The 1,153,433-nt window shown below is 44.2% G+C and overlaps 2 protein-coding genes, 9 long non-coding RNA genes and 3 pseudogenes across 13 annotated transcripts; 3 read left to right on the top strand and 11 right to left on the bottom strand.

Moving 5' to 3' along the window:
• The first annotated feature begins 40,689 nt into the window (after nucleotides 1-40,689).
• On the top strand, nucleotides 40,690-41,604 carry LOC145535580 (olfactory receptor 13H1-like; annotated as a pseudogene).
• Nucleotides 41,605-133,964: 92,360 nt separating this feature from the next.
• LOC145536978 (uncharacterized) lies at nucleotides 133,965-202,716 on the bottom strand. The gene is made up of 31 exons (XR_014076112.1): nucleotides 202,533-202,716; nucleotides 200,224-200,534; nucleotides 197,915-198,225; nucleotides 195,606-195,916; nucleotides 193,297-193,607; nucleotides 190,988-191,298; nucleotides 188,679-188,989; nucleotides 186,370-186,680; nucleotides 184,061-184,371; nucleotides 181,752-182,062; nucleotides 179,443-179,753; nucleotides 177,134-177,444; nucleotides 174,826-175,135; nucleotides 172,517-172,827; nucleotides 170,208-170,518; nucleotides 167,900-168,209; nucleotides 165,591-165,901; nucleotides 163,282-163,592; nucleotides 160,973-161,283; nucleotides 158,664-158,974; nucleotides 156,355-156,665; nucleotides 154,046-154,356; nucleotides 151,737-152,047; nucleotides 149,428-149,738; nucleotides 147,119-147,429; nucleotides 144,810-145,120; nucleotides 142,504-142,814; nucleotides 140,195-140,505; nucleotides 137,886-138,196; nucleotides 135,578-135,888; nucleotides 133,965-135,187 (listed from the first exon to the last, which is right to left on the bottom strand). It is a non-coding gene; the product is annotated as an uncharacterized LOC145536978 (long non-coding RNA).
• Nucleotides 202,717-209,860: 7,144 nt separating this feature from the next.
• On the bottom strand, nucleotides 209,861-214,388 carry LOC145536979 (uncharacterized). Its single transcript, XR_014076113.1, has 2 exons — nucleotides 214,078-214,388; nucleotides 209,861-212,079 (listed from the first exon to the last, which is right to left on the bottom strand). It is a non-coding gene; the product is annotated as an uncharacterized LOC145536979 (long non-coding RNA).
• A 90-nt stretch (nucleotides 214,389-214,478) lies between these two features.
• On the bottom strand, nucleotides 214,479-219,008 carry LOC145536980 (uncharacterized). Its single transcript, XR_014076114.1, has 2 exons — nucleotides 218,696-219,008; nucleotides 214,479-216,697 (listed from the first exon to the last, which is right to left on the bottom strand). It is a non-coding gene; the product is annotated as an uncharacterized LOC145536980 (long non-coding RNA).
• Nucleotides 219,009-226,023: 7,015 nt separating this feature from the next.
• LOC145536983 (uncharacterized) lies at nucleotides 226,024-232,860 on the bottom strand. Its single transcript, XR_014076117.1, has 3 exons — nucleotides 232,550-232,860; nucleotides 230,241-230,551; nucleotides 226,024-228,242 (listed from the first exon to the last, which is right to left on the bottom strand). It is a non-coding gene; the product is annotated as an uncharacterized LOC145536983 (long non-coding RNA).
• Nucleotides 232,861-235,258: 2,398 nt separating this feature from the next.
• On the bottom strand, nucleotides 235,259-239,788 carry LOC145536982 (uncharacterized). The gene is made up of 2 exons (XR_014076116.1): nucleotides 239,476-239,788; nucleotides 235,259-237,477 (listed from the first exon to the last, which is right to left on the bottom strand). It is a non-coding gene; the product is annotated as an uncharacterized LOC145536982 (long non-coding RNA).
• An 88-nt stretch (nucleotides 239,789-239,876) lies between these two features.
• LOC145536981 (uncharacterized) lies at nucleotides 239,877-244,406 on the bottom strand. The gene is made up of 2 exons (XR_014076115.1): nucleotides 244,094-244,406; nucleotides 239,877-242,095 (listed from the first exon to the last, which is right to left on the bottom strand). It is a non-coding gene; the product is annotated as an uncharacterized LOC145536981 (long non-coding RNA).
• An 11,633-nt stretch (nucleotides 244,407-256,039) lies between these two features.
• On the bottom strand, nucleotides 256,040-401,244 carry LOC145536976 (uncharacterized). Its single transcript, XR_014076110.1, has 63 exons — nucleotides 401,121-401,244; nucleotides 398,811-399,121; nucleotides 396,502-396,812; nucleotides 394,192-394,502; nucleotides 391,881-392,191; nucleotides 389,571-389,881; nucleotides 387,261-387,571; nucleotides 384,951-385,261; nucleotides 382,641-382,951; nucleotides 380,331-380,641; nucleotides 378,021-378,331; nucleotides 375,711-376,021; nucleotides 373,402-373,712; nucleotides 371,093-371,403; nucleotides 368,784-369,094; nucleotides 366,475-366,785; nucleotides 364,166-364,476; nucleotides 361,857-362,167; nucleotides 359,548-359,858; nucleotides 357,239-357,549; nucleotides 354,929-355,239; nucleotides 352,619-352,929; nucleotides 350,310-350,620; nucleotides 348,000-348,310; nucleotides 345,690-346,000; nucleotides 343,381-343,691; nucleotides 341,072-341,382; nucleotides 338,763-339,073; nucleotides 336,454-336,764; nucleotides 334,146-334,456; nucleotides 331,836-332,146; nucleotides 329,527-329,837; nucleotides 327,218-327,528; nucleotides 324,909-325,219; nucleotides 322,601-322,911; nucleotides 320,292-320,602; nucleotides 317,983-318,293; nucleotides 315,674-315,984; nucleotides 313,365-313,675; nucleotides 311,056-311,366; nucleotides 308,747-309,057; nucleotides 306,438-306,748; nucleotides 304,129-304,439; nucleotides 301,820-302,130; nucleotides 299,511-299,821; nucleotides 297,202-297,512; nucleotides 294,893-295,203; nucleotides 292,584-292,894; nucleotides 290,275-290,585; nucleotides 287,965-288,275; nucleotides 285,656-285,966; nucleotides 283,347-283,657; nucleotides 281,038-281,348; nucleotides 278,729-279,039; nucleotides 276,420-276,730; nucleotides 274,111-274,421; nucleotides 271,802-272,112; nucleotides 269,493-269,803; nucleotides 267,184-267,494; nucleotides 264,875-265,185; nucleotides 262,566-262,876; nucleotides 260,257-260,567; nucleotides 256,040-258,258 (listed from the first exon to the last, which is right to left on the bottom strand). It is a non-coding gene; the product is annotated as an uncharacterized LOC145536976 (long non-coding RNA).
• Nucleotides 401,245-406,141: 4,897 nt separating this feature from the next.
• LOC145536977 (uncharacterized) lies at nucleotides 406,142-461,483 on the bottom strand. The gene is made up of 24 exons (XR_014076111.1): nucleotides 461,173-461,483; nucleotides 458,863-459,173; nucleotides 456,553-456,863; nucleotides 454,244-454,554; nucleotides 451,934-452,244; nucleotides 449,625-449,935; nucleotides 447,316-447,626; nucleotides 445,006-445,316; nucleotides 442,696-443,006; nucleotides 440,386-440,696; nucleotides 438,076-438,386; nucleotides 435,766-436,076; nucleotides 433,457-433,767; nucleotides 431,148-431,458; nucleotides 428,838-429,148; nucleotides 426,528-426,838; nucleotides 424,218-424,528; nucleotides 421,908-422,218; nucleotides 419,598-419,908; nucleotides 417,288-417,598; nucleotides 414,979-415,289; nucleotides 412,670-412,980; nucleotides 410,361-410,671; nucleotides 406,142-408,361 (listed from the first exon to the last, which is right to left on the bottom strand). It is a non-coding gene; the product is annotated as an uncharacterized LOC145536977 (long non-coding RNA).
• A 4,710-nt stretch (nucleotides 461,484-466,193) lies between these two features.
• On the bottom strand, nucleotides 466,194-877,337 carry LOC145536975 (uncharacterized). Its single transcript, XR_014076109.1, has 178 exons — nucleotides 877,054-877,337; nucleotides 874,690-875,000; nucleotides 872,382-872,692; nucleotides 870,073-870,383; nucleotides 867,764-868,074; nucleotides 865,454-865,764; nucleotides 863,145-863,455; nucleotides 860,843-861,153; nucleotides 858,534-858,845; nucleotides 856,170-856,481; nucleotides 853,806-854,116; nucleotides 851,498-851,808; nucleotides 849,189-849,499; nucleotides 846,881-847,191; nucleotides 844,572-844,882; nucleotides 842,264-842,574; nucleotides 839,956-840,266; nucleotides 837,648-837,958; nucleotides 835,340-835,649; nucleotides 833,031-833,342; nucleotides 830,724-831,034; nucleotides 828,414-828,725; nucleotides 826,106-826,416; nucleotides 823,799-824,109; nucleotides 821,490-821,801; nucleotides 819,183-819,493; nucleotides 816,874-817,185; nucleotides 814,566-814,876; nucleotides 812,258-812,568; nucleotides 809,950-810,260; nucleotides 807,641-807,951; nucleotides 805,333-805,643; nucleotides 803,025-803,335; nucleotides 800,716-801,026; nucleotides 798,408-798,718; nucleotides 796,099-796,410; nucleotides 793,792-794,102; nucleotides 791,484-791,794; nucleotides 789,176-789,486; nucleotides 786,868-787,178; nucleotides 784,560-784,870; nucleotides 782,251-782,561; nucleotides 779,941-780,252; nucleotides 777,647-777,943; nucleotides 775,339-775,649; nucleotides 773,030-773,340; nucleotides 770,722-771,032; nucleotides 768,414-768,724; nucleotides 766,105-766,416; nucleotides 763,756-764,052; nucleotides 761,447-761,758; nucleotides 759,084-759,394; nucleotides 756,790-757,086; nucleotides 754,481-754,792; nucleotides 752,173-752,483; nucleotides 749,879-750,175; nucleotides 747,514-747,824; nucleotides 745,204-745,514; nucleotides 742,894-743,204; nucleotides 740,586-740,896; nucleotides 738,278-738,588; nucleotides 735,970-736,280; nucleotides 733,662-733,972; nucleotides 731,354-731,664; nucleotides 729,045-729,355; nucleotides 726,737-727,047; nucleotides 724,429-724,739; nucleotides 722,120-722,430; nucleotides 719,811-720,121; nucleotides 717,502-717,812; nucleotides 715,193-715,503; nucleotides 712,884-713,194; nucleotides 710,575-710,885; nucleotides 708,266-708,577; nucleotides 705,957-706,267; nucleotides 703,646-703,957; nucleotides 701,337-701,647; nucleotides 699,028-699,338; nucleotides 696,719-697,029; nucleotides 694,411-694,721; nucleotides 692,101-692,411; nucleotides 689,793-690,103; nucleotides 687,485-687,795; nucleotides 685,175-685,485; nucleotides 682,867-683,177; nucleotides 680,559-680,869; nucleotides 678,251-678,561; nucleotides 675,943-676,253; nucleotides 673,634-673,944; nucleotides 671,324-671,634; nucleotides 669,017-669,327; nucleotides 666,708-667,018; nucleotides 664,400-664,710; nucleotides 662,092-662,402; nucleotides 659,784-660,094; nucleotides 657,475-657,785; nucleotides 655,166-655,476; nucleotides 652,857-653,167; nucleotides 650,548-650,858; nucleotides 648,239-648,549; nucleotides 645,931-646,241; nucleotides 643,622-643,932; nucleotides 641,313-641,623; nucleotides 639,003-639,313; nucleotides 636,694-637,004; nucleotides 634,385-634,695; nucleotides 632,076-632,386; nucleotides 629,767-630,077; nucleotides 627,458-627,768; nucleotides 625,149-625,459; nucleotides 622,840-623,150; nucleotides 620,531-620,841; nucleotides 618,222-618,532; nucleotides 615,913-616,223; nucleotides 613,604-613,914; nucleotides 611,295-611,605; nucleotides 608,986-609,296; nucleotides 606,677-606,987; nucleotides 604,367-604,677; nucleotides 602,057-602,367; nucleotides 599,747-600,057; nucleotides 597,437-597,747; nucleotides 595,128-595,438; nucleotides 592,818-593,128; nucleotides 590,508-590,818; nucleotides 588,198-588,508; nucleotides 585,888-586,198; nucleotides 583,579-583,889; nucleotides 581,269-581,579; nucleotides 578,960-579,270; nucleotides 576,653-576,963; nucleotides 574,343-574,653; nucleotides 572,034-572,344; nucleotides 569,724-570,034; nucleotides 567,414-567,724; nucleotides 565,104-565,414; nucleotides 562,794-563,104; nucleotides 560,484-560,794; nucleotides 558,174-558,484; nucleotides 555,863-556,173; nucleotides 553,553-553,863; nucleotides 551,243-551,553; nucleotides 548,933-549,243; nucleotides 546,624-546,934; nucleotides 544,315-544,625; nucleotides 542,006-542,316; nucleotides 539,697-540,007; nucleotides 537,388-537,698; nucleotides 535,079-535,389; nucleotides 532,770-533,080; nucleotides 530,461-530,771; nucleotides 528,152-528,462; nucleotides 525,843-526,153; nucleotides 523,533-523,843; nucleotides 521,223-521,533; nucleotides 518,914-519,224; nucleotides 516,605-516,915; nucleotides 514,296-514,606; nucleotides 511,986-512,296; nucleotides 509,676-509,986; nucleotides 507,366-507,676; nucleotides 505,056-505,366; nucleotides 502,746-503,056; nucleotides 500,436-500,746; nucleotides 498,126-498,436; nucleotides 495,816-496,126; nucleotides 493,506-493,816; nucleotides 491,197-491,507; nucleotides 488,888-489,198; nucleotides 486,579-486,889; nucleotides 484,270-484,580; nucleotides 481,961-482,271; nucleotides 479,652-479,962; nucleotides 477,342-477,652; nucleotides 475,032-475,342; nucleotides 472,723-473,033; nucleotides 470,413-470,723; nucleotides 466,194-468,413 (listed from the first exon to the last, which is right to left on the bottom strand). It is a non-coding gene; the product is annotated as an uncharacterized LOC145536975 (long non-coding RNA).
• A 77,175-nt stretch (nucleotides 877,338-954,512) lies between these two features.
• Nucleotides 954,513-998,173, bottom strand: LOC145536974 (mRNA turnover protein 4 homolog pseudogene; annotated as a pseudogene). Its single transcript, XR_014076108.1, has 2 exons — nucleotides 997,952-998,173; nucleotides 954,513-955,985 (listed from the first exon to the last, which is right to left on the bottom strand). The product of XR_014076108.1 is annotated as an mRNA turnover protein 4 homolog pseudogene (transcript).
• Nucleotides 998,174-1,016,953: 18,780 nt separating this feature from the next.
• Nucleotides 1,016,954-1,102,752, top strand: STK26 (serine/threonine kinase 26). Of its 2 annotated transcripts, none has more exons than XM_081567325.1 (13): nucleotides 1,016,954-1,017,105; nucleotides 1,031,564-1,031,932; nucleotides 1,032,035-1,032,182; nucleotides 1,079,721-1,079,951; nucleotides 1,089,833-1,089,889; nucleotides 1,095,071-1,095,179; nucleotides 1,095,265-1,095,422; nucleotides 1,096,302-1,096,487; nucleotides 1,097,880-1,098,028; nucleotides 1,099,123-1,099,216; nucleotides 1,099,613-1,099,675; nucleotides 1,099,758-1,099,894; nucleotides 1,100,970-1,102,752. In XM_081567325.1, coding segments are annotated over exons 1-13 (1,728 nt in total). In that variant the 5' UTR covers nucleotides 1,016,954-1,017,103; the 3' UTR covers nucleotides 1,100,995-1,102,752. The 2 variants fall into 2 exon arrangements, with proteins under 2 accessions (XP_081423451.1, XP_081423450.1); XM_081567324.1 differs by lacking the exon at nucleotides 1,016,954-1,017,105 and adding an exon at nucleotides 1,031,309-1,031,462.
• Nucleotides 1,102,753-1,104,603: 1,851 nt separating this feature from the next.
• FRMD7 (FERM domain containing 7) lies at nucleotides 1,104,604-1,142,629 on the bottom strand. The gene is made up of 12 exons (XM_081564017.1): nucleotides 1,142,558-1,142,629; nucleotides 1,132,359-1,132,463; nucleotides 1,131,519-1,131,561; nucleotides 1,129,210-1,129,243; nucleotides 1,123,824-1,123,921; nucleotides 1,114,581-1,114,695; nucleotides 1,113,874-1,114,021; nucleotides 1,110,007-1,110,102; nucleotides 1,108,504-1,108,667; nucleotides 1,107,064-1,107,132; nucleotides 1,106,866-1,106,941; nucleotides 1,104,604-1,105,792 (listed from the first exon to the last, which is right to left on the bottom strand). The coding sequence occupies exons 1-12, from the start codon at nucleotides 1,142,627-1,142,629 to the stop codon at nucleotides 1,104,698-1,104,700; spliced, it is 2,115 nt and encodes a 704-aa protein (XP_081420143.1). The 3' UTR covers nucleotides 1,104,604-1,104,697.
• Nucleotides 1,115,582-1,119,482, top strand: LOC145536453 (NADH dehydrogenase [ubiquinone] 1 beta subcomplex subunit 1 pseudogene; annotated as a pseudogene).
• Nucleotides 1,142,630-1,153,433: the final 10,804 nt, after the last annotated feature.

Raw genomic sequence — 1,153,433 nt, 5'->3', positions numbered from 1 at the left:
AGTCAAGACATACCTGGAGTAACAGGCAAGTTTGGCTTTAGAGTACAAAATGCTGCAGGGAAAAGGCTAATAGAGTTTTGCCAAAAGAATGCATTGGTCATAGCAAACACACTCTTCCAACAACATAAGACACAACTTTGCAAATTGGACATCACCAGATGGTCAATATAAAAATTAAATTGATTATATTCTTTGCAGCCAAAGATGGAGAGGCTCTATACAGACAGCAAAAACAAGACCAGGAGCTGACTGTGGCTCAGATCATGAACTCTTTATTGAAAATTCAGACTTAAATTGAAGAAAGTAGGGAACACCACTAGACCATTCACATATAACCTAAACCAAATCCCTTATGATTATACAGTGGAAGTGACAAATAGATTCAAGGGATTAGATCTGATAGACAAAGTCCCTGAAGAACTATGGACAGAGGTTCGTGACATTGTACAGGAGGCAGCGATCAAAACTATCCCCAAGAAAAAAAAATGCAAAAAGGTAAAAATGCCTGTTTGAGGAGGTCTTACAAATAACTGAGAAAAGAAAAGAAGTTAAAGACAAAGGAGAAAAGAAAAGATAAATCCATCTGAATGCAAAGTTCCAAAGAATAGCAAGCAGAGATAAGAAAGAAAAGAAAGTGAAGTGCTCAGTGTGTTTGACTCTTTGTGACCTCATGGACTGTAGACTACCAGCTCCTCTGTCCATGGGATTTTCCAGGCAAAAATACTGGAGTGGATTGCCATTTCCTTTTCCAGGGGATCTTCCCAGCCCAGGGATCAAACCTGGGTCTCCCACATAGCGGGCAGCCACTTTACCCTCTGAGCCACCAGAGAAGCCCTAATTAATTGATCCTTAGTGATCAATGCAAAGAAATAGAGGAAAACAATAAAATGGGCAAGACTAGAGATCTCTTCAAGAAAATTAGAGATACCAAGGGAACATTTCATCCAAAGATGGGCACAATAAAGGACAGAAATGGTATGGACCTAACAGAAGCGGAAGATATTAAGAAGAATTGAAAGAATACACAGAAGAACTATACAAAAAAGATCTTAATGACTCAGACAACCACAATGGTGTGATCACTCACCTAGAGCCAGACATCCTGGAGTGCGAAGTCAAATGGGGCTTAGGAAACATCACTATGAACAAAGTCAGTGGAGGTGATGGAATTCCAGCTGAGCAATTTCAAATCCTAAAAGATGATGCTGTGAAAGTGCTGCACTCAATATAACAGCAAACATGGAAAACTCAGCAGTGGCCACAGGACTGGAAAAGGTCAGTTTTCATTCCAAACTCAAAGAAAGGCAATGCCAAAGATTGCTCAAGCTACCACACAATTGCATTCATCTCACACACTGGCAAAGTAATGCTCAAAATTCTCCAAGCCAGGCTTCGACAGTATGTGAGCTGAGAACTTCCAGATGTTCAAGCTGGTTTTAGAAAAGGCAGAGGAACCAGAGATCAAATTGTTAACATCTGTTGGATCATAGGAAAAGGAAGGGAATTCCAGAAAAAAATATCTACTTTTACTTTATTGACTACACTAAGAACCTTTTCCTGTGTGGATTGCAAGAAACTATGGGAAATTCTTAAAGAGATGGGAATACAGACCACCTTACCTATTTCCTGCGAATCCTGTATGCAGGTCAAGAAACAACAGTTAGAACCAGACATGGAACAATGGACTGGTTCCAAACTGAGAAAGGAGTACATGGCGGGTTGGATGAAGCACAAGCTGGAGTTAAGATTACCTGGAGAAATATCAATAACCTCAGATAAGCATATGACACCACCGTTATGGCAGAAAGCGAAGAGGAACTAAAAAGCCTCATGATGAAAGTGAAAGAGGAGAGTGAAAAAGTTGGCTTAAAACTCAACATTCAAAAAATGAAGATCATGGCATCCGGTCCCATCACTTCATGGCAAATAGATGGGCAAACAGTGGAAACAGCAACAGACTTTATTTTCTTGGGCTCCAAAATCACTGCAAATGGAGACTGCAGTCATGAAATTAAAAGACACTTGCTCCTTGGAAGAAAAGCTATGACCATCCTAGACAGCATATTAAAAAGCAGAGACATTGCTTTGCCAACAAAGGTCTGTCTAGTCAAAGCTATGGTTTTTCCAGTAGTCATGTATGGATGTGAGAGTTGGACCATAAAGAAAGCCGAGCACCGAAGAATCAATGCTTTTGAACTGTGGGGTTTGAGAAGACTGTTGAGAGTCCCTTGGACAGCAAGGAGATCAAACCGGTCAATTCTAAAGGTAATCAGTCCCGAATATTCTTGGGAAGAACTGATGCTGAAGCTGAAGCTCCAATACTTTGGCAACTTGATCGAACAACTGACTCTTTAGAAAAGACCCTGATACTGGGAAAGATTGAAACCAGGAGGAGAAGGGGACAACAGAGGATGAGATGGTTGGATGGCATCACTGATTTGTTGGACATGAGTTTGAGCAAGCTCTAGGAGTTTGTAATGGACAGGAAAACATGGCTTGCTGCAGTCCATGGGTTTGCAAAGAGTCAGACACGACTGTCTGAACTCAACTGAACTGAAGAATATATCATTGGGTTTTGTCTGAGTTTGTCAACAACACCAGTACTAAGTAATAAGAAAATAAAATTAATTACTGCAGAATGATCCCTGTTTTTCTACAATTCAGGAAAGCAGAACTCTGAAATCTACCATTTTCATCATATTGCAAGGCACATACAGAAAAGTGTTCATTTATTCCTGCAATAGTTTTGTTGACCATGTTCAAATAATAGAATATGATATAAATGAAAGCATACAATATGTACCATTTTTAGCATAATGTTTTCTTTTCTCCTTTTTTTTTTTTTTTTGAGGCAAGGAATACGACTCTATCCTGAAAGCCAGTTGACTGGGAAGATGGCAGACTTATGTCTCAAAATAACCATCTTTTTGGGGTCTGGATTCCAGGTTCTTTTATAGTAACAAAGAGAGAAGCAATGAGAAACTAAAGTCAAAAGGCAGAATAAAGAGGGAGAGGCAGTGGGCAGGGAAAGTAAAAAAGATCTTCAGTCTTGCAAAACATCTCCAGAAGGGCCAGCCTTTAGAAGGGGTGGGTTAATATCTTCTTTTTTGTAGCAATTGACAGGTGGGCAGGGTCTGAAAATCTCACTGTGAGCTGAACAAAGACACTTTAGTTTAATAGTCAGGTAGAGGGTCAGGGTCCTTTGAGGCAGGCCATTATGTATGATTATAATAACAACAGCAATGAAAAGCAAGTCAAATAAAGAGTTCCAACATGGAGTCAGAATTGGTTTTCTCTGCAACAATTCCCCACTGTTGAAGTCCATTCCACAATCTTGTGGGAGAAAGGGGGTGATGACCATTCTGTTTCATCAGATGGGTCTTTCTGGGAGTGTCTGCCATCAGTGCCAATGTTTCAAATGTTGAGATTTGTCTTTGTTTCTCTTTTGGAAACTGTTTACTTTACACCTTCAAACTTAGAAATACTGAACTTCAAACCCAGGAGGCAGCATTTCAAGTTAAGGAATTTAGTTCTTTTCTATGTATAGGAAGATGCAAGAGTCAGGGCTCATTAAAATTATTTTCTTGTATATACATTAGCTATCTGGGGACCTTAATCTTGTATTCTCAGAATTTCCTTGGGGCTCACCATAGGGAGTGGCTGCAGTGTTATGGCTAGTAGATAGCAGGTATTCTCCTTCCTTGGGGCTCACCAGCTTACATTGGAGGGCCACAATTGCTGATTCCATTTCTCAAGTTTTCCCCTCTTGGTCAGGAATTTGACCAATATTTGGAAGACATGTCATGATCAACTTTTGTCCCATGGCACTGGGAGGTTCATCCCAGTTCAGGTAAAAATTCTTGATTTGCCAGTCCAGGTGTTAAATTTTGGACCAGGCCCCAGCAACAATTAAAAATTCTCTGGATTCTGTCTAACTACAATCCAAGAGACATTTTATCTTGTTGCTTTTTCCCATACCTAGAATCACACTATTAGAATTATTTTATGTTATAAATGTTATCTTCTCAAAATATCTTTAGCCATACAGGTCTGATTACACTTTGGTTACTGCAAGAGACAGCAATCTTATAAATTAGACAGGATATAAGTAATGCAACTTGTAACATTCACAATGACAAAGTGCATCAGGGAGACACAAACACAATTTGAAAACAAAGAACAAATTTAAACAATGATTAGCATGACTAGTTGTAATCTAGTTGTAATAATTGAGAGATCAAAGGAGCTGTGACTGATTTAATGTGCTATCTTCAGTTTCATTGTACCAGCCATGTATACTTATGCATGGTTTAATCTTTGAGGCAAGCATATGTTACTCACAGAATCAACAAAGTAGAGAGAAAAAAAGGTAAATATTTCAACTCTGCTCACAAAAGGTATAATTTACCAAGTTACTGTAAGTCATAACAAGATCTTTCTTACACCTGGAAAAGACATATTCAAACCAGTAATCTTGGCTCAGATGGTAAAAAATCTACTTATAGTGCAGGAGACCTGGGTTCAATCCCTGGGTTGGGAAGATCCCCTGGAGAAGGGAAGGGATACCCATCCCAGTATTCCAGTATTCATGCCTGGAGAATTCCATCGATCAAGGACCCTGGCGGGCAAGAGTCTATGGGATCATAGAGTTGGACATGACTGAGTGACAAACTCTTTCATAAAATTTATAGCCATATTTACCAGTTCAGTCAGTCCTATGTAACTAATCCTTTTTGTTAACAGCTTTATGAAGCCATCAGGTTTTCCATTAGAATTCTTCAGTTTCTTACTCATTTCAGCATTACAGTCTGAAAGTCAGGAACTTGTACTTGCACAAAAGTCCTTTTTATAAATCTTCTTGAAGAGGAGGCATTTTTGCAAAGGCGACACAGTGAAACCATAACTGTCTATAATGACACAAGACTTAAGAAGGCAAGTTTAGATCTGATTGCAATGCAATTGACAAGGCAACCCAGCTACTACTGTGAGATACACTTTCAGATAACAACTAGAATGATGACTAATAATACTGCACAAGGACTTATTAGATTTTTAGGAACTCAATATAATCTCTAGAATATCTGTATCATTTACCATATAACTTAAAATTTAGTGCTCATTTGATATCACCTTCCATGTAGTTTAACATACCAAGTGATCTTAATTAGTTTAATATTTTCCGTTGGGCTGTTTCAGGGGCCGTTTGAAGCATCCCAAAGTTAGCTAGAGGTAATTTGATATGAGAAGTATTGTCAAAAGAACCTTCAAGAAACATTTAAAACACAACAGGATCGTAGGCCACTGTGAAAAAATAGCTATTACTTAGCCAAAAAGACAATAAAAAATTTCAAAGACAAGTAGAGAAAGGATCACTTAAAAGGTAAAGAAACTTAAAATCCATTGTCAAAGGCAGTTTAACATCTTCAGAAAACTTGTCTTTTTTTAACCGAGAGAAAAGCCAAATTTACGTTTTCCACCAGCTTACTTTAAAGTTTTATTTACTCAGCTAAACTTGTTTTATGCTTAGTCAATCCTGACTGATCATGTACAAACTCTTTTTGGGGTCCATTTTCCACAAACCTTTCATCAATTAACTTATTTTAGCACAGTTTTAACTTTCAAGTTGTAGAATAGCTGGAGAGATCTACCATTATGTTTTCAAGGTTCATCTATGCTGAATAATGTTTTATGGATGAATAATATTCCATTGTATGGATATACCAGATTTTCTTTTATTTATCTATTCATCAGGTGCTTGTTCCTGTGTTTTCATAAATAATAATCTTCAGGATGTGAATACATGTGTAGCAAAACTAGAGAAATAGGGGAATCCATGCCACAGCAATATAGTTTCCAATTTCTCCACATCCTAGCTAATGCTTGTTAGTGTACAATTAGATTTTTATAGCTATCTTAGTAGGCTAAGTTGATATCTAACTGTGGTTTTGATTTGCATTTGCTTAATAACTAGTGATGTGTATCTTTTCATGTGCTTCTTTTGCAAATCTTCCAACTTTGTTAGTTGTCAAGATTGATTTGGCTACTCTGGGTCCCATGCAATTCCACATGAATTTTAGGGCTGCTGGGGAAATTTCTACAAAATTCCAGCTGAGATTTAGATAGAGATTGGGTTGAACCTATAGATTTATGTGGAGAGTACTGTTTTCTTCCTATTTTCCAATATTAAGTCTACCTAGTCATGAAAATAGGAAATTTTCCCATTTAGTTAGGTTTTCTTTACTTTCTTGCAACAGTTTTATTGTTGTTGTTGTAATTTTCACTGGACAAGTCTTGTAACTCTTTTGTTAAATTTATTCCTAAGTGTTTTATTCTAAGTTTTTAATTGGAATGATTTTCTTAATTTAATTTTTGATTGCTCATTGCTAGTTTATAGAAATACCATTGATACAGTATATTGATTGTATCTTGCAACCTTGTTGAAAGAGGTTATTACTTCTAATCATTTTTTTCTCTGTGATCCTTAGGATTTCCTATATATTAGATTATGACCTTTGTGGATAGAGATAGCTGTACTTCTTTTCCAATATGGATGATTTTGGGTTTCTTGGTTGTTATTTTTGTTTGCCTAATTGCCCTGGCAAACATTGCAGTACAACGTGGAATTGCTGTTGTTGTTCAATCACTAACTCGTGTCCAACTCTTTGCAACCCCATGGACTGTAGCACGTCAGACTCCTCTGTCCTCCACTGCCTCCCAGAGTTTGCTCAAACTCATGTCAATTGAGTCTGGTGATGCTATCTCATCACCTCATCTTTTGCCGTCCCCTTCTCCTTTTGCCTCAGACTTCTTTAATGTTCAACCGTCACATCTCACAATGTGGAATAGAAGTGGTAAAAGTAGAAATCCTGGTCTTCTTCCAAGATCTTAGGAGGAAAGCTTGCAGTCTTTCACCACTAAGTAGAATGCCAGTTGTGTAGCTTTCATTTATGACCTTCATCAAGTTGAGTAACATTCCTTCTGTTCCTAGTTGCTTAATGCTTTTTTATTATGAAAGGGTATTAGATTTTCTAAAATTATTTAACTATCTGTTTAGATGATGATGTGGGGTTTTTTTTTCCTTTAATGAATTTAACACCGTTTATTACATTGATATGTTAAGCTAACTTTGCATTTCCCACTAGCTACCTACTTCACACAGACTCAGAGAGGACTGGCTACACAGCTAATAACTGGTAGAACTATAAATCTAACCACATTTTGCATAAAAGTCTCTGGTTTTGTTAGAAGTTTGGGAATTTCTTTTTTGCTTTATTTTTAATTGAAGGATAATTGCTTCACAATGTTGTGTTGGTTTCTGCCATAAAACGACATGAATCACTTGTAAGTATACATATAACCCCTCCCTCTTGAGCTTCCCTCCCACCACCACTCCCTCCCCTAGTCCACCCGTCTAGAGAGCACCACAGAGTATGAGCTGAGTTCCCTGTGTTATACAGTGGCTTCCCACTAGCTATCTGTTTTACACATGGTAGTGTATATATGTCAACGTTGTTCTCTCAATTTATCTTCACGTTCTTTACTGTATCTGTTTTGTCTTTGATGAATTTAATATAGGGATTGGAACTGATAGACAGAGTGCCTGAAGAACTATGGACAGAGGTTCACAACATTGTACTAGAGTTGGTGATCAACCATCCCCAAGAAAAAAATGCAAAAAGGCAAAATGGTTCTCTGAGAAGGCTTTACAATAGCTGAGAAAAGAAGAGAAGTGAAAGGCAAAGGAGTAAAGGAACGATATACCCTTCTGAATGCAGAATTCCAAAGAGAAAGCCTTCCTCAGTGATCAATGCAAAGAAATAGAGGAAAACAATAGAATGGGAAAGACTAGAGATCTCTTCAAGAAAATTAAAGATACCAAGGAAACATTTTATGCAAAAATGGGCACAGTAAAAGACAGAAGTGGTATGTCTGGACCTAACAGAAGCAGAAGATATTAAGAAGAGGTGGCAAGAATACACAGAAGAACTGTACAAAAAAGTTTTAGTGACCCAGATAAACATGATGGTGTGATCACTTACCTAGAGCTGGACATCCTGGAGTTCGAAATTGAGTAGGCCTTAGGAAGCATCACTACCAACAAAGCTAGTGGAGGTGATAGAATTCCAGGTGAGCTATTTCAAATTCTAAAAGATGATGTTGTTAAAGTGCTGCACTCAATATGTCAGCAAATTTGGAAAACTCAGCAGTGGCCACAGGGCTGGAAAAGGTCAGTTTTCATTCCAATTCCAAAGAAGGACAATGCCAAAGAATGTTCAAGCTACTGTATAATTGCACTCATTTCCCATGCTAGCAAGGTAATGCTCAAAATCCTTCAAGCTAGGTTCAACAGTACATGAACCAAGAACTTTCAGATGCTCAAGCTGGATTTAGAAAAGGCAGAGGAACCAGAGATCAAATTGCAAACACCCATTGGATCATAGAGAAAGCAAAGGAATGCCAGGAAAACATCCACTTCTGCTTCTTTGACTATGCTAAAGTCTTTGACAGTTGGATCACAACAAACTGTGAAAAATTCTTAAAGAGATGGGAATAAGAGACCACCTTACCTGCCTCCTGCGAAACCTGTATGCAGGTCAAGAAGCAACATTTAGAGCCGAGCATGGAACAATGGACTGGTTCAACATTGGGAAAGAAGTATGTCACCCTACTTGTTTAACTTATACACAGAGTATATCATGTGAAATACTGGGCTGGATGAATCACAAGCTGGAATCAAGATTGCCGGGAGAAATATCAATAACATCAGATATGCCAATTACACCACCCTAAAGGCCGGAAGAAAAGAGGAAGTAAAGAGCCTCTTGATGAAGGTGAAAGAGGAGAGTGAAAAAGCTGGCTTAAAACTCCTAAGAAAAAGAAGATCTTTAGAAAAGGAAGATCATGGCATCTGGTCCCATCACTTCATGTGATACAGATGGGGAAAAAATGGAAACAGTAACAGATTTTACTTTCTTGGGCTCCAAGATCACTGCAGATGGTGACCGCAGTCATGAAATTAAAAGACGTTTGCTCCTTGGAAGAAAAGCTATGACAAACCTAGACCATGTATTAAAAAGAGACATCACTTTGCCAATAAAAGTACATATAGTCAAAGCTAAGGTTTTTCCAGTAGTCGTGTATGGATATGTGAGTTTGACCATAAAGAAGGCTGAGCACCAAAGAATTGATGCTTTCAAACTGTGGTGCTGGAGAAAACTCTTGAGAGTCCCTTGGACTGCAAGGAGATCAGACCAGTAAGTTCTAAAGAAAATCAACCCTGAATATTCATTGGAAGGACTGATGCTGAAACCGAAGCTCCAATACTTTGGCCACCTGATATGAAGAGTCAACCCATTGGAAAACACCCTGATGCTGGGAAAGATTGAGGGCAGGAAGAGAAGAGGGTGATAGAGGATGAAATGGTTGGATGGCATCATTGACTCAGTGGACATGAATTTGAGCAAACTATGGGAGATAGTGAAGGACAGGGAAGTTTGACGTGCTGCAGTCCATGGGGTGGCAAAGAGTTGGACACAACTGAGTGACAGAACATCAAAAACTTCACATATTTAAATCTAACAGGATATCTTTTCAGGCCATAATGAAAATTCGTTTCATAGTCAACAATGGAATTCAATATAATACCCAAGTTAAGTAGGACATGACTAACACATGAATTAAGGAAGAAATCACAGGAAAATTATGTGCTTGTGCTTAGTCACTCAGTTGGGTCCAACTCTTTCCGACCCCATGGACTGTAGCACTCCTGGCTCCTCTGTCCATGGAGTTTCTCCAAGTAAGAATACTGGAGTGGGTTGCCGTGCACTCCTCCAGGGGAACTTCCCAACCCTGGGATCAAGCCCATGTGCACCACATTGCAGGTGGATTCTTTACCATGTGAGCCACCAGGGAATAATTATAGAATACTTCAAACTTAGTGAAAATTCAGAAACACCATAAAATTCATGGAATACAGCAAAAGTTGTGCTTTGAGAGACATTTATAACGTCAAATGTTTATATTTTAACAAGAATGATTTAAAATCAGTTATCTATATTTTAGCTGTGAGAAGTTAGCCAGATAGCCTTCAGTTCAGTTCAGTCGCTTAGTCATGTCCGACTCTTTGTGAACCCATGAACCACAGCACACCAGGCCTCCCTGTCCATCACCAACTCCCGGAGTTTACCCAAACTCATGTCCAGTGAGTTGGTGATGCCATCCAACCATCTCATCCTCTGTCATCCCCCTTTCCTCCTGCCTTCAACCTTTCCCAAACATCGGGATCTTTTCAAATGAGTCAGTTCTTCGCATCAGGTGGCCAAAATATTGGAGCTTCAGCTTCAACATCAGTCCTTCCAATGAACACTCAGGACTGATTTCCTTTAGGGTGGACTGGTTGGATCTCCTTGCAGTCCAAGGGACTCTCAAGAGTCTTCTCCAACACTACAGTTCAAAAGCATCAATTCTTCTGCACTCAGCTTTCTTTATAGTCCAACTCTCGCATCCATACATGACTACTGGAAAAACCATAGCCTTGACTAGACAGACCTTTGTTGGCAAAGTAATGTCTCTGCTTTTTAATATGCTGTCTAGGTTGGTCATAACTTTCCTTCCAAGGAGTAAGCGTCTTTTAATTTCATGGCTGCAATCACCATCTGCAGTGATTTTGGAGCACCCCAAAACAAAGTCAGCCACTGTTTCCACTGTTTCCCCATCTATTTGCCATGAAGTGATGGGACCAGCTGCCACGATCTTCATTTTCTGAATGTTGAGTTTTAAGCCAACTTTTTCACTCTCCTCTTTCAATTTCATCAAGAGGCTCTTTAGTTCTTCTTCACTTTCTGCCATAAGGGTGGGTCATCTGCACATCTGAGGTTATTGATATTTCTCCCAACAATCTTGATTCCAGCTTGTGCATCCTCCAGCCCAGCATTTCTCATGATGTACTCTGCATATAAGTTAAATAAGCAGGGTGACAATATACAGCCTTGATGTACTCCTTTCCCTATTTAGAACCAGTCTGTTGTTCCATATCCAGTTCTAACTGTTGCTTCCTAACCTGCATACAGGTTTCTCAAGAGGCAGGTCAGGTGGTCTGGTATTCCCATCTCTTGAAGAATTTTCCACAGTTTGTTGTGATCCACACAGTCAAAGGCTTTGGCATAGTCAATAAAGCAGAAGTAGATGTTTTTCTGGAACTCTCTTGCTTTTTTGATGATCCAGCAGATGTTGGCAATTTGATCTCTGGTGCCTCTGCCTTTTCTAAATCCAGTTTGAACATCTGAAGCCTGGCTTGGAGAATTTTGAGCATTACTTTGCTAGCGTCTGAGATGAGTGCAATTGTGTGGTAGTTTGAACATTTTTGGAATTGCTTTTCTTTGGGATTGGAATGAAAACTGACCTTTTCCAGTCCTGTGGCCACTGCTGAGTTTTCCAAATTTGCTGGCATATTGAGTGCAGCACTTTCACAGCATCATTTTTAGGATTTGAAATACCTCAACTGGAATTCCATCACCTCCACTAGCTTTGTTCATAGTGATGCTTTCTAAGGCCCACTTGACTTCACATTCCAGGATGTCTGGCTCTAGGTGAGTGTGAGTGATCTCGCCATCATGATTATCTGGGTCATGAAGATTTTTTTTGTCTAGTTTTTCTGTGTATGCTTGCCACCTCTTCTTAATATATTCTGCTTCTGTTAGGTCCATACCATTTCTGTCCTTTATTGAGCCCATCTTTGCATGAAAAATTTCTTTGCTATCTCTAATTTTCTTGAAGAAATATCTAGTCTTTCCCATTCTATTGTTTTCCTCTATTTCTTTGCATTGGTCACTGAGGAAGGTTTCCTTATCTCTCCTTGCTATTCTTTGGAACTCTGCGTTCAAATGGGTATATCTTTCCTTTTCACTTCTCTTCTTTTCACAGCAATTTTAAGGCCTCCTCAGACAACCATTTTGCCTTTTTGCATTTCTTTTTCTGGGGATGGTCTTGATCACTGCCTTCTGTACAATGTCACAAACCTCCGTCCATAGTTCTTCAGGCGCTCTATCAGATCTAATCCCTTGAATCTTTCTGTCTATTTCTATCTATTTCTGTGACGTAGGAAAGGAATATATTTCCCCTCATTCTATAGGTAATGAAACTGCCACTCACTTGAGTCACATAGCAGGTAAAGAGTCAATCCAAAACTAAAATGACCTTACTTCAGTACTCTTCCCTACGAATTTCACTGGTTCTTTGTTATAACTCAACTACAGGAGAATACAATTATCCTGGGTGAGAGTTGCATGCAATTTCACAAAAAGCAAAACTCAAAATTGGCACAGAGCTACCCTTGACACATTCTTGACTTCTCTTGATGATCAAGTCCCTTTTCAAGTTCCTTGAATTCTATGATCAGATCTTTAATTTCTACTGTATCTTTTAGCCTCTTGTACCTAAGAAATTGTTCTCTAAACACAATAGATGTTCAAGACTTGAAGTCTGACTGGAAGCAAAATAATTTTTATTTTGTTACTTAGACAAAGACAGGGAAATGTTCTGTTTAGGTTTGAGATGCTTGCCCTTGTATCAGATGGGTTCTCTTATTATTCTGGGCCAAGTAAAAGGGTTAGTAAGTATAGGAAGGCTTTTCAAAGCCTTCCTTTGAAAGGCTGCACTTCACCATGAGAACACTCATTACAGACATGAAATCAAGTTTAGCCACTCAAAACAAATTTCTATACAAAAGATTCCATTTTAATACAAATAGTCTGTAAAGAGGGTGTGGTTCTGCCTCTTTAGGTTTGACTGCTGAGTGAGAGGATGAAGAGCTGAAAACAAGGCCTCATTGACTTAACCACAGCTATGAGAAGATGCAAAGGATTACAGTTAGAGTGGCATAAACTATATTTTTCCTCCCTCTGGTGAAGTGAAGTTCTTCCTCACCATTCAACCTTACACTTTTTCCAGTGCCTTCTTAGGACTCTATCACATTTGTCATACTTTCCTCCTTTTTCTCGTCATAGAAAGGATAATGATTTCTTCAACTGAAGAAAATAATGCAAATGTGATGGAATTCATTCTGGTGGGACTCTCCAGACTGCCTGCATCTCAGCTCCTTTTGTTCATCTAATTGGTTACCTTTGTGGAAAATATTCTCATCATTGTCAGTATCCAGATTGATTCCCATCTTCACACTCCTGTGTACTTGTTTCTCAGCCACTTATTCTTCTCCAATATCTGCTAGTCTACAAGCTCCATACCCATGGTTCTGGTGAATTGCTCTAAGGACTTTCCCACTACACCCTATAGTGGCTGCTTGTTCCAAATGATGACATCTCTTTACTTGGGGGTGATGGAGTGTTTCCTTCCTGTTGTTATCGCCTCAGTTCAGTTCAGTCACTCAGTCATGTCTGACTCTTTGTGACCCCATGGACTGCAGCACGCCAGACTTTCCTGTCCATCACCAAATCCTGGAGCTTGCTCAAACTCATGTTCATTGAGTTGGTGATGCCATCCAATCATCTCATCCTCTGTCGACCCCTTCTCCTCCTGCCTTCAATCTTTCCCAGCATCAGGGTCTTTTCTATGAGTCAGTTCTTCACATCAGATGGCAGAAGTATTGGAGTTTCAGCTTCAGCCTCAGTCCTTCCAATGAATATTCAGGCCTGATTTCCTTTAGGATTGACTAGTTTGATCTCCTTGCAGTCCAAGGGACTCTCAAGAGTCTCCTCCAACACCACAGTTCAAAAGCATCAATCCTTCAGCGCTCAGCTGTTATCGCCTACGGCAGGTTTATTGCCATTGCAAAACCCTTGTGCAACAGTTTGTATCTGGATGGTGGTAGGAGTTTGGGCCACTGCTATCTTAATGGCTATGATCCCTGTCCTAGTCCCACCAATCCAATTTTGCAGCCATGATGTAGTTAATGATTTCACATGTGAGCTCCAAGTAATCTTCAAACTCCCTTGCTAGTAAAGGAGATCCTAATGTTTGCTAGCTGTATATTAATACTGTTCCTGCCTTTTGGGCTCATTGTGCGCTCTTATTTCCATATTTCTGTGGCTTTCCTGAAGATCCACTCTGTAGGGGCCAGACTCAAGGCCTTTTTTACCACTGGCTCCCACTTGACTGTGGTCATAATCTACTATGGGCCAGCAGTCTTAATGTATATGAGCCCACATTCTCACCTTCCCAGGATGAGGATAACATCATTACAATATTGTATGATAGGCTGAACCCACTCATTACACTCTGAGAAACAAGGATTTGAAAGATTCCCCAATGAAGGTGGTCAAAGGAAGGATAATGGCCTCATGTCCTCAAATGTCCTGTATCCTTGTCAATGAGTCATCAGTTCTTTGCTCTTTCACAATTGTCCACAAAGAACTGAATAAAAGATGAACCTATCTCAGACCCAATCAAATGGGAATCAGTTGTCAAAAGACTCTTTTCCATGACAGTTTCATCTTTAAGAAAATGGATATTAATGATAGTTCTCCAGTTTTTGAATTTATTTCTCACTGATGATAATTGTTAGAAAAAGCAAGTGCTAGATTTTAGGGGAGAGTGGACAGTCCAGTCTCTGTGGTACCACATAAGGAAGAGAACTGGTCTCTTATATACAAACTGTACAGTATACTCTGGCTTATAAACTGCCCCTTCCCAAAGAAGAGATTGCCACAAACAATTGTGTTGCTAACAAATTTCACACACTAGCTCTGAAGCAGTTCGGTAGCCACTGTGTTCACTAGATAGAATAAAAAGATGCGGCAAGAAGGTACACTCTCCACATTCTCCCTGGAATGTTAGGTATCTTGATGTGTTTGCTACAAGTTTGCAATTTCCAGAGCCAGATCAAATGACTTTTGGATCAACTATTGCTCTGTTTTGCCTACTCTAGTATATCGCTGCCTATATACAGAAATGAGAGGCTAGGAAGTAAAGGTAGAGATCTCTTTATCTTTCAGAAGCTTATACTATGAAAAGGACCAGATGACTACCAAAAAACTCAGTCTAGAGGAATAAGAAATTTAACAAGACTCAGATATTCATACCCTATCTAATGTAGGCAACTTCTACGGCACTGCCAAATTGATTTTCTCCAACTCCCTTCCTTCCTAAGGAGCTGGCCTGACCTATTCAGTACTGGCTGAGTTGAATGGATAAGGGTGTGGGATTAGGTTCTAAAGAAGTAGATCATCAGTATAAATATATAGCACATATTTCTATGGGGATTCCCAGGTGGCACAATGGTAAAGAATCTGCCTGCAACGCAGGAGACTTGCAGGACATGCAGGTTTGATCCCTGGGCCAGGAGGAGGAAATGGCAACCCACTCCAGTATTCTTGCCTGGGAAATCCCATGGACAGAGGAGCCTGGTGGGCTATAGTCCAGGGGGTTGCAAAAGAGTCAGATATGACTTAGCAACTAAACAACAGCAATATGTTTATGTATTAAAAGCAGCTAGGACAAGTTGGTGAGTCAAAACAACGTGCATAAGGAAAAGAGGAATTTCAGACACTTGAGATAATACATATACTATAAAGAAAGACAAGTTCATAGGGCTAGAATCCGGAATTGATGTAAGGATCCCAAAGCAAAGCAGAGTGGGGCACAGGAACAGAGCCTAAAAACTTAAGAAGACTGAAGTGAATTGATTCATAAGAACAGGTTAGTGTAGACCTCTGGTTTTTAAACTTTATGAATCACCTGAGAAATCCTGATGAATTTCAGACTGGTGATTATAATGCTATTAGCGTGTAGACCACACATTTGAGTATCAAGAGTGTGAATAATTCCATCTAGAAAAAACTGACATGGTAATGTGGATATCAAATAACATTATAAAGGGGATAATGGAGAGAAAATTTCCATATATAGTATCACACAGAAATCCTTAAACATTTTGACATTTTGCCTTACAATTCTTATGCTTTCCTATAACACTGAAAATAAAAAATAAAGTTCTCCACAAAGAATATATTTCTGCCTTAGATATCATTCAGGACTCTATAACTTACATGACAATGACTCACTGATGCTTTTCTTAATCTTTAATGATGCTGTTTACAAAATGACATCTAAACTGAGACTTCTGCAGAGGATAATGAGACATTTGCTGCATGGACAGGGGCTTGAAAGCTATATTTTTGGCATTAGACTGGAAAGGACAAAGCAGTGGCCCAGGAATCTAACATCATAAATATAGGAAATTTGTCCACTCTGAGGCTAATATTGTTGCATTTGCATCATATGCAAAATTTAAGGCAAATCATATAAAGAGCTCTATTTTCCTAAGCACTAAAGATACTTTCTTATAATAATAACTAACATTTGCATAACATTTAGCAATTTACACATTGTTTTCACATATATTATTATATTTCATATGCATAGCAAACCTATGAGTTAGATAAGGCAAAGAACAGTAGCCTCTTTTTCAGAATTGAAAAGAGAATCAGAGAAATCAGATGACTCACTAAAGGGCACTACTTACAGACAGGGATCTTGACTAAACATCCAGTGTAGTTCCTATTGTAGATCTAAGAATGTGTCTTAAAGTAAACTGTTGAAGATAAGCTGATTGTCACTTATTTTGGTGGCATGTTCAAGTTTTCTCATCAAATAGGTAGAGAAATTCATGTGTGTTATATAGTGAAGTGCTAAACCAAGAAACATGGTCTGCATTAGGAGGATAGTATTTGTTTCACTCCACCTGCTAGAGTCATCAAGGGTAGAAACACTGCCACTCTTGTCAATTTCCGTATTATTCCCAGTCTTCAGTCTTTGAAACACTTCTTTCAGCATAGCAGGGGGTCTTTTGCCCTCCTGCCCACTTAACCAAGCCTCACTCCAATTGCAAGCTTGAACTTAGGCAAGGGTTCCGTAGGAAAATTTAAATACTTTTGTGATTCAATATCAGGACATACAGTTTCTATTCCATCCTTGACCTAGTGCCCCTGTGGACCTCCATTATCTTTATTCAAAGTATTTCTTTGGGTTGTCATCAAATGCTTAGCACTCTAGGTCCTCTAGGACTCATGAGCAGTCTTACACTTGCAAGCAGTGTTCCTTCCATCCTTTCAGAAACCTGAATCCTACCTGACTTGGAGTACAACCTTATGATTTCAAAATTCCTGAATGATTACCTTCATAGATTACTGAATATAGTTCCCATATACACAATGAATTTCTGATCACCATGTCACATCTTCATGTCTGGAAGAGCTTCCATTATCACTAAATCCCTGATTATGACTGCTGATCCGTATTCTCTATTGTTTGTTTTGGCCATGCTTGCCTAAATGTCTTACATACAAGGTCTTATCTCACATCCCTACCCCAATTTGAGGCAGAGTATTTATGTGCAGTTATATGGAGTAAAATTCCAGAGAATAAGAAGGGGGGACATGGATAGTGAATGAAGGAAACAGTTAAAGCCAATTCTAGGATGTGTTACTGAGCTAAACTCAGCTCAGTGAGACTGTTTGCATAATCTCATTGGATTTTTCAAGAAGTTTTAGAAACTCAATCATATTTATGGGTGAAAACAAGATGGATGAATTTAGCCACCATCTCTTATCTCCCAATGAATAAAAAGTTCATTCTTCAATCATTCATGCTTTCAGATTGTAGATATACAGGTATCAGTGATGGTCTCATGGTAGTGATCACTGGTCAATCCCAGCCCAGAAGTTGAGAGGTGTACAAAGAGAGCATGAGGTAAGGTACTGTCAGGGTGCACCTGCATGAAGTATGTTGGAATCCACACAGCTAATTGTCATAATGACAAGTAAATAATATACAAGTGAAGCCAAGATGTACAAAACAGATTTTACTATATCCCAGCACCTGAGGATATTCTTGTTTTCCTGTGCCAGATCCACCCAATGCCTGAGTAGCATTAAAAATCTTGTCCTTTTGTTGGTACATCTCACATCTTTAATTAGCCTATGTCCAGCCATATCAAATTTCTGTGTTTGGTTACAAATAAACATGCAAAACCAAATGGGAAAAATATTTAACCAGGGGAAAAACAGTATGAAAAAAAAAGCAGTTGGAAACAGAAACTCAGCTCCTGCTTCATGAGATAAACCACCTTTTCCAGTGGATTCTATTTTATAAAGGAGGTGTTGGTGTTGTTGGTTTAGTCACTAAGTCATGTCCGACTCTTGCGACCCCATGGACTGTAGCCTGCCAGGCTCCTCTGCCCATGGGATTCTCCAGGCAAGAATACTGCAGTGGGTTGCCATTTCCTTCTCCAGGGAATCCTACTGACCCAGGAATCAAACCTGGGTCTCCTGCATTGCAGGCAGATTCTTTACCAACTGAGCTATGAGGGAAGCCCGTCAATGAGACACCTGACAGCCAAAAGCAAATGGCCCATTTCAAAAGCCTAAATGACTTCAAAGATGCAGAGGGAAAGCGTTGGTCAAATACCAGTACATAAAATGGTGTTGGTGATGGCAAAGCTTGTACCAGTAGATGATGAAATGAAAAAAAAGTGAAAATAATGAGCTGCTCATAATTAGATTCACTTCAAAGAAAGTTATGAGCCAGGTTACTGTAGCACTTTTCATAATAGCAAAAGGTTAAAATAATCAAAATTTCCATTAATAAATGGCTATAAACAAATTTGGTAATCTATACAATGGGATACTATGCAGACATGAAAAGAATTCAGTTCAGTTCAGTTCAGTTCACTCACTCAGTCATGTTCGACTCTTTGCGACCCCATGGACTACAGCATGCCAGGCCTCCAAGTCCATAACCAACTCCCTGAGTTTACTCAAACTCATGTCCATTGAGTCGGTGTTGTAGTACAACCATCTCATCCTCTGTCGTCCCCTTCTCCTCCCTCCTTCAATTTTCCCAGCATCAGGATTCAGCATCTTTTCAAATGAGTCAGCTCTTCGAATCAGGTGGCCAAAGAATTGGAGTTTCAGCTTCAGCATCAGTCCTTCCAATGAATATTCAGGACTGATTTCCTATAGGATGGACTGGTTGGATCTCCTTGCAGTCCAAGGTACTCTCAAGAGTCTTCTCCAACATCACACTTCAAAAGCAACAATTCTTTGGCACTCAGCGATCTTTATAGTCCAACTCTCACATCCGTACATGACTACTGGAAAAACCATAGCCTTGATTAGATGGATCTTTGTTGGCAAAGTATGTCTCTGCTTTTTAATATGCTGTCTAGGTTGGTCATAACTTTCCTTCCAAGGAGTAAGCGTCTTTTAATTTCACAGCTGCAGTCACCATCTGCAGTGATTCTGAAGCCCCCCAAAATAAAGTCTGCCACTGTTTCTCCATCTATTTGCCATGAAGTGATGGAACCAGATGCCATGATCTTCGTTGTCTGAATGTTGAGCTTTAAGCCAACTTTTTCACTCTCCACTTTCACTTTCATCAAGAGGCTCTTTAGTTTTTCTTCCCTTTCTGCCATAAAAGAAGTGTAATCTGCATATCTGAGGTTATTGATATTTCTCCTGGTAATCTTGATTCCAGCTTCTGCTTCTTCCAGCCTAGCATTTCGCATGATGTACTCTGCATATAAGTTAAATAAGCAGGGTGACAATATACAGCCTTGACACAACCCCTTCCTGATTTAGAACCAGTCTGTTGTTCCATGTCCAGTTCTAACATTTGCTTCCTGACCTGCATACAGGTTTCTCAAAAGGCAGGTCAGGTGCTCTGGTATTCCCATCTCTTTCAGAATTTTCCACACAGTGGAAGGCTGTGTGATCCACACAGTCAAAGGCTTTGGCATAGCCAATAAAGCAGAAGTAGATGTTTTTTTTGGAACTCTCTTGCTTTCTCAAAGATCCAGTGGATGTTGGAAATTTGATCTCTGGTTCCACTGCCTTTTTTAAAACCAGCTTGAACATCTGGAAGTTCACAGTTCACATATTGCTGAAGCCTGGCTTGGAGAATTTTGAGCATTACTTTGCTAGCGTCTGAGATGAGTGCAATTGTGTGGTAGTTTGAGCATTCTTTGGCATTGCCTTTCTTTGGGATTGGAATGAAAACTGACCTTTTCCAGTCCTGTGGCCACTGCTGAGTTTTCCATGTTTGCTGGCATATTGAGTGCAGCACTTTGACAGCATCATCTTTCAGGATTTGAAATAGCTCAACTGGAATTCCATCACCTCCACTAGCTTTGTTCATAGTGATGCTTTCTAAGGCCCGCTTGACTTCACATTCCAGGATGTCTGGCCCTAGGTGCGTGTGAGTGATCACACCATCGTGATTACCTGTGTTGTGAAGATCCTTGCTGTTAACGTCTTTCTAAATTCCATATATATGCGTTAATATACAGTTTGTGTTTCTCTTTCGACTCACGTCACTCTGTATAATAGGTTCCAGTTTCATCCACCTCATTAGAACTGATTCAAATGCATTCCTTTTTATGACTGAGTAATATTCCATTGTGTATATGTACCACATTTGTATATGGATAAATCCTATCCATTTGTCTGCTGATGGACATCTAGGTTGATTCCATGTCCTAGCTATTGTAAATAGTGCTGCAATGAACAATGGGGTACATGTGTCTCTTTCAATTCTAGTTTCCTCGGGATTACCCATCTTTTATAACTGCTATATATTAAGTTTTCTATCCCTTAAAGCTGAAACTGATACATGGTCCTTGCCAGTTTGTCATGTCCATTTGAAGACAACTAAGCCTTACCCCAGAATGTTTCCATTCTCAACATATCTGACTAATTGTACCTTTTTATATATGCATGGTACATGGATATTTACAATATTTCGGTCCTAACTGTATTGTTCATTCCTTTACTGCCTACAAACTGACTTATTATTATTCATTGTATACCTGGTGATTATTGTTTTATATTGATTTCATTCTCTTCCCCAAACCATATGGGGGGAGGATATACCATGGCATGGGTGAAACATGATTTCTATAAGACAACTAGAGCAAAAGATATTGGTAGAAGAAAGTTCAAACTCATGAACACTGTCACAAATCATTATTTAGAGTAATAACTGCCAAAGCTCTATCTACAGTTTGGATATCTTTTCTGAGCTCCGGTCACATGTGTTCTCAAAAAATGGACATGTATCTATCTCAAAGCCTCACAGACAACCCAAATACAACCATTGCAAACCAGAAAAGTTCATATTCACACTAAAATCTCCCTTTCCTCTTATTTTCTGGATCTCATTTAATGGTGCCCCTATCCACCTGAGAGACATCCTGTAATCCTCCTCCTCCCTCACTACACAATCCAATCATCTTTGAAGCTTTGCCTCTCCTACATTTGTGATAAATCTCAAGTTCATTCCTGGTCTTTCATCCCACTGCCTCTCTCAATTTTAACACTCATCACTTCTTGCTTTGACTGTTCCAATGACTTGAGACATAGTCTCCTCAACAGCCCACTGCAATTAGGCTCTACATTATGGTGTCACCGATCTTCCTGAGACATGTCAAAGCACATCACTTTCTTGTTTAAAAATCCTCAATGGTATTTAGTCATGTGGATGCAAAAAAGCTAGACTCATCAGTGTGACATTTAAGACTTTCCAAGATCTGGATCCGGCCCACATGGGTATCCTGACTTGCTGATGGAATCAAACAGACTAATTACCATTCCCATAAACACTTCATTCTTTCCAATTCTGTGCATAGGGTTGATGTGGTCTCCACAAAATATATGCATACTGAACTAGTAAGCTATCCAACCCTGGAAACCCAGGAAAAATGTCTCCTTTAATATGAGCGGTCTTCATTTACTCTTTTTTTTCTAGGCTTGGAAAGCAAGTCCCTTCTTTGTCAATGTCCCCAAACACAAATCGACGTTTGCTTACTTTGTACATTTCTTATAATTTGTATGTGACTATGCAACATAGCACTCTTTCCATTTGGCTACAGGTCTTAGAAAACAAAAGAGAACGGTATCCATGTGGACCAGCACTAAAACATACTCTTGCTGCTGTATGAACTTTCCTAGAGGCTCGCATGAATATGGGGTTTTCAGAGATCCATAGAACATCTAGAAACAATAAGAAGTCTACCTCTACCTGCATATCCTTTTCACTCTACTAACTCAAGGGACTCTCTCTTTCTCAAAAACATCAAAAGCACATATACCTCCTCCTTAGGCCTTATATCACCCAAGCTTTGGGCTTGTGATTGCTGGTGGGACCTAGGAACTTCCTCACAGGCAATTTTACCTCTTGTGAGATGAGATGAGTCTGACAGGCCAGGATCACAGTATAGCTGACCCTTCCCAACCACTAAGTACATTCTGTTCACAGTTGTTGGCCTAAAAAGGCCTCAAGTGGCTGGAAACTACTCACTGTCACTAAATTAAAGCTTTCAGAATAAATATTGACTGGAACTTTGTGTCTTTATATTTTTCTTTTTAGAATTATAAAATCTCTATCTAATACACTCTCTAGCCTCCAAGCCTAGAGTCAAGTGGAACAAACGCAGAGAAGTTTCCTATTTTCTGCACGGTTAAGAAATGGGGAATTCAGTGTGTGTTTACAGTGATGGTAACATTAAAATAGCTCATGCTACATTGCCAAATGAAGGATAACAGAGACATAAACACTGCCTTTTAAAAGATTCTTTTAGGAAAAAAAAGTATGGATTGAATCATTTACTGAAGTACTGTTTGAACAGATGGTGTGATTAACAGCTAACATGTAAGCCATCTTGGAAGCTTATGGAAAAGTAAACAAGTGGAGCTAAAAAGAAATCACTTTATTCCCCAAAAGCGTCTTTCATTCATTTTACTAGGAAAATTGGAAAGCCTGTGGTTTGAAGGCTGTGTTTCCTTGGGGGATTTTAGAAGTGAGCAGGGAGAGTCTCTTTAGAGCAAGACCACATCCACGCCAGGTTGAGTTTTGGATTGGCTTCCTGGAGGATGACATGGGCCAAGTTAACCCCTCAGAAGGGCTGGTCCTGGGAACCACTGAGGACACTCTACACCTCTGCTTGTTCTGAAACACCTCCTGTGCACGAGGTAGAGAGAAGGGAGTTAAGAGCTGAGAGCCAATTATGTAAGAGGCACTCTGCCAGGATGTCACATACACTCTTTCCTCCAAGGCCAGCTCACAATGGCCTCGGGAGTCACATATTCCAAGGCCAATCTCCCAATGGGAAAATAGAGGTTGAGAAAGGAGGAAACATCTCCTAAGCCCACATGGCTACTTCCTTTGTGGAGCTGCCGTTGAAACTGTCGAGTTTCAGAGCTCCTTGGAGAGGCAGCTGATTACAGAGGAAAGAATATGGAGCAGGCTGTCTGGAAATGCAGGTATGAGAGTCTTCTCTGCTACCTAATGCCTCAGAGACAGACTTTGTTCCTTTCTGGACTGTAATTTCCTCATCTTTAGAATGCAGGCCCTGTATCATGGGCTCCAAGGTCCTCAGTTGGGCATGAAAATGGTATCATACATCACATCGACTTCCCCAGCTCCATTCCTGACCTTCCTCACCTGATGTGAGGAGAAACCCTTGCACACTGGCACAGTTCTAGCCATTGTGCCCTGACCCACTTAGACAACTCCCCAGGTAATGGCTGCCCCTTGGCAGAGCTCGTTCCCTACTCCTTCACCAGAAAGTGTTGCATGCACCCACCTCAGCTCGCCCAAGTGCTCTCTCTATGTAACAACTACGAGTGTGTAGTGACCCTCCAGGCCCTGTGCTACACACCGTGGAAAGCAAACAACAGTGAGCAGGAAGGACACAGTGCCTCTCCTCCCAAAATTAGACCCAGTACTGGAGGCACATGAGTGAACAAATAAAAATATAGAGGGGTGAGTGTGAGCATAAGAAAAGTAGCCCAGTTTCTTCCTAAGGAGTCAAGGGATGCTGCCCCAAGGTAGTAACCATCAGTTGAGTTCAGTTCACTTGCTCAGTCATGTCTGACTCTTTGTGACCCCATGACTGCAGCATGCGAGGCTTCCCAGTCCATCACCAACTCCAGGAGCTTGCTCAAATTCATGTCCACTGAGTCAGTGATACCATCCAACCATCTCATCCTCTGTCATCCCATTCTCTTCCTGCTTCCATCTTTCCCAGCATCAGGGTCTTTTCCAATGAGTTGGCTCTTCACACAAGGTGGCCAAAGTGTTGGAGCTTCCGTTTCAGCATCAGTCCTTCCAATGAATATTCAGGACTGATTTCATTTAGGATTAACTAGTTTGATCTCCTTGCAGTCCAAGGGACCCTCAACAGTCTTCTCCAACACCACAGTTCAAAAGCAGCAATTCTTCGGCATTCAGATTTCTTTATGGTTAAAATCACACATCCATACAAGACTACTGGAAAAACCATAGGTTTGACTAGATGGACTTTAATTGGCAAAGTAATGTCTCTGGTTTTTAATATGCTGTCTAAGTTGGTCATAACTTTCCTTCCAAGGAGTAAGTGTCTTTTAATTTCATGGCTGCAATCACCATCTGCAGTGATTTTGGAGTCCCCCAAAATAAAGTCAGCCACTGTTTCCACTCTTTCCCCATCTATTTGCCATGAAGTGATGGGACCGGATGCCATGATCTTCGTTTTCTGAATGTTGAGTTTAAAGCCAGCTTTTTCACTCTCCTCTTTCATTTTCATCAAGAGGTTTTTTAGTTCTTCTTCACTTTCTGCCATAAGGGTGGTGTCATCTGCATATCTGAAGTTATTGATATTTCTCCCAGAAATCATGATTCCAGCTTGTGCTTCATCCAGCCTGGTATTTCACATGATGTACTCTGCTTATAAGGTAAATAAGCAGAAACAAGCTGGGTGACAATATACAGCCTTGATGTACTACATTCCCAATTTGGAACCAGTCTGTTGTTCCATGTCCCATTCTAATTGTTGCTTCTTGACCTGCATATAGATTTCTCAGGCAGCAGGTAGGGTGGTTGGTATTACCATCTCTTGAAGAATTTTCCACAATTTGTTGTGATCCACACAGTAAAAGTCTTTAGTGTAGTCAATGAAGAAGTAGATATTTTTCTGGAACTCTCTTGCTTTTTTGATGATCCAGCGGATGTTGGCAATTTGATCTCTGGCTCCTCTGCCTTTTGTATATCCAGATGAATATCTGGAAGTTCTCAGTTCACATACTGTTGAAGCCTCACTTGGAGAATTTTGAGCATTACGTTGTTAGCACATGAGATGAATGCAATTGTGCGGTAGCTTGAACATTCCTTGGCATTGCCTTTCTTAGGGATTGAAATGAAAGTTGACCTTTTCCAGTCCTGTGGCCACTGCTGAGTTTTCCAAATTTGCAGGCTTATTGAGTGAAGCACTTTAAAAGCATCATCTTTTAGGATTTGAAATAGCTCAGCTGAATTTCCATCACCTCCACTAGCATTGTTCGTAGTGATACTTCCTAAGGCCCATTTGGCTTTGCACTCCAGGATGTCTGGCTCTAGGTGAGTGATCACACCATCATGATTATCTGGGTCATAAAGATCTTTTTGTATAGTTCTTCTGTGTATTCTTGCCACCTCTTCTTAATATCTTCTGCTTCTGTTAGGTGCATACATTTTCTGCCTTTTATTGAGCCCATCTTTGCATGAAATACTCCCTTGGTATCTCTAATTTTCTTGAAGAGATCTCTAGACTTTCCCATTCTGTTGCTTTCCTCTGTTTCTTTGCATTGATCACTTAGAAAGGCTTCCTTATCTCTCCTTGCTCTTCTTTGGAACTCTGCATTCAGAAAGGTATATCTTTCCTTTTCTCCTTTGTCTTTAGCTTCTCTTCTTTTCTCAGCTATTTGTAAGGCCTCCTCAGGCCACCATTTTGCTTTTTTGCATGTCTTTTCTTGGGGATGGTTTTGATCACTGTCACCTGTACAATGTCATGAACCTCCGTCCATAGTTCTTCAGGAACTCTGTATATCAGATCTAGTCCCTTGAATCTGTTTGTCACTTCCACTGTGTAATCGTAAGTGAAGTTGCTCAGTCTTGTCTGACTCTTTGTGACCCCATGGGCTGTAGCCCACCAGGCTCCTCCATCCATGGGATTTTCCAGGCAAGAGTATTGGAGTGGGCTGCCATTTCCTTCTCCAAGTGATCTTCCCAACCTAGGGAACGAACCCTGGTCTCCGGCATTGCAAACAGACGCTTTACCATTTGAGCCACCAGGGAAGCATAAGGGATTTGATTTAGGTCATACCTGAATGGTCTAGTGGTTTTCCTTACTTTCTTCAATTTAAGTCTGAATTTGGCAATAAGGAGTTCGTGATCTGAGCCACAGTCAGCTCCTGGTCTTTTTTTTTCCTGACTGTATAGAGCTTCTCTATCTTTGGCTGCAAAGAATATAATCTATCTGATTTTGGTATTGACCATCTGGTGATATCCATGTGTAGAGTCTTCTCTTGTGTTGTTGGAAGAGGGTGTTTGCTATGACCAGTGTGTTCTCTTAGCAAAACTCTGTTAGCCTTTGCCCTGCTTCATTTTGTACTCCAAGGCCAAACTTGCCTGTTGCTTCAGGTATGTCTTGACTCCCTACTTTTGTATTCCAGCCCCCTATGATGAAAACGACATCTTTTTTGGGTGTTAGTTCTAGAAAGTCTTACAGATCATCATAGAACCATTCAACTTCAGCTTCTTCAACATTAGTGGTTGGGGCATAGACTTGGATTACAGTGCTGTTGAATGGTTTTTCTTGGAAACGAACAGAGATCATTCTGAAATATTTGAGATTGCACCCAAGTAGTGCATTTCAGACTCTTTTGTTTACTATGAGGGTTACTCCATTTCTTCTAAGGGATTCTTGCCCACAGTAGTAGATATAATGGTCATCTGAGTTAAATTCACCCATTCCAGTCCATTTTAGTTCACTGATATCTAAAATTCTGATGTTCACTGTTGCCATCTCCTGTTTGACCCCTTCGAATTTACCTTGATTCATGGACCTAACATTCCAGGTTCCTATGCAATAGTGTTCTTTACAGCATCGGACTTACTTCCATTACCAGTCACATCCACAACTGGGCATTGTTTTTTTTGCTTTGGCTCTCTCTTCATTCTTTCTGGAGTTATTCCTTCACTCTTCTCCAGTAGCATATTGGGCATCTACCGATCGGGAGAGTTCATCTTTTAGTGTCCTATCTTTTTGTCTTTTCATACTGTTCATGGGGTTCTTAAGGCAAGAATATTGAAGTGGTTTGCCATTCGCTTCTCCAGGGGACCACGTTTTATCAGAACTGTCCACCATGACCCATCCATCTTGGGTGGCCCTACAGGGCATGGTTCATAGTTTCATTGTTAGACAAGGCTGTGATTCATGTGATCTGTTCGGTTTGTTTTCTGTGATGGTGGTTTTCATTCTGTCTGCCCTCTGATGGATAAGAGGCTTGTGGAAGCTTCCTGATGGATAGGACTGGCTGTGGGGGAATCTGGGTCTTGTTTTGATGGGCAGAGCTATGCTCAGTGGAGAAGGCAATGGCACCCCACTCCACTACTCTTGCCTGGAAAATCCCTGGATGGAGGAGCCTGGTAGGCTACAGTCCATGGGGTCGCTAAGAGTCGGACACGACTGAGCGACTTCACTTTCACTTTTCCCTTTCATGCACTGGAGAAGGAAATGGCAACCCACTCCAGTATTCTTGCCTGGAGAATCCTAGGGATGGCGGAGTCTGGTGGACTGCCGTCTATAGGGTCACACAGAGTCGGACAAGACTGAAGCGACTTAGCAGCAGCAGCAGCAGCAGCTATGCTCAGTAAATCTTTAATCCAATTTTCTGTTGATGGGTGGGGCTGTGATCCCTCCCTGTTGTTTGACCTGAGGCCAAACTATGGTAGGGGTAACAATTGCTCCTTCAAAAGGACTTATGCCAGCGCTGATGTATTCAGTGCCCCTGATCCTGTGGCAGGCAGCTATCGACCCACACCTCTGCTGGAGACTCACGGACACTCACTGACAAGTCTGACTCAGTCTTTTGTGGGGTCACTGCTTCTTTCTCCTGGGTCCTGGCACACACAAGGTTTTGTTTGTGCCCTCCAAGAGCCTGTTTCCCCAGTCCTATGGAAGTTCTGTAATCAAACCCCACTGGCCTTCAAAGTCAAATTCCCTGGGGGTTCTCAGTCCCTTAGCTGATTCCCAGGTTGTGAAATCTGTTGTGGGTCCTAGAACTTTCATAAAAGTGTGAGAACTTCTTTGATACAATTGTTTTCCAATTTGTGGGTCGTCTCCTCGGTGGCTGTATGGTGGGGCTAATGGCAACCTCCTCCAAGAGGGCTTATGCCATACGCTGTGCCTCCCAGGTCTGCTGCAGCCAGAGACCCTGTCCCCGCAGCAGGCCACTGCTGACAAGTGCCTCTGCAGGAGACACTCAAACACTCAAAGGCAGGTCTGGTTCATACTCTGTGGGGTCTCTGGGTCCTGGTGGGCACAAGGTTTTGTTTGAGCCCTCGAAGCATTTCTTGCAGGAATGGTGTTTGATTCTAAACGCCATTTCTCCCCTCCTACCCTCTTATTGGGACCTCTCCTTTGCTCTTGGACTTGGGGTATCTTTTTTTGGTGGAATCCAACATTCTCCTGCTGATGGTTGTTCAACCATCCTGTCGATGGTTGTTCAGCAGTAGTAACCTTGGAACCAAACTAAATACATGTCTAATCAACCATCCAGATATTTAGAATCACCTAGGTGACTACCACAGATTTGTGTGCCTTTCATCCCAGCATTTAGTACCACTTAGTCCCACAGGTTGGATTCCCTGGCCACTTTTATGTTTCCAAAGATCTAGAGAATTAATTATGGAGGAGAAAAACTTCAGCATTACAGATCCAGAAATAAATTCTTTCTCTTGGGCCTGTTCTTGTAAATACTTCTGAACTCTTTCACATGAACTCTTTTCTTCTAATTGCATCTCTGGGACCTAATTCTGGAGGGTTTGAAATGATTTGCCTTTGTGACTTTGATGCTGTTTCCCTTGCCAGGTGTGATTCCACTTCCCTCCTCGGACATTACAATAAACAAACTTTGGAGTCTTCCTGTCCCCATTTACTAAAGATGCTACTGCTTTTGAGTTACATTTGAAGTTCACTTCAGGCCTCTACTAAGTAGGAAAAAGCCTACTCCTTCCTACTGCATGTTCTGTGTTGATGCATGATACTGCTCAGCCCAGGGATTCTCTCCTGGGATGGACTGAGTCATTGGAACACTGCTGCAGGTCATCAGAAGAAAGCAATTCCTATAACATCTCAGATACCTCTCTGTGAGGATACTTACCACCCTGTCCCTCACCTTAGAGTTATTTGTCTCCAAGAGTCACCTGTCCCTGCCCAAGTCAGGCAACAACAGTGTTTTGGTTTTCCTGGGATGCTATGTGCCAAGGGCCAATGCGTTGTATGTAGGAGGTGCTTGTCCAATATTTGGCCAACATCCAAATTTTCAATGTTGCTTTATTGGTCTCTCAATGCTGCTTTATTGTCATGTAAAGCTTGCCATGATTCATTCTCAAAGTCAGCCATCTTCATTCTTTTCCATATGGTATCAATATTGCTTCATTTTCTTTAATCAGGTGCTAAAACTTATATTCTAAAGTTCTGAATTCAGGGGAGTTTTCTCTTTTTTAGGAAACAATATATTTTTTCATCTCCAGTAATTTTAATAAAATATGGCCTTAGGGACCATATGATACTGCTCAGGGAGAAAGGAATGGTATAATTGGTTTTTAATTTACCATGCTGGACCATTCTTTAGGGTACAATCCAAACAAGGGCCAACAAGGGTAAATAAAGGGTTGTTATAATTTCTTTTATTTTTTAGAATGCTGTTTTCTTTTTTTAAATTTTTATCTATCTGTTTATTTATTTGGGGTTTCCAGGTAGAACAAGTGGTAAAGAACCCAGCTGCCATTGCAAGTTAGATATAAGAGACACAGGTTTGATACCTGGGTGGGGAAGATCCCTTGGAGGAGGGCATGGCAACCCACTCCAGTATTCCTGCCTGTATAATCCTGTAACAGAGGAGCCTGGTGGGTTACAGTCCATAGGGTCACAAAGAGTTGGACACTACAGAAGCAACTTAACACGCATTTATTTATTTTTGGCCGCACTAAGTCTTCATTGCTAGTTGCAGCCACCAGGGACTACTCTTTGTTGAAGTGTGCAGGCTTCTCGCTGCAGTGGCTTCTCTTGTTGTGGAGCATGGGCTCTAGGTGCATAGGCTTTTGTAGTTACAGCACATGGGCTCAGTAGTTGCAGCTTCTAGGCTCTAGGATGGTGGGCTCAGTGGTTGTATCACCCAGGCTTAGTTGCTCTGCAGCATGTGGAATCTTCCACAACCAGGGATGGAACCTATTGGTTCCATCAGGTTGTCCCCTCCATTAGTAGGCAGATTCTTAGCCACTGCACTACCAGTGAAGACCAGGGATTGTAATAATTCTTTATAAGCTTATAAATAATTTATTTTTATAATTCTTACATTTATTTTCCATGAAAAACTTTGTACTGACCTCTTTATTGGTTAAAAAACAAATATTATTCACCATGATTTTTTTTCAAACTTTAAACTTTTTATTTTGCATTGGGGTATAGCCAATTAACAATATTCTGATAGTTTCAGGTGAACTGTGAAGGAACTCAGCCATATATATTCATGTATTCATTCTCCTCCAAAATCACCTCATCCAGGCTGCCACATAACATTGAGAAAGTTCCACGTGCTATACAATAGGTCCTTATTGGTTATCCATTTTGAATACAGAAGAGTGTACATGACCTTCCCAAACTCCCCAATTATCCCTTTCTCCTAGCAACCAGAAGTTTATTTTCTGTATATATCTGTTTTGTAAGTAAGTACATTTGTATTGTTTCTTTTTAGACTCCACTATAAGGGATGTCATACAATATTTATCCCTCTGTGTCTGAAATACTTCACTAAGTATGACGCTCTCTAGGTCCATCCATGTTCCTATAAATGGCATTATTTCATTCTTTTTAATGGCTGAGTAATATTCCATTGTATATATGTACCAGATCTACTTTACCTATTCATCTGTCAATAGACATTTTGGTTGCTTCTGTGTCTTGGCTATGGTAAACAGTGCTGCAATGAACATTGGGGTGCATGTATCCTTTCAAATCATGTTTCCCTCCAGATATATGCCCAGAAGTAGGATTGCAGGGTCATATGATAGCTTTACTTTCAGCTTTTTAAGAAACCTCCATACAGTTCTCCATAATGGCTGTACAAATTTACATTTCCACCAACAGTGTAAGAGGGATCCCTTTTCTCCATACCCTCTCCAGCATTTGTTGTTCGTGGATTTTTTGATGATAGCCATTCTGGCTGGTATGAAGTGATATCTCATTGTAGTTTTGTTTAGTATTTCTCTAATAACTAGCAATGTTGAACATCTTTCCATGTGCTTTTTGGCCATCTGTATGTCTTCTTTGGAGAAATGTCTATTCAGGTCTTCTGCCCACTTTTTGGGTGGATTGTTTGTTTTGATGCTCTTAAGTGTCATAAGCTGTTTATAAATTTAAAAATTTTAAATCCCTTATCAGTCACATCATTTGCAAATATTTTTTCCCAAACTGTGGGTTGTCTTTTCACTTTGTTTATTGTTTCTTTTACTGTGCAAAAGCTTTTGAGTTTAAGTAGGTTCCATTTGCTTTTTTTGTTTTTATTCTATTATTCTGGGAGATGGATCAAAAAAGATGTTGCTGTGATTTGTATCAGAGAGTGTTCTGCCTATGTTTTCCTCTAGCAATTTTACAGTGCCTGATCTCACATTTAGGTCTTTAATGCATTTTGAGCTTTTTTGTGTGTATGGAGTTAAAGAATGATCTAATTTCAATTTGTTTACATGTGGCTGTCCAGTTTTCCCAGCACCATTTGTTGAAGAGACTATCTTTCCAACACTGTGTAGTCTTGCTTCATTTGTCATAGATTAGTTGACCATAGATAGGTGCATAGGCTTTTTTTCTGGGTTTTCTATCCTGTTCCATTGATCTATATTTCTATTTATGTGCCAGTACCTCACTGTTTTGATGACTGTATCTTTGTAGTATAGTCTGAAGTTGGGGAACCTGATTCCTCCAGCTCCTTTTTTCTTTTCCAAGATTACTTTGGCTATTCAGGGTCTTTTGTGTCTCCATACAAATTTTGAGATTTTCTTTTTGTTCTAGTTCTCTGAAAAATGCCATTGGTAATTTGAGAAGGATTGCATTGAATCTGTAGATTGCCTTGGATAGTATAGTCATTTTGACAATACTGATTCTTCCAATCCATGAACATGGTATATCTTTCCATCTGTTTATGTCTTCTTTGATTTCTTTCATCAGCATCTTATAGTTTTTGGAGTATAGGCCTTTTGTCTCCTTAGGTAGGTTTATTCCTAGGTATTTTATTCTTTTTGATGCAATGGTAAATGGAATTTCTTCTTGAATTTCTCTTCCTGATCTTTTGTTATTAGTGTATAGAAATGCAGCAGATTTCTGTGTAATAATTTTGCAGCCTGCAACTTTACCAAATTCATTGATGAGTTCTAGCAGTTTTCTAGTAGCATCTTTAGAATCTTCTATATATAGTATCATGTCATCTGCAAACAGTGATAGCTTAATTTCTTCTTTTCCAATTTGGGTTCCCTTTACTTCTAGTCTTCTCTGATTGCTATAGCTAGGACTTCCAAAACTATGTTGAATATAAATGGCAAGAGTGGACATCTTTGTCTTTTCCTGATCTTAGAGAGAATGCTTTCAGCTTTTCACCATTGAGTATGATGCTAGCTGTAGGTTTATCATATACGGCCTTTATTATGTTGAGGTTTGTACCCTCCATGCACACTTTCTAGAGAGTTTATATCAATGGGTGCTGAATTTTGTCAAAAGCCTTTTCTTCATCTATTTAGATGATTATATGGTTTTTATTCTTCAATTTGTTGATATGGTGTATCACATTAATTGATTTGTGGATGTTGAAAAATCCTTGCATCCCTGGGATGAATCCCATTTGATCTGGCGTATCATCTTTTTAATGTATTTTTTAATATAGACTGCTAGTATTCTGTTGAGGATTTTTGAATTTATGTTCATCAGTGATATTGGCCTGTAATTTTATTTTTTGTCATTTTTGTCTAGTTTTGGCATCAGGGTGATAGTGGCCTCATAAAATGAGTTTGGAAGTTTTCCTTCATCTGCAATTTTTTGGAACAGTTTCAGAAGGATAAGTGTTAATTCTTCTCTAAATGTTTGATAAAATTTAGCTGTGAAGCTGTCTGGTCTTGGATTTTTGTTTGTTTGGAGTTTTTTTTTTTTTAATTTTTAATTGAAGGATGATTGCTTTACAGTATTGTGTTGGTTTCTACCAAACATCAACATGAATCAGCCATAGGTTTACCCATGTCCCCTTGTTGGGAGGTTTTTAATCACAGTTTCAATTTTAGTGCTTGTGATTGAACTGTTCATATTTTCTGTTTCTTCATGGTTCAGTCTAGGGAGACTATATCTTTCTAAGAATGTGTCCATTTCTTCCAGGTTGGCCATTTTATTGGCATACAGTTGTTCATAGTAGTCTCTTATGATTCTTTGTATTTCTGTAGTGCCAGTTGTAAATTTTCCATTTTCGTTTCTAATTTTATTGATTTGAGTCCTCTCCCTTTTTTTCTTGGTGAGTCTGGCTAAAGGTTTATCAATTTTGTTTATCTTCTCAAAGAACCAGCTTTTAGTTTCATCGATCTTTGTGATTATTTTCTTTTTCTCTATTTCCTTTATGTCTGCTCTGATCTTTATGATTTCCTTTCTTCTAATAACTTTAGGTTTTGTTTATTTTTCTTTCTCTGGCTGTTTTAGGTGTAAGGTTAATATTTGAGATTTTTCTTGAGGCGAGATTATATTGCTATAAACTTCCCTCTTAGAATTGCTTTTGCTTCATACCATGTTTTAGACCATTGTGCTTTCATTTTCATTTGTGTTTAGGTATTTTTTTTATTTCTTCTTTGATTACCTCAGTGATCCACTGGCTGTTGAGTAGTATCTTGTTTAGCTGCTATATGTTTGTGTTTTTTAGATTTTTTCTTGTAGTTTATTTCTAATTGAATAGCGTGATCAGAAAAGATACTTCACATAATTTCGATTTTTTAAAATTTACCAAGGCTCATCTTGTGGCCCAGCATGTGGTCAATCCTGGAGAATGTTCTGTGTGCACTTGAGAAGACTGTGTAGTCTGCTACTTTGGGGTGGAATGCTCTATAAATATCAATTAATTCTGACATGTCACCATGATTTTTGATCATCTATTTTACATTGACCATAAGAAACCAAATATACTCAAAATCATAGAGCAAGAAGAGTCCTAAATGATTGTCTGTGCCATGGGGAAAATGCTAGAGTGGGAAACAGGGCCCCGCGTTTTCTATAGTTTGACATAATGACTGTGAAAATAGGCATAGGAATAGGGAAAGAGCTCAAATATTGTTAATGGCCAAGACCAACAGTACAATTCTCTGTGGTTTTAGTTCCATTACCTACAGTTTTCTGTGGCTTTCATGTTTTCTCTTTTGATTGGAAAAAATGTTTATTAAAAAGAGTGATTATCCAGTGATAGTCATTTGCTTAACAGAGGAGAAATGAAAGTCCCAGGTGTTCTAGCACAACCAGGGCAAAAAATCTGGCCTCAGGACTTCTAAAACTAAGTTGTTCTTCAAATTGAGAGTTAAAGAAGACACATTCAGAATTCTGTTTTTCAATTAACCTAAAATTTGAGTGAAATAAGAATCCTATGCATTTGAAAATCTGGCACTCATTCTAGAGTCAAGTGGAAAACGTGGTTTTACATAGGCAATGGATATGCTTCCTAGACTTCAACTCTCTTTTAGATGGCACAGTCATCTGCACTCATCATCTTCCAGAGATCCCCTTGCCCTGCTCTAGTTTCTCTTTTCAGTCATCTGCTCTACCCAAGAGCCTGTTGCCAACAATAGCTTCAGTCATCCAGGGATGCTCACAACCTCTGGTGCAAGAGGAGATTAGACTCTTTTGGTAAATGGCTGTCAAAGCTCTGGGTATGCGTTAGTTTCACTGAAGGAAACCTGAACTTTTACAGGATGGGTGCTAATGCCTGCTAATTGCTATCACCTCATAATTAGATTGGCAGAAATTTCACTCCAGGGGCAGGTATGAAAACTGGTAGGCTTAAAAGCTGTCTTCTCAGAGGACCATGAGACTGGGGACTGTGAGATCAATGGCACGTTTCTAGGCCTTAGTTCTATGAGGATTTCAGAGGGCACAGAGAACCACAAATAGGGCATAACACCTGCAGATGCCTAAGGGTTTCTGGTTCAAAGAGTCACTCTTCAAGAGGACACTGGGGAGAAAATCAAGTATATTATCAGGAGCTGTTTTGGGTTTGTGATTGAGAGGTCTTAGTACTAACTATATCATCTGAGTTGAGATGGAAGAACTACAGACTACTTAACTTGGGGAAAAAAATACTCTGTGAGAGTATTCTATAGTAATGAGTAGTGAGTTTCTATACTAATACTTAAAGTCCCACACAGGGATTAAAAGGTTTCCTATCACATGAGACTTTCAGTGGTAAAACCAAGAAAGTCTGGGACAAGCCAGGATGATTGGTTACCCTACACTACACCTCAGCCACAATTATCTGCTATCTATTCAGCAAGCAGTGAAACTTGTTCTTGCCTTTGAGTCTTAGCACTTGCTGTTCCCTCTCCCTGGAACTCTCTTCCCCTAGATTTTCACATAGTCCCTTTGTGTACTTTTGGTCTCAACTCAAACAGTAATCTTGTTCCAGCATTCTCTTTCATATCAACTCTGCTTTCTTCATAACAGTTATTATGATATGAATTGCTTAATTTGCTCCTTCTTGTTCTATCATCCAAAGACAGTATAAGTTAAATGAGAAGGGATGCCTAATCTCTGTTTATTCATTGCTGTATCCTCAGCAACTTTAACAGAATTGGATACATGGTATGAATTGAAAAAATATTTGCTGAATGGACAAATGAATGAATGATTCTGCCTGACTCTAAAGCATATGTTGAATTCTCTCATAGATACAACAAAAAGCTCTGAGAAAAATATCCACAAGACAAGTAAAATCCAGGTACCTGGTAAACTTTCAAATTAGGCCACACAGATCTATGTGGCCTAGTAGAATCTTGAACTTCCTCATACGGGGATGGGTCTAGTAGAATCTTGGGCTTCCCTCATAGCTCAGTTGGTAAAGAATCTGCCTGCAATGCAGGAGACCCCAGTTCGATTCCTGGGTCAGGAAGATCCACTGGAGAAGGGATAGGCTACCCACTCCAGTATTCTTAGGCTTCCCTGGTGGCTCAGCTGGTAAAGAATCTGCCTGCAAAGAGGGAGACCTGGGTTCGATCCCTGGGTTGGGAAGATCCCCTGGAGAAGGGAACGGCTACCCACTCCAGTATTCTGGCCTGGAGAATTCCATGGACTGTATAGTCCAGGGGGTCGCAAAGAATTGGACATGACTGAGCGGCTTTCACTTTCACTAGTAGAATCTGACTACAAGACAGGAAAGTTGCTGTCAATTAGGCGTTTCGAGATTGCTAGGTAAGTATGGTCTACATGAAGATTTGAGTCTGGACTGTTTGCATGCTCTGTGCTGTGCTCTTGAAGTGGAAAAGGTCTATTTTCACCTTAAATCCTTGTGATTATCTGTATCTGGTCAAAGTATCATCAGAGTGTTTAAGAAATTTGAAATTAAAAGATTCAGAGAAAAGCTATCTGGTTTCATAGCCAACTTCCCTTTTAGAAATACTGGCCATAGACTTTCTTTCTATTATGAACTCCCAGATGATATGGTTATTTTGTCCAAGATTCCGGTCCATTCCATCATAATTAAATCCATAGCATCATTTCCTCTCAATGCTTCTTTAACCTTCTGAGAAATGAAATTGTCAGCAAGGCAAATCCCAAATTTATCAGATGCCCTGCTCTTTACCAGACTGAGATTTCCATCAGATGCCTGGACAGCTGAAGCTTTCCATTCCTATTGTAGTGTGCCTCTATGTCAGTTCTGTAATCTTCATCAAGGAAGCATCAATCATGTTCTCCATGAAATATTTCTTTGGTGGCACTGCAATTTCTTTCAATTTGTGTGCTACTACAAATGTTCATCATTCTATTCTCCTTCATGTTTTGTGGATTTCCACAGAGGTTTAATATATTTTTAATATATGGGTGTGAGAAAGTCCCCAGGATAGAACCACAATGAAAATTCTTGAGGAATTAATATCTCACATAAGCAGAACCTTATCATCAACACTCTGTGGAGAGAGTAACCCAGAGAACCTGCTATGAAATGACTAACTGGGTGAAAGTTCTCTTATGTTGTATTTCTACAGAGCACTGCTCTGTCTGTTGATAACTTTTTGATACAAAAAAATTGACAAGTAAAAATTTCATGAAAAGAGACTTCCCTGATGATCTGATGGTTAAGACTTTTTGCTGGTTTGATCCCTGGTCAGGAAACTAAGATTCCCATGTGCTGCACGGGGCAGCCAGAAAGGAAAAATTCAGGGAAAAAATGTATGATTAAATGCAATATAAAAAATACCTGAATGGAAGAATCCATTTAGTTAAAGTGACATCAAGAGCTTTTATTTCAACAAACATCTTTGAAGAGTTTTCTCTGTGCAAGGTAGAGTTCCAAAGAAAATGGAAATGACTCAGATATGGTCGCTAAATCCAGGGGCTTATAGCTTCCAAAATGTACACTCAGTCTTACTTCCATTATACAGGGACAATGGTCCCTCAAGTTAAAAAAAACTAAATTGAACTCACAATTATACTTGAGAGAGAACTGGATTGACAACCATAGTATATCTTTGGAGGATCCAGTAAACACAAAAGTTAAGTTACATAATCATACTTTGATGTACATCTTGATCCCCAAAATTCCTCAATATAAATTCTTTATAGCACTTACCTGAATATTTAACTTGTTATCAGAAAAGTAAGTAAATGAAGAACTACCCAGACAGAAGAAAGTTTCTCCTTTGAGGAAAAGCAGTGCTGGTTCCCAACTACCACCATATTTACTGACTGGAATCATCGCTATAGGGAACATTCACTGAAATGCTCATTAATCAAGTTAGGAGGAAAGTGAACATTATTTTAACGAGCTAAATACAGCAGATGTCTCCTCCTCCTTATTTGTTTTCTCTCTTCTCTATTTGCATTAGGCAACTTAATTACAAAGCAGGGATATCTCCTAAATCCCCAAAGCAGAAATTGTTCTTCAAGTCTGAGCTTATAAATTCTTAAACCCGCCACAAGACTATCCAAATTTCTGAAGTTCCTTCTTGCATTTGAATTGTGGCTTCTTTTAATACTACCTAAATATTTTTGGTCCGTAAGTAGACTATACATTTTTGGCAAACACAAATGCTTTAAAAATATCTCAATGTATTCAGAAAGGACATTTTCTCAATTTATTTTTGTGTTGCTGGGAACAAAGTAACAGAATTTTGGACACTTCTAGAAGAAATAGCATTCTAATATTTGTACAGGCAAAGAAAAACTGCATGTCATGAATTGACATCTATATTATTATTATTATTATCATTATACTAGAAAATGAATTTTTCTATTGTCTTTTAGACACCAACCTTTCATGGTACCCTTATTACAAGCCAAATCTGTGTAAATAAAAGAAAACGATATTTAACAAGTAGAAATAAATGGGCATGATTCACCAGCACAGTTAACTCAAGATTTTCCAACCTTATAACCACAACTGATAGGAAGATTTATTACCACAGCTGCTTGTATTAAACTTCTTTTCCTTGCAGTTGAAAGAATCAAATTTCTTCTTGGAGATTAGTCATTTGTGGGGGTGTCGCCAACTGCAAAATGCTTCTGTTATGAATGAGGTACACTTCTCTGTTGCTGTCCTCCAGCCCTAAGTCAGTGAGTAATTTTCATCTCTTTATATGTCTTTTCCCGCCTACCATTAAGAACAAATTTTAATGACTTACATAGTCAAACTTTCTTTAGTTGTTACTCAAACCAAAAACTTCAGATGGTATTCTTTCTGGTAACATGATAACCTTACAAAGAAAGGTACAATGACGTGACATTTTGGCACATGTTTACAAGAATGAAATCCAAGCTGAAGGAAAGGTTTACATGGGCCATGAAAGTGGGAAGGGAGCTAATGTATCTTGGGTGGTATACTTGTGCTAAGCACTGTGTTAGGTTCTTTATAGAAATAATCTTGTCTAATTCTCTGAGCAAGCTCCGGGAGTTGGTGATGGACAGGGAAGCCTGGTGTGCTGCAGTCCATGGGGTCGCAAAGAGTCGGATGCAACTGAGCGACTAAACTGAACTGAATTCTTGGAACAGTTCTGCCAGGGGCTAGATGATATTCCCATTTTATGTGTGAGGAAACTGAATTTCTCAAGATGGTGCAGCTTATTAGTGGATCCAGCTGACTCCCTTGCCTTCTCTCTTTATTTCAACATTCTGCCTATTTAGTATGAAGAATTACCTAATTATGTATAGCACTAACATAACTATACAGTAAGGAGAGGTTTGATTCTGTGTCTAAATAATGAAATCATAAAGCCAAAAGAGACTTCAATGGGTCATCTCTTTCACTCCCTACTGATATCATATAAAACTGAGAAAGCTATGCCTTTTTTCTTTTTTTTTTCTAAACACTTCTGGAAACATGTATTCCAAGATTCCCCTTGTCTCCCTTTACAATTTCTGGTAACTGTCATCTTCATGAAATATTTTATCTAATAAGATTTTCCCATCACCCTTTAAGCTTCTGTTCTGAACTATATGGAGATGGTAGGATCTACACATAGTAAGTTTCTGTCATTTGAAAATAGTTGTTAGGACAACTAAACAGAGTGAGATTCGGTAAATCCACACATTGCTTGGTTTATTTCATGTCATTTTGGCTGGTGATGCTTTTCCATTGAACTGAGTGATAGATTTAGCTACATATGCCCTTTCTAATTTACCATGCATAGGTGGTTTTAATATTATATATGAACAAAAACCAAAAAAAAAAAGTTGAAAAGCAAAGAAGTATTCCAAGAATTCACAACTGGATCGTTGAGCTTAAACTTAAAAATTATTACTTGCTAATTAATGAACCAGCTTAAATAAAACTGACTATAAACAAGCATTTTGGGTAGGGAGATGTAGCATATTTGCCTTTTTTTGGTTAAGAATAGAGTCAATCTTCTAGCTATGCCCCTTTATGAGAGTAATAGTTCTGTTTAACCCACTTGATGTTTAACTCACTTACTTGATCAAATGTGTCTTACTTGATCTAAGGGGTACCTAACAGTCCAAACAACTTAATAAGCCTTTCCTGATCATATACGGTTCTGCAAGACAGAAAAACAAAGAGAGAACCTCTATTTCCACCATTGGATACTTGAACCACTGAGTCTAACCCAGTAAAATGAATGACACACACTAATCCAGAACATGGCTTCTAATAAGCTATTGAATAAGCTTATTCTAATAAGATGCTCGGAGTAGGCAATGGCACCCCACTCCAGTACTCTTGCCTGGAGAATCCCAGGGACGGGGGAGCCTGATGGGCTGCCGTCTATGGGGTCGCACAGAGTCGGACAAGACTGAAGCAACTTAGCAGCAGCAGTAGCAGCAATAAGATGCTACTCTTCCTATTTCTTCCTTTAGGTAACATGATGTTTTGTCTTCTTTCCCAGTACTTGAGACAACTAAATAAATGGGCAGTCTAAAGAAAGACAATGCCTCTGAGGTAACTGAATTCATCCTTGTTGGATTTTCCCAACAGCCTCAAATCCAGATTGCCTTCTTCTTAGGACTGCTGCTTTTCTACCCGGTCACAGTGTTTGGGAAAACCTTATTGTTGTAGTGAGATGGGATTCTCAACCTCATACCCCCATGTATTTTTTTTCTCAGTAATTTATCCTTCCTTGATATCTGTTACTCCACCAGCTGGGAGCCATATGTGTTGGCCCAATGCTTCAGGGACTTCCCTACCATTTCCTATGCCAGCTGTTAGGCACAGATGACCACATTCCTCTTTCTTGGGATGACAGAGTGTCTCCTCCTTGCTATCATGGCTTATGACAAGTTTGCTGCAATCTCCAGTCTCCTGCATTACACCATCATCATGAACAATCAGGTTTCCACACAGTTGGCCTTGGGAACCTGGACTAGTGCCTTCTTAGTAGCAGTCACACCAATCATTGCAAGCCCTGCTCATTGTTGTGGGCATTATATCATCAACCACTTTACCTGTGAGATCCTGGCCCTGCTGAAGCTTATCTGTTCAGACACCCCTGTCAGTCTAATTCTGGGTCTGGTTATCAGTGTGTTCACACTGCCCTTGCCATTCACTTGCATCCTCATCCATTACTCGCATTGTGATTGCCGTGCTGAAGATCCATTCTGTGGAGGCCAGACTCAAAGCTTTCTCCACTTGTGGATCCCCTCTAACTGTGGTCACCATATTTTATGGGACAGCCATCTACATGTACCTGAAACCTCAGTCCAAAGAATATCAAGAAGAGGACGAAGTCATCTCAAAATTTTATGGAGCAGTCACCTCCATGTTAAATCCCCTCATTTACACTCTGAGAAATAAGGATGTAAAAGGAGATCTTAGGAAGTTAGCCAAAGGAAATGAAAAATCCTAATGGCTCTCTTTATAAGCCTCTCCAACATGCAAGAAAAACAGTGAAAACTCAGTCCATAAAATTTCAGTTTATGTGTTTAAAAACAGCAACAACAAAAATCTGAGTAAGCATTCTTTCTGTGGTCATCACTAGGAACTCATTAACAAGTATACCATGAAAGTTAACATTTTGTCAAGCCATGTGAAGCGTTAAGGCCATGAATATGCCTGAAATAGTTCACAAAATAGTTCACAAAATAGTTCAAAAATGGTAGTAGGAATGCAAAGGTGATGGCTACAGCCATAGTAGCCCATCAGGGAGAAGTTTTTTTTTTTTTCTGGGGCATAAAGCACAAGATTTTTGCAAACAAACATCTTTGTATTTGCCACACAAGGTAGACAAAATTCATATATAGGACAGTGGTCATGAAACCAGAATATAGCATTTGCTCCTTATATCGCATTTTAGAGATGTCTGACCCAATTTGAACCTGATGGACAAATGACCCCTCACACCCCACATGTAGGTGATACTATCTCATGTCAATAAGCAGCTTTTGTATTTAAAACCTGTTATCATTTGAAAGTATTTTTTAAAAAATTATTCTAATTTATGCTTATAATTTCTTATTTTAAAATAGTTTGCATGTTATACATATTAATAAATATTTTCTCAACCAACATTTATTTCTGAAAATATTAAATTTCCATCATATAAATTTCCTATAAAAATGTCTAAACTGAAATTGTTATTCTTTTGCCTTCTCCTATTTCTCTGCCTTCTCTTCCGTGATGTGCTTTAGTGACCCTCTGGTCATTTCTACTCCCACTTCTCATACACATTCATGAGCATTTCTGCTCTACCCAAGAGCCTTCATGGCCAAGACTGTGAATGTTTTTCTCTTTTTCCCCAATTTAATAAGATGCCATATGCAGTTCCTAATGTTGCCAAGCAACATTTACTTTATACTTTGTATTATGGTAACTTGTTGATTCTTTTTCTCATCTTAAGTTGATTGACTCCAGAAACCTTTTGTCACAGCACATTCAGAAGGTAGATATGTCTTCTAAAATTTCTTTTATTCCTAGAGGCTTCTCTTGGGTAGATGGGTATCTGGTCACAATACTTTCTATCATTAGCCTTTTTCTTCACTTTCTGAAGGTTGTTTATTTTGAAGGTATATTATCTGAGAAATTATATATATACCTGTATATATGCACATATAATATGCTTATATATTACGTGTTTTATATTCAGTTCAGTTCAGTCGCTCAGTCGTGTCTGACTCTTTGTGACTCCATGGACTGCAGCACCCCAGGCTTCCCTGCTCATCACCAATTCCCAGAGCTTGCTCAAACTCATGTCCATTTGGTGATGTCATCCAACCATCTTATCTTCTATATTATAATTACATATATTATACTTTTATAATATATTCTGTATTTTATAATTTATATGTATTTTATAATATATATGAAACATATCTATATAATAAATTATAAAGATATAATATATGTAATTATATTCAACACTGTACTTTGTTGATGGTTCCATATATAATTGAAGCCATTTGGATTGTTGGTAATGGAGTCAGCAAGCTTGGGTTCATATTTAAGCTCCACTATTTATTAGCTATGGCATCTTTGGCAAGTAACTGTTCTGTGCATCAAGTTCTCCACCCATAAAATAAAAATAATAATAGTACCCTTCTTATTGTCTGTTGGAAAGATTAAATTGATATGATCATCTATTTAAAGTTCTTAGAGCAGTTCCTGGCACATGGTAAGCATTCAATAAATGTTAGATACTACTGCTATTTTCTAAAAGCTTCCAAATATTCCTATTCTTTGCTTTTTAAAATCAATTTCATTTATGCATCATTTTCTCCAGGGTGTACAATGAGGAGCCTCATCAGTCTCATTCTCCAATTTTAGAAACACAGTAATATCATATTTCCCTTTGGCTCTCACTTTTATGGCTTTACTCTTAATCTGGTTGACTCCTATTCCAGTTCCTCTGACCTATGCTTGATATATTTTAAGTAGAGACAGCCTCAAACTTAGGAATGAGTTATGTCCAAAAGTTAACTCATAAGTCATCAGCTTGGAACTCAGAGCACGTTTTCCCCACTGAGACAGGATAGCAACATTCCAAGGGCAGCTCACCAACACCTATTTAGGTCATCATTCTATCACTAATAATACTAAAGGCCTTAGAATTTTTTTTAAGTATGTTTATTGAAAGATAGGTTCTGAGTCCCACTTTGGACAGGCACTATTAGATGGCATTAGTGATCAAAAAAAAAAAAAAATCTGCCATGAGGATCTGTGTAACCACTGTCATGCCCTGATGGGTGTATGAGGAAATCTTCAGAAGAAGTAAGAATGGGACTCAGGGAGCTTCTCTAGAGACTAAAAAAAAGTAGTAACTTGCTTCTATATATGGGTCATGCACAATTCAGAGGACTGCTAATCCTCTCTTCATTTCTTTTTACGTTATTGCTGGTGTTGGATGACTTCCTAACAGAAAGCTTGGGGCCATTCATTCCATAAAGATTTTTAAAGTGGCTACTGTATGTTAAGGATACAAATCCAAGTAAGTTGTTCTCTTGCCTTTGAGAGGCTCACATTGGAGTTGGGGAGTAAATAAACACAGTGAAGTGCTACAGATAATGTGAGCCATATTTATAAAAGTTACAGAGATCAGTTCTAATTGGGCAGTCAGAAAACATTTACTAGAAGACATGACACCTTTAGTAGAGTCTTGAGAAAGGAAGAGTTTGCCAGTTGGATAAGGAATGACAATTTTAGTGGATGCAGTGTGAACAAGAACAGAGGTATAAAACCCAGTTTGCTGAACTTTCAGATACTGCCAATTCAATTCCCACAGCAGAGGGTGTGGGAAGTGTTTTGGCAAAATATAAAACCTGAGAAGAAAGCAGAAGGCCAGATTATGGGAAGATTGCTATGCTATATATAAAGCTTGCACTTTATTTATTCTATAGGTCAACAAACTACAGTCTGAAGGGCCAAATCCAGCTCTTGGTTTGTGTAGCCCACAGCTAAGTATGGTTTTCAAATTTTTAATGGATGCTAAAAAAAAAAAACCTAAGAAGACAATTTGACAAAGTCTGTGTGTTGTCTGTGAAGCCTAAAACACTTACTATCTGACCCTTTTAGGGTTTCCCTGGTGGCTCAGTGGTAAAGAATTCACCTGCCAATGCAGTAGACCTGGGTTTGATACCTGGGTCAAGAAGATCTCCTGGAGAAAGAAATGACAACCCACTCCAGTATTCTTGCCTAGAGAATCCCATGGACAGAGACGCCTGGGAGGCTATAGTTCATGGGGTCATAAAGAGTCGGACACAACTTAGCAACTAAACAACAACAAAACAACAACAATCTGACCCTTTGCAGAAAAAAAAATTGTTGAGCCCTGCTATAGGTGATGGGTAACTACTGAAACTTTTTGAGCTGATCAGTAACATGCTCAGAATCGTGTTTTTAAAAGCTCACTTTTACAATGAAAGTGAAAGTCATTCAGTCGTGTCCCACTCTTTGCCACCCCGTGGACTATACCGTCCATGGAATTCTCCAGGCCAGAACACTGGAATGGGTAGCCTTTCCCTTCTCCAGTGGATCTTCCTGACCCAGGGACCTAACCGGGGTCTCCTGCATTGCAGGCAGATTCTTTACCAACTGAGCTATGAGGGAAGCCCCAACTTTTACAATAAATGTGTAAAATTGATTGAAGACATAGGGCCCATTAGGAGGCTTCAGTAACAAACTCAAAGTAAGACTGTAGCAATACAGATTTGGAAGAAACTCGGGTCATTAGAATAAACCTTCCTCTTTCATTTTTACATGCAATTTCATTCACATTCAGCGTGCATTTTCTCCAAAGCAGGATCTTTAGCACAAATATAGTAAGGGGCCTCCGGCCTGGGTGATCTCATCCTGAGCATCGTTCATTTCTTCCCTACCATTCAGTGAGCACAGAGAAATATGAAGAGAGCCAGGTCCAAAGTTACTTAGTTGGGTGTTTTATTCATATATTACAGCCCTTTCTGTAACCCAGAATAGCTGTGCATGGCATATAAAATTGCATTTTGTTCAAATAAAATGCATTTACACAAAGATAATAAAGATCCTCTGGCTTCTCACGTGATCTCTGAAGTTCACTGGTCGCCTGTCACTTGTTTAGACATACTACTGCATCTCATACATCAGGAATAGTGCCACCATGAGCCTTAATAAAAAGATTTCTAAAAATAGTGTTTAGTTAATGTCAGTGATTCCCAGTTTCTTCTTCTTTGCTCAAATACCATTAACCCTCCCTGTTTTATCATATCGGTTATTTCCTGCTTATCCCATAAAACCACAGAAACCTACAAATATCATCACTTTGCAATATGCACATGTATAAGATCACTATGTCATGCACCTTAAACTTACACAAGGTTATGTCAGTCATATCTCAATGAAGATAGGGGAGGAAAGGGAGACACTCACAAATAAATATTTGCTCAGCCCATGTAAAAAGTCCTAGAATAATAATATCTAAATTTTGTTCAAGATATGGTCACAAAGATCGTTCAATTTGAGTTTCATGACAGCGTGAAGTCACTTTACAGATGAGAAATTCAAGGATCTGGAAGCTAGAAAGATTTGCCAAAAATAAAAGTAGGACTCAAACCCATCTCTAACTCTAAAGCTTGTAGATTTTCCATTGTGCTGCATCCATAAAGCAGCAGAATTCGATTTTCTCATCAACAACTTGTTCATGATGCTCACTCACACTTGAGCTGTGAAGTCTGTTGCTGAGTCACTCTTTCATTTGCTGCTTATTTTTTCATATTAGCCTATATTCTTTCCTGCATTATAAATCCATAAAAGACTCTCATAACTGACTTAAAGTCACCTTAACCTAACTGTCTATAATCTCTCAAACACATGGCAATCTTCTCTTCATACACATGAAAAAAATGTCAGTAGCTTTGCTTGCTTTTGCTTCTTCCCTATATTACCCAGGCTTTCTGTCTATTGCAAACATTTGTCATTTGCTCTTTGATTTTCCCTACCTATGTTCTAATTTCTTTATTTTTTTCTGTGCTCTCCATTAGTTTGTTCTGAAATCAAAAATATCTATTTTTCTCTTCAAAGCATTTGGCTTCATTTCTTTCCTTGAGAGCTTTCTTCAAATTATTTTTTCATCTGTACCAATCCTCTCTGACAGCTTGAAATGAAAGCTGGGCTTCTCTCTCCTTGACCATTCCTCATTGTTTTCAACGCCTTCTCTTACTTACATGAATTTGCTCATCCTCCATTTACCTCTGCCAAATTTCCAAGCTTTTAAGAAATTAATTTCAGCTATTACCATTGCATAATAAGAAAAAGTGCTATCTTTCATTTTATAAGTCAGACCTCTACTCTCTCTTGCATATAAATCCTGTCAACCTACTGGATCACTTCCCTTTTATGTAAGCATATTGCAAAGTGTTAGCATATGCTTCCAAATAATCTTTCAAGTCTACATTTTTCACACAGTTTTCTCAGTATTCAGTTTTACTGGTCAATTTCCAATTATCTCTGCCCCTTTTCCCTTTTCTGAGATGTAACTGAAATGTCCCTCTACTCCAAAACCACTCTACTTTATGAAGAATGAATAAAGGGCACCATATCCTTAATTTACAAATCCAAGATGTTCTCCTCCCTAATTGACATCCTAGATCATGCCCTCCAATTCAGATCTCCTATCTTTCAAACATTTTTATGATAATATTTTACCAAACATCCTCCTCTCTGTTGTAGTCTCTTCCTCCTTTTCAATAACAAGAACATAAAAAAAAAGTCATGACATATGAATAATGGACATGTACTATAAGGAAACTATGGTATGTTACACATATAAAGAAAACAGATAAATTATTTCTGGGTAAGAAGAAATGTAGGTTATTTCTTTAACACAGAAGAATTCAAGCTGGGTTAAGAAGTATGGGTAGCATTTAATGGTATGGGATGGATATGATCATATTCCAAATGGCAGGGGAAAACGCACACACGTGTAAATGCACGTCATGGGGTGTATTTTCAGAATGGCTAGTTCCTGTTGGCTGAAGGATGGGCTTCAAGTGTTGTAAATCAGAAGAGGTAAGGTGGGGGCATGTTGTAGATCATATTATTCACTCAAGTTTATCTCTTATTCTATAGGAAAAAGTAAGCCATTGGAAGTTTAAAAAGGAGTAACATAGTAGACTCTCAAATCTTTACTGAAAGAGTGAATGAATGAATCAAAGATAAACCCAAAATGTTTTATTTGAGTGAGTAAGAAGAGAGCAACACTGTTAACAAAGGAAAGAAAGAAGGGGATCTGCTGGCTTTGGTCAATGGGAAATGGGATATAAGTAAACATAAAGTGCTTGAAAGCCATCCAAATCAAGCTGTTCATCAAAAACACGCATATGAAAATTTAAGAGGTTAAACATACAGATAGAGGTTGAAATTCTACCACACAGAAAGGATAGTTAAAATTATAGAGGTGAGTGAAATCACCATGCCTAAAGTCAGAAAAAAGATCAGAAGATGTTTCCATGGAGAATACCCACAGGGATAGGAAGAGAAAACTGGAGGTTAAGGAGCAAAAGCTTTGTATGGTAGTTAGAAGAATCCAGAGACTGAAACATTATTGAAGCCAAAGGAAGAAAAAATTTAAAGGAAGAGATGGTTAACAATGCTGAAATGGTTCAGAGATACAGAGGAGAAGGTGTTTTAAGAAGCATTAGTTATTTCAGCAGACAGGAAGTTGCACCGTTTAGGTGGGAAGGAGGTGTGAAAGTAGAGGTAGCAATTGTAGACTACTCTTTAGTAAAGTTTGGTGATAAACAGAAGGTAAGAAACGAGATAGCTCATGAATTTATCAGGATTAAGGGATGAATGTTCTTAGAATGGGAGAATCCTCTATATGATTGTAAACATAAGGAACAGAGTTTGGTACAAATCAGGAGATACGTGTGTGTGTGTGTGTGTATATATATATATATATCATAAAACTGGTAGCATGGAACATGAGGATAATTACTAAAGCAAGATCTTGAAAAATCAAGAGGAAGTGAAATCAGCTAACCATGTACATGCAGTAGTTAGCTCTGACAGGAAAGCAGGTGGGAGCTTCTTTCCTACAGGCAGAAAAAAGTATAGTTTCACATGTATATTATCATATGTGAAACAGAACACCATTCCATGTTTGATGCATGAGACAAATGCTCAGGGCCGGGGCAATGGGATGACCCAGAGGGATGGGATGGGGAGGGAGGTGGGAGGGGGGGTCCAGGAAGGGGAACACATGTAAACCCATGGCTGATTCATGTCAATGTATGGCAAAAACCACTACAATATTGTAAAGTAATTGGCCCCCAACTAAAATAAATAAATTTATTTAAAAAAATAAAAATAAATAAAATAAAAATAAAAATAATAGATTAAAAAAAAGTATAGTTTCAGATACAGGAGAGAGTTAAAATTGAAAGGAGAGAAAGGGGTAAACAGATCTTATTCCTCTTTGATTAATCTGAAATTTTTATTACCCACTTCTCTATCCTTTATACATCTGGGTCTTGAACTCCATCTTCAAGGAATGTGTAGTATTTATTTTTGTGTGTCTCTATCATCCTTCTTTCCCCACTCTGTAGATGTTTGATGTAGCAACTCCACATTGTCTTTTTTCCTTCAGTTTATCCCAACATTTTTTTTGCTGCTCTTCCACTTTACTTTACTCCTTTCTCTACCCCTCCTAACATGGATTTTTATTTCTCCCTTCAACATAAACTCATCATCCACACATATTAGTTCCTGAATCTCTAACTGTTTTTCATGCAGACCTTTCCTGACTAGTGAAGACGATAGCTAGTGATTATTGCATTTTTTAAGAGGTTGAACTGTAATAGAAAGTGATAGCCAGAGAAGGAATAGCAGCACTGTGGCAGGGTGGGGGGGTTGGGGACTTGAACATGTTTACAAGATAAGGGGGAAGAGTCAGTCGAAAAGGGGAGTGAGGTGTTAATACAAAACAAAGTTATTTTCGAGAGCAAATAAAAGGAAATGGAATCCAGAGCACAGGTAGAGGAATTTATCTTAGGCATAATGGGGATTCTTTTTCACCAAAGCAGGAGGGAAGGAGTCAGTGACGAGTCAAACATATACCTGTTGGTAGAAGGAAGGGACAAGAAGTGTAAGAATTCTAACTTGATGACTTCTATATTTTGGATATTAGGGAGGTCAAGTACTGAGTGAGGTTCCAGTAAGCTGTTGTGGGAAATGGAGCAGAGAGCGGTCTAAGAAAACATTGCATTATCATGACATGGAGGGTCAAAGGGAGCTTAAAAGCCATAAATCTGTAGAAGGATAAATCCACATAGTTATGAGCTCTTGTCCTAGCAATATTTAGCAGTCTACACATAGCAAAAGATGGCCTGAATAAGGCCCACATGTAGGAAAAGAATTTAATTAATTCTGGTGTAATTACAATAGGGATAAATCCCAATGTCTCAAGAGAGTATGCTGTGCTTGAAAAACTGCAGGAGTTTGTTATGGCTGAAAGAATACTATATGAGGTTGAAAAGTTAATCAAGGACCTAAGAGCTGATGTTCTCCCATTCCTTTGTCAATGGAGATCCATTGAAGGGTTTTGAGCATGAGAATGACCTGATTAAATTTGTGTTTTAAAAACATTACTAGGAAATATCTGCAGAGGGCAGATTGAGAAGAGATATTGGAGGCGAAGACGGCATTTAAGAAGTCATTTCAATAATATAGACGAGAAGACCTACACAGAAGTGGGCACAGAGAGGAGCATATGGATTAGCGAGAACTACAGAGACATTTGGGGCTTCCCAGGTGGCTCAGTGGTAAAGAATCCACCTACAAATGCAGGAGACCCGGGTTCGATCCCTGGATCGGGAAGATCTCCTGGAGGAGGAAATGGCAACCCACTGTAATACTCTTGCCTGGCGAATCCCATGGACAGAGGAGCATGGCAAAGAGTCGGACATGACTGAGCCACTGAACAACAACAGAGACATTTGGTTGAGGATAGATTTGAGAAAACTTGGTGATTGAATGAGCATCTAGTTTATTTGAGTTGGTGCATTTCTTCCTAAAGATCCTTCTGCAGCTGATGAGCGATCCTTCCTCTGAAGCCAAGAGAAAAAAGCTTAGGACTAAATGCATCTGAAGCTTATAGTACATTCTTAAATCTCTCAAGCAGTGTAATGGAAAAAGCATGGGCTTTGGAGTCAGACAGTCCTGCATTCTAAACCCAGGTCTGCCACTTAATACCTGTATGATTTGGCATAGTTAGATTCTCTGAGCCCTAGTTTCTTACTCCATAAAATGAGAATCATATCTATTTTCCAGAGTTATTGTGATTTTTTAAATGAAATACTGAAAGAAAATGTGTACAAGGTAGGTGGTTTGACTATTTCCTGGTACACAGTAAGTGTTTAATAAATGATAGCTAGTTTTGTTTCCATTGCATTTTATATTATTAGTATCTTTGTTATTATCTCAGTATTCATGTAGTCCTTCTGCCAGGTTCTACTATCCCCTCTAGGACTAGTTTCATAGTGTCACAAGCTACTCCTGCCTTCTTTACAATGAAGTCATATACACATTACACATACATTCATACATTATAGATAAGTGATCCCTCAAATATAGCTAAATAAGCCATCGTGGTTTTCGTGCTTCAGGTCACATGGTATGAAGGACCCTCCCCTCCTCTAGTCCACCAATGAGACAGCCAGACCTGGTTCGCACCAATAGCAGAGACTGTCCCTGAAATCAGATTATATTTGACTGGCAGATAAAACCGTACCACACAAAGATGGCTTCTCAAATCATGTGTTTAATGGTTGTTGTCATATTATAATAGGGCTTCCCTGGTGGCTCAGATGGTAGAGTCTGCCATATTGTATGTACAGATAAACATTGTATCATTCTATATGCCATATGTGAATATGTTATACTCATATTGTTCCAGTCATGCCTCATATACAACTACCTGAAAAAGTATGAATTGGAGGAAGCCCCTCAAATCCCATCACTTAAGAAGCTTCTCCAAAAGCAAAATCATAGCAGTCCAGGCCCTTCTAATTGTATCACAGGCAGCTGTCCCTGAAATGATATCTGCCAAACTGGATGGCTGCCCACAGAGACTGCCCTACAAATAACCTTTGGTATGGGGTTGTGCCTCTAGTTACACCCTGTGAATGACAGAAATCCTGCCACATAGAGACTTTCCTTGGGTTATACATGTATGCATTCATGCTAAGTCATTTTAGTTGTGTCCGACTCTTTGCGACCCTATGGACGGTAGCCTGCTAGGCTCCTCTCTGTCCATGGGATTCTCCAGGCAAGAATACTGGAGTGGGTGACCATGCCCTTCTCCAGGGGATCTTCCCAAGCCAGGTATCAAACCCACATCTCCTGTGTTGGCGGGCGGGTTCTTTACCACTAGTGCCACCTGGGAAGCCCATACATGTATAGACATAATCAAAATAGCTTACTATTTTATTCTAAATAAATCTAATATGATTCCTTTAACAAAAGAACATGTTTAGGGTTCTTTCCTCAGAAATCTACTAGGTTTTTGCTCAAAGGGATCACTTTTCCAAACTACGGTTCAAGTTCAAGTGATAACCTGAGTTAGGTATACAAAATAGCTTGTGCATGAAAAGAGATCCAAACTATCAGAGATTTTCCAAAAAAATTTCCCTTCAGCATCAGCCCTAAGGCTCTAAATTAATAAGATCTCTGATGATACTTTATTGGGTGCTTTTGACAGTGTTCTCAACCAGGTATTCTAGAATATTTTGCTGCTCAAGCTAGAACTAGGCTCAATGACATTCTCCATGCTTATGTTTTCCTTATTGTAGTGTGGAACCACTTGCCCCAAAAATGTATCAAATTGGGGTTGTGAGAAGAGAGAAATGTGGTCTGTCAACACTAGCTGGCAATGAAGAAAAGGAGAGATGGCAAACGTGAGCAACTTAATGTGGCCGTATACTTTACTCCAGGTTTTTGTGAAATGGATTTTCACCAAAGAGGGAGAGACAAAGAAGGAAACGATTATAATACAGTATGTAAAAAGCTGTGAAGGAGATAAACACAAGATTTCTATGGGATTATAGTGACACCTAACACAGGCTTAGAGGATAAAGGTACCAGGGAGGGTTTCCTGTAAGATACGACATCTGAAATGAGCTTTGAAGGATGAACAGGATTTTACTGGGTGAAGAAGTTATGGCAGGTATTCCACGCAGAAAGAATACCCTGTTCAGAGGAGTCAAAGCTTTAAAGAGAAGCATGTGCAAACCAGAAGTAGCTCTGCCTGGCTGCACTACAAAGTGTGAAGGGGTAGTGAAGAGATGGTAAGATAGGTCAGAAAAGGGAATGCCAAAATGAGAGGCTGGAGCAGGAACAAGATCATGCATGGCCTTCTGTGGCACTATACTGTAACCTCCACATATGTTATGGCTTTAATAAGGAAGCTTCATGAAACCAGAGACTGTATATATTTCATTTATGAATTCATCCCCAATGTCTGTAACATAGTACAAAGCACAGAATATACTCTCCCAAAGAAGCGTGGAGCCCCATGCTAAAGAATTTACATGTTATCCTGAAGGATAAGATTAGCCATTAAATGGTTTCAAGCAGAGAAGTAACACGGTTAGATTTAGATTTCAGATGGATTCTGTGTTACTGGCTGGAGAATAAATGGGAGAAATCAACATGGGATGTGGGGAAAGTGTCTATAAGGTCACTGTAGCAATCCAAGTGAGAGGAGAGGATGGCCAGGAATGAGGCATGTGGAAAATTGCGTACATTCAAGAGATATTTAGGAAATAGAGTGAGTGAACAGGAAGAGATTAATTAATGAAAAAGAAGATATGTTATGTGTATATTCATATGTTATGTATGTATGTGTGTGTGTATATATATGGTGGCTCAGTGGTAAAGAATCCACCTGCCAATGCAGGAGACTTGAGTTCTATCCCTGGGTCAGGAAGATCCCCTGGAGAAGGAAATGACAATCCACTCCAGTATTCTTGCCTGGAAAATCTCATGGATGGAAGAGCCTGCCATGGGGTCGCAAGAGTCGGACATGACTTAGCCATTAAACAACAACAACAAATATATATTTGAGACTCAGAGGAAAATTTTGAAATATAGATTTGCAAATCTGCATGCATATGGTAATTGAAAGTAGATGTTCCTTTGAATTGGCTTCCTCTCATGCCCGTGACTCAGTGAGCTCTGCCTAAAAAGTTAGGCCACCATTGCCTGAATTCCTAATCAGTACTTAATCATTTTCCTCATGTTCCTGAACCTAGTTCGGGCCCTGGTGGCACCATCTGATAAATCCCTCAGGAGAAGGGAAAATTCACTGCACCCCACGCAGTTATTGCAGCATCTAAGGACGCCCACAGCTCGCAACGTCTAATAGCCCAAGAGTGCCCTCCAGCGTTCAGCACGATGCATTCAAAGGCAAAGAGTTAGAGCAGAAATGGGAATCATTGCTTTCAACCAGCATCACTGCCCTGCTGCTCTCACTTCAGGGGAAATTCACTAGCAACCTGCAACCCCAGATGAGGAAGAACTCTAGAGATTTCAGATTCTGATAAAACACGAAGAGAGTCTAGTAAGCCCGACTCTCTTAGGCAATAATTTTTTTCCAGCAGCCCCACCAGTTAGGAGATAGCCTACAGTGCCGTTTGTTGACTAGAAAGAATAGGCTGTGTAGTCTGAGCTCTCAGTAAGTCTCAGGAGATACTACAAGATAGATCGATCAGAGCAGTATTATTTTTTTCAGATATAATAAGCCTCAGGATGGGGAGGGAGGGGCAAGATAGGGATAGAGGATTAAGAAGTACAAATTACTATGTATAAAATAAGCTACAGGGATATACTGTACAGCACAGGGAATATAGCTAATATTTTATAGTAACTTTAAATGGAGTATAGTCTATAAAAATTTTGAATCACTATTTTGTGTAGGTATACAATATAATATAGTAAATCAACTATACTTCAATTAAAAATTTTAGAAACTAGTAAGTCTCAGGGCATGAATATCGATTGTGTCCACAAAACTAGAGAAATAGAAGAATCCATGCCACAGGCCTCCTGGACACTAACTTCTGAATACGTACCAAAGTAGAGCTAACCACTTTGCCCATATGTACCACCTCCTCCACTAGAAACTCCTTGGGGTACTAACCAGGGTTCCAGGGTGAGAACAGAAGGTTCATCTTTTACCTGCAAAGGGCAGTAGAAATGGCATTTCATAGCATAGAATTCTGGGTGGTATGCTTTTTACACTGGTGATGAGATACCAAAGTTATCCTAGTTTAAATAGAAACTCCTTCTAGATATCCCATGTTGGAAGCAATAGAGATAATTGAATTAACATGCTCATAAGATAACAAGTTAAAAAAAAAAACAGTATTGTCAGTGCATTGCTGCTCATAATCCATTCCTCAGTCTATTGCTTATACAGATGAATCCTAAGAAAACCTATACTCTTCATCTTGTTTTGGACTTCTCCCTAAGTTCTAGCTCTGCCCACTATGGTCCTACACCATCTGTGACTTCCTTAACTGGGAATCCAGACAAGTCTGCCACTTATCAGAAGGCGCTTTCAGAATCGAAGGCAAAGCTACATGTGAATATGGTTTATCTGGGATCTGGAGCCCACCATTATGTCAAGCACTTGAACAGTTTCTCCAAGCCCAAGGCCAAGTCCTTCCAATACTATACACACAACTTTGGGGAGAAGTATATCAGAACCCCTGTGCTAGTCTTAAACAAAATGGAGAGTTCTGCCTCTTCCAGGCATTACCTCTGCCTGATGGCAATAAGCTTCTTTTTAAAACTTTTTATTTTGTATTGGGGTATAGCTGATTAACAAACAATGTTGTGATAGTTTCAGGTGAACAATGAAGGGACTAAGCCATACATATACATATATCCATTCTCCTCCAAACTCCCCTCCCATCCAGGCTGCCATATAACACTGAGCAGATTTCCATGTGCTATATGGTAGGTCCTTGTTGGTTATCCATTTTAGATATAGCAATGTGTACATGTCCACTCCAAACTCCCTAACTGTCCCTTCTCCCCGGCATGCATAAGCTTGTTCTTGAAGTCTGCGAGTTTGTTTCTGTTTTGTAAGTAACTTCATTTGTATTGTTTCTTTTTATATTCCACATATAAAGGATGTCATATACTATTTCTTCTTTTCTGTCTGACTTACTTCACTCAGTATGACACTCTCTTGGTCTATCCATGTTGCTGTAAATGGCATTATTTCATTCTTTTTAATGACTGAGTAATATTCCATTGTATATATGTACCATATCTTCTTTATCCATTCTTCTGTCAATGGACATTTAGGTTGCTTCCATGTCTTGGCTATTGCTTATAGTGCTGTAGCGAACACTGGGGTGCATCTATCTTTTCAGATCATGTTTTCCTCCAGATATATGTCCAGGAGTGGGATTGCAGGGTCATATGGTAGCTCTATTTTTAGTTTTATAAGGAACCTCCATAGTGTTCTCCAGAGTGGCTGTACCAATTTACATTCCCACCAACAATGTAGGAGGGTTCCTTTCTCTCCACACCCTCTCCAGCATTTATTGTTTGTGGATTTTTTTGATGATTCAGTATCTGTCAGATCATCTTGGCAAAACATTGCTTCTTTTAAAAATCTCTTTTTTTAGGTATAGTTTACATACAATAAAAGTCACCCATTTTGAGTATATGTTATGAAGAGTTCTGACAAGTTACATAGACCCCCTTGGAAGTAGCAACTATTACAGTCAAAATATAACAGATTTTCATTACTCCCCAAAGTTCCCATGTGTCTATCTCAGTCAACCGGTACCCGAATCCAAGCCACAGGCAACCATGAATACACTTTTATCATCTAGAAAAGATTTGTCATTTCTGGAGTTTCATATAATGGAAGTATTCACCATGTACTCTTTTGTGTCTATCTTTTCACATAATGTTTCAACTGATCGAGAAACTCAGTGATCTCTCTTTCAAAACAACCATGTTATCTACCCCCAGGACAAACAATACTAAGAGAACTGCAAGACCTTCACAAGGACTGAAAGTCAAGCGCTGATATATATTAGGGGAGGATATTCATATGAGAAATCTATATAATTGCTTATAGGCAAGTATCTACCATCCGTGCTGAAAGATGATTACTTGGGACCATTTGAATGATGGTTGAGATGGTAAAGAATTGCCTGCAATGAGGGAGACCTGGGTTTGATCCCTGAGTTGGGAACATTCCCTGGAGGAGGGCATGGCAACCCACTCTAGTATTCTTGCCTGGAGAATCCCCATGGACAGAGGAGACTGGCAGGCTACAGTCCATGGGGTCACAAAGAGTCGGACATGACTGAGTTACTAAACACAGCACATTTGAATGATAGATCATCAACTAACATCTTTTGATGCCAACTGCCCTCTTCCTTGGAGAAGGCAATGGCACCCCACTCCAGTACTCTTGCCTGGAAAATCCCATGGACGGAGGAGCCTGGTAGGCTGCAGTCCATGGGGTCGCTAAGAGTCAGACACAACTAAGCGACTTCACCTTCACTTTTCACTTTCATGCACTGGAGAAGGAAATGGCAACTCACTCCAGTGTTCTTGCCTGGAGAACCCCAGGGACGGGGGAGCCCGGTGGGCTGCCATCTACAGGGTCGCACAGAGTCGGACATGACTGAAGTGACTTAGCAGCAGCAGCCCTCTTCCTTTGCATATATTCTACTTCCACCATTCTCTAGAATGTCTGTTCACTGGAGACCTGAATTCACTACCACCCTCCAACTGACCCAACAATCTAGGATAGAGAATCAGAGTATGTCATAGAGAAAGTGCTAGACTTTGGCAGGAAAACTACCAAGCCAGTTAAGAAGATTATGGTCCACAGAAGCAGACATAGAAGCACACTTCCAGAAAAATCTTCTGACCTGACTTTCCCAAAGAAGGTAATGAAGTAGTGTGGTAGTGTCAAAATATTTGACTGCTACCTACCATGTCTATGTCTGGGTTAATGAGCTCTGCAAAAGAAGAGACAGCAAGCATCTGAATTCTAGCTCTTGCATTAGTTATCATTGGTTCTGAAAGCTCTTGCTTTGTTCATTTTGTTTACAACTACCAGGACTTAAAATATGTTATTCTAGGAAACATTCTCCCCTGGACAAATTTAGAATTTTCTTCCCTGCCAACATTTGCCTTTTTAACTCATTTTTTGAGTGCTCTCAACAGGATAAAACCACCTCCAGATTGACACATTTTCCCCTTAAGCTACATTAATGTCTTGAGTAAATTTTCTGCCTATATTTGCTCTTTAAGGTGAATTTGCATATCTCTGCTATGATCCATTATGCTCTGATTTTCAAGGTATAATATTGAGGCAATTGACCCTGAGGTGAGCCCTATACACGTGCCACTTTTTTTGCCTGCTCACACTTTTTGAAGTGCCACACATGTAGTAGGAAGCCAAGCAAAGTAAAGTAGCACCAGTGAGTTGAGAAGACAGAGACTGGATTTTAGAGAAGTTAAAGTGACTGGAATTTGTGAAGTTGAGTGCCAGAGAGGGGAAACTATGAGAGAAATTTGCTGAGGGTTCCCTGTAACTATTCTGGTAAATATTAAGATGTGTATGCAAAGGGTGAAATGTCAAAAGGCTAGGCAAATAACAGTTACCAGAGAGATTTAGGTTGAACAATTTCTAGTGCTCACACAGGAATGGAAGACCTTTGGCTGTCATTCAGCAAAAGTGGATAAATTTTACTGAAATCTGGAGCATTCAGTAGAAGTTTCAAAAGGATTAGTTTCCTGTGGCAACTCTAACAAATTACCACAAACTTGATCACTTAAAACAATAGAAATCTATTCTTTCACAGTTCTGGAGGCTAGTAGCATAAAATCAACATGCCGTTAGGGGTGTACTCCCTCCAGAGGTTCTAGAGGAGAATCTGTTCCTTGCATTTTCTAGCTCCGAGTAACTGATGGATGACTTGGCATTCCTTGACTTGTGGCTGCATCACTCCAATTTCTGCCAGCTTCTTCACATCACTTTCGTGTGTGTGTGGGTGTATTTGTGTAAACTCCCTCTGCCTCTCTCTTATAAGAATACATTGCATTTAGAGCATACCCAGATAAGTCAAGACAGTGAAAAAGTGGAGCTGTTAGTCACTCAGTTGTGTCCAACTCTATGCAACCCCATAGACTGTAGCCTGCCAGGCTTCTCTGTCCATGAAATTATCCAGCAAAGAATACGGGATTGGGCTGCCATTCGCTTCTCCAGGGGATCTTCCCAACCCAGGGATCGAACCCAAGTCTCCTGCAGTGCAGGCAGACTCTTCATCATCTGAGCCACCATTTCAGCCATTAAATAAGGAAGCCTATTTAGTCACATATTTTTACATATATAATCATATTTACCCACATGTTATAAAAGGTAATGTTCATGGGTTCTGAGGATTTAGAAACAAATATTTAGGGGGAGAAGGGAGCATTTTTTCAGCCTACAATAATACCCTAGTAGTAAGACTAGAGTAAGACATATTTGATCAACCCTAACAAAGCTTTAAAAAAGTCTTGAAGGGTGTGGAGAAAAGGGAACCCTCTTATACTGTTGGTGGGAATGCAAACTAGTACAGCCACTATGGAGAACAGTGTGGAGATTCCTCAAAACCTGGAAATAGAACTGCCATATGACCCAGCAATCCCACTGCTGGGCATACACACTGAGGAAACCAGAATTGAAAGAGACACCTGTACCCCAATGTTCATCGCAGCACTGTTTATACTAGCTAGGACATGGAAGCAGCCTAGATGTCCATCAGCAGACAAATGGATAAGGAAGCTGTGGTACATACATACAATGGAATATTACTCAGCCATTAAAAAGAATACATTTGAATCAGTTCTATTGAGATGGATGAAACTGGAGTCCATTATACAGAGTGAAGTAAGCCAGAAAGAAAAACATCAATACAGTATACTAATGCATATATATGGAATTTAGTTAATCGGTAAAGATAACCCTGTATGCGAGACATGAAAAGAGACACAGATAAATAGAACAGTATTATGGACTCTGTGGGAGAGGGCGAGGGCGGGATGATATGGGAGAATGGCACTGAAGCATGTAAATTATCATATGTGAAACGAATCGCCAGTCCAGGTTCGATGCATGATACAGGGTGCTCGGGGCTGGTGCACCGGGATGACCCGGAGGGATGGGATGGGGAGGGAGGTGGGAGGGGGGTTCTGGAAGGGGAACACATGTACACCCATGGTGGATTCATGTCAATGTATGGCAAAACAAATACAATATTGTAAAGTTAAAAAATAGATAAATAAAAATAAATAAATAAAAATTTTAAAAAAGAAAATAAATAAATAAAAAAGTCTTGAGAGTGACATCAGCATTATGACAAAGTAGAAAGCTCTGGGCCATCCTTTCCCCTACAAACACACCAATTCAGCAATAATTCATGGACAAATTCTCTCTGTAAGAAATCCAGAAACAAAATCACTAAATAACCATGAAATCAGACTGAAGCTGGTGGAGAGATTCAGGACATCCTTTTGCAGGAGTCCTTGCCCCCAGTGCAATGCCATATGATCATAAAGAGGCTCCCAAGATCCTAGATTTTGTAAGGGGAAGTATAAGGGGATGATTCGTTTGTGCATCCAGTGCCCTGCCCTTCTGAGGAGGCTCCTCAGAGAACTGACCTCTGCCCTGTCAATCTTGCAGCTTGGATGGGTCCACCACAGTCTAGAAGTCTGGGGGAGAATGTAGACAATAGCTTGGGCCCACAGACACCATAGTTCCCCTTCCTGCTCAGCACAGAGCAAGTGGGCACAAAAGTCCAGGTCTCAGCTTCTCCTTGAAGAGGGAAAAAGTAGAGCCATATGTAAATGGTGTTCCTAAATTCTCTGGAGAAATTCCCCAGAGGATTGACCTCTGTCCTTTCAGACTTGCAGCTTGTATGAGTCTAGTAGGCTAGGAGAGAACACAGATAGCAGCTTCCATAGCTCTCTCTCTTACCTCAGCACACAGAAATATGAAGAAAAAAATTTGTCAGTAGGTCACTAAGGGTAATAGTGAGTGGTGCAACTTGTTTCCATCCCTTGATTCCAAGATCCATGAATTGTGACTATCGGAGAAATAGCACCATATGCTGTGCTGTGCTAAGTCAGTCATGTCTGACTCTTTGCAACCCCATGGACTGTAGCCCACCAGGCTCCTCTGTCCATGGAGATTCTCCAAGCAAGAATACTGGAGTGGGTTGCCATGCCCTCCTTCAGGGGATCTTTCCAACTCAGGGGTCGAACCCAGGTCTCCCACACTGCAGGCAGATTCTTTACCATCTGAGCCACCAGGGAAGCCCAAGAATACTGGAGTGGGTAGCCTATCCCTTCTCCTGGGGAACTTCCAGATCCAAGAATCGAACTGGGGCCTCCTGTGTTGCAGGTGGATTCTTTACCAGCTGAGCTACCAGGGAAGCCCATAACACCATATATTAGATATTGACTCAGAAACATTGAGCCTTCTGGAGACCCTTGCCCCAGTCTTAGAGTACTTAGTACTTGCTGTGCTCATTCGTGTCTGACTCTTTGCAACCCCGCAGACCATAGCCCGCCAGGCTCCTCTCTCCATGTGATTTTCCTGGGAAGAATATTAGAGTGGGTTGCCATTTCCTTCTCCAGGGGATCCTCCCAACCCAGGGATCAAACCCGAGCCTCTTTCGTCTCCTGCATTGCAGATAGATTCTATACCACTGAGCCACCAAGGAAGTCTGGTCTTAGAAGGTAATGCCATCTAGCTGGCACTGTAACTGAGTCTTGAAAGAGCCATTCATGTCATTGTATGGCAAAACCACTACAATATTGTAAAGTAATTAGCCTCCAATTAAAATAAATAAATTTATATTAAAAAAATTTTTTAAAAAAGAAAGGGCCATTCAATCTTTTTAACAAGCTATATGCTTCATGGCGCTTGGGAACATAGTAAGGCCAGTGAATTCCATGAGCATGGGCCCACTGCCACACTGCTATTGCTGCAAAGTGAGTTCTTTGATCAAAGTGAATTCTTTGATCAGAAACAATGATGTGTGTAATAACATTACAGCGAATAAGGCATTCTGTAAGTCCATGGATGGTAGTTGTGGCAGAAATACTCAATGCAGGGAAGGTAAACAGTATCTAGAGTTCTTATTCCAGTAAGGACAAAACACTGTCCCTTTCATGATCACTTGTGATCAGGTAGCTGGTGAACAAGTAGATACCAAAATTAAATTTTAAAAACATAATAGCACTTACCATTGCTCAAATTGGGCTTCCCTGGTGATTCAGATGGTAAAGAATCTGCCTGCAATGAGGGAGACCTGGGTTCAATCCCTAGTTTGGGAAGATCCCCTGGAGAAGGAAATGACAACCCACTCCAGTATTCTTGCCTGGAGAATCCCATGGACAGAGGAGCCTGGCAAGCTACAATCCATAGGGTCGCAAACAGTTGGACATGACTGAAGTGACTTAGCATGCATTGCTCAAAAAGTAAAAGAATTAGATGTAGACCTAACAAAACATGTAAAGGAACTGTATGAAAACTACAAAATAAAAGGAACCAAACAAGATCTAAATGTATGGAGAGATATAGCATGTCCATGAATTGGAAGACTTGAAAAAAAGTAAAAATGTCAGTCCTCATCAAATTTATATATTTATGTAATTCCTACCAAAATCCAAACAAGATTTTTTGTAGACCATATAATATCTATTACATAGTTTTATAAACAATATACCTACAGAAATATCTTGCCTAAATTTTGGCAGGGATTACTATAAAACTTATATGAAAAGTCAATGGAATTAGAATAGCTAAAAAGTTTTGAAAAAGAATAAATTGGGAAAATCAATCTATCCAATTTCAAGATTTATTATATAACTACAGTAATAAGGACTGTCTAATATTGGCAGAGTGATAGAGACACAAATCAATGAAGAAGAATAGAAAACCTAAAAACAGACATACACAAATATACCCAACTGCTTTTGGCAAAAGTGCAAAAACAATTCAGTGGAGGAAAAAAAAGCATTTTTAAAAACAAATGGTATTGGAACAGTTGGAAATCCACAGGGGAAAAAGATTCACAGTACACAAAAGTTAACTCAGGCTATTGAGCTAATAAATGCTTGTTATCACTCTGAAAAATTAACTCAGTTTTTAAAATTTGAAACCAAACATAGCCAACAAAAGCAAAGGAAAAAAAAGTGGAGCTACATGAACATTAAGTTTCTAAAGGACAAAGAAAAGATAAAATATTTGAAAACTATATATCTGATAAGGAGCTAACACCAAAATACATAAGAAACTATTACAACTTAATAACAAAAACCCTCAAATAACCCAATTAAAAATTGGCAAAGAATGAGTGTACACTGTTGGTGGGAATGTAAATTGGCATAGTCACTATGGAAAACAATATGGAGGTTCTTCAAACTATTAAATATAGAATTACCATATGATCCAGCAATTCCAATTCTAAGTATGTACCAAAAAAATGAAATCAGTGTCTCAAAGAACTATTTGTACCTCCATGTTTTGTACAGCATTATTTACAACATCCAAGACTTGGAAACAATCTGTCTGTCAACAGATGAATGGATAAAGAAAATGTGATATATATGTGAAGGTGTGTGTATTCAGCAATAAAAAAGAAGAAAATTCTGACCTTTGTAGCAGCATGGGTGGACCTTTATGGCATTATGCCAAGTGAAAGAAGTCAGACAGAGAAAAACAAATGTTGTATGATCTTACTTATATGTAGAATCTAAAAAATCAAGCTCATATGTAGAATCTAAAAAAATCAAACAAAGAATCAGAGAATATATTGGTGATCACCAGGGGCAAGAGGGTGAGGGAAATGGGTGATACGGTCAAAGGGTACAACCTTCCATTTATAAGATGATTAAGTTCTAGAGATGTAATGTACAGCATAATGACTACAGCCAAGACTACTGTAAATTTGAAACCTGCTAAGAGACTAGATCTTAAAAGTTCTCACCATACACACAAAAAGGTAACTGTGTGAAATGGTGGATATCTTAACTAACCTTATAGTGGTACAATTTCACAATACATATATATATATCAAATCATCACTTTGTACACCTTAAACATAAATAATGCTATATGTCTATTAGTCTCAAGCAAACTAGGAAAAAACCCAAGACAGTAAATTGTACTTTAGTCAGAAAGTCAAAGTCAATTGAAAATTTCTTAAATATCAATTTTCTTTCAAAAGAACCCATAATGAAACCTGTGGTATAATGATATATTGAGCTGACTGACTCAGTCTTTGCTTATATTTCTCCACATTCATAACCAGAATACATTGGTTCAGTTCAGTTCAGTCGCTCAGTCGTGTCCGACTCTTTGCGACCCCGTGAACCGCAGCACGCCAGGCCTCCCTGTCCATCATCAACTCCTGGAGTTTACCCAAACCCATGTCCATCGAGTCGGTGATGCCATCCAGCCATCTCATCCTCTGTCGTCCCCTTCTCCTCCTGCCCCCAATCCTTCCCAGCATCAGGGTCTTTTCCAATGAGTCAACTCTTCGCATGAGGTGGCCAAAGTATTAGAGTTTCAGCTTCAACATCAGTCCTTCCATTGAACACCCAGGACTGATCTCAATACTAATGTAATGGTTGTAATGGTTAATCAACTATGTGCAAGAAAATACATAAAATAAATAATTCCTCCCTCCAAAATTGGGAAAAGAGTTGACTATGCATTTTTCCAAAGATGACATGCAAATGGCCAACAGGTATATGAAAAGATGTTCAACATCACTCATCATCAGAGAAGTATAAATCAGAACCACAATGGGATATTACCTCACAGCTGTTAGGGTGGATATTATTAAAAAGTCAAAGCACCCTTAAACCCTTATTGGATACATGACTTGGGCAAATATCTTCTTCTACTCAGTAGGTTGTCTTTTCATTTTTTTGATGGTTTTGTTTGCTGCACAAAAGTTTCTAGTTTGATGTAGTCCCATTTGTTTCTTTTTGTTTTGCTTCCCTTGCCTGAGGAGACAAGTCCAGAAAAATGCTGCTATCCCCAATGACAAGGAATGTGCTGCCTATGTTTTCCTCTAGGAGTTTTATGGTCTCAGGCCTTACACTCAAGTCTTGAATTCATTTCGTGTTGATTTTTGTGTGTGGTGTGAGCTAGTGATCTGGTATCATTATTTTTGTTTTGTATATGGCTGTCCACATTTCCCAAAAACATTTATTGAAGAGACTATCCTTTCTCCATTATGTGTTCTTTGTTTCTCTGGCATAAATTAATTGTCCATATATATGTGGGTTTATTTCTGAGCTCTCAGTTCTGTTCCATTGATCTCTGTATCTGGTTTTCTGGAAATACTATGCCATTTCAATATACAGTAGCTTTGTAATATAGTTTGAAATCAGGGAGTGTTAACACCTCCAGATTTGTTCTTTTTTCCCCAGGATTGCTTTCACTACTCAGGGTCTTTTGTGATTCCATATAAATTGTTTCTATTTTTTGCTTTATTCCTGTGGGTGGGGGGAGTGTTTTTGGAAATTTGATAGGGATTGCATTGAATGGAACTCATACAACTCAACAACAACAAAAACAAACCACCCCATCCAAAATGGGCAGAGGAGCTAAACACATTTTTCCAAAGAAGACATACATATGGCCAACGCGCACATGAAAAGATGTTCAATGTCACTAATTCTTAGGGAAATGTAAATCAAAACCCAATGAGATATAACCTCATGCTGCAGAGAATGCGTATTATCAGAATCATTTAACAGAATTCAACACCTATTTCTGACAAAACTCAGCAAACTAGGAATATAAGGAGACTTCTTCAACTTTATGAGACCTCTTTTTTTTTTTCTGTCTGCACCATACAGAATGCAGCATCTTATTTCACTGACCAGGGATTGAACTCATGCCACCTGCAGTGAAAACGCAAAGCCCTAACCACTGGACTGCCAGGGAATTCCCAATATAAGGGACATCTATTTTATTGTCCCTAACTGCTAACATCATACTCAATGATTTTAAAAATTAATGGTTTCACCTAATCAGGAAAAGGCAAGGATGTCCACTCCCACTGCTTCCTTTCAACTTATTAATCACTGTAATAGGCAAGAAAAAGATGTTAAATCATTGTGATTGGAAACAAAGGTGTAAAATGTTTTTATTTGCAAACACCATGATTGTGTATGTAGAAAACCCTGAAAATGAAGTCACTCAGTCGTGTCTGACTCTTTGTGACCCCGTGGACTGTAGCCTACTAGGCTTCTCCATCCATGGAATTTTCCAGGCAAGAGTACTGGAGTGGATTGCCATTTCCTTCTCCAGGGGATCTTCCCAACCGAGGGATCTAACCCGGGTCTCCCACATTGCAGGCAGACACTTTACCATCTGAGCCACCTGGGAAGCCCCGTAGAAGAGAATCTGTTTTAAAAAAATCCTAGAACTAATAAGTTAATTTAATAAGGACAGAAGATACAAGTTGAACACACGAAAATCAGTGGCATTTTTATATACTAGCAACAATTGATTGGAAATGGAATTTAAATATAATATAGACTACCTGTCTTAAAGTGAATTGATTTGATACTTTATTACATCTGTAAAATTCCTTCACATTGGCACCTAGATTAGGGCTTAATTCCATAACTTCAAGATGCTGTATGTATATCAGATAGCAGGGATCTTGGGACCTGTCTTAGAAATCTATCTACCACAAGTATTGATACACTTAATATCACTGATTCAATGGACATGAGTTTGAGCAAACTGCAGGAGATAGCGGTAGTGCTAGTGGTAAAGAACCCACCTGCCAAACACAGGAGACATAAGAGATGTGGGTTTGATCCCTGGGTCAGGAAAATTCCTTGGAGAAGGAAACGGCAACCCGCCCCAGTATTCTAAGACTGAAGCCACTTAGCACTCAGCACGAGTGGAGATAGTGAAAGACAGGGAAGCCTGGAGTGCTGCAGTTCATGGGCTCACAAAGAGTAGGACACGATTTAGCAACTGAACAACAAGAGAAGCTAGTCCAAAGAAGAAATACACATACTGAATTAATTCACTCACGTAAAATTCCAGAAAAAGCAAGAATAATCTGTAATGAGAGAAAGTAGATCCGTAGATGTGCCTTCCTGGGGTTGGGATATACTATGGATTGTAAATGAGCAGAAAGGTACTTTAGGGATAATGGAAATGTACTATCTGTCGATTGCAGTGTAGATTACACAGGCATATACATTCATCAAAACTCTCTGAACTCTTTAGATGACTGTATTTTGTGATATGTAAAGTATGTATCATCTCAATTGATTTTTCAAGTGAAGGCAAAAGAAGGAGATTTTTTTAAAAGAACAAAAGCTGAATCAATTTCATATCATAAGACCTGAACTATAAGAATGATAAAAGGAAGGCATTTAGCCTGAAAAAAAATGATGGCAGATTAAAATTTCAGACATATACAAAGGAATGAACAACACCAGAAATAGCATATAAATGTAAAAAGAGTGTTTTTTTCTTCATTTTGTTGGCTGTCTACATCAAAAATAAAAATAATTTATTATTGAATTTGTAACATAGATAACAATAAAATGAACAATAACACAAAAGATGTGAAGGAGTAAATGGCAATATACTGTTCCAAGTTTCTTGCATTATACATGAAGTGGCATAGTATTGTACTATTTTGCTGCACAGTATATGGATCATAGGGCTTCCCAGGTGGCATTAGTGGTAAAGAACCTGGCTGCCAATGCAGGAGACATAAGAGACATGGGTTTAATCCCTGGGTCAGGAAGATCCCCTGGAGGGGGGCATGGCAACCCACTCCAGTATTCTTGCCTGCAGAATCACGTGGGCAGAGGAGCCTGGTGGGCTACGGTTCATAGTGTCACAAAGAGTCAGACATGACTGAAGTGACTTAGCAAGTACGTAAGGGTCATCAGGCTTCCCAGGTGACTCAGTGGTAAAGAATCTGCCTGCAATGCAGGAGATGTGGGTTCAGTCCCTGAGTTGAGAAGATCCCCTGGAGAAGGAAATGGCAACCCAGTCCAGTATTCTTGCCTGGGAGATTCCACAGACAGAAGAGCCTGGTGGGCTACAGTCCATGGAGTCACTAAAGAGCCAGACACGACTTAGTGACTAAACAACAATGATATGGATCATAGGCCATTATAAGCTAAAAATGCATATTTTAAACCCCAGAAATACCACACACAAAAAAAAACAAATACATATACGTAATAAGCCAATTGGAGATAAAATGGGATACTAAAAGAGAGTCAATTTTAAAAAATCAAGGAGAAAAACGATCAAAGAACACATAGAACAATTAGAAAAGAAACAGAAAGATGTTAAAAATTAAACTAACAGTGTATACAATGAAGTCATAATGATTTTTTAAACATTCAATTAAAGATAGATATTTTCAGATTAGATTTTAAAAGATAACAGCATAATCAAAGCTATCTTGCGAAAGAAAAACCGAACTGGAGAAATCAGGCTCGCTAACTTCAGATTATACTACAAAGCTGTCAAAACAGTATGGTACTGGCTCAAAAGACAGAAATATAGATCAGTGGAACAGGATAGACAGCGCAGAGATAAGCCTTTGCATCTGTGGTCACCTAATCTTTGACAAAGGAGGCCAGAATATACAGTGGAGAAAAGACAACCTCTTCAATAAGTTGTGCTGGGAAAACAGGACAGCTACATGTAAAAGAATGAATTTAGAGCACTCACTAACATCACACACAAAAATAAACTCAAAATGGATTAAAGATCTAAATGTAAGGCCAGAAACTGTAAAACTCTCAAAGGAAAATATAGGCAGAACATTCTTTGACACAAATCGCAGCAATATCTTTTTGCATCCACCTCTTAGAGTAATGAAAATAAAAACAAAAATAAACAAATGGTGTTTTTCTTTCTGGCTTACTTCACTCTGTATAATAGGCTCCAGTTTCATCCACCTCATTAGAACTGATTCGAATGTATTCTTTTTGGTGTACCGGGATGACCCGGAAGGATGGGATGGGGAGGGAGGTGGGAGGGGGGTTCTGGAAGGGGAACACATGTACACCCATGGTGGCTTCATGTCAATGTATGGCAAAACAGATACAATATTGTAAAGTTAAAAAGTAGATAAATAAACTAATTTAAAATAAAAAAAGAAAAAAAATGGGATCTAATTAAACTTAAAAGCTTATGTACAGCAAATAAAATCATAAAAAAATGAAAAGACAACCCTCAGAATGGGAGAAAATATTCTCAAATGAAGCAACCAAGGGATTAATCTCCAAAATATACAAGCAGCTCATGCAGCTCAATATAAAAAAAACCAACCCAATCAAAAAATGGGTGGAAGATTTAAATAGACATTTCTCCAGAGAAGACATACAGAAAGCCAACAAGCACATGAAAAGATGCTCAACATCACTAATTATCAGAGAAATGTAAATCAAAACTACAATGAGGTATCACCTCACACTAGTCTGAATAGCCATCATCAAAAAGTCTACAAACAATAAATGCTGGAAAGGATGTAGAGAAAAGGGAACCCATTTGCACAGTTGGTGGGAATGGAAACAACCTAAATGTCCATAGACAGAGGAATGGATAAAGATGTGGTACATAATACAGACAACGGAATATTACTCTGCCATCAAAAAGAATAAAATAATGCCATTTGCAACAACATGAATGGACCTAGAGATTGTCATATTAAATGAAGTCAGTCAGTCAGAGAAGGAGAAATATCATATGGCATCCCTTTTATGTAGAATCTAAAAAGAAATACAAATAAACTTACTTACAAAACAGAAAGAGACTCACAGACTTAGAGAATGAACTTATGGTTGCCAGGGAGAAAGATGGGGGAAGAGATAGGGAGTTTGGGGTGGACATGTACACACTGCTGTATTTAAAATGGATAAGCAACGAGGACCTACTATATAGCACATGGAACTCTGCTCAGTGTTATGTGGCAGCCTGGATAGGAGGGTATTTTGGAGGAGAATGGATAAAGTCTACAAACAATAAATGGTGAAGAGGGTATAGAAAAAATGGAACCCTCCTACACTGTTGGTGGGAATGTAAATTGGTGCAGCCACTATGGAAAACAGTATGGAGGTTCCTTAAAAAACCAAAAATAGAGTTACCATATGATTCTGCAATTCCACTCTTCAGCATATGTCTGGAGTAAACTATAATTCAAAAAGATAAATATATCCCAATGTTCATTGCAGCACTTTTTATTAATATAATAGCCAGGGCATGAAAACAACCTAAATGTCTATCAACAGAAGAGTCAATAAAGATGTGGTACATATATACAATGGAATATTACTCAACCATAAAATACAATGAAACAATCCCATTTGTAGCAACATGGATGGACCTAGAGATTATCATACTAAGTGAAGTAAGTCTGACAGAGAAAACAAGAATCATATGATATCACTTATATGTAGAATCTAAAACATGGTACAAACTGGAAGGAGATAAAAGAAATACACAAATATATTTGGAGATGTCAATAATTATCTTAGTATGAATAGGACAAGAAGACATGAATTTATTATGATAATACTTGATCAACAGTATCCATCAAGTAGCCTTGATTGATATCTATAAAACACTACATGCAACAACTTCAAAATATATATCCTCAGGAGCATACAGGAAATTCACTAAGACTGACCACATGTTGGGCCATTAAACAATAGAAGGGCTGAAGTTATGCAAGGTATTTTTTCTTACCACAAAAGAATTAAAGACAAATAGAAATATATATTTTAGAAAGCCCAAATATGAAATTATCATACTTTCAAATAAATCATGGGACAAAGAAGAAATGACAAGGAAAACTAGAAAATATTGTAAACAGAATGAAAATTAAAAATTGTATATAGTTAAAGCAGTATATGGAGGGAAAAGTACAGGTCTAAATGATTTTTTCTACTTATTTAGCTATGATTGACAAATTTAAAATTGTATATGTCTAAAGTGTACAACATGATGTTTTGGCGCAAGTATACCTTGTGTAATATACCAAAGTCAAGCTAATTAACATATCCACAGCCTCACATAGTTGTCATTGTGTGTGAGAGCTGAAAACACTTAAAACCCACTCTCTTTGCAAATTATAAGTATACAAAACATTATTAACCATAATTATCATACTGTACATTGCATCTCTAGATCTTATTCATCTTATAATTGAGAGTTTACATACTTTGACCAATATCTCCCTATTTCTCCCATCCCACAGTCCCTGGCAACCGTCATTCCATTCTATTTCTCTATATTCTCTTTCTCTTTAGGTTCCATATACATGCAAGACAACTGGCAGCTGAAGTAATTATTGCCTTGATCCTGAGAGGGGAAAGATTGAAGGCAGGAGGAGAAGGGGGCGACAGAGGATGAGATGGTTGGATGGCATCACTGACTCGATGGACATGAGTTTGAGCAAGCTCCGGGAGCTGGTGATGGACAGGGAAGCCTGGTGTGCTGCAGTCCATGGGGTTACAAAGAGTCAGACACGACTGAGCGACTGAACTGAACTGAGAGGGGAAATAAGGTATATGGCAGCACATTACAGTATACATGTATTAATAGAATGGCCTGCTTTATTCTACCTTAAACACCTTTTCCCCCAATCTTCATTCACGTCTATCCCTCTAGCATCATACTCTGTTCTAATTCCTCATTTATTATCTAGTTCTGAGCGCTTCCACATCAAATCTCAGATATTAGTGATTACTTAAGAAATATGGAGAGGGTGTTGACCTCATTATTCTCAGAAACCTCAGTAGCATAGATAGGAGTACCTCAAGCTAACCTAAGTTACCCAAGATGGGTGTCTACCAAGGCGTAACCCCTAGAAGTGCTCCATAAGAGCTTGGTGTGAATCTAGTAATCCATGTCCAAAGGAGCCAGTATGTTTAGGTTGTAGAGTTCTCAGACTTGCCTGGATTCAATGAGGTGTTTACCCACAGCAGCCTAAAACAAAGCACTGAAGAAGAGTTCAAACTCTGGCCATTGAAGGAAGTTGGAGGTCAGAGCCAGAAAAGGAGCACCCATCAAGTCTGAGGGATAAGGCAAGGTCTTAAACATTAAAAAACAAACAAACAAACAAAAAAGGCAATATTTTCTTACATTAACCTGTCTAGGTGGCCAGCTGGCCGCCTATACCATTTGGAAATTCTCTACATTAAATATGTATTTTTCATTTGAAATTTGTACACAGAATGGCATGAGGAAGTGGTGGTCAAAAGATCGGAGCACTTAACCAGGAATCTAGAGAAAAAATGTCTAAAGAAACTCAACTCTGTCACTTACTCATATCGCATACAATAAATCACTTAATCTAACTGAGACTCACATTTTTCTCATATCTAAGATGAAAATATGAATACAGTACCCATTTCCCAGAACTGCTGCTGGGATTCAATGAATTAGCTAATATAATAAAACTGGCTTCACATTAGTGGTTACTTTCATGTAGATCTGTAAGAAGATAGTTCTCAGCACATCACAGCACTATAGGCCATCCATTAAATGGACAACTTTTCAAGTTTGTGTTCATAAAAATTAGTTCTTGATTGGCTCTTTTATATCTTTTGTAGTAGCTCCTTCTCTTGGTTCTCCTGTAACCAGCTGTCAAGGTGGTCTCCTGAGGTCTTTTCACTGATCTGTAGCCTCTGGCTGCATTTCCTGTTTTCGCTAATGAACTTAAGGTTCTTAGTCTGTTGTCTTTTCTTTCTTTCTCTCTCTCTCCTCTCACATGTTGAGAGTTCAGCTGCCTTTCCTCCAAGCACAACCAGATATACTGGAATTTGCTTCTTTCTCAAAAACAAGATCTTCCCTCTATGGATTCTACTGAAGATCATACCAGAAAATAGAAGATATCAAATATAATAGACTCCAAGGTGTATCGGTAGGTTACAGAACATAGACTTTTCACCATCTCCATTCTCTATCATTCCAAACTCCCTTTTGAGTAGGGTCTTTGTCCCCAGTAAGTGGAGCTCCCCCTTTCCTCCCACCTTCAATTTCTTGATTGCCACCTGAGGGTGTATTTTACATCCTTTGAAAGGTCCTCTTCTCATCTTGAATGCATGCGATGCCCTAAATATCCCTTTCTCTAAAGGCCAGTAGGCATCTCTGAGGCAATCCAGACAGACTGACCCCTTGCTCACTAGACCTCTGGATATTTTATTGCTCACATTGCTCCTCGCAGTCTGCAGCTCCCCTCCTGCTTAGTTTTTCCACTTAAAAATAAAATTTATCCTTCTTTCCAGCTCTCATTCGTCATGTTTTATGTCTGCATTCTGACTAGTGTTCTTCAATTCAGAGGACACTCGGCCATTTCAAAAACCAAGGCACAATCTTTGTCCTTTTCCATACCCACAACTATTCTAGCACCAAAGAACAGTAATGTATGCTCCTTCCTGGAAGAGCAGTAGAATTGATCACAGACACAATTCTAATATGCTCCCCAGACACAGCCATGTACACGACCCAAGCTGGCCTCACTTCAACCATCTCCATGGAAACTAGAAAAAGTATGCATTTTGAGCAGCCAGAGGTCAAGTCCCTGTGGCACATATATTTTCCACACTGAATGATGCAGGTGAAAATGACTCAAGTAACAGTGATACAGGCTAAGTCCTAGATGGACCTGCCTCTCCCTAGCCAACCATCAAAGGTTACACTGAGGTTTCTCAATTTGCCATAATACCACCAACTGACAGAATGGTATAATAAACTTTCTTAGCCTTGCTATCCAGCTAGCTAAATTTTCAAAGAGGAACAAGCTTTGAGAATCGATGGCCTCTTTTTCTCCATCACCCAAGCATGAAACGCCCTGACCCATGAGGCCATCCATTCATTCATGAAACAATTTTGTGCGAAAAGAATTTGCAGAATGGTGCACTACTATGTTGTTCTTGCCTCCTCCTATGTAAACAGCCTCAGGACTGAGCTCTCCAGTGCTGTAGAAAGAGTCACTGTTAAGGCGACATCATTAAGATGATGACATAGATTGTCCATGATTTTAGTCCCCCTTAGGAGAAGACAAACTAGCCACTACCCAGAGAAAAGATTCCATTGTGAAAATTTCAGAACCCAGGGATGAGGCTGAAACACCTCCCTGGACCACAGAGACTGAGAAGGACTACATGGGATGGATAGAAAGAGTAGATTCACTTTGACCCCAAGACCCTTTCCCCAGGCCAGCACAGTGCTGCACTGAGAGGGCCTCCCTGAGCTTTTGGTTCCTCCAGTGAGAAAATAGAGCCCAAGGTATTATAGGACACTTCCAGGAAGGCCCACTTAAATTTCGCCTCATGGGGATCACTGTAAGAATCTATGGGGCTCAACCACTAGAGATCAGATAGGGACTGAGAAAGGGGACAGGACTTATAGCAACCAGCCCTCAGCTCTTAGAATTCAACAGCAGAAAAACAAATACTCCCATTTAAAAATGGACAAGAAGAGGAGTCAAGATGCAGAATACGGTGATGTGGAATTTGTGTCTCTTCATGGATACATCAAGAATACATCTACAAATGGAACAATTCTCATAGAGTACTTGCTGAACATTAGCAGAAGACTTCAGACACCTAAAAGGACAAGAAAAATCCTCTTGCAACCAGGTAGGATGAAAGAAAGAAAAGAGGAATCAGAAAAGGGACCAGCAACCCTGGAGGGAAGCCGAAGGTGAGGAGACGTTCCTTCACTCAGAACAAGCCCCTCACGGTGAGGAAATTAGCTCCAACAGAGTGGGACCTTTTGGGGAACTAAGGGGAATAATGCAAGGCATGGTCTGCGGAAGGTAGGACAAAGGAAGAACTGTGCACATGGTCTGTGCCACAGCCCTGCGCACCCCAGCCTGAGTTGTGTGTCTCCTGTTGCAGAGAGGGGCTCAGTACTGGAAAGTGAGGTTTGGAGAGAGGACCCAGGGTGTGGGCAGCTGTGGGTTGTGAAAAGACAGCCTTAAGGGACACAGGTGAGGAGTTCTACAACCAGCTGTGGCCACCATACTCCTCCCAGTCCTGAGTGAGTAAGTGTGCCCTAGTCAGCCACTGCTTTTGGTTTCTCTCACCTGGGCAGGGAACAGATGACTGAAGGTGGCACACACACACAGAGGTGGGGCCAAAACCAAAGCTGAACCCCAGGGGCACTGTGGCTAAGGAAGAGGAATGGAAATCTCTCCATGCATCTGCACAAGACACAGATTAAATCCCTGTGATTGGCTTGCTAAATCCTGCATCTGTGGAATATCTCAATAGACATCAAGTGTTCCCACAACTTAGACCAGTCTAGCTTTAGCAGCAGTGGAATCTGGGGGCAAGCACACATGTGCACTGGGCCAGGTCAGAGTCTGAGCTGGTCCCACAGTGCACACAGCAGGTCCAGAGACCTACCTAGAGGTATCTATCTCAACACCGAGACCTGGCTCCACCCAAGTGCCTGCAGGCTCTGGTGCTAGACACCTCATGCCAAACAAGCAGCAAGACAGGAATGCAGCACCACCCATCAGCAGACAGGCTGCCTAAAGTCATACTAAGCTCACAGACACCCCAAAACACATCACCTTATGCCGCCCCCCCATCAGAGGGAAAAGACTCAGCTCCACCCACCAGAATGCAGGCACCAGTCCCTCTCACCAGGAAGTCTACACAAGCCCTTGGACCAACCTTACCCACCAGAAGATAGACAACAGAAGCAAGAGACTATGGAACTTTCTCCAGGGTACATCACATCTTGGGTAACAAAACAAGTCTCAGTATATTTAATAAAATTGAAATCACCTCAAGCATCTTTTCTGACCACAGCACTATGAGATTAGAAAACAGTTACAGAGAAAAAACTGCAAAAAACACAAACTCATGGAGGCTAACCAATATACTAGTAAATAACCAAGAGATCGTTGAAGCAATCAAAGAGGAAAAAAAAACTAGAAAAATGACAACAAAAACGCAATGACCCAATACCCATGGGATGCAGCAAAAGCAGTTCTAAGAAGGAAGTTTATAGCAATACAATCTAACCTCAGGAAACAAGAGAAATCCCAAATAAACAGCTGACCTTACACCTAAAGCAACTAGAAGGACAAGAACAAACAAAATCCAAAGGTGGTAGAAGGAAAGAAATCATAAAGGTCAGAGCAGAAATAAATGAAATAGAGACAAAGAAAACAATAACAAAGATCCATGACACTAAAAGCTGGTTCTTTAAGAAGATAAACAAAATTGATAAACCTTTAGCCAGACTCATCAAGAGAAAAAAGGGAGAGGACTCAAACCAATAAAATTAGACATGAAAAAGGCAAAGTTATAATAGACACAAAAGAAATATTAATACAAAGGATCATAAAAGACTATTACAAGCAACTATATGTCCCTGTCCTAGAAGAAATGGACAAATTCTTAGAAAAGTACAGCCTTCCAAGACTGAACCAAAGAGAAACAGAAAATATGAACAGACCAATCACAAGCACTGAAATAAAAACTGTGATCAAAAATCTTTCAACAAACAAAAGCCAAGGGCCAGATGGCTTCATAGGCAAATTCTAGCAAATGTTTAGAGAAGAGCTAACACCTATCCTTCTCAAACTCTTCCAAAAAATTGCAGAGGGAGGAACACTCCCAAGCTTATTCTATGAGGCCATCATCACCCTGATACCAAGAATAGACAAAGATATTGCACAACAAAGAAAATTACAGACCAATATCACTAATGAACATAGATATAAAAATTCTCAATAAAATACTAGCAAACAGAATTCAACAACGCATTGAAAAGGATCATACACCATTATCAAGGGGAGTTTATCCCAGGGATGCAAGGATTCTTCAACATATGCAAATCAATCAACGTGATACACCATATTAACAAATTGAAAGATAAAACCCATAGGATAATCTCAGTGGTTGCAGAAAAAGCTTTCAACAAAATTTAACACCCATTTATGATAAAAACGCTCCAGAAAATCAGCATAGAAGGAACCTACCTCAACATAATAAAGATCATATACAACAAACCCACAGCAAATATTATTCTCAAGGGTGAAAAACTGAAAGTATATTCTCTAAGATCAGGAACACGACAAGGGTGCCCACTCTCACCACTATTATTCAACATTGTTTTGGAAGTCCTAGCCATGGCATCAGAGAATAAAAAGAAACAAAAGGAATCCAGATTGGAAAAGAAGTAAAACTCTCACTGTTTGCAGATGACATGATACTATACATAGAAAATCCTAAAGATATCATCAGAAAATTATGAGTTAATCAATAAATTTAGTAAAGTCACAGGATACAAAATCAGTACACAGTGTTGGTATACGGCAGAAACCAACACAATATTGCTATTATCCTTCAACTGAAAATAAAGAAAAAAATTTAAAAATCAATACACAGAAATCCCTTGCATTCCTATACACTAACAATGAAAAATCAGAAATAAAAATTAAGGAAACAATCTCATTCATCATTGCAACAAAAAAGAATAAAATACCTAGGAATAAACCTACCTAACGAGACAAAAGACCTGTATGCAGAAAACTGTAGGATGCTGATGAAAGAAATCAAAGATGACACGAACAGATGGAGAGATATTCTTGGATTGGAAGAAGCAGTGAAAATGACTTGTGAAATGTGAAATTGACTATAGTAACTCAAAGCAATCTACAGATTCAATGCTGCTGCTGCTGCTGCTGCTAAGTTGCTTCAGTCGTGTCCAACTCTGTGCGACCCCAGGACGGCAGCCCACCAGGCTCCCCCGTCCCTGGGATTCTCCAGGCAAGAACACTGGAGTGGGTTGCCATTTCCTTCTCCAATGCATGAAAGTGAAAAGTGAAAGTGAAGTCACTCAGTCGTGTCCGACTCTTCGTGACCCCATGGACAGCAGCCTACCAGGCTCCTCCGTCCATGGGATTCTCCAGGCAAGAGTACTGGAGTGCGGTGCCATCGCCTTCTCTGACAGATTCAATGCAATCCCTATCAAATCACCAATGGCATTTTTTCACGGAACTAGAACAAAAAAATCTCACAGTTTGTATGGAAACACAAAAGATCCCAAACAGTCAAAACAATCTTGAGAAAGAAAAACAGAGCTAGAGAAATCAACTTTCCTGACTTCAGGAAACCTACAGTGATCAAGATAGTGTGGTATTGGCACAAAAAAAAGAAATATAGATCAATGAAACAAGATAGAAAGCCCAGAGAATTTTCTGTAATTTCAACCTCTCACCCTCTACTGGCTTCTTAAATAAAAAGTCTACACTTGCTCAAATTACTCAACTCCCATTTACTCCAAATCTACTACTTTAATGCTCATACTTCCATGACAATAGCTCTGGAAGGGTTAAAAAATATCTCTCATATTGCTACTGTGAGTGAGCATACCTCAATCTAACCTTGTTTGACCTTTCACAACCTTAGATGGTTGTTGAATATGACTTGCTACACGTTTTCTCTTCCCTGAGCTCAGTGGCATCACTATCTCATGGTTTTACTTTTCTCTCCATAGCTGCTGCTTTTCCTCCTCTTTTACTGGAGTCCTTCTCTCCCCATTACTTAAATGTTGCTATTTTTCAGAGACTTGATCTTTCCAGGACTTACTATCATCTCAGACCATACCAGTTTTTTTCAACTGACAACACTCCAAAATCACCTGGGTAACACTTTTTTAAAAATTTAACCAGATTCCATACCTAGAAAGTGTGGCCAATAGACTTATTTTCCATCTTTCCTTCCTTTCTCCTTCCTTCCCTCCTCTCTTTCCTTTTCCTCATTTTATTCCTTCCACCATTTCTCCCTGCCTCTTTTTCACTCTATGTAACTCTGTTTCCTATTACTTTTCCCTCTCTCTCTCTCCCACCTGACTGATAACTAAGCATTTGCTGAGCATTTTATATATTTCAGATATTTCGTTTTGCACAGTGAATGAAACAAAGACTGTAAATACATATACATTGCTTTAGAGGACACTGTAAAAAGCACCTAAAATTGAATGTGGAACCCCCATTTTGTACCCCAGTCAAATCTTGCTCACCCTTATCATAAGCATAAATTTGAACCCAGATTAAGATGGTGAATCTGATGCCTGTATTGCTATCCCCCTGGTGCATTTTTGAGACTGGGGAAATGTTGAGGCATATGGATGATATGGTCAACTCTGCTCATTCTATTAGGAAGCAGATAATGTGAGTATGTAGCACCGCAACTCTGAGTTTCCCACGATGAACCCTGCAATGGAACGTCTTCTCCATACTGAAGAGGAGAAACCAGAGCAGCATGAACACCTCACATAATTTAAAAATAAAATAAAAAAACAAGCCCTGGCAAGAATGTGGAGAAACTGGAAGCCTTGTTCACTGTTGGTGGGAATGTAAAATGGTAAAGCAGCTACAGAAAACAGTACGGTGGTTTTTTAAAAGTTAAAAGCAGAACTATCATATGATCTAGCAATCCCACTCCTGGGTATATATCCAAAAGATATACATAGAAAGAAAGGTCTTGAAGAAATAATGGCACACCATGTACATTGATGCATTATTCACAATAGCCCAAAGTGAAAACAATCCAAATGTTCATCCAACAGATAAATGGATAAGTAAAATGCAGTATATCCAAATAATGGAATATTTTTGTCCTTTAAAAGAAAAAAAATATTTCACGTGCTTCAGCATGGATGAACCTTGAAGACATTATGCTGTTAAATAATCCAGTCACAGAAAAACAAATAGTGTTCTGTTCCACTTATATGAGTGTCTAGAGTAGCCAAATTTACAGAAACAGAAAGGAGAAGTGTGATTCCCAGGACCTGAGGGGAGGGGTAAATGCAACCTGGAGATAGGGCTTGGGAACCTCAACATGACTGCAGTTACATTTCTGCCTCTCTGTCAAAATTGAGGTTCAAAGTAGAAATAAGTTTAATTATTTACTTTTAAAATAGCTCTATTTGTGGTAGCCTTGAGAGTCATGATGAGGTGGAAACTTGCAATATAACACAAATCATACCTTCGAAGTATGCTCATGAGAATTGCCATCACTGTTCACATCAGTTTCAGTTCTTTCTCCAGTGGGTCTTGAAGGTGGCAAGAAACAGACACTCTGCAATAAATATTCCAGTTGACTATCTCTGATTATTCAGATGGAACATAAATGTGTGAGAAATGAGTGAGCTCTGGAAAAAGCGGTTATAAGAATTTGGGAGCTGTGTGTAAAGAAATGAGGAGCTAGAAGTGGAATGTGATAGGATTTTGCAACCTATCGAACTCAACAATAGACCTAGGATCGGCTCTAGAGTTTCCAACAGGGCCAGGTGCAGTGGATGTGACAGAATAACCAGCATGAATCTCTCACTTCGATGGTTTACACTGGCTAGCCCTACCTGTAGACAGAAAGCACAGAATGATCTCAGTCCAACTCAAGGCTATCCTATAGATCATGTAGTCCTTCCTGATATACACTAGGCCCTGATGTCAAAGTGGTGCTGGGTGGTGTAGAAAATGCAAGTGTGAAACTCACAATGGCTTTCAATGAGAAGACCATGTGTAGGCACATGCATAGAAATATATATGTTCTTCAAGTGCTATATTTAATTCATATACTTCCTCTGGTTTGAGAGTTTGAGGTAATGGATATTTAGGTATGAATCTGTAGGGCCTAAAAGTGAACCCTTCAAGCCAGGATGTTTTCATGTGATTCAACCTAATGCAAAACCTGGTCCAGAAAGCAATGCCCATCTGACAGTGAGTCAACAGGTCCACACACCCATACTGGCTATTTCTCTGTCTCTGGATGTGTAATTGGAATGCATATTCTTAGATTGTACAAGATCTCTCCCATCACTTCTCTGACCTCTGGATTAAGGACTATCATAATAGGAAGGGCCAAATGAAAACCCCCTAACCTTCCCCTTCTGGAAATCCAAACCAGAAGAAACATCACATTGCTAAAGGGACTGCAGAAACTAGTGTTAGCATCAAAGATTTCAAAGATAGGCTAGAAGGATCTTATTATAATTCTCTCAATTCTCCAAATTTACCCCTACAAAATCAGGTGGTTCATGCCTGGTGATAGTGAACTATTATAAGCTTAACAAAACTGAAGCCCTGCTATGCTGGATGCGCTATTTTATGAAGGCAGTTCAACCTAATCTCAGGCACGTAGTATAAAGCTATTGATTAGACAGAATGCTTCCTTTGTGACCCACATCAGCAGGGAAGACTGAAAGCAATTCACTTTTTTGTGTCAAAAGTAGCAGAGTACATACATTCTCTTGTCTGAGTGCTATGTAACTCTCTTGCTCTTTGATATAATATCGTGAATATCTTGACCCTGAATATCTTGAAATTCCTCAGAATATCATTATGGCCTACCTTATGTTAACTGGGCTTGATAATCTGGAAATGACAAATACCCTGAATAAGACATGTATACCAAAAAGGTGGGAAATAAGTTCTATAAAGATTTTTGGACCTACCATAGTGTTAAAATTTTTACGGGTTTGCTCGCATACCAAAAGGTGATAAAGAAACCCCAAAAAGTTTTGGGGGCCTGCCATATTGGTGAAGTTTTAGTAGGGGGGTTGTCTTGAAAGATACTACAATATTTTTCTAAAGTAAAGGGCACGTTGCTGTACTTTGTAACTCTTACAACCAAGAGAGAGGAACAGTGGTTATTTGGCCACAATCAGAGAGTCATAAAATAGTCACCAAGGGATAAACAACAAGGTACTACTACTGTATAGCACAGGGAACAATATTAAATACCCTATGATAAGCCATAATGGAAAATAATATGAAAAAGAGCATGTGTGTGTGTGTGTGTATCTGATATCTGAGTCACTTTGCTATACAGCAGAAATTAACACAACATTGGAACTCAAATATACGTCAATAAAATTTTTTAAAAATAAAACAACAGACACCTAGGACTCTAGAGAAAGAACTCACCTTCCACAGCAGATAAATACTGTTTACAAAATGTATTCTGCTGAATTACTGTGCCCTGGTCAAGGCTGGACTCCTGACCAGAGGATATCAAAAGAGCTTGCAAAGAGAGATGCCCATCATGAGAACACCATGGTGTTAGAGCCACCACGTCATAAGTTGGGGTAATTATAACAGCTATCCATTTAACCCCCTGTACAATGAATTAATGCATTTGGAACTAGATTCAGACAGATCCAGAACGTATGAATCAACCCCACGAGTAGATGGCCCAGATGCCCATGTCACCTAACTTTGTTGCATTAACTCCTATTCTTCAACTCACATCAGCGGCCTCATGAGATCTCTGTAACCAACTAAGAGAGGAGGGAATCACAAGGTCCTAATTTATAGACAGGGCAGCACAGTAGTTTGGCACCAGAAATAGACTTCTGCTGCCATGTTACAACACTACTCCATGACCAAAATTGGAGGATTGAGTATAAGGAAGGGGTATATGGATGAATCTATGGGAAGAAACATAAAACACATATATCCTTATGTCTCAAGTTAATATCCACCAGATAACATACATTGCAGAGAAATTTCATAACAATCATGTAGACAAGAGACTCATGAAATGGATCTCAGCCCATGTCTCTCCTCAGCTACTCCACTACGTACACAGTGTGCTCCTGAAAAAAAGGGATGCCAGCTATGCGTGCATGAGCCCAACCACATGGGCTCCCTTTGAAAAAGGTTAATTCTTCTGCAACTGCTGATTATTCCAAACTTCTACTAGTAGAACCCAATATGGCATAATTCCTTGGGTAGGTCAGCCAGACAACTGGTAGAAGGGCAATTACAACAGACTCCTTCCAGTCTAGACAGAGCATCAGTTAACCTCTATCTGAATAGATACATACAAGATAGGTGTTTGCCATCTTTGTCTGTAGAACCTCCATCCTCCCCACCAAGCAAGAACTGAGAAAATTTCTGATCCACTGGTATTGAATTGTGCACAAAAATATCCAATACCAGACAGCCCATATTACAGCAAAGGAGATGCAACAATGGGCTTATGAACATGATAATCCTTGGAGTTACCATGTATCTCATCAGCTAGAATCAGCAAGCTTAAAACAATGATACATAGACTTGTCCAAAGACGAGCTAAGGCACCAGCTCAGTCACAGCCTCTTTAGATGTAGTATAATCGCTGAAGCCATCATCAATATATGATTTTCTTGAAAAGCTGGAAACCTTAGATCCAGGAACCAAAGGGTAGTAGGGGGCTACTTTCAGTTGATGACACCCACAGTAAATGTTTCAATGAACCAGAAATTGCAATTCCTATCTTGCAACCTTGGGCAAGATAGGACATTCCTAACGTCAATGGAACAACAAGCAAAGAAACAAATTGTTATACTTACTAAGGTCATCACCCTGATTTATTTCACTCCAGTCACTACTTTACACAGAGATAGGGAGAGTTACATTTGGAACTCAAGATATCCATTGAAACATTTCTTAATGCACCTGTTCTCAATGATAACTGAATACCTAATTGTAGCAACCATGACCCAAAAAGGGAAAGGCAATTGAGTGCTCAAACCCCTCCAGCATGAAGGTCAGGGTCCTCTCACCAAGCAAGAAACCTAAATTAGCCAAGATGCTAGTTTATTATGAGGAAAATACTAAAATGGTGGTCATGTAGGGAGATGATAAATACAAATTAAGGTTCTGGGGTGAGATAGAATAGCAGGAACTGTATCTTGGTGTAATAACCCTTTTAGACCCTTTCCAAAAAGTATAAATGGCCAACATTTTGAAGAACTGCTCCCTCGTGCAGGAAAGAAATGGAGGCTCCAAATGAGAGTATCAAGGGGCAGATGATATCATCCTGAATTTAGGCCTGTCTTCAGTTTCCACAAGAGGAGTGCTTGACCTGCCAGGTCCTGGACCACTTGCTCAAAGGTGATCTCTGGCTATTACCCTTATCACCTTGTCTTCTAATATCACTGACTCTCATGGCCTTCCCTGGGCTGAGATCTAGGTTCCAGTAGGGCCCCTCCATGCCTGATTTGATGGAAATGACAGCAGCTTCAGCAGGAAGTCTGACCCTATCAGACTCATGGAAACTCTGGCTTTTTCCACTTCTTCCAGCCTCAAATGAAATGGTATTCCATGGGCTGTGGGTTCTGACTCTCCAATGATTACTTGAAAGATGGAGAGGAGGAACACAACCTGCAAACTCAAGGGAGTTAATCAGCTGAACCAAGGGGCAGTGGTTCCACAGTGCTCATCCAGACACATCCACTGTGAACCAGCAACCAGCTGTGTTTTCTCATGAAACTGCAGGAATCCCTGTAAGTGCTACTTTGTATTTGCTTTCTTTCCCTCCTTGCCTCATTTCCTCTCTCTGCCCACTCTTAACTGCTCTGGAATTGCAACCCTCCATAAGCCCTTAGCCCAAAAGCTTTGCTTCGGTCTCTGTTTTCCAGTGAACTCAGGCTAAGACACGTTCCTATGCTTCTTGGTCATCAGCGCCATAACTCCAGTTTCACGGGTCACAAGCCTTAAGGGTGTTCCTATACGCTTCCCTCCATTCAATCCCCAGATCCACTCTGGATCACCAGAAGGTCTAAAAACTGAAACCTGGTGAACAATGACCTCCGAGCTGCAGCTCCTGCGATCTCTACAACCACTTTCCTTGCTCTTTTCCTCATGTTGAGGTTCCTCTCAGCTACCATGACCTACTTGCAGGATACTGTATGTCTCCTTCTGTACCTCTTCTCATGAGCCTCTGAAATGCACCATTTTCTGTTCCTTTGTTCTCTAGGTCCACCTGGCAAAAAAACTGCTCATCACTCAAGAGGAAGTCCATAGGTCATATCTTCTCTCCAACTGTCCCTGACACTTCTGCTAGAGAGAATTTAAAAAACACAAAACACACGCAACTAAAACTTATGTGTTAATAGTCGTTTTAACCTCTGTGCTGTCCTAGGTGCTTGGCATGTGATATATTCACTTAGTCTCTGCAATAATCCCGTAAATTACATACCAAGATTCTCCCCCCTTCCCAGATAAGGAAAGTTACACGCAGAGAACTTAAGTCACACAAGTAGGCCAGTATTTACATGGATATCTATGTTCTTAAAAATTGCACTCTCCCACCGTGCCATCACACAAGTCTGCCTGGCCAGGCATGCTGTATTCTCTCTGTTCTATCACAGCATGATGTTTGATGACCTTCTTTGTTCATACACGTGCCTCCCAAATAGACTGTTTGTTGCTAGAGTTTAAGATGTTGAAATCACTGCTGTGTGCCTAGCAGAGAGCACAGAGTAGGTACCTGGTAATCATTTGCTTCATTAATTAATTAATCTGGTACAATTTTTAACAATGGTAGATCTTAGACTTGAGTTTGCTATTTTACAAAACACTTTTCCATGAATCATTGTATTTGGTCCTTCCAATATGTCTGTAAGACATTTATTCTTAGTGTAGTTAAACATTTAATAAGTGCAACAGGCAAGGCTTGAACTCAAATATTTTCACACAAAAGCCAGTGCTTTTCCTGAGTGTATACGCTGACTCATCTGTGGTTTCTGTGTGACATAAAGTAAAATATTAGGAACAGTTGTGAATTTTCTCATTCTTCTCTCCCCAGGGCTAGGTAAGACAGCTACATCTATGGAATTCTTCAGAGAGATGGCTAGGCTTGGGCAGAATTTTATAGACCCAAAGTTGTACTTTATCAGAGTAGATTCATTCTAACAGAAAATAAGATTAAACAAGCCATCTAATTTACAGAAAAGTTACAATCTGTTCTGGCCAATAAATTGTATCACCAGTATGTTAAAGACAGTAGTACCAAGCATTACAAAAGTTCTTGCCTTTGATGTTAAAGGATCTTCACCTCCCTTAGTAACCATGTATCATAATCTTTTGAAATTCCCCTTGGTAACCCTCCTAATAGGATTTACTAACATTTAAATCTATTAACATATGTCCTTTAGTCAAATCTTTGAAGCTCACTGAAAGTGTTATTAATGTATTTAGCCACTCAGACAATTTAATAGAATGGTTGAAAATGAAAATCATTGTCACGTCTTGAAAATAATTATAATCTTTCATATAAACAAATGATTCTGCAAACAATGACTGAAATTCTAATATATACTAAACACTGTACCTAGCACAGCTGGAAATGAAAGAAGTTTCAAGAGCGTGTGGACACTGTTTTAACTCACTATTGCCTATAAACAATTAAGCACAGTGCTTGGCAAGAAGGAGGTACTCAAAAATATTGGCATAATATATAAATAAAGTATCAGGAGTGCATGGCTGCTGCCTTTAAAAATATTGCAATACCTCAAGAATATTTGAACCTCAAGAATCTACCTTGAGTCCTTGGACAAGCTCATGGTCCATGATTGCACACGAGCATTTGTGAGGCCACTAGACCAACTCAGGAGAGCCAATTTTAGGTATGCTATGATATAATATTTGCATTTGATGCAAAGATGGGCACAATAAAGGACAGAAACAGCAAGGACTTGACAGAAGTGGAAGAGATTAAGAAGAGGTGGCAAGAATACACAGAACTATGCAAAAAAGGACTTAATGACCTGGATAATCACAATGGTGTGGTTACTCACCTAGAGCCAGACAGTCAAATGGGCCTTAGGAAGCATCACTGTGAACAAAAGCTAGTGGAGGTGATGGAATTCCAGCTGAGCTATTTCAAATCCTAAAGATGATGCTGTGAAAGTGCTGCACCCAATATGTCAGCAAATTTGGAAACCTCAGCAATGGCCACAGTGTTAGAAAAGGTCAGCTTTCATTCCAATCCCAAAGAAAGGCAATGCCAAAAAATGTTCAAACTACCATACAATTGTGCTCATTTCACATGCTAGCAAGGTAATGCTCAAAATTCTTCAAGCTAAGCTTCAACAGTACATGAACCAAGAACTTCCAGATGTACAAGATAGATTCAGAAATGGCAGAAGAACCAGAGATCAAATTGTCAACATCTGCTGGATCATAGAAAAAGCAAGAGAATTCCAGAAAAACATCTACTTCTGCTTCATTGACTATGCTAAAGGCTTTGACTGTGTGGATTACAACAAACTGTCAAAAATTCTTAGAAAGATGGGAATACCAGACCACCTGACCTGTCTCGTGAGAAATCTGTATACAGGTCAAGAAGCAACAGTTAGAACTGGACATGGAACAATGGACTGGTTCCAAATTAGGAAAGGAGTACATCAAGGCTGTATATTGTCACCCTGCTTATTTAACTTATATGCAGAGTACATCATGTGAAATACCAGGCTGGAGGAAGCACAAGCTGGAATCAAGATTGCCAGGAGAAATATCAACAACCTCAGATGTGCAGATGATATCACTCTAATGGCAGAAAGCGAAGAGGAAACAAAGAATCTCTTTTTCTTTTTGATGAGGATGAAAGAGGAGAATGAAAAAACTCAACATTCAAAAAAGAAAGATCATGGCATCTGGTTGCATCACTTCATGGCAAATAGATAAGAAAAAAAATGGAAAGAGTGACAAATTTTATTTTCTTGGGCTCCAAAATCACTGCAGACAGTGACTCCAGCCACAAAATTAAAAGACACTTTCTGCTTGCAAGGAAAGCTATGACAAACCTAGACGGCATATTAAAAAGCAGAGACATCACTTTGCTGACAAAGGTCCATATAGTCAAAGCTATGGTATGGTTTTTAGTAGTCATGTAAGGATGTGAGAGTTGGACCATAAAAAAGGCTGAGAGCCGATGAATTGATGCTTTTGAACTGTGCTGCTGGAGAAGACTCTTGAAAGTCCCTTGTACTGGCAAGGAAATCAAACCAGTCAATCCTAAAGGAAATCAACCCTGAACATTCATTGGAAAGACTGATGCTGAAGCTCCAATACTTTGGCCACCTGATGTGAAGAGCTGACTCATTAGAAAAGACCCTGATACTGGGTAAGACTGAAGGCAGGAGGAGAAGGGGACAACAGAGGATGAGATGGTTGAATGGCATCACTGACTTAATGGACATGAGTTTGATCAAACTCCAGCAGATAGTGAAGGATAGGAAAGCCTGGCATGCTGCAGTCCACGGGGTCGCAGAGAGTCAGACACAACTGAGCCACTGAACAATAATTTCTCATTATCATATGAAAAGCACAATGACATGTGGTGCTAGAAGGGAGAGGCCAAGATTGTGGAAAAGAAAAACGACATAGGTGTGCTCAGGGCTCTTACAATGCTCACTGTAGGAGGCTCCATTTCTCGAATCTATCCCTTTGGAGAAGAGAATAAGGTTGGGGGATGTGGAGGCCGTTCATATATTGCAGCTCGAGTCATTCTGTGAACTCTGTGAACCAGAGGAAGATCTTTGCAGAGAGCCATGACATAGGAGGTGCTTCATACATACTGGGGCATGAATGAAACTGAGTCAAACCAAATGGCTGCTTAGCCCCAGGAGACACAAGGGAGACTTCCAGCTAAGCTCTGTATCAGCAGCTTGTGGTCATCATTGCACGTAACACCCAGGCCCAGAACCAGGACTGAGGAAGAGCAATTCACTTCCACAAGTGAGTGAGGGCAAAGAAGCTTCGTGGTGGGTGGGAAGTCGATGGGGGGGCGGGGGGCGGGCAGCAAATGTTGTCTAAGGGAAGGGCTGCCGCCCTCCTTGGTGGCTCTGTCCCAGGACTTGGTGGGTACAATGACCCACAAGCAGGGGCTTCAACAGCCTACTCTCTGTTTAGAAAGGCAAGCCTGGGCTAGAACTGGACCAGCAAAGTGATTTATCTTGAGAAATTTAGGCCATCCCAGAACTCAGAGAACAGGATTTGGGTAAGTCCCTGCCTTATCTTTCCAATGCCAGTGTTAAGCAGTTGGGGTGAAGGTGAGGAATTGAGTGGCCATATCACAAATGTATGAAAACAAAAACTGATCTGAAAACGGCAAGATTGAGAAGACATATAGTCTTGGTCTGGAAACAGAAGGGATATGTTGTAGAGGGGTTTGTTCCATCAGTCCTTGAATGTTAGATCTGCCCTCCCTACTTATATGCCTCAAATGACAAGGAGATATTCCACATTTTTTTCATCCACTTACCAGCCATAAAAAGAGATGAAGTAGTGATCCAGGCTACTACATGGATGAACTTCCAAAATGTCATGTTAGGTGTAAGAAGTCAGACACAAAATGCCACATATTTTATGATTCCATTCATATGCAATGTCAAGAACAGGCAAATGCATAGAGACAGAAAGCAAATCGGTGGTTGTCAGGAGTTGGGGGTAGGGGTGGGAAACTAGGAATGAGAATGTAATGGCTATGGGGTTTCTTTCAGGGGTGATGGAAGTCCTGAAATTAGATGGTGACAGTTGTTGCAAAGCTTTGTGAATATGCTAAAAAGAAAACACTGTATTGTGCATTCTAAAAGGGTGAACGTTATGCTATGTGAATAATATCTCAATTTTTTAAAAAAAGAAAAAAGCAGTAAGAATATACAAATCAGACACAAGAAAACAAATTTCAGGCCAGCTTGAACTTTGTGCACAATTCTGTGCAGCAGGTCAGCCTTTGGGAAACCCTGGGGGACTCTGACTGCTCATTATCAAGCAGCATCGTACCCTGGAGTGCGCATAGCACCTGCCCGGTGGGAGCTTGGCTAGTGTCCTGGGAGCAGCGTTTTATGCCTGGGCCCTAAAGCTGTGCTCCAGGGTCAAATATTTACACCAGAGGGAATGGCTTTCTATCTGTGGGTGGAGGGAGTTCCTACTTTCATATGTTCCCAGAGAACATTGGGACTCAAATAATATGCTGCCAGGCCTGTCTCAACCCAGAGCATAGCAGCAACTACACCAACCCCAGGGCTTTGAAGAAAACTAGCACCAAAGAGCAGTTAGCAATCCCCAGACACAGTTTATGAAACCAGGGACAAAGCCCAAAGACAAAAACCAGGAGCTCTAAATGGGAAATGCCATTAAAAAAAAAGAGAGAGGTAATTTCTGTGGTCTCACTATGAGAGTCTAACATGACACATTAGAAGAGCTAACATATATGCTAGGTATTGTCATGAGTGTTTAGAAATACAGATTCATTTTGTTCCCATAGTAACTCCACAAGGTAGGTACTGTTGCAATTCTCGTTGTATTTAAGAGGACACGTAGGCACAGAGAGGTTAAGTAACTAGCTAAAAGTCACACAGCTACCAAGATGTGGTCTGTGTCCTTACTCTGGCCTACAGTAGTTGTTGGTTGGGTTATGCTGAAGTCAAGAAAGAACATGGACGCCCGTCTTCTACAACGTGAGGGAGGAGGGCAATAGGTCCGGGGATCACAGGGACAGTCAAAGACAGCTGCATTCGCAGCATCTGGCCTTGCTGATTTTATTGCTGGAAGGAGTCATTCAGACTGTGTGATCAGGGAAGGGACAGGATGCTACAAGGAGTGTCCCGGGTGGAGCAGGAAGTGGTTTTGTTCAGCGTTCATTCACTCAGAGATGTGTGTGAGAGGAGAGGGGAAGATACGGGGGTGACGTTTGTCCTGAGTCCTAGTTTCACTCACCAGATGAGGACAAACTTGACCTGTGAAAAGCTGCCATTAGCCCTGGAAGGGGGCTTCCCTGGTAGCTCAGCGGTAAAGAATCTGCCTGCAATGCAGGAGATCCGAGTTCGATCCCTGGATCGGGAAGATTCCCTGGAGGAGGGCGTGGCAACCCACTCAACTATTCTTGCTTAGAGAATCCCATGGACAGAGGAGCCTGGCAAGTTGCAGTCCATAGGGTCGCACAGGGTCAGACACGACTGAAGAGACTAAGCCAGCAGCAGCAGCCCCCAACAGAGGCGAGGCGTCCAGGCAGGTCTCTGTCTCCATCTAGCGGCCACTGTGGGGAACGACACCCAGAGGCGACCCTGCAGCTGAGAGCCGAACTCAAGCTGGGAGGAGAATAGAGCAGGGGTTCTGAGCTCCGGGGGCCCAGGGGAAGGGCGGGAGGTTGTGTGAACATAAATCCCCTTGAATCATATGTAAAAGCAGCTCCGGGGCATTTCCCCGCAGCGGTCACCAGGTCTGCAGAGGCTTTTGTGAGGCACACAAGTTGAGAACCACAGCTGGAGTGTCAGAAAGCAGGGCCCAGAGCAGGTGGCTCCAGGCTGGGGGACCCTCCCTCCCCCTGTGTCGGAGCCCGGTGAGCAGAGAGGCCGCAGGCGGGGCCCAGCCCTGCGCCCTCTGCTCACAGAGGCGGGACGTTGGAGGGAGAACTGCACCCGTGAGACCTTCTGGGTGGTGACGTTGGGGCCCTCTTGGTATTCAGAGGGCGGGGCGAGCCTCCTGACAGGGCCCCTGGGACGGCTCACCGCTCCTTGTCCGTCAGAGGCCGCCCGTCCTCCAGGCTCTCCTCCCCTCCCTTTGCTGTAAGACCCGGGGCCCTGCCTCCTCCCCTCTGGGTAGCTGCCACCTCCACCCCTCCCTTTGGCTGCCCTTTGCCCTGGAGGCCTGGCTGCAGAGGGGGCCGCAGCCCCCCAGCGCCTCCCTGCCTGGGCCTCCGATGCCCCGCACGCAGAGCATCCTGCTTCGAGGGCTGCCCTCCGGATCAGGCAGGGAGATGTTCAGGGCACACACAGCAGGGCTACTAACACTACTAACTACTAACACTACTAACCAACCACTAACACTACTAACTACCAGCACCACCAACTAACTACTAGCACCACCAACTACTAACACTACTAACTACTAACACCACTAACTAACCACTAACACTACTAACTACAAACACTACTAACTACTAGCACCACCAACTAACTACTAAACTACTAACTAACTAACAATACTACCGAGAGCAGCAGGCAGCAGAGCGCCCTCCAGCGGTCTCGGAGGCCCCATTGCGAGCCTGTGGGCTCCTTCTCCCTTTGACTCGGTGCTGACAGCTGGAGGCCCACTTGGGCTCCGGTCCTTCGCTTTCTTCTCTGATGGCCGACTCCCCGCACCTTCCCGTTTTAGTGTGCCGCCTTGAAGCATCCTCTCTGACTCGAACTCCATTCCTCACCCCGAGGAAGTAAGGATTCTTCTGATCTGCGGAGGTGTTTCTCTAAGTCCAGATCCCCTTAAACTTTTTTTCTTGCATTAAGTACATCTCACTTATTCATATTTAAAGACTGCATGCGTGCTTATCCACTCAGTCATGTCCGACTCTGTGGGATCCTGTGGACTGTAGTCCGCCAGGCTCCTCTGACCATGGAGATTTTTCAGGCAAGAATACTAGAGTGGGTTGCCATTTCCTCCTCCAGGGGATTTTCCCCACCCAGGGATCGAACCCGTGTCTCCTGCATTGAAGGTGGATTCTTTACCCGCTAGCCATCGGGGAAGCCCAATATATGCGTCAATCAACGACTCAGTTGCTAATAGATTCAGTGGTTCTCAACCAGGGGTGATGGCAGAGGGGTTCAGGGGGCATAGCAGAAACACTTGTGAAACTTAAAAACACTCATGCCCAGTCTATTTGCACCCACCATGCTTGGAAGGGTCGGGGGAAGGAAAGAACAGAGGCAGCTACACTTACAAAAACAAAAATCCTTCCCAGGTGATTTGACACATACCCGCAAACACATTTTTCCATTGGAGAAATGTTGAACTATGATGAGTAGCTAAAAGTAAAATGTACTCAATGATCAGTTCAGTTCGCACAGTCATGTCCGACTCTTTGTGACCCCATTGACTGCAGCACACCAGGCCTCGCTGTCCATCACCAACTCCCAGAGTCTACTCAAACTCATGTCCATCGAGTCGGTGATGCTATCCAACCATCTCATCCTCTGTCGTCCCCTTCTTCTCCTGCCCTCAATCTTTCCCAGCATCAGGGTCTTTTCAAATGAGTCAGCTCTTCGCATCAGGTGGCCAAAGTATTGGAGTTTCAGCTTCAACATCAGTCCTTCCAATGAACACCCAGGACTAATCTCCTTTAGGATGGACTGGTTGGATCTCGTTGCAGTCCAAGGGACTCTCAAGAGTCCTCTCCAACACCACAGTTCAAAAGCATCAATTCTTCGGCACTCAGGCACTCTATCAGATCTAGTCCCTTAAATCTATTTCTTAATTCCACTGTATAATTGTTAGGGATTTGATTTAGGTCATACCTGAATGGTCTAGTGGTTTTCCCTACTTCCTTCAATTTAAGCCTGAATTTGGCAATAAGGAGTTCATGATCTGAGCCCACAGTCAGCTCTTGGTCTTGTTTTTGCTGACTATATAAGAGCTTCTCCATCTTTGATACTCAATGATAACTTGAACTTAAAAAAAAAAAGAAAAGAAACATAAAGACAAGTATGTAACATTTAATTGTATTTATTTAAAAGTGTAATTGCAAAAGTATATATGTTTAAAAGATGTATGAAGAAAGTCATTTGTCCATTTCTTTGAAGTGATGAACAAAATGTTACATAAACAGAAATGGGTGGTTACTGGTTGTATTCACAAAAGTGCAATCATTTACTCCATGACTTGTTTTTCTCACTTACTATATGATGGACATCTATCCGAGTCAACTATATATATGATTGCTTTTAATAGTTGCATAGTAATTGATAGCGGCAATGTATTACACTTTATTCAACTATTCCTTTCCTTTCTGGGTGAAACTTCAGTTTGGTTTCAGTTTTTTGACAGTACAAGTAAAACTGAAATAAACATTTTGTACATATATCTTTGTGCATTGATGCTTTTGATCCCAAAGGACTGATTCCCCAAAGTGAGTGTGCTGAGTAAAAGAAGATGTTTTATACTATTACCAAATATTATCATAACTATTTCATGAAAAGCTTTTAGCAGTTTATACCCCCACATGCCCACCAGCAGTGTGTGGCCAGCTCTTTCCCTCTCCATCTTCACCAGCAGAGGATTTGTTCCTTTAGTGGTTGGTGCTTCATTTTGCAGCTCCCTCACAAATAATAAAGTTAAGAATTTTTGCATGTTTATTGGACATTTTTATTTTCTCTTCCAGGAATTGCCTGTACATCATACATTTTTCTATTCATTCATTTGTTTTACTCTGATCAAGATATATGTAATCTTTGTCTGACACATGCGCCATATATTTCAGTTTATTGTTTCTCATTTGCTTTTGTCTTTAGTGATTTCTTTTTGCTGTTTGTTTCTACAGAGCACTTAGTTTAATTTATTTGGAGAGGGGTTAATTTTTATTGGAGTATAGTTTATTTACAATGTTAGTTTCTGCTGTATAGCAAAGTGAATGTTATACATATACATATACCTACTCTTTTTTACATTCTTTTCCCATATAGGTCAGTACAGAGTATTGAGTAGAGTTCCCTGCTCTATACACTGGGTGATTACTAGTTATCTATTTCATACATAGTAGAGCGTATATGTGACTTCTGGGTTACTTATAAAGGTCTTGCCTATTTAAAGACTACCACACTTTTCTTTTACAGACTACCACATTTTTCTTTCATATTGCATCGTTTTACTTAAGGTATTAAACCAGCTGTATGTTACTTCCACACAAAACATGAGGAAAGGGGCTAGTTTAGTTTTGCTTCATGAATTTCCAATTTTTCTAGTATTATTTAAAAAAACACTCTTTGCTGACAGACACGGAACACTTCTTCTGTTATGTGATTGTTCACTTGCAAAGTCGTGTCTGACTCTTGGCGACCCTATGGACTGCAGCACGCCAGGCTCCCCTGTTCTTCACTATCTCCTGGAGTTTGCTTTATGGTCCAGCTCTCACATCCATACATGACTATTGAAAAAACCATAGCTTTGACTATACAGATCTTTGTTGGCAAAGTGATGGCTCTGTTTTTTTATACGTTGTCTAGTTTTGTCACAGGTTTCCTTCCAAGGAGTGTCTTTTAATTTCATGGCTACAGTCCCCATCCGCAGTGTTTTTGGAGCCTCTAGAAAATAAAATATGTCATAGCTTCCACTTTTGCTCCTTCTACTTGCCATGAGGTCATGGGACCAGATGCCATTATCTTAGTTTTATTTTAATGTTGACTTTTGTCATGTATTAATCATTAATCCATATATATCAATACTTGGATCCATATCTGAAATCTCTATTTGTCCCCACTAATCTACTTGGCATTTTTTATTCCAATCTATGGGTCAGTAAGAGCTGGAGTAAAATGACTAATTCTCTCGAAGAATATGTATGACTTATTGTGTTCCCTTTTAATTCAGACCAGATGAATTGATATTTCTAATTAGTGTTTATATCTTAGGTGCTAATGAAAATTTTATTCAAATTTAAGTCTACAAAATAATACATAATAAGGAAAATATAGTATCTGTACTTAGAGTAAACAATACAAATTGAGTGCTAAAGCAATTTTCTCACCTTGTTATGCTTTCAAATCACCTAAACATGATTTCAATTCACTGGTCTTGATGGATAAGCATGACTTTTTATTGTTATAATTAACATACAATATTATATTAGCTCCAGGTGTACAACATAGTGATGCAATATTTTTATCCATTATGAAATGATCTAAGACCAGTTACTATCTGTCACCATACAAGTCGTTACAATGTTATTGGCTATATTCATTATATGTACATCACATCCCTGTTATCAACTTATAGCTGAATTATGTACCATTTAATCTACTTTACCTATTTCATCCATTGCCCACACACCTCCCCTCTGGCAACCACTAGTTTATTCTCTGTATCTATGAATCTGTTTCTGGATATTTTTATTTGTTCACTTGTTTTATTTTTAGATTCCAGATATAAGTAATAACATACAGTATTCATCTTTACCTGACTTAGTTCATTTACATAATGCCCTCCAGGTCCATCCATGTTGTCAAAAATGGCAGATTTCATTCTTTTTTCTGGCTATTATGCCACTGTAGTATATATACCATGTCTTCATATAGATTCATCCATGGATGGACACTTAGGTTGCTTGCATATCTTGACTATTGTAAATAATGCTGCAACTTTTTAATCATGGTAAAATACACATAAAACTTACTATTCTAACCATCAAGTGTACAGTTAAGTATTGTTTAGTGTATTCACATTGATATGCAACCAACTGCCAGAATTATTTCATATCCATGAATTACAAACTCTTGATCTCTCCTTTCCCCAACCTCTGGCAACCACCATTCTACTTTCTATTTTTGTGAGTTTAACTTCTCTAGATGACACATATTTGTCTTTTTTGTGAATCTTATTTTTTAATTTAATTGTTTATCTTTGGCTGCACTGGGTCTTCATTGTTGCACGCAGACTTTCTCCAGTTGTGGCAAGCAGGGGCTATTCTCTAGTTGTGGTACATGATCCTATATACATGGGCTTTTCATTGCGGTGGCTTGTCTTGTTGCAGAGCATGGGCTCTAGGGTGTACAAGATTCAGTAATTGTGGCACACAGGCTTAGTTGCCCTGCAGCATGTGGAATCTTCCCAGACCAGGGATCAAACCTGTGTCTCCTGCATTAGCAGCTGGATTCTTAACCACTGGACCACCAGGGAAGTCCTGTGACATTTATGTGACTTAGCGCAATGTCTACAGGTTTCATCCATATGATAGCACATCTCAAAACTTTCTTCCTTTTTAAGTCTGGGCTGAATAATATTCCATGGCTTGTATATCTGTCAGTGGACATTTGGGTTGCTTTCATCATTTGGCTATTGTGAATAGCCAAATACTTAACAATGTGAATAATACTTAACAACGCTTTCAGCTTTTCACTGTTGAGTATGATGTTAGCTGTTATTTATCTTTATTATCTTTATTATGTTGAGGTATGTTCCCTCTATGCCCACTTTCTGGAGACTTTTTATCATAAATAGATGTAGAATTTTATCAAAAGCTTTTTCTGCATCTATTGAGGTGATCATGTCGTTTTTATACTTTAACTTGTTAATGTGGTGTATCACACTGATTGATTTGCAGATATTGAAAAATCCTTGCAGCCCTGGGATAAATCCCACTTGATTATAGTGTATGATTCTTTTAATGTATTGCTGGATTTTGTTTGCTGGTACTTTGTTGAGGATTTTTGCATCTATGTTAATCACTGATGTTGGCCCTTAGTTTTCTTTTTTTGTGCTATCTTTGTCTGGTTTAGGTATCAAAATAATGGTGACCTCATAAAATGAGTTCAGAAGTGTTCCTTCCTCTGCAATATTTTGAAATAGTTTTAGAAGGATAGGTGTTAACTCTACTCTAAATGTTTGGTAAAATTCACCTGTGAAGCCATCTGTCCCTAGACTTTTGTTGGGAGTTTTTAAGTTACAGATTCAATTTCAGAATTGGTAATAAGTTTGTTCATATTTTCTGTTTCTTCCTGGGAAATTGTACCTTTCTAAGAATCTTCTAGGTTGTTCATTTTATTGGGATGTAGCTCCTTGCAGTAGTCCTTATGATTCTTTGTATTTCTGCAGTATCAGTTATAATTACTCCTTTCTCATTTCTGATGCATATATCCAGAGAAAATTCATGCACCTCAATGTTTGTGGCAGCACTATTTACAACAGACAAAACATGTAAGCAACCTAAGTGTCCATCAAGAGATGAATGGATAAAGATATGGTATATGAATACAATGGAATATTACTCGGCCATAAAAAATGCCATTTGCAGCAACATGGATGGAACTAGAGATTATTATACTAAGTGAAGCAAGTCAGCTAGAGAAAGATGAATATCATATGATATCATATGTACCGTATGTACCATATACATATATAAAAGCATAAAAGTATACATATATATCATATGTATACTTTTGTATATGAGACAGTAGTTGAGTTTCATTGTTTTGCACATGACTCTACAGTTTTCCAGTACCACCTACTGAAGACACTAGACTTTTTCCATTATATGTTCTTTGCTCCTTTGTCCTAAATTAATTTTCCATACAAATACATGGGTTTATTTCTGGACTCTCAATTTTGTCCCATTGATGTATGTATCTGTTTTTCTGGTAATACCATGCCGTTTTGATTTCTATGGCTTTGAAAGAGTGTGATACCTCCAAATTTGTTCTTTTTTTTCCCTCAGAACTGCTATACAGGATCTTTTGTGGTTCCATAGAAATTTTAGAATTTATAGTTCTATTACTGTGGAATACGTTTTTGGGATTTTGGTAGACATTGTATTGAATATGTATATTGTTTTAGGTATATGAATATTTTGACAGTGTTAATTCTTCAAGTTCATGAATGTGGATATCTTTCCATTTATTTGTGCCTTCTTCAATTTCTTTCAACAATGTCTTATAGTTTTCAGTGTATAGGTTTTTCACCTCAATGATTAAATTTATTCCCAGGTATTTTATTCTTTGTGTTGCAATTGTGAATGGCATGCTTTCTTAACTTCTCTTTTTCATAGTTCACTATAGGCATAAAAATTTCAAAAGAACTTTATATATTGTTTTTTGTATGCTGAAACTTTACTGGTTCTAATAGCTTTTTGCTGGAGTTTTAGGGTTTAGTTATGGTTTGTTGTATATGGACTTTCTTATGTTGAGATAAATCCTTTCTATACCTACTTTATTGAGAGTTTTTATCATAAAATTTTGTCAAATGCCTTTTCTGCATCTAATTCAGATGATCATATGGTTTTTGTCCCTCATTTTATTAATGTAATGTATCATGTTGATTGAGTTGCAGATATTGAACCATTCTTCAATTCCTGGAATAAATCCCACTTGATTATGGTGTATGAACCTGTCAATGAATTTTTGAATTAGTTTGTTACTATTTTGTCAAGGATTTTTGCATCTACATTCATCACAGATACTGGCCTGTAATTTTTTTCTTTTTGCAATGTCTTTATCTGGGTTTGGGATCAGGGTAATGCTTAGCTCATAGAATGACTTTGGAATCATTCCTGTCTCTTCAATTCTTTTGAAACAGTTTGAGAAGGATAGGCATTAAATTGTCTTTGAATGTTTGGTAGAATTCACCTGTGAAGCTCTCTGGTCCTGGACTATTGTTTGAGGGGAGATTTTGATTACTGTTTCAATCTCTGTGAAGTCATATTGACCAGTGATGCAACTCTTCAGATTTTCTATTTCTTCATGCTTCAGTCTTGGAAGGTTGTATGATTATAAGAATTTGCCCATTTCTTCTACATTGTACAGTTTGTTGACATATAGTTCTTCCTAGTATTCTCTAAAACTCCTTCCTACTTCTGTTATATCCACTGTTACTGATTCTCTTTCATTTCTGATTTTATTTATCAGAGCTGCCTCTTTTTTCTTAGTGAATCTAGATAAAGGTTTGCCAAGTTTATCTTCTTAAAGAACCAGCTCTTCATTTCATTGATCCACTCTGATCTTTATTATTTCACTCCTTCTATTAACTTTAGGCTTCATTTGTTTTCTTTTTATAGTTCCTTTAGGTTTAAAAGTAGATTATTTATTTGGTATTTTTCTTGTTTCTTGAGGTAGGCCCATATTACTATAAACTTCCTTCTTAGTACCACTTCTGCTGGATCCCATAGATTTTGGTATGTTGTATTTTCATTTTGGCTTGTATTTGGGTATTTGTTAATTTCTCCTTTAAATTCTTTATTAACCCAATAGTTGTTTGGTATCAGGTTGTCCAGTCTCCACCTATTTATGATTTCTTCCAGCTTTCTTCTCATAGCTGATTTCTAGTTTCATACCACTGTGCTTGTAAAAAGTGTTTGATGCAATTTCAGTATCTTTAAATGTATTGAATATTGTTCTGTGTCCAAACATATGATCTAAACTTTAAAATGTTCCATGTGTGCTTGAGAAGAAAGTGCATTCTGATGCATTTGGATGGGATGCTTTGTGCAAATCTATCACACCCATCTGACCTAATATTTCATTTAAGGCCACTGTTCCCTTGTTGACTTTCTATCTGGATCATCTGTCCATTGATGTAAGTGGCGGGGGGAGGGGGGGGATAAAGTCCTCTGTTATTATTGTGTTGCTGTCAATGTCTCCTGGAGGCAGCATGTATTAATAGTTGGGTCATATTTTTAAATTCATTCAACTACTCCATGTCTCTTGATTGGTGAATTCAATCTATTTACATTTACAGTAATTGCTGGTAGATTAGGACTTAGTACTAACATTTTATTTTTGTTTTCTGGTTACACTATATCTCAGTTGTTCTTTTTCCTTTTCTTTTGTCTGCCAGTTTGGTTTGGTGGTTTTCCACAATGTTTTACTCAGATTCCTCTTTTGTATGTTTCATATCTCTGTTCTAGATTTGTTTTGTGGTTCCTTTGCTGTTTTGAGTTTAGTTTAAAATATCTCATAGATAAAATAGTCCCTTTTCTGTTGATAGCATCGTCACTTACCTTTATGGGTTCCATCCGTTTTTTCTTCCCCTTTTGCATTTTTGTTGTCTCAAATTATCCCTTTTTAAGTTGTGAGTCTGTTACCAAATTGAGGTAGCTATAGTTTTTTCTCCTTTCCTCCTCTTTAAACTTTATACTATTCTAAAGTGTTTAAAAACTTATTCTGATAAAGAGTTTCAATTTCAGATTCTGCCTATGGATCATCTTATTCGATGTTTTGTATATTTTTGCCTTTTCACTTCTGGTAGAAGAACTCCTTTCACTATGTCTTGTAAGGCAGGTCCGTGTTGATGAATTACCTATGCTTTGGTTGTCTGAGAAAGTTTTCATTTCTCTATCATATCTGAATGATAACTTTGCTGGATAGAGTATTCTTGGGTGACAGCTTTTACCTTTCAGTATTATGAGAATGTCATTCTATTCCTTCTTGGTCTGTAGCTTCTGCTGATACCCTAATGGGGATTCCTTTGTAGTCTACCACCTTTTTTTCCTCTGGCTGCCTTTAAAATCCACTGACTTTTGACAGTTTTAATATGACATGTTTTGAAGGCCTTTTTGCATTGAGTAATTAGATGTTGTCTTATGTGTATCTAGCTCCTTCCCCAGGCTTCGAAAGTTCTCAGTCATTACTTCTTTAAACAAACTCTCTGCTCCCTTCTCCCTCTTTTCTTCTGGGATACCCATTACAAAATATTCTCCTTCATAAAAAGTCAGATAGCTTATGTAGAAATCCCTCACTTTAAAATAGCTTATCTTTCTTTTCTCTTCTACTTGTATTATTTCCAGATTTCTATCTTTGACCTTGCTAATTCTCCCTTGCATATGGTCAGCTCTATTTCCAATGATTTCTATTGTATTCTTCACCTTACTACAAGAGTTTCAGAACTTGTTTCAGAGTTTCAATCTATTTGGTAAAGTATTCCTTCTGTTCATTGATTTTGAGCTCATTAAACTACCTTTCTGGGTTTTCTTGTAGTTTGTTGGGTTTCTTCATGACAGGTATTTTAAGTTCTCTCTCAGACCACAATATTCCATGACTTTAATTATGGTTTCCGGAGAACTGTCATTTTCCTTTGGTGGTATAGTGTTACTGTGGTTCTTCATGGCGCTTGATGAATTCTCCCCTTGCCAATACATATGAAGTTAAATGATACATTCGAAGTTAAGAGTTCTTTGCTTCCCAGTAAGTGGCAATGTAACACAAGTTTTTGGTTCTCTTACCTGTGCTGCTTCTGGTTATATTTGAGAGCTGACTTTCCAGCCTTCAGTGCCTTTGTTAGAGGTGTGGCTCCAAGGTGTTTGTTGTCTTGATTCTGCCAGAGCCACTGTCATCACAGGGATTGTGGGCTCTTCCCTGGTGTCCAGGATCCCCTGATTTGCAAGCTGTACCATGGGGGAAGGGAGTCAGTGAGGGAGGAGACAGGATCAAACAAGTGCCTCTACCATGTCTGTGGAAGGTTTGTAGTATCCACCTCTGCGGAGGGCACTTTAGGGGCTAGGGTTGTGCATGTCTTAGAAACTGGACAGATGGGGTCCCAGTCCCTACTGCCATGGCTCCCCAGTTACCTGTAACCCTTGGGAGGCTGGAGTCTTATGCACTGCCTTCCCTGTTGATACTGGGTTCTCTAAAGACACAGATTCATCTGCTGTTTTCAGAGAGCTGGGATTACAGGCACCAACTTCCCTGTTCCTCAGGTTCTGCCTCCTCTCCATGTTCCAGTATATGTACCTTTAGATGTACAGATGTGTGGAATTTTCTGGCTTCCTGTTGTGTTGGGCAAAAGCATCTTTGTTAAACTGTGAATGTTTTAGTGGTTATAGATTAAAGTAGAGAGAGAAAGGTAGTTTTTCAGTCCGCCGTGTTGTCTTTTTGAAAACAGCCATCATAACAGGCGTGAGGTGATATCTTATCGTGGTTCTAATTTGCATTTCCCTGATGATTAGTGATGTTGAGCGTGTTTTCATATACCTATTGGCTATTTGTCTCTTTTTATCTTTTCTTGAGATATGGTTGATGTAGAATATTATGTTATATATGTACAACACAGTAATTCAATTATTAAAGGTTATACTCCATTTATAATTCTTATAAAATATTGACTATATTCCCTGTGTTGTATATCATTGTAGCTTATTTATTTTATACATGGTAGTTTGTACCTCTTAATCCCCTACTCCTGTCTTGTCCTTTACCCTTTCCCTCTCTGCACTGGTACTAATTTCTCTTCTATATCTATGAGTCTGTTTCCTTTTTGTTATATTCACTATTTTTCATTTTTAGAGTCCATATATAAGTGATACACATTATTTTGTCATTGCCCGACTTATTTCAACTAGCATGATACCCTCCAAGTCCATCCATGTTACTGAAAATGGCAAAATTTCATTCTTTTTTATGAGTGAGTGGTAATCCATTGTGTGTGTGTAGGGTACATCTTCTTTGTCCATTTATGTGTTGATGAACATTTGAGTTGTTTCTATATCTTGGCAATTGTAAATAATGGTGCTATGAACATTGGAGTGCATGTATATTTTTGAATTAGTATTTTCACTTTTTTTGGATAAATGCCCAGGAATAAAATTACTGAGTCATATGGTTTTATTTTTAGTTTTTTCATAAACTTCTATACTGCTTTCTGGAGTCTGCATCAGTTTACATTCCCAGAAACAGTGTACGAGAATTCTTTTTTCTCTACATCCTTGGCAACATTTGTTATTTGTGTTCTTTTTGATAATAGCCATTCTAACAGATGTGTGGTGATATCTCATTGTGGTATCTCATCAGAGAATTTGCATTTCTCTGATGATTAACAATACTGAGCATCTTTTCATGGGCCTTTTGGCCATTGTATGTGTTCTTTGGGAAAATGTCTATTCAGGTCTTCTGCCCAGTTTTTAATCTGATTATTTATTTATTTATTTGATGTTGAGTTGTGAGGTGTTTATATATGTTAGATATGAACCCTTATTGGTCATCAGTTCAGTCACTCAGTCATGTCCAACTCTTTGCAACCCCATGGATTGCAGCACACCAGGCTTCCCTGTCCATCACCAACTCCCGGAGCTTGCTTAAACTCATGTCCATCGAGTTGGTGATGCCATCCAACCATCTCATCCTGTCATTCCCTTCTCCTCCTGCCTTCAATCTTTCCCAGCATCAGGGTCTTTTACAATGACTCAGTTCTTTGCATCAGGTGGCTAAAGTATTGGACTTTCAGCATCAGTCCTTTCAATGAATATTTAGGACTGATCTCCTTTAGGATGGACTGGTTGGATCTCCTTGCAGTCCAAGGGACTCTCAAGGGTCTTCTCCAACACCACAGTTCAAAAGCAGCAATTTTTCAGTGCTCAGCTTTCTTTATAGTCCAACTCTCACATCCATACATGACTACTGGAAAAACCATAGCTTTGACTAGACAGACCTCTGTTGGCAAAGTAATGTCTCTGCTTTTTAATATGCTGTCTAGGTTGGTCATGGCTTTTTTTCCAAGGAGCAAGCGTCTTTTAATTTCATGGCTGCAGTCACCATCTGCAGTGATTTTGGAGCCCTCCCAAAAATAAAGTCTCTCACTGTTTCCATTGTTTCCCCATCTATCTGCCATGAAGTTATCGGTCATATCAATAGCAAATATTTTCTCTCATTCAGTAGGCTATCTTTTCATTTGGTTGAGGGTTTGCTTTGCTGTGCAAAAGTTTATATCTGACTAGGTTCCATTTGTGTATTTTTGCTTTTATTTCCTTTACTTTAGTAGACAGATCAAAAAAATCCCTATGATTTATGTCAAAGAATGTTCTGCCTATGCTTACATCTAGGGATCTTATGGTTTCTGGTCTTACATTTAGGTCTTTAATCCATTTGGGGTTTATTTCTGTATATGGTGTGGAAAATGTTCTAATTACATTCTTTTACATGTAATAAACTTTTCCAGTTTTCCTACCACTACTTACTGAAGAGTCTGTCTTTCCTCTATTTTATATTATTGTCTCTTTTGACAGATTAATTGACCACAAGTGTGTGGGTTTATTTCTGGGCTCTCTATTCTGTTCCATTGTTCTGTTTTTGTGCCAGTACTAACCTATTTTGATTACTGTATATTTATAGTGTCATCTGAAATCAGGGAACATGATTCTTCCAGCTCTGTTCTTCCTTCTCAAGATTGCTTGGCTACTTTGTATCCATAGATATTCTAAATTATTTGTTCTAGTCCTGCAAATAACTCAACTGGCATTTCGATATGGATTATACTGAATCTGTAGATTGCATTGGGTAATATGATCATTTTAACAATATTAATTCTTCTAAACCATGAACACAGTATATCTTTCCATCCTTTTCTATCACCTTCAATTTCTTTCACCAGTGTCTTACAGTTTTTGGAGTACAGGTATTTTATTTCCTAGGTATTTTATTCTATTGATGCAATTGAAAATGGGATTGTTTCCTTAACTTTTCTTTCTTGAAGTTTGTTAGTATATAGAAATGTAACAGATTTAAAGCATATTACACTTGTATCTTGAAACGTCACTGAATTTATTGATGTGCTTTGGTAGATTTTCGTGGCATGTTTAGAATTTTTCACGTATAGTATCATTATGTTCAGTGACATTTCAACTTCTTCCTTTTCAATTTGGATTCCTTTTCTTTCTTTTTCTTCTCTGACTGCCACAGCTAGGACTTCCAAAACTATCTTGAATAAAAGTGGCATGAGTGAGCATCCTTATCCTGATCCTCATCTTAGCGAAAATACTTTCAGCACTTCACCATTAAGTATGATGTTACCCATGGCTTTATCATATGTGGCCTTTACTATATTAAGGTATGTTCCCTCTACACAGAATTTGTGGAGATTTTATTGTACATGAGTATTGAATTCTGTAAAAAACAAAACAAAACTTTTCTGCATCTATTATCACACATTTTTATTCTTCAATTTGTTAAGGTAGTGTGTCACACTGATTAATTTGCATATACTGACCCATCCTTGCATTGCTGGATTAAATCCCCTTTGATCAGGGTAAATGATCCTTTTAATGTATTGTTGGATTTGGTTTGCTACTATTTTGTTAACTTTACATTATGTTCATCGTTGATATTTGGTGTATAAATTCTTTGATATGAGGATGCTGCTGTCTTCATAGAATGAGTTCAAAAGTGTTCCTTTCTTTGCAATTTTTTGGAATAATTTCAGGATAGGTGTTAACGCTTCTCTAAATGTTTGCTAGAACTCACCCGTGAAGGCATCTGGTCCTGGTATTTTGCTTATTGAGTATTGATTCAATTTCAGGAATGGAAATTGGTCTGTTCATACTATCTATTTCTTCCTGGTTCAGCTTGGGAGATTGGACATTTCTAGGAATTTGTCCGCTTCTTCTAGTTTGTCCATTTTATTGGCATACAGTTGTTGGTAGCAGTCTTTTATAATCCTTTGTACATCTGTGGGGTTATTTTTAACTCCTCCTTTTTCATTTCTAATTGTATTGATTTGGTCTCTTTCTCTTTTTTCCTGAAGAGTCTGGCTGAAGGTTAATCATTTTGCTTATCTTCTCGAAGAACCAGCTCTCAGTTTTATTGACCATTTCTATTTTTTTTAATCTCTAATTCACTTATTTCTGCTCTGATCTTTTTGATTTCTAACTTTGGGTTTTGTTTGTTCTTTTTCCTTTAGGTGGAAGGTTTTGAGATTTCTCTTGTTTCCTGAGGTAGGCTTGTATCATCATAAACTTCCCTCTTGGGACTCCTTTTGCTACATCCCATAGGTTTTCGATCAGTGTGTTTTCATAGGTCTCCACGTGTTGTTTGATGTCTTTTTTCATTGCTTCATGATCCATTTAGTACCATATTGTTTAGTCCCCATGCATTTATGTTTTTGCAGTTTTTTCTTATAATTTATTTCTAGTCTTATAGCTTTGTAGTCAGAAGTTATGTTTAATATGATTTCAATTTTCTTAAATCTATTGGGGTTTAAATAAATTCTTAAATTTATTTTGTCTGGCCTAACATGTGATCCTGAGAATGTTCCATGTGCACCTGAAAAGAATGTGTATTCTGCTTTTGGATGGAATGTTCTATACCTCTTAAGTCCATTTGGCCTAATGTGTCATTTGAGTCCAGTGTTTCCTTATTGATTTTCTGTCTGGATGATCTGTCCATTAATGTAAGTGGAATGTTAAAGTCTCCCCACTATTACTGTGTTACTGGGGATTTCTCCCTTTATGTCCATTAACATTTACTTTTATGTAATTAGGTGCTCCTATGTTGGGTACATATTTATATGTATATATATATATATATTTGTAATTGTTATATCTTCCTCTTGGATTGATCCCTTCATTATATACTGTCCATTTTCTCTTGTAATCGTCTTATTATTCTATTATTTTGTCTGATGTAAGTATTGACACCTTGGCCTACTTTTGCTTTCCATTTACATGGAACGTTTTTCCATCCCTTCATTTTTAGTCTTTTGTGTCTCTAGATATGAAGTGAGTCTACTCTTGGCAGCATATATACAAGTCTTGTTTCTGTATCCATTCAAACACTCCATGTCTTTTTTTTTTTTTTATAAATTTATTTATTTTAGTTGGGGGCCAATCACTTCACAACATTGCAATAGTTTTTGCCATACATTGACATGAATCAGCCATGGGTTTACATGTGTTCCCCCTCCTGGACCCCCCACCCACCTCCCTCCCCATCCCATCCTTCTGGATCATCCCATTGCCCCGGCCCTGAGCCCTTGTCTCATGCATCGAACATGGAATGGTGTTCTGTTTCACATATGATAATATACATGTTTCAATGCTATTCTCCCAGAACGTCCCACCCTCGCCTTCTCCCTCAGAGTCCATAAAATTGTTCCATGCATCTGTGTCTCTTATTCTTTCTCGCATATAGGGTTATCGTTACCATCTTTCAAATTCCATATATATGCATTAGTATACTGTATTGTTGTTTTTCTTTCTGGCTTACTTCACTCTGTATAATGGGCTCCAGTTTCATCCATCTCAGTAGAACCGATTCAAATGTATTTTTTTTAATGGCTGAGTAATATTCCATTGTGTATATGTACCACAGCTTCCTTATCCATTCGTCTGCTGATGGACATCTAGGTTGCTTCCATGTCCTGGCTATTGTAAACAGTGCTGCGATGAACATTGGGGTACACGCGTCTCTTTCAATTCTGGTTTCCTCGGTGTATATGCCCAGCAGTGGGATTGCTGGGTCATATGGCAGTTCTATTCCCAGTTTTTTAAGGAATCTCCACACTGTTCTCCATAGTGGCTGTACTAGTTTGCATTCCCACCAACAGTGTAAGAGGGTTCCCTTTTCTCCACACCCTCTCCAGCATTTATTGCTTGTAGACTTTTGGATAGCAGCCATTCTGACTGGTGTGAAATGATACCTCATTGTGGTTTTGATTTGCATTTCTCTAATAATGAGTGATGTTGAGCATCTTTTCATGTGTTTGTTAGCCATCTGTATGTCTTCTTTGGAGAAATGTCTGTTTAGTTCTTTGGCCCATTTTTTGATTGGGTCGTTTATTTTTCGGGAATTCAGCTGCAGAAGTTGCTTGTATATTTTTGATATTAATTGTTTGTCTGTTGCTTCATTTGCTATTATTTTCTCCCATTCTGAAGGCTGTCTTTTCACCTTGTTTATAGTTTCCTTTGTTGTGCAAAAGCTTTTAATTTTAATTAGGTCCCATTTGTTTATTTTTGCTTTTATTTCCAATATTCTAGGAGGTGGGTCATGGAGGATCCTGCTGTGATTTATGTCGGAGAGTGTTTTGCCTATGTTTTCCTCTAGGAGTTTTATTGTTTCTGGTCTTACATTTAGATCTTTAATCCATTTTGAGTTTATTTTTGTGTACGGTGTTAGGAAATGTTCTAGTTTCATTCTTTTACAAGTGGTTGACCAGTTTTCCCAGCACCACTTGTTAAAGAGATTGTCTTTTCTCCATTGAATATTCTTGCCTCCTTTGTCGAAGATAAGGTGTCCATAGGTGCGTGGGTTTATCTCTGGGCTTTCTATTTTGTTCCATTGATCTATATTTCTATCTTTGTGCCAGTACCATACTGTCTTGATGACTGTGGCTTTGTAGTAGAGCCTGAAGTCAGGCAGGTTGATTCCTCCAGTTCCATTCTTCTTCCTCAAGATTGCTTTGGCTATTCGAGGTTTCTTATATTTCCATACAAATTGTGAGATGATTTGTTCTAGTTCTGTGAAAAATACCATTGGTAGCTTGATAGGGATTGCATTGAATCTATAGATTGCTTTGGGTAGTATACTCATTTTCACTATATTAATTCTTCCAGTCCATGAACACGGTATATTTCTCCATCTGTTTGTGTCCTCTTTGATTTCTTTCATCAGTGTTTTATAGTTTTCTATATATAAGTCTTTTGTTTCTTTAGGTAGATATATTCCTAAGTATTTTATTCTTTTTGATGCAATGGTGAATGGTATTGTTTCCTTAATTTCTCTTTCTGTTTTCTCATTATTGGAGTATAGGAATGCAAGGGATTTCTGTGTGTTAATTTTATATCCTGCAACTTTACTATATTCATTGATCAACTCTAGTAATTTTCTAGTAGAGTCTTTAGGGTTTTCTATGTAGAGAATCATGTCGTCTGCAAACAGTGAGAGTTTTACTTCTTCTTTTCCTCTCTGTATTCCTTTTATTTCTTTTTCAGCTCTGATTGCTGTGGCCAAAACTTCCAAAACTATGTTGAATAGTAGTGGTGAAAGTGGGCATCCTTGCCTTGTTCCTGACTTTAGGGGAAATGCTTTCAATTTTTCACCATTGAGGATAATGTTTGCTGTGGGTTTGTCATATATAGCTTTTATTATGTTGAGATATGTTCCTTCTATTCCTGCTTTCTGGAGGGTTTTTATCATAAATGGATGCTGAATTTTGTCAAAGGCTTTTTCTGCATCTATTGAGATAACCATATGGTTTTTTTCTTTCAATTTGTTAATGTGGTGTATTACATTGATTGATTTGCGGATATTAAAAAAACCTTGCATTCCTGGGATAAAGCCCACTTGGTCATGATGTATGATCTTTTTAATATGATGTTGGATTCTGTTTGCTAGAATTTTATTAAGGATTTTTGCATCTATGTTCATCAGTGATATTGGCCTGTAGTTTTCCTTTTTTGTGACATCTTTGTCTGGTTTTGGAATTAGGGTGATGGTGGCCTCATAGAATGAGTTTGGAAGTTTACCATCTTCTGCAATTTTCTGGAAGAGTTTGAGTAGGATAGGTGTTAGCTCTTCTCTAAATTTTTGGTAGAATTCCGCTGTGAAGCCGTCTGGTCCTGGGCTTTTGTTTGCTGGAAGATTTCTGATTACAGTTTCGATTTCCGTGCTTGTGATGGGTCTGTTAAGATCTTCTATTTCTTCCTGGTTCAGTTTTGGAAAGTTATACTTTTCTAAGAATTTGTCCATTTCTTCCAAGTTGTCCATTTTATTGGCATATAGCTGTTGGTAGTAGTCTCTTATGATCCTTTGTATTTCTGTGGAGTCTGTTGTGATCTCTCCATTTTCATTTCTAATTTTGTTGATCTGATTCTTCTCCCTTTGTTTCTTGATGAGTCTGGCTAATGGCTTATCAATTTTGTTTATCTTCTCGAAAAACCAGCTTTTAGTTTTGTTGATTTTTGCTATGGTCTCTTTTGTTTCTTTTGCATTTATTTCTGCCCTAATTTTTAAGATTTCTTTCCTTCTACTGACCCTGGGGTTTTTCATTTCTTCCTTCTCTAGTTGCTTTAGGTGTAGAGTTAGTTGATTTATTTGATTTTTTTCTTGTTTCTTGAGGTACGCCTGTATTGCTATGAACCTTCCCCTTAGTATTGCTTTTACAGTGTCCCATAGGTTTTGGGTTGTTGTGTTTTCATTTTCATTCGTTTCCATGCATAATTTTATTTCTTTTTTGATTTCTTCTGTGATTTGTTGGTTATTCAGAAGCGTGTTGTTTAGCCTCCATATGTTGGAACTTTTAATAGTTTTTTTCCTGTAATTGAGGTCTAATCTTACTGCATTGTGGTCAGAGAAGATGGCTGGGATGATTTCAATTTTTTTGAATTTACCAAGGCTAGATTTATGGCCCAGGATGTGATCTATCCTGGAGAAAGTTCCATGTGCACTTGAGAAAAAGGTAAAATTGATTGTTTTGGGGTGGAAACTCCTGTAAATATCAATTAAATCTAATTTGTCTATTGTATCATTTAAAGTTTGTGTTTCCTTGTTAATTTTCTGTTTAGTTGATCTATCCATATGCGTGAGTGGAGTATTAAAGTCTCCCACTATTATTGTGTTATTGTTAATTTCCCCTTTCATACTTGTTAGTATTTGCCTTATATATTGTGGTGCTCCTATGTTGGGTGCATATATATTTATGATTGTTACGTCTTCTTCTTGAATTGATCCTTTGATCTTTATGTAGTGTCCTTCTTTGTCCCTTTTCACATCCTTTATTTTAAAGTCTATTTTATCTGAAATGAGTATTGCGACTCCTGCTTTCTTTTGGTCTCCGTTTGCATGGAATATGTTTTTCCATCCTTTCACTTTCAGCCTGTGTGTGTCTCTAGTTTTGAGGTGGGTCTCTTGTAGACAGCATATATAGGGGTCTTGTTTTTGTATCCATTCAGCAACCCTTTGTCTTTTGGTTGGGGCATTCAACCCATTTACATTTAAGGTAATTATTGATAAGTATGATCCCGTTGCCATTTACTTTGTTGTTTTGAGTTCGTGTTGAAACATCCTTTCTGTGTTTCCTGTTTAGAGAAGATCCTTTAGCATTTGCTGGAGAGCTGGTTTGGTGGTGCTGAATTCCCTCAGCTCTTGCTTGTCTGTAAAGCTTTTGAATTCTCCTTCATATCTGAATGAGATCCTTGCTGGGTACAGTAATCTGGGTTGTAGATTATTCTCTTTCATTACTTTAAGTATGTCCTGCCATTCCCTTCTAGCCTGAAGGGTTTCTATTGAAAGATCAGCTGTTATCCTTATGGGGATCCCCTTGTGTGTTATTTGTTGTTTTTCCCTTGCTGCTTTTAATATTTGTTCTTTGTGTTTGATCTTTGTTAATTTGATTAATATGTGTCTTGGGGTGTTTCGCCTTGGGTTTATCCTGTTTGGAACTCTCTGGGTTTCTTGGACTTCTGTGACTATTTCTTTCCTCAATTTAGGGAAATTCTCAACTATTATCTCCTCGAGTATTTTTTCATGGCCTTTCCTTTTATCTTCTTCTTCTGGGACTCCTATGATTCGAATGTTGGGGCGTTTCATATTGTCCCAGAGGTCCCGGAGGTTTTCCTCATTTCTTTTGATTCTTTTTTCTTTTTTCCTCTCTGCTTCGTTTATTTCCATCATTCTATCTTCTACCTCACTTATCCTATCTTCTGCCTCCGTTATTCTACTGTTGGTTCCCTCCAGAGTGTCTTTTATCTCCTTTATTTCATTATTCATTCTATATTGATTCCTTTTTATTTCTTCTAAGTCCTTGATAAACATTTCTTGCATCTTCTCAATCTTTGTCTCCAGGCTATTTATCTGTAACTCCATTTTGCTTTCAAGATTTTGGATCATTTTTATTATCCTTATTCTAAATTCTTTTTCAGATAGATTCCCTATCTCCTCCTCTTTTGTTTGGCTTTGTGGGCATTTCTCATTGTCCTTTACTTGCTGAGTATTTCTCTGTCTTTTCATCTTGTTTAGATTGCTGTGTTAGGCGTGGCCCTTCTGTATTCTGGTAGTATGAAGTTCCTCTTTGTTGTGGAGGTTCCTCACTGCGGTTGGGGTTGGACAGGTGGCTTGTCAAGGTTTCCTGGTTGGGGGAGCTTGTGTCGGTGTTCTGGTGGGTGGAGCTGGATTTCTGCTCTCTAGAGTGTAATGGAGTGACCAGTATTAATTTTTGAGATGTCTATGGATTTGGTGTGCCTCTGGGCAGCCTGTATATTGATGCTCAGGTCTATGTTCCTGCGTTGCTGGAGAATTTGCGTGGTATGTCTTGCTCTGGAACTTATTGTCTCTTGGGTGGAGCTTGGTTTCAGTGAATTTATGGAGGCTATTGGATGGTCTCTTATTAATTAATGTTTCCCCTGGCTTTCAGTCTTATTCTTGCAGTAGCCTCAAGACTTCTCCTTCCATACAGCCTCAATAATAAAACTTTTAGGTTAATGGTGAAAAGATTCTCCACAGTGAGGGATACCCAGAAAGGTTCACTGAGTTACGTGGAGAGATGAGGTGGGGGGGGTGGGTTGAGGTGACCAGGAGGGGAAGAGGGGAATTCAAATGTGGAGAGAGCAATCTAGCCAGTAAGCACTTCCCTCTGTGCTTTCCACAGTTTGGAACCCTCAGAGTGATTCACAGAGATACATAGAGAGGGGGGAGGAAGGTGACAGAGGTGAGCATGAGTAGAAAGGGAGGAATTAAGAGGGGAGAGAGAGATCTGGGCAGTATCCTGTTCCTGAAGTGTTCTCCGGTACCCAGAACACCCTCAGAGATTCACAGAATTGGGTTGAGAAGAGAAGGAGGAGGGTGGGAGATAGAGGTTCCCTGAGGGAGAAGAAAGAGCATCAATAGGGGGAGAGAGTGATCAGGCCAGTGATCACACTCCTGAGTAAAAGTGGGTCCTAAAGATTGGGTTCTTAAATGTACAGAGTTGATATCAAATATGTAAAACAAAGATTAAAAATCTAGAGTAGAGGTTAGACTCTTATAAAACTTACAATCTAAAAAAAAAAAAAAAAAGAAAAAAGGAAACTGTAAAAAGAAAAAAAAACAGTAAAACAGTAAAAAAAGAAACAGTAAAAAAATGTAGAACAGGAAAAAAACATTAAAAAAAGAAAACACAAAAGGTATAAGATATATGTATGTAGTTTGCTTCAAAAATAGGGTTTTTTTTTTTTTTGCAAGTTAATAGTGGGTTATGAAAATGAAAGTTAAAGGTGTAATAGAGGACTTGAAGAAAAAGGAAAGAAGAGAAAAAAAAAATTTTTTTTAATTAAAAAAAAATTAAAAAAAAAACAATAGTAAAAAATATATATATCCCGGACTTTCTCTGGAACTGTTGTGAGCAGTGTGGGATCTGCTCAGTTTTAGATAGATCCTTATTCCTGCTTATACTTTTCAAGATCTATAGGTCCTTTTCAATGCAGTCGGTATTAACTACAGGGATCTTAATCTGTTGGCCTGTCCCTTCCAGAGCGCTTCCCTCTGTTTATTTGGCTTCTGTTTGGAGATCTCTTCAGTATCTAATTTCCGCCCTGCAACAAAGCGGTGGAGGTGATCTCTTTAGGTTCGCTTGTTCAATCGTGCTGTGGGGAGGAAGGAACACTGCAATTCTGGCGTGCGTGTGGTAAGCTCGCAGTGTCTCGGCCGCACTGGGTTCGTCCCCGCTCACGACGTGTGTGCTTTCCCCGTCTACCCTGCTCAGGCTTCAGGTTACTCGGCCGGGGAGCGGGCCCTGAGCTGCGTGCACTTCCCAGGTCTAAGCCGCTCAGGTTCAGGCTCCCGGTTACTCCACAAAGGCGCAGACTCGGTTTCGCCCGCGGCTTGTGCCGTTCCCGGACGGAGCTGCCCAGGCGGCCAGGATTTGGCGAGGGCGCTCTTCCCTGTTCGGGCGGTGCGGCTTATCACCTCCCTGGTCCCCGCCTCGGTTTACGGGCGCGCCCGGCTCCGGTGTGCTTTGTGTCGGTTCTGGGGAGCTGGTCTCTGGCTGCGACCCTCCCGGCGGCTGTCGACCCTCCGGGATCTCAGGCAGTCTTTGCTTAGAAACTGGGAGCCTGTTTGCAGTTTGGTAGGGGGTGCCCTCTCTGGAGCCGAGTTTGCCCCTTTCCGGCTCTGGCGGGCCCCGCCTGCCCGCTGTGTCCGGCGGGGGATGGGGCGGTCCGCAGCCGGCTAGCTCTCCTCTGGTATCGCTCAGTCCTTTGTTCTGTGAGCGGGCCGGCAGTGCCTTAGAGTTGGGCTTTTCGCGGGATAGTTCTTTCTCTCTCGCTGTCCCACAGTTTAGGTTACTATCTCACGTTAGCTCCCTCAGATTGCCCTCGGGGCACTCGGGCCCGGTCCTTACCCTAGGCAATGCCGCCCGCTCCTCTCCGTTCAGCCCCCACTTGCTGGTGGCGGATGATGCGAGCGTCTGGGGTTCTTTGCTGGGAGTTGCTTTAGGCACGTAATCTGTGGATTTTATTTATTTTTTCCTCCCAGTTACGTTGCCCTCCGAGATAAAAAATCCTCCCCCACACCCGCCGGTGAGAGGGTTTCCTGGTGCTTGGAAATTCCTCCTCTTTTACGACTCCCTCCCCGGGACGGGTCTCCGTCCCTAACTCTTTTGTCTCTCTTTTTATCTTTTATAATTTCTCCTACCTCTTTTGAAGATAATGCGCAGTTTTTGTGGAAGCCTGAAGTCCTCAGCCAGCCTTCAGAAGTAGTTTTGTGAAGTTTGGTCAGCGTTTAGATGTTCTTTCGATACATTTGTGGAGGAGAGAGTGGTCTCCCCGTCCTATTCCTCCGCCATCTTATCCCCGCCCCCATGTCTTTTAACTGAAGCATTTAGTCCATTTACATTTAAGGCAATTATTGATATGTACTTATTATCATTTTGTTAATTGTTTGGGAGTTATTTATGTAGGTCTTTCACCTTTCTTCTTCTTTTGTTCTCTTCTCTTGTGAATTGATGACTACCTGTGGATTCCTTCTTTTAATATATCTGTCTATCATAGGTTCTTGATCTGTGGTTACCATAAGGTTTTTATATAGCAAGATGTGAATATATATATATATATATATATATATATATACATACACATGTTTTAAGCTCCATTTTCCTAATTTCAAATGCACTGTAACAAACATGTATTTGTATTCTTCTCCCTTCATGATATCATATTTTACATTTAATTGTCTTGTATATCTCTAACTTGGTTATTGTGGATATAGATGATTTTACTGTTTTTGTCTTTTATCCTTCCTACTAGCTTTCTGCATAGATGATTTACTATGTGTACTGTATGTTTGTCTTTATTCGTGAAGTTTTTCATTTCATGATTGTCATGTTTCTAATTTTTCCTTTCCTTTTTCATTTAGTGAATTTCCTTTAACATTTCTTGTAAAGCTTGTTTGGTGGTGCTGAACTCTTAGTCTTCACTTGTCTGTGAAACTGTTGATCTCCCCATCAAATCTCAATAAGAGCCTTGCTTGGTAGAGTATTCTTGGTTGTAGGCTTTTCCCTTTAATCACTTCAAATATATCATGCCACTGTATTCTGTTCTGGAGAATTTCTGCTGAAAAGTCAGTTGATGGCCTTATGAGTATTCTCTACTTTGTTATTTGTTGCTTCACCCTTCCTTGTTGCTTTTAATAGTCTCTCTTTATCTTTAGTTTTTGCCATTTTAATCTCCATGTGTCTTGATGTGGTCCTCTTTGTGTTCATAACCATTTTCTTTCTTAATCAAACAGAATAGGTTGATATTTATTACTGATGTTTTCAAAGAGTTTAGAATTTATTTATTATTTCTATTGCATTTTTGGCTTTCCATTTCCTTGAATTTATTTTTACAATGATTGACTCAATCTTTCCTTTTAGACAGAATTTTTTGTTGTTGCTTCATAATATTTAGTAAAATGAGCTCATTCTTTTTGGTATTCTTTCTTTAATTAAAAACATTACAAAGGCATTTATAGATGAAAGCTTCCTTCTGCGTGAAACATCTACAAAAAGAATAGAATGTGATTTCATGTCTTCCTTCTTTAATTCCTTCATGGATGTTATATAAATTACTTTTTTCTTTCCTATTTGAGTCAAAGGAAAAATGTGCTTTCTAATTTCAAATTAGATAAGATTTGGTAACTTTTCATTATTTGTAAAATTACTGGACAACAGACAATGTGGACTATAAGATACTAGCAGGTTTAATATATTACGTGATTTTTGGGCCAAGCAAATAACTAATTTATATAAATACTTCAAAAATTTTTTTAATAAACCTCATTCCCTAAGTGGGGAAATGTAAGATTATATAGTTAGTAAGTAATTTATGTTTATTAATTAATTCAGTTCTCTGTCTTCCTCAAGAACCTAAGATTGGTATATGTGTAAAGCAAAAGAATCAGAAGTGAATAAATATCCATCAATTTAATCAGTGCTTATTTTGACATGGTCCATTTATATTAGTGATTTTCTTTTTTGAGAACATTCCTTTATTTCCTTTTACAAATCCTTTTACAAAATCCTTTTACAAATAAAAGGGCATTTTCTACTGAAAAATAGTAAAAAAAAAAAACATATCAATAAATAATAAAGTAAAAATCTTAAGATATATAGAAGGAAAAGTTATTTAATGACATTGGAAACTACTTCTATTGCAGTCTTAAATGAGACCAACAATAAGCATACACCACATTAAAAAAAAGTCTTTTATGAAAGAAGTGTATAAAAGTGTGTCACTCCATGTGAGGCATTGTTTTGAATAGAGTGAAGAGCACTAAATAGGCCTTACTATTGGGCTTAGAAAAGGGTTATCAAAAAAAAAAAATAGGGGTATGACTGCTAAGACAAAAAATAGAGTCAGAATCTCTGAGAGCCTCAGAAATAAGCTGTGTGGCTAGCGGTATCCTCTTCTACACTTTGAACTTCCAGCATTTCTTTTTCGTTTAAATTTGGATATGTCAGAACTATCCCTTGAGACATAAAACTTGGTGCCAAAGGAAAATACTGAATATGAAATGCTGAATGAAGAAAACAAGAAATGCTTAGGCTAGGTAGAATGCAAATATAATTTCTGAAAGAACAAGATGCCTGATGAGGGTGAGTGGTTTTAGGCCTCAGTTTGATTTCATGGAAAACTAAAACCCAAAAGTGTACCTGCTTGAGCGTTTCCTCAAATTGGACAAAATGCTAGAGAGCTAATTGTCTTGGTTCTTCTGTCTCTTTGTGAAGTTTTTCAAACTGGAAGGGCGGGAAAAGAGAGCTGACAGGGTCTATTGACATAGCTGGAGCACTACTGCCATCATGTGGAAACAGTTTCAAAACATCCTAAGTTGTTACACTGTCCTTGTAAGTTCTACTAGTCAAGGAATGTCAGACCTATGAGAAGGTAGAACAGGCTTGGGGCCCCAGCTGGACCTCCTTGCTTTCTTTTCTAAAGCCTTACAGGAGACCTGGATGTTGGGAGTATCTTGGCCTAGAATCTGCAGGGTGAGGGGGCCTGGAGTAAGCCAGGTGCCACACCTGGTACCTCACTTGGTAAAGAATCTGCTTGCAATGCAGGAGACCTGGGTTCAGTCCCTGGGTCAGGAAGATCCCCTGGAGAAGGGACTGGCTACACACTCCAGTATTCTTGCCTGGAGAAGTCTGGACAGAGGGGCCTGGTGGACTACAGTCCATAGGGTCTCAAAGAGTCTGGACTGAACGACTAACACTTTCACTTTCACCAGGAGGTCAAGGTACAGAAAGTTGTAGGGTGGGGGTTAGGTTTCTTTCCAAAATGGGCTGGACTAGTAGAACTAACACAAAGACTAATGTAAGCTTCTGTAGGCATTTGTCCCCTGTTCCTGCCCCTTGCAAGCAGAGTTAACACACTTTCATATGGTGTCCCTATGCTTACAGGGCTTCAGTTCCTTCGGCTAAAGTATTAGAGCATGATGGACAAGCCTATTCCAAGGGAAATTTAGCAGCATTTGGTTTGCCTCTTCTGAGTCTAAAGTCAGAAAAAATTATAGAGCCCCATTGCCTGGAAACAAAGGGGGCCAATTAGAAGTAGAGGCTAATATGCCCTGTCTAACTTAGGCTAGCTAAAGAAAAAAGATCTACCCAAGAGGGAATCTTGATCTCCTCTCGAGTGTCACAAGAAGGGAAGACATAATACTCTTAAGACCTGAGACCACTAATCACATTATATTAATCAACATTCTCTGTTTTTGCTTCATAGCTATAACTGGATGGAGATGAAGGAATTTCATAGGCCTGTCCTCTTGTGACACCTCAGATAATATCAAGACTCCATTAAGCATTTCATCTGGGCCTAATAATCAGCTACAAATCTACTGTAACTGCCTTCTCCTTCCAGACTAGTGAACACTTCTTGGTCTTCTTTTCCATTTGGTAACCTCACTAGGATGTGTAAGTCTATTCAGTTAGCCAACGCTACACGGGACTCCAGAATTGGTATGGTCTGTGACCTACAAGCATACCAGATACTGCTAAACTGCCCTCAGAACAAACTTAATCATCTTGCAGACGAAGATACTGCTAAACTGCCCTCAGAACCATCTTAATCATCTTGCAGACGATTCAGCCACAAAAGACCCAGGCCTAGATGAAACTGAACAACTTCCTATGCCTGAAAAACAAGTGGACTAATAATTACAAGGTCAACAGAATCTGACTTATTTTTACCTGTGTTCCTGTATGCCAAGAATCCAAGATGGAACTGAACTTCCTTCCTGAATCCTCTCTGCACCTGCGTCTTAGAGAATGTAAGAAAACCAGAAAAGGTTGGGAGGCTTCCTCAAGGTGTGCCAGAACTGAGCCTATAGTTTGTTTCTCTAGTGCTTAAGAGTGTGAGTTCTGAAATCTGATTATTCTGATTTCTAAATTGTCTCTATTCCTTGGAAAAGGTTTGTAAAATTTCTGTGCTATGTTTCCTTATTTATTAAGTGGCAAGAATCACTCTACTCACGCAGAGGGATGCTGTGAAGAATCAATCTATGAATTCTAACCAAAAATCTGTGGAATACTTACTGGTACACTGTAAATACTCAATAATTATCAGCAACAGTTGTTGCCTAGAAATGCCCTAATCTTGTCCTTGATGTTCTGGACTGATCTTTTTTCTCCTAGGCCTGGATCCTTGAGACTTGGCCAGAGAAGCAGACTACTTGATAAATTGAGAAATTCATGGGATGTAAAGCTAAGTGAAGAACAGAACTAGGTCAGGTAGAAATTCATTTCTTGCAAAAGAAGATGCCTGCTGGAGATACGTAGATTAGGTCTCAGTTTTGATATGAGTGGAAACGAAAGCAAGAGAACAAGAGCATGAGCAAGTTTTCTGAATGGTCAGTCATGTTCCACTCTTTGTGACCACATGGACTAGAGCCAGACTCCTCTTGTCCATGGCATTCTCCAGGCAAGAATACTGAGGTGGGTTGCTATTTTCTATCCCAGGAAATCTTCCGTGAACCTGGGATGGAACCTGTGACTCCTGTATATCATGGATTGCTAGGCAGATTCTACACCATTGTGCCACCCAGGAAGCCAAGCAACTTTCTTAAAACCCTCCAAAATACAAAGCAGCCATGTTTCCTGGAGCCTTTGTCTCCTGGTGGTGTTTTTTTCAGACTGGTTGGGTGGAAGATGAGGGCTCAAGGACCTGGCCTGCCTACATATCTGGAGCACTACTGCCATCATGAGGAAATTATTTCAAAGAAAAGTGAAAGTGAAGTCGCTCAGTCGTGTCTGACTCTTAGCGACCCCATGGACTGTAGCCTACCAGGCTCCTCTGTCCATGGGATTTTCCAGGCAAGAGTACTGGAGTGGGGTGCCATTGCCTTCTCCGCAAAACACCAAAAACCCTTACAACTTCCTTCCTTTGAGGCCAAAAGTTGTAGAAGATCACACATGTGGGGACTTGGAAAAGGCTTGGACCCAAGCTGGGCCTCCCTGCCTTCTCTTCTATGTCCTTACAGGATGCTTGAACACTGGTGGAATCCTGGTGTACAATGTGGAGAGTGAGGGACTAGAACCGAACCTGCAGCTGCCTGGTCCAGGCAAGAAAGTCATGGGCAAGGCCTTGTTCTCCACCCAATGCAGACAGGATTAGAGAAATCCAAGGAAAGACAAAGGCAGGCTCTTGTGGGCATCTGTCTCCTGTTCCTGCTCTTTGGAAAAAGAGAAAGTAGACTTTCAAGTGCTACCCAGGTAATAGGGGACGTGGATCTTTAATGGCAGCAGCGTCAGGACACCAAAGACAAGCCCGTTCCAGGCAGCATTATGACAGGAGCAGGTGTGCTTCTAAGTACTCCGGTACATCCAGATGTTTACAGGCCCACTGCCCGGAGTTCACGGGCCTGAGCAGAAGCGGAACCACCCAGCCAAACTAAGAAGTGTTATTTAAACGACCTTGTTATTTCTTCATCTGAATCTGTTGTAGCAGGTACTTTCTGAAGAAGCACGATTTTTTCTAGAAAGGTAAAACCATGTGGCAAAAATGATGTCACTGAAGATGGTGAAGTAGGGAACTCCAGTGACCCATACCTCCATAAAAGTAACAAAGGAGCTGATAAAGTGTCAGGATCCAATTTTACAAGGCTCTAGATCTAGTTGAAAACATAAGAAAATCAGTCAATGGCTTGGTGAAGAAACAAGTGACTACTTTGCAGTGAGAGAGGACTATGGCATTTAAAATTCCCCACCTACCATCCCCTAAAAACCACACTGCCTTAAAGATGGCTCTTGTCATCCTGGTGCGTGATGTGAGTTCCTGAGGGGGAAATATGGAGTTACTCTCAAAGAATTGTGGTTGTCCATTTTGACCTCTCTGGAGGCTCCCTGAAAGGTTGGTGCAAGAACTTGTCTTTGTCTTGACTTCCTTGGAGTGTTTCCACCGCTGGGCTGTCTTGAAGAAAGGCATTTACTAAAAAAATTCAAAGGGGCAAGAATTGACCAGAAAAGTCTGGGGCAATAGACAATACCTAGGACAAGAAGTAGACAAATGGAGAAGCACAGAAAGGAGAAGGATGTGAAAGGAAATATGTGGGGGAAGAAGGAACTTTAAAAGTTCTTACATGTACTGGAGAAATTAGAAACCTGCAGACCTGTGCAGGGCTACATGACCCTTCAGATGAGGCCTGAGCCCCTAAATACTCCTGTCTCTTTAGGCTCCTTGCAAGCTGGAAGTGAAGGGTAGAGTTGTGAGCAGTCTTTATAATCATTGAAAGAGATCTCCAGACAAATCCAACTGTAAAACTGGCAGCATTTTTCAGATGTTTAAAGAAAGCCTGTTAAAACACTAGGTGGTCACTAAGCTAACATAACATAGACGTGAGTGGCCACACATGCAAAGTACAGACTTTACAAAAATAATTGAGAAACATCACTAAACAAGAAAAAAGCAATACACAACAAGTGCCATCAACTAAACCTGTGTGTTGGAAATCTAATTTGCCTGTTGATACAGTGGAAAATTCAAAATGTTCAGTTTTCACCACCAATTAAAAAATGAGACATCCAAAGTAACAGAGGTATGTCCATTTATAGGAAAAAGCAATAAACTAAAGTCATCTAGAATGAAGGCTAGGCAATGGATGTACTAGAAAAGACTTTAAATAAACTCCCCTAAATATGGGGATATTTGATGGACATCTTCAAATATGAAAGGGGTAAAACAACTAAATACAAAGAACTGATGAAAACCAGGAAAACAATGTCATACTAAAGTTTATAATCATACTTACTAGAGCCACGAAGCAAGAATCTTGTAAGCATCAACACACATTATCATATACAAAGTAGCCTCAATACAACTTGCATTTGATTTCTCTTCTGAAACCTTTAAAATTCTAAAATATCAACCAAGGATTCCACAGCCAGCTAGACTCTTTGAAAAATGAAGGAGAAACTAAGACATTCCTAGAAAAGAAAACAAATGAAGTTTGTTACTAAAAGACCTAGCATAACAGAAATGTAAAAGGGAGTCCTCCAAGGTGAAATGAAGACACTACTCAATAACTTGAAGTCATATGAAGAAATAAAGAACAAAGATAAGGTGACTCCATAGGTACATATACATGTCAGAATAATAATAATAAATAAATAAATAAATATACACACGTGTGTGTGTGTGTGTGTGTGTGTGTGTGTGTTTAGTTGTTAAGTCCTATCCAACTCTTCTACAACCCTATGGACTGTATACACTGTCAGGCACCTCTGTCTATGGGATTTTCCAGACAAGAATACTGGAGTGGGTTGATAATTCCTTCTCCAAGGGATCTTCCCAACCCAGGGTGTGAACCCGTGTTTCCTGCATTGGCAGAAGGATTCTTTACCACTGAGCCACTACGGAAGTCATATATATTTGCTTGTGGGATTTTAGTATACATGTCGGACCAGGGATTGAATCCCAGCCACAGTAGTGACAGCACTAACTCCTAACCACTGGACTACCAGAGAACTTCTTACTTCTGTTTTCTAATCTTTTATTTTCCTTTGGAATTTAAAATGTAAGAGAAGTACACAAGGGAGAATTATAAATCTAAGTTAATGGGAATGCAGTGTACTAAGATATAATCTATGAAAATAACATAAACGATTTTAAAGCTGCAAAGGAACGAAAAAATTTGATATTAAACTATTAAGTATATGTTAATCATACATACCTGACCAAAAAGGACTTAAATCTGGAAAAGAGAAGATGCCTGATGAAGTTGGGTCACTTGGATCACAGTTTGATATTCAATGGAAACCACAAATTAAATGAAAAGACTAGGAGCCGGTTTCCTCAAACCATGAAAGTACAAAGTAGCCAGATTTCCTACTGCCTTTGTCTGTTCACAGTGTTTTTCCAGACTGGAAGGGCTGGAGAACAATGGTTGGAGCAGAGATCCTTGCTTGTTCCGAGACAGTACTGCCATCGTGCGGTAACAGTTTTATCAGGCCCAAGCTGTAAGCTGCTCTTCCTTGCAAGGCCTAGCAGTGGAGGCGGGTCAGAAAAACTTAGGACCAACAGAACCTGAACTCAAGCCTGGCCTCTCTCTACCTTTTTCTCTGTGGTCTGGCAGGATGAGTGGACAGTCAGGTTCTGGGCTTCGTATCTGATCAGTGAGGGCCCAGGAGCCCTCCAGCTGCTGCCAGGAAGGAGGGAGGCGGGGCCTCAGTTTCCTAACAGTGTGGGCTGGACTTAGAGCCAAGCAAGGAAAACGGGGGCATTTGTCTTGTGAATCTGCCCTTTGGGGTTCAGGCCTCTTGGTTACCCCTGTGTTGTAGGGTCTGGGCCCATTGTGACAGGAGGAACAGAGCGCAATGGGCTGGCCAGTGCCAAGTACCCTAAAGAGCTGGTGTCATTGATGGAGTTGAGGGTGACCAGATGTCTAAAGTACCATGGCTTGGAGCAAGAGGGACCTGTCTGGAAAGAATGGGCATACACTGCTTTGGTGGTGTGAGCCAGGACATCTAGGAGACTGCAGCTGCTCAAGGGAATGAAAATCAGGAATGTACTGGAAGCAGCTGGCTAGTTCCTGGGCCCTGGCCCCTCACTGGTCAGACACTAAACCCACAGACTGACTGTCCCTGCTCCAAGGCAATGGCACCCCACTCCAGTACTCTTGCCTGGAAAATCCCATGGATGGAGGAGCCTGGTAGGCTACAGTCCATGGGGTCGCTAAGAGTCGGACACGACTGAGCGACTTCACTTTCACTTTTCCCTTCCATGCACTGGAGAAGGAAATGGCAACCCACTCCAGTATTCTTGCCTGGAGAATCCCAGGGACGGCAGAGCCTGGTGGGCTGCCGTCTATGGGGTCGCACGGAGTCGGACACGACTGAAGCGACTTAGCAGCAGCAGCAGCAGCTCCTGCCAGACCACAGAGAAAAAGGTAGAGAGGCCAGGCTTGAGTTCAGGTTCTGTTTTCTCTTCCATTGGCCGAACCAGGCTCTCAAGCAGGAACAGCGCACAGCTTGAGCCCGATCAAACTGTTACCGCACAATGGCAGTATGGTCTCAGAACAGACAAGGAAGCTCCAAGCATTCTTCCCCCGCCCTTCGAGTCTGAAAAAACACCATGAACAAAGATATAAGAAAACGTGTCTGCCTGGTATCTTGTTCAGTTTGATGAAACCTGGTCATACTTTTGCATTTAATTTTTGGTTTCTGTTAGATATCAAATTGAGATGTAAGCCATCCAACCTCATCGGGCATCTTCTCTTTTCCAGATTTCCTTTTCTACTTGACCAAGGCTTCCCGCATTTGCTATTATTCTCTCTGCCTTTTATCTCCAGCATTTTTTCATGCTATCAAATTGTTTTGTGGTGTCAGGGGGCAAACCTCAGGAATCCATGCCTAAGGAAGGAAAAAAAATGATTATATCTAAGGACTTGGTCAATCTAGGCAACAGGTCACGTGGTGGTCATTATCCTATCTCATTTTCCAAATTCCCTGGGGTCTTCATATGTTAGACCTTGTGTATTGTGTTGGAGCAGCCATTTGGTGGAGCTCTAGGAGGAAGGACCATAGACCTCACATGACTGAATGCAGGCAATCTCCTACTTATAATCATACATTCTTACATGACTATAAATTCCAATCAGATGGGACATGTGACTTTGTCTCATGTTATCATATAACGTTGGAAAAAACAGGTATTTTCAGAATCATTAAATGGCCTTCAACTTTACTGTGTATGTTTGTCACTTTTTTTTTTTACTTGGAGATCAGTCTTATAATAGTATCTTCTCCTCACTAAGACACAGAGTTTGTTTTAACCTTTGCACAAAGTCTTTAGCAGGACCTTATATCATTTATCCATATCCATATCAATAGCTCTTTCAGAGTGCTTGAATTTTCTTATATTTTATTCTAGAACACGTTTAGGAAATTACAAAATCAAAAAAATATCTTAGGTGATTCACTATGAGAAGAATTAATCACGTTCAGAATGTCTTTGCTATGCATCATCATCCTTTCCTTACATATGCAAGATATGTATTTCTATAAAATACTGTTCAAATCCCCAACAATATGATTGTTAAAACAAGTTCTTATCTAGCTTGAATGCTTTTCAAATATCATTAAGAAATCTTTGGAATACTGACATGTTTAAAATATTGCCATTATTACAATTTGAGGTAAAGTTCATGTAACATAAAATTATTTATTTTCATATGTATAATTCAGTGACATTTAATACACTTGGAATGTTGTGCCAAGTATTCTCTCTCTCTATCCCCAATTCATTTTCATTACCCCAAAAGAAACCCTAGATCCATGAACTAGTTTTTCTCCATTACCCAATTTGTCCAGCCCTTGGCAAATACTAATCTGCTTTTGCCTCTGTTGGATTTACCTACTCTAGCTATATCATATAAATGGAACCATACCTAATGTGGCATTTCCTGTTTTTCCTTTACCACTTGGCAGAATGATTTCAAGGTGCGTCAATGTCATAACATACATTGGTGCTTGATTTCTTTTTATGGTGGAATAATATCCATTTTACCTTTCCAGAGTAATGGAGAAAAACTATTTCATGGATCTAGGGTTTCAAGAAAATTAGAGATACCAAGGGAACATTTCATGCAAAGATGAGCACAATAAAGGACTGAAATGGTATGGACCTAACAGAAGCAGAAGATATTAAGAAGAGGTGGCAAGAATACACAGAAGAACTATACAAAAAAGATCTTCATGACCTAGATAACTACGTTGATGTGATCACTCACCTAGAGCCAGACATCCTGGAATGTGAAGTCAAGTGGGCCTTAGGAAGCATCGCTACAAACAAAGCTAGTGGAGGTGATGGAATTCCAGTTGAGCTATTTCAAATCCTAAAAGATGATGCTGTGAAAGTGCTGCACTCAATATGCCAGCAAATTTGGAAAACTCAGCAGTGGCCACAAGACTGGAAAAGGTCAGTTTTCATTCCAATCCCAAAGAAAGGCAATGCCAAAGAATGCTCAAACTACCGCACAATTGCACTCATCTCACACGCTAGCAAAGTAATGCTCAAAATTCTGCAAGCCAGGCTTCAACACTACGAGCACATAAACTGAGAATTTCCAGACATTCAAGCTGGTTTTAGAAAAGGCAGAGGAACCAGAGATCAAATTGCCAACATCTGCTGGATCATCGAAAAAGCAAGAGAGTTCCAGAAAAAATATCTACTTTTGCTTTATTGACTATGCCAAAGCCTTTGACTGTGTGGATCACAACAAACTGTGGAAAATTCTTAAAGAGATGGGAATACCAGACCATCTGACCTTCCTCCTGAGAAATCTGTATGCAGGTCAAGAAACAACAGTTAGAACTGGACATGGAACAATAGACTGGTTCCAAACCGGGAAAGGAGTATGTCAAGGCTGTATATTGTCACCCTGTTTATTTAACTTGTATGCAGAGTACATCATGCAAAATGCCAGGCTAGACGAAGCACAAGCTGGAATCAAGATTGCTGGGAGAAACATCAACAACCTCAGATACGCAGATGACACCACCCTTATGGCAGAAAGCGAAGAAGAACTAAAGAGCCTCTTGATGAAAGTGAAACAGGAGAGTGAAAAAGTTGGTTTAAAACTCCATTCAGAAAACTAACATCATGGCATCCAGTCCCATCACTTCATGGCAAATAGATGGGGAAACAATGGAAACAGTGACAGACTTTATTTTGGGGGGCTCCAAAATCACTGCAGATGGTGACTGCAGCCGGGAAATTAAAAGAGGCTTGCTCGTTGGAAGAAAAACTATGACCAATCTAAACAGCATATTACTAAGCAGAGAGATTACTTTACCAACTAAGGTCCATCTAGTCAAAACTATGGTTTTTCCAGTAGTCATGAATGGATGTGAGAGTTGGACTATAAAGAAAGCTGAGCGCCAAAGAATTTGTGCTTTTGAACTGTGGTGTTGGAGAAGACTCTTGAGAGTTCCTTGGACTGCAAGGAGATCAAACTAGTCAATCCTAAAGGAAATCAGTTCTGAATATTCATTGGAAGGACTGATGTTGAAGATGAAACTCCAATACTTTGGCCACCTGATGCAAAGTATCGACTCATTGGAAAAGACTCTAATGCTGAGAAAGATTGAAGGCAGGAGGAAAAAGGGACGACAGAGGATAAGATGGTCGGATGGTATCACCGACATGATGGACAGGAGTTTGAGTAGGCTCTGGGAGTTGGTGATGGACAGGTAAGCCTGGCGTGCTGCAGTCCATGGGGTTGCAGAATCAGACATGACTGAGTGACTGAACTGATCTGAGGGCTTCATTTGGGGTAATGGAAATGATTTGGAGGTGAATAGTGATAATACTGGCACAGCATTTGGAATATCCTAAATGTTGCTGAATTATAAATGGTTAATCTATATCACATCTTGTTTATCAAATCATCAGGTGATCGAAATATTGCTTGTGTCCACCTTTTGGCTGTTGTAAATAGGCCGCTGGAAAATCCCATGAACGGAGGAGCCTGGCGGGCTGCAGTCCATGGGGTCACTGAGTCGGACACGACTGAGCAACTCCACTTTCACTTTTCACTTTCATGCCCTGGAGAAGGAAATGGCAACCCACTCCAGTACTCTTGCCTGGAGAATCCCAGGGACGGGGGAGCCTGGTGGGCTGCCGTCTATGGGGTCGCACAGAGTCGGACACGACAGATGCGACTTAGCAGCAGCAGCAGAATATATCTATATACATGTATGTGTAAGTACTTGTCTTCAATTCTTTTGGGTATATATCTTCCCAGGTGGCTCAGTGGTAAAGAATCTGCCTGTCAATGTAGGAGATGAAGGAGATGCGATTTAGATCCCTGGGTAGGGAAGAGCCCCTGGGGACGAATCCTAATGGCAACCTACTCCAGTATTCTTGCCTGAGAAGCTTGGAGGGTTACAGTCCATGGGGTCACAAAAAGTTGGACATGACTAAGTGACTGAGTACACACACACGCTTGGAATAGAATTGCTGGGCCATATTTAATTTTGTTTTGCTGCAGGATAAATTCTAAAAGAACTCCAAATGACCTTTTAACAGTTCACCTGCAACTCTTACTGTTCTGAAATGAAAGATCATGCCTTCAGAAATAAAGTTATGATAGTAAAATTCTTGAAGTAACTTTGTGTCATATGGTAATTCTATGTTTAAATATTTGAAACATTGCCAAACTGTTTTCCATAGAGCTGCACATTTTCAATTCCCACCAGCACTGCATGAATCTTCTAATTTCTCCACATCCTCATCAATGCTTGTACTTTTCTTTCCTTTCTTGCATTATACTGGCCATAAAGAGGTACCACTTGGTGGGTTTAATTTACATTTTTGTTTTGACAGCTATGTATCTTTTCATGGGTTTGCTGGCCATTTATGTATCTCCTTTATATGTATGCCTATGGATGATTCATGTTGATGTTTGGCAGAAACCAACACAATTCTGTACAGCAATTATCTTCTAATTAAAAAATAGATTTAAAATTTTTAAAAAAGTGAAAGTCAAAGTGTTAGTTGCTCACTCTGTCCGCCTCTTTGCAACCTCATGGACTGTAGCCAACTAGGCTCCTCTGTCCATGGGGATTTCCCAGGCAACAATACTAGAGTGGGTTGCCATTCCCTTCTCCAGAGGATCTTCCTGACCCAGGGATCGAACTCAGGTCTCCTGCATTGTAGGCGGATGTTTTACAGTCCAAGCCACCAGGGAAGCCCATGTATCATGGAGAAACATATATTCAAGTCCTTTTCCTATTTTTTAAATTGGGTTGTCTTTTTGTTTATGAGTTCTTTATATACTCTGGATACTAGAACTTTGGAAGATAAACAGTTTGCAAATATTTTCTCCCATTTTCAAGACTGCCATTTCACTTTCTTAATAGGGTCCTTTGATGCACAAAAGTTGTTACTATTACCAAATTCAAGGTCATAAAGCTTGTCCTTATATTTTTCTCTACAAGTTTATACTTTCAACTGCTGGGAGCCAGCCCACGAGATCCCACCCGTGACAGAGTCATGAGGAAGAGGACTGATTTGAGCACAGCTTCTCAGCACTCAGGGATTCTCGGAAGGCTGCCTCAGCGCTCACCTTGAAGATAATATCTGTCTTTCTGATGTTTGCTATAATAAACCTCTTCTTATTTTCTGTGACTTAGGCAAAAGGCTTTTCCTGATTTTCTTCTAAAATAGATCATTCTGAAACCTCAATCGACAAGGCCCCTGAACGATAGCACCCTAATAAAATTATCTAAGATATAGAGTATGCTAATCTAAATTCCTCTTGCTAGCATATTGGTTTGCTTAATAAATATACCTGTGCCTTTGGAGCTAATGTGCATGGCTGCTCCTTAACAACAAAACAGCATTGAGAGCTTCCACACAAAAAGCCCCGATGGGCACAGAGCCCTTTGTAGGGAAGAAAGGCTTATTAGGAAATATAAGAGATATTGCTTTATGAAACTGTTACTTAGTCTATATTTATTCACTATGTTTTTGCTCTTAACATATTTAGCCTATATAATGAAAGCATAATAGTTAGAGATTTATATAAATAGAAGTTTAGCTTTAATACAAATAATAAGACGATTGTTAATTCAGCTGGTGATTTTGCTAAGCACTGACCTTGGCATTTTCAGCTTGCTGTGCTATGACTTTATGGGACCACATTCTTCTCTGTTAGGCTCAAGGCATAAGATAGAGTACAGAAAACAGGTTTTACCTTTAAACTCTGAGTTTGTGAATTCTTTCTTTGTCATAATCTGCTGTGCCTGTATTCTTTAAAAAAAGAAATGTGTAACCCTGGTACTTTCTGTGCCTGATGCAAAAGTGTCCTGGCTGATCAACCCTTATCAATAAAAGAGTCACCAGATGTCAGCAGGCCTCAAGGCCAGAAGATGATGTAAACAACTTTAAACTTTTTGTAACTAAAAACACAAACAGTGTCCTGGTTTCGATAAGGGTCAAAGACTGCTGACCCATTGATTTGATTTGGCATGACTTTACACTTTACATTTGTCTCTATGTACAACTAAAAATATAAAAGCTGTCCTGAAAACAATAAAGTCAGAAGACACTTGGAAACACCGAGACTCGCTGTGTCTTCTAATTCGTATCGCCAACGCCGTCCATCCTGAGGGAACCTGGACCAGCTGGAGCAGGACTCCGGCATTCAACCTCTTAGATTTAGAACTTAGACACATACTGTTTATTATTGTATATGGTGTGAAGTAGGTGTCTAAAGTCATTTTTTATTTCAGCACCATTTATTAAGAGACAACTCTCTGCCCTTTAAATTACCTACACACCTTTTTCAAAAATCATTTGATCATAGGGTATGGGTTGATTCTCACTCTCAATCTATTTAATTGTTCTAAGGATCTATTCTTATTTGGTATCACACGGATTTGATTATTATAGCTTTCTAGCAAGTTTTGAAATATGGAAATCAGTCCCCAAGCTTGGTTTTTCACATTCAAGATTATTTTGGCTACAGAAGTCACTTGCAATTCCACAGAAATTTTAGGATTAGCTTTTCCATTTCTGCAAAAAGAGTGTTGTTGGGATAATGACAGAGATTATAGTGAATTTGTAGATCCCTTGGGGCAGTACTACTGTCTTGACAATGTTTAGTCTTCCAATCAATGAATAAAGGATATCTTTGTATTTATTTACATCAGCCTTAATTGTCAGTAATTTTCAATGTACTAGGCTTCTATTTCCTTAGTTATATATTGTCTTAAGAATGTTATTCCTTTTAAAGCTATTGCAAATGGAATTGTTTTCACTTCATTTGCAGATTGTTCATTGCTAGTTTCTACAAATATGATTTCTGTGTGTTGCTTTTCTATCCTATAGTACTTGCTAAATTCATTAACCAGCATTTATATTGCTTTTGTGGATTTCTTAGAATTTTCATTAAATGTAAGCATTTTATTTCTGAAGACAGATAATTTTACTACTTCTTTTCTAATCTGGCTGCCTTTAATACATTTTTCTAGCCTGATTACCTTGGCTAATATGTTCAATAGAATTGACAAAAGTGGGCATTCTTCTCTTTTTCCGGATGTCAGGAGTAAAGAATTCAGAAATCTTGTTTGGACGAGTTATAAATGATAAAAACTTGTTTTAATAAATATAGTACTTGGGAATTGAACATTATTTTATAAAAGTACATATCTTACGTACTTATGTACAGGGAAGTGATGATGATGATGCGTGGAAAGGACATTTTGAAAGGGGTTCATTCTTCTCATTGGGAATGACCTAAAATATATTTTTGACATTATAATATCCTAAACATGTTTGGCTCAGATGGTAAAGAATCTGCCTGCAGTGCAGGAGACCCGGGTTCGAACCCTGGGTCGGGAAGATCCCCTGAGAAGGAAATGGCAACCCACTCCAGTTTTCTTGCCTGGAGAATCCCATGGACAGAGGAGCCTGGCAGGCTACAGTCCATCGTCGCAAAGAGTCAGACACAACTGAGCAACTAATACAACAAACATGTTCTAGAATAAAATATAAGAAAATTCAGGCTTCCCTTGTGGCTTAGTGATAAAGAATCTGCCTGCCAATGCAGGAGACACAGGTTCAATCCCTTATCCTGAAAGATCCCACATGCCATGGGGCAACTATGCCTGTGTACTATTACAAATCCTGTGCTCTAGAGCCCGGGAGCCGCAACTACTGACCCCGTGCGTCGCAACTACTGAAGTCCGTGTGCCATATAGCCTGTTCCCCACAAGAAGAGAAGCCATCACAAGGAGAAGCTCCTGTACTGCAATTAGAGAAAAGCCCACACAGCAATGAAGACCCAGCTTAGTAAAAAGTATTTTCTTTAATACAAGAAAATTTAATAACTCTGAAAGATACATTAATATGGAAATGTGTAAATGATACAAAGTGCTGCTAAAGACTTTGTGCAAGAGTAAAAATAAGCTCTGTTTCTTACTAATGAGAAAATATTATAAAATAGGTCTTGAAGTAAAAAAAAAAGTGTCAAACATAAACAGTAAAGTCTAAGGCCATGTAATGGCATGGAAAATGCTTGATTTCTAGTGTCAAATCATGTGACAAAGTCACAGGTCACATCTGATTGGAATTTATACTCACATAACAATGTATGATTCTAATTAGAAGATTGCATTCAGTCATGTGAGGTCTCTAGTCCTTCCTCCGAGAGCTCCACCAAATGGCTCCTCCAACTCAACACACAAGATCTGACATATGAAGAGCCCAGGGAATTTGGGAAGTGAGATGGAATAATAATCACATTGCCCATTGCCCAGACTGGCCAAGTCCTTAAGCATAGTCATTTTCTTTTCTCTTAGGCATGGATCCCTCAGGTTTGCCCCTTGATACCTCCAAACAATTTGATACCATGAAAAAAACACTGGAGATAAAGTGCTGGGTGAAGAAGAGCAAATGTGGGAAGACATGGTCAAGTAGAAACTGAAATCTAGAAAAATGAAGATGCCTGATGAAGTTGGGTCACTTAGATCTCATTTTGATATCCAATGGAAACCAAAAAAATAAATGCAAAGACTAGGAGGTGGTTTCCTCAAACCAAGCAAAATACCAGGCAGCCCTATTTCCTGGTGTCTTTGTTGATGGTGGTTTTTCAGACTTGAAGGGCAGGAGGAGAATGCCTGGAGCAGGGCTTGTCTGTTCTGGGACAATACTGCCATAGTGCAGAAATAGTTTGATCGTGTCCAAGCTGTGCTCCGTTCAGAGGAACAGTGGAGGTAGCTCAGGCCAATGCAAGCCTAACACACCTGAACCCAAGCCTGGCATGCTCTTTGTTGCCTGGCAGGAACAGAGACAGAGCCAGGTTTCGGGCTTACTGTCTGATCAGTGAGGGGCCAGGGCCCAGGGGCCACCCAGTTTCTGCCAGGAAGTCCAAGCACCAGAAGGAGGGAGGCGGGGCCTCAGTTTCCGAACAGTGTGGATGGGACTTAGAGCCAAGCGCAGAAAAGGGAGGCATTAGTCTTGTGAATCTGCCCTTTGGGTGTTGTGGGGCCTATTGTGACAGGAGTGACAGAGGGCGATGGACTGGCCATTGCCAAGTACCCTAAAGAGCCAAAATCACTGATGAAGTCGAGTTCACCCAAAAGCCTATAGTAAAGCCAGGAAAACCCCATGGACGAGTGAGCATGGCAGGCTACAGTCCATGGGGTTGCAAAGAGTCAGACAAGCCTGAGCAACTGAGCACAAAAGCACACACACACCATAGCTTGGAGTAAGAAGGACCTGTTTGGAAGAAATGGGAATACACTGACTTGCTGGTGTGAGCCAGAGGCTTCTTCTAGAAGACTGTAAATTTCTCAAGTGATGAGAATTCACAAATCTTCAAAGGTCAAATACAAACAGTTGATCACAAATGTCACTTTCCTGCACCATCCACCATTACCAACATGATAAATACATTCAAATATTATGTATGATTAATCACAAAAGCTGACACCATTTAAGTAAGTAGATATAGGTCAATCAATCAGTGTGTGTGTGTTAGTCGCCCAGTTGTGTCTGACTCTTTGCGACTCCATGGACATAGCCCACAGGCTCTTCTCTCCACGGAATCCTCTAGGTAAGAATACTGGAGAGTATTGCCATTCCCTTCTCCAGGGTATCTTCCGGACCCAGTAATGGAACCCAGGTCTCCTGCATTGCAAGCACATTCTTTACCATCTGAGCCACCAGGGAAGCCCAACAATATTTCATCAAAGGAGTGTTCAAAACATTCAAACACGTACATACCTAGACAATCAGCAAATCTTTCCTCAATTCCATCCTGGTAACAAAATAGGTAGACTTAAGTGCCTTTGATATTTCCCACAATTTTAGATAATTTGAAATTTCCAATACTATTATTCTTTATGTGGTAACTAATAATACTTTACTTGCTAAATCTTATAACACTTTTTAAATTGTTGTTCAAATCCTAAGGCTATTTTAAGCATCTGGCAAAGAAATACAAAATTTAACAATTATAAAGAAGTAAATGTAGGATATTTATCATTGGCCAAAGCTCAGTAAAATCTCAATATCTAAATATATTACAATCCGATTGTTACTCTATTTATAATTTTAAAGGCTGCAGGTGTATATGAACATTATGTTTGGTAAGGATTTCAAATGACAACGTTTATGTGGAATTTCCTTGTGGTTGGAGATTTGTCCTATTAGTTTCTTAGGTCTTATATAGAGAGGCTACTTAAATGTCATTAAGTATAGATGACTGGATTTTGAGTCAAGTAATAATTTATTAAAACCCTTGATTATAACAGCAAAATATTTAGTCAATTCATTATGTGGATAGTGCTGTGTCATTTTTAGAGAATATGATGTTACACAGAATACTATCAAAATTAACCCTTGTCACTATACATGGGAAAAATTGAAAGTACAACCACAAAAAAATCACTTTAGAAGTGAAGACACCATTAGTTGTTTTCTCCAAATATTTAAACATAAATTCTAATGTTAACATTGACTTTGTACAATACGAAAATATATGTTTGGCTAAAACTTACAACATTGCTTCAGTTGAGTTAGTTCAGTTCAGTCGCACAGTCATGTACGAATCTTTGCACTCCCCTGGACTGCAGCACGCCATTCCTTTCCATCACCAACTTTTTCCTTTCCATCACCAATACTTTCCTTTCCATCACCAACTCCCAGAGCTTGCTCAACGTCATGTCCATGGAGTCAGTGATGCCATCCACCCATCTAATCCTCTGTCATCCCCTTCTCTTCCCACTTTCAATCTTTCCCAGTATTAGGGTCTTTTCAAGAGAGTCAGTTCTTCGAATCAGATGAGCAAAATATTGGAGTTTCAGCTGCAGCATCAGTCCTTCCAATGTATATTCGGGGTAGATTTCCTTTAGGATGGACTGGTTGGATCTCCGTGCAGTCCAAGGGACTCTCAAAGGTCTTCTGCCACACCACAGCTAAAAAGCATCAATGCTTTGACGCTCAGCTGTGTTATATTCCAACTCTCACATCCATGCATGACTGCCGGAAAAACCATTGCTTTGACTAGACGGACATTTGTTGGCAAAGTAATGTCTCTGTTTTTTAATATGCTGTCTAGGTTGGTCATAGCTTTGCTTCCAAGGAGCAAACGTCTTTTAATTTCATGGCTGCAGTCACGATCGGTAGTGATTTTGGAGTCCCCCAAAATACAATAGTTTAGAAGTAGAGTAAAACCACATAGCTTAGAAGTAGCTAAAACATGATCCTCAAACTGCTGCAGTTTGCTTTCCATCGTAAATCACAGGAAGGAAATAAAACCATCCCGCCTGGCAGGCAATAGTCCATAGGGTCGCAGAGAGTCTGACATGACTGAAGAGACTTAGCACACACCAACCCCAAAGCCAGGTCTTTGCCCCGCTCCCCTGCAAGAACTGAGATAACATCAGCGTCGGGTCAGGACAAAGGTATTGACCCTGGGCTTTAGAGTGAACCTGCAAAGACACAGAAGTTCGCAGCTGGTGGGTGGGTTCAGACAATATAGGCCTTCCACTACATTTGTGATTTTCATCCACTTGAGCATCTGCAGGCTCCTAGAAAATATTCTGACTCAAACCAGCAAGTCAGTGTATTCCCATTCCTTCCATACAGGTCCTTCTTGCTCCAAGCCATGGTACTTTATTTAGACTTTTGGTCACCCTCAACTTCGTCAACGGCATCACCTATTTAAGGTACTTGGCATTAGGCCAGTCCATTGCACTCTGTCACTCCTGTCACAATGGGCCCAGGCCCTACAAAGGGCAGATTCACAAGACAAGTGCCCCCATTTTCAGTGCTTGGCTCTAAGGCCCACCACAATGTTAGGAAACTGAGGCCCCGCTTACCTCCTTCCTGTGACTGGACTTCCTGGCAGCAGCTGGAGGGCTCCTTGGTCCTGGGCCCTCACCGATCAGATACTAAGCCTAGAACCTGACTGTCCACCGATCCTGCCAGATCACACAGAAAAGGTTGAGGGCCAGGCTTGAGTTCAGGTTCTGTTGTTCCTAAGTTGATCTGACCGGCCTCCACTGCTAGGCCTCGCAAGGAAGAGCAGCTCACAGCTTTGGCCTGATCAAACTGTTTCCGCACGATGGCAGTGCTGTCCCAGAAGAGAGACATCTTGTTTCAACCATTCTTCTGCCTCTGCCCTTTGAACCTGAAAAAGACACCATAAACAGACAGACACCAGGAAATATGGCTGACTTGTATTTGACTCAATTCAGAGAAACCTGGTTATATTTCTACATTTTCTTTTTGGTTTCCACTGGACAAAGGTACCCAACTTTATCACTCATCTTCTGTTTTCCAGATTTCAATTTTTACTTGATCCCTTCTTTTTTTTTTTTATCTCCAGCATTTTTTCAAACTATCAAACTGTTTGGAGGCATCAAGTGGCAAACCTCTGGCATCCATGCGTAAGACACAAAAGAAATTGACTATACCTAAGGACTTGCCAAATCTAGGCAACAGGCCACATGTTTATTATCTTGTCTCACTCAGATGGTAAAGCATCCGCCTGCAATGCAAGAGACCCAGGTTTGATCCACGGGTCAGGAAGATTCCCTGGAAAAGGTCCTGGCTATGCACTCCAGTATTCTGGCCTGGAGAATTCAATGGACAAGAGGAGCCTGGTGGGTCTAAAGAGTCCGTGGGGTCCAAAGAGTCGGGCACAACTGAGGGAATAACACACACACTTCCCAAATTTGCTGGAGTCTTCATATTCTAGGCTTTGTGTGTTGAGTTGAAGAAGCCATTTGGTGAAGCTCTAGGATGACCCAGATACTTCTCATGACTGAATGCAGACAATGCCCTACTTGTAATCATACACTCTTACATGGCTATCAATTCCAATCAGATGGCACACGTGACTTTGTCTCATACTATCATCATATATAATTGGAAAAAAACAAGTATTTTCCATCTCATAAATGGCCTTAGCTAGAGTGCAGTTCAGTAGCTCAGTCGTGTCCAACTCTTTGCAACCCCACGGACTGCAGCACGCCAGGCTTTCCTTTCCATCACCAACTCCCAGAGCTTGCTCCAACTCATGTCCATGGAGTCAGTGATGCCATCCACCCATCTCATCCTCTGTCATCCCCTTCTCTTCCCACTTTCAGTCTTTCCCGCTATCAAGGTCTTGTCAAGTGAGTCAGTTCTTCGTATCAGACGACCAAAATATAGGAGTTTCAGCTTCAGCATCAGTCCCTCCAATGTATATTCGGGGTAGATTTCCTTTAGGATGGACTGGTTGGATCTCTGTGCAGTCCAAGGGACTCTCAAGAGTCTCCTGCCACACCACAGCTCAAAAGCATCAATGCTTTGATGCTCACCTGTCCTTATATTCCAACTCTCACATCCATGCATGCCTGCCAGAAAAACCATTGCTTTGACCAGACGGACCTTTGTTGGCAAAGAAATGTCTCTGTTTTTTAATATGCTGTCTAGGTTGCTCATAGCTTTACTTCCAAGGAGCAAGCGTCTTTTAATTTCATGGCTGCAGTCACCATCTGCAGTGATTTTGGAGTCCCCCCAAATAAAGTAAAGTACAGCAGTTTGCTTTCCATCTTAAAGCACAGGAAGGAAATAATGCTATCCTCCCTGGCAGGCTGCAGTCCATAGCGTCGCACAGAGTCTGACATGACTCAAGAGACTTAGCACACACCAACCCCAAAGCCAGGTCTTTGCCCCGCTCCCCTGCAAGAACTGAGATAACATCAGCGTCAGGTCAGGACAAAGGTATTGACCCTGGGCTTTAGAGTGAACCTGCAAAGACACAGAAGTTCGCAGCTGGTGGGTGGGTTCAGACAATGTAGGCCTTCCACTACATTTGTGATTTTCATCCACTTGAGCATCTGCAGGCTCCTAGAAAATATTCTGACTCAAACCAGCAAGTCAGTGTATTCCCATTCCTTCCATACAGGTCCTTCTTGCTCCAAGCCATGGTACTTTATTTAGACCTTTGGTCACCCTCAACTTCGTCAATGGCATCACCTATTTAAGGTACTTGGCATTAGGCCAGTCCATTGCACTCTGTCACTCCTGTCACAATGGGCCCAGGCCCTACAAAGGGCAGATTCACAAGACAAGTGCCCCCATTTTCAGTGCTTGGCTCTAAGGCCCACCACAATGTTAGGAAACTGAGGCCCCGCTTACCTCCTTCCTGTGACTGGACTTCCTGGCAGCAGCTGGAGGGCTCCGTGGTCCTGGGCCCTCACTGATCAGACAATAAGCCTAGAACCTGACTGTCCACCGATCCTGCAAGATCACACAGAAAAGGTTGAGGGCCAGGCTTGAGTTCAGGTTCTGTTGTTCCTAAGTTGATCTGACCGGCCTCCACTGCTAGGCCTCGCAAGGAAGAGCAGCTCACAGCTTTGGCCTGATCAAACTGTTTCCGCACGATGGCAGTGCTGTCCCAGAAGAGAGACATCTTGTTTCAACCATTCTTCTGCCTCTGCCCTTTGAACCTGAAAAAGACACCATAAACAGACAGACACCAGGAAATATGGCTGACTTGTATTTGACTCAATTCAGAGAAACCTGGTTATATTTCTACATTTTCTTTTTGGTTTCCATTGGACAAAGGTACCCAACTTTATCACTCATCTTCTGTTTTCCAGATTTCAATTTTTACTTGATCCCTTCTTTTTTTTTTTTTATCTCCAGCATTTTTTCAAACTATCAAACTGTTTGGAGGCATCAAGTGGCAAACCTCTGGCATCCATGCGTAAGACACAAAAGAAATTGACTATACCTAAGGACTTGCCAAATCTAGGCAACAGGCCACATGTTTATTATCTTGTCTCACTCAGATGGTAAAGCATCCGCCTGCAATGCAAGAGACCCAGGTTTGATCCACGGGTCAGGAAGATTCCCTGGAAAAGGTCCTGGCTATGCACTCCAGTATTCTGGCCTGGAGAATTCAATGGACAAGAGGAGCCTGGTGGGTCTAAAGAGTCCGTGGGGTCCAAAGAGTCGGGCACAACTGAGGGAATAACACACACACTTCCCAAATTTGCTGGAGTCTTCATATTCTAGGCTTTGTGTGTTGAGTTGAAGAAGCCATTTGGTGAAGCTCTAGGATGACCCAGATACTTCTCATGACTGAATGCAGACAATGCCCTACTTGTAATCATACACTCTTACATGGCTATCAATTCCAATCAGATGGCACACGTGACTTTGTCTCATACTATCATCATATATAATTGGAAAAAAACAAGTATTTTCCATCTCATAAATGGCCTTAGCTAGAGTGCAGTTCAGTAGCTCAGTCGTGTCCAACTCTTTGCAACCCCACGGACTGCAGCACGCCAGGCTTTCCTTTCCATCACCAACTCCCAGAGCTTGCTCCAACTCATGTCCATGGAGTCAGTGATGCCATCCACCCATCTCATCCTCTGTCATCCCCTTCTCTTCCCACTTTCAGTCTTTCCCGCTATCAAGGTCTTGTCAAGTGAGTCAGTTCTTCGTATCAGACGACCAAAATATAGGAGTTTCAGCTTCAGCATCAGTCCCTCCAATGTATATTCGGGGTAGATTTCCTTTAGGATGGACTGGTTGGATCTCTGTGCAGTCCAAGGGACTCTCAAGAGTCTCCTGCCACACCACAGCTCAAAAGCATCAATGCTTTGATGCTCACCTGTCCTTATATTCCAACTCTCACATCCATGCATGCCTGCCAGAAAAACCATTGCTTTGACCAGACGGACCTTTGTTGGCAAAGAAATGTCTCTGTTTTTTAATATGCTGTCTAGGTTGCTCATAGCTTTACTTCCAAGGAGCAAGCGTCTTTTAATTTCATGGCTGCAGTCACCATCTGCAGTGATTTTGGAGTCCCCCAAAATAAAGTAAAGTACAGCAGTTTGCTTTCCATCTTAAAGCACAGGAAGGAAATAATGCTATCCTCCCTGGCAGGCTGCAGTCCATAGCGTCGCACAGAGTCTGACATGACTCAAGAGACTTAGCACACACCAACCCCAAAGCCAGGTCTTTGCCCCGCTCCCCTGCAAGAACTGAGATAACATCAGCGTCAGGTCAGGACAAAGGTATTGACCCTGGGCTTTAGAGTGAACCTGCAAAGACACAGAAGTTCGCAGCTGGTGGGTGGGTTCAGACAATGTAGGCCTTCCACTACATTTGTGATTTTCATCCACTTGAGCATCTGCAGGCTCCTAGAAAATATTCTGACTCAAACCAGCAAGTCAGTGTATTCCCATTCCTTCCATACAGGTCCTTCTTGCTCCAAGCCATGGTACTTTATTTAGACTTTTGGTCACCCTCAACTTCGTCAATGGCATCACCTATTTAAGGTACTTGGCATTAGGCCAGTCCATTGCACTCTGTCACTCCTGTCACAATGGGCCCAGGCCCTACAAAGGGCAGATTCACAAGACAAGTGCCCCCATTTTCAGTGCTTGGCTCTAAGGCCCACCACAATGTTAGGAAACTGAGGCCCCGCTTACCTCCTTCCTGTGACTGGACTTCCTGGCAGCAGCTGGAGGGCTCCGTGGTCCTGGGCCCTCACTGATCAGACACTAAGCCTAGAAACTGACTGTCCACCGATCCTGCCAGATCACACAGAAAAGGTTGAGGGCCAGGCTTGAGTTCAGGTTCTGTTGTTCCTAAGTTGATCTGACCGGCCTCCACTGCTAGGCCTCGCAAGGAAGAGCAGCTCACAGCTTTGGCCTGATCAAACTGTTTCCGCACGATGGCAGTGCTGTCCCAGAAGAGAGACATCTTGTTTCAACCATTCTTCTGCCTCTGCCCTTTGAACCTGAAAAAGACACCATAAACAGACAGACACCGGGAAATATGGCTGACTTGTATTTGACTCAATTCAGAGAAACCTGGTTATATTTCTACATTTTCTTTTTGGTTTCCATTGGACAAAGGTACCCAACTTTATCACTCATCTTCTGTTTTCCAGATTTCAATTTTTACTTGATCCCTTCTTTTTTTTTTTTTATCTCCAGCATTTTTTCAAACTATCAAACTGTTTGGAGGCATCAAGTGGCAAACCTCTGGCATCCATGCGTAAGACACAAAAGAAATTGACTATACCTAAGGACTTGCCAAATCTAGGCAACAGGCCACATGTTTATTATCTTGTCTCACTCAGATGGTAAAGCATCCGCCTGCAATGCAAGAGACCCAGGTTTGATCCACGGGTCAGGAAGATTCCCTGGAAAAGGTCCTGGCTATGCACTCCAGTATTCTGGCCTGGAGAATTCAATGGACAAGAGGAGCCTGGTGGGTCTAAAGAGTCCGTGGGGTCCAAAGAGTCAGGCACAACTGAGGGAATAACACACACACTTCCCAAATTTGCTGGAGTCTTCATATTCTAGGCTTTGTGTGTTGAGTTGAAGAAGCCATTTGGTGAAGCTCTAGGATGACCCAGATACTTCTCATGACTGAATGCAGACAATGCCCTACTTGTAATCATACACTCTTACATGGCTATCAATTCCAATCAGATGGCACACGTGACTTTGTCTCATACTATCATCATATATAATTGGAGAAAAACAAGTATTTTCCATCTCATAAATGGCCTTAGCTAGAGTTCAGTTCAGTAGCTCAGTCGTGTCCAACTCTTTGCAACCCCACGGACTGCAGCACGCCAGGCTTTCCTTTCCATCACCAACTCCCAGAGCTTGCTCCAACTCATGTCCATGGAGTCAGTGATGCCATCCACCCATCTCATCCTCTGTCATCCCCTTCTCTTCCCACTTTCAGTCTTTCCCGCTATCAAGGTCTTGTCAAGTGAGTCAGTTCTTCGTATCAGACGACCAAAATATAGGAGTTTCAGCTTCAGCATCAGTCCCTCCAATGTATATTCGGGGTAGATTTCCTTTAGGATGGACTGGGTGGATCTCTGTGCAGTCCAAGGGACTCTCAAGAGTCTCCTGCCACACCACAGCTCAAAAGCATCAATGCTTTGATGCTCACCTGTCCTTATATTCCAACTCTCACATCCATGCATGCCTGCCAGAAAAACCATTGCTTTGACCAGACGGACCTTTGTTGGCAAAGAAATGTCTCTGTTTTTTAATATGCTGTCTAGGTTGCTCATAGCTTTACTTCCAAGGAGCAAGCGTCTTTTAATTTCATGGCTGCAGTCACCATCTGCAGTGATTTTGGAGTCCCCCCAAATAAAGTAAAGTACAGCAGTTTGCTTTCCATCTTAAAGCACAGGAAGGAAATAATGCTATCCTCCCTGGCAGGCTGCAGTCCATAGCGTCGCACAGAGTCTGACATGACTCAAGAGACTTAGCACACACCAACCCCAAAGCCAGGTCTTTGCCCCGCTCCCCTGCAAGAACTGAGATAACATCAGCGTCAGGTCAGGACAAAGGTATTGACCCTGGGCTTTAGAGTGAACCTGCAAAGACACAGAAGTTCGCAGCTGGTGGGTGGGTTCAGACAATGTAGGCCTTCCACTACATTTGTGATTTTCATCCACTTGAGCATCTGCAGGCTCCTAGAAAATATTCTGACTCAAACCAGCAAGTCAGTGTATTCCCATTCCTTCCATACAGGTCCTTCTTGCTCCAAGCCATGGTACTTTATTTAGACTTTTGGTCACCCTCAACTTCGTCAATGGCATCACCTATTTAAGGTACTTGGCATTAGGCCAGTCCATTGCACTCTGTCACTCCTGTCACAATGGGCCCAGGCCCTACAAAGGGCAGATTCACAAGACAAGTGCCCCCATTTTCAGTGCTTGGCTCTAAGGCCCACCACAATGTTAGGAAACTGAGGCCCCGCTTACCTCCTTCCTGTGACTGGACTTCCTGGCAGCAGCTGGAGGGCTCCGTGGTCCTGGGCCCTCACTGATCAGACACTAAGCCTAGAACCTGACTGTCCACCGATCCTGCCAGATCACACAGAAAAGGTTGAGGGCCAGGCTTGAGTTCAGGTTCTGTTGTTCCTAAGTTGATCTGACCGGCCTCCACTGCTAGGCCTCACAAGGAAGAGCAGCTCACAGCTTTGGCCTGATCAAACCGTTTCCGCACGATGGCAGTGCTGTCCCAGAAGAGAGACATCTTGTTTCAACCATTCTTCTGCCTCTGCCCTTTGAACCTGAAAAAGACACCATAAACAGACAGACACCGGGAAATATGGCTGACTTGTATTTGACTCAATTCAGAGAAACCTGGTTATATTTCTACATTTTCTTTTTGGTTTCCACTGGACAAAGGTACCCAACTTTATCACTCATCTTCTGTTTTCCAGATTTCAATTTTTACTTGATCCCTTTTTTTTTTTTTATCTCCAGCATTTTTTCAAACTATCAAACTGTTTGGAGGCATCAAGTGGCAAACCTCTGGCATCCATGCGTAAGACACAAAAGAAATTGACTATACCTAAGGACTTGCCAAATCTAGGCAACAGGCCACATGTTTATTATCTTGTCTCACTCAGATGGTAAAGCATCCGCCTGCAATGCAAGAGACCCAGGTTTGATCCACGGGTCAGGAAGATTCCCTGGAAAAGGTCCTGGCTATGCACTCCAGTATTCTGGCCTGGAGAATTCAATGGACAAGAGGAGCCTGGTGGGTCTAAAGAGTCCGTGGGGTCCAAAGAGTCAGGCACAACTGAGGGAATAACACACACACTTCCCAAATTTGCTGGAGTCTTCATATTCTAGGCTTTGTGTGTTGAGTTGAAGAAGCCATTTGGTGAAGCTCTAGGATGACCCAGATACTTCTCATGACTGAATGCAGACAATGCCCTACTTGTAATCATACACTCTTACATGGCTATCAATTCCAATCAGATGGCACACGTGACTTTGTCTCATACTATCATCATATATAATTGGAGAAAAACAAGTATTTTCCATCTCATAAATGGCCTTAGCTAGAGTTCAGTTCAGTAGCTCAGTCGTGTCCAACTCTTTGCAACCCCACGGACTGCAGCACGCCAGGCTTTCCTTTCCATCACCAACTCCCAGAGCTTGCTCCAACTCATGTCCATGGAGTCAGTGATGCCATCCACCCATCTCATCCTCTGTCATCCCCTTCTCTTCCCACTTTCAGTCTTTCCCGCTATCAAGGTCTTGTCAAGTGAGTCAGTTCTTCGTATCAGACGACCAAAATATAGGAGTTTCAGCTTCAGCATCAGTCCCTCCAATGTATATTCGGGGTAGATTTCCTTTAGGATGGACTGGGTGGATCTCTGTGCAGTCCAAGGGACTCTCAAGAGTCTCCTGCCACACCACAGCTCAAAAGCATCAATGCTTTGATGCTCACCTGTCCTTATATTCCAACTCTCACATCCATGCATGCCTGCCAGAAAAACCATTGCTTTGACCAGACGGACCTTTGTTGGCAAAGAAATGTCTCTGTTTTTTAATATGCTGTCTAGGTTGCTCATAGCTTTACTTCCAAGGAGCAAGCGTCTTTTAATTTCATGGCTGCAGTCACCATCTGCAGTGATTTTGGAGTCCCCCCAAATAAAGTAAAGTACAGCAGTTTGCTTTCCATCTTAAAGCACAGGAAGGAAATAATGCTATCCTCCCTGGCAGGCTGCAGTCCATAGCGTCGCACAGAGTCTGACATGACTCAAGAGACTTAGCACACACCAACCCCAAAGCCAGGTCTTTGCCCCGCTCCCCTGCAAGAACTGAGATAACATCAGCGTCAGGTCAGGACAAAGGTATTGACCCTGGGCTTTAGAGTGAACCTGCAAAGACACAGAAGTTCGCAGCTGGTGGGTGGGTTCAGACAATGTAGGCCTTCCACTACATTTGTGATTTTCATCCACTTGAGCATCTGCAGGCTCCTAGAAAATATTCTGACTCAAACCAGCAAGTCAGTGTATTCCCATTCCTTCCATACAGGTCCTTCTTGCTCCAAGCCATGGTACTTTATTTAGACTTTTGGTCACCCTCAACTTCGTCAATGGCATCACCTATTTAAGGTACTTGGCATTAGGCCAGTCCATTGCACTCTGTCACTCCTGTCACAATGGGCCCAGGCCCTACAAAGGGCAGATTCACAAGACAAGTGCCCCCATTTTCAGTGCTTGGCTCTAAGGCCCACCACAATGTTAGGAAACTGAGGCCCCGCTTACCTCCTTCCTGTGACTGGACTTCCTGGCAGCAGCTGGAGGGCTCCGTGGTCCTGGGCCCTCACTGATCAGACACTAAGCCTAGAACCTGACTGTCCACTGATCCTGCCAGATCACACAGAAAAGGTTGAGGGCCAGGCTTGAGTTCAGGTTCTGTTGTTCCTAAGTTGATCTGACCGGCCTCCACTGCTAGGCCTCGCAAGGAAGAGCAGCTCACAGCTTTGGCCTGATCAAACCGTTTCCGCACGATGGCAGTGCTGTCCCAGAAGAGAGACATCTTGTTTCAACCATTCTTCTGCCTCTGCCCTTTGAACCTGAAAAAGACACCATAAACAGACAGACACCGGGAAATATGGCTGACTTGTATTTGACTCAATTCAGAGAAACCTGGTTATATTTCTACATTTTCTTTTTGGTTTCCACTGGACAAAGGTACCCAACTTTATCACTCATCTTCTGTTTTCCAGATTTCAATTTTTACTTGATCCCTTCTTTTTTTTTTTTTATCTCCAGCATTTTTTCAAACTATCAAACTGTTTGGAGGCATCAAGTGGCAAACCTCTGGCATCCATGCGTAAGACACAAAAGAAATTGACTATACCTAAGGACTTGCCAAATCTAGGCAACAGGCCACATGTTTATTATCTTGTCTCACTCAGATGGTAAAGCATCCGCCTGCAATGCAAGAGACCCAGGTTTGATCCACGGGTCAGGAAGATTCCCTGGAAAAGGTCCTGGCTATGCACTCCAGTATTCTGGCCTGGAGAATTCAATGGACAAGAGGAGCCTGGTGGGTCTAAAGAGTCCGTGGGGTCCAAAGAGTCAGGCACAACTGAGGGAATAACACACACACTTCCCAAATTTGCTGGAGTCTTCATATTCTAGGCTTTGTGTGTTGAGTTGAAGAAGCCATTTGGTGAAGCTCTAGGATGACCCAGATACTTCTCATGACTGAATGCAGACAATGCCCTACTTGTAATCATACACTCTTACATGGCTATCAATTCCAATCAGATGGCACACGTGACTTTGTCTCATACTATCATCATATATAATTGGAGAAAAACAAGTATTTTCCATCTCATAAATGGCCTTAGCTAGAGTTCAGTTCAGTAGCTCAGTCGTGTCCAACTCTTTGCAACCCCACGGACTGCAGCACGCCAGGCTTTCCTTTCCATCACCAACTCCCAGAGCTTGCTCCAACTCATGTCCATGGAGTCAGTGATGCCATCCACCCATCTCATCCTCTGTCATCCCCTTCTCTTCCCACTTTCAGTCTTTCCCGCTATCAAGGTCTTGTCAAGTGAGTCAGTTCTTCGTATCAGACGACCAAAATATAGGAGTTTCAGCTTCAGCATCAGTCCCTCCAATGTATATTCGGGGTAGATTTCCTTTAGGATGGACTGGGTGGATCTCTGTGCAGTCCAAGGGACTCTCAAGAGTCTCCTGCCACACCACAGCTCAAAAGCATCAATGCTTTGATGCTCACCTGTCCTTATATTCCAACTCTCACATCCATGCATGCCTGCCAGAAAAACCATTGCTTTGACCAGACGGACCTTTGTTGGCAAAGAAATGTCTCTGTTTTTTAATATGCTGTCTAGGTTGCTCATAGCTTTACTTCCAAGGAGCAAGCGTCTTTTAATTTCATGGCTGCAGTCACCATCTGCAGTGATTTTGGAGTCCCCCCAAATAAAGTAAAGTACAGCAGTTTGCTTTCCATCTTAAAGCACAGGAAGGAAATAATGCTATCCTCCCTGGCAGGCTGCAGTCCATAGCGTCGCACAGAGTCTGACATGACTCAAGAGACTTAGCACACACCAACCCCAAAGCCAGGTCTTTGCCCCGCTCCCCTGCAAGAACTGAGATAACATCAGCGTCAGGTCAGGACAAAGGTATTGACCCTGGGCTTTAGAGTGAACCTGCAAAGACACAGAAGTTCGCAGCTGGTGGGTGGGTTCAGACAATGTAGGCCTTCCACTACATTTGTGATTTTCATCCACTTGAGCATCTGCAGGCTCCTAGAAAATATTCTGACTCAAACCAGCAAGTCAGTGTATTCCCATTCCTTCCATACAGGTCCTTCTTGCTCCAAGCCATGGTACTTTATTTAGACTTTTGGTCACCCTCAACTTCGTCAATGGCATCACCTATTTAAGGTACTTGGCATTAGGCCAGTCCATTGCACTCTGTCACTCCTGTCACAATGGGCCCAGGCCCTACAAAGGGCAGATTCACAAGACAAGTGCCCCCATTTTCAGTGCTTGGCTCTAAGGCCCACCACAATGTTAGGAAACTGAGGCCCCGCTTACCTCCTTCCTGTGACTGGACTTCCTGGCAGCAGCTGGAGGGCTCCGTGGTCCTGGGCCCTCACTGATCAGACACTAAGCCTAGAACCTGACTGTCCACCGATCCTGCCAGATCACACAGAAAAGGTTGAGGGCCAGGCTTGAGTTCAGGTTCTGTTGTTCCTAAGTTGATCTGACCGGCCTCCACTGCTAGGCCTCGCAAGGAAGAGCAGCTCACAGCTTTGGCCTGATCAAACCGTTTCCGCACGATGGCAGTGCTGTCCCAGAAGAGAGACATCTTGTTTCAACCATTCTTCTGCCTCTGCCCTTTGAACCTGAAAAAGACACCATAAACAGACAGACACCGGGAAATATGGCTGACTTGTATTTGACTCAATTCAGAGAAACCTGGTTATATTTCTACATTTTCTTTTTGGTTTCCACTGGACAAAGGTACCCAACTTTATCACTCATCTTCTGTTTTCCAGATTTCAATTTTTACGTGATCCCTTCTTTTTTTTTTTTTATCTCCAGCATTTTTTCAAACTATCAAACTGTTTGGAGGCATCAAGTGGCAAACCTCTGGCATCCATGCGTAAGACACAAAAGAAATTGACTATACCTAAGGACTTGCCAAATCTAGGCAACAGGCCACATGTTTATTATCTTGTCTCACTCAGATGGTAAAGCATCCGCCTGCAATGCAAGAGACCCAGGTTTGATCCACGGGTCAGGAAGATTCCCTGGAAAAGGTCCTGGCTATGCACTCCAGTATTCTGGCCTGGAGAATTCAATGGACAAGAGGAGCCTGGTGGGTCTAAAGAGTCCGTGGGGTCCAAAGAGTCAGGCACAACTGAGGGAATAACACACACACTTCCCAAATTTGCTGGAGTCTTCATATTCTAGGCTTTGTGTGTTGAGTTGAAGAAGCCATTTGGTGAAGCTCTAGGATGACCCAGATACTTCTCATGACTGAATGCAGACAATGCCCTACTTGTAATCATACACTCTTACATGGCTATCAATTCCAATCAGATGGCACACGTGACTTTGTCTCATACTATCATCATATATAATTGGAGAAAAACAAGTATTTTCCATCTCATAAATGGCCTTAGCTAGAGTTCAGTTCAGTAGCTCAGTCGTGTCCAACTCTTTGCAACCCCACGGACTGCAGCACGCCAGGCTTTCCTTTCCATCACCAACTCCCAGAGCTTGCTCCAACTCATGTCCATGGAGTCAGTGATGCCATCCACCCATCTCATCCTCTGTCATCCCCTTCTCTTCCCACTTTCAGTCTTTCCCGCTATCAAGGTCTTGTCAAGTGAGTCAGTTCTTCGTATCAGACGACCAAAATATAGGAGTTTCAGCTTCAGCATCAGTCCCTCCAATGTATATTCGGGGTAGATTTCCTTTAGGATGGACTGGGTGGATCTCTGTGCAGTCCAAGGGACTCTCAAGAGTCTCCTGCCACACCACAGCTCAAAAGCATCAATGCTTTGATGCTCACCTGTCCTTATATTCCAACTCTCACATCCATGCATGCCTGCCAGAAAAACCATTGCTTTGACCAGACGGACCTTTGTTGGCAAAGAAATGTCTCTGTTTTTTAATATGCTGTCTAGGTTGCTCATAGCTTTACTTCCAAGGAGCAAGCGTCTTTTAATTTCATGGCTGCAGTCACCATCTGCAGTGATTTTGGAGTCCCCCCAAATAAAGTAAAGTACAGCAGTTTGCTTTCCATCTTAAAGCACAGGAAGGAAATAATGCTATCCTCCCTGGCAGGCTGCAGTCCATAGCGTCGCACAGAGTCTGACATGACTCAAGAGACTTAGCACACACCAACCCCAAAGCCAGGTCTTTGCCCCGCTCCCCTGCAAGAACTGAGATAACATCAGCGTCAGGTCAGGACAAAGGTATTGACCCTGGGCTTTAGAGTGAACCTGCAAAGACACAGAAGTTCGCAGCTGGTGGGTGGGTTCAGACAATGTAGGCCTTCCACTACATTTGTGATTTTCATCCACTTGAGCATCTGCAGGCTCCTAGAAAATATTCTGACTCAAACCAGCAAGTCAGTGTATTCCCATTCCTTCCATACAGGTCCTTCTTGCTCCAAGCCATGGTACTTTATTTAGACTTTTGGTCACCCTCAACTTCGTCAATGGCATCACCTATTTAAGGTACTTGGCATTAGGCCAGTCCATTGCACTCTGTCACTCCTGTCACAATGGGCCCAGGCCCTACAAAGGGCAGATTCACAAGACAAGTGCCCCCATTTTCAGTGCTTGGCTCTAAGGCCCACCACAATGTTAGGAAACTGAGGCCCCGCTTACCTCCTTCCTGTGACTGGACTTCCTGGCAGCAGCTGGAGGGCTCCGTGGTCCTGGGCCCTCACTGATCAGACACTAAGCCTAGAACCTGACTGTCCACCGATCCTGCCAGATCACACAGAAAAGGTTGAGGGCCAGGCTTGAGTTCAGGTTCTGTTGTTCCTAAGTTGATCTGACCGGCCTCCACTGCTAGGCCTCGCAAGGAAGAGCAGCTCACAGCTTTGGCCTGATCAAACCGTTTCCGCACGATGGCAGTGCTGTCCCAGAAGAGAGACATCTTGTTTCAACCATTCTTCTGCCTCTGCCCTTTGAACCTGAAAAAGACACCATAAACAGACAGACACCGGGAAATATGGCTGACTTGTATTTGACTCAATTCAGAGAAACCTGGTTATATTTCTACATTTTCTTTTTGGTTTCCACTGGACAAAGGTACCCAACTTTATCACTCATCTTCTGTTTTCCAGATTTCAATTTTTACGTGATCCCTTCTTTTTTTTTTTTTATCTCCAGCATTTTTTCAAACTATCAAACTGTTTGGAGGCATCAAGTGGCAAACCTCTGGCATCCATGCGTAAGACACAAAAGAAATTGACTATACCTAAGGACTTGCCAAATCTAGGCAACAGGCCACATGTTTATTATCTTGTCTCACTCAGATGGTAAAGCATCCGCCTGCAATGCAAGAGACCCAGGTTTGATCCACGGGTCAGGAAGATTCCCTGGAAAAGGTCCTGGCTATGCACTCCAGTATTCTGGCCTGGAGAATTCAATGGACAAGAGGAGCCTGGTGGGTCTAAAGAGTCCGTGGGGTCCAAAGAGTCAGGCACAACTGAGGGAATAACACACACACTTCCCAAATTTGCTGGAGTCTTCATATTCTAGGCTTTGTGTGTTGAGTTGAAGAAGCCATTTGGTGAAGCTCTAGGATGACCCAGATACTTCTCATGACTGAATGCAGACAATGCCCTACTTGTAATCATACACTCTTACATGGCTATCAATTCCAATCAGATGGCACACGTGACTTTGTCTCATACTATCATCATATATAATTGGAGAAAAACAAGTATTTTCCATCTCATAAATGGCCTTAGCTAGAGTTCAGTTCAGTAGCTCAGTCGTGTCCAACTCTTTGCAACCCCACGGACTGCAGCACGCCAGGCTTTCCTTTCCATCACCAACTCCCAGAGCTTGCTCCAACTCATGTCCATGGAGTCAGTGATGCCATCCACCCATCTCATCCTCTGTCATCCCCTTCTCTTCCCACTTTCAGTCTTTCCCGCTATCAAGGTCTTGTCAAGTGAGTCAGTTCTTCGTATCAGACGACCAAAATATAGGAGTTTCAGCTTCAGCATCAGTCCCTCCAATGTATATTCGGGGTAGATTTCCTTTAGGATGGACTGGGTGGATCTCTGTGCAGTCCAAGGGACTCTCAAGAGTCTCCTGCCACACCACAGCTCAAAAGCATCAATGCTTTGATGCTCACCTGTCCTTATATTCCAACTCTCACATCCATGCATGCCTGCCAGAAAAACCATTGCTTTGACCAGACGGACCTTTGTTGGCAAAGAAATGTCTCTGTTTTTTAATATGCTGTCTAGGTTGCTCATAGCTTTACTTCCAAGGAGCAAGCGTCTTTTAATTTCATGGCTGCAGTCACCATCTGCAGTGATTTTGGAGTCCCCCCAAATAAAGTAAAGTACAGCAGTTTGCTTTCCATCTTAAAGCACAGGAAGGAAATAATGCTATCCTCCCTGGCAGGCTGCAGTCCATAGCGTCGCACAGAGTCTGACATGACTCAAGAGACTTAGCACACACCAACCCCAAAGCCAGGTCTTTGCCCCGCTCCCCTGCAAGAACTGAGATAACATCAGCGTCAGGTCAGGACAAAGGTATTGACCCTGGGCTTTAGAGTGAACCTGCAAAGACACAGAAGTTCGCAGCTGGTGGGTGGGTTCAGACAATGTAGGCCTTCCACTACATTTGTGATTTTCATCCACTTGAGCATCTGCAGGCTCCTAGAAAATATTCTGACTCAAACCAGCAAGTCAGTGTATTCCCATTCCTTCCATACAGGTCCTTCTTGCTCCAAGCCATGGTACTTTATTTAGACTTTTGGTCACCCTCAACTTCGTCAATGGCATCACCTATTTAAGGTACTTGGCATTAGGCCAGTCCATTGCACTCTGTCACTCCTGTCACAATGGGCCCAGGCCCTACAAAGGGCAGATTCACAAGACAAGTGCCCCCATTTTCAGTGCTTGGCTCTAAGGCCCACCACAATGTTAGGAAACTGAGGCCCCGCTTACCTCCTTCCTGTGACTGGACTTCCTGGCAGCAGCTGGAGGGCTCCGTGGTCCTGGGCCCTCACTGATCAGACACTAAGCCTAGAACCTGACTGTCCACCGATCCTGCCAGATCACACAGAAAAGGTTGAGGGCCAGGCTTGAGTTCAGGTTCTGTTGTTCCTAAGTTGATCTGACCGGCCTCCACTGCTAGGCCTCGCAAGGAAGAGCAGCTCACAGCTTTGGCCTGATCAAACCGTTTCCGCACGATGGCAGTGCTGTCCCAGAAGAGAGACATCTTGTTTCAACCATTCTTCTGCCTCTGCCCTTTGAACCTGAAAAAGACACCATAAACAGACAGACACCGGGAAATATGGCTGACTTGTATTTGACTCAATTCAGAGAAACCTGGTTATATTTCTACATTTTCTTTTTGGTTTCCACTGGACAAAGGTACCCAACTTTATCACTCATCTTCTGTTTTCCAGATTTCAATTTTTACGTGATCCCTTCTTTTTTTTTTTTTATCTCCAGCATTTTTTCAAACTATCAAACTGTTTGGAGGCATCAAGTGGCAAACCTCTGGCATCCATGCGTAAGACACAAAAGAAATTGACTATACCTAAGGACTTGCCAAATCTAGGCAACAGGCCACATGTTTATTATCTTGTCTCACTCAGATGGTAAAGCATCCGCCTGCAATGCAAGAGACCCAGGTTTGATCCACGGGTCAGGAAGATTCCCTGGAAAAGGTCCTGGCTATGCACTCCAGTATTCTGGCCTGGAGAATTCAATGGACAAGAGGAGCCTGGTGGGTCTAAAGAGTCCGTGGGGTCCAAAGAGTCAGGCACAACTGAGGGAATAACACACACACTTCCCAAATTTGCTGGAGTCTTCATATTCTAGGCTTTGTGTGTTGAGTTGAAGAAGCCATTTGGTGAAGCTCTAGGATGACCCAGATACTTCTCATGACTGAATGCAGACAATGCCCTACTTGTAATCATACACTCTTACATGGCTATCAATTCCAATCAGATGGCACACGTGACTTTGTCTCATACTATCATCATATATAATTGGAGAAAAACAAGTATTTTCCATCTCATAAATGGCCTTAGCTAGAGTTCAGTTCAGTAGCTCAGTCGTGTCCAACTCTTTGCAACCCCACGGACTGCAGCACGCCAGGCTTTCCTTTCCATCACCAACTCCCAGAGCTTGCTCCAACTCATGTCCATGGAGTCAGTGATGCCATCCACCCATCTCATCCTCTGTCATCCCCTTCTCTTCCCACTTTCAGTCTTTCCCGCTATCAAGGTCTTGTCAAGTGAGTCAGTTCTTCGTATCAGACGACCAAAATATAGGAGTTTCAGCTTCAGCATCAGTCCCTCCAATGTATATTCGGGGTAGATTTCCTTTAGGATGGACTGGGTGGATCTCTGTGCAGTCCAAGGGACTCTCAAGAGTCTCCTGCCACACCACAGCTCAAAAGCATCAATGCTTTGATGCTCACCTGTCCTTATATTCCAACTCTCACATCCATGCATGCCTGCCAGAAAAACCATTGCTTTGACCAGACGGACCTTTGTTGGCAAAGAAATGTCTCTGTTTTTTAATATGCTGTCTAGGTTGCTCATAGCTTTACTTCCAAGGAGCAAGCGTCTTTTAATTTCATGGCTGCAGTCACCATCTGCAGTGATTTTGGAGTCCCCCCAAATAAAGTAAAGTACAGCAGTTTGCTTTCCATCTTAAAGCACAGGAAGGAAATAATGCTATCCTCCCTGGCAGGCTGCAGTCCATAGCGTCGCACAGAGTCTGACATGACTCAAGAGACTTAGCACACACCAACCCCAAAGCCAGGTCTTTGCCCCGCTCCCCTGCAAGAACTGAGATAACATCAGCGTCAGGTCAGGACAAAGGTATTGACCCTGGGCTTTAGAGTGAACCTGCAAAGACACAGAAGTTCGCAGCTGGTGGGTGGGTTCAGACAATGTAGGCCTTCCACTACATTTGTGATTTTCATCCACTTGAGCATCTGCAGGCTCCTAGAAAATATTCTGACTCAAACCAGCAAGTCAGTGTATTCCCATTCCTTCCATACAGGTCCTTCTTGCTCCAAGCCATGGTACTTTATTTAGACTTTTGGTCACCCTCAACTTCGTCAATGGCATCACCTATTTAAGGTACTTGGCATTAGGCCAGTCCATTGCACTCTGTCACTCCTGTCACAATGGGCCCAGGCCCTACAAAGGGCAGATTCACAAGACAAGTGCCCCCATTTTCAGTGCTTGGCTCTAAGGCCCACCACAATGTTAGGAAACTGAGGCCCCGCTTACCTCCTTCCTGTGACTGGACTTCCTGGCAGCAGCTGGAGGGCTCCGTGGTCCTGGGCCCTCACTGATCAGACACTAAGCCTAGAACCTGACTGTCCACCGATCCTGCCAGATCACACAGAAAAGGTTGAGGGCCAGGCTTGAGTTCAGGTTCTGTTGTTCCTAAGTTGATCTGACCGGCCTCCACTGCTAGGCCTCGCAAGGAAGAGCAGCTCACAGCTTTGGCCTGATCAAACCGTTTCCGCACGATGGCAGTGCTGTCCCAGAAGAGAGACATCTTGTTTCAACCATTCTTCTGCCTCTGCCCTTTGAACCTGAAAAAGACACCATAAACAGACAGACACCGGGAAATATGGCTGACTTGTATTTGACTCAATTCAGAGAAACCTGGTTATATTTCTACATTTTCTTTTTGGTTTCCACTGGACAAAGGTACCCAACTTTATCACTCATCTTCTGTTTTCCAGATTTCAATTTTTACGTGATCCCTTCTTTTTTTTTTTTTATCTCCAGCATTTTTTCAAACTATCAAACTGTTTGGAGGCATCAAGTGGCAAACCTCTGGCATCCATGCGTAAGACACAAAAGAAATTGACTATACCTAAGGACTTGCCAAATCTAGGCAACAGGCCACATGTTTATTATCTTGTCTCACTCAGATGGTAAAGCATCCGCCTGCAATGCAAGAGACCCAGGTTTGATCCACGGGTCAGGAAGATTCCCTGGAAAAGGTCCTGGCTATGCACTCCAGTATTCTGGCCTGGAGAATTCAATGGACAAGAGGAGCCTGGTGGGTCTAAAGAGTCCGTGGGGTCCAAAGAGTCAGGCACAACTGAGGGAATAACACACACACTTCCCAAATTTGCTGGAGTCTTCATATTCTAGGCTTTGTGTGTTGAGTTGAAGAAGCCATTTGGTGAAGCTCTAGGATGACCCAGATACTTCTCATGACTGAATGCAGACAATGCCCTACTTGTAATCATACACTCTTACATGGCTATCAATTCCAATCAGATGGCACACGTGACTTTGTCTCATACTATCATCATATATAATTGGAGAAAAACAAGTATTTTCCATCTCATAAATGGCCTTAGCTAGAGTTCAGTTCAGTAGCTCAGTCGTGTCCAACTCTTTGCAACCCCACGGACTGCAGCACGCCAGGCTTTCCTTTCCATCACCAACTCCCAGAGCTTGCTCCAACTCATGTCCATGGAGTCAGTGATGCCATCCACCCATCTCATCCTCTGTCATCCCCTTCTCTTCCCACTTTCAGTCTTTCCCGCTATCAAGGTCTTGTCAAGTGAGTCAGTTCTTCGTATCAGACGACCAAAATATAGGAGTTTCAGCTTCAGCATCAGTCCCTCCAATGTATATTCGGGGTAGATTTCCTTTAGGATGGACTGGGTGGATCTCTGTGCAGTCCAAGGGACTCTCAAGAGTCTCCTGCCACACCACAGCTCAAAAGCATCAATGCTTTGATGCTCACCTGTCCTTATATTCCAACTCTCACATCCATGCATGCCTGCCAGAAAAACCATTGCTTTGACCAGACGGACCTTTGTTGGCAAAGAAATGTCTCTGTTTTTTAATATGCTGTCTAGGTTGCTCATAGCTTTACTTCCAAGGAGCAAGCGTCTTTTAATTTCATGGCTGCAGTCACCATCTGCAGTGATTTTGGAGTCCCCCCAAATAAAGTAAAGTACAGCAGTTTGCTTTCCATCTTAAAGCACAGGAAGGAAATAATGCTATCCTCCCTGGCAGGCTGCAGTCCATAGCGTCGCACAGAGTCTGACATGACTCAAGAGACTTAGCACACACCAACCCCAAAGCCAGGTCTTTGCCCCGCTCCCCTGCAAGAACTGAGATAACATCAGCGTCAGGTCAGGACAAAGGTATTGACCCTGGGCTTTAGAGTGAACCTGCAAAGACACAGAAGTTCGCAGCTGGTGGGTGGGTTCAGACAATGTAGGCCTTCCACTACATTTGTGATTTTCATCCACTTGAGCATCTGCAGGCTCCTAGTAAATATTCTGACTCAAACCAGCAAGTCAGTGTATTCCCATTCCTTCCATACAGGTCCTTCTTGCTCCAAGCCATGGTACTTTATTTAGACTTTTGGTCACCCTCAACTTCGTCAATGGCATCACCTATTTAAGGTACTTGGCATTAGGCCAGTCCATTGCACTCTGTCACTCCTGTCACAATGGGCCCAGGCCCTACAAAGGGCAGATTCACAAGACAAGTGCCCCCATTTTCAGTGCTTGGCTCTAAGGCCCACCACAATGTTAGGAAACTGAGGCCCCGCTTACCTCCTTCCTGTGACTGGACTTCCTGGCAGCAGCTGGAGGGCTCCGTGGTCCTGGGCCCTCACTGATCAGACACTAAGCCTAGAACCTGACTGTCCACCGATCCTGCCAGATCACACAGAAAAGGTTGAGGGCCAGGCTTGAGTTCAGGTTCTGTTGTTCCTAAGTTGATCTGACCGGCCTCCACTGCTAGGCCTCGCAAGGAAGAGCAGCTCACAGCTTTGGCCTGATCAAACCGTTTCCGCACGATGGCAGTGCTGTCCCAGAAGAGAGACATCTTGTTTCAACCATTCTTCTGCCTCTGCCCTTTGAACCTGAAAAAGACACCATAAACAGACAGACACCGGGAAATATGGCTGACTTGTATTTGACTCAATTCAGAGAAACCTGGTTATATTTCTACATTTTCTTTTTGGTTTCCACTGGACAAAGGTACCCAACTTTATCACTCATCTTCTGTTTTCCAGATTTCAATTTTTACTTGATCCCTTCTTTTTTTTTTTTTATCTCCAGCATTTTTTCAAACTATCAAACTGTTTGGAGGCATCAAGTGGCAAACCTCTGGCATCCATGCGTAAGACACAAAAGAAATTGACTATACCTAAGGACTTGCCAAATCTAGGCAACAGGCCACATGTTTATTATCTTGTCTCACTCAGATGGTAAAGCATCCACCTGCAATGCAAGAGACCCAGGTTTGATCCACGGGTCAGGAAGATTCCCTGGAAAAGGTCCTGGCTATGCACTCCAGTATTCTGGCCTGGAGAATTCAATGGACAAGAGGAGCCTGGTGGGTCTAAAGAGTCCGTGGGGTCCAAAGAGTCGGGCACAACTGAGGGAATAACACACACACTTCCCAAATTTGCTGGAGTCTTCATATTCTAGGCTTTGTGTGTTGAGTTGAAGAAGCCATTTGGTGAAGCTCTAGGATGACCCAGATACTTCTCATGACTGAATGCAGACAATGCCCTACTTGTAATCATACACTCTTACATGGCTATCAATTCCAATCAGATGGCACACGTGACTTTGTCTCATACTATCATCATATATAATTGGAAAAAAACAAGTATTTTCCATCTCATAAATGGCCTTAGCTAGAGTGCAGTTCAGTAGCTCAGTCGTGTCCAACTCTTTGCAACCCCACGGACTGCAGCACGCCAGGCTTTCCTTTCCATCACCAACTCCCAGAGCTTGCTCCAACTCATGTCCATGGAGTCAGTGATGCCATCCACCCATCTCATCCTCTGTCATCCCCTTCTCTTCCCACTTTCAGTCTTTCCCGCTATCAAGGTCTTGTCAAGTGAGTCAGTTCTTCGTATCAGACGACCAAAATATAGGAGTTTCAGCTTCAGCATCAGTCCCTCCAATGTATATTCGGGGTAGATTTCCTTTAGGATGGACTGGTTGGATCTCTGTGCAGTCCAAGGGACTCTCAAGAGTCTCCTGCCACACCACAGCTCAAAAGCATCAATGCTTTGATGCTCACCTGTCCTTATATTCCAACTCTCACATCCATGCATGCCTGCCAGAAAAACCATTGCTTTGACCAGACGGACCTTTGTTGGCAAAGAAATGTCTCTGTTTTTTAATATGCTGTCTAGGTTGCTCATAGCTTTACTTCCAAGGAGCAAGCGTCTTTTAATTTCATGGCTGCAGTCACCATCTGCAGTGATTTTGGAGTCCCCCCAAATAAAGTAAAGTACAGCAGTTTGCTTTCCATCTTAAAGCACAGGAAGGAAATAATGCTATCCTCCCTGGCAGGCTGCAGTCCATAGCGTCGCACAGAGTCTGACATGACTCAAGAGACTTAGCACACACCAACCCCAAAGCCAGGTCTTTGCCCCGCTCCCCTGCAAGAACTGAGATAACATCAGCGTCAGGTCAGGACAAAGGTATTGACCCTGGGCTTTAGAGTGAACCTGCAAAGACACAGAAGTTCGCAGCTGGTGGGTGGGTTCAGACAATGTAGGCCTTCCACTACATTTGTGATTTTCATCCACTTGAGCATCTGCAGGCTCCTAGAAAATATTCTGACTCAAACCAGCAAGTCAGTGTATTCCCATTCCTTCCATACAGGTCCTTCTTGCTCCAAGCCATGGTACTTTATTTAGACCTTTGGTCACCCTCAACTTCGTCAATGGCATCACCTATTTAAGGTACTTGGCATTAGGCCAGTCCATTGCACTCTGTCACTCCTGTCACAATGGGCCCAGGCCCTACAAAGGGCAGATTCACAAGACAAGTGCCCCCATTTTCAGTGCTTGGCTCTAAGGCCCACCACAATGTTAGGAAACTGAGGCCCCGCTTACCTCCTTCCTGTGACTGGACTTCCTGGCAGCAGCTGGAGGGCTCCGTGGTCCTGGGCCCTCACTGATCAGACACTAAGCCTAGAACCTGACTGTCCACCGATCCTGCCAGATCACACAGAAAAGGTTGAGGGCCAGGCTTGAGTTCAGGTTCTGTTGTTCCTAAGTTGATCTGACCGGCCTCCACTGCTAGGCCTCGCAAGGAAGAGCAGCTCACAGCTTTGGCCTGATCAAACCGTTTCCGCACGATGGCAGTGCTGTCCCAGAAGAGAGACATCTTGTTTCAACCATTCTTCTGCCTGTGCCCTTTGAACCTGAAAAAGACACCATAAACAGACAGACACCAGGAAATATGGCTGACTTGTATTTGACTCAATTCAGAGAAACCTGGTTATATTTCTACATTTTCTTTTTGGTTTCCATTGGACAAAGGTACCCAACTTTATCACTCATCTTCTGTTTTCCAGATTTCAATTTTTACGTGATCCCTTCTTTTTTTTTTTTTATCTCCAGCATTTTTTCAAACTATCAAACTGTTTGGAGGCATCAAGTGGCAAACCTCTGGCATCCATGCGTAAGACACAAAAGAAATTGACTATACCTAAGGACTTGCCAAATCTAGGCAACAGGCCACATGTTTATTATCTTGTCTCACTCAGATGGTAAAGCATCCGCCTGCAATGCAAGAGACCCAGGTTTGATCCACGGGTCAGGAAGATTCCCTGGAAAAGGTCCTGGCTATGCACTCCAGTATTCTGGCCTGGAGAATTCAATGGACAAGAGGAGCCTGGTGGGTCTAAAGAGTCCGTGGGGTCCAAAGAGTCGGGCACAACTGAGGGAATAACACACACACTTCCCAAATTTGCTGGAGTCTTCATATTCTAGGCTTTGTGTGTTGAGTTGAAGAAGCCATTTGGTGAAGCTCTAGGATGACCCAGATACTTCTCATGACTGAATGCAGACAATGCCCTACTTGTAATCATACACTCTTACATGGCTATCAATTCCAATCAGATGGCACACGTGACTTTGTCTCATACTATCATCATATATAATTGGAAAAAAACAAGTATTTTCCATCTCATAAATGGCCTTAGCTAGAGTGCAGTTCAGTAGCTCAGTCGTGTCCAACTCTTTGCAACCCCACGGACTGCAGCACGCCAGGCTTTCCTTTCCATCACCAACTCCCAGAGCTTGCTCCAACTCATGTCCATGGAGTCAGTGATGCCATCCACCCATCTCATCCTCTGTCATCCCCTTCTCTTCCCACTTTCAGTCTTTCCCGCTATCAAGGTCTTGTCAAGTGAGTCAGTTCTTCGTATCAGACGACCAAAATATAGGAGTTTCAGCTTCAGCATCAGTCCCTCCAATGTATATTCGGGGTAGATTTCCTTTAGGATGGACTGGTTGGATCTCTGTGCAGTCCAAGGGACTCTCAAGAGTCTCCTGCCACACCACAGCTCAAAAGCATCAATGCTTTGATGCTCACCTGTCCTTATATTCCAACTCTCACATCCATGCATGCCTGCCAGAAAAACCATTGCTTTGACCAGACGGACCTTTGTTGGCAAAGAAATGTCTCTGTTTTTTAATATGCTGTCTAGGTTGCTCATAGCTTTACTTCCAAGGAGCAAGCGTCTTTTAATTTCATGGCTGCAGTCACCATCTGCAGTGATTTTGGAGTCCCCCCAAATAAAGTAAAGTACAGCAGTTTGCTTTCCATCTTAAAGCACAGGAAGGAAATAATGCTATCCTCCCTGGCAGGCTGCAGTCCATAGCGTCGCACAGAGTCTGACATGACTCAAGAGACTTAGCACACACCAACCCCAAAGCCAGGTCTTTGCCCCGCTCCCCTGCAAGAACTGAGATAACATCAGCGTCAGGTCAGGACAAAGGTATTGACCCTGGGCTTTAGAGTGAACCTGCAAAGACACAGAAGTTCGCAGCTGGTGGGTGGGTTCAGACAATGTAGGCCTTCCACTACATTTGTGATTTTCATCCACTTGAGCATCTGCAGGCTCCTAGAAAATATTCTGACTCAAACCAGCAAGTCAGTGTATTCCCATTCCTTCCATACAGGTCCTTCTTGCTCCAAGCCATGGTACTTTATTTAGACCTTTGGTCACCCTCAACTTCGTCAATGGCATCACCTATTTAAGGTACTTGGCATTAGGCCAGTCCATTGCACTCTGTCACTCCTGTCACAATGGGCCCAGGCCCTACAAAGGGCAGATTCACAAGACAAGTGCCCCCATTTTCAGTGCTTGGCTCTAAGGCCCACCACAATGTTAGGAAACTGAGGCCCCGCTTACCTCCTTCCTGTGACTGGACTTCCTGGCAGCAGCTGGAGGGCTCCGTGGTCCTGGGCCCTCACTGATCAGACACTAAGCCTAGAACCTGACTGTCCACCGATCCTGCCAGATCACACAGAAAAGGTTGAGGGCCAGGCTTGAGTTCAGGTTCTGTTGTTCCTAAGTTGATCTGACCGGCCTCCACTGCTAGGCCTCGCAAGGAAGAGCAGCTCACAGCTTTGGCCTGATCAAACTGTTTCCGCACGATGGCAGTGCTGTCCCAGAAGAGAGACATCTTGTTTCAACCATTCTTCTGCCTCTGCCCTTTGAACCTGAAAAAGACACCATAAACAGACAGACACCAGGAAATATGGCTGACTTGTATTTGACTCAATTCAGAGAAACCTGGTTATATTTCTACATTTTCTTTTTGGTTTCCATTGGACAAAGGTACCCAACTTTATCACTCATCTTCTGTTTTCCAGATTTCAATTTTTACGTGATCCCTTCTTTTTTTTTTTTTATCTCCAGCATTTTTTCAAACTATCAAACTGTTTGGAGGCATCAAGTGGCAAACCTCTGGCATCCATGCGTAAGACACAAAAGAAATTGACTATACCTAAGGACTTGCCAAATCTAGGCAACAGGCCACATGTTTATTATCTTGTCTCACTCAGATGGTAAAGCATCCGCCTGCAATGCAAGAGACCCAGGTTTGATCCACGGGTCAGGAAGATTCCCTGGAAAAGGTCCTGGCTATGCACTCCAGTATTCTGGCCTGGAGAATTCAATGGACAAGAGGAGCCTGGTGGGTCTAAAGAGTCCGTGGGGTCCAAAGAGTCGGGCACAACTGAGGGAATAACACACACACTTCCCAAATTTGCTGGAGTCTTCATATTCTAGGCTTTGTGTGTTGAGTTGAAGAAGCCATTTGGTGAAGCTCTAGGATGACCCAGATACTTCTCATGACTGAATGCAGACAATGCCCTACTTGTAATCATACACTCTTACATGGCTATCAATTCCAATCAGATGGCACACGTGACTTTGTCTCATACTATCATCATATATAATTGGAAAAAAACAAGTATTTTCCATCTCATAAATGGCCTTAGCTAGAGTGCAGTTCAGTAGCTCAGTCGTGTCCAACTCTTTGCAACCCCACGGACTGCAGCACGCCAGGCTTTCCTTTCCATCACCAACTCCCAGAGCTTGCTCCAACTCATGTCCATGGAGTCAGTGATGCCATCCACCCATCTCATCCTCTGTCATCCCCTTCTCTTCCCACTTTCAGTCTTTCCCGCTATCAAGGTCTTGTCAAGTGAGTCAGTTCTTCGTATCAGACGACCAAAATATAGGAGTTTCAGCTTCAGCATCAGTCCCTCCAATGTATATTCGGGGTAGATTTCCTTTAGGATGGACTGGTTGGATCTCTGTGCAGTCCAAGGGACTCTCAAGAGTCTCCTGCCACACCACAGCTCAAAAGCATCAATGCTTTGATGCTCACCTGTCCTTATATTCCAACTCTCACATCCATGCATGCCTGCCAGAAAAACCATTGCTTTGACCAGACGGACCTTTGTTGGCAAAGAAATGTCTCTGTTTTTTAATATGCTGTCTAGGTTGCTCATAGCTTTACTTCCAAGGAGCAAGCGTCTTTTAATTTCATGGCTGCAGTCACCATCTGCAGTGATTTTGGAGTCCCCCCAAATAAAGTAAAGTACAGCAGTTTGCTTTCCATCTTAAAGCACAGGAAGGAAATAATGCTATCCTCCCTGGCAGGCTGCAGTCCATAGCGTCGCACAGAGTCTGACATGACTCAAGAGACTTAGCACACACCAACCCCAAAGCCAGGTCTTTGCCCCGCTCCCCTGCAAGAACTGAGATAACATCAGCGTCAGGTCAGGACAAAGGTATTGACCCTGGGCTTTAGAGTGAACCTGCAAAGACACAGAAGTTCGCAGCTGGTGGGTGGGTTCAGACAATGTAGGCCTTCCACTACATTTGTGATTTTCATCCACTTGAGCATCTGCAGGCTCCTAGAAAATATTCTGACTCAAACCAGCAAGTCAGTGTATTCCCATTCCTTCCATACAGGTCCTTCTTGCTCCAAGCCATGGTACTTTATTTAGACCTTTGGTCACCCTCAACTTCGTCAATGGCATCACCTATTTAAGGTACTTGGCATTAGGCCAGTCCATTGCACTCTGTCACTCCTGTCACAATGGGCCCAGGCCCTACAAAGGGCAGATTCACAAGACAAGTGCCCCCATTTTCAGTGCTTGGCTCTAAGGCCCACCACAATGTTAGGAAACTGAGGCCCCGCTTACCTCCTTCCTGTGACTGGACTTCCTGGCAGCAGCTGGAGGGCTCCGTGGTCCTGGGCCCTCACTGATCAGACACTAAGCCTAGAACCTGACTGTCCACCGATCCTGCCAGATCACACAGAAAAGGTTGAGGGCCAGGCTTGAGTTCAGGTTCTGTTGTTCCTAAGTTGATCTGACCGGCCTCCACTGCTAGGCCTCGCAAGGAAGAGCAGCTCACAGCTTTGGCCTGATCAAACTGTTTCCGCACGATGGCAGTGCTGTCCCAGAAGAGAGACATCTTGTTTCAACCATTCTTCTGCCTCTGCCCTTTGAACCTGAAAAAGACACCATAAACAGACAGACACCAGGAAATATGGCTGACTTGTATTTGACTCAATTCAGAGAAACCTGGTTATATTTCTACATTTTCTTTTTGGTTTCCACTGGACAAAGGTACCCAACTTTATCACTCATCTTCTGTTTTCCAGATTTCAATTTTTACTTGATCCCTTCTTTTTTTTTTTTTATCTCCAGCATTTTTTCAAACTATCAAACTGTTTGGAGGCATCAAGTGGCAAACCTCTGGCATCCATGCGTAAGACACAAAAGAAATTGACTATACCTAAGGACTTGCCAAATCTAGGCAACAGGCCACATGTTTATTATCTTGTCTCACTCATATGGTAAAGCATCCGCCTGCAATGCAAGAGACCCAGGTTTGATCCACGGGTCAGGAAGATTCCCTGGAAAAGGTCCTGGCTATGCACTCCAGTATTCTGGCCTGGAGAATTCAATGGACAAGAGGAGCCTGGTGGGTCTAAAGAGTCCGTGGGGTCCAAAGAGTCGGGCACAACTGAGGGAATAACACACACACTTCCCAAATTTGCTGGAGTCTTCATATTCTAGGCTTTGTGTGTTGAGTTGAAGAAGCCATTTGGTGAAGCTCTAGGATGACCCAGATACTTCTCATGACTGAATGCAGACAATGCCCTACTTGTAATCATACACTCTTACATGGCTATCAATTCCAATCAGATGGCACACGTGACTTTGTCTCATACTATCATCATATATAATTGGAAAAAAACAAGTATTTTCCATCTCATAAATGGCCTTAGCTAGAGTTCAGTTCAGTAGCTCAGTCGTGTCCAACTCTTTGCAACCCCACGGACTGCAGCACGCCAGGCTTTCCTTTCCATCACCAACTCCCAGAGCTTGCTCCAACTCATGTCCATGGAGTCAGTGATGCCATCCACCCATCTCATCCTCTGTCATCCCCTTCTCTTCCCACTTTCAGTCTTTCCCGCTATCAAGGTCTTGTCAAGTGAGTCAGTTCTTCGTATCAGACGACCAAAATATAGGAGTTTCAGCTTCAGCATCAGTCCCTCCAATGTATATTCGGGGTAGATTTCCTTTAGGATGGACTGGTTGGATCTCTGTGCAGTCCAAGGGACTCTCAAGAGTCTCCTGCCACACCACAGCTCAAAAGCATCAATGCTTTGATGCTCACCTGTCCTTATATTCCAACTCTCACATCCATGCATGCCTGCCAGAAAAACCATTGCTTTGACCAGACGGACCTTTTTTGGCAAAGAAATGTCTCTGTTTTTTAATATGCTGTCTAGGTTGCTCATAGCTTTACTTCCAAGGAGCAAGCGTCTTTTAATTTCATGGCTGCAGTCACCATCTGCAGTGATTTTGGAGTCCCCCCAAATAAAGTAAAGTACAGCAGTTTGCTTTCCATCTTAAAGCACAGGAAGGAAATAATGCTATCCTCCCTGGCAGGCTGCAGTCCATAGCGTCGCACAGAGTCTGACATGACTCAAGAGACTTAGCACACACCAACCCCAAAGCCAGGTCTTTGCCCCGCTCCCCTGCAAGAACTGAGATAACATCAGCGTCAGGTCAGGACAAAGGTATTGACCCTGGGCTTTAGAGTGAACCTGCAAAGACACAGAAGTTCGCAGCTGGTGGGTGGGTTCAGACAATGTAGGCCTTCCACTACATTTGTGATTTTCATCCACTTGAGCATCTGCAGGCTCCTAGAAAATATTCTGACTCAAACCAGCAAGTCAGTGTATTCCCATTCCTTCCATACAGGTCCTTCTTGCTCCAAGCCATGGTACTTTATTTAGACTTTTGGTCACCCTCAACTTCGTCAATGGCATCACCTATTTAAGGTACTTGGCATTAGGCCAGTCCATTGCACTCTGTCACTCCTGTCACAATGGGCCCAGGCCCTACAAAGGGCAGATTCACAAGACAAGTGCCCCCATTTTCAGTGCTTGGCTCTAAGGCCCACCACAATGTTAGGAAACTGAGGCCCCGCTTACCTCCTTCCTGTGACTGGACTTCCTGGCAGCAGCTGGAGGGCTCCGTGGTCCTGGGCCCTCACTGATCAGACACTAAGCCTAGAACCTGACTGTCCACCGATCCTGCCAGATCACACAGAAAAGGTTGAGGGCCAGGCTTGAGTTCAGGTTCTGTTGTTCCTAAGTTGATCTGACCGGCCTCCACTGCTAGGCCTCGCAAGGAAGAGCAGCTCACAGCTTTGGCCTGATCAAACTGTTTCCGCACGATGGCAGTGCTGTCCCAGAAGAGAGACATCTTGTTTCAACCATTCTTCTGCCTCTGCCCTTTGAACCTGAAAAAGACACCATAAACAGACAGACACCAGGAAATATGGCTGACTTGTATTTGACTCAATTCAGAGAAACCTGGTTATATTTCTACATTTTCTTTTTGGTTTCCATTGGACAAAGGTACCCAACTTTATCACTCATCTTCTGTTTTCCAGATTTCAATTTTTACTTGATCCCTTCTTTTTTTTTTTTTATCTCCAGCATTTTTTCAAACTATCAAACTGTTTGGAGGCATCAAGTGGCAAACCTCTGGCATCCATGCGTAAGACACAAAAGAAATTGACTATACCTAAGGACTTGCCAAATCTAGGCAACAGGCCACATGTTTATTATCTTGTCTCACTCAGATGGTAAAGCATCCGCCTGCAATGCAAGAGACCCAGGTTTGATCCACGGGTCAGGAAGATTCCCTGGAAAAGGTCCTGGCTATGCACTCCAGTATTCTGGCCTGGAGAATTCAATGGACAAGAGGAGCCTGGTGGGTCTAAAGAGTCCGTGGGGTCCAAAGAGTCGGGCACAACTGAGGGAATAACACACACACTTCCCAAATTTGCTGGAGTCTTCATATTCTAGGCTTTGTGTGTTGAGTTGAAGAAGCCATTTGGTGAAGCTCTAGGATGACCCAGATACTTCTCATGACTGAATGCAGACAATGCCCTACTTGTAATCATACACTCTTACATGGCTATCAATTCCAATCAGATGGCACACGTGACTTTGTCTCATACTATCATCATATATAATTGGAAAAAAACAAGTATTTTCCATCTCATAAATGGCCTTAGCTAGAGTGCAGTTCAGTAGCTCAGTCGTGTCCAACTCTTTGCAACCCCACGGACTGCAGCACGCCAGGCTTTCCTTTCCATCACCAACTCCCAGAGCTTGCTCCAACTCATGTCCATGGAGTCAGTGATGCCATCCACCCATCTCATCCTCTGTCATCCCCTTCTCTTCCCACTTTCAGTCTTTCCCGCTATCAAGGTCTTGTCAAGTGAGTCAGTTCTTCGTATCAGACGACCAAAATATAGGAGTTTCAGCTTCAGCATCAGTCCCTCCAATGTATATTCGGGGTAGATTTCCTTTAGGTTGGACTGGTTGGATCTCTGTGCAGTCCAAGGGACTCTCAAGAGTCTCCTGCCACACCACAGCTCAAAAGCATCAATGCTTTGATGCTCACCTGTCCTTATATTCCAACTCTCACATCCATGCATGCCTGCCAGAAAAACCATTGCTTTGACCAGACGGACCTTTGTTGGCAAAGAAATGTCTCTGTTTTTTAATATGCTGTCTAGGTTGCTCATAGCTTTACTTCCAAGGAGCAAGCGTCTTTTAATTTCATGGCTGCAGTCACCATCTGCAGTGATTTTGGAGTCCCCCCAAATAAAGTAAAGTACAGCAGTTTGCTTTCCATCTTAAAGCACAGGAAGGAAATAATGCTATCCTCCCTGGCAGGCTGCAGTCCATAGCGTAGCACAGAGTCTGACATGACTCAAGAGACTTAGCACACACCAACCCCAAAGCCAGGTCTTTGCCCCGCTCCCCTGCAAGAACTGAGATAACATCAGCGTCAGGTCAGGACAAAGGTATTGACCCTGGGCTTTAGAGTGAACCTGCAAAGACACAGAAGTTCGCAGCTGGTGGGTGGGTTCAGACAATGTAGGCCTTCCACTACATTTGTGATTTTCATCCACTTGAGCATCTGCAGGCTCCTAGAAAATATTCTGACTCAAACCAGCAAGTCAGTGTATTCCCATTCCTTCCATACAGGTCCTTCTTGCTCCAAGCCATGGTACTTTATTTAGACTTTTGGTCACCCTCAACTTCGTCAATGGCATCACCTATTTAAGGTACTTGGCATTAGGCCAGTCCATTGCACTCTGTCACTCCTGTCACAATGGGCCCAGGCCCTACAAAGGGCAGATTCACAAGACAAGTGCCCCCATTTTCAGTGCTTGGCTCTAAGGCCCACCACAATGTTAGGAAACTGAGGCCCCGCTTACCTCCTTCCTGTGACTGGACTTCCTGGCAGCAGCTGGAGGGCTCCGTGGTCCTGGGCCCTCACTGATCAGACACTAAGCCTAGAACCTGACTGTCCACCGATCCTGCCAGATCACACAGAAAAGGTTGAGGGCCAGGCTTGAGTTCAGGTTCTGTTGTTCCTAAGTTGATCTGACCGGCCTCCACTGCTAGGCCTCGCAAGAAGAGGAGCTCACAGCTTTGGCCTGATCAAACTGTTTCCGCACGATGGCAGTGCTGTCCCAGAAGAGAGACATCTTGTTTCAACCATTCTTCTGCCTCTGCCCTTTGAACCTGAAAAAGACACCATAAACAGACAGACACCAGGAAATATGGCTGACTTGTATTTGACTCAATTCAGAGAAACCTGGTTATATTTCTACATTTTCTTTTTGCTTTCCATTGGACAAAGGTACCCAACTTTATCACTCATCTTCTGTTTTCCAGATTTCAATTTTTACGTGATCCCTTCTTTTTTTTTTTTTATCTCCAGCATTTTTTCAAACTATCAAACTGTTTGGAGGCATCAAGTGGCAAACCTCTGGCATCCATGCGTAAGACACAAAAGAAATTGACTATACCTAAGGACTTGCCAAATCTAGGCAACAGGCCACATGTTTATTATCTTGTCTCACTCAGATGGTAAAGCATCCGCCTGCAATGCAAGAGACCCAGGTTTGATCCACGGGTCAGGAAGATTCCCTGGAAAAGGTCCTGGCTATGCACTCCAGTATTCTGGCCTGGAGAATTCAATGGACAAGAGGAGCCTGGTGGGTCTAAAGAGTCCGTGGGGTCCAAAGAGTCAGGCACAACTGAGGGAATAACACACACACTTCCCAAATTTGCTGGAGTCTTCATATTCTAGGCTTTGTGTGTTGAGTTGAAGAAGCCATTTGGTGAAGCTCTAGGATGACCCAGATACTTCTCATGACTGAAAGCAGACAATGCCCTACTTGTAATCATACACTCTTACACGGCTATCAATTCCAATCAGATGGCACACGTGACTTTGTCTCATACTATCATCATATATAATTGGAAAAAAACAAGTATTTTCCATCTCATAAATGGCCTTAGCTAGAGTGCAGTTCAGTAGCTCAGTCGTGTCCAACTCTTTGCAACCCCACGGACTGCAGCACGCCAGGCTTTCCTTTCCATCACCAACTCCCAGAGCTTGCTCCAACTCATGTCCATGGAGTCAGTGATGCCATCCACCCATCTCATCCTCTGTCATCCCCTTCTCTTCCCACTTTCAGTCTTTCCCGCTATCAAGGTCTTGTCAAGTGAGTCAGTTCTTCGTATCAGACGACCAAAATATAGGAGTTTCAGCTTCAGCATCAGTCCCTCCAATGTATATTCGGGGTAGATTTCCTTTAGGTTGGACTGGTTGGATCTCTGTGCAGTCCAAGGGACTCTCAAGAGTCTCCTGCCACACCACAGCTCAAAAGCATCAATGCTTTGATGCTCACCTGTCCTTATATTCCAACTCTCACATCCATGCATGCCTGCCAGAAAAACCATTGCTTTGACCAGACGGACCTTTGTTGGCAAAGAAATGTCTCTGTTTTTTAATATGCTGTCTAGGTTGCTCATAGCTTTACTTCCAAGGAGCAAGCGTCTTTTAATTTCATGGCTGCAGTCACCATCTGCAGTGATTTTGGAGTCCCCCCAAATAAAGTAAAGTACAGCAGTTTGCTTTCCATCTTAAAGCACAGGAAGGAAATAATGCTATCCTCCCTGGCAGGCTGCAGTCCATAGCGTCGCACAGAGTCTGACATGACTCAAGAGACTTAGCACACACCAACCCCAAAGCCAGGTCTTTGCCCCGCTCCCCTGCAAGAACTGAGATAACATCAGCGTCAGGTCAGGACAAAGGTATTGACCCTGGGCTTTAGAGTGAACCTGCAAAGACACAGAAGTTCGCAGCTGGTGGGTGGGTTCAGACAATGTAGGCCTTCCACTACATTTGTGATTTTCATCCACTTGAGCATCTGCAGGCTCCTAGAAAATATTCTGACTCAAACCAGCAAGTCAGTGTATTCCCATTCCTTCCATACAGGTCCTTCTTGCTCCAAGCCATGGTACTTTATTTAGACCTTTGGTCACCCTCAACTTCGTCAATGGCATCACCTATTTAAGGTACTTGGCATTAGGCCAGTCCATTGCACTCTGTCACTCCTGTCACAATGGGCCCAGGCCCTACAAAGGGCAGATTCACAAGACAAGTGCCCCCATTTTCAGTGCTTGGCTCTAAGGCCCACCACAATGTTAGGAAACTGAGGCCCCGCTTACCTCCTTCCTGTGACTGGACTTCCTGGCAGCAGCTGGAGGGCTCCGTGGTCCTGGGCCCTCACTGATCAGACACTAAGCCTAGAACCTGACTGTCCACCGATCCTGCCAGATCACACAGAAAAGGTTGAGGGCCAGGCTTGAGTTCAGGTTCTGTTGTTCCTAAGTTGATCTGACCGGCCTCCACTGCTAGGCCTCGCAAGGAAGAGCAGCTCACAGCTTTGGCCTGATCAAACCGTTTCCGCACGATGGCAGTGCTGTCCCAGAAGAGAGACATCTTGTTTCAACCATTCTTCTGCCTCTGCCCTTTGAACCTGAAAAAGACACCATAAACAGACAGACACCAGGAAATATGGCTGACTTGTATTTGACTCAATTCAGAGAAACCTGGTTATATTTCTACATTTTCTTTTTGGTTTCCATTGGACAAAGGTACCCAACTTTATCACTCATCTTCTGTTTTCCAGATTTCAATTTTTACGTGATCCCTTCTTTTTTTTTTTTTATCTCCAGCATTTTTTCAAACTATCAAACTGTTTGGAGGCATCAAGTGGCAAACCTCTGGCATCCATGCGTAAGACACAAAAGAAATTGACTATACCTAAGGACTTGCCAAACCTAGGCAACAGGCCACATGTTTATTATCTTGTCTCACTCAGATGGTAAAGCATCCGCCTGCAATGCAAGAGACCCAGGTTTGATCCACGGGTCAGGAAGATTCCCTGGAAAAGGTCCTGGCTATGCACTCCAGTATTCTGGCCTGGAGAATTCAATGGACAAGAGGAGCCTGGTGGGTCTAAAGAGTCCGTGGGGTCCAAAGAGTCGGGCACAACTGAGGGAATAACACACACACTTCCCAAATTTGCTGGAGTCTTCATATTCTAGGCTTTGTGTGTTGAGTTGAAGAAGCCATTTGGTGAAGCTCTAGGATGACCCAGATACTTCTCATGACTGAATGCAGACAATGCCCTACTTGTAATCATACACTCTTACACGGCTATCAATTCCAATCAGATGGCACACGTGACTTTGTCTCATACTATCATCATATATAATTGGAAAAAAACAAGTATTTTCCATCTCATAAATGGCCTTAGCTAGAGTGCAGTTCAGTAGCTCAGTCGTGTCCAACTCTTTGCAACCCCACGGACTGCAGCACGCCAGGCTTTCCTTTCCATCACCAACTCCCAGAGCTTGCTCCAACTCATGTCCATGGAGTCAGTGATGCCATCCACCCATCTCATCCTCTGTCATCCCCTTCTCTTCCCACTTTCAGTCTTTCCCGCTATCAAGGTCTTGTCAAGTGAGTCAGTTCTTCGTATCAGACGACCAAAATATAGGAGTTTCAGCTTCAGCATCAGTCCCTCCAATGTATATTCGGGGTAGATTTCCTTTAGGATGGACTGGTTGGATCTCTGTGCAGTCCAAGGGACTCTCAAGAGTCTCCTGCCACACCACAGCTCAAAAGCATCAATGCTTTGATGCTCACCTGTCCTTATATTCCAACTCTCACATCCATGCATGCCTGCCAGAAAAACCATTGCTTTGACCAGACGGACCTTTGTTGGCAAAGAAATGTCTCTGTTTTTTAATATGCTGTCTAGGTTGCTCATAGCTTTACTTCCAAGGAGCAAGCGTCTTTTAATTTCATGGCTGCAGTCACCATCTGCAGTGATTTTGGAGTCCCCCCAAATAAAGTAAAGTACAGCAGTTTGCTTTCCATCTTAAAGCACAGGAAGGAAATAATGCTATCCTCCCTGGCAGGCTGCAGTCCATAGCGTCGCACAGAGTCTGACATGACTCAAGAGACTTAGCACACACCAACCCCAAAGCCAGGTCTTTGCCCCGCTCCCCTGCAAGAACTGAGATAACATCAGCGTCAGGTCAGGACAAAGGTATTGACCCTGGGCTTTAGAGTGAACCTGCAAAGACACAGAAGTTCGCAGCTGGTGGGTTGGTTCAGACAATGTAGGCCTTCCACTACATTTGTGATTTTCATCCACTTGAGCATCTGCAGGCTCCTAGAAAATATTCTGACTCAAACCAGCAAGTCAGTGTATTCCCATTCCTTCCATACAGGTCCTTCTTGCTCCAAGCCATGGTACTTTATTTAGACCTTTGGTCACCCTCAACTTCGTCAATGGCATCACCTATTTAAGGTACTTGGCATTAGGCCAGTCCATTGCACTCTGTCACTCCTGTCACAATGGGCCCAGGCCCTACAAAGGGCAGATTCACAAGACAAGTGCCCCCATTTTCAGTGCTTGGCTCTAAGGCCCACCACAATGTTAGGAAACTGAGGCCCCGCTTACCTCCTTCCTGTGACTGGACTTCCTGGCAGCAGCTGGAGGGCTCCGTGGTCCTGGGCCCTCACTGATCAGACACTAAGCCTAGAACCTGACTGTCCACCGATCCTGCCAGATCACACAGAAAAGGTTGAGGGCCAGGCTTGAGTTCAGGTTCTGTTGTTCCTAAGTTGATCTGACCGGCCTCCACTGCTAGGCCTCGCAAGGAAGAGCAGCTCACAGCTTTGGCCTGATCAAACCGTTTCCGCACGATGGCAGTGCTGTCCCAGAAGAGAGACATCTTGTTTCAACCATTCTTCTGCCTCTGCCCTTTGAACCTGAAAAAGACACCATAAACAGACAGACACCAGGAAATATGGCTGACTTGTATTTGACTCAATTCAGAGAAACCTGGTTATATTTCTACATTTTCTTTTTGGTTTCCATTGGACAAAGGTACCCAACTTTATCACTCATCTTCTGTTTTCCAGATTTCAATTTTTACGTGATCCCTTCTTTTTTTTTTTTTATCTCCAGCATTTTTTCAAACTATCAAACTGTTTGGAGGCATCAAGTGGCAAACCTCTGGCATCCATGCGTAAGACACAAAAGAAATTGACTATACCTAAGGACTTGCCAAACCTAGGCAACAGGCCACATGTTTATTATCTTGTCTCACTCAGATGGTAAAGCATCCGCCTGCAATGCAAGAGACCCAGGTTTGATCCACGGGTCAGGAAGATTCCCTGGAAAAGGTCCTGGCTATGCACTCCAGTATTCTGGCCTGGAGAATTCAATGGACAAGAGGAGCCTGGTGGGTCTAAAGAGTCCGTGGGGTCCAAAGAGTCGGGCACAACTGAGGGAATAACACACACACTTCCCAAATTTGCTGGAGTCTTCATATTCTAGGCTTTGTGTGTTGAGTTGAAGAAGCCATTTGGTGAAGCTCTAGGATGACCCAGATACTTCTCATGACTGAATGCAGACAATGCCCTACTTGTAATCATACACTCTTACACGGCTATCAATTCCAATCAGATGGCACACGTGACTTTGTCTCATACTATCATCATATATAATTGGAAAAAAACAAGTATTTTCCATCTCATAAATGGCCTTAGCTAGAGTGCAGTTCAGTAGCTCAGTCGTGTCCAACTCTTTGCAACCCCACGGACTGCAGCACGCCAGGCTTTCCTTTCCATCACCAACTCCCAGAGCTTGCTCCAACTCATGTCCATGGAGTCAGTGATGCCATCCACCCATCTCATCCTCTGTCATCCCCTTCTCTTCCCACTTTCAGTCTTTCCCGCTATCAAGGTCTTGTCAAGTGAGTCAGTTCTTCGTATCAGACGACCAAAATATAGGAGTTTCAGCTTCAGCATCAGTCCCTCCAATGTATATTCGGGGTAGATTTCCTTTAGGATGGACTGGTTGGATCTCTGTGCAGTCCAAGGGACTCTCAAGAGTCTCCTGCCACACCACAGCTCAAAAGCATCAATGCTTTGATGCTCACCTGTCCTTATATTCCAACTCTCACATCCATGCATGCCTGCCAGAAAAACCATTGCTTTGACCAGACGGACCTTTGTTGGCAAAGAAATGTCTCTGTTTTTTAATATGCTGTCTAGGTTGCTCATAGCTTTACTTCCAAGGAGCAAGCGTCTTTTAATTTCATGGCTGCAGTCACCATCTGCAGTGATTTTGGAGTCCCCCCAAATAAAGTAAAGTACAGCAGTTTGCTTTCCATCTTAAAGCACAGGAAGGAAATAATGCTATCCTCCCTGGCAGGCTGCAGTCCATAGCGTCGCACAGAGTCTGACATGACTCAAGAGACTTAGCACACACCAACCCCAAAGCCAGGTCTTTGCCCCGCTCCCCTGCAAGAACTGAGATAACATCAGCGTCAGGTCAGGACAAAGGTATTGACCCTGGGCTTTAGAGTGAACCTGCAAAGACACAGAAGTTCGCAGCTGGTGGGTGGGTTCAGACAATGTAGGCCTTCCACTACATTTGTGATTTTCATCCACTTGAGCATCTGCAGGCTCCTAGAAAATATTCTGACTCAAACCAGCAAGTCAGTGTATTCCCATTCCTTCCATACAGGTCCTTCTTGCTCCAAGCCATGGTACTTTATTTAGACCTTTGGTCACCCTCAACTTCGTCAATGGCATCACCTATTTAAGGTACTTGGCATTAGGCCAGTCCATTGCACTCTGTCACTCCTGTCACAATGGGCCCAGGCCCTACAAAGGGCAGATTCACAAGACAAGTGCCCCCATTTTCAGTGCTTGGCTCTAAGGCCCACCACAATGTTAGGAAACTGAGGCCCCGCTTACCTCCTTCCTGTGACTGGACTTCCTGGCAGCAGCTGGAGGGCTCCGTGGTCCTGGGCCCTCACTGATCAGACACTAAGCCTAGAACCTGACTGTCCACCGATCCTGCCAGATCACACAGAAAAGGTTGAGGGCCAGGCTTGAGTTCAGGTTCTGTTGTTCCTAAGTTGATCTGACCGGCCTCCACTGCTAGGCCTCGCAAGAAGAGGAGCTCACAGCTTTGGCCTGATCAAACTGTTTCCGCACGATGGCAGTGCTGTCCCAGAAGAGAGACATCTTGTTTCAACCATTCTTCTGCCTCTGCCCTTTGAACCTGAAAAAGACACCATAAACAGACAGACACCAGGAAATATGGCTGACTTGTATTTGACTCAATTCAGAGAAACCTGGTTATATTTCTACATTTTCTTTTTGCTTTCCATTGGACAAAGGTACCCAACTTTATCACTCATCTTCTGTTTTCCAGATTTCAATTTTTACGTGATCCCTTCTTTTTTTTTTTTTATCTCCAGCATTTTTTCAAACTATCAAACTGTTTGGAGGCATCAAGTGGCAAACCTCTGGCATCCATGCGTAAGACACAAAAGAAATTGACTATACCTAAGGACTTGCCAAATCTAGGCAACAGGCCACATGTTTATTATCTTGTCTCACTCAGATGGTAAAGCATCCGCCTGCAATGCAAGAGACCCAGGTTTGATCCACGGGTCAGGAAGATTCCCTGGAAAAGGTCCTGGCTATGCACTCCAGTATTCTGGCCTGGAGAATTCAATGGACAAGAGGAGCCTGGTGGGTCTAAAGAGTCCGTGGGGTCCAAAGAGTCAGGCACAACTGAGGGAATAACACACACACTTCCCAAATTTGCTGGAGTCTTCATATTCTAGGCTTTGTGTGTTGAGTTGAAGAAGCCATTTGGTGAAGCTCTAGGATGACCCAGATACTTCTCATGACTGAAAGCAGACAATGCCCTACTTGTAATCATACACTCTTACATGGCTATCAATTCCAATCAGATGGCACACGTGACTTTGTCTCATACTATCATCATATATAATTGGAAAAAAACAAGTATTTTCCATCTCATAAATGGCCTTAGCTAGAGTGCAGTTCAGTAGCTCAGTCGTGTCCAACTCTTTGCAACCCCACGGACTGCAGCACGCCAGGCTTTCCTTTCCATCACCAACTCCCAGAGCTTGCTCCAACTCATGTCCATGGAGTCAGTGATGCCATCCACCCATCTCATCCTCTGTCATCCCCTTCTCTTCCCACTTTCAGTCTTTCCCGCTATCAAGGTCTTGTCAAGTGAGTCAGTTCTTCGTATCAGACGACCAAAATATAGGAGTTTCAGCTTCAGCATCAGTCCCTCCAATGTATATTCGGGGTAGATTTCCTTTAGGATGGACTGGTTGGATCTCTGTGCAGTCCAAGGGACTCTCAAGAGTCTCCTGCCACACCACAGCTCAAAAGCATCAATGCTTTGATGCTCACCTGTCCTTATATTCCAACTCTCACATCCATGCATGCCTGCCAGAAAAACCATTGCTTTGACCAGACGGACCTTTGTTGGCAAAGAAATGTCTCTGTTTTTTAATATGCTGTCTAGGTTGCTCATAGCTTTACTTCCAAGGAGCAAGCGTCTTTTAATTTCATGGCTGCAGTCACCATCTGCAGTGATTTTGGAGTCCCCCCAAATAAAGTAAAGTACAGCAGTTTGCTTTCCATCTTAAAGCACAGGAAGGAAATAATGCTATCCTCCCTGGCAGGCTGCAGTCCATAGCGTCGCACAGAGTCTGACATGACTCAAGAGACTTAGCACACACCAACCCCAAAGCCAGGTCTTTGCCCCGCTCCCCTGCAAGAACTGAGATAACATCAGCGTCAGGTCAGGACAAAGGTATTGACCCTGGGCTTTAGAGTGAACCTGCAAAGACACAGAAGTTCGCAGCTGGTGGGTGGGTTCAGACAATGTAGGCCTTCCACTACATTTGTGATTTTCATCCACTTGAGCATCTGCAGGCTCCTAGAAAATATTCTGACTCAAACCAGCAAGTCAGTGTATTCCCATTCCTTCCATACAGGTCCTTCTTGCTCCAAGCCATGGTACTTTATTTAGACCTTTGGTCACCCTCAACTTCGTCAATGGCATCACCTATTTAAGGTACTTGGCATTAGGCCAGTCCATTGCACTCTGTCACTCCTGTCACAATGGGCCCAGGCCCTACAAAGGGCAGATTCACAAGACAAGTGCCCCCATTTTCAGTGCTTGGCTCTAAGGCCCACCACAATGTTAGGAAACTGAGGCCCCGCTTACCTCCTTCCTGTGACTGGACTTCCTGGCAGCAGCTGGAGGGCTCCGTGGTCCTGGGCCCTCACTGATCAGACACTAAGCCTAGAACCTGACTGTCCACCGATCCTGCCAGATCACACAGAAAAGGTTGAGGGCCAGGCTTGAGTTCAGGTTCTGTTGTTCCTAAGTTGATCTGACCGGCCTCCACTGCTAGGCCTCGCAAGGAAGAGCAGCTCACAGCTTTGGCCTGATCAAACCGTTTCCGCACGATGGCAGTGCTGTCCCAGAAGAGAGACATCTTGTTTCAACCATTCTTCTGCCTCTGCCCTTTGAACCTGAAAAAGACACCATAAACAGACAGACACCAGGAAATATGGCTGACTTGTATTTGACTCAATTCAGAGAAACCTGGTTATATTTCTACATTTTCTTTTTGGTTTCCATTGGACAAAGGTACCCAACTTTATCACTCATCTTCTGTTTTCCAGATTTCAATTTTTACGTGAGCCCTTCTTTTTTTTTTTTTATCTCCAGCATTTTTTCAAACTATCAAACTGTTTGGAGGCATCAAGTGGCAAACCTCTGGCATCCATGCGTAAGACACAAAAGAAATTGACTATACCTAAGGACTTGCCAAACCTAGGCAACAGGCCACATGTTTATTATCTTGTCTCACTCAGATGGTAAAGCATCCGCCTGCAATGCAAGAGACCCAGGTTTGATCCACGGGTCAGGAAGATTCCCTGGAAAAGGTCCTGGCTATGCACTCCAGTATTCTGGCCTGGAGAATTCAATGGACAAGAGGAGCCTGGTGGGTCTAAAGAGTCCGTGGGGTCCAAAGAGTCGGGCACAACTGAGGGAATAACACACACACTTCCCAAATTTGCTGGAGTCTTCATATTCTAGGCTTTGTGTGTTGAGTTGAAGAAGCCATTTGGTGAAGCTCTAGGATGACCCAGATACTTCTCATGACTGAATGCAGACAATGCCCTACTTGTAATCATACACTCTTACACGGCTATCAATTCCAATCAGATGGCACACGTGACTTTGTCTCATACTATCTTCATATATAATTGGAAAAAAACAAGTATTTTCCATCTCATAAATGGCCTTAGCTAGAGTGCAGTTCAGTAGCTCAGTCGTGTCCAACTCTTTGCAACCCCACGGACTGCAGCACGCCAGGCTTTCCTTTCCATCACCAACTCCCAGAGCTTGCTCCAACTCATGTCCATGGAGTCAGTGATGCCATCCACCCATCTCATCCTCTGTCATCCCCTTCTCTTCCCACTTTCAGTCTTTCCCGCTATCAAGGTCTTGTCAAGTGAGTCAGTTCTTCGTATCAGACGACCAAAATATAGGAGTTTCAGCTTCAGCATCAGTCCCTCCAATGTATATTCGGGGTAGATTTCCTTTAGGATGGACTGGTTGGATCTCTGTGCAGTCCAAGGGACTCTCAAGAGTCTCCTGCCACACCACAGCTCAAAAGCATCAATGCTTTGATGCTCACCTGTCCTTATATTCCAACTCTCACATCCATGCATGCCTGCCAGAAAAACCATTGCTTTGACCAGACGGACCTTTGTTGGCAAAGAAATGTCTCTGTTTTTTAATATGCTGTCTAGGTTGCTCATAGCTTTACTTCCAAGGAGCAAGCGTCTTTTAATTTCATGGCTGCAGTCACCATCTGCAGTGATTTTGGAGTCCCCCCAAATAAAGTAAAGTACAGCAGTTTGCTTTCCATCTTAAAGCACAGGAAGGAAATAATGCTATCCTCCCTGGCAGGCTGCAGTCCATAGCGTCGCACAGAGTCTGACATGACTCAAGAGACTTAGCACACACCAACCCCAAAGCCAGGTCTTTGCCCCGCTCCCCTGCAAGAACTGAGATAACATCAGCGTCAGGTCAGGACAAAGGTATTGACCCTGGGCTTTAGAGTGAACCTGCAAAGACACAGAAGTTCGCAGCTGGTGGGTGGGTTCAGACAATGTAGGCCTTCCACTACATTTGTGATTTTCATCCACTTGAGCATCTGCAGGCTCCTAGAAAATATTCTGACTCAAACCAGCAAGTCAGTGTATTCCCATTCCTTCCATACAGGTCCTTCTTGCTCCAAGCCATGGTACTTTATTTAGACCTTTGGTCACCCTCAACTTCGTCAATGGCATCACCTATTTAAGGTACTTGGCATTAGGCCAGTCCATTGCACTCTGTCACTCCTGTCACAATGGGCCCAGGCCCTACAAAGGGCAGATTCACAAGACAAGTGCCCCCATTTTCAGTGCTTGGCTCTAAGGCCCACCACAATGTTAGGAAACTGAGGCCCCGCTTACCTCCTTCCTGTGACTGGACTTCCTGGCAGCAGCTGGAGGGCTCCGTGGTCCTGGGCCCTCACTGATCAGACACTAAGCCTAGAACCTGACTGTCCACCGATCCTGCCAGATCACACAGAAAAGGTTGAGGGCCAGGCTTGAGTTCAGGTTCTGTTGTTCCTAAGTTGATCTGACCGGCCTCCACTGCTAGGCCTCGCAAGGAAGAGCAGCTCACAGCTTTGGCCTGATCAAACTGTTTCCGCACGATGGCAGTGCTGTCCCAGAAGAGAGACATCTTGTTTCAACCATTCTTCTGCCTCTGCCCTTTGAACCTGAAAAAGACACCATAAACAGACAGACACCAGGAAATATGGCTGACTTGTATTTGACTCAATTCAGAGAAACCTGGTTATATTTCTACATTTTCTTTTTGGTTTCCATTGGACAAAGGTACCCAACTTTATCACTCATCTTCTGTTTTCCAGATTTCAATTTTTACGTGATCCCTTCTTTTTTTTTTTTTATCTCCAGCATTTTTTCAAACTATCAAACTGTTTGGAGGCATCAAGTGGCAAACCTCTGGCATCCATGCGTAAGACACAAAAGAAATTGACTATACCTAAGGACTTGCCAAACCTAGGCAACAGGCCACATGTTTATTATCTTGTCTCACTCAGATGGTAAAGCATCCGCCTGCAATGCAAGAGACCCAGGTTTGATCCACGGGTCAGGAAGATTCCCTGGAAAAGGTCCTGGCTATGCACTCCAGTATTCTGGCCTGGAGAATTCAATGGACAAGAGGAGCCTGGTGGGTCTAAAGAGTCCGTGGGGTCCAAAGAGTCGGGCACAACTGAGGGAATAACACACACACTTCCCAAATTTGCTGGAGTCTTCATATTCTAGGCTTTGTGTGTTGAGTTGAAGAAGCCATTTGGTGAAGCTCTAGGATGACCCAGATACTTCTCATGACTGAATGCAGACAATGCCCTACTTGTAATCATACACTCTTACACGGCTATCAATTCCAATCAGATGGCACACGTGACTTTGTCTCATACTATCATCATATATAATTGGAAAAAAACAAGTATTTTCCATCTCATAAATGGCCTTAGCTAGAGGTCAGTTCAGTAGCTCAGTCGTGTCCAACTCTTTGCAACCCCACGGACTGCAGCACGCCAGGCTTTCCTTTCCATCACCAACTCCCAGAGCTTGCTCCAACTCATGTCCATGGAGTCAGTGATGCCATCCACCCATCTCATCCTCTGTCATCCCCTTCTCTTCCCACTTTCAGTCTTTCCCGCTATCAAGGTCTTGTCAAGTGAGTCAGTTCTTCGTATCAGACGACCAAAATATAGGAGTTTCAGCTTCAGCATCAGTCCCTCCAATGTATATTCGGGGTAGATTTCCTTTAGGATGGACTGGTTGGATCTCTGTGCAGTCCAAGGGACTCTCAAGAGTCTCCTGCCACACCACAGCTCAAAAGCATCAATGCTTTGATGCTCACCTGTCCTTATATTCCAACTCTCACATCCATGCATGCCTGCCAGAAAAACCATTGCTTTGACCAGACGGACCTTTGTTGGCAAAGAAATGTCTCTGTTTTTTAATATGCTGTCTAGGTTGCTCATAGCTTTACTTCCAAGGAGCAAGCGTCTTTTAATTTCATGGCTGCAGTCACCATCTGCAGTGATTTTGGAGTCCCCCCAAATAAAGTAAAGTACAGCAGTTTGCTTTCCATCTTAAAGCACAGGAAGGAAATAATGCTATCCTCCCTGGCAGGCTGCAGTCCATAGCGTCGCACAGAGTCTGACATGACTCAAGAGACTTAGCACACACCAACCCCAAAGCCAGGTCTTTGCCCCGCTCCCCTGCAAGAACTGAGATAACATCAGCGTCAGGTCAGGACAAAGGTATTGACCCTGGGCTTTAGAGTGAACCTGCAAAGACACAGAAGTTCGCAGCTGGTGGGTGGGTTCAGACAATGTAGGCCTTCCACTACATTTGTGATTTTCATCCACTTGAGCATCTGCAGGCTCCTAGAAAATATTCTGACTCAAACCAGCAAGTCAGTGTATTCCCATTCCTTCCATACAGGTCCTTCTTGCTCCAAGCCATGGTACTTTATTTAGACCTTTGGTCACCCTCAACTTCGTCAATGGCATCACCTATTTAAGGTACTTGGCATTAGGCCAGTCCATTGCACTCTGTCACTCCTGTCACAATGGGCCCAGGCCCTACAAAGGGCAGATTCACAAGACAAGTGCCCCCATTTTCAGTGCTTGGCTCTAAGGCCCACCACAATGTTAGGAAACTGAGGCCCCGCTTACCTCCTTCCTGTGACTGGACTTCCTGGCAGCAGCTGGAGGGCTCCGTGGTCCTGGGCCCTCACTGATCAGACACTAAGCCTAGAACCTGACTGTCCACCGATCCTGCCAGATCACACAGAAAAGGTTGAGGGCCAGGCTTGAGTTCAGGTTCTGTTGTTCCTAAGTTGATCTGACCGGCCTCCACTGCTAGGCCTCGCAAGGAAGAGCAGCTCACAGCTTTGGCCTGATCAAACTGTTTCCGCACGATGGCAGTGCTGTCCCAGAAGAGAGACATCTTGTTTCAACCATTCTTCTGCCTCTGCCCTTTGAACCTGAAAAAGACACCATAAACAGACAGACACCAGGAAATATGGCTGACTTGTATTTGACTCAATTCAGAGAAACCTGGTTATATTTCTACATTTTCTTTTTGGTTTCCATTGGACAAAGGTACCCAACTTTATCACTCATCTTCTGTTTTCCAGATTTCAATTTTTACGTGATCCCTTCTTTTTTTTTTTTTATCTCCAGCATTTTTTCAAACTATCAAACTGTTTGGAGGCATCAAGTGGCAAACCTCTGGCATCCATGCGTAAGACACAAAAGAAATTGACTATACCTAAGGACTTGCCAAACCTAGGCAACAGGCCACATGTTTATTATCTTGTCTCACTCAGATGGTAAAGCATCCGCCTGCAATGCAAGAGACCCAGGTTTGATCCACGGGTCAGGAAGATTCCCTGGAAAAGGTCCTGGCTATGCACTCCAGTATTCTGGCCTGGAGAATTCAATGGACAAGAGGAGCCTGGTGGGTCTAAAGAGTCCGTGGGGTCCAAAGAGTCGGGCACAACTGAGGGAATAACACACACACTTCCCAAATTTGCTGGAGTCTTCATATTCTAGGCTTTGTGTGTTGAGTTGAAGAAGCCATTTGGTGAAGCTCTAGGATGACCCAGATACTTCTCATGACTGAATGCAGACAATGCCCTACTTGTAATCATACACTCTTACACGGCTATCAATTCCAATCAGATGGCACACGTGACTTTGTCTCATACTATCATCATATATAATTGGAAAAAAACAAGTATTTTCCATCTCATAAATGGCCTTAGCTAGAGGTCAGTTCAGTAGCTCAGTCGTGTCCAACTCTTTGCAACCCCACGGACTGCAGCACGCCAGGCTTTCCTTTCCATCACCAACTCCCAGAGCTTGCTCCAACTCATGTCCATGGAGTCAGTGATGCCATCCACCCATCTCATCCTCTGTCATCCCCTTCTCTTCCCACTTTCAGTCTTTCCCGCTATCAAGGTCTTGTCAAGTGAGTCAGTTCTTCGTATCAGACGACCAAAATATAGGAGTTTCAGCTTCAGCATCAGTCCCTCCAATGTATATTCGGGGTAGATTTCCTTTAGGATGGACTGGTTGGATCTCTGTGCAGTCCAAGGGACTCTCAAGAGTCTCCTGCCACACCACAGCTCAAAAGCATCAATGCTTTGATGCTCACCTGTCCTTATATTCCAACTCTCACATCCATGCATGCCTGCCAGAAAAACCATTGCTTTGACCAGACGGACCTTTGTTGGCAAAGAAATGTCTCTGTTTTTTAATATGCTGTCTAGGTTGCTCATAGCTTTACTTCCAAGGAGCAAGCGTCTTTTAATTTCATGGCTGCAGTCACCATCTGCAGTGATTTTGGAGTCCCCCCAAATAAAGTAAAGTACAGCAGTTTGCTTTCCATCTTAAAGCACAGGAAGGAAATAATGCTATCCTCCCTGGCAGGCTGCAGTCCATAGCGTCGCACAGAGTCTGACATGACTCAAGAGACTTAGCACACACCAACCCCAAAGCCAGGTCTTTGCCCCGCTCCCCTGCAAGAACTGAGATAACATCAGCGTCAGGTCAGGACAAAGGTATTGACCCTGGGCTTTAGAGTGAACCTGCAAAGACACAGAAGTTCGCAGCTGGTGGGTGGGTTCAGACAATGTAGGCCTTCCACTACATTTGTGATTTTCATCCACTTGAGCATCTGCAGGCTCCTAGAAAATATTCTGACTCAAACCAGCAAGTCAGTGTATTCCCATTCCTTCCATACAGGTCCTTCTTGCTCCAAGCCATGGTACTTTATTTAGACCTTTGGTCACCCTCAACTTCGTCAATGGCATCACCTATTTAAGGTACTTGGCATTAGGCCAGTCCATTGCACTCTGTCACTCCTGTCACAATGGGCCCAGGCCCTACAAAGGGCAGATTCACAAGACAAGTGCCCCCATTTTCAGTGCTTGGCTCTAAGGCCCACCACAATGTTAGGAAACTGAGGCCCCGCTTACCTCCTTCCTGTGACTGGACTTCCTGGCAGCAGCTGGAGGGCTCCGTGGTCCTGGGCCCTCACTGATCAGACACTAAGCCTAGAACCTGACTGTCCACCGATCCTGCCAGATCACACAGAAAAGGTTGAGGGCCAGGCTTGAGTTCAGGTTCTGTTGTTCCTAAGTTGATCTGACCGGCCTCCACTGCTAGGCCTCGCAAGGAAGAGCAGCTCACAGCTTTGGCCTGATCAAACTGTTTCCGCACGATGGCAGTGCTGTCCCAGAAGAGAGACATCTTGTTTCAACCATTCTTCTGCCTCTGCCCTTTGAACCTGAAAAAGACACCATAAACAGACAGACACCAGGAAATATGGCTGACTTGTATTTGACTCAATTCAGAGAAACCTGGTTATATTTCTACATTTTCTTTTTGGTTTCCATTGGACAAAGGTACCCAACTTTATCACTCATCTTCTGTTTTCCAGATTTCAATTTTTACGTGATCCCTTCTTTTTTTTTTTTTATCTCCAGCATTTTTTCAAACTATCAAACTGTTTGGAGGCATCAAGTGGCAAACCTCTGGCATCCATGCGTAAGACACAAAAGAAATTGACTATACCTAAGGACTTGCCAAACCTAGGCAACAGGCCACATGTTTATTATCTTGTCTCACTCAGATGGTAAAGCATCCGCCTGCAATGCAAGAGACCCAGGTTTGATCCACGGGTCAGGAAGATTCCCTGGAAAAGGTCCTGGCTATGCACTCCAGTATTCTGGCCTGGAGAATTCAATGGACAAGAGGAGCCTGGTGGGTCTAAAGAGTCCGTGGGGTCCAAAGAGTCAGGCACAACTGAGGGAATAACACACACACTTCCCAAATTTGCTGGAGTCTTCATATTCTAGGCTTTGTGTGTTGAGTTGAAGAAGCCATTTGGTGAAGCTCTAGGATGACCCAGATACTTCTCATGACTGAATGCAGACAATGCCCTACTTGTAATCATACACTCTTACACGGCTATCAATTCCAATCAGATGGCACACGTGACTTTGTCTCATACTATCATCATATATAATTGGAAAAAAACAAGTATTTTCCATCTCATAAATGGCCTTAGCTAGAGGTCAGTTCAGTAGCTCAGTCGTGTCCAACTCTTTGCAACCCCACGGACTGCAGCACGCCAGGCTTTCCTTTCCATCACCAACTCCCAGAGCTTGCTCCAACTCATGTCCATGGAGTCAGTGATGCCATCCACCCATCTCATCCTCTGTCATCCCCTTCTCTTCCCACTTTCAGTCTTTCCCGCTATCAAGGTCTTGTCAAGTGAGTCAGTTCTTCGTATCAGACGACCAAAATATAGGAGTTTCAGCTTCAGCATCAGTCCCTCCAATGTATATTCGGGGTAGATTTCCTTTAGGATGGACTGGTTGGATCTCTGTGCAGTCCAAGGGACTCTCAAGAGTCTCCTGCCACACCACAGCTCAAAAGCATCAATGCTTTGATGCTCACCTGTCCTTATATTCCAACTCTCACATCCATGCATGCCTGCCAGAAAAACCATTGCTTTGACCAGACGGACCTTTGTTGGCAAAGAAATGTCTCTGTTTTTTAATATGCTGTCTAGGTTGCTCATAGCTTTACTTCCAAGGAGCAAGCGTCTTTTAATTTCATGGCTGCAGTCACCATCTGCAGTGATTTTGGAGTCCCCCCAAATAAAGTAAAGTACAGCAGTTTGCTTTCCATCTTAAAGCACAGGAAGGAAATAATGCTATCCTCCCTGGCAGGCTGCAGTCCATAGCGTCGCACAGAGTCTGACATGACTCAAGAGACTTAGCACACACCAACCCCAAAGCCAGGTCTTTGCCCCGCTCCCCTGCAAGAACTGAGATAACATCAGCGTCAGGTCAGGACAAAGGTATTGACCCTGGGCTTTAGAGTGAACCTGCAAAGACACAGAAGTTCGCAGCTGGTGGGTGGGTTCAGACAATGTAGGCCTTCCACTACATTTGTGATTTTCATCCACTTGAGCATCTGCAGGCTCCTAGAAAATATTCTGACTCAAACCAGCAAGTCAGTGTATTCCCATTCCTTCCATACAGGTCCTTCTTGCTCCAAGCCATGGTACTTTATTTAGACCTTTGGTCACCCTCAACTTCGTCAATGGCATCACCTATTTAAGGTACTTGGCATTAGGCCAGTCCATTGCACTCTGTCACTCCTGTCACAATGGGCCCAGGCCCTACAAAGGGCAGATTCACAAGACAAGTGCCCCCATTTTCAGTGCTTGGCTCTAAGGCCCACCACAATGTTAGGAAACTGAGGCCCCGCTTACCTCCTTCCTGTGACTGGACTTCCTGGCAGCAGCTGGAGGGCTCCGTGGTCCTGGGCCCTCACTGATCAGACACTAAGCCTAGAACCTGACTGTCCACCGATCCTGCCAGATCACACAGAAAAGGTTGAGGGCCAGGCTTGAGTTCAGGTTCTGTTGTTCCTAAGTTGATCTGACCGGCCTCCACTGCTAGGCCTCGCAAGGAAGAGCAGCTCACAGCTTTGGCCTGATCAAACTGTTTCCGCACGATGGCAGTGCTGTCCCAGAAGAGAGACATCTTGTTTCAACCATTCTTCTGCCTCTGCCCTTTGAACCTGAAAAAGACACCATAAACAGACAGACACCAGGAAATATGGCTGACTTGTATTTGACTCAATTCAGAGAAACCTGGTTATATTTCTACATTTTCTTTTTGGTTTCCATTGGACAAAGGTACCCAACTTTATCACTCATCTTCTGTTTTCCAGATTTCAATTTTTACGTGATCCCTTCTTTTTTTTTTTTTATCTCCAGCATTTTTTCAAACTATCAAACTGTTTGGAGGCATCAAGTGGCAAACCTCTGGCATCCATGCGTAAGACACAAAAGAAATTGACTATACCTAAGGACTTGCCAAACCTAGGCAACAGGCCACATGTTTATTATCTTGTCTCACTCAGATGGTAAAGCATCCGCCTGCAATGCAAGAGACCCAGGTTTGATCCACGGGTCAGGAAGATTCCCTGGAAAAGGTCCTGGCTATGCACTCCAGTATTCTGGCCTGGAGAATTCAATGGACAAGAGGAGCCTGGTGGGTCTAAAGAGTCCGTGGGGTCCAAAGAGTCGGGCACAACTGAGGGAATAACACACACACTTCCCAAATTTGCTGGAGTCTTCATATTCTAGGCTTTGTGTGTTGAGTTGAAGAAGCCATTTGGTGAAGCTCTAGGATGACCCAGATACTTCTCATGACTGAAAGCAGACAATGCCCTACTTGTAATCATACACTCTTACACGGCTATCAATTCCAATCAGATGGCACACGTGACTTTGTCTCATACTATCATCATATATAATTGGAAAAAAACAAGTATTTTCCATCTCATAAATGGCCTTAGCTAGAGTGCAGTTCAGTAGCTCAGTCGTGTCCAACTCTTTGCAACCCCACGGACTGCAGCACGCCAGGCTTTCCTTTCCATCACCAACTCCCAGAGCTTGCTCCAACTCATGTCCATGGAGTCAGTGATGCCATCCACCCATCTCATCCTCTGTCATCCCCTTCTCTTCCCACTTTCAGTCTTTCCCGCTATCAAGGTCTTGTCAAGTGAGTCAGTTCTTCGTATCAGACGACCAAAATATAGGAGTTTCAGCTTCAGCATCAGTCCCTCCAATGTATATTCGGGGTAGATTTCCTTTAGGATGGACTGGTTGGATCTCTGTGCAGTCCAAGGGACTCTCAAGAGTCTCCTGCCACACCACAGCTCAAAAGCATCAATGCTTTGATGCTCACCTGTCCTTATATTCCAACTCTCACATCCATGCATGCCTGCCAGAAAAACCATTGCTTTGACCAGACGGACCTTTGTTGGCAAAGAAATGTCTCTGTTTTTTAATATGCTGTCTAGGTTGCTCATAGCTTTACTTCCAAGGAGCAAGCGTCTTTTAATTTCATGGCTGCAGTCACCATCTGCAGTGATTTTGGAGTCCCCCCAAATAAAGTAAAGTACAGCAGTTTGCTTTCCATCTTAAAGCACAGGAAGGAAATAATGCTATCCTCCCTGGCAGGCTGCAGTCCATAGCGTCGCACAGAGTCTGACATGACTCAAGAGACTTAGCACACACCAACCCCAAAGCCAGGTCTTTGCCCCGCTCCCCTGCAAGAACTGAGATAACATCAGCGTCAGGTCAGGACAAAGGTATTGACCCTGGGCTTTAGAGTGAACCTGCAAAGACACAGAAGTTCGCAGCTGGTGGGTGGGTTCAGACAATGTAGGCCTTCCACTACATTTGTGATTTTCATCCACTTGAGCATCTGCAGGCTCCTAGAAAATATTCTGACTCAAACCAGCAAGTCAGTGTATTCCCATTCCTTCCATACAGGTCCTTCTTGCTCCAAGCCATGGTACTTTATTTAGACCTTTGGTCACCCTCAACTTCGTCAATGGCATCACCTATTTAAGGTACTTGGCATTAGGCCAGTCCATTGCACTCTGTCACTCCTGTCACAATGGGCCCAGGCCCTACAAAGGGCAGATTCACAAGACAAGTGCCCCCATTTTCAGTGCTTGGCTCTAAGGCCCACCACAATGTTAGGAAACTGAGGCCCCGCTTACCTCCTTCCTGTGACTGGACTTCCTGGCAGCAGCTGGAGGGCTCCGTGGTCCTGGGCCCTCACTGATCAGACACTAAGCCTAGAACCTGACTGTCCACCGATCCTGCCAGATCACACAGAAAAGGTTGAGGGCCAGGCTTGAGTTCAGGTTCTGTTGTTCCTAAGTTGATCTGACCGGCCTCCACTGCTAGGCCTCGCAAGGAAGAGCAGCTCACAGCTTTGGCCTGATCAAACTGTTTCCGCACGATGGCAGTGCTGTCCCAGAAGAGAGACATCTTGTTTCAACCATTCTTCTGCCTCTGCCCTTTGAACCTGAAAAAGACACCATAAACAGACAGACACCAGGAAATATGGCTGACTTGTATTTGACTCAATTCAGAGAAACCTGGTTATATTTCTACATTTTCTTTTTGGTTTCCATTGGACAAAGGTACCCAACTTTATCACTCATCTTCTGTTTTCCAGATTTCAATTTTTACGTGATCCCTTCTTTTTTTTTTTTTATCTCCAGCATTTTTTCAAACTATCAAACTGTTTGGAGGCATCAAGTGGCAAACCTCTGGCATCCATGCGTAAGACACAAAAGAAATTGACTATACCTAAGGACTTGCCAAACCTAGGCAACAGGCCACATGTTTATTATCTTGTCTCACTCAGATGGTAAAGCATCCGCCTGCAATGCAAGAGACCCAGGTTTGATCCACGGGTCAGGAAGATTCCCTGGAAAAGGTCCTGGCTATGCACTCCAGTATTCTGGCCTGGAGAATTCAATGGACAAGAGGAGCCTGGTGGGTCTAAAGAGTCCGTGGGGTCCAAAGAGTCGGGCACAACTGAGGGAATAACACACACACTTCCCAAATTTGCTGGAGTCTTCATATTCTAGGCTTTGTGTGTTGAGTTGAAGAAGCCATTTGGTGAAGCTCTAGGATGACCCAGATACTTCTCATGACTGAAAGCAGACAATGCCCTACTTGTAATCATACACTCTTACACGGCTATCAATTCCAATCAGATGGCACACGTGACTTTGTCTCATACTATCATCATATATAATTGGAAAAAAACAAGTATTTTCCATCTCATAAATGGCCTTAGCTAGAGTGCAGTTCAGTAGCTCAGTCGTGTCCAACTCTTTGCAACCCCACGGACTGCAGCACGCCAGGCTTTCCTTTCCATCACCAACTCCCAGAGCTTGCTCCAACTCATGTCCATGGAGTCAGTGATGCCATCCACCCATCTCATCCTCTGTCATCCCCTTCTCTTCCCACTTTCAGTCTTTCCCGCTATCAAGGTCTTGTCAAGTGAGTCAGTTCTTCGTATCAGACGACCAAAATATAGGAGTTTCAGCTTCAGCATCAGTCCCTCCAATGTATATTCGGGGTAGATTTCCTTTAGGATGGACTGGGTGGATCTCTGTGCAGTCCAAGGGACTCTCAAGAGTCTCCTGCCACACCACAGCTCAAAAGCATCAATGCTTTGATGCTCACCTGTCCTTATATTCCAACTCTCACATCCATGCATGCCTGCCAGAAAAACCATTGCTTTGACCAGACGGACCTTTGTTGGCAAAGAAATGTCTCTGTTTTTTAATATGCTGTCTAGGTTGCTCATAGCTTTACTTCCAAGGAGCAAGCGTCTTTTAATTTCATGGCTGCAGTCACCATCTGCAGTGATTTTGGAGTCCCCCCAAATAAAGTAAAGTACAGCAGTTTGCTTTCCATCTTAAAGCACAGGAAGGAAATAATGCTATCCTCCCTGGCAGGCTGCAGTCCATAGCGTCGCACAGAGTCTGACATGACTCAAGAGACTTAGCACACACCAACCCCAAAGCCAGGTCTTTGCCCCGCTCCCCTGCAAGAACTGAGATAACATCAGCGTCAGGTCAGGACAAAGGTATTGACCCTGGGCTTTAGAGTGAACCTGCAAAGACACAGAAGTTCGCAGCTGGTGGGTGGGTTCAGACAATGTAGGCCTTCCACTACATTTGTGATTTTCATCCACTTGAGCATCTGCAGGCTCCTAGAAAATATTCTGACTCAAACCAGCAAGTCAGTGTATTCCCATTCCTTCCATACAGGTCCTTCTTGCTCCAAGCCATGGTACTTTATTTAGACCTTTGGTCACCCTCAACTTCGTCAATGGCATCACCTATTTAAGGTACTTGGCATTAGGCCAGTCCATTGCACTCTGTCACTCCTGTCACAATGGGCCCAGGCCCTACAAAGGGCAGATTCACAAGACAAGTGCCCCCATTTTCAGTGCTTGGCTCTAAGGCCCACCACAATGTTAGGAAACTGAGGCCCCGCTTACCTCCTTCCTGTGACTGGACTTCCTGGCAGCAGCTGGAGGGCTCCGTGGTCCTGGGCCCTCACTGATCAGACACTAAGCCTAGAACCTGACTGTCCACCGATCCTGCCAGATCACACAGAAAAGGTTGAGGGCCAGGCTTGAGTTCAGGTTCTGTTGTTCCTAAGTTGATCTGACCGGCCTCCACTGCTAGGCCTCGCAAGGAAGAGCAGCTCACAGCTTTGGCCTGATCAAACCGTTTCCGCACGATGGCAGTGCTGTCCCAGAAGAGAGACATCTTGTTTCAACCATTCTTCTGCCTCTGCCCTTTGAACCTGAAAAAGACACCATAAACAGACAGACACCAGGAAATATGGCTGACTTGTATTTGACTCAATTCAGAGAAACCTGGTTATATTTCTACATTTTCTTTTTGGTTTCCATTGGACAAAGGTACCCAACTTTATCACTCATCTTCTGTTTTCCAGATTTCAATTTTTACGTGATCCCTTCTTTTTTTTTTTTTATCTCCAGCATTTTTTCAAACTATCAAACTGTTTGGAGGCATCAAGTGGCAAACCTCTGGCATCCATGCGTAAGACACAAAAGAAATTGACTATACCTAAGGACTTGCCAAACCTAGGCAACAGGCCACATGTTTATTATCTTGTCTCACTCAGATGGTAAAGCATCCGCCTGCAATGCAAGAGACCCAGGTTTGATCCACGGGTCAGGAAGATTCCCTGGAAAAGGTCCTGGCTATGCACTCCAGTATTCTGGCCTGGAGAATTCAATGGACAAGAGGAGCCTGGTGGGTCTAAAGAGTCCGTGGGGTCCAAAGAGTCGGGCACAACTGAGGGAATAACACACACACTTCCCAAATTTGCTGGAGTCTTCATATTCTAGGCTTTGTGTGTTGAGTTGAAGAAGCCATTTGGTGAAGCTCTAGGATGACCCAGATACTTCTCATGACTGAATGCAGACAATGCCCTACTTGTAATCATACACTCTTACACGGCTATCAATTCCAATCAGATGGCACACGTGACTTTGTCTCATACTATCATCATATATAATTGGAAAAAAACAAGTATTTTCCATCTCATAAATGGCCTTAGCTAGAGTGCAGTTCAGTAGCTCAGTCGGGTCCAACTCTTTGCAACCCCACGGACTGCAGCACGCCAGGCTTTCCTTTCCATCACCAACTCCCAGAGCTTGCTCCAACTCATGTCCATGGAGTCAGTGATGCCATCCACCCATCTCATCCTCTGTCATCCCCTTCTCTTCCCACTTTCAGTCTTTCCCGCTATCAAGGTCTTGTCAAGTGAGTCAGTTCTTCGTATCAGACGACCAAAATATAGGAGTTTCAGCTTCAGCATCAGTCCCTCCAATGTATATTCGGGGTAGATTTCCTTTAGGATGGACTGGTTGGATCTCTGTGCAGTCCAAGGGACTCTCAAGAGTCTCCTGCCACACCACAGCTCAAAAGCATCAATGCTTTGATGCTCACCTGTCCTTATATTCCAACTCTCACATCCATGCATGCCTGCCAGAAAAACCATTGCTTTGACCAGACGGACCTTTGTTGGCAAAGAAATGTCTCTGTTTTTTAATATGCTGTCTAGGTTGCTCATAGCTTTACTTCCAAGGAGCAAGCGTCTTTTAATTTCATGGCTGCAGTCACCATCTGCAGTGATTTTGGAGTCCCCCCAAATAAAGTAAAGTACAGCAGTTTGCTTTCCATCTTAAAGCACAGGAAGGAAATAATGCTATCCTCCCTGGCAGGCTGCAGTCCATAGCGTCGCACAGAGTCTGACATGACTCAAGAGACTTAGCACACACCAACCCCAAAGCCAGGTCTTTGCCCCGCTCCCCTGCAAGAACTGAGATAACATCAGCGTCAGGTCAGGACAAAGGTATTGACCCTGGGCTTTAGAGTGAACCTGCAAAGACACAGAAGTTCGCAGCTGGTGGGTGGGTTCAGACAATGTAGGCCTTCCACTACATTTGTGATTTTCATCCACTTGAGCATCTGCAGGCTCCTAGAAAATATTCTGACTCAAACCAGCAAGTCAGTGTATTCCCATTCCTTCCATACAGGTCCTTCTTGCTCCAAGCCATGGTACTTTATTTAGACCTTTGGTCACCCTCAACTTCGTCAATGGCATCACCTATTTAAGGTACTTGGCATTAGGCCAGTCCATTGCACTCTGTCACTCCTGTCACAATGGGCCCAGGCCCTACAAAGGGCAGATTCACAAGACAAGTGCCCCCATTTTCAGTGCTTGGCTCTAAGGCCCACCACAATGTTAGGAAACTGAGGCCCCGCTTACCTCCTTCCTGTGACTGGACTTCCTGGCAGCAGCTGGAGGGCTCCGTGGTCCTGGGCCCTCACTGATCAGACACTAAGCCTAGAACCTGACTGTCCACCGATCCTGCCAGATCACACAGAAAAGGTTGAGGGCCAGGCTTGAGTTCAGGTTCTGTTGTTCCTAAGTTGATCTGACCGGCCTCCACTGCTAGGCCTCGCAAGGAAGAGCAGCTCACAGCTTTGGCCTGATCAAACTGTTTCCGCACGATGGCAGTGCTGTCCCAGAAGAGAGACATCTTGTTTCAACCATTCTTCTGCCTCTGCCCTTTGAACCTGAAAAAGACACCATAAACAGACAGACACCAGGAAATATGGCTGACTTGTATTTGACTCAATTCAGAGAAACCTGGTTATATTTCTACATTTTCTTTTTGGTTTCCATTGGACAAAGGTACCCAACTTTATCACTCATCTTCTGTTTTCCAGATTTCAATTTTTACGTGATCCCTTCTTTTTTTTTTTTTATCTCCAGCATTTTTTCAAACTATCAAACTGTTTGGAGGCATCAAGTGGCAAACCTCTGGCATCCATGCGTAAGACACAAAAGAAATTGACTATACCTAAGGACTTGCCAAACCTAGGCAACAGGCCACATGTTTATTATCTTGTCTCACTCAGATGGTAAAGCATCCGCCTGCAATGCAAGAGACCCAGGTTTGATCCACGGGTCAGGAAGATTCCCTGGAAAAGGTCCTGGCTATGCACTCCAGTATTCTGGCCTGGAGAATTCAATGGACAAGAGGAGCCTGGTGGGTCTAAAGAGTCCGTGGGGTCCAAAGAGTCGGGCACAACTGAGGGAATAACACACACACTTCCCAAATTTGCTGGAGTCTTCATATTCTAGGCTTTGTGTGTTGAGTTGAAGAAGCCATTTGGTGAAGCTCTAGGATGACCCAGATACTTCTCATGACTGAAAGCAGACAATGCCCTACTTGTAATCATACACTCTTACACGGCTATCAATTCCAATCAGATGGCACACGTGACTTTGTCTCATACTATCATCATATATAATTGGAAAAAAACAAGTATTTTCCATCTCATAAATGGCCTTAGCTAGAGTGCAGTTCAGTAGCTCAGTCGGGTCCAACTCTTTGCAACCCCACGGACTGCAGCACGCCAGGCTTTCCTTTCCATCACCAACTCCCAGAGCTTGCTCCAACTCATGTCCATGGAGTCAGTGATGCCATCCACCCATCTCATCCTCTGTCATCCCCTTCTCTTCCCACTTTCAGTCTTTCCCGCTATCAAGGTCTTGTCAAGTGAGTCAGTTCTTCGTATCAGACGACCAAAATATAGGAGTTTCAGCTTCAGCATCAGTCCCTCCAATGTATATTCGGGGTAGATTTCCTTTAGGATGGACTGGGTGGATCTCTGTGCAGTCCAAGGGACTCTCAAGAGTCTCCTGCCACACCACAGCTCAAAAGCATCAATGCTTTGATGCTCACCTGTCCTTATATTCCAACTCTCACATCCATGCATGCCTGCCAGAAAAACCATTGCTTTGACCAGACGGACCTTTGTTGGCAAAGAAATGTCTCTGTTTTTTAATATGCTGTCTAGGTTGCTCATAGCTTTACTTCCAAGGAGCAAGCGTCTTTTAATTTCATGGCTGCAGTCACCATCTGCAGTGATTTTGGAGTCCCCCCAAATAAAGTAAAGTACAGCAGTTTGCTTTCCATCTTAAAGCACAGGAAGGAAATAATGCTATCCTCCCTGGCAGGCTGCAGTCCATAGCGTCGCACAGAGTCTGACATGACTCAAGAGACTTAGCACACACCAACCCCAAAGCCAGGTCTTTGCCCCGCTCCCCTGCAAGAACTGAGATAACATCAGCGTCAGGTCAGGACAAAGGTATTGACCCTGGGCTTTAGAGTGAACCTGCAAAGACACAGAAGTTCGCAGCTGGTGGGTGGGTTCAGACAATGTAGGCCTTCCACTACATTTGTGATTTTCATCCACTTGAGCATCTGCAGGCTCCTAGAAAATATTCTGACTCAAACCAGCAAGTCAGTGTATTCCCATTCCTTCCATACAGGTCCTTCTTGCTCCAAGCCATGGTACTTTATTTAGACCTTTGGTCACCCTCAACTTCGTCAATGGCATCACCTATTTAAGGTACTTGGCATTAGGCCAGTCCATTGCACTCTGTCACTCCTGTCACAATGGGCCCAGGCCCTACAAAGGGCAGATTCACAAGACAAGTGCCCCCATTTTCAGTGCTTGGCTCTAAGGCCCACCACAATGTTAGGAAACTGAGGCCCCGCTTACCTCCTTCCTGTGACTGGACTTCCTGGCAGCAGCTGGAGGGCTCCGTGGTCCTGGGCCCTCACTGATCAGACACTAAGCCTAGAACCTGACTGTCCACCGATCCTGCCAGATCACACAGAAAAGGTTGAGGGCCAGGCTTGAGTTCAGGTTCTGTTGTTCCTAAGTTGATCTGACCGGCCTCCACTGCTAGGCCTCGCAAGGAAGAGCAGCTCACAGCTTTGGCCTGATCAAACTGTTTCCGCACGATGGCAGTGCTGTCCCAGAAGAGAGACATCTTGTTTCAACCATTCTTCTGCCTCTGCCCTTTGAACCTGAAAAAGACACCATAAACAGACAGACACCAGGAAATATGGCTGACTTGTATTTGACTCAATTCAGAGAAACCTGGTTATATTTCTACATTTTCTTTTTGGTTTCCATTGGACAAAGGTACCCAACTTTATCACTCATCTTCTGTTTTCCAGATTTCAATTTTTACGTGATCCCTTCTTTTTTTTTTTTTATCTCCAGCATTTTTTCAAACTATCAAACTGTTTGGAGGCATCAAGTGGCAAACCTCTGGCATCCATGCGTAAGACACAAAAGAAATTGACTATACCTAAGGACTTGCCAAACCTAGGCAACAGGCCACATGTTTATTATCTTGTCTCACTCAGATGGTAAAGCATCCGCCTGCAATGCAAGAGACCCAGGTTTGATCCACGGGTCAGGAAGATTCCCTGGAAAAGGTCCTGGCTATGCACTCCAGTATTCTGGCCTGGAGAATTCAATGGACAAGAGGAGCCTGGTGGGTCTAAAGAGTCCGTGGGGTCCAAAGAGTCGGGCACAACTGAGGGAATAACACACACACTTCCCAAATTTGCTGGAGTCTTCATATTCTAGGCTTTGTGTGTTGAGTTGAAGAAGCCATTTGGTGAAGCTCTAGGATGACCCAGATACTTCTCATGACTGAATGCAGACAATGCCCTACTTGTAATCATACACTCTTACACGGCTATCAATTCCAATCAGATGGCACACGTGACTTTGTCTCATACTATCATCATATATAATTGGAAAAAAACAAGTATTTTCCATCTCATAAATGGCCTTAGCTAGAGTGCAGTTCAGTAGCTCAGTCGGGTCCAACTCTTTGCAACCCCACGGACTGCAGCACGCCAGGCTTTCCTTTCCATCACCAACTCCCAGAGCTTGCTCCAACTCATGTCCATGGAGTCAGTGATGCCATCCACCCATCTCATCCTCTGTCATCCCCTTCTCTTCCCACTTTCAGTCTTTCCCGCTATCAAGGTCTTGTCAAGTGAGTCAGTTCTTCGTATCAGACGACCAAAATATAGGAGTTTCAGCTTCAGCATCAGTCCCTCCAATGTATATTCGGGGTAGATTTCCTTTAGGATGGACTGGGTGGATCTCTGTGCAGTCCAAGGGACTCTCAAGAGTCTCCTGCCACACCACAGCTCAAAAGCATCAATGCTTTGATGCTCACCTGTCCTTATATTCCAACTCTCACATCCATGCATGCCTGCCAGAAAAACCATTGCTTTGACCAGACGGACCTTTGTTGGCAAAGAAATGTCTCTGTTTTTTAATATGCTGTCTAGGTTGCTCATAGCTTTACTTCCAAGGAGCAAGCGTCTTTTAATTTCATGGCTGCAGTCACCATCTGCAGTGATTTTGGAGTCCCCCCAAATAAAGTAAAGTACAGCAGTTTGCTTTCCATCTTAAAGCACAGGAAGGAAATAATGCTATCCTCCCTGGCAGGCTGCAGTCCATAGCGTCGCACAGAGTCTGACATGACTCAAGAGACTTAGCACACACCAACCCCAAAGCCAGGTCTTTGCCCCGCTCCCCTGCAAGAACTGAGATAACATCAGCGTCAGGTCAGGACAAAGGTATTGACCCTGGGCTTTAGAGTGAACCTGCAAAGACACAGAAGTTCGCAGCTGGTGGGTGGGTTCAGACAATGTAGGCCTTCCACTACATTTGTGATTTTCATCCACTTGAGCATCTGCAGGCTCCTAGAAAATATTCTGACTCAAACCAGCAAGTCAGTGTATTCCCATTCCTTCCATACAGGTCCTTCTTGCTCCAAGCCATGGTACTTTATTTAGACCTTTGGTCACCCTCAACTTCGTCAATGGCATCACCTATTTAAGGTACTTGGCATTAGGCCAGTCCATTGCACTCTGTCACTCCTGTCACAATGGGCCCAGGCCCTACAAAGGGCAGATTCACAAGACAAGTGCCCCCATTTTCAGTGCTTGGCTCTAAGGCCCACCACAATGTTAGGAAACTGAGGCCCCGCTTACCTCCTTCCTGTGACTGGACTTCCTGGCAGCAGCTGGAGGGCTCCGTGGTCCTGGGCCCTCACTGATCAGACACTAAGCCTAGAACCTGACTGTCCACCGATCCTGCCAGATCACACAGAAAAGGTTGAGGGCCAGGCTTGAGTTCAGGTTCTGTTGTTCCTAAGTTGATCTGACCGGCCTCCACTGCTAGGCCTCGCAAGGAAGAGCAGCTCACAGCTTTGGCCTGATCAAACTGTTTCCGCACGATGGCAGTGCTGTCCCAGAAGAGAGACATCTTGTTTCAACCATTCTTCTGCCTCTGCCCTTTGAACCTGAAAAAGACACCATAAACAGACAGACACCAGGAAATATGGCTGACTTGTATTTGACTCAATTCAGAGAAACCTGGTTATATTTCTACATTTTCTTTTTGGTTTCCATTGGACAAAGGTACCCAACTTTATCACTCATCTTCTGTTTTCCAGATTTCAATTTTTACGTGATCCCTTCTTTTTTTTTTTTTATCTCCAGCATTTTTTCAAACTATCAAACTGTTTGGAGGCATCAAGTGGCAAACCTCTGGCATCCATGCGTAAGACACAAAAGAAATTGACTATACCTAAGGACTTGCCAAACCTAGGCAACAGGCCACATGTTTATTATCTTGTCTCACTCAGATGGTAAAGCATCCGCCTGCAATGCAAGAGACCCAGGTTTGATCCACGGGTCAGGAAGATTCCCTGGAAAAGGTCCTGGCTATGCACTCCAGTATTCTGGCCTGGAGAATTCAATGGACAAGAGGAGCCTGGTGGGTCTAAAGAGTCCGTGGGGTCCAAAGAGTCGGGCACAACTGAGGGAATAACACACACACTTCCCAAATTTGCTGGAGTCTTCATATTCTAGGCTTTGTGTGTTGAGTTGAAGAAGCCATTTGGTGAAGCTCTAGGATGACCCAGATACTTCTCATGACTGAATGCAGACAATGCCCTACTTGTAATCATACACTCTTACACGGCTATCAATTCCAATCAGATGGCACACGTGACTTTGTCTCATACTATCATCATATATAATTGGAAAAAAACAAGTATTTTCCATCTCATAAATGGCCTTAGCTAGAGTGCAGTTCAGTAGCTCAGTCGTGTCCAACTCTTTGCAACCCCACGGACTGCAGCACGCCAGGCTTTCCTTTCCATCACCAACTCCCAGAGCTTGCTCCAACTCATGTCCATGGAGTCAGTGATGCCATCCACCCATCTCATCCTCTGTCATCCCCTTCTCTTCCCACTTTCAGTCTTTCCCGCTATCAAGGTCTTGTCAAGTGAGTCAGTTCTTCGTATCAGACGACCAAAATATAGGAGTTTCAGCTTCAGCATCAGTCCCTCCAATGTATATTCGGGGTAGATTTCCTTTAGGATGGACTGGTTGGATCTCTGTGCAGTCCAAGGGACTCTCAAGAGTCTCCTGCCACACCACAGCTCAAAAGCATCAATGCTTTGATGCTCACCTGTCCTTATATTCCAACTCTCACATCCATGCATGCCTGCCAGAAAAACCATTGCTTTGACCAGACGGACCTTTGTTGGCAAAGAAATGTCTCTGTTTTTTAATATGCTGTCTAGGTTGCTCATAGCTTTACTTCCAAGGAGCAAGCGTCTTTTAATTTCATGGCTGCAGTCACCATCTGCAGTGATTTTGGAGTCCCCCCAAATAAAGTAAAGTACAGCAGTTTGCTTTCCATCTTAAAGCACAGGAAGGAAATAATGCTATCCTCCCTGGCAGGCTGCAGTCCATAGCGTCGCACAGAGTCTGACATGACTCAAGAGACTTAGCACACACCAACCCCAAAGCCAGGTCTTTGCCCCGCTCCCCTGCAAGAACTGAGATAACATCAGCGTCAGGTCAGGACAAAGGTATTGACCCTGGGCTTTAGAGTGAACCTGCAAAGACACAGAAGTTCGCAGCTGGTGGGTGGGTTCAGACAATGTAGGCCTTCCACTACATTTGTGATTTTCATCCACTTGAGCATCTGCAGGCTCCTAGAAAATATTCTGACTCAAACCAGCAAGTCAGTGTATTCCCATTCCTTCCATACAGGTCCTTCTTGCTCCAAGCCATGGTACTTTATTTAGACCTTTGGTCACCCTCAACTTCGTCAATGGCATCACCTATTTAAGGTACTTGGCATTAGGCCAGTCCATTGCACTCTGTCACTCCTGTCACAATGGGCCCAGGCCCTACAAAGGGCAGATTCACAAGACAAGTGCCCCCATTTTCAGTGCTTGGCTCTAAGGCCCACCACAATGTTAGGAAACTGAGGCCCCGCTTACCTCCTTCCTGTGACTGGACTTCCTGGCAGCAGCTGGAGGGCTCCGTGGTCCTGGGCCCTCACTGATCAGACACTAAGCCTAGAACCTGACTGTCCACCGATCCTGCCAGATCACACAGAAAAGGTTGAGGGCCAGGCTTGAGTTCAGGTTCTGTTGTTCCTAAGTTGATCTGACCGGCCTCCACTGCTAGGCCTCGCAAGGAAGAGCAGCTCACAGCTTTGGCCTGATCAAACTGTTTCCGCACGATGGCAGTGCTGTCCCAGAAGAGAGACATCTTGTTTCAACCATTCTTCTGCCTCTGCCCTTTGAACCTGAAAAAGACACCATAAACAGACAGACACCAGGAAATATGGCTGACTTGTATTTGACTCAATTCAGAGAAACCTGGTTATATTTCTACATTTTCTTTTTGGTTTCCATTGGACAAAGGTACCCAACTTTATCACTCATCTTCTGTTTTCCAGATTTCAATTTTTACGTGATCCCTTCTTTTTTTTTTTTTATCTCCAGCATTTTTTCAAACTATCAAACTGTTTGGAGGCATCAAGTGGCAAACCTCTGGCATCCATGCGTAAGACACAAAAGAAATTGACTATACCTAAGGACTTGCCAAACCTAGGCAACAGGCCACATGTTTATTATCTTGTCTCACTCAGATGGTAAAGCATCCGCCTGCAATGCAAGAGACCCAGGTTTGATCCACGGGTCAGGAAGATTCCCTGGAAAAGGTCCTGGCTATGCACTCCAGTATTCTGGCCTGGAGAATTCAATGGACAAGAGGAGCCTGGTGGGTCTAAAGAGTCCGTGGGGTCCAAAGAGTCGGGCACAACTGAGGGAATAACACACACACTTCCCAAATTTGCTGGAGTCTTCATATTCTAGGCTTTGTGTGTTGAGTTGAAGAAGCCATTTGGTGAAGCTCTAGGATGACCCAGATACTTCTCATGACTGAATGCAGACAATGCCCTACTTGTAATCATACACTCTTACACGGCTATCAATTCCAATCAGATGGCACACGTGACTTTGTCTCATACTATCATCATATATAATTGGAAAAAAACAAGTATTTTCCATCTCATAAATGGCCTTAGCTAGAGTGCAGTTCAGTAGCTCAGTCGTGTCCAACTCTTTGCAACCCCACGGACTGCAGCACGCCAGGCTTTCCTTTCCATCACCAACTCCCAGAGCTTGCTCCAACTCATGTCCATGGAGTCAGTGATGCCATCCACCCATCTCATCCTCTGTCATCCCCTTCTCTTCCCACTTTCAGTCTTTCCCGCTATCAAGGTCTTGTCAAGTGAGTCAGTTCTTCGTATCAGACGACCAAAATATAGGAGTTTCAGCTTCAGCATCAGTCCCTCCAATGTATATTCGGGGTAGATTTCCTTTAGGATGGACTGGTTGGATCTCTGTGCAGTCCAAGGGACTCTCAAGAGTCTCCTGCCACACCACAGCTCAAAAGCATCAATGCTTTGATGCTCACCTGTCCTTATATTCCAACTCTCACATCCATGCATGCCTGCCAGAAAAACCATTGCTTTGACCAGACGGACCTTTGTTGGCAAAGAAATGTCTCTGTTTTTTAATATGCTGTCTAGGTTGCTCATAGCTTTACTTCCAAGGAGCAAGCGTCTTTTAATTTCATGGCTGCAGTCACCATCTGCAGTGATTTTGGAGTCCCCCCAAATAAAGTAAAGTACAGCAGTTTGCTTTCCATCTTAAAGCACAGGAAGGAAATAATGCTATCCTCCCTGGCAGGCTGCAGTCCATAGCGTCGCACAGAGTCTGACATGACTCAAGAGACTTAGCACACACCAACCCCAAAGCCAGGTCTTTGCCCCGCTCCCCTGCAAGAACTGAGATAACATCAGCGTCAGGTCAGGACAAAGGTATTGACCCTGGGCTTTAGAGTGAACCTGCAAAGACACAGAAGTTCGCAGCTGGTGGGTGGGTTCAGACAATGTAGGCCTTCCACTACATTTGTGATTTTCATCCACTTGAGCATCTGCAGGCTCCTAGAAAATATTCTGACTCAAACCAGCAAGTCAGTGTATTCCCATTCCTTCCATACAGGTCCTTCTTGCTCCAAGCCATGGTACTTTATTTAGACCTTTGGTCACCCTCAACTTCGTCAATGGCATCACCTATTTAAGGTACTTGGCATTAGGCCAGTCCATTGCACTCTGTCACTCCTGTCACAATGGGCCCAGGCCCTACAAAGGGCAGATTCACAAGACAAGTGCCCCCATTTTCAGTGCTTGGCTCTAAGGCCCACCACAATGTTAGGAAACTGAGGCCCCGCTTACCTCCTTCCTGTGACTGGACTTCCTGGCAGCAGCTGGAGGGCTCCGTGGTCCTGGGCCCTCACTGATCAGACACTAAGCCTAGAACCTGACTGTCCACCGATCCTGCCAGATCACACAGAAAAGGTTGAGGGCCAGGCTTGAGTTCAGGTTCTGTTGTTCCTAAGTTGATCTGACCGGCCTCCACTGCTAGGCCTCGCAAGGAAGAGCAGCTCACAGCTTTGGCCTGATCAAACCGTTTCCGCACGATGGCAGTGCTGTCCCAGAAGAGAGACATCTTGTTTCAACCATTCTTCTGCCTCTGCCCTTTGAACCTGAAAAAGACACCATAAACAGACAGACACCAGGAAATATGGCTGACTTGTATTTGACTCAATTCAGAGAAACCTGGTTATATTTCTACATTTTCTTTTTGGTTTCCATTGGACAAAGGTACCCAACTTTATCACTCATCTTCTGTTTTCCAGATTTCAATTTTTACGTGATCCCTTCTTTTTTTTTTTTTATCTCCAGCATTTTTTCAAACTATCAAACTGTTTGGAGGCATCAAGTGGCAAACCTCTGGCATCCATGCGTAAGACACAAAAGAAATTGACTATACCTAAGGACTTGCCAAACCTAGGCAACAGGCCACATGTTTATTATCTTGTCTCACTCAGATGGTAAAGCATCCGCCTGCAATGCAAGAGACCCAGGTTTGATCCACGGGTCAGGAAGATTCCCTGGAAAAGGTCCTGGCTATGCACTCCAGTATTCTGGCCTGGAGAATTCAATGGACAAGAGGAGCCTGGTGGGTCTAAAGAGTCCGTGGGGTCCAAAGAGTCAGGCACAACTGAGGGAATAACACACACACTTCCCAAATTTGCTGGAGTCTTCATATTCTAGGCTTTGTGTGTTGAGTTGAAGAAGCCATTTGGTGAAGCTCTAGGATGACCCAGATACTTCTCATGACTGAATGCAGACAATGCCCTACTTGTAATCATACACTCTTACACGGCTATCAATTCCAATCAGATGGCACACGTGACTTTGTCTCATACTATCATCATATATAATTGGAAAAAAACAAGTATTTTCCATCTCATAAATGGCCTTAGCTAGAGGTCAGTTCAGTAGCTCAGTCGTGTCCAACTCTTTGCAACCCCACGGACTGCAGCACGCCAGGCTTTCCTTTCCATCACCAACTCCCAGAGCTTGCTCCAACTCATGTCCATGGAGTCAGTGATGCCATCCACCCATCTCATCCTCTGTCATCCCCTTCTCTTCCCACTTTCAGTCTTTCCCGCTATCAAGGTCTTGTCAAGTGAGTCAGTTCTTCGTATCAGACGACCAAAATATAGGAGTTTCAGCTTCAGCATCAGTCCCTCCAATGTATATTCGGGGTAGATTTCCTTTAGGATGGACTGGTTGGATCTCTGTGCAGTCCAAGGGACTCTCAAGAGTCTCCTGCCACACCACAGCTCAAAAGCATCAATGCTTTGATGCTCACCTGTCCTTATATTCCAACTCTCACATCCATGCATGCCTGCCAGAAAAACCATTGCTTTGACCAGACGGACCTTTGTTGGCAAAGAAATGTCTCTGTTTTTTAATATGCTGTCTAGGTTGCTCATAGCTTTACTTCCAAGGAGCAAGCGTCTTTTAATTTCATGGCTGCAGTCACCATCTGCAGTGATTTTGGAGTCCCCCCAAATAAAGTAAAGTACAGCAGTTTGCTTTCCATCTTAAAGCACAGGAAGGAAATAATGCTATCCTCCCTGGCAGGCTGCAGTCCATAGCGTCGCACAGAGTCTGACATGACTCAAGAGACTTAGCACACACCAACCCCAAAGCCAGGTCTTTGCCCCGCTCCCCTGCAAGAACTGAGATAACATCAGCGTCAGGTCAGGACAAAGGTATTGACCCTGGGCTTTAGAGTGAACCTGCAAAGACACAGAAGTTCGCAGCTGGTGGGTGGGTTCAGACAATGTAGGCCTTCCACTACATTTGTGATTTTCATCCACTTGAGCATCTGCAGGCTCCTAGAAAATATTCTGACTCAAACCAGCAAGTCAGTGTATTCCCATTCCTTCCATACAGGTCCTTCTTGCTCCAAGCCATGGTACTTTATTTAGACCTTTGGTCACCCTCAACTTCGTCAATGGCATCACCTATTTAAGGTACTTGGCATTAGGCCAGTCCATTGCACTCTGTCACTCCTGTCACAATGGGCCCAGGCCCTACAAAGGGCAGATTCACAAGACAAGTGCCCCCATTTTCAGTGCTTGGCTCTAAGGCCCACCACAATGTTAGGAAACTGAGGCCCCGCTTACCTCCTTCCTGTGACTGGACTTCCTGGCAGCAGCTGGAGGGCTCCGTGGTCCTGGGCCCTCACTGATCAGACACTAAGCCTAGAACCTGACTGTCCACCGATCCTGCCAGATCACACAGAAAAGGTTGAGGGCCAGGCTTGAGTTCAGGTTCTGTTGTTCCTAAGTTGATCTGACCGGCCTCCACTGCTAGGCCTCGCAAGGAAGAGCAGCTCACAGCTTTGGCCTGATCAAACTGTTTCCGCACGATGGCAGTGCTGTCCCAGAAGAGAGACATCTTGTTTCAACCATTCTTCTGCCTCTGCCCTTTGAACCTGAAAAAGACACCATAAACAGACAGACACCAGGAAATATGGCTGACTTGTATTTGACTCAATTCAGAGAAACCTGGTTATATTTCTACATTTTCTTTTTGGTTTCCATTGGACAAAGGTACCCAACTTTATCACTCATCTTCTGTTTTCCAGATTTCAATTTTTACGTGATCCCTTCTTTTTTTTTTTTTATCTCCAGCATTTTTTCAAACTATCAAACTGTTTGGAGGCATCAAGTGGCAAACCTCTGGCATCCATGCGTAAGACACAAAAGAAATTGACTATACCTAAGGACTTGCCAAACCTAGGCAACAGGCCACATGTTTATTATCTTGTCTCACTCAGATGGTAAAGCATCCGCCTGCAATGCAAGAGACCCAGGTTTGATCCACGGGTCAGGAAGATTCCCTGGAAAAGGTCCTGGCTATGCACTCCAGTATTCTGGCCTGGAGAATTCAATGGACAAGAGGAGCCTGGTGGGTCTAAAGAGTCCGTGGGGTCCAAAGAGTCAGGCACAACTGAGGGAATAACACACACACTTCCCAAATTTGCTGGAGTCTTCATATTCTAGGCTTTGTGTGTTGAGTTGAAGAAGCCATTTGGTGAAGCTCTAGGATGACCCAGATACTTCTCATGACTGAATGCAGACAATGCCCTACTTGTAATCATACACTCTTACACGGCTATCAATTCCAATCAGATGGCACACGTGACTTTGTCTCATACTATCATCATATATAATTGGAAAAAAACAAGTATTTTCCATCTCATAAATGGCCTTAGCTAGAGTGCAGTTCAGTAGCTCAGTCGGGTCCAACTCTTTGCAACCCCACGGACTGCAGCACGCCAGGCTTTCCTTTCCATCACCAACTCCCAGAGCTTGCTCCAACTCATGTCCATGGAGTCAGTGATGCCATCCACCCATCTCATCCTCTGTCATCCCCTTCTCTTCCCACTTTCAGTCTTTCCCGCTATCAAGGTCTTGTCAAGTGAGTCAGTTCTTCGTATCAGACGACCAAAATATAGGAGTTTCAGCTTCAGCATCAGTCCCTCCAATGTATATTCGGGGTAGATTTCCTTTAGGATGGACTGGTTGGATCTCTGTGCAGTCCAAGGGACTCTCAAGAGTCTCCTGCCACACCACAGCTCAAAAGCATCAATGCTTTGATGCTCACCTGTCCTTATATTCCAACTCTCACATCCATGCATGCCTGCCAGAAAAACCATTGCTTTGACCAGACGGACCTTTGTTGGCAAAGAAATGTCTCTGTTTTTTAATATGCTGTCTAGGTTGCTCATAGCTTTACTTCCAAGGAGCAAGCGTCTTTTAATTTCATGGCTGCAGTCACCATCTGCAGTGATTTTGGAGTCCCCCCAAATAAAGTAAAGTACAGCAGTTTGCTTTCCATCTTAAAGCACAGGAAGGAAATAATGCTATCCTCCCTGGCAGGCTGCAGTCCATAGCGTCGCACAGAGTCTGACATGACTCAAGAGACTTAGCACACACCAACCCCAAAGCCAGGTCTTTGCCCCGCTCCCCTGCAAGAACTGAGATAACATCAGCGTCAGGTCAGGACAAAGGTATTGACCCTGGGCTTTAGAGTGAACCTGCAAAGACACAGAAGTTCGCAGCTGGTGGGTGGGTTCAGACAATGTAGGCCTTCCACTACATTTGTGATTTTCATCCACTTGAGCATCTGCAGGCTCCTAGAAAATATTCTGACTCAAACCAGCAAGTCAGTGTATTCCCATTCCTTCCATACAGGTCCTTCTTGCTCCAAGCCATGGTACTTTATTTAGACCTTTGGTCACCCTCAACTTCGTCAATGGCATCACCTATTTAAGGTACTTGGCATTAGGCCAGTCCATTGCACTCTGTCACTCCTGTCACAATGGGCCCAGGCCCTACAAAGGGCAGATTCACAAGACAAGTGCCCCCATTTTCAGTGCTTGGCTCTAAGGCCCACCACAATGTTAGGAAACTGAGGCCCCGCTTACCTCCTTCCTGTGACTGGACTTCCTGGCAGCAGCTGGAGGGCTCCGTGGTCCTGGGCCCTCACTGATCAGACACTAAGCCTAGAACCTGACTGTCCACCGATCCTGCCAGATCACACAGAAAAGGTTGAGGGCCAGGCTTGAGTTCAGGTTCTGTTGTTCCTAAGTTGATCTGACCGGCCTCCACTGCTAGGCCTCGCAAGGAAGAGCAGCTCACAGCTTTGGCCTGATCAAACCGTTTCCGCACGATGGCAGTGCTGTCCCAGAAGAGAGACATCTTGTTTCAACCATTCTTCTGCCTCTGCCCTTTGAACCTGAAAAAGACACCATAAACAGACAGACACCAGGAAATATGGCTGACTTGTATTTGACTCAATTCAGAGAAACCTGGTTATATTTCTACATTTTCTTTTTGGTTTCCATTGGACAAAGGTACCCAACTTTATCACTCATCTTCTGTTTTCCAGATTTCAATTTTTACGTGATCCCTTCTTTTTTTTTTTTTATCTCCAGCATTTTTTCAAACTATCAAACTGTTTGGAGGCATCAAGTGGCAAACCTCTGGCATCCATGCGTAAGACACAAAAGAAATTGACTATACCTAAGGACTTGCCAAACCTAGGCAACAGGCCACATGTTTATTATCTTGTCTCACTCAGATGGTAAAGCATCCGCCTGCAATGCAAGAGACCCAGGTTTGATCCACGGGTCAGGAAGATTCCCTGGAAAAGGTCCTGGCTATGCACTCCAGTATTCTGGCCTGGAGAATTCAATGGACAAGAGGAGCCTGGTGGGTCTAAAGAGTCCGTGGGGTCCAAAGAGTCAGGCACAACTGAGGGAATAACACACACACTTCCCAAATTTGCTGGAGTCTTCATATTCTAGGCTTTGTGTGTTGAGTTGAAGAAGCCATTTGGTGAAGCTCTAGGATGACCCAGATACTTCTCATGACTGAATGCAGACAATGCCCTACTTGTAATCATACACTCTTACACGGCTATCAATTCCAATCAGATGGCACACGTGACTTTGTCTCATACTATCATCATATATAATTGGAAAAAAACAAGTATTTTCCATCTCATAAATGGCCTTAGCTAGAGTGCAGTTCAGTAGCTCAGTCGGGTCCAACTCTTTGCAACCCCACGGACTGCAGCACGCCAGGCTTTCCTTTCCATCACCAACTCCCAGAGCTTGCTCCAACTCATGTCCATGGAGTCAGTGATGCCATCCACCCATCTCATCCTCTGTCATCCCCTTCTCTTCCCACTTTCAGTCTTTCCCGCTATCAAGGTCTTGTCAAGTGAGTCAGTTCTTCGTATCAGACGACCAAAATATAGGAGTTTCAGCTTCAGCATCAGTCCCTCCAATGTATATTCGGGGTAGATTTCCTTTAGGATGGACTGGTTGGATCTCTGTGCAGTCCAAGGGACTCTCAAGAGTCTCCTGCCACACCACAGCTCAAAAGCATCAATGCTTTGATGCTCACCTGTCCTTATATTCCAACTCTCACATCCATGCATGCCTGCCAGAAAAACCATTGCTTTGACCAGACGGACCTTTGTTGGCAAAGAAATGTCTCTGTTTTTTAATATGCTGTCTAGGTTGCTCATAGCTTTACTTCCAAGGAGCAAGCGTCTTTTAATTTCATGGCTGCAGTCACCATCTGCAGTGATTTTGGAGTCCCCCCAAATAAAGTAAAGTACAGCAGTTTGCTTTCCATCTTAAAGCACAGGAAGGAAATAATGCTATCCTCCCTGGCAGGCTGCAGTCCATAGCGTCGCACAGAGTCTGACATGACTCAAGAGACTTAGCACACACCAACCCCAAAGCCAGGTCTTTGCCCCGCTCCCCTGCAAGAACTGAGATAACATCAGCGTCAGGTCAGGACAAAGGTATTGACCCTGGGCTTTAGAGTGAACCTGCAAAGACACAGAAGTTCGCAGCTGGTGGGTGGGTTCAGACAATGTAGGCCTTCCACTACATTTGTGATTTTCATCCACTTGAGCATCTGCAGGCTCCTAGAAAATATTCTGACTCAAACCAGCAAGTCAGTGTATTCCCATTCCTTCCATACAGGTCCTTCTTGCTCCAAGCCATGGTACTTTATTTAGACCTTTGGTCACCCTCAACTTCGTCAATGGCATCACCTATTTAAGGTACTTGGCATTAGGCCAGTCCATTGCACTCTGTCACTCCTGTCACAATGGGCCCAGGCCCTACAAAGGGCAGATTCACAAGACAAGTGCCCCCATTTTCAGTGCTTGGCTCTAAGGCCCACCACAATGTTAGGAAACTGAGGCCCCGCTTACCTCCTTCCTGTGACTGGACTTCCTGGCAGCAGCTGGAGGGCTCCGTGGTCCTGGGCCCTCACTGATCAGACACTAAGCCTAGAACCTGACTGTCCACCGATCCTGCCAGATCACACAGAAAAGGTTGAGGGCCAGGCTTGAGTTCAGGTTCTGTTGTTCCTAAGTTGATCTGACCGGCCTCCACTGCTAGGCCTCGCAAGGAAGAGCAGCTCACAGCTTTGGCCTGATCAAACTGTTTCCGCACGATGGCAGTGCTGTCCCAGAAGAGAGACATCTTGTTTCAACCATTCTTCTGCCTCTGCCCTTTGAACCTGAAAAAGACACCATAAACAGACAGACACCAGGAAATATGGCTGACTTGTATTTGACTCAATTCAGAGAAACCTGGTTATATTTCTACATTTTCTTTTTGGTTTCCATTGGACAAAGGTACCCAACTTTATCACTCATCTTCTGTTTTCCAGATTTCAATTTTTACGTGATCCCTTCTTTTTTTTTTTTTATCTCCAGCATTTTTTCAAACTATCAAACTGTTTGGAGGCATCAAGTGGCAAACCTCTGGCATCCATGCGTAAGACACAAAAGAAATTGACTATACCTAAGGACTTGCCAAACCTAGGCAACAGGCCACATGTTTATTATCTTGTCTCACTCAGATGGTAAAGCATCCGCCTGCAATGCAAGAGACCCAGGTTTGATCCACGGGTCAGGAAGATTCCCTGGAAAAGGTCCTGGCTATGCACTCCAGTATTCTGGCCTGGAGAATTCAATGGACAAGAGGAGCCTGGTGGGTCTAAAGAGTCCGTGGGGTCCAAAGAGTCGGGCACAACTGAGGGAATAACACACACACTTCCCAAATTTGCTGGAGTCTTCATATTCTAGGCTTTGTGTGTTGAGTTGAAGAAGCCATTTGGTGAAGCTCTAGGATGACCCAGATACTTCTCATGACTGAATGCAGACAATGCCCTACTTGTAATCATACACTCTTACACGGCTATCAATTCCAATCAGATGGCACACGTGACTTTGTCTCATACTATCATCATATATAATTGGAAAAAAACAAGTATTTTCCATCTCATAAATGGCCTTAGCTAGAGTGCAGTTCAGTAGCTCAGTCGGGTCCAACTCTTTGCAACCCCACGGACTGCAGCACGCCAGGCTTTCCTTTCCATCACCAACTCCCAGAGCTTGCTCCAACTCATGTCCATGGAGTCAGTGATGCCATCCACCCATCTCATCCTCTGTCATCCCCTTCTCTTCCCACTTTCAGTCTTTCCCGCTATCAAGGTCTTGTCAAGTGAGTCAGTTCTTCGTATCAGACGACCAAAATATAGGAGTTTCAGCTTCAGCATCAGTCCCTCCAATGTATATTCGGGGTAGATTTCCTTTAGGATGGACTGGTTGGATCTCTGTGCAGTCCAAGGGACTCTCAAGAGTCTCCTGCCACACCACAGCTCAAAAGCATCAATGCTTTGATGCTCACCTGTCCTTATATTCCAACTCTCACATCCATGCATGCCTGCCAGAAAAACCATTGCTTTGACCAGACGGACCTTTGTTGGCAAAGAAATGTCTCTGTTTTTTAATATGCTGTCTAGGTTGCTCATAGCTTTACTTCCAAGGAGCAAGCGTCTTTTAATTTCATGGCTGCAGTCACCATCTGCAGTGATTTTGGAGTCCCCCCAAATAAAGTAAAGTACAGCAGTTTGCTTTCCATCTTAAAGCACAGGAAGGAAATAATGCTATCCTCCCTGGCAGGCTGCAGTCCATAGCGTCGCACAGAGTCTGACATGACTCAAGAGACTTAGCACACACCAACCCCAAAGCCAGGTCTTTGCCCCGCTCCCCTGCAAGAACTGAGATAACATCAGCGTCAGGTCAGGACAAAGGTATTGACCCTGGGCTTTAGAGTGAACCTGCAAAGACACAGAAGTTCGCAGCTGGTGGGTGGGTTCAGACAATGTAGGCCTTCCACTACATTTGTGATTTTCATCCACTTGAGCATCTGCAGGCTCCTAGAAAATATTCTGACTCAAACCAGCAAGTCAGTGTATTCCCATTCCTTCCATACAGGTCCTTCTTGCTCCAAGCCATGGTACTTTATTTAGACCTTTGGTCACCCTCAACTTCGTCAATGGCATCACCTATTTAAGGTACTTGGCATTAGGCCAGTCCATTGCACTCTGTCACTCCTGTCACAATGGGCCCAGGCCCTACAAAGGGCAGATTCACAAGACAAGTGCCCCCATTTTCAGTGCTTGGCTCTAAGGCCCACCACAATGTTAGGAAACTGAGGCCCCGCTTACCTCCTTCCTGTGACTGGACTTCCTGGCAGCAGCTGGAGGGCTCCGTGGTCCTGGGCCCTCACTGATCAGACACTAAGCCTAGAACCTGACTGTCCACCGATCCTGCCAGATCACACAGAAAAGGTTGAGGGCCAGGCTTGAGTTCAGGTTCTGTTGTTCCTAAGTTGATCTGACCGGCCTCCACTGCTAGGCCTCGCAAGGAAGAGCAGCTCACAGCTTTGGCCTGATCAAACTGTTTCCGCACGATGGCAGTGCTGTCCCAGAAGAGAGACATCTTGTTTCAACCATTCTTCTGCCTCTGCCCTTTGAACCTGAAAAAGACACCATAAACAGACAGACACCAGGAAATATGGCTGACTTGTATTTGACTCAATTCAGAGAAACCTGGTTATATTTCTACATTTTCTTTTTGGTTTCCATTGGACAAAGGTACCCAACTTTATCACTCATCTTCTGTTTTCCAGATTTCAATTTTTACGTGATCCCTTCTTTTTTTTTTTTTATCTCCAGCATTTTTTCAAACTATCAAACTGTTTGGAGGCATCAAGTGGCAAACCTCTGGCATCCATGCGTAAGACACAAAAGAAATTGACTATACCTAAGGACTTGCCAAATCTAGGCAACAGGCCACATGTTTATTATCTTGTCTCACTCAGATGGTAAAGCATCCGCCTGCAATGCAAGAGACCCAGGTTTGATCCACGGGTCAGGAAGATTCCCTGGAAAAGGTCCTGGCTATGCACTCCAGTATTCTGGCCTGGAGAATTCAATGGACAAGAGGAGCCTGGTGGGTCTAAAGAGTCCGTGGGGTCCAAAGAGTCAGGCACAACTGAGGGAATAACACACACACTTCCCAAATTTGCTGGAGTCTTCATATTCTAGGCTTTGTGTGTTGAGTTGAAGAAGCCATTTGGTGAAGCTCTAGGATGACCCAGATACTTCTCATGACTGAAAGCAGACAATGCCCTACTTGTAATCATACACTCTTACACGGCTATCAATTCCAATCAGATGGCACACGTGACTTTGTCTCATACTATCATCATATATAATTGGAAAAAAACAAGTATTTTCCATCTCATAAATGGCCTTAGCTAGAGTTCAGTTCAGTAGCTCAGTCGTGTCCAACTCTTTGCAACCCCACGGACTGCAGCACGCCAGGCTTTCCTTTCCATCACCAACTCCCAGAGCTTGCTCCAACTCATGTCCATGGAGTCAGTGATGCCATCCACCCATCTCATCCTCTGTCATCCCCTTCTCTTCCCACTTTCAGTCTTTCCCGCTATCAAGGTCTTGTCAAGTGAGTCAGTTCTTCGTATCAGACGACCAAAATATAGGAGTTTCAGCTTCAGCATCAGTCCCTCCAATGTATATTCGGGGTAGATTTCCTTTAGGATGGACTGGTTGGATCTCTGTGCAGTCCAAGGGACTCTCAAGAGTCTCCTGCCACACCACAGCTCAAAAGCATCAATGCTTTGATGCTCACCTGTCCTTATATTCCAACTCTCACATCCATGCATGCCTGCCAGAAAAACCATTGCTTTGACCAGACGGACCTTTGTTGGCAAAGAAATGTCTCTGTTTTTTAATATGCTGTCTAGGTTGCTCATAGCTTTACTTCCAAGGAGCAAGCGTCTTTTAATTTCATGGCTGCAGTCACCATCTGCAGTGATTTTGGAGTCCCCCCAAATAAAGTAAAGTACAGCAGTTTGCTTTCCATCTTAAAGCACAGGAAGGAAATAATGCTATCCTCCCTGGCAGGCTGCAGTCCATAGCGTCGCACAGAGTCTGACATGACTCAAGAGACTTAGCACACACCAACCCCAAAGCCAGGTCTTTGCCCCGCTCCCCTGCAAGAACTGAGATAACATCAGCGTCAGGTCAGGACAAAGGTATTGACCCTGGGCTTTAGAGTGAACCTGCAAAGACACAGAAGTTCGCAGCTGGTGGGTGGGTTCAGACAATGTAGGCCTTCCACTACATTTGTGATTTTCATCCACTTGAGCATCTGCAGGCTCCTAGAAAATATTCTGACTCAAACCAGCAAGTCAGTGTATTCCCATTCCTTCCATACAGGTCCTTCTTGCTCCAAGCCATGGTACTTTATTTAGACCTTTGGTCACCCTCAACTTCGTCAATGGCATCACCTATTTAAGGTACTTGGCATTAGGCCAGTCCATTGCACTCTGTCACTCCTGTCACAATGGGCCCAGGCCCTACAAAGGGCAGATTCACAAGACAAGTGCCCCCATTTTCAGTGCTTGGCTCTAAGGCCCACCACAATGTTAGGAAACTGAGGCCCCGCTTACCTCCTTCCTGTGACTGGACTTCCTGGCAGCAGCTGGAGGGCTCCGTGGTCCTGGGCCCTCACTGATCAGACACTAAGCCTAGAACCTGACTGTCCACCGATCCTGCCAGATCACACAGAAAAGGTTGAGGGCCAGGCTTGAGTTCAGGTTCTGTTGTTCCTAAGTTGATCTGACCGGCCTCCACTGCTAGGCCTCGCAAGGAAGAGCAGCTCACAGCTTTGGCCTGATCAAACTGTTTCCGCACGATGGCAGTGCTGTCCCAGAAGAGAGACATCTTGTTTCAACCATTCTTCTGCCTCTGCCCTTTGAACCTGAAAAAGACACCATAAACAGACAGACACCAGGAAATATGGCTGACTTGTATTTGACTCAATTCAGAGAAACCTGGTTATATTTCTACATTTTCTTTTTGGTTTCCATTGGACAAAGGTACCCAACTTTATCACTCATCTTCTGTTTTCCAGATTTCAATTTTTACGTGATCCCTTCTTTTTTTTTTTTTATCTCCAGCATTTTTTCAAACTATCAAACTGTTTGGAGGCATCAAGTGGCAAACCTCTGGCATCCATGCGTAAGACACAAAAGAAATTGACTATACCTAAGGACTTGCCAAACCTAGGCAACAGGCCACATGTTTATTATCTTGTCTCACTCAGATGGTAAAGCATCCGCCTGCAATGCAAGAGACCCAGGTTTGATCCACGGGTCAGGAAGATTCCCTGGAAAAGGTCCTGGCTATGCACTCCAGTATTCTGGCCTGGAGAATTCAATGGACAAGAGGAGCCTGGTGGGTCTAAAGAGTCCGTGGGGTCCAAAGAGTCGGGCACAACTGAGGGAATAACACACACACTTCCCAAATTTGCTGGAGTCTTCATATTCTAGGCTTTGTGTGTTGAGTTGAAGAAGCCATTTGGTGAAGCTCTAGGATGACCCAGATACTTCTCATGACTGAATGCAGACAATGCCCTACTTGTAATCATACACTCTTACACGGCTATCAATTCCAATCAGATGGCACACGTGACTTTGTCTCATACTATCATCATATATAATTGGAAAAAAACAAGTATTTTCCATCTCATAAATGGCCTTAGCTAGAGTGCAGTTCAGTAGCTCAGTCGGGTCCAACTCTTTGCAACCCCACGGACTGCAGCACGCCAGGCTTTCCTTTCCATCACCAACTCCCAGAGCTTGCTCCAACTCATGTCCATGGAGTCAGTGATGCCATCCACCCATCTCATCCTCTGTCATCCCCTTCTCTTCCCACTTTCAGTCTTTCCCGCTATCAAGGTCTTGTCAAGTGAGTCAGTTCTTCGTATCAGACGACCAAAATATAGGAGTTTCAGCTTCAGCATCAGTCCCTCCAATGTATATTCGGGGTAGATTTCCTTTAGGATGGACTGGTTGGATCTCTGTGCAGTCCAAGGGACTCTCAAGAGTCTCCTGCCACACCACAGCTCAAAAGCATCAATGCTTTGATGCTCACCTGTCCTTATATTCCAACTCTCACATCCATGCATGCCTGCCAGAAAAACCATTGCTTTGACCAGACGGACCTTTGTTGGCAAAGAAATGTCTCTGTTTTTTAATATGCTGTCTAGGTTGCTCATAGCTTTACTTCCAAGGAGCAAGCGTCTTTTAATTTCATGGCTGCAGTCACCATCTGCAGTGATTTTGGAGTCCCCCCAAATAAAGTAAAGTACAGCAGTTTGCTTTCCATCTTAAAGCACAGGAAGGAAATAATGCTATCCTCCCTGGCAGGCTGCAGTCCATAGCGTCGCACAGAGTCTGACATGACTCAAGAGACTTAGCACACACCAACCCCAAAGCCAGGTCTTTGCCCCGCTCCCCTGCAAGAACTGAGATAACATCAGCGTCAGGTCAGGACAAAGGTATTGACCCTGGGCTTTAGAGTGAACCTGCAAAGACACAGAAGTTCGCAGCTGGTGGGTGGGTTCAGACAATGTAGGCCTTCCACTACATTTGTGATTTTCATCCACTTGAGCATCTGCAGGCTCCTAGAAAATATTCTGACTCAAACCAGCAAGTCAGTGTATTCCCATTCCTTCCATACAGGTCCTTCTTGCTCCAAGCCATGGTACTTTATTTAGACCTTTGGTCACCCTCAACTTCGTCAATGGCATCACCTATTTAAGGTACTTGGCATTAGGCCAGTCCATTGCACTCTGTCACTCCTGTCACAATGGGCCCAGGCCCTACAAAGGGCAGATTCACAAGACAAGTGCCCCCATTTTCAGTGCTTGGCTCTAAGGCCCACCACAATGTTAGGAAACTGAGGCCCCGCTTACCTCCTTCCTGTGACTGGACTTCCTGGCAGCAGCTGGAGGGCTCCGTGGTCCTGGGCCCTCACTGATCAGACACTAAGCCTAGAACCTGACTGTCCACCGATCCTGCCAGATCACACAGAAAAGGTTGAGGGCCAGGCTTGAGTTCAGGTTCTGTTGTTCCTAAGTTGATCTGACCGGCCTCCACTGCTAGGCCTCGCAAGGAAGAGCAGCTCACAGCTTTGGCCTGATCAAACCGTTTCCGCACGATGGCAGTGCTGTCCCAGAAGAGAGACATCTTGTTTCAACCATTCTTCTGCCTCTGCCCTTTGAACCTGAAAAAGACACCATAAACAGACAGACACCAGGAAATATGGCTGACTTGTATTTGACTCAATTCAGAGAAACCTGGTTATATTTCTACATTTTCTTTTTGGTTTCCATTGGACAAAGGTACCCAACTTTATCACTCATCTTCTGTTTTCCAGATTTCAATTTTTACGTGATCCCTTCTTTTTTTTTTTTTATCTCCAGCATTTTTTCAAACTATCAAACTGTTTGGAGGCATCAAGTGGCAAACCTCTGGCATCCATGCGTAAGACACAAAAGAAATTGACTATACCTAAGGACTTGCCAAACCTAGGCAACAGGCCACATGTTTATTATCTTGTCTCACTCAGATGGTAAAGCATCCGCCTGCAATGCAAGAGACCCAGGTTTGATCCACGGGTCAGGAAGATTCCCTGGAAAAGGTCCTGGCTATGCACTCCAGTATTCTGGCCTGGAGAATTCAATGGACAAGAGGAGCCTGGTGGGTCTAAAGAGTCCGTGGGGTCCAAAGAGTCAGGCACAACTGAGGGAATAACACACACACTTCCCAAATTTGCTGGAGTCTTCATATTCTAGGCTTTGTGTGTTGAGTTGAAGAAGCCATTTGGTGAAGCTCTAGGATGACCCAGATACTTCTCATGACTGAATGCAGACAATGCCCTACTTGTAATCATACACTCTTACACGGCTATCAATTCCAATCAGATGGCACACGTGACTTTGTCTCATACTATCATCATATATAATTGGAAAAAAACAAGTATTTTCCATCTCATAAATGGCCTTAGCTAGAGGTCAGTTCAGTAGCTCAGTCGTGTCCAACTCTTTGCAACCCCACGGACTGCAGCACGCCAGGCTTTCCTTTCCATCACCAACTCCCAGAGCTTGCTCCAACTCATGTCCATGGAGTCAGTGATGCCATCCACCCATCTCATCCTCTGTCATCCCCTTCTCTTCCCACTTTCAGTCTTTCCCGCTATCAAGGTCTTGTCAAGTGAGTCAGTTCTTCGTATCAGACGACCAAAATATAGGAGTTTCAGCTTCAGCATCAGTCCCTCCAATGTATATTCGGGGTAGATTTCCTTTAGGATGGACTGGTTGGATCTCTGTGCAGTCCAAGGGACTCTCAAGAGTCTCCTGCCACACCACAGCTCAAAAGCATCAATGCTTTGATGCTCACCTGTCCTTATATTCCAACTCTCACATCCATGCATGCCTGCCAGAAAAACCATTGCTTTGACCAGACGGACCTTTGTTGGCAAAGAAATGTCTCTGTTTTTTAATATGCTGTCTAGGTTGCTCATAGCTTTACTTCCAAGGAGCAAGCGTCTTTTAATTTCATGGCTGCAGTCACCATCTGCAGTGATTTTGGAGTCCCCCCAAATAAAGTAAAGTACAGCAGTTTGCTTTCCATCTTAAAGCACAGGAAGGAAATAATGCTATCCTCCCTGGCAGGCTGCAGTCCATAGCGTCGCACAGAGTCTGACATGACTCAAGAGACTTAGCACACACCAACCCCAAAGCCAGGTCTTTGCCCCGCTCCCCTGCAAGAACTGAGATAACATCAGCGTCAGGTCAGGACAAAGGTATTGACCCTGGGCTTTAGAGTGAACCTGCAAAGACACAGAAGTTCGCAGCTGGTGGGTGGGTTCAGACAATGTAGGCCTTCCACTACATTTGTGATTTTCATCCACTTGAGCATCTGCAGGCTCCTAGAAAATATTCTGACTCAAACCAGCAAGTCAGTGTATTCCCATTCCTTCCATACAGGTCCTTCTTGCTCCAAGCCATGGTACTTTATTTAGACCTTTGGTCACCCTCAACTTCGTCAATGGCATCACCTATTTAAGGTACTTGGCATTAGGCCAGTCCATTGCACTCTGTCACTCCTGTCACAATGGGCCCAGGCCCTACAAAGGGCAGATTCACAAGACAAGTGCCCCCATTTTCAGTGCTTGGCTCTAAGGCCCACCACAATGTTAGGAAACTGAGGCCCCGCTTACCTCCTTCCTGTGACTGGACTTCCTGGCAGCAGCTGGAGGGCTCCGTGGTCCTGGGCCCTCACTGATCAGACACTAAGCCTAGAACCTGACTGTCCACCGATCCTGCCAGATCACACAGAAAAGGTTGAGGGCCAGGCTTGAGTTCAGGTTCTGTTGTTCCTAAGTTGATCTGACCGGCCTCCACTGCTAGGCCTCGCAAGGAAGAGCAGCTCACAGCTTTGGCCTGATCAAACTGTTTCCGCACGATGGCAGTGCTGTCCCAGAAGAGAGACATCTTGTTTCAACCATTCTTCTGCCTCTGCCCTTTGAACCTGAAAAAGACACCATAAACAGACAGACACCAGGAAATATGGCTGACTTGTATTTGACTCAATTCAGAGAAACCTGGTTATATTTCTACATTTTCTTTTTGGTTTCCATTGGACAAAGGTACCCAACTTTATCACTCATCTTCTGTTTTCCAGATTTCAATTTTTACGTGATCCCTTCTTTTTTTTTTTTTATCTCCAGCATTTTTTCAAACTATCAAACTGTTTGGAGGCATCAAGTGGCAAACCTCTGGCATCCATGCGTAAGACACAAAAGAAATTGACTATACCTAAGGACTTGCCAAACCTAGGCAACAGGCCACATGTTTATTATCTTGTCTCACTCAGATGGTAAAGCATCCGCCTGCAATGCAAGAGACCCAGGTTTGATCCACGGGTCAGGAAGATTCCCTGGAAAAGGTCCTGGCTATGCACTCCAGTATTCTGGCCTGGAGAATTCAATGGACAAGAGGAGCCTGGTGGGTCTAAAGAGTCCGTGGGGTCCAAAGAGTCAGGCACAACTGAGGGAATAACACACACACTTCCCAAATTTGCTGGAGTCTTCATATTCTAGGCTTTGTGTGTTGAGTTGAAGAAGCCATTTGGTGAAGCTCTAGGATGACCCAGATACTTCTCATGACTGAATGCAGACAATGCCCTACTTGTAATCATACACTCTTACACGGCTATCAATTCCAATCAGATGGCACACGTGACTTTGTCTCATACTATCATCATATATAATTGGAAAAAAACAAGTATTTTCCATCTCATAAATGGCCTTAGCTAGAGTGCAGTTCAGTAGCTCAGTCGGGTCCAACTCTTTGCAACCCCACGGACTGCAGCACGCCAGGCTTTCCTTTCCATCACCAACTCCCAGAGCTTGCTCCAACTCATGTCCATGGAGTCAGTGATGCCATCCACCCATCTCATCCTCTGTCATCCCCTTCTCTTCCCACTTTCAGTCTTTCCCGCTATCAAGGTCTTGTCAAGTGAGTCAGTTCTTCGTATCAGACGACCAAAATATAGGAGTTTCAGCTTCAGCATCAGTCCCTCCAATGTATATTCGGGGTAGATTTCCTTTAGGATGGACTGGTTGGATCTCTGTGCAGTCCAAGGGACTCTCAAGAGTCTCCTGCCACACCACAGCTCAAAAGCATCAATGCTTTGATGCTCACCTGTCCTTATATTCCAACTCTCACATCCATGCATGCCTGCCAGAAAAACCATTGCTTTGACCAGACGGACCTTTGTTGGCAAAGAAATGTCTCTGTTTTTTAATATGCTGTCTAGGTTGCTCATAGCTTTACTTCCAAGGAGCAAGCGTCTTTTAATTTCATGGCTGCAGTCACCATCTGCAGTGATTTTGGAGTCCCCCCAAATAAAGTAAAGTACAGCAGTTTGCTTTCCATCTTAAAGCACAGGAAGGAAATAATGCTATCCTCCCTGGCAGGCTGCAGTCCATAGCGTCGCACAGAGTCTGACATGACTCAAGAGACTTAGCACACACCAACCCCAAAGCCAGGTCTTTGCCCCGCTCCCCTGCAAGAACTGAGATAACATCAGCGTCAGGTCAGGACAAAGGTATTGACCCTGGGCTTTAGAGTGAACCTGCAAAGACACAGAAGTTCGCAGCTGGTGGGTGGGTTCAGACAATGTAGGCCTTCCACTACATTTGTGATTTTCATCCACTTGAGCATCTGCAGGCTCCTAGAAAATATTCTGACTCAAACCAGCAAGTCAGTGTATTCCCATTCCTTCCATACAGGTCCTTCTTGCTCCAAGCCATGGTACTTTATTTAGACCTTTGGTCACCCTCAACTTCGTCAATGGCATCACCTATTTAAGGTACTTGGCATTAGGCCAGTCCATTGCACTCTGTCACTCCTGTCACAATGGGCCCAGGCCCTACAAAGGGCAGATTCACAAGACAAGTGCCCCCATTTTCAGTGCTTGGCTCTAAGGCCCACCACAATGTTAGGAAACTGAGGCCCCGCTTACCTCCTTCCTGTGACTGGACTTCCTGGCAGCAGCTGGAGGGCTCCGTGGTCCTGGGCCCTCACTGATCAGACACTAAGCCTAGAACCTGACTGTCCACCGATCCTGCCAGATCACACAGAAAAGGTTGAGGGCCAGGCTTGAGTTCAGGTTCTGTTGTTCCTAAGTTGATCTGACCGGCCTCCACTGCTAGGCCTCGCAAGGAAGAGCAGCTCACAGCTTTGGCCTGATCAAACCGTTTCCGCACGATGGCAGTGCTGTCCCAGAAGAGAGACATCTTGTTTCAACCATTCTTCTGCCTCTGCCCTTTGAACCTGAAAAAGACACCATAAACAGACAGACACCAGGAAATATGGCTGACTTGTATTTGACTCAATTCAGAGAAACCTGGTTATATTTCTACATTTTCTTTTTGGTTTCCATTGGACAAAGGTACCCAACTTTATCACTCATCTTCTGTTTTCCAGATTTCAATTTTTACGTGATCCCTTCTTTTTTTTTTTTTATCTCCAGCATTTTTTCAAACTATCAAACTGTTTGGAGGCATCAAGTGGCAAACCTCTGGCATCCATGCGTAAGACACAAAAGAAATTGACTATACCTAAGGACTTGCCAAACCTAGGCAACAGGCCACATGTTTATTATCTTGTCTCACTCAGATGGTAAAGCATCCGCCTGCAATGCAAGAGACCCAGGTTTGATCCACGGGTCAGGAAGATTCCCTGGAAAAGGTCCTGGCTATGCACTCCAGTATTCTGGCCTGGAGAATTCAATGGACAAGAGGAGCCTGGTGGGTCTAAAGAGTCCGTGGGGTCCAAAGAGTCAGGCACAACTGAGGGAATAACACACACACTTCCCAAATTTGCTGGAGTCTTCATATTCTAGGCTTTGTGTGTTGAGTTGAAGAAGCCATTTGGTGAAGCTCTAGGATGACCCAGATACTTCTCATGACTGAATGCAGACAATGCCCTACTTGTAATCATACACTCTTACACGGCTATCAATTCCAATCAGATGGCACACGTGACTTTGTCTCATACTATCATCATATATAATTGGAAAAAAACAAGTATTTTCCATCTCATAAATGGCCTTAGCTAGAGGTCAGTTCAGTAGCTCAGTCGTGTCCAACTCTTTGCAACCCCACGGACTGCAGCACGCCAGGCTTTCCTTTCCATCACCAACTCCCAGAGCTTGCTCCAACTCATGTCCATGGAGTCAGTGATGCCATCCACCCATCTCATCCTCTGTCATCCCCTTCTCTTCCCACTTTCAGTCTTTCCCGCTATCAAGGTCTTGTCAAGTGAGTCAGTTCTTCGTATCAGACGACCAAAATATAGGAGTTTCAGCTTCAGCATCAGTCCCTCCAATGTATATTCGGGGTAGATTTCCTTTAGGATGGACTGGTTGGATCTCTGTGCAGTCCAAGGGACTCTCAAGAGTCTCCTGCCACACCACAGCTCAAAAGCATCAATGCTTTGATGCTCACCTGTCCTTATATTCCAACTCTCACATCCATGCATGCCTGCCAGAAAAACCATTGCTTTGACCAGACGGACCTTTGTTGGCAAAGAAATGTCTCTGTTTTTTAATATGCTGTCTAGGTTGCTCATAGCTTTACTTCCAAGGAGCAAGCGTCTTTTAATTTCATGGCTGCAGTCACCATCTGCAGTGATTTTGGAGTCCCCCCAAATAAAGTAAAGTACAGCAGTTTGCTTTCCATCTTAAAGCACAGGAAGGAAATAATGCTATCCTCCCTGGCAGGCTGCAGTCCATAGCGTCGCACAGAGTCTGACATGACTCAAGAGACTTAGCACACACCAACCCCAAAGCCAGGTCTTTGCCCCGCTCCCCTGCAAGAACTGAGATAACATCAGCGTCAGGTCAGGACAAAGGTATTGACCCTGGGCTTTAGAGTGAACCTGCAAAGACACAGAAGTTCGCAGCTGGTGGGTGGGTTCAGACAATGTAGGCCTTCCACTACATTTGTGATTTTCATCCACTTGAGCATCTGCAGGCTCCTAGAAAATATTCTGACTCAAACCAGCAAGTCAGTGTATTCCCATTCCTTCCATACAGGTCCTTCTTGCTCCAAGCCATGGTACTTTATTTAGACCTTTGGTCACCCTCAACTTCGTCAATGGCATCACCTATTTAAGGTACTTGGCATTAGGCCAGTCCATTGCACTCTGTCACTCCTGTCACAATGGGCCCAGGCCCTACAAAGGGCAGATTCACAAGACAAGTGCCCCCATTTTCAGTGCTTGGCTCTAAGGCCCACCACAATGTTAGGAAACTGAGGCCCCGCTTACCTCCTTCCTGTGACTGGACTTCCTGGCAGCAGCTGGAGGGCTCCGTGGTCCTGGGCCCTCACTGATCAGACACTAAGCCTAGAACCTGACTGTCCACCGATCCTGCCAGATCACACAGAAAAGGTTGAGGGCCAGGCTTGAGTTCAGGTTCTGTTGTTCCTAAGTTGATCTGACCGGCCTCCACTGCTAGGCCTCGCAAGGAAGAGCAGCTCACAGCTTTGGCCTGATCAAACCGTTTCCGCACGATGGCAGTGCTGTCCCAGAAGAGAGACATCTTGTTTCAACCATTCTTCTGCCTCTGCCCTTTGAACCTGAAAAAGACACCATAAACAGACAGACACCAGGAAATATGGCTGACTTGTATTTGACTCAATTCAGAGAAACCTGGTTATATTTCTACATTTTCTTTTTGGTTTCCATTGGACAAAGGTACCCAACTTTATCACTCATCTTCTGTTTTCCAGATTTCAATTTTTACGTGATCCCTTCTTTTTTTTTTTTTATCTCCAGCATTTTTTCAAACTATCAAACTGTTTGGAGGCATCAAGTGGCAAACCTCTGGCATCCATGCGTAAGACACAAAAGAAATTGACTATACCTAAGGACTTGCCAAATCTAGGCAACAGGCCACATGTTTATTATCTTGTCTCACTCAGATGGTAAAGCATCCGCCTGCAATGCAAGAGACCCAGGTTTGATCCACGGGTCAGGAAGATTCCCTGGAAAAGGTCCTGGCTATGCACTCCAGTATTCTGGCCTGGAGAATTCAATGGACAAGAGGAGCCTGGTGGGTCTAAAGAGTCCGTGGGGTCCAAAGAGTCAGGCACAACTGAGGGAATAACACACACACTTCCCAAATTTGCTGGAGTCTTCATATTCTAGGCTTTGTGTGTTGAGTTGAAGAAGCCATTTGGTGAAGCTCTAGGATGACCCAGATACTTCTCATGACTGAATGCAGACAATGCCCTACTTGTAATCATACACTCTTACACGGCTATCAATTCCAATCAGATGGCACACGTGACTTTGTCTCATACTATCATCATATATAATTGGAAAAAAACAAGTATTTTCCATCTCATAAATGGCCTTAGCTAGAGTGCAGTTCAGTAGCTCAGTCGTGTCCAACTCTTTGCAACCCCACGGACTGCAGCACGCCAGGCTTTCCTTTCCATCACCAACTCCCAGAGCTTGCTCCAACTCATGTCCATGGAGTCAGTGATGCCATCCACCCATCTCATCCTCTGTCATCCCCTTCTCTTCCCACTTTCAGTCTTTCCCGCTATCAAGGTCTTGTCAAGTGAGTCAGTTCTTCGTATCAGACGACCAAAATATAGGAGTTTCAGCTTCAGCATCAGTCCCTCCAATGTATATTCGGGGTAGATTTCCTTTAGGATGGACTGGTTGGATCTCTGTGCAGTCCAAGGGACTCTCAAGAGTCTCCTGCCACACCACAGCTCAAAAGCATCAATGCTTTGATGCTCACCTGTCCTTATATTCCAACTCTCACATCCATGCATGCCTGCCAGAAAAACCATTGCTTTGACCAGACGGACCTTTGTTGGCAAAGAAATGTCTCTGTTTTTTAATATGCTGTCTAGGTTGCTCATAGCTTTACTTCCAAGGAGCAAGCGTCTTTTAATTTCATGGCTGCAGTCACCATCTGCAGTGATTTTGGAGTCCCCCCAAATAAAGTAAAGTACAGCAGTTTGCTTTCCATCTTAAAGCACAGGAAGGAAATAATGCTATCCTCCCTGGCAGGCTGCAGTCCATAGCGTCGCACAGAGTCTGACATGACTCAAGAGACTTAGCACACACCAACCCCAAAGCCAGGTCTTTGCCCCGCTCCCCTGCAAGAACTGAGATAACATCAGCGTCAGGTCAGGACAAAGGTATTGACCCTGGGCTTTAGAGTGAACCTGCAAAGACACAGAAGTTCGCAGCTGGTGGGTGGGTTCAGACAATGTAGGCCTTCCACTACATTTGTGATTTTCATCCACTTGAGCATCTGCAGGCTCCTAGAAAATATTCTGACTCAAACCAGCAAGTCAGTGTATTCCCATTCCTTCCATACAGGTCCTTCTTGCTCCAAGCCATGGTACTTTATTTAGACCTTTGGTCACCCTCAACTTCGTCAATGGCATCACCTATTTAAGGTACTTGGCATTAGGCCAGTCCATTGCACTCTGTCACTCCTGTCACAATGGGCCCAGGCCCTACAAAGGGCAGATTCACAAGACAAGTGCCCCCATTTTCAGTGCTTGGCTCTAAGGCCCACCACAATGTTAGGAAACTGAGGCCCCGCTTACCTCCTTCCTGTGACTGGACTTCCTGGCAGCAGCTGGAGGGCTCCGTGGTCCTGGGCCCTCACTGATCAGACACTAAGCCTAGAACCTGACTGTCCACCGATCCTGCCAGATCACACAGAAAAGGTTGAGGGCCAGGCTTGAGTTCAGGTTCTGTTGTTCCTAAGTTGATCTGACCGGCCTCCACTGCTAGGCCTCGCAAGGAAGAGCAGCTCACAGCTTTGGCCTGATCAAACTGTTTCCGCACGATGGCAGTGCTGTCCCAGAAGAGAGACATCTTGTTTCAACCATTCTTCTGCCTCTGCCCTTTGAACCTGAAAAAGACACCATAAACAGACAGACACCAGGAAATATGGCTGACTTGTATTTGACTCAATTCAGAGAAACCTGGTTATATTTCTACATTTTCTTTTTGGTTTCCATTGGACAAAGGTACCCAACTTTATCACTCATCTTCTGTTTTCCAGATTTCAATTTTTACGTGATCCCTTCTTTTTTTTTTTTTATCTCCAGCATTTTTTCAAACTATCAAACTGTTTGGAGGCATCAAGTGGCAAACCTCTGGCATCCATGCGTAAGACACAAAAGAAATTGACTATACCTAAGGACTTGCCAAACCTAGGCAACAGGCCACATGTTTATTATCTTGTCTCACTCAGATGGTAAAGCATCCGCCTGCAATGCAAGAGACCCAGGTTTGATCCACGGGTCAGGAAGATTCCCTGGAAAAGGTCCTGGCTATGCACTCCAGTATTCTGGCCTGGAGAATTCAATGGACAAGAGGAGCCTGGTGGGTCTAAAGAGTCCGTGGGGTCCAAAGAGTCAGGCACAACTGAGGGAATAACACACACACTTCCCAAATTTGCTGGAGTCTTCATATTCTAGGCTTTGTGTGTTGAGTTGAAGAAGCCATTTGGTGAAGCTCTAGGATGACCCAGATACTTCTCATGACTGAATGCAGACAATGCCCTACTTGTAATCATACACTCTTACACGGCTATCAATTCCAATCAGATGGCACACGTGACTTTGTCTCATACTATCATCATATATAATTGGAAAAAAACAAGTATTTTCCATCTCATAAATGGCCTTAGCTAGAGTGCAGTTCAGTAGCTCAGTCGGGTCCAACTCTTTGCAACCCCACGGACTGCAGCACGCCAGGCTTTCCTTTCCATCACCAACTCCCAGAGCTTGCTCCAACTCATGTCCATGGAGTCAGTGATGCCATCCACCCATCTCATCCTCTGTCATCCCCTTCTCTTCCCACTTTCAGTCTTTCCCGCTATCAAGGTCTTGTCAAGTGAGTCAGTTCTTCGTATCAGACGACCAAAATATAGGAGTTTCAGCTTCAGCATCAGTCCCTCCAATGTATATTCGGGGTAGATTTCCTTTAGGATGGACTGGTTGGATCTCTGTGCAGTCCAAGGGACTCTCAAGAGTCTCCTGCCACACCACAGCTCAAAAGCATCAATGCTTTGATGCTCACCTGTCCTTATATTCCAACTCTCACATCCATGCATGCCTGCCAGAAAAACCATTGCTTTGACCAGACGGACCTTTGTTGGCAAAGAAATGTCTCTGTTTTTTAATATGCTGTCTAGGTTGCTCATAGCTTTACTTCCAAGGAGCAAGCGTCTTTTAATTTCATGGCTGCAGTCACCATCTGCAGTGATTTTGGAGTCCCCCCAAATAAAGTAAAGTACAGCAGTTTGCTTTCCATCTTAAAGCACAGGAAGGAAATAATGCTATCCTCCCTGGCAGGCTGCAGTCCATAGCGTCGCACAGAGTCTGACATGACTCAAGAGACTTAGCACACACCAACCCCAAAGCCAGGTCTTTGCCCCGCTCCCCTGCAAGAACTGAGATAACATCAGCGTCAGGTCAGGACAAAGGTATTGACCCTGGGCTTTAGAGTGAACCTGCAAAGACACAGAAGTTCGCAGCTGGTGGGTGGGTTCAGACAATGTAGGCCTTCCACTACATTTGTGATTTTCATCCACTTGAGCATCTGCAGGCTCCTAGAAAATATTCTGACTCAAACCAGCAAGTCAGTGTATTCCCATTCCTTCCATACAGGTCCTTCTTGCTCCAAGCCATGGTACTTTATTTAGACCTTTGGTCACCCTCAACTTCGTCAATGGCATCACCTATTTAAGGTACTTGGCATTAGGCCAGTCCATTGCACTCTGTCACTCCTGTCACAATGGGCCCAGGCCCTACAAAGGGCAGATTCACAAGACAAGTGCCCCCATTTTCAGTGCTTGGCTCTAAGGCCCACCACAATGTTAGGAAACTGAGGCCCCGCTTACCTCCTTCCTGTGACTGGACTTCCTGGCAGCAGCTGGAGGGCTCCGTGGTCCTGGGCCCTCACTGATCAGACACTAAGCCTAGAACCTGACTGTCCACCGATCCTGCCAGATCACACAGAAAAGGTTGAGGGCCAGGCTTGAGTTCAGGTTCTGTTGTTCCTAAGTTGATCTGACCGGCCTCCACTGCTAGGCCTCGCAAGGAAGAGCAGCTCACAGCTTTGGCCTGATCAAACCGTTTCCGCACGATGGCAGTGCTGTCCCAGAAGAGAGACATCTTGTTTCAACCATTCTTCTGCCTCTGCCCTTTGAACCTGAAAAAGACACCATAAACAGACAGACACCAGGAAATATGGCTGACTTGTATTTGACTCAATTCAGAGAAACCTGGTTATATTTCTACATTTTCTTTTTGGTTTCCATTGGACAAAGGTACCCAACTTTATCACTCATCTTCTGTTTTCCAGATTTCAATTTTTACGTGATCCCTTCTTTTTTTTTTTTTATCTCCAGCATTTTTTCAAACTATCAAACTGTTTGGAGGCATCAAGTGGCAAACCTCTGGCATCCATGCGTAAGACACAAAAGAAATTGACTATACCTAAGGACTTGCCAAATCTAGGCAACAGGCCACATGTTTATTATCTTGTCTCACTCAGATGGTAAAGCATCCGCCTGCAATGCAAGAGACCCAGGTTTGATCCACGGGTCAGGAAGATTCCCTGGAAAAGGTCCTGGCTATGCACTCCAGTATTCTGGCCTGGAGAATTCAATGGACAAGAGGAGCCTGGTGGGTCTAAAGAGTCCGTGGGGTCCAAAGAGTCAGGCACAACTGAGGGAATAACACACACACTTCCCAAATTTGCTGGAGTCTTCATATTCTAGGCTTTGTGTGTTGAGTTGAAGAAGCCATTTGGTGAAGCTCTAGGATGACCCAGATACTTCTCATGACTGAAAGCAGACAATGCCCTACTTGTAATCATACACTCTTACACGGCTATCAATTCCAATCAGATGGCACACGTGACTTTGTCTCATACTATCATCATATATAATTGGAAAAAAACAAGTATTTTCCATCTCATAAATGGCCTTAGCTAGAGTGCAGTTCAGTAGCTCAGTCGTGTCCAACTCTTTGCAACCCCACGGACTGCAGCACGCCAGGCTTTCCTTTCCATCACCAACTCCCAGAGCTTGCTCCAACTCATGTCCATGGAGTCAGTGATGCCATCCACCCATCTCATCCTCTGTCATCCCCTTCTCTTCCCACTTTCAGTCTTTCCCGCTATCAAGGTCTTGTCAAGTGAGTCAGTTCTTCGTATCAGACGACCAAAATATAGGAGTTTCAGCTTCAGCATCAGTCCCTCCAATGTATATTCGGGGTAGATTTCCTTTAGGATGGACTGGTTGGATCTCTGTGCAGTCCAAGGGACTCTCAAGAGTCTCCTGCCACACCACAGCTCAAAAGCATCAATGCTTTGATGCTCACCTGTCCTTATATTCCAACTCTCACATCCATGCATGCCTGCCAGAAAAACCATTGCTTTGACCAGACGGACCTTTGTTGGCAAAGAAATGTCTCTGTTTTTTAATATGCTGTCTAGGTTGCTCATAGCTTTACTTCCAAGGAGCAAGCGTCTTTTAATTTCATGGCTGCAGTCACCATCTGCAGTGATTTTGGAGTCCCCCCAAATAAAGTAAAGTACAGCAGTTTGCTTTCCATCTTAAAGCACAGGAAGGAAATAATGCTATCCTCCCTGGCAGGCTGCAGTCCATAGCGTCGCACAGAGTCTGACATGACTCAAGAGACTTAGCACACACCAACCCCAAAGCCAGGTCTTTGCCCCGCTCCCCTGCAAGAACTGAGATAACATCAGCGTCAGGTCAGGACAAAGGTATTGACCCTGGGCTTTAGAGTGAACCTGCAAAGACACAGAAGTTCGCAGCTGGTGGGTGGGTTCAGACAATGTAGGCCTTCCACTACATTTGTGATTTTCATCCACTTGAGCATCTGCAGGCTCCTAGAAAATATTCTGACTCAAACCAGCAAGTCAGTGTATTCCCATTCCTTCCATACAGGTCCTTCTTGCTCCAAGCCATGGTACTTTATTTAGACCTTTGGTCACCCTCAACTTCGTCAATGGCATCACCTATTTAAGGTACTTGGCATTAGGCCAGTCCATTGCACTCTGTCACTCCTGTCACAATGGGCCCAGGCCCTACAAAGGGCAGATTCACAAGACAAGTGCCCCCATTTTCAGTGCTTGGCTCTAAGGCCCACCACAATGTTAGGAAACTGAGGCCCCGCTTACCTCCTTCCTGTGACTGGACTTCCTGGCAGCAGCTGGAGGGCTCCGTGGTCCTGGGCCCTCACTGATCAGACACTAAGCCTAGAACCTGACTGTCCACCGATCCTGCCAGATCACACAGAAAAGGTTGAGGGCCAGGCTTGAGTTCAGGTTCTGTTGTTCCTAAGTTGATCTGACCGGCCTCCACTGCTAGGCCTCGCAAGGAAGAGCAGCTCACAGCTTTGGCCTGATCAAACCGTTTCCGCACGATGGCAGTGCTGTCCCAGAAGAGAGACATCTTGTTTCAACCATTCTTCTGCCTCTGCCCTTTGAACCTGAAAAAGACACCATAAACAGACAGACACCAGGAAATATGGCTGACTTGTATTTGACTCAATTCAGAGAAACCTGGTTATATTTCTACATTTTCTTTTTGGTTTCCATTGGACAAAGGTACCCAACTTTATCACTCATCTTCTGTTTTCCAGATTTCAATTTTTACGTGATCCCTTCTTTTTTTTTTTTTATCTCCAGCATTTTTTCAAACTATCAAACTGTTTGGAGGCATCAAGTGGCAAACCTCTGGCATCCATGCGTAAGACACAAAAGAAATTGACTATACCTAAGGACTTGCCAAATCTAGGCAACAGGCCACATGTTTATTATCTTGTCTCACTCAGATGGTAAAGCATCCGCCTGCAATGCAAGAGACCCAGGTTTGATCCACGGGTCAGGAAGATTCCCTGGAAAAGGTCCTGGCTATGCACTCCAGTATTCTGGCCTGGAGAATTCAATGGACAAGAGGAGCCTGGTGGGTCTAAAGAGTCCGTGGGGTCCAAAGAGTCAGGCACAACTGAGGGAATAACACACACACTTCCCAAATTTGCTGGAGTCTTCATATTCTAGGCTTTGTGTGTTGAGTTGAAGAAGCCATTTGGTGAAGCTCTAGGATGACCCAGATACTTCTCATGACTGAATGCAGACAATGCCCTACTTGTAATCATACACTCTTACACGGCTATCAATTCCAATCAGATGGCACACGTGACTTTGTCTCATACTATCATCATATATAATTGGAAAAAAACAAGTATTTTCCATCTCATAAATGGCCTTAGCTAGAGTGCAGTTCAGTAGCTCAGTCGTGTCCAACTCTTTGCAACCCCACGGACTGCAGCACGCCAGGCTTTCCTTTCCATCACCAACTCCCAGAGCTTGCTCCAACTCATGTCCATGGAGTCAGTGATGCCATCCACCCATCTCATCCTCTGTCATCCCCTTCTCTTCCCACTTTCAGTCTTTCCCGCTATCAAGGTCTTGTCAAGTGAGTCAGTTCTTCGTATCAGACGACCAAAATATAGGAGTTTCAGCTTCAGCATCAGTCCCTCCAATGTATATTCGGGGTAGATTTCCTTTAGGATGGACTGGTTGGATCTCTGTGCAGTCCAAGGGACTCTCAAGAGTCTCCTGCCACACCACAGCTCAAAAGCATCAATGCTTTGATGCTCACCTGTCCTTATATTCCAACTCTCACATCCATGCATGCCTGCCAGAAAAACCATTGCTTTGACCAGACGGACCTTTGTTGGCAAAGAAATGTCTCTGTTTTTTAATATGCTGTCTAGGTTGCTCATAGCTTTACTTCCAAGGAGCAAGCGTCTTTTAATTTCATGGCTGCAGTCACCATCTGCAGTGATTTTGGAGTCCCCCCAAATAAAGTAAAGTACAGCAGTTTGCTTTCCATCTTAAAGCACAGGAAGGAAATAATGCTATCCTCCCTGGCAGGCTGCAGTCCATAGCGTCGCACAGAGTCTGACATGACTCAAGAGACTTAGCACACACCAACCCCAAAGCCAGGTCTTTGCCCCGCTCCCCTGCAAGAACTGAGATAACATCAGCGTCAGGTCAGGACAAAGGTATTGACCCTGGGCTTTAGAGTGAACCTGCAAAGACACAGAAGTTCGCAGCTGGTGGGTGGGTTCAGACAATGTAGGCCTTCCACTACATTTGTGATTTTCATCCACTTGAGCATCTGCAGGCTCCTAGAAAATATTCTGACTCAAACCAGCAAGTCAGTGTATTCCCATTCCTTCCATACAGGTCCTTCTTGCTCCAAGCCATGGTACTTTATTTAGACCTTTGGTCACCCTCAACTTCGTCAATGGCATCACCTATTTAAGGTACTTGGCATTAGGCCAGTCCATTGCACTCTGTCACTCCTGTCACAATGGGCCCAGGCCCTACAAAGGGCAGATTCACAAGACAAGTGCCCCCATTTTCAGTGCTTGGCTCTAAGGCCCACCACAATGTTAGGAAACTGAGGCCCCGCTTACCTCCTTCCTGTGACTGGACTTCCTGGCAGCAGCTGGAGGGCTCCGTGGTCCTGGGCCCTCACTGATCAGACACTAAGCCTAGAACCTGACTGTCCACCGATCCTGCCAGATCACACAGAAAAGGTTGAGGGCCAGGCTTGAGTTCAGGTTCTGTTGTTCCTAAGTTGATCTGACCGGCCTCCACTGCTAGGCCTCGCAAGGAAGAGCAGCTCACAGCTTTGGCCTGATCAAACTGTTTCCGCACGATGGCAGTGCTGTCCCAGAAGAGAGACATCTTGTTTCAACCATTCTTCTGCCTCTGCCCTTTGAACCTGAAAAAGACACCATAAACAGACAGACACCAGGAAATATGGCTGACTTGTATTTGACTCAATTCAGAGAAACCTGGTTATATTTCTACATTTTCTTTTTGGTTTCCATTGGACAAAGGTACCCAACTTTATCACTCATCTTCTGTTTTCCAGATTTCAATTTTTACGTGATCCCTTCTTTTTTTTTTTTATCTCCAGCATTTTTTCAAACTATCAAACTGTTTGGAGGCATCAAGTGGCAAACCTCTGGCATCCATGCGTAAGACACAAAAGAAATTGACTATACCTAAGGACTTGCCAAACCTAGGCAACAGGCCACATGTTTATTATCTTGTCTCACTCAGATGGTAAAGCATCCGCCTGCAATGCAAGAGACCCAGGTTTGATCCACGGGTCAGGAAGATTCCCTGGAAAAGGTCCTGGCTATGCACTCCAGTATTCTGGCCTGGAGAATTCAATGGACAAGAGGAGCCTGGTGGGTCTAAAGAGTCCGTGGGGTCCAAAGAGTCAGGCACAACTGAGGGAATAACACACACACTTCCCAAATTTGCTGGAGTCTTCATATTCTAGGCTTTGTGTGTTGAGTTGAAGAAGCCATTTGGTGAAGCTCTAGGATGACCCAGATACTTCTCATGACTGAATGCAGACAATGCCCTACTTGTAATCATACACTCTTACACGGCTATCAATTCCAATCAGATGGCACACGTGACTTTGTCTCATACTATCATCATATATAATTGGAAAAAAACAAGTATTTTCCATCTCATAAATGGCCTTAGCTAGAGTGCAGTTCAGTAGCTCAGTCGGGTCCAACTCTTTGCAACCCCACGGACTGCAGCACGCCAGGCTTTCCTTTCCATCACCAACTCCCAGAGCTTGCTCCAACTCATGTCCATGGAGTCAGTGATGCCATCCACCCATCTCATCCTCTGTCATCCCCTTCTCTTCCCACTTTCAGTCTTTCCCGCTATCAAGGTCTTGTCAAGTGAGTCAGTTCTTCGTATCAGACGACCAAAATATAGGAGTTTCAGCTTCAGCATCAGTCCCTCCAATGTATATTCGGGGTAGATTTCCTTTAGGATGGACTGGTTGGATCTCTGTGCAGTCCAAGGGACTCTCAAGAGTCTCCTGCCACACCACAGCTCAAAAGCATCAATGCTTTGATGCTCACCTGTCCTTATATTCCAACTCTCACATCCATGCATGCCTGCCAGAAAAACCATTGCTTTGACCAGACGGACCTTTGTTGGCAAAGAAATGTCTCTGTTTTTTAATATGCTGTCTAGGTTGCTCATAGCTTTACTTCCAAGGAGCAAGCGTCTTTTAATTTCATGGCTGCAGTCACCATCTGCAGTGATTTTGGAGTCCCCCCAAATAAAGTAAAGTACAGCAGTTTGCTTTCCATCTTAAAGCACAGGAAGGAAATAATGCTATCCTCCCTGGCAGGCTGCAGTCCATAGCGTCGCACAGAGTCTGACATGACTCAAGAGACTTAGCACACACCAACCCCAAAGCCAGGTCTTTGCCCCGCTCCCCTGCAAGAACTGAGATAACATCAGCGTCAGGTCAGGACAAAGGTATTGACCCTGGGCTTTAGAGTGAACCTGCAAAGACACAGAAGTTCGCAGCTGGTGGGTGGGTTCAGACAATGTAGGCCTTCCACTACATTTGTGATTTTCATCCACTTGAGCATCTGCAGGCTCCTAGAAAATATTCTGACTCAAACCAGCAAGTCAGTGTATTCCCATTCCTTCCATACAGGTCCTTCTTGCTCCAAGCCATGGTACTTTATTTAGACCTTTGGTCACCCTCAACTTCGTCAATGGCATCACCTATTTAAGGTACTTGGCATTAGGCCAGTCCATTGCACTCTGTCACTCCTGTCACAATGGGCCCAGGCCCTACAAAGGGCAGATTCACAAGACAAGTGCCCCCATTTTCAGTGCTTGGCTCTAAGGCCCACCACAATGTTAGGAAACTGAGGCCCCGCTTACCTCCTTCCTGTGACTGGACTTCCTGGCAGCAGCTGGAGGGCTCCGTGGTCCTGGGCCCTCACTGATCAGACACTAAGCCTAGAACCTGACTGTCCACCGATCCTGCCAGATCACACAGAAAAGGTTGAGGGCCAGGCTTGAGTTCAGGTTCTGTTGTTCCTAAGTTGATCTGACCGGCCTCCACTGCTAGGCCTCGCAAGGAAGAGCAGCTCACAGCTTTGGCCTGATCAAACTGTTTCCGCACGATGGCAGTGCTGTCCCAGAAGAGAGACATCTTGTTTCAACCATTCTTCTGCCTCTGCCCTTTGAACCTGAAAAAGACACCATAAACAGACAGACACCAGGAAATATGGCTGACTTGTATTTGACTCAATTCAGAGAAACCTGGTTATATTTCTACATTTTCTTTTTGGTTTCCATTGGACAAAGGTACCCAACTTTATCACTCATCTTCTGTTTTCCAGATTTCAATTTTTACGTGATCCCTTCTTTTTTTTTTTTTATCTCCAGCATTTTTTCAAACTATCAAACTGTTTGGAGGCATCAAGTGGCAAACCTCTGGCATCCATGCGTAAGACACAAAAGAAATTGACTATACCTAAGGACTTGCCAAACCTAGGCAACAGGCCACATGTTTATTATCTTGTCTCACTCAGATGGTAAAGCATCCGCCTGCAATGCAAGAGACCCAGGTTTGATCCACGGGTCAGGAAGATTCCCTGGAAAAGGTCCTGGCTATGCACTCCAGTATTCTGGCCTGGAGAATTCAATGGACAAGAGGAGCCTGGTGGGTCTAAAGAGTCCGTGGGGTCCAAAGAGTCGGGCACAACTGAGGGAATAACACACACACTTCCCAAATTTGCTGGAGTCTTCATATTCTAGGCTTTGTGTGTTGAGTTGAAGAAGCCATTTGGTGAAGCTCTAGGATGACCCAGATACTTCTCATGACTGAATGCAGACAATGCCCTACTTGTAATCATACACTCTTACACGGCTATCAATTCCAATCAGATGGCACACGTGACTTTGTCTCATACTATCATCATATATAATTGGAAAAAAACAAGTATTTTCCATCTCATAAATGGCCTTAGCTAGAGTGCAGTTCAGTAGCTCAGTCGGGTCCAACTCTTTGCAACCCCACGGACTGCAGCACGCCAGGCTTTCCTTTCCATCACCAACTCCCAGAGCTTGCTCCAACTCATGTCCATGGAGTCAGTGATGCCATCCACCCATCTCATCCTCTGTCATCCCCTTCTCTTCCCACTTTCAGTCTTTCCCGCTATCAAGGTCTTGTCAAGTGAGTCAGTTCTTCGTATCAGACGACCAAAATATAGGAGTTTCAGCTTCAGCATCAGTCCCTCCAATGTATATTCGGGGTAGATTTCCTTTAGGATGGACTGGTTGGATCTCTGTGCAGTCCAAGGGACTCTCAAGAGTCTCCTGCCACACCACAGCTCAAAAGCATCAATGCTTTGATGCTCACCTGTCCTTATATTCCAACTCTCACATCCATGCATGCCTGCCAGAAAAACCATTGCTTTGACCAGACGGACCTTTGTTGGCAAAGAAATGTCTCTGTTTTTTAATATGCTGTCTAGGTTGCTCATAGCTTTACTTCCAAGGAGCAAGCGTCTTTTAATTTCATGGCTGCAGTCACCATCTGCAGTGATTTTGGAGTCCCCCCAAATAAAGTAAAGTACAGCAGTTTGCTTTCCATCTTAAAGCACAGGAAGGAAATAATGCTATCCTCCCTGGCAGGCTGCAGTCCATAGCGTCGCACAGAGTCTGACATGACTCAAGAGACTTAGCACACACCAACCCCAAAGCCAGGTCTTTGCCCCGCTCCCCTGCAAGAACTGAGATAACATCAGCGTCAGGTCAGGACAAAGGTATTGACCCTGGGCTTTAGAGTGAACCTGCAAAGACACAGAAGTTCGCAGCTGGTGGGTGGGTTCAGACAATGTAGGCCTTCCACTACATTTGTGATTTTCATCCACTTGAGCATCTGCAGGCTCCTAGAAAATATTCTGACTCAAACCAGCAAGTCAGTGTATTCCCATTCCTTCCATACAGGTCCTTCTTGCTCCAAGCCATGGTACTTTATTTAGACCTTTGGTCACCCTCAACTTCGTCAATGGCATCACCTATTTAAGGTACTTGGCATTAGGCCAGTCCATTGCACTCTGTCACTCCTGTCACAATGGGCCCAGGCCCTACAAAGGGCAGATTCACAAGACAAGTGCCCCCATTTTCAGTGCTTGGCTCTAAGGCCCACCACAATGTTAGGAAACTGAGGCCCCGCTTACCTCCTTCCTGTGACTGGACTTCCTGGCAGCAGCTGGAGGGCTCCGTGGTCCTGGGCCCTCACTGATCAGACACTAAGCCTAGAACCTGACTGTCCACCGATCCTGCCAGATCACACAGAAAAGGTTGAGGGCCAGGCTTGAGTTCAGGTTCTGTTGTTCCTAAGTTGATCTGACCGGCCTCCACTGCTAGGCCTCGCAAGGAAGAGCAGCTCACAGCTTTGGCCTGATCAAACCGTTTCCGCACGATGGCAGTGCTGTCCCAGAAGAGAGACATCTTGTTTCAACCATTCTTCTGCCTCTGCCCTTTGAACCTGAAAAAGACACCATAAACAGACAGACACCAGGAAATATGGCTGACTTGTATTTGACTCAATTCAGAGAAACCTGGTTATATTTCTACATTTTCTTTTTGGTTTCCATTGGACAAAGGTACCCAACTTTATCACTCATCTTCTGTTTTCCAGATTTCAATTTTTACGTGATCCCTTCTTTTTTTTTTTTTATCTCCAGCATTTTTTCAAACTATCAAACTGTTTGGAGGCATCAAGTGGCAAACCTCTGGCATCCATGCGTAAGACACAAAAGAAATTGACTATACCTAAGGACTTGCCAAACCTAGGCAACAGGCCACATGTTTATTATCTTGTCTCACTCAGATGGTAAAGCATCCGCCTGCAATGCAAGAGACCCAGGTTTGATCCACGGGTCAGGAAGATTCCCTGGAAAAGGTCCTGGCTATGCACTCCAGTATTCTGGCCTGGAGAATTCAATGGACAAGAGGAGCCTGGTGGGTCTAAAGAGTCCGTGGGGTCCAAAGAGTCGGGCACAACTGAGGGAATAACACACACACTTCCCAAATTTGCTGGAGTCTTCATATTCTAGGCTTTGTGTGTTGAGTTGAAGAAGCCATTTGGTGAAGCTCTAGGATGACCCAGATACTTCTCATGACTGAATGCAGACAATGCCCTACTTGTAATCATACACTCTTACACGGCTATCAATTCCAATCAGATGGCACACGTGACTTTGTCTCATACTATCATCATATATAATTGGAAAAAAACAAGTATTTTCCATCTCATAAATGGCCTTAGCTAGAGTGCAGTTCAGTAGCTCAGTCGTGTCCAACTCTTTGCAACCCCACGGACTGCAGCACGCCAGGCTTTCCTTTCCATCACCAACTCCCAGAGCTTGCTCCAACTCATGTCCATGGAGTCAGTGATGCCATCCACCCATCTCATCCTCTGTCATCCCCTTCTCTTCCCACTTTCAGTCTTTCCCGCTATCAAGGTCTTGTCAAGTGAGTCAGTTCTTCGTATCAGACGACCAAAATATAGGAGTTTCAGCTTCAGCATCAGTCCCTCCAATGTATATTCGGGGTAGATTTCCTTTAGGATGGACTGGTTGGATCTCTGTGCAGTCCAAGGGACTCTCAAGAGTCTCCTGCCACACCACAGCTCAAAAGCATCAATGCTTTGATGCTCACCTGTCCTTATATTCCAACTCTCACATCCATGCATGCCTGCCAGAAAAACCATTGCTTTGACCAGACGGACCTTTGTTGGCAAAGAAATGTCTCTGTTTTTTAATATGCTGTCTAGGTTGCTCATAGCTTTACTTCCAAGGAGCAAGCGTCTTTTAATTTCATGGCTGCAGTCACCATCTGCAGTGATTTTGGAGTCCCCCCAAATAAAGTAAAGTACAGCAGTTTGCTTTCCATCTTAAAGCACAGGAAGGAAATAATGCTATCCTCCCTGGCAGGCTGCAGTCCATAGCGTCGCACAGAGTCTGACATGACTCAAGAGACTTAGCACACACCAACCCCAAAGCCAGGTCTTTGCCCCGCTCCCCTGCAAGAACTGAGATAACATCAGCGTCAGGTCAGGACAAAGGTATTGACCCTGGGCTTTAGAGTGAACCTGCAAAGACACAGAAGTTCGCAGCTGGTGGGTGGGTTCAGACAATGTAGGCCTTCCACTACATTTGTGATTTTCATCCACTTGAGCATCTGCAGGCTCCTAGAAAATATTCTGACTCAAACCAGCAAGTCAGTGTATTCCCATTCCTTCCATACAGGTCCTTCTTGCTCCAAGCCATGGTACTTTATTTAGACCTTTGGTCACCCTCAACTTCGTCAATGGCATCACCTATTTAAGGTACTTGGCATTAGGCCAGTCCATTGCACTCTGTCACTCCTGTCACAATGGGCCCAGGCCCTACAAAGGGCAGATTCACAAGACAAGTGCCCCCATTTTCAGTGCTTGGCTCTAAGGCCCACCACAATGTTAGGAAACTGAGGCCCCGCTTACCTCCTTCCTGTGACTGGACTTCCTGGCAGCAGCTGGAGGGCTCCGTGGTCCTGGGCCCTCACTGATCAGACACTAAGCCTAGAACCTGACTGTCCACCGATCCTGCCAGATCACACAGAAAAGGTTGAGGGCCAGGCTTGAGTTCAGGTTCTGTTGTTCCTAAGTTGATCTGACCGGCCTCCACTGCTAGGCCTCGCAAGGAAGAGCAGCTCACAGCTTTGGCCTGATCAAACTGTTTCCGCACGATGGCAGTGCTGTCCCAGAAGAGAGACATCTTGTTTCAACCATTCTTCTGCCTCTGCCCTTTGAACCTGAAAAAGACACCATAAACAGACAGACACCAGGAAATATGGCTGACTTGTATTTGACTCAATTCAGAGAAACCTGGTTATATTTCTACATTTTCTTTTTGGTTTCCATTGGACAAAGGTACCCAACTTTATCACTCATCTTCTGTTTTCCAGATTTCAATTTTTACGTGATCCCTTCTTTTTTTTTTTTTATCTCCAGCATTTTTTCAAACTATCAAACTGTTTGGAGGCATCAAGTGGCAAACCTCTGGCATCCATGCGTAAGACACAAAAGAAATTGACTATACCTAAGGACTTGCCAAACCTAGGCAACAGGCCACATGTTTATTATCTTGTCTCACTCAGATGGTAAAGCATCCGCCTGCAATGCAAGAGACCCAGGTTTGATCCACGGGTCAGGAAGATTCCCTGGAAAAGGTCCTGGCTATGCACTCCAGTATTCTGGCCTGGAGAATTCAATGGACAAGAGGAGCCTGGTGGGTCTAAAGAGTCCGTGGGGTCCAAAGAGTCGGGCACAACTGAGGGAATAACACACACACTTCCCAAATTTGCTGGAGTCTTCATATTCTAGGCTTTGTGTGTTGAGTTGAAGAAGCCATTTGGTGAAGCTCTAGGATGACCCAGATACTTCTCATGACTGAATGCAGACAATGCCCTACTTGTAATCATACACTCTTACACGGCTATCAATTCCAATCAGATGGCACACGTGACTTTGTCTCATACTATCATCATATATAATTGGAAAAAAACAAGTATTTTCCATCTCATAAATGGCCTTAGCTAGAGTGCAGTTCAGTAGCTCAGTCGGGTCCAACTCTTTGCAACCCCACGGACTGCAGCACGCCAGGCTTTCCTTTCCATCACCAACTCCCAGAGCTTGCTCCAACTCATGTCCATGGAGTCAGTGATGCCATCCACCCATCTCATCCTCTGTCATCCCCTTCTCTTCCCACTTTCAGTCTTTCCCGCTATCAAGGTCTTGTCAAGTGAGTCAGTTCTTCGTATCAGACGACCAAAATATAGGAGTTTCAGCTTCAGCATCAGTCCCTCCAATGTATATTCGGGGTAGATTTCCTTTAGGATGGACTGGTTGGATCTCTGTGCAGTCCAAGGGACTCTCAAGAGTCTCCTGCCACACCACAGCTCAAAAGCATCAATGCTTTGATGCTCACCTGTCCTTATATTCCAACTCTCACATCCATGCATGCCTGCCAGAAAAACCATTGCTTTGACCAGACGGACCTTTGTTGGCAAAGAAATGTCTCTGTTTTTTAATATGCTGTCTAGGTTGCTCATAGCTTTACTTCCAAGGAGCAAGCGTCTTTTAATTTCATGGCTGCAGTCACCATCTGCAGTGATTTTGGAGTCCCCCCAAATAAAGTAAAGTACAGCAGTTTGCTTTCCATCTTAAAGCACAGGAAGGAAATAATGCTATCCTCCCTGGCAGGCTGCAGTCCATAGCGTCGCACAGAGTCTGACATGACTCAAGAGACTTAGCACACACCAACCCCAAAGCCAGGTCTTTGCCCCGCTCCCCTGCAAGAACTGAGATAACATCAGCGTCAGGTCAGGACAAAGGTATTGACCCTGGGCTTTAGAGTGAACCTGCAAAGACACAGAAGTTCGCAGCTGGTGGGTGGGTTCAGACAATGTAGGCCTTCCACTACATTTGTGATTTTCATCCACTTGAGCATCTGCAGGCTCCTAGAAAATATTCTGACTCAAACCAGCAAGTCAGTGTATTCCCATTCCTTCCATACAGGTCCTTCTTGCTCCAAGCCATGGTACTTTATTTAGACCTTTGGTCACCCTCAACTTCGTCAATGGCATCACCTATTTAAGGTACTTGGCATTAGGCCAGTCCATTGCACTCTGTCACTCCTGTCACAATGGGCCCAGGCCCTACAAAGGGCAGATTCACAAGACAAGTGCCCCCATTTTCAGTGCTTGGCTCTAAGGCCCACCACAATGTTAGGAAACTGAGGCCCCGCTTACCTCCTTCCTGTGACTGGACTTCCTGGCAGCAGCTGGAGGGCTCCGTGGTCCTGGGCCCTCACTGATCAGACACTAAGCCTAGAACCTGACTGTCCACCGATCCTGCCAGATCACACAGAAAAGGTTGAGGGCCAGGCTTGAGTTCAGGTTCTGTTGTTCCTAAGTTGATCTGACCGGCCTCCACTGCTAGGCCTCGCAAGGAAGAGCAGCTCACAGCTTTGGCCTGATCAAACCGTTTCCGCACGATGGCAGTGCTGTCCCAGAAGAGAGACATCTTGTTTCAACCATTCTTCTGCCTCTGCCCTTTGAACCTGAAAAAGACACCATAAACAGACAGACACCAGGAAATATGGCTGACTTGTATTTGACTCAATTCAGAGAAACCTGGTTATATTTCTACATTTTCTTTTTGGTTTCCATTGGACAAAGGTACCCAACTTTATCACTCATCTTCTGTTTTCCAGATTTCAATTTTTACGTGATCCCTTCTTTTTTTTTTTTTATCTCCAGCATTTTTTCAAACTATCAAACTGTTTGGAGGCATCAAGTGGCAAACCTCTGGCATCCATGCGTAAGACACAAAAGAAATTGACTATACCTAAGGACTTGCCAAACCTAGGCAACAGGCCACATGTTTATTATCTTGTCTCACTCAGATGGTAAAGCATCCGCCTGCAATGCAAGAGACCCAGGTTTGATCCACGGGTCAGGAAGATTCCCTGGAAAAGGTCCTGGCTATGCACTCCAGTATTCTGGCCTGGAGAATTCAATGGACAAGAGGAGCCTGGTGGGTCTAAAGAGTCCGTGGGGTCCAAAGAGTCGGGCACAACTGAGGGAATAACACACACACTTCCCAAATTTGCTGGAGTCTTCATATTCTAGGCTTTGTGTGTTGAGTTGAAGAAGCCATTTGGTGAAGCTCTAGGATGACCCAGATACTTCTCATGACTGAATGCAGACAATGCCCTACTTGTAATCATACACTCTTACACGGCTATCAATTCCAATCAGATGGCACACGTGACTTTGTCTCATACTATCATCATATATAATTGGAAAAAAACAAGTATTTTCCATCTCATAAATGGCCTTAGCTAGAGTGCAGTTCAGTAGCTCAGTCGTGTCCAACTCTTTGCAACCCCACGGACTGCAGCACGCCAGGCTTTCCTTTCCATCACCAACTCCCAGAGCTTGCTCCAACTCATGTCCATGGAGTCAGTGATGCCATCCACCCATCTCATCCTCTGTCATCCCCTTCTCTTCCCACTTTCAGTCTTTCCCGCTATCAAGGTCTTGTCAAGTGAGTCAGTTCTTCGTATCAGACGACCAAAATATAGGAGTTTCAGCTTCAGCATCAGTCCCTCCAATGTATATTCGGGGTAGATTTCCTTTAGGATGGACTGGTTGGATCTCTGTGCAGTCCAAGGGACTCTCAAGAGTCTCCTGCCACACCACAGCTCAAAAGCATCAATGCTTTGATGCTCACCTGTCCTTATATTCCAACTCTCACATCCATGCATGCCTGCCAGAAAAACCATTGCTTTGACCAGACGGACCTTTGTTGGCAAAGAAATGTCTCTGTTTTTTAATATGCTGTCTAGGTTGCTCATAGCTTTACTTCCAAGGAGCAAGCGTCTTTTAATTTCATGGCTGCAGTCACCATCTGCAGTGATTTTGGAGTCCCCCCAAATAAAGTAAAGTACAGCAGTTTGCTTTCCATCTTAAAGCACAGGAAGGAAATAATGCTATCCTCCCTGGCAGGCTGCAGTCCATAGCGTCGCACAGAGTCTGACATGACTCAAGAGACTTAGCACACACCAACCCCAAAGCCAGGTCTTTGCCCCGCTCCCCTGCAAGAACTGAGATAACATCAGCGTCAGGTCAGGACAAAGGTATTGACCCTGGGCTTTAGAGTGAACCTGCAAAGACACAGAAGTTCGCAGCTGGTGGGTGGGTTCAGACAATGTAGGCCTTCCACTACATTTGTGATTTTCATCCACTTGAGCATCTGCAGGCTCCTAGAAAATATTCTGACTCAAACCAGCAAGTCAGTGTATTCCCATTCCTTCCATACAGGTCCTTCTTGCTCCAAGCCATGGTACTTTATTTAGACCTTTGGTCACCCTCAACTTCGTCAATGGCATCACCTATTTAAGGTACTTGGCATTAGGCCAGTCCATTGCACTCTGTCACTCCTGTCACAATGGGCCCAGGCCCTACAAAGGGCAGATTCACAAGACAAGTGCCCCCATTTTCAGTGCTTGGCTCTAAGGCCCACCACAATGTTAGGAAACTGAGGCCCCGCTTACCTCCTTCCTGTGACTGGACTTCCTGGCAGCAGCTGGAGGGCTCCGTGGTCCTGGGCCCTCACTGATCAGACACTAAGCCTAGAACCTGACTGTCCACCGATCCTGCCAGATCACACAGAAAAGGTTGAGGGCCAGGCTTGAGTTCAGGTTCTGTTGTTCCTAAGTTGATCTGACCGGCCTCCACTGCTAGGCCTCGCAAGGAAGAGCAGCTCACAGCTTTGGCCTGATCAAACTGTTTCCGCACGATGGCAGTGCTGTCCCAGAAGAGAGACATCTTGTTTCAACCATTCTTCTGCCTCTGCCCTTTGAACCTGAAAAAGACACCATAAACAGACAGACACCAGGAAATATGGCTGACTTGTATTTGACTCAATTCAGAGAAACCTGGTTATATTTCTACATTTTCTTTTTGGTTTCCATTGGACAAAGGTACCCAACTTTATCACTCATCTTCTGTTTTCCAGATTTCAATTTTTACGTGATCCCTTCTTTTTTTTTTTTTATCTCCAGCATTTTTTCAAACTATCAAACTGTTTGGAGGCATCAAGTGGCAAACCTCTGGCATCCATGCGTAAGACACAAAAGAAATTGACTATACCTAAGGACTTGCCAAACCTAGGCAACAGGCCACATGTTTATTATCTTGTCTCACTCAGATGGTAAAGCATCCGCCTGCAATGCAAGAGACCCAGGTTTGATCCACGGGTCAGGAAGATTCCCTGGAAAAGGTCCTGGCTATGCACTCCAGTATTCTGGCCTGGAGAATTCAATGGACAAGAGGAGCCTGGTGGGTCTAAAGAGTCCGTGGGGTCCAAAGAGTCGGGCACAACTGAGGGAATAACACACACACTTCCCAAATTTGCTGGAGTCTTCATATTCTAGGCTTTGTGTGTTGAGTTGAAGAAGCCATTTGGTGAAGCTCTAGGATGACCCAGATACTTCTCATGACTGAATGCAGACAATGCCCTACTTGTAATCATACACTCTTACACGGCTATCAATTCCAATCAGATGGCACACGTGACTTTGTCTCATACTATCATCATATATAATTGGAAAAAAACAAGTATTTTCCATCTCATAAATGGCCTTAGCTAGAGTGCAGTTCAGTAGCTCAGTCGGGTCCAACTCTTTGCAACCCCACGGACTGCAGCACGCCAGGCTTTCCTTTCCATCACCAACTCCCAGAGCTTGCTCCAACTCATGTCCATGGAGTCAGTGATGCCATCCACCCATCTCATCCTCTGTCATCCCCTTCTCTTCCCACTTTCAGTCTTTCCCGCTATCAAGGTCTTGTCAAGTGAGTCAGTTCTTCGTATCAGACGACCAAAATATAGGAGTTTCAGCTTCAGCATCAGTCCCTCCAATGTATATTCGGGGTAGATTTCCTTTAGGATGGACTGGTTGGATCTCTGTGCAGTCCAAGGGACTCTCAAGAGTCTCCTGCCACACCACAGCTCAAAAGCATCAATGCTTTGATGCTCACCTGTCCTTATATTCCAACTCTCACATCCATGCATGCCTGCCAGAAAAACCATTGCTTTGACCAGACGGACCTTTGTTGGCAAAGAAATGTCTCTGTTTTTTAATATGCTGTCTAGGTTGCTCATAGCTTTACTTCCAAGGAGCAAGCGTCTTTTAATTTCATGGCTGCAGTCACCATCTGCAGTGATTTTGGAGTCCCCCCAAATAAAGTAAAGTACAGCAGTTTGCTTTCCATCTTAAAGCACAGGAAGGAAATAATGCTATCCTCCCTGGCAGGCTGCAGTCCATAGCGTCGCACAGAGTCTGACATGACTCAAGAGACTTAGCACACACCAACCCCAAAGCCAGGTCTTTGCCCCGCTCCCCTGCAAGAACTGAGATAACATCAGCGTCAGGTCAGGACAAAGGTATTGACCCTGGGCTTTAGAGTGAACCTGCAAAGACACAGAAGTTCGCAGCTGGTGGGTGGGTTCAGACAATGTAGGCCTTCCACTACATTTGTGATTTTCATCCACTTGAGCATCTGCAGGCTCCTAGAAAATATTCTGACTCAAACCAGCAAGTCAGTGTATTCCCATTCCTTCCATACAGGTCCTTCTTGCTCCAAGCCATGGTACTTTATTTAGACCTTTGGTCACCCTCAACTTCGTCAATGGCATCACCTATTTAAGGTACTTGGCATTAGGCCAGTCCATTGCACTCTGTCACTCCTGTCACAATGGGCCCAGGCCCTACAAAGGGCAGATTCACAAGACAAGTGCCCCCATTTTCAGTGCTTGGCTCTAAGGCCCACCACAATGTTAGGAAACTGAGGCCCCGCTTACCTCCTTCCTGTGACTGGACTTCCTGGCAGCAGCTGGAGGGCTCCGTGGTCCTGGGCCCTCACTGATCAGACACTAAGCCTAGAACCTGACTGTCCACCGATCCTGCCAGATCACACAGAAAAGGTTGAGGGCCAGGCTTGAGTTCAGGTTCTGTTGTTCCTAAGTTGATCTGACCGGCCTCCACTGCTAGGCCTCGCAAGGAAGAGCAGCTCACAGCTTTGGCCTGATCAAACCGTTTCCGCACGATGGCAGTGCTGTCCCAGAAGAGAGACATCTTGTTTCAACCATTCTTCTGCCTCTGCCCTTTGAACCTGAAAAAGACACCATAAACAGACAGACACCAGGAAATATGGCTGACTTGTATTTGACTCAATTCAGAGAAACCTGGTTATATTTCTACATTTTCTTTTTGGTTTCCATTGGACAAAGGTACCCAACTTTATCACTCATCTTCTGTTTTCCAGATTTCAATTTTTACGTGATCCCTTCTTTTTTTTTTTTTATCTCCAGCATTTTTTCAAACTATCAAACTGTTTGGAGGCATCAAGTGGCAAACCTCTGGCATCCATGCGTAAGACACAAAAGAAATTGACTATACCTAAGGACTTGCCAAACCTAGGCAACAGGCCACATGTTTATTATCTTGTCTCACTCAGATGGTAAAGCATCCGCCTGCAATGCAAGAGACCCAGGTTTGATCCACGGGTCAGGAAGATTCCCTGGAAAAGGTCCTGGCTATGCACTCCAGTATTCTGGCCTGGAGAATTCAATGGACAAGAGGAGCCTGGTGGGTCTAAAGAGTCTGTGGGGTCCAAAGAGTCGGGCACAACTGAGGGAATAACACACACACTTCCCAAATTTGCTGGAGTCTTCATATTCTAGGCTTTGTGTGTTGAGTTGAAGAAGCCATTTGGTGAAGCTCTAGGATGACCCAGATACTTCTCATGACTGAATGCAGACAATGCCCTACTTGTAATCATACACTCTTACACGGCTATCAATTCCAATCAGATGGCACACGTGACTTTGTCTCATACTATCATCATATATAATTGGAAAAAAACAAGTATTTTCCATCTCATAAATGGCCTTAGCTAGAGTGCAGTTCAGTAGCTCAGTCGTGTCCAACTCTTTGCAACCCCACGGACTGCAGCACGCCAGGCTTTCCTTTCCATCACCAACTCCCAGAGCTTGCTCCAACTCATGTCCATGGAGTCAGTGATGCCATCCACCCATCTCATCCTCTGTCATCCCCTTCTCTTCCCACTTTCAGTCTTTCCCGCTATCAAGGTCTTGTCAAGTGAGTCAGTTCTTCGTATCAGACGACCAAAATATAGGAGTTTCAGCTTCAGCATCAGTCCCTCCAATGTATATTCGGGGTAGATTTCCTTTAGGATGGACTGGTTGGATCTCTGTGCAGTCCAAGGGACTCTCAAGAGTCTCCTGCCACACCACAGCTCAAAAGCATCAATGCTTTGATGCTCACCTGTCCTTATATTCCAACTCTCACATCCATGCATGCCTGCCAGAAAAACCATTGCTTTGACCAGACGGACCTTTGTTGGCAAAGAAATGTCTCTGTTTTTTAATATGCTGTCTAGGTTGCTCATAGCTTTACTTCCAAGGAGCAAGCGTCTTTTAATTTCATGGCTGCAGTCACCATCTGCAGTGATTTTGGAGTCCCCCCAAATAAAGTAAAGTACAGCAGTTTGCTTTCCATCTTAAAGCACAGGAAGGAAATAATGCTATCCTCCCTGGCAGGCTGCAGTCCATAGCGTCGCACAGAGTCTGACATGACTCAAGAGACTTAGCACACACCAACCCCAAAGCCAGGTCTTTGCCCCGCTCCCCTGCAAGAACTGAGATAACATCAGCGTCAGGTCAGGACAAAGGTATTGACCCTGGGCTTTAGAGTGAACCTGCAAAGACACAGAAGTTCGCAGCTGGTGGGTGGGTTCAGACAATGTAGGCCTTCCACTACATTTGTGATTTTCATCCACTTGAGCATCTGCAGGCTCCTAGAAAATATTCTGACTCAAACCAGCAAGTCAGTGTATTCCCATTCCTTCCATACAGGTCCTTCTTGCTCCAAGCCATGGTACTTTATTTAGACCTTTGGTCACCCTCAACTTCGTCAATGGCATCACCTATTTAAGGTACTTGGCATTAGGCCAGTCCATTGCACTCTGTCACTCCTGTCACAATGGGCCCAGGCCCTACAAAGGGCAGATTCACAAGACAAGTGCCCCCATTTTCAGTGCTTGGCTCTAAGGCCCACCACAATGTTAGGAAACTGAGGCCCCGCTTACCTCCTTCCTGTGACTGGACTTCCTGGCAGCAGCTGGAGGGCTCCGTGGTCCTGGGCCCTCACTGATCAGACACTAAGCCTAGAACCTGACTGTCCACCGATCCTGCCAGATCACACAGAAAAGGTTGAGGGCCAGGCTTGAGTTCAGGTTCTGTTGTTCCTAAGTTGATCTGACCGGCCTCCACTGCTAGGCCTCGCAAGGAAGAGCAGCTCACAGCTTTGGCCTGATCAAACCGTTTCCGCACGATGGCAGTGCTGTCCCAGAAGAGAGACATCTTGTTTCAACCATTCTTCTGCCTCTGCCCTTTGAACCTGAAAAAGACACCATAAACAGACAGACACCAGGAAATATGGCTGACTTGTATTTGACTCAATTCAGAGAAACCTGGTTATATTTCTACATTTTCTTTTTGGTTTCCATTGGACAAAGGTACCCAACTTTATCACTCATCTTCTGTTTTCCAGATTTCAATTTTTACGTGATCCCTTCTTTTTTTTTTTTTATCTCCAGCATTTTTTCAAACTATCAAACTGTTTGGAGGCATCAAGTGGCAAACCTCTGGCATCCATGCGTAAGACACAAAAGAAATTGACTATACCTAAGGACTTGCCAAACCTAGGCAACAGGCCACATGTTTATTATCTTGTCTCACTCAGATGGTAAAGCATCCGCCTGCAATGCAAGAGACCCAGGTTTGATCCACGGGTCAGGAAGATTCCCTGGAAAAGGTCCTGGCTATGCACTCCAGTATTCTGGCCTGGAGAATTCAATGGACAAGAGGAGCCTGGTGGGTCTAAAGAGTCCGTGGGGTCCAAAGAGTCGGGCACAACTGAGGGAATAACACACACACTTCCCAAATTTGCTGGAGTCTTCATATTCTAGGCTTTGTGTGTTGAGTTGAAGAAGCCATTTGGTGAAGCTCTAGGATGACCCAGATACTTCTCATGACTGAATGCAGACAATGCCCTACTTGTAATCATACACTCTTACACGGCTATCAATTCCAATCAGATGGCACACGTGACTTTGTCTCATACTATCATCATATATAATTGGAAAAAAACAAGTATTTTCCATCTCATAAATGGCCTTAGCTAGAGTGCAGTTCAGTAGCTCAGTCGGGTCCAACTCTTTGCAACCCCACGGACTGCAGCACGCCAGGCTTTCCTTTCCATCACCAACTCCCAGAGCTTGCTCCAACTCATGTCCATGGAGTCAGTGATGCCATCCACCCATCTCATCCTCTGTCATCCCCTTCTCTTCCCACTTTCAGTCTTTCCCGCTATCAAGGTCTTGTCAAGTGAGTCAGTTCTTCGTATCAGACGACCAAAATATAGGAGTTTCAGCTTCAGCATCAGTCCCTCCAATGTATATTCGGGGTAGATTTCCTTTAGGATGGACTGGTTGGATCTCTGTGCAGTCCAAGGGACTCTCAAGAGTCTCCTGCCACACCACAGCTCAAAAGCATCAATGCTTTGATGCTCACCTGTCCTTATATTCCAACTCTCACATCCATGCATGCCTGCCAGAAAAACCATTGCTTTGACCAGACGGACCTTTGTTGGCAAAGAAATGTCTCTGTTTTTTAATATGCTGTCTAGGTTGCTCATAGCTTTACTTCCAAGGAGCAAGCGTCTTTTAATTTCATGGCTGCAGTCACCATCTGCAGTGATTTTGGAGTCCCCCCAAATAAAGTAAAGTACAGCAGTTTGCTTTCCATCTTAAAGCACAGGAAGGAAATAATGCTATCCTCCCTGGCAGGCTGCAGTCCATAGCGTCGCACAGAGTCTGACATGACTCAAGAGACTTAGCACACACCAACCCCAAAGCCAGGTCTTTGCCCCGCTCCCCTGCAAGAACTGAGATAACATCAGCGTCAGGTCAGGACAAAGGTATTGACCCTGGGCTTTAGAGTGAACCTGCAAAGACACAGAAGTTCGCAGCTGGTGGGTGGGTTCAGACAATGTAGGCCTTCCACTACATTTGTGATTTTCATCCACTTGAGCATCTGCAGGCTCCTAGAAAATATTCTGACTCAAACCAGCAAGTCAGTGTATTCCCATTCCTTCCATACAGGTCCTTCTTGCTCCAAGCCATGGTACTTTATTTAGACCTTTGGTCACCCTCAACTTCGTCAATGGCATCACCTATTTAAGGTACTTGGCATTAGGCCAGTCCATTGCACTCTGTCACTCCTGTCACAATGGGCCCAGGCCCTACAAAGGGCAGATTCACAAGACAAGTGCCCCCATTTTCAGTGCTTGGCTCTAAGGCCCACCACAATGTTAGGAAACTGAGGCCCCGCTTACCTCCTTCCTGTGACTGGACTTCCTGGCAGCAGCTGGAGGGCTCCGTGGTCCTGGGCCCTCACTGATCAGACACTAAGCCTAGAACCTGACTGTCCACCGATCCTGCCAGATCACACAGAAAAGGTTGAGGGCCAGGCTTGAGTTCAGGTTCTGTTGTTCCTAAGTTGATCTGACCGGCCTCCACTGCTAGGCCTCGCAAGGAAGAGCAGCTCACAGCTTTGGCCTGATCAAACCGTTTCCGCACGATGGCAGTGCTGTCCCAGAAGAGAGACATCTTGTTTCAACCATTCTTCTGCCTCTGCCCTTTGAACCTGAAAAAGACACCATAAACAGACAGACACCAGGAAATATGGCTGACTTGTATTTGACTCAATTCAGAGAAACCTGGTTATATTTCTACATTTTCTTTTTGGTTTCCATTGGACAAAGGTACCCAACTTTATCACTCATCTTCTGTTTTCCAGATTTCAATTTTTACGTGATCCCTTCTTTTTTTTTTTTTATCTCCAGCATTTTTTCAAACTATCAAACTGTTTGGAGGCATCAAGTGGCAAACCTCTGGCATCCATGCGTAAGACACAAAAGAAATTGACTATACCTAAGGACTTGCCAAACCTAGGCAACAGGCCACATGTTTATTATCTTGTCTCACTCAGATGGTAAAGCATCCGCCTGCAATGCAAGAGACCCAGGTTTGATCCACGGGTCAGGAAGATTCCCTGGAAAAGGTCCTGGCTATGCACTCCAGTATTCTGGCCTGGAGAATTCAATGGACAAGAGGAGCCTGGTGGGTCTAAAGAGTCCGTGGGGTCCAAAGAGTCGGGCACAACTGAGGGAATAACACACACACTTCCCAAATTTGCTGGAGTCTTCATATTCTAGGCTTTGTGTGTTGAGTTGAAGAAGCCATTTGGTGAAGCTCTAGGATGACCCAGATACTTCTCATGACTGAATGCAGACAATGCCCTACTTGTAATCATACACTCTTACACGGCTATCAATTCCAATCAGATGGCACACGTGACTTTGTCTCATACTATCATCATATATAATTGGAAAAAAACAAGTATTTTCCATCTCATAAATGGCCTTAGCTAGAGTGCAGTTCAGTAGCTCAGTCGTGTCCAACTCTTTGCAACCCCACGGACTGCAGCACGCCAGGCTTTCCTTTCCATCACCAACTCCCAGAGCTTGCTCCAACTCATGTCCATGGAGTCAGTGATGCCATCCACCCATCTCATCCTCTGTCATCCCCTTCTCTTCCCACTTTCAGTCTTTCCCGCTATCAAGGTCTTGTCAAGTGAGTCAGTTCTTCGTATCAGACGACCAAAATATAGGAGTTTCAGCTTCAGCATCAGTCCCTCCAATGTATATTCGGGGTAGATTTCCTTTAGGATGGACTGGTTGGATCTCTGTGCAGTCCAAGGGACTCTCAAGAGTCTCCTGCCACACCACAGCTCAAAAGCATCAATGCTTTGATGCTCACCTGTCCTTATATTCCAACTCTCACATCCATGCATGCCTGCCAGAAAAACCATTGCTTTGACCAGACGGACCTTTGTTGGCAAAGAAATGTCTCTGTTTTTTAATATGCTGTCTAGGTTGCTCATAGCTTTACTTCCAAGGAGCAAGCGTCTTTTAATTTCATGGCTGCAGTCACCATCTGCAGTGATTTTGGAGTCCCCCCAAATAAAGTAAAGTACAGCAGTTTGCTTTCCATCTTAAAGCACAGGAAGGAAATAATGCTATCCTCCCTGGCAGGCTGCAGTCCATAGCGTCGCACAGAGTCTGACATGACTCAAGAGACTTAGCACACACCAACCCCAAAGCCAGGTCTTTGCCCCGCTCCCCTGCAAGAACTGAGATAACATCAGCGTCAGGTCAGGACAAAGGTATTGACCCTGGGCTTTAGAGTGAACCTGCAAAGACACAGAAGTTCGCAGCTGGTGGGTGGGTTCAGACAATGTAGGCCTTCCACTACATTTGTGATTTTCATCCACTTGAGCATCTGCAGGCTCCTAGAAAATATTCTGACTCAAACCAGCAAGTCAGTGTATTCCCATTCCTTCCATACAGGTCCTTCTTGCTCCAAGCCATGGTACTTTATTTAGACCTTTGGTCACCCTCAACTTCGTCAATGGCATCACCTATTTAAGGTACTTGGCATTAGGCCAGTCCATTGCACTCTGTCACTCCTGTCACAATGGGCCCAGGCCCTACAAAGGGCAGATTCACAAGACAAGTGCCCCCATTTTCAGTGCTTGGCTCTAAGGCCCACCACAATGTTAGGAAACTGAGGCCCCGCTTACCTCCTTCCTGTGACTGGACTTCCTGGCAGCAGCTGGAGGGCTCCGTGGTCCTGGGCCCTCACTGATCAGACACTAAGCCTAGAACCTGACTGTCCACCGATCCTGCCAGATCACACAGAAAAGGTTGAGGGCCAGGCTTGAGTTCAGGTTCTGTTGTTCCTAAGTTGATCTGACCGGCCTCCACTGCTAGGCCTCGCAAGGAAGAGCAGCTCACAGCTTTGGCCTGATCAAACTGTTTCCGCACGATGGCAGTGCTGTCCCAGAAGAGAGACATCTTGTTTCAACCATTCTTCTGCCTCTGCCCTTTGAACCTGAAAAAGACACCATAAACAGACAGACACCAGGAAATATGGCTGACTTGTATTTGACTCAATTCAGAGAAACCTGGTTATATTTCTACATTTTCTTTTTGGTTTCCATTGGACAAAGGTACCCAACTTTATCACTCATCTTCTGTTTTCCAGATTTCAATTTTTACGTGATCCCTTCTTTTTTTTTTTTTATCTCCAGCATTTTTTCAAACTATCAAACTGTTTGGAGGCATCAAGTGGCAAACCTCTGGCATCCATGCGTAAGACACAAAAGAAATTGACTATACCTAAGGACTTGCCAAACCTAGGCAACAGGCCACATGTTTATTATCTTGTCTCACTCAGATGGTAAAGCATCCGCCTGCAATGCAAGAGACCCAGGTTTGATCCACGGGTCAGGAAGATTCCCTGGAAAAGGTCCTGGCTATGCACTCCAGTATTCTGGCCTGGAGAATTCAATGGACAAGAGGAGCCTGGTGGGTCTAAAGAGTCCGTGGGGTCCAAAGAGTCGGGCACAACTGAGGGAATAACACACACACTTCCCAAATTTGCTGGAGTCTTCATATTCTAGGCTTTGTGTGTTGAGTTGAAGAAGCCATTTGGTGAAGCTCTAGGATGACCCAGATACTTCTCATGACTGAATGCAGACAATGCCCTACTTGTAATCATACACTCTTACACGGCTATCAATTCCAATCAGATGGCACACGTGACTTTGTCTCATACTATCATCATATATAATTGGAAAAAAACAAGTATTTTCCATCTCATAAATGGCCTTAGCTAGAGTGCAGTTCAGTAGCTCAGTCGGGTCCAACTCTTTGCAACCCCACGGACTGCAGCACGCCAGGCTTTCCTTTCCATCACCAACTCCCAGAGCTTGCTCCAACTCATGTCCATGGAGTCAGTGATGCCATCCACCCATCTCATCCTCTGTCATCCCCTTCTCTTCCCACTTTCAGTCTTTCCCGCTATCAAGGTCTTGTCAAGTGAGTCAGTTCTTCGTATCAGACGACCAAAATATAGGAGTTTCAGCTTCAGCATCAGTCCCTCCAATGTATATTCGGGGTAGATTTCCTTTAGGATGGACTGGTTGGATCTCTGTGCAGTCCAAGGGACTCTCAAGAGTCTCCTGCCACACCACAGCTCAAAAGCATCAATGCTTTGATGCTCACCTGTCCTTATATTCCAACTCTCACATCCATGCATGCCTGCCAGAAAAACCATTGCTTTGACCAGACGGACCTTTGTTGGCAAAGAAATGTCTCTGTTTTTTAATATGCTGTCTAGGTTGCTCATAGCTTTACTTCCAAGGAGCAAGCGTCTTTTAATTTCATGGCTGCAGTCACCATCTGCAGTGATTTTGGAGTCCCCCCAAATAAAGTAAAGTACAGCAGTTTGCTTTCCATCTTAAAGCACAGGAAGGAAATAATGCTATCCTCCCTGGCAGGCTGCAGTCCATAGCGTCGCACAGAGTCTGACATGACTCAAGAGACTTAGCACACACCAACCCCAAAGCCAGGTCTTTGCCCCGCTCCCCTGCAAGAACTGAGATAACATCAGCGTCAGGTCAGGACAAAGGTATTGACCCTGGGCTTTAGAGTGAACCTGCAAAGACACAGAAGTTCGCAGCTGGTGGGTGGGTTCAGACAATGTAGGCCTTCCACTACATTTGTGATTTTCATCCACTTGAGCATCTGCAGGCTCCTAGAAAATATTCTGACTCAAACCAGCAAGTCAGTGTATTCCCATTCCTTCCATACAGGTCCTTCTTGCTCCAAGCCATGGTACTTTATTTAGACCTTTGGTCACCCTCAACTTCGTCAATGGCATCACCTATTTAAGGTACTTGGCATTAGGCCAGTCCATTGCACTCTGTCACTCCTGTCACAATGGGCCCAGGCCCTACAAAGGGCAGATTCACAAGACAAGTGCCCCCATTTTCAGTGCTTGGCTCTAAGGCCCACCACAATGTTAGGAAACTGAGGCCCCGCTTACCTCCTTCCTGTGACTGGACTTCCTGGCAGCAGCTGGAGGGCTCCGTGGTCCTGGGCCCTCACTGATCAGACACTAAGCCTAGAACCTGACTGTCCACCGATCCTGCCAGATCACACAGAAAAGGTTGAGGGCCAGGCTTGAGTTCAGGTTCTGTTGTTCCTAAGTTGATCTGACCGGCCTCCACTGCTAGGCCTCGCAAGGAAGAGCAGCTCACAGCTTTGGCCTGATCAAACTGTTTCCGCACGATGGCAGTGCTGTCCCAGAAGAGAGACATCTTGTTTCAACCATTCTTCTGCCTCTGCCCTTTGAACCTGAAAAAGACACCATAAACAGACAGACACCAGGAAATATGGCTGACTTGTATTTGACTCAATTCAGAGAAACCTGGTTATATTTCTACATTTTCTTTTTGGTTTCCATTGGACAAAGGTACCCAACTTTATCACTCATCTTCTGTTTTCCAGATTTCAATTTTTACGTGAGCCCTTCTTTTTTTTTTTTTATCTCCAGCATTTTTTCAAACTATCAAACTGTTTGGAGGCATCAAGTGGCAAACCTCTGGCATCCATGCGTAAGACACAAAAGAAATTGACTATACCTAAGGACTTGCCAAATCTAGGCAACAGGCCACATGTTTATTATCTTGTCTCACTCAGATGGTAAAGCATCCGCCTGCAATGCAAGAGACCCAGGTTTGATCCACGGGTCAGGAAGATTCCCTGGAAAAGGTCCTGGCTATGCACTCCAGTATTCTGGCCTGGAGAATTCAATGGACAAGAGGAGCCTGGTGGGTCTAAAGAGTCCGTGGGGTCCAAAGAGTCAGGCACAACTGAGGGAATAACACACACACTTCCCAAATTTGCTGGAGTCTTCATATTCTAGGCTTTGTGTGTTGAGTTGAAGAAGCCATTTGGTGAAGCTCTAGGATGACCCAGATACTTCTCATGACTGAATGCAGACAATGCCCTACTTGTAATCATACACTCTTACACGGCTATCAATTCCAATCAGATGGCACACGTGACTTTGTCTCATACTATCATCATATATAATTGGAAAAAAACAAGTATTTTCCATCTCATAAATGGCCTTAGCTAGAGTGCAGTTCAGTAGCTCAGTCGTGTCCAACTCTTTGCAACCCCACGGACTGCAGCACGCCAGGCTTTCCTTTCCATCACCAACTCCCAGAGCTTGCTCCAACTCATGTCCATGGAGTCAGTGATGCCATCCACCCATCTCATCCTCTGTCATCCCCTTCTCTTCCCACTTTCAGTCTTTCCCGCTATCAAGGTCTTGTCAAGTGAGTCAGTTCTTCGTATCAGACGACCAAAATATAGGAGTTTCAGCTTCAGCATCAGTCCCTCCAATGTATATTCGGGGTAGATTTCCTTTAGGATGGACTGGTTGGATCTCTGTGCAGTCCAAGGGACTCTCAAGAGTCTCCTGCCACACCACAGCTCAAAAGCATCAATGCTTTGATGCTCACCTGTCCTTATATTCCAACTCTCACATCCATGCATGCCTGCCAGAAAAACCATTGCTTTGACCAGACGGACCTTTGTTGGCAAAGAAATGTCTCTGTTTTTTAATATGCTGTCTAGGTTGCTCATAGCTTTACTTCCAAGGAGCAAGCGTCTTTTAATTTCATGGCTGCAGTCACCATCTGCAGTGATTTTGGAGTCCCCCCAAATAAAGTAAAGTACAGCAGTTTGCTTTCCATCTTAAAGCACAGGAAGGAAATAATGCTATCCTCCCTGGCAGGCTGCAGTCCATAGCGTCGCACAGAGTCTGACATGACTCAAGAGACTTAGCACACACCAACCCCAAAGCCAGGTCTTTGCCCCGCTCCCCTGCAAGAACTGAGATAACATCAGCGTCAGGTCAGGACAAAGGTATTGACCCTGGGCTTTAGAGTGAACCTGCAAAGACACAGAAGTTCGCAGCTGGTGGGTGGGTTCAGACAATGTAGGCCTTCCACTACATTTGTGATTTTCATCCACTTGAGCATCTGCAGGCTCCTAGAAAATATTCTGACTCAAACCAGCAAGTCAGTGTATTCCCATTCCTTCCATACAGGTCCTTCTTGCTCCAAGCCATGGTACTTTATTTAGACCTTTGGTCACCCTCAACTTCGTCAATGGCATCACCTATTTAAGGTACTTGGCATTAGGCCAGTCCATTGCACTCTGTCACTCCTGTCACAATGGGCCCAGGCCCTACAAAGGGCAGATTCACAAGACAAGTGCCCCCATTTTCAGTGCTTGGCTCTAAGGCCCACCACAATGTTAGGAAACTGAGGCCCCGCTTACCTCCTTCCTGTGACTGGACTTCCTGGCAGCAGCTGGAGGGCTCCGTGGTCCTGGGCCCTCACTGATCAGACACTAAGCCTAGAACCTGACTGTCCACCGATCCTGCCAGATCACACAGAAAAGGTTGAGGGCCAGGCTTGAGTTCAGGTTCTGTTGTTCCTAAGTTGATCTGACCGGCCTCCACTGCTAGGCCTCGCAAGGAAGAGCAGCTCACAGCTTTGGCCTGATCAAACTGTTTCCGCACGATGGCAGTGCTGTCCCAGAAGAGAGACATCTTGTTTCAACCATTCTTCTGCCTCTGCCCTTTGAACCTGAAAAAGACACCATAAACAGACAGACACCAGGAAATATGGCTGACTTGTATTTGACTCAATTCAGAGAAACCTGGTTATATTTCTACATTTTCTTTTTGGTTTCCATTGGACAAAGGTACCCAACTTTATCACTCATCTTCTGTTTTCCAGATTTCAATTTTTACGTGATCCCTTCTTTTTTTTTTTTTATCTCCAGCATTTTTTCAAACTATCAAACTGTTTGGAGGCATCAAGTGGCAAACCTCTGGCATCCATGCGTAAGACACAAAAGAAATTGACTATACCTAAGGACTTGCCAAACCTAGGCAACAGGCCACATGTTTATTATCTTGTCTCACTCAGATGGTAAAGCATCCGCCTGCAATGCAAGAGACCCAGGTTTGATCCACGGGTCAGGAAGATTCCCTGGAAAAGGTCCTGGCTATGCACTCCAGTATTCTGGCCTGGAGAATTCAATGGACAAGAGGAGCCTGGTGGGTCTAAAGAGTCCGTGGGGTCCAAAGAGTCGGGCACAACTGAGGGAATAACACACACACTTCCCAAATTTGCTGGAGTCTTCATATTCTAGGCTTTGTGTGTTGAGTTGAAGAAGCCATTTGGTGAAGCTCTAGGATGACCCAGATACTTCTCATGACTGAATGCAGACAATGCCCTACTTGTAATCATACACTCTTACACGGCTATCAATTCCAATCAGATGGCACACGTGACTTTGTCTCATACTATCATCATATATAATTGGAAAAAAACAAGTATTTTCCATCTCATAAATGGCCTTAGCTAGAGTGCAGTTCAGTAGCTCAGTCGGGTCCAACTCTTTGCAACCCCACGGACTGCAGCACGCCAGGCTTTCCTTTCCATCACCAACTCCCAGAGCTTGCTCCAACTCATGTCCATGGAGTCAGTGATGCCATCCACCCATCTCATCCTCTGTCATCCCCTTCTCTTCCCACTTTCAGTCTTTCCCGCTATCAAGGTCTTGTCAAGTGAGTCAGTTCTTCGTATCAGACGACCAAAATATAGGAGTTTCAGCTTCAGCATCAGTCCCTCCAATGTATATTCGGGGTAGATTTCCTTTAGGATGGACTGGTTGGATCTCTGTGCAGTCCAAGGGACTCTCAAGAGTCTCCTGCCACACCACAGCTCAAAAGCATCAATGCTTTGATGCTCACCTGTCCTTATATTCCAACTCTCACATCCATGCATGCCTGCCAGAAAAACCATTGCTTTGACCAGACGGACCTTTGTTGGCAAAGAAATGTCTCTGTTTTTTAATATGCTGTCTAGGTTGCTCATAGCTTTACTTCCAAGGAGCAAGCGTCTTTTAATTTCATGGCTGCAGTCACCATCTGCAGTGATTTTGGAGTCCCCCCAAATAAAGTAAAGTACAGCAGTTTGCTTTCCATCTTAAAGCACAGGAAGGAAATAATGCTATCCTCCCTGGCAGGCTGCAGTCCATAGCGTCGCACAGAGTCTGACATGACTCAAGAGACTTAGCACACACCAACCCCAAAGCCAGGTCTTTGCCCCGCTCCCCTGCAAGAACTGAGATAACATCAGCGTCAGGTCAGGACAAAGGTATTGACCCTGGGCTTTAGAGTGAACCTGCAAAGACACAGAAGTTCGCAGCTGGTGGGTGGGTTCAGACAATGTAGGCCTTCCACTACATTTGTGATTTTCATCCACTTGAGCATCTGCAGGCTCCTAGAAAATATTCTGACTCAAACCAGCAAGTCAGTGTATTCCCATTCCTTCCATACAGGTCCTTCTTGCTCCAAGCCATGGTACTTTATTTAGACCTTTGGTCACCCTCAACTTCGTCAATGGCATCACCTATTTAAGGTACTTGGCATTAGGCCAGTCCATTGCACTCTGTCACTCCTGTCACAATGGGCCCAGGCCCTACAAAGGGCAGATTCACAAGACAAGTGCCCCCATTTTCAGTGCTTGGCTCTAAGGCCCACCACAATGTTAGGAAACTGAGGCCCCGCTTACCTCCTTCCTGTGACTGGACTTCCTGGCAGCAGCTGGAGGGCTCCGTGGTCCTGGGCCCTCACTGATCAGACACTAAGCCTAGAACCTGACTGTCCACCGATCCTGCCAGATCACACAGAAAAGGTTGAGGGCCAGGCTTGAGTTCAGGTTCTGTTGTTCCTAAGTTGATCTGACCGGCCTCCACTGCTAGGCCTCGCAAGGAAGAGCAGCTCACAGCTTTGGCCTGATCAAACTGTTTCCGCACGATGGCAGTGCTGTCCCAGAAGAGAGACATCTTGTTTCAACCATTCTTCTGCCTCTGCCCTTTGAACCTGAAAAAGACACCATAAACAGACAGACACCAGGAAATATGGCTGACTTGTATTTGACTCAATTCAGAGAAACCTGGTTATATTTCTACATTTTCTTTTTGGTTTCCATTGGACAAAGGTACCCAACTTTATCACTCATCTTCTGTTTTCCAGATTTCAATTTTTACGTGATCCCTTCTTTTTTTTTTTTTATCTCCAGCATTTTTTCAAACTATCAAACTGTTTGGAGGCATCAAGTGGCAAACCTCTGGCATCCATGCGTAAGACACAAAAGAAATTGACTATACCTAAGGACTTGCCAAACCTAGGCAACAGGCCACATGTTTATTATCTTGTCTCACTCAGATGGTAAAGCATCCGCCTGCAATGCAAGAGACCCAGGTTTGATCCACGGGTCAGGAAGATTCCCTGGAAAAGGTCCTGGCTATGCACTCCAGTATTCTGGCCTGGAGAATTCAATGGACAAGAGGAGCCTGGTGGGTCTAAAGAGTCCGTGGGGTCCAAAGAGTCGGGCACAACTGAGGGAATAACACACACACTTCCCAAATTTGCTGGAGTCTTCATATTCTAGGCTTTGTGTGTTGAGTTGAAGAAGCCATTTGGTGAAGCTCTAGGATGACCCAGATACTTCTCATGACTGAATGCAGACAATGCCCTACTTGTAATCATACACTCTTACACGGCTATCAATTCCAATCAGATGGCACACGTGACTTTGTCTCATACTATCATCATATATAATTGGAAAAAAACAAGTATTTTCCATCTCATAAATGGCCTTAGCTAGAGTGCAGTTCAGTAGCTCAGTCGGGTCCAACTCTTTGCAACCCCACGGACTGCAGCACGCCAGGCTTTCCTTTCCATCACCAACTCCCAGAGCTTGCTCCAACTCATGTCCATGGAGTCAGTGATGCCATCCACCCATCTCATCCTCTGTCATCCCCTTCTCTTCCCACTTTCAGTCTTTCCCGCTATCAAGGTCTTGTCAAGTGAGTCAGTTCTTCGTATCAGACGACCAAAATATAGGAGTTTCAGCTTCAGCATCAGTCCCTCCAATGTATATTCGGGGTAGATTTCCTTTAGGATGGACTGGTTGGATCTCTGTGCAGTCCAAGGGACTCTCAAGAGTCTCCTGCCACACCACAGCTCAAAAGCATCAATGCTTTGATGCTCACCTGTCCTTATATTCCAACTCTCACATCCATGCATGCCTGCCAGAAAAACCATTGCTTTGACCAGACGGACCTTTGTTGGCAAAGAAATGTCTCTGTTTTTTAATATGCTGTCTAGGTTGCTCATAGCTTTACTTCCAAGGAGCAAGCGTCTTTTAATTTCATGGCTGCAGTCACCATCTGCAGTGATTTTGGAGTCCCCCCAAATAAAGTAAAGTACAGCAGTTTGCTTTCCATCTTAAAGCACAGGAAGGAAATAATGCTATCCTCCCTGGCAGGCTGCAGTCCATAGCGTCGCACAGAGTCTGACATGACTCAAGAGACTTAGCACACACCAACCCCAAAGCCAGGTCTTTGCCCCGCTCCCCTGCAAGAACTGAGATAACATCAGCGTCAGGTCAGGACAAAGGTATTGACCCTGGGCTTTAGAGTGAACCTGCAAAGACACAGAAGTTCGCAGCTGGTGGGTGGGTTCAGACAATGTAGGCCTTCCACTACATTTGTGATTTTCATCCACTTGAGCATCTGCAGGCTCCTAGAAAATATTCTGACTCAAACCAGCAAGTCAGTGTATTCCCATTCCTTCCATACAGGTCCTTCTTGCTCCAAGCCATGGTACTTTATTTAGACCTTTGGTCACCCTCAACTTCGTCAATGGCATCACCTATTTAAGGTACTTGGCATTAGGCCAGTCCATTGCACTCTGTCACTCCTGTCACAATGGGCCCAGGCCCTACAAAGGGCAGATTCACAAGACAAGTGCCCCCATTTTCAGTGCTTGGCTCTAAGGCCCACCACAATGTTAGGAAACTGAGGCCCCGCTTACCTCCTTCCTGTGACTGGACTTCCTGGCAGCAGCTGGAGGGCTCCGTGGTCCTGGGCCCTCACTGATCAGACACTAAGCCTAGAACCTGACTGTCCACCGATCCTGCCAGATCACACAGAAAAGGTTGAGGGCCAGGCTTGAGTTCAGGTTCTGTTGTTCCTAAGTTGATCTGACCGGCCTCCACTGCTAGGCCTCGCAAGGAAGAGCAGCTCACAGCTTTGGCCTGATCAAACCGTTTCCGCACGATGGCAGTGCTGTCCCAGAAGAGAGACATCTTGTTTCAACCATTCTTCTGCCTCTGCCCTTTGAACCTGAAAAAGACACCATAAACAGACAGACACCAGGAAATATGGCTGACTTGTATTTGACTCAATTCAGAGAAACCTGGTTATATTTCTACATTTTCTTTTTGGTTTCCATTGGACAAAGGTACCCAACTTTATCACTCATCTTCTGTTTTCCAGATTTCAATTTTTACGTGATCCCTTCTTTTTTTTTTTTTATCTCCAGCATTTTTTCAAACTATCAAACTGTTTGGAGGCATCAAGTGGCAAACCTCTGGCATCCATGCGTAAGACACAAAAGAAATTGACTATACCTAAGGACTTGCCAAACCTAGGCAACAGGCCACATGTTTATTATCTTGTCTCACTCAGATGGTAAAGCATCCGCCTGCAATGCAAGAGACCCAGGTTTGATCCACGGGTCAGGAAGATTCCCTGGAAAAGGTCCTGGCTATGCACTCCAGTATTCTGGCCTGGAGAATTCAATGGACAAGAGGAGCCTGGTGGGTCTAAAGAGTCCGTGGGGTCCAAAGAGTCGGGCACAACTGAGGGAATAACACACACACTTCCCAAATTTGCTGGAGTCTTCATATTCTAGGCTTTGTGTGTTGAGTTGAAGAAGCCATTTGGTGAAGCTCTAGGATGACCCAGATACTTCTCATGACTGAATGCAGACAATGCCCTACTTGTAATCATACACTCTTACACGGCTATCAATTCCAATCAGATGGCACACGTGACTTTGTCTCATACTATCATCATATATAATTGGAAAAAAACAAGTATTTTCCATCTCATAAATGGCCTTAGCTAGAGTGCAGTTCAGTAGCTCAGTCGTGTCCAACTCTTTGCAACCCCACGGACTGCAGCACGCCAGGCTTTCCTTTCCATCACCAACTCCCAGAGCTTGCTCCAACTCATGTCCATGGAGTCAGTGATGCCATCCACCCATCTCATCCTCTGTCATCCCCTTCTCTTCCCACTTTCAGTCTTTCCCGCTATCAAGGTCTTGTCAAGTGAGTCAGTTCTTCGTATCAGACGACCAAAATATAGGAGTTTCAGCTTCAGCATCAGTCCCTCCAATGTATATTCGGGGTAGATTTCCTTTAGGATGGACTGGTTGGATCTCTGTGCAGTCCAAGGGACTCTCAAGAGTCTCCTGCCACACCACAGCTCAAAAGCATCAATGCTTTGATGCTCACCTGTCCTTATATTCCAACTCTCACATCCATGCATGCCTGCCAGAAAAACCATTGCTTTGACCAGACGGACCTTTGTTGGCAAAGAAATGTCTCTGTTTTTTAATATGCTGTCTAGGTTGCTCATAGCTTTACTTCCAAGGAGCAAGCGTCTTTTAATTTCATGGCTGCAGTCACCATCTGCAGTGATTTTGGAGTCCCCCCAAATAAAGTAAAGTACAGCAGTTTGCTTTCCATCTTAAAGCACAGGAAGGAAATAATGCTATCCTCCCTGGCAGGCTGCAGTCCATAGCGTCGCACAGAGTCTGACATGACTCAAGAGACTTAGCACACACCAACCCCAAAGCCAGGTCTTTGCCCCGCTCCCCTGCAAGAACTGAGATAACATCAGCGTCAGGTCAGGACAAAGGTATTGACCCTGGGCTTTAGAGTGAACCTGCAAAGACACAGAAGTTCGCAGCTGGTGGGTGGGTTCAGACAATGTAGGCCTTCCACTACATTTGTGATTTTCATCCACTTGAGCATCTGCAGGCTCCTAGAAAATATTCTGACTCAAACCAGCAAGTCAGTGTATTCCCATTCCTTCCATACAGGTCCTTCTTGCTCCAAGCCATGGTACTTTATTTAGACCTTTGGTCACCCTCAACTTCGTCAATGGCATCACCTATTTAAGGTACTTGGCATTAGGCCAGTCCATTGCACTCTGTCACTCCTGTCACAATGGGCCCAGGCCCTACAAAGGGCAGATTCACAAGACAAGTGCCCCCATTTTCAGTGCTTGGCTCTAAGGCCCACCACAATGTTAGGAAACTGAGGCCCCGCTTACCTCCTTCCTGTGACTGGACTTCCTGGCAGCGGCTGGAGGGCTCCGTGGTCCTGGGCCCTCACTGATCAGACACTAAGCCTAGAACCTGACTGTCCACCGATCCTGCCAGATCACACAGAAAAGGTTGAGGGCCAGGCTTGAGTTCAGGTTCTGTTGTTCCTAAGTTGATCTGACCGGCCTCCACTGCTAGGCCTCGCAAGGAAGAGCAGCTCACAGCTTTGGCCTGATCAAACTGTTTCCGCACGATGGCAGTGCTGTCCCAGAAGAGAGACATCTTGTTTCAACCATTCTTCTGCCTCTGCCCTTTGAACCTGAAAAAGACACCATAAACAGACAGACACCAGGAAATATGGCTGACTTGTATTTGACTCAATTCAGAGAAACCTGGTTATATTTCTACATTTTCTTTTTGGTTTCCATTGGACAAAGGTACCCAACTTTATCACTCATCTTCTGTTTTCCAGATTTCAATTTTTACGTGATCCCTTCTTTTTTTTTTTTTATCTCCAGCATTTTTTCAAACTATCAAACTGTTTGGAGGCATCAAGTGGCAAACCTCTGGCATCCATGCGTAAGACACAAAAGAAATTGACTATACCTAAGGACTTGCCAAACCTAGGCAACAGGCCACATGTTTATTATCTTGTCTCACTCAGATGGTAAAGCATCCGCCTGCAATGCAAGAGACCCAGGTTTGATCCACGGGTCAGGAAGATTCCCTGGAAAAGGTCCTGGCTATGCACTCCAGTATTCTGGCCTGGAGAATTCAATGGACAAGAGGAGCCTGGTGGGTCTAAAGAGTCCGTGGGGTCCAAAGAGTCGGGCACAACTGAGGGAATAACACACACACTTCCCAAATTTGCTGGAGTCTTCATATTCTAGGCTTTGTGTGTTGAGTTGAAGAAGCCATTTGGTGAAGCTCTAGGATGACCCAGATACTTCTCATGACTGAATGCAGACAATGCCCTACTTGTAATCATACACTCTTACACGGCTATCAATTCCAATCAGATGGCACACGTGACTTTGTCTCATACTATCATCATATATAATTGGAAAAAAACAAGTATTTTCCATCTCATAAATGGCCTTAGCTAGAGTGCAGTTCAGTAGCTCAGTCGGGTCCAACTCTTTGCAACCCCACGGACTGCAGCACGCCAGGCTTTCCTTTCCATCACCAACTCCCAGAGCTTGCTCCAACTCATGTCCATGGAGTCAGTGATGCCATCCACCCATCTCATCCTCTGTCATCCCCTTCTCTTCCCACTTTCAGTCTTTCCCGCTATCAAGGTCTTGTCAAGTGAGTCAGTTCTTCGTATCAGACGACCAAAATATAGGAGTTTCAGCTTCAGCATCAGTCCCTCCAATGTATATTCGGGGTAGATTTCCTTTAGGATGGACTGGTTGGATCTCTGTGCAGTCCAAGGGACTCTCAAGAGTCTCCTGCCACACCACAGCTCAAAAGCATCAATGCTTTGATGCTCACCTGTCCTTATATTCCAACTCTCACATCCATGCATGCCTGCCAGAAAAACCATTGCTTTGACCAGACGGACCTTTGTTGGCAAAGAAATGTCTCTGTTTTTTAATATGCTGTCTAGGTTGCTCATAGCTTTACTTCCAAGGAGCAAGCGTCTTTTAATTTCATGGCTGCAGTCACCATCTGCAGTGATTTTGGAGTCCCCCCAAATAAAGTAAAGTACAGCAGTTTGCTTTCCATCTTAAAGCACAGGAAGGAAATAATGCTATCCTCCCTGGCAGGCTGCAGTCCATAGCGTCGCACAGAGTCTGACATGACTCAAGAGACTTAGCACACACCAACCCCAAAGCCAGGTCTTTGCCCCGCTCCCCTGCAAGAACTGAGATAACATCAGCGTCAGGTCAGGACAAAGGTATTGACCCTGGGCTTTAGAGTGAACCTGCAAAGACACAGAAGTTCGCAGCTGGTGGGTGGGTTCAGACAATGTAGGCCTTCCACTACATTTGTGATTTTCATCCACTTGAGCATCTGCAGGCTCCTAGAAAATATTCTGACTCAAACCAGCAAGTCAGTGTATTCCCATTCCTTCCATACAGGTCCTTCTTGCTCCAAGCCATGGTACTTTATTTAGACCTTTGGTCACCCTCAACTTCGTCAATGGCATCACCTATTTAAGGTACTTGGCATTAGGCCAGTCCATTGCACTCTGTCACTCCTGTCACAATGGGCCCAGGCCCTACAAAGGGCAGATTCACAAGACAAGTGCCCCCATTTTCAGTGCTTGGCTCTAAGGCCCACCACAATGTTAGGAAACTGAGGCCCCGCTTACCTCCTTCCTGTGACTGGACTTCCTGGCAGCAGCTGGAGGGCTCCGTGGTCCTGGGCCCTCACTGATCAGACACTAAGCCTAGAACCTGACTGTCCACCGATCCTGCCAGATCACACAGAAAAGGTTGAGGGCCAGGCTTGAGTTCAGGTTCTGTTGTTCCTAAGTTGATCTGACCGGCCTCCACTGCTAGGCCTCGCAAGGAAGAGCAGCTCACAGCTTTGGCCTGATCAAACCGTTTCCGCACGATGGCAGTGCTGTCCCAGAAGAGAGACATCTTGTTTCAACCATTCTTCTGCCTCTGCCCTTTGAACCTGAAAAAGACACCATAAACAGACAGACACCAGGAAATATGGCTGACTTGTATTTGACTCAATTCAGAGAAACCTGGTTATATTTCTACATTTTCTTTTTGGTTTCCATTGGACAAAGGTACCCAACTTTATCACTCATCTTCTGTTTTCCAGATTTCAATTTTTACGTGATCCCTTCTTTTTTTTTTTTTATCTCCAGCATTTTTTCAAACTATCAAACTGTTTGGAGGCATCAAGTGGCAAACCTCTGGCATCCATGCGTAAGACACAAAAGAAATTGACTATACCTAAGGACTTGCCAAACCTAGGCAACAGGCCACATGTTTATTATCTTGTCTCACTCAGATGGTAAAGCATCCGCCTGCAATGCAAGAGACCCAGGTTTGATCCACGGGTCAGGAAGATTCCCTGGAAAAGGTCCTGGCTATGCACTCCAGTATTCTGGCCTGGAGAATTCAATGGACAAGAGGAGCCTGGTGGGTCTAAAGAGTCCGTGGGGTCCAAAGAGTCGGGCACAACTGAGGGAATAACACACACACTTCCCAAATTTGCTGGAGTCTTCATATTCTAGGCTTTGTGTGTTGAGTTGAAGAAGCCATTTGGTGAAGCTCTAGGATGACCCAGATACTTCTCATGACTGAATGCAGACAATGCCCTACTTGTAATCATACACTCTTACACGGCTATCAATTCCAATCAGATGGCACACGTGACTTTGTCTCATACTATCATCATATATAATTGGAAAAAAACAAGTATTTTCCATCTCATAAATGGCCTTAGCTAGAGTGCAGTTCAGTAGCTCAGTCGTGTCCAACTCTTTGCAACCCCACGGACTGCAGCACGCCAGGCTTTCCTTTCCATCACCAACTCCCAGAGCTTGCTCCAACTCATGTCCATGGAGTCAGTGATGCCATCCACCCATCTCATCCTCTGTCATCCCCTTCTCTTCCCACTTTCAGTCTTTCCCGCTATCAAGGTCTTGTCAAGTGAGTCAGTTCTTCGTATCAGACGACCAAAATATAGGAGTTTCAGCTTCAGCATCAGTCCCTCCAATGTATATTCGGGGTAGATTTCCTTTAGGATGGACTGGTTGGATCTCTGTGCAGTCCAAGGGACTCTCAAGAGTCTCCTGCCACACCACAGCTCAAAAGCATCAATGCTTTGATGCTCACCTGTCCTTATATTCCAACTCTCACATCCATGCATGCCTGCCAGAAAAACCATTGCTTTGACCAGACGGACCTTTGTTGGCAAAGAAATGTCTCTGTTTTTTAATATGCTGTCTAGGTTGCTCATAGCTTTACTTCCAAGGAGCAAGCGTCTTTTAATTTCATGGCTGCAGTCACCATCTGCAGTGATTTTGGAGTCCCCCCAAATAAAGTAAAGTACAGCAGTTTGCTTTCCATCTTAAAGCACAGGAAGGAAATAATGCTATCCTCCCTGGCAGGCTGCAGTCCATAGCGTCGCACAGAGTCTGACATGACTCAAGAGACTTAGCACACACCAACCCCAAAGCCAGGTCTTTGCCCCGCTCCCCTGCAAGAACTGAGATAACATCAGCGTCAGGTCAGGACAAAGGTATTGACCCTGGGCTTTAGAGTGAACCTGCAAAGACACAGAAGTTCGCAGCTGGTGGGTGGGTTCAGACAATGTAGGCCTTCCACTACATTTGTGATTTTCATCCACTTGAGCATCTGCAGGCTCCTAGAAAATATTCTGACTCAAACCAGCAAGTCAGTGTATTCCCATTCCTTCCATACAGGTCCTTCTTGCTCCAAGCCATGGTACTTTATTTAGACCTTTGGTCACCCTCAACTTCGTCAATGGCATCACCTATTTAAGGTACTTGGCATTAGGCCAGTCCATTGCACTCTGTCACTCCTGTCACAATGGGCCCAGGCCCTACAAAGGGCAGATTCACAAGACAAGTGCCCCCATTTTCAGTGCTTGGCTCTAAGGCCCACCACAATGTTAGGAAACTGAGGCCCCGCTTACCTCCTTCCTGTGACTGGACTTCCTGGCAGCAGCTGGAGGGCTCCGTGGTCCTGGGCCCTCACTGATCAGACACTAAGCCTAGAACCTGACTGTCCACCGATCCTGCCAGATCACACAGAAAAGGTTGAGGGCCAGGCTTGAGTTCAGGTTCTGTTGTTCCTAAGTTGATCTGACCGGCCTCCACTGCTAGGCCTCGCAAGGAAGAGCAGCTCACAGCTTTGGCCTGATCAAACTGTTTCCGCACGATGGCAGTGCTGTCCCAGAAGAGAGACATCTTGTTTCAACCATTCTTCTGCCTCTGCCCTTTGAACCTGAAAAAGACACCATAAACAGACAGACACCAGGAAATATGGCTGACTTGTATTTGACTCAATTCAGAGAAACCTGGTTATATTTCTACATTTTCTTTTTGGTTTCCATTGGACAAAGGTACCCAACTTTATCACTCATCTTCTGTTTTCCAGATTTCAATTTTTACGTGATCCCTTCTTTTTTTTTTTTTATCTCCAGCATTTTTTCAAACTATCAAACTGTTTGGAGGCATCAAGTGGCAAACCTCTGGCATCCATGCGTAAGACACAAAAGAAATTGACTATACCTAAGGACTTGCCAAACCTAGGCAACAGGCCACATGTTTATTATCTTGTCTCACTCAGATGGTAAAGCATCCGCCTGCAATGCAAGAGACCCAGGTTTGATCCACGGGTCAGGAAGATTCCCTGGAAAAGGTCCTGGCTATGCACTCCAGTATTCTGGCCTGGAGAATTCAATGGACAAGAGGAGCCTGGTGGGTCTAAAGAGTCCGTGGGGTCCAAAGAGTCGGGCACAACTGAGGGAATAACACACACACTTCCCAAATTTGCTGGAGTCTTCATATTCTAGGCTTTGTGTGTTGAGTTGAAGAAGCCATTTGGTGAAGCTCTAGGATGACCCAGATACTTCTCATGACTGAATGCAGACAATGCCCTACTTGTAATCATACACTCTTACACGGCTATCAATTCCAATCAGATGGCACACGTGACTTTGTCTCATACTATCATCATATATAATTGGAAAAAAACAAGTATTTTCCATCTCATAAATGGCCTTAGCTAGAGTGCAGTTCAGTAGCTCAGTCGGGTCCAACTCTTTGCAACCCCACGGACTGCAGCACGCCAGGCTTTCCTTTCCATCACCAACTCCCAGAGCTTGCTCCAACTCATGTCCATGGAGTCAGTGATGCCATCCACCCATCTCATCCTCTGTCATCCCCTTCTCTTCCCACTTTCAGTCTTTCCCGCTATCAAGGTCTTGTCAAGTGAGTCAGTTCTTCGTATCAGACGACCAAAATATAGGAGTTTCAGCTTCAGCATCAGTCCCTCCAATGTATATTCGGGGTAGATTTCCTTTAGGATGGACTGGTTGGATCTCTGTGCAGTCCAAGGGACTCTCAAGAGTCTCCTGCCACACCACAGCTCAAAAGCATCAATGCTTTGATGCTCACCTGTCCTTATATTCCAACTCTCACATCCATGCATGCCTGCCAGAAAAACCATTGCTTTGACCAGACGGACCTTTGTTGGCAAAGAAATGTCTCTGTTTTTTAATATGCTGTCTAGGTTGCTCATAGCTTTACTTCCAAGGAGCAAGCGTCTTTTAATTTCATGGCTGCAGTCACCATCTGCAGTGATTTTGGAGTCCCCCCAAATAAAGTAAAGTACAGCAGTTTGCTTTCCATCTTAAAGCACAGGAAGGAAATAATGCTATCCTCCCTGGCAGGCTGCAGTCCATAGCGTCGCACAGAGTCTGACATGACTCAAGAGACTTAGCACACACCAACCCCAAAGCCAGGTCTTTGCCCCGCTCCCCTGCAAGAACTGAGATAACATCAGCGTCAGGTCAGGACAAAGGTATTGACCCTGGGCTTTAGAGTGAACCTGCAAAGACACAGAAGTTCGCAGCTGGTGGGTGGGTTCAGACAATGTAGGCCTTCCACTACATTTGTGATTTTCATCCACTTGAGCATCTGCAGTCTCCTAGAAAATATTCTGACTCAAACCAGCAAGTCAGTGTATTCCCATTCCTTCCATACAGGTCCTTCTTGCTCCAAGCCATGGTACTTTATTTAGACCTTTGGTCACCCTCAACTTCGTCAATGGCATCACCTATTTAAGGTACTTGGCATTAGGCCAGTCCATTGCACTCTGTCACTCCTGTCACAATGGGCCCAGGCCCTACAAAGGGCAGATTCACAAGACAAGTGCCCCCATTTTCAGTGCTTGGCTCTAAGGCCCACCACAATGTTAGGAAACTGAGGCCCCGCTTACCTCCTTCCTGTGACTGGACTTCCTGGCAGCAGCTGGAGGGCTCCGTGGTCCTGGGCCCTCACTGATCAGACACTAAGCCTAGAACCTGACTGTCCACCGATCCTGCCAGATCACACAGAAAAGGTTGAGGGCCAGGCTTGAGTTCAGGTTCTGTTGTTCCTAAGTTGATCTGACCGGCCTCCACTGCTAGGCCTCGCAAGGAAGAGCAGCTCACAGCTTTGGCCTGATCAAACTGTTTCCGCACGATGGCAGTGCTGTCCCAGAAGAGAGACATCTTGTTTCAACCATTCTTCTGCCTCTGCCCTTTGAACCTGAAAAAGACACCATAAACAGACAGACACCAGGAAATATGGCTGACTTGTATTTGACTCAATTCAGAGAAACCTGGTTATATTTCTACATTTTCTTTTTGGTTTCCATTGGACAAAGGTACCCAACTTTATCACTCATCTTCTGTTTTCCAGATTTCAATTTTTACGTGAGCCCTTCTTTTTTTTTTTTTATCTCCAGCATTTTTTCAAACTATCAAACTGTTTGGAGGCATCAAGTGGCAAACCTCTGGCATCCATGCGTAAGACACAAAAGAAATTGACTATACCTAAGGACTTGCCAAATCTAGGCAACAGGCCACATGTTTATTATCTTGTCTCACTCAGATGGTAAAGCATCCGCCTGCAATGCAAGAGACCCAGGTTTGATCCACGGGTCAGGAAGATTCCCTGGAAAAGGTCCTGGCTATGCACTCCAGTATTCTGGCCTGGAGAATTCAATGGACAAGAGGAGCCTGGTGGGTCTAAAGAGTCCGTGGGGTCCAAAGAGTCAGGCACAACTGAGGGAATAACACACACACTTCCCAAATTTGCTGGAGTCTTCATATTCTAGGCTTTGTGTGTTGAGTTGAAGAAGCCATTTGGTGAAGCTCTAGGATGACCCAGATACTTCTCATGACTGAATGCAGACAATGCCCTACTTGTAATCATACACTCTTACACGGCTATCAATTCCAATCAGATGGCACACGTGACTTTGTCTCATACTATCATCATATATAATTGGAAAAAAACAAGTATTTTCCATCTCATAAATGGCCTTAGCTAGAGTGCAGTTCAGTAGCTCAGTCGTGTCCAACTCTTTGCAACCCCACGGACTGCAGCACGCCAGGCTTTCCTTTCCATCACCAACTCCCAGAGCTTGCTCCAACTCATGTCCATGGAGTCAGTGATGCCATCCACCCATCTCATCCTCTGTCATCCCCTTCTCTTCCCACTTTCAGTCTTTCCCGCTATCAAGGTCTTGTCAAGTGAGTCAGTTCTTCGTATCAGACGACCAAAATATAGGAGTTTCAGCTTCAGCATCAGTCCCTCCAATGTATATTCGGGGTAGATTTCCTTTAGGATGGACTGGTTGGATCTCTGTGCAGTCCAAGGGACTCTCAAGAGTCTCCTGCCACACCACAGCTCAAAAGCATCAATGCTTTGATGCTCACCTGTCCTTATATTCCAACTCTCACATCCATGCATGCCTGCCAGAAAAACCATTGCTTTGACCAGACGGACCTTTGTTGGCAAAGAAATGTCTCTGTTTTTTAATATGCTGTCTAGGTTGCTCATAGCTTTACTTCCAAGGAGCAAGCGTCTTTTAATTTCATGGCTGCAGTCACCATCTGCAGTGATTTTGGAGTCCCCCCAAATAAAGTAAAGTACAGCAGTTTGCTTTCCATCTTAAAGCACAGGAAGGAAATAATGCTATCCTCCCTGGCAGGCTGCAGTCCATAGCGTCGCACAGAGTCTGACATGACTCAAGAGACTTAGCACACACCAACCCCAAAGCCAGGTCTTTGCCCCGCTCCCCTGCAAGAACTGAGATAACATCAGCGTCAGGTCAGGACAAAGGTATTGACCCTGGGCTTTAGAGTGAACCTGCAAAGACACAGAAGTTCGCAGCTGGTGGGTGGGTTCAGACAATGTAGGCCTTCCACTACATTTGTGATTTTCATCCACTTGAGCATCTGCAGGCTCCTAGAAAATATTCTGACTCAAACCAGCAAGTCAGTGTATTCCCATTCCTTCCATACAGGTCCTTCTTGCTCCAAGCCATGGTACTTTATTTAGACCTTTGGTCACCCTCAACTTCGTCAATGGCATCACCTATTTAAGGTACTTGGCATTAGGCCAGTCCATTGCACTCTGTCACTCCTGTCACAATGGGCCCAGGCCCTACAAAGGGCAGATTCACAAGACAAGTGCCCCCATTTTCAGTGCTTGGCTCTAAGGCCCACCACAATGTTAGGAAACTGAGGCCCCGCTTACCTCCTTCCTGTGACTGGACTTCCTGGCAGCAGCTGGAGGGCTCCGTGGTCCTGGGCCCTCACTGATCAGACACTAAGCCTAGAACCTGACTGTCCACCGATCCTGCCAGATCACACAGAAAAGGTTGAGGGCCAGGCTTGAGTTCAGGTTCTGTTGTTCCTAAGTTGATCTGACCGGCCTCCACTGCTAGGCCTCGCAAGGAAGAGCAGCTCACAGCTTTGGCCTGATCAAACTGTTTCCGCACGATGGCAGTGCTGTCCCAGAAGAGAGACATCTTGTTTCAACCATTCTTCTGCCTCTGCCCTTTGAACCTGAAAAAGACACCATAAACAGACAGACACCAGGAAATATGGCTGACTTGTATTTGACTCAATTCAGAGAAACCTGGTTATATTTCTACATTTTCTTTTTGGTTTCCATTGGACAAAGGTACCCAACTTTATCACTCATCTTCTGTTTTCCAGATTTCAATTTTTACGTGATCCCTTCTTTTTTTTTTTTTATCTCCAGCATTTTTTCAAACTATCAAACTGTTTGGAGGCATCAAGTGGCAAACCTCTGGCATCCATGCGTAAGACACAAAAGAAATTGACTATACCTAAGGACTTGCCAAACCTAGGCAACAGGCCACATGTTTATTATCTTGTCTCACTCAGATGGTAAAGCATCCGCCTGCAATGCAAGAGACCCAGGTTTGATCCACGGGTCAGGAAGATTCCCTGGAAAAGGTCCTGGCTATGCACTCCAGTATTCTGGCCTGGAGAATTCAATGGACAAGAGGAGCCTGGTGGGTCTAAAGAGTCCGTGGGGTCCAAAGAGTCGGGCACAACTGAGGGAATAACACACACACTTCCCAAATTTGCTGGAGTCTTCATATTCTAGGCTTTGTGTGTTGAGTTGAAGAAGCCATTTGGTGAAGCTCTAGGATGACCCAGATACTTCTCATGACTGAATGCAGACAATGCCCTACTTGTAATCATACACTCTTACACGGCTATCAATTCCAATCAGATGGCACACGTGACTTTGTCTCATACTATCATCATATATAATTGGAAAAAAACAAGTATTTTCCATCTCATAAATGGCCTTAGCTAGAGTGCAGTTCAGTAGCTCAGTCGGGTCCAACTCTTTGCAACCCCACGGACTGCAGCACGCCAGGCTTTCCTTTCCATCACCAACTCCCAGAGCTTGCTCCAACTCATGTCCATGGAGTCAGTGATGCCATCCACCCATCTCATCCTCTGTCATCCCCTTCTCTTCCCACTTTCAGTCTTTCCCGCTATCAAGGTCTTGTCAAGTGAGTCAGTTCTTCGTATCAGACGACCAAAATATAGGAGTTTCAGCTTCAGCATCAGTCCCTCCAATGTATATTCGGGGTAGATTTCCTTTAGGATGGACTGGTTGGATCTCTGTGCAGTCCAAGGGACTCTCAAGAGTCTCCTGCCACACCACAGCTCAAAAGCATCAATGCTTTGATGCTCACCTGTCCTTATATTCCAACTCTCACATCCATGCATGCCTGCCAGAAAAACCATTGCTTTGACCAGACGGACCTTTGTTGGCAAAGAAATGTCTCTGTTTTTTAATATGCTGTCTAGGTTGCTCATAGCTTTACTTCCAAGGAGCAAGCGTCTTTTAATTTCATGGCTGCAGTCACCATCTGCAGTGATTTTGGAGTCCCCCCAAATAAAGTAAAGTACAGCAGTTTGCTTTCCATCTTAAAGCACAGGAAGGAAATAATGCTATCCTCCCTGGCAGGCTGCAGTCCATAGCGTCGCACAGAGTCTGACATGACTCAAGAGACTTAGCACACACCAACCCCAAAGCCAGGTCTTTGCCCCGCTCCCCTGCAAGAACTGAGATAACATCAGCGTCAGGTCAGGACAAAGGTATTGACCCTGGGCTTTAGAGTGAACCTGCAAAGACACAGAAGTTCGCAGCTGGTGGGTGGGTTCAGACAATGTAGGCCTTCCACTACATTTGTGATTTTCATCCACTTGAGCATCTGCAGGCTCCTAGAAAATATTCTGACTCAAACCAGCAAGTCAGTGTATTCCCATTCCTTCCATACAGGTCCTTCTTGCTCCAAGCCATGGTACTTTATTTAGACCTTTGGTCACCCTCAACTTCGTCAATGGCATCACCTATTTAAGGTACTTGGCATTAGGCCAGTCCATTGCACTCTGTCACTCCTGTCACAATGGGCCCAGGCCCTACAAAGGGCAGATTCACAAGACAAGTGCCCCCATTTTCAGTGCTTGGCTCTAAGGCCCACCACAATGTTAGGAAACTGAGGCCCCGCTTACCTCCTTCCTGTGACTGGACTTCCTGGCAGCAGCTGGAGGGCTCCGTGGTCCTGGGCCCTCACTGATCAGACACTAAGCCTAGAACCTGACTGTCCACCGATCCTGCCAGATCACACAGAAAAGGTTGAGGGCCAGGCTTGAGTTCAGGTTCTGTTGTTCCTAAGTTGATCTGACCGGCCTCCACTGCTAGGCCTCGCAAGGAAGAGCAGCTCACAGCTTTGGCCTGATCAAACTGTTTCCGCACGATGGCAGTGCTGTCCCAGAAGAGAGACATCTTGTTTCAACCATTCTTCTGCCTCTGCCCTTTGAACCTGAAAAAGACACCATAAACAGACAGACACCAGGAAATATGGCTGACTTGTATTTGACTCAATTCAGAGAAACCTGGTTATATTTCTACATTTTCTTTTTGGTTTCCATTGGACAAAGGTACCCAACTTTATCACTCATCTTCTGTTTTCCAGATTTCAATTTTTACGTGATCCCTTCTTTTTTTTTTTTTATCTCCAGCATTTTTTCAAACTATCAAACTGTTTGGAGGCATCAAGTGGCAAACCTCTGGCATCCATGCGTAAGACACAAAAGAAATTGACTATACCTAAGGACTTGCCAAACCTAGGCAACAGGCCACATGTTTATTATCTTGTCTCACTCAGATGGTAAAGCATCCGCCTGCAATGCAAGAGACCCAGGTTTGATCCACGGGTCAGGAAGATTCCCTGGAAAAGGTCCTGGCTATGCACTCCAGTATTCTGGCCTGGAGAATTCAATGGACAAGAGGAGCCTGGTGGGTCTAAAGAGTCCGTGGGGTCCAAAGAGTCGGGCACAACTGAGGGAATAACACACACACTTCCCAAATTTGCTGGAGTCTTCATATTCTAGGCTTTGTGTGTTGAGTTGAAGAAGCCATTTGGTGAAGCTCTAGGATGACCCAGATACTTCTCATGACTGAATGCAGACAATGCCCTACTTGTAATCATACACTCTTACACGGCTATCAATTCCAATCAGATGGCACACGTGACTTTGTCTCATACTATCATCATATATAATTGGAAAAAAACAAGTATTTTCCATCTCATAAATGGCCTTAGCTAGAGTGCAGTTCAGTAGCTCAGTCGTGTCCAACTCTTTGCAACCCCACGGACTGCAGCACGCCAGGCTTTCCTTTCCATCACCAACTCCCAGAGCTTGCTCCAACTCATGTCCATGGAGTCAGTGATGCCATCCACCCATCTCATCCTCTGTCATCCCCTTCTCTTCCCACTTTCAGTCTTTCCCGCTATCAAGGTCTTGTCAAGTGAGTCAGTTCTTCGTATCAGACGACCAAAATATAGGAGTTTCAGCTTCAGCATCAGTCCCTCCAATGTATATTCGGGGTAGATTTCCTTTAGGATGGACTGGTTGGATCTCTGTGCAGTCCAAGGGACTCTCAAGAGTCTCCTGCCACACCACAGCTCAAAAGCATCAATGCTTTGATGCTCACCTGTCCTTATATTCCAACTCTCACATCCATGCATGCCTGCCAGAAAAAACATTGCTTTGACCAGACGGACCTTTGTTGGCAAAGAAATGTCTCTGTTTTTTAATATGCTGTCTAGGTTGCTCATAGCTTTACTTCCAAGGAGCAAGCGTCTTTTAATTTCATGGCTGCAGTCACCATCTGCAGTGATTTTGGAGTCCCCCCAAATAAAGTAAAGTACAGCAGTTTGCTTTCCATCTTAAAGCACAGGAAGGAAATAATGCTATCCTCCCTGGCAGGCTGCAGTCCATAGCGTCGCACAGAGTCTGACATGACTCAAGAGACTTAGCACACACCAACCCCAAAGCCAGGTCTTTGCCCCGCTCCCCTGCAAGAACTGAGATAACATCAGCGTCAGGTCAGGACAAAGGTATTGACCCTGGGCTTTAGAGTGAACCTGCAAAGACACAGAAGTTCGCAGCTGGTGGGTGGGTTCAGACAATGTAGGCCTTCCACTACATTTGTGATTTTCATCCACTTGAGCATCTGCAGGCTCCTAGAAAATATTCTGACTCAAACCAGCAAGTCAGTGTATTCCCATTCCTTCCATACAGGTCCTTCTTGCTCCAAGCCATGGTACTTTATTTAGACCTTTGGTCACCCTCAACTTCGTCAATGGCATCACCTATTTAAGGTACTTGGCATTAGGCCAGTCCATTGCACTCTGTCACTCCTGTCACAATGGGCCCAGGCCCTACAAAGGGCAGATTCACAAGACAAGTGCCCCCATTTTCAGTGCTTGGCTCTAAGGCCCACCACAATGTTAGGAAACTGAGGCCCCGCTTACCTCCTTCCTGTGACTGGACTTCCTGGCAGCAGCTGGAGGGCTCCGTGGTCCTGGGCCCTCACTGATCAGACACTAAGCCTAGAACCTGACTGTCCACCGATCCTGCCAGATCACACAGAAAAGGTTGAGGGCCAGGCTTGAGTTCAGGTTCTGTTGTTCCTAAGTTGATCTGACCGGCCTCCACTGCTAGGCCTCGCAAGGAAGAGCAGCTCACAGCTTTGGCCTGATCAAACTGTTTCCGCACGATGGCAGTGCTGTCCCAGAAGAGAGACATCTTGTTTCAACCATTCTTCTGCCTCTGCCCTTTGAACCTGAAAAAGACACCATAAACAGACAGACACCAGGAAATATGGCTGACTTGTATTTGACTCAATTCAGAGAAACCTGGTTATATTTCTACATTTTCTTTTTGGTTTCCATTGGACAAAGGTACCCAACTTTATCACTCATCTTCTGTTTTCCAGATTTCAATTTTTACGTGATCCCTTCTTTTTTTTTTTTTATCTCCAGCATTTTTTCAAACTATCAAACTGTTTGGAGGCATCAAGTGGCAAACCTCTGGCATCCATGCGTAAGACACAAAAGAAATTGACTATACCTAAGGACTTGCCAAACCTAGGCAACAGGCCACATGTTTATTATCTTGTCTCACTCAGATGGTAAAGCATCCGCCTGCAATGCAAGAGACCCAGGTTTGATCCACGGGTCAGGAAGATTCCCTGGAAAAGGTCCTGGCTATGCACTCCAGTATTCTGGCCTGGAGAATTCAATGGACAAGAGGAGCCTGGTGGGTCTAAAGAGTCCGTGGGGTCCAAAGAGTCGGGCACAACTGAGGGAATAACACACACACTTCCCAAATTTGCTGGAGTCTTCATATTCTAGGCTTTGTGTGTTGAGTTGAAGAAGCCATTTGGTGAAGCTCTAGGATGACCCAGATACTTCTCATGACTGAATGCAGACAATGCCCTACTTGTAATCATACACTCTTACACGGCTATCAATTCCAATCAGATGGCACACGTGACTTTGTCTCATACTATCATCATATATAATTGGAAAAAAACAAGTATTTTCCATCTCATAAATGGCCTTAGCTAGAGTGCAGTTCAGTAGCTCAGTCGTGTCCAACTCTTTGCAACCCCACGGACTGCAGCACGCCAGGCTTTCCTTTCCATCACCAACTCCCAGAGCTTGCTCCAACTCATGTCCATGGAGTCAGTGATGCCATCCACCCATCTCATCCTCTGTCATCCCCTTCTCTTCCCACTTTCAGTCTTTCCCGCTATCAAGGTCTTGTCAAGTGAGTCAGTTCTTCGTATCAGACGACCAAAATATAGGAGTTTCAGCTTCAGCATCAGTCCCTCCAATGTATATTCGGGGTAGATTTCCTTTAGGATGGACTGGTTGGATCTCTGTGCAGTCCAAGGGACTCTCAAGAGTCTCCTGCCACACCACAGCTCAAAAGCATCAATGCTTTGATGCTCACCTGTCCTTATATTCCAACTCTCACATCCATGCATGCCTGCCAGAAAAACCATTGCTTTGACCAGACGGACCTTTGTTGGCAAAGAAATGTCTCTGTTTTTTAATATGCTGTCTAGGTTGCTCATAGCTTTACTTCCAAGGAGCAAGCGTCTTTTAATTTCATGGCTGCAGTCACCATCTGCAGTGATTTTGGAGTCCCCCCAAATAAAGTAAAGTACAGCAGTTTGCTTTCCATCTTAAAGCACAGGAAGGAAATAATGCTATCCTCCCTGGCAGGCTGCAGTCCATAGCGTCGCACAGAGTCTGACATGACTCAAGAGACTTAGCACACACCAACCCCAAAGCCAGGTCTTTGCCCCGCTCCCCTGCAAGAACTGAGATAACATCAGCGTCAGGTCAGGACAAAGGTATTGACCCTGGGCTTTAGAGTGAACCTGCAAAGACACAGAAGTTCGCAGCTGGTGGGTGGGTTCAGACAATGTAGGCCTTCCACTACATTTGTGATTTTCATCCACTTGAGCATCTGCAGGCTCCTAGAAAATATTCTGACTCAAACCAGCAAGTCAGTGTATTCCCATTCCTTCCATACAGGTCCTTCTTGCTCCAAGCCATGGTACTTTATTTAGACCTTTGGTCACCCTCAACTTCGTCAATGGCATCACCTATTTAAGGTACTTGGCATTAGGCCAGTCCATTGCACTCTGTCACTCCTGTCACAATGGGCCCAGGCCCTACAAAGGGCAGATTCACAAGACAAGTGCCCCCATTTTCAGTGCTTGGCTCTAAGGCCCACCACAATGTTAGGAAACTGAGGCCCCGCTTACCTCCTTCCTGTGACTGGACTTCCTGGCAGCAGCTGGAGGGCTCCGTGGTCCTGGGCCCTCACTGATCAGACACTAAGCCTAGAACCTGACTGTCCACCGATCCTGCCAGATCACACAGAAAAGGTTGAGGGCCAGGCTTGAGTTCAGGTTCTGTTGTTCCTAAGTTGATCTGACCGGCCTCCACTGCTAGGCCTCGCAAGGAAGAGCAGCTCACAGCTTTGGCCTGATCAAACTGTTTCCGCACGATGGCAGTGCTGTCCCAGAAGAGAGACATCTTGTTTCAACCATTCTTCTGCCTCTGCCCTTTGAACCTGAAAAAGACACCATAAACAGACAGACACCAGGAAATATGGCTGACTTGTATTTGACTCAATTCAGAGAAACCTGGTTATATTTCTACATTTTCTTTTTGGTTTCCATTGGACAAAGGTACCCAACTTTATCACTCATCTTCTGTTTTCCAGATTTCAATTTTTACGTGATCCCTTCTTTTTTTTTTTTTATCTCCAGCATTTTTTCAAACTATCAAACTGTTTGGAGGCATCAAGTGGCAAACCTCTGGCATCCATGCGTAAGACACAAAAGAAATTGACTATACCTAAGGACTTGCCAAACCTAGGCAACAGGCCACATGTTTATTATCTTGTCTCACTCAGATGGTAAAGCATCCGCCTGCAATGCAAGAGACCCAGGTTTGATCCACGGGTCAGGAAGATTCCCTGGAAAAGGTCCTGGCTATGCACTCCAGTATTCTGGCCTGGAGAATTCAATGGACAAGAGGAGCCTGGTGGGTCTAAAGAGTCCGTGGGGTCCAAAGAGTCGGGCACAACTGAGGGAATAACACACACACTTCCCAAATTTGCTGGAGTCTTCATATTCTAGGCTTTGTGTGTTGAGTTGAAGAAGCCATTTGGTGAAGCTCTAGGATGACCCAGATACTTCTCATGACTGAATGCAGACAATGCCCTACTTGTAATCATACACTCTTACACGGCTATCAATTCCAATCAGATGGCACACGTGACTTTGTCTCATACTATCATCATATATAATTGGAAAAAAACAAGTATTTTCCATCTCATAAATGGCCTTAGCTAGAGTGCAGTTCAGTAGCTCAGTCGTGTCCAACTCTTTGCAACCCCACGGACTGCAGCACGCCAGGCTTTCCTTTCCATCACCAACTCCCAGAGCTTGCTCCAACTCATGTCCATGGAGTCAGTGATGCCATCCACCCATCTCATCCTCTGTCATCCCCTTCTCTTCCCACTTTCAGTCTTTCCCGCTATCAAGGTCTTGTCAAGTGAGTCAGTTCTTCGTATCAGACGACCAAAATATAGGAGTTTCAGCTTCAGCATCAGTCCCTCCAATGTATATTCGGGGTAGATTTCCTTTAGGATGGACTGGTTGGATCTCTGTGCAGTCCAAGGGACTCTCAAGAGTCTCCTGCCACACCACAGCTCAAAAGCATCAATGCTTTGATGCTCACCTGTCCTTATATTCCAACTCTCACATCCATGCATGCCTGCCAGAAAAACCATTGCTTTGACCAGACGGACCTTTGTTGGCAAAGAAATGTCTCTGTTTTTTAATATGCTGTCTAGGTTGCTCATAGCTTTACTTCCAAGGAGCAAGCGTCTTTTAATTTCATGGCTGCAGTCACCATCTGCAGTGATTTTGGAGTCCCCCCAAATAAAGTAAAGTACAGCAGTTTGCTTTCCATCTTAAAGCACAGGAAGGAAATAATGCTATCCTCCCTGGCAGGCTGCAGTCCATAGCGTCGCACAGAGTCTGACATGACTCAAGAGACTTAGCACACACCAACCCCAAAGCCAGGTCTTTGCCCCGCTCCCCTGCAAGAACTGAGATAACATCAGCGTCAGGTCAGGACAAAGGTATTGACCCTGGGCTTTAGAGTGAACCTGCAAAGACACAGAAGTTCGCAGCTGGTGGGTGGGTTCAGACAATGTAGGCCTTCCACTACATTTGTGATTTTCATCCACTTGAGCATCTGCAGGCTCCTAGAAAATATTCTGACTCAAACCAGCAAGTCAGTGTATTCCCATTCCTTCCATACAGGTCCTTCTTGCTCCAAGCCATGGTACTTTATTTAGACCTTTGGTCACCCTCAACTTCGTCAATGGCATCACCTATTTAAGGTACTTGGCATTAGGCCAGTCCATTGCACTCTGTCACTCCTGTCACAATGGGCCCAGGCCCTACAAAGGGCAGATTCACAAGACAAGTGCCCCCATTTTCAGTGCTTGGCTCTAAGGCCCACCACAATGTTAGGAAACTGAGGCCCCGCTTACCTCCTTCCTGTGACTGGACTTCCTGGCAGCAGCTGGAGGGCTCCGTGGTCCTGGGCCCTCACTGATCAGACACTAAGCCTAGAACCTGACTGTCCACCGATCCTGCCAGATCACACAGAAAAGGTTGAGGGCCAGGCTTGAGTTCAGGTTCTGTTGTTCCTAAGTTGATCTGACCGGCCTCCACTGCTAGGCCTCGCAAGGAAGAGCAGCTCACAGCTTTGGCCTGATCAAACTGTTTCCGCACGATGGCAGTGCTGTCCCAGAAGAGAGACATCTTGTTTCAACCATTCTTCTGCCTCTGCCCTTTGAACCTGAAAAAGACACCATAAACAGACAGACACCAGGAAATATGGCTGACTTGTATTTGACTCAATTCAGAGAAACCTGGTTATATTTCTACATTTTCTTTTTGGTTTCCATTGGACAAAGGTACCCAACTTTATCACTCATCTTCTGTTTTCCAGATTTCAATTTTTACGTGATCCCTTCTTTTTTTTTTTTTATCTCCAGCATTTTTTCAAACTATCAAACTGTTTGGAGGCATCAAGTGGCAAACCTCTGGCATCCATGCGTAAGACACAAAAGAAATTGACTATACCTAAGGACTTGCCAAACCTAGGCAACAGGCCACATGTTTATTATCTTGTCTCACTCAGATGGTAAAGCATCCGCCTGCAATGCAAGAGACCCAGGTTTGATCCACGGGTCAGGAAGATTCCCTGGAAAAGGTCCTGGCTATGCACTCCAGTATTCTGGCCTGGAGAATTCAATGGACAAGAGGAGCCTGGTGGGTCTAAAGAGTCCGTGGGGTCCAAAGAGTCAGGCACAACTGAGGGAATAACACACACACTTCCCAAATTTGCTGGAGTCTTCATATTCTAGGCTTTGTGTGTTGAGTTGAAGAAGCCATTTGGTGAAGCTCTAGGATGACCCAGATACTTCTCATGACTGAATGCAGACAATGCCCTACTTGTAATCATACACTCTTACACGGCTATCAATTCCAATCAGATGGCACACGTGACTTTGTCTCATACTATCATCATATATAATTGGAAAAAAACAAGTATTTTCCATCTCATAAATGGCCTTAGCTAGAGTGCAGTTCAGTAGCTCAGTCGTGTCCAACTCTTTGCAACCCCACGGACTGCAGCACGCCAGGCTTTCCTTTCCATCACCAACTCCCAGAGCTTGCTCCAACTCATGTCCATGGAGTCAGTGATGCCATCCACCCATCTCATCCTCTGTCATCCCCTTCTCTTCCCACTTTCAGTCTTTCCCGCTATCAAGGTCTTGTCAAGTGAGTCAGTTCTTCGTATCAGACGACCAAAATATAGGAGTTTCAGCTTCAGCATCAGTCCCTCCAATGTATATTCGGGGTAGATTTCCTTTAGGATGGACTGGTTGGATCTCTGTGCAGTCCAAGGGACTCTCAAGAGTCTCCTGCCACACCACAGCTCAAAAGCATCAATGCTTTGATGCTCACCTGTCCTTATATTCCAACTCTCACATCCATGCATGCCTGCCAGAAAAACCATTGCTTTGACCAGACGGACCTTTGTTGGCAAAGAAATGTCTCTGTTTTTTAATATGCTGTCTAGGTTGCTCATAGCTTTACTTCCAAGGAGCAAGCGTCTTTTAATTTCATGGCTGCAGTCACCATCTGCAGTGATTTTGGAGTCCCCCCAAATAAAGTAAAGTACAGCAGTTTGCTTTCCATCTTAAAGCACAGGAAGGAAATAATGCTATCCTCCCTGGCAGGCTGCAGTCCATAGCGTCGCACAGAGTCTGACATGACTCAAGAGACTTAGCACACACCAACCCCAAAGCCAGGTCTTTGCCCCGCTCCCCTGCAAGAACTGAGATAACATCAGCGTCAGGTCAGGACAAAGGTATTGACCCTGGGCTTTAGAGTGAACCTGCAAAGACACAGAAGTTCGCAGCTGGTGGGTGGGTTCAGACAATGTAGGCCTTCCACTACATTTGTGATTTTCATCCACTTGAGCATCTGCAGGCTCCTAGAAAATATTCTGACTCAAACCAGCAAGTCAGTGTATTCCCATTCCTTCCATACAGGTCCTTCTTGCTCCAAGCCATGGTACTTTATTTAGACCTTTGGTCACCCTCAACTTCGTCAATGGCATCACCTATTTAAGGTACTTGGCATTAGGCCAGTCCATTGCACTCTGTCACTCCTGTCACAATGGGCCCAGGCCCTACAAAGGGCAGATTCACAAGACAAGTGCCCCCATTTTCAGTGCTTGGCTCTAAGGCCCACCACAATGTTAGGAAACTGAGGCCCCGCTTACCTCCTTCCTGTGACTGGACTTCCTGGCAGCAGCTGGAGGGCTCCGTGGTCCTGGGCCCTCACTGATCAGACACTAAGCCTAGAACCTGACTGTCCACCGATCCTGCCAGATCACACAGAAAAGGTTGAGGGCCAGGCTTGAGTTCAGGTTCTGTTGTTCCTAAGTTGATCTGACCGGCCTCCACTGCTAGGCCTCGCAAGGAAGAGCAGCTCACAGCTTTGGCCTGATCAAACTGTTTCCGCACGATGGCAGTGCTGTCCCAGAAGAGAGACATCTTGTTTCAACCATTCTTCTGCCTCTGCCCTTTGAACCTGAAAAAGACACCATAAACAGACAGACACCAGGAAATATGGCTGACTTGTATTTGACTCAATTCAGAGAAACCTGGTTATATTTCTACATTTTCTTTTTGGTTTCCATTGGACAAAGGTACCCAACTTTATCACTCATCTTCTGTTTTCCAGATTTCAATTTTTACGTGATCCCTTCTTTTTTTTTTTTTATCTCCAGCATTTTTTCAAACTATCAAACTGTTTGGAGGCATCAAGTGGCAAACCTCTGGCATCCATGCGTAAGACACAAAAGAAATTGACTATACCTAAGGACTTGCCAAACCTAGGCAACAGGCCACATGTTTATTATCTTGTCTCACTCAGATGGTAAAGCATCCGCCTGCAATGCAAGAGACCCAGGTTTGATCCACGGGTCAGGAAGATTCCCTGGAAAAGGTCCTGGCTATGCACTCCAGTATTCTGGCCTGGAGAATTCAATGGACAAGAGGAGCCTGGTGGGTCTAAAGAGTCCGTGGGGTCCAAAGAGTCAGGCACAACTGAGGGAATAACACACACACTTCCCAAATTTGCTGGAGTCTTCATATTCTAGGCTTTGTGTGTTGAGTTGAAGAAGCCATTTGGTGAAGCTCTAGGATGACCCAGATACTTCTCATGACTGAATGCAGACAATGCCCTACTTGTAATCATACACTCTTACACGGCTATCAATTCCAATCAGATGGCACACGTGACTTTGTCTCATACTATCATCATATATAATTGGAAAAAAACAAGTATTTTCCATCTCATAAATGGCCTTAGCTAGAGTGCAGTTCAGTAGCTCAGTCGTGTCCAACTCTTTGCAACCCCACGGACTGCAGCACGCCAGGCTTTCCTTTCCATCACCAACTCCCAGAGCTTGCTCCAACTCATGTCCATGGAGTCAGTGATGCCATCCACCCATCTCATCCTCTGTCATCCCCTTCTCTTCCCACTTTCAGTCTTTCCCGCTATCAAGGTCTTGTCAAGTGAGTCAGTTCTTCGTATCAGACGACCAAAATATAGGAGTTTCAGCTTCAGCATCAGTCCCTCCAATGTATATTCGGGGTAGATTTCCTTTAGGATGGACTGGTTGGATCTCTGTGCAGTCCAAGGGACTCTCAAGAGTCTCCTGCCACACCACAGCTCAAAAGCATCAATGCTTTGATGCTCACCTGTCCTTATATTCCAACTCTCACATCCATGCATGCCTGCCAGAAAAACCATTGCTTTGACCAGACGGACCTTTGTTGGCAAAGAAATGTCTCTGTTTTTTAATATGCTGTCTAGGTTGCTCATAGCTTTACTTCCAAGGAGCAAGCGTCTTTTAATTTCATGGCTGCAGTCACCATCTGCAGTGATTTTGGAGTCCCCCCAAATAAAGTAAAGTACAGCAGTTTGCTTTCCATCTTAAAGCACAGGAAGGAAATAATGCTATCCTCCCTGGCAGGCTGCAGTCCATAGCGTCGCACAGAGTCTGACATGACTCAAGAGACTTAGCACACACCAACCCCAAAGCCAGGTCTTTGCCCCGCTCCCCTGCAAGAACTGAGATAACATCAGCGTCAGGTCAGGACAAAGGTATTGACCCTGGGCTTTAGAGTGAACCTGCAAAGACACAGAAGTTCGCAGCTGGTGGGTGGGTTCAGACAATGTAGGCCTTCCACTACATTTGTGATTTTCATCCACTTGAGCATCTGCAGGCTCCTAGAAAATATTCTGACTCAAACCAGCAAGTCAGTGTATTCCCATTCCTTCCATACAGGTCCTTCTTGCTCCAAGCCATGGTACTTTATTTAGACCTTTGGTCACCCTCAACTTCGTCAATGGCATCACCTATTTAAGGTACTTGGCATTAGGCCAGTCCATTGCACTCTGTCACTCCTGTCACAATGGGCCCAGGCCCTACAAAGGGCAGATTCACAAGACAAGTGCCCCCATTTTCAGTGCTTGGCTCTAAGGCCCACCACAATGTTAGGAAACTGAGGCCCCGCTTACCTCCTTCCTGTGACTGGACTTCCTGGCAGCAGCTGGAGGGCTCCGTGGTCCTGGGCCCTCACTGATCAGACACTAAGCCTAGAACCTGACTGTCCACCGATCCTGCCAGATCACACAGAAAAGGTTGAGGGCCAGGCTTGAGTTCAGGTTCTGTTGTTCCTAAGTTGATCTGACCGGCCTCCACTGCTAGGCCTCGCAAGGAAGAGCAGCTCACAGCTTTGGCCTGATCAAACCGTTTCCGCACGATGGCAGTGCTGTCCCAGAAGAGAGACATCTTGTTTCAACCATTCTTCTGCCTCTGCCCTTTGAACCTGAAAAAGACACCATAAACAGACAGACACCAGGAAATATGGCTGACTTGTATTTGACTCAATTCAGAGAAACCTGGTTATATTTCTACATTTTCTTTTTGGTTTCCATTGGACAAAGGTACCCAACTTTATCACTCATCTTCTGTTTTCCAGATTTCAATTTTTACGTGATCCCTTCTTTTTTTTTTTTTTATCTCCAGCATTTTTTCAAACTATCAAACTGTTTGGAGGCATCAAGTGGCAAACCTCTGGCATCCATGCGTAAGACACAAAAGAAATTGACTATACCTAAGGACTTGCCAAACCTAGGCAACAGGCCACATGTTTATTATCTTGTCTCACTCAGATGGTAAAGCATCCGCCTGCAATGCAAGAGACCCAGGTTTGATCCACGGGTCAGGAAGATTCCCTGGAAAAGGTCCTGGCTATGCACTCCAGTATTCTGGCCTGGAGAATTCAATGGACAAGAGGAGCCTGGTGGGTCTAAAGAGTCCGTGGGGTCCAAAGAGTCAGGCACAACTGAGGGAATAACACACACACTTCCCAAATTTGCTGGAGTCTTCATATTCTAGGCTTTGTGTGTTGAGTTGAAGAAGCCATTTGGTGAAGCTCTAGGATGACCCAGATACTTCTCATGACTGAATGCAGACAATGCCCTACTTGTAATCATACACTCTTACACGGCTATCAATTCCAATCAGATGGCACACGTGACTTTGTCTCATACTATCATCATATATAATTGGAAAAAAACAAGTATTTTCCATCTCATAAATGGCCTTAGCTAGAGTGCAGTTCAGTAGCTCAGTCGTGTCCAACTCTTTGCAACCCCACGGACTGCAGCACGCCAGGCTTTCCTTTCCATCACCAACTCCCAGAGCTTGCTCCAACTCATGTCCATGGAGTCAGTGATGCCATCCACCCATCTCATCCTCTGTCATCCCCTTCTCTTCCCACTTTCAGTCTTTCCCGCTATCAAGGTCTTGTCAAGTGAGTCAGTTCTTCGTATCAGACGACCAAAATATAGGAGTTTCAGCTTCAGCATCAGTCCCTCCAATGTATATTCGGGGTAGATTTCCTTTAGGATGGACTGGTTGGATCTCTGTGCAGTCCAAGGGACTCTCAAGAGTCTCCTGCCACACCACAGCTCAAAAGCATCAATGCTTTGATGCTCACCTGTCCTTATATTCCAACTCTCACATCCATGCATGCCTGCCAGAAAAACCATTGCTTTGACCAGACGGACCTTTGTTGGCAAAGAAATGTCTCTGTTTTTTAATATGCTGTCTAGGTTGCTCATAGCTTTACTTCCAAGGAGCAAGCGTCTTTTAATTTCATGGCTGCAGTCACCATCTGCAGTGATTTTGGAGTCCCCCCAAATAAAGTAAAGTACAGCAGTTTGCTTTCCATCTTAAAGCACAGGAAGGAAATAATGCTATCCTCCCTGGCAGGCTGCAGTCCATAGCGTCGCACAGAGTCTGACATGACTCAAGAGACTTAGCACACACCAACCCCAAAGCCAGGTCTTTGCCCCGCTCCCCTGCAAGAACTGAGATAACATCAGCGTCAGGTCAGGACAAAGGTATTGACCCTGGGCTTTAGAGTGAACCTGCAAAGACACAGAAGTTCGCAGCTGGTGGGTGGGTTCAGACAATGTAGGCCTTCCACTACATTTGTGATTTTCATCCACTTGAGCATCTGCAGGCTCCTAGAAAATATTCTGACTCAAACCAGCAAGTCAGTGTATTCCCATTCCTTCCATACAGGTCCTTCTTGCTCCAAGCCATGGTACTTTATTTAGACCTTTGGTCACCCTCAACTTCGTCAATGGCATCACCTATTTAAGGTACTTGGCATTAGGCCAGTCCATTGCACTCTGTCACTCCTGTCACAATGGGCCCAGGCCCTACAAAGGGCAGATTCACAAGACAAGTGCCCCCATTTTCAGTGCTTGGCTCTAAGGCCCACCACAATGTTAGGAAACTGAGGCCCCGCTTACCTCCTTCCTGTGACTGGACTTCCTGGCAGCAGCTGGAGGGCTCCGTGGTCCTGGGCCCTCACTGATCAGACACTAAGCCTAGAACCTGACTGTCCACCGATCCTGCCAGATCACACAGAAAAGGTTGAGGGCCAGGCTTGAGTTCAGGTTCTGTTGTTCCTAAGTTGATCTGACCGGCCTCCACTGCTAGGCCTCGCAAGGAAGAGCAGCTCACAGCTTTGGCCTGATCAAACTGTTTCCGCACGATGGCAGTGCTGTCCCAGAAGAGAGACATCTTGTTTCAACCATTCTTCTGCCTCTGCCCTTTGAACCTGAAAAAGACACCATAAACAGACAGACACCAGGAAATATGGCTGACTTGTATTTGACTCAATTCAGAGAAACCTGGTTATATTTCTACATTTTCTTTTTGGTTTCCATTGGACAAAGGTACCCAACTTTATCACTCATCTTCTGTTTTCCAGATTTCAATTTTTACGTGATCCCTTCTTTTTTTTTTTTTATCTCCAGCATTTTTTCAAACTATCAAACTGTTTGGAGGCATCAAGTGGCAAACCTCTGGCATCCATGCGTAAGACACAAAAGAAATTGACTATACCTAAGGACTTGCCAAACCTAGGCAACAGGCCACATGTTTATTATCTTGTCTCACTCAGATGGTAAAGCATCCGCCTGCAATGCAAGAGACCCAGGTTTGATCCACGGGTCAGGAAGATTCCCTGGAAAAGGTCCTGGCTATGCACTCCAGTATTCTGGCCTGGAGAATTCAATGGACAAGAGGAGCCTGGTGGGTCTAAAGAGTCCGTGGGGTCCAAAGAGTCAGGCACAACTGAGGGAATAACACACACACTTCCCAAATTTGCTGGAGTCTTCATATTCTAGGCTTTGTGTGTTGAGTTGAAGAAGCCATTTGGTGAAGCTCTAGGATGACCCAGATACTTCTCATGACTGAATGCAGACAATGCCCTACTTGTAATCATACACTCTTACACGGCTATCAATTCCAATCAGATGGCACACGTGACTTTGTCTCATACTATCATCATATATAATTGGAAAAAAACAAGTATTTTCCATCTCATAAATGGCCTTAGCTAGAGTGCAGTTCAGTAGCTCAGTCGTGTCCAACTCTTTGCAACCCCACGGACTGCAGCACGCCAGGCTTTCCTTTCCATCACCAACTCCCAGAGCTTGCTCCAACTCATGTCCATGGAGTCAGTGATGCCATCCACCCATCTCATCCTCTGTCATCCCCTTCTCTTCCCACTTTCAGTCTTTCCCGCTATCAAGGTCTTGTCAAGTGAGTCAGTTCTTCGTATCAGACGACCAAAATATAGGAGTTTCAGCTTCAGCATCAGTCCCTCCAATGTATATTCGGGGTAGATTTCCTTTAGGATGGACTGGTTGGATCTCTGTGCAGTCCAAGGGACTCTCAAGAGTCTCCTGCCACACCACAGCTCAAAAGCATCAATGCTTTGATGCTCACCTGTCCTTATATTCCAACTCTCACATCCATGCATGCCTGCCAGAAAAACCATTGCTTTGACCAGACGGACCTTTGTTGGCAAAGAAATGTCTCTGTTTTTTAATATGCTGTCTAGGTTGCTCATAGCTTTACTTCCAAGGAGCAAGCGTCTTTTAATTTCATGGCTGCAGTCACCATCTGCAGTGATTTTGGAGTCCCCCCAAATAAAGTAAAGTACAGCAGTTTGCTTTCCATCTTAAAGCACAGGAAGGAAATAATGCTATCCTCCCTGGCAGGCTGCAGTCCATAGCGTCGCACAGAGTCTGACATGACTCAAGAGACTTAGCACACACCAACCCCAAAGCCAGGTCTTTGCCCCGCTCCCCTGCAAGAACTGAGATAACATCAGCGTCAGGTCAGGACAAAGGTATTGACCCTGGGCTTTAGAGTGAACCTGCAAAGACACAGAAGTTCGCAGCTGGTGGGTGGGTTCAGACAATGTAGGCCTTCCACTACATTTGTGATTTTCATCCACTTGAGCATCTGCAGGCTCCTAGAAAATATTCTGACTCAAACCAGCAAGTCAGTGTATTCCCATTCCTTCCATACAGGTCCTTCTTGCTCCAAGCCATGGTACTTTATTTAGACCTTTGGTCACCCTCAACTTCGTCAATGGCATCACCTATTTAAGGTACTTGGCATTAGGCCAGTCCATTGCACTCTGTCACTCCTGTCACAATGGGCCCAGGCCCTACAAAGGGCAGATTCACAAGACAAGTGCCCCCATTTTCAGTGCTTGGCTCTAAGGCCCACCACAATGTTAGGAAACTGAGGCCCCGCTTACCTCCTTCCTGTGACTGGACTTCCTGGCAGCAGCTGGAGGGCTCCGTGGTCCTGGGCCCTCACTGATCAGACACTAAGCCTAGAACCTGACTGTCCACCGATCCTGCCAGATCACACAGAAAAGGTTGAGGGCCAGGCTTGAGTTCAGGTTCTGTTGTTCCTAAGTTGATCTGACCGGCCTCCACTGCTAGGCCTCGCAAGGAAGAGCAGCTCACAGCTTTGGCCTGATCAAACTGTTTCCGCACGATGGCAGTGCTGTCCCAGAAGAGAGACATCTTGTTTCAACCATTCTTCTGCCTCTGCCCTTTGAACCTGAAAAAGACACCATAAACAGACAGACACCAGGAAATATGGCTGACTTGTATTTGACTCAATTCAGAGAAACCTGGTTATATTTCTACATTTTCTTTTTGGTTTCCATTGGACAAAGGTACCCAACTTTATCACTCATCTTCTGTTTTCCAGATTTCAATTTTTACGTGATCCCTTCTTTTTTTTTTTTTATCTCCAGCATTTTTTCAAACTATCAAACTGTTTGGAGGCATCAAGTGGCAAACCTCTGGCATCCATGCGTAAGACACAAAAGAAATTGACTATACCTAAGGACTTGCCAAACCTAGGCAACAGGCCACATGTTTATTATCTTGTCTCACTCAGATGGTAAAGCATCCGCCTGCAATGCAAGAGACCCAGGTTTGATCCACGGGTCAGGAAGATTCCCTGGAAAAGGTCCTGGCTATGCACTCCAGTATTCTGGCCTGGAGAATTCAATGGACAAGAGGAGCCTGGTGGGTCTAAAGAGTCCGTGGGGTCCAAAGAGTCAGGCACAACTGAGGGAATAACACACACACTTCCCAAATTTGCTGGAGTCTTCATATTCTAGGCTTTGTGTGTTGAGTTGAAGAAGCCATTTGGTGAAGCTCTAGGATGACCCAGATACTTCTCATGACTGAATGCAGACAATGCCCTACTTGTAATCATACACTCTTACACGGCTATCAATTCCAATCAGATGGCACACGTGACTTTGTCTCATACTATCATCATATATAATTGGAAAAAAACAAGTATTTTCCATCTCATAAATGGCCTTAGCTAGAGTGCAGTTCAGTAGCTCAGTCGTGTCCAACTCTTTGCAACCCCACGGACTGCAGCACGCCAGGCTTTCCTTTCCATCACCAACTCCCAGAGCTTGCTCCAACTCATGTCCATGGAGTCAGTGATGCCATCCACCCATCTCATCCTCTGTCATCCCCTTCTCTTCCCACTTTCAGTCTTTCCCGCTATCAAGGTCTTGTCAAGTGAGTCAGTTCTTCGTATCAGACGACCAAAATATAGGAGTTTCAGCTTCAGCATCAGTCCCTCCAATGTATATTCGGGGTAGATTTCCTTTAGGATGGACTGGTTGGATCTCTGTGCAGTCCAAGGGACTCTCAAGAGTCTCCTGCCACACCACAGCTCAAAAGCATCAATGCTTTGATGCTCACCTGTCCTTATATTCCAACTCTCACATCCATGCATGCCTGCCAGAAAAACCATTGCTTTGACCAGACGGACCTTTGTTGGCAAAGAAATGTCTCTGTTTTTTAATATGCTGTCTAGGTTGCTCATAGCTTTACTTCCAAGGAGCAAGCGTCTTTTAATTTCATGGCTGCAGTCACCATCTGCAGTGATTTTGGAGTCCCCCCAAATAAAGTAAAGTACAGCAGTTTGCTTTCCATCTTAAAGCACAGGAAGGAAATAATGCTATCCTCCCTGGCAGGCTGCAGTCCATAGCGTCGCACAGAGTCTGACATGACTCAAGAGACTTAGCACACACCAACCCCAAAGCCAGGTCTTTGCCCCGCTCCCCTGCAAGAACTGAGATAACATCAGCGTCAGGTCAGGACAAAGGTATTGACCCTGGGCTTTAGAGTGAACCTGCAAAGACACAGAAGTTCGCAGCTGGTGGGTGGGTTCAGACAATGTAGGCCTTCCACTACATTTGTGATTTTCATCCACTTGAGCATCTGCAGGCTCCTAGAAAATATTCTGACTCAAACCAGCAAGTCAGTGTATTCCCATTCCTTCCATACAGGTCCTTCTTGCTCCAAGCCATGGTACTTTATTTAGACCTTTGGTCACCCTCAACTTCGTCAATGGCATCACCTATTTAAGGTACTTGGCATTAGGCCAGTCCATTGCACTCTGTCACTCCTGTCACAATGGGCCCAGGCCCTACAAAGGGCAGATTCACAAGACAAGTGCCCCCATTTTCAGTGCTTGGCTCTAAGGCCCACCACAATGTTAGGAAACTGAGGCCCCGCTTACCTCCTTCCTGTGACTGGACTTCCTGGCAGCAGCTGGAGGGCTCCGTGGTCCTGGGCCCTCACTGATCAGACACTAAGCCTAGAACCTGACTGTCCACCGATCCTGCCAGATCACACAGAAAAGGTTGAGGGCCAGGCTTGAGTTCAGGTTCTGTTGTTCCTAAGTTGATCTGACCGGCCTCCACTGCTAGGCCTCGCAAGGAAGAGCAGCTCACAGCTTTGGCCTGATCAAACTGTTTCCGCACGATGGCAGTGCTGTCCCAGAAGAGAGACATCTTGTTTCAACCATTCTTCTGCCTCTGCCCTTTGAACCTGAAAAAGACACCATAAACAGACAGACACCAGGAAATATGGCTGACTTGTATTTGACTCAATTCAGAGAAACCTGGTTATATTTCTACATTTTCTTTTTGGTTTCCATTGGACAAAGGTACCCAACTTTATCACTCATCTTCTGTTTTCCAGATTTCAATTTTTACGTGATCCCTTCTTTTTTTTTTTTTATCTCCAGCATTTTTTCAAACTATCAAACTGTTTGGAGGCATCAAGTGGCAAACCTCTGGCATCCATGCGTAAGACACAAAAGAAATTGACTATACCTAAGGACTTGCCAAACCTAGGCAACAGGCCACATGTTTATTATCTTGTCTCACTCAGATGGTAAAGCATCCGCCTGCAATGCAAGAGACCCAGGTTTGATCCACGGGTCAGGAAGATTCCCTGGAAAAGGTCCTGGCTATGCACTCCAGTATTCTGGCCTGGAGAATTCAATGGACAAGAGGAGCCTGGTGGGTCTAAAGAGTCCGTGGGGTCCAAAGAGTCAGGCACAACTGAGGGAATAACACACACACTTCCCAAATTTGCTGGAGTCTTCATATTCTAGGCTTTGTGTGTTGAGTTGAAGAAGCCATTTGGTGAAGCTCTAGGATGACCCAGATACTTCTCATGACTGAATGCAGACAATGCCCTACTTGTAATCATACACTCTTACACGGCTATCAATTCCAATCAGATGGCACACGTGACTTTGTCTCATACTATCATCATATATAATTGGAAAAAAACAAGTATTTTCCATCTCATAAATGGCCTTAGCTAGAGTGCAGTTCAGTAGCTCAGTCGTGTCCAACTCTTTGCAACCCCACGGACTGCAGCACGCCAGGCTTTCCTTTCCATCACCAACTCCCAGAGCTTGCTCCAACTCATGTCCATGGAGTCAGTGATGCCATCCACCCATCTCATCCTCTGTCATCCCCTTCTCTTCCCACTTTCAGTCTTTCCCGCTATCAAGGTCTTGTCAAGTGAGTCAGTTCTTCGTATCAGACGACCAAAATATAGGAGTTTCAGCTTCAGCATCAGTCCCTCCAATGTATATTCGGGGTAGATTTCCTTTAGGATGGACTGGTTGGATCTCTGTGCAGTCCAAGGGACTCTCAAGAGTCTCCTGCCACACCACAGCTCAAAAGCATCAATGCTTTGATGCTCACCTGTCCTTATATTCCAACTCTCACATCCATGCATGCCTGCCAGAAAAACCATTGCTTTGACCAGACGGACCTTTGTTGGCAAAGAAATGTCTCTGTTTTTTAATATGCTGTCTAGGTTGCTCATAGCTTTACTTCCAAGGAGCAAGCGTCTTTTAATTTCATGGCTGCAGTCACCATCTGCAGTGATTTTGGAGTCCCCCCAAATAAAGTAAAGTACAGCAGTTTGCTTTCCATCTTAAAGCACAGGAAGGAAATAATGCTATCCTCCCTGGCAGGCTGCAGTCCATAGCGTCGCACAGAGTCTGACATGACTCAAGAGACTTAGCACACACCAACCCCAAAGCCAGGTCTTTGCCCCGCTCCCCTGCAAGAACTGAGATAACATCAGCGTCAGGTCAGGACAAAGGTATTGACCCTGGGCTTTAGAGTGAACCTGCAAAGACACAGAAGTTCGCAGCTGGTGGGTGGGTTCAGACAATGTAGGCCTTCCACTACATTTGTGATTTTCATCCACTTGAGCATCTGCAGGCTCCTAGAAAATATTCTGACTCAAACCAGCAAGTCAGTGTATTCCCATTCCTTCCATACAGGTCCTTCTTGCTCCAAGCCATGGTACTTTATTTAGACCTTTGGTCACCCTCAACTTCGTCAATGGCATCACCTATTTAAGGTACTTGGCATTAGGCCAGTCCATTGCACTCTGTCACTCCTGTCACAATGGGCCCAGGCCCTACAAAGGGCAGATTCACAAGACAAGTGCCCCCATTTTCAGTGCTTGGCTCTAAGGCCCACCACAATGTTAGGAAACTGAGGCCCCGCTTACCTCCTTCCTGTGACTGGACTTCCTGGCAGCAGCTGGAGGGCTCCGTGGTCCTGGGCCCTCACTGATCAGACACTAAGCCTAGAACCTGACTGTCCACCGATCCTGCCAGATCACACAGAAAAGGTTGAGGGCCAGGCTTGAGTTCAGGTTCTGTTGTTCCTAAGTTGATCTGACCGGCCTCCACTGCTAGGCCTCGCAAGGAAGAGCAGCTCACAGCTTTGGCCTGATCAAACTGTTTCCGCACGATGGCAGTGCTGTCCCAGAAGAGAGACATCTTGTTTCAACCATTCTTCTGCCTCTGCCCTTTGAACCTGAAAAAGACACCATAAACAGACAGACACCAGGAAATATGGCTGACTTGTATTTGACTCAATTCAGAGAAACCTGGTTATATTTCTACATTTTCTTTTTGGTTTCCATTGGACAAAGGTACCCAACTTTATCACTCATCTTCTGTTTTCCAGATTTCAATTTTTACGTGATCCCTTCTTTTTTTTTTTTTATCTCCAGCATTTTTTCAAACTATCAAACTGTTTGGAGGCATCAAGTGGCAAACCTCTGGCATCCATGCGTAAGACACAAAAGAAATTGACTATACCTAAGGACTTGCCAAATCTAGGCAACAGGCCACATGTTTATTATCTTGTCTCACTCAGATGGTAAAGCATCCGCCTGCAATGCAAGAGACCCAGGTTTGATCCACGGGTCAGGAAGATTCCCTGGAAAAGGTCCTGGCTATGCACTCCAGTATTCTGGCCTGGAGAATTCAATGGACAAGAGGAGCCTGGTGGGTCTAAAGAGTCCGTGGGGTCCAAAGAGTCAGGCACAACTGAGGGAATAACACACACACTTCCCAAATTTGCTGGAGTCTTCATATTCTAGGCTTTGTGTGTTGAGTTGAAGAAGCCATTTGGTGAAGCTCTAGGATGACCCAGATACTTCTCATGACTGAATGCAGACAATGCCCTACTTGTAATCATACACTCTTACACGGCTATCAATTCCAATCAGATGGCACACGTGACTTTGTCTCATACTATCATCATATATAATTGGAAAAAAACAAGTATTTTCCATCTCATAAATGGCCTTAGCTAGAGTGCAGTTCAGTAGCTCAGTCGTGTCCAACTCTTTGCAACCCCACGGACTGCAGCACGCCAGGCTTTCCTTTCCATCACCAACTCCCAGAGCTTGCTCCAACTCATGTCCATGGAGTCAGTGATGCCATCCACCCATCTCATCCTCTGTCATCCCCTTCTCTTCCCACTTTCAGTCTTTCCCGCTATCAAGGTCTTGTCAAGTGAGTCAGTTCTTCGTATCAGACGACCAAAATATAGGAGTTTCAGCTTCAGCATCAGTCCCTCCAATGTATATTCGGGGTAGATTTCCTTTAGGATGGACTGGTTGGATCTCTGTGCAGTCCAAGGGACTCTCAAGAGTCTCCTGCCACACCACAGCTCAAAAGCATCAATGCTTTGATGCTCACCTGTCCTTATATTCCAACTCTCACATCCATGCATGCCTGCCAGAAAAACCATTGCTTTGACCAGACGGACCTTTGTTGGCAAAGAAATGTCTCTGTTTTTTAATATGCTGTCTAGGTTGCTCATAGCTTTACTTCCAAGGAGCAAGCGTCTTTTAATTTCATGGCTGCAGTCACCATCTGCAGTGATTTTGGAGTCCCCCCAAATAAAGTAAAGTACAGCAGTTTGCTTTCCATCTTAAAGCACAGGAAGGAAATAATGCTATCCTCCCTGGCAGGCTGCAGTCCATAGCGTCGCACAGAGTCTGACATGACTCAAGAGACTTAGCACACACCAACCCCAAAGCCAGGTCTTTGCCCCGCTCCCCTGCAAGAACTGAGATAACATCAGCGTCAGGTCAGGACAAAGGTATTGACCCTGGGCTTTAGAGTGAACCTGCAAAGACACAGAAGTTCGCAGCTGGTGGGTGGGTTCAGACAATGTAGGCCTTCCACTACATTTGTGATTTTCATCCACTTGAGCATCTGCAGGCTCCTAGAAAATATTCTGACTCAAACCAGCAAGTCAGTGTATTCCCATTCCTTCCATACAGGTCCTTCTTGCTCCAAGCCATGGTACTTTATTTAGACCTTTGGTCACCCTCAACTTCGTCAATGGCATCACCTATTTAAGGTACTTGGCATTAGGCCAGTCCATTGCACTCTGTCACTCCTGTCACAATGGGCCCAGGCCCTACAAAGGGCAGATTCACAAGACAAGTGCCCCCATTTTCAGTGCTTGGCTCTAAGGCCCACCACAATGTTAGGAAACTGAGGCCCCGCTTACCTCCTTCCTGTGACTGGACTTCCTGGCAGCAGCTGGAGGGCTCCGTGGTCCTGGGCCCTCACTGATCAGACACTAAGCCTAGAACCTGACTGTCCACCGATCCTGCCAGATCACACAGAAAAGGTTGAGGGCCAGGCTTGAGTTCAGGTTCTGTTGTTCCTAAGTTGATCTGACCGGCCTCCACTGCTAGGCCTCGCAAGGAAGAGCAGCTCACAGCTTTGGCCTGATCAAACTGTTTCCGCACGATGGCAGTGCTGTCCCAGAAGAGAGACATCTTGTTTCAACCATTCTTCTGCCTCTGCCCTTTGAACCTGAAAAAGACACCATAAACAGACAGACACCAGGAAATATGGCTGACTTGTATTTGACTCAATTCAGAGAAACCTGGTTATATTTCTACATTTTCTTTTTGGTTTCCATTGGACAAAGGTACCCAACTTTATCACTCATCTTCTGTTTTCCAGATTTCAATTTTTACGTGATCCCTTCTTTTTTTTTTTTTATCTCCAGCATTTTTTCAAACTATCAAACTGTTTGGAGGCATCAAGTGGCAAACCTCTGGCATCCATGCGTAAGACACAAAAGAAATTGACTATACCTAAGGACTTGCCAAACCTAGGCAACAGGCCACATGTTTATTATCTTGTCTCACTCAGATGGTAAAGCATCCGCCTGCAATGCAAGAGACCCAGGTTTGATCCACGGGTCAGGAAGATTCCCTGGAAAAGGTCCTGGCTATGCACTCCAGTATTCTGGCCTGGAGAATTCAATGGACAAGAGGAGCCTGGTGGGTCTAAAGAGTCCGTGGGGTCCAAAGAGTCAGGCACAACTGAGGGAATAACACACACACTTCCCAAATTTGCTGGAGTCTTCATATTCTAGGCTTTGTGTGTTGAGTTGAAGAAGCCATTTGGTGAAGCTCTAGGATGACCCAGATACTTCTCATGACTGAATGCAGACAATGCCCTACTTGTAATCATACACTCTTACACGGCTATCAATTCCAATCAGATGGCACACGTGACTTTGTCTCATACTATCATCATATATAATTGGAAAAAAACAAGTATTTTCCATCTCATAAATGGCCTTAGCTAGAGTGCAGTTCAGTAGCTCAGTCGGGTCCAACTCTTTGCAACCCCACGGACTGCAGCACGCCAGGCTTTCCTTTCCATCACCAACTCCCAGAGCTTGCTCCAACTCATGTCCATGGAGTCAGTGATGCCATCCACCCATCTCATCCTCTGTCATCCCCTTCTCTTCCCACTTTCAGTCTTTCCCGCTATCAAGGTCTTGTCAAGTGAGTCAGTTCTTCGTATCAGACGACCAAAATATAGGAGTTTCAGCTTCAGCATCAGTCCCTCCAATGTATATTCGGGGTAGATTTCCTTTAGGATGGACTGGTTGGATCTCTGTGCAGTCCAAGGGACTCTCAAGAGTCTCCTGCCACACCACAGCTCAAAAGCATCAATGCTTTGATGCTCACCTGTCCTTATATTCCAACTCTCACATCCATGCATGCCTGCCAGAAAAACCATTGCTTTGACCAGACGGACCTTTGTTGGCAAAGAAATGTCTCTGTTTTTTAATATGCTGTCTAGGTTGCTCATAGCTTTACTTCCAAGGAGCAAGCGTCTTTTAATTTCATGGCTGCAGTCACCATCTGCAGTGATTTTGGAGTCCCCCCAAATAAAGTAAAGTACAGCAGTTTGCTTTCCATCTTAAAGCACAGGAAGGAAATAATGCTATCCTCCCTGGCAGGCTGCAGTCCATAGCGTCGCACAGAGTCTGACATGACTCAAGAGACTTAGCACACACCAACCCCAAAGCCAGGTCTTTGCCCCGCTCCCCTGCAAGAACTGAGATAACATCAGCGTCAGGTCAGGACAAAGGTATTGACCCTGGGCTTTAGAGTGAACCTGCAAAGACACAGAAGTTCGCAGCTGGTGGGTGGGTTCAGACAATGTAGGCCTTCCACTACATTTGTGATTTTCATCCACTTGAGCATCTGCAGGCTCCTAGAAAATATTCTGACTCAAACCAGCAAGTCAGTGTATTCCCATTCCTTCCATACAGGTCCTTCTTGCTCCAAGCCATGGTACTTTATTTAGACCTTTGGTCACCCTCAACTTCGTCAATGGCATCACCTATTTAAGGTACTTGGCATTAGGCCAGTCCATTGCACTCTGTCACTCCTGTCACAATGGGCCCAGGCCCTACAAAGGGCAGATTCACAAGACAAGTGCCCCCATTTTCAGTGCTTGGCTCTAAGGCCCACCACAATGTTAGGAAACTGAGGCCCCGCTTACCTCCTTCCTGTGACTGGACTTCCTGGCAGCAGCTGGAGGGCTCCGTGGTCCTGGGCCCTCACTGATCAGACACTAAGCCTAGAACCTGACTGTCCACCGATCCTGCCAGATCACACAGAAAAGGTTGAGGGCCAGGCTTGAGTTCAGGTTCTGTTGTTCCTAAGTTGATCTGACCGGCCTCCACTGCTAGGCCTCGCAAGGAAGAGCAGCTCACAGCTTTGGCCTGATCAAACTGTTTCCGCACGATGGCAGTGCTGTCCCAGAAGAGAGACATCTTGTTTCAACCATTCTTCTGCCTCTGCCCTTTGAACCTGAAAAAGACACCATAAACAGACAGACACCAGGAAATATGGCTGACTTGTATTTGACTCAATTCAGAGAAACCTGGTTATATTTCTACATTTTCTTTTTGGTTTCCATTGGACAAAGGTACCCAACTTTATCACTCATCTTCTGTTTTCCAGATTTCAATTTTTACGTGATCCCTTCTTTTTTTTTTTTTATCTCCAGCATTTTTTCAAACTATCAAACTGTTTGGAGGCATCAAGTGGCAAACCTCTGGCATCCATGCGTAAGACACAAAAGAAATTGACTATACCTAAGGACTTGCCAAACCTAGGCAACAGGCCACATGTTTATTATCTTGTCTCACTCAGATGGTAAAGCATCCGCCTGCAATGCAAGAGACCCAGGTTTGATCCACGGGTCAGGAAGATTCCCTGGAAAAGGTCCTGGCTATGCACTCCAGTATTCTGGCCTGGAGAATTCAATGGACAAGAGGAGCCTGGTGGGTCTAAAGAGTCCGTGGGGTCCAAAGAGTCAGGCACAACTGAGGGAATAACACACACACTTCCCAAATTTGCTGGAGTCTTCATATTCTAGGCTTTGTGTGTTGAGTTGAAGAAGCCATTTGGTGAAGCTCTAGGATGACCCAGATACTTCTCATGACTGAATGCAGACAATGCCCTACTTGTAATCATACACTCTTACACGGCTATCAATTCCAATCAGATGGCACACGTGACTTTGTCTCATACTATCATCATATATAATTGGAAAAAAACAAGTATTTTCCATCTCATAAATGGCCTTAGCTAGAGTGCAGTTCAGTAGCTCAGTCGTGTCCAACTCTTTGCAACCCCACGGACTGCAGCACGCCAGGCTTTCCTTTCCATCACCAACTCCCAGAGCTTGCTCCAACTCATGTCCATGGAGTCAGTGATGCCATCCACCCATCTCATCCTCTGTCATCCCCTTCTCTTCCCACTTTCAGTCTTTCCCGCTATCAAGGTCTTGTCAAGTGAGTCAGTTCTTCGTATCAGACGACCAAAATATAGGAGTTTCAGCTTCAGCATCAGTCCCTCCAATGTATATTCGGGGTAGATTTCCTTTAGGATGGACTGGTTGGATCTCTGTGCAGTCCAAGGGACTCTCAAGAGTCTCCTGCCACACCACAGCTCAAAAGCATCAATGCTTTGATGCTCACCTGTCCTTATATTCCAACTCTCACATCCATGCATGCCTGCCAGAAAAACCATTGCTTTGACCAGACGGACCTTTGTTGGCAAAGAAATGTCTCTGTTTTTTAATATGCTGTCTAGGTTGCTCATAGCTTTACTTCCAAGGAGCAAGCGTCTTTTAATTTCATGGCTGCAGTCACCATCTGCAGTGATTTTGGAGTCCCCCCAAATAAAGTAAAGTACAGCAGTTTGCTTTCCATCTTAAAGCACAGGAAGGAAATAATGCTATCCTCCCTGGCAGGCTGCAGTCCATAGCGTCGCACAGAGTCTGACATGACTCAAGAGACTTAGCACACACCAACCCCAAAGCCAGGTCTTTGCCCCGCTCCCCTGCAAGAACTGAGATAACATCAGCGTCAGGTCAGGACAAAGGTATTGACCCTGGGCTTTAGAGTGAACCTGCAAAGACACAGAAGTTCGCAGCTGGTGGGTGGGTTCAGACAATGTAGGCCTTCCACTACATTTGTGATTTTCATCCACTTGAGCATCTGCAGGCTCCTAGAAAATATTCTGACTCAAACCAGCAAGTCAGTGTATTCCCATTCCTTCCATACAGGTCCTTCTTGCTCCAAGCCATGGTACTTTATTTAGACCTTTGGTCACCCTCAACTTCGTCAATGGCATCACCTATTTAAGGTACTTGGCATTAGGCCAGTCCATTGCACTCTGTCACTCCTGTCACAATGGGCCCAGGCCCTACAAAGGGCAGATTCACAAGACAAGTGCCCCCATTTTCAGTGCTTGGCTCTAAGGCCCACCACAATGTTAGGAAACTGAGGCCCCGCTTACCTCCTTCCTGTGACTGGACTTCCTGGCAGCAGCTGGAGGGCTCCGTGGTCCTGGGCCCTCACTGATCAGACACTAAGCCTAGAACCTGACTGTCCACCGATCCTGCCAGATCACACAGAAAAGGTTGAGGGCCAGGCTTGAGTTCAGGTTCTGTTGTTCCTAAGTTGATCTGACCGGCCTCCACTGCTAGGCCTCGCAAGGAAGAGCAGCTCACAGCTTTGGCCTGATCAAACTGTTTCCGCACGATGGCAGTGCTGTCCCAGAAGAGAGACATCTTGTTTCAACCATTCTTCTGCCTCTGCCCTTTGAACCTGAAAAAGACACCATAAACAGACAGACACCAGGAAATATGGCTGACTTGTATTTGACTCAATTCAGAGAAACCTGGTTATATTTCTACATTTTCTTTTTGGTTTCCATTGGACAAAGGTACCCAACTTTATCACTCATCTTCTGTTTTCCAGATTTCAATTTTTACGTGATCCCTTCTTTTTTTTTTTTTATCTCCAGCATTTTTTCAAACTATCAAACTGTTTGGAGGCATCAAGTGGCAAACCTCTGGCATCCATGCGTAAGACACAAAAGAAATTGACTATACCTAAGGACTTGCCAAACCTAGGCAACAGGCCACATGTTTATTATCTTGTCTCACTCAGATGGTAAAGCATCCGCCTGCAATGCAAGAGACCCAGGTTTGATCCACGGGTCAGGAAGATTCCCTGGAAAAGGTCCTGGCTATGCACTCCAGTATTCTGGCCTGGAGAATTCAATGGACAAGAGGAGCCTGGTGGGTCTAAAGAGTCCGTGGGGTCCAAAGAGTCAGGCACAACTGAGGGAATAACACACACACTTCCCAAATTTGCTGGAGTCTTCATATTCTAGGCTTTGTGTGTTGAGTTGAAGAAGCCATTTGGTGAAGCTCTAGGATGACCCAGATACTTCTCATGACTGAATGCAGACAATGCCCTACTTGTAATCATACACTCTTACACGGCTATCAATTCCAATCAGATGGCACACGTGACTTTGTCTCATACTATCATCATATATAATTGGAAAAAAACAAGTATTTTCCATCTCATAAATGGCCTTAGCTAGAGTGCAGTTCAGTAGCTCAGTCGTGTCCAACTCTTTGCAACCCCACGGACTGCAGCACGCCAGGCTTTCCTTTCCATCACCAACTCCCAGAGCTTGCTCCAACTCATGTCCATGGAGTCAGTGATGCCATCCACCCATCTCATCCTCTGTCATCCCCTTCTCTTCCCACTTTCAGTCTTTCCCGCTATCAAGGTCTTGTCAAGTGAGTCAGTTCTTCGTATCAGACGACCAAAATATAGGAGTTTCAGCTTCAGCATCAGTCCCTCCAATGTATATTCGGGGTAGATTTCCTTTAGGATGGACTGGTTGGATCTCTGTGCAGTCCAAGGGACTCTCAAGAGTCTCCTGCCACACCACAGCTCAAAAGCATCAATGCTTTGATGCTCACCTGTCCTTATATTCCAACTCTCACATCCATGCATGCCTGCCAGAAAAACCATTGCTTTGACCAGACGGACCTTTGTTGGCAAAGAAATGTCTCTGTTTTTTAATATGCTGTCTAGGTTGCTCATAGCTTTACTTCCAAGGAGCAAGCGTCTTTTAATTTCATGGCTGCAGTCACCATCTGCAGTGATTTTGGAGTCCCCCCAAATAAAGTAAAGTACAGCAGTTTGCTTTCCATCTTAAAGCACAGGAAGGAAATAATGCTATCCTCCCTGGCAGGCTGCAGTCCATAGCGTCGCACAGAGTCTGACATGACTCAAGAGACTTAGCACACACCAACCCCAAAGCCAGGTCTTTGCCCCGCTCCCCTGCAAGAACTGAGATAACATCAGCGTCAGGTCAGGACAAAGGTATTGACCCTGGGCTTTAGAGTGAACCTGCAAAGACACAGAAGTTCGCAGCTGGTGGGTGGGTTCAGACAATGTAGGCCTTCCACTACATTTGTGATTTTCATCCACTTGAGCATCTGCAGGCTCCTAGAAAATATTCTGACTCAAACCAGCAAGTCAGTGTATTCCCATTCCTTCCATACAGGTCCTTCTTGCTCCAAGCCATGGTACTTTATTTAGACCTTTGGTCACCCTCAACTTCGTCAATGGCATCACCTATTTAAGGTACTTGGCATTAGGCCAGTCCATTGCACTCTGTCACTCCTGTCACAATGGGCCCAGGCCCTACAAAGGGCAGATTCACAAGACAAGTGCCCCCATTTTCAGTGCTTGGCTCTAAGGCCCACCACAATGTTAGGAAACTGAGGCCCCGCTTACCTCCTTCCTGTGACTGGACTTCCTGGCAGCAGCTGGAGGGCTCCGTGGTCCTGGGCCCTCACTGATCAGACACTAAGCCTAGAACCTGACTGTCCACCGATCCTGCCAGATCACACAGAAAAGGTTGAGGGCCAGGCTTGAGTTCAGGTTCTGTTGTTCCTAAGTTGATCTGACCGGCCTCCACTGCTAGGCCTCGCAAGGAAGAGCAGCTCACAGCTTTGGCCTGATCAAACTGTTTCCGCACGATGGCAGTGCTGTCCCAGAAGAGAGACATCTTGTTTCAACCATTCTTCTGCCTCTGCCCTTTGAACCTGAAAAAGACACCATAAACAGACAGACACCAGGAAATATGGCTGACTTGTATTTGACTCAATTCAGAGAAACCTGGTTATATTTCTACATTTTCTTTTTGGTTTCCATTGGACAAAGGTACCCAACTTTATCACTCATCTTCTGTTTTCCAGATTTCAATTTTTACGTGATCCCTTCTTTTTTTTTTTTTATCTCCAGCATTTTTTCAAACTATCAAACTGTTTGGAGGCATCAAGTGGCAAACCTCTGGCATCCATGCGTAAGACACAAAAGAAATTGACTATACCTAAGGACTTGCCAAACCTAGGCAACAGGCCACATGTTTATTATCTTGTCTCACTCAGATGGTAAAGCATCCGCCTGCAATGCAAGAGACCCAGGTTTGATCCACGGGTCAGGAAGATTCCCTGGAAAAGGTCCTGGCTATGCACTCCAGTATTCTGGCCTGGAGAATTCAATGGACAAGAGGAGCCTGGTGGGTCTAAAGAGTCCGTGGGGTCCAAAGAGTCAGGCACAACTGAGGGAATAACACACACACTTCCCAAATTTGCTGGAGTCTTCATATTCTAGGCTTTGTGTGTTGAGTTGAAGAAGCCATTTGGTGAAGCTCTAGGATGACCCAGATACTTCTCATGACTGAATGCAGACAATGCCCTACTTGTAATCATACACTCTTACACGGCTATCAATTCCAATCAGATGGCACACGTGACTTTGTCTCATACTATCATCATATATAATTGGAAAAAAACAAGTATTTTCCATCTCATAAATGGCCTTAGCTAGAGTGCAGTTCAGTAGCTCAGTCGTGTCCAACTCTTTGCAACCCCACGGACTGCAGCACGCCAGGCTTTCCTTTCCATCACCAACTCCCAGAGCTTGCTCCAACTCATGTCCATGGAGTCAGTGATGCCATCCACCCATCTCATCCTCTGTCATCCCCTTCTCTTCCCACTTTCAGTCTTTCCCGCTATCAAGGTCTTGTCAAGTGAGTCAGTTCTTCGTATCAGACGACCAAAATATAGGAGTTTCAGCTTCAGCATCAGTCCCTCCAATGTATATTCGGGGTAGATTTCCTTTAGGATGGACTGGTTGGATCTCTGTGCAGTCCAAGGGACTCTCAAGAGTCTCCTGCCACACCACAGCTCAAAAGCATCAATGCTTTGATGCTCACCTGTCCTTATATTCCAACTCTCACATCCATGCATGCCTGCCAGAAAAACCATTGCTTTGACCAGACGGACCTTTGTTGGCAAAGAAATGTCTCTGTTTTTTAATATGCTGTCTAGGTTGCTCATAGCTTTACTTCCAAGGAGCAAGCGTCTTTTAATTTCATGGCTGCAGTCACCATCTGCAGTGATTTTGGAGTCCCCCCAAATAAAGTAAAGTACAGCAGTTTGCTTTCCATCTTAAAGCACAGGAAGGAAATAATGCTATCCTCCCTGGCAGGCTGCAGTCCATAGCGTCGCACAGAGTCTGACATGACTCAAGAGACTTAGCACACACCAACCCCAAAGCCAGGTCTTTGCCCCGCTCCCCTGCAAGAACTGAGATAACATCAGCGTCAGGTCAGGACAAAGGTATTGACCCTGGGCTTTAGAGTGAACCTGCAAAGACACAGAAGTTCGCAGCTGGTGGGTGGGTTCAGACAATGTAGGCCTTCCACTACATTTGTGATTTTCATCCACTTGAGCATCTGCAGGCTCCTAGAAAATATTCTGACTCAAACCAGCAAGTCAGTGTATTCCCATTCCTTCCATACAGGTCCTTCTTGCTCCAAGCCATGGTACTTTATTTAGACCTTTGGTCACCCTCAACTTCGTCAATGGCATCACCTATTTAAGGTACTTGGCATTAGGCCAGTCCATTGCACTCTGTCACTCCTGTCACAATGGGCCCAGGCCCTACAAAGGGCAGATTCACAAGACAAGTGCCCCCATTTTCAGTGCTTGGCTCTAAGGCCCACCACAATGTTAGGAAACTGAGGCCCCGCTTACCTCCTTCCTGTGACTGGACTTCCTGGCAGCAGCTGGAGGGCTCCGTGGTCCTGGGCCCTCACTGATCAGACACTAAGCCTAGAACCTGACTGTCCACCGATCCTGCCAGATCACACAGAAAAGGTTGAGGGCCAGGCTTGAGTTCAGGTTCTGTTGTTCCTAAGTTGATCTGACCGGCCTCCACTGCTAGGCCTCGCAAGGAAGAGCAGCTCACAGCTTTGGCCTGATCAAACTGTTTCCGCACGATGGCAGTGCTGTCCCAGAAGAGAGACATCTTGTTTCAACCATTCTTCTGCCTCTGCCCTTTGAACCTGAAAAAGACACCATAAACAGACAGACACCAGGAAATATGGCTGACTTGTATTTGACTCAATTCAGAGAAACCTGGTTATATTTCTACATTTTCTTTTTGGTTTCCATTGGACAAAGGTACCCAACTTTATCACTCATCTTCTGTTTTCCAGATTTCAATTTTTACGTGATCCCTTCTTTTTTTTTTTTTATCTCCAGCATTTTTTCAAACTATCAAACTGTTTGGAGGCATCAAGTGGCAAACCTCTGGCATCCATGCGTAAGACACAAAAGAAATTGACTATACCTAAGGACTTGCCAAACCTAGGCAACAGGCCACATGTTTATTATCTTGTCTCACTCAGATGGTAAAGCATCCGCCTGCAATGCAAGAGACCCAGGTTTGATCCACGGGTCAGGAAGATTCCCTGGAAAAGGTCCTGGCTATGCACTCCAGTATTCTGGCCTGGAGAATTCAATGGACAAGAGGAGCCTGGTGGGTCTAAAGAGTCCGTGGGGTCCAAAGAGTCAGGCACAACTGAGGGAATAACACACACACTTCCCAAATTTGCTGGAGTCTTCATATTCTAGGCTTTGTGTGTTGAGTTGAAGAAGCCATTTGGTGAAGCTCTAGGATGACCCAGATACTTCTCATGACTGAATGCAGACAATGCCCTACTTGTAATCATACACTCTTACACGGCTATCAATTCCAATCAGATGGCACACGTGACTTTGTCTCATACTATCATCATATATAATTGGAAAAAAACAAGTATTTTCCATCTCATAAATGGCCTTAGCTAGAGTGCAGTTCAGTAGCTCAGTCGTGTCCAACTCTTTGCAACCCCACGGACTGCAGCACGCCAGGCTTTCCTTTCCATCACCAACTCCCAGAGCTTGCTCCAACTCATGTCCATGGAGTCAGTGATGCCATCCACCCATCTCATCCTCTGTCATCCCCTTCTCTTCCCACTTTCAGTCTTTCCCGCTATCAAGGTCTTGTCAAGTGAGTCAGTTCTTCGTATCAGACGACCAAAATATAGGAGTTTCAGCTTCAGCATCAGTCCCTCCAATGTATATTCGGGGTAGATTTCCTTTAGGATGGACTGGTTGGATCTCTGTGCAGTCCAAGGGACTCTCAAGAGTCTCCTGCCACACCACAGCTCAAAAGCATCAATGCTTTGATGCTCACCTGTCCTTATATTCCAACTCTCACATCCATGCATGCCTGCCAGAAAAACCATTGCTTTGACCAGACGGACCTTTGTTGGCAAAGAAATGTCTCTGTTTTTTAATATGCTGTCTAGGTTGCTCATAGCTTTACTTCCAAGGAGCAAGCGTCTTTTAATTTCATGGCTGCAGTCACCATCTGCAGTGATTTTGGAGTCCCCCCAAATAAAGTAAAGTACAGCAGTTTGCTTTCCATCTTAAAGCACAGGAAGGAAATAATGCTATCCTCCCTGGCAGGCTGCAGTCCATAGCGTCGCACAGAGTCTGACATGACTCAAGAGACTTAGCACACACCAACCCCAAAGCCAGGTCTTTGCCCCGCTCCCCTGCAAGAACTGAGATAACATCAGCGTCAGGTCAGGACAAAGGTATTGACCCTGGGCTTTAGAGTGAACCTGCAAAGACACAGAAGTTCGCAGCTGGTGGGTGGGTTCAGACAATGTAGGCCTTCCACTACATTTGTGATTTTCATCCACTTGAGCATCTGCAGGCTCCTAGAAAATATTCTGACTCAAACCAGCAAGTCAGTGTATTCCCATTCCTTCCATACAGGTCCTTCTTGCTCCAAGCCATGGTACTTTATTTAGACCTTTGGTCACCCTCAACTTCGTCAATGGCATCACCTATTTAAGGTACTTGGCATTAGGCCAGTCCATTGCACTCTGTCACTCCTGTCACAATGGGCCCAGGCCCTACAAAGGGCAGATTCACAAGACAAGTGCCCCCATTTTCAGTGCTTGGCTCTAAGGCCCACCACAATGTTAGGAAACTGAGGCCCCGCTTACCTCCTTCCTGTGACTGGACTTCCTGGCAGCAGCTGGAGGGCTCCGTGGTCCTGGGCCCTCACTGATCAGACACTAAGCCTAGAACCTGACTGTCCACCGATCCTGCCAGATCACACAGAAAAGGTTGAGGGCCAGGCTTGAGTTCAGGTTCTGTTGTTCCTAAGTTGATCTGACCGGCCTCCACTGCTAGGCCTCGCAAGGAAGAGCAGCTCACAGCTTTGGCCTGATCAAACTGTTTCCGCACGATGGCAGTGCTGTCCCAGAAGAGAGACATCTTGTTTCAACCATTCTTCTGCCTCTGCCCTTTGAACCTGAAAAAGACACCATAAACAGACAGACACCAGGAAATATGGCTGACTTGTATTTGACTCAATTCAGAGAAACCTGGTTATATTTCTACATTTTCTTTTTGGTTTCCATTGGACAAAGGTACCCAACTTTATCACTCATCTTCTGTTTTCCAGATTTCAATTTTTACGTGATCCCTTCTTTTTTTTTTTTTATCTCCAGCATTTTTTCAAACTATCAAACTGTTTGGAGGCATCAAGTGGCAAACCTCTGGCATCCATGCGTAAGACACAAAAGAAATTGACTATACCTAAGGACTTGCCAAATCTAGGCAACAGGCCACATGTTTATTATCTTGTCTCACTCAGATGGTAAAGCATCCGCCTGCAATGCAAGAGACCCAGGTTTGATCCACGGGTCAGGAAGATTCCCTGGAAAAGGTCCTGGCTATGCACTCCAGTATTCTGGCCTGGAGAATTCAATGGACAAGAGGAGCCTGGTGGGTCTAAAGAGTCCGTGGGGTCCAAAGAGTCAGGCACAACTGAGGGAATAACACACACACTTCCCAAATTTGCTGGAGTCTTCATATTCTAGGCTTTGTGTGTTGAGTTGAAGAAGCCATTTGGTGAAGCTCTAGGATGACCCAGATACTTCTCATGACTGAATGCAGACAATGCCCTACTTGTAATCATACACTCTTACACGGCTATCAATTCCAATCAGATGGCACACGTGACTTTGTCTCATACTATCATCATATATAATTGGAAAAAAACAAGTATTTTCCATCTCATAAATGGCCTTAGCTAGAGTGCAGTTCAGTAGCTCAGTCGTGTCCAACTCTTTGCAACCCCACGGACTGCAGCACGCCAGGCTTTCCTTTCCATCACCAACTCCCAGAGCTTGCTCCAACTCATGTCCATGGAGTCAGTGATGCCATCCACCCATCTCATCCTCTGTCATCCCCTTCTCTTCCCACTTTCAGTCTTTCCCGCTATCAAGGTCTTGTCAAGTGAGTCAGTTCTTCGTATCAGACGACCAAAATATAGGAGTTTCAGCTTCAGCATCAGTCCCTCCAATGTATATTCGGGGTAGATTTCCTTTAGGATGGACTGGTTGGATCTCTGTGCAGTCCAAGGGACTCTCAAGAGTCTCCTGCCACACCACAGCTCAAAAGCATCAATGCTTTGATGCTCACCTGTCCTTATATTCCAACTCTCACATCCATGCATGCCTGCCAGAAAAACCATTGCTTTGACCAGACGGACCTTTGTTGGCAAAGAAATGTCTCTGTTTTTTAATATGCTGTCTAGGTTGCTCATAGCTTTACTTCCAAGGAGCAAGCGTCTTTTAATTTCATGGCTGCAGTCACCATCTGCAGTGATTTTGGAGTCCCCCCAAATAAAGTAAAGTACAGCAGTTTGCTTTCCATCTTAAAGCACAGGAAGGAAATAATGCTATCCTCCCTGGCAGGCTGCAGTCCATAGCGTCGCACAGAGTCTGACATGACTCAAGAGACTTAGCACACACCAACCCCAAAGCCAGGTCTTTGCCCCGCTCCCCTGCAAGAACTGAGATAACATCAGCGTCAGGTCAGGACAAAGGTATTGACCCTGGGCTTTAGAGTGAACCTGCAAAGACACAGAAGTTCGCAGCTGGTGGGTGGGTTCAGACAATGTAGGCCTTCCACTACATTTGTGATTTTCATCCACTTGAGCATCTGCAGGCTCCTAGAAAATATTCTGACTCAAACCAGCAAGTCAGTGTATTCCCATTCCTTCCATACAGGTCCTTCTTGCTCCAAGCCATGGTACTTTATTTAGACCTTTGGTCACCCTCAACTTCGTCAATGGCATCACCTATTTAAGGTACTTGGCATTAGGCCAGTCCATTGCACTCTGTCACTCCTGTCACAATGGGCCCAGGCCCTACAAAGGGCAGATTCACAAGACAAGTGCCCCCATTTTCAGTGCTTGGCTCTAAGGCCCACCACAATGTTAGGAAACTGAGGCCCCGCTTACCTCCTTCCTGTGACTGGACTTCCTGGCAGCAGCTGGAGGGCTCCGTGGTCCTGGGCCCTCACTGATCAGACACTAAGCCTAGAACCTGACTGTCCACCGATCCTGCCAGATCACACAGAAAAGGTTGAGGGCCAGGCTTGAGTTCAGGTTCTGTTGTTCCTAAGTTGATCTGACCGGCCTCCACTGCTAGGCCTCGCAAGGAAGAGCAGCTCACAGCTTTGGCCTGATCAAACTGTTTCCGCACGATGGCAGTGCTGTCCCAGAAGAGAGACATCTTGTTTCAACCATTCTTCTGCCTCTGCCCTTTGAACCTGAAAAAGACACCATAAACAGACAGACACCAGGAAATATGGCTGACTTGTATTTGACTCAATTCAGAGAAACCTGGTTATATTTCTACATTTTCTTTTTGGTTTCCATTGGACAAAGGTACCCAACTTTATCACTCATCTTCTGTTTTCCAGATTTCAATTTTTACGTGATCCCTTCTTTTTTTTTTTTTATCTCCAGCATTTTTTCAAACTATCAAACTGTTTGGAGGCATCAAGTGGCAAACCTCTGGCATCCATGCGTAAGACACAAAAGAAATTGACTATACCTAAGGACTTGCCAAATCTAGGCAACAGGCCACATGTTTATTATCTTGTCTCACTCAGATGGTAAAGCATCCGCCTGCAATGCAAGAGACCCAGGTTTGATCCACGGGTCAGGAAGATTCCCTGGAAAAGGTCCTGGCTATGCACTCCAGTATTCTGGCCTGGAGAATTCAATGGACAAGAGGAGCCTGGTGGGTCTAAAGAGTCCGTGGGGTCCAAAGAGTCAGGCACAACTGAGGGAATAACACACACACTTCCCAAATTTGCTGGAGTCTTCATATTCTAGGCTTTGTGTGTTGAGTTGAAGAAGCCATTTGGTGAAGCTCTAGGATGACCCAGATACTTCTCATGACTGAATGCAGACAATGCCCTACTTGTAATCATACACTCTTACATGGCTATCAATTCCAATCAGATGGCACACGTGACTTTGTCTCATACTATCATCATATATAATTGGAAAAAAACAAGTATTTTCCATCTCATAAATGGCCTTAGCTAGAGTGCAGTTCAGTAGCTCAGTCGTGTCCAACTCTTTGCAACCCCACGGACTGCAGCACGCCAGGCTTTCCTTTCCATCACCAACTCCCAGAGCTTGCTCCAACTCATGTCCATGGAGTCAGTGATGCCATCCACCCATCTCATCCTCTGTCATCCCCTTCTCTTCCCACTTTCAGTCTTTCCCGCTATCAAGGTCTTGTCAAGTGAGTCAGTTCTTCGTATCAGACGACCAAAATATAGGAGTTTCAGCTTCAGCATCAGTCCCTCCAATGTATATTCGGGGTAGATTTCCTTTAGGATGGACTGGTTGGATCTCTGTGCAGTCCAAGGGACTCTCAAGAGTCTCCTGCCACACCACAGCTCAAAAGCATCAATGCTTTGATGCTCACCTGTCCTTATATTCCAACTCTCACATCCATGCATGCCTGCCAGAAAAACCATTGCTTTGACCAGACGGACCTTTGTTGGCAAAGAAATGTCTCTGTTTTTTAATATGCTGTCTAGGTTGCTCATAGCTTTACTTCCAAGGAGCAAGCGTCTTTTAATTTCATGGCTGCAGTCACCATCTGCAGTGATTTTGGAGTCCCCCCAAATAAAGTAAAGTACAGCAGTTTGCTTTCCATCTTAAAGCACAGGAAGGAAATAATGCTATCCTCCCTGGCAGGCTGCAGTCCATAGCGTCGCACAGAGTCTGACATGACTCAAGAGACTTAGCACACACCAACCCCAAAGCCAGGTCTTTGCCCCGCTCCCCTGCAAGAACTGAGATAACATCAGCGTCAGGTCAGGACAAAGGTATTGACCCTGGGCTTTAGAGTGAACCTGCAAAGACACAGAAGTTCGCAGCTGGTGGGTGGGTTCAGACAATGTAGGCCTTCCACTACATTTGTGATTTTCATCCACTTGAGCATCTGCAGGCTCCTAGAAAATATTCTGACTCAAACCAGCAAGTCAGTGTATTCCCATTCCTTCCATACAGGTCCTTCTTGCTCCAAGCCATGGTACTTTATTTAGACCTTTGGTCACCCTCAACTTCGTCAATGGCATCACCTATTTAAGGTACTTGGCATTAGGCCAGTCCATTGCACTCTGTCACTCCTGTCACAATGGGCCCAGGCCCTACAAAGGGCAGATTCACAAGACAAGTGCCCCCATTTTCAGTGCTTGGCTCTAAGGCCCACCACAATGTTAGGAAACTGAGGCCCCGCTTACCTCCTTCCTGTGACTGGACTTCCTGGCAGCAGCTGGAGGGCTCCGTGGTCCTGGGCCCTCACTGATCAGACACTAAGCCTAGAACCTGACTGTCCACCGATCCTGCCAGATCACACAGAAAAGGTTGAGGGCCAGGCTTGAGTTCAGGTTCTGTTGTTCCTAAGTTGATCTGACCGGCCTCCACTGCTAGGCCTCGCAAGGAAGAGCAGCTCACAGCTTTGGCCTGATCAAACTGTTTCCGCACGATGGCAGTGCTGTCCCAGAAGAGAGACATCTTGTTTCAACCATTCTTCTGCCTCTGCCCTTTGAACCTGAAAAAGACACCATAAACAGACAGACACCAGGAAATATGGCTGACTTGTATTTGACTCAATTCAGAGAAACCTGGTTATATTTCTACATTTTCTTTTTGGTTTCCATTGGACAAAGGTACCCAACTTTATCACTCATCTTCTGTTTTCCAGATTTCAATTTTTACGTGATCCCTTCTTTTTTTTTTTTTATCTCCAGCATTTTTTCAAACTATCAAACTGTTTGGAGGCATCAAGTGGCAAACCTCTGGCATCCATGCGTAAGACACAAAAGAAATTGACTATACCTAAGGACTTGCCAAATCTAGGCAACAGGCCACATGTTTATTATCTTGTCTCACTCAGATGGTAAAGCATCCGCCTGCAATGCAAGAGACCCAGGTTTGATCCACGGGTCAGGAAGATTCCCTGGAAAAGGTCCTGGCTATGCACTCCAGTATTCTGGCCTGGAGAATTCAATGGACAAGAGGAGCCTGGTGGGTCTAAAGAGTCCGTGGGGTCCAAAGAGTCAGGCACAACTGAGGGAATAACACACACACTTCCCAAATTTGCTGGAGTCTTCATATTCTAGGCTTTGTGTGTTGAGTTGAAGAAGCCATTTGGTGAAGCTCTAGGATGACCCAGATACTTCTCATGACTGAATGCAGACAATGCCCTACTTGTAATCATACACTCTTACATGGCTATCAATTCCAATCAGATGGCACACGTGACTTTGTCTCATACTATCATCATATATAATTGGAAAAAAACAAGTATTTTCCATCTCATAAATGGCCTTAGCTAGAGTGCAGTTCAGTAGCTCAGTCGTGTCCAACTCTTTGCAACCCCACGGACTGCAGCACGCCAGGCTTTCCTTTCCATCACCAACTCCCAGAGCTTGCTCCAACTCATGTCCATGGAGTCAGTGATGCCATCCACCCATCTCATCCTCTGTCATCCCCTTCTCTTCCCACTTTCAGTCTTTCCCGCTATCAAGGTCTTGTCAAGTGAGTCAGTTCTTCGTATCAGACGACCAAAATATAGGAGTTTCAGCTTCAGCATCAGTCCCTCCAATGTATATTCGGGGTAGATTTCCTTTAGGATGGACTGGTTGGATCTCTGTGCAGTCCAAGGGACTCTCAAGAGTCTCCTGCCACACCACAGCTCAAAAGCATCAATGCTTTGATGCTCACCTGTCCTTATATTCCAACTCTCACATCCATGCATGCCTGCCAGAAAAACCATTGCTTTGACCAGACGGACCTTTGTTGGCAAAGAAATGTCTCTGTTTTTTAATATGCTGTCTAGGTTGCTCATAGCTTTACTTCCAAGGAGCAAGCGTCTTTTAATTTCATGGCTGCAGTCACCATCTGCAGTGATTTTGGAGTCCCCCCAAATAAAGTAAAGTACAGCAGTTTGCTTTCCATCTTAAAGCACAGGAAGGAAATAATGCTATCCTCCCTGGCAGGCTGCAGTCCATAGCGTCGCACAGAGTCTGACATGACTCAAGAGACTTAGCACACACCAACCCCAAAGCCAGGTCTTTGCCCCGCTCCCCTGCAAGAACTGAGATAACATCAGCGTCAGGTCAGGACAAAGGTATTGACCCTGGGCTTTAGAGTGAACCTGCAAAGACACAGAAGTTCGCAGCTGGTGGGTGGGTTCAGACAATGTAGGCCTTCCACTACATTTGTGATTTTCATCCACTTGAGCATCTGCAGGCTCCTAGAAAATATTCTGACTCAAACCAGCAAGTCAGTGTATTCCCATTCCTTCCATACAGGTCCTTCTTGCTCCAAGCCATGGTACTTTATTTAGACCTTTGGTCACCCTCAACTTCGTCAATGGCATCACCTATTTAAGGTACTTGGCATTAGGCCAGTCCATTGCACTCTGTCACTCCTGTCACAATGGGCCCAGGCCCTACAAAGGGCAGATTCACAAGACAAGTGCCCCCATTTTCAGTGCTTGGCTCTAAGGCCCACCACAATGTTAGGAAACTGAGGCCCCGCTTACCTCCTTCCTGTGACTGGACTTCCTGGCAGCAGCTGGAGGGCTCCGTGGTCCTGGGCCCTCACTGATCAGACACTAAGCCTAGAACCTGACTGTCCACCGATCCTGCCAGATCACACAGAAAAGGTTGAGGGCCAGGCTTGAGTTCAGGTTCTGTTGTTCCTAAGTTGATCTGACCGGCCTCCACTGCTAGGCCTCGCAAGGAAGAGCAGCTCACAGCTTTGGCCTGATCAAACTGTTTCCGCACGATGGCAGTGCTGTCCCAGAAGAGAGACATCTTGTTTCAACCATTCTTCTGCCTCTGCCCTTTGAACCTGAAAAAGACACCATAAACAGACAGACACCAGGAAATATGGCTGACTTGTATTTGACTCAATTCAGAGAAACCTGGTTATATTTCTACATTTTCTTTTTGGTTTCCATTGGACAAAGGTACCCAACTTTATCACTCATCTTCTGTTTTCCAGATTTCAATTTTTACGTGATCCCTTCTTTTTTTTTTTTTATCTCCAGCATTTTTTCAAACTATCAAACTGTTTGGAGGCATCAAGTGGCAAACCTCTGGCATCCATGCGTAAGACACAAAAGAAATTGACTATACCTAAGGACTTGCCAAATCTAGGCAACAGGCCACATGTTTATTATCTTGTCTCACTCAGATGGTAAAGCATCCGCCTGCAATGCAAGAGACCCAGGTTTGATCCACGGGTCAGGAAGATTCCCTGGAAAAGGTCCTGGCTATGCACTCCAGTATTCTGGCCTGGAGAATTCAATGGACAAGAGGAGCCTGGTGGGTCTAAAGAGTCCGTGGGGTCCAAAGAGTCAGGCACAACTGAGGGAATAACACACACACTTCCCAAATTTGCTGGAGTCTTCATATTCTAGGCTTTGTGTGTTGAGTTGAAGAAGCCATTTGGTGAAGCTCTAGGATGACCCAGATACTTCTCATGACTGAATGCAGACAATGCCCTACTTGTAATCATACACTCTTACACGGCTATCAATTCCAATCAGATGGCACACGTGACTTTGTCTCATACTATCATCATATATAATTGGAAAAAAACAAGTATTTTCCATCTCATAAATGGCCTTAGCTAGAGTGCAGTTCAGTAGCTCAGTCGTGTCCAACTCTTTGCAACCCCACGGACTGCAGCACGCCAGGCTTTCCTTTCCATCACCAACTCCCAGAGCTTGCTCCAACTCATGTCCATGGAGTCAGTGATGCCATCCACCCATCTCATCCTCTGTCATCCCCTTCTCTTCCCACTTTCAGTCTTTCCCGCTATCAAGGTCTTGTCAAGTGAGTCAGTTCTTCGTATCAGACGACCAAAATATAGGAGTTTCAGCTTCAGCATCAGTCCCTCCAATGTATATTCGGGGTAGATTTCCTTTAGGATGGACTGGTTGGATCTCTGTGCAGTCCAAGGGACTCTCAAGAGTCTCCTGCCACACCACAGCTCAAAAGCATCAATGCTTTGATGCTCACCTGTCCTTATATTCCAACTCTCACATCCATGCATGCCTGCCAGAAAAACCATTGCTTTGACCAGACGGACCTTTGTTGGCAAAGAAATGTCTCTGTTTTTTAATATGCTGTCTAGGTTGCTCATAGCTTTACTTCCAAGGAGCAAGCGTCTTTTAATTTCATGGCTGCAGTCACCATCTGCAGTGATTTTGGAGTCCCCCCAAATAAAGTAAAGTACAGCAGTTTGCTTTCCATCTTAAAGCACAGGAAGGAAATAATGCTATCCTCCCTGGCAGGCTGCAGTCCATAGCGTCGCACAGAGTCTGACATGACTCAAGAGACTTAGCACACACCAACCCCAAAGCCAGGTCTTTGCCCCGCTCCCCTGCAAGAACTGAGATAACATCAGCGTCAGGTCAGGACAAAGGTATTGACCCTGGGCTTTAGAGTGAACCTGCAAAGACACAGAAGTTCGCAGCTGGTGGGTGGGTTCAGACAATGTAGGCCTTCCACTACATTTGTGATTTTCATCCACTTGAGCATCTGCAGGCTCCTAGAAAATATTCTGACTCAAACCAGCAAGTCAGTGTATTCCCATTCCTTCCATACAGGTCCTTCTTGCTCCAAGCCATGGTACTTTATTTAGACTTTTGGTCACCCTCAACTTCGTCAATGGCATCACCTATTTAAGGTACTTGGCATTAGGCCAGTCCATTGCACTCTGTCACTCCTGTCACAATGGGCCCAGGCCCTACAAAGGGCAGATTCACAAGACAAGTGCCCCCATTTTCAGTGCTTGGCTCTAAGGCCCACCACAATGTTAGGAAACTGAGGCCCCGCTTACCTCCTTCCTGTGACTGGACTTCCTGGCAGCAGCTGGAGGGCTCCGTGGTCCTGGGCCCTCACTGATCAGACACTAAGCCTAGAACCTGACTGTCCACCGATCCTGCCAGATCACACAGAAAAGGTTGAGGGCCAGGCTTGAGTTCAGGTTCTGTTGTTCCTAAGTTGATCTGACCGGCCTCCACTGCTAGGCCTCGCAAGGAAGAGCAGCTCACAGCTTTGGCCTGATCAAACCGTTTCCGCACGATGGCAGTGCTGTCCCAGAAGAGAGACATCTTGTTTCAACCATTCTTCTGCCTCTGCCCTTTGAACCTGAAAAAGACACCATAAACAGACAGACACCAGGAAATATGGCTGACTTGTATTTGACTCAATTCAGAGAAACCTGGTTATATTTCTACATTTTCTTTTTGGTTTCCATTGGACAAAGGTACCCAACTTTATCACTCATCTTCTGTTTTCCAGATTTCAATTTTTACGTGATCCCTTCTTTTTTTTTTTTTATCTCCAGCATTTTTTCAAACTATCAAACTGTTTGGAGGCATCAAGTGGCAAACCTCTGGCATCCATGCGTAAGACACAAAAGAAATTGACTATACCTAAGGACTTGCCAAATCTAGGCAACAGGCCACATGTTTATTATCTTGTCTCACTCAGATGGTAAAGCATCCGCCTGCAATGCAAGAGACCCAGGTTTGATCCACGGGTCAGGAAGATTCCCTGGAAAAGGTCCTGGCTATGCACTCCAGTATTCTGGCCTGGAGAATTCAATGGACAAGAGGAGCCTGGTGGGTCTAAAGAGTCCGTGGGGTCCAAAGAGTCAGGCACAACTGAGGGAATAACACACACACTTCCCAAATTTGCTGGAGTCTTCATATTCTAGGCTTTGTGTGTTGAGTTGAAGAAGCCATTTGGTGAAGCTCTAGGATGACCCAGATACTTCTCATGACTGAATGCAGACAATGCCCTACTTGTAATCATACACTCTTACATGGCTATCAATTCCAATCAGATGGCACACGTGACTTTGTCTCATACTATCATCATATATAATTGGAAAAAAACAAGTATTTTCCATCTCATAAATGGCCTTAGCTAGAGTGCAGTTCAGTAGCTCAGTCGTGTCCAACTCTTTGCAACCCCACGGACTGCAGCACGCCAGGCTTTCCTTTCCATCACCAACTCCCAGAGCTTGCTCCAACTCATGTCCATGGAGTCAGTGATGCCATCCACCCATCTCATCCTCTGTCATCCCCTTCTCTTCCCACTTTCAGTCTTTCCCGCTATCAAGGTCTTGTCAAGTGAGTCAGTTCTTCGTATCAGACGACCAAAATATAGGAGTTTCAGCTTCAGCATCAGTCCCTCCAATGTATATTCGGGGTAGATTTCCTTTAGGATGGACTGGTTGGATCTCTGTGCAGTCCAAGGGACTCTCAAGAGTCTCCTGCCACACCACAGCTCAAAAGCATCAATGCTTTGATGCTCACCTGTCCTTATATTCCAACTCTCACATCCATGCATGCCTGCCAGAAAAACCATTGCTTTGACCAGACGGACCTTTGTTGGCAAAGAAATGTCTCTGTTTTTTAATATGCTGTCTAGGTTGCTCATAGCTTTACTTCCAAGGAGCAAGCGTCTTTTAATTTCATGGCTGCAGTCACCATCTGCAGTGATTTTGGAGTCCCCCCAAATAAAGTAAAGTACAGCAGTTTGCTTTCCATCTTAAAGCACAGGAAGGAAATAATGCTATCCTCCCTGGCAGGCTGCAGTCCATAGCGTCGCACAGAGTCTGACATGACTCTAGAGACTTAGCACACACCAACCCCAAAGCCAGGTCTTTGCCCCGCTCCCCTGCAAGAACTGAGATAACATCAGCGTCAGGTCAGGACAAAGGTATTGACCCTGGGCTTTAGAGTGAACCTGCAAAGACACAGAAGTTCGCAGCTGGTGGGTGGGTTCAGACAATGTAGGCCTTCCACTACATTTGTGATTTTCATCCACTTGAGCATCTGCAGGCTCCTAGAAAATATTCTGACTCAAACCAGCAAGTCAGTGTATTCCCATTCCTTCCATACAGGTCCTTCTTGCTCCAAGCCATGGTACTTTATTTAGACTTTTGGTCACCCTCAACTTCGTCAATGGCATCACCTATTTAAGGTACTTGGCATTAGGCCAGTCCATTGCACTCTGTCACTCCTGTCACAATGGGCCCAGGCCCTACAAAGGGCAGATTCACAAGACAAGTGCCCCCATTTTCAGTGCTTGGCTCTAAGGCCCACCACAATGTTAGGAAACTGAGGCCCCGCTTACCTCCTTCCTGTGACTGGACTTCCTGGCAGCAGCTGGAGGGCTCCGTGGTCCTGGGCCCTCACTGATCAGACACTAAGCCTAGAACCTGACTGTCCACCGATCCTGCCAGATCACACAGAAAAGGTTGAGGGCCAGGCTTGAGTTCAGGTTCTGTTGTTCCTAAGTTGATCTGACCGGCCTCCACTGCTAGGCCTCGCAAGGAAGAGCAGCTCACAGCTTTGGCCTGATCAAACCGTTTCCGCACGATGGCAGTGCTGTCCCAGAAGAGAGACATCTTGTTTCAACCATTCTTCTGCCTCTGCCCTTTGAACCTGAAAAAGACACCATAAACAGACAGACACCAGGAAATATGGCTGACTTGTATTTGACTCAATTCAGAGAAACCTGGTTATATTTCTACATTTTCTTTTTGGTTTCCATTGGACAAAGGTACCCAACTTTATCACTCATCTTCTGTTTTCCAGATTTCAATTTTTACGTGATCCCTTCTTTTTTTTTTTTTATCTCCAGCATTTTTTCAAACTATCAAACTGTTTGGAGGCATCAAGTGGCAAACCTCTGGCATCCATGCGTAAGACACAAAAGAAATTGACTATACCTAAGGACTTGCCAAATCTAGGCAACAGGCCACATGTTTATTATCTTGTCTCACTCAGATGGTAAAGCATCCGCCTGCAATGCAAGAGACCCAGGTTTGATCCACGGGTCAGGAAGATTCCCTGGAAAAGGTCCTGGCTATGCACTCCAGTATTCCGGCCTGGAGAATTCAATGGACAAGAGGAGCCTGGTGGGTCTAAAGAGTCCGTGGGGTCCAAAGAGTCAGGCACAACTGAGGGAATAACACACACACTTCCCAAATTTGCTGGAGTCTTCATATTCTAGGCTTTGTGTGTTGAGTTGAAGAAGCCATTTGGTGAAGCTCTAGGATGACCCAGATACTTCTCATGACTGAATGCAGACAATGCCCTACTTGTAATCATACACTCTTACACGGCTATCAATTCCAATCAGATGGCACACGTGACTTTGTCTCATACTATCATCATATATAATTGGAAAAAAACAAGTATTTTCCATCTCATAAATGGCCTTAGCTAGAGTGCAGTTCAGTAGCTCAGTCGTGTCCAACTCTTTGCAACCCCACGGACTGCAGCACGCCAGGCTTTCCTTTCCATCACCAACTCCCAGAGCTTGCTCCAACTAATGCCATGGAGTCAGTGATGCCATCCACCCATCTCATCCTCTGTCATCCCCTTCTCTTCCCACTTTCAGTCTTTCCCGCTATCAAGGTCTTGTCAAGTGAGTCAGTTCTTCGTATCAGACGACCAAAATATAGGAGTTTCAGCTTCAGCATCAGTCCCTCCAATGTATATTCGGGGTAGATTTCCTTTAGGATGGACTGGTTGGATCTCTGTGCAGTCCAAGGGACTCTCAAGAGTCTCCTGCCACACCACAGCTCAAAAGCATCAATGCTTTGATGCTCACCTGTCCTTATATTCCAACTCTCACATCCATGCATGCCTGCCAGAAAAACCATTGCTTTGACCAGACGGACCTTTGTTGGCAAAGAAATGTCTCTGTTTTTTAATATGCTGTCTAGGTTGCTCATAGCTTTACTTCCAAGGAGCAAGCGTCTTTTAATTTCATGGCTGCAGTCACCATCTGCAGTGATTTTGGAGTCCCCCCAAATAAAGTAAAGTACAGCAGTTTGCTTTCCATCTTAAAGCACAGGAAGGAAATAATGCTATCCTCCCTGGCAGGCTGCAGTCCATAGCGTCGCACAGAGTCTGACATGACTCAAGAGACTTAGCACACACCAACCCCAAAGCCAGGTCTTTGCCCCGCTCCCCTGCAAGAACTGAGATAACATCAGCGTCAGGTCAGGACAAAGGTATTGACCCTGGGCTTTAGAGTGAACCTGCAAAGACACAGAAGTTCGCAGCTGGTGGGTGGGTTCAGACAATGTAGGCCTTCCACTACATTTGTGATTTTCATCCACTTGAGCATCTGCAGGCTCCTAGAAAATATTCTGACTCAAACCAGCAAGTCAGTGTATTCCCATTCCTTCCATACAGGTCCTTCTTGCTCCAAGCCATGGTACTTTATTTAGACCTTTGGTCACCCTCAACTTCGTCAATGGCATCACCTATTTAAGGTACTTGGCATTAGGCCAGTCCATTGCACTCTGTCACTCCTGTCACAATGGGCCCAGGCCCTACAAAGGGCAGATTCACAAGACAAGTGCCCCCATTTTCAGTGCTTGGCTCTAAGGCCCACCACAATGTTAGGAAACTGAGGCCCCGCTTACCTCCTTCCTGTGACTGGACTTCCTGGCAGCAGCTGGAGGGCTCCGTGGTCCTGGGCCCTCACTGATCAGACACTAAGCCTAGAACCTGACTGTCCACCGATCCTGCCAGATCACACAGAAAAGGTTGAGGGCCAGGCTTGAGTTCAGGTTCTGTTGTTCCTAAGTTGATCTGACCGGCCTCCACTGCTAGGCCTCGCAAGGAAGAGCAGCTCACAGCTTTGGCCTGATCAAACTGTTTCCGCACGATGGCAGTGCTGTCCCAGAAGAGAGACATCTTGTTTCAACCATTCTTCTGCCTCTGCCCTTTGAACCTGAAAAAGACACCATAAACAGACAGACACCAGGAAATATGGCTGACTTGTATTTGACTCAATTCAGAGAAACCTGGTTATATTTCTACATTTTCTTTTTGGTTTCCATTGGACAAAGGTACCCAACTTTATCACTCATCTTCTGTTTTCCAGATTTCAATTTTTACGTGATCCCTTCTTTTTTTTTTTTTATCTCCAGCATTTTTTCAAACTATCAAACTGTTTGGAGGCATCAAGTGGCAAACCTCTGGCATCCATGCGTAAGACACAAAAGAAATTGACTATACCTAAGGACTTGCCAAATCTAGGCAACAGGCCACATGTTTATTATCTTGTCTCACTCAGATGGTAAAGCATCCGCCTGCAATGCAAGAGACCCAGGTTTGATCCACGGGTCAGGAAGATTCCCTGGAAAAGGTCCTGGCTATGCACTCCAGTATTCTGGCCTGGAGAATTCAATGGACAAGAGGAGCCTGGTGGGTCTAAAGAGTCCGTGGGGTCCAAAGAGTCAGGCACAACTGAGGGAATAACACACACACTTCCCAAATTTGCTGGAGTCTTCATATTCTAGGCTTTGTGTGTTGAGTTGAAGAAGCCATTTGGTGAAGCTCTAGGATGACCCAGATACTTCTCATGACTGAATGCAGACAATGCCCTACTTGTAATCATACACTCTTACATGGCTATCAATTCCAATCAGATGGCACACGTGACTTTGTCTCATACTATCATCATATATAATTGGAAAAAAACAAGTATTTTCCATCTCATAAATGGCCTTAGCTAGAGTGCAGTTCAGTAGCTCAGTCGTGTCCAACTCTTTGCAACCCCACGGACTGCAGCACGCCAGGCTTTCCTTTCCATCACCAACTCCCAGAGCTTGCTCCAACTCATGTCCATGGAGTCAGTGATGCCATCCACCCATCTCATCCTCTGTCATCCCCTTCTCTTCCCACTTTCAGTCTTTCCCGCTATCAAGGTCTTGTCAAGTGAGTCAGTTCTTCGTATCAGACGACCAAAATATAGGAGTTTCAGCTTCAGCATCAGTCCCTCCAATGTATATTCGGGGTAGATTTCCTTTAGGATGGACTGGTTGGATCTCTGTGCAGTCCAAGGGACTCTCAAGAGTCTCCTGCCACACCACAGCTCAAAAGCATCAATGCTTTGATGCTCACCTGTCCTTATATTCCAACTCTCACATCCATGCATGCCTGCCAGAAAAACCATTGCTTTGACCAGACGGACCTTTGTTGGCAAAGAAATGTCTCTGTTTTTTAATATGCTGTCTAGGTTGCTCATAGCTTTACTTCCAAGGAGCAAGCGTCTTTTAATTTCATGGCTGCAGTCACCATCTGCAGTGATTTTGGAGTCCCCCCAAATAAAGTAAAGTACAGCAGTTTGCTTTCCATCTTAAAGCACAGGAAGGAAATAATGCTATCCTCCCTGGCAGGCTGCAGTCCATAGCATCGCACAGAGTCTGACATGACTCAAGAGACTTAGCACACACCAACCCCAAAGCCAGGTCTTTGCCCCGCTCCCCTGCAAGAACTGAGATAACATCAGCGTCAGGTCAGGACAAAGGTATTGACCCTGGGCTTTAGAGTGAACCTGCAAAGACACAGAAGTTCGCAGCTGGTGGGTGGGTTCAGACAATGTAGGCCTTCCACTACATTTGTGATTTTCATCCACTTGAGCATCTGCAGGCTCCTAGAAAATATTCTGACTCAAACCAGCAAGTCAGTGTATTCCCATTCCTTCCATACAGGTCCTTCTTGCTCCAAGCCATGGTACTTTATTTAGACCTTTGGTCACCCTCAACTTCGTCAATGGCATCACCTATTTAAGGTACTTGGCATTAGGCCAGTCCATTGCACTCTGTCACTCCTGTCACAATGGGCCCAGGCCCTACAAAGGGCAGATTCACAAGACAAGTGCCCCCATTTTCAGTGCTTGGCTCTAAGGCCCACCACAATGTTAGGAAACTGAGGCCCCGCTTACCTCCTTCCTGTGACTGGACTTCCTGGCAGCAGCTGGAGGGCTCCGTGGTCCTGGGCCCTCACTGATCAGACACTAAGCCTAGAACCTGACTGTCCACCGATCCTGCCAGATCACACAGAAAAGGTTGAGGGCCAGGCTTGAGTTCAGGTTCTGTTGTTCCTAAGTTGATCTGACCGGCCTCCACTGCTAGGCCTCGCAAGGAAGAGCAGCTCACAGCTTTGGCCTGATCAAACTGTTTCCGCACGATGGCAGTGCTGTCCCAGAAGAGAGACATCTTGTTTCAACCATTCTTCTGCCTCTGCCCTTTGAACCTGAAAAAGACACCATAAACAGACAGACACCAGGAAATATGGCTGACTTGTATTTGACTCAATTCAGATAAACCTGGTTATATTTCTACATTTTCTTTTTGGTTTCCATTGGACAAAGGTACCCAACTTTATCACTCATCTTCTGTTTTCCAGATTTCAATTTTTACGTGATCCCTTCTTTTTTTTTTTTTATCTCCAGCATTTTTTCAAACTATCAAACTGTTTGGAGGCATCAAGTGGCAAACCTCTGGCATCCATGCGTAAGACACAAAAGAAATTGACTATACCTAAGGACTTGCCAAATCTAGGCAACAGGCCACATGTTTATTATCTTGTCTCACTCAGATGGTAAAGCATCCGCCTGCAATGCAAGAGACCCAGGTTTGATCCACGGGTCAGGAAGATTCCCTGGAAAAGGTCCTGGCTATGCACTCCAGTATTCTGGCCTGGAGAATTCAATGGACAAGAGGAGCCTGGTGGGTCTAAAGAGTCCGTGGGGTCCAAAGAGTCAGGCACAACTGAGGGAATAACACACACACTTCCCAAATTTGCTGGAGTCTTCATATTCTAGGCTTTGTGTGTTGAGTTGAAGAAGCCATTTGGTGAAGCTCTAGGATGACCCAGATACTTCTCATGACTGAATGCAGACAATGCCCTACTTGTAATCATACACTCTTACACGGCTATCAATTCCAATCAGATGGCACACGTGACTTTGTCTCATACTATCATCATATATAATTGGAAAAAAACAAGTATTTTCCATCTCATAAATGGCCTTAGCTAGAGTGCAGTTCAGTAGCTCAGTCGTGTCCAACTCTTTGCAACCCCACGGACTGCAGCACGCCAGGCTTTCCTTTCCATCACCAACTCCCAGAGCTTGCTCCAACTCATGTCCATGGAGTCAGTGATGCCATCCACCCATCTCATCCTCTGTCATCCCCTTCTCTTCCCACTTTCAGTCTTTCCCGCTATCAAGGTCTTGTCAAGTGAGTCAGTTCTTCGTATCAGACGACCAAAATATAGGAGTTTCAGCTTCAGCATCAGTCCCTCCAATGTATATTCGGGGTAGATTTCCTTTAGGATGGACTGGTTGGATCTCTGTGCAGTCCAAGGGACTCTCAAGAGTCTCCTGCCACACCACAGCTCAAAAGCATCAATGCTTTGATGCTCACCTGTCCTTATATTCCAACTCTCACATCCATGCATGCCTGCCAGAAAAACCATTGCTTTGACCAGACGGACCTTTGTTGGCAAAGAAATGTCTCTGTTTTTTAATATGCTGTCTAGGTTGCTCATAGCTTTACTTCCAAGGAGCAAGCGTCTTTTAATTTCATGGCTGCAGTCACCATCTGCAGTGATTTTGGAGTCCCCCCAAATAAAGTAAAGTACAGCAGTTTGCTTTCCATCTTAAAGCACAGGAAGGAAATAATGCTATCCTCCCTGGCAGGCTGCAGTCCATAGCGTCGCACAGAGTCTGACATGACTCAAGAGACTTAGCACACACCAACCCCAAAGCCAGGTCTTTGCCCCGCTCCCCTGCAAGAACTGAGATAACATCAGCGTCAGGTCAGGACAAAGGTATTGACCCTGGGCTTTAGAGTGAACCTGCAAAGACACAGAAGTTCGCAGCTGGTGGGTGGGTTCAGACAATGTAGGCCTTCCACTACATTTGTGATTTTCATCCACTTGAGCATCTGCAGGCTCCTAGAAAATATTCTGACTCAAACCAGCAAGTCAGTGTATTCCCATTCCTTCCATACAGGTCCTTCTTGCTCCAAGCCATGGTACTTTATTTAGACCTTTGGTCACCCTCAACTTCGTCAATGGCATCACCTATTTAAGGTACTTGGCATTAGGCCAGTCCATTGCACTCTGTCACTCCTGTCACAATGGGCCCAGGCCCTACAAAGGGCAGATTCACAAGACAAGTGCCCCCATTTTCAGTGCTTGGCTCTAAGGCCCACCACAATGTTAGGAAACTGAGGCCCCGCTTACCTCCTTCCTGTGACTGGACTTCCTGGCAGCAGCTGGAGGGCTCCGTGGTCCTGGGCCCTCACTGATCAGACACTAAGCCTAGAACCTGACTGTCCACCGATCCTGCCAGATCACACAGAAAAGGTTGAGGGCCAGGCTTGAGTTCAGGTTCTGTTGTTCCTAAGTTGATCTGACCGGCCTCCACTGCTAGGCCTCGCAAGGAAGAGCAGCTCACAGCTTTGGCCTGATCAAACTGTTTCCGCACGATGGCAGTGCTGTCCCAGAAGAGAGACATCTTGTTTCAACCATTCTTCTGCCTCTGCCCTTTGAACCTGAAAAAGACACCATAAACAGACAGACACCAGGAAATATGGCTGACTTGTATTTGACTCAATTCAGAGAAACCTGGTTATATTTCTACATTTTCTTTTTGGTTTCCATTGGACAAAGGTACCCAACTTTATCACTCATCTTCTGTTTTCCAGATTTCAATTTTTACGTGATCCCTTCTTTTTTTTTTTTTATCTCCAGCATTTTTTCAAACTATCAAACTGTTTGGAGGCATCAAGTGGCAAACCTCTGGCATCCATGCGTAAGACACAAAAGAAATTGACTATACCTAAGGACTTGCCAAATCTAGGCAACAGGCCACATGTTTATTATCTTGTCTCACTCAGATGGTAAAGCATCCGCCTGCAATGCAAGAGACCCAGGTTTGATCCACGGGTCAGGAAGATTCCCTGGAAAAGGTCCTGGCTATGCACTCCAGTATTCTGGCCTGGAGAATTCAATGGACAAGAGGAGCCTGGTGGGTCTAAAGAGTCCGTGGGGTCCAAAGAGTCAGGCACAACTGAGGGAATAACACACACACTTCCCAAATTTGCTGGAGTCTTCATATTCTAGGCTTTGTGTGTTGAGTTGAAGAAGCCATTTGGTGAAGCTCTAGGATGACCCAGATACTTCTCATGACTGAATGCAGACAATGCCCTACTTGTAATCATACACTCTTACACGGCTATCAATTCCAATCAGATGGCACACGTGACTTTGTCTCATACTATCATCATATATAATTGGAAAAAAACAAGTATTTTCCATCTCATAAATGGCCTTAGCTAGAGTGCAGTTCAGTAGCTCAGTCGTGTCCAACTCTTTGCAACCCCACGGACTGCAGCACGCCAGGCTTTCCTTTCCATCACCAACTCCCAGAGCTTGCTCCAACTCATGTCCATGGAGTCAGTGATGCCATCCACCCATCTCATCCTCTGTCATCCCCTTCTCTTCCCACTTTCAGTCTTTCCCGCTATCAAGGTCTTGTCAAGTGAGTCAGTTCTTCGTATCAGACGACCAAAATATAGGAGTTTCAGCTTCAGCATCAGTCCCTCCAATGTATATTCGGGGTAGATTTCCTTTAGGATGGACTGGTTGGATCTCTGTGCAGTCCAAGGGACTCTCAAGAGTCTCCTGCCACACCACAGCTCAAAAGCATCAATGCTTTGATGCTCACCTGTCCTTATATTCCAACTCTCACATCCATGCATGCCTGCCAGAAAAACCATTGCTTTGACCAGACGGACCTTTGTTGGCAAAGAAATGTCTCTGTTTTTTAATATGCTGTCTAGGTTGCTCATAGCTTTACTTCCAAGGAGCAAGCGTCTTTTAATTTCATGGCTGCAGTCACCATCTGCAGTGATTTTGGAGTCCCCCCAAATAAAGTAAAGTACAGCAGTTTGCTTTCCATCTTAAAGCACAGGAAGGAAATAATGCTATCCTCCCTGGCAGGCTGCAGTCCATAGCGTCGCACAGAGTCTGACATGACTCAAGAGACTTAGCACACACCAACCCCAAAGCCAGGTCTTTGCCCCGCTCCCCTGCAAGAACTGAGATAACATCAGCGTCAGGTCAGGACAAAGGTATTGACCCTGGGCTTTAGAGTGAACCTGCAAAGACACAGAAGTTCGCAGCTGGTGGGTGGGTTCAGACAATGTAGGCCTTCCACTACATTTGTGATTTTCATCCACTTGAGCATCTGCAGGCTCCTAGAAAATATTCTGACTCAAACCAGCAAGTCAGTGTATTCCCATTCCTTCCATACAGGTCCTTCTTGCTCCAAGCCATGGTACTTTATTTAGACTTTTGGTCACCCTCAACTTCGTCAATGGCATCACCTATTTAAGGTACTTGGCATTAGGCCAGTCCATTGCACTCTGTCACTCCTGTCACAATGGGCCCAGGCCCTACAAAGGGCAGATTCACAAGACAAGTGCCCCCATTTTCAGTGCTTGGCTCTAAGGCCCACCACAATGTTAGGAAACTGAGGCCCCGCTTACCTCCTTCCTGTGACTGGACTTCCTGGCAGCAGCTGGAGGGCTCCGTGGTCCTGGGCCCTCACTGATCAGACACTAAGCCTAGAACCTGACTGTCCACCGATCCTGCCAGATCACACAGAAAAGGTTGAGGGCCAGGCTTGAGTTCAGGTTCTGTTGTTCCTAAGTTGATCTGACCGGCCTCCACTGCTAGGCCTCGCAAGGAAGAGCAGCTCACAGCTTTGGCCTGATCAAACTGTTTCCGCACGATGGCAGTGCTGTCCCAGAAGAGAGACATCTTGTTTCAACCATTCTTCTGCCTCTGCCCTTTGAACCTGAAAAAGACACCATAAACAGACAGACACCAGGAAATATGGCTGACTTGTATTTGACTCAATTCAGAGAAACCTGGTTATATTTCTACATTTTCTTTTTGGTTTCCATTGGACAAAGGTACCCAACTTTATCACTCATCTTCTGTTTTCCAGATTTCAATTTTTACGTGATCCCTTCTTTTTTTTTTTTTTATCTCCAGCATTTTTTCAAACTATCAAACTGTTTGGAGGCATCAAGTGGCAAACCTCTGGCATCCATGCGTAAGACACAAAAGAAATTGACTATACCTAAGGACTTGCCAAATCTAGGCAACAGGCCACATGTTTATTATCTTGTCTCACTCAGATGGTAAAGCATCCGCCTGCAATGCAAGAGACCCAGGTTTGATCCACGGGTCAGGAAGATTCCCTGGAAAAGGTCCTGGCTATGCACTCCAGTATTCTGGCCTGGAGAATTCAATGGACAAGAGGAGCCTGGTGGGTCTAAAGAGTCCGTGGGGTCCAAAGAGTCAGGCACAACTGAGGGAATAACACACACACTTCCCAAATTTGCTGGAGTCTTCATATTCTAGGCTTTGTGTGTTGAGTTGAAGAAGCCATTTGGTGAAGCTCTAGGATGACCCAGATACTTCTCATGACTGAATGCAGACAATGCCCTACTTGTAATCATACACTCTTACATGGCTATCAATTCCAATCAGATGGCACACGTGACTTTGTCTCATACTATCATCATATATAATTGGAAAAAAACAAGTATTTTCCATCTCATAAATGGCCTTAGCTAGAGTGCAGCTCAGTAGCTCAGTCGTGTCCAACTCTTTGCAACCCCACGGACTGCAGCACGCCAGGCTTTCCTTTCCATCACCAACTCCCAGAGCTTGCTCCAACTCATGTCCATGGAGTCAGTGATGCCATCCACCCATCTCATCCTCTGTCATCCCCTTCTCTTCCCACTTTCAGTCTTTCCCGCTATCAAGGTCTTGTCAAATGAGTCAGTTCTTCGTATCAGACGACCAAAATATAGGAGTTTCAGCTTCAGCATCAGTCCCTCCAATGTATATTCGGGGTAGATTTCCTTTAGGATGGACTGGTTGGATCTCTGTGCAGTCCAAGGGACTCTCAAGAGTCTCCTGCCACACCACAGCTCAAAAGCATCAATGCTTTGATGCTCACCTGTCCTTATATTCCAACTCTCACATCCATGCATGCCTGCCAGAAAAACCATTGCTTTGACCAGACGGACCTTTGTTGGCAAAGAAATGTCTCTGTTTTTTAATATGCTGTCTAGGGTGCTCATAGCTTTACTTCCAAGGAGCAAGCGTCTTTTAATTTCATGGCTGCAGTCACCATCTGCAGTGATTTTGGAGTCCCCCCAAATAAAGTAAAGTACAGCAGTTTGCTTTCCATCTTAAAGCACAGGAAGGAAATAATGCTATCCTCCCTGGCAGGCTGCAGTCCATAGCGTCGCACAGAGTCTGACATGACTCAAGAGACTTAGCACACACCAACCCCAAAGCCAGGTCTTTGCCCCGCTCCCCTGCAAGAACTGAGATAACATCAGCGTCAGGTCAGGACAAAGGTATTGACCCTGGGCTTTAGAGTGAACCTGCAAAGACACAGAAGTTCGCAGCTGGTGGGTGGGTTCAGACAATGTAGGCCTTCCACTACATTTGTGATTTTCATCCACTTGAGCATCTGCAGGCTCCTAGAAAATATTCTGACTCAAACCAGCAAGTCAGTGTATTCCCATTCCTTCCATACAGGTCCTTCTTGCTCCAAGCCATGGTACTTTATTTAGACTTTTGGTCACCCTCAACTTCGTCAATGGCATCACCTATTTAAGGTACTTGGCATTAGGCCAGTCCATTGCACTCTGTCACTCCTGTCACAATGGGCCCAGGCCCTACAAAGGGCAGATTCACAAGACAAGTGCCCCCATTTTCAGTGCTTGGCTCTAAGGCCCACCACAATGTTAGGAAACTGAGGCCCCGCTTACCTCCTTCCTGTGACTGGACTTCCTGGCAGCAGCTGGAGGGCTCCGTGGTCCTGGGCCCTCACTGATCAGACACTAAGCCTAGAACCTGACTGTCCACCGATCCTGCCAGATCACACAGAAAAGGTTGAGGGCCAGGCTTGAGTTCAGGTTCTGTTGTTCCTAAGTTGATCTGACCGGCCTCCACTGCTAGGCCTCGCAAGGAAGAGCAGCTCACAGCTTTGGCCTGATCAAACTGTTTCCGCACGATGGCAGTGCTGTCCCAGAAGAGAGACATCTTGTTTCAACCATTCTTCTGCCTCTGCCCTTTGAACCTGAAAAAGACACCATAAACAGACAGACACCAGGAAATATGGCTGACTTGTATTTGACTCAATTCAGAGAAACCTGGTTATATTTCTACATTTTCTTTTTGGTTTCCATTGGACAAAGGTACCCAACTTTATCACTCATCTTCTGTTTTCCAGATTTCAATTTTTACTTGATCCCTTCTTTTTTTTTTTTTATCTCCAGCATTTTTTCAAACTATCAAACTGTTTGGAGGCATCAAGTGGCAAACCTCTGGCATCCATGCGTAAGACACAAAAGAAATTGACTATACCTAAGGACTTGCCAAATCTAGGCAACAGGCCACATGTTTATTATCTTGTCTCACTCAGATGGTAAAGCATCCGCCTGCAATGCAAGAGACCCAGGTTTGATCCACGGGTCAGGAAGATTCCCTGGAAAAGGTCCTGGCTATGCACTCCAGTATTCTGGCCTGGAGAATTCAATGGACAAGAGGAGCCTGGTGGGTCTAAAGAGTCCGTGGGGTCCAAAGAGTCAGGCACAACTGAGGGAATAACACACACACTTCCCAAATTTGCTGGAGTCTTCATATTCTAGGCTTTGTGTGTTGAGTTGAAGAAGCCATTTGGTGAAGCTCTAGGATGACCCAGATACTTCTCATGACTGAATGCAGACAATGCCCTACTTGTAATCATACACTCTTACATGGCTATCAATTCCAATCAGATGGCACACGTGACTTTGTCTCATACTATCATCATATATAATTGGAAAAAAACAAGTATTTTCCATCTCATAAATGGCCTTAGCTAGAGTGCAGCTCAGTAGCTCAGTCGTGTCCAACTCTTTGCAACCCCACGGACTGCAGCACGCCAGGCTTTCCTTTCCATCACCAACTCCCAGAGCTTGCTCCAACTCATGTCCATGGAGTCAGTGATGCCATCCACCCATCTCATCCTCTGTCATCCCCTTCTCTTCCCACTTTCAGTCTTTCCCGCTATCAAGGTCTTGTCAAGTGAGTCAGTTCTTCGTATCAGACGACCAAAATATAGGAGTTTCAGCTTCAGCATCAGTCCCTCCAATGTATATTCGGGGTAGATTTCCTTTAGGATGGACTGGTTGGATCTCTGTGCAGTCCAAGGGACTCTCAAGAGTCTCCTGCCACACCACAGCTCAAAAGCATCAATGCTTTGATGCTCACCTGTCCTTATATTCCAACTCTCACATCCATGCATGCCTGCCAGAAAAACCATTGCTTTGACCAGACGGACCTTTGTTGGCAAAGAAATGTCTCTGTTTTTAATATGCTGTCTAGGTTGCTCATAGCTTTACTTCCAAGGAGCAAGCGTCTTTTAATTTCATGGCTGCAGTCACCATCTGCAGTGATTTTGGAGTCCCCCCAAATAAAGTAAAGTACAGCAGTTTGCTTTCCATCTTAAAGCACAGGAAGGAAATAATGCTATCCTCCCTGGCAGGCTGCAGTCCATAGCGTCGCACAGAGTCTGACATGACTCAAGAGACTTAGCACACACCAACCCCAAAGCCAGGTCTTTGCCCCGCTCCCCTGCAAGAACTGAGATAACATCAGCGTCAGGTCAGGACAAAGGTATTGACCCTGGGCTTTAGAGTGAACCTGCAAAGACACAGAAGTTCGCAGCTGGTGGGTGGGTTCAGACAATGTAGGCCTTCCACTACATTTGTGATTTTCATCCACTTGAGCATCTGCAGGCTCCTAGAAAATATTCTGACTCAAACCAGCAAGTCAGTGTATTCCCATTCCTTCCATACAGGTCCTTCTTGCTCCAAGCCATGGTACTTTATTTAGACCTTTGGTCACCCTCAACTTCGTCAATGGCATCACCTATTTAAGGTACTTGGCATTAGGCCAGTCCATTGCACTCTGTCACTCCTGTCACAATGGGCCCAGGCCCTACAAAGGGCAGATTCACAAGACAAGTGCCCCCATTTTCAGTGCTTGGCTCTAAGGCCCACCACAATGTTAGGAAACTGAGGCCCCGCTTACCTCCTTCCTGTGACTGGACTTCCTGGCAGCAGCTGGAGGGCTCCGTGGTCCTGGGCCCTCACTGATCAGACGCTAAGCCTAGAACCTGACTGTCCACCGATCCTGCCAGATCACACAGAAAAGGTTGAGGGCCAGGCTTGAGTTCAGGTTCTGTTGTTCCTAAGTTGATCTGACCGGCCTCCACTGCTAGGCCTCGCAAGGAAGAGCAGCTCACAGCTTTGGCCTGATCAAACTGTTTCCGCACGATGGCAGTGCTGTCCCAGAAGAGAGACATCTTGTTTCAACCATTCTTCTGCCTCTGCCCTTTGAACCTGAAAAAGACACCATAAACAGACAGACACCAGGAAATATGGCTGACTTGTATTTGACTCAATTCAGAGAAACCTGGTTATATTTCTACATTTTCTTTTTGGTTTCCATTGGACAAAGGTACCCAACTTTATCACTCATCTTCTGTTTTCCAGATTTCAATTTTTACTTGATCCCTTCTTTTTTTTTTTTTATCTCCAGCATTTTTTCAAACTATCAAACTGTTTGGAGGCATCAAGTGGCAAACCTCTGGCATCCATGCGTAAGACACAAAAGAAATTGACTATACCTAAGGACTTGCCAAATCTAGGCAACAGGCCACATGTTTATTATCTTGTCTCACTCAGATGGTAAAGCATCCGCCTGCAATGCAAGAGACCCAGGTTTGATCCACGGGTCAGGAAGATTCCCTGGAAAAGGTCCTGGCTATGCACTCCAGTATTCTGGCCTGGAGAATTCAATGGACAAGAGGAGCCTGGTGGGTCTAAAGAGTCCGTGGGGTCCAAAGAGTCAGGCACAACTGAGGGAATAACACACACACTTCCCAAATTTGCTGGAGTCTTCATATTCTAGGCTTTGTGTGTTGAGTTGAAGAAGCCATTTGGTGAAGCTCTAGGATGACCCAGATACTTCTCATGACTGAATGCAGACAATGCCCTACTTGTAATCATACACTCTTACATGGCTATCAATTCCAATCAGATGGCACACGTGACTTTGTCTCATACTATCATCATATATAATTGGAAAAAAACAAGTATTTTCCATCTCATAAATGGCCTTAGCTAGAGTGCAGTTCAGTAGCTCAGTCGTGTCCAACTCTTTGCAACCCCACGGACTGCAGCACGCCAGGCTTTCCTTTCCATCACCAACTCCCAGAGCTTGCTCCAACTCATGTCCATGGAGTCAGTGATGCCATCCACCCATCTCATCCTCTGTCATCCCCTTCTCTTCCCACTTTCAGTCTTTCCCGCTATCAAGGTCTTGTCAAGTGAGTCAGTTCTTCGTATCAGACGACCAAAATATAGGAGTTTCAGCTTCAGCATCAGTCCCTCCAATGTATATTCGGGGTAGATTTCCTTTAGGATGGACTGGTTGGATCTCTGTGCAGTCCAAGGGACTCTCAAGAGTCTCCTGCCACACCACAGCTCAAACGCATCAATGGTTTGATGCTCACCTGTCCTTATATTCCAACTCTCACATCCATGCATGCCTGCCAGAAAAACCATTGCTTTGACCAGACGGACCTTTGTTGGCAAAGAAATGTCTCTGTTTTTTAATATGCTGTCTAGGTTGCTCATAGCTTTACTTCCAAGGAGCAAGCGTCTTTTAATTTCATGGCTGCAGTCACCATCTGCAGTGATTTTGGAGTCCCCCCAAATAAAGTAAAGTACAGCAGTTTGCTTTCCATCTTAAAGCACAGGAAGGAAATAATGCTATCCTCCCTGGCAGGCTGCAGTCCATAGCATCGCACAGAGTCTGACATGACTCAAGAGACTTAGCACACACCAACCCCAAAGCCAGGTCTTTGCCCCGCTCCCCTGCAAGAACTGAGATAACATCAGCGTCAGGTCAGGACAAAGGTATTGACCCTGGGCTTTAGAGTGAACCTGCAAAGACACAGAAGTTCGCAGCTGGTGGGTGGGTTCAGACAATGTAGGCCTTCCACTACATTTGTGATTTTCATCCACTTGAGCATCTGCAGGCTCCTAGAAAATATTCTGACTCAAACCAGCAAGTCAGTGTATTCCCATTCCTTCCATACAGGTCCTTCTTGCTCCAAGCCATGGTACTTTATTTAGACTTTTGGTCACCCTCAACTTCGTCAATGGCATCACCTATTTAAGGTACTTGGCATTAGGCCAGTCCATTGCACTCTGTCACTCCTGTCACAATGGGCCCAGGCCCTACAAAGGGCAGATTCACAAGACAAGTGCCCCCATTTTCAGTGCTTGGCTCTAAGGCCCACCACAATGTTAGGAAACTGAGGCCCCGCTTACCTCCTTCCTGTGACTGGACTTCCTGGCAGCAGCTGGAGGGCTCCGTGGTCCTGGGCCCTCACTGATCAGACACTAAGCCTAGAACCTGACTGTCCACCAATCCTGCCAGATCACACAGAAAAGGTTGAGGGCCAGGCTTGAGTTCAGGTTCTGTTGTTCCTAAGTTGATCTGACCGGCCTCCACTGCTAGGCCTCGCAAGGAAGAGCAGCTCACAGCTTTGGCCTGATCAAACTGTTTCCGCACGATGGCAGTGCTGTCCCAGAAGAGAGACATCTTGTTTCAACCATTCTTCTGCCTCTGCCCTTTGAACCTGAAAAAGACACCATAAACAGACAGACACCAGGAAATATGGCTGACTTGTATTTGACTCAATTCAGAGAAACCTGGTTATATTTCTACATTTTCTTTTTGGTTTCCATTGGACAAAGGTACCCAACTTTATCACTCATCTTCTGTTTTCCAGATTTCAATTTTTACTTGATCCCTTCTTTTTTTTTTTTTATCTCCAGCATTTTTTCAAACTATCAAACTGTTTGGAGGCATCAAGTGGCAAACCTCTGGCATCCATGCGTAAGACACAAAAGAAATTGACTATACCTAAGGACTTGCCAAATCTAGGCAACAGGCCACATGTTTATTATCTTGTCTCACTCAGATGGTAAAGCATCCGCCTGCAATGCAAGAGACCCAGGTTTGATCCACGGGTCAGGAAGATTCCCTGGAAAAGGTCCTGGCTATGCACTCCAGTATTCTGGCCTGGAGAATTCAATGGACAAGAGGAGCCTGGTGGGTCTAAAGAGTCCGTGGGGTCCAAAGAGTCAGGCACAACTGAGGGAATAACACACACACTTCCCAAATTTGCTGGAGTCTTCATATTCTAGGCTTTGTGTGTTGAGTTGAAGAAGCCATTTGGTGAAGCTCTAGGATGACCCAGATACTTCTCATGACTGAATGCAGACAATGCCCTACTTGTAATCATACACTCTTACATGGCTATCAATTCCAATCAGATGGCACACGTGACTTTGTCTCATACTATCATCATATATAATTGGAAAAAAACAAGTATTTTCCATCTCATAAATGGCCTTAGCTAGAGTGCAGTTCAGTAGCTCAGTCGTGTCCAACTCTTTGCAACCCCACGGACTGCAGCACGCCAGGCTTTCCTTTCCATCACCAACTCCCAGAGCTTGCTCCAACTCATGTCCATGGAGTCAGTGATGCCATCCACCCATCTCATCCTCTGTCATCCCCTTCTCTTCCCACTTTCAGTCTTTCCTGCTATCAAGGTCTTGTCAAGTGAGTCAGTTCTTCGTATCAGACGACCAAAATATAGGAGTTTCAGCTTCAGCATCAGTCCCTCCAATGTATATTCGGGGTAGATTTCCTTTAGGATGGACTGGTTGGATCTCTGTGCAGTCCAAGGGACTCTCAAGAGTCTCCTGCCACACCACAGCTCAAAAGCATCAATGCTTTGATGCTCACCTGTCCTTATATTCCAACTCTCACATCCATGCATGCCTGCCAGAAAAACCATTGCTTTGACCAGACGGACCTTTGTTGGCAAAGAAATGTCTCTGTTTTTTAATATGCTGTCTAGGTTGCTCATAGCTTTACTTCCAAGGAGCAAGCGTCTTTTAATTTCATGGCTGCAGTCACCATCTGCAGTGATTTTGGAGTCCCCCCAAATAAAGTAAAGTACAGCAGTTTGCTTTCCATCTTAAAGCACAGGAAGGAAATAATGCTATCCTCCCTGGCAGGCTGCAGTCCATAGCGTCGCACAGAGTCTGACATGACTCAAGAGACTTAGCACACACCAACCCCAAAGCCAGGTCTTTGCCCCGCTCCCCTGCAAGAACTGAGATAACATCAGCGTCAGGTCAGGACAAAGGTATTGACCCTGGGCTTTAGAGTGAACCTGCAAAGACACAGAAGTTCGCAGCTGGTGGGTGGGTTCAGACAATGTAGGCCTTCCACTACATTTGTGATTTTCATCCACTTGAGCATCTGCAGGCTCCTAGAAAATATTCTGACTCAAACCAGCAAGTCAGTGTATTCCCATTCCTTCCATACAGGTCCTTCTTGCTCCAAGCCATGGTACTTTATTTAGACTTTTGGTCACCCTCAACTTCGTCAATGGCATCACCTATTTAAGGTACTTGGCATTAGGCCAGTCCATTGCACTCTGTCACTCCTGTCACAATGGGCCCAGGCCCTACAAAGGGCAGATTCACAAGACAAGTGCCCCCATTTTCAGTGCTTGGCTCTAAGGCCCACCACAATGTTAGGAAACTGAGGCCCCGCTTACCTCCTTCCTGTGACTGGACTTCCTGGCAGCAGCTGGAGGGCTCCGTGGTCCTGGGCCCTCACTGATCAGACACTAAGCCTAGAACCTGACTGTCCACCGATCCTGCCAGATCACACAGAAAAGGTTGAGGGCCAGGCTTGAGTTCAGGTTCTGTTGTTCCTAAGTTGATCTGACCGGCCTCCACTGCTAGGCCTCGCAAGGAAGAGCAGCTCACAGCTTTGGCCTGATCAAACTGTTTCCGCACGATGGCAGTGCTGTCCCAGAAGAGAGACATCTTGTTTCAACCATTCTTCTGCCTCTGCCCTTTGAACCTGAAAAAGACACCATAAACAGACAGACACCAGGAAATATGGCTGACTTGTATTTGACTCAATTCAGAGAAACCTGGTTATATTTCTACATTTTCTTTTTGGTTTCCATTGGAGAAAGGTACCCAACTTTATCACTCATCTTCTGTTTTCCAGATTTCAATTTTTACTTGATCCCTTCTTTTTTTTTTTTTATCTCCAGCATTTTTTCAAACTATCAAACTGTTTGGAGGCATCAAGTGGCAAACCTCTGGCATCCATGCGTAAGACACAAAAGAAATTGACTATACCTAAGGACTTGCCAAATCTAGGCAACAGGCCACATGTTTATTATCTTGTCTCACTCAGATGGTAAAGCATCCGCCTGCAATGCAAGAGACCCAGGTTTGATCCACGGGTCAGGAAGATTCCCTGGAAAAGGTCCTGGCTATGCACTCCAGTATTCTGGCCTGGAGAATTCAATGGACAAGAGGAGCCTGGTGGGTCTAAAGAGTCCGTGGGGTCCAAAGAGTCAGGCACAACTGAGGGAATAACACACACACTTCCCAAATTTGCTGGAGTCTTCATATTCTAGGCTTTGTGTGTTGAGTTGAAGAAGCCATTTGGTGAAGCTCTAGGATGACCCAGATACTTCTCATGACTGAATGCAGACAATGCCCTACTTGTAATCATACACTCTTACATGGCTATCAATTCCAATCAGATGGCACACGTGACTTTGTCTCATACTATCATCATATATAATTGGAAAAAAACAAGTATTTTCCATCTCATAAATGGCCTTAGCTAGAGTGCAGTTCAGTAGCTCAGTCGTGTCCAACTCTTTGCAACCCCACGGACTGCAGCACGCCAGGCTTTCCTTTCCATCACCAACTCCCAGAGCTTGCTCCAACTCATGTCCATGGAGTCAGTGATGCCATCCACCCATCTCATCCTCTGTCATCCCCTTCTCTTCCCACTTTCAGTCTTTCCCGCTATCAAGGTCTTGTCAAGTGAGTCAGTTCTTCGTATCAGACGACCAAAATATAGGAGTTTCAGCTTCAGCATCAGTCCCTCCAATGTATATTCGGGGTAGATTTCCTTTAGGATGGACTGGTTGGATCTCTGTGCAGTCCAAGGGACTCTCAAGAGTCTCCTGCCACACCACAGCTCAAAAGCATCAATGCTTTGATGCTCACCTGTCCTTATATTCCAACTCTCACATCCATGCATGCCTGCCAGAAAAACCATTGCTTTGACCAGACGGACCTTTGTTGGCAAAGAAATGTCTCTGTTTTTTAATATGCTGTCTAGGTTGCTCATAGCTTTACTTCCAAGGAGCAAGCGTCTTTTAATTTCATGGCTGCAGTCACCATCTGCAGTGATTTTGGAGTCCCCCCAAATAAAGTAAAGTACAGCAGTTTGCTTTCCATCTTAAAGCACAGGAAGGAAATAATGCTATCCTCCCTGGCAGGCTGCAGTCCATAGCGTCGCACAGAGTCTGACATGACTCAAGAGACTTAGCACACACCAACCCCAAAGCCAGGTCTTTGCCCCGCTCCCCTGCAAGAACTGAGATAACATCAGCGTCAGGTCAGGACAAAGGTATTGACCCTGGGCTTTAGAGTGAACCTGCAAAGACACAGAAGTTCGCAGCTGGTGGGTGGGTTCAGACAATGTAGGCCTTCCACTACATTTGTGATTTTCATCCACTTGAGCATCTGCAGGCTCCTAGAAAATATTCTGACTCAAACCAGCAAGTCAGTGTATTCCCATTCCTTCCATACAGGTCCTTCTTGCTCCAAGCCATGGTACTTTATTTAGACTTTTGGTCACCCTCAACTTCGTCAATGGCATCACCTATTTAAGGTACTTGGCATTAGGCCAGTCCATTGCACTCTGTCACTCCTGTCACAATGGGCCCAGGCCCTACAAAGGGCAGATTCACAAGACAAGTGCCCCCATTTTCAGTGCTTGGCTCTAAGGCCCACCACAATGTTAGGAAACTGAGGCCCCGCTTACCTCCTTCCTGTGACTGGACTTCCTGGCAGCAGCTGGAGGGCTCCGTGGTCCTGGGCCCTCACTGATCAGACACTAAGCCTAGAACCTGACTGTCCACCAATCCTGCCAGATCACACAGAAAAGGTTGAGGGCCAGGCTTGAGTTCAGGTTCTGTTGTTCCTAAGTTGATCTGACCGGCCTCCACTGCTAGGCCTCGCAAGGAAGAGCAGCTCACAGCTTTGGCCTGATCAAACTGTTTCCGCACGATGGCAGTGCTGTCCCAGAAGAGAGACATCTTGTTTCAACCATTCTTCTGCCTCTGCCCTTTGAACCTGAAAAAGACACCATAAACAGACAGACACCAGGAAATATGGCTGACTTGTATTTGACTCAATTCAGAGAAACCTGGTTATATTTCTACATTTTCTTTTTGGTTTCCATTGGACAAAGGTACCCAACTTTATCACTCATCTTCTGTTTTCCAGATTTCAATTTTTACTTGATCCCTTCTTTTTTTTTTTTTATCTCCAGCATTTTTTCAAACTATCAAACTGTTTGGAGGCATCAAGTGGCAAACCTCTGGCATCCATGCGTAAGACACAAAAGAAATTGACTATACCTAAGGACTTGCCAAATCTAGGCAACAGGCCACATGTTTATTATCTTGTCTCACTCAGATGGTAAAGCATCCGCCTGCAATGCAAGAGACCCAGGTTTGATCCACGGGTCAGGAAGATTCCCTGGAAAAGGTCCTGGCTATGCACTCCAGTATTCTGGCCTGGAGAATTCAATGGACAAGAGGAGCCTGGTGGGTCTAAAGAGTCCGTGGGGTCCAAAGAGTCAGGCACAACTGAGGGAATAACACACACACTTCCCAAATTTGCTGGAGTCTTCATATTCTAGGCTTTGTGTGTTGAGTTGAAGAAGCCATTTGGTGAAGCTCTAGGATGACCCAGATACTTCTCATGACTGAATGCAGACAATGCCCTACTTGTAATCATACACTCTTACATGGCTATCAATTCCAATCAGATGGCACACGTGACTTTGTCTCATACTATCATCATATATAATTGGAAAAAAACAAGTATTTTCCATCTCATAAATGGCCTTAGCTAGAGTGCAGTTCAGTAGCTCAGTCGTGTCCAACTCTTTGCAACCCCACGGACTGCAGCACGCCAGGCTTTCCTTTCCATCACCAACTCCCAGAGCTTGCTCCAACTCATGTCCATGGAGTCAGTGATGCCATCCACCCATCTCATCCTCTGTCATCCCCTTCTCTTCCCACTTTCAGTCTTTCCTGCTATCAAGGTCTTGTCAAGTGAGTCAGTTCTTCGTATCAGACGACCAAAATATAGGAGTTTCAGCTTCAGCATCAGTCCCTCCAATGTATATTCGGGGTAGATTTCCTTTAGGATGGACTGGTTGGATCTCTGTGCAGTCCAAGGGACTCTCAAGAGTCTCCTGCCACACCACAGCTCAAAAGCATCAATGCTTTGATGCTCACCTGTCCTTATATTCCAACTCTCACATCCATGCATGCCTGCCAGAAAAACCATTGCTTTGACCAGACGGACCTTTGTTGGCAAAGAAATGTCTCTGTTTTTTAATATGCTGTCTAGGTTGCTCATAGCTTTACTTCCAAGGAGCAAGCGTCTTTTAATTTCATGGCTGCAGTCACCATCTGCAGTGATTTTGGAGTCCCCCCAAATAAAGTAAAGTACAGCAGTTTGCTTTCCATCTTAAAGCACAGGAAGGAAATAATGCTATCCTCCCTGGCAGGCTGCAGTCCATAGCGTCGCACAGAGTCTGACATGACTCAAGAGACTTAGCACACACCAACCCCAAAGCCAGGTCTTTGCCCCGCTCCCCTGCAAGAACTGAGATAACATCAGCGTCAGGTCAGGACAAAGGTATTGACCCTGGGCTTTAGAGTGAACCTGCAAAGACACAGAAGTTCGCAGCTGGTGGGTGGGTTCAGACAATGTAGGCCTTCCACTACATTTGTGATTTTCATCCACTTGAGCATCTGCAGGCTCCTAGAAAATATTCTGACTCAAACCAGCAAGTCAGTGTATTCCCATTCCTTCCATACAGGTCCTTCTTGCTCCAAGCCATGGTACTTTATTTAGACTTTTGGTCACCCTCAACTTCGTCAATGGCATCACCTATTTAAGGTACTTGGCATTAGGCCAGTCCATTGCACTCTGTCACTCCTGTCACAATGGGCCCAGGCCCTACAAAGGGCAGATTCACAAGACAAGTGCCCCCATTTTCAGTGCTTGGCTCTAAGGCCCACCACAATGTTAGGAAACTGAGGCCCCGCTTACCTCCTTCCTGTGACTGGACTTCCTGGCAGCAGCTGGAGGGCTCCGTGGTCCTGGGCCCTCACTGATCAGACACTAAGCCTAGAACCTGACTGTCCACCGATCCTGCCAGATCACACAGAAAAGGTTGAGGGCCAGGCTTGAGTTCAGGTTCTGTTGTTCCTAAGTTGATCTGACCGGCCTCCACTGCTAGGCCTCGCAAGGAAGAGCAGCTCACAGCTTTGGCCTGATCAAACTGTTTCCGCACGATGGCAGTGCTGTCCCAGAAGAGAGACATCTTGTTTCAACCATTCTTCTGCCTCTGCCCTTTGAACCTGAAAAAGACACCATAAACAGACAGACACCAGGAAATATGGCTGACTTGTATTTGACTCAATTCAGAGAAACCTGGTTATATTTCTACATTTTCTTTTTGGTTTCCATTGGACAAAGGTACCCAACTTTATCACTCATCTTCTGTTTTCCAGATTTCAATTTTTACTTGATCCCTTCTTTTTTTTTTTTTATCTCCAGCATTTTTTCAAACTATCAAACTGTTTGGAGGCATCAAGTGGCAAACCTCTGGCATCCATGCGTAAGACACAAAAGAAATTGACTATACCTAAGGACTTGCCAAACCTAGGCAACAGGCCACATGTTTATTATCTTGTCTCACTCAGATGGTAAAGCATCCGCCTGCAATGCAAGAGACCCAGGTTTGATCCACGGGTCAGGAAGATTCCCTGGAAAAGGTCCTGGCTATGCACTCCAGTATTCTGGCCTGGAGAATTCAATGGACAAGAGGAGCCTGGTGGGTCTAAAGAGTCCGTGGGGTCCAAAGAGTCAGGCACAACTGAGGGAATAACACACACACTTCCCAAATTTGCTGGAGTCTTCATATTCTAGGCTTTGTGTGTTGAGTTGAAGAAGCCATTTGGTGAAGCTCTAGGATGACCCAGATACTTCTCATGACTGAATGCAGACAATGCCCTACTTGTAATCATACACTCTTACATGGCTATCAATTCCAATCAGATGGCACACGTGACTTTGTCTCATACTATCATCATATATAATTGGAAAAAAACAAGTATTTTCCATCTCATAAATGGCCTTAGCTAGAGTGCAGTTCAGTAGCTCAGTCGTGTCCAACTCTTTGCAACCCCACGGACTGCAGCACGCCAGGCTTTCCTTTCCATCACCAACTCCCAGAGCTTGCTCCAACTCATGTCCATGGAGTCAGTGATGCCATCCACCCATCTCATCCTCTGTCATCCCCTTCTCTTCCCACTTTCAGTCTTTCCCGCTATCAAGGTCTTGTCAAGTGAGTCAGTTCTTCGTATCAGACGACCAAAATATAGGAGTTTCAGCTTCAGCATCAGTCCCTCCAATGTATATTCGGGGTAGATTTCCTTTAGGATGGACTGGTTGGATCTCTGTGCAGTCCAAGGGACTCTCAAGAGTCTCCTGCCACACCACAGCTCAAAAGCATCAATGCTTTGATGCTCACCTGTCCTTATATTCCAACTCTCACATCCATGCATGCCTGCCAGAAAAACCATTGCTTTGACCAGACGGACCTTTGTTGGCAAAGAAATGTCTCTGTTTTTTAATATGCTGTCTAGGTTGCTCATAGCTTTACTTCCAAGGAGCAAGCGTCTTTTAATTTCATGGCTGCAGTCACCATCTGCAGTGATTTTGGAGTCCCCCCCAAATAAAGTAAAGTACAGCAGTTTGCTTTCCATCTTAAAGCACAGGAAGGAAATAATGCTATCCTCCCTGGCAGGCTGCAGTCCATAGCGTCGCACAGAGTCTGACATGACTCAAGAGACTTAGCACACACCAACCCCAAAGCCAGGTCTTTGCCCCGCTCCCCTGCAAGAACTGAGATAACATCAGCGTCAGGTCAGGACAAAGGTATTGACCCTGGGCTTTAGAGTGAACCTGCAAAGACACAGAAGTTCGCAGCTGGTGGGTGGGTTCAGACAATGTAGGCCTTCCACTACATTTGTGATTTTCATCCACTTGAGCATCTGCAGGCTCCTAGAAAATATTCTGACTCAAACCAGCAAGTCAGTGTATTCCCATTCCTTCCATACAGGTCCTTCTTGCTCCAAGCCATGGTACTTTATTTAGACTTTTGGTCACCCTCAACTTCGTCAATGGCATCACCTATTTAAGGTACTTGGCATTAGGCCAGTCCATTGCACTCTGTCACTCCTGTCACAATGGGCCCAGGCCCTACAAAGGGCAGATTCACAAGACAAGTGCCCCCATTTTCAGTGCTTGGCTCTAAGGCCCACCACAATGTTAGGAAACTGAGGCCCCGCTTACCTCCTTCCTGTGACTGGACTTCCTGGCAGCAGCTGGAGGGCTCCGTGGTCCTGGGCCCTCACTGATCAGACACTAAGCCTAGAACCTGACTGTCCACCGATCCTGCCAGATCACACAGAAAAGGTTGAGGGCCAGGCTTGAGTTCAGGTTCTGTTGTTCCTAAGTTGATCTGACCGGCCTCCACTGCTAGGCCTCGCAAGGAAGAGCAGCTCACAGCTTTGGCCTGATCAAACTGTTTCCGCACGATGGCAGTGCTGTCCCAGAAGAGAGACATCTTGTTTCAACCATTCTTCTGCCTCTGCCCTTTGAACCTGAAAAAGACACCATAAACAGACAGACACCAGGAAATATGGCTGACTTGTATTTGACTCAATTCAGAGAAACCTGGTTATATTTCTACATTTTCTTTTTGGTTTCCATTGGACAAAGGTACCCAACTTTATCACTCATCTTCTGTTTTCCAGATTTCAATTTTTACTTGATCCCTTCTTTTTTTTTTTTTTATCTCCAGCATTTTTTCAAACTATCAAACTGTTTGGAGGCATCAAGTGGCAAACCTCTGGCATCCATGCGTAAGACACAAAAGAAATTGACTATACCTAAGGACTTGCCAAACCTAGGCAACAGGCCACATGTTTATTATCTTGTCTCACTCAGATGGTAAAGCATCCGCCTGCAATGCAAGAGACCCAGGTTTGATCCACGGGTCAGGAAGATTCCCTGGAAAAGGTCCTGGCTATGCACTCCAGTATTCTGGCCTGGAGAATTCAATGGACAAGAGGAGCCTGGTGGGTCTAAAGAGTCCGTGGGGTCCAAAGAGTCAGGCACAACTGAGGGAATAACACACACACTTCCCAAATTTGCTGGAGTCTTCATATTCTAGGCTTTGTGTGTTGAGTTGAAGAAGCCATTTGGTGAAGCTCTAGGATGACCCAGATACTTCTCATGACTGAATGCAGACAATGCCCTACTTGTAATCATACACTCTTACACGGCTATCAATTCCAATCAGATGGCACACGTGACTTTGTCTCATACTATCATCATATATAATTGGAAAAAAACAAGTATTTTCCATCTCATAAATGGCCTTAGCTAGAGTGCAGTTCAGTAGCTCAGTCGTGTCCAACTCTTTGCAACCCCACGGACTGCAGCACGCCAGGCTTTCCTTTCCATCACCAACTCCCAGAGCTTGCTCCAACTCATGTCCATGGAGTCAGTGATGCCATCCACCCATCTCATCCTCTGTCATCCCCTTCTCTTCCCACTTTCAGTCTTTCCCGCTATCAAGGTCTTGTCAAGTGAGTCAGTTCTTCGTATCAGACGACCAAAATATAGGAGTTTCAGCTTCAGCATCAGTCCCTCCAATGTATATTCGGGGTAGATTTCCTTTAGGATGGACTGGTTGGATCTCTGTGCAGTCCAAGGGACTCTCAAGAGTCTCCTGCCACACCACAGCTCAAAAGCATCAATGCTTTGATGCTCACCTGTCCTTATATTCCAACTCTCACATCCATGCATGCCTGCCAGAAAAACCATTGCTTTGACCAGACGGACCTTTGTTGGCAAAGAAATGTCTCTGTTTTTTAATATGCTGTCTAGGGTGCTCACAGCTTTACTTCCAAGGAGCAAGCGTCTTTTAATTTCATGGCTGCAGTCACCATCTGCAGTGATTTTGGAGTCCCCCCAAATAAAGTAAAGTACAGCAGTTTGCTTTCCATCTTAAAGCACAGGAAGGAAATAATGCTATCCTCCCTGGCAGGCTGCAGTCCATAGCGTCGCACAGAGTCTGACATGACTCAAGAGACTTAGCACACACCAACCCCAAAGCCAGGTCTTTGCCCCGCTCCCCTGCAAGAACTGAGATAACATCAGCGTCAGGTCAGGACAAAGGTATTGACCCTGGGCTTTAGAGTGAACCTGCAAAGACACAGAAGTTCGCAGCTGGTGGGTGGGTTCAGACAATGTAGGCCTTCCACTACATTTGTGATTTTCATCCACTTGAGCATCTGCAGGCTCCTAGAAAATATTCTGACTCAAACCAGCAAGTCAGTGTATTCCCATTCCTTCCATACAGGTCCTTCTTGCTCCAAGCCATGGTACTTTATTTAGACTTTTGGTCACCCTCAACTTCGTCAATGGCATCACCTATTTAAGGTACTTGGCATTAGGCCAGTCCATTGCACTCTGTCACTCCTGTCACAATGGGCCCAGGCCCTACAAAGGGCAGATTCACAAGACAAGTGCCCCCATTTTCAGTGCTTGGCTCTAAGGCCCACCACAATGTTAGGAAACTGAGGCCCCGCTTACCTCCTTCCTGTGACTGGACTTCCTGGCAGCAGCTGGAGGGCTCCGTGGTCCTGGGCCCTCACTGATCAGACACTAAGCCTAGAACCTGACTGTCCACCGATCCTGCCAGATCACACAGAAAAGGTTGAGGGCCAGGCTTGAGTTCAGGTTCTGTTGTTCCTAAGTTGATCTGACCGGCCTCCACTGCTAGGCCTCGCAAGGAAGAGCAGCTCACAGCTTTGGCCTGATCAAACTGTTTCCGCACGATGGCAGTGCTGTCCCAGAAGAGAGACATCTTGTTTCAACCATTCTTCTGCCTCTGCCCTTTGAACCTGAAAAAGACACCATAAACAGACAGACACCAGGAAATATGGCTGACTTGTATTTGACTCAATTCAGAGAAACCTGGTTATATTTCTACATTTTCTTTTTGGTTTCCATTGGACAAAGGTACCCAACTTTATCACTCATCTTCTGTTTTCCAGATTTCAATTTTTACGTGATCCCTTCTTTTTTTTTTTTTATCTCCAGCATTTTTTCAAACTATCAAACTGTTTGGAGGCATCAAGTGGCAAACCTCTGGCATCCATGCGTAAGACACAAAAGAAATTGACTATACCTAAGGACTTGCCAAACCTAGGCAACAGGCCACATGTTTATTATCTTGTCTCACTCAGATGGTAAAGCATCCGCCTGCAATGCAAGAGACCCAGGTTTGATCCACGGGTCAGGAAGATTCCCTGGAAAAGGTCCTGGCTATGCACTCCAGTATTCTGGCCTGGAGAATTCAATGGACAAGAGGAGCCTGGTGGGTCTAAAGAGTCCGTGGGGTCCAAAGAGTCAGGCACAACTGAGGGAATAACACACACACTTCCCAAATTTGCTGGAGTCTTCATATTCTAGGCTTTGTGTGTTGAGTTGAAGAAGCCATTTGGTGAAGCTCTAGGATGACCCAGATACTTCTCATGACTGAATGCAGACAATGCCCTACTTGTAATCATACACTCTTACACGGCTATCAATTCCAATCAGATGGCACACGTGACTTTGTCTCATACTATCATCATATATAATTGGAAAAAAACAAGTATTTTCCATCTCATAAATGGCCTTAGCTAGAGTGCAGTTCAGTAGCTCAGTCGTGTCCAACTCTTTGCAACCCCACGGACTGCAGCACGCCAGGCTTTCCTTTCCATCACCAACTCCCAGAGCTTGCTCCAACTCATGTCCATGGAGTCAGTGATGCCATCCACCCATCTCATCCTCTGTCATCCCCTTCTCTTCCCACTTTCAGTCTTTCCCGCTATCAAGGTCTTGTCAAGTGAGTCAGTTCTTCGTATCAGACGACCAAAATATAGGAGTTTCAGCTTCAGCATCAGTCCCTCCAATGTATATTCGGGGTAGATTTCCTTTAGGATGGACTGGTTGGATCTCTGTGCAGTCCAAGGGACTCTCAAGAGTCTCCTGCCACACCACAGCTCAAAAGCATCAATGCTTTGATGCTCACCTGTCCTTATATTCCAACTCTCACATCCATGCATGCCTGCCAGAAAAACCATTGCTTTGACCAGACGGACCTTTGTTGGCAAAGAAATGTCTCTGTTTTTTAATATGCTGTCTAGGTTGCTCACAGCTTTACTTCCAAGGAGCAAGCGTCTTTTAATTTCATGGCTGCAGTCACCATCTGCAGTGATTTTGGAGTCCCCCCAAATAAAGTAAAGTACAGCAGTTTGCTTTCCATCTTAAAGCACAGGAAGGAAATAATGCTATCCTCCCTGGCAGGCTGCAGTCCATAGCGTCGCACAGAGTCTGACATGACTCAAGAGACTTAGCACACACCAACCCCAAAGCCAGGTCTTTGCCCCGCTCCCCTGCAAGAACTGAGATAACATCAGCGTCAGGTCAGGACAAAGGTATTGACCCTGGGCTTTAGAGTGAACCTGCAAAGACACAGAAGTTCGCAGCTGGTGGGTGGGTTCAGACAATGTAGGCCTTCCACTACATTTGTGATTTTCATCCACTTGAGCATCTGCAGGCTCCTAGAAAATATTCTGACTCAAACCAGCAAGTCAGTGTATTCCCATTCCTTCCATACAGGTCCTTCTTGCTCCAAGCCATGGTACTTTATTTAGACTTTTGGTCACCCTCAACTTCGTCAATGGCATCACCTATTTAAGGTACTTGGCATTAGGCCAGTCCATTGCACTCTGTCACTCCTGTCACAATGGGCCCAGGCCCTACAAAGGGCAGATTCACAAGACAAGTGCCCCCATTTTCAGTGCTTGGCTCTAAGGCCCACCACAATGTTAGGAAACTGAGGCCCCGCTTACCTCCTTCCTGTGACTGGACTTCCTGGCAGCAGCTGGAGGGCTCCGTGGTCCTGGGCCCTCACTGATCAGACACTAAGCCTAGAACCTGACTGTCCACCGATCCTGCCAGATCACACAGAAAAGGTTGAGGGCCAGGCTTGAGTTCAGGTTCTGTTGTTCCTAAGTTGATCTGACCGGCCTCCACTGCTAGGCCTCGCAAGGAAGAGCAGCTCACAGCTTTGGCCTGATCAAACTGTTTCCGCACGATGGCAGTGCTGTCCCAGAAGAGAGACATCTTGTTTCAACCATTCTTCTGCCTCTGCCCTTTGAACCTGAAAAAGACACCATAAACAGACAGACACCAGGAAATATGGCTGACTTGTATTTGACTCAATTCAGAGAAACCTGGTTATATTTCTACATTTTCTTTTTGGTTTCCATTGGACAAAGGTACCCAACTTTATCACTCATCTTCTGTTTTCCAGATTTCAATTTTTGCTTGATCCCTTCTTTTTTTTTTTTTTATCTCCAGCATTTTTTCAAACTATCAAACTGTTTGGAGGCATCAAGTGGCAAACCTCTGGCATCCATGCGTAAGACACAAAAGAAATTGACTATACCTAAGGACTTGCCAAACCTAGGCAACAGGCCACATGTTTATTATCTTGTCTCACTCAGATGGTAAAGCATCCGCCTGCAATGCAAGAGACCCAGGTTTGATCCACGGGTCAGGAAGATTCCCTGGAAAAGGTCCTGGCTATGCACTCCAGTATTCTGGCCTGGAGAATTCAATGGACAAGAGGAGCCTGGTGGGTCTAAAGAGTCCGTGGGGTCCAAAGAGTCAGGCACAACTGAGGGAATAACACACACACTTCCCAAATTTGCTGGAGTCTTCATATTCTAGGCTTTGTGTGTTGAGTTGAAGAAGCCATTTGGTGAAGCTCTAGGATGACCCAGATACTTCTCATGACTGAATGCAGACAATGCCCTACTTGTAATCATACACTCTTACACGGCTATCAATTCCAATCAGATGGCACACGTGACTTTGTCTCATACTATCATCATATATAATTGGAAAAAAACAAGTATTTTCCATCTCATAAATGGCCTTAGCTAGAGTGCAGTTCAGTAGCTCAGTCGTGTCCAACTCTTTGCAACCCCACGGACTGCAGCACGCCAGGCTTTCCTTTCCATCACCAACTCCCAGAGCTTGCTCCAACTCATGTCCATGGAGTCAGTGATGCCATCCACCCATCTCATCCTCTGTCATCCCCTTCTCTTCCCACTTTCAGTCTTTCCCGCTATCAAGGTCTTGTCAAGTGAGTCAGTTCTTCGTATCAGACGACCAAAATATAGGAGTTTCAGCTTCAGCATCAGTCCCTCCAATGTATATTCGGGGTAGATTTCCTTTAGGATGGACTGGTTGGATCTCTGTGCAGTCCAAGGGACTCTCAAGAGTCTCCTGCCACACCACAGCTCAAAAGCATCAATGCTTTGATGCTCACCTGTCCTTATATTCCAACTCTCACATCCATGCATGCCTGCCAGAAAAACCATTGCTTTGACCAGACGGACCTTTGTTGGCAAAGAAATGTCTCTGTTTTTTAATATGCTGTCTAGGTTGCTCACAGCTTTACTTCCAAGGAGCAAGCGTCTTTTAATTTCATGGCTGCAGTCACCATCTGCAGTGATTTTGGAGTCCCCCCAAATAAAGTAAAGTACAGCAGTTTGCTTTCCATCTTAAAGCACAGGAAGGAAATAATGCTATCCTCCCTGGCAGGCTGCAGTCCATAGCGTCGCACAGAGTCTGACATGACTCAAGAGACTTAGCACACACCAACCCCAAAGCCAGGTCTTTGCCCCGCTCCCCTGCAAGAACTGAGATAACATCAGCGTCAGGTCAGGACAAAGGTATTGACCCTGGGCTTTAGAGTGAACCTGCAAAGACACAGAAGTTCGCAGCTGGTGGGTGGGTTCAGACAATGTAGGCCTTCCACTACATTTGTGATTTTCATCCACTTGAGCATCTGCAGGCTCCTAGAAAATATTCTGACTCAAACCAGCAAGTCAGTGTATTCCCATTCCTTCCATACAGGTCCTTCTTGCTCCAAGCCATGGTACTTTATTTAGACCTTTGGTCACCCTCAACTTCGTCAATGGCATCACCTATTTAAGGTACTTGGCATTAGGCCAGTCCATTGCACTCTGTCACTCCTGTCACAATGGGCCCAGGCCCTACAAAGGGCAGATTCACAAGACAAGTGCCCCCATTTTCAGTGCTTGGCTCTAAGGCCCACCACAATGTTAGGAAACTGAGGCCCCGCTTACCTCCTTCCTGTGACTGGACTTCCTGGCAGCAGCTGGAGGGCTCCGTGGTCCTGGGCCCTCACTGATCAGACACTAAGCCTAGAACCTGACTGTCCACCGATCCTGCCAGATCACACAGAAAAGGTTGAGGGCCAGGCTTGAGTTCAGGTTCTGTTGTTCCTAAGTTGATCTGACCGGCCTCCACTGCTAGGCCTCGCAAGGAAGAGCAGCTCACAGCTTTGGCCTGATCAAACTGTTTCCGCACGATGGCAGTGCTGTCCCAGAAGAGAGACATCTTGTTTCAACCATTCTTCTGCCTCTGCCCTTTGAACCTGAAAAAGACACCATAAACAGACAGACACCAGGAAATATGGCTGACTTGTATTTGACTCAATTCAGAGAAACCTGGTTATATTTCTACATTTTCTTTTTGGTTTCCATTGGACAAAGGTACCCAACTTTATCACTCATCTTCTGTTTTCCAGATTTCAATTTTTGCTTGATCCCTTCTTTTTTTTTTTTTTATCTCCAGCATTTTTTCAAACTATCAAACTGTTTGGAGGCATCAAGTGGCAAACCTCTGGCATCCATGCGTAAGACACAAAAGAAATTGACTATACCTAAGGACTTGCCAAACCTAGGCAACAGGCCACATGTTTATTATCTTGTCTCACTCAGATGGTAAAGCATCCGCCTGCAATGCAAGAGACCCAGGTTTGATCCACGGGTCAGGAAGATTCCCTGGAAAAGGTCCTGGCTATGCACTCCAGTATTCTGGCCTGGAGAATTCAATGGACAAGAGGAGCCTGGTGGGTCTAAAGAGTCCGTGGGGTCCAAAGAGTCAGGCACAACTGAGGGAATAACACACACACTTCCCAAATTTGCTGGAGTCTTCATATTCTAGGCTTTGTGTGTTGAGTTGAAGAAGCCATTTGGTGAAGCTCTAGGATGACCCAGATACTTCTCATGACTGAATGCAGACAATGCCCTACTTGTAATCATACACTCTTACACGGCTATCAATTCCAATCAGATGGCACACGTGACTTTGTCTCATACTATCATCATATATAATTGGAAAAAAACAAGTATTTTCCATCTCATAAATGGCCTTAGCTAGAGTGCAGTTCAGTAGCTCAGTCGTGTCCAACTCTTTGCAACCCCACGGACTGCAGCACGCCAGGCTTTCCTTTCCATCACCAACTCCCAGAGCTTGCTCCAACTCATGTCCATGGAGTCAGTGATGCCATCCACCCATCTCATCCTCTGTCATCCCCTTCTCTTCCCACTTTCAGTCTTTCCCGCTATCAAGGTCTTGTCAAGTGAGTCAGTTCTTCGTATCAGACGACCAAAATATAGGAGTTTCAGCTTCAGCATCAGTCCCTCCAATGTATATTCGGGGTAGATTTCCTTTAGGATGGACTGGTTGGATCTCTGTGCAGTCCAAGGGACTCTCAAGAGTCTCCTGCCACACCACAGCTCAAAAGCATCAATGCTTTGATGCTCACCTGTCCTTATATTCCAACTCTCACATCCATGCATGCCTGCCAGAAAAACCATTGCTTTGACCAGACGGACCTTTGTTGGCAAAGAAATGTCTCTGTTTTTTAATATGCTGTCTAGGTTGCTCACAGCTTTACTTCCAAGGAGCAAGCGTCTTTTAATTTCATGGCTGCAGTCACCATCTGCAGTGATTTTGGAGTCCCCCCAAATAAAGTAAAGTACAGCAGTTTGCTTTCCATCTTAAAGCACAGGAAGGAAATAATGCTATCCTCCCTGGCAGGCTGCAGTCCATAGCGTCGCACAGAGTCTGACATGACTCAAGAGACTTAGCACACACCAACCCCAAAGCCAGGTCTTTGCCCCGCTCCCCTGCAAGAACTGAGATAACATCAGCGTCAGGTCAGGACAAAGGTATTGACCCTGGGCTTTAGAGTGAACCTGCAAAGACACAGAAGTTCGCAGCTGGTGGGTGGGTTCAGACAATGTAGGCCTTCCACTACATTTGTGATTTTCATCCACTTGAGCATCTGCAGGCTCCTAGAAAATATTCTGACTCAAACCAGCAAGTCAGTGTATTCCCATTCCTTCCATACAGGTCCTTCTTGCTCCAAGCCATGGTACTTTATTTAGACCTTTGGTCACCCTCAACTTCGTCAATGGCATCACCTATTTAAGGTACTTGGCATTAGGCCAGTCCATTGCACTCTGTCACTCCTGTCACAATGGGCCCAGGCCCTACAAAGGGCAGATTCACAAGACAAGTGCCCCCATTTTCAGTGCTTGGCTCTAAGGCCCACCACAATGTTAGGAAACTGAGGCCCCGCTTACCTCCTTCCTGTGACTGGACTTCCTGGCAGCAGCTGGAGGGCTCCGTGGTCCTGGGCCCTCACTGATCAGACACTAAGCCTAGAACCTGACTGTCCACCGATCCTGCCAGATCACACAGAAAAGGTTGAGGGCCAGGCTTGAGTTCAGGTTCTGTTGTTCCTAAGTTGATCTGACCGGCCTCCACTGCTAGGCCTCGCAAGGAAGAGCAGCTCACAGCTTTGGCCTGATCAAACTGTTTCCGCACGATGGCAGTGCTGTCCCAGAAGAGAGACATCTTGTTTCAACCATTCTTCTGCCTCTGCCCTTTGAACCTGAAAAAGACACCATAAACAGACAGACACCAGGAAATATGGCTGACTTGTATTTGACTCAATTCAGAGAAACCTGGTTATATTTCTACATTTTCTTTTTGGTTTCCATTGGACAAAGGTACCCAACTTTATCACTCATCTTCTGTTTTCCAGATTTCAATTTTTACTTGATCCCTTCTTTTTTTTTTTTTATCTCCAGCATTTTTTCAAACTATCAAACTGTTTGGAGGCATCAAGTGGCAAACCTCTGGCATCCATGCGTAAGACACAAAAGAAATTGACTATACCTAAGGACTTGCCAAATCTAGGCAACAGGCCACATGTTTATTATCTTGTCTCACTCAGATGGTAAAGCATCCGCCTGCAATGCAAGAGACCCAGGTTTGATCCACGGGTCAGGAAGATTCCCTGGAAAAGGTCCTGGCTATGCACTCCAGTATTCTGGCCTGGAGAATTCAATGGACAAGAGGAGCCTGGTGGGTCTAAAGAGTCCGTGGGGTCCAAAGAGTCAGGCACAACTGAGGGAATAACACACACACTTCCCAAATTTGCTGGAGTCTTCATATTCTAGGCTTTGTGTGTTGAGTTGAAGAAGCCATTTGGTGAAGCTCTAGGATGACCCAGATACTTCTCATGACTGAATGCAGACAATGCCCTACTTGTAATCATACACTCTTACATGGCTATCAATTCCAAACAGATGGCACACGTGACTTTGTCTCATACTATCATCATATATAATTGGAAAAAAACAAGTATTTTCCATCTCATAAATGGCCTTAGCTAGAGTGCAGTTCAGTAGCTCAGTCGTGTCCAACTCTTTGCAACCCCACGGACTGCAGCACGCCAGGCTTTCCTTTCCATCACCAACTCCCAGAGCTTGCTCCAACTCATGTCCATGGAGTCAGTGATGCCATCCACCCATCTCATCCTCTGTCATCCCCTTCTCTTCCCACTTTCAGTCTTTCCCGCTATCAAGGTCTTGTCAAGTGAGTCAGTTCTTCGTATCAGACGACCAAAATATAGGAGTTTCAGCTTCAGCATCAGTCCCTCCAATGTATATTCGGGGTAGATTTCCTTTAGGATGGACTGGTTGGATCTCTGTGCAGTCCAAGGGACTCTCAAGAGTCTCCTGCCACACCACAGCTCAAAAGCATCAATGCTTTGATGCTCACCTGTCCTTATATTCCAACTCTCACATCCATGCATGCCTGCCAGAAAAACCATTGCTTTGACCAGACGGACCTTTGTTGGCAAAGAAATGTCTCTGTTTTTTAATATGCTGTCTAGGTTGCTCATAGCTTTACTTCCAAGGAGCAAGCGTCTTTTAATTTCATGGCTGCAGTCACCATCTGCAGTGATTTTGGAGTCCCCCCAAATAAAGTAAAGTACAGCAGTTTGCTTTCCATCTTAAAGCACAGGAAGGAAATAATGCTATCCTCCCTGGCAGGCTGCAGTCCATAGCGTCGCACAGAGTCTGACATGACTCAAGAGACTTAGCACACACCAACCCCAAAGCCAGGTCTTTGCCCCGCTCCCCTGCAAGAACTGAGATAACATCAGCGTCAGGTCAGGACAAAGGTATTGACCCTGGGCTTTAGAGTGAACCTGCAAAGACACAGAAGTTCGCAGCTGGTGGGTGGGTTCAGACAATGTAGGCCTTCCACTACATTTGTGATTTTCATCCACTTGAGCATCTGCAGGCTCCTAGAAAATATTCTGACTCAAACCAGCAAGTCAGTGTATTCCCATTCCTTCCATACAGGTCCTTCTTGCTCCAAGCCATGGTACTTTATTTAGACCTTTGGTCACCCTCAACTTCGTCAATGGCATCACCTATTTAAGGTACTTGGCATTAGGCCAGTCCATTGCACTCTGTCACTCCTGTCACAATGGGCCCAGGCCCTACAAAGGGCAGATTCACAAGACAAGTGCCCCCATTTTCAGTGCTTGGCTCTAAGGCCCACCACAATGTTAGGAAACTGAGGCCCCGCTTACCTCCTTCCTGTGACTGGACTTCCTGGCAGCAGCTGGAGGGCTCCGTGGTCCTGGGCCCTCACTGATCAGACACTAAGCCTAGAACCTGACTGTCCACCGATCCTGCCAGATCACACAGAAAAGGTTGAGGGCCAGGCTTGAGTTCAGGTTCTGTTGTTCCTAAGTTGATCTGACCGGCCTCCACTGCTAGGCCTCGCAAGGAAGAGCAGCTCACAGCTTTGGCCTGATCAAACTGTTTCCGCACGATGGCAGTGCTGTCCCAGAAGAGAGACATCTTGTTTCAACCATTCTTCTGCCTCTGCCCTTTGAACCTGAAAAAGACACCATAAACAGACAGACACCAGGAAATATGGCTGACTTGTATTTGACTCAATTCAGAGAAACCTGGTTATATTTCTACATTTTCTTTTTGGTTTCCATTGGACAAAGGTACCCAACTTTATCACTCATCTTCTGTTTTCCAGATTTCAATTTTTACGTGATCCCTTCTTTTTTTTTTTTTATCTCCAGCATTTTTTCAAACTATCAAACTGTTTGGAGGCATCAAGTGGCAAACCTCTGGCATCCATGCGTAAGACACAAAAGAAATTGACTATACCTAAGGACTTGCCAAATCTAGGCAACAGGCCACATGTTTATTATCTTGTCTCACTCAGATGGTAAAGCATCCGCCTGCAATGCAAGAGACCCAGGTTTGATCCACGGGTCAGGAAGATTCCCTGGAAAAGGTCCTGGCTATGCACTCCAGTATTCTGGCCTGGAGAATTCAATGGACAAGAGGAGCCTGGTGGGTCTAAAGAGTCCGTGGGGTCCAAAGAGTCAGGCACAACTGAGGGAATAACACACACACTTCCCAAATTTGCTGGAGTCTTCATATTCTAGGCTTTGTGTGTTGAGTTGAAGAAGCCATTTGGTGAAGCTCTAGGATGACCCAGATACTTCTCATGACTGAATGCAGACAATGCCCTACTTGTAATCATACACTCTTACATGGCTATCAATTCCAATCAGATGGCACACGTGACTTTGTCTCATACTATCATCATATATAATTGGAAAAAAACAAGTATTTTCCATCTCATAAATGGCCTTAGCTAGAGTGCAGCTCAGTAGCTCAGTCGTGTCCAACTCTTTGCAACCCCACGGACTGCAGCACGCCAGGCTTTCCTTTCCATCACCAACTCCCAGAGCTTGCTCCAACTCATGTCCATGGAGTCAGTGATGCCATCCACCCATCTCATCCTCTGTCATCCCCTTCTCTTCCCACTTTCAGTCTTTCCCGCTATCAAGGTCTTGTCAAGTGAGTCAGTTCTTCGTATCAGACGACCAAAATATAGGAGTTTCAGCTTCAGCATCAGTCCCTCCAATGTATATTCGGGGTAGATTTCCTTTAGGATGGACTGGTTGGATCTCTGTGCAGTCCAAGGGACTCTCAAGAGTCTCCTGCCACACCACAGCTCAAAAGCATCAATGCTTTGATGCTCACCTGTCCTTATATTCCAACTCTCACATCCATGCATGCCTGCCAGAAAAACCATTGCTTTGACCAGACGGACCTTTGTTGGCAAAGAAATGTCTCTGTTTTTTAATATGCTGTCTAGGTTGCTCATAGCTTTACTTCCAAGGAGCAAGCGTCTTTTAATTTCATGGCTGCAGTCACCATCTGCAGTGATTTTGGAGTCCCCCCAAATAAAGTAAAGTACAGCAGTTTGCTTTCCATCTTAAAGCACAGGAAGGAAATAATGCTATCCTCCCTGGCAGGCTGCAGTCCATAGCGTCGCACAGAGTCTGACATGACTCAAGAGACTTAGCACACACCAACCCCAAAGCCAGGTCTTTGCCCCGCTCCCCTGCAAGAACTGAGATAACATCAGCGTCAGGTCAGGACAAAGGTATTGACCCTGGGCTTTAGAGTGAACCTGCAAAGACACAGAAGTTCGCAGCTGGTGGGTGGGTTCAGACAATGTAGGCCTTCCACTACATTTGTGATTTTCATCCACTTGAGCATCTGCAGGCTCCTAGAAAATATTCTGACTCAAACCAGCAAGTCAGTGTATTCCCATTCCTTCCATACAGGTCCTTCTTGCTCCAAGCCATGGTACTTTATTTAGACTTTTGGTCACCCTCAACTTCGTCAATGGCATCACCTATTTAAGGTACTTGGCATTAGGCCAGTCCATTGCACTCTGTCACTCCTGTCACAATGGGCCCAGGCCCTACAAAGGGCAGATTCACAAGACAAGTGCCCCCATTTTCAGTGCTTGGCTCTAAGGCCCACCACAATGTTAGGAAACTGAGGCCCCGCTTACCTCCTTCCTGTGACTGGACTTCCTGGCAGCAGCTGGAGGGCTCCGTGGTCCTGGGCCCTCACTGATCAGACACTAAGCCTAGAACCTGACTGTCCACCGATCCTGCCAGATCACACAGAAAAGGTTGAGGGCCAGGCTTGAGTTCAGGTTCTGTTGTTCCTAAGTTGATCTGACCGGCCTCCACTGCTAGGCCTCGCAAGGAAGAGCAGCTCACAGCTTTGGCCTGATCAAACTGTTTCCGCACGATGGCAGTGCTGTCCCAGAAGAGAGACATCTTGTTTCAACCATTCTTCTGCCTCTGCCCTTTGAACCTGAAAAAGACACCATAAACAGACAGACACCAGGAAATATGGCTGACTTGTATTTGACTCAATTCAGAGAAACCTGGTTATATTTCTACATTTTCTTTTTGGTTTCCATTGGACAAAGGTACCCAACTTTATCACTCATCTTCTGTTTTCCAGATTTCAATTTTTACGTGATCCCTTCTTTTTTTTTTTTTATCTCCAGCATTTTTTCAAACTATCAAACTGTTTGGAGGCATCAAGTGGCAAACCTCTGGCATCCATGCGTAAGACACAAAAGAAATTGACTATACCTAAGGACTTGCCAAATCTAGGCAACAGGCCACATGTTTATTATCTTGTCTCACTCAGATGGTAAAGCATCCGCCTGCAATGCAAGAGACCCAGGTTTGATCCACGGGTCAGGAAGATTCCCTGGAAAAGGTCCTGGCTATGCACTCCAGTATTCTGGCCTGGAGAATTCAATGGACAAGAGGAGCCTGGTGGGTCTAAAGAGTCCGTGGGGTCCAAAGAGTCAGGCACAACTGAGGGAATAACACACACACTTCCCAAATTTGCTGGAGTCTTCATATTCTAGGCTTTGTGTGTTGAGTTGAAGAAGCCATTTGGTGAAGCTCTAGGATGACCCAGATACTTCTCATGACTGAATGCAGACAATGCCCTACTTGTAATCATACACTCTTACATGGCTATCAATTCCAATCAGATGGCACACGTGACTTTGTCTCATACTATCATCATATATAATTGGAAAAAAACAAGTATTTTCCATCTCATAAATGGCCTTAGCTAGAGTGCAGCTCAGTAGCTCAGTCGTGTCCAACTCTTTGCAACCCCACGGACTGCAGCACGCCAGGCTTTCCTTTCCATCACCAACTCCCAGAGCTTGCTCCAACTCATGTCCATGGAGTCAGTGATGCCATCCACCCATCTCATCCTCTGTCATCCCCTTCTCTTCCCACTTTCAGTCTTTCCCGCTATCAAGGTCTTGTCAAGTGAGTCAGTTCTTCGTATCAGACGACCAAAATATAGGAGTTTCAGCTTCAGCATCAGTCCCTCCAATGTATATTCGGGGTAGATTTCCTTTAGGATGGACTGGTTGGATCTCTGTGCAGTCCAAGGGACTCTCAAGAGTCTCCTGCCACACCACAGCTCAAAAGCATCAATGCTTTGATGCTCACCTGTCCTTATATTCCAACTCTCACATCCATGCATGCCTGCCAGAAAAACCATTGCTTTGACCAGACGGACCTTTGTTGGCAAAGAAATGTCTCTGTTTTTTAATATGCTGTCTAGGTTGCTCATAGCTTTACTTCCAAGGAGCAAGCGTCTTTTAATTTCATGGCTGCAGTCACCATCTGCAGTGATTTTGGAGTCCCCCCAAATAAAGTAAAGTACAGCAGTTTGCTTTCCATCTTAAAGCACAGGAAGGAAATAATGCTATCCTCCCTGGCAGGCTGCAGTCCATAGCGTCGCACAGAGTCTGACATGACTCAAGAGACTTAGCACACACCAACCCCAAAGCCAGGTCTTTGCCCCGCTCCCCTGCAAGAACTGAGATAACATCAGCGTCAGGTCAGGACAAAGGTATTGACCCTGGGCTTTAGAGTGAACCTGCAAAGACACAGAAGTTCGCAGCTGGTGGGTGGGTTCAGACAATGTAGGCCTTCCACTACATTTGTGATTTTCATCCACTTGAGCATCTGCAGGCTCCTAGAAAATATTCTGACTCAAACCAGCAAGTCAGTGTATTCCCATTCCTTCCATACAGGTCCTTCTTGCTCCAAGCCATGGTACTTTATTTAGACTTTTGGTCACCCTCAACTTCGTCAATGGCATCACCTATTTAAGGTACTTGGCATTAGGCCAGTCCATTGCACTCTGTCACTCCTGTCACAATGGGCCCAGGCCCTACAAAGGGCAGATTCACAAGACAAGTGCCCCCATTTTCAGTGCTTGGCTCTAAGGCCCACCACAATGTTAGGAAACTGAGGCCCCGCTTACCTCCTTCCTGTGACTGGACTTCCTGGCAGCAGCTGGAGGGCTCCGTGGTCCTGGGCCCTCACTGATCAGACACTAAGCCTAGAACCTGACTGTCCACCGATCCTGCCAGATCACACAGAAAAGGTTGAGGGCCAGGCTTGAGTTCAGGTTCTGTTGTTCCTAAGTTGATCTGACCGGCCTCCACTGCTAGGCCTCGCAAGGAAGAGCAGCTCACAGCTTTGGCCTGATCAAACTGTTTCCGCACGATGGCAGTGCTGTCCCAGAAGAGAGACATCTTGTTTCAACCATTCTTCTGCCTCTGCCCTTTGAACCTGAAAAAGACACCATAAACAGACAGACACCAGGAAATATGGCTGACTTGTATTTGACTCAATTCAGAGAAACCTGGTTATATTTCTACATTTTCTTTTTGGTTTCCATTGGACAAAGGTACCCAACTTTATCACTCATCTTCTGTTTTCCAGATTTCAATTTTTACTTGATCCCTTCTTTTTTTTTTTTTATCTCCAGCATTTTTTCAAACTATCAAACTGTTTGGAGGCATCAAGTGGCAAACCTCTGGCATCCATGCGTAAGACACAAAAGAAATTGACTATACCTAAGGACTTGCCAAATCTAGGCAACAGGCCACATGTTTATTATCTTGTCTCACTCAGATGGTAAAGCATCCGCCTGCAATGCAAGAGACCCAGGTTTGATCCACGGGTCAGGAAGATTCCCTGGAAAAGGTCCTGGCTATGCACTCCAGTATTCTGGCCTGGAGAATTCAATGGACAAGAGGAGCCTGGTGGGTCTAAAGAGTCCGTGGGGTCCAAAGAGTCAGGCACAACTGAGGGAATAACACACACACTTCCCAAATTTGCTGGAGTCTTCATATTCTAGGCTTTGTGTGTTGAGTTGAAGAAGCCATTTGGTGAAGCTCTAGGATGACCCAGATACTTCTCATGACTGAATGCAGACAATGCCCTACTTGTAATCATACACTCTTACATGGCTATCAATTCCAATCAGATGGCACACGTGACTTTGTCTCATACTATCATCATATATAATTGGAAAAAAACAAGTATTTTCCATCTCATAAATGGCCTTAGCTAGAGTGCAGTTCAGTAGCTCAGTCGTGTCCAACTCTTTGCAACCCCACGGACTGCAGCACGCCAGGCTTTCCTTTCCATCACCAACTCCCAGAGCTTGCTCCAACTCATGTCCATGGAGTCAGTGATGCCATCCACCCATCTCATCCTCTGTCATCCCCTTCTCTTCCCACTTTCAGTCTTTCCCGCTATCAAGGTCTTGTCAAGTGAGTCAGTTCTTCGTATCAGACGACCAAAATATAGGAGTTTCAGCTTCAGCATCAGTCCCTCCAATGTATATTCGGGGTAGATTTCCTTTAGGATGGACTGGTTGGATCTCTGTGCAGTCCAAGGGACTCTCAAGAGTCTCCTGCCACACCACAGCTCAAAAGCATCAATGCTTTGATGCTCACCTGTCCTTATATTCCAACTCTCACATCCATGCATGCCTGCCAGAAAAACCATTGCTTTGACCAGACGGACCTTTGTTGGCAAAGAAATGTCTCTGTTTTTTAATATGCTGTCTAGGTTGCTCATAGCTTTACTTCCAAGGAGCAAGCGTCTTTTAATTTCATGGCTGCAGTCACCATCTGCAGTGATTTTGGAGTCCCCCCAAATAAAGTAAAGTACAGCAGTTTGCTTTCCATCTTAAAGCACAGGAAGGAAATAATGCTATCCTCCCTGGCAGGCTGCAGTCCATAGCGTCGCACAGAGTCTGACATGACTCAAGAGACTTAGCACACACCAACCCCAAAGCCAGGTCTTTGCCCCGCTCCCCTGCAAGAACTGAGATAACATCAGCGTCAGGTCAGGACAAAGGTATTGACCCTGGGCTTTAGAGTGAACCTGCAAAGACACAGAAGTTCGCAGCTGGTGGGTGGGTTCAGACAATGTAGGCCTTCCACTACATTTGTGATTTTCATCCACTTGAGCATCTGCAGGCTCCTAGAAAATATTCTGACTCAAACCAGCAAGTCAGTGTATTCCCATTCCTTCCATACAGGTCCTTCTTGCTCCAAGCCATGGTACTTTATTTAGACTTTTGGTCACCCTCAACTTCGTCAATGGCATCACCTATTTAAGGTACTTGGCATTAGGCCAGTCCATTGCACTCTGTCACTCCTGTCACAATGGGCCCAGGCCCTACAAAGGGCAGATTCACAAGACAAGTGCCCCCATTTTCAGTGCTTGGCTCTAAGGCCCACCACAATGTTAGGAAACTGAGGCCCCGCTTACCTCCTTCCTGTGACTGGACTTCCTGGCAGCAGCTGGAGGGCTCCGTGGTCCTGGGCCCTCACTGATCAGACACTAAGCCTAGAACCTGACTGTCCACCGATCCTGCCAGATCACACAGAAAAGGTTGAGGGCCAGGCTTGAGTTCAGGTTCTGTTGTTCCTAAGTTGATCTGACCGGCCTCCACTGCTAGGCCTCGCAAGGAAGAGCAGCTCACAGCTTTGGCCTGATCAAACTGTTTCCGCACGATGGCAGTGCTGTCCCAGAAGAGAGACATCTTGTTTCAACCATTCTTCTGCCTCTGCCCTTTGAACCTGAAAAAGACACCATAAACAGACAGACACCAGGAAATATGGCTGACTTGTATTTGACTCAATTCAGAGAAACCTGGTTATATTTCTACATTTTCTTTTTGGTTTCCATTGGACAAAGGTACCCAACTTTATCACTCATCTTCTGTTTTCCAGATTTCAATTTTTACTTGATCCCTTCTTTTTTTTTTTTTATCTCCAGCATTTTTTCAAACTATCAAACTGTTTGGAGGCATCAAGTGGCAAACCTCTGGCATCCATGCGTAAGACACAAAAGAAATTGACTATACCTAAGGACTTGCCAAACCTAGGCAACAGGCCACATGTTTATTATCTTGTCTCACTCAGATGGTAAAGCATCCGCCTGCAATGCAAGAGACCCAGGTTTGATCCACGGGTCAGGAAGATTCCCTGGAAAAGGTCCTGGCTATGCACTCCAGTATTCTGGCCTGGAGAATTCAATGGACAAGAGGAGCCTGGTGGGTCTAAAGAGTCCGTGGGGTCCAAAGAGTCAGGCACAACTGAGGGAATAACACACACACTTCCCAAATTTGCTGGAGTCTTCATATTCTAGGCTTTGTGTGTTGAGTTGAAGAAGCCATTTGGTGAAGCTCTAGGATGACCCAGATACTTCTCATGACTGAATGCAGACAATGCCCTACTTGTAATCATACACTCTTACATGGCTATCAATTCCAATCAGATGGCACACGTGACTTTGTCTCATACTATCATCATATATAATTGGAAAAAAACAAGTATTTTCCATCTCATAAATGGCCTTAGCTAGAGTGCAGTTCAGTAGCTCAGTCGTGTCCAACTCTTTGCAACCCCACGGACTGCAGCACGCCAGGCTTTCCTTTCCATCACCAACTCCCAGAGCTTGCTCCAACTCATGTCCATGGAGTCAGTGATGCCATCCACCCATCTCATCCTCTGTCATCCCCTTCTCTTCCCACTTTCAGTCTTTCCCGCTATCAAGGTCTTGTCAAGTGAGTCAGTTCTTCGTATCAGACGACCAAAATATAGGAGTTTCAGCTTCAGCATCAGTCCCTCCAATGTATATTCGGGGTAGATTTCCTTTAGGATGGACTGGTTGGATCTCTGTGCAGTCCAAGGGACTCTCAAGAGTCTCCTGCCACACCACAGCTCAAAAGCATCAATGCTTTGATGCTCACCTGTCCTTATATTCCAACTCTCACATCCATGCATGCCTGCCAGAAAAACCATTGCTTTGACCAGACGGACCTTTGTTGGCAAAGAAATGTCTCTGTTTTTTAATATGCTGTCTAGGTTGCTCATAGCTTTACTTCCAAGGAGCAAGCGTCTTTTAATTTCATGGCTGCAGTCACCATCTGCAGTGATTTTGGAGTCCCCCCAAATAAAGTAAAGTACAGCAGTTTGCTTTCCATCTTAAAGCACAGGAAGGAAATAATGCTATCCTCCCTGGCAGGCTGCAGTCCATAGCGTCGCACAGAGTCTGACATGACTCAAGAGACTTAGCACACACCAACCCCAAAGCCAGGTCTTTGCCCCGCCCCCCTGCAAGAACTGAGATAACATCAGCGTCAGGTCAGGACAAAGGTATTGACCCTGGGCTTTAGAGTGAACCTGCAAAGACACAGAAGTTCGCAGCTGGTGGGTGGGTTCAGACAATGTAGGCCTTCCACTACATTTGTGATTTTCATCCACTTGAGCATCTGCAGGCTCCTAGAAAATATTCTGACTCAAACCAGCAAGTCAGTGTATTCCCATTCCTTCCATACAGGTCCTTCTTGCTCCAAGCCATGGTACTTTATTTAGACTTTTGGTCACCCTCAACTTCGTCAATGGCATCACCTATTTAAGGTACTTGGCATTAGGCCAGTCCATTGCACTCTGTCACTCCTGTCACAATGGGCCCAGGCCCTACAAAGGGCAGATTCACAAGACAAGTGCCCCCATTTTCAGTGCTTGGCTCTAAGGCCCACCACAATGTTAGGAAACTGAGGCCCCGCTTACCTCCTTCCTGTGACTGGACTTCCTGGCAGCAGCTGGAGGGCTCCGTGGTCCTGGGCCCTCACTGATCAGACACTAAGCCTAGAACCTGACTGTCCACCGATCCTGCCAGATCACACAGAAAAGGTTGAGGGCCAGGCTTGAGTTCAGGTTCTGTTGTTCCTAAGTTGATCTGACCGGCCTCCACTGCTAGGCCTCGCAAGGAAGAGCAGCTCACAGCTTTGGCCTGATCAAACTGTTTCCGCACGATGGCAGTGCTGTCCCAGAAGAGAGACATCTTGTTTCAACCATTCTTCTGCCTCTGCCCTTTGAACCTGAAAAAGACACCATAAACAGACAGACACCAGGAAATATGGCTGACTTGTATTTGACTCAATTCAGAGAAACCTGGTTATATTTCTACATTTTCTTTTTGGTTTCCATTGGACAAAGGTACCCAACTTTATCACTCATCTTCTGTTTTCCAGATTTCAATTTTTACTTGATCCCTTCTTTTTTTTTTTTTATCTCCAGCATTTTTTCAAACTATCAAACTGTTTGGAGGCATCAAGTGGCAAACCTCTGGCATCCATGCGTAAGACACAAAAGAAATTGACTATACCTAAGGACTTGCCAAACCTAGGCAACAGGCCACATGTTTATTATCTTGTCTCACTCAGATGGTAAAGCATCCGCCTGCAATGCAAGAGACCCAGGTTTGATCCACGGGTCAGGAAGATTCCCTGGAAAAGGTCCTGGCTATGCACTCCAGTATTCTGGCCTGGAGAATTCAATGGACAAGAGGAGCCTGGTGGGTCTAAAGAGTCCGTGGGGTCCAAAGAGTCAGGCACAACTGAGGGAATAACACACACACTTCCCAAATTTGCTGGAGTCTTCATATTCTAGGCTTTGTGTGTTGAGTTGAAGAAGCCATTTGGTGAAGCTCTAGGATGACCCAGATACTTCTCATGACTGAATGCAGACAATGCCCTACTTGTAATCATACACTCTTACATGGCTATCAATTCCAATCAGATGGCACACGTGACTTTGTCTCATACTATCATCATATATAATTGGAAAAAAACAAGTATTTTCCATCTCATAAATGGCCTTAGCTAGAGTGCAGTTCAGTAGCTCAGTCGTGTCCAACTCTTTGCAACCCCACGGACTGCAGCACGCCAGGCTTTCCTTTCCATCACCAACTCCCAGAGCTTGCTCCAACTCATGTCCATGGAGTCAGTGATGCCATCCACCCATCTCATCCTCTGTCATCCCCTTCTCTTCCCACTTTCAGTCTTTCCCGCTATCAAGGTCTTGTCAAGTGAGTCAGTTCTTCGTATCAGACGACCAAAATATAGGAGTTTCAGCTTCAGCATCAGTCCCTCCAATGTATATTCGGGGTAGATTTCCTTTAGGATGGACTGGTTGGATCTCTGTGCAGTCCAAGGGACTCTCAAGAGTCTCCTGCCACACCACAGCTCAAAAGCATCAATGCTTTGATGCTCACCTGTCCTTATATTCCAACTCTCACATCCATGCATGCCTGCCAGAAAAACCATTGCTTTGACCAGACGGACCTTTGTTGGCAAAGAAATGTCTCTGTTTTTTAATATGCTGTCTAGGTTGCTCATAGCTTTACTTCCAAGGAGCAAGCGTCTTTTAATTTCATGGCTGCAGTCACCATCTGCAGTGATTTTGGAGTCCCCCCAAATAAAGTAAAGTACAGCAGTTTGCTTTCCATCTTAAAGCACAGGAAGGAAATAATGCTATCCTCCCTGGCAGGCTGCAGTCCATAGCGTCGCACAGAGTCTGACATGACTCAAGAGACTTAGCACACACCAACCCCAAAGCCAGGTCTTTGCCCCGCTCCCCTGCAAGAACTGAGATAACATCAGCGTCAGGTCAGGACAAAGGTATTGACCCTGGGCTTTAGAGTGAACCTGCAAAGACACAGAAGTTCGCAGCTGGTGGGTGGGTTCAGACAATGTAGGCCTTCCACTACATTTGTGATTTTCATCCACTTGAGCATCTGCAGGCTCCTAGAAAATATTCTGACTCAAACCAGCAAGTCAGTGTATTCCCATTCCTTCCATACAGGTCCTTCTTGCTCCAAGCCATGGTACTTTATTTAGACTTTTGGTCACCCTCAACTTCGTCAATGGCATCACCTATTTAAGGTACTTGGCATTAGGCCAGTCCATTGCACTCTGTCACTCCTGTCACAATGGGCCCAGGCCCTACAAAGGGCAGATTCACAAGACAAGTGCCCCCATTTTCAGTGCTTGGCTCTAAGGCCCACCACAATGTTAGGAAACTGAGGCCCCGCTTACCTCCTTCCTGTGACTGGACTTCCTGGCAGCAGCTGGAGGGCTCCGTGGTCCTGGGCCCTCACTGATCAGACACTAAGCCTAGAACCTGACTGTCCACCGATCCTGCCAGATCACACAGAAAAGGTTGAGGGCCAGGCTTGAGTTCAGGTTCTGTTGTTCCTAAGTTGATCTGACCGGCCTCCACTGCTAGGCCTCGCAAGGAAGAGCAGCTCACAGCTTTGGCCTGATCAAACTGTTTCCGCACGATGGCAGTGCTGTCCCAGAAGAGAGACATCTTGTTTCAACCATTCTTCTGCCTCTGCCCTTTGAACCTGAAAAAGACACCATAAACAGACAGACACCAGGAAATATGGCTGACTTGTATTTGACTCAATTCAGAGAAACCTGGTTATATTTCTACATTTTCTTTTTGGTTTCCATTGGACAAAGGTACCCAACTTTATCACTCATCTTCTGTTTTCCAGATTTCAATTTTTACTTGATCCCTTCTTTTTTTTTTTTTATCTCCAGCATTTTTTCAAACTATCAAACTGTTTGGAGGCATCAAGTGGCAAACCTCTGGCATCCATGCGTAAGACACAAAAGAAATTGACTATACCTAAGGACTTGCCAAACCTAGGCAACAGGCCACATGTTTATTATCTTGTCTCACTCAGATGGTAAAGCATCCGCCTGCAATGCAAGAGACCCAGGTTTGATCCACGGGTCAGGAAGATTCCCTGGAAAAGGTCCTGGCTATGCACTCCAGTATTCTGGCCTGGAGAATTCAATGGACAAGAGGAGCCTGGTGGGTCTAAAGAGTCCGTGGGGTCCAAAGAGTCAGGCACAACTGAGGGAATAACACACACACTTCCCAAATTTGCTGGAGTCTTCATATTCTAGGCTTTGTGTGTTGAGTTGAAGAAGCCATTTGGTGAAGCTCTAGGATGACCCAGATACTTCTCATGACTGAATGCAGACAATGCCCTACTTGTAATCATACACTCTTACATGGCTATCAATTCCAATCAGATGGCACACGTGACTTTGTCTCATACTATCATCATATATAATTGGAAAAAAACAAGTATTTTCCATCTCATAAATGGCCTTAGCTAGAGTGCAGTTCAGTAGCTCAGTCGTGTCCAACTCTTTGCAACCCCACGGACTGCAGCACGCCAGGCTTTCCTTTCCATCACCAACTCCCAGAGCTTGCTCCAACTCATGTCCATGGAGTCAGTGATGCCATCCACCCATCTCATCCTCTGTCATCCCCTTCTCTTCCCACTTTCAGTCTTTCCCGCTATCAAGGTCTTGTCAAGTGAGTCAGTTCTTCGTATCAGACGACCAAAATATAGGAGTTTCAGCTTCAGCATCAGTCCCTCCAATGTATATTCGGGGTAGATTTCCTTTAGGATGGACTGGTTGGATCTCTGTGCAGTCCAAGGGACTCTCAAGAGTCTCCTGCCACACCACAGCTCAAAAGCATCAATGCTTTGATGCTCACCTGTCCTTATATTCCAACTCTCACATCCATGCATGCCTGCCAGAAAAACCATTGCTTTGACCAGACGGACCTTTGTTGGCAAAGAAATGTCTCTGTTTTTTAATATGCTGTCTAGGTTGCTCATAGCTTTACTTCCAAGGAGCAAGCGTCTTTTAATTTCATGGCTGCAGTCACCATCTGCAGTGATTTTGGAGTCCCCCCAAATAAAGTAAAGTACAGCAGTTTGCTTTCCATCTTAAAGCACAGGAAGGAAATAATGCTATCCTCCCTGGCAGGCTGCAGTCCATAGCGTCGCACAGAGTCTGACATGACTCAAGAGACTTAGCACACACCAACCCCAAAGCCAGGTCTTTGCCCCGCTCCCCTGCAAGAACTGAGATAACATCAGCGTCAGGTCAGGACAAAGGTATTGACCCTGGGCTTTAGAGTGAACCTGCAAAGACACAGAAGTTCGCAGCTGGTGGGTGGGTTCAGACAATGTAGGCCTTCCACTACATTTGTGATTTTCACCCACTTGAGCATCTGCAGGCTCCTAGAAAATATTCTGACTCAAACCAGCAAGTCAGTGTATTCCCATTCCTTCCATACAGGTCCTTCTTGCTCCAAGCCATGGTACTTTATTTAGACTTTTGGTCACCCTCAACTTCGTCAATGGCATCACCTATTTAAGGTACTTGGCATTAGGCCAGTCCATTGCACTCTGTCACTCCTGTCACAATGGGCCCAGGCCCTACAAAGGGCAGATTCACAAGACAAGTGCCCCCATTTTCAGTGCTTGGCTCTAAGGCCCACCACAATGTTAGGAAACTGAGGCCCCGCTTACCTCCTTCCTGTGACTGGACTTCCTGGCAGCAGCTGGAGGGCTCCGTGGTCCTGGGCCCTCACTGATCAGACACTAAGCCTAGAACCTGACTGTCCACCGATCCTGCCAGATCACACAGAAAAGGTTGAGGGCCAGGCTTGAGTTCAGGTTCTGTTGTTCCTAAGTTGATCTGACCGGCCTCCACTGCTAGGCCTCGCAAGGAAGAGCAGCTCACAGCTTTGGCCTGATCAAACTGTTTCCGCACGATGGCAGTGCTGTCCCAGAAGAGAGACATCTTGTTTCAACCATTCTTCTGCCTCTGCCCTTTGAACCTGAAAAAGACACCATAAACAGACAGACACCAGGAAATATGGCTGACTTGTATTTGACTCAATTCAGAGAAACCTGGTTATATTTCTACATTTTCTTTTTGGTTTCCATTGGACAAAGGTACCCAACTTTATCACTCATCTTCTGTTTTCCAGATTTCAATTTTTACTTGATCCCTTCTTTTTTTTTTTTTATCTCCAGCATTTTTTCAAACTATCAAACTGTTTGGAGGCATCAAGTGGCAAACCTCTGGCATCCATGCGTAAGACACAAAAGAAATTGACTATACCTAAGGACTTGCCAAACCTAGGCAACAGGCCACATGTTTATTATCTTGTCTCACTCAGATGGTAAAGCATCCGCCTGCAATGCAAGAGACCCAGGTTTGATCCACGGGTCAGGAAGATTCCCTGGAAAAGGTCCTGGCTATGCACTCCAGTATTCTGGCCTGGAGAATTCAATGGACAAGAGGAGCCTGGTGGGTCTAAAGAGTCCGTGGGGTCCAAAGAGTCAGGCACAACTGAGGGAATAACACACACACTTCCCAAATTTGCTGGAGTCTTCATATTCTAGGCTTTGTGTGTTGAGTTGAAGAAGCCATTTGGTGAAGCTCTAGGATGACCCAGATACTTCTCATGACTGAATGCAGACAATGCCCTACTTGTAATCATACACTCTTACATGGCTATCAATTCCAATCAGATGGCACACGTGACTTTGTCTCATACTATCATCATATATAATTGGAAAAAAACAAGTATTTTCCATCTCATAAATGGCCTTAGCTAGAGGTCAGTTCAGTAGCTCAGTCGTGTCCAACTCTTTGCAACCCCACGGACTGCAGCACGCCAGGCTTTCCTTTCCATCACCAACTCCCAGAGCTTGCTCCAACTCATGTCCATGGAGTCAGTGATGCCATCCACCCATCTCATCCTCTGTCATCCCCTTCTCTTCCCACTTTCAGTCTTTCCCGCTATCAAGGTCTTGTCAAGTGAGTCAGTTCTTCGTATCAGACGACCAAAATATAGGAGTTTCAGCTTCAGCATCAGTCCCTCCAATGTATATTCGGGGTAGATTTCCTTTAGGATGGACTGGTTGGATCTCTGTGCAGTCCAAGGGACTCTCAAGAGTCTCCTGCCACACCACAGCTCAAAAGCATCAATGCTTTGATGCTCACCTGTCCTTATATTCCAACTCTCACATCCATGCATGCCTGCCAGAAAAACCATTGCTTTGACCAGACGGACCTTTGTTGGCAAAGAAATGTCTCTGTTTTTTAATATGCTGTCTAGGTTGCTCATAGCTTTACTTCCAAGGAGCAAGCGTCTTTTAATTTCATGGCTGCAGTCACCATCTGCAGTGATTTTGGAGTCCCCCCAAATAAAGTAAAGTACAGCAGTTTGCTTTCCATCTTAAAGCACAGGAAGGAAATAATGCTATCCTCCCTGGCAGGCTGCAGTCCATAGCGTCGCACAGAGTCTGACATGACTCAAGAGACTTAGCACACACCAACCCCAAAGCCAGGTCTTTGCCCCGCTCCCCTGCAAGAACTGAGATAACATCAGCGTCAGGTCAGGACAAAGGTATTGACCCTGGGCTTTAGAGTGAACCTGCAAAGACACAGAAGTTCGCAGCTGGTGGGTGGGTTCAGACAATGTAGGCCTTCCACTACATTTGTGATTTTCATCCACTTGAGCATCTGCAGGCTCCTAGAAAATATTCTGACTCAAACCAGCAAGTCAGTGTATTCCCATTCCTTCCATACAGGTCCTTCTTGCTCCAAGCCATGGTACTTTATTTAGACTTTTGGTCACCCTCAACTTCGTCAATGGCATCACCTATTTAAGGTACTTGGCATTAGGCCAGTCCATTGCACTCTGTCACTCCTGTCACAATGGGCCCAGGCCCTACAAAGGGCAGATTCACAAGACAAGTGCCCCCATTTTCAGTGCTTGGCTCTAAGGCCCACCACAATGTTAGGAAACTGAGGCCCCGCTTACCTCCTTCCTGTGACTGGACTTCCTGGCAGCAGCTGGAGGGCTCCGTGGTCCTGGGCCCTCACTGATCAGACACTAAGCCTAGAACCTGACTGTCCACCGATCCTGCCAGATCACACAGAAAAGGTTGAGGGCCAGGCTTGAGTTCAGGTTCTGTTGTTCCTAAGTTGATCTGACCGGCCTCCACTGCTAGGCCTCGCGAGGAAGAGCAGCTCACAGCTTTGGCCTGATCAAACTGTTTCCGCACGATGGCAGTGCTGTCCCAGAAGAGAGACATCTTGTTTCAACCATTCTTCTGCCTCTGCCCTTTGAACCTGAAAAAGACACCATAAACAGACAGACACCAGGAAATATGGCTGACTTGTATTTGACTCAATTCAGAGAAACCTGGTTATATTTCTACATTTTCTTTTTGGTTTCCATTGGACAAAGGTACCCAACTTTATCACTCATCTTCTGTTTTCCAGATTTCAATTTTTACTTGATCCCTTCTTTTTTTTTTTTTTATCTCCAGCATTTTTTCAAACTATCAAACTGTTTGGAGGCATCAAGTGGCAAACCTCTGGCATCCATGCGTAAGACACAAAAGAAATTGACTATACCTAAGGACTTGCCAAACCTAGGCAACAGGCCACATGTTTATTATCTTGTCTCACTCAGATGGTAAAGCATCCGCCTGCAATGCAAGAGACCCAGGTTTGATCCACGGGTCAGGAAGATTCCCTGGAAAAGGTCCTGGCTATGCACTCCAGTATTCTGGCCTGGAGAATTCAATGGACAAGAGGAGCCTGGTGGGTCTAAAGAGTCCGTGGGGTCCAAAGAGTCAGGCACAACTGAGGGAATAACACACACACTTCCCAAATTTGCTGGAGTCTTCATATTCTAGGCTTTGTGTGTTGAGTTGAAGAAGCCATTTGGTGAAGCTCTAGGATGACCCAGATACTTCTCTTGACTGAATGCAGACAATGCCCTACTTGTAATCATACACTCTTACATGGCTATCAATTCCAATCAGATGGCACACGTGACTTTGTCTCATACTATCATCATATATAATTGGAAAAAAACAAGTATTTTCCATCTCATAAATGGCCTTAGCTAGAGGTCAGTTCAGTAGCTCAGTCGTGTCCAACTCTTTGCAACCCCACGGACTGCAGCACGCCAGGCTTTCCTTTCCATCACCAACTCCCAGAGCTTGCTCCAACTCATGTCCATGGAGTCAGTGATGCCATCCACCCATCTCATCCTCTGTCATCCCCTTCTCTTCCCACTTTCAGTCTTTCCCGCTATCAAGGTCTTGTCAAGTGAGTCAGTTCTTCGTATCAGACGACCAAAATATAGGAGTTTCAGCTTCAGCATCAGTCCCTCCAATGTATATTCGGGGTAGATTTCCTTTAGGATGGACTGGTTGGATCTCTGTGCAGTCCAAGGGACTCTCAAGAGTCTCCTGCCACACCACAGCTCAAAAGCATCAATGCTTTGATGCTCACCTGTCCTTATATTCCAACTCTCACATCCATGCATGCCTGCCAGAAAAACCATTGCTTTGACCAGACGGACCTTTGTTGGCAAAGAAATGTCTCTGTTTTTTAATATGCTGTCTAGGTTGCTCATAGCTTTACTTCCAAGGAGCAAGCGTCTTTTAATTTCATGGCTGCAGTCACCATCTGCAGTGATTTTGGAGTCCCCCCAAATAAAGTAAAGTACAGCAGTTTGCTTTCCATCTTAAAGCACAGGAAGGAAATAATGCTATCCTCCCTGGCAGGCTGCAGTCCATAGCGTCGCACAGAGTCTGACATGACTCAAGAGACTTAGCACACACCAACCCCAAAGCCAGGTCTTTGCCCCGCTCCCCTGCAAGAACTGAGATAACATCAGCGTCAGGTCAGGACAAAGGTATTGACCCTGGGCTTTAGAGTGAACCTGCAAAGACACAGAAGTTCGCGGCTGGTGGGTGGGTTCAGACAATGTAGGCCTTCCACTACATTTGTGATTTTCATCCACTTGAGCATCTGCAGGCTCCTAGAAAATATTCTGACTCAAACCAGCAAGTCAGTGTATTCCCATTCCTTCCATACAGGTCCTTCTTGCTCCAAGCCATGGTACTTTATTTAGACTTTTGGTCACCCTCAACTTCGTCAATGGCATCACCTATTTAAGGTACTTGGCATTAGGCCAGTCCATTGCACTCTGTCACTCCTGTCACAATGGGCCCAGGCCCTACAAAGGGCAGATTCACAAGACAAGTGCCCCCATTTTCAGTGCTTGGCTCTAAGGCCCACCACAATGTTAGGAAACTGAGGCCCCGCTTACCTCCTTCCTGTGACTGGACTTCCTGGCAGCAGCTGGAGGGCTCCGTGGTCCTGGGCCCTCACTGATCAGACACTAAGCCTAGAACCTGACTGTCCACCGATCCTGCCAGATCACACAGAAAAGGTTGAGGGCCAGGCTTGAGTTCAGGTTCTGTTGTTCCTAAGTTGATCTGACCGGCCTCCACTGCTAGGCCTCGCAAGGAAGAGCAGCTCACAGCTTTGGCCTGATCAAACTGTTTCCGCACGATGGCAGTGCTGTCCCAGAAGAGAGACATCTTGTTTCAACCATTCTTCTGCCTCTGCCCTTTGAACCTGAAAAAGACACCATAAACAGACAGACACCAGGAAATATGGCTGACTTGTATTTGACTCAATTCAGAGAAACCTGGTTATATTTCTACATTTTCTTTTTGGTTTCCATTGGACAAAGGTACCCAACTTTATCACTCATCTTCTGTTTTCCAGATTTCAATTTTTACTTGATCCCTTCTTTTTTTTTTTTTTATCTCCAGCATTTTTTCAAACTATCAAACTGTTTGGAGGCATCAAGTGGCAAACCTCTGGCATCCATGCGTAAGACACAAAAGAAATTGACTATACCTAAGGACTTGCCAAACCTAGGCAACAGGCCACATGTTTATTATCTTGTCTCACTCAGATGGTAAAGCATCCGCCTGCAATGCAAGACACCCAGGTTTGATCCACGGGTCAGGAAGATTCCCTGGAAAAGGTCCTGGCTATGCACTCCAGTATTCTGGCCTGGAGAATTCAATGGACAAGAGGAGCCTGGTGGGTCTAAAGAGTCTGTGGGGTCCAAAGAGTCAGGCACAACTGAGGGAATAACACACACACTTCCCAAATTTGCTGGAGTCTTCATATTCTAGGCTTTGTGTGTTGAGTTGAAGAAGCCATTTGGTGAAGCTCTAGGATGACCCAGATACTTCTCATGACTGAATGCAGACAATGCCCTACTTGTAATCATACACTCTTACATGGCTATCAATTCCAATCAGATGGCACACGTGACTTTGTCTCATACTATCATCATATATAATTGGAAAAAAACAAGTATTTTCCATCTCATAAATGGCCTTAGCTAGAGTGCAGTTCAGTAGCTCAGTCGTGTCCAACTCTTTGCAACCCCACGGACTGCAGCACGCCAGGCTTTCCTTTCCATCACCAACTCCCAGAGCTTGCTCCAACTCATGTCCATGGAGTCAGTGATGCCATCCACCCATCTCATCCTCTGTCATCCCCTTCTCTTCCCACTTTCAGTCTTTCCCGCTATCAAGGTCTTGTCAAGTGAGTCAGTTCTTCGTATCAGACGACCAAAATATAGGAGTTTCAGCTTCAGCATCAGTCCCTCCAATGTATATTCGGGGTAGATTTCCTTTAGGATGGACTGGTTGGATCTCTGTGCAGTCCAAGGGACTCTCAAGAGTCTCCTGCCACACCACAGCTCAAAAGCATCAATGCTTTGATGCTCACCTGTCCTTATATTCCAACTCTCACATCCATGCATGCCTGCCAGAAAAACCATTGCTTTGACCAGACGGACCTTTGTTGGCAAAGAAATGTCTCTGTTTTTTAATATGCTGTCTAGGTTGCTCATAGCTTTACTTCCAAGGAGCAAGCGTCTTTTAATTTCATGGCTGCAGTCACCATCTGCAGTGATTTTGGAGTCCCCCCAAATAAAGTAAAGTACAGCAGTTTGCTTTCCATCTTAAAGCACAGGAAGGAAATAATGCTATCCTCCCTGGCAGGCTGCAGTCCATAGCGTCGCACAGAGTCTGACATGACTCAAGAGACTTAGCACACACCAACCCCAAAGCCAGGTCTTTGCCCCGCTCCCCTGCAAGAACTGAGATAACATCAGCGTCAGGTCAGGACAAAGGTATTGACCCTGGGCTTTAGAGTGAACCTGCAAAGACACAGAAGTTCGCGGCTGGTGGGTGGGTTCAGACAATGTAGGCCTTCCACTACATTTGTGATTTTCATCCACTTGAGCATCTGCAGGCTCCTAGAAAATATTCTGACTCAAACCAGCAAGTCAGTGTATTCCCATTCCTTCCATACAGGTCCTTCTTGCTCCAAGCCATGGTACTTTATTTAGACTTTTGGTCACCCTCAACTTCGTCAATGGCATCACCTATTTAAGGTACTTGGCATTAGGCCAGTCCATTGCACTCTGTCACTCCTGTCACAATGGGCCCAGGCCCTACAAAGGGCAGATTCACAAGACAAGTGCCCCCATTTTCAGTGCTTGGCTCTAAGGCCCACCACAATGTTAGGAAACTGAGGCCCCGCTTACCTCCTTCCTGTGACTGGACTTCCTGGCAGCAGCTGGAGGGCTCCGTGGTCCTGGGCCCTCACTGATCAGACACTAAGCCTAGAACCTGACTGTCCACCGATCCTGCCAGATCACACAGAAAAGGTTGAGGGCCAGGCTTGAGTTCAGGTTCTGTTGTTCCTAAGTTGATCTGACCGGCCTCCACTGCTAGGCCTCGCAAGGAAGAGCAGCTCACAACTTTGGCCTGATGAAACTGTTTCCGCACGATGGCAGTGCTGTCCCAGAAGAGAGACATCTTGTTTCAACCATTCTTCTGCCTCTGCCCTTTGAACCTGAAAAAGACACCATAAACAGACAGACACCAGGAAATATGGCTGACTTGTATTTGACTCAATTCAGAGAAACCTGGTTATATTTCTACATTTTCTTTTTGGTTTCCATTGGACAAAGGTACCCAACTTTATCACTCATCTTCTGTTTTCCAGATTTCAATTTTTACTTGATCCCTTCTTTTTTTTTTTTTTATCTCCAGCATTTTTTCAAACTATCAAACTGTTTGGAGGCATCAAGTGGCAAACCTCTGGCATCCATGCGTAAGACACAAAAGAAATTGACTATACCTAAGGACTTGCCAAACCTAGGCAACAGGCCACATGTTTATTATCTTGTCTCACTCAGATGGTAAAGCATCCGCCTGCAATGCAAGAGACCCAGGTTTGATCCACGGGTCAGGAAGATTCCCTGGAAAAGGTCCTGGCTATGCACTCCAGTATTCTGGCCTGGAGAATTCAATGGACAAGAGGAGCCTGGTGGGTCTAAAGAGTCCGTGGGGTCCAAAGAGTCAGGCACAACTGAGGGAATAACACACACACTTCCCAAATTTGCTGGAGTCTTCATATTCTAGGCTTTGTGTGTTGAGTTGAAGAAGCCATTTGGTGAAGCTCTAGGATGACCCAGATACTTCTCATGACTGAATGCAGACAATGCCCTACTTGTAATCATACACTCTTACATGGCTATCAATTCCAATCAGATGGCACACGTGACTTTGTCTCATACTATCATCATATATAATTGGAAAAAAACAAGTATTTTCCATCTCATAAATGGCCTTAGCTAGAGGTCAGTTCAGTAGCTCAGTCGTGTCCAACTCTTTGCAACCCCACGGACTGCAGCACGCCAGGCTTTCCTTTCCATCACCAACTCCCAGAGCTTGCTCCAACTCATGTCCATGGAGTCAGTGATGCCATCCACCCATCTCATCCTCTGTCATCCCCTTCTCTTCCCACTTTCAGTCTTTCCCGCTATCAAGGTCTTGTCAAGTGAGTCAGTTCTTCGTATCAGACGACCAAAATATAGGAGTTTCAGCTTCAGCATGAGTCCCTCCAATGTATATTCGGGGTAGATTTCCTTTAGGATGGACTGGTTGGATCTCTGTGCAGTCCAAGGGACTCTCAAGAGTCTCCTGCCACACCACAGCTCAAAAGCATCAATGCTTTGATGCTCACCTGTCCTTATATTCCAACTCTCACATCCATGCATGCCTGCCAGAAAAACCATTGCTTTGACCAGACGGACCTTTGTTGGCAAAGAAATGTCTCTGTTTTTTAATATGCTGTCTAGGTTGCTCATAGCTTTACTTCCAAGGAGCAAGCGTCTTTTAATTTCATGGCTGCAGTCACCATCTGCAGTGATTTTGGAGTCCCCCCAAATAAAGTAAAGTACAGCAGTTTGCTTTCCATCTTAAAGCACAGGAAGGAAATAATGCTATCCTCCCTGGCAGGCTGCAGTCCATAGCGTCGCACAGAGTCTGACATGACTCAAGAGACTTAGCACACACCAACCCCAAAGCCAGGTCTTTGCCCCGCTCCCCTGCAAGAACTGAGATAACATCAGCGTCAGGTCAGGACAAAGGTATTGACCCTGGGCTTTAGAGTGAACCTGCAAAGACACAGAAGTTCGCGGCTGGTGGGTGGGTTCAGACAATGTAGGCCTTCCACTACATTTGTGATTTTCATCCACTTGAGCATCTGCAGGCTCCTAGAAAATATTCTGACTCAAACCAGCAAGTCAGTGTATTCCCATTCCTTCCATACAGGTCCTTCTTGCTCCAAGCCATGGTACTTTATTTAGACTTTTGGTCACCCTCAACTTCGTCAATGGCATCACCTATTTAAGGTACTTGGCATTAGGCCAGTCCATTGCACTCTGTCACTCCTGTCACAATGGGCCCAGGCCCTACAAAGGGCAGATTCACAAGACAAGTGCCCCCATTTTCAGTGCTTGGCTCTAAGGCCCACCACAATGTTAGGAAACTGAGGCCCCGCTTACCTCCTATCTGTGACTGGACTTCCTGGCAGCAGCTGGAGGGCTCCGTGGTCCTGGGCCCTCACTGATCAGACACTAAGCCTAGAACCTGACTGTCCACCGATCCTGCCAGATCACACAGAAAAGGTTGAGGGCCAGGCTTGAGTTCAGGTTCTGTTGTTCCTAAGTTGATCTGACCGGCCTCCACTGCTAGGCCTCGCAAGGAAGAGCAGCTCACAGCTTTGGCCTGATCAAACTGTTTCCGCACGATGGCAGTGCTGTCCCAGAAGAGAGACATCTTGTTTCAACCATTCTTCTGCCTCTGCCCTTTGAACCTGAAAAAGACACCATAAACAGACAGACACCAGGAAATATGGCTGACTTGTATTTGACTCAATTCAGAGAAACCTGGTTATATTTCTACATTTTCTTTTTGGTTTCCATTGGACAAAGGTACCCAACTTTATCACTCATCTTCTGTTTTCCAGATTTCAATTTTTACTTGATCCCTTCTTTTTTTTTTTTTTATCTCCAGCATTTTTTCAAACTATCAAACTGTTTGGAGGCATCAAGTGGCAAACCTCTGGCATCCATGCGTAAGACACAAAAGAAATTGACTATACCTAAGGACTTGCCAAACCTAGGCAACAGGCCACATGTTTATTATCTTGTCTCACTCAGATGGTAAAGCATCCGCCTGCAATGCAAGAGACCCAGGTTTGATCCACGGGTCAGGAAGATTCCCTGGAAAAGGTCCTGGCTATGCCCTCCAGTATTCTGGCCTGGAGAATTCAATGGACAAGAGGAGCCTGGTGGGTCTAAAGAGTCCGTGGGGTCCAAAGAGTCAGGCACAACTGAGGGAATAACACACACACTTCCCAAATTTGCTGGAGTCTTCATATTCTAGGCTTTGTGTGTTGAGTTGAAGAAGCCATTTGGTGAAGCTCTAGGATGACCCAGATACTTCTCATGACTGAATGCAGACAATGCCCTACTTGTAATCATACACTCTTACATGGCTATCAATTCCAATCAGATGGCACACGTGACTTTGTCTCATACTATCATCATATATAATTGGAAAAAAACAAGTATTTTCCATCTCATAAATGGCCTTAGCTAGAGGTCAGTTCAGTAGCTCAGTCGTGTCCAACTCTTTGCAACCCCACGGACTGCAGCACGCCAGGCTTTCCTTTCCATCACCAACTCCCAGAGCTTGCTCCAACTCATGTCCGTGGAGTCAGTGATGCCATCCACCCATCTCATCCTCTGTCATCCCCTTCTCTTCCCACTTTCAGTCTTTCCCGCTATCAAGGTCTTGTCAAGTGAGTCAGTTCTTCGTATCAGACGACCAAAATATAGGAGTTTCAGCTTCAGCATCAGTCCCTCCAATGTATATTCGGGGTAGATTTCCTTTAGGATGGACTGGTTGGATCTCTGTGCAGTCCAAGGGACTCTCAAGAGTCTCCTGCCACACCACAGCTCAAAAGCATCAATGCTTTGATGCTCACCTGTCCTTATATTCCAACTCTCACATCCATGCATGCCTGCCAGAAAAACCATTGCTTTGACCAGACGGACCTTTGTTGGCAAAGAAATGTCTCTGTTTTTTAATATGCTGTCTAGGTTGCTCATAGCTTTACTTCCAAGGAGCAAGCGTCTTTTAATTTCATGGCTGCAGTCACCATCTGCAGTGATTTTGGAGTCCCCCCAAATAAAGTAAAGTACAGCAGTTTGCTTTCCATCTTAAAGCACAGGAAGGAAATAATGCTATCCTCCCTGGCAGGCTGCAGTCCATAGCGTCGCACAGAGTCTGACATGACTCAAGAGACTTAGCACACACCAACCCCAAAGCCAGGTCTTTGCCCCGCTCCCCTGCAAGAACTGAGATAACATCAGCGTCAGGTCAGGACAAAGGTATTGACCCTGGGCTTTAGAGTGAACCTGCAAAGACACAGAAGTTCGCAGCTGGTGGGTGGGTTCAGACAATGTAGGCCTTCCACTACATTTGTGATTTTCATCCACTTGAGCATCTGCAGGCTCCTAGAAAATATTCTGACTCAAACCAGCAAGTCAGTGTATTCCCATTCCTTCCATACAGGTCCTTCTTGCTCCAAGCCATGGTACTTTATTTAGACTTTTGGTCACCCTCAACTTCGTCAATGGCATCACCTATTTAAGGTACTTGGCATTAGGCCAGTCCATTGCACTCTGTCACTCCTGTCACAATGGGCCCAGGCCCTACAAAGGGCAGATTCACAAGACAAGTGCCCCCATTTTCAGTGCTTGGCTCTAAGGCCCACCACAATGTTAGGAAACTGAGGCCCCGCTTACCTCCTTCCTGTGACTGGACTTCCTGGCAGCAGCTGGAGGGCTCCGTGGTCCTGGGCCCTCACTGATCAGACACTAAGCCTAGAACCTGACTGTCCACCGATCCTGCCAGATCACACAGAAAAGGTTGAGGGCCAGGCTTGAGTTCAGGTTCTGTTGTTCCTAAGTTGATCTGACCGGCCTCCACTGCTAGGCCTCGCAAGGAAGAGCAGCTCACAGCTTTGGCCTGATCAAACTGTTTCCGCACGATGGCAGTGCTGTCCCAGAAGAGAGACATCTTGTTTCAACCATTCTTCTGCCTCTGCCCTTTGAACCTGAAAAAGACACCATAAACAGACAGACACCAGGAAATATGGCTGACTTGTATTTGACTCAATTCAGAGAAACCTGGTTATATTTCTACATTTTCTTTTTGGTTTCCATTGGACAAAGGTACCCAACTTTATCACTCATCTTCTGTTTTCCAGATTTCAATTTTTACTTGATCCCTTCTTTTTTTTTTTTTTATCTCCAGCATTTTTTCAAACTATCAAACTGTTTGGAGGCATCAAGTGGCAAAACTCTGGCATCCATGCGTAAGACACAAAAGAAATTGACTATACCTAAGGACTTGCCAAACCTAGGCAACAGGCCACATGTTTATTATCTTGTCTCACTCAGATGGTAAAGCATCCGCCTGCAATGCAAGAGACCCAGGTTTGATCCACGGGTCAGGAAGATTCCCTGGAAAAGGTCCTGGCTATGCCCTCCAGTATTCTGGCCTGGAGAATTCAATGGACAAGAGGAGCCTGGTGGGTCTAAAGAGTCCGTGGGGTCCAAAGAGTCAGGCACAACTGAGGGAATAACACACACACTTCCCAAATTTGCTGGAGTCTTCATATTCTAGGCTTTGTGTGTTGAGTTGAAGAAGCCATTTGGTGAAGCTCTAGGATGACCCAGATACTTCTCATGACTGAATGCAGACAATGCCCTACTTGTAATCATACACTCTTACATGGCTATCAATTCCAATCAGATGGCACACGTGACTTTGTCTCATACTATCATCATATATAATTGGAAAAAAACAAGTATTTTCCATCTCATAAATGGCCTTAGCTAGAGGTCAGTTCAGTAGCTCAGTCGTGTCCAACTCTTTGCAACCCCACGGACTGCAGCACGCCAGGCTTTCCTTTCCATCACCAACTCCCAGAGCTTGCTCCAACTCATGTCCATGGAGTCAGTGATGCCATCCACCCATCTCATCCTCTGTCATCCCCTTCTCTTCCCACTTTCAGTCTTTCCCGCTATCAAGGTCTTGTCAAGTGAGTCAGTTCTTCGTATCAGACGACCAAAATATAGGAGTTTCAGCTTCAGCATGAGTCCCTCCAATGTATATTCGGGGTAGATTTCCTTTAGGATGGACTGGTTGGATCTCTGTGCAGTCCAAGGGACTCTCAAGAGTCTCCTGCCACACCACAGCTCAAAAGCATCAATGCTTTGATGCTCACCTGTCCTTATATTCCAACTCTCACATCCATGCATGCCTGCCAGAAAAACCATTGCTTTGACCAGACGGACCTTTGTTGGCAAAGAAATGTCTCTGTTTTTTAATATGCTGTCTAGGTTGCTCATAGCTTTACTTCCAAGGAGCAAGCGTCTTTTAATTTCATGGCTGCAGTCACCATCTGCAGTGATTTTGGAGTCCCCCAAAATAAAGTAAAGTACAGCAGTTTGCTTTCCATCTTAAAGCACAGGAAGGAAATAATGCTATCCTCCCTGGCAGGCTGCAGTCCATAGCGTCGCACAGAGTCTGACATGACTCAAGAGACTTAGCACACACCAACCCCAAAGCCAGGTCTTTGCCCCGCTCCCCTGCAAGAACTGAGATAACATCAGCGTCAGGTCAGGACAAAGGTATTGACCCTGGGCTTTAGAGTGAACCTGCAAAGACACAGAAGTTCGCGGCTGGTGGGTGGGTTCAGACAATGTAGGCCTTCCACTACATTTGTGATTTTCATCCACTTGAGCATCTGCAGGCTCCTAGAAAATATTCTGACTCAAACCAGCAAGTCAGTGTATTCCCATTCCTTCCATACAGGTCCTTCTTGCTCCAAGCCATGGTACTTTATTTAGACTTTTGGTCACCCTCAACTTCGTCAATGGCATCACCTATTTAAGGTACTTGGCATTAGGCCAGTCCATTGCACTCTGTCACTCCTGTCACAATGGGCCCAGGCCCTACAAAGGGCAGATTCACAAGACAAGTGCCCCCATTTTCAGTGCTTGGCTCTAAGGCCCACCACAATGTTAGGAAACTGAGGCCCCGCTTACCTCCTTCCTGTGACTGGACTTCCTGGCAGCAGCTGGAGGGCTCCGTGGTCCTGGGCCCTCACTGATCAGACACTAAGCCTAGAACCTGACTGTCCACCGATCCTGCCAGATCACACAGAAAAGGTTGAGGGCCAGGCTTGAGTTCAGGTTCTGTTGTTCCTAAGTTGATCTGACCGGCCTCCACTGCTAGGCCTCGCAAGGAAGAGCAGCTCACAGCTTTGGCCTGATCAAACTGTTTCCGCACGATGGCAGTGCTGTCCCAGAAGAGAGACATCTTGTTTCAACCATTCTTCTGCCTCTGCCCTTTGAACCTGAAAAAGACACCATAAACAGACAGACACCAGGAAATATGGCTGACTTGTATTTGACTCAATTCAGAGAAACCTGGTTATATTTCTACATTTTCTTTTTGGTTTCCATTGGACAAAGGTACCCAACTTTATCACTCATCTTCTGTTTTCCAGATTTCAATTTTTACTTGATCCCTTCTTTTTTTTTTTTTTATCTCCAGCATTTTTTCAAACTATCAAACTGTTTGGAGGCATCAAGTGGCAAACCTCTGGCATCCATGCGTAAGACACAAAAGAAATTGACTATACCTAAGGACTTGCCAAACCTAGGCAACAGGCCACATGTTTATTATCTTGTCTCACTCAGATGGTAAAGCATCCGCCTGCAATGCAAGAGACCCAGGTTTGATCCACGGGTCAGGAAGATTCCCTGGAAAAGGTCCTGGCTATGCCCTCCAGTATTCTGGCCTGGAGAATTCAATGGACAAGAGGAGCCTGGTGGGTCTAAAGAGTCCGTGGGGTCCAAAGAGTCAGGCACAACTGAGGGAATAACACACACACTTCCCAAATTTGCTGGAATCTTCATATTCTAGGCTTTGTGTGTTGAGTTGAAGAAGCCATTTGGTGAAGCTCTAGGATGACCCAGATACTTCTCATGACTGAATGCAGACAATGCCCTACTTGTAATCATACACTCTTACATGGCTATCAATTCCAATCAGATGGCACACGTGACTTTGTCTCATACTATCATCATATATAATTGGAAAAAAACAAGTATTTTCCATCTCATAAATGGCCTTAGCTAGAGTGCAGTTCAGTAGCTCAGTCGTGTCCAACTCTTTGCAACCCCACGGACTGCAGCACGCCAGGCTTTCCTTTCCATCACCAACTCCCAGAGCTTGCTCCAACTCATGTCCATGGAGTCAGTGATGCCATCCACCCATCTCATCCTCTGTCATCCCCTTCTCTTCCCACTTTCAGTCTTTCCCGCTATCAAGGTCTTGTCAAGTGAGTCAGTTCTTCGTATCAGACGACCAAAATATAGGAGTTTCAGCTTCAGCATGAGTCCCTCCAATGTATATTCGGGGTAGATTTCCTTTAGGATGGACTGGTTGGATCTCTGTGCAGTCCAAGGGACTCTCAAGAGTCTCCTGCCACACCACAGCTCAAAAGCATCAATGCTTTGATGCTCACCTGTCCTTATATTCCAACTCTCACATCCATGCATGCCTGCCAGAAAAACCATTGCTTTGACCAGACGGACCTTTGTTGGCAAAGAAATGTCTCTGTTTTTTAATATGCTGTCTAGGTTGCTCATAGCTTTACTTCCAAGGAGCAAGCGTCTTTTAATTTCATGGCTGCAGTCACCATCTGCAGTGATTTTGGAGTCCCCCAAAATAAAGTAAAGTACAGCAGTTTGCTTTCCATCTTAAAGCACAGGAAGGAAATAATGCTATCCTCCCTGGCAGGCTGCAGTCCATAGCGTCGCACAGAGTCTGACATGACTCAAGAGACTTAGCACACACCAACCCCAAAGCCAGGTCTTTGCCCCGCTCCCCTGCAAGAACTGAGATAACATCAGCGTCAGGTCAGGACAAAGGTATTGACCCTGGGCTTTAGAGTGAACCTGCAAAGACACAGAAGTTCGCAGCTGGTGGGTGGGTTCAGACAATGTAGGCCTTCCACTACATTTGTGATTTTCATCCACTTGAGCATCTGCAGGCTCCTAGAAAATATTCTGACTCAAACCAGCAAGTCAGTGTATTCCCATTCCTTCCATACAGGTCCTTCTTGCTCCAAGCCATGGTACTTTATTTAGACTTTTGGTCACCCTCAACTTCGTCAATGGCATCACCTATTTAAGGTACTTGGCATTAGGCCAGTCCATTGCACTCTGTCACTCCTGTCACAATGGGCCCAGGCCCTACAAAGGGCAGATTCACAAGACAAGTGCCCCCATTTTCAGTGCTTGGCTCTAAGGCCCACCACAATGTTAGGAAACTGAGGCCCCGCTTACCTCCTTCCTGTGACTGGACTTCCTGGCAGCAGCTGGAGGGCTCCGTGGTCCTGGGCCCTCACTGATCAGACACTAAGCCTAGAACCTGACTGTCCACCGATCCTGCCAGATCACACAGAAAAGGTTGAGGGCCAGGCTTGAGTTCAGGTTCTGTTGTTCCTAAGTTGATCTGACCGGCCTCCACTGCTAGGCCTCGCAAGGAAGAGCAGCTCACAGCTTTGGCCTGATCAAACTGTTTCCGCACGATGGCAGTGCTGTCCCAGAAGAGAGACATCTTGTTTCAACCATTCTTCTGCCTCTGCCCTTTGAACCTGAAAAAGACACCATAAACAGACAGACACCAGGAAATATGGCTGACTTGTATTTGACTCAATTCAGAGAAACCTGGTTATATTTCTACATTTTCTTTTTGGTTTCCATTGGACAAAGGTACCCAACTTTATCACTCATCTTCTGTTTTCCAGATTTCAATTTTTACTTGATCCCTTCTTTTTTTTTTTTTTATCTCCAGCATTTTTTCAAACTATCAAACTGTTTGGAGGCATCAAGTGGCAAACCTCTGGCATCCATGCGTAAGACACAAAAGAAATTGACTATACCTAAGGACTTGCCAAACCTAGGCAACAGGCCACATGTTTATTATCTTGTCTCACTCAGATGGTAAAGCATCCGCCTGCAATGCAAGAGACCCAGGTTTGATCCACGGGTCAGGAAGATTCCCTGGAAAAGGTCCTGGCTATGCACTCCAGTATTCTGGCCTGGAGAATTCAATGGACAAGAGGAGCCTGGTGGGTCTAAAGAGTCCGTGGGGTCCAAAGAGTCAGGCACAACTGAGGGAATAACACACACACTTCCCAAATTTGCTGGAGTCTTCATATTCTAGGCTTTGTGTGTTGAGTTGAAGAAGCCATTTGGTGAAGCTCTAGGATGACCCAGATACTTCTCATGACTGAATGCAGACAATGCCCTACTTGTAATCATACACTCTTACATGGCTATCAATTCCAATCAGATGGCACACGTGACTTTGTCTCATACTATCATCATATATAATTGGAAAAAAACAAGTATTTTCCATCTCATAAATGGCCTTAGCTAGAGTGCAGTTCAGTAGCTCAGTCGTGTCCAACTCTTTGCAACCCCACGGACTGCAGCACGCCAGGCTTTCCTTTCCATCACCAACTCCCAGAGCTTGCTCCAACTCATGTCCATGGAGTCAGTGATGCCATCCACCCATCTCATCCTCTGTCATGCCCTTCTCTTCCCACTTTCAGTCTTTCCCGCTATCAAGGTCTTGTCAAGTGAGTCAGTTCTTCGTATCAGACGACCAAAATATAGGAGTTTCAGCTTCAGCATGAGTCCCTCCAATGTATATTCGGGGTAGATTTCCTTTAGGATGGACTGGTTGGATCTCTGTGCAGTCCAAGGGACTCTCAAGAGTCTCCTGCCACACCACAGCTCAAAAGCATCAATGCTTTGATGCTCACCTGTCCTTATATTCCAACTCTCACATCCATGCATGCCTGCCAGAAAAACCATTGCTTTGACCAGACGGACCTTTGTTGGCAAAGAAATGTCTCTGTTTTTTAATATGCTGTCTAGGTTGCTCATAGCTTTACTTCCAAGGAGCAAGCGTCTTTTAATTTCATGGCTGCAGTCACCATCTGCAGTGATTTTGGAGTCCCCCAAAATAAAGTAAAGTACAGCAGTTTGCTTTCCATCTTAAAGCACAGGAAGGAAATAATGCTATCCTCCCTGGCAGGCTGCAGTCCATAGCGTCGCACAGAGTCTGACATGACTCAAGAGACTTAGCACACACCAACCCCAAAGCCAGGTCTTTGCCCCGCTCCCCTGCAAGAACTGAGATAACATCAGCGTCAGGTCAGGACAAAGGTATTGACCCTGGGCTTTAGAGTGAACCTGCAAAGACACAGAAGTTCGCGGCTGGTGGGTGGGTTCAGACAATGTAGGCCTTCCACTACATTTGTGATTTTCATCCACTTGAGCATCTGCAGGCTCCTAGAAAATATTCTGACTCAAACCAGCAAGTCAGTGTATTCCCATTCCTTCCATACAGGTCCTTCTTGCTCCAAGCCATGGTACTTTATTTAGACTTTTGGTCACCCTCAACTTCGTCAATGGCATCACCTATTTAAGGTACTTGGCATTAGGCCAGTCCATTGCACTCTGTCACTCCTGTCACAATGGGCCCAGGCCCTACAAAGGGCAGATTCACAAGACAAGTGCCCCCATTTTCAGTGCTTGGCTCTAAGGCCCACCACAATGTTAGGAAACTGAGGCCCCGCTTACCTCCTTCCTGTGACTGGACTTCCTGGCAGCAGCTGGAGGGCTCCGTGGTCCTGGGCCCTCACTGATCAGACACTAAGCCTAGAACCTGACTGTCCACCGATCCTGCCAGATCACACAGAAAAGGTTGAGGGCCAGGCTTGAGTTCAGGTTCTGTTGTTCCTAAGTTGATCTGACCGGCCTCCACTGCTAGGCCTCGCAAGGAAGAGCAGCTCACAGCTTTGGCCTGATCAAACTGTTTCCGCACGATGGCAGTGCTGTCCCAGAAGAGAGACATCTTGTTTCAACCATTCTTCTGCCTCTGCCCTTTGAACCTGAAAAAGACACCATAAACAGACAGACACCAGGAAATATGGCTGACTTGTATTTGACTCAATTCAGAGAAACCTGGTTATATTTCTACATTTTCTTTTTGGTTTCCATTGGACAAAGGTACCCAACTTTATCACTCATCTTCTGTTTTCCAGATTTCAATTTTTACTTGATCCCTTCTTTTTTTTTTTTTTTATCTCCAGCATTTTTTCAAACTATCAAACTGTTTGGAGGCATCAAGTGGCAAACCTCTGGCATCCATGCGTAAGACACAAAAGAAATTGACTATACCTAAGGACTTGCCAAACCTAGGCAACAGGCCACATGTTTATTATCTTGTCTCACTCAGATGGTAAAGCATCCGCCTGCAATGCAAGAGACCCAGGTTTGATCCACGGGTCAGGAAGATTCCCTGGAAAAGGTCCTGGCTATGCACTCCAGTATTCTGGCCTGGAGAATTCAATGGACAAGAGGAGCCTGGTGGGTCTAAAGAGTCCGTGGGGTCCAAAGAGTCAGGCACAACTGAGGGAATAACACACACACTTCCCAAATTTGCTGGAGTCTTCATATTCTAGGCTTTGTGTGTTGAGTTGAAGAAGCCATTTGGTGAAGCTCTAGGATGACCCAGATACTTCTCATGACTGAATGCAGACAATGCCCTACTTGTAATCATACACTCTTACATGGCTATCAATTCCAATCAGATGGCACACGTGACTTTGTCTCATACTATCATCATATATAATTGGAAAAAAACAAGTATTTTCCATCTCATAAATGGCCTTAGCTAGAGTTCAGTTCAGTAGCTCAGTCGTGTCCAACTCTTTGCAACCCCACGGACTGCAGCACGCCAGGCTTTCCTTTCCATCACCAACTCCCAGAGCTTGCTCCAACTCATGTCCGTGGAGTCAGTGATGCCATCCACCCATCTCATCCTCTGTCATCCCCTTCTCTTCCCACTTTCAGTCTTTCCCGCTATCAAGGTCTTGTCAAGTGAGTCAGTTCTTCGTATCAGACGACCAAAATATAGGAGTTTCAGCTTCAGCATCAGTCCCTCCAATGTATATTCGGGGTAGATTTCCTTTAGGATGGACTGGTTGGATCTCTGTGCAGTCCAAGGGACTCTCAAGAGTCTCCTGCCACACCACAGCTCAAAAGCATCAATGCTTTGATGCTCACCTGTCCTTATATTCCAACTCTCACATCCATGCATGCCTGCCAGAAAAACCATTGCTTTGACCAGACGGACCTTTGTTGGCAAAGAAATGTCTCTGTTTTTTAATATGCTGTCTAGGTTGCTCATAGCTTTACTTCCAAGGAGCAAGCGTCTTTTAATTTCATGGCTGCAGTCACCATCTGCAGTGATTTTGGAGTCCCCCCAAATAAAGTAAAGTACAGCAGTTTGCTTTCCATCTTAAAGCACAGGAAGGAAATAATGCTATCCTCCCTGGCAGGCTGCAGTCCATAGCGTCGCACAGAGTCTGACATGACTCAAGAGACTTAGCACACACCAACCCCAAAGCCAGGTCTTTGCCCCGCTCCCCTGCAAGAACTGAGATAACATCAGCGTCAGGTCAGGACAAAGGTATTGACCCTGGGCTTTAGAGTGAACCTGCAAAGACACAGAAGTTCGCAGCTGGTGGGTGGGTTCAGACAATGTAGGCCTTCCACTACATTTGTGATTTTCATCCACTTGAGCATCTGCAGGCTCCTAGAAAATATTCTGACTCAAACCAGCAAGTCAGTGTATTCCCATTCCTTCCATACAGGTCCTTCTTGCTCCAAGCCATGGTACTTTATTTAGACTTTTGGTCACCCTCAACTTCGTCAATGGCATCACCTATTTAAGGTACTTGGCATTAGGCCAGTCCATTGCACTCTGTCACTCCTGTCACAATGGGCCCAGGCCCTACAAAGGGCAGATTCACAAGACAAGTGCCCCCATTTTCAGTGCTTGGCTCTAAGGCCCACCACAATGTTAGGAAACTGAGGCCCCGCTTACCTCCTTCCTGTGACTGGACTTCCTGGCAGCAGCTGGAGGGCTCCGTGGTCCTGGGCCCTCACTGATCAGACACTAAGCCTAGAACCTGACTGTCCACCGATCCTGCCAGATCACACAGAAAAGGTTGAGGGCCAGGCTTGAGTTCAGGTTCTGTTGTTCCTAAGTTGATCTGACCGGCCTCCACTGCTAGGCCTCGCAAGGAAGAGCAGCTCACAGCTTTGGCCTGATCAAACTGTTTCCGCACGATGGCAGTGCTGTCCCAGAAGAGAGACATCTTGTTTCAACCATTCTTCTGCCTCTGCCCTTTGAACCTGAAAAAGACACCATAAACAGACAGACACCAGGAAATATGGCTGACTTGTATTTGACTCAATTCAGAGAAACCTGGTTATATTTCTACATTTTCTTTTTGGTTTCCATTGGACAAAGGTACCCAACTTTATCACTCATCTTCTGTTTTCCAGATTTCAATTTTTACTTGATCCCTTCTTTTTTTTTTTTTTATCTCCAGCATTTTTTCAAACTATCAAACTGTTTGGAGGCATCAAGTGGCAAACCTCTGGCATCCATGCGTAAGACACAAAAGAAATTGACTATACCTAAGGACTTGCCAAACCTAGGCAACAGGCCACATGTTTATTATCTTGTCTCACTCAGATGGTAAAGCATCCGCCTGCAATGCAAGAGACCCAGGTTTGATCCACGGGTCAGGAAGATTCCCTGGAAAAGGTCCTGGCTATGCACTCCAGTATTCTGGCCTGGAGAATTCAATGGACAAGAGGAGCCTGGTGGGTCTAAAGAGTCCGTGGGGTCCAAAGAGTCAGGCACAACTGAGGGAATAACACACACACTTCCCAAATTTGCTGGAGTCTTCATATTCTAGGCTTTGTGTGTTGAGTTGAAGAAGCCATTTGGTGAAGCTCTAGGATGACCCAGATACTTCTCATGACTGAATGCAGACAATGCCCTACTTGTAATCATACACTCTTACATGGCTATCAATTCCAATCAGATGGCACACGTGACTTTGTCTCATACTATCATCATATATAATTGGAAAAAAACAAGTATTTTCCATCTCATAAATGGCCTTAGCTAGAGTTCAGTTCAGTAGCTCAGTCGTGTCCAACTCTTTGCAACCCCACGGACTGCAGCACGCCAGGCTTTCCTTTCCATCACCAACTCCCAGAGCTTGCTCCAACTCATGTCCATGGAGTCAGTGATGCCATCCACCCATCTCATCCTCTGTCATCCCCTTCTCTTCCCACTTTCAGTCTTTCCCGCTATCAAGGTCTTGTCAAGTGAGTCAGTTCTTCGTATCAGACGACCAAAATATAGGAGTTTCAGCTTCAGCATGAGTCCCTCCAATGTATATTCGGGGTAGATTTCCTTTAGGATGGACTGGTTGGATCTCTGTGCAGTCCAAGGGACTCTCAAGAGTCTCCTGCCACACCACAGCTCAAAAGCATCAATGCTTTGATGCTCACCTGTCCTTATATTCCAACTCTCACATCCATGCATGCCTGCCAGAAAAACCATTGCTTTGACCAGACGGACCTTTGTTGGCAAAGAAATGTCTCTGTTTTTTAATATGCTGTCTAGGTTGCTCATAGCTTTACTTCCAAGGAGCAAGCGTCTTTTAATTTCATGGCTGCAGTCACCATCTGCAGTGATTTTGGAGTCCCCCAAAATAAAGTAAAGTACAGCAGTTTGCTTTCCATCTTAAAGCACAGGAAGGAAATAATGCTATCCTCCCTGGCAGGCTGCAGTCCATAGCGTCACACAGAGTCTGACATGACTCAAGAGACTTAGCACACACCAACCCCAAAGCCAGGTCTTTGCCCCGCTCCCCTGCAAGAACTGAGATAACATCAGCGTCAGGTCAGGACAAAGGTATTGACCCTGGGCTTTAGAGTGAACCTGCAAAGACACAGAAGTTCGCGGCTGGTGGGTGGGTTCAGACAATGTAGGCCTTCCACTACATTTGTGATTTTCATCCACTTGAGCATCTGCAGGCTCCTAGAAAATATTCTGACTCAAACCAGCAAGTCAGTGTATTCCCATTCCTTCCATACAGGTCCTTCTTGCTCCAAGCCATGGTACTTTATTTAGACTTTTGGTCACCCTCAACTTCGTCAATGGCATCACGTATTTAAGGTACTTGGCATTAGGCCAGTCCATTGCACTCTGTCACTCCTGTCACAATGGGCCCAGGCCCTACAAAGGGCAGATTCACAAGACAAGTGCCCCCATTTTCAGTGCTTGGCTCTAAGGCCCACCACAATGTTAGGAAAGTGAGGCCCCGCTTACCTCCTTCCTGTGACTGGACTTCCTGGCAGCAGCTGGAGGGCTCCGTGGTCCTGGGCCCTCACTGATCAGACACTAAGCCTAGAACCTGACTGTCCACCGATCCTGCCAGATCACACAGAAAAGGTTGAGGGCCAGGCTTGAGTTCAGGTTCTGTTGTTCCTAAGTTGATCTGACCGGCCTCCACTGCTAGGCCTCGCAAGGAAGAGCAGCTCACAGCTTTGGCCTGATCAAACTGTTTCCGCACGATGGCAGTGCTGTCCCAGAAGAGAGACATCTTGTTTCAACCATTCTTCTGCCTCTGCCCTTTGAACCTGAAAAAGACACCATAAACAGACAGACACCAGGAAATATGGCTGACTTGTATTTGACTCAATTCAGAGAAACCTGGTTATATTTCTACATTTTCTTTTTGGTTTCCATTGGACAAAGGTACCCAACTTTATCACTCATCTTCTGTTTTCCAGATTTCAATTTTTACTTGATCCCTTCTTTTTTTTTTTTTATCTCCAGCATTTTTTCAAACTATCAAACTGTTTGGAGGCATCAAGTGGCAAACCTCTGGCATCCATGCGTAAGACACAAAAGAAATTGACTATACCTAAGGACTTGCCAAACCTAGGCAACAGGCCACATGTTTATTATCTTGTCTCACTCAGATGGTAAAGCATCCGCCTGCAATGCAAGAGACCCAGGTTTGATCCACGGGTCAGGAAGATTCCCTGGAAAAGGTCCTGGCTATGCCCTCCAGTATTCTGGCCTGGAGAATTCAATGGACAAGAGGAGCCTGGTGGGTCTAAAGAGTCCGTGGGGTCCAAAGAGTCGGGCACAACTGAGGGAATAACACACACACTTCCCAAATTTGCTGGAGTCTTCATATTCTAGGCTTTGTGTGTTGAGTTGAAGAAGCCATTTGGTGAAGCTCTAGGATGACCCAGATACTTCTCATGACTGAATGCAGACAATGCCCTACTTGTAATCATACACTCTTACATGGCTATCAATTCCAATCAGATGGCACACGTGACTTTGTCTCATACTATCATCATATATAATTGGAAAAAAACAAGTATTTTCCATCTCATAAATGGCCTTAGCTAGAGTGCAGTTCAGTAGCTCAGTCGTGTCCAACTCTTTGCAACCCCACGGACTGCAGCACGCCAGGCTTTCCTTTCCATCACCAACTCCCAGAGCTTGCTCCAACTCATGTCCGTGTAGTCAGTGATGCCATCCACCCATCTCATCCTCTGTCATCCCCTTCTCTTCCCACTTTCAGTCTTTCCCGCTATCAAGGTCTTGTCAAGTGAGTCAGTTCTTCGTATCAGACGACCAAAATATAGGAGTTTCAGCTTCAGCATCAGTCCCTCCAATGTATATTCGGGGTAGATTTCCTTTAGGATGGACTGGTTGGATCTCTGTGCAGTCCAAGGGACTCTCAAGAGTCTCCTGCCACACCACAGCTCAAAAGCATCAATGCTTTGATGCTCACCTGTCCTTATATTCCAACTCTCACATCCATGCATGCCTGCCAGAAAAACCATTGCTTTGACCAGACGGACCTTTGTTGGCAAAGAAATGTCTCTGTTTTTTAATATGCTGTCTAGGTTGCTCATAGCTTTACTTCCAAGGAGCAAGCGTCTTTTAATTTCATGGCTGCAGTCACCATCTGCAGTGATTTTGGAGTCCCCCCAAATAAAGTAAAGTACAGCAGTTTGCTTTCCATCTTAAAGCACAGGAAGGAAATAATGCTATCCTCCCTGGCAGGCTGCAGTCCATAGCGTCGCACAGAGTCTGACATGACTCAAGAGACTTAGCACACACCAACCCCAAAGCCAGGTCTTTGCCCCGCTCCCCTGCAAGAACTGAGATAACATCAGCGTCAGGTCAGGACAAAGGTATTGACCCTGGGCTTTAGAGTGAACCTGCAAAGACACAGAAGTTCGCAGCTGGTGGGTGGGTTCAGACAATGTAGGCCTTCCACTACATTTGTGATTTTCATCCACTTGAGCATCTGCAGGCTCCTAGAAAATATTCTGACTCAAACCAGCAAGTCAGTGTATTCCCATTCCTTCCATACAGGTCCTTCTTGCTCCAAGCCATGGTACTTTATTTAGACTTTTGGTCACCCTCAACTTCGTCAATGGCATCACCTATTTAAGGTACTTGGCATTAGGCCAGTCCATTGCACTCTGTCACTCCTGTCACAATGGGCCCAGGCCCTACAAAGGGCAGATTCACAAGACAAGTGCCCCCATTTTCAGTGCTTGGCTCTAAGGCCCACCACAATGTTAGGAAACTGAGGCCCCGCTTACCTCCTTCCTGTGACTGGACTTCCTGGCAGCAGCTGGAGGGCTCCGTGGTCCTGGGCCCTCACTGATCAGACACTAAGCCTAGAACCTGACTGTCCACCGATCCTGCCAGATCACACAGAAAAGGTTGAGGGCCAGGCTTGAGTTCAGGTTCTGTTGTTCCTAAGTTGATCTGACCGGCCTCCACTGCTAGGCCTCGCAAGGAAGAGCAGCTCACAGCTTTGGCCTGATCAAACTGTTTCCGCACGATGGCAGTGCTGTCCCAGAAGAGAGACATCTTGTTTCAACCATTCTTCTGCCTCTGCCCTTTGAACCTGAAAAAGACACCATAAACAGACAGACACCAGGAAATATGGCTGACTTGTATTTGACTCAATTCAGAGAAACCTGGTTATATTTCTACATTTTCTTTTTGGTTTCCATTGGACAAAGGTACCCAACTTTATCACTCATCTTCTGTTTTCCAGATTTCAATTTTTACTTGATCCCTTCTTTTTTTTTTTTTTATCTCCAGCATTTTTTCAAACTATCAAACTGTTTGGAGGCATCAAGTGGCAAACCTCTGGCATCCATGCGTAAGACACAAAAGAAATTGACTATACCTAAGGACTTGCCAAACCTAGGCAACAGGCCACATGTTTATTATCTTGTCTCACTCAGATGGTAAAGCATCCGCCTGCAATGCAAGAGACCCAGGTTTGATCCACGGGTCAGGAAGATTCCCTGGAAAAGGTCCTGGCTATGCACTCCAGTATTCTGGCCTGGAGAATTCAATGGACAAGAGGAGCCTGGTGGGTCTAAAGAGTCCGTGGGGTCCAAAGAGTCAGGCACAACTGAGGGAATAACACACACACTTCCCAAATTTGCTGGAGTCTTCATATTCTAGGCTTTGTGTGTTGAGTTGAAGAAGCCATTTGGTGAAGCTCTAGGATGACCCAGATACTTCTCATGACTGAATGCAGACAATGCCCTACTTGTAATCATACACTCTTACATGGCTATCAATTCCAATCAGATGGCACACGTGACTTTGTCTCATACTATCATCATATATAATTGGAAAAAAACAAGTATTTTCCATCTCATAAATGGCCTTAGCTAGAGGTCAGTTCAGTAGCTCAGTCGTGTCCAACTCTTTGCAACCCCACGGACTGCAGCACGCCAGGCTTTCCTTTCCATCACCAACTCCCAGAGCTTGCTCCAACTCATGTCCATGGAGTCAGTGATGCCATCCACCCATCTCATCCTCTGTCATCCCCTTCTCTTCCCACTTTCAGTCTTTCCCGCTATCAAGGTCTTGTCAAGTGAGTCAGTTCTTCGTATCAGACGACCAAAATATAGGAGTTTCAGCTTCAGCATCAGTCCCTCCAATGTATATTCGGGGTAGATTTCCTTTAGGATGGACTGGTTGGATCTCTGTGCAGTCCAAGGGACTCTCAAGAGTCTCCTGCCACACCACAGCTCAAAAGCATCAATGCTTTGATGCTCACCTGTCCTTATATTCCAACTCTCACATCCATGCATGCCTGCCAGAAAAACCATTGCTTTGACCAGACGGACCTTTGTTGGCAAAGAAATGTCTCTGTTTTTTAATATGCTGTCTAGGTTGCTCATAGCTTTACTTCCAAGGAGCAAGCGTCTTTTAATTTCATGGCTGCAGTCACCATCTGCAGTGATTTTGGAGTCCCCCAAAATAAAGTAAAGTACAGCAGTTTGCTTTCCATCTTAAAGCACAGGAAGGAAATAATGCTATCCTCCCTGGCAGGCTGCAGTCCATAGCGTCGCACAGAGTCTGACATGACTCAAGAGACTTAGCACACACCAACCCCAAAGCCAGGTCTTTGCCCCGCTCCCCTGCAAGAACTGAGATAACATCAGCGTCAGGTCAGGACAAAGGTATTGACCCTGGGCTTTAGAGTGAACCTGCAAAGACACAGAAGTTCGCGGCTGGTGGGTGGGTTCAGACAATGTAGGCCTTCCACTACATTTGTGATTTTCATCCACTTGAGCATCTGCAGGCTCCTAGAAAATATTCTGACTCAAACCAGCAAGTCAGTGTATTCCCATTCCTTCCATACAGGTCCTTCTTGCTCCAAGCCATGGTACTTTATTTAGACTTTTGGTCACCCTCAACTTCGTCAATGGCATCACCTATTTAAGGTACTTGGCATTAGGCCAGTCCATTGCACTCTGTCACTCCTGTCACAATGGGCCCAGGCCCTACAAAGGGCAGATTCACAAGACAAGTGCCCCCATTTTCAGTGCTTGGCTCTAAGGCCCACCACAATGTTAGGAAACTGAGGCCCCGCTTACCTCCTTCCTGTGACTGGACTTCCTGGCAGCAGCTGGAGGGCTCCGTGGTCCTGGGCCCTCACTGATCAGACACTAAGCCTAGAACCTGACTGTCCACCGATCCTGCCAGATCACACAGAAAAGGTTGAGGGCCAGGCTTGAGTTCAGGTTCTGTTGTTCCTAAGTTGATCTGACCGGCCTCCACTGCTAGGCCTCGCAAGGAAGAGCAGCTCACAGCTTTGGCCTGATCAAACTGTTTCCTCACGATGGCAGTGCTGTCCCAGAAGAGAGACATCTTGTTTCAACCATTCTTCTGCCTCTGCCCTTTGAACCTGAAAAAGACACCATAAACAGACAGACACCAGGAAATATGGCTGACTTGTATTTGACTCAATTCAGAGAAACCTGGTTATATTTCTACATTTTCTTTTTGGTTTCCATTGGACAAAGGTACCCAACTTTATCACTCATCTTCTGTTTTCCAGATTTCAATTTTTACTTGATCCCTTCTTTTTTTTTTTTTTATCTCCAGCATTTTTTCAAACTATCAAACTGTTTGGAGGCATCAAGTGGCAAACCTCTGGCATCCATGCGTAAGACACAAAAGAAATTGACTATACCTAAGGACTTGCCAAACCTAGGCAACAGGCCACGTGTTTATTATCTTGTCTCACTCAGATGGTAAAGCATCCGCCTGCAATGCAAGAGACCCAGGTTTGATCCACGGGTCAGGAAGATTCCCTGGAAAAGGTCCTGGCTATGCACTCCAGTATTCTGGCCTGGAGAATTCAATGGACAAGAGGAGCCTGGTGGGTCTAAAGAGTCCGTGGGGTCCAAAGAGTCAGGCACAACTGAGGGAATAACACACACACTTCCCAAATTTGCTGGAGTCTTCATATTCTAGGCTTTGTGTGTTGAGTTGAAGAAGCCATTTGGTGAAGCTCTAGGATGACCCAGATACTTCTCATGACTGAATGCAGACAATGCCCTACTTGTAATCATACACTCTTACATGGCTATCAATTCCAATCAGATGGCACACGTGACTTTGTCTCATACTATCATCATATATAATTGGAAAAAAACAAGTATTTTCCATCTCATAAATGGCCTTAGCTAGAGGTCAGTTCAGTAGCTCAGTCGTGTCCAACTCTTTGCAACCCCACGGACTGCAGCACGCCAGGCTTTCCTTTCCATCACCAACTCCCAGAGCTTGCTCCAACTCATGTCCATGGAGTCAGTGATGCCATCCACCCATCTCATCCTCTGTCATCCCCTTCTCTTCCCACTTTCAGTCTTTCCCGCTATCAAGGTCTTGTCAAGTGAGTCAGTTCTTCGTATCAGACGACCAAAATATAGGAGTTTCAGCTTCAGCATGAGTCCCTCCAATGTATATTCGGGGTAGATTTCCTTTAGGATGGACTGGTTGGATCTCTGTGCAGTCCAAGGGACTCTCAAGAGTCTCCTGCCACACCACAGCTCAAAAGCATCAATGCTTTGATGCTCACCTGTCCTTATATTCCAACTCTCACATCCATGCATGCCTGCCAGAAAAACCATTGCTTTGACCAGACGGACCTTTGTTGGCAAAGAAATGTCTCTGTTTTTTAATATGCTGTCTAGGTTGCTCATAGCTTTACTTCCAAGGAGCAAGCGTCTTTTAATTTCATGGCTGCAGTCACCATCTGCAGTGATTTTGGAGTCCCCCAAAATAAAGTAAAGTACAGCAGTTTGCTTTCCATCTTAAAGCACAGGAAGGAAATAATGCTATCCTCCCTGGCAGGCTGCAGTCCATAGCGTCGCACAGAGTCTGACATGACTCAAGAGACTTAGCACACACCAACCCCAAAGCCAGGTCTTTGCCCCGCTCCCCTGCAAGAACTGAGATAACATCAGCGTCAGGTCAGGACAAAGGTATTGACCCTGGGCTTTAGAGTGAACCTGCAAAGACACAGAAGTTCGCAGCTGGTGGGTGGGTTCAGACAATGTAGGCCTTCCACTACATTTGTGATTTTCATCCACTTGAGCATCTGCAGGCTCCTAGAAAATATTCTGACTCAAACCAGCAAGTCAGTGTATTCCCATTCCTTCCATACAGGTCCTTCTTGCTCCAAGCCATGGTACTTTATTTAGACTTTTGGTCACCCTCAACTTCGTCAATGGCATCACCTATTTAAGGTACTTGGCATTAGGCCAGTCCATTGCACTCTGTCACTCCTGTCACAATGGGCCCAGGCCCTACAAAGGGCAGATTCACAAGACAAGTGCCCCCATTTTCAGTGCTTGGCTCTAAGGCCCACCACAATGTTAGGAAACTGAGGCCCCGCTTACCTCCTTCCTGTGACTGGACTTCCTGGCAGCAGCTGGAGGGCTCCGTGGTCCTGGGCCCTCACTGATCAGACACTAAGCCTAGAACCTGACTGTCCACCGATCCTGCCAGATCACACAGAAAAGGTTGAGGGCCAGGCTTGAGTTCAGGTTCTGTTGTTCCTAAGTTGATCTGACCGGCCTCCACTGCTAGGCCTCGCAAGGAAGAGCAGCTCACAGCTTTGGCCTGATCAAACTGTTTCCTCACGATGGCAGTGCTGTCCCAGAAGAGAGACATCTTGTTTCAACCATTCTTCTGCCTCTGCCCTTTGAACCTGAAAAAGACACCATAAACAGACAGACACCAGGAAATATGGCTGACTTGTATTTGACTCAATTCAGAGAAACCTGGTTATATTTCTACATTTTCTTTTTGGTTTCCATTGGACAAAGGTACCCAACTTTATCACTCATCTTCTGTTTTCCAGATTTCAATTTTTACTTGATCCCTTCTTTTTTTTTTTTTTATCTCCAGCATTTTTTCAAACTATCAAACTGTTTGGAGGCATCAAGTGGCAAACCTCTGGCATCCATGCGTAAGACACAAAAGAAATTGACTATACCTAAGGACTTGCCAAACCTAGGCAACAGGCCACGTGTTTATTATCTTGTCTCACTCAGATGGTAAAGCATCCGCCTGCAATGCAAGAGACCCAGGTTTGATCCACGGGTCAGGAAGATTCCCTGGAAAAGGTCCTGGCTATGCACTCCAGTATTCTGGCCTGGAGAATTCAATGGACAAGAGGAGCCTGGTGGGTCTAAAGAGTCCGTGGGGTCCAAAGAGTCAGGCACAACTGAGGGAATAACACACACACTTCCCAAATTTGCTGGAGTCTTCATATTCTAGGCTTTGTGTGTTGAGTTGAAGAAGCCATTTGGTGAAGCTCTAGGATGACCCAGATACTTCTCATGACTGAATGCAGACAATGCCCTACTTGTAATCATACACTCTTACATGGCTATCAATTCCAATCAGATGGCACACGTGACTTTGTCTCATACTATCATCATATATAATTGGAAAAAAACAAGTATTTTCCATCTCATAAATGGCCTTAGCTAGAGGTCAGTTCAGTAGCTCAGTCGTGTCCAACTCTTTGCAACCCCACGGACTGCAGCACGCCAGGCTTTCCTTTCCATCACCAACTCCCAGAGCTTGCTCCAACTCATGTCCATGGAGTCAGTGATGCCATCCACCCATCTCATCCTCTGTCATCCCCTTCTCTTCCCACTTTCAGTCTTTCCCGCTATCAAGGTCTTGTCAAGTGAGTCAGTTCTTCGTATCAGACGACCAAAATATAGGAGTTTCAGCTTCAGCATCAGTCCCTCCAATGTATATTCGGGGTAGATTTCCTTTAGGATGGACTGGTTGGATCTCTGTGCAGTCCAAGGGACTCTCAAGAGTCTCCTGCCACACCACAGCTCAAAAGCATCAATGCTTTGATGCTCACCTGTCCTTATATTCCAACTCTCACATCCATGCATGCCTGCCAGAAAAACCATTGCTTTGACCAGACGGACCTTTGTTGGCAAAGAAATGTCTCTGTTTTTTAATATGCTGTCTAGGTTGCTCATAGCTTTACTTCCAAGGAGCAAGCGTCTTTTAATTTCATGGCTGCAGTCACCATCTGCAGTGATTTTGGAGTCCCCCAAAATAAAGTAAAGTACAGCAGTTTGCTTTCCATCTTAAAGCACAGGAAGGAAATAATGCTATCCTCCCTGGCAGGATGCAGTCCATAGCGTCGCACAGAGTCTGACATGACTCAAGAGACTTAGCACACACCAACCCCAAAGCCAGGTCTTTGCCCCGCTCCCCTGCAAGAACTGAGATAACATCAGCGTCAGGTCAGGACAAAGGTATTGACCCTGGGCTTTAGAGTGAACCTGCAAAGACACAGAAGTTCGCAGCTGGTGGGTGGGTTCAGACAATGTAGGCCTTCCACTACATTTGTGATTTTCATCCACTTGAGCATCTGCAGGCTCCTAGAAAATATTCTGACTCAAACCAGCAAGTCAGTGTATTCCCATTCCTTCCATACAGGTCCTTCTTGCTCCAAGCCATGGTACTTTATTTAGACTTTTGGTCACCCTCAACTTCGTCAATGGCATCACCTATTTAAGGTACTTGGCATTAGGCCAGTCCATTGCACTCTGTCACTCCTGTCACAATGGGCCCAGGCCCTACAAAGGGCAGATTCACAAGACAAGTGCCCCCATTTTCAGTGCTTGGCTCTAAGGCCCACCACAATGTTAGGAAACTGAGGCCCCGCTTACCTCCTTCCTGTGACTGGACTTCCTGGCAGCAGCTGGAGGGCTCCGTGGTCCTGGGCCCTCACTGATCAGACACTAAGCCTAGAACCTGACTGTCCACCGATCCTGCCAGATCACACAGAAAAGGTTGAGGGCCAGGCTTGAGTTCAGGTTCTGTTGTTCCTAAGTTGATCTGACCGGCCTCCACTGCTAGGCCTCGCAAGGAAGAGCAGCTCACAGCTTTGGCCTGATCAAACTGTTTCCTCACGATGGCAGTGCTGTCCCAGAAGAGAGACATCTTGTTTCAACCATTCTTCTGCCTCTGCCCTTTGAACCTGAAAAAGACACCATAAACAGACAGACACCAGGAAATATGGCTGACTTGTATTTGACTCAATTCAGAGAAACCTGGTTATATTTCTACATTTTCTTTTTGGTTTCCATTGGACAAAGGTACCCAACTTTATCACTCATCTTCTGTTTTCCAGATTTCAATTTTTACTTGATCCCTTCTTTTTTTTTTTTTTATCTCCAGCATTTTTTCAAACTATCAAACTGTTTGGAGGCATCAAGTGGCAAACCTCTGGCATCCATGCGTAAGACACAAAAGAAATTGACTATACCTAAGGACTTGCCAAACCTAGGCAACAGGCCACGTGTTTATTATCTTGTCTCACTCAGATGGTAAAGCATCCGCCTGCAATGCAAGAGACCCAGGTTTGATCCACGGGTCAGGAAGATTCCCTGGAAAAGGTCCTGGCTATGCACTCCAGTATTCTGGCCTGGAGAATTCAATGGACAAGAGGAGCCTGGTGGGTCTAAAGAGTCCGTGGGGTCCAAAGAGTCAGGCACAACTGAGGGAATAACACACACACTTCCCAAATTTGCTGGAGTCTTCATATTCTAGGCTTTGTGTGTTGAGTTGAAGAAGCCATTTGGTGAAGCTCTAGGATGACCCAGATACTTCTCATGACTGAATGCAGACAATGCCCTACTTGTAATCATACACTCTTACATGGCTATCAATTCCAATCAGATGGCACACGTGACTTTGTCTCATACTATCATCATATATAATTGGAAAAAAACAAGTATTTTCCATCTCATAAATGGCCTTAGCTAGAGTGCAGTTCAGTAGCTCAGTCGTGTCCAACTCTTTGCAACCCCACGGACTGCAGCACGCCAGGCTTTCCTTTCCATCACCAACTCCCAGAGCTTGCTCCAACTCATGTCCATGGAGTCAGTGATGCCATCCACCCATCTCATCCTCTGTCATCCCCTTCTCTTCCCACTTTCAGTCTTTCCCGCTATCAAGGTCTTGTCAAGTGAGTCAGTTCTTCGTATCAGACGACCAAAATATAGGAGTTTCAGCTTCAGCATCAGTCCCTCCAATGTATATTCGGGGTAGATTTCCTTTAGGATGGACTGGTTGGATCTCTGTGCAGTCCAAGGGACTCTCAAGAGTCTCCTGCCACACCACAGCTCAAAAGCATCAATGCTTTGATGCTCACCTGTCCTTATATTCCAACTCTCACATCCATGCATGCCTGCCAGAAAAACCATTGCTTTGACCAGACGGACCTTTGTTGGCAAAGAAATGTCTCTGTTTTTTAATATGCTGTCTAGGTTGCTCATAGCTTTACTTCCAAGGAGCAAGCGTCTTTTAATTTCATGGCTGCAGTCACCATCTGCAGTGATTTTGGAGTCCCCCAAAATAAAGTAAAGTACAGCAGTTTGCTTTCCATCTTAAAGCACAGGAAGGAAATAATGCTATCCTCCCTGGCAGGCTGCAGTCCATAGCGTCGCACAGAGTCTGACATGACTCAAGAGACTTAGCACACACCAACCCCAAAGCCAGGTCTTTGCCCCGCTCCCCTGCAAGAACTGAGATAACATCAGCGTCAGGTCAGGACAAAGGTATTGACCCTGGGCTTTAGAGTGAACCTGCAAAGACACAGAAGTTCGCAGCTGGTGGGTGGGTTCAGACAATGTAGGCCTTCCACTACATTTGTGATTTTCATCCACTTGAGCATCTGCAGGCTCCTAGAAAATATTCTGACTCAAACCAGCAAGTCAGTGTATTCCCATTCCTTCCATACAGGTCCTTCTTGCTCCAAGCCATGGTACTTTATTTAGACTTTTGGTCACCCTCAACTTCGTCAATGGCATCACCTATTTAAGGTACTTGGCATTAGGCCAGTCCATTGCACTCTGTCACTCCTGTCACAATGGGCCCAGGCCCTACAAAGGGCAGATTCACAAGACAAGTGCCCCCATTTTCAGTGCTTGGCTCTAAGGCCCACCACAATGTTAGGAAACTGAGGCCCCGCTTACCTCCTTCCTGTGACTGGACTTCCTGGCAGCAGCTGGAGGGCTCCGTGGTCCTGGGCCCTCACTGATCAGACACTAAGCCTAGAACCTGACTGTCCACCGATCCTGCCAGATCACACAGAAAAGGTTGAGGGCCAGGCTTGAGTTCAGGTTCTGTTGTTCCTAAGTTGATCTGACCGGCCTCCACTGCTAGGCCTCGCAAGGAAGAGCAGCTCACAGCTTTGGCCTGATCAAACAGTTTCCGCACGATGGCAGTGCTGTCCCAGAAGAGAGACATCTTGTTTCAACCATTCTTCTGCCTCTGCCCTTTGAACCTGAAAAAGACACCATAAACAGACAGACACCAGGAAATATGGCTGACTTGTATTTGACTCAATTCAGAGAAACCTGGTTATATTTCTACATTTTCTTTTTGGTTTCCATTGGACAAAGGTACCCAACTTTATCACTCATCTTCTGTTTTCCAGATTTCAATTTTTACTTGATCCCTTCTTTTTTTTTTTTTTATCTCCAGCATTTTTTCAAACTATCAAACTGTTTGGAGGCATCAAGTGGCAAACCTCTGGCATCCATGCGTAAGACACAAAAGAAATTGAGTATACCTAAGGACTTGCCAAACCTAGGCAACAGGCCACATGTTTATTATCTTGTCTCACTCAGATAGTAAAGCATCCGCCTGCAATGCAAGAGACCCAGGTTTGATCCACGGGTCAGGAAGATTCCCTGGAAAAGGTCCTGGCTATGCCCTCCAGTATTCTGGCCTGGAGAATTCAATGGACAAGAGGAGCCTGGTGGGTCTAAAGAGTCCGTGGGGTCCAAAGAGTCAGGCACAACTGAGGGAATAACACACACACTTCCCAAATTTGCTGGAGTCTTCATATTCTAGGCTTTGTGTGTTGAGTTGAAGAAGCCATTTGGTGAAGCTCTAGGATGACCCAGATACTTCTCATGACTGAATGCAGACAATGCCCTACTTGTAATCATACACTCTTACATGGCTATCAATTCCAATCAGATGGCACACGTGACTTTGTCTCATACTATCATCATATATAATTGGAAAAAAACAAGTATTTTCCATCTCATAAATGGCCTTAGCTAGAGTGCAGTTCAGTAGCTCAGTCGTGTCCAACTCTTTGCAACCCCACGGACTGCAGCACGCCAGGCTTTCCTTTCCATCACCAACTCCCAGAGCTTGCTCCAACTCATGTCCATGGAGTCAGTGATGCCATCCACCCATCTCATCCTCTGTCATGCCCTTCTCTTCCCACTTTCAGTCTTTCCCGCTATCAAGGTCTTGTCAAGTGAGTCAGTTCTTCGTATCAGACGACCAAAATATAGGAGTTTCAGCTTCAGCATGAGTCCCTCCAATGTATATTCGGGGTAGATTTCCTTTAGGATGGACTGGTTGGATCTCTGTGCAGTCCAAGGGACTCTCAAGAGTCTCCTGCCACACCACAGCTCAAAAGCATCAATGCTTTGATGCTCACCTGTCCTTATATTCCAACTCTCACATCCATGCATGCCTGCCAGAAAAACCATTGCTTTGACCAGACGGACCTTTGTTGGCAAAGAAATGTCTCTGTTTTTTAATATGCTGTCTAGGTTGCTCATAGCTTTACTTCCAAGGAGCAAGCGTCTTTTAATTTCATGGCTGCAGTCACCATCTGCAGTGATTTTGGAGTCCCCCCAAATAAAGTAAAGTACAGCAGTTTGCTTTCCATCTTAAAGCACAGGAAGGAAATAATGCTATCCTCCCTGGCAGGCTGCAGTCCATAGCGTCGCACAGAGTCTGACATGACTCAAGAGACTTAGCACACACCAACCCCAAAGCCAGGTCTTTGCCCCGCTCCCCTGCAAGAACTGAGATAACATCAGCGTCAGGTCAGGACAAAGGTATTGACCCTGGGCTTTAGAGTGAACCTGCAAAGACACAGAAGTTCGCAGCTGGTGGGTGGGTTCAGACAATGTAGGCCTTCCACTACATTTGTGATTTTCATCCACTTGAGCATCTGCAGGCTCCTAGAAAATATTCTGACTCAAACCAGCAAGTCAGTGTATTCCCATTCCTTCCATACAGGTCCTTCTTGCTCCAAGCCATGGTACTTTATTTAGACTTTTGGTCACCCTCAACTTCGTCAATGGCATCACCTATTTAAGGTACTTGGCATTAGGCCAGTCCATTGCACTCTGTCACTCCTGTCACAATGGGCCCAGGCCCTACAAAGGGCAGATTCACAAGACAAGTGCCCCCATTTTCAGTGCTTGGCTCTAAGGCCCACCACAATGTTAGGAAACTGAGGCCCCGCTTACCTCCTTCCTGTGACTGGACTTCCTGGCAGCAGCTGGAGGGCTCCGTGGTCCTGGGCCCTCACTGATCAGACACTAAGCCTAGAACCTGACTGTCCACCGATCCTGCCAGATCACACAGAAAAGGTTGAGGGCCAGGCTTGAGTTCAGGTTCTGTTGTTCCTAAGTTGATCTGACCGGCCTCCACTGCTAGGCCTCGCAAGGAAGAGCAGCTCACAGCTTTGGCCTGATCAAACTGTTTCCGCACGATGGCAGTGCTGTCCCAGAAGAGAGACATCTTGTTTCAACCATTCTTCTGCCTCTGCCCTTTGAACCTGAAAAAGACACCATAAACAGACAGACACCAGGAAATATGGCTGACTTGTATTTGACTCAATTCAGAGAAACCTGGTTATATTTCTACATTTTCTTTTTGGTTTCCATTGGACAAAGGTACCCAACTTTATCACTCATCTTCTGTTTTCCAGATTTCAATTTTTACTTGATCCCTTCTTTTTTTTTTTTTTATCTCCAGCATTTTTTCAAACTATCAAACTGTTTGGAGGCATCAAGTGGCAAACCTCTGGCATCCATGCGTAAGACACAAAAGAAATTGACTATACCTAAGGACTTGCCAAACCTAGGCAACAGGCCACATGTTTATTATCTTGTCTCACTCAGATGGTAAAGCATCCGCCTGCAATGCAAGAGACCCAGGTTTGATCCACGGGTCAGGAAGATTCCCTGGAAAAGGTCCTGGCTATGCACTCCAGTATTCTGGCCTGGAGAATTCAATGGACAAGAGGAGCCTGGTGGGTCTAAAGAGTCCGTGGGGTCCAAAGAGTCAGGCACAACTGAGGGAATAACACACACACTTCCCAAATTTGCTGGAGTCTTCATATTCTAGGCTTTGTGTGTTGAGTTGAAGAAGCCATTTGGTGAAGCTCTAGGATGACCCAGATACTTCTCATGACTGAATGCAGACAATGCCCTACTTGTAATCATACACTCTTACATGGCTATCAATTCCAATCAGATGGCACACGTGACTTTGTCTCATACTATCATCATATATAATTGGAAAAAAACAAGTATTTTCCATCTCATAAATGGCCTTAGCTAGAGTGCAGTTCAGTAGCTCAGTCGTGTCCAACTCTTTGCAACCCCACGGACTGCAGCACGCCAGGCTTTCCTTTCCATCACCAACTCCCAGAGCTTGCTCCAACTCATGTCCATGGAGTCAGTGATGCCATCCACCCATCTCATCCTCTGTCACCCCTTCTCTTCCCACTTTCAGTCTTTCCCGCTATCAAGGTCTTGTCAAGTGAGTCAGTTCTTCGTATCAGACGACCAAAATATAGGAGTTTCAGCTTCAGCATCAGTCCCTCCAATGTATATTCGGGGTAGATTTCCTTTAGGATGGACTGGTTGGATCTCTGTGCAGTCCAAGGGACTCTCAAGAGTCTCCTGCCACACCACAGCTCAAAAGCATCAATGCTTTGATGCTCACCTGTCCTTATATTCCAACTCTCACATCCATGCATGCCTGCCAGAAAAACCATTGCTTTGACCAGACGGACCTTTGTTGGCAAAGAAATGTCTCTGTTTTTTAATATGCTGTCTAGGTTGCTCATAGCTTTACTTCCAAGGAGCAAGCGTCTTTTAATTTCATGGCTGCAGTCACCATCTGCAGTGATTTTGGAGTCCCCCCAAATAAAGTAAAGTACAGCAGTTTGCTTTCCATCTTAAAGCACAGGAAGGAAATAATGCTATCCTCCCTGGCAGGCTGCAGTCCATAGCGTCGCACAGAGTCTGACATGACTCAAGAGACTTAGCACACACCAACCCCAAAGCCAGGTCTTTGCCCCGCTCCCCTGCAAGAACTGAGATAACATCAGCGTCAGGTCAGGACAAAGGTATTGACCCTGGGCTTTAGAGTGAACCTGCAAAGACACAGAAGTTCGCGGCTGGTGGGTGGGTTCAGACAATGTAGGCCTTCCACTACATTTGTGATTTTCATCCACTTGAGCATCTGCAGGCTCCTAGAAAATATTCTGACTCAAACCAGCAAGTCAGTGTATTCCCATTCCTTCCATACAGGTCCTTCTTGCTCCAAGCCATGGTACTTTATTTAGACTTTTGGTCACCCTCAACTTCGTCAATGGCATCACGTATTTAAGGTACTTGGCATTAGGCCAGTCCATTGCACTCTGTCACTCCTGTCACAATGGGCCCAGGCCCTACAAAGGGCAGATTCACAAGACAAGTGCCCCCATTTTCAGTGCTTGGCTCTAAGGCCCACCACAATGTTAGGAAACTGAGGCCCCGCTTACCTCCTTCCTGTGACTGGACTTCCTGGCAGCAGCTGGAGGGCTCCGTGGTCCTGGGCCCTCACTGATCAGACACTAAGCCTAGAACCTGACTGTCCACCGATCCTGCCAGATCACACAGAAAAGGTTGAGGGCCAGGCTTGAGTTCAGGTTCTGTTGTTCCTAAGTTGATCTGACCGGCCTCCACTGCTAGGCCTCGCAAGGAAGAGCAGCTCACAGCTTTGGCCTGATCAAACTGTTTCCGCACGATGGCAGTGCTGTCCCAGAAGAGAGACATCTTGTTTCAACCATTCTTCTGCCTCTGCCCTTTGAACCTGAAAAAGACACCATAAACAGACAGACACCAGGAAATATGGCTGACTTGTATTTGACTCAATTCAGAGAAACCTGGTTATATTTCTACATTTTCTTTTTGGTTTCCATTGGACAAAGGTACCCAACTTTATCACTCATCTTCTGTTTTCCAGATTTCAATTTTTACTTGATCCCTTCTTTTTTTTTTTTTATCTCCAGCATTTTTTCAAACTATCAAACTGTTTGGAGGCATCAAGTGGCAAACCTCTGGCATCCATGCGTAAGACACAAAAGAAATTGACTATACCTAAGGACTTGCCAAACCTAGGCAACAGGCCACATGTTTATTATCTTGTCTCACTCAGATGGTAAAGCATCCGCCTGCAATGCAAGAGACCCAGGTTTGATCCACGGGTCAGGAAGATTCCCTGGAAAAGGTCCTGGCTATGCCCTCCAGTATTCTGGCCTGGAGAATTCAATGGACAAGAGGAGCCTGGTGGGTCTAAAGAGTCCGTGGGGTCCAAAGAGTCAGGCACAACTGAGGGAATAACACACACACTTCCCAAATTTGCTGGAGTCTTCATATTCTAGGCTTTGTGTGTTGAGTTGAAGAAGCCATTTGGTGAAGCTCTAGGATGACCCAGATACTTCTCATGACTGAATGCAGACAATGCCCTACTTGTAATCATACACTCTTACATGGCTATCAATTCCAATCAGATGGCACACGTGACTTTGTCTCATACTATCATCATATATAATTGGAAAAAAACAAGTATTTTCCATCTCATAAATGGCCTTAGCTAGAGGTCAGTTCAGTAGCTCAGTCGTGTCCAACTCTTTGCAACCCCACGGACTGCAGCACGCCAGGCTTTCCTTTCCATCACCAACTCCCAGAGCTTGCTCCAACTCATGTCCGTGGAGTCAGTGATGCCATCCACCCATCTCATCCTCTGTCATCCCCTTCTCTTCCCACTTTCAGTCTTTCCCGCTATCAAGGTCTTGTCAAGTGAGTCAGTTCTTCGTATCAGACGACCAAAATATAGGAGTTTCAGCTTCAGCATCAGTCCCTCCAATGTATATTCGGGGTAGATTTCCTTTAGGATGGACTGGTTGGATCTCTGTGCAGTCCAAGGGACTCTCAAGAGTCTCCTGCCACACCACAGCTCAAAAGCATCAATGCTTTGATGCTCACCTGTCCTTATATTCCAACTCTCACATCCATGCATGCCTGCCAGAAAAACCATTGCTTTGACCAGACGGACCTTTGTTGGCAAAGAAATGTCTCTGTTTTTTAATATGCTGTCTAGGTTGCTCATAGCTTTACTTCCAAGGAGCAAGCGTCTTTTAATTTCATGGCTGCAGTCACCATCTGCAGTGATTTTGGAGTCCCCCCAAATAAAGTAAAGTACAGCAGTTTGCTTTCCATCTTAAAGCACAGGAAGGAAATAATGCTATCCTCCCTGGCAGGCTGCAGTCCATAGCGTCGCACAGAGTCTGACATGACTCAAGAGACTTAGCACACACCAACCCCAAAGCCAGGTCTTTGCCCCGCTCCCCTGCAAGAACTGAGATAACATCAGCGTCAGGTCAGGACAAAGGTATTGACCCTGGGCTTTAGAGTGAACCTGCAAAGACACAGAAGTTCGCAGCTGGTGGGTGGGTTCAGACAATGTAGGCCTTCCACTACATTTGTGATTTTCATCCACTTGAGCATCTGCAGGCTCCTAGAAAATATTCTGACTCAAACCAGCAAGTCAGTGTATTCCCATTCCTTCCATACAGGTCCTTCTTGCTCCAAGCCATGGTACTTTATTTAGACTTTTGGTCACCCTCAACTTCGTCAATGGCATCACCTATTTAAGGTACTTGGCATTAGGCCAGTCCATTGCACTCTGTCACTCCTGTCACAATGGGCCCAGGCCCTACAAAGGGCAGATTCACAAGACAAGTGCCCCCATTTTCAGTGCTTGGCTCTAAGGCCCACCACAATGTTAGGAAACTGAGGCCCCGCTTACCTCCTTCCTGTGACTGGACTTCCTGGCAGCAGCTGGAGGGCTCCGTGGTCCTGGGCCCTCACTGATCAGACACTAAGCCTAGAACCTGACTGTCCACCGATCCTGCCAGATCACACAGAAAAGGTTGAGGGCCAGGCTTGAGTTCAGGTTCTGTTGTTCCTAAGTTGATCTGACCGGCCTCCACTGCTAGGCCTCGCAAGGAAGAGCAGCTCACAGCTTTGGCCTGATCAAACTGTTTCCGCACGATGGCAGTGCTGTCCCAGAAGAGAGACATCTTGTTTCAACCATTCTTCTGCCTCTGCCCTTTGAACCTGAAAAAGACACCATAAACAGACAGACACCAGGAAATATGGCTGACTTGTATTTGACTCAATTCAGAGAAACCTGGTTATATTTCTACATTTTCTTTTTGGTTTCCATTGGACAAAGGTACCCAACTTTATCACTCATCTTCTGTTTTCCAGATTTCAATTTTTACTTGATCCCTTCTTTTTTTTTTTTTTATCTCCAGCATTTTTTCAAACTATCAAACTGTTTGGAGGCATCAAGTGGCAAACCTCTGGCATCCATGCGTAAGACACAAAAGAAATTGACTATACCTAAGGACTTGCCAAACCTAGGCAACAGGCCACATGTTTATTATCTTGTCTCACTCAGATGGTAAAGCATCCGCCTGCAATGCAAGAGACCCAGGTTTGATCCACGGGTCAGGAAGATTCCCTGGAAAAGGTCCTGGCTATGCACTCCAGTATTCTGGCCTGGAGAATTCAATGGACAAGAGGAGCCTGGTGGGTCTAAAGAGTCCGTGGGGTCCAAAGAGTCAGGCACAACTGAGGGAATAACACACACACTTCCCAAATTTGCTGGAGTCTTCATATTCTAGGCTTTGTGTGTTGAGTTGAAGAAGCCATTTGGTGAAGCTCTAGGATGACCCAGATACTTCTCATGACTGAATGCAGACAATGCCCTACTTGTAATCATACACTCTTACATGGCTATCAATTCCAATCAGATGGCACACGTGACTTTGTCTCATACTATCATCATATATAATTGGAAAAAAACAAGTATTTTCCATCTCATAAATGGCCTTAGCTAGAGTGCAGTTCAGTAGCTCAGTCGTGTCCAACTCTTTGCAACCCCACGGACTGCAGCACGCCAGGCTTTCCTTTCCATCACCAACTCCCAGAGCTTGCTCCAACTCATGTCCATGGAGTCAGTGATGCCATCCACCCATCTCATCCTCTGTCACCCCTTCTCTTCCCACTTTCAGTCTTTCCCGCTATCAAGGTCTTGTCAAGTGAGTCAGTTCTTCGTATCAGACGACCAAAATATAGGAGTTTCAGCTTCAGCATCAGTCCCTCCAATGTATATTCGGGGTAGATTTCCTTTAGGATGGACTGGTTGGATCTCTGTGCAGTCCAAGGGACTCTCAAGAGTCTCCTGCCACACCACAGCTCAAAAGCATCAATGCTTTGATGCTCACCTGTCCTTATATTCCAACTCTCACATCCATGCATGCCTGCCAGAAAAACCATTGCTTTGACCAGACGGACCTTTGTTGGCAAAGAAATGTCTCTGTTTTTTAATATGCTGTCTAGGTTGCTCATAGCTTTACTTCCAAGGAGCAAGCGTCTTTTAATTTCATGGCTGCAGTCACCATCTGCAGTGATTTTGGAGTCCCCCCAAATAAAGTAAAGTACAGCAGTTTGCTTTCCATCTTAAAGCACAGGAAGGAAATAATGCTATCCTCCCTGGCAGGCTGCAGTCCATAGCGTCGCACAGAGTCTGACATGACTCAAGAGACTTAGCACACACCAACCCCAAAGCCAGGTCTTTGCCCCGCTCCCCTGCAAGAACTGAGATAACATCAGCGTCAGGTCAGGACAAAGGTATTGACCCTGGGCTTTAGAGTGAACCTGCAAAGACACAGAAGTTCGCGGCTGGTGGGTGGGTTCAGACAATGTAGGCCTTCCACTACATTTGTGATTTTCATCCACTTGAGCATCTGCAGGCTCCTAGAAAATATTCTGACTCAAACCAGCAAGTCAGTGTATTCCCATTCCTTCCATACAGGTCCTTCTTGCTCCAAGCCATGGTACTTTATTTAGACTTTTGGTCACCCTCAACTTCGTCAATGGCATCACCTATTTAAGGTACTTGGCATTAGGCCAGTCCATTGCACTCTGTCACTCCTGTCACAATGGGCCCAGGCCCTACAAAGGGCAGATTCACAAGACAAGTGCCCCCATTTTCAGTGCTTGGCTCTAAGGCCCACCACAATGTTAGGAAACTGAGGCCCCGCTTACCTCCTTCCTGTGACTGGACTTCCTGGCAGCAGCTGGAGGGCTCCGTGGTCCTGGGCCCTCACTGATCAGACACTAAGCCTAGAACCTGACTGTCCACCGATCCTGCCAGATCACACAGAAAAGGTTGAGGGCCAGGCTTGAGTTCAGGTTCTGTTGTTCCTAAGTTGATCTGACCGGCCTCCACTGCTAGGCCTCGCAAGGAAGAGCAGCTCACAGCTTTGGCCTGATCAAACTGTTTCCGCACGATGGCAGTGCTGTCCCAGAAGAGAGACATCTTGTTTCAACCATTCTTCTGCCTCTGCCCTTTGAACCTGAAAAAGACACCATAAACAGACAGACACCAGGAAATATGGCTGACTTGTATTTGACTCAATTCAGAGAAACCTGGTTATATTTCTACATTTTCTTTTTGGTTTCCATTGGACAAAGGTACCCAACTTTATCACTCATCTTCTGTTTTCCAGATTTCAATTTTTACTTGATCCCTTCTTTTTTTTTTTTTTATCTCCAGCATTTTTTCAAACTATCAAACTGTTTGGAGGCATCAAGTGGCAAACCTCTGGCATCCATGCGTAAGACACAAAAGAAATTGACTATACCTAAGGACTTGCCAAACCTAGGCAACAGGCCACATGTTTATTATCTTGTCTCACTCAGATGGTAAAGCATCCGCCTGCAATGCAAGAGACCCAGGTTTGATCCACGGGTCAGGAAGATTCCCTGGAAAAGGTCCTGGCTATGCCCTCCAGTATTCTGGCCTGGAGAATTCAATGGACAAGAGGAGCCTGGTGGGTCTAAAGAGTCCGTGGGGTCCAAAGAGTCAGGCACAACTGAGGGAATAACACACACACTTCCCAAATTTGCTGGAGTCTTCATATTCTAGGCTTTGTGTGTTGAGTTGAAGAAGCCATTTGGTGAAGCTCTAGGATGACCCAGATACTTCTCATGACTGAATGCAGACAATGCCCTACTTGTAATCATACACTCTTACATGGCTATCAATTCCAATCAGATGGCACACGTGACTTTGTCTCATACTATCATCATATATAATTGGAAAAAAACAAGTATTTTCCATCTCATAAATGGCCTTAGCTAGAGTGCAGTTCAGTAGCTCAGTCGTGTCCAACTCTTTGCAACCCCACGGACTGCAGCACGCCAGGCTTTCCTTTCCATCACCAACTCCCAGAGCTTGCTCCAACTCATGTCCATGGAGTCAGTGATGCCATCCACCCATCTCATCCTCTGTCATCCCCTTCTCTTCCCACTTTCAGTCTTTCCCGCTATCAAGGTCTTGTCAAGTGAGTCAGTTCTTCGTATCAGACGACCAAAATATAGGAGTTTCAGCTTCAGCATGAGTCCCTCCAATGTATATTCGGGGTAGATTTCCTTTAGGATGGACTGGTTGGATCTCTGTGCAGTCCAAGGGACTCTCAAGAGTCTCCTGCCACACCACAGCTCAAAAGCATCAATGCTTTGATGCTCACCTGTCCTTATATTCCAACTCTCACATCCATGCATGCCTGCCAGAAAAACCATTGCTTTGACCAGACGGACCTTTGTTGGCAAAGAAATGTCTCTGTTTTTTAATATGCTGTCTAGGTTGCTCATAGCTTTACTTCCAAGGAGCAAGCGTCTTTTAATTTCATGGCTGCAGTCACCATCTGCAGTGATTTTGGAGTCCCCCCAAATAAAGTAAAGTACAGCAGTTTGCTTTCCATCTTAAAGCACAGGAAGGAAATAATGCTATCCTCCCTGGCAGGCTGCAGTCCATAGCGTCGCACAGAGTCTGACATGACTCAAGAGACTTAGCACACACCAACCCCAAAGCCAGGTCTTTGCCCCGCTCCCCTGCAAGAACTGAGATAACATCAGCGTCAGGTCAGGACAAAGGTATTGACCCTGGGCTTTAGAGTGAACCTGCAAAGACACAGAAGTTCGCGGCTGGTGGGTGGGTTCAGACAATGTAGGCCTTCCACTACATTTGTGATTTTCATCCACTTGAGCATCTGCAGGCTCCTAGAAAATATTCTGACTCAAACCAGCAAGTCAGTGTATTCCCATTCCTTCCATACAGGTCCTTCTTGCTCCAAGCCATGGTACTTTATTTAGACTTTTGGTCACCCTCAACTTCGTCAATGGCATCACCTATTTAAGGTACTTGGCATTAGGCCAGTCCATTGCACTCTGTCACTCCTGTCACAATGGGCCCAGGCCCTACAAAGGGCAGATTCACAAGACAAGTGCCCCCATTTTCAGTGCTTGGCTCTAAGGCCCACCACAATGTTAGGAAACTGAGGCCCCGCTTACCTCCTTCCTGTGACTGGACTTCCTGGCAGCAGCTGGAGGGCTCCGTGGTCCTGGGCCCTCACTGATCAGACACTAAGCCTAGAACCTGACTGTCCACCGATCCTGCCAGATCACACAGAAAAGGTTGAGGGCCAGGCTTGAGTTCAGGTTCTGTTGTTCCTAAGTTGATCTGACCGGCCTCCACTGCTAGGCCTCGCAAGGAAGAGCAGCTCACAGCTTTGGCCTGATCAAACTGTTTCCGCACGATGGCAGTGCTGTCCCAGAAGAGAGACATCTTGTTTCAACCATTCTTCTGCCTCTGCCCTTTGAACCTGAAAAAGACACCATAAACAGACAGACACCAGGAAATATGGCTGACTTGTATTTGACTCAATTCAGAGAAACCTGGTTATATTTCTACATTTTCTTTTTGGTTTCCATTGGACAAAGGTACCCAACTTTATCACTCATCTTCTGTTTTCCAGATTTCAATTTTTACTTGATCCCTTCTTTTTTTTTTTTTTATCTCCAGCATTTTTTCAAACTATCAAACTGTTTGGAGGCATCAAGTGGCAAACCTCTGGCATCCATGCGTAAGACACAAAAGAAATTGACTATACCTAAGGACTTGCCAAACCTAGGCAACAGGCCACATGTTTATTATCTTGTCTCACTCAGATGGTAAAGCATCCGCCTGCAATGCAAGAGACCCAGGTTTGATCCACGGGTCAGGAAGATTCCCTGGAAAAGGTCCTGGCTATGCCCTCCAGTATTCTGGCCTGGAGAATTCAATGGACAAGAGGAGCCTGGTGGGTCTAAAGAGTCCGTGGGGTCCAAAGAGTCAGGCACAACTGAGGGAATAACACACACACTTCCCAAATTTGCTGGAGTCTTCATATTCTAGGCTTTGTGTGTTGAGTTGAAGAAGCCATTTGGTGAAGCTCTAGGATGACCCAGATACTTCTCATGACTGAATGCAGACAATGCCCTACTTGTAATCATACACTCTTACATGGCTATCAATTCCAATCAGATGGCACACGTGACTTTGTCTCATACTATCATCATATATAATTGGAAAAAAACAAGTATTTTCCATCTCATAAATGGCCTTAGCTAGAGTGCAGTTCAGTAGCTCAGTCGTGTCCAACTCTTTGCAACCCCACGGACTGCAGCACGCCAGGCTTTCCTTTCCATCACCAACTCCCAGAGCTTGCTCCAACTCATGTCCATGGAGTCAGTGATGCCATCCACCCATCTCATCCTCTGTCATCCCCTTCTCTTCCCACTTTCAGTCTTTCCCGCTATCAAGGTCTTGTCAAGTGAGTCAGTTCTTCGTATCAGACGACCAAAATATAGGAGTTTCAGCTTCAGCATCAGTCCCTCCAATGTATATTCGGGGTAGATTTCCTTTAGGATGGACTGGTTGGATCTCTGTGCAGTCCAAGGGACTCTCAAGAGTCTCCTGCCACACCACAGCTCAAAAGCATCAATGCTTTGATGCTCACCTGTCCTTATATTCCAACTCTCACATCCATGCATGCCTGCCAGAAAAACCATTGCTTTGACCAGACGGACCTTTGTTGGCAAAGAAATGTCTCTGTTTTTTAATATGCTGTCTAGGTTGCTCATAGCTTTACTTCCAAGGAGCAAGCGTCTTTTAATTTCATGGCTGCAGTCACCATCTGCAGTGATTTTGGAGTCCCCCCAAATAAAGTAAAGTACAGCAGTTTGCTTTCCATCTTAAAGCACAGGAAGGAAATAATGCTATCCTCCCTGGCAGGCTGCAGTCCATAGCGTCGCACAGAGTCTGACATGACTCAAGAGACTTAGCACACACCAACCCCAAAGCCAGGTCTTTGCCCCGCTCCCCTGCAAGAACTGAGATAACATCAGCGTCAGGTCAGGACAAAGGTATTGACCCTGGGCTTTAGAGTGAACCTGCAAAGACACAGAAGTTCGCGGCTGGTGGGTGGGTTCAGACAATGTAGGCCTTCCACTACATTTGTGATTTTCATCCACTTGAGCATCTGCAGGCTCCTAGAAAATATTCTGACTCAAACCAGCAAGTCAGTGTATTCCCATTCCTTCCATACAGGTCCTTCTTGCTCCAAGCCATGGTACTTTATTTAGACTTTTGGTCACCCTCAACTTCGTCAATGGCATCACCTATTTAAGGTACTTGGCATTAGGCCAGTCCATTGCACTCTGTCACTCCTGTCACAATGGGCCCAGGCCCTACAAAGGGCAGATTCACAAGACAAGTGCCCCCATTTTCAGTGCTTGGCTCTAAGGCCCACCACAATGTTAGGAAACTGAGGCCCCGCTTACCTCCTTCCTGTGACTGGACTTCCTGGCAGCAGCTGGAGGGCTCCGTGGTCCTGGGCCCTCACTGATCAGACACTAAGCCTAGAACCTGACTGTCCACCGATCCTGCCAGATCACACAGAAAAGGTTGAGGGCCAGGCTTGAGTTCAGGTTCTGTTGTTCCTAAGTTGATCTGACCGGCCTCCACTGCTAGGCCTCGCAAGGAAGAGCAGCTCACAGCTTTGGCCTGATCAAACTGTTTCCGCACGATGGCAGTGCTGTCCCAGAAGAGAGACATCTTGTTTCAACCATTATTCTGCCTCTGCCCTTTGAACCTGAAAAAGACACCATAAACAGACAGACACCAGGAAATATGGCTGACTTGTATTTGACTCAATTCAGAGAAACCTGGTTATATTTCTACATTTTCTTTTTGGTTTCCATTGGACAAAGGTACCCAACTTTATCACTCATCTTCTGTTTTCCAGATTTCAATTTTTACTTGATCCCTTCTTTTTTTTTTTTTTATCTCCAGCATTTTTTCAAACTATCAAACTGTTTGGAGGCATCAAGTGGCAAACCTCTGGCATCCATGCGTAAGACACAAAAGAAATTGACTATACCTAAGGACTTGCCAAACCTAGGCAACAGGCCACGTGTTTATTATCTTGTCTCACTCAGATGGTAAAGCATCCGCCTGCAATGCAAGAGACCCAGGTTTGATCCACGGGTCAGGAAGATTCCCTGGAAAAGGTCCTGGCTATGCCCTCCAGTATTCTGGCCTGGAGAATTCAATGGACAAGAGGAGCCTGGTGGGTCTAAAGAGTCCGTGGGGTCCAAAGAGTCAGGCACAACTGAGGGAATAACACACACACTTCCCAAATTTGCTGGAGTCTTCATATTCTAGGCTTTGTGTGTTGAGTTGAAGAAGCCATTTGGTGAAGCTCTAGGATGACCCAGATACTTCTCATGACTGAATGCAGACAATGCCCTACTTGTAATCATACACTCTTACATGGCTATCAATTCCAATCAGATGGCACACGTGACTTTGTCTCATACTATCATCATATATAATTGGAAAAAAACAAGTATTTTCCATCTCATAAATGGCCTTAGCTAGAGTGCAGTTCAGTAGCTCAGTCGTGTCCAACTCTTTGCAACCCCACGGACTGCAGCACGCCAGGCTTTCCTTTCCATCACCAACTCCCAGAGCTTGCTCCAACTCATGTCCATGGAGTCAGTGATGCCATCCACCCATCTCATCCTCTGTCATCCCCTTCTCTTCCCACTTTCAGTCTTTCCCGCTATCAAGGTCTTGTCAAGTGAGTCAGTTCTTCGTATCAGACGACCAAAATATAGGAGTTTCAGCTTCAGCATCAGTCCCTCCAATGTATATTCGGGGTAGATTTCCTTTAGGATGGACTGGTTGGATCTCTGTGCAGTCCAAGGGACTCTCAAGAGTCTCCTGCCACACCACAGCTCAAAAGCATCAATGCTTTGATGCTCACCTGTCCTTATATTCCAACTCTCACATCCATGCATGCCTGCCAGAAAAACCATTGCTTTGACCAGACGGACCTTTGTTGGCAAAGAAATGTCTCTGTTTTTTAATATGCTGTCTAGGTTGCTCATAGCTTTACTTCCAAGGAGCAAGCGTCTTTTAATTTCATGGCTGCAGTCACCATCTGCAGTGATTTTGGAGTCCCCCAAAATAAAGTAAAGTACAGCAGTTTGCTTTCCATCTTAAAGCACAGGAAGGAAATAATGCTATCCTCCCTGGCAGGCTGCAGTCCATAGCGTCGCACAGAGTCTGACATGACTCAAGAGACTTAGCACACACCAACCCCAAAGCCAGGTCTTTGCCCCGCTCCCCTGCAAGAACTGAGATAACATCAGCGTCAGGTCAGGACAAAGGTATTGACCCTGGGCTTTAGAGTGAACCTGCAAAGACACAGAAGTTCGCAGCTGGTGGGTGGGTTCAGACAATGTAGGCCTTCCACTACATTTGTGATTTTCATCCACTTGAGCATCTGCAGGCTCCTAGAAAATATTCTGACTCAAACCAGCAAGTCAGTGTATTCCCATTCCTTCCATACAGGTCCTTCTTGCTCCAAGCCATGGTACTTTATTTAGACTTTTGGTCACCCTCAACTTCGTCAATGGCATCACCTATTTAAGGTACTTGGCATTAGGCCAGTCCATTGCACTCTGTCACTCCTGTCACAATGGGCCCAGGCCCTACAAAGGGCAGATTCACAAGACAAGTGCCCCCATTTTCAGTGCTTGGCTCTAAGGCCCACCACAATGTTAGGAAACTGAGGCCCCGCTTACCTCCTTCCTGTGACTGGACTTCCTGGCAGCAGCTGGAGGGCTCCGTGGTCCTGGGCCCTCACTGATCAGACACTAAGCCTAGAACCTGACTGTCCACCGATCCTGCCAGATCACACAGAAAAGGTTGAGGGCCAGGCTTGAGTTCAGGTTCTGTTGTTCCTAAGTTGATCTGACCGGCCTCCACTGCTAGGCCTCGCAAGGAAGAGCAGCTCACAGCTTTGGCCTGATCAAACAGTTTCCGCACGATGGCAGTGCTGTCCCAGAAGAGAGACATCTTGTTTCAACCATTCTTCTGCCTCTGCCCTTTGAACCTGAAAAAGACACCATAAACAGACAGACACCAGGAAATATGGCTGACTTGTATTTGACTCAATTCAGAGAAACCTGGTTATATTTCTACATTTTCTTTTTGGTTTCCATTGGACAAAGGTACCCAACTTTATCACTCATCTTCTGTTTTCCAGATTTCAATTTTTACTTGATCCCTTCTTTTTTTTTTTTTTATCTCCAGCATTTTTTCAAACTATCAAACTGTTTGGAGGCATCAAGTGGCAAACCTCTGGCATCCATGCGTAAGACACAAAAGAAATTGACTATACCTAAGGACTTGCCAAACCTAGGCAACAGGCCACATGTTTATTATCTTGTCTCACTCAGATGGTAAAGCATCCGCCTGCAATGCAAGAGACCCAGGTTTGATCCACGGGTCAGGAAGATTCCCTGGAAAAGGTCCTGGCTATGCCCTCCAGTATTCTGGCCTGGAGAATTCAATGGACAAGAGGAGCCTGGTGGGTCTAAAGAGTCCGTGGGGTCCAAAGAGTCAGGCACAACTGAGGGAATAACACACACACTTCCCAAATTTGCTGGAGTCTTCATATTCTAGGCTTTGTGTGTTGAGTTGAAGAAGCCATTTGGTGAAGCTCTAGGATGACCCAGATACTTCTCATGACTGAATGCAGACAATGCCCTACTTGTAATCATACACTCTTACATGGCTATCAATTCCAATCAGATGGCACACGTGACTTTGTCTCATACTATCATCATATATAATTGGAAAAAAACAAGTATTTTCCATCTCATAAATGGCCTTAGCTAGAGTGCAGTTCAGTAGCTCAGTCGTGTCCAACTCTTTGCAACCCCACGGACTGCAGCACGCCAGGCTTTCCTTTCCATCACCAACTCCCAGAGCTTGCTCCAACTCATGTCCGTGGAGTCAGTGATGCCATCCACCCATCTCATCCTCTGTCATCCCCTTCTCTTCCCACTTTCAGTCTTTCCCGCTATCAAGGTCTTGTCAAGTGAGTCAGTTCTTCGTATCAGACGACCAAAATATAGGAGTTTCAGCTTCAGCATCAGTCCCTCCAATGTATATTCGGGGTAGATTTCCTTTAGGATGGACTGGTTGGATCTCTGTGCAGTCCAAGGGACTCTCAAGAGTCTCCTGCCACACCACAGCTCAAAAGCATCAATGCTTTGATGCTCACCTGTCCTTATATTCCAACTCTCACATCCATGCATGCCTGCCAGAAAAACCATTGCTTTGACCAGACGGACCTTTGTTGGCAAAGAAATGTCTCTGTTTTTTAATATGCTGTCTAGGTTGCTCATAGCTTTACTTCCAAGGAGCAAGCGTCTTTTAATTTCATGGCTGCAGTCACCATCTGCAGTGATTTTGGAGTCCCCCCAAATAAAGTAAAGTACAGCAGTTTGCTTTCCATCTTAAAGCACAGGAAGGAAATAATGCTATCCTCCCTGGCAGGCTGCAGTCCATAGCGTCGCACAGAGTCTGACATGACTCAAGAGACTTAGCACACACCAACCCCAAAGCCAGGTCTTTGCCCCGCTCCCCTGCAAGAACTGAGATAACATCAGCGTCAGGTCAGGACAAAGGTATTGACCCTGGGCTTTAGAGTGAACCTGCAAAGACACAGAAGTTCGCGGCTGGTGGGTGGGTTCAGACAATGTAGGCCTTCCACTACATTTGTGATTTTCATCCACTTGAGCATCTGCAGGCTCCTAGAAAATATTCTGACTCAAACCAGCAAGTCAGTGTATTCCCATTCCTTCCATACAGGTCCTTCTTGCTCCAAGCCATGGTACTTTATTTAGACTTTTGGTCACCCTCAACTTCGTCAATGGCATCACCTATTTAAGGTACTTGGCATTAGGCCAGTCCATTGCACTCTGTCACTCCTGTCACAATGGGCCCAGGCCCTACAAAGGGCAGATTCACAAGACAAGTGCCCCCATTTTCAGTGCTTGGCTCTAAGGCCCACCACAATGTTAGGAAACTGAGGCCCCGCTTACCTCCTTCCTGTGACTGGACTTCCTGGCAGCAGCTGGAGGGCTCCGTGGTCCTGGGCCCTCACTGATCAGACACTAAGCCTAGAACCTGACTGTCCACCGATCCTGCCAGATCACACAGAAAAGGTTGAGGGCCAGGCTTGAGTTCAGGTTCTGTTGTTCCTAAGTTGATCTGACCGGCCTCCACTGCTAGGCCTCGCAAGGAAGAGCAGCTCACAGCTTTGGCCTGATCAAACAGTTTCCGCACGATGGCAGTGCTGTCCCAGAAGAGAGACATCTTGTTTCAACCATTCTTCTGCCTCTGCCCTTTGAACCTGAAAAAGACACCATAAACAGACAGACACCAGGAAATATGGCTGACTTGTATTTGACTCAATTCAGAGAAACCTGGTTATATTTCTACATTTTCTTTTTGGTTTCCATTGGACAAAGGTACCCAACTTTATCACTCATCTTCTGTTTTCCAGATTTCAATTTTTACTTGATCCCTTCTTTTTTTTTTTTTTATCTCCAGCATTTTTTCAAACTATCAAACTGTTTGGAGGCATCAAGTGGCAAACCTCTGGCATCCATGCGTAAGACACAAAAGAAATTGACTATACCTAAGGACTTGCCAAACCTAGGCAACAGGCCACATGTTTATTATCTTGTCTCACTCAGATGGTAAAGCATCCGCCTGCAATGCAAGAGACCCAGGTTTGATCCACGGGTCAGGAAGATTCCCTGGAAAAGGTCCTGGCTATGCACTCCAGTATTCTGGCCTGGAGAATTCAATGGACAAGAGGAGCCTGGTGGGTCTAAAGAGTCCGTGGGGTCCAAAGAGTCAGGCACAACTGAGGGAATAACACACACACTTCCCAAATTTGCTGGAGTCTTCATATTCTAGGCTTTGTGTGTTGAGTTGAAGAAGCCATTTGGTGAAGCTCTAGGATGACCCAGATACTTCTCATGACTGAATGCAGACAATGCCCTACTTGTAATCATACACTCTTACATGGCTATCAATTCCAATCAGATGGCACACGTGACTTTGTCTCATACTATCATCATATATAATTGGAAAAAAACAAGTATTTTCCATCTCATAAATGGCCTTAGCTAGAGTGCAGTTCAGTAGCTCAGTCGTGTCCAACTCTTTGCAACCCCACGGACTGCAGCACGCCAGGCTTTCCTTTCCATCACCAACTCCCAGAGCTTGCTCCAACTCATGTCCGTGGAGTCAGTGATGCCATCCACCCATCTCATCCTCTGTCATCCCCTTCTCTTCCCACTTTCAGTCTTTCCCGCTATCAAGGTCTTGTCAAGTGAGTCAGTTCTTCGTATCAGACGACCAAAATATAGGAGTTTCAGCTTCAGCATCAGTCCCTCCAATGTATATTCGGGGTAGATTTCCTTTAGGATGGACTGGTTGGATCTCTGTGCAGTCCAAGGGACTCTCAAGAGTCTCCTGCCACACCACAGCTCAAAAGCATCAATGCTTTGATGCTCACCTGTCCTTATATTCCAACTCTCACATCCATGCATGCCTGCCAGAAAAACCATTGCTTTGACCAGACGGACCTTTGTTGGCAAAGAAATGTCTCTGTTTTTTAATATGCTGTCTAGGTTGCTCATAGCTTTACTTCCAAGGAGCAAGCGTCTTTTAATTTCATGGCTGCAGTCACCATCTGCAGTGATTTTGGAGTCCCCCCAAATAAAGTAAAGTACAGCAGTTTGCTTTCCATCTTAAAGCACAGGAAGGAAATAATGCTATCCTCCCTGGCAGGCTGCAGTCCATAGCGTCGCACAGAGTCTGACATGACTCAAGAGACTTAGCACACACCAACCCCAAAGCCAGGTCTTTGCCCCGCTCCCCTGCAAGAACTGAGATAACATCAGCGTCAGGTCAGGACAAAGGTATTGACCCTGGGCTTTAGAGTGAACCTGCAAAGACACAGAAGTTCGCGGCTGGTGGGTGGGTTCAGACAATGTAGGCCTTCCACTACATTTGTGATTTTCATCCACTTGAGCATCTGCAGGCTCCTAGAAAATATTCTGACTCAAACCAGCAAGTCAGTGTATTCCCATTCCTTCCATACAGGTCCTTCTTGCTCCAAGCCATGGTACTTTATTTAGACTTTTGGTCACCCTCAACTTCGTCAATGGCATCACCTATTTAAGGTACTTGGCATTAGGCCAGTCCATTGCACTCTGTCACTCCTGTCACAATGGGCCCAGGCCCTACAAAGGGCAGATTCACAAGACAAGTGCCCCCATTTTCAGTGCTTGGCTCTAAGGCCCACCACAATGTTAGGAAACTGAGGCCCCGCTTACCTCCTTCCTGTGACTGGACTTCCTGGCAGCAGCTGGAGGGCTCCGTGGTCCTGGGCCCTCACTGATCAGACACTAAGCCTAGAACCTGACTGTCCACCGATCCTGCCAGATCACACAGAAAAGGTTGAGGGCCAGGCTTGAGTTCAGGTTCTGTTGTTCCTAAGTTGATCTGACCGGCCTCCACTGCTAGGCCTCGCAAGGAAGAGCAGCTCACAGCTTTGGCCTGATCAAACTGTTTCCGCACGATGGCAGTGCTGTCCCAGAAGAGAGACATCTTGTTTCAACCATTCTTCTGCCTCTGCCCTTTGAACCTGAAAAAGACACCATAAACAGACAGACACCAGGAAATATGGCTGACTTGTATTTGACTCAATTCAGAGAAACCTGGTTATATTTCTACATTTTCTTTTTGGTTTCCATTGGACAAAGGTACCCAACTTTATCACTCATCTTCTGTTTTCCAGATTTCAATTTTTACTTGATCCCTTCTTTTTTTTTTTTTTATCTCCAGCATTTTTTCAAACTATCAAACTGTTTGGAGGCATCAAGTGGCAAACCTCTGGCATCCATGCGTAAGACACAAAAGAAATTGACTATACCTAAGGACTTGCCAAACCTAGGCAACAGGCCACATGTTTATTATCTTGTCTCACTCAGATGGTAAAGCATCCGCCTGCAATGCAAGAGACCCAGGTTTGATCCACGGGTCAGGAAGATTCCCTGGAAAAGGTCCTGGCTATGCCCTCCAGTATTCTGGCCTGGAGAATTCAATGGACAAGAGGAGCCTGGTGGGTCTAAAGAGTCCGTGGGGTCCAAAGAGTCAGGCACAACTGAGGGAATAACACACACACTTCCCAAATTTGCTGGAGTCTTCATATTCTAGGCTTTGTGTGTTGAGTTGAAGAAGCCATTTGGTGAAGCTCTAGGATGACCCAGATACTTCTCATGACTGAATGCAGACAATGCCCTACTTGTAATCATACACTCTTACATGGCTATCAATTCCAATCAGATGGCACACGTGACTTTGTCTCATACTATCATCATATATAATTGGAAAAAAACAAGTATTTTCCATCTCATAAATGGCCTTAGCTAGAGTGCAGTTCAGTAGCTCAGTCGTGTCCAACTCTTTGCAACCCCACGGACTGCAGCACGCCAGGCTTTCCTTTCCATCACCAACTCCCAGAGCTTGCTCCAACTCATGTCCATGGAGTCAGTGATGCCATCCACCCATCTCATCCTCTGTCATCCCCTTCTCTTCCCACTTTCAGTCTTTCCCGCTATCAAGGTCTTGTCAAGTGAGTCAGTTCTTCGTATCAGACGACCAAAATATAGGAGTTTCAGCTTCAGCATCAGTCCCTCCAATGTATATTCGGGGTAGATTTCCTTTAGGATGGACTGGTTGGATCTCTGTGCAGTCCAAGGGACTCTCAAGAGTCTCCTGCCACACCACAGCTCAAAAGCATCAATGCTTTGATGCTCACCTGTCCTTATATTCCAACTCTCACATCCATGCATGCCTGCCAGAAAAACCATTGCTTTGACCAGACGGACCTTTGTTGGCAAAGAAATGTCTCTGTTTTTTAATATGCTGTCTAGGTTGCTCATAGCTTTACTTCCAAGGAGCAAGCGTCTTTTAATTTCATGGCTGCAGTCACCATCTGCAGTGATTTTGGAGTCCCCCCAAATAAAGTAAAGTACAGCAGTTTGCTTTCCATCTTAAAGCACAGGAAGGAAATAATGCTATCCTCCCTGGCAGGCTGCAGTCCATAGCGTCGCACAGAGTCTGACATGACTCAAGAGACTTAGCACACACCAACCCCAAAGCCAGGTCTTTGCCCCGCTCCCCTGCAAGAACTGAGATAACATCAGCGTCAGGTCAGGACAAAGGTATTGACCCTGGGCTTTAGAGTGAACCTGCAAAGACACAGAAGTTCGCGGCTGGTGGGTGGGTTCAGACAATGTAGGCCTTCCACTACATTTGTGATTTTCATCCACTTGAGCATCTGCAGGCTCCTAGAAAATATTCTGACTCAAACCAGCAAGTCAGTGTATTCCCATTCCTTCCATACAGGTCCTTCTTGCTCCAAGCCATGGTACTTTATTTAGACTTTTGGTCACCCTCAACTTCGTCAATGGCATCACCTATTTAAGGTACTTGGCATTAGGCCAGTCCATTGCACTCTGTCACTCCTGTCACAATGGGCCCAGGCCCTACAAAGGGCAGATTCACAAGACAAGTGCCCCCATTTTCAGTGCTTGGCTCTAAGGCCCACCACAATGTTAGGAAACTGAGGCCCCGCTTACCTCCTTCCTGTGACTGGACTTCCTGGCAGCAGCTGGAGGGCTCCGTGGTCCTGGGCCCTCACTGATCAGACACTAAGCCTAGAACCTGACTGTCCACCGATCCTGCCAGATCACACAGAAAAGGTTGAGGGCCAGGCTTGAGTTCAGGTTCTGTTGTTCCTAAGTTGATCTGACCGGCCTCCACTGCTAGGCCTCGCAAGGAAGAGCAGCTCACAGCTTTGGCCTGATCAAACTGTTTCCGCACGATGGCAGTGCTGTCCCAGAAGAGAGACATCTTGTTTCAACCATTCTTCTGCCTCTGCCCTTTGAACCTGAAAAAGACACCATAAACAGACAGACACCAGGAAATATGGCTGACTTGTATTTGACTCAATTCAGAGAAACCTGGTTATATTTCTACATTTTCTTTTTGGTTTCCATTGGACAAAGGTACCCAACTTTATCACTCATCTTCTGTTTTCCAGATTTCAATTTTTACTTGATCCCTTCTTTTTTTTTTTTTATCTCCAGCATTTTTTCAAACTATCAAACTGTTTGGAGGCATCAAGTGGCAAACCTCTGGCATCCATGCGTAAGACACAAAAGAAATTGACTATACCTAAGGACTTGCCAAACCTAGGCAACAGGCCACATGTTTATTATCTTGTCTCACTCAGATGGTAAAGCATCCGCCTGCAATGCAAGAGACCCAGGTTTGATCCACGGGTCAGGAAGATTCCCTGGAAAAGGTCCTGGCTATGCACTCCAGTATTCTGGCCTGGAGAATTCAATGGACAAGAGGAGCCTGGTGGGTCTAAAGAGTCCGTGGGGTCCAAAGAGTCAGGCACAACTGAGGGAATAACACACACACTTCCCAAATTTGCTGGAGTCTTCATATTCTAGGCTTTGTGTGTTGAGTTGAAGAAGCCATTTGGTGAAGCTCTAGGATGACCCAGATACTTCTCATGACTGAATGCAGACAATGCCCTACTTGTAATCATACACTCTTACATGGCTATCAATTCCAATCAGATGGCACACGTGACTTTGTCTCATACTATCATCATATATAATTGGAAAAAAACAAGTATTTTCCATCTCATAAATGGCCTTAGCTAGAGTGCAGTTCAGTAGCTCAGTCGTGTCCAACTCTTTGCAACCCCACGGACTGCAGCACGCCAGGCTTTCCTTTCCATCACCAACTCCCAGAGCTTGCTCCAACTCATGTCCGTGGAGTCAGTGATGCCATCCACCCATCTCATCCTCTGTCATCCCCTTCTCTTCCCACTTTCAGTCTTTCCCGCTATCAAGGTCTTGTCAAGTGAGTCAGTTCTTCGTATCAGACGACCAAAATATAGGAGTTTCAGCTTCAGCATCAGTCCCTCCAATGTATATTCGGGGTAGATTTCCTTTAGGATGGACTGGTTGGATCTCTGTGCAGTCCAAGGGACTCTCAAGAGTCTCCTGCCACACCACAGCTCAAAAGCATCAATGCTTTGATGCTCACCTGTCCTTATATTCCAACTCTCACATCCATGCATGCCTGCCAGAAAAACCATTGCTTTGACCAGACGGACCTTTGTTGGCAAAGAAATGTCTCTGTTTTTTAATATGCTGTCTAGGTTGCTCATAGCTTTACTTCCAAGGAGCAAGCGTCTTTTAATTTCATGGCTGCAGTCACCATCTGCAGTGATTTTGGAGTCCCCCAAAATAAAGTAAAGTACAGCAGTTTGCTTTCCATCTTAAAGCACAGGAAGGAAATAATGCTATCCTCCCTGGCAGGCTGCAGTCCATAGCGTCGCACAGAGTCTGACATGACTCAAGAGACTTAGCACACACCAACCCCAAAGCCAGGTCTTTGCCCCGCTCCCCTGCAAGAACTGAGATAACATCAGCGTCAGGTCAGGACAAAGGTATTGACCCTGGGCTTTAGAGTGAACCTGCAAAGACACAGAAGTTCGCGGCTGGTGGGTGGGTTCAGACAATGTAGGCCTTCCACTACATTTGTGATTTTCATCCACTTGAGCATCTGCAGGCTCCTAGAAAATATTCTGACTCAAACCAGCAAGTCAGTGTATTCCCATTCCTTCCATACAGGTCCTTCTTGCTCCAAGCCATGGTACTTTATTTAGACTTTTGGTCACCCTCAACTTCGTCAATGGCATCACCTATTTAAGGTACTTGGCATTAGGCCAGTCCATTGCACTCTGTCACTCCTGTCACAATGGGCCCAGGCCCTACAAAGGGCAGATTCACAAGACAAGTGCCCCCATTTTCAGTGCTTGGCTCTAAGGCCCACCACAATGTTAGGAAACTGAGGCCCCGCTTACCTCCTTCCTGTGACTGGACTTCCTGGCAGCAGCTGGAGGGCTCCGTGGTCCTGGGCCCTCACTGATCAGACACTAAGCCTAGAACCTGACTGTCCACCGATCCTGCCAGATCACACAGAAAAGGTTGAGGGCCAGGCTTGAGTTCAGGTTCTGTTGTTCCTAAGTTGATCTGACCGGCCTCCACTGCTAGGCCTCGCAAGGAAGAGCAGCTCACAGCTTTGGCCTGATCAAACTGTTTCCGCACGATGGCAGTGCTGTCCCAGAAGAGAGACATCTTGTTTCAACCATTCTTCTGCCTCTGCCCTTTGAACCTGAAAAAGACACCATAAACAGACAGACACCAGGAAATATGGCTGACTTGTATTTGACTCAATTCAGAGAAACCTGGTTATATTTCTACATTTTCTTTTTGGTTTCCATTGGACAAAGGTACCCAACTTTATCACTCATCTTCTGTTTTCCAGATTTCAATTTTTACTTGATCCCTTCTTTTTTTTTTTTTATCTCCAGCATTTTTTCAAACTATCAAACTGTTTGGAGGCATCAAGTGGCAAACCTCTGGCATCCATGCGTAAGACACAAAAGAAATTGACTATACCTAAGGACTTGCCAAACCTAGGCAACAGGCCACATGTTTATTATCTTGTCTCACTCAGATGGTAAAGCATCCGCCTGCAATGCAAGAGACCCAGGTTTGATCCACGGGTCAGGAAGATTCCCTGGAAAAGGTCCTGGCTATGCACTCCAGTATTCTGGCCTGGAGAATTCAATGGACAAGAGGAGCCTGGTGGGTCTAAAGAGTCCGTGGGGTCCAAAGAGTCAGGCACAACTGAGGGAATAACACACACACTTCCCAAATTTGCTGGAGTCTTCATATTCTAGGCTTTGTGTGTTGAGTTGAAGAAGCCATTTGGTGAAGCTCTAGGATGACCCAGATACTTCTCATGACTGAATGCAGACAATGCCCTACTTGTAATCATACACTCTTACATGGCTATCAATTCCAATCAGATGGCACACGTGACTTTGTCTCATACTATCATCATATATAATTGGAGAAAAACAAGTATTTTCCATCTCATAAATGGCCTTAGCTAGAGTTCAGTTCAGTAGCTCAGTCGTGTCCAACTCTTTGCAACCCCACGGACTGCAGCACGCCAGGCTTTCCTTTCCATCACCAACTCCCAGAGCTTGCTCCAACTCATGTCCATGGAGTCAGTGATGCCATCCACCCATCTCATCCTCTGTCATCCCCTTCTCTTCCCACTTTCAGTCTTTCCCGCTATCAAGGTCTTGTCAAGTGAGTCAGTTCTTCGTATCAGACGACCAAAATATAGGAGTTTCAGCTTCAGCATCAGTCCCTCCAATGTATATTCGGGGTAGATTTCCTTTAGGATGGACTGGTTGGATCTCTGTGCAGTCCAAGGGACTCTCAAGAGTCTCCTGCCACACCACAGCTCAAAAGCATCAATGCTTTGATGCTCACCTGTCCTTATATTCCAACTCTCACATCCATGCATGCCTGCCAGAAAAACCATTGCTTTGACCAGACGGACCTTTGTTGGCAAAGAAATGTCTCTGTTTTTTAATATGCTGTCTAGGTTGCTCATAGCTTTACTTCCAAGGAGCAAGCGTCTTTTAATTTCATGGCTGCAGTCACCATCTGCAGTGATTTTGGAGTCCCCCAAAATAAAGTAAAGTACAGCAGTTTGCTTTCCATCTTAAAGCACAGGAAGGAAATAATGCTATCCTCCCTGGCAGGCTGCAGTCCATAGCGTCGCACAGAGTCTGACATGACTCAAGAGACTTAGCACACACCAACCCCAAAGCCAGGTCTTTGCCCCGCTCCCCTGCAAGAACTGAGATAACATCAGCGTCAGGTCAGGACAAAGGTATTGACCCTGGGCTTTAGAGTGAACCTGCAAAGACACAGAAGTTCGCGGCTGGTGGGTGGGTTCAGACAATGTAGGCCTTCCACTACATTTGTGATTTTCATCCACTTGAGCATCTGCAGGCTCCTAGAAAATATTCTGACTCAAACCAGCAAGTCAGTGTATTCCCATTCCTTCCATACAGGTCCTTCTTGCTCCAAGCCATGGTACTTTATTTAGACTTTTGGTCACCCTCAACTTCGTCAATGGCATCACCTATTTAAGGTACTTGGCATTAGGCCAGTCCATTGCACTCTGTCACTCCTGTCACAATGGGCCCAGGCCCTACAAAGGGCAGATTCACAAGACAAGTGCCCCCATTTTCAGTGCTTGGCTCTAAGGCCCACCACAATGTTAGGAAACTGAGGCCCCGCTTACCTCCTTCCTGTGACTGGACTTCCTGGCAGCAGCTGGAGGGCTCCGTGGTCCTGGGCCCTCACTGATCAGACACTAAGCCTAGAACCTGACTGTCCACCGATCCTGCCAGATCACACAGAAAAGGTTGAGGGCCAGGCTTGAGTTCAGGTTCTGTTGTTCCTAAGTTGATCTGACCGGCCTCCACTGCTAGGCCTCGCAAGGAAGAGCAGCTCACAGCTTTGGCCTGATCAAACAGTTTCCGCACGATGGCAGTGCTGTCCCAGAAGAGAGACATCTTGTTTCAACCATTCTTCTGCCTCTGCCCTTTGAACCTGAAAAAGACACCATAAACAGACAGACACCAGGAAATATGGCTGACTTGTATTTGACTCAATTCAGAGAAACCTGGTTATATTTCTACATTTTCTTTTTGGTTTCCATTGGACAAAGGTACCCAACTTTATCACTCATCTTCTGTTTTCCAGATTTCAATTTTTACTTGATCCCTTCTTTTTTTTTTTTTTATCTCCAGCATTTTTTCAAACTATCAAACTGTTTGGAGGCATCAAGTGGCAAACCTCTGGCATCCATGCGTAAGACACAAAAGAAATTGACTATACCTAAGGACTTGCCAAACCTAGGCAACAGGCCACATGTTTATTATCTTGTCTCACTCAGATGGTAAAGCATCCGCCTGCAATGCAAGAGACCCAGGTTTGATCCACGGGTCAGGAAGATTCCCTGGAAAAGGTCCTGGCTATGCCCTCCAGTATTCTGGCCTGGAGAATTCAATGGACAAGAGGAGCCTGGTGGGTCTAAAGAGTCCGTGGGGTCCAAAGAGTCAGGCACAACTGAGGGAATAACACACACACTTCCCAAATTTGCTGGAGTCTTCATATTCTAGGCTTTGTGTGTTGAGTTGAAGAAGCCATTTGGTGAAGCTCTAGGATGACCCAGATACTTCTCATGACTGAATGCAGACAATGCCCTACTTGTAATCATACACTCTTACATGGCTATCAATTCCAATCAGATGGCACACGTGACTTTGTCTCATACTATCATCATATATAATTGGAAAAAAACAAGTATTTTCCATCTCATAAATGGCCTTAGCTAGAGGTCAGTTCAGTAGCTCAGTCGTGTCCAACTCTTTGCAACCCCACGGACTGCAGCACGCCAGGCTTTCCTTTCCATCACCAACTCCCAGAGCTTGCTCCAACTCATGTCCATGGAGTCAGTGATGCCATCCACCCATCTCATCCTCTGTCATCCCCTTCTCTTCCCACTTTCAGTCTTTCCCGCTATCAAGGTCTTGTCAAGTGAGTCAGTTCTTCGTATCAGACGACCAAAATATAGGAGTTTCAGCTTCAGCATCAGTCCCTCCAATGTATATTCGGGGTAGATTTCCTTTAGGATGGACTGGTTGGATCTCTGTGCAGTCCAAGGGACTCTCAAGAGTCTCCTGCCACACCACAGCTCAAAAGCATCAATGCTTTGATGCTCACCTGTCCTTATATTCCAACTCTCACATCCATGCATGCCTGCCAGAAAAACCATTGCTTTGACCAGACGGACCTTTGTTGGCAAAGAAATGTCTCTGTTTTTTAATATGCTGTCTAGGTTGCTCATAGCTTTACTTCCAAGGAGCAAGCGTCTTTTAATTTCATGGCTGCAGTCACCATCTGCAGTGATTTTGGAGTCCCCCAAAATAAAGTAAAGTACAGCAGTTTGCTTTCCATCTTAAAGCACAGGAAGGAAATAATGCTATCCTCCCTGGCAGGCTGCAGTCCATAGCGTCGCACAGAGTCTGACATGACTCAAGAGACTTAGCACACACCAACCCCAAAGCCAGGTCTTTGCCCCGCTCCCCTGCAAGAACTGAGATAACATCAGCGTCAGGTCAGGACAAAGGTATTGACCCTGGGCTTTAGAGTGAACCTGCAAAGACACAGAAGTTCGCAGCTGGTGGGTGGGTTCAGACAATGTAGGCCTTCCACTACATTTGTGATTTTCATCCACTTGAGCATCTGCAGGCTCCTAGAAAATATTCTGACTCAAACCAGCAAGTCAGTGTATTCCCATTCCTTCCATACAGGTCCTTCTTGCTCCAAGCCATGGTACTTTATTTAGACTTTTGGTCACCCTCAACTTCGTCAATGGCATCACCTATTTAAGGTACTTGGCATTAGGCCAGTCCATTGCACTCTGTCACTCCTGTCACAATGGGCCCAGGCCCTACAAAGGGCAGATTCACAAGACAAGTGCCCCCATTTTCAGTGCTTGGCTCTAAGGCCCACCACAATGTTAGGAAACTGAGGCCCCGCTTACCTCCTTCCTGTGACTGGACTTCCTGGCAGCAGCTGGAGGGCTCCGTGGTCCTGGGCCCTCACTGATCAGACACTAAGCCTAGAACCTGACTGTCCACCGATCCTGCCAGATCACACAGAAAAGGTTGAGGGCCAGGCTTGAGTTCAGGTTCTGTTGTTCCTAAGTTGATCTGACCGGCCTCCACTGCTAGGCCTCGCAAGGAAGAGCAGCTCACAGCTTTGGCCTGATCAAACTGTTTCCGCACGATGGCAGTGCTGTCCCAGAAGAGAGACATCTTGTTTCAACCATTCTTCTGCCTCTGCCCTTTGAACCTGAAAAAGACACCATAAACAGACAGACACCAGGAAATATGGCTGACTTGTATTTGACTCAATTCAGAGAAACCTGGTTATATTTCTACATTTTCTTTTTGGTTTCCATTGGACAAAGGTACCCAACTTTATCACTCATCTTCTGTTTTCCAGATTTCAATTTTTACTTGATCCCTTCTTTTTTTTTTTTTTATCTCCAGCATTTTTTCAAACTATCAAACTGTTTGGAGGCATCAAGTGGCAAACCTCTGGCATCCATGCGTAAGACACAAAAGAAATTGACTATACCTAAGGACTTGCCAAACCTAGGCAACAGGCCACGTGTTTATTATCTTGTCTCACTCAGATGGTAAAGCATCCGCCTGCAATGCAAGAGACCCAGGTTTGATCCACGGGTCAGGAAGATTCCCTGGAAAAGGTCCTGGCTATGCCCTCCAGTATTCTGGCCTGGAGAATTCAATGGACAAGAGGAGCCTGGTGGGTCTAAAGAGTCCGTGGGGTCCAAAGAGTCAGGCACAACTGAGGGAATAACACACACACTTCCCAAATTTGCTGGAGTCTTCATATTCTAGGCTTTGTGTGTTGAGTTGAAGAAGCCATTTGGTGAAGCTCTAGGATGACCCAGATACTTCTCATGACTGAATGCAGACAATGCCCTACTTGTAATCATACACTCTTACATGGCTATCAATTCCAATCAGATGGCACACGTGACTTTGTCTCATACTATCATCATATATAATTGGAAAAAAACAAGTATTTTCCATCTCATAAATGGCCTTAGCTAGAGTGCAGTTCAGTAGCTCAGTCGTGTCCAACTCTTTGCAACCCCACGGACTGCAGCACGCCAGGCTTTCCTTTCCATCACCAACTCCCAGAGCTTGCTCCAACTCATGTCCATGGAGTCAGTGATGCCATCCACCCATCTCATCCTCTGTCATCCCCTTCTCTTCCCACTTTCAGTCTTTCCCGCTATCAAGGTCTTGTCAAGTGAGTCAGTTCTTCGTATCAGACGACCAAAATATAGGAGTTTCAGCTTCAGCATCAGTCCCTCCAATGTATATTCGGGGTAGATTTCCTTTAGGATGGACTGGTTGGATCTCTGTGCAGTCCAAGGGACTCTCAAGAGTCTCCTGCCACACCACAGCTCAAAAGCATCAATGCTTTGATGCTCACCTGTCCTTATATTCCAACTCTCACATCCATGCATGCCTGCCAGAAAAACCATTGCTTTGACCAGACGGACCTTTGTTGGCAAAGAAATGTCTCTGTTTTTTAATATGCTGTCTAGGTTGCTCATAGCTTTACTTCCAAGGAGCAAGCGTCTTTTAATTTCATGGCTGCAGTCACCATCTGCAGTGATTTTGGAGTCCCCCAAAATAAAGTAAAGTACAGCAGTTTGCTTTCCATCTTAAAGCACAGGAAGGAAATAATGCTATCCTCCCTGGCAGGCTGCAGTCCATAGCGTCGCACAGAGTCTGACATGACTCAAGAGACTTAGCACACACCAACCCCAAAGCCAGGTCTTTGCCCCGCTCCCCTGCAAGAACTGAGATAACATCAGCGTCAGGTCAGGACAAAGGTATTGACCCTGGGCTTTAGAGTGAACCTGCAAAGACACAGAAGTTCGCAGCTGGTGGGTGGGTTCAGACAATGTAGGCCTTCCACTACATTTGTGATTTTCATCCACTTGAGCATCTGCAGGCTCCTAGAAAATATTCTGACTCAAACCAGCAAGTCAGTGTATTCCCATTCCTTCCATACAGGTCCTTCTTGCTCCAAGCCATGGTACTTTATTTAGACTTTTGGTCACCCTCAACTTCGTCAATGGCATCACCTATTTAAGGTACTTGGCATTAGGCCAGTCCATTGCACTCTGTCACTCCTGTCACAATGGGCCCAGGCCCTACAAAGGGCAGATTCACAAGACAAGTGCCCCCATTTTCAGTGCTTGGCTCTAAGGCCCACCACAATGTTAGGAAACTGAGGCCCCGCTTACCTCCTTCCTGTGACTGGACTTCCTGGCAGCAGCTGGAGGGCTCCGTGGTCCTGGGCCCTCACTGATCAGACACTAAGCCTAGAACCTGACTGTCCACCGATCCTGCCAGATCACACAGAAAAGGTTGAGGGCCAGGCTTGAGTTCAGGTTCTGTTGTTCCTAAGTTGATCTGACCGGCCTCCACTGCTAGGCCTCGCAAGGAAGAGCAGCTCACAGCTTTGGCCTGATCAAACAGTTTCCGCACGATGGCAGTGCTGTCCCAGAAGAGAGACATCTTGTTTCAACCATTCTTCTGCCTCTGCCCTTTGAACCTGAAAAAGACACCATAAACAGACAGACACCAGGAAATATGGCTGACTTGTATTTGACTCAATTCAGAGAAACCTGGTTATATTTCTACATTTTCTTTTTGGTTTCCATTGGACAAAGGTACCCAACTTTATCACTCATCTTCTGTTTTCCAGATTTCAATTTTTACTTGATCCCTTCTTTTTTTTTTTTTTATCTCCAGCATTTTTTCAAACTATCAAACTGTTTGGAGGCATCAAGTGGCAAACCTCTGGCATCCATGCGTAAGACACAAAAGAAATTGACTATACCTAAGGACTTGCCAAACCTAGGCAACAGGCCACGTGTTTATTATCTTGTCTCACTCAGATGGTAAAGCATCCGCCTGCAATGCAAGAGACCCAGGTTTGATCCACGGGTCAGGAAGATTCCCTGGAAAAGGTCCTGGCTATGCCCTCCAGTATTCTGGCCTGGAGAATTCAATGGACAAGAGGAGCCTGGTGGGTCTAAAGAGTCCGTGGGGTCCAAAGAGTCAGGCACAACTGAGGGAATAACACACACACTTCCCAAATTTGCTGGAGTCTTCATATTCTAGGCTTTGTGTGTTGAGTTGAAGAAGCCATTTGGTGAAGCTCTAGGATGACCCAGATACTTCTCATGACTGAATGCAGACAATGCCCTACTTGTAATCATACACTCTTACATGGCTATCAATTCCAATCAGATGGCACACGTGACTTTGTCTCATACTATCATCATATATAATTGGAAAAAAACAAGTATTTTCCATCTCATAAATGGCCTTAGCTAGAGTGCAGTTCAGTAGCTCAGTCGTGTCCAACTCTTTGCAACCCCACGGACTGCAGCACGCCAGGCTTTCCTTTCCATCACCAACTCCCAGAGCTTGCTCCAACTCATGTCCGTGGAGTCAGTGATGCCATCCACCCATCTCATCCTCTGTCATCCCCTTCTCTTCCCACTTTCAGTCTTTCCCGCTATCAAGGTCTTGTCAAGTGAGTCAGTTCTTCGTATCAGACGACCAAAATATAGGAGTTTCAGCTTCAGCATCAGTCCCTCCAATGTATATTCGGGGTAGATTTCCTTTAGGATGGACTGGTTGGATCTCTGTGCAGTCCAAGGGACTCTCAAGAGTCTCCTGCCACACCACAGCTCAAAAGCATCAATGCTTTGATGCTCACCTGTCCTTATATTCCAACTCTCACATCCATGCATGCCTGCCAGAAAAACCATTGCTTTGACCAGACGGACCTTTGTTGGCAAAGAAATGTCTCTGTTTTTTAATATGCTGTCTAGGTTGCTCATAGCTTTACTTCCAAGGAGCAAGCGTCTTTTAATTTCATGGCTGCAGTCACCATCTGCAGTGATTTTGGAGTCCCCCCAAATAAAGTAAAGTACAGCAGTTTGCTTTCCATCTTAAAGCACAGGAAGGAAATAATGCTATCCTCCCTGGCAGGCTGCAGTCCATAGCGTCGCACAGAGTCTGACATGACTCAAGAGACTTAGCACACACCAACCCCAAAGCCAGGTCTTTGCCCCGCTCCCCTGCAAGAACTGAGATAACATCAGCGTCAGGTCAGGACAAAGGTATTGACCCTGGGCTTTAGAGTGAACCTGCAAAGACACAGAAGTTCGCGGCTGGTGGGTGGGTTCAGACAATGTAGGCCTTCCACTACATTTGTGATTTTCATCCACTTGAGCATCTGCAGGCTCCTAGAAAATATTCTGACTCAAACCAGCAAGTCAGTGTATTCCCATTCCTTCCATACAGGTCCTTCTTGCTCCAAGCCATGGTACTTTATTTAGACTTTTGGTCACCCTCAACTTCGTCAATGGCATCACCTATTTAAGGTACTTGGCATTAGGCCAGTCCATTGCACTCTGTCACTCCTGTCACAATGGGCCCAGGCCCTACAAAGGGCAGATTCACAAGACAAGTGCCCCCATTTTCAGTGCTTGGCTCTAAGGCCCACCACAATGTTAGGAAACTGAGGCCCCGCTTACCTCCTTCCTGTGACTGGACTTCCTGGCAGCAGCTGGAGGGCTCCGTGGTCCTGGGCCCTCACTGATCAGACACTAAGCCTAGAACCTGACTGTCCACCGATCCTGCCAGATCACACAGAAAAGGTTGAGGGCCAGGCTTGAGTTCAGGTTCTGTTGTTCCTAAGTTGATCTGACCGGCCTCCACTGCTAGGCCTCGCAAGGAAGAGCAGCTCACAGCTTTGGCCTGATCAAACAGTTTCCGCACGATGGCAGTGCTGTCCCAGAAGAGAGACATCTTGTTTCAACCATTCTTCTGCCTCTGCCCTTTGAACCTGAAAAAGACACCATAAACAGACAGACACCAGGAAATATGGCTGACTTGTATTTGACTCAATTCAGAGAAACCTGGTTATATTTCTACATTTTCTTTTTGGTTTCCATTGGACAAAGGTACCCAACTTTATCACTCATCTTCTGTTTTCCAGATTTCAATTTTTACTTGATCCCTTCTTTTTTTTTTTTTTATCTCCAGCATTTTTTCAAACTATCAAACTGTTTGGAGGCATCAAGTGGCAAACCTCTGGCATCCATGCGTAAGACACAAAAGAAATTGACTATACCTAAGGACTTGCCAAACCTAGGCAACAGGCCACATGTTTATTATCTTGTCTCACTCAGATGGTAAAGCATCCGCCTGCAATGCAAGAGACCCAGGTTTGATCCACGGGTCAGGAAGATTCCCTGGAAAAGGTCCTGGCTATGCACTCCAGTATTCTGGCCTGGAGAATTCAATGGACAAGAGGAGCCTGGTGGGTCTAAAGAGTCCGTGGGGTCCAAAGAGTCAGGCACAACTGAGGGAATAACACACACACTTCCCAAATTTGCTGGAGTCTTCATATTCTAGGCTTTGTGTGTTGAGTTGAAGAAGCCATTTGGTGAAGCTCTAGGATGACCCAGATACTTCTCATGACTGAATGCAGACAATGCCCTACTTGTAATCATACACTCTTACATGGCTATCAATTCCAATCAGATGGCACACGTGACTTTGTCTCATACTATCATCATATATAATTGGAAAAAAACAAGTATTTTCCATCTCATAAATGGCCTTAGCTAGAGTGCAGTTCAGTAGCTCAGTCGTGTCCAACTCTTTGCAACCCCACGGACTGCAGCACGCCAGGCTTTCCTTTCCATCACCAACTCCCAGAGCTTGCTCCAACTCATGTCCGTGGAGTCAGTGATGCCATCCACCCATCTCATCCTCTGTCATCCCCTTCTCTTCCCACTTTCAGTCTTTCCCGCTATCAAGGTCTTGTCAAGTGAGTCAGTTCTTCGTATCAGACGACCAAAATATAGGAGTTTCAGCTTCAGCATCAGTCCCTCCAATGTATATTCGGGGTAGATTTCCTTTAGGATGGACTGGTTGGATCTCTGTGCAGTCCAAGGGACTCTCAAGAGTCTCCTGCCACACCACAGCTCAAAAGCATCAATGCTTTGATGCTCACCTGTCCTTATATTCCAACTGTCACATCCATGCATGCCTGCCAGAAAAACCATTGCTTTGACCAGACGGACCTTTGTTGGCAAAGAAATGTCTCTGTTTTTTAATATGCTGTCTAGGTTGCTCATAGCTTTACTTCCAAGGAGCAAGCGTCTTTTAATTTCATGGCTGCAGTCACCATCTGCAGTGATTTTGGAGTCCCCCCAAATAAAGTAAAGTACAGCAGTTTGCTTTCCATCTTAAAGCACAGGAAGGAAATAATGCTATCCTCCCTGGCAGGCTGCAGTCCATAGCGTCGCACAGAGTCTGACATGACTCAAGAGACTTAGCACACACCAACCCCAAAGCCAGGTCTTTGCCCCGCTCCCCTGCAAGAACTGAGATAACATCAGCGTCAGGTCAGGACAAAGGTATTGACCCTGGGCTTTAGAGTGAACCTGCAAAGACACAGAAGTTCGCAGCTGGTGGGTGGGTTCAGACAATGTAGGCCTTCCACTACATTTGTGATTTTCATCCACTTGAGCATCTGCAGGCTCCTAGAAAATATTCTGACTCAAACCAGCAAGTCAGTGTATTCCCATTCCTTCCATACAGGTCCTTCTTGCTCCAAGCCATGGTACTTTATTTAGACTTTTGGTCACCCTCAACTTCGTCAATGGCATCACCTATTTAAGGTACTTGGCATTAGGCCAGTCCATTGCACTCTGTCACTCCTGTCACAATGGGCCCAGGCCCTACAAAGGGCAGATTCACAAGACAAGTGCCCCCATTTTCAGTGCTTGGCTCTAAGGCCCACCACAATGTTAGGAAACTGAGGCCCCGCTTACCTCCTTCCTGTGACTGGACTTCCTGGCAGCAGCTGGAGGGCTCCGTGGTCCTGGGCCCTCACTGATCAGACACTAAGCCTAGAACCTGACTGTCCACCGATCCTGCCAGATCACACAGAAAAGGTTGAGGGCCAGGCTTGAGTTCAGGTTCTGTTGTTCCTAAGTTGATCTGACCGGCCTCCACTGCTAGGCCTCGCAAGGAAGAGCAGCTCACAGCTTTGGCCTGATCAAACTGTTTCCGCACGATGGCAGTGCTGTCCCAGAAGAGAGACATCTTGTTTCAACCATTCTTCTGCCTCTGCCCTTTGAACCTGAAAAAGACACCATAAACAGACAGACACCAGGAAATATGGCTGACTTGTATTTGACTCAATTCAGAGAAACCTGGTTATATTTCTACATTTTCTTTTTGGTTTCCATTGGACAAAGGTACCCAACTTTATCACTCATCTTCTGTTTTCCAGATTTCAATTTTTACTTGATCCCTTCTTTTTTTTTTTTTTATCTCCAGCATTTTTTCAAACTATCAAACTGTTTGGAGGCATCAAGTGGCAAACCTCTGGCATCCATGCGTAAGACACAAAAGAAATTGACTATACCTAAGGACTTGCCAAACCTAGGCAACAGGCCACATGTTTATTATCTTGTCTCACTCAGATGGTAAAGCATCCGCCTGCAATGCAAGAGACCCAGGTTTGATCCACGGGTCAGGAAGATTCCCTGGAAAAGGTCCTGGCTATGCCCTCCAGTATTCTGGCCTGGAGAATTCAATGGACAAGAGGAGCCTGGTGGGTCTAAAGAGTCCGTGGGGTCCAAAGAGTCAGGCACAACTGAGGGAATAACACACACACTTCCCAAATTTGCTGGAGTCTTCATATTCTAGGCTTTGTGTGTTGAGTTGAAGAAGCCATTTGGTGAAGCTCTAGGATGACCCAGATACTTCTCATGACTGAATGCAGACAATGCCCTACTTGTAATCATACACTCTTACATGGCTATCAATTCCAATCAGATGGCACACGTGACTTTGTCTCATACTATCATCATATATAATTGGAAAAAAACAAGTATTTTCCATCTCATAAATGGCCTTAGCTAGAGTGCAGTTCAGTAGCTCAGTCGTGTCCAACTCTTTGCAACCCCACGGACTGCAGCACGCCAGGCTTTCCTTTCCATCACCAACTCCCAGAGCTTGCTCCAACTCATGTCCATGGAGTCAGTGATGCCATCCACCCATCTCATCCTCTGTCATCCCCTTCTCTTCCCACTTTCAGTCTTTCCCGCTATCAAGGTCTTGTCAAGTGAGTCAGTTCTTCGTATCAGACGACCAAAATATAGGAGTTTCAGCTTCAGCATCAGTCCCTCCAATGTATATTCGGGGTAGATTTCCTTTAGGATGGACTGGTTGGATCTCTGTGCAGTCCAAGGGACTCTCAAGAGTCTCCTGCCACACCACAGCTCAAAAGCATCAATGCTTTGATGCTCACCTGTCCTTATATTCCAACTCTCACATCCATGCATGCCTGCCAGAAAAACCATTGCTTTGACCAGACGGACCTTTGTTGGCAAAGAAATGTCTCTGTTTTTTAATATGCTGTCTAGGTTGCTCATAGCTTTACTTCCAAGGAGCAAGCGTCTTTTAATTTCATGGCTGCAGTCACCATCTGCAGTGATTTTGGAGTCCCCCCAAATAAAGTAAAGTACAGCAGTTTGCTTTCCATCTTAAAGCACAGGAAGGAAATAATGCTATCCTCCCTGGCAGGCTGCAGTCCATAGCGTCGCACAGAGTCTGACATGACTCAAGAGACTTAGCACACACCAACCCCAAAGCCAGGTCTTTGCCCCGCTCCCCTGCAAGAACTGAGATAACATCAGCGTCAGGTCAGGACAAAGGTATTGACCCTGGGCTTTAGAGTGAACCTGCAAAGACACAGAAGTTCGCGGCTGGTGGGTGGGTTCAGACAATGTAGGCCTTCCACTACATTTGTGATTTTCATCCACTTGAGCATCTGCAGGCTCCTAGAAAATATTCTGACTCAAACCAGCAAGTCAGTGTATTCCCATTCCTTCCATACAGGTCCTTCTTGCTCCAAGCCATGGTACTTTATTTAGACTTTTGGTCACCCTCAACTTCGTCAATGGCATCACCTATTTAAGGTACTTGGCATTAGGCCAGTCCATTGCACTCTGTCACTCCTGTCACAATGGGCCCAGGCCCTACAAAGGGCAGATTCACAAGACAAGTGCCCCCATTTTCAGTGCTTGGCTCTAAGGCCCACCACAATGTTAGGAAACTGAGGCCCCGCTTACCTCCTTCCTGTGACTGGACTTCCTGGCAGCAGCTGGAGGGCTCCGTGGTCCTGGGCCCTCACTGATCAGACACTAAGCCTAGAACCTGACTGTCCACCGATCCTGCCAGATCACACAGAAAAGGTTGAGGGCCAGGCTTGAGTTCAGGTTCTGTTGTTCCTAAGTTGATCTGACCGGCCTCCACTGCTAGGCCTCGCAAGGAAGAGCAGCTCACAGCTTTGGCCTGATCAAACTGTTTCCGCACGATGGCAGTGCTGTCCCAGAAGAGAGACATCTTGTTTCAACCATTCTTCTGCCTCTGCCCTTTGAACCTGAAAAAGACACCATAAACAGACAGACACCAGGAAATATGGCTGACTTGTATTTGACTCAATTCAGAGAAACCTGGTTATATTTCTACATTTTCTTTTTGGTTTCCATTGGACAAAGGTACCCAACTTTATCACTCATCTTCTGTTTTCCAGATTTCAATTTTTACTTGATCCCTTCTTTTTTTTTTTTTATCTCCAGCATTTTTTCAAACTATCAAACTGTTTGGAGGCATCAAGTGGCAAACCTCTGGCATCCATGCGTAAGACACAAAAGAAATTGACTATACCTAAGGACTTGCCAAACCTAGGCAACAGGCCACATGTTTATTATCTTGTCTCACTCAGATGGTAAAGCATCCGCCTGCAATGCAAGAGACCCAGGTTTGATCCACGGGTCAGGAAGATTCCCTGGAAAAGGTCCTGGCTATGCACTCCAGTATTCTGGCCTGGAGAATTCAATGGACAAGAGGAGCCTGGTGGGTCTAAAGAGTCCGTGGGGTCCAAAGAGTCAGGCACAACTGAGGGAATAACACACACACTTCCCAAATTTGCTGGAGTCTTCATATTCTAGGCTTTGTGTGTTGAGTTGAAGAAGCCATTTGGTGAAGCTCTAGGATGACCCAGATACTTCTCATGACTGAATGCAGACAATGCCCTACTTGTAATCATACACTCTTACATGGCTATCAATTCCAATCAGATGGCACACGTGACTTTGTCTCATACTATCATCATATATAATTGGAAAAAAACAAGTATTTTCCATCTCATAAATGGCCTTAGCTAGAGTGCAGTTCAGTAGCTCAGTCGTGTCCAACTCTTTGCAACCCCACGGACTGCAGCACGCCAGGCTTTCCTTTCCATCACCAACTCCCAGAGCTTGCTCCAACTCATGTCCGTGGAGTCAGTGATGCCATCCACCCATCTCATCCTCTGTCATCCCCTTCTCTTCCCACTTTCAGTCTTTCCCGCTATCAAGGTCTTGTCAAGTGAGTCAGTTCTTCGTATCAGACGACCAAAATATAGGAGTTTCAGCTTCAGCATCAGTCCCTCCAATGTATATTCGGGGTAGATTTCCTTTAGGATGGACTGGTTGGATCTCTGTGCAGTCCAAGGGACTCTCAAGAGTCTCCTGCCACACCACAGCTCAAAAGCATCAATGCTTTGATGCTCACCTGTCCTTATATTCCAACTCTCACATCCATGCATGCCTGCCAGAAAAACCATTGCTTTCACCAGACGGACCTTTGTTGGCAAAGAAATGTCTCTGTTTTTTAATATGCTGTCTAGGTTGCTCATAGCTTTACTTCCAAGGAGCAAGCGTCTTTTAATTTCATGGCTGCAGTCACCATCTGCAGTGATTTTGGAGTCCCCCAAAATAAAGTAAAGTACAGCAGTTTGCTTTCCATCTTAAAGCACAGGAAGGAAATAATGCTATCCTCCCTGGCAGGCTGCAGTCCATAGCGTCGCACAGAGTCTGACATGACTCAAGAGACTTAGCACACACCAACCCCAAAGCCAGGTCTTTGCCCCGCTCCCCTGCAAGAACTGAGATAACATCAGCGTCAGGTCAGGACAAAGGTATTGACCCTGGGCTTTAGAGTGAACCTGCAAAGACACAGAAGTTCGCGGCTGGTGGGTGGGTTCAGACAATGTAGGCCTTCCACTACATTTGTGATTTTCATCCACTTGAGCATCTGCAGGCTCCTAGAAAATATTCTGACTCAAACCAGCAAGTCAGTGTATTCCCATTCCTTCCATACAGGTCCTTCTTGCTCCAAGCCATGGTACTTTATTTAGACTTTTGGTCACCCTCAACTTCGTCAATGGCATCACCTATTTAAGGTACTTGGCATTAGGCCAGTCCATTGCACTCTGTCACTCCTGTCACAATGGGCCCAGGCCCTACAAAGGGCAGATTCACAAGACAAGTGCCCCCATTTTCAGTGCTTGGCTCTAAGGCCCACCACAATGTTAGGAAACTGAGGCCCCGCTTACCTCCTTCCTGTGACTGGACTTCCTGGCAGCAGCTGGAGGGCTCCGTGGTCCTGGGCCCTCACTGATCAGACACTAAGCCTAGAACCTGACTGTCCACCGATCCTGCCAGATCACACAGAAAAGGTTGAGGGCCAGGCTTGAGTTCAGGTTCTGTTGTTCCTAAGTTGATCTGACCGGCCTCCACTGCTAGGCCTCGCAAGGAAGAGCAGCTCACAGCTTTGGCCTGATCAAACTGTTTCCGCACGATGGCAGTGCTGTCCCAGAAGAGAGACATCTTGTTTCAACCATTCTTCTGCCTCTGCCCTTTGAACCTGAAAAAGACACCATAAACAGACAGACACCAGGAAATATGGCTGACTTGTATTTGACTCAATTCAGAGAAACCTGGTTATATTTCTACATTTTCTTTTTGGTTTCCATTGGACAAAGGTACCCAACTTTATCACTCATCTTCTGTTTTCCAGATTTCAATTTTTACTTGATCCCTTCTTTTTTTTTTTTTATCTCCAGCATTTTTTCAAACTATCAAACTGTTTGGAGGCATCAAGTGGCAAACCTCTGGCATCCATGCGTAAGACACAAAAGAAATTGACTATACCTAAGGACTTGCCAAACCTAGGCAACAGGCCACATGTTTATTATCTTGTCTCACTCAGATGGTAAAGCATCCGCCTGCAATGCAAGAGACCCAGGTTTGATCCACGGGTCAGGAAGATTCCCTGGAAAAGGTCCTGGCTATGCACTCCAGTATTCTGGCCTGGAGAATTCAATGGACAAGAGGAGCCTGGTGGGTCTAAAGAGTCCGTGGGGTCCAAAGAGTCAGGCACAACTGAGGGAATAACACACACACTTCCCAAATTTGCTGGAGTCTTCATATTCTAGGCTTTGTGTGTTGAGTTGAAGAAGCCATTTGGTGAAGCTCTAGGATGACCCAGATACTTCTCATGACTGAATGCAGACAATGCCCTACTTGTAATCATACACTCTTACATGGCTATCAATTCCAATCAGATGGCACACGTGACTTTGTCTCATACTATCATCATATATAATTGGAGAAAAACAAGTATTTTCCATCTCATAAATGGCCTTAGCTAGAGTTCAGTTCAGTAGCTCAGTCGTGTCCAACTCTTTGCAACCCCACGGACTGCAGCACGCCAGGCTTTCCTTTCCATCACCAACTCCCAGAGCTTGCTCCAACTCATGTCCATGGAGTCAGTGATGCCATCCACCCATCTCATCCTCTGTCATCCCCTTCTCTTCCCACTTTCAGTCTTTCCCGCTATCAAGGTCTTGTCAAGTGAGTCAGTTCTTCGTATCAGACGACCAAAATATAGGAGTTTCAGCTTCAGCATCAGTCCCTCCAATGTATATTCGGGGTAGATTTCCTTTAGGATGGACTGGTTGGATCTCTGTGCAGTCCAAGGGACTCTCAAGAGTCTCCTGCCACACCACAGCTCAAAAGCATCAATGCTTTGATGCTCACCTGTCCTTATATTCCAACTCTCACATCCATGCATGCCTGCCAGAAAAACCATTGCTTTGACCAGACGGACCTTTGTTGGCAAAGAAATGTCTCTGTTTTTTAATATGCTGTCTAGGTTGCTCATAGCTTTACTTCCAAGGAGCAAGCGTCTTTTAATTTCATGGCTGCAGTCACCATCTGCAGTGATTTTGGAGTCCCCCAAAATAAAGTAAAGTACAGCAGTTTGCTTTCCATCTTAAAGCACAGGAAGGAAATAATGCTATCCTCCCTGGCAGGCTGCAGTCCATAGCGTCGCACAGAGTCTGACATGACTCAAGAGACTTAGCACACACCAACCCCAAAGCCAGGTCTTTGCCCCGCTCCCCTGCAAGAACTGAGATAACATCAGCGTCAGGTCAGGACAAAGGTATTGACCCTGGGCTTTAGAGTGAACCTGCAAAGACACAGAAGTTCGCAGCTGGTGGGTGGGTTCAGACAATGTAGGCCTTCCACTACATTTGTGATTTTCATCCACTTGAGCATCTGCAGGCTCCTAGAAAATATTCTGACTCAAACCAGCAAGTCAGTGTATTCCCATTCCTTCCATACAGGTCCTTCTTGCTCCAAGCCATGGTACTTTATTTAGACTTTTGGTCACCCTCAACTTCGTCAATGGCATCACCTATTTAAGGTACTTGGCATTAGGCCAGTCCATTGCACTCTGTCACTCCTGTCACAATGGGCCCAGGCCCTACAAAGGGCAGATTCACAAGACAAGTGCCCCCATTTTCAGTGCTTGGCTCTAAGGCCCACCACAATGTTAGGAAACTGAGGCCCCGCTTACCTCCTTCCTGTGACTGGACTTCCTGGCAGCAGCTGGAGGGCTCCGTGGTCCTGGGCCCTCACTGATCAGACACTAAGCCTAGAACCTGACTGTCCACCGATCCTGCCAGATCACACAGAAAAGGTTGAGGGCCAGGCTTGAGTTCAGGTTCTGTTGTTCCTAAGTTGATCTGACCGGCCTCCACTGCTAGGCCTCGCAAGGAAGAGCAGCTCACAGCTTTGGCCTGATCAAACAGTTTCCGCACGATGGCAGTGCTGTCCCAGAAGAGAGACATCTTGTTTCAACCATTCTTCTGCCTCTGCCCTTTGAACCTGAAAAAGACACCATAAACAGACAGACACCAGGAAATATGGCTGACTTGTATTTGACTCAATTCAGAGAAACCTGGTTATATTTCTACATTTTCTTTTTGGTTTCCATTGGACAAAGGTACCCAACTTTATCACTCATCTTCTGTTTTCCAGATTTCAATTTTTACTTGATCCCTTCTTTTTTTTTTTTTTATCTCCAGCATTTTTTCAAACTATCAAACTGTTTGGAGGCATCAAGTGGCAAACCTCTGGCATCCATGCGTAAGACACAAAAGAAATTGACTATACCTAAGGACTTGCCAAACCTAGGCAACAGGCCACATGTTTATTATCTTGTCTCACTCAGATGGTAAAGCATCCGCCTGCAATGCAAGAGACCCAGGTTTGATCCACGGGTCAGGAAGATTCCCTGGAAAAGGTCCTGGCTATGCCCTCCAGTATTCTGGCCTGGAGAATTCAATGGACAAGAGGAGCCTGGTGGGTCTAAAGAGTCCGTGGGGTCCAAAGAGTCAGGCACAACTGAGGGAATAACACACACACTTCCCAAATTTGCTGGAGTCTTCATATTCTAGGCTTTGTGTGTTGAGTTGAAGAAGCCATTTGGTGAAGCTCTAGGATGACCCAGATACTTCTCATGACTGAATGCAGACAATGCCCTACTTGTAATCATACACTCTTACATGGCTATCAATTCCAATCAGATGGCACACGTGACTTTGTCTCATACTATCATCATATATAATTGGAAAAAAACAAGTATTTTCCATCTCATAAATGGCCTTAGCTAGAGGTCAGTTCAGTAGCTCAGTCGTGTCCAACTCTTTGCAACCCCACGGACTGCAGCACGCCAGGCTTTCCTTTCCATCACCAACTCCCAGAGCTTGCTCCAACTCATGTCCATGGAGTCAGTGATGCCATCCACCCATCTCATCCTCTGTCATCCCCTTCTCTTCCCACTTTCAGTCTTTCCCGCTATCAAGGTCTTGTCAAGTGAGTCAGTTCTTCGTATCAGACGACCAAAATATAGGAGTTTCAGCTTCAGCATCAGTCCCTCCAATGTATATTCGGGGTAGATTTCCTTTAGGATGGACTGGTTGGATCTCTGTGCAGTCCAAGGGACTCTCAAGAGTCTCCTGCCACACCACAGCTCAAAAGCATCAATGCTTTGATGCTCACCTGTCCTTATATTCCAACTCTCACATCCATGCATGCCTGCCAGAAAAACCATTGCTTTGACCAGACGGACCTTTGTTGGCAAAGAAATGTCTCTGTTTTTTAATATGCTGTCTAGGTTGCTCATAGCTTTACTTCCAAGGAGCAAGCGTCTTTTAATTTCATGGCTGCAGTCACCATCTGCAGTGATTTTGGAGTCCCCCCAAATAAAGTAAAGTACAGCAGTTTGCTTTCCATCTTAAAGCACAGGAAGGAAATAATGCTATCCTCCCTGGCAGGCTGCAGTCCATAGCGTCGCACAGAGTCTGACATGACTCAAGAGACTTAGCACACACCAACCCCAAAGCCAGGTCTTTGCCCCGCTCCCCTGCAAGAACTGAGATAACATCAGCGTCAGGTCAGGACAAAGGTATTGACCCTGGGCTTTAGAGTGAACCTGCAAAGACACAGAAGTTCGCAGCTGGTGGGTGGGTTCAGACAATGTAGGCCTTCCACTACATTTGTGATTTTCATCCACTTGAGCATCTGCAGGCTCCTAGAAAATATTCTGACTCAAACCAGCAAGTCAGTGTATTCCCATTCCTTCCATACAGGTCCTTCTTGCTCCAAGCCATGGTACTTTATTTAGACTTTTGGTCACCCTCAACTTCGTCAATGGCATCACCTATTTAAGGTACTTGGCATTAGGCCAGTCCATTGCACTCTGTCACTCCTGTCACAATGGGCCCAGGCCCTACAAAGGGCAGATTCACAAGACAAGTGCCCCCATTTTCAGTGCTTGGCTCTAAGGCCCACCACAATGTTAGGAAACTGAGGCCCCGCTTACCTCCTTCCTGTGACTGGACTTCCTGGCAGCAGCTGGAGGGCTCCGTGGTCCTGGGCCCTCACTGATCAGACACTAAGCCTAGAACCTGACTGTCCACCGATCCTGCCAGATCACACAGAAAAGGTTGAGGGCCAGGCTTGAGTTCAGGTTCTGTTGTTCCTAAGTTGATCTGACCGGCCTCCACTGCTAGGCCTCGCAAGGAAGAGCAGCTCACAGCTTTGGCCTGATCAAACTGTTTCCGCACGATGGCAGTGCTGTCCCAGAAGAGAGACATCTTGTTTCAACCATTCTTCTGCCTCTGCCCTTTGAACCTGAAAAAGACACCATAAACAGACAGACACCAGGAAATATGGCTGACTTGTATTTGACTCAATTCAGAGAAACCTGGTTATATTTCTACATTTTCTTTTTGGTTTCCATTGGACAAAGGTACCCAACTTTATCACTCATCTTCTGTTTTCCAGATTTCAATTTTTACTTGATCCCTTCTTTTTTTTTTTTTATCTCCAGCATTTTTTCAAACTATCAAACTGTTTGGAGGCATCAAGTGGCAAACCTCTGGCATCCATGCGTAAGACACAAAAGAAATTGACTATACCTAAGGACTTGCCAAACCTAGGCAACAGGCCACATGTTTATTATCTTGTCTCACTCAGATGGTAAAGCATCCGCCTGCAATGCAAGAGACCCAGGTTTGATCCACGGGTCAGGAAGATTCCCTGGAAAAGGTCCTGGCTATGCACTCCAGTATTCTGGCCTGGAGAATTCAATGGACAAGAGGAGCCTGGTGGGTCTAAAGAGTCCGTGGGGTCCAAAGAGTCAGGCACAACTGAGGGAATAACACACACACTTCCCAAATTTGCTGGAGTCTTCATATTCTAGGCTTTGTGTGTTGAGTTGAAGAAGCCATTTGGTGAAGCTCTAGGATGACCCAGATACTTCTCATGACTGAATGCAGACAATGCCCTACTTGTAATCATACACTCTTACATGGCTATCAATTCCAATCAGATGGCACACGTGACTTTGTCTCATACTATCATCATATATAATTGGAAAAAAACAAGTATTTTCCATCTCATAAATGGCCTTAGCTAGAGTGCAGTTCAGTAGCTCAGTCGTGTCCAACTCTTTGCAACCCCACGGACTGCAGCACGCCAGGCTTTCCTTTCCATCACCAACTCCCAGAGCTTGCTCCAACTCATGTCCATGGAGTCAGTGATGCCATCCACCCATCTCATCCTCTGTCATCCCCTTCTCTTCCCACTTTCAGTCTTTCCCGCTATCAAGGTCTTGTCAAGTGAGTCAGTTCTTCGTATCAGACGACCAAAATATAGGAGTTTCAGCTTCAGCATCAGTCCCTCCAATGTATATTCGGGGTAGATTTCCTTTAGGATGGACTGGTTGGATCTCTGTGCAGTCCAAGGGACTCTCAAGAGTCTCCTGCCACACCACAGCTCAAAAGCATCAATGCTTTGATGCTCACCTGTCCTTATATTCCAACTCTCACATCCATGCATGCCTGCCAGAAAAACCATTGCTTTGACCAGACGGACCTTTGTTGGCAAAGAAATGTCTCTGTTTTTTAATATGCTGTCTAGGTTGCTCATAGCTTTACTTCCAAGGAGCAAGCGTCTTTTAATTTCATGGCTGCAGTCACCATCTGCAGTGATTTTGGAGTCCCCCCAAATAAAGTAAAGTACAGCAGTTTGCTTTCCATCTTAAAGCACAGGAAGGAAATAATGCTATCCTCCCTGGCAGGCTGCAGTCCATAGCGTCGCACAGAGTCTGACATGACTCAAGAGACTTAGCACACACCAACCCCAAAGCCAGGTCTTTGCCCCGCTCCCCTGCAAGAACTGAGATAACATCAGCGTCAGGTCAGGACAAAGGTATTGACCCTGGGCTTTAGAGTGAACCTGCAAAGACACAGAAGTTCGCGGCTGGTGGGTGGGTTCAGACAATGTAGGCCTTCCACTACATTTGTGATTTTCATCCACTTGAGCATCTGCAGGCTCCTAGAAAATATTCTGACTCAAACCAGCAAGTCAGTGTATTCCCATTCCTTCCATACAGGTCCTTCTTGCTCCAAGCCATGGTACTTTATTTAGACTTTTGGTCACCCTCAACTTCGTCAATGGCATCACCTATTTAAGGTACTTGGCATTAGGCCAGTCCATTGCACTCTGTCACTCCTGTCACAATGGGCCCAGGCCCTACAAAGGGCAGATTCACAAGACAAGTGCCCCCATTTTCAGTGCTTGGCTCTAAGGCCCACCACAATGTTAGGAAACTGAGGCCCCGCTTACCTCCTTCCTGTGACTGGACTTCCTGGCAGCAGCTGGAGGGCTCCGTGGTCCTGGGCCCTCACTGATCAGACACTAAGCCTAGAACCTGACTGTCCACCGATCCTGCCAGATCACACAGAAAAGGTTGAGGGCCAGGCTTGAGTTCAGGTTCTGTTGTTCCTAAGTTGATCTGACCGGCCTCCACTGCTAGGCCTCGCAAGGAAGAGCAGCTCACAGCTTTGGCCTGATCAAACTGTTTCCGCACGATGGCAGTGCTGTCCCAGAAGAGAGACATCTTGTTTCAACCATTCTTCTGCCTCTGCCCTTTGAACCTGAAAAAGACACCATAAACAGACAGACACCAGGAAATATGGCTGACTTGTATTTGACTCAATTCAGAGAAACCTGGTTATATTTCTACATTTTCTTTTTGGTTTCCATTGGACAAAGGTACCCAACTTTATCACTCATCTTCTGTTTTCCAGATTTCAATTTTTACTTGATCCCTTCTTTTTTTTTTTTTTATCTCCAGCATTTTTTCAAACTATCAAACTGTTTGGAGGCATCAAGTGGCAAACCTCTGGCATCCATGCGTAAGACACAAAAGAAATTGACTATACCTAAGGACTTGCCAAACCTAGGCAACAGGCCACATGTTTATTATCTTGTCTCACTCAGATGGTAAAGCATCCGCCTGCAATGCAAGAGACCCAGGTTTGATCCACGGGTCAGGAAGATTCCCTGGAAAAGGTCCTGGCTATGCCCTCCAGTATTCTGGCCTGGAGAATTCAATGGACAAGAGGAGCCTGGTGGGTCTAAAGAGTCCGTGGGGTCCAAAGAGTCAGGCACAACTGAGGGAATAACACACACACTTCCCAAATTTGCTGGAGTCTTCATATTCTAGGCTTTGTGTGTTGAGTTGAAGAAGCCATTTGGTGAAGCTCTAGGATGACCCAGATACTTCTCATGACTGAATGCAGACAATGCCCTACTTGTAATCATACACTCTTACATGGCTATCAATTCCAATCAGATGGCACACGTGACTTTGTCTCATACTATCATCATATATAATTGGAGAAAAACAAGTATTTTCCATCTCATAAATGGCCTTAGCTAGAGTGCAGTTCAGTAGCTCAGTCGTGTCCAACTCTTTGCAACCCCACGGACTGCAGCACGCCAGGCTTTCCTTTCCATCACCAACTCCCAGAGCTTGCTCCAACTCATGTCCATGGAGTCAGTGATGCCATCCACCCATCTCATCCTCTGTCATCCCCTTCTCTTCCCACTTTCAGTCTTTCCCGCTATCAAGGTCTTGTCAAGTGAGTCAGTTCTTCGTATCAGACGACCAAAATATAGGAGTTTCAGCTTCAGCATCAGTCCCTCCAATGTATATTCGGGGTAGATTTCCTTTAGGATGGACTGGTTGGATCTCTGTGCAGTCCAAGGGACTCTCAAGAGTCTCCTGCCACACCACAGCTCAAAAGCATCAATGCTTTGATGCTCACCTGTCCTTATATTCCAACTCTCACATCCATGCATGCCTGCCAGAAAAACCATTGCTTTGACCAGACGGACCTTTGTTGGCAAAGAAATGTCTCTGTTTTTTAATATGCTGTCTAGGTTGCTCATAGCTTTACTTCCAAGGAGCAAGCGTCTTTTAATTTCATGGCTGCAGTCACCATCTGCAGTGATTTTGGAGTCCCCCCAAATAAAGTAAAGTACAGCAGTTTGCTTTCCATCTTAAAGCACAGGAAGGAAATAATGCTATCCTCCCTGGCAGGCTGCAGTCCATAGCGTCGCACAGAGTCTGACATGACTCAAGAGACTTAGCACACACCAACCCCAAAGCCAGGTCTTTGCCCCGCTCCCCTGCAAGAACTGAGATAACATCAGCGTCAGGTCAGGACAAAGGTATTGACCCTGGGCTTTAGAGTGAACCTGCAAAGACACAGAAGTTCGCGGCTGGTGGGTGGGTTCAGACAATGTAGGCCTTCCACTACATTTGTGATTTTCATCCACTTGAGCATCTGCAGGCTCCTAGAAAATATTCTGACTCAAACCAGCAAGTCAGTGTATTCCCATTCCTTCCATACAGGTCCTTCTTGCTCCAAGCCATGGTACTTTATTTAGACTTTTGGTCACCCTCAACTTCGTCAATGGCATCACCTATTTAAGGTACTTGGCATTAGGCCAGTCCATTGCACTCTGTCACTCCTGTCACAATGGGCCCAGGCCCTACAAAGGGCAGATTCACAAGACAAGTGCCCCCATTTTCAGTGCTTGGCTCTAAGGCCCACCACAATGTTAGGAAACTGAGGCCCCGCTTACCTCCTTCCTGTGACTGGACTTCCTGGCAGCAGCTGGAGGGCTCCGTGGTCCTGGGCCCTCACTGATCAGACACTAAGCCTAGAACCTGACTGTCCACCGATCCTGCCAGATCACACAGAAAAGGTTGAGGGCCAGGCTTGAGTTCAGGTTCTGTTGTTCCTAAGTTGATCTGACCGGCCTCCACTGCTAGGCCTCGCAAGGAAGAGCAGCTCACAGCTTTGGCCTGATCAAACTGTTTCCGCACGATGGCAGTGCTGTCCCAGAAGAGAGACATCTTGTTTCAACCATTCTTCTGCCTCTGCCCTTTGAACCTGAAAAAGACACCATAAACAGACAGACACCAGGAAATATGGCTGACTTGTATTTGACTCAATTCAGAGAAACCTGGTTATATTTCTACATTTTCTTTTTGGTTTCCATTGGACAAAGGTACCCAACTTTATCACTCATCTTCTGTTTTCCAGATTTCAATTTTTACTTGATCCCTTCTTTTTTTTTTTTTTATCTCCAGCATTTTTTCAAACTATCAAACTGTTTGGAGGCATCAAGTGGCAAACCTCTGGCATCCATGCGTAAGACACAAAAGAAATTGACTATACCTAAGGACTTGCCAAACCTAGGCAACAGGCCACATGTTTATTATCTTGTCTCACTCAGATGGTAAAGCATCCGCCTGCAATGCAAGAGACCCAGGTTTGATCCACGGGTCAGGAAGATTCCCTGGAAAAGGTCCTGGCTATGCCCTCCAGTATTCTGGCCTGGAGAATTCAATGGACAAGAGGAGCCTGGTGGGTCTAAAGAGTCCGTGGGGTCCAAAGAGTCAGGCACAACTGAGGGAATAACACACACACTTCCCAAATTTGCTGGAGTCTTCATATTCTAGGCTTTGTGTGTTGAGTTGAAGAAGCCATTTGGTGAAGCTCTAGGATGACCCAGATACTTCTCATGACTGAATGCAGACAATGCCCTACTTGTAATCATACACTCTTACATGGCTATCAATTCCAATCAGATGGCACACGTGACTTTGTCTCATACTATCATCATATATAATTGGAAAAAAACAAGTATTTTCCATCTCATAAATGGCCTTAGCTAGAGTGCAGTTCAGTAGCTCAGTCGTGTCCAACTCTTTGCAACCCCACGGACTGCAGCACGCCAGGCTTTCCTTTCCATCACCAACTCCCAGAGCTTGCTCCAACTCATGTCCATGGAGTCAGTGATGCCATCCACCCATCTCATCCTCTGTCATCCCCTTCTCTTCCCACTTTCAGTCTTTCCCGCTATCAAGGTCTTGTCAAGTGAGTCAGTTCTTCGTATCAGACGACCAAAATATAGGAGTTTCAGCTTCAGCATCAGTCCCTCCAATGTATATTCGGGGTAGATTTCCTTTAGGATGGACTGGTTGGATCTCTGTGCAGTCCAAGGGACTCTCAAGAGTCTCCTGCCACACCACAGCTCAAAAGCATCAATGCTTTGATGCTCACCTGTCCTTATATTCCAACTCTCACATCCATGCATGCCTGCCAGAAAAACCATTGCTTTGACCAGACGGACCTTTGTTGGCAAAGAAATGTCTCTGTTTTTTAATATGCTGTCTAGGTTGCTCATAGCTTTACTTCCAAGGAGCAAGCGTCTTTTAATTTCATGGCTGCAGTCACCATCTGCAGTGATTTTGGAGTCCCCCCAAATAAAGTAAAGTACAGCAGTTTGCTTTCCATCTTAAAGCACAGGAAGGAAATAATGCTATCCTCCCTGGCAGGCTGCAGTCCATAGCGTCGCACAGAGTCTGACATGACTCAAGAGACTTAGCACACACCAACCCCAAAGCCAGGTCTTTGCCCCGCTCCCCTGCAAGAACTGAGATAACATCAGCGTCAGGTCAGGACAAAGGTATTGACCCTGGGCTTTAGAGTGAACCTGCAAAGACACAGAAGTTCGCGGCTGGTGGGTGGGTTCAGACAATGTAGGCCTTCCACTACATTTGTGATTTTCATCCACTTGAGCATCTGCAGGCTCCTAGAAAATATTCTGACTCAAACCAGCAAGTCAGTGTATTCCCATTCCTTCCATACAGGTCCTTCTTGCTCCAAGCCATGGTACTTTATTTAGACTTTTGGTCACCCTCAACTTCGTCAATGGCATCACCTATTTAAGGTACTTGGCATTAGGCCAGTCCATTGCACTCTGTCACTCCTGTCACAATGGGCCCAGGCCCTACAAAGGGCAGATTCACAAGACAAGTGCCCCCATTTTCAGTGCTTGGCTCTAAGGCCCACCACAATGTTAGGAAACTGAGGCCCCGCTTACCTCCTTCCTGTGACTGGACTTCCTGGCAGCAGCTGGAGGGCTCCGTGGTCCTGGGCCCTCACTGATCAGACACTAAGCCTAGAACCTGACTGTCCACCGATCCTGCCAGATCACACAGAAAAGGTTGAGGGCCAGGCTTGAGTTCAGGTTCTGTTGTTCCTAAGTTGATCTGACCGGCCTCCACTGCTAGGCCTCGCAAGGAAGAGCAGCTCACAGCTTTGGCCTGATCAAACAGTTTCCGCACGATGGCAGTGCTGTCCCAGAAGAGAGACATCTTGTTTCAACCATTCTTCTGCCTCTGCCCTTTGAACCTGAAAAAGACACCATAAACAGACAGACACCAGGAAATATGGCTGACTTGTATTTGACTCAATTCAGAGAAACCTGGTTATATTTCTACATTTTCTTTTTGGTTTCCATTGGACAAAGGTACCCAACTTTATCACTCATCTTCTGTTTTCCAGATTTCAATTTTTACTTGATCCCTTCTTTTTTTTTTTTTTATCTCCAGCATTTTTTCAAACTATCAAACTGTTTGGAGGCATCAAGTGGCAAACCTCTGGCATCCATGCGTAAGACACAAAAGAAATTGACTATACCTAAGGACTTGCCAAACCTAGGCAACAGGCCACATGTTTATTATCTTGTCTCACTCAGATGGTAAAGCATCCGCCTGCAATGCAAGAGACCCAGGTTTGATCCACGGGTCAGGAAGATTCCCTGGAAAAGGTCCTGGCTATGCCCTCCAGTATTCTGGCCTGGAGAATTCAATGGACAAGAGGAGCCTGGTGGGTCTAAAGAGTCCGTGGGGTCCAAAGAGTCAGGCACAACTGAGGGAATAACACACACACTTCCCAAATTTGCTGGAGTCTTCATATTCTAGGCTTTGTGTGTTGAGTTGAAGAAGCCATTTGGTGAAGCTCTAGGATGACCCAGATACTTCTCATGACTGAATGCAGACAATGCCCTACTTGTAATCATACACTCTTACATGGCTATCAATTCCAATCAGATGGCACACGTGACTTTGTCTCATACTATCATCATATATAATTGGAAAAAAACAAGTATTTTCCATCTCATAAATGGCCTTAGCTAGAGTGCAGTTCAGTAGCTCAGTCGTGTCCAACTCTTTGCAACCCCACGGACTGCAGCACGCCAGGCTTTCCTTTCCATCACCAACTCCCAGAGCTTGCTCCAACTCATGTCCATGGAGTCAGTGATGCCATCCACCCATCTCATCCTCTGTCATCCCCTTCTCTTCCCACTTTCAGTCTTTCCCGCTATCAAGGTCTTGTCAAGTGAGTCAGTTCTTCGTATCAGACGACCAAAATATAGGAGTTTCAGCTTCAGCATCAGTCCCTCCAATGTATATTCGGGGTAGATTTCCTTTAGGATGGACTGGTTGGATCTCTGTGCAGTCCAAGGGACTCTCAAGAGTCTCCTGCCACACCACAGCTCAAAAGCATCAATGCTTTGATGCTCACCTGTCCTTATATTCCAACTCTCACATCCATGCATGCCTGCCAGAAAAACCATTGCTTTGACCAGACGGACCTTTGTTGGCAAAGAAATGTCTCTGTTTTTTAATATGCTGTCTAGGTTGCTCATAGCTTTACTTCCAAGGAGCAAGCGTCTTTTAATTTCATGGCTGCAGTCACCATCTGCAGTGATTTTGGAGTCCCCCCAAATAAAGTAAAGTACAGCAGTTTGCTTTCCATCTTAAAGCACAGGAAGGAAATAATGCTATCCTCCCTGGCAGGCTGCAGTCCATAGCGTCGCACAGAGTCTGACATGACTCAAGAGACTTAGCACACACCAACCCCAAAGCCAGGTCTTTGCCCCGCTCCCCTGCAAGAACTGAGATAACATCAGCGTCAGGTCAGGACAAAGGTATTGACCCTGGGCTTTAGAGTGAACCTGCAAAGACACAGAAGTTCGCGGCTGGTGGGTGGGTTCAGACAATGTAGGCCTTCCACTACATTTGTGATTTTCATCCACTTGAGCATCTGCAGGCTCCTAGAAAATATTCTGACTCAAACCAGCAAGTCAGTGTATTCCCATTCCTTCCATACAGGTCCTTCTTGCTCCAAGCCATGGTACTTTATTTAGACTTTTGGTCACCCTCAACTTCGTCAATGGCATCACCTATTTAAGGTACTTGGCATTAGGCCAGTCCATTGCACTCTGTCACTCCTGTCACAATGGGCCCAGGCCCTACAAAGGGCAGATTCACAAGACAAGTGCCCCCATTTTCAGTGCTTGGCTCTAAGGCCCACCACAATGTTAGGAAACTGAGGCCCCGCTTACCTCCTTCCTGTGACTGGACTTCCTGGCAGCAGCTGGAGGGCTCCGTGGTCCTGGGCCCTCACTGATCAGACACTAAGCCTAGAACCTGACTGTCCACCGATCCTGCCAGATCACACAGAAAAGGTTGAGGGCCAGGCTTGAGTTCAGGTTCTGTTGTTCCTAAGTTGATCTGACCGGCCTCCACTGCTAGGCCTCGCAAGGAAGAGCAGCTCACAGCTTTGGCCTGATCAAACTGTTTCCGCACGATGGCAGTGCTGTCCCAGAAGAGAGACATCTTGTTTCAACCATTCTTCTGCCTCTGCCCTTTGAACCTGAAAAAGACACCATAAACAGACAGACACCAGGAAATATGGCTGACTTGTATTTGACTCAATTCAGAGAAACCTGGTTATATTTCTACATTTTCTTTTTGGTTTCCATTGGACAAAGGTACCCAACTTTATCACTCATCTTCTGTTTTCCAGATTTCAATTTTTACTTGATCCCTTCTTTTTTTTTTTTTTATCTCCAGCATTTTTTCAAACTATCAAACTGTTTGGAGGCATCAAGTGGCAAACCTCTGGCATCCATGCGTAAGACACAAAAGAAATTGACTATACCTAAGGACTTGCCAAACCTAGGCAACAGGCCACATGTTTATTATCTTGTCTCACTCAGATGGTAAAGCATCCGCCTGCAATGCAAGAGACCCAGGTTTGATCCACGGGTCAGGAAGATTCCCTGGAAAAGGTCCTGGCTATGCCCTCCAGTATTCTGGCCTGGAGAATTCAATGGACAAGAGGAGCCTGGTGGGTCTAAAGAGTCCGTGGGGTCCAAAGAGTCAGGCACAACTGAGGGAATAACACACACACTTCCCAAATTTGCTGGAGTCTTCATATTCTAGGCTTTGTGTGTTGAGTTGAAGAAGCCATTTGGTGAAGCTCTAGGATGACCCAGATACTTCTCATGACTGAATGCAGACAATGCCCTACTTGTAATCATACACTCTTACATGGCTATCAATTCCAATCAGATGGCACACGTGACTTTGTCTCATACTATCATCATATATAATTGGAAAAAAACAAGTATTTTCCATCTCATAAATGGCCTTAGCTAGAGTGCAGTTCAGTAGCTCAGTCGTGTCCAACTCTTTGCAACCCCACGGACTGCAGCACGCCAGGCTTTCCTTTCCATCACCAACTCCCAGAGCTTGCTCCAACTCATGTCCATGGAGTCAGTGATGCCATCCACCCATCTCATCCTCTGTCATCCCCTTCTCTTCCCACTTTCAGTCTTTCCCGCTATCAAGGTCTTGTCAAGTGAGTCAGTTCTTCGTATCAGACGACCAAAATATAGGAGTTTCAGCTTCAGCATCAGTCCCTCCAATGTATATTCGGGGTAGATTTCCTTTAGGATGGACTGGTTGGATCTCTGTGCAGTCCAAGGGACTCTCAAGAGTCTCCTGCCACACCACAGCTCAAAAGCATCAATGCTTTGATGCTCACCTGTCCTTATATTCCAACTCTCACATCCATGCATGCCTGCCAGAAAAACCATTGCTTTGACCAGACGGACCTTTGTTGGCAAAGAAATGTCTCTGTTTTTTAATATGCTGTCTAGGTTGCTCATAGCTTTACTTCCAAGGAGCAAGCGTCTTTTAATTTCATGGCTGCAGTCACCATCTGCAGTGATTTTGGAGTCCCCCAAAATAAAGTAAAGTACAGCAGTTTGCTTTCCATCTTAAAGCACAGGAAGGAAATAATGCTATCCTCCCTGGCAGGCTGCAGTCCATAGCGTCGCACAGAGTCTGACATGACTCAAGAGACTTAGCACACACCAACCCCAAAGCCAGGTCTTTGCCCCGCTCCCCTGCAAGAACTGAGATAACATCAGCGTCAGGTCAGGACAAAGGTATTGACCCTGGGCTTTAGAGTGAACCTGCAAAGACACAGAAGTTCGCAGCTGGTGGGTGGGTTCAGACAATGTAGGCCTTCCACTACATTTGTGATTTTCATCCACTTGAGCATCTGCAGGCTCCTAGAAAATATTCTGACTCAAACCAGCAAGTCAGTGTATTCCCATTCCTTCCATACAGGTCCTTCTTGCTCCAAGCCATGGTACTTTATTTAGACTTTTGGTCACCCTCAACTTCGTCAATGGCATCACCTATTTAAGGTACTTGGCATTAGGCCAGTCCATTGCACTCTGTCACTCCTGTCACAATGGGCCCAGGCCCTACAAAGGGCAGATTCACAAGACAAGTGCCCCCATTTTCAGTGCTTGGCTCTAAGGCCCACCACAATGTTAGGAAACTGAGGCCCCGCTTACCTCCTTCCTGTGACTGGACTTCCTGGCAGCAGCTGGAGGGCTCCGTGGTCCTGGGCCCTCACTGATCAGACACTAAGCCTAGAACCTGACTGTCCACCGATCCTGCCAGATCACACAGAAAAGGTTGAGGGCCAGGCTTGAGTTCAGGTTCTGTTGTTCCTAAGTTGATCTGACCGGCCTCCACTGCTAGGCCTCGCAAGGAAGAGCAGCTCACAGCTTTGGCCTGATCAAACAGTTTCCGCACGATGGCAGTGCTGTCCCAGAAGAGAGACATCTTGTTTCAACCATTCTTCTGCCTCTGCCCTTTGAACCTGAAAAAGACACCATAAACAGACAGACACCAGGAAATATGGCTGACTTGTATTTGACTCAATTCAGAGAAACCTGGTTATATTTCTACATTTTCTTTTTGGTTTCCATTGGACAAAGGTACCCAACTTTATCACTCATCTTCTGTTTTCCAGATTTCAATTTTTACTTGATCCCTTCTTTTTTTTTTTTTTATCTCCAGCATTTTTTCAAACTATCAAACTGTTTGGAGGCATCAAGTGGCAAACCTCTGGCATCCATGCGTAAGACACAAAAGAAATTGACTATACCTAAGGACTTGCCAAACCTAGGCAACAGGCCACATGTTTATTATCTTGTCTCACTCAGATGGTAAAGCATCCGCCTGCAATGCAAGAGACCCAGGTTTGATCCACGGGTCAGGAAGATTCCCTGGAAAAGGTCCTGGCTATGCACTCCAGTATTCTGGCCTGGAGAATTCAATGGACAAGAGGAGCCTGGTGGGTCTAAAGAGTCCGTGGGGTCCAAAGAGTCAGGCACAACTGAGGGAATAACACACACACTTCCCAAATTTGCTGGAGTCTTCATATTCTAGGCTTTGTGTGTTGAGTTGAAGAAGCCATTTGGTGAAGCTCTAGGATGACCCAGATACTTCTCATGACTGAATGCAGACAATGCCCTACTTGTAATCATACACTCTTACATGGCTATCAATTCCAATCAGATGGCACACGTGACTTTGTCTCATACTATCATCATATATAATTGGAAAAAAACAAGTATTTTCCATCTCATAAATGGCCTTAGCTAGAGTGCAGTTCAGTAGCTCAGTCGTGTCCAACTCTTTGCAACCCCACGGACTGCAGCACGCCAGGCTTTCCTTTCCATCACCAACTCCCAGAGCTTGCTCCAACTCATGTCCATGGAGTCAGTGATGCCATCCACCCATCTCATCCTCTGTCATCCCCTTCTCTTCCCACTTTCAGTCTTTCCCGCTATCAAGGTCTTGTCAAGTGAGTCAGTTCTTCGTATCAGACGACCAAAATATAGGAGTTTCAGCTTCAGCATCAGTCCCTCCAATGTATATTCGGGGTAGATTTCCTTTAGGATGGACTGGTTGGATCTCTGTGCAGTCCAAGGGACTCTCAAGAGTCTCCTGCCACACCACAGCTCAAAAGCATCAATGCTTTGATGCTCACCTGTCCTTATATTCCAACTCTCACATCCATGCATGCCTGCCAGAAAAACCATTGCTTTGACCAGACGGACCTTTGTTGGCAAAGAAATGTCTCTGTTTTTTAATATGCTGTCTAGGTTGCTCATAGCTTTACTTCCAAGGAGCAAGCGTCTTTTAATTTCATGGCTGCAGTCACCATCTGCAGTGATTTTGGAGTCCCCCCAAATAAAGTAAAGTACAGCAGTTTGCTTTCCATCTTAAAGCACAGGAAGGAAATAATGCTATCCTCCCTGGCAGGCTGCAGTCCATAGCGTCGCACAGAGTCTGACATGACTCAAGAGACTTAGCACACACCAACCCCAAAGCCAGGTCTTTGCCCCGCTCCCCTGCAAGAACTGAGATAACATCAGCGTCAGGTCAGGACAAAGGTATTGACCCTGGGCTTTAGAGTGAACCTGCAAAGACACAGAAGTTCGCGGCTGGTGGGTGGGTTCAGACAATGTAGGCCTTCCACTACATTTGTGATTTTCATCCACTTGAGCATCTGCAGGCTCCTAGAAAATATTCTGACTCAAACCAGCAAGTCAGTGTATTCCCATTCCTTCCATACAGGTCCTTCTTGCTCCAAGCCATGGTACTTTATTTAGACTTTTGGTCACCCTCAACTTCGTCAATGGCATCACCTATTTAAGGTACTTGGCATTAGGCCAGTCCATTGCACTCTGTCACTCCTGTCACAATGGGCCCAGGCCCTACAAAGGGCAGATTCACAAGACAAGTGCCCCCATTTTCAGTGCTTGGCTCTAAGGCCCACCACAATGTTAGGAAACTGAGGCCCCGCTTACCTCCTTCCTGTGACTGGACTTCCTGGCAGCAGCTGGAGGGCTCCGTGGTCCTGGGCCCTCACTGATCAGACACTAAGCCTAGAACCTGACTGTCCACCGATCCTGCCAGATCACACAGAAAAGGTTGAGGGCCAGGCTTGAGTTCAGGTTCTGTTGTTCCTAAGTTGATCTGACCGGCCTCCACTGCTAGGCCTCGCAAGGAAGAGCAGCTCACAGCTTTGGCCTGATCAAACTGTTTCCGCACGATGGCAGTGCTGTCCCAGAAGAGAGACATCTTGTTTCAACCATTCTTCTGCCTCTGCCCTTTGAACCTGAAAAAGACACCATAAACAGACAGACACCAGGAAATATGGCTGACTTGTATTTGACTCAATTCAGAGAAACCTGGTTATATTTCTACATTTTCTTTTTGGTTTCCATTGGACAAAGGTACCCAACTTTATCACTCATCTTCTGTTTTCCAGATTTCAATTTTTACTTGATCCCTTCTTTTTTTTTTTTTTATCTCCAGCATTTTTTCAAACTATCAAACTGTTTGGAGGCATCAAGTGGCAAACCTCTGGCATCCATGCGTAAGACACAAAAGAAATTGACTATACCTAAGGACTTGCCAAACCTAGGCAACAGGCCACATGTTTATTATCTTGTCTCACTCAGATGGTAAAGCATCCGCCTGCAATGCAAGAGACCCAGGTTTGATCCACGGGTCAGGAAGATTCCCTGGAAAAGGTCCTGGCTATGCCCTCCAGTATTCTGGCCTGGAGAATTCAATGGACAAGAGGAGCCTGGTGGGTCTAAAGAGTCCGTGGGGTCCAAAGAGTCAGGCACAACTGAGGGAATAACACACACACTTCCCAAATTTGCTGGAGTCTTCATATTCTAGGCTTTGTGTGTTGAGTTGAAGAAGCCATTTGGTGAAGCTCTAGGATGACCCAGATACTTCTCATGACTGAATGCAGACAATGCCCTACTTGTAATCATACACTCTTACATGGCTATCAATTCCAATCAGATGGCACACGTGACTTTGTCTCATACTATCATCATATATAATTGGAAAAAAACAAGTATTTTCCATCTCATAAATGGCCTTAGCTAGAGTGCAGTTCAGTAGCTCAGTCGTGTCCAACTCTTTGCAACCCCACGGACTGCAGCACGCCAGGCTTTCCTTTCCATCACCAACTCCCAGAGCTTGCTCCAACTCATGTCCATGGAGTCAGTGATGCCATCCACCCATCTCATCCTCTGTCATCCCCTTCTCTTCCCACTTTCAGTCTTTCCCGCTATCAAGGTCTTGTCAAGTGAGTCAGTTCTTCGTATCAGACGACCAAAATATAGGAGTTTCAGCTTCAGCATCAGTCCCTCCAATGTATATTCGGGGTAGATTTCCTTTAGGATGGACTGGTTGGATCTCTGTGCAGTCCAAGGGACTCTCAAGAGTCTCCTGCCACACCACAGCTCAAAAGCATCAATGCTTTGATGCTCACCTGTCCTTATATTCCAACTCTCACATCCATGCATGCCTGCCAGAAAAACCATTGCTTTGACCAGACGGACCTTTGTTGGCAAAGAAATGTCTCTGTTTTTTAATATGCTGTCTAGGTTGCTCATAGCTTTACTTCCAAGGAGCAAGCGTCTTTTAATTTCATGGCTGCAGTCACCATCTGCAGTGATTTTGGAGTCCCCCCAAATAAAGTAAAGTACAGCAGTTTGCTTTCCATCTTAAAGCACAGGAAGGAAATAATGCTATCCTCCCTGGCAGGCTGCAGTCCATAGCGTCGCACAGAGTCTGACATGACTCAAGAGACTTAGCACACACCAACCCCAAAGCCAGGTCTTTGCCCCGCTCCCCTGCAAGAACTGAGATAACATCAGCGTCAGGTCAGGACAAAGGTATTGACCCTGGGCTTTAGAGTGAACCTGCAAAGACACAGAAGTTCGCGGCTGGTGGGTGGGTTCAGACAATGTAGGCCTTCCACTACATTTGTGATTTTCATCCACTTGAGCATCTGCAGGCTCCTAGAAAATATTCTGACTCAAACCAGCAAGTCAGTGTATTCCCATTCCTTCCATACAGGTCCTTCTTGCTCCAAGCCATGGTACTTTATTTAGACTTTTGGTCACCCTCAACTTCGTCAATGGCATCACCTATTTAAGGTACTTGGCATTAGGCCAGTCCATTGCACTCTGTCACTCCTGTCACAATGGGCCCAGGCCCTACAAAGGGCAGATTCACAAGACAAGTGCCCCCATTTTCAGTGCTTGGCTCTAAGGCCCACCACAATGTTAGGAAACTGAGGCCCCGCTTACCTCCTTCCTGTGACTGGACTTCCTGGCAGCAGCTGGAGGGCTCCGTGGTCCTGGGCCCTCACTGATCAGACACTAAGCCTAGAACCTGACTGTCCACCGATCCTGCCAGATCACACAGAAAAGGTTGAGGGCCAGGCTTGAGTTCAGGTTCTGTTGTTCCTAAGTTGATCTGACCGGCCTCCACTGCTAGGCCTCGCAAGGAAGAGCAGCTCACAGCTTTGGCCTGATCAAACAGTTTCCGCACGATGGCAGTGCTGTCCCAGAAGAGAGACATCTTGTTTCAACCATTCTTCTGCCTCTGCCCTTTGAACCTGAAAAAGACACCATAAACAGACAGACACCAGGAAATATGGCTGACTTGTATTTGACTCAATTCAGAGAAACCTGGTTATATTTCTACATTTTCTTTTTGGTTTCCATTGGACAAAGGTACCCAACTTTATCACTCATCTTCTGTTTTCCAGATTTCAATTTTTACTTGATCCCTTCTTTTTTTTTTTTTTATCTCCAGCATTTTTTCAAACTATCAAACTGTTTGGAGGCATCAAGTGGCAAACCTCTGGCATCCATGCGTAAGACACAAAAGAAATTGACTATACCTAAGGACTTGCCAAACCTAGGCAACAGGCCACATGTTTATTATCTTGTCTCACTCAGATGGTAAAGCATCCGCCTGCAATGCAAGAGACCCAGGTTTGATCCACGGGTCAGGAAGATTCCCTGGAAAAGGTCCTGGCTATGCCCTCCAGTATTCTGGCCTGGAGAATTCAATGGACAAGAGGAGCCTGGTGGGTCTAAAGAGTCCGTGGGGTCCAAAGAGTCAGGCACAACTGAGGGAATAACACACACACTTCCCAAATTTGCTGGAGTCTTCATATTCTAGGCTTTGTGTGTTGAGTTGAAGAAGCCATTTGGTGAAGCTCTAGGATGACCCAGATACTTCTCATGACTGAATGCAGACAATGCCCTACTTGTAATCATACACTCTTACATGGCTATCAATTCCAATCAGATGGCACACGTGACTTTGTCTCATACTATCATCATATATAATTGGAAAAAAACAAGTATTTTCCATCTCATAAATGGCCTTAGCTAGAGTGCAGTTCAGTAGCTCAGTCGTGTCCAACTCTTTGCAACCCCACGGACTGCAGCACGCCAGGCTTTCCTTTCCATCACCAACTCCCAGAGCTTGCTCCAACTCATGTCCATGGAGTCAGTGATGCCATCCACCCATCTCATCCTCTGTCATCCCCTTCTCTTCCCACTTTCAGTCTTTCCCGCTATCAAGGTCTTGTCAAGTGAGTCAGTTCTTCGTATCAGACGACCAAAATATAGGAGTTTCAGCTTCAGCATCAGTCCCTCCAATGTATATTCGGGGTAGATTTCCTTTAGGATGGACTGGTTGGATCTCTGTGCAGTCCAAGGGACTCTCAAGAGTCTCCTGCCACACCACAGCTCAAAAGCATCAATGCTTTGATGCTCACCTGTCCTTATATTCCAACTCTCACATCCATGCATGCCTGCCAGAAAAACCATTGCTTTGACCAGACGGACCTTTGTTGGCAAAGAAATGTCTCTGTTTTTTAATATGCTGTCTAGGTTGCTCATAGCTTTACTTCCAAGGAGCAAGCGTCTTTTAATTTCATGGCTGCAGTCACCATCTGCAGTGATTTTGGAGTCCCCCCAAATAAAGTAAAGTACAGCAGTTTGCTTTCCATCTTAAAGCACAGGAAGGAAATAATGCTATCCTCCCTGGCAGGCTGCAGTCCATAGCGTCGCACAGAGTCTGACATGACTCAAGAGACTTAGCACACACCAACCCCAAAGCCAGGTCTTTGCCCCGCTCCCCTGCAAGAACTGAGATAACATCAGCGTCAGGTCAGGACAAAGGTATTGACCCTGGGCTTTAGAGTGAACCTGCAAAGACACAGAAGTTCGCGGCTGGTGGGTGGGTTCAGACAATGTAGGCCTTCCACTACATTTGTGATTTTCATCCACTTGAGCATCTGCAGGCTCCTAGAAAATATTCTGACTCAAACCAGCAAGTCAGTGTATTCCCATTCCTTCCATACAGGTCCTTCTTGCTCCAAGCCATGGTACTTTATTTAGACTTTTGGTCACCCTCAACTTCGTCAATGGCATCACCTATTTAAGGTACTTGGCATTAGGCCAGTCCATTGCACTCTGTCACTCCTGTCACAATGGGCCCAGGCCCTACAAAGGGCAGATTCACAAGACAAGTGCCCCCATTTTCAGTGCTTGGCTCTAAGGCCCACCACAATGTTAGGAAACTGAGGCCCCGCTTACCTCCTTCCTGTGACTGGACTTCCTGGCAGCAGCTGGAGGGCTCCGTGGTCCTGGGCCCTCACTGATCAGACACTAAGCCTAGAACCTGACTGTCCACCGATCCTGCCAGATCACACAGAAAAGGTTGAGGGCCAGGCTTGAGTTCAGGTTCTGTTGTTCCTAAGTTGATCTGACCGGCCTCCACTGCTAGGCCTCGCAAGGAAGAGCAGCTCACAGCTTTGGCCTGATCAAACTGTTTCCGCACGATGGCAGTGCTGTCCCAGAAGAGAGACATCTTGTTTCAACCATTCTTCTGCCTCTGCCCTTTGAACCTGAAAAAGACACCATAAACAGACAGACACCAGGAAATATGGCTGACTTGTATTTGACTCAATTCAGAGAAACCTGGTTATATTTCTACATTTTCTTTTTGGTTTCCATTGGACAAAGGTACCCAACTTTATCACTCATCTTCTGTTTTCCAGATTTCAATTTTTACTTGATCCCTTCTTTTTTTTTTTTTATCTCCAGCATTTTTTCAAACTATCAAACTGTTTGGAGGCATCAAGTGGCAAACCTCTGGCATCCATGCGTAAGACACAAAAGAAATTGACTATACCTAAGGACTTGCCAAACCTAGGCAACAGGCCACATGTTTATTATCTTGTCTCACTCAGATGGTAAAGCATCCGCCTGCAATGCAAGAGACCCAGGTTTGATCCACGGGTCAGGAAGATTCCCTGGAAAAGGTCCTGGCTATGCCCTCCAGTATTCTGGCCTGGAGAATTCAATGGACAAGAGGAGCCTGGTGGGTCTAAAGAGTCCGTGGGGTCCAAAGAGTCAGGCACAACTGAGGGAATAACACACACACTTCCCAAATTTGCTGGAGTCTTCATATTCTAGGCTTTGTGTGTTGAGTTGAAGAAGCCATTTGGTGAAGCTCTAGGATGACCCAGATACTTCTCATGACTGAATGCAGACAATGCCCTACTTGTAATCATACACTCTTACATGGCTATCAATTCCAATCAGATGGCACACGTGACTTTGTCTCATACTATCATCATATATAATTGGAAAAAAACAAGTATTTTCCATCTCATAAATGGCCTTAGCTAGAGTGCAGTTCAGTAGCTCAGTCGTGTCCAACTCTTTGCAACCCCACGGACTGCAGCACGCCAGGCTTTCCTTTCCATCACCAACTCCCAGAGCTTGCTCCAACTCATGTCCATGGAGTCAGTGATGCCATCCACCCATCTCATCCTCTGTCATCCCCTTCTCTTCCCACTTTCAGTCTTTCCCGCTATCAAGGTCTTGTCAAGTGAGTCAGTTCTTCGTATCAGACGACCAAAATATAGGAGTTTCAGCTTCAGCATCAGTCCCTCCAATGTATATTCGGGGTAGATTTCCTTTAGGATGGACTGGTTGGATCTCTGTGCAGTCCAAGGGACTCTCAAGAGTCTCCTGCCACACCACAGCTCAAAAGCATCAATGCTTTGATGCTCACCTGTCCTTATATTCCAACTCTCACATCCATGCATGCCTGCCAGAAAAACCATTGCTTTGACCAGACGGACCTTTGTTGGCAAAGAAATGTCTCTGTTTTTTAATATGCTGTCTAGGTTGCTCATAGCTTTACTTCCAAGGAGCAAGCGTCTTTTAATTTCATGGCTGCAGTCACCATCTGCAGTGATTTTGGAGTCCCCCAAAATAAAGTAAAGTACAGCAGTTTGCTTTCCATCTTAAAGCACAGGAAGGAAATAATGCTATCCTCCCTGGCAGGCTGCAGTCCATAGCGTCGCACAGAGTCTGACATGACTCAAGAGACTTAGCACACACCAACCCCAAAGCCAGGTCTTTGCCCCGCTCCCCTGCAAGAACTGAGATAACATCAGCGTCAGGTCAGGACAAAGGTATTGACCCTGGGCTTTAGAGTGAACCTGCAAAGACACAGAAGTTCGCGGCTGGTGGGTGGGTTCAGACAATGTAGGCCTTCCACTACATTTGTGATTTTCATCCACTTGAGCATCTGCAGGCTCCTAGAAAATATTCTGACTCAAACCAGCAAGTCAGTGTATTCCCATTCCTTCCATACAGGTCCTTCTTGCTCCAAGCCATGGTACTTTATTTAGACTTTTGGTCACCCTCAACTTCGTCAATGGCATCACCTATTTAAGGTACTTGGCATTAGGCCAGTCCATTGCACTCTGTCACTCCTGTCACAATGGGCCCAGGCCCTACAAAGGGCAGATTCACAAGACAAGTGCCCCCATTTTCAGTGCTTGGCTCTAAGGCCCACCACAATGTTAGGAAACTGAGGCCCCGCTTACCTCCTTCCTGTGACTGGACTTCCTGGCAGCAGCTGGAGGGCTCCGTGGTCCTGGGCCCTCACTGATCAGACACTAAGCCTAGAACCTGACTGTCCACCGATCCTGCCAGATCACACAGAAAAGGTTGAGGGCCAGGCTTGAGTTCAGGTTCTGTTGTTCCTAAGTTGATCTGACCGGCCTCCACTGCTAGGCCTCGCAAGGAAGAGCAGCTCACAGCTTTGGCCTGATCAAACAGTTTCCGCACGATGGCAGTGCTGTCCCAGAAGAGAGACATCTTGTTTCAACCATTCTTCTGCCTCTGCCCTTTGAACCTGAAAAAGACACCATAAACAGACAGACACCAGGAAATATGGCTGACTTGTATTTGACTCAATTCAGAGAAACCTGGTTATATTTCTACATTTTCTTTTTGGTTTCCATTGGACAAAGGTACCCAACTTTATCACTCATCTTCTGTTTTCCAGATTTCAATTTTTACTTGATCCCTTCTTTTTTTTTTTTTTATCTCCAGCATTTTTTCAAACTATCAAACTGTTTGGAGGCATCAAGTGGCAAACCTCTGGCATCCATGCGTAAGACACAAAAGAAATTGACTATACCTAAGGACTTGCCAAACCTAGGCAACAGGCCACATGTTTATTATCTTGTCTCACTCAGATGGTAAAGCATCCGCCTGCAATGCAAGAGACCCAGGTTTGATCCACGGGTCAGGAAGATTCCCTGGAAAAGGTCCTGGCTATGCCCTCCAGTATTCTGGCCTGGAGAATTCAATGGACAAGAGGAGCCTGGTGGGTCTAAAGAGTCCGTGGGGTCCAAAGAGTCAGGCACAACTGAGGGAATAACACACACACTTCCCAAATTTGCTGGAGTCTTCATATTCTAGGCTTTGTGTGTTGAGTTGAAGAAGCCATTTGGTGAAGCTCTAGGATGACCCAGATACTTCTCATGACTGAATGCAGACAATGCCCTACTTGTAATCATACACTCTTACATGGCTATCAATTCCAATCAGATGGCACACGTGACTTTGTCTCATACTATCATCATATATAATTGGAAAAAAACAAGTATTTTCCATCTCATAAATGGCCTTAGCTAGAGTGCAGTTCAGTAGCTCAGTCGTGTCCAACTCTTTGCAACCCCATGGACTGCAGCACGCCAGGCTTTCCTTTCCATCACCAACTCCCAGAGCTTGCTCCAACTCATGTCCATGGAGTCAGTGATGCCATCCACCCATCTCATCCTCTGTCATCCCCTTCTCTTCCCACTTTCAGTCTTTCCCGCTATCAAGGTCTTGTCAAGTGAGTCAGTTCTTCGTATCAGACGACCAAAATATAGGAGTTTCAGCTTCAGCATCAGTCCCTCCAATGTATATTCGGGGTAGATTTCCTTTAGGATGGACTGGTTGGATCTCTGTGCAGTCCAAGGGACTCTCAAGAGTCTCCTGCCACACCACAGCTCAAAAGCATCAATGCTTTGATGCTCACCTGTCCTTATATTCCAACTCTCACATCCATGCATGCCTGCCAGAAAAACCATTGCTTTGACCAGACGGACCTTTGTTGGCAAAGAAATGTCTCTGTTTTTTAATATGCTGTCTAGGTTGCTCATAGCTTTACTTCCAAGGAGCAAGCGTCTTTTAATTTCATGGCTGCAGTCACCATCTGCAGTGATTTTGGAGTCCCCCAAAATAAAGTAAAGTACAGCAGTTTGCTTTCCATCTTAAAGCACAGGAAGGAAATAATGCTATCCTCCCTGGCAGGCTGCAGTCCATAGCGTCGCACAGAGTCTGACATGACTCAAGAGACTTAGCACACACCAACCCCAAAGCCAGGTCTTTGCCCCGCTCCCCTGCAAGAACTGAGATAACATCAGCGTCAGGTCAGGACAAAGGTATTGACCCTGGGCTTTAGAGTGAACCTGCAAAGACACAGAAGTTCGCGGCTGGTGGGTGGGTTCAGACAATGTAGGCCTTCCACTACATTTGTGATTTTCATCCACTTGAGCATCTGCAGGCTCCTAGAAAATATTCTGACTCAAACCAGCAAGTCAGTGTATTCCCATTCCTTCCATACAGGTCCTTCTTGCTCCAAGCCATGGTACTTTATTTAGACTTTTGGTCACCCTCAACTTCGTCAATGGCATCACCTATTTAAGGTACTTGGCATTAGGCCAGTCCATTGCACTCTGTCACTCCTGTCACAATGGGCCCAGGCCCTACAAAGGGCAGATTCACAAGACAAGTGCCCCCATTTTCAGTGCTTGGCTCTAAGGCCCACCACAATGTTAGGAAACTGAGGCCCCGCTTACCTCCTTCCTGTGACTGGACTTCCTGGCAGCAGCTGGAGGGCTCCGTGGTCCTGGGCCCTCACTGATCAGACACTAAGCCTAGAACCTGACTGTCCACCGATCCTGCCAGATCACACAGAAAAGGTTGAGGGCCAGGCTTGAGTTCAGGTTCTGTTGTTCCTAAGTTGATCTGACCGGCCTCCACTGCTAGGCCTCGCAAGGAAGAGCAGCTCACAGCTTTGGCCTGATCAAACTGTTTCCGCACGATGGCAGTGCTGTCCCAGAAGAGAGACATCTTGTTTCAACCATTCTTCTGCCTCTGCCCTTTGAACCTGAAAAAGACACCATAAACAGACAGACACCAGGAAATATGGCTGACTTGTATTTGACTCAATTCAGAGAAACCTGGTTATATTTCTACATTTTCTTTTTGGTTTCCATTGGACAAAGGTACCCAACTTTATCACTCATCTTCTGTTTTCCAGATTTCAATTTTTACTTGATCCCTTCTTTTTTTTTTTTTTATCTCCAGCATTTTTTCAAACTATCAAACTGTTTGGAGGCATCAAGTGGCAAACCTCTGGCATCCATGCGTAAGACACAAAAGAAATTGACTATACCTAAGGACTTGCCAAACCTAGGCAACAGGCCACATGTTTATTATCTTGTCTCACTCAGATGGTAAAGCATCCGCCTGCAATGCAAGAGACCCAGGTTTGATCCACGGGTCAGGAAGATTCCCTGGAAAAGGTCCTGGCTATGCACTCCAGTATTCTGGCCTGGAGAATTCAATGGACAAGAGGAGCCTGGTGGGTCTAAAGAGTCCGTGGGGTCCAAAGAGTCAGGCACAACTGAGGGAATAACACACACACTTCCCAAATTTGCTGGAGTCTTCATATTCTAGGCTTTGTGTGTTGAGTTGAAGAAGCCATTTGGTGAAGCTCTAGGATGACCCAGATACTTCTCATGACTGAATGCAGACAATGCCCTACTTGTAATCATACACTCTTACATGGCTATCAATTCCAATCAGATGGCACACGTGACTTTGTCTCATACTATCATCATATATAATTGGAAAAAAACAAGTATTTTCCATCTCATAAATGGCCTTAGCTAGAGGTCAGTTCAGTAGCTCAGTCGTGTCCAACTCTTTGCAACCCCACGGACTGCAGCACGCCAGGCTTTCCTTTCCATCACCAACTCCCAGAGCTTGCTCCAACTCATGTCCATGGAGTCAGTGATGCCATCCACCCATCTCATCCTCTGTCATCCCCTTCTCTTCCCACTTTCAGTCTTTCCCGCTATCAAGGTCTTGTCAAGTGAGTCAGTTCTTCGTATCAGACGACCAAAATATAGGAGTTTCAGCTTCAGCATCAGTCCCTCCAATGTATATTCGGGGTAGATTTCCTTTAGGATGGACTGGTTGGATCTCTGTGCAGTCCAAGGGACTCTCAAGAGTCTCCTGCCACACCACAGCTCAAAAGCATCAATGCTTTGATGCTCACCTGTCCTTATATTCCAACTCTCACATCCATGCATGCCTGCCAGAAAAACCATTGCTTTGACCAGACGGACCTTTGTTGGCAAAGAAATGTCTCTGTTTTTTAATATGCTGTCTAGGTTGCTCATAGCTTTACTTCCAAGGAGCAAGCGTCTTTTAATTTCATGGCTGCAGTCACCATCTGCAGTGATTTTGGAGTCCCCCAAAATAAAGTAAAGTACAGCAGTTTGCTTTCCATCTTAAAGCACAGGAAGGAAATAATGCTATCCTCCCTGGCAGGCTGCAGTCCATAGCGTCGCACAGAGTCTGACATGACTCAAGAGACTTAGCACACACCAACCCCAAAGCCAGGTCTTTGCCCCGCTCCCCTGCAAGAACTGAGATAACATCAGCGTCAGGTCAGGACAAAGGTATTGACCCTGGGCTTTAGAGTGAACCTGCAAAGACACAGAAGTTCGCGGCTGGTGGGTGGGTTCAGACAATGTAGGCCTTCCACTACATTTGTGATTTTCATCCACTTGAGCATCTGCAGGCTCCTAGAAAATATTCTGACTCAAACCAGCAAGTCAGTGTATTCCCATTCCTTCCATACAGGTCCTTCTTGCTCCAAGCCATGGTACTTTATTTAGACTTTTGGTCACCCTCAACTTCGTCAATGGCATCACCTATTTAAGGTACTTGGCATTAGGCCAGTCCATTGCACTCTGTCACTCCTGTCACAATGGGCCCAGGCCCTACAAAGGGCAGATTCACAAGACAAGTGCCCCCATTTTCAGTGCTTGGCTCTAAGGCCCACCACAATGTTAGGAAACTGAGGCCCCGCTTACCTCCTTCCTGTGACTGGACTTCCTGGCAGCAGCTGGAGGGCTCCGTGGTCCTGGGCCCTCACTGATCAGACACTAAGCCTAGAACCTGACTGTCCACCGATCCTGCCAGATCACACAGAAAAGGTTGAGGGCCAGGCTTGAGTTCAGGTTCTGTTGTTCCTAAGTTGATCTGACCGGCCTCCACTGCTAGGCCTCGCAAGGAAGAGCAGCTCACAGCTTTGGCCTGATCAAACTGTTTCCGCACGATGGCAGTGCTGTCCCAGAAGAGAGACATCTTGTTTCAACCATTCTTCTGCCTCTGCCCTTTGAACCTGAAAAAGACACCATAAACAGACAGACACCAGGAAATATGGCTGACTTGTATTTGACTCAATTCAGAGAAACCTGGTTATATTTCTACATTTTCTTTTTGGTTTCCATTGGACAAAGGTACCCAACTTTATCACTCATCTTCTGTTTTCCAGATTTCAATTTTTACTTGATCCCTTCTTTTTTTTTTTTTATCTCCAGCATTTTTTCAAACTATCAAACTGTTTGGAGGCATCAAGTGGCAAACCTCTGGCATCCATGCGTAAGACACAAAAGAAATTGACTATACCTAAGGACTTGCCAAACCTAGGCAACAGGCCACATGTTTATTATCTTGTCTCACTCAGATGGTAAAGCATCCGCCTGCAATGCAAGAGACCCAGGTTTGATCCACGGGTCAGGAAGATTCCCTGGAAAAGGTCCTGGCTATGCACTCCAGTATTCTGGCCTGGAGAATTCAATGGACAAGAGGAGCCTGGTGGGTCTAAAGAGTCCGTGGGGTCCAAAGAGTCAGGCACAACTGAGGGAATAACACACACACTTCCCAAATTTGCTGGAGTCTTCATATTCTAGGCTTTGTGTGTTGAGTTGAAGAAGCCATTTGGTGAAGCTCTAGGATGACCCAGATACTTCTCATGACTGAATGCAGACAATGCCCTACTTGTAATCATACACTCTTACATGGCTATCAATTCCAATCAGATGGCACACGTGACTTTGTCTCATACTATCATCATATATAATTGGAAAAAAACAAGTATTTTCCATCTCATAAATGGCCTTAGCTAGAGTTCAGTTCAGTAGCTCAGTCGTGTCCAACTCTTTGCAACCCCACGGACTGCAGCACGCCAGGCTTTCCTTTCCATCACCAACTCCCAGAGCTTGCTCCAACTCATGTCCGTGGAGTCAGTGATGCCATCCACCCATCTCATCCTCTGTCATCCCCTTCTCTTCCCACTTTCAGTCTTTCCCGCTATCAAGGTCTTGTCAAGTGAGTCAGTTCTTCGTATCAGACGACCAAAATATAGGAGTTTCAGCTTCAGCATCAGTCCCTCCAATGTATATTCGGGGTAGATTTCCTTTAGGATGGACTGGTTGGATCTCTGTGCAGTCCAAGGGACTCTCAAGAGTCTCCTGCCACACCACAGCTCAAAAGCATCAATGCTTTGATGCTCACCTGTCCTTATATTCCAACTCTCACATCCATGCATGCCTGCCAGAAAAACCATTGCTTTGACCAGACGGACCTTTGTTGGCAAAGAAATGTCTCTGTTTTTTAATATGCTGTCTAGGTTGCTCATAGCTTTACTTCCAAGGAGCAAGCGTCTTTTAATTTCATGGCTGCAGTCACCATCTGCAGTGATTTTGGAGTCCCCCAAAATAAAGTAAAGTACAGCAGTTTGCTTTCCATCTTAAAGCACAGGAAGGAAATAATGCTATCCTCCCTGGCAGGCTGCAGTCCATAGCGTCGCACAGAGTCTGACATGACTCAAGAGACTTAGCACACACCAACCCCAAAGCCAGGTCTTTGCCCCGCTCCCCTGCAAGAACTGAGATAACATCAGCGTCAGGTCAGGACAAAGGTATTGACCCTGGGCTTTAGAGTGAACCTGCAAAGACACAGAAGTTCGCGGCTGGTGGGTGGGTTCAGACAATGTAGGCCTTCCACTACATTTGTGATTTTCATCCACTTGAGCATCTGCAGGCTCCTAGAAAATATTCTGACTCAAACCAGCAAGTCAGTGTATTCCCATTCCTTCCATACAGGTCCTTCTTGCTCCAAGCCATGGTACTTTATTTAGACTTTTGGTCACCCTCAACTTCGTCAATGGCATCACCTATTTAAGGTACTTGGCATTAGGCCAGTCCATTGCACTCTGTCACTCCTGTCACAATGGGCCCAGGCCCTACAAAGGGCAGATTCACAAGACAAGTGCCCCCATTTTCAGTGCTTGGCTCTAAGGCCCACCACAATGTTAGGAAACTGAGGCCCCGCTTACCTCCTTCCTGTGACTGGACTTCCTGGCAGCAGCTGGAGGGCTCCGTGGTCCTGGGCCCTCACTGATCAGACACTAAGCCTAGAACCTGACTGTCCACCGATCCTGCCAGATCACACAGAAAAGGTTGAGGGCCAGGCTTGAGTTCAGGTTCTGTTGTTCCTAAGTTGATCTGACCGGCCTCCACTGCTAGGCCTCGCAAGGAAGAGCAGCTCACAGCTTTGGCCTGATCAAACTGTTTCCGCACGATGGCAGTGCTGTCCCAGAAGAGAGACATCTTGTTTCAACCATTCTTCTGCCTCTGCCCTTTGAACCTGAAAAAGACACCATAAACAGACAGACACCAGGAAATATGGCTGACTTGTATTTGACTCAATTCAGAGAAACCTGGTTATATTTCTACATTTTCTTTTTGGTTTCCATTGGACAAAGGTACCCAACTTTATCACTCATCTTCTGTTTTCCAGATTTCAATTTTTACTTGATCCCTTCTTTTTTTTTTTTTATCTCCAGCATTTTTTCAAACTATCAAACTGTTTGGAGGCATCAAGTGGCAAACCTCTGGCATCCATGCGTAAGACACAAAAGAAATTGACTATACCTAAGGACTTGCCAAACCTAGGCAACAGGCCACATGTTTATTATCTTGTCTCACTCAGATGGTAAAGCATCCGCCTGCAATGCAAGAGACCCAGGTTTGATCCACGGGTCAGGAAGATTCCCTGGAAAAGGTCCTGGCTATGCACTCCAGTATTCTGGCCTGGAGAATTCAATGGACAAGAGGAGCCTGGTGGGTCTAAAGAGTCCGTGGGGTCCAAAGAGTCAGGCACAACTGAGGGAATAACACACACACTTCCCAAATTTGCTGGAGTCTTCATATTCTAGGCTTTGTGTGTTGAGTTGAAGAAGCCATTTGGTGAAGCTCTAGGATGACCCAGATACTTCTCATGACTGAATGCAGACAATGCCCTACTTGTAATCATACACTCTTACATGGCTATCAATTCCAATCAGATGGCACACGTGACTTTGTCTCATACTATCATCATATATAATTGGAAAAAAACAAGTATTTTCCATCTCATAAATGGCCTTAGCTAGAGTTCAGTTCAGTAGCTCAGTCGTGTCCAACTCTTTGCAACCCCACGGACTGCAGCACGCCAGGCTTTCCTTTCCATCACCAACTCCCAGAGCTTGCTCCAACTCATGTCCGTGGAGTCAGTGATGCCATCCACCCATCTCATCCTCTGTCATCCCCTTCTCTTCCCACTTTCAGTCTTTCCCGCTATCAAGGTCTTGTCAAGTGAGTCAGTTCTTCGTATCAGACGACCAAAATATAGGAGTTTCAGCTTCAGCATCAGTCCCTCCAATGTATATTCGGGGTAGATTTCCTTTAGGATGGACTGGTTGGATCTCTGTGCAGTCCAAGGGACTCTCAAGAGTCTCCTGCCACACCACAGCTCAAAAGCATCAATGCTTTGATGCTCACCTGTCCTTATATTCCAACTGTCACATCCATGCATGCCTGCCAGAAAAACCATTGCTTTGACCAGACGGACCTTTGTTGGCAAAGAAATGTCTCTGTTTTTTAATATGCTGTCTAGGTTGCTCATAGCTTTACTTCCAAGGAGCAAGCGTCTTTTAATTTCATGGCTGCAGTCACCATCTGCAGTGATTTTGGAGTCCCCCAAAATAAAGTAAAGTACAGCAGTTTGCTTTCCATCTTAAAGCACAGGAAGGAAATAATGCTATCCTCCCTGGCAGGCTGCAGTCCATAGCGTCGCACAGAGTCTGACATGACTCAAGAGACTTAGCACACACCAACCCCAAAGCCAGGTCTTTGCCCCGCTCCCCTGCAAGAACTGAGATAACATCAGCGTCAGGTCAGGACAAAGGTATTGACCCTGGGCTTTAGAGTGAACCTGCAAAGACACAGAAGTTCGCGGCTGGTGGGTGGGTTCAGACAATGTAGGCCTTCCACTACATTTGTGATTTTCATCCACTTGAGCATCTGCAGGCTCCTAGAAAATATTCTGACTCAAACCAGCAAGTCAGTGTATTCCCATTCCTTCCATACAGGTCCTTCTTGCTCCAAGCCATGGTACTTTATTTAGACTTTTGGTCACCCTCAACTTCGTCAATGGCATCACCTATTTAAGGTACTTGGCATTAGGCCAGTCCATTGCACTCTGTCACTCCTGTCACAATGGGCCCAGGCCCTACAAAGGGCAGATTCACAAGACAAGTGCCCCCATTTTCAGTGCTTGGCTCTAAGGCCCACCACAATGTTAGGAAACTGAGGCCCCGCTTACCTCCTTCCTGTGACTGGACTTCCTGGCAGCAGCTGGAGGGCTCCGTGGTCCTGGGCCCTCACTGATCAGACACTAAGCCTAGAACCTGACTGTCCACCGATCCTGCCAGATCACACAGAAAAGGTTGAGGGCCAGGCTTGAGTTCAGGTTCTGTTGTTCCTAAGTTGATCTGACCGGCCTCCACTGCTAGGCCTCGCAAGGAAGAGCAGCTCACAGCTTTGGCCTGATCAAACTGTTTCCGCACGATGGCAGTGCTGTCCCAGAAGAGAGACATCTTGTTTCAACCATTCTTCTGCCTCTGCCCTTTGAACCTGAAAAAGACACCATAAACAGACAGACACCAGGAAATATGGCTGACTTGTATTTGACTCAATTCAGAGAAACCTGGTTATATTTCTACATTTTCTTTTTGGTTTCCATTGGACAAAGGTACCCAACTTTATCACTCATCTTCTGTTTTCCAGATTTCAATTTTTACTTGATCCCTTCTTTTTTTTTTTTTATCTCCAGCATTTTTTCAAACTATCAAACTGTTTGGAGGCATCAAGTGGCAAACCTCTGGCATCCATGCGTAAGACACAAAAGAAATTGACTATACCTAAGGACTTGCCAAACCTAGGCAACAGGCCACATGTTTATTATCTTGTCTCACTCAGATGGTAAAGCATCCGCCTGCAATGCAAGAGACCCAGGTTTGATCCACGGGTCAGGAAGATTCCCTGGAAAAGGTCCTGGCTATGCACTCCAGTATTCTGGCCTGGAGAATTCAATGGACAAGAGGAGCCTGGTGGGTCTAAAGAGTCCGTGGGGTCCAAAGAGTCAGGCACAACTGAGGGAATAACACACACACTTCCCAAATTTGCTGGAGTCTTCATATTCTAGGCTTTGTGTGTTGAGTTGAAGAAGCCATTTGGTGAAGCTCTAGGATGACCCAGATACTTCTCATGACTGAATGCAGACAATGCCCTACTTGTAATCATACACTCTTACATGGCTATCAATTCCAATCAGATGGCACACGTGACTTTGTCTCATACTATCATCATATATAATTGGAAAAAAACAAGTATTTTCCATCTCATAAATGGCCTTAGCTAGAGTTCAGTTCAGTAGCTCAGTCGTGTCCAACTCTTTGCAACCCCACGGACTGCAGCACGCCAGGCTTTCCTTTCCAACACCAACTCCCAGAGCTTGCTCCAACTCATGTCCATGGAGTCAGTGATGCCATCCACCCATCTCATCCTCTGTCATCCCCTTCTCTTCCCACTTTCAGTCTTTCCCGCTATCAAGGTCTTGTCAAGTGAGTCAGTTCTTCGTATCAGACGACCAAAATATAGGAGTTTCAGCTTCAGCATCAGTCCCTCCAGTGTATATTCGGGGTAGATTTCCTTTAGGATGGACTGGTTGGATCTCTGTGCAGTCCAAGGGACTCTCAAGAGTCTCCTGCCACACCACAGCTCAAAAGCATCAATGCTTTGATGCTCACCTGTCCTTATATTCCAACTCTCACATCCATGCATGCCTGCCAGAAAAACCATTGCTTTGACCAGACGGACCTTTGTTGGCAAAGAAATGTCTCTGTTTTTTAATATGCTGTCTAGGTTGCTCATAGCTTTACTTCCAAGGAGCAAGCGTCTTTTAATTTCATGGCTGCAGTCACCATCTGCAGTGATTTTGGAGTCCCCCAAAATAAAGTAAAGTACAGCAGTTTGCTTTCCATCTTAAAGCACAGGAAGGAAATAATGCTATCCTCCCTGGCAGGCTGCAGTCCATAGCGTCGCACAGAGTCTGACATGACTCAAGAGACTTAGCACACACCAACCCCAAAGCCAGGTCTTTGCCCCGCTCCCCTGCAAGAACTGAGATAACATCAGCGTCAGGTCAGGACAAAGGTATTGACCCTGGGCTTTAGAGTGAACCTGCAAAGACACAGAAGTTCGCGGCTGGTGGGTGGGTTCAGACAATGTAGGCCTTCCACTACATTTGTGATTTTCATCCACTTGAGCATCTGCAGGCTCCTAGAAAATATTCTGACTCAAACCAGCAAGTCAGTGTATTCCCATTCCTTCCATACAGGTCCTTCTTGCTCCAAGCCATGGTACTTTATTTAGACTTTTGGTCACCCTCAACTTCGTCAATGGCATCACCTATTTAAGGTACTTGGCATTAGGCCAGTCCATTGCACTCTGTCACTCCTGTCACAATGGGCCCAGGCCCTACAAAGGGCAGATTCACAAGACAAGTGCCCCCATTTTCAGTGCTTGGCTCTAAGGCCCACCACAATGTTAGGAAACTGAGGCCCCGCTTACCTCCTTCCTGTGACTGGACTTCCTGGCAGCAGCTGGAGGGCTCCGTGGTCCTGGGCCCTCACTGATCAGACACTAAGCCTAGAACCTGACTGTCCACCGATCCTGCCAGATCACACAGAAAAGGTTGAGGGCCAGGCTTGAGTTCAGGTTCTGTTGTTCCTAAGTTGATCTGACCGGCCTCCACTGCTAGGCCTCGCAAGGAAGAGCAGCTCACAGCTTTGGCCTGATCAAACTGTTTCCGCACGATGGCAGTGCTGTCCCAGAAGAGAGACATCTTGTTTCAACCATTCTTCTGCCTCTGCCCTTTGAACCTGAAAAAGACACCATAAACAGACAGACACCAGGAAATATGGCTGACTTGTATTTGACTCAATTCAGAGAAACCTGGTTATATTTCTACATTTTCTTTTTGGTTTCCATTGGACAAAGGTACCCAACTTTATCACTCATCTTCTGTTTTCCAGATTTCAATTTTTACTTGATCCCTTCTTTTTTTTTTTTTATCTCCAGCATTTTTTCAAACTATCAAACTGTTTGGAGGCATCAAGTGGCAAACCTCTGGCATCCATGCGTAAGACACAAAAGAAATTGACTATACCTAAGGACTTGCCAAACCTAGGCAACAGGCCACATGTTTATTATCTTGTCTCACTCAGATGGTAAAGCATCCGCCTGCAATGCAAGAGACCCAGGTTTGATCCACGGGTCAGGAAGATTCCCTGGAAAAGGTCCTGGCTATGCACTCCAGTATTCTGGCCTGGAGAATTCAATGGACAAGAGGAGCCTGGTGGGTCTAAAGAGTCCGTGGGGTCCAAAGAGTCAGGCACAACTGAGGGAATAACACACACACTTCCCAAATTTGCTGGAGTCTTCATATTCTAGGCTTTGTGTGTTGAGTTGAAGAAGCCATTTGGTGAAGCTCTAGGATGACCCAGATACTTCTCATGACTGAATGCAGACAATGCCCTACTTGTAATCATACACTCTTACATGGCTATCAATTCCAATCAGATGGCACACGTGACTTTGTCTCATACTATCATCATATATAATTGGAAAAAAACAAGTATTTTCCATCTCATAAATGGCCTTAGCTAGAGTGCAGTTCAGTAGCTCAGTCGTGTCCAACTCTTTGCAACCCCACGGACTGCAGCACGCCAGGCTTTCCTTTCCATCACCAACTCCCAGAGCTTGCTCCAACTCATGTCCGTGGAGTCAGTGATGCCATCCACCCATCTCATCCTCTGTCATCCCCTTCTCTTCCCACTTTCAGTCTTTCCCGCTATCAAGGTCTTGTCAAGTGAGTCAGTTCTTCGTATCAGACGACCAAAATATAGGAGTTTCAGCTTCAGCATCAGTCCCTCCAATGTATATTCGGGGTAGATTTCCTTTAGGATGGACTGGTTGGATCTCTGTGCAGTCCAAGGGACTCTCAAGAGTCTCCTGCCACACCACAGCTCAAAAGCATCAATGCTTTGATGCTCACCTGTCCTTATATTCCAACTCTCACATCCATGCATGCCTGCCAGAAAAACCATTGCTTTGACCAGACGGACCTTTGTTGGCAAAGAAATGTCTCTGTTTTTTAATATGCTGTCTAGGTTGCTCATAGCTTTACTTCCAAGGAGCAAGCGTCTTTTAATTTCATGGCTGCAGTCACCATCTGCAGTGATTTTGGAGTCCCCCAAAATAAAGTAAAGTACAGCAGTTTGCTTTCCATCTTAAAGCACAGGAAGGAAATAATGCTATCCTCCCTGGCAGGCTGCAGTCCATAGCGTCGCACAGAGTCTGACATGACTCAAGAGACTTAGCACACACCAACCCCAAAGCCAGGTCTTTGCCCCGCTCCCCTGCAAGAACTGAGATAACATCAGCGTCAGGTCAGGACAAAGGTATTGACCCTGGGCTTTAGAGTGAACCTGCAAAGACACAGAAGTTCGCGGCTGGTGGGTGGGTTCAGACAATGTAGGCCTTCCACTACATTTGTGATTTTCATCCACTTGAGCATCTGCAGGCTCCTAGAAAATATTCTGACTCAAACCAGCAAGTCAGTGTATTCCCATTCCTTCCATACAGGTCCTTCTTGCTCCAAGCCATGGTACTTTATTTAGACTTTTGGTCACCCTCAACTTCGTCAATGGCATCACCTATTTAAGGTACTTGGCATTAGGCCAGTCCATTGCACTCTGTCACTCCTGTCACAATGGGCCCAGGCCCTACAAAGGGCAGATTCACAAGACAAGTGCCCCCATTTTCAGTGCTTGGCTCTAAGGCCCACCACAATGTTAGGAAACTGAGGCCCCGCTTACCTCCTTCCTGTGACTGGACTTCCTGGCAGCAGCTGGAGGGCTCCGTGGTCCTGGGCCCTCACTGATCAGACACTAAGCCTAGAACCTGACTGTCCACCGATCCTGCCAGATCACACAGAAAAGGTTGAGGGCCAGGCTTGAGTTCAGGTTCTGTTGTTCCTAAGTTGATCTGACCGGCCTCCACTGCTAGGCCTCGCAAGGAAGAGCAGCTCACAGCTTTGGCCTGATCAAACTGTTTCCGCACGATGGCAGTGCTGTCCCAGAAGAGAGACATCTTGTTTCAACCATTCTTCTGCCTCTGCCCTTTGAACCTGAAAAAGACACCATAAACAGACAGACACCAGGAAATATGGCTGACTTGTATTTGACTCAATTCAGAGAAACCTGGTTATATTTCTACATTTTCTTTTTGGTTTCCATTGGACAAAGGTACCCAACTTTATCACTCATCTTCTGTTTTCCAGATTTCAATTTTTACTTGATCCCTTCTTTTTTTTTTTTTATCTCCAGCATTTTTTCAAACTATCAAACTGTTTGGAGGCATCAAGTGGCAAACCTCTGGCATCCATGCGTAAGACACAAAAGAAATTGACTATACCTAAGGACTTGCCAAACCTAGGCAACAGGCCACATGTTTATTATCTTGTCTCACTCAGATGGTAAAGCATCCGCCTGCAATGCAAGAGACCCAGGTTTGATCCACGGGTCAGGAAGATTCCCTGGAAAAGGTCCTGGCTATGCACTCCAGTATTCTGGCCTGGAGAATTCAATGGACAAGAGGAGCCTGGTGGGTCTAAAGAGTCCGTGGGGTCCAAAGAGTCAGGCACAACTGAGGGAATAACACACACACTTCCCAAATTTGCTGGAGTCTTCATATTCTAGGCTTTGTGTGTTGAGTTGAAGAAGCCATTTGGTGAAGCTCTAGGATGACCCAGATACTTCTCATGACTGAATGCAGACAATGCCCTACTTGTAATCATACACTCTTACATGGCTATCAATTCCAATCAGATGGCACACGTGACTTTGTCTCATACTATCATCATATATAATTGGAAAAAAACAAGTATTTTCCATCTCATAAATGGCCTTAGCTAGAGTTCAGTTCAGTAGCTCAGTCGTGTCCAACTCTTTGCAACCCCACGGACTGCAGCACGCCAGGCTTTCCTTTCCATCACCAACTCCCAGAGCTTGCTCCAACTCATGTCCGTGGAGTCAGTGATGCCATCCACCCATCTCATCCTCTGTCATCCCCTTCTCTTCCCACTTTCAGTCTTTCCCGCTATCAAGGTCTTGTCAAGTGAGTCAGTTCTTCGTATCAGACGACCAAAATATAGGAGTTTCAGCTTCAGCATCAGTCCCTCCAATGTATATTCGGGGTAGATTTCCTTTAGGATGGACTGGTTGGATCTCTGTGCAGTCCAAGGGACTCTCAAGAGTCTCCTGCCACACCACAGCTCAAAAGCATCAATGCTTTGATGCTCACCTGTCCTTATATTCCAACTCTCACATCCATGCATGCCTGCCAGAAAAACCATTGCTTTGACCAGACGGACCTTTGTTGGCAAAGAAATGTCTCTGTTTTTTAATATGCTGTCTAGGTTGCTCATAGCTTTACTTCCAAGGAGCAAGCGTCTTTTAATTTCATGGCTGCAGTCACCATCTGCAGTGATTTTGGAGTCCCCCAAAATAAAGTAAAGTACAGCAGTTTGCTTTCCATCTTAAAGCACAGGAAGGAAATAATGCTATCCTCCCTGGCAGGCTGCAGTCCATAGCGTCGCACAGAGTCTGACATGACTCAAGAGACTTAGCACACACCAACCCCAAAGCCAGGTCTTTGCCCCGCTCCCCTGCAAGAACTGAGATAACATCAGCGTCAGGTCAGGACAAAGGTATTGACCCTGGGCTTTAGAGTGAACCTGCAAAGACACAGAAGTTCGCAGCTGGTGGGTGGGTTCAGACAATGTAGGCCTTCCATTACATTTGTGATTTTCATCCACTTGAGCATCTGCAGGCTCCTAGAAAATATTCTGACTCAAACCAGCAAGTCAGTGTATTCCCATTCCTTCCATACAGGTCCTTCTTGCTCCAAGCCATGGTACTTTATTTAGACTTTTGGTCACCCTCAACTTCGTCAATGGCATCACCTATTTAAGGTACTTGGCATTAGGCCAGTCCATTGCACTCTGTCACTCCTGTCACAATGGGCCCAGGCCCTACAAAGGGCAGATTCACAAGACAAGTGCCCCCATTTTCAGTGCTTGGCTCTAAGGCCCACCACAATGTTAGGAAACTGAGGCCCCGCTTACCTCCTTCCTGTGACTGGACTTCCTGGCAGCAGCTGGAGGGCTCCGTGGTCCTGGGCCCTCACTGATCAGACACTAAGCCTAGAACCTGACTGTCCACCGATCCTGCCAGATCACACAGAAAAGGTTGAGGGCCAGGCTTGAGTTCAGGTTCTGTTGTTCCTAAGTTGATCTGACCGGCCTCCACTGCTAGGCCTCGCAAGGAAGAGCAGCTCACAGCTTTGGCCTGATCAAACTGTTTCCGCACGATGGCAGTGCTGTCCCAGAAGAGAGACATCTTGTTTCAACCATTCTTCTGCCTCTGCCCTTTGAACCTGAAAAAGACACCATAAACAGACAGACACCAGGAAATATGGCTGACTTGTATTTGACTCAATTCAGAGAAACCTGGTTATATTTCTACATTTTCTTTTTGGTTTCCATTGGACAAAGGTACCCAACTTTATCACTCATCTTCTGTTTTCCAGATTTCAATTTTTACTTGATCCCTTCTTTTTTTTTTTTTATCTCCAGCATTTTTTCAAACTATCAAACTGTTTGGAGGCATCAAGTGGCAAACCTCTGGCATCCATGCGTAAGACACAAAAGAAATTGACTATACCTAAGGACTTGCCAAACCTAGGCAACAGGCCACATGTTTATTATCTTGTCTCACTCAGATGGTAAAGCATCCGCCTGCAATGCAAGAGACCCAGGTTTGATCCACGGGTCAGGAAGATTCCCTGGAAAAGGTCCTGGCTATGCACTCCAGTATTCTGGCCTGGAGAATTCAATGGACAAGAGGAGCCTGGTGGGTCTAAAGAGTCCGTGGGGTCCAAAGAGTCAGGCACAACTGAGGGAATAACACACACACTTCCCAAATTTGCTGGAGTCTTCATATTCTAGGCTTTGTGTGTTGAGTTGAAGAAGCCATTTGGTGAAGCTCTAGGATGACCCAGATACTTCTCATGACTGAATGCAGACAATGCCCTACTTGTAATCATACACTCTTACATGGCTATCAATTCCAATCAGATGGCACACGTGACTTTGTCTCATACTATCATCATATATAATTGGAAAAAAACAAGTATTTTCCATCTCATAAATGGCCTTAGCTAGAGTTCAGTTCAGTAGCTCAGTCGTGTCCAACTCTTTGCAACCCCACGGACTGCAGCACGCCAGGCTTTCCTTTCCATCACCAACTCCCAGAGCTTGCTCCAACTCATGTCCGTGGAGTCAGTGATGCCATCCACCCATCTCATCCTCTGTCATCCCCTTCTCTTCCCACTTTCAGTCTTTCCCGCTATCAAGGTCTTGTCAAGTGAGTCAGTTCTTCGTATCAGACGACCAAAATATAGGAGTTTCAGCTTCAGCATCAGTCCCTCCAATGTATATTCGGGGTAGATTTCCTTTAGGATGGACTGGTTGGATCTCTGTGCAGTCCAAGGGACTCTCAAGAGTCTCCTGCCACACCACAGCTCAAAAGCATCAATGCTTTGATGCTCACCTGTCCTTATATTCCAACTCTCACATCCATGCATGCCTGCCAGAAAAACCATTGCTTTGACCCGACGGACCTTTGTTGGCAAAGAAATGTCTCTGTTTTTTAATATGCTGTCTAGGTTGCTCATAGCTTTACTTCCAAGGAGCAAGCGTCTTTTAATTTCATGGCTGCAGTCACCATCTGCAGTGATTTTGGAGTCCCCCCAAATAAAGTAAAGTACAGCAGTTTGCTTTCCATCTTAAAGCACAGGAAGGAAATAATGCTATCCTCCCTGGCAGGCTGCAGTCCATAGCGTCGCACAGAGTCTGACATGACTCAAGAGACTTAGCACACACCAACCCCAAAGCCAGGTCTTTGCCCCGCTCCCCTGCAAGAACTGAGATAACATCAGCGTCAGGTCAGGACAAAGGTATTGACCCTGGGCTTTAGAGTGAACCTGCAAAGACACAGAAGTTCGCAGCTGGTGGGTGGGTTCAGACAATGTAGGCCTTCCACTACATTTGTGATTTTCATCCACTTGAGCATCTGCAGGCTCCTAGAAAATATTCTGACTCAAACCAGCAAGTCAGTGTATTCCCATTCCTTCCATACAGGTCCTTCTCGCTCCAAGCCATGGTACTTTATTTAGACTTTTGGTCACCCTCAACTTCGTCAATGGCATCACCTATTTAAGGTACTTGGCATTAGGCCAGTCCATTGCACTCTGTCACTCCTGTCACAATGGGCCCAGGCCCTACAAAGGGCAGATTCACAAGACAAGTGCCCCCATTTTCAGTGCTTGGCTCTAAGGCCCACCACAATGTTAGGAAACTGAGGCCCCGCTTACCTCCTTCCTGTGACTGGACTTCCTGGCAGCAGCTGGAGGGCTCCGTGGTCCTGGGCCCTCACTGATCAGACACTAAGCCTAGAACCTGACTGTCCACCGATCCTGCCAGATCACACAGAAAAGGTTGAGGGCCAGGCTTGAGTTCAGGTTCTGTTGTTCCTAAGTTGATCTGACCGGCCTCCACTGCTAGGCCTCGCAAGGAAGAGCAGCTCACAGCTTTGGCCTGATCAAACTGTTTCCGCACGATGGCAGTGCTGTCCCAGAAGAGAGACATCTTGTTTCAACCATTCTTCTGCCTCTGCCCTTTGAACCTGAAAAAGACACCATAAACAGACAGACACCAGGAAATATGGCTGACTTGTATTTGACTCAATTCAGAGAAACCTGGTTATATTTCTACATTTTCTTTTTGGTTTCCATTGGACAAAGGTACCCAACTTTATCACTCATCTTCTGTTTTCCAGATTTCAATTTTTACTTGATCCCTTCTTTTTTTTTTTTTTATCTCCAGCATTTTTTCAAACTATCAAACTGTTTGGAGGCATCAAGTGGCAAACCTCTGGCATCCATGCGTAAGACACAAAAGAAATTGACTATACCTAAGGACTTGCCAAACCTAGGCAACAGGCCACATGTTTATTATCTTGTCTCACTCAGATGGTAAAGCATCCGCCTGCAATGCAAGAGACCCAGGTTTGATCCACGGGTCAGGAAGATTCCCTGGAAAAGGTCCTGGCTATGCACTCCAGTATTCTGGCCTGGAGAATTCAATGGACAAGAGGAGCCTGGTGGGTCTAAAGAGTCCGTGGGGTCCAAAGAGTCAGGCACAACTGAGGGAATAACACACACACTTCCCAAATTTGCTGGAGTCTTCATATTCTAGGCTTTGTGTGTTGAGTTGAAGAAGCCATTTGGTGAAGCTCTAGGATGACCCAGATACTTCTCATGACTGAATGCAGACAATGCCCTACTTGTAATCATACACTCTTACATGGCTATCAATTCCAATCAGATGGCACACGTGACTTTGTCTCATACTATCATCATATATAATTGGAAAAAAACAAGTATTTTCCATCTCATAAATGGCCTTAGCTAGAGTGCAGTTCAGTAGCTCAGTCGTGTCCAACTCTTTGCAACCCCACGGACTGCAGCACGCCAGGCTTTCCTTTCCATCACCAACTCCCAGAGCTTGCTCCAACTCATGTCCGTGGAGTCAGTGATGCCATCCACCCATCTCATCCTCTGTCATCCCCTTCTCTTCCCACTTTCAGTCTTTCCCGCTATCAAGGTCTTGTCAAGTGAGTCAGTTCTTCGTATCAGACGACCAAAATATAGGAGTTTCAGCTTCAGCATCAGTCCCTCCAATGTATATTCGGGGTAGATTTCCTTTAGGATGGACTGGTTGGATCTCTGTGCAGTCCAAGGGACTCTCAAGAGTCTCCTGCCACACCACAGCTCAAAAGCATCAATGCTTTGATGCTCACCTGTCCTTATATTCCAACTCTCACATCCATGCATGCCTGCCAGAAAAACCATTGCTTTGACCAGACGGACCTTTGTTGGCAAAGAAATGTCTCTGTTTTTTAATATGCTGTCTAGGTTGCTCATAGCTTTACTTCCAAGGAGCAAGCGTCTTTTAATTTCATGGCTGCAGTCACCATCTGCAGTGATTTTGGAGTCCCCCCAAATAAAGTAAAGTACAGCAGTTTGCTTTCCATCTTAAAGCACAGGAAGGAAATAATGCTATCCTCCCTGGCAGGCTGCAGTCCATAGCGTCGCACAGAGTCTGACATGACTCAAGAGACTTAGCACACACCAACCCCAAAGCCAGGTCTTTGCCCCGCTCCCCTGCAAGAACTGAGATAACATCAGCGTCAGGTCAGGACAAAGGTATTGACCCTGGGCTTTAGAGTGAACCTGCAAAGACACAGAAGTTCGCAGCTGGTGGGTGGGTTCAGACAATGTAGGCCTTCCACTACATTTGTGATTTTCATCCACTTGAGCATCTGCAGGCTCCTAGAAAATATTCTGACTCAAACCAGCAAGTCAGTGTATTCCCATTCCTTCCATACAGGTCCTTCTTGCTCCAAGCCATGGTACTTTATTTAGACTTTTGGTCACCCTCAACTTCGTCAATGGCATCACCTATTTAAGGTACTTGGCATTAGGCCAGTCCATTGCACTCTGTCACTCCTGTCACAATGGGCCCAGGCCCTACAAAGGGCAGATTCACAAGACAAGTGCCCCCATTTTCAGTGCTTGGCTCTAAGGCCCACCACAATGTTAGGAAACTGAGGCCCCGCTTACCTCCTTCCTGTGACTGGACTTCCTGGCAGCAGCTGGAGGGCTCCGTGGTCCTGGGCCCTCACTGATCAGACACTAAGCCTAGAACCTGACTGTCCACCGATCCTGCCAGATCACACAGAAAAGGTTGAGGGCCAGGCTTGAGTTCAGGTTCTGTTGTTCCTAAGTTGATCTGACCGGCCTCCACTGCTAGGCCTCGCAAGGAAGAGCAGCTCACAGCTTTGGCCTGATCAAACTGTTTCCGCACGATGGCAGTGCTGTCCCAGAAGAGAGACATCTTGTTTCAACCATTCTTCTGCCTCTGCCCTTTGAACCTGAAAAAGACACCATAAACAGACAGACACCAGGAAATATGGCTGACTTGTATTTGACTCAATTCAGAGAAACCTGGTTATATTTCTACATTTTCTTTTTGGTTTCCATTGGACAAAGGTACCCAACTTTATCACTCATCTTCTGTTTTCCAGATTTCAATTTTTACTTGATCCCTTCTTTTTTTTTTTTTTATCTCCAGCATTTTTTCAAACTATCAAACTGTTTGGAGGCATCAAGTGGCAAACCTCTGGCATCCATGCGTAAGACACAAAAGAAATTGACTATACCTAAGGACTTGCCAAACCTAGGCAACAGGCCACATGTTTATTATCTTGTCTCACTCAGATGGTAAAGCATCCGCCTGCAATGCAAGAGACCCAGGTTTGATCCACGGGTCAGGAAGATTCCCTGGAAAAGGTCCTGGCTATGCACTCCAGTATTCTGGCCTGGAGAATTCAATGGACAAGAGGAGCCTGGTGGGTCTAAAGAGTCCGTGGGGTCCAAAGAGTCAGGCACAACTGAGGGAATAACACACACACTTCCCAAATTTGCTGGAGTCTTCATATTCTAGGCTTTGTGTGTTGAGTTGAAGAAGCCATTTGGTGAAGCTCTAGGATGACCCAGATACTTCTCATGACTGAATGCAGACAATGCCCTACTTGTAATCATACACTCTTACATGGCTATCAATTCCAATCAGATGGCACACGTGACTTTGTCTCATACTATCATCATATATAATTGGAAAAAAACAAGTATTTTCCATCTCATAAATGGCCTTAGCTAGAGTGCAGTTCAGTAGCTCAGTCGTGTCCAACTCTTTGCAACCCCACGGACTGCAGCACGCCAGGCTTTCCTTTCCATCACCAACTCCCAGAGCTTGCTCCAACTCATGTCCGTGGAGTCAGTGATGCCATCCACCCATCTCATCCTCTGTCATCCCCTTCTCTTCCCACTTTCAGTCTTTCCCGCTATCAAGGTCTTGTCAAGTGAGTCAGTTCTTCGTATCAGACGACCAAAATATAGGAGTTTCAGCTTCAGCATCAGTCCCTCCAATGTATATTCGGGGTAGATTTCCTTTAGGATGGACTGGTTGGATCTCTGTGCAGTCCAAGGGACTCTCAAGAGTCTCCTGCCACACCACAGCTCAAAAGCATCAATGCTTTGATGCTCACCTGTCCTTATATTCCAACTCTCACATCCATGCATGCCTGCCAGAAAAACCATTGCTTTGACCAGACGGACCTTTGTTGGCAAAGAAATGTCTCTGTTTTTTAATATGCTGTCTAGGTTGCTCATAGCTTTACTTCCAAGGAGCAAGCGTCTTTTAATTTCATGGCTGCAGTCACCATCTGCAGTGATTTTGGAGTCCCCCAAAATAAAGTAAAGTACAGCAGTTTGCTTTCCATCTTAAAGCACAGGAAGGAAATAATGCTATCCTCCCTGGCAGGCTGCAGTCCATAGCGTCGCACAGAGTCTGACATGACTCAAGAGACTTAGCACACACCAACCCCAAAGCCAGGTCTTTGCCCCGCTCCCCTGCAAGAACTGAGATAACATCAGCGTCAGGTCAGGACAAAGGTATTGACCCTGGGCTTTAGAGTGAACCTGCAAAGACACAGAAGTTCGCAGCTGGTGGGTGGGTTCAGACAATGTAGGCCTTCCACTACATTTGTGATTTTCATCCACTTGAGCATCTGCAGGCTCCTAGAAAATATTCTGACTCAAACCAGCAAGTCAGTGTATTCCCATTCCTTCCATACAGGTCCTTCTTGCTCCAAGCCATGGTACTTTATTTAGACTTTTGGTCACCCTCAACTTCGTCAATGGCATCACCTATTTAAGGTACTTGGCATTAGGCCAGTCCATTGCACTCTGTCACTCCTGTCACAATGGGCCCAGGCCCTACAAAGGGCAGATTCACAAGACAAGTGCCCCCATTTTCAGTGCTTGGCTCTAAGGCCCACCACAATGTTAGGAAACTGAGGCCCCGCTTACCTCCTTCCTGTGACTGGACTTCCTGGCAGCAGCTGGAGGGCTCCGTGGTCCTGGGCCCTCACTGATCAGACACTAAGCCTAGAACCTGACTGTCCACCGATCCTGCCAGATCACACAGAAAAGGTTGAGGGCCAGGCTTGAGTTCAGGTTCTGTTGTTCCTAAGTTGATCTGACCGGCCTCCACTGCTAGGCCTCGCAAGGAAGAGCAGCTCACAGCTTTGGCCTGATCAAACTGTTTCCGCACGATGGCAGTGCTGTCCCAGAAGAGAGACATCTTGTTTCAACCATTCTTCTGCCTCTGCCCTTTGAACCTGAAAAAGACACCATAAACAGACAGACACCAGGAAATATGGCTGACTTGTATTTGACTCAATTCAGAGAAACCTGGTTATATTTCTACATTTTCTTTTTGGTTTCCATTGGACAAAGGTACCCAACTTTATCACTCATCTTCTGTTTTCCAGATTTCAATTTTTACTTGATCCCTTCTTTTTTTTTTTTTTATCTCCAGCATTTTTTCAAACTATCAAACTGTTTGGAGGCATCAAGTGGCAAACCTCTGGCATCCATGCGTAAGACACAAAAGAAATTGACTATACCTAAGGACTTGCCAAACCTAGGCAACAGGCCACATGTTTATTATCTTGTCTCACTCAGATGGTAAAGCATCCGCCTGCAATGCAAGAGACCCAGGTTTGATCCACGGGTCAGGAAGATTCCCTGGAAAAGGTCCTGGCTATGCACTCCAGTATTCTGGCCTGGAGAATTCAATGGACAAGAGGAGCCTGGTGGTTCTAAAGAGTCCGTGGGGTCCAAAGAGTCAGGCACAACTGAGGGAATAACACACACACTTCCCAAATTTGCTGGAGTCTTCATATTCTAGGCTTTGTGTGTTGAGTTGAAGAAGCCATTTGGTGAAGCTCTAGGATGACCCAGATACTTCTCATGACTGAATGCAGACAATGCCCTACTTGTAATCATACACTCTTACATGGCTATCAATTCCAATCAGATGGCACACGTGACTTTGTCTCATACTATCATCATATATAATTGGAAAAAAACAAGTATTTTCCATCTCATAAATGGCCTTAGCTAGAGTGCAGTTCAGTAGCTCAGTCGTGTCCAACTCTTTGCAACCCCACGGACTGCAGCACGCCAGGCTTTCCTTTCCATCACCAACTCCCAGAGCTTGCTCCAACTCATGTCCGTGGAGTCAGTGATGCCATCCACCCATCTCATCCTCTGTCATCCCCTTCTCTTCCCACTTTCAGTCTTTCCCGCTATCAAGGTCTTGTCAAGTGAGTCAGTTCTTCGTATCAGACGACCAAAATATAGGAGTTTCAGCTTCAGCATCAGTCCCTCCAATGTATATTCGGGGTAGATTTCCTTTAGGATGGACTGGTTGGATCTCTGTGCAGTCCAAGGGACTCTCAAGAGTCTCCTGCCACACCACAGCTCAAAAGCATCAATGCTTTGATGCTCACCTGTCCTTATATTCCAACTCTCACATCCATGCATGCCTGCCAGAAAAACCATTGCTTTGACCCGACGGACCTTTGTTGGCAAAGAAATGTCTCTGTTTTTTAATATGCTGTCTAGGTTGCTCATAGCTTTACTTCCAAGGAGCAAGCGTCTTTTAATTTCATGGCTGCAGTCACCATCTGCAGTGATTTTGGAGTCCCCCAAAATAAAGTAAAGTACAGCAGTTTGCTTTCCATCTTAAAGCACAGGAAGGAAATAATGCTATCCTCCCTGGCAGGCTGCAGTCCATAGCGTCGCACAGAGTCTGACATGACTCAAGAGACTTAGCACACACCAACCCCAAAGCCAGGTCTTTGCCCCGCTCCCCTGCAAGAACTGAGATAACATCAGCGTCAGGTCAGGACAAAGGTATTGACCCTGGGCTTTAGAGTGAACCTGCAAAGACACAGAAGTTCGCAGCTGGTGGGTGGGTTCAGACAATGTAGGCCTTCCACTACATTTGTGATTTTCATCCACTTGAGCATCTGCAGGCTCCTAGAAAATATTCTGACTCAAACCAGCAAGTCAGTGTATTCCCATTCCTTCCATACAGGTCCTTCTCGCTCCAAGCCATGGTACTTTATTTAGACTTTTGGTCACCCTCAACTTCGTCAATGGCATCACCTATTTAAGGTACTTGGCATTAGGCCAGTCCATTGCACTCTGTCACTCCTGTCACAATGGGCCCAGGCCCTACAAAGGGCAGATTCACAAGACAAGTGCCCCCATTTTCAGTGCTTGGCTCTAAGGCCCACCACAATGTTAGGAAACTGAGGCCCCGCTTACCTCCTTCCTGTGACTGGACTTCCTGGCAGCAGCTGGAGGGCTCCGTGGTCCTGGGCCCTCACTGATCAGACACTAAGCCTAGAACCTGACTGTCCACCGATCCTGCCAGATCACACAGAAAAGGTTGAGGGCCAGGCTTGAGTTCAGGTTCTGTTGTTCCTAAGTTGATCTGACCGGCCTCCACTGCTAGGCCTCGCAAGGAAGAGCAGCTCACAGCTTTGGCCTGATCAAACTGTTTCCGCACGATGGCAGTGCTGTCCCAGAAGAGAGACATCTTGTTTCAACCATTCTTCTGCCTCTGCCCTTTGAACCTGAAAAAGACACCATAAACAGACAGACACCAGGAAATATGGCTGACTTGTATTTGACTCAATTCAGAGAAACCTGGTTATATTTCTACATTTTCTTTTTGGTTTCCATTGGACAAAGGTACCCAACTTTATCACTCATCTTCTGTTTTCCAGATTTCAATTTTTACTTGATCCCTTCTTTTTTTTTTTTTTATCTCCAGCATTTTTTCAAACTATCAAACTGTTTGGAGGCATCAAGTGGCAAACCTCTGGCATCCATGCGTAAGACACAAAAGAAATTGACTATACCTAAGGACTTGCCAAACCTAGGCAACAGGCCACATGTTTATTATCTTGTCTCACTCAGATGGTAAAGCATCCGCCTGCAATGCAAGAGACCCAGGTTTGATCCACGGGTCAGGAAGATTCCCTGGAAAAGGTCCTGGCTATGCACTCCAGTATTCTGGCCTGGAGAATTCAATGGACAAGAGGAGCCTGGTGGGTCTAAAGAGTCCGTGGGGTCCAAAGAGTCAGGCACAACTGAGGGAATAACACACACACTTCCCAAATTTGCTGGAGTCTTCATATTCTAGGCTTTGTGTGTTGAGTTGAAGAAGCCATTTGGTGAAGCTCTAGGATGACCCAGATACTTCTCATGACTGAATGCAGACAATGCCCTACTTGTAATCATACACTCTTACATGGCTATCAATTCCAATCAGATGGCACACGTGACTTTGTCTCATACTATCATCATATATAATTGGAAAAAAACAAGTATTTTCCATCTCATAAATGGCCTTAGCTAGAGTGCAGTTCAGTAGCTCAGTCGTGTCCAACTCTTTGCAACCCCACGGACTGCAGCACGCCAGGCTTTCCTTTCCATCACCAACTCCCAGAGCTTGCTCCAACTCATGTCCGTGGAGTCAGTGATGCCATCCACCCATCTCATCCTCTGTCATCCCCTTCTCTTCCCACTTTCAGTCTTTCCCGCTATCAAGGTCTTGTCAAGTGAGTCAGTTCTTCGTATCAGACGACCAAAATATAGGAGTTTCAGCTTCAGCATCAGTCCCTCCAATGTATATTCGGGGTAGATTTCCTTTAGGATGGACTGGTTGGATCTCTGTGCAGTCCAAGGGACTCTCAAGAGTCTCCTGCCACACCACAGCTCAAAAGCATCAATGCTTTGATGCTCACCTGTCCTTATATTCCAACTCTCACATCCATGCATGCCTGCCAGAAAAACCATTGCTTTGACCAGACGGACCTTTGTTGGCAAAGAAATGTCTCTGTTTTTTAATATGCTGTCTAGGTTGCTCATAGCTTTACTTCCAAGGAGCAAGCGTCTTTTAATTTCATGGCTGCAGTCACCATCTGCAGTGATTTTGGAGTCCCCCCAAATAAAGTAAAGTACAGCAGTTTGCTTTCCATCTTAAAGCACAGGAAGGAAATAATGCTATCCTCCCTGGCAGGCTGCAGTCCATAGCGTCGCACAGAGTCTGACATGACTCAAGAGACTTAGCACACACCAACCCCAAAGCCAGGTCTTTGCCCCGCTCCCCTGCAAGAACTGAGATAACATCAGCGTCAGGTCAGGACAAAGGTATTCACCCTGGGCTTTAGAGTGAACCTGCAAAGACACAGAAGTTCGCAGCTGGTGGGTGGGTTCAGACAATGTAGGCCTTCCACTACATTTGTGATTTTCATCCACTTGAGCATCTGCAGGCTCCTAGAAAATATTCTGACTCAAACCAGCAAGTCAGTGTATTCCCATTCCTTCCATACAGGTCCTTCTTGCTCCAAGCCATGGTACTTTATTTAGACTTTTGGTCACCCTCAACTTCGTCAATGGCATCACCTATTTAAGGTACTTGGCATTAGGCCAGTCCATTGCACTCTGTCACTCCTGTCACAATGGGCCCAGGCCCTACAAAGGGCAGATTCACAAGACAAGTGCCCCCATTTTCAGTGCTTGGCTCTAAGGCCCACCACAATGTTAGGAAACTGAGGCCCCGCTTACCTCCTTCCTGTGACTGGACTTCCTGGCAGCAGCTGGAGGGCTCCGTGGTCCTGGGCCCTCACTGATCAGACACTAAGCCTAGAACCTGACTGTCCACCGATCCTGCCAGATCACACAGAAAAGGTTGAGGGCCAGGCTTGAGTTCAGGTTCTGTTGTTCCTAAGTTGATCTGACCGGCCTCCACTGCTAGGCCTCGCAAGGAAGAGCAGCTCACAGCTTTGGCCTGATCAAACTGTTTCCGCACGATGGCAGTGCTGTCCCAGAAGAGAGACATCTTGTTTCAACCATTCTTCTGCCTCTGCCCTTTGAACCTGAAAAAGACACCATAAACAGACAGACACCAGGAAATATGGCTGACTTGTATTTGACTCAATTCAGAGAAACCTGGTTATATTTCTACATTTTCTTTTTGGTTTCCATTGGACAAAGGTACCCAACTTTATCACTCATCTTCTGTTTTCCAGATTTCAATTTTTACTTGATCCCTTCTTTTTTTTTTTTTTATCTCCAGCATTTTTTCAAACTATCAAACTGTTTGGAGGCATCAAGTGGCAAACCTCTGGCATCCATGCGTAAGACACAAAAGAAATTGACTATACCTAAGGACTTGCCAAACCTAGGCAACAGGCCACATGTTTATTATCTTGTCTCACTCAGATGGTAAAGCATCCGCCTGCAATGCAAGAGACCCAGGTTTGATCCACGGGTCAGGAAGATTCCCTGGAAAAGGTCCTGGCTATGCACTCCAGTATTCTGGCCTGGAGAATTCAATGGACAAGAGGAGCCTGGTGGGTCTAAAGAGTCCGTGGGGTCCAAAGAGTCAGGCACAACTGAGGGAATAACACACACACTTCCCAAATTTGCTGGAGTCTTCATATTCTAGGCTTTGTGTGTTGAGTTGAAGAAGCCATTTGGTGAAGCTCTAGGATGACCCAGATACTTCTCATGACTGAATGCAGACAATGCCCTACTTGTAATCATACACTCTTACATGGCTATCAATTCCAATCAGATGGCACACGTGACTTTGTCTCATACTATCATCATATATAATTGGAAAAAAACAAGTATTTTCCATCTCATAAATGGCCTTAGCTAGAGTGCAGTTCAGTAGCTCAGTCGTGTCCAACTCTTTGCAACCCCACGGACTGCAGCACGCCAGGCTTTCCTTTCCATCACCAACTCCCAGAGCTTGCTCCAACTCATGTCCGTGGAGTCAGTGATGCCATCCACCCATCTCATCCTCTGTCATCCCCTTCTCTTCCCACTTTCAGTCTTTCCCGCTATCAAGGTCTTGTCAAGTGAGTCAGTTCTTCGTATCAGACGACCAAAATATAGGAGTTTCAGCTTCAGCATCAGTCCCTCCAATGTATATTCGGGGTAGATTTCCTTTAGGATGGACTGGTTGGATCTCTGTGCAGTCCAAGGGACTCTCAAGAGTCTCCTGCCACACCACAGCTCAAAAGCATCAATGCTTTGATGCTCACCTGTCCTTATATTCCAACTCTCACATCCATGCATGCCTGCCAGAAAAACCATTGCTTTGACCAGACGGACCTTTGTTGGCAAAGAAATGTCTCTGTTTTTTAATATGCTGTCTAGGTTGCTCATAGCTTTACTTCCATGGAGCAAGCGTCTTTTAATTTCATGGCTGCAGTCACCATCTGCAGTGATTTTGGAGTCCCCCAAAATAAAGTAAAGTACAGCAGTTTGCTTTCCATCTTAAAGCACAGGAAGGAAATAATGCTATCCTCCCTGGCAGGCTGCAGTCCATAGCGTCGCACAGAGTCTGACATGACTCAAGAGACTTAGCACACACCAACCCCAAAGCCAGGTCTTTGCCCCGCTCCCCTGCAAGAACTGAGATAACATCAGCGTCAGGTCAGGACAAAGGTATTGACCCTGGGCTTTAGAGTGAACCTGCAAAGACACAGAAGTTCGCAGCTGGTGGGTGGGTTCAGACAATGTAGGCCTTCCACTACATTTGTGATTTTCATCCACTTGAGCATCTGCAGGCTCCTAGAAAATATTCTGACTCAAACCAGCAAGTCAGTGTATTCCCATTCCTTCCATACAGGTCCTTCTTGCTCCAAGCCATGGTACTTTATTTAGACTTTTGGTCACCCTCAACTTCGTCAATGGCATCACCTATTTAAGGTACTTGGCATTAGGCCAGTCCATTGCACTCTGTCACTCCTGTCACAATGGGCCCAGGCCCTACAAAGGGCAGATTCACAAGACAAGTGCCCCCATTTTCAGTGCTTGGCTCTAAGGCCCACCACAATGTTAGGAAACTGAGGCCCCGCTTACCTCCTTCCTGTGACTGGACTTCCTGGCAGCAGCTGGAGGGCTCCGTGGTCCTGGGCCCTCACTGATCAGACACTAAGCCTAGAACCTGACTGTCCACCGATCCTGCCAGATCACACAGAAAAGGTTGAGGGCCAGGCTTGAGTTCAGGTTCTGTTGTTCCTAAGTTGATCTGACCGGCCTCCACTGCTAGGCCTCGCAAGGAAGAGCAGCTCACAGCTTTGGCCTGATCAAACTGTTTCCGCACGATGGCAGTGCTGTCCCAGAAGAGAGACATCTTGTTTCAACCATTCTTCTGCCTCTGCCCTTTGAACCTGAAAAAGACACCATAAACAGACAGACACCAGGAAATATGGCTGACTTGTATTTGACTCAATTCAGAGAAACCTGGTTATATTTCTACATTTTCTTTTTGGTTTCCATTGGACAAAGGTACCCAACTTTATCACTCATCTTCTGTTTTCCAGATTTCAATTTTTACTTGATCCCTTCTTTTTTTTTTTTTTATCTCCAGCATTTTTTCAAACTATCAAACTGTTTGGAGGCATCAAGTGGCAAACCTCTGGCATCCATGCGTAAGACACAAAAGAAATTGACTATACCTAAGGACTTGCCAAACCTAGGCAACAGGCCACATGTTTATTATCTTGTCTCACTCAGATGGTAAAGCATCCGCCTGCAATGCAAGAGACCCAGGTTTGATCCACGGGTCAGGAAGATTCCCTGGAAAAGGTCCTGGCTATGCACTCCAGTATTCTGGCCTGGAGAATTCAATGGACAAGAGGAGCCTGGTGGTTCTAAAGAGTCCGTGGGGTCCAAAGAGTCAGGCACAACTGAGGGAATAACACACACACTTCCCAAATTTGCTGGAGTCTTCATATTCTAGGCTTTGTGTGTTGAGTTGAAGAAGCCATTTGGTGAAGCTCTAGGATGACCCAGATACTTCTCATGACTGAATGCAGACAATGCCCTACTTGTAATCATACACTCTTACATGGCTATCAATTCCAATCAGATGGCACACGTGACTTTGTCTCATACTATCATCATATATAATTGGAAAAAAACAAGTATTTTCCATCTCATAAATGGCCTTAGCTAGAGTGCAGTTCAGTAGCTCAGTCGTGTCCAACTCTTTGCAACCCCACGGACTGCAGCACGCCAGGCTTTCCTTTCCATCACCAACTCCCAGAGCTTGCTCCAACTCATGTCCGTGGAGTCAGTGATGCCATCCACCCATCTCATCCTCTGTCATCCCCTTCTCTTCCCACTTTCAGTCTTTCCCGCTATCAAGGTCTTGTCAAGTGAGTCAGTTCTTCGTATCAGACGACCAAAATATAGGAGTTTCAGCTTCAGCATCAGTCCCTCCAATGTATATTCGGGGTAGATTTCCTTTAGGATGGACTGGTTGGATCTCTGTGCAGTCCAAGGGACTCTCAAGAGTCTCCTGCCACACCACAGCTCAAAAGCATCAATGCTTTGATGCTCACCTGTCCTTATATTCCAACTCTCACATCCATGCATGCCTGCCAGAAAAACCATTGCTTTGACCCGACGGACCTTTGTTGGCAAAGAAATGTCTCTGTTTTTTAATATGCTGTCTAGGTTGCTCATAGCTTTACTTCCAAGGAGCAAGCGTCTTTTAATTTCATGGCTGCAGTCACCATCTGCAGTGATTTTGGAGTCCCCCAAAATAAAGTAAAGTACAGCAGTTTGCTTTCCATCTTAAAGCACAGGAAGGAAATAATGCTATCCTCCCTGGCAGGCTGCAGTCCATAGCGTCGCACAGAGTCTGACATGACTCAAGAGACTTAGCACACACCAACCCCAAAGCCAGGTCTTTGCCCCGCTCCCCTGCAAGAACTGAGATAACATCAGCGTCAGGTCAGGACAAAGGTATTGACCCTGGGCTTTAGAGTGAACCTGCAAAGACACAGAAGTTCGCAGCTGGTGGGTGGGTTCAGACAATGTAGGCCTTCCACTACATTTGTGATTTTCATCCACTTGAGCATCTGCAGGCTCCTAGAAAATATTCTGACTCAAACCAGCAAGTCAGTGTATTCCCATTCCTTCCATACAGGTCCTTCTCGCTCCAAGCCATGGTACTTTATTTAGACTTTTGGTCACCCTCAACTTCGTCAATGGCATCACCTATTTAAGGTACTTGGCATTAGGCCAGTCCATTGCACTCTGTCACTCCTGTCACAATGGGCCCAGGCCCTACAAAGGGCAGATTCACAAGACAAGTGCCCCCATTTTCAGTGCTTGGCTCTAAGGCCCACCACAATGTTAGGAAACTGAGGCCCCGCTTACCTCCTTCCTGTGACTGGACTTCCTGGCAGCAGCTGGAGGGCTCCGTGGTCCTGGGCCCTCACTGATCAGACACTAAGCCTAGAACCTGACTGTCCACCGATCCTGCCAGATCACACAGAAAAGGTTGAGGGCCAGGCTTGAGTTCAGGTTCTGTTGTTCCTAAGTTGATCTGACCGGCCTCCACTGCTAGGCCTCGCAAGGAAGAGCAGCTCACAGCTTTGGCCTGATCAAACTGTTTCCGCACGATGGCAGTGCTGTCCCAGAAGAGAGACATCTTGTTTCAACCATTCTTCTGCCTCTGCCCTTTGAACCTGAAAAAGACACCATAAACAGACAGACACCAGGAAATATGGCTGACTTGTATTTGACTCAATTCAGAGAAACCTGGTTATATTTCTACATTTTCTTTTTGGTTTCCATTGGACAAAGGTACCCAACTTTATCACTCATCTTCTGTTTTCCAGATTTCAATTTTTACTTGATCCCTTCTTTTTTTTTTTTTTATCTCCAGCATTTTTTCAAACTATCAAACTGTTTGGAGGCATCAAGTGGCAAACCTCTGGCATCCATGCGTAAGACACAAAAGAAATTGACTATACCTAAGGACTTGCCAAACCTAGGCAACAGGCCACATGTTTATTATCTTGTCTCACTCAGATGGTAAAGCATCCGCCTGCAATGCAAGAGACCCAGGTTTGATCCACGGGTCAGGAAGATTCCCTGGAAAAGGTCCTGGCTATGCACTCCAGTATTCTGGCCTGGAGAATTCAATGGACAAGAGGAGCCTGGTGGGTCTAAAGAGTCCGTGGGGTCCAAAGAGTCAGGCACAACTGAGGGAATAACACACACACTTCCCAAATTTGCTGGAGTCTTCATATTCTAGGCTTTGTGTGTTGAGTTGAAGAAGCCATTTGGTGAAGCTCTAGGATGACCCAGATACTTCTCATGACTGAATGCAGACAATGCCCTACTTGTAATCATACACTCTTACATGGCTATCAATTCCAATCAGATGGCACACGTGACTTTGTCTCATACTATCATCATATATAATTGGAAAAAAACAAGTATTTTCCATCTCATAAATGGCCTTAGCTAGAGTGCAGTTCAGTAGCTCAGTCGTGTCCAACTCTTTGCAACCCCACGGACTGCAGCACGCCAGGCTTTCCTTTCCATCACCAACTCCCAGAGCTTGCTCCAACTCATGTCCGTGGAGTCAGTGATGCCATCCACCCATCTCATCCTCTGTCATCCCCTTCTCTTCCCACTTTCAGTCTTTCCCGCTATCAAGGTCTTGTCAAGTGAGTCAGTTCTTCGTATCAGACGACCAAAATATAGGAGTTTCAGCTTCAGCATCAGTCCCTCCAATGTATATTCGGGGTAGATTTCCTTTAGGATGGACTGGTTGGATCTCTGTGCAGTCCAAGGGACTCTCAAGAGTCTCCTGCCACACCACAGCTCAAAAGCATCAATGCTTTGATGCTCACCTGTCCTTATATTCCAACTCTCACATCCATGCATGCCTGCCAGAAAAACCATTGCTTTGACCAGACGGACCTTTGTTGGCAAAGAAATGTCTCTGTTTTTTAATATGCTGTCTAGGTTGCTCATAGCTTTACTTCCAAGGAGCAAGCGTCTTTTAATTTCATGGCTGCAGTCACCATCTGCAGTGATTTTGGAGTCCCCCCAAATAAAGTAAAGTACAGCAGTTTGCTTTCCATCTTAAAGCACAGGAAGGAAATAATGCTATCCTCCCTGGCAGGCTGCAGTCCATAGCGTCGCACAGAGTCTGACATGACTCAAGAGACTTAGCACACACCAACCCCAAAGCCAGGTCTTTGCCCCGCTCCCCTGCAAGAACTGAGATAACATCAGCGTCAGGTCAGGACAAAGGTATTGACCCTGGGCTTTAGAGTGAACCTGCAAAGACACAGAAGTTCGCAGCTGGTGGGTGGGTTCAGACAATGTAGGCCTTCCACTACATTTGTGATTTTCATCCACTTGAGCATCTGCAGGCTCCTAGAAAATATTCTGACTCAAACCAGCAAGTCAGTGTATTCCCATTCCTTCCATACAGGTCCTTCTTGCTCCAAGCCATGGTACTTTATTTAGACTTTTGGTCACCCTCAACTTCGTCAATGGCATCACCTATTTAAGGTACTTGGCATTAGGCCAGTCCATTGCACTCTGTCACTCCTGTCACAATGGGCCCAGGCCCTACAAAGGGCAGATTCACAAGACAAGTGCCCCCATTTTCAGTGCTTGGCTCTAAGGCCCACCACAATGTTAGGAAACTGAGGCCCCGCTTACCTCCTTCCTGTGACTGGACTTCCTGGCAGCAGCTGGAGGGCTCCGTGGTCCTGGGCCCTCACTGATCAGACACTAAGCCTAGAACCTGACTGTCCACCGATCCTGCCAGATCACACAGAAAAGGTTGAGGGCCAGGCTTGAGTTCAGGTTCTGTTGTTCCTAAGTTGATCTGACCGGCCTCCACTGCTAGGCCTCGCAAGGAAGAGCAGCTCACAGCTTTGGCCTGATCAAACTGTTTCCGCACGATGGCAGTGCTGTCCCAGAAGAGAGACATCTTGTTTCAACCATTCTTCTGCCTCTGCCCTTTGAACCTGAAAAAGACACCATAAACAGACAGACACCAGGAAATATGGCTGACTTGTATTTGACTCAATTCAGAGAAACCTGGTTATATTTCTACATTTTCTTTTTGGTTTCCATTGGACAAAGGTACCCAACTTTATCACTCATCTTCTGTTTTCCAGATTTCAATTTTTACTTGATCCCTTCTTTTTTTTTTTTTTATCTCCAGCATTTTTTCAAACTATCAAACTGTTTGGAGGCATCAAGTGGCAAACCTCTGGCATCCATGCGTAAGACACAAAAGAAATTGACTATACCTAAGGACTTGCCAAACCTAGGCAACAGGCCACATGTTTATTATCTTGTCTCACTCAGATGGTAAAGCATCCGCCTGCAATGCAAGAGACCCAGGTTTGATCCACGGGTCAGGAAGATTCCCTGGAAAAGGTCCTGGCTATGCACTCCAGTATTCTGGCCTGGAGAATTCAATGGACAAGAGGAGCCTGGTGGGTCTAAAGAGTCCGTGGGGTCCAAAGAGTCAGGCACAACTGAGGGAATAACACACACACTTCCCAAATTTGCTGGAGTCTTCATATTCTAGGCTTTGTGTGTTGAGTTGAAGAAGCCATTTGGTGAAGCTCTAGGATGACCCAGATACTTCTCATGACTGAATGCAGACAATGCCCTACTTGTAATCATACACTCTTACATGGCTATCAATTCCAATCAGATGGCACACGTGACTTTGTCTCATACTATCATCATATATAATTGGAAAAAAACAAGTATTTTCCATCTCATAAATGGCCTTAGCTAGAGTGCAGTTCAGTAGCTCAGTCGTGTCCAACTCTTTGCAACCCCACGGACTGCAGCACGCCAGGCTTTCCTTTCCATCACCAACTCCCAGAGCTTGCTCCAACTCATGTCCGTGGAGTCAGTGATGCCATCCACCCATCTCATCCTCTGTCATCCCCTTCTCTTCCCACTTTCAGTCTTTCCCGCTATCAAGGTCTTGTCAAGTGAGTCAGTTCTTCGTATCAGACGACCAAAATATAGGAGTTTCAGCTTCAGCATCAGTCCCTCCAATGTATATTTGGGGTAGATTTCCTTTAGGATGGACTGGTTGGATCTCTGTGCAGTCCAAGGGACTCTCAAGAGTCTCCTGCCACACCACAGCTCAAAAGCATCAATGCTTTGATGCTCACCTGTCCTTATATTCCAACTCTCACATCCATGCATGCCTGCCAGAAAAACCATTGCTTTGACCAGACGGACCTTTGTTGGCAAAGAAATGTCTCTGTTTTTTAATATGCTGTCTAGGTTGCTCATAGCTTTACTTCCATGGAGCAAGCGTCTTTTAATTTCATGGCTGCAGTCACCATCTGCAGTGATTTTGGAGTCCCCCAAAATAAAGTAAAGTACAGCAGTTTGCTTTCCATCTTAAAGCACAGGAAGGAAATAATGCTATCCTCCCTGGCAGGCTGCAGTCCATAGCGTCGCACAGAGTCTGACATGACTCAAGAGACTTAGCACACACCAACCCCAAAGCCAGGTCTTTGCCCCGCTCCCCTGCAAGAACTGAGATAACATCAGCGTCAGGTCAGGACAAAGGTATTGACCCTGGGCTTTAGAGTGAACCTGCAAAGACACAGAAGTTCGCAGCTGGTGGGTGGGTTCAGACAATGTAGGCCTTCCACTACATTTGTGATTTTCATCCACTTGAGCATCTGCAGGCTCCTAGAAAATATTCTGACTCAAACCAGCAAGTCAGTGTATTCCCATTCCTTCCATACAGGTCCTTCTTGCTCCAAGCCATGGTACTTTATTTAGACTTTTGGTCACCCTCAACTTCGTCAATGGCATCACCTATTTAAGGTACTTGGCATTAGGCCAGTCCATTGCACTCTGTCACTCCTGTCACAATGGGCCCAGGCCCTACAAAGGGCAGATTCACAAGACAAGTGCCCCCATTTTCAGTGCTTGGCTCTAAGGCCCACCACAATGTTAGGAAACTGAGGCCCCGCTTACCTCCTTCCTGTGACTGGACTTCCTGGCAGCAGCTGGAGGGCTCCGTGGTCCTGGGCCCTCACTGATCAGACACTAAGCCTAGAACCTGACTGTCCACCGATCCTGCCAGATCACACAGAAAAGGTTGAGGGCCAGGCTTGAGTTCAGGTTCTGTTGTTCCTAAGTTGATCTGACCGGCCTCCACTGCTAGGCCTCGCAAGGAAGAGCAGCTCACAGCTTTGGCCTGATCAAACTGTTTCCGCACGATGGCAGTGCTGTCCCAGAAGAGAGACATCTTGTTTCAACCATTCTTCTGCCTCTGCCCTTTGAACCTGAAAAAGACACCATAAACAGACAGACACCAGGAAATATGGCTGACTTGTATTTGACTCAATTCAGAGAAACCTGGTTATATTTCTACATTTTCTTTTTGGTTTCCATTGGACAAAGGTACCCAACTTTATCACTCATCTTCTGTTTTCCAGATTTCAATTTTTACTTGATCCCTTCTTTTTTTTTTTTTTATCTCCAGCATTTTTTCAAACTATCAAACTGTTTGGAGGCATCAAGTGGCAAACCTCTGGCATCCATGCGTAAGACACAAAAGAAATTGACTATACCTAAGGACTTGCCAAACCTAGGCAACAGGCCACATGTTTATTATCTTGTCTCACTCAGATGGTAAAGCATCCGCCTGCAATGCAAGAGACCCAGGTTTGATCCACGGGTCAGGAAGATTCCCTGGAAAAGGTCCTGGCTATGCACTCCAGTATTCTGGCCTGGAGAATTCAATGGACAAGAGGAGCCTGGTGGGTCTAAAGAGTCCGTGGGGTCCAAAGAGTCAGGCACAACTGAGGGAATAACACACACACTTCCCAAATTTGCTGGAGTCTTCATATTCTAGGCTTTGTGTGTTGAGTTGAAGAAGCCATTTGGTGAAGCTCTAGGATGACCCAGATACTTCTCATGACTGAATGCAGACAATGCCCTACTTGTAATCATACACTCTTACATGGCTATCAATTCCAATCAGATGGCACACGTGACTTTGTCTCATACTATCATCATATATAATTGGAAAAAAACAAGTATTTTCCATCTCATAAATGGCCTTAGCTAGAGTGCAGTTCAGTAGCTCAGTCGTGTCCAACTCTTTGCAACCCCACGGACTGCAGCACGCCAGGCTTTCCTTTCCATCACCAACTCCCAGAGCTTGCTCCAACTCATGTCCGTGGAGTCAGTGATGCCATCCACCCATCTCATCCTCTGTCATCCCCTTCTCTTCCCACTTTCAGTCTTTCCCGCTATCAAGGTCTTGTCAAGTGAGTCAGTTCTTCGTATCAGACGACCAAAATATAGGAGTTTCAGCTTCAGCATCAGTCCCTCCAATGTATATTCGGGGTAGATTTCCTTTAGGATGGACTGGTTGGATCTCTGTGCAGTCCAAGGGACTCTCAAGAGTCTCCTGCCACACCACAGCTCAAAAGCATCAATGCTTTGATGCTCACCTGTCCTTATATTCCAACTCTCACATCCATGCATGCCTGCCAGAAAAACCATTGCTTTGACCAGACGGACCTTTGTTGGCAAAGAAATGTCTCTGTTTTTTAATATGCTGTCTAGGTTGCTCATAGCTTTACTTCCAAGGAGCAAGCGTCTTTTAATTTCATGGCTGCAGTCACCATCTGCAGTGATTTTGGAGTCCCCCCAAATAAAGTAAAGTACAGCAGTTTGCTTTCCATCTTAAAGCACAGGAAGGAAATAATGCTATCCTCCCTGGCAGGCTGCAGTCCATAGCGTCGCACAGAGTCTGACATGACTCAAGAGACTTAGCACACACCAACCCCAAAGCCAGGTCTTTGCCCCGCTCCCCTGCAAGAACTGAGATAACATCAGCGTCAGGTCAGGACAAAGGTATTGACCCTGGGCTTTAGAGTGAACCTGCAAAGACACAGAAGTTCGCAGCTGGTGGGTGGGTTCAGACAATGTAGGCCTTCCACTACATTTGTGATTTTCATCCACTTGAGCATCTGCAGGCTCCTAGAAAATATTCTGACTCAAACCAGCAAGTCAGTGTATTCCCATTCCTTCCATACAGGTCCTTCTTGCTCCAAGCCATGGTACTTTATTTAGACTTTTGGTCACCCTCAACTTCGTCAATGGCATCACCTATTTAAGGTACTTGGCATTAGGCCAGTCCATTGCACTCTGTCACTCCTGTCACAATGGGCCCAGGCCCTACAAAGGGCAGATTCACAAGACAAGTGCCCCCATTTTCAGTGCTTGGCTCTAAGGCCCACCACAATGTTAGGAAACTGAGGCCCCGCTTACCTCCTTCCTGTGACTGGACTTCCTGGCAGCAGCTGGAGGGCTCCGTGGTCCTGGGCCCTCACTGATCAGACACTAAGCCTAGAACCTGACTGTCCACCGATCCTGCCAGATCACACAGAAAAGGTTGAGGGCCAGGCTTGAGTTCAGGTTCTGTTGTTCCTAAGTTGATCTGACCGGCCTCCACTGCTAGGCCTCGCAAGGAAGAGCAGCTCACAGCTTTGGCCTGATCAAACTGTTTCCGCACGATGGCAGTGCTGTCCCAGAAGAGAGACATCTTGTTTCAACCATTCTTCTGCCTCTGCCCTTTGAACCTGAAAAAGACACCATAAACAGACAGACACCAGGAAATATGGCTGACTTGTATTTGACTCAATTCAGAGAAACCTGGTTATATTTCTACATTTTCTTTTTGGTTTCCATTGGACAAAGGTACCCAACTTTATCACTCATCTTCTGTTTTCCAGATTTCAATTTTTACTTGATCCCTTCTTTTTTTTTTTTTATCTCCAGCATTTTTTCAAACTATCAAACTGTTTGGAGGCATCAAGTGGCAAACCTCTGGCATCCATGCGTAAGACACAAAAGAAATTGACTATACCTAAGGACTTGCCAAACCTAGGCAACAGGCCACATGTTTATTATCTTGTCTCACTCAGATGGTAAAGCATCCGCCTGCAATGCAAGAGACCCAGGTTTGATCCACGGGTCAGGAAGATTCCCTGGAAAAGGTCCTGGCTATGCACTCCAGTATTCTGGCCTGGAGAATTCAATGGACAAGAGGAGCCTGGTGGGTCTAAAGAGTCCGTGGGGTCCAAAGAGTCAGGCACAACTGAGGGAATAACACACACACTTCCCAAATTTGCTGGAGTCTTCATATTCTAGGCTTTGTGTGTTGAGTTGAAGAAGCCATTTGGTGAAGCTCTAGGGTGACCCAGATACTTCTCATGACTGAATGCAGACAATGCCCTACTTGTAATCATACACTCTTACATGGCTATCAATTCCAATCAGATGGCACACGTGACTTTGTCTCATACTATCATCATACATAATTGGAAAAAAACAAGTATTTTCCATCTCATAAATGGCCTTAGCTAGAGTGCAGTTCAGTAGCTCAGTCGTGTCCAACTCTTTGCAACCCCACGGACTGCAGCACGCCAGGCTTTCCTTTCCATCACCAACTCCCAGAGCTTGCTCCAACTCATGTCCGTGGAGTCAGTGATGCCATCCACCCATCTCATCCTCTGTCATCCCCTTCTCTTCCCACTTTCAGTCTTTCCCGCTATCAAGGTCTTGTCAAGTGAGTCAGTTCTTCGTATCAGACGACCAAAATATAGGAGTTTCAGCTTCAGCATGAGTCCCTCCAATGTATATTCGGGGTAGATTTCCTTTAGGATGGACTGGTTGGATCTCTGTGCAGTCCAAGGGACTCTCAAGAGTCTCCTGCCACACCACAGCTCAAAAGCATCAATGCTTTGATGCTCACCTGTCCTTATATTCCAACTCTCACATCCATGCATGCCTGCCAGAAAAACCATTGCTTTGACCAGACGGACCTTTGTTGGCAAAGAAATGTCTCTGTTTTTTAATATGCTGTCTAGGTTGCTCATAGCTTTACTTCCAAGGAGCAAGCGTCTTTTAATTTCATGGCTGCAGTCACCATCTGCAGTGATTTTGGAGTCCCCCAAAATAAAGTAAAGTACAGCAGTTTGCTTTCCATCTTAAAGCACAGGAAGGAAATAATGCTATCCTCCCTGGCAGGCTGCAGTCCATAGCGTCGCACAGAGTCTGACATGACTCAAGAGACTTAGCACACACCAACCCCAAAGCCAGGTCTTTGCCCCGCTCCCCTGCAAGAACTGAGATAACATCAGCGTCAGGTCAGGACAAAGGTATTGACCCTGGGCTTTAGAGTGAACCTGCAAAGACACAGAAGTTCGCAGCTGGTGGGTGGGTTCAGACAATGTAGGCCTTCCACTACATTTGTGATTTTCATCCACTTGAGCATCTGCAGGCTCCTAGAAAATATTCTGACTCAAACCAGCAAGTCAGTGTATTCCCATTCCTTCCATACAGGTCCTTCTTGCTCCAAGCCATGGTACTTTATTTAGACTTTTGGTCACCCTCAACTTCGTCAATGGCATCACCTATTTAAGGTACTTGGCATTAGGCCAGTCCATTGCACTCTGTCACTCCTGTCACAATGGGCCCAGGCCCTACAAAGGGCAGATTCACAAGACAAGTGCCCCCATTTTCAGTGCTTGGCTCTAAGGCCCACCACAATGTTAGGAAACTGAGGCCCCGCTTACCTCCTTCCTGTGACTGGACTTCCTGGCAGCAGCTGGAGGGCTCCGTGGTCCTGGGCCCTCACTGATCAGAGACTAAGCCTAGAACCTGACTGTCCACCGATCCTGCCAGATCACACAGAAAAGGTTGAGGGCCAGGCTTGAGTTCAGGTTCTGTTGTTCCTAAGTTGATCTGACCGGCCTCCACTGCTAGGCCTCGCAAGGAAGAGCAGCTCACAGCTTTGGCCTGATCAAACTGTTTCCGCACGATGGCAGTGCTGTCCCAGAAGAGAGACATCTTGTTTCAACCATTCTTCTGCCTCTGCCCTTTGAACCTGAAAAAGACACCATAAACAGACAGACACCAGGAAATATGGCTGACTTGTATTTGACTCAATTCAGAGAAACCTGGTTATATTTCTACATTTTCTTTTTGGTTTCCATTGGACAAAGGTACCCAACTTTATCACTCATCTTCTGTTTTCCAGATTTCAATTTTTACTTGATCCCTTCTTTTTTTTTTTTTATCTCCAGCATTTTTTCAAACTATCAAACTGTTTGGAGGCATCAAGTGGCAAACCTCTGGCATCCATGCGTAAGACACAAAAGAAATTGACTATACCTAAGGACTTGCCAAACCTAGGCAACAGGCCACATGTTTATTATCTTGTCTCACTCAGATGGTAAAGCATCCGCCTGCAATGCAAGAGACCCAGGTTTGATCCACGGGTCAGGAAGATTCCCTGGAAAAGGTCCTGGCTATGCACTCCAGTATTCTGGCCTGGAGAATTCAATGGACAAGAGGAGCCTGGTGGGTCTAAAGAGTCCGTGGGGTCCAAAGAGTCAGGCACAACTGAGGGAATAACACACACACTTCCCAAAATTGCTGGAGTCTTCATATTCTAGGCTTTGTGTGTTGAGTTGAAGAAGCCATTTGGTGAAGCTCTAGGGTGACCCAGATACTTCTCATGACTGAATGCAGACAATGCCCTACTTGTAATCATACACTCTTACATGGCTATCAATTCCAATCAGATGGCACACGTGACTTTGTCTCATACTATCATCATATATAATTGGAAAAAAACAAGTATTTTCCATCTCATAAATGGCCTTAGCTAGAGTGCAGTTCAGTAGCTCAGTCGTGTCCAACTCTTTGCAACCCCACGGACTGCAGCACGCCAGGCTTTCCTTTCCATCACCAACTCCCAGAGCTTGCTCCAACTCATGTCCGTGGAGTCAGTGATGCCATCCACCCATCTCATCCTCTGTCATCCCCTTCTCTTCCCACTTTCAGTCTTTCCCGCTATCAAGGTCTTGTCAAGTGAGTCAGTTCTTCGTATCAGACGACCAAAATATAGGAGTTTCAGCTTCAGCATCAGTCCCTCCAATGTATATTCGGGGTAGATTTCCTTTAGGATGGACTGGTTGGATCTCTGTGCAGTCCAAGGGACTCTCAAGAGTCTCCTGCCACACCACAGCTCAAAAGCATCAATGCTTTGATGCTCACCTGTCCTTATATTCCAACTCTCACATCCATGCATGCCTGCCAGAAAAACCATTGCTTTGACCCGACGGACCTTTGTTGGCAAAGAAATGTCTCTGTTTTTTAATATGCTGTCTAGGTTGCTCATAGCTTTACTTCCAAGGAGCAAGCGTCTTTTAATTTCATGGCTGCAGTCACCATCTGCAGTGATTTTGGAGTCCCCCAAAATAAAGTAAAGTACAGCAGTTTGCTTTCCATCTTAAAGCACAGGAAGGAAATAATGCTATCCTCCCTGGCAGGCTGCAGTCCATAGCGTCGCACAGAGTCTGACATGACTCAAGAGACTTAGCACACACCAACCCCAAAGCCAGGTCTTTGCCCCGCTCCCCTGCAAGAACTGAGATAACATCAGCGTCAGGTCAGGACAAAGGTATTGACCCTGGGCTTTAGAGTGAACCTGCAAAGACACAGAAGTTCGCAGCTGGTGGGTGGGTTCAGACAATGTAGGCCTTCCACTACATTTGTGATTTTCATCCACTTGAGCATCTGCAGGCTCCTAGAAAATATTCTGACTCAAACCAGCAAGTCAGTGTATTCCCATTCCTTCCATACAGGTCCTTCTCGCTCCAAGCCATGGTACTTTATTTAGACTTTTGGTCACCCTCAACTTCGTCAATGGCATCACCTATTTAAGGTACTTGGCATTAGGCCAGTCCATTGCACTCTGTCACTCCTGTCACAATGGGCCCAGGCCCTACAAAGGGCAGATTCACAAGACAAGTGCCCCCATTTTCAGTGCTTGGCTCTAAGGCCCACCACAATGTTAGGAAACTGAGGCCCCGCTTACCTCCTTCCTGTGACTGGACTTCCTGGCAGCAGCTGGAGGGCTCCGTGGTCCTGGGCCCTCACTGATCAGACACTAAGCCTAGAACCTGACTGTCCACCGATCCTGCCAGATCACACAGAAAAGGTTGAGGGCCAGGCTTGAGTTCAGGTTCTGTTGTTCCTAAGTTGATCTGACCGGCCTCCACTGCTAGGCCTCGCAAGGAAGAGCAGCTCACAGCTTTGGCCTGATCAAACTGTTTCCGCACGATGGCAGTGCTGTCCCAGAAGAGAGACATCTTGTTTCAACCATTCTTCTGCCTCTGCCCTTTGAACCTGAAAAAGACACCATAAACAGACAGACACCAGGAAATATGGCTGACTTGTATTTGACTCAATTCAGAGAAACCTGGTTATATTTCTACATTTTCTTTTTGGTTTCCATTGGACAAAGGTACCCAACTTTATCACTCATCTTCTGTTTTCCAGATTTCAATTTTTACTTGATCCCTTCTTTTTTTTTTTTTATCTCCAGCATTTTTTCAAACTATCAAACTGTTTGGAGGCATCAAGTGGCAAACCTCTGGCATCCATGCGTAAGACACAAAAGAAATTGACTATACCTAAGGACTTGCCAAACCTAGGCAACAGGCCACATGTTTATTATCTTGTCTCACTCAGATGGTAAAGCATCCGCCTGCAATGCAAGAGACCCAGGTTTGATCCACGGGTCAGGAAGATTCCCTGGAAAAGGTCCTGGCTATGCACTCCAGTATTCTGGCCTGGAGAATTCAATGGACAAGAGGAGCCTGGTGGGTCTAAAGAGTCCGTGGGGTCCAAAGAGTCAGGCACAACTGAGGGAATAACACACACACTTCCCAAAATTGCTGGAGTCTTCATATTCTAGGCTTTGTGTGTTGAGTTGAAGAAGCCATTTGGTGAAGCTCTAGGGTGACCCAGATACTTCTCATGACTGAATGCAGACAATGCCCTACTTGTAATCATACACTCTTACATGGCTATCAATTCCAATCAGATGGCACACGTGACTTTGTCTCATACTATCATCATATATAATTGGAAAAAAACAAGTATTTTCCATCTCATAAATGGCCTTAGCTAGAGTGCAGTTCAGTAGCTCAGTCGTGTCCAACTCTTTGCAACCCCACGGACTGCAGCACGCCAGGCTTTCCTTTCCATCACCAACTCCCAGAGCTTGCTCCAACTCATGTCCGTGGAGTCAGTGATGCCATCCACCCATCTCATCCTCTGTCATCCCCTTCTCTTCCCACTTTCAGTCTTTCCCGCTATCAAGGTCTTGTCAAGTGAGTCAGTTCTTCGTATCAGACGACCAAAATATAGGAGTTTCAGCTTCAGCATCAGTCCCTCCAATGTATATTCGGGGTAGATTTCCTTTAGGATGGACTGGTTGGATCTCTGTGCAGTCCAAGGGACTCTCAAGAGTCTCCTGCCACACCACAGCTCAAAAGCATCAATGCTTTGATGCTCACCTGTCCTTATATTCCAACTCTCACATCCATGCATGCCTGCCAGAAAAACCATTGCTTTGACCCGACGGACCTTTGTTGGCAAAGAAATGTCTCTGTTTTTTAATATGCTGTCTAGGTTGCTCATAGCTTTACTTCCAAGGAGCAAGCGTCTTTTAATTTCATGGCTGCAGTCACCATCTGCAGTGATTTTGGAGTCCCCCAAAATAAAGTAAAGTACAGCAGTTTGCTTTCCATCTTAAAGCACAGGAAGGAAATAATGCTATCCTCCCTGGCAGGCTGCAGTCCATAGCGTCGCACAGAGTCTGACATGACTCAAGAGACTTAGCACACACCAACCCCAAAGCCAGGTCTTTGCCCCGCTCCCCTGCAAGAACTGAGATAACATCAGCGTCAGGTCAGGACAAAGGTATTGACCCTGGGCTTTAGAGTGAACCTGCAAAGACACAGAAGTTCGCAGCTGGTGGGTGGGTTCAGACAATGTAGGCCTTCCACTACATTTGTGATTTTCATCCACTTGAGCATCTGCAGGCTCCTAGAAAATATTCTGACTCAAACCAGCAAGTCAGTGTATTCCCATTCCTTCCATACAGGTCCTTCTCGCTCCAAGCCATGGTACTTTATTTAGACTTTTGGTCACCCTCAACTTCGTCAATGGCATCACCTATTTAAGGTACTTGGCATTAGGCCAGTCCATTGCACTCTGTCACTCCTGTCACAATGGGCCCAGGCCCTACAAAGGGCAGATTCACAAGACAAGTGCCCCCATTTTCAGTGCTTGGCTCTAAGGCCCACCACAATGTTAGGAAACTGAGGCCCCGCTTACCTCCTTCCTGTGACTGGACTTCCTGGCAGCAGCTGGAGGGCTCCGTGGTCCTGGGCCCTCACTGATCAGACACTAAGCCTAGAACCTGACTGTCCACCGATCCTGCCAGATCACACAGAAAAGGTTGAGGGCCAGGCTTGAGTTCAGGTTCTGTTGTTCCTAAGTTGATCTGACCGGCCTCCACTGCTAGGCCTCGCAAGGAAGAGCAGCTCACAGCTTTGGCCTGATCAAACTGTTTCCGCACGATGGCAGTGCTGTCCCAGAAGAGAGACATCTTGTTTCAACCATTCTTCTGCCTCTGCCCTTTGAACCTGAAAAAGACACCATAAACAGACAGACACCAGGAAATATGGCTGACTTGTATTTGACTCAATTCAGAGAAACCTGGTTATATTTCTACATTTTCTTTTTGGTTTCCATTGGACAAAGGTACCCAACTTTATCACTCATCTTCTGTTTTCCAGATTTCAATTTTTACTTGATCCCTTCTTTTTTTTTTTTTTATCTCCAGCATTTTTTCAAACTATCAAACTGTTTGGAGGCATCAAGTGGCAAACCTCTGGCATCCATGCGTAAGACACAAAAGAAATTGACTATACCTAAGGACTTGCCAAACCTAGGCAACAGGCCACATGTTTATTATCTTGTCTCACTCAGATGGTAAAGCATCCGCCTGCAATGCAAGAGACCCAGGTTTGATCCACGGGTCAGGAAGATTCCCTGGAAAAGGTCCTGGCTATGCACTCCAGTATTCTGGCCTGGAGAATTCAATGGACAAGAGGAGCCTGGTGGGTCTAAAGAGTCCGTGGGGTCCAAAGAGTCAGGCACAACTGAGGGAATAACACACACACTTCCCAAATTTGCTGGAGTCTTCATATTCTAGGCTTTGTGTGTTGAGTTGAAGAAGCCATTTGGTGAAGCTCTAGGGTGACCCAGATACTTCTCATGACTGAATGCAGACAATGCCCTACTTGTAATCATACACTCTTACATGGCTATCAATTCCAATCAGATGGCACACGTGACTTTGTCTCATACTATCATCATATATAATTGGAAAAAAACAAGTATTTTCCATCTCATAAATGGCCTTAGCTAGAGTGCAGTTCAGTAGCTCAGTCGTGTCCAACTCTTTGCAACCCCACGGACTGCAGCACGCCAGGCTTTCCTTTCCATCACCAACTCCCAGAGCTTGCTCCAACTCATGTCCGTGGAGTCAGTGATGCCATCCACCCATCTCATCCTCTGTCATCCCCTTCTCTTCCCACTTTCAGTCTTTCCCGCTATCAAGGTCTTGTCAAGTGAGTCAGTTCTTCGTATCAGACGACCAAAATATAGGAGTTTCAGCTTCAGCATCAGTCCCTCCAATGTATATTCGGGGTAGATTTCCTTTAGGATGGACTGGTTGGATCTCTGTGCAGTCCAAGGGACTCTCAAGAGTCTCCTGCCACACCACAGCTCAAAAGCATCAATGCTTTGATGCTCACCTGTCCTTATATTCCAACTCTCACATCCATGCATGCCTGCCAGAAAAACCATTGCTTTGACCAGACGGACCTTTGTTGGCAAAGAAATGTCTCTGTTTTTTAATATGCTGTCTAGGTTGCTCATAGCTTTACTTCCAAGGAGCAAGCGTCTTTTAATTTCATGGCTGCAGTCACCATCTGCAGTGATTTTGGAGTCCCCCCAAATAAAGTAAAGTACAGCAGTTTGCTTTCCATCTTAAAGCACAGGAAGGAAATAATGCTATCCTCCCTGGCAGGCTGCAGTCCATAGCGTCGCACAGAGTCTGACATGACTCAAGAGACTTAGCACACACCAACCCCAAAGCCAGGTCTTTGCCCCGCTCCCCTGCAAGAACTGAGATAACATCAGCGTCAGGTCAGGACAAAGGTATTGACCCTGGGCTTTAGAGTGAACCTGCAAAGACACAGAAGTTCGCAGCTGGTGGGTGGGTTCAGACAATGTAGGCCTTCCACTACATTTGTGATTTTCATCCACTTGAGCATCTGCAGGCTCCTAGAAAATATTCTGACTCAAACCAGCAAGTCAGTGTATTCCCATTCCTTCCATACAGGTCCTTCTTGCTCCAAGCCATGGTACTTTATTTAGACTTTTGGTCACCCTCAACTTCGTCAATGGCATCACCTATTTAAGGTACTTGGCATTAGGCCAGTCCATTGCACTCTGTCACTCCTGTCACAATGGGCCCAGGCCCTACAAAGGGCAGATTCACAAGACAAGTGCCCCCATTTTCAGTGCTTGGCTCTAAGGCCCACCACAATGTTAGGAAACTGAGGCCCCGCTTACCTCCTTCCTGTGACTGGACTTCCTGGCAGCAGCTGGAGGGCTCCGTGGTCCTGGGCCCTCACTGATCAGACACTAAGCCTAGAACCTGACTGTCCACCGATCCTGCCAGATCACACAGAAAAGGTTGAGGGCCAGGCTTGAGTTCAGGTTCTGTTGTTCCTAAGTTGATCTGACCGGCCTCCACTGCTAGGCCTCGCAAGGAAGAGCAGCTCACAGCTTTGGCCTGATCAAACTGTTTCCGCACGATGGCAGTGCTGTCCCAGAAGAGAGACATCTTGTTTCAACCATTCTTCTGCCTCTGCCCTTTGAACCTGAAAAAGACACCATAAACAGACAGACACCAGGAAATATGGCTGACTTGTATTTGACTCAATTCAGAGAAACCTGGTTATATTTCTACATTTTCTTTTTGGTTTCCATTGGACAAAGGTACCCAACTTTATCACTCATCTTCTGTTTTCCAGATTTCAATTTTTACTTGATCCCTTCTTTTTTTTTTTTTTATCTCCAGCATTTTTTCAAACTATCAAACTGTTTGGAGGCATCAAGTGGCAAACCTCTGGCATCCATGCGTAAGACACAAAAGAAATTGACTATACCTAAGGACTTGCCAAACCTAGGCAACAGGCCACATGTTTATTATCTTGTCTCACTCAGATGGTAAAGCATCCGCCTGCAATGCAAGAGACCCAGGTTTGATCCACGGGTCAGGAAGATTCCCTGGAAAAGGTCCTGGCTATGCACTCCAGTATTCTGGCCTGGAGAATTCAATGGACAAGAGGAGCCTGGTGGGTCTAAAGAGTCCGTGGGGTCCAAAGAGTCAGGCACAACTGAGGGAATAACACACACACTTCCCAAATTTGCTGGAGTCTTCATATTCTAGGCTTTGTGTGTTGAGTTGAAGAAGCCATTTGGTGAAGCTCTAGGGTGACCCAGATACTTCTCATGACTGAATGCAGACAATGCCCTACTTGTAATCATACACTCTTACATGGCTATCAATTCCAATCAGATGGCACACGTGACTTTGTCTCATACTATCATCATATATAATTGGAAAAAAACAAGTATTTTCCATCTCATAAATGGCCTTAGCTAGAGTGCAGTTCAGTAGCTCAGTCGTGTCCAACTCTTTGCAACCCCACGGACTGCAGCACGCCAGGCTTTCCTTTCCATCACCAACTCCCAGAGCTTGCTCCAACTCATGTCCGTGGAGTCAGTGATGCCATCCACCCATCTCATCCTCTGTCATCCCCTTCTCTTCCCACTTTCAGTCTTTCCCGCTATCAAGGTCTTGTCAAGTGAGTCAGTTCTTCGTATCAGACGACCAAAATATAGGAGTTTCAGCTTCAGCATCAGTCCCTCCAATGTATATTTGGGGTAGATTTCCTTTAGGATGGACTGGTTGGATCTCTGTGCAGTCCAAGGGACTCTCAAGAGTCTCCTGCCACACCACAGCTCAAAAGCATCAATGCTTTGATGCTCACCTGTCCTTATATTCCAACTCTCACATCCATGCATGCCTGCCAGAAAAACCATTGCTTTGACCAGACGGACCTTTGTTGGCAAAGAAATGTCTCTGTTTTTTAATATGCTGTCTAGGTTGCTCATAGCTTTACTTCCATGGAGCAAGCGTCTTTTAATTTCATGGCTGCAGTCACCATCTGCAGTGATTTTGGAGTCCCCCAAAATAAAGTAAAGTACAGCAGTTTGCTTTCCATCTTAAAGCACAGGAAGGAAATAATGCTATCCTCCCTGGCAGGCTGCAGTCCATAGCGTCGCACAGAGTCTGACATGACTCAAGAGACTTAGCACACACCAACCCCAAAGCCAGGTCTTTGCCCCGCTCCCCTGCAAGAACTGAGATAACATCAGCGTCAGGTCAGGACAAAGGTATTGACCCTGGGCTTTAGAGTGAACCTGCAAAGACACAGAAGTTCGCAGCTGGTGGGTGGGTTCAGACAATGTAGGCCTTCCACTACATTTGTGATTTTCATCCACTTGAGCATCTGCAGGCTCCTAGAAAATATTCTGACTCAAACCAGCAAGTCAGTGTATTCCCATTCCTTCCATACAGGTCCTTCTTGCTCCAAGCCATGGTACTTTATTTAGACTTTTGGTCACCCTCAACTTCGTCAATGGCATCACCTATTTAAGGTACTTGGCATTAGGCCAGTCCATTGCACTCTGTCACTCCTGTCACAATGGGCCCAGGCCCTACAAAGGGCAGATTCACAAGACAAGTGCCCCCATTTTCAGTGCTTGGCTCTAAGGCCCACCACAATGTTAGGAAACTGAGGCCCCGCTTACCTCCTTCCTGTGACTGGACTTCCTGGCAGCAGCTGGAGGGCTCCGTGGTCCTGGGCCCTCACTGATCAGACACTAAGCCTAGAACCTGACTGTCCACCGATCCTGCCAGATCACACAGAAAAGGTTGAGGGCCAGGCTTGAGTTCAGGTTCTGTTGTTCCTAAGTTGATCTGACCGGCCTCCACTGCTAGGCCTCGCAAGGAAGAGCAGCTCACAGCTTTGGCCTGATCAAACTGTTTCCGCACGATGGCAGTGCTGTCCCAGAAGAGAGACATCTTGTTTCAACCATTCTTCTGCCTCTGCCCTTTGAACCTGAAAAAGACACCATAAACAGACAGACACCAGGAAATATGGCTGACTTGTATTTGACTCAATTCAGAGAAACCTGGTTATATTTCTACATTTTCTTTTTGGTTTCCATTGGACAAAGGTACCCAACTTTATCACTCATCTTCTGTTTTCCAGATTTCAATTTTTACTTGATCCCTTCTTTTTTTTTTTTTATCTCCAGCATTTTTTCAAACTATCAAACTGTTTGGAGGCATCAAGTGGCAAACCTCTGGCATCCATGCGTAAGACACAAAAGAAATTGACTATACCTAAGGACTTGCCAAACCTAGGCAACAGGCCACATGTTTATTATCTTGTCTCACTCAGATGGTAAAGCATCCGCCTGCAATGCAAGAGACCCAGGTTTGATCCACGGGTCAGGAAGATTCCCTGGAAAAGGTCCTGGCTATGCACTCCAGTATTCTGGCCTGGAGAATTCAATGGACAAGAGGAGCCTGGTGGGTCTAAAGAGTCCGTGGGGTCCAAAGAGTCAGGCACAACTGAGGGAATAACACACACACTTCCCAAATTTGCTGGAGTCTTCATATTCTAGGCTTTGTGTGTTGAGTTGAAGAAGCCATTTGGTGAAGCTCTAGGGTGACCCAGATACTTCTCATGACTGAATGCAGACAATGCCCTACTTGTAATCATACACTCTTACATGGCTATCAATTCCAATCAGATGGCACACGTGACTTTGTCTCATACTATCATCATATATAATTGGAAAAAAACAAGTATTTTCCATCTCATAAATGGCCTTAGCTAGAGTTCAGTTCAGTAGCTCAGTCGTGTCCAACTCTTTGCAACCCCACGGACTGCAGCACGCCAGGCTTTCCTTTCCATCACCAACTCCCAGAGCTTGCTCCAACTCATGTCCGTGGAGTCAGTGATGCCATCCACCCATCTCATCCTCTGTCATCCCCTTCTCTTCCCACTTTCAGTCTTTCCCGCTATCAAGGTCTTGTCAAGTGAGTCAGTTCTTCGTATCAGACGACCAAAATATAGGAGTTTCAGCTTCAGCATCAGTCCCTCCAAAGAATATTCGGGGTAGATTTCCTTTAGGATGGACTGGTTGGATCTCTGTGCAGTCCAAGGGACTCTCAAGAGTCTCCTGCCACACCACAGCTCAAAAGCATCAATGCTTTGATGCTCACCTGTCCTTATATTCCAACTCTCACATCCATGCATGCCTGCCAGAAAAACCATTGCTTTGACCAGACGGACCTTTGTTGGCAAAGAAATGTCTCTGTTTTTTAATATGCTGTCTAGGTTGCTCATAGCTTTACTTCCAAGGAGCAAGCGTCTTTTAATTTCATGGCTGCAGTCACCATCTGCAGTGATTTTGGAGTCCCCCAAAATAAAGTAAAGTACAGCAGTTTGCTTTCCATCTTAAAGCACAGGAAGGAAATAATGCTATCCTCCCTGGCAGGCTGCAGTCCATAGCGTCGCACAGAGTCTGACATGACTCAAGAGACTTAGCACACACCAACCCCAAAGCCAGGTCTTTGCCCCGCTCCCCTGCAAGAACTGAGATAACATCAGCGTCAGGTCAGGACAAAGGTATTGACCCTGGGCTTTAGAGTGAACCTGCAAAGACACAGAAGTTCGCAGCTGGTGGGTGGGTTCAGACAATGTAGGCCTTCCACTACATTTGTGATTTTCATCCACTTGAGCATCTGCAGGCTCCTAGAAAATATTCTGACTCAAACCAGCAAGTCAGTGTATTCCCATTCCTTCCATACAGGTCCTTCTTGCTCCAAGCCATGGTACTTTATTTAGACTTTTGGTCACCCTCAACTTCGTCAATGGCATCACCTATTTAAGGTACTTGGCATTAGGCCAGTCCATTGCACTCTGTCACTCCTGTCACAATGGGCCCAGGCCCTACAAAGGGCAGATTCACAAGACAAGTGCCCCCATTTTCAGTGCTTGGCTCTAAGGCCCACCACAATGTTAGGAAACTGAGGCCCCGCTTACCTCCTTCCTGTGACTGGACTTCCTGGCAGCAGCTGGAGGGCTCCGTGGTCCTGGGCCCTCACTGATCAGACACTAAGCCTAGAACCTGACTGTCCACCGATCCTGCCAGATCACACAGAAAAGGTTGAGGGCCAGGCTTGAGTTCAGGTTCTGTTGTTCCTAAGTTGATCTGACCGGCCTCCACTGCTAGGCCTCGCAAGGAAGAGCAGCTCACAGCTTTGGCCTGATCAAACTGTTTCCGCACGATGGCAGTGCTGTCCCAGAAGAGAGACATCTTGTTTCAACCATTCTTCTGCCTCTGCCCTTTGAACCTGAAAAAGACACCATAAACAGACAGACACCAGGAAATATGGCTGACTTGTATTTGACTCAATTCAGAGAAACCTGGTTATATTTCTACATTTTCTTTTTGGTTTCCATTGGACAAAGGTACCCAACTTTATCACTCATCTTCTGTTTTCCAGATTTCAATTTTTACTTGATCCCTTCTTTTTTTTTTTTTATCTCCAGCATTTTTTCAAACTATCAAACTGTTTGGAGGCATCAAGTGGCAAACCTCTGGCATCCATGCGTAAGACACAAAAGAAATTGACTATACCTAAGGACTTGCCAAACCTAGGCAACAGGCCACATGTTTATTATCTTGTCTCACTCAGATGGTAAAGCATCCGCCTGCAATGCAAGAGACCCAGGTTTGATCCACGGGTCAGGAAGATTCCCTGGAAAAGGTCCTGGCTATGCACTCCAGTATTCTGGCCTGGAGAATTCAATGGACAAGAGGAGCCTGGTGGGTCTAAAGAGTCCGTGGGGTCCAAAGAGTCAGGCACAACTGAGGGAATAACACACACACTTCCCAAATTTGCTGGAGTCTTCATATTCTAGGCTTTGTGTGTTGAGTTGAAGAAGCCATTTGGTGAAGCTCTAGGGTGACCCAGATACTTCTCATGACTGAATGCAGACAATGCCCTACTTGTAATCATACACTCTTACATGGCTATCAATTCCAATCAGATGGCACACGTGACTTTGTCTCATACTATCATCATACATAATTGGAAAAAAACAAGTATTTTCCATCTCATAAATGGCCTTAGCTAGAGTGCAGTTCAGTAGCTCAGTCGTGTCCAACTCTTTGCAACCCCACGGACTGCAGCACGCCAGGCTTTCCTTTCCATCACCAACTCCCAGAGCTTGCTCCAACTCATGTCCGTGGAGTCAGTGATGCCATCCACCCATCTCATCCTCTGTCATCCCCTTCTCTTCCCACTTTCAGTCTTTCCCGCTATCAAGGTCTTGTCAAGTGAGTCAGTTCTTCGTATCAGACGACCAAAATATAGGAGTTTCAGCTTCAGCATGAGTCCCTCCAATGTATATTCGGGGTAGATTTCCTTTAGGATGGACTGGTTGGATCTCTGTGCAGTCCAAGGGACTCTCAAGAGTCTCCTGCCACACCACAGCTCAAAAGCATCAATGCTTTGATGCTCACCTGTCCTTATATTCCAACTCTCACATCCATGCATGCCTGCCAGAAAAACCATTGCTTTGACCAGACGGACCTTTGTTGGCAAAGAAATGTCTCTGTTTTTTAATATGCTGTCTAGGTTGCTCATAGCTTTACTTCCAAGGAGCAAGCGTCTTTTAATTTCATGGCTGCAGTCACCATCTGCAGTGATTTTGGAGTCCCCCAAAATAAAGTAAAGTACAGCAGTTTGCTTTCCATCTTAAAGCACAGGAAGGAAATAATGCTATCCTCCCTGGCAGGCTGCAGTCCATAGCGTCGCACAGAGTCTGACATGACTCAAGAGACTTAGCACACACCAACCCCAAAGCCAGGTCTTTGCCCCGCTCCCCTGCAAGAACTGAGATAACATCAGCGTCAGGTCAGGACAAAGGTATTGACCCTGGGCTTTAGAGTGAACCTGCAAAGACACAGAAGTTCGCAGCTGGTGGGTGGGTTCAGACAATGTAGGCCTTCCACTACATTTGTGATTTTCATCCACTTGAGCATCTGCAGGCTCCTAGAAAATATTCTGACTCAAACCAGCAAGTCAGTGTATTCCCATTCCTTCCATACAGGTCCTTCTTGCTCCAAGCCATGGTACTTTATTTAGACTTTTGGTCACCCTCAACTTCGTCAATGGCATCACCTATTTAAGGTACTTGGCATTAGGCCAGTCCATTGCACTCTGTCACTCCTGTCACAATGGGCCCAGGCCCTACAAAGGGCAGATTCACAAGACAAGTGCCCCCATTTTCAGTGCTTGGCTCTAAGGCCCACCACAATGTTAGGAAACTGAGGCCCCGCTTACCTCCTTCCTGTGACTGGACTTCCTGGCAGCAGCTGGAGGGCTCCGTGGTCCTGGGCCCTCACTGATCAGAGACTAAGCCTAGAACCTGACTGTCCACCGATCCTGCCAGATCACACAGAAAAGGTTGAGGGCCAGGCTTGAGTTCAGGTTCTGTTGTTCCTAAGTTGATCTGACCGGCCTCCACTGCTAGGCCTCGCAAGGAAGAGCAGCTCACAGCTTTGGCCTGATCAAACTGTTTCCGCACGATGGCAGTGCTGTCCCAGAAGAGAGACATCTTGTTTCAACCATTCTTCTGCCTCTGCCCTTTGAACCTGAAAAAGACACCATAAACAGACAGACACCAGGAAATATGGCTGACTTGTATTTGACTCAATTCAGAGAAACCTGGTTATATTTCTACATTTTCTTTTTGGTTTCCATTGGACAAAGGTACCCAACTTTATCACTCATCTTCTGTTTTCCAGATTTCAATTTTTACTTGATCCCTTCTTTTTTTTTTTTTATCTCCAGCATTTTTTCAAACTATCAAACTGTTTGGAGGCATCAAGTGGCAAACCTCTGGCATCCATGCGTAAGACACAAAAGAAATTGACTATACCTAAGGACTTGCCAAACCTAGGCAACAGGCCACATGTTTATTATCTTGTCTCACTCAGATGGTAAAGCATCCGCCTGCAATGCAAGAGACCCAGGTTTGATCCACGGGTCAGGAAGATTCCCTGGAAAAGGTCCTGGCTATGCACTCCAGTATTCTGGCCTGGAGAATTCAATGGACAAGAGGAGCCTGGTGGGTCTAAAGAGTCCGTGGGGTCCAAAGAGTCAGGCACAACTGAGGGAATAACACACACACTTCCCAAAATTGCTGGAGTCTTCATATTCTAGGCTTTGTGTGTTGAGTTGAAGAAGCCATTTGGTGAAGCTCTAGGGTGACCCAGATACTTCTCATGACTGAATGCAGACAATGCCCTACTTGTAATCATACACTCTTACATGGCTATCAATTCCAATCAGATGGCACACGTGACTTTGTCTCATACTATCATCATATATAATTGGAAAAAAACAAGTATTTTCCATCTCATAAATGGCCTTAGCTAGAGTTCAGTTCAGTAGCTCAGTCGTGTCCAACTCTTTGCAACCCCACGGACTGCAGCACGCCAGGCTTTCCTTTCCATCACCAACTCCCAGAGCTTGCTCCAACTCATGTCCGTGGAGTCAGTGATGCCATCCACCCATCTCATCCTCTGTCATCCCCTTCTCTTCCCACTTTCAGTCTTTCCCGCTATCAAGGTCTTGTCAAGTGAGTCAGTTCTTCGTATCAGACGACCAAAATATAGGAGTTTCAGCTTCAGCATCAGTCCCTCCAATGTATATTCGGGGTAGATTTCCTTTAGGATGGACTGGTTGGATCTCTGTGCAGTCCAAGGGACTCTCAAGAGTCTCCTGCCACACCACAGCTCAAAAGCATCAATGCTTTGATGCTCACCTGTCCTTATATTCCAACTCTCACATCCATGCATGCCTGCCAGAAAAACCATTGCTTTGACCAGACGGACCTTTGTTGGCAAAGAAATGTCTCTGTTTTTTAATATGCTGTCTAGGTTGCTCATAGCTTTACTTCCAAGGAGCAAGCGTCTTTTAATTTCATGGCTGCAGTCACCATCTGCAGTGATTTTGGAGTCCCCCAAAATAAAGTAAAGTACAGCAGTTTGCTTTCCATCTTAAAGCACAGGAAGGAAATAATGCTATCCTCCCTGGCAGGCTGCAGTCCATAGCGTCGCACAGAGTCTGACATGACTCAAGAGACTTAGCACACACCAACCCCAAAGCCAGGTCTTTGCCCCGCTCCCCTGCAAGAACTGAGATAACATCAGCGTCAGGTCAGGACAAAGGTATTGACCCTGGGCTTTAGAGTGAACCTGCAAAGACACAGAAGTTCGCAGCTGGTGGGTGGGTTCAGACAATGTAGGCCTTCCACTACATTTGTGATTTTCATCCACTTGAGCATCTGCAGGCTCCTAGAAAATATTCTGACTCAAACCAGCAAGTCAGTGTATTCCCATTCCTTCCATACAGGTCCTTCTTGCTCCAAGCCATGGTACTTTATTTAGACTTTTGGTCACCCTCAACTTCGTCAATGGCATCACCTATTTAAGGTACTTGGCATTAGGCCAGTCCATTGCACTCTGTCACTCCTGTCACAATGGGCCCAGGCCCTACAAAGGGCAGATTCACAAGACAAGTGCCCCCATTTTCAGTGCTTGGCTCTAAGGCCCACCACAATGTTAGGAAACTGAGGCCCCGCTTACCTCCTTCCTGTGACTGGACTTCCTGGCAGCAGCTGGAGGGCTCCGTGGTCCTGGGCCCTCACTGATCAGACACTAAGCCTAGAACCTGACTGTCCACCGATCCTGCCAGATCACACAGAAAAGGTTGAGGGCCAGGCTTGAGTTCAGGTTCTGTTGTTCCTAAGTTGATCTGACCGGCCTCCACTGCTAGGCCTCGCAAGGAAGAGCAGCTCACAGCTTTGGCCTGATCAAACTGTTTCCGCACGATGGCAGTGCTGTCCCAGAAGAGAGACATCTTGTTTCAACCATTCTTCTGCCTCTGCCCTTTGAACCTGAAAAAGACACCATAAACAGACAGACACCAGGAAATATGGCTGACTTGTATTTGACTCAATTCAGAGAAACCTGGTTATATTTCTACATTTTCTTTTTGGTTTCCATTGGACAAAGGTACCCAACTTTATCACTCATCTTCTGTTTTCCAGATTTCAATTTTTACTTGATCCCTTCTTTTTTTTTTTTTATCTCCAGCATTTTTTCAAACTATCCAACTGTTTGGAGGCATCAAGTGGCAAACCTCTGGCATCCATGCGTAAGACACAAAAGAAATTGACTATACCTAAGGACTTGCCAAACCTAGGCAACAGGCCACATGTTTATTATCTTGTCTCACTCAGATGGTAAAGCATCCGCCTGCAATGCAAGAGACCCAGGTTTGATCCACGGGTCAGGAAGATTCCCTGGAAAAGGTCCTGGCTATGCACTCCAGTATTCTGGCCTGGAGAATTCAATGGACAAGAGGAGCCTGGTGGGTCTAAAGAGTCCGTGGGGTCCAAAGAGTCAGGCACAACTGAGGGAATAACACACACACTTCCCAAATTTGCTGGAGTCTTCATATTCTAGGCTTTGTGTGTTGAGTTGAAGAAGCCATTTGGTGAAGCTCTAGGGTGACCCAGATACTTCTCATGACTGAATGCAGACAATGCCCTACTTGTAATCATACACTCTTACATGGCTATCAATTCCAATCAGATGGCACACGTGACTTTGTCTCATACTATCATCATATATAATTGGAAAAAAACAAGTATTTTCCATCTCATAAATGGCCTTAGCTAGAGTTCAGTTCAGTAGCTCAGTCGTGTCCAACTCTTTGCAACCCCACGGACTGCAGCACGCCAGGCTTTCCTTTCCATCACCAACTCCCAGAGCTTGCTCCAACTCATGTCCGTGGAGTCAGTGATGCCATCCACCCATCTCATCCTCTGTCATCCCCTTCTCTTCCCACTTTCAGTCTTTCCCGCTATCAAGGTCTTGTCAAGTGAGTCAGTTCTTCGTATCAGACGACCAAAATATAGGAGTTTCAGCTTCAGCATCAGTCCCTCCAATGTATATTCGGGGTAGATTTCCTTTAGGATGGACTGGTTGGATCTCTGTGCAGTCCAAGGGACTCTCAAGAGTCTCCTGCCACACCACAGCTCAAAAGCATCAATGCTTTGATGCTCACCTGTCCTTATATTCCAACTCTCACATCCATGCATGCCTGCCAGAAAAACCATTGCTTTGACCAGACGGACCTTTGTTGGCAAAGAAATGTCTCTGTTTTTTAATATGCTGTCTAGGTTGCTCATAGCTTTACTTCCAAGGAGCAAGCGTCTTTTAATTTCATGGCTGCAGTCACCATCTGCAGTGATTTTGGAGTCCCCCAAAATAAAGTAAAGTACAGCAGTTTGCTTTCCATCTTAAAGCACAGGAAGGAAATAATGCTATCCTCCCTGGCAGGCTGCAGTCCATAGCGTCGCACAGAGTCTGACATGACTCAAGAGACTTAGCACACACCAACCCCAAAGCCAGGTCTTTGCCCCGCTCCCCTGCAAGAACTGAGATAACATCAGCGTCAGGTCAGGACAAAGGTATTGACCCTGGGCTTTAGAGTGAACCTGCAAAGACACAGAAGTTCGCAGCTGGTGGGTGGGTTCAGACAATGTAGGCCTTCCACTACATTTGTGATTTTCATCCACTTGAGCATCTGCAGGCTCCTAGAAAATATTCTGACTCAAACCAGCAAGTCAGTGTATTCCCATTCCTTCCATACAGGTCCTTCTTGCTCCAAGCCATGGTACTTTATTTAGACTTTTGGTCACCCTCAACTTCGTCAATGGCATCACCTATTTAAGGTACTTGGCATTAGGCCAGTCCATTGCACTCTGTCACTCCTGTCACAATGGGCCCAGGCCCTACAAAGGGCAGATTCACAAGACAAGTGCCCCCATTTTCAGTGCTTGGCTCTAAGGCCCACCACAATGTTAGGAAACTGAGGCCCCGCTTACCTCCTTCCTGTGACTGGACTTCCTGGCAGCAGCTGGAGGGCTCCGTGGTCCTGGGCCCTCACTGATCAGAGACTAAGCCTAGAACCTGACTGTCCACCGATCCTGCCAGATCACACAGAAAAGGTTGAGGGCCAGGCTTGAGTTCAGGTTCTGTTGTTCCTAAGTTGATCTGACCGGCCTCCACTGCTAGGCCTCGCAAGGAAGAGCAGCTCACAGCTTTGGCCTGATCAAACTGTTTCCGCACGATGGCAGTGCTGTCCCAGAAGAGAGACATCTTGTTTCAACCATTCTTCTGCCTCTGCCCTTTGAACCTGAAAAAGACACCATAAACAGACAGACACCAGGAAATATGGCTGACTTGTATTTGACTCAATTCAGAGAAACCTGGTTATATTTCTACATTTTCTTTTTGGTTTCCATTGGACAAAGGTACCCAACTTTATCACTCATCTTCTGTTTTCCAGATTTCAATTTTTACTTGATCCCTTCTTTTTTTTTTTTTATCTCCAGCATTTTTTCAAACTATCCAACTGTTTGGAGGCATCAAGTGGCAAACCTCTGGCATCCATGCGTAAGACACAAAAGAAATTGACTATACCTAAGGACTTGCCAAACCTAGGCAACAGGCCACATGTTTATTATCTTGTCTCACTCAGATGGTAAAGCATCCGCCTGCAATGCAAGAGACCCAGGTTTGATCCACGGGTCAGGAAGATTCCCTGGAAAAGGTCCTGGCTATGCACTCCAGTATTCTGGCCTGGAGAATTCAATGGACAAGAGGAGCCTGGTGGGTCTAAAGAGTCCGTGGGGTCCAAAGAGTCAGGCACAACTGAGGGAATAACACACACACTTCCCAAATTTGCTGGAGTCTTCATATTCTAGGCTTTGTGTGTTGAGTTGAAGAAGCCATTTGGTGAAGCTCTAGGGTGACCCAGATACTTCTCATGACTGAATGCAGACAATGCCCTACTTGTAATCATACACTCTTACATGGCTATCAATTCCAATCAGATGGCACACGTGACTTTGTCTCATACTATCATCATATATAATTGGAAAAAAACAAGTATTTTCCATCTCATAAATGGCCTTAGCTAGAGTTCAGTTCAGTAGCTCAGTCGTGTCCAACTCTTTGCAACCCCACGGACTGCAGCACGCCAGGCTTTCCTTTCCATCACCAACTCCCAGAGCTTGCTCCAACTCATGTCCGTGGAGTCAGTGATGCCATCCACCCATCTCATCCTCTGTCATCCCCTTCTCTTCCCACTTTCAGTCTTTCCCGCTATCAAGGTCTTGTCAAGTGAGTCAGTTCTTCGTATCAGACGACCAAAATATAGGAGTTTCAGCTTCAGCATGAGTCCCTCCAATGTATATTCGGGGTAGATTTCCTTTAGGATGGACTGGTTGGATCTCTGTGCAGTCCAAGGGACTCTCAAGAGTCTCCTGCCACACCACAGCTCAAAAGCATCAATGCTTTGATGCTCACCTGTCCTTATATTCCAACTCTCACATCCATGCATGCCTGCCAGAAAAACCATTGCTTTGACCAGACGGACCTTTGTTGGCAAAGAAATGTCTCTGTTTTTTAATATGCTGTCTAGGTTGCTCATAGCTTTACTTCCAAGGAGCAAGCGTCTTTTAATTTCATGGCTGCAGTCACCATCTGCAGTGATTTTGGAGTCCCCCAAAATAAAGTAAAGTACAGCAGTTTGCTTTCCATCTTAAAGCACAGGAAGGAAATAATGCTATCCTCCCTGGCAGGCTGCAGTCCATAGCGTCGCACAGAGTCTGACATGACTCAAGAGACTTAGCACACACCAACCCCAAAGCCAGGTCTTTGCCCCGCTCCCCTGCAAGAACTGAGATAACATCAGCGTCAGGTCAGGACAAAGGTATTGACCCTGGGCTTTAGAGTGAACCTGCAAAGACACAGAAGTTCGCAGCTGGTGGGTGGGTTCAGACAATGTAGGCCTTCCACTACATTTGTGATTTTCATCCACTTGAGCATCTGCAGGCTCCTAGAAAATATTCTGACTCAAACCAGCAAGTCAGTGTATTCCCATTCCTTCCATACAGGTCCTTCTTGCTCCAAGCCATGGTACTTTATTTAGACTTTTGGTCACCCTCAACTTCGTCAATGGCATCACCTATTTAAGGTACTTGGCATTAGGCCAGTCCATTGCACTCTGTCACTCCTGTCACAATGGGCCCAGGCCCTACAAAGGGCAGATTCACAAGACAAGTGCCCCCATTTTCAGTGCTTGGCTCTAAGGCCCACCACAATGTTAGGAAACTGAGGCCCCGCTTACCTCCTTCCTGTGACTGGACTTCCTGGCAGCAGCTGGAGGGCTCCGTGGTCCTGGGCCCTCACTGATCAGAGACTAAGCCTAGAACCTGACTGTCCACCGATCCTGCCAGATCACACAGAAAAGGTTGAGGGCCAGGCTTGAGTTCAGGTTCTGTTGTTCCTAAGTTGATCTGACCGGCCTCCACTGCTAGGCCTCGCAAGGAAGAGCAGCTCACAGCTTTGGCCTGATCAAACTGTTTCCGCACGATGGCAGTGCTGTCCCAGAAGAGAGACATCTTGTTTCAACCATTCTTCTGCCTCTGCCCTTTGAACCTGAAAAAGACACCATAAACAGACAGACACCAGGAAATATGGCTGACTTGTATTTGACTCAATTCAGAGAAACCTGGTTATATTTCTACATTTTCTTTTTGGTTTCCATTGGACAAAGGTACCCAACTTTATCACTCATCTTCTGTTTTCCAGATTTCAATTTTTACTTGATCCCTTCTTTTTTCTTTTTTATCTCCAGCATTTTTTCAAACTATCCAACTGTTTGGAGGCATCAAGTGGCAAACCTCTGGCATCCATGCGTAAGACACAAAAGAAATTGACTATACCTAAGGACTTGCCAAACCTAGGCAACAGGCCACATGTTTATTATCTTGTCTCACTCAGATGGTAAAGCATCCGCCTGCAATGCAAGAGACCCAGGTTTGATCCACGGGTCAGGAAGATTCCCTGGAAAAGGTCCTGGCTATGCACTCCAGTATTCTGGCCTGGAGAATTCAATGGACAAGAGGAGCCTGGTGGGTCTAAAGAGTCCGTGGGGTCCAAAGAGTCAGGCACAACTGAGGGAATAACACACACACTTCCCAAATTTGCTGGAGTCTTCATATTCTAGGCTTTGTGTGTTGAGTTGAAGAAGCCATTTGGTGAAGCTCTAGGGTGACCCAGATACTTCTCATGACTGAATGCAGACAATGCCCTACTTGTAATCATACACTCTTACATGGCTATCAATTCCAATCAGATGGCACACGTGACTTTGTCTCATACTATCATCATATATAATTGGAAAAAAACAAGTATTTTCCATCTCATAAATGGCCTTAGCTAGAGTTCAGTTCAGTAGCTCAGTCGTGTCCAACTCTTTGCAACCCCACGGACTGCAGCACGCCAGGCTTTCCTTTCCATCACCAACTCCCAGAGCTTGCTCCAACTCATGTCCGTGGAGTCAGTGATGCCATCCACCCATCTCATCCTCTGTCATCCCCTTCTCTTCCCACTTTCAGTCTTTCCCGCTATCAAGGTCTTGTCAAGTGAGTCAGTTCTTCGTATCAGACGACCAAAATATAGGAGTTTCAGCTTCAGCATCAGTCCCTCCAATGTATATTCGGGGTAGATTTCCTTTAGGATGGACTGGTTGGATCTCTGTGCAGTCCAAGGGACTCTCAAGAGTCTCCTGCCACACCACAGCTCAAAAGCATCAATGCTTTGATGCTCACCTGTCCTTATATTCCAACTCTCACATCCATGCATGCCTGCCAGAAAAACCATTGCTTTGACCAGACGGACCTTTGTTGGCAAAGAAATGTCTCTGTTTTTTAATATGCTGTCTAGGTTGCTCATAGCTTTACTTCCAAGGAGCAAGCGTCTTTTAATTTCATGGCTGCAGTCACCATCTGCAGTGATTTTGGAGTCCCCCAAAATAAAGTAAAGTACAGCAGTTTGCTTTCCATCTTAAAGCACAGGAAGGAAATAATGCTATCCTCCCTGGCAGGCTGCAGTCCATAGCGTCGCACAGAGTCTGACATGACTCAAGAGACTTAGCACACACCAACCCCAAAGCCAGGTCTTTGCCCCGCTCCCCTGCAAGAACTGAGATAACATCAGCGTCAGGTCAGGACAAAGGTATTGACCCTGGGCTTTAGAGTGAACCTGCAAAGACACAGAAGTTCGCAGCTGGTGGGTGGGTTCAGACAATGTAGGCCTTCCACTACATTTGTGATTTTCATCCACTTGAGCATCTGCAGGCTCCTAGAAAATATTCTGACTCAAACCAGCAAGTCAGTGTATTCCCATTCCTTCCATACAGGTCCTTCTTGCTCCAAGCCATGGTACTTTATTTAGACTTTTGGTCACCCTCAACTTCGTCAATGGCATCACCTATTTAAGGTACTTGGCATTAGGCCAGTCCATTGCACTCTGTCACTCCTGTCACAATGGGCCCAGGCCCTACAAAGGGCAGATTCACAAGACAAGTGCCCCCATTTTCAGTGCTCGGCTCTAAGGCCCACCACAATGTTAGGAAACTGAGGCCCCGCTTACCTCCTTCCTGTGACTGGACTTCCTGGCAGCAGCTGGAGGGCTCCGTGGTCCTGGGCCCTCACTGATCAGACACTAAGCCTAGAACCTGACTGTCCACCGATCCTGCCAGATCACACAGAAAAGGTTGAGGGCCAGGCTTGAGTTCAGGTTCTGTTGTTCCTAAGTTGATCTGACCGGCCTCCACTGCTAGGCCTCGCAAGGAAGAGCAGCTCACAGCTTTGGCCTGATCAAACTGTTTCCGCACGATGGCAGTGCTGTCCCAGAAGAGAGACATCTTGTTTCAACCATTCTTCTGCCTCTGCCCTTTGAACCTGAAAAAGACACCATAAACAGACAGACACCAGGAAATATGGCTGACTTGTATTTGACTCAATTCAGAGAAACCTGGTTATATTTCTACATTTTCTTTTTGGTTTCCATTGGACAAAGGTACCCAACTTTATCACTCATCTTCTGTTTTCCAGATTTCAATTTTTACTTGATCCCTTCTTTTTTTTTTTTTATCTCCAGCATTTTTTCAAACTATCAAACTGTTTGGAGGCATCAAGTGGCAAACCTCTGGCATCCATGCGTAAGACACAAAAGAAATTGACTATACCTAAGGACTTGCCAAACCTAGGCAACAGGCCACATGTTTATTATCTTGTCTCACTCAGATGGTAAAGCATCCGCCTGCAATGCAAGAGACCCAGGTTTGATCCACGGGTCAGGAAGATTCCCTGGAAAAGGTCCTGGCTATGCACTCCAGTATTCTGGCCTGGAGAATTCAATGGACAAGAGGAGCCTGGTGGGGCTAAAGAGTCCGTGGGGTCCAAAGAGTCAGGCACAACTGAGGGAATAACACACACACTTCCCAAATTTGCTGGAGTCTTCATATTCTAGGCTTTGTGTGTTGAGTTGAAGAAGCCATTTGGTGAAGCTCTAGGATGACCCAGATACTTCTCATGACTGAATGCAGACAATGCCCTACTTGTAATCATACACTCTTACATGGCTATCAATTCCAATCAGATGGCACACGTGACTTTGTCTCATACTATCATCATATATAATTGGAAAAAAACAAGTATTTTCCATCTCATAAATGGCCTTAGCTAGAGTTCAGTTCAGTAGCTCAGTCGTGTCCAACTCTTTGCAACCCCACGGACTGCAGCACGCCAGGCTTTCCTTTCCATCACCAACTCCCAGAGCTTGCTCCAACTCATGTCCGTGGAGTCAGTGATGCCATCCACCCATCTCATCCTCTGTCATCCCCTTCTCTTCCCACTTTCAGTCTTTCCCGCTATCAAGGTCTTGTCAAGTGAGTCAGTTCTTCGTATCAGACGACCAAAATATAGGAGTTTCAGCTTCAGCATGAGTCCCTCCAATGTATATTCGGGGTAGATTTCCTTTAGGATGGACTGGTTGGATCTCTGTGCAGTCCAAGGGACTCTCAAGAGTCTCCTGCCACACCACAGCTCAAAAGCATCAATGCTTTGATGCTCACCTGTCCTTATATTCCAACTCTCACATCCATGCATGCCTGCCAGAAAAACCATTGCTTTGACCAGACGGACCTTTGTTGGCAAAGAAATGTCTCTGTTTTTTAATATGCTGTCTAGGTTGCTCATAGCTTTACTTCCAAGGAGCAAGCGTCTTTTAATTTCATGGCTGCAGTCACCATCTGCAGTGATTTTGGAGTCCCCCAAAATAAAGTAAAGTACAGCAGTTTGCTTTCCATCTTAAAGCACAGGAAGGAAATAATGCTATCCTCCCTGGCAGGCTGCAGTCCATAGCGTCGCACAGAGTCTGACATGACTCAAGAGACTTAGCACACACCAACCCCAAAGCCAGGTCTTTGCCCCGCTCCCCTGCAAGAACTGAGATAACATCAGCGTCAGGTCAGGACAAAGGTATTGACCCTGGGCTTTAGAGTGAACCTGCAAAGACACAGAAGTTCGCAGCTGGTGGGTGGGTTCAGACAATGTAGGCCTTCCACTACATTTGTGATTTTCATCCACTTGAGCATCTGCAGGCTCCTAGAAAATATTCTGACTCAAACCAGCAAGTCAGTGTATTCCCATTCCTTCCATACAGGTCCTTCTTGCTCCAAGCCATGGTACTTTATTTAGACTTTTGGTCACCCTCAACTTCGTCAATGGCATCACCTATTTAAGGTACTTGGCATTAGGCCAGTCCATTGCACTCTGTCACTCCTGTCACAATGGGCCCAGGCCCTACAAAGGGCAGATTCACAAGACAAGTGCCCCCATTTTCAGTGCTCGGCTCTAAGGCCCACCACAATGTTAGGAAACTGAGGCCCCGCTTACCTCCTTCCTGTGACTGGACTTCCTGGCAGCAGCTGGAGGGCTCCGTGGTCCTGGGCCCTCACTGATCAGACACTAAGCCTAGAACCTGACTGTCCACCGATCCTGCCAGATCACACAGAAAAGGTTGAGGGCCAGGCTTGAGTTCAGGTTCTGTTGTTCCTAAGTTGATCTGACCGGCCTCCACTGCTAGGCCTCGCAAGGAAGAGCAGCTCACAGCTTTGGCCTGATCAAACTGTTTCCGCACGATGGCAGTGCTGTCCCAGAAGAGAGACATCTTGTTTCAACCATTCTTCTGCCTCTGCCCTTTGAACCTGAAAAAGACACCATAAACAGACAGACACCAGGAAATATGGCTGACTTGTATTTGACTCAATTCAGAGAAACCTGGTTATATTTCTACATTTTCTTTTTGGTTTCCATTGGACAAAGGTACCCAACTTTATCACTCATCTTCTGTTTTCCAGATTTCAATTTTTACTTGATCCCTTCTTTTTTTTTTTTTATCTCCAGCATTTTTTCAAACTATCAAACTGTTTGGAGGCATCAAGTGGCAAACCTCTGGCATCCATGCGTAAGACACAAAAGAAATTGACTATACCTAAGGACTTGCCAAACCTAGGCAACAGGCCACATGTTTATTATCTTGTCTCACTCAGATGGTAAAGCATCCGCCTGCAATGCAAGAGACCCAGGTTTGATCCACGGGTCAGGAAGATTCCCTGGAAAAGGTCCTGGCTATGCACTCCAGTATTCTGGCCTGGAGAATTCAATGGACAAGAGGAGCCTGGTGGGGCTAAAGAGTCCGTGGGGTCCAAAGAGTCAGGCACAACTGAGGGAATAACACACACACTTCCCAAATTTGCTGGAGTCTTCATATTCTAGGCTTTGTGTGTTGAGTTGAAGAAGCCATTTGGTGAAGCTCTAGGATGACCCAGATACTTCTCATGACTGAATGCAGACAATGCCCTACTTGTAATCATACACTCTTACATGGCTATCAATTCCAATCAGATGGCACACGTGACTTTGTCTCATACTATCATCATATATAATTGGAAAAAAACAAGTATTTTCCATTTCATAAATGGCCTTAGCTAGAGTTCATTTCAGTAGCTCAGTCGTGTCCAACTCTTTGCAACCCCACGGACTGCAGCACGCCAGGCTTTCCTTTCCATCACCAACTCCCAGAGCTTGCTCCAACTCATGTCCGTGGAGTCAGTGATGCCATCCACCCATCTCATCCTCTGTCATCCCCTTCTCTTCCCACTTTCAGTCTTTCCCGCTATCAAGGTCTTGTCAAGTGAGTCAGTTCTTCGTATCAGATGACCAAAATATAGGAGTTTCAGCTTCAGCATCAGTCCCTCCAATGTATATTCGGGGTAGATTTCGTTTAGGATGGACTGGTTGGATCTCTGTGCAGTCCAAGGGACTCTCAAGAGTCTCCTGCCACACCACAGCTCAAAAGCATCAATGCTTTGATGCTCACCTGTCCTTATATTCCAACTGTCACATCCATGCATGCCTGCCAGAAAAACCATTGCTTTGACCAGACGGACCTTTGTTGGCAAAGAAATGTCTCTGTTTTTTAATATGCTGTCTAGGTTGCTCATAGCTTTACTTCCAAGGAGCAAGCGTCTTTTAATTTCATGGCTGCAGTCACCATCTGCAGTGATTTTGGAGTCCCCCCAAATAAAGTAAAGTACAGCAGTTTGCTTTCCATCTTAAAGCACAGGAAGGAAATAATGCTATCCTCCCTGGCAGGCTGCAGTCCATAGCGTCGCACAGAGTCTGACATGACTCAAGAGACTTAGCACACACCAACCCCAAAGCCAGGTCTTTGCCCCGCTCCCCTGCAAGAACTGAGATAACATCAGCGTCAGGTCAGGACAAAGGTATTGACCCTGGGCTTTAGAGTGAACCTGCAAAGACACAGAAGTTCGCAGCTGGTGGGTGGGTTCAGACAATGTAGGCCTTCCACTACATTTGTGATTTTCATCCACTTGAGCATCTGCAGGCTCCTAGAAAATATTCTGACTCAAACCAGCAAGTCAGTGTATTCCCATTCCTTCCATACAGGTCCTTCTTGCTCCAAGCCATGGTACTTTATTTAGACTTTTGGTCACCCTCAACTTCGTCAATGGCATCACCTATTTAAGGTACTTGGCATTAGGCCAGTCCATTGCACTCTGTCACTCCTGTCACAATGGGCCCAGGCCCTACAAAGGGCAGATTCACAAGACAAGTGCCCCCATTTTCAGTGCTCGGCTCTAAGGCCCACCACAATGTTAGGAAACTGAGGCCCCGCTTACCTCCTTCCTGTGACTGGACTTCCTGGCAGCAGCTGGAGGGCTCCGTGGTCCTGGGCCCTCACTGATCAGACACTAAGCCTAGAACCTGACTGTCCACCGATCCTGCCAGATCACACAGAAAAGGTTGAGGGCCAGGCTTGAGTTCAGGTTCTGTTGTTCCTAAGTTGATCTGACCGGCCTCCACTGCTAGGCCTCGCAAGGAAGAGCAGCTCACAGCTTTGGCCTGATCAAACTGTTTCCGCACGATGGCAGTGCTGTCCCAGAAGAGAGACATCTTGTTTCAACCATTCTTCTGCCTCTGCCCTTTGAACCTGAAAAAGACACCATAAACAGACAGACACCAGGAAATATGGCTGACTTGTATTTGACTCAATTCAGAGAAACCTGGTTATATTTCTACATTTTCTTTTTGGTTTCCATTGGACAAAGGTACCCAACTTTATCACTCATCTTCTGTTTTCCAGATTTCAATTTTTACTTGATCCCTTCTTTTTTTTTTTTTATCTCCAGCATTTTTTCAAACTATCAAACTGTTTGGAGGCATCAAGTGGCAAACCTCTGGCATCCATGCGTAAGACACAAAAGAAATTGACTATACCTAAGGACTTGCCAAACCTAGGCAACAGGCCACATGTTTATTATCTTGTCTCACTCAGATGGTAAAGCATCCGCCTGCAATGCAAGAGACCCAGGTTTGATCCACGGGTCAGGAAGATTCCCTGGAAAAGGTCCTGGCTATGCACTCCAGTATTCTGGCCTGGAGAATTCAATGGACAAGAGGAGCCTGGTGGGTCTAAAGAGTCCGTGGGGTCCAAAGAGTCAGGCACAACTGAGGGAATAACACACACACTTCCCAAATTTGCTGGAGTCTTCATATTCTAGGCTTTGTGTGTTGAGTTGAAGAAGCCATTTGGTGAAGCTCTAGGATGACCCAGATACTTCTCATGACTGAATGCAGACAATGCCCTACTTGTAATCATACACTCTTACATGGCTATCAATTCCAATCAGATGGCACACGTGACTTTGTCTCATACTATCATCATATATAATTGGAAAAAAACAAGTATTTTCCATCTCATAAATGGCCTTAGCTAGAGTTCAGTTCAGTAGCTCAGTCGTGTCCAACTCTTTGCAACCCCACGGACTGCAGCACGCCAGGCTTTCCTTTCCATCACCAACTCCCAGAGCTTGCTCCAACTCATGTCCGTGGAGTCAGTGATGCCATCCACCCATCTCATCCTCTGTCATCCCCTTCTCTTCCCACTTTCAGTCTTTCCCGCTATCAAGGTCTTGTCAAGTGAGTCAGTTCTTCGTATCAGACGACCAAAATATAGGAGTTTCAGCTTCAGCATGAGTCCCTCCAATGTATATTCGGGGTAGATTTCCTTTAGGATGGACTGGTTGGATCTCTGTGCAGTCCAAGGGACTCTCAAGAGTCTCCTGCCACACCACAGCTCAAAAGCATCAATGCTTTGATGCTCACCTGTCCTTATATTCCAACTCTCACATCCATGCATGCCTGCCAGAAAAACCATTGCTTTGACCAGACGGACCTTTGTTGGCAAAGAAATGTCTCTGTTTTTTAATATGCTGTCTAGGTTGCTCATAGCTTTACTTCCAAGGAGCAAGCGTCTTTTAATTTCATGGCTGCAGTCACCATCTGCAGTGATTTTGGAGTCCCCCCAAATAAAGTAAAGTACAGCAGTTTGCTTTCCATCTTAAAGCACAGGAAGGAAATAATGCTATCCTCCCTGGCAGGCTGCAGTCCATAGCGTCGCACAGAGTCTGACATGACTCAAGAGACTTAGCACACACCAACCCCAAAGCCAGGTCTTTGCCCCGCTCCCCTGCAAGAACTGAGATAACATCAGCGTCAGGTCAGGACAAAGGTATTGACCCTGGGCTTTAGAGTGAACCTGCAAAGACACAGAAGTTCGCAGCTGGTGGGTGGGTTCAGACAATGTAGGCCTTCCACTACATTTGTGATTTTCATCCACTTGAGCATCTGCAGGCTCCTAGAAAATATTCTGACTCAAACCAGCAAGTCAGTGTATTCCCATTCCTTCCATACAGGTCCTTCTTGCTCCAAGCCATGGTACTTTATTTAGACTTTTGGTCACCCTCAACTTCGTCAATGGCATCACCTATTTAAGGTACTTGGCATTAGGCCAGTCCATTGCACTCTGTCACTCCTGTCACAATGGGCCCAGGCCCTACAAAGGGCAGATTCACAAGACAAGTGCCCCCATTTTCAGTGCTTGGCTCTAAGGCCCACCACAATGTTAGGAAACTGAGGCCCCGCTTACCTCCTTCCTGTGACTGGACTTCCTGGCAGCAGCTGGAGGGCTCCGTGGTCCTGGGCCCTCACTGATCAGACACTAAGCCTAGAACCTGACTGTCCACCGATCCTGCCAGATCACACAGAAAAGGTTGAGGGCCAGGCTTGAGTTCAGGTTCTGTTGTTCCTAAGTTGATCTGACCGGCCTCCACTGCTAGGCCTCGCAAGGAAGAGCAGCTCACAGCTTTGGCCTGATCAAACTGTTTCCGCACGATGGCAGTGCTGTCCCAGAAGAGAGACATCTTGTTTCAACCATTCTTCTGCCTCTGCCCTTTGAACCTGAAAAAGACACCATAAACAGACAGACACCAGGAAATATGGCTGACTTGTATTTGACTCAATTCAGAGAAACCTGGTTATATTTCTACATTTTCTTTTTGGTTTCCATTGGACAAAGGTACCCAACTTTATCACTCATCTTCTGTTTTCCAGATTTCAATTTTTACTTGATCCCTTCTTTTTTTTTTTTTATCTCCAGCATTTTTTCAAACTATCAAACTGTTTGGAGGCATCAAGTGGCAAACCTCTGGCATCCATGCGTAAGACACAAAAGAAATTGACTATACCTAAGGACTTGCCAAACCTAGGCAACAGGCCACATGTTTATTATCTTGTCTCACTCAGATGGTAAAGCATCCGCCTGCAATGCAAGAGACCCAGGTTTGATCCACGGGTCAGGAAGATTCCCTGGAAAAGGTCCTGGCTATGCACTCCAGTATTCTGGCCTGGAGAATTCAATGGACAAGAGGAGCCTGGTGGGTCTAAAGAGTCCGTGGGGTCCAAAGAGTCAGGCACAACTGAGGGAATAACACACACACTTCCCAAATTTGCTGGAGTCTTCATATTCTAGGCTTTGTGTGTTGAGTTGAAGAAGCCATTTGGTGAAGCTCTAGGATGACCCAGATACTTCTCATGACTGAATGCAGACAATGCCCTACTTGTAATCATACACTCTTACATGGCTATCAATTCCAATCAGATGGCACACGTGACTTTGTCTCATACTATCATCATATATAATTGGAAAAAAACAAGTATTTTCCATCTCATAAATGGCCTTAGCTAGAGTTCAGTTCAGTAGCTCAGTCGTGTCCAACTCTTTGCAACCCCACGGACTGCAGCACGCCAGGCTTTCCTTTCCATCACCAACTCCCAGAGCTTGCTCCAACTCATGTCCGTGGAGTCAGTGATGCCATCCACCCATCTCATCCTCTGTCATCCCCTTCTCTTCCCACTTTCAGTCTTTCCCGCTATCAAGGTCTTGTCAAGTGAGTCAGTTCTTCGTATCAGACGACCAAAATATAGGAGTTTCAGCTTCAGCATGAGTCCCTCCAATGTATATTCGGGGTAGATTTCCTTTAGGATGGACTGGTTGGATCTCTGTGCAGTCCAAGGGACTCTCAAGAGTCTCCTGCCACACCACAGCTCAAAAGCATCAATGCTTTGATGCTCACCTGTCCTTATATTCCAACTCTCACATCCATGCATGCCTGCCAGAAAAACCATTGCTTTGACCAGACGGACCTTTGTTGGCAAAGAAATGTCTCTGTTTTTTAATATGCTGTCTAGGTTGCTCATAGCTTTACTTCCAAGGAGCAAGCGTCTTTTAATTTCATGGCTGCAGTCACCATCTGCAGTGATTTTGGAGTCCCCCAAAATAAAGTAAAGTACAGCAGTTTGCTTTCCATCTTAAAGCACAGGAAGGAAATAATGCTATCCTCCCTGGCAGGCTGCAGTCCATAGCGTCGCACAGAGTCTGACATGACTCAAGAGACTTAGCACACACCAACCCCAAAGCCAGGTCTTTGCCCCGCTCCCCTGCAAGAACTGAGATAACATCAGCGTCAGGTCAGGACAAAGGTATTGACCCTGGGCTTTAGAGTGAACCTGCAAAGACACAGAAGTTCGCGGCTGGTGGGTGGGTTCAGACAATGTAGGCCTTCCACTACATTTGTGATTTTCATCCACTTGAGCATCTGCAGGCTCCTAGAAAATATTCTGACTCAAACCAGCAAGTCAGTGTATTCCCATTCCTTCCATACAGGTCCTTCTTGCTCCAAGCCATGGTACTTTATTTAGACTTTTGGTCACCCTCAACTTCGTCAATGGCATCACCTATTTAAGGTACTTGGCATTAGGCCAGTCCATTGCACTCTGTCACTCCTGTCACAATGGGCCCAGGCCCTACAAAGGGCAGATTCACAAGACAAGTGCCCCCATTTTCAGTGCTTGGCTCTAAGGCCCACCACAATGTTAGGAAACTGAGGCCCCGCTTACCTCCTTCCTGTGACTGGACTTCCTGGCAGCAGCTGGAGGGCTCCGTGGTCCTGGGCCCTCACTGATCAGACACTAAGCCTAGAACCTGACTGTCCACCGATCCTGCCAGATCACACAGAAAAGGTTGAGGGCCAGGCTTGAGTTCAGGTTCTGTTGTTCCTAAGTTGATCTGACCGGCCTCCACTGCTAGGCCTCGCAAGGAAGAGCAGCTCACAGCTTTGGCCTGATCAAACTGTTTCCGCACGATGGCAGTGCTGTCCCAGAAGAGAGACATCTTGTTTCAACCATTCTTCTGCCTCTGCCCTTTGAACCTGAAAAAGACACCATAAACAGACAGACACCAGGAAATATGGCTGACTTGTATTTGACTCAATTCAGAGAAACCTGGTTATATTTCTACATTTTCTTTTTGGTTTCCATTGGACAAAGGTACCCAACTTTATCACTCATCTTCTGTTTTCCAGATTTCAATTTTTACTTGATCCCTTCTTTTTTTTTTTTTTATCTCCAGCATTTTTTCAAACTATCAAACTGTTTGGAGGCATCAAGTGGCAAACCTCTGGCATCCATGCGTAAGACACAAAAGAAATTGACTATACCTAAGGACTTGCCAAACCTAGGCAACAGGCCACATGTTTATTATCTTGTCTCACTCAGATGGTAAAGCATCCGCCTGCAATGCAAGAGACCCAGGTTTGATCCACGGGTCAGGAAGATTCCCTGGAAAAGGTCCTGGCTATGCACTCCAGTATTCTGGCCTGGAGAATTCAATGGACAAGAGGAGCCTGGTGGGTCTAAAGAGTCCGTGGGGTCCAAAGAGTCAGGCACAACTGAGGGAATAACACACACACTTCCCAAATTTGCTGGAGTCTTCATATTCTAGGCTTTGTGTGTTGAGTTGAAGAAGCCATTTGGTGAAGCTCTAGGATGACCCAGATACTTCTCATGACTGAATGCAGACAATGCCCTACTTGTAATCATACACTCTTACATGGCTATCAATTCCAATCAGATGGCACACGTGACTTTGTCTCATACTATCATCATATATAATTGGAAAAAAACAAGTATTTTCCATCTCATAAATGGCCTTAGCTAGAGTTCAGTTCAGTAGCTCAGTCGTGTCCAACTCTTTGCAACCCCACGGACTGCAGCACGCCAGGCTTTCCTTTCCATCACCAACTCCCAGAGCTTGCTCCAACTCATGTCCGTGGAGTCAGTGATGCCATCCACCCATCTCATCCTCTGTCATCCCCTTCTCTTCCCACTTTCAGTCTTTCCCGCTATCAAGGTCTTGTCAAGTGAGTCAGTTCTTCGTATCAGACGACCAAAATATAGGAGTTTCAGCTTCAGCATCAGTCCCTCCAATGTATATTCGGGGTAGATTTCCTTTAGGATGGACTGGTTGGATCTCTGTGCAGTCCAAGGGACTCTCAAGAGTCTCCTGCCACACCACAGCTCAAAAGCATCAATGCTTTGATGCTCACCTGTCCTTATATTCCAACTCTCACATCCATGCATGCCTGCCAGAAAAACCATTGCTTTGACCAGACGGACCTTTGTTGGCAAAGAAATGTCTCTGTTTTTTAATATGCTGTCTAGGTTGCTCATAGCTTTACTTCCAAGGAGCAAGCGTCTTTTAATTTCATGGCTGCAGTCACCATCTGCAGTGATTTTGGAGTCCCCCAAAATAAAGTAAAGTACAGCAGTTTGCTTTCCATCTTAAAGCACAGGAAGGAAATAATGCTATCCTCCCTGGCAGGCTGCAGTCCATAGCGTCGCACAGAGTCTGACATGACTCAAGAGACTTAGCACACACCAACCCCAAAGCCAGGTCTTTGCCCCGCTCCCCTGCAAGAACTGAGATAACATCAGCGTCAGGTCAGGACAAAGGTATTGACCCTGGGCGTTAGAGTGAACCTGCAAAGACACAGAAGTTCGCGGCTGGTGGGTGGGTTCAGACAATGTAGGCCTTCCACTACATTTGTGATTTTCATCCACTTGAGCATCTGCAGGCTCCTAGAAAATATTCTGACTCAAACCAGCAAGTCAGTGTATTCCCATTCCTTCCATACAGGTCCTTCTTGCTCCAAGCCATGGTACTTTATTTAGACTTTTGGTCACCCTCAACTTCGTCAATGGCATCACCTATTTAAGGTACTTGGCATTAGGCCAGTCCATTGCACTCTGTCACTCCTGTCACAATGGGCCCAGGCCCTACAAAGGGCAGATTCACAAGACAAGTGCCCCCATTTTCAGTGCTTGGCTCTAAGGCCCACCACAATGTTAGGAAACTGAGGCCCCGCTTACCTCCTTCCTGTGACTGGACTTCCTGGCAGCAGCTGGAGGGCTCCGTGGTCCTGGGCCCTCACTGATCAGACACTAAGCCTAGAACCTGACTGTCCACCGATCCTGCCAGATCACACAGAAAAGGTTGAGGGCCAGGCTTGAGTTCAGGTTCTGTTGTTCCTAAGTTGATCTGACCGGCCTCCACTGCTAGGCCTCGCAAGGAAGAGCAGCTCACAGCTTTGGCCTGATCAAACTGTTTCCGCACGATGGCAGTGCTGTCCCAGAAGAGAGACATCTTGTTTCAACCATTCTTCTGCCTCTGCCCTTTGAACCTGAAAAAGACACCATAAACAGACAGACACCAGGAAATATGGCTGACTTGTATTTGACTCAATTCAGAGAAACCTGGTTATATTTCTACATTTTCTTTTTGGTTTCCATTGGACAAAGGTACCCAACTTTATCACTCATCTTCTGTTTTCCAGATTTCAATTTTTACTTGATCCCTTCTTTTTTTTTTTTTTATCTCCAGCATTTTTTCAAACTATCAAACTGTTTGGAGGCATCAAGTGGCAAACCTCTGGCATCCATGCGTAAGACACAAAAGAAATTGACTATACCTAAGGACTTGCCAAACCTAGGCAACAGGCCACATGTTTATTATCTTGTCTCACTCAGATGGTAAAGCATCCGCCTGCAATGCAAGAGACCCAGGTTTGATCCACGGGTCAGGAAGATTCCCTGGAAAAGGTCCTGGCTATGCACTCCAGTATTCTGGCCTGGAGAATTCAATGGACAAGAGGAGCCTGGTGGGTCTAAAGAGTCCGTGGGGTCCAAAGAGTCAGGCACAAGTGAGGGAATAACACACACACTTCCCAAATTTGCAGGAGTCTTCATATTCTAGGCTTTGTGTGTTGAGTTGAAGAAGCCATTTGGTGAAGCTCTAGGATGACCCAGATACTTCTCATGACTGAATGCAGACAATGCCCTACTTGTAATCATACACTCTTACATGGCTATCAATTCCAATCAGATGGCACACGTGACTTTGTCTCATACTATCATCATATATAATTGGAAAAAAACAAGTATTTTCCATCTCATAAATGGCCTTAGCTAGAGGTCAGTTCAGTAGCTCAGTCGTGTCCAACTCTTTGCAACCCCACGGACTGCAGCACGCCAGGCTTTCCTTTCCATCACCAACTCCCAGAGCTTGCTCCAACTCATGTCCATGGAGTCAGTGATGCCATCCACCCATCTCATCCTCTGTCATCCCCTTCTCTTCCCACTTTCAGTCTTTCCCGCTATCAAGGTCTTGTCAAGTGAGTCAGTTCTTCGTATCAGACGACCAAAATATAGGAGTTTCAGCTTCAGCATCAGTCCCTCCAATGTATATTCGGGGTAGATTTCCTTTAGGATGGACTGGTTGGATCTCTGTGCAGTCCAAGGGACTCTCAAGAGTCTCCTGCCACACCACAGCTCAAAAGCATCAATGCTTTGATGCTCACCTGTCCTTATATTCCAACTCTCACATCCATGCATGCCTGCCAGAAAAACCATTGCTTTGACCAGACGGACCTTTGTTGGCAAAGAAATGTCTCTGTTTTTTAATATGCTGTCTAGGTTGCTCATAGCTTTACTTCCAAGGAGCAAGCGTCTTTTAATTTCATGGCTGCAGTCACCATCTGCAGTGATTTTGGAGTCCCCCAAAATAAAGTAAAGTACAGCAGTTTGCTTTCCATCTTAAAGCACAGGAAGGAAATAATGCTATCCTCCCTGGCAGGCTGCAGTCCATAGCGTCGCACAGAGTCTGACATGACTCAAGAGACTTAGCACACACCAACCCCAAAGCCAGGTCTTTGCACCGCTCCCCAGCAAGAACTGAGATAACATCAGCGTCAGGTCAGGACAAAGGTATTGACCCTGGGCGTTAGAGTGAACCTGCAAAGACACAGAAGTTCGCGGCTGGTGGGTGGGTTCAGACAATGTAGGCCTTCCACTACATTTGTGATTTTCATCCACTTGAGCATCTGCAGGCTCCTAGAAAATATTCTGACTCAAACCAGCAAGTCAGTGTATTCCCATTCCTTCCATACAGGTCCTTCTTGCTCCAAGCCATGGTACTTTATTTAGACTTTTGGTCACCCTCAACTTCGTCAATGGCATCACCTATTTAAGGTACTTGGCATTAGGCCAGTCCATTGCACTCTGTCACTCCTGTCACAATGGGCCCAGGCCCTACAAAGGGCAGATTCACAAGACAAGTGCCCCCATTTTCAGTGCTTGGCTCTAAGGCCCACCACAATGTTAGGAAACTGAGGCCCCGCTTACCTCCTTCCTGTGACTGGACTTCCTGGCAGCAGCTGGAGGGCTCCGTGGTCCTGGGCCCTCACTGATCAGACACTAAGCCTAGAACCTGACTGTCCACCGATCCTGCCAGATCACACAGAAAAGGTTGAGGGCCAGGCTTGAGTTCAGGTTCTGTTGTTCCTAAGTTGATCTGACCGGCCTCCACTGCTAGGCCTCGCAAGGAAGAGCAGCTCACAGCTTTGGCCTGATCAAACTGTTTCCGCACGATGGCAGTGCTGTCCCAGAAGAGAGACATCTTGTTTCAACCATTCTTCTGCCTCTGCCCTTTGAACCTGAAAAAGACACCATAAACAGACAGACACCAGGAAATATGGCTGACTTGTATTTGACTCAATTCAGAGAAACCTGGTTATATTTCTACATTTTCTTTTTGGTTTCCATTGGACAAAGGTACCCAACTTTATCACTCATCTTCTGTTTTCCAGATTTCAATTTTTACTTGATCCCTTCTTTTTTTTTTTTTTATCTCCAGCATTTTTTCAAACTATCAAACTGTTTGGAGGCATCAAGTGGCAAACCTCTGGCATCCATGCGTAAGACACAAAAGAAATTGACTATACCTAAGGACTTGCCAAACCTAGGCAACAGGCCACATGTTTATTATCTTGTCTCACTCAGATGGTAAAGCATCCGCCTGCAATGCAAGAGACCCAGGTTTGATCCACGGGTCAGGAAGATTCCCTGGAAAAGGTCCTGGCTATGCACTCCAGTATTCTGGCCTGGAGAATTCAATGGACAAGAGGAGCCTGGTGGGTCTAAAGAGTCCGTGGGGTCCAAAGAGTCAGGCACAACTGAGGGAATAACACACACACTTCCCAAATTTGCTGGAGTCTTCATATTCTAGGCTTTGTGTGTTGAGTTGAAGAAGCCATTTGGTGAAGCTCTAGGATGACCCAGATACTTCTCATGACTGAATGCAGACAATGCCCTACTTGTAATCATACACTCTTACATGGCTATCAATTCCAATCAGATGGCACACGTGACTTTGTCTCATACTATCATCATATATAATTGGAAAAAAACAAGTATTTTCCATCTCATAAATGGCCTTAGCTAGAGGTCAGTTCAGTAGCTCAGTCGTGTCCAACTCTTTGCAACCCCACGGACTGCAGCACGCCAGGCTTTCCTTTCCATCACCAACTCCCAGAGCTTGCTCCAACTCATGTCCGTGGAGTCAGTGATGCCATCCACCCATCTCATCCTCTGTCATCCCCTTCTCTTCCCACTTTCAGTCTTTCCCGCTATCAAGGTCTTGTCAAGTGAGTCAGTTCTTCGTATCAGACGACCAAAATATAGGAGTTTCAGCTTCAGCATCAGTCCCTCCAATGTATATTCGGGGTAGATTTCCTTTAGGATGGACTGGTTGGATCTCTGTGCAGTCCAAGGGACTCTCAAGAGTCTCCTGCCACACCACAGCTCAAAAGCATCAATGCTTTGATGCTCACCTGTCCTTATATTCCAACTCTCACATCCATGCATGCCTGCCAGAAAAACCATTGCTTTGACCAGACGGACCTTTGTTGGCAAAGAAATGTCTCTGTTTTTTAATATGCTGTCTAGGTTGCTCATAGCTTTACTTCCAAGGAGCAAGCGTCTTTTAATTTCATGGCTGCAGTCACCATCTGCAGTGATTTTGGAGTCCCCCAAAATAAAGTAAAGTACAGCAGTTTGCTTTCCATCTTAAAGCACAGGAAGGAAATAATGCTATCCTCCCTGGCAGGCTGCAGTCCATAGCGTCGCACAGAGTCTGACATGACTCAAGAGACTTAGCACACACCAACCCCAAAGCCAGGTCTTTGCCCCGCTCCCCTGCAAGAACTGAGATAACATCAGCGTCAGGTCAGGACAAAGGTATTGACCCTGGGCTTTAGAGTGAACCTGCAAAGACACAGAAGTTCGCGGCTGGTGGGTGGGTTCAGACAATGTAGGCCTTCCACTACATTTGTGATTTTCATCCACTTGAGCATCTGCAGGCTCCTAGAAAATATTCTGACTCAAACCAGCAAGTCAGTGTATTCCCATTCCTTCCATACAGGTCCTTCTTGCTCCAAGCCATGGTACTTTATTTAGACTTTTGGTCACCCTCAACTTCGTCAATGGCATCACCTATTTAAGGTACTTGGCATTAGGCCAGTCCATTGCACTCTGTCACTCCTGTCACAATGGGCCCAGGCCCTACAAAGGGCAGATTCACAAGACAAGTGCCCCCATTTTCAGTGCTTGGCTCTAAGGCCCACCACAATGTTAGGAAACTGAGGCCCCGCTTACCTCCTTCCTGTGACTGGACTTCCTGGCAGCAGCTGGAGGGCTCCGTGGTCCTGGGCCCTCACTGATCAGACACTAAGCCTAGAACCTGACTGTCCACCGATCCTGCCAGATCACACAGAAAAGGTTGAGGGCCAGGCTTGAGTTCAGGTTCTGTTGTTCCTAAGTTGATCTGACCGGCCTCCACTGCTAGGCCTCGCAAGGAAGAGCAGCTCACAGCTTTGGCCTGATCAAACTGTTTCCGCACGATGGCAGTGCTGTCCCAGAAGAGAGACATCTTGTTTCAACCATTCTTCTGCCTCTGCCCTTTGAACCTGAAAAAGACACCATAAACAGACAGACACCAGGAAATATGGCTGACTTGTATTTGACTCAATTCAGAGAAACCTGGTTATATTTCTACATTTTCTTTTTGGTTTCCATTGGACAAAGGTACCCAACTTTATCACTCATCTTCTGTTTTCCAGATTTCAATTTTTACTTGATCCCTTCTTTTTTTTTTTTTTTATCTCCAGCATTTTTTCAAACTATCAAACTGTTTGGAGGCATCAAGTGGCAAACCTCTGGCATCCATGCGTAAGACACAAAAGAAATTGACTATACCTAAGGACTTGCCAAACCTAGGCAACAGGCCACATGTTTATTATCTTGTCTCACTCAGATGGTAAAGCATCCGCCTGCAATGCAAGAGACCCAGGTTTGATCCACGGGTCAGGAAGATTCCCTGGAAAAGGTCCTGGCTATGCACTCCAGTATTCTGGCCTGGAGAATTCAATGGACAAGAGGAGCCTGGTGGGTCTAAAGAGTCCGTGGGGTCCAAAGAGTCAGGCACAACTGAGGGAATAACACACACACTTCCCAAATTTGCTGGAGTCTTCATATTGTAGGCTTTGTGTGTTGAGTTGAAGAAGCCATTTGGTGAAGCTCTAGGATGACCCAGATACTTCTCATGACTGAATGCAGACAATGCCCTACTTGTAATCATACACTCTTACATGGCTATCAATTCCAATCAGATGGCACACGTGACTTTGTCTCATACTATCATCATATATAATTGGAAAAAAACAAGTATTTTCCATCTCATAAATGGCCTTAGCTAGAGGTCAGTTCAGTAGCTCAGTCGTGTCCAACTCTTTGCAACCCCACGGACTGCAGCACGCCAGGCTTTCCTTTCCATCACCAACTCCCAGAGCTTGCTCCAACTCATGTCCGTGGAGTCAGTGATGCCATCCACCCATCTCATCCTCTGTCATCCCCTTCTCTTCCCACTTTCAGTCTTTCCCGCTATCAAGGTCTTGTCAAGTGAGTCAGTTCTTCGTATCAGACGACCAAAATATTGGAGTTTCAGCTTCAGCATCAGTCCCTCCAATGTATATTCGGGGTAGATTTCCTTTAGGATGGACTGGTTGGATCTCTGTGCAGTCCAAGGGACTCTCAAGAGTCTCCTGCCACACCACAGCTCAAAAGCATCAATGCTTTGATGCTCACCTGTCCTTATATTCCAACTCTCACATCCATGCATGCCTGCCAGAAAAACCATTGCTTTGACCAGACGGACCTTTGTTGGCAAAGAAATGTCTCTGTTTTTTAATATGCTGTCTAGGTTGCTCATAGCTTTACTTCCAAGGAGCAAGCGTCTTTTAATTTCATGGCTGCAGTCACCATCTGCAGTGATTTTGGAGTCCCCCAAAATAAAGTAAAGTACAGCAGTTTGCTTTCCATCTTAAAGCACAGGAAGGAAATAATGCTATCCTCCCTGGCAGGCTGCAGTCCATAGCGTCGCACAGAGTCTGACATGACTCAAGAGACTTAGCACACACCAACCCCAAAGCCAGGTCTTTGCCCCGCTCCCCTGCAAGAACTGAGATAACATCAGCGTCAGGTCAGGACAAAGGTATTGACCCTGGGCTTTAGAGTGAACCTGCAAAGACACAGAAGTTCGCGGCTGGTGGGTGGGTTCAGACAATGTAGGCCTTCCACTACATTTGTGATTTTCATCCACTTGAGCATCTGCAGGCTCCTAGAAAATATTCTGACTCAAACCAGCAAGTCAGTGTATTCCCATTCCTTCCATACAGGTCCTTCTTGCTCCAAGCCATGGTACTTTATTTAGACTTTTGGTCACCCTCAACTTCGTCAATGGCATCACCTATTTAAGGTACTTGGCATTAGGCCAGTCCATTGCACTCTGTCACTCCTGTCACAATGGGCCCAGGCCCTACAAAGGGCAGATTCACAAGACAAGTGCCCCCATTTTCAGTGCTTGGCTCTAAGGCCCACCACAATGTTAGGAAACTGAGGCCCCGCTTACCTCCTTCCTGTGACTGGACTTCCTGGCAGCAGCTGGAGGGCTCCGTGGTCCTGGGCCCTCACTGATCAGACACTAAGCCTAGAACCTGACTGTCCACCGATCCTGCCAGATCACACAGAAAAGGTTGAGGGCCAGGCTTGAGTTCAGGTTCTGTTGTTCCTAAGTTGATCTGACCGGCCTCCACTGCTAGGCCTCGCAAGGAAGAGCAGCTCACAGCTTTGGCCTGATCAAACTGTTTCCGCACGATGGCAGTGCTGTCCCAGAAGAGAGACATCTTGTTTCAACCATTCTTCTGCCTCTGCCCTTTGAACCTGAAAAAGACACCATAAACAGACAGACACCAGGAAATATGGCTGACTTGTATTTGACTCAATTCAGAGAAACCTGGTTATATTTCTACATTTTCTTTTTGGTTTCCATTGGACAAAGGTACCCAACTTTATCACTCATCTTCTGTTTTCCAGATTTCAATTTTTACTTGATCCCTTCTTTTTTTTTTTTTTATCTCCAGCATTTTTTCAAACTATCAAACTGTTTGGAGGCATCAAGTGGCAAACCTCTGGCATCCATGCGTAAGACACAAAAGAAATTGACTATACCTAAGGACTTGCCAAACCTAGGCAACAGGCCACATGTTTATTATCTTGTCTCACTCAGATGGTAAAGCATCCGCCTGCAATGCAAGAGACCCAGGTTTGATCCACGGGTCAGGAAGATTCCCTGGAAAAGGTCCTGGCTATGCCCTCCAGTATTCTGGCCTGGAGAATTCAATGGACAAGAGGAGCCTGGTGGGTCTAAAGAGTCCGTGGGGTCCAAAGAGTCAGGCACAACTGAGGGAATAACACACACACTTCCCAAATTTGCTGGAGTCTTCATATTCTAGGCTTTGTGTGTTGAGTTGAAGAAGCCATTTGGTGAAGCTCTAGGATGACCCAGATACTTCTCATGACTGAATGCAGACAATGCCCTACTTGTAATCATACACTCTTACATGGCTATCAATTCCAATCAGATGGCACACGTGACTTTGTCTCATACTATCATCATATATAATTGGAAAAAAACAAGTATTTTCCATCTCATAAATGGCCTTAGCTAGAGGTCAGTTCAGTAGCTCAGTCGTGTCCAACTCTTTGCAACCCCACGGACTGCAGCACGCCAGGCTTTCCTTTCCATCACCAACTCCCAGAGCTTGCTCCAACTCATGTCCGTGGAGTCAGTGATGCCATCCACCCATCTCATCCTCTGTCATCCCCTTCTCTTCCCACTTTCAGTCTTTCCCGCTATCAAGGTCTTGTCAAGTGAGTCAGTTCTTCGTATCAGACGACCAAAATATAGGAGTTTCAGCTTCAGCATGAGTCCCTCCAATGTATATTCGGGGTAGATTTCCTTTAGGATGGACTGGTTGGATCTCTGTGCAGTCCAAGGGACTCTCAAGAGTCTCCTGCCACACCACAGCTCAAAAGCATCAATGCTTTGATGCTCACCTGTCCTTATATTCCAACTCTCACATCCATGCATGCCTGCCAGAAAAACCATTGCTTTGACCAGACGGACCTTTGTTGGCAAAGAAATGTCTCTGTTTTTTAATATGCTGTCTAGGTTGCTCATAGCTTTACTTCCAAGGAGCAAGCGTCTTTTAATTTCATGGCTGCAGTCACCATCTGCAGTGATTTTGGAGTCCCCCCAAATAAAGTAAAGTACAGCAGTTTGCTTTCCATCTTAAAGCACAGGAAGGAAATAATGCTATCCTCCCTGGCAGGCTGCAGTCCATAGCGTCGCACAGAGTCTGACATGACTCAAGAGACTTAGCACACACCAACCCCAAAGCCAGGTCTTTGCCCCGCTCCCCTGCAAGAACTGAGATAACATCAGCGTCAGGTCAGGACAAAGGTATTGACCCTGGGCTTTAGAGTGAACCTGCAAAGACACAGAAGTTCGCGGCTGGTGGGTGGGTTCAGACAATGTAGGCCTTCCACTACATTTGTGATTTTCATCCACTTGAGCATCTGCAGGCTCCTAGAAAATATTCTGACTCAAACCAGCAAGTCAGTGTATTCCCATTCCTTCCATACAGGTCCTTCTTGCTCCAAGCCATGGTACTTTATTTAGACTTTTGGTCACCCTCAACTTCGTCAATGGCATCACCTATTTAAGGTACTTGGCATTAGGCCAGTCCATTGCACTCTGTCACTCCTGTCACAATGGGCCCAGGCCCTACAAAGGGCAGATTCACAAGACAAGTGCCCCCATTTTCAGTGCTTGGCTCTAAGGCCCACCACAATGTTAGGAAACTGAGGCCCCGCTTACCTCCTTCCTGTGACTGGACTTCCTGGCAGCAGCTGGAGGGCTCCGTGGTCCTGGGCCCTCACTGATCAGACACTAAGCCTAGAACCTGACTGTCCACCGATCCTGCCAGATCACACAGAAAAGGTTGAGGGCCAGGCTTGAGTTCAGGTTCTGTTGTTCCTAAGTTGATCTGACCGGCCTCCACTGCTAGGCCTCGCAAGGAAGAGCAGCTCACAGCTTTGGCCTGATCAAACTGTTTCCGCACGATGGCAGTGCTGTCCCAGAAGAGAGACATCTTGTTTCAACCATTCTTCTGCCTCTGCCCTTTGAACCTGAAAAAGACACCATAAACAGACAGACACCAGGAAATATGGCTGACTTGTATTTGACTCAATTCAGAGAAACCTGGTTATATTTCTACATTTTCTTTTTGGTTTCCATTGGACAAAGGTACCCAACTTTATCACTCATCTTCTGTTTTCCAGATTTCAATTTTTACTTGATCCCTTCTTTTTTTTTTTTTTATCTCCAGCATTTTTTCAAACTATCAAACTGTTTGGAGGCATCAAGTGGCAAACCTCTGGCATCCATGCGTAAGACACAAAAGAAATTGACTATACCTAAGGACTTGCCAAACCTAGGCAACAGGCCACATGTTTATTATCTTGTCTCACTCAGATGGTAAAGCATCCGCCTGCAATGCAAGAGACCCAGGTTTGATCCACGGGTCAGGAAGATTCCCTGGAAAAGGTCCTGGCTATGCCCTCCAGTATTCTGGCCTGGAGAATTCAATGGACAAGAGGAGCCTGGTGGGTCTAAAGAGTCCGTGGGGTCCAAAGAGTCAGGCACAACTGAGGGAATAACACACACACTTCCCAAATTTGCTGGAGTCTTCATATTCTAGGCTTTGTGTGTTGAGTTGAAGAAGCCATTTGGTGAAGCTCTAGGATGACCCAGATACTTCTCATGACTGAATGCAGACAATGCCCTACTTGTAATCATACACTCTTACATGGCTATCAATTCCAATCAGATGGCACACGTGACTTTGTCTCATACTATCATCATATATAATTGGAAAAAAACAAGTATTTTCCATCTCATAAATGGCCTTAGCTAGAGGTCAGTTCAGTAGCTCAGTCGTGTCCAACTCTTTGCAACCCCACGGACTGCAGCACGCCAGGCTTTCCTTTCCATCACCAACTCCCAGAGCTTGCTCCAACTCATGTCCGTGGAGTCAGTGATGCCATCCACCCATCTCATCCTCTGTCATCCCCTTCTCTTCCCACTTTCAGTCTTTCCCGCTATCAAGGTCTTGTCAAGTGAGTCAGTTCTTCGTATCAGACGACCAAAATATAGGAGTTTCAGCTTCAGCATGAGTCCCTCCAATGTATATTCGGGGTAGATTTCCTTTAGGATGGACTGGTTGGATCTCTGTGCAGTCCAAGGGACTCTCAAGAGTCTCCTGCCACACCACAGCTCAAAAGCATCAATGCTTTGATGCTCACCTGTCCTTATATTCCAACTCTCACATCCATGCATGCCTGCCAGAAAAACCATTGCTTTGACCAGACGGACCTTTGTTGGCAAAGAAATGTCTCTGTTTTTTAATATGCTGTCTAGGTTGCTCATAGCTTTACTTCCAAGGAGCAAGCGTCTTTTAATTTCATGGCTGCAGTCACCATCTGCAGTGATTTTGGAGTCCCCCCAAATAAAGTAAAGTACAGCAGTTTGCTTTCCATCTTAAAGCACAGGAAGGAAATAATGCTATCCTCCCTGGCAGGCTGCAGTCCATAGCGTCGCACAGAGTCTGACATGACTCAAGAGACTTAGCACACACCAACCCCAAAGCCAGGTCTTTGCCCCGCTCCCCTGCAAGAACTGAGATAACATCAGCGTCAGGTCAGGACAAAGGTATTGACCCTGGGCTTTAGAGTGAACCTGCAAAGACACAGAAGTTCGCGGCTGGTGGGTGGGTTCAGACAATGTAGGCCTTCCACTACATTTGTGATTTTCATCCACTTGAGCATCTGCAGGCTCCTAGAAAATATTCTGACTCAAACCAGCAAGTCAGTGTATTCCCATTCCTTCCATACAGGTCCTTCTTGCTCCAAGCCATGGTACTTTATTTAGACTTTTGGTCACCCTCAACTTCGTCAATGGCATCACCTATTTAAGGTACTTGGCATTAGGCCAGTCCATTGCACTCTGTCACTCCTGTCACAATGGGCCCAGGCCCTACAAAGGGCAGATTCACAAGACAAGTGCCCCCATTTTCAGTGCTTGGCTCTAAGGCCCACCACAATGTTAGGAAACTGAGGCCCCGCTTACCTCCTTCCTGTGACTGGACTTCCTGGCAGCAGCTGGAGGGCTCCGTGGTCCTGGGCCCTCACTGATCAGACACTAAGCCTAGAACCTGACTGTCCACCGATCCTGCCAGATCACACAGAAAAGGTTGAGGGCCAGGCTTGAGTTCAGGTTCTGTTGTTCCTAAGTTGATCTGACCGGCCTCCACTGCTAGGCCTCGCAAGGAAGAGCAGCTCACAGCTTTGGCCTGATCAAACTGTTTCCGCACGATGGCAGTGCTGTCCCAGAAGAGAGACATCTTGTTTCAACCATTCTTCTGCCTCTGCCCTTTGAACCTGAAAAAGACACCATAAACAGACAGACACCAGGAAATATGGCTGACTTGTATTTGACTCAATTCAGAGAAACCTGGTTATATTTCTACATTTTCTTTTTGGTTTCCATTGGACAAAGGTACCCAACTTTATCACTCATCTTCTGTTTTCCAGATTTCAATTTTTACTTGATCCCTTCTTTTTTTTTTTTTTATCTCCAGCATTTTTTCAAACTATCAAACTGTTTGGAGGCATCAAGTGGCAAACCTCTGGCATCCATGCGTAAGACACAAAAGAAATTGACTATACCTAAGGACTTGCCAAACCTAGGCAACAGGCCACATGTTTATTATCTTGTCTCACTCAGATGGTAAAGCATCCGCCTGCAATGCAAGAGACCCAGGTTTGATCCACGGGTCAGGAAGATTCCCTGGAAAAGGTCCTGGCTATGCACTCCAGTATTCTGGCCTGGAGAATTCAATGGACAAGAGGAGCCTGGTGGGTCTAAAGAGTCCGTGGGGTCCAAAGAGTCAGGCACAACTGAGGGAATAACACACACACTTCCCAAATTTGCTGGAGTCTTCATATTCTAGGCTTTGTGTGTTGAGTTGAAGAAGCCATTTGGTGAAGCTCTAGGATGACCCAGATACTTCTCATGACTGAATGCAGACAATGCCCTACTTGTAATCATACACTCTTACATGGCTATCAATTCCAATCAGATGGCACACGTGACTTTGTCTCATACTATCATCATATATAATTGGAAAAAAACAAGTATTTTCCATCTCATAAATGGCCTTAGCTAGAGGTCAGTTCAGTAGCTCAGTCGTGTCCAACTCTTTGCAACCCCACGGACTGCAGCACGCCAGGCTTTCCTTTCCATCACCAACTCCCAGAGCTTGCTCCAACTCATGTCCGTGGAGTCAGTGATGCCATCCACCCATCTCATCCTCTGTCATCCCCTTCTCTTCCCACTTTCAGTCTTTCCCGCTATCAAGGTCTTGTCAAGTGAGTCAGTTCTTCGTATCAGACGACCAAAATATAGGAGTTTCAGCTTCAGCATCAGTCCCTCCAATGTATATTCGGGGTAGATTTCCTTTAGGATGGACTGGTTGGATCTCTGTGCAGTCCAAGGGACTCTCAAGAGTCTCCTGCCACACCACAGCTCAAAAGCATCAATGCTTTGATGCTCACCTGTCCTTATATTCCAACTCTCACATCCATGCATGCCTGCCAGAAAAACCATTGCTTTGACCAGACGGACCTTTGTTGGCAAAGAAATGTCTCTGTTTTTTAATATGCTGTCTAGGTTGCTCATAGCTTTACTTCCAAGGAGCAAGCGTCTTTTAATTTCATGGCTGCAGTCACCATCTGCAGTGATTTTGGAGTCCCCCCAAATAAAGTAAAGTACAGCAGTTTGCTTTCCATCTTAAAGCACAGGAAGGAAATAATGCTATCCTCCCTGGCAGGCTGCAGTCCATAGCGTCGCACAGAGTCTGACATGACTCAAGAGACTTAGCACACACCAACCCCAAAGCCAGGTCTTTGCCCCGCTCCCCTGCAAGAACTGAGATAACATCAGCGTCAGGTCAGGACAAAGGTATTGACCCTGGGCTTTAGAGTGAACCTGCAAAGACACAGAAGTTCGCGGCTGGTGGGTGGGTTCAGACAATGTAGGCCTTCCACTACATTTGTGATTTTCATCCACTTGAGCATCTGCAGGCTCCTAGAAAATATTCTGACTCAAACCAGCAAGTCAGTGTATTCCCATTCCTTCCATACAGGTCCTTCTTGCTCCAAGCCATGGTACTTTATTTAGACTTTTGGTCACCCTCAACTTCGTCAATGGCATCACCTATTTAAGGTACTTGGCATTAGGCCAGTCCATTGCACTCTGTCACTCCTGTCACAATGGGCCCAGGCCCTACAAAGGGCAGATTCACAAGACAAGTGCCCCCATTTTCAGTGCTTGGCTCTAAGGCCCACCACAATGTTAGGAAACTGAGGCCCCGCTTACCTCCTTCCTGTGACTGGACTTCCTGGCAGCAGCTGGAGGGCTCCGTGGTCCTGGGCCCTCACTGATCAGACACTAAGCCTAGAACCTGACTGTCCACCGATCCTGCCAGATCACACAGAAAAGGTTGAGGGCCAGGCTTGAGTTCAGGTTCTGTTGTTCCTAAGTTGATCTGACCGGCCTCCACTGCTAGGCCTCGCAAGGAAGAGCAGCTCACAGCTTTGGCCTGATCAAACTGTTTCCGCACGATGGCAGTGCTGTCCCAGAAGAGAGACATCTTGTTTCAACCATTCTTCTGCCTCTGCCCTTTGAACCTGAAAAAGACACCATAAACAGACAGACACCAGGAAATATGGCTGACTTGTATTTGACTCAATTCAGAGAAACCTGGTTATATTTCTACATTTTCTTTTTGGTTTCCATTGGACAAAGGTACCCAACTTTATCACTCATCTTCTGTTTTCCAGATTTCAATTTTTACTTGATCCCTTCTTTTTTTTTTTTTTATCTCCAGCATTTTTTCAAACTATCAAACTGTTTGGAGGCATCAAGTGGCAAACCTCTGGCATCCATGCGTAAGACACAAAAGAAATTGACTATACCTAAGGACTTGCCAAACCTAGGCAACAGGCCACATGTTTATTATCTTGTCTCACTCAGATGGTAAAGCATCCGCCTGCAATGCAAGAGACCCAGGTTTGATCCACGGGTCAGGAAGATTCCCTGGAAAAGGTCCTGGCTATGCACTCCAGTATTCTGGCCTGGAGAATTCAATGGACAAGAGGAGCCTGGTGGGTCTAAAGAGTCCGTGGGGTCCAAAGAGTCAGGCACAACTGAGGGAATAACACACACACTTCCCAAATTTGCTGGAGTCTTCATATTCTAGGCTTTGTGTGTTGAGTTGAAGAAGCCATTTGGTGAAGCTCTAGGATGACCCAGATACTTCTCATGACTGAATGCAGACAATGCCCTACTTGTAATCATACACTCTTACATGGCTATCAATTCCAATCAGATGGCACACGTGACTTTGTCTCATACTATCATCATATATAATTGGAAAAAAACAAGTATTTTCCATCTCATAAATGGCCTTAGCTAGAGGTCAGTTCAGTAGCTCAGTCGTGTCCAACTCTTTGCAACCCCACGGACTGCAGCACGCCAGGCTTTCCTTTCCATCACCAACTCCCAGAGCTTGCTCCAACTCATGTCCGTGGAGTCAGTGATGCCATCCACCCATCTCATCCTCTGTCATCCCCTTCTCTTCCCACTTTCAGTCTTTCCCGCTATCAAGGTCTTGTCAAGTGAGTCAGTTCTTCGTATCAGACGACCAAAATATAGGAGTTTCAGCTTCAGCATCAGTCCCTCCAATGTATATTCGGGGTAGATTTCCTTTAGGATGGACTGGTTGGATCTCTGTGCAGTCCAAGGGACTCTCAAGAGTCTCCTGCCACACCACAGCTCAAAAGCATCAATGCTTTGATGCTCACCTGTCCTTATATTCCAACTCTCACATCCATGCATGCCTGCCAGAAAAACCATTGCTTTGACCAGACGGACCTTTGTTGGCAAAGAAATGTCTCTGTTTTTTAATATGCTGTCTAGGTTGCTCATAGCTTTACTTCCAAGGAGCAAGCGTCTTTTAATTTCATGGCTGCAGTCACCATCTGCAGTGATTTTGGAGTCCCCCCAAATAAAGTAAAGTACAGCAGTTTGCTTTCCATCTTAAAGCACAGGAAGGAAATAATGCTATCCTCCCTGGCAGGCTGCAGTCCATAGCGTCGCACAGAGTCTGACATGACTCAAGAGACTTAGCACACACCAACCCCAAAGCCAGGTCTTTGCCCCGCTCCCCTGCAAGAACTGAGATAACATCAGCGTCAGGTCAGGACAAAGGTATTGACCCTGGGCTTTAGAGTGAACCTGCAAAGACACAGAAGTTCGCGGCTGGTGGGTGGGTTCAGACAATGTAGGCCTTCCACTACATTTGTGATTTTCATCCACTTGAGCATCTGCAGGCTCCTAGAAAATATTCTGACTCAAACCAGCAAGTCAGTGTATTCCCATTCCTTCCATACAGGTCCTTCTTGCTCCAAGCCATGGTACTTTATTTAGACTTTTGGTCACCCTCAACTTCGTCAATGGCATCACCTATTTAAGGTACTTGGCATTAGGCCAGTCCATTGCACTCTGTCACTCCTGTCACAATGGGCCCAGGCCCTACAAAGGGCAGATTCACAAGACAAGTGCCCCCATTTTCAGTGCTTGGCTCTAAGGCCCACCACAATGTTAGGAAACTGAGGCCCCGCTTACCTCCTTCCTGTGACTGGACTTCCTGGCAGCAGCTGGAGGGCTCCGTGGTCCTGGGCCCTCACTGATCAGACACTAAGCCTAGAACCTGACTGTCCACCGATCCTGCCAGATCACACAGAAAAGGTTGAGGGCCAGGCTTGAGTTCAGGTTCTGTTGTTCCTAAGTTGATCTGACCGGCCTCCACTGCTAGGCCTCGCAAGGAAGAGCAGCTCACAGCTTTGGCCTGATCAAACTGTTTCCGCACGATGGCAGTGCTGTCCCAGAAGAGAGACATCTTGTTTCAACCATTCTTCTGCCTCTGCCCTTTGAACCTGAAAAAGACACCATAAACAGACAGACACCAGGAAATATGGCTGACTTGTATTTGACTCAATTCAGAGAAACCTGGTTATATTTCTACATTTTCTTTTTGGTTTCCATTGGACAAAGGTACCCAACTTTATCACTCATCTTCTGTTTTCCAGATTTCAATTTTTACTTGATCCCTTCTTTTTTTTTTTTTTATCTCCAGCATTTTTTCAAACTATCAAACTGTTTGGAGGCATCAAGTGGCAAACCTCTGGCATCCATGCGTAAGACACAAAAGAAATTGACTATACCTAAGGACTTGCCAAACCTAGGCAACAGGCCACATGTTTATTATCTTGTCTCACTCAGATGGTAAAGCATCCGCCTGCAATGCAAGAGACCCAGGTTTGATCCACGGGTCAGGAAGATTCCCTGGAAAAGGTCCTGGCTATGCACTCCAGTATTCTGGCCTGGAGAATTCAATGGACAAGAGGAGCCTGGTGGGTCTAAAGAGTCCGTGGGGTCCAAAGAGTCAGGCACAACTGAGGGAATAACACACACACTTCCCAAATTTGCTGGAGTCTTCATATTCTAGGCTTTGTGTGTTGAGTTGAAGAAGCCATTTGGTGAAGCTCTAGGATGACCCAGATACTTCTCATGACTGAATGCAGACAATGCCCTACTTGTAATCATACACTCTTACATGGCTATCAATTCCAATCAGATGGCACACGTGACTTTGTCTCATACTATCATCATATATAATTGGAAAAAAACAAGTATTTTCCATCTCATAAATGGCCTTAGCTAGAGGTCAGTTCAGTAGCTCAGTCGTGTCCAACTCTTTGCAACCCCACGGACTGCAGCACGCCAGGCTTTCCTTTCCATCACCAACTCCCAGAGCTTGCTCCAACTCATGTCCATGGAGTCAGTGATGCCATCCACCCATCTCATCCTCTGTCATCCCCTTCTCTTCCCACTTTCAGTCTTTCCCGCTATCAAGGTCTTGTCAAGTGAGTCAGTTCTTCGTATCAGACGACCAAAATATAGGAGTTTCAGCTTCAGCATCAGTCCCTCCAATGTATATTCGGGGTAGATTTCCTTTAGGATGGACTGGTTGGATCTCTGTGCAGTCCAAGGGACTCTCAAGAGTCTCCTGCCACACCACAGCTCAAAAGCATCAATGCTTTGATGCTCACCTGTCCTTATATTCCAACTCTCACATCCATGCATGCCTGCCAGAAAAACCATTGCTTTGACCAGACGGACCTTTGTTGGCAAAGAAATGTCTCTGTTTTTTAATATGCTGTCTAGGTTGCTCATAGCTTTACTTCCAAGGAGCAAGCGTCTTTTAATTTCATGGCTGCAGTCACCATCTGCAGTGATTTTGGAGTCCCCCAAAATAAAGTAAAGTACAGCAGTTTGCTTTCCATCTTAAAGCACAGGAAGGAAATAATGCTATCCTCCCTGGCAGGCTGCAGTCCATAGCGTCGCACAGAGTCTGACATGACTCAAGAGACTTAGCACACACCAACCCCAAAGCCAGGTCTTTGCCCCGCTCCCCTGCAAGAACTGAGATAACATCAGCGTCAGGTCAGGACAAAGGTATTGACCCTGGGCTTTAGAGTGAACCTGCAAAGACACAGAAGTTCGCGGCTGGTGGGTGGGTTCAGACAATGTAGGCCTTCCACTACATTTGTGATTTTCATCCACTTGAGCATCTGCAGGCTCCTAGAAAATATTCTGACTCAAACCAGCAAGTCAGTGTATTCCCATTCCTTCCATACAGGTCCTTCTTGCTCCAAGCCATGGTACTTTATTTAGACTTTTGGTCACCCTCAACTTCGTCAATGGCATCACCTATTTAAGGTACTTGGCATTAGGCCAGTCCATTGCACTCTGTCACTCCTGTCACAATGGGCCCAGGCCCTACAAAGGGCAGATTCACAAGACAAGTGCCCCCATTTTCAGTGCTTGGCTCTAAGGCCCACCACAATGTTAGGAAACTGAGGCCCCGCTTACCTCCTTCCTGTGACTGGACTTCCTGGCAGCAGCTGGAGGGCTCCGTGGTCCTGGGCCCTCACTGATCAGACACTAAGCCTAGAACCTGACTGTCCACCGATCCTGCCAGATCACACAGAAAAGGTTGAGGGCCAGGCTTGAGTTCAGGTTCTGTTGTTCCTAAGTTGATCTGACCGGCCTCCACTGCTAGGCCTCGCAAGGAAGAGCAGCTCACAGCTTTGGCCTGATCAAACTGTTTCCGCACGATGGCAGTGCTGTCCCAGAAGAGAGACATCTTGTTTCAACCATTCTTCTGCCTCTGCCCTTTGAACCTGAAAAAGACACCATAAACAGACAGACACCAGGAAATATGGCTGACTTGTATTTGACTCAATTCAGAGAAACCTGGTTATATTTCTACATTTTCTTTTTGGTTTCCATTGGACAAAGGTACCCAACTTTATCACTCATCTTCTGTTTTCCAGATTTCAATTTTTACTTGATCCCTTCTTTTTTTTTTTTTTATCTCCAGCATTTTTTCAAACTATCAAACTGTTTGGAGGCATCAAGTGGCAAACCTCTGGCATCCATGCGTAAGACACAAAAGAAATTGACTATACCTAAGGACTTGCCAAACCTAGGCAACAGGCCACATGTTTATTATCTTGTCTCACTCAGATGGTAAAGCATCCGCCTGCAATGCAAGAGACCCAGGTTTGATCCACGGGTCAGGAAGATTCCCTGGAAAAGGTCCTGGCTATGCACTCCAGTATTCTGGCCTGGAGAATTCAATGGACAAGAGGAGCCTGGTGGGTCTAAAGAGTCCGTGGGGTCCAAAGAGTCAGGCACAACTGAGGGAATAACACACACACTTCCCAAATTTGCTGGAGTCTTCATATTCTAGGCTTTGTGTGTTGAGTTGAAGAAGCCATTTGGTGAAGCTCTAGGATGACCCAGATACTTCTCATGACTGAATGCAGACAATGCCCTACTTGTAATCATACACTCTTACATGGCTATCAATTCCAATCAGATGGCACACGTGACTTTGTCTCATACTATCATCATATATAATTGGAAAAAAACAAGTATTTTCCATCTCATAAATGGCCTTAGCTAGAGGTCAGTTCAGTAGCTCAGTCGTGTCCAACTCTTTGCAACCCCACGGACTGCAGCACGCCAGGCTTTCCTTTCCATCACCAACTCCCAGAGCTTGCTCCAACTCATGTCCATGGAGTCAGTGATGCCATCCACCCATCTCATCCTCTGTCATCCCCTTCTCTTCCCACTTTCAGTCTTTCCCGCTATCAAGGTCTTGTCAAGTGAGTCAGTTCTTCGTATCAGACGACCAAAATATAGGAGTTTCAGCTTCAGCATCAGTCCCTCCAATGTATATTCGGGGTAGATTTCCTTTAGGATGGACTGGTTGGATCTCTGTGCAGTCCAAGGGACTCTCAAGAGTCTCCTGCCACACCACAGCTCAAAAGCATCAATGCTTTGATGCTCACCTGTCCTTATATTCCAACTCTCACATCCATGCATGCCTGCCAGAAAAACCATTGCTTTGACCAGACGGACCTTTGTTGGCAAAGAAATGTCTCTGTTTTTTAATATGCTGTCTAGGTTGCTCATAGCTTTACTTCCAAGGAGCAAGCGTCTTTTAATTCCATGGCTGCAGTCACCATCTGCAGTGATTTTGGAGTCCCCCAAAATAAAGTAAAGTACAGCAGTTTGCTTTCCATCTTAAAGCACAGGAAGGAAATAATGCTATCCTCCCTGGCAGGCTGCAGTCCATAGCGTCGCACAGAGTCTGACATGACTCAAGAGACTTAGCACACACCAACCCCAAAGCCAGGTCTTTGCCCCGCTCCCCTGCAAGAACTGAGATAACATCAGCGTCAGGTCAGGACAAAGGTATTGACCCTGGGCTTTAGAGTGAACCTGCAAAGACACAGAAGTTCGCGGCTGGTGGGTGGGTTCAGACAATGTAGGCCTTCCACTACATTTGTGATTTTCATCCACTTGAGCATCTGCAGGCTCCTAGAAAATATTCTGACTCAAACCAGCAAGTCAGTGTATTCCCATTCCTTCCATACAGGTCCTTCTTGCTCCAAGCCATGGTACTTTATTTAGACTTTTGGTCACCCTCAACTTCGTCAATGGCATCACCTATTTAAGGTACTTGGCATTAGGCCAGTCCATTGCACTCTGTCACTCCTGTCACAATGGGCCCAGGCCCTACAAAGGGCAGATTCACAAGACAAGTGCCCCCATTTTCAGTGCTTGGCTCTAAGGCCCACCACAATGTTAGGAAACTGAGGCCCCGCTTACCTCCTTCCTGTGACTGGACTTCCTGGCAGCAGCTGGAGGGCTCCGTGGTCCTGGGCCCTCACTGATCAGACACTAAGCCTAGAACCTGACTGTCCACCGATCCTGCCAGATCACACAGAAAAGGTTGAGGGCCAGGCTTGAGTTCAGGTTCTGTTGTTCCTAAGTTGATCTGACCGGCCTCCACTGCTAGGCCTCGCAAGGAAGAGCAGCTCACAGCTTTGGCCTGATCAAACTGTTTCCGCACGATGGCAGTGCTGTCCCAGAAGAGAGACATCTTGTTTCAACCATTCTTCTGCCTCTGCCCTTTGAACCTGAAAAAGACACCATAAACAGACAGACACCAGGAAATATGGCTGACTTGTATTTGACTCAATTCAGAGAAACCTGGTTATATTTCTACATTTTCTTTTTGGTTTCCATTGGACAAAGGTACCCAACTTTATCACTCATCTTCTGTTTTCCAGATTTCAATTTTTACTTGATCCCTTCTTTTTTTTTTTTTATCTCCAGCATTTTTTCAAACTATCAAACTGTTTGGAGGCATCAAGTGGCAAACCTCTGGCATCCATGCGTAAGACACAAAAGAAATTGACTATACCTAAGGACTTGCCAAACCTAGGCAACAGGCCACATGTTTATTATCTTGTCTCACTCAGATGGTAAAGCATCCGCCTGCAATGCAAGAGACCCAGGTTTGATCCACGGGTCAGGAAGATTCCCTGGAAAAGGTCCTGGCTATGCACTCCAGTATTCTGGCCTGGAGAATTCAATGGACAAGAGGAGCCTGGTGGGTCTAAAGAGTCCGTGGGGTCCAAAGAGTCAGGCACAAGTGAGGGAATAACACACACACTTCCCAAATTTGCTGGAGTCTTCATATTCTAGGCTTTGTGTGTTGAGTTGAAGAAGCCATTTGGTGAAGCTCTAGGATGACCCAGATACTTCTCATGACTGAATGCAGACAATGCCCTACTTGTAATCATACACTCTTACATGGCTATCAATTCCAATCAGATGGCACACGTGACTTTGTCTCATACTATCATCATATATAATTGGAAAAAAACAAGTATTTTCCATCTCATAAATGGCCTTAGCTAGAGGTCAGTTCAGTAGCTCAGTCGTGTCCAACTCTTTGCAACCCCACGGACTGCAGCACGCCAGGCTTTCCTTTCCATCACCAACTCCCAGAGCTTGCTCCAACTCATGTCCATGGAGTCAGTGATGCCATCCACCCATCTCATCCTCTGTCATCCCCTTCTCTTCCCACTTTCAGTCTTTCCCGCTATCAAGGTCTTGTCAAGTGAGTCAGTTCTTCGTATCAGACGACCAAAATATAGGAGTTTCAGCTTCAGCATCAGTCCCTCCAATGTATATTCGGGGTAGATTTCCTTTAGGATGGACTGGTTGGATCTCTGTGCAGTCCAAGGGACTCTCAAGAGTCTCCTGCCACACCACAGCTCAAAAGCATCAATGCTTTGATGCTCACCTGTCCTTATATTCCAACTCTCACATCCATGCATGCCTGCCAGAAAAACCATTGCTTTGACCAGACGGACCTTTGTTGGCAAAGAAATGTCTCTGTTTTTTAATATGCTGTCTAGGTTGCTCATAGCTTTACTTCCAAGGAGCAAGCGTCTTTTAATTTCATGGCTGCAGTCACCATCTGCAGTGATTTTGGAGTCCCCCAAAATAAAGTAAAGTACAGCAGTTTGCTTTCCATCTTAAAGCACAGGAAGGAAATAATGCTATCCTCCCTGGCAGGCTGCAGTCCATAGCGTCGCACAGAGTCTGACATGACTCAAGAGACTTAGCACACACCAACCCCAAAGCCAGGTCTTTGCCCCGCTCCCCTGCAAGAACTGAGATAACATCAGCGTCAGGTCAGGACAAAGGTATTGACCCTGGGCTTTAGAGTGAACCTGCAAAGACACAGAAGTTCGCAGCTGGTGGGTGGGTTCAGACAATGTAGGCCTTCCACTACATTTGTGATTTTCATCCACTTGAGCATCTGCAGGCTCCTAGAAAATATTCTGACTCAAACCAGCAAGTCAGTGTATTCCCATTCCTTCCATACAGGTCCTTCTCGCTCCAAGCCATGGTACTTTATTTAGACTTTTGGTCACCCTCAACTTCGTCAATGGCATCACCTATTTAAGGTACTTGGCATTAGGCCAGTCCATTGCACTCTGTCACTCCTGTCACAATGGGCCCAGGCCCTACAAAGGGCAGATTCACAAGACAAGTGCCCCCATTTTCAGTGCTTGGCTCTAAGGCCCACCACAATGTTAGGAAACTGAGGCCCCGCTTACCTCCTTCCTGTGACTGGACTTCCTGGCAGCAGCTGGAGGGCTCCGTGGTCCTGGGCCCTCACTGATCAGACACTAAGCCTAGAACCTGACTGTCCACCGATCCTGCCAGATCACACAGAAAAGGTTGAGGGCCAGGCTTGAGTTCAGGTTCTGTTGTTCCTAAGTTGATCTGACCGGCCTCCACTGCTAGGCCTCGCAAGGAAGAGCAGCTCACAGCTTTGGCCTGATCAAACTGTTTCCGCACGATGGCAGTGCTGTCCCAGAAGAGAGACATCTTGTTTCAACCATTCTTCTGCCTCTGCCCTTTGAACCTGAAAAAGACACCATAAACAGACAGACACCAGGAAATATGGCTGACTTGTATTTGACTCAATTCAGAGAAACCTGGTTATATTTCTACATTTTCTTTTTGGTTTCCATTGGACAAAGGTACCCAACTTTATCACTCATCTTCTGTTTTCCAGATTTCAATTTTTACTTGATCCCTTCTTTTTTTTTTTTTTATCTCCAGCATTTTTTCAAACTATCAAACTGTTTGGAGGCATCAAGTGGCAAACCTCTGGCATCCATGCGTAAGACACAAAAGAAATTGACTATACCTAAGGACTTGCCAAACCTAGGCAACAGGCCACATGTTTATTATCTTGTCTCACTCAGATGGTAAAGCATCCGCCTGCAATGCAAGAGACCCAGGTTTGATCCACGGGTCAGGAAGATTCCCTGGAAAAGGTCCTGGCTATGCACTCCAGTATTCTGGCCTGGAGAATTCAATGGACAAGAGGAGCCTGGTGGGTCTAAAGAGTCCGTGGGGTCCAAAGAGTCAGGCACAACTGAGGGAATAACACACACACTTCCCAAATTTGCTGGAGTCTTCATATTCTAGGCTTTGTGTGTTGAGTTGAAGAAGCCATTTGGTGAAGCTCTAGGATGACCCAGATACTTCTCATGACTGAATGCAGACAATGCCCTACTTGTAATCATACACTCTTACATGGCTATCAATTCCAATCAGATGGCACACGTGACTTTGTCTCATACTATCATCATATATAATTGGAAAAAAACAAGTATTTTCCATCTCATAAATGGCCTTAGCTAGAGGTCAGTTCAGTAGCTCAGTCGTGTCCAACTCTTTGCAACCCCACGGACTGCAGCACGCCAGGCTTTCCTTTCCATCACCAACTCCCAGAGCTTGCTCCAACTCATGTCCATGGAGTCAGTGATGCCATCCACCCATCTCATCCTCTGTCATCCCCTTCTCTTCCCACTTTCAGTCTTTCCCGCTATCAAGGTCTTGTCAAGTGAGTCAGTTCTTCGTATCAGACGACCAAAATATAGGAGTTTCAGCTTCAGCATCAGTCCCTCCAATGTATATTTGGGGTAGATTTCCTTTAGGATGGACTGGTTGGATCTCTGTGCAGTCCAAGGGACTCTCAAGAGTCTCCTGCCACACCACAGCTCAAAAGCATCAATGCTTTGATGCTCACCTGTCCTTATATTCCAACTCTCACATCCATGCATGCCTGCCAGAAAAACCATTGCTTTGACCAGACGGACCTTTGTTGGCAAAGAAATGTCTCTGTTTTTTAATATGCTGTCTAGGTTGCTCATAGCTTTACTTCCAAGGAGCAAGCGTCTTTTAATTCCATGGCTGCAGTCACCATCTGCAGTGATTTTGGAGTCCCCCAAAATAAAGTAAAGTACAGCAGTTTGCTTTCCATCTTAAAGCACAGGAAGGAAATAATGCTATCCTCCCTGGCAGGCTGCAGTCCATAGCGTCGCACAGAGTCTGACATGACTCAAGAGACTTAGCACACACCAACCCCAAAGCCAGGTCTTTGCCCCGCTCCCCTGCAAGAACTGAGATAACATCAGCGTCAGGTCAGGACAAAGGTATTGACCCTGGGCTTTAGAGTGAACCTGCAAAGACACAGAAGTTCGCGGCTGGTGGGTGGGTTCAGACAATGTAGGCCTTCCACTACATTTGTGATTTTCATCCACTTGAGCATCTGCAGGCTCCTAGAAAATATTCTGACTCAAACCAGCAAGTCAGTGTATTCCCATTCCTTCCATACAGGTCCTTCTTGCTCCAAGCCATGGTACTTTATTTAGACTTTTGGTCACCCTCAACTTCGTCAATGGCATCACCTATTTAAGGTACTTGGCATTAGGCCAGTCCATTGCACTCTGTCACTCCTGTCACAATGGGCCCAGGCCCTACAAAGGGCAGATTCACAAGACAAGTGCCCCCATTTTCAGTGCTTGGCTCTAAGGCCCACCACAATGTTAGGAAACTGAGGCCCCGCTTACCTCCTTCCTGTGACTGGACTTCCTGGCAGCAGCTGGAGGGCTCCGTGGTCCTGGGCCCTCACTGATCAGACACTAAGCCTAGAACCTGACTGTCCACCGATCCTGCCAGATCACACAGAAAAGGTTGAGGGCCAGGCTTGAGTTCAGGTTCTGTTGTTCCTAAGTTGATCTGACCGGCCTCCACTGCTAGGCCTCGCAAGGAAGAGCAGCTCACAGCTTTGGCCTGATCAAACTGTTTCCGCACGATGGCAGTGCTGTCCCAGAAGAGAGACATCTTGTTTCAACCATTCTTCTGCCTCTGCCCTTTGAACCTGAAAAAGACACCATAAACAGACAGACACCAGGAAATATGGCTGACTTGTATTTGACTCAATTCAGAGAAACCTGGTTATATTTCTACATTTTCTTTTTGGTTTCCATTGGACAAAGGTACCCAACTTTATCACTCATCTTCTGTTTTCCAGATTTCAATTTTTACTTGATCCCTTCTTTTTTTTTTTTTATCTCCAGCATTTTTTCAAACTATCAAACTGTTTGGAGGCATCAAGTGGCAAACCTCTGGCATCCATGCGTAAGACACAAAAGAAATTGACTATACCTAAGGACTTGCCAAACCTAGGCAACAGGCCACATGTTTATTATCTTGTCTCACTCAGATGGTAAAGCATCCGCCTGCAATGCAAGAGACCCAGGTTTGATCCACGGGTCAGGAAGATTCCCTGGAAAAGGTCCTGGCTATGCACTCCAGTATTCTGGCCTGGAGAATTCAATGGACAAGAGGAGCCTGGTGGGTCTAAAGAGTCCGTGGGGTCCAAAGAGTCAGGCACAAGTGAGGGAATAACACACACACTTCCCAAATTTGCTGGAGTCTTCATATTCTAGGCTTTGTGTGTTGAGTTGAAGAAGCCATTTGGTGAAGCTCTAGGATGACCCAGATACTTCTCATGACTGAATGCAGACAATGCCCTACTTGTAATCATACACTCTTACATGGCTATCAATTCCAATCAGATGGCACAGGTGACTTTGTCTCATACTATCATCATATATAATTGGAAAAAAACAAGTATTTTCCATCTCATAAATGGCCTTAGCTAGAGGTCAGTTCAGTAGCTCAGTCGTGTCCAACTCTTTGCAACCCCACGGACTGCAGCACGCCAGGCTTTCCTTTCCATCACCAACTCCCAGAGCTTGCTCCAACTCATGTCCATGGAGTCAGTGATGCCATCCACCCATCTCATCCTCTGTCATCCCCTTCTCTTCCCACTTTCAGTCTTTCCCGCTATCAAGGTCTTGTCAAGTGAGTCAGTTCTTCGTATCAGACGACCAAAATATAGGAGTTTCAGCTTCAGCATCAGTCCCTCCAATGTATATTCGGGGTAGATTTCCTTTAGGATGGACTGGTTGGATCTCTGTGCAGTCCAAGGGACTCTCAAGAGTCTCCTGCCACACCACAGCTCAAAAGCATCAATGCTTTGATGCTCACCTGTCCTTATATTCCAACTCTCACATCCATGCATGCCTGCCAGAAAAACCATTGCTTTGACCAGACGGACCTTTGTTGGCAAAGAAATGTCTCTGTTTTTTAATATGCTGTCTAGGTTGCTCATAGCTTTACTTCCAAGGAGCAAGCGTCTTTTAATTTCATGGCTGCAGTCACCATCTGCAGTGATTTTGGAGTCCCCCAAAATAAAGTAAAGTACAGCAGTTTGCTTTCCATCTTAAAGCACAGGAAGGAAATAATGCTATCCTCCCTGGCAGGCTGCAGTCCATAGCGTCGCAGAGTCTGACATGACTCAAGAGACTTAGCACACACCAACCCCAAAGCCAGGTCTTTGCCCCGCTCCCCTGCAAGAACTGAGATAACATCAGCGTCAGGTCAGGACAAAGGTATTGACCCTGGGCTTTAGAGTGAACCTGCAAAGACACAGAAGTTCGCAGCTGGTGGGTGGGTTCAGACAATGTAGGCCTTCCACTACATTTGTGATTTTCATCCACTTGAGCATCTGCAGGCTCCTAGAAAATATTCTGACTCAAACCAGCAAGTCAGTGTATTCCCATTCCTTCCATACAGGTCCTTCTCGCTCCAAGCCATGGTACTTTATTTAGACTTTTGGTCACCCTCAACTTCGTCAATGGCATCACCTATTTAAGGTACTTGGCATTAGGCCAGTCCATTGCACTCTGTCACTCCTGTCACAATGGGCCCAGGCCCTACAAAGGGCAGATTCACAAGACAAGTGCCCCCATTTTCAGTGCTTGGCTCTAAGGCCCACCACAATGTTAGGAAACTGAGGCCCCGCTTACCTCCTTCCTGTGACTGGACTTCCTGGCAGCAGCTGGAGGGCTCCGTGGTCCTGGGCCCTCACTGATCAGACACTAAGCCTAGAACCTGACTGTCCACCGATCCTGCCAGATCACACAGAAAAGGTTGAGGGCCAGGCTTGAGTTCAGGTTCTGTTGTTCCTAAGTTGATCTGACCGGCCTCCACTGCTAGGCCTCGCAAGGAAGAGCAGCTCACAGCTTTGGCCTGATCAAACTGTTTCCGCACGATGGCAGTGCTGTCCCAGAAGAGAGACATCTTGTTTCAACCATTCTTCTGCCTCTGCCCTTTGAACCTGAAAAAGACACCATAAACAGACAGACACCAGGAAATATGGCTGACTTGTATTTGACTCAATTCAGAGAAACCTGGTTATATTTCTACATTTTCTTTTTGGTTTCCATTGGACAAAGGTACCCAACTTTATCACTCATCTTCTGTTTTCCAGATTTCAATTTTTACTTGATCCCTTCTTTTTTTTTTTTTATCTCCAGCATTTTTTCAAACTATCAAACTGTTTGGAGGCATCAAGTGGCAAACCTCTGGCATCCATGCGTAAGACACAAAAGAAATTGACTATACCTAAGGACTTGCCAAACCTAGGCAACAGGCCACATGTTTATTATCTTGTCTCACTCAGATGGTAAAGCATCCGCCTGCAATGCAAGAGACCCAGGTTTGATCCACGGGTCAGGAAGATTCCCTGGAAAAGGTCCTGGCTATGCACTCCAGTATTCTGGCCTGGAGAATTCAATGGACAAGAGGAGCCTGGTGGGTCTAAAGAGTCCGTGGGGTCCAAAGAGTCAGGCACAACTGAGGGAATAACACACACACTTCCCAAATTTGCTGGAGTCTTCATATTCTAGGCTTTGTGTGTTGAGTTGAAGAAGCCATTTGGTGAAGCTCTAGGATGACCCAGATACTTCTCATGACTGAATGCAGACAATGCCCTACTTGTAATCATACACTCTTACATGGCTATCAATTCCAATCAGATGGCACACGTGACTTTGTCTCATACTATCATCATATATAATTGGAAAAAAACAAGTATTTTCCATCTCATAAATGGCCTTAGCTAGAGGTCAGTTCAGTAGCTCAGTCGTGTCCAACTCTTTGCAACCCCACGGACTGCAGCACGCCAGGCTTTCCTTTCCATCACCAACTCCCAGAGCTTGCTCCAACTCATGTCCATGGAGTCAGTGATGCCATCCACCCATCTCATCCTCTGTCATCCCCTTCTCTTCCCACTTTCAGTCTTTCCCGCTATCAAGGTCTTGTCAAGTGAGTCAGTTCTTCGTATCAGACGACCAAAATATAGGAGTTTCAGCTTCAGCATGAGTCCCTCCAATGTATATTCGGGGTAGATTTCCTTTAGGATGGACTGGTTGGATCTCTGTGCAGTCCAAGGGACTCTCAAGAGTCTCCTGCCACACCACAGCTCAAAAGCATCAATGCTTTGATGCTCACCTGTCCTTATATTCCAACTCTCACATCCATGCATGCCTGCCAGAAAAACCATTGCTTTGACCAGACGGACCTTTGTTGGCAAAGAAATGTCTCTGTTTTTTAATATGCTGTCTAGGTTGCTCATAGCTTTACTTCCAAGGAGCAAGCGTCTTTTAATTCCATGGCTGCAGTCACCATCTGCAGTGATTTTGGAGTCCCCCCAAATAAAGTAAAGTACAGCAGTTTGCTTTCCATCTTAAAGCACAGGAAGGAAATAATGCTATCCTCCCTGGCAGGCTGCAGTCCATAGCGTCGCACAGAGTCTGACATGACTCAAGAGACTTAGCACACACCAACCCCAAAGCCAGGTCTTTGCCCCGCTCCCCTGCAAGAACTGAGATAACATCAGCGTCAGGTCAGGACAAAGGTATTGACCCTGGGCTTTAGAGTGAACCTGCAAAGACACAGAAGTTCGCGGCTGGTGGGTGGGTTCAGACAATGTAGGCCTTCCACTACATTTGTGATTTTCATCCACTTGAGCATCTGCAGGCTCCTAGAAAATATTCTGACTCAAACCAGCAAGTCAGTGTATTCCCATTCCTTCCATACAGGTCCTTCTTGCTCCAAGCCATGGTACTTTATTTAGACTTTTGGTCACCCTCAACTTCGTCAATGGCATCACCTATTTAAGGTACTTGGCATTAGGCCAGTCCATTGCACTCTGTCACTCCTGTCACAATGGGCCCAGGCCCTACAAAGGGCAGATTCACAAGACAAGTGCCCCCATTTTCAGTGCTTGGCTCTAAGGCCCACCACAATGTTAGGAAACTGAGGCCCCGCTTACCTCCTTCCTGTGACTGGACTTCCTGGCAGCAGCTGGAGGGCTCCGTGGTCCTGGGCCCTCACTGATCAGACACTAAGCCTAGAACCTGACTGTCCACCGATCCTGCCAGATCACACAGAAAAGGTTGAGGGCCAGGCTTGAGTTCAGGTTCTGTTGTTCCTAAGTTGATCTGACCGGCCTCCACTGCTAGGCCTCGCAAGGAAGAGCAGCTCACAGCTTTGGCCTGATCAAACTGTTTCCGCACGATGGCAGTGCTGTCCCAGAAGAGAGACATCTTGTTTCAACCATTCTTCTGCCTCTGCCCTTTGAACCTGAAAAAGACACCATAAACAGACAGACACCAGGAAATATGGCTGACTTGTATTTGACTCAATTCAGAGAAACCTGGTTATATTTCTACATTTTCTTTTTGGTTTCCATTGGACAAAGGTACCCAACTTTATCACTCATCTTCTGTTTTCCAGATTTCAATTTTTACTTGATCCCTTCTTTTTTTTTTTTTTATCTCCAGCATTTTTTCAAACTATCAAACTGTTTGGAGGCATCAAGTGGCAAACCTCTGGCATCCATGCGTAAGACACAAAAGAAATTGACTATACCTAAGGACTTGCCAAACCTAGGCAACAGGCCACATGTTTATTATCTTGTCTCACTCAGATGGTAAAGCATCCGCCTGCAATGCAAGAGACCCAGGTTTGATCCACGGGTCAGGAAGATTCCCTGGAAAAGGTCCTGGCTATGCACTCCAGTATTCTGGCCTGGAGAATTCAATGGACAAGAGGAGCCTGGTGGGTCTAAAGAGTCCGTGGGGTCCAAAGAGTCAGGCACAACTGAGGGAATAACACACACACTTCCCAAATTTGCTGGAGTCTTCATATTCTAGGCTTTGTGTGTTGAGTTGAAGAAGCCATTTGGTGAAGCTCTAGGATGACCCAGATACTTCTCATGACTGAATGCAGACAATGCCCTACTTGTAATCATACACTCTTACATGGCTATCAATTCCAATCAGATGGCACACGTGACTTTGTCTCATACTATCATCATATATAATTGGAAAAAAACAAGTATTTTCCATCTCATAAATGGCCTTAGCTAGAGGTCAGTTCAGTAGCTCAGTCGTGTCCAACTCTTTGCAACCCCACGGACTGCAGCACGCCAGGCTTTCCTTTCCATCACCAACTCCCAGAGCTTGCTCCAACTCATGTCCATGGAGTCAGTGATGCCATCCACCCATCTCATCCTCTGTCATCCCCTTCTCTTCCCACTTTCAGTCTTTCCCGCTATCAAGGTCTTGTCAAGTGAGTCAGTTCTTCGTATCAGACGACCAAAATATAGGAGTTTCAGCTTCAGCATCAGTCCCTCCAATGTATATTCGGGGTAGATTTCCTTTAGGATGGACTGGTTGGATCTCTGTGCAGTCCAAGGGACTCTCAAGAGTCTCCTGCCACACCACAGCTCAAAAGCATCAATGCTTTGATGCTCACCTGTCCTTATATTCCAACTCTCACATCCATGCATGCCTGCCAGAAAAACCATTGCTTTGACCAGACGGACCTTTGTTGGCAAAGAAATGTCTCTGTTTTTTAATATGCTGTCTAGGTTGCTCATAGCTTTACTTCCAAGGAGCAAGCGTCTTTTAATTTCATGGCTGCAGTCACCATCTGCAGTGATTTTGGAGTCCCCCAAAATAAAGTAAAGTACAGCAGTTTGCTTTCCATCTTAAAGCACAGGAAGGAAATAATGCTATCCTCCCTGGCAGGCTGCAGTCCATAGCGTCGCACAGAGTCTGACATGACTCAAGAGACTTAGCACACACCAACCCCAAAGCCAGGTCTTTGCCCCGCTCCCCTGCAAGAACTGAGATAACATCAGCGTCAGGTCAGGACAAAGGTATTGACCCTGGGCTTTAGAGTGAACCTGCAAAGACACAGAAGTTCGCAGCTGGTGGGTGGGTTCAGACAATGTAGGCCTTCCACTACATTTGTGATTTTCATCCACTTGAGCATCTGCAGGCTCCTAGAAAATATTCTGACTCAAACCAGCAAGTCAGTGTATTCCCATTCCTTCCATACAGGTCCTTCTCGCTCCAAGCCATGGTACTTTATTTAGACTTTTGGTCACCCTCAACTTCGTCAATGGCATCACCTATTTAAGGTACTTGGCATTAGGCCAGTCCATTGCACTCTGTCACTCCTGTCACAATGGGCCCAGGCCCTACAAAGGGCAGATTCACAAGACAAGTGCCCCCATTTTCAGTGCTTGGCTCTAAGGCCCACCACAATGTTAGGAAACTGAGGCCCCGCTTACCTCCTTCCTGTGACTGGACTTCCTGGCAGCAGCTGGAGGGCTCCGTGGTCCTGGGCCCTCACTGATCAGACACTAAGCCTAGAACCTGACTGTCCACCGATCCTGCCAGATCACACAGAAAAGGTTGAGGGCCAGGCTTGAGTTCAGGTTCTGTTGTTCCTAAGTTGATCTGACCGGCCTCCACTGCTAGGCCTCGCAAGGAAGAGCAGCTCACAGCTTTGGCCTGATCAAACTGTTTCCGCACGATGGCAGTGCTGTCCCAGAAGAGAGACATCTTGTTTCAACCATTCTTCTGCCTCTGCCCTTTGAACCTGAAAAAGACACCATAAACAGACAGACACCAGGAAATATGGCTGACTTGTATTTGACTCAATTCAGAGAAACCTGGTTATATTTCTACATTTTCTTTTTGGTTTCCATTGGACAAAGGTACCCAACTTTATCACTCATCTTCTGTTTTCCAGATTTCAATTTTTACTTGATCCCTTCTTTTTTTTTTTTTATCTCCAGCATTTTTTCAAACTATCAAACTGTTTGGAGGCATCAAGTGGCAAACCTCTGGCATCCATGCGTAAGACACAAAAGAAATTGACTATACCTAAGGACTTGCCAAACCTAGGCAACAGGCCACATGTTTATTATCTTGTCTCACTCAGATGGTAAAGCATCCGCCTGCAATGCAAGAGACCCAGGTTTGATCCACGGGTCAGGAAGATTCCCTGGAAAAGGTCCTGGCTATGCACTCCAGTATTCTGGCCTGGAGAATTCAATGGACAAGAGGAGCCTGGTGGGTCTAAAGAGTCCGTGGGGTCCAAAGAGTCAGGCACAACTGAGGGAATAACACACACACTTCCCAAATTTGCTGGAGTCTTCATATTCTAGGCTTTGTGTGTTGAGTTGAAGAAGCCATTTGGTGAAGCTCTAGGATGACCCAGATACTTCTCATGACTGAATGCAGACAATGCCCTACTTGTAATCATACACTCTTACATGGCTATCAATTCCAATCAGATGGCACACGTGACTTTGTCTCATACTATCATCATATATAATTGGAAAAAAACAAGTATTTTCCATCTCATAAATGGCCTTAGCTAGAGGTCAGTTCAGTAGCTCAGTCGTGTCCAACTCTTTGCAACCCCACGGACTGCAGCACGCCAGGCTTTCCTTTCCATCACCAACTCCCAGAGCTTGCTCCAACTCATGTCCATGGAGTCAGTGATGCCATCCACCCATCTCATCCTCTGTCATCCCCTTCTCTTCCCACTTTCAGTCTTTCCCGCTATCAAGGTCTTGTCAAGTGAGTCAGTTCTTCGTATCAGACGACCAAAATATAGGAGTTTCAGCTTCAGCATCAGTCCCTCCAATGTATATTCGGGGTAGATTTCCTTTAGGATGGACTGGTTGGATCTCTGTGCAGTCCAAGGGACTCTCAAGAGTCTCCTGCCACACCACAGCTCAAAAGCATCAATGCTTTGATGCTCACCTGTCCTTATATTCCAACTCTCACATCCATGCATGCCTGCCAGAAAAACCATTGCTTTGACCAGACGGACCTTTGTTGGCAAAGAAATGTCTCTGTTTTTTAATATGCTGTCTAGGTTGCTCATAGCTTTACTTCCAAGGAGCAAGCGTCTTTTAATTCCATGGCTGCAGTCACCATCTGCAGTGATTTTGGAGTCCCCCCAAATAAAGTAAAGTACAGCAGTTTGCTTTCCATCTTAAAGCACAGGAAGGAAATAATGCTATCCTCCCTGGCAGGCTGCAGTCCATAGCGTCGCACAGAGTCTGACATGACTCAAGAGACTTAGCACACACCAACCCCAAAGCCAGGTCTTTGCCCCGCTCCCCTGCAAGAACTGAGATAACATCAGCGTCAGGTCAGGACAAAGGTATTGACCCTGGGCTTTAGAGTGAACCTGCAAAGACACAGAAGTTCGCGGCTGGTGGGTGGGTTCAGACAATGTAGGCCTTCCACTACATTTGTGATTTTCATCCACTTGAGCATCTGCAGGCTCCTAGAAAATATTCTGACTCAAACCAGCAAGTCAGTGTATTCCCATTCCTTCCATACAGGTCCTTCTCGCTCCAAGCCATGGTACTTTATTTAGACTTTTGGTCACCCTCAACTTCGTCAATGGCATCACCTATTTAAGGTACTTGGCATTAGGCCAGTCCATTGCACTCTGTCACTCCTGTCACAATGGGCCCAGGCCCTACAAAGGGCAGATTCACAAGACAAGTGCCCCCATTTTCAGTGCTTGGCTCTAAGGCCCACCACAATGTTAGGAAACTGAGGCCCCGCTTACCTCCTTCCTGTGACTGGACTTCCTGGCAGCAGCTGGAGGGCTCCGTGGTCCTGGGCCCTCACTGATCAGACACTAAGCCTAGAACCTGACTGTCCACCGATCCTGCCAGATCACACAGAAAAGGTTGAGGGCCAGGCTTGAGTTCAGGTTCTGTTGTTCCTAAGTTGATCTGACCGGCCTCCACTGCTAGGCCTCGCAAGGAAGAGCAGCTCACAGCTTTGGCCTGATCAAACTGTTTCCGCACGATGGCAGTGCTGTCCCAGAAGAGAGACATCTTGTTTCAACCATTCTTCTGCCTCTGCCCTTTGAACCTGAAAAAGACACCATAAACAGACAGACACCAGGAAATATGGCTGACTTGTATTTGACTCAATTCAGAGAAACCTGGTTATATTTCTACATTTTCTTTTTGGTTTCCATTGGACAAAGGTACCCAACTTTATCACTCATCTTCTGTTTTCCAGATTTCAATTTTTACTTGATCCCTTCTTTTTTTTTTTTTTATCTCCAGCATTTTTTCAAACTATCAAACTGTTTGGAGGCATCAAGTGGCAAACCTCTGGCATCCATGCGTAAGACACAAAAGAAATTGACTATACCTAAGGACTTGCCAAACCTAGGCAACAGGCCACATGTTTATTATCTTGTCTCACTCAGATGGTAAAGCATCCGCCTGCAATGCAAGAGACCCAGGTTTGATCCACGGGTCAGGAAGATTCCCTGGAAAAGGTCCTGGCTATGCACTCCAGTATTCTGGCCTGGAGAATTCAATGGACAAGAGGAGCCTGGTGGGTCTAAAGAGTCCGTGGGGTCCAAAGAGTCAGGCACAACTGAGGGAATAACACACACACTTCCCAAATTTGCTGGAGTCTTCATATTCTAGGCTTTGTGTGTTGAGTTGAAGAAGCCATTTGGTGAAGCTCTAGGATGACCCAGATACTTCTCATGACTGAATGCAGACAATGCCCTACTTGTAATCATACACTCTTACATGGCTATCAATTCCAATCAGATGGCACACGTGACTTTGTCTCATACTATCATCATATATAATTGGAAAAAAACAAGTATTTTCCATCTCATAAATGGCCTTAGCTAGAGGTCAGTTCAGTAGCTCAGTCGTGTCCAACTCTTTGCAACCCCACGGACTGCAGCACGCCAGGCTTTCCTTTCCATCACCAACTCCCAGAGCTTGCTCCAACTCATGTCCGTGGAGTCAGTGATGCCATCCACCCATCTCATCCTCTGTCATCCCCTTCTCTTCCCACTTTCAGTCTTTCCCGCTATCAAGGTCTTGTCAAGTGAGTCAGTTCTTCGTATCAGACGACCAAAATATAGGAGTTTCAGCTTCAGCATCAGTCCCTCCAATGTATATTCGGGGTAGATTTCCTTTAGGATGGACTGGTTGGATCTCTGTGCAGTCCAAGGGACTCTCAAGAGTCTCCTGCCACACCACAGCTCAAAAGCATCAATGCTTTGATGCTCACCTGTCCTTATATTCCAACTCTCACATCCATGCATGCCTGCCAGAAAAACCATTGCTTTGACCAGACGGACCTTTGTTGGCAAAGAAATGTCTCTGTTTTTTAATATGCTGTCTAGGTTGCTCATAGCTTTACTTCCAAGGAGCAAGCGTCTTTTAATTTCATGGCTGCAGTCACCATCTGCAGTGATTTTGGAGTCCCCCAAAATAAAGTAAAGTACAGCAGTTTGCTTTCCATCTTAAAGCACAGGAAGGAAATAATGCTATCCTCCCTGGCAGGCTGCAGTCCATAGCGTCGCACAGAGTCTGACATGACTCAAGAGACTTAGCACACACCAACCCCAAAGCCAGGTCTTTGCCCCGCTCCCCTGCAAGAACTGAGATAACATCAGCGTCAGGTCAGGACAAAGGTATTGACCCTGGGCTTTAGAGTGAACCTGCAAAGACACAGAAGTTCGCGGCTGGTGGGTGGGTTCAGACAATGTAGGCCTTCCACTACATTTGTGATTTTCATCCACTTGAGCATCTGCAGGCTCCTAGAAAATATTCTGACTCAAACCAGCAAGTCAGTGTATTCCCATTCCTTCCATACAGGTCCTTCTTGCTCCAAGCCATGGTACTTTATTTAGACTTTTGGTCACCCTCAACTTCGTCAATGGCATCACCTATTTAAGGTACTTGGCATTAGGCCAGTCCATTGCACTCTGTCACTCCTGTCACAATGGGCCCAGGCCCTACAAAGGGCAGATTCACAAGACAAGTGCCCCCATTTTCAGTGCTTGGCTCTAAGGCCCACCACAATGTTAGGAAACTGAGGCCCCGCTTACCTCCTTCCTGTGACTGGACTTCCTGGCAGCAGCTGGAGGGCTCCGTGGTCCTGGGCCCTCACTGATCAGACACTAAGCCTAGAACCTGACTGTCCACCGATCCTGCCAGATCACACAGAAAAGGTTGAGGGCCAGGCTTGAGTTCAGGTTCTGTTGTTCCTAAGTTGATCTGACCGGCCTCCACTGCTAGGCCTCGCAAGGAAGAGCAGCTCACAGCTTTGGCCTGATCAAACTGTTTCCGCACGATGGCAGTGCTGTCCCAGAAGAGAGACATCTTGTTTCAACCATTCTTCTGCCTCTGCCCTTTGAACCTGAAAAAGACACCATAAACAGACAGACACCAGGAAATATGGCTGACTTGTATTTGACTCAATTCAGAGAAACCTGGTTATATTTCTACATTTTCTTTTTGGTTTCCATTGGACAAAGGTACCCAACTTTATCACTCATCTTCTGTTTTCCAGATTTCAATTTTTACTTGATCCCTTCTTTTTTTTTTTTTTATCTCCAGCATTTTTTCAAACTATCAAACTGTTTGGAGGCATCAAGTGGCAAACCTCTGGCATCCATGCGTAAGACACAAAAGAAATTGACTATACCTAAGGACTTGCCAAACCTAGGCAACAGGCCACATGTTTATTATCTTGTCTCACTCAGATGGTAAAGCATCCGCCTGCAATGCAAGAGACCCAGGTTTGATCCACGGGTCAGGAAGATTCCCTGGAAAAGGTCCTGGCTATGCACTCCAGTATTCTGGCCTGGAGAATTCAATGGACAAGAGGAGCCTGGTGGGTCTAAAGAGTCCGTGGGGTCCAAAGAGTCAGGCACAAGTGAGGGAATAACACACACACTTCCCAAATTTGCTGGAGTCTTCATATTCTAGGCTTTGTGTGTTGAGTTGAAGAAGCCATTTGGTGAAGCTCTAGGATGACCCAGATACTTCTCATGACTGAATGCAGACAATGCCCTACTTGTAATCATACACTCTTACATGGCTATCAATTCCAATCAGATGGCACAGGTGACTTTGTCTCATACTATCATCATATATAATTGGAAAAAAACAAGTATTTTCCATCTCATAAATGGCCTTAGCTAGAGGTCAGTTCAGTAGCTCAGTCGTGTCCAACTCTTTGCAACCCCACGGACTGCAGCACGCCAGGCTTTCCTTTCCATCACCAACTCCCAGAGCTTGCTCCAACTCATGTCCATGGAGTCAGTGATGCCATCCACCCATCTCATCCTCTGTCATCCCCTTCTCTTCCCACTTTCAGTCTTTCCCGCTATCAAGGTCTTGTCAAGTGAGTCAGTTCTTCGTATCAGACGACCAAAATATAGGAGTTTCAGCTTCAGCATCAGTCCCTCCAATGTATATTCGGGGTAGATTTCCTTTAGGATGGACTGGTTGGATCTCTGTGCAGTCCAAGGGACTCTCAAGAGTCTCCTGCCACACCACAGCTCAAAAGCATCAATGCTTTGATGCTCACCTGTCCTTATATTCCAACTCTCACATCCATGCATGCCTGCCAGAAAAACCATTGCTTTGACCAGACGGACCTTTGTTGGCAAAGAAATGTCTCTGTTTTTTAATATGCTGTCTAGGTTGCTCATAGCTTTACTTCCAAGGAGCAAGCGTCTTTTAATTTCATGGCTGCAGTCACCATCTGCAGTGATTTTGGAGTCCCCCAAAATAAAGTAAAGTACAGCAGTTTGCTTTCCATCTTAAAGCACAGGAAGGAAATAATGCTATCCTCCCTGGCAGGCTGCAGTCCATAGCGTCGCACAGAGTCTGACATGACTCAAGAGACTTAGCACACACCAACCCCAAAGCCAGGTCTTTGCCCCGCTCCCCTGCAAGAACTGAGATAACATCAGCGTCAGGTCAGGACAAAGGTATTGACCCTGGGCTTTAGAGTGAACCTGCAAAGACACAGAAGTTCGCGGCTGGTGGGTGGGTTCAGACAATGTAGGCCTTCCACTACATTTGTGATTTTCATCCACTTGAGCATCTGCAGGCTCCTAGAAAATATTCTGACTCAAACCAGCAAGTCAGTGTATTCCCATTCCTTCCATACAGGTCCTTCTCGCTCCAAGCCATGGTACTTTATTTAGACTTTTGGTCACCCTCAACTTCGTCAATGGCATCACCTATTTAAGGTACTTGGCATTAGGCCAGTCCATTGCACTCTGTCACTCCTGTCACAATGGGCCCAGGCCCTACAAAGGGCAGATTCACAAGACAAGTGCCCCCATTTTCAGTGCTTGGCTCTAAGGCCCACCACAATGTTAGGAAACTGAGGCCCCGCTTACCTCCTTCCTGTGACTGGACTTCCTGGCAGCAGCTGGAGGGCTCCGTGGTCCTGGGCCCTCACTGATCAGACACTAAGCCTAGAACCTGACTGTCCACCGATCCTGCCAGATCACACAGAAAAGGTTGAGGGCCAGGCTTGAGTTCAGGTTCTGTTGTTCCTAAGTTGATCTGACCGGCCTCCACTGCTAGGCCTCGCAAGGAAGAGCAGCTCACAGCTTTGGCCTGATCAAACTGTTTCCGCACGATGGCAGTGCTGTCCCAGAAGAGAGACATCTTGTTTCAACCATTCTTCTGCCTCTGCCCTTTGAACCTGAAAAAGACACCATAAACAGACAGACACCAGGAAATATGGCTGACTTGTATTTGACTCAATTCAGAGAAACCTGGTTATATTTCTACATTTTCTTTTTGGTTTCCATTGGACAAAGGTACCCAACTTTATCACTCATCTTCTGTTTTCCAGATTTCAATTTTTACTTGATCCCTTCTTTTTTTTTTTTTTATCTCCAGCATTTTTTCAAACTATCAAACTGTTTGGAGGCATCAAGTGGCAAACCTCTGGCATCCATGCGTAAGACACAAAAGAAATTGACTATACCTAAGGACTTGCCAAACCTAGGCAACAGGCCACATGTTTATTATCTTGTCTCACTCAGATGGTAAAGCATCCGCCTGCAATGCAAGAGACCCAGGTTTGATCCACGGGTCAGGAAGATTCCCTGGAAAAGGTCCTGGCTATGCACTCCAGTATTCTGGCCTGGAGAATTCAATGGACAAGAGGAGCCTGGTGGGTCTAAAGAGTCCGTGGGGTCCAAAGAGTCAGGCACAACTGAGGGAATAACACACACACTTCCCAAATTTGCTGGAGTCTTCATATTCTAGGCTTTGTGTGTTGAGTTGAAGAAGCCATTTGGTGAAGCTCTAGGATGACCCAGATACTTCTCATGACTGAATGCAGACAATGCCCTACTTGTAATCATACACTCTTACATGGCTATCAATTCCAATCAGATGGCACACGTGACTTTGTCTCATACTATCATCATATATAATTGGAAAAAAACAAGTATTTTCCATCTCATAAATGGCCTTAGCTAGAGGTCAGTTCAGTAGCTCAGTCGTGTCCAACTCTTTGCAACCCCACGGACTGCAGCACGCCAGGCTTTCCTTTCCATCACCAACTCCCAGAGCTTGCTCCAACTCATGTCCATGGAGTCAGTGATGCCATCCACCCATCTCATCCTCTGTCATCCCCTTCTCTTCCCACTTTCAGTCTTTCCCGCTATCAAGGTCTTGTCAAGTGAGTCAGTTCTTCGTATCAGACGACCAAAATATAGGAGTTTCAGCTTCAGCATGAGTCCCTCCAATGTATATTCGGGGTAGATTTCCTTTAGGATGGACTGGTTGGATCTCTGTGCAGTCCAAGGGACTCTCAAGAGTCTCCTGCCACACCACAGCTCAAAAGCATCAATGCTTTGATGCTCACCTGTCCTTATATTCCAACTCTCACATCCATGCATGCCTGCCAGAAAAACCATTGCTTTGACCAGACGGACCTTTGTTGGCAAAGAAATGTCTCTGTTTTTTAATATGCTGTCTAGGTTGCTCATAGCTTTACTTCCAAGGAGCAAGCGTCTTTTAATTCCATGGCTGCAGTCACCATCTGCAGTGATTTTGGAGTCCCCCCAAATAAAGTAAAGTACAGCAGTTTGCTTTCCATCTTAAAGCACAGGAAGGAAATAATGCTATCCTCCCTGGCAGGCTGCAGTCCATAGCGTCGCACAGAGTCTGACATGACTCAAGAGACTTAGCACACACCAACCCCAAAGCCAGGTCTTTGCCCCGCTCCCCTGCAAGAACTGAGATAACATCAGCGTCAGGTCAGGACAAAGGTATTGACCCTGGGCTTTAGAGTGAACCTGCAAAGACACAGAAGTTCGCGGCTGGTGGGTGGGTTCAGACAATGTAGGCCTTCCACTACATTTGTGATTTTCATCCACTTGAGCATCTGCAGGCTCCTAGAAAATATTCTGACTCAAACCAGCAAGTCAGTGTATTCCCATTCCTTCCATACAGGTCCTTCTTGCTCCAAGCCATGGTACTTTATTTAGACTTTTGGTCACCCTCAACTTCGTCAATGGCATCACCTATTTAAGGTACTTGGCATTAGGCCAGTCCATTGCACTCTGTCACTCCTGTCACAATGGGCCCAGGCCCTACAAAGGGCAGATTCACAAGACAAGTGCCCCCATTTTCAGTGCTTGGCTCTAAGGCCCACCACAATGTTAGGAAACTGAGGCCCCGCTTACCTCCTTCCTGTGACTGGACTTCCTGGCAGCAGCTGGAGGGCTCCGTGGTCCTGGGCCCTCACTGATCAGACACTAAGCCTAGAACCTGACTGTCCACCGATCCTGCCAGATCACACAGAAAAGGTTGAGGGCCAGGCTTGAGTTCAGGTTCTGTTGTTCCTAAGTTGATCTGACCGGCCTCCACTGCTAGGCCTCGCAAGGAAGAGCAGCTCACAGCTTTGGCCTGATCAAACTGTTTCCGCACGATGGCAGTGCTGTCCCAGAAGAGAGACATCTTGTTTCAACCATTCTTCTGCCTCTGCCCTTTGAACCTGAAAAAGACACCATAAACAGACAGACACCAGGAAATATGGCTGACTTGTATTTGACTCAATTCAGAGAAACCTGGTTATATTTCTACATTTTCTTTTTGGTTTCCATTGGACAAAGGTACCCAACTTTATCACTCATCTTCTGTTTTCCAGATTTCAATTTTTACTTGATCCCTTCTTTTTTTTTTTTTTATCTCCAGCATTTTTTCAAACTATCAAACTGTTTGGAGGCATCAAGTGGCAAACCTCTGGCATCCATGCGTAAGACACAAAAGAAATTGACTATACCTAAGGACTTGCCAAACCTAGGCAACAGGCCACATGTTTATTATCTTGTCTCACTCAGATGGTAAAGCATCCGCCTGCAATGCAAGAGACCCAGGTTTGATCCACGGGTCAGGAAGATTCCCTGGAAAAGGTCCTGGCTATGCACTCCAGTATTCTGGCCTGGAGAATTCAATGGACAAGAGGAGCCTGGTGGGTCTAAAGAGTCCGTGGGGTCCAAAGAGTCAGGCACAACTGAGGGAATAACACACACACTTCCCAAATTTGCTGGAGTCTTCATATTCTAGGCTTTGTGTGTTGAGTTGAAGAAGCCATTTGGTGAAGCTCTAGGATGACCCAGATACTTCTCATGACTGAATGCAGACAATGCCCTACTTGTAATCATACACTCTTACATGGCTATCAATTCCAATCAGATGGCACACGTGACTTTGTCTCATACTATCATCATATATAATTGGAAAAAAACAAGTATTTTCCATCTCATAAATGGCCTTAGCTAGAGGTCAGTTCAGTAGCTCAGTCGTGTCCAACTCTTTGCAACCCCACGGACTGCAGCACGCCAGGCTTTCCTTTCCATCACCAACTCCCAGAGCTTGCTCCAACTCATGTCCATGGAGTCAGTGATGCCATCCACCCATCTCATCCTCTGTCATCCCCTTCTCTTCCCACTTTCAGTCTTTCCCGCTATCAAGGTCTTGTCAAGTGAGTCAGTTCTTCGTATCAGACGACCAAAATATAGGAGTTTCAGCTTCAGCATCAGTCCCTCCAATGTATATTCGGGGTAGATTTCCTTTAGGATGGACTGGTTGGATCTCTGTGCAGTCCAAGGGACTCTCAAGAGTCTCCTGCCACACCACAGCTCAAAAGCATCAATGCTTTGATGCTCACCTGTCCTTATATTCCAACTCTCACATCCATGCATGCCTGCCAGAAAAACCATTGCTTTGACCAGACGGACCTTTGTTGGCAAAGAAATGTCTCTGTTTTTTAATATGCTGTCTAGGTTGCTCATAGCTTTACTTCCAAGGAGCAAGCGTCTTTTAATTTCATGGCTGCAGTCACCATCTGCAGTGATTTTGGAGTCCCCCAAAATAAAGTAAAGTACAGCAGTTTGCTTTCCATCTTAAAGCACAGGAAGGAAATAATGCTATCCTCCCTGGCAGGCTGCAGTCCATAGCGTCGCACAGAGTCTGACATGACTCAAGAGACTTAGCACACACCAACCCCAAAGCCAGGTCTTTGCCCCGCTCCCCTGCAAGAACTGAGATAACATCAGCGTCAGGTCAGGACAAAGGTATTGACCCTGGGCTTTAGAGTGAACCTGCAAAGACACAGAAGTTCGCGGCTGGTGGGTGGGTTCAGACAATGTAGGCCTTCCACTACATTTGTGATTTTCATCCACTTGAGCATCTGCAGGCTCCTAGAAAATATTCTGACTCAAACCAGCAAGTCAGTGTATTCCCATTCCTTCCATACAGGTCCTTCTCGCTCCAAGCCATGGTACTTTATTTAGACTTTTGGTCACCCTCAACTTCGTCAATGGCATCACCTATTTAAGGTACTTGGCATTAGGCCAGTCCATTGCACTCTGTCACTCCTGTCACAATGGGCCCAGGCCCTACAAAGGGCAGATTCACAAGACAAGTGCCCCCATTTTCAGTGCTTGGCTCTAAGGCCCACCACAATGTTAGGAAACTGAGGCCCCGCTTACCTCCTTCCTGTGACTGGACTTCCTGGCAGCAGCTGGAGGGCTCCGTGGTCCTGGGCCCTCACTGATCAGACACTAAGCCTAGAACCTGACTGTCCACCGATCCTGCCAGATCACACAGAAAAGGTTGAGGGCCAGGCTTGAGTTCAGGTTCTGTTGTTCCTAAGTTGATCTGACCGGCCTCCACTGCTAGGCCTCGCAAGGAAGAGCAGCTCACAGCTTTGGCCTGATCAAACTGTTTCCGCACGATGGCAGTGCTGTCCCAGAAGAGAGACATCTTGTTTCAACCATTCTTCTGCCTCTGCCCTTTGAACCTGAAAAAGACACCATAAACAGACAGACACCAGGAAATATGGCTGACTTGTATTTGACTCAATTCAGAGAAACCTGGTTATATTTCTACATTTTCTTTTTGGTTTCCATTGGACAAAGGTACCCAACTTTATCACTCATCTTCTGTTTTCCAGATTTCAATTTTTACTTGATCCCTTCTTTTTTTTTTTTTATCTCCAGCATTTTTTCAAACTATCAAACTGTTTGGAGGCATCAAGTGGCAAACCTCTGGCATCCATGCGTAAGACACAAAAGAAATTGACTATACCTAAGGACTTGCCAAACCTAGGCAACAGGCCACATGTTTATTATCTTGTCTCACTCAGATGGTAAAGCATCCGCCTGCAATGCAAGAGACCCAGGTTTGATCCACGGGTCAGGAAGATTCCCTGGAAAAGGTCCTGGCTATGCACTCCAGTATTCTGGCCTGGAGAATTCAATGGACAAGAGGAGCCTGGTGGGTCTAAAGAGTCCGTGGGGTCCAAAGAGTCAGGCACAACTGAGGGAATAACACACACACTTCCCAAATTTGCTGGAGTCTTCATATTCTAGGCTTTGTGTGTTGAGTTGAAGAAGCCATTTGGTGAAGCTCTAGGATGACCCAGATACTTCTCATGACTGAATGCAGACAATGCCCTACTTGTAATCATACACTCTTACATGGCTATCAATTCCAATCAGATGGCACACGTGACTTTGTCTCATACTATCATCATATATAATTGGAAAAAAACAAGTATTTTCCATCTCATAAATGGCCTTAGCTAGAGGTCAGTTCAGTAGCTCAGTCGTGTCCAACTCTTTGCAACCCCACGGACTGCAGCACGCCAGGCTTTCCTTTCCATCACCAACTCCCAGAGCTTGCTCCAACTCATGTCCATGGAGTCAGTGATGCCATCCACCCATCTCATCCTCTGTCATCCCCTTCTCTTCCCACTTTCAGTCTTTCCCGCTATCAAGGTCTTGTCAAGTGAGTCAGTTCTTCGTATCAGACGACCAAAATATAGGAGTTTCAGCTTCAGCATCAGTCCCTCCAATGTATATTCGGGGTAGATTTCCTTTAGGATGGACTGGTTGGATCTCTGTGCAGTCCAAGGGACTCTCAAGAGTCTCCTGCCACACCACAGCTCAAAAGCATCAATGCTTTGATGCTCACCTGTCCTTATATTCCAACTCTCACATCCATGCATGCCTGCCAGAAAAACCATTGCTTTGACCAGACGGACCTTTGTTGGCAAAGAAATGTCTCTGTTTTTTAATATGCTGTCTAGGTTGCTCATAGCTTTACTTCCAAGGAGCAAGCGTCTTTTAATTCCATGGCTGCAGTCACCATCTGCAGTGATTTTGGAGTCCCCCCAAATAAAGTAAAGTACAGCAGTTTGCTTTCCATCTTAAAGCACAGGAAGGAAATAATGCTATCCTCCCTGGCAGGCTGCAGTCCATAGCGTCGCACAGAGTCTGACATGACTCAAGAGACTTAGCACACACCAACCCCAAAGCCAGGTCTTTGCCCCGCTCCCCTGCAAGAACTGAGATAACATCAGCGTCAGGTCAGGACAAAGGTATTGACCCTGGGCTTTAGAGTGAACCTGCAAAGACACAGAAGTTCGCGGCTGGTGGGTGGGTTCAGACAATGTAGGCCTTCCACTACATTTGTGATTTTCATCCACTTGAGCATCTGCAGGCTCCTAGAAAATATTCTGACTCAAACCAGCAAGTCAGTGTATTCCCATTCCTTCCATACAGGTCCTTCTCGCTCCAAGCCATGGTACTTTATTTAGACTTTTGGTCACCCTCAACTTCGTCAATGGCATCACCTATTTAAGGTACTTGGCATTAGGCCAGTCCATTGCACTCTGTCACTCCTGTCACAATGGGCCCAGGCCCTACAAAGGGCAGATTCACAAGACAAGTGCCCCCATTTTCAGTGCTTGGCTCTAAGGCCCACCACAATGTTAGGAAACTGAGGCCCCGCTTACCTCCTTCCTGTGACTGGACTTCCTGGCAGCAGCTGGAGGGCTCCGTGGTCCTGGGCCCTCACTGATCAGACACTAAGCCTAGAACCTGACTGTCCACCGATCCTGCCAGATCACACAGAAAAGGTTGAGGGCCAGGCTTGAGTTCAGGTTCTGTTGTTCCTAAGTTGATCTGACCGGCCTCCACTGCTAGGCCTCGCAAGGAAGAGCAGCTCACAGCTTTGGCCTGATCAAACTGTTTCCGCACGATGGCAGTGCTGTCCCAGAAGAGAGACATCTTGTTTCAACCATTCTTCTGCCTCTGCCCTTTGAACCTGAAAAAGACACCATAAACAGACAGACACCAGGAAATATGGCTGACTTGTATTTGACTCAATTCAGAGAAACCTGGTTATATTTCTACATTTTCTTTTTGGTTTCCATTGGACAAAGGTACCCAACTTTATCACTCATCTTCTGTTTTCCAGATTTCAATTTTTACTTGATCCCTTCTTTTTTTTTTTTTTATCTCCAGCATTTTTTCAAACTATCAAACTGTTTGGAGGCATCAAGTGGCAAACCTCTGGCATCCATGCGTAAGACACAAAAGAAATTGACTATACCTAAGGACTTGCCAAACCTAGGCAACAGGCCACATGTTTATTATCTTGTCTCACTCAGATGGTAAAGCATCCGCCTGCAATGCAAGAGACCCAGGTTTGATCCACGGGTCAGGAAGATTCCCTGGAAAAGGTCCTGGCTATGCACTCCAGTATTCTGGCCTGGAGAATTCAATGGACAAGAGGAGCCTGGTGGGTCTAAAGAGTCCGTGGGGTCCAAAGAGTCAGGCACAACTGAGGGAATAACACACACACTTCCCAAATTTGCTGGAGTCTTCATATTCTAGGCTTTGTGTGTTGAGTTGAAGAAGCCATTTGGTGAAGCTCTAGGATGACCCAGATACTTCTCATGACTGAATGCAGACAATGCCCTACTTGTAATCATACACTCTTACATGGCTATCAATTCCAATCAGATGGCACACGTGACTTTGTCTCATACTATCATCATATATAATTGGAAAAAAACAAGTATTTTCCATCTCATAAATGGCCTTAGCTAGAGGTCAGTTCAGTAGCTCAGTCGTGTCCAACTCTTTGCAACCCCACGGACTGCAGCACGCCAGGCTTTCCTTTCCATCACCAACTCCCAGAGCTTGCTCCAACTCATGTCCGTGGAGTCAGTGATGCCATCCACCCATCTCATCCTCTGTCATCCCCTTCTCTTCCCACTTTCAGTCTTTCCCGCTATCAAGGTCTTGTCAAGTGAGTCAGTTCTTCGTATCAGACGACCAAAATATAGGAGTTTCAGCTTCAGCATCAGTCCCTCCAATGTATATTCGGGGTAGATTTCCTTTAGGATGGACTGGTTGGATCTCTGTGCAGTCCAAGGGACTCTCAAGAGTCTCCTGCCACACCACAGCTCAAAAGCATCAATGCTTTGATGCTCACCTGTCCTTATATTCCAACTCTCACATCCATGCATGCCTGCCAGAAAAACCATTGCTTTGACCAGACGGACCTTTGTTGGCAAAGAAATGTCTCTGTTTTTTAATATGCTGTCTAGGTTGCTCATAGCTTTACTTCCAAGGAGCAAGCGTCTTTTAATTTCATGGCTGCAGTCACCATCTGCAGTGATTTTGGAGTCCCCCAAAATAAAGTAAAGTACAGCAGTTTGCTTTCCATCTTAAAGCACAGGAAGGAAATAATGCTATCCTCCCTGGCAGGCTGCAGTCCATAGCGTCGCACAGAGTCTGACATGACTCAAGAGACTTAGCACACACCAACCCCAAAGCCAGGTCTTTGCCCCGCTCCCCTGCAAGAACTGAGATAACATCAGCGTCAGGTCAGGACAAAGGTATTGACCCTGGGCTTTAGAGTGAACCTGCAAAGACACAGAAGTTCGCGGCTGGTGGGTGGGTTCAGACAATGTAGGCCTTCCACTACATTTGTGATTTTCATCCACTTGAGCATCTGCAGGCTCCTAGAAAATATTCTGACTCAAACCAGCAAGTCAGTGTATTCCCATTCCTTCCATACAGGTCCTTCTTGCTCCAAGCCATGGTACTTTATTTAGACTTTTGGTCACCCTCAACTTCGTCAATGGCATCACCTATTTAAGGTACTTGGCATTAGGCCAGTCCATTGCACTCTGTCACTCCTGTCACAATGGGCCCAGGCCCTACAAAGGGCAGATTCACAAGACAAGTGCCCCCATTTTCAGTGCTTGGCTCTAAGGCCCACCACAATGTTAGGAAACTGAGGCCCCGCTTACCTCCTTCCTGTGACTGGACTTCCTGGCAGCAGCTGGAGGGCTCCGTGGTCCTGGGCCCTCACTGATCAGACACTAAGCCTAGAACCTGACTGTCCACCGATCCTGCCAGATCACACAGAAAAGGTTGAGGGCCAGGCTTGAGTTCAGGTTCTGTTGTTCCTAAGTTGATCTGACCGGCCTCCACTGCTAGGCCTCGCAAGGAAGAGCAGCTCACAGCTTTGGCCTGATCAAACTGTTTCCGCACGATGGCAGTGCTGTCCCAGAAGAGAGACATCTTGTTTCAACCATTCTTCTGCCTCTGCCCTTTGAACCTGAAAAAGACACCATAAACAGACAGACACCAGGAAATATGGCTGACTTGTATTTGACTCAATTCAGAGAAACCTGGTTATATTTCTACATTTTCTTTTTGGTTTCCATTGGACAAAGGTACCCAACTTTATCACTCATCTTCTGTTTTCCAGATTTCAATTTTTACTTGATCCCTTCTTTTTTTTTTTTTTATCTCCAGCATTTTTTCAAACTATCAAACTGTTTGGAGGCATCAAGTGGCAAACCTCTGGCATCCATGCGTAAGACACAAAAGAAATTGACTATACCTAAGGACTTGCCAAACCTAGGCAACAGGCCACATGTTTATTATCTTGTCTCACTCAGATGGTAAAGCATCCGCCTGCAATGCAAGAGACCCAGGTTTGATCCACGGGTCAGGAAGATTCCCTGGAAAAGGTCCTGGCTATGCACTCCAGTATTCTGGCCTGGAGAATTCAATGGACAAGAGGAGCCTGGTGGGTCTAAAGAGTCCGTGGGGTCCAAAGAGTCAGGCACAACTGAGGGAATAACACACACACTTCCCAAATTTGCTGGAGTCTTCATATTCTAGGCTTTGTGTGTTGAGTTGAAGAAGCCATTTGGTGAAGCTCTAGGATGACCCAGATACTTCTCATGACTGAATGCAGACAATGCCCTACTTGTAATCATACACTCTTACATGGCTATCAATTCCAATCAGATGGCACACGTGACTTTGTCTCATACTATCATCATATATAATTGGAAAAAAACAAGTATTTTCCATCTCATAAATGGCCTTAGCTAGAGGTCAGTTCAGTAGCTCAGTCGTGTCCAACTCTTTGCAACCCCACGGACTGCAGCACGCCAGGCTTTCCTTTCCATCACCAACTCCCAGAGCTTGCTCCAACTCATGTCCATGGAGTCAGTGATGCCATCCACCCATCTCATCCTCTGTCATCCCCTTCTCTTCCCACTTTCAGTCTTTCCCGCTATCAAGGTCTTGTCAAGTGAGTCAGTTCTTCGTATCAGACGACCAAAATATTGGAGTTTCAGCTTCAGCATCAGTCCCTCCAATGTATATTCGGGGTAGATTTCCTTTAGGATGGACTGGTTGGATCTCTGTGCAGTCCAAGGGACTCTCAAGAGTCTCCTGCCACACCACAGCTCAAAAGCATCAATGCTTTGATGCTCACCTGTCCTTATATTCCAACTCTCACATCCATGCATGCCTGCCAGAAAAACCATTGCTTTGACCAGACGGACCTTTGTTGGCAAAGAAATGTCTCTGTTTTTTAATATGCTGTCTAGGTTGCTCATAGCTTTACTTCCAAGGAGCAAGCGTCTTTTAATTTCATGGCTGCAGTCACCATCTGCAGTGATTTTGGAGTCCCCCAAAATAAAGTAAAGTACAGCAGTTTGCTTTCCATCTTAAAGCACAGGAAGGAAATAATGCTATCCTCCCTGGCAGGCTGCAGTCCATAGCGTCGCACAGAGTCTGACATGACTCAAGAGACTTAGCACACACCAACCCCAAAGCCAGGTCTTTGCCCCGCTCCCCTGCAAGAACTGAGATAACATCAGCGTCAGGTCAGGACAAAGGTATTGACCCTGGGCTTTAGAGTGAACCTGCAAAGACACAGAAGTTCGCGGCTGGTGGGTGGGTTCAGACAATGTAGGCCTTCCACTACATTTGTGATTTTCATCCACTTGAGCATCTGCAGGCTCCTAGAAAATATTCTGACTCAAACCAGCAAGTCAGTGTATTCCCATTCCTTCCATACAGGTCCTTCTTGCTCCAAGCCATGGTACTTTATTTAGACTTTTGGTCACCCTCAACTTCGTCAATGGCATCACCTATTTAAGGTACTTGGCATTAGGCCAGTCCATTGCACTCTGTCACTCCTGTCACAATGGGCCCAGGCCCTACAAAGGGCAGATTCACAAGACAAGTGCCCCCATTTTCAGTGCTTGGCTCTAAGGCCCACCACAATGTTAGGAAACTGAGGCCCCGCTTACCTCCTTCCTGTGACTGGACTTCCTGGCAGCAGCTGGAGGGCTCCGTGGTCCTGGGCCCTCACTGATCAGACACTAAGCCTAGAACCTGACTGTCCACCGATCCTGCCAGATCACACAGAAAAGGTTGAGGGCCAGGCTTGAGTTCAGGTTCTGTTGTTCCTAAGTTGATCTGACCGGCCTCCACTGCTAGGCCTCGCAAGGAAGAGCAGCTCACAGCTTTGGCCTGATCAAACTGTTTCCGCACGATGGCAGTGCTGTCCCAGAAGAGAGACATCTTGTTTCAACCATTCTTCTGCCTCTGCCCTTTGAACCTGAAAAAGACACCATAAACAGACAGACACCAGGAAATATGGCTGACTTGTATTTGACTCAATTCAGAGAAACCTGGTTATATTTCTACATTTTCTTTTTGGTTTCCATTGGACAAAGGTACCCAACTTTATCACTCATCTTCTGTTTTCCAGATTTCAATTTTTACTTGATCCCTTCTTTTTTTTTTTTTTATCTCCAGCATTTTTTCAAACTATCAAACTGTTTGGAGGCATCAAGTGGCAAACCTCTGGCATCCATGCGTAAGACACAAAAGAAATTGACTATACCTAAGGACTTGCCAAACCTAGGCAACAGGCCACATGTTTATTATCTTGTCTCACTCAGATGGTAAAGCATCCGCCTGCAATGCAAGAGACCCAGGTTTGATCCACGGGTCAGGAAGATTCCCTGGAAAAGGTCCTGGCTATGCACTCCAGTATTCTGGCCTGGAGAATTCAATGGACAAGAGGAGCCTGGTGGGTCTAAAGAGTCCGTGGGGTCCAAAGAGTCAGGCACAACTGAGGGAATAACACACACACTTCCCAAATTTGCTGGAGTCTTCATATTCTAGGCTTTGTGTGTTGAGTTGAAGAAGCCATTTGGTGAAGCTCTAGGATGACCCAGATACTTCTCATGACTGAATGCAGACAATGCCCTACTTGTAATCATACACTCTTACATGGCTATCAATTCCAATCAGATGGCACACGTGACTTTGTCTCATACTATCATCATATATAATTGGAAAAAAACAAGTATTTTCCATCTCATAAATGGCCTTAGCTAGAGGTCAGTTCAGTAGCTCAGTCGTGTCCAACTCTTTGCAACCCCACGGACTGCAGCACGCCAGGCTTTCCTTTCCATCACCAACTCCCAGAGCTTGCTCCAACTCATGTCCATGGAGTCAGTGATGCCATCCACCCATCTCATCCTCTGTCATCCCCTTCTCTTCCCACTTTCAGTCTTTCCCGCTATCAAGGTCTTGTCAAGTGAGTCAGTTCTTCGTATCAGACGACCAAAATATAGGAGTTTCAGCTTCAGCATCAGTCCCTCCAATGTATATTCGGGGTAGATTTCCTTTAGGATGGACTGGTTGGATCTCTGTGCAGTCCAAGGGACTCTCAAGAGTCTCCTGCCACACCACAGCTCAAAAGCATCAATGCTTTGATGCTCACCTGTCCTTATATTCCAACTCTCACATCCATGCATGCCTGCCAGAAAAACCATTGCTTTGACCAGACGGACCTTTGTTGGCAAAGAAATGTCTCTGTTTTTTAATATGCTGTCTAGGTTGCTCATAGCTTTACTTCCAAGGAGCAAGCGTCTTTTAATTCCATGGCTGCAGTCACCATCTGCAGTGATTTTGGAGTCCCCCAAAATAAAGTAAAGTACAGCAGTTTGCTTTCCATCTTAAAGCACAGGAAGGAAATAATGCTATCCTCCCTGGCAGGCTGCAGTCCATAGCGTCGCACAGAGTCTGACATGACTCAAGAGACTTAGCACACACCAACCCCAAAGCCAGGTCTTTGCCCCGCTCCCCTGCAAGAACTGAGATAACATCAGCGTCAGGTCAGGACAAAGGTATTGACCCTGGGCTTTAGAGTGAACCTGCAAAGACACAGAAGTTCGCGGCTGGTGGGTGGGTTCAGACAATGTAGGCCTTCCACTACATTTGTGATTTTCATCCACTTGAGCATCTGCAGGCTCCTAGAAAATATTCTGACTCAAACCAGCAAGTCAGTGTATTCCCATTCCTTCCATACAGGTCCTTCTTGCTCCAAGCCATGGTACTTTATTTAGACTTTTGGTCACCCTCAACTTCGTCAATGGCATCACCTATTTAAGGTACTTGGCATTAGGCCAGTCCATTGCACTCTGTCACTCCTGTCACAATGGGCCCAGGCCCTACAAAGGGCAGATTCACAAGACAAGTGCCCCCATTTTCAGTGCTTGGCTCTAAGGCCCACCACAATGTTAGGAAACTGAGGCCCCGCTTACCTCCTTCCTGTGACTGGACTTCCTGGCAGCAGCTGGAGGGCTCCGTGGTCCTGGGCCCTCACTGATCAGACACTAAGCCTAGAACCTGACTGTCCACCGATCCTGCCAGATCACACAGAAAAGGTTGAGGGCCAGGCTTGAGTTCAGGTTCTGTTGTTCCTAAGTTGATCTGACCGGCCTCCACTGCTAGGCCTCGCAAGGAAGAGCAGCTCACAGCTTTGGCCTGATCAAACTGTTTCCGCACGATGGCAGTGCTGTCCCAGAAGAGAGACATCTTGTTTCAACCATTCTTCTGCCTCTGCCCTTTGAACCTGAAAAAGACACCATAAACAGACAGACACCAGGAAATATGGCTGACTTGTATTTGACTCAATTCAGAGAAACCTGGTTATATTTCTACATTTTCTTTTTGGTTTCCATTGGACAAAGGTACCCAACTTTATCACTCATCTTCTGTTTTCCAGATTTCAATTTTTACTTGATCCCTTCTTTTTTTTTTTTTTATCTCCAGCATTTTTTCAAACTATCAAACTGTTTGGAGGCATCAAGTGGCAAACCTCTGGCATCCATGCGTAAGACACAAAAGAAATTGACTATACCTAAGGACTTGCCAAACCTAGGCAACAGGCCACATGTTTATTATCTTGTCTCACTCAGATGGTAAAGCATCCGCCTGCAATGCAAGAGACCCAGGTTTGATCCACGGGTCAGGAAGATTCCCTGGAAAAGGTCCTGGCTATGCACTCCAGTATTCTGGCCTGGAGAATTCAATGGACAAGAGGAGCCTGGTGGGTCTAAAGAGTCCGTGGGGTCCAAAGAGTCAGGCACAAGTGAGGGAATAACACACACACTTCCCAAATTTGCTGGAGTCTTCATATTCTAGGCTTTGTGTGTTGAGTTGAAGAAGCCATTTGGTGAAGCTCTAGGATGACCCAGATACTTCTCATGACTGAATGCAGACAATGCCCTACTTGTAATCATACACTCTTACATGGCTATCAATTCCAATCAGATGGCACACGTGACTTTGTCTCATACTATCATCATATATAATTGGAAAAAAACAAGTATTTTCCATCTCATAAATGGCCTTAGCTAGAGGTCAGTTCAGTAGCTCAGTCGTGTCCAACTCTTTGCAACCCCACGGACTGCAGCACGCCAGGCTTTCCTTTCCATCACCAACTCCCAGAGCTTGCTCCAACTCATGTCCATGGAGTCAGTGATGCCATCCACCCATCTCATCCTCTGTCATCCCCTTCTCTTCCCACTTTCAGTCTTTCCCGCTATCAAGGTCTTGTCAAGTGAGTCAGTTCTTCGTATCAGACGACCAAAATATAGGAGTTTCAGCTTCAGCATCAGTCCCTCCAATGTATATTCGGGGTAGATTTCCTTTAGGATGGACTGGTTGGATCTCTGTGCAGTCCAAGGGACTCTCAAGAGTCTCCTGCCACACCACAGCTCAAAAGCATCAATGCTTTGATGCTCACCTGTCCTTATATTCCAACTCTCACATCCATGCATGCCTGCCAGAAAAACCATTGCTTTGACCAGACGGACCTTTGTTGGCAAAGAAATGTCTCTGTTTTTTAATATGCTGTCTAGGTTGCTCATAGCTTTACTTCCAAGGAGCAAGCGTCTTTTAATTCCATGGCTGCAGTCACCATCTGCAGTGATTTTGGAGTCCCCCAAAATAAAGTAAAGTACAGCAGTTTGCTTTCCATCTTAAAGCACAGGAAGGAAATAATGCTATCCTCCCTGGCAGGCTGCAGTCCATAGCGTCGCACAGAGTCTGACATGACTCAAGAGACTTAGCACACACCAACCCCAAAGCCAGGTCTTTGCCCCGCTCCCCTGCAAGAACTGAGATAACATCAGCGTCAGGTCAGGACAAAGGTATTGACCCTGGGCTTTAGAGTGAACCTGCAAAGACACAGAAGTTCGCGGCTGGTGGGTGGGTTCAGACAATGTAGGCCTTCCACTACATTTGTGATTTTCATCCACTTGAGCATCTGCAGGCTCCTAGAAAATATTCTGACTCAAACCAGCAAGTCAGTGTATTCCCATTCCTTCCATACAGGTCCTTCTTGCTCCAAGCCATGGTACTTTATTTAGACTTTTGGTCACCCTCAACTTCGTCAATGGCATCACCTATTTAAGGTACTTGGCATTAGGCCAGTCCATTGCACTCTGTCACTCCTGTCACAATGGGCCCAGGCCCTACAAAGGGCAGATTCACAAGACAAGTGCCCCCATTTTCAGTGCTTGGCTCTAAGGCCCACCACAATGTTAGGAAACTGAGGCCCCGCTTACCTCCTTCCTGTGACTGGACTTCCTGGCAGCAGCTGGAGGGCTCCGTGGTCCTGGGCCCTCACTGATCAGACACTAAGCCTAGAACCTGACTGTCCACCGATCCTGCCAGATCACACAGAAAAGGTTGAGGGCCAGGCTTGAGTTCAGGTTCTGTTGTTCCTAAGTTGATCTGACCGGCCTCCACTGCTAGGCCTCGCAAGGAAGAGCAGCTCACAGCTTTGGCCTGATCAAACTGTTTCCGCACGATGGCAGTGCTGTCCCAGAAGAGAGACATCTTGTTTCAACCATTCTTCTGCCTCTGCCCTTTGAACCTGAAAAAGACACCATAAACAGACAGACACCAGGAAATATGGCTGACTTGTATTTGACTCAATTCAGAGAAACCTGGTTATATTTCTACATTTTCTTTTTGGTTTCCATTGGACAAAGGTACCCAACTTTATCACTCATCTTCTGTTTTCCAGATTTCAATTTTTACTTGATCCCTTCTTTTTTTTTTTTTATCTCCAGCATTTTTTCAAACTATCAAACTGTTTGGAGGCATCAAGTGGCAAACCTCTGGCATCCATGCGTAAGACACAAAAGAAATTGACTATACCTAAGGACTTGCCAAACCTAGGCAACAGGCCACATGTTTATTATCTTGTCTCACTCAGATGGTAAAGCATCCGCCTGCAATGCAAGAGACCCAGGTTTGATCCACGGGTCAGGAAGATTCCCTGGAAAAGGTCCTGGCTATGCACTCCAGTATTCTGGCCTGGAGAATTCAATGGACAAGAGGAGCCTGGTGGGTCTAAAGAGTCCGTGGGGTCCAAAGAGTCAGGCACAACTGAGGGAATAACACACACACTTCCCAAATTTGCTGGAGTCTTCATATTCTAGGCTTTGTGTGTTGAGTTGAAGAAGCCATTTGGTGAAGCTCTAGGATGACCCAGATACTTCTCATGACTGAATGCAGACAATGCCCTACTTGTAATCATACACTCTTACATGGCTATCAATTCCAATCAGATGGCACACGTGACTTTGTCTCATACTATCATCATATATAATTGGAAAAAAACAAGTATTTTCCATCTCATAAATGGCCTTAGCTAGAGTTCAGTTCAGTAGCTCAGTCGTGTCCAACTCTTTGCAACCCCACGGACTGCAGCACGCCAGGCTTTCCTTTCCATCACCAACTCCCAGAGCTTGCTCCAACTCATGTCCATGGAGTCAGTGATGCCATCCACCCATCTCATCCTCTGTCATCCCCTTCTCTTCCCACTTTCAGTCTTTCCCGCTATCAAGGTCTTGTCAAGTGAGTCAGTTCTTCGTATCAGACGACCAAAATATAGGAGTTTCAGCTTCAGCATCAGTCCCTCCAATGTATATTCGGGGTAGATTTCCTTTAGGATGGACTGGTTGGATCTCTGTGCAGTCCAAGGGACTCTCAAGAGTCTCCTGCCACACCACAGCTCAAAAGCATCAATGCTTTGATGCTCACCTGTCCTTATATTCCAACTCTCACATCCATGCATGCCTGCCAGAAAAACCATTGCTTTGACCAGACGGACCTTTGTTGGCAAAGAAATGTCTCTGTTTTTTAATATGCTGTCTAGGTTGCTCATAGCTTTACTTCCAAGGAGCAAGCGTCTTTTAATTCCATGGCTGCAGTCACCATCTGCAGTGATTTTGGAGTCCCCCCAAATAAAGTAAAGTACAGCAGTTTGCTTTCCATCTTAAAGCACAGGAAGGAAATAATGCTATCCTCCCTGGCAGGCTGCAGTCCATAGCGTCGCACAGAGTCTGACATGACTCAAGAGACTTAGCACACACCAACCCCAAAGCCAGGTCTTTGCCCCGCTCCCCTGCAAGAACTGAGATAACATCAGCGTCAGGTCAGGACAAAGGTATTGACCCTGGGCTTTAGAGTGAACCTGCAAAGACACAGAAGTTCGCAGCTGGTGGGTGGGTTCAGACAATGTAGGCCTTCCACTACATTTGTGATTTTCATCCACTTGAGCATCTGCAGGCTGCTAGAAAATATTCTGACTCAAACCAGCAAGTCAGTGTATTCCCATTCCTTCCATACAGGTCCTTCTCGCTCCAAGCCATGGTACTTTATTTAGACTTTTGGTCACCCTCAACTTCGTCAATGGCATCACCTATTTAAGGTACTTGGCATTAGGCCAGTCCATTGCACTCTGTCACTCCTGTCACAATGGGCCCAGGCCCTACAAAGGGCAGATTCACAAGACAAGTGCCCCCATTTTCAGTGCTTGGCTCTAAGGCCCACCACAATGTTAGGAAACTGAGGCCCCGCTTACCTCCTTCCTGTGACTGGACTTCCTGGCAGCAGCTGGAGGGCTCCGTGGTCCTGGGCCCTCACTGATCAGACACTAAGCCTAGAACCTGACTGTCCACCGATCCTGCCAGATCACACAGAAAAGGTTGAGGGCCAGGCTTGAGTTCAGGTTCTGTTGTTCCTAAGTTGATCTGACCGGCCTCCACTGCTAGGCCTCGCAAGGAAGAGCAGCTCACAGCTTTGGCCTGATCAAACTGTTTCCGCACGATGGCAGTGCTGTCCCAGAAGAGAGACATCTTGTTTCAACCATTCTTCTGCCTCTGCCCTTTGAACCTGAAAAAGACACCATAAACAGACAGACACCAGGAAATATGGCTGACTTGTATTTGACTCAATTCAGAGAAACCTGGTTATATTTCTACATTTTCTTTTTGGTTTCCATTGGACAAAGGTACCCAACTTTATCACTCATCTTCTGTTTTCCAGATTTCAATTTTTACTTGATCCCTTCTTTTTTTTTTTTTATCTCCAGCATTTTTTCAAACTATCAAACTGTTTGGAGGCATCAAGTGGCAAACCTCTGGCATCCATGCGTAAGACACAAAAGAAATTGACTATACCTAAGGACTTGCCAAACCTAGGCAACAGGCCACATGTTTATTATCTTGTCTCACTCAGATGGTAAAGCATCCGCCTGCAATGCAAGAGACCCAGGTTTGATCCACGGGTCAGGAAGATTCCCTGGAAAAGGTCCTGGCTATGCACTCCAGTATTCTGGCCTGGAGAATTCAATGGACAAGAGGAGCCTGGTGGGTCTAAAGAGTCCGTGGGGTCCAAAGAGTCAGGCACAACTGAGGGAATAACACACACACTTCCCAAATTTGCTGGAGTCTTCATATTCTAGGCTTTGTGTGTTGAGTTGAAGAAGCCATTTGGTGAAGCTCTAGGATGACCCAGACACTTCTCATGACTGAATGCAGACAATGCCCTACTTGTAATCATACACTCTTACATGGCTATCAATTCCAATCAGATGGCACACGTGACTTTGTCTCATACTATCATCATATATAATTGGAAAAAAACAAGTATTTTCCATCTCATAAATGGCCTTAGCTAGAGTTCAGTTCAGTAGCTCAGTCGTGTCCAACTCTTTGCAACCCCACGGACTGCAGCACGCCAGGCTTTCCTTTCCATCACCAACTCCCAGAGCTTGCTCCAACTCATGTCCATGGAGTCAGTGATGCCATCCACCCATCTCATCCTCTGTCATCCCCTTCTCTTCCCACTTTCAGTCTTTCCCGCTATCAAGGTCTTGTCAAGTGAGTCAGTTCTTCGTATCAGACGACCAAAATATAGGAGTTTCAGCTTCAGCATCAGTCCCTCCAATGTATATTCGGGGTAGATTTCCTTTAGGATGGACTGGTTGGATCTCTGTGCAGTCCAAGGGACTCTCAAGAGTCTCCTGCCACACCACAGCTCAAAAGCATCAATGCTTTGATGCTCACCTGTCCTTATATTCCAACTCTCACATCCATGCATGCCTGCCAGAAAAACCATTGCTTTGACCAGACGGACCTTTGTTGGCAAAGAAATGTCTCTGTTTTTTAATATGCTGTCTAGGTTGCTCATAGCTTTACTTCCAAGGAGCAAGCGTCTTTTAATTCCATGGCTGCAGTCACCATCTGCAGTGATTTTGGAGTCCCCCCAAATAAAGTAAAGTACAGCAGTTTGCTTTCCATCTTAAAGCACAGGAAGGAAATAATGCTATCCTCCCTGGCAGGCTGCAGTCCATAGCGTCGCACAGAGTCTGACATGACTCAAGAGACTTAGCACACACCAACCCCAAAGCCAGGTCTTTGCCCCGCTCCCCTGCAAGAACTGAGATAACATCAGCGTCAGGTCAGGACAAAGGTATTGACCCTGGGCTTTAGAGTGAACCTGCAAAGACACAGAAGTTCGCGGCTGGTGGGTGGGTTCAGACAATGTAGGCCTTCCACTACATTTGTGATTTTCATCCACTTGAGCATCTGCAGGCTCCTAGAAAATATTCTGACTCAAACCAGCAAGTCAGTGTATTCCCATTCCTTCCATACAGGTCCTTCTTGCTCCAAGCCATGGTACTTTATTTAGACTTTTGGTCACCCTCAACTTCGTCAATGGCATCACCTATTTAAGGTACTTGGCATTAGGCCAGTCCATTGCACTCTGTCACTCCTGTCACAATGGGCCCAGGCCCTACAAAGGGCAGATTCACAAGACAAGTGCCCCCATTTTCAGTGCTTGGCTCTAAGGCCCACCACAATGTTAGGAAACTGAGGCCCCGCTTACCTCCTTCCTGTGACTGGACTTCCTGGCAGCAGCTGGAGGGCTCCGTGGTCCTGGGCCCTCACTGATCAGACACTAAGCCTAGAACCTGACTGTCCACCGATCCTGCCAGATCACACAGAAAAGGTTGAGGGCCAGGCTTGAGTTCAGGTTCTGTTGTTCCTAAGTTGATCTGACCGGCCTCCACTGCTAGGCCTCGCAAGGAAGAGCAGCTCACAGCTTTGGCCTGATCAAACTGTTTCCGCACGATGGCAGTGCTGTCCCAGAAGAGAGACATCTTGTTTCAACCATTCTTCTGCCTCTGCCCTTTGAACCTGAAAAAGACACCATAAACAGACAGACACCAGGAAATATGGCTGACTTGTATTTGACTCAATTCAGAGAAACCTGGTTATATTTCTACATTTTCTTTTTGGTTTCCATTGGACAAAGGTACCCAACTTTATCACTCATCTTCTGTTTTCCAGATTTCAATTTTTACTTGATCCCTTCTTTTTTTTTTTTTATCTCCAGCATTTTTTCAAACTATCAAACTGTTTGGAGGCATCAAGTGGCAAACCTCTGGCATCCATGCGTAAGACACAAAAGAAATTGACTATACCTAAGGACTTGCCAAACCTAGGCAACAGGCCACATGTTTATTATCTTGTCTCACTCAGATGGTAAAGCATCCGCCTGCAATGCAAGAGACCCAGGTTTGATCCACGGGTCAGGAAGATTCCCTGGAAAAGGTCCTGGCTATGCACTCCAGTATTCTGGCCTGGAGAATTCAATGGACAAGAGGAGCCTGGTGGGTCTAAAGAGTCCGTGGGGTCCAAAGAGTCAGGCACAACTGAGGGAATAACACACACACTTCCCAAATTTGCTGGAGTCTTCATATTCTAGGCTTTGTGTGTTGAGTTGAAGAAGCCATTTGGTGAAGCTCTAGGATGACCCAGATACTTCTCATGACTGAATGCAGACAATGCCCTACTTGTAATCATACACTCTTACATGGCTATCAATTCCAATCAGATGGCACACGTGACTTTGTCTCATACTATCATCATATATAATTGGAAAAAAACAAGTATTTTCCATCTCATAAATGGCCTTAGCTAGAGGTCAGTTCAGTAGCTCAGTCGTGTCCAACTCTTTGCAACCCCACGGACTGCAGCACGCCAGGCTTTCCTTTCCATCACCAACTCCCAGAGCTTGCTCCAACTCATGTCCATGGAGTCAGTGATGCCATCCACCCATCTCATCCTCTGTCATCCCCTTCTCTTCCCACTTTCAGTCTTTCCCGCTATCAAGGTCTTGTCAAGTGAGTCAGTTCTTCGTATCAGACGACCAAAATATAGGAGTTTCAGCTTCAGCATGAGTCCCTCCAATGTATATTCGGGGTAGATTTCCTTTAGGATGGACTGGTTGGATCTCTGTGCAGTCCAAGGGACTCTCAAGAGTCTCCTGCCACACCACAGCTCAAAAGCATCAATGCTTTGATGCTCACCTGTCCTTATATTCCAACTCTCACATCCATGCATGCCTGCCAGAAAAACCATTGCTTTGACCAGACGGACCTTTGTTGGCAAAGAAATGTCTCTGTTTTTTAATATGCTGTCTAGGTTGCTCATAGCTTTACTTCCAAGGAGCAAGCGTCTTTTAATTCCATGGCTGCAGTCACCATCTGCAGTGATTTTGGAGTCCCCCCAAATAAAGTAAAGTACAGCAGTTTGCTTTCCATCTTAAAGCACAGGAAGGAAATAATGCTATCCTCCCTGGCAGGCTGCAGTCCATAGCGTCGCACAGAGTCTGACATGACTCAAGAGACTTAGCACACACCAACCCCAAAGCCAGGTCTTTGCCCCGCTCCCCTGCAAGAACTGAGATAACATCAGCGTCAGGTCAGGACAAAGGTATTGACCCTGGGCTTTAGAGTGAACCTGCAAAGACACAGAAGTTCGCAGCTGGTGGGTGGGTTCAGACAATGTAGGCCTTCCACTACATTTGTGATTTTCATCCACTTGAGCATCTGCAGGCTCCTAGAAAATATTCTGACTCAAACCAGCAAGTCAGTGTATTCCCATTCCTTCCATACAGGTCCTTCTCGCTCCAAGCCATGGTACTTTATTTAGACTTTTGGTCACCCTCAACTTCGTCAATGGCATCACCTATTTAAGGTACTTGGCATTAGGCCAGTCCATTGCACTCTGTCACTCCTGTCACAATGGGCCCAGGCCCTACAAAGGGCAGATTCACAAGACAAGTGCCCCCATTTTCAGTGCTTGGCTCTAAGGCCCACCACAATGTTAGGAAACTGAGGCCCCGCTTACCTCCTTCCTGTGACTGGACTTCCTGGCAGCAGCTGGAGGGCTCCGTGGTCCTGGGCCCTCACTGATCAGACACTAAGCCTAGAACCTGACTGTCCACCGATCCTGCCAGATCACACAGAAAAGGTTGAGGGCCAGGCTTGAGTTCAGGTTCTGTTGTTCCTAAGTTGATCTGACCGGCCTCCACTGCTAGGCCTCGCAAGGAAGAGCAGCTCACAGCTTTGGCCTGATCAAACTGTTTCCGCACGATGGCAGTGCTGTCCCAGAAGAGAGACATCTTGTTTCAACCATTCTTCTGCCTCTGCCCTTTGAACCTGAAAAAGACACCATAAACAGACAGACACCAGGAAATATGGCTGACTTGTATTTGACTCAATTCAGAGAAACCTGGTTATATTTCTACATTTTCTTTTTGGTTTCCATTGGACAAAGGTACCCAACTTTATCACTCATCTTCTGTTTTCCAGATTTCAATTTTTACTTGATCCCTTCTTTTTTTTTTTTTATCTCCAGCATTTTTTCAAACTATCAAACTGTTTGGAGGCATCAAGTGGCAAACCTCTGGCATCCATGCGTAAGACACAAAAGAAATTGACTATACCTAAGGACTTGCCAAACCTAGGCAACAGGCCACATGTTTATTATCTTGTCTCACTCAGATGGTAAAGCATCCGCCTGCAATGCAAGAGACCCAGGTTTGATCCACGGGTCAGGAAGATTCCCTGGAAAAGGTCCTGGCTATGCACTCCAGTATTCTGGCCTGGAGAATTCAATGGACAAGAGGAGCCTGGTGGGTCTAAAGAGTCCGTGGGGTCCAAAGAGTCAGGCACAACTGAGGGAATAACACACACACTTCCCAAATTTGCTGGAGTCTTCATATTCTAGGCTTTGTGTGTTGAGTTGAAGAAGCCATTTGGTGAAGCTCTAGGATGACCCAGACACTTCTCATGACTGAATGCAGACAATGCCCTACTTGTAATCATACACTCTTACATGGCTATCAATTCCAATCAGATGGCACACGTGACTTTGTCTCATACTATCATCATATATAATTGGAAAAAAACAAGTATTTTCCATCTCATAAATGGCCTTAGCTAGAGTTCAGTTCAGTAGCTCAGTCGTGTCCAACTCTTTGCAACCCCACGGACTGCAGCACGCCAGGCTTTCCTTTCCATCACCAACTCCCAGAGCTTGCTCCAACTCATGTCCATGGAGTCAGTGATGCCATCCACCCATCTCATCCTCTGTCATCCCCTTCTCTTCCCACTTTCAGTCTTTCCCGCTATCAAGGTCTTGTCAAGTGAGTCAGTTCTTCGTATCAGACGACCAAAATATAGGAGTTTCAGCTTCAGCATCAGTCCCTCCAATGTATATTCGGGGTAGATTTCCTTTAGGATGGACTGGTTGGATCTCTGTGCAGTCCAAGGGACTCTCAAGAGTCTCCTGCCACACCACAGCTCAAAAGCATCAATGCTTTGATGCTCACCTGTCCTTATATTCCAACTCTCACATCCATGCATGCCTGCCAGAAAAACCATTGCTTTGACCAGACGGACCTTTGTTGGCAAAGAAATGTCTCTGTTTTTTAATATGCTGTCTAGGTTGCTCATAGCTTTACTTCCAAGGAGCAAGCGTCTTTTAATTCCATGGCTGCAGTCACCATCTGCAGTGATTTTGGAGTCCCCCCAAATAAAGTAAAGTACAGCAGTTTGCTTTCCATCTTAAAGCACAGGAAGGAAATAATGCTATCCTCCCTGGCAGGCTGCAGTCCATAGCGTCGCACAGAGTCTGACATGACTCAAGAGACTTAGCACACACCAACCCCAAAGCCAGGTCTTTGCCCCGCTCCCCTGCAAGAACTGAGATAACATCAGCGTCAGGTCAGGACAAAGGTATTGACCCTGGGCTTTAGAGTGAACCTGCAAAGACACAGAAGTTCGCGGCTGGTGGGTGGGTTCAGACAATGTAGGCCTTCCACTACATTTGTGATTTTCATCCACTTGAGCATCTGCAGGCTCCTAGAAAATATTCTGACTCAAACCAGCAAGTCAGTGTATTCCCATTCCTTCCATACAGGTCCTTCTTGCTCCAAGCCATGGTACTTTATTTAGACTTTTGGTCACCCTCAACTTCGTCAATGGCATCACCTATTTAAGGTACTTGGCATTAGGCCAGTCCATTGCACTCTGTCACTCCTGTCACAATGGGCCCAGGCCCTACAAAGGGCAGATTCACAAGACAAGTGCCCCCATTTTCAGTGCTTGGCTCTAAGGCCCACCACAATGTTAGGAAACTGAGGCCCCGCTTACCTCCTTCCTGTGACTGGACTTCCTGGCAGCAGCTGGAGGGCTCCGTGGTCCTGGGCCCTCACTGATCAGACACTAAGCCTAGAACCTGACTGTCCACCGATCCTGCCAGATCACACAGAAAAGGTTGAGGGCCAGGCTTGAGTTCAGGTTCTGTTGTTCCTAAGTTGATCTGACCGGCCTCCACTGCTAGGCCTCGCAAGGAAGAGCAGCTCACAGCTTTGGCCTGATCAAACTGTTTCCGCACGATGGCAGTGCTGTCCCAGAAGAGAGACATCTTGTTTCAACCATTCTTCTGCCTCTGCCCTTTGAACCTGAAAAAGACACCATAAACAGACAGACACCAGGAAATATGGCTGACTTGTATTTGACTCAATTCAGAGAAACCTGGTTATATTTCTACATTTTCTTTTTGGTTTCCATTGGACAAAGGTACCCAACTTTATCACTCATCTTCTGTTTTCCAGATTTCAATTTTTACTTGATCCCTTCTTTTTTTTTTTTTATCTCCAGCATTTTTTCAAACTATCAAACTGTTTGGAGGCATCAAGTGGCAAACCTCTGGCATCCATGCGTAAGACACAAAAGAAATTGACTATACCTAAGGACTTGCCAAACCTAGGCAACAGGCCACATGTTTATTATCTTGTCTCACTCAGATGGTAAAGCATCCGCCTGCAATGCAAGAGACCCAGGTTTGATCCACGGGTCAGGAAGATTCCCTGGAAAAGGTCCTGGCTATGCACTCCAGTATTCTGGCCTGGAGAATTCAATGGACAAGAGGAGCCTGGTGGGTCTAAAGAGTCCGTGGGGTCCAAAGAGTCAGGCACAACTGAGGGAATAACACACACACTTCCCAAATTTGCTGGAGTCTTCATATTCTAGGCTTTGTGTGTTGAGTTGAAGAAGCCATTTGGTGAAGCTCTAGGATGACCCAGATACTTCTCATGACTGAATGCAGACAATGCCCTACTTGTAATCATACACTCTTACATGGCTATCAATTCCAATCAGATGGCACACGTGACTTTGTCTCATACTATCATCATATATAATTGGAAAAAAACAAGTATTTTCCATCTCATAAATGGCCTTAGCTAGAGGTCAGTTCAGTAGCTCAGTCGTGTCCAACTCTTTGCAACCCCACGGACTGCAGCACGCCAGGCTTTCCTTTCCATCACCAACTCCCAGAGCTTGCTCCAACTCATGTCCATGGAGTCAGTGATGCCATCCACCCATCTCATCCTCTGTCATCCCCTTCTCTTCCCACTTTCAGTCTTTCCCGCTATCAAGGTCTTGTCAAGTGAGTCAGTTCTTCGTATCAGACGACCAAAATATAGGAGTTTCAGCTTCAGCATCAGTCCCTCCAATGTATATTCGGGGTAGATTTCCTTTAGGATGGACTGGTTGGATCTCTGTGCAGTCCAAGGGACTCTCAAGAGTCTCCTGCCACACCACAGCTCAAAAGCATCAATGCTTTGATGCTCACCTGTCCTTATATTCCAACTCTCACATCCATGCATGCCTGCCAGAAAAACCATTGCTTTGACCAGACGGACCTTTGTTGGCAAAGAAATGTCTCTGTTTTTTAATATGCTGTCTAGGTTGCTCATAGCTTTACTTCCAAGGAGCAAGCGTCTTTTAATTTCATGGCTGCAGTCACCATCTGCAGTGATTTTGGAGTCCCCCAAAATAAAGTAAAGTACAGCAGTTTGCTTTCCATCTTAAAGCACAGGAAGGAAATAATGCTATCCTCCCTGGCAGGCTGCAGTCCATAGCGTCGCACAGAGTCTGACATGACTCAAGAGACTTAGCACACACCAACCCCAAAGCCAGGTCTTTGCCCCGCTCCCCTGCAAGAACTGAGATAACATCAGCGTCAGGTCAGGACAAAGGTATTGACCCTGGGCTTTAGAGTGAACCTGCAAAGACACAGAAGTTCGCGGCTGGTGGGTGGGTTCAGACAATGTAGGCCTTCCACTACATTTGTGATTTTCATCCACTTGAGCATCTGCAGGCTCCTAGAAAATATTCTGACTCAAACCAGCAAGTCAGTGTATTCCCATTCCTTCCATACAGGTCCTTCTTGCTCCAAGCCATGGTACTTTATTTAGACTTTTGGTCACCCTCAACTTCGTCAATGGCATCACCTATTTAAGGTACTTGGCATTAGGCCAGTCCATTGCACTCTGTCACTCCTGTCACAATGGGCCCAGGCCCTACAAAGGGCAGATTCACAAGACAAGTGCCCCCATTTTCAGTGCTTGGCTCTAAGGCCCACCACAATGTTAGGAAACTGAGGCCCCGCTTACCTCCTTCCTGTGACTGGACTTCCTGGCAGCAGCTGGAGGGCTCCGTGGTCCTGGGCCCTCACTGATCAGACACTAAGCCTAGAACCTGACTGTCCACCGATCCTGCCAGATCACACAGAAAAGGTTGAGGGCCAGGCTTGAGTTCAGGTTCTGTTGTTCCTAAGTTGATCTGACCGGCCTCCACTGCTAGGCCTCGCAAGGAAGAGCAGCTCACAGCTTTGGCCTGATCAAACTGTTTCCGCACGATGGCAGTGCTGTCCCAGAAGAGAGACATCTTGTTTCAACCATTCTTCTGCCTCTACCCTTTGAACCTGAAAAAGACACCATAAACAGACAGACACCAGGAAATATGGCTGACTTGTATTTGACTCAATTCAGAGAAACCTGGTTATATTTCTACATTTTCTTTTTGGTTTCCATTGGACAAAGGTACCCAACTTTATCACTCATCTTCTGTTTTCCAGATTTCAATTTTTACTTGATCCCTTCTTTTTTTTTTTTTATCTCCAGCATTTTTTCAAACTATCAAACTGTTTGGAGGCATCAAGTGGCAAACCTCTGGCATCCATGCGTAAGACACAAAAGAAATTGACTATACCTAAGGACTTGCCAAACCTAGGCAACAGGCCACATGTTTATTATCTTGTCTCACTCAGATGGTAAAGCATCCGCCTGCAATGCAAGAGACCCAGGTTTGATCCACGGGTCAGGAAGATTCCCTGGAAAAGGTCCTGGCTATGCACTCCAGTATTCTGGCCTGGAGAATTCAATGGACAAGAGGAGCCTGGTGGGTCTAAAGAGTCCGTGGGGTCCAAAGAGTCAGGCACAACTGAGGGAATAACACACACACTTCCCAAATTTGCTGGAGTCTTCATATTCTAGGCTTTGTGTGTTGAGTTGAAGAAGCCATTTGGTGAAGCTCTAGGATGACCCAGATACTTCTCATGACTGAATGCAGACAATGCCCTACTTGTAATCATACACTCTTACATGGCTATCAATTCCAATCAGATGGCACACGTGACTTTGTCTCATACTATCATCATATATAATTGGAAAAAAACAAGTATTTTCCATCTCATAAATGGCCTTAGCTAGAGTTCAGTTCAGTAGCTCAGTCGTGTCCAACTCTTTGCAACCCCATGGACTGCAGCACGCCAGGCTTTCCTTTCCATCACCAACTCCCAGAGCTTGCTCCAACTCATGTCCGTGGAGTCAGTGATGCCATCCACCCATCTCATCCTCTGTCATCCCCTTCTCTTCCCACTTTCAGTCTTTCCCGCTATCAAGGTCTTGTCAAGTGAGTCAGTTCTTCGTATCAGACGACCAAAATATAGGAGTTTCAGCTTCAGCATCAGTCCCTCCAATGTATATTCGGGGTAGATTTCCTTTAGGATGGACTGGTTGGATCTCTGTGCAGTCCAAGGGACTCTCAAGAGTCTCCTGCCACACCACAGCTCAAAAGCATCAATGCTTTGATGCTCACCTGTCCTTATATTCCAACTCTCACATCCATGCATGCCTGCCAGAAAAACCATTGCTTTGACCAGACGGACCTTTGTTGGCAAAGAAATGTCTCTGTTTTTTAATATGCTGTCTAGGTTGCTCATAGCTTTACTTCCAAGGAGCAAGCGTCTTTTAATTTCATGGCTGCAGTCACCATCTGCAGTGATTTTGGAGTCCCCCCAAATAAAGTAAAGTACAGCAGTTTGCTTTCCATCTTAAAGCACAGGAAGGAAATAATGCTATCCTCCCTGGCAGGCTGCAGTCCATAGCGTCGCACAGAGTCTGACATGACTCAAGAGACTTAGCACACACCAACCCCAAAGCCAGGTCTTTGCCCCGCTCCCCTGCAAGAACTGAGATAACATCAGCGTCAGGTCAGGACAAAGGTATTGACCCTGGGCTTTAGAGTGAACCTGCAAAGACACAGAAGTTCGCGGCTGGTGGGTGGGTTCAGACAATGTAGGCCTTCCACTACATTTGTGATTTTCATCCACTTGAGCATCTGCAGGCTCCTAGAAAATATTCTGACTCAAACCAGCAAGTCAGTGTATTCCCATTCCTTCCATACAGGTCCTTCTTGCTCCAAGCCATGGTACTTTATTTAGACTTTTGGTCACCCTCAACTTCGTCAATGGCATCACCTATTTAAGGTACTTGGCATTAGGCCAGTCCATTGCACTCTGTCACTCCTGTCACAATGGGCCCAGGCCCTACAAAGGGCAGATTCACAAGACAAGTGCCCCCATTTTCAGTGCTTGGCTCTAAGGCCCACCACAATGTTAGGAAACTGAGGCCCCGCTTACCTCCTTCCTGTGACTGGACTTCCTGGCAGCAGCTGGAGGGCTCCGTGGTCCTGGGCCCTCACTGATCAGACACTAAGCCTAGAACCTGACTGTCCACCGATCCTGCCAGATCACACAGAAAAGGTTGAGGGCCAGGCTTGAGTTCAGGTTCTGTTGTTCCTAAGTTGATCTGACCGGCCTCCACTGCTAGGCCTCGCAAGGAAGAGCAGCTCACAGCTTTGGCCTGATCAAACTGTTTCCGCACGATGGCAGTGCTGTCCCAGAAGAGAGACATCTTGTTTCAACCATTCTTCTGCCTCTGCCCTTTGAACCTGAAAAAGACACCATAAACAGACAGACACCAGGAAATATGGCTGACTTGTATTTGACTCAATTCAGAGAAACCTGGTTATATTTCTACATTTTCTTTTTGGTTTCCATTGGACAAAGGTACCCAACTTTATCACTCATCTTCTGTTTTCCAGATTTCAATTTTTACTTGATCCCTTCTTTTTTTTTTTTTATCTCCAGCATTTTTTCAAACTATCAAACTGTTTGGAGGCATCAAGTGGCAAACCTCTGGCATCCATGCGTAAGACACAAAAGAAATTGACTATACCTAAGGACTTGCCAAACCTAGGCAACAGGCCACATGTTTATTATCTTGTCTCACTCAGATGGTAAAGCATCCGCCTGCAATGCAAGAGACCCAGGTTTGATCCACGGGTCAGGAAGATTCCCTGGAAAAGGTCCTGGCTATGCACTCCAGTATTCTGGCCTGGAGAATTCAATGGACAAGAGGAGCCTGGTGGGTCTAAAGAGTCCGTGGGGTCCAAAGAGTCAGGCACAACTGAGGGAATAACACACACACTTCCCAAATTTGCTGGAGTCTTCATATTCTAGGCTTTGTGTGTTGAGTTGAAGAAGCCATTTGGTGAAGCTCTAGGATGACCCAGATACTTCTCATGACTGAATGCAGACAATGCCCTACTTGTAATCATACACTCTTACATGGCTATCAATTCCAATCAGATGGCACACGTGACTTTGTCTCATACTATCATCATATATAATTGGAAAAAAACAAGTATTTTCCATCTCATAAATGGCCTTAGCTAGAGTTCAGTTCAGTAGCTCAGTCGTGTCCAACTCTTTGCAACCCCACGGACTGCAGCACGCCAGGCTTTCCTTTCCATCACCAACTCCCAGAGCTTGCTCCAACTCATGTCCGTGGAGTCAGTGATGCCATCCACCCATCTCATCCTCTGTCATCCCCTTCTCTTCCCACTTTCAGTCTTTCCCGCTATCAAGGTCTTGTCAAGTGAGTCAGTTCTTCGTATCAGACGACCAAAATATAGGAGTTTCAGCTTCAGCATCAGTCCCTCCAATGTATATTCGGGGTAGATTTCCTTTAGGATGGACTGGTTGGATCTCTGTGCAGTCCAAGGGACTCTCAAGAGTCTCCTGCCACACCACAGCTCAAAAGCATCAATGCTTTGATGCTCACCTGTCCTTATATTCCAACTCTCACATCCATGCATGCCTGCCAGAAAAACCATTGCTTTGACCAGACGGACCTTTGTTGGCAAAGAAATGTCTCTGTTTTTTAATATGCTGTCTAGGTTGCTCATAGCTTTACTTCCAAGGAGCAAGCGTCTTTTAATTTCATGGCTGCAGTCACCATCTGCAGTGATTTTGGAGTCCCCCCAAATAAAGTAAAGTACAGCAGTTTGCTTTCCATCTTAAAGCACAGGAAGGAAATAATGCTATCCTCCCTGGCAGGCTGCAGTCCATAGCGTCGCACAGAGTCTGACATGACTCAAGAGACTTAGCACACACCAACCCCAAAGCCAGGTCTTTGCCCCGCTCCCCTGCAAGAACTGAGATAACATCAGCGTCAGGTCAGGACAAAGGTATTGACCCTGGGCTTTAGAGTGAACCTGCAAAGACACAGAAGTTCGCGGCTGGTGGGTGGGTTCAGACAATGTAGGCCTTCCACTACATTTGTGATTTTCATCCACTTGAGCATCTGCAGGCTCCTAGAAAATATTCTGACTCAAACCAGCAAGTCAGTGTATTCCCATTCCTTCCATACAGGTCCTTCTTGCTCCAAGCCATGGTACTTTATTTAGACTTTTGGTCACCCTCAACTTCGTCAATGGCATCACCTATTTAAGGTACTTGGCATTAGGCCAGTCCATTGCACTCTGTCACTCCTGTCACAATGGGCCCAGGCCCTACAAAGGGCAGATTCACAAGACAAGTGCCCCCATTTTCAGTGCTTGGCTCTAAGGCCCACCACAATGTTAGGAAACTGAGGCCCCGCTTACCTCCTTCCTGTGACTGGACTTCCTGGCAGCAGCTGGAGGGCTCCGTGGTCCTGGGCCCTCACTGATCAGACACTAAGCCTAGAACCTGACTGTCCACCGATCCTGCCAGATCACACAGAAAAGGTTGAGGGCCAGGCTTGAGTTCAGGTTCTGTTGTTCCTAAGTTGATCTGACCGGCCTCCACTGCTAGGCCTCGCAAGGAAGAGCAGCTCACAGCTTTGGCCTGATCAAACTGTTTCCGCACGATGGCAGTGCTGTCCCAGAAGAGAGACATCTTGTTTCAACCATTCTTCTGCCTCTGCCCTTTGAACCTGAAAAAGACACCATAAACAGACAGACACCAGGAAATATGGCTGACTTGTATTTGACTCAATTCAGAGAAACCTGGTTATATTTCTACATTTTCTTTTTGGTTTCCATTGGACAAAGGTACCCAACTTTATCACTCATCTTCTGTTTTCCAGATTTCAATTTTTACTTGATCCCTTCTTTTTTTTTTTTTATCTCCAGCATTTTTTCAAACTATCAAACTGTTTGGAGGCATCAAGTGGCAAACCTCTGGCATCCATGCGTAAGACACAAAAGAAATTGACTATACCTAAGGACTTGCCAAACCTAGGCAACAGGCCACATGTTTATTATCTTGTCTCACTCAGATGGTAAAGCATCCGCCTGCAATGCAAGAGACCCAGGTTTGATCCACGGGTCAGGAAGATTCCCTGGAAAAGGTCCTGGCTATGCACTCCAGTATTCTGGCCTGGAGAATTCAATGGACAAGAGGAGCCTGGTGGGTCTAAAGAGTCCGTGGGGTCCAAAGAGTCAGGCACAACTGAGGGAATAACACACACACTTCCCAAATTTGCTGGAGTCTTCATATTCTAGGCTTTGTGTGTTGAGTTGAAGAAGCCATTTGGTGAAGCTCTAGGATGACCCAGATACTTCTCATGACTGAATGCAGACAATGCCCTACTTGTAATCATACACTCTTACATGGCTATCAATTCCAATCAGATGGCACACGTGACTTTGTCTCATACTATCATCATATATAATTGGAAAAAAACAAGTATTTTCCATCTCATAAATGGCCTTAGCTAGAGTTCAGTTCAGTAGCTCAGTCGTGTCCAACTCTTTGCAACCCCATGGACTGCAGCACGCCAGGCTTTCCTTTCCATCACCAACTCCCAGAGCTTGCTCCAACTCATGTCCGTGGAGTCAGTGATGCCATCCACCCATCTCATCCTCTGTCATCCCCTTCTCTTCCCACTTTCAGTCTTTCCCGCTATCAAGGTCTTGTCAAGTGAGTCAGTTCTTCGTATCAGACGACCAAAATATAGGAGTTTCAGCTTCAGCATCAGTCCCTCCAATGTATATTCGGGGTAGATTTCCTTTAGGATGGACTGGTTGGATCTCTGTGCAGTCCAAGGGACTCTCAAGAGTCTCCTGCCACACCACAGCTCAAAAGCATCAATGCTTTGATGCTCACCTGTCCTTATATTCCAACTCTCACATCCATGCATGCCTGCCAGAAAAACCATTGCTTTGACCAGACGGACCTTTGTTGGCAAAGAAATGTCTCTGTTTTTTAATATGCTGTCTAGGTTGCTCATAGCTTTACTTCCAAGGAGCAAGCGTCTTTTAATTTCATGGCTGCAGTCACCATCTGCAGTGATTTTGGAGTCCCCCCAAATAAAGTAAAGTACAGCAGTTTGCTTTCCATCTTAAAGCACAGGAAGGAAATAATGCTATCCTCCCTGGCAGGCTGCAGTCCATAGCGTCGCACAGAGTCTGACATGACTCAAGAGACTTAGCACACACCAACCCCAAAGCCAGGTCTTTGCCCCGCTCCCCTGCAAGAACTGAGATAACATCAGCGTCAGGTCAGGACAAAGGTATTGACCCTGGGCTTTAGAGTGAACCTGCAAAGACACAGAAGTTCGCGGCTGGTGGGTGGGTTCAGACAATGTAGGCCTTCCACTACATTTGTGATTTTCATCCACTTGAGCATCTGCAGGCTCCTAGAAAATATTCTGACTCAAACCAGCAAGTCAGTGTATTCCCATTCCTTCCATACAGGTCCTTCTTGCTCCAAGCCATGGTACTTTATTTAGACTTTTGGTCACCCTCAACTTCGTCAATGGCATCACCTATTTAAGGTACTTGGCATTAGGCCAGTCCATTGCACTCTGTCACTCCTGTCACAATGGGCCCAGGCCCTACAAAGGGCAGATTCACAAGACAAGTGCCCCCATTTTCAGTGCTTGGCTCTAAGGCCCACCACAATGTTAGGAAACTGAGGCCCCGCTTACCTCCTTCCTGTGACTGGACTTCCTGGCAGCAGCTGGAGGGCTCCGTGGTCCTGGGCCCTCACTGATCAGACACTAAGCCTAGAACCTGACTGTCCACCGATCCTGCCAGATCACACAGAAAAGGTTGAGGGCCAGGCTTGAGTTCAGGTTCTGTTGTTCCTAAGTTGATCTGACCGGCCTCCACTGCTAGGCCTCGCAAGGAAGAGCAGCTCACAGCTTTGGCCTGATCAAACTGTTTCCGCACGATGGCAGTGCTGTCCCAGAAGAGAGACATCTTGTTTCAACCATTCTTCTGCCTCTACCCTTTGAACCTGAAAAAGACACCATAAACAGACAGACACCAGGAAATATGGCTGACTTGTATTTGACTCAATTCAGAGAAACCTGGTTATATTTCTACATTTTCTTTTTGGTTTCCATTGGACAAAGGTACCCAACTTTATCACTCATCTTCTGTTTTCCAGATTTCAATTTTTACTTGATCCCTTCTTTTTTTTTTTTTATCTCCAGCATTTTTTCAAACTATCAAACTGTTTGGAGGCATCAAGTGGCAAACCTCTGGCATCCATGCGTAAGACACAAAAGAAATTGACTATACCTAAGGACTTGCCAAACCTAGGCAACAGGCCACATGTTTATTATCTTGTCTCACTCAGATGGTAAAGCATCCGCCTGCAATGCAAGAGACCCAGGTTTGATCCACGGGTCAGGAAGATTCCCTGGAAAAGGTCCTGGCTATGCACTCCAGTATTCTGGCCTGGAGAATTCAATGGACAAGAGGAGCCTGGTGGGTCTAAAGAGTCCGTGGGGTCCAAAGAGTCAGGCACAACTGAGGGAATAACACACACACTTCCCAAATTTGCTGGAGTCTTCATATTCTAGGCTTTGTGTGTTGAGTTGAAGAAGCCATTTGGTGAAGCTCTAGGATGACCCAGATACTTCTCATGACTGAATGCAGACAATGCCCTACTTGTAATCATACACTCTTACATGGCTATCAATTCCAATCAGATGGCACACGTGACTTTGTCTCATACTATCATCATATATAATTGGAAAAAAACAAGTATTTTCCATCTCATAAATGGCCTTAGCTAGAGTTCAGTTCAGTAGCTCAGTCGTGTCCAACTCTTTGCAACCCCACGGACTGCAGCACGCCAGGCTTTCCTTTCCATCACCAACTCCCAGAGCTTGCTCCAACTCATGTCCGTGGAGTCAGTGATGCCATCCACCCATCTCATCCTCTGTCATCCCCTTCTCTTCCCACTTTCAGTCTTTCCCGCTATCAAGGTCTTGTCAAGTGAGTCAGTTCTTCGTATCAGACGACCAAAATATAGGAGTTTCAGCTTCAGCATCAGTCCCTCCAATGTATATTCGGGGTAGATTTCCTTTAGGATGGACTGGTTGGATCTCTGTGCAGTCCAAGGGACTCTCAAGAGTCTCCTGCCACACCACAGCTCAAAAGCATCAATGCTTTGATGCTCACCTGTCCTTATATTCCAACTCTCACATCCATGCATGCCTGCCAGAAAAACCATTGCTTTGACCAGACGGACCTTTGTTGGCAAAGAAATGTCTCTGTTTTTTAATATGCTGTCTAGGTTGCTCATAGCTTTACTTCCAAGGAGCAAGCGTCTTTTAATTTCATGGCTGCAGTCACCATCTGCAGTGATTTTGGAGTCCCCCAAAATAAAGTAAAGTACAGCAGTTTGCTTTCCATCTTAAAGCACAGGAAGGAAATAATGCTATCCTCCCTGGCAGGCTGCAGTCCATAGCGTCGCACAGAGTCTGACATGACTCAAGAGACTTAGCACACACCAACCCCAAAGCCAGGTCTTTGCCCCGCTCCCCTGCAAGAACTGAGATAACATCAGCGTCAGGTCAGGACAAAGGTATTGACCCTGGGCTTTAGAGTGAACCTGCAAAGACACAGAAGTTCGCAGCTGGTGGGTGGGTTCAGACAATGTAGGCCTTCCACTACATTTGTGATTTTCATCCACTTGAGCATCTGCAGGCTCCTAGAAAATATTCTGACTCAAACCAGCAAGTCAGTGTATTCCCATTCCTTCCATACAGGTCCTTCTTGCTCCAAGCCATGGTACTTTATTTAGACTTTTGGTCACCCTCAACTTCGTCAATGGCATCACCTATTTAAGGTACTTGGCATTAGGCCAGTCCATTGCACTCTGTCACTCCTGTCACAATGGGCCCAGGCCCTACAAAGGGCAGATTCACAAGACAAGTGCCCCCATTTTCAGTGCTTGGCTCTAAGGCCCACCACAATGTTAGGAAACTGAGGCCCCGCTTACCTCCTTCCTGTGACTGGACTTCCTGGCAGCAGCTGGAGGGCTCCGTGGTCCTGGGCCCTCACTGATCAGACACTAAGCCTAGAACCTGACTGTCCACCGATCCTGCCAGATCACACAGAAAAGGTTGAGGGCCAGGCTTGAGTTCAGGTTCTGTTGTTCCTAAGTTGATCTGACCGGCCTCCACTGCTAGGCCTCGCAAGGAAGAGCAGCTCACAGCTTTGGCCTGATCAAACTGTTTCCGCACGATGGCAGTGCTGTCCCAGAAGAGAGACATCTTGTTTCAACCATTCTTCTGCCTCTGCCCTTTGAACCTGAAAAAGACACCATAAACAGACAGACACCAGGAAATATGGCTGACTTGTATTTGACTCAATTCAGAGAAACCTGGTTATATTTCTACATTTTCTTTTTGGTTTCCATTGGACAAAGGTACCCAACTTTATCACTCATCTTCTGTTTTCCAGATTTCAATTTTTACTTGATCCCTTCTTTTTTTTTTTTTATCTCCAGCATTTTTTCAAACTATCCAACTGTTTGGAGGCATCAAGTGGCAAACCTCTGGCATCCATGCGTAAGACACAAAAGAAATTGACTATACCTAAGGACTTGCCAAACCTAGGCAACAGGCCACATGTTTATTATCTTGTCTCACTCAGATGGTAAAGCATCCGCCTGCAATGCAAGAGACCCAGGTTTGATCCACGGGTCAGGAAGATTCCCTGGAAAAGGTCCTGGCTATGCACTCCAGTATTCTGGCCTGGAGAATTCAATGGACAAGAGGAGCCTGGTGGGTCTAAAGAGTCCGTGGGGTCCAAAGAGTCAGGCACAACTGAGGGAATAACACACACACTTCCCAAATTTGCTGGAGTCTTCATATTCTAGGCTTTGTGTGTTGAGTTGAAGAAGCCATTTGGTGAAGCTCTAGGATGACCCAGATACTTCTCATGACTGAATGCAGACAATGCCCTACTTGTAATCATACACTCTTACATGGCTATCAATTCCAATCAGATGGCACACGTGACTTTGTCTCATACTATCATCATATATAATTGGAAAAAAACAAGTATTTTCCATCTCATAAATGGCCTTAGCTAGAGTTCAGTTCAGTAGCTCAGTCGTGTCCAACTCTTTGCAACCCCACGGACTGCAGCACGCCAGGCTTTCCTTTCCATCACCAACTCCCAGAGCTTGCTCCAACTCATGTCCGTGGAGTCAGTGATGCCATCCACCCATCTCATCCTCTGTCATCCCCTTCTCTTCCCACTTTCAGTCTTTCCCGCTATCAAGGTCTTGTCAAGTGAGTCAGTTCTTCGTATCAGACGACCAAAATATAGGAGTTTCAGCTTCAGCATCAGTCCCTCCAATGTATATTCGGGGTAGATTTCCTTTAGGATGGACTGGTTGGATCTCTGTGCAGTCCAAGGGACTCTCAAGAGTCTCCTGCCACACCACAGCTCAAAAGCATCAATGCTTTGATGCTCACCTGTCCTTATATTCCAACTCTCACATCCATGCATGCCTGCCAGAAAAACCATTGCTTTGACCAGACGGACCTTTGTTGGCAAAGAAATGTCTCTGTTTTTTAATATGCTGTCTAGGTTGCTCATAGCTTTACTTCCAAGGAGCAAGCGTCTTTTAATTTCATGGCTGCAGTCACCATCTGCAGTGATTTTGGAGTCCCCCAAAATAAAGTAAAGTACAGCAGTTTGCTTTCCATCTTAAAGCACAGGAAGGAAATAATGCTATCCTCCCTGGCAGGCTGCAGTCCATAGCGTTGCACAGAGTCTGACATGACTCAAGAGACTTAGCACACACCAACCCCAAAGCCAGGTCTTTGCCCCGCTCCCCTGCAAGAACTGAGATAACATCAGCGTCAGGTCAGGACAAAGGTATTGACCCTGGGCTTTAGAGTGAACCTGCAAAGACACAGAAGTTCGCAGCTGGTGGGTGGGTTCAGACAATGTAGGCCTTCCACTACATTTGTGATTTTCATCCACTTGAGCATCTGCAGGCTCCTAGAAAATATTCTGACTCAAACCAGCAAGTCAGTGTATTCCCATTCCTTCCATACAGGTCCTTCTTGCTCCAAGCCATGGTACTTTATTTAGACTTTTGGTCACCCTCAACTTCGTCAATGGCATCACCTATTTAAGGTACTTGGCATTAGGCCAGTCCATTGCACTCTGTCACTCCTGTCACAATGGGCCCAGGCCCTACAAAGGGCAGATTCACAAGACAAGTGCCCCCATTTTCAGTGCTCGGCTCTAAGGCCCACCACAATGTTAGGAAACTGAGGCCCCGCTTACCTCCTTCCTGTGACTGGACTTCCTGGCAGCAGCTGGAGGGCTCCGTGGTCCTGGGCCCTCACTGATCAGACACTAAGCCTAGAACCTGACTGTCCACCGATCCTGCCAGATCACACAGAAAAGGTTGAGGGCCAGGCTTGAGTTCAGGTTCTGTTGTTCCTAAGTTGATCTGACCGGCCTCCACTGCTAGGCCTCGCAAGGAAGAGCAGCTCACAGCTTTGGCCTGATCAAACTGTTTCCGCACGATGGCAGTGCTGTCCCAGAAGAGAGACATCTTGTTTCAACCATTCTTCTGCCTCTGCCCTTTGAACCTGAAAAAGACACCATAAACAGACAGACACCAGGAAATATGGCTGACTTGTATTTGACTCAATTCAGAGAAACCTGGTTATATTTCTACATTTTCTTTTTGGTTTCCATTGGACAAAGGTACCCAACTTTATCACTCATCTTCTGTTTTCCAGATTTCAATTTTTACTTGATCCCTTCTTTTTTTTTTTTTATCTCCAGCATTTTTTCAAACTATCCAACTGTTTGGAGGCATCAAGTGGCAAACCTCTGGCATCCATGCGTAAGACACAAAAGAAATTGACTATACCTAAGGACTTGCCAAACCTAGGCAACAGGCCACATGTTTATTATCTTGTCTCACTCAGATGGTAAAGCATCCGCCTGCAATGCAAGAGACCCAGGTTTGATCCACGGGTCAGGAAGATTCCCTGGAAAAGGTCCTGGCTATGCACTCCAGTATTCTGGCCTGGAGAATTCAATGGACAAGAGGAGCCTGGTGGGTCTAAAGAGTCCGTGGGGTCCAAAGAGTCAGGCACAACTGAGGGAATAACACACACACTTCCCAAATTTGCTGGAGTCTTCATATTCTAGGCTTTGTGTGTTGAGTTGAAGAAGCCATTTGGTGAAGCTCTAGGATGACCCAGATACTTCTCATGACTGAATGCAGACAATGCCCTACTTGTAATCATACACTCTTACATGGCTATCAATTCCAATCAGATGGCACACGTGACTTTGTCTCATACTATCATCATATATAATTGGAAAAAAACAAGTATTTTCCATCTCATAAATGGCCTTAGCTAGAGGTCAGTTCAGTAGCTCAGTCGTGTCCAACTCTTTGCAACCCCACGGACTGCAGCACGCCAGGCTTTCCTTTCCATCACCAACTCCCAGAGCTTGCTCCAACTCATGTCCGTGGAGTCAGTGATGCCATCCACCCATCTCATCCTCTGTCATCCCCTTCTCTTCCCACTTTCAGTCTTTCCCGCTATCAAGGTCTTGTCAAGTGAGTCAGTTCTTCGTATCAGACGACCAAAATATAGGAGTTTCAGCTTCAGCATCAGTCCCTCCAATGTATATTCGGGGTAGATTTCCTTTAGGATGGACTGGTTGGATCTCTGTGCAGTCCAAGGGACTCTCAAGAGTCTCCTGCCACACCACAGCTCAAAAGCATCAATGCTTTGATGCTCACCTGTCCTTATATTCCAACTCTCACATCCATGCATGCCTGCCAGAAAAACCATTGCTTTGACCAGACGGACCTTTGTTGGCAAAGAAATGTCTCTGTTTTTTAATATGCTGTCTAGGTTGCTCATAGCTTTACTTCCAAGGAGCAAGCGTCTTTTAATTTCATGGCTGCAGTCACCATCTGCAGTGATTTTGGAGTCCCCCAAAATAAAGTAAAGTACAGCAGTTTGCTTTCCATCTTAAAGCACAGGAAGGAAATAATGCTATCCTCCCTGGCAGGCTGCAGTCCATAGCGTCGCACAGAGTCTGACATGACTCAAGAGACTTAGCACACACCAACCCCAAAGCCAGGTCTTTGCCCCGCTCCCCTGCAAGAACTGAGATAACATCAGCGTCAGGTCAGGACAAAGGTATTGACCCTGGGCTTTAGAGTGAACCTGCAAAGACACAGAAGTTCGCAGCTGGTGGGTGGGTTCAGACAATGTAGGCCTTCCACTACATTTGTGATTTTCATCCACTTGAGCATCTGCAGGCTCCTAGAAAATATTCTGACTCAAACCAGCAAGTCAGTGTATTCCCATTCCTTCCATACAGGTCCTTCTTGCTCCAAGCCATGGTACTTTATTTAGACTTTTGGTCACCCTCAACTTCGTCAATGGCATCACCTATTTAAGGTACTTGGCATTAGGCCAGTCCATTGCACTCTGTCACTCCTGTCACAATGGGCCCAGGCCCTACAAAGGGCAGATTCACAAGACAAGTGCCCCCATTTTCAGTGCTCGGCTCTAAGGCCCACCACAATGTTAGGAAACTGAGGCCCCGCTTACCTCCTTCCTGTGACTGGACTTCCTGGCAGCAGCTGGAGGGCTCCGTGGTCCTGGGCCCTCACTGATCAGACACTAAGCCTAGAACCTGACTGTCCACCGATCCTGCCAGATCACACAGAAAAGGTTGAGGGCCAGGCTTGAGTTCAGGTTCTGTTGTTCCTAAGTTGATCTGACCGGCCTCCACTGCTAGGCCTCGCAAGGAAGAGCAGCTCACAGCTTTGGCCTGATCAAACTGTTTCCGCACGATGGCAGTGCTGTCCCAGAAGAGAGACATCTTGTTTCAACCATTCTTCTGCCTCTGCCCTTTGAACCTGAAAAAGACACCATAAACAGACAGACACCAGGAAATATGGCTGACTTGTATTTGACTCAATTCAGAGAAACCTGGTTATATTTCTACATTTTCTTTTTGGTTTCCATTGGACAAAGGTACCCAACTTTATCACTCATCTTCTGTTTTCCAGATTTCAATTTTTACTTGATCCCTTCTTTTTTTTTTTTTATCTCCAGCATTTTTTCAAACTATCAAACTGTTTGGAGGCATCAAGTGGCAAACCTCTGGCATCCATGCGTAAGACACAAAAGAAATTGACTATACCTAAGGACTTGCCAAACCTAGGCAACAGGCCACATGTTTATTATCTTGTCTCACTCAGATGGTAAAGCATCCGCCTGCAATGCAAGAGACCCAGGTTTGATCCACGGGTCAGGAAGATTCCCTGGAAAAGGTCCTGGCTATGCACTCCAGTATTCTGGCCTGGAGAATTCAATGGACAAGAGGAGCCTGGTGGGTCTAAAGAGTCCGTGGGGTCCAAAGAGTCAGGCACAACTGAGGGAATAACACACACACTTCCCAAATTTGCTGGAGTCTTCATATTCTAGGCTTTGTGTGTTGAGTTGAAGAAGCCATTTGGTGAAGCTCTAGGATGACCCAGATACTTCTCATGACTGAATGCAGACAATGCCCTACTTGTAATCATACACTCTTACATGGCTATCAATTCCAATCAGATGGCACACGTGACTTTGTCTCATACTATCATCATATATAATTGGAAAAAAACAAGTATTTTCCATCTCATAAATGGCCTTAGCTAGAGGTCAGTTCAGTAGCTCAGTCGTGTCCAACTCTTTGCAACCCCACGGACTGCAGCACGCCAGGCTTTCCTTTCCATCACCAACTCCCAGAGCTTGCTCCAACTCATGTCCGTGGAGTCAGTGATGCCATCCACCCATCTCATCCTCTGTCATCCCCTTCTCTTCCCACTTTCAGTCTTTCCCGCTATCAAGGTCTTGTCAAGTGAGTCAGTTCTTCGTATCAGACGACCAAAATATAGGAGTTTCAGCTTCAGCATCAGTCCCTCCAATGTATATTCGGGGTAGATTTCCTTTAGGATGGACTGGTTGGATCTCTGTGCAGTCCAAGGGACTCTCAAGAGTCTCCTGCCACACCACAGCTCAAAAGCATCAATGCTTTGATGCTCACCTGTCCTTATATTCCAACTCTCACATCCATGCATGCCTGCCAGAAAAACCATTGCTTTGACCAGACGGACCTTTGTTGGCAAAGAAATGTCTCTGTTTTTTAATATGCTGTCTAGGTTGCTCATAGCTTTACTTCCAAGGAGCAAGCGTCTTTTAATTTCATGGCTGCAGTCACCATCTGCAGTGATTTTGGAGTCCCCCAAAATAAAGTAAAGTACAGCAGTTTGCTTTCCATCTTAAAGCACAGGAAGGAAATAATGCTATCCTCCCTGGCAGGCTGCAGTCCATAGCGTCGCACAGAGTCTGACATGACTCAAGAGACTTAGCACACACCAACCCCAAAGCCAGGTCTTTGCCCCGCTCCCCTGCAAGAACTGAGATAACATCAGCGTCAGGTCAGGACAAAGGTATTGACCCTGGGCTTTAGAGTGAACCTGCAAAGACACAGAAGTTCGCAGCTGGTGGGTGGGTTCAGACAATGTAGGCCTTCCACTACATTTGTGATTTTCATCCACTTGAGCATCTGCAGGCTCCTAGAAAATATTCTGACTCAAACCAGCAAGTCAGTGTATTCCCATTCCTTCCATACAGGTCCTTCTTGCTCCAAGCCATGGTACTTTATTTAGACTTTTGGTCACCCTCAACTTCGTCAATGGCATCACCTATTTAAGGTACTTGGCATTAGGCCAGTCCATTGCACTCTGTCACTCCTGTCACAATGGGCCCAGGCCCTACAAAGGGCAGATTCACAAGACAAGTGCCCCCATTTTCAGTGCTTGGCTCTAAGGCCCACCACAATGTTAGGAAACTGAGGCCCCGCTTACCTCCTTCCTGTGACTGGACTTCCTGGCAGCAGCTGGAGGGCTCCGTGGTCCTGGGCCCTCACTGATCAGACACTAAGCCTAGAACCTGACTGTCCACCGATCCTGCCAGATCACACAGAAAAGGTTGAGGGCCAGGCTTGAGTTCAGGTTCTGTTGTTCCTAAGTTGATCTGACCGGCCTCCACTGCTAGGCCTCGCAAGGAAGAGCAGCTCACAGCTTTGGCCTGATCAAACTGTTTCCGCACGATGGCAGTGCTGTCCCAGAAGAGAGACATCTTGTTTCAACCATTCTTCTGCCTCTACCCTTTGAACCTGAAAAAGACACCATAAACAGACAGACACCAGGAAATATGGCTGACTTGTATTTGACTCAATTCAGAGAAACCTGGTTATATTTCTACATTTTCTTTTTGGTTTCCATTGGACAAAGGTACCCAACTTTATCACTCATCTTCTGTTTTCCAGATTTCAATTTTTACTTGATCCCTTCTTTTTTTTTTTTTATCTCCAGCATTTTTTCAAACTATCCAACTGTTTGGAGGCATCAAGTGGCAAACCTCTGGCATCCATGCGTAAGACACAAAAGAAATTGACTATACCTAAGGACTTGCCAAACCTAGGCAACAGGCCACATGTTTATTATCTTGTCTCACTCAGATGGTAAAGCATCCGCCTGCAATGCAAGAGACCCAGGTTTGATCCACGGGTCAGGAAGATTCCCTGGAAAAGGTCCTGGCTATGCACTCCAGTATTCTGGCCTGGAGAATTCAATGGACAAGAGGAGCCTGGTGGGTCTAAAGAGTCCGTGCGGTCCAAAGAGTCAGGCACAACTGAGGGAATAACACACACACTTCCCAAATTTGCTGGAGTCTTCATATTCTAGGCTTTGTGTGTTGAGTTGAAGAAGCCATTTGGTGAAGCTCTAGGATGACCCAGATACTTCTCATGACTGAATGCAGACAATGCCCTACTTGTAATCATACACTCTTACATGGCTATCAATTCCAATCAGATGGCACACGTGACTTTGTCTCATACTATCATCATATATAATTGGAAAAAAACAAGTATTTTCCATCTCATAAATGGCCTTAGCTAGAGTTCAGTTCAGTAGCTCAGTCGTGTCCAACTCTTTGCAACCCCACGGACTGCAGCACGCCAGGCTTTCCTTTCCATCACCAACTCCCAGAGCTTGCTCCAACTCATGTCCGTGGAGTCAGTGATGCCATCCACCCATCTCATCCTCTGTCATCCCCTTCTCTTCCCACTTTCAGTCTTTCCCGCTATCAAGGTCTTGTCAAGTGAGTCAGTTCTTCGTATCAGACGACCAAAATATAGGAGTTTCAGCTTCAGCATGAGTCCCTCCAATGTATATTCGGGGTAGATTTCCTTTAGGATGGACTGGTTGGATCTCTGTGCAGTCCAAGGGACTCTCAAGAGTCTCCTGCCACACCACAGCTCAAAAGCATCAATGCTTTGATGCTCACCTGTCCTTATATTCCAACTCTCACATCCATGCATGCCTGCCAGAAAAACCATTGCTTTGACCAGACGGACCTTTGTTGGCAAAGAAATGTCTCTGTTTTTTAATATGCTGTCTAGGTTGCTCATAGCTTTACTTCCAAGGAGCAAGCGTCTTTTAATTTCATGGCTGCAGTCACCATCTGCAGTGATTTTGGAGTCCCCCAAAATAAAGTAAAGTACAGCAGTTTGCTTTCCATCTTAAAGCACAGGAAGGAAATAATGCTATCCTCCCTGGCAGGCTGCAGTCCATAGCGTCGCACAGAGTCTGACATGACTCAAGAGACTTAGCACACACCAACCCCAAAGCCAGGTCTTTGCCCCGCTCCCCTGCAAGAACTGAGATAACATCAGCGTCAGGTCAGGACAAAGGTATTGACCCTGGGCTTTAGAGTGAACCTGCAAAGACACAGAAGTTCGCAGCTGGTGGGTGGGTTCAGACAATGTAGGCCTTCCACTACATTTGTGATTTTCATCCACTTGAGCATCTGCAGGCTCCTAGAAAATATTCTGACTCAAACCAGCAAGTCAGTGTATTCCCATTCCTTCCATACAGGTCCTTCTCGCTCCAAGCCATGGTACTTTATTTAGACTTTTGGTCACCCTCAACTTCGTCAATGGCATCACCTATTTAAGGTACTTGGCATTAGGCCAGTCCATTGCACTCTGTCACTCCTGTCACAATGGGCCCAGGCCCTACAAAGGGCAGATTCACAAGACAAGTGCCCCCATTTTCAGTGCTTGGCTCTAAGGCCCACCACAATGTTAGGAAACTGAGGCCCCGCTTACCTCCTTCCTGTGACTGGACTTCCTGGCAGCAGCTGGAGGGCTCCGTGGTCCTGGGCCCTCACTGATCAGACACTAAGCCTAGAACCTGACTGTCCACCGATCCTGCCAGATCACACAGAAAAGGTTGAGGGCCAGGCTTGAGTTCAGGTTCTGTTGTTCCTAAGTTGATCTGACCGGCCTCCACTGCTAGGCCTCGCAAGGAAGAGCAGCTCACAGCTTTGGCCTGATCAAACTGTTTCCGCACGATGGCAGTGCTGTCCCAGAAGAGAGACATCTTGTTTCAACCATTCTTCTGCCTCTGCCCTTTGAACCTGAAAAAGACACCATAAACAGACAGACACCAGGAAATATGGCTGACTTGTATTTGACTCAATTCAGAGAAACCTGGTTATATTTCTACATTTTCTTTTTGGTTTCCATTGGACAAAGGTACCCAACTTTATCACTCATCTTCTGTTTTCCAGATTTCAATTTTTACTTGATCCCTTCTTTTTTTTTTTTTATCTCCAGCATTTTTTCAAACTATCCAACTGTTTGGAGGCATCAAGTGGCAAACCTCTGGCATCCATGCGTAAGACACAAAAGAAATTGACTATACCTAAGGACTTGCCAAACCTAGGCAACAGGCCACATGTTTATTATCTTGTCTCACTCAGATGGTAAAGCATCCGCCTGCAATGCAAGAGACCCAGGTTTGATCCACGGGTCAGGAAGATTCCCTGGAAAAGGTCCTGGCTATGCACTCCAGTATTCTGGCCTGGAGAATTCAATGGACAAGAGGAGCCTGGTGGGTCTAAAGAGTCCGTGGGGTCCAAAGAGTCAGGCACAACTGAGGGAATAACACACACACTTCCCAAATTTGCTGGAGTCTTCATATTCTAGGCTTTGTGTGTTGAGTTGAAGAAGCCATTTGGTGAAGCTCTAGGATGACCCAGATACTTCTCATGACTGAATGCAGACAATGCCCTACTTGTAATCATACACTCTTACATGGCTATCAATTCCAATCAGATGGCACACGTGACTTTGTCTCATACTATCATCATATATAATTGGAAAAAAACAAGTATTTTCCATCTCATAAATGGCCTTAGCTAGAGTTCAGTTCAGTAGCTCAGTCGTGTCCAACTCTTTGCAACCCCACGGACTGCAGCACGCCAGGCTTTCCTTTCCATCACCAACTCCCAGAGCTTGCTCCAACTCATGTCCGTGGAGTCAGTGATGCCATCCACCCATCTCATCCTCTGTCATCCCCTTCTCTTCCCACTTTCAGTCTTTCCCGCTATCAAGGTCTTGTCAAGTGAGTCAGTTCTTCGTATCAGACGACCAAAATATAGGAGTTTCAGCTTCAGCATGAGTCCCTCCAATGTATATTCGGGGTAGATTTCCTTTAGGATGGACTGGTTGGATCTCTGTGCAGTCCAAGGGACTCTCAAGAGTCTCCTGCCACACCACAGCTCAAAAGCATCAATGTTTTGATGCTCACCTGTCCTTATATTCCAACTCTCACATCCATGCATGCCTGCCAGAAAAACCATTGCTTTGACCAGACGGACCTTTGTTGGCAAAGAAATGTCTCTGTTTTTTAATATGCTGTCTAGGTTGCTCATAGCTTTACTTCCAAGGAGCAAGCGTCTTTTAATTTCATGGCTGCAGTCACCATCTGCAGTGATTTTGGAGTCCCCCAAAATAAAGTAAAGTACAGCAGTTTGCTTTCCATCTTAAAGCACAGGAAGGAAATAATGCTATCCTCCCTGGCAGGCTGCAGTCCATAGCGTCGCACAGAGTCTGACATGACTCAAGAGACTTAGCACACACCAACCCCAAAGCCAGGTCTTTGCCCCGCTCCCCTGCAAGAACTGAGATAACATCAGCGTCAGGTCAGGACAAAGGTATTGACCCTGGGCTTTAGAGTGAACCTGCAAAGACACAGAAGTTCGCGGCTGGTGGGTGGGTTCAGACAATGTAGGCCTTCCACTACATTTGTGATTTTCATCCACTTGAGCATCTGCAGGCTCCTAGAAAATATTCTGACTCAAACCAGCAAGTCAGTGTATTCCCATTCCTTCCATACAGGTCCTTCTTGCTCCAAGCCATGGTACTTTATTTAGACTTTTGGTCACCCTCAACTTCGTCAATGGCATCACCTATTTAAGGTACTTGGCATTAGGCCAGTCCATTGCACTCTGTCACTCCTGTCACAATGGGCCCAGGCCCTACAAAGGGCAGATTCACAAGACAAGTGCCCCCATTTTCAGTGCTTGGCTCTAAGGCCCACCACAATGTTAGGAAACTGAGGCCCCGCTTACCTCCTTCCTGTGACTGGACTTCCTGGCAGCAGCTGGAGGGCTCCGTGGTCCTGGGCCCTCACTGATCAGACACTAAGCCTAGAACCTGACTGTCCACCGATCCTGCCAGATCACACAGAAAAGGTTGAGGGCCAGGCTTGAGTTCAGGTTCTGTTGTTCCTAAGTTGATCTGACCGGCCTCCACTGCTAGGCCTCGCAAGGAAGAGCAGCTCACAGCTTTGGCCTGATCAAACTGTTTCCGCACGATGGCAGTGCTGTCCCAGAAGAGAGACATCTTGTTTCAACCATTCTTCTGCCTCTGCCCTTTGAACCTGAAAAAGACACCATAAACAGACAGACACCAGGAAATATGGCTGACTTGTATTTGACTCAATTCAGAGAAACCTGGTTATATTTCTACATTTTCTTTTTGGTTTCCATTGGACAAAGGTACCCAACTTTATCACTCATCTTCTGTTTTCCAGATTTCAATTTTTACTTGATCCCTTCTTTTTTTTTTTTTATCTCCAGCATTTTTTCAAACTATCCAACTGTTTGGAGGCATCAAGTGGCAAACCTCTGGCATCCATGCGTAAGACACAAAAGAAATTGACTATACCTAAGGACTTGCCAAACCTAGGCAACAGGCCACATGTTTATTATCTTGTCTCACTCAGATGGTAAAGCATCCGCCTGCAATGCAAGAGACCCAGGTTTGATCCACGGGTCAGGAAGATTCCCTGGAAAAGGTCCTGGCTATGCACTCCAGTATTCTGGCCTGGAGAATTCAATGGACAAGAGGAGCCTGGTGGGTCTAAAGAGTCCGTGGGGTCCAAAGAGTCAGGCACAACTGAGGGAATAACACACACACTTCCCAAATTTGCTGGAGTCTTCATATTCTAGGCTTTGTGTGTTGAGTTGAAGAAGCCATTTGGTGAAGCTCTAGGATGACCCAGATACTTCTCATGACTGAATGCAGACAATGCCCTACTTGTAATCATACACTCTTACATGGCTATCAATTCCAATCAGATGGCACACGTGACTTTTGTCTCATACTATCATCATATATAATTGGAAAAAAACAAGTATTTTCCATCTCATAAATGGCCTTAGCTAGAGTTCAGTTCAGTAGCTCAGTCGTGTCCAACTCTTTGCAACCCCACGGACTGCAGCACGCCAGGCTTTCCTTTCCATCACCAACTCCCAGAGCTTGCTCCAACTCATGTCCGTGGAGTCAGTGATGCCATCCACCCATCTCATCCTCTGTCATCCCCTTCTCTTCCCACTTTCAGTCTTTCCCGCTATCAAGGTCTTGTCAAGTGAGTCAGTTCTTCGTATCAGACGACCAAAATATAGGAGTTTCAGCTTCAGCATCAGTCCCTCCAATGTATATTCGGGGTAGATTTCCTTTAGGATGGACTGGTTGGATCTCTGTGCAGTCCAAGGGACTCTCAAGAGTCTCCTGCCACACCACAGCTCAAAAGCATCAATGCTTTGATGCTCACCTGTCCTTATATTCCAACTCTCACATCCATGCATGCCTGCCAGAAAAACCATTGCTTTGACCAGACGGACCTTTGTTGGCAAAGAAATGTCTCTGTTTTTTAATATGCTGTCTAGGTTGCTCATAGCTTTACTTCCAAGGAGCAAGCGTCTTTTAATTTCATGGCTGCAGTCACCATCTGCAGTGATTTTGGAGTCCCCCAAAATAAAGTAAAGTACAGCAGTTTGCTTTCCATCTTAAAGCACAGGAAGGAAATAATGCTATCCTCCCTGGCAGGCTGCAGTCCATAGCGTCGCACAGAGTCTGACATGACTCAAGAGACTTAGCACACACCAACCCCAAAGCCAGGTCTTTGCCCCGCTCCCCTGCAAGAACTGAGATAACATCAGCGTCAGGTCAGGACAAAGGTATTGACCCTGGGCTTTAGAGTGAACCTGCAAAGACACAGAAGTTCGCAGCTGGTGGGTGGGTTCAGACAATGTAGGCCTTCCACTACATTTGTGATTTTCATCCACTTGAGCATCTGCAGGCTCCTAGAAAATATTCTGACTCAAACCAGCAAGTCAGTGTATTCCCATTCCTTCCATACAGGTCCTTCTTGCTCCAAGCCATGGTACTTTATTTAGACTTTTGGTCACCCTCAACTTCGTCAATGGCATCACCTATTTAAGGTACTTGGCATTAGGCCAGTCCATTGCACTCTGTCACTCCTGTCACAATGGGCCCAGGCCCTACAAAGGGCAGATTCACAAGACAAGTGCCCCCATTTTCAGTGCTCGGCTCTAAGGCCCACCACAATGTTAGGAAACTGAGGCCCCGCTTACCTCCTTCCTGTGACTGGACTTCCTGGCAGCAGCTGGAGGGCTCCGTGGTCCTGGGCCCTCACTGATCAGACACTAAGCCTAGAACCTGACTGTCCACCGATCCTGCCAGATCACACAGAAAAGGTTGAGGGCCAGGCTTGAGTTCAGGTTCTGTTGTTCCTAAGTTGATCTGACCGGCCTCCACTGCTAGGCCTCGCAAGGAAGAGCAGCTCACAGCTTTGGCCTGATCAAACTGTTTCCGCACGATGGCAGTGCTGTCCCAGAAGAGAGACATCTTGTTTCAACCATTCTTCTGCCTCTGCCCTTTGAACCTGAAAAAGACACCATAAACAGACAGACACCAGGAAATATGGCTGACTTGTATTTGACTCAATTCAGAGAAACCTGGTTATATTTCTACATTTTCTTTTTGGTTTCCATTGGACAAAGGTACCCAACTTTATCACTCATCTTCTGTTTTCCAGATTTCAATTTTTACTTGATCCCTTCTTTTTTTTTTTTTATCTCCAGCATTTTTTCAAACTATCAAACTGTTTGGAGGCATCAAGTGGCAAACCTCTGGCATCCATGCGTAAGACACAAAAGAAATTGACTATACCTAAGGACTTGCCAAACCTAGGCAACAGGCCACATGTTTATTATCTTGTCTCACTCAGATGGTAAAGCATCCGCCTGCAATGCAAGAGACCCAGGTTTGATCCACGGGTCAGGAAGATTCCCTGGAAAAGGTCCTGGCTATGCACTCCAGTATTCTGGCCTGGAGAATTCAATGGACAAGAGGAGCCTGGTGGGTCTAAAGAGTCCGTGGGGTCCAAAGAGTCAGGCACAACTGAGGGAATAACACACACACTTCCCAAATTTGCTGGAGTCTTCATATTCTAGGCTTTGTGTGTTGAGTTGAAGAAGCCATTTGGTGAAGCTCTAGGATGACCCAGATACTTCTCATGACTGAATGCAGACAATGCCCTACTTGTAATCATACACTCTTACATGGCTATCAATTCCAATCAGATGGCACACGTGACTTTGTCTCATACTATCATCATATATAATTGGAAAAAAACAAGTATTTTCCATCTCATAAATGGCCTTAGCTAGAGTTCAGTTCAGTAGCTCAGTCGTGTCCAACTCTTTGCAACCCCACGGACTGCAGCACGCCAGGCTTTCCTTTCCATCACCAACTCCCAGAGCTTGCTCCAACTCATGTCCGTGGAGTCAGTGATGCCATCCACCCATCTCATCCTCTGTCATCCCCTTCTCTTCCCACTTTCAGTCTTTCCCGCTATCAAGGTCTTGTCAAGTGAGTCAGTTCTTCGTATCAGACGACCAAAATATAGGAGTTTCAGCTTCAGCATCAGTCCCTCCAATGTATATTCGGGGTAGATTTCCTTTAGGATGGACTGGTTGGATCTCTGTGCAGTCCAAGGGACTCTCAAGAGTCTCCTGCCACACCACAGCTCAAAAGCATCAATGCTTTGATGCTCACCTGTCCTTATATTCCAACTCTCACATCCATGCATGCCTGCCAGAAAAACCATTGCTTTGACCAGACGGACCTTTGTTGGCAAAGAAATGTCTCTGGTTTTTAATATGCTGTCTAGGTTGCTCATAGCTTTACTTCCAAGGAGCAAGCGTCTTTTAATTTCATGGCTGCAGTCACCATCTGCAGTGATTTTGGAGTCCCCCAAAATAAAGTAAAGTACAGCAGTTTGCTTTCCATCTTAAAGCACAGGAAGGAAATAATGCTATCCTCCCTGGCAGGCTGCAGTCCATAGCGTCGCACAGAGTCTGACATGACTCAAGAGACTTAGCACACACCAACCCCAAAGCCAGGTCTTTGCCCCGCTCCCCTGCAAGAACTGAGATAACATCAGCGTCAGGTCAGGACAAAGGTATTGACCCTGGGCTTTAGAGTGAACCTGCAAAGACACAGAAGTTCGCAGCTGGTGGGTGGGTTCAGACAATGTAGGCCTTCCACTACATTTGTGATTTTCATCCACTTGAGCATCTGCAGGCTCCTAGAAAATATTCTGACTCAAACCAGCAAGTCAGTGTATTCCCATTCCTTCCATACAGGTCCTTCTTGCTCCAAGCCATGGTACTTTATTTAGACTTTTGGTCACCCTCAACATCGTCAATGGCATCACCTATTTAAGGTACTTGGCATTAGGCCAGTCCATTGCACTCTGTCACTCCTGTCACAATGGGCCCAGGCCCTACAAAGGGCAGATTCACAAGACAAGTGCCCCCATTTTCAGTGCTTGGCTCTAAGGCCCACCACAATGTTAGGAAACTGAGGCCCCGCTTACCTCCTTCCTGTGACTGGACTTCCTGGCAGCAGCTGGAGGGCTCCGTGGTCCTGGGCCCTCACTGATCAGACACTAAGCCTAGAACCTGACTGTCCACCGATCCTGCCAGATCACACAGAAAAGGTTGAGGGCCAGGCTTGAGTTCAGGTTCTGTTGTTCCTAAGTTGATCTGACCGGCCTCCACTGCTAGGCCTCGCAAGGAAGAGCAGCTCACAGCTTTGGCCTGATCAAACTGTTTCCGCACGATGGCAGTGCTGTCCCAGAAGAGAGACATCTTGTTTCAACCATTCTTCTGCCTCTACCCTTTGAACCTGAAAAAGACACCATAAACAGACAGACACCAGGAAATATGGCTGACTTGTATTTGACTCAATTCAGAGAAACCTGGTTATATTTCTACATTTTCTTTTTGGTTTCCATTGGACAAAGGTACCCAACTTTATCACTCATCTTCTGTTTTCCAGATTTCAATTTTTACTTGATCCCTTCTTTTTTTTTTTTTATCTCCAGCATTTTTTCAAACTATCCAACTGTTTGGAGGCATCAAGTGGCAAACCTCTGGCATCCATGCGTAAGACACAAAAGAAATTGACTATACCTAAGGACTTGCCAAACCTAGGCAACAGGCCACATGTTTATTATCTTGTCTCACTCAGATGGTAAAGCATCCGCCTGCAATGCAAGAGACCCAGGTTTGATCCACGGGTCAGGAAGATTCCCTGGAAAAGGTCCTGGCTATGCACTCCAGTATTCTGGCCTGGAGAATTCAATGGACAAGAGGAGCCTGGTGGGTCTAAAGAGTCCGTGCGGTCCAAAGAGTCAGGCACAACTGAGGGAATAACACACACACTTCCCAAATTTGCTGGAGTCTTCATATTCTAGGCTTTGTGTGTTGAGTTGAAGAAGCCATTTGGTGAAGCTCTAGGATGACCCAGATACTTCTCATGACTGAATGCAGACAATGCCCTACTTGTAATCATACACTCTTACATGGCTATCAATTCCAATCAGATGGCACACGTGACTTTGTCTCATACTATCATCATATATAATTGGAAAAAAACAAGTATTTTCCATCTCATAAATGGCCTTAGCTAGAGTTCAGTTCAGTAGCTCAGTCGTGTCCAACTCTTTGCAACCCCACGGACTGCAGCACGCCAGGCTTTCCTTTCCATCACCAACTCCCAGAGCTTGCTCCAACTCATGTCCGTGGAGTCAGTGATGCCATCCACCCATCTCATCCTCTGTCATCCCCTTCTCTTCCCACTTTCAGTCTTTCCCGCTATCAAGGTCTTGTCAAGTGAGTCAGTTCTTCGTATCAGACGACCAAAATATAGGAGTTTCAGCTTCAGCATCAGTCCCTCCAATGTATATTCGGGGTAGATTTCCTTTAGGATGGACTGGTTGGATCTCTGTGCAGTCCAAGGGACTCTCAAGAGTCTCCTGCCACACCACAGCTCAAAAGCATCAATGCTTTGATGCTCACCTGTCCTTATATTGCAACTCTCACATCCATGCATGCCTGCCAGAAAAACCATTGCTTTGACCAGACGGACCTTTGTTGGCAAAGAAATGTCTCTGTTTTTTAATATGCTGTCTAGGTTGCTCATAGCTTTACTTCCAAGGAGCAAGCGTCTTTTAATTCCATGGCTGCAGTCACCATCTGCAGTGATTTTGGAGTCCCCCAAAATAAAGTAAAGTACAGCAGTTTGCTTTCCATCTTAAAGCACAGGAAAGAAATAATGCTATCCTCCCTGGCAGGCTGCAGTCCATAGCGTCGCACAGAGTCTGACATGATTCAAGAGACTTAGCACACACCAACCCCAAAGCCAGGTCTTTGCCCCGCTCCCCTGCAAGAACTGAGATAACATCAGCGTCAGGTCAGGACAAAGTTATTGACCCTGGGCGTTAGAGTGAACCTGCAAAGACACAGAAGTTCGCAGCTGGTGGGTGGGTTCAGACAATGTAGGCCTTCCACTACATTTGTGATTTTCATCCACTTGAGCATCTGCAGGCTCCTAGAAAATATTCTGACTCAAACCAGCAAGTCAGTGTATTCCCATTCCTTGCATACAGGTCCTTCTCGCTCCAAGCCATGGTACTTTATTTAGACTTTTGGTCACCCTCAACTTCGTCAATGGCATCACCTATTTAAGGTACTTGGCATTAGGCCAGTCCATTGCACTCTGTCACTCCTGTCACAATGGGCCCAGGCCCTACAAAGGGCAGATTCACAAGACAAGTGCCCCCATTTTCAGTGCTTGGCTCTAAGGCCCACCACAATGTTAGGAAACTGAGGCCCCGCTTACCTCCTTCCTGTGACTGGACTTCCTGGCAGCAGCTGGAGGGCTCCGTGGTCCTGGGCCCTCACTAATCAGATACTAAGCCTAGAACCTGACTGTCCACCGATCCTGCCAGATCACACAGAAAAGGTTGAGGGCCAGGCTTGAGTTCAGGTTCTGTTGTTCCTAAGTTGATCTGACCGGCCTCCACTGCTAGGCCTCGCAAGGAAGAGCAGCTCACAGCTTTGGCCTGATCAAACTGTTTCCGCACGATGGCAGTGCTGTCCCAGAAGAGAGACATCTTGCTTCAACCATTCTTCTGCCTCTGCCCTTTGAACCTGAAAAAAACACCATAAACAGACAGACACCAGGAAATATGGCTGACTTGTATTTGACTCAATTCAGAGAAACCTGGTTATATTTCTACATTTTCTTTTTGGTTTCCATTGGACAAAGCTACCCAACTTTATCACTCATCTTCTGTTTTCCAGATTTCAATTTTTACTTGATCACGTCTTTTATTTTTTTATCTCCAGCATTTTTTCAAACTATCAAACTGTTTGGAGGCATCAAGTGGCAAACCTCTGGCATCCATGCGTATGACACAAAAGAAAATGACTATACCTAAGGACTTGCCAAACCTAGGCAACAAGCCACATGTTTATTATCTTGTCTCACTCAGATGGTAAAGCATCCGCCTGCAATGCAGGAGACCCAGGTTTGATCCACGGGTCAGGAAGATTCCCTGGAAAAGGTCCTGGCTATGCACTCCAGTATTCTGGCCTGGAGAATTCAATGGACAAGAGGAGCCTGGTGGGTCTAAAGAGTCCGTGGGGTCCAAAGAGTCAGGCACAACTGAGGGAATAACACACACACTTCCCAAATTTGCTGGAGTCTTCATATTCTAGGCTTTGTGTGTTGAGTTGAAGAAGCCATTTGGTGAAGCTCTAGGATGACCCAGATACTTCTCATGACTGAATGCAGACAATGCCCTACTTGTAATCATACACTCTTACATGGCTATCAATTCCAATCAGATGGCACACGTGACTTTGTCTCATACTATCATCATATATAATTGGAAAAAAACAAGTATTTTCCATCTCATAAATGGCCTTAGCTAGAGTTCAGTTCAGTAGCTCAGTCGTGTCCAACTCTTTGCAACCCCACGGACTGCAGCACGCCAGGCTTTCCTTTCCATCACCAACTCCCAGAGCTTGCTCCAACTCATGTCCATGGAGTCAGTGATGCCATCCACCCATCTCATCCTCTGTCATCCCCTTCTCTTCCCACTTTCAGTCTTTCCCGCTATCAAGGTCTTGTCAAGTGAGTCAGTTCTTCGTATCAGACGACCAAAATATAGGAGTTTCAGCTTCAGCATCAGTCCCTCCAATGTATATTCGGGGTAGATTTCCTTTAGGATGGACTGGTTGGATCTCTGTGCAGTCCAAGGGACTCTCAAGAGTCTCCTGCCACACCACAGCTCAAAAGCATCAATGCTTTGATGCTCACCTGTCCTTATATTCCAACTCTCACATCCATGCATGCCTGCCAGAAAAACCATTGCTTTGACCAGACGGACCTTTGTTGGCAAAGAAATGTCTCTGTTTTTTAATATGCTGTCTAGGTTGCTCATAGCTTTACTTCCAAGGAGCAAGCGTCTTTTAATTCCATGGCTGCAGTCACCATCTGCAGTGATTTTGGAGTCCCCCAAAATAAAGTAAAGTACAGCAGTTTGCTTTCCATCTTAAAGCACAGGAAGGAAATAATGCTATCCTCCCTGGCAGGCTGCAGTCCATAGCGTCGCACAGAGTCTGACATGACTCAAGAGACTTAGCACACACCAACCCCAAAGCCAGGTCTTTGCCCCGCTCCCCTGCAAGAACTGAGATAACATCAGCGTCAGGTCAGGACAAAGGTATTGACCCTGGGCTTTAGAGTGAACCTGCAAAGACACAGAAGTTCGCAGCTGGTGGGTGGGTTCAGACAATGTAGGCCTTCCACTACATTTGTGATTTTCATCCACTTGAGCATCTGCAGGCTCCTAGAAAATATTCTGACTCAAACCAGCAAGTCAGTGTATTCCCATTCCTTGCATACAGGTCCTTCTCGCTCCAAGCCATGGTACTTTATTTAGACTTTTGGTCACCCTCAACTTCGTCAATGGCATCACCTATTTAAGGTACTTGGCATTAGGCCAGTCCATTGCACTCTGTCACTCCTGTCACAATGGGCCCAGGCCCTACAAAGGGAAGATTCACAAGACAAGTGCCCCCATTTTCAGTGCTTGGCTCTAAGGCCCACCACAATGTTAGGAAACTGAGGCCCCGCTTACCTCCTTCCTGTGACTGGACTTCCTGGCAGCAGCTGGAGGGCTCCTTGGTCCTGGGCCCTCACTGATCAGATACTAAGCCTAGAACCTGACTGTCCACCGATCCTGCCAGATCACACAGAAAAGGTTGAGGGCCAGGCTTGAGTTCAGGTTCTGTTGTTCCTAAGTTGATCTGACCGGCCTCCACTGCTAGGCCTCGCAAGGAAGAGCAGCTCACACCTTTGGCCTGATCAAACTGTTTCCGCACGATGGCAGTGCTGTCCCAGAAGAGAGACATCTTGTTTCAACCATTCTTCTGCCTCTGCCCTTTGAACCTGAAAAAGACACCATAAACAGACAGACACCAGGAAATATGGCTGACTTGTATTTGACTCAATTCAGAGAAACCTGGTTATATTTCTACATTTTCTTTTTGGTTTCCATTGGACAAAGGTACCCAACTTTATCACTCATCTTCTGTTTTCCAGATTTCAATTTTTACTTGATCCCTTCTTTTTTTTTTTTTATCTCCAGCATTTTTTCAAACTATCCAACTGTTTGGAGGCATCAAGTGGCAAACCTCTGGCATCCATGCGTAAGACACAAAAGAAATTGACTATACCTAAGGACTTGCCAAATCTAGGCAACAGGCCACATGTTTATTATCTTGTCTCACTCAGATGGTAAAGCATCCGCCTGCAATGCAAGAGACCCAGGTTTGATCCACGGGTCAGGAAGATTCCCTGGAAAAGGTCCTGGCTATGCACTCCAGTATTCTGGCCTGGAGAATTCAATGGACAAGAGGAGCCTGGTGGGTCTAAAGAGTCCGTGGGGTCCAAAGAGTCAGGCACAACTGAGGGAATAACACACACACTTCCCAAATTTGCTGGAGTCTTCATATTCTAGGCTTTGTGTGTTGAGTTGAAGAAGCCATTTGGTGAAGCTCTAGGATGACCCAGATACTTCTCATGACTGAATGCAGACAATGCCCTACTTGTAATCATACACTCTTACATGGCTATCAATTCCAATCAGATGGCACACGTGACTTTGTCTCATACTATCATCATATATAATTGGAAAAAAACAAGTATTTTCCATCTCATAAATGGCCTTAGCTAGAGTTCAGTTCAGTAGCTCAGTCGTGTCCAACTCTTTGCAACCCCACGGACTGCAGCACGCCAGGCTTTCCTTTCCATCACCAACTCCCAGAGCTTGCTCCAACTCATGTCCATGGAGTCAGTGATGCCATCCACCCATCTCATCCTCTGTCATCCCCTTCTCTTCCCACTTTCAGTCTTTCCCGCTATCAAGGTCTTGTCAAGTGAGTCAGTTCTTCGTATCAGACGACCAAAATATAGGAGTTTCAGCTTCAGCATCAGTCCCTCCAATGTATATTCGGGGTAGATTTCCTTTAGGATGGACTGGTTGGATCTCTGTGCAGTCCAAGGGACTCTCAAGAGTCTCCTGCCACACCACAGCTCAAAAGCATCAATGCTTTGATGCTCACCTGTCCTTATATTCCAACTCTCACATCCATGCATGCCTGCCAGAAAAACCATTGCTTTGACCAGACGGACCTTTGTTGGCAAAGAAATGTCTCTGTTTTTTAATATGCTGTCTAGGTGGGTCATAGCTTTACTTCCAAGGAGCAAGCGTCTTTTAATTCCATGGCTGCAGTCACCATCTGCAGTGATTTTGGAGTCCCCCAAAATAAAGTAAAGTACACCAGTTTGCTTTCCATCTTAAAGCACAGGAAGGAAATAATGCTATCCTCCCTGGCAGGCTGCAGTCCATAGCGTCGCACAGAGTCTGACATGACTCAAGAGACTTAGCACACACCAACCCCAAAGCCAGGTCTTTGCTCCGCTCCCCTGCAAGAACTGAGATAACATCAGCGTCAGGTCAGGACAAAGGTATTGACCCTGGGCTCTAGAGTGAACCTGCAAAGACACAGAAGTTCGCAGCTGGTGGGTGGGTTCAGACAATGTAGGCCTTCCACTACATTTGTGATTTTCATCCACTTGAGCATCTGCAGGCTCCTAGAAAATATTCTGACTCAAACCAGCAAGTCAGTGTATTCCCATTCCTTCCATACAGATCCTTCTTGCTCCAAGCCATGGTACTTTATTTAGACTTTTGGTCACCCTCAACTTCGTCAATGGCATCACCTATTTAAGGTACTTGGCATTAGGCCAGTCCATTGCACTCTGTCACTCCTGTCACAATGGGCCCAGGCCCTACAAACGGCAGATTCACAAGACAAGTGCCCCCATTTTCAGTGCTTGGCTCTAAGGCCCACCACAATGTTAGGAAACTGAGGCCCCGCTTACCTCCTTCCTGTGACTGGACTTCCTGGCAGCAGCTGGAGGGCTCCTTGGTCCTGGGCCCTCACTGATCAGATACTAAGCCTAGAACCTGACTGTCCACCGATCCTGCCAGATCACACAGAAAAGGTTGAGGGCCAGGCTTGAGTTCAGGTTCTGTTGTTCCTAAGTTGATCTGACCGGCCTCCACTGCTAGGCTTCGCAAGGAAGATCAGCTCACAGCTTTGGCCTGATCAAACTGTTTCCGCACGATGGCAGTGCTGTCCCAGAAGAGAGACATCTTGCTTCAACCATTCTTCTGCCTCTGCCCTTTGAACCTGAAAAAAACACCATAAACAGACAGACACCAGGAAATATGGCTGACTTGTATTTGACTCAATTCAGAGAAACCTGGTTATATTTCTACATTTTCTTTTTGGTTTCCATTGGACAAAGCTACCCAACTTTATCACTCATCTTCTGTTTTCCAGATTTCAATTTTTACTTGATCCCTTCTTTTTTTTTTTTTATCTCCAGCATTTTTTCAAACTATCAAACTGTTTGGAGGCATCAAGTGGCAAACCTCTGGCATCCATGCGTAAGACACAAAAGAAATTGACTATACCTAAGGACTTGCCAAATCTAGGCAACAGGCCACATGTTTATTATCTTGTCTCACTCAGATGGTAAAGCATCCGCCTGCAATGCAAGAGACCCAGGTTTGATCCACGGGTCAGGAAGATTCCCTGGAAAAGGTCCTGGCTATGCACTCCAGTATTCTGGCCTGGAGAATTCAATGGACAAGAGGAGCCTGGTGGGTCTAAAGAGTCCGTGGAGTCCAAAGAGTCAGGCACAACTGAGGGAATAACACACACACTTCCCAAATTTGCTGGAGTCTTCATATTCTAGGCTTTGTGTGTTGAGTTGAAGAAGCCATTTGGTGAAGCTCTAGGATGACCCAGATACTTCTCATGACTGAATGCAGACAATGCCCTACTTGTAATCATACACTCTTACATGGCTATCAATTCCAATCAGATGGCACACGTGACTTTGTCTCATACTATCATCATATATAATTGGAAAAAAACAAGTATTTTCCATCTCATAAATGGCCTTAGCTAGAGTTCAGTTCAGTAGCTCAGTCGTGTCCAACTCTTTGCAACCCCACGGACTGCAGCACTCCAGGCTTTCCTTTCCATCACCAACTCCCAGAGCTTGCTCCAACTCATGTCCATGGAGTCAGTGATGCCATCCACCCATCTCATCCTCTGTCATCCCCTTCTCTTCCCACTTTCAGTCTTTCCCGCTATCAAGGTCTTGTCAAGTGAGTCAGTTCTTCGTATCAGACGACCAAAATATAGGAGTTTCAGCTTCAGCATCAGTCCCTCCAATGTATATTCGGGGTAGATTTCCTTTAGGATGGACTGGTTGGATCTCTGTGCAGTCCAAGGGACTCTCAAGAGTCTCCTGCCACACCACAGCTCAAAAGCATCAATGCTTTGATGCTCACCTGTCCTTATATTCCAACTCTCACATCCATGCATGCCTGCCAGAAAAACCATTGCTTTGACCAGACGGACCTTTGTTGGCAAAGAAATGTCTCTGTTTTTTAATATGCTGTCTAGGTTGCTCATAGATTTACTTGCAAGGAGCAAGCGTCTTTTAATTCCATGGCTGCAGTCACCATCTGCAGTGATTTTGGAGTCCCCCAAAATAAAGTAAAGTACAGCAGTTTGCTTTCCATCTTAAAGCACAGGAAGGAAATAATGCTATCCTCCCTGGCAGGCTGCAGTCCATAGCGTCGCACAGAGTCTGACATGACTCAAGAGACTTAGCACACACCAACCCCAAAGCCAGGTCTTTGCCCCGCTCCCCTACAAGAACTGAGATAACATCAGCGTCAGGTCAGGACAAAGGTATTGACCCTGGGCTGTAGAGTGAACCTGCAAAGACACAGAAGTTCGCAGCTGGTGGGTGGGTTCAGACAATGTAGGCCTTCCACTACATTTGTGATTTTCATCCACTTGAGCATCTGCAGGCTCCTAGAAAATATTCTGACTCAAACCAGCAAGTCAGTGTATTCCCATTCCTTCCATACAGGTCCTTCTTGCTCCAAGCCATGGTACTTTATTTAGACTTTTGGTCACCCTCAACTTCGTCAATGGCATCACCTATTTAAGGTACTTGGCATTAGGCCAGTCCATTGCACTCTGTCACTCCTGTCACAATGGGCCCAGGCCCTACAAAGGGCAGATTCACAAGACAAGTGCCCCCATTTTCAGTGCTTGGCTCTAAGGCCCACCACAATGTTAGGAAACTGAGGCCCCGCTTACCTCCTTCCTGTGACTGGACTTCCTGGCAGCAGCTGGAGGGCTCCTTGGTCCTGGGCCCTCACTGATCAGATACTAAGCCTAGAACCTGACTGTCCACCGATCCTGCCAGATCACACAGAAAAGGTTGAGGGCCAGGCTTGAGTTCAGGTTCTGTTGTTCCTAAGTTGATCTGACCGGCCTCCACTGCTAGGCCTCGCAAGGAAGAGCAGCTCACAGCTTTGGCCTGATCAAACTGTTTCCGCACGATGGCAGTGCTGTCCCAGAAGAGAGACATCTTGTTTCAACCATTCTTCTGCCTCTGCCCTTTGAACCTGAAAAAGACACCATAAACAGACAGACACCAGGAAATATGGCTGACTTGTATTTGACTCAATTCAGAGAAACCTGGTTATATTTCTACATTTTCTTTTTGGTTTCCATTGGACAAAGCTACCCAACTTTATCACTCATCTTCTGTTTTCCAGATTTCAATTTTTACTTGATCCCTTCTTTTTTTTTTTTTATCTCCAGCATTTTTTCAAACTATCAAACTGTTTGGAGGCATCAAGTGGCAAACCTCTGGCATCCATGCGTAAGACACAAAAGAAATTGACTATACCTAAGGACTTGCCAAATCTAGGCAACAGGCCACATGTTTATTATCTTGTCTCACTCAGATGGTAAAGCATCCGCCTGCAATGCAGGAGACCCAGGTTTGATCCACGATTCAGGAAGATTCCCTGGAAAAGGTCCTGGCTATGCACTCCAGTATTCTGGCCTGGAGAATTCAATGGACAAGAGGAGCCTGGTGGGTCTAAAGAGTCCGTGGGGTCCAAAGAGTCAGGCACAACTGAGGGAATAACACACACACTTCCCAAATTTGCTGGAGTCTTCATATTCTAGGCTTTGTGTGTTGAGTTGAAGAAGCCATTTGGTGAAGCTCTAGGATGACCCAGATACTTCTCATGACTGAATGCAGACAATGCCCTACTTGTAATCATACACTCTTACATGGCTATCAATTCCAATCAGATGGCACACGTGACTTTGTCTCATACTATCATCATATATAATTGGAAAAAAACAAGTATTTTCCATCTCATAAATGGCCTTAGCTAGAGTTCAGTTCAGTAGCTCAGTCGTGTCCAACTCTTTGCAACCCCACGGACTGCAGCACGCCAGGCTTTCCTTTCCATCACCAACTCCCAGAGCTTGCTCCAACTCATGTCCATGGAGTCAGTGATGCCATCCACCCATCTCATCCTCTGTCATCCCCTTCTCTTCCCACTTTCAGTCTTTCCCGCTATCAAGGTCTTGTCAAGTGAGTCAGTTCTTCGTATCAGACGACCAAAATATAGGAGTTTCAGCTTCAGCATCAGTCCCTCCAATGTATATTCGGGGTAGATTTCCTTTAGGATGGACTGGTTGGATCTCTGTGCAGTCCAAGGGACTCTCAAGAGTCTCCTGCCACACCACAGCTCAAAAGCATCAATGCTTTGATGCTCACCTGTCCTTATATTCCAACTCTCACATCCATGCATGCCTGCCAGAAAAACCATTGCTTTGACCAGACGGACCTTTGTTGGCAAAGAAATGTCTCTGTTTTTTAATATGCTGTCTAGGTGGGTCATAGCTTTACTTCCAAGGAGCAAGCGTCTTTTAATTCCATGGCTGCAGTCACCATCTGCAGTGATTTTGGAGTCCCCCAAAATAAAGTAAAGTACAGCAGTTTGCTTTCCATCTTAAAGCACAGGAAGGAAATAATGCTATCCTCCCTGGCAGGCTGCAGTCCATAGCGTCGCACAGAGTCTGACATGACTCAAGAGACTTAGCACACACCAACCCCAAAGCCAGGTCTTTGCTCCGCTCCCCTGCAAGAACTGAGATAACATCAGCGTCAGGTCAGGACAAAGGTATTGACCCTGGGCTTTAGAGTGAACCTGCAAAGACACAGAAGTTCGCAGCTGGTGGGTGGGTTCAGACAATGTAGGCCTTCCACTACATTTGTGATTTTCATCCACTTGAGCATCTGCAGGCTCCTAGAAAATATTCTGACTCAAACCAGCAAGTCAGTGTATTCCCACTCCTTCCATACAGGTCCTTCTTGCTCCAAGCCATGGTACTTTATTTAGACTTTTGGTCACCCTCAACTTCGTCAATGGCATCACCTATTTAAGGTACTTGGCATTAGGCCAGTCCATTGCACTCTGTCACTCCTGTCACAATGGGCCCAGGCCCTACAAAGGGCAGATTCACAAGACAAGTGCCCCCATTTTCAGTGCTTGGCTCTAAGGCCCACCACAATGTTAGGAAACTGAGGCCCCGCTTACCTCCTTCCTGTGACTGGACTTCCTGGCAGCAGCTGGAGGGGTCCTTGGTCCTGGGCCCTCACTGATCAGATACTAAGCCTAGAACCTGACTGTCCACCGATCCTGCCAGATCACACAGAAAAGGTTGAGGGCCAGGCTTGAGTTCAGGTTCTGTTGTTCCTAAGTTGATCTGACCGGCCTCCACTGCTAGGCCTCGCAAGGAAGAGCAGCTCACAGCTTTGGCCTGATCAAACTGTTTCCGCACGATGGCAGTGCTGTCCCAGAAGAGAGACATGTTGTTTCAACCATTCTTCTGCCTCTGCCCTTTGAACCTGAAAAAGACACCATAAACAGACAGACACCAGGAAATATGGCTGACTTGTATTTGACTCAATTCAGAGAAACCTGGTTATATTTCTACATTTTCTTTTTGGTTTCCATTGGACAAAGCTACCCAACTTTGTCACTCATCTTCTGTTTTCCAGATTTCAATTTTTACTTGATCCCTTCTTTTTTTTTTTTTATCTCCAGCATTTTTTCAAACTATCAAACTGTTTGGAGGCATCAAGTGGCAAACCTCTGGCATCCATGCGTAAGACACAAAAGAAATTGACTGTACCTAAGGACTTGCCAAATCTAGGCAACAGGCCACATGTTTATTATCTTGTCTCACTCAGATGGTAAAGCATCCGCCTGCAATGCAAGAGACCCAGGTTTGATCCACGGGTCAGGAAGATTCCCTGGAAAAGGTCCTGGCTATGCACTCCAGTATTCTGGCCTGGAGAATTCAATGGACAAGAGGAGCCTGGTGGGTCTAAAGAGTCCGTGGGGTCCAAAGAGTCAGGCACAACTGAGGGAATAACACACACACTTCCCAAATTTGCTGGAGTCTTCATATTCTAGGCTTTGTGTGTAGAGTTGAAGAAGCCATTTGGTGAAGCTCTAGGATGATCCAGATACTTCCCATGACTGAATGCAGACAATGCCCTACTTGTAATCATACACTCTTACATGGCTATCAATTCCAATCAGATGGCACACGTGACTTTGTCTCATACTATCATCATATATAATTGGAAAAAAACAAGTATTTTCCATCTCATAAATGGCCTTAGCTAGAGTTCAGTTCAGTAGCTCAGTCGTGTCCAACTCTTTGCAACCCCACGGACTGCAGCACGCCAGGCTTTCCTTTCCATCACCAACTCCCAGAGATTGCTCCAACTCATGTCCATGGAGTCAGTGATGCCATCCACCCATCTCATCCTCTGTCATCCCCTTCTCTTCCCACTTTCAGTCTTTCCCGCTATCAAGGTCTTGTCAAGTGAGTCAGTTCTTCGTATCAGACGACCAAAATATAGGAGTTTCAGCTTCAGCATCAGTCCCTCCAATGTATATTCGGGGTAGATTTCCTTTAGGATGGACTGGTTGGATCTCTGTGCAGTCCAAGGGACTCTCAAGAGTCTCCTGCCACACCACAGCTCAAAAGCATCAATGCTTTGATGCTCACCTGTCCTTATATTGCAACTCTCACATCCATGCATGCCTGCCAGAAAAACCATTGCTTTGACCAGATGGACCTTTGTTGGCAAAGAAATGTCTCTGTTTTTTAATATGCTGTCTAGGTTGCTCATAGCTTTACTTCCAAGGAGCAAGCGTCTTTTAATTCCATGGCTGCAGTCACCATCTGCAGTGATTTTGGAGTCCCCCAAAATAAAGTAAAGTACAGCAGTTTGCTTTCCATCTTAAAGCACAGGAAAGAAATAATGCTATCCTCCCTGGCAGGCTGCAGTCCATAGCGTCGCACAGAGTCTGACATGACTCAAGCGACTTAGCACACACCAACCCCAAAGCCAGGTCTTTGCCCCGCTCCCCTGCAAGAACTGAGATAACATCAGCGTCAGGTCAGGACAAAGGTATTGACCCTGGGCGTTAGAGTGAACCTGCAAAGACACAGAAGTTCGCAGCTGGTGGGTGGGTTCAGACAATGTAGGCCTTCCACTACATTTGTGATTTTCATCCACTTGAGCATCTGCAGGCTCCTAGAAAATATTCTGACTCAAACCAGCAAGTCAGTGTATTCCCATTCCTTCCATACAGGTCCTTCTTGCTCCAAGCCATGGTACTTTATTTAGACTTTTGGTCACCCTCAACTTCGTCAATGGCATCACCTATTTAAGGTACTTGGCATTAGGCCAGTCCATTGCACTCTGTCACTCCTGTCACAATGGGCCCAGGCCCTACAAAGGGCAGATTCACAAGACAAGTGCCCCCATTTTCAGTGCTTGGCTCTAAGGCCCACCACAATGTTAGGAAACTGAGGCCCCGCTTACCTCCTTCCTGTGACTGGACTTCCTGGCAGCAGCTGGATGGCTCCGTGGTCCTGGGCCCTCACTGATCAGACACTAAGCCTAGAACCTGACTGTCCACCGATCCTGCCAGATCACACAGAAAAGGTTGAGGGCCAGGCTTGATTTCAGGTTCTGTTGTTCCTAAGTTGATCTGACCGGCCTCCACTGCTAGGCCTCGCAAGGAAGAGCAGCTCACAGCTTTGGCCTGATCAAACTGTTTCCGCACGATGGCAGTGCTGTCCCAGAAGAGAGACATCTTGTTTCAACCATTCTTCTGCCTCTGCCCTTTGAACCTGAAAAAGACACCATAAACAGACAGACACCAGGAAATATGGCTGACTTGTATTTGACTCAATTCAGAGAAACCTGGTTATATTTCTACATTTTCTTTTTGGTTTCCATTGGACAAAGCTACCCAACTTTGTCACTCATCTTCTGTTTTCCAGATTTCAATTTTTACTTGATCCCTTCTTTTTTTTTTTTTATCTCCAGCATTTTTTCAAACTATCAAACTGTTTGGAGGCATCAAGTGGCAAACCTCTGGCATCCATGCGTAAGACACAAAAGAAATTGACTATACCTAAGGACTTGCCAAATCTAGGCAACAGGCCACATGTTTATTATCTTGTCTCACTCAGATGGTAAAGCATCCGCCTGCAATGCAAGAGACCCAGGTTTGATCCACGGGTCAGGAAGATTCCCTGGAAAAGGTCCTGGCTATGCACTCCAGTATTCTGGCCTGGAGAATTCAATGGACAAGAGGAGCCTGGTGGGTCTAAAGAGTCCGTGGGGTCCAAAGAGTCAGGCACAACTGAGGGAATAACACACACACTTCCCAAATTTGCTGGAGTCTTCATATTCTAGGCTTTGTGTGTTGAGTTGAAGAAGCCATTTGGTGAAGCTCTAGGATGACCCAGATACTTCTCATGACTGAATGCAGACAATGCCCTACTTGTAATCATACACTCTTACATGGCTATCAATTCCAATCAGATGGCACACGTGACTTTGTCTCATACTATCATCATATATAATTGGAAAAAAACAAGTATTTTCCATCTCATAAATGGCCTTAGCTAGAGTTCAGTTCAGTAGCTCAGTCGTGTCCAACTCTTTGCAACCCCACGGACTGCAGCACGCCAGGCTTTCCTTTCCATCACCAACTCCCAGAGCTTGCTCCAACTCATGTCCATGGAGTCAGTGATGCCATCCACCCATCTCATCCTCTGTCATCCCCTTCTCTTCCCACTTTCAGTCTTTCCCGCTATCAAGGTCTTGTCAAGTGAGTCAGTTCTTCGTATCAGACGACCAAAATATAGGAGTTTCAGCTTCAGCATCAGTCCCTCCAATGTATATTCGGGGTAGATTTCCTTTAGGATGGACTGGTTGGATCTCTGTGCAGTCCAAGGGACTCTCAAGAGTCTCCTGCCACACCACAGCTCAAAAGCATCAATGCTTTGATGCTCATCTGTCCTTATATTCCAACTGTCACATCCATGCATGCCTGCCAGAAAAACCATTGCTTTGACCAGACGGACCTTTGTTGGCAAAGAAATGTCTCTGTTTTTTAATATGCTGTCTAGGTTGCTCATAGCTTTACTTCCAAGGAGCAAGCGTCTTTTAATTTCATGGCTGCAGTCACCATCTGCAGTGATTTTGGAGTCCCCCAAAATAAAGTAAAGTACAGCAGTTTGCTTTCCATCTTAAAGCACAGGAAGGAAATAATGCTATCCTCCCTGGCAGGCTGCAGTCCATAGCGTCGCACAGAGTCTGACATGACTCAAGAGACTTAGCACACACCAACCCCAAAGCCAGGTCTTTGCCCCGCTCCCCTGCAAGAACTGAGATAACATCAGCGTCAGGTCAGGACAAAGGTATTGACCCTGGGCGTTAGAGTGAACCTGCAAAGACACAGAAGTTCGCAGCTGGTGGGTGGGTTCAGACAATGTAGGCCTTCCACTACATTTGTGATTTTCATCCACTTGAGCATCTGCAGGCTCCTAGAAAATATTCTGACTCAAACCAGCAAGTCAGTGTTTTCCCATTCCTTCCATACAGGTCCTTCTTGCTCCAAGCCATGGTACTTTATTTAGACTTTTGGTCACCCTCAACTTCGTCAATGGCATCACCTATTTAAGGTACTTGGCATTAGGCCAGTCCATTGCACTCTGTCACTCCTGTCACAATGGGCCCAGGCCCTACAAAGGGCAGATTCACAAGACAAGTGCCCCCATTTTCAGTGCTTGGCTCTAAGGCCCACCACAATGTTAGGAAACTGAGGCCCCGCTTACCTCCTTCCTGTGACTGGACTTCCTGGCAGCAGCTGGAGGGCTCCGTGGTCCTGGGCCCTCACTGATCAGACACTAAGCCTAGAACCTGACTGTCCACCGATCCTGCCAGATCACACAGAAAAGGTTGAGGGCCAGGCTTGAGTTCAGGTTCTGTTGTTCCTAAGTTGATCTGACCGGCCTCCACTGCTAGGCCTCGCAAGGAAGAGCAGCTCACAGCTTTGGACTGATCAAACTGTTTCCGCACGATGGCAGTGCTGTCCCAGAAGAGAGACATCTTGTTTCAACCATTCTTCTGCCTCTGCCCTTTGAACCTGAAAAAGACACCATAAACAGACAGACACCAGGAAATATGGCTGACTTGTATTTGACTCAATTCAGAGAAACCTGGTTATATTTCTACATTTTCTTTTTGGTTTCCATTGGACAAAGCTACCCAACTTTATCACTCATCTTCTGTTTTCCAGATTTCAATTTTTACTTGATCCCTTCTTTTTTTTTTTTATCTCCAGCATTTTTTCAAACTATCAAACTGTTTGGAGGCATCAAGTGGCAAACCTCTGGCATCCATGCGTAAGACACAAAAGAAATTGACTATACCTAAGGACTTGCCAAACCTAGGCAACAGGCCACATGTTTATTATCTTGTCTCACTCAGATGGTAAAGCATCCGCCTGCAATGCAAGAGACCCAGGTTTGATCCACGGGTCAGGAAGATTCCCTGGAAAAGGTCCTGGCTATGCACTCCAGTATTCTGGCCTGGAGAATTCAATGGACAAGAGGAGCCTGGTGGGTCTAAAGAGTCCGTGGGGTCCAAAGAGTCAGGCACAACTGAGGGAATAACACACACACTTCCCAAATTTGCTGGAGTCTTCATATTCTAGGCTTTGTGTGTTGAGTTGAAGAAGCCATTTGGTGAAGCTCTAGGATGACCCAGATACTTCTCATGACTGAATGCAGACAATGCCCTACTTGTAATCATACACTCTTACATGGCTATCAATTCCAATCAGATGGCACACGTGACTTTGTCTCATACTATCATCATATATAATTGGAAAAAAACAAGTATTTTCCATCTCATAAATGGCCTTAGCTAGAGTTCAGTTCAGTAGCTCAGTCGTGTCCAACTCTTTGCAACCCCACGGACTGCAGCACGCCAGGCTTTCCTTTCCATCACCAACTCCCAGAGCTTGCTCCAACTCATGTCCATGGAGTCAGTGATGCCATCCACCCATCTCATCCTCTGTCATCCCCTTCTCTTCCCACTTTCAGTCTTTCCCGCTATCAAGGTCTTGTCAAGTGAGTCAGTTCTTCGTATCAGACGACCAAAATATAGGAGTTTCAGCTTCAGCATCAGTCCCTCCAATGTATATTCGGGGTAGATTTCCTTTAGGATGGACTGGTTGGATCTCTGTGCAGTCCAAGGGACTCTCAAGAGTCTCCTGCCACACCACAGCTCAAAAGCATCAATGCTTTGATGCTCACCTGTCCTTATCTTCCAACTGTCACATCCATGCATGCCTGCCAGAAAAACCATTGCTTTGACCAGACGGACCTTTGTTGGCAAAGAAATGTCTCTGTTTTTTAATATGCTGTCTAGGTGGGTCATAGCTTTACTTCCAAGGAGCAAGCGTCTTTTAATTCCATGGCTGCAGTCACCATCTGCAGTGATTTTGGAGTCCCCCAAAATAAAGTAAAGTACAGCAGTTTGCTTTCCATCTTAAAGCACAGGAAGGAAATAATGCTATCCTCCCTGGCAGGCTGCAGTCCATAGCGTCGCACAGAGTCTGACATGACTCAAGAGACTTAGCACACACCAACCCCAAAGCCAGGTCTTTGCTCAGCTCCCCTGCAAGAACTGAGATAACATCAGCGTCAGGTCAGGACAAAGGTATTGACCCTGGGCGTTAGAGTGAACCTGCAAAGACACAGAAGTTCGCAGCTGGTGGGTGGGTTCAGACAATGTAGGCCTTCCACTACATTTGTGATTTTCATCCACTTGAGCATCTGCAGGCTCCTAGAAAATATTCTGACTCAAACCAGCAAGTCAGTGTTTTCCCATTCCTTCCATACAGGTCCTTCTTGCTCCAAGCCATGGTACTTTATTTAGACTTTTGGTCACCCTCAACTTCGTCAATGGCATCACCTATTTAAGGTACTTGGCATTAGGCCAGTCCATTGCACTCTGTCACTCCTGTCACAATGGGCCCAGGCCCTACAAAGGGCAGATTCACAAGACAAGTGCCCCCATTTTCAGTGCTTGGCTCTAAGGCCCACCACAATGTTAGGAAACTGAGGCCCCGCTTACCTCCTTCCTGTGACTGGACTTCCTGGCAGCAGCTGGAGGGCTCCTTGGTCCTGGGCCCTCACTGATCAGACACTAAGCCTAGAACCTGACTGTCCACCGATCCTGCCAGATCACACAGAAAAGGTTGAGGGCCAGGCTTGAGTTCAGGTTCTGTTGTTCCTAAGTTGATCTGACCGGCCTCCACTGCTAGGCCTCGCAAGGAAGAGCAGCTCACAGCTTTGGCCTGATCAAACTGTTTCCGCACGATGGCAGTGCTGTCCCAGAAGAGAGACATCTTGTTTCAACCATTCTTCTGCCTCTGCCCTTTGAACCTGAAAAAGACACCATAAACAGACAGACACCAGGAAATATGGCTGACTTGTATTTGACTCAATTCAGAGAAACCTGGTTATATTTCTACATTTTCTTTTTGGTTTCCATTGGACAAAGCTACCCAAATTTATCACTCATCTTCTGTTTTCCAGATTTCAATTTTTACTTGATCACGTCTTTTATTTTTTTATCTCCAGCATTTTTTCAAACTATCAAACTGTTTGGAGGCATCAAGTGGCAAACCTCTGGCATCCATGCGTATGACACAAAAGAAAATGACTATACCTAAGGACGTGCCAAACCTAGGCAACAAGCCACATGTTTATTATCTTGTCTCACTCAGATGGTAAAGCATCCGCCTGCAATGCAGGAGACCCAGGTTTGATCCTCGGGTCAGGAAGATTCCCTGGAAAAGGTCCTGGCTATGCACTCCAGTATTCTGGCCTGGAGAATTCAATGGACAAGAGGAGCCTGGTGGGTCTAAAGAGTCCGTGGGGTCCAAAGAGTCAGGCACAACTGAGGGAATAACACACACACTTCCCAAATTTGCTGGAGTCTTCATATTCTAGGCTTTGTGTGTAGAGTTGAAGAAGCCATTTGGTGAAGCTCTAGGATGATCCAGATACTTCCCATGACTGAATGCAGACAATGCCCTACTTGTAATCATACACTCTTACATGGCTATCAATTCCAATCAGATGGCACACGTGACTTTGTCTCATACTATCATCATATATAATTGGAAAAAAACAAGTATTTTCCATCTCATAAATGGCCTTAGCTAGAGTTCAGTTCAGTAGCTCAGTCGTGTCCAACTCTTTGCAACCCCACGGACTGCAGCACGCCAGGCTTTCCTTTCCATCACCAACTCCCAGAGATTGCTCCAACTCATGTCCATGGAGTCAGTGATGCCATCCACCCATCTCATCCTCTGTCATCCCCTTCTCTTCCCACTTTCAGTCTTTCCCGCTATCAAGGTCTTGTCAAGTGAGTCAGTTCTTCGTATCAGACGACCAAAATATAGGAGTTTCAGCTTCAGCATCAGTCCCTCCAATGTATATTCGGGGTAGATTTCCTTTAGGATGGACTGGTTGGATCTCTGTGCAGTCCAAGGGACTCTCAAGAGTCTCCTGCCACACCACAGCTCAAAAGCATCAATGCTTTGATGCTCACCTGTCCTTATATTGCAACTCTCACATCCATGCATGCCTGCCAGAAAAACCATTGCTTTGACCAGATGGACCTTTGTTGGCAAAGAAATGTCTCTGTTTTTTAATATGCTGTCTAGGTTGCTCATAGCTTTACTTCCAAGGAGCAAGCGTCTTTTAATTCCATGGCTGCAGTCACCATCTGCAGTGATTTTGGAGTCCCCCAAAATAAAGTAAAGTACAGCAGTTTGCTTTCCATCTTAAAGCACAGGAAAGAAATAATGCTATCCTCCCTGGCAGGCTGCAGTCCATAGCGTCGCACAGAGTCTGACATGACTCAAGAGACTTAGCACACACCAACCCCAAAGCCAGGTCTTTACCCCGCTCCCCTGCAAGAACTGAGATAACATCAGCGTCAGGTCAGGACAAAGGTATTGACCCTGGGCGTTAGAGTGAACCTGCAAAGACACAGAAGTTCGCAGCTGGTGGGTGGGTTCAGACAATGTAGGCCTTCCACTACATTTGTGATTTTCATCCACTTGAGCATCTGCAGGCTCCTAGAAAATATTCTGACTCAAACCAGCAAGTCAGTGTATTCCCATTCCTTCCATACAGGTCCTTCTTGCTCCAAGCCATGGTACTTTATTTAGACTTTTGGTCACCCTCAACTTCGTCAATGGCATCACCTATTTAAGGTACTTGGCATTAGGCCAGTCCATTGCACTCTGTCACTCCTGTCACAATGGGCCCAGGCCCTACAAAGGGCAGATTCACAAGACAAGTGCCCCCATTTTCAGTGCTTGGCTCTAAGGCCCACCACAATGTTAGGAAACTGAGGCCCCGCTTACCTCCTTCCTGTGACTGGACTTCCTGGCAGCAGCTGGAGGGCTCCTTGGTCCTGGGCCCTCACTGATCAGATACTAAGCCTAGAACCTGACTGTCCACCGATCCTGCCAGATCACACAGAAAAGGTTGAGGGCCAGGCTTGAGTTCAGGTTCTGTTGTTCCTAAGTTGATCTGACCGGCCTCCACTGCTAGGCCTCGCAAGGAAGAGCAGCTCACAGCTTTGGCCTGATCAAACTGTTTCCGCACGATGGCAGTGCTGTCCCAGAAGAGAGACATCTTGCTTCAACCATTCTTCTGCCTTTGCCCTTTGAACCTGAAAAAAACACCATAAACAGACAGACACCAGGAAATATGGCTGACTTGTATTTGACTCAATTCAGAGAAACCTGGTTATATTTCTACATTTTCTTTTTGGTTTCCATTGGACAAAGCTACCCAACTTTATCACTCATCTTCTGTTTTCCAGATTTCAATTTTTACTTGATCACGTCTTTTATTTTTTTATCTCCAGCATTTTTTCAAACTATCAAACTGTTTGGAGGCATCAAGTGGCAAACCTCTGGCATCCATGCGTATGACACAAAAGAAAATGACTATACCTAAGGACTTGCCAAACCTAGGCAACAAGCCACATGTTTATTATCTTGTCTCACTCAGATGGTAAAGCATCCGCCTGCAATGCAGGAGACCCAGGTTTGATCCTCGGGTCAGGAAGATTCCCTGGAAAAGGTCCTGGCTATGCACTCCAGTATTCTGGCCTGGAGAATTCAATGGACAAGAGGAGCCTGGTGGGTCTAAAGAGTCCGTGGGGTCCAAAGAGTCAGGCACAACTGAGGGAATAACACACACACTTCCCAAATTTGCTGGAGTCTTCATATTCTAGGCTTTGTGTGTTGAGTTGAAGAAGCCATTTGGTGAAGCTCTAGGATGACCCAGATACTTCTCATGACTGAATGCAGACAATGCCCTACTTGTAATCATACACTCTTACATGGCTATCAATTCCAATCAGATGGCACACGTGACTTTGTCTCATACTATCATCATATATAATTGGAAAAAAACAAGTATTTTCCATCTCATAAATGGCCTTAGCTAGAGTTCAGTTCAATAGCTCAGTCGTGTCCAACTCTTTGCAACCCCATGGACTGCAGCACGCCAGGCTTTCCTTTCCATCACCAACTCCCAGAGATTGCTCCAACTCATGTCCATGGAGTCAGTGATGCCATCCACACATCTCATCCTCTGTCATCCCCTTCTCTTCCCACTTTCAGTCTTTCCCGCTATCAAGGTCTTGTCAAGTGAGTCAGTTCTTCGTATCAGACGACCAAAATATAGGAGTTTCAGCTTCAGCATCAGTCCCTCCAATGTATATTCGGGGTAGATTTCCTTTAGGATGGACTGGTTGGATCTCTGTGCAGTCCAAGGGACTCTCAAGAGTCTCCTGCCACACCACAGCTCAAAAGCATCAATGCTTTGATGCTCATCTGTCCTTATATTCCAACTCTCACATCCATGCATGCCTGCCAGAAAAACCATTGCTTTGACCAGACGGACCTTTGTTGGCAAAGAAATGTCTCTGTTTTTTAATATGCTGTCTAGGTTGCTCATAGCTTTACTTCCAAGGAGCAAGCGTCTTTTAATTCCATGGCTGCAGACACCATCTGCAGTGATTTTGGAGTCCCCCAAAATAAAGTAAAGTACAGCAGTTTGCTTTCCATCTTAAAGCACAGCAAGGAAATAATGCTATCCTCCCTGGCAGGCTGCAGTCCATAGCGTCGCACAGAGTCTGACATGACTCAAGAGACTTAGCACACACCAACCCCAAAGCCAGGTCTTTGCCCCGCTCCCCTGCAAGAACTGAGATAACATCAGCATCAGGTCAGGACAAAGGTATTGACCCTGGGCTTTAGAGTGAACCTGGAAAGACACAGCAGTTCGCAGCTGGTGGGTGGGTTCAGACAATGTAGGCCTTCCACTACATTTGTGATTTTCATCCACTTGAGCATCTGCAGGCTCCTAGAAAATATTCTGACTCAAACCAGCAAGTCAGTGTATTCCCATTCCTTCCATACAGGTCCTTCTTGCTCCAAGCCATGGTACTTTATTTAGACTTTTGGTCACCCTCAACTTCGTCAATGGCATCACCTATTTAAGGTACTTGGCATTAGGCCAGTCCATTGCACTCTGTCACTCCTGTCACAATGGGCCCAGGCCCTACAAAGGGCAGATTCACAAGACAAGTGCCCCCATTTTCAGTGCTTGGCTCTAAGGCCCACCACAATGTTAGGAAACTGAGGCCCCGCTTACCTCCTTCCTGTGACTGGACTTCCTGGCAGCAGCTGGAGGGCTCCTTGGTCCTGGGCCCTCACTGATCAGACACTAAGCCTAGAACCTGACTGTCCACCGATCCTGCCAGATCACACAGAAAAGGTTGAGGGCCAGGCTTGAGTTCAGGTTCTGTTGTTCCTAAGTTGATCTGACCGGCCTCCACTGCTAGGCCTCGCAAGGAAGAGCAGCTCACAGCTTTGGCCTGATCAAACTGTTTCCGCACGATGGCAGTGCTGTCCCAGAAGAGAGACATCTTGTTTCAACCATTCTTCTGCCTCTGCCCTTTGAACCTGAAAAAGACACCATAAACAGACAGACACCAGGAAATATGGCTGACTTGTATTTGACTCAATTCAGAGAAACCTGGTTATATTTCTACATTTTCTTTTTGGTTTCCATTGGACAAAGGTACCCAACTTTATCACTCATCTTCTGTTTTCCAGATTTCAATTTTTACTTGATCCCTTCTTTTTTTTTTTTTATCTCCAGCATTTTTTCAAACTATCCAACTGTTTGGAGGCATCAAGTGGCAAACCTCTGGCATCCATGCGTAAGACACAAAAGAAATTGACTATACCTAAGGACTTGCCAAATCTAGGCAACAGGCCACATGTTTATTATCTTGTCTCACTCAGATGGTAAAGCATCCGCCTGCAATGCAGGAGACCCAGGTTTGATCCACGGGTCAGGAAGATTCCCTGGAAAAGGTCCTGGCTATGCACTCCAGTATTCTGGCCTGGAGAATTCAATGGACAAGAGGAGCCTGGTGGGTCTAAAGAGTCCGTGGGGTCCAAAGAGTCAGGCACAACTGAGGGAATAACACACACACTTCCCAAATTTGCTGGAGTCTTCATATTCTAGGCTTTGTGTGTTGAGTTGAAGAAGCCATTTGGTGAAGCTCTAGGATGACCCAGATACTTCTCATGACTGAATGCAGACAATGCCTTACTTGTAATCATACACTCTTACATGGCTATCAATTCCAATCAGATGGCACACGTGACTTTGTCTCATACTATCATCATATATAATTGGAAAAAAACAAGTATTTTCCATCTCATAAATGGCCTTAGCTAGAGTTCAGTTCAGTAGCTCAGTCGTGTCCAACTCTTTGCAACCCCACGGACTGCAGCACGCCAGGCTTTCCTTTCCATCACCAACTCCCAGAGCTTCCTCCAACTCATGTCCATGGAGTCAGTGATGCCATCCACCCATCTCATCCTCTGTCATCCCCTTCTCTTCCCACTTTCAGTCTTTCCCGCTATCAAGGTCTTGTCAAGTGAGTCAGTTCTTCGTATCAGACGACCAAAATATAGGAGTTTCAGCTTCAGCATCAGTCCCTCCAATGTATATTCGGGGTAGATTTCCTTTAGGATGGACTGGTTGGATCTCTGTGCAGTCCAAGGGACTCTCAAGAGTCTCCTGCCACACCACAGCTCAAAAGCATCAATGCTTTGATGCTCACCTGTCCTTATATTCCAACTCTCACATCCATGCATGCCTGCCAGAAAAACCATTGCTTTGACCAGACGGACCTTTGTTGGCAAAGAAATGTCTCTGTTTTTTAATATGCTGTCTAGGTGGGTCATAGCTTTACTTCCAAGGAGCAAGCGTCTTTTAATTCCATGGCTGCAGTCACCATCTGCAGTGATTTTGGAGTCCCCCAAAATAAAGTAAAGTACAGCAGTTTGCTTTCCATCTTAAAGCACAGGAAGGAAATAATGCTATCCTCCCTGGCAGGCTGCAGTCCATAGCGTCGCACAGAGTCTGACATGACTCAAGAGACTTAGCACACACCAACCCCAAAGCCAGGTCTTTGCTCCGCTCCCCTGCAAGAACTGAGATAACATCAGCGTCAGGTCAGGACAAAGGTATTGACCCTGGGCTTTAGAGTGAACCTGCAAAGACACAGAAGTTCGCAGCTGGTGGGTGGGTTCAGACAATGTAGGCCTTCCACTACATTTGTGATTTTCATCCACTTGAGCATCTGCAGGCTCCTAGAAAATATTCTGACTCAAACCAGCAAGTCAGTGTATTCCCATTCCTTCCATACAGGTCCTTCTTGCTCCAAGCCATGGTACTTTATTTAGACTTTTGGTCACCCTCAACTTCGTCAATGGCATCACCTATTTAAGGTACTTGGCATTAGGCCAGTCCATTGCACTCTGTCACTCCTGTCACAATGGGCCCAGGCCCTACAAAGGGCAGATTCACAAGACAAGTGCCCCCATTTTCAGTGCTTGGCTCTAAGGCCCACCACAATGTTAGGAAACTGAGGCCCCGCTTACCTCCTTCCTGTGACTGGACTTCCTGGCAGCAGCTGGAGGGCTCCTTGGTCCTGGGCCCTCACTGATCAGATACTAAGCCTAGAACCTGACTGTCCACCGATCCTGCCAGATCACACAGAAAAGGTTGAGGGCCAGGCTTGAGTTCAGGTTCTGTTGTTCCTAAGTTGATCTGACCGGCCTCCACTGCTAGGCTTCGCAAGGAAGAGCAGCTCACAGCTTTGGCCTGATCAAACTGTTTCCGCACGATGGCAGTGCTGTCCCAGAAGAGAGACATCTTGCTTCAACCATTCTTCTGCCTCTGCCGTTTGAACCTGAAAAAAACACCATAAACAGACAGACACCAGGAAATATGGCTGACTTGTATTTGACTCAATTCAGAGAAACCTGGTTATATTTCTACATTTTCTTTTTGGTTTCCATTGGACAAAGCTACCCAACTTTATCACTCATCTTCTGTTTTCCAGATTTCAATTTTTACTTGATCCCTTCTTTTTTTTTTTTATCTCCAGCATTTTTTCAAACTATCAAACTGTTTGGAGGCATCAAGTGGCAAACCTCTGGCATCCATGCGTAAGACACAAAAGAAATTGACTATACCTAAGGACTTGCCAAATCTAGGCAACAGGCCACATGTTTATTATCTTGTCTCACTCAGATGGTAAAGCATCCGCCTGCAATGCAAGAGACCCAGGTTTGATCCACGGGTCAGGAAGATTCCCTGGAAAAGGTCCTGGCTATGCACTCCAGTATTCTGGCCTGGAGAATTCAATGGACAAGAGGAGCCTCGTGGGTCTAAAGAGTCCGTGGAGTCCAAAGAGTCAGGCACAACTGAGGGAATAACACACACACTTCCCAAATTTGCTGGAGTCTTCATATTCTAGGCTTTGTGTGTTGAGTTGAAGAAGCCATTTGAGAAGCTCTAGGATGACCCAGATACTTCTCATGACTGAATGCAGACAATGCCCTACTTGTAATCATACACTCTTACATGGCTATCAATTCCAATCAGATGGCACACGTGACTTTGTCTCATACTATCATCATATATAATTGGAAAAAAACAAGTATTTTCCATCTCATAAATGGCCTTAGCTAGAGTTCAGTTCAGTAGCTCAGTCGTGTCCAACTCTTTGCAACCCCACGGACTGCAGCACTCCAGGCTTTCCTTTCCATCACCAACTCCCAGAGCTTGCTCCAACTCATGTCCATGGAGTCAGTGATGCCATCCACCCATCTCATCCTCTGTCATCCCCTTCTCTTCCCACTTTCAGTCTTTCCCGCTATCAAGGTCTTGTCAAGTGAGTCAGTTCTTCGTATCAGACGACCAAAATATAGGAGTTTCAGCTTCAGCATCAGTCCCTCCAATGTATATTCGGGGTAGATTTCCTTTAGGATGGACTGGTTGGATCTCTGTGCAGTCCAAGGGACTCTCAAGAGTCTCCTGCCACACCACAGCTCAAAAGCATCAATGCTTTGATGCTCACCTGTCCTTATATTCCAACTCTCACATCCATGCATGCCTGCCAGAAAAACCATTGCTTTGACCAGACGGACCTTTGTTGGCAAAGAAATGTCTCTGTTTTTTAATATGCTGTCTAGGTGGGTCATAGCTTTACTTCCAAGCAGCAAGCGTCTTTTAATTCCATGGCTGCGGTCACCATCTGCAGTGATTTTTGAGTCCCCCAAAATAAAGTAAAGTACAGCAGTTTGCTTTCCATCTTAAAGCACAGGAAGGAAATAATGCTATCCTCCCTGGCAGGCTGCAGTCCATAGCGTCGCACAGAGTCTGACATGACTCAAGAGACTTAGCACACACCAACCCCAAAGCCAGGTCTTTGCCCCGCTCCCCTACAAGAACTGAGATAACATCAGCGTCAGGTCAGGACAAAGGTATTGACCCTGGGCTGTAGAGTGAACCTGCAAAGACACAGAAGTTCGCAGCTGGTGGGTGGGTTCAGACAATGTAGGCCTTCCACTACATTTGTGATTTTCATCCACTTGAGCATCTGCAGGCTCCTAGAAAATATTCTGACTCAAACCAGCAAGTCAGTGTATTCCCACTCCTTCCATACAGGTCCTTCTTGCTCCAAGCCATGGTACTTTATTTAGACTTTTGGTCACCCTCAACTTCGTCAATGGCATCACCTATTTAAGGTACTTGGCATTAGGCCAGTCCATTGCACTCTGTCACTCCTGTCACAATGGGCCCAGGCCCTACAAAGGGCAGATTCACAAGACAAGTGCCCCCATTTTCAGTGCTTGGCTCTAAGGCCCACCACAATGTTAGGAAACTGAGGCCCCGCTTACCTCCTTCCTGTGACTGGACTTCCTGGCAGCAGCTGGAGGGCTCCTTGGTCCTGGGACCTCACTGATCAGATACTAAGCCTAGAACCTGACTGTCCACCGATCCTGCCAGATCACACAGAAAAGGTTGAGGGCCAGGCTTGAGTTCAGGTTCTGTTGTTCCTAAGTTGATCTGACCGGCCTCCACTGCTAGGCCTCGCAAGGAAGAGCAGCTCACAGCTTTGGCCTGATCAAACTGTTTCCGCACGATGGCAGTGCTGTCCCAGAAGAGAGACATCTTGTTTCAACCATTCTTCTGCCTCTGCCCTTTGAACCTGAAAAAGACACCATAAACAGACAGACACCAGGAAATATGGCTGACTTGTATTTGACTCAATTCAGAGAAACCTGGTTATATTTCTACATTTTCTTTTTGGTTTCCATTGGACAAAGGTACCCAACTTTATCACTCATCTTCTGTTTTCCAGATTTCAATTTTTACTTGATCCCTTCTTTTTTTTTTTTTTATCTCCAGCATTTTTTCAAACTATCAAACTGTTTGGAGGCATCAAGTGGCAAACCTCTGGCATCCATGCGTATGACACAAAAGAAAATGACTATACCTAAGGACTTGCCAAACCTAGGCAACAAGCCACATGTTTATTATCTTGTCTCACTCAGATGGTAAAGCATCTGCCTGCAATGCAGGAGACCCAGGTTTGATCCTCGGGTCAGGAACATTCCCTGGAAAAGGTCCTGGCTATGCACTCCAGTATTCTGGCCTGGAGAATTCAATGGACAAGAGGAGCCTGGTGGGTCTAAAGAGTCCGTGGGGTCCAAAGAGTCAGGCACAACTGAGGGAATAACACACACACTTCCCAAATTTCCTGGAGTCTTCATATTCTAGGCTTTGTGTGTAGAGTTGAAGAAGCCATTTGGTGAAGCTCTAGGATGATCCAGATACTTCCCATGACTGAATGCAGACAATGCCCTACTTGTAATCATACACTCTTACATGGCTACCAATTCCAATCAGATGGCACACGTGACTTTGTCTCATACTATCATCATATATAATTGGAAAACAACAAGTATTTTCCATCTCATAAATGGCCTTAGCTAGAGTTCAGTTCAGTAGCTCAGTCGTGTCCAACTCTTTGCAACCCCACGGACTGCAGCACGCCAGGCTTTCCTTTCCATCACCAACTCCCAGAGCTTGCTCCAACTCATGTCCATGGAGTCAGTGATGCCATCCACCCATCTCATCCTCTGTCATCCCCTTCTCTTCCCACTTTCAGTCTTTCCCGCTATCAAGGTCTTGTCAAGTGAGTCAGTTCTTCGTATCAGACGACCAAAATATAGGAGTTTCAGCTTCAGCATCAGTCCCTCCAATGTATATTCGGGGTAGATTTCCTTTAGGATGGACTGGTTGGATCTCTGTGCAGTCCAAGGGACTCTCAAGAGTCTCCTGCCACACCACAGCTCAAAAGCATCAATGCTTTGATGCTCACCTGTCCTTATATTCCAACTCTCACATCCATGCATGCCTGCCAGAAAAACCATTGCTTTGACCAGACGGACCTTTGTTGGCAAAGAAATGTCTCTGTTTTTTAATATGCTGTCTAGGTGGGTCATAGCTTTACTTCCAAGGAGCAAGCGTCTTTTAATTCCATGGCTGCAGTCACCATCTGCAGTGATTTTGGAGTCCCCCAAAATAAAGTAAAGTACAGCAGTTTGCTTTCCATCTTAAAGCACAGGAAGGAAATAATGCTATCCTCCCTGGCAGGCTGCAGTCCATAGCGTCGCACAGAGTCTGACATGACTCAAGAGACTTAGCACACACCAACCCCAAAGCCAGGTCTTTGCCCCGCTCCCCTGCAAGAACTGAGATAACATCAGCGTCAGGTCAGGACAAAGGTATTGACCCTGGGCTTTAGAGTGAACCTGCAAAGACACAGAAGTTCGCAGCTGGTGGGTGGGTTCAGACAATGTAGGCCTTCCACTACATTTGTGATTTTCATCCACTTGAGCATCTGCAGGCTCCTAGAAAATATTCTGACTCAAACCAGCAAGTCAGTGTATTCCCATTCCTTCCATACAGGTCCTTCTTGCTCCAAGCCATGGTACTTTATTTAGACTTTTGGTCACCCTCAACTTCGTCAGTGGCATCACCTATTTAAGGTACTTGGCATTAGGCCAGTCCATTGCACTCTGTCACTCCTGTCACAATGGGCCCAGGCCCTACAAAGCGCAGATTCACAAGACAAGTGCCCCCATTTTCAGTGCTTGGCTCTAAGGCCCACCACAATGTTAGGAAACTGAGGCCCCGCTTACCTCCTTCCTGTGACTGGACTTCCTGGCAGCAGCTGGAGGGCTCCGTGGTCCTGGGCCCTCACTGATCAGATACTAAGCCTAGAACCTGACTGTCCACCGATCCTGCCACATCACACAGAAAAGGTTGAGGGCCAGGCTTGAGTTCAGGTTCTGTTGTTCCTAAGTTGATCTGACCGGCCTCCACTGCTAGGCCTCGCAAGGAAGAGCAGCTCACAGCTTTGGCCTGATCAAACTGTTTCCGCACGATGGCAGTGCTGTCCCAGAAGAGAGACATCTTGTTTCAACCATTCTTCTGCCTCTGCCCTTTGAACCTGAAAAAAACACCATAAACAGACAGACACCAGGAAATATGGCTGACTTGTATTTGACTCAATTCAAAGAAACCTGGTTATATTTCTACATTTTCTTTTTGGTTTCCATTGGACAAAGGTACCCAACTTTATCACTCATCTTCTGTTTTCCAGATTTCAATTTTTACGTGATCCCCTCTTTTTTTTTTTTTATCTCCAGCATTTTTTCAAACTATCAAACTGTTTGGAGGCATCAAGTGGCAAACCTCTGGCATCCATGCGTAAGACACAAAAGAAATTGACTATACCTAAGGACTTGCCAAACCTAGGCAACAAGCCACATGTTTATTATCTTGTCTCACTCAGATGGTAAAGCATCCGCCTGCAATGCAGTGGACCCAGGTTTGATCCTCGGGTCAGGAAGATTCCCTGGAAAAAGTCCTGGCTATGCACTCCAGTATTCTGGCCTGGAGAATTCAATGGACAAGAGGAGCCTGGTGGGTCTAAAGAGTCCGTGGGGTCCAAAGAGTCAGGCACAACTGAGGGAATAACACACACACTTCCCAAATTTGCTGGAGTCTTCATATTCTAGGCTTTGTGTGTTGAGTTGAAGAAGCCATTTGGTGAAGCTCTAGGATGACCCAGATACTTCCCATGGCTGAATGCAGACAATGCCCTACTTGTAATCATACACTCTTACATGGCTATCAATTCCAATCAGATGGCACACGTGACTTTGTCTCATACTATCATCATATATAATTGGAAAAAAACAAGTATTTTCCATCTCATAAATGGCCTTAGCTAGAGTTCAGTTCAGTAACTCAGTCGTGTCCAACTCTTTGCAACCCCACGGACTGCAGCACGCCAGGCTTTCCTTTCCATCACCAACTCCCAGAGCTTGCTCCAACTCATGTCCATGGAGTCAGTGATGCCATCCACCCATCTCATCCTCTGTCATCCCCTTCTCTTCCCACTTTCAGTCTTTCCCGCTATCAAGGTCTTGTCAATTGAGTCAGTTCTTCGTATCAGACGACCAAAATATAGGAGTTTCAGCTTCAGCATCAGTCCCTCCAATGTATATTCGGGGTAGATTTCCTTTAGGATGGACTGGTTGGATCTTTGTGCAGTCCAAGGGACTCTCAAGAGTCTCCTGCCACACCACAGCTCAAAAGCATCAATGCTTTGATGCTCACCTGTCCTTATATTCCAACTCTCACATCCATGCATGCCTGCCAGAAAAACCATTGCTTTGACCAGACGGACCTTTGTTGGCAAGGAAATGTCTCTGTTTTTTAATATGCTGTCTAGGTTGGTCATAGCTTTACTTCCAAGGAGCAAGCGTCTTTTAATTTGATGGCTGCAGTCACCATCTGCAGTGATTTTGGAGTCCCCCAAAATAAAGTAAAGTACAGCAGTTTGCTTTCCATCTTAAAGCACAGGAAGGAAATAATGCTATCCTCCCTGGCAGGCTGCAGTCCATAGCGTCGCACAGAGTCTGACATGACTCAAGAGACTTAGCACACACCAACCCCAAAGCCTGGCCTTTGACCCGCTCCCCTGCAAGAACTGAGATAACATCAGCGTCAGGTCAGGACAAAGGTATTGACCCTGGGCTTTAGAGTGAACCTGCAAAGACACAGCAGTTCGCAGCTGGTGGGTGGGTTCAGACAATGTAGGCCTTCCACTACATTTGTGATTTTCATCCACTTGAGCATCTGCAGGCTCCTAGAAAATATTCTGACTCAAACCAGCAGGTCAGTGTATTGCCACTCCTTCCATACAGGTCCTTCTTGCTCCAAGCCATGGTACTTTATTTAGACTTTTGGTCACCCTCAACTTCGTCAATGGCATCACCTATTTAAGGTACTTGGCATTAGGCCAGTCCATTGCACTCTGTCACTCCTGTCACAATGGGCCCAGGCCCTACAAAGGGCAGATTCACAGGACAAGTGCCCCCATTTTCAGTGCTTGGCTCTAAGGCCCACCACAATGTTAGGAAACTGAGGCCCCGCTTACCTCCTTCCTGTGACTGGACTTCCTGGCAGCAGCTGGAGGGCTCCTTGGTCCTGGGCCCTCACTGATCAGATACTAAGCCTAGAACCTGACTGTCCACCGATCCTGCCAGATCACACAGAAAAGGTTGAGGGCCAGGCTTGAGTTCAGGTTCTGTTGTTCCTAAGTTGATCTGACCGGCCTCCACTGCTAGGCCTCGCAAGGAAGAGCAGCTCACACCTTTTGCCTGATCAAACTGTTTCCGCACGATGGCAGTGCTGTCCCAGAAGAGAGACATCTTGTTTCAACCATTCTTCTGCCTCTGCCCTTTGAACCTGAAAAAGACACCATAAACAGACAGACACCAGGAAATATGGCTGACTTGTATTTGACTCAATTCAGAGAAACCTGGTTATATTTCTACATTTTCTTTTTGGTTTCCATTGGACAAAGGTACCCAACTTTATCACTCATCTTCTGTTTTCCAGATTTCAATTTTTACTTGATCCCTTCTTTTTTTTTTTTTATCTCCAGCATTTTTTCAAACTATCAAACTGTTTGGAGGCATCAAGTGGCAAACCTCTGGCATCCATGCGTAAGACACAAAAGAAATTGACTATACCTAAGGACTTGCCAAATCTAGGCAACAGGCCACATGTTTATTATCTTGTCTCACTCAGATGGTAAAGCATCTGCCTGCAATGCAAGAGACCCAGGTTTGATCCACAGGTCAGGAAGATTCCCTGGAAAAGGTCCTGGCTATGCACTCCAGTATTCTGGCCTGGAGAATTCAATGGACAAGAGGAGCCTGGTGGGTCTAAAGAGTCCGTGGGGTCCAAAGAGTCAGGCACAACTGAGGGAATAACACACACACTTCCCAAATTTGCTGGAGTCTTCATATTCTAGGCTTTGTGTGTTGAGTTGAAGAAGCCATTTGGTGAAGCTCTAGGATGACCCAGATACTTCTCATGACTGAATGCAGACAATGCCCTACTTGTAATCATACACTCTTACATGGCTATCAATTCCAATCAGATGGCACACGTGACTTTGTCTCATACTATCATCATATATAATTGGAAAAAAACAAGTATTTTCCATCTCATAAATGGCCTTAGCTAGAGTTCAGTTCAGTAGCTCAGTCGTGTCCAACTCTTTGCAACCCCACGGACTGCAGCACGCCAGGCTTTCCTTTCCATCACCAACTCCCAGAGCTTGCTCCAACTCATGTCCATGGAGTCAGTGATGCCATCCACCCATCTCATCCTCTGTCATCCCCTTCTCTTCCCACTTTCAGTCTTTCCCGCTATCAAGGTCTTGTCAAGTGAGTCAGTTCTTCGTATCAGACGACCAAAATATAGGAGTTTCAGCTTCAGCATCAGTCCCTCCAATGTATATTCGGGGTAGATTTCCTTTAGGATGGACTGGTTGGATCTCTGTGCAGTCCAAGGGACTCTCAAGAGTCTCCTGCCACACCACAGCTCAAAAGCATCAATGCTTTGATGCTCACCTGTCCTTATATTCCAACTCTCACATCCATGCATGCCTGCCAGAAAAACCATTGCTTTGACCAGACGGACCTTTGTTGGCAAAGAAATGTCTCTGTTTTTTAATATGCTGTCTAGGTGGGTCATAGCTTTACTTCCAAGGAGCAAGCGTCTTTTAATTCCATGGCTGCAGTCACCATCTGCAGTGATTTTGGAGTCCCCCAAAATGAAGTAAAGTACAGCAGTTTGCTTTCCATCTTAAAGCACAGGAAGGAAATAATGCTATCCTCCCTGGCAGGCTGCAGTCCATAGCGTCGCACAGAGTCTGACATGACTCAAGAGACTTAGCACACACCAACCCCAAAGCCAGGTCTTTGCCCCGCTGCCCTGCAAGAACTGAGATAACATCAGCGTCAGGTCAGGACAAAGGTATTGACCCTGGGCTTTAGAGTGAACCTGCAAAGACACAGAAGTTCGCAGCTGGTGGGTGGGTTCAGACAATGTAGGCCTTCCACTACATTTGTGATTTTCATCCACTTGAGCATCTGCAGGCTCCTAGAAAATATTCTGACTCAAACCAGCAAGTCAGTGTATTCCCATTCCTTCTATACAGGTCCTTCTTGCTCCAAGCCATGGTACTTTATTTAGACTTTTGGTCACCCTCAACTTCGTCAATGGCATCACCTATTTAAGGTACTTGGCATTAGGCCAGTCCATTGCACTCTGTCACTCTGTCACAATGGGCCCAGGCCCTACAAAGGGCAGATTCACAAGACAAGTGCCCCCATTTTCAGTGCTTGGCTCTAAGGCCCACCACAATGTTAGGAAACTGAGGCCCCGCTTACCTCCTTCCTGTGACTGGACTTCCTGGCAGCAGCTGGAGGGCTCCGTGGTCCTGGGCCCTCACTGATCAGATACTAAGCCTAGAACCTGACTGTCCACCGATCCTGCCAGATCACACAGAAAAGGTTGAGGGCCAGGCTTGAGTTCAGGTTCTGTTGTTCCTAAGTTGATCTGACCGGCCTCCACTGCTAGGCCTCGCAAGGAAGAGCAGCTCACACCTTTGGCCTGATCAAACTGTTTCCGCCCGATGGCAGTGCTGTCCCAGAAGAGAGACATCTTGTTTCAACCATTCTTCTGCCTCTGCCCTTTGAACCTGAAAAAAACACCATAAACAGACAGACACCAGGAAATATGGCTGACTTGTATTTGACTCAATTCAAAGAAACCTGGTTATATTTCTACATTTTCTTTTTGATTTCCATTGGAGAAAGGTACCCAACTTTATCACTCATCTTCTGTTTTCCAGATTTCAATTTTTACTTGATCACGTCTTTTATTTTTTTATCTCCAGCATTTTTTCAAACTATCAAACTGTTTGGAGGCATCAAGTGGCAAACCTCTGGCATCCATGCGTATGACACAAAAGAAAATGACTATACCTAAGGACTTGCCAAACCTAGGCAACAAGCCTCATGTTTATTATCTTGTCTCACTCAGATGGTAAAGCATCCGCCTGCAATGCAGGAGACCCAGGTTTGATCCTCGGGTCAGGAAGATTCCCTGGAAAAGGTCCTGGCTATGCACTCCAGTATTCTGGCCTGGAGAATTCAATGGACAAGAGGAGCCTGGTGGGTCTAAAGAGTCCGTGGGGTCCAAAGAGTCAGGCACAACTGAGGGAATAACACACACACTTCCCAAATTTGCTGGAGTCTTCATATTCTAGGCTTTGTGTGTAGAGTTGAAGAAGCCATTTGGTGAAGCTCTAGGATGATCCAGATACTTCCCATGACTGAATGCAGACAATGCCCTACTTGTAATCATACACTCTTACATGGCTATCAATTCCAATCAGATGGCACACGTGACTTTGTCTCATACTATCATCATATATAATTGGAAAAAAACAAGTATTTTCCATCTCATAAATGGCCTTAGCTAGAGTTCAGTTCAGTAGCTCAGTCGTGTCCAACTCTTTGCAACCCCACGGACTGCAGCACGCCAGGCTTTCCTTTCCATCACCAACTCCCAGAGCTTGCTCCAACTCATGTCCATGGAGTCAGTGATGCCATCCACCCATCTCATCCTCTGTCATCCCCTTCTCTTCCCACTTTCAGTCTTTCCCGCTATCAAGGTCTTGTCAAGTGAGTCAGTTCTTCGTATCAGACGACCAAAATATAGGAGTTTCAGCTTCAGCATCAGTCCCTCCAATGTATATTCGGGGTAGATTTCCTTTAGGATGGACTGGTTGGATCTTTGTGCAGTCCAAGGGACTCTCAAGAGTCTCCTGCCACACCACAGCTCAAAAGCATCAATGCTTTGATGCTCACCTGTCCTTATATTCCAACTCTCACATCCATGCATGCCTGCCAGAAAAACCATTGCTTTGACCAGACGGACCTTTGTTGGCAAGGAAATGTCTCTGTTTTTTAATATGCTGTCTAGGTTGGTCATAGCTTTACTTCCAAGGAGCAAGCGTCTTTTAATTTGATGGCTGCAGTCACCATCTGCAGTGATTTTGGAGTCCCCCAAAATAAAGTAAAGTACAGCAGTTTGCTTTCCATCTTAAAGCACAGGAAGGAAATAATGCTATCCTCCCTGGCAGGCTGCAGTCCATAGCGTCGCACAGAGTCTGACATGACTCAAGAGACTTAGCACACACCAACCCCAAAGCCTGGCCTTTGACCCGCTCCCCTGCAAGAACTGAGATAACATCAGCGTCAGGTCAGGACAAAGGTATTGACCCTGGGCTTTAGAGTGAACCTGCAAAGACACAGCAGTTCGCAGCTGGTGGGTGGGTTCAGACAATGTAGGCCTTCCACTACATTTGTGATTTTCATCCACTTGAGCATCTGCAGGCTCCTAGAAAATATTCTGACTCAAACCAGCAGGTCAGTGTATTGCCACTCCTTCCATACAGGTCCTTCTTGCTCCAAGCCATGGTACTTTATTTAGACTTTTGGTCACCCTCAACTTCGTCAATGGCATCACCTATTTAAGGTACTTGGCATTAGGCCAGTCCATTGCACTCTGTCACTCCTGTCACAATGGGCCCAGGCCCTACAAAGGGCAGATTCACAAGACAAGTGCCCCCATTTTCAGTGCTTGGCTCTAAGGCCCACCACAATGTTAGGAAACTGAGGCCCCGCTTACCTCCTTCCTGTGACTGGACTTCCTGGCAGCAGCTGGAGGGCTCCTTGGTCCTGGGCCCTCACTGATCAGATACTAAGCCTAGAACCTGACTGTCCACCGATCCTGCCAGATCACACAGAAAAGGTTGAGGGCCAGGCTTGAGTTCAGGTTCTGTTGTTCCTAAGTTGATCTGACCGGCCTCCACTGCTAGGCCTCGCAAGGAAGAGCAGCTCACACCTTTTGCCTGATCAAACTGTTTCCGCACGATGGCAGTGCTGTCCCAGAAGAGAGACATCTTGTTTCAACCATTCTTCTGCCTCTGCCCTTTGAACCTGAAAAAGACACCATAAACAGACAGACACCAGGAAATATGGCTGACTTGTATTTGACTCAATTCAGAGAAACCTGGTTATATTTCTACATTTTCTTTTTGGTTTCCATTGGACAAAGGTACCCAACTTTATCACTCATCTTCTGTTTTCCAGATTTCAATTTTTACTTGATCCCTTCTTTTTTTTTTTTTATCTCCAGCATTTTTTCAAACTATCAAACTGTTTGGAGGCATCAAGTGGCAAACCTCTGGCATCCATGCGTAAGACACAAAAGAAATTGACTATACCTAAGGACTTGCCAAATCTAGGCAACAGGCCACATGTTTATTATCTTGTCTCACTCAGATGGTAAAGCATCTGCCTGCAATGCAAGAGACCCAGGTTTGATCCACAGGTCAGGAAGATTCCCTGGAAAAGGTCCTGGCTATGCACTCCAGTATTCTGGCCTGGAGAATTCAATGGACAAGAGGAGCCTGGTGGGTCTAAAGAGTCCGTGGGGTCCAAAGAGTCAGGCACAACTGAGGGAATAACACACACACTTCCCAAATTTGCTGGAGTCTTCATATTCTAGGCTTTGTGTGTTGAGTTGAAGAAGCCATTTGGTGAAGCTCTAGGATGACCCAGATACTTCTCATGACTGAATGCAGACAATGCCCTACTTGTAATCATACACTCTTACATGGCTATCAATTCCAATCAGATGGCACACGTGACTTTGTCTCATACTATCATCATATATAATTGGAAAAAAACAAGTATTTTCCATCTCATAAATGGCCTTAGCTAGAGTTCAGTTCAGTAGCTCAGTCGTGTCCAACTCTTTGCAACCCCACGGACTGCAGCACGCCAGGCTTTCCTTTCCATCACCAACTCCCAGAGCTTGCTCCAACTCATGTCCATGGAGTCAGTGATGCCATCCACCCATCTCATCCTCTGTCATCCCCTTCTCTTCCCACTTTCAGTCTTTCCCGCTATCAAGGTCTTGTCAAGTGAGTCAGTTCTTCGTATCAGACGACCAAAATATAGGAGTTTCAGCTTCAGCATCAGTCCCTCCAATGTATATTCGGGGTAGATTTCCTTTAGGATGGACTGGTTGGATCTCTGTGCAGTCCAAGGGACTCTCAAGAGTCTCCTGCCACACCACAGCTCAAAAGCATCAATGCTTTGATGCTCACCTGTCCTTATATTCCAACTCTCACATCCATGCATGCCTGCCAGAAAAACCATTGCTTTGACCAGACGGACCTTTGTTGGCAAAGAAATGTCTCTGTTTTTTAATATGCTGTCTAGGTGGGTCATAGCTTTACTTCCAAGGAGCAAGCGTCTTTTAATTCCATGGCTGCAGTCACCATCTGCAGTGATTTTGGAGTCCCCCAAAATGAAGTAAAGTACAGCAGTTTGCTTTCCATCTTAAAGCACAGGAAGGAAATAATGCTATCCTCCCTGGCAGGCTGCAGTCCATAGCGTCGCACAGAGTCTGACATGACTCAAGAGACTTAGCACACACCAACCCCAAAGCCAGGTCTTTGCCCCGCTGCCCTGCAAGAACTGAGATAACATCAGCGTCAGGTCAGGACAAAGGTATTGACCCTGGGCTTTAGAGTGAACCTGCAAAGACACAGAAGTTCGCAGCTGGTGGGTGGGTTCAGACAATGTAGGCCTTCCACTACATTTGTGATTTTCATCCACTTGAGCATCTGCAGGCTCCTAGAAAATATTCTGACTCAAACCAGCAAGTCAGTGTATTCCCATTCCTTCTATACAGGTCCTTCTTGCTCCAAGCCATGGTACTTTATTTAGACTTTTGGTCACCCTCAACTTCGTCAATGGCATCACCTATTTAAGGTACTTGGCATTAGGCCAGTCCATTGCACTCTGTCACTCTGTCACAATGGGCCCAGGCCCTACAAAGGGCAGATTCACAAGACAAGTGCCCCCATTTTCAGTGCTTGGCTCTAAGGCCCACCACAATGTTAGGAAACTGAGGCCCCGCTTACCTCCTTCCTGTGACTGGACTTCCTGGCAGCAGCTGGAGGGCTCCGTGGTCCTGGGCCCTCACTGATCAGATACTAAGCCTAGAACCTGACTGTCCACCGATCCTGCCAGATCACACAGAAAAGGTTGAGGGCCAGGCTTGAGTTCAGGTTCTGTTGTTCCTAAGTTGATCTGACCGGCCTCCACTGCTAGGCCTCGCAAGGAAGAGCAGCTCACACCTTTGGCCTGATCAAACTGTTTCCGCCCGATGGCAGTGCTGTCCCAGAAGAGAGACATCTTGTTTCAACCATTCTTCTGCCTCTGCCCTTTGAACCTGAAAAAAACACCATAAACAGACAGACACCAGGAAATATGGCTGACTTGTATTTGACTCAATTCAAAGAAACCTGGTTATATTTCTACATTTTCTTTTTGATTTCCATTGGAGAAAGGTACCCAACTTTATCACTCATCTTCTGTTTTCCAGATTTCAATTTTTACTTGATCACGTCTTTTATTTTTTTATCTCCAGCATTTTTTCAAACTATCAAACTGTTTGGAGGCATCAAGTGGCAAACCTCTGGCATCCATGCGTATGACACAAAAGAAAATGACTATACCTAAGGACTTGCCAAACCTAGGCAACAAGCCTCATGTTTATTATCTTGTCTCACTCAGATGGTAAAGCATCCGCCTGCAATGCAGGAGACCCAGGTTTGATCCTCGGGTCAGGAAGATTCCCTGGAAAAGGTCCTGGCTATGCACTCCAGTATTCTGGCCTGGAGAATTCAATGGACAAGAGGAGCCTGGTGGGTCTAAAGAGTCCGTGGGGTCCAAAGAGTCAGGCACAACTGAGGGAATAACACACACACTTCCCAAATTTGCTGGAGTCTTCATATTCTAGGCTTTGTGTGTAGAGTTGAAGAAGCCATTTGGTGAAGCTCTAGGATGATCCAGATACTTCCCATGACTGAATGCAGACAATGCCCTACTTGTAATCATACACTCTTACATGGCTATCAATTCCAATCAGATGGCACACGTGACTTTGTCTCATACTATCATCATATATAATTGGAAAAAAACAAGTATTTTCCATCTCATAAATGGCCTTAGCTAGAGTTCAGTTCAGTAGCTCAGTCGTGTCCAACTCTTTGCAACCCCACGGACTGCAGCACGCCAGGCTTTCCTTTCCATCACCAACTCCCAGAGCTTGCTCCAACTCATGTCCATGGAGTCAGTGATGCCATCCACCCATCTCATCCTCTGTCATCCCCTTCTCTTCCCACTTTCAGTCTTTCCCGCTATCAAGGTCTTGTCAAGTGAGTCAGTTCTTCGTATCAGACGACCAAAATATAGGAGTTTCAGCTTCAGCATCAGTCCCTCCAATGTATATTCGGGGTAGATTTCCTTTAGGATGGACTGGTTGGATCTCTGTGCAGTCCAAGGGACTCTCAAGAGTCTCCTGCCACACCACAGCTCAAAAGCATCAATGCTTTGATGCTCACCTGTCCTTATATTCCAACTCTCACATCCATGCATGCCTGCCAGAAAAACCATTGCTTTGACCAGACGGACCTTTGTTGGCAAAGAAATGTCTCTGTTTTTTAATATGCTGTCTAGGTTGCTCATAGCTTTACTTCCAAGGAGCAAGCGTCTTTTAATTTCATGGCTGCAGTCACCATCTGCAGTGATTTTGGAGTCCCCCAAAATAAAGTAAAGTACAGCAGTTTGCTTTCCATCTTAAAGCACAGGAAGGAAATAATGCTATCCTCCCTGGCAGGCTGCAGTCCATAGCGTCGCACAGAGTCTGACATGACTCAAGAGACTTAGCACACACCAACCCCAAAGCCAGGTCTTTGCCCCGCTGCCCTGCAAGAACTGAGATAATATCAGCGTCAGGTCAGGACAAAGGTATTGACCCTGGGCTTTAGAGTGAACCTGCAAAGACACAGAAGTTCGCAGCTGGTGGGTGGGTTCAGACAATGTAGGCCTTCCACTACATTTGTGATTTTCATCCACTTGAGCATCTGCAGGCTCCTAGAAAATATTCTGACTCAAACCAGCAAGTCAGTGTATTCCCATTCCTTCCATACAGGTCCTCCTTGCTCCAAGCCATGGTACTTTATTTAGACTTTTGGTCACCCTCAACTTCGTCAATGGCATCACCTATTTAAGGTACTTGGCATTAGGCCAGTCCATTGCACTCTGTCACTCCTGTCACAATGGGCCCAGGCCCTACAAAGGGCAGATTCACAAGACAAGTGCCCCCATTTTCAGTGCTTGGCTCTAAGGCCCACCACAATGTTAGGAAACTGAGGCCCCGCTTACCTCCTTCCTGTGACTGGACTTCCTGGCAGCAGCTGGAGGGCTCCTTGGTCCTGGGCCCTCACTGATCAGATACTAAGCCTAGAACCTGACTGTCCACCGATCCTGCCAGATCACACAGAAAAGGTTGAGGGCCAGGCTTGAGTTCAGGTTCTGTTGTTCCTAAGTTGATCTGACCGGCCTCCACTGCTAGGCCTCGCAAGGAAGAGCAGCTCACACCTTTGGCCTGATCAAACTGTTTCCGCACGATGGCAGTGCTGTCCCAGAAGAGAGACATCTTGTTTCAACCATTCTTCTGCCTCTGCCCTTTGAACCTGAAAAAGACACCATAAACAGACAGACACCAGGAAATATGGCTGACTTGTATTTGACTCAATTCAGAGAAACCTGGTTATATTTCTACATTTTCTTTTTGGTTTCCATTGGACAAAGGTACCCAACTTTATCACTCATCTTCTGTTTTCCAGATTTCAATTTTTACTTGATCCCTTCTTTTTTTTTTTTTTATCTCCAGCATTTTTTCAAACTATCAAACTGTTTGGAGGCATCAAGTGGCAAACCTCTGGCATCCATGCGTAAGACACAAAAGAAATTGACTATACCTAAGGACTTGCCAAATCTAGGCAACAGGCCACATGTTTATTATCTTGTCTCACTCAGATGGTAAAGCATCTGCCTGCAATGTAAGAGACCCAGGTTTGATCCACGGGTCAGGAAGATTCCCTGGAAAAGGTCCTGGCTATGCACTCCAGTATTCTGGCCTGGAGAATTCAATGGACAAGAGGAGCCTGGTGGGTCTAAAGAGTCCGTGGGGTCGAAAGAGTCAGGCACAACTGAGGGAATAACACACACACTTCCCAAATTTGCTGGAGTCTTCATATTCTAGGCTTTGTGTGTTGAGTTGAAGAAGCCATTTGGTGAAGCTCTAGGATGACCCAGATACTTCTCATGACTGAATGCAGACAATGCCCTACTTGTAATCATACACTCTTACATGGCTATCAATTCCAATCAGATGGCACACGTGACTTTGTCTCATACTATCATCATATATAATTGGAAAAAAACAAGTATTTTCCATCTCATAAATGGCCTTAGCTAGAGTTCAGTTCAGTAGCTCAGTCGTGTCCAACTCTTTGCAACCCCACGGACTGCAGCACGCCAGGCTTTCCTTTCCATCACCAACTCCCAGAGCTTGCTCCAACTCATGTCCATGGAGTCAGTGATGCCATCCACCCATCTCATCCTCTGTCATCCCCTTCTCTTCCCACTTTCAGTCTTTCCCGCTATCAAGGTCTTGTCAAGTGAGTCAGTTCTTCGTATCAGACGACCAAAATATAGGAGTTTCAGCTTCAGCATCAGTCCCTCCAATGTATATTCGGGGTAGATTTCCTTTAGGATGTACTGGTTGGATCTCTGTGCAGTCCAAGGGACTCTCAAGAGTCTCCTGCCACACCACAGCTCAAAAGCATCAATGCTTTGATGCTCACCTGTCCTTATATTCCAACTCTCACATCCATGCATGCCTGCCAGAAAAACCATTGCTTTGACCAGACGGACCTTTGTTGGCAAAGAAATGTCTCTGTTTTTTAATATGCTGTCTAGGTTGCTCATAGCTTTACTTCCAAGGAGCAAGCGTCTTTTAATTTGATGGCTGCAGTCACCATCTGCAGTGATTTTGGAGTCCCCCAAAATAAAGTAAAGTACAGCAGTTTGCTTTCCATCTTAAAGCACAGGAAGGAAATAATGCTATCCTCCCTGGCAGGCTGCAGTCCATAGCGTCGCACAGAGTCTGACATGACTCAAGAGACTTAGCACACACCAACCCCAAAGCCAGGTCTTTGCCCCGCTCCCCTGCAAGAACTGAGATAACATCAGCGTCAGGTCAGGACAAAGGTATTGACCCTGGGCTTTAGAGTGAACCTGCAAAGACACAGAAGTTCGCAGCTGGTGGGTGGGTTCAGACAATGTAGGCCTTCCACTACATTTGTGATTTTCATCCACTTGAGCATCTGCAGGCTCCTAGAAAATATTCTGACTCAAACCAGCAAGTCAGTGTATTCCCATTCCTTCCATACAGGTCCTTCTCGCTCCAAGCCATGGTACTTTATTTAGACTTTTGGTCACCCTCAACTTCGTCAATGGCATCACCTATTTAAGGTACTTGGCATTAGGCCAGTCCATTGCACTCTGTCACTCCTGTCACAATGGGCCCAGGCCCTACAAAGGGCAGATTCACAAGACAAGTGCCCCCATTTTCAGTGCTTGGCTCTAAGGCCCACCACAATGTTAGGAAACTGAGGCCCCGCTTACCTCCTTCCTGTGACTGGACTTCCTGGCAGCAGCTGGAGGGCTCCTTGGTCCTGGGCCCTCACTGATCAGATACTAAGCCTAGAACCTGACTGTCCACCGATCCTGCCAGATCACACAGAAAAGGTTGAGGGCCAGGCTTGAGTTCAGGTTCTGTTGTTCCTAAGTTGATCTGACCGGCCTCCACTGCTAGGCCTCGCAAGGAAGAGCAGCTCACACCTTTGGCCTGATCAAACTGTTTCCGCACGATGGCAGTGCTGTCCCAGAAGAGAGACATCTTGTTTCAACCATTCTTCTGCCTCTGCCCTTTGAACCTGAAAAAGACACCATAAACAGACAGACACCAGGAAATATGGCTGACTTGTATTTGACTCAATTCAGAGAAACCTGGTTATATTTCTACATTTTCTTTTTGGTTTCCATTGGACAAAGGTACCCAACTTTATCACTCATCTTCTGTTTTCCAGATTTCAATTTTTACTTGATCCCTTCTTTTTTTTTTTTTATCTCCAGCATTTTTTCAAACTATCAAACTCTTTGGAGGCATCAAGTGGCAAACCTCTGGCATCCATGCGTAAGACACAAAAGAAATTGACTATACCTAAGGACTTGCCAAATCTAGGCAACAGGCCACATGTTTATTATCTTGTCTCACTCAGATGGTAAAGCATCTGCCTGCAATGCAAGAGACCCAGGTTTGATCCACAGGTCAGGAAGATTCCCTGGAAAAGGTCCTGGCTATGCACTCCAGTATTCTGGCCTGGAGAATTCAATGGACAAGAGGAGCCTGGTGGGTCTAAAGAGTCCGTGGGGTCCAAAGAGTCAGGCACAACTGAGGGAATAACACACACACTTCCCAAATTTGCTGGAGTCTTCATATTCTAGGCTTTGTGTGTTGAGTTGAAGAAGCCATTTGGTGAAGCTCTAGGATGACCCAGATACTTCTCATGACTGAATGCAGACAATGCCCTACTTGTAATCATACACTCTTACATGGCTATCAATTCCAATCAGATGGCACACGTGACTTTGTCTCATACTATCATCATATATAATTGGAAAAAAACAAGTATTTTCCATCTCATAAATGGCCTTAGCTAGAGTTCAGTTCAGTAGCTCAGTCGTGTCCAACTCTTTGCAACCCCACGGACTGCAGCACGCCAGGCTTTCCTTTCCATCACCAACTCCCAGAGCTTGCTCCAACTCATGTCCATGGAGTCAGTGATGCCATCCACCCATCTCATCCTCTGTCATCCCCTTCTCTTCCCACTTTCAGTCTTTCCCGCTATCAAGGTCTTGTCAAGTGAGTCAGTTCTTCGTATCAGACGACCAAAATATAGGAGTTTCAGCTTCAGCATCAGTCCCTCCAATGTATATTCGGGGTAGATTTCCTTTAGGATGGACTGGTTGGATCTCTGTGCAGTCCAAGGGACTCTCAAGAGTCTCCTGCCACACCACAGCTCAAAAGCATCAATGCTTTGATGCTCACCTGTCCTTATATTCCAACTCTCACATCCATGCATGCCTGCCAGAAAAACCATTGCTTTGACCAGACGGACCTTTGTTGGCAAAGAAATGTCTCTGTTTTTTAATATGCTGTCTAGGTGGGTCATAGCTTTACTTCCAAGGAGCAAGCGTCTTTTAATTCCATGGCTGCAGTCACCATCTGCAGTGATTTTGGAGTCCCCCAAAATGAAGTAAAGTACAGCAGTTTGCTTTCCATCTTAAAGCACAGGAAGGAAATAATGCTATCCTCCCTGGCAGGCTGCAGTCCATAGCGTCGCACAGAGTCTGACATGACTCAAGAGACTTAGCACACACCAACCCCAAAGCCAGGTCTTTGCCCCGCTGCCCTGCAAGAACTGAGATAACATCAGCGTCAGGTCAGGACAAAGGTATTGACCCTGGGCTTTAGAGTGAACCTGCAAAGACACAGAAGTTCGCAGCTGGTGGGTGGGTTCAGACAATGTAGGCCTTCCACTACATTTGTGATTTTCATCCACTTGAGCATCTGCAGGCTCCTAGAAAATATTCTGACTCAAACCAGCAAGTCAGTGTATTCCCATTCCTTCTATACAGGTCCTTCTTGCTCCAAGCCATGGTACTTTATTTAGACTTTTGGTCACCCTCAACTTCGTCAATGGCATCACCTATTTAAGGTACTTGGCATTAGGCCAGTCCATTGCACTCTGTCACTCTGTCACAATGGGCCCAGGCCCTACAAAGGGCAGATTCACAAGACAAGTGCCCCCATTTTCAGTGCTTGGCTCTAAGGCCCACCACAATGTTAGGAAACTGAGGCCCCGCTTACCTCCTTCCTGTGACTGGACTTCCTGGCAGCAGCTGGAGGGCTCCGTGGTCCTGGGCCCTCACTGATCAGATACTAAGCCTAGAACCTGACTGTCCACCGATCCTGCCAGATCACACAGAAAAGGTTGAGGGCCAGGCTTGAGTTCAGGTTCTGTTGTTCCTAAGTTGATCTGACCGGCCTCCACTGCTAGGCCTCGCAAGGAAGAGCAGCTCACACCTTTGGCCTGATCAAACTGTTTCCGCCCGATGGCAGTGCTGTCCCAGAAGAGAGACATCTTGTTTCAACCATTCTTCTGCCTCTGCCCTTTGAACCTGAAAAAAACACCATAAACAGACAGACACCAGGAAATATGGCTGACTTGTATTTGACTCAATTCAAAGAAACCTGGTTATATTTCTACATTTTCTTTTTGATTTCCATTGGAGAAAGGTACCCAACTTTATCACTCATCTTCTGTTTTCCAGATTTCAATTTTTACTTGATCACGTCTTTTATTTTTTTATCTCCAGCATTTTTTCAAACTATCAAACTGTTTGGAGGCATCAAGTGGCAAACCTCTGGCATCCATGCGTATGACACAAAAGAAAATGACTATACCTAAGGACTTGCCAAACCTAGGCAACAAGCCTCATGTTTATTATCTTGTCTCACTCAGATGGTAAAGCATCCGCCTGCAATGCAGGAGACCCAGGTTTGATCCTCGGGTCAGGAAGATTCCCTGGAAAAGGTCCTGGCTATGCACTCCAGTATTCTGGCCTGGAGAATTCAATGGACAAGAGGAGCCTGGTGGGTCTAAAGAGTCCGTGGGGTCCAAAGAGTCAGGCACAACTGAGGGAATAACACACACACTTCCCAAATTTGCTGGAGTCTTCATATTCTAGGCTTTGTGTGTAGAGTTGAAGAAGCCATTTGGTGAAGCTCTAGGATGATCCAGATACTTCCCATGACTGAATGCAGACAATGCCCTACTTGTAATCATACACTCTTACATGGCTATCAATTCCAATCAGATGGCACACGTGACTTTGTCTCATACTATCATCATATATAATTGGAAAAAAACAAGTATTTTCCATCTCATAAATGGCCTTAGCTAGAGTTCAGTTCAGTAGCTCAGTCGTGTCCAACTCTTTGCAACCCCACGGACTGCAGCACGCCAGGCTTTCCTTTCCATCACCAACTCCCAGAGCTTGCTCCAACTCATGTCCATGGAGTCAGTGATGCCATCCACCCATCTCATCCTCTGTCATCCCCTTCTCTTCCCACTTTCAGTCTTTCCCGCTATCAAGGTCTTGTCAAGTGAGTCAGTTCTTCGTATCAGACGACCAAAATATAGGAGTTTCAGCTTCAGCATCAGTCCCTCCAATGTATATTCGGGGTAGATTTCCTTTAGGATGGACTGGTTGGATCTCTGTGCAGTCCAAGGGACTCTCAAGAGTCTCCTGCCACACCACAGCTCAAAAGCATCAATGCTTTGATGCTCACCTGTCCTTATATTCCAACTCTCACATCCATGCATGCCTGCCAGAAAAACCATTGCTTTGACCAGACGGACCTTTGTTGGCAAAGAAATGTCTCTGTTTTTTAATATGCTGTCTAGGTTGCTCATAGCTTTACTTCCAAGGAGCAAGCGTCTTTTAATTTCATGGCTGCAGTCACCATCTGCAGTGATTTTGGAGTCCCCCAAAATAAAGTAAAGTACAGCAGTTTGCTTTCCATCTTAAAGCACAGGAAGGAAATAATGCTATCCTCCCTGGCAGGCTGCAGTCCATAGCGTCGCACAGAGTCTGACATGACTCAAGAGACTTAGCACACACCAACCCCAAAGCCAGGTCTTTGCCCCGCTGCCCTGCAAGAACTGAGATAATATCAGCGTCAGGTCAGGACAAAGGTATTGACCCTGGGCTTTAGAGTGAACCTGCAAAGACACAGAAGTTCGTAGCTGGTGGGTGGGTTCAGACAATGTAGGCCTTCCACTACATTTGTGATTTTCATCCACTTGAGCATCTGCAGGCTCCTAGAAAATATTCTGACTCAAACCAGCAAGTCAGTGTATTCCCATTCCTTCCATACAGGTCCTCCTTGCTCCAAGCCATGGTACTTTATTTAGACTTTTGGTCACCCTCAACTTCGTCAATGGCATCACCTATTTAAGGTACTTGGCATTAGGCCAGTCCATTGCACTCTGTCACTCCTGTCACAATGGGCCCAGGCCCTACAAAGGGCAGATTCACAAGACAAGTGCCCCCATTTTCAGTGCTTGGCTCTAAGGCCCACCACAATGTTAGGAAACTGAGGCCCCGCTTACCTCCTTCCTGTGACTGGACTTCCTGGCAGCAGCTGGAGGGCTCCTTGGTCCTGGGCCCTCACTGATCAGATACTAAGCCTAGAACCTGACTGTCCACCGATCCTGCCAGATCACACAGAAAAGGTTGAGGGCCAGGCTTGAGTTCAGGTTCTGTTGTTCCTAAGTTGATCTGACCGGCCTCCACTGCTAGGCCTCGCAAGGAAGAGCAGCTCACACCTTTGGCCTGATCAAACTGTTTCCGCACGATGGCAGTGCTGTCCCAGAAGAGAGACATCTTGTTTCAACCATTCTTCTGCCTCTGCCCTTTGAACCTGAAAAAGACACCATAAACAGACAGACACCAGGAAATATGGCTGACTTGTATTTGACTCAATTCAGAGAAACCTGGTTATATTTCTACATTTTCTTTTTGGTTTCCATTGGACAAAGGTACCCAACTTTATCACTCATCTTCTGTTTTCCAGATTTCAATTTTTACTTGATCCCTTCTTTTTTTTTTTTTTATCTCCAGCATTTTTTCAAACTATCAAACTGTTTGGAGGCATCAAGTGGCAAACCTCTGGCATCCATGCGTAAGACACAAAAGAAATTGACTATACCTAAGGACTTGCCAAATCTAGGCAACAGGCCACATGTTTATTATCTTGTCTCACTCAGATGGTAAAGCATCTGCCTGCAATGTAAGAGACCCAGGTTTGATCCACGGGTCAGGAAGATTCCCTGGAAAAGGTCCTGGCTATGCACTCCAGTATTCTGGCCTGGAGAATTCAATGGACAAGAGGAGCCTGGTGGGTCTAAAGAGTCCGTGGGGTCGAAAGAGTCAGGCACAACTGAGGGAATAACACACACACTTCCCAAATTTGCTGGAGTCTTCATATTCTAGGCTTTGTGTGTTGAGTTGAAGAAGCCATTTGGTGAAGCTCTAGGATGACCCAGATACTTCTCATGACTGAATGCAGACAATGCCCTACTTGTAATCATACACTCTTACATGGCTATCAATTCCAATCAGATGGCACACGTGACTTTGTCTCATACTATCATCATATATAATTGGAAAAAAACAAGTATTTTCCATCTCATAAATGGCCTTAGCTAGAGTTCAGTTCAGTAGCTCAGTCGTGACCAACTCTTTGCAACCCCACGGACTGCAGCACGCCAGGCTTTCCTTTCCATCACCAACTCCCAGAGCTTGCTCCAACTCATGTCCATGGAGTCAGTGATGCCATCCACCCATCTCATCCTCTGTCATCCCCTTCTCTTCCCACTTTCAGTCTTTCCCGCTATCAAGGTCTTGTCAAGTGAGTCAGTTCTTCGTATCAGACGACCAAAATATAGGAGTTTCAGCTTCAGCATCAGTCCCTCCAATGTATATTCGGGGTAGATTTCCTTTAGGATGGACTGGTTGGATCTCTGTGCAGTCCAAGGGACTCTCAAGAGTCTCCTGCCACACCACAGCTCAAAAGCATCAATGCTTTGATGCTCACCTGTCCTTATATTCCAACTCTCACATCCATGCATGCCTGCCAGAAAAACCATTGCTTTGACCAGACGGACCTTTGTTGGCAAAGAAATGTCTCTGTTTTTTAATATGCTGTCTAGGTGGGTCATAGCTTTACTTCCAAGGAGCAAGCGTCTTTTAATTCCATGGCTGCAGTCACCATCTGCAGTGATTTTGGAGTCCCCCAAAATGAAGTAAAGTACAGCAGTTTGCTTTCCATCTTAAAGCACAGGAAGGAAATAATGCTATCCTCCCTGGCAGGCTGCAGTCCATAGCGTCGCACAGAGTCTGACATGACTCAAGAGACTTAGCACACACCAACCCCAAAGCCAGGTCTTTGCCCCGCTGCCCTGCAAGAACTGAGATAACATCAGCGTCAGGTCAGGACAAAGGTATTGACCCTGGGCTTTAGAGTGAACCTGCAAAGACACAGAAGTTCGCAGCTGGTGGGTGGGTTCAGACAATGTAGGCCTTCCACTACATTTGTGATTTTCATCCACTTGAGCATCTGCAGGCTCCTAGAAAATATTCTGACTCAAACCAGCAAGTCAGTGTATTCCCATTCCTTCTATACAGGTCCTTCTTGCTCCAAGCCATGGTACTTTATTTAGACTTTTGGTCACCCTCAACTTCGTCAATGGCATCACCTATTTAAGGTACTTGGCATTAGGCCAGTCCATTGCACTCTGTCACTCCTGTCACAATGGGCCCAGGCCCTACAAAGGGCAGATTCACAAGACAAGTGCCCCCATTTTCAGTGCTTGGCTCTAAGGCCCACCACAATGTTAGGAAACTGAGGCCCCGCTTACCTCCTTCCTGTGACTGGACTTCCTGGCAGCAGCTGGAGGGCTCCGTGGTCCTGGGCCCTCACTGATCAGATACTAAGCCTAGAACCTGACTGTCCACCGATCCTGCCAGATCACACAGAAAAGGTTGAGGGCCAGGCTTGAGTTCAGGTTCTGTTGTTCCTAAGTTGATCTGACCGGCCTCCACTGCTAGGCCTCGCAAGGAAGAGCAGCTCACACCTTTGGCCTGATCAAACTGTTTCCGCCCGATGGCAGTGCTGTCCCAGAAGAGAGACATCTTGTTTCAACCATTCTTCTGCCTCTGCCCTTTGAACCTGAAAAAAACACCATAAACAGACAGACACCAGGAAATATGGCTGACTTGTATTTGACTCAATTCAAAGAAACCTGGTTATATTTCTACATTTTCTTTTTGATTTCCATTGGAGAAAGGTACCCAACTTTATCACTCATCTTCTGTTTTCCAGATTTCAATTTTTACTTGATCACGTCTTTTATTTTTTTATCTCCAGCATTTTTTCAAACTATCAAACTGTTTGGAGGCATCAAGTGGCAAACCTCTGGCATCCATGCGTATGACACAAAAGAAAATGACTATACCTAAGGACTTGCCAAACCTAGGCAACAAGCCACATGTTTATTATCTTGTCTCACTCAGATGGTAAAGCATCCGCCTGCAATGCAGGAGACCCAGGTTTGATCCTCGGGTCAGGAAGATTCCCTGGAAAAGGTCCTGGCTATGCACTCCAGTATTCTGGCCTGGAGAATTCAATGGACAAGAGGAGCCTGGTGGGTCTAAAGAGTCCGTGGGGTCCAAAGAGTCAGGCACAACTGAGGGAATAACACACACACTTCCCAAATTTGCTGGAGTCTTCATATTCTAGGCTTTGTGTGTAGAGTTGAAGAAGCCATTTGGTGAAGCTCTAGGATGATCCAGATACTTCCCATGACTGAATGCAGACAATGCCCTACTTGTAATCATACACTCTTACATGGCTATCAATTCCAATCAGATGGCACACGTGACTTTGTCTCATACTATCATCATATATAATTGGAAAAAAACAAGTATTTTCCATCTCATAAATGGCCTTAGCTAGAGTTCAGTTCAGTAGCTCAGTCGTGTCCAACTCTTTGCAACCCCACGGACTGCAGCACGCCAGGCTTTCCTTTCCATCACCAACTCCCAGAGCTTGCTCCAACTTATGTCCATGGAGTCAGTGATGCCATCCACCCATCTCATCCTCTGTCATCCCCTTCTCTTCCCACTTTCAGTCTTTCCCGCTATCAAGGTCTTGTCAAGTGAGTCAGTTCTTCGTATCAGACGACCAAAATATAGGAGTTTCAGCTTCAGCATCAGTCCCTCCAATGTATATTCGGGGTAGATTTCCTTTAGGATGGACTGGTTGGATCTCTGTGCAGTCCAAGGGACTCTCAAGAGTCTCCTGCCACACCACAGCTCAAAAGCATCAATGCTTTGATGCTCACCTGTCCTTATATTCCAACTCTCACATCCATGCATGCCTGCCAGAAAAACCATTGCTTTGACCAGACGGACCTTTGTTGGCAAAGAAATGTCTCTGTTTTTTAATATGCTGTCTAGGTTGCTCATAGCTTTACTTCCAAGGAGCAAGCGTCTTTTAATTCCATGGCTGCAGTCACCATCTGCAGTGATTTTGGAGTCCCCCAAAATAAAGTAAAGTACAGCAGTTTGCTTTCCATCTTAAAGCACAGGAAGGAAATAATGCTATCCTCCCTGGCAGGCTGCAGTCCATAGCGTCGCACAGAGTCTGACATGACTCAAGAGACTTAGCACACACCAACCCCAAAGCCAGGTCTTTGCCCCACTCCCCTGCAAGAACTGAGATAACATCAGCGTCAGGTCAGGACAAAGGTATTGACCCTGGGCTTTAGAGTGAACCTGCAAAGACACAGAAGTTCGCAGCTGGTGGGTGGGTTCAGACAATGTAGGCCTTCCACTACATTTGTGATTTTCATCCACTTGAGCATCTGCAGGCTCCTAGAAAATATTCTGACTCAAACCAGCAAGTCAGTGTATTCCCATTCCTTCCATACAGGTCCTTCTCGCTCCAAGCCATGGTACTTTATTTAGACTTTTGGTCACCCTCAACTTCGTCAATGGCATCACCTATTTAAGGTATTTGGCATTAGGCCAGTCCATTGCACTCTGTCACTCCTGTCACAATGGGCCCAGGCCCTACAAAGGGCAGATTCACAAGACAAGTGCCCCCATTTTCAGTGCTTGGCTCTAAGGCCCACCACAATGTTAGGAAACTGAGGCCCCGCTTACCTCCTTCCTGTGACTGGACTTCCTGGCAGCAGCTGGAGGGCTCCTTGGTCCTGGGCCCTCACTGATCAGATACTAAGCCTAGAACCTGACTGTCCACCGATCCTGCCAGATCACACAGAAAAGGTTGAGGGCCAGGCTTGAGTTCAGGTTCTGTTGTTCCTAAGTTGATCTGACCGGCCTCCACTGCTAGGCCTCGCAAGGAAGAGCAGCTCACACCTTTGGCCTGATCAAACTGTTTCCGCACGATGGCAGTGCTGTCCCAGAAGAGAGACATCTTGTTTCAACCATTCTTCTGCCTCTGCCCTTTGAACCTGAAAAAGACACCATAAACAGACAGACACCAGGAAATATGGCTGACTTGTATTTGACTCAATTCAGAGAAACCTGGTTATATTTCTACATTTTCTTTTTGGTTTCCATTGGACAAAGGTACCCAACTTTATCACTCATCTTCTGTTTTCCAGATTTCAATTTTTACTTGATCCCTTCTTTTTTTTTTTTTATCTCCAGCATTTTTTCAAACTATCAAACTCTTTGGAGGCATCAAGTGGCAAACCTCTGGCATCCATGCGTAAGACACAAAAGAAATTGACTATACCTAAGGACTTGCCAAATCTAGGCAACAGGCCACATGTTTATTATCTTGTCTCACTCAGATGGTAAAGCATCCGCCTGCAATGCAGGAGACCCAGGTTTGATCCACGGGTCAGGAAGATTCCCTGGAAAAGGTCCTGGCTATGCACTCCAGTATTCTGGCCTGGAGAATTCAATGGACAAGAGGAGCCTGGTGGGTCTAAAGAGTCCGTGGGGTCCAAAGAGTCAGGCACAACTGAGGGAATAACACACACACTTCCCAAATTTGCTGGAGTCTTCATATTCTAGGCTTTGTGTGTTGAGTTGAAGAAGCCATTTGGTGAAGCTCTAGGATGACCCAGATACTTCTCATGACTGAATGCAGACAATGCCCTACTTGTAATCATACACTCTTACATGGCTATCAATTCCAATCAGATGGCACACGTGACTTTGTCTCATACTATCATCATATATAATTGGAAAAAAACAAGTATTTTCCATCTCATAAATGGCCTTAGCTAGAGTTCAGTTCAGTAGCTCAGTCGTGTCCAACTCTTTGCAACCCCACGGACTGCAGCACGCCAGGCTTTCCTTTCCATCACCAACTCCCAGAGCTTGCTCCAACTCATGTCCATGGAGTCAGTGATGCCATCCACCCATCTCATCCTCTGTCATCCCCTTCTCTTCCCACTTTCAGTCTTTCCCGCTATCAAGGTCTTGTCAAGTGAGTCAGTTCTTCGTATCAGACGACCAAAATATAGGAGTTTCAGCTTCAGCATCAGTCCCTCCAATGTATATTCGGGGTAGATTTCCTTTAGGATGGACTGGTTGGATCTCTGTGCAGTCCAAGGGACTCTCAAGAGTCTCCTGCCACACCACAGCTCAAAAGCATCAATGCTTTGATGCTCACCTGTCCTTATATTCCAACTCTCACATCCATGCATGCCTGCCAGAAAAACCATTGCTTTGACCAGACGGACCTTTGTTGGCAAAGAAATGTCTCTGTTTTTTAATATGCTGTCTAGGTTGCTCATAGCTTTACTTCCAAGGAGCAAGCGTCTTTTAATTCCATGGCTGCAGTCACCATCTGCAGTGATTTTGGAGTCCCCCAAAATAAAGTAAAGTACAGCAGTTTGCTTTCCATCTTAAAGCACAGGAAGGAAATAATGCTATCCTCCCTGGCAGGCTGCAGTCCATAGCGTCGCACAGAGTCTGACATGACTCAAGAGACTTAGCACACACCAACCCCAAAGCCAGGTCTTTGCCCCGCTCCCCTGCAAGAACTGAGATAACATCAGCGTCAGGTCAGGACAAAGGTATTGACCCTGGGCTTTAGAGTGAACCTGCAAAGACACAGAAGTTCGCAGCTGGTGGGTGGGTTCAGACAATGTAGGCCTTCCACTACATTTGTGATTTTCATCCACTTGAGCATCTGCAGGCTCCTAGAAAATATTCTGACTCAAACCAGCAGGTCAGTGTATTCCCATTCCTTCCATACAGGTCCTTCTCGCTCCAAGCCATGGTACTTTATTTAGACTTTTGGTCACCCTCAACTTCGTCAATGGCATCACCTATTTAAGGTACTTGGCATTAGGCCAGTCCATTGCACTCTGTCACTCCTGTCACAATGGGCCCAGGCCCTACAAAGGGAAGATTCACAAGACAAGTGCCCCCATTTTCAGTGCTTGGCTCTAAGGCCCACCACAATGTTAGGAAACTGAGGCCCCGCTTACCTCCTTCCTGTGACTGGACTTCCTGGCAGCAGCTGGAGGGCTCCTTGGTCCTGGGCCCTCACTGATCAGATACTAAGCCTAGAACCTGACTGTCCACCGATCCTGCCAGATCACACAGAAAAGGTTGAGGGCCAGGCTTGAGTTCAGGTTCTGTTGTTCCTAAGTTGATCTGACCGGCCTCCACTGCTAGGCCTCGCAAGGAAGAGCAGCTCACACCTTTGGCCTGATCAAACTGTTTCCGCACGATGGCAGTGCTGTCCCAGAAGAGAGACATCTTGTTTCAACCATTCTTCTGCCTCTGCCCTTTGAACCTGAAAAAGACACCATAAACAGGCAGACACCAGGAAATATGGCTGACTTGTATTTGACTCAATTCAGAGAAACCTGGTTATATTTCTACATTTTCTTTTTGGTTTCCATTGGACAAAGGTACCCAACTTTATCACTCATCTTCTGTTTTCCAGATTTCAATTTTTACTTGATCCCTTCTTTTTTTTTTTTTATCTCCAGCATTTTTTCAAACTATCAAACTCTTTGGAGGCATCAAGTGGCAAACCTCTGGCATCCATGCGTATGACACAAAAGAAATTGACTATACCTAAGGACTTGCCAAATCTAGGCAACAGGCCACATGTTTATTATCTTGTCTCACTCAGATGGTAAAGCATCCGCCTGCAATGCAAGAGACCCAGGTTTGATCCACGGGTCAGGAAGATTCCCTGGAAAAGGTCCTGGCTATGCACTCCAGTATTCTGGCCTGGAGAATTCAATGGACAAGAGGAGCCTGGTGGGTCTAAAGAGTCCGTGGGGTCCAAAGAGTCAGGCACAACTGAGGGAATAACACACACACTTCCCAAATTTCCTGGAGTCTTCATATTCTAGGCTTTGTGTGTTGAGTTGAAGAAGCCATTTGGTGAAGCTCTAGGATGACCCAGATACTTCCCATGACTGAATGCAGACAATGCCCTACTTGTAATCATACACTCTTACATGGCTATCAATTCCAATCAGATGGCACACGTGACTTTCTCTCATACTATCATCATATATAATTGGAAAAAAACAAGTATTTTCCATCTCATAAATGGCCTTAGCTAGAGTTCAGTTCAGTAACTCAGTCGTGTCCAACTCTTTGCAACCCCACGGACTGCAGCACGCCAGGCTTTCCTTTCCATCACCAACTCCCAGAGCTTGCTCCAACTCATGTCCATGGAGTCAGTGATGCCATCCACCCATCTCATCCTCTGTCATCCCCTTCTCTTCCCACTTTCAGTCTTTCCCGCTATCAAGGTCTTGTCAAGTGAGTCAGTTCTTCGTATCAGACGACCAAAATATAGGAGTTTCAGCTTCAGCATCAGTCCCTCCAATGTATATTCGGGGTAGATTTCCTTTAGGATGGACTGGTTGGATCTCTGTGCAGTCCAAGGGACTCTCAAGAGTCTCCTGCCACACCACAGCTCAAAAGCATCAATGCTTTGACGCTCACCTGTCCTTATATTCCAACTCTCACATCCATGCATGCCTGCCAGAAAAACCATTGCTTTGACCAGACGGACCTTTGTTGGCAAAGAAATGTCTCTGTTTTTTAATATGCTGTCTAGGTTGCTCATAGCTTTACTTCCAAGGAGCAAGCGTCTTTTAATTCCATGGCTGCAGTCACCATCTGCAGTGATTTTGGAGTCCCCCAAAATAAAGTAAAGTACAGCAATTTGCTTTCCATCTTAAAGCACAGGAAGGAAATAATGCTATCCTCCCTGGCAGGCTGCAGTCCATAGCGTCGCACAGAGTCTGACATGACTCAAGAGACTTAGCACACACCAACCCCAAAGCCAGGTCTTTGACCCGCTCCCCTGCAAGAACTGAGATAACATCAGCGTCAGGTCAGGACAAAGGTATTGACCCTGGGCTTTAGAGTGAACCTGCAAAGACACAGAAGTTCGCAGCTGGTGGGTGGGTTCAGACAATGTAGGCCTTCCACTACATTTGTGATTTTCATCCACTTGAGCATCTGCAGGCTCCTAGAAAATATTCTGACTCAAACCAGCAAGTCAGTGTATTCCCATTCCTTCCATACAGGTCCTTCTTGCTCCAAGCCATGGTACTTTATTTAGACTTTTGGTCACCCTCAACTTCGTCAATGGCATCACCTATTTAAGGTACTTGGCATTAGGCCAGTCCATTGCACTCTGTCACTCCTGTCACAATGGGCCCAGGCCCTACAAAGGGCAGATTCACAAGACAAGTGCCCCCATTTTCAGTGCTTGGCTCTAAGGCCCACCACAATGTTAGGAAACTGAGGCCCCGCTTACCTCCTTCCTGTGACTGGACTTCCTGGCAGCAGCTGGAGGGCTCCTTGGTCCTGGGCCCTCACTGATCAGATACTAAGCCTAGAACCTGACTGTCCACCGATCCTGCCAGATCACACAGAAAAGGTTGAGGGCCAGGCTTGAGTTCAGGTTCTGTTGTTCCTAAGTTGATCTGACCGGCCTCCACTGCTAGGCCTCGCAAGGAAGAGCAGCTCACAGCTTTGGCCTGATCAAACTGTTTCCGCACGATGGCAGTGCTGTCCCAGAAGAGAGACATCTTGTTTCAACCATTCTTCTGCCTCTGTCCTTTGAACCTGAAAAAGACACCATAAACAGACAGACACCAGGAAATATGGCTGACTTGTATTTGACTCAATTCAAAGAAACTTGGTTATATTTCTACATTTTCTTTTTGGTTTCCATTGGACAAAGCTACCCAACTTTATCACTCATCTTCTGTTTTCCAGATTTCAATTTTTACTTGATCCCTTCTTTTTTTTTTTTTATCTCCAGCATTTTTTCAAACTATCAAACTGTTTGGAGGCATCAAGTGGCAAACCTCTGGCATCCATGCGTAAGACACAAAAGAAATTGACTATACCTAAGGACTTGCCAAATCTAGGCAACAGGCCACATGTTTATTATCTTGTCTCATTCAGATGGTAAAGCATCCGCCTGCAATGCAAGAGACCCAGGTTTGATCCACGGGTCAGGAAGATTCCCTGGAAAAGGTCCTGGCTATGCACTCCAGTATTCTGGCCTGGAGAATTCAATGGACAAGAGGGGCCTGGTGGGTCTAAAGAGTCCGTGGGGTCCAAAGAGTCAGGCACAACTGAGGGAATAACACACACACTTCCCAAATTTGCTGGAGTCTTCATATTCTAGGCTTTGTGTGTAGAGTTGAAGAAGCCATTTGGTGAAGCTCTAGGATGATCCAGATACTTCCCATGACTGAATGCAGACAATGCCCTACTTGTAATCATACACTCTTACATGGCTATCAATTCCAATCAGATGGCACACGTGACTTTGTCTCATACTATCATCATATATAATTGGAAAAAAACAAGTATTTTCCATCTCATAAATGGCCTTAGCTAGAGTTCAGTTCAGTAGCTCAGTCGTGTCCAACTCTTTGCAACCCCACGGACTGCAGCACGCCAGGCTTTCCTTTCCATCACCAACTCCCAGAGCTTGCTCCAACTCATGTCCATGGAGTCAGTGATGCCATCCACCCATCTCATCCTCTGTCATCCCCTTCTCTTCCCACTTTCAGTCTTTCCCGCTATCAAGGTCTTGTCAAGTGAGTCAGTTCTTCGTATCAGACGACCAAAATATAGGAGTTTCAGCTTCAGCATCAGTCCCTCCAATGTATATTCGGGGTAGATTTCCTTTAGGATGGACTGGTTGGATCTCTGTGCAGTCCAAGGGACTCTCAAGAGTCTCCTGCCACACCACAGCTCAAAAGCATCAATGCTTTGATGCTCACCTGTCCTTATATTCCAACTCTCACATCCATGCATGCCTGCCAGAAAAACCATTGCTTTGACCAGACGGACCTTTGTTGGCAAGGAAATGTCTCTGTTTTTTAATATGCTGTCTAGGTGGGTCATAGCTTTACTTCCAAGGAGCAAGCGTCTTTTAATTTCATGGCTGCAGTCACCATCTGCAGTGATTTTGGAGTCCCCCAAAATAAAGTAAAGTACAGCAGTTTGCTTTCCATCTTAAAGCACAGGAAGGAAATAATGCTATCCTCCCTGGCAGGCTGCAGTCCATAGCGTCGCACAGAGTCTGACATGACTCAAGAGACTTAGCACACACCAACCCCAACGCCTGGTCTTTGACCTGCTCCCCTGCAAGAACTGAGATAACATCAGCGTCAGGTCAGGACAAAGGTATTGACCCTGGGCTTTAGAGTGAACCTGCAAAGACACAGCAGTTCGCAGCTGGTGGGTGGGTTCAGACAATGTAGGCCTTCCACTACATTTGTGATTTTCATCCACTTGAGCATCTGCAGGCTCCTAGAAAATATTCTGACTCAAACCAGCAGGTCAGTGTATTGCCACTCCTTCCATACAGGTCCTTCTTGCTCCAAGCCATGGTACTTTATTTAGACTTTTGGTCACCCTCAACTTCGTCAATGGCATCACCTATTTAATGTACTTGGCATTAGGCCAGTCCATTGCACTCTGTCACTCCTGTCACAATGGGCCCAGGCCCTACAAAGGGCAGATTCACAAGACAAGTGCCCCCATTTTCAGTGCTTGGCTCTAAGGCCCACCACAATGTTAGGAAACTGAGGCCCCGCTTACCTCCTTCCTGTGACTGGGCTTCCTGGCAGCAGCTGGAGGGCTCCTTGGTCCTGGGCCCTCACTGATCAGATACTAAGCCTAGAACCTGACTGTCCACCGATCCTGCCAGATCACAGAGAAAAGGTTGAGAGGCCAGGCTTGAGTTCAGGTTCTGTTGTTCCTAAGTTGATCCGACCGGCCTCCACTGCTAGGCCTCGCAAGGAAGAGCAGCTCACAGCTTTGGCCTGATCAAACTGTTTCCGCACGATGGCAGTGCTGTCCCAGAAGAGACACATCTTGTTTCAACCATTCTTCTGCCTCTGCCCTTTAAACCTGAAAAAAACACCATAAACAGACAGACACCAGGAAATATGGCTGACTTGTATTTGACTCAATTCAGAGAAACCTGGTTATATTTCTACATTTTCTTTTTGGTTTCCATTGGACAAAGGTACCCAACTTTATCACTCATCTTCTGTTTTCCAGATTTCAATTTTTACTTGATCCCTTCTTTTTTTTTTTTTATCTCCAGCATTTTTTCAAACTATCAAACTGTTTGGAGGCATCAAGTGGCAAACCTCTGGCATCCATGCGTAAGACACAAAAGAAATTGACTATACCTAAGGACTTGCCAAATCTAGGCAACAGGCCACATGTTTATTATCTTGTCTCACTCAGATGGTAAAGCATCCGCCTGCAATGCAGGAGACCCAGGTTTGATCCACGGGTCAGGAAGATTCCCTGGAAAAGGTCCTGGCTATGCACTCCAGTATTCTGGCCTGGAGAATTCAATGGACAAGAGGCGCCTGGTGGGTCTAAAGAGTCCGTGGGGTCCAAAGAGTCAGGCACAACTGAGGGAATAACACACACACTTCCCAAATTTGCTGGAGTCTTCATATTCTAGGCTTTGTGTGTTGAGTTGAAGAAGCCATTTGGTGAAGCTCTAGGATGACCCAGATACTTCACATGACTGAATGCAGACAATGCCCTACTTGTAATCATACACTCTTACATGGCTACCAATTCCAATCAGATGGCACACGTGACTTTGTCTCATACTATCATCATATATAATTGGAAAAAAACAAGTATTTTCCATCTCATAAATGGCCTTAGCTAGAGTTCAGTTCAGTAACTCAGTCGTGTCCAACTCTTTGCAACCCCACGGACTGCAGCACGCCAGGCTTTCCTTTCCATCACCAACTCCCAGAGCTTGCTCCAACTCATGTCCATGGAGTCAGTGATGCCATCCACCCAGCTCATCCTCTGTCATCCCCTTCTCTTCCCACTTTCAGTCTTTCCCGCTATCAAGGTCTTGTCAAGTGAGTCAGTTCTTCGTATCAGACGACCAAAATATAGGAGTTTCAGCTTCAGCATCAGTCCCTCCAATGTATATTCGGGGTAGATTTCCTTTAGGATGGACTGGTTGGATCTTTGTGCAGTCCAAGGGACTCTCAAGAGTCTCCTGCCACACCACAGCTCAAAAGCATCAATGCTTTGATGCTCACCTGTCCTTATATTCCAACTCTCACATCCATGCATGCCTGCCAGAAAAACCATTGCTTTGACCAGACGGACCTTTGTTGGCAAGGAAATGTCTCTGTTTTTTAATATGCTGTCTAGGTTGGTCATAGCTTTACTTCCAAGGAGCAAGCATCTTTTAATTTCATGGCTGCAAGTCACCATCTGCAGTGATTTTGGAGTCCCCCAAAATAAAGTAAAGTACAGCAGTTTGCTTTCCATCTTAAAGCACAGGAAGGAAATAATGCTATCCTCCCTGGCAGGCTGCAGTCCACAGCGTCGCACAGAGTCTGACATGACTCAAGAGACTTAGCACACACCAACCCCAAAGCCAGGTCTTTGACCCGCTCCCCTGCAAGAACTGAGATAACATCAGCGTCAGGTCAGGACAAAGGTATTGACCCTGGGCTTTAGAGTGAACCTACAAAGACACAGCAGTTCGCAGCTGGTGGGTGGGTTCAGACAATGTAGGCCTTCCACTACATTTGTGGTTTTCATCCACTTGAGCATCTGCAGGCTCCTAGAAAATATTCTGACTCAAACCAGCAAGTCAGTGTATTCCCATTCCTTCCATACAGGTCCTTCTTGCTCCAAGCCATGGTACTTTATTTAGACTTTTGGTCACCCTCAACTTCGTCAATGGCATCACCTATTTAAGGTACTTGGCATTAGGCCAGTCCATTGCACTCTGTCACTCCTGTCACAATGGGCCCAGGCCCTACAAAGGGCAGATTCACAAGACAAGTGCCCCCATTTTCAGTGCTTGGCTCTAAGGCCCACCACAATGTTAGGAAACTGAGGCCCCGCTTACCTCCTTCCTGTGACTGGACTTCCTGGCAGCAGCTGGAGGGCTCCTTGGTCCTGGGCCCTCACTGATCAGATACTAAGCCTAGAACCTGACTGTCCACCGATCCTGCCAGATCACACAGAAAAGGTTGAGGGCCAGGCTTGAGTTCAGGTTCTGTTGTTCCTAAGTTGATCTGACCGGCCTCCACTGCTAGGCCTCGCAAGGAAGAGCAGCTCACACCTTTGGCCTGATCAAACTGTTTCCGCACGATGGCAGTGCTGTCCCAGAAGAGAGACATCTTGTTTCAACCATTCTTCTGCCTCTGCCCTTTGAACCTGAAAAAGACACCATAAACAGACAGACACCAGGAAATATGGCTGACTTGTATTTGACTCAATTCAGAGAAACCTGGTTATATTTCTACATTTTCTTTTTGGTTTCCATTGGACAAAGGTACCCAACTTTATCACTCATCTTCTGTTTTCCAGATTTCAATTTTTACTTGATCCCTTCTTTTTTTTTTTTTATCTCCAGCATTTTTTCAAACTATCAAACTCTTTGGAGGCATCAAGTGGCAAACCTCTGGCATCCATGCGTAAGACACAAAAGAAATTGACTATACCTAAGGACTTGCCAAATCTAGGCAACAGGCCACATGTTTATTATCTTGTCTCACTCAGATGGTAAAGCATCCGCCTGCAATGCAAGAGACTCAGGTTTGATCCACGGGTCAGGAAGATTCCCTGGAAAAGGTCCTGGCTATGCACTCCAGTATTCTGGCCTGGAGAATTCAATGGACAAGAGGAGCCTGGTGGGTCTAAAGAGTCCGTGGGGTCCAAAGAGTCAGGCACAACTGAGGGAATAACACACACACTTCCCCAATTTCCTGGAGTCTTCATATTCTAGGCTTTGTGTGTAGAGTTGAAGAAGCCATTTGGTGAAGCTCTAGGATGATCCAGATACTTCCCATGACTGAATGCAGACAATGCCCTACTTATAATCATACACTCTTACATGGCTATCAATTCCAATCAGATGGCACACGTGACTTTGTCTCATACTATCATCATATATAATTGGAAAAAAACAAGTATTTTCCATCTCATAAATGGCCTTAGCTAGAGTTCAGTTCAGTAGCTCAGTCGTGTCCAACTCTTTGCAACCCCACGGACTGCAGCACGCCAGGCTTTCCTTTCCATCACCAACTCCCAGAGCTTGCTCCAACTCATGTCCATGGAGTCAGTGATGCCATCCACCCATCTCATCCTCTGTCATCCCCTTCTCTTCCCACTTTCAGTCTTTCCCGCTATCAAGGTCTTGTCAAGTGAGTCAGTTCTTCGTATCAGACGACCAAAATATAGGAGTTTCAGCTTCAGCATCAGTCCCTCCAATGTATATTCGGGGTAGATTTCCTTTAGGATGGACTGGTTGGATCTCTGTGCAGTCCAAGGGACTCTCAAGAGTCTCCTGCCACACCACAGCTCAAAAGCATCAATGCTTTGATGCTCACCTGTCCTTATATTCCAACTCTCACATCCATGCATGCCTGCCAGAAAAACCATTGCTTTGACCAGACGGACCTTTGTTGGCAAGGAAATGTCTCTGTTTTTTAATATGCTGTCTAGGTGGGTCATAGCTTTACTTCCAAGGAGCAAGCGTCTTTTAATTTCATGGCTGCAGTCACCATCTGCAGTGATTTTGGAGTCCCCCAAAATAAAGTAAAGTACAGCAGTTTGCTTTCCATCTTAAAGCACAGGAAGGAAATAATGCTATCCTCCCTGGCAGGCTGCAGTCCATAGCGTCGCACAGAGTCTGACATGACTCAAGAGACTTAGCACACACCAACCCCAACGCCTGGTCTTTGACCTGCTCCCCTGCAAGAACTGAGATAACATCAGCGTCAGGTCAGGACAAAGGTATTGACCCTGGGCTTTAGAGTGAACCTGCAAAGACACAGCAGTTCGCAGCTGGTGGGTGGGTTCAGACAATGTAGGCCTTCCACTACATTTGTGATTTTCATCCACTTGAGCATCTGCAGGCTCCTAGAAAATATTCTGACTCAAACCAGCAGGTCAGTGTATTGCCACTCCTTCCATACAGGTCCTTCTTGCTCCAAGCCATGGTACTTTATTTAGACTTTTGGTCACCCTCAACTTCGTCAATGGCATCACCTATTTAAGGTACTTGGCATTAGGCCAGTCCATTGCACTCTGTCACTCCTGTCACAATGGGCCCAGGCCCTACAAAGGGCAGATTCACAAGACAAGTGCCCCCATTTTCAGTGCTTGGCTCTAAGGCCCACCACAATGTTAGGAAACTGAGGCCCCGCTTACCTCCTTCCTGTGACTGGACTTCCTGGCAGCAGCTGGAGGGCTCCTTGGTCCTGGGCCCTCACTGATCAGATACTAAGCCTAGAACCTGACTGTCCACCGATCCTGCCAGATCACAGAGAAAAGGTTGAGAGGCCAGGCTTGAGTTCAGGTTCTGTTGTTCCTAAGTTGATCCGACCGGCCTCCACTGCTAGGCCTCGCAAGGAAGAGCAGCTCACAGCTTTGGCCTGATCAAACTGTTTCCGCACGATGGCAGTGCTGTCCCAGAAGAGACACATCTTGTTTCAACCATTCTTCTGCCTCTGCCCTTTAAACCTGAAAAAAACACCATAAACAGACAGACACCAGGAAATATGGCTGACTTGTATTTGACTCAATTCAGAGAAACCTGGTTATATTTCTACATTTTCTTTTTGGTTTCCATTGGACAAAGGTACCCAACTTTATCACTCATCTTCTGTTTTCCAGATTTCAATTTTTACTTGATCACGTCTTTTATTTTTTTATCTTCAGCATTTTTTCAAACTATCAAACTGTTTGGAGGCATCAAGTGGCAAACCTCTGGCATCCATGCGTATGACACAAAAGAAAATGACTATACCAAAGGACTTGCCAAATCTAGGCAACAGGCCACATGTTTATTATCTTGTCTCACTCAGATGGTAAAGCATCCGCCTGCAATGCAGGAGACCCAGGTTTGATCCTCGGGTCAGGAAGATTCCCTGGAAAAGGTCCTGGCTATGCACTCCAGTATTCTGGCCTGGAGAATTCAATGGACAAGAGGAGCCTGGTGGGTCTAAAGAGTCCGTGGGGTCCAAAGAGTCAGGCACAACTGAGGGAATAACACACACAATTCCCCAATTTGCTGGCGTCTTCATATTCTAGGCTTTGTGTGTTGAGTTGAAGAAGCCATTTGGTGAAGCTCTAGGATGATCCAGATACTTCCCATGACTGAATGCAGACAATGCCCTACTTGTAATCATACACTCTTACATGGCTATCAATTCCAATCAGATGGCACACGTGACTTTGTCTCATACTATCATCATATATAATTGGAAAAAAACAAGTATTTTCCATCTCATAAATGGCCTTAGCTAGAGTTCAGTTCAGTAGCTCAGTCGTGTCCAACTCTTTGCAACCCCACGGACTGCAGCACGCCAGGCTTTCCTTTCCATCACCAACTCCCAGAGCTTGCTCCAACTCATGTCCATGGAGTCAGTGATGCCATCCACCCATCTCATCCTCTGTCATCCCCTTCTCTTCCCACTTTCAGTCTTTCCCGCTATCAAGGTCTTGTCAAATGAGTCAGTTCTTCGTATCAGACGACCAAAATATAGGAGTTTCAGCTTCAGCATCAGTCCCTCCAATGTATATTCGGGGTAGATTTCCTTTAGGATGGACTGGTTGGATCTCTGTGCAGTCCAAGGGACTCTCAAGAGTCTCCTGCCACACCACAGCTCAAAAGCATCAATGCTTTGATGCTCACCTGTCCTTATATTCCAACTCTCACATCCATGCATGCCTGCCAGAAAAACCATTGCTTTGACCAGACGGACCTTTGTTGGCAAAGAAATGTCTCTGTTTTTTAATATGCTGTCTAGGTTGGTCATAGCTTTACTTCCAAGGAGCAAGCGTCTTTTAATTTCATGGCTGCAGTCACCATCTGCAGTGATTTTGGAGTCCCCCAAAATAAAGTAAAGTACAGCAGTTTGCTTTCCATCTTAAAGCACAGGAAGGAAATAATGCTATCCTCCCTGGCAGGCTGCAGTCCATAGCGTCGCACAGAGTCTGACATGACTCAAGAGACTTAGCACACACCAACCCCAAAGCCAGGTCTTTGCCCCGCTCCCCTGCAAGAACTGAGATAACATCAGCGTCAGGTCAGGACAAAGGTATTGACCCTGGGCTTTAGAGTGAACCTGCAAAGACACAGAAGTTCGCAGCTGGTGGGTGGGTTCAGACAATGTAGGCCTTCCACTACATTTGTGATTTTCATCCACTTGAGCATCTGCAGGCTCCTAGAAAATATTCTGACTCAAACCAGCAAGTCAGTGTATTCCCATTCCTTCCATACAGGTCCTTCTTGCTCCAAGCCATGGTACTTTATTTAGACTTTTGGTCACCCTCAACTTCGTCAATGGCATCACCTATTTAAGGTACTTGGCATTAGGCCAGTCCATTGCACTCTGTCACTCCTGTCACAATGGGCCCAGGCCCTACAAAGGGCAGATTCACAAGACAAGTGCCCCCATTTTCAGTGCTTGGCTCTAAGGCCCACCACAATGTTAGGAAACTGAGGCCCCGCTTACCTCCTTCCTGTGACTGGACTTCCTGGCAGCAGCTGGAGGGCTCCTTGGTCCTGGGCCCTCACTGATCAGATACTAAGCCTAGAACCTGACTGTCCACCGATCCTGCCAGATCACACAGAAAAGGTTGAGGGCCAGGCTTGAGTTCAGGTTCTGTTGTTCCTAAGTTGATCTGACCGGCCTCCACTGCTAGGCCTCGCAAGGAAGAGCAGCTCACAGCTTTGGCCTGATCAAACTGTTTCCGCACGATGGCAGTGCTGTCCCAGAAGAGAGACATCTTGTTTCAACCATTCTTCTGCCTCTGCCCTTTGAACCTGAAAAAGACACCATAAACAGACAGACACCAGGAAATATGGCTGACTTGTATTTGACTCAATTCAGAGAAACCTGGTTATATTTCTACATTTTCTTTTTGGTTTCCATTGGACAAAGGTACCCAACTTTATCACTCATCTTCTGTTTTGCAGATTTCAATTTTTACTTGATCCCTTCTTTTTTTTTTTTTATCTCCAGCATTTTTTCAAACCATCAAACTCTTTGGAGGCATCAAGTGGCAAACCTCTGGCATCCATGCGTAAGACACAAAAGAAATTGACTATACCTAAGGACTTGCCAAATCTAGGCAACAGGCCACATGTTTATTATCTTGTCTCACTCAGATGGTAAAGCATCCGCCTGCAATGCAAGAGACCCAGGTTTGATCCACGGGTCAGGAAGATTCCCTGGAAAAGGTCCTGGCTATGCACTCCAGTATTCTGGCCTGGAGAATTCAATGGACAAGAGGAGCCTGGTGGGTCTAAAGAGTCCGTGGGGTCCAAAGAGTCAGGCACAACTGAGGGAATAACACACACACTTCCCCAATTTCCTGGAGTCTTCATATTCTAGGCTTTGTGTGTAGAGTTGAAGAAGCCATTTGGTGAAGCTCTAGGATGATCCAGATACTTCCCATGACTGAATGCAGACAATGCCCTACTTGTAATCATACACTCTTACATGGCTATCAATTCCAATCAGATGGCACACGTGACTTTGTCTCATACTATCATCATATATAATTGGAAAAAAACAAGTATTTTCCATCTCATAAATGGCCTTAGCTAGAGTTCAGTTCAGTAGCTCAGTCGTGTCCAACTCTTTGCAACCCCACGGACTGCAGCACGCCAGGCTTTCCTTTCCATCACCAACTCCCAGAGCTTGCTCCAACTCATGTCCATGGAGTCAGTGATGCCATCCACCCATCTCATCCTCTGTCATCCCCTTCTCTTCCCACTTTCAGTCTTTCCCGCTATCAAGGTCTTGTCAAGTGAGTCAGTTCTTCGTATCAGACGACCAAAATATAGGAGTTTCAGCTTCAGCATGAGTCCCTCCAATGTATATTCGGGGTAGATTTCCTTTAGGATGGACTGGTTGGATCTCTGTGCAGTCCAAGGGACTCTCAAGAGTCTCCTGCCACACCACAGCTCAAAAGCATCATTGCTTTGATGCTCACCTGTCCTTATATTCCAACTCTCACATCCATGCATGCCTGCCAGAAAAACCATTGCTTTGACCAGACGGACCTTTGTTGGCAAAGAAATGTCTCTGTTTTTTAATATGCTGTCTAGGTTGCTCATAGCTTTACTTCCAAGGAGCAAGCGTCTTTTAATTTCATGGCTGCAGTCACCATCTGCAGTGATTTTGGAGTCCCCCAAAATAAAGTAAAGTACAGCAGTTTGCTTTCCATCTTAAAGCACAGGAAGGAAATAATGCTATCCTCCCTGGCAGGCTGCAGTCCATAGCGTCGCACAGAGTCTGACATGACTCAAGAGACTTAGCACACACCAACCCCAAAGCCAGGTCTTTGCCCCGCTCCCCTGCAAGAACTGAGATAACATCAGCGTCAGGTCAGGACAAAGGTATTGACCCTGGGCTTTAGAGTGAACCTGCAAAGACACAGAAGTTCGCAGCTGGTGGGTGGGTTCAGACAATGTAGGCCTTCCACTACATTTGTGATTTTCATCCACTTGAGCATCTGCAGGCTCCTAGAAAATATTCTGACTCAAACCAGCAAGTCAGTGTATTCCCATTCCTTCCATACAGGTCCTTCTTGCTCCAAGCCATGGTACTTTATTTAGACTTTTGGTCACCCTCAACTTCGTCAATGGCATCACCTATTTAAGGTACTTGGCATTAGGCCAGTCCATTGCACTCTGTCACTCCTGTCACAATGGGCCCAGGCCCTACAAAGGGCAGATTCACAAGACAAGTGCCCCCATTTTCAGTGCTTGGCTCTAAGGCCCACCACAATGTTAGGAAACTGAGGCCCCGCTTACCTCCTTCCTGTGACTGGACTTCCTGGCAGCAGCTGGAGGGCTCCGTGGTCCTGGGCCCTCACTGATCAGATACTAAGCCTAGAACCTGACTGTCCACCGATCCTGCCAGATCACACAGAAAAGGTTGAGGGCCAGGCTTGAGTTCAGGTTCTGTTGTTCCTAAGTTGATCTGACCGGCCTCCACTGCTAGGCCTCGCAAGGAAGAGCAGCTCACAGCTTTGGCCTGATCAAACTGTTTCCGCACGATGGCAGTGCTGTCCCAGAAGAGAGACATCCTATTTCAACCATTCTTCTGCCTCTGCCCTTTGAACCTGAAAAAGACACCATAAACAGACAGACACCAGGAAATATGGCTGACTTGTATTTGACTCAATTCAGAGAAACCTGGTTATATTTCAACATTTTCTTTTTGGTTTCCATTGGACAAAGGTACCCAACTTTATCACTCATCTTCTGTTTTGCAGATTTCAATTTTTACTTGATCCCTTCTTTTTTTTTTTTTATCTCCAGCATTTTTTCAAACTATCAAACTGTTTGGAGGCATCAAGTGGCAAACCTCTGGCATCCATGCGTAAGACACAAAAGAAATTGACTATACCTAAGGACTTGCCAAATCTAGGCAACAGGCCACATGTTTATTATCTTGTCTCACTCAGATGGTAAAGCATCCGCCTGCAATGCAAGAGACCCAGGTTTGATCCACGGGTCAGGAAGATTCCCTGGAAAAGGTCCTGGCTATGCACTCCAGTATTGTGGCCTGGAGAATTCAATGGACAAGAGGAGCCTGGTGGGTCTAAAGAGTCCGTGGGGTCCAAAGAGTCAGGCACAACTGAGGGAATAACACACACACTTCCCAAATTTCCTGGAGTCTTCATATTCTAGGCTTTGTGTGTTGAGTTGAAGAAGCCATTTGGTGAAGCTCTAGGATGACCCAGATACTTCCCATGACTGAATGCAGACAATGCCCTACTTGTAATCATACACTCTTACATGGCTATCAATTCCAATCAGATGGCACACGTGACTTTGTCTCATACTATCATCATATATAATTGGAAAAAAACAAGTATTTTCCATCTCATAAATGGCCTTAGCTAGAGTTCAGTTCAGTAGCTCAGTCGTGTCCAACTCTTTGCAACCCCACGGACTGCAGCACGCCAGGCTTTCCTTTCCATCACCAACTCCCAGAGCTTGCTCCAACTCATGTCCATGGAGTCAGTGATGCCATCCACCCATCTCATCCTCTGTCATCCCCTTCTCTTCCCACTTTCAGTCTTTCCCGCTATCAAGGTCTTGTCAAGTGAGTCAGTTCTTCGTATCAGACGACCAAAATATAGGAGTTTCAGCTTCAGCATCAGTCCCTCCAATGTATATTCGGGGTAGATTTCCTTTAGGATGGACTGGTTGGATCTCTGTGCAGTCCAAGGGACTCTCAAGAGTCTCCTGCCACACCACAGCTCAAAAGCATCAATGCTTTGATGCTCACCTGTCCTTATATTCCAACTCTCACATCCATGCATGCCTGCCAGAAAAACCATTGCTTTGACCAGACGGACCTTTGTTGGCAAAGAAATGTCTCTGTTTTTTAATATGCTGTCTAGGTTGGTCATAGCTTTACTTCCAAGGAGCAAGCGTCTTTTAATTCCATGGCTGCAGTCACCATCTGCAGTGATTTTGGAGTCCCCCAAAATAAAGTAAAGTACAGCAGTTTGCTTTCCATCTTAAAGCACAGGAAGGAAATGATGCTATCCTCCCTGGCAGGCTGCAGTCCATAGCGTCGCACAGAGTCTGACATGACTCAAGAGACTTAGCACACACCAACCCCAAAGCCAGGTCTTTGCTCCGCTCCCCTGCAAGAACTGAGATAACATCAGCGTCAGGTCAGGACAAAGGTATTGACCCTGGGCTTTAGAGTGAACCTGCAAAGACACAGAAGTTCGCAGCTGGTGGGTGGGTTCAGACAATGTAGGCCTTCCACTACATTTGTGATTTTCATCCACTTGAGCATCTGCAGGCTCCTAGAAAATATTCTGACTCAAACCAGCAAGTCAGTGTATTCCCATTCCTTCCATACAGGTCCTTCTTGCTCCAAGCCATGGTACTTTATTTAGACTTTTGGTCACCCTCAACTTCGTCAATGGCATCACCTATTTAAGGTACTTGGCATTAGGCCAGTCCATTGCACTCTGTCACTCCTGTCACAATGGGCCCAGGCCCTACAAAGGGCAGATTCACAAGACAAGTGCCCCCATTTTCAGTGCTTGGCTCTAAGGCCCACCACAATGTTAGGAAACTGAGGCCCCGCTTACCTCCTTCCTGTGACTGGACTTCCTGGCAGCAGCTGGAGGGCTCCTTGGTCCTGGGCCCTCACTGATCAGACACTAAGCCTAGAACCTGACTGTCCACCGATCCTGCCAGATCACACAGAAAAGGTTGAGGGCCAGGCTTGAGTTCAGGTTCTGTTGTTCCTAAGTTGATCTGACCGGCCTCCACTGCTAGGCCTCGCAAGGAAGAGCAGCTCACACCTTTGGCCTGATCAAACTGTTTCCGCACGATGGCAGTGCTGTCCCAGAAGAGAGACATCTTGTTTCAACCATTCTTCTGCCTCTGCCCTTTGAACCTGAAAAAGACACCATAAACAGACAGACACCAGGAAATATGGCTGACTTGTATTTGACTCAATTCAGAGAAACCTGGTTATATTTCTACATTTTCTTTTTGGTTTCCATTGGACAAAGGTACCCAACTTTATCACTCATCTTCTGTTTTCCAGATTTCAATTTTTACTTGATCCCTTCTTTTTTTTTTTTTATCTCCAGCATTTTTTCAAACTATCAAACTGTTTGGAGGCATCAAGTGGCAAACCTCTGGCATCCATGCGTAAGACACAAAAGAAATTGACTATACCTAAGGACTTGCCAAATCTAGGCAACAGGCCACATGTTTATTATCTTGTCTCACTCAGATGGTAAAGCATCCGCCTGCAATGCAGGAGACCCAGGTTTGATCCACGGGTCAGGAAGATTCCCTGGAAAAGGTCCTGGCTATGCACTCCAGTATTCTGGCCTGGAGAATTCAATGGACAAGAGGCGCCTGGTGGGTCTAAAGAGTCCGTGGGGTCCAACGAGTCAGGCACAACTGAGGGAATAACACACACACTTCCCAAATTTGCTGGAGTCTTCATATTCTAGGCTTTGTGTGTTGAGTTGAAGAAGCCATTTGGTGAAGCTCTAGGATGACCCAGATACTTCCCATGACTGAATGCAGACAATGCCCTACTTGTAATCATACACTCTTACATGGCTATCAATTCCAATCAGATGGCACACGTGACTTTGTCTCATACTATCATCATATATAATTGGAAAAAAACAAGTATTTTCCATCTCATAAATGGCCTTAGCTAGAGTTCAGTTCAGTAGCTCAGTCGTGTCCAACTCTTTGCAACCCCACGGACTGCAGCACGCCAGGCTTTCCTTTCCATCACCAACTCCCAGAGCTTGCTCCAACTCATGTCCATGGAGTCAGTGATGCCATCCACCCATCTCATCCTCTGTCATCCCCTTCTCTTCCCACTTTCAGTCTTTCCCGCTATCAAGGTCTTGTCAAGTGAGTCAGTTCTTCGTATCAGACGACCAAAATATAGGAGTTTCAGCTTCAGCATCAGTCCCTCCAATGTATATTCGGGGTAGATTTCCTTTAGGATGGACTGGTTGGATCTCTGTGCAGTCCAAGGGACTCTCAAGAGTCTCCTGCCACACCACAGCTCAAAAGCATCAATGCTTTGATGCTCACCTGTCCTTATATTCCAACTCTCACATCCATGCATGCCTGCCAGAAAAACCATTGCTTTGACCAGACGGACCTTTGTTGGCAAAGAAATGTCTCTGTTTTTTAATATGCTGTCTAGGTTGCTCATAGCTTTACTTCCAAGGAGCAAGCGTCTTTTAATTCCATGGCTGCAGTCACCATCTGCAGTGATTTTGGAGTTCTCCAAAATAAAGTAAAGTACAGCAGTTTACTTTCCATCTTAAAGCACAGAAAGGAAATAATGCTATCCTCCCTGGCAGGCTGCAGTCCATAGCGTCGCACAGAGTCTGACATGACTCAAGAGACTTAGCACACACCAACCCCAAAGCCAGGTCTTTGCCCCGCTCCCCTGCAAGAACTGAGATAACATCAGCGTCAGGTCAGGACAAAGGTATTGACCCTGGGCTTTAGAGTGAACCTGCAAAGACACAGAAGTTCGCAGCTGGTGGGTGGGTTCAGACAATGTAGGCCTTCCACTACATTTGTGATTTTCATCCACTTGAGCATCTGCAGGCTCCTAGAAAATATTCTGACTCAAACCAGCAAGTCAGTGTTTTCCCATTCCTTCCATACAGGTCCTTCTTGCTCCAAGCCATGGTACTTTATTTAGACTTTTGGTCACCCTCAACTTCTTCAATGGCATCACCTATTTAAGGTACTTGGCATTAGGCCAGTCCATTGCACTCTGTCACTCCTGTCACAATGGGCCCAGGCCCTACAAAGGGCAGATTCACAAGACAAGTGCCCCCATTTTCAGTGCTTGGCTCTAAGGCCCACCACAATGTTAGGAAACTGAGGCCCCGCTTACCTCCTTCCTGTGACTGGACTTCCTGGCAGCAGCTGGAGGGCTCCTTGGTCCTGGGCCCTCACTGATCAGATACTAAGCCTAGAACCTGACTGTCCACCGATCCTGCCAGATCACACAGAAAAGGTTGAGGGCCAGGCTTGAGTTCAGGTTCTGTTGTTCCTAAGTTGATCTGACCGGCCTCCACTGCTAGGCCTCGCAAGGAAGAGCAGCTCACAGCTTTGGCCTGATCAAACTGTTTCCGCACGATGGCAGTGCTGTCCCAGAAGAGAGACATCTTGTTTCAACCATTCTTCTGCATCTGCCCTTTGAACCTGAAAAAAACACCATAAACAGACAGACACCAGGAAATATGGCTGACTTGTATTTGACTCAATTCAGAGAAACCTGGTTATATTTCTACATTTTCTTTTTGGTTTCCATTGGACAAAGGTACCCAACTTTATCAATCATCTTCTGTTTTGCAGATTTCAATTTTTACTTGATCCCTTCTTTTTTTTTTTTTATCTCCAGCATTTTTTCAAACTATCAAACTGTTTGGAGGCATCAAGTGGCAAACCTCTGGCATCCATGCGTAAGACACAAAAGAAATTGACTATACCAAAGTACTTGCCAAATCTAGGCAACAGGCCACATGTTTATTATCTTGTCTCACTCAGATGGTAAAGCATCCGCCTGCAATGCAAGAGACCCAGGTTTGATCCACGGGTCAGGAAGATTCCCTGGAAAAGGTCCTGGCTATGCACTCCAGTATTCTGGCCTGGAGAATTCAATGGACAAGAGGAGCCTGGTGGGTCTAAAGAGTCCGTGGGGTCCAAAGAGTCAGGCACAACTGAGGGAATAACACACACACTTCCCAAATTTCCTGGAGTCTTCATATTCTAGGCTTTGTGTGTTGAGTTGAAGAAGCCATTTGGTGAAGCTCTAGGATGATCCAGATACTTCCCATGACTGAATGCAGACAATGCCCTACTTGTAATCATACACTCTTACATGGCTATCAATTCCAATCAGATGGCACACGTGACTTTGTCTCATACTATCATCATATATAATTGGAAAAAAACAAGTATTTTCCATCTCATAAATGGCCTTAGCTAGAGTTCAGTTCAGTAGCTCAGTCGTGTCCAACTCTTTGCAACCCCACGGACTGCAGCACGCCAGGCTTTCCTTTCCATCACCAACTCCCAGAGCTTGCTCCAACTCATGTCCATGGAGTCAGTGATGCCATCCACCCATCTCATCCTCTGTCATCCCCTTCTCTTCCCACTTTCAGTCTTTCCCGCTATCAAGGTCTTGTCAAGTGAGTCAGTTCTTCGTATCAGACGACCAAAATATAGGAGTTTCAGCTTCAGCATCAGTCCCTCCAATGTATATTCGGGGTAGATTTCCTTTAGGATGGACTGGTTGGATCTCTGTGCAGTCCAAGGGACTCTCAAGAGTCTCCTGCCACACCACAGCTCAAAAGCATCAATGCTTTGATGCTCACCTGTCCTTATATTCCAACTCTCACATCCATGCATGCCTGCCAGAAAAACCATTGCTTTGACCAGACGGACCTTTGTTGGCAAAGAAATGTCTCTGTTTTTTAATATGCTGTCTAGGTTGGTCATAGCTTTACTTCCAAGGAGCAAGCGTCTTTTAATTTCATGGCTGCAGTCACCATCTGCAGTGATTTTGGAGTCCCCCAAAATAAAGTAAAGTACAGCAGTTTGCTTTCCATCTTAAAGCACAGGAAGGAAATAATGCTATCCTCCCTGGCAGGCTGCAGTCCATAGCGTCGCACAGAGTCTGACATGACTCAAGAGACTTAGCACACACCAACCCCAAAGCCAGGTCTTTGCCCCGCTCCCCTGCAAGAACTGAGATAACATCAGCGTCAGGTCAGGACAAAGGTATTGACCCTGGGCTTTAGAGTGAACCTGCAAAGACACAGAAGTTCGCAGCTGGTGGGTGGGTTCAGACAATGTAGGCCTTCCACTACATTTGTGATTTTCATCCACTTGAGCATCTGCAGGCTCCTAGAAAATATTCTGACTCAAACCAGCAAGTCAGTGTATTCCCATTCCTTCCATACATGTCCTTCTTGCTCCAAGCCATGGTACTTTATTTAGACTTTTGGTCACCCTCAACTTCGTCAATGGCATCACCTATTTAAGGTACTTGGCATTAGGCCAGTCCATTGCACTCTGTCACTCCTGTCACAATGGGCCCAGGCCCTACAAAGGGCAGATTCACAAGACAAGTGCCCCCATTTTCAGTGCTTGGCTCTAAGGCCCACCACAATGTTAGGAAACTGAGGCCCCGCTTACCTCCTTCCTGTGACTGGACTTCCTGGCAGCAGCTGGAGGGCTCCGTGGTCCTGGGCCCTCACTGATCAGATACTAAGCCTAGAACCTGACTGTCCACCGATCCTGCCAGATCACACAGAAAAGGTTGAGGGCCAGGCTTGAGTTCAGGTTCTGTTGTTCCTAAGTTGATCTGACCGGCCTCCACTGCTAGGCCTCGCAAGGAAGAGCAGCTCACAGCTTTGGCCTGATCAAACTGTTTCCGCACGATGGCAGTGCTGTCCCAGAAGAGAGACATCCTATTTCAACCATTCTTCTGCCTCTGCCCTTTGAACCTGAAAAAGACACCATAAACAGACAGACACCAGGAAATATGGCTGACTTGTATTTGACTCAATTCAGAGAAACCTGGTTATATTTCTACATTTTCTTTTTGGCTTCCATTGGACAAAGGTACCCAACTTTATCACTCATCTTCTGTTTTGCAGATTTCAATTTTTACTTGATCCCTTCTTTTTTTTTTTTTATCTCCAGCATTTTTTCAAACTATCAAACTGTTTGGAGGCATCAAGTGGCAAACCTCTGGCATCCATGCGTAAGACACAAAAGAAATTGACTATACCTAAGGACTTGCCAAATCTAGGCAACAGGCCACATGTTTATTATCTTGTCTCACTCAGATGGTAAAGCATCCGCCTGCAATGCAGGAGACCCAGGTTTGATCCTTGGGTCAGGAAGATTCCCTGGAAAAGGTCCTGGCTATGCACTCCAGTATTCTGGCCTGGAGAATTCAATGGACAAGAGGAGCCTGGTGGGTCTAAAGAGTCCGTGGGGTCCAAAGAGTCGGGCACAACTCAGGGAATAACACACACACTTCCCAAATTTCCTGGAGACTTCATATTCTAGGCTTTGTGTGTTGAGTTGAAGAAGCCATTTGGTGAAGCTCTAGGATGATCCAGATACTTCCCATGACTGAATGCAGACAATGCCCTACTTGTAATCATACACTCTTACATGGCTATCAATTCCAATCAGATGGCACACGTGACTTTGTCTCATACTATCATCATATATAATTGGAAAAAAACAAGTATTTTCCATCTCATAAATGGCCTTAGCTAGAGTTCAGTTCAGTAGCTCAGTCGTGTCCAACTCTTTGCAACCCCACGGACTGCAGCACGCCAGGCTTTCCTTTCCATCACCAACTCCCAGAGCTTGCTCCAACTCATGTCCATGGAGTCAGTGATGCCATCCACCCATCTCATCCTCTGTCATCCCCTTCTCTTCCCACTTTCAGTCTTTCCCGCTATCAAGGTCTTGTCAAGTGAGTCAGTTCTTCGTATCAGACGACCAAAATATAGGAGTTTCAGCTTCAGCATCAGTCCCTCCAATGTATATTCGGGGTAGATTTCCTTTAGGATGGACTGGTTGGATCTCTGTGCAGTCCAAGGGACTCTCAAGAGTCTCCTGCCACACCACAGCTCAAAAGCATCAATGCTTTGATGCTCACCTGTCCTTATATTCCAACTCTCACATCCATGCATGCCTGCCAGAAAAACCATTGCTTTGACCAGACGGACCTTTGTTGGCAAAGAAATGTCTCTGTTTTTTAATATGCTGTCTAGGTTGGTCATAGCTTTACTTCCAAGGAGCAAGCGTCTTTTAATTCCATGGCTGCAGTCACCATCTGCAGTGATTTTGGAGTCCCCCAAAATAAAGTAAAGTACAGCAGTTTGCTTTCCATCTTAAAGCACAGGAAGGAAATAATGCTATCCTCCCTGGCAGGCTGCAGTCCATAGCGTCGCACAGAGTCTGACATGACTCAAGAGACTTAGCACACACCAACCCCAAAGCCAGGTCTTTGCTCCGCTCCCCTGCAAGAACTGAGATAACATCAGCGTCAGGTCAGGACAAAGGTATTGACCCTGGGCTTTAGAGTGAACCTGCAAAGACACAGAAGTTCGCAGCTGGTGGGTGGGTTCAGACAATGTAGGCCTTCCACTACATTTGTGATTTTCATCCACTTGAGCATCTGCAGGCTCCTAGAAAATATTCTGACTCAAACCAGCAAGTCAGTGTATTCCCATTCCTTCCATACAGGTCCTTCTTGCTCCAAGCCATGGTACTTTATTTAGACTTTTGGTCACCCTCAACTTCGTCAATGGCATCACCTATTTAAGGTACTTGGCATTAGGCCAGTCCATTGCACTCTGTCACTCCTGTCACAATGGGCCCAGGCCCTACAAAGGGCAGATTCACAAGACAAGTGCCCCCATTTTCAGTGCTTGGCTCTAAGGCCCACCACAATGTTAGGAAACTGAGGCCCCGCTTACCTCCTTCCTGTGACTGGACTTCCTGGCAGCAGCTGGAGGGCTCCTTGGTCCTGGGCCCTCACTGATCAGACACTAAGCCTAGAACCTGACTGTCCACCGATCCTGCCAGATCACACAGAAAAGGTTGAGGGCCAGGCTTGAGTTCAGGTTCTGTTGTTCCTAAGTTGATCTGACCGGCCTCCACTGCTAGGCCTCGCAAGGAAGAGCAGCTCACAGCTTTGGCCTGATCAAACTGTTTCCGCACGATGGCAGTGCTGTCCCAGAAGAGAGACATCTTGTTTCAACCATTCTTCTGCCTCTGCCCTTTGAACCTGAAAAAGACACCATAAACAGACAGACACCAGGAAATATGGCTGACTTGTATTTGACTCAATTCAGAGAAACCTGGTTATATTTCTACATTTTCTTTTTGGTTTCCATTGGACAAAGCTACCCAACTTTATCACTCATCTTCTGTTTTCCAGATTTCAATTTTTACTTGATCCCTTCTTTTTTTTTTTTTATCTCCAGCATTTTTTCAAACTATCAAACTGTTTGGAGGCATCAAGTGGCAAACCTCTGGCATCCATGCGTAAGACACAAAAGAAATTGACTATACCTAAGGACTGGCCAAATCTAGGCAACAGGCCACATGTTTATTATCTTGTCTCACTCAGATGGTAAAGCATCCGCCTGCAATGCAGGAGACCCAGGTTTGATCCACGGGTCAGGAAGATTCCCTGGAAAAGGTCCTGGCTATGCACTCCAGTATTCTGGCCTGGAGAATTCAATGGACAAGAGGAGCCTGGTGGGTCTAAAGAGTCCGTGGGGTCCAAAGAGTCGGGCACAACTGAGGGAATAACACACACACTTCCCCAATTTGCTGGAGTCTTCATATTCTAGGCTTTGTGTGTTGAGTTGAAGAAGCCATTTGGTGAAGCTCTAGGATGACCCAGATACTTCCCATGACTGAATGCAGACAATGCCCTACTTGTAATCATACACTCTTACATGGCTATCAATTCCAATCAGATGGCACACGTGACTTTGTCTCATACTATCATCATATATAATTGGAAAAAAACAAGTATTTTCCATCTCATAAATGGCCTTAGCTAGAGTTCAGTTCAGTAACTCAGTCGTGTCCAACTCTTTGCAACCCCACGGACTGCAGCACGCCAGGCTTTCCTTTCCATCACCAACTCCCAGAGCTTGCTCCAACTCATGTCCATGGAGTCAGTGATGCCATCCACCCATCTCATCCTCTGTCATCCCCTTCTCTTCCCACTTTCAGTCTTTCCCGCTATCAAGGTCTTGTCAAGTGAGTCAGTTCTTCGTATCAGACGACCAAAATATAGGAGTTTCAGCTTCAGCATCAGTCCCTCCAATGTATATTCGGGGTAGATTTCCTTTAGGATGGACTGGTTGGATCTCTGTGCAGTCCAAGGGACTCTCAAGAGTCTCCTGCCACACCACAGCTCAAAAGCATCAATGCTTTGATGCTCACCTGTCCTTATATTCCAACTCTCACATCCATGCATGCCTGCCAGAAAAACCATTGCTTTGACCAGACGGACCTTTGTTGGCAAAGAAATGTCTCTGTTTTTTAATATGCTGTCTAGGTTGCTCATAGCTTTACTTCCAAGGAGCAAGCGTCTTTTAATTTCATGGCTGCAGTCACCATCTGCAGTGATTTTGGAGTTCTCCAAAATAAAGTAAAGTACAGCAGTTTGCTTTCCATCTTAAAGCACAGGAAGGAAATAATGCTATCCTCCCTGGCAGGCTGCAGTCCATAGCGTCGCACAGAGTCTGACATGACTCAAGAGACTTAGCACACACCAACCCCAAAGCCAGGTCTTTGCCCCGCTCCCCTGCAAGAACTGAGATAACATCAGCGTCAGGTCAGGACAAAGGTATTGACCCTGGGCTTTAGAGTGAACCTGCAAAGACACAGAAGTTCGCAGCTGGTGGGTGGGTTCAGACAATGTAGGCCTTCCACTACATTTGTGATTTTCATCCACTTGAGCATCTGCAGGCTCCTAGAAAATATTCTGACTCAAACCAGCAAGTCAGTGTTTTCCCATTCCTTCCATACAGGTCCTTCTTGCTCCAAGCCATGGTACTTTATTTAGACTTTTGGTCACCCTCAACTTCGTCAATGGCATCACCTATTTAAGGTACTTGGCATTAGGCCAGTCCATTGCACTCTGTCACTCCTGTCACAATGGGCCCAGGCCCTACAAAGGGCAGATTCACAAGACAAGTGCCCCCATTTTCAGTGCTTGGCTCTAAGGCCCACCACAATGTTAGGAAACTGAGGCCCCGCTTACCTCCTTCCTGTGACTGGACTTCCTGGCAGCAGCTGGAGGGCTCCTTGGTCCTGGGCCCTCACTGATCAGATACTAAGCCTAGAACCTGACTGTCCACCGATCCTGCCAGATCACACAGAAAAGGTTGAGGGCCAGGCTTGAGTTCAGGTTCTGTTGTTCCTAAGTTGATCGGACCGGCCTCCACTGCTAGGCCTCGCAAGGAAGAGCAGCTCACAGCTTTGGCCTGATCAAACTGTTTCCGCACAATGGCAGTGCTGTCCCAGAAGAGAGACATCTTGTTTCAACCATTCTTCTGCATCTGCCCTTTGAACCTGAAAAAAACACCATAAACAGACAGACACCAGGAAATATGGCTGACTTGTATTTGACTCAATTCAGAGAAACCTGGTTATATTTCTACATTTTCTTTTTGGTTTCCATTGGACAAAGCTACCCAACTTTATCACTCATCTTCTGTTTTCCAGATTTCAATTTTTACTTGATCACGTCTTTTATTTTTTTATCTCCAGCATTTTTTCAAACTATCAAACTGTTTGGAGGCATCAAGTGGCAAACCTCTGGCATCCATGCGTATGACACAAAAGAAAATGACTATACCTAAGGACTTGCCAAACCTAGGCAACAAGCCACATGTTTATTATCTTGTCTCACTCAGATGGTAAAGCATCCGCCTGCAATGCAGGAGACCCAGGTTTGATCCTTGGGTCAGGAAGATTCCCTGGAAAAGGTCCTGGCTATGCACTCCAGTATTCTGGCCTGGAGAATTCAATGGACAAGAGGAGCCTGGTGGGTCTAAAGAGTCCGTGGGGTCCAAAGAGTCGGGCACAACTGAGGGAATAACACACACACTTCCCCAATTTGCTGGAGTCTTCATATTCTAGGCTTTGTGTGTTGAGTTGAAGAAGCCATTTGGTGAAGCTCTAGGATGACACAGATACTTCCCATGACTGAATGCAGACAATGCCCTACTTGTAATCATACACTCTTACATGGCTATCAATTCCAATCAGATGGCACACGTGACTTTGTCTCATACTATCATCATATATAATTGGAAAAAAACAAGTATTTTCCATCTCATAAATGGCCTTAGCTAGAGTTCAGTTCAGTAGCTCAGTCGTGTCCAACTCTTTGCAACCCCACGGACTGCAGCACGCCAGGCTTTCCTTTCCATCACCAACTCCCAGAGCTTGCTCCAACTCATGTCCATGGAGTCAGTGATGCCATCCACCCATCTCATCCTCTGTCATCCCCTTCTCTTCCCACTTTCAGTCTTTCCCGCTATCAAGGTCTTGTCAAGTGAGTCAGTTCTTCGTATCAGACGACCAAAATATAGGAGTTTCAGCTTCAGCATCAGTCCCTCCAATGTATATTCGGGGTAGATTTCCTTTAGGATGGACTGGTTGGATCTCTGTGCAGTCCAACGGACTCTCAAGAGTCTCCTGCCACACCACAGCTCAAAAGCATCAATGCTTTGATGCTCACCTGTCCTTATATTCCAACTCTCACATCCATGCATGCCTGCCAGAAAAACCATTGCTTTGACCAGACGGACCTTTGTTGGCAAAGAAATGTCTCTGTTTTTTAATATGCTGTCTAGGTTGGTCATAGCTTTACTTCCAAGGAGCAAGCGTCTTTTAATTCCATGGCTGCAGTCACCATCTGCAGTGATTTTGGAGTCCCCCAAAATAAAGTAAAGTACAGCAGTTTGCTTTCCATCTTAAAGCACAGGAAGGAAATAATGCTATCCTCCCTGGCAGGCTGCAGTCCATAGCGTCGCACAGAGTCTGACATGACTCAAGAGACTTAGCACACACCAACCCCAAAGCCAGGTCTTTGCCCCGCTCCCCTGCAAGAACTGAGATAACATCAGCGTCAGGTCAGGACAAAGGTATTGACCCTGGGCTTTAGAGTGAACCTGCAAAGACACAGAAGTTCGCAGCTGGTGGGTGGGTTCAGACAATGTAGGCCTTCCACTACATTTGTGATTTTCATCCACTTGAGCATCTGCAGACTCCTAGAAAATATTCTGACTCAAACCAGCAAGTCAGTGTTTTCCCATTCCTTCCATACAGGTCCTTCTTGCTCCAAGCCATGGTACTTTATTTAGACTTTTGGTCACCCTCAACTTCGTCAATGGCATCACCTATTTAAGGTACTTGGCATTAGGCCAGTCCATTGCACTCTGTCACTCCTGTCACAATGGGCCCAGGCCCTACAAAGGGCAGATTCACAAGACAAGTGCCCCCATTTTCAGTGCTTGGCTCTAAGGCCCACCACAATGTTAGGAAACTGAGGCCCATCTTACCTCCTTCCTGTGACTGGACTTCCTGGCAGCAGCTGGAGGGCTCCTTGGTCCTGGGCCCTCACTGATCAGATACTAAGCCTAGAACCTGACTGTCCACCGATCCTGCCAGATCACACAGAAAAGGTTGAGGGCCAGGCTTGAGTTCAGGTTCTGTTGTTCCTAAGTTGATCTGACCGGCCTCCACTGCTAGGCCTCGCAAGGAAGAGCAGCTCACAGCTTTGGCCTGATCAAACTGTTTCCGCACGATGGCAGTGCTGTCCCAGAAGAGAGACATCTTGTTTCAACCATTCTTCTGCATCTGCCCTTTGAACCTGAAAAAAACACCATAAACAGACAGACACCAGGAAATATGGCTGACTTGTATTTGACTCAATTCAGAGAAACCTGGTTATATTTCTACATTTTCTTTTTGGTTTCCATTGGACAAAGCTACCCAACTTTATCACTCATCTTCTGTTTTCCAGATTTCAATTTTTACTTGATCACGTCTTTTATTTTTTTATCTCCAGCATTTTTTCAAACTATCAAACTGTTTGGAGGCATCAAGTGGCAAACCTCTGGCATCCATGCGTATGACACAAAAGAAACTGACTATACCTAAGGACTTGCCAAACCTAGGCAACAAGCCACATGTTTATTATCTTGTCTCACTCAGATGGTAAAGCATCCGCCTGCAATGCAGGAGACCCAGGTTTGATCCTTGGGTCAGGAAGATTCCCTGGAAAAGGTCCTGGCTATGCACTCCAGTATTCTGGCCTGGAGAATTCAATGGACAAGAGGAGCCTGGTGGGTCTAAAGAGTCCGTGGGGTCCAAAGAGTCGGGCACAACTGAGGGAATAACACACACACTTCCCCAATTTGCTGGAGTCTTCATATTCTAGGCTTTGTGTGTTGAGTTGAAGAAGCCATTTGGTGAAGCTCTAGGATGACCCAGATACTTCCCATGACTGAATGCAGACAATGCCCTACTTGTAATCATACACTCTTACATGGCTATCAATTCCAATCAGATGGCACACGTGACTTTGTCTCATACTATCATCATATATAATTGGAAAAAAACAAGTATTTTCCATCTCATAAATGGCCTTAGCTAGAGTTCAGTTCAGTAGCTCAGTCGTGTCCAACTCTTTGCAACCCCACGGACTGCAGCACGCCAGGCTTTCCTTTCCATCACCAACTCCCAGAGCTTGCTCCAACTCATGTCCATGGAGTCAGTGATGCCATCCACCCATCTCATCCTCTGTCATCCCCTTCTCTTCCCACTTTCAGTCTTTCCCGCTATCAAGGTCTTGTCAAGTGAGTCAGTTCTTCGTATCAGACGACCAAAATATAGGAGTTTCAGCTTCAGCATCAGTCCCTCCAATGTATATTCGGGGTAGATTTCCTTTAGGATGGACTGGTTGGATCTCTGTGCAGTCCAAGGGACTCTCAAGAGTCTCCTGCCACACCACAGCTCAAAAGCATCAATGCTTTGATGCTCACCTGTCCTTATATTCCAACTCTCACATCCATGCATGCCTGCCAGAAAAACCATTGCTTTGACCAGACGGACCTTTGTTGGCAAAGAAATGTCTCTGTTTTTTAATATGCTGTCTAGGTTGGTCATAGCTTTACTTCCACGGAGCAAGCGTCTTTTAATTCCATGGCTGCAGTCACCATCTGCAGTGATTTTGGAGTCCCCCAAAATAAAGTAAAGTACAGCAGTTTGCTTTCCATCTTAAAGCACAGGAAGGAAATAATGCTATCCTCCCTGGCAGGCTGCAGTCCATAGCGTCGCACAGAGTCTGACATGACTCAAGAGACTTAGCACACACCAACCCCAAAGCCAGGTCTTTGCCCCGCTCCCCTGCAAGAACTGAGATAACATCAGCGTCAGGTCAGGACAAAGGTATTGACCCTGGGCTTTAGAGTGAACCTGCAAAGACACAGAAGTTCGCAGCTGGTGGGTGGGTTCAGACAATGTAGGCCTTCCACTACATTTGTGATTTTCATCCACTTGAGCATCTGCAGGCTCCTAGAAAATATTCTGACTCAAACCAGCAAGTCAGTGTATTCCCATTCCTTCCATACAGGTCCTTCTTGCTCAAAGCCATGGTACTTTATTTAGACTTTTGGTCACCCTCAACTTCGTCAATGGCATCACCTATTTAAGGTACTTGGCATTAGGCCAGTCCATTGCACTCTGTCACTCCTGTCACAATGGGCCCAGGCCCTACAAAGGGCAGATTCACAAGACAAGTGCCCCCATTTTCAGTGCTTGGCTCTAAGGCCCACCACAATGTTAGGAAACTGAGGCCCCGCTTACCTCCTTCCTGTGACTGGACTTCCTGGCAGCAGCTGGAGGGCTCCTTGGTCCTGGGCCCTCACTGATCAGATACTAAGCCTAGAACCTGACTGTCCACCGATCCTGCCAGATCACACAGAAAAGGTTGAGGGCCAGGCTTGAGTTCAGGTTCTGTTGTTCCTAAGTTGATCTGACCGGCCTCCACTGCTAGGCCTCGCAAGGAAGAGCAGCTCACAGCTTTGGCCTGATCAAACTGTTTCCGCACGATGGCAGTGCTGTCCCAGAAGAGAGACATCTTGTTTCAACCATTCTTCTGCCTCTGCCCTTTGAACCTGAAAAAGACACCATAAACAGACAGACACCAGGAAATATGGCTGACTTGTATTTGACTCAATTCTGAGAAACCTGATTATATTTCTACATTTTCTTTTTGGTTTCCATTGGACAAAGGTACCCAACTTTATCACTCATCTTCTCTTTTCCAGATTTCAATTTTTACTTGATCCCTTCTTTTTTTTTTTTTATCTCCAGCATTTTTTCAAACTATCAAACTGTTTGGAGGCATCAAGTGGCAAACCTCTGGCATCCATGCGTAAGACACAAAAGAAATTGACTATACCTAAGGACTTGCCAAATCTAGGCAACAGGCCACATGTTTATTATCTTGTCTCACTCAGATGGTAAAGCATCCGCCTGCAATGCAGGAGACCCAGGTTTGATCGTTGGGTCAGGAAGATTCCCTGGAAAAGGTCCTGGCTATGCACTCCAGTATTCTGGCCTGGAGAATTCAATGGACAAGAGGAGCCTGGTGGGTCTAAAGAGTCCGTGGGGTCCAAAGAGTCGGGCACAACTGAGGGAATAACACACACACTTCCCCAATTTGCTGGAGTCTTCATATTCTAGGCTTTGTGTGTTGAGTTGAAGAAGCCATTTGGTGAAGCTCTAGGATGACACAGATACTTCCCATGACTGAATGCAGACAATGCCCTACTTGTAATCATACACTCTTACATGGCTATCAATTCCAATCAGATGGCACACGTGACTTTGTCTCATACTATCATCATATATAATTGGAAAAAAACAAGTATTTTCCATCTCATAAATGGCCTTAGCTAGAGTTCAGTTCAGTAGCTCAGTCGTGTCCAACTCTTTGCAACCCCATGGACTGCAGCACGCCAGGCTTTCCTTTCCATCACCAACTCCCAGAGCTTGCTCCAACTCATGTCCATGGAGTCAGTGATGCCATCCACCCATCTCATCCTCTGTCATCCCCTACTCTTCCCACTTTCAGTCTTTCCCGCTATCAAGGTCTTGTCAAGTGAGTCAGTTCTTCGTATCAGACGACCAAAATATAGGAGTTTCAGCTTCAGCATCAGTCCCTCCAATGTATATTCGGGGTAGATTTCCTTTAGGATGGACTGGTTGGATCTCTGTGCAGTCCAAGGGACTCTCAAGAGTCTCCTGCCACACTACAGCTCAAAAGCATCAATGCTTTGATGCTCACCTGTCCTTATATTCCAACTCTCACATCCATGCATGCCTGCCAGAAAAACCATTGCTTTGACCAGACGGACCTTTGTTGGCAAAGAAATGTCTCTGTTTTTTAATATGCTGTCTAGGTTGCTCATAGCTTTACTTCCAAGGAGCAAGCGTCTTTTAATTCCATGGCTGCAGTCACCATCTGCAGTGATTTTGGAGTCCCCCAAAATAAAGTAAAGTACAGCAGTTTGCTTTCCATCTTAAAGCACAGGAAGGAAATAATGCTATCCTCCCTGGCAGGCTGCAGTCCATAGCGTCGCACAGAGTCTGACATGACTCAAGAGACTTAGCACACACCAACCCCAAAGCCAGGTCTTTGCCCCGCTCCCCTGCAAGAACTGAGATAACATCAGCGTCAGGTCAGGACAAAGGTATTGACCCTGGGCTTTAGAGTGAACCTGCAAAGACACAGAAGTTCGCAGCTGGTGGGTGGGTTCAGACAATGTAGGCCTTCCACTACATTTGTGATTTTCATCCACTTGAGCATCTGCAGGCTCCTAGAAAATATTCTGACTCAAACCAGCAAGTCAGTGTTTTCCCATTCCTTCCATACAGGTCCTTCTTGCTCCAAGCCATGGTACTTTATTTAGACTTTTGGTCACCCTCAACTTCGTCAATGGCATCACCTATTTAAGGTACTTGGCATTAGGCCAGTCCATTGCACTCTGTCACTCCTGTCACAATGGGCCCAGGCCCTACAAAGGGCAGATTCACAAGACAAGTGCCCCCATTTTCAGTGCTTGGCTCTAAGGCCCACCACAATGTTAGGAAACTGAGGCCCCGCTTACCTCCTTCCTGTGACTGGACTTCCTGGCAGCAGCTGGAGGGCTCCTTGGTCCTGGGCCCTCACTGATCAGATACTAAGCCTAGAACCTGACTGTCCACCGATCCTGCCAGATCACACAGAAAAGGTTGAGGGCCAGGCTTGAGTTCAGGTTCTGTTGTTCCTAAGTTGATCTGACCGGCCTCCACTGCTAGGCCTCGCAAGGAAGAGCAGCTCACAGCTTTGGCCTGATCAAACTGTTTCCGCACGATGGCAGTGCTGTCCCAGAAGAGAGACATCTTGTTTCAACCATTCTTCTGCATCTGCCCTTTGAACCTGAAAAAAACACCATAAACAGACAGACACCAGGAAATATGGCTGACTTGTATTTGACTCAATTCAGAGAAACCTGGTTATATTTCTACATTTTCTTTTTGGTTTCCATTGGACAAAGCTACCCAACTTTATCACTCATCTTCTGTTTTCCAGATTTCAATTTTTACTTGATCACGTCTTTTATTTTTTTATCTCCAGCATTTTTTCAAACTATCAAACTGTTTGGAGGCATCAAGTGGCAAACCTCTGGCATCCATGCGTATGACACAAAAGAAAATGACTATACCTAAGGACTTGCCAAACCTAGGCAACAAGCCACATGTTTATTATCTTGCCTCACTCAGATGGTAAAGCATCCGCCTGCAATGCAGGAGACCCAGGTTTGATCCTCGGGTCAGGAAGATTCCCTGGAAAAGGTCCTGGCTATGCACTCCAGTATTCTGGCCTGGAGAATTCAATGGACAAGAGGAGCCTGGTGGGTCTAAAGAGTCCGTGGGGTCCAAAGAGTCAGGCACAACTGAGGGAATAACACACACACTTCCCCAATTTGCTGGAGTCTTCATATTCTAGGCTTTGTGTGTTGAGTTGAAGAAGCCATTTGGTGAAGCTCTAGGATGATCCAGATACTTCCCATGACTGAATGCAGACAATGCCCTACTTGTAATCATACACTCTTACATGGCTATCAATTCCAATCAGATGGCACACGTGACTTTGTCTCATACTATCATCATATATAATTGGAAAAAAACAAGTATTTTCCATCTCATAAATGGCCTTAGCTAGAGTTCAGTTCAGTAGCTCAGTCGTGTCCAACTCTTTGCAACCCCACGGACTGCAGCACGCCAGGCTTTCCTTTCCATCACCAACTCCCAGAGCTTGCTCCAACTCATGTCCATGGAGTCAGTGATGCCATCCACCCATCTCATCCTCTGTCATCCCCTTCTCTTCCCACTTTCAGTCTTTCCCGCTATCAAGGTCTTGTCAAGTGAGTCAGTTCTTCGTATCAGACGACCAAAATATAGGAGTTTCAGCTTCAGCATCAGTCCCTCCAATGTATATTCGGGGTAGATTTCCTTTAGGATGGACTGGTTGGATCTCTGTGCAGTCCAACGGACTCTCAAGAGTCTCCTGCCACACCACAGCTCAAAAGCATCAATGCTTTGATGCTCACCTGTCCTTATATTCCAACTCTCACATCCATGCATGCCTGCCAGAAAAACCATTGCTTTGACCAGACGGACCTTTGTTGGCAAAGAAATGTCTCTGTTTTTTAATATGCTGTCTAGGTTGGTCATAGCTTTACTTCCAAGGAGCAAGCGTCTTTTAATTCCATGGCTGCAGTCACCATCTGCAGTGATTTTGGAGTCCCCCAAAATAAAGTAAAGTACAGCAGTTTGCTTTCCATCTTAAAGCACAGGAAGGAAATAATGCTATCCTCCCTGGCAGGCTGCAGTCCATAGCGTCGCACAGAGTCTGACATGACTCAAGAGACTTAGCACACACCAACCCCAAAGCCAGGTCTTTGCCCCGCTCCCCTGCAAGAACTGAGATAACATCAGCGTCAGGTCAGGACAAAGGTATTGACCCTGGGCTTTAGAGTGAACCTGCAAAGACACAGAAGTTCGCAGCTGGTGGGTGGGTTCAGACAATGTAGGCCTTCCACTACATTTGTGATTTTCATCCACTTGAGCATCTGCAGGCTCCTAGAAAATATTCTGACTCAAACCAGCAAGTCAGTGTTTTCCCATTCCTTCCATACAGGTCCTTCTTGCTCCAAGCCATGGTACTTTATTTAGACTTTTGGTCACCCTCAACTTCGTCAATGGCATCACCTATTTAAGGTACTTGGCATTAGGCCAGTCCATTGCACTCTGTCACTCCTGTCACAATGGGCCCAGGCCCTACAAAGGGCAGATTCACAAGACAAGTGCCCCCATTTTCAGTGCTTGGCTCTAAGGCCCACCACAATGTTAGGAAACTGAGGCCCATCTTACCTCTTTCCTGTGACTGGACTTCCTGGCAGCAGCTGGAGGGCTCCTTGGTCCTGGGCCCTCACTGATCAGATACTAAGCCTAGAACCTGACTGTCCACCGATCCTGCCAGATCACACAGAAAAGGTTGAGGGCCAGGCTTGAGTTCAGGTTCTGTTGTTCCTAAGTTGATCTGACCGGCCTCCACTGCTAGGCCTCGCAAGGAAGAGCAGCTCACAGCTTTGGCCTGATCAAACTGTTTCCGCACGATGGCAGTGCTGTCCCAGAAGAGAGACATCTTGTTTCAACCATTCTTCTGCATCTGCCCTTTGAACCTGAAAAAAACACCATAAACAGACAGACACCAGGAAATATGGCTGACTTGTATTTGACTCAATTCAGAGAAACCTGGTTATATTTCTACATTTTCTTTTTGGTTTCCATTGGACAAAGCTACCCAACTTTATCACTCATCTTCTGTTTTCCAGATTTCAATTTTTACTTGATCACGTCTTTTATTTTTTTATCTCCAGCATTTTTTCAAACTATCAAACTGTTTGGAGGCATCAAGTGGCAAACCTCTGGCATCCATGCGTATGACACAAAAGAAAATGACTATACCTAAGGACTTGCCAAACCTAGGCAACAAGCCACATGTTTATTATCTTGTCTCACTCAGATGGTAAAGCATCCGCCTGCAATGCAGGAGACCCAGGTTTGATCCTTGGGTCAGGAAGATTCCCTGGAAAAGGTCCTGGCTATGCACTCCAGTATTCTGGCCTGGAGAATTCAATGGACAAGAGGAGCCTGGTGGGTCTAAAGAGTCCGTGGGGTCCAAAGAGTCGGGCACAACTGAGGGAATAACACACACACTTCCCCAATTTGCTGGAGTCTTCATATTCTAGGCTTTGTGTGTTGAGTTGAAGAAGCCATTTGGTGAAGCTCTAGGATGACCCAGATACTTCCCATGACTGAATGCAGACAATGCCCTACTTGTAATCATACACTCTTACATGGCTATCAATTCCAATCAGATGGCACACGTGACTTTGTCTCATACTATCATCATATATAATTGGAAAAAAACAAGTATTTTCCATCTCATAAATGGCCTTAGCTAGAGTTCAGTTCAGTAGCTCAGTCGTGTCCAACTCTTTGCAACCCCACGGACTGCAGCACGCCAGGCTTTCCTTTCCATCACCAACTCCCAGAGCTTGCTCCAACTCATGTCCATGGAGTCAGTGATGCCATCCACCCATCTCATCCTCTGTCATCCCCTTCTCTTCCCACTTTCAGTCTTTCCCGCTATCAAGGTCTTGTCAAGTGAGTCAGTTCTTCGTATCAGACGACCAAAATATAGGAGTTTCAGCTTCAGCATCAGTCCCTCCAATGTATATTCGGGGTAGATTTCCTTTAGGATGGACTGGTTGGATCTCTGTGCAGTCCAAGGGACTCTCAAGAGTCTCCTGCCACACCACAGCTCAAAAGCATCAATGCTTTGATGCTCACCTGTCCTTATATTCCAACTCTCACATCCATGCATGCCTGCCAGAAAAACCATTGCTTTGACCAGACGGACCTTTGTTGGCAAAGAAATGTCTCTGTTTTTTAATATGCTGTCTAGGTTGGTCATAGCTTTACTTCCAAGGAGCAAGCGTCTTTTAATTCCATGGCTGCAGTCACCATCTGCAGTGATTTTGGAGTCCCCCAAAATAAAGTAAAGTACAGCAGTTTGCTTTCCATCTTAAAGCACAGGAAGGAAATAATGCTATCCTCCCTGGCAGGCTGCAGTCCATAGCGTCGCACAGAGTCTGACATGACTCAAGAGACTTAGCACACACCAACCCCAAAGCCAGGTCTTTGCCCCGCTCCCCTGCAAGAACTGAGATAACATCAGCGTCAGGTCAGGACAAAGGTATTGACCCTGGGCTTTAGAGTGAACCTGCAAAGACACAGAAGTTCGCAGCTGGTGGGTGGGTTCAGACAATGTAGGCCTTCCACTACATTTGTGATTTTCATCCACTTGAGCATCTGCAGGCTCCTAGAAAATATTCTGACTCAAACCAGCAAGTCAGTGTTTTCCCATTCCTTCCATACAGGTCCTTCTTCCTCCAAGCCATGGTACTTTATTTAGACTTTTGGTCACCCTCAACTTCGTCAATGGCATCACCTATTTAAGGTACTTGGCATTAGGCCAGTCCATTGCACTCTGTCACTCCTGTCACAATGGGCCCAGGCCCTACAAAGGGCAGATTCACAAGACAAGTGCCCCCATTTTCAGTGCTTGGCTCTAAGGCCCACCACAATGTTAGGAAATTGAGGCCCCGCTTACCTCCTTCCTGTGACTGGACTTCCTGGCAGCAGCTGGAGGGCTCCTTGGTCCTGGGCCCTCACTGATCAGATACTAAGCCTAGAACCTGACTGTCCACCGATCCTGCCAGATCACACAGAAAAGGTTGAGGGCCAGGCTTGAGTTCAGGTTCTGTTGTTCCTAAGTTGATCTGACCGGCCTCCACTGCTAGGCCTCGCAAGGAAGAGCAGCTCACAGCTTTGGCCTGATCAAACTGTTTCCTCACAATGGCAGTGCTGTCCCAGAAGAGAGACATCTTGTTTCAACCATTCTTCTGCATCTGCCCTTTGAACCTGAAAAAAACACCATAAACAGACAGACACCAGGAAATATGGCTGACTTGTATTTGACTCAATTCAGAGAAACCTGGTTATATTTCTACATTTTCTTTTTGGTTTCCATTGGACAAAGCTACCCAACTTTATCACTCATCTTCTGTTTTCCAGATTTCAATTTTTACTTGATCACGTCTTTTATTTTTTTATCTCCAGCATTTTTTCAAACTATCAAACTGTTTGGAGGCATCAAGTGGCAAACCTCTGGCATCCATGCGTATGACACAAAAGAAACTGACTATACCTAAGGACTTGCCAAACCTAGGCAACAAGCCACATGTTTATTATCTTGTCTCACTCAGATGGTAAAGCATCCGCCTGCAATGCAGGAGACCCAGGTTTGATCCTTGGGTCAGGAAGATTCCCTGGAAAAGGTCCTGGCTATGCACTCCAGTATTCTGGCCTGGAGAATTCAATGGACAAGAGGAGCCTGGTGGGTCTAAAGAGTCCGTGGGGTCCAAAGAGTCGGGCACAACTGAGGGAATAACACACACACTTCCCCAATTTGCTGGAGTCTTCATATTCTAGGCTTTGTGTGTTGAGTTGAAGAAGCCATTTGGTGAAGCTCTAGGATGACCCAGATACTTCCCATGACTGAATGCAGACAATGCCCTACTTGTAATCATACACTCTTACATGGCTATCAATTCCAATCAGATGGCACACGTGACTTTGTCTCATACTATCATCATATATAATTGGAAAAAAACAAGTATTTTCCATCTCATAAATGGCCTTAGCTAGAGTTCAGTTCAGTAGCTCAGTCGTGTCCAACTCTTTGCAACCCCACGGACTGCAGCACGCCAGGCTTTCCTTTCCATCACCAACTCCCAGAGCTTGCTCCAACTCATGTCCATGGAGTCAGTGATGCCATCCACCCATCTCATCCTCTGTCATCCCCTTCTCTTCCCACTTTCAGTCTTTCCCGCTATCAAGGTCTTGTCAAGTGAGTCAGTTCTTCGTATCAGACGACCAAAATATAGGAGTTTCAGCTTCAGCATCAGTCCCTCCAATGTATATTCGGGGTAGATTTCCTTTAGGATGGACTGGTTGGATCTCTGTGCAGTCCAAGGGACTCTCAAGAGTCTCCTGCCACACCACAGCTCAAAAGCATCAATGCTTTGATGCTCACCTGTCCTTATATTCCAACTCTCACATCCATGCATGCCTGCCAGAAAAACCATTGCTTTGACCAGACGGACCTTTGTTGGCAAAGAAATGTCTCTGTTTTTTAATATGCTGTCTAGGTTGGTCATAGCTTTACTTCCACGGAGCAAGCGTCTTTTAATTCCATGGCTGCAGTCACCATCTGCAGTGATTTTGGAGTCCCCCAAAATAAAGTAAAGTACAGCAGTTTGCTTTCCATCTTAAAGCACAGGAAGGAAATAATGCTATCCTCCCTGGCAGGCTGCAGTCCATAGCGTCGCACAGAGTCTGACATGACTCAAGAGACTTAGCACACACCAACCCCAAAGCCAGGTCTTTGCCCCGCTCCCCTGCAAGAACTGAGATAACATCAGCGTCAGGTCAGGACAAAGGTATTGACCCTGGGCTTTAGAGTGAACCTGCAAAGACACAGAAGTTCGCAGCTGGTGGGTGGGTTCAGACAATGTAGGCCTTCCACTACATTTGTGATTTTCATCCACTTGAGCATCTGCAGGCTCCTAGAAAATATTCTGACTCAAACCAGCAAGTCAGTGTATTCCCATTCCTTCCATACAGGTCCTTCTTGCTCAAAGCCATGGTACTTTATTTAGACTTTTGGTCACCCTCAACTTCGTCAATGGCATCACCTATTTAAGGTACTTGGCATTAGGCCAGTCCATTGCACTCTGTCACTCCTGTCACAATGGGCCCAGGCCCTACAAAGGGCAGATTCACAAGACAAGTGCCCCCATTTTCAGTGCTTGGCTCTAAGGCCCACCACAATGTTAGGAAACTGAGGCCCCGCTTACCTCCTTCCTGTGACTGGACTTCCTGGCAGCAGCTGGAGGGCTCCTTGGTCCTGGGCCCTCACTGATCAGATACTAAGCCTAGAACCTGACTGTCCACCGATCCTGCCAGATCACACAGAAAAGGTTGAGGGCCAGGCTTGAGTTCAGGTTCTGTTGTTCCTAAGTTGATCTGACCGGCCTCCACTGCTAGGCCTCGCAAGGAAGAGCAGCTCACAGCTTTGGCCTGATCAAACTGTTTCCGCACGATGGCAGTGCTGTCCCAGAAGAGAGACATCTTGTTTCAACCATTCTTCTGCCTCTGCCCTTTGAACCTGAAAAAGACACCATAAACAGACAGACACCAGGAAATATGGCTGACTTGTATTTGACTCAATTCTGAGAAACCTGATTATATTTCTACATTTTCTTTTTGGTTTCCATTGGACAAAGGTACCCAACTTTATCACTCATCTTCTCTTTTCCAGATTTCAATTTTTACTTGATCCCTTCTTTTTTTTTTTTTATCTCCAGCATTTTTTCAAACTATCAAACTGTTTGGAGGCATCAAGTTGCAAACCTCTGGCATCCATGCGTAAGACACAAAAGAAATTGACTATACCTAAGGACTTGCCAAATCTAGGCAACAGGCCACATGTTTATTATCTTGTCTCACTCAGATGGTAAAGCATCCGCCTGCAATGCAAGAGACCCAGGTTTGATCCACGGGTCAGGAAGATTCCCTGGAAAAGGTCCTGGCTATGCACTCCAGTATTCTGGCCTGGAGAATTCAATGGACAAGAGGAGCCTGGTGGGTCTAAAGAGTCCGTGGGGTCCAAAGAGTCAGGCACAACTGAGGGAATAACACACACACTTCCCAAATTTCCTGGAGTCTTCATATTCTAGGCTTTGTGTGTAGAGTGGAAGAAGGCATTTGGTGAAGCTCTAGGATGATCCAGATACTTCCCATGACTGAATGCAGACAATGCCCTACTTGTAATCATACACTCTTACATGGCTATCAATTCCAATCAGATGGCACACGTGACTTTGTCTCATACTATCATCATATATAATTGGAAAAAAACAAGTATTTTCCATCTCATAAATGGCCTTAGCTAGAGTTCAGTTCAGTAGCTCAGTCGTGTCCAACTCTTTGCAACCCCACGGACTGCAGCACGCCAGGCTTTCCTTTCCATCACCAACTCCCAGAGCTTGCTCCAACTCATGTCCATGGAGTCAGTGATGCCATCCACCCATCTCATCCTCTGTCATCCCCTTCTCTTCCCACTTTCAGTCTTTCCCGCTATCAAGGTCTTGTCAAGTGAGTCAGTTCTTCGTATCAGACGACCAAAATATAGGAGTTTCAGCTTCAGCATCAGTCCCTCCAATGTATATTCGGGGTAGATTTCCTTTAGGATGGACGGGTTGGATCTCTGTGCAGTCCAAGGGACTCTCAAGAGTCTCCTGCCACACCACAGCTCAAAAGCATCAATGCTTTGATGCTCACCTGTCCTTATATTCCAACTCTCACATCCATGCATGCCTGCCAGAAAAACCATTGCTTTGACCAGACGGACCTTTGTTGGCAAAGAAATGTCTCTGTTTTTTAATATGCTGTCTAGGTTGGTCATAGCTTTACTTCCAAGGAGCAAGCGTCTTTTAATTTCATGGCTGCAGTCACCATCTGCAGTGATTTTGGAGTTCCCCAAAATAAAGTAAGTACAGCAGTTTGCTTACCATCTTAAAGCACAGGAAGGAAATAATGCTATCCTCCCTGGCAGGCTGCAGTCCATAGCGTCGCACAGAGTCTGACATGACTCAAGAGACTTAGCACACACCAACCCCAAAGCCAGGTCTTTGCCCCGCTCCCCTGCAAGAACTGAGATAACATCAGCGTCAGGTCAGGACAAAGGTATTGACCCTGGGCTTTAGAGTGAACCTGCAAAGACACAGAAGTTCGCAGCTGGTGGGTGGGTTCAGACAATGTAGGCCTTCCACTACATTTGTGATTTTCATCCACTTGAGCATCTGCAGGCTCCTAGAAAACATTCTGACTCAAACCAGCAAGTCAGTGTATTCCCATTCCTTCCATACAGGTCCTTCTTGCTCCAAGCCATGGTACTTTATTTAGACTTTTGGTCACCCTCAACTTCGTCAATGGCATCACCTATTTAAGGTACTTGGCATTAGGCCAGTCCATTGCACTCTGTCACTCCTGTCACAATGGGCCCAGGCCCTACAAAGGGCAGATTCACAGGACAAGTGCCCCCATTTTCAGTGCTTGGCTCTAAGGCCCACCACAATGTTAGGAAACTGAGGCCCCACTTACCTCCTTCCTGTGACTGGACTTCCTGGCAACAGCTGGAGGGCTCCTTGGTCCTGGGCCCTCACTGATCAGATACTAAGCCTAGAACCTGACTGTCCACCGATCCTGCCAGATCACACAGAAAAGGTTGAGGGCCAGGCTTGAGTTCAGGTTCTGTTGTTCCTAAGTTGATCTGACCGGCCTCCACTGCTAGGCCTCGCAAGGAAGAGCAGCTCACACCTTTGGCCTGATCAAACTGTTTCCGCACGATGGCAGTGCTGTCCCAGAAGAGAGACATCTTGTTTCAACCATTCTTCTGCCTCTGCCCTTTGAACCTGAAAAAGACACCATAAACAGACAGACACCAGGAAATATGGCTGACTTGTATTTGACTCAATTCAGAGAAACCTGGTTATATTTCTACATTTTCTTTTTGGTTTCCATTGGACAAAGCTACCCAACTTTATCACTCATCTTCTGTTTTCCAGATTTCAATTTTTACTTGATCACGTCTTTTATTTTTTTATCTCCAGCATTTTTTCAAACTATCAAACTGTTTGGAGGCATCAAGTGGCAAACCTCTGGCATCCATGCGTATGACACAAAAGAAAATGACTATACCTAAGGACTTGCCAAACCTAGGCAACAAGCCACATGTTTATTATCTTGTCTCACTCAGATGGTAAAGCATCCGCCTGCAATGCAGGAGACCCAGGTTTGATCCACAGGTCAGGAAGATTCCCTGGAAAAGGTCCTGGCTATGCACTCCAGTATTCTGGCCTGGAGAATTCAATGGACAAGAGGAGCCTGGTGGGTCTAAAGAGTCCGTGGGGTCCAAAGAGTCGGGCACAACTGAGGGAATAACACACACACTTCCCCAATTTGCTGGAGTCTTCATATTCTAGGCTTTGTGTGTTGAGTTGAAGAAGCCATTTGGTGAAGCTCTAGGATGACCCAGATACTTCCCATGACTGAATGCAGACAATGCCCTACTTGTAATCATACACTCTTACATTGCTATCAATTCCAATCAGATGGCACACGTGACTTTGTCTCATACTATCATCATATATAATTGGAAAAAAACAAGTATTTTCCATCTCATAAATGGCCTTAGCTAGAGTTCAGTTCAGTAGCTCAGTCGTGTCCAACTCTTTGCAACCCCACGGACTGCAGCACGCCAGGCTTTCCTTTCCATCACCAACTCCCAGAGCTTGCTCCAACTCATGTCCATGGAGTCAGTGATGCCATCCACCCATCTCATCCTCTGTCATCCCCTTCTCTTCCCACTTTCAGTCTTTCCCGCTATCAAGGTCTTGTCAAGTGAGTCAGTTCTTCGTATCAGACGACCAAAATATAGGAGTTTCAGCTTCAGCATCAGTCCCTCCAATGTATATTCGGGGTAGATTTCCTTTAGGATGGACTGGTTGGATCTCTGTGCAGTCCAAGGGACTCTCAAGAGTCTCCTGCCACACCACAGCTCAAAAGCATCAATGCTTTGATGCTCACCTGTCCTTATATTCCAACTCTCACATCCATGCATACCTGCCAGAAAAACCATTGCTTTGACCAGACGGACCTTTGTTGGCAAAGAAATGTCTCTGTTTTTTAATATGCTGTCTAGGTTGGTCATAGCTTTACTTCCAAGGAGCAAGCGTCTTTTAATTCCATGGCTGCAGTCACCATCTGCAGTGATTTTGGAGTCCCCCAAAATAAAGTAAAGTACAGCAGTTTGCTTTCCATCTTAAAGCACAGGAAGGAAATAATGCTATCCTCCCTGGCAGGCTGCAGTCCATAGCGTCGCACAGAGTCTGACATGACTCAAGAGACTTAGCACACACCAACCCCAAAGCCAGGTCTTTGCCCCGCTCCCCTGCAAGAACTGAGATAACATCAGCGTCAGGTCAGGACAAAGGTATTGACCCTGGGCTTTAGAGTGAACCTGCAAAGACACAGAAGTTGGCAGCTGGTGGGTGGGTTCAGACAATGTAGGCCTTCCACTACATTTGTGATTTTCATCCACTTGAGCATCTGCAGGCTCCTAGAAAACATTCTGACTCAAACCAGCAAGTCAGTGTATTCCCATTCCTTCCATACAGGTCCTTCTTGCTCCAAGCCATGGTACTTTATTTAGACTTTTGGTCACCCTCAACTTCGTCAATGGCATCACCTATTTAAGGTACTTGGCATTAGGCCAGTCCATTGCACTCTGTCACTCCTGTCACAATGGGCCCAGGCCCTACAAAGGGCAGATTCACAGGACAAGTGCCCCCATTTTCAGTGCTTGGCTCTAAGGCCCACCACAATGTTAGGAAACTGAGGCCCCGCTTACCTCCTTCCTGTGACTGGACTTCCTGGCAGCAGCTGGAGGGCTCCTTGGTCCTGGGCCCTCACTGATCAGATACTAAGCCTAGAACCTGACTGTCCACCGATCCTGCCAGATCACACAGAAAAGGTTGAGGGCCAGGCTTGAGTTCAGGTTCTGTTGTTCCTAAGTTGATCTGACCGGCCTCCACTGCTAGGCCTCGCAAGGAAGAGCAGCTCACACCTTTGGCCTGATCAAACTGTTTCCACACGATGGCAGTGCTGTCCCAGAAGAGAGAAATCTTGTTTCAACCATTCTTCTGCCTCTGCCCTTTGAACCTGAAAAAGACACCATAAACAGACAGACACCAGGAAATATGGCTGACTTGTATTTGACTCAATTCAGAGAAACCTGGTTATATTTCTACATTTTCTTTTTGGTTTCCATTGGACAAAGGTACCCAACTTTATCACTCATCTTCTGTTTTCCAGATTTCAATTTTTACTTGATCCCTTCTTTTTTTTTTTTTTATCTCCAGCATTTTTTCAAACTATCAAACTGTTTGGAGGCATCAAGTGGCAAACCTCTGGCATCCATGCGTAAGACACAAAAGAAATTGACTATACCTAAGGACTTGCCAAATCTAGGCAACAGGTCACAGGTTTATTATCTTGTCTCACTCAGATGGTAAAGCATCCGCCTGCAATGCAGGAGACCCAGGTTTGATCCTCGGGTCAGGAAGATTCCCTGGAATAGGTCCTGGCTATGCACTCCAGTATTCTGGCCTGGAGAATTCAATGGACAAGAGGAGCCTGGTGGGTCTAAAGAGTCCGTGGGGTCCAAAGAGTCAGGCACAACTGAGGGAATAACACACACACTTCCCCAATTTGCTGGAGTCTTCATATTCTAGGCTTTGTGTGTTGAGTTGAAGAAGCCATTTGGTGAAGCTCTAGGATGACCCAGATACTTCCCATGACTGAATGCAGACAATGCCCTACTTGTAATCATACACTCTTACATGGCTATCAATTCCAATCAGATGGCACACGTGACTTTGTCTCATACTATCATCATATATAATTGGAAAAAAACAAGTATTTTCCATCTCATAAATGGCCTTAGCTAGAGTTCAGTTCAGTAGCTCAGTCGTGTCCAACTCTTTGCAACCCCACGGACTGCAGCACGCCAGGCTTTCCTTTCCATCACCAACTCCCAGAGCTTGCTCCAACTCATGTCCATGGAGTCAGTGATGCCATCCACCCATCTCATCCTCTGTCATCCCCTTCTCTTCCCACTTTCAGTCTTTCCCGCTATCAAGGTCTTATCAAGTGAGTCAGTTCTTCGTATCAGACGACCAAAATATAGGAGTTTCAGCTTCAGCATCAGTCCCTCCAATGTATATTCGGGGTAGATTTCCTTTAGGATGGACTGGTTGGATCTCTGTGCAGTCCAAGGGACTCTCAAGAGTCTCCTGCCACACCACAGCTCAAAAGCATCAATGCTTTGATGCTCACCTGTCCTTATATTCCAACTCTCACATCCATGCATGCCTGCCAGAAAAACCATTGCTTTGACCAGACGGACCTTTGTTGGCAAAGAAATGTCTCTGCTTTTTAATATGCTGTCTAGGTTGGTCATAGCTTTACTTCCAAGGAGCAAGCGTCTTTTAATTCCATGGCTGCAGTCACCATCTGCAGTGATTTTGGAGTCCCCCAAAATAAAGTAAAGTACAGCAGTTTGCTTTCCATCTTAAAGCACAGGAAGGAAATAATGCTATCCTCCCTGGCAGGCTGCAGTCCATAGCGTCGCACAGAGTCTGACATGACTGAAGAGACTTAGCACACACCAACCCCAAAGCCAGGTCTTTGCCCCGCTCCCCTGCAAGAACTGAGATAACATCAGCGTCAGGTCAGGACAAAGGTATTGACCCTGGGCTTTAGAGTGAACCTGCAAAGACACAGAAGTTCGCAGATGGTGGGTGGGTTCAGACAATATAGGCCTTCCACTACATTTGTGATTTTCATCCACTTGAGCATCTGCAGGCTCCTAGAAAATATTCTGACTCAAACCAGCAAGTCAGTGTATTCCCATTCCTTCCATACAGGTCCTTCTTGCTCCAAGCCATGGTACTTTATTTAGACTTTTGGTCACCCTCAACTTCGTCAATGGCATCACCTATTTAAGGTACTTGGCATTAGGCCAGTCCATTGCACTCTGTCACTCCTGTCACAATGGGCCCAGGCCCTACAAAGGGCAGATTCACAAGACAAGTGCCCCCATTTTCAGTGCTTGGCTCTAAGGCCCACCACAATGTTAGGAAACTGAGGCCCCGCTTACCTCCTTCCTGTGACTGGACTTCCTGGCAGCAGCTGGAGGGCTCCGTGGTCCTGGGCCCTCACTGATCAGATACTAAGCCTAGAACCTGACTGTCCACCGATCCTGCCAGATCACACAGAAAAGGTTGAGGGCCAGGCTTGAGTTCAGGTTCTGTTGTTCCTAAGTTGATCGGACCGGCCTCCACTGCTAGGCCTCGCAAGGAAGAGCAGCTCACAGCTTTGGCCTGATCAAACTGTTTCCGCACGATGGCAGTGCTGTCCCAGAAGAGAGACATCTTGTTTCAACCATTCTTCTGCCTCTGCCCTTTGAACCTGAAAAAGACACCATAAACAGACAGACACCAGGAAATATGGCTGACTTGTATTTGACTCAATTCAGAGAAACCTGGTTATATTTCTACATTTTCTTTTTGGTTTCCATTGGACAAAGGTACCCAACTTTATCACTCATCTTCTGTTTTCCAGATTTCAATTTTTACTTGATCCCTTCTTTTTTTTTTTTTTATCTCCAGCATTTTTTCAAACTATCAAACTGTTTGGAGGCATCAAGTGGCAAACCTCTGGCATCCATGCGTAAGACACAAAAGAAATTGACTATACCTAAGGACTTGCCAAATCTAGGCAACAGGCCACATGTTTATTATCTTGTCTCACTCAGATGGTAAAGCATCCGCCTGCAATGCAAGAGACCCAGGTTTGATCCACGGGTCAGGAAGATTCCCTGGAAAAGGTCCTGGCTATGCACTCCAGTATTCTGGCCTGGAGAATTCAATGGACAAGAGGAGCCTGGTGGGTCTAAAGAGTCCGTGGGGTCCAAAGAGTCAGGCACAACTGAGGGAATAACACACACACTTCCCCAATTTGCTGGAGTCTTCATATTCTAGGCTTTGTGTGTTGAGTTGAAGAAGCCATTTGGTGAAGCTCTAGGATGATCCAGATACTTCCCATGACTGAATGCAGACAATGCCCTACTTGTAATCATACACTCTTACATGGCTATCAATTCCAATCAGATGGCACACGTGACTTTGTCTCATACTATCATCATATATAATTGGAAAAAAACAAGTATTTTCCATCTCATAAATGGCCTTAGCTAGAGTGCAGTTCAGTAGCTCAGTCGTGTCCAACTCTTTGCAACCCCACGGACTGCAGCACGCCAGGCTTTCCTTTCCATCACCAACTCCCAGAGCTTGCTCCAACTCATGTCCATGGAGTCAGTGATGCCATCCACCCATCTCATCCTCTGTCATCCCCTTCTCTTCCCACTTTCAGTCTTTCCCGCTATCAAGGTCTTATCAAGTGAGTCAGTTCTTCGTATCAGACGACCAAAATATAGGAGTTTCAGCTTCAGCATCAGTCCCTCCAATGTATATTCGGGGTAGATTTCCTTTAGGATGGACTGGTTGGATCTCTGTGCAGTCCAAGGGACTCTCAAGAGTCTCCTGCCACACCACAGCTCAAAAGCATCAATGCTTTGATGCTCACCTGTCCTTATATTCCAACTCTCACATCCATGCATGCCTGCCAGAAAAACCATTGCTTTGACCAGACGGACCTTTGTTGGCAAAGAAATGTCTCTGCTTTTTAATATGCTGTCTAGGTTGGTCATAGCTTTACTTCCAAGGAGCAAGCGTCTTTTAATTCCATGGCTGCAGTCACCATCTGCAGTGATTTTGGAGTCCCCCAAAATAAAGTAAAGTACAGCAGTTTGCTTTCCATCTTAAAGCACAGGAAGGAAATAATGCTATCCTCCCTGGCAGGCTGCAGTCCATAGCGTCGCACAGAGTCTGACATGACTCAAGAGACTTAGCACACACCAACCCCAAAGCCAGGTCTTTGCCCCGCTCCCCTGCAAGAACTGAGATAACATCAGCGTCAGGTCAGGACAAAGGTATTGACCCTGGGCTTTAGAGTGAACCTGCAAAGACACAGAAGTTCGCAGATGGTGGGTGGGTTCAGACAATATAGGCCTTCCACTACATTTGTGATTTTCATCCACTTGAGCATCTGCAGGCTCCTAGAAAATATTCTGACTCAAACCAGCAAGTCAGTGTATTCCCATTCCTTCCATACAGGTCCTTCTTGCTCCAAGCCATGGTACTTTATTTAGACTTTTGGTCACCCTCAACTTCGTCAATGGCATCACCTATTTAAGGTACTTGGCATTAGGCCAGTCCATTGCACTCTGTCACTCCTGTCACAATGGGCCCAGGCCCTACAAAGGGCAGATTCACAAGACAAGTGCCCCCATTTTCAGTGCTTGGCTCTAAGGCCCACCACAATGTTAGGAAACTGAGGCCCCGCTTACCTCCTTCCTGTGACTGGACTTCCTGGCAGCAGCTGGAGGGCTCCGTGGTCCTGGGCCCTCACTGATCAGACACTAAGCCTAGAACCTGACTGTCCACCGATCCTGCCAGATCACACAGAAAAGGTTGAGGGCCAGGCTTGAGTTCAGGTTCTGTTGTTCCTAAGTTGATCGGACCGGCCTCCACTGCTAGGCCTCGCAAGGAAGAGCAGCTCACAGCTTTGGCCTGATCAAACTGTTTCCGCACGATGGCAGTGCTGTCCCAGAAGAGAGACATCTTGTTTCAACCATTCTTCTGCCTCTGCCCTTTGAACCTGAAAAAGACACCATAAACAGACAGACACCAGGAAATATGGCTGACTTGTATTTGACTCAATTCAGAGAAACCTGGTTATATTTCTACATTTTCTTTTTGGTTTCCATTGGACAAAGGTACCCAACTTTATCACTCATCTTCTGTTTTCCAGATTTCAATTTTTACTTGATCCCTTCTTTTTTTTTTTTTTATCTCCAGCATTTTTTCAAACTATCAAACTGTTTGGAGGCATCAAGTGGCAAACCTCTGGCATCCATGCGTAAGACACAAAAGAAATTGACTATACCTAAGGACTTGCCAAATCTAGGCAACAGGCCACATGTTTATTATCTTGTCTCACTCAGATGGTAAAGCATCCGCCTGCAATGCAAGAGACCCAGGTTTGATCCACGGGTCAGGAAGATTCCCTGGAAAAGGTCCTGGCTATGCACTCCAGTATTCTGGCCTGGAGAATTCAATGGACAAGAGGAGCCTGGTGGGTCTAAAGAGTCCGTGGGGACCAACGAGTCGGGCACAACTGAGGGAATAACACACACACTTCCCAAATTTCCTGGAGTCTTCATATTCTAGGCTTTGTGTGTAGAGTTGAAGAAGCCATTTGGTGAAGCTCTAGGATGACCCAGATACTTCCCATTACTGAATGCAGACAATGCCCTACTTGTAATCATACACTCTTACATGGCTATCAATTCCAATCAGATGGCACACGTGACTTTGTCTCATACTATCATCATATATAATTGGAAAAAAACAAGTATTTTCGATCTCATAAATAGCCTTAGCTAGAGTTCAGTTCAGTAGCTCAGTCGTGTCCAACTCTTTGCAACCCCACGGACTGCAGCACGCCAGGCTTTCCTTTCCATCACCAACTCCCAGAGCTTGCTCCAACTCATGTCCATGGAGTCAGTGATGCCATCCACCCATCTCATCCTCTGTCATCCCCTTCTCTTCCCACTTTCAGTCTTTCCCGCTATCAAGGTCTTGTCAAGTGAGTCAGTTCTTCGTATCAGACGACCAAAATATAGGAGTTTCAGCTTCAGCATCAGTCCCTCCAATGTATATTCGGGGTAGATTTCCTTTAGGATGGACTGGTTGGATCTCTGTGCAGTCCAAGGGATTCTCAAGAGTCTCCTGCCACACCACAGCTCAAAAGCATCAATGCTTTGATGCTCACCTGTCCTTATATTCCAACTCTCACATCCATGCATGCCTGCCAGAAAAACCATTGCTTTGACCAGACGGACCTTTGTTGGCAAAGAAATGTCTCTGTTTTTTAATATGCTGTCTAGGTTGGTCATAGCTTTACTTCCAAGGAGCAAGCGTCTTTTAATTTCATGGCTGCAGGCACCATCTGCAGTGATTTTGGAGCCCCCCAAAATAAAGCAGTTTAGAAGTAGAGTAAAACCATATAGCTTAGAAGGAGTTAAAACATGATCCTCAAAGTACAGCAGTTTGCTTTCCATCTTAAAGCACAGGAAGGAAATAATGCTATCCTCCCTGGCAGGCTGCAGTCCATAGCGTCGCACAGAGTCTGACATGACTCAAGAGACTTAGCACACATCAACCCCAAAGCCAGGTCTTTGCCCCGCTCCCCTGCAAGAACTGAGATAACATCAGCGTCAGGTCAGGACAAAGGTATTGACCCTGGGCTTTAGAGTGAACCTGCAAAGACACAGAATTTCGCAGCTGGTGGGTGGGTTCAGACAATGTAGGCCTTCCACTACATTTGTGATTTTCATCCACTTGAGCATCTGCAGGCTCCTAGAAAATATTCTGACTCAAACCAGCAAGTCAGTGTATTCCCATTCCTTCCATACAGGTCCTTCTTGCTCCAAGCCATGGTACTTTATTTAGACTTTTGGTCACCCTCAACTTCGTCAATGGCATCACCTATTTAAGGTACTTGGCATTAGGCCAGTCCATTGCACTCTGTCACTCCTGTCACAATGGGCCCAGGCCCTACAAAGGGCAGATTCACAAGACAAGTGCCCCCATTTTCAGTGCTTGGCTCTAAGGCCCACCACAATGTTAGGAAACTGAGGCCCCGCTTACCTCCTTCCTGTGACTGGACTTCCTGGCAGCAGCTGGAGGGCTCCTTGGTCCTGGGCCCTCACTGATCAGATACTAAGCCTAGAACCTGACTGTCCACCGATCCTGCCAGATCACACAGAAAAGGTTGAGGGCCAGGCTTGAGTTCAGCTTCTGTTGTTCCTAAGTTGATCCGACCGGCCTCGCAAGGAATAGCAGCTCACAGCTTTGGCCTGATCAAACTGTTTCCGCACGATGGCAGTGTTGTCCCAGAAGAGAGACATCTTGTTTCAACCATTCTTCTGCCTCCGCCATTTTAACCTGAAAAAAACACCATAAACAGAGAGACACCAAGAAATATGGCTGACTTGCATTTGACTCAATTCAGAGAAACCTGGTTATATTTCTACATTTTCTTTTTGGTTTCCATTGGACAAAGCTACCCAACTTTATCACTCATCTTCTCTTTTCCAGATTTCAATTTTTACTTGATGACGTCTTTTATTTTTTTATCTCCAGCATTTTTTCAAACTATCAAACTGTTTGGAGGCATCAAGTGGCAAACCTCTGGCATCCATGCGTATGACACAAAAGAAAATGACTATACCTAAGGACTTGCCAAATCTAGGCAATAGGCCACATTTTTATTATCTTGTCTCACTCAGATGGTAAAGCATCCGCCTGCAATGCAGGAGACCCAGGTTTGATCCTCGGGTCAGGAAGATTCCCTGGAAAAGGTCCTGGCTATGCACTCCAGTATTCTGGCCTGGAGAATTCAATGGACAAGAGGAGCCTGGTGGGTCTAAAGAGTCCGTGGGGTCCAAAGAGTCAGGCACAACTGAGGGAATAACACACACACTTCCCCAATTTGCTGGAGTCTTCATATTCTAGGCTTTGTGTGTTGAGTTGAAGAAGCCATTTGGTGAAGCTCTAGGATGACCCAGATACTTCCCATGACTGAATGCAGACAATGCCCTACTTGTAATCATACACTCTTACATGGCTATCAATTCCAATCAGATGGCACACGTGACTTTGTCTCATACTATCATCATATATAATTGGAAAAAAACAAGTATTTTCCATCTCATAAATGGCCTTAGCTAGAGTTCAGTTCAGTAGCTCAGTCGTGTCCAACTCTTTGCAACCCCACGGACTGCAGCACGCCAGGCTTTCCTTTCCATCACCAACTCCCAGAGCTTGCTCCAACTCATGTCCATGGAGTCAGTGATGCCATCCACCCATCTCATCCTCTGTCATCCCCTTCTCTTCCCACTTTCAGTCTTTCCCGCTATCAAGGTCTTATCAAGTGAGTCAGTTCTTCGTATCAGACGACCAAAATATAGGAGTTTCAGCTTCAGCATCAGTCCCTCCAATGTATATTCGGGGTAGATTTCCTTTAGGATGGACTGGTTGGATCTCTGTGCAGTCCAAGGGACTCTCAAGAGTCTCCTGCCACACCACAGCTCAAAAGCATCAATGCTTTGATGCTCACCTGTCCTTATATTCCAACTCTCACATCCATGCATGCCTGCCAGAAAAACCATTGCTTTGACCAGACGGACCTTTGTTGGCAAAGAAATGTCTCTGCTTTTTAATATGCTGTCTAGGTTGGTCATAGCTTTACTTCCAAGGAGCAAGCGTCTTTTAATTCCATGGCTGCAGTCACCATCTGCAGTGATTTTGGAGTCCCCCAAAATAAAGTAAAGTACAGCAGTTTGCTTTCCATCTTAAAGCACAGGAAGGAAATAATGCTATCCTCCCTGGCAGGCTGCAGTCCATAGCGTCGCACAGAGTCTGACATGACTGAAGAGACTTAGCACACACCAACCCCAAAGCCAGGTCTTTGCCCCGCTCCCCTGCAAGAACTGAGATAACATCAGCGTCAGGTCAGGACAAAGGTATTGACCCTGGGCTTTAGAGTGAACCTGCAAAGACACAGAAGTTCGCAGATGGTGGGTGGGTTCAGACAATATAGGCCTTCCACTACATTTGTGATTTTCATCCACTTGAGCATCTGCAGGCTCCTAGAAAATATTCTGACTCAAACCAGCAAGTCAGTGTATTCCCATTCCTTCCATACAGGTCCTTCTTGCTCCAAGCCATGGTACTTTATTTAGACTTTTGGTCACCCTCAACTTCGTCAATGGCATCACCTATTTAAGGTACTTGGCATTAGGCCAGTCCATTGCACTCTGTCACTCCTGTCACAATGGGCCCAGGCCCTACAAAGGGCAGATTCACAAGACAAGTGCCCCCATTTTCAGTGCTTGGCTCTAAGGCCCACCACAATGTTAGGAAACTGAGGCCCCGCTTACCTCCTTCCTGTGACTGGACTTCCTGGCAGCAGCTGGAGGGCTCCGTGGTCCTGGGCCCTCACTGATCAGATACTAAGCCTAGAACCTGACTGTCCACCGATCCTGCCAGATCACACAGAAAAGGTTGAGGGCCAGGCTTGAGTTCAGGTTCTGTTGTTCCTAAGTTGATCGGACCGGCCTCCACTGCTAGGCCTCGCAAGGAAGAGCAGCTCACAGCTTTGGCCTGATCAAACTGTTTCCGCACGATGGCAGTGCTGTCCCAGAAGAGAGACATCTTGTTTCAACCATTCTTCTGCCTCTGCCCTTTGAACCTGAAAAAGACACCATAAACAGACAGACACCAGGAAATATGGCTGACTTGTATTTGACTCAATTCAGAGAAACCTGGTTATATTTCTACATTTTCTTTTTGGTTTCCATTGGACAAAGGTACCCAACTTTATCACTCATCTTCTGTTTTCCAGATTTCAATTTTTACTTGATCCCTTCTTTTTTTTTTTTATCTCCAGCATTTTTTCAAACTATCAAACTGTTTGGAGGCATCAAGTGGCAAACCTCTGGCATCCATGCGTAAGACACAAAAGAAATTGACTATACCTAAGGACTTGCCAAATCTAGGCAACAGGCCACATGTTTATTATCTTGTCTCACTCAGATGGTAAAGCATCCGCCTGCAACGCAAGAGACCCAGGTTTGATCCACGGGTCAGGAAGATTCCCTGGAAAAGGTCCTGGCTATGCACTCCAGTATTCTGGCCTGGAGAATTCAATGGACAAGAGGAGCCTGGTGGGTCTAAAGAGTCCGTGGGGTCCAAAGAGTCAGGCACAACTGAGGGAATAACACACACACTTCCCCAATTTGCTGGAGTCTTCATATTCTAGGCTTTGTGTGTTGAGTTGAAGAAGCCATTTGGTGAAGCTCTAGGATGATCCAGATACTTCCCATGACTGAATGCAGACAATGCCCTACTTGTAATCATACACTCTTACATGGCTATCAATTCCAATCAGATGGCACACGTGACTTTGTCTCATACTATCATCATATATAATTGGAAAAAAACAAGTATTTTCCATCTCATAAATGGCCTTAGATAGAGTTCAGTTCAGTAGCTCAGTCGTGTCCAACTCTTTGCAACCCCACGGACTGCAGCACGCCAGGCTTTCCTTTCCATCACCAACTCCCAGAGCTTGCTCCAACTCATGTCCATGGAGTCAGTGATGCCATCCACCCATCTCATCCTCTGTCATCCCCTTCTCTTCCCACTTTCAGTCTTTCCCGCTATCAAGGTCTTGTCAAGTGAGTCAGTTCTTCGTATCAGACGACCAAAATATAGGAGTTTCAGCTTCAGCATCAGTCCCTCCAATGTATATTCGGGGTAGATTTCCTTTAGGATGGACTGGTTGGATCTCTGTGCAGTCCAAGGGACTCTCAAGAGTCTCCTGCCACACCACAGCTCAAAAGCATCAATGCTTTGATGCTCACCTGTCCTTATATTCCAACTCTCACATCCATGCATGCCTGCCAGAAAAACCATTGCTTTGACCAGACGGACCTTTGTTGGCAAAGAAATGTCTCTGCTTTTTAATATGCTGTCTAGGTTGGTCATAGCTTTATTTCCAAGGAGCAAGCGTCTTTTAATTCCATGGCTGCAGTCACCATCTGCAGTGATTTTGGAGTCCCCCAAAATAAAGTAAAGTACAGCAGTTTGCTTTCCATCTTAAAGCACAGGAAGGAAATAATGCTATCCTCCCTGGCAGGCTGCAGTCCATAGGCACACACAGAGTCTGACATGACTGAAGAGACTTAGCACACACCAACCCCAAAGCCAGGCCTTTGCCCCGCTCCCCTGCAAGAACTGAGATAACATCAGCGTCAGGTCAGCACAAAGGTATTGACCCTGGGCTTTAGAGTGAACCTGCAAAGACACAGAAGTTCACAGCTGGTGGGTGGGTTCAGACAATGTAGGCCTTCCACTACATTTGTGATTTTCATCCACTTCAGCATCTGCAGGCTCCTAGAAAATATTCTGACTCAAACCAGCAGGTCAGTGTATTCCCACTCCTTCCATACAGGTCCTTCTTGCTACAAGCCATGGTACTTTGTTTAGACTTTTGGTCACCCTCAACTTCGTCAACGGCATCACCTATTTAAGGTACTTGGCATTAGGCCAGTCCATTGCACTCTGTCACTCCTGTCACAATGGGCCCAGGCCCTACAAAGGGCAGATTCACAAGACAAGTGCCCCCATTTTCAGTGCTTGGCTCTAAGGCCCACCACAATGTTAGGAAACTGAGGCCCCGCTTACCTCCTTCCTGTGACTGGGCTTCCTGGCAGCAGCTGGAGGGCTCCTTGGTCCTGGGCCCTCACTGATCAGATACTAAGCCTAGAACCTGACTGTCCACCGATCCTGCCAGATCACACAGAAAAGGTTGAGAGGCCAGGCTTGAGTTCAGCTTCTGTTGTTCCTAAGTTGATCTGACCGGCCTCCACTGCTAGGCCTCGCAAGGAAGAGCAGCTCACAGCTTTGGCCTGATCAAACTGTTTCCGCACGATGGCAGTGTTGTCCCAGAAGAGAGACATCTTGTTTCAACCATTCTTCTGCCTCCGCCCTTTCAACCTGAAAAAAACACCATAAACAGAGAGACACCAAGAAATATGGCTGACTTCCATTTGACTCAATTCAGAGAAACCTGGTTATATTTCTACATTTTCTTTTTGGTTTCCATTGGACAAAGCTACCCAACTTTATCACTCATCTTCTCTTTTCCAGATTTCAATTTTTACTTGATCACGTCTTTTATTTTTTTATCTCCAGCATTTTTTCAAACTATCAAACTGTTTGGAGGCATCAAGTGGCAAACCTCTGGCATCCATGCGTATGACACAAATGAAAATGACTATACCTAAGGACTTGCCAAATCTAGGCAATAGGCCACAATTTTATTATCTTGTCTCACTCAGACGGTAAAGCATCCGCCTGCAATGCAGGAGACCCAGGTTTGATCCTCGGGTCAGGGAGATTCCCTGGAAAAGGTCCTGGCTATGCACTCCAGTATTCTGGCCTGGAGAATTCATTGGACAAGAGGAGCCTGGTGGGTCTAAAGAGTCCGTGGGGTCCAAAGAGTCAGGCACAACTGAGGGAATAACACACACACTTCCCAAATTTGCTGGAGTCTTCATATTCTAGGCTTTGTGTGTTGAGTTGAAGAAGCCATTTGGTGAAGCTCTAGGATGATCCAGATACTTCCCATGACTGAATGCAGACAATGCCCTACTTGTAATCATACACTCTTACATGGCTATCAATTCCAATCAGATGGCACACGTGACTTTGTCTCATACTATCATCATATATAATTGGAAAAAAACAAGTATTTTCCATCTCATAAATGGCCTTAGGTAGAGTTCAGTTCAGTAGCTCAGTCGTGTCCAACTCTTTGCAACCCCACGGACTGCAGCACGCCAGGCTTTCCTTTCCATCACCAACTCCCAGAGCTTGCTCCAACTCATGTCCATGGAGTCAGTGATGCCATCCACCCATCTCATCCTCTGTCATCCCCTTCTCTTCCCACTTTCAGTCTTTCCCGCTATCAAGGTCTTGTCAAGTGAGTCAGTTCTTCGTATCAGACGACCAAAATATAGGAGTTTCAGCTTCAGCATCAGTCCCTCCAATGTATATTCGGGGTAGATTTCCTTTAGGATGGACTGGTTGGATCTCTGTGCAGTCCAAGGGACTCTCAAGAGTCTCCTGCCACACCACAGCTCAAAAGCATCAATGCTTTGATGCTCACCTGTCCTTATATTCCAACTCTCACATCCATGCATGCCTGCCAGAAAAACCATTGCTTTGACCAGACGGACCTTTGTTGGCAAAGAAATGTCTCTGTTTTTTAATATGCTGTCTAGGTTGGTCATAGCTTTACTTCCAAGGAGCAAGCGTCTTTTAATTTCATGGCTGCAGTCACCATCTGCAGTGATTTTGGAGTCCCCCAAAATAAAGTAAAGTACAGCAGTTTGCTTTCCATCTTAAAGCACAGGAAGGAAATAATGCTATCCTGCCTGGCAGGCTGCAGTCCACAGCGTCGCACAGAGTCTGACATGACTCAAGAGACTTAGCACACACCAACCCCAAAGCCAGGTCTTTGCCCCGCTGCCCTGAAAGAACTGAGATAACATCAGCGTCAGGTCAGGACAAAGGTATTGACCCTGGGCTTTAGAGTGAACCTGCAAAGACACAGAAGTTCGCAGCTGGTGGGTGGGTTCAGACAATGTAGGCCTTCCACTACATTTGTGATTTTCATCCACTTGAGCATCTGCAGGCTCCTAGAAAATATTCTGACTCAAACCAGCAAGTCAGTGTATTCCCATTCCTTCCATACAGGTCCTTCTTGCTCCAAGCCATGGTACTTTATTTAGACTTTTGGTCACCCTCAACTTCGTCAATGGCATCACCTATTTAAGGTACTTGGCATTAGGCCAGTCCATTGCACTCTGTCACTCCTGTCACAATGGGCCCAGGCCCTACAAAGGGAAGATTCACAAGACAAGTGCCCCCATTTTCAGTGCTTGGCTCTAAGGCCCACCACAATGTTAGGAAACTGAGGCCCCGCTTACCTCCTTCCTGTGACTGGACTTCCTGGCAGCAGCTGGAGGGCTCCTTGGTCCTGGGCCCTCACTGATCAGATACTAAGCCTAGAACCTGACTGTCCACCGATCCTGCCAGATCACACAGAAAAGGTTGAGGGCCAGGCTTGAGTTCAGCTTCTGTTGTTCCTAAGTTGATCCCACCGGCCTCGCAAGGAATAGCAGCTCACAGCTTTGGCCTGATCAAACTGTTTCCGCACGATGGCAGTGTTGTCCCAGAAGAGAGACATCTTGTTTCAACCATTCTTCTGCCTCCGCCATTTTAACCTGAAAAAAACACCATAAACAGAGAGACACCAAGAAATATGGCTGACTTGCATTTGACTCAATTCAGAGAAACCTGGTTATATTTCTACATTTTCTTTTTGGTTTCCATTGGACAAAGCTACCCAACTTTATCACTCATCTTCTCTTTTCCAGATTTCAATTTTTACTTGATGACGTCTTTTATTTTTTTATCTCCAGCATTTTTTCAAACTATCAAACTGTTTGGAGGCATCAAGTGGCAAACCTCTGGCATCCATGCGTATGACACAAAAGAAAATGACTATACCTAAGGACTTGCCAAATCTAGGCAATAGGCCACATTTTTATTATCTTGTCTCACTCAGATGGTAAAGCATCCGCCTGCAATGCAGGAGACCCAGGTTTGATCCTCGGGTCAGGGAGATTCCCTGGAAAAGGTCCTGGCTATGCACTCCAGTATTCTGGCCTGGAGAATTCAATGGACAAGAGGAGCCTGGTGGGTCTAAAGAGTCCGTGGGGTCCAAAGAGTCAGGCACAACTGAGGGAATAACACACACACTTCCCCAATTTGCTGGAGTCTTCATATTCTAGGCTTTGTGTGTTGAGTTGAAGAAGCCATTTGGTGAAGCTCTAGGATGATCCAGATACTTCCCATGACTGAATGCAGACAATGCCCTACTTGTAATCATACACTCTTACATGGCTATCAATTCCAATCAGATGGCACACGTGACTTTGTCTCATACTATCATCATATATAATTGGAAAAAAACAAGTATTTTCCATCTCATAAATGGCCTTAGCTAGAGTTCAGTTCAGTAGCTCAGTCGTGTCCAACTCTTTGCAACCCCACGGACTGCAGCACGCCAGGCTTTCCTTTCCATCACCAACTCCCAGAGCTTGCTCCAACTCATGTCCATGGAGTCAGTGATGCCATCCACCCATCTCATCCTCTGTCATCCCCTTCTCTTCCCACTTTCAGTCTTTCCCGCTATCAAGGTCTTGTCAAGTGAGTCAGTTCTTCGTATCAGACGACCAAAATATAGGAGTTTCAGCTTCAGCATCAGTCCCTCCAATGTATATTCGGGGTAGATTTCCTTTAGGATGGACTGGTTGGATCTCTGTGCAGTCCAAGGGACTCTCAAGAGTCTCCTGCCACACCACAGCTCAAAAGCATCAACGCTTTGATGCTCACCTGTCCTTATATTCCAACTCTCACATCCATGCATGCCTGCCAGAAAAACCATTGCTTTGACCAGACGGACCTTTGTTGGCAAAGAAATGTCTCTGCTTTTTAATATGCTGTCTAGGTTGGTCATAGCTTTATTTCCAAGGAGCAAGCGTCTTTTAATTCCATGGCTGCAGTCACCATCTGCAGTGATTTTGGAGTCCCCCAAAATAAAGTAAAGTACAGCAGTTTGCTTTCCATCTTAAAGCACAGGAAGGAAATAATGCTATCCTCCCTGGCAGGCTGCAGTCCATAGCGTCGCACAGAGTCTGACATGACTGAAGAGACTTAGCACACACCAACCCCAAAGCCAGGTCTTTGCCCCGCTCCCCTGCAAGAACTGAGATAACATCAGCGTCAGGTCAGGACAAAGGTATTGACCCTGGGCTTTAGAGTGAACCTGCAAAGACACAGAAGTTCGCAGATGGTGGGTGGGTTCAGACAATATAGGCCTTCCACTACATTTGTGATTTTCATCCACTTGAGCATCTGCAGGCTCCTAGAAAATATTCTGACTCAAACCAGCAAGTCAGTGTATTCCCATTCCTTCCATACAGGTCCTTCTTGCTCCAAGCCATGGTACTTTATTTAGACTTTTGGTCACCCTCAACTTCGTCAATGGCATCACCTATTTAAGGTACTTGGCATTAGGCCAGTCCATTGCACTCTGTCACTCCTGTCACAATGGGCCCAGGCCCTACAAAGGGCAGATTCACAAGACAAGTGCCCCCATTTTCAGTGCTTGGCTCTAAGGCCCACCACAATGTTAGGAAACTGAGGCCCCGCTTACCTCCTTCCTGTGACTGGACTTCCTGGCAGCAGCTGGAGGGCTCCGTGGTCCTGGGCCCTCACTGATCAGATACTAAGCCTAGAACCTGACTGTCCACCGATCCTGCCAGATCACACAGAAAAGGTTGAGGGCCAGGCTTGAGTTCAGGTTCTGTTGTTCCTAAGTTGATCGGACCGGCCTCCACTGCTAGGCCTCGCAAGGAAGAGCAGCTCACAGCTTTGGCCTGATCAAACTGTTTCCGCACGATGGCAGTGCTGTCCCAGAAGAGAGACATCTTGTTTCAACCATTCTTCTGCCTCTGCCCTTTGAACCTGAAAAAGACACCATAAACAGACAGACACCAGGAAATATGGCTGACTTGTATTTGACTCAATTCAGAGAAACCTGGTTATATTTCTACATTTTCTTTTTGGTTTCCATTGGACAAAGGTACCCAACTTTATCACTCATCTTCTGTTTTCCAGATTTCAATTTTTACTTGATCCCTTCTTTTTTTTTTTTTATCTCCAGCATTTTTTCAAACTATCAAACTGTTTGGAGGCATCAAGTGGCAAACCTCTGGCATCCATGCGTAAGACACAAAAGAAATTGACTATACCTAAGGACTTGCCAAATCTAGGCAACAGGCCACATGTTTATTATCTTGTCTCACTCAGATGGTAAAGCATCCGCCTGCAATGCAAGAGACCCAGGTTTGATCCACGGGTCAGGAAGATTCCCTGGAAAAGGTCCTGGCTATGCACTCCAGTATTCTGGCCTGGAGAATTCAATGGACAAGAGGAGCCTGGTGGGTCTAAAGAGTCCGTGGGGACCAACGAGTCGGGCACAACTGAGGGAATAACACACACAATTCCCAAATTTCCTGGAGTCTTCATATTCTAGGCTTTGTGTGTAGAGTTGAAGAAGCCATTTGGTGAAGCTCTAGGATGACCCAGATACTTCCCATGACTGAATGCAGACAATGCCCTACTTGTAATCATACACTCTTACATGGCTATCAATTCCAATCAGATGGCACACGTGACTTTGTCTCATACTATCATCATATATAATTGGAAAAAAACAAGTATTTTCGATCTCATAAATAGCCTTAGCTAGAGTTCAGTTCAGTAGCTCAGTCGTGTCCAACTCTTTGCAACCCCACGGACTGCAGCACGCCAGGCTTTCCTTTCCATCACCAACTCCCAGAGCTTGCTCCAACTCATGTCCATGGAGTCAGTGATGCCATCCACCCATCTCATCCTCTGTCATCCCCTTCTCTTCCCACTTTCAGTCTTTCCCGCTATCAAGGTCTTGTCAAGTGAGTCAGTTCTTCGTATCAGACGACCAAAATATAGGAGTTTCACCTTCAGCATCAGTCCCTCCAATGTATATTCGGGGTAGATTTCCTTTAGGATGGACTGGTTGGATCTCTGTGCAGTCCAAGGGATTCTCAAGAGTCTCCTGCCACACCACAGCTCAAAAGCATCAATGCTTTGATGCTCACCTGTCCTTATATTCCAACTCTCACATCCATGCATGCCTGCCAGAAAAACCATTGCTTTGACCAGACGGACCTTTGTTGGCAAAGAAATGTCTCTGTTTTTTAATATGCTGTCTAGGTTGGTCATAGCTTTACTTCAAGGAGCAAGCGTCTTTTAATTTCATGGCTGCAGGCACCATCTGCAGTGATTTTGGAACCCCCCAAAATAAAGCAGTTTAGAAGTAGAGTAAAACCATATAGCTTAGAAGGAGGTAAAACATGATCCTCAAAGTACAGCAGTTTGCTTTCCATCTTAAAGCACAGGAAGGAAATAATGCTATCCTCCCTGGCAGGCTGCAGTCCATAGGCACACACAGAGTCTGACATGACTGAAGAGACTCAGCACACACCAACCCCAAAGCCAGGCCTTTGCCCCGCTCCCCTGCAAGAACTGAGATAACATCAGCGTCAGGTCAGCACAAAGGTATTGACCCTGGGCTTTAGAGTGAACCTGCAAAGACACAGAAGTTCACAGCTGGTGGGTGGGTTCAGACAATGTAGGCCTTCCACTACATTTGTGATTTTCATCCACTTCAGCATCTGCAGGCTCCTAGAAAATATTCTGACTCAAACCAGCAGGTCAGTGTATTCCCACTCCTTCCATACAGGTCCTTCTTGCTACAAGCCATGGTACTTTGTTTAGACTTTTGGTCACCCTCAACTTCGTCAACGGCATCACCTATTTAAGGTACTTGGCATTAGGCCAGTCCATTGCACTCTGTCACTCCTGTCACAATGGGCCCAGGCCCTACAAAGGGCAGATTCACAAGACAAGTGCCCCCATTTTCAGTGCTTGGCTCTAAGGCCCACCACAATGTTAGGAAACTGAGGCCCCGCTTACCTCCTTCCTGTGACTGGGCTTCCTGGCAGCAGCTGGAGGGCTCCTTGGTCCTGGGCCCTCACTGATCAGATACTAAGCCTAGAACCTGACTGTCCACCGATCCTGCCAGATCACACAGAAAAGGTTGAGAGGCCAGGCTTGAGTTCAGCTTCTGTTGTTCCTAAGTTGATCTGACCGGCCTCCACTGCTAGGCCTCGCAAGGAAGAGCAGCTCACAGCTTTGGCCTGATCAAACTGTTTCCGCACGATGGCAGTGTTGTCCCAGAAGAGAGACATCTTGTTTCAACCATTCTTCTGCCTCCGCCCTTTCAACCTGAAAAAAACACCATAAACAGAGAGACACCAAGAAATATGGCTGACTTCCATTTGACTCAATTCAGAGAAACCTGGTTATATTTCTACATTTTCTTTTTGCTTTCCATTGGACAAAGCTACCCAACTTTATCACTCATCTTCTCTTTTCCAGATTTCAATTTTTACTTGATCACGTCTTTTATTTTTTTATCTCCAGCATTTTTTCAAACTATCAAACTGTTTGGAGGCATCAAGTGGCAAACCTCTGGCATCCATGCGTATGACACAAATGAAAATGACTATACCTAAGGACTTGCCAAATCTAGGCAATAGGCCACATTTTTATTATCTTGTCTCACTCAGACGGTAAAGCATCCGCCTGCAATGCAGGAGACCCAGGTTTGATCCTCGGGTCAGGGAGATTCCCTGGAAAAGGTCCTGGCTATGCACTCCAGTATTCTGGCCTGGAGAATTCATTGGACAAGAGGAGCCTGGTGGGTCTAAAGAGTCCGTGGGGTCCAAAGAGTCAGGCACAACTGAGGGAATAACACACACACTTCCCAAATTTGCTGGAGTCTTCATATTCTAGGCTTTGTGTGTTGAGTTGAAGAAGCCATTTGGTGAAGCTCTAGGATGATCCAGATACTTCCCATGACTGAATGCAGACAATGCCCTACTTGTAATCATACACTCTTACATGGCTATCAATTCCAATCAGATGGCACACGTGACTTTGTCTCATACTATCATCATATATAATTGGAAAAAAACAAGTATTTTCCATCTCATAAATGGCCTTAGGTAGAGTTCAGTTCAGTAGCTCAGTCGTGTCCAACTCTTTGCAACCCCACGGACTGCAGCACGCCAGGCTTTCCTTTCCATCACCAACTCCCAGAGCTTGCTCCAACTCATGTCCATGGAGTCAGTGATGCCATCCACCCATCTCATCCTCTGTCATCCCCTTCTCTTCCCACTTTCAGTCTTTCCCGCTATCAAGGTCTTGTCAAGTGAGTCAGTTCTTCGTATCAGACGACCAAAATATAGGAGTTTCAGCTTCAGCATCAGTCTCTCCAATGTATATTCGGGGTAGATTTCCTTTAGGATGGACTGGTTGGATCTCTGTGCAGTCCAAGGGACTCTCAAGAGTCTCCTGCCACACCACAGCTCAAAAGCATCAATGCTTTGATGCTCACCTGTCCTTATATTCCAACTCTCACATCCATGCATGCCTGCCAGAAAAACCATTGCTTTGACCAGACGGACCTTTGTTGGCAAAGAAATGTCTCTGTTTTTTAATATGCTGTCTAGGTTGGTCATAGCTTTACTTCCAAGGAGCAAGCGTCTTTTAATTTCATGGCTGCAGTCACCATCTGCAGTGATTTTGGAGTCCCCCAAAATAAAGTAAAGTACAGCAGTTTGCTTTCCATCTTAAAGCACAGGAAGGAAATAATGCTATCCTGCCTGGCAGGCTGCAGTCCACAGCGTCGCACAGAGTCTGACATGACTCAAGAGACTTAGCACACACCAACCCCAAAGCCAGGTCTTTGCCCCGCTGCCCTGAAAGAACTGAGATAACATCAGCGTCAGGTCAGGACAAAGGTATTGACCCTGGGCTTTAGAGTGAACCTGCAAAGACACAGAAGTTCGCAGCTGGTGGGTGGGTTCAGACAATGTAGGCCTTCCACTACATTTGTGATTTTCATCCACTTGAGCATCTGCAGGCTCCTAGAAAATATTCTGACTCAAACCAGCAAGTCAGTGTATTCCCATTCCTTCCATACAGGTCCTTCTTGCTCCAAGCCATGGTACTTTATTTAGACTTTTGGTCACCCTCAACTTCGTCAATGGCATCACCTATTTAAGGTACTTGGCATTAGGCCAGTCCATTGCACTCTGTCACTCCTGTCACAATGGGCCCAGGCCCTACAAAGGGCAGATTCACAAGACAAGTGCCCCCATTTTCAGTGCTTGGCTCTAAGGCCCACCACAATGTTAGGAAACTGAGGCCCCGCTTACCTCCTTCCTGTGACTGGACTTCCTGGCAGCAGCTGGAGGGCTCCTTGGTCCTGGGCCCTCACTGATCAGATACTAAGCCTAGAACCTGACTGTCCACCGATCCTGCCAGATCACACAGAAAAGGTTGAGGGCCAGGCTTGAGTTCAGCTTCTGTTGTTCCTAAGTTGATCCCACCGGCCTCGCAAGGAATAGCAGCTCACAGCTTTGGCCTGATCAAACTGTTTCCGCACGATGGCAGTGTTGTCCCAGAAGAGAGACATCTTGTTTCAACCATTCTTCTGCCTCCGCCATTTTAACCTGAAAAAAACACCATAAACAGAGAGACACCAAGAAATATGGCTGACTTGCATTTGACTCAATTCAGAGAAACCTGGTTATATTTCTACATTTTCTTTTTGGTTTCCATTGGACAAAGCTACCCAACTTTATCACTCATCTTCTCTTTTCCAGATTTCAATTTTTACTTGATGACGTCTTTTATTTTTTTATCTCCAGCATTTTTTCAAACTATCAAACTGTTTGGAGGCATCAAGTGGCAAACCTCTGGCATCCATGCGTATGACACAAAAGAAAATGACTATACCTAAGGACTTGCCAAATCTAGGCAATAGGCCACATTTTTATTATCTTGTCTCACTCAGATGGTAAAGCATCCGCCTGCAATGCAGGAGACCCAGGTTTGATCCTCGGGTCAGGGAGATTCCCTGGAAAAGGTCCTGGCTATGCACTCCAGTATTCTGGCCTGGAGAATTCATTGGACAAGAGGAGCCTGGTGGGTCTAAAGAGTCCGTGGGGTCCAAAGAGTCAGGCACAACTGAGGGAATAACACACACACTTCCCAAATATCCTGGAGTCTTCATATTCTAGGCTTTGTGTGTTGAGTTGAAGAAGCCATTTGGTGAAGCTCTAGGATGACCCAGATACTTCCCATGACTGAATGCAGACAATGCCCTACTTGTAATCATACACTCTTACATGGCTATCAATTCCAATCAGATGGCACACGTGACTTTGTCTCATACCATCATCATATATAATTGGAAAAAAACAAGTATTTTCGATCTCATAAATAGCCTTAGCTAGAGTTCAGTTCAGTAGCTCAGTCGTGTCCAACTCTTTGCAACCCCACGGACTGCAGCACGCCAGGCTTTCCTTTCCATCACCAACTCCCAGAGCTTGCTCCAACTCATGTCCATGGAGTCAGTGATGCCATCCACCCATCTCATCCTCTGTCATCCCCTTCTCTTCCCACTTTCAGTCTTTCCCGCTATCAAGGTCTTGTCAAGTGAGTCAGTTCTTCGTATCAGACGACCAAAATATAGGAGTTTCAGCTTCAGCATCAGTCCCTCCAATGTATATTCGGGGTAGATTTCCTTTAGGATGGACTGGTTGGATCTCTGTGCAGTCCAAGGGATTCTCAAGAGTCTCCTGCCACACCACAGCTCAAAAGCATCAATGCTTTGATGCTCACCTGTCCTTATATTCCAACTCTCACATCCATGCATGCCTGCCAGAAAAACCATTGCTTTGACCAGACGGACCTTTGTTGGCAAAGAAATGTCTCTGTTTTTTAATATGCTGTCTAGGTTGGTCATAGCTTTACTTCCAAGGAGCAAGCGTCTTTTAATTTCATGGCTGCAGGCACCATCTGCAGTGATTTTGGAGCCCCCCAAAATAAAGCAGTTTAGAAGTAGAGTAAAACCATATAGCTTAGAAGGAGGTAAAACATGATCCTCAAAGTACAGCAGTTTGCTTTCCATCTTAAAGCACAGGAAGGAAATAATGCTATCCTCCCTGGCAGGCTGCAGTCCATAGGCACGCACAGAGTCTGACATGACTGAAGAGACTTAGCACACACCAACCCCAAAGCCAGGCCTTTGCCCCGCTCCCCTGCAAGAACTGAGATAACATCAGCGTCAGGTCAGCACAAAGGTATTGACCCTGGGCTTTAGAGTGAACCTGCAAAGACACAGAAGTTCACAGCTGGTGGGTGGGTTCAGACAATGTAGGCCTTCCACTACATTTGTGATTTTCATCCACTTCAGCATCTGCAGGCTCCTAGAAAATATTCTGACTCAAACCAGCAGGTCAGTGTATTCCCACTCCTTCCATACAGGTCCTTCTTGCTACAAGCCATGGTACTTTGTTTAGACTTTTGGTCACCCTCAACTTCGTCAACGGCATCACCTATTTAAGGTACTTGGCATTAGGCCAGTCCATTGCACTCTGTCACTCCTGTCACAATGGGCCCAGGCCCTACAAAGGGCAGATTCACAAGACAAGTGCCCCCATTTTCAGTGCTTGGCTCTAAGGCCCACCACAATGTTAGGAAACTGAGGCCCCGCTTACCTCCTTCCTGTGACTGGGCTTCCTGGCAGCAGCTGGAGGGCTCCTTGGTCCTGGGCCCTCACTGATCAGATACTAAGCCTAGAACCTGACTGTCCACCGATCCTGCCAGATCACACAGAAAAGGTTGAGAGGCCAGGCTTGAGTTCAGCTTCTGTTGTTCCTAAGTTGATCTGACCGGCCTCCACTGCTAGGCCTCGCAAGGAAGAGCAGCTCACAGCTTTGGCCTGATCAAACTGTTTCCGCACGATGGCAGTGTTGTCCCAGAAGAGAGACATCTTGTTTCAACCATTATTCTGCCTCCGCACTTTCAACCTGAAAAAAACACCATAAACAGAGAGACACCAAGAAATATGGCTGACTTCCATTTGACTCAATTCAGAGAAACCTGGTTATATTTCTACATTTTCTTTTTGGTTTCCATTGGACAAAGCTACCCAACTTTATCACTCATCTTCTCTTTTCCAGATTTCAATTTTTACTTGATCACGTCTTTTATTTTTTTATCTCCAGCATTTTTTCAAACTATCAAACTGTTTGGAGGCATCAAGTGGCAAACCTCTGGCATCCATGCGTATGACACAAATGAAAATGACTATACCTAAGGACTTGCCAAATCTAGGCAATAGGCCACATTTTTTTTATCTTGTCTCACTCAGACGGTAAAGCATCCGCCTGCAATGCAGGAGACCCAGGTTTGATCCTCGGGTCAGAGAGATTCCCTGGAAAAGGTCCTGGCTATGCACTCCAGTATTCTGGCCTGGAGAATTCATTGGACAAGAGGAGCCTGGTGGGTCTAAAGAGTCCGTGGGGTCCAAAGAGTCAGGCACAACTGAGGGAATAACACACACACTTCCCCAATTTGCTGGAGTCTTCATATTCTAGGCTTTGTGTGTTGAGTTGAAGAAGCCATTTGGTGAAGCTCTAGGATGATCCAGATACTTCCCATGACTGAATGCAGACAATGCCCTACTTGTAATCATACACTCTTACATGGCTATCAATTCCAATCAGATGGCACACGTGACTTTGTCTCATACTATCATCATATATAATTGGAAAAAAACAAGTATTTTCCATCTCATAAATGGCCTTAGCTAGAGTTCAGTTCAGTAGCTCAGTCGTGTCCAACTCTTTGCAACCCCACGGACTGCAGCACGCCAGGCTTTCCTTTCCAACACCAACTCCCAGAGCTTGCTCCAACTCATGTCCATGGAGTCAGTGATGCCATCCACCCATCTCATCCTCTGTCATCCCCTTCTCTTCCCACTTTCAGTCTTTCCCGCTATCAAGGTCTTGTCAAGTGAGTCAGTTCTTCGTATCAGACGACCAAAATATAGGAGTTTCAGCTTCAGCATCAGTCCCTCCAATGTATATTCGGGGTAGATTTCCTTTAGGATGGACTGGTTGGATCTCTGTGCAGTCCAAGGGACTCTCAAGAGTCTCCTGCCACACCACAGCTCAAAAGCATCAATGCTTTGATGCTCACCTGTCCTTATATTCCAACTCTCACATCCATGCATGCCTGCCAGAAAAACCATTGCTTTGACCAGACGGACCTTTGTTGGCAAAGAAATGTCTCTGTTTTTTAATATGCTGTCTAGGTTGGTCATAGCTTTACTTCCAAGGAGCAAGCGTCTTTTAATTTCATGGCTGCAGTCACCATCTGCAGTGATTTTGGAGTCCCCCAAAATAAAGTAAAGTACAGCAGTTTGCTTTCCATCTTAAAGCACAGGAAGGAAATAATGCTATCCTGCCTGGCAGGCTGCAGTCCACAGCGTCGCACAGAGTCTGACATGACTCAAGAGACTTAGCACACGCCAACCCCAAAGCCAGGTCTTTGCCCCGCTGCCCTGAAAGGACTGAGATAACATCAGCGTCAGGTCAGGACAAAGGTATTGACCCTGGGCTTTAGAGTGAACCTGCAAAGACACAGACGTTCGCAGCTGGTGGGTGGGTTCAGACAATGTAGGCCTTCCACTACATTTGTGATTTTCATCCACTTGAGCATCTGCAGGCTCCTAGAAAATATTCTGACTCAAACCAGCAAGTCAGTGTATTCCCATTCCTTCCATACAGGTCCTTCTTGCTCCAAGCCATGGTACTTTATTTAGACTTTTGGTCACCCTCAACTTCGTCAATGGCATCACCTATTTAAGGTACTTGGCATTAGGCCAGTCCATTGCACTCTGTCACTCCTGTCACAATGGGCCCAGGCCCTACAAAGGGCAGATTCACAAGACAAGTGCCCCCATTTTCAGTGCTTGGCTCTAAGGCCCACCACAATGTTAGGAAACTGAGGCCCCGCTTACCTCCTTCCTGTGACTGGACTTCCTGGCAGCAGCTGGAGGGCTCCTTGGTCCTGGGCCCTCACTGATCAGATACTAAGCCTAGAACCTGACTGTCCACCGATCCTGCCAGATCACACAGAAAAGGTTGAGGGCCAGGCTTGAGTTCAGCTTCTGTTGTTCCTAAGTTGATCTGACCGGCCTCCACTGCTAGGCCTCGCAAGGAAGAGCAGCTCACAGCTTTGGCCTGATCAAACTGTTTCCGCACGATGGCAGTGCTGTCCCAGAAGAGAGACATCTTGTTTCAACCATTCTTCTGCCTCTGCCCTTTGAACCTGAAAAAAACACCATAAACAGACAGACACCAGGAAATATGGCTGACTTGTATTTGACTCAATTCAGAGAAACCTGGTTATATTTCTACATTTTCTTTTTGGTTTCCATTGGACAAAGCTACCCAACTTTATCACTCATCTTCTGTTTTCCAGGTTCCAATTTTTACTTGATCACGTCTTTTATTTTTTTATCTCCAGCATTTTTTCAAACTATCAAACTGTTTGGAGGCATCAAGTGGCAAACCTCTGGCATCCTTGCGTATGACACAAAAGAAAATGACGATACCTAAGGACTTGCCAAACCTAGGCAACAAGCCACATGTTTATTATCTTGTCTCACTCAGATGGTAAAGCATCCGCCTGCAATGCAGGAGACCCAGGTTTGATCCTCGGGTCAGGAAGATTCCCTGGAAAAGGTCCTGGCTATGCACTCCAGTATTCTGGCCTGGAGAATTCAATGGACAAGAGGAGCCTGGTGGGTCTAAAGAGTCCGTGGGGTCCAAAGAGTCGGGCACAACTGAGGGAATAACACACACTCTTCCCAAATTTCCTGGAGTCTTCATATTCTAGGCTTTGTGTGTTGAGTTGAAGAAGCCATTTGGTGAAGCTCTAGGATGACCCAGATACTTCCCATGACTGAATGCAGACAATGCCCTACTTGTAATCATACACTCTTACATGGCTATCAATTCCAATCAGATGGCACACGTGACTTTGTCTCATACTATCATCATATATAATTGGAAAAAAACAAGTATTTTCCATCTCATAAATGGCCTTAGCTAGAGTTCAGTTCAGTAGCTCAGTCGTGTCCAACTCTTTGCAACCCCACGGACTGCAGCACGCCAGGCTTTCCTTTCCATCACCAACTCCCAGAGCTTGCTCCAACTCATGTCCATGGAGTCAGTGATGCCATCCACCCATCTCATCCTCTGTCATCCCCTTCTCTTCCCACTTTCAGTCTTTCCCGCTATCAAGGTCTTGTCAAGTGAGTCAGTTCTTCGTATCAGACGACCAAAATATAGGAGTTTCAGCTTCAGCATCAGTCCCTCCAATGTATATTGGGGGTAGATTTCCTTTAGGATGGACTGGTTGGATCTCTGTGCAGTCCAAGGGACTCTCAAGAGTCTCCTGCCACACCACAGCTCAAAAGCATCAATGCTTTGATGCTCACCTGTCCTTATATTCCAACTCTCACATCCATGCATGCCTGCCAGAAAAACCATTGCTTTGACCAGACGGACCTTTGTTGGCAAAGAAATGTCTCTGTTTTTTAATATGCTGTCTAGGTTGGTCATAGCTTTACTTCCAAGGAGCAAGCGTCTTCTAATTTCATGGCTGCAGTCACCATCTGCAGTGATTTTGGAGTCCCCCAAAATAAAGTAAAGTACAGCAGTTTGCTTTCCATCTTAAAGCACAGGAAGGAAATAATGCTATCCTCCCTGGCAGGCTGCAGTCCATAGCGTCGCACAGAGTCTGACATGACTCAAGAGACTTAGCACACGCCAACCCCAAAGCCAGGTCTTTGCCCCGCTCCCCTGCAAGAACTGAGATAACATCAGCGTCAGGTCAGGACAAAGGTATTGACCCTGGGCTTTAGAGTGAACCTGCAAAGACACAGAAGTTCGCAGCTGGTGGGTGGGTTCAGACAATGTAGGCCTTCCACTACATTTGTGATTTTCATCCACTTGAGCATCTGCAGGCTCCTAGAAAATATTCTGACTCAAACCAGCAAGTCAGTGTATTCCCATTCCTTCCATACAGGTCCTTCTTGCTCCAAGCCATGGTACTTTATTTAGACTTTTGGTCACCCTCAACTTCGTCAATGGCATCACCTATTTAAGGTACTTGGCATTAGGCCAGTCCATTGCACTCTGTCACTCCTGTCACAATGGGCCCAGGCCCTACAAATGGCAGATTCACAAGACAAGTGCCCCCATTTTCAGTGCTTGGCTCTAAGGCCCACCACAATGTTAGGAAACTGAGGCCCCGCTTACCTCCTTCCTGTGACTGGACTTCCTGGCAGCAGCTGGAGGGCTCCTTGGTCCTGGGCCCTCACTGATCAGATACTAAGCCTAGAACCTGACTGTCCACCGATCCTGCCAGATCACACAGAAAAGGTTGAGGGCCAGGCTTGAGTTCAGGTTCTGTTGTTCCTAAGTTGATCTGACCGGCCTCCACTGCTAGGCCTCGCAAGGAAGAGCAGCTCACACCTTTGGCCTGATCAAACTGTTTCCGCACGATGGCAGTGCTGTCCCAGAAGAGAGACATCTTGTTTCAACCATTCTTCTGCCTCTGCCCTTTGAACCTGAAAAAGACACCATAAACAGACAGACACCAGGAAATATGGCTGACTTGTATTTGACTCAATTCAGAGAAACCTGGTTATATTTCTACATTTTCTTTTTGGTTTCCATTGGACAAAGGTACCCAACTTTATCACTCATCTTCTGTTTTCCAGATTTCAATTTTTACTTGATCCCTTCTTTTTTTTTTTTTATCTCCAGCATTTTTTCAAACTATCAAACTGTTTGGAGGCATCAAGTGGCAAACCTCTGGCATCCATGCGTAAGACACAAAAGAAATTGACTATACCTAAGGACTTGCCAAATCTAGGCAACAGGCCACATGTTTATTATCTTGTCTCACTCAGATGGTAAAGCATCCGCCTGCAATGCAGGAGACCCAGGTTTGATCCACGGGTCAGGAAGATTCCCTGGAAAAGGTCCTGGCTATGCACTCCAGTATTCTGGCCTGGAGAATTCAATGGACAAGAGGAGCCTGGTGGGTCTAAAGAGTCCGGGGGTCCAAAGAGTCAGGCACAACTGAGGGAATAACACACACACTTCCCAAATTTGCTGGAGTCTTCATATTCTAGGCTTTGTGTGTTGAGTTGAAGAAGCCATTTGGTGAAGCTCTAGGATGACCCAGATACTTCTCATGACTGAATGCAGACAATGCCCTACTTGTAATCATACACTCTTACATGGCTATCAATTCCAATCAGATGGCACACGTGACTTTGTCTCATACTATCATCATATATAATTGGAAAAAAACAAGTATTTTCCATCTCATAAATGGCCTTAGCTAGAGTTCAGTTCAGTAGCTCAGTCGTGTCCAACTCTTTGCAACCCCACGGACTGCAGCACGCCAGGCTTTCCTTTCCATCACCAACTCCCAGAGCTTGCTCCAACTCATGTCCATGGAGTCAGTGATGCCATCCACCCATCTCATCCTCTGTCATCCCCTTCTCTTCCCACTTTCAGTCTTTCCCGCTATCAAGGTCTTGTCAAGTGAGTCAGTTCTTCGTATCAGACGACCAAAATATAGGAGTTTCAGCTTCAGCATCAGTGCCTCCAATGTATATTCGGGGTAGATTTCCTTTAGGATGGACTGGTTGGATCTCTGTGCAGTCCAAGGGACTCTCAAGAGTCTCCTGCCACACCACAGCTCAAAAGCATCAATGCTTTGATGCTCACCTGTCCTTATATTCCAACTCTCACATCCATGCATGCCTGCCAGAAAAACCATTGCTTTGACCAGACGGACCTTTGTTGGCAAAGAAATGTCTCTGTTTTTTAATATGCTGTCTAGGTTGCTCATAGCTTTACTTCCAAGGAGCAAGCGTCTTTTAATTCCATGGCTGCAGTCACCATCTGCAGTGATTTTGGAGTCCCCCAAAATAAAGTAAAGTACAGCAGTTTGCTTTCCATCTTAAAGCACAGGAAGGAAATAATGCTATCCTCCCTGGCAGGCTGCAGTCCAGAGCGTCGCACAGAGTCTGACATGACTCAAGAGACTTAGCACACACCAACCCCAAAGCCAGGTCTTTGCCCCGCTCCCCTGCAAGAACTGAGATAACATCAGCGTCAGGTCAGGACAAAGGTATTGACCCTGGGCTTTAGAGTGAACCTGCAAAGACACAGAAGTTCGCAGCTGGTGGGTGGGTTCAGACAATGTAGGCCTTCCACTACATTTGTGATTTTCATCCACTTGAGCATCTGCAGGCTCCTAGAAAATATTCTGACTCAAACCAGCAAGTCAGTGTATTCCCATTCCTTCCATACAGGTCCTTCTCGCTCCAAGCCATGGTACTTTATTTAGACTTTTGGTCACCCTCAACTTCGTCAATGGCATCACCTATTTAAGGTACTTGGCATTAGGCCAGTCCATTGCACTCTGTCACTCCTGTCACAATGGGCCCAGGCCCTACAAAGGGCAGATTCACAAGACAAGTGCCCCCATTTTCAGTGCTTGGCTCTAAGGCCCACCACAATGTTAGGAAACTGAGGCCCCGCTTACCTCCTTCCTGTGACTGGACTTCCTGGCAGCAGCTGGAGGGCTCCTTGGTCCTGGGCCCTCACTGATCAGATACTAAGCCTAGAACCTGACTGTCCACCGATCCTGCCAGATCACACAGAAAAGGTTGAGGGCCAGGCTTGAGTTCAGGTTCTGTTGTTCCTAAGTTGATCTGACCGGCCTCCACTGCTAGGCCACGCAAGGAAGAGCAGCTCACACCTTTAGCCTGATCAAACTGTTTCCGCACGATGGCAGTGCTGTCCCAGAAGAGAGACATCTTGTTTCAACCATTCTTCTGCCTCTGCCCTTTGAACCTGAAAAAGACACCATAAACAGACAGACACCAGGAAATATGGCTGACTTGTATTTGACTCAATTCAGAGAAACCTGGTTATATTTCTACATTTTCTTTTTGGTTTCCATTGGACAAAGTTACCCAACTTTATCACTCATCTTCTGTTTTCCAGATTTCAATTTTTACTTGATCCCTTCTTTTTTTTTTTTTATCTCCAGCATTTTTTCAAACTATCAAACTGTTTGGAGGCATCAAGTGGCAAACCTCTGGCATCCATGCGTAAGACACAAAAGAAATTGACTATACCTAAGGACTTGCCAAATCTAGGCAACAGGCCACATGTTTATTATCTTGTCTCACTCAGATGGTAAAGCATCCGCCTGCAATGCAGGAGACCCAGGTTTGATCCACGGGTCAGGAAGATTCCCTGGAAAAGGTCCTGGCTATGCACTCCAGTATTCTGGCCTGGAGAATTCAATGGACAAGAGGAGCCTGGTGGGTCTAAAGAGTCCGTGGGGTCCAAAGAGTCAGGCACAACTGAGGGAATAACACACACACTTCCCAAATTTGCTGGAGTCTTCATATTCTAGGCTTTGTGTGTTGAGTTGAAGAAGCCATTTGGTGAAGCTCTAGGATGACCCAGATACTTCTCATGACTGAATGCAGACAATGCCCTACTTGTAATCATACACTCTTACATGGCTATCAATTCCAATCAGATGGCACACGTGACTTTGTCTCATACTATCATCATATATAATTGGAAAAAAACAAGTATTTTCCATCTCATAAATGGCCTTAGCTAGAGTTCAGTTCAGTAGCTCAGTCGTGTCCAACTCTTTGCAACCCCACGGACTGCAGCACGCCAGGCTTTCCTTTCCATCACCAACTCCCAGAGCTTGCTCCAACTCATGTCCATGGAGTCAGTGATGCCATCCACCCATCTCATCCTCTGTCATCCCCTTCTCTTCCCACTTTCAGTCTTTCCCGCTATCAAGGTCTTGTCAAGTGAGGCAGTTCTTCGTATCAGACGACCAAAATATAGGAGTTTCAGCTTCAGCATCAGTCCCTCCAATGTATATTCGGGGTAGATTTCCTTTAGGATGGACTGGTTGGATCTCTGTGCAGTCCAAGGGACTCTCAAGAGTCTCCTGCCACACCACAGCTCAAAAGCATCAATGCTTTGATGCTCACCTGTCCTTATATTCCAACTCTCACATCCATGCATGCCTGCCAGAAAAACCATTGCTTTGACCAGACGGACCTTTGTTGGCAAAGAAATGTCTCTGTTTTTTAATATGCTGTCTAGGTTGGTCATAGCTTTACTTCCAAGGAGCAAGCGTCTTTTAATTTCATGGCTGCAGTCACCATCTGCAGTGATTTTGGAGTCCCCCAAAATAAAGTAAAGTACAGCAGTTTGCTTTCCATCTTAAAGCACAGGAAGGAAATAATGCTATCCTCCCTGGCAGGCTGCAGTCCACAGCGTCGCACAGAGTCTGACATGACTCAAGAGACTTAGCACACGCCAACCCCAAAGCCAGGTCTTTGCCCCGCTGCCCTGAAAGAACTGAGATAACATCAGCGTCAGGTCAGGACAAAGGTATTGACCCTGGGCTTTAGAGTGAACCTGCAAAGACACAGAAGTTCGCAGCTGGTGGGTGGGTTCAGACAATGTAGGCCTTCCACTACATTTGTGATTTTCATCCACTTGAGCATCTGCAGGCTCCTAGAAAATATTCTGACTCAAACCAGCAAGTCAGTGTATTCCCATTCCTTCCATACAGGTCCTTCTTGCTCCAAGCCATGGTACTTTATTTAGACTTTTGGTCACCCTCAACTTCGTCAATGGCATCACCTATTTAAGGTACTTGGCATTAGGCCAGTCCATTGCACTCTGTCACTCCTGTCACAATGGGCCCAGGCCCTACAAAGGGCAGATTCACAAGACAAGTGCCCCCATTTTCAGTGCTTGGCTCTAAGGCCCACCACAATGTTAGGAAACTGAGGCCCCGCTTACCTCCTTCCTGTGACTGGACTTCCTGGCAGCAGCTGAAGGGCTCCTTGGTCCTGGGCCCTCACTGATCAGATACTAAGCCTAGAACCTGACTGTCCACCGATCCTGCCAGATCACACAGAAAAGGTTGAGGGCCAGGCTTGAGTTCAGGTTCTGTTGTTCCTAAGTTGATCTGACCGGCCTCCACTGCTAGGCCTCGCAAGGAAGAGCAGCTCACAGCTTTGGCCTGATCAAACTGTTTCCGCACGATGGCAGTGCTGTCCCAGAAGAGAGACATCTTGTTTCAACCATTCTTCTGCCTCTGCCCTTTGAACCTGAAAAAAACACCATAAACAGACAGACACCAGGAAATATGGCTGACGTGTATTTGACTCAATTCAGAGAAACCTGGTTATATTTCTACATTTTCTTTTTGGTTTCCATTGGACAAAGCTACCCAACTTTATCACTCATCTTCTGTTTTCCAGGTTCCAATTTTTACTTGATCACGTCTTTTATTTTTTTATCTCCAGCATTTTTTCAAACTATCAAACTGTTTGGAGGCATCAAGTGGCAAACCTCTGGCATCCATGCGTATGACACAAAAGAAAATGACGATACCTAAGGACTTGCCAAACCTAGGCAACAAGCCACATGTTTATTATCTTGTCTCACTCAGATGGTAAAGCATCCGCCTGCAATGCAGGAGACCCAGGTTTGATCCTCGGGTCAGGAAGATTCCCTGGAAAAGGTCCTGGCTATGCACTCCAGTATTCTGGCCTGGAGAATTCAATGGACAAGAGGAGCCTGGTGGGTCTAAAGAGTCCGTGGGGTCCAAAGAGTCGGGCACAACTGAGGGAATAACACACACTCTTCCCAAATTTCCTGGAGTCTTCATATTCTAGGCTTTGTGTGTAGAGTTGAAGAAGCCATTTGGTGAAGCTCTAGGATGATCCAGATACTTCCCATGACTGAATGCAGACAATGCCCTACTTGTAATCATACACTCTTACATGGCTATCAATTCCAATCAGATGGCACACGTGACTTTGTCTCATACTATCATCATATATAATTGGAAAAAAACAAGTATTTTCCATCTCATAAATGGCCTTAGCTAGAGTTCAGTTCAGTAGCTCAGTCGTGTCCAACTCTTTGCAACCCCACGGACTGCAGCACGCCAGGCTTTCCTTTCCATCACCAACACCCAGAGCTTGCTCCAACTCATGTCCATGGAGTCAGTGATGCCATCCACCCATCTCATCCTCTGTCATCCCCTTCTCTTCCCACTTTCAGTCTTTCCCGCTATCAAGGTCTTGTCAAGTGAGTCAGTTCTTCGTATCAGACGACCAAAATATAGGAGTTTCAGCTTCAGCATCAGTCCCTCCAATGTATATTGGGGGTAGATTTCCTTTAGGATGGACTGGTTGGATCTCTGTGCAGTCCAAGGGACTCTCAAGAGTCTCCTGCCACACCACAGCTCAAAAGCATCAATGCTTTGATGCTCACCTGTCCTTATATTCCAACTCTCACATCCATGCATGCCTGCCAGAAAAACCATTGCTTTGACCAGACGGACCTTTGTTGGCAAAGAAATGTCTCTGTTTTTTAATATGCTGTCTAGGTTGGTCATAGCTTTACTTCCAAGGAGCAAGCGTCTTCTAATTTCATGGCTGCAGTCACCATCTGCAGTGATTTTGGAGTCCCCCAAAATAAAGTAAAGTACAGCAGTTTGCTTTCCATCTTAAAGCACAGGAAGGAAATAATGCTATCCTCCCTGGCAGGCTGCAGTCCATAGCGTCGCACAGAGTCTGACATGACTCAAGAGACTTAGCACACGCCAACCCCAAAGCCAGGTCTTTGCCCCGCTCCCCTGCAAGAACTGAGATAACATCAGCGTCAGGTCAGGACAAAGGTATTGACCCTGGGCTTTAGAGTGAACCTGCAAAGACACAGAAGTTCGCAGCTGGTGGGTGGGTTCAGACAATGTAGGCCTTCCACTACATTTGTGATTTTCATCCACTTGAGCATCTGCAGGCTCCTAGAAAATATTCTGACTCAAACCAGCAAGTCAGTGTATTCCCATTCCTTCCATACAGGTCCTTCTTGCTCCAAGCCATGGTACTTTATTTAGACTTTTGGTCACCCTCAACTTCGTCAATGGCATCACCTATTTAAGGTACTTGGCATTAGGCCAGTCCATTGCACTCTGTCACTCCTGTCACAATGGGCCCAGGCCCTACAAAGGGCAGATTCACAAGACAAGTGCCCCCATTTTCAGTGCTTGGCTCTAAGGCCCACCACAATGTTAGGAAACTGAGGCCCCGCTTACCACCTTCCTGTGACTGGACTTCCTGGCAGCAGCTGGAGGGCTCCTTGGTCCTGGGCCCTCACTGATCAGATACTAAGCCTAGAACCTGACTGTCCACCGATCCTGCCAGATCACACAGAAAAGGTTGAGGGCCAGGCTTGAGTTCAGCTTCTGTTGTTCCTAAGTTGATCCCACCGGCCTCGCAAGGAATAGCAGCTCACAGCTTTGGCCTGATCAAACTGTTTCCGCACGATGGCAGTGCTGTCCCAGAAGAGAGACATCTTGTTTCAACCATTCTTCTGCCTCCGCCATTTTAACCTGAAAAAAACACCATAAACAGAGAGACACCAAGAAATATGGCTGACTTGCATTTGACTCAATTCAGAGAAACCTGGTTATATTTCTACATTTTCTTTTTGGTTTCCATTGGACAAAGCTACCGAACTTTATCACTCATCTTCTGTTTTCCAGATTTCAATTTTTACTTGATCACGTCTTTTATTTTTTTATCTCCAGCATTTTTTCAAACTATCAAACTGTTTGGAGGCATCAAGTGGCAAACCTCTGGCATCCATGCGTATGACACAAAAGAAAATGAGTATACCTAAGGACTTGCCAAACCTAGGCAATAGGCCACATGTTTATTATCTTGTCTCACTCAGATGGTATAGCATACGGCTGCAATGCAGGAGACCCAGGTTTGATCCTCGGGTCAGGAAGATTCCCGGGAAAAGGTCCTGGCTATGCACTCCAGTATTCTGGCCTGGAGAATTCATTGGAGAAGAGGAGCCTGGTGGGTCTAAAGAGTCCGTGGGGTCCAAAGAGTCAGGCACAACTGAGGGAATAACACACACACTTCCCAAATTTCCTGGAGTCTTCATATTCTAGGCTTTGTGTGTTGAGTTGAAGAAGCCATTTGGTGAAGCTCTAGGATGATCCAGATACTTCCCATGACTGAATGCAGACAATGCCCTACTTGTAATCATACACTCTTACATGGCTATCAATTCCAATCAGATGGCACACGTGACTTTGTCTCATACTATCATCATATATAATTGGAAAAAAACTAGTATTTTCCATCTCATAAATGGCCTTAGCTAGAGTTCAGTTCAGTAGCTCAGTCGTGTCCAACTCTTTGCAACCCCACGGACTGCAGCACGCCAGGCTTTCCTTTCCATCACCAACTCCCAGAGCTTGCTCCAACTCATGTCCATGGAGTCAGTGATGCCATCCACCCATCTCATCCTCTGTCATCCCCTTCTCTTCCCACTTTCAGTCTTTCCCGCTATCAAGGTCTTGTCAAGTGAGTCAGTTCTTCGTATCAGACGACCAAAATATAGGAGTTTCAGCTTCAGCATCAGTCCCTCCAATGTATATTCGGGGTAGATTTCCTTTAGGATGGACTGGTTGGATCTCTGTGCAGTCCAAGGGACTCTCAAGAGTCTCCTGCCACACCACAGCTCAAAAGCATCAATGCTTTGATGCTCACCTGTCCTTATATTCCAACTCTCACATCCATGCATGCCTGCCAGAAAAACCATTGCTTTGACCAGACGGACCTTTGTTGGCAAAGAAATGTCTCTGTTTTTTAATATGCTGTCTAGGTTGGTCATAGCTTTACTTCCAAGGAGCAAGCGTCTTTTAATTTCATGGCTGCAGTCACCATCTGCAGTGATTTTGGAGTCCCCCAAAATAAAGTAAAGTACAGCAGTTTGCTTTCCATCTTAAAGCACAGGAAGGAAATAATGCTATCCTCCCTGGCAGGCTGCAGTCCAGAGCGTCGCACAGAGTCTGACATGACTCAAGAGACTTAGCACACACCAACCCCAAAGCCAGGTCTTTGCCCCGCTCCCCTGCAAGAACTGAGATAACATCAGCGTCAGGTCAGGACAAAGGTATTGACCCTGGGCTTTAGAGTGAACCTGCAAAGACACAGAAGTTCGCAGCTGGTGGGTGGGTTCAGACAATGTAGGCCTTCCACTACATTTGTGATTTTCATCCACTTGAGCATCTGCAGGCTCCTAGAAAATATTCTGACTCAAACCAGCAAGTCAGTGTATTCCCATTCCTTCCATACAGGTCCTTCTTGCTCCAAGCCATGGTACTTTATTTAGACTTTTGGTCACCCTCAACTTCGTCAATGGCATCACCTATTTAAGGTACTTGGCATTAGGCCAGTCCATTGCACTCTGTCACTCCTGTCACAATGGGCCCAGGCCCTACAAAGGGCAGATTCACAAGACAAGTGCCCCCATTTTCAGTGCTTGGCTCTAAGGCCCACCACAATGTTAGGAAACTGAGGCCCCGCTTACCTCCTTCCTGTGACTGGACTTCCTGGCAGCAGCTGGAGGGCTCGGTGGTCCTGGGCACTCACTGATCAGATACTAAGCCTAGAACCTGACTGTCCACCGATCCTGCCAGATCACACAGAAAAGGGTGAGAGGCCAGGCTTGAGTTCAGCTTCTGTTGTTCCTAAGTTGATCCGACCGGCCTCCACTGCTAGGCCTCGCAAGGAAGAGCAGCTCACAGCTTTGGCCTGATCAAACTGTTTCCGCACGATGGCAGTGCTGTCCCAGAAGAGAGACATCTTGTTTCAACCATTCTTCTGCCTCTGCCCTTTGAACCTGAAAAAGACACCATAAACAGACAGACACCAGGAAATATGGCTGACTTGTATTTGACTCAATTCAGAGAAACCTGGTTATATTTCTACATTTTCTTTTTGGTTTCCATTGGACAAAGGTACCCAACTTTATCACTCATCTTCTGTTTTCCAGATTTCAATTTTTACTTGATCCCTTCTTTTTTTTTTTTTATCTCCAGCATTTTTTCAAACTATCAAACTGTTTGGAGGCATCAAGTGGCAAACCTCTGGCATCCATGCGTAAGACACAAAAGAAATTGACTATACCTAAGGACTTGCCAAATCTAGGCAACAGGCCACATGTTTATTATCTTGTCTCACTCAGATGGTAAAGCATCCGCCTGCAATGCAGGAGACCCAGGTTTGATCCACGGGTCAGGAAGATTCCCTGGAAAAGGTCCTGGCTATGCACTCCAGTATTCTGGCCTGGAGAATTCAATGGACAAGAGGAGCCTGGTGGGTCTAAAGAGTCCGTGGGGTCCAAAGAGTCAGGCACAACTGAGGGAATAACACACACACTTCCCAAATTTGCTGGAGTCTTCATATTCTAGGCTTTGTGTGTTGAGTTGAAGAAGCCATTTGGTGAAGCTCTAGGATGACCCAGATACTTCTCATGACTGAATGCAGACAATGCCCTACTTGTAATCATACACTCTTACATGGCTATCAATTCCAATCAGATGGCACACGTGACTTTGTCTCATACTATCATCATATATAATTGGAAAAAAACAAGTATTTTCCATCTCATAAATGGCCTTAGCTAGAGTTCAGTTCAGTAGCTCAGTCGTGTCCAACTCTTTGCAACCCCAGGGACTGCAGCACGCCAGGCTTTCCTTTCCATCACCAACTCCCAGAGCTTGCTCCAACTCATGTCCATGGAGTCAGTGATGCCATCCACCCATCTCATCCTCTGTCATCCCCTTCTCTTCCCACTTTCAGTCTTTCCCGCTATCAAGGTCTTGTCAAGTGAGTCAGTTCTTCGTATCAGACGACCAAAATATAGGAGTTTCAGCTTCAGCATCAGTCCCTCCAATGTATATTCGGGGTAGATTTCCTTTAGGATGGACTGGTTGGATCTCTGTGCAGTCCAAGGGACTCTCAAGAGTCTCCTGCCACACCACAGCTCAAAAGCATCAATGCTTTGATGCTCACCTGTCCTTATATTCCAACTCTCACATCCATGCATGCCTGCCAGAAAAACCATTGCTTTGACCAGACGGACCTTTGTTGGCAAAGAAATGTCTCTGTTTTTTAATATGCTGTCTAGGTTGCTCATAGCTTTACTTCCAAGGAGCAAGCGTCTTTTAATTCCATGGCTGCAGTCACCATCTGCAGTGATTTTGGAGTCCCCCAAAATAAAGTAAAGTACAGCAGTTTGCTTTCCATCTTAAAGCACAGGAAGGAAATAATGCTATCCTCCCTGGCAGGCTGCAGTCCATAGCGTCGCACAGAGTCTGACATGACTCAAGAGACTTAGCACACACCAACCCCAAAGCCAGGTCTTTGCCCCGCTCCCCTGCAAGAACTGAGATAACATCAGCGTCAGGTCAGGACAAAGGTATTGACCCTGGGCTTTAGAGTGAACCTGCAAAGACACAGAAGTTCGCAGCTGGTGGGTGGGTTCAGACAATGTAGGCCTTCCACTACATTTGTGATTTTCATCCACTTGAGCATCTGCAGGCTCCTAGAAAATATTCTGACTCAAACCAGCAAGTCAGTGTATTCCCATTCCTTCCATACAGGTCCTTCTCGCTCCAAGCCATGGTACTTTATTTAGACTTTTGGTCACCCTCAACTTCGTCAATGGCATCACCTATTTAAGGTACTTGGCATTAGGCCAGTCCATTGCACTCTGTCACTCCTGTCACAATGGGCCCAGGCCCTACAAAGGGCAGATTCACAAGACAAGTGCCCCCATTTTCAGTGCTTGGCTCTAAGGCCCACCACAATGTTAGGAAACTGAGGCCCCGCTTACCTCCTTCCTGTGACTGGACTTCCTGGCAGCAGCTGGAGGGCTCCTTGGTCCTGGGCCCTCACTGATCAGATACTAAGCCTAGAACCTGACTGTCCACCGATCCTGCCAGATCACACAGAAAAGGTTGAGGGCCAGGCTTCAGTTCAGGTTCTGTTGTTCCTAAGTTGATCTGACCGGCCTCCACTGCTAGGCCTCGCAAGGAAGAGCAGCTCACACCTTTAGCCTGATCAAACTGTTTCCGCACGATGGCAGTGCTGTCCCAGAAGAGAGACATCTTGTTTCAACCATTCTTCTGCCTCTGCCCTTTGAACCTGAAAAAGACACCATAAACAGACAGACACCAGGAAATATGGCTGACTTGTATTTGACTCAATTCAGAGAAACCTGGTTATATTTCTACATTTTCTTTTTGGTTTCCATTGGACAAAGGTACCCAACTTTATCACTCATCTTCTGTTTTCCAGATTTCAATTTTTACTTGATCCCTTCTTTTTTTTTTTTTATCTCCAGCATTTTTTCAAACTATCAAACTCTTTGGAGGCATCAAGTGGCAAACCTCTGGCATCCATGCGTATGACACAAAAGAAAATGACTATACCTAAGGACTTGCCAAACCTAGGCAACAAGCCACATGTTTATTATCTTGTCTCACTCAGATGGTAAAGCATCCGCCTGCAATGCAGGAGACCCAGGTTTGATCCTTGGGTCAGGAAGATTCCCTGGAAAAGGTCCTGGCTATGCACTCCAGTATTCTGGCCTGGAGAATTCAATGGACAAGAGGAGCCTGGTGGGTCTAAAGAGTCCGTGGGGTCCAAAGAGTCGGGCACAACTCAGGGAATAACACACACACTTCCCAAATTTCCTGGAGTCTTCATATTCTAGGCTTTGTGTGTTGAGTTGAAGAAGCCATTTGGTGAAGCTCTAGGATGATCCAGATACTTCCCATGACTGAATGCAGACAATGCCCTACTTGTAATCATACACTCTTACATGGCTATCAATTCCAATCAGATGGCACACGTGACTTTGTCTCATACTATCATCATATATAATTGGAAAAAAACAAGTATTTTCCATCTCATAAATGGCCTTAGCTAGAGTTCAGTTCAGTAGCTCAGTCGTGTCCAACTCTTTGCAACCCCACGGACTGCAGCACGCCAGGCTTTCCTTTCCATCACCAACTCCCAGAGCTTGCTCCAACTCATGTCCATGGAGTCAGTGATGCCATCCACCCATCTAATCCTCTGTCATCCCCTTCTCTTCCCACTTTCAGTCTTTCCCGCTATCAAGGTCTTGTCAAGTGAGTCAGTTCTTCGTATCAGACGACCAAAATATAGGAGTTTCAGCTTCAGCATGAGTCCCTCCAATGTATATTCGGGGTAGATTTCCTTTAGGATGGACTGGTTGGATCTCTGTGAAGTCCAAGGGACTCTCAAGAGTCTCCTGCCACACCACAGCTCAAAAGCATCAATGCTTTGATGCTCACCTGTCCTTATATTCCAACTCTCACATCCATGCATGCCTGCCAGAAAAACCATTGCTTTGACCAGACGGACCTTTGTTGGCAAAGAAATGTCTCTGTTTTTTAATATGCTGTCTAGGTTGCTCATAGCTTTACTTCCAAGGAGCAAGCGTCTTTTAATTTCATGGCTGCAGTCACCATCTGCAGTGATTTTGGAGTCCCCCAAAATAAAGTAAAGTACAGCAGTTTGCTTTCCATCTTAAAGCACAGGAAGGAAATAATGCTATCCTCCCTGGCAGGCTGCAGTCCATAGCGTCGCACAGAGTCTGACATGACTCAAGAGACTTAGCACACACCAACCCCAAAGCCAGGTCTTTGCCCCGCTCCCCTGCAAGAACTGAGATAACATCAGCGTCAGGTCAGGACAAAGGTATTGACCCTGGGCTTTAGAGTGAACCTGCAAAGACACAGAAGTTCGCAGCTGGTGGGTGGGTTCAGACAATGTAGGCCTTCCACTACATTTGTGATTTTCATCCACTTGAGCATCTGCAGGCTCCTAGAAAATATTCTGACTCAAACCAGCAAGTCAGTGTATTCCCACTCCTTCCATACAGGTCCTTCTTGCTCCAAGCCATGGTACTTTATTTAGACTTTTGGTCACCCTCAACTTCGTCAATGGCATCACCTATTTAAGGTACTTGGCATTAGGCCAGTCCATTGCACTCTGTCACTCCTGTCACAATGGGCCCAGGCCCTACAAAGGGCAGATTCACAAGACAAGTGCCCCCATTTTCAGTGCTTGGCTCTAAGGCCCACCACAATGTTAGGAAACTGAGGCCCCGCTTACCTCCTTCCTGTGACTGGACTTCCTGGCAGCAGCTGGAGGGCTCCTTGGTCCTGGGCCCTCACTGATCAGATACTAAGCCTAGAACCTGACTGTCCACCGATCCTGCCAGATCACACAGAAAAGGTTGAGGGCCAGGCTTGAGTTCAGGTTCTGTTGTTCCTAAGTTGATCTGACCGGCCTCCACTGCTAGGCCTCGCAAGGAAGAGCAGCTCACAGCTTTGGCCTGATCAAACTGTTTCCGCACGATGGCAGTGCTGTCCCAGAAGAGAGACATCTTGTTTCAACCATTCTTCTGCCTCTGCCCTTTGAACCTGAAAAAGACACCATAAACAGACAGACACCAGGAAATATGGCTGACTTGTATTTGACTCAATTCAGAGAAACCTGGTTATATTTCTACATTTTCTTTTTGGTTTCCATTGGACAAAGGTACCCAACTTTATCACTCATCTTCTCTTTTCCAGATTTCAATTTTTACTTGATCCCTTCTTTTTTTTTTTTATCTCCACCATTTTTTCAAACTATCAAACTGTTTGGAGGCATCAAGTGGCAAACCTCTGGCATCCATGCGTATGACACAAAAGAAAATGACTATACCTAAGGACTTGCCAAACCTAGGCAACAAGCCACATGTTTATTATCTTGTCTCACTCAGATGGTAAAGCATCCGCCTGCAATGCAGGAGACCCAGGTTTGATCCTTGGGTCAGGAAGATTCCCTGGAAAAGGTCCTGGCTATGCACTCCAGTATTCTGGCCTGGAGAATTCAATGGACAAGAGGAGCCTGGTGGGTCTAAAGAGTCCGTGGGGTCCAAAGAGTCGGGCACAACTCAGGGAATAACACACACACTTCCCATATTTCCTGGAGTCTTCATATTCTAGGCTTTGTGTGTTGAGTTGAAGAAGCCATTTGGTGAAGCTCTAGGATGATCCAGATACTTCCCATGACTGAATGCAGACAATGCCCTACTTGTAATCATACACTCTTACATGGCTATCAATTCCAATCAGATGGCACACGTGACTTTGTCTCATACTATCATCATATATAATTGGAAAAAAACAAGTATTTTCCATCTCATAAATGGCCTTAGCTAGAGTTCAGTTCAGTAGCTCAGTCGTGTCCAACTCTTTGCAACCCCACGGACTGCAGCACGCCAGGCTTTCCTTTCCATCACCAACTCCCAGAGCTTGCTCCAACTCATGTCCATGGAGTCAGTGATGCCATCCACCCATCTCATCCTCTGTCATCCCCTTCTCTTCCCACTTTCAGTCTTTCCCGCTATCAAGGTCTTGTCAAGTGAGTCAGTTCTTCGTATCAGACGACCAAAATATAGGAGTTTCACCTTCAGCATCAGTCCCTCCAATGTATATTCGGGGTAGATTTCCTTTAGGATGGACTGGTTGGATCTCTGTGCAGTCCAAGGGACTCTCAAGAGTCTCCTGCCACACCACAGCTCAAAAGCATCAATGCTTTGATGCTCACCTGTCCCTATATTCCAACTCTCACATCCATGCATGCCTGCCAGAAAAACCATTGCTTTGACCAGACGGACCTTTGTTGGCAAAGAAATGTCTCTGTTTTTTAATATGCTGTCTAGGTTGGTCATAGCTTTACTTCCAAGGAGCAAGCGTCTTTTAATTCCATGGCTGCAGTCACCATCTGCAGTGATTTTGGAGTCCCCCAAAATAAAGTAAAGTACAGCAGTTTGCTTTCCATCTTAAAGCACAGGAAGGAAATAATGCTATCCTCCCTGGCAGGCTGCAGTCCATAGCGTCGCACAGAGTCTGACATGACTCAAGAGACTTAGCACACACCAACCCCAAAGCCAGGTCTTTGACCCGCTCCCCTGCAAGAACTGAGATAACATCAGCGTCAGGTCAGGACAAAGGTATTGACCCTGGGCTTTAGAGTGAACCTGCAAAGACACAGAAGTTCGCAGCTGGTGGGTGGGTTCAGACAATGTAGGCCTTCCACTACATTTGTGATTTTCATCCACTTGAGCATCTGCAGGCTCCTAGAAAATATTCTGACTCAAACCAGCAAGTCAGTGTATTCCCATTCCTTCCATACAGGTCCTTCTTGCTCCAAGCCATGGTACTTTATTTAGACTTTTGGTCACCCTCAACTTCGTCAATGGCATCACCTATTTAAGGTACTTGGCATTAGGCCAGTCCATTGCACTCTGTCACTCCTGTCACAATGGGCCCAGGCCCTACAAAGGGCAGATTCACAAGACAAGTGCCCCCATTTTCAGTGCTTGGCTCTAAGGCCCACCACAATGTTAGGAAACTGAGGCCCCGCTTACCTCCTTCCTGTGACTGGACTTCCTGGCAGCAGCTGGAGGGCTCCGTGGTCCTGGGCCCTCACTGATCAGATACTAAGCCTAGAACCTGACTGTCCACCGATCCTGCCAGATCACACAGAAAAGGTTGAGGGCCAGGCTTGAGTTCAGGTTCTGTTGTTCCTAAGTTGATCTGACCGGCCTCCACTGCTAGGCCTCGCAAGGAAGAGCAGCTCACAGCTTTGGCCTGATCAAACTGTTTCCGCACGATGGCAGTGCTGTCCCAGAAGAGAGACATCTTGTTTCAACCATTCTTCTGCCTCTGCCCTTTGAACCTGAAAAAGACACCATAAACAGACAGACACCAGGAAATATGGCTGACTTGTATTTGACTCAATTCAGAGAAACCTGGTTATATTTCTACATTTTCTTTTTGGTTTCCATTGGACAAAGGTACCCAACTTTATCACTCATCTTCTGTTTTGCAGATTTCAATTTTTACTTGATCCCTTCTTTTTTTTTTTTATCTCCAGCATTTTTTCAAACTATCAAACTGTTTGGAGGCATCAAGTGGCAAACCTCTGGCATCCATGCGTAAGACACAAAAGAAATTGACTATACCTAAGGACTTGCCAAATCTAGGCAACAGGCCACATGTTTATTATCTTGTCTCACTCAGATGGTAAAGCATCCGCCTGCAATGCAAGAGACCCAGGTTTGATCCACGGGTCAGGAAGATTCCCTGGAAAAGGTCCTGGCTATGCACTCCAGTATTCTGGCCTGGAGAATTCAATGGACAAGAGGAGCCTGGTGGGTCTAAAGAGTCCGTGGGGTCCAAAGAGTCAGGCACAACTGAGGGAATAACACACACACTTCCCAAATTTCCTGGAGTCTTCATATTCTAGGCTTTGTGTGTTGAGTTGAAGAAGCCATTTGGTGAAGCTCTAGGATGATCCAGATACTTCCCATGACTGAATGCAGACAATGCCCTACTTGTAATCATACACTCTTACATGGCTATCAATTCCAATCAGATGGCACACGTGACTTTGTCTCATACTGTCATCATATATAATTGGAAAAAAACAAGTATTTTCCATCTCATAAATGGCCTTAGCTAGAGTTCAGTTCAGTAGCTCAGTCGTGTCCAACTCTTTGCAACCCCACGGACTGCAGCACGCCAGGCTTTCCTTTCCATCACCAACTCCCAGAGCTTGCTCCAACTCATGTCCATGGAGTCAGTGATGCCATCCACCCATCTCATCCTCTGTCATCCCCTTCTCTTCCCACTTTCAGTCTTTCCCGCTATCAAGGTCTTGTCAAGTGAGTCAGTTCTTCGTATCAGACGACCAAAATATAGGAGTTTCAGCTTCAGCATGAGTCCCTCCAATGTATATTCGGGGTAGATTTCCTTTAGGATGGACTGGTTGGATCTCTGTGCAGTCCAAGGGACTCTCAAGAGTCTCCTGCCACACCACAGCTCAAAAGCATCAATGCTTTGATGCTCACCTGTCCTTATATTCCAACTCTCACATCCATGCATGCCTGCCAGAAAAACCATTGCTTTGACCAGACGGACCTTTGTTGGCAAAGAAATGTCTCTGTTTTTTAATATGCTGTCTAGGTTGCTCATAGCTTTACTTCCAAGGAGCAAGCGTCTTTTAATTCCATGGCTGCAGTCACCATCTGCAGTGATTTTGGAGTCCCCCAAAATAAAGTAAAGTACAGCAGTTTGCTTTCCATCTTAAAGCACAGGAAGGAAATAATGCTATCCTCCCTGGCAGGCTGCAGTCCATAGCGTCGCACAGAGTCTGACATGACTCAAGAGACTTAGCACACACCAACCCCAAAGCCAGGTCTTTGCCCCGCTCCCCTGCAAGAACTGAGATAACATCAGCGTCAGGTCAGGACAAAGGTATTGACCCTGGGCTTTAGAGTGAACCTGCAAAGACACAGAAGTTCGCAGCTGGTGGGTGGGTTCAGACAATGTAGGCCTTCCACTACATTTGTGATTTTCATCCACTTGAGCATCTGCAGGCTCCTAGAAAATATTCTGACTCAAACCAGCAAGTCAGTGTATTCCCACTCCTTCCATACAGGTCCTTCTTGCTCCAAGCCATGGTACTTTATTTAGACTTTTGGTCACCCTCAACTTCGTCAATGGCATCACCTATTTAAGGTACTTGGCATTAGGCCAGTCCATTGCACTCTGTCACTCCTGTCACAATGGGCCCAGGCCCTACAAAGGGCAGATTCACAAGACAAGTGCCCCCATTTTCAGTGCTTGGCTCTAAGGCCCACCACAATGTTAGGAAACTGAGGCCCCGCTTACCTCCTTCCTGTGACTGGACTTCCTGGCAGCAGCTGGAGGGCTCCTTGGTCCTGGGCCCTCACTGATCAGATACTAAGCCTAGAACCTGACTGTCCACCGATCCTGCCAGATCACACAGAAAAGGTTGAGGGCCAGGCTTGAGTTCAGGTTCTGTTGTTCCTAAGTTGATCTGACCGGCCTCCACTGCTAGGCCTCGCAAGGAAGAGCAGCTCACAGCTTTGGCCTGATCAAACTGTTTCCGCACGATGGCAGTGCTGTCCCAGAAGAGAGACATCTTGTTTCAACCATTCTTCTGCCTCTGCCCTTTGAACCTGAAAAAGACAGCATAAACAGACAGACACCAGGAAATATGGCTGACTTGTATTTGACTCAATTCAGAGAAACCTGGTTATATTTCTACATTTTCTTTTTGGTTTCCATTGGACAAAGGTACCCAACTTTATCACTCATCTTCTGTTTTCCAGATTTCAATTTTTACTTGATCCCTTCTTTTTTTTTTTTATCTCCAGCATTTTTTCAAACTATCAAACTGTTTGGAGGCATCAAGTGGCAAAACTCTGGCATCCATGCGTATGACACAAAAGAAAATGACTATACCTAAGGACTTGCCAAACCTAGGCAACAAGCCACATGTTTATTATCTTGTCTCACTCAGATGGTAAAGCATCCGCCTGCAATGCAGGAGACCCAGGTTTGATCCTTGGGTCAGGAAGATTCCCTGGAAAAGGTCCTGGCTATGCACTCCAGTATTCTGGCCTGGAGAATTCAATGGACAAGAGGAGCCTGGTGGGTCTAAAGAGTCCGTGGGGTCCAAAGAGTCGGGCACAACTCAGGGAATAACACACACACTTCCCAAATTTCCTGGAGTCTTCATATTCTAGGCTTTGTGTGTTGAGTTGAAGAAGCCATTTGGTGAAGCTCTAGGATGATCCAGATACTTCCCATGACTGAATGCAGACAATGCCCTACTTGTAATCATACACTCTTACATGGCTATCAATTCCAATCAGATGGCACACGTGACTTTGTCTCATACTATCATCATATATAATTGGAAAAAAACAAGTATTTTCCATCTCATAAATGGCCTTAGCTAGAGTTCAGTTCAGTAGCTCAGTCGTGTCCAACTCTTTGCAACCCCACGGACTGCAGCACGCCAGGCTTTCCTTTCCATCACCAACTCCCAGAGCTTGCTCCAACTCATGTCCATGGAGTCAGTGATGCCATCCACCCATCTCATCCTCTGTCATCCCCTTCTCTTCCCACTTTCAGTCTTTCCCGCTATCAAGGTCTTGTCAAGTGAGTCAGTTCTTCGTATCAGACGACCAAAATATAGGAGTTTCAGCTTCAGCATGAGTCCCTCCAATGTATATTCGGGGTAGATTTCCTTTAGGATGGACTGGTTGGATCTCTGTGAAGTCCAAGGGACTCTCAAGAGTCTCCTGCCACACCACAGCTCAAAAGCATCAATGCTTTGATGCTCACCTGTCCTTATATTCCAACTCTCACATCCATGCATGCCTGCCAGAAAAACCATTGCTTTGACCAGACGGACCTTTGTTGGCAAAGAAATGTCTCTGTTTTTTAATATGCTGTCTAGGTTGCTCATAGCTTTACTTCCAAGGAGCAAGCGTCTTTTAATTCCATGGCTGCAGTCACCATCTGCAGTGATTTTGGAGTCCCCCAAAATAAAGTAAAGTACAGCAGTTTGCTTTCCATCTTAAAGCACAGGAAGGAAATAATGCTATCCTCCCTGGCAGGCTGCAGTCCATAGCGTCGCACAGAGTCTGACATGACTCAAGAGACTTAGCACACACCAACCCCAAAGCCAGGTCTTTGCCCCGCTCCCCTGCAAGAACTGAGATAACATCAGCGTCAGGTCAGGACAAAGGTATTGACCCTGGGCTTTAGAGTGAACCTGCAAAGACACAGAAGTTCGCAGCTGGTGGGTGGGTTCAGACAATGTAGGCCTTCCACTACATTTGTGATTTTCATGCACTTGAGCATCTGCAGGCTCCTAGAAAATATTCTGACTCAAACCAGCAAGTCAGTGTATTCCCACTCCTTCCATACAGGTCCTTCTTGCTCCAAGCCATGGTACTTTATTTAGACTTTTGGTCACCCTCAACTTCGTCAATGGCATCACCTATTTAAGGTACTTGGCATTAGGCCAGTCCATTGCACTCTGTCACTCCTGTCACAATGGGCCCAGGCCCTACAAAGGGCAGATTCACAAGACAAGTGCCCCCATTTTCAGTGCTTGGCTCTAAGGCCCACCACAATGTTAGGAAACTGAGGCCCCGCTTACCTCCTTCCTGTGACTGGACTTCCTGGCAGCAGCTGGAGGGCTCCTTGGTCCTGGGCCCTCACTGATCAGATACTAAGCCTAGAACCTGACTGTCCACCGATCCTGCCAGATCACACAGAAAAGGTTGAGGGCCAGGCTTGAGTTCAGGTTCTGTTGTTCCTAAGTTGATCTGACCGGCCTCCACTGCTAGGCCTCGCAAGGAAGAGCAGCTCACAGCTTTGGCCTGATCAAACTGTTTCCGCACGATGGCAGTGCTGTCCCAGAAGAGAGACATCTTGTTTCAACCATTCTTCTGCCTCTGCCCTTTGAACCTGAAAAAAACACCATAAACAGACAGACACCAGGAAATATGGCTGACTTGTATTTGACTCAATTCAAAGAAACCTGGTTATATTTCTACATTTTCTTTTTGATTTCCATTGGACAAAGGTACCCAACTTTATCACTCATCTTCTGTTTTCCAGATTTCAATTTTTACTTGATCCCCTCTTTTTTTTTTTTATCTCCAGCATTTTTTCAAACTATCAAACTGTTTGGAGGCATCAAGTGGCAAACCTCTGGCATCCATGCGTATGACACAAAAGAAAATGACTATACCAAAGGACTTGCCAAATCTAGGCAACAGGCCACATGTTTATTATCTTGTCTCACTCAGATGGTAAAGCATCCGCCTGCAATGCAGCAGACCCAGGTTTGATCCACGGGTCAGGAAGATTCCCTGGAAAAGGTCCTGGCTATGCACTCCAGTATTCTGGCCTGGAGAATTCAATGGACAAGAGGAGCCTGGTGGGTCTAAAGAGTCCGTGGGGTCCAAAGAGTCAGGCACAACTGAGGGAATAACACACACACTTCCCCAATTTGCTGGAGTCTTCATATTCTAGGCTTTGTGTGTTGAGTTGAAGAAGCCATTTGGTGAAGCTCTAGGATGATCCAGATACTTCCCATGACTGAATGCAGACAATGCCCTACTTGTAATCATACACTCTTACATGGCTATCAATTCCAATCAGATGGCACACGTGACTTTGTCTCATACTATCATCATATATAATTGGAAAAAAACAAGTATTTTCCATCTCATAAATGGCCTTAGCTAGAGTTCAGTTCAGTAGCTCAGTCGTGTCCAACTCTTTGCAACCCCACGGACTGCAGCACGCCAGGCTTTCCTTTCCATCACCAACTCCCAGAGCTTGCTCCAACTCATGTCCATGGAGTCAGTGATGCCATCCACCCATCTCATCCTCTGTCATCCCCTTCTCTTCCCACTTTCAGTCTTTCCCGCTATCAAGGTCTTGTCAAGTGAGTCAGTTCTTCGTATCAGACGACCAAAATATAGGAGTTTCAGCTTCAGCATCAGTCCCTCCAATGTATATTCGGGGTAGATTTCCTTTAGGATGGACTGGTTGGATCTCTGTGCAGTCCAAGGGACTCTCAAGAGTCTCCTGCCACACCACAGCTCAAAAGCATCAATGCTTTGATGCTCACCTGTCCTTATATTCCAACTCTCACATCCATGCATGCCTGCCAGAAAAACCATTGCTTTGACCAGACGGACCTTTGTTGGCAAAGAAATGTCTCTGTTTTTTAATATGCTGTCTAGGTTGCTCATAGCTTTACTTCCAAGGAGCAAGCGTCTTTTAATTCCATGGCTGCAGTCACCATCTGCAGTGATTTTGGAGTTCTCCAAAATAAAGTAAAGTACAGCAGTTTGCTTTCCATCTTAAAGCACAGGAAGGAAATAATGCTATCCTCCCTGGCAGGCTGGAGTCCATAGCGTCGCACAGAGTCTGACATGACTCAAGAGACTTAGCACACACCAACCCCAAAGCCAGGTCTTTGCCCCGCTCCCCTGCAAGAACTGAGATAACATCAGCGTCAGGTCAGGACAAAGGTATTGACCCTGGGCTTTAGAGTGAACCTGCAAAGACACAGAAGTTCGCAGCTGGTGGGTGGGTTCAGACAATGTAGGCCTTCCACTACATTTGTGATTTTCATCCACTTGAGCATCTGCAGGCTCCTAGAAAATATTCTGACTCAAACCAGCAAGTCAGTGTTTTCCCATTCCTTCCATACAGGTCCTTCTTGCTCCAAGCCATGGTACTTTATTTAGACTTTTGGTCACCCTCAACTTCGTCAATGGCATCACCTATTTAAGGTACTTGGCATTAGGCCAGTCCATTGCACTCTGTCACTCCTGTCACAATGGGCCCAGGCCCTACAAAGGGCAGATTCACAAGACAAGTGCCCCCATTTTCAGTGCTTGGCTCTAAGGCCCACCACAATGTTAGGAAACTGAGGCCCCGCTTACCTCCTTCCTGTGACTGGACTTCCTGGCAGCAGCTGGAGGGCTCCTTGGTCCTGGGCCCTCACTGATCAGATACTAAGCCTAGAACCTGACTGTCCACCGATCCTGCCAGATCACACAGAAAAGGTTGAGGGCCAGGCTTGAGTTCAGGTTCTGTTGTTCCTAAGTTGATCTGACCGGCCTCCACTGCTAGGCCTCGCAAGGAAGAGCAGCTCACAGCTTTGGCCTGATCAAACTGTTTCCGCACGATGGCAGTGCTGTCCCAGAAGAGAGACATCTTGTTTCAACCATTCTTCTGCATCTGCCCTTTGAACCTGAAAAAAACACCATAAACAGACAGACACCAGGAAATATGGCTGACTTGTATTTGACTCAATTCAGAGAAACCTGGTTATATTTCTACATTTTCTTTTTGGTTTCCATTGGACAAAGCTACCCAACTTTATCACTCATCTTCTGTTTTCCAGATTTCAATTTTTACTTGATCACGTCTTTTATTTTTTTATCTCCAGCATTTTTTCAAACTATCAAACTGTTTGGAGGCATCAAGTGGCAAACCTCTGGCATCCATGCGTATGACACAAAAGAAAATGACTATACCTAAGGACTTGCCAAACCTAGGCAACAAGCCACATGTTTATTATCTTGTCTCACTCAGATGGTAAAGCATCCGCCTGCAATGCAGGAGACCCAGGTTTGATCCTTGGGTCAGGAAGATTCCCTGGAAAAGGTCCTGGCTATGCACTCCAGTATTCTGGCCTGGAGAATTCAATGGACAAGAGGAGCCTGGTGGGTCTAAAGAGTCCGTGGGGTCCAAAGAGTCGGGCACAACTGAGGGAATAACACACACACTTCCCCAATTTGCTGGAGTCTTCATATTCTAGGCTTTGTGTGTTGAGTTGAAGAAGCCATTTGGTGAAGCTCTAGGATGACCAGATACTTCCCATGACTGAATGCAGACAATGCCCTACTTGTAATCATACACTCTTACATGGCTATCAATTCCAATCAGATGGCACACGTGACTTTGTCTCATACTATCATCATATATAATTGGAAAAAAACAAGTATTTTCCATCTCATAAATGGCCTTAGCTAGAGTTCAGTTCAGTAGCTCAGTCGTGTCCAACTCTTTGCAACCCCACGGACTGCAGCACGCCAGGCTTTCCTTTCCATCACCAACTCCCAGAGCTTGCTCCAACTCATGTCCATGGAGTCAGTGATGCCATCCACCCATCTCATCCTCTGTCATCCCCTACTCTTCCCACTTTCAGTCTTTCCCGCTATCAAGGTCTTGTCAAGTGAGTCAGTTCTTCGTATCAGACGACCAAAATATAGGAGTTTCAGCTTCAGCATCAGTCCCTCCAATGTATATTCGGGGTAGATTTCCTTTAGGATGGACTGGTTGGATCTCTGTGCAGTCCAAGGGACTCTCAAGAGTCTCCTGCCACACCACAGCTCAAAAGCATCAATGCTTTGATGCTCACCTGTCCTTATATTCCAACTCTCACATCCATGCATGCCTGCCAGAAAAACCATTGCTTTGACCAGACGGACCTTTGTTGGCAAAGAAATGTCTCTGTTTTTTAATATGCTGTCTAGGTTGCTCATAGCTTTACTTCCAAGGAGCAAGCGTCTTTTAATTTCATGGCTGCAGTCACCATCTGCAGTGATTTTGGAGTCCCCCAAAATAAAGTAAAGTACAGCAGTTTGCTTTCCATCTTAAAGCACAGAAAGGAAATAATGCTATCCTCCCTGGCAGGCTGCAGTCCATAGCGTCGCACAGAGTCTGACATGACTCAAGAGACTTAGCACACACCAACCCCAAAGCCAGGTCTTTGCCCCGCTCCCCTGCAAGAACTGAGATAACATCAGCGTCAGGTCAGGACAAAGGTATTGACCCTGGGCGTTAGAGTGAACCTGCAAAGACACAGCAGTTCGCAGCTGGTGGGTGGGTTCAGACAATGTAGGCCTTCCACTACATTTGTGATTTTCATCCACTTGAGCATCTGCAGGCTCCTAGAAAATATTCTGACTCAAACCAGCAGGTCAGTGTATTGCCACTCCTTCCATACAGGTCCTTCTTGCTCCAAGCCATGGTACTTTATTTAGACTTTTGGTCACCCTCAACTTCGTCAATGGCATCACCTATTTAAGGTACTTGGCATTAGGCCAGTCCATTGCACTCTGTCACTCCTGTCACAATGGGCCCAGGCCCTACAAAGGGCAGATTCACAAGACAAGTGCCCCCATTTTCAGTGCTTGGCTCTAACTCCCACCACAATGTTAGGAAACTGAGGCCCCGCTTACCTCCTTCCTGTGACTGGGCTTCCTGGCAGCAGCTGGAGGGCTCCTTGGTCCTGGGCCCTCACTGATCAGATACTAAGCCTAGAACCTGACTGTCCACCGATCCTGCCAGATCACAGAGAAAAGGTTGAGAGGCCAGGCTTGAGTTCAGGTTCTGTTGCTCCTAAGTTGATCCGACCGGCCTCCACTGCTAGGCCTCGCAAGGAAGAGCAGCTCACAGCTTTGGCCTGATCAAACTGTTTCCGCACGATGGCAGTGTTGTCCCAGAAGAGAGACATCTTGTTTCAACCATTCTTCTGCATCTGCCCTTTGAACCTGAAAAAAACACCATAAACAGACAGACACCAGGAAATATGGCTGACTTGTATTTGACTCAATTCAGAGAAACCTGGTTATATTTCTACATTTTCTTTTTGGTTTCCATTGGACAAAGCTACCCAACTTTATCACTCATCTTCTGTTTTCCAGATTTCAATTTTTACTTGATCACGTCTTTTATTTTTTTATCTCCAGCATTTTTTCAAACTATCAAACTGTTTGGAGGCATCAAGTGGCAAACCTCTGGCATCCATGTGTATGACACAAAAGAAAATGACTATACCTAAGGACTTGCCAAACCTAGGCAACAAGCCACATGTTTATTATCTTGTCTCACTCAGATGGTAAAGCATCCGCCTGCAATGCAGGAGACCCAGGTTTGATCCTTGGGTCAGGAAGATTCCCTGGAAAAGGTCCTGGCTATGCACTCCAGTATTCTGGCCTGGAGAATTCAATGGACAAGAGGAGCCTGGTGGGTCTAAAGAGTCCGTGGGGTCCAAAGAGTCGGGCACAACTGAGGGAATAACACACACACTTCCCCAATTTGCTGGAGTCTTCATATTCTAGGCTTTGTGTGTTGAGTTGAAGAAGCCATTTGGTGAAGCTCTAGGATGACCCAGATACTTCCCATGACTGAATGCAGACAATGCCCTACTTGTAATCATACACTCTTACATGGCTATCAATTCCAATCAGATGGCACACGTGACTTTGTCTCATACTATCATCATATATAATTGGAAAAAAACAAGTATTTTCCATCTCATAAATGGCCTTAGCTAGAGTTCAGTTCAGTAGCTCAGTCGTGTCCAACTCTTTGCAACCCCACGGACTGCAGCACGCCAGGCTTTCCTTTCCATCACCAACTCCCAGAGCTTGCTCCAACTCATGTCCATGGAGTCAGTGATGCCATCCACCCATCTCATCCTCTGTCATCCCCTTCTCTTCCCACTTTCAGTCTTTCGCGCTATCAAGGTCTTGTCAAGTGAGTCAGTTCTTCGTATCAGACGACCAAAATATAGGAGTTTCAGCTTCAGCATCAGTCCCTCCAATGTATATTCGGGGTAGATTTCCTTTAGGATGGACTGGTTGGATCTCTGTGCAGTCCAAGGGACTCTCAAGAGTCTCCTGCCACACCACAGCTCAAAAGCATCAATGCTTTGATGCTCACCTGTCCTTATATTCCAACTCTCACATCCATGCATGCCTGCCAGAAAAACCATTGCTTTGACCAGACGGACCTTTGTTGGCAAAGAAATGTCTCTGTTTTTTAATATGCTGTCTAGGTTGCTCATAGCTTTACTTCCAAGGAGCAAGCGTCTTTTAATTCCATGGCTGCAGTCACCATCTGCAGTGATTTTGGAGTTCTCCAAAATAAAGTAAAGTACAGCAGTTTGCTTTCCATCTTAAAGCACAGGAAGGAAATAATGCTATCCTCCCTGGCAGGCTGCAGTCCATAGCGTCGCACAGAGTCTGACATGACTCAAGAGACTTAGCACACACCAACCCCAAAGCCAGGTCTTTGCCCCGCTCCCCTGCAAGAACTGAGATAACATCAGCGTCAGGTCAGGACAAAGGTATTGACCCTGGGCTTTAGAGTGAACCTGCAAAGACACAGAAGTTCGCAGCTGGTGGGTGGGTTCAGACAATGTAGGCCTTCCACTACATTTGTGATTTTCATCCACTTGAGCATCTGCAGGCTCCTAGAAAATATTCTGACTCAAACCAGCAAGTCAGTGTTTTCCCATTCCTTCCATACAGGTCCTTCTTGCTCCAAGCCATGGTACTTTATTTAGACTTTTGGTCACCCTCAACTTCGTCAATGGCATCACCTATTTAAGGTACTTGGCATTAGGCCAGTCCATTGCACTCTGTCACTCCTGTCACAATGGGCCCAGGCCCTACAAAGGGCAGATTCACAAGACAAGTGCCCCCATTTTCAGTGCTTGGCTCTAAGGCCCACCACAATGTTAGGAAACTGAGGCCCCGCTTACCTCCTTCCTGTGACTGGACTTCCTGGCAGCAGCTGGAGGGCTCCTTGGTCCTGGGCCCTCACTGATCAGATACTAAGCCTAGAACCTGACTGTCCACCGATCCTGCCAGATCACACAGAAAAGGTTGAGGGCCAGGCTTGAGTTCAGGTTCTGTTGTTCCTAAGTTGATCTGACCGGCCTCCACTGCTAGGCCTCACAAGGAAGAGCAGCTCACAGCTTTGGCCTGATCAAACTGTTTCCGCACGATGGCAGTGCTGTCCCAGAAGAGAGACATCTTGTTTCAACCATTCTTCTGCATCTGCCCTTTGAACCTGAAAAAAACACCATAAACAGACAGACACCAGGAAATATGGCTGACTTGTATTTGACTCAATTCAGAGAAACCTGGTTATATTTCTACATTTTCTTTTTGGTTTCCATTGGACAAAGCTACCCAACTTTATCACTCATCTTCTGTTTTCCAGATTTCAATTTTTACTTGATCACGTCTTTTATTTTTTTATCTCCAGCATTTTTTCAAACTATCAAACTGTTTGGAGGCATCAAGTGGCAAACCTCTGGCATCCATGTGTATGACACAAAAGAAAATGACTATACCTAAGGACTTGCCAAACCTAGGCAACAAGCCACATGTTTATTATCTTGTCTCACTCAGATGGTAAAGCATCCGCCTGCAATGCAGGAGACCCAGGTTTGATCCTTGGGTCAGGAAGATTCCCTGGAAAAGGTCCTGGCTATGCACTCCAGTATTCTGGCCTGGAGAATTCAATGGACAAGAGGAGCCTGGTGGGTCTAAAGAGTCCGTGGGGTCCAAAGAGTCGGGCACAACTGAGGGAATAACACACACACTTCCCCAATTTGCTGGAGTCTTCATATTCTAGGCTTTGTGTGTTGAGTTGAAGAAGCCATTTGGTGAAGCTCTAGGATGACCCAGATACTTCCCATGACTGAATGCAGACAATGCCCTACTTGTAATCATACACTCTTACATGGCTATCAATTCCAATCAGATGGCACACGTGACTTTGTCTCATACTATCATCATATATAATTGGAAAAAAACAAGTATTTTCCATCTCATAAATGGCCTTAGCTAGAGTTCAGTTCAGTAGCTCAGTCGTGTCCAACTCTTTGCAACCCCACGGACTGCAGCACGCCAGGCTTTCCTTTCCATCACCAACTCCCAGAGCTTGCTCCAACTCATGTCCATGGAGTCAGTGATGCCATCCACCCATCTCATCCTCTGTCATCCCCTTCTCTTCCCACTTTCAGTCTTTCGCGCTATCAAGGTCTTGTCAAGTGAGTCAGTTCTTCGTATCAGACGACCAAAATATAGGAGTTTCAGCTTCAGCATCAGTCCCTCCAATGTATATTCGGGGTAGATTTCCTTTAGGATGGACTGGTTGGATCTCTGTGCAGTCCAAGGGACTCTCAAGAGTCTCCTGCCACACCACAGCTCAAAAGCATCAATGCTTTGATGCTCACCTGTCCTTATATTCCAACTCTCACATCCATGCATGCCTGCCAGAAAAACCATTGCTTTGACCAGACGGACCTTTGTTGGCAAAGAAATGTCTCTGTTTTTTAATATGCTGTCTAGGTTGCTCATAGCTTTACTTCCAAGGAGCAAGCGTCTTTTAATTCCATGGCTGCAGTCACCATCTGCAGTGATTTTGGAGTCCCCCAAAATAAAGTAAAGTACAGCAGTTTGCTTTCCATCTTAAAGCACAGGAAGGAAATAATGCTATCCTCCCTGGCAGGCTGCAGTCCATAGCGTCGCACAGAGTCTGACATGACTCAAGAGACTTAGCACACACCAACCCCAAAGCCAGGTCTTTGCCCCGCTCCCCTGCAAGAACTGAGATAACATCAGCGTCAGGTCAGGACAAAGGTATTGACCCTGGGCTTTAGAGTGAACCTGCAAAGACACAGAAGTTCGCAGCTGGTGGGTGGGTTCAGACAATGTAGGCCTTCCACTACATTTGTGATTTTCATCCACTTGAGCATCTGCAGGCTCCTAGAAAATATTCTGACTCAAACCAGCAAGTCAGTGTTTTCCCATTCCTTCCATACAGGTCCTTCTTGCTCCAAGCCATGGTACTTTATTTAGACTTTTGGTCACCCTCAACTTCGTCAATGGCATCACCTATTTAAGGTACTTGGCATTAGGCCAGTCCATTGCACTCTGTCACTCCTGTCACAATGGGCCCAGGCCCTACAAAGGGCAGATTCACAAGACAAGTGCCCCCATTTTCAGTGCTTGGCTCTAAGGCCCACCACAATGTTAGGAAACTGAGGCCCCGCTTACCTCCTTCCTGTGACTGGACTTCCTGGCAGCAGCTGGAGGGCTCCTTGGTCCTGGGCCCTCACTGATCAGATACTAAGCCTAGAACCTGACTGTCCACCGATCCTGCCAGATCACACAGAAAAGGTTGAGGGCCAGGCTTGAGTTCAGGTTCTGTTGTTCCTAAGTTGATCTGACCGGCCTCCACTGCTAGGCCTCGCAAGGAAGAGCAGCTCACACCTTTGGCCTGATCAAACTGTTTCCGCACGATGGCAGTGCTGTCCCAGAAGAGAGACATCTTGTTTCAACCATTCTTCTGCATCTGCCCTTTGAACCTGAAAAAAACACCATAAACAGACAGACACCAGGAAATATGGCTGACTTGTATTTGACTCAATTCAGAGAAACCTGGTTATATTTCTACATTTTCTTTTTGGTTTCCATTGGACAAAGCTACCCAACTTTATCACTCATCTTCTGTTTTCCAGATTTCAATTTTTACTTGATCACGTCTTTTATTTTTTTATCTCCAGCATTTTTTCAAACTATCAAACTGTTTGGAGGCATCAAGTGGCAAACCTCTGGCATCCATGCGTATGACACAAAAGAAAATGACTATACCTAAGGACTTGCCAAACCTAGGCAACAAGCCACATGTTTATTATCTTGTCTCACTCAGATGGTAAAGCATCCGCCTGCAATGCAGGAGACCCAGGTTTGATCCTTGGGTCAGGAAGATTCCCTGGAAAAGGTCCTGGCTATGCACTCCAGTATTCTGGCCTGGAGAATTCAATGGACAAGAGGAGCCTGGTGGGTCTAAAGAGTCCGTGGGGTCCAAAGAGTCAGGCACAACTGAGGGAATAACACACACACTTCCCAAATTTGCTGGAGTCTTCATATTCTAGGCTTTGTGTGTTGAGTTGAAGAAGCCAATTGGTGAAGCTCTAGGATGACCCAGATACTTCCCATGACTGAATGCAGACAATGCCCTACTTGTAATCATACACTCTTACATGGCTATCAATTCCAATCAGATGGCACACGTGACTTTGTCTCATACTATCATCATATATAATTGGAAAAAAACAAGTATTTTCCATCTCATAAATGGCCTTAGCTAGAGTTCAGTTCAGTAGCTCAGTCGTGTCCAACTCTTTGCAACCCCACGGACTGCAGCACGCCAGGCTTTCCTTTCCATCACCAACTCCCAGAGCTTGCTCCAACTCATGTCCATGGAGTCAGTGATGCCATCCACCCATCTCATCCTCTGTCATCCCCTTCTCTTCCCACTTTCAGTCTTTCCCGCTATCAAGGTCTTGTCAAGTGAGTCAGTTCTTCGTATCAGACGACCAAAATATAGGAGTTTCAGCTTCAGCATCAGTCCCTCCAATGTATATTCGGGGTAGATTTCCTTTAGGATGGACTGGTTGGATCTCTGTGCAGTCCAAGGGACTCTCAAGAGTCTCCTGCCACACCACAGCTCAAAAGCATCAATGCTTTGATGCTCACCTGTCCTTATATTCCAACTCTCACATCCATGCATGCCTGCCAGAAAAACCATTGCTTTGACCAGACGGACCTTTGTTGGCAAAGAAATGTCTCTGTTTTTTAATATGCTGTCTAGGTTGGTCATAGCTTTACTTCCAAGGAGCAAGCGTCTTTTAATTCCATGGCTGCAGTCACCATCTGCAGTGATTTTGGAGTCCCCCAAAATAAAGTAAAGTACAGCAGTTTGCTTTCCATCTTAAAGCACAGGAAGGAAATAATGCTATCCTCCCTGGCAGGCTGCAGTCCATAGCGTCGCACAGAGTCTGACATGACTCAAGAGACTTAGCACACACCAACCCCAAAGCCAGGTCTTTGCCCCGCTCCCCTGCAAGAACTGAGATAACATCAGCGTCAGGTCAGGACAAAGGTATTGACCCTGGGCTTTAGAGTGAACCTGCAAAGACACAGAAGTTCGCAGCTGGTGGGTGGGTTCAGACAATGTAGGCCTTCCACTACATTTGTGATTTTCATCCACTTGAGCATCTGCAGGCTCCTAGAAAATATTCTGACTCAAACCAGCAAGTCAGTGTATTCCCATTCCTTCCATACAGGTCCTTCTTGCTCCAAGCCATGGTACTTTATTTAGACTTTTGGTCACCCTCAACTTCGTCAATGGCATCACCTATTTAAGGTACTTGGCATTAGGCCAGTCCATTGCACTCTGTCACTCCTGTCACAATGGGCCCAGGCCCTACAAAGGGCAGATTCACAAGACAAGTGCCCCCATTTTCAGTGCTTGGCTCTAAGGCCCACCACAAATGTTAGGAAACTGAGGCCCCGCTTACCTCCTTCCTGTGACTGGACTTCCTGGCAGCAGCTGGAGGGCTCCTTGGTCCTGGGCCCTCACTGATCAGATACTAAGCCTAGAACCTGACTGTCCACCGATCCTGCCAGATCACACAGAAAAGGTTGAGGGCCAGGCTTGAGTTCAGGTTCTGTTGTTCCTAAGTTGATCTGACCGGCCTCCACTGCTAGGCCTCGCAAGGAAGAGCAGCTCACAGCTTTGGCCTGATCAAACTGTTTCCGCACGATGGCAGTGCTGTCCCAGAAGAGAGACATCTTGTTTCAACCATTCTTCTGCATCTGCCCTTTGAACCTGAAAAAAACACCATAAACAGACAGACACCAGGAAATATGGCTGACTTGTATTTGACTCAATTCAGAGAAACCTGGTTATATTTCTACATTTTCTTTTTGGTTTCCATTGGACAAAGCTACCCAACTTTATCACTCATCTTCTGTTTTCCAGATTTCAATTTTTACTTGATCACGTCTTTTATTTTTTTATCTCCAGCATTTTTTCAAACTATCAAACTGTTTGGAGGCATCAAGTGGCAAACCTCTGGCATCCATGCGTATGACACAAAAGAAAATGACTATACCTAAGGACTTGCCAAACCTAGGCAACAAGCCACATGTTTATTATCTTGTCTCACTCAGATGGTAAAGCATCCGCCTGCAATGCAGGAGACCCAGGTTTGATCCTTGGGTCAGGAAGATTCCCTGGAAAAGGTCCTGGCTATGCACTCCAGTATTCTGGCCTGGAGAATTCAATGGACAAGAGGAGCCTGGTGGGTCTAAAGAGTCCGTGGGGTCCAAAGAGTCGGGCACAACTGAGGGAATAACACACACACTTCCCCAATTTGCTGGAGTCTTCATATTCTAGGCTTTGTGTGTTGAGTTGAAGAAGCCATTTGGTGAAGCTCTAGGATGACCCAGATACTTCCCATGACTGAATGCAGACAATGCCCTACTTGTAATCATACACTCTTACATGGCTATCAATTCCAATCAGATGGCACACGTGACTTTGTCTCATACTATCATCATATATAATTGGAAAAAAACAAGTATTTTCCATCTCATAAATGGCCTTAGCTAGAGTTCAGTTCAGTAGCTCAGTCGTGTCCAACTCTTTGCAACCCCACGGACTGCAGCACGCCAGGCTTTCCTTTCCATCACCAACTCCCAGAGCTTGCTCCAACTCATGTCCATGGAGTCAGTGATGCCATCCACCCATCTCATCCTCTGTCATCCCCTTCTCTTCCCACTTTCAGTCTTTCCCGCTATCAAGGTCTTGTCAAGTGAGTCAGTTCTTCGTATCAGACGACCAAAATATAGGAGTTTCAGCTTCAGCATCAGTCCCTCCAATGTATATTCGGGGTAGATTTCCTTTAGGATGGACTGGTTGGATCTCTGTGCAGTCCAAGGGACTCTCAAGAGTCTCCTGCCACACCACAGCTCAAAAGCATCAATGCTTTGATGCTCACCTGTCCTTATATTCCAACTCTCACATCCATGCATGCCTGCCAGAAAAACCATTGCTTTGACCAGACGGACCTTTGTTGGCAAAGAAATGTCTCTGTTTTTTAATATGCTGTCTAGGTTGGTCATAGCTTTACTTCCAAGGAGCAAGCGTCTTTTAATTTCATGGCTGCAGTCACCATCTGCAGTGATTTTGGAGTCCCCCAAAATAAAGTAAAGTACAGCAGTTTGCTTTCCATCTTAAAGCACAGGAAGGAAATAATGCTATCCTCCCTGGCAGGCTGCAGTCCATAGCGTCGCACAGAGTCTGACATGACTCAAGAGACTTAGCACACACCAACCCCAAAGCCAGGTCTTTGCCCCGCTCCCCTGCAAGAACTGAGATAACATCAGCGTCAGGTCAGGACAAAGGTATTGACCCTGGGCTTTAGAGTGAACCTGCAAAGACACAGAAGTTCGCAGCTGGTGGGTGGGTTCAGACAATGTAGGCCTTCCACTACATTTGTGATTTTCATCCACTTGAGCATCTGCAGGCTCCTAGAAAATATTCTGACTCAAACCAGCAAGTCAGTGTTTTCCCATTCCTTCCATACAGGTCCTTCTTGCTCCAAGCCATGGTACTTTATTTAGACTTTTGGTCACCCTCAACTTCGTCAATGGCATCACCTATTTAAGGTACTTGGCATTAGGCCAGTCCATTGCACTCTGTCACTCCTGTCACAATGGGCCCAGGCCCTACAAAGGGCAGATTCACAAGACAAGTGCCCCCATTTTCAGTGCTTGGCTTTAAGGCCCACCACAATGTTAGGAAACTGAGGCCCCGCTTACCTCCTTCCTGTGACTGGACTTCCTGGCAGCAGCTGGAGGGCTCCTTGGTCCTGGGCCCTCACTGATCAGACACTAAGCCTAGAACCTGACTGTCCACCGATCCTGCCAGATCACACAGAAAAGGTTGAGGGCCAGGCTTGAGTTCAGGTTCTGTTGTTCCTAAGTTGATCTGACCGGCCTCCACTGCTAGGCCTCGCAAGGAAGAGCAGCTCACAGCTTTGGCCTGATCAAACTGTTTCCGCACGATGGCAGTGCTGTCCCAGTAGAGAGACATCTTGTTTCAACCATTCTTCTGCATCTGCCCTTTGAACCTGAAAAAAACACCATAAACAGACAGACACCAGGAAATATGGCTGACTTGTATTTGACTCAATTCAGAGAAACCTGGTTATATTTCTACATTTTCTTTTTGGTTTCCATTGGACAAAGCTACCCAACTTTATCACTCATCTTCTGTTTTCCAGATTTCAATTTTTACTTGATCACGTCTTTTATTTTTTTATCTCCAGCATTTTTTCAAACTATCAAACTGTTTGGAGGCATCAAGTGGCAAACCTCTGGCATCCATGCGTATGACACAAAAGAAAATGACTATACCTAAGGACTTGCCAAACCTAGGCAACAAGCCACATGTTTATTATCTTGTCTCACTCAGATGGTAAAGCATCCGCCTGCAATGCAGGAGACCCAGGTTTGATCCACGGGTCAGGAAGATTCCCTGGAAAAGGTCCTGGCTATGCACTCCAGTATTCTGGCCTGGAGAATTCAATGGACAAGAGGAGCCTGGTGGGTCTAAAGAGTCCGTGGGGTCCAAAGAGTCAGGCACAACTGAGGGAATAACACACACACTTCCCAAATTTCCTGGAGTCTTCATATTCTAGGCTTTATGTGTTGAGTTGAAGAAGCCATTTGGTGAAGCTCTAGGATGATCCAGATACTTCCCATGACTGAATGCAGACAATGCCCTACTTGTAATCATACACTCTTACATGGCTATCAATTCCAATCAGATGGCACACGTGACTTTGTCTCATACTATCATCATATATAATTGGAAAAAAACTAGTATTTTCCATCTCATAAATGGCCTTAGCTAGAGTTCAGTTCAGTAGCTCAGTCGTGTCCAACTCTTTGCAACCCCACGGACTGCAGCACGCCAGGCTTTCCTTTCCATCACCAACTCCCAGAGCTTGCTCCAACTCATGTCCATGGAGTCAGTGATGCCATCCACCCATCTCATCCTCTGTCATCCCCTTCTCTTCCCACTTTCAGTCTTTCCCGCTATCAAGGTCTTGTCAAGTGAGTCAGTTCTTCGTATCAGACGACCAAAATATAGGAGTTTCAGCTTCAGCATCAGTCCCTCCAATGTATATTCGGGGTAGATTTCCTTTAGGATGGACTGGTTGGATCTCTGTGCAGTCCAAGGGACTCTCAAGAGTCTCCTGCCACACCACAGCTCAAAAGCATCAATGCTTTGATGCTCACCTGTCCTTATATTCCAACTCTCACATCCATGCATGCCTGCCAGAAAAACCATTGCTTTGACCAGACGGACCTTTGTTGGCAAAGAAATGTCTCTGTTTTTTAATATGCTGTCTAGGTTGCTCATAGCTTTACTTCCAAGGAGCAAGCGTCTTTTAATTTCATGGCTGCAGTCACCATCTGCAGTGATTTTGGAGTCCCCCAAAATAAAGTAAAGTACAGCAGTTTGCTTTCCATCTTAAAGCACAGGAAGGAAATAATGCTATCCTCCCGGGCAGGCTGCAGTCCATAGCGTCGCACAGAGTCTGACATGACTCAAGAGACTTAGCACACACCAACCCCAAAGCCAGGTCTTTGCCCCGCTCCCCTGCAAGAACTGAGATAACATCAGCGTCAGGTCAGGACAAAGGTATTGACCCTGGGCTTTAGAGTGAACCTGCAAAGACACAGAAGTTCGCAGCTGGTGGGTGGGTTCAGACAATGTAGGCCTTCCACTACATTTGTGATTTTCATCCACTTGAGCATCTGCAGGCTCCTAGAAAATATTCTGACTCAAACCAGCAAGTCAGTGTATTCCCATTCCTTCCATACAGGTCCTTCTCGCTCCAAGCCATGGTACTTTATTTAGACTTTTGGTCACCCTCAACTTCGTCAATGGCATCACCTATTTAAGGTACTTGGCATTAGGCCAGTCCATTGCACTCTGTCACTCCTGTCACAATGGGCCCAGGCCCTACAAAGGGCAGATTCACAAGACAAGTGCCCCCATTTTCAGTGCTTGGCTCTAAGGCCCACCACAATGTTAGGAAACTGAGGCCCCGCTTACCTCCTTCCTGTGACTGGACTTCCTGGCAGCAGCTGGAGGGCTCCTTGGTCCTGGGCCCTCACTGATCAGATACTAAGCCTAGAACCTGACTGTCCACCGATCCTGCCAGATCACACAGAAAAGGTTGAGGGCCAGGCTTGAGTTCAGGTTCTGTTGTTCCTAAGTTGATCTGACCGGCCTCCACTGCTAGGCCTCGCAAGGAAGAGCAGCTCACACCTTTGGCCTGATCAAACTGTTTCCGCACGATGGCAGTGCTGTCCCAGAAGAGAGACATCTTGTTTCAACCATTCTTCTGCCTCTGCCCTTTGAACCTGAAAAAGACACCATAAACAGACAGACACCAGGAAATATGGCTGACTTGTATTTGACTCAATTCAGAGAAACCTGGTTATATTTCTACATTTTCTTTTTGGTTTCCATTGGACAAAGGTACCCAACTTTATCACTCATCTTCTGTTTTCCAGATTTCAATTTTTACTTGATCCCTTCTTTTTTTTTTTTTATCTCCAGCATTTTTTCAAACTATCAAACTGTTTGGAGGCATCAAGTGGCAAACCTCTGGCATCCATGCGTAAGACACAAAAGAAATTGACTATACCTAAGGACTTGCCAAATCTAGGCAACAGGCCACATGTTTATTATCTTGTCTCACTCAGATGGTAAAGCATCCGCCTGCAATGCAGGAGACCCAGGTTTGATCCACGGGTCAGGAAGATTCCCTGGAAAAGGTCCTGGCTATGCACTCCAGTATTCTGGCCTGGAGAATTCAATGGACAAGAGGAGCCTGGTGGGTCTAAAGAGTCCGTGGGGTCCAAAGAGTCAGGCACAACTGAGGGAATAACACACACACTTCCCAAATTTGCTGGAGTCTTCATATTCTAGGCTTTATGTGTTGAGTTGAAGAAGCCATTTGGTGAAGCTCTAGGATGACCCAGATACTTCCCATGACTGAATGCAGACAATGCCCTACTTGTAATTATACACTCTTACATGGCTATCAATTCCAATCAGATGGGACACGTGACTTTGTCTCATACTATCATCATATATAATTGGAAAAAAACAAGTATTTTCCATCTCATAAATGGCCTTAGCTAGAGTTCAGTTCAGTAACTCAGTCGTGTCCAACTCTTTGCAACCCCACGGACTGCAGCATGCCAGGCTTTCCTTTCCATCACCAACTCCCAGAGCTTGCTCCAACTCATGTCCATGGAGTCAGTGATGCCATCCACCCATCTCATCCTCTGTCATCCCCTTCTCTTCCCACTTTCAGTCTTTCCCGCTATCAAGGTCTTGTCAAGTGAGTCAGTTCTTCGTATCAGACGACCAAAATATAGGAGTTTCAGCTTCAGCATCAGTCCCTCCAATGTATATTCGGGGTAGATTTCCTTTAGGATGGACTGATTGGATCTTTGTGCAGTCCAAGGGACTCTCAAGAGTCTCCTGCCACACCACAGCTCAAAAGCATCAATGCTTTGATGCTCACCTGTCCTTATATTCCAACTCTCACATCCATGCATGCCTGCCAGAAAAACCATTGCTTTGACCAGACGGACCTTTGTTGGCAAAGAAATGTCTCTGTTTTTTAATATGCTGTCTAGGTTGCTCATAGCTTTACTTCCAAGGAGCAAGCGTCTTTTAATTCCATGGCTGCAGTCACCATCTGCAGTGATTTTGGAGTCCCCCAAAATAAAGTAAAGTACAGCAGTTTGCTTTCCATCTTAAAGCACAGGAAGGAAATAATGCTATCCTCCCTGGCAGGCTGCAGTCCATAGCGTCGCACAGAGTCTGACATGACTCAAGAGACTTAGCACACACCAACCCCAAAGCCAGGTCTTTGCTCCGCTCCCCTGCAAGAACTGAGATAACATCAGCGTCAGGTCAGGACAAAGGTATTGACCCTGGGCTTTAGAGTGAACCTGCAAAGACACAGAAGTTCGCAGCTGGTGGGTGGGTTCAGACAATGTAGGCCTTCCACTACATTTGTGATTTTCATCCACTTGAGCATCTGCAGGCTCCTAGAAAATATTCTGACTCAAACCAGCAAGTCAGTGTATTCCCATTCCTTCCATACAGGTCCTTCTTGCTCCAAGCCATGGTACTTTATTTAGACTTTTGGTCACCCTCAACTTCGTCAATGGCATCACCTATTTAAGGTACTTGGCATTAGGCCAGTCCATTGCACTCTGTCACTCCTGTCACAATGGGCCCAGGCCCTACAAAGGGCAGATTCACAAGACAAGTGCCCCCATTTTCAGTGCTTGGCTCTAAGGCCCACCACAATGTTAGGAAACTGAGGCCCCGCTTACCTCCTTCCTGTGACTGGACTTCCTGGCATCAGCTGGAGGGCTCCTTGGTCCTGGGCCCTCACTGATCAGACACTAAGCCTAGAACCTGACTGTCCACCGATCCTGCCAGATCACACAGAAAAGGTTGAGGGCCAGGCTTGAGTTCAGGTTCTGTTGTTCCTAAGTTGATCTGACCGGCCTCCACTGCTAGGCCTCGCAAGGAAGAGCAGCTCACAGCTTTGGCCTGATCAAACTGTTTCCGCACGATGGCAGTGCTGTCCCAGAAGAGAGACATCTTGTTTCAACCATTCTTCTGCCTCTGCCCTTTGAACCTGAAAAAAACACCATAAACAGACAGACACCAGGAAATATGGCTGACTTGTATTTGACTCAATTCAGAGAAACCTGGTTATATTTCTACATTTTCTTTTTGGTTTCCATTGGACAAAGGTACCCAACTTTATCACTCATCTTCTGTTTTCCAGATTTCAATTTTTACTTGATCCCTTCTTTTTTTTTTTTATCTCCAGCATTTTTTCAAACTATCAAACTGTTTGGAGGCATCAAGTGGCAAACCTCTGGCATCCATGCGTATGACACAAAAGAAAATGACTATACCTAAGGACTTGCCAAACCTAGGCAACAAGCCACATGTTTATTATCTTGTCTCACTCAGATGGTAAAGCATCCGCCTGCAATGCAGGAGACCCAGGTTTGATCCTTGGGTCAGGAAGATTCCCTGGAAAAGGTCCTGGCTATGCACTCCAGTATTCTGGCCTGGAGAATTCAATGGACAAGAGGAGCCTGGTGGGTCTAAAGAGTCCGTGGGGTCCAAAGAGTCGGGCACAACTCAGGGAATAACACACACACTTCCCAAATTTCCTGGAGTCTTCATATTCTAGGCTTTGTGTGTTGAGTTGAAGAAGCCATTTGGTGAAGCTCTAGGATGATCCAGATACTTCCCATGACTGAATGCAGACAATGCCCTACTTGTAATCATACACTCTTACATGGCTATCAATTCCAATCAGATGGCACACGTGACTTTGTCTCATACTATCATCATATATAATTGGAAAAAAACAAGTATTTTCCATCTCATAAATGGCCTTAGCTAGAGTTCAGTTCAGTAGCTCAGTCGTGTCCAACTCTTTGCAACCCCACGGACTGCAGCACGCCAGGCTTTCCTTTCCATCACCAACTCCCAGAGCTTGCTCCAACTCATGTCCATGGAGTCAGTGATGCCATCCACCCATCTCATCCTCTGTCATCCCCTTCTCTTCCCACTTTCAGTCTTTCCCGCTATCAAGGTCTTGTCAAGTGAGTCAGTTCTTCGTATCAGACGACCAAAATATAGGAGTTTCAGCTTCAGCATCAGTCCCTCCAATGTATATTCGGGGTAGATTTCCTTTAGGATGGACTGGTTGGATCTCTGTGCAGTCCAAGGGACTCTCAAGAGTCTCCTGCCACACCACAGCTCAAAAGCATCAATGCTTTGATGCTCACCTGTCCTTATATTCCAACTCTCACATCCATGCATGCCTGCCAGAAAAACCATTGCTTTGACCAGACGGACCTTTGTTGGCAAAGAAATGTCTCTGTTTTTTAATATGCTGTCTAGGTTGGTCATAGCTTTACTTCCAAGGAGCAAGCGTCTTTTAATTCCATGGCTGCAGTCACCATCTGCAGTGATTTTGGAGTCCCCCAAAATAAAGTAAAGTACAGCAGTTTGCTTTCCATCTTAAAGCACAGGAAGGAAATAATGCTATCCTCCCTGGCAGGCTGCAGTCCATAGCGTCGCACAGAGTCTGACATGACTCAAGAGACTTAGCACACACCAACCCCAAAGCCAGGTCTTTGCTCCGCTCCCCTGCAAGAACTGAGATAACATCAGCGTCAGGTCAGGACAAAGGTATTGACCCTGGGCTTTAGAGTGAACCTGCAAAGACACAGAAGTTCGCAGCTGGTGGGTGGGTTCAGACAATGTAGGCCTTCCACTACATTTGTGATTTTCATCCACTTGAGCATCTGCAGGCTCCTAGAAAATATTCTGACTCAAACCAGCAAGTCAGTGTATTCCCATTCCTTCCATACAGGTCCTTCTTGCTCCAAGCCATGGTACTTTATTTAGACTTTTGGTCACCCTCAACTTCGTCAATGGCATCACCTATTTAAGGTACTTGGCATTAGGCCAGTCCATTGCACTCTGTCACTCCTGTCACAAAGGGCCCAGGCCCTACAAAGGGCAGATTCACAAGACAAGTGCCCCCATTTTCAGTGCTTGGCTCTAAGGCCCACCACAATGTTAGGAAACTGAGGCCCCGCTTACCTCCTTCCTGTGACTGGACTTCCTGGCAGCAGCTGGAGGGCTCCTTGGTCCTGGGCCCTCACTGATCAGACACTAAGCCTAGAACCTGACTGTCCACCGATCCTGCCAGATCACACAGAAAAGGTTGAGGGCCAGGCTTGAGTTCAGGTTCTGTTGTTCCTAAGTTGATCTGACCGGCCTCCACTGCTAGGCCTCGCAAGGAAGAGCAGCTCACAGCTTTGGCCTGATCAAACTGTTTCCGCACGATGGCAGTGCTGTCCCAGAAGAGAGACATCTTGTTTCAACCATTCTTCTGCCTCTGCCCTTTGAACCTGAAAAAGACACCATAAACAGACAGACACCAGGAAATATGGCTGACTTGTATTTGACTCAATTCAGAGAAACCTGGTTATATTTCTACATTTTCTTTTTGGTTTCCATTGGACAAAGGTACCCAACTTTATCACTCATCTTCTGTTTTCCAGATTTCAATTTTTACTTGATCCCTTCTTTTTTTTTTTTTTATCTCCAGCATTTTTTCACACAATCAAACTGTTTGGAGGCATCAAGTGGCAAACCTCTGGCATCCATGCGTATGACACAAAAGAAATTGACTATACCTAAGGACTTGCCAAATCTAGGCAACAGGCCACATGTTTATTATCTTGTCTCACTCAGATGGTAAAGCATCCGCCTGCAATGCAGGAGACCCAGGTTTGATCCACGGGTCAGGAAGATTCCCTGGAAAAGGTTCTGGCTATGCACTCCAGTATTCTGGCCTGGAGAATTCAATGGACAAGAGGAGCCTGGTGGGTCTAAAGAGTCCGTGGGGTCCAACGAGTCAGGCACAACTGAGGGAATAACACACACACTTCCCCAATTTGCTGGAGTCTTCATATTCTAGGCTTTGTGTGTTGAGTTGAAGAAGCCATTTGGTGAAGCTCTAGGATGACCCAGGTACTTCCCATGACTGAATGCAGACAATGCCCTACTTGTAATCCGACACTCTTACATGGCTACCAATTCCAATCAGATGGCACACGTGACTTTGTCTCATACTATCATCATATATAATTGGAAAAAAACAAGTATTTTCCATCTCATAAATGGCCTTAGCTAGAGTTCAGTTCAGTAGCTCAGTCGTGTCCAACTCTTTGCAACCCCACGGACTGCAGCACGCCAGGCTTTCCTTTCCATCACCAACTCCCAGAGCTTGCTCCAACTCATGTCCATGGAGTCAGTGATGCCATCCACCCATCTCATCCTGTCATCCCCTTCTCTTCCCACTTTCAGTCTTTCCCGCGATCAAGGTCTTGTCAAGTGAGTCAGTTCTTTGTATCAGACGACCAAAATATAGCAGTTTCAGCTTCAGCATCAGTCCCTCCAATGCATATTCGGGGTAGATTTCCTTTAGGATGGACTGGTTGGACCTCCGTGCAGTCGAAGGGACTCTCAAGAGTCTTCTGCCACACCACAGCTCAAAAGCATCAATGCTTTGATGCTCACCTGTCCTTATATTCCAACTCTCACATCCATGCATGCCTGCCAGAAAAACCATTGCTTTGACCAGACGGACCTTTGTTGGCAAAGAAATGTCTCTGTTTTTTAATATGCTGTCTAGGTTGCTCATAGCTTTACTTCCAAGGAGCAAGCGTCTTTTAATTTCATGGCTGCAGTCACCATCTGCAGTGATTTTGGAGTCCCCCAAAATAAAGTAAAGTACAGCAGTTTGCTTTCCATCTTAAAGCACAGGAAGGAAATAATGCTATCCTCCCTGGCAGGCTGCAGTCCATAGCGTCGCACAGAGTCTGACATGACTCAAGAGACTTAGCACACACCAACCCCAAAGCCAGGTCTTTGCCCCGCTCCCCTGCAAGAACTGAGATAACATCAGCGTCAGGTCAGGACAAAGGTATTGACCCTGGGCTTTAGAGTGAACCTGCAAAGACACAGAAGTTCGCAGCTGGTGGGTGGGTTCAGACAATGTAGGCCTTCCACTACATTTGTGATTTTCATCCACTTGAGCATCTGCAGGCTCCTAGAAAATATTCTGACTCAAACCAGCAAGTCAGTGTATTCCCATTCCTTCCATACAGGTCCTTCTTGCTCCAAGCCATGGTACTTTATTTAGACTTTTGGTCACCCTCAACTTCGTCAATGGCATCACCTATTTAAGGTACTTGGCATTAGGCCAGTCCATTGCACTCTGTCACTCCTGTCACAATGGGCCCAGGCCCTACAAAGGGCAGATTCACAAGACAAGTGCCCCCATTTTCAGTGCTTGGCTCTAAGGCCCACCACAATGTTAGGAAACTGAGGCCCCGCTTACCTCCTTCCTGTGACTGGACTTCCTGGCAGCAGCTGGAGGGCTCCTTGGTCCTGGGCCCTCACTGATCAGATACTAAGCCTAGAACCTGACTGTCCACCGATCCTGCCAGATCACACAGAAAAGGTTGAGGGCCAGGCTTGAGTTCAGGTTCTGTTGTTCCTAAGTTGATCTGACCGGCCTCCACTGCTAGGCCTCGCAAGGAAGAGCAGCTCACAGCTTTGGCCTGATCAAACTGTTTCCGCACGATGGCAGTGCTGTCCCAGAAGAGAGACATCTTGTTTCAACCATTCTTCTGCCTCTGCCCTTTGAACCTGAAAAAAACACCATAAACAGACAGACACCAGGAAATATGGCTGACTTGTATTTGACTCAATTCAAAGAAACCTGGTTATATTTCTACATTTTCTTTTTGATTTCCATTGGACAAAGGTACCCAACTTTATCACTCATCTTCTGTTTTCCAGATTTCAATTTTTACTTGATCCCCTCTTTTTTTTTTTTATCTCCAGCATTTTTTCAAACTATCAAACTGTTTGGAGGCATCAAGTGGCAAACCTCTGGCATCCATGCGTAAGACACAAAAGAAATTGACTACACATAAGGACTTGCCAAATCTAGGCAACAGGCCACATGTTTATTATCTTGTCTCACTTAGATGGTAAACCATCCGCCTGCAATGCAAGAGACCCAGGTTTGACCCACGGGTCAGGAAGATTCCCTGGAAAAGGTCCTGGCTATGCACTCCAGTATTCTGGCCTGGAGAATTCAATGGACAAGAGGAGCCTGGTGGGTCTAAAGAGTCCGTGGGGTCCAAAGAGTCAGGCACAACTGAGGGAATAACACACACACTTCCCCAATTTGCTGGAGTCTTCATATTCTAGGCTTTGTGTGTTGAGTTGAAGAAGCCATTTGGTGAAGCTCTATGATGACCCAGATACTTCCCATGACTGAATGCAGACAATGCCCTACTTGTAATCATACACTCTTACATGGCTATCAATTCCAATCAGATGGCACACGTGACTTTGTCTCATACTATCATCATATATAATTGGAAAAAAACAAGTATTTTCCATCTCATAAATGGCCTTAGCTAGAGTTCAGTTCAGTAACTCAGTCGTGTCCAACTCTTTACAACCCCACGGACTGCAGCACGCCAGGCTTTCCTTTCCATCACCAACTCCCAGAGCTTGCTCCAACTCATGTCCATGGAGTCAGTGATGCCATCCACCCATCTCATCCTCTGTCATCCCCTTCTCTTCCCACTTTCAGTCTTTCCCGCTATCAAGGTCTTGTCAAGTGAGTCAGTTCTTCGTATCAGACGACCAAAATATAGGAGTTTCAGCTTCAGCATCAGTCCCTCCAATGTATATTCGGGGTAGATTTCCTTTAGGATGGACTGGTTGGATCTTTGTGCAGTCCAAGGGACTCTCAAGAGTCTCCTGCCACACCACAGCTCAAAAGCATCAATGCTTTGATGCTCACCTGTCCTTATATTCCAACTCTCACATCCATGCATGCCTGCCAGAAAAACCATTGCTTTGACCAGACGGACCTTTGTTGGCAAGGAAATGTCTCTGTTTTTTAATATGCTGTCTAGGTTGGTCATAGCTTTACTTCCAAGGAGCAAGCGTCTTTTAATTTCATGGCTGCAGTCACCATCTGCAGTGATTTTGGAGTCCCCCAAAATAAAGTAAAGTACAGCAGTTTGCTTTCCATCTTAAAGCACAGGAAGGAAATAATGCTATCCTCCCTGGCAGGCTGCAGTCCATAGCGTCGCACAGAGTCTGACATGACTCAAGAGACTTAGCAGACACCAACCCCAAAGCCTGGTCTTTGACCCGCTCCCCTGCAAGAACTGAGATAACATCAGCGTCAGGTCAGGACAAAGGTATTGACCCTGGGCTTTAGAGTGAACCTGAAAAGACACAGCAGTTCGCAGCTGGTGGGTGGGTTCAGACAATGTAGGCCTTCCACTACATTTGTGATTTTCATCCACTTGAGCATCTGCAGGCTCCTAGAAAATATTCTGACTCAAACCAGCAGGTCAGTGTATTGCCACTCCTTCCATACAGGTCATTCTTGCTCCAAGCCATGGTACTTTATTTAGACTTTTGGTCACCCTCAACTTCGTCAATGGCATCACCTATTTAAGGTACTTGGCATTAGGCCAGTCCATTGCACTCTGTCACTCCTGTCACAATGGGCCCAGGCCCTACAAAGGGCAGATTCACAAGACAAGTGCCCCCATTTTCAGTGCTTGGCTCTAAGGCCCACCACAATGTTAGGAAACTGAGGCCCCGCTTACCTCCTTCCTGTGACTGGGCTTCCTGGCAGCAGCTGGAGGGCTCCTTGGTCCTGGGCCCTCACTGATCAGATACTAAGCCTAGAACCTGACTGTCCACCGATCCTGCCAGATCACAGAGAAAAGGTTGAGAGGCCAGGCTTGAGTTCAGGTTCTGTTGTTCCTAAGTTGATCCGACCGGCCTCCACTGCTAGGCCTCGCAAGGAAGAGCAGCTCACAGCTTTGGCCTGATCAAACTGTTTCCGCACGATGGCAGTGTTGTCCCAGAAGAGAGACATCTTGTTTCAACCATTCTTCTGCCTCTGCCCTTTGAACCTGAAAAAAACACCATAAACAGACAGACACCAGGAAATATGGCTGACTTGTATTTGACTCAATTCAGAGAAACCTGGTTATATTTCTACATTTTCTTTTTGGTTTCCATTGGACAAAGCTACCCAACTTTATCACTCATCTTCTCTTTTCCAGATTTCAATTTTTACTTGATCACGTCTTTTATTTTTTTATCTCCAGCATTTTTTCAAACTATCAAACTGTTTGGAGGCATCAAGTGGCAAACCTCTGGCATCCATGCGTATGACCCAAAAGAAAATGACTATACCAAAGGACTTGCCAAATCTAGGCAACAGGCCACATGTTTATTATCTTGTCTCACTCAGATGGTAAAGCATCCGCCTGCAATGCAGCAGACCCAGGTTTGATCCACGGGTCAGGAAGATTCCCTGGAAAAGGTCCTGGCTATGCACTCCAGTATTCTGGCCTGGAGAATTCAATGGACAAGAGGAGCCTGGTGGGTCTAAAGAGTCCGTGGGGTCCAAAGAGTCAGGCACAACTGAGGGAATAACACACACACTTCCCCAATTTGCTGGAGTCTTCATATTCTAGGCTTTGTGTGTTGAGTTGAAGAAGCCATTTTGTGAAGCTCTAGGATGATCCAGATACTTCCCATGACTGAATGCAGACAATGCCCTACTTGTAATCATACACTCTTACATGGCTATCAATTCCAATCAGATGGCACACGTGACTTTGTCTCATACTATCATCATATATAATTGGAAAAAAACAAGTATTTTCCATCTCATAAATGGCCTTAGCTAGAGTTCAGTTCAGTAGCTCAGTCGTGTCCAACTCTTTGCAACCCCACGGACTGCAGCACGCCAGGCTTTCCTTTCCATCACCAACTCCCAGAGCTTGCTCCAACTCATGTCCATGGAGTCAGTGATGCCATCCACCCATCTCATCCTCTGTCATCCCCTTCTCTTCCCACTTTCAGTCTTTCCCGCTATCAAGGTCTTGTCAAGTGAGTCAGTTCTTCGTATCAGACGACCAAAATATAGGAGTTTCAGCTTCAGCATCAGTCCCTCCAATGTATATTCGGGGTAGATTTCCTTTAGGATGGACTGGTTGGATCTCTGTGCAGTCCAAGGGACTCTCAAGAGTCTCCTGCCACACCACAGCTCAAAAGCATCAATGCTTTGATGCTCACCTGTCCTTATATTCCAACTCTCACATCCATGCATGCCTGCCAGAAAAACCATTGCTTTGACCAGACGGACCTTTGTTGGCAAAGAAATGTCTCTGTTTTTTAATATGCTGTCTAGGTTGCTCATAGCTTTACTTCCAAGGAGCAAGCGTCTTTTAATTCCATGGCTGCAGTCACCATCTGCAGTGATTTTGGAGTTCTCCAAAATAAAGTAAAGTACAGCAGTTTGCTTTCCATCTTAAAGCACAGGAAGGAAATAATGCTATCCTCCCTGGCAGGCTGGAGTCCATAGCGTCGCACAGAGTCTGACATGACTCAAGAGACTTAGCACACACCAACCCCAAAGCCAGGTCTTTGCCCCGCTCCCCTGCAAGAACTGAGATAACATCAGCGTCAGGTCAGGACAAAGGTATTGACCCTGGGCTTTAGAGTGAACCTGCAAAGACACAGAAGTTCGCAGCTGGTGGGTGGGTTCAGACAATGTAGGCCTTCCACTACATTTGTGATTTTCATCCACTTGAGCATCTGCAGGCTCCTAGAAAATATTCTGACTCAAACCAGCAAGTCAGTGTTTTCCCATTCCTTCCATACAGGTCCTTCTTGCTCCAAGCCATGGTACTTTATTTAGACTTTTGGTCACCCTCAACTTCGTCAATGGCATCACCTATTTAAGGTACTTGGCATTAGGCCAGTCCATTGCACTCTGTCACTCCTGTCACAATGGGCCCAGGCCCTACAAAGGGCAGATTCACAAGACAAGTGCCCCCATTTTCAGTGCTTGGCTCTAAGGCCCACCACAATGTTAGGAAACTGAGGCCCCGCTTACCTCCTTCCTGTGACTGGACTTCCTGGCAGCAGCTGGAGGGCTCCTTGGTCCTGGGCCCTCACTGATCAGATACTAAGCCTAGAACCTGACTGTCCACCGATCCTGCCAGATCACACAGAAAAGGTTGAGGGCCAGGCTTGAGTTCAGGTTCTGTTGTTCCTAAGTTGATCTGACCGGCCTCCACTGCTAGGCCTCGCAAGGAAGAGCAGCTCACAGCTTTGGCCTGATCAAACTGTTTCCGCACGATGGCAGTGCTGTCCCAGAAGAGAGACATCTTGTTTCAACCATTCTCCTGCATCTGCCCTTTGAACCTGAAAAAAACACCATAAACAGACAGACACCAGGAAATATGGCTGACTTGTATTTGACTCAATTCAGAGAAACCTGGTTATATTTCTACATTTTCTTTTTGGTTTCCATTGGACAAAGCTACCCAACTTTATCACTCATCTTCTGTTTTCCAGATTTCAATTTTTACTTGATCACATCTTTTATTTTTTTATCTCCAGCATTTTTTCAAACTATCAAACTGTTTGGAGGCATCAAGTGGCAAACCTCTGGCATCCATGCGTATGACACAAAAGAAAATGACTATACCTAAGGACTTGCAAAACCTAGGCAACAAGCCACATGTTTATTATCTTGTCTCACTCAGATGGTAAAGCATCCGCCTGCAATGCAGGAGACCCAGGTTTGATCCTTGGGTCAGGAAGATTCCCTGGAAAAGGTCCTGGCTATGCACTCCAGTATTCTGGCCTGGAGAATTCAATGGACAAGAGGAGCCTGGTGGGTCTAAAGAGTCCGTGGGGTCCAAAGAGTCGGGCACAACTGAGGGAATAACACACACACTTCCCCAATTTGCTGGAGTCTTCATATTCTAGGCTTTGTGTGTTGAGTTGAAGAAGCCATTTGGTGAAGCTCTAGGATGACCAGATACTTCCCATGACTGAATGCAGACAATGCCCTACTTGTAATCATACACTCTTACATGGCTATCAATTCCAATCAGATGGCACACGTGACTTTGTCTCATACTATCATCATATATAATTGGAAAAAAACAAGTATTTTCCATCTCATAAATGGCCTTAGCTAGAGTTCAGTTCAGTAGCTCAGTCGTGTCCAACTCTTTGCAACCCCACGGACTGCAGCACGCCAGGCGTTCCTTTCCATCACCAACTCCCAGAGCTTGCTCCAACTCATGTCCATGGAGTCAGTGATGCCATCCACCCATCTCATCCTCTGTCATCCCCTACTCTTCCCACTTTCAGTCTTTCCCGCTATCAAGGTCTTGTCAAGTGAGTCAGTTCTTCGTATCAGACGACCAAAATATAGGAGTTTCAGCTTCAGCATCAGTCCCTCCAATGTATATTCGGGGTAGATTTCCTTTAGGATGGACTGGTTGGATCTCTGTGCAGTCCAAGGGACTCTCAAGAGTCTCCTGCCACACCACAGCTCAAAAGCATCAATGCTTTGATGCTCACCTGTCCTTTTATTCCAACTCTCACATCCATGCATGCCTGCCAGAAAAACCATTGCTTTGACCAGACGGACCTTTGTTGGCAAAGAAATGTCTCTGTTTTTTAATATGCTGTCTAGGTTGCTCATAGCTTTACTTCCAAGGAGCAAGCGTCTTTTAATTTCATGGCTGCAGTCACCATCTGCAGTGATTTTGGAGTCCCCCAAAATAAAGTAAAGTACAGCAGTTTGCTTTCCATCTTAAAGCACAGAAAGGAAATAATGCTATCCTCCCTGGCAGGCTGCAGTCCATAGCGTCGCACAGAGTCTGACATGACTCAAGAGACTTAGCACACACCAACCCCAAAGCCAGGTCTTTGCCCCGCTCCCCTGCAAGAACTGAGATAACATCAGCGTCAGGTCAGGACAAAGGTATTGACCCTGGGCTTTAGAGTGAACCTGCAAAGACACAGCAGTTCGCAGCTGGTGGGTGGGTTCAGACAATGTAGGCCTTCCACTACATTTGTGATTTTCATCCACTTGAGCATCTGCAGGCTCCTAGAAAATATTCTGACTCAAACCAGCAGGTCAGTGTATTGCCACTCCTTCCATACAGGTCCTTCTTGCTCCAAGCCATGGTACTTTATTTAGACTTTTGGTCACCCTCAACTTCGTCAATGGCATCACCTATTTAAGGTACTTGGCATTAGGCCAGTCCATTGCACTCTGTCACTCCTGTCACAATGGGCCCAGGCCCTACAAAGGGCAGATTCACAAGACAAGTGCCCCCATTTTCAGTGCTTGGCTCTAACTCCCACCACAATGTTAGGAAACTGAGGCCCCGCTTACCTCCTTCCTGTGACTGGGCTTCCTGGCAGCAGCTGGAGGGCTCCTTGGTCCTGGGCCCTCACTGATCAGATACTAAGCCTAGAACCTGACTGTCCACCGATCCTGCCAGATCACAGAGAAAAGGTTGAGAGGCCAGGCTTGAGTTCAGGTTCTGTTGCTCCTAAGTTGATCCGACCGGCCTCCACTGCTAGGCCTCGCAAGGAAGAGCAGCTCACAGCTTTGGCCTGATCAAACTGTTTCCGCACGATGGCAGTGTTGTCCCAGAAGAGAGACATCTTGTTTCAACCATTCTTCTGCATCTGCCCTTTGAACCTGAAAAAAACACCATAAACAGACAGACACCAGGAAATATGGCTGACTTGTATTTGACTCAATTCAGAGAAACCTGGTTATATTTCTACATTTTCTTTTTGGTTTCCATTGGACAAAGCTACCCAACTTTATCACTCATCTTCTGTTTTCCAGATTTCAATTTTTACTTGATCACGTCTTTTATTTTTTTATCTCCAGCATTTTTTCAAACTATCAAACTGTTTGGAGGCATCAAGTGGCAAACCTCTGGCATCCATGCGTATGACACAAAAGAAAATGACTATACCTAAGGACTTGCCAAACCTAGGCAACAAGCCACATGTTTATTATCTTGTCTCACTCAGATGGTAAAGCATCCGCCTGCAATGCAGGAGACCCAGGTTTGATCCTTGGGTCAGGAAGATTCCCTGGAAAAGGTCCTGGCTATGCACTCCAGTATTCTGGCCTGGAGAATTCAATGGACAAGAGGAGCCTGGTGGGTCTAAAGAGTCCGTGGGGTCCAAAGAGTCGGGCACAACTGAGGGAATAACACACACACTTCCCCAATTTGCTGGAGTCTTCATATTCTAGGCTTTGTGTGTTGAGTTGAAGAAGCCATTTGGTGAAGCTCTAGGATGACCCAGATACTTCCCATGACTGAATGCAGACAATGCCCTACTTGTAATCATACACTCTTACATGGCTATCAATTCCAATCAGATGGCACACGTGACTTTGTCTCATACTATCATCATATATAATTGGAAAAAAACAAGTATTTTCCATCTCATAAATGGCCTTAGCTAGAGTTCAGTTCAGTAGCTCAGTCGTGTCCAACTCTTTGCAACCCCACGGACTGCAGCACGCCAGGCTTTCCTTTCCATCACCAACTCCCAGAGCTTGCTCCAACTCATGTCCATGGAGTCAGTGATGCCATCCACCCATCTCATCCTCTGTCATCCCCTTCTCTTCCCACTTTCAGTCTTTCCCGCTATCAAGGTCTTGTCAAGTGAGTCAGTTCTTCGTATCAGACGACCAAAATATAGGAGTTTCAGCTTCAGCATCAGTCCCTCCAATGTATATTCGGGGTAGATTTCCTTTAGGATGGACTGGTTGGATCTCTGTGCAGTCCAAGGGACTCTCAAGAGTCTCCTGCCACACCACAGCTCAAAAGCATCAATGCTTTGATGCTCACCTGTCCTTATATTCCAACTCTCACATCCATGCATGCCTGCCAGAAAAACCATTGCTTTGACCAGACGGACCTTTGTTGGCAAAGAAATGTCTCTGTTTTTTAATATGCTGTCTAGGTTGGTCATAGCTTTACTTCCAAGGAGCAAGCGTCTTTTAATTCCATGGCTGCAGTCACCATCTGCAGTGATTTTGGAGTTCTCCAAAATAAAGTAAAGTACAGCAGTTTGCTTTCCATCTTAAAGCACAGGAAGGAAATAATGCTATCCTCCCTGGCAGGCTGCAGTCCATAGCGTCGCACAGAGTCTGACATGATTCAAGAGACTTAGCACACACCAACCCCAAAGCCAGGTCTTTGCCCCGCTCCCCTGCAAGAACTGAGATAACATCAGCGTCAGGTCAGGACAAAGGTATTGACCCTGGGCTTTAGAGTGAACCTGCAAAGACACAGAAGTTCGCAGCTGGTGGGTGGGTTCAGACAATGTAGGCCTTCCACTACATTTGTGATTTTCATCCACTTGAGCATCTGCAGGCTCCTAGAAAATATTCTGACTCAAACCAGCAAGTCAGTGTTTTCCCATTCCTTCCATACAGGTCCTTCTTGCTCCAAGCCATGGTACTTTATTTAGACTTTTGGTCACCCTCAACTTCGTCAATGGCATCACCTATTTAAGGTACTTGGCATTAGGCCAGTCCATTGCACTCTGTCACTCCTGTCACAATGGGCCCAGGCCCTACAAAGGGCAGATTCACAAGACAAGTGCCCCCATTTTCAGTGCTTGGCTCTAAGGCCCACCACAATGTTAGGAAACTGAGGCCCCGCTTACCTCCTTCCTGTGACTGGACTTCCTGGCAGCAGCTGGAGGGCTCCTTGGTCCTGGGCCCTCACTGATCAGATACTAAGCCTAGAACCTGACTGTCCACCGATCCTGCCAGATCACACAGAAAAGGTTGAGGGCCAGGCTTGAGTTCAGGTTCTGTTGTTCCTAAGTTGATCTGACCGGCCTCCACTGCTAGGCCTCGCAAGGAAGAGCAGCTCACAGCTTTGGCCTGATCAAACTGTTTCCGCACGATGGCAGTGCTGTCCCAGAAGAGAGACATCTTGTTTCAACCATTCTTCTGCCTCTGCCCTTTGAACCTGAAAAAAACACCATAAACAGACAGACACCAGGAAATATGGCTGACTTGTATTTGACTCAATTCAGAGAAACCTGGTTATATTTCTACATTTTCTTTTTGGTTTCCATTGGACAAAGCTACCCAACTTTATCACTCATCTTCTGTTTTCCAGATTTCAATTTTTACTTGATCCCTTCTTTTTTTTTTTTTATCTCCAGCATTTTTTCAAACTATCAAACTGTTTGGAGGCATCAAGTGGCAAACCTCTGGCATCCATGCGTAAGACACAAAAGAAATTGACTATACCTAAGGACTTGCCAAATCTAGGCAACAGGCCACATGTTTATTATCTTGTCTCACTCAGATGGTAAAGCATCCGCCTGCAATGCAGGAGACCCAGGTTTGATCCACGGGTCAGGAAGATTCCCTGGAAAAGGTCCTGGCTATGCACTCCAGTATTCTGGCCTGGAGAATTCAATGGACAAGAGGCGCCTGGTGGGTCTAAAGAGTCCGTGGGGTCCAACGAGTCAGGCACAACTGAGGGAATAACACACACACTTCCCAAATTTGCTGGAGTCTTCATATTCTAGGCTTTGTGTGTTGAGTTGAAGAAGCCATTTGGTGAAGCTCTAGGATGACCCAGGTACTTCCCATGACTGAATGCAGACAATGCCCTACTTGTAATCCGACACTCTTACATGGCTACCAATTCCAATCAGATGGCACACGTGACTTTGTCTCATACTATCATCATATATAATTGGAAAAAAACAAGTATTTTCCATCTCATAAATGGCCTTAGCTAGAGTTCAGTTCAGTAGCTCAGTCGTGTCCAACTCTTTGCAACCCCACGGACTGCAGCACGCCAGGCTTTCCTTTCCATCACCAACTCCCAGAGCTTGCTCCAACTCATGTCCATGGAGTCAGTGATGCCATCCACCCATCTCATCCTGTCATCCCCTTCTCTTCCCACTTTCAGTCTTTCCCACTATCAAGGTCTTGTCAAGTGAGTCAGTTCTTTGTATCAGATGACCAAAATATAGCAGTTTCAGCTTCAGCATCAGTCCCTCCAATGCATATTCGGGGTAGATTTCCTTTAGGATGGACTGGGTGGACCTCCGTGCAGTCCAAGGGACTCTCAAGAGTCTTCTGCCACACCACAGCTCAAAAGCATCAATGCTTTGATGCTCACCTGTCCTTATATTCCAACTCTCACATCCATGCATGCCTGCCAGAAAAACCATTGCTTTGACCAGACGGACCTTTGTTGGCAAAGAAATGTCTCTGTTTTTTAATATGCTGTCTAGGTTGCTCATAGCTTTACTTCCAAGGAGCAAGCGTCTTTTAATTTCATGGCTGCAGTCACCATCTGCAGTGATTTTGGAGTCCCCCAAAATAAAGTAAAGTACAGCAGTTTGCTTTCCATCTTAAAGCACAGGAAGGAAATAATGCTATCCTCCCTGGCAGGCTGCAGTCCATAGCGTCGCACAGAGTCTGACATGACTCAAGAGACTTAGCACACACCAACCCCAAAGCCAGGTCTTTGCCCCGCTCCCCTGCAAGAACTGAGATAACATCAGCGTCAGGTCAGGACAAAGGTATTGACCCTGGGCTTTAGAGTGAACCTGCAAAGACACAGAAGTTCGCAGCTGGTGGGTGGGTTCAGACAATGTAGGCCTTCCACTACATTTGTGATTTTCATCCACTTGAGCATCTGCAGGCTCCTAGAAAATATTCTGACTCAAACCAGCAAGTCAGTGTATTCCCATTCCTTCCATACAGGTCCTTCTTGCTCCAAGCCATGGTACTTTATTTAGACTTTTGGTCACCCTCAACTTCGTCAATGGCATCACCTATTTAAGGTACTTGGCATTAGGCCAGTCCATTGCACTCTGTCACTCCTGTCACAATGGGCCCAGGCCCTACAAAGGGCAGATTCACAAGACAAGTGCCCCCATTTTCAGTGCTTGGCTCTAAGGCCCACCACAATGTTAGGAAACTGAGGCCCCGCTTACCTCCTTCCTGTGACTGGACTTCCTGGCAGCAGCTGGAGGGCTCCTTGGTCCTGGGCCCTCACTGATCAGATACTAAGCCTAGAACCTGACTGTCCACCGATCCTGCCAGATCACACAGAAAAGGTTGAGGGCCAGGCTTGAGTTCAGGTTCTGTTGTTCCTAAGTTGATCTGACCGGCCTCCACTGCTAGGCCTCGCAAGGAAGAGCAGCTCACAGCTTTGGCCTGATCAAACTGTTTCCGCACGATGGCAGTGCTGTCCCAGAAGAGAGACATCTTGTTTCAACCATTCTTCTGCCTCTGCCCTTTGAACCTGAAAAAAACACCATAAACAGACAGACACCAGGAAATATGGCTGACTTGTATTTGACTCAATTCAAAGAAACCTGGTTATATTTCTACATTTTCTTTTTGATTTCCATTGGACAAAGGTACCCAACTTTATCACTCATCTTCTGTTTTCCAGATTTCAATTTTTACTTGATCCCCTCTTTTTTTTTTTTATCTCCAGCATTTTTTCAAACTATCAAACTGTTTGGAGGCATCAAGTGGCAAACCTCTGGCATCCATGCGTAAGACACAAAAGAAATTGACTACACATAAGGACTTGCCAAATCTAGGCAACAGGCCACATGTTTATTATCTTGTCTCACTTAGATTGTAAACCATCCGCCTGCAATGCAAGAGACCCAGGTTTGACCCACGGGTCAGGAAGATTCCCTGGAAAAGGTCCTGGCTATGCACTCCAGTATTCTGGCCTGGAGAATTCAATGGACAAGAGGAGCCTGGTGGGTCTAAAGAGTCCGTGGGGTCCAAAGAGTCAGGCACAACTGAGGGAATAACACACACACTTCCCCAATTTGCTGGAGTCTTCATATTCTAGGCTTTGTGTGTTGAGTTGAAGAAGCCATTTGGTGAAGCTCTATGATGACCCAGATACTTCCCATGACTGAATGCAGACAATGCCCTACTTGTAATCATACACTCTTACATGGCTATCAATTCCAATCAGATGGCACACGTGACTTTGTCTCATACTATCATCATATATAATTGGAAAAAAACAAGTATTTTCCATCTCATAAATGGCCTTAGCTAGAGTTCAGTTCAGTAACTCAGTCGTGTCCAACTCTTTGCAACCCCACGGACTGCAGCACGCCAGGCTTTCCTTTCCATCACCAACTCCCAGAGCTTGCTCCAACTCATGTCCATGGAGTCAGTGATGCCATCCACCCATCTCATCCTCTGTCATCCCCTTCTCTTCCCACTTTCAGTCTTTCCCGCTATCAAGGTCTTGACAAGTGAGTCAGTTCTTCGTATCAGACGACCAAAATATAGGAGTTTCAGCTTCAGCATCAGTCCCTCCAATGTATATTCGGGGTAGATTTCCTTTAGGATGGACTGGTTGGATCTTTGTGCAGTCCAAGGGACTCTCAAGAGTCTCCTGCCACACCACAGCTCAAAAGCATCAATGCTTTGATGCTCACCTGTCCTTATATTCCAACTCTCACATCCATGCATGCCTGCCAGAAAAACCATTGCTTTGACCAGACGGACCTTTGTTGGCAAGGAAATGTCTCTGTTTTTTAATATGCTGTCTAGGTTGGTCATAGCTTTACTTCCAAGGAGCAAGCGTCTTTTAATTTCATGGCTGCAGTCACCATCTGCAGTGATTTTGGAGTCCCCCAAAATAAAGTAAAGTACAGCAGTTTGCTTTCCATCTTAAAGCACAGGAAGGAAATAATGCTATCCTCCCTGGCAGGCTGCAGTCCATAGCGTCGCACAGAGTCTGACATGACTCAAGAGACTTAGCAGACACCAACCCCAAAGCCTGGTCTTTGACCCGCTCCCCTGCAAGAACTGAGATAACATCAGCGTCAGGTCAGGACAAAGGTATTGACAATGGGCTTTAGAGTGTACCTGAAAAGACACAGCAGTTCGCAGCTGGTGGGTGGGTTCAGACAATGTAGGCCTTCCACTACATTTGTGATTTTCATCCACTTGAGCATCTGCAGGCTCCTAGAAAATATTCTGACTCAAACCAGCAGGTCAGTGTATTGCCACTCCTTCCATACAGGTCATTCTTGCTCCAAGCCATGGTACTTTATTTAGACTTTTGGTCACCCTCAACTTCGTCAATGGCATCACCTATTTAAGGTACTTGGCATTAGGCCAGTCCATTGCACTCTGTCACTCCTGTCACAATGGGCCCAGGCCCTACAAAGGGCAGATTCACAAGACAAGTGCCCCCATTTTCAGTGCTTGGCTCTAAGGCCCACCACAATGTTAGGAAACTGAGGCCCCGCTTACCTCCTTCCTGTGACTGGGCTTCCTGGCAGCAGCTGGAGGGCTCCTTGGTCCTGGGCCCTCACTGATCAGATACTAAGCCTAGAACCTGACTGTCCACCGATCCTGCCAGATCACAGAGAAAAGGTTGAGAGGCCCGGCTTGAGTTCAGGTTCTGTTGTTCCTAAGTTGATCCGACCGGCCTCCACTGCTAGGCCTCGCAAGGAAGAGCAGCTCACAGCTTTGGCCTGATCAAACTGTTTCCGCACGATGGCAGTGTTGTCCCAGAAGAGAGACATCTTGTTTCAACCATTCTTCTGCCTCTGCCCTTTGAACCTGAAAAAAACACCATAAACAGACAGACACCAGGAAATATGGCTGACTTGTATTTGACTCAATTCAGAGAAACCTGGTTATATTTCTACATTTTCTTTTTGGTTTCCATTGGACAAAGGTACCCAACTTTATCACTCATCTTCTCTTTTCCAGATTTCAATTTTTACTTGATCACGTCTTTTATTTTTTTATCTCCAGCATTTTTTCAAACTATCAAACTGTTTGGAGGCATCAAGTGGCAAACCTCTGGCATCCATGCGTATGACACAAAAGAAAATGACTATACCAAAGGACTTGCCAAATCTAGGCAACAGGCCACATGTTTATTATCTTGTCTCACTCAGATGGTAAAGCATCCGCCTGCAATGCAGCAGACCCAGGTTTGATCCACGGGTCAGGAAGATTCCCTGGAAAAGGTCCTGGCTATGCACTCCAGTATTCTGGCCTGGAGAATTCAATGGACAAGAGGAGCCTGGTGGGTCTAAAGAGTCCGTGGGGTCCAAAGAGTCAGGCACAACTGAGGGAATAACACACACACTTCCCCAATTTGCTGGAGTCTTCATATTCTAGGCTTTGTGTGTTGAGTTGAAGAAGCCATTTGGTGAAGCTCTAGGATGATCCAGATACTTCCCATGACTGAATGCAGACAATGCCCTACTTGTAATCATACACTCTTACATGGCTATCAATTCCAATCAGATGGCACACGTGACTTTGTCTCATACTATCATCATATATAATTGGAAAAAAACAAGTATTTTCCATCTCATAAATGGCCTTAGCTAGAGTTCAGTTCAGTAGCTCAGTCGTGTCCAACTCTTTGCAACCCCACGGACTGCAGCACGCCAGGCTTTCCTTTCCATCACCAACTCCCAGAGCTTGCTCCAACTCATGTCCATGGAGTCAGTGATGCCATCCACCCATCTCATCCTCTGTCATCCCCTTCTCTTCCCACTTTCAGTCTTTCCCGCTATCAAGGTCTTGTCAAGTGAGTCAGTTCTTCGTATCAGACGACCAAAATATAGGAGTTTCAGCTTCAGCATCAGTCCCTCCAATGTATATTCGGGGTAGATTTCCTTTAGGATGGACTGGTTGGATCTCTGTGCAGTCCAAGGGACTCTCAAGAGTCTCCTGCCACACCACAGCTCAAAAGCATCAATGCTTTGATGCTCACCTGTCCTTATATTCCAACTCTCACATCCATGCATGCCTGCCAGAAAAACCATTGCTTTGACCAGACGGACCTTTGTTGGCAAAGAAATGTCTCTGTTTTTTAATATGCTGTCTAGGTTGCTCATAGCTTTACTTCCAAGGAGCAAGCGTCTTTTAATTCCATGGCTGCAGTCACCATCTGCAGTGATTTTGGAGTTCTCCAAAATAAAGTAAAGTACAGCAGTTTGCTTTCCATCTTAAAGCACAGGAAGGAAATAATGCTATCCTCCCTGGCAGGCTGGAGTCCATAGCGTCGCACAGAGTCTGACATGACTCAAGAGACTTAGCACACACCAACCCCAAAGCCAGGTCTTTGCCCCGCTCCCCTGCAAGAACTGAGATAACATCAGCGTCAGGTCAGGACAAAGGTATTGACCCTGGGCTTTAGAGTGAACCTGCAAAGACACAGAAGTTCGCAGCTGGTGGGTGGGTTCAGACAATGTAGGCCTTCCACTACATTTGTGATTTTCATCCACTTGAGCATCTGCAGGCTCCTAGAAAATATTCTGACTCAAACCAGCAAGTCAGTGTTTTCCCATTCCTTCCATACAGGTCCTTCTTGCTCCAAGCCATGGTACTTTATTTAGACTTTTGGTCACCCTCAACTTCGTCAATGGCATCACCTATTTAAGGTACTTGGCATTAGGCCAGTCCATTGCACTCTGTCACTCCTGTCACAATGGGCCCAGGCCCTACAAAGGGCAGATTCACAAGACAAGTGCCCCCATTTTCAGTGCTTGGCTCTAAGGCCCACCACAAATGTTAGGAAACTGAGGCCCCGCTTACCTCCTTCCTGTGACTGGACTTCCTGGCAGCAGCTGGAGGGCTCCTTGGTCCTGGGCCCTCACTGATCAGATACTAAGCCTAGAACCTGACTGTCCACCGATCCTGCCAGATCACACAGAAAAGGTTGAGGGCCAGGCTTGAGTTCAGGTTCTGTTGTTCCTAAGTTGATCTGACCGGCCTCCACTGCTAGGCCTCGCAAGGAAGAGCAGCTCACAGCTTTGGCCTGATCAAACTGTTTCCGCACGATGGCAGTGCTGTCCCAGAAGAGAGACATCTTGTTTCAACCATTCTTCTGCATCTGCCCTTTGAACCTGAAAAAAACACCATAAACAGACAGACACCAGGAAATATGGCTGACTTGTATTTGACTCAATTCAGAGAAACCTGGTTATATTTCTACATTTTCTTTTTGGTTTCCATTGGACAAAGCTACCCAACTTTATCACTCATCTTCTGTTTTCCAGATTTCAATTTTTACTTGATCACGTCTTTTATTTTTTTATCTCCAGCATTTTTTCAAACTATCAAACTGTTTGGAGGCATCAAGTGGCAAACCTCTGGCATCCATGCGTATGACACAAAAGAAAATGACTATACCTAAGGACTTGCCAAACCTAGGCAACAAGCCACATGTTTATTATCTTGTCTCACTCAGATGGTAAAGCATCCGCCTGCAATGCAGGAGACCCAGGTTTGATCCTTGGGTCAGGAAGATTCCCTGGAAAAGGTCCTGGCTATGCACTCCAGTATTCTGGCCTGGAGAATTCAATGGACAAGAGGAGCCTGGTGGGTCTAAAGAGTCCGTGGGGTCCAAAGAGTCGGGCACAACTGAGGGAATAACACACACACTTCCCCAATTTGCTGGAGTCTTCATATTCTAGGCTTTGTGTGTTGAGTTGAAGAAGCCATTTGGTGAAGCTCTAGGATGACCAGATACTTCCCATGACTGAATGCAGACAATGCCCTACTTGTAATCATACACTCTTACATGGCTATCAATTCCAATCAGATGGCACACGTGACTTTGTCTCATACTATCATCATATATAATTGGAAAAAAACAAGTATTTTCCATCTCATAAATGGCCTTAGCTAGAGTTCAGTTCAGTAGCTCAGTCGTGTCCAACTCTTTGCAACCCCACGGACTGCAGCACGCCAGGCTTTCCTTTCCATCACCAACTCCCAGAGCTTGCTCCAACTCATGTCCATGGAGTCAGTGATGATATCCACCCATCTCATCCTCTGTCATCCCCTACTCTTCCCACTTTCAGTCTTTCCCGCTATCAAGGTCTTGTCAAGTGAGTCAGTTCTTCGTATCAGACGACCAAAATATAGGAGTTTCAGCTTCAGCATCAGTCCCTCCAATGTATATTCGGGGTAGATTTCCTTTAGGATGGACTGGTTGGATCTCTGTGCAGTCCAAGGGACTCTCAAGAGTCTCCTGCCACACCACAGCTCAAAAGCATCAATGCTTTGATGCTCACCTGTCCTTATATTCCAACTCTCACATCCATGCATGCCTGCCAGAAAAACCATTGCTTTGACCAGACGGACCTTTGTTGGCAAAGAAATGTCTCTGTTTTTTAATATGCTGTCTAGGTTGCTCATAGCTTTACTTCCAAGGAGCAAGCGTCTTTTAATTTCATGGCTGCAGTCACCATCTGCAGTGATTTTGGAGTCCCCCAAAATAAAGTAAAGTACAGCAGTTTGCTTTCCATCTTAAAGCACAGAAAGGAAATAATGCTATCCTCCCTGGCAGGCTGCAGTCCATAGCGTCGCACAGAGTCTGACATGACTCAAGAGACTTAGCACACACCAACCCCAAAGCCAGGTCTTTGCCCCGCTCCCCTGCAAGAACTGAGATAACATCAGCGTCAGGTCAGGACAAAGGTATTGACCCTGGGCTTTAGAGTGAACCTGCAAAGACACAGCAGTTCGCAGCTGGTGGGTGGGTTCAGACAATGTAGGCCTTCCACTACATTTGTGATTTTCATCCACTTGAGCATCTGCAGGCTCCTAGAAAATATTCTGACTCAAACCAGCAGGTCAGTGTATTGCCACTCCTTCCATACAGGTCCTTCTTGCTCCAAGCCATGGTACTTTATTTAGACTTTTGGTCACCCTCAACTTCGTCAATGGCATCACCTATTTAAGGTACTTGGCATTAGGCCAGTCCATTGCACTCTGTCACTCCTGTCACAATGGGCCCAGGCCCTACAAAGGGCAGATTCACAAGACAAGTGCCCCCATTTTCAGTGCTTGGCTCTAACTCCCACCACAATGTTAGGAAACTGAGGCCCCGCTTACCTCCTTCCTGTGACTGGGCTTCCTGGCAGCAGCTGGAGGGCTCCTTGGTCCTGGGCCCTCACTGATCAGATACTAAGCCTAGAACCTGACTGTCCACCGATCCTGCCAGATCACAGAGAAAAGGTTGAGAGGACAGGCTTCAGTTCAGGTTCTGTTGCTCCTAAGTTGATCCGACCGGCCTCCACTGCTAGGCCTCGCAAGGAAGAGCAGCTCACAGCTTTGGCCTGATCAAACTGTTTCCGCACGATGGCAGTGTTGTCCCAGAAGAGAGACATCTTGTTTCAACCATTCTTCTGCATCTGCCCTTTGAACCTGAAAAAAACACCATAAACAGACAGACACCAGGAAATATGGCTGACTTGTATTTGACTCAATTCAGAGAAACCTGGTTATATTTCTACATTTTCTTTTTGGTTTCCATTGGACAAAGCTACCCAACTTTATCACTCATCTTCTGTTTTCCAGATTTCAATTTTTACTTGATCACGTCTTTTATTTTTTTATCTCCAGCATTTTTTCAAACTATCAAACTGTTTGGAGGCATCAAGTGGCAAACCTCTGGCATCCATGCGTATGACACAAAAGAAAATGACTATACCTAAGGACTTGCCAAACCTAGGCAACAAGCCACATGTTTATTATCTTGTCTCACTCAGATGGTAAAGCATCCGCCTGCAATGCAGGAGACCCAGGTTTGATCCTTGGGTCAGGAAGATTCCCTGGAAAAGGTCCTGGCTATGCACTCCAGTATTCTGGCCTGGAGAATTCAATGGACAAGAGGAGCCTGGTGGGTCTAAAGAGTCCGTGGGGTCCAAAGAGTCGGGCACAACTGAGGGAATAACACACACACTTCCCCAATTTGCTGGAGTCTTCATATTCTAGGCTTTGTGTGTTGAGTTGAAGAAGCCATTTGGTGAAGCTCTAGGATGACCCAGATACTTCCCATGACTGAATGCAGACAATGCCCTACTTGTAATCATACACTCTTACATGGCTATCAATTCCAATCAGATGGCACACGTGACTTTGTCTCATACTATCATCATATATAATTGGAAAAAAACAAGTATTTTCCATCTCATAAATGGCCTTAGCTAGAGTTCAGTTCAGTAGCTCAGTCGTGTCCAACTCTTTGCAACCCCACGGACTGCAGCACGCCAGGCTTTCCTTTCCATCACCAACTCCCAGAGCTTGCTCCAACTCATGTCCATGGAGTCAGTGATGCCATCCACCCATCTCATCCTCTGTCATCCCCTTCTCTTCCCACTTTCAGTCTTTCCCGCTATCAAGGTCTTGTCAAGTGAGTCAGTTCTTCGTATCAGACGACCAAAATATAGGAGTTTCAGCTTCAGCATCAGTCCCTCCAATGTATATTCGGGGTAGATTTCCTTTAGGATGGACTGGTTGGATCTCTGTGCAGTCCAAGGGACTCTCAAGAGTCTCCTGCCACACCACAGCTCAAAAGCATCAATGCTTTGATGCTCACCTGTCCTTATATTCCAACTCTCACATCCATGCATGCCTGCCAGAAAAAATATTGCTTTGACCAGACGGACCTTTGTTGGCAAAGAAATGTCTCTGTTTTTTAATATGCTGTCTAGGTTGGTCATAGCTTTACTTCCAAGGAGCAAGCGTCTTTTAATTCCATGGCTGCAGTCACCATCTGCAGTGATTTTGGAGTTCTCCAAAATAAAGTAAAGTACAGCAGTTTGCTTTCCATCTTAAAGCACAGGAAGGAAATAATGCTATCCTCCCTGGCAGGCTGCAGTCCATAGCGTCGCACAGAGTCTGACATGACTCAAGAGACTTAGCACACACCAACCCCAAAGCCAGGTCTTTGCCCCGCTCCCCTGCAAGAACTGAGATAACATCAGCGTCAGGTCAGGACAAAGGTATTGACCCTGGGCTTTAGAGTGAACCTGCAAAGACACAGAAGTTCGCAGCTGGTGGGTGGGTTCAGACAATGTAGGCCTTCCACTACATTTGTGATTTTCATCCACTTGAGCATCTGCAGGCTCCTAGAAAATATTCTGACTCAAACCAGCAAGTCAGTGTTTTCCCATTCCTTCCATACAGGTCCTTCTTGCTCCAAGCCATGGTACTTTATTTAGACTTTTGGTCACCCTCAACTTCGTCAATGGCATCACCTATTTAAGGTACTTGGCATTAGGCCAGTCCATTGCACTCTGTCACTCCTGTCACAATGGGCCCAGGCCCTACAAAGGGCAGATTCACAAGACAAGTGCCCCCATTTTCAGTGCTTGGCTCTAAGGCCCACCACAATGTTAGGAAACTGAGGCCCCGCTTACCTCCTTCCTGTGACTGGACTTCCTGGCAGCAGCTGGAGGGCTCCTTGGTCCTGGGCCCTCACTGATCAGATACTAAGCCTAGAACCTGACTGTCCACCGATCCTGCCAGATCACACAGAAAAGGTTGAGGGCCAGGCTTGAGTTCAGGTTCTGTTGTTCCTAAGTTGATCTGACCGGCCTCCACTGCTAGGCCTCACAAGGAAGAGCAGCTCACAGCTTTGGCCTGATCAAACTGTTTCCGCCCGATGGCAGTGCTGTCCCAGAAGAGAGACATCTTGTTTCAACCATTCTTCTGCATCTGCCCTTTGAACTTGAAAAAAACACCATAAACAGACAGACACCAGGAAATATGGCTGACTTGTATTTGACTCAATTCAGAGAAACCTGGTTATATTTCTACATTTTCTTTTTGGTTTCCATTGGACAAAGCTACCCAACTTTATCACTCATCTTCTGTTTTCCAGATTTCAATTTTTACTTGATCACGTCTTTTATTTTTTTATCTCCAGCATTTTTTCAAACTATCAAACTGTTTGGAGGCATCAAGTGGCAAACCTCTGGCATCCATGTGTATGACACAAAAGAAAATGACTCTACCTAAGGACTTGCCAAACCTAGGCAACAAGCCACATGTTTATTATCTTGTCTCACTCAGATGGTAAAGCATCCGCCTGCAATGCAGGAGACCCAGGTTTGATCCTTGGGTCAGGAAGATTCCCTGGAAAAGGTCCTGGCTATGCACTCCAGTATTCTGGCCTGGAGAATTCAATGGACAAGAGGAGCCTGGTGGGTCTAAAGAGTCCGTGGGGTCCAAAGAGTCGGGCACAACTGAGGGAATAACACACACACTTCCCCAATTTGCTGGAGTCTTCATATTCTAGGCTTTGTGTGTTGAGTTGAAGAAGCCATTTGGTGAAGCTCTAGGATGACCCAGATACTTCCCATGACTGAATGCAGACAATGCCCTACTTGTAATCATACACTCTTACATGGCTATCAATTCCAATCAGATGGCACACGTGACTTTGTCTCATACTATCATCATATATAATTGGAAAAAAACAAGTATTTTCCATCTCATAAATGGCCTTAGCTAGAGTTCAGTTCAGTAGCTCAGTCGTGTCCAACTCTTTGCAACCCCACGGACTGCAGCACGCCAGGCTTTCCTTTCCATCACCAACTCCCAGAGCTTGCTCCAACTCATGTCCATGGAGTCAGTGATGCCATCCACCCATCTCATCCTCTGTCATCCCCTTCTCTTCCCACTTTCAGTCTTTCGCGCTATCAAGGTCTTGTCAAGTGAGTCAGTTCTTCGTATCAGACGACCAAAATATAGGAGTTTCAGCTTCAGCATCAGTCCCTCCAATGTATATTCGGGGTAGATTTCCTTTAGGATGGACTGGTTGGATCTCTGTGCAGTCCAAGGGACTCTCAAGAGTCTCCTGCCACACCACAGCTCAAAAGCATCAATGCTTTGATGCTCACCTGTCCTTATATTCCAACTCTCACATCCATGCATGCCTGCCAGAAAAACCATTGCTTTGACCAGACGGACCTTTGTTGGCAAAGAAATGTCTCTGTTTTTTAATATGCTGTCTAGGTTGCTCATAGCTTTACTTCCAAGGAGCAAGCGTCTTTTAATTCCATGGCTGCAGTCACCATCTGCAGTGATTTTGGAGTCCCCCAAAATAAAGTAAAGTACAGCAGTTTGCTTTCCATCTTAAAGCACAGGAAGGAAATAATGCTATCCTCCCTGGCAGGCTGCAGTCCATAGCGTCGCACAGAGTCTGACATGACTCAAGAGACTTAGCACACACCAACCCCAAAGCCAGGTCTTTGCCCCGCTCCCCTGCAAGAACTGAGATAACATCAGGGTCAGGTCAGGACAAAGGTATTGACCCTGGGCTTTAGAGTGAACCTGCAAAGACACAGAAGTTCGCAGCTGGTGGGTGGGTTCAGACAATGTAGGCCTTCCACTACATTTGTGATTTTCATCCACTTGAGCATCTGCAGGCTCCTAGAAAATATTCTGACTCAAACCAGCAAGTCAGTGTTTTCCCATTCCTTCCATACAGGTCCTTCTTGCTCCAAGCCATGGTACTTTATTTAGACTTTTGGTCACCCTCAACTTCGTCAATGGCATCACCTATTTAAGGTACTTGGCATTAGGCCAGTCCATTGCACTCTGTCACTCCTGTCACAATGGGCCCAGGCCCTACAAAGGGCAGATTCACAAGACAAGTGCCCCCATTTTCAGTGCTTGGCTCTAAGGCCCACCACAATGTTAGGAAACTGAGGCCCCGCTTACCTCCTTCCTGTGACTGGACTTCCTGGCAGCAGCTGGAGGGCTCCTTGGTCCTGGGCCCTCACTGATCAGATACTAAGCCTAGAACCTGACTGTCCACCGATCCTGCCAGATCACACAGAAAAGGTTGAGGGCCAGGCTTGAGTTCAGGTTCTGTTGTTCCTAAGTTGATCTGACCGGCCTCCACTGCTAGGCCTCGCAAGGAAGAGCAGCTCACACCTTTGGCCTGATCAAACTGTTTCCGCACGATGGCAGTGCTGTCCCAGAAGAGAGACATCTTGTTTCAACCATTCTTCTGCATCTGCCCTTTGAACCTGAAAAAAACACCATAAACAGACAGACACCAGGAAATATGGCTGACTTGTATTTGACTCAATTCAGAGAAACCTGGTTATATTTCTACATTTTCTTTTTGGTTTCCATTGGACAAAGCTACCCAACTTTATCACTCATCTTCTGTTTTCCAGATTTCAATTTTTACTTGATCACGTCTTTTATTTTTTTATCTCCAGCATTTTTTCAAACTATCAAACTGTTTGGAGGCATCAAGTGGCAAACCTCTGGCATCCATGCGTATGACACAAAAGAAAATGACTATACCTAAGGACTTGCCAAACCTAGGCAACAAGCCACATGTTTATTATCTTGTCTCACTCAGATGGTAAAGCATCCGCCTGCAATGCAGGAGACCCAGGTTTGATCCTTGGGTCAGGAAGATTCCCTGGAAAACGTCCTGGCTATGCACTCCAGTATTCTGGCCTGGAGAATTCAATGGACAAGAGGAGCCTGGTGGGTCTAAAGAGTCCGTGGGGTCCAAAGAGTCGGGCACAACTGAGGGAATAACACACACACTTCCCCAATTTGCTGGAGTCTTCATATTCTAGGCTTTGTGTGTTGAGTTGAAGAAGCCAATTGGTGAAGCTCTAGGATGACCCAGATACTTCCCATGACTGAATGCAGACAATGCCCTACTTGTAATCATACACTCTTACATGGCTATCAATTCCAATCAGATGGCACACGTGACTTTGTCTCATACTATCATCATATATAATTGGAAAAAAACAAGTATTTTCCATCTCATAAATGGCCTTAGCTAGAGTTCAGTTCAGTAGCTCAGTCGTGTCCAACTCTTTGCAACCCCACGGACTGCAGCACGCCAGGCTTTCCTTTCCATCACCAACTCCCAGAGCTTGCTCCAACTCATGTCCATGGAGTCAGTGATGCCATCCACCCATCTCATCCTCTGTCATCCCCTTCTCTTCCCACTTTCAGTCTTTCCCGCTATCAAGGTCTTGTCAAGTGAGTCAGTTCTTCGTATCAGACGACCAAAATATAGGAGTTTCAGCTTCAGCATCAGTCCCTCCAATGTATATTCGGGGTAGATTTCCTTTAGGATGGACTGGTTGGATCTCTGTGCAGTCCAAGGGACTCTCAAGAGTCTCCTGCCACACCACAGCTCAAAAGCATCAATGCTTTGATGCTCACCTGTCCTTATATTCCAACTCTCACATCCATGCATGCCTGCCAGAAAAACCATTGCTTTGACCAGACGGACCTTTGTTGGCAAAGAAATGTCTCTGTTTTTTAATATGCTGTCTAGGTTGCTCATAGCTTTACTTCCAAGGAGCAAGCGTCTTTTAATTCCATGGCTGCAGTCACCATCTGCAGTGATTTTGGAGTCCCCCAAAATAAAGTAAAGTACAGCAGTTTGCTTTCCATCTTAAAGCACAGGAAGGAAATAATGCTATCCTCCCTGGCAGGCTGCAGTCCATAGCGTCGCACAGAGTCTGACATGACTCAAGAGACTTAGCACACACCAACCCCAAAGCCAGGTCTTTGCCCCGCTCCCCTGCAAGAACTGAGATAACATCAGCGTCAGGTCAGGACAAAGGTATTGACCCTGGGCTTTAGAGTGAACCTGCAAAGACACAGAAGTTCGCAGCTGGTGGGTGGGTTCAGACAATGTAGGCCTTCCACTACATTTGTGATTTTCATCCACTTGAGCATCTGCAGGCTCCTAGAAAATATTCTGACTCAAACCAGCAAGTCAGTGTATTCCCATTCCTTCCATACAGGTCCTTCTTGCTCCAAGCCATGGTACTTTATTTAGACTTTTGGTCACCCTCAACTTCGTCAATGGCATCACCTATTTAAGGTACTTGGCATTAGGCCAGTCCATTGCACTCTGTCACTCCTGTCACAATGGGCCCAGGCCCTACAAAGGGCAGATTCACAAGACAAGTGCCCCCATTTTCAGTGCTTGGCTCTAAGGCCCACCACAATGTTAGGAAACTGAGGCCCCGCTTACCTCCTTCCTGTGACTGGACTTCCTGGCAGCAGCTGGAGGGCTCCTTGGTCCTGGGCCCTCACTGATCAGATACTAAGCCTAGAACCTGACTGTCCACCGATCCTGCCAGATCACACAGAAAAGGTTGAGGGCCAGGCTTGAGTTCAGGTTCTGTTGTTCCTAAGTTGATCTGACCGGCCTCCACTGCTAGGCCTCGCAAGGAAGAGCAGCTCACAGCTTTGGCCTGATCAAACTGTTTCCGCACGATGGCAGTGCTGTCCCAGAAGAGAGACATCTTGTTTCAACCATTCTTCTGCATCTGCCCTTTGAACCTGAAAAAAACACCATAAACAGACAGACACCAGGAAATATGGCTGACTTGTATTTGACTCAATTCAGAGAAACCTGGTTATATTTCTACATTTTCTTTTTGGTTTCCATTGGACAAAGCTACCCAACTTTATCACTCATCTTCTGTTTTCCAGATTTCAATTTTTACTTGATCACGTCTTTTATTTTTTTATCTCCAGCATTTTTTCAAACTATCAAACTGTTTGGAGGCATCAAGTGGCAAACCTCTGGCATCCATGCGTATGACACAAAAGAAAATGACTATACCTAAGGACTTGCCAAACCTAGGCAACAAGCCACATGTTTATTATCTTGTCTCACTCAGATGGTAAAGCATCCGCCTGCAATGCAGGAGACCCAGGTTTGATCCTTGGGTCAGGAAGATTCCCTGGAAAAGGTCCTGGCTATGCACTCCAGTATTCTGGCCTGGAGAATTCAATGGACAAGAGGAGCCTGGTGGGTCTAAAGAGTCCGTGGGGTCCAAAGAGTCGGGCACAACTGAGGGAATAACACACACACTTCCCCAATTTGCTGGAGTCTTCATATTCTAGGCTTTGTGTGTTGAGTTGAAGAAGCCATTTGGTGAAGCTCTAGGATGACCCAGATACTTCCCATGACTGAATGCAGACAATGCCCTACTTGTAATCATACACTCTTACATGGCTATCAATTCCAATCAGATGGCACACGTGACTTTGTCTCATACTATCATCATATATAATTGGAAAAAAACAAGTATTTTCCATCTCATAAATGGCCTTAGCTAGAGTTCAGTTCAGTAGCTCAGTCGTGTCCAACTCTTTGCAACCCCACGGACTGCAGCACGCCAGGCTTTCCTTTCCATCACCAACTCCCAGAGCTTGCTCCAACTCATGTCCATGGAGTCAGTGATGCCATCCACCCATCTCATCCTCTGTCATCCCCTTCTCTTCCCACTTTCAGTCTTTCCCGCTATCAAGGTCTTGTCAAGTGAGTCAGTTCTTCGTATCAGACGACCAAAATATAGGAGTTTCAGCTTCAGCATCAGTCCCTCCAATGTATATTCGGGGTAGATTTCCTTTAGGATGGACTGGTTGGATCTCTGTGCAGTCCAAGGGACTCTCAAGAGTCTCCTGCCACACCACAGCTCAAAAGCATCAATGCTTTGATGCTCACCTGTCCTTATATTCCAACTCTCACATCCATGCATGCCTGCCAGAAAAACCATTGCTTTGACCAGACGGACCTTTGTTGGCAAAGAAATGTCTCTGTTTTTTAATATGCTGTCTAGGTTGGTCATAGCTTTACTTCCAAGGAGCAAGCGTCTTTTAATTTCATGGCTGCAGTCACCATCTGCAGTGATTTTGGAGTCCCCCAAAATAAAGTAAAGTACAGCAGTTTGCTTTCCATCTTAAAGCACAGGAAGGAAATAATGCTATCCTCCCTGGCAGGCTGCAGTCCATAGCGTCGCACAGAGTCTGACATGACTCAAGAGACTTAGCACACACCAACCCCAAAGCCAGGTCTTTGCCCCGCTCCCCTGCAAGAACTGAGATAACATCAGCGTCAGGTCAGGACAAAGGTATTGACCCTGGGCTTTAGAGTGAACCTGCAAAGACACAGAAGTTCGCAGCTGGTGGGTGGGTTCAGACAATGTAGGCCTTCCACTACATTTGTGATTTTCATCCACTTGAGCATCTGCAGGCTCCTAGAAAATATTCTGACTCAAACCAGCAAGTCAGTGTTTTCCCATTCCTTCCATACAGGTCCTTCTTGCTCCAAGCCATGGTACTTTATTTAGACTTTTGGTCACCCTCAACTTCGTCAATGGCATCACCTATTTAAGGTACTTGGCATTAGGCCAGTCCATTGCACTCTGTCACTCCTGTCACAATGGGCCCAGGCCCTACAAAGGGCAGATTCACAAGACAAGTGCCCCCATTTTCAGTGCTTGGCTCTAAGGCCCACCACAATGTTAGGAAACTGAGGCCCCGCTTACCTCCTTCCTGTGACTGGACTTCCTGGCAGCAGCTGGAGGGCTCCTTGGTCCTGGGCCCTCACTGATCAGACACTAAGCCTAGAACCTGACTGTCCACCGATCCTGCCAGATCACACAGAAAAGGTTGAGGGCCAGGCTTGAGTTCAGGTTCTGTTGTTCCTAAGTTGATCTGACCGGCCTCCACTGCTAGGCCTCGCAAGGAAGAGCAGCTCACAGCTTTGGCCTGATCAAACTGTTTCCGCACGATGGCAGTGCTGTCCCAGTAGAGAGACATCTTGTTTCAACCATTCTTCTGCATCTGCCCTTTGAACCTGAAAAAAACACCATAAACAGACAGACACCAGGAAATATGGCTGACTTGTATTTGACTCAATTCAGAGAAACCTGGTTATATTTCTACATTTTCTTTTTGGTTTCCATTGGACAAAGCTACCCAACTTTATCACTCATCTTCTGTTTTCCAGATTTCAATTTTTACTTGATCACGTCTTTTATTTTTTTATCTCCAGCATTTTTTCAAACTATCAAACTGTTTGGAGGCATCAAGTGGCAAACCTCTGGCATCCATGCGTATGACACAAAAGAAAATGACTATACCTAAGGACTTGCCAAACCTAGGCAACAAGCCACATGTTTATTATCTTGTCTCACTCAGATGGTAAAGCATCCGCCTGCAATGCAGGAGACCCAGGTTTGATCCTTGGGTCAGGAAGATTCCCTGGAAAAGGTCCTGGCTATGCACTCCAGTATTCTGGCCTGGAGAATTCAATGGACAAGAGGAGCCTGGTGGGTCTAAAGAGTCCGTGGGGTCCAAAGAGTCGGGCACAACTGAGGGAATAACACACACACTTCCCCAATTTGCTGGAGTCTTCATATTCTAGGCTTTGTGTGTTGAGTTGAAGAAGCCATTTGGTGAAGCTCTAGGATGACCCAGATACTTCCCATGACTGAATGCAGACAATGCCCTACTTGTAATCATACACTCTTACATGGCTATCAATTCCAATCAGATGGCACACGTGACTTTGTCTCATACTATCATCATATATAATTGGAAAAAAACAAGTATTTTCCATCTCATAAATGGCCTTAGCTAGAGTTCAGTTCAGTAGCTCAGTCGTGTCCAACTCTTTGCAACCCCACGGACTGCAGCACGCCAGGCTTTCCTTTCCATCACCAACTCCCAGAGCTTGCTCCAACTCATGTCCATGGAGTCAGTGATGCCATCCACCCATCTCATCCTCTGTCATCCCCTTCTCTTCCCACTTTCAGTCTTTCCCGCTATCAAGGTCTTGTCAAGTGAGTCAGTTCTTCGTATCAGACGACCAAAATATAGGAGTTTCAGCTTCAGCATCAGTCCCTCCAATGTATATTCGGGGTAGATTTCCTTTAGGATGGACTGGTTGGATCTCTGTGCAGTCCAAGGGACTCTCAAGAGTCTCCTGCCACACCACAGCTCAAAAGCATCAATGCTTTGATGCTCACCTGTCCTTATATTCCAACTCTCACATCCATGCATGCCTGCCAGAAAAACCATTGCTTTGACCAGACGGACCTTTGTTGGCAAAGAAATGTCTCTGTTTTTTAATATGCTGTCTAGGTTGGTCATAGCTTTACTTCCAAGGAGCAAGCGTCTTTTAATTTCATGGCTGCAGTCACCATCTGCAGTGATTTTGGAGTCCCCCAAAATAAAGTAAAGTACAGCAGTTTGCTTTCCATCTTAAAGCACAGGAAGGAAATAATGCTATCCTCCCTGGCAGGCTGCAGTCCATAGCGTCGCACAGAGTCTGACATGACTCAAGAGACTTAGCACACACCAACCCCAAAGCCAGGTCTTTGCCCCGCTCCCCTGCAAGAACTGAGATAACATCAGCGTCAGGTCAGGACAAAGGTATTGACCCTGGGCTTTAGAGTGAACCTGCAAAGACACAGAAGTTCGCAGCTGGTGGGTGGGTTCAGACAATGTAGGCCTTCCACTACATTTGTGATTTTCATCCACTTGAGCATCTGCAGGCTCCTAGAAAATATTCTGACTCAAACCAGCAAGTCAGTGTATTCCCATTCCTTCCATACAGGTCCTTCTTGCTCCAAGCCATGGTACTTTATTTAGACTTTTGGTCACCCTCAACTTCGTCAATGGCATCACCTATTTAAGGTACTTGGCATTAGGCCAGTCCATTGCACTCTGTCACTCCTGTCACAATGGGCCCAGGCCCCACAAAGGGCAGATTCACAGGACAAGTGCCCCCATTTTCAGTGCTTGGCTCTAAGGCCCACCACAATGTTAGGAAACTGAGGCCCCGCTTACCTCCTTCCTGTGACTGGACTTCCTGGCAACAGCTGGAGGGCTCCTTGGTCCTGGGCCCTCACTGATCAGATACTAAGCCTAGAACCTGACTGTCCACCGATCCTGCCAGATCACACAGAAAAGGTTGAGGGCCAGGCTTGAGTTCAGGTTCTGTTGTTCCTAAGTTGATCTGACCGGCCTCCACTGCTAGGCCTCGCAAGGAAGAGCAGCTCACAGCTTTGGCCTGATCAAACTGTTTCCGCACGATGGCAGTGCTGTCCCAGAAGAGAGACATCTTGTTTCAACCATTCTTCTGCCTCTGCCCTTTGAACCTGAAAAAGACACCATAAACAGACAGACACCAGGAAATATGGCTGACTTGTATTTGACTCAATTCAGAGAAACCTGGTTATATTTCTACATTTTCTTTTTGGTTTCCATTGGACAAAGGTACCCAACTTTATCACTCATCTTCTGTTTTCCAGATTTCAATTTTTACTTGATCCCTTTTTTTTTTTTTTTTATCTCCAGCATTTTTTCAAACTATCAAACTGTTTGGAGGCATCAAGTGGCAAACCTCTGGCATCCATGCGTAAGACACAAAAGAAATTGACTATACCTAAGGACTTGCCAAATCTAGGCAACAGGTCACATGTTTATTATCTTGTCTCACTCAGATGGTAAAGCATCCGCCTGCAATGCAGGAGACCCAGGTTTGATCCTCGGGTCAGGAAGATTCCCTGGAAAAGGTCCTGGCTATGCACTCCAGTATTCTGGCCTGGAGAATTCAATGGACAAGAGGAGCCTGGTGGGTCTAAAGAGTCCGTGGGGTCCAAAGAGTCAGGCACAACTGAGGGAATAACACACACACTTCCCAAATTTGGTGGAGTCTTCATATTCTAGGCTTTGTGTGTTGAGTTGAAGAAGCCATTTGGTGAAGCTCTAGGATGATCCAGCTACTTCCCATGACTGAATGCAGACAATGCCCTACTTGTAATCATACACTCTTACATGGCTATCAATTCCAATCAGATGGCACACGTGACTTTGTCTCATACTATCATCATATATAATTGGAAAAAAACAAGTATTTTCCATCTCATAAATGGCCTTAGCTAGAGTTCAGTTCAGTAGCTCAGTCGTGTCCAACTCTTTGCAACCCCACGGACTGCAGCACGCCAGGCTTTCCTTTCCATCACCAACTCCCAGAGCTTGCTCCAACTCATGTCCATGGAGTCAGTGATGCCATCCACCCATCTCATCCTCTGTCATCCCCTTCTCTTCCCACTTTCAGTCTTTCCCGCTATCAAGGTCTTGTCAAGTGAGTCAGTTCTTCGTATCAGACGACCAAAATATAGGAGTTTCAGCTTCAGCATCAGTCCCTCCAATGTATATTCGGGGTAGATTTCCTTTAGGATGGACTGGTTGGATCTCTGTGCAGTCCAAGGGACTCTCAAGAGTCTCCTGCCACACCACAGCTCAAAAGCATCAATGCTTTGATGCTCACCTGTCCTTATATTCCAACTCTCACATCCATGCATGCCTGCCAGAAAAACCATTGCTTTGACCAGACGGACCTTTGTTGGCAAAGAAATGTCTCTGTTTTTTAATATGCTGTCTAGGTTGGTCATAGCTTTACTTCCAAGGAGCAAGCGTCTTTTAATTTCATGGCTGCAGTCACCATCTGCAGTGATTTTGGAGTTCCCCAAAATAAAGTAAAGTACAGCAGTTTGCTTTCCATCTTAAAGCACAGGAAGGAAATAATGCTATCCTCCCGGGCAGGCTGCAGTCCATAGCGTCGAACAGAGTCTGACATGACTCAAGAGACTTAGCACACACCAACCCCAAAGCCAGGTCTTTGCCCCGCTCCCCTGCAAGAACTGAGATAACATCAGCGTCAGGTCAGGACAAAGGTATTGACCCTGGGCTTTAGAGTGAACCTGCAAAGACACAGAAGTTCGCAGCTGGTGGGTGGGTTCAGACAATGTAGGCCTTCCACTACATTTGTGATTTTCATCCACTTGAGCATCTGCAGGCTCCTAGAAAATATTCTGACTCAAACCAGCAAGTCAGTGTATTCCCATTCCTTCCATACAGGTCCTTCTTGCTCCAAGCCATGGTACTTTATTTAGACTTTTGGTCACCCTCAACTTCGTCAATGGCATCACCTATTTAAGGTACTTGGCATTAGGCCAGTCCATTGCACTCTGTCACTCCTGTCACAATGGGCCCAGGCCCCACAAAGGGCAGATTCACAGGACAAGTGCCCCCATTTTCAGTGCTTGGCTCTAAGGCCCACCACAATGTTAGGAAACTGAGGCCCCGCTTACCTCCTTCCTGTGACTGGACTTCCTGGCAACAGCTGGAGGGCTCCTTGGTCCTGGGCCCTCACTGATCAGATACTAAGCCTAGAACCTGACTGTCCACCGATCCTGCCAGATCACACAGAAAAGGTTGAGGGCCAGGCTTGAGTTCAGGTTCTGTTGTTCCTAAGTTGATCTGACCGGCCTCCACTGCTAGGCCTCGCAAGGAAGAGCAGCTCACAGCTTTGGCCTGATCAAACTGTTTCCGCACGATGGCAGTGCTGTCCCAGAAGAGAGACATCTTGTTTCAACCATTCTTCTGCCTCTGCCCTTTGAACCTGAAAAAGACACCATAAACAGACAGACACCAGGAAATATGGCTGACTTGTATTTGACTCAATTCAGAGAAACCTGGTTATATTTCTACATTTTCTTTTTGGTTTCCATTGGACAAAGGTACCCAACTTTATCACTCATCTTCTGTTTTCCAGATTTCAATTTTTACTTGATCCCTTCTTTTTTTTTTTTTATCTCCAGCATTTTTTCAAACTATCAAACTGTTTGGAGGCATCAAGTGGCAAACCTCTGGCATCCATGCGTAAGACACAAAAGAAATTGACTATATCTAAGGACTTGCCAAATCTAGGCAACAGGTCACATGTTTATTATCTTGTCTCACTCAGATGGTAAAGCATCCGCCTGCAATGCAGGAGACCCAGGTTTGATCCTCGGGTCAGGAAGATTCCCTGGAAAAGGTCCTGGCTATGCACTCCAGTATTCTGGCCTGGAGAATTCAATGGACAAGAGGAGCCTGGTGGGTCTAAAGAGTCCGTGGGGTCCAAAGAGTCAGGCACAACTGAGGGAATAACACACACACTTCCCAAATTTGCTGGAGTCTTCATATTCTAGGCTTTGTGTGTTGAGTTGAAGAAGCCATTTGGTGAAGCTCTAGGATGATCCAGATACTTCCCATGACTGAATGCAGACAATGCCCTACTTGTAATCATACACTCTTACATGGCTATCAATTCCAATCAGATGGCACACGTGACTTTGTCTCATACTATCATCATATATAATTGGAAAAAAACAAGTATTTTCCATCTCATAAATGGCCTTAGCTAGAGTTCAGTTCAGTAGCTCAGTCGTGTCCAACTCTTTGCAACCCCACGGACTGCAGCACGCCAGGCTTTCCTTTCCATCACCAACTCCCAGAGCTTGCTCCAACTCATGTCCATGGAGTCAGTGATGCCATCCACCCATCTCATCCTCTGTCATCCCCTTCTCTTCCCACTTTCAGTCTTTCCCGCTATCAAGGTCTTGTCAAGTGAGTCAGTTCTTCGTATCAGACGACCAAAATATAGGAGTTTCAGCTTCAGCATCAGTCCCTCCAATGTATATTCGGGGTAGATTTCCTTTAGGATGGACTGGTTGGATCTCTGTGCAGTCCAAGGGACTCTCAAGAGTCTCCTGCCACACCACAGCTCAAAAGCATCAATGCTTTGATGCTCACCTGTCCTTATATTCCAACTCTCACATCCATGCATGCCTGCCAGAAAAACCATTGCTTTGACCAGACGGACCTTTGTTGGCAAAGAAATGTCTCTGTTTTTTAATATGCTGTCTAGGTTGGTCATAGCTTTACTTCCAAGGAGCAAGCGTCTTTTAATTTCATGGCTGCAGTCACCATCTGCAGTGATTTTGGAGTTCCCCAAAATAAAGTAAAGTACAGCAGTTTGCTTTCCATCTTAAAGCACAGGAAGGAAATAATGCTATCCTCCCGGGCAGGCTGCAGTCCATAGCGTCGAACAGAGTCTGACATGACTCAAGAGACTTAGCACACACCAACCCCAAAGCCAGGTCTTTGCCCCGCTCCCCTGCAAGAACTGAGATAACATCAGCGTCAGGTCAGGACAAAGGTATTGACCCTGGGCTTTAGAGTGAACCTGCAAAGACACAGAAGTTCGCAGCTGGTGGGTGGGTTCAGACAATGTAGGCCTTCCACTACATTTGTGATTTTCATCCACTTGAGCATCTGCAGGCTCCTAGAAAATATTCTGACTCAAACCAGCAAGTCAGTGTATTCCCATTCCTTCCATACAGGTCCTTCTTGCTCCAAGCCATGGTACTTTATTTAGACTTTTGGTCACCCTCAACTTCGTCAATGGCATCACCTATTTAAGGTACTTGGCATTAGGCCAGTCCATTGCACTCTGTCACTCCTGTCACAATGGGCCCAGGCCCTACAAAGGGCAGATTCACAGGACAAGGGCCCCATTTTCAGTGCTTGGCTCTAAGGCCCACCACAATGTTAGGAAACTGAGGCCCCGCTTACCTCCTTCCTGTGACTGGACTTCCTGGCAACAGCTGGAGGGCTCCTTGGTCCTGGGCCCTCACTGATCAGATACTAAGCCTAGAACCTGACTGTCCACCGATCCTGCCAGATCACACAGAAAAGGTTGAGGGCCAGGCTTGAGTTCAGGTTCTGTTGTTCCTAAGTTGATCTGACCGGCCTCCACTGCTAGGCCTCGCAAGGAAGAGCAGCTCACAGCTTTGGCCTGATCAAACTGTTTCCGCACGATGGCAGTGCTGTCCCAGAAGAGAGACATCTTGTTTCAACCATTCTTCTGCCTCTGCCCTTTGAACCTGAAAAAGACAACATAAACAGACAGACACCAGGAAATATGGCTGACTTGTATTTGACTCAATTCAGAGAAACCTGGTTATATTTCTACATTTTCTTTTTGGTTTCCATTGGACAAAGGTACCCAACTTTATCACTCATCTTCTGTTTTCCAGATTTCAATTTTTACTTGATCCCTTCTTTTTTTTTTTTTATCTCCAGCATTTTTTCAAACTATCAAACTGTTTGGAGGCATCAAGTGGCAAACCTCTGGCATCCATGCGTAAGACACAAAAGAAATTGACTATACCTAAGGACTTGCCAAACCTAGGCAACAAGCCACATGTTTATTATCTTGTCTCACTCAGATGGTAAAGCATCCGCCTGCAATGCAGGAGACCCAGGTTTGATCCTCGGGTCAGGAAGATTCCCTGGAAAAGGTCCTGGCTATGCACTCCAGTATACTGGCCTGGAGAATTCAATGGACAAGAGGAGCCTGGTGGGTCTAAAGAGTCCGTGGGGTCCAAAGAGTCAGGCACAACTGAGGGAATAACACACACGCTTCCCCAATTTGCTGGAGTCTTCATATTCTAGGCTTTGTGTGTTGAGTTGAAGAAGCCATTTGGTGAAGCTCTAGGATGATCCAGATACTTCCCATGACTGAATGCAGACAATGCCCTACTTGTAATCATACACTCTTACATGGCTATCAATTCCAATCAGATGGCACACGTGACTTTGTCTCATACTATCATCATATATAATTGGAAAAAAACAAGTATTTTCCATCTCATAAATGGCCTTAGCTAGAGTTCAGTTCAGTAGCTCAGTCGTGTCCAACTCTTTGCAACCCCACGGACTGCAGCACGCCAGGCTTTCCTTTCCATCACCAACTCCCAGAGCTTGCTCCAACTCATGTCCATGGAGTCAGTGATGCCATCCACCCATCTCATCCTCTGTCATCCCCTTCTCTTCCCACTTTCAGTCTTTCCCGCTATCAAGGTCTTATCAAGTGAGTCAGTTCTTCGTATCAGACGACCAAAATATAGGAGTTTCAGCTTCAGCATCAGTCCCTCCAATGTATATTCGGGGTAGATTTCCTTTAGGATGGACTGGTTGGATCTCTGTGCAGTCCAAGGGACTCTCAAGAGTCTCCTGCCACACCACAGCTCAAAAGCATCAATGCTTTGATGCTCACCTGTCCTTATATTCCAACTCTCACATCCATGCATGCCTGCCAGAAAAACCATTGCTTTGACCAGACGGACCTTTGTTGGCAAAGAAATGTCTCTGCTTTTTAAGATGCTGTCTAGGTTGGTCATAGCTTTACTTCCAAGGAGCAAGCGTCTTTTAATTCCATGGCTGCAGTCACCATCTGCAGTGATTTTGGAGTCCCCCAAAATAAAGTAAAGTACAGCAGTTTGCTTTCCATCTTAAAGCACAGGAAGGAAATAATGCTATCCTCCCTGGCAGGCTGCAGTCCATAGCGTCGCACAGAGTCTGACATGACTCAAGAGACTTAGCACACACCAACCCCAAAGCCAGGTCTTTGCCCCGCTCCCCTGCAAGAACTGAGATAACATCAGCGTCAGGTCAGGACAAAGGTATTGACCCTGGGCTTTAGAGTGAACCTGCAAAGACACAGAAGTTCGCAGATGGTGGGTGGGTTCAGACAATATAGGCCTTCCACTACATTTGTGATTTTCATCCACTTGAGCATCTGCAGGCTCCTAGAAAATATTCTGACTCAAACCAGCAAGTCAGTGTATTCCCATTCCTTCCATACAGGTCCTTCTTGCTCCAAGCCATGGTACTTTATTTAGACTTTTGGTCACCCTCAACTTCGTCAATGGCATCACCTATTTAAGGTACTTGGCATTAGGCCAGTCCATTGCACTCTGTCACTCCTGTCACAATGGGCCCAGGCCCTACAAAGGGCAGATTCACAAGACAAGTGCCCCCATTTTCAGTGCTTGGCTCTAAGGCCCACCACAATATTAGGAAACTGAGGCCCCGCTTACCTCCTTCCTGTGACTGGACTTCCTGGCAACAGCTGGAGGGCTCCGTGGTCCTGGGCCCTCACTGATCAGATACTAAGCCTAGAACCTGACTGTCCACCGATCCTGCCAGATCACACAGAAAAGGTTGAGGGCCAGGCTTGAGTTCAGGTTCTGTTGTTCCTAAGTTGATCTGACCGGCCTCCACTGCTAGGCCTCGCAAGGAAGAGCAGCTCACAGCTTTGGCCTGATCAAACTGTTTCCGCACGATGGCAGTGCTGTCCCAGAAGAGAGACATCTTGTTTCAACCATTCTTCTGCCTCTGCCCTTTGAACCTGAAAAAAACACCATAAACAGACAGACACCAGGAAATATGGCTGACTTGTATTTGACTCAATTCAGAGAAACCTGGTTATATTTCTACATTTTCTTTTTGGTTTCCATTGGACAAAGCTACCCAACTTTATCACTCATCTTCTGTTTTCCAGATTTCAATTTTTACTTGATCACGTCTTTTATTTTTTTATCTCCAGCATTTTTTCAAACTATCAAACTGTTTGGAGGCATCAAGTGGCAAACCTCTGGCATCCATGCGTATGACACAAAAGAAAATGACTATACCTTAGGACTTGCCAAACCTAGGCAACAAGCCACATGTTTATTATCTTGTCTCACTCAGATGGTAAAGCATCCGCCTGCAATGCAGGAGACCCAGGTTTGATCCTTGGGTCAGGAAGATTCCCTGGAAAAGGTCCTGGCTATGCACTCCAGTATTCTGGCCTGGAGAATTCAATGGACAAGAGGAGCCTGGTGGGTCTAAAGAGTCCGTGGGGTCCAAAGAGTCGGGCACAACTGAGGGAATAACACACACACTTCCCCAATTTGCTGGAGTCTTCATATTCTAGGCTTTGTGTGTTGAGTTGAAGAAGCCATTTGGTGAAGCTCTAGGATGACCCAGATACTTCCCATGACTGAATGCAGACAATGCCCTACTTGTAATCATACACTCTTACATGGCTATCAATTCCAATCAGATGGCACACGTGACTTTGTCTCATACTATCATCATATATAATTGGAAAAAAACAAGTATTTTCCATCTCATAAATGGCCTTAGCTAGAGTTCAGTTCAGTAGCTCAGTCGTGTCCAACTCTTTGCAACCCCACGGACTGCAGCACGCCAGGCTTTCCTTTCCATCACCAACTCCCAGAGCTTGCTCCAACTCATGTCCATGGAGTCAGTGATGCCATCCACCCATCTCATCCTCTGTCATCCCCTTCTCTTCCCACTTTCAGTCTTTCCCGCTATCAAGGTCTTGTCAAGTGAGTCAGTTCTTCGTATCAGACGACCAAAATATAGGAGTTTCAGCTTCAGCATCAGTCCCTCCAATGTATATTCGGGGTAGATTTCCTTTAGGATGGACTGGTTGGATCTCTGTGCAGTCCAAGGGACTCTCAAGAGTCTCCTGCCACACCACAGCTCAAAAGCATCAATGCTTTGATGCTCACCTGTCCTTATATTCCAACTCTCACATCCATGCATGCCTGCCAGAAAACCCATTGCTTTGACCAGACGGACCTTTGTTGGCAAAGAAATGTCTCTGTTTTTTAATATGCTGTCTAGGTTGGTCATAGCTTTACTTCCAAGGAGCAAGCGTCTTTTAATTTCATGGCTGCAGTCACCATCTGCAGTGATTTTGGAGTTCCCCAAAATAAAGTAAAGTACAGCAGTTTGCTTTCCATCTTAAAGCACAGGAAGGAAATAATGCTATCCTCCCTGGCAGGCTGCAGTCCATAGCGTCGCACAGAGTCTGACATGACTCAAGAGACTTAGCACACACCAACCCCAAAGCCAGGTCTTTGCCCCGCTCCCCTGCAAGAACTGAGATAACATCAGCGTCAGGACAGGACAAAGGTATTGACCCTGGGCTTTAGAGTGAACCTGCAAAGACACAGAAGTTCGCAGCTGGTGGGTGGGTTCAGACAATGTAGGCCTTCCACTACATTTGTGATTTTCATCCACTTGAGCATCTGCAGGCTCCTAGAAAATATTCTGACTCAAACCAGCAAGTCAGTGTTTTCCCATTCCTTCCATACAGGTCCTTCTTGCTCCAAGCCATGGTACGTTATTTAGACTTTTGGTCACCCTCAACTTCGTCAATGGCATCACCTATTTAAGGTACTTGGCATTAGGCCAGTCCATTGCACTCTGTCACTCCTGTCACAATGGGCCCAGGCCCTACAAAGGGCAGATTCACAGGACAAGTGCCCCCATTTTCAGTGCTTGGCTCTAAGGCCCACCACAATGTTAGGAAACTGAGGCCCCGCTTACCTCCTTCCTGTGACTGGACTTCCTGGCAACAGCTGGAGGGCTCCTTGGTCCTGGGCCCTCACTGATCAGATACTAAGCCTAGAACCTGACTGTCCACCGATCCTGCCAGATCACACAGAAAAGGTTGAGGGCCAGGCTTGAGTTCAGGTTCTGTTGTTCCTAAGTTGATCTGACCGGCCTCCACTGCTAGGCCTCGCAAGGAAGAGCAGCTCACAGCTTTGGCCTGATCAAACTGTTTCCGCACGATGGCAGTGCTGTCCCAGAAGAGAGACATCTTGTTTCAACCATTCTTCTGCCTCTGCCCTTTGAACCTGAAAAAGACACCATAAACAGACAGACACCAGGAAATATGGCTGACTTGTATTTGACTCAATTCAGAGAAACCTGGTTATATTTCTACATTTTCTTTTTGGTTTCCATTGGAGAAAGGTACCCAACTTTATCATTCATCTTCTGTTTTCCAGATTTCAATTTTTACTTGATCCCTTCTTTTTTTTTTTTTATCTCCAGCATTTTTTCAAACTATCAAACTGTTTGGAGGCATCAAGTGGCAAACCTCTGGCATCCATGCGTAAGACACAAAAGAAATTGACTATACCTAAGGACTTGCCAAATCTAGGCAACAGGTCACATGTTTATTATCCTGTCTCACTCAGATGGTAAAGCATCCGCCTGCAATGCAGGAGACCCAGGTTTGATCCTCGGGTCAGGAAGATTCCCTGGAAAAGGTCCTGGCTATGCACTCCAGTATTCTGGCCTGGAGAATTCAATGGACAAGAGGAGCCTAGTGGGTCTAAAGAGTCCGTGGGGTCTAAAGAGTCGGGCACAACTGAGGGAATAACACACACACTTCCCAAATTTCCTGGAGTCTTCATATTCTATGCTTTGTGTGTAGAGTTGAAGAAGCCATTTGGTGAAGCTCTAGGATGATCCAGATACTTCCCATGACTGAATGCAGACAATGCCCTACTTGTAATCATACACTCTTACATGGCTATCAATTCCAATCAGATGGCACACGTGACTTTGTCTCATACTATCATCATATATAATTGGAAAAAAACAAGTATTTTCCATCTCATAAATGGCCTTAGCTAGAGTTCAGTTCAGTAGCTCAGTCGTGTCCAACTCTTTGCAACCCCACGGACTGCAGCACGCCAGGCTTTCCTTTCCATCACCAACTCCCAGAGCTTGCTCCAACTCATGTCCATGGAGTCAGTGATGCCATCCACCCATCTCATCCTCTGTCATCCCCTTCTCTTCCCACTTTCAGTCTTTCCCGCTATCAAGGTCTTGTCAAGTGAGTCAGTTCTTCGTATCAGACGACCAAAATATAGGAGTTTCAGCTTCAGCATCAGTCCCTCCAATGTATATTCGGGGTAGATTTCCTTTAGGATGGACTGGTTGGATCTCTGTGCAGTCCAAGGGACTCTCAAGAGTCTCCTGCCACACCACAGCTCAAAAGCATCAATGCTTTGATGCTCACCTGTCCTTATATTCCAACTCTCACATCCATGCATGCCTGCCAGAAAAACCATTGCTTTGACCAGACGGACCTTTGTTGGCAAAGAAATGTCTCTGTTTTTTAATATGCTGTCTAGGTTGGTCATAGCTTTACTTCCAAGGAGCAAGCGTCTTTTAATTTCATGGCTGCAGGCACCATCTGCAGTCATTTTGGAGCCCCCCAAAATAAAGCAGTTTAGAAGTAGAGTAAAACCATATAGCTTAGAAGGAGGTAAAACATGATCCTCAAAGTACAGCAGTTTGCTTTCCATCTTAAAGCACAGGAAGGAAATAATGCTATCCTCCCTGGCAGGCTGCAGTCCATAGGCACGCACAGAGTCTGACATGACTGAAGAGACTTAGCACACACCAACCCCAAAGCCAGGCCTTTGCCCCGCTCCCCTGCAAGAACTGAGATAACATCAGCGTCAGGTCAGCACAAAGGTATTGACCCTGGGCTTTAGAGTGAACCTGCAAAGACACAGAAGTTCACAGCTGGTGGGTGGGTTCAGACAATGTAGGCCTTCCACTACATTTGTGATTTTCATCCACTTGAGCATCTGCAGGCTCCTAGAAAATATTCTGACTCAAACCAGCAGGTCAGTGTATTCCCACTCCTTCCATACAGGTCCTTCTTGCTACAAGCCATGGTACTTTGTTTAGACTTTTGGTCACCCTCAACTTCGTCAACGGCATCACCTATTTAAGGTACTTGGCATTAGGCCAGTCCATTGCACTCTGTCACTCCTGTCACAATGGGCCCAGGCCCTACAAAGGGCAGATTCACAAGACAAGTGCCCCCATTTTCAGTGCTTGGCTCTAAGGCCCACCACAATGTTAGGAAACTGAGGCCCCGCTTACTTCCTTCCTGTGACTGGGCTTCCTGGCAGCAGCTGGAGGGCTCCTTGGTCCTGGGCCCTCACTGATCAGATACTAAGCCTAGAACCTGACTGTCCACCGATCCTGCCAGATCACACAGAAAAGGTTGAGAGGCCAGGCTTGAGTTCAGCTTCTGTTGTTCCTAAGTTGATCTGACCGGCCTCCACTGCTAGGCCTCGCAAGGAAGAGCAGCTCACAGCTTTGGCCTGATCAAACTGTTTCCGCACGATGGCAGTGTTGTCCCAGAAGAGAGACATCTTGTTTCAACCATTCTTCTGCCTCCGCCCTGTCAACCTGAAAAAAACACCATAAACAGAGAGACACCAAGAAATATGGCTGACTTCCATTTGACTCAATTCAGAGAAACCTGGTTATATTTCTACATTTTATTTTTGGTTTCCATTGGACAAAGCTACCCAACTTTATCACTCATCTTCTCTTTTCCAGATTTCAATTTTTACTTGATGACGTCTTTTATTTTTTTATCTCCAGCATTTTTTCAAACTATCAAACTGTTTGGAGGCATCAAGTGGCAAACCTCTGGCATCCATGCGTATGACACAAAAGAAAATGACTATACCTAAGGACTTGCCAAATCTAGGCAATAGGCCACATTTTTATTATCTTGTCTCACTCAGATGGTAAAGCATCCGCCTGCAATGCAGGAGACCCAGGTTTGATCCTCGGGTCAGGGAGATTCCCTGGAAAAGGTCCTGGCTATGCACTCCAGTATTCTGGCCTGGAGAATTCATTGGACAAGAGGAGCCTGGTGGGTCTAAAGAGTCCGTGGGGTCCAAAGAGTCAGGCACAACTGAGGGAATAACACACACACTTCCCAAATATCCTGGAGTCTTCATATTCTAGGCTTTGTGTGTTGAGTTGAAGAAGCCATTTGGTGAAGCTCTAGGATGACCCAGATACTTCCCATGACTGAATGCAGACAATGCCCTACTTGTAATCATACACTCTTACATGGCTATCAATTCCAATCAGATGGCACACGTGACTTTGTCTCATACTATCATCATATATAATTGGAAAAAAACAAGTATTTTCGATCTCATAAATAGCCTTAGCTAGAGTTCAGTTCAGTAGCTCAGTCGTGTCCAACTCTTTGCAACCCCACGGACTGCAGCACGCCAGGCTTTCCTTTCCATCACCAACTCCCAGAGCTTGCTCCAACTCATGTCCATGGAGTCAGTGATGCCATCCACCCATCTCATCCTCTGTCATCCCCTTCTCTTCCCACTTTCAGTCTTTCCCGCTATCAAGGTCTTGTCAAGTGAGTCAGTTCTTCGTATCAGACGACCAAAATATAGGAGTTTCACCTTCAGCATCAGACCCTCCAATGTATATTCGGGGTAGATTTCCTTTAGGATGGACTGGTTGGATCTCTGTGCAGTCCAAGGGATTCTCAAGAGTCTCCTGCCACACCACAGCTCAAAAGCATCAATGCTTTGATGCTCACCTGTCCTTATATTCCAACTCTCACATCCATGCATGCCTGCCAGAAAAACCATTGCTTTGACCAGACGGACCTTTGTTGGCAAAGAAATGTCTCTGTTTTTTAATATGCTGTCTAGGTTGGTCATAGCTTTACTTCCAAGGAGCAAGCGTCTTTTAATTTCATGGCTGCAGGCACCATCTGCAGTCATTTTGGAGCCCCCCAAAATAAAGCAGTTTAGAAGTAGAGTAAAACCATATAGCTTAGAAGGAGGTAAAACATGATCCTCAAAGTACAGCAGTTTGCTTTCCATCTTAAAGCACAGGAAGGAAATAATGCTATCCTCCCTGGCAGGCTGCAGTCCATAGGCACGCACAGAGTCTGACATGACTGAAGAGACTTAGCACACACCAACCCCAAAGCCAGGCCTTTGCCCCGCTCCCCTGCAAGAACTGAGATAACATCAGCGTCAGGTCAGCACAAAGGTATTGACCCTGGGCTTTAGAGTGAACCTGCAAAGACACAGAAGTTCACAGCTGGTGGGTGGGTTCAGACAATGTAGGCCTTCCACTACATTTGTGATTTTCATCCACTTGAGCATCTGCAGGCTCCTAGAAAATATTCTGACTCAAACCAGCAGGTCAGTGTATTCCCACTCCTTCCATACAGGTCCTTCTTGCTACAAGCCATGGTACTTTGTTTAGACTTTTGGTCACCCTCAATTTCGTCAACGGCATCACCTATTTAAGGTACTTGGCATTAGGCCAGTCCATTGCACTCTGTCACTCCTGTCACAATGGGCCCAGGCCCTACAAAGGGCAGATTCACAAGACAAGTGCCCCCATTTTCAGTGCTTGGCTCTAAGGCCCACCACAATGTTAGGAAACTGAGGCCCCGCTTACCTCCTTCCTGTGACTGGGCTTCCTGGCAGCAGCTGGAGGGCTCCTTGGTCCTGGGCCCTCACTGATCAGATACTAAGCCTAGAACCTGACTGCCCACCGATCCTGCCAGATCACACAGAAAAGGTTGAGAGGCCAGGCTTGAGTTCAGCTTCTGTTGTTCCTAAGTTGATCTGACCGGCCTCCACTGCTAGGCCTCGCAAGGAAGAGCAGCTCACAGCTTTGGCCTGATCAAACTGTTTCCGCACGATGGCAGTGCTGTCCCAGAAGAGAGACATCTTGTTTCAACCATTCTTCTGCCTCTGCCCTTTGAACCTGAAAAAAACACCATAAACAGACAGACACCAGGAAATATGGCTGACTTGTATTTGACTCAATTCAGAGAAACCTGGTTATATTTCTACATTTTCTTTTTGGTTTCCATTGGACAAAGCTACCCAACTTTATCACTCATCTTCTGTTTTCCAGGTTCCAATTTTTACTTGATCACGTCTTTTATTTTTTTATCTCCAGCATTTTTTCAAACTATCAAACTGTTTGGAGGCATCAAGTGGCAAACCTCTGGCATCCATGCGTATGACACAAAAGAAAATGACTATACCTAAGGACTTGCCAAACCTAGGCAACAAGCCACATGTTTATTATCTTGTCTCACTCAGATGGTAAAGCATCCGCCTGCAATGCAGGAGACCCAGGTTTGATCCTCGGGTCAGGAAGATTCCCTGGAAAAGGTCCTGGCTATGCACTCCAGTATTCTGGCCCGGAGAATTCAATGGACAAGAGGAGCCTGGTGGGTCTAAAGAGTCCGTGGGGTCCAAAGAGTCGGGCACAACTGAGGGAATAACACACACTCTTCCCAAATTTCCTGGAGTCTTCATATTCTAGGCTTTGTGTGTAGAGTTGAAGAAGCCATTTGGTGAAGCTCTAGGATGATCCAGATACTTCCCATGACTGAATGCAGACAATGCCCTACTTGTAATCATACACTCTTACATGGCTATCAATTCCAATCAGATGGCACACGTGACTTTGTCTCATACTATCATCATATATAATTGGAAAAAAACAAGTATTTTCCATCTCATAAATGGCCTTAGCTAGAGTTCAGTTCAGTAGCTCAGTCGTGTCCAACTCTTTGCAACCCCACGGACTGCAGCACGCCAGGCTTTCCTTTCCATCACCAACTCCCAGAGCTTGCTCCAACTCATGTCCATGGAGTCAGTGATGCCATCCACCCATCGCATCCTCTGTCATCCCCTTCTCTTCCCACTTTCAGTCTTTCCCGCTATCAAGGTCTTGTCAAGTGAGTCAGTTCTTCGTATCAGACGACCAAAATATAGGAGTTTCAGCTTCAGCATCAGTCCCTCCAATGTATATTGGGGGTAGATTTCCTTTAGGATGGACTGGTTGGATCTCTGTGCAGTCCAAGGGACTCTCAGGAGTCTCCTGCCACACCACAGCTCAAAAGCATCAATGCTTTGATGCTCACCTGTCCTTATATTCCAACTCTCACATCCATGCATGCCTGCCAGAAAAACCATTGCTTTGACCAGACGGACCTTTGTTGGCAAAGAAATGTCTCTGTTTTTTAATATGCTGTCTAGGTTGCTCATAGCTTTACTTCCAAGGAGCAAGCGTCTTTTAATTTCATGGCTGCAGTCACCATCTGCAGTGATTTTGGAGTCCCCCAAAATAAAGTAAAGTACAGCAGTTTGCTTTCCATCTTAAAGCACAGGAAGGAAATAATGCTATCCTCCCTGGCAGGCTGCAGTCCATAGCGTCGCACAGAGTCTGACATGACTCAAGAGACTTAGCACACATCAACCCCAAAGCCAGGTCTTTGCCCCGCTCCCCTGCAAGAACTGAGATAACATCAGCGTCAGGTCAGGACAAAGGTATTGACCCTGGGCTTTAGAGTGAACCTGCAAAGACACAGAAGTTCGCAGCTGGTGGGTGGGTTCAGACAATGTAGGCCTTCCACTACATTTGTGATTTTCATCCACTTGAGCATCTGCAGGCTCCTAGAAAATATTCTGACTCAAACCAGCAAGTCAGTGTATTCCCATTCCTTCCATACAGGTCCTTCTTGCTCCAAGCCATGGTACTTTATTTAGACTTTTGGTCACCCTCAATTTCGTCAATGGCATCACCTATTTAAGGTACTTGGCATTAGGCCAGTCCATTGCACTCTGTCACTCCTGTCACAATGGGCCCAGGCCCTACAAAGGGCAGATTCACAAGACAAGTGCCCCCATTTTCAGTGCTTGGCTCTAAGGCCCACCACAATGTTAGGAAACTGAGGCCCCGCTTACCTCCTTCCTGTGACTGGACTTCCTGGCAGCAGCTGGAGGGCTCCTTGGTCCTGGGCCCTCACTGATCAGATACTAAGCCTAGAACCTGACTGTCCACCGATCCTGCCAGATCACACAGAAAAGGTTGAGGGCCAGGCTTGAGTTCAGGTTCTGTTGTTCCTAAGTTGATCTGACCGGCCTCCACTGCTAGGCCTCGCAAGGAAGAGCAGCTCACAGCTTTGGCCTGATCAAACTGTTTCCGCACGATGGCAGTGCTGTCCCAGAAGAGAGACATCTTGTTTCAACCATTCTTCTGCCTCTGCCCTTTGAACCTGAAAAAGACACCATAAACAGACAGACACCAGGAAATATGGCTGACTTGTATTTGACTCAATTCAGAGAAACCTGGTTATATTTCTACATTTTCTTTTTGGTTTCCATTGGACAAAGCTACCCAACTTTATCACTCATCTTCTGTTTTCCAGGTTTCAGTTTTTACTTGATCACGTCTTTTATTTTTTTATCTCCAGCATTTTTTCAAACTATCAAACTGTTTGGAGGCATCAAGTGGCAAACCTCTGGCATCCATGCGTATGACACAAAAGAAAATGACTATACCTAAGGACTTGCCAAACCTAGGCAACAAGCCACATGTTTATTATCTTGTCTCACTCAGATGGTAAAGCATCCGCCTGCAATGCAAGAGACCCAGGTTTGATCCACGGGTCAGGAAGATTCCCTGGAAAAGGTCCTGGCTATGCACTCCAGTATTCTGGCCTGGAGAATTCAATGGACAAGAGGAGCCTGGTGGGTCTAAAGAGTCCGTGGGGTCCAAAGAGTCAGGCACAACTGAGGGAATAACACACACACTTCCCAAATTTGCTGGAGTCTTCATATTCTAGGCTTTGTGTGTTGAGTTGAAGAAGCCATTTGGTGAAGCTCTAGGGTGACCCAGATACTTCTCATGACTGAATGCAGACAATGCCCTACTTGTAATCATACACTCTTACATGGCTATCAATTCCAATCAGATGGCACACGTGACTTTGTCTCATACTATCATCATATATAATTGGAAAAAAACAAGTATTTTCCATCTCATAAATGGCCTTAGCTAGAGTTCAGTTCAGTAGCTCAGTCGTGTCCAACTCTTTGCAACCCCACGGACTGCAGCACGCCAGGCTTTCCTTTCCATCACCAACTCCCAGAGCTTGCTCCAACTCATGTCCATGGAGTCAGTGATGCCATCCACCCATCTCATCCTCTGTCATCCCCTTCTCTTCCCACTTTCAGTCTTTCCCGCTATCAAGGTCTTGTCAAGTGAGTCAGTTCTTCGTATCAGACGACCAAAATATAGGAGTTTCAGCTTCAGCATCAGTCCCTCCAATGTATATTCGGGGTAGATTTCCTTTAGGATGGACTGGTTGGATCTCTGTGCAGTCCAAGGGACTCTCAAGAGTCTCCTGCCACACCACAGCTCAAAAGCATCAATGCTTTGATGCTCACCTGTCCTTATATTCCAACTCTCACATCCATGCATGCCTGCCAGAAAAACCATTGCTTTGACCAGACGGACCTTTGTTGGCAAAGAAATGTCTCTGTTTTTTAATATGCTGTCTAGGTTGGTCATAGCTTTACTTCCAAGGAGCAAGCGTCTTTTAATTTCATGGCTGCAGGCACCATCTGCAGTGATTTTGGAGTCCCCCAAAATAAAGTACAGCAGTTTGCTTTCCATCTTAAAGCACAGGAAGGAAATAATGCTATCCTCCCTGGCAGGCTGCAGTCCATAGCGTCGCACAGAGTCTGACATGACTCAAGAGACTTAGCACACACCAACCCCAAAGCCAGGTCTTTGCCCCGCTGCCCTGAAAGAACTGAGATAACATCAGCGTCAGGTCAGGACAAAGGTATTGACCCTGGGCTTTAGAGTGAACCTGCAAAGAACAGAAGTTCGCAGCTGGTGGGTGGGTTCAGACAATGTAGGCCTTCCACTACATTTGTGATTTTCATCCACTTGAGCATCTGCAGGCTCCTAGAAAATATTCTGACTCAAACCAGCAAGTCAGTGTATTCCCATTCCTTCCATACAGGTCCTTCTTGCTCCAAGCCATGGTACTTTATTTAGACTTTTGGTCACCCTCAACTTCGTCAACGGCATCACCTATTTAAGGTACTTCGCATTAGGCCAGTCCATTGCACTCTGTCACTCCTGTCACAATGGGCCCAGGCCCTACAAAGGGCAGATTCACAAGACAAGTGCCCCCATTTTCAGTGCTTGGCTCTAAGGCCCACCACAATGTTAGGAAACTGAGGCCCCGCTTACCTCCTTCCTGTGACTGGACTTCCTGGCAGCAGCTGGAGGGCTCCGTGGTCCTGGGCCCTCACTGATCAGATACTAAGCCTAGAACCTGACTGTCCACCGATCCTGCCAGATCACACAGAAAAGGTTGAGGGCCAGGCTTGAGTTCAGGTTCTGTTGTTCCTAAGTTGATCTGACCGGCCTCCACTGCTAGGCCTCGCAAGGAAGAGCAGCTCACAGCTTTGGCCTGATCAAACTGTTTCCGCACGATGGCAGTGCTGTCCCAGAAGAGAGACATCTTGTTTCAACCATTCTTCTGCCTCTGCCCTTTGAACCTGAAAAAAACACCATAAACAGACAGACACCAGGAAATATGGCTGACTTGTATTTGACTCAATTCAAAGAAACCTGGTTATATTTCTACATTTTCTTTTTGGTTTCCATTGGACAAAGGTACCCAACTTTATCACTCATCTTCTGTTTTCCAGATTTCAATTTTTACTTGATCCCTTCTTTTTTTTTTTTTATCTCCAGCATTTTTTTAAACTATCAAACTGTTTGGAGGCATCAAGTGGCAAACCTCTGGCATCCATGCGTAAGACACAAAAGAAATTGACTACACCTAAGGACTTGCCAAATCTAGGCAACAGGCCACATGTTTATTATCTTGTCTCACTCAGATGGTAAAGCATCCGCCTGCAATGCAAGAGACCCAGGTTTGATCCACGGGTCAGGAAGATTCCCTGGAAAAGGTCCTGGCTATGCACTCCAGTATTCTGGCCTGGAGAATTCAATGGACAAGAGGCGCCTGGTGGGTCTAAAGAGTCCGTGGGGTCCAACGAGTCAGGCACAACTGAGGGAATAACACACACACTTCCCAAATTTGCTGGAGTCTTCATATTCTAGGCTTTGTGTGTTGAGTTGAAGAAGCCATTTGGTGAAGCTCTAGGATGACCCAGATACTTCCCATGACTGAATGCAGACAATGCCCTACTTGTAATCATACACTCTTACATGGCTATCAATTCCAATCAGATGGCACACGTGACTTTGTCTCATACTATCATCATATATAATTGGAAAAAAACAAGTATTTTCCATCTCATAAATGGCCTTAGCTAGAGTTCAGTTCAGTAGCTCAGTCGTGTCCAACTCTTTGCAACCCCACGGACTGCAGCACGCCAGGCTTTCCTTTCCATCACCAACTCCCAGAGCTTGCTCCAACTCATGTCCATGGAGTCAGTGATGCCATCCACCCATCGCATCCTCTGTCATCCCCTTCTCTTCCCACTTTCAGTCTTTCCCGCTATCAAGGTCTTGTCAAGTGAGTCAGTTCTTCGTATCAGACGACCAAAATATAGGAGTTTCAGCTTCAGCATCAGTCCCTCCAATGTATATTCGGGGTAGATTTCCTTTAGGATGGACTGGTTGGATCTCTGTGCAGTCCAAGGGACTCTCAAGAGTTTCCTGCCACACCACAGCTCAAAAGCATCAATGCTTTGATGCTCACCTGTCCTTATATTCCAACTCTCACATCCATGCATGCCTGCCAGAAAAACCATTGCTTTGACCAGACGGACCTTTGTTGGCAAAGAAATGGCTCTGTTTTTTAATATGCTGTCTAGGTTGCTCATAGCTTTACTTCCAAGGAGCAAGCGTCTTTTAATTTCATGGCTGCAGTCACCATCTGCAGTGATTTTGGAGTCCCCCAAAATAAAGTAAAGTACAGCAGTTTGCTTTCCATCTTAAAGCACAGGAAGGAAATAATGCTATCCTCCCTGGCAGGCTGCAGTCCATAGCGTCGCACAGAGTCTGACATGACTCAAGAGACTTAGCACACACCAACCCCAAAGCCAGGTCTTTGCCCCGCTGCCCTGCAAGAACTGAGATAACATCAGCGTCAGGTCAGGACAAAGGTATTGACCCTGGGCTTTAGAGTGAACCTGCAAAGACACAGAAGTTCGCAGCTGGTGGGTGGGTTCAGACAATGTAAGCCTTCCACTACATTTGTGTTTTTCATCCACTTGAGCATCTGCAGGCTCCTAGAAAATATTCTGACTCAAACCAGCAAGTCAGTGTATTCCCATTCCTTCCATACAGGTCCTTCTTGCTCCAAGCCATGGTACTTTATTTAGACTTTTGGTCACCCTCAACTTCGTCAATGGCATCACCTATTTAAGGTACTTGGCATTAGGCCAGTCCATTGCACTCTGTCACTCCTGTCACAATGGGCCCAGGCCCTACAAAGGGCAGATTCACAAGACAAGTGCCCCCATTTTCAGTGCTTGGCTCTAAGGCCCACCACAATGTTAGGAAACTGAGGCCCCGCTTACCTCCTTCCTGTGACTGGACTTCCTGGCAGCAGCTGGAGGGCTCCTTGGTCCTGGGCCCTCACTGATCAGATACTAAGCCTAGAACCTGACTGTCCACCGATCCTGCCAGATCACACAGAAAAGGTTGAGGGCCAGGCTTGAGTTCAGGTTCTGTTGTTCCTAAGTTGATCTGACCGGCCTCCACTGCTAGGCCTCGCAAGGAAGAGCAGCTCACAGCTTTGGCCTGATCAAACTGTTTCCGCACGATGGCAGTGCTGTCCCAGAAGAGAGACATCTTGTTTCAACCATTCTTCTGCCTCTGCCCTTTGAACCTGAAAAAGACACCATAAACAGACAGACACCAGGAAATATGGCTGACTTGTATTTGACTCAATTCAGAGAAACCTGGTTATATTTCTACATTTTCTTTTTGGTTTCCATTGGACAAAGGTACCCAACTTTATCACTCATCTTCTGTTTTCCAGATTTCAATTTTTACTTGATCCCTTCTTTTTTTTTTTTTTATCTCCAGCATTTTTTCAAACTATCAAACTGTTTGGAGGCATCAAGTGGCAAACCTCTGGCATCCATGCGTAAGACACAAAAGAAATTGACTATACCTAAGGACTTGCCAAATCTAGGCAACAGGCCACATGTTTATTATCTTGTCTCACTCAGATGGTAAAGCATCCGCCTGCAATGCAAGAGACCCAGGTTTGATCCACGGGTCAGGAAGATTCCCTGGAAAAGGTCCTGGCTATGCACTCCAGTATTCTGGCCTGGAGAATTCAATGGACAAGAGGCGCCTGGTGGGTCTAAAGAGTCCGTGGGGTCCAAAGAGTCAGGCACAACTGAGGGAATAACACACACACTTCCCAAATTTGCTGGAGTCTTCATATTCTAGGCTTTGTGTGTTGAGTTGAAGAAGCCATTTGGTGAAGCTCTAGGATGACCCAGATACTTCTCATGACTGAATGCAGACAATGCCCTACATGTAATCATACACTCTTACATGGCTATCAATTCCAATCAGATGGCACACGTGACTTTGTCTCATACTATCTTCATATATAATTGGAAAAAAACAAGTATTTTCCATCTCATAAATGGCCTTAGCTAGAGTTCAGTTCAGTAGCTCAGTCGTGTCCAACTCTTTGCAACCCCACGGACTGCAGCACGCTAGGCTTTCCTTTCCATCACCAACTCCCAAAGATTGCTCCAACTCATGTCCATGGAGTCAGTGATGCCATCCACCCATTTCATCCTCTGTCATCCCCTTCTCTTCCCACTTTCAGTCTTTCCCGCTATCAAGGTCTTGTCAAGTGAGTCAGTTCTTCGTATCAGACGACCAAAATATAGGAGTTTCACCTTCAGCATCAGTCCCTCCAATGTATATTCGGGGTAGATTTCCTTTAGGATGGACTGGTTAGATCTCTGTGCAGTCCAAGGGACTCTCAAGAGTCTTCTGCCACACCACAGCTCAAAAGCATCAATGCTTTGATGCTCACCTGTCCTTATATTCCAACTCTCACATCCATGCATGCCTGCCAGAAAAACCATTGCTTTGACCAGACGGACCTTTGTTGGCAAAGAAATGTCTCTGTTTTTTAATATGCTGTCTAGGTTGCTCATAGCTTTACTTCCAAGGAGCAAGCGTCTTTTAATTCCATGGCTGCAGTCACCATCTGCAGTGATTTTGGAGTCCCCCAAAATAAAGTAAAGTACAGCAGTTTGCTTTCCATCTTAAAGCACAGGAAGGAAATAATGCTATCCTCCCTGGCAGGCTGCAGTCCATAGCGTCGCACAGAGTCTGACATGACTCAAGAGACTTAGCACACACCAACCCCAAAGCCAGGTCTTTGCCCCGCTGCCCTGCAAGAACTGAGATAACATCAGCGTCAGGTCAGGACAAAGGTATTGACCCTGGGCTTTAGAGTGAACCTGCAAAGACACAGAAGTTCGCAGCTGGTGGGTGGGTTCAGACAATGTAGGCCTTCCACTACATTTGTGATTTTCATCCACTTGAGCATCTGCAGGCTCCTAGAAAATATTCTGACTCAAACCAGCAAGTCAGTGTATTCCCATTCCTTCCATACAGGTCCTTCTTGCTCCAAGCCATGGTACTTTATTTAGACTTTTGGTCACCCTCAACTTCGTCAATAGCATCACCTATTTAAGGTACTTGGCATTAGGCCAGTCCATTGCACTCTGTCACTCCTGTCACAATGGGCCCAGGCCCTACAAAGGGCAGATTCACAAGACAAGTGCCCCCATTTTCAGTGCTTGGCTCTAAGGCCCACCACAATGTTAGGAAACTGAGGCCCCGCTTACCTCCTTCCTGTGACTGGACTTCCTGGCAGCAGCTGGAGGGCTCCTTGGTCCTGGGCCCTCACTGATCAGATACTAAGCCTAGAACCTGACTGTCCACCGATCCTGCCAGATCACACAGAAAAGGTTGAGGGCCAGGCTTGAGTTCAGGTTCTGTTGTTCCTAAGTTGATCTGACCGGCCTCCACTGCTAGGCCTCGCAAGGAAGAGCAGCTCACAGCTTTGGCCTGATCAAACTGTTTCCGCACGATGGCAGTGCTGTCCCAGAAGAGAGACATCTTGTTTCAACCATTCTTCTGCCTCTGCCCTTTGAACCTGAAAAAGACACCATAAACAGACAGACACCAGGAAATATGGCTGACTTGTATTTGACTCAATTCAGAGAAACCTGGTTATATTTCTACATTTTCTTTTTGGTTTCCATTGGACAAAGGTACCCAACTTTATCACTCATCTTCTGTTTTCCAGATTTCAATTTTTACTTGATCCCTTCTTTTTTTTTTTTTATCTCCAGCATTTTTGCAAACTATCAAACTGTTTGGAGGCATCAAGTGGCAAACCTCTGGCATCCATGCGTAAGACACAAAAGAAATTGACTATACCTAAGGACTTGCCAAATCTAGGCAACAGGCCACATGTTTATTATCTTGTCTCACTCAGATGGTAAAGCATCCGCCTGCAATGCAAGAGACCCAGGTTTGATCCACGGGTCAGGAAGATTCCCTGGAAAAGGTCCTGGCTATGCACTCCAGTATTCTGGCCTGGAGAATTCAATGGACAAGAGGCGCCTGGTGGGTCTAAAGAGTCCGTGGGGTCCAAAGAGTCAGGCACAACTGAGGGAATAACACACACACTTCCCAAATTTGCTGGAGTCTTCATATTCTAGGCTTTGTGTGTTGAGTTGAAGAAGCCATTTGGTGAAGCTCTAGGATGACCCAGATACTTCTCATGACTGAATGCAGACAATGCCCTACATGTAATCATACACTCTTACATGGCTATCAATTCCAATCAGATGGCACACGTGGCTTTGTCTCATACTATCATCATATATAATTGGAAAAAAACAAGTATTTTCCATCTCATAAATGGCCTTAGCTAGAGTTCAGTTCAGTAGCTCAGTCGTGTCCAACTCTTTGCAACCCCACGGACTGCAGCACGCTAGGCTTTCCTTTCCATCACCAACTCCCAAAGATTGCTCCAACTCATGTCCATGGAGTCAGTGATGCCATCCACCCATCTCATCCTCTGTCATCCCCTTCTCTTCCCACTTTCAGTCTTTCCCGCTATCAAGGTCTTGTCAAGTGAGTCAGTTCTTCGTATCAGACGACCAAAATATAGGAGTTTCACCTTCAGCATCAGTCCCTCCAATGTATATTCGGGGTAGATTTCCTTTAGGATGGACTGGTTAGATCTCTGTGCAGTCCAAGGGACTCTCAAGAGTCTTCTGCCACACCACAGCTCAAAAGCATCAATGCTTTGATGCTCACCTGTCCTTATATTCCAACTCTCACATCCATGCATGCCTGCCAGAAAAACCATTGCTTTGACCAGACGGACCTTTGTTGGCAAAGAAATGTCTCTGTTTTTTAATATGCTGTCTAGGTTGCTCATAGCTTTACTTCCAAGGAGCAAGCGTCTTTTAATTCCATGGCTGCAGTCACCATCTGCAGTGATTTTGGAGTCCCCCAAAATAAAGTAAAGTACAGCAGTTTGCTTTCCATCTTAAAGCACAGGAAGGAAATAATGCTATCCTCCCTGGCAGGCTGCAGTCCATAGCGTCGCACAGAGTCTGACATGACTCAAGAGACTTAGCACACACCAACCCCAAAGCCAGGTCTTTGCCCCGCTGCCCTGCAAGAACTGAGATAACATCAGCGTCAGGTCAGGACAAAGGTATTGACCCTGGGCTTTAGAGTGAACCTGCAAAGACACAGAAGTTCGCAGCTGGTGGGTGGGTTCAGACAATGTAGGCCTTCCACTACATTTGTGATTTTCATCCACTTGAGCATCTGCAGGCTCCTAGAAAATATTCTGACTCAAACCAGCAAGTCAGTGTATTCCCATTCCTTCCATACAGGTCCTTCTTGCTCCAAGCCATGGTACTTTATTTAGACTTTTGGTCACCCTCAACTTCGTCAATGGCATAACCTATTTAAGGTACTTGGCTTTAGGCCAGTCCATTGCACTCTGTCACTCCTGTCACAATGGGCCCAGGCCCTACAAAGGGCAGATTCACAAGACAAGTGCCCCCATTTTCAGTGCTTGGCTCTAAGGCCCACCACAATGTTAGGAAACTGAGGCCCCACTTACCTCCTTCCTGTGACTGGACTTCCTGGCAGCAGCTGGAGGGCTCCTTGGTCCTGGGCCCTCACTGATCAGATACTAAGCCTAGAACCTGACTGTCCACCGATCCTGCCAGATCACACAGAAAAGGTTGAGGGCCAGGCTTGAGTTCAGGTTCTGTTGTTCCTAAGTTGATCTGACCGGCCTCCACTGCTAGGCCTCGCAAGGAAGAGCAGCTCACAGCTTTGGCCTGATCAAACTGTTTCCGCACGATGGCAGTGCTGTCCCAGAAGAGAGACATCTTGTTTCAACCATTCTTCTGCCTCTGCCCTTTGAACCTGAAAAAGACACCATAAACAGACAGACACCAGGAAATATGGCTGACTTGTATTTGACTCAATTCAGAGAAACCTGGTTATATTTCTACATTTTCTTTTTGGTTTCCATTGGACAAAGGTACCCAACTTTATCACTCATCTTCTGTTTTCCAGATTTCAATTTTTACTTGATCCCTTCTTTTTTTTTTTTTATCTCCAGCATTTTTGCAAACTATCAAACTGTTTGGAGGCATCAAGTGGCAAACCTCTGGCATCCATGCGTAAGACACAAAAGAAATTGACTATACCTAAGGACTTGCCAAATCTAGGCAACAGGCCACATGTTTATTATCTTGTCTCACTCAGATGGTAAAGCATCCGCCTGCAATGCAAGAGACCCAGGTTTGATCCACGGGTCAGGAAGATTCCCTGGAAAAGGTCCTGGCTATGCACTCCAGTATTCTGGCCTGGAGAATTCAATGGACAAGAGGCGCCTGGTGGGTCTAAAGAGTCCGTGGGGTCCAAAGAGTCAGGCACAACTGAGGGAATAACACACACACTTCCCAAATTTGCTGGAGTCTTCATATTCTAGGCTTTGTGTGTTGAGTTGATGAAGCCATTTGGTGAAGCTCTACGATGATCCAGATACTTCCCATGACTGAATGCAGACAATGCCCTACTTGTAATCATACACTCTTACCTGGCTATCAATTCCAATCAGATGGCACACGTGACTTTGTCTCATACTATCATCATATATAATTGGAAAAAAACAAGTATTTTCCATCTCATAAATGGCCTTAGCTAGAGTTCAGTTCAGTAGCTCAGTCGTGTCCAACTCTTTGCAGCCCCTCGGACTGCAGCACGCCAGGCTTTCCTTTCCATCACCAACTCCCAGAGCTTGCTCCAACTCATGTCCATGGAGTCAGTGATGCCATCCACCCATCTCATCCTCTGTCATCCCCTTCTCTTCCCACTTTCAGTCTTTCCCGCTATCAAGGTCTTGTCAAGTGAGTCAGTTCTTCGTATCAGACGACCAAAATATAGGAGTTTCAGCTTCAGCATCAGTCCCTCCAATGTATATTCGGGGTAGATTTCCTTTAGGATGGACTGGTTGGATCTCTGTGCAGTCCAAGGGACTCTCAAGAGTCTCCTGCCACACCACAGCTCAAAAGCATCAATGCTTTGATGCTCACCTGTCCTTATATTCCAACTCTCACATCCATGCATGCCTGCCAGAAAAACCATTGCTTTGACCAGACGGACCTTTGTTGGCAAAGAAATGTCTCTGTTTTTTAATATGCTGTCTAGGTTGCTCATAGCTTTACTTCCAAGGAGCAAGCTTCTTTTAATTTCATGGCTGCAGTCACCATCTGCAGTGATTTTGGAGTCCCCCAAAATAAAGTAAAGTACAGCAGTTTGCTTTCCATCTTAAAGCACAGGAAGGAAATAATGCTATCCTCCCTGGCAGGCTGCAGTCCATAGCGTCGCACAGAGTCTGAAATGACTCAAGAGACTTAGCACACACCAACCCCAAAGCCAGGTCTTTGCCCCGCTCCCCTGCAAGAACTGAGATAACATCAGCGTCAGGTCAGGACAAAGGTATTGACCCTGGGCTTTAGAGTGAACCTGCAAAGACACAGAAGTTCGCAGCTGGTGGGTGGGTTCAGACAATGTAGGCCTTCCACTACATTTGTGATTTTCATCCACTTGAGCATCTGCAGGCTCCTAGAAAATATTCTGACTCAAACCAGCAAGTCAGTGTATTCCCATTCCTTCCATACAGGTCCTTCTTGCTCCAAGCCATGGTACTTTATTTAGACTTTTGGTCACCCTCAACTTCGTCAATGGCATCACCTATTTAAGGTACTTGGCATTAGGCCAGTCCATTGCACTCTGTCACTCCTGTCACAATGGGCCCAGGCCCTACAAAGGGCAGATTCACAAGACAAGTGCCCCCATTTTCAGTGCTTGGCTCTAAGGCCCACCACAATGTTAGGAAACTGAGGCCCCGCTTACCTCCTTCCTGTGACTGGACTTCCTGGCAGCAGCTGGAGGGCTCCTTGGTCCTGGGCCCTCACTGATCAGATACTAAGCCTAGAACCTGACTGTCCACCGATCCTGCCAGATCACACAGAAAAGGTTGAGGGCCAGGCTTGAGTTCAGGTTCTGTTGTTCCTAAGTTGATCTGACCGGCCTCCACTGCTAGGCCTCGCAAGGAAGAGCAGCTCACAGCTTTGGCCTGATCAAACTGTTTCCGCACGATGGCAGTGCTGTCCCAGAAGAGAGACATCTTGTTTCAACCATTCTTCTGCCTCTGCCCTTTGAACCTGAAAAAGACACCATAAACAGACAGACACCAGGAAATATGGCTGACTTGTATTTGACTCAATTCAGAGAAACCTGGTTATATTTCTACATTTTCTTTTTGGTTTCCATTGGACAAAGCTACCCAACTTCATCACTCATCTTCTGTTTTCCAGGTTTCAATTTTTACTTGATCACGTCTTTTATTTTTTTATCTCCAGCATTTTTTCAAACTATCAAACTGTTTGGAGGCATCAAGTGGCAAACCTCTGGCATCCATGCGTATGACACAAAAGAAAATGACTATACCTAAGGACTTGCCAAACCTAGGCAACAAGCCACATGTTTATTATCTTGTCTCACTCAGATGGTAAAGCATCCGCCTGCAATGCAGGAGACCCAGGTTTGATCCTCGGGTCAGGAAGATTCCCTGGAAAAGGTCCTGGCTATGCACTCCAGTATTCTGGCCTGGAGAATTCAATGGACAAGAGGAGCCTGGTGGGTCTAAAGAGTCCGTGGGGTCCAAAGAGTCGGGCACAACTGAGGGAATAACACACACTCTTCCCAAATTTCCTGGAGTCTTCATATTCTAGGCTTTGTGTGTAGAGTTGAAGAAGCCATTTGGTGAAGCTCTAGGATGATCCAGATACTTCCCATGACTGAATGCAGACAATGCCCTACTTGTAATCATACACTCTTACATGGCTATCAATTCCAATCAGATGGCACACGTGCCTTTGTCTCATACTATCATCATATATAATTGGAAAAAAACAAGTATTTTCCATCTCATAAATGGCCTTAGCTAGAGTTCAGTTCAGTAGCTCAGTCGTGTCCAACTCTTTGCAACCCCACGGACTGCAGCACGCCAGGCTTTCCTTTCCATCACCAACTCCCAGAGCTTGCTCCAACTCATGTCCATGGAGTCAGTGATGCCATCCACCCATCTCATCCTCTGTCATCCCTTTCTCTTCCCACTTTCAGTCTTTCCCGCTATCAAGGTCTTGTCAAGTGAGTCAGTTCTTCGTATCAGACGACCAAAATATAGGAGTTTCAGCTTCAGCATCAGTCCCTCCAATGTATATTCGGGGTAGATTTCCTTTAGGATGGACTGGTTGGATCTCTGTGCAGTCCAAGGGACTCTCAAGAGTCTCCTGCCACACTACAGCTCAAAAGCATCAATTCTTTGATGCTCACCTGTCCTTATATTCCAACTCTCACATCCATGCATGCCTGCCAGAAAAACCATTGCTTTGACCAGACGGACCTTTGTTGGCAAAGAAATGTCTCTGTTTTTTAATATGCTGTCTAGGTTGGTCATAGCTTTACTTCCAAGGAGCAAGCGTCTTTTAATTTCATGGCTGCAGTCACCATCTGCAGTGATTTTGGAGTCCCCCAAAATAAAGTAAAGTACAGCAGTTTGCTTTCCATCTTAAAGCACAGGAGGGAAATAATGCTATCCTCCCTGGCAGGCTGCAGTCCATAGCGTCGCACAGAGTCTGACATGACTCAAGAGACTTAGCACACACCAACCCCAAAGCCAGGTCTTTGCCCCGCTCCCCTGCAAGAACTGAGATAACATCAGCGTCAGGTCAGGACAAAGGTATTGACCCTGGGCTTTAGAGTGAACCTGCAAAGACACAGAAGTTCCCAGCTGGTGGGTGGGTTCAGACAATGTAGGCCTTCCACTACATTTGTGATTTTCATCCACTTGAGCATCTGCAGGCTCCTAGAAAATATTCTGACTCAAACCAGCAAGTCAGTGTATTCCCATTCCTTCCATACAGGTCCTTCTTGCTCCAAGCCATGGTACTTTATTTAGACTTTTGGTCACCCTCAACTTCGTCAATGGCATCACCTATTTAAGGTACTTGGCATTAGGCCAGTCCATTGCACTCTGTCACTCCTGTCACAATGGGCCCAGGCCCTACAAAGGGCAGATTCACAAGACAAGTGCCCCCATTTTCAGTGCTTGGCTCTAAGGCCCACCACAATGTTAGGAAACTGAGGCCCCGCTTACCTCCTTCCTGTGACTGGACTTCCTGGCAGCAGCTGGAGGGCTCCGTGGTCCTGGGCCCTCACTGATCAGATACTAAGCCTAGAACCTGACTGTCCACCGATCCTGCCAGATCACACAGAAAAGGTTGAGGGCCAGGCTTGAGTTCAGGTTCTGTTGTTCCTAAGTTGATCTGACCGGCCTCCACTGCTAGGCCTCGCAAGGAAGAGCAGCTCACAGCTTTGGCCTGATCAAACTGTTTCCGCACGATGGCAGTGCTGTCCCAGAAGAGAGACATCTTGTTTCAACCATTCTTCTGCTTCTGCCCTTTGAACCTGAAAAAAACACCATAAACAGACAGACACCAGGAAATATGGCTGACTTGTATTTGACTCAATTCAAAGAAACCTGGTTATATTTCTACATTTTCTTTTTGGTTTCCATTGGACAAAGGTACCCAACTTTATCACTCATCTTCTGTTTTCCAGATTTCAATTTTTACTTGATCCCCTCTTTTTTTTTTTTTATCTCCAGCATTTTTTTAAACTATCAAACTGTTTGGAGGCATCAAGTGGCAAACCTCTGGCATCCATGTGTAAGACACAAAAGAAACTGACTACACCTAAGGACTTGCCAAATCTAGGCAACAAGCCACATGTTTATTATCTTGTCTCACTCAGATGGTAAAGCATCCGCCTGCAATGCAAGAGACCCAGGTTTGATCCACGGGTCAGGAAGATTCCCTGGAAAAGGTCCTGGCTATGCACTCCAGTATTCTGGCCTGGAGAATTCAATGGACAAGAGGAGCCTGGTGGGTCTAAAGAGTCCGTGGGGTCCAAAGAGTCAGGCACAACTGAGGGAATAACACACACACTTCCCAAATTTGCTGGAGTCTTCATATTCTAGGCTTTGTGTGTTGAGTTGAAGAAGCCATTTGGTGAAGCTCTAGGATGACCCAGATACTTCTCATGACTGAATGCAGACAATGCCCTACTTGTAATCATACACTCTTACATGGCTATCAATTCCAATCAGATGGCACACGTGACTTTGTCTCATACTATCATCATATATAATTGGAAAAAAACAAGTATTTTCCATCTCATAAATGGCCTTAGCTAGAGTTCAGTTCAGTAGCTCAGTCGTGTCCAACTCTTTGCAACCCCACGGACTGCAGCACGCCAGGCTTTCCTTTCCATCACCAACTCCCAGAGCTTGCTCCAACTCATGTCCATGGAGTCAGTGATGCCATCCACCCATCTCATCCTCTGTCATCCCCTTCTCTTCCCACTTTCAGTCTTTCCCGCTATCAAGGTCTTGTCAAGTGAGTCAGTTCTTCGTATCAGACGACCAAAATATAGGAGTTTCAGCTTCAGCATCAGTCCCTCCAATGTATATTCGGGGTAGATTTCCTTTAGGATGGACTGGTTGGATCTCTGTGCAGTCCAAGGGACTCTCAAGAGTCTCCTGCCACACCACAGCTCAAAAGCATCAATGCTTTGATGCTCACCTGTCCTTATATTCCAACTCTCACATCCATGCATGCCTGCCAGAAAAACCATTGCTTTGACCAGACGGACTTTTGTTGGCAAAGAAATGTCTCTGTTTTTTAATATGCTGTCTAGGTTGGTCATAGCTTTACTTCCAAGGAGCAAGCGTCTTTTAATTTCATGGCTGCAGGCACCATCTGCAGTGATTTTGGAGCCCCCCAAAATAAAGCAGTTTAGAAGTAGAGTAAAACCATATAGCTTAGAAGGAGGTAAAACATGATCCTCAAAGTACAGCAGTTTGCTTTCCATCTTAAAGCACAGGAAGGAAATAATGCTATCCTCCCTGGCAGGCTGCAGTCCATAGCGTCGCACAGAGTCTGACATGACTCAAGAGACTTAGCACACACCAACCCCAAAGCCAGGTCTTTGCCCCGCTCCCCTGCAAGAACTGAGATAACATCAGCGTCAGGTCAGGACAAAGGTATTGACCCTGGGCATTAGAGTGAACCTGCAAAGACACAGAAGTTCGCAGCTGGTGGGTGGGTTCAGACAATGTAGGCCTTCCACTACATTTGTGATTTTCATCCACTTGAGCATCTGCAGGCTCCTAGAAAATATTCTGACTCAAACCAGCAAGTCAGTGTATTCCCATTCCTTCCATACAGGTCCTTCTTGCTCCAAGCCATGGTACTTTATTTAGACTTTTGGTCACCCTCAACTTCGTCAATGGCATCACCTATTTAAGGTACTTGGCATTAGGCCAGTCCATTGCACTCTGTCACTCCTGTCACAATGGGCCCAGGCCCTACAAAGGGCAGATTCACAAGACAAGTGCCCCCATTTTCAGTGCTTGGCTCTAAGGCCCACCACAATGTTAGGAAACTGAGGCCCCGCTTACCTCCTTCCTGTGACTGGACTTCCTGGCAGCAGCTGGAGGGCTCCTTGGTCCTGGGCCCTCACTGATCAGATACTAAGCCTAGAACCTGACTGTCCACCGATCTTGCCAGATCACACAGAAAAGGTTGAGGGCCAGGCTTGAGTTCAGGTTCTGTTGTTCCTAAGTTGATCTGACCGGCCTCCACTGCTAGGCCTCGCAAGGAAGAGCAGCTCACAGCTTTGGCCTGATCAAACTGTTTCCGCACGTTGGCAGTGTTGTCCTGAGCAGAGACATCCTGCTCCAACCATATTTCTCCGTCTGCCCTTCAAGTGTGAAAAAAACTCCGTAAACAGATAAAGACATCAAAAAATATGGCTGGCTCATATTTGACTCAATTCAATGAAACCTGGTCATATTTTTGCCTTTTCTTTTTGGTTTCTATTGGATATCAAACTGAGATCAAAGGCACCCAACTTCATCACGCATCTTCTCCACATTTCAATTTTTACTTGATCACGTCTTCCCACATTTGCTCTTTTCCACTCAGTTTTTTGTCTCCAGCATTTTCTCAAGCTATCATATTGTTTGGAGGTGTCAAGGGGGAAACATCCAGGATCCATGCCTAATAGACAAAAGAAAATGACTATACCTAAGGAGTTGCCAAATGTAGGCAACGGGCCACATGTTTATTATCTTGTCTCACTCAGATGGTAAAGCATCTGCCTGCAATGGAGAAGACCCAGGTTTCATCCATGGTTCAGGAAGATCCCCTGGAGAAGGAACTGGCAAACCAAGCCAGTATTCTTGAGTGGAGAGAGTAACCTGGTGGGCTACAGTCCATGGGGTCGCAAACAGTCAGGCACAACTGAGCGAATAACACACACAGTTCTCAAATTTCTTGGGGGTCTTCAAATTCTAGGCTTGGTGTGTTGAGTTGAAGAAGCCATTTGATGAAGCTCTAGGAGGATGACCCAGATATACCTCTCATGACTGAATGCAGAGAGTCACCTACATGTAATCATACACTCTTACAGGACTATAAATTCCAATCAGATGGGACACGTGACTTTGTCTAATGGTATCATCATACAGCCTTGGGAAAAAACAGGCATTTTCTATGTTATTAAATGACCTTAGACCTTATTGTATATATTTATCACTGTTCTTTAACTTAAAGATCCATTTTATAATATTTTCTCATTATTAAGAAAGAAACAGAGCTTGTTTTTACTTATGGACGAAGTCTTTGGCAGCCCCTTGTATTATTTATACATATCTATATTAATAGGTCTTTCAGAGTGCTTGAATTTCATATATTTTATTCTAGAACATTTAGGATATTAGAATGTCAAAATTACATGTTAGTTCATTCACAATGAGAGGAATTAACCCCTTTCAAAATGTCCTTGGCATGTATCATCATCACTTTGCTATGTACATGCAATATGTACTTTTGTAAAATACTGTTCAAATTCCCCAGTACTATGATTTTTAAAACATTTTTTATCACTTAAAGCTTATTCAAACAAGATTCATGAATTCTTTACCCCTGACATCCAGAACAAGACAAGAATGCCCACATTTGTCAATTCTATTGAATGTTTTAGCCAGGGTAATCAGGCAAGAAAAATATATTAAAGGCATTCAAATTAAAAAGGAAGTAGTAATATTATCTGTCTTCAGATAAAATGGTTACATAGAAAGAAAATATCAAGAAATGCAAAAAAATTATATTAGTGCTAATTAATGAATTTAGCAAGTACTATATAGGCTTCCCTTGTAGCTCAGTCGGTGAAAGAATCTGCCTGCAGTGCAGGAGACCTGGGTTCGATCCCTGGGTTGGGAAAATCCCCTGGAGAAGGAAATGGCAACCCACTCCAGTATCCTTGCCTGGAAAACCTCATGGACAGAAGAGCCTGGTGGGCTGCAGTCTGTGGGGTCACAAAGAGTCAGGCATGACTGAGCGACTAACACTTACTTACTTACAGGCTAGAAAAGCAGCTCACAGAAATCAGTCATATTTGAAGAAACTAGCAATGAACAATCTGCAAAGGAAATGAAAACAATTCCATTTGCTATAGCTTCAAAATGAATAATATACTTAGGACAATATATAACTAAAAATTAGAAGTGCATTAAAACTTACTGACAATTAAAGATGACTTAAATAAAAAAGACATCTTTTACTAATGGGTTGGAAGGCTAAATATTGTCAACACAGTAGTACTACCCCAAGAGATCTACAAATTCAATATAATCTCTGTCATTATCCTAATAATACTCTTTTTGCAGAAATGGAAAAGCTAATCCTAAAATTTCTGTGGAATTACAAGTGACTTTTTTAGCCAAAATAAACTTGAATGTGAAAAACCAAGCTGGAGGACTGATTTCCATATTTCAAAACTTGCTAGAAAGCTACAGTAATAAAAGCAGTGTGATACTAAAATAAGAATAGACACGTGGAACAATAAATAGACTGGGAGCAGAATCAACCCATACACTATGGCCAACTGATTTTTAAAAAAGACACCTGAGAATTCAAAATGTTACAGGGAAGAACTGACTCCATGTTGGATATGTTTCTTTTTCTCTAACCTTTGCTTCCCATTGGTTTTGTTCACAAAAAGGATACTGTTGATACATAATGGGCTGCCTTGGGGAACCCTGCCCTCTACTTGAATGTTAAACCAAATGCCTTTGTTGGAGATACCATACACCTATCGAAAGTTACAGGAAGGAAAAAATTAACACATCTTCTCCAGGAGGCTGGCAATTCCAGGAGATATTTGCAAGATTAATGTCCTTTTAACATTACTTCCTTATCTCCCCCCATCACTGTTCTATAATAGAACCTGGTATCCAGACCCCTATAAGATCATCATTTTGAGACATAACTCTGCCATCTTCTTGGTCTGCTAGCTTTCTGAATAAAGTCATATTCCTTGCCTTAACACTTCGTCTCTCAGTTAATTGGCCTGTCATGTAGAGAGCAGAGCAAGCAGAGTTGTCTGTTTAACAAATAAATGGTGCTAAGAAAACTGGCTATCCATATACAAAAAAATGAATTCAGACACGTCTTCACACCATATCCAATAATTAAATCAGGATGGGTCAAAGTTCTAAATTTAAGAGGTGAAAATATAAAACTTAAGAGACAAATATAAGGATAAAGTTTCATGACCTTGGATTTGATCATGGTTTCTTAGCTAGTCACTAGAAGAACATGAAAAAAATTTTTTTCATCAAAATCTAAAAATGAAACAAAAACCCCCCACAAACATTTGTGAATCAAAGGACACTATCAAGAAAGTAAAAGGGCAATCTGGAAAAGGAAAGAAAATCAGTTCAGTTCAGTTGCTCAGTCGTGTCCAACTCTTTGTGACCCCATGGACTGCAGCACACCAGGCCTCCCTGTCCATCACTAACTCCCGAATTTACTCAAACTCATGTCCATCGAGTTGGCGGTGCCATCCAACCATCTTATCCTCTGTCGTCCCCTTCTCCTCCTGCCCTCAATCTTTCCCAGCATCAGGGTCTTTTCAAATGAGTAAGCTCTTCGCATCAGGTGGCCAAAGTATTGGAGTTTCAGCTTCAGCATCAGTCCTTCCAATGAATATTCAGGACTGATTTCCTTTAGGATGGACTAGTTTGATCCCCTTGCAGTCCAAGGGACTCTCAAGAGTCTTCTCCAACACCACACTTCAAAAGCATCAATTCTTCCGTGCTCAACTTTCTTTATAGTCCAACTCTCACATCAATACATGACTAATGGAAAAACCATAGCCTTGACTAAACGGACCTTTGTTGGCAAAGTAATGTCTCTGCTTTTTAATATGCTGTCTAGGTTGGTCATAACTTTTCTTCCAAGGAGTAAGTGTCTTTTAATTTTATGGCTGCAGTTACCATCTGCAGTGATTTTGGAGCCCAAAGAAATAAAGTCTGCCACTGTTTCCCCATTCATTTGCCATGAAGTGATGGGACCAGATGCCATGATCTTTGTTTTCTGAATGTTGAGCTTTAAGCCAACTTTTTCAGTCTCCTCTTTCACTTTTATCAAGAGGCTCTTTAGTTCTTCACTTTCTACCATAAGGGTGGTGTCATCTGCATATCTGAGGTTATTGATATTTCTCCCGGCAATCCTGATTCCAGCTTGTGCTTCATCCAGCCCAGCATTTCTCAAGAAATGGCGTCAGGTGCCATCAGGAGTGGCGGCTACCTTTGCTGGAGCAGCCGTGAGGAGGTTCCCCACATCCAAGATCAGAGAAACCCCAGTAAGACGGTAGGCAATGGAGCAGCTGTGAGGAGATACCTCACATCCAAGGGCAAAGGAGAAGCCCCAGCAAAACAGTAGGAGGGGCGAATTCGCGTTTAGAATCAAACCCCATTCCTGCCAGAGATGCTCAGAGGGTTCAAACAAACCTTGTGTGCACCAAGACCCAGGGACCCTACAAAGACTGAGACAGAACTGTGTTTGAGCGTCTCCTGTGGAGGTACGTGTTGGTGGTGGTTGCCACAGGGACAGTGGCTCTGGGTGCAGCAAACCTGGGTATGGCATAAGCCCTCTTGGAGGAGGTCGCCATTAACCCCACCACAGAGCTGCCAGAACTTACACAGGACTGGGAAATAGACTCTTGGAGGGCACAACAGAACCTTGTGCACCAGGACCCAGGAGAAAGGAGCAGTGACCCCACAGGAGACTGTCCCAGACTTGCCTATAGGTGTCCAGGAGTCTCCGGCGGAGGCATGGGTTGGTGGTGGCCTGCTGCAAGGTTGGGGGCACTGAGTGTAGCAGTACATGCATGGGATCTTTTGAGGGAGGTCACCATTATCTTCATTACCTCCACCATAGTTTGGAAGAAAATATCTGCAAATTATTTATCTTCCAAAGTTCTAGTATCCACAGCACATAAAGAACTCAAGAATGAAATGACAACCCAATTCAAAAAATAGGAAAAGGACTTGAATATACATTTCTCACGAGAAGATATATAAATGGCCAGTAAGAACATGAAAAGATACATAACAGTCAAAACAGAATTGTAAATTAAAACCACCAAGCAATACCCCTTTATGCCCACTATAATGTAAAAAATAAAGGAAAGAAAAGTACAACAGTTGATGAGGGTGTAGAGAAACTGGAACTGTGCTGACCTGAATTCAAAATGTGCAGCTGCCATGGAAAACAGTTTGCCAATGCTTCAAATATCTAAACATAGAATGACCATGGGGCACAAAATTATTTCAAGAATTTTACTATCATAACTTTTATGTCTGAAGGCAGGGTCTTTCCTTCCAGAACAAACAGAATTGCAGGTGAACTGTGAAAAGGAAAGGCCATTAGAAGTTCTTCTAGAATTTACCCTGCAGCAAAACAAATAAAATTAAATATTTCAAGAAATCTCAGTCTAAGTTCATCCAATGTAAGCAGAAAAATGTCAAGATGGTTTTTAAACTTAATCCCAGGTGACTTACCCAGGGATATTGCTAATGGTGTGACAAGGGAAGCAGAAGATGGACTGGAAAAAAAAAATTACCATATAACCCAGCAATTCTACTCCAAAATATATATCCAAAAGAAGTGAAAGCAAGTACTTATATAAGTACACATATAAACACATATTCATAACAGCCCAAGCAATATTTCCATCACTTGATGATTTGATAAATAAGATGTGATATAGATTAACCACTTTAATGGGCATAATTCAGCAACATTTAGGATATTCCAAATGCTGTGCAAGTATTATCTCTATTCACCTCCAAATCGTTTTCACTACCCCAAATGAAACCTTATACCCATAAAATAGTTTTTCTCCATTACCCAACGGATATGTAAAATGGATATTATTCAGCCATAAAAAGACATAAAGCACCGATATATGTTATGACATTGATGTACCTTGAAATCATTCTGCTAAGTGGTAAAGGAAAGACAGGAAATGCCACATAATGTATGGTTCCATTTACATGATATAACTAGAGTAGGTAAATTCAACAGAGGCAGAATGCAGATTAGTTCTTGCCAAGAACTGAACAATTGGGGTAATGGAGAAAAACTAGTTCATGTACCTAGGGTTTCTTTTGGGGTAATGAAAATCAGTTGCGGGTAGATACAGAAAATACTTGCATGACATTCCGAGTGTATTAAATGTCACTGAATTATACACATCATAATAATTAATTTCATGTTACATGAATTTGACCTCAAATTGTAAAGTGGCAATATTTTAAACATGCTAGCATTCCAAAGATTAATTAATGATATCTGAAAAACATTCAAGCTATAAGTGATAAGAACTTGTTTTAACAATCATAGTACTGTGGAACTGGAACAGTATTTTATAAAAGTATGTATCTTATGAACATAGGGAAGGGATGATGATGCATGGCAAATACATTTTGAAAGTGGTTAATTCTTCTCATAGTGAATGATCAAACATATATTTTTGACTTTATAATTTCCTAAACGTGTTCTGGAATAAAATATAAGAAAATTCAAGTACTCTGAAAGATCTATTAATATGGATATGGGTAAATGATATAAGGTCCTGCTAAAGACCTAGAAATCCTGATAGCTCAACAGGTAAAGAACTAGCTTGCCAATGCAGGAGACTGAGGAAATGTGGGTTCAAACCCTGGGTTGGGAAGATCCCCTAGAGAAGGAAATGACAACCCATTCCAGTACTCTTGCCTGGAGAATCTCATGGACAGAGGAGCCTGGAGGGCTACAGTCCCTGGGGTCGTGGAGTTGGACACAACTGAGTATGCACCTACTGAAAAGACCTTGTCAGTTCAGTTGCTCAGTCATGTCCGACTCTTCTGCAAAGGTAGAAACAAGCTCTGTGTCTAACTAATGAGAAAATATTATAAGGTTGTTCTTTAAAAAAAAAAAACACACGCACATTGACACTGTTGGGTGCAAATGCAGATTGATACAGCCACTATGGAGAACAGTATGGAGAATCCTTAAGAAAATCAGGAATAAAACTACCAGATGACTCAGCAGTCCCACTACTGGGCATATACCCTGAGGAAACAATAATTGAAAAAGACACATGTATTCCAATCAATGTTCACTGCAGCACTATTTACAACAGTTAGGACACGGTGGCAGCCAAGATGTCCGTTGACAGATGAATGGATAAAGAAGTTGTGGTACATATACACAATGGAATATTACTCAGCATGCATCAGAGTCAGTTCCAATGAGGTGGATGAACCTAGAGCCTATTACACAAAGTGAAGTCAGAAACAGAAAGATAAATATCATATATTAACACAAACACATGGACTCTAGAAAGATGCTAATGACGAACTTACCTACAGAGCAGCAATGGAGATGCAGACAGAGAACAGACTTTTGGACACAATGCGAGAGGGAATAGGTGGGATGATTTCAGAGAGCAGCATTGAAACATATATATTTACATATGTAAAATAGATGGCCAGTGAGAATTTGCAGTATGAAACAGGAAACCCAAACCTGTGCTCTGTGACAATCTAGAGGCATGTGATGGAGAGGGAGGTGGGAGGGAAATTTAAGAGGGAGGCGACATATGTATACCTATGACTAATTCATGTTGATGTATGGCAGAAACCATCACAATATTGTAAAGAAATGATCCTTCAATTAAAAATAAAATAAAAATTAAGAAAAAAAGTGACGTACATACACAATAAAGTTGAAGGACATTTAATGACATGGAAAATGCCTTTTTCCAATGTTATATGATGATACCATGAGACAAAGTCACATGTCCCATCTGATTGGAATTTATAGTCATGTAAGAATGTATGATTATAAGTAGGAGATTGCCTGCATTCAGTCATGCAAGGTCTCTGGTCCTTCCTCCTAGAGCTCCACCAATTGGCTGCTGCAACACAACACACAAGGTCTAACATATGAAGACCCCAGGGAATTTGGAAAATGAGATAGGATAATAACCACCACGTGGCCTATTGCCTAGACTGACCAAGTCCTCAGTTATAATCTTTTTTTTTTTTTTTCCTTTGGCATGGTTTCCCGAGGTTTGCCCCTTGACACCACGAAACAATTTGATAGCATGAAAAAATGCTGGAGATAAAAGGCAGAGAGAATAAGAGCAAATGCAGGAAGCCTTGATCAAGTAGAAAAGGAAATCTGGAAAAGAGAAGATGCCCGATGAGGTTGGATGGCTTACATCTCAGTTTGATATCTAACAGAAACCAAAAATTAAATGCAAAAGTATGAACAGATTTCATAAAACTGAACAAAATATCAGGCAGCCACATTTTTTTATCTTTGTTCATGGTGTTTTTTCAGACTCGAAGGGCGGGAGAATGCTCGGAGCAGGGTTCCTTGTCTGTTCTGAGACCATACTGCCATCGTGCGGTAACAGTTTGATTGGGCTCAAGCTGTGCGCTGTTCCTCCTTGAGAACCTGGTTCGGCCAATGGAAGAGAAAACAGAACCTGAACTCAAGCCTGGCCTCTCTACCTTTTTCTCTGTGGTCTGGCAGGAGCTGCTGCTGCTGCTGCTAAGTCGCTTCAGTCGTGTCCGACTCCGTGCGACCCCATAGACGGCAGCCCACCAGGCTCCGCCGTCCCTGGGATTCTCCAGGCAAGAATACTGGAGTGGGTTGCCATTTCCTTCTCCAGTGCATGGAAGGGAAAAGTGAAAGTGAAGTCGCTCAGTCGTGTCCGACTCTTAGCGACCCCATGGACTGTAGCCTACCAGGCTCCTCCGTCCATGGGATTTCCCAGGCAAGAGTACTGGAGTGGGGTGCCATTGCCTTGGAGCAGGGACAGTCAGTCTGTGGGCTTAGTGTCTGACCCGTGAGGGGCCAGGGCCTAGGAACCAGCCAGCTGCTTCCAGTACATTCCTGATTTTCATTCCCTTGAGCAGCTGCAGTCTCCTAGATGTCCTGGCTCACACCACCAAAGCAGTGTATGCCCATTCTTTCCAGACAGGTCCTTCTTGCTCCAAGCCATGGTACTTTAGACATCTGGTCACCCTCAACTCCATCAATGACACCGGCTCCTTAGGTTACTTGGCACTGGCCAGCCCATTGCGCTCTGTTTCTCCTGTCACAATGGGCCCAGACCCTACAACACAGGGGTAACCAAGAGGCCTGAACCCCAAAGGGCAGATTCACAAGACAAATGCCCCCGTTTTCCTTGCTTGGCTCTAAGTCCAGCCCACACTGTTAGGCAGCAGCTGGAGGGCTCCTGGGCCCTCACTGATCAGATACGAAGCCCAGAACCTGACTGTCCACTCATCCTGCCAGACCACAGAGAAAAAGGTAGAGAGAGGCCAGGCTTGAGTTCAGGTTCTGTTGGTCCTAAGTTTTTCTGACCCGCCTCCACTGCTAGGCCTTGCAAGGAAGAGCAGCTCACAGCTTGGGCCCGATAAAACTGTTACCGCATGATGGCAGTACTGTCCCGGAACAAGCAAGGATCTCTGCTCCAAGCATTGTTCTCCAGCCCTTCCAGTCTGGAAAAACACTGAACAGACAAAGGCAGCAGGAAATCTGGCTACTTTGTACTTTCATGGTTTGAGGAAACCAGCTCCTAGTCTTTTCATTTAATTTGTGGTTTCCATTGAATATCAAACTGTGATCCAAGTGACCCGACCTCATCAGGCATCTTCTCTTTTCCAGATTTAAGTCTTTTTTCGTTAACTGTGTATAATTAACATACACTGCATAATTAAATAACTACTTTTGTCCTTTGCAGCTTCAAAATCTTTGTTATTTTCACAAGCTATATGGTCAAACACTGCATTCCCATTAACATAGGTTTATACTTATACCTTGTGTACTTGTCTTACCTTTTAAATTCCAAAGGAAAATAAAAAATTAGAAAACAAATATAGGGAGTTCCCTGTAATCCAGTGGTTAGTACTTAGCGCTCTCACTACTGTGGCTAGGTTTCAATCCTTGGTCTGACATGTACACTAAGATCCTGCAAGCAAATATATATGACTTCCCCAGTGGCTCAGTGGTAAGAATTCTCCTGCCAATGCGGGAGATGCAGATTCAATCCCCGAGCTGGGAAGCTCACGGGTCAAAGAGAATGGCAAGACACTGCAGTATTCTTGTCTGGAAAATCCCACAGAGGAGCCTTGCGGGCTATACAGTCCATAGGATTGCAGAAGAACTGGACAAGATTTAGGGACAAACCACACACACATACATACAATACCACCACATACATATTAATATATGTAATATATATACATACATATAAAACTATTATTCTGTTATTTATATGTATCTATGGAGTTACTTTTTCCTTGTTTTTTATTTCTATGAACTTGAGTTACTAATTAGTGTCTTCGTTTCACCTTGGAGGACTCCCTTTCACATTTCTGGTATGCCTGGACTTTTACTAACAAACTGCATCTGTTTTTCTTTTCTAAGAATGTCTCAGTTTCTCCTTCATTTTTGAAAAGTCTAGCTGGATGTGGAATCCTTGGTTGACAGGTTTTCTTTTAGAATTTTACATGCCTTTTGGCTTCCAAGGTTTCTGAAGAGAAATCAACTGCAAATCTTATTGAGGCTACCTTGTATATAATGATGTGTATTGATGAGTTGGACAGGACTGAGCGACTTTCACTTTCATTGATGCTTACAAGATTCTTGCTTCGTGGCTCTTGTAAGTTTGATTATAACATGACTCATTTTCAATATCTTTGTGTTTATCTTATAAAAAGTTTCTTGAGCTTCTTAGATGTGAATAGTCACTTCTTCCACCAAATTCCTAGTGTGGGCCATTATTTCTTCAACTAGTGTTTCTGCCTCTTTCTCTCTCTCCTCCTTTGGTAATATTATGTGTAACATTATACACTAAATCATGTTATATAGGTCTTGCAGTCTCTGTTCATTTTTCTTCATTCCTTTTTTTCTGCTCCTCAGATTGGAAAATCTCAACTGACCTAGATCCAAGTTCCTAATTCTTTCTCCTGCCTGTTCAAATCTACTGTTACAATATTCTAGACAGTTTTTCATTCAGTTCATGTACTTTCACTTTCAAAATTACTATTTTGTTCTCTTTTTTATAATTTCTATATCTTTATAGGTATACTCTATTTAGTGAGACATTGTTTTCCTGGTTTTCATCAGTTCTTTGTATTTAGTTTTTTATCCCTTTCATATTTAAAGATGCCCCTCAAATATCCCCATATTTAGGGGAGTTTATTTAGAGTCTTTTCTAATACATCCATTGCCTAGCCTTCATTCTAGACAACTTTGATTTATTGCTTTTCTCCCTGTAAATGGACATGCCTCTGTTACTTTGGATGTCTCATTTTTTTAATTGGTGGTGAAAACTGATGATTTTGAATTTTACAGTGTAACAACACGGAAATTAGATTTCCAACACACAGGTTTAGCTGATAGCACTTGTTTTGTACTGCTTCTTTCTTGTTTAGTGTCTTTTCTCAATTATTTTGGTAGTCTGTACTTTGTCATGTGTGGTCATTCACGTCTATGTTATGTTAGCTTAGTGATCACTTAGCGTTGTGACAGGCTTTCTTTAAACATTTGAAAAATACTGCCAGTCTTTGCAATTGCTTTTGTAATTGGGAACTCTTTCAATGATTATATAGGCTGTTCACAACTACTGTACCTTTCACTTCCACCTTTGGAGTGTGTGCGCTCAGTGGTGTCCGACTCTGTGCGACCACATGGACTGTAGCTCACCAGGCTCCTCTGTTTGTGGGATTTTCCAGGCAAGAATACTGGAGTGGGTTGTCAATTCCTCCTCACTTCCAGCTTGCAAGGAGCCTAAAGAGACAGGAGTATTTAGGGGCTCAGGCCTCATCTGAAGGGTCGTGTAGCCCTGCACAGGTCTGCAGGTTTCTAATTTCTCCAGTACATGTAAGAACTTTTAAAGTTCCTTCTTCCCCCACATATTTCCTTTCACATCCTTCTCCTTTCTGTGCTTCTCCATTTGTCTACTTCTTGTCCTAAGTATTGTCTACTGCCCCAGACTTTTCTGGTCACTTCTTGCGCCTTTGAATTTTTTTAGTAAATGCCTTTCTTCAAGACAGCCCAGCGGTGGAAACACTCCAAGGAAGTCAAGACAAAGACAAGTTCTTGCACCAACCTTTCAGGGAGCCTCCAGAGAGGTCAAAATGGACAACCACAGTTCTTTGAGAGTAACTCCATATTTCCCCCTCAGGAACTCACATCACGCACCAGGATGACAAGAGCCATCTTTAAGGCAGTGTGGTTTTTAGGGGATGGTAGGTGGGGAATTTTAAATGCCATAGTCCTCTCTCACTGCAAAATAGTCACTTGTTTCTTCACCAAGCCATTGCTGATTTTCTTTTGTTTTCAACTAGATCTAGTGCTTTGTAAAATTGGATCCTGACACTTTATCAGCTCCTTTGTTACTTTTATGGAGGGATGGGTCACTGGAGTTCCCTACTTCGCCATCTTCAGTGACATCATTTTTGCCACATGGTTTTACCTTCCTAGATAGAATCATGCTTCTTCAGAAAGTACCTGCTACAACAGATATAGATAAAGAAATAACACAAGGTCGTTTGACACTTCTTAGTTTGGCTGGGTGGTTCCGCTTCTGCTCAGGCCCGTGAACTCCGGGCAGTGGGCCTGTAAACATCTGGATGTACCGGAGTACTTAGAAGCACACCTGCTCCTGTCATAATGCTGCCTGGAACGGGCTTGTCTTTGGTGTCCTGACGCTGCTGCCATTAAAGATCCACGTCCCCTATTACCTGGGTAGCACTTGAAAGTCTACTTTCTCTTTTTCCAAAGAGCAGGAACAGGAAACAGATGCCCACAAGAGCCTGCCTTTGTCTTTCCGTGGATTTCTCTAATCCTGTCTGCATTGGGTGGAGAACAAGGCCTTGCCCATGACTTTCTTGCCTGGACCAGGCAGCTGCAGGTTCGGTTCTAGTCCCTCACTCTCCACATTGTACACCAGGATTCCACCAGTGTTCAAGAATCCTGTAAGGACATAGAGAAGAAGGCAGGGAGGCCCAGCTTGGGCCCAGGGCTTTTCCAAGTCCCCATATGTGTGATCTTCTACAACTTTTGGCCTCAAAGGAAGGAAGTTGTAAGGGTTTTTGGTGTTTTGAAATAATTTCCTCATGATGGCAGTAGTGCTCCAGATATGTAGGCAGGCCAGGTCCTTGTGCCCTCATCTTCCACCCAACCAGTATGAAAAAAACACCACCAGGAGACAAAGGCTCCAGGAGACAGGGCTGCCTTGTATTTTGGAGGGTTTTAAGAAAGTTGCTTGGCTTGCCGGGTGGCACAATGGTATAGACTCTGCCTAGTGATCCATGAGATACAGGAGTCACAGGTTCCATCCTTGGTTTGGGAAGATTTTTTGGAGTAGAGAATAGCAACCCACTTCAGTATTCTTGCCTGGAGAATGCCACGGACAAGAGGAGTCTGGCTCTAGTCCATGTGGTCACAAAGAGTGGAACATGACTGACCATTCAGAAAACTTGCTCATGCTCTTGTTCTCTTGCTTTCGTTTCCACTCATATCAAAACTGAGACCTAATCTACGTATCTCCAGCAGGCATCTTCTTTTGCAAGAAATGAATTTCTACCTGACCTAGTTCTGTTCTTCACTTAGCTTTACATCCCATGAATTTCTCAATTTATCAAGTAGTCTGCTTCTCTGGCCAAGTCTCAAGGATCCAGGCCTAGGAGAAAAAAGATCAGTCCAGAACATCAAGGACAAGATTAGGGCATTTCTAGGCAACAACTGTTGCTGATAATTATTGAGTATTTACAGTGTACCAGTAAGTATTCCAGATTTTTGGTTAGAATTCATAGATTCATTCTTCACAGCATCCCTCTGGGTGAGTAGAGTGATTCTTGCCACTTAATAAATAAGGAAACATAGCACAGAAATTTTACAAACCTTTTCCAAGGAATAGAGACAATTTAGAAATCAGAATAATCAGATTTCAGAACTCACACACCTAAGCACTAGAGAAACAAACTATAGGCTCAGTTCTGGCACACCTTGAGGAAGCCTCCCAACCTTTTCTGGTTTTCTTACATTCTCTAAGACGCAGGTGCAGAGAGGATTCAGGAAGGAACTTCAGTTCCTTCTTGGATTCTTGGCATACAAGTGAAAGTGAAAGTGAAGTCGCTTAGTCGTGTCCGACTCTTTGCGCCCCCATGGACTGTAGCCTACCAGGCTTCTCTGTCCATGGGATTTTCCAGGCAAGAGTACTGGAGTGGGTTGCCATTTCCTTCTCCAGGGGATCTTCCCAACTCAGGGATCGAACCCAGGTCTCTCGCATTGTAGGCACACACTTTACCCTCTGAGCAGGAACACAGATAAAAATAAGTCAGATTCTATTGTCCTTCTAAACATTAGTCCACTTGTTTCTCAGGTTAAGCTCATTTTACAATGTGTTGCGTTTTATTGCAAACCTTTAAACTTTCCAAATTCCCCTAACTTGACTTTTATTTGGATACGCAGGCCTAGGAAGAAATTTCCATAAAGTCCCTATTTATACTCAGCTACGTGTATATCTCCGGACTCCTTTGGCTCATAAAATGCTGATGAATTGGGAGTGGATAGGAAAGGAGACACAGTCAAGTCTCTGTGTTTCAATAATCAGGAGAAACCTGCTGACACTGTTCAACTGTTTAAGTGGTGCCTGTTTCTCCATATATATTTGGCAGTATCTTATCATGAATTAATTCTGGCTATTTACCAAATATTTCTATTACTCCTCCTGGATACTGTTAAGATCAGCAATCTTGGGACAAGGGATGAAGTCGAACCGAGAGGCCTGATTCAAGAAATACCCCAACCTATCTCTGAAATCATACCAGAACTCTCTATGGCAGAACATAACCAGGACTCATAAATATGGCAAGATAGCCAGATTATGTAATCAATACAGGTCAACCATTTGAGGCACATTAAAAGTGAAAGTGAAAGTCACAGAGTCATGTCCGACTCTTTGCGACCCCATGGACTATAAGGCACTGAGTAGCAGAGAAAAATGAAGAGTGGATAAAGAAGAGGTTATAAAGTTAGCCAGCAGAATTCCAACATATATTATCCAAGTTGTACATAAAGATAAAATACATATTTAAAATACAAATAATATTATAGGTCTCTTTGTGTTCACTTATCTGAATCCCACATTAACTAAATTTTCTATATTGAAAAAAGGTTATTTTTCATAAGTATTAAACAGTTTTTTTTTTTCTGGCCCCACAGTGCAGCTTGCATTTTCCAATGAGGGATGGAAGCTGTGCCCCCTGCAATGGGAGTGAGAAGTCCTAACCACTGGCATACCAGGGAATTCCCTTTTTTCATATTTTTAAATTATAGTTTGGATAACTAAAGTACACTGTCAAAATGCTCATAAAATGCAAAAGGGAAAAAGGTATAAAATGAAACAGATAAGTAAGAAAATACCCAATTATTGTAAAACATGTATGTATATATGTAAATTAAAATACATCAATATATTTATGTAAATATAAAACATGGTAAAGATCAAATAAAAATGTAATCAGTGTTTGTCTCAGGACTGTGGAACTGTAAATACAGTGAACATTCCTCTTAACTTGCCTTGGGAAATTACAGTTTACAGCAGCTGTCTAATTTGGTCCATAAATTATGTAAGCACTTAGAGTACACAATTTATACTCTCTACTTAATTATCAAATTCATTATTAAAAACACATTATTTGTATATTCTTATAAAACAGTAATACTTATGCCAAAATTAAAATATCGATCTATATGAAGCATAAAAGTATAAAGAAACAAGAAAAGCCATATGATAAAAAACTTGAATCTTAACATATACATTCAAAAACCATGGAGTTGGTAGATGCAAACTATTACATTTAGAAAGGATAAACAACAAGGTCCTACTGTATAGCATAGGGAACTATATTCAATATACTGTGATAAACCATAATGGAAAGATCATTAAAAAAGTGTACATATGTATATAACTGATTCATTTTGCTGTGCAGCAGAGATTGGCACAACATTGTAAATCAACTATACTTCAGTGAAAAAAAAGAAAAACCTATGTAGAGTTTGACTCTAATTTCTGTAAAAAAGAAAACCACAGGCCCAAAATGGAGTCACTTATGCTAGGCCATACCAGCAAACTAGGGCTTAATGTCTAACTGAACTGACAATTCAACCTCCTTCAGAAATACAGTCTTAATTGAAACAGTCAATCAATAACTTTCTCATTAGCACCAACGAGGTACTTTGTTACATGGGCCCTCTCCATCCCCAAAAGGAAGATGAGGTAAATCAAATAATAAAACTCCCTTATCCCAGAAGGGAGAAGACCTACTCTGAAATAATAGTTGTCTCTGTTTATGACTTCCTTGTCCTGCCTTTGAAAAATGTTCCCTTTCTATAACCCTTTGGAGCTCCCTTCTACTTGCTAGGTGGGTGCTGCCTAATTCATGAATCATTCAATAAAACCAATTAGATTTTAAAATTTTCTCTTTGGAACTTTGGTTTCTTTGGTTTTTAGCATTTCATTAAATGAAAGGAACTAAATATGAATGCTTATTTTGAGTCACTAGTGTGCTCTCCATCTACAAAGACATTGAAAAGGAGAGATGCCATCTTGGTTACTTTCTAAAGTATGTGAGCCAGAAAATGGAGGACTCCATAGGAACCTGAAAGTGAAAGCGAAAGTGATAGTGGCTCAGTCATGTCTGACTCTTTGTGATCCCATGAACTGTAGCCAGCCAGACTCCTTTGTCCATGGAATTCTCCAGGCAAGAATACTGGTGTGGGTTGCCATTTCTTTCTCCAGGGGACCTTCCTGACCCAGAGATTTAACTTAGATAGATTACTGTCTGAGTCACCAGGGAAGCTCAGAAATGAGCCAAATCAAACACCACAAAGTCTAATGCCTGAAAATGGCTTCCTACTAGCTTTGGCATTCTAGCAATTTCTTTTCCTCTTGTAGGGATCCCTACAAAGATGGAGAAGCTCTATACAGTCAGCAAAAACAAGACTGGGAGCAGACTGTGGCTCAGATCATGAACTACTTATTGCCAAATTCAGACTTAAATCGAAGAAAGTAGGGAAAACCACTAGTCCATTCAGGTATGACCTCAGTCAAATCCCTTATGAGTATACAGTAGAAGTGACAAATAGATTTAAGGGACTAGATCTGATAGACAGAGTGCCTGATAACTATGGACAGAGGTTCGTGACATTGTACAGGAGACAGGGATCAAGACAATCCCCAGGGAAAAGAAATGCAAAAAAGCAAAATGGCTGTCTGAGGAGGCCTTACAGATAGCTGGGAAGAGAAGAGAAACGAAAAGCAAAGGAGAAAAGGAAAGATATTCTCATCTGAATGCAGAGTTCCAAAGAATAGCAAGGAGAGATAAGAAAGCCTTCCTCAGCGATCAATGCAAAGAAATAGGGAATACAACAGATTGGGAAAGACTAGAGATCTCTTCAAGAAAATTAGAGATACCAAAGGAACATTTCATGCAAAGATACGCTTGATAAAGGACAGAAATGGTATGGACCTAACAGAAGCAGAAGATATTAAGAAGAGGTGGCAAGAATACACAGAAGAACTGTACAAAAAAGATCTTCACGACCCAGATAATCATGATGGTGTGATCACTCACCTAGAGCCAGACATCCTGGAATGTGAAGTCAAGTGGGCCTTAGAAAGCATCACTACGAACAAAGCTAGTGGAGCTGATGGAATTCCAGTTGAGCTATTTCAAATCCTGAAAGATGATGCTGTGAAAGTGCTGCACTCGATATGCCAGCAAATTTGGACAACTCAGCAGTGGCCACAGGACTGGAAAAGGTCAGTTTTCGTTCCAATCCCAAAGAAAGGCAATGCCAAAGAATGCTCAAACTACCGCACAATTGCACTCATCTCACATGCTAGTAAAGTAATGCTCCAAATTCTCCAAGCTAGGCTTCAGCAATACGTGAACTGTGAACTTCCAGATGTTCAAGCTGGTTTTAGAAAAGGCAGAGGAACCAGAGATCAAGTTGCCAACATCCGCTGGATCATTGAAAAAGCAAGAGAGTTCCAGAAAAACATCTATTTCTGCTTTATTGACTATGCCAAAGAGTTTGACTGTGTGGATCACAATAAACTGTGGAAAATTCTGAAAGAGATGGGAATACCAGACCATCTGACCTGTCTCTTGAGAAACCTGTATGCAGGTCAGGATGCAACAGTTAGAACTGGACACGGAACAACAGACTGGTTCCAAATAGGAAAAGGAGGACGTCAAGGCTGTATATTGTCACCCTGCTTATTTAACTTATATGCAGAGTACATCATGAGAAACGCTGGGCTGGAAGAAACACAAGCTGGAATCAAGATTGCCAGGAGAAATATCAATAACCTCAGATATGCAGATGACACCACCCTTATGGCAGAGAGTGAAGAAGAACTAAAGAGCCACTTGATGAAAGTGAAAGAAGAGAGTGAAAAAGTTGGCTTAAAGCTCAACATTCAGAAAACTAAGATCATGGCATCTGGTCCCATCACTTCATGGGAAATAGATGGGGAAGCAGTGGAAACAGTGTCAGACTTTATTTTTGGGGGCTCCAAAATCACTGCTGATGGTGATTGTAGCCATGAAATTAAAAGACGCTTACTCCTTGGAAGGAAGGTTATGGCCAACCTAGATAGCATATTTAAAAGCAGAGACATTACTTTGCCAACAAAGGTCCGTCTAGTCAAGGCTATGGTTTTTCCAGTAGTCACGTATGGATGTTAGGGTTGGACTATAAAGAAAGCTGAGTGCCGCAGAATTGATGCTTTTGAACTGTGGTGTTGGAGAAGACTCTTGAGAGTCCCTTGGACTGCAAGGAGATCCAATTAATCCATCCTAAAGGAGATCAATCCTGGGTGTTCACTGGAAGGACTGATGTTGAAGCTGAAACTCCAATACTTTGGCCACCTCATGAGAAGAGTTGACTCATTGGAAAAGACCCTAATGCTGGGTAGGATTGGGGGCAGGAAGAGAAGGGGACGACAGAGGATGAGATGGTTGGATGGCATCACTGACTCGATGGACATGGGCTTGGGTAGATTCCGGGAGTTGGTGATGGACAGAGGCCTGGCGTGCTGCAATTCATGGGGTCGCAAAGAGTTGGACACGACTGAGTGACTGAACTGAACTGTAGGGATCCCTGAGAGTTGAGCCCTGCATCAGAAAACTTGAAAATGCAGAAAATTCTACAGAGTGTTGACTGAGGTAGAGATTGTTGCAGGGAGGAAGCCAATTTGGACTCCATGTTGGAAACGTTTCTTTGACTTGCTTTCATTATTATAATCATACTCAATGATTTGCCTGGAGGACCCTGCCCCTCTGCTTGACTGTCAACCAAAATGTCTTTGTTCAGCTCATGGAGAGGTAGCTTGTCACTGCCCACCTGTGATTAGAAGAGATTCAGTCAGTTCAGTTCAGTCGCTCAGTCATGTCCAACTCTTTCTGACCCCCTGGATGGCAGCATGCCAGGCTTCCCTGTCCATCACCAACTCCCAGAGCTTGCTCAAACTCATGTCCATCAAGTTGGTGATGCCATCCAACCACCTCATCCTCTGTTGTCCCCTTCTCTTCCCGCCTTCACTCCTTCCCAGCAGAAGGGTCTTTTTCAATGAATCAGTTCTTCGTATCAGATGGCCAAAGTATTGGAGTTTCAGCTTCAGTATCAGCCCTTCTAATGAATATTCAGGACTGATTTCCTTTAGGATTGACTAAAGTTAGAAGAGATTAACACGTCTTTCAAAGGCTGGACATTCTCTTGGAGATGTTTTACAAGATTGAAGACCTTTTAACTTTACTTCCCCACTGCATCTTCCTCTCTATTCTGCCTTTTGACTTTAGTTCCTCATTGCTTCTTTCACTCTGATCTATAAAAGAACCTGGCATCCAGACCCTAAAAAGATGCTTATTTTGAGTTGCTAGCCTGCCATTTTCTCAGTCTGCTGGCTCCCAGATTAAAGTCTCCTCCTTGCCTCAACACCTCGTCTCCCAGATTCATTGGCCTACCTATCCTGCGGCGAGCAGAGTGAGCTTGGACTCAGTAACAAGATCTGCAAAAGAACTCTTGAAAAGATGTCTGACGAGGGTTGTTGATTTTCGGGTGCATTTCGATTTCAAATGGAAACCAAAAGCAAAAGCACAGTACTGCAAGCCTGTTTCCCCAAAATGGATTTGAAGTGTGGCAGCCATGTTTTCTGGCTCCTTTATCTCTTTGTGGTGTTTTTTTCAGACTGTATGGGCGGGAGAAGAGGAGCTGGGGGCAGGGCTGGTTGGCTTTCCTGGAGCCATACTGCCATCACGAGGAAGTAGTTTTAGAAAAGCCAAAATTCAGACTTCTCCAATGACCCCGTGGCTAGGACTCCATGCTCCCAATGCAGGGAGCCAGGGTTCAAACCTGGTTGAAGAACTAGATCCCACATACCTCATCTAAAAGATCTTGAATGCCACAACTTTATTTTTTTATTTTTTAAATAAATTATTTACTTTAATTGGAGGCTAATTACAATATTGTAGTGGTTTTGCCGTGCATTGACATGAATCCGCCATGACTGTACATGTGTTCCCCATCCTGAAGCCCCCTCCCACTTCCCTACTCATCCCATCTCTCTGGGTCATCCCAGTGCACCAGTCCCGAGCACCCTGTCTCATGCATCAAACCTGAACTGGTGATCCATTTCACATATGATAATATACATGTTTCAGTGCCATTCTCCCAAATCATCCCACCTTCGCCCTCTCTCACAGAGTCCAAAATACTGTTCTATACATCTGTGTCTCTCTTTTGCTGTCTTGCATATAAGGTTATCGTTACCATCTTTCTAAATTTCATATATATGCGTTAGTATACTGTATTGGTGTTTTCCTTTCTGGCTTACTTCACTCTGTATAATAGGCTCCAGTTTCATCCACCTCATTAGAACTGATTCAAATGTATTCTTTTTAATGGCTGAGTAATATTTCATTGTGTATATGTACCACAGCTTCCTCATCCATTCATCTGCTGATGGACATCTAGGTTGCTTCCATGTCCTGGCTATTGTAAACAGTGCTGCGATGAACACTGGGGTACATGAGTCTCTTTCAATTCTGGTTTCCTCAGTGTGTATGCCCAGCAGTGGGATTGCTGGGTCATATGGCAGTTCCATTTCCAGTTTTTTAAGGAATCTCCACACTGTTCTCCATAGTGGCTGTACTAGTTTGCATTCCCACCAACAGTGTAAGAGGGTTCCCTCTTCTCCACACCCTTTCCAGCATTTATTGTTTGTAGACTTTTGGATAGCAGCCATTCTGACTCGCGTGAAATGGTACCTCATTGTAGTTTTGATTTGCATTTCTCTGATAATGAGTGATGTTAAGCATCTTTTCATGTGTTTCTTAGCCATCTGTATGTCTTCTTTGGAGAAATGGCTGTTTAGTTCTTTGGTCCATGTTTTGATTGGGTTGTTTATTTTTCTGGAATTGAGCTGCAGGAGTTGCTTGTATAGTTTTGAGATTAATTCTTTGTCAGTTGCTGTGTTTGCTATTATTTTCTCCCATTCTGAAGGCTATCTTTTCACGTTGCTTATAGTTTCCTTCGTTGTTGTGCAAAGGCTTTTAAGTTTAATTAGGTCCCATTTGTTTATTTTTGCTTTTATGTCCATTACTCTGGGAGGTGGGTCATAGAGGATCCTCCTGTGATTTATGTCAGAGAGTGTTTTGCCTATGTTTTCCTCTAGGAGTTTTATATTTTCTCGGCTTACGTTTAGATCTTTAATCCATTTTGAGTTTATTTTTGTGTATGGTGTTAGAAAGTGCTTGAATTTCATTCTTTTACAAGTGGTTGACCAGTTTTCCCAGCACCACTTGTTAAAGAGATTGTCTTTTCTCCACTGAATATTCTTGCCTGCTTTGTCAAAGATAAGGTGTCCATAGGTACGTGGATTTATCTCTGGGCTTTCTATTTTGTTCCATTGATCTATATTTCTGTCTTTGTGCAAGTACCACACTGTCTTGATGACTGTGGCTTTGCCGTATAGCCTGAAGTCAGGCAGGTTGATTCCTACAGTTCCATTCTTCCGTCTCAAGATTGCTTTGGCTATTCAAGGTTTCTTTGTATTTCCATACAAATTGTGAAATTATTGTTCTAGTTCTGTGAAAAATACCGTTGGTAGCTTGACAAGGATTGCATTGAATCTATAGATTGCTTTGGGTAGTATACTCATTTTCACTATATTGATTCTTCCAATCCATGAACATGGTATATTTCTCCATCTATTTGTGTCCTCTTTGATTTCTTTCATCAGTGTTTTATAGTTATCTATATATAGGTCTTTTGTTTCTTTAGGTAGATATATTCCTAAGTATTTTATTCTTTTTGTTGCGATGGTGAATGGAATTGTTTCCTTAATTTCTTTCTCTGTTTTCTCATTGTTAGTGTATAGGATTGCAAGGGATTTCTGTGTGTTAATTTTATATCCTGCAACTTTACTATATTAATTGATTAGCTCTAGTAATTTTCTGGTGGAGTCTTTAGGGTTTTCTATGTAGAGGATCATGTCATCTGCAAACAGTGAGAGTTTTACTTCTTTTCCAATCTGGATTCCTTTTATTTCTTTTTCTGCTCTGATTGCTGTGGCCAAAACTGAAAACTATGTTGAATAGCAGTGGTGAGGGTGGGCACCCTTGTCTTCTTGTCTGCTTCTAGTGAATATTTAGAATTGATTTCCTTTAGGACTGACGAAAGGTAGAAGAGATTAACACGTCTTTCAAAGGCTGGACATTCTCTTGGAGATGTTTTACAAGATTGAAGACCTTTTAACTTTACTTCCCCACTGCATCTTCCTCTCTATTCTGCCTTTTGACTTTAGTTCCTCATTGCTTCTTTCACTCTGATCTATAAAAGAACCTGGCATCCAGACCCTAATAAGATACTTATTTTGAGTTGCTAGCCTGCCATTTTCTCAGTCTGCTGGCTCCCAGATTAAAGTCTCCTCCTTACCTCAACACCTCGTCTCCCAGATTCATTGGCCTATCCTGCGGCGAGCAGAGTGAGCTTGGACTCAGTAACAAGATCTGCAAAAGAACTCTTGAAAAGATGTCTGATGAGGGTTGTTGATTTTCGGGTGCATTTCGATTTCAAATGGAAACCAAAAGCAAAAGCACAGTACTGCAAGCCTGCTTCCCTAAAATGGATTTGAAGTGTGGCAGCCATGTTTTCTGGCTCCTTTATCTCTTTGTGGTGTTTTTTTCAGACTGTATGGGCGGGAGAAGAGGAGCTGGGGGCAGGGCTGGTTGGCTTTCCTGGAGCCATACTGCCATCATGAGGAAGTAGTTTTAGAAAAGCCAAAATTCTGACTTCTGTGATGACCCAGTGGCTAAGACTCCATGCTCCCAATGCAGGGAGCCAAGGTTCAATCCCTGGTTGAGGAACTAGATCCCACATGCCTCATCTAAAAGATCTTGAATGCCACAACTTAAAAAAAAAAAAAAGATCCCAAATGCCACAACAAAGATCAGCGATCCACTAACTCAATGAGGATCCATGAGCCCATGACTAAGACCTTGGCAGTCAAATAAATAAATAATATTTTTTAAAAAGGAAAAAAAAAATGTTAGTGTGAATTCCTGTGAGATCTGGCCTTAAAGAAATTTATGGCTAATTCCCAGGCTGAATGAGCCCTGCCCAACCTGGGTTTACTTTTCTTGAACTCTGAGGCTGTCTAGGAGCTCTGGACAAAGGTAGAATGTTGGTAGAGAAGCTTCTGAGTGAGGGGTCAGGACTGTGGCAGGGGGTTTTGTTTCCTCCCATTGTGGGCAAAACTAGAGGAAACGGAATTAAGTCTTCTCAAGGACTTAAGAGGACTACTTCAGTCAGTTGAGTTGCTCAGTCGGTCTGACTGTTTGTGACCCCATGGACTGCAGCATGCCAGGCTTCCCTGTCCATCACCAACTCCTGCAGCTTGCTCAAACTCATGTCCATCGAATTGGTGATGCCATCCAACCACCTCATTCTCTATCGTCCCCTTCTCCTGCTTTCAATCTTTCCAAGCATCAGGGTCTTTTCTAAGGAGTCAGTTCTTCGCATCAGATGGCCAAAGTATTGGAGCTTCAGCTTCAGCATCAGTCCTTCCAATGAATATTCAGGGTAGATTTCCTTTAGGATGGACTGGTTGGATCTCTGTGCAGTCCAAGGGACTCTCAAGAGTCTTCTCCAACACCAGAGTTCAAAAGCATCAATTCTATGGCGATCAGCTTTCTTTATGTCCAACTCTCACATCCATACATAGCTACTGGAAAAACCATAGCTTTGACTACTTAGTGTAGCTGAACCAAGTGAAATGCAACCTGAGAACAATAGGTCCTTTTCCCTCTACAATGCCAGCCACTGCAAAGGAAAGGTCAATGAATGTCCTTTCCTTACACTCTCATCTCCTATTTGAAATGACTGTGTGATTACTTTGGAAAGGCATCATCTATGGAGGAAGGGTAGTATGGTCATGTGAAAGGTTAACTGATGCACATAAATTGTCCTCGGACAAATTAAACCAATTGACAATGCTTCTCAGCTCATAGGAGCTTGTAGAAGGGGGTAAGTCACTCAGTCGTGTCCAACTCTTGCTACCCCATGGACTGTAGCCCGTCAGGCTCCTCTTGCATAGAATTCTCCAGGCAAGAATACTGGAGTGGGTAGCCATTCCTTTCTCCAGGGGATCTTCCCGACCCACGCCTCAAACCCAAGTCTCCCACATTGCTGGCAGATTCTTTACCATCTGAGCCACCAGGGAAGCCCCATAGGAGCTTGAGAAATGAGCCAAATCAAACACCACAAGGTCTAATGCCTGCAAATGGCATCCTTTAAGCTATGAGATTCCAGCAATTTCTTTCCCTCTTACAGGGATCCCTGAGAATTGAGCCTCGCATCAGAAAACCTGAAAATGAGAAAAATCCTACAGAGTGTTGACTGAGGAAGAGATCTACAAAGCTTTGGCCTAGTGGAAACAGAACTCTTGAAAAGATATCTGATGAGGGTCAGTGATTTTCGGGTGCATTTCAATTCTAAATGGAAAAGTGAAAGTGAAATCGCTCAGTCATGTCCGACTCTTTGCAACCCCTTGGACTGTAGCCTACCAGGGTCCTCCCTTCATGGGATTTTCCAGGCAAGAATACTGGAGTGGGTTGCCATTTCCTTCTCCAGGAGAACTTTCCGACCCAGGGATTGAACCCGGGTCTCCCAAATTGTAGGCAGACGCGTTACCGTCTGAACCACCATGGAAGTCCTTTAAGTGGAAACCAAAAGCAGAAAGCGCTGCAAGCCTGTTTCCCCAAAAATGGATTTGAAACATAGCAGCCACATTTTCTAGCTCCTTTATCTCTAGGTGGTGTTTTTTTCAGACTGGAGAGGCGGGAGAAGAGGAGCTGGGGGCAGGGCTGGTTGGCTTTCCTGGAGCCATACTGCCATCACGAGGAAGTAGTTTTTAGAAAAGCCAAAATTTGGACTTCTCTGGTGGCCAGGTGGTAAGACTCCATGATCCTAATGCAGGGGGCCCGAGTTCAATCTCTGGCTGAGGAAAGGGATCCCATGTGCCTCAGCTAAAAGATCTTGCATGCAGCAACTAAAAAAAAAAAAAAGAAAGAAAACATCCAGCATGCCACAACGAACATCAGAGATCCCTAACAACAAAGATCTGAGATCTCAGATAAATAAATAATATTTGAAAAAAGGAAAAGACAAAATTGTTAGTGTGAATTCCCCTGAGATCTAGCCTTTAAGAAATGTAAGGCTAATTCCCAGGATAAATGGGCCCTGACCAAGCTGTGTCTCCTTTACTTGAACTCTGAGACTGTCTAGGAGTCCTGGACAAAGGTAGAATTTTGGTAGAGAAACTTCTTGGTGAGGGGCCAGGACTGTGGCGGGGGTGGGGGCTGGGAGGCAGAGCTAGAGGAAATCATTTAGAGTCTATGCAGACCTGGTGCATCTGTTTCCTGCCTCTTACAGAATGAAACAGTTGGGCTGACACAAGATGTCCCTGTACTCTGGGGCTTAGGCACCCTGTATCAGCAGGGTCAGAGTTGGGGTCTGGGATGGGAATCTCAGTCCATGTCACATCTAACAGCTGCTGGTCTGTGATCTGAAGTTCTCAGGGATACCCAAATGGTTGGTACACTCATTGCCTGGAGCAAGGATGGTCACGCTGCCACGCCAAGCCGATGAATTCTAGAACATCAGTAGAAGTGCCGATGTAACAACCATATGGGAACCAAGAATGGAGAAGAAGGCCTGGAGTTATCTTCTGAGCCCAGGAGGTTGTGACTTTGCAGCTTTTCTCTAGGGCTCACTGTGAAGTACTACTCCTTAAAGCAATCCAGTCATCAGGAACAGAGATGAGTTCTTAAGTGGTTAGCTTTTACCTAAGGAAGATGAGACCCTTGGGGTTTGGGACCTAATCATTCATTCACCTCAGCTAGTATTATTCTCTGAGCCTGCTTCTTAGCCTTTCACTGATGAAGATTCTTTGTAGGCTTCACAAGATACCCTCTTCAGAAAACCGAGTACATCAGGACTCCTGAACTCGCGCCTATTTTAGTGCCACTTACTCTTCTGTACCTGATATGATCTCAGTATATAACCCCTTAGAGAAAGGCCGAGCAGTCCATGGAAACAAGCTTTGTATCTTTATCTTCTTTCTCCTGCTCTTCCTTCTAAATCTGTTTCATTTGAATGTTTCCATGTATAGCTCTCATGAGGTTGTTGGTATAAGAATATCCTTATAAGGATACCTTAGTATAAGGATACTTATATAAGGATACCTTAGTATAAGGATATCCTTGGGTTTGGGGTTGTTTTCCTTCTGTCATACATTGCTGAGTTCTTTTATCACAAAGGCATCTCACATGTCACTAAATATCCTTGAGATCATTGGATTTTGTATTACTTAGAAGTTTGCCCAAAGATATTTGTTTTCTTTACTGCAAAAACTGACCTTTTTCATTTCCATTTGTGGATAGAACTATGCAGATTTTTTTTAAAGAAATGAAATCTTACACGGAAGGTTATTTTAAAGCCTGAGGGCAGTATCTTGGTTTTTTTATTTCAAATGTAACCCAGGCTTGTTAGTATTTCAAAGACTCAGACATGTATAAAGTTAAAACTTGATGGCATAACCTTAGAAAAATTACTCGAGAAAGGTAGACACAATAAACAGTTTGCTTAGAATCCTTCCTTTGTGCATATTCACTCTTTAGAATCTATATATAAATCTATATATATTTATGTATTCAACTTTGAGTAATAATACATGTGATAAGCATAGACTTTACTTTTCCCTTTCTCTTTTCTTATATTAACAAACTAGGATGATTTGATTCTGAAGATAATTTGCTTTAATCCCTAATCAAAGGTGTGAGATACCTTGCCTGATCAGGAGAGAGAGAATGGAATTCAGTCTTCACAAGGACTTAAGAAGACTAGTGTAACTGAACCAAGTGAGATCCAGCCTGAGAACAGTGGGTCCTTTCCCTCTGCAACGTCAGCCATTGTAAAGGAAAGCTCAATGAATCTTCTTTCCCTACACTCTCATCTCCTATTTGGAATGTGGCTGTGTGATCAATTTTGGAAGGCATAGTATCTGGAGGAAGGGTATGGTCATGTGAAATATGCACATAAATTGTCCTCGGACAAGTTACATCAATTGACAATGCTTCCCAGCTCATAGGAGCTTGTCCATTTCTACAAATAATCACATACACTGGGCAATGTTGATGACTTCATTTTCAGTGGCTCGCTCAGGATATATTAATTGGGAGATGGAGATGGTTGAGAACTTCTTGAACCATAATTTACTCGGGTAATGATGAATTTGAGAACCTCTGCCAACAGACTTTTCTGTTCCATGGCCTTTTTCTTCTGGGAAGGTTGAGCCCTGTTCTTTTTTCTCCTTTCCTGCTAAATTGTTTTCCTTTAGCTTTCCATTTTGTAATAGTCAATGATCTGATCTGTAATGGATGTCAATCGCTGAAGGGCAGTAATCATTGACAATAGTTGTTCTTAGTATCTAGTTTTTGCTATTTTCACTGTAACTGAAATACTGAAATTCAGGTAGGAAGTATTTCCTTAGTCTTCTATCCAGTCTTCGTCCATTGGCTTCTGTTAAGGATAGCTGGGGTGAAGTGAACACAGTACTTTTGAGCCTAAGGAATTCCAGAGCTGAGGCCACTACTTGTGTTGCTCGTGATTCTCTCTATATACATTTGTCTACTCTACTCAAGCATGTGGCTAAGTCAAAGCGCTGATCTCCAGTACATCCGGTCCAGGCTTTCTCTCTTGGTCTGTTTCAGCAGAATTAATTTCAGGAGGTCAAGAGTCACCTTTCACTTTCATAAGGCACCAGGGGTCACTGGAGTTATGCTCTGCCAAATGTCTTCAAGACTCTCCTGAAAGCTAATGACACGTTGTCGTTGATCAATTACGCTTCTCAGCTCAAATACACTCTTCAAAATATCCCTTATGATAAACAGTGAGGTTTTCCTCCTTGCACTCCAAGCTCTGACACCACTGCCAAATGGTGCCAAGGTCCCAGTGTGCCGAAGTATTGTGTCCCAGACTCATGCTCAAGGGACACTAAGAGGAGGCAAATGATCATAAACTCTGCACTGGGTTTTAAACCACTTCCTGCAGTGCTGCCTGCACTGGGAGAGGCTCCATCCCGACTTCCTGTGCCTGGATTTCCTGGCAGCTGCCTGTTAGGTAGCCAGCTTTTACAATTATATCTTGTCTTTGTCAATGTATCTGGGAAGGCCTCTGAGATGAAGGCAAGGATGCAAAGCTTGGAGTTAGAATATGTCAACCTCCCACAGGTCCAACAGTTTTCAGCTTCTGGGTTTCCTGGGAGAAAATAGGGATGGGCTTAGAGCTCCACCAAATGAGTTCCTCGTGATGGCAGTAGTGCTCCAGAAATGTCAACCAGCCCTGCCCCAAGGCCCTCTTCTCCCGCCCGTCTAGTCTGAAAAAAAAAACAAAAGACAAAGGCACCAGGAAGCAAAACTGTCTCACACATTGCCCAGTTTGCTCACACTACAGTGGTTTTGCTTTCCATTTCCATCTGTAATCAAACTGAAGCCTAAACTACTCCTCAGCATCAGGCATCTTCTCCATAAAGCATTCACTTTGCACCAGATCTCAGCTTCACAGTTCAGCTCTTCTTCACTCAGCATTAGTGCTCCAGCACTTTATCCCAATTATCAAGTTAATGTCTCAGGACAAGTCTCAGAATACCAGGACTAAATGGAAGAAAATGCTGGAAGTTCCAAGCCTGGAGGAGACTGTCTCTAGTCACCTGTCCTCAAGGGCCTCCCAGGGAGTCTCCATCTGTTTTCTGGGACACACTAATACTTTTCTGTTTGGTGGAAGGCTGTTTTTTGACTCAGCTCCTGAGATTCTTTCTTTAAGGCCTAAAGTAACTCTTACTGGTTAATGGCACGTCCAACATGGGATACCATATGTACCCCTATATTCATTTTTAAATTTAAAATGTATATTGATTATTATTCACATGTTTCTATCACTTCTATGGAAGAAGCTAATTTTTGCTTCTCTAGGTTAGCACAGATAGAAGATTATTTGTTTCCAGTAAATCTTGGGGACATATTATTGGAACTTAAGATTTCAATGCATGCCTGTCTATATTTTGAATTTTCATGTCATTTCCAACATCTGCTTTTCAGGCAGAAGTACTACATTTTATTGTATGCACACTTTTGATGATATTTTTCATGCATATTTGTTTAGGAATCTGTTTTTACACACATTGGCATAAATTATATAATTCCGCCAACAGAAATGAATTTATTTGGTGAATGTGACTATATGTGCATGTGTGAGTTTTTAGAAATTGTGTTCGATATTATTGAATCTAATTTTGCCCTATATTTTTAGACAATAATTATTGTACATGGGCCCATATCCTTAATTTATATTTTACTATGAGAACAGCTTTATTTTACAACAGCTACTAAGGTGATATGCATCACTTTAAAATATTCAAAACTAAACAATTAAAATAATATAATATAAATTATATTTATAATATAAATATAAATTAGAAATGAATAAATGTTCATAATTCTACTTTTTATACATAGTAACTAGAATTTTAAAATTTTATGGCTCTTTTCTTTCCCTTGCAGATATAATATTAATAGATTTTATTCATAAAATAAATTTATACTTAATATATGTTTTTATATCTTTCTTTGGTTACATACTGCATAATGAACATCTTGCCAAAATCTTATATTCTTGGGGTTTGTTCCTAGATATTAAACAAACAACTCTATTTGTTTCATTAATTTATCATAGTTATTTATGAAATATCCCTATACTTCTTATGTATCATAATGAAAACATGTTATTTAAAAATCACATTTCCCTTACGCATAATGACTGAAATAAATTTATTATATATTTCTCTATAGATGTATACAAGCTACCTAAAATATCTCTCAAGAATCTAATTCATATTAAATATTTACATCAATGTGATCTACTTGGCAAAATTTATCTCATAATTTTCTGAGCCCCTTGGATGCATCCTGGTTTCCCCTCTGTCTGGTGTTTGATTATCATTTTGATATTTCTTTCATCCTCATTCTGGGGATTTCCTTTTCATATCTCCTATCTCCTCTATGAGATCTCCAATTTCCTGAAACCCATATTTTCCTTTTTAACTGTAAAACTTTTTGAAAACACAGGCTAAAGTAACTTTTTGAAAATGCTCTATGGCAAATAAATTTTTAAGATCTTGCAAATCTAAGGATATCTTTATCCTTATATGTTGTGGTCCTTTAATGGACCGGAACTTGGGGGTACAGAGTCGACCGATAAGAAAGTAAAAGAGGGAAGAAAAGGGGCTGATATTCCCTGGTTTGCACAGTATGCCAATATAACTCTAGGACAAAGAGCTAGCACCGGCTACGTAGGCTCAGGGCGCCCTCTCGAAGAGGTCTTGAAAGCCCGGGCAATAAGTAGACACGGTGGACACCTGTGCTCCGTGGAAGCAGCCTGAAACGGAGAGAGGGAGGGAGCGAGAGGGAGAGAGAAAATGAGGAAAGACACGGTGACCATTGCTCTGGTGGAACAAAGGTCTTTATTTAACATATTGTGGGCATATGTATACTCTCTTACAAGATAGCCTTTTTAGCAGAGATAGGGATCAAAAATCTAACAAGTCATCTAGAAAGCCGGAGACTAGAATCTCTCCTTTGTCATACCGGCATTAGGCCTTTGGCTAGAGCTCCTATAACAATCCAGAGAAGACAGAGAGGCCTAATTTAAGACCAGGGCTCAAGTAACCTTTCCACTGAATGGATCTTTCGAAACTGAAAGTCATCGCGGAAACAAAACTGGAGTAGGCAGATTTTAAATTATTTCCGCACGATGGCAGTACTGCACTGTCTATGCCAGCAAGTATTGTCCTCCCTGCCCTCAGCCCTTTTCACCCGCCCGTCCTGTCAGAAAAAACATACCCAGAGGCAGTCACCAGGCAGTATGGCTGTCTAGTATCTTGCCCAGTTTGAGAAAACCTGCTCACTGCTGTACTTATGCTTTCATTTCCATCTGAAAACTGAGGTCTAAAACTACCCACCGGAGGCTAGAATCATTCTCAATAGAAGGGGTTGTAAAAGTTACTTTACATATCAGAAAGGAGGAGACTTGTAAATGGCTGCTGTTCACCATATGGAATTTCCATACGAATGAGATACATGAATTTCTATTATCCCTGAAAGCCGGCTTGCCAGCTTTCTGGCACCTATATTCAGGTGCTGCTAAGGAATGTAGAATTCATGCAAGACTGAAAACAGCACACAGGAAGCCTCCTATTAAATGTATCCTGACACTTATATTTCATTGAAAGTTTGGTTGTATATAGAATTCTAGGTTGGAAATAATATTTCCTCAGTATTTTGAAGACATTGTTTCATTGAATTCTAGTTTCCAGTGTTGATGTTCACAAGTTCAAAGTCATTCTGATTCTCTGTATTTATAGGTGATAAGATTTTCCCTGTTACTGGTGTGATGAAATTTCATAATAATATGTCCTCAGGTAGGTCTCTTTTTACCCACTATGTTGGCAACTTAGTGGCCCCTTTCAACCTGGTATATAGTATTTTGTATTTCTGTGAACTTGCTGGGAACTCCTGTTATTTGGATAGTACATCACATTTACTGATCCACTCTAATTTTCTTAGTTTTCTTCCCTTTTTCAATTCTTAAAATTACAAGTATGGTCTTTTACCAACCTCTTTGATGAGTTTAGTATTTCTGCTACGTTACTTTTAATTGTTGTGTTCTTTTCCATTGTAACCTTATTTTTTTCATCATATCCTTTCTATCACAGTTGAAATATTATCTGTTTGAAGATATTGATAATAATTATTTTTTAAAGTTTCTTCTCCCTTAAAGTTGATCTTCTCCAATATAGTTCTTCTATGTTTGGGTCTATATCCTTTACCATTAGGATTCTCCTTAGAGATTAAGAGGCAGTATGGCTTTCTTTTGATTATAGTGTTTGCTTGGTATATATTATCCCATCATTTTTATTTGTAACATGTCAATATCTTTATATTTAAAGTCGATTTCCGGCAGCCAAAACATACTCGGTTCTTACTTTAATTAATACAATCTGAAAATCTCGGTCTCTTAAATACTTGCTTGGATCATTTATATTAAATGTAATTATTAATATGGCAGCAATTAAATATATCATTTTTCTGGTTGCTTTCTATTCTTTTTTTTTTTTCATCTTTCCTGAAATTCTAGTGGATCAGTTGAGCATTTTTTTATGATTCTAGTTTTATTACTATTAGCTCATTACTTATACTTCTTTTTAAATTTGTATGTGGCTGTGTGCATGTGTGCTTACTTGCTCAGTCAGGTCCGACTCTTTGCCACCCCAAGGATTGTAGGCTCCTGTGTCCATGGGATTCTCCAGGCAAGAACACTGCAGTGGGTAGTCATTCCCTTCTCCAGGGGATCTTCCCGACCTAAGAATCAAACCAGGGTCTCCTGCATTAGCAGGTGGATTCTTTATCCTCTGAGCCCCAGGGGAGCCCATATGTGGTTGACTTCAGGTTTAAAAAATATACATGCAATTAATCCCAGTTTGATTTCAAATAAATATATTGCATCTCATGTAGTGGAAGAACCTTATGACAATACCTTCTTGCTTCCTATCTTTTATGCTGTCTTTATGCCTCTAAAATAAGCTACTATTCTTCTCACAGACAATCAAACATATTTGAAAACAATTAGAAATAAGGAAGAACGCCTTTCATATTTACTTTCATTTTAACCATTTCTATAGATCTCTAATTCTTTGGGCTTCCCTGGTGGCTCAGAAGGTAAAAGCATCTGCCTACAGTGCCAGAGACCGGGGTTCTATCCCTGGGTCGGGAAGATCCCCTGGAGAAGGAAATGGCAACCCGCTCCAGTACTCTTGCCTGGAAAATCCCACGGACGGAGAAGCCTGATAGGCTACAGTCCATGGGGTGGCAAAGAGTCAAACAGGACTGAGCGACTTCAGTTTCACTTTCTAATTCTTTGTGTCAGTCCTGGGTATCTGTCTGACACTACGTTCCTTCTGCCAGAAGAGTTTTCTTTAATATTTATTGTAGTGAAGGTCTGCTAATAATGAATTCTCTTAGATTTTGTCTGAAAAAGCATTTCTCCTTAATTTGAAAGACAGTGTTGATGGTATAAACTTCTGGGTTGATCATTTTATCTTTGTCTTGTTTTCAGTACTGTTAAGATGCCAGTCTGCTTCCTTGTAGCTTGCATAATGCCTGTCCAGTCTTCTATAAACCTTATATTTGCTCCTCTCCACGGATCCTCTAAATTTTCTCTTTGTCCTAGGTTTCAAGAGTTTGAGCACTGATGTGTCTTTGTATGTGTTTTTAACTACTTGACGTTTTCACCCCTCAACTTCCTGTGCTGGGACTTCCTTGAGGCAGATGGCTTAGTCCAGCCAGTCCTACTGGCCAGCTCCTACACCTGGACCTCTCCTTTGTCATACCGGCATTAGGCCTTTGGCTAGAGCTCCTATAACAATCCAGAGAAGACAGGGAGGCCTAATTTAAGACCAGGGCTCAAGTAACCTTTCCACTGAATGGATCTTTCGAAACTGAAAGTCATCGCAGAAACAAAACAAAACTGGAGTAGGCAGATATTAAATTATTTCCGCACGATGGCAGTAGTGCACTGTCTATGCCAGCAAGTATTGTCCTCCCTGCCCTCAGCCCTTTTCACCCGCCCGTCCTGTCAGAAAAAACATACCTAGAGGCAGTCACCAGGCAGTATGGCTGTCTAGTATCTTGCCCAGTTTGAGAAAACCTGCTCACTGCTGTACTTATGCTTTCATTTTCATCTGAAAACTGAGGTCTAAAACTACCCACTCTAATCGGGCATCTTCTCTTTGCAAGAATTCAATTCCCACTAGGCCTAGTCTTCACAGTTTTGTTTTTGTTCACTCAGCATTTCATCCCCAGCCTTTTCCCAAGTCATCAAGTTGTCTACTTCTGTGGGTAAGTCTCAGGGATCCAGGCCTAAACAGAAAAACAAAATGCTGAAAATTCTTCCGGGAGGGCATCTCTACACATCCATGTGTCCTTGCCTGGCTTATCTCTACACCTTTCAAGGGATGTTCCAACATTTTCTAGGTAAAGACTTGGGCTCTATGTGTTGAATTGTCATCAGACATTTGACAGGGACCCCAAGAAGAGGGTCCAGGTAGCTCTCCTCATTATATGCCATACAATGACCCACATCAGAGGTTACTTTCTCATGTCATTAAATGGCCTCCAATTGCTTTTCTAATAGGGCATAGGTGAGTGTGTGTTACCATTTGTCTCTTAGAGATCAGTTTTAAAACCATTTCCTCACTAATAAGTAAAATGTGCTTGCCAAAGATTCAGAAATAAGCATGTGCAGATCAAGAGTAAAGACCTGCCATAAAACTTATGACCACTCATAACCTTTTGGATTATATCTTTCCACTCCTCTCAATACACGGAATTCTACACTTGGGTTCAAACACAACAATAATTTATATTAAAACTGTATGTTAGTACATTATGGTTTCCTTAGAAATTTTCACTCTTGATTCCCAGGCATTTTAAGATTATATAAAATTTGCAAGTCCTCATTTTAGTAAATAGTTTATGAAAATGCTTTTTATCACCCTATTTATCATATATTGAATATATAATATATATATAAGGTATCTGTTATATGTATATGTATACATGTACACATTTGTTTCTGCTTAACTATAATTTTACTTATATTGGGTGTAGTTTTACCCAAAGTCTTCTGCATAATCTTATATAAATTACCAATATCATACCAATATATATTTTACCCAGCTTGAAATTTCTTTACATTTTATTCTAGAAAGAGGTCTCTTCTTCAGGCAATTAAAAGAGTGACGCCTAACTGTTGGCAACCAGTTCATATTTTATTAATAAAGCCAAAAATAAATGGCACCTCAGTCAAAAGTAGAAATAGCTTTTAACCTATCTTTGCCATATATTCTTACATATTTCCTGTGCACATATATTTTTTAGCCTAAAATCCCAGTTCCCTTGTACCTCAAGTGTTCAAACATATTTTCTTCACTGATTATAGTTTCAGTTCTTTGCAAACATCATTAAATGTTCCCTGGAATACTTCATATTTCTAAAGGTGCCACCCATCTTTTTGCATTTCTTAGATTTAAGCATTCTTGTTTACAAAATTACCTGGTACATTAGCCATTCTTAAAGTGCAGTGAGGGCATAAGTAATATCCATTCAAGCAGACAATTATTTTCAAAATATTGGTGTGTCAAATGTCTTGTTTTTTGTGATCAGTTAGAGATATAAATACATTAGGTCTCAAATGGCCACCAAATAAGTTATGTTAATCATTTCTTCTGTACGTATCTATTCTGAATTTGTTCTCAAATTACAAATTTATTATTGGCTTCTTGAAAAACACAGTCTATCAAGAACAAATATAAACACTTTATCCAAAATCCTTCTTTCCCAAGGGAACCACTATTAGCAGATTGATGAGCATGTTGGTTTAAATTTAATAAAAGTGATATAGAACTATTCTCAACAGCTAAATAGATTTAGTCATCATTATACTCCCTATATTCCTCAGCATGACACTAAACACACACACACACACACACACAAACAAAACATTTCCTTTTTTTTCTTCAAACCCATCTTGGTCACACTATACATGGAGTTTGGTGCCATGAATTTTTGAGTCAGCAGTGGACAGTGGGCAGTTGCCAACAGCATTCATGAGCAATACGATAGTTTTTCATGGTTAAATTTCATAGTATCCCTTTATTATTGATCAAATCATAAGAATAACATGCATCTAGAAAAGACTCAGTAATTTGACCAAATATAAAGCAGTAAAGAAATGATACTCTAAGTCACTGGAACTCAATAGATATACCATTGATATCTGAGCTACTGCATTTTGCTTTTATGTTACATTTATTATATAATTATACATGTGTGGGCACCTGTGTAATGGCTGTCATGGTTTGCTATATGGACTTTGACTTACATGATACAGGTGCAATATCCTTGAAGTTTGAGTTCCTTCCTTCTATCATTTTCTTAGGTCTTATATCATAAAAGCCTCTTCATATGACATTTAACATGCTTCAGAAAGCCAGATTTTCTGTTAAGCACAATTTAGAAATGCCATTCTGCTGGCATAATAATTAAGAGTGAGGTCTTTAAATCCTGCATATACATAGATCTGTGCACATACTTATAAGAAAAACAGATCTTGTAACAGTGTTTTCTTAATTGCATATTGGGATAATGTTCATTTCTTTTTTAAACAATTTCAAATGCAAGCTTTTCTTGCTTTCAACATTTCAAGAGTTCAGACAAGCAGAAAGTTAAAACTTGAAGGTAAGCCATTGGAAACATCACTCTACAAAGTTAGACACTGTCTGTTGTTTGGTTGTACACTTTCCAGATACTTCCCTTGTGCCTATTCACTTTTTTAAATGCATGTGTTTATGTGTTCAACTTGAATTAATCATGTATGTAATAAGTAGAAAAAGATAAGCTTTTTCATTTTCTTGTATTAGCCACATAGGATGGTTTGATCCTGAAGTTTCAGTACTTTGCTTTTTGCCCCTGAATCAAAGGTTTGGACATCTCTCCTGAGAAGGACTAAAGAGAATGGATTTAAATTTTTCCAAAGGTTGACAAAGATTGCCTGCACTAGCTGAACTTGCTGTACCTGAACCTAGAAAATGAACCTTTTGCCCCTCCCATTCTTATAAAGGAAACCTTCATGATCCCCCTTGACCCCACCTTTCTGCCTTGCTGTGAGTATGGCTGTGTGATTACTTTTGAGAGGCAGAGTCTCTGTACAAAGGGTATTCTCCTGTAAAAGATAACCAATTGACCAGTTGCTCAGTGATGACCATTTGACCTCCAAATAGTTGTGTCATTTGACAATACATCTCACCTGGTTAGGAGGTTGTCCAATTCCATTATACAAATGATTGCACAAACTGGGTGATATTGTTATATTTTCAGTGGTTTGCTCAGGGTTATAAGTAAGAGTGAAGAGTATTATAAGAGCAAATGTGGGATTGCAATTTACTTTGGTACTGGTGAATTTGAAAATCTCTACTAGTAAAACTGTTGTGTTGCATGGCCTTTTATTGTCTGGAAAGTGTCTGTTCTTTCCTTTGCCTCCTTTCCTACTAGGTGGGTTGTTTTTTGTTGTTGTTAACTTTTCATCCTGAAGCAGCTTTTGATCTGAGATAAGTGCCAATGCTTGAGCAGTAGTTATGGTTGGCAAGAGTTACAATCTATTGCTGGGTCATGGTGTCACGCTTGAATTCCTGACACTCAGAAAGGTGCTGTTGTTTTAGGCTTCCATCTACTTCCTGGCCAAATATAGTGCCTTAATGTATACCAAAATCTGTGAACTGAAAATTCTTGAGCATGAAGAATTCCAGGTCTAGGGAATTCTGTCACACTCAACTCTAACTGCAGATATGGGTCATTGTCTTCACACCTCTAGCTTCCTTAGTCTAGCATATGAACAAGTCAGACTTACAGAATTCAGGCAGCTTAGTTCATCTGATACAAGCTTTCTTTGCTATCTGCTTAGCTGAAGTAGGGTGAAGAGGTCAAAGGTCACATTACATCTTCATAGGGTACTTGACCACTGGGGTATGCTTTCTTAAATGTCTCCATATCTTCATTGACGGCCCTTAACCAAGAACAGCTTCAAGAATATCTAGACCCAAATGTTTCAGATTTGAAGTGCAGAAGGCCCAGCTCAGGGCCAGCATCCCCTCAACCTTGAAAAAGGCAAGCTTCTGAACTTCTAGGCCTCACAGGAGTTTTAACAACTTTGGGTTCTGTCAGACTACTTCCTCTTGGTGGCAGTATTGCTCTGGAAAAGCCAATTAACCCAGCCTGCCTCCACCCACCCTAGGCCTATTCCCGCCCAATCAATCTGAGCCACCAAGAGACAAAGAAGTCAGGAAACAAAGCTGCCTTGCTATTGTCCTGTGTGGGAGAAATTTGCTTAAACAGACATATTTTTGCTCCTAGTTTCCCTCATAAATCAAACTGAGGCCTAAACCACCTATCCTCATCAGCCATGTTTTCAAGAATTTCATTTCTATTCTACCAAACCCTTCCCCTGCCTTGATCCCCAACATGGTCCCTTGTTATTTACTTTAACTGGCAGTCTTAGGGATCCAGGGCTAAGAGAGAAAAGAAAATGATGGAAACAAGGCCCTGGCGAAGAACAAACCTAGGCACTAGGCCATGTGGTTCTTCACTGGATCTCACTGCCAGGTTCCTTGGGAGTTCTCAATTTTCTGAGTGGCACTGGGCCTGGTGTTGAGTGGGAAGCAGCTATTTGGCTGGAACCCTAAGAGGAGGGTCCAGATAGCTCTCCAGTCTGAATTCCACACGCTGTTCCACTTGAAATGACATGGATACTTGAACGTATATAAATTCCAGTCAGAACGGACAGGATTTTGTTTCATGGTTTCATCATTTGATACCGGAACACAACCACATTCCCATGTATGTGATTATGACCTTCAATGGCTTCCTGTGACTTTATTATTTTGTATATGTATGCCATTAATTAAGTCTTAGGTGTCAGTCTCCTTTATTTTCTTATAGGCAACCAACACATGGTGCTTGCAAAGCATTCATAAAATAACCATGTGCTGATCAAGAGTAAACATGCTGTCAGAAAATCTGTATTAAACACTGATAATCTTTTGCACATTTACTTCCATTCTTTCAACACACATAGTTCTATATTTATGGTAATAACCTACAATAAATTGACATTAAATTGGTTTTATATATGCATCCTGTTTTAGATCCCAAATTTTCATTTCTGTTTCCTGGGTAGTTTGAAATTATCATGGAACGTCTGCAAGATTTGGATTTCAGACAATAAAACAGTTCCAAAGAATTACTTGACTGACCCATTAATTAAAGAATATTAGTTAGGTTCTCACTTAATCTTTTTTAAATTCATCCACAGGACCTAAAATACTGATAATGCCACCACTCAGGAATTTTGATTTTGAGATTTGCCTTACCCAATCATTAATACTATGACATACATGTATGTGCTTTTTTTCTCTAAAACAAATATTGGAACAGACACTGGATACTCATGAGCCAGAACATTAAGGTTTCTTTTTTAAATACTTCTCCAAATTTACACCCAATTTTTATCTTAAAAATTTCTTTTAAAATTATAAAGAAAGAAAACAGAACTCAATAACTGAAGATTGAAACTGGCATCTCTCAAATTCCATCACACAGATGTGTATCCTAAGACTTTAAGGAGATGCACTCACACCCTTTACATGCAGCTGTAATCTTTCATTAATACCTTATGTTATTTATATGTCACCTGAGAATTTCAAGTTGAAAAGCATACTCACTACAACACTGACCATCATTTTAAATATGTAGCTTTTAAAAATGCTTATATATATATGTATAAGTATATACATACATATAAATAAATGTTTACACACACATATACAGACACACAAATATACAAACATGCACATACACACAGGTCTGCTTCTCTCTAAACAGAATTGGACACGTATTGTAGAATATAGTTTTACACAATCTTCAGCACTACCTTATAGCATTTGCATATCTGCATATCAATATATTTTTGTGTGCTTCAAAATGTTTTATATAGCACTCTAGAAGACTTTCCTATTTTAAGAAATTACAAAAGTTATACCTACTGCTGGCAAAGTATTCAAATTTTGAGAAATTATAAAGCTGAAAACAATTGGTATCTCAATCAGAATAACCACTCTTAAAACATCTTTGCCATGCATTCTTCCCTCTTCACTTTGCACAAATATGTACTTAAAAAACAATGTTCAAATTCCCTCTACTTTGAGCATTAAAACAAGTTTTCTTACTTTGCAGCTTGAATACTTTTTAAAACAGCATTAAATATTCTTCGGAATTCTGACATGTTTTAAAATGTTGCCACCTGTCTTCACATTTCTAGAAATAATCATGCTTCTTTACAATGTACCTGCTACAACAGCCATGTATGAAGAAGTGAAGCGAGCTCACAGGTAATGTCACCTCCGGCAGACAAGGGACTTTTAAAACGTGGGTTCATCTTCAGTTCTCTTTCCTTGTCTCTGCTTCCCATCTGTTGGGGTGAGGTCTGCTCTCATAGCAGAAGTACTAACCCTTCTTGGCTTGGCTGGGTGGTTCCACTTTTCTTCAGACTCTACCAGCTCCAATTTGGATACACCTGAGACCTCCAGTAACACACTGGATCTTGCTATAAGCCCCCAGGCGTTGTCCTGTCCTCTGTGCTCTGATTCTGCTACCACAAAGGCCCCAGTTCCCAGAGCAAGAGAATACCACGTGCTCAGAAGGGCTGGGAGAGAAAAATACCCACAGGCCTAAGACTTTGTTAGTGGCTTCCTCTGGTCCCGCCCACCCTGGGAGAATACCAAGACCCCACCCCACGACTTCCTGTGCCTGGACTTCCTGGCAGCTACTGGCTGTCCTGCCTCCCCAAAGGCCAGCCCCTAGACCTGAGCCCCACCTTAGTCCAGAGCTCCCAGTTGGCTTCTGGAGGAGGCACTGAGCTCGGGCTAAGTGCCCAGCCCTTCAGTCTATTCACAGAAGGGACCCTTCCAGACGAAGAGTCCTTTCAGAGGAAACCTTTGGGACTTCTTTCAGTGACTTCCTCACGATGGCAGTATCGCTCCAGAAATTCTATCTAACATTACACCTCCCACACCCCATGCCCTCTTCTCCTGCCGGTCTGGTGTGAAAAAAATATGACCAAGAGAAACAGGCAGCAAGAAACATGGCTGCCTTGCTTCTTGCCCAGTTTTAAGAAACATGCTCACACTATTGCGATTCTGCTTTTGGTTTCCATCAGCATCAAACAGGGGCCTAAACCTGTACTCTCCTCAGGCAACTTTTGGGTTCAAGAATTCAGTTTCCACTTACCTAGACTTTGCAGTTATACTTTTTCTTCACTCAGCATTATATCTGCAGTGTTTCCTCGTTACCAAGTTGTCTTGGGTTATTAAGAGGCTAACCTCTGGAATCCAGGCCTAAGGGGGAACAGAAAATATTTGCACCTAAGGGCTTGGGGAAGAGCAAATCTAGGCACTAGTACACGTGGTTCTTGACCTGGCTCACTTCCTAGGTTCCCTGGGAATCCTCCTCCATTTGCTGGTTTGGGCACTAGTACTTGGGGGTACTAAGAGAGAGGTAACTATTTGTCTGGAAGCCTAAGATAAGTGTCTAGATAGTTCTCAAGACTGTATGCTATACAGTGCCCAAGTGAAAAGATACATATACGCAAATATGTACAAATTCCAGTTAGAGGGGACAGACATGATTTAGCCTCATGGTTTCATCATTTACACTGGAACACTGACACAGGCCTACATCATTAAAGGGCCTCAGTGGCTTCCTATGACTTTATTGTGTATATGTTTCACTGGTTATATCTTAGGGGTCAGTCACATAACATTTTCTCACATGTAAATACGACATGGTGCTTGCAAAGGATTCAGAAAATAACCATGTGTATGGTAACATGATATATATATATTCTTAAAACAAATATTGAGTGACAACTATACACCTATACCTCAGAAAATATAGGATTTTCCCACTTCTCAAAATTTAAACTATATTTTCATTTAAAATTTAATCTTAATATTTTATTAGAAAATATAACAACAGATTACATTACTATATAAATAAAGTTTGTGTCTACATCACTCTAACACTGTGATCCAGGTGTGTAATCTATCAAAGAGTCATGATGATGAAAGCAGTCACATTTTTTATAATCATCAATGCTTATTTATTGACCTATTAAAAACTAAGTCTTAGTAATTTTTCATGATAATGACAAACTTGCCAGGAAACAGAAGTGAAAATATGGTGGAAATGATGATATATGAATATATTCCAACTTTTTTTTTTTTTTGGCTGCACAGTGTGGCATGTGGGATCTTAGTTTCCCAATCAAAGATTGAACCCATGCTGCCTGTAGTGGAAGGGCAGAGCCCCAACCACTACACCACCAGGGAGGTCCTAATAAATTTCATTTTATATAGACTATTTTGTATGAAGCTAAATAGCAATTTATACTTTTGTGTGTGTGTGTATATATATATATATATATGTATGTATATGGGGCTTCCCTGGTGGCTCAAACTGTAAAGTGTCTGCCTGCAATGAAGGAGACATAGGTTCAACCCCTGGGTCGGGAAGATCCATGGAGAAGGAAATGACAACCCACTCCAGTATTCTTGTCTGGAAAATCCCATGGATGGAGGAGCCTGGTGGTCTATAGCCCATGGAGTTGCAAAGAATCAGACACAACTGAGCAACTTCACTTTCACTTTTCATATATATACATATATATGTATATATATATACACACATACATATAAACACACATTTCATACATGCATATATGGACACAGAGGGTGAAGTTTAATTGCATTCTTATCATAATAACTCTGATTAAATATATAATTTTTACACACATGTAGACATACAGATGGTTATATGTGATGTACAAATATTTATGTTTTTTTCTTTAAACATAAGTGGATGCATATTGAAGGTAGTTCTGACAAAATCATTATCTTATACAATTTCCATATTCTCATATACATATACATATTTGGAGAACTTGGAATTTCTTTATTCTCCTATAGGAAGAGCCTTATTATCCAAGAGATTTACAAAAGAAACATCTGTTGTAGACAAACTATTCAAATTTTGAGAAGTCACAAGGCCAAAAATAATGGATGTTCAATCCCAACAAGAATAAAGACTTTAAAAATGTCATTCTACCTCTTACACAATATACTAATAACTTCTAAAAATAAAATAAAAATTCCTTCAGATTTCTGGCATTCAAATATGTTTTCTGCATTTACTGAGGCTAGAATAATTTCCAAACTTCATCAAATATTCTTTGAAATGTTGGTTATTTTATTAAAGAGTAGTCTCTTGAGTTTGGAATTTCTCAATATTAGACATGGTTCTTAATAGTAAGTCCAGGTACAACAGTCAATTTACAAAGAAGTGCAAGGAAGTCACAAGCCTAAGAACTTAAAAAATAAGTTGTCTCTTCAAGCCTCCTGCTGTGTATGTTCAGATCTGTCAGTACTCCTGAGATAAACACAGCAAGTTGTCATGAATAATTTTTCCTGCACATATTTGTTCTGTACTTGCTATTGAATTACACTATAGTATAAACATTGTAAGACTATTGCAGAATACACACATCTCTGAAAGACATATGGAAACACTTCATCCCAAATCAATCTACCCCAAGGGAACCACTATGGACAGCTTAATGGGTACATGAGTTCGAATGTTGTAGACAAGATATACAACCATTCATTCATGAGAGCTGATATTACTTAACAAAACAAATATAGCCTACTGCTTATCAATAAACTGCCTTACTTGCTCATACAGTGCTTGAAACACAAAACTTTCAACCACAAATAAACACATTATTTTTTTCAGTTGTATCCTGGTTATACCATAGGTGGAGTTTTTGTCATTGTTTCTTCACTCAGCATTGGATAATGGATACGCATAAATTTCCTTTGTTATTGATCAAATTCTAATGACAATATACACATATGGCAAAGAAATGATAAATTAATCAATTATAAAACAGGAAAGAGAGGATATTCTGACAAACCCAATTGATATGGCAATCTATTGCATTCTGTCCTTTTTTTCTATATGTATTGTATTTGTGTGCATGTGTGTGTATTTCTGTGCTTCTAGACAGAGGTATAAATTTTAACTGATATCACCTATATATGGGATTTTCTTGTGGTTAGAAATTTTTTTCTTTTTCCATGCTTTTCTCAGATCTTTAATAGCAAGGCCACTTCCAATTAAATATACCCAAGAACACTGGATTTTATGTTAAGTAATAATTTGCCAAAAGCTTTTGTTTCCATGACCATTCAAGGCAGGACACTTAATCGTTCCAGCATGTACACAGAAAGAAAGTGCAAGGGTTAATCACTCAGTCGTGTCCGACTCTTTTTGACCCCATGGACTGTAACCCACCAGGCTTTTCTGTTCATGGTCTCCAGGCGAGAATACTGGAGTGGGTTGCCATTTCCTTCTCCAGGGGATCTTCCTGATCCAGGGATTAACCTGGGTTTCCTGCATTGCAGATAAGCTCTTTACCGACTGAGCCACCAGGGAAGACCCATGTACACAGAACTATGTCTATTTCTTTCTTTTTTATTTTATTTCTTTTTTATTTATTTACTTTTTGGCCTCGTGGCATGTGGCATCCCCCCAACCAGGGATCAAACTAGCACCCCTGCATTGGAAGTATGGAGTCTCAAACACTGGACCACCAGGGAAATCCTGTCTATTTCTATAGAAAAAAAAGCATCTTACAATAACTGATCCTTTATAACTTGCTGTTTCATTAAATTTATAATAGGACCACTTATGTTTTGTTTTTTGTGAATTTAAAAAATAACCTGACTTTGCTTTCAAACATTCAGTCTTTAAGACAGGCATAATTAAAACATGTAGATTCTACCATGTATTCTTCCCCCGCCCCCCAGCTTTTTTGAGATATAATTGACATATAATCTACTTTGTGTTCTTGACAGATAGATCCTATTAGTAGTTTGCTAAGAAGCCTTCCAGATACTTTGCTTTGTGCATATTCACTCTTTACAAACTAAATGTGTTTATGGTTGTAGGTAATCATAAAATAGAGACAAGGGTCTTTTGTTTTGTTTCTTTTTCTCAGTAAACTGTGAGTTTGATCCTGAAGGTAAGATAATTTGGTTTCCTCTAAATCAATGGTGTGAGATATAGAGATAGAAATTTAGTCTTTAGGAATTCTGAAGATTCCCTTAAGTGTTTGCAGGAGCATGTATGTGTATAAATTCTAAAACTTTAGATGCACATATAAGCATGAAAATGTGACTCATAACCAAGAGAAAAATTAGCCAATAGAACCTGACCCAGATGTAACTGAATAAATTGAGTGAACAAAGATTATAAAAGTTCTTACAAATATATTCAAGGATTTAAAGGAAAATCTGACCATAATAAGAGAGAAAAACAGAAAATAAAATAAACAAATAGAAACTAAAATCAGAACCAAATGGAAATTCTAAAACTAAAAAATTATGTGAAAAAAAAATTCACAGGATACTGAATAGCATATTTAGCATTGTGAGAAAAATATTAGTGAATATGAAACATAACAATAATCATCCAATCTTAAGCACAAAGATAAATAAGGACAAAATGGTGGAAAGATGAAAACAAACTTATGGTTACCAAGGGGGAAACGTGGGGGAGAGGGGTAAATTAGGAGTTTGGGATTAACATATACATATTACTATACATAAAATAGATAATCAACAAGCACCTACTGTATAACACAGGGAACTCTACTCAATACTCTATAATAACCTATAAGGAAAAAAAATCTAAAAAAGTAAATATATGTATATGTATAACTGAGTCACTTTGCTGTACACCTGAAACTAACACAATATTATAAATCTAATATAAATTGAAAAATTAAATCAGAAAAAGATGGAAAGAATCACAGTGACCTTTGGGATAATACCAAAGTAACATTTATGTACTTTGAGTTCATGAAAGAAAAGAGAGAAAATGCAGGAGTAAAGGGTAGAAAATATTTGCAGAAATAAAAGTAAACCATTTATCAGATTTAAATAAAAATTATAAATATTCTGATTGAGGAAGGTCAAATAACACAAAGAAAACTAAAATAAGGGAAAGCAATCAAGTTTCTAAATACCAGTGACAAACAGAAAATCAACAGTAGGCTGAATAAAAAGACTGGTTACATGGAGCAGAACAACTATAAAAATGGCAGATGAATTCTTATTAAATTTGATGCAAAGTAGCCAAAGGATTACCATCTATAAATCACTGTTAGAAAAACCTGCCAATCTATAATTTTCTATCCAGAAAATCCAGCCTTCAAAAATTAAGGTAAAAAAGGCATTTTCAGGCAAACAGAAACTGATAGAATTGGCTACCAGCACACCTGCTCTAATATCAATGTTAAAGGAAGTTCTTCAAGCTAAAATTTAATGATGGCATACAGAAACTCCAGATGACGAGATGAAGGTTGCTGGAAATAGTAAATATATAGGCAAATATAAAGCAGGTTTTACATTTTCTGAATATTTAAAGGAAATTGACTACATAAAATAAAAATAATAGCATATTGTGACATTTAAAACATGTAGCAGTAAAATATCTGTAAATAAAACCAGAAGATTTGAGTAGTAAAGCACCCTCTTGTAACTTTATTCCATTATTTTATACCTAAACAAGTATAATATTATTTGATGGTAGAATATAATAAAAGTTTTATATTTTAAACCCTAGCATTGACCACAAATGGTGGTGTACCTAAGAAGTCAAGAGAAGGAATAAAAAGGTATTTTAAAAAGCACCCAAACAATTCAAAAGATGACACAAAAGAAAGACCAGATTGGACTAACTGAAAAGAGCAAAACAGTAGACATAAACCCAGCCATATTAATAGTAAATATAAATGGACTCAATTACAACTAAAAGGCAGAAATCGCCAGTATGGATAAGTAAAGAAAACCCACTTACAGGATGTTTATTGTACATTAAATCTGCAGAACATAGACCAAAATTAAACAGGTGGAAAAGTTACATAAACACAAATCATAAGAAAGCTAAAGTGGTTATGAGCATACTTCATTTTATTGAACTTTGCTTCACTGGACTTTACAGATATTGTGTATTTTACAAATTGGAGGTTTGTGGAAACCCTGCATAGTATTTCATATAATCTACACACATTCTCCCATATACCTTAAATCATGTCTACATTACTTATAATACCTAATACAATGTAAACGCTATGTAAATAACTGAAAAAATATAAATGCTATGTAAATAGCTTCAAGTTTTGTTTTTTGGAACTTTCTAGAATTTTTTATCTTTCAAATATTTTCAGTCCATGGTTAATTAAATCTGCAGATGCAGAACTTACGGATACAGAGTGCAAACTGCATAGTCTTTTGTATTTATCCAGATAGTCAAATTTTCTGATGTTCTTTGTTGGCTCCTGAAGATCTGTGTAATCCCCTGGTGTCATTTTCTCCTCAGCCTAAAGAATGTCCTATAGCATTTATTTTAGTGTATGTCTGCTGGTGACAAATAATCTTAGCTTTATTTTTTCTGAAAATATTTCATCTTCATTTGTGAAGGATATTTTCTGTGGATATAGAATTCTGGGTTGATTTTTTACCCATCAGCACGTTCAAGACAATGTTCCAGGTACATTTAAAACTAATATAATATTGTAAATCAACTATACTTCATAAAAAAAAATAAAATCACAATAAAGAGGATGTTCCATTGTCTTCTGCTCTCCATGCTTACTGATGAGAAATCCATAGCTATCTAAATGAGACATGATATATGACAGTAGTGTCATTTCCAGTCTATGGGGGAATGACTACCTTTTAATAAGTGGTCTTGGGACTACTGAGTATCAATGTACACCAGTGCAACTTTACTCCTCCTTCACACTATATACAAAAATCAATTTCATAGTCCCTTTTCAGGAGTCAGAGAAGGTAAAGGCATCATAAATCTGTACTGGCACTATGGAAAGCCCAAGAAATGGTGGAGCCCTTTGATGGGTTTGGGAGGTGAGACTGACAGGGGTAGAAAACTATGGCTCACAGAATAAATCTGGCTAGTGATCTGTACTTGTAAGGCCTGAAAGCTAAGGAAAGTCCTTACATTTTTAAAGAGTTGTTTGAAAAAATGAAGAATATACAACAGAGACCATATGTTGCCTACAAAGCTTAAATTTGTCACTATCTGAGCCTTTGCAGAGTTTGCTGTCCCCTTCATGCAGAACTAAAGATACATTTATCTGCATTATTTCCTAGTTAAATAAAGAGCATTTTCTAGAAACCTCACTGTAGTCAAATGAGTACTTCCTCTTCATGGAGATGGCGTCACTGAAGTAATCATATGCTGGTCCAGACTAGTATTTATGTTAGGCCAGGCCCTGGAAGTATATTAGAATGACCTCCAGACATAAGTTATAACATTACCTATGATAGGATCTTACATGAAACCAATAGAAATCATTCCTGCCTGAAAGGCAGAGGCCTAGTGACTTAAGGTGCATGCTAAGTCACCTCAGTCATGTCCGACTCTTTGCGACACTATGGACTGTAGCCTGCCAGGCTCTTCTGTCCATGGGATTCTCCAGGCCAGAATACTGGAGTGGGTTGCCATTTCCTACTCCAGGGGATCTTCCCCAACCAGGGATCGAACCTGCATCTCCTGCGGCTCCTGCATTACAGCCAGATTCTTTACTGCTAAGTCACCAGGGAAGTCCGAATTAGGGTAGGAGATTCCTATTTCTTAAAAATCTCTCAGATCACTGTTACACAGATTCAAGGGGCACCTCATGGTGTTCTATTTTATATCTTCATGTCTTCAATTCTCAAAAGGTAGCACATTGAGAAGAGAAGAAATGAAGAAGAATATGGGAAACCACTGGAATCTCGGTTCAGGAACTGTCAGAGTCAAAATGAAACAGGGAACTACAGAAGCAGGATGGTGATTTTGAGACCTGTTGGTTCTTTTAAATTTGTTTCTTCAGGTGATAAACTGTGCTATGTCCTGAATGTTTCCCAAAATGGTCAAGTCATAGCCTTAAAAGCGTTTATTTTTTAATTTCTGTATTTTTGGTTGTGCTGGGTCTCCGTTGCTGCACTCGGGCTTTCTCTAGTTGCGGCAGGTAGGGGCTACCCTTCGTTCTGTGGCTTCTCTTGTTGCAAAGCCTGGGCTCTAGGGCGCACGGGCTCCAGTAGCTGCAGTCCCCGGGCTCTGCGGTGCGTGTGCTTAGTTGCTTCACAGCATGTGAAACCTTCCTGGACCAGGGATCGAACCCCTGTCTCCTACACTGACAGGTGGATTCTTAACCACTGAGCCACTAGGAAGTCCCAAAAGTCATATCCTTAAAGTGAGAATTATCTGGGTACTAGTTATCTGCGGTCCCAGGGAAGGGAGGGGTGGATAGTGGCTACTGTACCTTCCTCTGCAAGCAGGTTTTGGAAGACACGCATAAAGAACCGCAAAGGGCAGTCTGAAGTGGCAGTTACTGGGATGATAAGAGTGGAGAGCAGAAAAAGAGAAAGGAGAGGGGAAGAAAGAGATGAACTTCCCTGCACACACACACACACCCCCACACACACATCCATTAACACCTGTGACTTCATTCTCCCACAGAGATTTGTTTTCTGTTTAATATTTATGGAGCTAAATTATTATTTTTCCCCAAAAATGGTTATGCCATTTTATTAATGTTATTATTTTTTTGAAAAGCAATTTTTATTGACGAATTTGGAAGGTAAGTCTCATAATAGTAAAAATACTAAAGACTTTTTTTAAAAAAATTCATTTTATTGAAGTATAGTTGATTTACCATTGTTGTGTTAATTTCTACTGTACAGCAAACTGACTCAGTTACACATATAGATTCTTTTTCATAATATTTTCCATTATGGCTTATCACAGGATATTGAATATAGTTCTCTGTGCTATAGTAGGACCTTGTTGTTTATCCATCCTATACATAAGGGCTTGCATCTGCTAATCCCAAACTCCCAGTTCATCCCTCCCCACCCCACTCCTCCTTGGCAACCACAAGTCTGTTACTACGTCTGTGAGTCTGTTTCTGTTTTGTAGATAAGTTCATTTCTGTCATACTTTAGATTTCACTTATAAGTGATATCATATGGTATTTGTGCTTTTCTTTCTGACTCACTTTACTTAGTATGATAATATCTAGGTCCATCAATGTTTCTGCAAATGGCATTATTTCATTCTTTTAAATGGCTGAGTAGTATTGCCAGGGGTGCTAGTGGTAAAGAATCCACCTGCCAATGTAGGAGACACAAGAGACATGGGTTCGATACCTGCATTGGGAATATTCCCTAAAGAAGGAAATGGCAACCCAATCCAGTATTACTGCCTGGGAAATCCCATGGACAGAGGAGCCTGGGGCTACAGTCCATGGGGTCGCAAAGAGTCTGAGACGACTTAGCAACTAAACAACAACATATGTGTGTGTGTGCACGCGTGTGTGTGTTAAGTCGCTTCAGTCACGTCTGACTCTTTGTAACCCTAGGGACCATAGCCTGCCAGGCTCCTCTGTCCGTGGGATTCTTCAATCAAGAATACTAGAGTGGGTTGCAATGCCCTTCTCCAGGGGATCTTCCCAACCCAGGGATTGAACCTGTGTCTCTTAGGTTTCCTGCACCGGCAGGCAGGTTCTTTACCGCTAGCACCACCTGGGAAGCCATTTATATATACATTCTTTTTTAAAAAAATTTATTTATTTTAATTGGAGGTGAATTACTTTACAATATTGTGGTGGTTTTTGCCATACATCAACATGAATCAGCCACAGGTACACATGTGTTCCCCATCCTGAACCCCCTCCCACCTCCCTCCCACCCTATCCCTCTGGGTTGTCCCAGAGCACCGGTTTTGAGTGCCCTGCTTCATGCATCAAACTTGCAATTGTCATCTATTTTACATATGGTAATATATATGTTTCAATGCTATTCTCTCAAATCATCCCACCCTCACCTTCTCCCACAGAGCCCAAAAGTCTGTTCTTTATATCTGTGTCTCTTTTGCTATCTTGCATATAGGATCATTGTTACCATCTTTCTAAATTCCATATATATGTGATAATATACTGTATTGGTGTTTCTCTTTCTGGCTTACTTCACTCTGTATAATAGGCTCCAGTTTCATCCACCTCACTAGGACTGACTCAAATGCATTCTTTTTCATAGCTGAGTAATATTCCATTGTGTATATGTACCATAGCTTTCTTATCCATTCATCTGCTGATGGACATCTAGGTTGCTTCCATGTCCTGGCTATTATAAACAGTGCTGCGATGAACACTGGGGCGCATGTGTTTCTTTCAATTCTGGTTTCCTCAGTGTGTATGCCCAGCAGTGGGATTGCTGGGTCATATGGCAGTTCTATGCCCAGTTTTTTAAGGAATCTCCACACTGTTCTCCATAGTGGCTGTACTAGTTTGCATTCCCACCAACAGTGTAGAGGGTTCCCTTTCCTCCGCACCCTTTCCAGCATGTATCGTTTGTAGACTTTTTGATGGCAGCCATTCTGGTCAGCGTGAGATGATACGTCATTGTGGTTTTGATTTGCATTTCTCCGATAATCAGTGATGTTAAGCATCTTTTCATGTGTTTATTAGCCATCTGCATATATATACATTCTTTTAAAAATATTCTTTTCCAGCATGGCTTATACCAGGAGACTGGATAGTACCCTGTGCTACCTTATCCATTCTATATGTAAGAGTTTGCATTTACCAACCCCAAACTCCAAGTCTATCCCTCCTCCTCCCCGCCTCCCCCTTGGCAACCTCAAGTTTGATTTCTATGTCTGTGAGTCTGTTTCTGTTTTGTAAACAGGTTCATTTGTGCTGTATTTTAGATTCCACATATAGGTGATATCATATGGTATTTGTCTTTTCCTTTCTGACTTAGTATGATCATCTCTAGTTGCATCCATGTTGCTGCAAATGGCATTATTTTGTTCTTTTTTTATGGCTGAGTATATTCCATTGTATATACGTATCACATCTTCTTTAATCATTCATCGGTCGGTGGACATTTGGGTTGTTTCCATGTCTTAGTTATTCCAAATGGAGCTGATATGAACATTTGGGTGCACGTATCTTTTCTATGTATGGCCTTTGTAATTAGTCAAAATGTCCTGCTAGCATTTAAGACATTCTTTTTGTTACTGTGCATACAGTCACCACCCAGGAAATTGGGCAGCGTGTGAGCCCATGGGATGGGCTTTGGAGGCTGTCACATATCAAAGAGGTTTCTCATCCCCATTTGTCACACTCATCATTGACACTTCCAAAGCTCTTCACTAGGGTGTCCAGGGGACAGGTATCAGAAAAGGGTTTCAGAGAAGAGCTGAACAGAGCTGTATCACCAGCTACCATACCATCACAGTATTCTGGATATAGGCCAATGTCTTTAGGGCACTCTGTCTCTCAGCAACTCCCTTTGCAGGCTTCTGCTGCTGCCTTGAATTAAGAGTTCATCTGATCACCTGGTGCCATGTGTCTCACCCTTGGCTGCCCCTTCAATTCACACAGGGGGCTTTTTCAAAACTACCAAAGCCTATACTGCACACCCAGAAATTCATTTGTTCATTGCTAGCTTATACAAATGTGACTGATTTCGGTGAGTTGCTTTTGTATCCTATAGTACTTTCTAAATTCATTAATCAGCATTTATATTGTTTTTGTGGATTTCTCGGAATTTTCATGAAATATAATCATTTTATTTTTGAAGACAGATAATTTTACTACTTCCTTTCAATTTGGATGCCTTTAGTACATTTTTCTTACCTGATTACGTTGGCTAAAGTGTTCAATAGAATTGACAAACTGGGCATTCTTCTCTTGTTCTGGATGTCAGGAGTAAAGAATTCAGAAATCTTGTCTGAACAAGCTATACATGATAAAGACTTGTTTTAAAAATCATAGTATGGGGGAATTTGAACAGTATTTTACAAAAATACATATTCTGGTTAGGTCACAATTATCTTGCAAGACGGCACACTAAAACGGGAAGGTGCGGGGAGTCGGCCATCAGAGAAGAAAGCGAAGGACCGGAGCCCAAGTGGGCCTCCAGCTGTCAGCACCGAGTCAAAGGGCGAAGGAGCCCACAGGCCCGCAATGGGGCCTCCGAGACCGCTGGAAGGCGCTCTGCTGCCTGCTGCTCTCGGTAGTATTGTTAGTAGTTAGTTAGTAGTTTAGTAGTTAGTTGGTGGTGCTGGTAGTTGGTAGTGTTAGTGGTTGGTTAGTAGTGTTAGTAGTTAGTAGTGTTAGTAGCCCTGCTGTGTGTGCCCCGAACGTCTCCCTGCCTGATCCGGAGGGCAGCCCTCGACGCAGGATGCTCTGCATGCTGGGCATCCGAGGCCCAGGCAGGGAGGCGCTGGGGGGATGCGGCCCCCTCTGCAGCCAGGCCTCCAGGGCAAAGGGCAGCCAAAGGGAGGGGTGGAGGTGGCAGCTACCCAGAGGGGAGGAGGCAGGGCCCCGGGTCTTACAGCAAAGGGAGGGGAGGAGAGCCTGGAGGACGCGCCGGCCTCTTGACGGACAAGGAGCGGTGAGCCATCCCAGGGGCCCTGTCAGGAGGCTCGCCCCGCCCTCTGAATACCAAGAGGGCCCCAACGTCACCACCCAGAAGGTCTCACGGGTGCAGTTCTCCCTCCAACGTCCCGCCTCTGTGAGCAGAGGGCGCAGGGCTGGGCCCCGCCTGCGGCCTCTCTGCTCACCGGGCTCCGACACAGGGGGAGGGAGGGTCCCCCAGCCTGGAGCCACCTGCTCTGGGCCCTGCTTTCTGACACTCCAGCTGTGGTTCTCAACTTGTGTGCCTCACAAAAGCCTCTGCAGACCTGGTGACCGCTGCGGGGAAATGCCCCGGAGCTGCTTTTACATATGATTCAAGGGGATTTATGTTCACACAACCTCCCGCCCTTCCCCTGGGCCCCCGGAGCTCAGAACCCTTGCTCTGTTCTCCTCCTAGCTTGAGTTCGGCTCTCAGCTGCAGGGTCGCCTCTGGGTGTCGTTCCCCTCAGTGGCCGCTAAATGGAGACAGAGACCTGCCTGGACGCTTTGCCTCTCTTCCAGGGCTAAGGGCAGCTTTTCACAGGTTAAGTTCGTCCTCATCTGGCGAGTGAAACTAGGACTCAGGACAAACGTCACCCCCGTATCTTCCCCTCTCCTCTCACACACATCTCTGAGTGAATGAACGCTGAACAAAACCACTTCCTGCTCCACCCGGGACACTCCTCCCTGTAGCATCCTGTCCCTTCCCTGATCACACAGTCTGAATGACTCCTTCCAGCAATAAAATCAGCAAGGCCAGATGCTGCGAATGCAGCTGTCTTTGACTGTCCCTGTGTTCCTCAGACCTATTGCCCTCCTCCCTCACGTTGTAGAAGACGGGCGTCCATGTTCTTTCTTGACTTCAGCATAACCCAACCAACAACTACTGTGGGCTGGAGTAAGGACACAGACCACATCTTGGTAGCTGTGTGACTTTTAGCTAGTTACTTAAGCTCTCCGTGCCTACGTGTCCTCTTAAATACAACGAGAATTGCAACAGTACCTACCTCGTGGAGTTACTATGGGAACAAAATGAATCTGTATTTCTAAACACTTATGACAATACCTAGCATATATGTTAGCTCTTCTAATGTGTCATGTTAGACTCTCATAGTGAGACCACAGAAATTACCTCTCTCTCTTTTTTTAATGGCATTTCCCATTTAGAGCTCCTGGTTTTTGTCTTTGGGCTTTGTCCCTGGTTTCATAAACTGTGTCTGGTGGTTGCTAACTGCTCTTTGGTCCTAGTTTTCTTCAAAGCCCTGGGGTTGGTGTAGTTGCTGCTATGCTCTGGGTTGAGACAGGCCTGGCAGCATATTATTTGAGTCCCAATGTTCTCTGGGAACATATAAAAGTAGGAACTCCCTCCACCCACAGATAGAAAGCCATTCCCTCTGGTGTAAATATTTGACCCTGGAGCACAGCTTTAGGGCCCAGGCATAAAACGCTGCTCCCGGACACTAGCCAAGCTCCCACCCCGCCCACTCAAGTGCACAGTTGTGTTTGACCAAGAACTTGCACAGCTCAAAGGTTTCCTCTTTCGACTACTTCTCTACTCCCAAATTTAGGAATGGCTTAAATGTTCTGTATGTTAACTATGCTGATTTATTCACCGTCCTGGTTGAACCCTAGTAAGAAAACTGGAAATGAAGGCAGTCCTATGTAGGAAGAGCCTCAGTGCAGAATTAGCCATCCTCCTCCAAAAGCCAGCCTGCAGGCCCATTGGAGAGCTCACCAGAAGTGGTCAGTATTGCATAATCAACCAGACATGTTCATACCATGACCCCTTTACTAATAAATTAATTATAAACTCAAGAAACAGAGTCAGGTGTTCCTAATGGATGTGTCTCAAGAATAAATTTCAGCAAATAGAAGAAAAAGAATATGCACCAAGAAGATGCTTTCAAAGACAGGATGGACCAGAAAGTGTATGAGCACATTGGACATGTTCACTAGCATCTCCATCTGCCAATGTCTGAGGCCACCCTCCCCAGCTCCACAGCATACTTCCAGGATTTTGTTAAGACTGGCTAGGTTATTCCTACTAACAATCTGAAAGCAATTCTTAAACCTGTGTATAAAAAATAAACAATATATTCTTATTTAAAAAGTCTTAAAGTAAATAAGGCATTACCTGGACAAAATAAAGGTAAAATGGAGACCTAGAGAGACAAATGAGGACTGGAGGCCACTTTTACCATGTGAATATTTTCCAAATCAGAAAATTGTTCTGATAATATCTTAAGACAAGAGGAACACAAAACGAAGGTCAAGATGTACACAAAGAAGGGAGTCTATCATGAGAGCCATCCTTCAATAAGCTGATACCCCAAAAGGGGTGTAATACGTGGCCCAGCCCTCAAACAGAATTTCATTACAGGTTCTACTTGTCTGATATGTAGGGAATACCATGCCTTAAAATTTAACATTATCTTCAACTGAGAGAAGCCCCAGTAATACCCCAAGTGCTCCATTTGACAGAGGCAAATGGAAATCTTTCTGGAGGAATGTGACTCCATCCTAGCCTAAAGTTATTGCTACAGATAACTGTCCAAGTATGATGACCAAAATAACCAGGCACATAAACAAACAAGGCACCATGGGCAATAGCAAGCAGAAAAATATACCTAAATGAGACACAAAATTTCAATGTATGTAACTATCAGACTTCAACAGTATGTGAACTGAGAAATTCCAGATGTTCAAGCTGGATTTAGAAAAGGCAGAGGAACCAGAGATCAAACTGGCAACATCAGTTGGATCATAGAAAAAGCAAGACAATCCCAGAAAAACATCTACTTCTGCTTCATTGACTATGCTAAAGCCTTTGACTGTGTGGATCACAGCAAACTGGGGAAAATTGTTAAAGAGATGGGAATACTAGACCACCTGACCTTCCTCCTAAGAAATCTGCAGGCAGGTCAAGAATCAACAGTTAGAACCGGATATGGAACAATGGACTGCTTCCAAATTGGGAAAGGCATACATCAAGGCTGTATATTGTCACCATGCTTATTTAACTTATATGCAGAGTACATCATGCGAGATGCTGTGCTGGATGAAACACAAGCTGGAATCAAGATTGCCGGGAGAAATATCAATAACCTCAGATATGCAGATGATACCACCCTTATGGCAGAAGGTGAAGAGGAACTAAAGAGCCTCTTGATGAAAGTGAGAGAGGAGAGTGAAAAAGCTGGCTTAAAACTCAACATTCACTCTGTATAATAGGCTCCAGTTTCATCTACCTCATTAGAACTGATTCAAATGCATTCTTTTTAATGGCCGAGTAATATTCCATTGTGTATATGTACCACAGCTTCCTTATCCATTCGTCTGCTGATGGGCATCTAGGCTGCTTCCATGTCCAGAAAGAAAAACACCAATACAGTATACTAACACATATATATGGTATTTAGTTAATCAGTAAAGATAACCCTGTATGCAAGACAGAAAAAGAGACACAGATAAATAGAACCGTATCATGGACTCTATGGGAGAGGGCGAGAGCAGGATGATATGGGAGAATGGCATTGAAGCATGTAAATTATCATATGTGAAACAAATCGCCAGTCCAGGTTTGACGCATGATACAGGGTGCTCGAGGCTGGTGCACCGGGATGACCTGGAGGGATAGGATGGGGAGGGAGGTGGGAGGGGGGTTCAGGAAGGGGAAAACATGTACACTCATGGTGGATTCATGTCAATGTATGGCAAAACAAATACAATATTGCAAAGTTAAAAAATAGATAAATAAACTAATTTAAAATAAAAATAAATAAATAAATAAGTGAATGACAAGTAAAACAAAACAAAACAAAAAATCTCAGCATTCACAAAACTAAGATCATGGCATCCGGTCCCATCACTTCATGGCAAATGGATGGGTAAAAATGGAAACAGTGACAGACTTTACTTTCTTGAGCTCCAAATCACTGAGGACAGTGACCGCAGCCATGAAATTAAAAGTCGCTTGCTCCTTGGAAGAAAAGCTATGACCAACTTAGCATATTAAAAAGCAGAGACATCACTTTGCCAACAAAGGTCCATGTAGTCAAAGCTATGGTTTTTCCAGTAGTCATGTATGGATGTTAGGGTTGGACTATAAAGAAAGCTGAGCGCTGAAGAATTGATGCTTTTGAACTGTGGTGCTGGAGAAGACTCTTGAGAATCCCTTGGACTGCAAGGAGATCCAACCAGTCAATCCTAAAGGAAATCAACTGAATATTCATTGGAAGGGCTGATGCTGAAGCTGAAACTCTAATACTTTGGCCACCTGATGTGAAGAGCCAACTCATTGGAAAAGACCCTGATGCTGGGAAAAATGGAAGGCAGGAGGAGAAGGGGACAACAGAGGATGAGATGGTTGAATGGCATCACTGACTCAATGGACATGAGTTTGAGCAAACTCCAGGAGATGCTGAAGGACAGGGAAGCCTAGTGTGCTGCAGTCCACGGGGTCGCAAAGAGTTGGATACGAGTTAGTGACTGAACACCAACAACAATTATCAGACACAGACCACAAAATAACTATGCTCACAATGTTTAAAGATATTTAAAAAAAAAGAAATCCCACTTCTAGTCAGTATAGAATAATGGAGACTAATTTATTCTCATGTGTGAACAATCAAGGACTAACAAATGTTATCAAGACACTGGACATCAGATTACAATGGATGGTGACCTTTAAAGATGGACAACAGACGATGTATCCCCCACAATTGTCCCAGCTTACTGATTTGAGTTTATAGGTCTCAGCAGCAGAGCAGGGTGGACTCTCTGAGTTGAGATGGGAAGAAGTATTGGGAATAATGAAGTAGCTAAGTTTGCTAGAGAGAGCACCAGGGAGGGAACTGCACAGAGAGAAAACTTCGGATATCTTCAGGGATACATCTGTGTGGGGTGTGAAACTGTGCAAAACTGAGTAAGAGCTATCCAAAAGGGCTGGAGGAAACAGTACCCAGCACTCATACAGGGCTGAGAATGAACCTATTCCCTACCTGCCAGACTTAAAAATACCAAAATTAAAAGCATTGGGTAGAGTACTCAGAAAGTTCTTGTGTTAGTAGTGGGGAATAATTACTCCTGAACGAAATATGGTTCTGGTGCTGCCTAAAAAATCCAAAGAATCAAACTTTCCAAGTAACTAAACTGCATCCTAATAAAAAGTTACCAAATATTTCTAGAAATACAAGAATACCCAGTATCCAACAAGGTGAAATTCACAATGTCTGGCATCTAACACATTACAGGCACATAGAATCTGGTAAACACAACCCATAATGAAGGAGAAATCAACTGAAATTGATCTGAATCTGACACAGTTGTTAATATTGGCAGAAAAGGAAATTAAAATATATTATAACAGTATATCTACGTTCAAAACAGTAAAAAGAGTCATGAAAAATATAAAGAGTCCAAATCAAAATTCTATAGATTCAATTACAATATTTAAAATGAAAGCTATACTGGATAAGATTAACATTACCTTAGCCATGGCAAGAGATTAGTGAACTTGAAGACATAGCACTTGGAACTATGTGTCTATCTATGTATGGTTGGTTATAGTTGCTAAGTCGTGTTTGACTCTTGCAACCCCTGCCAGGCTCCTCTGTCTATGGGATTTCCCAGGCAGGAATACTGGAGTGGGTTGCCATTTCCTTCTCCAGGGGATCCTCCCAACCCAGGGATTGAACCTGCATCTCCTGCATTGTAGGCAGATTCTTTACCACTGAGCCACAATGGAAGCCCGTTCATCTATATATCTTCTATCAAACCATGAGTTCATACTAATACCTCTAATTGCAAACTAACAAAACATGATTCTATTTAGTATTACCCTTTTCATATTTGTAACTACCTTCTCTGGCAATGAGAATACTGGCCTCCATTATACATAATGCATTTTTTTTTTTTTTGCTTAATACTAGAATTCACAGAAAGTAGTTTCAGAATTGATAATGCATAACCACAGAAAAACAAACTCAACATGAGATATCTACATGAAATTCACTTTTGAAGTAACTATAGATAGATAGGTAGATAGAATGACAGAATGAAAAACAGATATAGAGATACAGGTGTGTCTATATGTATACACATATAAATATTTACATATAAAAACACATGTTTCCTAGCTTTGCCCATGTAGAGAGCCTAGAAATGTGACAACACACTAGCATTGAGCATATTTAGCATTTGAATCTTAGTTTGGAAATACCATTCTGTATCACAAGGAATCAAGTTTTTTGAAGAATTGGCTAATCCTAGGGCTGATACTGGGAAAGTACATAATGACCTTTGAATACCATATTGTCAAGAAAAGAAGAAAGTGGTCAAAGAATGGTGTGTACATGTGAAAAGGACAGAGAAGCTGGCTTAAATAAATTGTATTGCTATTTACTGGCTAAGTTGTGCCCAACCCTTTTGTGACCCCATGGATTGTAGCCTGCCAGGCTCCTCTGTCCATGGGATTTCCCAGGCAAGAATACTGAAGTGGGTTGCCATTTCCTTCTCCAGGGGATTTTCCCAACCCGGGGATTGAACCTGCATCTCCTGCATTGACAGGCAAATTCTTTACTGCTGAGCCACCAGAGAAGCTCTTAAAATGTGTACCAATGGCCAAATAAGGGACAATATAAGTATTAATATAAACAATGACAATAACATTATAATCCATTGAGAAAAAAAAATCCATTATACTGAAATATATGTGGAAGAAGGAAGAACTCTTCCTTACAATGGGATATGAACTAGTAAGTGTAGAAGAAATGATGGAATTAGAAAATCACCATTTGGCAGCCATCATAATAATAATTGATTTAGGCAAGAATCAATAATGTATGCTATAAGGAGGGTTAAACATTTGGTGTATAACAGATTAATACATAGTCTTAAAGTCTCTCCCAGAAGATATTATGTACAAAAGGGAATATTATAACCTCATAGTGGAGAAAAGTGGGAGACAACTCCTTCATGAAATGATCAAAATTATCACAGTTAATGTCATCAGTAACGCGAGAAATTGACATTTTTTGCCTCTTGATATGGTGCACTGAGAAAAATGCATCAGTTTTGTGATAGTTCTGCCAAAAAAGGCATAACCAGAATCTAATCAAGAGGACACATCAGACAAACCCAAATTGAGGGACATTCTACAAAATAACCATTGTGCACGCCTCAAAAATGTGAAGGCTGTGAGAGACAAAAAATAAATGATGAAATGCTCCAGATTAAAGGGGACTAAGCAAAGAGACATGACAGTTGAATGCAACTCATGATTCAAATTTTCTTTTCCTAAGAAAGGACATTATTGAGATAACTGGCAAAATTTGAATAATGTCTGTAGATAAGCTGTGTTACTGTTAATTTCTCAGTTTTTATAATTGTGCTACAGTTTTTAAAAGACAATGACCTTGCTTTTAAGAAATATAAATTGAAATACTGTGTTTGCAACTTATTTTTAGTGGTTCAGAAAAAAATCTCATGTACAAATACATACATAGATATGGCGGCGGGGGGAGAGACAGACTAAAGCAAATGTAATAAAATAAGCTTTTGGTAATCCTAGTGATTAATATAAGGGAATTCTTTGTACTATACTTTGAACTTTTCTGTAGGTCTAAAATTATGTTTAAAAGATTTTTAAAAATCTATCATGCTTGGGTGGGAGGAATTGGGAGACTGGGATTAACATATATATATATATATATATATATATATATATATATACACACACTATTGATACTATTTATAAAATAGATAACAATGATAACCTACTGTATAGCACAGGGAACTCTACTGCTCTGTGGTGACCTAAATGGGAAGGAAATCCAAAAAAAGAGGGAATGCATGTATTAATATATGTAGAGCTGATTCACTTTGCCATACAGCAGAAACTAACACAGCAGTGTAAAGCAACTGTACTCCAAAAAGAAAACTCAATCATGCTTAACAAAATGAGAATGTTGTGGTAAAACTATTAGCTAAAACTTTTATAAAAACCAAGATACTTTCAGTCTCAAAATATCTCCCTAAGAAATATGTATCATTTACAAAAGGGAAAATAGTGGTAAACTCTGACATACATCACCATGACCAAGTATTACATGTTAACATTATTAATATTGGAACAAAACAATACCATGTGCCTGCTGATATTGATATTATGCAATGAGAAGGAAATAAGATAACTTCTGTGGCACTTCTGACTGAAAAAAGAAAAGCATAGGGTAACCTCAATCTAATTATGAGGCAACATCACATGAACCCAAATTGAAAGAACTTTCTGAAAAATAACTGACTGATATTCTTCAAAAAAATAGAGTCATAATAGAGGAAGACTGGAACTATTTCAGATAAAAGAAGGAAAAAGAGACATGACAACTAAATGCAACACATGATCCTGGACAATAAATTTGAAAGTCTAGGTGACAGGCATGTGATCATTTTTGTATTATTCTTGCAAATTTTCTGGGTGAAATAATTAAAATAAAATTTTTAAAAGTGTATCTGAAGGCATGGATTCTTTTACTATGCTCCAAAGTTGTCAAAGTTTTATTGGACTAAGATTATACTTAAAGGTTTTGTAGAATTCTCCAATGAAGACTTCATAATCTGGTGCCATTTATTGGAGCAAGGGAGATCCCTCCCAGCTAAACTTAATAATAATATTATTATTATTATTATTATTATTATTATTATTATTATTTTTGCAGTTGGCCTATTAGACTTTTTGTCTCTACTGAAGTCAATTTAGCAAGTTGGATTATAATAAAAATTATCCAAAATTTCAAATTTATTTACATAGAGTTGTATAAAATAGTTTCTCTTTTCTGGCTTAAACAACAGGTATTTATTTCTCATGATTTTGTGAACTGGTTGGATGATCCTTCTGGATGATTCTGAGGTCAGTTGTCAATGGGCCTGAATGATCTCGGAAGGCCTCACTCACATACCTAGATTGGCAGGCTGTTGACTGAAGCATGTCAGTTCTCCACCTGGCCTCTTCAGTGTATTATTTCAGGCTCATTCCCAGGAAGATGGACTCACATCTAACTTTGGATGCATCACATGTGTTATTATAAAACATCAGAATCCACCTGCCAATGCAGGAGATGCAGTTCGACCTCTGGGTCAGGAAGATCCCACATGCCATGGAGCTCCTAAGCCCACGTGCCACAACCGCTAAGCTCGTGCTCTAGAGCCCGGGAGCCACAACTGCTCAGCCCTCGTGTCCTAGAGCCCACGCTTCACAAGAGAAGCCACTGCAATGAGAAGCCTACACATTGCAATGAAGAGTAGCCCTCATTCACTTCAACTAGAGAAAAGCCCACATGCAGCAATGAAGACCCAGCACAGCCAAAACGAAATAAAAATTTTTAGAAAATCACGAACCAAAGCAAACGACTTGGTCAAGCCTCAACTTAAGGCGTGGAGTAATAGGCTCTACCTCTTGATGGGGAGGCTGGAAAAGTCACTTTGCTAAAATAGTTATGGGGCAGAGGCAGGGAAGGGGGAGGGATAAATTGGGAGACGGGGTGGAGGTAGACATATACAAATGATATATACACAATAGATAACTAACAAGGACCTACTGTATAGCACAGGGAACTCCGCTCAATATCTTGTAATAACATACAAGGAAAAAGAATCTAAAAAAGAGTGGACATATGTATATGTAAAACTGATTCACTTTCCTGCACACCTGAAACTAACACAGCATTGTAAATCAACTATACTCCAATAAAAATTAATTAAAAAATAAAGTAGAAAGAGAGGAAACTCTGAAGTCATGTATAAACATTCTGAGACTTTCTGAAACTAGAAACCATTACATGGAGTAAAAAAATTACAAAGACACTGAAGATGAATATTTACAGCAAAAAAAACCTGACAAACTCCTTCAATGCCTGAATCTGGGGAGAATTTCATTCAATTATTATAGGGTAAACAAATTTAAACTAATATTAATAAAAATTAAGACCTGCAAAAAAATTTTTTTAAAAGACATGCATTTAGGAAAAGGAATAATTTGCAATCATTTTGCAACCTAGCACACCTTATCTGGTTAAGCATTGATAGCCTTCTCTAAAGTGAGTGTGTTCTGGTGGGCATGTACGTGAGACATAAATATCTTATACTCTGTGCTCCCTTTGAGAACTCCATCTATACATCTCTTCTCCACACTTCCTTGGCACTAGTCTGCCAACGTTGCCCTTTCCAAGTCCCTAACCAGTTAGTCAAGCTATTCATCAACTGGTCATGAATAGATACATATTCGAGGCCATTTCTCCTTCCAGTGGATACTTGGAGTTCTTTTTTTTTTTTTTTTTTTTGATGTTCTTAGGTTTATTTATTTATTTTGCCAAACAACTCAGTTTATTTCTTTTTTTTTAACTTTACAATATTGTATTGTATTCATTGACATGAATCCACCATGGGTGTGCATGTTTTTCCCTTCCAGAACCCCCCTTCCACCTCCCTCCCCATCCCACCCCTCTGGGTCATCCCGGTGCACCAGCCCTGAGCACCCTGTATCATGCATTGAACTTGGACTGGCAATTTGTTTCACATATGATAATTTCCATGCCTCTATGCCATTCTCCCATATCATCCCACCCTTGCCCTCTCCCATAGAGTCCATAATTGACTGTTCTATTTATCTGTGTCTCCTTTGATGTCTCGCATACAGGGTTATCTTTACCAATTAACTACATACCATATATATGCGTTAGTATACTGTATTGGTGTTTTTCTATCTGGCTTACTTCACTCTGTATAATAGGCTCCAGTTTCATCCACCTCATTAGAATTGATTCGAATGTATTCTTTTTAATGGCTTGGAGTTCTGACCAGTGGTAATATTTCACTACACTTTTTCTGGGCTGACCCTGTGTGAGGCTGCAGTGTACTCTCCATCTTCTTCTAGCTGGTTCCAACAGTGTGCGCAGAGCTATATGTAAGCCAGTTCTATTCTTCTCTTTCCCTGTTTACTGGTTACAGGAAACTCTATGGGGGCTGAGGGAAAAGCAGTGGAGTATGAACACTGGAAACTGGAGCCATCTGCTTCCTCATGCCTTCCATACTTACTCAGCTCTGTCCTTATATACAACTTTCATTTTACAATGGAATACTGCTCTATATATGCAATTTTATGATTTGATGGATTAACAATACACACTTCATGATAGGAAATTCAGGTTACATCGTTATTTGGTATTTCGCCACACGATGTTCAGTCTCTCCTAGGGTACAGTAGCAAGCCAGGAGCTGCTTTTCTAATAGAGAGTTGCTGAGAAAGAAGGGTATGCCTTACTCAAAAACTCCAGGCAACTGTGCAGTAATTCTTTAAGTGGGGCTTGCCAGAGTCTACACAGAGCATTTCTGTCTGCCACAGACACTTCAGCAATTCTAAGACTGTTAGGTCTGCTAAATCCTAACAGCCATGCAGTAGGACAGTTTTCCTCACAGCTTGGCTCTGCTGCAAAACCTCTGCTTCCTTCTGGCCCTACTTACAAATGGCAATATTATAGCTTTCCTGGTAAGTGGATTGCAGCAGCACACCTGAATGTGCTGCCTGTTCTCCACAAAATCCAAAGAAGCCTGCAAGGCATTGTGCTCTCTTCCTGGTTATGGAAAAGAGTGCTAATGTACGGCAACTTCTTTCAGGCCACTGGAGCCCTAATAACTTCACTAATGAGGCAGGACCCTGAGTTTGATGGGGTTTATCTCTCATTCATGTGTCTTCCTAAGGTATGTACAGTTCCTTTCACTTGCTGTTCATCAGCTCAAGTTAATATGATGTCATCATTGTAAGAGTCCTGCACAATGATCTGTGTGATATTAAAATGATGATGACCTCTCTGGACTCTCTTGTGACAGATAGCAGGAGGGGTGCCATAGTAAGAAAGTGAAAGAAGTACAGCAATTTCTCCTGTTTCCTCAGAGGTAGATTTCTTACCATCTGTTGCTGGGGATGAGGGGAGGGTGGAAATCACACTCAATAGGTCAATATCTGTACAGTGATTAAAGAGGCATTGGTTCTCCAGGCCAAGATAAAGGTGGGTAAGGGAGGCTAATATTAGAAGAGACATTCTTGCTGGGTTTCCAGGGCTGGATAGAAATTCCACTGGTTTAGAATCACGTGTATTTTACAGACACTGTATCAAACCTGTGCATAGACTTGGAGATAAATGTTTATGGGAAGAGGAGTAAGTCTGTATGGCTGGATCAACAAGAATTATTCCGTGCACATGGGCTGGGTCCAGATCTTGGAAGGCCTTAAGAAGACCTGAGCAATCGGTTTCTCCTTCATTAGGGTCCCCATGCATGAATTTACACATCCCTCCATTGTGTACCTGGTACGCTTTGTACATGACTTAATAGCAAGCACTTCCCACCTGGCAAAAGGTCTTAGAAAGCAGGGAAGAGTGGCATCCATATGGGTCAGCAAAAGATATAGACACGTTGCTATATGAACTTCCCCAGTCGTTTGATATGGTGCTTTCAGAGGTCCACAGAACGGTTTGCAGCAAAAAAGTCCACCAGTATTCCCCTGCTCTTCTCAACCTCACCCCAGGGCTATCTCTTGGCCCAAACCCACTGCAGCCCTTTTGCTTCCTTCCAAGGCCTGTGTTCACAAAAGCATTGGGTCTGGACTTGCTGGGGTTGGGTGGGGGGCAGGCCTTGCTTCCCGGAAGTCCTTATAAACCAGTGACTTTGCCTCCTTAGGGATGCAAGGGACGTGAGCAGCTGGATCGCTCATCAGAGCTGACCCTTCCCAATCACTAAGGACACTCTGTTCACAGTTGCTTGGCCAGAAAAGTCTCAAGTCTCTGGAACCTACTCATTGTTACTAAATTCAAGCTTTCAGAAGACATATTGGCTGGAACTCTGTGTCTTCATCTTTTTCTTTTTAGAAATATAAAATCTCTATCTAATACACTCTCTAGCCTCCAAGCCCAGAGTCAAGTGGAACAAACGCAGAGAAGTTGTCCTATTTTCTACACAGTTAAGAAATGGGGAATTCAGTGTGTGTTTACAGTGATGGCAACATTAAAATAGCTCATGCTACATTGCCAAATGAAGGATAACAGAGACATAAACACTGCCTTTTAAAAGATTCTTTTAGGGAAAAAAGTATGAATCGAATCATTTACTGAAGTACTGTTTGAACAGATGGTGTGATTAACAGCTAACATGTAAGCCATCTTGGGAGCTTATGGAAAAGTAAACAAGTGGAGCTAAAAAGAAATCACTTTATTCCCCAAAAGCGTCTTTCATTCATTTTACTAGGAAAATTGGAAAGCCTGTGGTTTGAAGGCTGTGTTTCCTTGGGGGATGTTAGGAGTGAGCAGAGAGAGTCTCTTTAGAGCAAGACCACATCCACGCCAGGTTGAGTTTTGAACTGGCTTCCTGGGGGATGAGATGGGCCAAGTCAACCCCTCAGAAGGGCTGGTCCTGGGAACCACTGAGGACACTCTACACCTCTGCTTGTTCTGAAACACCTCCTGTGCACGAGGTGGAGAGAAGGGAGTTAAGAGCTGACGTCACATACACTCTTTCCTCCAAGGCCAGCTCACAATGGCCTCGGGAGTCACATACTCCAAGGCCAATCTCCCAATGGGAAAATAGAGGTTGAGAAAGGAGGAAACATCTCCTAAACCCACATGGCTACTTCCTTTGTGGAGCTGCCGTTGAAACTGTCGAGTTTCAGAGCTCCTTGGAGAGGCAGCTGATTCCAGAGGAAAGAACACGGAGCAGGCTGTCTGGAGATGCAGGTATGAGAGTCTTCTCTGCTACCTAATGCCTCAGAGACAGACTTTGTTCCTTTCTGGGCTGTAACTTCCTCATCTTTAGAATGCGGGCCCTGTATCATGGGCTCCAAGGTCCTCAGTTGGTCATGAAAATGGTATCATACATCACATCGGCTTCCCCAGCTCCATTCCTGACCTTCCTCACCAGATGTGAGGAGAAACCCTTGCACACTGGCACAGTTCTAGCCATTGTGCCCTGACCCACTTAGACAACTCCCCAGGTAATGGCTGCCCCTTGGCAGAGCTCGTTCCCTACTCCTTCACCAGAAAGTGTTGCATGCACCCACCTCAGCTCGCCCAAGTGCTCTCTCTATGTAACATTTACGGGTGTGTAGTGACCCTCCAGGCCCTGTGCTACACGCCGTGGAAAGCAAACAACAGTGAGCAGGAAGGACACAGTGCCTCTCCTCCCAAAATTAGACCCAGTCCTGGAGGCACACGAGTGAACAAATAAAAATATAGAGGGGTGAGTGTGAGCATAAGAAAAGGAGTCCAATTTCTTCCTGAGGAGTCAAGGGATGCTGCCCCATGGTAGTAACCTTGGCACCAAACTAAATACATATCTAATCAACCATCCAGATATTTAGAATCACTCAGGTGACTACCACAGATTTGTGTGCCTTTCATCCCAGCATTTGGTACCACTTAGTCCTAAAGGTTGGATTCCCAGGCCACTTTTATGTTTCCAAATAAATAGAGAATTAATTGGGGCTTCCCTTGTAGCTCAGTCGGTAAAGGATCTGTCTGCAGTGCACGAGACCTGGGTTCGATCCCTGGGTTGGGAAGATCCCCTGGAGAAGGAAATGGCAACCCACTCCAGTATCCTTGCCTGGAAAATCTTAAGGAGAAGAGCAACTTTAGCATTATGAATCCAGAAATAAATTTTTTCTCTTGGGCCTGTTCTTGTAAATACTTCTGAACTCTTTTACATGAACTCTTTTCTTCTAATTGCATCTCTGGGACCTAATCCTGGAGGGTTTGAAATGATTTGCCTTTCCGACTTTGAAACCTTTGAGGCTGTGTCCCCTGCCAGGTGTGATTCCACTTCCTTCCCCGGACATCTTAATAAACGGACTTTGGAGTCTTCCTCTCCCCATTTAATAAAGATGCTGCTGCTTTTGAATTACATTGGGAATTCACTTCAGGTCTCTACCAAGTAGAAAAAAGCCTACTCCTACTGCATGTTCTGTGTTGATGCATGATACTGCTCAGCTCAAGGATTCTCTCCTGGGATGGAATGATCCCTTGGAACACTGCTGCAGGTCATCAGAAGAAAGCAATTCCTATAACATCTCAGATGCCTCTCTGTAAGGATACTTACCACCCTGTCCCTCACCTTAGAGGTATTTGTGTCCAAGAGTTACCTCTTCCTGCCCAAGTCAGGCAACAACAGTGTTTTGGTTTTCCTGGGATGCTATATGCCAAGGGCCAATGCGTTGTATGTAGGAAGTGCTTGTCCAATATTTGGCCAATGTCCAAATTTTCAGTGTTGCTTTACTGTTCTCTCAATGCTGTTTTATTGGCATGTAGAACTTGCCATAATTCATTCTCAAAGTCAGCCATCTTCATTCTTTTCCATATGGCATCAATATTGATTCATTTTTTTTGTTATTACCAGGTGCTAAAAATTACACTCTACTCTTCTTCATTCCGAGGCATTTTCTGTTTTTTCTCTTTTAATTTTCTTTCTTCTTGTTAATTTTTTGTGTATTTTTCTTCTTTTTTTTCATTTTATTTGCTCATCTCCAGTAATTTCTTCTGGCCTTAGGGACCATAAGTTTATAAATAAATTATTTTTATAATTCTAATTTATTTTTCATGAAAAACTTTATATTGATTTCTTTATTGGTTAAAAAGCAAATATTATTCACTATGATTTTTGATGGTCTATTTTACATTGACCATAAGAAACCAGACATACCCCAAATCATAGAGCAAGAAAAGTCCTGAACTGTTGTCCGTGCCACAGGGGAAATGCTTGAGTGGTTAACAGGGCCCAGCATTTTCTATACTTTGACATAATGACTGTGAAAATACACATAGGAATAGGGAAAGAGTCCAAATGTTGTTAATGGCCATGACCAACAGTACAATTCTCTTTGGTTTTGGTTCCATTACCTACAGTTTTCTGTGGCTTTCATGTTCTCTCATTTGATTAGAAAAATGTTATCAAAAAGAGTAACTGTCCAGTGACAGTCATTTGCTTAACAGAGGAGAAATGAAAGTCCCATGTGTTCTGGCACAACCAGGGCAAGAAATCTGGCCTCAGGACTTCTAAACTAAGTTGTTCTTTGAATTGAGATTTGAAGAAGGCACAGACTTAGAATTCTGTTTCTCAATCAACCTAAAATTTGAGTGAAATAAGAATCCTATGCATTTGAAAACCTGGCACTCATTCTAGAGTCAAGTCGGAAATGGTTTTACATAGGCAATGGATATGCTTCCTAGACTTCAACTCTCTTTTAGATGGCACAGTCATCTGCACACATCATCTTCCAGAGATCCCCTTGCCCTGCTCTAGTTTCTCTTGCCAGTCATCTGCTCTACCCAAGTGCCTGTTGCCAACAGTGGCTTCAGTCATCCAGGGTTGCTCACAACCTCTGGTGCAAAAGGATATTAGACCCTTTTGGTAAACGCCTGTCAAAGCTCTGGGTAGGCGTTAGTTTCACTGAAGGAACCTGAGCTTTTACAGGATGGGTGCTGATGCCTGCTAATTGCTATCACCTCATAATTAGATTGGCGGAAATGTCACTCCAGGGATAGGGGTATGAAAACTGTTAGGCTTAAAAGCTGTCTTCTCAGAGGACCCTGAGACTGAGGACTGTGAGATCAATAGCACATTTCTAGGCCTTAGTTCTATGAGGGATTCAGAGGGCACAGAGAACTACAAATAGGGTACAAGACCCACAGATGCCTATGGGACTACTATTTGCAGTGACCTGTAAAACACAGGTGATCTCCAATTAGTATAATGCAAAGAGCAAATACAAGGTTGTAGCTAGGCTATCGGGCTTTCCAGGTGGCACTTGTGGTAAAGAACCCGCCTGCCAATGCAGGAGACATAAGAGACTTGGGTTCAATCCTTGGATTGGGAAGATTCCCTGGAAGAGGGCATGGCAACCCATTCCAGTATCCTTGCCTGGAGAATCCCATGGACAGAGGAGCCTGACGGGCTACAGACTATAGGGTCGCAAAGAGTCAGACACGACTGAAGGGACTGAGCATGCGTGCTAGTTGCACACAGCTAGGCTATTGGATGGGATTTCAGAAATAATCACCATCCCTTCTATATCAGCAATTGGTAAAATTGCAGCATGAGAGCCAAACCAGCCTATTGCCTGTTTTTGTAGATAAACTTTTATTAGAGTACAGCTGTGCCTACTCATTTAAACAATCTCAAAGGCTGCTTTTGTGCTACAATGGCAGAGCTAAGTACTTGCAACAGAGACCTATGGCTGCAACAGAGACCAATGGTCTGTAAAATCGAAAATATTCCTGATGACAGAAAAACTTAGCCAACCTCTGGTTCTAGATCATAAAGAAAAAAAGTTTGAAGAAATAATCCTGCATGGAAGCCAGGATAAAAGGGAGTTAAAGAAATCCCAGCCTACAGTGTTGAAGCTCAGTGATGGAAGAAATTAACGGAGGAGAAGGAAGGGTGGAGTGTGGAAACCGTATTCCTGGACTAAAATATACATGGATGAGGCTATTTCTACAAAAGTGAGTCTGAGTCATCTAACACTGGCACTGACAAACGATGGCCTGCAGGCCAAATCTGGTCTGCATGTGTTTGTTGTTGTTATTTTAATAGACTATTTTTTAAAAAGCAAGTTTAGGTTTAGCAAAAAATTGATCAGAAAATACAGAGAGCTCCCATATTCCTCTTCTCCCTGTCTCACAGTTTCCCCTATTATTAACATCTTTCATTATTGTGGTACATTTGTTTAAAATGATGAACAAATATTGATATATAATTATTAACTAAAGATCACAGTTTAACTTAGGTCTTTGAACTATACAATTCTATAGGTTTTGAGAAATGTATAATGTCATGTATCAATCAATAGAATATCATATGGATATTTGACCAAGAGCAATGAATGACAGTCCCTGTTGCTCCCTATCTTCCCAGCACCTGGTGTTGTCAGTGTTTTGGATTTTAGCCATTTTAATAGATATATAGTGGTATAACATTGTTGTTTTAATTTATAATTTCTTAAAGATACATAATGTTAAGAATCTTGCATATGTTTATTTGTCATCTGTATATCTTCTTTGGTGAGATGAATTTGCAGATCTCTTTCCCACTTTTAAATTGGGTTGTTTATTTCCTTAACTTTGATTTCTTGAAAGTTCCTTATATATTTTAGATGTAAGTCTTTTATAAGATAAATGTTTGGCAAAGATTTTCTACCAGTCTGTAGATTATCACTTCATTCTCTAAACAGTGTCTTTTACAGATCACAAGTTTTACCTTCACTGAAGTGAAATTGATGACACTTGTCTTTAATAGATTATGCTTTTGCTGTTGTGTGTAAAAGGTCATCATCAAACCAAAGGTGACACAGATTTTCTCCTATGATATCTTTTAGGAATTACATATTTCGTATTTTAAAATTTAGGTCTCTAATTCATTTTGAGTTAATTTTTGTGGAAGGAGTAAAGTCTCATTTGTTATAAAGACTATCTTTCTCCATTGAATTGTCTTTGCTCCTTTGTCAAAGATCAGTTGACCCAATAGTGTGTGTCTACTTATTAGCTCTTCCTTACATTCTATTGACCCATTTTTCTGTTCTTTAGCTAATATCACCCAGGCTTAATCACTGTAGCATTATATTAAGTCTTGAACTCAGGTCAGGACACATCTTCAACTCTATTTTTCTTCAGTACTATGCTGGCTGTTCTGGGTCTTTTCCTATTCCATATGAACTTTAGAATTATTTTGTTGCTGTCCATAAAATTACTTGGTTATATTTTGGATTGAATCTATAGATTAAATTGGGAAGAATTAACATCACAATTAATGGTGAAAAAGTATTTTACAAAATTCAACATACATTCATGATAAAAACTTCCAACAAATTGGGTATAGAAGGAATGTACCTCAACATAATGAAGCCCATATATGATAAATCCATAGATAACATCATTTCTAATGGTGAAAGTTTGAAAAATTTTCCTCTAAGAGCAGGAACAAGACAAGTGTGCCTAGTGTCACCATTCCTATTGAACACAGTAGTGGAAGTCCTAGCCAGAGCAGTTAGGCAAGAAAAAGAAAAAAAATCCAAATTATAAGGAAAAAGTAAAATTGTTTCTGATTGCAGATTATATGATATTTTATATAGAAAATCCTAAAGATTACATGAAAATCTGTTAATACTGAAAAGCAAATGAGGAAAAGTTGCAGAATACAAAATGAACATATGGAAATTAGCTGTGTTTCTATACACTAATAGTGAAATACATGAAAAACAAAGAAAACCATTCCATTCACAAGAGCATCAAAACCAATAAAATACTTAGAAGTACATTTAACGAAGGAGGTGAAAGATCTATACACTGAAAACTGTAAGGCATTGGTTAAAGAAATTGAAAAAGACATAAATAAATGGAAAGATATTCTGTGTTTACAGATTGGAAGAATATTATTAAAATGTCCATACTCTGCAAACCTACTATAGATTCTATACAATCCTGATCAAACTTCCAATGACATTTTTCATAGAAATAGAGAATCCTGAAATTTGCATAGAACTACAGAAGCCACTGAATAGCCACAGAAACACTGAGAAAGAAGAAAGCTGGAAGCATCACATTTCTTGATTTCAAACTATATCACAAAGCTATAGTAATCAAAAGATCATGGCCCTGGCATAAAAACAGACACATAGACTGATGGAACATAATCGAGATCCCAGAAAGAAACCCTCACATATATGGTCAACTAATATTTGACAAGGGAGCCAAGCATACTCAATGGGGAAAGTTTACTCTTTTCAATAAATGGTGTTGAGAAAACTGGATAAACACATTCAGAAGAATGAAATAGATCCCTATCTTATACCACTCATAAAAAGTAACTCAAAATGAATTAAAGACTTCAGCATAAAACCTGAATCCATAAAACTCACAGAAGAAAACATAAGGGGGAAAGCTCCTTGATACTGGTCTTGCCAACACTTTTTCAGATATGATGCCTAAAATACAAGCAAGAAAAGCAAAAATAGGTAAGTGGGACTTCATCAAACTAAAAAGTGTCTGCTCAGCAAAAGTAACAATCAACAAAAAAAGAGACCTATGGAATGGGAGAAAATAATTGCAAACCACTTATGAGGATGTGTGTGTTAGTTGCACAGTCATGTCTGACTCTTTGCAACCCCATGGATTGTAGCCCACCAGGCTCCTCTGTCCACGGAATTCTCGAAGCAAGATTACTGGAGTGGGTTGCCATTTCTTCTCCAGGGGATCTTCCTGACTGAGGGATTGAACCCAGGTCTCATGCATTGCAGGCAGATTCTTTACCATTTGAGCTAAAGTAAAGTCCCATTTATTAGGATAAGAGGTTACTATACAAAACATACAAGCAATTCATACAACTCAACAGCAAAATAAACAATCAGATTAAAAAATGGGCAGAGGACCTTTATGGACATTTTTCCAAAGACACACAAATGGTCAATAGATACATGAAAATATGCTCAACATCACTAATCACTAGGGAAATGCAAATCAAAACCTTAATGAAATATCACCTAATATCTATTAAAATGGCTATTATCGAAAGGAGAGGAGATAAATGCTAGAAAGGAAGTAGAGCAAAGGAAACCCTTGTGTACTGTTAGTGGGAAGGTAAATTGGAACCATCACTAGGGAAAACAGGATGGACTGTCTTCAAAATTTAAAAAGATAACTAGCATATGATATAGCAACCTCACTTCTGGTATACATCCAAAGGAAATGAAATAAAGGTCATAAAGAGATATGTGCACTCCTATGTTCATTATAATATTATTCATAATAGCAAGGGTAATATTATTCAAACAGCCTAAGTGTTCACCCTCAGATAAATGGATAAAGAAGTAGTATATTGGAATATTATTCAGCCATGAGAAAGAAGGAACATTTTCAACAACATAAATGTATCTTGGGGGCATTGTGCTAAGTGAAATAAGTCAGGCCAAAAAAGACAAATACTGTATGTATGATCTTACTTAAATGTGGGATCTAAAAGAATCAAACTCATAGAAAGTAGAATGCTGGTTGTGAGGGGCTGAGGGTGGGGGAAATGGGTAGATGTTGGTCAAAGGGTACAAACTTCCAGTTACACGATGAATAAGTTTGGGGGATCTGATGTATAGCATAGTGACTATAGTTAACGATACTGCATTAATATTATATATACAAAAGTTGTTAAAAGAGTAGATCTTAAATGTTCTCAATATACAAAAGAAATGGAAATTATGTGAGGCAATGGGGGTGTTAACAAACCCTAGCAATAATTTTGCAATATATAAGTGTATCAAATCATCATACTGCATATCTTAAACTTATATAGTGTTATATGTCAATTATATCTCAATAAAGCTGGGGAAAAAAGTGTAAAAAAAGCGAAAACCTCCTCCAAGTACTACTTAAACACTTACTGTCTGAGAAGAGAATGAATATACCAAACACTGCCCAGGGAGAAAAAAATTTCTCTTAGAAGATCAGACGTTTTTTCCTCAGAATCACAGCTGAAGTTCCCATTCTTAGAAATTCTCAACAAATACTTTAGAATGAAAGTACACATTAGTTTTGGTTAGGTAAATAAAGCAACTGTTTAGGCTTCCACCACCTTAGTATTCTTCTCTCCCTCACCTGCCAGCCTCTGTATTAGACAACTCAATTGCAAAGCAGGGACATGCTCCTTTCTGGTCCTAAAGTGAAAACATCACTTTGGGCCTGAGGCTATGAATTTGTAAATGACCACAAGACTTTCTGTAGTTGCATTTGAATTGTGGATTATGTTTTGCCCTAGTTAAATATTTAGGGTATCTCAATAGACTACACATTTTTGGCAAATAGGACTGTTTTAACAATTTCTACATACAATCAGAAAGTCTTGTCCTTAATTTATTTTTCCATGGCTGGGATCAAGAAAACAGTATCTTGAACACTGCAAGCAGAAATATTATTTTAATATTTGTACAGAGAGAGGGAAACTGCATGCCATGAATTGGCGTCTATATTATCATCATGGATGCTAGAAAATGAATTCTTTTTGGTGGTGTTTTGACACCAGTGTTTAATGGCAGCTTTATTACAAGCCATCTCTGTGTACATAAAAGAAAAATATGTTTTAACAAGTAGGAATAAATGGGCATGATTCACCAGCACAGTTAACTCAAGATTTTCCAACCTTATAACCACAACTGATAGGAAGATTTATCACCACAGCTGCCCGTGTTAAACTTCTTTTCCTGCAGTTGAAGGAATCAAATTTCTTCTTGGAGATTAGTTATTTGTGAGGGTGTCGCCAACTGCAAAATGCTTCTGTTATGAATGAGGTGCACTTCTCTGTTGCTGTTTTCCAGTCCTGATTCTTATCTCTTTTTGTGTCTTTCCCACTTGCACACAAGTTGTAATGACTTACACAGTCAAGTTTTCTTTACTTGTTATTCAAACCTAAAACTCTGGGTTGCTTTGCCGGATGGTGATGTGGTAACCTCACAAAGATGGATGGGATGAAATGTGAAATCTGAGCAGATGAGAAATTCTACATGAGGGTGAGAGCACAAAGGTAGCTAACATTTCTTGGGTGGCTATAAATGTGCCAAGCACTGTGCTAGGCTCTTTATTGACGGGATCTCATTTCATCCTTAGAGCAATCTTGCAAGAGGTTAGGTAATAGTCCCATTTCATATGTGAGGAAATTGACTTTTTCAGATAGTGTGGCGTATCAGTAACTAACTGAACAGGTATGAGAAACTAGCTCCCAAAGACTCCAAAGTACCTCTGTTTTCCTTCTCCACTTGGCCATACAGCCTCTGAGGTCCTAGAGGAATGCGGTTGGACAAAGTAGTTTTACAACTATACAACTTACAGGGATTTTTAAGATAACAGCTATATTGAGAAATAATTCACATATCATACAATTCAACCACTTAAATTGGACCATTCAATGGTCTTTAGCATTTGCACAAGCTTGTGCAACTATGACCAGTCAATTTTAGAATATTTTCATCACCTCAAAAGGAAATCCTGCGCAATTCAACCATCACTTCCATACCACCAATCCTTCCTCCAGTCCTAAAATGCCACTAATCCACCTTCTTTGTCTATAGATTTGCCAATTATTGACATTTTATATGAATGCAATCATATATTACGGGTCCATTTGTGACTTGCTTCTTTCACTTATTGTAATGTTTTAAAGATTCATCCATGTTGTAGTCTGCATCAGTACCATGTTCCTCTTTATGTCTGAACAATATTTGTATGGATATTTTTTTATCTACCACTTATAGGGATGTGATGCCATGTCTACATAAGAAAATTCTAAAGCCAAAAGAGTCATCAATGTTTCACCTGCTCTATTATCTACCTAAATTGTGCAAAACTAATTATGTCCTACTTTTTCCTACAGGCTTCTGGGAACATGCACCCCCAACTTGCTTAGTACCACCTCATAATTGTCTTTGTGAAATCATCTTAATTAACCAGATTTTGGTTAGACTTACATGAAGATAAAGGAGCTACATATAATAAGACGTCAACTGAAGGCAGATAAGAGAACAACTGAGCAAAGAGGGAGATTTCAGTAAATCCATCAGATGAATTTATTTCATGCCACTTTGACCAGTTTTGGGCTTCCTTGACAGCTCAGTTGGTAAAGAATCTGCCTGCAATGCAGGAGACCTGGGTTTGATTCCTGGGTCGGGAAGATCCACTGGCAAAGGGATAGGCTACTCACTCCATTATTTTTGGGCTTCTCTCTTTTTTTTTCTCAGTGGCACTTTATTCTTGCCTCAGCTAAGCCTCCTGTCTTCTGACTGTCCGCAAGCTGCCTGGCCCAGGTGTGGGAGAAGGCGTGGGGGGAGAGAAGACACAGTGGGGGTAGGAGCTGGCGGGCAAGGTACCTGTTGCCTCAGCAAACCCCAGCTTCCAGCCAGGGCTGCTGAGGGCCAGAGAAGAGAAGGCGGTTCCTCTCGGGCCCTCGGACCCAGCCCTGGAAACCGGCTTGAGGTGAATCAACAGACTCCTGGGATTCCAAACCAAAGCCCAAACCCAACAGCGTCTTTAGCTTTTTTCCCCCAAGAAAAGTCCCTTTTGCAGAGGACACCCTGACTGACAAAGTCTCATTATTTATAGAAGTAGCCTGTGTTCGTTGCCCTCGCTCGTGTTCATCCACAGCACACGGCCGCTCTCTAGGAGGGCAGCGGCAGCGCCTCGAGCCCCGTCCTGGCGAGACCCGGAGGCCCAGCCCCTCAGCTGTCGTCGTCTCCCTCTGACTCTCCTTCTGACTCGGGTGCGCTCTCTGGCAAGTCATCTCTCATCTGCTGGAACCTTCCGGACTGCGAGTCCCACATGTATTTGACGCTCACCTTGAATTCAGCCATCTCATACCCAAAAAGCTTCAGGAGGCGGACCTGCTCCGGGGTCAGCACGTCGCCCTCTCTGCACACCTCGTAGTCGAACAGCAGGGTCACCACACCTTTCTTGAGGGCTGTGGGCAGGCCCAGCTGCCTCAGCTGTGGCTCCATGGAGTGGGGGAACTGCTCCAGGGGTCCCGGGTCCAGGTTCACAGTGAAAGTGGCTTTGCTCCCCGCTCGGGCATAGTCCATTTCTGTGTACTTCATGAACCACTCGTCCACTTCCTCCTTAGTGCGATTGGTGTAAAGGAGACCAACTTTGCCCCTCAACTTCTTGCTGACCTGATGCAGGTTGTCTTTGTACTTGTCAGATGGGCTTTGACCCAGAGCCACCATCATCACTTTGTTTTTGCCAAAGAACATCCGACTGTGCTTCCAGGCGATGTGGATATTCTTCAGCTTGCTGTTCCTCATGTTGGTCACGGAGAAGATGAAGAGGTACTTGCATGTGTCCACACATTTCCAAAGCTCTTCTATCAAGTCCTGTTTCAGTTCCAAGCCTTTCTTGGCAGTTTTGGTTAGGGAGACTTTCTTGTTGCGCTTGGACTTGGGCATCTCGCCACGGCCACGTGGGCGGATGACGCTGCTGCCAGTCCTTTTGGGCTTCTCTTATGGCTCAGCTGATAAAGAATCCACCTGCAATGTGGGAGACTTGGGTTTGATCCCTGGGTTGGGAAGATCCCCTGGAGAAGGGAAAGGCAACCCACCCCAGTATTCTGGCCTGGAGAATTCCATGGACCGTATACTCCATAGGGCTGCAAAGAGTCGGACACCACTGAGCGACTTTCACTTTCCTTTCACTTGACCAGTTTAATTTTCACTGAATTGACTAGTTGTTTTGCCAACATATAGATAGTTTAACATATTGCTATTGATTAGTCGCTGAGTCGTGTCTGACTCTTTTGCGACCCCATGGACTGTAGCCCACCAGACCTCTCTCCATGGGGTTTCCCAGGCAAGAGTACCGGAGTGGGTTGCCATTTCCTTCTCCAAGGGATCTTACCGATCCAGGGATTGAACTTGTGTCTCCTGCTCTGGCAGGCAGTTTCTTTACCACTGAGTGACCAGGGAAGCCCTTGTTTAACATATTAGGACGTGTCTGAAATGACAGCTAGAAAACATGGAAACTTACATTACCATATGTAAAATAGATAGCCAATAGGAATTTGCTGTATGACTCAGGGAACTCAAACAGGGGCTCTGTAACAACCTACAGGGGAGGGACAAGGAGGGACATGGGAGGGAGGTTCATCAGAGAAGAAATATATGTATACCTATGGCTGATTTATGCTGATATTTGGCAGAAAACAACAAAAATCTGTACAGCAATTATCCCTCAATTAAAAAAATAAATAAAACCAGATTTAAAAAAAAAGTAACTCAGACATTCACTTAACATCGTAACTGCTTGCCTGAGTATAATTTACAAAAACGTATGGCGTGGCCAGAAAATTTGTTTAAAAGCCGGCAAAATTATTTCATAGGGAGATATAGCATCTATGCAAAGATGAAATTCTTTCTGTCAAAATTTTAGTCAATCAACCAGTTAATGTCATTTTATGAAAGTGATAAGACAATTTTATTATATGTTTAACTGAATTGGCCAGAAACACTGACATAATGTAACCTAATTTAAATACGTTTCTTAAGCTACTTAATAGCCTAAAAAACTTTAATGGCCTTCCCTTGCCTTCTTGGATTCTATGATGGGAAGAGAAAGAAGCCTTTATTCAAGCAATTGTACAAATGTACAGTAGAGTGTAACACATTAGTACAAACCCTACAAAGTCCTGGGTAGAATGAAGCAAAGAACTCATTAGTATTTATTTCTCTTCTTTTTTTAGGATTTATCTTGATTAATCACAAAATATAAGCACTTTCAGAAACCACTTTAAGTGCTTTCCCACAAATGTGCTCAAAATAGTGCATAGAGAGTAGTACTGGGTAGAACCACTACAGACGCCCATCGGGGGTTCTTCTGGGTATGAACTGCAATTTTTTGCTAGTTACCTACATCTTCTTGCTACTTGTCACACAAGATGAATGGAGTTAATACACAATATAGGGTTTATGCAACTGCAATCTACGAATTCTTCCTCAGATCTCATTTTATATGCAACCCCCTCTTTGAACTAATGTAAATAGACCCTCAAATCCTATGTTACAGTGATTCCATCTCATGATAATAAGAATTATCTTTTGTAATGAAAACACTTTATCATTTTAGAAGTACTATTGCATAAATTATTTCTGTTTACACTACAATTTCTTATTTTAAAGTATTTTACATGCAATAAATATTAATAAATGTTTCTCAAACATAATCTTTACAATGATTAAATTTCCATCACATCAATTTTTAATAAAAAACATAAACTGAGATTGTTATTCTTTCTCTTATCCTGTTTCTTTGCTTTCTCTTCCATGGAGTGCTTTAGCAACCCTTATGGCCATTTTTGCTCTCAATCCTCATACACATTTATGAGCTTAGCATTTCTGTTCTCCCCAACAGTAATGGCCAAGATTGTGATTCCTTTTGATTGTTTTTCCTATGAGATCTCATATACCTATATGTGTGTGCTCGGTCACTTCAGTTGTGTCTGACAATTTGTGAAACCATGGACTGTAACCCACCAGGCTCCTCTGTCCATGGGATTTCCCAGGCAAGAATACTTGAGTTGGTTGCCATGCCATCCTGCAGGAGATCTTCCCGACCCAGGGATCGAACCAGTGTCTCTTACATCTCCTGCATTGGCAGGAGGGTTCTTAACCACTAGCGCCACCTGGGAAGCCACATATACCTTATGTACCTTACCTAATCTTTTTCATTATTGTCTTGGCCAACTAGCTTCCAAAGACTTCTCACAGGCCACATTCATAAGGGTCCTTGAAACTGGATCTCTTCCTTTCTACTCTGTCCCACTTCTCTTACCCTGACACTAATCCACACTTGACTGAATGTTATCTTTGTTGACCAAACCTTCTCAATCTTTATTGATTCCCCTTTTTTAATTTTGTGAATTTTTTTTCTCAAATCTATCATGCAAAATCTCTTCTCTAGAGGGTATAAGGAGGGGGAAATATCAAGAATGACTCTCAGGTGTTAGGGCTAAGGTTAGTTACGTCATACTGAGACAGGGAAAAGGTATGCAAATGTTTTTTGACTGAGTCAACATACTTGCCTGGAGTCCTGGAGAGAGGGCTATGTGAGTGTGTATGCGTGCTAAGTTGCTTCAGTTATGTCTGACTCTTTGTGACCCCATAGACTGTAGCCTGCCAGACTCCTCTGCCCATGGGATTTCCCAGGCATGAATACTGGAGTGGGTTGCCATTTCCTTCTCCAGGGGATCTTCCCAACTCAGGGATTGAACCCACGTCTCTTACAGCTCCTGCATTGGCTGGTGGGTTCTCTACCACTAGCACCATCTGGGAAGCCCAGCAAGAGGCCTAAGCTACTGATAAAAAAATTGGAAGGGATGAAGAGAGGAGTTGGAACTTAGAGTATATAAAGAGATAATTTGCAGGTGGGAGGCACAGTTATCTAAAAGGTGCTCTTTTCCACTGAGAAAAGTGCAAAAGAGAAAAGGATACTTTCTGATCCAGAAATTTTGTAGCTATGGGGATAGAAAATGCATAAACCTGTGCTCAGTACATAGTTGGCACTCAATAAATGGTAGCTGCATCGTCAAAAAGACAGGATAGCAAGTGTTAGTGAGGATGTGCAGAAAAGAGAACCCTTGTGAGCCATTGGTGGGGAGGTAAGTCAGTACAGCCACTATGGAAAACAGTATGGAGGGTCCTCAAAAAATTAAAAACAGAACCACCATGTGATCATGCAATCCCACCCCTGGGTATATATTCAAAAGAAATGAAACTGGAAAAAAAAAAAAAAAAGAAATGAAACTGGGATACTGAAGAAATATCTGTACTCCCATGTTTATTGCAACAATAGCCAAGACATGGAAATAACCTAAGTGAACATCAATGGATTAATGGATAAATATGTGATATATATAACATATAAAATATCATATACGATATGCTTGTGTGCTAAGTCACTTCAGTCATGTCTGACTCTTTGCAACCCTATGGACTGTAGCCCGCCAGGCTCCTCTGTCCATGGGATTCTCCAGGCAAGAATACTGGAGTGAGCTGGCATTTCCTTCTCCAGAGGATCTTCCCAACCCAGGGGTTGAAGTCACGTCTCTTACGTCTCCTGCATTGGCAGGTGAGTTCTTTACCACTAGTGCTGCCTGGGAAGCCCCATTGTATATGAGATATATGAATATTATTCAGCTATGAGGAAGAAGGAGATCCTGCCATTTGTTACAAGATGGAAGAATCTTGAGAGCATTATGTACTCAGTCACTCAGTTGTGTCCAACTCTTTGTGACCACACGGGCTGTAGCTGCCAGGCTCCTCTGTCCCTGGGATTTCCCAGGCAAGAATACTGGAGTGGGGGTGCCATTTCCTACGCCAGTGGAGTGCATTATGCTAAGTGAAATGAGTTAAACAGAGAAAGACAAATACTGTGTGATCTCACTTACATGTGGAATCTTAAAAACCTGAACTCATAGAAAAAGAGAGTAGAATGGTAAATACTAGGGGCTGGGGTGCAGTGGAGGAAGTGGGGAGATGTTGGTCAAAGTCTACAGATTTCCGGTTATAAGATGAAGAAATTCTGGGGATCTAAAGCTCAGCATGGTGATTATAGTTAACAATACTGTACTATATACTTGAAAGTTGCTAAGAGATCCAATCTTAAATGTTCTCACAACAAAAAAGGAAAGGTAATTATTTATGCCGTGATCGAGGTGTCAGCTAACAGTATGATAGTAATAATGTTGCAATGTATTTGTGTATCAACACACTGTATACCTTAAACTTACACAATGTTAATGTAAAGCTGGTAAGTTAGATAGATAAGAGAGAGAAATTAGCCGCTTCTCCATGCCTATACAATGCCTTTGCCAGACTCTGCTGCCCCCTCTGGGACTGGCTTCAAGTGACAGCCTGCTCTTGCCCTTTTTTTTTTTTTAACTGAAAGTATACCAGCCAAGCCCTCAACTGTCACTGTAGTTACATGACTTTCTAAATACTGCCATGTAAGTCAATGTATTTTAGTTTACTCCACCAATGCATAAAAGCTTCCATATTAAACTAAGCAAGTAACTGTTGTCTTCTGATTGCTCCCCAGCTCACTGTACCTCAAATACTAAATAAAGGTTGTTGCCTTGTGGCTTCATTATGTTTCTATTTTGTCTTATGTCCCCAAATGCAGGAATTAATGTCTCACTTGTAGACACTGAAGTCCTGTGGACAGGGGATCTTTCCTGCTTCTAGTCCCATTATTTTTTTTTAATTTATTTATTTTAATTGGAGGATAATTACAATGTTGTGATGGTTTCTGCCATACATCAACATGAATCAGCCACAGGTATACATGTGTTCCCCCATCCTGCACTCCCCTCCCACCTCCCTCCCCACCCTATCCCTCTGGGTGGTCCCAGTCCAGAGATAAATCCATGCACCTATGGACACCTTGTCTTTGACAAAGGAGGCAAAAACATACAATGGAGAAAAGACAGTCTCTTCAACTAGTCCCACTATTCAGTCAGCTCTCCCTAGTCACATCAATGGCGGAGGCTATGTCTCAAATGAGCCCATATTTGTCCAGCCAACAAAACCACACCACAGAGAGAGTGCTTGTCAGACCACGTGTTTAACTGCTGCCATGTTGTCTGCATGAATGCATCTCATGTCTTTACACATGTTATATGAAGATATGTTACCTTCTCAAATACAGAGCATACATTATATTTTATGTTATCCTGAACCCAGAGCCCCCTAGGTCACAGTGTACAGTGGATAGAGGGGACATGCTAATCTTCTCAGTGGTGTTCCAATTTTAATATAGGTTCTGCTGGGCTGAGCACAAACTACATATAAAGCACAGGGGCCAGCTGCTTCCTTTAAATCTAAACACAAAACCACTCTCCCACTCCTACGAATTCCACTTAGAACTCATGTTCTACTCACAACTCCCCTCAAATTCCATCACTAAAGTAAATCTCTTGTAAGCAAAATCTTAGCGGTCAAGGTCCCTTAAACTTCCGTTATGTACAACGTCTGTATACAGTCTCTCTATGTGTGAGATGGTGTGCTAGCAAAATTGAAAACCCAAGAACATGTTTGAGGGGCTGCTTTAATGACTTCCAGTTATTAACACAGAAGAAGATGTCCAGGATAACATGGGGAAATTTTAAAACTTCTGTGGAGAACAAAGAGGAGCCTTCACTTAAATTCTAAATAGCATGTGTATAGTCTTGTGTACACGGTATAGGAGCAGCTGTCACTGAGGTCACACCTGCCACTTAGTGCCTGCAGGGACTGCCCTCCAAATAACCCTGGGTAGGTGGCTATGCCTCTGATTACACCCTGTGAACCAAAGTCCCAGAAATCACATTACGAAGAGTCCCTCCTCAAATGACATCATTCACGAATGCAACCGAAACCGTTACAATTCTTTTCTATTAATAAGTAAACCCAATAAGCCCACTTTAACTGAGACAGTTTGAAACTGAGGTCATCTCCTCAGGAATTTGTTATGAAGTTGCTAACGGGGATCAGTTTCCCAGGGCTGAAGTGAATTTTGCTGTTGTAACTTGAGTTGAGGCACACAGCACAGCTGGTGGTCTACCAAAAGGAAGGAGAAACGTGCTCAACAGAGTAAAAGCAGCTGTGAGGTTCCCAAACATGGAGTCTACCACATCTGGCACTGGCTGGATTTCCATACTCTGAAAATTTTCCAGGCTGCTGTCTTCTGATTTCATGGTCACCAGTGCTGAGTCTCCTGGAAATGGCTTCTCCAATCTTTGGAACACACAATTTCCATTCATATACAGGGTAGTTGATTACAGTTGTAAACAGGTTCTTCAAGAAATATACTTATTGGCCAAGTTTTTAGAGATCCTCTTACAAAAAGATCTCCAACCCTTCTCCGTTGAAGACACTTGTCTCCACTTTGTAAAGAAGATGGTTTATTGTAAGCTAGGTTGGAGGAGAAGGTAAGCAGAATCTATAGTTGCTGGAATGCCTCGGCCAGAGCAAAGGCTCTACCATTCTTTGGGAGGTTGGTCAGGTGAAACCTCAGGATGGATAAATTAAGCATGAATTTTTGAATGCTCTTGAAGGGGAGGGGTAGTTAGGAGGGTGGCTATCATTTTGACAACCTAGGATAAGCAAAGTAAACCACCAAAATAGTTACTTGGCACTACGTATTAATATTTGTACACATCAGTGATTTTCTAAATCAGCTACTAGAATCCTAGTGATCTCAAATTGCCCATCAGGGTCCTCTTAGGAAAAGGTTATACAAGGGACCAAAGTAAGGAGAACTCAAGATACCAAATATGACTCTCTCTAGAACTGTGTTGTCAAATATGATAACCATTAGTCACAGGTGGCTGTAAGCTTCCCTGGTGGCTCAGATGGTAAAGAATATGCTATGCCTGCAATGTGGGAGACCTGAGTTCGATCCCTGGGTTGGGAAGATTTCCTGGAACAGGGCATGGCAACCCACTCCAGTATTCTTGGCTGGAGAATCCCCATGGACAGAAGAGCCTGGTGGACTACAGTCCATGGGGTTGCAAGGAGTCAGACACAACTGAGCGACTAAGCACAGCACAGCACAATATTAAATAAAATTAAAACTTCATATCCTCAACTGCATGGCTAATGGGTATCACATGGGACAGCACAGATACAGAACATTTTCATCATCTCATAAAGTTCTACTGAATAGCACTGCTAAAAAGTTTTAGCGGCCCTGTCTTATATATATGTGCATGCTGCATGCTAAGTCGCTTCAGTCATGTCTGACCCTTTGTGACCCTGTAGACTGTAGCCTGTCGGGCTCCTCTGTCCATGGAATTCTCTAGGCAAGAATACTGGGGTGAGTTGCCATGCCCTCCTCATTATATATAGATATAGTGTATATTTATAATTATAATTTAAACAATCATATTTATACATGAGTGTAATACATAGGTATATTTATATATGTTATATATTTCATACACATATACATATATATAGAGAGACAAGAGACAGAGAGAGACTGAGAGAGACACACGTTGATATAAACTTCTGCCCATTTGGCGATGTTCATTCAGGAATGCCCCCTCTAACATGCCCAACCCCATCTGACCAATATTATCTCTTATGTGTTAGTCTGTAGTAGATGGTTTCAGAGAATTCATGTGACTGCACCTGTAGTATGGTGTTGATATAAGACCAATCCTAGATAAACAATGTAATGCTGAAGAACAGTAACTGACAGCCAGCTCCTCTTGATGGAGGAAGAAAAACATGTTCATACCAGGTCATACTTTCCCCTCAGTGTGGACATGAATTTTTTGTAATCTGAACAAAATAAGAAACTATTCAGGTAGAGATTACTGGGCTCACTTAGGAGTTCTCAATGTAATCACACTGAAAGAAGGACTACCATCTTCAGGTCTCATCTCATTCCTGCACAATCCCTCTATATTTCAAAACTCTTTACCACAACACACAGCACTAACCCACCATGGTCCTGTGGTCTTATAATCTGACTCAAAGATTTGGGAGCTAAAGTTAGTCTTGTCTCTAATTTGATGCTTCTTTGAAACTGCTTCATGGCCTGCCAGACACAGGCTCATGAACTACATAAATTCCATAAATATTCCACCCGGGCCTGCGTGGTGGGCTTCTTGTACACTGCTCTGCACTTGGATCCTTCTCTGTTGGGACAAAAGGAGGGGAAAGGTAAAGTCTAAACTTTTAGGATTGATACAAGTCCCCGTGCTTCATATTATTTCTTCTGCTAGAGATGGAATAGATTTTCTTTTAATCATGCTCCACAAATATATTTTTGCTAGACCTCCAGAGAATCAGTTCAGTTCAGTTCAGTAGCTCAGTCGTGTCTGACTCTTTGTGACCCCATGGACTGCAGCATGCCAGGCCTCCTTGTCCATCACCACCAGCTCCTGGAGTTTACTCAAACTCATGCCCATTGAATCGGTGATGCATAGAACTGAATTAATTATCATTTTCAGTTCATGATATTTCATCCTCACTAGTTCATGAATTAACTCTTACTTATATATCTATACATATATATCTATATCTATCTATATATCTATCTACTTATAACTAAATACCAGTAAAACTAAAATCCAAACCAGAACTAGAATATTAATAGTAATTTATATCTATCTATGTTCTTCTCTCTTATCCAGTCCCCCTATCTGCCACCACTCAAGGCCACCACAAGCCCAACAATTAGAGCTTTTATGCAAATTAGAGAAAGACGCCCTTTCCCTACACACATTTTTTAGTTAAAATATCATTTATTTATCAAAAATAAAAACATGACTGGGTTCAGCACAAATTATATAAAAATTATTTCAAATAATTGAGTAAAAATTAGAAAATCAGAGGTGATTTAAAATTTTAATTACATTGTTGTTCAGTCACTGTGTCTGACTCTTTGCAACTCCATGGACTGCAGCACGCCAGGTCCCCCTGTCCTTCACCATCTCCTGGAGTTTGCTCAAATTCATGTCCATTGAGTTGGTGATGTTATTGGAAAATAAAATTCTTTATGATATATGAAAGTTTTTTTTTAAAATAGCTACATGTCTTGCCTTCAAGAAACTGAATATCATACGAGAATTTGAAAGCTTATTTACTCCAATATCATGTTTTCAACAGAAGTGGCCAATAGATTTTATAATCTTTCTTATGATATTGTATTACTTAAGTAATTTTAAATAAATTTTAATTTTGAGATGCTACAATTCTTTGCTGATGACCAATATTGGAAAAATAAAATATATCCAGAGAGCCACAAAAATATTTTAAAATGTATAGGTCAATCATACTAGGTATTAAAATATGAGAGTTAGTTCCTTACACAGTGATCTTCAAGCAATATCACATCCCTTACAATATCGATTGGTCAATTTTAACTATAATTTTTTTACATAATTTCAATAGTTCACAGTCTTCATAATTCATCAAATCACTAGTTATCTGGAACACTGAAAAGGCCATAATATTAGCATATTATTGTACATCTTTGTTTTAAAGATGTCATTTTGTATCCAATTTAGAAAAGCATAAATTGATTTTGACATTTACTTTTGGGTTATAAATGGGCTGATTGTGGAATCTGTGGTCAAAATTAGGCCTCTTCCTTCTTTTCTGATATTTCTTTCATTGGAGAAGTTGGCATCTATGTTAAGAGACTCTGCAATTTGTTTGGCATCCAAACTGTAATTTCATAAAACTATCCTGTTGTTTGCTTCAAATAGTTTCTTACTTCATTTAATGGTTTCAAGGGAATAACACACATAAATTTTATTCCTTTATCATTTTCATGTAACATTAATTTTACTTAAAACACCACATTAAATTATTACCAAGAAAATAAACTTAAGCATGGATGTTATTTGAAATCATACACTGGACTTAAATTCTAGAATCTATATCTTGTTTACAAGTTTTTAGTTTAGATGTAGAGGTTATTTTAGTTGTTATTAGTTCAAAAAGGTCTTCCAATTTTCAAACTTGACTCTCAACTGTAACTTTCAATAGAACAATATGTATCCATCACATTATTTTAAAAAACAACTTTGCTTCCAACTGTAGAAAAAATGTTATCTACAGATACTGATTTTGTTAGAATAAGAGCATTTACCACACTATGTAGATAATAATTATAATATATATACAAATGACCTTTCTTTGGAATGAACAATTTTATAATAAAAGTAAGGAAAATTCAAAATGATAAGATGCTTATTATGCAAGTGATTTTCCTTTGATGCAATCTTCTTATGCAGGACAGAAAGTTAAAAATCTACTTCTGATTAATAGCTCTGAATGCTTTACCCTACAGTTTATGTTTATCATTGATTGGGGTGAGTTGATTAAGAGGTGATGATACAACAAAGTTAGGCGACATGCACATCTAGACTACCTATTCACAAAGCTGATTCGTAATTTCTGGACCCTCTTGGGCCCAGTCCAAATGGTTTACTATGACAACTCAGACTCATAACATGTTGAATCTAGATAATTAGATGCCCAGTTTATAATGCACATCTAGTTTGCAAAGGCTCTTGATATCTTGTGCCCAGTCTCAATCAGGGTCTAGTAACATATCAGAAATTCTTTTTGAGCAGAGTATTTCTCAGTTATGGACAGCATGGTCTTGCTCCAGGGCCCTCGGGGCCTGTACTGTTGCTCTCCTACCGGGGCCAAATTAAGTGGTGTCCTTCTCTCTTGGTGGTAGGAGGTACAAGATGCAACAATCTGTACTCTCTTCAGGAAAAATATCCCAGCAGTTTCTAGACAATTCTATAGTTTCATCAATATGATACGAATCTTTATGGGGTTTATCTCTCACCTTTTGGCATCCAAATGTCTTACTTAGTTGTCTAGGCATATTGCCACTCTAGTTCATCCAGTCAAATTTGTAAGATGTGAATAAGAATAACTTCTCAGGAATTTTGAGATATTCAAGGTTCCTACAGTACAGTGTTAGTGGCTCAGTTGTGTCCGACTCTGCGAACCCATGGACTATAGCCCGCCAGGCTCCTCTGTCCATGGGATTCTCCAGGCAAGAATACTGGAGTGGGTTGCCATTTCCTTCTCCAGGGGATCTTTCCGACCCAGGGGTCCAACCTGGGTCTCCTGCATTACAGGCAGATTCTTTACCGTCTGAGCCACCAGGGAAGCCCCAGCTGGGGTTCCTAGAGACTATATTATGTCAATGAGCATGAGTTAACACAGTGCTGAGGCAAGAGAGTGTTTCAAACTGCTGTCTTTACCACGAAAATATAAATTGCTTTCAGTTCTCACTGATGTATATCAAGATGAAAGCATTCTTTCAAATCAGCATCTGTACACTACATGCTAGAAACTAGGTTGATTTGTTTTCATAAAGATATTATTATTATACATCAAACACTGCAACTGCAATCAGGTCTTTCATTAAGTTTATAGTCATCACTGTTATCAGCCATCAATAGAGACACCATTTATAGAGACGACATAAGAACACTGAGAGAAGAAATCACATCTTTTAAATCTTTGATGGTGATACTAATTTTTGTAGTGTCTCTGGGAATGGAATAGATTTCCGATTTAAATTTCTGGCAGGGGAAGGTTGAGGGGTTCTTACTTGGTCCTTCCTACTGTAGTGATCCTTAGCATACAGGTCAGAGAAACAATGGGAGAGGTCTTCTAGCATCTAAGAATGTGTATCTCAATTATATATTCAGACACTAGAGAAAGAGTCATAGTGTAAGTGTGCAGACGTGCTGACCCACTATGAGATGGACGTGGGCCAAAACTCCCTTTCTTATGTGGATTCAGAGAGCATCTGCTCTAATCAGATGATCATGATGATGGTTTAGGTCCTCTGTGATCAAGGTCAGCTCAAACTCTATTATCAGTTCTAGATACTGAATATCTCCTTTTGCCCAGGGTACAACTCTGCTGGAAAGTGGCCAAAGGCCTCTTTGGGGAAACATCAAAGGAACATTCACTGTTGATATCTGAGGGTACCAGCATCATCTTGAATCAGTAGGTCTAAGAACTGACTTATATCTGGAAATGGTATGAGGGAGGGTGAGCTTCCATCGTGGCATCTGACATCAACCTTCTGATCACAAACTTTCCATTTTTGTAATCAAATTCAGCAACAGCCTGGCTGGCTCCCAATTTAGGAACACCGTGATCTATTTCAATTGCCATGGATTTCTGTGCATCAAGGCATTATGATTACCATTCCATCTTCTCTACCTATTGTATTAATAATGATTGGTGGCTCAGAGTTATTATCTGGCCTCTATAATTTCAGAATGTCATTGTACACATTAATACTGTAGAGCCCATTTCGATGGTAGAATCTCTAACTATCAACTCCAGTCTACAGACAGCAACCATCACTGAGCTAAAAGATACTAATGTCTCTGTCACTAGTTCATCCTCTGTTAAAGAAGTGGTCTCTGGTTCTCTTAGGGTACAAAGTCAATTAGCAAATTTTCAAGTCTTACATTGTAAGTCCATTCCATCCCCTTGAGCATTCCAAGAAAGTTTAGGTATCTATACTTTGGTTACTGTAGGTCATCAACATGACCAAGCTTCAAAGAACTATCCACATAAATATTAGGACCAGCTCTAGATAACCTTGCCAAAACATTAAATTTGAATTCACAAATAAAGTACACTAAAGGAATGTGGCAACCACATGCCCCATGTGATACGCGATTTGGACTCTGTGGGAGAAGGCGAGGGTGGGATGATTTGAGAGAATAGCATAGAAACATGTATATTACCATATGTAGAACAGATGACCAGTGCAAGTTCAATGCATGAAGCAGGGCACTCAAAGCCGGTGCTCTGGGACAACCCAGAGGGATGGGGTGGGGAGGGAGGTGGGAGGGGCTTCAGGATGGGGGGACATGTGTACCGGTGGCTGATTCATATTGATGTATGGCAAAAACCATCACAATATTGTAATAATCCTCCAATTAAAATACGTTAATTAATTTAAAAGAGGACACCATTAGGACTATTGGGATACTTTGTTTTTTGTTTATTAAAAATTTTATTTTATATTGGAATACAGTTGATTAAAAATGGTGTGTTCATTTCAGGTATACAGCAAAGTAACTTTGAATAAAGTTAATTATATTAGCTAAAAATAGTGCATTACTCTTCATTTCTTCACTTTGATAATTTACTGAAGTTGTATGAGAATGTTTTTGATTTTAGGAAATATACATTGAAGTATTTAGGGTTAAAGGGCAAAATATCTCCAGTGAGTGTGTGTGTGTGTGTGCTCAGTTGTGTTCAACTCTTTGCAACCCCATGGACTGTAGCCCACCAGGCTCCTGTGTCCATGAGATTTCCCAGGCAAGAATACTGGAATGCATTGCCATTTCCTTCTCAAGGGGACTTTCCTGACCCAGGGTTCAAATCCACATCTCCTTGCATCTCCTGCATTGGCAGGCAGGTTCTTTACCTGCTGAGCTACTGGGGAAGTCCCAGAATATCTCTAGCTTACTTTTACTCTCAAATATTTCAGAACTAAATAGTACGTATGTATGTGTGATAGGGAGAAGGGAAAGGAGGGAAGGAAGAGGAAAAGGAAGGAAGGAAGGAGATGGGGGGCAGGCATAAAGCATAAGTGGGAAAATATTAACATTGGGGGAAATTAACGTTCTTTGTACAATTTTTCAACTTTCTTAAGTCTGAAATTATGTCAAAATAAAAGATTTTATGTGTTCCAATCTATATATTAATTCCCCATTACAATTAATTCTTTCCCAGACTTACATTCTGTCACGTATTGATCTTAACCCTTCAATTCACATGTAATAACCCTGGTTCCTGCTTGTACATATTCGTTAGGTCTTATAATCCCTTTTATATTTAGGCTATTTCTCCATGGACTAGCAATTGCATCAGGTTGAACCACATAAAATTATCCTGACTTGAAGGATAAACTTTTAAGGCCCTCCAAATTCAAATCTACACATCCATGAGGGATTTGAGGAAGCACGTGAACTGAATAGAGTACTTGAAGGACACATAAATTTCCCTGCACTTGCCTACAAGGAGCTGCCTCTTTCAAACTAATTAGGAATTTCACCCCTGTATTTCTGCACTAGCCAGCACCACTATGATATCAGACACTGTTCTGTATCAAGAGGAACTATAAGGTCTACAGAATGACCTTGAGTTAGACCGGGGATCATTCTGTTTCCCAAGGTAAACCATCAACTAAGTTTCCTGACCCTGCAGGAAACTCAAATACCAGTCCCAGGCCCATTTCAAGTCAAGGGGGTTATATACCTACCATCTTCTACTTCCAACCCCTCATTTCTTTACATATAGCGCTCAATTCCTTATATCCACCCTCTGAACTCACTCATATCCCACACATTCACACTTCATCTGAATAATCAGAAACAACGAACCACAATTTTCATGGTACAATGTTTGCCTCTCACCACCTTTTACATCAACTGTACAAAAAACCTATAAATAATATGAGTGCGGTGTGGAATATCATGAGTATTCCTCCTTTACATGATCTGAGGCACATTGCAATCTTTCTTCAGGCTATCCCATGTACTGAAAAGAAATACATAAATGGACCTTAATCCACAAAGTGAACATATGTAGAGTATCCTCCCTCTTAACAAAAGGTCAAGTTTGGAGGGGTGTACAGGTACAAAGGCATTAGGGTGGGAGATAGAGCAGGGATCTTTAATATTCAGGAGAATCTTTCAGTGTATTACCTGGCATCATATACATGTTGACCATCCTCTCTGGTCCTCTGTTATTTGTCATATGAGTCCTGCTGTACTGACTGCTGCTTTGTCCATAAAAACCTCTGGATCTGGCAACTGTTGCTGTTGCTTCTTTTTCCTCTCCAATACCTGAGAATTATTTTGTGGTTCCAATGATCAAGGATGGGAAACTATGGTGCTATCTGAAGTTCACGACTTTGTAAACACACCACACTTCCCCAAGTTCTATGCTATTCCCACATTCAGGGAAGTCATCTCCATGCACAAAAAACTCAGCATCAAAGGTCTCTTCTGTCAAGATGTGCTATATAGTTGTTCCTTCTATGCATTCTTGCCAACTCCCCAGAAATCTACCTGGGAAAGTGGGTACATGCTTTCTATATTTAGTTTTCCAGAGTTTCAGTAACAAAGTAACAAGAACTAGGTGGGCACAACAGCAGAAATTTATTCTCTCATGGTTCTGGAGGCTTGAAGCCAAAAATCAAGGTGTCATCAGTACTACGCTGCCTCCAAAGTCTCTAGGGAAGAATCCTTTCTTACCTCTTCTATCTACTGGTGGTTCCCAGAAATCCTTGGTATTCCTTGGCTTAGAGATGTATTGTGCCAATCTCTGCCTCCATCTTCACATGGCCTTCTCACATGTGTAGCTCTGATTCTGTGTCCAAATTTCCCTCGTCTTAGAATGATGCCTAATCCAGCATGACCTCATCCTACCTTTATTACATCTGCAAAGACCCAATTTTCTTTTCTTTTTTAAAATTTAATTGGAGGCTAATTACTTTACAATATTGTAGTGGTTTTTGCCATACATTGACATGAATCAGCCATGGGTGCACAGGTGTTCCCCATCCTGAACCCACCTCCCACCTCCCTCCCCATCCCATCCCTCTGGGTCATCCCAGTGCACCACCCCTGAGCACCCTGTCTCATGCATCAAACCTGGACTGGTGATCTGTTTCATATATGATAATATACATGTTTCAATGCTATTCTCTCAAATCATCCCACCCTCACCTTCTCCCACAGAGTCCAAAAGTCTGTTCTTTACATCTGTGTCTCTTTTGCTGTCTCACATATAGGGTCATCGTTACCATCTTTCTAAATTCCATATATATGTGTTAATATACTGTATTGGTGTTTTTCTTTCTGACTTACTTCACTCTGCATAATAGGCTCTAGTTTCATCCACCTCATTAGAACTGATTCAAATGCATTCTTTTTAATAGCTGAGTAATATTCCATTGTGTATATGTACCAAAGCTTTCTTATCCATTCGTCTGCCGATGGGCATCCAGGTTGCTTACATGTCCTGGCTACTGTAAACAGTGCTGCGATGAACATTGAGGTACACGTGTCTCTTTCAATTCTGGTTTCCTCAGTGTGTATGCCCAGCAGTAGGATTGCTGGATCATATGGCAGTTCTATTTCCAGTTTTTTAAGGAATCTCCACACCGTTCTCCATAGTGGCTGTACTAGTTTGCATTCCCACCAACAGTGTAAGAGGGTTCCCTTTTCTCCATACCCTCTCCAGCATTTATTGTTTGTAGAATTTTTGATAGGAGCTTTCTGACCGGTGTGAGGTGGTATCTCACTATGGTTTTGATTTGCATTTCTCTGATAATGAGTGATGTCGAGCATCTTTTCATGTGTTTGTTAGCCATCTGTATGTCTTCTTTGGAGAAATGTCTGTTTAGTTCTTTGGTCCATTTTTTGATTGGGTCATTTATTTTTCTGGAATTGAGCTGCAGGAGCTGCTTATATATTTTTGAGATTAATTGTCAGTTGCTTTATTTGCTATTATTTTCTCCCATTCTGAAGGCTATCTTTTCACCTTGCTTATAGTGTCCTTCATTGTGCAAAAGCTTTTAAGTTTAATTAGGTCCCATTTGTTTATTTTTGCTTTTTTGTCCATTACTCTGGGAGGTGGGTCATAGAGGATCCTCCTGTGATTTATGTGGGAGAGTGTTTTGCCTGTGTTTTCCTCTATGAGTTTTATAGTTTCTGGTCTTATGTTTAGATCTTTAATCCATTTTGAGTTTATTTTTGTGTATGGTGTTAGAAAGTGTTCTAGTTTCGTTCTTTTACAAGTGGTTGACCAGTTTTCCCAGCACCACTTGTTAAAGAGATTGTCTTTTCTCCATTGTATATTCTTGCCTCCTTTGTCAAAGATAAGGTGTCCATAGGTGCATGGATTTATCTCTGGGCTTTCTATCTTGTTCCATTTATCTATTTTTCTGTCTTTGTGCCAGTACCATACTGAAAGACCCGATTTTCAAACAAGATTACATTCACGGTTTCTGGGTGAACATGAATTTGAGGGAAGTGCTTTTCAACCTAGTACATTCTGCCCCCTGGTCCCCACAAAATTCATGTCCTTTCCATGTGCAAAATACCTTAACCCTCCTTCCAACATCTCCGAAAGTCTTAACCCACTCTGGCATTAACTATAAATCTAAAATCTCATCTGAATATCATCAGCTTATAAAAATTCCAGCTCTCATCACCTAAATCAAGTATGGGTGAGACACTGTGTATAGTCCATCCTGAGACAAAATTCCTCTCTGTCCACAGACCTGTGAAACTAGAAAAGAAGTTATCTGCTTTCAAAATACAATGATTGGACACCCACAGGACAGATATTCCCATTCTGAAAGGGAGAAAATAGAATCAATAAAGGGATTATTGATCTAAAGCAAGTTCATAACACAGTAGGATTCAAGGCTTGAGAGTAACCCTCCATGGCTCAGTGCTCTCTCATCTGGGCCCTCTGCAGTTGTGGCCTTGTCTTCTCTGGCCTTGATATCCATGCTCTACTTCAAAGTCATTCTTCCTTAATTTATCAGTCCAGGCTAGCAGATAGTAATCATAATCACATCATAAAGGGTTGCTATGAAAATTAAATGGGATAGTGTATGTACTTAGTATAATTCCTAGCTGGATATCCCATGGACAGAAGAACCTGGTGGGCCACAGTTCACAGGGTCGCAAAAAAGTCAGACACAACTTTGCTACTAAACAACAAATAGTCATTACCCAATACTGATTTATCTCATCCTTCACCTATCCAACCAAATAAGTAAGGGGACGTGGTTATCTTTTGGATGTCAGCAGCAACTGTGGCATTTCAGTAACCCTGGATGCTCTTCAACTCTTCCACCACCACCCTGGCCCACTGTAATCTACTTTATTTTTACTGAATGGAGACAGAGAACCTCCAATGCAACACAGTGAACCATCGTTTTGCGCAAGAGAATCCCTAGGAAACATATCTGGGCCTGAGTGCATGCTTATTATGGAAGCCGTTTGTGGTTGAAATAGATGCAGGCAGGAATTGCTCACACAACATATGGCAATATTAAAAGCTTAGAGGAACCATCTTGTTTCATGACTATGATTGTGGCACTTGATTTTTGAGGATCAGCTGTGAAATAAGGATTTTGACCTTTGGGTTTTTAGGGATCCATACTAACCCAGATAGAAAGTTCCTTGTTTTAATGCTCATCTCAGAATTACATCCACAAACAGAAAGTCAAATGACATACTGCTAAGACAGTGGACTAGCACTGAACATCTACTCAATTCTCACTTTTAGCAAAGCCAGAGTCTGTTTTGGACATGGGACAGCAGAAAAGTTCTATCTATTGAGCATAGGACAGCAGAAAATTTCTTCTACCAGGTATTCTCTTCCTACTTGCCTAATATTTTGGGGACTCGGAAAGACATGTTAACTGTATGGCCCATAGGCAATGCTTTTGGCAGAAAGCCTAGGTAAATCTCTGGACTCAGCTTCTTTAAGACACCATGAGATCATGGATTGAAATGATGTATTTATCCAGGGCTGCAAATGATAGCTTAGCCAAAGACAGAACCAAGTCATGATTAAGAGGGAAGCTATAGTGGACACTGATATATCCCTACAATACTCAGTCCCCAGTCTTTCAGAAAAATAATCTCATCTTTTGCTTGATGATATACTTTGCCCAACTTTCAATCCATTTGATTTGGTTGGAACTGACCTCCACTCTCACCTCCAGGAGTAGACTTTATTTGGCCAAAGCAAATAAGCACATCCTTGGCCATAGTGATTATCTTAGGGATTGCCATGTGACTAAATCAGAACCAATGAGAAGTCATGAGCCCTTTATTGAGGTTTCTGAGAGGAAGAAGTACTTTTCTGTTCCATTGATTTTGGCTTTATGAAAATATTAAATTCGGGGCTGTTTCAGTCATCTTGTTATCAAGAAAGGAGGCAACCCGGAAAAAGCAGCAGAGAAAAAAAGTAATGCCAAGATATTCATAGAAACTGGCCCTAATATTATCACTTGAGCCTCTGTAACAAGTTACAATTGAAGACATTATTATCCCAATAAGTTCCTCTTTTCTTATTTACATCATCTATATTTGTAGTCAAATGAATCTTGATACAGAAGCCAAAGATTAAAGCTAGCAAAATAGTGAAAGTGAAAGTGTTAGTCACTCTTTTCCAATTCTTTGTGACCCCATGGACTGTAGCCCGCCAGGCTCCTCTGTCCATGGAATTCTCCAGGCAAGAATACTGGAGTGGGTTGCCATTTCCTTCTCCAGGGCATCGTCCTGACCCAAAGATTGAACCTGGGTCTCCTACAATTGCAGGCAGAGTCTTTGCTGTCTGAGCCACTAGGGAAGCCACCAGAAAAATAGTATGAAGTGGTAAGTCCCAGAGTTGAGTAAAACTATAAATGGGAAAGAGCACCCTAGAAAAATCAGAGCACAAACCAGGGGCTCCATTAGTAGGAAAAGTGTGTGGAAATACAAGATGGTGCCTGGTTGCTGTAGGGAGGTTGAATGGTGTCCTCTCAAAATATATGTCCATCTCAATCTCAGAATGTAATTTACTTACAATAAGGGTCTTTGTAGATGTAATGAAAGTAAGGATTTTGACACGAGATCATCTTGGATTACAGTGGGCCCTAAATCTAATGATAAGTGTCAAAATAAACAAAAAGGGAGACACAGAGGGAGACAGAGAGGAAAAGACCACGTGAATATGGAGGCAGAGATTGGGGTTATGCTGCCACAAGCTAAGCAATGTCTGGAACCACTAGAAACTGGAAGAGGCAAAAAAGGATTCTCTCACAGGGTCTCTGGAGGGAATGCGGTTTTGCTGTCACTTTGACTTCAGACTTCTAGCCAAACCAGAACTGTGAGAGAGTAAATGTGTGTTTTTCTAAGCCACCAATTTTGTGGTAATTTGTTACAGCATCTCGTAATGCAGATGCTATGGAAGACAGATGCAAGATATAAAATACATTATGAGGAGAATATCTATCACTGCTGGAAAAATGCCAAGACTGTGCGAATGAGACATGTTGGAGATAAAAACTGGATTGACCTCTAAGAGGAATCGGGAAGGGGTACAACGATCTCTTGGGTCACCCCATTCTGTTTCTGATTATTTAAAATATGAGACTGCTAAAAGTCTTGGTAAGCTTAGCCACTATTTTGAAAGGACCACAGTGGTGGTATTGTGCCATAGGTTCATGGGTATAGCTCTTCTCTGCTGGGAGTACAGCTGTGTATGATCTTCCTTATCATTATAAAGTACTTTCCAGATAAGATCATATCTTCTACCAGGTTTGTTTACCAGTTATATAGGATTTGACTGAATCAGGCTCTGGGGTAGAGGTTGCTGGAGTCAGAGTCTTGTTAGGACAAGACCAAACCCCATCACAATGTTAAATTCATTTTATTTTATTGGTATAAAGCCATAGTAGATCAAGGTTAGGGAATTAGCCAAAGGTAAAGGAACTTGAAGACTTGCTATTTCAAAGATCCATATAGTCTTCTACTCTTTTTAGTAAGTTGTTTACTATGGCTCTAAAAACAGAGAATTGTAGAATGAATTATTGGTAACTTTTAAATTCTGGAGGTAAGAACTAAAGTTTCTCCATTCTGAGTTCTGTCTAATGCAAAAAATATATATACAATATGGTAAATTGATAGTCAGAAAGGGATCAGAGAGTATCAACTTTATTACTGAACAGGGCAAGTGCTCAGTAACCCCCCAAACATATGGCTTTCTCACTAAAGCCAGATAAGGGAATGTAGCTGTATCTTGAGATCACAACAGCATATTTCTTTTACCTTGCTGAAACCAGACTTTGGGACCTGTCTGTTCAGAGAGTTGTACGTATATGGTAAGTCCAGGCTTACAAAGTCATTTCTAAGGACCCAGATCTGCTTTACATTTATAGTTACCATAATTACCAGCAAGAGCACAAATAAAAGTGTATGCGTGCATGCTTGTGTCTGTGTGTGAGAGAGACAGAGAGATGCTGACCAAGTTTCCATATAGAGGAAACATTACAGGCCTTGCATACATGGACACAGGTAACTGCTTACACATTTACCAGTCCATGAGTAAGGCAGTTAGAATAAGGAAAGAGTAAAGAAAAAGAGAGAAAGAGTAATACTAATTCTGTTTTGGAATTATTGTTACTTTACCCATTTGTTGAGTGTGGCTCAGTGGATGTCAAGCAATCACCAATCATGCTAGTTATTCTTCCTTCATCAGGCAGAAGCAAGTAATGAATGGACAGAATAAATGGGGCAGAATTTTCTTCCCCTAAACTATCTTTGAAAGGTAGAAGAGTTGATAGAAATTCTGTGTTCCACGGCCTCGGAAATGGGGAGGAAGTGTTCATTTACAGTACTACTCAATGGATTCCAGGAAGTGATAAACATTTCTGATTTACATGGGAGTTTCTCATTGTAGATCCTCTAGGACATATTGTCATAAGATGTCTTGACTGGGCAAAAGATAGCCAAGGAATTCCACTGGAGCACACTAAATCATTATTTTCTCTTTATTAGCATGGGTTTATCATCACCACTTAAAAGCAACATCATAAAGACCTTAACATTTAAATTTTCGAAGATCAATGCTCCATGAAGTTTATCCATGAAGATTAATACTTACAAGTAGAATGATCAGCTATTGTGTAGAGACCACAGTTAAACCACCCTTTTATCATCAGGGAAGCACTCCATTTTTCTTTAGAGGGGAAGAGAAGTGGTTGATAAACTAGGGTCAATAAACTGGCAGAAGGCTTTGATAGCTGAAGACACTATATAAATTTGGCAGGAAAACAAACACTGGGCATCAAATCAGTCACTCAGTCCCATTCACAATGCAGGAAACTTTTTTCTTCATCATGTCCAAAACTACTTACAAATCTTAGGTATAGAGTGTCATGTAAGGCAAGACTTGATGGTAAATGAAGTAATTGTTAAAATGTGTGCCATGGGTGCAACTCAAGATAGAACAGGGTGTTCATTCTTGCCAAACAGATATATTCAACTTCCAGGTCTTTAATGATCATACAGATATCAACAGAAGCTAAAAGTTGTCTGCACCCCACTACAGGAGTGCCTTGGTGAATTTTGTTGTTGTTCAGTCACTAAGTCACGTCCAACTCCATTAACTGCAGCACACCAGGCTCCTCTGTCCTCCATTATCTCCTGGAGATTGCTCAAATTCATATCCACTGAGTAGGTGATTTTATATAACCATCACATCCTCTGCCATCCCCTTCTCCTCCTGCCTTCAATCTTTCCCAGCATCAGGGTCTTTTTCAACAAGTTGGCTCTTCACGTCCGGTGGCCAAAATATTGCAGCTTCAGCTTCAGCATCAGTCCTTCCAATGAATATTCAGGGTTGATTTCTTTTAGGATTGACTGGTTTGATCTTCTTGCAGTCCAAGGGACTCTCAAGAGTTTTCTCCAGCACCACAATTTGAAAGCATCAATTCTTCAGTGCTCAGCCTTCTTTATGGTCCAACTCTCACATCTGTACATGTCTACTGCAAAAACCATTGCTTTGACTATATGGACTTTTGTTGGCAAAGCGATGTCTCTGCTTTTTTAATATGCTGTCTAGGTTTGTCATAGTTTTCCTTCCAAGGAGCAAGCATCTTTTAATTTCATGGCTGCAGTCACCATCCTCAGTGATTTTGGAGCCCAAGAAAATAAAATCTGTCACTGCTTTTATGTTTCCCCCTTTCTGTTTGCCAAGAAGGGATGATACTGGATGCCATGACCTTAGTTTTTTGAATGTTGACTTTTAAGTCAGCTTTTCCACTCTCCTCTTTCATGTTAATCAAGAGGCTCTTTAGTTCCTCTTCATTTGTTCATGTTCAATGACAGAGAGAGAAAAATCTTTCCCCTGATCATAAAATAAAAAATACTTCCCTTCAAACTGACTGAATCAAAGTTACAAGCCCACTTCTATATCAATAATAGTTGCTAGGTGTATGTCATGCATTTATTAGCTTAATTTTTATTTCTGAACTAATCACTGGGAAGGAGGTTTGCATTACCTCCATTGACTGAAATAATCAAGACCCACTACTAGAGCTAAGGACAAGATCACTATCCCCTCAGGTTAGTGTGACTGGGGAGTAGATGACAGACATCTGAATAAAATCAGGAGTCTGTTATAAAATCTGAAGATGGAGAGTGAGCACTAGGTAGCCATCCAAATATGTCCACTACAATGGTATTATTATATAAAGGCAGGTGTTTCCCTCTTCCCTGTGCCCTACACAGACCCTTTAATGTCACTTACCAAAAGCATCAGTACCCAGTTTTCCAAAGAAGATCTAAATATTGGATAAAAAACAGAGAATTATAATATTAACACCAAAATAGGAGGCTCTCTGGAAAAAAAACGGTAAGCTTATTCTTATTCTGTGAACACTGAGTGGGTGCCTAGGCTGAGATGAAAATTCTATGAAGTCTTGATTCAGTATAAGGAAGAACTTAAGAACTGGGGCTGACTATACTGAAATGGCCTGCTTCACAAGTTAGTGAGCTCTCTGTTATCAGAAGCACTTAAGAACCTGCTGAATGACATCTAGACATGGCTACTGTAGAGGATATTTCTCTATCAAGTAAGAGGTTAGAAGAAATGACTGCAAAGGTTACTTTCAACTCTTTCATGTTATAATTCTATGATGGATCTGTGATTCGGCTCAAAATAAATGACAAACACCTCTCAGCACACTAAAGAAGGTATATTGTGAGAGACAAGGCCTGTCAATGAGATAGATTAGATTCAGATTTGATGGACAACCAATCAGTGAGATAGACACACCTGTACAATGGAAATGGACAGTGAAGATACTATTGATGAATCCCTAACAGTGTCCAACTCAATGAACTAGACAGTTTGTCTTTGGGGAAGGGATCTAGAGAATGCCTCTTACCTCATCTTGTTTGTCCTTGAATTCGCTTCTAAATAGAAAGCAAATGAGTATGCCAATCACAAAATTCTCCTGAAGCTTGAAGGACTGTGTATTCAAATGATGTTCCTTTCTTTGACATACTCCATGTGCATCTTAGATCTTCATTGGCAGGGTTGAATCTACATTCTCAAGTAAATTGGTATGAGTTGCTATCTTCATTTAGCAAAGTGGGGATTATTTTCTATCATGTTTCTTTCTAAACTGTGGCTCAAATAACTTTAGTGATCTTAGTTCCCACTGTTCATTCCACTCATTTGAAGCAGAAGTCTCAGAATAAAGCTAAACTGCACTTACCCAAGGATGCAAGTCTATCTGGAAACATTGGGAGAATGGTTTGAAGTATCTGTTACATTCTACTTGTATTGGAGACCAAGGAAAAAAGTGACCTTAAGAGTTTAAATCAACCATTGTATCACATGTTCTATCTATGTACATTCATTTCTCTCTCTTTTATTCCCTTATTTATTTAAAAATTCTTTCTCTTTACCCGTATATCAGTTTGTTAGTTGTACACTCATTATTCTTAATGTTACTCAATACTAGAGTAGTGGCACTCAAAGTCTGGTCTATAGGTCTCTGATAGTTCTTCAGATTCTTTCAGAGGTCCACAAGGTCAAGACGCTTTTCATAAAAATTGTAAAAAGTCATTTTCCTTTTTTACTGTGTTTACACTTGCACCAATGGTACAAAAGCAATAGTGGGCAAAACTACCAATCAGGGCAGTAGCACCAAACTGTACTAATTAGTAACTGCATTCTTTACCACCATGCACTTGAATGGTTAAAAATGTCAGTTTCACTTAAGAATGTCCTCGATGAAGCAGTTAATTTTTAAAAATATCAGCCCTTGAATGCACATTTTTTCTTAATATTCTGTGTGACAAAATGGGAGCTGTACAGAATGTACTTCTGATATGTGTTAAAGCAATAATAACTGAGTCAAGAAAAAGCATTTTGCATTTGTTTAAGTTGTCAGTTGAACTAGCCTTGATTTTCTTGTGGTTTAACTGAGATATAATTGACATATGGCACTATATAAGTTTAAGGTATATGGGGTAATGATTTGACTTACATACATCATTAAGTGATGATCACAATAAGTTTACTGAATAGCCACCATCTCATACAGACACAAAATTAAAGACATTTTAAAAAAATTTCTTGTAATGAGAGCTCTTAGGATTTACTGTCTTCACAACTTTCACATATAACATATAACAGTGGTAATTATAGTTATCATGTTGTACATTACATCCCTGCGTGCATGCATGCTCAGTAGCTTCAGTTGTGTCTGACTCTTTTGCGACCCTATTGTAGCCTGCCAGGCTCCTCTGTCCATGGGATTCTCCAGACAAGAATACTGGAGTGGGTTGCCATGCCCTCCTCCAGGGGATCTTCCCAACACAGGGATCAAACATGCGTCTCCTGCATTGCAGGTGGATTCTTTACCCACTGAGACAACTGGGAAGCACACATTACATTCCTAGTACTCATTTATTTTGTTTGTACCTTTTGACTTCCTTTATTCAGTTTCCCCTCCCCTCGCTGCCCACTGCTGATAACCATAAATCTGATCTCTTTATGAGCTCATTTGTTTTTTGAAATGTAATTGACCTACACTATGTTTGTTTCCATTATACAGTACAGTGATTTTATATTTCTATATGTTTGAAAATAATCACCACGATAAGTCTAGTTACCATCTGTCACAATACAAAGATATGACATGGTTATTGACTATTCCCCACACTGTACATTTATTTTGCACCTGGAAGTTTGTACATCTTAATCTCCCTCACTTACTTCTGTCCCCTCCCCTCTAGTCACTACTTGTTTGTTCTCTGAGTCCCTAACTCACTTTCTGTTTTGTTAAGTTTGTTCATTTGGCTTTTAGATTCCACATATAAGTGAAATCATACAGTATTTGTCTTTCTCTGTCTGACTTATTTCACGTAGCACAATATCCTCTAGGCCCATCCATGTTGTTGCAAATGGCAAGATACTCCTTTTTAAGGCTGAGTAATATACCATTGTGTATATACACATATGTATATATATACATTTTCTTTATCTATTCATCAATTAATGAGGACTTAGATTGGTTCCATGCCTTGGCTATTGTAAATAATTCTGCAATTAACATAAGGGTGTATATCGTTTTCTAATTAGTGTTTTTATTTCCTCCAGATAAATGTTCAGAAATAGAATTGCTGGATCATATGGTAGTTCTATTTTAAATTTTTTGAGGAATCTCCATATTGTTTTCTATAGTGGCTACGCTAATTTACATTCTTATCAAGAGTGTATGAGGATTTCCTTTTCCTCCACATCCTTGCCAACACTGGTTAATTGTCTTTTTGACAATAGCCATTCTGACAATTGTGAGGTGATAACTCATTGCCGTTTTGACTTGCATTTCCCTGATGATTAGCAATTTTGAGCATCTTCTCATATGCCTGTTAGCCATCTGTATGTCTTTTGAAAAACTGTCTATTCAGATCCTGTGCCCATTCTTTAATTGGGTTGTTTGCTTTCTTGATGCTGAATGATATGAGTTCTCTGTATATTTTGGATATTAACCCCTTATCAATCGTATCATTTGCAAATATCTTCTCCAAGTCAGTAGGTGGATTTTTTGTTTTGTTGACAGTTTCCTTTGCTGTGCAAACGCTTTTTAATTTGATGTAATACCATTTGTTTATTTTTGTTTTGTTTCCCTTGCCTGAGGAGATATATACAAAAACTATTGCTAAGATTGATGTCAGAGTGCATACTGCCTATGTTTTCATCTAGAAGCTTTATGATTTCAGTCTTTAATCTATTTTGAATTTATTTTTTATATGGTTTAAGAAAGTGGCCAGGTTCATTCCTTTGCATGTAGCTGTCCGGCTTTCCTAATATTTATCAGAGATTGTCTCTTCCCCATTGTATATTACTGGCTCCTTTGTCTTAAATTAATTGACCATGTAAGGTAGGTTTATTTCTTGGCTCTCTATTTTGCTTCACTCATCTTTTTGTCTGGTTTTGTACCAGTATCATATAGTTTTAATTACTGTAGCTTTGTAGTATAGTTTAAAGTGAGGGAGCATGACACTTCCAGCTTTGTTCTTCTTTCTTCAGATTGCTTTGTCTATCTGTGCTTTTCTGTGGTTCCATACAAATACTAGAATTATTTGTTCCAGTTGTGTGAAAAATGTCATTGGTATTTTGACAGGGATTGCATTAAGTCTATAAATTGCTTTGGATAGTATGGACATTTTAACATTAATTCTTCCAATCCATGAACACAGTGTATATTTCTATTTTTTCTGTCATTTTCAGTTTCTTTCATCAATGTCTTACAGTTTTTAGAGTACAAGTTGTTCGCTTCCTTGGTTAAATTTATTTTATTCTTTTGATGCAATTATAAATGGAATTTTTTTTTAAATTCTCTTTTTGATGGTGCATTATTAGTATATAGAAATGCAACATATTTCTGTATATTTATTTTGTATTCTGAAACTTCACTGAATTCATTTATTAGTTTTAACCACCAGCATTTCTATCCCCAGAGAAAGTTGCACCAGATCCCTGCCCCTCTGGCACATACCCTAAAATTAGTCAACGAATCTTCTCATATGATCCAGATGCTTTTCAAACTGCTTCCTCTGCGCTGGGACTCATAACAAATGAGTTTGTGAGCAAGTCATTCAAGAGCTCAGTTTCCCACAGCCCTCTAACCCTCCAGACATAAGCCTCAGTCGTTTTCAAAGCCAGATGTTACAGGGGCTCAGCGCCACCTAGGGAGCATGATGTGGGACTTGGATCCCTCATTCTGCAGGGGGACTTCTGCAGCTATGATATCCCTCCTACTTTTTGGTCATCACACCACAGATGTGGGTTCTGAATAGTCTCCATCTCTTCTCCTCCTAGCCATATCAATATGGCCTTTGTATTCTAAGTTGTTGAAATCTGTTCTGCTAGTCTTCAGGTCACTCTCAGAGATAGTTGTTCTATACACTGATATAGTTTTGGTGTGTCTATGGGAGGAAGTGAGCTCATGAGCTTCCTACTCTGCCATTTTGATCCAGACCCAGAAGAGGCTTTGATGAGTTTTAAATACAAAGCATCTTCCTCAATCACAATGGAATAAAACTAGAAATCAATAGAAGAAGGAATATTGGAAATTTTTCAAATATGTGAAAATAAAACCATATATTCTTAAACACCCAATCAGTCAAAGAATAAATCACAAGGAAAATTAGAAAATTTCTTGAAGCAACTGAAAACAAAAAGACAACATACCAAAACTTATGAAAGGCAGTGAGAGCAGTGCTCAGAGGGAAACCTATCACCGTGAAATGTCACCGTGAAATGCCTACATTAAAAAAAGAGAAAGATCTGAAATCAATAACCTAATTTTACAACTTAAAAAGTTAGTTAAGCCTCAAAGGTTCCTCAAAAATAATTCCTGATCCAGGGAGCCCCATGACAGGAGAGTGTCCTCTACTAGTGTCTGCCAGCTCTTGTGTACTCGGGCACATCTTTCAGTGCAATAGATATTCCATAGTTATGTGATACAGGGGGTCCTGCGGGTTCTGCTACTCCTTTGCATGTAAGTTATATTCCTGATAAATTCTATCATGGCTACAATGTGTGTTGTTAGTGCTGCAGCAACTTGCAACTAGAGACTTGCATGACAATCATTAAAGAATTGTGAGACACCATTGAAGAGAAAGGCAATTGTAGGAAGCGATTTGAAAAAATCTGGGCTGACTTGAGAAGAAAAGACAAGGAGGATCAGCATCAAATATCCCAGGAACTGCTGTATAAATTTCAGGATGACAGAGGTTTTGTAGATAAGAAGAAGTAACCGTCTGTATCCTAAAGAAACATGCTAGTGAAATTTATGGACTATGGCTCTAAGGAAAGGCAAAGCCAAGGAGGAACCAGGGTATCCAGTCAAGGGTAGTGACAGAGCTTGGTTTTGATGGGAAAATGTCTCCCAAGTGGGACTATGCAATTTAAGGAGATAAAAGTGGACAATATTTCTCTGAACAGTGTATGCTTTTGGAAGAACCATAATTTATGTTCCATATATCTCACTAAGGGAGATCTCACAGGAAGAACCTAGAAGAGTATGCTAAAAAAATTCTAAGTCAAAACACAAATAAAAAGTAAAAGAAAGGATCCAGCACATAGAAAAGCAAAGGAGGAAAAACTTGAGGAAATTCAGCTGTTATAAACTTGGCTGAACCTTTCAGAAGAAATTAGAGATGGAACACTTGGAGCATACTCCATTATTGCAGAAAAACATCCAAAGCCTGTAATCTTCAAAATCTTAGGTAAAAGTAGTACCATAGTTAATACCATCATGGGAAATTTCTTCTATTTGAATTTTCATTTATCCTCTTCTGGCTTTTGTGTTACTGTTATCCATTTCACTTCTACATATGTTATCCAACCCATTTCACATTGTTATTATTTCATTTAAACCACCAAATATCTTTTAAAGAGTTTCAATAATAAAAAAATAAAAATTCTTGAGTATTTATCCATATAGTTACCTTTAGGGTACTCTTCATTCCTTTGTAAAGACCCATATTTCCATCTGGTATCATTTCCCCTTCTGCCTGAAGAAAATTCTTTAACATTTCTTATAGTGTCAGTTCTGAGTTGATTTTGATTGATGGATTTTTCCCTCAGTGTAGGTTGAATTTTCTTGCTTCTTTGCACACCTGGTAATATTTGATTGGATGCCAGACATTGTGAATTTTACCTTGTTGGGTGCTGTATATTTTTGTATTCCTATAAATATTCTTGAACTTTGTTCTGGGACACTGTTAAGTTACTTGGGAACAGTTTCATCCTTTTGGGTCTTGCTTTTATGATTTGTTGGGCAGGTTCACAGCAGTGTTTAGTCTACAGCTAACTCTTTTCCACTGTAGAGGCAAGACCCTTTTGAGTACTCTACGCAATGACCTGTGAATTATGAAGTTTTCCAGTCTAACTGGTTGGGAACAGGCACTATCCTGGCCCTGTGCGAGCACCAAGCATTGTTACTTCTAATCCTTTCAAGTGGTTCTTTCCTTGACCTCGGTTACTTTTCAAATATGCATGTGCTGATAGGAATACCTCTGAATACATGGGTGAGATCCTCTGAAGGTCTCCATGGTTCTCTCTCCCTCTCCAGCTCTGCCATCTCCAGTATTCTGCTCTACCATCTTGGTCTCCCAGGACTCTAAGCTCCATTTCCTTAATTCAGGGAGCCTGTCAGGCTCTGGCTGTGTTCCTCCTTCTTGCACCATCTGGAATCTTTCTCAGGGTGTTGAGTTAGGGCTATCATATGGCTAACTTCACTTGTTTCCCGTATCTCAGGGATCTCTGTCCTTTGTTGCCTGAAACTATGTATGCTGAAAACAATGATTTTACATATTTTGTGTGGCCTTTTACTTGTTTCAAGGAGGAGGGTAAATCTGAATCCCTTTACTCCATCTTGATCAGAGGTTGAATTCCCAAGGTTTTAAGCCTTGAGTTCACTCATAAACCATATATTTATTAAGTATCTACTATCCTGCCCCACGTCGAGTAACTTAGATTTTGGGAAGAGGAGACAGAACGTTAATAAGACAAATGCGTAAAATATACAGTGAGTCAGACTGTAATCAGTGCTCAGCAGAAGCAAATAATGGGGGGAAAGTGGTTGCATTTTCAACAGGGTGATCAGGGAGCAAGTGATACTTGAGCAAAGATCTGAAGGAGTTGCGAAAGCAAGCCATGAAGATAACTGAGAGAAGAATGGCTCAAGCGGAAGGAATAATAAGTGTAAAGGCCCTGAGGTAAGGCCTTGGGAGTCTGAGGAACAGCATTGTGTCCTATGTGGTTGGAGAGGAGTGAGCAAAGAGAGGAGCAGCAGGAAATGAAGGCAGAGAAGTAACAGGGAACCAGATCGTGCAGGCCTTGAAGTAGAGAGATGGCTTTGCCTTTCTTTGTCATTTACTCTGAGGGTGATGGAAAGCCGTTTGAGCAGAGGAGTGAACGACATCACTTAAGTTTTAACAAGATAACTTTGGCTACTATCAGGAAATAAACTCTAGGGGCAAGAGAGAAGGCATATAGAGCAGCTAATAGGCTATGGCAGTAATGCAGGAAAGAAATAGTGGTGCCTTCCACTAGAGAAAGAGTTGTAGAGGTGGTAAGAAGAGGCTGGATTGTGGATACCTTTTGAAGGTAGAGCCAATAAGGTTTGCTGATGAACCCTCTTTGTTTTTAAGATTGTGAAAGAAACACAGGATTCAAGGATAACTTCAAGGTACCAAGGACCTAAACAGCTGTAAGAATGGAGTAGCTATTATTGAGAGAAGACTAGGAAAAGGAGTTTTTAGGGGAGTAGATCAGGAGTTCTGACATCTTGAGTTAGAGCTGTCAACTATACATCCAAGTGGAGAGATCTAGTAAGTGGTTGGATATATGAGTGTGGAGTTCCCAGTTGAAGTTATAAATGTAAGAGTTCTCAGCATGAGTGGAGCACTTATTAAAGAGAAGAGGCCCCAAGATTGAGCCCTGTGATACTCCAGTGTTTAGGGGTCAGGAAGATAAGGTGAAGATAGCAAAGATGTTTGAGACAGAACAGCCACAGAGGTAGAATATGGTGTCCTGAAAGTCAAGTGAAGAGAGAGTTCAAGGAGGAGAAAATAATAAATTATGTCAAATGCTGCCAACAAGACAAATAACATGAGAACCAGGAATCAATCATTGGATTTGGCAATAATGAAGTCATAGATGGATTTGATAAAGACAGTTTTGATGGAGGAACACAGGCAAAAGAGTGATTAGAGTGGGTTCATGAGTGAATAGGAGGAGAGGAATTGGAGACACAGAATATAGAAAACTCTTGCAAGTAGCTTTTCTGTAAACAGGAGAGAGAAAGACAGAGGGAGAGAGAGAGTACATAGAGGGAGGAAGCGGAGAGAGGATTTTGAGGGGTTTTGTTGTGCTATGTTTTTAGGATAGGAGAACTGTTTGAGTATGGGAAAACTCAGTAAAGACAGAAAAATGATGACACGGGAGCATGAAAATTTGTTGGAATAATGTCCCTAAATCACAGACAGGGCATTGACTCTGGTTTAGAAAGAGAGCCTTTGCTACGAGCAGGGGCAGTTCATCCAAAGTAATAGGAAAGAAGCCTGTTAGAGTACAGTGGACACGGATGCCAGTACGGGGGTAAATCTAGTGATGTGAGCTTATAAAAAAAATCTCTCACGAGTGCTTCTATTTCCCCAGTAGAATAACAACCAAGACCATCAGCTGAGAGTGAGAGTGGGAAAGAAGATGTTGGAGTTTGAGGAAAGGGGAACTGGTATGAAAAAGCTGTCTAGGAGAATGGGAGAATGAGTGCACTAGGGAAATGTACTCTGAGTGTCAGCAGCAGTTAGGGCTTGCTTAAGGTTCATTGCCATGAACAGAATGTGAGATAACTCCCCAGGGTTGTGTATTTCTTCAGCCATGTTCACCCAGGTTTCAGGCTCCATATTAATATAATTAATGTACAGTTCTTAATCTTTTCCAGAAGCAAAAACATCAACGTTACCCACCATTAATCTCAGTAAAACACCCCCAGTAAGAAGTGGTATTGGGAAAGTGGCTTCGTAAGTCAGAGAATCAGAGTAAGTCACTGATCTCCTTTCCCAGAGGAGGGAGCTCTATCCCTGGTTGGCCATATGCTTAGTGGCTAAGATGACAAAACACTAGGAAAAGTTGGGTGGACATAATCTCCCACCCTTCAGGGCTCCACATGAGGAGATTCCTTAACCACTCCTGGCCTCTTTCCTCACTTCTTGCTCAATGATCCGTGTCAGAGAAGGGATATAATTAATTGGCGAGCATGGATGAATAACCTGGGAATCTCTGCCTTGGCATCCTCTTCTCTTCTCCTTTGTGATCTGCCTGCCTGCACAGGAAAGCCCTTTCTGGTATTGCTTCACTTTCCCATAGGAAAGTGAGGGACTGTCTCAATTAAAAGCAAGGAAGGTAGCCTTGGTGAGGTCCCCAAACCTAAGCTAGGTTCTCTCATCAACATAGGAGAAGCAAAGTCAACTGTTTTGATTGTCATTTACCTGACCTTTGGCTCTCTCTCTCTCTCTCTCTCCCCCCACATTGGTTCTAACCTCAGAAAGAAAGCATAGAGGTATTTATTAGTTATCTCAAACCCCAAGAGAGACGCTTACATTGTTCAAAACAAAACTGATTATTTAATGTGATGGGCAGTAGAACCATATACTGCAAAACTGTACAACTGTATGGGACTTCCCAGGTGGTGCAGTGGTAAAGAATCTGCCTGCCAATGCAGGAGCTGCAGGGGACGTGGATTCAATCCCTGGGTTGGGAAAATCCCCTTGAGGAGGAAATGGCAACCCATTCCAGTATTCTTGCCTGGAAAATTCCATGGACAGAGGAGTCTGGTGGGTTACAGTCCATGGGTTCACAAAGAGTCGGACACGACTGAGCATGCATGCACACATGATACAACTATATGATGAAGTAGAAAAATACACATCTTCCTGAAACACAGCAAGTGCTCATTCAGAAATATATGCTGAACGGCTTTTGTGGATTTTGTAGATTAGAGAGGTAGGGACAACAGTCCAACTAGGCCAAGATTTACTACAAGCCTCATTCTAGCTATGAAAACAAAATTGGGGGCAAACTTTTATTTCATTGCTAAAAATTTTGTTGCAAATAAAGGTTGTAAAGCATTTCCCCACAACTCCACTTTAGAAAACAGGCTGGAGTCTAATAAATGGTGAATTAGCTATACCCTCACAAAGGGCCCTCATAATAATAATGATGCTGATCTGATGCTAGTTATAGTCCTAATGTAACCTAACATTTACTGAGTGATTGCTTTATGCTATGCACTGTTTTCAGTGATTCATACACATTATCTCATTTAATTCCCATAGCAACTGTATGAGGCAGGTACTATTATCATTTCTATGTTAGAGATGAAGGGAACCAGGCAAAGTTAATTATTAATAACTTGGCTAAGATCAGACAGCTCAGAAGATCTGATTCTAGAACTGCCTTCTTAACCATTAAATTATACTACCCCATAGCCAGAAATTAAACAGAGAATATATGCATCCTATCTATAGCAAAAGCACCAAAGCACATACCGTGGGGAATTACTAAAATCCATAGAAAAAGGCCCTGTTTTTTTAAGGCATTCATAATCTACTCTAAGCAACAAGAATGTACATTCCATGGGTAATGAGACTATGTGAGCATATTTGCTGACGCTCACTTTCTACTTCCTAGTTGGATCAGTCCAGGAATCAAAATTCTTGAAATGGATTTAAAGGAGACTCTGCTCACTTTCAGTCAATAAAGTGAATCCTAATCTCCCAAATTTATATATGCCAGTGATTGAAAGAGCAAATTCTAACCTTATGGTTTGATCACCTAAAAGGAGGATATATTATACTGTATCTGAGAAAGCATATTTAGTGAGATAGGAATCCTGCTAATGCTTCAGGGTCCATGACCAGATGCTCCCAGAAGACAATCTCCTTATGATCTGGGACATGTATTTCCCTCTTCACTTTTCACCGCGAATAGAAGCAGCCTTACTCTAAGTGTCTAGACACTGCACAGGGAGGTGCAATTCCCTGTTTGGACCATGCTTGCTCCAAACATTCCATTGACAGTAATTTATGGCCAGAGAAGGGACAAAAGAAGGAAAGGAGATGAGGAGGAAACTAGTAATTGCTGCGTTCTGGCACTGTGCTGGGCTTCCCTTGTGGCTCAGTGGTAAAGAACCTGCCTGCCAATGCAGGAGACACAGGAGACACAGGTTCGATCCCTGGGGTCGGGAAGATCCCCTGGAGAAGGGAATGGCAACCCACTTCAGTATTCTTGCCCGGAGAATCCCATGGACTGAGGAGCCTGGTGGGCTACAGTCCAAAGGGGTCGCAAAAGAGTCAGACACAACTGAGTGACTAACAACAACAAGAAGCCCTGTGCTAGGTGTTTTCTTTCATGCTCTCTCATTTACCGAAATACATTCGATCTCTAATTTACAAATAAGGAAACCGAGGCTGAGATGTTAATTGATTTGCTCAGGGTTGCAGAGTCACCAAGTAGCAGAAATGTGAATGAAATCTGCTTTTATCTGTTTCAAAGCTCATATGTTCTCAAGATTGTCTCTTTGAAGGAGCTGTGACCTCAATAGGTCCACTTCTTTTATTTTAAAAATGGAGAAGTTGAGGCCCAGAGCACGAATTATCTTGCCCAAGGCCACTGGTTTCCCTAATTTTCCTGTAGGTATGCTCCAAGGGAGCAGAGTGAGGGGGATGCCACCAATCCCAGCAGGGCCCTGGGCAGGAGGAAAGCTTGCTGTTCCCTTCAGAGGGCGCGTGTCACCCTCCTCAGCCACTGGGGCAGAGTGGAAATGATGGCAGAGCCTGGACAACCTTTGGAAATAGTTTTTCACAGCATCATGATGAATACTTTCCATGTGTGACACATAGGCCAGTCTTATTTTCCCATTTTCTGAGGGGGAAAAGACACTGTGTGGCTTGACCCAAATTTTAACTACAGAGTCCTATTGAAACTGAATTTCAAGCTGTGGGAAGCCCTAAAAGACTGGGGCAGTGAACGTCTAAGCTGGCCTTCACTCCCAGCCTGGGAGAGATAGGAGTGGAAGTGGAGGAGTGACCCTTCTCACCGACTCCACCAAGTCAAGTTGTTTCTTGAAAATGCTTGGTGTGGGCCTTACCGAACTATTCCTTAGAAGGGTGGAACTTTCTAGAAATGGATGCAGGACAAAAATTTTGTGGATTTAGGCCATGAGATTTTTAGGCTCCTTTTGGGAACCAGACTAGGTCCCAGTGCTGATCAGTATCCTTGGCTCCTTATAGAAAATCCTAAATTCAATAGTTATTTGGGGACCAGGCAGAGGCCATGGTCCCTATTACCTTTTTAAAAAAAACTTTAAATTTTTTTATTTTTACTTTTTGGCCGCGCTGCATGGCATGCAGAGTCTTAGTTCCTCGACCAGATATCAAACCCATGCAGAGGAAACGCTAAGTCTTAACCCCTGGACTGCCAGGGAAAATCACCCCCTGCCCGTTACCTTTAATGGGAAGTGCACATATGGACTTCACAGTCAGTTGGTGACTTGAAATACATTTATTGAGTGCCCCCTCGGTGTCAGGATCTGTGCTAGCAGGTTAGGGTTATATGACAGTGAATATCACGGATATACCCCTATTCTTGTGAAACTTCCTGAATAACAAGTTCATCACCCATAAGACAACTAAGAAGCCCCCCGCTTCAGAGGATGATGGAGATAAGATGACTGAACTCAGTGGAGACCAGGCCAGAGAGAAAACATGCTGTGCAGAGAAACAGAGGTCACATCTTGATTCACTGGATCAGGCTGGAAGGACTGGGGGGAAGCAGCGAGCTAGGGGTAGTTCAGAAAGGCCTTCAGAGATGAAGTGGCTTTGTAGGTGACTGTGGCAGGCTAAAAGGGACCTGTGAAGAGATGCTAGCAGAAGCCTTGGAATGACACAACTGAGGGGTCAAGTTTAGTGGCCTGCCCAGTGAGCAGTCAGACTGAAACTCAAGGATTATGGCTGGGGCTGAAAGGATGGAGAGTCCCGTAAATGAGGAGTAAGGAACGGCCCACCATTATGGGTGAGAGGAGTGGAGCGAGTAACACAGAAAATCTATGGTCTGAACCTAATCAGTGCGACCTGAGCTACACTGAGAGGATTCAGGAGACCCACTTGTCACGTGTTTTAATGGATTTCCTCTGTTAGACTGACTCTTTGGCCCAGAGCAGCAAAGAAGATTGTCCTCCGTGTAGCCTTGTGATGTAGCCACAGGCTTATACTGGACAGAAAAACAAAGAGGCCAAAGTTCAAAGCTATGTGATCTTTCATGGAGCAACTTCTGTGACCTCAGATGGTGGCAAGAGAACGATATGAGCAAGGTGCCCTAGGTGTAGGCAATCCAGGTACGTCTATATCAGGGAGGCAGGTCTTCGCTGTCAGGTCATCTCAATACTACTGATATTGGGCATTCCATGACTTAACTTGCCCCAACACTGATTTTGAACATAGACTATTACAACTGGGGGGACCATTATAAACCATCCACAACAGTGGTTCTTAACCTAATGCTTCTTTCTAATAAGAAAAAAAAATTTACTCCTCCCATTATCCTGAAGTGGAAAACATAGGTGATTCAACCCATCTACAGACTCTATGGAAGAGGGCGAGGGCGGGATGATATGGGAGAATGCCACTGAAGCATGTAAATTATCATACGTGAAACGAATCGCCAGTCCAGGTTCGATGCATGATACAGGGTGCTTGGGGCTGGTGCACCGGGATGATGTGGAGGGATGGGATGGGGAGGGAGGTGGGAGGGGGGGTTCTGGAAGGGGAAAACATGTACACCCATGGCGGATTCATGTCAATGTATGGCAAAACCAATACCATATTGTAAAGTTAAAAAATAGATGAACTAATTTAATAAAAAAAATAAAAAAATAACATCTTGTGATAAAAAGAGGGAAAAGGGGGGAAATTATTTATTCTAAAACAATATTTATTTCTATATGTAAAGATTTGGGCAGAAATATGTAAGAAGACAAACCTGTCCCAGCAAACTTTCAAAACCTCTTCTAGAGGGCAGTAGGAGCCCTGGTGAGAACCTCTGCTCTGCGCTGGCCTCAGTTCCCACGTGGGCAAAGTCGATCCCAGAGAAAGGGAGGATCCAATCATGTTGCCTTTATTCTGTGGGTCACAGCAGCCTTTCATTGAGCTCAGCTTCGAGTTTCCAATCAGAAATGATCTGGAACTCCAAGGCTAGTACCAGACAGTGCATGTTCTTTTTGGTAACTCTTGTGACCTTATAGCTCAGTGATTAAAAGCATGGGGTTTGAAGTTAAAATCTTTGCATTTGGGCTGCCACTCAACAGTAACATGACCCTGTGCCAGATACCCTATCTGACTCCATTTTCTCCTGTGTAAGGTGGAGATGAGCTAGTACCTACTGCATGGGATTATTATAAAGTATGAAAGTGGTCTGACACACAGTAAGCCTCAAGAAGCAGTTTGATTGCTTTTAATATTAGTTCAGTTCAGTCCAGTTGCTTAGTCGTGTCCAACTCTTTGCAACCCCATGAATTGCAGCATGCCAGGCCTCCCTGTCCATCACCAACTCCCGGAGTTTATCCAAACCCATGTCCATCGAGTCGGTGATGCCATCCAACCATCTCATCCTCTGTCGTCCCCTTCTCCTCCTGCCCCCAATCCTTCCCAGCATTAGGGTCTTTTCCAATGAGTCAATTCTTTGCACCAGGTGGCCAAAGTATTGGAGTTTCACCTTCAACATCAGTCCTTCCAACGAACACCCAGGACTGATCTCCTTTAGTGGCAGACCATTAACTGTTCCCAGCACTCTGTTGATGCAATTGTCACAACTCCATTGCCGCTGCTGCTACCACCACAACCGCTACAGGAGTCCCCAATGTGGAGCATATTTTCCTTTCAGTAACAGTCTTTTTTTGAAAAACTTTCATAAATTTCTTTTTATATTGGAGTATAGTTGATTAACAATGTTGTGATAGTTTCAGGTGAACAGCAAAGTGACTCAGTCTTACGTATACATATACCTATTCTCCCTCAAACTCCCCTCCTATCCAGGCTGGCACATAACATTGAACAGAGGTCCCTGTGCTATACAGTAGGTTCTTGTTGGTTATCCATTTACGATATAGCAGTGTGTACATGTATGTACACCAAACTCCCTACCTCTTCCCCCCTCCTTCTCCCACCTGACAACCATAAGTTCATCCTCTAAGTCTGTGAGTCTGTTTCTATTTTGTAAATAAGTTCATTTGCATCATTTCTTTTTAGAGTCTTCATATAACAGGTGTCATATGATATTTCTCCTTTTTTAACTTTCTTCATTCAGTATGACAATCTCTAGGTCCACCCATGTTGCTGCAGATGGCAGAGTGATATCCACTGTACATATGTACCATACCTTCTTCAGTAACACTCTCTTGATCAGCCTAACCTGATCTGTTCTCCAACACATACGATTGTGTGTGAGGCAAGGTATCCTGACTACTCTGGGTTTTGTTCTTTGCTGTACAATAAGGTCTGAAGGATCAGGCCAGACAGCACGTGAGGGTCACCTTCCAGAGTCCCATTAGTGCATTTCTCAATGCTTCAAAGCCAGTGTCACAGGAAAAAGCCCGAAGAACTCTCTTCTTTCCTACTTTCAAGTGATTTCCTGTCAACCCCCCTTGTTGCAACAGTCTTTGTCTCCCCTTCTTTGTAGACATTTTTAATCCTGCTGTGCTGAGAGCCTTCACCATTCATCCCAGGAGGCCTTCCTGTCCTTATGTAATTAAGACTGCTGGCAGCTTACCCTTCTCATCACAAAGTTCCTGAAATCAAAAATTGGATTCGGTCCCCATCATGACCCTTGTCTCAGTAATTTGGATAAACCCTATGGTTTCTTTCGACAATAATGAACCTCTGATTTGGGGTTTAGCCAGTCTGCAAGCCTGTAAGGCTCACTCTCATCAGTCTGGAGTCTTACCACAGTGTAGATGGGAGGTACAGTTAAATATAAGTAGGGGTCTTGGACCTTGGCAAACAACTGACTTCCACAAACAAGTATGTCCCTCACACAGCTGTTAAGACACCTGAACACACACTCGTTCTCCAACCCTCCCTGTCCTCATTTGAAAACACATTTCCCCAACAACTAATGTAAACAAGAGATCCTAGGAAGTGTTTGTAAGGAGTATGTGTGAGGGAGGAGTCCTGAGTCTCTCCTCTTCAATTTATGCCGAGGTTAGACACCTACGTGAATTTTATATCTGTCCCTATTATTATAACCCCTAAGGCCTAAGGAGATTAAAAAAAGATTCTTTTCAATATGATTTCTCAAGTTTCTTTTTCACAGCTCTGAGAATATCACGCTACTAGTAGCCCTCAGGGTATCTGCCAGTGTTGTGCTGGTGATTACTCTGTGATGTTTCAATCACAGCAAAGCACAGGGGTGGGCAGAAGCATACACACATGTACTCATGCATGAGTGTGTGCATCCACACACACGCACTTGCACAACCCAGCATAAAGCTATAATTCTCATATTCTCATTGCACACTCAAAATTAGCTCCTCTAAACCCTTAGAAATTCTTAGACAAAAGAGGAATCTTAAGCTCACTTTTTATGTTTGAAATATGTAAATCATCATTATTCGGGCTCCTCAAGCATGCAATATCTTATATATTTGAACTGAGCATTCTTGGATGGAACTTCCCTATCAAAGAGATTATATGAAATGAAAGAGAAATAAAGTGGAACATACTATGCAAGCAAGCATGGACACGTGTATGCAAACAAACACCACACACACGTACACACACATACTCCAAATCATTATCAGAATTACCAGGAACTCATAATTATGAGGGTGTGTAAAAGCAGAGATTTAAGCATAGTGTAAATTGTATGTGAGTAACTAGGAGGAGAACAAAGCTATGAGGTCAAGATTCCAGTGGGTTTTATAAAATCAGGAAATCAACAGAATATTGAAGAAGATAATAGCAGTAGATAGAGAAGCTGCTGCTGCTGCTGCTAAGTCACTTCAGTCGTGTCCAACTCTGTGCGACCCCATAGACGGCAGCCCAACAGGCTCCCCTGTCCCTGGGATTGTCCAGGCAAGAACACTGGAGTGGGTTGCCATTTCCTTCTCCAATGCATGAAAGTGAAAAGTGAAAGTGAAGTCCCTCAGTCATGTCCGACTCTTTGCGACTGCATGGACTGCAGCCTACCAGGCTCCTCCGTCCATGGGATTTTCCAGGCAAGAGTACTGGAGTGGGGTGCCATGGCCTTCTCCTGAGAGAGAAGCTAGCTCTTTTAAATCCACATAAATCACAGAACAGCACACACTAGTATTGAAACAGTGCTCTCCGTCTCTAATCACATAGTCTTCCATACTGTCTCCATCACTCCTTGTAGTCACTTAACTGGTTCTTCACCCTCCCTGCAACCTCAAATCACTCAGCACCTCCCATTTCATTTGAATCATGACCATATGATTTGATCACAACAGCCTCCCTTCCCAGGTCACACTCTGCGGTCAGCTAATTTAATGGTGCCCTCCTCTCTACTTTGTGTTCATGTTTCAGCAAAGTCCATTCCAACTACGTATTTGAATTCCTGGCTACGGGCAGTAGCAGCCCAGCATGACAGTAAAGAGCTCCAGCTCTGGAGTCAGACAGAACTGGAATTAAACCCCACATGCCACTCTATGATCTTTGGCAAGTTACATAATTTTCCCCAGACTCAGTTTCCATTTTCTGAAAAATGGAGAGGTAATAATAGCACTTAGACCACAGAATTGGTAAAGATAAATATCACTTATGTGAGGTGTGTGGCCCAGTAACTAGCAGCCATCACCACCACCACCACCATTTCTTTTCCCAGTGTGATGAAACTGTCCAGATGACCCTTACAGTTTAACTCTGAAACATTCTACTTATAAAATCCATGGAAGTAAAGAAGCTTCTTTCAACTTCTGATTTCACTTCAGTTGCTATCATATGCCCCAAGTCTTCCATAGTTGTACTAAATAACTCTAGGACTTTTCTGACAGTTACATGTCTGCCCCCCATGGCTCCAAAGAGCTGTGAAGAGCAAGGTTCTGGCCCTTGGGATACTACAATGAAAGGTAAACACTGCTCCCTACTGGGACCACACACAATGAGAAATTCCTCAAGAGGAGGCTAGAGAACTATCGAGAGGGTGCTAAAAGCCAGACTGTGGCAAATGTCTACTATACCCAGGAGTGCAGTGTGAAAGCCACCCACCTAGACCCTAGGAAGACAAATCCTAATAAATGTTGACCAACTTCTCCCTTCTCCCAGTACCTGCCATCCATGCTGAAGAAGAGTAGCATAGCAATAGAATCCTCACATTTTGGGACATTGTCTTTGTCTTGGGAGTTCAAGAGTCTGCCTCTCTCCTGGGATCTCCTCTCCAGGCAATCGCTTGCTTCCGTGAGATTAGGCAGATATCAGCTCTATTCTCTTTCTCTCCCTTGTCTCTCACTCAGTTGGAGTCCTTTCATCCTCAGTTGTTAGATTTTTACTCTGGTAGCAAGAAAATACACATTAGTCAGTGGGAAGCAGATTAAAAGATTAAGGCAACAGAGTAAAATAGCCAGAATCAGAGTCAGAGCTTAGACCAAACCTTAGCCCAGCAGCCTTGCATCTCATGGAATAAAAGTCTATTTGAGCTGTGAGTGTCCCTTGATAAACAGGTGTTGGTAGAGCTCCTCCTATGTCCCTTGGTCCTTTTCATGTGTTTGCGCTGAGTTCCAACTGCCAGTATCTGCATGACTGCTTGAGGGCTCTTTTCCCAGAACTATAGATCTCTATGCTGCCTATACGTGCAACAATTTAAAAAATGTCAGTGAATTCCAGGAGAGGTAAGATGTAGCCCATAAGTTGGTGTATAAATACTTCAGCTCCCTTACCTCTTGGGTGGGATAATTCTGAGGTAAATGTGTTGCACCATTTTCCAGAGGTTCCCTATATGATTAAGTGTTAGTCCACCACTATGTTAGCTAGCTTAATAGCATATTCTTTTTTTAAAAAAATTTATTGATGTATAGTTGATTTACAATATTTGATAATAATCTATATGGGAAAATAATCTGAAAAGAAGATATATGTATACGTATTCAGATATCATTGTATTCCTGAAACTAACACAATATTGTAAATTCACTTCACTGTATTGTAGATTCACTTCACTGTACACCTGAAACTAACAATATTGCTAATCAACAGCATACTCTTTATTGACTGCCTTTCTTTTTTTTTTTTTTACAACTATCCCATTCCCTTACAACTGTTGCCTGCAAAATGTTTGGTTGCAAACAAACCATTTTCATTCAATTCCTTGTCTCAGGGTCTGATGAGGCAGACTCTTTCCCAAAGTGTTTTTGCTATTTTATGCTACAATAATTTATATAATGAACCTTTGGATCTTATGTCATATCCTATTGAGTACTCATCAGCCAAATGGGATATAGAGAAAGTAACTATAGATCTGATATAGTATAATGTACTTAAATGATTTCCTCTTGAGAATATTAATCTTCTAAATGTAAGAAATGTGGAAAATCTTCATTTTACTAGGAAGTGGGAATAGTGGGATCAAGGGTGATTTTCAAATATTGGCAAATTAAGGGGATTAGAAAAAGCCATCCATAATTACTAAAAACATAAACTTTCTCTGAATAATCCAAATGAATGCAAAAATGCTTGACATGATTTGTTTGAAAATTTTTTTTTAAATATTAAGGATAAATATTTCTGAAACAAGCTACATACATTTAAAAAGAAAGTATAAGTGGAACAACATTGTAACTGTTTCAACAATAGCTGAATGACAAAATCAACAACAAAAATAAAAACCGTCATTTTTGAGTACCTACATATAGACAGTTTGCTAAATGTTTTATGTACATTATCTCATTTAATCCTCACAATAATTCTTATAGGTATTATTTTTTATTCCCATTTTACCCATGAGAAAAATGAGGCACAGAAAGGTTGAGTAATGCTTCCAAGGTCAGAAGCTAGTAAATGGTACAGACAGGATCTGAAATCATGTTTTTCTATTCCAAAGTGTTAGCATTTTCTAATTTACCTCTTTGCTTCTCACTCATACACATTTTTATTGCAGTCTATTATATTTCTCTTCATGTGTTTATTACTTTAAATAATGATCAATTGTAAAATGCAGAACTAAATGTGATTTAATGTTTCAACCTTAGAATAATTTATAACAACTTTATGTAAATAAATTCAGTCATGAGACAAAATCCTTAGGTCATGTGTCTGATCTGGGAATCATAAATTATAGTTGCCATATTCAATGTCAATGTCAATTCAATGAGTCAAAAGCACATCACATGCCAAATCAGGTCTGTACATTCCATATACTGGGCTTTTTTAAAAGTCAATATTATATTTACTTTTTTGGCTGTGCTTGGTCTGCATTGCTGTGCGGGCTTTTCTCTCTATGGTGAACAGGACTAATCTCTAGCTATGGTGCACGGGCTTCTCATTGTGGTGGTTTCTCTTGTTGTGGAGCACAGGCTCTAGGACGCACGGGCTCAGTAGTTGCAGTATAGGGCTCAGTAGTTGTGGCTCCTGGGCTCAAGAGCGCAGGGTCAATCATTGTGGCACAGGGGTTTAGTTGCTCTGCAGCCTGGGGGATCTTCCCAGATCAGGGATCGAACCCATATCTCCTGTATTGGCAGGCAGATTCTTATCCTCTGCACCACCAGGGAAGCCCTATACTTGGCTTTTTGACACTATCAATTTGGGCACAGTTTACACTTTTGATGTGGCTATTGAGTTCCAAATTGTCACATTCCTGATTCAGAACCTAGCAGAGGGCCTTGCACATAGTAGGCTTTCAATAAATGGACTGAATTGAGTCCCAAGTTTCCTTACTGGTTTCCAGGCCCAAGGCCCTTGCCTAAGTTTAAAACTATAATCAACCCAGTCGCCAGGATTTGAGGCCACTGGTTTCTTCCCTCTGAAGTCAGTGATGAGAAGCTCTGTCTTTGATCTCCCGGCCCTCTAACACTCCCCCACCCCTCCTCCGCCCCGTCACCTTCGAAGCCCTGGACAATTTTCAATGTGTTCTCCTAGGTCCTGGAGCTTGATTTCTAGATCCTCAGGTTTCTAAATTTCTGGGCACTGCCAAAAGATGCTCCCTGTTGTCAGAAGTGCTCCGTGCCTTCCAGCCCCTTTGCTGGAAGTTTCCCCTTGGTCTGGGATATCTCCCTCCCCCATGTCTTGGCTTCTGCCTGGCTGTTGTCTCAGATTCCTGAACCCTGCCTGAATCAGGTGCAGATGTAATTCCAGCCCCAGCCTCCAGGTGTGCTCTCCAGACCAGCCGGGAGTACTCACTTCAGCCTACTGGGGTCTCCAACCTTGACCCGGCCCCTCAGATCTGGTGGCTGGCCAGTGTGAACCTAATCAGGAGGCAGAGGGCCCCGAGAGGTGTCCACCAGTATGTCTGTCAGCCAGAGGCCTGGTTTCCAGCATGTGCCTGCAAATATCTAACTTATTTATTCATCCTGCCTTTTGTTTGAGTTCTTTGAACACAGCAGGTTCCCCCAAACGATTTCAGACAGCACAGAAAGAACCCTGCTCTCATCAGTCCATGAGTGAAATGGAAAGTCAGGCCTGTAAATAGGATTCTGACCTTTACTAAGGCTCAGCTGCCTGTAGAGACAGGCATATCCCCCACAGAGGTACAGAGCCTGGACAGGAGGTTGGGAAGATGAGTATTGACATGGTTTGTGCTCCTCTGGATACTTGATGCTGTTTGAAAGGGGGACTAGACTCTTGGTGAGAGTCCTGGGGACTCCAAGGGGAGAGCAGTAATATGATGTATTGTAACAAGGGTGCCACTGGATTTAGAAAATGCAGTTGGCCTGATCCGTGGCAGCCCTCAGCATATACTGTCAACAATTTGCACACTTTCATTTTTTTATTGTCTTCTGAGTGTCACACTCTGAAAACTGAGTGTGTTTTATGTACTGTTCTGGAATACAAAATAGCCAAGGGCTTCAGTGTTTGCCTGAGGTACATTTTCACTTGTGGCTGATGAAAGATAAGCCTGAGACCCCCTTCTTGCTACTTTAGCAAGAAGTACTTGCTACTTGCACCTTCAGCTAGAAATGAAAGCTCCAGGTGGTTGGAACCCTTACTCTCCCTGCTAATGGCCCAGCCCAGCAGAGGGGCTCCTTCCTATTAGTGTGCCCTTGCAGGAGGACATGTCGTCACTTGCCTGGATGCTTGTTGTTTTGTAATTGCCTCACCCTGACCATCAGCCTTTCCCCTCCTCACCAACTCTTCAACCTTCCTGCAGCTCTCATCACAGTCTAAACTTCCACCAGTGCTACTGAAAATTATTAGAGCACATACATGGTGGTTGATTTCAGCCCTAGAAAAATATTTCTACAAGTAAAAAGAGGGTAACCTGTTGATTTTGTTTCCAATATATTGGCGTTTTTTCCAATAGAGCTGAATTCCATTTGTTAATGCTGCATTGCACTATTGATTGGAAAGACCAGGGAGGCATGTTCCCTGAAGCCTCTCTTCACACAGTGAAGGGCAACTTAAATTGGATTACTTTGCTTAGCAAGGGGTCAGCTCTTCTCAGACATCAGAGCCTCTGAGACAGTCCCTTCCATTTTAAGTTACTGATCTTAAGAAAGTTCAGATCCCTTTGAATAATCTGAGATGTGTGAAATAAGGTTAGTCACAGGATTTCCTGCCACCAGAGCTCACAAACAAACTTTCCTCACTTCCTCTTTTTTCAAGTTCAGTTTAGGCTCACTAGTCTAGTTGCTTTTGTTTTAGTGGTTATAGTCTCCACCCTGTACCAATGGTTAAAAGGTTTGACAGAATCTCAAGTTCTCTCTCGGTCTGTGTCTCCTTGTCTGTCTGTCTGTCTCTCTCTCTTTCTCACATGCACACACACACTCTAGAGGCATTATATTGAAATAACAGACATTCTATCCATCAAAAACTTAGACTCAGAAAACTTAGTTTCTTCTAGTTTCAGTTTTGGCTTGGTTCTCTCTCTTCTTAACAGGCTTTGTTATCTGTCTTCCATCCACAGAATTTACCATCCTCCCATCCCGGCCTATCTTCTGCTTTGATCCTTTCCTTCCTCCCCAGACGCTTTGGTTTTTAACCCCCGCGGAGCTCCAGGCCCTGAATGTTTACTAGCTGCCTGCACATTCTTTCTGTCTCTCTCCCTTCCCCACCCCCACTCCCACTTTCTCATGTAACCTCATCCCATGGAACCTCTTCATGAAACGAATTTCCCTGTACCATCCTCACACAAGGCCCTAAGCACTGTGAGCTTCTTGGAAGGGGGGATTAGGTTTTATAAATATGTGTACTCCTAGCATTGTATCAGGCCCTCGATGTTTGTTGAAAGAATGGAGACAAAACGAATGAATCAGCTAAAGGTTATCCCTCCAAGGTATGAGGATGAGATGATTAGATAGCATCACTGACTGAAGGGACATGAATCTGAGCAAACTCCAGGAGATAGTGAAGGACAGGGAAGCCTGGCGTGCTGCAGTCCATGGGGTCACAAAGAGTGGGACACAACTTAGTGACTGAACAACAACAACTTCAAGCTTACAATATTTTAGTTCAGTGAAAAAGCCCTGTTGCCTCAAGGCCATGAAAGATAGAATCTAGTGGTGGGAATTTTAGAATCTCAGGCATGCTTCCCCCACTTTGACATAGCTCATATTCTTAAGATACCCTGTGTAATGGGGCTGGAGATTTCTTTACTCGGAGTTGTAAGTTCTCCATTTTCTCCAGACTGTCCAGGTTTTCCAGTACTATTCCTCTGCTCATCTTATCCACTGAGGACCAGCACAAGTAATTTATAACTCAGGCTCCCTCCAATATAAAGACATTCCAAGCTCTATACTTTATACCAGTAAAGTTTCTCCCAGGTACAGTTCACATGGCTTACTTTGAACAGATATAAGGCACAGGTGGATTCTATTCAGATCCATCACCTGGCATTTTCTCTAATCCATAGGCCTTTTCATAATGTGATGGGATTCAGGCTGCTTCACTTTACTTCCACTTACCAGTCCAGGGTAGAGCTATTATCTTTGGTTCTCATTCTGGTTTCTGGAGGTCTATAGGGCTCTGTTTTGTTTGAGCCCTATATGGAACCTATTTGCTTCTGGTAGAACCCACTTCTATGTATGCAGTCTCTGCCTTCATCACCAACACAGTTGGCACACTGACTACTCTGCTCTATGAATTTTGCTTTTTACCTCCTACTTCATCCAGCCCACAAGACAGGCCTTGCTCTCTCCATGAACTGTCCCATGTACTTTTCTGTCTTAGGAGACTCTGCCTGGCATTACTCACCATCATGCGTCTAGGATCCTCACTTTGAATTTTCCTTTTTCCTTACTTAATTCTTTAGCCAATCTCTTCCCCCTGGCCTACATTGTCCTATCATAGCTTGTCTGCTCTGTAAGTTTTCTTTGAGTTCAGTTCAGTTCAGTCACTCAGTCGTGTCCGACTCTTTGTGACCCCATGAATCACAGCACGCCAGGCCTCCCTGTCCATCACCAACTCCCGGAGTTTATCCAAACCCATGTCCATCGAGTCGGTGATGCCATCCAACCATCTCATCCTCTGTCGTCCCTATCTCCTCCTGCCCCCAATCCTACCCAGCATTAGGGTCTTTTCCAATGAGTGAACTCTTCGCATGAGGTGGCCAAAGTACTGGAGTTTCAGCTTCAACATCAGTCCTTCCAATGAACATCCAGGACTGATCTCCTTTAGGGTGGAATGGTTGGATCTCCTTGCAGTCCAAGGGACTCTCAAGAGTCTTCTCCAACACCACAGTTCAAAAGCATCAATTCTTCGGTGCTCAGCTTTCTTCACCGTCCAACTCTCACATCCATACATGACCACTGGAAAAACCATAGCCTTGACTAGATGGACGTTTGTTGGCAAAGTAATGTCTCTGCTTTTAAATATGCTATCCAGGTTGGTCATAACCTTCCTTCCAAGGAGTAAGCGTCTTTTAATTTCATGGCTGCAATCACCATCAGCAGTGATTTTGGAGCCCCAAAAAATAAAGTCTGACACTGTTTCCACTGTTTCCCCATCTATTTCCCATGAAGTGATGGGACCAGATGCCATGATCTTAGTTTTCTGAACGTTGAGCTTTAAGTCAACTTTTTCACTCTCCTCTTTCACTTTCATCAAAAGGCTCTTTAGTTCTTCTTCACTTTCTGCCATAAGGGTGGTGTCATCTGCATATCTGAGGTTATTGATATTTCTCCCGGCAATCTTGATTCCAGCTTGTGCTTCCTCCAGCCTAGCGTTTCTCATGATGTACTCTGCATATAAGTTGAATAAGCAGGGTGACAATAAACAGCCTTGACGTACTCCTTTTCCTGTTTGGAACCAGTCTGTTGTTCCATGTCCAGTTATAACTGTTGCTTCCTGACCTGCATACAGGTTTCTCAAGAGACAGGTCAGATGGTCTGGTATTCCCATCTCTTTCAGAATTTTCCACAATTTATTGTGATCCACACAGTCAAAGGCTTTGGCATAGTCAATAAAGCAGAAATAGATGTTTTTTCTGGAACTCTCTTGCTTTTTCAATGATCCAGAGGATGTTGGCAACTTGATCTCTGGTTCCTCTGCCTTTTCTAAAACCAGCTTGAACATCTGGAAGTTCACGGTTCATGTATTGCTGAAGCCTGGCTTGGAGAATTTTGAGCATTACTTGACTAGCGTGTGAGATGAGTGCTATAGTGCGGTAGTTTGTGCATTCTTTGGCATTGCCTTTCTTTGGGATTGGAATGAAAACTGACCTTTTCCAGTCCTGTGGCCACTGCTGAGTTTTCCAGATTTGCTGGCATATCGAGTGCAGCACTTTCACAGCATCATCTTTCAGGATTTGAAATAGCTCAACTGGAATTCCATCACCTCCACTAGCTTTGCTCATAGTGATGATTTCTAAGGCCCACTTGACTTCACATTCCAGGATGTCTGGCTCTAGGTGAGTGATCACACCATCGTGATTATCTGGGTCATGAAGATCTTTTTTGTACAGTTCTTCTGTGTATTCTTGCCACCTCTTCTTAATGTCTTCTGCTTCTGTTAGGTCCATACCATTTCTGTCCTTTATTGAGCCCATCTCTGCATGAAATGTTCCCTTGGTATCTCTAATTTTCTTGAAGAGATCTCTAGTCTTTCCCATTCTGTTGTTTTCCTCTATTTCTTTGCATTGATCGCTGAGGAAGGCTTTCTTATCTCTCCTTGCTGTTCTTTGGAATTCTGCATTCAGATGGGAATATCTTCCCTTTTCTTCTTTGCTTTTCGCTTCTCTTCTTTTCCCAGCTATTTGTAAGGCCTCCTAAGATAGCCATTTTGCTTTTTTGCATTTCTTTTCCATGGGGATGGTCTTGATCCGTGTCTCCTGTACAATGTCATGAACCTCTGTCCATAGTTCATCAGGCACTCTGTCTATCAGATCTAGTCCCTTAAATCTATTTCTCACTTCCACTGTATAATCATAAAGGATTTGATTTAGGTTATACCTGAATGGTCTAGTGGTTTTCCCTACTTTCTTCAATTTAAGTCTGAATTTGGCAATAAGGAGTTCATGATCTGAGCCACAGTCTGCTCCCGGTCTTGTTTTTGCTGACTGTATAGAGCTTCTCCATCTTTGGCTGCAAAGAATATAATCAACTTGATTTTGGTGTTGACCATCTGGTGATGTCCATGTGTAGAGTCTTCTCTTGTGTTGTTGGAAGAGGGTGTTTGCTATGACCAGTGCGTTCTCTTAGCAAAACTCTATTAGCCTTTGCTCTGCTTCATTCTGTACTCGAAGGCCAAATTTGCCTGTTACGCCAGGTGTTTCCTGACTTCCTACTTTTGCATTCCAGTCCCCTATAATGAAAAGGACATCTTTTTTGGGTATTAGTTCTAAAAGGTCTTGTAGGTCTTCATAGAACCGTTCAATTTCAGCTTCTTCGGCATTACTGGTCGGGGCATAGACTTGGATTACTGTGATATTGAATGGTTTGCCTTGGAAACGAACAGAGATCATTCTGTCCTTTTTGAGATTGCATCCAAGTACTGCATTTTGGACTCTTTTGTTGACCATGATGGCTACTCCATTTCTTCTAAGGGATTCTTGCCCACAGTAGTAGATATAATGGTCATCTGAGTTAAATTTACCCATTCCAGTCCATCTTAGTTCGCTGATTTCCTGGAATGTCGACATTCACTCTTGCCATCTCCTGTTTGACCACTTCCAGTTTGCCTTGATTCATGGACCTAACATTCCAGGTTCCTATGCAATATTGCTCTTTACAGCATCGGACTTTGCTTCTATCACCAGTCACTTCCACAGCTGGGTATTGTTTTTGCTTTGGCTCCATCCCATCATTCTTTTTGGAGTTATTTCTCCACTGATCTCCAGTAGCATACTGGGCACCTACCGACCTAGGGAGTTCATCTTTCAGTGTCCTATCTTTTTGCCTTTTCATACTGTTCATGGGGTTCTCGAGGCAAGAATACTGAAGTGGTTTGCCATGCCCTTCTCCAGTGGACCACATTCTGTCAGACCTCTCCACCATGACCCATCCGTCTTGGGTGGCCCCACACGGCATGGCTTAGTTTCATTGAGATAGACAAGGCTGTGGTCCGTGTGATCAGATCAGCTAGTTTTCTGTGATTATAGTTTCAGTGTTGTCTGCCCTGTGATGCCCGCTCGCAACACCTACCATCTTACTTGGGTTTCTCTTACCTTGGACATGGGGTATCTCTTCATGGCTGCTCCAGCAAAGTGCAGCCGTTGCTCCTTACCTGCCTCAATTAATAACTTCATAACATAACAAGTAAGGGTCAACTTCGCCTCTTCTTCCCATTCATGACCTAGCTAAGGGGTCCCTCGACCACCTAACTAAACAACTTAAGGGCAAGGAATCTGGTCTATGCATCCACATGTCCAACACAGCAATAAGCACAGGGCTTTACAAATATCGAATACTCAATGAAACTTATTGATTTGGTTTTCTTGAATAACATCTCTCATTTAGAGCTCCACAATGCACATGTTTTAAAGAAAATTTGGATTTACTTCAATTTTACTGGGAAAACACTTAAGGCCCCACATTTACCAATGGAAACAACAATTTCCAACTCTATGCAATGGTGGTTGGGGGCTGTTCAAGATCACTCTTGAGGGAAGACATGAGGCTCCGCAGTTAGCTAACTGGTAATGGAGGGAAACATTTACGCAGTCTATGCCAGAGTATTACAGAGGGTGCAAGCCATAAACAGGAAAACCACTGGCATCACTTTCTGTTTGAGTGTAAGTGGAGACTTGGCATGCTAACCTAGGAAGGGGTGCCCAATGGGCAACACCAAATGTCCACCCTGATTTATTCAAACTTTGACTGATTAAATGAAAAGCAAATGTGCTTTCTTCTCTTCAATGAAAAGAATGAATCTGAATTGCCTTAAAGAAGGTATTCCAACCATGTCACATCCCAGACAGGTTAAAATTCTGCCTCCTAACACTTGGAGGAATTTAGTTGCCGTTTCTGAGTACTTTCCTTGAGTCAGTCTCCCAGGGGATGATATTTCTCCTTAAATAACACAAAACACCTTCATCTCTAAAAGGACTTGGGTTTATTAAATCTGATTTACAGTGAGTACTGTGACAGTTGCCAGATGGCAAATATGCAATTGCTATTGGCCCTTCATAAGTCATCATCATTTCTACAGGAAAGGGGTGCCTCCCTAGTTTCAAATCTTCTTCTAAACTGCTGGGGACTTTTAGTCAGTGCCACATAATATCTCAATTATAAAATGTCTTATGTTGCTCCTTGGCAAAATGAATTGTGTAATTCTCCTCTTTTCAGTAAGGCTTGGACCTAGTACCTTCCCATCTGTCATAGAGTTGTGCATATGGTAGATAATTAATCATTGATTATGAGTTTCATGTAAAAAACATTTTTTTTACTCCCTACTATGTTCCAAACACTGTGGAAAGCAAAAAAGCTGGGTATATGTTTCACAGGACAAGTCTTTGGCCCTTATCTCAGAGTCCAGTGGGTCAAATGAACATGTAAATCAATGATTACTAAAGTTGTTAAATGCCATAATAGGAGTTTATATGAAGGGGAACAGAAGGACTATGTCAGGGTTAGAAAATGTCACTGGAGACATTTGTTACAGGCTCTTCCCACATAATAAAGTAGGCAACAAGAGGAAGAGATTTTTCCAATAAAATGAAAAACCCAGAAATAAGAAAGGTCATGAGAGATTCAAAGAGGAGAAGAAGGAGGAGAGAGCTAGTTCTAGCCAGAGCATAGGATATATGAAAAGGAGAGGAGGAAAAGGATGAGGCAGGGCCAAACTAAGGAATTTGGATTTTATTGTGAAGGTGAGGAGTCATTGATGAGTTTTGATCAAATGAGTGTCATATTCAGATTGACACTTTTAAATAGTCCATTCCACTTTATCTTATTTTTTAGAGACTTTTTATTTCATATTGGAGTATAGCAGATTAACAATGCTGTGATGGTTTCAGGTGTACAGCAAAAGGATTCAGCCACACATATACATGTACCCATTCTCGCCCAAACTCCCCTCCCATCCAGGCTGCCACACGACATTGAACAGAGTTCCCTGTGCTCTACAGTAGATCCTTGTTGGTTATCCATTTTAAATATAGCAGTGTGTACATGTCCGTCCCAAACTCCTTAACTATTCCTTCCCCCATCTATCTCCCTGTTAAACAGCCCACTTTAGCAGCAATATGTAGGACAGAGCAGAAAATCACTATCAGACCGGTTAGGAGACTACTGCAATAATCCAGATAGAAAGCAATGGTGGCTTGGGCTAGGGCCATAGAAGTGGGGATAGGAATTTCAATAGTGGATAGATTTGAGAAGCACTGTGGAGGTAAAATTAATAGCAGCTCATGACTAGTAGAAGAAAGGGTTTGAAGGAAAAGTCAGACACAAGGATTATAGACCAGGAACCCTGGTAGATGGAGATAGTGTTAATGAAAATTAGGGTGGGATGTCAAGAGCCTAGAAGTTGGAATCAATGTTGAAATGTTCATCACTTAACAGCTATGAGGTTTGGGACAAGTCTCTTTACCCTAGAAACTCAGTGTTCTCACAGCAGAAGCAAAAATAGCTATGACTTACCTCATATACCTATTATAGGAATTAAATAAAGTCATGTATGAAAATATGCTTTATATGCTGGAAGGCACCATATACAAATGTTACTTGTTCTGTTGACTCAAAAACTCACATTTCTTGAATCCAACAAAACGAAATCATGACCTTCCCCTTAGAACTAGATACTGACACTGTCTCCATAATGAAAGAAAGTGTTGCTTGTTCAGGGCAGGTAGGCAGAAGGGATCATTCAGGTATAATGATGAGTCAAGATGACAAATCAATCATCCACACTCTCCAGCACCCTCCCCCTATGCTGCCAAGCAGGAAATGGCTGTCAGGAGTTATTATGCAGGGGACAGTTAACAGCCATACTTTTAACATTCCATCAAACCTAGTACTTTGGTCTGCTTTTAGTCACATAGGTAAGGACTCTTTGTTTATGTCCTAAAAAAGCAACAGCTGTAACTTGGCGATTTGAGATTTGTATATGCCAGCTAATCAGCAGATTTTGAACAAGAAGCAATGTCCTCTGGCTCAAGGAGGACACAAACATAAATGTTATTTTCTCTGAACTGTCAATTAAAAGTTTACTAAATAATAATAAGCATGACCTTTCAATTGATCATCAGTGATGTCTTGCCCTCAAACTCGTATCTTGGAAAGGAATTGTAGCTTCATTCTCTTCTTCTAAATTGTGTTTTTGAGGGAAACTACATCGTGTTTTTACAGGTTGACCAAACAATTTACACAGTTTCTAGGTGAATAAGTAACACTGGCTTCTGTTCCCAGCTTTGTTACATCTGCTGTCCTTCTACCCTGCTCTGAGTTCTCATGGTACTAATTCCGGTGTCAAGTCTATACATTGGATTAGACCTCATCTTTCTAAAGTATAGCTTTCAGATCTCTGTTGCAACATAGGGATCCTCCTGTCTTCATGTATTTCTTGGGCTTATTTCTTATGTCATTTTAATCAGGTTTATTTCTTTCTAGCATCAGAGACATTTTATAGAGTTTTTATTTTGAGGTGGCATAAATCTGACTCCACTAAAAGTAGCCTTCCAACTGAGAATATATTATACATACTTGAGAATAAGCAACCTTAATTTTTAATTTATATATAGTAATAGCTAACATTTCTTGATCATTAGTATGTCTCAGAAATTCCACTAAGTGCTTTACATGAACTATCCCATTTAATTCTCAAGGCAACCCTGTATGATAGGTACTATTGTTACCTTCAAAGATTAGCAACTTGACGCTCAGAATAATTAGGAAACTTGCCTAAGGCCACACAACTGGGAAATGGCAGAATTATAATTTGAACCCAAGTCTGTCCAATATAAGAACTTGGTTTCTGAATCACTATGGGATGCTGTTTATATAATACCATTTCATGTATTCTTATTATTGCTAACTAAAAGTCAAATGCAGATGTAAGATAGGCTTGTCTTACAGTACTGTTCCCTTTTCTCTTCTAGAACCATCGCTACACTTCACCCCTATGTGTCCCATCCTGTACCTTGGGATATGAACCACTATCTTCCCACCAAAATATACCAATCAGGTGTGTTCCTTAAGGCACCTCTTAATTATATGTTAGTGGAAAGGATCTGATAAATTAATTCATACCTGGGTGCTAATGACTGACAACAACGAATTATTTCTCTCAGATATTTGTTTATTAACAATGGATTTGTGCCTTAACCCAGAGTAAATAAGAGGAAACAAGAAAATTTCAGATCAGAGTCTCCATAATGCTACCACATAGGTAGTTTGTGATGTCACGGGTACAGAAGGTTGAGCCTGATGCTCATCCCCTCTCTGTGAATGAGAAAGCTAATATGATATGTACAATATTTTTCTATTCACTCCAGAGAGACTATAGAAATTAATAAGTAGAATTATTACAGGGTTTATCTGCTGCTGCTGCTGCTGCTAAGTCGCTTCAGTCGTGTCCGACTCTGTGCGACCCCGTAGACGGCAGCCCACCAGGCTCCGTCGTCCCTGGGATTCTCCAGGCAAGAATACTGAAGTGGGTTGCCATTTCCTTCTCCAGTGCATGAAAGGGAAAAGTGAAAGTGAAGTCGCTCAGTCGTGTCCGACTCTTAGCGACCCCATGGACTGTAGCCTACCAGGCTTCTCCGTCCATGGGATTTTCCAGGCAAGAGTACTAGAGTGGGGTGCCATTGCCTTCTCCGGGGTTTATCTGAGGCTACATTAATAATTGTTACCTGAGTCATCAGTCGAGATGAAACTAGTATTTAGACAGGAATTGTATAATTAGAAAACTACTATTGGAATGAGATATTTAGGAGCATCCTCTAGGGTCCTCAAAGTATCATTTGGGAAAATCATACTGTCTCTTTGTCTAGATGATTATCACTAAAATTTCTTTGTATAACTGCATATACAAAAATGTATATAACTCTGAGGAGTTACCATTATATTTGTTTTCAAGTAACAGGGTTGGAGTCATCATGTAGATTTATCCATATTCTGTTACTCATGTTCCATTGGGACCTGCAATTGTGAAACAGTTGGCTGAGGTTAGGGTTACAGACTATGTCCATGAAACTGAATGAGGCTAACTTAAACAAATGGGAATTGAACCGTCAACTTTGACCTCAGTAATTGCATGCTTTAAACAACTGAGAGTTGTCAGCATCTGAGTAAGACTTAATTAACAAATTCATTCTCTGGAACTGAAAGTTTGACTTTTCTTTAAGAGCACCTAGTCAACTCAACCAAATAGATCCAATACATATTTAATTTTTAATATGTCCACTGCATACTATGCACCACTGATGATATATAAAACGTTATACTTTCTCCTCAAATATAGAGATAAAATAATACCTAAATCATAGGATTAATTTTCAAAAATTATGTAACAGTTGTGAAAACACTCTAAAGCACAATACATGGTAGACCAATATTATTGTCATAATTAGAAGAGCCTATCTTCTATTATAGAAAACTAGAATAAAAAGTATATAATAACAATCAGATACATATATGGGAATGAAAGTGTTAAGAAGAGGAGTAACAGGATCAGAATTGTGTTTTTAGAAAGGTTACTTTGGTGGGAAGTGTGGAGAATGGATTGGCAGGGGATGAAGGACAAGCGGAACCAGGAGAGAAAGAAACATTGGCCGCAGGGAGATCAGTTATTAGAATACTGTTGCAAATAGCTCAGGCAAGAGATGATGGATAAAAGAGACATCATAGAGAGTAGAATCAGTAAATTTGGGCAATCAATCCATAGGTGGGTTGTTGTGGGGAGGTGAGTATGAAGAAGGGGGGAAAATAGTAATTCTTCACATCTGAGAAGTCAGAACTATTAAATAGTATATACTATAAACCATCACTTTTCTTCCTCATGTACTGTAGATATTAGAGAAATTCAGTTGCCTCTTCTGTATCTAATGATTGGGCAATCAAATTCTTTCCCTTCCATTTGTTTTCTATTCCTTCTGAGAGCAGTATCAAGGAGTCGCAAATCTCTCATATCTGAGTTTGTAGATACACCCGGATGTGGTGTATGGCACAGGGGTACCTTTCATGGGGGCCTGGATAAACATCCTATGGAATGGGTTGGTTCCCATGCAGCACTCATTCATGGATGCCAAGAGCAGTCTAGTCAAGTAGCTGCTGCTGCTAAGTCGCTTCAGTCGTGTCCGATTCTGTGCAACCCCATAGACGGCAGCCCATCAGGCTCCCACATCCCTGGGATTCTCCAGGCAAGAACACTGGAGTGGGTTGCCATTTCCTTCTCCAGCGCATGAAAGTGAAAAGTGAAAGTGAAGTCGCTCAGTTGTGTCCAACTCTTAGCGACCCCATGGACTGCAGCCTACCAGGCTCCTCCGTCCATGGGATTTTCCAGGCAAGAGCACTGGAGTGGATTGCCATTGCCTTCTCCCTAGTCAAGTAGAGAATCTGATAATTGACCAAGCATTAGTCAGAGCTTCCCTGGTGGCTTAGACGGTAAAGAATCTGCCTGCAATGCAGGAGGACCGGGGTTTGATCTTCCCCTGGAGAAGGAAATGGCAACTCACTCCAGTATTCTTGCCTGGAGAATCCCATGGACAGAGGAGCCTGGTGGGCTACAGTCCATGGGGTCGCAAAGCTGGTAATTGGCCAAAGAGGACTCCAAAAAGTTTCAAGTTGGAGAAGTATACCAAGTGCCAGTTCCTAGGGTGAGGCAAGGCGGTAAGAGGACAAATGAATCATGAGGTCAGACATTAGAGTGGTCTGAGGAAGAGGTAGGAATGAGTATGAGATAAGCTGGGGTGAATGGTTCAGGACAGCAGCCATGAATTCTGAAAGAATGAGGGAGGCCTGTTTTCATGCAATGTGGGTAGGCTGGTACAGGCAAATACTTGATAGCTTAAGGCACTGAACAGGCCCAGACACTGTATATGGAATCCCTAGTCTCTGCATCAACAGCTGAAGAAACTTACATTCTTAGAATTCTAGCAGAGGTTCCTATTCCTGTTTCACTTTCCTAAGATTTGCAGTAGAAATATATATTCTCAATATGTAAGAGCACAAGTTTCTTACACCTCCTTCAAATTCATGGGACAGATGATTTGTAATTCAGAAGTCTAAATCCAAGGCTATCTATCTTTTTCATTCTATTAGGTTACTATTTTCAAAGACAAATCCTCTGATTTATAAATACAGACTACTTCATTAACTGTGTTTAACAGGTAGCAGAGGCTTTGTTACTGACAACTGCCAGGCAGTGACTTGGAACACAGCCCCTGGTTTTTGAATTTGCTGTAACATGATACAGAGCACATAGCACATATTTTGCTTCAAGAGAGATCTCTAATTTTGTTAAACTTCTTGCTCTGGCTGCCACAATCTGTGCATGCTGCTCCAGGCTCTCCAAATTCATATTGACCTTGTGGTCGACAAAGAATAAAACAAGGGAGTAGGAAGTGCCCAGAAAAAAAATACAGTGACTGTTTCCCCATTCCTCCCAATACAATGGTAGCTATCAAAGGGATAAAAAGCTTAGGCAAGAAAAAGCTTGTGAGGGAAAATCCAAGCTGGGAATTGCTCCGTAATCACAGCTGTCTCTGATTCTTTCTCATCTGAGTCTTGACCTTTGTTCTGCTGTAAGAGTTCTCTCCATCCTCGATCTAGGGCAGTCGTTGCCACCACCATCCCTGGTTTCCAACAGTCCTCTGATTGCCTAAGCTCTCAGTTACGGGCAATTCCCTTTGGTCTACCAGAACAAAGGTGGCATTTTTCAGGTGAATTTTTTCTTAAGACAGAAAGAGGAGACAAAAGCAAGGAGGCTCGGATGCTTAGAACTGGACAGGATTCTTCGTTCCTTGACAATGATTCTCAAAGTGGGCTTCCAAGGTCAGGGAACTCATTAGAAATGCCAATTCTCAGCCCCCTTCCTCAACTTCTGAATCAGACACTCTGGGAATAAGGCCCAGCCCTCTGTCATTTAGCAAGTCCCTCAGGCTCAAGCTTGAGAACCACTGTTCTAAGGAAACCGCAACCTAGTCCCAGGTAGCCTTGAGCAGTCTTAGCTTTCTTTCCTTGTGTCAACCACGTTTGGTTCTGTTTGCCTACAGCCTGCTTACTAGCAGCTGACTCTACTTTTGGGCCAGTGGACTTCATGTGGTGGGCTAGCACATGTACCAAGTGTTACTACCACTAATCTTTCCAGAAGATTCCAGATTTTTTTGCTTGTTTCCCGTGTGCTCTGCACTGTACTAAGCACAGTATACTCAGTGTTTCACTTAATCCTCACAATATCTCCTTAAGGGAAGAATCTGCATCTTCCAAATGAGGAAATGTAGACTCAGAGAAGGTGACCTGCTGAAGGGATGCCAGGTAAAATGAGGCAGGGCCAAAATTTCATACCTATGTGTCTATGACTCCAAAGCCTATATGTACAACCTTGATTTCATACTGCCTCCACACAGCTATGTGGCTCCTGCACCAGGCACCACAGTCTGGGCAGCTTCTGTCATCACATATCAATTCACTGTCTTGGCTAGCTGACTCCTCTCCTTCTGCACTAGCCTTTTCATAAATTATACCAGGACAAGTTACTTTATCTCACTGAGCTTCAGTTCCCTTGTCTGTAGGCTGGAGAAATAACCCTTACCTCAGAGAGTGGCTTTGAGGATCAAACAGGTAAATATGTGTGAGAGGGTTGTCAACTGTAATAGAAATGAAGGGTGTTATTAGTTCCATTCTACAGATGAGGAAATGTAAGGTCACTGTGGTTACCTGATTTAGGCAAAAACTGTTGGCTTTCCACCAGATATTTGAGGGTGTGAGGAGGCCTCTGCTCCCAAAATATCTCTGCTTGCAACTCTAAGTAGAGAGACAGCCACATTTCATAAATATTCTTTTTAAGATGAAAATATTCTCAGGTCAGGATATCAAACAGGCAGATATCAAACAGATATTAAACAGGTCAGGGTATCAAACAGATACATTTTGACCAAGAGAGATGAGAATGGCCTAGAACTGAGGCACTGTGAGGAAGTACTGGCTTAGCCACTAGCTGTTGAAACAAGCTTTGGGCAGCCAGAGGACACAGGGTCAGAGTGAGGGGGGTGAAGAGAGCATAGAGTCTCTGCTATGAGAAGTAGGACAGCTTGAAGGATTGGGCAGGTTCACCATTTTGCTGATGGCCCAATTATCCATTTTACCATTTAGATCCACATTTAGCAATTAGCCTGCAATTAAAAATAAATAATTTTTTTTAAAGATGGAAAAAAGGAAAACAAATTTTAAAGAGATTTTTAATGTTTATTATTTTTGTTGTTGGCCGCACTGCACTCCTTGTGCAACATCAGTTCCTGACCAGGGACTGAACCTGGGTCACAATGCTGAAAGCCCGGAATCCTAACCACTAGGCTACCAAGAAAGTCCCTAAACAATTTTTCATTGTTGTATAATATACTTCAGAAGAATCCTCTCTTCATTTGTCCCTTTGCCCTTCCTCTGTATGTCAGCTTTCCAAGTTTTTCATTTTTGTCTTTTCATACTTCCTTCCGACAGATAAGGTTAGTTCTTGTAACTAGACATTCACTCCAAGACTTTCTACTGTTTCTTTTTCATGGTCTATGCAGAGCACATACAATGTTTCAAAAAGGTAGAGCTCAGCAAGCCAAGGGAGGAAGTTGGTGCATTCTGTGGAATCCAGCAGTGTTATACCAACAAGACCCAAGAAGCCCTCAGCAACGCTGGATGGTCTGTGCTTGAGTTTCATAAAGATTGATCTGACAGAGAAGGTACCATGTAAGTTTTCATGTGATGGTTTTTACACAAGAGTATTCTTTTAAGCTATGTTTTTTTGTTTTTCCTTGTATGAAATTTATTTTCTCTGAAATGTAATTTCTGAAAGATATATGGACATGAAATAACCTCAAATAAATACTGACTAGAGGCTGGGTATTAAAGCAAACCCCCTCTACCTGCTCTCTGTGTGGCAATTGACTCTTCTGCAAGTAATGTTTGGAAAAAGATCCATTTCTACAGGGCTAAGCTTTGCTTAAAATAGGATTCTGTGTATCAATGAAGACATTCAAGTATAGCATAAATTACAACCGTCTTGAAATGCCCACAGGGAATTCATGTACCATTCCCTACTTATGTCATAATTAAAAAGAAAAGCCACACTTGGCCAAATTTCTGGCCCATCCAGCCCAGAATTTGTACAGGGGGACTCAGAGACATTTTGGCAGTAGGAGTGAAAAGGGTGTGGTGGTCCTCATTAATGACAACCTCAAAGATTACGGACATTTCAAGATTCTCTTCACAAGCTATTTTGGTTTTATCTTCTACCCATATAGTCTAAATCCTTCTTGGAATCTCTTTTCAGCTCAACGTGTACTGTTGCTTTAGGTGGTGAGTTCCCTAGGTTTTTCTGCCTACTGTGTAAAGTCTCACTTCCTTTTGTTTGTCTTGGATTTGACTCTTTTGACTTTTAAGGTCTATTCCGAGCTCTGGCCAGTGAATAGTTCTGATCACTATTTACTCTGTACATACCCTTTATGAGGCTTTCATAATGAGGATACAAGTGGGACCTACCTTATAGGGGTAATAGGTATTGAACGATCCAATACACATCAAGTGTTTAGACCTGTGCCAGGCACAGAGTGAGTACTAAATTAGCACTAATTATTAGTGAACTTTGGCTGTTGCCTCTATCTTCACCTTCCTGGGTTAAAGAATCCTAACACTTTAAGGCTGTCTCAGAACAGCACCTTCTCACTCCATTCTTGAGGTACATTTTCCCTTTCTTAAAACCCACAGAATTAAATATTCTGTTCCAGACACGGCTGCACGAGGTTTAATTGTTTTTTCAAAAATATGATAGTATGGTATTCTGTTTCTAGTCTGTTTTCTATTGACACTCAGCATCTTGTTGACCTTTCCAGCCAAAATGGCACAGTCAGCTGAAATTGTTCTAGAAATATCTACAACTCTTAGGTCTCTTTCCAGAGCCATAAGTAACAAGAGATCTTATTATAGGTATTGTATAGTTAGGATTTTTTTTTTTAATAAATGTTTTACCTTGCTGAGGTAATGTATTGTACCCTTTCCCTACTCTCTCAATTTTGAGAGATTTGCTGGCAATTTATCCTGTGCCAGCTTACCACTTCACTACTGAGAAGAGCTTAGTGCCAGCTACAAACACAGAAACACCACTGTGTATACCTTATTTTACACGGCTTATAACATTTAAATAAGGCAGGAACCATGGGAATCTTAATGCTGACACCTCTCCATCCAGAGAAGCACCCACTTTTTCTGATCTTCCATTTCATTCTGTAAGTTAGCTCACCTTTCATGGCAAAATGTTTTCCCAAGTCCCATAACGACACATTTAACAGCAACAAAAATGTCAACAGTATGGAAGCTTGTCAAAAGCTTTCTTAAAAGTCTATGTAAACTCTATCTCCTGGTTTCTCTTTGTCAATATGTTATTTACTAATAGATTAGTCAGACATGATTTTCTCTCACAGAAACCCTGCAGTCTTTCTTCCGAAAGGTCATGTTTGACTGTGACTCTAGATTTATTATTTGGCTATAAAACAATGACTCAGAGACTTCCAGATTTTTCTTTTTAAGAAATTTTTTTAATATAATCATTAAATGTCAGTGCTGGAAGGAACCTTAGAGATGGACCAATTCTCTCCATTTTACAATGAGGAAATTGAAGCCTGAAAAGGCTCCTGCCAAACTCATTTTTCACTTATTAGTCTTTTAACAATTTGAATAAAATGCTTATTCTAGATTGTGTTAAAATATTTGGGCATATGTTTTCTCTGATGTCTCAAATGGAATTTATTTTTCTTACCAGGGAATACACAATAAACATAATTTATGGACACAAAATGTTCTCAAGAACTCTAATATTTTTAAGAGAAGCTTGATAACTAATATTTAACTGTTGGCACTTCCTTTAGCTCACAGATTTGCTTTTGATTGCGTTATTCCTATTAAGAATTCTACTCCCCAAACATACCTTCTTTCTTGTTATGGTTAAAGTCACTTTGGAAAGTTTATGTTGTGTTACTGTGTGCCAGGGCTTCCTTCCCAGGTGGCGTTAGTGGTAAAGAACTCACCTGCCAATGTGGGAGACATAAGAGACGTAGGTTTGATCCCTGGGTCGGGAAAATCCCCTGGAGAAGGAAATGGCAACCCACTCCAGTATTCTTGCCTGGAAAACCCCATGGACAGACAGAGCCTGGTGGGCTACAGTCCATGGGGTCTCAAAGAGTTGGACACGACTGAAAGCGACTAAGCACTAGCACCAGGCACTGTTCTAAGCATATCCCATAGATCTTCATTTAAAGTTCAAAGGTAGACAATAGGAATCCACAATGCTCAAAGACAAGAAGTGGATACGTTTGGGCTAGAGCAGGTAATGACTGGATGAGGGCATCAAGAAGACTTCTGGGGTGCAAGCAGTGTTCTGTTTCTTGATCGGGGTGACATACAGGAATGTGCTAATTTTGTGAAATTTCACTGAGCTGTTTGGCACATGATCTGTGTAACCTGTATGTATGGCATACTTCAATAAAATTTAAAGGAAAAAATAACACATATTATGGACCTTAAGTCAACTCGATTAGATAGGTATTATTATTATTACCCACATTTGACAGATGAGGAAACTGAAATACAGAGAACTAAAGAACTTACTGAAGATCACAGAGCTAATGCGTAAACAAGACCGGGATTTGAACTTAAGTAGTCTGACTCCACAGTCCATGTTCTTACTTAGTACACTATATAGCACTTTCCTGGACTGATATTTTTTTCAATAGCAAAGTTATTTGCTTTCTAATATTATAATGACTTTGTATTTGACCATAACTGCATTTTATTTTATTATAGTAACTTTTGTATTTTCCCTCATCATACATCACCACCCCTTGCTTCAACAACATACATGCACGTGCACACACATATACACAGGAAAATGCTTTAATGACATAATTTCCCTGCTCTTGCCATTTCTTTTTGTGCCTTTCTGTGTCCCTCAGAAATATCCATGGTGACTTACCCCATGCAACTCAAGCATATAAACCCCTACCTGAAATTCTAAGAACATTCTCAATGTAGGGGGAACAAAACACCTCCAAAATCCTCACAACTAATCTCTAAGAGCAGAAATCACACTGCGGTTTTCTGTTTTAACCTAAACATTTTAGGGATTCCAAAAAAAAAATCACAAAAGGAAGAAAAACATCTTAGGCACTCTGGATTCCAACTGACTCTACCTCTGATTGCTATGTAACCTCTGGGCAAGTCAAAAGGCTTTCATAAATAAGTGGAAGATTTTCAAAGATTCACAAGGGTTGCTGAAGAGTACTGGAGACCCAGGGGAAGGGGCAAATGTACAGGAGGAAGGAATTACCATTATTTGTGCAAGTGTCAGTTCTGTACTGGATCACATTAGAGAAGTTTATGTTCATTATCTCAGTTAATCTTCATCAGCACCATTTGTAAGAGGCATTCATAATCCCCATTTTGTAGATGAGGAAAATGAGGCTCAGACAAGTTCACACCACTAATAAGCTCTGCAGGCTCCAAAGCTCGTTTTTTCCATTACATTGCATTACCTTTCAAAAAGCTGATGTCCCTTTGCCTGTTCTCAAGTAAAACTATCAAAGAAAGAGAGAAGAAAATAGTGTGAGTAAATATACGACATATTTTGCCGAAGTCCAGCTCCAGCAGGCCCAGGGGTTCCCTCAGGATGGACGGCGTCGGCGATACGAATGAGAAGACACAGCAAGTCTCAGCGTTTCCAAGTGTCTCCTGACTTTATTATTTTTAAGACAGCTTTTATATTTTTTGTGGTACATAGAAACAAATGTAAAGTATAGAGTCATACCAATTCAGCTTAGTGGGCATAACAATTTAGCTTAATGGGCATATGAATTGAGCTTAATGGGCCTATCAATTCAGCTCAATAGGCCAGCAGTTTTGACCTTCATGGAAACTGTTTGCATGTTTTTAGTTACAAAAAGCCTCATTTTGTTTACATCATCTTCTGGCCTGGTGGCCTGCTAACACCTTGTGACTCTCCATTGATAAGGGTTGATCAGTCAGAACACTTTTGTATAGGGCACAGCAGGAAAGAATTCATCAACAGGAAGTTTTAAGGTAAAACCTGTTTTTGGTAATTTACTCTATGCCTTGAGCTTAACAGAAAAGAATGTAGTTCCATAAAGTCAAAGAACAGCAAGCTGAAGGTCAGCTCCAAGTAAGAATCATCAGTTAAATCAACAATTGTCTTATTATCTGTATTAAAGCCAAACTTTTATAAATTTTTAACTATTATGCTTTCATTATATAGGCTAAATACGTTAAGAGTAAAAACATAGTGAGTAAATATAGACTAAGTAACAGTTTCATAAAGCAATATTTCTTATATTTCCTAACAAGCCTTTTTTCCTGCTAAGGGTTTTGTGCCCATATGGGCTTTCTGTGCGGAGGCTCTCAATGCTGTTTTATTATTAAGGAGCAGTCATGTATATTAGCTCTAAAGGCACAGGCTTATTTATTAAACAAGCTAATATGTTAGCAAAAGGAATTTAGATCAGCATACTCTATATCCCAGATAATTTTATTTAGGGTGCTACCATTCAGGGGCCTTGTTGATTTGAGGTTTCAGAATGATCTATTTTAGAAGGGAATCAGGAAAGGCCTTTTGCCTATGTCATAGAAAATAAGAAGAGGTTTATTATAGTAAACATCAGAAAGACAGATATTTTTAAGGTGAGCGCTGAGAATCCCTGAGGCCTGAGAAGCCATGCTCAATCATTCCTCTTTCTCATGACTCTGTCGTGGGTGGGATCTCGTGAGCTGGCTCCCGGCAATATTTTTCTTTTAAAAAGCGCTTACTAAGAGAATGCTCTTACTCTTTATACACAACACAAAGCTGCTTTTTGAAGGACGAGAAAGGTGTTTGGAACAATAATACTGATCAGTTAATTCCACTCATCACACTGAATGACATTTTTTCTTTAGTCTCTTTCCTTGGAGAGCACTGAAGAAAAAAATTAGTTCAAAAATGTTATGGGTCTTATTAGTTTTAGAACAAAAATTCTCACTATAAATACTGTGTCCAAACAATAGTACAAATTAGAGTAAATTAAATAAATTTAAACTTATAGACCTATGATCCTGTCCATGAGTTATTCACGAGTCATAATATTTTTCAATATTCCATATATAGGTAATAAAGCACTCTACCCTTCATTCCTTATAATCAGTAAAAGCAGAGTGGTTACAAGCATGAATTCTTTTTTTATGTCTTTTTATTTTTTAATTGGAGGAAGATTACAATGTTGTGTTGGTTTCTGCTATACAACAATGCTAATCAGCCAAAATTACACATATATCAGCTCCCTCTTGAGCCTCCCTCCCCTCAACCCATCCCACCCTTCAAGGTCATCACAGAGCACCAGGCTGGACTCCCTGTGTTACATAGCAACTTCTCACCAGCTATCTATTTTACATATGATAGTGTATATATGTCAATACAAGCATGAATTCTCATGTCACACTCCCTGGGTTCAAATTCTGGCTCCATTTCTTAATAACTATATGACCTTGGCTTATAGGGTTGTCAGATTTAGCCTGGGTTCAAATTCTGGCTCCATTTCTTAATAACTATATGACCTTGGCTTATAGGGTTGTCAGATTTAGCAAATAAAAATGCTGGACAGTCAGTCGAATCTGAATTTCAGAAAATAATATTTTTAAAGTATATGTCTCATGTAGAATTATTCATCACTTATTAAAATTTAAATTCAACTGGGCATCCTGTAAATTATCTGGCAACCCTACCTTGGATGAGTTACTTAATCTCTCTGTGCCTCAGTTTCATCAACTGTAAAATGGGAATGATATTATGATAGTAGTACCTAGCTCATGGATTGTGGTGAGGATAAATGTTAATTGCAACCATGCCTGACACAGAGTAAGCACTATATAAATAATAGCTTTGATTCCTCCATTCACATCAATACGAGTTTGACTTGAGCTTCTTGCTTTAAAAAAGACAATGAAAGAACTACTTTATACATAATTTACTATGTGCAGAACCAAAGTAGAAGAGTGATCCTGAAGTGTATTGTTATGCATACTCACACTGAATACCTTACTCTTTTTTTAACTAGGAAACATATTCAAGAAATAGCCCAGCATTTTACAACCCAGACACAGTTTTTTCTGTTATTATTCATACTAATGACCTTTCCATACAGCAGTAACCTTTTATGTTTTGAGAGTCTGGTAAAAAAAGAAAAAAATAATCTCTTTTTAGCATATGTTTCATGAACTAAATCCATCCTTCACAACATACTAAGCACTCATTTCTCTATATTTGCATAGAAGGATTCTGTATACTGTTGATGCAAAAGTTACTTTAAAATTTAATAGCTGGTATATTTCAGTTTCTTGTAACATCTGAGAAAAACACAAACACTTAATAAAATGCATTGTACAAAATATTTAAAATGTAATCTATTTGTATCTGCTTTCATGATCTCAGATTGTAAATGTCTACCACTATTTTCACAATTTATGTGAAAAGCATGATTTATCTGTGTTAATTTCAAGTTGGCATTTGGCCACTTGAATGCTTACCTTCACATGTGGTAAACTATAGGGATGTGTGAAGTTTCATAAAAGGTCAATAGCACAGAAAAAAATGGAAGAACCAGAATGGTATGAATGATTCTGAAAAATTGAAGAAATATTAACTAAAGTTGCTGTGCACTTTCACAGCAGGCAAACATCATGATTTTGCCAGTAATCTGTGCTTTAGATTGCAATAAATTGCTCCTGTTTTTCTTGTCATTGTAGAAGACACTAACTTGGCTTCATGAAACCAAGCATGCATGTCATCTCCCACCTCATTTTCTTTTGAGTGTAGGAGGGGAAATATAATACAAACTGTTCTGGCGCACAATAATCTATTTTACAGTTGCATGCAAGAAAACCATCCCAGAAAACCTGGCAACATAGCATTCAGATCTCTTCACATCATTTCTGTCCTTTTCTCATTCCTTTCTTTATTGTCACTATCATGCATTCAAAGGGAAATCTATGTATGTAGGGACACAGCAGAAATATTTAGTAATATCACTTTACGGACATGAGATTAACAATCATTACTTTGAAGAAAAGTGTATAGTTTTTGCAGATAGATACTATGTCAGTAGGCATGACAGCATTTGACTGGACCAAAACATAGAATTATTCAAGAAGTGATTTTCTAAATAGGAAGTGAACGGTCCCAACTTGATTTCTATTTTTTATGCCCTGTATTGACTCCTTGCCATGAGGTTACAAAGCATTTCTCTTTGCAGTTCTCAGATGTGTATTTGCAATCTGACCTCTTTGTTATTTTCAATTGCCTTCTAGACATCTCCACTTAGACGTCATACAGGCACCTCAAATTCAGTGTACCCAAACTAAACTCCTTATCTTTCCTTCAAACCTGGTCCTCCTGCTGGATGCCCTGGCTCAATTCCAGGCATCAACATTTACCCATTTCCCTAAGCTTGATGTCTCTAGTATTTTAAAATTATCCCTCTGGTCTTGTCTACATCCAATCAACCAAATGCTGTTGGTTTCACCTCCAAATTGCTTCTGGAATCTACCCCCTCCTCTTCACTCGCACAGCCATTAATTTAGTTCAGTCCTTCTCCTGTACTTTTACCATGGCTTCCTAATAGACTCATAATAGGTCCCTCTGCTTCCAGTGTCTCCTATATCCAATTTATCCTATATATACTAAATAGAGCGTGGTTGTTTTTTTTTTTTCTTGAAAATACAAATCTGGAGCAAATTCCCCTCTTCCTTGAAACCACTCAGTGCACGTCAAGTCCAAAGTTTTTGGCATGGCAGACAAGGCTCACAGTCTGCCTCTCACTCCTCCTTCCAACCTCATTGCTGGGATGTCTCATGTAACAGGCCCCTGCCTGTTAAACCAAACTACCAGATCGTCCTCAAAGAAAATTTGTCATTCCTCTGAGCTAGTGGTTTATAACCAAGAGGACATATCATAATCTTACCTGGGGAGTGTTTTTTTAAAGAAAGTACAAATACCCTTTCTTCATCCCAGACCTACAAAATCAGAATCTGTACAAATGGAGCACAGTATCTGTAATGTAACTAGATCACCAGGTGATGGGAATACACATGCCTCACTCAGGCATTTGCTCATGCTGTTCCTTCTATCTGGAACGCTCTTTCTTCTCCACTCCCTTTCCCCATTTCTCTACCTGGCTATCTCCTATCCATTTTTCAAGGCATAGTGCAAATATCACCTTTTTTGAGAAGCCTTCCAGGATCTACACAAATATAATGAATTGCTTTCTGGTGCCTGTTGCTGTAACCTTTTTGAAATTAATTGCTTCTATCATTCTGTATCACTTTGAGTGCTCCTTGTTTTTTTTTAAATTTATTTTTTAAGCCTTTTACACATTTTTTAAAGGTTACTGAGTGTTCCTTGTTTTGTGTGTGTGTGTGTGTGTGTGTGTGTGTGTGTGGTATTTCTTGAAAGAAAGCAAACTCTGCATTTCTTTCTACTCCAAGCACTTAGCACAGTTATTGGCACTGTGCTCAAGAAGTATGTGAGAAAGCAAAGAAGGGAAGAGAAGAGAAAGGAAAAAGGGAAAGGTGGTGTAGCCTAGGCTGGCTCTGGGGCCCAAGTGAAAGTATATAAAAAAAATTTCCATCTTCCATTTCTCAGCGAAAATCCCCTGTTGCAGTCTATAGTTGGACTCTTATAATGGGCCTCATGGTGGGACATACTAAATTCTAACTAATCTTAAAATATCGATTTGGTACAGAAAAACAAAATGAGTTGAGTGGGAGCTTTGCTTGTCTACAATGTTGAGTTTCTGCCCCAGAAATTACTGGTAGTCCCTGATAACGGTCCTGCAAAAACTGCCTGCTATTCTCCAGTTCTGCTCATGTTCTCTGAGTACAGAAGCAACAAAACCATGGCAGCTTCTACCACAGGGTGTCAGAACCTCAGTGAGCAAGTTGAAGGGTAATTTTTACACAGCTCCCTTTCTTAGAGGTCCTGGCGACAACTTCCTTTTCCTCAGTGTGAGCTGATGGCATAGTCACTTCCTATTCGGTCTCAACTGCCAGTTTTTTTTTCCTGTTTTTAACTGCCACCTTTGACTAGAACTGTTTTCTTAAGAAGCCTACAAATTAAAGAACAAGTGGTCAATTCAATACATTTAAAAAAAAAGTTAATTCCAAGGGGGAAAGTATCACCCAAATTGGTTGTCTAGCATCGTTTCATGGTAACCAATGAATGGTTCTCCTGTGACTAAAATATGCACTCTGGAGAGTACAAAGAAGGTACCTGACTTCATTACAAAGAGCCTAGTCTCCCAAAGAGTCTCTTCTAAGAAACTCCCCAGTCTCCTCATGTACCCTATAGCAATACAAAACACAGTTACAGGGTGAATGGTACAGCAAGCAGTGGTCTGTCATCATTGAGGAGACCGTGAGTGAAAGCTGGCAAGCTTCTGAGGCCTTTCACCTTGGATCCAAGGCCTCTGATGATCAACAGTGAGACCCTGTGAGTTCAGGCAGGCATCCAAACTAGAACCAGGAAGTTAGTTCTTATCCTTCTATCTTTCGACTTCTATCTCTACATGTGAATAAAAGTGTTTGGGCCACGTCACCTCTCAGTTTTGGAACCAATTGGTAAAGTCAAGAAGTAATGAGCTCAATTCTTTTCATATGTAAATGCAAATATTTTGCAGCGTATATGTAAAGAAATGTTCTAAGCAGGAAACTGCTTAAACGGCATCTGCTTCCACCCACCTCCTCTGTTGTTCTACTCCCCTCAGTAGCATCAGGAAGTAAAGCTAGCAAGAAAAGTCAGCTGTGCTAGTACTATGGCAGAGTACTGTGTGAGCCCCCAAAGGTGCAAGGTTATTCAGGAGAATTAAGCAATTACACAGGTTTAATTCTCCTTGACCAAGAATTGATTCAATATGTTTTTCATTGGGATGCTTTGCTGGAACAAAAGTGAGGTTACAACATCTGCAAGAACTATTATTATTTTGTGGTTTCCAATTTGATACCCACAGAGAGTAAATAGAGTTACGGTATCACGTACACTTTTACAAAAAAAAGAAAAAGAACTGGTGAATGGTATATTTCGAAATATTAATAGAGTCTAGGACCTTACATCAAAATATTCCTATCACTGGACGGCGAGGTTCTAGAATTACCTAGATAATTTCCTGGAGTTTCAAATACTCAGATAATTGAAAGAAATTCAGATACTTGTATCAACTTCTCTTACACTTCAGATACATATGCACTTTATCCATTTTAATGTAGTCATTAGTCTCAAAATGTTATAGTCCACAATGTGAAACCCTACCTTTAAATTTGAAAAGTGGCGTAAGAGGTCAAATTTATCTCAATGAGGTAATATATTTGAAGGCTCCCAGGTAATGCCTTGTACATTAGAACATGACCCATGATAAAATTTTTAAACGCAAATCATTAAATTTTTCCTAAAGTTATTTTCTCTTCAATAGTATTTTTCATTAAGTAGTAGTCACTCGTTGGTGGCAGATGATCTATAGTTTATACAAAGGTAGCTTAAAAATATTTCTTTGTTTCCAGTACTCCCTTGATGTGGCCCAGTATCATGTGGGATTGCTTGTTTTAACCCTACCCACCACAATGAACTGAAATATTCAGGGAATAGGGATTCTTAGATCTGTTATCTGGTTAGCAACCCTTAATGCAAAGAGTACAGACAGAGCATGGTGTTTCAAACGCAGGCACCACTGACATTTAGGGCTGGCTAATCCTGAGTTGTAAGGGCAGCCCTGTGCATCAGACTATGGTTTGCAGCGTCTCTGGCCTCTACCCGCTACCAGTAGCACCCTTCCCACCCCCTAATTTCTGACAACCAAAAATGTCTCCAGGAAGCAAATTTTCCCCTGGTTGAGAACCATAGTCCTAATGAATGACCCCATTATTGCCTACATTAAAGTTTGGCCACTTTTGTCTATCTACACTTTAGCTATGGGCCCAGTCCACTCAGTAAATATTTATAAACATAGGAAAAGTCAAATATTTAATATTGGGGGCATGACAAATTTCAAGAAACTGAGACCACAGGTTGTTAATTTTAATTATTAACTTCTGTTGGGCTCAAGGACACAGTCTAACTTGGAATTCACTGACTTTTCTTAATATATAATTAAGCATATAATTAGTATATAATTTTACTTTATTTATATGGCTATTAAGTATTCATAGCCACTCAGATCACATCAATCAAGCAGGTACCAAATCCTATCTCAGACACTATGTCACACCCTCTGGGGCTACTCAGAACATAAGATATGGTATCTCCCTTCAAGCTGTGGGAACACATTGTAATATATTATTAGACTCTAGGCTGACATTTTGGAGTAAAAATATTCAAGTGCCCTTTTATGTGGGGGATAACAAAAGCATCCTTGAATTTCTTGTCATTTTGTTTAAATTAAGAAATAGACACATGAAAAAGCATAAGCAAATTACAAGTAACTCCATGTAAAAACCCAAGAGATCTCTATCAATAATAATAACAACAAATAGTTTATTTAATAGCACAAAAGCTAGAGAAAGGTAGAAAGTTCAGCAAGATCTCAAACACAGTGTTAAAAAGGAAATGTCTCGATATACAGGTCTCAAAATGTAGCATTCAGTCTTCCACATGCTTACATAACTCTAGCACAAAATCATGTCAGGAGAAGTCACTTCTTAGATATGTTTACCTTATTTATTAAAATTATACAATTTGCCCTTTTAAGTGGTTGTGAAATTAAAAGTAACAGAAAAGAATTTAGGAGACAGAAAAATGAAAGTTGAACCAGGCTATCAATAAAACACTATACCAACTAGCACTATACCAAACTTAGTGAAGAATTGAAAGGAAATCCATCCATTCATTCATTCAATGAATATCTACTGAGGGTTTTCTGTGTGCCATACATTGTTCTAGGCTCTGAGGATATAGCAATGAACATAACCAACAAAAATCTTGCCCTCAAAAAGCTGACATTCTAACCAAATAATTCTTATGTAACAGAAGCAAATGAAATGCATGATATAAGAGAAAAGAACCACAATGTGAGTGCTGCTCCCACCAACATGCAATAGTAAGAGTCTGAAGGAAGGCTTGCAGCAATGCAGAAGAATCAGTGGGGGTGGAACATGAGATGAGCCTTAAATGATGGAGCTTGATTCAGACCCTTGCTAGTCAAGGTATGATCTAAGAATCAGCACTATCCTACCACCCAGGGACCAGTTAGCAATCCAGAATCTTGGACCCACTCCATGCTTGCTAAATCAAAATCTGCACTTTAAAAAGAATCCCAGGGAACTGCTATGGACACTGAAGTTTACATGGCACTGTAGGTTTCTGGTCAGGCTGGCATTATGTGTGAACTGGGCTGGTGGGAAATACAGACTGGATTGAGGCCTATCATCAGGTTGGAAGTACTGAGGGCCTGGAGTTGAGGATATCCTTTATCATCTGAATGGATAAAGAAAATGTGCTGTATATACATGCAAAGGAATATTATTTGGCTATAAGAAGAAGGAAATCCTGCCGTTTGTGACAATGTGGATGGACTTTGAGGGCGTTATGCTAAGTGAAATGTCAGACAGAGAACGACAAATACTGTATGATCTCACTTACATGGGGAATCTAAAAAAATACCAAACTTACAGAAACAGAGGGTAGATTGGTGGTTGCCAGGGGAGGGTGATGGGGGAAACAGGTGAAGGTGGTCAAAGGGCTCAAATTTCCAGTTAGAAGATTGTTACATTCTGGGGATGTGATGTATGGCATGGTGACTTATAGTTAACAATACTGTTTTGTATACTTGACAGTTACTAAGAGAGCAGATCTTAAAAGTCAGAAGGACCTGAGTTTGAATTCCCAGCCCTCCCACTTCTTAATTATGTGATATTTGGGTCAAATTATTCAAGCTCACTGAGCCTTTTTTTGCATTTCAGTAAAATGGAAGAAAAGTAATATGACCTCAGAGGGCCCTTGTAAAGATTCAATAAGGTAACATGTATATATATAGCACTTAGCAGTCCCTGACACAAAGAAGTGAAGTGAAGTCGCTCAGTAGTGCCCAACTCTTCGTGACCCCATGGACAGCAGCCTACCAGGCTCCTCCGTCCATGGGATTTTCCAGGCAAGAGTACTGGAGTGGGTTGCCATTTCCTTCTCCAGAGGATCTTCCCCACCCAGGGATCGAACTCGGGTCTCCCGCATTATAGGCAGATGCTTTACCGTCTGAGCCACTAGGGAAGTCAGAAAGAAAATGGCACCCATTAATGATAGCTGAATATATTGATAACAATGATATGCTATCTTTTGAGACAGATTCAAAAGGAACAAGACAAACATTTCTTGTCTGCCAGAGCTCCAACACCATGGTGGGTACAGGGAACTCCATCCTCATTTTAAACTGGCACTTGTGGTTTCCCAAGGGTGCCTTCCTAATGAGATGACTGCAATTGCTATTAATTATTATTATTTTTAACCTCGTTACTGTTAGGTTACTCTCCGAAGAGCCTGCCTCCCTGCTGGAGTGGAACTTGAAATGGGGTGGAGGCAGGGACTTGCCGAAACCACTGGTGTGTATGCTGAGTTCAATAATAGGTCCTGCGAATGACCCAATCTCATTTCCCAGGCCTCTATTTCCTCATTCATTTTTCTGCCGAGGTGCCATCTGTTTTCCAACTTCCGTCTCTCCTACACGGGCTTGTGATGAGGAGAAGCCCCAGTCTGGTCGTCCTCTCCTACAACCCCTCAACTGGTAGCCCAAGAGGTAGGGGTAACCCCAGTTCTAAGGCACCTGAAGCCTGATGGGGGGCGGGGAATCCGGAAAGAGGAGAGCGGCCACGGACCCCGCCCAGCGGCGCGGCCCCAGCTGGGGACACCGGACCGCGGGACAGAGCAGGGGTCCGCCGACTCGGACTCGGTGGCTCTCTGCGCCCCCGCCCTCGACCACGTCCAGGACTCGAGAAGGACTTCCGATGCCCGCCAAGTTTCAACTCAACGCTTCTCCGAGGTTGCGCCGCCCGTGCCCTCGCACGCCTGCCTGCAACGTGGCCGCGTCCGGGACGCCCTCGGACCCCGCGGGTCACCAGAACTCTTCTCTTCTCTCTCCAGGCCGAGCCGTGCTCCACGCCCCCCAGCCCACGAGTTCTCTCCGTGGCCCTGGAGAGCCTCCCTCTTCTCGGGCTCCTGGCGCCCCAGCCAAGCCCCTTCCCAGCGCGGAGTCCCAGCTCTCCTGACACCGCCCGGCGGCGGGGCGGAGGCAGGGCCAGCGGCGGAACCGCCCCCAACCGCCTCCCCGGCCCGGCGAGCGGGCGGGTGGCTGAGGCGCCTCCACCTCCTCTTCCTAAAGCGGCGAGGCGCCGACGAGCGGCATCACTGGAGCCCAGGTCCCGGCCACTGCCACACAGGGCACCCGGCGCTCAGGAGCAACAGCAGCGGCAGCGGAGGCGGCGGCCAGAGCGGCGGGCGGGCGCCAGAAAGGTAGACTGAGTCCCGGGGAGCCTCGCGGCGGACCGCCCACCTCCCGGCCCCGGGCCGCGCGCGCCCCCAGCCCCGTCACCCCACTCGTGTGTGTCCTTCCAGGCCCCGGTCGAAGAGCCTGAAAGGGCCGCCGACCTACCCCCAGAGGAGGAGCCAGTCGGAGCCCGAGGCGCCGCCGCCGAAGTCGCGCGGAGCCGCTTTCGCCTTCATGGCCCACTCACCGGTGGCGGTCCAAGTGCCCGGGATGCAGGTGAGGACGCCCGGGCCGCCCCCGCCGTCCACGTGACTGCCCGGGAGTCCGGGGCGCGCTCCGCGCTGGGCGCCGGTGACGAGAGGCGCCCGGGGGCTCCCCCGACCGAAGCTGGGCCGGGCGCTCCGGCCAGGTGACCCGGGCAGAGAGCTCTCGGTGTTTGCCGGCGTGTAAGCTGGGCGGTGCACTGCGCCGGCTGGTCGCGGAGGGACTGGGGCGCGCGGCTCGTTGGGGATGCCGGGGGCTGGGGGGGGGGGCGTCAAAATAGGCGGGGGCGGGACACCTGCGCCGGCTGAGCTGGTGCGCCTGGGAGGTGGGAATGGAAGCACTTCACTTGGGAGAGATGGAGGTGTCTCGGAATTCGTGGGGTAAAACGCAAGTGGTGCTTACACAGACACACACACACACACACGACACAAGTTGGGGCGGAGCAAGGCAAGGGGGTGTCGGTGCTGGCGGCTTTGAATTGGGCTCTTCCTGTGTGCGTAGAGCAAAGAGCGAGGTGACTTTTTTCCTCTTTTGGGGCTGCTGCTTTGGGGCCAAGTTGTGTCTCGCTCCCCCCACCGGGCCCGGCCCGTAGTGGGGTGTGAGAAACGCAGGGTCCCAAGTTAGAGCAGCGGAGGTGATGACTCTCCCGCCCCCGCCCTCTGCCTTTTCCACCGGAGGGCTGTGGCAGTGCGGTCGTTGCAAAGCTTTTTGTCCTGGACGACAAGATATTACGGCCTGGGACCTAACTTTTTACCTTTTACATCTTACCAGCCCTCCCCCCTTACGTTTTCATTTTATTAAAGAAGCAACAAGCTATGTCCACAAACTTTCTACATTGTCACGTTTTTAAATCGGTGCATTTCAAGCTATCTACTAAATGTTAAGAAGTTGAGTAGCTTTTAAGCATTCACGTTTTATTTTTTATTTTTTCCTTTTCTAGACAGCCTAAACACCCCCACTTAGGAATAGGTAAAAGACTAGAAACACTTAAGCCTCATTATCTTCTAAAAATGTGGAAGCAAACGTTTTCTAAGTTCAGAAAAAATGTTTAGTAAATAGCTAATGTTGCTAGTAGAAATCAAAGCGCCATGGATTGGGGCCTCAATTTACTAAATAATGCATGGAATTCATCTTTAAAGAAAAACAGTTGGTCATATTTGATGCATGATCACACGAAAAAAGTGATTTTTAAAATGCTTTCCCCCAAAAGGACTGTTTGTATCGGACATATATCTAACCTAGGACTCCTGTGTGTCCTAAGCACCAGGCCTTTCAGCTACATATAGGACAAGTCTGGGTTGAGTCCCAGGAAATCGATGTGTAGTTTTTAAAAAAAGAAAAGGAAGCAAAAGGGAAATGCGAAATATTAGGGCGTTTTAAAAGGTTAATCCATTCAAGCTTTACAAAATGCCTCAAACTTCCTTCTTCTCACGCCACCCCCTCCTTCCCTCCCTCCTTCCCTCCCTCCTTCCCCCAGCCACTGCCCCTCACCCCATTCATTCAGTTCTGCCTTTGATTATATCCAGAGAATTTAGTAGTTTGCCTTATCAACTACAGTTTTGCTCTGTCTGATGTGGAAGAAGGTGGGAAAACTTTGCCACCGTGCTCTCCTTTCCTTCGGGGAGTAGAACTGTCCTCGTGTGAAGTTTGTCTCTGAGTGTCTCAGTACTCCTCACTCCATTGTGTGCACGCGCTGCCTGCGTGCGTGTGTCAGCAGAGTGAGCACCTCCTGATCAAGTTTGATCCTGGGGAACCCTGCGTGCTGAGGAGAAAATGGTTTCTGGGCTTTATTTCATTTGTCTTGACTTTATTTGATTTATATGGTTTCTGGTCCTTCTTTGATTTGTCTTTGTTTGATTTACATGGTTTAGGAACTCCTTACTGTTCAGTATTTCTTATGGCTCCTTGCTTTGTTTCATTATCTGAGTTCCCTATCTTTTGAATTTTTAAATTTTTTTAAATCTTCATTAAGGTGGGTTAGAATGTGAGTCTTGTATTTTCAATGATAAATTCTGCCTTTCACTTTATGCCTACCCAAAGTTGTGATGACTTTGGGAAGGGCAATCATCTCAACATTAGCAAAGAAAAGAGGAATACTTATCACTGTCTCTATCTTAATGAAATGGTAAATTCTTAACTTCTTATTTCCATGCTCTCCGTAGATGTGGTTCTTAAGCATTTGGGGCAACAAAAAAGTTTTCCACAGTTAAAATTGTGGGATATCCTAAAAACAAATTTGATGATTTGCAGCGCGACTCTTGTGCCTAGACTGCTGTGACTATTCTTTTGTTTAAAAGTAGTGAAGATGAGATGCAGGAATATATCACTAGCTTGTAAAATTTTTCTCGAGTTTTTTGCAAGAGTTAGGAGCAACTTTTAGATCTTTACAGTAGTGAGAAAACTTGAGTTAGCCATGTGTTCCTGAAATTAATGTATAGTATTTCCACAAATCAGGGTGAAGTGGTCGACCAGCCAGTAACTTTTTAACAGTTTATTTTAGGGAATTATGAAGATTTATGGAAAAATGATTTTTCCAGAAATAAAAACAAAATTACTTTATCCGCAATGTTTTTCTCCCCCTGAGGAGAGACGTGAAGTCGAGCTACCTGTTCTATCACTTAAGACTTCCAGCATTCCTGACATTCAAACAAAGAAATTTCTGTTGCCTCTAGTTTAAAATAGAAAAGAAACTTGGAGTGACGAAAGAAAACCCAGGATTTGGTCCAGTTAAAACCCTTCCTTATGAATTAGTTATTCAGACTTGTATTGTTGATATTTCTTAATATTGTCGTAATGAAATTTTTGCCATATTACACCAAATGTGGAGGATATGAATTTTTTGATGCTTGATTTGTGCTTACTTTTGTAGTATATTGCTAAAGGAATTTTCCATACCAGGAGCTGAACTCTTGAAAAATATTTAAAGCACAACTTAAACAAAATAAACCAATAAACCTGTTTCTTTCCACTCAAATATTTACTCTTTAATGATTTAAAACATGTTTTTTCTTTGAAGTTCACAGTTGTAAATCATTCTTAAGTTTAACATATTTCCCCTTAGAAACTGCATGAGTATTTATGAAGACAGGAGTTCTAAATTGGGTGTTAAATCTTTCATAAAGTGTGGGTGAGAGAATGAAGTTAAATGTTGAATTAGAGTACTAAGTGTTATTATGTTATGCTTTGTGTTATGCCTCTTGTGAAAGAATTTTTTTAAACTTCCTGCTAAAGAATTTAAACATTAGCCTTCATGTATCTTTAAATATGATCAAGGTGGAACAGTTTTTAAACGGTTGTTATTTGAGATGTGAGATGGAAATGAAGGTAAGACTTAATAAACACATTATTGAAGACTTTTATCTAAGAGGTGGAAAACCTTTCCTTGCATTGGTGAACCTAGTTACTGGGTTCTGGGAAGGACACAGAAGTATACTACATAATGTCTGCCCTTAAAGATCTTAAAATGTTGTTGGGGAATTAAATCTAGTACATGAAACATGAACAATGCAAAATCTATGACACTTATTCTGTAATAGAGGTTTTTGACTGGGAGAGTCAAAGTCTTGCCCCTAAAAGATTGTTAGGGTCCATACTGGAAGGGTATTTCCAAGCAGGGAAATACCCTGAGCAAGTGTGTATACACACACAATCTTGGTTCATGGGATAAAAATCGCTTGGACTGTGATGAAGAATTGCAATAGAGAAATAGTAGGGGGTAAGACTAGAAGACTTGATTGGGTCCAGATTGTGGCAGTTCTTGAATGCTGGGGAAGGGTTTGGCCTTCAGACTAGCCACTATTGCTAAGTAAAGAAGGCTTAATGAACAAAGTTATATATAGGAAGAGAAATCTTAAGATTGGATGAATGGATGAGGTGGAGGATCGAGAGACTTCAGGTAGTTTGATCAACTGAGGCTACTTCAATGAGGCAGTCATATCTGTACAGATGCAATGGACCTTGCATTGACTGATTGCCTTCCATATGCCTGGTACTATGAGGTAGAAAATATAATTACTAGACTTAAAATTAGCCAGTTACAGAAGAAAGCATTGAAGCCATTGTGATGTCGAATATGGGGAACTGGGACAATTATGGTACATCCAAAAAAAGTTGGAAAGTCAGGGAGAAGAGCCAGATCTAGTAGAATATTAATGATTTCTATTGTGGGCTTGTGAAGTTTGAGGTAACAGCGGGATGACAAAAATGTAGAGCTGTATGTCTGTTAACTTGACTGTGGTGATGGTTTCAAAGGTGTATGTATATGTGCAAACCCATAAAATTGTATACAGAATTGAATTGAATTGTTCAGTTCAGTCGCTCAGTCATGTCCGACTCTCTGCGACCTCATGAATTGCAGCACGCCAGGCCTCTCTGTCCATCACCAGCTCCCGGAGTCTACCCAAACCCATGTTCATAGAGTCGGTGATGCCATCCAACCATCTCATCCTCTGTCGTCCCCTTCTCCTCCCGCCCCCAATCCTACCCAGCATTAGGGTCTTTTCCAATGAGTCAACCCTTCGCATGAGGTGGCCAAAGTATTGGAGCTTCAGCTTCAACATCAGACCTTCCAATGAACACCCAGGATTGATCTCTTTTAGGATGGATTGATCGGAGAAGGCAATGGCACCCCACTCCAGTACTCTTGCCTAGAAAATCCCATGGATGGAGGAGCCTGGTAGGCTACAGTCCATGGGGTCGCTATGAGTCTGACACGACTGAGCAACTTCACTTTCACTTTTCCCTTTCATGCACTGGAGAAGGAAATGGCAACCCACTCCAGTATTCTTGCCTGGAGAATCCTAGGGACGGCGGAGCCTGGTGAGCTGCCGTCCATGGGGTCGCACAGAGTCCGGACACGACTGAAGCGACTTAGCAGCAGCAGCAGCAGCAGCAGGATGGATTGATTGGATCTCCTTGCAGTCCAAGGGACTCTCAAGAGTCTTCTCCAACACCACAGTTCAAAAGCATCAATTCTGCGGCGCTCAGCTTTCTTCACCGTCCAACTCTCACATCCATACATGACCACTGGAAAAACCATAGCCTTGACTAGACGGACTTTTGTTGGCAAAGTAATGTCTCTGCTTTTAAACATGCTATCTAGGTTGGCCATAACCTTCCTTCCAAGGAGTAAGTGTCTTTTAATTTCATGGCTGCAGTCACCATCAGCAGTGATTCTGGAGCCCAAAAAAGTAAAGTCTGACACTGTTTCCACTGTTTCCCCATCTATTTCCCCAGGGAGTGATGGGACCAGATGCCATGATCTTAGTTTTCTGAACGTTGAGCTTTAAGCCAACTTTTTCACTCTCCTCCTTCACCTTCATCAAGAGGCTCTTTAGTACTTCTTCACTTTCTGCCATAAGGGTGGTGTCATCCGCATATCTGAGGTTATTGATATTTTAAGCAGGGTGACAATATACAGCCTTGACGTACTCCTTTTCCTATTTGGAACCAGTCTGTTGTTCCATGTCCAGTTCTAACTGTTGCTTCCTGACCTGCATACAGGTTTCTCAAGAGACAGGTCAGATGGTCTGGTATTCCCATCTCTTTCAGAATTTTCCACAGTTTATTGTGATCCACACAGTCAAAGGCTTTGGCATAGTCAATAAAGCAGAAATAGATGTTTTTCTGGAACTCTCTTGCTTTTTCGATGATCCAGCGGATATTGGCAATTTGATCTCTGGTTCCTCTGCCTTTTCTAAAACCAGCTTGAACATCTGGAAGTTCACAGTTCACGTATTGCTGAAACCTGGCTTGGAGAATTTTTAGCATTACTTTACTAGCGTGTGAGATGAGTGCAATTGTGCGGTAGTTTGAGCATTCTTTGGCATTGCCTTTCTTTGGGATTGGTACGAAAACTGACCTTTTCCAGTCCTGTGGCCACTGCTGAGTTTTCCAGATTTGCTGGCATATCGAGTGCAGCACTTTCACAGCATCACCTTTGAGGATTTGAAATAGCTCAACTGGAATTCCATCACCTCCACTAGCTTTGTTCATAGTGATGCTTTCTAAGGCCCACTTGACTTCACATTCCAGGATGTCTGGCTCTAGGTGAGTGATCACACCATCGTGATTATCTGGGTCGTGAAGATCTTTTTTGTACAGTTCTTCTGTGTATTCTTGCCACCTCTTCTTAATATCTTCTGCTTCTGTTAGGTCCATACCATTTCTGTCCTTTATCGAGCGTATCTTTGCATGAAATATTCCTTTGGTATCTAATTTTCTTGAAGAGATCTCTAGTCTTTCCCAATCTGTTGTTTTCCTCTATTTCTTTGCATTGATCGCTGAGGAAGGCTTTCTTATCTCTCCTTGCTGTTCTTTGGAACTCTGCATTCAGATGAGAATATCTTTCCTTTTCTCCTTTGCTTTTTGCTTCTCTTCTCTTCCCAGCTATCTGTAAGGCCTCCTCAGTCAGCCATTTTGCTTTTTTGCATTTCTTTTCCCTGGGGATTGTCTTGATCCCTGTCTCCTGTACAATGTCACGAACCTCTGTCCATAGTTCATCAGGCACTCTATCAGGTCTAGTCTGTGAAATCTATTTGTCACTTCCACTGTATACTCATAAGGGATTTGATCTAGGTCATACCCGAATGGTCTAGTGGTTTTCCCTACTTTCTTCAGTTTAAGTCTGAATTTGGCAATAAGCAGTTCATGATCTGAGCCACAGTCTGCTCCTGGTCTTGTTTTTGCTGACTGTATAGAGCTTCTCCATCTTTGGCTGCAAAGAATATAATCAATCTGATTTCGGTGTTGACTATCTGGTGATGTCCACGTGTAGAGTCTTCTCTTGTGTTGTTGGTACAATTTTTTGTATATCAACATGCCTCAGTAAAGCCAGTTTTAAAAATGTCCAGCGAATACTTGAACATATAGATCTGGAGCTTTAGTCATTCATCAGACATATACTGAGCATTTACTTTTGGCCGGTTTCTTTGCTTGAAACTGAAGGACGGGAGCCACAAAGGAGGGAGAGGTCATAATGTCAGAGAGCATGTTGGAGTGAGGGCCCTCATGAGGCAGGAAGCTAAGGTGGAGGATTGGCTTGTAAGAAAAGGAATGGTGACTTAAGATGCATGTGGCGATGAAAAAATGTGTCACGATCAGAAAGGAGTTAACTGGGGGTGGGGGAGGAATTCTTTATTTAATTCTCATCATGAAGCCTAAATTGGAGAAGGAATTCAGCTTGGTGTCAGAATCTAGTATGTAGGCTTCTTACTTTCCTCCCACCTTCTGTAGGGGCTAATCAGCTTTGTAATTTGAGATAGAAAGAGTTAGAAAGCAGTGCTTGCATTAATACATAAACCCAAACCATTGTCCTGGTTGGTAGGTGATTGATACAGAGATGTTGAATATGTTGCTGATGATGGGAGAAGACCAGCTGAATCAGAATGATCAAAGACAGTTCTTAGCTGGGAGAGTTGGAGGTAGTTGCAAGGTATGGGGTAAGCAGGCTGGGGGCTGAACAGAGAGTAAAGGGGAATTGCTCATGGTAAGACATGTGCCTTGAACACTAAGGAGGGTCTAAAAATGGCACAAGAGGACAAAGGTCCATCATGTACCTCTGTTGCCTGAGTCATAGCAAATAAGAGAATATAATTTAGCTGGTACCTAGGAACCATTGAATATTGTGATACTGTGTTTTTTTTATTCTGCCTTTCATTTATTCAGTGACCTTGAGCACATCTACAAAATGGGGAATAATAAAAGCTGCGTTTTCTTTGCCTCAGTGAGATGTTATTAGGATGAATTAACTGTCATCTGTGGAGTATATTTTGAACTCCTTTATCAAAGGTGTTATGATGTATATGGGCAGTTCATTCTGCAAAACAATGCTAGGCTAATCACATGAGAACGCTGTCATTATCTCTTCTCACTCCTGCTTGGTAACTTACGTTTTCCTATTGAAATCCAGTCTCCCACCCCCACCCCAAAACACCCGCACAAATGCCACCACCACCAGACCTGAAGACTTCTGCTCAGCTTTCCAGACTTCCTGTTATCTGGCTCCTTTCTACAGATCTGTACTTAGTTATTTCTACTCCCCAGCAAGAAATCTATTTTGTTCTACCATGCCAGTTACAATTCAGTAATCACTAAATGGCCAGACCCTACCTGATTTTCAAGGTCTCCATCTTACTTTCTCCATGAACTTTCTCTGAACATTCCAGACTACAGTAATCACTCCCATTTCCCAGCACCTATTATATCCCTTGTCAGTAACAGACAGTCCAGTCCTTGGTTTATATACTGCCTTGGATTTTTCCTAATTATATATGTATACTTGTCTCTCAAACTAGGTTGTAAATTTCTTAAAGGGAGGAACCATCTATTTTACTTCTCTTTTCCATTAGGTATGAATTATGTGTAAAAGTGTTGGTTAGTGAGTACAGTACATATAGACTAGAAGTTTCTGACTTTTTCCATTCTGTTTTTGTAAATATATTGTGTGATGCTTGAATTCTTGTAGATGGTGAAGGCTAATTTATGTGTGCACACTGAAGACATTTTCTACTTACTAAAATGTATTATATGTGATAGATCTAACAAAACATATTGGTAACTAATCAGCTGTCCACACACTGAAACTCTTATTCTCGTCTTCCAAGACCTTTGAGAGAAAGAGGAGCCCTCATTTCTCTCCGAGTAACTAGGGCTGATTTCAGACAAATTTATGTCTTTGAGAAAAATAACCTTTTGTCCCTTGTCTGTGTCCGCCCCCCCCCCAATACAAACAAATAAATAAAACCTCTTTACTTCTCTGTCCCAGCTGTCATATTAGAAAGAATCTGATAAATTTCACTGATACTGAGGTGTCTTTGATTAATGGCTCACTGTGTGACCTCTCCCATGGATGTTGTCCCTCCCCCAAATCCCATATAATTCAAGCAGATCTTCTGAAATGCACATTCAGAGAAACCAGGAGACCTAGTGCCAAGCAGATCCCATCCTTCTCCTCTGTTCCTGCTTGTCTCTCCCCATCACCTCTCACCAAGAATAGAGCTGTACTCCCTGTCAGCCTCCTCTGGACTTGTTCCAGCATACCTCTGACAGCAACCCACTGAGCTTTCTTTTCCCTTCATTTATCATACAGTCATGGATTAGAATGACCCGCGTCCTAAAATACCAGATTAGCCATTGGTACAACAGCTTTGGATATTCTAGCAAAATATGAACAAAACCGTGGTTCACCCTTCCTGGGGACTAGAGTTAACTAAATTGTAGACAGCTTAGGTGTACAAGTTAAAAAGATTCTAATTATCTTTTTTTAAACGTCCACTTTCCTCCTTTGTGATCAAATAATTTCACGAATGCACTGCTGAGGAAATCCAAGGCACTGTGTTTTTATCTTTTTCTCATGGAAAACATTTACAGAAAAAATGTTTTCAATGTTTCATTAAGATCCTTGTAACAAGAGATAGTGTTTTTAGTGGTATTTTCCCCCTCTCCCCCTTTCACTTTTTTTTTAAGTGAGGAAAAATCTGTAAAACTCTTGTCAATTTAAAATGCGAAGGACTGAAAAAAGTAGGGTTTAAATCACCCATGATTGAATTTTTCAATTTGTTTATTACAGAACAATAGTGTGTCTAGCTGAAGAATAACTGTTGCTTTGAATCATAGAAATTGCTTCCCAGTATCAATTTAATGAAGTTTTACTGGATTTGAAATCCATACCACAGTAGATATGTTAGGGAATTTCTAAGCACACTAGTGAATTACTCTACCAGATTTCAGTAGAGCCTGGTAACACAATCCAAGGAGTGAATTTTTGGCAGGTGGAGGAAAGACTTCAAGGACATCTAGACGCATCCAGATTTTTCTTTGAAAATGCATTTTCGCGTAGCTCTGTGAGTGCCTTTTTATCCCCCTCCCCCAGCTTGCCATTAAACCATTGGCTTTGGGGCATATCACTTTACAGTATGTTATATTAAGCTAGGATTTAACTGCTTGTTGCACTATAGTATAAATAACGCAGCAGTGGGTGGTGGGGAAGGGATGGGCAACATAGATAATCAGGTGGGGCATAAGTTGGTTTTAATGCAAGAAAAGTTGGGGCAGCTGAGCCAGTAGAAACCATGAGGTCATAATTTCTTCCCAGAACCTAAGTTCATCACTATTGTTGCCCCCTAGAGCTGGAAAAGTTTCTGGACTCCCTGGTCACAATTTCCTGCTGCCTGTCTTAACTTTTAAGTAAGTAGAAGCATAAAAGAAACCAATCAGCAAAGCATGCACACATGCTACGAAGTATAGGGAGAGAAAATAGAACTTTGACCTCTTGTAGTTAAGGAGGCTGTAGTCAGTGTGTCTAGTAGCCTCAGGGAAAGAAGCATACTTCAGTTGTATGTGTTTTAAGTGCTTCTGACCCCATGAGAAGAACAGTTAGCAAATTCATTATTTAGGGTCCTGTTTGCTTCTGTAGCTTTATTTCAGATCCTCTGAACTTTGTTCTGAGCCTTCCATTGTGCCCCTTCTGTCAGTCAGTGGTAATATAGTAGACTTCCCAAGTTGGATGCTGGTGATCCAGGTTTAATGTTTTTTCACACTTAGTCTTCATGGAACACCAAGGGGTGATTTAAGCTGGGAAATTATTAGCAGCAAAGTTTGGAAGGCCTACGTGATGTAGGACATAGTGCTTGATACCTATCTCTGAGACACGCAAAGTGTAAAGAAGTCAAGAAGTTTATACTGTAACTGAAAAGATTAGACATCTTCACATTTAAAGATGTAACAATGCAGAGCAATAGTCAGTCATATAGTCATAGTGTTAGTCGCTCGGCCGTGTCCAACACTTTGCGACCCCATGGACTATAGCCTGCCAGGCTCCTCTGTCCTTGGAATTCTCCAGGCAATAGTAATGAATCCCAAATGAGATAGAAATGGACATAGTAGCATTCCAAGGAAGATCAAATTAAGGAAGGGAGCTATCATTTATACAACACCTTTATGCTAGGCACATGTATTTTTGCCACTGCACTACATTGCTTCTAGGCAAAGCAGCCCTGAACAGACCCTTAAAGGAGAGTGGGAGACTGGCAGGAGAACAGGCATAAAGGGGCACATACAAAGTTCCTTCTGTAACAGAGGTTGCCATGAACTGTCAAGACCAAATTATGAAAGGCTTTGAATGCCAGAGGCCTTCCCTGGCGACTCAACTAGTAAAGAATCCACCTGCAGTGTGGGAGACCTGGGTTCGATCCCAGGGTTGGGAAGATCCCCTGAAGAAGGGAAGAGCTACCCACTCCAGTTTTCTGGCCTGGAGAATTCCATGGACTGTATAGTACATGGGGTCGCAAAGAATTGGACATGATTGAGCAACTTTCCCTTTCTTTGAATGCCTGACTGAGCCAGTTATTTTTAACTCAATCTACAACAAGGTGTTCTTATGGGGAGGGAGGTGGGAGGGGGTTCTGGAAGGGGAAAACATGTACACCCATGGTGGATACATGTCAATGTATGGCAAAACAAATACAATCTTGTAAAGTTAAAAAATAGAAAATAAACTAATTTAAAAAATAAATTAAAAAAAAAAGTGAACTGATCAAAGCAGTGGCTTATTGTTTGGTTTTGGAAGATTAGGCTTGTAACCTAACAGGCTGGGTTGGAGAAAGGCTAGATATAATGAGTGGATATTGTAACAGCCCAGGCTTTAGTTGTTAAGGGTGTGATCTAGGGCAGTGATGGTCAAGCTTGAGCATGTATCAGAACTACCTGGAGGCTTTTTAAAACACAGATTGCCAGGCCCCAGCTCCAGTGTTTCTGATTCAAGTAGGTCTGCAGTGGCCATGAGTTTGCATTTCTAGTGAGTTCCCAGCTGCTCTGCTGGTCTGGGGACCACTCTGAGTACCACTCAAGGAAGACTGCCAGACCTTGGTGATTAACTGGACATGGGAAGGGGAAAAACATGACAGTAAAGACTCAAAGATATGGCTGAGTTTGGGAGAAAATGGGTTTATTTTTAAAACTGTTGAATTTGTAGCACTGGCCATATAACCAAGCAGAAGCAACTAGTAACAGGTGAGTTCAGGAATGAAGAGGATGATGGGAAGTGCTACATGGAGAGAGAGAGTAGATGAAATTGTGAGAAATCAGAATAACATGATTTTCAGTCATCCTTCCAAGGAGCTGAACTCAATTTTGTATTAATTTTTATGGCTTCCAAAATCTCGCTATCACCCATTACTTCTGTGTCCCTTGATCCAGGTAGGTTTGACAGTTCAGTAAATGCTCTTACCTTCAAATGTAAACACTTCTCTTAAGTACATGAAATCTATTTATGTTTATACTTGTGAAAATGCGAGTTGGCTAAAGAGAAATAAAATGCCACTTTCCTAAATGCCAGTAAGTGGCACTGTTTACCCCAAAGATAGACATTTAAAAAACTTTTTCCAATTTTTATACATCTCATCAGTTTTTTGTACAGAACTCCTTTCTTTCCCTCACTCTGTATTATCCACCCCCACCACCACCCCCACAAAGAAACCTGGAAGTATTAACTCTGAGCTGCTACTATGTCAAAAATACCCATTCGGTCATCACATTCCAAAGCCAACTTGTGTTTACATATGGAAATTCTTGGAGGGGAGAGGAAGTTACTTCAGAATCATTAAGGAAATATCAAACCACTTCCTAAATGGCCTTTCTGACTCCATCTTCTGCCCTCTAAAATATTCTCTATACCTGTCAGATTAATCTATTACCATCTGCCAACAGGTATCCTGTAGGAAAGCCTAGAGCTCAGTTTAAACAAAGGATTAGAACTGAAAATAAGAGAAGCAAATGAGCCTATTCAATGAGTTTGCCAACACCAAACAATGTGAGCAAACTTGATTCCCCACTTCATTCACCAGCTTTGGACCTAAGTCACTTCTCAATATCTAAAATGAACACACAACCAACCAAACCAAAATCATCCTTGAGAATCAAAGATTTGCCACCAATGAGGATGTTCAAAAACGTGTAGAAATGAGCCTATAAACAAACACATTTTAGGTGATGTTTAGTTACCATTAAAATAAGTTCCTTGAGGGCTTTCTCCCCCTTTAGGGAATATAATTTGTTTGAGTTTAAAATTCTAAGTTTACCTTATTCCTCACATCTCTTATGGGGTAACTGTCTCTTTTCCAGGATACTTAACTACTTTTGTGATCCATTTTTCATTACTCTGGATGGTAAATTATGTTTTTATTGGGAAAAATTCGTGGGGGCCGTGTGTATATGCACATGCAATGTATATCGTACGTGGAGTATATTTTGTGTTTGAAAAAACTTAAAAATCTGTTCAAGAAAATAATGTTCAACTTTGGCCAGTATTTAGTCATCTGCACCGATTTTAGACATAAACTACTTAAAGTAGAAAAGTACGTTGTCAAAATAAAAATGGGTAAAAGATAGAATGGTCCCTAAGTTCAAGAAGCAGAAAATTATGATTTGGCAATGTCATGTAAGACGGTCTGCATATAAAAGAAATTCAGTAAAATCGATGTAAAAAGTATGTACTCAGTAGAAATTACAGTATCCATGGATTTGCTAAGTATTTTTATTATATAGAAAATATATAGAATTCTTTATCACCTTTAAAAAGATTTATAAACATCCTTAAATATGTATTTATGAAAGATAAATACATATGTCTATATGTACCTATGTCTACACACATAACAGGGTTACCAGGATTTTACACATGTTGCAGTTTTATCATGACTAGTTCTTTTTGCTGTATTTAATATTTAAACTATTACTGTTCTTAAAGAAAATGGATTCACAGGGGTCCATTCCATACAGGAAACAGATCATGGTAAACAACTTTTAATGAAATTCAGTACCAGTGTTAATCTGTTTTAGTGAATTAGAATTGACTTGAACATTACGTAGGATGGTATTATCCAGGTTCTCAATTCTCTGTTTAATTTCTCCCATAGAATAGTCTTACAAAGAATCATTGCATCAAAGGAACTGCTTTTGATAAGTATAAATCTGTTTGCCTATTAGTAAAATCAGAGGCATGTGAGTAGTATACAAATAACTTCTGGTTAACAGAAACTTGTGATCATTGTCTAAGCTCTTATTTTGAAGTTATAATTTTTATAGGTACTTTACGCTAGATTTTAAGGTGATAGGGAATAGAGGGGATAGGGCATTGGATTCTGTTTCAGTGACAAAATTTTGTATGGGAGAGCTGCTTTTTTAAAAAAAAAAAAAACAACTATTTATCTCTTCATGAAAAATGGTGACTGTCACTGAAAGATCTTTTTTTTTCTTTTTTTGGTTCTCTGTCACAGGCTTTCCAAAGGGCACATAAAATGAAAACGTGAGATTTTTGACTAGTTAAATAATGAATCAATTTTGAGGTTTTAGCATAGGTGACACCTCCATCGTCATCTTTTTGGACTGTGATTTCTGGTAATAGCAAGTGAAAAAAACTATTACTGCTGTTGCTATGGATCTTCTATCTGCTGAGGTTCAGGCATCGTTTTGGAGGCTGCAGTGTAAACCCTGCTTAGGGAAGGTAGAATTTCATAATACCAGAGGATTACTGCTGCCTCATGAGCAAACAGAGAATGTAGGTGAGGGAAAAGGTGTTGGACTCTGGAAAAAGAGAAACAGTATTTCCTAGGAGGGGAAAAAGTAGTCTTTTGCTTTAAAGATTGAGAATTCTCTCTATATTTTTTTAGAATGGGAAATTTCTCTACTTTCTGCAGAGAGGAAAAAAAGCTAACAGAAAAGGAAATTGGGGAGGTAATAGTAATTCATTTCTTTCTTGTTGCTTATGAGTTCTGTGATAAAAGTTACATTTACATAATCGATTTGTTATGGCAAGAAATGTAGAGTCTTTTGGTTGGGAGAAAGCTTGTGAAAGATCAGGGGGAAGAGCTGACATCATAGGGATGGTGGTTTCAGCTGCTTTTCTGTTTAAGATGTGCAATTTTGGTGACGAGCGTACTGGGCCAATAAATTGTTTCTAGACACTTGGAGTCATTTTGGGTGGCCTTTTCCCGCCCCTGAAGGCAAAATGAATACTTTTCATTAACAAGGAAAAGTGCTAGATTATCATTGGATTCTGTTTGACTAATTTGGGCTGTTATTTGGGGATGGGGGAGGGGAGGCTGAAGAGAAGAAACCTTTCTTTCCAATGACTGGAATTGATATTTTTGTTACTTCTCCAGTGAGTTCTGACCTTAAAATTCTCCCTTAGGGAATGATTAAAACAGTTTTTTGGGGAAGCATTTCAAGGCTGTGTAGCATCTCAGATTTACTTTAAAATAAGTTTGCCTAATGACTTTTTAGCACCATTATGTCTTGGCTGAGAGAAGACTTCTAGAGAAGCATGTAGTCCAATTACTTTTTTCTAAGAAGACTTAGGGATATCAAATACTGCATTATTGTTACCTTTTAACTCTCCAGTAATTTAAAAGCTAAAAATGTCTTCATACTAAAAAAAAAAAACACATTCTGTTCTGCCCAGGGATTGCAGGCCCCTCCCCATGTTCAGAGACAGCTTCCTCTTGTTCATCCATGTGCCTGGGTGTTTTGGGAGAATCCATCTGTATGACCAGAAGCATTTTGATATGATTTCTTTTGGGTGTTATTTTTTAATAGTGCATCGTACCGTCATAGTATGGGTATGATGCTGATTGAAAGAGCAAGCACAGTTGTAGATGATTTTTTAAAAACCCCTTTAACTCAAAAGATGATCCATATATTATGAAAGGATATTCTTATTTAATATGGCCACGTGATTACAGAGCTTGAGAATTTAATTCCTTTTTTTCCTAATAGGACACTAAATTGTTTTCTCCTAACTACTAGAATGAAGAGTATGGTATGTTCTGTTCCTTTATATCATGAAGTAATGCCTGCATGCATCTCCTCAAATGTAAAACTGTGAGCCTTGGGGATTCTGCTCAGGAGTCTGGACTAGGTTATTATTTATAAAAGATATGAGATCATGTATTCATTCCAAACAAATTCTGAATTGGATGTAATTAATTTTCTACTGAGGCAATTAATGTGTAATTACTTTTGTACTATGTGTAATTAAATTTCTAAGAGGTAGTAGGGCTATAATGTTTGACTTCTGTTTTATACAAAACGAAGTTTCCTTGAAATTGTGGATTTTTCATTCTCCCTTGTAAATATTTTTGAATGCCTGTATTTTTTAAACAATAATAATGATCACCTTCTTCCAGTAGTGTTTTCAGAGTTGTTAATCTAATGCAACCTTTCTCCATTGGGACTGTCATTCTGAACTATAAAACAGAGACAATGACATGAGTGAATGTTTTCTCAATTCTGCCAAGAAGGACACAACTAAAACCATCCTAGATGCACTAGAGAGAAATTTATTTATTACACAGTAGATTCGTTAGAGCAACAGTTGCAAGCTATAGCCAAGGGCCAAATCCTGAGTGCAGTCTGTTTGTGTATAAGCTGAAAGCTAAAAAAAATTCTTTTTTTACATTTTTAAAGAGTTCTTTAAAAAGAATATGTGACAGAGATCACAGACTGTACCTAGCCCACAAAACCTTAAGATATTTACGATATGGTCCTTTATAGAAAAAGTTTGCCAAACCCTGTCTTAGGGCATGGAACCTCATTGAGAATTGCTGGAAGGAAGCAATTTATAGTAGTTTCTCTGGGATTAGGGATACAGTAAGATATTAGGAAAGTTTCTCTTTGTTGAGGTAACTGACTTGTATATTGGTCCCATTATTATAATGCTTAATTCAAGGAAAGACTCCAGATCATAGTAAATAGGGAGATGTGTTCTTGTTTTCTAGACAAAAATTATATTTAATAGTTGAATGATGTGGAAAGTTGTGTTGAATAATAAATTATGTGTATACACAAATATATTTTAGTGTTTTTCTTTCTACAACAAGAAATAGAAGTGAATGTTAAAGGACTATAAGGGAAGGCATTGATTGCTTTTATCACTATTTTAAATTAAGGGGCTATATCGATTAGACAAGTAAAGTGAATAGAGAGTGTTAAGTGTCAGATATAATCACATTTGTTTCCTCCTTGTACTGAATAAGTGTCTTCACCCTACAATTAACACCTCAGGTGCCTTGTCAGCAGTAAAAAGAATAGTACTTAATCGAAAATGCATTCAAATTATTAGATCATAGCATATGAAATAATCAGGCTACACCAAATGCCACTTAACTACTTGATTTAGTGGGGGAGGTGCCATCAGCCATAAAACATGTATTGGTAAATCACAAAATAATCAAGGGAGAAAAAGACAAGCAGACATTCTTTGTAATTTGCTGCTGATTTCCTTTATCCCCATATTCAGTTAATCGTGAAGTTCTAAGCAGTGTTTTTTTCTTGGAAAATGTCAGGCATCATCCCTTCTTTTATCATGCCATTCTGGCTTCTTGTCACTAAGTACACTTGAGGCAATGTGCAGACATAATGGAACTACCTGAAACACAGACTATTTTTTTAGTCATCTGCTGAATGCGTTCAGTAGCTCACTGCTGACCTGCTCAGAAATTCCCAGGATGGGTGAGTCAAACGAGGCTGCTGAGATGGTCAGGAACGGCTTCACTGGGTGGCTGAGCTGGCTTTAAGACTGGATGGCAAGGAGGGAAAGAAAGGAAGGAAATGAAATTAGACAAGACAAGAAAAGACAAAGGAACTTCTAAGGTTGTGTTTTTCAAAATTTTTTATGGGTCCTTTTGGGATGGACAGTGAAGATTTGTTTGGTGAATGGTACTTTATCTCTGGTTAGGGTGGTAAAATGATAGGGTACAAGTCAGCTCAAGTTGTAGATCACAGATCTTTTCGGGTAGCGTACTGTTCAAAGCATTTTAATTACTTTGAATTGCTCATCAAGCTTATTTTGGCTATGGCAATTCAAAAACTAATTAAGGAACTTTGCCATTTGTCTCCATCCTGAGGTTACTTGTTTGTCATTGCCCTTCCCACCCCATCCCCAGCTAGAAAACTCTCATTATGAAATAAAAAAGACAAGTATTTTATAAAAGATCACTTTCAGTTCTAAAATCCTGTGATCCTCTAAAGTTCCTAAAAAGATCACGTAGTGTATTTTTTGGAGGAAAAAAAAAATCTGACTTTGTACATGTATGCAGATTTCATACATGTATTCAGATTTCTTACTGGATGTTGATTATCTTTGTTGGAGAGTTACAGTTTTGTTGATTGCAAAATGAACAGGACCATATGTTTCAACTAATAAAGTATATTATCCTAGCCATAGTGGTATGGAGAATATGTAAACAGCCTTATGTTTATAGTAGTATTTCTTAAAAATTAAAAAATTCAACTCATATTAGTAGATATCTCATAATTTCAGTAGCATTTAATCCCTTTATTTGAAAATTATTTTTTCTAGTATTATGCTTTGGTAACATGAATAGATTTCAGTAACGTCAACACAGATTAATGGATTAAAAACTAACTGGTGAATCTGTACCTTTAGGGGTAGAGATTAGAACATTCACAAGGGCTGTTGACAGTGTGGCAGGATGGAGGTTGGTTTGAGAAACTTTAGTTCAGGGAAAGCTGATAAACTTTGAGAAGATACTAATTTATAACAAAAAGAAGGTGAGTTCTCTAAGCTGAAATTCTTTGGGAAAATGGAAGTATGGCAATATGTAGGGCTTTATTTTTTTTTTTTTCCAAATGAGCTGGTACTTCCTATACAGAGGAAAGGGAATAATGATAATAAAATCATCATCAGTGAGGATGTTGAAATCCAGCCCCTGTTTTGTTAACATAACAAATTTGGTGATGCGAGCTGATTTCTTATATATGTTGATTGTATCATGGTGCGAGGCACAGGGCTCACTTTTATGCTCATTTATGGTAGTTTGGGCTTCCCTTGTGGCTCAGACTGTAAAGAATCTGCCTGCAATGCAGGAGAAAGTGAAAGTGTTAGTCACTCAGTCATGTCCGACCCTTTGCGATCCCATGGACTGTAGCCCGTCAGGCTCTTCTGTCCCTGGAATTCTCCAGGCAAGAATACTGGAGTGGGTTGCCATGCGCTCCACCAGGGGATCTTCCCGACCCAGGAATCAAACCTGTATCTCCTGCAATGCACGCAAATTCTTTACCCTCAGAGCCCCCAGGGAACAATGCAGGAGACCCAGGTTCAGTCCCTGGATTGGGACGATCCCCTGGAGAAGGGAATGGCTACATACTCCAGTATTCTTGCATGGAGAATTTCCATGGACAAAAGGGCTTGGCAGGCTAACAGTCCATGGATCGCAAAGAGTTTAGGCATGACTGAGTGAATGTCACTTTTTTCTTAGCTTAGGTTTTCAGGTATAGCTGTTACACCCACACATCCGAATTTGCTTGGTTTCTGAGTGTATTTCTATTTATTAATACACTGGTACAATTATTTTAAAGTAGTAGATGAGACATAAAAAACAATAAACATTATATTTTTAGCCATGCACTCACCCCACACACACATATAAACACACACCGTGATATTTTTAACTTTTGGGAAATGAATTGTTGAAAAACTGGAGACCATTCTTTTAGAGTATTCTAGAATCTCCTCTCTGGTCCATTCATAGGGTTTGACAAGATTAAAATTGTTTGCTATTGACACCAGCATTCCATTGGTATCATTTTCTTGGGATCAAAGAATGTTAAAGCCAGTAGGACCCAAGAGATAAATATCCTTAGCCCTAAGATTCCACTGGGTGACTCCTTGCAAATACGATTTGATTAAATTCGTTCAAAGTATGGATTTGATTAAAGAGAGAAATGTTGGAGGGAAATTATACTGCAACCACTTTCTCATTAAGAATGAAAAGGTAAGCCTATGTAAAATTACACTTTTTCAATCAGTGTTAATTTTCTAAAAGAACTCATGGTATTAATAATTTAGTGCTGTGCTTACAAGCTTCAAACCTATTGATTTTAATTGGAGTTCTGCATCAAGAAGGAAGATAGACAGGGAGCAAATCAATTTTATTTTAATCCATTGCATTTTAATAAGTGTGTTGAAGATTCACCATAACATTATCCATGATAGTTCGATATTTGCTCTAAAAGGCCTCTACCTTAGATTCTATCCCAAAGTGTTTATTTCTGAAAGTGATAGAATGACATCCTTTAATTTTGCCTCCAGTATGGGTAGCATAAAATGAGGCTCTCAGTGTTCATCATGTTAAAGTGCCCTTTGCGGATTTGATTAAATAATGCCCTGTTTTATCATTTATGTATTAGCAGAATCTTTGTCTTCCTTTCACTGTATGGCCTTGTCCCCCTTTCCAAATGAATATTTTATAGTTAGAGCTTGTTATCAACTCCAGAGCATATTTATATAACATACTGTCTATTCAGTAATAATCTCTTTAGTTTTAATCTTAATGCTTATGGGTAAACCTGATCCTTGATTGAATTGTGCATTTCTTTCTATATGTGTTCAGCCCAGCTAAATTAAAAGCAATGTTCAGCAGAGTGAGACACAGACTGTGGCTCTTTGAGGCCTCTAATCCTTACATTAGTGTATGATATCATGCGAGACTCTCCAGGACAGACAGTAGTCCTGTGACTCTGTTTGATAGTGATTACAGCTGTGCTTCCAGAATCAGATTTGCATATGCCACTGGTATGCATCCTTTTGTGTATGGTTCCTGCCAACTTTCCTTTGAGTACAGCTCCATATTATTTTACGAATTGCTTTTTTGCTACCCAAAGAGCTCCCCAGTAGAAAGGAAAAAACTCAAAAGTTGTAACTTTGAAAAGTTTTTATCGTGTCAATCACGTGTGGGAATAGGAATTGACTTAGAATCTCATACCTGTTTTAACCTCCTTCAGTTGAGTAAATGTAATCTTCCTTGTGCTAAAAGTCAGAAATCAAATTGCAAATAGAAGGATAACTTCCTGCCAAAGATTTCATCGTAGGAGGGCCCCCAGGTAAGCACCCTGAAAACATCCAAGAGCTTCAGTATACAAAGTAGTGTTCTGGGTGCTGTGAGGGTACCTGGTGCTTAGTGAGGCAGAGCCCCATCCTTAATGTGCTTACTCATTAGAAAATAGAAAGGTCTTGGCAACGGAAGAGAATGCAAAGATAATGAAATGCATGCTGTTAATGGCAGCTCAAGCAAAGGGCTGTGGGAGGGCCGACAGACAAATTGATTCTGTTTGGGTGATCAGATTCCCCTGGGGAGTTTGGAATGTAGTTTGCTGTTTGTTTGTTTGTTGTAATTAGAGATTCAGATATCCAGAGTAGAGGTAGGGTGTTGTTGACTGTGAAAATGGCATGGCTCAAAGGCTCAAATGTTAGAAAGTATTAATAGAATTGTTCCTCTTTGGGCATTTACTTTTGTTGGATGTTCTAATTCTGTGTATGGGGAGATATAAATAATTTCATTAGTTTCTGTATGCTTCTTTACTTTCTGAATAAATTTACAATGAAAAGAGAGGAAGACTAATATAACCTTAGGTCCTGTATGAGCTGAACTCCTGGTTCCCCTTGACTTCCTTTAGAGCAGTCACTCATGTGTAATGGGGCTTGGCTAGTGTGAGGGGGCGAGAGGTCAGTCTGGAGAGTAGTTCACTCTGCTACTCTTCATCCATCCATCCTTGGCTTCTGAGTCTGCTTCATTATAGTATCAGAGAGTTGGAATTTGAATGCAGCCTACTAGTAATTCTGAATTTCCTACTGGAACAGTGGGATAGTATATACTTTTCACATGAGTATACTACAGTAGAATTGACCATGTGGCCAATGCCAGTTCATCCCTTGCTTTAATGACTGCTTCAAAAGTAAAGTTGGGAGACTTTCCTGGTGTTCCAGTGGTAAAGAATCTGCTTGCTAATACAGGGAATATGGGTTCGATCCCTGGTTGGGGAACTAAGATTCTGCGTGCCAGGGGGCAACTAAGCCTGTATGCCACACCTACAGAGGCCGCACTCTAGAGCCCACACGCTGCAACTACTGAGTCCACCTGCCACAACTACTGAAGCCCACGTGCCTAGAGTCCATGCTCCATAACAAGAGAAGCCACTGCAATAAGAAGCCCAAGCACCACAACTAGAGAGTAGCCCCTGCTTTCTGCAACTAGAGAAAGCCTTCATACAGCAACGAAGACCCAGCACAGCCAAGAATAAATAAATAGTAAATAAATAAAATTAAAATTTATTTTAAAAAAAATTAAGAGTTGGGAACTGCTAGTGATAGAAGAGGGGAACAAAGGGATTTGGCTTCTAGAACGTCACTAATTCAGTGTCAGAACAGTAGGGACTTACCGATTACTGGGCCCACCTCTCTTTCTCATTATACAGATGGTGAAGCTGACATTTAATTGCCGATTTCTTGTAATTTCTGGGGTAAGCACAATTATGCCAATTTTGCCTGACCTCTCTGCTCTTTACCTCTGCAATACTTCTAAGAAACCAAATCTTTTTTCCCTTAGAATGGCTGTAAGGTCAGAGAGAAATGAGCTAAATGATGCAGTGGAATCTGCATCCAGCATTTGTTATGATGACAGCCTTGACTTTTGGTTATTGAAAGAAGAATGTGATTGTTTGCAGGATGTTTCCTTCCCTTTACCTATGGATATAGTTAAAGATTTAAGGGAACTTCCACTCCCACAGAGTTAGTAAAAAAGACAAGATTAGTTATTTCCTTTAATTTAAGAGGCCTTAGATCCAAAGATGATTTACCTGGCTGAACAAAATAATCTGACATTTCCACACTCAATTAAAATAATAAGAATCTAAAGGTCTGGGAAATGGAGCTGATAAATGTGCTGCTTGTTATGACTTTGTTCCTTACTTGAGGATTTCTAAGATGGGGGAAGTTATAATTAAATTTCTTCTCATTCTTTCTGTAGTTCAGTTTTCTTAGGAAAAATGTGGCATGTGGTAAAGTGACAATAGAATCAAAGAAATGTTTCATTCTTCTTTACTCAATATAAATTGAACTGTCTTACAAACAGATGTAAAGAACTGCATTCTTCAAATCCCAGAATGTGTCCCGCTTACTTCACTGTTCTTTTCCTCTGATCTGAGCTTGGGTGAAATGAAGAATGCAAGTTAGGAGGCAGAGGAAGCTCTTCTCTTATCCTTTCTTGAGTAGGAGGAATTAAGATGAAGGAATATTATCAATTATGCTATTGTTCTTAAAGATGAAGTAGACTCAGAATTATTAATCAGAAGAAACTCCTCAAACTATGTTATTCATACAGTTGTGTCAAAATCTTTTGTAATAATTTTAACAAAGTTATCCTTTACTAAAATATTTGCATTCCAAGTATTTTCACTAATGAGGTACACTTAGAATAATAAAATAAAGGGAAGATGAAAAAGTACTTATAAATTTAACTTTATTTCTGCCTTATGAACATATTTTTCTTGTTGCTATACACAGTATGGCTGAAAGTTTAAATTGTTGCCTTAAAGTACAAAATAAATAATACTGTGTGAGACTTGACTTTATGCTTTGCTATTAAGACCAGGACTGCCTTGTTGCTACCTCATCCATCTCAAAACTGCCTTTTAAGTGGGTTAGTAAAGACAGGAACTTAACTGTGAGTTTATAAAATGCGGTCTGATGACCACAAGGAAGCCCAGGGTTGTTTCAACTATATCTCTGACTACATTTCAATTGTCATTATATATACATAAAATTGAACAATTTGACTTCTAGTTTATGTTGCAAAAGCAGGTTATAATTACCTTTGAGAGATGTGGGTATTCTATAAAAATAGGTTAACTAAAAACATTCTCTTATATGCACTTACGTATTTTGAGCTCTCACAAATATAGAAATACAAACTCAAATGACTGACCACTTCAAGAGATTTGACTTCAAGCTCAATTCTTCACGTTCAATTTGAAACACATACAGACATACTTAATTTTTTATCTTAGTTCTTATTCTGTTATATCCAAAATGTAGTGAAGCTAAATATTTTACTTCAGAAATATAAATCACAGAGGTCTCAAGAATTCCATAAAATTTTATCAGGTACTTGTAATATGAACCTGAGATAAGGTAGAGAAATACTCTGCTAACATCACATTCTGCAGAAATTAAGAAAAATTTATGAGGAGCTTGTTTTAGCCTTCTCATTATTAAAATAATCTGAGTACTCACATGGTCATTGGAACAATTCTATGCCCGTATAAAACCTAGTACAAAAGTATTGTCTTTATTCTTAGATAATTTCATCAATTCGAGGGTCTCACACACTGAACAGAGCTGAAAACTGTAGTGTTGATGGTTACTGAAGTCTACAATAAATCACTGATAAAGCTGGAATTGGAGCTGTTGGCCTCTGGACATTGGGTCCTCTGGGAATCATGGTATGGAATACCATCGCTACCTTGCCTCCCACACTTTAGAGGCTAATTACTGACTTGGAAAAAAATGGGCCAGAAAGTCAAGATTACATATGAGACACATCTCTATAAGATTGTAAGATGAACTGTTTGGTAATTGTGCATATATACAGAGATCAGTTGCACAGTGGTTCAAAAATTTTAAGAAATCATGTCTCAAAGAATAAGAAAGTCCTATTTTAAGATTTTCAAATTCTTTTAAGTTTAAAATGTTGTTTTTTTCAAATTCTTTGAATGTAGGGAAATTACTATGCAGATACTGGATAGTTGTGTGATCTGTGCACGATGGAAAAACAATTTGGTTTTATAGCCAAAGAATATAGTTTAGGTTACAAATTAATCCAAGCTGTAGTGAAAGAACCTTATACTTAAGAATCAGGGGACTTGACTTCAAATTTGAGCTTTGCCACTAGTTAATTGCCTTATGTCATTGAACAATATATAACCTCTCTAGACTACAGTTTTTCTCCCTGTAAAAATACATTTTGGATCACTCTAAATTCCTTTTACCTTGCTAAATTCATTCCTTGCTAAATTCCTGTTCATCCCAGAGACTCTGTAATTCTTTTAATTCCAGGATTTGTTTCTTTTTTTAACCTCTCCCTATGTCTACCATCGTGACTTCCCAGGTGGTGCTAGTGATAAAGAACCCATCTGCCAATGCAGGAGACGTAAGAGACACGGGTTCAATCCCTATGTTGGGAAGATCCCCTGGAGAAGGAAATGGCAACCCACTCCAGTATTCTTGCCTGGAAAATTCTATGGACAGACAGAGCCTGGTGGGCTACAGTCCATGGGGTTGTAAAGAGTCAGACCGAAAGCGACTTAGCACAGCACATGTCTACCATCATTTTGACATAAATGGCCTTAAATTTCATATCTTCTGTTTGGTGGTATTAACCTAGGACACAGAAGGCATACAATAAATGCTTGTTGCTGATAGTGGTGATAAGGAGTTGCATTAAATGACCATTTCCTTCCAGCTCTAAAAGCCTGTGGCTGTTACAGTTCTATCCAGAGAGAAGTCTATTGCGCTTAGATCATTATAGCACTTAAAACAAATAATGTCCTGTGGTATTGAACTGAAGCAGTGCTAAGGGGTAGATGGCTGTCGACTTCTAATCTTTCTTTTTTTTCTTCTGGCAATATCTTTTTTATTTAAAAAGAATTTTTATAGAAGTATCATTGATTGACAATTTTGTGCCAATTTCTGCTGTACAGCAAAGTAACCCTGTCATACATATGTATACATTCTTTATTTATATCCTTTTCCATTATAATTTATCACAAAATATTGAATATATTGAATAGTTCCCTGTGCTGTACATTAGGAATTTATTGTTTATCCATTTTAAATGTAACAGTGACAATTTTTAAATGTGGTCAAAATAAACAAATTCTTGGTTAGGAAGCATACAACAAACTTTTGAAGCAGTGTTCATAGGGCAATTGAAAAATCTTAACATAATCATAATAAAACAAATTGAATTTGAGGCTTTTGGAACCACTAGAGAAAGACTTAGATTTCTGTGCCTTCTATATTGTTAAACGACATGTAATAGTATGGACGTGAAAGTAATCTTGAAAAATATTTCCTCTTTAGCTTAGGAGAACTAATCTGAGCAATTTAAAGAGTGTGTCTCCCGTTTTTAGTACGTTGTTAATGTTTTTAGTTACTCTCTGTGGTTCATTCCCATTCCTTCTGGTTGTTACCACTTGAGAAGTTGAAGAGTGAGAGATACTCCTTTCTAGCCTTGATAGCATTAGTGCATTCTTTGCTCATAATTTCCTGTGTACCCCTCCTCATTAGTGAGTCACTGATAAGCCTACACACAGATCTTTCTTTGTAAAGTGCAAGAAGTATCTTACAGCCAAGAATACTCATAGTATGGATTTTACCAAGGTTGGGAGGCAAGTGCAAAACGTAGTTTGAGGTCAGCCTTGCTTACTTCTTGGTTTCTGAAGGTTCATTCACCTGAACTCAACCCTTCCTGGTCAAAACTTCTGAGAAATGTATCTTCATTTTCCTAAATCTATTATGTTTTCACTTTCAGTTCCAGACTAGAGGGCTCACGTAGCTACATCAGATTTAAAGAAACTAGATTCTTCAGCTTTTTTTTTTTTTCTTTCTTGTTCTTTTCCACCTTTGGCTTTCCAGATCTTCATACTGCTAGAACTCCAAGACAAACTTTAATTCTGCCTGCAATTTTCTTGTTTCTTCTGATCACCTAATGTCCCCTGGTGGCGTTCAGGGCACAGTAACCCCAAAATATAGCACCTTGACATGTTGAATATTTAACTTGAAGGAGTTGGAGAAAGACTTCCCCCTCCCCTGCTGCCTTAAAGTAGGTCATAAAACCCTCATTTGAGAGGTCCTCTCCCTATACCCAGATGAAAGGGGCATCTTTATCTCCAAAGACAATGGGATGCCAAAAAGCATCAGATCAAACAGGTGTTGCTAAGTTTCCCACAGTTTGTCGTGTTCAGCACATACCCTTTGCCCAATCACTCTCTCCATGATGTTCCACTCTCCACTCTTCATCAAATTTAGCATAAAAACATGCAGGTTTAGCCATTTCTTTCAATCTTCATTTCCTCATGGAGGTTCCAGTATCATGTAAAACTTTTATAAAACTGTATTCATTTCTTCTGTTCATCTATCTTAGTTTAATTTTCAAACCTAGCCAGAGACCCTAACAGTATTGAGAGAAAATGTTTTTTTTTTTGCCCCTGCACCCCGCTGCACAGTTTGTACCCATTTTCTATAAGCTACCTAGAACTAAACTTTTACTCTTTGTCATTGTTGACTGTTGATTCAAAACGGTCATCAATTAAATGTTAACTTATTATGTATCCTACTATTACATAGACTGTCCTGAGTACAAATTGTTCAAGATTACATACATAAGGAATATGGGATATGTGGCGTGTGTTTTGCTGAATATTACATTTATAGTCTTATTTGAAGTGTCCTTCCTTAGAAGAAGTATAGCAGACTAAATTTTTTAAATATAGGTATGTATGTATAAATACCAAAAATCTCTTGGTTTTATTTTAATCTGCAAGTGGTCCACTTTTAACGTGCAGAGTTAGAAGAGCACTTTGTGCTTGCCTGGGAGAAATAGGGGAAATGAGTTCCCTATAATGAAGGATACCGTTTTCAGATCTGTCTGCTCAGTGGTTCCTGAATGTTCATTTTAAGATTGGTGGCAAAATAACTACATAGGTAATAGTTTGGAGTGGTTTTTAAAAAATACTGATTCCTGGGCCCCAGTCTCAGAGATTCTGAATCAGTAATTTTGGGATGAGGCCTATGTATCTGCGTTTGAAAGTTGTACTTTTGGTTCTAATGTGTAGCAAGGACTGGAGATCACTTAGAAAGACTTTAAGAGAGTTCTTCCAGACCTCTTAATTCTGTGATTTAAGTACCTAAGAAGCCTTTCATCTTCCCCTGACTTGTCTTTTTTTCTTTACTTAAATTATAGTTGATTTACAATAGTATGTTAGTTTCAGATATACAACATGGTGACCCAATGTTTTTATAGACTATACTCCATTTAAAGTTAATACAAAATGATGGCTATAATTCCCTGCACTATACTGTATATCCTTGTTGCTTATACATAAGTAGTTTGTACTTATTAATCCCCTATCAGGAAGCAACAGTTAGAACTGGATATGAAACAACAGACTGGTTCCAAATAGGAAAAGGAGTACGTCAAGGCTGTATATTGTCACCGTGCTTATTTAACTTATATGCAGAGTACATCATGAGAAACACTGGGCTGGAGGAAGCACAAGCTGGAACCAAGATTGCTGGGAGAAATATGAATAACCTCAGACATGCAGATGACACCACCCTTATGGCAGAAAGTGAAGAAGAACTAAAGAGCCCCTTGATGAAAGTGAAAGAGGAGAGTGAAAAAGTTGGCTTAAAGCTCAACATTCAGAAAACTAAGATCATGTCATCCGGTCCCATTGCTTCATGGCAAATAGATGGGGAAACAGTGGAAACAGTGTCAGACTTTATTTTTCTGGGCTCCAAAATCACTGCAGATGGTGATTGCAGCCAGGAAATTAAAAGACGCTTACTCCTTGGAAGGAAGGTTATGACCAACCTAGACAGCATATTTAAAAGCAGAGACATTGCTTTGTCAACAAAGGTCCGTCTAGTCAAGGCTTTGGTTTTTCCAGTAGTCATGTATGGATGTGAGAGTGGGACTATAAAGAAAGCTGAGCACCGAAGAATTGATGCTTTTGAGCTGTGGTGTTGGAGAAAACTCTTGAGAGTCCCTTGGACTGCAAGGAGATCCAACCAGTCCATCCTAAAGGAGATCAGTCCTGGGTGTTCATTAGAAGGACTGATGTTGAAGCTGAAACTCCAATACTTTGGCCACCTGATGCGAAGAGCTGGCTCATTGGAAAAGACCCTGATGCTGGGAAAGATTGAGGGCAGGAGGAGAAGGGGACAACAGAGGATGAGATGGTTAGATGGCATCACTGACTCAATGGACATGGGTTTGGGTAGACTCCGGCAGTTGGTGATGGACAGGGAGGTTCTTTGCATGCTGCGGTTCATGGGGTCGCAAAGAGTCGGACACGACTGAGTGACTGAACTGAACTGAACCCTTATCTTGCCCGTCCCAAGCCCCTCTCCTCACTGTTTGTTCTCTATATCTTTGAGTCCGTTTCTGTTTTGTTATATATATTGATTTGTTTTATATTTTAGATTTCTCATGAAAGTGATAACTTTGATACACTATTTATCTTTCTCTGATTTATTTCACTAAGCATTATACCTTCCAGGTTCATCCATGTTATTGCAAATGGAAACGCTTCACTCTTTTTGACGGCTGCATAATATTCCATTGTATACATATACCACTTCTTCTTTATCCATTTATCTGTTGATGGACACTTGGGTTGTTTCCATATTTTGGCTCTTTTAAATAAAGCTGCTGTGAACTATGGGGTACACATATCTTGTTTCAATTGCTGCCTTCATTATCTTTGGATATATACTCAAGAGTGGGATTGCTGGATCATATGGTAGTTCTATTTTTAGTTTTTTTAAGAACCTCCATACTATTTACATAGGGGCTGCACCAGTTTACATTCCCATCCACATTGTACAAGGGTTCCGTTTTCTCAACATCCTGCCCAGCATTTGTTATTTGTGGGTTTTTTGATGGTAGCCGTTCTGACAAGTGTGTGGTTTTGATATGCATTTCTCAGATGATTAGTGATGCCGAGCATCTTTTCATGTACTTGTTGGCCATCTGTATGTTTCTTTGGAAAAATGTTTATTCAGGTCCTGTCCCCATTTTAAAATGAAATTGTCTGCTTTTTTGATATTGAGCTGATGAGCTATTTATATATTTTGGATACCAACCCCTTATCAGGTATATCATTTACAGATATTTTCTCTCACTTAGTAGATCATCTTTTCATTTTGTCAGTGGCTTCCTTTGCTGTGCTAAAGCTTTTAAATTTAATTATGCCCTGTTTATTTTTTGCTTTTATTGTCTTTGCCCAAGGAGACAGATCTAAAAAAACTATTGCTACATTTGTGTCAAAGAGTTATCTGCTTCTGCTATATTTTCTTCTGTGAGTTTTATAGTTTCCAGTCTTATATTTAGGTACCTAATACACTTTGAGTTTCTTTTGTATGTGGTATGAGAAAAATGTTCTAATTACGTTCTTTTTTAAAAATTTATTAATTTCTTAAGAAAAGGATAATTGCTTTACAGAAGTTTGTTGTTTTCTGTCAAACCTCAACATCAATCAGCCATAGGTATACATGTATTCCTTCCCTTTTGAACCTCCTTCCCATCCCCACTATGTTAATATAGAACCCCTGTTTGAGTTTCCTGAGACATACAGCAAATTCCCGTTGGCTATCTATTTTACATAATTTCCACATTACTCTCTCCATGCATCTCACCCTCTCCTCTCCTCTCCCCATGTCCATAAAGTCTATTTTTTATGTCTGTTTCTACATTGCTGCCCTGCAAATAAATTCTTCAGTACCATTTTTCTGGGCTTCCCAAATAGCTCAATTAGTAAGGAATCCACCTGCAATGCAGGAGACCCCGGTTCAGTTCCTGGGTCAGGAAGATCCACTGGAGAAGGAATAGGCTACCCACTCCAGTATTCTTGGGCTTCCCTTATGGCTCTGCTGGTAAAGAATCCACCTGCAATGCGGGAGACCTGGGTTCGATCCCTGGGTTGGGAAGATCCCTGGAGAAGGGAAAAGCTACCCGCTCCAGTATTCTGGCCTGGAGAATTCCATGGACTGTAAAGTCCATGGGGTCGCAAAGAGTCAGACACGACTGAGTGACTTTCACTTTCACTGTTTTTCTAGATTCCATATATATATGCATTAGTATATGATATTTATCTTTCTCTTTCTGACTTACTTCATTCTGTGTAATAGGCTCTAGGTTCATCCACCTCATTAGAACTGACTCAAATGCATTCCTTTTTATGCCTGAGTAATATTCCATTGTGTATATGTACCACAGCTTCTTTATCCATTCATTTGTTGATGGGCATCTAGGTTGCTTCCATGTTCTAGCTATTGTAAATAGCACTGCAGTGAACAATGGGATACATGTGTCTTTTTCAATTTTGGTTTCCTGAGGGTGTATGCCTAGGAGTGGGATTGCTGGGTCATATGGTGGTTTTCTTCCTGGTTTTTTAAGGAGTCTCCATACCATCTTCCATAGTGGCTGTATCAATTTACATTCCCACCAACAGTGCAAGAGTGTTCCCTTTTCTCCACACCCTCTCTAGCATTTATTGTTTGTAGACTTTTTAATGATGGCCATTCTAACTGGTGTGAGATGATATCTCACTGTAGTTTTGATTTGTATTTCTCTAATAATGAGCAATGTGAGCATCTTTTCATATGTTTGTTAGCCATCTGTATGTCTTCTTTGGAGAAATGTCTGTTTAGGTCCTTTTCCCGCTTTTTGATTGGGTTGTTTGATTGGGTTGTATGAGCTGCTTGTATATTTTGGAAATTAAGCCTTTGTCAGTTGTTTCATTTGCTATTATTTTCTCCCATTCTGAGGGTTGTCTTTTCACCTTGCTTATAGTTTCCTTTGCTGTGCAAAAGCTTTTACATTTAATCAGGTCCCACTTGTTTGCTTTTGTTTTTATTTCCATTACACTAGGAGATAGGTCATAGAGGATTTGATTTATGTCATTAAGTGTTCTGCCTGTTTTCCTTTAATAAGAGTTTTATAGTCTCCGGTCTTACATTTAGGTCTTTAATCCATTTTAAGTTTATCTTTGTGTATGATGTTAGGAAGTGTTGTAATTTCATTCTTTTACATGTAGCCATTCAGTTTTCCCAGCACTATTTATTGAAGAGGCTGTCTTTGCCCATTGTATATTCTTGCCTCCTTTGTCAAAAATAAGGTACCTGTAGGTGCATGGGTTTATTTCTGGGCTTTCTATCTTGTTCCATTGGTCTGTATTTCTGTTTTTGTGCCAGTACCATACTGTCTTGATGACTGTAGCTTTGTAGTATAATCTGAAGTCAGGAAGGTTGATTCCTCCAGCTCCATTCTTCTTTTTCAAGACTGCTTTGGCTATTCAGTGTCTTTTGTGTTTCCATATGAATTGTGAAATTTTTTCTTCTAGTTCTGTGAAAAGTGCCGTTGGTAATTTGATGGGGATCACATTAAATCTGTAGATTTCATTTGGTAGTATAGTCATTTTCACAGTATTGATTCTTCCTACCCAGGAACTTGGAATATCTCTCCATCTGTTTATTTCATCTTTTATTTCTTTTATCAGTATCTTATAATTTTCTGTGTACAGTTATTTTGTCTCCTTAGGTAAGTTTATTCCTAGATATTTAATTATTTTTGTTGCAGTGGTGAATGGAATTGATTCCTTAATTTCTATTCCTGATTTTTCATTGTTAGTATATAGAAAAGCAAGTGATTTCTGTGTGTTGATTTTGTATCCTGCAACTTTGCTAAATTCACTGATTAGCTCTAGTAATTTTCTGATAGTTATCTGTAGGGTTTTCTATGTACAGTATCATGTCATCTGCAAACAGTGAGAACTTTACTACTTCTTTTCCAAACTGGATTCCTTTTATTTGTTTTTCTTCTCTTATTGCTGTAGCTAGGACTTCGAAAACTATGTTGAGTAATAGTAGTGAAAAATAGTAGTGAAAACAAGACACCCTTGTCTTGTTCCTGATATTAGGGGGAATGCTTTCCATTTTTCACCATTGAGAATAATGTTTGCTGTAGGTTTATCATATATGGCTTTTACTATGTTGAGGTAGGTTCCTTCTATGCCCATTTTCTGAAGAGTTTTAATCATAAATGGGTGCTGAATTTTGTCAAGACTTTTCTTACATCTATTGAGATTATCATATGGTTTTTATCTTTCAATTTGTTAATATAGTGTATCACATTGATTGATTTCCATATATTGAAGAATCCTAGCATTCCTGGGATAAACCCAACTTGATCATGGTGTATGAGTTTTTTAATATGTTGATGAATTCTATTTGCTAAAATTTTGTTGAGGATTTTTGCATCTATGTTTATCAGTGATATTGGCTTGTAGTTCTCTTTTTTTGTGTTGTCTTTGGCTGGTTTTGGTATCAGGGTCATGGTGGCCTCATAGAATGAGTTTGGAAGTGTTCCTTTGCAATTTTTGGAAAGAGTTTTAGAAAGATAGGCATTAGCTCTTCTCTAAATGTTTGATAGAATTCTCCTGTGAAGCCATCTGGTCCTGGGCTTTTGTTTGTTGGGAGATTTTTGATCACAGCTTCAATTTCAGTGCTTGTGATTGGGTCGTTCATAATTTCTATTTCTTCCTGGTTCAGTCTTGGAAGATTGAACTAAGAATCTGTCCATTTTTTCCAGGTTATCCATTTTATTGCCATATAGTTGTATAGTTGTTCATAATAGTCTTATATAATCCTTTGTGTTTCTGCATTGTCTGTTGTAACCTCTCCTTTTTCATTTCTAATTTTGTTGCTTTGATTCTTCTCTCTTTTTTTATTGATGAGTCTGGCTAAAGGTTTGTCTGTTTTGTTTATTGTCTCAAAGAACCAGCTTTTAGTTTTATTAATCTTTACTATTGTTTCTTTCATTTTTTTTCATTTATTTCTGCTCAGATCTTTATGATTTCTTTCCATCTACTAATTTTGGGTTTTTTGGTTCTTCTTTTTCTTGTTGTTTTAGGTGTAAAGTTATGTTATTTGATGTTTTTCTTGTTCATTGAGGTAGGATTGTATTGCTATAAACTTCCCTCTTACAACTGCTTTTACTGCATCTCATGGGTTTTGGGTTGTCATTTTTTCATTGTCATTTGTTTCTAGAAATTTTTTAATTTCCCTTTTGATTTCTTCAGTAACCTGTTGGTTATTTGGAAACATATTGTTTAATCTATATGTGCTTATGTTTCTTACAGTTTTTTTTCTTGTAATATCTAGTCTCATAGTGTTATGGTCATAGAAGATGCTTGATATGATTTCCATTTTCTTAAATTTACTGAGGTTTGATTTGTGACCCAAGATGTGGTCTATCCTGGAGAATGTTCCATGTGCACTTGAGAAGAAATTGTATTCTTATGCATTTGCATGGAATGTCCTGAAGATATCAATGAGATCCTTCTCATATAATGTATCATTTAAGACTTGTGTTTCCTTATTAATTTTCTGTTTTGATGATCTGTCCATTGGTGTGAGTGGGGTGTTAAAGTCTCATACTATTATTTTATTACTGTCAACTTCTCCTTTTATGTCTGATAGTGTTTGTTTTATGTATTGAGGTGCTCCTATGTTGGGTGCATAGATATTTACAATTGTTATGTCTTCCTCTTGGATTGATCCCTTGATCATTATGTAGTGTCCTTCCTTATCTCTTGTAATATTCTTTCTCTTAAGGTCTATTGTGTCTGATATGAGGATTGATACTCCAGGTTTCTTTTGCTTCCATTTGCATGGAATGTATTTTTCCATGCTCTCACTTTCAGTCTATATGTGTCTTGAGGTCTGAAGTGGGTTTCTTGCAGACAGCATATATATGGGTCTTGTTTTTGTATCCATTCAGCCAGTCTGTGTCTTTTGGCGCATTTTCCGTTTGCATTTAAAGTAATTATTGGTATATATGTTCCTATTGCCATTTTCTTAATTGTTTGGGGTTTGATTTTGTAGATCTTTTTCTTCTCTTGTATTCACTATATAAGTCTTGATAACATTTGTTGTAAAGCTGGTTTCTTGGTACTGAATTCTCTTAACTTTGACTTGTCGGAAAAGCTTCTGATTTCTCCATCAATTTTGAATGAGATCCTTGCTGGGTACAGTAATCTTGGTTGTAGATTTTCCCCTTTCATTACTTTAAATATATCCTGCTAGTCCCTTCTGGCCTGTACAGTTTCTGCTCAAAGGTCAGCTATTAAACATATGGGCTTTCCCTTGTATGTTACTTGTTGCTTTTCCCTTGCTGCCTTTAATATTTTTTCTTTGTGTTTAATCTTTGTTAGTTTGAATAGTATGTGTCTTGGCATGTTTCTCCTTGGGTTTATCCTGTATTGTACTCTTTGCACCACTTGGACTTGATTGACTATTTCCTTTTCCATGTTGGGGAAATTTTCAACTATAATCTCTTCAAAAATTTTCCATACCCTTTTTTTTCTCTTCTTCTTCTGGGACCCCTATAATTTGAATATTGGTGTGTTTGATATGGTCCCAGAGGTCTCTGAGACTATCCTCAGTTCTTTTCATTCTTTTTACTTTATTCTGCTTTTCAGAAGTTATTTCCACCATTTTATCTTCCATCTCACTATTTGTTCTTCTGCTTCAGATATTCTGCTATTGATTCCTTCTGGAGTGTTTTTAATTTCAGTATTTGTGTTGTTTGTCTCTGTATGTTTATTCTTTAATTCTTCTAGGTCTTTGTTAATTGATTCTTGCATTTTCTCCATTTTGTTTTCAAGGTTTTTGATCATCTTTACTGTCATTATTCTGAATTCTTTTTCAGGTAGTTTGCCTATTTCCTCTTCATTTATTTGGACTTCTGTGTTTCTAGTTTGTTCCTTCATTTGTGCAGTATTTCTCTGCCTTTTCATTATTTATTTTTAAATTTATTGTGTTTGAGGTCTCATTTTCCCAGGCTTCAAGGTTGAATTCTTTCATTTTGGTTTCTGCCCTCCTAAGATTGGTGCAGTGGTTTGTGTAAGCTTCATACAGGGTGAGGTTTGTGCTGAGTTTTCTTTTGTTTTTTCCTCTGATGGGCAAGCCTGAGTGAGGTGGTAATCCTGTCTTCTGATGATTGGGTTTGTATTTTTGTTTTGTTTGTTGTTTGGATGAGGCATCCTGCAGAGGGTGCTACTGGTGGTTGGGTGATTCCGGGTCTTGTATTCAGGTGGTTTCCTTTGTGTGAGTTCTCACTATTTGATACTCCCTAGGGTTAGTTCTATGATAGTGTAGGGTCTTGGAGTCAGTGCTCCCACTCCGAAGGCTCAGGGCCTCATCTCTGGTCAGGAACAAAGATTCCACAAGTGGTTTGTTATGGAATTAAATGAGATTAAAACAAATATCCAAAAACGAGCAACCAAAGACAAACCCCAAACAAATGGCAGTTACAAAATCAGGCAAATAATAATTAAAATAATGGAGTATACACATATACACCAATAAGCAAAGTCAAAACAGTCCAACAAAAATAAAGTAATCTAGATTGACCCAGTGAACAACGGAAAGCAAAAAATATATCTACCAGTTAAGAACAAACCTAACTAAAGCACAAACTGGAAAACAAAACTAAAGCAAGGTGCTAAGTAGGGAATAAAGCAATGAAAACAAAACTAACAAACATGTTGAGAGAAAAGGAAAGAAAGGAAGAATAGATATTCAAAGTTAAATAGAGGTAGATAAAGATTTGTATACACTAAAGATTAAGTGGAAGGGGAAAAGAACCGTAGGAAAAGCAAACAAAGGAACAAATCTAGAAAAAATAATAGGTTTAAAAAATTAAAATTTAAAATTAAAAAAGAGAAGAAAAGAGGCAGAGGTTTGTAACAATAAAAAGTGCGATTAAAAAAAAACTCAAAAGCTTAATTAGGTTTCATAGTGCCAATAAAATCAACAATTACAAGAGAGGGGGAAAAAAGAAAAAATATCCAAAAGAAACTAGAGAACAGGTCAAAACATAAGAGTTATAAATGTTTTTCTTGAGTCACTGCTGTCGGGGTTCTTTCCCTTGCTCTGGGAGTCACAGTCTACCTCACCTCCCTAGGATGCCCTCCAACACTGTGCTGGTCTCTGGACCTGCTGCGGGGGCAGCTCACGTTCTAATCTGGTCCAACCCCTGTGTGTTCTTGCCTCCAATGTCGACAGCTATCAGCACTAGTGCATTTTCTTTTGTGGCAGCTCTCAGTGTCTTTTTATATATTCTGTAGACATAGAGTCTGCCTAGTTGATTATGTGGGTTTAATCTGCAGCTTGTACAGCTGGTGGGAAGGTTTTGGGTCTTCTTCGTTAGCCACACTGCCCCTGGGTTTCAATTGTGGCTTTATTTCCTCTTCTGCATGTGAGTCATCCACTGGGGTTTGCTCCTGAGGCTGCCCTGGAAGACTTGGGTCTGCCCCAGTGAGGGCCAGGTGTGCAGGTGGTGCAGCTGCTTGGGTCTCAGGAGTTCTGGCAGCACCAGGTACTCAGGGGTGTTGGAAACTAGGGCAGCAGGAAATCTAGTGCTCTAGAAGAGTATGGCAACCAGTATTGGCCAGTACACTCCAGTCTTCTTGCCTGGAGAACCCCCCTGACAGAGAAGCCTGGCAGGCCACAGTCCACAGGGTCACAAAAATTTGGACATGACCAAAGTGACCCTGCATGCATAGACGCAAGACTTTTTTGCCTGTGGCAGCTCTTCCCCAGTGAGGGTTGAGTGTGAAGGTGGCTCAGCTGCTTGGGTTGTGGGGACCCTGGCGGCATCAACTGTGCAGGGACACAGACTGCCTCAGCCGCAGGAGTTATGGCCCTATCAGAGTCTTGTTTTTGAGCCTCTGGTAGCTGGCGTTCAGAAGGCCTCTTTGCCTAGTCTTTCTCCATAGATCTGCTGGTTCAGGCATTTAGAGGGTTCCCTTGCCTGAGGTCCTTCTCTGTTGTTTGGCATGTCAGGCACATAGAGGGGCCCCCCTGGCTGGGGCCCTACTCTGTAGATCAGTGCATCAGGCACTTAAAGGGGCACCCTGTGCGGGGTCCTACTCTGTAGTTCTATGCATCAGATGCTTGATGGGCCAGCCTAGAGAGGCTGCTATTGTTCAGCTGCTGATGCTGGTGTGTGGGGAGAGAGAGGCTATGGTGATGGCTCCACCCCCTACACATGAGTCAGCAGTATCTCCTTGCTTCCATGGCTGCCTGGCTTTCCTCCACAGGCATTTCCTACCATAGTCTCCTCCCTCATATCCCCTCGGTCCGTCTCTCCACAGTCAGCAGAAGCCTTCACCCTGGGATTGCCTCACAGTCCCTAAGCTCCAGCTCCCAGCCGCTGCGCCTTCTAGGGGACCTGCGTCCCTGTCCAGGGTACATATGGCTGCGGCAAGGACTGTCTGATTCTCATTCCATTTAGGCTGCCACAGATCAGCTGTTTCACTTTCAGCCTTAAGTGTTTCTCCTCTGACTCAGACAGTTGCCCTAATGTGGGGATTGGACTCCTGCTTCAGTTCCCACACCCGCCAAGGGTAGGTCCAGTCTTACTAACACTCCTGTTTTTCCCCCTAGTTCTTTCGTCCTACCGAGTTTTGTGTGGTTCTATATATTCTTTTCCACTGGTCAGGTACTCCTGTCTGCTCTCAGCTGGTGTTCTGCATACATTTCTGTGTCTGAAGGTGTATTCCTGATGTATCTGTGGAGAGAGATGTACTCCACATCCACCTACTTCTCTGCCATCTTGTTCTCCCAGTTTCATTCTTTTACATGTAACTGTCCAATTTTCCCAGCACCACTTATTGAAGGGACTGTCTTTTCTCCATTGCATATTTTTGCCTCTTTTGGCATAGATTAATTGACCATAAATGTGGAAGCCTATTTCTGAGCCCTCTATTCTGTTCCATTGGTCTGTGTGTCTGTTTTTGTGCCAGTACCAAACTGGTTTGATTACTATAGACTTGTAGTATTTTGAAGTCAGGTAGCATACCTCCAGCTTTGTTTTTTTTCTCAAGATTGCCTTGGCTATTCAGGATCTTTCATGGTTCCACATAAAGTTTACAATTATTTGTTCTAGTTCTATAAAAAAAGTCATGGATATTTTGATAGGGATTGTATTAAATCTGTAGATTGCTTTTGGTAATATAGACATTTTAAATAATATCAATTCTTCCAACCCATGAACACAAGATAACTTTCCATTTGTTTGTATCATCTTCAGTTTCCTTTGTCAGTGTTTTATAGTTTTCAGAGTATAGGAATTTCACCTCCTTGGTTAAATTTATTCCAGGATATTTTATTCTTTTTGATGCAGTTTTAAATGGTATTTTTAAAATTTCTTTTTTGGTAGTTCATTAGTAGCGTAATATAATTATGACAAATTTACATTGTTGTACAGCAGAAACCAAGACAATATTGCAAGGCAATTTTCCACCAAATAAAAAATAAAATTAGTTTAAAAATGAAAACAACAGATTTCTGTATATAGTCTTGTATCCTGTAACTTTACTATGTTATTTAGTCTCTTTTTTTTGGTGGAGACTTTAGGGTTTTCTATATAAAGTATCATGTCATTTGCAAATAGTAACAGTTTTACTTTCCTTCCAGTTCAGATGTCTGTTATTTCTTTTTCTTATTTGATTGCTGTGGCTAGGACTTCCAATATGATGTTAGATAGAAGTGGTGAGAGTGAATATCCTAGATAGTTGTATGGCATTACTGACTTGATGGACATGAGTTTGAGCAAGCTCTGGGAGTTGCTGATGGACAGGGAAGCCTGGCGTGCTGCAGTCTATGGGGTTGCAAAGAGTTGGACATGACTGAGCAACTAAACTGAATTGATTCCTGATTTTGGAGGAAATATTTTGAACCTTTTATCATTGAGTATGATTTTAGCCATGAGCTTGTCGTAAATAACCCTTATTATGTCGATATGTGTTCCCTCTGTACCACCTTTGATGAGAGTTTTTAACGTGAATGGATGTTGAACTTTGTCAAAAGCTTTCTCTGCATCTGTTGAGATGATCATGTAATTTTTATCATTCCTACTGTTAATGTGGTATATTACAGTGATGATTTGTGACCGTTGAACCAATCTTGCATCCCTGGAATAAATCCTACTTGATCGTGGTGTATGAAGTTTGCTAATATTTTGTTGAGGATTTTTAAATCTATATTCATCAAAGATATTGGCCTGAAATTTTCTTTTCTTGCAGTTTATTTGTCTGGTTTTGGTATTACAGTAGTGGTGACCTTACAGAATGAATTTAGGCGTGTTCCATTCTCTTCAGTTTTTTGGAATAGTTTGAGGACAGGCATTAGCTCTTCTTTATATGTTTGGTTGAATTCCCCTGTGAAGCCATCCAGTCCTGGATTTTTGTTTGCTGGGAGTTTTTATTATTATTATTACAAATTCAGTTTCACTAGTGGTGATCAGTCTGTTAATTATCTATTTTTTCTTAATTCAGTCTTTGCAGGTTGCATGTTTCTAGAAATTTGTCCATTTCTTCTAGGTATCCAATTTATTGGCATGTAGTTGTTTGTAGTACTCTCTTTAAGATTTTTTTGTATCTTTGTGGTATTGCTTGTAATTTCTCCTCTTCATTTCTTATTTGTTCTTTTGGGTCCTCTTCTTGGTAAGCCTGTTTAGAGGTTTTCAGTTTTGTTTATGCTTTCAAGAAACAAGTCCTGATTTCATTTATTTTTTTCTATTGTTCTTTAGTCTCTATTTATTTTTTCTCTGATCGTTATTATTTCCTTCCTTCTGGTGACTCTCGGCTTTGATTGTTCTTTTTCTGTTTCTTTAGACAGTAGGTTAGTCTATTTGAGATTTTTTTTCTTGAGGGAGGGCTGTATCACTGTAAACTTCCCTCTTAGAACTGCCTTTGCTGCTTCCCATAGGTTTTTGACAGTTGCATTTCCATTTTCATTTGTCTTGAAGTATTTTCTGATTTCCTTTTTGATTTCTTCATTGATCCATTGGTCTTTTAATAGTGTATTGTTTAGTCTCCACCTGTTTGTGCTTTTCCCATTTTTCTTTTGTAGTTCATTCCTAGTTTTATACCATTGTAACTGGAAAAAATGCTTAATGTAATTTCTATTCTCTTAAATTTGTTGAGAGACTTGTTTTGTGGCCTTGTGATCTATCCTGGAGAATGTTTCCTGTATGTTGTGGTCTTTTAATGGACCGGAACTTGGGGGTACAGAGTCGACCCATAAGAAAGTAAAAGAGGGAAGAAAGGAGGCTGATATTCCCTGGTTTGCACAGTATGCCAATATAACTCTAGGACAAAGAGCTAGCACCGGGCTACGTAGGCTCAGGGCGCCCTCTCGAAGAGGTCTTGAAAGCCCGGGCAATAAGTAGACACGGTGGACACCTGTGCTCCGTGGAAGCAGCCTGAAACGGAGAGAGGGAGAGAACGAGAGAGAGAGAGAAAATGAGGAAAGACACGGTGACCATTGCTCTGGTGGAACAAAGGCATTTATTCAACATATTGTGGGCATGTATATACTCTCTTACCAGATAGCCCTTTTTAGCAGAGATAGGGATCAAAGATCTAACAAGTCATCTAGAAAGCCGGAGGCTAGAATTATTCTCTAGAGAGGGGGTTGTAACAGTTACTTTACATATCAGAAAGCAGGAGACTTGTAAATGGCTGCTGTTCATCCTATGGAATTTCCATATGAATGAGATACATGAATTTCTATTATCCCCGAAAGCCGGCTTGCCAGCTCTCTGGCACCTGTATTCAGGTGCTGTTAAGGAGCTTAGAATTCATGCAAGACTGAAAACAGCACACAGGAAGCCTCCTGTTAAGTGTATCCTGACACCTGTACACTTGAAAAGAATGTGTTTTCTGCTGTTTGGGGATGGAATGTCCTATAAGTCAATACCTATTAAATCCAACTTGTCTACTGTGTCATTTAAGACCATTGTTGCCTTATTGATTTTTTGTCTGGATGATATGTTCATTGATGTCAGTGCAGTGTCAAAAATTCCCTACTATTGTTGTATTATTGTCAGTTTCTCCTTTTAAGTCTGTTAATATTTGCTTTATATTATTTAGGTTCTCCTGTATTGGATACATATATCTAAATGAATATAATATCTTCTTGTATTGATCTATTTATCATTATATAATGCCCTTGTCTTTTGTTATAGCCTTTGTTTTAAAGTCTATTTGTCTGATATGAGTATTGCTATCCTTCCTTTCTTGTCATTTCCGTTTGCATGAGATGTCTTTTTCTACCCTCTCACTTCCAATCTGTGTGTATGTTTAGCTCTGAGGTGAGTCTCTTGTATAGCATATATATGGGTCTCGTTATCTTATCCAGTCAGCTACTCTGTGTCTTTTTAGTTTTTACTGGAGTATAGTTGATCTACAATGTTGTGTTAGTTTATGCTGTACAGCAAAGTGAATTAGTTATATATAAATATATACCCACTCTAGATTTTTTTCTCATATAGGTCATTACAGAGTATTGAGAAGAGTTCCCTGTGCTATACAGTAGGCACCCTATTTGATTGGAGCATTTATTCCATTGGCATTTAAAGTAATTATTTATAGGTGTGTCATTATTGCCATTTTATTACTTCTTTTCCAGTTGTTTTTGTAGTTAGCTGTTCATTTCTTCTGATTCTTCCCTTGTTGATTGATGACTGATTCTTCCCTTGTTGATTGATGATTTTCTTTAGTGGTATTGTTACAGCCACGCTCTCTGGGAAACAAGCTCACTCAGAAGGACGCTGCAGATAGTGAAGTGCAGTTTATTACACCAGCGGGCCCAAGGCAGAGTCTCCTCTTAGCCAAGGACCCCGACCAGCATTTGTGAAAATCTTTTATACCCCATGTGTACATGTCTGAACCCACCACCCCAATTTCCTTGTGACTTACATAAACAAAGGAAAGGTAAATACAATCACAGTAACCCCATATTCAAACAATATCAATAAGCCCGAGGTGACAGAAAAAAATCTATGACCTGTCCGGAGGTAGGGGGATTAGCATATGTTTTCCCTTAGGTGATGAGTAACCTGAATAGAATCTTCAAGATTCCCCTGTCGGGAGGGGGTCTTGTCCTTCTATTGTCGTCATTTCCACAGGCACTAAGCATCGAGTTCGGAGTCCATTAGAGAGGTGGCCGAACATGATCAGCGCGAACAGGCCTAAGATGGAGTCCAGGCCCCATGAATTCCTTCTTCAGTATGGTCCTTTCTTTTTAGGTTTTTTTTTTTTTTTGTATCTGTGGTAGATTTTTGATAGGTGGTTACCATCAGTTTCCTATATGTTGACCTATATCTACTTGTTTTGAACTGGTAGTCATATAAGTTCAACCACATTCTAAAAGATCTACCTTTTTAAATCCTCTTCCCCTAACATCTCTGTCTCTATAAAGTTGCTTCTGTGGGAGCATCCCTATGCAGTCTACATGTACCCAGTGGCTTTGCTGGGAGAGCAGGAGTCACACCTTCCCTCAGGGTGTGCTGGCAGCTATCACCATGGTAGAAAGTGGGGCTGGAGATGGAATGGCTAGAGCCAGGGCTTCTCCTATGCTCAATGGCCATCACCACCCCACTGGGGGCAGAGTTGGTGCCCAAGGTACTGGAGCAGAAGCCCCGAGGATCAGGTCCTAGCTGATTCCGTTTCAAGTGTGTGCATCCCCCCGGCAATGGCACCTCTGCCCTAGTGGAGAGCAGCACTGGAACAACAGGCACTGGCAGAGGACTGCGGGACAGGCCAGGGTAAAGGCTGAGACAGTCCTAGCAAGATAGTCAGAGCCCCAGGCAACTTTCAGGCTGTTTCCTTGCGTGCATGCTGGTAATGGCTTCCTTCTCCCTGTTCAGAGGCAGGGATGCGTCCAAGGCAGCTTCCTTATCTCTTAAGAGTGAATACTCTTCTTGGCGGTGGCAGCCTTTGCAGCAGTGCGCTGCACTGGAGCAAGAGAAGCTGGAGCGGGCACCCAGCCAGGCTGGGGAACAGGCTGTGGCAGTTGTGGGAAACCAGCCAGAACCCCAGGTAGTTTTCAGTCTGTTTCCTCTGCCTTGCTCCATGAGAGTAAGCAAGTGTGTGCATGTGCTTCATGAGCAGAGTGTTGTTTTCTTACAGCCCTCTGGTAAGTCCCAGTGGTTTTCAAACCAGCTAAGGGAGCTGCCTTCCCAGAGTCATGCCCAACATGTGTCTTTAACCCATCATTCCCCAGGGAGGACCCCTGAGACTGTCAAATCCCCCTCTTCTTGTGTGTCCCTTACTAGAGGCACTTGTTCTGCTCAGATTGCATTTCCTCCCTTCCTACCCAACTCTGTGCAATTCTTTCTTTGTAACCTTGGTTGTAGAAAAGCCATAAAGATTCCAGATTGTTTTCAGCAAGAGCTGTTACACGTGTAGAAGTCTCTTGATGTGTTCGTGGAAGAAGGTGAACTCAGCATCCCTATACTCTGCCATCTTGATCTCCCACCCATCTGCCCCTGACTTTCCATGAGAGACAAGATGATTATCCTCCATTTTTTCCCTTTGGACTTTCTAAGAATATTTCCATTGTAAAAGGTTGTTGTTATCATTGTTGTTTTAGTGCTGATGATACCCTCTGTTTAAGACTTCAATTTGCAACAATGTACCTATAGCCGAAGAGTTCAAATCCAAGAAAAGGACAGGTGATGAAGGTCAGGGAATAAGAAGAATGTCCTGAGGTGGATCTCTGAGGTTTTCATTTTCACAGACCCATTTTTGTGCAGCATGTATAAATCATCTACGATTAGTTGTGAGTAAATGTGACATGAATTTAGCCATTCATCCTTTTTGCTGTTGTAGAACTTAGAGCTTCTTCCTGGGCTATGGCTTTGAGAAGGCAATACAAACACAGATATTGAAATAAATTCATTTGCAATAGAGATAGATTTAAAAATTTAAATATTCTTAAAAGAATATTTGATTTGGATTGAGAGGGAGCTGACTTGATTTTCTTAGAGGCTCTAAAGAAGAGTGAATGTGAATGATTGGGCAAATCAGCGTCTTTATAAGGTGGTTTTTAAACTACATTGCTTGGAGTGTTTACCATTTATTTACTTGACTTTTGCCCTTGCATGAAAAGCCGGAAGGAAATATGTCTTAATAAAGACTTAGGATACTTTGGTTTAAGAAGCTGGTGACGTGGTGAATGGGGAATTAGGCCTTAGGTATTAGGCCTTAGGTATTGTCTATTCCAGATTTAGGAAGTCAGGGAGGTGAGGTTATAACTAGTGAAAACTTGTTTTCAAGATTCCCTTCACTCTGAAAGTTGGGGTTTTGCATGAGAAAACCCCCAAACAATAATATTTTAGTCCCCCAATGAAAGATTGGGAAATGCAAATGTTGTAAAAATGATATATCTTTCTCTTTTTCCAACTTTGTATTCCTTGATTTAAAATCTTAAGTTACACTGATGAGTTAGGATTCACTTCAGAGCATGTTTAAAATTCAAAATGTGACTTGATTTTTAAATCTTTGATTTACATACTTTCAGGAACCTATTTATTATAGAAAGCAAGAACAGCTGTGTTCTCCCTCCAGTTGATTGTTTCAGTCAAATCCTTTTAAAACGTGAATTAGGAAGATTAGGATTTAATCTTTGTTTCTTCCAACAACAACAAAAAAATCTCATTATACAGTTAATATACCTCCTAGTCCAGAATGTGTTATCAGAAAGTTCGTATTGTCTACTTTTTAATCAATGGTATATTTATAACTTTTAGAGTATTTTGTAGTTACATCAGAAAACCTGAAAGATTTGCTCTTTTTATTTTTCCAAATTCACTGAATTTAGGAAACTGTAAGGTGATGAACCTATCACTGAGCTATTTGGTGAGTATTTTTGCCACAAGCTACTAGAAAGAAAAGAACCATCACCAAAAGAAGAAGTAACTTGTGGGCTAGCTATTATGTGGTAGTAATCACAATGTCTTGGTAAGAAATTAAGCACCAAGTTAATCAATAATGATGGTACTCAAGTTTTGTAGAAGGTATTATAATAAAATGTTGGCATTAAAGTAACATTTGCAATTTATAGACGTCTAAACTATTTTTTAAAGCCCATATGGGCAGCCAAAGATCCATTTGTCCCATGTGAGTACTAGAGGTGGGTGGAGATAACAAGTAGCTTGCCATACCAAAGAGACTGTGGCATACATGGAAAGTTGTCTTTTAAAAATGGGAAAAGTTCAATCAAGGAGAATGGGGAAGCTTATAAATTAAGCAGGTCATGTGTAAACTGTCTTTTAGGCAGGTCGAAAAGAGAAAAATTGGTGAAATTCTTTAAAATCAGACATAAGTTTTTCAGTTACTCAAAAGCAGGCAGTTTACTGGGTCTATTTGGTGATGATGGCACAATGAACTTGAGAGAAAAATAATGTTAATGATCTATTTGTCTAATAAAAGAAGATATTAGGGGAACATGCTAATAACTCTATAATTTGCCTCCTGAAATTGATGACCAGGTTAAATTGTAATAAATGAACAGATAATCTAGGTACAATTAACAAATTAAATATAGACAAGTTAGAACTATATAACATTCTTCTATATTTTGAAGGAACTCAAAGTAAAGTTTTAGATGTAGACTAATAAGGCAGTTAAGTATAAATTAGATTGACATGTACACACTGCTATTATATTTAAAATAAAATGCCCTTCCATGAAAAAGTAAAATTAATTAATAACATGCCCTTTGGTTTGGAAATAAGGTTTGGAAATCCTTTTTTATACTTGATCAGCAGTATATATTCAGCAATATGAATTTAAGTAAGGTTAATGGCACCCCACTCCAGTACTCTTGCCTGGAAAATCCCATGGATGGAGGAGCCTGGTAGGCTGCAGTCCATGGGGTTGCTAAGAGTTGGACAGGAATGAGCGACTTCACTTTCACTTTTCCCTTTCATGCATTGGAGAAGGAAATGGCAACCCACTCCAGTGTTCTTGCCTGGAGAATCCCAGGGACGGCAGAGCCTGGTGGGCTGCCGTCTATGGGGTCGCACAGAGTCGGACACGACTGAGGTGACTTAGCAGCAGCAGCAAGGGTTATCCTGTGGGAGTCAAATTTGAAATAAAAATTGTACACTATTAGATAAAGGATATTTGTGAGTCAGGGAAGGACAGTGAATTTATAAAATTTAAGTCTTGCCAATACATTTGTTAACCTGAAAAGATATGCTTGATTCAGATTTTGCTATAGCAAAATATTGACTTATTCTGGAATTTTATTTTCAGCCATTGATGAGAACATTACATACAGATGAAAGTTGAAAGTGTTAGTTGCTCAGTCATATATCCTACTCTGTGTGACCCCATGGACTATAGCCCACCAGGCTTCTCTGTCCATGGGATGCTCCAGGCAAGAATACTGAAGTAGGTAGCCATTCCCTTCTCCAGGGGATCTTCCCGACCCAGGAATTAAACCCAGGTCTCCTGCGTTGCAGGCAGATTCTTTACCATCTGAGCCACACATACAGATAGGATCCCAAATAAAGAAGAAGAAGAAGAAGAAAAAAGACTTGTAGATTCTTGGGTCTTTTGTGTTCTGTGTTGTCTATATGGTGGTTTTCAAGTACAGGTGCTGTGATTGGGTTGTCCAAGTCGGAGAGTTTAAAGGTAATATTTTGCTGGTGCAATGTAAGAATTTTAGTGACGCACCTACCTACAGTAGGTTAGGTATTCTCTCACTATCACTACCATTGCCCTAATGTGCAAATTGTGTCTAGTCAGCTGCTTTATTCTAAAAAGAGTCTGGCCCTTTGGCATGCACCAGAGACAACATTTGCTGTATGAGATTGTTTCTGATAGCAGGATCAGCTAAGCCCATTTAATGTGGGTGATCTAATAGAATATGGACTAGCTGACCGTTTGGGTTACAGTTGTTCTAACAAAGCACGTGTGGAGAGTCAAAGGAATTTGTATGCTTTCTTTTAGATAAATGTGGTATTATCTTACGTGATTTATTTTCCTTCATTTAAAACTTTGATACAAAATGTTTGTGTTCTTCCCTTTCTTCTTTCCCTGCCCCCTCAGAATAATATAGCTGATCCAGAAGAGCTCTTCACGAAATTAGAACGCATTGGAAAAGGCTCCTTTGGAGAAGTTTTCAAAGGAATTGATAACCGTACCCAACAAGTGGTTGCTATTAAAATCATAGACCTTGAGGAAGCCGAAGATGAAATTGAAGACATTCAGCAAGAAATAACGGTTTTGAGTCAGTGTGACAGCTCATATGTAACAAAATACTATGGATCATATTTAAAGGTAATTTGTGCACTGGATCTTTTAAGTCATGAGATACTTTCATTATGAGTATTTCTTTTTTTTTTAATTCTGTTTTTTGAAAGGCAATGTCTTAAATTAGAATTTGGCAGCCTTCGGCCTTCAGGCAGAATCCAGCGCAATTTGTAGTGCCAAAATAGATTTAGATTTAGCAGCTCTATCCTGAATGCATCCAGTACTCAGCTGCACCATTTTTCCACACCTGAACTTTTGGGTTGATGGAGGAGCAGAAAGGCAGTTGAGCCTTGACACATAACCTTTGTCAGGAAAGCGCTTTCTTCCTGGACTTTCACGCATTATTCTCAATGGCCCAGTCTGTCTTAACCTCAGAATTGATGGCATATGTAATGTAAGTATGTCACTTGTTCCATTGAGTTATGATGGTTATTTACATATCTCTCCCTCCCTCTCGGAGAAGGCAATGGCACCCCACTCCAGTACTCTTGCCTGGAAAATCCCATGGACGGAGGAGCCTGGTAGGCTATAGTCCATGGGGTCACTAAGAGTCGGACACGACTGAGCGACTTCACTTTCACTTTTCCCTTTCATGCACTGGAGAAGGAAATGGCAACCCACTCCAGTATTCTTGCCTGGAGAATCCTAGGGACGGCGGAGCCTGGTAGGCTGCCGTCTATAGGGTCGCACAGAGTCGGACACGACTGAAGCGACTTAGCAGCAGCAGCAGCAGCCCTCCCTCTAGACTGTGAGCTTCTTGATGTCAGGGAGTTTAGTTCAACCTGTCATGGTTTTCACATCACATAGCACAGGGCATGGCACATCTTAAGCACATGATAAATACTTGTAGAAATGTAATTAAATAGAATAATATCTAACCCCATCACCAAAAAAAGTTGGATTTTTAGTTTCCAGGATTATAGAATTAATAGACATCTAAAATTCCAGCAGATGGAGGTATTTCTGCATCACAGAAAACTCTTTGGTGACTATAACCTAAGAATTCTTGGGTTCCAGAGTTACAGTCAGGATTTGTGTCTATTGAAATATAAACAATAAATAATTAGGAAAATCTAGCTTAGATTAGAGTTTAAATTATTTTAAAATTTTAAAAATGTATCCCCATATTGATATTTTTCAAAGGAAGGCAGTATTAGTTAGATCTTTGATTTCCAGGGCTTACAAAAGGGAAGGGTTTTTTTGTTTATTTGCTTGTCTATCTCTAGGCCAGAAGGGTGTGTTTATAACCTATTAGGCTGTTGGCCTGCACAAAAGTTAATCCTTTTATGTTCTGTTGATCAAATATACCCTGGGATAAACTGTATTAGTTAATACTCATATAGATATTCATTATTAATTTCCATGGCTTTTTATAGAGCCTAATTTTTTTTTGCTTTTGGCCAAGCTGTGTGGCTTGCAGGATTGCACCGCAGCCCCTGTCAGTAGAAGTACAGAGTCCTAACCACTGAACTGCCAGGGAATTCCCAACAGACTAATTTAGTCAAAGAGTATGTGAATTAGGTGACTGTGGAATTAGCGCATAGTAGAATGAATCATTAAATAGCCAGTCGCTGTGTGTCACACTGTACTAGGTTATGGAGATGTCAAAGTGAACAGCTCCTGCCTTTGAAGAGCTTTCAATCCCATTTTGCACTATAGTGGTGTCGATTTTGTGGTTGAGTGCACACAAGGTACAAGGTACCATTTGCATAAATAAGCAAATGGTCACTTCTATCATTTGTTTCCATTATGGTATGAAGGGAAGACTCACAGGAGGAAGTAATACTGCTAGTAACTCATATCCAATATACTTTGGAGTGTTAGCCATTACTCTGTTTTACTGTATACATAATTACTTGATTCTTTGTGGTGTACTTTGCTTTCATATTCTTTCCTAAAAAGCTTATTTAGCAGGTCAGATTCCTTTTTTCAGTATCCTCTGGGTGGCCTTCAGTCTCAGTATCTTTAGGTCCCCCTTCTAATTCCTGTGGTTGTAGGCAGCCCAGGAAATGTGGTGGTGGTGGTGGTGTGTGTGTGTGCATGCGCACGCTCATTCTGGTTTACTCTTTCTGGATTGAATCCTTATAATTCCAGATCTACTCTGGAGCAAATCTGAACACTTGCTATTTTTAGGCATCTGTACCAGATAAGCTACTTTTGGTAACTGACTCAAAATATTAAGTAAGCCCTATTTAAAATGTGTACTGACATGGTATTGACTTTTACTGGTTGCTTGTGCTGTGCTGTGTTTAGTCACTCAATCGTGTCTGACTCTTTGTTTCCCCATGGACTATAGCCCATCAGACTCCTCTGTCCTTGGGATTTTCCAGGCAAGAATACTGGAGTGAGTTGCCATGCCCTTCTCCAGAGGATCTTTCTAACCCAGAAATCGAACTGGGGTCTCCCGCATTGCAGGCGGATTCATTACAAGCTGAGCTACCAGGGAAGCCCCATTGGTTGCTTACAACCTTTATTTGTATTCAATACTCCCATGGAAAATGAATTGTAACTCTGTTTGCGTTATTTATTCCTAAGATTTCACATTTTAAAAAATTTCCCTCATGGTATACACGTACCAGTCATCCCCCAAATACTTAATCTTTTAACAAATATAACTGATAGTTTGTTTTCTCCAAATCTTGCTTGCAGAATATTCTTAGGCCAGTTGAGGATACAGAACTCTTATCCAAGATGTCTTCTTAAAGAATTAAACTGCATTATTTTTATCTCTTTAACCGATCATTAGAGCACATTATGAGAAAGACTACTTTGAAGAACATGTTACTTCATGATAAAATTGTAGAAATTCAGATGGCTGATATTGATTATTTGTATCTAGATTATTTGTACACACACATAACACACATATTGTCTCAATATGGGTAGACATATATACACAGAGAGAAAAAGAAATATAATTTTATAACTCTTTAATACTGTTTATTTAAATTACTTTCTTAAATAAACCCCTTGTTTATTTTCCATTTATATTAAAACATAGTGTGACTTTTCAGACTTGCTTTTTTAAAGCTAAAATCACATCAAATATAACAGGGTTTGGCTTGGTGCAGTCAGTGTAACTCAGGGCTACATCCTCTAAGTACCATCAGAGAACTGCATCATCAATTGACTTCTGTTCTTATTGTGGCCCATCCTTGCATTTCAGATAACATGGGGGATTTTGTGAGTCAAGCTAATTGAATAAAGTAGGATACTGAGTTTTTCTCAGGTTGTCCTAATACAAGATATAACCAGGACCTCACTGTAAGCTGGAGGAAAAGTTATTGCATTTGAGAGAAAATTATATGCTCTCTGAAACTGTATATAGTTGTAGTGCTTTTCTTGAAACTCGCAAAAATGTACTGGGTATTCATTTTGACTGAGCTCACTGTATAACTTTGTTTTTAAAAACAAGAGTCAAAACCAGATAAACACATCAGTATGACCACAGTATTTTCCTTTAATTTTAGTTCAGTGCAGATTTTCTTGACAGACAAAGTTAGTCTTTATGAAGAGTGCTAAAATAAGCAAACCCTTCCCTTCTGATCTCATAATATTGGAAGAATCTTTTATAATCTTTAAATATTTTTCTAGTTTGATGTAAATCTTAAAATGAAGATCACTCAGGCATTGAATAAAATTTGAATCATGCCTTTATGTGCTGCCGAAAATTGCCTTTAGATTTCTGTTTATGTTAAGGATATATGCCCCCCTCCATATACCACAACTCCTGATATTTATTTTTTTAAAAAGAATGGAGTGATTGAAGTAAAATATTCCAGAATAGGATCTGTACCGTTTTCTCATTATTTTTCCCAAGACTTTTGTGTATGCTTATTTCCAATGTATGGTGAATGTTTCTGGAGTATTTCTGGAATTTTCTTTAAATAAAAAAATTTAGTTTTCTTGTGCAACTTGAAGGAAATTGAGAGGGAAATATTTCCTCCTTTTTCAGTGTTTTTTTTTTTCACTCAAAATAAGAATTACTTTAAATTTCCTATAATATGCCTATAAGAATCCTCATTAGATTCAGTGCAGCAGATATTTATTTATTGGGTACCTCCTCTGTGTCTTCCTCTCACTCTGTGTGTTCACCCTCGTCCGTCTCATCTACTCTATTCTGACAGTTTTTAAATTCCTGTCTCTGGTTTCAGCTTCTCTCCTTAGCTCCAGATAGGTGGATCTCACTTCCCTCATATCTCCCACTTATCTGGGAGTGGGTTTATCAAGTATACTAACCCCCAAACTGGGGAGTAGCATTTAAAATGGGTCTTGAATATGATTTTGATAGGAGTTGGGATATGAGAATATAATCAATCTGATTTCAGTATTGACTCGGTGATGTCCATGTGTAGAGTCTTCTCTTGTGTTGTTGGAAGAGGGTGTTTGCTATGACCAGTGCATTCTCTTGACAAAACTCTGTTAGCCTTTGCCCTGCTTCATTGTGTACTCCAAGGCCAAATTTGCCTGTTACTCCAGGTATTTCTTGACTTCCTACTTTTCCATTCCAGTCCCCTATAATGAAAAGGACATCTTTTTTGGGTGTTAGTTCTAGAAGGTCTTATAGGTCTTCAAAGAACTGTCCAACTTCTTCAGCATTACTGGTCGGGGCATAGATTGGGATTACTGTGATACTGAATGGTTTGCCTTGGAAATGAATAGAGATCATTCTGTCGTTTTTGAGATTGCATCCAAGTACTGCATTTTGGACTCTTTTTGTTGACTATGATGGCTACTCCATTTCTTCTAAGGGATTCTTGCCCACAGTAGTAGATGTAATGGTCATCTGAGTTAAATTCACCCATTCCAGTGCATTTTAGTTCGCTGATTCCTAAAATGTCGACATTCACTCTTGCCACTTCCTGTTTGACCACTTCCAATTTGCCTTGATTCATGGACCTAACATTCCAGGTTCCTATGCAATATTGGTCTTTACAGCATCGGACTTTACTTCCATCACTAGTCACATGCACAACTGGGCATTGTTTTTGCTTTGGCTCCGTCTCTTCATTCTTTCTGGAGTTATTTCTCCACTGATCTCCAGTAGCATATTGAGCACCTACCAACCTGGAGAGTTCATCTTTCAGTGTCCTATCTTTTTGCCTTTTCATACTGTTCATGGGGTTCTCAAGGCAAGAATACTAAAGTGATTTGCCATTCCCATCTCACATGCTAGCAAAGTAATGCTCAAAATTCTCCAAGCCAGGCTTCAGCAGTACATGAACTGTGAACTTCCAGATGTTCAAGCTGGTTTTAGAAAAGGCAGAGGCATCAGAGATCAAATTTCCAACATCTGTTGGATCATCAAAGAAGTGAGAGAGTTCCAGAAAAACATCTACTTCTGCTTTATTAACTATGCCAAAGCTTTTGACTGTGTGGATCACAACAAACTGGAAAATTCTTAAAGATATGGGAATACCAGACCACCTGACCTGCTTCCTGAGAAATCTGTATGCAGGTCAAGAAGCAACACTTAGAACTGGACGTGGAACAACAGACTGGTTCCAAATGGGAAAGGAGTATGTCAAGGCTGTATATTGTCACCCTGCTTATTTAACTTACATGCAGAGTACATCATGAGAAATGCTGAGCTGGATGAAGCACAAGCTGGAATCAAGATTACCAGGAGAAATATCAGTAACCTCAGATATGCAGATGACATCACCCTTATGGCAGAAAGCAAATAACTAAAGAGCCTCTTGATGAAAATGAAAGAGGAGAGTGAAAAATTTGGCTTAAAACTCAACATTCAGAAAACTAAGATCATGGCATCTGGTCCCATCACTTCATTGGAAATAGATGGGAAACAATGGAAATAGTGACAGACTTTATTTTTTGCGGCTCCAAAATCATTACATATGGTGACTGCAGCCATGAAATTAAAAGATGCTTGCTCCTTTGAAGAAAAGTTATGACCAACCTAGACAGCATATTAAAAAGCAGAGACATTACTTTTCCAACAAAGGTCCTTCTAGTCAAAGCTTTGGTTTGTCCAGTAGTCACATACGTATGTGAGAGTTGGACTATAAAGAAAGCTGAGCATTGAAAAATTGATGCTTTTGAACTGTGGTGTTGGAGAAGACTCTTGAGATTCCCTTGGACAGCAAGGAGATCCAACCAGTCCATCCTAAAGGAAATCAGTCCTGAATATTCATTGGAAGGACTGATGCTCAAGCTGAATACTTTGGCCACGTGATGCAAAGAACTGACTCATTGGAAAAGACCCTGATGCTGGGAAAGATTAAAGGCGGGAGGAGAAGGGGACAACAGAGGATGAGATGGTTGGATGGCATCACTGACTCAAAGGACATGAGTTTGAGTGGGCTCTGGGAGTTGGTGATGGACAGAGAAGCCTGGTGTGCTGCAGTCCATGGGGTGCAAAGAGTCGGACATGACTGAGCAACTGAACTGAACTGAACTGGGATATGAGACTGGGGTAAAGACAAGGCATTCTTGACTGGAAAAAAAATTATTCTCAGGTGGTAAAGTATCCAGTAAGGTGATCTCTACTATTCCTTGCAGTTCTATAAAATTTTACATTCTGTCTCTTTTTTTTACTGTGGTAGAATAAGCATCACAAAAGTTATCATTTTAACCCTTTTAAATGTACAGTTCTGTGGCATTTCATACACTCAAGTGACTGTGTGGCCATCTCTACCATTCATCTCCAGAATGCTTTCACATTCTTCAACCGAAACTCTGTACCCATTAATCTGTAACTCCCCATTCTCTCCTCACCATAGTCCTTGGTAACCACCATTCTAATTTCTGTCTCTAGTTTCCCGACCCTAGACTCCTCAGATCAGTGGGATCATACAACATTTGCCCAGTGGTGACTTGTTTATCTTACTTGCATATGCTGGTTTATGTGGTCAGTGTTATGATTGGCTATTTGCTTCATAGACCAACCTGCTTAATTCAACATATACTTGATCTATGTTCATGTATATGAACTTGATCTATGATCTGTTATCTTGAAAATACATATCATGGGTATTTTACATGTTCTTTTCTTTTAAATTTTTGTTTTTCTTTGAACAAATGAATCCCAAGGTCCACAGTAGCATTTCTGCCCCCTTTGGCCAAATGTCTGCTTTAGTGGCACACAGTGGTGTTCAAAGGCCCCATGGGGTGATGGAGTTGATACTCCAGACACCAGTGATTTGTTAAAACTAGACTCCAACTTCTCCCTGGTAAACAGTATAACTCTGAAGTACTTACTCTTTAGGTTTTCTGCATTTTGGAACAGAGAGCCTTTTCCTGACTGATCCCTAACTTACCACCCATGTTGATACAGAACTTTACACTTATTCTTTCCAACCCATTGCTAAAACGTGTGGGTTGTTTTATAATTGGTAAAGTGGCATTTTCCCTGCAGGGACTTCCTATGCTTAAATGTGCCAGATATATGGTTATGGTTTAGAGCCACTTGGCTCTTTTGGATTTGTAAACCACTATGTAGATATCATTTTAGGCTTTTAAATTATTTAAGAATAAACCAAACATACATATTTGCATTCTCAAACGCCAACATTTTTTTACCAGAAATCAAAGGTAATAGTTGTAGTTCCCCAAAAGAATACAAACACAGAATCTGGAATTTTTGGTCAGGTTTGGTTTGTGATTGGTGTTTTCATTAAGACCCACTGTGGACAGGGAACGAGTAAGAGCCTGTGTAGATTAAGTATCCGTGAGTAGGCAGGAGCCCCGCCAGCTTGCCATTCCTGCCTGTGCCCAATCGCACTTTGCTTCAGTTCCTCTGCCTGCCTCACAGTCGTCTGAATGTCCAGACATATAACCATCCTCCAGCGATACTTGACTGCAGAAGTGACGGTCAGAAGGAAACACCCAGAAAACCTATCAGACAGCTCTGGTTCCCTTGCCTGTTTCAGAAGAGTCCTAGTTCCACCAAATAGCTCGCTTGCAAAGAGGAAGCATTTTCAGACCTGGAAGTTGCTTAGTCATAAGGTTAATGACATTTTTAAGCTTTCTATGAATACTTTTTAGTGACGAACAGACAGTTGGTAAGTTTCTGTTTTCAATTGGTACCCAAAAAAAAGCCACACATTGTTTTTAACTTGGAAAACAGGTGCTCCCATTCACGCAGAACTGCAAAACAGATAAACATGTTTTGTAAGATCTTTTAATTTTTCTTTGAAATGTCACGTGCATGGGAAGCATTCTGAATTCATGAGGTAGAATATAGTACTTATTAGAAACAAACTGTGGCAAAAGACAAGCTTCTCCGGCTGTATGGCATTGTAAGGAACAGTTCACAGTTCTCATGTTCTGAGTGTCTAATTTCTATACTTGAAAACAAGTTGCATGAACCCCTCCTGGAACTCTTCTGCCCTCTCACTGTTACGGGGATTTATTTTCTCTCATTCCTACTATAGATGCCACTCTTTCTCCCCTAAGCTCAAGCTAGCTTGTTGTGACAGGAGAGAGCGGGTGTCAAGATGGACGGAGGGCATTGTTCCTCTCTCTCTTAGACATCCTACATAGTGTCAGCATCTTAATTTAACTGAACCTTCCCTCCCCAGCCCCTAACTCTTGGCCACAGCCTATTCCCCCCACTACAGTGTCCCCTAAACACCCATCATCATTTTACTGGAGTCCATTCTCTGCCATCATAAAGCCCCAGCCTCACAGAGACACTTGGAAATTTTGAATGGAACTCCTACTTCCCAAGGATTTTAGAGTTTCAGGACTACCAGCAATAGCTTGAGAATCTTTATCCTGCAGCTGGGACTGTAAAGGTGAGAAATGTGTTCCCAGAATCGCAACATGAAGCACGACACTGAAGCCATTTTTCCCCTAGAAGCACTGTTATGGTATAAATAGTAGTTTTTCTGGTGTTCTTTCAGGTATACTATGGATACCTTTGTGTTAAATTGTCTTTTGGAGGGGACTGCTCCAGGAACCTAGGCATTATTTTTATGGCAAAATGCTTGCTTTCCAAATCCTAAACATCTTTCTTTAAAAAATGGACTTTTGGAATACAATCCATTCACAGCTTGGCTGTTTGCCAGTATAATAAAACCAACCATTCTGCTTCCAGTCAATTCTGTGGTCCTAAAAAAATTCAGAGAATACCACTCATGAAATGTTATGGAGAGAGAGAGAGATGTCTCCAGTATTTCAAACTGTAGCTGAAAGAAAATTTAATGATTTCCAAATTTTGTCTGATACAGCTGAATAGTGTGTGTGTGCACACCTGTTTTGTAATTCAAATATGTGTGTTCCCTCTATGAGCTCCATTTCCTCTTGTACAATTTACAGTGAAGTTAATTCTGCCTGGATTAATCATCATGCTTTTCAAGCTACACATTCCCTTTCTCTTATCCATTTACCTTGGGGGAGAGGGGGCTACAGTGTTCTTACTAGTTTCTACATTTGTACAAAAAAATGCCCATTAATCATGGCTGATAAAAGTTGTAAAGTAGATTAAAACAAAAAAACAAAAACTAAAATAAGGTACAGTATCCAGTGTCCTCAAATTCTCAAATCACCTGGGAAGCCCTCAGAAGCCCCATTCAGAATTTCTACAAGTCTCCATTTACCTCCTCATTCATTTCCTTTCAGTATCATCATTCAAAAAAATAATTTAAAGCTATGGTTTTTTTCTAGCTTTTATTAAAGTTGCTAATAGTTCAACAATAAGCAACAATAATGTGCCGTTTATAATATTTAGCTCTATCATACATTCAATAGGTTTCAGGGAGAGTCAAGACTCAGGACTTGACTCTCATTTGTAATATTCTATGGAAAAATATATTGAGTTCCAAACAATTAATTTTAAACCTATATTTTGGAACCAGTACATTAGTATGTCAGATTGAACATTTATGCTAGTATGTTATTTGGTTCAGGTTTATAATTATTAAACTATTTCATGGTTTTCACAGGGTTCAAAATTATGGATAATAATGGAATACCTGGGTGGTGGTTCAGCGCTGGATCTTGTAAGTATTTTTAAACAATTACACACACACATCCATACTTTCACTTTTTTCTTTTAATTGGAGTGAGCATTGGCTTTTGGGCAAGCTAAGTGGTTGCTTTAGTTAATATGTTCACTCTGTCTTCAGGACTGCTACTCTTAACATAGATTCAGCTGTATTGCAGGTTCTGCACATTGCTGGCATTCTTAAAGTATATAAGAAATACAAACAGCTTAATAAAATTCCCTCCAAATTAGGAATGAGTGTATGAGAGTTGCCATCAGTTTCATGTTTTACTTTACATGCTTATCCCTGAGAAGACTGAGTGTTCTTAGATTTTTGAAGAGATATCATCCAGATAACTGTTTCTAAATGTGGTGCTTGGGTTTTGACCAAGAAGCCCTACAGACCCAACTCTCTGCAGAGTTCTCTCTGCCTCTCTATAGGTGGCTTGGAAATGTGATGGCATTTTTGTCACAATGACTTGGAAATGCCACAGCCATTTTAGCAGACCAGGCTGCTAAAATCCTGCAGTGTGAGGGAAAAGTTCTAATCAATGAAGATGTGTTCATGCACAAAATGTTATCGAGAAACACTGGTTGTTTTCCCCCAAGTGGTGTGATTCTGTCAGTGTTGTCCCCCCCCACTTTAAAATTTTGATTAATATGACATTGTATTTAAAATGCAATATGAATGACTAGAGACAACTTTGTGTAATAGAATGACTGCTGGGCTGGCCTATGGGAGTTTGAGTTTCTAGGGCTGCTTCTGTTTGTAGCTAAATCTGTGGCTGTGAGCCAGACACATAAATTCCTTGGGCTTGAACGTCCTATAAAACAAAGAAGTTGCACTAAGTTCTCTTCCATCTTTAATATTATATGACTTTTATATAATATGCTCTGCCTTTGAAATTGAAGTCTGCTGTTTCTAAAAATAAAGTGTTTTGATGATTAAGGTCACCGAGTAATGTTTTAATTCTTATTTTTTTTTAAAGTAGAGATGAATTTTTCTGACTGAAAGTGATCAAATATTTTTTAAAGGCTTTAATATTGACTACCAGTACCTCCAAAGTTTCAAATAATCTTATGAACAGAAATGACCATAAGCGATTTTTCTTTCCTTTAGACAGAACTATATTTAAACCATTCAGAAGAAATGGTAACTGAACTTGATGGAGAGCCTCATCTTCTAGGAATTCATCTCAGTTTAATCAGTTGCTGTGTTAGGCCATCCTTCCTTGTGTCTAATGTAATTCTTACATTCTAAAGCTCCATTTCATTTTTTTTTTCTTTCTCGCTCCTGTCTAGTGAGAGAACATAACTGGTGTTTCTTTGGCTAATAGTCCTTCATGCATATGGAGTCAGGTCTCATTCTCTTCTTGCCATTAAATGATCTCAGCTCTATTTGTCTTGTCATGTAGTTTGATTACACAACAGTTTATTCATTAGCTCCACAAGAAGCCTCACAATTGCTCTAGGAGCCTCCTCCTACTTTTTAAATATTAAGAATCCTTTCCAAATTTATCACAGTTACCTTAACTGGCCCCCCAAAATGTTTACCATGTCACTTCCCTGTTTTGTAGGCATTGGCAAGACAAGTGCACTGCTTTCATCAGGATGTCTGATAGCAACGGGAAGCATTGGACAATGGCCCAGCCCTAACTAATACAATCTGTATCCCCCAAGAATATTTGGGGCAGTTTTATGAAACCTCTGAATGAAATGATTGTGAGATCTTAATCTCATTCTGAGCTCTGCCTAAGTAAAAAAATAACAATTAGCATAAATTCAATGAACTTAAAATGTTCTTAGCTGTGTAGTGGCTAAAAATCAAGAGACCTAGATCCTATTCCTGATTCTGCCATTGACTAGCTGGCTAATATTGGGCAGACTATTTTTTTTTTTAAGATTTTTTTGATGTGGATCATTTGTAAAGGCTTTATTGAATATGTTACAATATTGTTTCTGTTTATGTTTTGGTTTTTTGGTTGCAAGGCATGTGGGATCTTAGCTCCCTGACCAGGGATTGAACATACACCCCTTGCATTGGAGGTGAAGTTTTAACCACTGGACTGCCAGGGAAGTCCCTGGGCAGACTATTTAACCTGTGCCTCAAATGTTCAAATAAGAAATTAGATGAGTAATCTCTCTAGTTTTCTTTTTCTAGCCTTAACACTTAATATTATTGTGATTTAATTATAAACCTCATTGACTCGACTTTGTAGGGAGAGCAAATGATGAGAATGTACTATTCTTCATTTAGGAGAATGCTATCATTTGGAGGAATCTAAGAAAGGATCAGGATTAGAGGAGGGCACTGCTACCAGGGACAAGAGAAATTAAAAGGAATGCTGGGCAAAAAGCGTTCATCCCATTAAACTGGTGCCTGACTAGTGTAATATGATTATGACCAGTAATTAAGGTCAACACTATATAGTATATGGACCTTCCCCAAAGGCTCAGCTGGTAAAGAAACAGCCTGCCAATGTAGAAGATACAAGAGATGTGGGTTCAATCCCTGGGTAGGGAAGATCCCCTGGTGAAGGAAATGGCAACCTACTCCAGTATTCTTGCCTGGAGAATCCCATGGACAGAGGAGTCCATGGGGTTGCAAAGAATAAGACACACCTTAGCAACTGAAAACAACAACTATATACCTCAAGACTCTCTCCCATTCTTACAAAAAAATTAGTTCTGTGTGAATAGACTTTGAGCATACTGTACATTATTTTATTGAATTGATTATACCTCACTTGTTTCCAATAAAAATTGCAGTGGCTTACAACAAAAACACATATAATAAGGTTAAGAGAATAAAACATGAGCACCAGGGGAAAAAGTTAGAAACAATATGCTAACCGTAAAAGAAAGCATAGCAAAACATGCTGCATTAGGGACTGGCTGGAAGTCAAAGGAGTGTGGGAGAACACCCCCAAGCCTGCAAATGTCCCTCTCTTGAATATCCTCAGTTGACAGCAAAGGCAAATCATACAAAGCCAGCACCCTGCCTTCGGGTAGACGTGTTAGCTATATGGTAAAGTCTTCAGTCTTTGGAGAGAAGCTCCATTGTGCTCTCCAAGGACAGTGGACCAGAATCTTGGCGTCATCTCTCCCAAGGTTGCATTGGAAATTTTTAAAAAGCAATCTCTATTCCATCTATTTACTTTCCTTCTCTTTCCAGCTCCCTTTTTTCTCCTTTTCTGATCATTATCATCATGGCTAAGGAAACATTTTAACCACAACGTTTGGGATAGTTTTCTGTCTGACATGAACAAGAAAAACTCAACTGTGCCACCACCCCAATCCCATTTCCCTGCCACGAAAGTGCCCTTCCCATCCTCCTCCAGTACCCAGTTAAGTGAGATTGCATTGAATTTTAAACTGGACCTAAGTATACCAGATAAGCTAATGTGTCTGTAGGACCACTTTTCCGTTTGTTTTTACTTAAGTATATTTTTAAAATTCTGTATTATTCACACCACTTTTAGAAATGCTTCAGAATGATAGCTGCTGCTGCTGCCGCTGCTAAGTCACTTCAGTCGTGTCCGACTCTGTGCGACCCCATAGACGGCAGCCTACCAGGCTCCCCCATCCCTGGGATTCTCCAGGCAAGAACACTGGAGTGGGTTGCCATTTCCTTCTCCAATGCATGAAAGTGAAAAGTGAAAGTGAAGTTGCTCAGTCATGTCCGACCCTTAGCGACCCCATGGACTGCAGCCTACCAGGCTCCTCCGTCCATGGGAGTTTCCAGGCAAGAGTACTGGAGTGGGGTGCCATTTCCTTCTCCGCAGAATGATAGCTAGTACCTTTTATATGGACCTTGCCCAATTTTCTAAGTGACTGAGAATATACCTCCTCTGGCCCTGTCAACATTTTATAATCAATGATACTAAAGTACTAGTCTTAAGTAGTATTACCTGACATTTATCTTTTAAGTTGTTTGGTATTACCTCAGAATTTCATTACCAGTGATCAATAAAATAATATGCCATTTTCACCTTTTAGATGACTTTAATCACTGGTGTTTAAATAGATACTTTGGGGTGGAAGTTGATATATTTGAAAGTAAATAGATAATGTTACCTAGGAAAGGCACCTACTGAACTATAAACATCCCTGAAGTATACTATATATCCAGAGCATAGTTAATATTAAATAATGAGACCGAAGTATGGGTTCTATTTTAAGCTGTTAAATTTCAACATGAAAGTGCCCTTTATTCAGAATAAATATGGCATTCATGAAAGATGAAATACAGAAGGTGCCAAAGAGCTGTGAATCCCTCCCAGTGTGAGGCAGAGTGGGCAATGTTTGATTTTCACCACCTCTTCCCTCCTTCCAGCAAACAGAACTCTACCTCAGCTCTGACTCGAGATTCCCACCCTTTCCTGTAATAATATTATACAGTCCACTGTTTGTGCTTTATGAGGTATCAGAATTTTTAAATAACCATTTATTTTAAAGAGAGATTTTCAGATATTCCATTACAAATTCTCCTGAAACTGAATCATTGCTTTCCTTGTATTGCAGTTGAAACCACTGGCTTTAGTACAGGGATGGGGAAAGAAAGGGAAATGTGTTATGTTTATTTGAAAAACTGTATCCCTCCATGATTTGAATTTCTTTTTACAATGAAAGCTTGAATAGTTTAATTATTATATTCCTAGCTAAAACTTAAATCTGAGTCTCCAAAAAGGATGTATGCTTTACAGTGTTTTTGAAATACGTAAATGTTAAGAACTGTGCTACAGCTAACCCATATGATCAAATTGTGTTGCTGCAGAAATCTTATGGACCATTTGATCTAAAAATCAGTTCGGTGTAAATATTTAATGTTTTAAACAGCAAATGACAAAATTTAAGTAGTTGATATATTTTTTCCGATCTGTCATTACTTAAGCATGTTCCTTAGATCTTTAATGTAAATATTTAAGAACCTCAAGATTTGGAACTAATATATAGTTATATTATCTTTCAAGATTAAATCTGATCATTAAAATCTAATCATTGAAAACCCTTTCAGCCCTTTGACATAACTCTCTTCACCCTTAAGAATTTTCTCATTTGTTTAAATACTGGCTTAATAAACAGAACTGCTTCATTATATATTAGCAATTCCCTTATTTCAACAATAATATTAAGTTTGAACTTTATTGTTCCAAACTTTTACATGTATATATGTGTATGTGTTTTTCGCCCTAAGCTGCGAGCTGGTCCATTTGATGAGTTCCAGATCGCTACCATGCTAAAGGAAATTTTGAAAGGTCTGGACTACCTGCATTCTGAAAAGAAAATTCACCGAGACATAAAAGGTATACAGAAGTCTAATATGAACCTGAGAAAAATAGATGCATTCTGAGGAAGCTGAGGTTTTTTTCGTTTCCTTTTCCCTCCTAGCTGCCAACGTCTTGCTCTCAGAGCAAGGAGATGTGAAACTTGCTGACTTTGGAGTGGCTGGCCAGCTGACGGATACACAAATTAAAAGAAATACCTTTGTGGGAACACCATTTTGGATGGCTCCTGAAGTTATCCAGCAGTCAGCTTATGACTCAAAAGTGAAGTGTTACCTATTTTGGTTTTTTTTTGTTACCTATTTTGTTTTTAATATTGTTTTACATAGCATCCTATCCTATTTAATAAACTGCCTTAATTCTCCTTCCTCTTAGAATATTTCTAAAACTAGAGTCATGTCAAATTTTGCTGCTAAATCATAAGTTCCCTAGATTCTGGTAATACTGAATATTTGGATCTTCTTCCCTTCAGTGACCTTCCATCCTACTTGGAATACAATCCAAAGTCCTTACTATCACATACATGGCTCTCTACTGTCTGGCCCTTGTCTACCTCTGCCTCATCTCCTACCACTGTTCTCCATTTGCTATCCACTTCAGCCACAGTGGCCTCATTACTGGTCCATAAACACAGTAAGTCCCCTCTGGCCTCAGGACCTTTGCACTTGCCTCTCCCGCTAACTGGAATAACTTTCCTCTCAATCAGGTCTCTGCTTAAACATTACTGACACAGAATAGTCTTCCCTAGCCATGCCATGTAAATTTGCAGCCGTTTTACCTTATCATTCATTATTCCATTATCCTGATTTTGTATTTTCTTCACAGAACTTAATACCATCTGACATCCTATTGTTTATTCATTTATCTTTCTCTTCTACTAGAACATAAGCCTCTTGAGAGCAGGAATTTTTGTCTGGTTTAGTCACCACTCAAATTGTCAGTGCTTGGAATGCAGTGCCTGGCACAAAGTAGGGAATTTGATACTTTTCTTAAAAAAAAAAAAATGAATTCTATCAAAAATTTATTAACACCAGATTTCTTGACACATTTTAATATTGTATGACCATTAGACTCTACAAGTTATTTTGTGGCAGAATGTTAGAATGGAATTTCAAGGTAATTGCTCTTTCCTCCTTACCTTAGGCTGACATTTGGTCACTGGGAATTACTGCTATTGAACTAGCCAAGGGAGAGCCACCTAACTCCGATATGCATCCAATGAGAGTTCTGTTTCTTATTCCAAAAAACAATCCTCCAACTCTTGTCGGAGACTTTACTAAATCCTTTAAGGAGTTTATTGATGCTTGCCTGAACAAAGATCCATCATTTGTGAGTATATGTGCTATGACCATTATTTTCTGTGATCAGATATACATAGAGCCAATGTGGTTTGTTCAACAGTAAGGAATACAATGCCTGTGGAATACAGACCATCCAGGAACCTGACTGTCCCGTCTGTGTTGCTAATTTTGTTCAGTTGTTGACAAGATCTGTAGTTCCTTCTCTCCTTCCCTTGCATCTTCTCTTTTTTGCTATGTTCCCTAGCATCTTCCTCATTCTGTTGATCATTTCCTACTTCAAGGGGAAATAAAGTTCATTTTCTAGGATGTCATTATGAAAGTATAACCATGCACAATGATTTTTATTCAACTGTTTTTATTTTTCATGAAAAGTTGTTGGTGCTTCATGATTTTTTATTTTATGTTCAGAAATTCCAACATGAAGTTGTATACTTTTCCTGAAGTCTAGTGAGCTCCTTTCATTTAGTTGGCAAACTTGGTTACAGTTGTCTTTTTGTTTTTTAAAATAAAGCTGCCTGATAACTGTGAGAAACTAGAAATATACGATAACTATCTAAATTGGATGTAACTATCTTAGGTTGCTAATGAATATTCTGATATTAATAAAATATTAGGAAATATCCCCCACAGCACATGGTATTTTTATTTAGATGCAATATGAATTAATGTGTGATGGAGAAGGGATTAATGTGGGGGTCATATGACGTGTGCAGATAATAAAGTTATAGCCTTGCTAGTTTTCATCCTTTTTTTTCCCAATTTACAGTAAATATAATAAAAGTATTTTAAAGCACAATCTTGTTTTAAAATTTTTACGTAATTATTGAAGTCCTGTCACGTATTTCTCTGCTTTTAAGAAAGCCCTGCCTGCCTGTTTGCTGATACGTAGGCCACCTTTTGCCCACTGGACTTGAGCAAATTGATACCAAAGTAGTGAATTTAATTTGGTTGCCTTGAGCCACTTCGGAAATAGAATTAGCTATTGTCCTATGGCATTTTAGTTATCCTCATGCTACTACTGCTGCTAAGTTGCTTCAGTCGTGTCCGACTCTCTGCGACCCCATAGGCGGAAGCCCACCAGGCTCCCCCGTCCCTGGGATTCTCCAGGCAAGAACACTGGAGTGGGTTGCCATTTCCTTCTCCAATGCATGAAGGTGAAAACTGAAAGTGAAGTCGCTCAATTGTGTCTGACTCTTTGCAACCCCATGGACTGCAGCCTACCAGGCTCCTCTGTCCATGGGATTTCCAGGCAAGAGTACTGGAATGGGGTGCCATTGCCTTCTCCAAGTTATCCTCATATCTATAGACAAAACAAACTTTTATACCTTTCAGCTTAATAATTGATAATGATTTCATATCACTCTTTGCAATCATAAAAAGCCTAGAAATATTGGTGCATCCTTCCTTTTTTGTTCCTTAGCGTCCTACAGCTAAAGAACTTCTGAAACATAAATTCATTGTAAAAAATTCAAAGAAGACTTCTTATCTGACTGAACTGATAGATCGATTTAAGAGATGGAAGGCAGAAGGACACAGTGATGATGAATCTGATTCTGATGGGTCTGATTCGTAAGTACCAATTGTTTACTTTTTATGTAGATAGCCCATTTCAATATTTCACATCTTTTACTGTGAGCTGATACACTTTCTCTAGCATAAAATATAAACCTTATTCTAAAGTGTGACTTTAGAAATTGTGAAAATCTTTTAAAATTGTGGTCTGTGAAGTACAGTGAATTTGGAAACATATTTTGTGTTTTTTTTTTTCTCCTTAGAAGTGAAGTGAATTTCTTTAGTTTTAAATGGTCTCAGTCTAACCCCTAGTGGATACTTGAGTATATTACAAAATTTTGGAACAAGATTGCATTTAAGGTGTTTTATTAGCTTGCCCAAAGTGATAAAGAGCAATGTCATCTCATACTTTCCTGGCAACCTGCAAAACCCCTTTGGAGAACTAATGTTTCTCACCTCTTGGCCATGTACCAAACTGTGATCAGACTGGTACATTGAAATATTCAATTCAAATATTTATATCTGATTTGTACCCCCTAAAAAGTTGCATTATTTTTTAACTGCAGCATTTATACTAACATTTGAGCCTCTAACTCCTTAACTTAATTTAGACTACAGTCTGTAGGCTACACCAGAATTTACTCCTCTGCTAGTTGAATTGACACAAAGGCAACACCAAATCTCTTCAGATAATATCTGCATTTATAAGAAATTGTCCAACTTTTGAAAGGTCTAAAAAGTATCAGGGTAGTTGTCTTTACTCTGTTCTAATGGTTGTTGGCCTTTGCTGCCCATTAGTCACTCATGGAGCCTTAAAAGTGTAAATTAACTAGACTCCAATATAAAATAAGATGGAAAAAAAAAATCACACAAGCCACACCACAGGAGATCTTGATCTAGTCAGTGGGAAGGGATTGGGCCAGGGCTTTATATATAGTAAGAGACCTTGACATGTGATTCTGATATACACTTAGAGCTGGGTACCATTGCTACTCTTTGGCAGAAAGCAGTGTGTATTTGAAACTGAGATCAAATGATTTTTTTATATATTGGGACAATTATCCATTCAGAATCTGTCTGCACTGATTTGGTATTTTCCCCAAGCTGTGTCATTTGGGAACTTATATAAATATCTTTGGCAATCTCTTTAGGGAGTCCACCAGCAGGGAAAATAATACTCATCCTGAATGGAGCTTTACCACTGTGCGAAAGAAGCCTGATCCTAAGAAACTACAGAATGGGGCAGTATGTATACAGAGATGATCACTTCCTTTTGGTAGACTTTTTCGAACTATAAAATGAGACAGTGTGATGGCCAGAAATTGTTAGAATTTAATACCCCTAAATGCTTGTCTACCTCACTGTGGTCCACAGTATGTTTCATTTGCCATTCGTTTCAAACTAATTAAGAAAAGGTCATAGAAGTCATTTAAGTGGCCATTGGTATGTTTTAAGATAGAATTGTGCATATTAATTGTAATCCTAGAAGTTAGAGGCCTCTGGACAATGGATGGGAATGAGTGATGAGAAGAAAGCATGGAGACTTGCCTTGTATTGGGTCTTTTTGGGGAAGGACTCCAATGAATGCACATGAGTGATTATTTTAATTTCATGTGTATAATCTATAATATTTGTTCAAAGGAGCAAGAGCTTGTACAAACCCTGAGCTGTTTGTCTATGATAATCACACCTGCATTTGCTGAAGTAAGTACAGACTCATCAGCTTTGGCTATCTATTTTAAGAAGTTTAGTAATTTTAAATGTTATAGCTATTGATCTTTCTCAGCTTAAACAGCAGGATGAGAATAATGCAAGCAGGAATCAGGCAATCGAAGAACTGGAGAAAAGTATTGCCGTGGCCGAAGCTGCCTGTCCTGGCATTACAGATAAAATGGTGAAGAAATTAATTGAAAAATTTCAAAAGTAAGCTTGAAGTGTCATTTAAAAAAACTATTTTGACATTTTCTGTTGGATGTTCATTTATGATGTGATAATATGATTACCTACTTATTTTGGTTATTCCTAACAAAGTCAATTCTTAATAGTCATAAAATTGAAAACTGTTTTGTTTGCTGCCCATCTGAAATATTAGCTTTTGGAATTATCTGCACACATTACAAGGTAGTTTTCCACTGAATGAAATGGCCTGGTTGTTTTTCTCCTTTTTTTTTTTTTGTTACTAGGAGTATAGACAAAAGGTCAGGGGGCATATTCTTATTTGGACCCTTGTAAATACCATTTAGGAATGCTGTCATTCTCACCGCTATTCTTATCACAGTGCTATTCACAGTTTCAGTGCTATAGTTCATTAAGTTTAACTCCCATAGGAAAAGTTAAGGAAAGGATTTTAGGTAGAGAAACTCAAATGAAGACTGAAAAGTTCTTATGGTTGATTTCAGTTTCTATACTGTCTCTTGACCTGTTGCTTTAACTTTGTTCACACTCAGTAAAGTTCTTACATTTAATTGTTAAATTCCATTTTAAAATGCATATACAAACACAACTTCTTAGCTCAAGCAAGTTATAAAGCAATACTAATCTTAGCCTTAATCCCATTATATGGCTTCTCAGTGTATCTTTATATTTCTTTGTGTTTGTGATGCCACTGGGATCAAGTTGGAACAAACTATACAGCTGTAAAACATACTCTCCTAGATCTTTTTAGCTGATAAAGCCTATTTATATTCATCAGCTAAAACCCCTCTTAAAATCCCTTCGTTTTTCTTAATTTATTTATTTTAATTGGAGGCTAATTAAAATCCCTTAGTTTTTAATGAAAACCTCCCTTTTCTTTTCCAATTTGCAAACAAATCAATGGGAAGTTGTAAAATCAGACACAGAAGGGATTTTTTTTAACTTCCTTATATTGTAGCATCTGTATAATGAGACTTAATACAGTTTTGTCTGCTGAATCACTTCCTTCACTGGAGAGTTCATACAGATATAAGGTAGACACATGCATATTTATACATCATTTAAGTTTTTCCTAATTTTATAGGTGTTCGACAGATGAATCCCCGTAAGAAACTTCTCGTTATTGGCTTCTATTTCATATGGACCCAGAGAAACCCACCAAAGCTACTTCAAGCTTAACAATGCTTAACTCATGAGCTCCGTGTGCCTTTTGGATCTTTGCAACATTGAAGATTTGGAAGAAGCTATTCAACTATTTTGTGATGGTGTTTATCATTTTCTATTTTAAAGAGATTATTTTGTAAGGAGTAACTTTTAATACTATAGTTTCACCTGTATTCTAGTAAGTGTTGAGACAGTTTTGCTTTTAGGTATCATTATTACTTAAGTTACTAGGATGAATACCTTTTCATGTTTTGATCTTTAGTTAACTGTACACTCATGAAACATACAGGTTGTTCAAAGTCATCATAAATATTCAACTTTTATAATCATCAAGCTTCAAAAAACTTTTTTTTAACACAGCATATTCTAAAAATGACTATTGGTGGGGAAGCAGAAACAAGTCACACATTCTTAAAACAGAAGTTTTTGATAAGCTCTTAGAAATGAAACCTGGAAAAGTATTGACGTTTCTACGAAGTGGGTATGATATTTCAGGCAGCTCGATAATGATTACATTTGAGAGCCCTGCGTCTGTAGTGTTTAGAGGCAACATGTAGCAACAGAGGTACCTCTTGTGTGAAGTATTTACTTTCTCTTATAGAAGAGATGGTTGACCCTTATTTAACATGGTTGGGAAGTTAAAGCAATACCAATTAGCCAAGGATGGATTTTCAGTAGTACTGGAAGAATAAGGATTCATTTTAAAAATCAACTCAAATCGCATATTATATGAGTAGATTTGGGGAGCTTAAAAGAAGCTGATTATCATGTGATTATAAATACCTGGTCAACAGGTATGAATATAATTTACACCAGCATATTTTTGTCATGGTCTTAAAATGTCCTATAAACTATTTATACATTTTTGTTCTTCATAACTATCCAATACGTAAGCATCATTTGTTCATTTTTGAGAGGGTATTTAAGTAAGCATTTTCTAATTCGTATGAAAATAATCATAGTACCGGATGATTTCTGTCCGTACAAAAGTAAGTTAGATTGTACAGTTAATTTTCAGTTATATTTATGGTACTGTTACGTGGGTAATACCCTTATCTTTTAAGCCCAGTATATATATTATGCCTGCCTAAGTTCTGAAGTGGGGCTGTATTTCAGTAGTTGTAGAATTATTAATATTAATTAGTTTTGATGGTTTATGTTTTATTGTTTGGATCTGCACAATTTGGGTTTTGCACAAAAGTCATTTTAATAAGGCTCAATAATTGCCAAATATTAGAAGATGTTCTTCAGGTGAAGAATAAGTTTTTAGTCAAAGTGGCCATTACGTCCTCCTCTTTTGTAATAATACAGACACTTGAACACGTTGTTGTTGTGTCATATGCCAAGAAAATGTTTTCATTGGTGCCTATACTGTAATAATTACTTTTAACACATTGTATTTTGAAGTAATAGTTCAGTGAAAATTTTCACCTGCTAACTAACTGAAACTCAATCACAGTTTATAATTTGTAGAGGCCTGGTAATAATTTTGAAACTCATATCATGTATTAAATGAATATTTTTATAAAAGTAAAAGCAACAAAATTTTAAATTGATTATTTGAAACTTTCAGCACAACTGCATTATGAATAGAAAATCGTATTGCTTAATCATTTTAGTTATTAGCCCTGTAAACTGTTTCTGGGTAAGCATACTTCAGTGTTTTGGGGGGATTTAAAAATAAATATTTAAATTTCATGGTCCTTCATGTTTGTTTTCTTGAGGGGTATGGTATTTTGTTTCAAATTATTTCTCCTTTCCCCTTTCATTTGTTGTTGGAACTTTAGCATCAGAGTTTCCATTGGAAACTAGAAGATATTCTTCACAATTTTATTATGCATTGATTATAGCTCCAGTGGACTATAATCTGAATATCTGATTTCTGTCCTGCTTGAATATCTGTCATGATTTCTGCCTCCTGTCCTGACAAAATTATTAATAGAGTCCTCTTTCACCCAAAAATGTCCTTATTAGGTTAGACAGTAAATTATATGGTCACCTTAATATATAGTTTTATTAGGAAATCTTATACAGATTTTAACCCTGTATCTCTCTGGGGGAAACAAATTTTGCAAAGATTTCTGGAAATTAAGATGAGAAACAGCATATAATCGTAAAGGAGTTTGGGTTTTTCCTATAGAAAAGGTCAGAGATGAACTTAATATAGCTTTGAGTATCTATATGGTTAATACATAAGTGATTGGGCTTCATATATTCTTATTATGAAATAGCTATTGTAGACTTGTGAGTTATTGGATTTGGTTCCAGGAGCAGGAAGGAAAGTGCTGGAACGTTGAAAAGCAGTAGAGTGAGGTTTATTAAAAGGGATTTTTCTGGTGTAAGGACTAGGAGAGTAAGACAACTATTCCATCTATCTTTTATCTATTCAGTCATATATAAAAATAACTTGCTTATATAATTGCATCATTTCTTTGATGTCATTACCTAACATTATCTTGTAAATATGTTTTATTTACCATTAAAATAAAAAAAAAGAAGATAAAGTTCTCAAATAGAATGCTATACCTTCCAAGGGGGAATAATATTCTGAATGGGTCAAGAATAGAATTTTGGTTCATTAACTCAGTGTGGAGTATTATCCTTTTTCTTTTCAGCTACCCCATTTCTGCCACTTCTCCATCCCTGACTATACATTTTCACCTGCTTCCCTCCTTTTCCTTGTTCTCTAACTGTGCCTTCCCTTAATTATAGGCTAGAGCCAATCACTTCTGAAATTGATTAAAACAAAAGGAAGTTCATACTTACAACGTGTTTAAGTAAATGGGTTTCCATCACTCTTTATTAAAATGCTCCTCATCTCATTTTCTTGCCTACATGCATGCAACAAGATATGGCAAAAAAATAAATTCTTGCAGAAGAAATTAGATAAACAGACCAACACGTTAACTTTTATCTGTCACTACATATTATAGCTAGTTAAGAATAGAGAATAAGTCAAACATCATATTGTCCTCATCAGCAGATGTCTGGTTTTAGAAACTGATCAGTTCATGAATTTCCAAGGTTTAGAATTCTGCCAAGTCCTAGATTAATTATAAACTTGTATTCTGTTGAAAGGATCTATGTTCCTTCTGTTCCTGAAGTACAAGAGGGCCATGCTCCCCCTAATATATGTTATAAAAATTGAAGTCTTTTAACATAAAAGAGGACCATTTTTACTGGGCCCCACACAAATAATGCGGACTGAAACCTTTAGTTGCAGTGTTGTTTAAGAACAAAATGATCAACACAGTCACAGTCTGTTATCACTAAATGATACCAGAAGCCAATTTTGTATGCCAGTCCATACTGTTACTGTTCTTACTGTTCTTCAGTGTTGAGGAGCCTGACCTTCATTTATAATGTCTTTGTGGGGAAATGTATAATAGAGATGACAAATACCCACCTCACTCTGCCTCAGGGCTGGTGAAGAAAGGGCATGTTCCAGAATGATTCAGAGGGAATAGAAGAGAGGCTTGAGGAATGAGGCAGTAGCTGGATCTTTCATAAGCTAGGTGCCCAAGCTTAGAAGATTCCCTTAGTACCAGTGAATAGTAACAAAGAAAATGGTTTTTGCAGAAAGTATCTTATGTTTCACCTAAGTGAGTAACATGGAATTGGTCTGGACATGTTCATAGGGTTCACATTTTAGGCTAAAAAGTAATTACATGGTTTTTGCAAAGTCCTATCTTCAGCAGTTGATGTATCGAAAGAAACATCTTCATCTTCTTCATCTAGCTGTAGACTACCAGAAGACAAGCGAATTCTGGCCATGGGTGACCTTATTCCTTTGTCATATAAAGAGTAGTAGTCTGGTTTAAGAATCTCTGACTCAGAATCACTGGATTCACTAGGCACATACCTTTCTGTAGTTCCCTGATCCATTAAAACTGTTGGAAACTCCTGCTCTGCAAACGTATATGTAAATAGGTCAGCTTTACGACTGAGAGCAGGACAAGGCCCTAAAGGTCTAAATTCTGACCCAAAAGGAAATCGGATCGTTTTCATGTCTGATTGGCTCTGGGAACGTTTAGGGGTTGGCTCTTGAATGTTATATGCAAATGCATCTTCTATAGTTGGATCTTGCTTTTCTAGATCTACATTCACATTGCTCCTACCAGTAGTCCTGGCCATAGCTTCTTGGAGTTCTTGAAAGTCTTGCTGAAAGCTCTTCATTCTGGTATTCCTTGGGCTTCTTTTGGCTGACTTCATTGCAGTAGACTGTAGACAGCTGTCTGGTCTTTCCCTTTCCTCTGCCATGATTGGAGACCGTCTGGGCACCTGGGGTGGTTTGTCCACATAAAAGAAGACTTGGGGAGGCATAATATCAACCTGCTGACCAGTACAAGGAATATAGGGCACATCTGTGTAAGTAAGCTGCCTTGCTGGACTCACTTTGCTTGTAAGGCCGGAAGATGTGCTCGTGGGATTGTCAGCAAACTTAGAGCTTGTCTGGAAGGAGCTCAGAGGACTCCTTTCCTCAAAGTAGTCTCTGGGATCAGTGTCAGGATCAGGGTCAGTGGTAAAGACTGGGTCTGTATAAATAAAAGGGAAAGAGGAACTGCTTTGGGACTGATGCAGTGATATGGGATCTGCCTCTGGTTTGGAATGCTCCAGCTCAGCTGCAAACGTCACCTCCACTGCGGAATTTCTCCTCCTGCTATCCAGCACAGGCTCAGAGGCGTGCACTCCATTCACAGTTCTGTAGTACCCACTGCCATAGCCTAGTCTCAGATCTTCCACCTTGAGAGAAAGGACAGGCAGTTGAAAGAAGGAAAAGCCATTTGGTTGGGGTGGGGACAGGGATCTAAATCAGCCTTTGATTTCGCAAAGGTAGTTTTTCACAAAGGCATTTCAACCCATGTTCTCTGCCAGGGTTGATAAATACATACATAAAAGGTTCTAACTTGGACCACATCCCAATATATGTGCTGAAAAATAGACATAACACTACTATTTCTCAACACCATCACACTCCCAGTCTCCACATTCTCTATCTACTCGAGCCCCAGCATTGTACTTCAAGTAGTATGGCTGAGTAGCTATATTCATGAGCCAGGAGTTCTGCCTTTTGGTCTTGGCTTGGCTCTGTCTTTACTTGCTGTGTGACCTCAAGTAAGTCTCCTAACCTCACTGTTCCAGCCTCCTCCCTCCCTCCTGTAAAATGGTGGGGAGGAGGGCTGTGAATGGCAGGAGGTAGTTAAACATTTGATGGTACCTTCCAGCATTGTAACGCTGTGATGCCTTTCAGATAAAAACTGCCTCTGACTTGAATGAAGACAGAGTTTATGAGACCTCTAATTAGATTTTTTTTTTAGGGAGAGCAAAAGAAAAATTAACATGGTTTATACTATAAAACTCAAATGAAGCCATCATCTCACAGTTTCAAGAGAATAGCACTTTGTTCTTAAAGTAGCAAAATTACATAGCAAAAGTACTTTAAAATATTAACCCAAGACCTCATAGCTTCCTCTAAGCCTTAAGGTTTTCGTAGGTAAAAAGGCAAAGCTTTTAGTTTAAAAAATACAAAGCCATAGAAATTCATTTGGATCTGCATTTTGCAAGATGTTAGCAATACAGGTTGCAATTTGAAGTTGTACCAGATCTTGTCAGTCCATACAGTACACACAGCAATGTATCCAACAGTCTTCTGTTGGCTGGAGATATGTAGATGACAGACCCTGGGAAGTCAGCCTATTTGATCACAGTAACCTTTTTACATACTGGGAGATTCTGGCACAATCAATTCTTGGAAGCATTTGAAATGTGGATGCATTACACTTACGTGAAGAAGAAGAAATTTTCAAAAACCTTACTTGTTTTGACACATCAGAGAGGAGGTCTGGGGAGGACCTGCACTGTCGTTCATGGTACTGAGATGGGTAATGTTTCCTGAAATCCCCAAACAGAGAAGGAATTGAAATAGTCTTTACGTGAATACAGGATCCCTCTAACACTCTAAATTCAACCTAAAAAATTACCATCACAGAGAGAAACAAAACCAGGTTGGTTACCTTTCAAATGGCAAGCTCTTCAACCTCCCTTTTTTTCCATATTCCAAAAGTTGCCTTTGGGTTCTTCCACTGTGAGAAAAATGAGATAAACTATTTTATGAATGCTCTTCATAAGCCAGTAGGCTACTAAAACTCAAAAGCATCATTTATTGTTGAAATCAAAAGAGTCTGGATGAGTGACATATGTCATGAATCTCTGACCACGTTGCTGTGCTGTGCTTAGTGGCTCAGTTATGTACGACTCTTTGCGACCCCATGGACTGTAGCGCGCCAGACCAGCATGTTAATAATACTCATTTATCCAAGACTCAGAACCCAGAAAATTTTTAAAAGCATCTGAACAGGGCTATTTAACAGGTACAAACTCTGGCCTTGAAAACTAATACACTTTTCTTTAAAGGCCTTTCCCCTTCCTCCAAATTTACACGTAGTTTCTATTGAGGCTGTGTGTCTGGTTTCCCAACCCATGACAGGAGAAAAACACCTAACTAAACAGTAGAAGAAAAGTTGCTCCAGTCAGACATACACTAGCAAAGAAAACCAGCTGAGTGCTGGGAGAAACACAAGAACCAAACAAGAAATCAGCATAATAAAACCCCAAAAGTCAGGGCCATTTATCACTATGGTGCAGGCTCTGACATGCCACCCCTGCCCTGAGGTCGCCACTGTACCACAGCTGCTGGCAGAGGATAATAAGCACTGTTTATAATAACTCAGGTCATTAAGAAAAGGGCGAAACATGCTTAGTATCATCTGTTTAAGAAGACAGATTTGTAGAATACATTTTGGAACAATTCCATAAAAATACGTACATTGTAAAAATCCCACTTTTTACTGAGGCAGGCTTCTACTACTTGAAAAATCCTTTACGGGAAGCATTGAATTAGAATTTTTATCTTAGCTAAGAGTTGGAAAGTGTCTTTCAAAGAATTCCTAGGCTGGTGGGTTCAAGTAAAAACAAGTTCTTATTTCGACCTCGCTTCCTTTTCTCCAAGGTGTTAACGTGTAGTATGGAGCCTCTACTACCATATTGTTCAACCTCTCTAATCCCTTAGGCCCTACAGGGCTTTCTCACCCTATCTTTTGCCTAACCATAACCAAAAGGATGTTGTTGAACTAGCCCTCCAATAGCTAGCATGTAAGTTGCACATAAGGAAAACAATAGGTTCATTGACTACATTTTCTCCACAGTATAAGCCCCTCTATCCTTGCAGAAATTATGATCTAACCCCTTAAGTGGGGTGCACTCCTCCCCCTGCCTCTCTGTTAGAAAATATTGACTTAATGAGTTACACAGAGAATGACCGGTTAAGGATATCATCCTTTATGTGATTGAAATGGATTCTTTATTGCTTCTAGAATTCAAGCTGTTCCTACTGCCTTCCCTGTTATTGAAAAGAAGTTGTGTGTTTAGTTTGCTTATGTACAGTATTTAATTACCTGTAGCGGAAACTGGAACCCTTGCTGCAGAGCAGGGTTTTGGGCTTTGATTTGGGCTCTTCAGAAAGTCTGAAGAAAGCGTGGTACTCCACACAGGTTTTCCAGAAGGCCTTGCAGGCATCTCGGCTGGCCATGGTGAACTCCAAAGTATCTTTGCACAACACCTGTAGAAACCAATTTCCATCAAGCAAAACATCCTTCAAGAATATCAAAGACCTTCAAATCCCAATGCCTGCCAAACTATTGGTCCAGGGTCCACATCCAGCTTCTGATTTTCCACTTGGCTCCCTTTAGGCTTCACACCTACTGAAATCAAATGATTGGCAACCTTCCGAGGAACAGACAAGGCCCCTGCTCAAAAAACAGAGCCTTCTCTGTGAAGCAAGTCTTACTCTGCACACCCTCCTCACCTCACACCCCCTTTTACCCCCTCTTCTCTGCCAGGAACATTTTATGAAGTTGTAAATTAGGTTAAAATGAACATCAAAGGGCACCCTTTCAAGGTGACAAGAAGTTATAAATGACCAACAGGAAAGGGGGAGGGAGGAGATTTTTCTTACAAATGGTAGGCTTTATAGGATGACTGCATATACACGAGTCTTTGTAACATACCAGCTAGAAACATTTCTCCCTCTTTATGCTGCCTTGTTCTATGATGCTCTGTGATGCTCATTTAGCATTTCCTAATCTGCTGTAGAGGAGCTTGGTCTTCCAGACCTAAAGTACAAGTTTGCCCCATCACCTGACTCACTATATACCCCCAATACACTTTGCTCCTCCCCTTCTCCCATTCCTCTCCAGGTCTCTGGATACAGCCCTGGGGTTTTCCACAAGCTTCACACTAGATTCAGTCTTCTGAACTGCTCACATGAATATTTTTATCTAAGGCTAAGATCCGGAGAATGAATTATCTTTAGGTCAAAAAAGTAGCTGATACATATCTTCCATTTCCTTTATAGTCATAAAAATTCTTTCTAGCCCCTTTGTCTCACCCTGTACAATGCAGCCTTGCCCAATAATTGCTTCTTTGGCTTAATATATACCCAATCCCCACATCCTGCTTTGGGGAAGAGTAGGTGTTCAGTTATTTGGCACATAGTAGGTGTTCAATTTTTTTTTTTTTTGCTTCAGGAAAGATGAAAATACTTTATAAAATCAAGCAAATAACTTTGAATGAATATGGACACAGTCTTAGATCTGGGCTCCCTCATTTGACTTATCAAATCCCTGAAAAATGATGTCTAAGGAGACTTGCCTTTCATCCCAGCCACCCCATTTTCCTATCGCTTTACTCATTCTGAACTGCCAATAGGATTTCTTAGTGTTTTGCCCTTAGTGAAAATCTGACCAAAGCTCTGGTTTATTTATACAGAGGCAAAAGAGGAAGCACATCACCGGTTGGGGCCAGCCAGCTTTCAGCACTCACAATCCAACCATTTGCAGAAACAACCAAGAAATCTCAAGTGAGTAGAAAGTAAAAGAATTTATTCAAAAGCTACTTACCAAGATGTTAGCATGAAGTTTGATGAGAAAATGCTTTCTCTTAAAACTCAATTTTCGGATTTTAGCCCAGTTGAAAGTATTGATCTTTGTATTTCCCTATAACGAAACACATGGCAGATTTCAGGATGAATATCAGCACAGGCTGGTTTGTAAGAAAATGTGAACCTGTTGGAAAATACATCTCATGAACAGGGCTATCCTTGATCTATCTCTTGTATAGACTGATCCCAGTTGTATTAGGTAGAAGTTATGGCCAGAGAAGGCATTCTAGGTGGGACACAAACCTGCTCTGAAATGCAAGTAAAAAGGGAAAGGTTTCTAACCAGGATAGGGAGGTCACAGAAAAAACTACTTTGGCAACAAAGGTCCATCCAGTCAAAGCTATGGTTTTTCCAGTGGTCATGTATGGATGTGAGAGTTGGACTCTAAAGAAACTGAGCGCTGAAGAATTGATGCTTTTGAACTATGGTGTTGGAGAAGACTCTTGCGAGTCCCTTGGACTGCAAGGAGATCAAACCAATCCATCCCAAAGGAAATCAGTCCTGAATATTCATTGGAAGGACTGATGTTGAAGCTGAAGCTACAATATTTTGGCCACCTGATGTGAAGAACTGACTCATTGGAAAAGACTGCGATGCTGGGAAAAATTGAAGGAAGGAGAAGGGGATGACAGAGGATGAGATGGTTGGATGGCATCACCGACTCAATGGACATGAGTTTGAGTAAGCTCTGGGAGTTGGTGATGGACAGGGAGGCTTGGTGTGCTGCAGTCCATGGGGTCACAAAGAGTCAGACACGATGGAGGGACTGAACTGAACTGAGGGGTCCTCTGCTTTTCAAAAGTTTGCTTTATGCCACTTTGCTTTTATTACATGAAAAAACCCACATTATTACCTATTTTCACTGACTGAAAGAAATCCAAAGAGGAATTTTGCTCTTACAAAAAAAAAGGCAAAAATAAAAATCAGCATTTGTTTTGCACCAAGGTGTTATAAAGTAGTGCACATTCCAAGCAGTAAGAGTGGCATGTCTATGCTCCTTCCCCAGGAACTGCACTCCACTCAGCAGCTCAGCATCTAGCCAGTACTTTATCTCGCTTTATCTTGTGCATCCATTAGGAAGATGTGTCCTCAGCTTAATGCTTCTTCACTTTACACCATGTCAGCTAGGACAGGTTTCAGAGGAACATTCTACTTTTGAAGTGGGGGAAGCCTGCACTTCAATAGCTTCTCCTTGGAAAAGACCCTGATGCTGGGAAGGATTGAGGGCAGGAGAAGGGGGCGACAGAGGATGAGATGGCTGGATGGCATCACTGACTCGATGGACATGAGCTTGAGCAAGTTCCAGGAGTTGGTGATAGACAGGGAAGCCTGGTGTGCTACAGTCCATGGGGTCACAAAGAGTCGGACACGACTGAGTGACTGAACTGAACTGAACAGCTTCTGTAATCTCACCCCTTCCTATATTTCCAGATTGAACTGCTTAAAAAAAAATCCCATTTATTCTGCCACCTCATTTACTCTAAGACCTTCAATAGCTCCTCACTCACTGCCTGCATCAACTCGAAACTCTTTTGGCTGGATTTTCTTGCCCTTATATTGACTATAACTTTGATCCCATTACTCCCAGAAAACACCTTTCCATCCAACTCTGTTCCTTTCCCACTGCCCCTATAGGTCTCTGCATTCTCCTCCCAGAATGACTTCCCCATGGTCAAGCCTGCTTGCCAGCTCTGGTAGCATCTCATCTAGGATATTCTATATCATTGTCACAGCCCACACACATTTCCAACTCCTCTAAACTCCTTTAGCTCTCCTGGACTAACCGCACAGATTAATTCTTTTGGTTTTTATTCACATGGTCCAAAATCAAAGGAGGTACAAAAATAAATATATTGAGAAGTCTCACTCCCACCACTGTCACTCCTATCTCTGTCCCCATCTAACCATTCTCTACAGGTAACCACATTATTCTGTTGTATATACTACTTGTGCAACTAAAGTAAATATGATAGATTACCTTTTGATTATTTATTGTCTGATATTGACCATTATTTCTCTGGTCTTTAAAATAAATTGCGACTATCTTAATGACAGGAGCCATGTGTCATGCTTAATGTTAACTTCTTAATTATGTCATCCTTTTTCCTTTTCAGGGCCTTAGCCCATGTGCCCTTTCCCTGGAACACCCTCCTTCATCTGCCAACCCTATCCCTTTGGTCTTGCTTAAATGTTAAGTCCCTTTCACATGTGTTACCGTATCATCCTATGTTTCTTCTAGCACAAAGCATATCACATTTTTTATAATTACTTGCTTAACTGTCTTCCTTCTATTAGAATTTAAGTTCCATGAAGTCAGGATCATTCCTGTTTACCTCTGTAGCTCTAGTACCTGGCACAGAGTGGATGTACAATAAATATACTTATAGAAAGATGAGTGGATTGCTTCCCAACTATAAATATATTCAAACTCATTGAATTGTACCATTAAAACAGATGAATTTCATGGTATGCAAATTACAGCTCAATAAAATGTTTTTTAAGAAAATAATACAATGAAGAACATATAGAAGGCCCTCAATACATGAATATTCTTTGACTAGATTTCATGTAGGACAAAATAGACCATCTGTATTGTTCCCAACTGTCCGCAGAAGTAGTCACACTGAAAGAGATCACAACTAACATGATGATCTTGCTCCCCTACCCTCACCAACTTCTCTCATGCAACAGGAAATAGCAAGAATCAGGATCAGCAAGAATGATCCATGTATGTGTAAAACTGAATCCCTTTGCTGTATACCTGAAACTAACACAACATTGTTGATCAACTATACTTCAATATTAAATAAAAAGCTTAAATAGTTATTACAGGATAGTGGTTATATTTCCCTGAGCTGTATAATATATCCTTGTTGCTTATCTTTTAAAACAATGAATCAGAGTTAGAGTGGACTGGGTAAAAACTCCCTCCTGGGTGAACAGGTATGCCTGTGATCCATTGGGTCTTCTGGCCATCAATGTGAGTCTCATGCTGTCAAGTTTACAACCAAATAAAAAGTGAAGATTTTTGTAGCCAAGTCTGTACCTGACCTGCTTTGTGACTTATTTCAGTGCTATAATTTGGTCCTGGAGGTCAGTGGGTCCGAAGCCATCCCTTGCTTTCTCACAAGGGGTTCACTCCCAAACCTGTCCAGGTATCTGCCTATCATTCTGAAGGTTCTTAAACTTTAACTTGGATCTGAATTCACTGAATATTCACAGATATAGAAGTCTAAACAGACTGAAAAACTGTTGAAAATAGCCTCTGGCCACATTTCTAGGCGTGAGGATTAATGATGACGGAGGACCAGAGAGCCCTGAGTTGGTTTCTAACCTCGAAAACAGAATCCTGAGGAAAGGATGAGTCTGTCAACAGTAAAGATTTCTTGCAGGGTTGGGTGCTAATGCCCTACTTGTTGGCACTGGGCACCTCCAAATTAACTAGTAACTGAATGAGAAACTCTTTGGGTTGTTTCTGGCGGATTTGGACAGGCTGAATGCACTTTATGTCACAGCCTGGGCTTTTAGGATGCCAAAATCTGTATTCTTCTTTAGGGTCTAAAAGTTCTGAAGAGCCTTTTGACTTCATCTCTCCACCATGCTGGCTTGATCTAACATGTGAGCTTCTAAGAAAACAGTCAGTTCTAGGCTGCAAAAGGAAACAGTGCATCAAGGGGAGGGAGCTCACCTCAAACTCTTCCAAGCACTGCCTCCCTTTCTGGCTGGTGGTGAAACTGAGGGGAGGGGTCACCCTTGAGAATGGACACTCAAGTTTGAGCCAAGATAACCCCAAAAGCTGAGGACTTTAAAGGAAAGGAGCTGTTACCCGTAACACCAGTACACCCATGTGAGCAACGGCCAGGTGGATCTGCATCCCTTCACCATCACTGGCGGGGTGTGGCCTGATGCCATACATGTCCAGCTTCCTCGCTATGTCCAGTAGCAGAATGTCAGATTCAGCTGGGCTCCTGCCACTGCAAGGGGAAAGAATTTATGAGCCTAATAAATGCAGCAAGAATGATACCTCCACCCTGAGAGTTCCAAGAGGAACTCAAAGTTTTCTTGAGCCTGTGATGTTAGAGAAGACTCTTGAGAGTCCCTTGGACTGCAAGGAGATCAAACCAGTCCATTGTAAAGGAAATCAGTCCTGAATATTCATTGGAAGGACTGATGCTGAAGCTGAAGCTACAATACTTTGGCCACCTGATGCAAAGAACTGACTCATTGGAAAAGACCGCGATGCTGGGAAAAATTGAAGGCAGGAGGAGAAGGGGATGACAGAGGATGAGATGGTTGGGTGGCATCACCGACTCAATGGACATGAGTTTGAGCAAGCTCTGGAAGTTGGTGATGGACAGGGAAGCCTGGTGTGCTGCAGTCCTTGGGGTGGCAGAGTTGGGCATAACTGAGCGGCTGAACTGAACTAAACTGAAGCTTCTCTGACTTAAAAACTTGCTTTTAAGAGTCTGTCCCCAGCTTCAGCCTTTCCTGCCAGTGGAACAGGTGGAAACAAGTGCCAGTGAAAGAACTTACATGTGCTTCTGATGGAAGTGCACGATCTTGCTCTCTAAATCATCTTGGTTCGGTAAGTACCGGGTTTGTGCCAAATGTTTCCTATCTGTTTCTTCATGAAAGTCTCCCAATTCTGCTGCATGACAGAAAAGTGACATTTTTCACATTACTATCTATGAGTTAAGCAATGGAGCACCCAACAGACCCTCTCACCTCCCCCAAACAGCCCCTTCTTGGTGGCCAGTGCAGCCCTAGACCTCCCACCACACACTTGATGTATATTTGTTTTGTTTTAGGAAATGAGTAGTGGGGGAAGAACTAACTGGTTCTTCTTCAAATCAGAAGCAGTGGGCTTTTATGAAGTCTCAACATAGGAAGTCACAGACACGGTGTAGGTCTTAGAGGCTCCAGGATCATAGATGAATGTTTTGTTATTTTCTTCTCCCACATTCTGTTTATGATCTCTTCTATTCCTGATCAGTCCCCGTTGTGAGTTGAATTGTGTCCTCCCTCTCAAATTCGTATGTTGAAGTCCTAAACCCCCAGTACCTCAGAATATGACTGTGTTTAAAGACAGGGCGTATAAAGGAATTATTATGTTAAAATGGGGCGGTAGAGTGGGCCCTAATCCAATTTGACTGGTGTCCTTCTAAGTAGAGGAAATTTGGACACACAGCCAGGCACCAAGAATGCAGGTACAAGAGGAAAGACTGTGTGAGGATGCGTCAGGAAGGCAGCCATCTGCAAGCCAAGGTGGGAGGCCTCCGAAGAAACTAAAACTGCTGACTCTTCAATCTTTGATGTCTAGCCTCCAGAACTGTGAGAAAATAAATTTCTGTCATTTAAGTCGCCTAGTCTGTTGTTGTTTGTTATGGTAGCCCTAGCAAACTAAGACAGCCCCCTAACCTCACTCTGCATTGATCAGACATTATTAAGAAAGGAGACTATAAATGCCAACTACAATGTAAGCCAGTCACAGCCATTCATCACTCGGTACATTAGGAAACTAGTAAAACCCCGCTATGTGGAATCCCCAGTAGGTGAATCATTCTGGATATCATTCTTGTTTTTCCAAATCACTGGAAGTTTATTCCTGCTCATAACATTCTGTTCTAAATGTATCCAATTTATTGTTATAAACGTCTATTATAACACTGTGCCTACAAATGCAATTGAGGTAGATATTTACTGCCCCTACAGTAAATGACTTGACATTGTTATTTATTTATTTATTGGCCACACCATGCAGCATGTGGGATCTTAGTTCCCTGATCAGGGATTGAACCCATGCCCCCTGCATTGGAAGCCCAGAGTCTTAACCACAGGACTTCCAGAGAAGTCTCCTATTTTGGTTTTTGAATTCTTACACGTTCTTTATAATTTTTAGGCCTTTTCACTCTGTCAGAGTCATAGGAATCACTACCATAAAATGGGAACCCAAAACAGTTTTTACAATTAAAATTCGCATTTTAAATGAAAAAAAAAAATGCTGATCAAGATATACAAACCTATTAAGATTTTATGAACTATAAGAGTAAATAGACTCTCCATGGAATAATGTGGTGCTCTCCTACTGAGTAAAATTCATGGACTGCTGCTGCTAAGTCACTTCAGTTGTGTCCGACTTGGCGCGACCCCATAGATGGCAGGCCACCAGGCTCCGCCGTTCCTGGGATTCTCCAGGCATGAACACTGGAGTGGGTTGCCATTTCCTCCTCCAATGAATGAAAGTGAAAAGTGAAAGTGAAGTCGCTCAGTCGTGTCCAACTCCTAGCGACCCCATGGACTGCAGCCTACCAGGCTCCTCCATCCATGGGATTTTCCAGGCAAGAGTACTGGAGTGGGGTGCCACAAAGGGCATCAATTTTGAATACTGGAAAGTTATTTTTCTTTTGTCTTGTTTTCTATTGTGTTTTAGACAGATGGCATGCTCATTTTTAAACAGATGAGGCATGCTTGTATATTTAAAAAATCACATTAGAATGAAAATCTCTATATAACAAGCTTTTTAAAAAAGACCAAATCAGTGACTCTTTTACCCATTTCTATTTTGCCCACAATGAAAAATGTATGAATCTCATTCAAATTTAATCAGGCCCACCCATATGGTTTCACTAGTTAATTCTATCAAATATTCAAATAAGATACAAATACCAATTTTTCACAGATTCTTTCAGAAAATAGAGCGAGGAACACTTACCAACTCATTCATGGGTCAGTATTACTCTGTTACCAACACGAGACACAGACATCACAAGAAAACTGCAGATTAATATCTCTCATGAATACAGAGGGAAAAAATCCTCAACAAGATACTAGTCAACTGAATCCAGCAATATATAAAAAGAATTATACATCATGAGTAAGTGGGATTTATTCTAGGAGTGAGAGATCAGTTCAACGTGTGACGGTTAATTAATGTAATATGCTATGTTAACAGAATAAAAGACCAAACAACTCATTATCATCTCAATAGATACAGCAAAAACATTGGGCAAAATCCATCATCAATTCATGATAAAAACATTCAACAAACAAAAAACTGAAGAAAACGTCTTCAACCTGACAAAGTTATTTATGGAAAGCCTACAGCTAACATCACAATCATACTAAACGGTGAGAAACTGAGTGCTTCCCCCTAAAACCAGGAACAAGACAAAAATATCTGCTCTTGCCACTTCTGTCCAACATTCTACCAGCGATTCTAGCCAATGCAATCAGACAAGAAGAAGAATATAAAGAATTTCCACTGAAATAGAAGAGATAGAACTGTCTTTCCTTGTAATCAACATGGTCCTATGTGTAGAAAATCCTAAGGTATCTACAAAAAGCTACTAGATGTAATAGATGAGTTCAGCAAGATAGCAAGATAGAAGCTCAATATACAAAGGTTTTGGATTTGCATGTACTGGCAAAGCATAATGAAGAAAGAAAACTAGAAAAACAATTCCATTTCCATAAAGAATAAAAGATCAATAAATTTAACAAAAGATGTGTAAAACTTGTGGGCTGAAAATTATAAAACATTGCTGAAGTTTTTCAAAGGTCTATATAAATGGAGAAACATTTCAGATTCAAGGATTAGAAGACTCAATATTTATAAGATGGTAATTCTGTCAAAACTGATCTATAAATTCGGTATAAGTCCCACCAAATCTGGGGGTAGAAACTGACAAATGATCTTAAAATGAGCATGGAAATGCACAGGATGCAAAACAACCGAAACAATTTGGAAAAAGAACAAAGCTGGAGAATATATACTTCTCTATTTTAAAGCTGAATACAAAGCTACAGTAAATGATACATATGTGGTAATGGCATAAGCACACATACATCAATGGAATGTAGTTGAGAATCTAGAAGTAAGCCCTTACATTTATGGTCAGTTGGCTTTTGACAAAGATGACAAGACAATTCAATGGGGAAATAATTGTGTTTTCAACAAATGGGAGAAATGGACATCCTCACGCAAAAAAAAAAAAAAGAAGTTGAATTCCTACCTCACAATCATATGCCATACAAACATACAAAAAAATTCAAAATGGATCATAGGCCTAAACCCAAGAGATAAACCTAAAAATGTTCTAGAAGAAAACTGAGAGAAAAGCTCTTTTGATTTTAGGTTAGGCAAAAAGTTCTTAGACAAAACACCAAAAAACATGATGGACTAAACATCTTAAGAAAGTGAAAGCCCATCAAAATTAAAAACTCTCATACTCCAAAAGACAGAATTAAAGAAATTAGAAGTTGGGGGGGAGGGATGGATAACTTGGAAGTATGAGATTAACAGGTATATACTACCATTAATAATTGAAGATGGTAACGATAACCCTATATGCGAGACAGAATAAGAGACACAGATGCATAGAACAATTTTATGGACTCTGAGGGACAAGGTGAGGGTGGGACGTTCTGGGAGAATAGCATTGAAACATGTATATTATCATATGTGAAACAGAACACCATTCCATGTTCGATGCATGAGACAAGGGCTCAGGGCCGGGGCAATGGGATGGCCCAGAGGGATGGGATGGGGAGGGAGGTGGGTGGGGGGTCCAGGAAGGGGAACACATGTAGACCCATGGCTGATTCATGTCAATGTATGGCAAAAACTATTACAATATTGTAAAGTAATTAGCCCCCAACTAAAATAAATAAATTTATTTAAAAAAAAAGTGGAAGAAAAATGAAAAAAAAAATATATAGATAGATAGATAAACAACAAGGACCTACTTAAAGCACAGGGAACTATATTCAATATCTTGTAGTAACTTAGAAAAGAATCTGAAAAAGCATATATATGAGTGTATATCTATATGTATATCTATCTATCTATCTATCTATATATATATATATATGTATATATGTGAACAGCTGACTCATTGGAAAAGACCCTGCTGCTGGGAAAGGTTGAAGGCAAAAGGAGAAGAAGGCAGCAGAAGATGAGATGGTTGGATGGCATCACCAACTCAATGGACATGAACTTGGGCAAACTCTAGGAGACAGTAAGGGGCAGGGAGGCCTGGCATGCTGCAGTCCATGGGGTCTCAAAGAGTTGGATACGACTTGGCAACTCAACAACAACAACGTATATCTGAATCACTTTGCTGTGCACCTGAAAGTAACACAGCATTATAAATCAACTATACTTCAGTTTAAAAAAAGAGAACAAGCTGGTGCCAGTGGCTGGGCTCACTGCTGCCCTTGGTCATGGGGTTTTTGTTGGCTCGAAGGCTGCAGCATTGATAATGAATTTACTTCAGGTTGTGCACGACCACTGGGTACATATACTTGTCCCTATGGAATTTGTCTTCGGATGTTATCTAGACAAAAATAATGATGAAAAGCTAAGCTGCCTTCCAGAACAGGAGTCTGTTATATAAAAAGACATTGAAATCCAATGAAGAAGTCACCTGGAAGTAAAAGCTATGGCTGAATCACAAAATGTTCACATTTTTTAAATTGTGAGAGAAATAAAAACACATTCATTATTTTTTAAAAAAAGAGAGAGAACACACACACGCACACACAAAGAAAATGAAAAGCCAAGCCACAGATTGGAAGAAAATTTCACAAATTACATATCTCATAAAGGATTTTTATAAGAATATATAAGAATCTCTTAAAGTCCAATAAGACAACATATTTTAAAATTGTCAAAAGATTTGAATAGGTATTTTACCAAAGAAAACATAGGCATGGTTAACAAAACAGATGAAAAGGTACTCAATATTAACAGTCATTGTGCACGCACGCTCAGGTACTAAGTCATGTCTACCTCTTTGCGACTCCATGGACTGCAGTGCACCAGGCTCCTCTGACCATGCATGGGATTCTCAGGCAAGAGTACTGGAGTGGGTTGCCATGCCTCCTCCAGAGGATGTTCCCTATCCAGGGATCAAACCCACATCTCTTATGTCTCCTGCATCGGCAGGTGGATTCTTTACCACTAGTGCCACCTGGGAAGCCCTAAATTTACCTTAAGACGAGACAATTACATTCTTAGGAATCTGCCCAAGAGAAATGAACACACGGGTCCACACAAAGATTTGTACATGAATATTCATAATACTATTCATAATAGCTAAACTGGAAACAGTCCAAACATCCCTGACCAGGTAAATAAAAAAAATGTGGTACACCCATAAAATGGAATACTACTCAGCAGTAGAAAAGAACAGACTGCTGTGATTCACATTAGAACATGCATGAATTTCAAAAACATTATGCTTGGTGAGAAAAGCCCAATGCCAAAGACCACATATTTTCTCATTGTGATTCCATGAAATGTCCAGAAAAGGCAAATCCACAGAAACAGAAAATAAATTAGTGGTTGCTGGGCTGAGCATGGGCACAAGGAGTGACTGCAAATGGTCATGAGAGATCTCTTTTGGCATGATGGAAATGTTTGAAAACTGGGTTGTGGTAAAGGTTGCATAACTCTGTAAATTTACAAAAATCCATTGAGTTACAGGCTTAAAAATGAGTGAATTTTATGGTATGCAAATTCTACCACAATTGGGCTATTTTAAAAAATAAAATAGGCACACACACACACATCACACACCAATCTTTCTGTATATTAAGCACAAGCCCTATGCTGACTCTAAGGAAAACATAGGAACACATAAGGCCATGCTTGTTTTTCTCTTAACAATCTAGGAAGAGACCTGTGACACACAAATAGGTAAATATCATTAATGATAGAAGGCAGCACAGAGCATCAGCACCTTCACTGTGAGCACGCTGGTCCAAACCACCATCCTCTCTCTCTCCTGCCATCGCTTGTTATCTGGTCTCCCCACTTCCACCATCCCTCATAAGGTCTATTTTCTCTCTTTTTTGAATTGAATAAATTTGACTAGAACATTGTGCCAATTTAAGGTGTACATTGTGTTACTTTGATACACTTATAGGTGGCAATATGATTACCGTTGTAGTGATATTCATCACATTACATAATTATAATATAATATTATAGTCTATATTCATTATACTGTACATTAGATCACTATGGCTTATTTATGACTTGCTACAAGTTTCTGTTTTCACCACTGCAGCCAGCATGGTGTAGTTAAAACCTAATTCAGATCATTTCACTCCTCTGCTTCAAATGCTATAATGGCTTCCCATCACATTTAGAGTAATATCCTATGTCTTGAATATGCTTTTTTTTAACTGTTTTCTATTTTTTAACTTTACAATATTTTATTTTTATGTATTTATTTGCCTACACTGGGTCTCAGTTGCAGCACATGGGATCTTTAGTTGCAGCATGTGGGATCTAGTTTCCTGACCAGGGATCAAACCGGGGCCCCCTACATTGGGAGCACAGGGTCTTAGCCACTGGACTGCCAGGGAAGTCGATTTTAATATATTTTTAAGACTCTCCATGATTACTGTCCCCCTTTTTTCCTCAGTTCCAGTCAGCCATAAAGCCTACTTAATATATTTTTTTAATATTCCCAGCATGCTCCCTTCTCAGGCCCTTTGCACTGCATATTCTCTGACTGAAACTGTCTTCCACCCGATTTCTGCATGGCTTGGTCTTTTACTACCTCCAAGTCTTTGTTCAGCTGTTACCTTCACAGTGAAGCCTACCCTGACCACCTTTTTAGAAAATTCAGTACCTGCCCCTTGAATTTCCTTCTCTCCTTTCTATATTTCATGGCCTCCGGTGCACTTATCACCTACAAACATATTAACACATTATAAATTTCCATTATAAATTTCCTTATTTTGGTCTGATTGTCTTCCACTGCCAAAATGTGAGCTACATGAGAGCAAGGATTTTTGTCATTTATTTCACCGCTATGTTCCCAGTGCGTATAGTAGTACCTGGCATGTGGTAGGTACTCAAGAAATTTTTGCTGAATGAATGACAAAGAAGAGTTACTAAGGGTATTCATAAATGGGAGGCTTATCTGGAATGTACAAATTGTGTTTGGGAGGAAGTCTGGCTAGAGCCAGAGGGGTGTGGAAGAGAGATTTAAGCACATGACAAGGTCAGAATGTGGAGGCCCTTGAATGCCTGGAACATAAATATTAAATGAATAAATAAATGAGCAAATGAATGAACAGCCTGGTTGGGTTCTGCACACTGTCTTAGCATCCAGTGAAATAATCTGACCTGCATGGATTGTGAAGAGCTGACTCCTTGAAACTTCAGCTTTTTTCTGTGGAAAGAGCTTCTATTGGCAAACAAAATACCCTCTAGAAAAGCTGAAGTGTCCTGTGCTATGCCTGAAATGGCCACTAGGGAATGCTCAAATCCATAATGCTGAACCATTAAAAATGAAGTTGGGCTCCCCCATCAAAGGCTGTCTCGGGAGCCCCAATCCTCTGACTGCTGATTTAGCAGGCGGATAAAGTGGAGAAGGATAAGTCTTCCAATACTATTTTCTCCATTTGCCATACCCTATCTCCCGACCCCACCCCAAGCACGTACTGGACATGTAGTTAGTGTCCTTGGCATTCAAGGCCCTTCAAAATGCTGCTTAGTTTTTGGCCACCTCCCCTAAACAGACCCTATGCTCGAGCTGTACTTAAGCTGTATCCTCTGTATATACTTCCTTCTTGTACCATCACCCCCGCGTTTTTTTCTGCTTTTTTCTCTGCTTATCATTACATATCCAATTCCTATGCATCCCTTTAAAGCGCAGCACAAAAGCCACCTCCTCCATAAGTCTTCTCTGATAACTATTACTCTCATTGCTCACTGCCTTCCTGAGATCCTGGACTGTCACCCTGTCTCAGTTACGAGTCACTTGGTAAACAATGACTCAGATACTGTCTCTATCCAAGCCCTTCATCCTGGAGTTCCCACTGAAATCAGAAATCGACCATTTCTGGACTGTCAGGGAGGCAATGGATAGAGGTCAAAAAATGAAACAAAAAAATATGAAGTTATGATCCTGCAGGAACAGTAAGGAACAGCCTATTCTCCTTTGAACAAATATTATAGATTATACACATGAAATTAAAATAATCATAATGATTCTTTCCAGCTGCCTCAACCCTACCCTTGGGGATGAGGAGCAGGCTGCCCTGCCCAGCTTCACCCCCTCCCAGGCAAGGCCCCACTGTTCCCTGGGTCTCCTTTTCCCTGCCTTCCTTACTCAGCCTGGTCCACCGGCTTGGCTGCCAGGATACGGGGAACTCTAATAGACGCCTGGGGCCTTTTTCCCTTTTAGCCTCTCTCCACCTGCTGGACTCTGTGCTTTGTTCTCTGGAATCATGATAAAGAGCAACACGGAAATCACATTAAATGTGACAATGTGCCGCAGAAAGCACGTACCACAAATGGCTCCTGGGGCAAGCAGAAGGAGTAGGGGGCCTGCCTAGCAAAGTCCGTGCCTGGATTAGTCCAGACCAGCTCCTGGTGAGCAAGCTGGAGGCAGTGGGAGGGCAAGGTAAAACGGAGATAAAAGGAAATCAGCATTTACTTTTAATCTACATAAGCACTCTGAGAAGGCATTGTTGTCACTATTTTAAAGACTTGGGAACTCAGGCAGAGACAGAGGAGGGGACTTCACCCCAGGCTACAACAGTTAGAATGCAGAGATAGGATTTGCATCCAAATCTCAATGACTACAGTGACCAGCCCCCTTCTACTGGACCATGTCATTTCCATCTACCTCATCCTTGCTTTTTCTCCTCCACAGAAAGGTCCCAGCACAATGGTGGGGACGTTGAGGGTGCTCAGCTCCTTTGCTGGGTTCTCTAGCTAATTGATAGGCCCCAAAGCCGACATTTGCTACTTACATTGTAAGATGTGGGATACCATCAACGCTGTACAGTTGTCACTGCATGGCAGCCTTCCCAGAGCCAAATCCTTCTTTATTTGAAGAGTAAAAAGGTACCTGCAAAGAAGTGGGGGGAAATCTCTTGAGAAAGAAACAGGAACAAGACAGAAGCATCTCCCTTCTCCCAGACCCAAGATGTTTCAAGAAAGACACGGTGCCCCCAGTCAGGGAGATGCCTGTTGGGGGTGGTGAATAATGCATAGGCTTCGCTTCAGCCCCTAACCAGCAGCTAGACCACGACTCAGCTGAGCCAGCGCTTTGGCAGCCCTCACAGCCGTTAGGAATCACCCTGGCCAAATCCTCCCGCCAACTCAAGGGAGTTGGCCAACAATCCTCTGGTGGTTTCTGCCACGTAGCAAAGCCACATACCCCGCCAGAGAGAAAGGGAGATTCAGCAAGAATAAGCCTGTGCAGGAGGCCAGGACTGCTCTGTTCACAAAATGCTCTCAAGTCCTCACTATGGTAACAACTTAGAAAGTTGGCACCATCACCCCATGTTCCAATTATGGAATGACAGAGGTTAGGTGATCTTGGCAAAGTCCTATCACCCCGAGAGAGTGAAACTGTGGCCAGATCTCAGGTCTGCCATTCAGTTTAGGCTGGCTCCTACCCAAAAGATGGTGTTTCAGAAATCAAGAACTTGAGGACGTGCTTCTGCCCCTTCACCTGGCCCCCGATCTCTGTATCACCAGGGCCCAGCCCAGCCCTTTGCACAGAGCAGGTATGGAATTACTGTGTCCCGAATGGAATGAAGCCAGACTGCCCTTTTCCCCAGTGGTAATCATTCATGCCAAGTCTCTTCAGTTGTGTTTGAGTCTTTGCAACCCCATGGACTGTAGCCCACCAGGCTCCTCTGTCCATGGGATTTCCTAGGCAAGAAACCCACTGGAGTGGGTTACCGTGCCCTCCTCCAGGGGATCTTCCTGACCCAGGGATTGAACCTGTGTCTCTTGCATCTCATGCATTGGCGCTCTTTACCACCAGCGCCACCTGGGAAGCCCACCACTGATGATCAGGGACCCTTAAAGTGTATGTTGGTATCCAGAGCTTTGCCAATCAGAGAACATTTGTTCCATACTTTTAAGCCCTTATGAAAGGCAATCAACTTTCGAAAAGATGTGTATAATTAAGATTCTACTGCTGACTGTGTCCCTTCTTGGTCCAAAACTGTTTCCAATATTTTATTTTAGACATTAAAACATTTATTGAGTATCTACTGTGCACATTTCCCTATATAAGATGTAACTGATAATTTTCTAAATAATGTTCTATCTAGGTTTTTTAAAACCAGTTAAGACTTGAAGGCAATGTGGTGAATCAAAATTAACTGCAGGTGATAGATGAAAATACAGACTGGGAGAAAACAGATAAATTAGTAGATGATTATTCACTTTACAAAAGGGTTCATTATGAAAGTGAAAAGTGATGCTCCCCTAATGGATTAGAAATGATTCAATCAGAAAAGTTATATTTGAATGCCACTTTGAGAAACAGGTATTGGCCTCAAACGACGCCTCCTGGTAAAGTCAACTACAATTAAGTATTCTCAAATGGACCAATGGGGAAAAAATAAAGGAAGTCTAAACTTTGCTATTGCCTGCTTTCAAATATAGATGTAAATGAGAATAATCAGCCTCAATTGCTAAAGGGGAGGTGAATTTAATTTTACTCCTAACAAGAAAGAAAGTAAACTTCTTATTTGACACATTCCTTGCTGTTAAGGAGGCAGCTGCCTGCTGCAAATACCAAATCCTTCCTCTGAACAGCTGATGAATCATTTATCATCACATTGATTCTCTCATTCTTTTTTTTTTTTCTGAGAAAAAGTTTATCTTCATCAGAATTGGTTACAATTTGAGACTCGACTGAAATGGGTAAGCAAAGGCAAACTGATAGAGATACCAAGTTATCTGGGAAAGGGGCCTGCTGTTGCTGCTGCTGCTAAGTCACTTCAGTCGTGTCCGACTCTGTGCGACCCCATAGACGGCAGCCCACCAGGCTCCGCTGTCCCTGGGATTCTCCAGTCAAGAACACTAGACTGGGTTGCCATTTCCTTCTCCAATGCATGAAAGTGAAAAGTGAAAGTGAAGTTGCTCAGTCGTGTCCAACTCTTCGCGACCCCATGGACTGCAGCCTACCAGGCTCCTCCGTCCATGGGATTTTCCAGGCAAGAGCACTGGAGTGGGGTGCCACTGCCTTCTCCGGGGAAAGAGGCCTAAAACTCACAAATTTGGAGAGGATTTGGAGAGAGACTGATATGTGAAAAGACTGACTTCTACAAAGACCCCTCAGAAAAGAAGCCCCCTGTACAAGAGAGGTAAAGAAAAACTGGCCATGAATCATGTTGGGGAATATTTCAGGTGAAATACCCTCTAACATCCCATGACCTTGGTCAAGTCACTCTAGTTCCCAGGACCTGTTTCCTTATATCCCTTTCATGTGTAAAAGTCTGGAGTCTAAAGTCTAGAAAGCAGAGTAAGGTTTAAGAGAGTGTTTCCCTGGTGGCTCAGATGGTAAAGAATCTGCCCGCAATGCAGGAGACCGAGGTTTGATCCCTGAGTCAGAAAGGTCCTTTGGAGAAGGACATGGCAACCCATTCCAGTATTTTCTCCTGGGGAATTCCACGGACAGAGGAGCCTGGAGGGCCACAGTCCATAAGGTAGCAAAAAGCTGGACACAACCTAGCAAGTGACACTTTCATTTTTTTTCTATGTTGACAAGATTTTTCAAAGAAGTTTACACTGTCATTTTAAAGGGCATTTTTACAAATATAAAAATACTGTAACATTTCATACTTGATACCTTTTAAATTTTTACAAGTATACAAATATTTAACTTATATAAAATTAATAATAGTAATTATTAATATTATACTTAAATGTCAATCATTTATAATTGTGCAAAATAAATAATTTATTACAATTTGATGAACAGTGGACAGAGGTTCGTGACATTGTACAGGAGACAGGGATCAAGACCATCCCCATGGGAAAGAAATGCAAAAAAGCAAAATGGCTGTCCGAGGAGGCCTTACAAATAGCTGGGAAAAGAAGAGAAGCGAAAAGCAAAGGAGAAAAGGAAAGATATTCCCATCTGAATGCAGAGTTCCAAAGAATAGCAAGGAGAGATAAGAAAGCCTTCCTCAGTGATCAATGCAAAGAAACAGAGGAAAACAACAGAATGGGAAAGACTAGAGATCTCTTCAAGAAAATTAGAGATACCAAGGGAACATTTCATGCAAAGATGGGCTCAATAAAGGACAGAAATGGTATGGACCTAACAGAAGCAGAAGATATTAAGAAGAGGTGGCAAGAACACACAAAAGAACTGTACAAAAAAGATCTTCACGACCCAGATAATCACGATGGTGTGATCACTCACCTAGAGCCAGACATCCTGGAATGTGAAGTCAAGTGGGCCTTAGAAAGCATCACTACGAACAAAGTTAGTGGAGGTGATGGAATTCCAGTTGAGCTATTTCAAATCCTGAAAGATGATGCTGTGAAAGTGTTGCACTCGATATGCCAGCAAATCTGGAAAACTCAGCAGTGGCCACAGGACTGGAAAAGGTCAGTTTTCATTCCAATCCCAAAGAAAGGCAATGCCAAAGAATGCGCAAACTACTGCACAATTGCACTCATCTCACACGCTAGTAAAGTAATGCTCAAAATTCTCCAAGCCAGGCTTCAGCAATATGTGAACCATGAACTTCCAGATGTTCAAGCTGGTTTTAGAAAAGGCAGAGGAACCAGAGATCAAATTGCCAATATCTGCTGGATCATCGAAAAAGCAAGAGAGTTCCAGAAAAAGATCTATTTCTGCTTTATTGACTATGCCAAAGCCTTTGACTGTGTGGATCACAATAAACTGTGGAAAATTCTGAAAGAGATGGGAATACCAGACCATCTGACCTGTCTCTTGAGAAACCTGTATGCAGGTCAGGAAGCAACAGTTAGAACTGGTCATGGAACAACAGACTGGTTCCAAATAGGAAAAGGAGTACGTCAATATTGTCACCCTGCTTATTTAACTTCTATGCAGAGTACATCATGAGAAACGCTGGGCTGGAAGAAACACAAGCTGGAATCAAGATTCCTGGGAGAAATATCAATAACCTCAGATATGCAGATGACACCACCCTTATGGCAGAAAGCGAAGAAGAACTAAAGAGCCTCTTGATGAAAGTGAAAGAGGAGAGTGAAAAACTTGGCTTAAAGCTCAACGTTCAGAAAACTAAGATCGTGGCATCTGGTCCCATCACTTCATGGGAAATAGATGGGGAAACAGTGGAAACAGTGTCAGACTTTATTTTTTGGGGCTCCAAAATCACTGCAGATGGTGATTGCAGCCATGAAATTAAAAGACGCTTACTCCTTGGAAGGAAGGTTATGACCAACCTAGATAGCATATTTAAAAGCAGAGACATTACTTTGCCAACGAAGGTCCATCTAGTCAAGGCTATGGTTTTTCAAGTGGTCATGTATGGATGTGAGAGTTGGATGGTGAAGAAAGCTGAGTGCCGAAGAATTGATGCTTTTGAACTGTGGTGTTGGAGAAGACTCTTGAGAGTCCCTTGGACTGCAAGGAGATCCAACCAGTCCATCCTAAAGGAGATCAATCCTGGGTGTTCATTGGAAGGACTGATGTTGAAGCTGAAACTCCAGTATTTTGGCCACCTCATGCAAAGAGTTGATTCATTGGAAAAGACCCTAATTCTGGGAAGGATTGGGGGCAGGAGGAGAAGGGGACGACAGAGGATAAGATGGTTGGATGGCATCACTGACTTGATGGACATGGGTTTGGGTAAACTCCGGGAGCTGGTGATGGACAGGGAGGCCTGGCATGCTCCGATTCATGGGGTCGCAAAGAGTTGGACACGACTGAGTGACTGAACTGAACTGATTTTTATATTTTTTACTTTTCTACTTTAGAAAGGTTTTATGAGTCATTATCACTTACTACCTATGGGATACACATACACACAAGCATTTTCAATATGCAGGGAACTTAGGTGGCATTGTACTTGTGCTGTCAAGCTGCCCTCTGATTGGAACACAGACGCAATGAAGGCAAACACTCTTACTGTTGTAGCAGTTAATGGCATATCCCCAAAGTGGGCACCCAGGTTGGTTATCACTTTTAGAACAGCATCCCTCCTTCTCCGTCAAGTCCCCATCCTTTGAAAGATTAACACTTTGGGGACCAGCCAGGCCCTCCTGCTCACCAACTCCTCACCATCTCCCAGAAAGAGACTGTGATCCAAGCCTTCCAAAGAAGGCTAGAAACCTGTTCCCTGATAAAAGGACAATGATTAAACAACATCATGCATCATACAAGTACTATACCTTGTAAGCTCTTCTCGCAGATGTCCAGGGTCCACTGGGAAAAATTTCACCATAAATTTGAAAACAACTTCCTTAGGATCTTAAAACACAATATCTCCATAAGTTTTATTTCAACAGTTACAGGTCTTCAGAAACACACACACACACACACACACACTCCCCTCTCCCCTCCACTCCTCTCCTCATCACTCCTTCTCATACACTTTTCATTGAAATTTCAATTTTTCACATTTGTGAGATGCTGCTATTTCTGGACTGTGCCTCTATGTGGACAGCAATCGGGAAAGTCCTCGTGCCCCTCTTCCTACCCTCTCTCTCTCTCTCTCTCTCTGAGTTTCTTTTTGTAAAGATGTGCCCCGTTTGGGGCCTACCGTGTCCTCTCTTAAGAAGTGTTGCATTTGGAAAAATATACCACTTGCTACTTGGGATTCTGCATTCCTGGCTGAGAGAAGGGCCCCACTGTAGAGGCAGGTGAATTTCAGCTGGCTCAAAGATTCTTAAAGGGAACTAGTAGTAGGGACTGAGACCTCTGTGTATCATAAACTCTACATTAAGAAAACATATCTTGGGAGATTGGGATTGACATGTACACACTGCTATATGTAAAACAGATAACCAACAAGGACCTACTGCAAAATTAATTAATTTAAAAATCCATATCTACTTGCCTTCACTCCTACTTGCATTTGAAAATAAGAAACTTTTTGCATCAAAAGCAAGTGTACACATTCAGCACTAATACCATTCATTCAGTAAATATTCGTTGAGTGTCTGTTGCATGCTAAGCATTGTACTAGCAGGTCCTGGAAATAAAAATACAATTAAGCATTCAAAGGCTGGTAGCAGCGGCAGACTTCTAGACTGACAAATACAGCACCACAAAGTGTTATAAGCCCAAGAGGGAGAAAAGAGTTTGGAGGAAGTCAAGGAAAGCTTCCTGGAGGAGTTGACACCTCAGTAGGGCCACCAGATTTAGCAGATAAAAAGACAGGATTCTCAGTTAAATTTGAATTTCAGATAAACAATGATTGCATGGGACATACTTACACTAAGAAAATTAGTCTTCATTGATCTGAAATTCTAATTTAGCTGGGCATCTTCTATTTTATCTGAGAAGCCTACACCTGAGGCTAGTTTTGTTAAAGTCAGGAGAGGTAGGAGTATGAAGTGGTCAGAGTCAGAGGTAAAGGCTATAAAGCCAGTCAGAATTCAGTGCTTTGTGGATCATGCAAAAGGGTTTGGACTTTATTCTAAGGGCAATAGGGAGTCATGGAAACATTTTAAGCAGGAGAGTGATGTGGTAAGGTTTCTATTTGCGGTAGTTCCTTTGGGAGTAGTGCACAAGATGGATTGTGGGGCTGAAGTGGGGGAGTCAGTTGGGAAGCCGTTGGAATTATGTGACTGATTATCATCATACAGTGTGTGCTAAGTCGCTCAGTCATGTCTGACTCTTTGCGACCCCATGGACTATATAGGCCACCATGCTCCTCTCTTCATGGAATTCTCAAAGCAAAAATACTGGAGTGGGTTGCCACTCCCTTCTCCAGGGGATCTTCCTGACTCAGGGATCGAACCCACGTCTCTTACATCCCCTGCATTGGCAGGCGTGTTCTTTACTACTAGCACCACCTGGGAAGACCCACATCATACAGTGGGAAGCACCAACATGCAGAGAGCAGGAGGGGGAAGACGCACGAAGACAGCTTTTCTCAAAGTGTGGACTGAAATCAACCTGCAAGCAGAAACATCTATGGAGGTTGTTAAAAATGCAGATTGCTGGTCCCCACCGTGGGGGTGAGGCCCAGGAATCTGCATTTTAACAAGACCCTGCCCCACCTCACAGTGATCCTAATACACACTGAAATTTGAGAACCACCACATGATTGTAACATATGGGGTAGAGGGATTATTTCATACATAGTAGGCTCTCAAACGTGAACTGAAATGAATGGACAATGTCTGTGACAGAATGAAACTAAAACACCTCCTGGAAGACCATGAATGGCATGGCTGATTGACATCAAGGATGCTCAAAGATTTGCAGGGCTAGAGTCAGAGATGTATCCCTAGGGCCAATCCACAGAATTCTCTAAATTTACTCAAAAATCTAGCAGCCTGATTTTCTTCATCTCAGGCAAAGTTAAAATGATTTTTCAAAATTGGTAAATTTACTGGATGATGAAGGATTAAAATACTACATCAAAGCCCTTTTCTCGGCTTATGTTAAGGTGTGGAATAGCGCAGTATTGTTGAAATATTTTCAAGTTATAACTAGGAATTCTATTCTTTAAGTGATTTTCCATACTTACTTTTTACCTGCTTTGTAATGGGCTTCAGCAGTTCCAACCAGACCTGTAACAACATTAATGAAAGAATTGGTAGAACATGGCATTGAGTGCACCTTTTTTTGGATAACATATTAAAGTCAACATGAAGCAAACAAATATCAAGACTCTTCAGACTTCGAAAGATAGTAAGGAACAGCAACATCAAAGAGATGCCGTGCCTGCCCCACACTCAGCCTGCCCCCTTGTATTTTCCCAATGACAGTGCAGATTGTTGATCTGTAAACTCTTTGCTGTTGGCATTTGAATCACTGCTCCCCTGCCACAGAGGGGTGACAGAGGTATCATATGCCAGGCTTACTAATTGCCGCAAAGACTAATGAAGGCGTTTGGCTCCATATTTGAATCCTACAGCCTCCAAATGCCAGCTTAGTAGTCATAATGAGCCTTTCTGGGAAGGAGCCAGATAAAAGATCCGCCAAGGCAGGACACAGCAGGGAGAACATTGGGAGTGGTAGGACATGAGAGAGGGCCAAGGAGAGTGCCCTGAACACTCATTGGTGAGGTTAGGAGTCTTCATTCTGGAGGCTGAGTTCCAGCCTCTGGAAAATCAGAATCAAGCACAGAGAGCTCTTCACACAGTGAAGACACAAGAGGAGCAGCGGGTGGAAGAGTTTGTGTTTGGCAAACTGAAGTGACTTTTAATAGCCAAGGAAGGGAAATAGTGATTAAATCCTGTCATTTTGCAAGGGTTTAAATGGTTTTTCATTTTGCAATCAGGGGTTTGAGCCCTACATACCTAGCTGAAGGCTGCATTTAGAAGCAATTCTAGACACAAAGAACCCTATAATGAAAGCAACTTACATTATTTCCAGAATGGCTACAGAATTCTAATCCAAAATACTCCTTTTCAGCAAGATTTAGATGGCTGCAGCTCAGGTTAAACAGCGCCTTCCCGGATGACTTTTGCTAAACAAAACAAAGAGATCATAGCAGTTTTCCATTCTAGGCTGATACTGTTACTGCAGTGCAGGGGTGGGGCAGATTGGGTGGGGAAGGGGAGAAGCAACTAGACTTTATTCAGTTTCCTTTAAGCACAGTTTTCTGGCACCCTCCCAAATGAGGTTGAATTTTCCATACATATACCGGCATCTATCTGTAGATTGTTTTAGAGGTACCTTTTAAAAAGCCTCAGATGAATGAGAAACCCTCTTGGAAAAAGACAGCCTCACCCTTAACTACTTAGGCTGGATCTACAAATCTACCCTTTCAATGGAATTCTTTCATCAGTTCATTCCACAGGCAATTTGAAGGATTTTCCCCAAATTGACAGATACTTTAATCAAGATGCAATTCTGACCTGCTTAAAATCCTTCAGTGACTCCCTTCAGGATCAAGTCTGTACTCCCTAGCAGGGAGGCTGGGCCCTCCTCTCCATCTAGGGGCCCTGCCCGCCCCTCCAGCTTCATCTCTCGCCCTTCCCCCTGCCAGCCACTTTCTACTAATCGCAGCCTGCTCCCGGCTCCCCACACATGTCAAGCAGTTTCATGCCTCCATGCCTCTGTTCCTGTCATTCCTTCTACACAGAACGCCCTTCCCACCTTTCTTGGCTTTGGCTTCCTCCTACTCAGCTCAGATGCCATCTCCCCAGGAGAGCATTCTCTGATCCTTACAGGAGCAGGTGGAGCCAAGGGCACACTTCATGCTCCCAGACACTCTTGCTTACCTCAAACATGACATTTCTCACATGGGATGTCTCTCTTCCCTGTTAGACTGAATTCCTTCATACCAGGGGCCTTGCTTTAATTTTCTTGTTACTCACCAGATCTAACTCAGAGGCTGGCACACACTAGGGGCTCTTGAATGTGGGTTATTCCAACATGAAATTGACCAACTTCCTCCTCTGAGCTCCACCAGGAGATTTCATTTTGCAGCTTTTCCCACCAAATCTGCATCTAGCATACTCATTTCATGCAAGGCCACGCGTATTATTTCTTGCTTCATAAAGCCCACTCACACTGTGAGCACGAAACAGTCCCTTTCTCAGGCTTCTCTGAGAACGGGAGCTATGTAGAGCTGAATATCTGAGCGGAGCGGGGCTGGGGCTGATCTTCAGCCACCATCGCTGAAGCTGAGGGTTGCAGTGGCGGGGAGGACAGTGATGGGAAAATTGGGCCCTGGCTGATGGGCACAAAGACACGCTGTTGAAAACCCCTAGTTAAAGCCAAGTCACGAGGTACCTCTAGTGCTGCAAAGGAAGCCGGGCTCAGGGAATATAGTTGGAATCACCGACCCATAGAATTAATGCCAACCTTGAGAGGTCAGAGAATCCAGACACCCTCCCCCCCCCCAACACTCTCCCTCAAGGCAGTCTCACACTGAGCAGAACTCACATCTGGGATTTAATAGCTTCCAGGAAGGCAACATCCCCACCCCCTTCCCCCAAGGACTCAAAACACTCCCCTCTTGCTTGGACCTCTCTCCGCTTGGTTCCATTGTCCAAAACTCCACCAACTTGAAATTCAAGAGGCTTAACCAGGGTCCTGGTTTTAAATGCAAATAGGCCGCAAAGGGTGATAGTTACTGCCTCCTTAGCACCTGGAGAGAGAGCTGAAGACAAGGGGGTTTGATTTTATGTGGGAGGTCTCATTGGAGCTGTGGTCTGGGAAAAGGGGGCCAGCCCACAGAGGGGAGGTGGTTTGGGGGCTTGAAAGGCATTGGGGGGCAGTGGGGGAGGGGTGTCTGGGAGGGAAGTGGGAGGGGGTGTTTTTGCCTATGTGGCAACCTTGCCTAGGGCAAGTGCTGACACAGACCATTCCAGACAGATGAAATCGCTCCTATTTTTAAAGTCCTCCAGACAAGGAGCTGCCGCAGGATTTTTATTATGAATAAAAAAAAATTCTAAAGAGAGAGAGAAACGACAGCAAGACTTTTTCCAACACCAAAGAAACATTTCAGTCATGGGGACCAAATTCCATCATAGACTCCAGTTTCTTTGCCAACAATTTAAGAAACTCAAGATTTTCCTTTTTCCTTCTCATTTTTTTTTCTTTTTTCTTTTTCCATTGGGGTGCTTAATCCTCCACATCAATGCTGCCACATTCCATGTGTTTGTATATTTAAGTGTTTCTGCAGTCACAAAGAATATATAGCCGTTCCTGTAAGGTTTCCAATCCAGGCTGCCTTTTTGCTCCCTTCTGTAAGATTCCATACCATGTTTACAAGAATAAGCACCTGATTCGTCTACCCCTGTATATCTTGCCAACTGGCTCTAAAAGCCGTTGGCATTCGTGCACTCAGAGGCCAGGGGCTCACGTGGCTCAAGTTCTCCACCCACATCTCTGGGAGAGAGGCATTTCCCTTCAACCCTCCATAGTGTACATGGAAATTGGCCAGCCTAGTGGAATGTGTTGCACAATAGGTAAGGTCTTGGTTCTGTCTTAACATGCAGCCTGTACTTTTTTCCAACCAATTCTTCAATCTTTATGTTAATATTTTCTTATAATATCTCTGTTTACAACTTTCCTGTTTTTTCTGGACTTCTGATTCTCTTTTCCATTGCTTGCTCTTGTTTGAACTGACACTTTTCAACATTCTAATCAAGCTCCTTAGGATCTAAATACTTTATTACCGGCCCTCCCACTCAAGAAATAGAAACTCCAATTTTCAACGCTGCCTTACTTTCATCTCCCTTGGATTACAGTAGAGCGGTATTTGCCTTAAGAAAAATCATACACACACACACATATAATATAATTTAAAACTTTTCAGAACATGTATTTATAATCTCCAGTCTACAAACTTGGTCTTAAGCATTGGACACTGATTTCTTGGGGATCCAAACTCATTTTCCCATGCAAACGATACTTATTCAAGTGGTGGTGTCTCTCTCCAAAAAACAGTCTACCAAAGCTTCTTTGCACATAGGGCAAAGAACAGGTGGTTAAACAAGCCTGGACTGTAATCCTGCTCTACCTATCGACTAAGTTTTTTAATTGGGGCAAATCTTTTAGCTCACATCTTCAGGTAACTGAAGACAGAAGGCCTGTGTCTGAGTAGCTGGCATTCTATACAGTGACTGGCAAAGAGTGGACATTAAATAAATGCTTACTGAATAAATAGATGAATAGATCCAAACATTTAACTTGATTCATGTGCATTAGCACAACAGTCCTCTCAAGAGGAAGAACAAGTTAGTCACTATGTGACCTAGGGAAAATTACTGAACCTTCCTCAGCCTCAGTTTACTCATCTGTAAAATGGAGATAATAATAGTATTATTTTACAGAATTGTTGTGTGGATTAATCAAGATAATTCACATGAAGGGCTTAGTATAGTGCCTGGCACATAGCAAGCAGCAAGTAATGTACATAGATAGATAGATAGACAGATAGATAGATAGAAGAGTCTGGAAGAATACATACCAAACTGTTAATAGCATTATTTCTGGAGAGGGGATTAGATTAAAGGGAACCTTACCTTTTTAGTTTCTACATATTTAGATTTTTCTTAAGTAAGCAGGGGCAGTAGAAACTCTTGCTGTTGCTCAGTCTTTAAGTCATGTCTGACTCTTTGCAACTCCCCGGACTGCAGCACGCCAGGCTTCCCTGTCCTTCACTATCTCCCAGAGTTTGCTCAGACTCATGTTCATTGAGTCGATGATGCCATCCAACCATCTTAAATACTTCTGTTGTCCCTTTCTCTTCCTGCCCTCCATCTTTCCCAGCATCAAGTTCTTTCCCAGTGAGTCACCTCTTCGCATCAGGTGGCCAAAGTATTGGAGTTTCAGCTTCAGCATCAGTCCTTCCAATGAATATTCAGGGTTGATTTCCTTTAGGGTTGATCTCCTTGCTGTCCAAGGGACTCTCAATAGTCTTCTCTAGCACCACAATTGGAAAGTCTTAATTCTTTGATGCTCAGCCTTCTTTATGGTCCAACTCTCACATCCATACATAACTACTGGGAAAACCATAGCTTTGACTATAGGGACTTTTGTCGGCAAAGTGATGTCTTTTCTTTTTAATATGCTGTCTAGGTTGGTCATAGCTTTCCTTGCAAGGAGGAAGCATCTTTTAATTTCATGGCTGTAGTCACTGTCCACAGTGATTTTGGAGTCCAAGAAAATAAAATCTGTCACTGCTTCCACTTTTCCCCTTTTATTTGCCATGAAGTGATGGCACTGGATGCCATGATCTTAGTTTTTTGAATGCTGAGTTTTAAGCCAGCTTTTTCACTCTCTTTCACCTTCTTCAAGAGGCTCTTTAGTTTCTCTTCACTTTCTGCTATTAGAGTGGTATCAACCTCTGCATATCTGAGGTTGTTGATATTTTTCCCGGCAATTTTGGTTCCAGCTTGTGATTCATCCAGCTGGCATTTCGCATGATGTACTCTGCATATACGTTAAATAAGCAGGGTGACAATATACAGCCTTGTCGTACTCCTTTCCCAATTTTGAACCAGTCCTTTGTTCCATGTAAGGTTCTAGCTGCTTCTTGACCTGCATACAGATTTCTCAGGAGACAGGTAAGGAGGTCTGGTATTTCCATCTCTTTAAGAATTTTCCGCAGTTTGTTGTGATCCACACAGTCAAAGGCTTTAACATAGTCAATGAAGCAGTTGTTTTTCTGGAATTCCCTTCCTTTCTCTATGATTGAACAAATGTTGGCAATTTGATCTCTGGTTCCTCTGCCTTTTCTAAACCCAGCTTGTACATTTGGAAGTTCTGAGTTCACATATTGTTGAAGCCTAGCTTGAAGGATTTTGACCATAACCTTACTAGCATGTGAAATGAGCACAAATGTTGGGTAGTTTGAACATTCTTTGGCGCTGTTGTGCTTTAGGATCGAAGAAACTCTCTTAATAAACTTTCACTCAACAATGCATAGAAGATGCTTTCTGTTCCCCCTTTAAAACATTGACAAATGCTTTTGTCATAATGAAAGATCGTGGCTAGTAGGCTACTCTGATATGACTTTGTACTTCTATATCCATTGACTGAGTCTCAGGCTTACTAATAATTATTTTCTTGAATATATTTTTGACAATTCTACTTATATTGTAATTACACAATTTAATTAAATTGTATGTATATCACAAGAATTAGGATCACAATAACAAAAGGGGTTTCTATGAAAACTACGTTGATCACTTTGCAAAAAAAAATCAGTAAGGGGGGAATTCTCCCAAATATGCTGTCAAATTAGTTTGGGGTATGACAGCAGTAAAATATTGGGGAATAAAAATCTGGAAGGATTCTGTACTCAAATTTTTCTATGTTAAATGATGCATTATGAGTGGGTGTCAGAGAAGAAAAATGGAAACACCAATCAGAAGCCCTTACTCAAAAACCCTTGACTCTGCATCAAAAACTTGGCATATGAATATAAATATATATGTTTTATGTCAAACTAAAAAGTTTAAGGTGTTTGTGTGCAAATATACATACTTATTGTGATTCTTGCTTTGGCATATTTAATCAGTTAACTGACCAACAACCACCTTTGACCACATTAGATAACAGATTCTATCTAATGTACCCACATATTGATTGTTTACTTCAAAAGAATATAGGCTATACAATTAAGGCTTCAGAGAAGGATAAACTGGAACAAAATACAGCCTATTATTAACAGTAGCATAATAGGTCATTTAAATGTTTCCTTATACTTGTTATATTTTCCAGAGAAATACAATACACATTATACACAATGCCATACAAAGAGTTTTATAGATGCTTCTCCTGTTTCCAATGCTGATTCCCACATTCAAAATACTTCTCATGCTCCCCTCAGGAAATGTTCTTGAAGTCACAGAAAATAATCACTCACTCTTCTGACTTCATGGTTATGCCTCATTTTTTAATCCCAAAATATGACCGTACTAGTTCCAGCAGCTATAACAAAACAGCACAGTCTGGGAGGCTTAGACAATGGGGATTTATTTCTCCTCACAGTTCTAGAGGCTGGAAGTCTGAGATCAGGGTGCCAGCTTGGTCAGGTTGTGGTGAGACCTCTTTTTCTGATTTGCAGATGGTTGCCTTCTGTGTCCTCACTTGACAGAGACAGAGACAGAGAGAGACCTGTCTCTTCCTCTTTCTATAAAGCCATCAATCCTATCAGATTAGGGCCCCACCTTTATGACTTCATTTAAACTTAATTACTTCCTAAAAGCCTCATCTCAAAATACAGTCACCTTAGTCACATGGGGATCAGGGTTAGCTGTTCAACACATGAATCAAGATTGCCAGGAGAAATATCAATAACCTCAGATATGCAGATGACACCACCTTATGGCAGAAAGTGAAGAGGAACTAAAGAGCCTCTTAATGAAAGTGAAAGAGGAGAGTGAAAAAGCTGGCTTAAAACTCAACATTCAAAAAACAAAGATCATGGCACCCAGTCCCATCACTTCATGGTAAATAGATGGGGAAACAGTGCCAGACTTTATTTCTTGGGCTCCAAAGTCACTGCAGATGGTGACTGCAGCCATGAAATTAAAAGATGCTTGGTCCTTGGCAGAAAAGCTATAACTAACCTAGACAGCATATTAAAAAGCAGAGACATTGCTGACAAAGATCCATGTAGTCAAAGCTATGGTTTTTCCAGTAGTCATGTATGGATGTGAGAGTTGGACCATAAAGAAAGTTGAGCACTGAAGAACTGATACTTTTGAACTGTGGTGTTGGAGAAGACTCTTGGGTTGAGAAGACTCGTTGGACTGCAAGGAGATCAAACCAGTCAATCCTAAAGGAAATCCATCCTGAATGTTCATTGGAAGGACTGATGCTGAAGCTAAAGCTTCAATACTTTGGTCACCTGATGTGAAGAACTGACTCACTAGAAAAGACCCTGATGCTGGGAAAAATGGAAGGCAGGAGGAGAAGGGGACAACAGAGGATGAGATAGTTGGATGGCATCACCAACTTGATGGACATGCGTTTGAGCAAGCGCTGGGAGTTGGTGATGGACAGGGAAGCCTGGCATGCTGCAGTCCATGGGGTTGCAAAGAGTCAGACACAACTGACCGACTCTACTGAACTGAACTGAAAGTGACAGTGTTAGTTGCTCAGTTGTGTCCGATTCTTTGCAATCCCATGGTCAGTTCATGGAATTCTCCAGGTAAGAATACTGGAGTGGGCTGACATTTTCTTCTCCAGGAGGTCTTCCCAACCCAGGGATCGAACCTGGGTCTCCCATATTGTAGGCAGATTCTTTACCATCTGAGCTACCAGGGAAGCCCTGAACTGAACTGAACTGATATGAATCTGGTGGGGGGGACATATTTCAGTCCATAACAATGATCCAACTTGATAACCCACTTTCGTTACCATACTTGCCCTTTATGACTTTGTACTCTTTCCAAACATTAAATCCACTCTCAACTTATGAAGATCTGTGAGTCATTTTGGAAAGAAGGCCAAAAAGGAGTTCCAAAAATGTCCTGAATATCTGCATATAGGAGGAGGCAGCATGCCATGGTGGGCAGCACAAGAATGTGGCCCCTGAAGCCAGACACACCTGGATCTAGGTCTGACCCTCTTCCTGTTAGAGGGGTGACCTTGGGCAGACTATTTAATCTCTCTGAGCCTTCACTTCCTCAGTTGCGAAACAGTACTGCCAGAAATCAAACACAAAAGGGCCACATATTATATGATTCTATTTATATGAAATGTCTAGAACAGGCAAATCCATAGAGACAGATTGGTGGTTGCCAAGGACTGAGAGAGGGGAACAGGGAGTGACTACTAATTAGTTTGGGGTTTTCTTTTGGGAAGGATGATAATATTCTGGGATTAGATGGTTGTGATGGTTGTATAACACACTGAATATATTAAAAACCACTGAATTTTACAGGGTGAATTTTCTGGCCATTGCATCTTCATGTTAAAGAAGGATCATAACAAGCATCTATTGATGATGAAACTATTCATGTCAACTACCTTATATAATATCTGGTCCAAAGGAAGAGCTCAAGAAATGTTGACTGTTTACAGGTTGACTATGTAATTTATCATCCAAATTGGAACACTTTGGAGGGTTGATGGGGCACTAGTAATTATTATATTGTCACAACAGGTGTAAACCAGGACTGGACAAACACTGTCCTAGGCAAATTCTGAGGGATGGTCACCTAGCTATTTGCATTTGGACAGGTTTGGGTCTGTTTTGACGAGGGCAGCATTTATTTGAATATTCAAGATCAGGAATGTTAAGAATCACAGACATGACTATTACTTTACCCACAAAGACACCCATGTCTGATGATCATTCCTCCAGTAGCAAGTGAATGAGTTGCCTTTCAGTCATTTTCACCCTGATTCCACATTTTTATAGGTACAGCTCAACCATAACAACCACACAAAAAGCCAGGGACAGAGAGAACTGCCTCACCAGTCTTAACCTTTTCGCTACTAAACACTTTGAAAGTCAACCCCTCACCTCTCCTTGAGCTTGTTTTTCTCCATTCTTGGTTGTCTGTTTTTGCTCCTTTTGTCTCCCTGTTGTAATTTCCCCCAGCCGAGACTCCAGGCTTACTTTTGATGCATTCGCCCTTTTCCTGCTCCATATGCCTGTACTCTTTTGTGACCCTTTTCTACTACTCCTTCAGTTCAACACACCTCACTGAGTGCCTGTTCTGTGCCAGGTACTTTCCTGGACTCCAGGGATACTGACTGAGGTGAACAAGATCCAGGCATTACCACCAAGGAATACATAGGCTGGCAGGCAAGGCAGGCGCATCAGCAGGTGATCGCTGTGATTGGGGCTCATCAAGGATGTATGCAGGGGGTAATGTGACATCACACCTAGAAGGTAGCTAACCCAGAGCAGCGGGTGAGGGGGTAGCATAATGGATTCTTCACAGAGGGGACACTTAATCCAAAACAGGAAGCAAGAGTTGGAGTTAGCTAGGTGAAGAGGAGGGTGAGAGAAGGCTGTCAGAGGCAGAAGAGATTAGAAAACCTGCTGTGAACAATGAGGCTGTTAGCAGTGTGGCATTCCTAAAGGAGCAAGGGAGGTACAGGGACTGAGGAAGTGAGCAGGAACCTCACCAAGACCGGCTCCTTGGGTCAGGTGAAGCCGTATACCTGAAGGCGGGGCTCGGGTGGAGTAGCTGAATGAATTTCAACAGGGGATTGATAGGGTCAGAGTTCTGTTTTGGAAACACCGTCCTGGCAGTAGTTAGGGCAGAGCGTCCCAAACAGGAAAGTGCATATGAATCACCTGCAGCTCTTGTTAAAAACGCAGATTCAGATTCAGTAAGTGTGGGTGGGGCCTGAGAAACTACGTTTCTCACAAACTCCCAGGGGAGACCAATGCTGCAGGTGTGAGGACTATCCTTGGAGGAACGAAAGTGGAAGGAGTGGATGGAGGAGGGGGCAAAACCAGTGACGAGTCAACCAGGCAGGGCTACTGCAGCAGTTCAGGTGGAGAAGTTGGTCGCATGGACTAGGGCAGTGATTGTGAGATGAGAAAGAGGCGAGATGGGAGACATGTGTCCAGGGTAATAAGTGCAGTTGAAGCTGGAAGGTCACAGAGAGGGAGAGGCCTGCATATCCAGGTGCTCTCTTTGCTGGCTCCCCTTTTGCCTTTAGGCAGAGTCAGGGTTTGCCTATTTGTTCGTTTACTAACTGGCTCACCAACCACATGTGCAACAAGGACAGCATGAGAAGGCTCAACTGGCAGTGAGAAGCATCCTTACAAAATGATAACTTTACAACGTGACATGATAAGCTGGGCTTCACTTGCCTCACTCCCTTTCCACCATCCCTTGTTAATGCATTCTTCCCTTACCCACCTCTTTGAGAGGAGGGATGCTGGGAACATTCCTCACCCATGACGACATGCTTGAGCCTCTCCTTTGACACTTCCTACCCTTTGGAAAGAAAACCACAGCTTGTCAGATCAAGAGCTTCCTGCTGACATAAACATATAAATTATCTTTTTGACACCCCATCTCTGATGTGTTCCTGGATTCCTTTTAGAGTCACCTACCTGGAAATTACTTTCAGTCTTTTATGGTGCAGCTGAGAGCTTTGCCATGTATTATCCCATTGGCAACTTACCCCAATCACCCCCCTCTGGCGCTGGCCCAGAGTCAGTTTATCCAGAAGCCTAAGCACATTGCCACTCAGCATCTTTATGGAGACAATAGTGAACTAGTCCCTTCCAGCCACCCTGATGGCTAATTTCCATCTCTCCTTTTGCTCTGCACATTCTGAATCCTGAATGGCATTTTGGAGCTCAGAATCAAGTGAAGTTGTCCAGTGAGAAGATCTGACTTGTGCTGAGCAGAATAGTAAATTTGGCAATGTTTCTGCATTTTGGTACGATTTAGTGAATTCCCAGGCAAAATCTGTTTTCAGTGATTCTGATTTAATTTCAGCGATATAAAGAAATCGTGTTCTGCATCTAGGTCTACATTCCCTCACCTCCATCCAGCTCGCTATTTATAAGCAACAATAGGCATGCACCTCCTTTACAGAGTTTGTACCCTTCCCAAGGAAGGTAAGTCTTTCTCCTTTCCTATTATCTGCAGGCTACATCCAGAAACCTCAGAACCCTTTAGGAGTTAAACCCTGGGACTGCTCCTTTCAAAGGGCTGTTTCACTTTTCATTTAAAATGCAAATATTCTGACATTGCAACAAGCAACAGAAAAATGAAACCCATATCATATACATCTACCAATACAGTCAGACGCAACCAGTTTTCTAAAAATGAAGTTGAACAGATTTTCCAAACTTACACTGTGTAAACCACCCGGGGAACTAGGAAACAGAGCTCCTTCGGGGCAGGGCAGAAGAAATTATTGGCCAAGCTATAACCTTCCTGGAGGGTTGAACTCCTGGTAAAAAGAGAACTGCTGAGAATGGTGAGAGGCTAATTACCAGGTAGCTGCAGTTCATTCTAAAATGGAGCCCTCTCTGCAGGCAGTCTAGTTTTTCAGCATCTGGTGGAGAGCAAAGTGCAGTCAGACACATCAAAGAACAAAGAATAAGTAGGAAGTCATCGGAGGCCCTTTCCCCAGAGCCCAGAGGACTCAGCAATAAACCCTGGAGGGAAGCACAGTTTAAATGGGAACTTAAGATTTCCTGATGGTGGTAAGCAGAGAGAACAAGCCCTGTAGTTGTGTGTGCACATGTGAAATTCACACCAAATTACAACTGGTTTTTATTTTATTTCTGAAAACATAAAGCAGTTCAAAGTACTGCCTGTGTGATCGATGGAAGGTTTAAAGTTGCTTGAGATTAACTGCTCAGAAAGATTTCCGGCCCACGTGGCTATCCTAGGGGGGTCCTAGAAGCATCAACCTGAGCAGCTGCCTGATCACTACTCTCTTTTTTTTCTATTGAAGTGTAGCTGATTTACGATGTTGTGTTAATTTCTGCAGTTCTCTGAAGTGATTCAGTTATACCTGTATACCACCCTCTTTACCTGCAGCCATGTTGATACTGACTAAATGTGTTCAGAAGGGAACTCTGGAATCAGAGAGCTCATCTAGGCCCTGATAGATGATACTACCTAGCAGACACCCTTTTCAAGCTCTAAGGGAATGATGTGTCACTGCCTGAGGCTTTAGGTTGGCCTGGCAGTGACCTGGACATGTTGCATCTGATTCATACTCTTTGCTGGATGGTGTCTAAGAGACTCTCATTGCTCAGGATTACTCTTCATACAAAGGAAAGGGAAAAAAAAACAAGATTACCTCCCTAATAGCAATCTTGCCCCCACTCCTGGGACATTGAAATTACTGTGCCTATATTGGAAAGGCTGTTCAAAAGTGACAGTGTAATAATAGCATTCTCAAGACAGTGCTTCCAAGTCCTGTCGAAATTACTAGCTACTCGGATAATTAAAACAATTATAATTGTTTGTTTCCACGTAATGCTTTAGCACTAAATCCACGTGCTGTGCGTGATGCACAACCGGATTCCAAATAGTAGTTTGAATTTTCTTTTAAACGTCAGGTTGATAAAACATTCTGTGCCTATCTAACAATCTGAGACATTCAGGACACAACAGAGATCATTTGATGTCACATAATCCGGGCCTTTCCTTTTAACAAGTGGGGAGACTGAGATCTAGACGAGGGAAGAGACTTGTCCAAAGGTCTTCCAGCAGGTTAATAGCAGATCTGGGATTGGAACCCAGGTCTTCTGGCCTCCAGTAATGGTCTCATTTCATTACACCAGATGTCTTTACTTAAATACAAAGGGAAAACTAATGTCTAGGTGTATGAAGGACAAGAAAGAGACGAACACCTAAACTTGTCCCTTTGAGTCACTCTTTCCTTTCATGTTTACTGTTTTTTTTCTTTATCATCTTTTCTCACCTTCTAACTGTAGTGCTAATTCACTTCTCTCTCCTTCTGCTTATTACTCCAATGTTTCTCCCTCTTTAGTTTCCCTTTCCTTGATTGTTCTACATTCCTGCCTCTTCTTTCTAGAATCAGTTTTGCTTCATTTATAAAGTGTTCACTATGTTGCCCAGCAAGACTGTGAGCACATTGGAGGCCATTCTGTTCTGACAGGTTGTGAATTTCACAGAAACCCTATAAAGAACCCATTAAAGAATAATAATGCCTATTAAAAGGGCTACTTAATAGGAGGCCATGAAACCCAATGTATCAGGGTAACTGTAGTGAATCTGTGTTGGCTGAACAGAAAATCTTTTAGAAAAATATTTCAGAAACTATCCCAAGTTAAATTGGATCAAGAGACACATGTGGAGCTTAGGATTTCATAAGAAAGTAATATTTCAATGTATAAAATATACACCAAAAGGTTAAAAGTCTGGATGATGAGATTATCCTTGCATTTTATTTTCTTCTTTTTGCTTACCAGAATATTCTAATGAGTTTATATTCTATCATATAATGGAAGCTGGATTTGAAAATTGGAAAAAAAAAACCCTTGAGAAAGGCAAATACCATATGATATCACTTATTGTGGAATCTAAACTATGACACAAATGAAACTATCTGTGCAACAGAAACAGACTCTAGGATGTAGAGAACAGACTTGTGGTTGCCAAGGGGAAGGGGGTAGGGGGAGGGATGGAGTGGGAGGTTGAGGTTAGCAGAAGTAAGCTTTTATATATAGAATGGATAAACAACAAGGTCCTACTGTATAGCACAGGGAACTGTATTCAGCATCTTATGATAAACCATGATGGAAAAGAATATTAAAAAAGAGTATATGTATACCTGAATCACTTTGCTTGCTGTACAGTGGTAATTAATACAACATTGTAAATCAACTACACTTCAATTTTAAAAAAGAACCTAAGCATCAAATTTTGAAAAAAAATGCACCTCTAAAGGACTTTTGAGCAGCACAATGAGTGGTCATGTGAGCCTTCACTCAGGCTAATCTGCCTGTCTGAGTGTCTCATTCTCCCACCCTTTCAACACCCCCACGGTTAGCCAGGTGTGTGTGCTTGTCAACACCTGTGGACTAGGTTAAGGGACCAGCTCTACCCCACAGCAAGAAGTCTACAAGAGGCGGACACTCAATTTGGCTTCTTGCCAAGCTCCACTCTTGCAGAAGTCACTTAGGACCTGTGATTTCACTCCTCTTTCCCTACGCAGACATCTGCCTGAGTTCTTGATCCTTGTTCACATAGTCTCTACTTGGGTTCCCGCTATTTGGTGCTGACTTGGACCGACGATGGCCAGACTCCACTCAGCTCTGTTCTCCCCTTAACTGGTCACCACCTCTGCTGTGCACACCATAGGTGCTTCATGAACTGTGGTTTAGCAATATAACTTAATTCCTGGGTGTGCATGGAGCCTTTTACCCCTTTCTTCCCAGATACCGTGGCATACAGTCATGCAAGTCCTGAGTGCTAACTCACTCCTGTGGGCCTTAGGGTAACCTGGGCTCTATAACCCAAAGCCTAAGAGTCACACACATCTCTCAGCCTGGCTTAGTCTGGGGCTGATGGATCCCAGGTTTACAGAACTCTGACATCCTCTCTCCCTCCACAGGGCTACTTCAATATGGCCGATCTATGGTTAGGGTGTGTAACTCAGAACAGTTGTCTGCGATTCTCTAACTGTACTGAGGGGCAAGGATAACCAAGCCCAGAGAAATTTTAATTCATATGTTTTACTAAATACTGCATATCAAAAATTCTAATGTAGAAAACAGAAACAGAAGGCCTGGTATAATGTGCAAAATGTAGAACTGTGGGCACTGGAGAAGGGCGGAGTGGCAGGAATTGTGACTTACTAGCCATCTTCAGTGGGAAATTGGTTCCAAGAGCTACTAACCTTTGTGTCTTAAAATTAGTTGCACATTCCCAGTGCCAGTTTTCCAATACCTTTCTCCTTTAATTGCTTAGGTGGAATTATTTGTGCAGAAGGATCTGGTTAAACTGACTCATTGCTATTTATAAATCAAAACCAAAGATAGTCCTCTTTTCTGAATGTTGAATTTGATGTTTGCTTGTCCCAGCTTACGAGGCTCTAATCAACATTCCTCCAAATACAAAAATGAACAAACATGTTCATGATGGCACCCACAGACAGACTTGGGGAGCCTTTGTAGGCTATTAGGGGTGGAGTAAACCTCTCCTTTGTTGAACCTTGGGAGAGCCTGATCAGGGCATTTCTCATCTCTGGCAACCCCATTTCAGTCAGTGAGGGCTTACTGGGACCACACAGTTTTACTTGGGTGTAGGGCTGGTCCAGGGAAACTTTGTAATAGTAATACACGCATTGTTTGTGCCACATCCCCCTTGACTTGAGACTTGACTTCCTAGAATGTCTTATTAGCTAACTGATACTTTATTAACTAACTCATTGGAGCAAGGATTAGCTGCCTGGTGCTATAAATAAGAGAATTCATTCTTCATTGCTTCAACAGATAGTTATTGAGCATCTACTATGGACACGACTGAGTGACTTCCCTTTCACTTTTCCCTTTCACGCATTGGAGAAGGAAATGGCAACCCACTCCAATGTTCTTGCCTGGAGAATCCCAGGGACAGAGGAGCCTGGTAGGCTGCCGTCTATGGGGTCACACAGAGTCGGACATGACTGAAGTGACTTAGCAGCAGCAGCAGCATGTATCAGGTTAACTATACTACAGACCACATAAACTGTCACTGATGTCACTGAATCAGAAGAACCTATTGTGTCCTTTTGGGTGCATAGCTCCCACTCCACATTGAGCCCCAAAGAGTGACCTATCTTTTTTGGCCTCATGCAATTCGCAGATGCTCTATACCTTATCTTTCTAACCCCGTCCATGTCTCTGATCCGTTTCCATTGTGCATCTGTCCCCTGAAAGCTCCCCAACAGCTCTCACGAGTCCTCTTCACCCAAAGTCAGTTTTTCCCTGAAACAGCCAATTCTGTTATCTGCATTACCACTCCCAACGCACACAAGAGCTAGCTGCTAAAATGTGAAATGCCGAGATGACTCCAAAACAGTGGCTTTTGAAAAACAAGCCTTAAAGAGCTTATAGTGGTCCAGTGCCTGGGCTCTTAACTCACAGTGCCTCATTCAAATCCTGTTTCTACCACTTACTACTCTGTGACTTTGGGCAAGTTACTTCATTTCTCTGCCCAGTTTGCTAATCTGTCAAATGGGGATAGTGATGGCACCTACTTCACTGAGGATTTCAATGAATTAGTACATGTGAAATTTATATTAGTGCCTGTGTGCTCACTCAGTCATGTCCAACTCTTTGCGACCCCATGGACTGTAACCCACCAGGCTCCTCTGTCCACTGAATTTCCCAGGCAAGGATACTGGAGTGAGTTGCCATGCACTCCTCCAGGGGATCTTCCCAACCCAAGGATCAAACTCAAATCTCCAGCATCTCCTGCATTGCAGGCAGATTCTTTACTGCTGAGCCATGGGCAAAGCCCCATATTAGTGCTTAGTAAATGATAAACATTCTTTTGATATATGTTAGCTATTATTGTTGCTGTTTAGGTTGGAAAGAAATTGAGTAGTAATTGTGGGATAGTGGGCAATGGAGTTGATATTTGAGAACAAGCACCATTTTGAGAGGCGCCTCTATTTTGACTGCTTATATGGCAGCCATTTTTAAGTGAAATTTCTTTCACTGTTTTGTTTCTGAGCTTTTACCCTCATTCAGAAAGTTAAGTATGCTCATTGAAAAATCAGGGTGAAAAAGAAACAGAAAAGCAAGAAGAATTAAAGTGCTTATAATCCCATCCATCAAGATACAGACAGTATTAGGACCTTAGGGTAAAGCTTTATTGAGGTAAAGAATTATTGAGATAATTCTCAATGCACAGCCACATTTTGAGTGACCAATTTTTTTTTAAAAACTTAGTATTATATTATTTACATTATCATTTGTTAGGGTATGGGAAACTACCTTATGGGACATGTAAATTGTTTTCTCCTTTGAGCTACTGCAGGCAACACTAAGATAAACAGCTTAGTACACAAAGATGTACATCCATCTTTGTACACAACCTTAATCATTTCCTTAGGATAAGTTTTTCCCAAAATTGAACCCCTTAGCCTATTTAGGTTGTACTGCCAGTTGTTTGAGACTTTTAATTAAATACTAAGATGTTTTATTTCTGTGTAAAATCAGAATTAAATACTGAAATACAGACAAATATTGTGGAAAAGATTCATGACAGTGATGGGCCTTGCTTGGGAAAGCAACGAAAAGTTTTTCCTACTGGATATCAGAAGCCTGGAGGCAGCAGGCTGTAGGGGAAATAGTTGGGGGCTCTCCTGACTCAAGTACTTGCTTGCAGTTGTTTGACCATGGACTCATAGTTAGCCTTGCTGAACCTTAATTTCTTCATAAGGAAAAATTCCTTTTATGTCTTGGCCCATGCTTATCTCTCCCATCTCATGGCTCAGTCTCTCAACTCGCTTATAGCACTCTCTGTCCTCAGTTTTAAGATCTGATCAGACTGAGCATCTCCACAGACCTTTCCCTATAACTCTACCTTTGTCTGGACCAACCTTCAACTTTGCTCCCTTCCATTCCCCTAACATGTCTAAATAATTAGTACCTGTCACTAGGGCCCAGGTTAGACATCATCTCCCTCAAAAAAAGCTGTCTAACTATTCCCTCAACACACTTCATTCTGGGTTAGGTGCCCCTCTCCTGTTATGCCATTAAAACACTCTTTGCCACTGTCATTTGTATACATCGCACTGTAGCGTACATGATTTTATGTTCTGATTCTTCCACTAGACTATGAGGTCTTTGAGGTCAGGTACTATTTCTTATTTTTCTTTGCATCCTCATTAGCCAACCCAGTGTATGGAAGCAGTGAGGGCTCATAGGAACTTGTTAAATGAGTGATGAATGAATGAAGCAAGGTAGTCATACCTATTTAACACACTTATTAACTAATGATTGTATGAAATAATGTAACTGGAAATTCCTGGAGTGGAGGTAAGAAAATGGTATCTCATAGCGATAAAAGTAATTGACAGTAACTTTGTGACCGATCTTGTGAAATCATTTAAAATATTCTGAGTGTGAATTTCTGGAGAACTTTTGTCTTTGCTTAAGTCTGTTGAAAGGTGAATTTTGTCATCATAGAAGGAATCTCAGAGGACAAAGGACCTTTTGTTTAAGATAGCTAAGCCCAGCGATTAGTGGTAAGGCGCCATGCCTAAGTGCTTCCAGGGCCTGGGGTCAGCTCGCCCAGACAGACCTCCCCTCTCTGGCCCCACACCTTGGACCCAGAAGTCAAGGAGGAATTGGGTAAGGAGAAAGACGGGGAATAAAGAAAAGAAGGCTGCAATAAGATTCTGTGGGGGTAATAATTGTAGCTTTTGCACAGCAGCTGTGTTTAGAACAGACAAGCTATACAACAGAGTTCAACAGCCCCCAGACTAGCGCTGCCCTGGACGCCTGTCACTTTCCATTCTTCCCGAGCTCTGCAACCTTCAGCAGATCTTTCCTGTGATGCCTTGTCCTGGCACCTCATTGGCCAATTCCTCCCTACCTCCTGTGGTGCCAGTGTTCTGTTCAGGGTGGATCTCTCCGCAGTAGAACTGGTCTAACCAAATGTTTTTCCACTTCTGACAGTCTGGCACACGACTACTTAGTGGCACCCAGAATCCCAAAGGCCAGCCTTGCTCTCTGCTGCTGGGATAACATGCTCCAGGTCCTTTTAGGAAATTGCTGGGTCAGTCCAGCCACCTCTTGGGTAGTTCTGCCCCTCAAGTCAAGCCCTTTTGACCCAAGACACTGGACTCAGCTCAGCCAGTTTAAAGAATTTCTCAGTCTCTGTTGCAGTGGGACTTCACTGTCTTAAACCACAAGCTCCGGCTAAGCTCTTATTACTGTAATATATTGTATTTGTGACAGGTCAAATAAGGATGCAAATACAGAGTAAATGACGTTTAATAAAAAGAGAGAAACGTGTTTTGGGATGGACATGACACACTGCTATATTTAAAATGGATAACCAACAAGAACCTACTGTATAGCACAGGGAACTCTGCCTCATGTTATGTGGCAGACTGGATGGGAGCGGGGTTTGAGGGAGAATGGATATATATGTATATGTATGGCTGAGTCCTTTTACTGTTTGCTTGAAACTATCACAATATTGTTAATTGGCTGTACCCCAATACAAAATAAAAAATTTAAATTAAAAAAAAAGAGATAGGGAGAGAAACTCCTATACAATCCAGAAGAATCTTGCCCTCAAGCAAGTTTCACTGGGAGAGAAGCTCTGCAGAGAGCTCTAGCTCCAGGGCAGGGAGCCTCAGCTGAAGGGGTGGCAAGGCCCCAACTACCTGAAACTCTTGACAGAGATTCCCATGAGTGCAGACTTGAACTAAGACCCAACTGCCTCCCACCCAGCTCCAAAGACAGTTCCCCAGTCCCCACCCCCAGCACCTTGAATGTTCTTGGCTTCAGACTCCTTCTTCCTGTCAGCTGTGGGGTTGGGAAGAGAAAGGGCATGAGAGGGATGGAGTAAAGGAAGGCTTGAGTCCAGGCCTATTCTCTGAGCTCAAGCATCAGGAGGGCAGCCTGGCAGCCAGATGACCATGGAAGATATAAGGCCCTTAGAAGGGTATGACAGGCGACACCTAAACCACATTTGGCCCACTGCTCCATCTGGCCACTGGCCAGATAAAGAACAAGCACTTTCTTTCTTTCTCAGTTCAATTTATTCTCTGAATCAACAAACCTTAGGCTGTGAGGGGCAAAGCAAACCCAGGAATTTAAACAAAGGCATTCATCAGACAGGGTGGGCCCCCTGCAATGACAGACAAATCCCTGGCAAAGAAATGGCCAACATTGGCTAGCCTTGGACATTATGATTCCGGGATGTTTCTTTTCTGATGTGGTTCAGAAGCTCCTTTGCTTGGAGTACTTTGCACAGGCAGAGGGGTGGGGATGAGTTGATATGGTCAGTCTGTTGGTCAGTCTGTCTTCCCACAGTGATTGAGCACCTAGTGTGGGGCAGACTGCTTGGAACTGGAGGATATGTTATCATGTCCTAGAAAACCAGGAAGCTTCACAACACATTATAGCGATCCCTCAAGTCACAAGCCCACTACCAAACCAATGACCAGTCAGGGTTTTTAATTTTTTTGCAAAGTGTGAATTTATTCCATAAATGTGTGTTTTATATACATGTTATAATTCACAATACAAACCTAAAGTTTTAAATGCATAATTTTAAACAATTTTTTTTTATTTTTTAACAAATCAAAGTAGAGTTGACTTACAATGTTATGTTAGTTTCAGGTATATAGCAAAGTGATTCAGTTATATATATGTGTGTATTCTTTTTCAGATTCTTTTTCATTATAGGTTATTACAAGATATTGAATATAGCTCCCTGTGCTTTACAGTAAGTCCTCATTGGTTATCTATTTTATATATAGTAGTGTGTATATGTGAATCCCAAACTCCTAATTTATCCCTCCCCTCTTCTTTCCCCTTTGGTGCAAGGAGATCAAACCAGTCAATCCTAAAGGAAATCAGTCCTGAATATTCATTGGAAGGACTGATGCTGAAGCTGAAACTCTAATACTTTGGCCACCTGATGCGAAGAACTGACTCATTGGAAAAGACCCTGATGCTGGGAAAGATTGAAGGCAGTAGGAGAAGGGGATGACAGAGGATAAGATGGTTGGATGGCATCACCAACTCAATGGACATGAGTTTGAGCAAGCTCCTGGAGTTGGTGATGGACAGGGAGGCCTGGCGTGCTGTAGTCCATGGGGTCGCAAAGAGCTGGACACAACTGAGTGACTGAACTGAACAGAACTGAACCGTAAACTTGTTTTCTATGTCTGTGAATTTGTTTCTGTTCAGCTAGGTTTTGAAACTAGGCAGACTAGGGCTTGAACCCCAGCTCACTCATTAATTGAAACAGTAATGTAACTTGGATAACTCAACCTCTCTGCACCATGGTTTACATGCCTGTAAAATAAAGATAAAAACAATATTTTAGGCCTCATCAGCTTGGGATATTGCTGCTTGGACATAAGCATCAGGAATGTGTGTTTACCACCTAAATTTGGAGCTAAATTCCATAAAGCATCAGAATAGCAAACACCTTTATAGTGCTTAGTAGTCCTGTTCTAAGTGTTTCACATATTAATTCATTTAATCTTTCTAAAAATCTTATAGAGTGGATACTAATACTATTTCCATTTTACAGATGAGAAAGCCCAGGACACAGACAGGTAATGGAACTACCCTAGATACTGACACTCATTTGATTTTTTTCCCACTCAGTTGATTTGTGTGAACATTACATGAAATAGTGCATGAAAAATTCACCTAGAACATATGCTATTAATAAATACTATCGATGATTATTAGTCAGTAGTATTATCACTATCATTATTATTAACTGTGTTAGTGTTACTATGAGTAGTTACCACAGAGTAATTAAAAATGTAGTTAAACAGACTGGCCTAGAGGCCAAGATGGTGGAGTAGAAAGACCTTGAGC

The sequence above is a fragment of the Giraffa tippelskirchi genome, chromosome X (assembly GCF_054371585.1).
Source record: "Giraffa tippelskirchi isolate mGirTip1 chromosome X, T2T-mGirTip1v1.2.pri, whole genome shotgun sequence".
Classification (NCBI taxonomy): domain Eukaryota; kingdom Metazoa; phylum Chordata; class Mammalia; order Artiodactyla; family Giraffidae; genus Giraffa; species Giraffa tippelskirchi.
The sequence above is the reverse complement of the archived record's forward strand: the minus strand, read 5'-3'. Positions and strand labels throughout refer to the sequence as shown.

Bases quoted from the DNA above. Each gene is read 5' to 3' on its own strand.
- STK26 (XM_081567324.1), top strand. From the start codon at position 1,031,428: ATGCCCGCCAAGTTTCAACTCAACGCTTCTCCGAG. The intron at 1,099,676-1,099,757 runs GTAAGTACAGAC...GATCTTTCTCAG, and splicing joins TCACACCTGCATTTGCTGAA to CTTAAACAGCAGGATGAGAA. The intron at 1,099,895-1,100,969 runs GTAAGCTTGAAG...CTAATTTTATAG, and splicing joins TTAATTGAAAAATTTCAAAA to GTGTTCGACAGATGAATCCC.
- FRMD7 (XM_081564017.1), bottom strand. From the start codon at position 1,142,629: ATGCTGAGTGGCAATGTGCTTAGGCTTCTGGATAAACTGACTCTGGGC. The intron at 1,114,696-1,123,823 runs GTAAGTAGCAAA...TCTGTCATGCAG, and splicing joins GGTATCCCACATCTTACAAT to CAGAATTGGGAGACTTTCAT. The intron at 1,110,103-1,113,873 runs GTAACAGCTCCT...GTTTCGTTATAG, and splicing joins TGGGTGTACTGGTGTTACGG to GGAAATACAAAGATCAATAC.